Below are 1,082,701 nucleotides of genomic sequence, written 5' to 3'. Positions count from 1 at the left end.
CTATGAATCTCTTTCCTAATCTTTGCTAAAGAGATCTGCTGCCATTTCCAGGGTAAAGATACACTGGGGTAAAGGAGACACCCAGAGATCTGGGAAATCATTGCCTTATAGTTTTGACCCAACACACAGCCACTAAGTCCCAGAGCTGAGATGTGAACTCAAATCTATCTAATTCAAAAATTTCCTGTACTTGCCTGTGAATAATCATCATCTTGGGGCACCTGTAAAATATATGGATCCCCGAGCCCCACCCCTGCCCTTCTGAGTCAGAGTTATCATAGGAAGGACATGGTAATGTACAAGTACCCCACGTGATTCTTATCATACAAGTTTGGGAGACACCTGATTCCCTTTCCTTTTGGGAACTAAAGGTCTTGAAAGGTCAGGGATCATGCTTGAAATGCCTGTAGCCAGTGATGTTGGCTTTTAGTCCTTGCCACTGTTGAGTGACAACACTCCATTAAGTTGTTAACAGCTCCAGTAGCCTCTCTGAGCTTGGGGAAGGCTGGGTGAGTGATCGGGAGGAGAGAATGCTGCTTGCAGCCTCATTGAGGACAAGTCTGAAAGCACATTCCGTTAAGGAATGTGGGTGTATATATCAGTGTTACATATGCCATTCTTTTAGGAAGAGACTGGAAAGGTTTTTTGTTTGTTTGTTTGTTTGTTTTCTTCTTTGCCCAGGTTATGATAGCTCTTTTCCAAAGGACAGGATAAGCTAAGGAATAGATGAGATTGGAGATTAGTAAACCATAAAGAGCTTCGCCCTGACCTCTCTCTCTCTCTTTCTCTCTCATGTGTGTATGTGTGTGTGTGTGTGTGTGTGTGTGTGTGTGTGTGTGTATGTTATACTGACTAACAAAGGAGGTAACTGATAATTGATTGAAGAAATATGGTAGGCTACCAACTCATCTTGGAACACAAATCTCTTCACTTTAAAAATCACAATCACTTTAAAAAAGAGTGTTTGGTCTTTACATAAACCAAAGAAAGCATAACACTTCTTCAAATGCAAGTGATTATTGGTGGTTCATTATTAACATGCCTGGCACCTTCCAAATTTCTTCTCTTTGGGACAAGAAGATTTTTTAGACATGACAGGCTTCCCAACAATTCCAGAACTTTTCAAGTCTTTTAACCCTTTCTTGGGTATGACACTGATTGACTCTCTTCTCAGTAACTTTTGGCTAAATTATTAAGGTTTACAGAGGTGATGGTCTTTTATTTGAATATTCACTTCCTATGGGAAGAGAGCTAGAAAAATGGAAGAACTCTTTGATAAGATAACCAAGTGCCTGACAGCCCTCCAGAAAAAGGGAATTCAAGACTCTGGTAGGCTGATGTTTTCAATGAACAGAATAGCCAGGAGATACTGCCTGCCGAAATAATACCCACCAGTTTACAAAACCCTTGGAAGCTGAGTTTAGTGATTCGAAAGTCACAAGGTGGGAGAGAATGAGCCACCTGGAAAGGGACTTAAGCACGGTTGTTAAACACATAGAAAGTTGGATGACAATAAATTGTAATAGCTGCCCCCTTGCAATCTGTTCTCTCAAACTGGCATCCTCTTTTAACAGTAGGAAAATATAAATCACACTACTTAGGAATTGGGTGAAATGAGCTGAAAGGAAATGACATAGATGAAGTGGTACTCCACGTCCTGTAGTGCCCAGAAGTAGTAGGTACCGGGCAATGTTTGTTCAGTTCCGCTGAGAAATGGATGTGAAGGTCATATGGAAAGCTTGAAGTCCTGCCCATATAAAGACCTAAAAATTGTGATTGAGGAAAGGGGACACTGAAAGAGGGTCAGAGAGAGATAAAGCAAGTAACACAGAGTCATTGTCCCAGTGTTAACTTACGAAAGCTTTAGATATAGTATTGACAGACAATAGAATTCTCCTAAGCAAAGCTGTGCCTTCTGATTTAGAACTTTGTGTGCATTACTGCTCATTGTTAGCTATCTAAGGAAAAGATGCAGCATGCAGATTTAGACCTTACTCCTAATTTTTGTCATCTTTGCTGATATAATAGATTTCAATAAAAGACTTCAAAATGGTGGTCGATGCAATACATGTAATTCTTAAAGTCAAAGGAAGGGCAATTTCTTCCTACATAAAGGGGTTAAAATGCTACATAATGCCACATAAAATGCTACATAATAGGACTTAGTGCATTTAGCTATAGTAATACAGAAAGAGAATAAAAACTGGGAAAGACTTTCACTAAAATAGGACTATTTAGGGCTAAATAGGGCTATTTAGCTAACAATTCATTCTAAGGAAAGATACTGAAGTTATAAGAAGTATAACCTTTCTCTCTCTTTTTTTTTTTTTTTTTTTAAGATTTATTTATTTGACAGACAGAGACAGCAAGAGAGGAACACAAGCAGGGGGAGTGGGAGAGGGAGAAGCAGGCTTCCCACTGAACAGGGAGCCCGATGAGGGGCTCCATCCTGGGACCCTGGGATCATGACCTGAGCTGAAGACAGATGCTTAACAACTGAACCACCCAGGCACTCCAAGAAGTACAATCTTTTGTGACTGGTGATTAGTGAAGTCTTGGCCAAAGGCAAAACCAAACCAAACCAAAACAAAAAAACAAAACAAAACAAAAGCAAAATAAAACAGAAAACAAACAACAACAACAATGTATATAATCCTACAAAGAAAGGGTTAGTCTTGATCTTATATTCTTTGACCTAAAATATGTATAAAAATTCTGAGTTTTGGACAGAGATGCCTCAAGAAGTTGGCAACAATAATTTTATTTCTTTTGGTTGAGTGGGTAAATTTAAATTCAAATTTTATAATATGAAACAACTAAGGAATCTCAATTAATAAAATATGGAAATTGTAAGGGTCTATTCAGCCAGAGCGGCCCCACCAGGGTTGAGCTGCCATTTTGTTGTAAAACTTAAATTCACCTTGCCCCTCCCAGGGGAACTTATTTAAAAGCAAGTCCGGGAAACCAGTCCTATAACAAAGTCCAAATACAAGGGTGGGTCAGACCAGGTGGAGGTATTCGATCAATGGGGGTGCAGACTGTCTCCTAGCTACCAAGGAGTATGAGCCCCGCCTTTTGGGTACCTTTTGGGCGCCAATTCTGAACTAGTTGATAGGCTGGTTCAAATGTCTACTAGGGTAAATTGTAATTCAGTTGGTCACCTAGCATGACTGTGCAGCTTTCTCTCTGTGTTACAATTTCATTGGCCACCTGTGTGTGGCCAGGCCCAACCACATGGCCTTTGCTCTATAAAAGTTAGTCTGGAAAGCAGGAAGGGTTCATCCTCTCTGTAGGGGCGCCCGGACTGGTCTGTTTGTTGGTCGGTCTGATTCTTGATGCTTGGTGCAAAATAAAGATTTGCTTGACCTTCGCTTTGTATCAGTCTTGCTCCTTTAATCACAGACCCATTATTGGGGTACCTGATTTTGGGGGGACTCAACAAAAATGGCATCTGTTTAGGAAAATTTTTTTCCCTATGATTTATGATATGCATGATTTATCAAATGCATGATTTTATTGAAAGACGGTGAACAAATGATAGCAATTTTAAATAATATTACATTTATAAATAATTTTTTGTCAAGTTAAAAAATTTAATAATTCATATATCAATGTATGCCTAATCTATTGGATGTTAACTACAATACAAATAATTGCAAATGTTTTTGTTATTTTGGAAAAATATTCCCCTTCAATTAGTAAGAGCCCATTAATAATATTCTGCCTTCAAACTGAAAAGTAAATTATTAAACTTCTCATTAAACAATTTTGTGTGGCTCTTCCTTAGCCACCCATCCTAAGGGACAGGAACTTGGTAGTGTTCTCTGTATCACTGGGCCATGAAATTCCATCCCTGGAACTGCTCTGCTAAGGTTGTGTTTGTTGGGCTTTGGTGTCTGAGCAGAGGAAACATAAAAGGCCTCAGAATTCCTATCCTGAACTCCTCTAATAAACTCCTACTTATCCATCAAAGCGCAGATCAGAATTAAACCAACATTTCATCTGTGCTACACCTGTACTAAATACTTTATTTACTCATTCACCAACTATTGGATGTGTATCTATTATGTGATGAGCTAAACAAAAGCATTTTGATTATTTTATAAAGTTGCTAAAAAACAGCAGCCATTTCAGCTCAAAGGGCATTATACACGGTTTTGTTTTTGAGATACACACATACCTATCTATATATATATGCATAGATATTTATACATGTATACACCTGTATACCTTATGTATCTATATATCAACGTTTCTAGTTATCTATCTATAATTTATACCTAGTGTTTGAATTCTGTGTTTACTCTTGTACACACACCTAAGTTTAACAAGAAACAGACCTTCATTATGTTTACCAGATGCCTGGATAACACTTGCTTATGGATTTTTTTGCCCTCCTCTTCATCCCTTCATTTTTTCTTAATTGATACTTCAACACCAAACGGAGAGCAATTGCCTTTTCCAGGCTCGTGTAAAAATGTGCCCTCTGGTGGGCGTGGTGAAGATTACACCTTTCTCTCTACAACTCTGGGGTTTTTTGCTGTTGCTATTGTTTCTAAATTTATCTTCAGTTGGTTTTACATTCCAAAGGTTTTACATCCAAAGATACAAATCCAAAGGATTACTTTCAGAGTGCTCATACCTACTGCGATGTGAAGAGAACAGAAGGACCCTTTCATTCAAACATCAGGTCTGTCCATTCTGCCATTATATCAGCCCTTAGTAATAATTCTTTGTGGCGTTGTGATCGTGCTAATATTTATTATCTTACCTCAAAAGTACATATTGTGAGACATAATAATATTGGGAGGCATTAATTACTACAGGAGATGAGTTCATGAGCATCTACCAGGAGCTCAAAAGTACTCAGAAAGGGACAGATCTGTCAGTAGATGGCTTTGATATCTCTTCAACTTCTATCTTTGTAGAGAAATAATATCTTGACATATTAATATATTAATATTAGGCTTTGCTTTTCCACCCTTGTGAATAACTTCTTCCCCAGTTAGTGGCAGACGCTGCCACAAGATGAGGTTTGTAAGAAGAGTCAATTTTTAGATTAAAAAAATCCCAAACATGCTCTTAATTCAAAAATAGGAGGGCTGAGTGAAATAGAAAACAGGAGTTTGCCATATCAGTAGGAAAGAATGCAGAGGAAAAACAGATTCCCTACTTTTCCAACCTCAGGACACTCGAAGAGGTTCAGCTAGGGTTCAAGGAAGGATGAGCTGCAAGGTTAGGCAAGTCCTGAAAAATACCCAAGATTGTGAGAGAGAAACAAGGGGAAGGGACCCAGAGGTGACAACCAGGAAGAGGGCAGGACCTACAGAGAGAACTGCAAAGCTCCACGGGTCACCAGGACCAAAGAGAGGCAAAGAAGCTGAACTAATGCCTAAGAAATGTTTTATTTCCACCCCACAGACCACGGTCACCCCGGATGGAGAGCCGCATTGTTGCCTGATTGGATACCCTACTGGTGCAAGGTGAAAGCCCTCCCTGGAAAGTTGGTGCCTGCCGGTCACAGGCATGTCATCCCGCATTCAGAGACATTGCTGACCACCCCTGAAATGACACTGGGAGGCACCACCCCCTTTGCAGTCACTCTGAATGCTCACAGCTCTTCAAACCACAGAGTAGAAAACCTTAACAAGAAGACAATAATTCACCCCTGCTACACAATAACTGTTGAACTAGGAAATTAACCAGGAAGAGTAAGTCCAGAACCAAAGGAAGACAGGTATGTCCAGTTCTCCGAAGAACTAGAAGCAAAAGGGAAACTGGAAGGATGATGACCCCCTAGAACCCTTCCCCCAGTCTCACTCTGTCCTAAGCCTGGATATTATAATCATGACCAAGAGTAAGAGAAGCCTAACAGATTGTCCGTATCCTGGGCACAGCAGGGAAAGAGGCATAGCAGGGGTCATAAAGACATTGTTTTGCAAGTTGCCAGCAATTTAACTCTACTACTTAGAATTCCACCTCTGTGGATACCAGGCATAGCATCATGTGACATAACTAGATATCTGACTGCCTTAAGCTAGTTTTTTTTTTTAAACCTTTTGAGTCTTAGATTATCATCTATAAACCTACATGATAAAATAGTTGTGAGGATTAAAAAAAATTTTTTTGTGGAATAAATAAGCCACTGAATTTCATGACACATGAGAACCAGAAAGGAGTTGTTCTAGGTGAGTCTACCACTTGGAAATGGATTGAGGTATGAACAGAATAATGGGCTGATCTATCCAGGCAGAAGAATCTGACAGATTCTACACTCAGTGAGACTCACTTCTGGAAGCACACGGGTCCTTTTGCGCCCTTGCTATGTGCAAGGTGCTGCTCTGTTGTGCTAGACCCTATGGAGGAAATTGCCTTCCAGGAGTGTGGTGATGTTATCATGGTATCACATATGCCTGAACTCACCAAAATATATACATTAAATATGTGCAATTGCTTGTAAATTAAGTATATCTCAATAAAGCTGAAAACAAAAGATCTCTTTGACAAACCATAAAAAAATAAGTCAACAATTGTTCTCTGAGCCCTTTCTAGTTAAAATAACAGTTTAGATTTCGTGTAGGTATTGAAGAGATCCAGAAAGAGAAAGGGTGAGGAGGTGCTTACTATGATGGGTAAATTATGATGTACTAAATGTAACTTGTGGTCAGTCTTCTCTTGGGTGAGTGAGGATATATATATAAAGACCCAAAGGGAAGATATAGTACATTTATTTTCATGTTCTCCTTGGGGGGGGGGGTGGGATGTGAAGATTACAGAGAGGAGAAAGGCAAAGAGAATGCCTTGGCTGGAGTTGAGGAGAGGAAGAGGAGGTGGGGGAAATACTTCGGGAGCCGAGAATGAAGGTCATTGTGACATGCTTCTTGTGTTTCAGTTGCCTGTCCCAGCACACTGCTCAGCAAATGAGACTGAGAGAAGCCAGAGGGGAGAGGGGGTAGGTCCATCCCAGTAGAGTCTGCTGCCTCGGTCTCTTCCTCTCTACCACCACCACTTCCCACAACTTCTCATCCAGGTGTTTCAGAATGCGCAGGTGATAGGAACCATTCTGGGCTTCCCCAGGTTCGGACATCAACAAATGTAACAATACCACACCACGGAGAAGCCGTAGACCCAGATCATCAACATGGCAATGAAAGCCACATGCCAGCAGAAGAAGGTGGTGACAAATATAATGTCGTTTTCATCATCGTCCATCCATTTATAGCCAGAAATTGGTTTGTACAGCATAAAACCGATCTGAATCAGCCAAGAGCCTGTCAACATATAAAAAAAGGCCTTCATCACCCAAAGCTGCAGCATATCAGGAGCCCACAGCTCTGCGACCACCACCAGCGCCAGCAGGAGTATGGCCTGGGTGAGCAGTACGTGGGACTGCAGCTCCACACCTTCGGAGTCCTGCATGTGAGACACCATCAGAGGCAGAAAGAGAAACATGCCCAGGGCTTGGGCGCCCTGCTCCAGAGCAGCACACCGCTGGGGCAGCAGGTTCTGGCTCACCACATCCACACACCCACTCAGAAAGAAGGCCATATAGAGAGTAAAGTGTTGCCACTGTTTGCGGTACAAAAAGTTTCTCTGATGATATATCTTGCTGATAAGTACAAACTGTCCCTTTATGTTATGCAGCTCTTGGGCTGCTAAAATGAAGGCACTTAATATCTTCACCAGCCCAACATAGCACACTTGCTTCAGTCTTGCCCATCGTTCTTTGCTCCAGGGATAGCTTGGCAGATACTGGACAGGGTAGTTGCATATTAAGGCCCTGGAGACTAGTCGTGCATGATAAAGTCCATAGAAGAAGAGAGACAGTCCTGGGTACAGATGGCCCTCAAAGCCTCCCATGGAACTGAAGGTAGATCTGACCAAAGGGAGAGAGAAGCAGCTCAGAAATGGTCGCCTTGGGTTCTAGAGCGTGGAGGGAGTTTCCTGAAGCCTACTTATATCTTCTCTCCAGCTCGCTGCATCCACATACATGGGGAAATGGCTTTGGAGGAAACCCAAACTTATGCTGTGGTGGGTGTCATGGCTTCCGTTCTGGTCTTCTGCTCTGGTTCATTGATAGCTAACCAAGCATTGCTAAACAGTAAAATAAGCATATTCTCCATCACAGTGCCCGGACACCTGCAGTTCTCGGAGATTATGCTATAGACTCCCCTTGCCTCTCCTCCTCGTGCTCTTCATGCCATTGCTACCTTCCTTACTTCCCAAACTCATAGGACGTAAGGAAGAGCCGAGAGAAAGCATGGAGAGGATTCAGTGTGGGGCATATCCCTTAAGATTCTTCACGTATAATCCCATACAAGTGCTAGGTACAAATGTATTCTCCTGGGTACAAACAGTCTTAGGTAAACATATACGTACAATATTCAATTTCTCTGATGTTATTTGAGGCTTGCCAGAAAAATATTCCCTCCTGAGGATCTGTCTTCTGCTGATCTCCAGAGAGATCTTTCCTCCTGAGAGTCTTTCCTCTGAGCTGAAGCAATGTTTTTCCAAGTTAAAATGTAGGTGAACAGGTTCTACTCAGCGGTGCTAATTCAGAATTCCTTGAGGATGATGTCTTGAAATAAGCATTCCAAGACACACTCCCAGGTAGCTCTTAGGCGGACTAAAATTTGAATCACTTAGTAGTATGTATGTACTGGTTAGAAAGAAGATCCTATTAAACTAAGCTTAGTGTGAAGTAGCCATCAAATATTTTCTCTCATGAAATAAGCATTTAGTTAGAATGTAATGGTCATATAACCCTTCATGACAGACAGTCAAGTGCAGGAATATCTCAGGTTAAATTTTTCTCATACTGATCCTACATATTTCCATTTTGGTTCATTTCTTGGTAAATTCTCTTTTGGTCTATCAACGGATCTTCCATTTTATTTTATAATTTTTAAAAAGATTTTATTTATTTATTTGACAGACAGAGATCACAAGTAGGCAGAGAGACAGAGAGAAGTAGGCAGAGAGAGAGGAGGAAGCAGGCTCCCCACTGAGCAGAGAGCCCAATGCGGGGCTCGATCCCAGGACCCTGGGATCATGACCAGAGCCAAAGGCAGAGGCTTTAACCCACTGAACCACCCAGGCGTCCCTATAATTTTTACTGATTAAAAAAACCACAATTTTAGATTGATCTTCATATTAACCATCTTGTTGCATTACCTATGCTCTTGCTAATTTTCAAATGATTTTTTATAATCATATGAACTTCAATAATGAAAAAATGCTCTCCTTTTAGATACACCTGTCTTTTCTAATTGTCTCTCCCAATTGCATTAGCATGACAGAATTCTGTTGTTGTTTTAACTGTGAAAGCTCCCCTCTCCTGGGAAGTGTCTCCTCTAGCCACATGGTTAAAGGGGAGCTGTCTCTTGCTGACAAATCCTGCTTTCCTCCTCACACATCAGTCAAGGGACTGAGTGCCTAAACCAGTGGAGCTGATCTAAGCCCTTCACCAACAATTTAACTAAAGAAACCAGCTCTCAGCCCTTTCATAGATTATATCAGTTCTGCTTACAGCAGAACTAATTAGCATATTGGGGTTATATTTCCTTCTCCGTGGATCCATTAATGTATTCATTATCTGTTGCTGTGTAACAGTTTTACACAATTTAATTCTGTGGCTTAAAACAACATGCATTTGGGGGACTGGGTGGCTCAGTTGGTTAAGCGTCCGCCTTTGGCTCAGGTCATGATCTGCAGGGTGCTGGGACCCATTCCTGCGTAGGGTTCCTGCTCAGCAGGGAGCCTGCTTCTCCCTTTCCTCCCTGCTTGTGCTCTCTCCCTATCTCTGTAGCTATCTCTGTGTGTGTCTCTCTCAAATAAATAAATAAAATCTTGAAAAAACACAACAGGCACTTATCTCACTTTCCGTGGGTCAGGATGCAGATAGAGCTTTGTCAGTCCTCTGCTCCCAGTCTCAAGAGATACAGTCATGACGTTGACCAGGCTTGCACTTCATGCTGAATCTGAGTCCTCTTCCAAGCTCACGGGGTTGTAGCAGAATTCAGTTCTTTGTAGCAGTAGGATTGCTGTCCCCCTTTGCTTGCTAACTATCATTTCTCATCCACTAGACTGACAAAAATTAGCTTGACAACTAACTGTCTGACAATGTGAAACAAACAGAATAATGAACATATTGCTAATAAGAATATAAATTGATACAATCACTTTGGAAAAGAATTTGATATTATATGGCATAATAGAGAAAGTTGAAGATCTACATCCTTACTTGTATATGGTAGATGGTAACGCACCCACACAAGGATCATATGCAGGAATGGTCCACAGCAGCCCTGTCTATAGCTGGCGGAGAGAAGGAAGAATAATAAAAATGTCCCTCAATTTTAAAATATGTAGATGAACTTGTGTGATATTCATAAAATAAAATATGGTAGAGAAGTAAGAATGAAAAATACAGCTACATTCAACAACATCATGATAATTTTCTGTGTTGACTGAACCCCAGGATGCCCAGATTAACTATTATTTCCAGGTCTATCTATGAGATTAACATTTGAATCAGTGGATATTGTAAAGTGGATTGTCCATCCCAATGTGGGTGGGTCTCATCTAATCCTTTGGGGACTGAATAGAACAAAAGGCAGAGAAAGATGGAATTCATCCCTTTTTCTTCCAGCCTGTCTGCTGATCTGGGACATAGATCTTCTGGCCTTACACTGGGTCTACATCATCAGCTTCCTTGGTCTCAGGTCTGCAGACTCTGACTGGAATTATACTACAGTGTCTCCAGCTTGGAGACAGCAGATGGTGAATTTCTGTGCCTTTGTAATCAAGCGAACCATTTCCTCGTGATCAATCTCCTTTATATATATCTTCTGTGGGTTCTGCTTCTCTGGGGAACTCTGACTGATACCAACATGGAACCTCAAAAATATATTTAGATGAAAAAAGAATGTAACATATACTGTGAGGTTCCACATATATAAAAAGGTCAAAACCACACAAAATTAAACAATGAGAACACATACATAGAACCATAAACAAAATTCAGGAAAGTGGTTACTCCCAGAGGGGGATGAACAAGATAGATTTGAGAGGGACACAGGCGTGGAAAATAACAATGTTTTTCTGTTCTTATAGTTGGTGGGGACCACAGGAGTGTTGTTTACATCTCAACTCTGTAGAGTTTATATGTATTCTAATAATGTTATTTTGTGTCTACTTAGTGTTACTTTTTTTTTTTTTTTACAAAAATAAGAATTTTAGGTAGAAGCACTTCGTGGAGAAGTGTGACTGGATGTCTATTCAGTCTGCTTCATGGGGAGAAGGTAGGAAGAGAGCTGTTTGCACCGGCCTCTCCAAATTCCAAAATGAGATTTTCTCTAGGACATCAACACTTACATGTATCATTCTACTACTGGCTGTTTTTCACTCAGTCATAATGATGCTTGAGACAGAACTATTTTGCTATATTTATAGAAGTATTTTGTTATATCGATAGTACTGATACATTTAATATTATATTCTTTATCTAGTCCCCTAGTGATGGACGTGTTGGTTTAGCTGATATACTTTTTAACAAACAATGCTGAGTTAATATTTTTCTTTAGAGGAGATAACCATAACTAGCATTTCTGAGTCACAGAACCATTACCTTCTCAAAATTTAATAACTAGTGATGTATCTCCCTTCAAAGTGGTAGCACAAATTTTCACTCACCCCTACAATATATTAATCAACAAGTTCTTTGGACATTGTATCCCCACCTATACTGCCCTTGTCCAAGCATGACCAACTTTGCTTTGTTGCCACATCCCTTAACTGAGGGATTCCTTAATTGGAGGGTTCCAATCCTCATCTATTTTTATCTACCCTGCAGCCAGAGTGAGCTTTTGGAATAGAGAGCTAATGATACCATTGGCTAAGTTAAATTCTCTAGTAGCCTCCGTGGCTTTGTGGATAAAATCCATGACCTTAGATTAACCCTGGAAGGTGTCTCTCACATTGGCCTGGCCTCATTTCCGGTCCCTTCCTACATGAATCATGGTCTTTAGGCATCTCAGAAGCTTCAAGTTCAGCCTGCAATGGACTTCCTATTCCACATTCTTTCTGTTTGGGAAACTCCTCCTTTCTCCTTCAAAGCTCAGCTTGAGTATTGTCTCCTCTCAACAAGGAATGATACACATCTCTATAGTTACACTTATACACATGCACTTATACTCATCTGTACAGTCACACAGTTTTACCACTCCTTATTTACTAGGAAGCATTTGAAGTTGGAGACCATGTCCTGTCTTCTTTTTCTCTTGAGAATCTAGCCCCATGCCTGGAGGTGCTCAGTGAGTGTTTGATGAATGCATATATGAGTGAAGTATCACATGAACACATGATCTCTACCATAAAATGTTTTATAATCTAGTTATAAAGACAGAACAGATACATACAAATGATACAAGGCTACTAATGCGAAAAGCTAAATGCCAAATAAGTGAAACAAAAGACCAGACCTATTTAATTAGAGGAAAGAGCTCACCCCAGCTGTAGAAGTCAGGGCAAATATGATCATTCCCAGTGAACAGCTGGAGAGGCTAACATATGTGAGTTCAAATTTTATCTTCAATTCCTTTGTCCTTGGATCTATGGGTGTGGAGGACTTGGCATAACTGTAACACAAACACTCTCTCTCTGGGGCAATATTCCCTGTACTGAGAGCACACCGTATAAACCAAGGGCAGAGTATAATCCCAGCAAAGAGCTTGGTAATGCAGCACAGAGCTCATATTCAAAGAACGTTTGTCTTTCAGCAATTGAGGTTCGTTAGTGAGGGGTAGACTAGATGGCCTCAAACCAGGCTCTGCATGTGTGGCTTTCAGAACCCAGAGATTTCATGCTGCAAGTCCTGATACAATAATTGGAAAATTCACATTCCATTAGAGGGACATAAACGAAAATTTCTCTCCTCTGACTCCTTACTGTATGAAAGAAGTAGTATCATCTAAAAGGATGAAAGGAATGGGGTTTTGTGACTAAAAATAGGTGGAATGTAAATCAAGAGCTTCTGTTTGGCCCAGTGTGGCAGGAGCAAGGAGTTCCCCATATTGAGCCAGATACACCACTGATGGGGCAGACTCCTGGGATGGGGACGGAGCAAGTGCCCACTTACGAACTGATGTTTTATAATCTACAGACAAGACCTCCACCAGAAGCAGCCCTCCTGTACTGTAGAGGATTCTGGGCTACTCATTGACTCACCCCTAGGGACAGGGTCTGATGAGCACAGGCCAATAGTAAGGTATGAAACTTGGCTGTTCATAATAATTATCTCAGAAGAGGCTTTAAAAATACAGAGCACTAAATTTTCACCCTGACCCTAATGAATAAAGTCCCTCTGGGTAGGGGCCTAGGAATCTGAATTTTGAGTTATACCCAACCAACCCCCCACCCCCCAACTATTGGTGATTCCAATGCAGGCCATCTTTCCTGAGGCTTGGAAACCATTGCTCTAGACTAGAAAGCACCATCCTCATCATTAGGCCATGCATGGGCACCATCTTCCTGCCCTAACTAACCCACAGATTCACCCAGGAGTATGGGGTGACATCTTTATAAAAGCAGAACCCACAATGTTTATCAAGAGACACGGGCATGCAGGAGGAGAAGGAGAGGGGGCAGAGATGGGAGGAGGCTCCATGAGGGATGGACAGGCAGGTAGAGCGAAGGGAAGGTGGAGGAGAAAGAGATGGAGGAAACTGAGAGAGAACATGGGGCTCAACAGAAAGGAAAGAAAGGTTGAAAGCAGCCCAGACCCTGAGAAGACGGAGACAAAGAAAAGAGGACTCAAGGGAGCCAGAGGGTGGGAGAGAAGTAAAAAACCCTCCTTGTCCTGGCTCCGGGAGACCTTATCAGGTAGTGATTAAGAAAATGAGGAGTCTGATTGGTGTTTGACACCTATTTTGGCCATTTGGTAGGTGGATGCTTTAAGACAAGGTATTCATTTTCTCTCAGATTCATTCTTCTCATAGGTAAATGTGAAATTATGGGGCATCCATGAAATATAGTATCTTAAAGCAGGTTATAAATATAAAGTATTTTAAGTTGGCAATCATAGGGCTGGATGAGATCATAGAGCCTATTTCTTCCAAATCTCTGAAGATTCACAAAGGAAGGAAGGAACTGAAGCACAGAAAGTGATTCACAGGATGTCACATGGTTAGTGGGTTAGTGCATAACAAAGTCTACGCTGAGATATTTAGTCACAAGTTGACTGTCACTAAGAAGTACAAGAGAAGTCCAGATCAACATGAGGCAAAGAATACGTGGGTGAAGGCTGTGACCCCCTTTTTTTTTACCTAGTCGCTCCACTGATGGGGCCTGTTGACACCAGAGAGACCCAAATACTTGGAAACAAGAATGTATCTGTCTTTATCCAGTGCCACCCAAGGACAAAGACTATTGGAAGAAAATAAGTAGTACAGAAGTACAGTCTTTTTGGGAAAGGAAAAATTTCATCAAGTTTTCTTTCTTTCTTTCTTTTTTTTTTAAGATTTTATTTATTTATTTGACATAGAGAGAGAGCGTACAGCAGGGGGAGTGGCAGTCAGAGGGAGAGGGAGAAGCAGGCTCTCCACAGAGCAAGAAGTCCGATGAGATGTGGGGCTTGATCCCAGGACTCTGGGATCATGACCTGAGCTGAAGGCAGATGCTTAACTGACTGAGCTTCCCAAACAGCCCTGTCAAGCTTTTCTTTTACCTGCCAGTTCATTTAGTTTATCTACTTTCAGTCAAGGTTCTGAGTTAAATTATCCAGAGCCACTTTGATCCTAGAGTGAGGGGTTGGTGGGCAGGGAGCATGGATGGGTGGTGGGGAACAGGAGAGTATCTCATTGGCAGACACTGGTATTTCCATCGCTGGAAAGACAGATCCTCTCATGTTAATTAATAAATTGGCCTTCTGGTTTACATATTAGTGTCACTCAGTCTTTCAGAACATAAACAGGCTGATAAAATTGAGTTTCTGGATCTGTAATGCTGATTTACTCTGGTTTCCTCTGACCCCCAATTCCTGCCCCACCTCACTTTCTGCCACCCCAGCTACGGCTGTCTAATGCTGCCCAGATCCCACATTTGCATTTAAAGGAGACACCTCAGAACCACCAATGCCTTAATTTGATTCATTTCAATTCCGTGTATTTGTATGAACTACATATAATCAGCCAGACACTGTGCTAAAAGCTGATACTACAAGGACGAATAAGATATGACACCTGCCCTCAGGGAACTCAAAAGCAGTACCTGGACATTCAGAGTGGCCCATAGGCCCCCAGTGTCAGCATCACTTGGGAGCTTGTTAAAAATGCAGACTCCTAGGCTCCAAATCAGACCTACCGAATCTGAATCTCTGGGTGATTTTTATGTGTATAAAGTTTGAGAAGCACTGATTTAGTAGAAAAGACCCAACTGACGCCATTTTGAATTAAATTTTATGTTGAATAAACCAAGTATGGTGGGCACATAGAGGAGTGTGTAGTTAACTCTGATGGAAAGGCAGACATTTGCACTAACAGGCCAATAGCATGGGGATGGGGAGCAGATGGAGAAGGTGGGAGCATTCAGGTGTGGAAAATGGCATGAACAAAGTTATGAATGTGTATGGTGTCTGGGGCAGGGGTGAGGGTGGGGGTAGGCCATTTACAGAGCCAGACTAGGACAGACTGGAACAAAAGTCTTTTAGCAGCTTTTTGATCTCACCCTGGGATGGATGGCACCATCCATGCTTAGATGCTGTACCCTCTTTTGACTTGGATGGGGAGGCCCTCCCTACCCTTGTTACCAGCCCTCCACATTAGGGGCTGATCAGTGTGTCGACAGGCAGAGGCTTCTTTTCAACCTCTAGCCCTCAGTGACCCCTCAGGGATGAGGGGCTGATGTTTGCAGTCAGCAAAGGATGCCGAATCTCAGATCTCATGCCAGGCCACCTGGTCCCTGGCAGTGGCTCTACAGAATGACCTTGGGAGGGAGTGGATGCACAGATTCCCACAGATTCCCATGGACTCCTACGAATTCCTGGCAGCCCAAATGGCCTTTAGGGAGAGGGCTTCCCTCTTACTAAGGTTGTAAGGGAAGCTGACTATGGAGAAAGTCAAGAAAGTAATGACAAAGGGCAAGAAAGGGATGGAAGCAGGGTCTGGAGGCTGGGTTGTTGTCCTGGACTGGCCTCTAGAACATGAAGGGCCTCAGCTATAAAATGAAGAAGATGTACATATGATTTCCAGGGAGCCCCAACAGCCTGTGACTGTAGCACTTTCCAGGCTGCCATTTTCCCCATTTTTCGAACTACTTAGATCCTCTTGGAATTCACTGCCCAGTGACAAAATAAAATATTCTTCTTGGGGACACAGTCTCCACCAAGCACAAGGCACCCAGATTAGATCATCTATCAGGGTTATATTTAGGGAAAAAAATAAAAATATATTAATTAATCATGAAATATACATTAAATATCCCCTATGTGTTTTGTCTGGTAGCCAAATTGAGCACCAAAGGAGCAGAAGCTTAGGTTCTGGCCAAAAATATTCTCATATATTTTTAGAGAACTATGACACACTTTAGTAAGGAAGAAAGCAGTAAACAATTCTTTAATTAGGTGTTTTATTAATGAAAATTGTTAACATTTCACAGTGCTAAACACTTTATAGGAATATCTCATTTATTTACATAAATATATGAGGTAATAAATCACTTAGGATGCTTGGGATGTAACCAGTAGGAAACCCTGATTCCACTGACTTAAACATTAAGAAATGTATTCTCTCACTTAATAAGAACTTCATAGGTAGACTAGTCCTAGAGCTGGTTAGTACAGTGGCCAACTAAAGTCATTAAGGACTCAGATTCTCTCTAGTTTTTCTCTCTGCCATTCTCATTGGTATTGTTCATAGATTAACAACCATATTGTTTCAAGCTGCTGCCACACTTCCCAATGGCACATCTTTATAGAACGTCCAGAGGCAGAGAAGAGAGCTTTTTTTCTTCATTAAGTATATAAAGCCACCAAGCCTGGAGATATATCTCTATAGAGATATCTATACAGATTTAAATATATACATAAAGGATTTCTTTATGACAGGGACATTTCTCCAGCAGGACCTGGATTTCATGCCCACACCTACACCCAGCACCAGCAAGGGAATCACCACTGGGCTCAACCTGCTTCACTCTCTGCTGCTGGGGCTGGTGCCTAGGCCCACCTCCTCTGATACACAGAAGGAGGAGAGTAACTAGTGTGCATGCGCGCACATGCACACACGCGCACACACACATACACACACACACACAAATTTGGGGGAGGATGTTTCTTTAGGATAAAAGAAGAGGCAGGGGGCTATTCAGAAGGCAAACAAATAACTTTCCATTTTACAGTTGAAGGAACAGAAGTTTTGAGAATTAAGTAATTGGGTCAAGGTCATACAACTTTACACAGTAGAACTGGAGTTAAAAATGGAGCCCATAGCTGTAGGAACTTCTTGCTAGACATGACTCCAAAGGCAAGAAGGGAAACAAAAGCAAAAATGAACTATTGGGACTTCATCAAGATATAAAGCTTTTTCACAGCAAAGGAAACAGTCGGCAAAATCCAAAGACAACTGACAGAATGGGGAAGATATTTGCAAATGACATATCAGATAAAGGGCTAGTATCCAGAATATATAAAGAACTTATCACACTCAACACCCAAAAAACAAATAACCCAGCCAAGAAATGGGCAGAAGATATAAACAGACATTTCTGCGAAGAAGACATACAGTTGGCCAACAGACACATGAAAAAATGTTCAACATCACTTGGCATCAGGGAAATACAACTCAAAAGCACAATGAGATACCACTTCATGGTTAGAATGGCTAAAATTAGCAACTCAGGAAACAACAAATGTTGGTGAGGACATGGAGAAAGGGGAAATTTCTTATACTGTTGGTGGGAATGCAAGATGGTGCAGCCAGTCTGGAAAACAGTATGGAGGTTCCTCAAAAAGTTGAAAACAGAGCTACCCTATGATCCAGCAATTGTATTACTAGGTATTTACTGCAAAGATAGAAATGCATTGATTCCACAAAACAAACTGAGGGTTGCTGGGGGGAGGGGGGTTGGCAGAAGGGGGGTGGGGTTATGGACATTGGGGAGGGTATGTGTTGTGGTGAGTGCTGTGAAGTATGTAAACCTGGCGATTCACAGACCTGTACCCCTGGGGATAAAAATATATTATATGTTTATAAAAAATAAAATTAAAAAAATCATAAAAAAAGAAATGTATTGATTCCATGGGGTACCTGCACCCCCCAGTATTTATAGCATCAATGTCCACAGTAGCCAAACTATGTAAGGAGCCCAGATGTTCACCAACAGATGAATGGATAAAGAACATGGGGTATAGATACAGAATGGAATAGTACTCGGCCATCCAAAAACATGAAATCTTGCCCCTTGCCACAATGTAGATGGGTCTAGAGGGTATTATGCTAAGCAAAATAAGTCAACCAAAGAAAGACAATTATCATATGATCTCACTCATATGTGGAATTTAAGAAACAAAACAGAGGAGCATGGAGGAAGGGAAGGAAAAATAAAACAAGATGTAATCAGAGAGGGAGACAAACCATAAGACACTCTTAACCACAGGAAACAAACTAAGAGTCCTGGAGGGGATCGGGGGAGGGCACAAGGTATCTTTAAGGAAGTTTAAGGAAGGCATATGATATAATGAGCACTGGGTGTTATGTACAACCAATGAATCACTGAAAGCTACCTCTGAAACTAATTTTAAAAAGTAAATGTGAAAAAAAAATGAAATGAAGGAAAAAAAAAAAGGAAATGAAGGCAGAGATAGAGCTGATGTTTCTACAAGCCAAGGAGCACTGAAGACTGCCAGTGAAGCACCAGGGAGAAGGCACAGAACACACCCCTCCTCACAGCCTCAGAAGGAACAACCCTGCTGACACCTAGAACTCAGATTCTTCAACTGCAGAACTGTGAGACAATACATTTCTGTCGGAACCACTCAGTTTGTGGTACTTTGTTATGTCACCTCTAGCAAACTGCTACAGCCTCCTTGGGCAGGGGGCTATAAATCTGATGGTGAACAGTCTTCCGCTAGGGTTGCTTTTTCCTTTGAGAGTCTCATGTGATTCACTGGACACTAGGCTGGTGCTAACTCTATTTGACATTAATTTCTTGGCTTGAGATTCTTGGACCCTGCCCCCCACACTTGAATAGTGTGAATTCAGAGAGGGTGCAGATTCTCACGTGGGCCTTGTTTTATTTTCTTCCCTGGGCTCGTACCAGAGAACAGCTTCCTTACTTCCTGAGCTGGTGGGAAGAATTTGTTGAGTCTCTCTTACACTGACAGGACCATTTCCAAATCCAGCCTCTATGTAGAAATCTGTGTTTTCGTTTTGCCAATGTCTGAGCCCAAGCACATACCTCCTGTATCCCTAACTGGCATGAAAATCCCAGCTAGCAGGGGCACGGAATCAACTCACGATCTTGCCCTCTAGCTCTGAGCTACAGTTTATATTTTATCACCTGGGGATTGGGGGACTTTCTTCTTTAGATCTTGGATAAAAAAAAATAATGATCTTGTTCTGCTACATCTTATTTATTTTATCCCCCTGTGTCTTTTCCTGTGGAAGTGGGAGGGGGATTAGATCAGCCTGTTATGTTGCCAAAAACAGAAGTCCTTGGAGAAGGAAAGAGAAGTTATTAAAGAGGAGTTCATCTTTTACATTTTAAAAAAAGATTTTATTTACTTATTTTTATTTATATTATTTATATTATATTTATATATTTATACTACATTAATTTATATTATTTATATTATATTTTTAAAAGGCTTTATTTATTTATTTGTCAGAGAGAGACCACAAGTAGGCAGAGAGGCAGGCAGAGAGAGGGAGGGAAGCAGGCTCCCTACTGAGCAGAGAGCCCGATGTGAGGCTCGATCCCAGGAATCTGGGATCATGACCTGAGCTGAAGGCAGAGGCTTTAACCCACTGAGCCACCTAGGAACCCCAAGAGGTTCGTCTTTTAAAGGGAGCAAAGGTGTTGAGTTGTTGGGGTAGTTCACACATCTAGGTGGGTGCTTTGCTTTCTTTTGGGGGATGGTGTTGCTGGTATAGCCTAGCCACTGTATGCATGGGGCTGGAAGAGGGTGTTCCACAGTCTAGAAATAGCCTCCTCTGGGGGTTGAGCTTGCTCCCACAGGAGGGTCCCTAATGTAACTCTCTTTCATCCCACATCTATTCTTCTCAGGAGCTTTACAATACCCATGAGAAATCAGAGACCATAGCTGGATGGCAACTGAGTCTCAAACCACCTGAAAAGGATTTTGATTTCTCCTTATTGGAAGGCTAGACATAAGGGAGCCAATTACGGAAAATCCCAACTACTTAAGTCAGGGTTACAGCCATCAGAAATATCCCACTAAACCCATAATCTGTGTTAATGACCATAACTAAGGGGACCTGCCCATTCTCATTAACATTATATCCATCATGAGCTTAAGAGACTCAAGCCCACAAGGGAGCCCAATTTCTCATGTGAGGGAAAGAGGAGAGGGTCCTTTACTTTAAAGCCTCCTGAGAACCTGAAGTCCCCTGAAGTGTTCCTAGCAATCCCATCTGCTTCTGCTAGATGTGGCACTGTGGGGCTTCAGCCAGCAAGTCAGCCAGCCGAGGATGCTGGCCAGCTTTCGGAATCTCCCTAAAAACTACGAAGTACTCCATGCAATAGGAAAGCTCTCATCTCTCACGATGGGGAATCCAAGCATGTTTCCTCTCTTGGAGGCACATTCAGGACCCAGACTTGATTTTTTAAGTGTTGCAACACAAGGCTATTCTGATGTATCTTGTGCTGGCTAACCAGCTGGCTGGCGGAAGCATCACCGGGTCAAATCTGGCAGATGCAGATGGGATTGCTAAGAGGAAGAGCATCAGAATTACTCATCTCCTTTCGTAGCCATAGGAGTGGATGGTATGGCTTTATGAACATGAGACATGAGAGGATCTAGTCCTTTTCTCTGGTCTTCTGACTACCGAGATGTAAAAAAAAAAAAATTACACATAAATGGTTTCACGCTCTCTGGACAGAAGTAATGTCAGTCACTTCTCAAATGCAAATAGAACTGGCTCCAGCCCCAGTCTACCAGATTGTCAGGAAATGGATCCTTCGTCATCTACCACTCCTTCTGCAAGAACCCCATGACTAAGGCAGTCGCGTAGTCTGTCAAACAGCCTTTCTCAGATAGAGGAGAGACATGATGGAGTATTCTTGCTGTTGGTGCAGCAACAATGTCTCTGCCCTTCCAGCTCGGGAGGGGCGCTGAAGCTCTATGTTTCTGATGATTTAGCCTCAGTAAGGTAGTGCTGCCACAGGCTAGTCTCCATTCAAGCCAGCAGAGGCCTTGGAAGGAGGGCCCCTCTGAGTAACAGTCACTCGGTATGGTCTCAGATGCCAGTGCTTGTTACCTGGGCCCCAGGACCTTCTCTCTCCCATTCAATCCCTGAGGACTCCTGGTGCCCCCTCTGAGGCCTTACTCAGAAGAAGTGATTGAATTTACTCCCAGTCCCTGGGATTTCCTCCAGGATCAGGCAGCTGTTCACGTTTAACTTCCTGAAGCCCAAAAGCCCATTCTGACTTCTTCTGCTTCAAGAGTTTGAGCACCATGAGGAAAGGCCTGCATTTTCAGGACAAAGAACGAACCATCCACTCTCCCGAGGAGGAGGATCCAAACTTTAGGAACACAAAATTCTATGTGCCATCCTGGCAGTGTAGTTAGGACAATGTCTTTTATTCCTTCTGGATGAGTTCCTACCTCTTTTTCCAGGACGGAAAGGGGAATGCTTACTGCTCCAGGGACATAGACACAGCACACAGTGAAAAGTCCCACCAGGTCTTCCTGAGGCACAGAAACAAAAAATTCAAGTTGAATTTTTAATGGATCACTCTTTCATAGCAGAAAAGGGTATCCCATGACTTTGAGATCTGACCCACGGGTCCTTGGCACTTAATAATGTTTATGCAAATGAATTACTTTTTAGTGACAATCACACCTAATTTTGTCTGCTATCAAATTGCCCAGGAAATCGGAATAAAAATGGGTTTTAGAAACAGTTTTAGGCGTGATTATTGCTAAAATGTATTAAAACGTATCTGCTATCTTTGATAAGATATGATGAATATATTTTACTTTTTTATCTTTTTATCGCTTGGCTAGTTATTTTGTTCAGTCATCATATAGGAAGGCAGGGTAGGATATGGAAGGAGCACTATGAGTATCTACATTTAGACCCAAATTGTCACATGCTTTTAAGTTTTATTCTGCTTGTCAGTTTTTTCCTCTTGTCAGGACATCGTCTTGGCTCTTATCTGCTGTCATATATGTGAATTTTCTTCTTCAGTTGCTATGCTGCTTCTAATCTATGACTTAGGCAATGAATCAGTAAGATAAACTAACATTGCATATATAGAGACAGTAAATTGGTTTTGAATGAGATTTTTTTTATGCATAATTGTCACTGCTCAAACCTTAGAACATCAACTCAAATTAAAATTTCAGGGGTGCTTCCTTCTTTTGTCTTGGACATTCTCTGTATTCTAAATACTTGACTTTCCTATGTATGATCTTTCAAAGGTGAGTTGAGTATAACGACAGGTCTATTCTCAGAGATTGCACTAGTTAACATCTAATTCCATGCATAAAATTGTGGATTTGGGTACCCGCTCATTTTTCCTTCTGTGTGCCCTCCCATTCCGGCCTCATACTGGTCTGTCCCCTTCTTTCCAAGCATTAATGCTGGCAGCACATGGTGATAAAATAAAATTGGGATTGAACTTGGTCCACCCACTGAATCCTAATTTTTCTTACTTGGGAAGTCACATTGCTTCTCTGAACCTCAATCATCTAATTAAAGGGAGTGACAATTCTTCTTACATATTTAGGTGTTGTGAAAATTGAAAGTGATAATGCTTGGGAAAGCATTTTCTAAAAACGTTATTATCCCAATGTAACATTCTTTTTTTTTTTTTTTAAGAATTTTATTTATTATCTACAGAGAGATCACAAGTACACAGAGAAGCAGGCAGGCAGAGAGAAAGGGGAAAGCAGGCTCCCTGCAGAGCAGAGAGCCTGATGTGGGTTTTGATCCCAGGACCCTGAGATCATGACCTGAGCTGAAGGCAGAGGCTTAACCCACTGAGTCACCCAGGGACCCCCAGTGTAACCTTCTTACATGTCCTTGTTGCTAACAATTATTGAGATATTCTGTGACAGACACTGAGTTAGGCTTTATTGCTTTTGTGGGTTTTTTATTTTAAGATTTTATTTTTATTTATTTATTTGAGAGAAAGAGAGTGAGCATGAGATGGGGAGGGGCAGCAAGAGAGACAAAATTTTAAGCAGGTTCCATGCCCAGTGTTGAGCCCATTGAGGGGCTCAATCTCACAACCCTGAGATCATGACCTGAGCTGAAATCTAGAGTCTGACACTTAACCGACGGAGCATCCAGGCACCTCTAGACTTTATAGTTTTTTTTTTTTTAATCATTTAATCTTCACAAAAATATCTGAAATTATGCTAATAATAATGCTAACTATTGTCCTGACTTTGAGAATGAGGAAACTAATGTTGAGAAAGGCTAACTAATTAGGGGTGGCTAAGTGCCTCAGTTGGTTAAGTGTTGGATCTCAGAGACTCGGGTCCTGATCTCAGGGTCATGAATTCAAGTCCTGCTTTGGGCCCCATGCTGGGTGTGGAGTCTACTTAAAAAAAATAAATAAATAGACGGTACTCGGAGTGGCCAGACCTTCCAGCTTAACAACTGTCCTCAGTGCCTGCAGCATCTTCTGCTTCTTTCCCAGGCAGTGCTATCCGGCAGCCAGAAAGTCACCATGTCTGTTCTCAAGATCCATGCCAGAGAGATCTTTGACTCTCGTGGGAATCCCACCGTTGAGGTTGACCTCTACACCTCTAAAGGTCTCTTCAGAGCTTTGTGCCCAGTGGTGCGACCACTGGTATCTACGAGGCCCTCAAGCTCTGGGACAATCCCCACTACATAGGGAAAGTTGTCTCAAAGGTTGTTGAGCACATCAATAAAACTATTGCTCCTGCCCTGATTAGCAAGACACTGAATGTCGTGGAGCAAGAGAAAACTGACAGACTGATGATCGAGATGGATGGAACAGAAAATAAATCTAAATTTGGTGCGAACACCATTCTGGGTGTGATCCTGGCTGTCTGCAAGGCAGGGGCTGTCGAGAAGGGGGTGCCTCTGTACCGCCACACTGCCGACTTGGCAGGCAATTCCGAAGTCATCCTGCGGGTTCTGGCTTTCAACGTCCCCAACGGTGGCTTCCACGCCAGCAACAAGCTGGTCAAGCAGGAGTTCATGATCCTGCCTGTGGGTGCAGCTGGCTTCTGGGAGGCCATGCGCATCAGGGCTGAGGTCTACCACAACCTGAAGAATGTTATCAAGGAGAAATACGGGAAGGAGCCACCAACGCGGGGGATGAAGGCAGGTTTGCACCTAACATCCTGGAGAACAAAGAAGCTCTGGAGCTGCTGAAGAATGCCATCAGGACAGCCGGCTACACTGACAAGGTGGTCATGGCATGGAAGTAGCTGCCTCAGAGTTCTTCTGGTCGGGCAAGTATGACCTGGACTTTAAGTCTCCCAATGACCCCAGCAGGTACTTCATGTCCGACGAGCTGGCCAACTTATACAAGCCCTTTATCAAGGATTACCCAGTGGTGTCCATTGAAGACCCCTTTGACCAGGATGACTGGGAAGCTTGGCAGAAGTTCACTGCCAATGCCATGTGGTGGGGGATGATCTCACTGTGACCAGCCCGAAGTGGATTTCCAAGGCCATGGGCAAGAAATCGTGCAACTGCTTCCTGCTGAAGGTCAGCCAGATCGGCTCCATGACTGAGTCTCTCTAGGCATGCAAGCTGGCCCAGTCCAACAGCTGGGGCATCATGGTGTTGCATTGCTCTGGGGAGACCAAGGATACCTTCATCACTGACCTGGTGGTGGGACTGTGCACTGGGCAGATCAAGACGGGGCACCTTGCTGATTTGGGCACTTGGCCAAGTACAACCAGATCCCCAGAATTAAAGAGGAACTGGGTAGCAGGCTAAGTTTGCCGACAGAAACTTCTGAAACCCCCTCGCCAAGTAAGCTCCAGGTGGTGCACCCCAGGTCCTGTGGTCCTGAGTCGGCTCATTAGACCTCTGCTCCCCCCTTTACCCCCAGCCAAGACTGACCCGGGGCCTCTGCTAGTTAACTGCCCGCTCCCCTCCCTGTGCTGTTCTTGCTGCTTCCTTAGAACTGTTGCAAAGCCTGACTCGACCATCTGGAACCCTGCTGGAAACCCTAGCTCTGTCGTCGTGAGGTTGGCCCAAATCACTGTTTTCTCACCTCACTTCCCACCCAGGGTCTGGAGCCAAGTCTGTCTATATGATAATCTCTAGGTGTCCACAGGGGAGAACCCCAGTGGTTCTGTGAGCAGAATAAAAAGGCCTCAGTGACCCGTTGAGTAAATAAATAAATAAATAAATAAACAAACAAACAAACATATAAATAAAGGCTAACTAATTATCATGAGTCCACACAGCTAATAAATGCGAGTCTGGGTTGGAGCTCCAGACCCCAGGTCTGGGTCTTCATACAATGGCAGAATTCAGTATTTTGGCTCATGGAGATCAGGGAAAGGGAAGAGGCAGCTCAGAAGAGATTCTGGAAGGCCCTTCATCTCACACCCTGGAATGTGGCTGTCTCTCCACCTCTCTCTACAGGCACAGAGGCTGCCCTGCCCTGGCTCCTGGTTCTTAGGGCTAGCCTTCAAAGTTTCACTTGAAGAATAATTCAAACTCCCTTCCAGATGGAGGGGTCAGACTCAACTCCCTGACCCGCCATGCTGAATTCCTGTGGCTGCCTGTATGCAATCGGCATTGCAACTTCTCCACGGTGCAGTAGGGTAAGCCAGGCTCTCACGCTTGTAGAAACGTATCTGGTGTCCCAATCATCCCAGCCAGCAGTTGATGATCTAATAGAAAGCTACAGTTTAAGATGGTTAGAGAGTCCAAAGTCCCCTATTTACATTTTATTTGCCCGCTCATTCCCTATAGCTATGCACCTGCCCAATCTCTCCATGTAAAAAGCCCAGGATCCAAAGGGATATTGACTCAGAATCTAATAATCTTTAAGAAAAAATTCAGAAATGACTGCAATCTCTTGTTTGAGCTTTCCTTATAGCCTGTACCATGTGAACAAAATAGATTGCCGAAAAAAACACTATAATCCGAGAGGTACAGGGGTTTATCTAGGTGGAACCATGATGTTCCAGCCTGAAACTCTGCTTCTCCCCTATTTTTCTCCATTTACTCATTTATTGACTGGACAGAACTTAAAAACTAATGGCAGTAATAAATATTCTTCATATCAGCAAATGCTGGTGACAACTAATCCTTTCAATTAGCATCATCTCTATTTGACAGATTAAAGTAATCAAGGTTCAGGGACTTGCCAAAGGTCCTGAAGGCAGGAGGTGAAAGATTGGAATTCAAACCCAGGTCCAGCTAGATCCAAAGGCTCGTGGTTGTTCCTGGGCCACAGTGCCTCTTAGACCCCTCCTCACCACTCATTCCCATGTGTCCTGGGACTGCACCAACCATATCTGGGGAGAACCTCAAGACCATATGTGACAAGATGAATGGCCCTGACGCTAAAATAACCAGCGAGGTCACTCCTTCCTCACTCTGATTCATGGAAATGGGAAAGATGCCATTAAGGCATACACACCCCTGCCTCAGAAATGCGAGACAGCTGCTAACAGGGCCAGCCTAGACAGCAGTCCCTGGCTTTCTGCAGAAACAGTCTTTGTTTAAGCCAACATCAAATGTGCTTATTCAGAGGACACCGTCTCCCCATCCCTCCTTAAATCCTTAAAGTGCATTTCTATTTTCTATTAATTTATTTATATATTTTTATTAATTATATTTATTTATTTATTTTCTATTTCTTTATCCCCAGAATTTTATTCCCAGGATTTTCCCAGCCTAGGGAAGAAACTAAAGGTTGGAGTGAGCATAAAAACATGTGCTTCTCATTAGATTGTCTGGAACACGCGTTGTAACCTGCCCAACTTCAACACTTGGAATAGAAACACAGCACGCAGTTGAAAACACAATTAATGCTATATTCCCACCAGATCTCTGACTGCTCAAGATCCCTGGCTCCCTACTGACTCATCAGACCCAAAATAAATGCCACCCTCTGGCATTCAAGGTCTCTGTCAGCCTCTGGCATTCAAGGTCTCTGTCAGCCTCTGGCATTCAAGGTCTCTGTCAGCTGTGTCTCCAGGTCCTCCTCTTCAAGCCTCCTGTTTGGAGCCCCCCAGAACTCCCTGGCTTGGCAGACAGGCTGCCCCTTCCCTCAACATCTCCCCATCTTGGTTCCTCAGCTTGTGCCTGAAACGCCCTCTCACCTCTATGCACCTCCTCTAACTCCATCATTTCTTTTAAAGCTCAAAAGGAAAGTCTCCAAGACGCCCTTCCTCACCAGCCCCTATCCCTATATGTCTTTTTATTAGTACCCAGTCAATGGCCCATTTCCTGAGCACTTCCCATGGGTCATCAAGACCTTTTCTGACCAAGATGTACTGAGCCCTTTCTGTGTGCCAGGCATTGTGCCAAATGCTCTGCATGTCACCCAATTGCTCTGCTCCCTGTTACAGAAAACCTTCTCAGAGAAGTTGTTTATACTCATGTCTCAACTCCTGTCCTCTCACGCTCTTTTGAACCAACTTCAAACAGACTCTTGTCCCCAACGCTGCACTGAAATTGCTCTTTTCAAGGTCACTAATGATTTCTATGCTTCTAAATCCAATGGTCAATTTCCAGGGCGCTTCTTCATTGATGTCTCAGCAGTATTTGTACAAGGATCTGACTATATTGTCTCATCTCATAATGAATGAGTTGTAAGAGAAGTTGATAATATTCCAAAAAAACCTTTGTATTTGACCTTATGAAATAAAGGTGGGATAAATACATATACATATACATATACATATACACATACACATAAAATCACTATAATTGTGTCAGCGACAATTGTAGTCTGACAAAAATACAGCTACTCAAATAACAGCTGTTGCTGTTAGCAACGTATTTTTTTCCCCGAATTGTTAACTTGGATAGAATTCTAAACAATCTGAGGAGTCTGAAGGGGCGGGAGGGTGGGAGGTTGGGGTACCAAGTGGTGGGTATTATAGAGGGCACGGATTGCATGGAGCACTGGGTGTGGTGAAAAAAATAATGAATACTGTTATGCTGAAAATAAATAAATTTAATTAAAAAAAAGAATTCTAAACAAAGCAAAGTACAATGTTCTTTTGGTTTAAATGATTAAATAATACATCTTTGGTAAGTTATACTGAAGATATTTTATAAAGTAGAAATAGAGTCTAGATTCAAATAATTTAATTACAATTTTTTTCACTAAAGTGAATGCTTGATAGTAAAAGTTGTATGGGACCTGGGGCACAACTCAAGAGCAGAGATGGTGACCGGCTTTATTCTGAACTATCTTTTCAAGGTTGTTTGTATAGCAAACAGATTTCAAACACAGAACTAGTGTCCGCCTCAGAGCAAAGGGTAAGCACACTTACTGCACATTACAAAAGATTCAAGTTTCCTCAGCCTGGGGTTCCACTCCTGTCATGCAACTGTATCTCCATCATTTCTTGTCATTTTCTGTCTCTCTGGCGCTTCCACACTGCCCTGGGGAACTGAGACTCAGGGAACTAGGGAAGGAAAAGGCAGATACTCTGCCTACCATGATTATCGTAACAAAAGTCTTTATCTATGTATGACCCCAGAGGCTCATGTCTTCTGCCAGCGTCCAGGAGGCTGTGGCAGGCTGACTTCCTGGCTTGTAAATCAGGTAAAATTTAGAGCCTTCAGAGTTCTTGACAGTCGTTCCACTGACACTTACTGGAAGTATATCCTTACACCCAAATCTAGATTTTAGTCTTGATCTCTCGCTGAACTCCAGGCATTTCTAATTAATTGCCCTCACTACCTGAACATCAAACAGGCATCTCGAACTTAAAGTATCCCAGATAAACTCCTTCTCCTTTTTCCCAAGTCCTTTTTCTCCTGAAGCGTTTGCCAACACACACACACAAATGTAAATTCGTCTTTCCAGTTTTTCAGACTGAAAACCTTGGTTTCATTTTGGGGGCCTTTCTTGCTCTTGTATTACTCATCTAATGGCTCGCTCAATCCTTTTGACACTACCTTCAAAGAACATGCGGGAATCTGACCACTTCTCACCAACTTCACCCCTCCTCCCGGTTGTCAGAACTATCAGCCTCCATGTGGATAACTGCCATAGTCTTCACCAGTCTCTCCCCAAATATCCACGTGACTCCCCAGCTTACCACTCAGGTCTCTGCTCGAATGTCACCACTATCACATTGGCCTTCAAAGATGATCCCACTGAAAACAGCCATCTCTCACAGGCCTGGCATGTCCTATTCCTTTAGCCCATTTCATTTTTCTCTCCAGCCTTTACCAGCATCTAATACATAGATGCTCATATTTATTGTCTTTTTCCTTCCACTAATTTCTTTCCCATTTCCCTCTATTCCATTGGAATGCTACTGTCAGTCTTTTCAGGGTGACTTTTATTTATTTATTTTTTAAAAGATTATTTATTTATTTATTTGACAGAGAGACAGAGATCACAAGTAGGCAGAGAGGCAGGCAGAGAGAGAGGCAGGGAAGCAGGCTCCCTGCTGAGCAGAGAGCCTGATGTGGGCTTGATCCCAGGACCCTGGGATCCTGACCTTAGCCAAAGGCAGAGGCCACTCAGGCGCCCCAGGGTGTGTCTTTTATTAAAGGTGTTCCTGTTCTTTAGCAGCTCCCAGACTGGGGGTACTGGGCTGTGTTCACCCTTTGACTCCCATAGCTCCTAACACAGTTGCGGTTACAGTGTGGACTCTAGTTGGTTGAACTAGCCCAACCTATCCAGGTGCAAGCTGGAAGCAATTTATTCTTTCCTACCATGGCCCCCTAAAACTTGCTCTGTGGAACCAATTTTCTTTGCTCCTGGGCCAAAATCTCAGTCACTCAGAAACAAAACAAAACAAAAACCAAAAAAATTACAAGCGTTCAGTCTGGTACAGTCATCAAATAATCTAGCCCAATTCGTGTGCATTATCTCAACTCTGAATTTTTGTCCGGTTCAGAACTCATCTTCTAGCTTGGGCTGCTCTGGGCTGAGAAGCTCACAGAGGCGGTGGGGATGGCTGAGACGGTGTGTGGTCAGCTCCGCTCTCTCCCTCGCTGCACCGCCGTCCACTCTCTAGCTACCCCTCCTGATCTGTCCCAGGCTGGCTCAGAGAAAAGGAGATTGGGGAAAGGCACGTGGTCTTACGAGGCTAATGTATTTGCCCATGCTCTCTTCGTGATCCTCTTTCTAGAGATACCTCTGGTGCTTCCTCAGAGATTGTACACTGAGGCTGCCCCAATGCTGGCTATGCCTTGCCTTCACATGACCACCTGTGACTCCCCCTTTCAACCCCATAGGCCCCTTCACCCCTCCAGGCGGCCTTCTAGGGAAAGATCCCTTGAAAAAGCCCAGTCCTGCTGACTTCCATAGGGTTTATACACAGACTTTGGACACAACCGCCATTGCCCTTCTGTCAGTGGACACACACCCCACTGCCTCTGTGCCAGCTCTCAGCACTCTGTACCAGGTAGGAACAATCCCATGCAAGCTTCCTGCCGCTGGACTCCCAGGTGAGAGTCAGACTTAGCCCTCCATCCTTCCAGGTAACACAGTCCTACTCCTCACAACACCTCCTGGAGTCCTTGTCCCATAGCTTGACATAAGGGGAGAGGACCTTCATCTCTCCCACTGGCCAGTGAGGATGGTTCAGGAAAAGCACAGGACACTGACAATTCTCTGTCAAGGAGTTCCCACTTTCCAATCTTTTGTCAACATCAACTTCTTAGATGAGCTAGAGCTGGGTGGTAAGCAAAAGTCAGCAGCAGCATGACCCCAGGGTTTCCCGCAAAAGTCTGGCATAGCAGCTCCAGAACCTCCACTTGGGTGAGAGGTGGCACAGAGGGATTGGGGTGCATGCCCACTATCGTTCCTCTTGGAAAGACAATAGGATTTCCCACCAACAGTTTTATTATTAGCCTTTGAAACTCAGGACAAAAGGATGAGCTACAGGTAAGACCCTGCTTTAACATTTGTTGAATTGAATACCACAAATGGAACATGACAAGATACATCTCCAAACGAGGTCTACTACTCTTGAGACAAATCCAAAGTCCATCTCTGCTAATCTGATGGATTGGATCATCTGATGGATTCTTAAGTTCCTTTCTGGGAAAGTCTTTAACCAGAAGTCTGGAGAAGCAGTGAAGGAACAGTCTTTGATAGGAGAGTTTTTTTGGTGGTGTGGTTGTGATGGACACGTGGAAAAGATGACCATGTCAGCCAAGAGTCTGTAATGGGACAGAAACAGTGTGGATAGTCCGTCTAGGACGGGTTCTATCCAGGACACTGGGACCCTTTTATGATAGGAGAAAACTGCCTCTGCTGAGGACTGCCTGTGGCAATCCTAAATGTCCTTATTTAAACATTAGTGTATGTGCTGCCGAAGCGAGCACTTATTTAAACATTAGTATTGACCTGAAGCACCCCTCTTCTTTTTTTTTTTGTCCCCCAAACTCCATATCCCAGTAGATATTCCTGGGGATACGCTTCTCACCAGCTTAGGGAATGGAATAAAAGAGAAAAACAGAAATAGGCACAAGGGACATTAACTCTCATTATTCAAGCACGAACAATGATCTCCATGTTTGCCTGTTATAAAGCAAGCCATCTAATCTTTGCAATTATTCTGAGGAGTAAATAGAACTAGCCCCTGGGAAAACTGAGGCTTGAACCGATTAAGAGATTTTCCTCATGAACACAAAGATAGAAGAAACAGAATAGGTACAACTTGCTACAACCAAAACATTCCCTGGGTTTTCCTGCCAGTTCTCACAGTGTGCTCCACCTGAAAGACCGCTGCTCACCGCTACCTTTCCAGATCCTACCATTCTTAAAGGGCAGCTTCTATCTACCTCTCTGCATATAGCAGTCTTGGTTCCCTCCAGTGTGAAGCAATTGCTTCTTCCTCGATCTGATGGAAATTTGTACCTCTTTTGTGATATGTCACAGTCTTCGCACACTCCCAACCCCACATAATGTGGCCATTTGTGTGCCCCTTATTTCCACAACGTAGAATCCTTGAGGGCAGTGACAGTGCCTCATCTACCTTGATATTACCCAAAGCGTATAATAAAAGTCTTAGAGCACATTTCTTGCTCATAGATGGTATTCAACACACGTTTGTTGAATGAGCAACAGAGAGGCATTGCAAAAAATGAGATCTCAGGTATACTGATTTCTCAGAGCACCTTGTTTGCAGCTCAAATGAACAAGATCTGAAGGTCCGCTGTCATCAAAAGCAAACGCTGGCCCGTCTCCAGAGGGCATCTACCCCATCCTGGCTTCTGCTTCAAAGTTTCCCCTAAGTCCCAGTCGCAGCCTCTTGATCTTTCCCTGTTTGCTCATTAAAGTTAATTTGGGACATGAAAAGATCTAGGACTGAATATTTCATTAAGGTCAGGTCTTCTTAATGCACCAACTGCAGACAAAACGTAAACATAGCACAGAGGTCGCCAGTACGAGGCCAGTGCCTGTAGTACCTGTTTAAAGCCCAAACCCTCTGTTCATGGACTCATATCTTCAGTCAGCTTTGGGCATGCTAAGAATACCGAGAGACATGTGTCTCTTCGTGAGTCTTCAAGGAGCTCCAAGGCTCTCCTTCAGGGAAGGGGAAGGGCAATTAGGAAACAGCAATTTGTATGAAAATAGTCTTGTCTAGAGTCCTGGGTATGGACTGGGACTATTGCTAACAATGTCAGCTACCATTTTCTGAGTTCTTACTGTGTATCAAGGATTGTACCTAGTGTTTTTACATGGATTACTTTTTTCTAATCTTCACAGTGACCCCCTGAGGAAATATTATTATTAACCCCATATTATACTTATGGGGAATAAATAAAATTCCAACCATGGAATAAGAGAGTCTAACCATGGCAGAGTTATCCTAGAGTCTGGACTACTAATTGCCTCACTATATTTTTTTTCTTAGGCTATCTTAGAATGTTCTAGTCTTTCTTAGCAGGCAAGAAAGATTCTAGCCAAGAGCTGGTACAGCCGATAGTGTGGCTTTGAATGAGATACTGGTGAGGCAAGGCCTTGATTTGTATTAAATGTCATATATAAAAATTCATTTATGGGGAATGAAAGAATAGAGGTTGTCAGTTCAACTACTGGTGCTACAAGAACCCAAGGACAGTGGCACCTGGGTGGCTCAGTCGGTTAAAGCCTCTGCCTTCTCCTCAGGTCATGATCCCAGGGTCCTGGGATTGAACCCTGCATTGGGCTCTCTGCTTGTCAAGGAGCCTGCTTCCCTTCCCCTCTCTCTGCCTGCCTCTCCGCCTACTTGTGATCTTTGTCTGTCAAATAAATAAATAAAATCTTAAAAAAAAAAAAAAAAAGAAGAACCCAAGGACAATTTTGCCTTATGTGACATGTCTGGTGGCATGTCAATTTTCCAAGATTCCACAGGATTGTTTGTAAAGTTTAACAAAACAGGAGCTGAAGGAGTGAGGGAAGTTGGAGAACACAGTAATGTGTCACCAATCTCAAGTCCCCAAACCTTCAATTTCAACAGACATGTTTATTTCAGTGGAAATTTTAAATCTAGTAAATGTAAGTTACTCATTCTGATGGAAATATTTTTGAAGGAGGAACTGGGGTCAGGACCAAAAAAGGAACATGGAGCCATAAAAGAAGTCCAAATATATCAATGATCACAGTAAGAGTGAGTATCTTAAATTCCCCTGTTGAAGTAACACAGATTTTCCAGAGCAAGTTAAAATACAAAGTTAAGCTAAGTATATGACAATCTTAAGCAATAACCACAGGAGGGTTGAAAATATAGGCATTAAAGTATACTAGAAAAATAAAAGAAAGTAGATGTTAAAATGCTAAAACCAGATAAAAGAAAACTAAAGATGAGAATCATTAATAATTAAAAGGGACATATGTGTTTTCTTCTATTATATTCAATTCACTGAAAAGACATGATGATTACATATTTAATGTATTAATATTGGGCAGCTATATACATAAAATAAAAATGGAAAGAAATAAAAAGAGAGTGAGCAAATTCAGATTCATAGTCAAAAACCATAATAGAGGGGCATCTGAGTGGCTCAGTCAGTTAAAGTTCTGCCTTCAGCTCAGGTCAAGATCCTGAAGTCCTGGGATTGAGCCCCATGTTGGGCTCCCTGCTCAGGGGGGAGTCTGCTCCTCCCTCTCCCAATGCTCCTCCCCCTGCTCTTTCTTGCTCTCTCAAATAAATAAATAAATAAATAAACAAACAAAATGTTTTTTAAAAAATAAATGACCTTTTTAAAAAAAAACTATAATACAGCCATCTCAGAAGTGATATCATATCAAAATGAATAGGAATATAGAATATTCAAAGACTTCTCATGGGACCTTTATGAAGAAAAACAACGTAGTTTTTTTTTTTTTTTTAAGATTTTATTTATTTGTTTGACAGACAGAGATCACAAGTAGGCAGAGGGGCAAGTAGAGAGAGAAAGGGGGAAGCGGCCTCCCAACTGAGCAGAGAGCCCGATGCGGAACCTGATCCCAGGACCCTGAAATCATGACCTGAGCTGAAGGCAGAGGCCTTAACCCACTGAGCCACCCAGGCGCCCAAAACAACGTAGTTTTAAGAAACAGAAATCAGCATAAAAAGGATAATTTTAAAAGGGTGCAATTTATTTAAAAATTAAAAGATGCATTCCTAGATAACATTTGGATTAAGTAGAAAATAAAAATAGAAATGTAAACATTGAACAGTGAACAGTAAAGAGAGCATACCATATTTCAAAACCTGTGGGATGCAGCTGGAATGGACCTAGGTAAAAAAGGAAGTGTCCTTGCCATTCCCCTGAGCCTTCAGGCTTCCTACGCCAGAACTGTACCATTCAGCACAACAGCTACTGTCCACATGAGGCTAGTTAAATTTAAATAATTAAAATGAAAAATTCAGTTTCCTAGTTGCACTGGCCACATTTCAAGTATTCCATACCCACCTGGGGCTAGAAGTTACCATATTGGACAGGATAGATTATAGAAGACCCCCATCTTTACAGAAAGTTCTCTTTGGCAGTGCTTCTCTGGAATTTGCCAGGGAAATTCTAGTATGTCAACTTCACTGGGTGTAAGCCAACATTAAGTCCATCTTTCAACTGGCCAACCTAGCAGACTCTTTACACCAGAATCTCAGGCAAGTAAACTCATATTGATGGCTCTGTTTCTATCGATATCCAATCTCACTTTACATGTTCAAACATCTTTAGAATTTATTGACGTCCATGCTCCCCACACTCTTGCCAATACTGACTTCTAACTCTTTGGGTTTATTGGTTTCCTCTCCCACTTCAGACAAGGTCTTATACATCCTTGTCTGGACTATATTGAAATCTACTCTTGTTATGGACATGGTGGTATTAAGTGTGTTGGAAGTGGGTCCTACAGAAACTGAGATCCCCTTGGTCAGGACTCTCCCTGGTGCAGACACTGAAAGGTGTTCATGTAGAAGAAGACTTCTCTCGGATGGGAGGAGGGGTTTCCTCCATCAGAAAGGCAGGTTCAAAGGAACTGAGGAAGTCAAAGTTCTCAGCCTCACCTGTTTCCTGGTCCTGTCCCAGAATTACTCCTCCTATAAGTGCCCCTGATTTTTTTAAAAAGATTTTTTATTTATTTGTCAGAGAGAGCACAAGCACAAGCAGGAGGAGTGGCAGGCAGAGAGAGAAGCAGGCTCCCTGCTGAGCAAGGAGCCCAATTTGGATCGGGACTCGAACCCAGGACTCTGGCATCATGACCCAAGCTGAAGGCAGGCGCTTAACTGACTGAGCACGCAGGCAGTGCCCTTGATGGAGAGCCTGGTGGGCCAAGCACTTGATTGACCCAACCACTCTAGAACCCATATGTTACCCTGGTTTCTTAGCAGTATCTGTCTTGTAATGGTAAGAGAAATGAAGGATTCCTTGAAAACTGGTATAAAGGCTTTTGAAAGAATCTGACTCTAGAACATTCCCTGAGTTACTGGCAGTTTTCTAGGACACATCTAGGAATGATTCTGATTAAACTTGAACCTCCCCCATGAACAACTCCTGTCCATGAAATCTTCTAAAATGCACTCTATATATAACCCAGTATGACATTCTCTAATTCTAACTAATTTTTAAATTAATATCTACTTGTATATTTTCTGTGTCTGTGTGTACTACACAATTACACTGTAGCCTTATGAACACAAGATGATGTCACAGCATTTAGTTAATTCACTTTCACTAGCTTCCTGAGGACATTCTTGCTCACCGTGGCGCTTCACACCAGACAAGTGTCAATGGTTGTGTCTGAGGATCCTTGAGAATGGGGGTGGGGGCACTGGTCTGAAGGGCGTCTCAGTGTGGAACAGTGTGGACCAGGCAGCACATGAAGGACCTCCAGGGGCTCCTGTGGTCAAGCGGTTTTTCCCTCATGAAACAGCTGTCCAGGCACTCATTGTCCACAGACCCTGGAGCTGTCTGCCGGTTCTGCTAATCATTCACCACCTTTGGCTTCCTTCTCAGCTGCTTGTGGGCAGTGTCTGGTTTGGTGATTCCTATCTTCAAAGCCCAAGATCAGGATGTTCATGTTTTAATGAACAACATGTAGTGCTGGTGCCTGGCCAAAGTGGGGGGCCTGAGCATCCAAGACGGGACCTTAAGTGGAGCTACTTTTCCTCATATGTGCCACTTCCAACCTCGCATTGCTGCTGGGTCAGTGCTTCTCATCTTTCTCCTGCCCTGATCACTGCTTCACAGCTGCCAGGAGCGGCCAGACATGGAGATAAATGCAGCGGCCAAGCAATGAATGCTCTCTGCTTGTTGCTCAACCTCTACTATGTCCATTAAACCCACAGCACTGAAGTGGTGGAGATAATATTACTAGTGGCCCCAAATAGTTTCTTCTGATACCTGCAGTCCATTCAAGGTGGAGCTGGGCTACTCAGGAACATACACTGGCTCTTTGCTGATGGTAAAAACTTAGTAGAGCAATGGGCCAGTTCCTCTCAGAGAAGCTCAACAATTTGGCAGGTCAAGGCAATAACCACAGAGATTTCTCCTCCTAGACTACTCTATGACAATGTCATACCCTCTGCACCTCCTCTCCCTGAGCACTCAGCTTGTTGAAGTTTCCTGGGTGTTTTGACCACTTAAAAAGGAAAACTTGTGGGTGACAAAATCATTCCTTTCTATGCAAAACCCCCAAGTGTTTCCCTCCCTCCTCCTCCCCATCTATTCCCACACTTCACCTCTCCATTTAGAGAACACAGACGACAGTTCTTTCTTTCCTTTAATAGAGAAGCCAGAAGTCAATTAGGGGGAAACTGGGATTGGAATCCTGGTCTCTCAATTTCCAGTAATTTTTCTCCCCAAGCTGGGATTTTACAGCAAAACGTTAACAGTGGTTCTCATCAGGTCTGGAACTGCAGGTGCTTATTTTTCTCCCATTTTGCTTATGTGTTTTTCTAAATTTTTTCTATAAAGGCTATGTGTTCATTTTGGATTTGTTTGGGTCTTCCAGCTACAATAGCAAACAGATGTGAAAATTTCCATTGCTCAAGAAAAACAGTTCATTCTTTGTTTATTTATAGTCCAAAAGGAGTGTTCCTGAACAATATATAGTTCCCCAGGAGGAGTAACCCAGGAACCCTATTCCTTCCCTCCTAGGGATCCTCCATCCTTAACAGCATATGGTAATTTATGATATTCTGTATAAAGCCAGAGGAAGGAAAGTAACACGGAAGAGTATGTGAAGGAGGATTTTATGGGTGAGGCCAGGAAGTCATCGGTATCGTTTCCATTTACACCCCATTGGCTAGAACTCGGTTGCAAGGCTACATCTAACTGCAAGGCAGGGAAGGAAATGTAGTTTATCAACGCCCAAAGGAAGAAAAGGAAATGAATATCGTGAAATGCTGGCCAGTGTACGCCACGCTTGTGTAAGAAAGCAAAGTTGAAATTAAAATGCAACAAGGAAGTCAAGTTCCTCCTGTAACTCTCTCTCTTTACAGCACTTTTACATCCAAATCCTCACTCTCCCACTGCTGAGAAATGGCCTTCATCCCCAAGGGCATGGACAGATTGGATTTTTTCCTGTTATTTATTAAGTAGTGGTAGGAAAGGGAGATAGGTTGTGAGGGTTCATAATCTGTGCTGTGACCTGGGTGTAACCACTTCTCCTTCCCACTGGGGGTGCTATGAGCATACAAATGTTGCCTCTTGGCCCCACAGCATTGCTCTAGCCTGAGGACAAATCATTATGCAGAAAACTGTGAGGTCAGCATCCTTCACTTCCAGTGATGAACTTCCTCCTCTTCCACACACCTATCACTCTCAGAGTAACTCCTATTCCATATACCTCTTGCAATAAACCCAGAACTACTTGTATGCCAAAGGCCTGCCTCACATTCTCTATACCTTGTTCTCTATCATCCCCTCTAAATGAAGACTCTTGCCCTGATGCATTGACTTAAATGCAGCTGGCTATCATCTCATGCTTAGGTCTTTCCTTACCTATATGTATTAGACACATAGTAAATCACAATTTATAAACTTCCATGTCTGGAAAGAATATGGTTGCTTTCAATATATGGCCAAAGTTATGAGTATGGGTTCTTAAAAGATGCACAAATATTTGTGAGTAGCCCAGGCCTTTTCTGGTTAGTCTCCAGTTCATGTACCACTCCTCTAAGTGCTGCTCCTCTAAGAACTAGACAGGAGCAAAAGAAAGCAGACCATGGGAGAGAGAGAGAGACAGTATGACCAAAAGCATCTCAAAAGTTCAAAAGTCCAAACACAGAGCTCATGAGAGCATACATACTCACAGGTGCATACTAGGAAATAGTCACCTTCCTTTTTTTTTTTTTTTTTTTTTTTTTTTTTTTGGCAGACGTCAGTTTGTTCCCAGTGTACTAGAATGGAATGGAACAATGAGACTCATATCACCCAAAGTATAGGCTCCTGTCCCGAACTTTGCATTCTCTCTGGGAGCAGTGGGCAGAAGAAGATGATAAAGTAGGTAGAAGTTAGCTCTGAATATTCAGTCCAAACCTTGAAGGGCCCTCAATGGAGAGGAGAGAAGAGAGATCCTGAGTTTTGGTCTTCAGTCTGCAGTAGAACAGACCTGTAATTTCATGGGAAAGTTCGTATGTCATTTCTACCTAGGGCTATACTTTTCTCTTATGGACTGTATCAGGCCACAGTGGTCTTTAAGACCATGATAGTCAATGACTCACTCCTCTATCTTTCATGCACCACCTCCACCCCCAAGAATAAAGGAATATGGGCCAGACTGTGGAAAATATCTTATGGAGGTTTGCTGAAGATGTTGACTGGTTCCATCTTAGCAGTTTATGTGGTCTTGTCTTGATGATGTGATGGTACTCATGGACAAGAATGCACCGAGATTTCTGTATCAAAGAGTGGCAGCACCTCACCATGTTCATCCTCCTCACCCTCGATGGCTGTGTAGATGTAATGAGCAAGACCTTGCTGCCTCAGCGGTGTGTGCTTCTAGAAAAAGGTTCCCTGGCCCTGACCTTCTATGTGCTCCTGCTATTGCTGACGTCACACGTCTAACCAATTTTAAGAAAAATCAGATTTTTAAAAAGTAGGATTTTTTTTCACTGTCAAGTTGTCAAAAATCATCCAAAGTATTAAGGAAATAATACTACCTATTGCTGGAGAAGATGTAGGGAAGGAGATCTAGGGAATTATCATACACTGTCTACATGTCCTTGAAGTCAGTTTGGCAGAGTGTGCCAAGCAAACAATTCCATTTCTTGCTGTCTACAGCGGTCATCTGTCATATAAGCCTAATGCCATCTTTGAAAGAGCCTCCCAACATTTTGGACAATTTCCACATTATCAGGCCTGCCTTTTTGGTAGATTTTTATATTTAATCTCTGCTCTCCCTTGTGGCTAGCTAGGGTACAGGTATGTGACCAGTTAGACACACCTATTTAAGACTCGAACACACAAGTGAGCAATGTAAGGAAATTGGCTGTGCATGGGGTTTCTGTTTTGTAGAGGAGTAGTGGCGAAGATAGGAACCCATGTTCATCATTATACTGGTTCTGCCCCATAGTACTGGGGTTAGTGCCAAAAAGAGCAACCTAAGCCCATTTTGTGAACTAACTTATCTATTTAAATAGATTCCTCCTCTTAAACTTGCCAGAATAGATTCTTAAATTGTCTGTAGCTAGGAACTCTGATATAGCATCTAGTCTAGAAATACTCATACATCTATATTAAAGAGTATATACAAGAATGGTCACTGAAGCACTTTTTTTTTCTATCAAGAACTTTAATAAACTTTCACCAGTAGTTAAATTATTAAATAATTTATGGAGCACTATACAGGAATTAAAAAGAACAGGGGAGATCTGAATGTCCTGACATCCAGATCTCCAAGATGAAGTGAAAAAGCTAACTCCAAAAAATGTGGGCTGGTTACTATCCAGATTCTGGAGACAGGTATGTTCTTGTTGACCTCAGAAGGTCTTAATTTTTCTCCTTACACCTGCCAAGAATGGTCAGGACCACAAGGCAATCAGGAGAGATGGTATCCTAATGGTGCGGTGAACTTCACTTAACATACCCTACAGAAAACTCAAGATTTGAATACTAATTCAATCGGATTTTAACCTATAAGTAATGTGACCTTATATTAATTTATCATTCAAACCTGGATACTTGAGGGAAGAAAAAGGCAAAATTAATATTTGTACTGGGACAACAGGTAAAAACCAAACTACTACAGACACACTGGGATTTATGGGTACCCTTCCTATAATCTAAAAAGAGATGCACTGTATGTCTTCAGTTTGCCCCTCCAAATCCACCTTTCACCTACATCCTGTTCCGTCTCCCAGGAGACTGCTCTGGTCTGTGGCACATCACTGAGCTCCTTATCCTTTGGTTTCAGGCAACCTTTGGTCAATGACAAGCCCCAGGAGGATGAGGGATAAGAGTGAGATTAAGGTTTTTATTCTTTTAGCTCCTGCTTCTGGAGTCACCTCAGGCTGACAGTACCCTGCTCCCAGGACACCATCAGTATCAATTTCCCTGGCTACCATAAAAAATGACCAAAAACTTATAAGGTGGGTTAAAACAGAAATCTACTTTCTCACAGTTCTGGATGCCAGAAGTCCAAAATCAAGGTGTTGATTCCTTCTAGAAGCTCTCAGGAGAATCTGTCCTGTATTTCTCCCCTAGCTTCTGATGACTGCTGGCAGTCCTTGGCATTCCTTGGCTTGTAGATACATAATCTAATCTCTGCTTCCATCTTCACATTGTCTTCTCTTCTGTGTGCTTCTGTGGCTCAAATCTTCCTCAGACTTTCTCATAAGGTTTCCTGTCACTGGATTTAGAGCCCACCTTAAAACCAAGATGCTTTCATCTCAAGATCCTTAATTGTATCCACAAAGACATTTTTTTTTAAAGATTTTATTTATTTATTTGACAGAGGGAAATCACAAGTAGGCAGAGAGGCAGGCAGAGAGAGAGGAAGGGAAGCAGGCCCCCTGCTGAGCAGAGAGCCCGATGTGGGACTCGATCCCAGGACCCTGGAATCACGATCTGAGCCGAAGGCAGCGGCCTAACCCACTGAGCCACCCAGGCGTCCCCACAAAGACATTTTTGTCAAATAAGGTCATATTCACAGGTCCTAGGGGTTAAGACTTGGAAATATCTTTGTAGGGGCCACCATTCAATCCACTACACTGTCCTTGCTTATACCAGAGCTTCTCCTGTTCTATGTCCCTTGGGGCCTAGAGTTAACAACTCCAACTGTTACCCAGTTCTCTCTTGTGGTCTCCTTCTACCCTGCTGACGTCTGCATATGCGGTATCTTTATGAAACCCTCCTTGAGCTATCTCAATTTGAGTTGCCATCTATTTCCTGTGGGGACCCTCTCTGAGACACCAGTGGAGCAATTTGCTCAGGAGGCCAGAATCCTTAAATACAATTCATGCTCAGATATTCAGAATAGTGACAAGAGAAAAACTACAACTGGATTTCACAAACATGAACATACAACAAAGGAGACTAATTTGTAAACATGTGGGTAATAAGGGGATTTTCCAAATTCAATTAAAGCAACCAAAGGACTAAATTAAGTTATCAAAAAATCCTAAATGGCTACTATTTTACAGGTACTATGCAGAGATTAGCAATACAACAAGGAGAAAGAAACAAAGATGTACACGATTATATTGCAACTTATAATAAGGAATGGAAAGGAGGACTGGGTGGTGTGGTAAGCCGAATTCTAGGATGGCTCCCATGATTCCTGCCCCTGGTGTACACTCTGTACAATCCCCGCCCCTCAAATGGGACCAGTGAATATAACGGATTATCATGACCAAGATTGGTTACTAATTGGTTGAGTCTGAATTACTGAAAAGAGAGATTGTCCTGGATTGTCTGACTTTGTCAGCTGTAGTCTTTAGAAGAAGGTAAATCACTGAGGAGATGTACTCCTGTTGGCCTAAAATAAAGCAAACATCCATGCTGTGATCTTCCTGTGGGGTCCCATGGCAAGGAACCCTGAGCAACCTGTAGATGCTGAGAGCCATCCTGGCTGACAGTCAGCAACAAAACAATAGCTTCAGTCTTAAAACTGCAAGGAACTGAATTTTGTCCATAGTCAATGAGATTGCAAGAGGACCATGAGCCAATGGTTCACTTAAATTCCTATATTTATGTGATTGTGTTATGCAAAAATAGAAACTAATATAGCTGGTATTCGTTCTGGGTGAAGGTGTTTCCAGCACTGGTCAGTGATGAGAAACATTGTATCTCATTAAGATGTGTGGCCCATTGCTGAAAGGTTGTAACCAAAAATGAAGCGGGAATCCTAATGAGAATGAGAAGATTCAGGACCATTAAGTTCTTTTGCTCTCTGTCTATATCACAAGGCACCCTTTGTGAACGTAGTTTCTGGGGTTCCTGAAACAGTGGCTTGGACAGGGCCCATGAGAATAATTCTAGACTTTGAGATACCAAAGGAAGAGGAGAGAACTGGTCGGAAGAAATCAACTTAACCTTTCAGGTGGTTTATCACATCAAAGTTGATGGATGGCCAAGTGTTGAATTTACATGAGCTTCCAGGGGCCTTTTGGAGGCCTGGCAGACAATATCAACTAATGGGTTTAAAACAGATAAATCCTTAAATCTTATTGGCTTAACACAAAAGAAGGTTATTTCTCCCACGCTTATAAGCCTTCCACCTGGTCTTTCAGATATGACTCCTCCCATCTGGTGATTTTGTCCTTCTCTAGTACCTCACAGTCTACATAATCAGCCAGTAAATATGGAAAAGGAAAGGTTGAAAAATAGGCAGAAGTTTTGGGAGGCCCTGTCTTGACGTGGTGTACATCACTTCCACACACAGTCTGCTGGGCAAACGCAGTCACTGAGTGGCTGGGAAGTGTGGTCCCAGAACCACACTACATTGTGGGAGGGGAGCAAGAGTATTCAGTGATGACGATGATATCCTTCCTAAACAGAAACGAGATAAATTAATCCCGCACATGGAATTTAGAAACTTACCGTGGGGTTCCCAAATTACAGAATTAAGAATTCTGAAGAAGAGAGAGCAAAGGTTAACTCCTAACCTGTGCAGGCATATCTGGTGTAGAGAAATGATCTATGGAAAAACAGGCCCAGGGTCTGTCCTTCAAGCTCTATCCTTAGCCATGGGTATGAGTTGGTCACACAGTCATAAAGGAAGGACTACGTATGGGGCACCTGGGTGGCTCAGTGGGTTAAGCTGCTGCTTTCGGCTCAGGTCATGATCTCAGGGTCCTGGGATCGAGTCCTGCATCGGGCTCTCTGCTCAGCAGGGAGACTGCTTCCCTCTCACTCTCTCTGCCTGCCTCTCTGCCTACTTGTGATCTCTCTCTGTCAAATAAATAAATAAAATCTTAAAAAAAAAAAAAAAAAGGAAGGACTAGGTATAACAGAGGTAAGGTGAGTATATACGTCCACCTTGCCAAACATTTTCAGAAGAAAAAGAAATTTGCCCCCATTGAAATGTGATCGTTGAAAAGTACCTGAAATTGCGTATATAAACTACGAAACCTAAGTCATAATTATGCAATGAGGTATAAAGCTCACATTCTAGAAAAATTCAAAGAGGAAAATTATGGGCTGGTGTGCCAAGAGAAATAAAGAACATATATCCTTTCAAACTGAGAAATTAGAATGCTGTTTTCTATCTCCTGTGAGCCTTGTTTTGGTAAATCAATGACAAACCCCAGGGCTTAGTAACCATTACTTGAACTAAGATGAAAGTCTGGCCCATGAACAGATGGGGTATCTCTGACCTTGTGCATATTTCCATGGACCCACGTCCTGTGTAGTTCTTCTTGAGTTCTCAGCCTCTGGCTTTTTCTTCCTGTGGTGTATTTCTGCCTTGCAGCAAGGTGAGTTGCAATCATTTTTTTGTTGATGTTGATGATGATGATGATATCCCTCCTAAAAAGAAAGGAGATAAATTAAAAGATGCTTTTGGAAGACACCACACTAAAATCCCACAGCTATTAAGAAGCTTATAGTGTAGTTCTCTAGATGTCGTTGAAAAAAGAGTTTATTTATTTATTTGAGAGAGAGAGAGGGAATGAGTGGTGCAAAAGGGCAGACGGAGAGAGAGAAGCAGACTCCCTGCTGAGCAGGATGACTTATGCGGGGCTCCTTTCCAGAACCCAGAGACCACGACCTGAGCCGAAGGCAGATGCTTCACCAACCAAGCCACCCAGGGGCCCTGCTAGATGCCATTTTGACCAAACTTCTACCTCCTCCATGATCTGTTCTTTTCACTAAAATTTTAAAATTCACCTAACTTGTCATTCCATACTGTCAAAATCTGCACAATCCAATATGGTAGCTACTGACTCATTGAGTCATTGAGTGCTCGTAATATGGCCTGTCTGAACTGAGGTGAGCTGTAGGTAGAAAATAAACACTGGAATTTGATGACTTAGTATCAAATGAGGAATCTGAAATACTTTATTTATAGTTTTTATATTAATTACATGTTACAATAACATTTTGGTTATATTGGGTAAAAACAATCTCATTAAAATTAATTTCACCATTTTGTGTTTTCAATGTGCTGTTAGAAAACTTAAAATTACATGTAATATTTGATTTCTATGAAACAGAGTTAGTCCAAAGAGTCTCTGATGGCTATTTTGTGTGTGTGTGTGTGTATGTGTGTGTGTGTGTATGCAGAGGTATATGCCTTCAACTAAATTGTAAGCTTTTTGAGGGTAAGAACTATGTCATATACTTTTTTATGTGCTCTGCTGTACTCAGTAGAATCCACAGCAGTAGCAAATTCTTATTTACTGAATTCCTAAAGAACTTTTTGCTCATTCTAGCATTTCATGTCAGACATGTGGGGTGGAGGATGGAGCAGGTCTGAGGGGCATCTCAGTGTGGAACAGTGTGGACCAGGCAGCACATGAAGGACCTCCAGGGGCTCCTGTGGCCAAGTGGTTTTTCCCCTCATGAAAAAGCTGTCCAGGCACTCATTGTCCACAGACCCTGGAGCTGTCTTCTGGTTCTGCTAATCATTCACCACCTTTGGCTTCCTTCTCAGCTACTTGTGGGCAGTATCTGGTTTGGTGATTCCTATCTTCAAAGCCCAAGATCAGGATGTTCATGTTTTAATGAACAACATGTAGTGCTGGTGCCTGGCCAAGGTGGGGGGCCTGAGCATCCCAAACGGGACCTTAAGTGGAGCTACTTGTCCTCATATGTGCCACTTCCAACCTTGCATTGCTGCTGGGTCAGTGCTGGTCCTCTCCCTCCTGCCCTGACCACTGGCAGCCAGCTCACAGCTGCCAGAAGCAACTAGGGGGATGAGTGTAGGAGCTGGAATGAACTCTGCTACCCCCAGCATACAGGGACTGCAGCCTTGAAGTATGAGGAGCAACATTAAAAGTGACTAAATACAGTTCCCTGGGGCCTATAGAGCATGCACTCCCCATCCCAGCCCTACCATTACTTAGGGGAGTGATGAACCCTGTGCTTCTCCCAGAGCAAGTCTAAAACCAAAGAGAATCCCTGGGCTTCTCTCCTCCCTGACTCATTTCAGAAGTGTCAACTCAGACTCTTCCTTTGAATCTCCCTGCTCTGAGCATGGAGCTCTACTGGGATCTCCAAGAATTTTGATACTTCACCAAAAGGAAGAAAGAAAAAGGAGACAAATATGCTCATTTCTGTGCAACAACATCCATGCTCTTTTATTTTCACCTCAATAGAAGGTCAAGTTCAACACGTAATTTTTTCAGCTAAGACATATGACATTCAGCAGATGAGGAGAGAACTGGAATTAAAACCCAGATTTAGGGGGCGCCTGGGTGACTCAATGGGTTAAAGCCTCTGCCTTCAGCTCAGGTTGTGATCTCAGGGTCCTGGGATCAAGCCCCCGCATCGGGCTCTCTGCTCAGCGGGGAGCCTGCTTCCTCCTCTCTCCTCTCTCTCTGCCTGCCTCTCCGCCTACTTGTGATCTCTCTGTGTCAAATAAATAGATAAAATCTTTAGGAAAAAAAAAAAGAACCCAGATTTATGACTTCCGATTGATGCATTTTTCACTGCCATATACTGCCTTCTTAAAACTGCATTTCTATACCTCAATGGTGGCAATGGTCACCTCCAGGTTACAGGATTAAAGGTGATTGTTAATGTTGTTCTTTTGCTTATATATTTGCCTGATTTTTCTACAATGACTCTACCTTAATTGAAAAAACAAACAAACAAACAAACCCACCTGGGTGCCTCAGTGACTCAGCCAGTTAAGCATGACTGAGGGTCCTGAGATCAAGCCCCACACTGGGCTTCACACTGGGTGTGGAGCCTGCTTCAGATTCTCTCCCCTCTCCCTATGCCACTTTCTCACCCCTGCTCACGTGCTCTCTATAAAACAAAAGGAAAAAAAAAAAAAACAGCTAAACCTAAATTTTAAAATAAGCAATTCCTTCATAAGGCAGGATTAAGCCTTTTTCCAAATTGCTTTCATCCTCAAATCTTAGCCCCTGCAAATCTCTCAATAATAAGAAGCAATCTGAACTATTGTCATGCTCAAGGACAGAGAGAGACTTAATTTTTCTGGAATTAAGTGAACTTGAGAAGAAGGAGGTATTTGGATAGGAGGGAGGGATTGGAGACAGTGCTATAACCTGGGTATAAATTCTCCCCCTCTCTTCCGGGGCCATTGCTGGCATACAGGTGCTGCCTCTCTGCCCCTTGACATTGCTTATACTATAAGGACTGATGATTATGCAGAACACTGTGATGTCAGCATGGTTCATGCTGAGTTGATGAACTTCCTTCCCCCTTAGCACAACTGCCATGCCCCCCAAAACTATTTTAGTACCTACTGCAATAAACCCCAATCCACGTGTGGGTCCAGGGCATGCCTCACATTCCCTCTACCTTTTTCCTCCACCATCCTCTCTGCTCTATTTTCATTACCTTTTTTTCCATCCTCTCTGCTTTATACTCAGCTTCCTATTACCCAATACCTAGGACTCTGTCTTCTGAGGTGCATTAGACACAAGTGGAGTAACAGATAAATGAAGCTGATGGTCTAAGTCACATTAAAATAAAATGGCCAACACCAACTCAGAAGTGTCACTCACTCAACAGTGTCTGCATTTTAAGGATTTGACTTTAATCCCTTGTATGAGTTAGGGATGAGTCCTGGGAGCAAAGTGATATGAAATATGAATTTCTTATGGCCACTAGACCTTACAGATTTGTAGTGGAGAAGTCTAGGGAGGGCTGCTATGAAATGAGGCTGGAGGTCATTTCAACATGGCAGCAGTCAGGAGGAAGAATCCTGCAGCAAGTTAGGGAAGAGCAAGGACAGACCGAAACCTATGAGAACAAAGTGGAGCCTATGTCTGCCTCTCGCCACCTCATACTTCACTGGCAAGTGACTCTCCGAAAAAGCTGGTGCCCGGACTCTAAGAGAAGCGAAGGGAGCTATGGGCGTGGTTGCTGCCCATGCCAAGGAGATGAGACAACAGATCAGGAACAGAATGCAGGAGCTGCAGGAGCACCTGGCACCCTACACCTTCAGGGTGTGCTTGGGTTGCTCCTTCAGTTCTGCCTTCACATGCTCATATAAATCTCTCCTGTAGCCAACCCAACCTGGAACCATAGAAGGAAGGGCATTCCAGGAAATACAGCTTAAGCTCGGTGAAGCTGACCCACTACTAACCCACCACCGTCCCTGAAAATCAATGATCAAAAGAGAGCTTTTCAGATCCATTTATTGGCCACTAGAGATGCTGATGCGGGGGTAGGGGCACAGACGGAGATGTGAGGAAGAAAGAAGACGAGGTGAAGGGAGGTTTCTTGGGGATCTTCAGAATGTGTCTGTAAAAGCAAAGCCAGATTGGTGCTAGGTGTGTAATATATGGTCACATATCCCAATGTTTATAAATGTAGGTGTTCAGAAAGAAAACCCTAGAACTGGACCAAAGTTATGTCTGAATGGCCAGGCTACCTTGGGATACCACAGCAACTCTTACCCCTATCCCATGCCCCTTTCTCTTCATTTGAGTGCTGGGCAGCACACGGGCAGGAAGCCATGGGAGAAAGGGACAGGTGTGCACAGGTGTGGACCCTTCTCAAGGGCCACAGAGAGGAGCCTCTAAAAGCACATTCACAAGCTTCCTTCTCTGGCAGAAGTCAGTTGGTTCCCAATGTACCAGAAAGGAATGGAACAGTGAGGTTTTACACCATCAAAGGCGTAGGCTTGTGTCAAGAAACATTTCCTCTGTGGGGGAGCACTGGGTGGGGTGAGATGATAAAAGATGGTGGAAGGCAATTCTTTTCAAAGGCCAGAACTTGAAGTGGCCCCAGGAGGTGTGGACTTGTGCAAATTTTGCTCTTGTCTCCTTTGTTAGGCATATCTGTAGTTCAATGGGAACCTTTATTGGTCATGTGTACCCAGGGCTATTTCTAATCTTATATGGACTGTATCAGGCAATAGTAATCTCCAAAGCTGTGATATTCAAAGACTCTCTGCTGGACCCTTCATGCCATCCTAGGAAGAAGGGAAGATGGGCCAGGCTATGGAAGATATGCCACGGAGGTGTGCTGAAGATGGTGATTGGCTCCATCTTGATAGCTTATGAGATCCGTTGCATTAAAGGAGGGTTGATACTGATGAACAGACTGTTGCCACCAACATTTATGTATCCCAAAGAGTGGCAGCATCTCACCATGTTCATCCTCCTCACCCTCAACGGCTGTGTAGATGTCATGAGCAAGAACTTGCTACCTCAGAGGTGTGTGCTTCTAGAAAAAGGTTCCCTGGCCCTGACCTTCTACGTGTTCCTGCTGCTCTTGACGTCACATGTCCAGGACTCAACAGGGATAGAGCTTCAGATACATTGTCTGCTCATCTTGCTGGTGTTCCTGTTGATGCTGGTGTTGACTGTAGAGCTGTGGACTCCTGACACGTTTCACCTCCTGCTGATTGAGACTTTCCTGTTTCTGATGATGGGTTCCTGGCTGATACAGGCGGGTTTTATTCTCTACAAGCCAGTCACTGGCTACCCATGGCAGGATGATGACATCAGCGACATCATGTTTATCACCACCTTCTTCTGTTGGCATGTGATGATCAATGCTTTGTGTCTGCTGGGAATCTATGGCATCTCTTCCCTTTGGCATCATTGTTACCATCCCAGCTTGAAGCTGATGGGATCCAAAGAAGCTCCGTATCACAAGGGCACTGTAGGACCCCTCTACAAATTACTGCAGGAAGTGGAGCAATCAGAAAGTGATGACCAGGCTCTTCTCCTTTCAGAAAGCTCTTCCTGAGACAGCTTAGGATGCTCGGCACATTGTCCACCCATCTTCCTCCAGGCAGGTTCTCTCAGTCATGTGCACTGGACCCTTTTTGGTACCAAGTGAAGGTAATGGCCATGAAGGAGCACAGCTGGTCTCCATCTGCTGGCACATCTGCTGCCCTTGAATGTCTAATTGCTGAGGAGATGAGGAGAGAGGGGCATGAGAAAGGGACACTGATGGGATTGGTGGGGTGGTAGGGAGAGCACCAGAGGAATAGGTGAGTGTGCAAGAGAAGCCAGGGGTTGGAGGTGGGGAACGCGGATGAGATAGAAGAGAGGCTTTCAAAGGAAGGAGAGCAGAGTCGTGCCTTCACCAGCTACTTCTCCAGGGACAAGTGATTGCCTTTCACCTGAGACTATAATGATTTCTCACAATTCAAAACTGGAATCATTGAAGTCTCATCCTGATATAGAAAAGCGGGTACTTCAATTTGCTCACCAAAGTGGCACCATCACGTGGAAGTAATACAAACAGAATTTAGAATTAATTTATATTGGTTGAAAGTATGCTTCATATCCCCCCTCCCACTTCTAAGGACTGCCTTCATTTCAAATCCGAATTAATGAGACTCTATCAATGTTTTAATTTAGTAACACTTCAAATGTGCAGAATTCAAAGGCTTAGTACTTCTTCAGATTCCTATTTTATTACTCCGGTTCCAGTCAAAGCTTACCTATTTCCCTATCACCACCTTTACACGTGTTATTTCCTCAATTGTACCCTTGGGTCTTTGCAAATTTCACTCCCTTGCATCTCACAGAAAGCCATTGGACAATCACATGTTGTTTGGTACCCAGCATAAAACCAACCTCACCCTCACCCCACTCAGTACCCTCCAGGAAACCCTCTCCAAGAACTCTTACTGACTCCTTTGTTCTGGAACTCTTAGGTGCTTATACGAAATCCACTTTATTAAGCTGTTCATATAGCTGATACATTGTGCTTTGTACTATCTCTGAAATCACCTCTTTTGGGGAGGTTTTTCTCACCACCTAAAGACTCCTAAAGGGTAAGGACTTTGCCAGATCCAAGTGACAAACTTTCCTGTACATGCACCGGATAGGTAGCATAGGTGATGCTTAATAAAGGCTTATTTGCTTCCAGAATCTCCGCCTACCCCTGTTTCTTCTAAATGTTTTTCAAGACAGGTGCAGGGTTCTGCGAAACTTCGGGAAACACCAACAGTCCTAAAGCCTGAGTCATGTCCTTAGTAATGGGCCCACTCTCTTCCTCGTTCCTGGGATAACAAAATCCACCAAGCTATTTCTAAATTGTTTACTCTGTTATTGCTTGTTAATCCTCAAAAGTGTTTCTATAAGGAACTTCCAGAAAACCGAGACTCAGAAGGTTGACTTAGATCCAGTACAAAGCAAGACAGGAATTCGAATACAAGTGTGTCTGACTCACGCCAGTGGCTCAGTGTCCTCTGGGCTACAGTGACTTTGCTAACAGCAACGGTGAAGGAAGTGATCCTCAAACTGAAATTTTTTGGAAAAGGGAGGAAGGAAGGAAGAAAAATGGTCACCCAGAAGGCCCAGCTGGAACCAGTGGCACCCTATAAGTACTCCAGATGTCCCCTAAAGGCATGTCTATGTCAGATTTCTGTCCACCACCCCGTACCCCCACCCTGGCCTCCCCTGGGAGTGAGAGTCTGGCAGACTCTCAGCTTCTGGCTGGGTCTTAAATTTCTGGGCTCAGATCCGAGGGAGGGCTGAGGATAAGACTTGTTTGGAACCACATTTTCTGATCCTTGCCATTCCCCCTTTAACTCTTGGGTTCTAGACTCTTCAGTTACTCTTCATGGCGGACATCCTTTTCTCTTTACCTCTTGCACACACTGGTGGGCGATGAGGAAAAAGCACCAAACATTCTTAAGCGGCTCTTTCCTAGTTATTTGAAAACTAATTTTATAATAAGAAACCACTGGTAATCAGTTCATACTCCCAACACAGTATCTCTTAGATGTCAGTGTAGGTAGTAAACTTGCATGTCATTAATTTACTATGTTGGAGATAATAACACAGAGGCCCTCCCCTTGCAGGCCAGCGGAGGGGGCGGGGATTGCCACTCCTAAGCTTTGGGGATATTCTTCACAAAATTACACCAGAGGGCGCTAGGATCACGCCGCCCCAGCCAAGCCTCCGGCTCTCCAACGTGTAAACAAGTCTCCCAGAACTGGTTTAAAAGAAGTGGGGGGAGGGGATAGGAGGTCCGGGAAAATAAGGAACTAAGTCTAAGTATTGCCCAAGCAAGCATCCAGAAACATATCCCAGGGTTGTTTCCCATTAAAATCTGGCATGTGAACGGGAAGCAAAACAGGGTTTCAAATCAACGAATGGGACAGAGGGTAGAAGGCAGGACTGGGGAACCCATGGAGGCGATCTCTGGGAAAAGAACTGACTAAAGGACACACTCTGCTTCAAGCAAATTTTCTTTCTTTTTACCATGATGCTAAATTTCCCAAGCTTTTGTTTCTATTTATTTATTAATTAACGTATAATGTATTATTAGCCCCAGGGGTACAGGTCTGTGAATCTCCAGGTTTACACTCTTCACAGCACTCGCCATAACAGATACCTTCCCCAATGTCCATAACCCCACCCCCCTCTCCCTACCCCCACCACCCTGTTTGTTTCCCTAAGCTTTTAAAAATAAGCTTCACCAATGTTCCAATCAATCTGGAGAAGAGAGGCCATACATATATTAAGAATAAGGAACAAGATTTACTATGAAAATCCCAGATTCATGAAATAATGAAACAGGGGACAGATGATCAAATAGGCAAAATGGTCTCCAAAGATTCCTTTAAAGAGAACCTGACATAAAGTATCCCCCTCCCTTTGTTATTCGCAAAGAGTATATAGAATGTCCACTATGTGGGAGACACTGGACAAGCCACCCTGTAGGATTCAGGTAGACTGTCTGGCGCCCTCAGCAAGCGCTCTGCTCAGTGGGACCGAAAGGGATTGCAAGGGTGTGGCCGTGGGGGCCCAGGAAAGCACCCACAGCAGACTGGAGGAAGGAAAACAGAAAAGGCTCCCAAGGGAGTTGCACCTGGGAAGTGCACTTGGCTGTGAAGTACCGCCCTAGGGTGACTTCAGCAAGCTACTGCAGGTTATGGGGGCCTTGGCCTTCTCATCTTTCAGAAGGATGTGCAGATTAGTTCCAGAAGTGCACGGCTTTAATTTTCTCAGTAGGACTTATTTCCCCACGGTGTTAGCGAAGATGAACTTAACTCCGCAGGTTCCTATTGGAGTAAGATTAGGAGGAGGGCTCAAGCCCAACGAAACTTCCATCGTAACACACACTTTGGGAAATGGAGTGTCCCCTATATTCGAGTGATTTCAAGGGACCTTCAACAAACCTAAATGAGGCTAAAGAACAGATAGCTGAGACATGAGCTTCTCAGTTTCCTAACCTGAGTTTAAAAGAATATCAAACAATCAGTCTGGGGCCATCCCATCCTGGACACACACCCCATCTCGAGGAATCTGGGAAGCTCGGCCGGGTCAGGCCTGGTTAGTACTTGGATGGGAGACTATCAAATAACCAGGAAGGCTATAAAGAGCAACTCTTCTGTGTTCAGTGTTCGGTACTGAATTGAAGGAAAACCTGGTCTTTCCTTCCTTATTTATGGGGAGTGAAATTGGAAAGCTTGGCCAATGGCAGCTTCTCCCCAGAATTTGGTTTAAGAGTTATGATATCAGGGGCGCCTGGGTGGCTCAGTGGGTTAAGCCGATGCCTTCGGCTCAGGTCATGATCTCAGAGTCCTGGGATCGAGTCCCGCATCGGGAATCTCTGCTCAGCAGGGAGCGTGCTTCCCTCTCTCTCTGCCTGCCTCTCCATCTACTTGTGATTTCTCTCTGTCAAATAAATAAAATCTTTAAAAAAAAAATATTAAAAAAAAAAGAGTTATGATATCAACTTCCAAGGCTGTTTGTTTTGTTCTTTTTGTTTTCTTCTTGTTTTTTTTTAAGATTATACTATGGTCTATTCTTTGGGAAAGAACTGTTTTATTTATTTATTTATTTATTTATTTTTTAAAAGCATAGTTTATAATTCTGGGTTGGGTTTCCAGGGTGTTCCTCAAGTCTGGGTCTCAGCTGTGTTTTTTGAGCCTGAGCTAAGAGTTTTGTTGAATGCTTATTGAAATCATTCAAATATAAGGAAAACTCCACTTCCCAAACTGCCTGTTGAAGGTTTGATTATGTTTGAGCCCTACCCCCAATCCCGTCTATGATGAGTGCAAGACAACCACAGAGACCCTGGGAAGGCACTTCCAGACCACTAGATTAAGAACTTTACAGGGTTCCTGGGTGGATGGGTTGGGTAATCATCTGCCTTTGGCTCAGGTTGTGATCCTAGGGTCCTGGGCTCTCTGCTCAGTGGGGAGCCTGCTTCTCCCTCTCTATTTGCCTGCTGCTGCGCTGGCTTGGGTGCTGTCTCTCACTCTCCAGTAAATAAAAATCTTCAAGAGCTTTACAACTGGCAAGTGGAAATCGATCCTTTAGGAGAGAGAGAGAGAAACTGAGAGAAGAGCTCCCAGACAAAGGCCACCCAAGACAAGGCCTTGATTACAGGTAGCAGGACAACAGAAGGGGAGCTCTTAGTCCCTAGCCCTTCCTGTAGATTCGGAGCAAAAAATGTTTACCTGTAATACTGCTCTCCCACGCCACTCACCTGTTGGACATAGCTACCTTATTCTAAGAGAGAAAAACCTGACTTCAAAGCATATGTAATAGAACCCCCCCATCAGCTCTGATACTCAGTGTACCAAGAGACGGAACAGTTCACCAGTTCAAACATGCTAATGTTCTTTTATGGAGAGGGTGGAAAATGGAGGCGAGTAGCAATTTAGGGAAGGGGGAAGAGGACAAAGGCCAGCAGACACAGCCAAGTCAAACTGAATGGCACAGGCAGTCCTCCTTTTAACTTCTCTAAAAGTACAGTCTGAGTTTCTGGGGGCGAACCAGTTAGCTTCTTCTGCTTTTTCTTCCCCCTCATACTCTTTAAAGCTTCTCTGATCAGTCCCCAGATTCATTTGGGCCCTCACTGGGCTGGTTTTAGTAAGTAGGGGGCCGACCAAGGACAAGGCCTCTTGTTCCTTCCTGAAAGACTCAGTGGTCATGTATTACGTTTTTAACCCTCACCCAGTATGCCTCTGGTCACATGAATGGTTCAAAGCAAATCCATTTGCATTCCCGGAAAAGCGGCTCAAAGCACATGTTTTCTTGATGGTGCCGCCGTCTTCTTTTCTGTGTGATCAACAAACATCACTTATTGAACACTCACTCCGGCCACTACTGGGATGGAGCAGTTCTTCAAGGCAGTGAAGATCCCTAGCCAGTGAAACCACAGAGCAAAATATAATCCCATAAGTTTTAAAAATTGCATTTACTTCTTGCTATCCCGTTTTCTATTATGCTTGCCACCTGCATCTCAGAAGCTGGCAGTGCGGAGTTCAGGAGAAGGCTCTGGTTTTTGCTGAGGCAGTTGGGCAACTGAAAACTACCATCTTTTAAAATAAAAACATTACCTTTTCTCTCTCCCACTTCCCCTCAACTCAGGACTGAGTCAGAATGTTGTACTTCATGGATTGTTATGGGGAAAGAAAGAATCCAATCTCTTTGGATTACCTTGACCTATAATAATTATAATTACTGTTTTCCAAGTTTACCATATGCATCTAGTGTATGTGCTTATCAGAAGGAATCCTTAAAATACAGTTACAACAGTTAACACTTATCTCTATTATGTGGGCAAGAAAACTGTGGTTTCACGTGGATGAGAAAGCTAACACAAAGCTGGTAAGACGTGAAGCCCGGATTTGAACGGGTGTTTGTATGACATGAACCCCAGCCTTTAAACATATTGTAATACTTCAACATACAGCACTCAAACTCAAGATGGAACCTCTTAAGGGTTTGCAAGGAACTCTACCCAGTGCAGAATGTCACCTGTCTGAAATATACCAAAATCTCCTTTGAGGTGAAATTTGCATCTGTCCCTTGAAAGCACTACAGTGTCAGACACTCTAGAAGGATGGTGACCAGAGAAGCCAAGTTATGTGTGTGTGGTAACATTTCTTTTCCATAATTGTGGTACGAAAAATAACCACAAGAACAAACTTCTTCCCTTCGTCTTCCAAAGGCAAAGAAGCTTGACTTCCTGGTCTTCAAACAGAAAATTCTCCAAGTCTCAAACCTGGGGCTCCTGAAAGATGCAATAAAGACTAGACACCATCAGGGGGATTTCAGGCAAGAAAAAAATACTCAAGCAAGGGCACTGGTAGCAATGAAAATATGGCAGGTGTGCGGGCATTGCGTGTGTCTTTCTCTATACTATACAGTTATTATATACCTGTTGACAAGCATGTATTTCAAGATTGTGTTCACAGACACATTTTCTCAACCATCATAGCAAGGCTGACAGGAGGAAGGTGTACCGATTCGAATTTTCCAGATTAAAAAGAAGACGCGATAAGTTCCTTGAAAAGGAAACCAAAGCATTACTTTCAAACATTCTAAAATTTGGACGTACCCTGGGCTTCCAAGGGGGGGGGCACGCGAAGACCTCACTTTTCTTTCAGCTGCCTTTGGGGAACAGTTGGCACCCAGAATTTCAGATCTGGTGGGCGGCTCTAAAGGTCCTCTCTCCAAGGGCTTTATTTGCAGATGAGGAAGCCCGGGCCCAGAGCGTCGCTGAGAGACTAGTCTCGGAGTGTCCGAGGCAGAATCTGACAGGTCCCCTAACCGTTGCTGTGCCCGCCCGGATCCTCTCCAGGGCAGGACCTAAGCACAGCGTGTGGATGACTGAAGGGAGAACACACACTGCTGTTCCCTTCCCCAGCCCCACGGCGAGGGCAGGCGGGCGGGCGGGCGGGCGGGCGCGCTGCAGGCCCGGCTCCCGCGGGCCCTCCTCGGGCCGCCCCCTCGGTGCCCCACCACCGCCCCGGCCGCGGCCCCCGCTCCCGCACCGCGCCTCAAACCAGACGCCAGCGCCGAGGAGGGCTGCAGGTTCTCTAACAACAAAAGGCAAAACGACATCCCCGGGGATCAGAACGTCCTTAGGGAGCCTTGGGGTCTGCGGTGGGACCTCGAAAAAGACAGGCCTCTCCTGCAAAACTATCCAACCTGAAGGCGGCAGGGGCGGAGGCCGGGCGGTGTGCGGGGCGCCTCGCTCGGGCCCGGGGGTGGGGCCTGTGGGGACGGTCCCGGGCCCGCGGTGGGCGCGCCAGGGCTAGCGGCAGTCGGGGCAGGCGGGGTCCTTCCCGGCAGGAACTCGGCTGTCCGCGCGCCGCCCGCCTGCCCTTCCTCCGCTCCCCTCCCCCCCCAAGCCCCCTCCCCCCCAAGGCCCTTTCCCTTTCTTTCTTTCCCGGCCCTCGAGTCCCCACCCCGACGGCGCCCGCTCCACCGCTCGCCCAATGGCAGCGGGGCCCGGGCGCGCATCAGCCGATCCGCCCCGGCTCCCGGCCGCTGGGAGCCAATCAGGGCGCCGGGGGTGGCCCGGGCAGCGGATAAAAAATGCAGGGCCGCTAGCAGCCCCGCAGAGCCGAGAATGGGAGCAGAGTGGAGCTTCTGAGCAGCACGCCGGCCTCCTCTCCTCACCTCACCTCGCTCTCGAGGCCTGCCATTCCCGCCGCCTGCTCGCCGCCCAGGTAAGCACGCCGCCGTCCCGGGGGCTGCAAGTGGTGCGCGCCGCCCCTGCAGCCCCCAAACCCCCTGAGCCCGGCCTGCCGACCCCACGGCTCGGGGCAGCCCCTTGCACCTCCCGCCCCTACGGTGCTCCTCTGCCTCCGCGCCCTCCGCGTGCTCTCGCCGCCCGCGGCTCCCGGAGGCTCTGGGCTGGCGATTGTGGGGTGCGCTGCTCGCCGGGCTCGGAGGAGGGCGGGGAGTTGTTTTGAACTCTTTCGCCGCTCGCGGCCCTAAGCGCCGCCCCTGGAGGTCGCTCTGCGAGGCGAACGGAGGAGCCGCTGCTCGGGCCCAGCGCTCCCACCTCGGCGGTGCTGTGTGCGCCGCGGTGGAGTGGCCGGGTGGCCCCTGGGAGGCTCGCTCCTGCTCCGCGGTGGCGGGCCTTGCAGGATCGTCGTGGTTTGGAGGCTCTCTAGACGCCTACGCTGAGGCGAGTGGCCGTGAGGGTCGCTGGTACGGGCCGCTCCTGCGCGGGGTCCCGGGGGCCTTGCACTGTGACTGAACAATGGGCACCCCGGGCTGCGGTTTGGCCGGCGGGCGCCGCGGGCGGAGGCCTGGCGGGGCAGAGGCAGCGGCGGTGCGCTGTCCCCTCCCCCGCGACATCCCCACTCCCTCCCAGCCTCGGCCCTCGGAGGGATATGGCCCCCTCGGCCAGGCCTTGAGATCCTGACCGGGGCCCGAGGGGCAGGGCGCCGACTTTAGGGACGTTTTAGTGGGAAAGGGCTACCCTCAAAGTGGATTATCCCAACTGCCCCGGGGGCGGGAAGCGGGTAACCCCCCCCAGCCGCAAATCCACGAAGACCACCACCAACGAAGATGAAGACGAAGGGGAGTCGCCGCGGTCCTCGGAGTCCCCCTCCAACTGCTTCGGCTTCGTCGCCTACTCGATGAACTCCGGAGAGAAATCACGAGTCAAGATTAAGACCGTGACCCACCAGCCCTCGTATTCCTCCTCGTCCCGATGCGATCCCGAACGCTCCCTGACCCCTCCTTCTCCGTCTCCGTCTCCCTCGCCCAGAAAGCTCCGGTGCATGGACCAGCGAGAGCCGGAGAACCAGGAGAGGCGCGAACGCAACTCCAAAAGGAGAAGGGCCAGGGAGGGCTACCCCAACGATCCGATTGACCTTCTGTGGCTGGGGTGAGTGAAGAGTCAGGGAGGAAGACCCCGGAGCCGGAGACAGCTGCAGAGACAGCTAGAAAGTGCAGAATCCCATTTTTACCCTACATAAACTCAGGGCACCGCGTTACCAGTCGGTAACAGTAGACTAAAATGTTGGCATCCAACGCGGCTCACGGAAAAGAGCAGGAAGTCTGGAACTGAGACTTAAAGGGAGAGAGTGTGGCTGGATATTGGTGGTGGTCACAGGTTGGGGAGGAAGGCCGGGAGATTGGGTTGTAGGCTTTGTGGTGGGAGCTGAAGGGGTCAGGTATTGTTCCTTCCGGCCTTTAAAGGCAGGGGTGGTGGAGGTTTGGGAGATGTGTGTGACCCACGGAGACCTCTGCACGCCGGGTAATACAGAGGGATATGGAAAAGGACCGGTTCTGCAATCCAGTGCTGGAGACCAGACCAAGAAGGTTCTGCTCTTCCCCAAGGGAAGGGGTGAGGCTCTTGGAGGGAGCAGCAGTTCTGTTTTCAGCTGGGCAAACATGGCCGGTTGCCCATAGAAACGTAGCCACTGTACTTCATAAAGTTGCCCAAGTCGTTGGAGAACAATGTGTTCCTTTTCCAGCCACTCTGGGCCACTGAGCTGGGGAGGGGGGGGCGGTGTCCAACATTTCCTCTTGTGTTGGGTTTTTCTTGTTTCAGAGGTTTTGTGGCAGTGGCTCGCAGTTTTTAGCGTGCCCAGCTTTTAAAAACCCAGATCGTTTTGTTACTGAAGTGGGAATTTCCTCATTAAAGTTCCCTGGTGGGATCTGAGAATGTCCTTTGCAAATGTAGATCTACCTTCCGAATTGAGAAGACCTGCGAACCATGGCAGTGTGCTTGCTGCTCAGAATCAAGCGCAGATCAGCTCTTCGATACTTGGGGGATTTGCAATTGCACTGCTGTTAGGAAAACCCCACCAGGCTTTTGACTACTCTAGCTAACTCCCTTGTTTCTTCTTCCTAATGTCTCAATGTGTGGGGGTGCTTTTGGGAGAGGGGAGAATCTCCAAAAAGGGTTTTTCACAGAGGTGCCTGCTAGAATGCAAGAGGGACCCAGACACCATAGCAGCCCAGCCTTTCTGTGGCTGGATTTCATACTGGGAGAGAGAGACCTTCTGCAAATGCTCTCTTTCCGAACCTTAGTGTTTGACCCAGTGCTTTAGTATAAAATATAAAATGCTTGCCCTACTTTGGCTACACTGACGAAATAGAGCTTAGTCCTCACAAGTGTGGATTCTAGCTCAAGGAAGCCTAGAGGGAGATTTTGTCTAATACAAAAGCTTAAATCCCTCTGAAAGCAGCATGGAAGAAGTACACCCTGGAGAGTGGCTTCCAAAGGGAGGGGACTACATTTCCCACCGGGACTTTTTACTTTAATTGTCCTTACTGAGTCATTCCTGCCAGAGGATCAGTTTAGAGTTGGTAATTATTTTTTGGTTGGTTCTTTTCAGCAGAACAACGTCCACCATGGCCACCTCTGCGAGCTCCCACCTGAACAAAGGCATCAAGCAGTTGTACATGTCCCTGCCTCAGGGCGAGAAAGTGCAAGCTATGTATATTTGGATTGACGGGACGGGAGAAGGATTGCGTTGCAAGACCCGGACCTTGGACAGTGAGCCCAAGTGTATAGAAGGTGAGAGATGGAGCAGAGTGGGAGCCGTGGGGAGGAGCAGCCTGAAAGCAAGCCACTAGATTCGGTCACTTTATTATTGTGTCTAAAGCTTTCCTGAGGCAGGGTTTCTCAGACTTCATTCATTCAGTGCTAAGCTCCTGCGCTGCCTCAAAGCATGGCAACAATGGACCCCTTTATTTCAATAGAATCTTCCTTGGAAGCCAGTATATTGAGGAAAAAAGATTAAAAGTCTAGTTGGGGCAGGAGGGGGTTGGAGACTTTGCTGACTTGGGCGTCCCCACTTAATTCCCTCTGAGGCATCCCCAAGAACCCAGTTTGAAAACCACTGCTCTAACCTGACTATACTTATCTACTATGTGTAAACTCTATAGAGTACTGTTTCGGATTCCTATCAGTGAGGTTCTGGATGTGAAGCAGATTCTATGTGAAGTGGTTTCCAAATAGGACTGGCTGATCGTTTGTTTCTGGTTGATTCCACTTTTGGAAATTCTTAAACCGCCTGATTGCTTATCACACTAGAGGCTCTTAGATAAGAGTCGTGACCTTCATTTTTCAGTCTAGAGCAAACCATAGCCCTCCTCCTGGAAGGGGACTGAAGGGGACTAGAGAAAAAAATAGCACCGTTTACCTGCTTTTAGGATGGCTTACTCTTCTGATAGTAGTCACACTGGAGTGAATGCATAAGCATAAAACAAAGTATATGGCGTGTACTTGCTTTGTGGCAGGTATTAGGTGCTGGGGGAGGGGGTACAAGGTAAGAGAGTCTGATCTCTCTGCTTTCGGAGAACTCCTAGTCAACTTGAGAGATGAAGAAACCCACCTTTAAAACATAGTGGGGAAAGTCGATAAGTGACCATGGGAGCACCCTTGACCACTTACCCTGCTAGTTATCTATTTCCTTGTCTATAGAATAAGGACATGACTTGAGCTAGAACAGTCCCTAGATGCAGTGGGGAGGTGAGTTAAGCAACACAGGTGGCCTAGTAGGGGAATCAGAATCTGTTTCTCCTGTTGCAGTTTTTTTTTTTTTTTTTTAAAGATTTTATTTATTTATTTGTCAGAGAGAGCGAGTGAGAGCGAGCACAGGCAGACAGAGTGGAAGGCAGAGTCAGAGGGAGAAGCAGGCTCCCTGCGGAGCAAGGAGCCCGATGTGGGACTCGATCCCAGGACGCTGGGATCATGACCTGAGCCGAAGGCAGCTGCTTAACCAACTGAGCCACCCAGGCGTCCCTCCTGTTGCAGTTTTTTAAATGATGACTGACTTCCTGGTTGTCAGAATATTTCAGTTTGTCTCCTTGGTGTCTGGTAGACAGACTTAAGGAAGATGTGTCAGGTGTTCCTTGGGTGGTTGGTGCAGTGGTCTGTACAGCTTCCACAGGAAGGACAGTAAAGCCGTGTGCAGTGGTCAGAGTTTGCATATGAGTAGCAGGAATCCCACATTTCTGACTTTCTGGAAAGAAACTGTAGATCTTTAGATGTGGGAAGTTTAAGGAAGGGGCTGTATGGTCTGAAAAGCTCTGCATTTTTAAGTTAATGTTCCCTTCTCTTTTTACCCCAGAGTTGCCTGAGTGGAATTTTGATGGCTCTAGTACCTTTCAGTCCGAAGGCTCCAACAGTGACATGTATCTCGTCCCTGTTGCCATGTTTCGGGACCCTTTCCGCAAGGACCCCAACAAGCTGGTGTTCTGTGAAGTCTTCAAGTACAACCGGAAGCCTGCAGGTGTGTATTGGAGAGGTAGGGATGCTCCCTGCTTAATCCATGAACGTTGTGAAGGGGAAGTACAGGAGATCCTGAAACCAGTACCGGAAACACTGAACCAGATGAGACGACCTCAGGTTTCAGAACTGTTTCAGGGGTCTGGGCGAGTGGACCTGATCTCCACTCCAAACTTCCCTCATTCCCAGGTGGTGTGGTCCGTCTACGCGGGGTCTCCTCCACTGGTTGTGTAAATAAAACAGCAGTGAATTCCTTTAAGTCTGTCCACCAGCAGAGCTGCCCATGACACAGCCCTCCCACCTGCCTCTAGATTTGAGAAGTCTGGATTCTGAAGTTCACTTACCTGGCTGTGAACCTTGACAAACGATTTATCCTCTGTCCTTAGTTTTCCTGATTTTAAAAGGTGGGGTGGGGGATAAAATCCATCTCCTGTCTGGGTTCACCAATAACCTACATGTGCCTCAAATTCACTGTATCTGCATTTTTGGCTTTTGCCTGGTGTGGCTGTTGGTCCTGATTCTCCGCCCATCATCTTGTTAGCATAGCAGAAGCTGTTTAGTCTCCTGGTACGCTCTGCCAGTGCGACTTGTGACGAGTCAGTCCATGCCTGGACCTTAATTGCCTTTGTTTGGGGAGGCAGTACCATTCTGGTAAAGGGCATGAGCTCTGAAGCCAAGGTAGCTGCCGCCTTCCCGGTTCTGCTACTGGCCATGTAAGCTGGGCAGGCCGCCTGGCGTCTCTGAGCTGAGCTGCGTTTTCTCCTGTGTGAAAGTAGAGGCTTTAATATGTCCCTCGGGGTTGCCGGATAGACTCCTGTTGTGGGTTTTCCATAATGCAGAGGTCTTCAAAAGTGGTGTTTTGGGCGGTAGTTAAGCAGCTGATAAGAAGTCTATATTTACTTATTTTAAAGTTCTTTTCCAGCTTAGACGTCTGCAGCTGAGCTCCTCTCATTTTAATATTTTACTTTTGTGGTAGGCAGTTTAGCCCTTCATCTTCTCACCTGGCATGGGAGGCCCCCAATAGACACATGATTTCTCTCAAGGAAAATTACAGGTTTGGCTCTAAATGCTTGAGAAACTAGGGATAAGTCTGACAGCTAAAGCGGCTGTCTTGCTCACATAGAGCTGAAGTGCTCTCTGTGCGCACTTGGGAGGTGGCCAGCAGGCAGATAAGGTGCAGACCTGCTCTGTTCTGGATCCAGAGTCATGGGGTTGGTTTGTGACCCAGGAGTCTCCCTGCAGATGTATGATTACCGCTTCGCCCATTTTCTTTTCTTTTTAAAAGATTTTATTTATTTGACAGATCACAAATAGGCAGAGAGGCAGGCAGAGAGAGAGGAGGAAGCAGGCTCCCTGCTGAGCAGAGAGCGTGATGTGGGGCTCGATCCCAGGACCCTGGGATCATGACCTGAGTGGAAGGCAGAGACTTTAACCCACTGAGCCACCCAGGCGCCCCTGCTTCGCCCATTTTCTACATTTAGGCTGATGGGACACAAAAAAGGTTTATTATTCTGGGTTAGTTCAGCTTTGTGGAATCCAAAGTTCTTTTCCCTAGCAGCACTGCGATTCAGTGGATTTGCCCATATGGCTCTAATGGTGCATTGACTCTTATTTTCTAGAGACCAATTTGAGGCATACCTGTAAACGGATAATGGACATGGTGAGCAATCAGCATCCTTGGTTTGGAATGGAGCAGGAATATACTCTCATGGGCACAGATGGGCACCCTTTTGGTTGGCCTTCCAATGGCTTCCCTGGGCCCCAAGGTAAGTCGTCTCCCGCCCCGTGAGATGGACCTCCTGCTCCCTAGTTACTTCGTTGCCAACGACAGACTTCCTCCCCAGGGATGATAGTGACTCCTCATGGATCACTATGGGCTGCCCACTGTAAAGCTGTGGGCATATCACTGAGGCTGGCTGAAATAATGTGGAGAAGAGCCTTCTTGTTACTCAAATTCGGACATGGACTTTTATTTTTTATTTTTATTTATCTACTTATTTTTAAAAAGATTTTATTTATTTATTTGACAGAGATCACAAGTAGGCAGAGAAGCAGGCACAGAGAGGGGGAGGCAGGCTTCCCACTGAACAGAGAGCCCCATGCAGGGCTTGATCCCAGGACCCCGGGATCATGACCTGAGCTGAAGGCAGAGGCATTTTAAACCCCCTGAGCCACCCAGGCGCCCCCGGACATGGATTTTTAGACATTAATATGGAGGGAAACCCTTTGGGTCCACTGACATGGCCAAGAGGAACCCCCTGCATGCCACACCCCCGCCTCCCTGTGAAGGCAGGGATAGTGACTCCAGAAAGCAAGTGTTGAGAGCTTTCTGATTTCTGATTTTTGTGGAAAGGGATTTCTTGGTTTCTTGTCTCTTAACCTTACATCTTAATGCCTCTGCAGGTCCATACTACTGTGGCGTGGGAGCAGACAAAGCCTATGGGAGAGATATCGTGGAGGCTCACTACCGAGCCTGCTTGTACGCTGGCATCAAGATTGCTGGGACAAATGCTGAGGTCATGCCTGCCCAGGTAAATGATGTGTTCATCTGTAGGACATAGTGGCCAGTGGGGACATGTACTGGCACCCCTCATTTACCCAGAACTTAGGTGGGTTGGAATAGAGGTGAGAAAAGAACAGGGTTTGGAGCTTGTGCATTGGGGTAAGAAATTGGCATTATTTTTAAAGGCCAGCCATGTCGTTCTCTCTAGTGGGAATTCCAGATAGGACCCTGCGAAGGAATCGACATGGGAGATCATCTCTGGGTGGCCCGTTTCATCTTGCACCGTGTATGTGAAGACTTTGGAGTGATAGCAACCTTTGATCCTAAGCCCATTCCTGGGAACTGGAATGGTGCAGGCTGCCACACCAACTTCAGCACCAAGGCCATGCGCGAGGAGAATGGTCTGAAGTGAGTGCCTTCTCGTGATGGGTCATCTTGCTTTCTTCGCTGGCATACTTGCCAAGGGTTTGATGTGTTGGGGCTAATAAGTAAGCCAGACTTCTCCATTCGTACCTTAGCTTTTAGCACTTGGCTTTGAAAGTTATCTCCGTATTCTCTTGTTTTGTTTGAAGAGGACCAAAACATACTCTAGGAATAGAATCCAAGAATAGCTATCGGAAAGGGGGAGCTAATTTAATGCGTTTGAAAATCTTTAGTATGAAATAACTTAGTAATGATAAAAGCATGTGAATGAACTTAATGCTTCTGGGTGGGGCAGGGTCTTTGATTAGGGTCTTTTCATTCAGCAAATACCATCTACTGGGCATCCAGCACCATGCTGAGGCCCTGAGTGGGACACACGGGTAAGAAGGCAGAGTTGCTGCCCTCGTGGATCCTTTGATCTGTGGGGACAGCGTTTTAGTGAACAGTCTGATAAGATGAGTCCCGTCATTCTTAATTCCATCCGTGCACCTGCCACTGAAGGGCAGATTTCCAGGTGCCAGGTTGGACCCCCATCTTTTCTCCTCCTAGGTACATTGAGGAGTCCATCGAGAAACTAAGCAAGCGGCACCACTACCACATCCGAGCCTACGACCCCAAGGGGGGCCTGGATAACGCCCGGCGCCTGACTGGATTCCACGAAACGTCCAACATCAACGACTTCTCCGCTGGCGTGGCCAACCGTGGGGCTAGCATCCGCATTCCCCGGACTGTCGGCCAGGAGAAGAAGGGTTACTTTGAAGACCGTCGCCCCTCTGCCAACTGTGACCCCTTTTCCGTGACAGAAGCCCTCATCCGCACGTGTCTTCTCAATGAAACTGGCGACGAACCCTTCCAGTACAAAAACTAAGTGGACTAGACTTGCAGCCGTCAGACCCCTCCTCATTCTCCACCCTGCCTCCGTGTTCGCCCCTCTCTCGACTGTCCTAATAGCTGTAACTCAAAGGGCGGAATATCAAGGTCTTTTTTTATTCCTCATGCCCAGTTAATATCTCTTTGCTTCCTTTGGCCAGGATAGAGGGGTCAGGTTCTTAATCTTTTTACACCCCCACCCCCCACCTTTTTTTCCCCTGTCACTGAAGCTGTCTAGTACGTTAGTGGGGAGGGGGTGGGGAGGCATAACCACTGTTTCCAGTTAATCAGGTGTGTTTGTCCAGTAGGCGTAGCGATCCGACAGAGCATAGTGTTTGTGAAGGGAGGGGGAGGGCTCTTTCTTCCAGGTAGCTGAGTGTTGGGGGAGGGGGGTTACTTACTTACTCTGGGGTTAGGTTAGGATGTCCCCCTCTTGGTGGGGAGTTCCACTTGGTGTCAGGTTATAACCAACTTTCTATTAAAAGTGAGACTTAGGAGAGAGCCAGGCAGAAAAAAGCACCACCGTCCTCCTGGTACCGGGCTTCCCTCACCTGTGTGGAAATGGCCCTCCCCTGAAGACAAGCTCAGCATAAGGATGGATTGACCTACCTTAGAAGAAGAAGTTCTTAACTGCTTGGTCCTTCATTTATAACACAAAGCAGAGTAGTATTTTTATATTTAAATGTAAAAACAAAAAAAATTATATATATGGGTGTGCAGATACGTGTGTTTTTTTTTTCTAAAGGAGGAAGAACATTCTGGTTACTGGGGAGCCAAACTGGAGACGAATAGTCTGGTTGGAAATAAGGGATCTCCTCTTGAGTGGGGGTTGAGGGAGGCAGTGCTTTCGCAACGCTGGCTCTCTGGGGACCCTTTGCTGTTCCCTTGCTGTCCCTGTAGGGTCCTCCGTCCTCTGCCCACTCTTCCGGAGGTGGGGGTGGACACCCGGTCGGGTTGACAGGTGCAGGCACGTTGTGGAAGGAGCACTCCCTTGAGCCCCGCGGCTTTGGTTTAAAAGACACACACCCACACGGATTTAGAAATAAGAGTTGGCTGGTCAACTTGAGCATGTTACTGACAAGGGGTGATTGGGATTATTTTCTGGTGGGACTAGCATGTCACTAAAGCAGGCCTTTTGATATATTAAAATTTTTTAAAAAGCAAAACCAGAAGTTTAGATTTTAGTCCTGTTGGTAGGGTTTCTGAGTCTCTTTGTTTTGACAGAATGGCTTGTTGGCTTCAGCGGTTCCCTTCCCATCTCCGCTGTCAGGAGACGGGGACAGCCTGGAGTCAGAACACCAGTGGTTTTGTGTCCTGGTGTTGATTCTCTTGAGTGTGAGATTCTCCTTCCCTTTGTTCAGATTTCTGAGGAGTTTCTTTTTCTTCGATAATAAAAAGCAAACCCCACCTTGGTCCCTCCCATCTTCCCTACCGTGTCTGGCTGTTTTCATGTGGTTCCTGTTGGCCGCCCAGGCCAGCCGTGGCTTCCTCTTGGCGTGACGACTTCTAATTGCCATGTACAGTATGTTCAGCGGTAGACAGCTCATTGTAAACAGACTGTTAACTGCCCAGAGCGGCTCTTATAAATCAACCTAACATTTATAAGATCTCTTCTGACTTGATTCTTTGTGTTTCTTTTAAATCCCTTTTTCCTTTACTTTCCTACCCGAAAAGGGGATTTTTTTTTTTTTTAAGAGACAAAGGAAGCTCAAGTTTACTTGTTCAAGGAATTTTTAAAAATCTACCCTGAGACACAGCCAACCAGCTCTTCCCCGTACTTCGGGTGTTGGGAATCTCAGGCTGAAGGCAACTGTACCAGCTGTACAGTTTAGTAGGAGGATACAAACTCCAACCCTCCTCTCTGTGCTCCACACCTTGGCTTTAACTTACAATGCCACAACATTGTCTTAAGCACCCCTCTGGCTTAACTTTAAATCAGCCTGAAACTGTTAATGTGTTACAAAGGCTTCTCATTTCCCTGCTGGTCTTGATTTCACCCTTACCTGCCAGGGGTGAGGTTCTACGTGGCCCATATTGACCCGTGGCTGCCCTGGTTGAAGCCTTCCAAGGTTGACTGCTCTCAGGGCCTGCTAGCCGGGATGTGCCTTGGACATCCCTTCCCTGGCACTAGCCCAGTGAGCCGCTCACAATTCCCCGCAAAGCCCCGTGTGACACCTCTGTGCCCTTGTTCTTCGTACCTTTGCTGGGAAGTTAGTTTTCCTCTCCCCTTTCCTGGTGTATCTTAGTTCATGTCCATGCAGGTCAGGTAGGAGCTCCCTTTGCCATAGTGCTGTGCATGTACCTCTAACCAAAAGCACTATTCTTCCAACCCTTGAAGCTACTGTGCCAGGTGTTGTGTGCGATAAGAATTATCATCTTTAAAAGATGGTGTCCTCTATGATAGTTTGAAAGTAGGTGGATCCTGTTCCAGCAGACTTAGAGATGACCTTTTGGGGGGTGGGGGTAGGTGTATATTTTGCTCTAGTTGTAAGCAATCCTAGATACTCGTGCTTGTTTTTTTTCTAGGAAGGTTGGCTCCCCACATTTTCAAAGTTGGATGATGTTATTGCTTTGCTGGGTATGGTTCCAGTTTATATTGGCTGTTTTCAGCGTGATTATCAAGAGTGCCCCCCTCACTCAGCATTCTCCTGGTTTTGCTCATAAATTGTGGGCTTTTCTTTCTATGGAAGCTCTACTTGCCCCTTCCCAGCTGAAATTGGCTTCCGTTGGCTGGAGCACCCTTGCAGTCCAGGGCGAGTGGAAGGGGCCGTGGGAGGGTATGTTGTCTGCACCACAAGCACGAGATCAAGACAATGGCCCAAGCAGAGTTCCCCAGGAAAGATCACACAAAAATGAACTCCGAATTAATGCGATCAGACTTAGGTGGAAACAAGTTTCTTTCCTTCTCTACCCTCTCACCTAGAATTAGCTTTGACCTACAGGTTGCGGTGTAATCCCCTTGTATTCTAAGGTGGTTTTTTTATAGCTCATTTAACAGACACGGGTTTACTTGATAAGTTATCAGTGATTAAACAGAATGGCAACCAGGCCTTCAGCCTTAAAGAGACAGAGGCTAGTGTTCGCAAAAGGAGCTCTCAACTTTAAACATCAGTTTCCTCAATTTCTTCCTGCTGGTTACTGGGTAGGAGCTCAATGACAGCACAGGCTGCTAGAAGAATGTCAGGGAGCGAATGGAGGATTCCGTGGCATTCCTTGGATGGTAACATTGGGGCCATTTAACAAGGCCGATCTGTGCTCCTGGGGGGAGCTCACCTGGAAACACTCAATATGTGAGCATGGATGTTTCTGAAAACACCTGTGGCTCCAAGACTTCAAATATCTTACCAAAGTCTTCCTTAGATAGTTCCAAAAACTGCTCAGCCCTCACACCAATGAAGTCACGTCTAGAAAGTAACTTGCTATCCTAAAGAAACCCCATCCCTCAGCAGGAATTTCTGATTATAAACTTCAGGAAGGCAGGGGTCCCGTTTTTCTCTCTCAGCACTATCCCAGTCCTGTTGTGGTGCCTGAGCGACTTGCTTAATGAATTATTTTTAATTTTCAGTTTTGTGAGCTCTAAGCCTTTTGGCTCTATTGGTGACATCAAACCCATGAGATCTCGGTGGTCTGGCTGTGTTCTAACCTGGGTCATGATACCAAAGCTAAGTTCTGTTTCACTGAGCTTAATGACTGCCGGCTTGGTTCATTCTGCCTGGATTCAGGCTGCCAAGAGCCTTGTGTTGCTTTATGAGTTATAACTAATACGAAGTGGCAATTCATTATGTAATTCCAAAGGCTTCAGGTCAATTGCAACTGTAAACAAATTTGAGCTGACTAGAGCCCTGCCATTTTATAGCCTTTAGCTCAATCACCAACCACTCTTTAAGAAAATGTCATACTTGATTTTACAATATGCAGATATACACACATTCCCATGGGCATAGGCTAGCCATACACCGTTATGTAGACATGCATATATGTACACATCAGACACACAGTACGGGTCTCCCACATGAACCTTTTCCCCAAGATACAGCATCTTATGAAGGAGACAGGAACTTAGGAGTACCCCTTCTAGAAGCAGCACACCCTCAGTAGAATTCACCAGGCTGATAAGCTGTCCCTAGGACTGGGAAGGCAGGCCATAAAGCTGTTAAGTCTTCAAGCACGGTTCTGCGGCCAGCTCTTTCTCTGCTTTAGGGATTGGAGATTTTCAGGGACTGTCAACTTAGAAGGATTTGTCTACGGTTCACTGCCCAGAGCCCTCTGATGTCAGGGACTGGTGTCGTAGTTCCACATTCCCAAGGGGTGTGGGTGTGGTTCCTACTGCCATTTCATGAGTTGTTTTCTGGGGGCCTTGGACGTCAGCAAATTGTCCTCTTTCTCATGAATTTCAGGTTGAGTTACCTGCATTGTCTTGGGATGGCAGCTTCTCTCGGTTTGCTCAGCTCCTGCCCCCTGTCTGTGGCCTAGTCGGCAGACCTGCGCACTTCACTCCAAGGGCGTGGACTCACAAATCTAAACTCTGCCTGGAAGCCTTTCTGCACTTTCAGTAAAAGTTCAGAGTAATTCCTTCCTTGGACTATCACATGACTATTATATTGACATTAAATGGAAGAGACGTTCAAGATACCTCTAAAATGTAATAAAATGGGCACCAAATAGACACTATTTTGTGTATCTGACACAGGCATATGAATGAAGGGGTCAAATGAATGGAAATTTTTCTCTTTCTCTTCTTATGCCCTCCTCTTCTTACAGCTAAAAGAATGTCATTGGCCTCACCAACCACCATGGGACTTCTGGTCCTATCCTTATATATGCTAGCTTATCCTCAAATGATTTTGCAAGCTGTTTTGATAACTCAAATAATATTATGTATAAAGATGTACAGTATTATATTGGTAGAGGGGAGAGAGGCGGATTGGGTTTTTTGTTTGTTTGTTGGGTTGGTTGGTTAGTTTTGTTCTTGTTTGGGAAAAGTAAACACTTGTCTCTGGGAAAGAATCTGTGATTTGTTAGAAACTAAGTTTAGAGAGACAGAGCCGTAGGAGTATCCACTTCTCCGGGTCTTCCTTTAGAAGAGGTCATCAAATGAAATATTGGAATCTCCTTAAGGAGCCTACCACCAGCCTCATTCCTAGGTGGGCTTGGGATCCAGAACTGCCAACTTAGAAACATTTTTATATACCTATATTATGACCTAGCCCACTTAAGTTACTCAGCCAAGTTAGACTTCAGTAAATGTTTGTTGAACTGGATTGTCAGAGAAAAGTCACTACCAATATTGTTGGCTAGAGGAAGCGGATAAAAACCTACAGTAGGACGGGGGCAGTTTATTCACAAGCATCAGTCTTAGGTGCTAATGGCTTGGGTATGAGCTGCCCCACTCCTGCAGTTAATTCCAAAGTACCTGGTTCAGAAATATCTTCTCCCTGATCCAAAATGCAGAGCCTTTGGGGGGTGATCATCCCAATTGCTGTATCCTGGGAGCCGCTGAGTGCTCTACATTCTTTTCTTCCCCCCAGGAGGGGATGAGATTCCTTCCAGATTTAGAATTCTGTGTTATGAACTATCATCTCCAAAACTGAAATAAAGCATTTCAATCTTAAATGTGCTTTCTGGGAGCACAAGAGTGATCTCCTAGTTTATGAATACGTATTTGCCATCAGCGTTCTCAGCAGAACTCAGAAAGTCAGATATGTTAGAGAAGACTGAAAGAAAGAAATGACCAAGCCATATTTTAATGCAGCATTTCTCTGTGGAGAAAATTAGGAGGTGACATTTCTGCATGGCTAGTAATAGGAATATTTAACCCTAAGTGATTTAAAACTCATTTCTTCCACGTGAGAGAGAATCATTCCTCTGTTCGAAGACTCCAGCTTCATGGATAGTCATTCTAGAGCTGGGTAGCAATTTTCCTTAGGTGGCTTGGCCCAGAGCTCTCTGTCCCCAAGGGATGTCTATTATTGGAAAGCATCCTAAGTGTGTTATCTGTTGCTCCATAACAAATCACCCCAAAATGTAGTTCCATAAAACTGTGAATATCTGTGATTTCATATGGTTTCCTAGGGCCAGGAATCTGGGAATGACTTAGCTGGGTAGTTCTGCCTCAGAGTTTCTTTGGAGGTTATAATTAAACTGTCAGGACTACAACCCATGAAGATGTGATTAGAACTGCAGATCATGTTTTCCATGACTGTCAGCGGGAGGCTTTGGTTCCTTGCCACGTGGACTTCTCCATAGTGCTTCTCAGGACATGTCTTGCCCAGAGTGAGTGAATCAAGAAAGCAAATCCGAGAGGGAGAAAGAAAGTATGTGGAAGCCACAGCTTTTTTATAACCTAATCTTAGAAGTGATAACCCATCACTTTTTGCTGTACTCTAAATGCTAGATGTGAGTCACTAAATTCAGTCCACATTTGGAGGAAGGAAATGCTCCACTTTTCGAGGAGATGTGTATCTAAGAATTTGTGGGTAAATTTTAAAATTCACCACAATGGACTCTTGTCCCCTACCCTCCCTTGTCAACGTTGGCCCTGAGCCAATAGTAAAGATTAAACTACTGTCCTAAAGAGAAAGTCTTTTATGTAGGCTTCTGGTTTCTTTCCTTTGACTCTTGTTCTTATTTGTGCCTGTTTGTTTGTCAGAGAGTGGAATTCAGGGTTTCCAGGACATTATCCGAACTTCGTTGGACATGAGGGATAAGGTTGATTGCGTCTCTCCCTTTCTCCATCCCAAAGAGCAGGAGGGTCCTCCGTGAGCCATTCAGGGAACCTGGAGCGGACAGGAAGAAAGAGACAATGTCTACAGGGACCAAAAAAGCCTGAAGGTGTGTGTTAATGCATATAAAGTAATGGCTACCCTGGATTCCTATCAGCCTTCCCAAACCAGTCGCAACCTCTGTCTTCACATTAGACCCACCACAAGCCCATGCCTGCATGCTTCTCTGTGACATCTCCCCATCAGAGACACACCTGAGAGTCATCCTAACCACATCTCATCTGGATTGAAGTGTTGGGAGAAACCATATATACACAATGTGATTGATTCCTTCCTTACCCTAGACCAAACTTTCTCTAATCCCAGAAGCAAAATAAAACAAAACAAAAACTTCATGAACAAACAACCCTTTTTCTGATCCTTCAGGAAGAAAAGCAGATTCTCAGCAGAAAGAATATAAACTCAGAAACCCTCAAAGATGTCTATATTCTTTTTTTTTAAGATTATTTATTTATTTATCTGACAGACAGAGATCACAAGTAGGCAGAAGAGGCAGGTAGAGAGAGGGGGAAGCAGGCTCCCCTCTGAGCAGAGAGCCTGATGCGGGGCTCGATCCCAGGACCCTGGAATCATGACCTCAGCCGAAGGCAGAGGCTATAACCCACTGAGCCACCCAGGTGCCCCAAGACTCTTATATACTTGCTACAGCATTCCTGGGAGGAAACCTAATGGCCCCAATTTATATTTCTGCTCGAATCATCAGGATATGGGAACCAGGAACATTCCCCAGGGGATAAGCTTATCATAAGCCATTTCAGGACGCTTCAAAATATTGGTATGACCCTGCCCTTTTGTCTACACAACTACTGAGAAAGCAAGAAACACTTCCAGAATCCATGATGTGGATTGTGCAAAGTTTTTAGTAGAGGTGCCGACTAAGAATTCCAGAGGCAGTCACCGAGCGTGGAAAGGATAGAAGACTCTTGTCCTCGTCCTCTTATGATTGAACCATCCGGTCTCCCCTTACCAACACCCACTATGCCCCCACTCTCCCTTGTCTCTGACATGTTCTTTCTCTGCCTTTAGTAGATCAGGAAACCCCAAGACCTGACTGAATGCACCTCAGGAGAGACTTGGGGGCTCTGGTGCCCTCAGGAGAGACTGGGGGCCCGTGACCCCTGGGCCACTGACCCTCCTTGCAAACAGTCCAAGAAAGTCAGAAAGCACCAGGTGTTTCTGTTCACTTCGGATCTCGCCCAGCCTGGCACGGCAGGCAGCAGGGTTATTTTGCTTTCATAAGCCATATTATGTAAGATCTGGAACAGTGACGCTGAGCCAACTTAGAGGTCACAACAGAAGGGGAGGAGAAGAACAAAGAAATGGAGAGAGAATGAGGAAGGAGCAGGAAGGGAGAAAGAGAAGAGAGGGGGGACAAAGGGAGTGGACGGTGGAGACAGAGGGAGACGGTTTAATTTTCACTGCCTCTTCATACGTTCTTGGTCTCCAGTGACAGCGTACGCTACCTGTAAAGTTCTTCCCCCTCGTTTTAGCTGTGCCAGAGGTCTCCTAGGATCACAATCTGTAGAGGACCTCAATGAATGTCAGCTGCCTGCAGGCGTCACCCCAGGGCCCGCTGGTGTCTCTGTTGGAGGTCGCAGCCGCTGGCATGGTGGAGCACTGAGTGTTCTTGTGGGAGCACATGCAAGGGCGACCGTGAAGGTCATTCCTGAGCCTGCCATGCTTGCTGGTGAGTGGGGAAGCTCCAAAGGGAGCTGGAGACCTGAAGCCTCCTTCCTTTGGTGTATTTCAGAAGTGTTGGGAGAACTTGGGTAGACAGGAGGAACAGGTGCCAAAGACAGGGTCGAGGGTTCTGAATTCACACCCACAAAACATCACTTTGAATCAGTTCAGAGCCCTCTACTCTATCTTTGGCATCTGCTCCTGAGCTCTATCTAATATCTGGGAAAATACCCAATCCATGTTTTCAAATGAGTAGACGAGTTCTTATGGATCGGAGCTACTCATCTTTCTTCTTCTTTAAAGCGTCTGCTTTAAAAACTTACAAACTCTTTATCAGGGACACCTGGGTGTCTCAGTCAGTAAAGCATCTACCTTTGGCTCAGCTCATGAACTTAGCTCATGACCAGGATCCTGGGATCACGTCTGGCGTCAGGCTCCGTGCTCAGCGGGGAGCCTGCTTCTCCCTCTGCCTGCCGCTCCCCCTGCTCGTGCTCTCTCTCTGACTCTCTGATAAATCAATAAAATCTTATACAAAAATCTGTATCAGGAAAGACTTTCTCTGTAAAGATAAAGATGAAGATAAAGATAAAGATTTTACCCTGCATCGGAAATTACTGGTGTCAGGTGCTGTTGACTCATTTTACTGCACAACAACCCTCTGTAGCGGCCTTACTATTGTTATTCCCATTTTACAGAGAAGAGGGCTGAGGTACTGAAAAGATGAGGTGCAGCCGCACACTCTGTCACCTGTGTTGCTGTGGCATCAAGACACATTTCTTAGACAAAAGCTACAAGAGTCCCAGGTTCCTTACTCTTTGTTTTCCCTTTTCTTGTGACATGGCCACAGTTTTGTTTGAGAGATGGCGTTCTTGGTGTCTGCTCTTTTGCCTTCGTGTCTCCCAGGAGAGAACATTTCTTTGCGGGACTCGATCCCAGGATCCTGGGATCACGACCTGAGTCGAGGGCAGACGCCTACCTGACAGGACCACCCAGGTGTCCCTGGGAGAGAACATTGCTGATGCAGATAAGTTGTTTGACTTCTTGACGCTCTCTTCTTCTCCCTTACAAAGTGCAATCTCCTGATTTATATCCTTAATTAACACTGACTGGGAAGCCCCCTGGCACTGGGATGGAGAGAGGAGGTGACAGAGGAAGATCCTGAGGAGAATATGTTGTATCCACTTCGCTGTCTTGTATGATCTGAAAAGACCGAAGCATAACAATGAAGACTCTGTTGGGTTCTTGAAACAATGGCAACCAGGGGCTAAAATGATGAATGATGAAGGAAAACCAGCCGTATGCATTGCCCACTGGGATTTTCGCAGTTAACTCGGTTCCTCACATCTAAGTAGGCAGTCATACTGGCAGGCAACCTCTTGCCTTTTTAGGATAGCCCTCAAAGGCAGGTGGAGAGGAAGTTCAGTGAGGAAATGAACACAGAAACTAAGGGTGATTTTCTGAGGTCCCTCAGAGAAATGCTTTCTGGATGCAGAAGTGGCAAATTGCTTTACAGCGAGTATATTCTTTGACCATATAAATGTTGCTTTCCCAAAGGCAAAGGACTTAGTTTATATACTGTTTGGTTTTAATTGGCAGGAGGACATTAGTCTAAGCTATAACTAACTTGTCATTTCCGTGCCACTTTTTCCTCAAATTTCACAACCATACACAAGATGGTCTTCTAAAAGTCCCAACTAACCAAAGAGTTCTGTGCTCCTAGCACTATCGTCTTTCCCACAGTTGTGGCAATGGGCACAAATTGTAAGCTTCCAGAATCAGGGACCTTACCCTACAGCTAACTGCATAATAACTCCAAAGGAGGGAGAGAGGAGTATAGAATTGTAAGAACCATCCCAAATGATTCTTTGCAATTGATCTCAGGAAATACCTACTGGCTTCAGAAGACTGAGCAAAGCCATGATTTGGGGCTCAAAGAGCCTGAGTTCACTTTCCACCTGGCATCAGTTTACTTAAACTTAGTAAGATTAATGGTCCATTCCTGTAAGGTCGAGCTTATAATACCTCAAGCTGCACAAGGGTCTTGTAGCTACAAAGCCTAGCCTCCTCCCTCAGGCATTAGGATGATTCTGGACTATACTTTGAACTGACTATCCTATACTAATTTCATCAAACCTCGATCTCTATTTTTCTCAGACCACCTGGAGCCCACACCTTAGCCTTTATCACAGAGTCTCTTCATGTCCATGCTGCTCCACACAACCCCTAGAGTAGACCCATCCACTCTCCGCTTCTTCACATCTGACCCTTCCACTGTGCTCTCTGGAACTACTCCCAACTTATTCTCTGCATGTGCCCTCCAACTCATCACCTTGACCAACACCTTCAGGACAAGGCTTTCCTTCGGGGGTCAATTGCACATGTGAGTCCAGAGCTCTGGATCTGCAGATGCCGCTCTGAGTTCTGGGCCTCTCCTTATCGCCCACGTCTTAACTCCTTTCCTTTTTCGTCTCCCTCCTGACCGGCTTCAACCTCTGCATTTTAGAGAGTTTCTAGGGCTCTATCCTAGACTTTTAAAATGTACACCTCCCCCCAGATAACCCTTAGGCTCTGTGCTCCAATTTTTCTCTCCTTTGGGCTCTAGACTTGTATATCCAACTTCACACTTGATCACCCTGTTGGCTGGTTACTAGGAACCGAAAACTTAAATATGACCAACATGGAGCTCTTTGTTTCAAAGCACCCTTTCTAAGACTCTTCCTCCCCATCTCTCCAGCACCATCCATTATTGCCAAACCTGCTCATTAATCTTAATCTAGTAATTAATCTTAATCTTTCTTTTCATTCATGACATGCTCTCTTCCAGCCTTGTCCATAAGCAAATCTGTACATTTTATTTACATTTCGAATCCTTCCATTTTTACCCACCTCCATCGCATTCTCAGCCCCAAACACTACACCTCTCACTTGTACTTCTGCATTAGCCTCGCAAATGGCCTCTGTCCTTCAACTCTAAGCTCCAGTGAATGTATTTCCCAACAGCAATCAGAGTAATCTTTCAAAAACCTAAATCAGGGGATGTCCTCTCTCTTGTAAAACTTTTCTTTCTTTTTTTTTTTTAATTAAGATTTTGTTTATTAGTCAGAGAGAGAGAGAGAGAGAGTGAGAGCATAAGCAGGGGGAGTGGAGTGGCAGAGGCAGAGAGAGAAGCAGGCTCCTCCCTGAGCAGGAAGCCTAAGGTGGAACTTGATCCCATGACCCTGGGATCATGACCTGAGCAGAAGGCAGATGCTTAACTGATTGAGCCATCTAGGCATCCCTGTTCTAAAACTTTTCAGTGGTTTTCCATCAACGTTGCAATGAAATGTATGCTCCATTCTGCTGCCCGTTAGGCCCTGCGTTCATCTGCACTCTTTCCACTTTTCTGATTTCATCTCAGACCAGAGTGCCTTTTCTCCCTGTGTTTAGTCCTACTGTTCCACCTTCTGGTCTGTGAACACTCTAAGATGGTGATCGTTAAATATGTTATTTCTTCAGTAAGCAAAACATCTTCCCCATTTCCAAGCAGAGCTGTCTGACTCTCAAGATCTCAGGTCACTGCCACCTTCCCAGAGCAAGCTTTCCCCTGACCTCCTCTAAAGCCTTGATGCTGTCCTCTGTTTATTCCATCATGTCAATCTTAGGTTTTTTTCATCACAAGTATCAGAGTTGGCAGAACATTACCAATCTATTATACCAATCTACCAAGCTCATCTATTTATTTGTGCATTTATTACCTTAATTCCTTATTCAATAATTCAATATGATTTACTAGAAAGATTTGGGGATGTGGAGTTTGATGGAAGATTAATTGGTGGTCCCATTATTTACCTATTCTGTGATATTGTGATTAATTTCCTCTCTCTGGCCTTATTTTCTCATCAGTAGAATGGGATTAACATAGCATTAAAAGTTTTTTGTTAGGATTAATGAGACAACATTCATTAAGTGCTAAGCAGAGTTTTTCCTGCTACTACGCATTGGTCATAGTATTTCTAAAGATGCTCACCTTCTTATAATTGCATCCCAAGTAAAATCATTAAGAATTGTTTAAGATGTCTTCGTAAAGATGTCCCATTTTGGTGGTATGAATCAAGGAAATGTGGTAGGCACCTTCATCACACAAACCAGTAAAATGAACATGAGTAGAATGACCACGATCCTCAGAGACTAGGGAAGGAAGGCAAAGCTTCCTGGGTCCACATGGTCAAACGCTGCCAGCCAGATAAGCCCAGAAGATCCAGCAGAAACAAGGTAACATTTTCAAGTAGTTCTGTGCCTGCTCTGGGCTATGAGGCTCAGAATTAGGGCTGGCCATTGGAACCTGGGTTGTTGAGTGATTTGTTTAAAAGTCTGGATTGCTTTCTTTACTCCTAGGAACGAAGCTAGGTAGAAAAACTATCCCTTCTATTTCATCTAAATTCTGACTTTCTCCCACCTCTCTTAGACCATGTCTCTGTGGAAGGTAACTTCTGCATCAAAGGAAAAATAAACACTACACTTAAAACCAGAAGTCCTGGGTCTGGGCACTGGTTCTGCCAGATACAGCATTGAAGGAAATTCTGGACCTTTCTTGCAGGTTGGAATCACTGGCAGGCTCGCAGACATTGCTAGCAGAAGCGTGAATGAGGACATCCTTATGTGAGGGCGGTTTGGCAATTTACGTCATTATTTCCAATGTACATAACCTTTTGACACCCAGCATTCTCTTTCTAGGCATGTACATGCTTGCCTATGTGTCTAAAGACATGTACAAGAAGGAGCATCGTCCCATTGTTTATATTAGCAAACTACTGGAATTAGTTGGTTAGAAAAATATGGCATCCATACTTGTTAAACAGTTGTTAACAAGAATGAAAGAGGTCTATTTGTCTGGCTAGGGAAATAAGAGCTATATTGTTAGGTGAAAAAGCAAGGTGCCAAATAGCATGCTGTATTCTACTATTGGTGTGTGTGTGCATGTAACACACACTCACAGACACACAGACTTACACACTTATATTCATAGAATTCCTGGAAAAACTTGCAAGTACTGATGGTAGTGACTTAACGGGAGACCGGGGTAGGAAAGAATTGTTTTTGGTTGTTTTTCCCCAGTTTGGGGTTAAAAAAAAAAAAAGCATGCATTTGTGATATTTTGAGAAACGAAATCTATACTTTTAGTACCATGGCACTGAGTCTATAACACTTAGCCAGTGCAGGAGAGGTGTCTAATCCTATTATCTTCGGGCAAGTCACTTAATCTTGGTGAGATTTTTCATCACCTATAACATGATTGTAATGATGTACAGCCCTCAGGATTAAGTCAGGCCACTATGTGGACGTGCCAAAGCACGCTAGTTGGGAACACAGCAAATGTCCAACGAATGCTCGTCAGGCCCGCCCTCCGTCCACCCCGACCATAGGTAGAGCCATGGGCCCATCATCTCGCACAGCTTGGGTTTCCTTTCTTAGGCCAGGGAAGTTGCCGTGGGTGCTATAGCTATTTAAATCAACTGACCTTTCCTGCTAAGGCTTCGGGACATCTCTATTTTAGGCTGGGGATGACTAAGGTTGCTGATGACGGTGGTTGCTGGGGATGTGTTGGGAGGTGGGGCAGGGGTGGGGCAGGGGTGGGGCTGTGCCTTCCTCAGACCCGTATGACCCATTGGCTCTCATTCCCTGCAAATTTCTCTTGATAGAGTTGCCTGCCTGCTGGACTGCTAATCTCTGAGAAGATAGAAACACAGAGCTCATGGCTCCAATTCACATCCTCTCCTTGGCCTGAAGTCTTTGCCAGAGTTTTAAATTCCTTTCTCTATGGCCACCTTGTGGCTGCCTCAAGCCTTCTCCCCGAGGGTATGGAGCTCTGTCAAAGCAGCAGGGTTAGACCTGAGGACTTTCTGGAGGACAAACACCTTGATCTAGAGACACGGACAAGGACATTTCATTATCTTCTTAAGAGACACTGGCGGGATGCCATTGTCCCGCTAGTTCCCTTCAAGCCATGTGACCCCACCAAAGGAAGCCATGTGATTTAACCACTCCCACCTCAATTTCCATCAGATCTCCTTGGTCCCATGCCCATCATACAACCTAAACACAAGTCGTGTGCTTGCTAACTCCAGAGAGTAAACCCATTCCTCTCACACCATCACCCCCTACTAGAAAACTCTTGGAGTTAAGCTGAACATGCCCAGGGTTGCACACCTGACATGGTTTCCACAAAACTTTGCACAGATACCATTATGGTATGAGAAGCAACTTACAGAGTTCATTTGATCCTTTTAGCTTTTAGTTATAAAAAGTTTTTTACAAAGTGTTAGTGTTATGTACCAACTAGGCTGAGCTGTGATGCTCAGATATTTGGTCAAACATTATTCTGGATATTTCTGTGAGGGTATTTTTGGATGAAGTTAACATTTAAATTGGATGAAGTTAACATCATCATCCAATCTGACGATGGCCTTTAATAGAACAAAGACTGGTTTTCTCTGAGCCAGAAGGAAATCTGCTTTGACTTGAATTGCGACTCTTCCTCAATCTCCCACCCGCAAGTTTACCCCATCAGGTTTTGGACTCGCTAAGCCTGCAATGGTGTGAGCCAATGCCTTAAAATAAATCTACCCCCTCTTCTCCGTCTTCCTCCTTCCCTGTCTCTCCCCCCTCTCTCTCCATTTGTATTTGCAGTTTTCTCCTGTGAGCAAATAAAACCCAATTAGATAGTTTTTATCAACATCAACCAAAGTCAAAACAAAGAAAGTCACGCTTTGATAAACCTAAAAAAAATATGTTAGGTATTAAAATTAAATGGTAGAACAAAAGCTGATTTTCCTAGATTTCCTAAGGGTTGAATCAGGAAAATGCATTATTTTATAGTGAAAACATTTAACATTCATTTCTTAATAGGGAAGCTGATATTATGACAAAAACAGAATTTTGAATTAAAATCAACTTCAAAGTACAACAAAAGAAAAAAAAAAAACAAACCAGCCCTGTGCTTGCTCCGCAAATCTAGCTTTAAATCAAATAGCCCAAGGCTCTCTTTCCACCAGATTCTGCCCCTAAGACCCTCTGTCTGGGAGTCCTGCCATTGCTTCGGTGTTCCTGATTTGGTAATCTGCAAAGGCTACTTGCCAAGCTTGAGCTGGGCAAGCACTTGCTTGCAGCTGGTTTCCATCTGATTCTCACAGCTTCGGGAGAGGTAGGTTATTCTTACATAAGAGATCAAGAAGGTGAGATTCCAGGAAGTAATATGATTTGCTTAAGGCTTCACAGCTAGTTCAGAGGGGGAGGCAGAATTTGAACCCTAGTTTCCTAACTCCATCCCCAGTCCTCTGATCTCCTCATCATAGCTAGATCTCCCTGGATCCCAGGAGATGAGGGAAAGGACAACACCCAGAGTCTGGTTCATTCTAGATCAGCTTTTGCATCGATGGGGGTGGGATGTTAAAATATTAAAATATTCACATGATCAGAATTTTGCACACCACTCCTCGTGGTGGGTCACCTTCCCCCCTACCAAGTCTTCACGCTCTACGTGACAACTCCTGCTCCCAAGGAAGGCCAGTTCCCCTCTTACATCCCGGAAGGGCTGTGGGCTCTGCTCCTCTTTGGCTTGTGCCTCAGCCCCTTTCTGGCCTCCATGATGGCCCTTACCATAGTTTCCACACCAGAGAAAACCAACCTCCTTCCCTGCCTCCATCAGAGGCTGAGAGCAAGGAGAGGACGTCTGTGGACACTGAAAGGGGTGAGGTGAGGGCGTGGGAGGGAAGTAGAGAGTGGGGCATGGCTGAGGTAGCTTGGGAGAGTGGAGAAAAGGCTGCTGAGGGAATCAAAAGAAGTGGTCAAGAGCACGGTCTCTGGAGAAAGATTATGTGGGTTCAAATCCCACATCTTCCTTTGACCGTCTCTTTGCGACCTCCGCTGAATAACTTCTCGTGTCAGAATATCTGTAAAGTTCCTGTCATGTGTGCTCTGTATTTGCTTTTATAATCCCCAAATCGGCTGTGTGACTTGGGCAGCTCACTTCCTTTCTCGGACCTTCGTTTCTCCTCGTTGATCAAGGGAATGGGTTCTGGATTGGGCGGTCCACTTCCCTTTCCAACGTTCACATTCTAGGCGTTTGACTTCTTTTTAGTCATTGGAAAATACTCACAAGTTTCCATCCAGAGCTGACTTGATGCGCAGCCCTTTGAATGGCCGTTTAAGTAGAATGTCATTTCAATAAAAAGTCATTTAAAGATCACAGTACCCTCCCCCACTCAGCACCTACCATGATAAGTTTGTGTCTTTGGACATGACACAATGTTTTGAGTTTTAAGATTTTTCTAGTTGAAGTTCAAATTCTCTGGGAGATCCTAAAAGCCAAGAAGATTGAAGGACCCTAACAGCAAAAAGGGAGAGCAGGCACCCTGGGAGCAAGTGGAGGGTTGTGGCTGCCGCCTGGCGTGGGTCTAACATCCCCACTCGGTTTGCCCCCGCAGTCCGACTGGCTACTTCCTTGGCCTAGACAGCCCTGCCTTCCTCCCTCCCATCCTGTTGTTAAGCTCCTACCATATCTGTTCCCTCGCTGACAGATGTTAGGAAAGTCTGGTCAACCCCGGCGGCCCACACGCCCTGGCCAGCTGCCTACATGTCCCCATCCTCCCTGGCCTAAAGAGCTTGACCCACTTGACTCTTCCTCAAAATGCTCCTCCCCTTTACAGTCAGTGCCTGACACTCCTGTCTCTTCTTCAGCTCGTTTTCTGTCCCCCTTTGACTTTCTGACAACCCCTATCTCTGCTGGAGCTGAGCCTGGGGCGAGCCTGGCCCTTGGGGGTGAGCAGGCTCAGGGCACTGTCCTGGGGGATAGAATTCTCGGAGTTAGCCCTCGCTACTCCATTTCCAGGGTGTGTATGTCTCCTCTTTTCCCCATGCTCCTTTTTCCACTCCTCCCCCCCACAAAGAGGAAATGTCCCCCCTCCCTTGCCTGCTTTTGAAACAAATGTTCCAGGAGCTGCCCAGGCAGGTTCAAAACAAGCAGCTGCCAGAGCCCTGCCCTGCCCCCCATGGAGCTTGCTGTAGCTATAAGTAGCCTGGGATCTATAGCCCTAAACCCCCGGAGTCAGGTTGCAGGTGCTCGACTCCAGCGGACCGTCCTTCTGGCTCGTGTTTTTTTGCTGAGGGGGATCTGCGGCCCAGGGCAGCCCCTGGCTCCATTCCACATTTCCCTGTGTCTTTGTGGGCTGATGTTCTGCCTGATGGCTGGCTGTGGCTGGCACCTACCCCCGGCCTGGTGGTCCCTGGGAGAACTAGAGCGAAGCAGCAAGTCTTTTACATTTCCAAAGCCAGAGGAGGATGAGATCTTTCAGGGATCTTGTTCTTTCCCCCGAACAAGCCTCTCTAGGCCCCCGCGTGTTCATTAGACTGCATTCATCAGCATGGAACCTGACTGTGGCCTTAACCCAAAAGAAGGTTATTTTTCTTGCGCAATAAGAAGTTGGAGGTAGGTGCCTGGGCTCTGCAGCAGCTGGAGGATGTAATTCATGTAGCAAACTCCTTTGAGACCACTTTTGCATCTCCAGGATTATTTCTGCATTCTAGGCAAGAAAAAAGAGCAATGGTGAAGGGCAAAAGGTCAAAGTGGCCCTTAATGGTGGCACTGGCCCCTTTAACGAGCTTTCCGGCAAACACGCTCTGCCTGGATCTCACCCGCCAGCCGGTGCACGGGAAGGCATGGGAGAGTTTTAAATGAATTCCCGACACCTAGCACCAAGTCAGGGTTCTCTTAGTGCAAAAGAAAGGGGAAAGGAATATTGTGTATGTAGGTAGCCCTGTCTTCCATGACCGTGCTTCCCCCTGAGGTTCCCCGTTCAAGTTCACAAACATTTCCCGCTGTACTGCCAAAGATCGTCTACGCTCTCACCACACTTGGGCAAGAGGTTGTGCAGGGTAAGTGTTTGGACTCTGGAGTCAGAAGCGTATGTGTTCACATCCCTGTTCTGTACTCACTGGCCTTGTGGGCTTGGCAAAGTAGGGGTAATAATTGTTCCTACTTCTAGGGTTGTGGTCAGGATGAAATGATTTAATAACTAGGTAGCCCAAGGTACGTAATAAGAGTTCAAGAAATGTTAGCTGTTGTTACTAGATCGCTACACAGATCATATTGCCTTCTATTTTAATGCATTGTTTAAAAGATTGTGAGCCGGCTGAGCAACGGTGCCGCCTTCTCCTCTTCTCTACTTTGAAGTATGAAAACAATGGTTTTCACTAAACAACTGACCCATAAATTCACTTGCTTTGTCAAAATTAAAAATACTACAGAGAAGGCTCAAGGCCCCTTTGACTATCCCCTGGCTTCACCCATCCCTTTTCCTAATCCCGGGGAGTGAACACTGATCACTTTGTTTTTCCTTCAGAACTTTTCTTACACATTTCATATAATCATGTTAACGGCATTCTATGATCTTATACATTTCATTTAATCACGTTATATGCAAATATGGAGGTTTTTTTTTTTAACATTTTATTCATACCATATGATATGGATTCTCTTTCAGCAGCCTTTTTCTTTTGTTTTCAACTCAACTGTCTATCTTGGCAATCTCTTCTTTTATTATCGATAGCTTTCCCAAATTATCTTTTATTTTCCTTTGCCAAATTGCTCTGTGGTATTTCCTAGCATGGATATGTAATACCATCATTTATTCGGCCAATCCCTATTAATTGACATATAGGTCATCTCCAACTCGGGTTATTGCAAAACAACAATGCAAAGATCATCCTTATACATGAGACTCTTTTGCACATGTGGACACCATAAAATGAAACTCCTGGGTTTTCGGATGAGGGTATTTTAAATCTATGATACTGCCGGTAACTCTCACTCTCTTGCAGAGATAGCTGAATCTAAGAATGTATTTTTTTTCATCTTCGACTCAGGTCTCCCTTTGGGCCTAGCACAGCCCAAGTTCAATAAACTTTTGTTAAATTGCATGCTTCCCCACGATTTCATGTGGAGATCACCCAGAGAAGTTGACATATCTGAAGGCCTCCTTAGACACGTGATCTTCAATAATTCTTTCTGTTGCGTTCAAAGGCTCTCTCCTCCCTCTCTCTACTGTTACACTTTGGTTTCTTTTCTAGGCCTAAGAGCCAACGAGGACAAGCCTCGTTCCCATTTCACATGATGTGCCCAGCCCATATCAGACTGTAATTTCTACTTCTCACTCCACCGTGCCCATTTTAAATTTTTCAGGGTTTTTGTGAAGATAAATGAGATAATATTTGTGAAAGCAGCAGGAGTTCTTTTCAAGGCTGGAATGTAAGTGTGGCAACGAAATGTCCTACGTTTCTTAGAACAGATTAATTTTTGTCTGATGAACTTGCATTTCATATTATTTAAGCTTTTGAATATATGAATACAGTCACGTGGCTGAAAAGTTCAAAAGTATAAAAAGGTACACATTGAAAAGTCTAGCTCCCGTCCTGATTCCCCATTTTTCCAGTTCCTGATTCCTCTATCTGTGCCCTAGGTAACCACTTTAATTAATTTCTTGGGTCTTATTCTATAATTTCTTCACTATTTACATATGTAAAAATAAAAATATTTCCCCACTGTGTCCTCTCTTTTTGTCTCTCATGTCTTCCCGTTCACATTGTATCTTTGAGATATTTCCAGCTAAGAACGTAGAGTGCTTCCCAATGATTACTTCTGACTTTTTCTATCACAGAATTTAGAACTTAGTGTATAAAAAGAAGAAATTTAAGATTTTATTTATTTTATTTTATTTTAGAGAGAGAGAGAGACAGCAGAGGGAGCGGAGAAAGAGAATCTCAGGCAGATTCTACAGTGAACACGGAGCCAGGCTTGGGGCTGCATCTCACGACCTTGAGATCATGACCCCAGCTGAAACCAAGAGTATGATGCTTATCAGCTGAGCCACCTCCATGGCCCAAAACTAGTGTATAGAAAATTTAACCTCTCATATAACCTCAACCCATCTTTAGCAATTGATCATTTGCCTATTTTAAAATCTATTCTTCCACTTTAAAAATCTTCATTGTAGGATTTTAAGGCAAATCCCTTACAGCATGTCATATTTCCATTTTTGTTTTTCTTTATTATTTTTAACGGATACACAGATACTCTGATATAAAGATATGTACCATAATCTATATCAGCAGCCCTCCACTGATGGATATTGAAGTTATTTTCATAGTATAGTTCTTTTTAATAAAACAGAATTACTATATATGTATGGATACAGATACATCCAAAAATACATGGTATAATTATTTTACTGCTTAAAAATATCAGATAAACAAATTCACTAATCAGAAAAAGAAATCCTTGATGGCTCAGTTTGGAGTTCATAAACTCTCATCACCAAAAGACCTGAGCAGCAGCCATGGAGTCTCTGATCAGGGAAGCCAGGAGCTGCCCTTTTCCTGTTGCTTCTCTCAAAATGCTGTAAGAGCTTTGGTTTTAAGTACCTGCCTGTATGAATACTCCCCTACATTATCATGATGAAGAAAGGTACTAATTTTCTGAATCCCATCTTCCATTTTTTCTTTGCAAAGCCTTTCTCAACTTACGCAGATTTGGTCCAGAGTTTCCTAATCTCAGCACCATTGACATATGGGGCTGGATAATTTTTGCTTTGTGGGGTTGCCCTGGACCAAATCTGGGCTGCAATCTCCCCACCTGACAACTATGGCTTCGGACTTAGGGCAAAAAAAGGGAAAATGGACAAGGAGGTCAGTAGCAGACACAGAAACACCTCATGGTCTACCATCTAATATATAAAGAAGAACAATTGGACTAAATCATGACTTGGTTTCTTTTTTTTTTTTTAAGACTTTATTTATTCATTTGACAGACAGAGATCACAAGTAGGCAGAGAGGCAGGCAGAGAGAAAGGGGGAAGCAGGCTCCCAACTGAGCAGAGAGCCTGAGGCAGGACTCGATCCCAGGACTCTGGGATCATGACCTGAACTGAAGGCAGAGGCTTTAACCCACTGAGCACCTTTAACCCACCCAGGCACCTCACTGGTTTCATTTTCTATCCCAAAGCCAATTGCTTATCTGTTTATTTAACCAAGAAGCTCTAACCTACTACTTTAAACAAGTAGAAGCATAATAGAAGTAGAAGCAGAAGGCTAATGAGTGAATTTGTTAATTCCTCTTTCCAGACTGTGACCTTGATTGATAATATTTCTCAGCAGGGACAGATCTCAAGTACAGTTTCTCTTTTGCCTCTGATAAGTCATGTTTCCTGCTTTGATTTTGTGATTCAATGCCTTGTTTTCCGCTAAATGTCTCATAGTTAACTCGATGAAGTTGAAACTTTTTTTTTTTTTAATATGTGACATGTATTTGTATCCAAGTCTTGATTAATTTCTGCATCAAAAGCTCTTTTTCGGTCTCGGGTCTCTGTGGCTTTCAGATTGTGTATTCAGTTTTAGACTTGGCCACTGACTTCATATGAGAAAGTGGAAGAGGAGTATAAAGGAGACTCCTTCATCCTCATTTTTGGGAAACAACTTGTCTTCTTTGCAGAGTGAAGAATGGAACTGAATTTTCCCAGATTAGAATGTAAACGTGCTGCCAGATGCCTAGAAATCCTGCCCAGCTAGGAAGGGTCAGTTCCCCTGCCTACTCTTCTGCGAGGTCTTCGTACCTGCTAAGCAAAACAGCCTGTCTCATCCTCTCTGCTCTGAAAGTATTTTGAAAATGCTTGAGATCATGGCAAAGTGGAGACACATGTCCCCCTTGAACCCAGACCCTCCATTTGGCCTTGAGCACCTGGAGAGCATGAACTCATTAATAGACATCCCTGTAATCCTCAGTTTCCATTATCTTATTTGGCACATACTAGTCGCCAACTAAATCGCAGTTTAGTTTGAATTGGTTAACTAATTGAACCCTTTCTTCTCAAGAGTGCTGACTGCTTGACAAATATTTATTGGTTACTCTTTTTGGAGTTTATGCCTTTGGAGTATTTCCTCCGTACCCTGAGATTAGCATTCCTATGTCACCCTCAGTGAGAGATGGCTTTCATCATCATCATCAACCTCATCCTCAACATCAACATCATCATCACTGTCAATAAAAGTCTCTTAGGATGCCTGGGAGGCTCAGTCAGTTAAGTGTCTGCCTTCCGCTCCGGTCATGATCCTGAGATCCTGGGACTGAGCCCCACACCAGGGTTCTTGCTCAGCGGGGAGTCTGCTTTTCTCTCTCCCTCTGCTGCTCTCCCTGCTTATGCTTTCTCTTGTGCTTTCACTCTCTCCCTCTCTCTCTCTCTATGGCAAATAAATAAATAAATAATCTTAAAAATGATAAAATAAGTGCCTTTATATGTGGGACATTTTATCCATAATCTCATCTGAAATCCTGCAATTGCATTGCAAAGTAGGCGTTCTCATACCCATTTTTCTGATGAATTAGAAAGCTTAAGCTCAGAGAGGTTGACAAACTGGTCCAAGATCACCCAACTCATTAGCAGGTAAGCTAGCTTCCAATTTGGATCTTTGATGGCTAAACACCTTGCTCAATCCACTGTGTCATTTCACTATAGGATGGAAGAGAGTGTCTGGTGAAACTCTGATGTGGCATGATAACTTTGGTCAAAGACATTCCTATTTTCCTTCCTTGTAGGACATTCAAAACCTTGGTGATCTCTCAGATTTCTCTCCATGGGAGTGTCCTTTATCTGTTAGGGTTGGAAAGACACAGGTCACTTGAACAGAGGCTTAGTTTATTTTCAGCAATGTGGGGATCCACAGGAAGGGTCATCTAGGGGTACTGAGAACCCTCTGGCATGCTGATCTCATTTCCTCTTGTCCTGTAGGTCATAGTTCCAGCATTGTGCAAGGAGAAGTAAAAGCAGTGTGGAAGGGAACACATGAGGCAAAGCCAGCAAGAGACGTTGGGGTAAGGCAAACCCTGAGCACCTCAAAGCCCTATTGAGGCCTTTCTATGCCAGCTGCTCAGGGACCTGTTGAGTAATTCTTCTTCTTCTTTTTTTTTTTCCCCCATTTTCCTACTCCTTTGTTCCTTTGGATAGGGGGACGATGTCACTTATTATCCAAATGAAGATGATTTTGATAAAAGAGGACTGTTAATAATACACAGTGATGGGACGTGTGGGTGGCTCAGTGGGTTAAAGCCTCTGCCTTCAGCTCAGGTCATGATCTCAGGGTCCTGGGATGGAGCTCCATATCCGGCTCTCTGCTCAGCAGGGAGCCTCCTCCACCCCCCACCCATCCCGCCGCCTGCTTCTCTGCCTACTTGTTATCTCGGTGTGTCAAATAAATGAATAAAAAAAAAAATCTAAAAAAAAAAATAATACACAGTGCTATCAGAACTCTCCTGGGGACACCAGGATTCACGGTGGACGTCTGGAATATCTGGAAGTCCTATTTCCATAACATTTCAGAAACACAGAAGTCAGTGTCCCTGTCACCTTTAAACACAGAGAACACAACTGTCCAGGCTTGCTGGAAAACCCCAAAAGGTAGTCAAAACAGATGGGGCCTTTTCTGAATTGAATGACTTTGCATAAGCCACACCACCAAACTGAACTCAGTGTTCTTACGTATACAATGGGCACCATGGTATTTATCTTCAGGGGTTACATGGAATAAGTAAGATGTCTTATGTCCTATGTCTGGTGCCCAGTAGTGTCTTTCTCAGAGGAGTTGGGGGCCCCTGGTGGCTGGTGGGGACAAGGGGACCACTGAACATTTGGTCTGAGTTCAAAGGCAACTTTGGAGAACTTGAGAGATGATCGGAATCTCAGGTTTCTGTGATTTGAGGGTTCTTGGCTCATTCTTAGTTGATGCAAGTGGAGCCCACTCATTTGCACTGGTTAAGAACTATGCATCCACCAGCTGGGAATGAAGACGGGACAAAAGAAGAGAAGGAAGCGCTTCAAGGGCTGTTCCTGCTGCCTCCAGGAAGGCTCAGGGGAGGCGTGGACACAATCCCACCCGTGACAATGCAGAGAGAGTCTGGAAGCTAATCTTGGTTGCTGTGTTGGCAGTTTCCAGCAGAATAAAAAAAGGACTGAAGGAAAGAGTTGAGATCCTAAGTGTGGGGCTGGAAAAGGCCTCAGTGTTGGCCTTCTACCTGTTTTCTTGGGTCTGGCCATAGGCTTGCAATCTGCTGATTGGGCAATGATCCTTCAGGCGCCCGAGCTCAGGGAGCATTTTTCAAGACTGATTAGAGTTTCAGAGAGACTGTCTGGGGCAGGACTTCCCTGTTGAAATGGCTCCCACCTTAGGTTTCTTTGTCCTTAGGGAAGGAGAGGAGGGCGGGGACCCTGCTTGCCTGAGACCTACTAGGTTTGGTTAGAAAGTAAGACCAGTGAGCCCCATACTTGCGTGGGTTGGTCCTGACTTTGTTAGTTAGGCTGGAACAGCGAGAAGAGGGGCCATGTGACGTCTGTCTCCTGAGACTCAGCGGAGAACACCAAGTAAATAAAAGTCAGGAATTCCATGGAAAGGAGCAAGAACACGAGTGACTCAGGTTACGGGATTTCAGAACAGCCCAGCACGCAGCTGGGCCCAGGCTGGCGCCCAGGGGCAGGCTGACTGTCACGCACTGTCCTCTTCTTGCCTACTTTCGAGCCCCTCTGGTGTTGTCTCTCTTCTTCTGCCCTCCAGGCTTCCCTGCTCTTCCAGTGGGATGAGGAGCAGATGTGCCGAAATGCTAGAAGGCACATGGCTGGGGTGCTATTTCTGGCTCAGGCTTAGCTCAGAAGTCCTAGAAAGAATGTTTCTGACACGGCTTGCCTTCTGGTAATCCTTGAGGCTCAAGGACAAACTGTGGGGCTGCACTCGGTACTCATTCAGACAATTGGCTTGCAGACCGGGGCATCCAAAGGGAGGAGGGCAGGAGGGGGCTGGAGGTCGCGACTCGGCCCCTACGTTGCTCCCCAGCGGGGGCTGCTTCATTTATTTATTCATCCATGCATTTACTAACCACCGACATCTGCTGCCAGACCTTGCTCTGCTTGACATTCCTGCTTTCATGGGTTTTATATTCTAGCCAGGGGAAGATAGATAATACATAGTAACATCATAATATAGTGACATGTTTAGTGTTAGAAGGTGTAAAATACTCTGGAAAGAAGAAAGAGTGGAAGAGAAAAGGGGATGGGGAGTGCCCATGAGGAGGCTCCTGTCACAGCAGAAGTCATGGAGAAAGCGAGGTCGAAGTCTTGAAGGAAGAGGTTGAGTTAGTTCCCTCTGAGGGAAGAGTGACTGAGGTAGAGGAAACTGCTAGAGCAAAGGCTCAGATGGGAAGAGGCGTGGCATGTTCGAGGAACAGCAAGGATGCCCGTGGAGCCAGAGCTGAGAGCACAGACTGGAGAAAAGCACAAGAAAGGGTCTGAGGGGTGAGTACCAGAGAGGCCTTGATCCTACAGGGCCTCATAACCCTTTGCAGAGATTTCGGCTTTTACTTTGAGTGAAATGGGAAGTCATTTCTGGACTTTTTTTTTTTTTTTTTTTTTTTTTTTTGAGAGAGAGAGAGAGAATGTACCTGAATGGAGGAGGGGCTTGTGGGGAGAGAGAGGGAAAGAATCTCCAGCAGACTCCATTATAAGTAAGGAGACTTACTCGGGGCTCCATCTCACACCTCATGAGATCATGACCCATGAGTTCATGACCGGAGCCAAAATGAAGAGTCTGATGGCGTAACAAATTAAGCCACCCAGGTGCCGCATTTCCAGACTTTTGAGAAGTGGTTCAATGTGACAGGTTTCAGAAGGAGCACTCTGGAAAGATGGCGGCCGCCATGGCAGGATAGTATTTCTGGACATTTCTGAATCCCCACATCACAACTGAAAGAGAGACTGGAATGAAAACTATGAACACTTGGACAATATTTCCCTCAAAATTAGGTGACTAGGAATTCTCACAAACCCCAAAAGAGAAGTAGAAAGAAACGAATCACCCAAAGCCACAAGACCTGCAGGGTATTGACATATTTGCAGAGGAAAGGGACAAGACCTGAGGACAGAAGAGCCACAAAATAGTCAACAGTTATTCTCCGTTTCTGAGCACAGTCCTACCTCAAGAGAAGTTGCTGGGGGCGGAGTCAAAAGAGGACAAAAGAGATGGGGGAGGGGGAAGCTCCAGAACAAAGCAGTGGAGAAGAGAACCGGAGATCTGCGAGATAAACCAAGCACATATCCTGCCTTTCCTATGTCAACTGGAAGGAAACATCTCCTCATACAATTATTCTAGCTAATAAATGGAAACAAAATCATGCAATTCGGGTATGCCCATTTTGCAAAACCTTAATGAATGAATGGGTTTAGGCAATGAGTGTCATTGGCTGCTAACATCAGAAAGAGTGAAAGCTGAAAAATGAAATTTATTAAAAACCATAAAACAAAAAGAATGAATGCCAGACTTTATGTGTTTCCTCTTGAAAGAATAAACCGCAGCTTGCCAAAGGAATGAGACCAGAGTCTGATCTGACTTTGGATCCAGCTTTTTTTCTCTCTCTTTTTTTTTTTTTTTAAACAGTTTAGGGTTTTTTTGTGTTGGTTGTTTTGTTTTGTTTTTAGATTTTATTTATTTACTTGTCACAGAGAGAGAGAGTGCACAAGCAGGAGGAGCTGCAGGCAGAGGGAGAAGCAGGCTCCCTGCCGAGCAAGAAGCCTGATGTGGGACTCGATCCCAGGACGCTGGGATCATGACCTGAGCCCAGGGCAGAAGCTTAACTGACTGAGCCACGGAGGGGTCCCAGGATCCAGCTTTTAATGTGCAGGACATCAAGAGGACGCAGGAACGTGTTGAAATGCATCCTGGTGTTCAAGCTATAAAAACCCGCTCTAGGGGAGAATATGCAGATTCTTCAACAGGTTCTTCAACAGGAAAAAAAGAAGGAAAAGAAAGTGAGGGAGGGGATCCTGGAGATTAAAAGAGACTCAGAACACATACCAAGTTTTAAAAAGTAGGCCAGTCTGAGCTGTGGTACAGGGGGATGTCCTCGTGGATGCTAAAACCATGAAGAAGCACAAGGGAATGAGGGCTATTAAGGTCAGGGTAATGCTTCGTGTTGGGGGCGCAGAGGACTGTGTGGTTGGGATTGGACACACAGAAGGGGCCTCGGGTGTGGTGGTTACAAGGGTGTTTGATCTGGGTGGTGGTTACAACGGTGTTTACCTCATACGGATGTGTTAAACTAGACATTTGTAGCTTTTTGTATCTTTGTGAGATTTTTTCACATTAAAGTGGTAAATTAAAAAGGTGGGGATCACTTTGGCTATAGTGCTAAGAGTTAATTGTAGGTTTACGAGGGTAGGAGCCGGGAGACCAAGTAGAGGCTCTTACTATTATTTGGCTAAGAGAGAAGAGGCTGGTTCATACCGAAGGAAGTGGCCGTAAGTGGTCAGATTCTGGATGTATTTTGAAGCTAAGCCACGAGTATTTCCTGACGGTCTGGATGTGTGATCTGAGGAGTCGAGGATGATTCTGGGGATTTGGGCCTGGGCAACTGGAAGGATTAAGTTGCCATTAGGTGAAACAGCAGCCACCCTGCATGTCAGGGGTTTCTGTTTGGTTTGGGGAAGAAGGCAAGAGTTCAGCTTAAACATGATATATCTAAGATCGCTTTGGGAGGGGGGCAAGTGTTTGAGTGAGGAGCCCTGGAAAACTTTCTCTTTCTCCTCCTCCTCCCTTCCTTTCTTTTAAAGAAATCAGGAGTCTGACACGAGAGATGCCCAGGCCAGAGCTTCTATGTTGGGGGGTCCCTAGCACAGAGATGGTACTGGCGTGCATGTAAAAGGCTGAGGGAGTCAGATGACTTGAGGCCCATTCTGCTTCCTTCTAGCTTGTGCCGTCCTTAATAGCTTATTCAATGGCTCCATTACTCACTCAATTTCTTCACTGCAGTGGTACCTGCCTCATAAAGTTGCGTGCTGTGAGTCTGAAATGAAGGAAAGTGTACCAGCTGCTGAGCAGAGTTTTTACAGAGCAAAGTGCTCAGGAATTGTTGGGTGTGATGTTCTCCCCTCAGAGCCTGCTTCCACAGGCATCCAGGGAGCTTTGCCCACTGCCTCAAGCCCTTTAGAGCCTCAACCCCATCATCCCTTCTGGAGAGCAGTTCCACAGTCCAGTTTCTAGTTTCTTCCTAGTTTTCTAACTATCCAGTGCTCCAAGTTTTCCTTCCTTCCTTCCTTCCTTCCTTCCTTCCTTCCTTCCTTCCTTCCTTCCTTCCTTCCTTCCCTTGCTTTCTTTCTAGATTTTATTTACTTTTTTATTTGAGCAACAGAGACAGAGAGAGAGTGTGCTCGAGTGGGGCAGGGGGTAGGGCAGCAGAGGGCAAGGGAAAAGCCGACCTCACGCCGAGCACAGAGCCTGACTTGGGGCTCCATCTCAGGACCCTGAGATCATGACGTGAGCTGAAATCAAGAGTTAGATGGTTAATTGACTGACCCCCCCCAGTCACCCCTGTGCTCCATTTTCTTAAGTCTCTGTTTCTTGCTAGTTGATCTGATAAAGTTTGAATCCATCAATGTTGGTATTTAAGTAGCTTTTTAGACACGATCAACACATTTCCACAAATGCTTTTGAAGCCGTGACTTAAAGGAGGAAGACCTGGAGGACCATTTGACACTCCGGGGAAGCAGTGAGACCAAAAGGCCAACACACGAAGCCCTGTACTCTCTGCCAAATAAAAGTCCTCCCTTGAGTCTTGCCCTAACAGTGAGCTCACGATGAATGCCCTGCAGGCAGCAAAAGTACTTGCTCTGACTTGACCCTTACCCAGACCTCTCTTCCTTTCTCTGGGCCTTAGTAGATTGAACTCAGTTATTTTCTTGTTGAGCCATTGAGCAGGAGACGGTAGCACAGAGCAATGGAGAGGGGGCACTGAGTCCAGCTTCTGAGGGATTTTGCAGAATAAAGATGGAGAGTCTTATGCCCTGGGATTTGGAGGATCTGTCTCCTAGGGCTGGTCTAGGCTCAGGGTTCGCAGTCATGCATGTGTGAGGAAAATTCACTGCCTCTTTCATCTCTGCATCACCCCACGGAGAAAGGCAGGGTAGCATTTGGTGATGGAAACACTGCCTGCATTTTCCTCGCTCCCTCCTCAAACATAGCCATGGTTCTCTTAGCCACACAACGCGCAGGGATCTACACTCAGCACCCGTCCTCCTGACACACCGTCCATGCAGTGTGCGAGAAGGTGGGTCCAGCCAGAAGACAGGTAGAGACTCCCGCCCCAGCTCCAGCCTTGCGCTATGCGAAGAATCACAGTTCAGTTCCCAGAAGTCACCTCTGGCCTGAGACAAGGGTAGAAGGTGTGTGTCCCTTCGCGGGGCGTGTTGGTGTGGTTGAAGATTTTCAGTGTTGGTGTCTCCTTGCCTCCTGTAGATTCCCAAGGGGCGGACATGGGACTTGTGAGCACTAATCCTTTTACATTATAGAACTTTTATTCTGAGATTTATATTAGTCCTCAGAATATCTAGAAACCCGAAATTATGTGAAAATTTGGTCAAAGAGTGTATTTTTCTTAGCGAGTTTGGCTATAATTTTTATCAGATTCTTGGTGTGTGTGTGTGTGTGTCTGTGTGAGATGAAGAAATTATTAATAAAAACAATAACAACATGTCCTTTTGATATCCCTTTTTGCTTTCTGTCATTTTCTCTCATTTTCTAACCATTAAAAAAATGAACAAGAAGCACTAACAAATGTTTGTCCGGAAATTTAGAGTATGCAAAGATCTCAATGAGAGCTTCTTTAAAAGCCTTCAGAGAGACCCGTGAGGGTAAGTACTAGGACCAGCATATTTTACAGAGGAGGAAACTGAGGCTCAGACAGGCAGGAAAATGATCAAAGGTGGGTCTAAGCTTCAACTATGGTCTTTCTCATCTGAGAGTGGTTCGTTTCTCACTCTACCCAGAGCCGAAACTGCACAACATCGTACCTCTTTACTCGTAGCCAGATGCCAAGAAATTGGTATATGTTGAAGAGTCCTACTAAAGCAATGGACCCTCAGTTTGTGGTGGGAAAGAATGACTTGCTTCCTCTGCAACTTTCCTTTGACACATCTACATCTTATAGGGTATACGCGGGAGGTGGGCAGGGTTCTGGAAGGCTGCTTTTCCAGAAGCAATCAAAGGGCTGGGGTGGAAAAGTATTCTTACAAAGAAAAGTATTCCCTTTCCATGTGTTCTCAGGAATGTCTCCTACCCCAGCCAGTCTCTTAATCTTCGTCTGTAAAGGGGTCTTGACTGAAAGGAGCTTTGCAACCAAGTTCAAATAGCCACCCACTCACATTTTTCTAGCCCACAGGCTGTTTCCCTCCCCAAACAACGTCATCCTATGTCACTGAAGGGCCCTCTCTTGTGGCTGGAACAACACCCCGAAGACACAGCTTAGACAGTTCAGGAGTTCACATTTTTATGAAGTTCCTTCTTTGCCACCTGTGTTCCTTTTGGACCGGCTTCACATTCCCCAGGCAGTGAGGACAGGCTGCGTGCGACTGGTGCCTTGCTGATTGAAAGCTCAAGTCCCATGTGTGGCGGTTCTCCTTCGTCTGCCTCTGTAACCTGAGGATCTCTGCCGCTTAGTGCGTGCTGAGCCCTCTCACAGTCTCCCCAGGCCAGAGCGACTTCCTGCACCCGCAGACCCCAGGGTCCCCAGGACTTGCACCTCCCATGCTACCTCTGCCGCCCCCAGGCTTGCTTCCTTCTTTTCTGTCCATGCAGCTTGAGCCTGGTGTACAAACACTCGGAATCGGGCTCGTTATGTAAGTTTCCTGGTCCCTGAGCTGGGTGATTCAGCATGAGGTGGTGCCCTGCTCTTTCCCAGCCCGGGGCAGCATGCTAACCAGGGCCAGGTCAGCGGCAAACTGGAATGGAAAACAAGGCCTGCTAATGAGGCCCAGCTGAGCAGCCTTCATTCCCAGAGGTGTCTGGTGAGCCTGGGGAAATGCATGGCAACCTTCGGAGGGCTCTTGCCCATGAACCCATGGGTGGAAATCTCCATCTCCCTGCTCACTTCCTGTTCTCGCCTCTTATCTTTTTGGCTGAAGATTACAGAAGGTTCATGTTTGGTTCCTCTTTGCCCTGAGGCTGCCACTTTCTGGGTCCCTGTTATTAAACTGGATGTTCGTGTTGCCCCAAAATTCATATGGTGAAGCCCTGACCCTCCAGTGTCACAGTGTTAGGAGGTGGGACCTTTGGAGGTAATTAGAGGGAGAGGAGGTCATTAAGGTAGAGCCTCCATGCTGGGATCAGCGCCCTCTGAAGAAAAGGAAGAGACCAATGTCCTCCCCTCTGTACCTCCCCCATGTGAGGATCCAGCAAGAAGGTGCTCACCTGAAAACCAAGAAGGGGTTGTTCCCTCAAACCCCGCTATCCTGACACCCTGGTCTCCAACCTCTAGCCTCTGGAACCATGAGGAAATCAATTTCTGTTGAAGTTACAAAGTCTGTGTTATGTTGTTAAAGCAGCCCAAGCTAAGACAGGCTCTACCAACCCCAGGTGCTTGCGAGCCTCACACAGGAAATATTACTGCGTGTAGCTCAACCTGGACCCAAACTCTCTCTTCCGCCCCAGGTCCCAGGCACAGAGCAGGAAATCAGTTGGAAATACTACTTATAGAGATGACTAACTTCGGCAATGAATTTGGTCTTTTGTCTGGCTCGCCCTCCTTTCTCTCTCCTGCAGGCATGTTGGTGAGAGTTTTCTTTCCTTTGCAGGACAAAGACAGCGACAGGGACAGGTGCTGGCTTCCTGCAGCTATTGGACTAGGAGCCAGAGACCTTAGGTTCTAGAACAGGTTTTGCCACTAACCAGGTGTTCAGGCTTAGGCGGCAAACTTTCTTCTCTCTGTGCCCCAGGGACACCTGCCTTAGAACTCTTGTTCATTCCTTAATAAAAATTGTGTGCCGGCTCAGTCTAGGGTTGGGATACGGCCCTCAGTAAGACAGCTTGCTAAACAAGCAAGGTCCTGCCCTCATGCAGCCTGCCTTCCAGAGTGAGGAGACCTTCAGCGGGCAAACACGGAAATAGGATATTTACTGAATGTGGCAAGTGCTCTGAGGGAGAAAAGGCAGCACGGTCAACCAGGCAGAAACGTCCCAAGCAGAGTTAAAGGCTAACAAATGTAAAAATGCTTTAGAAAATAGACAGACGTCCAGCTACACAGATAATCCAGTTTGATGTGAATTAAACTACCTTAATTCCCTGTGGCTTTGCCCCACGTTCCCGGTCGAGAGTCCCGCACGACCCAACAGTGTCGGGAAAGCCGACCTAGGACAAGTTAAGTCTGCCGGGAGGGTGAGAGTCAGGCTCCTGGTGGGAGGGTGAGGTAGAAAGACAGGCATCTGAGGGATGGGCTCTCTTTGAGGACAGGATGATCCTTCTATCCCGAGGCCCCTGGTCCTCCCACAGCCTCCTGTCCCCAAATGCTTCCGCTCTTTGTCACCCTTCTTCCAGCATGCAGCTGACATTTACAGAGCACCTGCTAAGGGAGAGGGGTCCTCCCCTCCTCTGAGCAGGAACTCAGGAAGTAACACCCCGTCCTCCGTGTCGGAGGCCTGAGGAGGTCACGTCTCCCAGCTGTTCATGTTTGGGTCCGTGGTGGCTCCAGGCCCTTTTGTGTGTTATTTTGCTCTTCAGCGAGATTCCTTTTGGGAGCTAGTGGGGCTCCTGGTATGCTGTGTTTGTAAATCGATGCCATTAACCACCCAGAGGGGCCATCTAGGGGCTGGAATGTTCCAGCATGTGCGTTCTCTCTCTGGACAGATGCCCAGAGGTATGTGGAGCCGTTAGGCAGCCCATGTCCCTCAGGGAATCCCAGAAGCAAAGTTCACTGACTGACCCGCCGAGCCAACCTCAGCCCGGTGGGCGCAGGGCAGCCTGCTGCTTCAGAGTCTGTCTGCGCACAATTCCTTAGGGCCAGGAACCCTGTACAGGGAGCCACCACATAGGGGTTTCCACCTCCTGGACGTAGGGTCTGATCTGCAGTTTCATATCTGTGAGATATGCCCTTCACGCTCCACCATTCTCTAGCAGCGTGACTCTAGAGGGAGAGTGGTTTTGAACTTCAGGCGAATTCTCGACGAGCTGGTGAAAGTGCAGAGCTCTCACACCCGCTGAGTCAACCTCTCATTGAGTAGGGGTGCAGGAATTTGCATTATTAACAGCCATTGAAAAGTGTTTCTGAGGCAAGTCAACTGCACTTTGAAAAACATGGCTGCTTGACGTGGCTAACCACCAAAGCATGATCCAGTCAGTTCCTCCCTTACGGGACCCATGGGTCCTCAGCTAGCCTTGAAGTCAACTGCCCGGTGGCGTTCCTGGAGGCAGCACGTGCAATGAGAATGTCTCCCCAGAGGTAGTCCCGATACTTCATGCAATGCCAGGACCCAAAGTCTGTGCTCAGTAAAGCTGGTTGAATGAATGAAGGACACAGTTACTTGGAGAGATGGGCAGGGGTGTGGGGCTAGACTCCTGGTACGTGCCTCTAGAATGCAAATTCCAGAAGAGTAGGGGCCATGTTCTTAATTATTGTCAGGGCCTGATATATACTCAAAATACTGAATAAATTAATGGCACCACTTACTTCTCTCTCTCCCTTGGGTGAGAGAGAAGGTCCAAAAGCCCACGGAAGTAGACTTACTCTGTCTGAAGGAATTTCCTATTTCCCCAAATTTAAACCGACTAACATAGAGTTGAACTGATTTAGACTGACTAACATAGAATCAGCATTGCATGACTAAAGACCAAATTCAGGTTAGGGCATGAAGGTATTTTTGATACCTAGTGGCTGGCAAACATATCACCTGGGCATAATAAAGTGAGTCATACAATTTCTATTATAAGAAAAGATGGGGTAATTTATTTCCCTTAAACACCAGGGCCAGAACAGCTGGGCCATTTGGAAAATTTGCTAAATAACAGAACTCGTGAAAGACAAAGAAACAGCAAATTAAACTGATCATGCAAAACCATTTACACCCATCAGATGGGCAAAAATTAAAAAAATACGACAGTAGCAAGTTCAACAATAGCGTGTGGTAGAATAAAAATGCTGGTAGACTGCCCATGGTTCAACTACTTGGTAAAAGAGGGGACACCCTGAAGCAAAGTTGTGAACAGGCCTGCATGCTTTATGACTCAGCAGTTCTGCTTGTAAGGAGCTGTTGCATTCTTCACATGTGCAAGGCACACGGAGAAGAATGCTCAGGGCAGCATTGTTTTATAGACAAAAACCTGAAACAAGGGGTCGCCTGGGTGGCTCAGTGGTTTAAGCATCTAACTCTTGATTTCAGATCAGATTATGATCTCAGGGTCCTGGGATCAAGCTCCATGCTGGGCTCCATGGCCATTGTGGAGTCTGCTTGAGATGTTCTCTCTCCACTCTGCCTCTGTCCCTCCTGCTAGTGCTGTCTCTCTCTCTCTCTCTCTCAAATGAATAAATAAAATCTAAAACAAAACAAAACAAAACACCTGAAACAAGGAGCCCCAAATAGTAAATAGTAATTTGAAGTAAAATGATCACTAATTAAGAAATAATGACTTTGGTTTGTAATATGATTAATTCATTTATAAATTTATGTAAGTTTTCAAATGCACATCAACAGTAGAAGAATAAATAGACCAATAAGTGCATACAGTGTCAAACTCTATAAGCAGTAAAAATGAATGAACTCTGCTTATGCATCGACAGATGAAACCTAATCCTTGTTTTTGAAAAAAATAAGATGTAGAAGAATATATATATATATCATGAGTCCCCTGATGTAAAGGCCAATAACAGAGCAAACAAAGCAGGGTATGGAATTTGCACAAAATATTTTATAATCTTTGTGGATTCTTTACCTGGAATTCCCATCCCCATAATATTTAACTTGAAAACTTCCCATTTTTCCATTAGGCTAAAACTGAACTCACTTCCTCTGTCATGCCTTCCCCAGTGGATCCAGGTGAAGCTATTGCTCCCCCCCTACATTATCATAGCACTTGTCACATCATATTGCAAAAACCAGCAAGGTCCAAGCCAGTTGTGTGTTGGTAACTGGCTACTAACTGGCTTCATGGGTTAAAAAAAAAGTGCATATATACATACACACACACACACATAAAAATACATGAATATTTTCTCAGTTTTTTGTGCCATTGGCAATAGAGTAGTTACAGATGGGACACGCTTTGGATCTTTACCTGTATTACTAATACTTTCTTTGTTACTTAAGTCTGATGGTCAACAGAACAATAAATCAAGCATGGGTTTGTAGCACTTGCTGATTCCCATGGTGTAAATTCCTCCCATGTAGAAAATTCAGGGTTTTAAATGAGGTCACAGAATGAAGAGCTGCAGAGATGCACGGCAACCCCTGTGTTGAGGAACCCTCTTTTCGACTTTTGTTGATTCACTCTACAACTATCTGCTGGAGGCTGAGACTATCGTAGTGTTCAGGACAGGCCGTGTCCTCAACCAGAAGGAAATGAATGGAGCAAGCAATACACAAATGGAGCCAGCAAAGACAAGAAGGAGATTGTTGAGAGGGCAGTGAAGGAAATAAATAAGGTGGTTGGGAAATCAATGAGAGGGGATGCCCTAGAGAGGCCCGTGAGGGCTTCCCTGAGTTGGTGACATCTAAGCTGTGACCTAAAGAATGAAAACAAGCCATTCTTTTAAGAAGCTGGAGGAAGACTCTTCAGACAGCAGGAACAGCAATGTCAAAGCCTCTGAGGAGATAAGGAGCCTGGGCTAGGGGAGGATAAGACAGAGGGCTAAGAGGTAGGAACATATTTGGTGGCTGCAGTCATACTGGAGCTGGGTTTTACTCTGACAGCAATGGGAGCTCATGAAGGGAGTCTTGAAGGCTGGTTTCTGTTTCGGGAGCAGTAGTACAAGAACCAACGATGGGTTCAGCCATCAGTTTTGTTCCTGAGTCTGACCCTTAAAATAGACAAAATCATAGCATTTGATTTCAGGCCCATTCCTTCTAGGAACACACACTCGCCCTTAGTTCTTGCCATGATGGGCTGAGAGGCTGTAGTTTGGGAGACACTGCATAAGACCACACTCCACCTGAACCCCAATAAAGGGCATCTTTTGGCCAGTCACAGGGAGGGGCCTAGGAGAAGAGATCAGGTTGATAAAGAGGGGAAATCAAGGCAAGATAACCTCAAAGTTAGCATGGATAACGTAAAGGGCTCCAGGATAATGGTCAGGACAATGGTCGGGTCTCTTTCTACACAGAGATCCCAGCGCCTCTGAGATAAAAGGCTTTTTTTCTGATGAGGGAGCCCTGGTGGACAAACAGATCAGTGTCTCCTCAGGTGCCAAGATAAGCTGAGCTAAATAATGGTTTGTAGGCCCCTGAGTGGATATCCATCATATCCTTGAGTGGCTGTGGTAACTTGCGTTCTAAATCCATTCTGGCTCCAACAGTCCCCAAAGACCCAAACCAGAGGTTAAAAAGTAGGGAAAGGAGAAATTCTTATCTTTATTCAAAGACAGCTTTTCCCAAAGCGCATTCTGAAGAATATTAGTTCCATGGGGTCCTGTCATGATGGAAGAACCCCATGGTCAAATGAGATAACGAGGATGCCGAAAGCCATAGCCCCATCTTGGAGACCCACCGCGCATGTCAGAGAAGTCTTGTAGGCAAGCAATCGGGTTACTATCCTTCAACTCAGTCTCTGGAAGTGAGGCTGAAGAGCATTTTTGCTTATGACGTTCTCTGCCGCCCATATTTAGAATAGCACTGCCTTTGGATACCTTCTCTCTTCAAAGGGAGGAATTTTGTTTTGTTCAGGATGGAAACTTCACGGGTGCATGCGAGAACAATCCCATACACGCACTCACACACCGGCCTCCAGCTTCAGTCACCAGACTGGTGGGAGAGGAAGTTTCTCAAAGACCGATCCTGTTCTCATCCCTTCCAGATGTGAAGCTGCCGGGAGCTCCGGCCTTAGTTGCTGCCTGGGTGGAGCCCAGGGGCTGCTCTTGAATGGGGCAGCGAGGGTGGGTGGAAGTGGAGGAGGAAGCTCTGGAGTTGGTGATAGTCGGCCAGGAAAGCCCTGGCCTAGGGAACACCAAGTGGAATTTTCCTCTGGAAATCCTTTTGAACTAAGTGGATTTGAATGTTGCACCCCTGGTTGCCTAGATCCCATGGCTAAGTGACGTGGTCTTCGTTTCCCAGTAATGATTAACATTGCTGTAGTCACCGCAGTTCGGGGCCGTTTGTCTAACTGCGGTGATGGAAACAAGGAGGAAGCCTCTTCCCGAGCCCTTCAGCCAAGTCGGCCTCCCACCTCTGACTGTTGGTGGCAAGAGGAGGGGCGTTGAAGACTCCTGTGCTTGGCAGGATCGCTCCGCCTTCTCTTAACACTTCTCAGTGTTTTATATTCTTTGAACAAAACACCAATTTGGGGCTAATGGATGACGTTTTCATCAGTCATCCTAATGAAACTCGAATGATGGGAGTTTTAGATGAGGAAGCAGAGGCCAAGAGGCCCACATCTTTCTGGCACAGGAGCCGGGAAGGATGTGGTACCTTATCTCCTGATCCATTGGCGACCTCTGATGCCACCTGGCAAGTTGTCTGGGCCCCACATTTCACTTTGAATAAACAAGTTGGATCTGATAACTAAGTGAGGTCAAAGACTCATGGTCCTGGGATGGGTGCCACTTACAAAGCCCCTGTCTCGCAGAGCGGCCACTCTCTCCCCCATGCCCAACTACCAAGCCACTCTAAAAAGCGTGGTTTTGTTGTGTGGTTTTAATTTTATCTGTTTTCAAAAGACTTTCTTCCTCCTCCCTCCTTCCTTCCTTCCTCTGTCCTTCTTTTCTTTTCTTTCCTTCCCCCCCCCTTTTTTTTAACAAAAAGGAAAAGACAACAAAATGTCGCTCCTTTGAGGAGGTAACAGTGGGGAGCCATCAGAGTCTGCACCCGGCATTAAGGGGAGAGCACTCTTCCCCACGACAGTGTGTATCACAGAATGTCAGAACAAGGAGTGACTTTAGGGATTGTTCTGACCCACCTCCTCAGAGAAGATGGTGGCCCAAAGCGGAGGCTCCAGCTCAGGACTCTTAACCACCAGCCCTTCATGCTGGAAGCTGGAGTGGTATTTATTATGTGGTTTCAGGAGCTCTGCTGGAGCTCTCTCTGAAGCACAGCATGACATGACACTTTTGGGGACCTCTAGCAGGACCCATCCATCAGTATCTTGGTGAGGACTTGGCCACCTTGGTCATACTTCTGGGTTTAGGTAGGGATGAAGTGAGCAGCCCTGCTGAGAAAGGCGGCTGATCCTAAAACTGAAGATACTGAAAATATGCTTGATGCTTTTCTGAGCACCGAATCACAATTAGTTTGCCAAAATTAGACTGTCTGAGACTTGGATGATGGAAAGAGGGAAACTGAGCAGGCTGTGGAATACCACAGGCTCAGGGAGGCATATCAGGATTCAGACACCACTGGAAGCCCTCTGTCACTCCGTGCAACTCGGGGACTGATGGCCAGGTGTAAATTCTGGGCCTCAGTCGTGCTGTGAGAAGTTGTCTCCTACGAAGGACGGCCATCGCGTAATTCAGGGTCTGCCACTGAAACAAAACCTACCCGTCTCGTTCCTCCTATAAGGGCAATCTCCCTCTTCATCGTTTCATGTCATTTGATGGCTATGGAGCTGCTGAAGCAGAGCATGACAATGTTTGTTCCAGATACTTTGTTCCTCATTCTTGTGACACAGGGATATTCCATTCCAGGGACATTTTTATGATTGGCAATATTATCAAGTATCAATTATTTATAAACCACGTTCTCAGAGTTAACATGTAATGACAGAAACTATTACTTATACCTGTGCTATGCTAATAAACATAATCTTAGTGTAGTTTATAGGAATAGACACACACACACAGAAAGAGAAAGTCTGAAGTGTAGACACAGTGAGGACAACAGCAAGGAAAGCGACATGGAGAGACACAGGGAATTCTGTAGGTGATGGTGTGTTGCTGTTGGGGTCTCTGAAATCTCTGAATCTTGGCCACATCTTCACGGAATCACGTGTGTGTTCTTTGGATCCAGGATAAGGACTTGAGCTATGAATGGGAATGAGAAAGCAAGGGAAATTACATTTCCCAGAGTAAGGGTGCAAATATGTGGTTCACAGTCTCAGAGTGCGTCCCCATGACTGGACCAACTCACACTGGTTAGAACCCAACTTGACTTCCCTCACTCACAGTTATAAAGACGGTGGTCATCAGGAACATGAGATTGCTAAGGACATAAAGGCCACCAAGTGCTAGTGCTGGGAGGACTTTCGAGGTCATCTGGTCCCTTCTCCTGTGGTCTAGCTCTCCGACAATGAGTGAATTTGTGGGGTAGGAGGCAAAGGGATGGGATTCTTGCCTCTGATTTTGTCCTAAATATCCCAGAAATGAAGATGGTGTCCTGGCCACCAAGATGCTATCAGTTTATTCTAGCGTTTAGTTTTAAAGGAACCTCAGGGTATGGACAAGTGCGATTCATATTACTGAGGGCACATCATGGTGTGTCTAGCACGGTGCTGAGAACCTGCCATGTAGGTCACCCCATGTAATACTTGTAGAAACCTGAATGAGGAATAACACAAGGAGAAGAGGAATAATTTACTCTAGACCACAGTCAGCAAAGGGCAGAGCTAGGGCTCAGGACTAGGTCTGCCTGATTTTATACTTCAAACTCTTAACAGTACTATTCTAGGCCCATTCTGAAACTCCTACTGTTATGAAATGGTTCTCTTATATGTCGAATAACTGGTTTTGATTGATGGGTCAAAAGACACTTCCCTTACAAATAAGAAGAGGTTCATTATTAGGGTTGCCATATTCAGCCAATAAAAATAAAGAGTATCGGGACGCCTGGGTGGCTCGGTTGGTTAGGCAGCTGCCTTCGGCTCAGGTCATGATCCCAGAGTCCTGGGATCGAGTCCCACATCGGGCTCCTTGCTCTGCGGGAAGCCTGCTTCTCCCTCTGCCTCTGCCTGCCATTCTGTCTGCCTGTGCTCGCTCTCTCCCCCTCTCTCTCTCTGATAAATAAATGAAATCTTTAAAAAAAAATAAATAAAGAGTACCAAGTATTTTTGAATTTCAGATGGATTCATAATTTTTTAGTTTAAATAATTTTAGTATAAGTATGTCCCAAAGATTGCATGGAACCTACTTAACACTAAAAAGCTATTCTTTCTTTGATCTAAAATTCAAATTTTCTGGACATTCTGTATCTTATCTGACCTCCACATTCCTAATGAATGAGACCAAGTTGGTGAGTTCAGTCCCTTTGGAGGTCACCTGTTGTTCTGTTCCTTGGTTGACCTCTCCCTACTGGGAGCCTCTTCATCTAAGGCTGCTGTGAACCCCTTTAGTGCCATGGTTTCTCAATGTCTATGTCTATCTCAATTGTTTATTTTAAGATATTTTTACTATTAAATGGTTGATACACACAGAAGGATATATGCAACAATTGCTGAGTCAAAGGTTATAGGAATGTTCAGCATTGCAAGATAAGGCCCACTGTTTTCCGAAATGATGGTACAAATATTATTCTGTACATGAGTTTGCTGTGTTCAGTAACCTCACTGCCCAGGGGTACTGGCAGACTTTTTTTAATTACTGCTTTTGTAGTGGGTATGAACTCCGCTCTCACTACGATTTCAATTTGCAATTCCCTGATTTCTTTTTTTTTTTAATATTCTAAACTTTATTTTTATATGTAAAAAGAGGTATTTTGACAGTTACATTATAGAATTATTTAAATGTAAATAATGTAAGAACCAGAGATATTAGCTTATTGACAGTATTATTTTACAGGCAAGAAGTTTCGGAACCCCAATGATAACGAACATCACACCTTTATCTGGAACTCCAGGTCTGTTATATGACAGCTGATATAATATCTTTTTTGGTTTGTGGTCATAAATTTAATTTTAAGTATATAAATTAGTATATCTGATAATTTAGAAATAAAATATTTCTGATTGTATAGTAACTCCCAATATTATTTCAAAAAAGGATTTTCAGTGGTTATATCTCAATCTGCTATAAAGTATTTTACTATCCCCCTATTGGACATTTATCTGGCTTCCACTTCATTATAAATATAATTATAGCAGTTTACAATCCCAAAAGGAACATGTGAAAATACCCTTTTCTATACCTTTGACAATTTTAGGGACTAATTTTTTCAGGCATTTATATGAAAAATGTAGTAGCTTATTTCTAATATTTCTAATTCTTAATTTATACAATTAAATTTACTTATTTATATATATTTATTGACCCTTTGTATTTCTTCTTTTATAATTACTTGTTTATCTCCTTGGTTTTAACTTAATGCAAGTCAATTTTTTCCATATTAAGTTATAAGAATTCTTTTTTTAATTAATTAATTAATTTTCAGAAAAACAGTATTCATTATTTTTTCACCACAGCCAGTGCTCCATGCAATCCGTGCCCTCTCTAATACCCACCACCTGGTACCCCAACCTCCCACCCCCCCACCACTTCAAACCCCTCAGATTATTTTTCAGAGTCCATAGTCTCTCATGATTCACCTCCCCTTCCAATTTCCCTCAACTCCAATTCCCTGATTTCTAAGGAAGTTGAGCATCTCTTCACAAGTTCATTGTCTCCTTGTTTTTTCAGATGTCTGTTTGAATTCCAACTATGTACTGGGGTTTAGTTCATTGTTTTAAGGAAGATACTCAGAGATAGTAACTTAGGAAAAGATTAAGCAGAGGAGGCCCCAGACACAGAACGTACATTGCCCCTTAGCAAGCAAAGTAAACTATGCTTTGTCTAGAGCACTCCCGGAAGCCCGGAACCCCCTCAGTGCCCAACCAACACTTAGCTCCTTCCTTCTGGCAGCCAGGTATTGTGGAAAGAATTTCCAAGCCAGACAGACCTAGACTTTAGTTCTGTTTCCCAGCTGTGTGACAGCAAGTTTGTTTCTTTTTCTGAGTTTCTTTTCCTTCCTTCCTTCCTTTCTTCGTTTCTTTCTTTATTTTTTTAAAAAGATTTTATTTATTTATTAGAGGAAGAGAGAGCACAAGTAGGCAGAGCAGTCCGCAGAGGGAGAGGGAGAAGCAGGCTCTCCACTGAGCAGGAAGCCCAATGTGGGGCTTGATCCTAGGACCCTGGGATCATGACCTGAGCCAAAGGCAGACACCTAATTACTGAGCCACCCAGGTGCCCCACACTTTGAATTTCTTTATCTGTAGAATTGGTAGGGAAAACGTGCCTTGCAGTGTTGTTGTAGGATCCAATAAGATAGTAAGTGGAAAGACTGCCAGGTAGAAGCTCAATGAATGTTGCTTTCATTCAGGCTTTTTTTTTTTTTTTAAAGTAGACTCCACACCCAGCATGGAAACTGATGCATGATGCGAACTCATGACTGTGAGATCAAGACCTGAGCTGAGATCAAGAATTGGACACTTAACCGAATGAGCCACCCAGGCTTTTCTCTTTCATGCTTTTTTGTACCAAACTGACAAGAAGAAAAATACCTCAAGGAAACAAATAATCTGTTCCATTAGAATAAATTGTCAGAAGCTTTGCATTAAAGATCTTATTTGTGGCAAAGAGAAGCCCAGGGTTTTTCCTAGAATCAAAAGAGTGGCTGGATTTTGGAGGCAACCTGACTGGAGATCTCCTTTCCTGGCAATTCTGTGAAGCACTCATCAGAGAGCTATCGGCCATCATCCCCGAACACATTCAGAAGGAGATCCCACCACCACCCAGATGGCTGCTCAGTATCTCACAAGACTTAAGACAGTCCAGAGTTATTCCTGGTATTTTGCTTTGAATCTCTTGTTTTAGCATAAACTGTGTTCTTTTCATTTTTTTAAAAAGACTTATCTGAGAGAGAGAGAGCACAAGCACAAGTGGGGGGAGGGGCAGAGGGAGAGCCTCTCCAGACTCCCGGATGAGCACGGAGCCCAGCTGTGGGGCTCAGTCCCACCACCCATGACATCCTGACCAGAGCTGAGACCAAGAGTTGGACCCTCAACCAACTGAGCTGCCCAGGCGACCCTGTTCTTTTCTTCTTAAAATGAGGGAACACCTCTGTGAGACAGATATTTGAACAACACAGCAACATCCTACTGCATTCAAGTCCTGCCAGTTGCATCATTGGCCTGGTTCACAAATTACTATTATTATAGGACTTTGGGCCTAGGCCTGACCTCTGAATTCATGTGAGAAAAAACTAATAGGCGCAGAGAGGTCCAGCACCTGGTTAGGAGAAACTACAGCTAGAAAGGCAAGAGCTGGGTTTCAATTCAAGTTTTCTGAGTCACAAATTTAGGACTTTTTTTTTTTTTTCCTGTTCTCTTTCACTCAGGATCTCGTTATACTGGACATGTGTCCTAAGGTGCCCCAGAATCCTTCAGACATCTCCAAGGGCCAAGTTCAGATGTCTTAGCCTGGGAATCAGAAGACCCTAATCTCAATCTTGGTTCTTTCCAGAAGAACTCCTCTGGAGAATGTGTGACATTAGACCTTTTGTTTATGTGCTGTGGAGGGATACTAAGTGTCACAGGTGAAGCAGGAATATCCTTTGGAAACTGGAGTCTATATGGGAAGATTCAATTTATCTGTATCTATATCTATATACATATGCATGTGTATAGACACATATTATATATGTATAAGAGAAGAGTTATATGTATATATAAATATATAAAATATAAAATACAAATAGTTTACAAATATTTATAAATAAAATATAAATTTATAAATATCAACATAAAATAAAAATATATAAGTATATATTTTGTGGAGGGAGGAGTTATATCTTGTACCCAATTAAAAAAAAAAAGATTTAATTTATTTATTTGAGAGAGAGAGGGAGGCAGGGAGAGCATGAATGAGGGGAGGGGCAGAGGGAGATGGAGACTCCCTCCACACTGAGCAGGGAGTCCAACCTTGGGCTCACCCCCAGGACCCTGAGATCATGACCTGAGCCAGAGGCAGATGCTTAAACCACAGAGCCATCCAGGTGCCTCAACTTTTACCCAATTTTTAAAAGAAGTTCAGGATTAAAAAAAAAAAAAAAAGCTAAGTATTCATGATTTATTCAATCAGCAAATATTTTGTAAGTGCTTACTGTCTGTGAAGTATTCAGTCCAGAGAATATAATAGAAATAAAAGAAATGTGATCCCTACCTCCATGGCATTTACATGATAGAGACGCAAATAATAAATAAGCAAATAGTAACACATGAAATAACACCTTATGACAGACTAAGAGGAAAAAAAAAAAAACAAGAACTACTGATTTAACTTGACTTGACTGAATTTTTCTCTAGACTTTATTTTTGACCTTTCTTGTCCCGGGAAAGTCAAACCCCTCCAGAAACAGACTCCATTTAACTTCTTAGTTGTAGTTTGAAGGCTTGTAGGTAAGTCCCTAAGTCCTCCGACCCTCATTCCCTTGAATAGGGCTGCTTTCTGTAGCCAGACTGATTAGATTAACCCTTCCTTCATTCCTCCCTGGCTCCCAGGCAGGGGGGATAATTCCAGGGCTCTAGAAATGAAAGAAAGTCTGTTTGGCCAGGATCAGCAACGTACTTTCCCCTTGCAGAATCGCCCTCTTGATTACCGCGGCTGCCTGAGCAAGAATAAATGATCCGAAAGCCCCAGAAACACAAACGACCAAGAAGTGCTGGCAAATTTTAGAAATCTGTGGATTCTCATAATGAGGATATTGTTCAGCATTTTATCTCCGATCAGGTTTTTATTAATTGCTGAGTGGATTTTTATATGTGCACCTCTATTGTTAAAAAATGCAAGTGATTTAAAGCACCCCCCTGTCCCATTTTCAATCCTTAATAAAGTCCCAGAACAATGTAACATTGTTAGACTAGAATCGTTGCTATTTTTGACTTGGAGTTGTCCTAAATTCACCTAAGGAGGTGGGCAGTAGGAAGAAGGGGACCTGTTGAAAGACTCACAACTCAATGGCAAAGTTGAAATTTGAATCTAGGACATCTGATTTCTGCATCTCTGCTCTCCAGGCACTAGATTAAGTCCAGCGCCTTGCTCAAATTACACATGCATGTGCACACACTATTATCAGAATGCTGTGGGGTCAGTTGATTAGAATTTTCAGTCCTTACGAATTCTAGGGGAAGTGTCACACCACTGACTCAAAGGCTAGTTCTGATCTGGAGAAAGACAGATTCTGCCAACTAAACACGAGTGCATGGCTGTAACACTTTGAAGCGAAAATAAAACACAAGTTGGGGCGCCTGGGTGGCTCAGTGGGTTAAAGCCTCTGCGTTCAGGATCCCAGAGTGCTGGGATTGAGCCCTGCAACAGTTTCTCTGCTCAGCAGGGAGCCTGCTTCCCCCTCTCTCTCTGCCTGCCTCTCTGCCTACTTGTGATTTCTGCCTGTCAAATAAATAAATAAATAATCTTAAAATAATAAAATAAAAGAAAACATAAGTACATAGGGTGGGGAGAAGCTATTGGGCAGAGTTATGGATATCACTTGGAGGGTGAATTATGAAAGATGAATCATGATGTACAGTTAAGGTTACCAGGTCAGGATCTAAAGTCCTGTTGACTGTCCAAAGGGGCCTGTCGGTTTGGACTCAGCCAATAGCTTCTCTCTTCTATTACCCTTCTTCCCACTTCATTTTTTACTCTATTTCTCCCTCCCATCCATTCATATCTTGGATCTGGTGGGGGAGGTGAGAGTCTCTTGGGGGACAGGCTTCAGGTCATGGTATTCTGTCTTAGCAGTGAATTAGCTTTTGGGGGTCTCTTCTACACAACATTGCCCTCCTCAGGCCCCAATGAAAGCATGGACAAGTGTCAGAAAAGGAATCAGGACTGAGGTGGAGAGAAAGTCAGGCTTCCTTCCCCAGGAACTACTTATAGACTATTTCTGGAAAGCCAGCTCCAAGGTTTATGCCCACGGTGGAGAAGGTATCATGGCACAGAGTGAAACACATTAGGGACAGTGTCCTCCCATCTCGAAAGTCTGTGCAGCATTGGTGCCTGGGGGAGAGGAGGGGAGTGTCTTATGCCGGGAGAGTCTGGAAGCCAGGCCGAACAGGAGATTCTTCCTTCATAATTATTGTGACTCAGTCAATTCCAGGATTTAAGCTCAGGCCCCCTTAGGCCTCACATTCGGTTCTCTTGGGAAATGCCATCCTATTTCGAGGCAGCAAAAATGCTGTTAGTTCTATTTTGTATAGTTGCTGCGTGGATGTCTCCTACTCCCCTGGCCCAGGCAGCAGGGACAAAGGGTAGGGGTCTGGCGTTCACCATGGTCCATTCACCCTTTTTGTATATTCTGCTTGGTACCCCAGCTCCCAGACCCCTCCTCCCTTGCCCCCACACATGCCCAGTTAAACCCTCCCTTTGTTTTCAAGCCACTACAAGGCTTACATGTTTATGTGAATTTCATATACAATCTGGTCTTTGTATCAAGGGTACTAAGCCTCAACATTTGCCTAGAGTAAATAAGGAAGTGCTGTTAGGAAATTCATGCCTTAGGATCTTATTGATGTCTTAAACTAGACCAGTACCTTTTGTTATTGTAGCTGTTTTTTAGCGCTGTGCACAGAAGGCCTGCTTTTCTGACTCCTCCTTTTGAATGCTTCGTTGGTTGACACTCACCCCTAGAATACATTTCTACCCTTTCTCCCGTCAAAGGGACAAATTCACACGCCAGTTCAGGCGTGGTTCCCCTGCCCATTGCTATGGGGGATTTAAATAGGATCGCCTTCACAGCACTTCTTGGGCCCAGGTACATAGGCACAGTCTACTCAGGAATGTGGTCGTGGCACAGGAGCTCTAAATTTCTTTACAGGTTTGAGGAGGACATAAGCGTAAGCAGACGCAGAGGAGGGGCGCATCTGCGGGCTTGAAACCCTGGAGACAGATTCCAGTCCAATGCCTGGGAAAGCTGGTTTTCTGGCTTACGTCTCAGGGACACCAGACATTCCTGGGAGGTGGGTAACAGAAGCTGGGGCTCAGGGCGGAGAAGGGGGGAGCAAGCCATGTGTTCAAGTCAAAATTGTAGGTGACCTTCTGGATGTTTTCTCTCCTGCTCACCCCCCCAACCAGTCTGTGAGCAAGTCCATCAGCTCCACCTCCAACATGTGTCCTCAAGCTCCTCACACCTGCTTGCCTTTACTGTCACACCCCAGCCAAGCCTCTACCTTCCTCACCTGGTCCACCGGATAACCTCCTCTGTGGAGTTTTTGTGCATCTGCTCTTGTTGCTTTCTTAGTCACTCTCCAGGCAGAAGGGGGAGAACTCGTCCACGACTGCACGCTGGCTCACAGCACGTCCCTGCTTGAATCCCTTCATCAGCTAGCTCTCTGTTGTTCCTGGAATTACATCAAGTTCTGTACCAACGCCTGCAAGCCCCACGTGCTTTGGTTCTGCCCACCCCTTAAGTCTTCCCATAGCACCCACTTCTGTGATCATTGTTCCCTGGCCATGCTGGAGAATATTCCCAGCCAAGCATTTGGATGCCTTTGGGCCTCTGTTCCTACTGTTCTCTTTGCCTGGATTGCTCCTGTGCACGTCACCTGGCTGGTCCATTTTTAGGTTACAGGAATGCACTTGAAGGCTCTTTCTGTGAGAGGCCCCAGATGGTTTCTTTCTTTTTTTTTTCTTTTAAAAAATTTATTCAATTTTTTGACAGAGAGATGCACAGCAAGAGAGGGAACACAGATAGGGGGAGTAGGAGAGGGAGAAGCAGGCTTCCTGCCAAGCAGGGAGCAGGAGGTGGGGCTTGATCCCAAGACTCTGGGATCATGACCTGAGCTGAAGGCAGACGCTCAACAACTGAGCCACCCAGGTGCCTGACTTCTTTATCTAAGTAGCAACACCTCCCATCCCTGTTCCTTAGTTGTTAGCTCATCACCATTATTGCTAACATTTATCACAATCTAAAGTCACTGTCTTTATTAGCTCTTTCCTTATTTTCTAACCTTCCCACTCACAGAAGGACAAGAGACATTTCCGTCTAGATCTGCACTGTCCCATGTAGCAGCCACGAGACCCACACATGGCTGTTGACAACTTGATATGTAGCTGAATGGAGATGGGCTTCAAGTATAAGATACACACCAGATTTTGAAGACTCAGTATGAAAATGTCATATTGATGCATTCATACCGATTGCATGTTGCAAGGATAATATTTTGGGTATATTAAGTTAAATAAAATATATTCTAAAATTAATCACATTTTTGGATATTTTTAGTTTTTTAGTGTGGTTACTAACATTTCTAAATTACATGCATGGCTCACATTATATTCCTATTGGCCAGTACTAATCTACATCACCATTACTCTATTCAGTGTACATCAAATATTTCTTTACAGAGTGATTGTTTATTTTCTTCCACTTTCTCTTTGAAATTTATCAAAGACGAGTGGCTTCTGGGATTGTCAAGTGTTCTTCATTTTCTTGTTCTATTTGTTGTTCTACATTAGGAGAAAGACAAAGCAAAACTCAGTACCAGCAACATCAACAGAAGAAGCCCCCCCCAAGCCATCCAGCCCCTAGCAGCAAGCTGAGCACGGATAGCGAGGGAATAAGTAAACCAGGAAGGTGGCAGGATGGAGTCAGCAAGTTTCAGCAGTCAGAGGTCTTCCTCCAGGCTGGGGCAGTGACATAAGCAATTCTCCCCGTCTCCCAGAACCCCCTTGACACAGGTAATAAATCAAGTAAACAAGACAAAAGGTCGCTGGAACCCATCTCCATCAATCTGGGTGTGACTCTCCCATAACATGGGTGTGACCCTCCCATAACCTGTGAGCCCTGCTGGTGAGGAAGTCTTCTCGTTCACCAGCTCCCACCTTTGTGCTTGTGTGGTGGGAGGAATTGCAGACTTTGGAGAGTCAAAGTGGGGTAGGGAAAGGACAGAACCCAGGGGTTTGGAAAAACCTTAATGATTTTTTTTTCCCCCCAGCTCTCCTTTTAGGGACTTCTGGAGACAGGGATTAAAACTTCAAGTTAGGGAAGAGTAAAAACTCCTAGCTAACTCATTAGCTGGGTTTATCTGATTAATCCTGGGGAGCTTGTGTCACAATTTAATCTGACAAAATTTACTAGAGTAGAGAGAGTTAAAATAAGATTGGAAGCCAGAAGCTCTACCCCTATTCCTTGGATAATGGGACGAAATGAAATAGGGCTAGAAGCTGCTTTGTTCTGAGACTATAAATGCCCCCAGGGCAGGTGGAGTTGGCCCAAGACTTGCTCCCTGCACAGACCTGAGTCTTCTATTTTAGCCTGGCTTTCTTCTGGCTCCACTTACTCATTCATTCATTCCACAAATACTGGGGACCTACTCTGTGTTAGGCCTTTGCTAGCACTATGCATTGAGTACAACATTGGGCAAGATACAGAAGATCTCCAACTTCTTGAAACTTACATTCTAGTTGAAGAGCAGACAGTTGAAAAGTAAACAAAGCAGAACTGGAATTACTGGATTAGATGGCATTTACCTGAAGAAAATGAAAACACGATTCAAAAAGATACATGCACCCCTGTGTTTATTGTAGCATTTTTACAAGAGCCAAAATATGGAAGCAGCCCCAGTGTCCCTGGATGGATGTATGGATTAAGAAGATGTGATATATATACACAGTGGAGTATCACTCAGTCATAACAATGAATGAGACCTTGCCATTGATAACACCCTAAATGGATATAGAGGGTATAATGCTAAGTGAAATAATTCAGTCAGAGAAAGACAAACACCATATGATTTCACTCATGTGGACTTTAAGAAACAAAGGAAAAAAGAGAAACAACCCAAAAAAGAGACTCTTAGCTGTAGAGGAGAAACTGATGATTACCATGGGGGGAGGTGGGTGAGGAGATGGGTGAGACAGGTGAGAGGAATTAAGAGGACACTTACCATGACGAGCACTGAGAAATGGATGGGATTGTTCAATCACTATATGGTGGACCTGAAACTAACACAACACTGTATGTTAATTATACTTGAATAATAACAAAAGTAAACAAAGCAAATGTAAACTGAGAAGTTCTGTGAAGCAGTCAGTGAATGCCAGTGACCAAGAAAGTCCTCTTTGAGGAAGTGACCTTTAATCCCAGATTTGGGGAGAAGGACTACTCACTGCCTCTTTCACATCTTGTGTTGAGATTTTATGTGTGCATTTATTTATGTATGAAACATTTATTGAATGCCTTTTTTTTTTTTAAGATTTTATTTATTTGACAGACAGAGATCACAAGTAGACAGAGAGGCAGGCAGAGAAAGAGGAGGAAGCAGGCTCCCTGAGGAGCAGAGAACCCGATGCAGGGCTCGATCCCAGAACCCTGGGATCATGACCTGAGCCGAAGGCAGAGGCTTTAATCCACTGAGCCACCCCGGCGTCCCTATTGAATACCTTTAATGGTCAGGCTTAGTGTTGGGTAGTATCCTCCAACCCACGAAAGAAAAAAAAAAAAAAAAAAAGAGTAAGTCAGGAACTCTGCCCCAGAGGAGTCCATAGTCAAATGAAGGAGACTGATAAGTCAACAAGAAAGCCGTGACACCATAATGTGATAGAGTGGAGCTAGAGATCTCTAAGGGTATTCCTGTATCTAAACATTTTATTGTCTAGTAAGTTCTTACTGTATGTTTAGTACTTTGGGGATGTTCATTCTTTCCGAGAATCTTATAATGTAACCATAGGTGGATGGCATGCGTATTTGGAAAGTCTCCAATCTCAGAAACCAGGCTGTAGCAAATTATTTGTATGTTTTGGGTTCAGCCCCTGTCTACTCGGAGAGACCATTAAGTTGTAGAAATCCATGAGGCCTAACACCTCTCCCTCACCCAGTCGGTGGAAGGTGTGTGTGCACTGCCTTTTTTTTTTTTTTCAGGGTCCCGTGAGAGGGTCTGAAAGTGGGATTTGGGTACCATCCCTCCATGAAGGCTTTGAGAAGATGCTTCCCGAGGCTCAGCTACCGTTCGGCATCTGTACCGACTGAGGTCTACTCTGAGTTGTAGGGAAGCCGAGAGACATCACACTGAAAAATGAATACACTGATCTTCCAGAAGCAAAGACCAGAGTGAGGTTGCTCTCTCTATGGACTTCTAAAGCTGTGACTATCCTCTGAGAGATGACAGATACTGCCTTAAAATCTTTAAGCGGGGAAGAAAGTGCTTCATTTGAATAATGGTGGGCGGATCCCCACTTTTTCCTTTCATGCCTTCTCTGCAACAATCTGCAGTCCCCACACTCCGTCCCTCTGATTTCTTGCGGAAATGGCTTCACTAAATGCCCCAGTGGCCTCCATTTTGCCAAATCCATATCCACATGCATCTGAGGGTCGACATCTCTTGAATTTCTGCCTTCCCTTGGCTTTTTGGATACCTTTCTTCCTTGGTTCTCCTCCTGCATTTTCTAGCTGCTGGTCTTTTAATCTTCACATCTGTTGGCTGGACTTTGAAATGGATGTTCCTTGAGAGCCCTTGGCTTCTTCCATTTCTCACTCTATTCACAAGTCTTAGGCATCCATAACTAAGATCATAGCTTCGGCTACCATATAGACAAGGACTGGGCTCTTAAAACCATATCAGGCTCTTCTCTCTCGTTCGACCTTTAGCTATATGTCTTAAACTGTCTGCTAGAATTCCACTGGATGAACTCAACCCCTAACCCAGTTCTTTTATTATCCCTGTCTTGGGGCCTGGCATTACCAAGAACCTATGGGCTATTTAGATTTAAGCCCTCTGACATAGTATTCATTCAGTGGAGATACAGAGATCCCTTACCAGATCTGAAGCCCTGGGCCATGTGCTAGAGGAACGATATAGACAAGGCACTGGGCACTTAGAGACAGGTAAACAATCAGAAAATATAGTGCAGGACATCATCAGAGGGTGAGTACAAGAGTGGAAGAGCATACAAGATGCAGGATGTAGAGAAAGCACAGTAGAGGGACTGACTGTGATACAGTAGAGGGACTGACTGTGAGCCAGAATCTGAGGAAAGTCTTCCTTGATGTGACTGGACATGGCCTTCCTGGTGGCTTCAGAACTTACCCTTCTATTGAAGTTTTTGGTCCGTTATGGGCACCAACCAGCAAATTCACAAATAAACTTGTTTAAATTTACAACTGAATTTGTTTACCCATCTGTGTGTCAAAATCCAAGAGTGAGTGTACAAAGCTTTAATAGATGCATTATCTATGCTTTTTGAGTCCAAAAGTTTGAGTTTAGCTTAGTTCTGGTTTTACCTGGTAGACAAAGGAACTATTTATTTACTAACATCTATGTTATAGATGTGCTATGAAGATTAAGGATATAAAAAATATACTTCAGGGATGCCTGGGTGGCTCAGTTGGTTAAGCATCTGCCCTTGGCTTGGGTCCTGGTCCCCGGGTCCTGGTATGGGCTCCTTTCTCAGTGGGGGGTCTGCTTCTCCCTTTGCCTGCAGCTCCCCTTGCTTGTGCTCACTCTCTCTCTCACAAATAAATCAATAAAATCTTTAAAAATACATATATATTACAACATATATGTCATATATTAGAATATATTATCGTATATTACATATTATATATCAAAACATACCTATTTACAAAGGTAATTAGAGGAAGCATATACAGCCTTTTGCTCTAATAAGAATGCCACGATGGCTGTATTTGCCAGGTTTAGGTACCATCCCTTTTGAAAGACAAATGGGAATGGAATCCCCATCGCAGGCGAGAGAGGTATGGTATTATATTTGGCATTGAGAATAGCCTGTAAAAGGCGCGAGTACTTGAAGCCAAATCGCCTGAGAAAACAGAAGCAGAGCGATAGCGGTGGGGTGTAGAGTGCAAGGCCAGGGGAGCTGAACCTGGAGTGGCAGGTGGGACCCCATCATAAGGGGTCTGTATGATGACAAGAGCCCTAAGCACTACGCTGAACCAAGTACACACTTGACCTACAAGATCCCTCCTAGTGCTTTCCTGCGCCCTGTGTTATTACTCACGTGCTACGGCAAGTAACTGAGAGGCTCCGTATCTGGTACGGTTGAGCCGAAATTCACCCCCAGGATCCCTGACTCGACAGCCCGCGTCATACACAGGGCCTTTGCCATGCGCCCCGCTGCATGTGCACCGTGCTGAAACATCCTTACCTCGCAGATCTCTTACTGTAGTGCTTGGTGGGGAAGCCTGGATGTGGTGGGTTGGGTGGGGAGGGGAAACGTGGGGCATCTGTTTGCTGGGGCAGGAAGTAGGAGGAAGCCATCTTAGCCACAGCTGGTGGTGGGCTGGGTCTTGCCCGTTAGAGGAAACTACTACCTCTGGGTGGTGCGCCGCTCTGAGGCGAGGTCAGAGGAGTTTTTATCTCCGTGATAACCCTTTCCCCTGGCTCCCCAGAGCCTCCTAACCCATTTCCCTTCTTCTCTCTGCAAATCATCTCTAATACCATCCAAACTAGACCGACCTCCCTTCCCTCCTTAATGAGATTCTCCTGCACTCCTCATTGCCTTTAGGATAAAGCCCAATTGTTCAGGCTCCTTTGCTGGCAAGCAAAATGCTTTCTGGGAGGGTCCTGCCCACCCCCTTTGGCTCTGTCTCCCACCTGTAACTAGGCTCCCAAGCTGCATGGTCTATGGTCCCATGCCTCTTGTCTTTCCAGGTCCTGAAATTCCTGCCTGAAATTCTTGCCCTAATCTGCCTGGGACTGTCTCAGAAAACTGGATTCCCCCCGCCAAGGTACACGAAAACTCCTCTTCCCCCCATATCACCACTACAACCATATTGTTCGAAAATCTACCTGCTCTTCAGAATGGCACATGTACCAACTCCTCCAGGAAGCCTTGCCTGATTCCTTCAGGCGAGGCTAAAGGCCTCTCTTTCATTTTCCCAGCAACCTTTATATACACTTTGCTATCTATGCACATGTTACTACTACCCTTTAATTGGGAGTTAGGGTCAATCCTAGCCTGGCTTCTTCCTACTTGACCTACTTGACTTCAGGACAGAGCCCTTACTACTTGACCTTAGGCAAGTTACTTAACCTCTGATACCTCAGTTTACTCATCTATAAAAGGGAGTGAAAAAAATCTCCACCTCTTAAATGGGCTATGAAGATTAAAGGTATTAAAATGTTAAGAATATATTATAACATAAATATATTACATATTAGAATATATTGTTTTATAATTCTATATCAAAACATATGTTAAAATACAGGTTAAAATGTCATCTACAATGCCTTGCATACTTATTATTCTGCCTATTACTATTGCTCATCCATACTACACTCTTAATGCCTTGAGGGCAGTGATTTATTCAATATTTAGTATACTAATTGGCATTTGGAGGTCATTTAATAGATATTTGGTTCTCTATCTTTCCTCTTCTTTCATTGTTGGCTTTGCCACTTCAGATCCTCTATCTGAATTCTATTCTCCTTTTAAAAATTAAGATGAGAAGAAAGGGGGGTGCCTGGGTGGTTCAGTGGGTTAAGCCTCTGCCTTCGGCTCAGGTCATGATCCCAGGGTCCTGGGATTGAGCCCCACATCCGGGCTCTCTGCTCAGCGGGGAGCCTGCTTCCCCCTCTCTCTGTGCCTGCCTCTCTGCCTACTTGTGATCTCTCTCTGTCAAATAAATAAATAAAAATCTTAAAAAAAAATTAAGATGAAAAGAAAGGGAAAAAAAAATATTTGCATTTACATCTAGAGATTTCTCAGCCCTGGGCCATTATCCAGGCCTCAAGGGACTGCAGGAAGATGTTATTTTTATAGATATGAGAGCATTAGCACCTGCCCTAGTCTTTCCCACTTGTCCATCTCCCTTGCCCCTTGCAGAGGTGGCTTCCTGCTCTTCCTGCCTCTTCTGCCCACTCCTGGGATCTTCAAAGATTTTCAAAGAATATGGTCATAGTAGTGGTAGTCTGGGGAGAAGAGGAGGGTATACATAGCTTGGGGTGGGGAAACTGACTTTTTTTTTTTTTTTTTGAAACTGACTTTTTGAGACAGTCCCAGGAGAGATTAAGAAAGATGAGGTTGCATATTTCCTGTAAGGGCCTGGAGGCTTAGAAAGCTTTATCTGAGTGGAGTCATCCACCTGATCCGGTTAAGGCAGAGGGAGGGTCACTCCTGTTTTTGTTGAGCAGTTGAAGTCGGAGAATAGGTAGTTCATTCATCAGATAAGGGCTCAGGGTGGGTGAGGAGCTGGACTAGATAAACTATTTACTGTGACTCTATCTTCCAAATTAACTGTGGCGGCTAAAGAATTGTTTAAATCCTGATTTGTGATTTTATTTATGTAAAAGAGCATGCAAGATATAAAACAATGAAATCACTTTGAACCGTCTTCATTAAAGCCTATAATCACACACACAAAAAAGTGCAGTTAAAAGCATTTCAATGTTTATAATATTTTACCATAAAAAAGATTTAGTTCAAGACTTTTGCTCACTTTTGCAGTGAGTTACCTGTTTTTTTTTTTCTTGCTGATTTCCAAAATTTCTTTAATAATTCTGGCTATGATTATAATTATATTTTCTCACCCAGAAGCTTGTTTTTTTTTTTCTTTTTATTGTGTCCTTTGATGAGCAGAATATTTAAATTTTCAGGAGGTCTATGTTATCATCTTTCTACTTTATGGATCATCTTTTTTGTGTTCTCTTTAAAAAGTCTTTGCTATTCCAAGGTCATGGCAATATTCTATCGTCTTCTTCTGTAAGCTTCATTATAAAAGAGAATGTCCAGAAGGGCTAATATACCATGAACAAATGCTCAGCATCATTACTCATCAGGAAAAATAAATGGGAACTGTAAGGAGGTACCTCTCTACTGGAAAAGCTACAATAAATAAATCCAACAAAAACGTACAAAACCGAATGTTAGAGAGGATGTGGGGTGTGTGGAACTCTTATACCTTGCTTGTGGATGTGTACATTAACACAGTAAATTCACACAATCACATGGGAAAACTTTTGGGTAATATCTACTAACACTAACAAATGCTTACCCTGTGACTTAACACACAACAGAAAGGTGTAGAATGAGGACCAAAACACAAAAGTACTCACTGCATTTTTAGTCATCATAGCTCAAAATTGGAAATAATCCCCATGTCTTTCAATATTAGAATGGATAAATACATGTAGCATATATATTCTTTTTTTTTTTTTTTTAAGATTTTACTTATTATTTGAGAGAGAGTGAATGAGCACGAGGGTCAGAGGGAGAGGGAGAAGCAGACTCACTTCTGAGTGGGGAGCCTGACCCAGGGCTCAATGATCCCAGGATCCTGAGATCATGACCTGATCCAAAGGCAGACTCTTAACCAACTGAGCTACCCAGTAGCTACCCTGTAGCATATATATTAAATGGAATACTATACACTAATGAAAAAAGACAAGACTATTACTGCATGCAAAAACATATCTGAATCACACCCACATAATGAGCAAAAATAGTCAGAAAGGTGAACAAACTGTATGACTGTATATAAATGAAGTTCAAGAACAAGGTCCGTGATGAAAGAGGTTGGGATACTGGTTATCTGGTGGGGGTGGGGTTGACTATAAAGGGGCAGAAGGAAACTACTGGGGTGCAGATAACATTGATATAGCTTGATCTGGGTAGTAGCTTTATGGTTGGATATATTTGTAAAGATTGATCTAGTGTCACTCAAAGATTTAGAAGTTACTTCAATAAAAAGTTAAGGGGAAAAATGTTAGTTAATAGAATATTTGGGTTGTAATTTTTATCATTCATTGACAGTAGAAGTTGAAAAAGTATTATTTTGCTTACATTTGTGTGCTTGAAGAATGCAGCTTATTCAGTCATCCCAATGTTCACCCACTTGATTTATTTTGACATTGTCTGCAGGAATATCAGGGGACTTCTGGATCCCTTCTTGTTGGAGGTGTGTATGACAATGACAATAGTATTGTTCTTGATTATAAAGCCTATCCTATGTAGAATATTTGAGGTTTTTTTTTTTTTTTCAGGAATGTTGATTTGATTTACATCCATTTTACATTTTTCTGCAGAAAATATTCCAAATATTTGGATCTTATATTATACCTTTCAAAGAGCTTTTCCGTGTATTGTGGATCTGTTCTTGAGGGCTTAATATTCTAGTAGGAGAAGCTGATCTTAAGCAGGTGTGGGTACGGAATGCTAAGAAGGGGCCATAGAGTCTGATCTAAGTGGTCTAACCTAGCTTAGGGAATGTCAAAGAGTTCTCTGGAGCATCTGACATCTGACTTAAGATGAGTTTAAGGTTGCCAGATAAAGTGGGACCATGGTGGCCCTTTGGACAGGGGGTTATACATTCCAAAGCTGCAAGAATAGAGAGCTACATGTTGCTTTGGAAGGAGAAAACAATCCAGTGGGTCAGGCAAGAGTTTTGAGGAGACATCTAGGAGTGTTAGATGCACAAGGCTCTGTTTGCCTTATTAAGGATGCTGGACTTTATCCTAGGGTAAGATGAAGCCATTAATATTTTATTAAGCAAATACATTGATCATTATTTATATTTTAAGGAAACTGAACTGGAATAGGGACAACTGTCTCCTTTTGGTAGGACCCATGGATAAGAAGTGGAGCCGGAGCTAGAATGCAGCTCTCCAGGGGGCTGGTCCCTTACTGTTCCTGGATTTTTTCTCCTTTGGTGCCCATGGTTTTTGGTCATGTCACTTGGAAGAATGAAGAGGTAGACTAGACAGACTGGTGGGCAGCAAAGCAAGTTTTATCGAACAATAGCAAAGTGATAGTACAAGCTCCCCAGGAGGAAGGGGACTCAGGAGGGTGACCACTGGAGTTTCCAAGTCTAGAGGTTTTTAATGGGGTTATGAGTGGGCTGTTTTTATCTGGTTAACACTCTCTGGAACTGTCATCCAATCAGCTTTTTGTCATCTATCTGTCCGTGGGAAAGGGTGGAGGTCTCCTTCCAGGGTAGTATAAAATCTTTTTAAAAAATTTTATTTATTTATTTCACAGAGAAAGAGAGATCACAAGTAGGCAGAGAGGCAGAAGGAAGCAGGTTCCCTGCTGAGCAGAGAGCCCGATGCAGGGCTCCATCCCAGGACCCTGAGATCATGACTGAGCAGAAGGCAGAGGCTTAACCCACTGAGCCACTCAGGCTCCCCAGGGTGGTATAAAATCTTTTCCTATTTAAGGTGGGGGCCCCTTGTCCCTGACTGCTTGCCTTCCAACTAGCTTTCATCATTACTACCCTAAGTTCGCTAGTCTTTCTCAGTCTCAGACTAGAGTGAAAAAGGGAACTTGGTATGGGATGCAAAGCTTAAGAGCATTGCCAGCCACCTTTACCTTACTTCCTGATTCCTGGTTTCTGTATCCTAGATGGAGAGGAGGGCTGGCTTCTTGTGTGGATTCATGGTAGACACCTTAACTGAGGAATCCATGCTGCAAGGCTTGCCTCCACAGCAAGAATTTTTGGTCCTTTTTGTTGATTTTATCAAGAAATACTTTTTTTTTTTTTTAAGAAAAAAAGCAAGGATTCCTCAAATAATGGGTTCCCAAAAGACCCACTTGAAATTCTGTGAAAGGGTAAATGTCACCTTGGAGAGCTGTGAAAACCCAATCAGTCTATTTCTAGAACATAGTGTTCAGGTTAATGAATTGGAAAGCAGAGGTATTTTCCAGGACAGACAATTGGTTTTTGAAAGGGAGAAGACAGACAAGGAGAAGGAGGAGGAGGAGGTGAGCAAGAGGGAGGAGGGGGAGAAGGAGAGGGAGAGAGAGGGGGAGAAGGAGCAGAGGGAGGAGGAGAGGGAGGAGGAGAACCATAGTAAGAAGGAGAGGGAGGGGGATGAGAAGGAGAAGGTGAGGAAGAAGAAGGAAGAGAAGGGGGAGGAAGAGTTACAAAAATGTCACTTCTTGAAAGTGCACTCTATGCTCCTTGCTCCTACTTCTTCAGATGCACTAACTCCTGAAACCAGGGGACTATGCCTGTGTCCCCACTATCCTACTGAAACTCCTCCTGCTCATCTCTTCAAGGACTCCCTTTCTGCAAACCCAGCAGCTTCTTTCTGGTGCTCATGGAAAACCAACTGAGCTCACTAACCTAAGAGCTCAAGGTCATGAAGTCCTATTAACTCTGTAGCCAAGATCTGTCTTCCCGCTACATCACCCTTGACTTGTTTTCAACTAAGGACTTCTCTGTTCCGGTGTATCCTTCTTCACAGTTAGCAATGATCATTTTTAAAGCACACATTTGATAAGCTCTCTCCCTTCTTTGAAGTCTATGGGGTCCCTGAAGGCTCCTCATCACCTCTAGAATAAAGTGTCACCCCCTCAGTGTTGTTCACAGGGCCATCCACAGTCGAGTCCCAGCTTACTTGTCAAGGGTCTGGCCCACATTCCTCCTCCACAAGGACATTCCCATGGTGCCTACCTCTGCTTTGGCCCTTGCTGTTCTCCCGTTCCTCATGGCTTCACCTTCTCTTCACACCTAACAAACTCTCCTCCACTCTTCAAGGCTGTCTGCTCCCAGGGGCGTCTCCTGATGCCTGCTGTCTTCAGTGCCCCAACAGAACAAATCATTCTTTTTGCTCCGTCTGTGCCTTGGACCTACCTCGATTATCGCAGTCACAGCAGGTTTCTAACTCTTTCCCTCCCTCTTTGTGTCCTCTTCTCCCAGGGCCTTTCCTGACGCTTCACTGTAATCTGCAGAGTCCCCGGTGTAGTAAGCACTCAACGTGTGTGTTTTAATGCTTCGTCCTTGTTTTGTTTCTGAGCTGTTTTCAGTAAACTGATTAAAGGTGCACACAAAGCCCAACTCATATTTTTCCCAGCTGAGCAAGTGCAAATGGACACAGCAGGCCCTGAGAAATAGTAACGAGAGTGAAAGATCAAGGGCTGGGAGAACAAAGAACACATTGAGGTTTTTTCAGGGGCGACTGGAATGGCACCACCCCCAAGTGCTAGCTCAGAAAATAACAGTAATGCCTTACAGCCAGTCCCTTCTTACACTTTTCAAAGTGTAGGCCAACATCACGGTGAGTGAGCCAAATGGTGTTATGTGTGCGCTGGTGGGCATGTTTTGGGTGAAGAGGGGGAGGTAGTTTCTCTGTTTGGGAAGTGGGAAGGATGGCTGGAATTGGACAACTGATCCTCTAATGCAGGGTTTACCAACTTTTTCTGCAGATGGTTAAGTATTTCAGGCCTTGTTCATATGCCTAAGCAGCTATAGAAGATCTATGAATGAATGAGCATGACTGTGTTGCAGAAAACCATATGGAGATTGAAATGTGAATTTCATATACTTCTCACACGCTGTAAAATATTACTCTTCTTTGGATATTTTTGCCCAGCCATTCGTTTAAAAATGTAAAAAATATGCTTAGCTCTCTGGCCATACAGAAGTAGGTATCAGGCAGGGTTTGGTCCAGCCGCATAGTTTGCTACCCCTGTCCTAGTGCTGAGTCCATCACTCTACTGCCCTGAGTAGCTTTGCTGGAAGTGAAGCCATGTGGAGAGTGCTGATCCTATGATATCATCATGGCAGCCTGATTTCCTAAGGTCTTGCTGAGTGCCAGGCTCAGTATATGTATTCTCTCATTTATTTCTTACCTCAGCCCTGTATGGAAGGAGCTAAGCGCATTTCTGTTTTTATTGTACGGATGATCAAACTGGTCACCCAACTTGTAATTGTGAGAGCCAGCCTTTTGAAGGCTATTTTGAAGGTTCTGAGGTACATGTACTTACCACTTCCCCATATGGCTTCCTACGGCAAAGTGTCATTGCTGTAGAAATCGTATGTGATGGGATTTGTTTTTCAAGAACACAGACATTTTTATCTGAAAGCTGTAAATTTTTCAAAAGAAAAACTGGAGACCAAGAAGACTGAAGGACAGATGTGATGAAGTTCCAGAACCTAAGTCAGGTTCGGTGGGGTGAGGTCCCCTGCTCCGTTCTCAGCCAGCCTCCTGCTCCCTCATCAGATGTACTCATATTCTGCTGTGGGAAAACTGGCTCAGAATCCTCTAAGACTTAATAACTTTTAAGAGCTTGTCATCCAATTCTCCCCCCCAGGAGTTTTGGAGGAATGCAGAGTTAATCTCACTCTCTAGAAGGACCCTCCCCTCACTGCATTCCACTACCTCAAACTGCTTCCTACCACCAAAATGCGCACACGCGCCCCTTGGGTGGGCATGTGAAACTACTGTCCAGCAATCTATTTGGTATTAGTATCTAAAGAACATTTGTTCTTTGTCAGCCTATTTTCGCTTCCAGAAAAGGCCCTATTGGGTAAATGCAAATGTGAGCCATACCTTACCTCCTGTAGGCATCCCCCACCACGCTTCTGTGGATATTTTTTCTTCCCCTCTGCTTCCATAGTTTATCCTTCTTGGACAATCACCCACTCTGGACCCAACACTGAGGGCTGCTCAAGGTTGTCAGACCACTGTACAGTATAATGGCAGTGGGGTGGGTGGTGGCTTGGAGTCGCATGAGCTCGGATACCTTCTCGACTTTGGAGACATTCACTCCAAACTTTTCTTCCTCCTTGGCCTCCTGAACTAGTTCCTCTACAAGAACTGGTGTGTGACTGTCACCCCTTCCAGTAGGAGCTGTAGGCTCTGGAGCAACAAACCCAGATTGTTAGTCCAGGATAGAATTAAGTTGGGGATGGGTGTGGGAGCTGGAGTTTGGGTGAAGATAAGAGAAACACAAAAGGGAATGTAGAAGATCTGACAATGAGTAGACTAGGTTTGGGCTGGAGGAGGTGGGGTCCTCCTGCCTGAGCTGACTTGAACCTTGCCTCCTCTTCCTGGTTTTCTCCCAGCTCATCTCTTTCCAGCCTTAGAAGTCCTTGGAAAAGTGCCAGGTCTTGAACAGAGCAGTTTCAATTCTTCATTAGAAATCCCCTTCTTGGCTCCTTGGCCTCACTCCCCTCCTATTCCTGACTTCCTCCCTTTCCCATTTTGCTAATGAATCTTTTTGGAGCAAGGTCCGTTCAGGCTAGGGTTTGGGCTCAGCTGTGGAGCTACTGGTGGCCTCTAGGTCTATCACTGATCATGGGTCCTGCAGGATCTACATGCTTGAGCTACCTCTCCTGGATGGCTTTCAGTTCAGTCTCTGCGCTCGGATGAGGGTAATGGACTCTCGTGGACACTGTGCTGAGCCACAGAGGGGGAGGGTAGAGCCATGGAGTCAGAAGACCTGAAGGCCATTGTACTCAGCTTTTGCCTGGGCTTTTGGATGAGAAGGAGTTGGGGCAAGGTGATCTACATTTGAAAATCAAGTTTAAAAAATTATTCCTCTCATCCAACGTTACAAGAGTCATATTTACTCATGGTAAAAAACAACCATAACAACAACAACAACACAAAATTTGGGGCAGCACAGAAACATACGGAGGGTGGGGGTAGCTAAGATCACCCATAACTCCACAACCTGAAAAAATCCTCTAGCATTTTGATGTATTTCTGATGCAGGATAGTTGGAAGGCAGGCAGGCAGGGACAGTGGGTCCCCACCCTAAGAGGAAACCGCCCTTAGAATGACCTTACACCCCCTGGAAGGATCCCTCCATCATTTCCCACGTGCTAGAGAGAGAGAGAGAGAGATGACAAAAACCCGACTGGATGGCAGGCACAGGCAGGTTTAATCAGGTTCAACAGCTCCTGCCAACACACCCCTAAAATCCCCAGACTTGGAAAATCTGGTGGCAGCCTTCTCAGGTCCCCTCTCTCTTCGGGAGCTTTGTACTATCACTTCACTATTGTTCAGGAAAGCTTGCTCGGCTGCCCACCGCTCTGTCTGGCCTACCTCTTCATTCTTTGAAGCGCATGACCAAGAACCGCCGGCGCCTAAGGAAAAGAAATTCTGTAACATTTCCTTCTACTCTTGGTCAATGCTTATTTTTGTCTCTATCTCTGCCTAAAATATATATGATATTTGCCATTTGATGGCCTGACTTCTTCCCCCATTGCCATTTTTTTTTTTTTTAAAGATTTTATTTATTTGTCTGAGAGAGAACACACACAAGCAGGGGACATGGCAGGCAGAGCAGGTGGAGGGAAAAGCAGGCTCCCGGCTGAGCAAGGAGCCCGATGCGGGACTCGATCCCAGGATCCTGGGATTATGGCCTGAGCTGAAGGCAGACGCTTAACCAACTGAGCCACCAGGTGTCCTTCCCCATTGCCATTCTTTTTTGAGTATTTCCCTGATAAAAATTTATCCAAAGCAAGGATTTAATGAATAAACATGTACGTCCCAAGACTAAGACTGGGTTCTTGTCCAGGAATTAGTTTTAAAGTTGTATTGATGACATCAACATCCCTACTCATTACTACACACACTCGCACATGCACACACTTCTCCCCTCTGAAAGTTTATCAGGAAGACAATTGGATTAAACATCCCTCGCTTTGAGGGCCAGGCTCTTCAGATGGGATTTGTGGACTTGGGTGGGGAGGATGGCTGGGGGTACAGGGGCCTGTGAGCACAAGGGGATAGTTTACAGCTGCTCATTCCCCCTGTTGAAGCCTCCACTCCTCCACCAGAGAACTTCCTTTGGGAGAGAGTGTGAACCACTTACCTGGCAGCTGGGACCAGGGCTCAAAACTATGTGGGTGTATGTTTTGCTCTAACAAAACAATTCAACATGAACGCCAAAATGAAACTGGATTAGACAAGAAGGTTTATCTGTTCTCCTGGGAGTGCTGACATTATTCTCCCACACTGTGGCTGACTTTAACTGGGCGCACATTCCAGAAGAAATGCACCCTTTCTATGAAGACCATGGCCAGTATAGCCCAAAAGGCCACTGGCGCAGCCTATGTGCCCCCCAATATGGGCACAGTTGCTGGTAACACTTTGGGTTCTTGGGGGTCAGGGCAGGACAGGAGAATGGGGTGTCGGTGGGAAGGACAGCTAACAGCAGCTGTGAACCCACCTCAAAGACACCTGACATAAGCTTCACAGGAGAGTTTCCAAGGCATGGCTCTGAGAGCCACGTTTCTCAGCATTGACAGTCAGCAGCTAGACTCTGCAGTGACTAACACCACTGGAGTAAGAGAAGAGTGAAAATGAGAGTCAAAAAAGGAAGGGAAGCAGGGCCTGGTTGCCCAAGAGGCCGATTATCAATGCTTGGCCATCCAGAAGACAAGGAAACCACAAATGCAAAAGAAAATAGAACTTAACATTTAATATTTCATAAAGACCATTCATGTAGGGGCACCTGGGTGGCTCAGTGGGTTAAGCCTCTGCCTTGGGCTCAGGTCATGATCTCAGGGTCCTGACTCTCTGCTCAGCGGGGAGCCTGTTCCCCTTCTCTCTCTGCCTGCCTCTCTGCCTACTTGTGATCTTTCTCTCTGTGTCAAATAAATAAAACAAATAAATAAAAATTTTTTTTAAAAAGAGCATTCATGTATTACCTGGGAGATGAGGTGAGGTAGAGAGGGAAAGGTAATTAGGGCCTCAGTGAATTTTAGTTAATAGGGCCTCAATAGGTTCTGAATGGGCAGGAAGAAGACTTGAGAAAGGAGGAGAAAGTGGGGGAAGAAAGGAGAAGACAAGGGTGGCATCCATGTACAAATACGTATTATCTATCAGGTCGTGGGCTCTTTGCTACTGGGGACATAGAACTGACACTTTTGGAGTGCCTGGGTGGCTCAATCGGTTAAGGTATCTGTCACTTGATTTCAGTTCAGGTCATGATCTCAGGGTCATGAGGTCAAGCCCCATGTCGGGCTCTCTGCTCAGCAGGAAGCCTGCTTGGGATTCTCTCTCTCCATTTGATCCTGCCCCGCTCTCTCTCAAATAAATAAATAAATCTTAAAAAAAAATGAAAGAATTGACACATTCAAGCCCTGCCTTCAAGGGACAGTGTGCCACAGATTGGTTTCCTAACCCCCCGCTGTAGTAATTGCTTTTAAAGACATTGGTTGTTTGGATTACCCAGATGGTCCTAAGCTGGAGTCCTGTGGAGTTGGAGGTTGTACACAGATTTCTGTGCTCCAGATACCATACTGGCCACATCCGCCAGGCTGGCTTCCTAACTACTATCTCTTTGTGGCTACTGGCTCTCCAGAAGGAGACCCAGTCTCCATCTTTAGATGGAATGTGTTCGAGAAGTTTGGGGAAGGGCTGCAACTCTACAAGACAAATCAAACGAATGTCCTATATTCATTCAAATAGGGCCTGGAACGTTCGTCCTTTGTTAATTCACTTATTTGTTCACTCATGTTTTAAACCTAGCGGTTAGACCTTATTCCTAAAGGTATGGTTAAAAAAGGATATATGTAGCCATTTTTTTTCCTTAGTACTTGAGACCAGAGGGAAAACTGTTATGACGGCTTCTCCCTGTGACATAACTATCTTGGAAACCATTTTAGACCAGATTAAGTAGGGAAATCAAACCATTCTTGAATCACTTGAAACTGGGGACTTGCATTGTCTTAAGGTAAAAACCCTTGGGTTGAGAGCTGGGGACAAATATGGGAAATCTGCTTGGAGTTTCTTTTTCTTGCTTCAGTTGGTCTCCAACGGCTCATTCCCCAGGCAGAATCACTGAAGGTATTTGTGCCACTACTGAATCAATGTTCTCTGGGTCGTCTTTACCATCAAAGACTCTTGGGAGACCATGCTGTCCTGCAAGACCTAGATTACAGGCATGAAGACCACGCATCTTCTGCCTTCGGGTCGCTTACAGCCTAGGAGAGGAGGCAGAAGGCAAATGGCTGACTGGAATCTGAAGTAGAATAAAGTGAGTCTCAAAGTGTGGAAGAGGCAGTGGGCGGTAGACACTCAGAAGGGAGGGCAATTTTAATACAGGGTAGGATTCCAAAAACTTCATGGAAGGGCTATTCAGTTCAGGTGGGCCCTTTAAGGATAAGTTAAGACTTTTCAGGGAGGAAAGATGGAGGGATATTTTCCAGGGTAAGAGGGAATTATAAGGGAATTACAGGGAAATCTGAAAACACCGATGCATTGCAGGAAAAGCAACTATTCCGGTTGGCTTAAAGGGAGGGGGCATACACAGAATGACGAAGTGAAAGTCACAGGAAGGGTGCCTGAGAGACCCTCAGGAAGACACTCAGCAGCCCTCCCATGGATGTTCAGGTGGGAGGAAGTGTGGCACCATCCAAAGAGCATGTTCTTCCAAGTCAGCATCCCAGAGTCTGCCTCTCAGTGCTGTCTCCTTATTGCTGACTGACCTTGAATAAATTATTTAACATCTTCGATCCTTATTTTCATGATATGTAAATTGGAGATAAATATTCTTAGTTCTCTGACTGTGCGAAGTTTAAATGATGTGATAATGCAGAAAGTCCCCAATGAGTACACATTATAGACCCCCCCATAAACTGTAGCCCCTTCTCTTACCCCCTGAAGTGGAATAAATCAGGGAAGGTCATTGTGCATATGAAGGTTTTCTATTCTGTCATTCATTTGACAAATAGTTATTGGCCACCTACTGTGTGTTAGGTCCTGTGCTAGGAAACACACAATGTCCAAGATGCAAGCTTTAAAAGAGAATAATATACTTGGGGCAGGAGGGGGGAAATGCTATGCAAAGAGGTCAAAGGTTAGGCACAGTCTGAGATAACAAGTCTAGAGCTATCTTGAGGCTGTCTACAACTGATGAATGAATGGGCATCCCGACAATGAGTCGCACATGACTTGCTGGGGGACATAGAGCAGGGTGAGGTCATTGAGGGCTGGTGGGGGATGGGAGGTTGTTGTAAAGGTGTCAAGAACAGGAGAAGTAGGAGCCAGACGTGAAACATGGTTAACATTTGGCATAGCAGAGAGGGAAGGAAAAGTTGTGCGAAGCAGTAAACAAACAAACAAACAAAAAACAGCCATGGAGCAAGCTGAGCTTAGGACACTGTCTAGTTTGATTGTAGAGGAGGGGTCCTGGGAAGTAAGGTTGAGGGGCAGGTTGAGGCCAGATTCTGGAAAGCACTGGGAAGCAAGCTAGGGACTTCAGCTTCCATTATAGGCATTGTCTTTTTCAGTGGGTGCTCTATGCCATACTGCTCTGTCCCCCACCCCCAACACTGATTTGTGCCACTTATTCTCTAGTAAATAAATAAATAAATAGATTTATATATATTTAATATACTTTATTTATTTACTTGAGAGAAACAGAGAGAACACAAACTGGGAAGAGGGGCAGAGGGAGAAGCAGCCTCCCCACTGAACAGGTGGGGAGGTCCCAGGACCTCGGGACCACGATCTTGAGCTGAAGGCAGATGTTTGACTGAGTCACCCAGGTGGCCCTCTAGTATTTATATATGACCTTGTGTTATTTTCTTTGTTGGCTCTATGTGTTACCTTACACCCTAAGCAAGATCATAAATTCCATAGGATAGGTGACATAAAGATTTCCTTAACTTGATATGACTCAGTGTGTAGCATAGTGTCCTGAAACTAAGAGGTAAATAGGCTTGGGGACCCCCATGGAGAAGCTGGGATCGTACTTTTGTGACCGATTATAATAAGTCCAAGCCATGGCAAAGACATCATAATCAGCACATTTGGTCTCTCCAATGTGGATTTTAATGCTTTTGGTATTACCTTGATGGTTTGAAACTCTAGTATGAACAGTATCTCTATAGACCATATTTGATGCCCTTCCCGTCCATTAACATAGACTCCTCAAATGGAAGAGGAGGGGACATTTTTCTGTGAAAGGGTCTTAGAGCTTCCAGATTCTTTCAGGTTTTGCCTTGCCCAGCTCCTTGACTTCCCTGAAAAAGCAACAAAAGTTTCATCACTTAATAAGAGAACTGCTGTGTGCCCCTAATTCCCTTACCCTTTTGAGACTCCATCCTTTGATATCACCGCTGCTCTTTCTCAGCTTAATCCTGAGGAGGAAATCAACCAGGAGCCTTAGGAATCAGGTGACTGAGGGCAGAAAGCAGGTATGATGCAGAGTAAACATGGCCTGTCTGGATGTTTGCTTTGGTTTAAACAGTTACTGGGGGTAATATACTAACCTTTTGTTTTCCAGGCGCTTTACTTACCCGGTAAATAGCCGTTTTTGAGTAGCAATTTCTCATGTGACCAGTCAAAAAGATTCTTAAAATAGACCTTTCTTCTCTGCGGATCAACTAGGATGGAAACGGTGACAGCCAAGACATTTGTCCCACTCATAGGCCAGGACGATGGCCAATCAGGAGAGCGTGGGTTTCTTGTCTAACCAGGGTCCAGCTGTTTGTTCATTTCACTGTCTCTTGAAACCATAACCTTTGGTGGACCAAATGGTAGAGGCCTCACGTGAGTGTTTGCTGCCCCAGATGCTGCTAGAGACCCACACAATGGGGCAAGTGCATGCATGGTCTCCCTCATCTGGAGTCGATTACTTTTGTTCTACAGACACTTTTTTTTTTTTTTTTTAAGATTTTATTTATGTATTTGACAGAGAGATCACAAGCAGGCAGAGAGGCAGGCAGAGAGAGAGGGGGAAGCAGGCTCCCTGCTGAGCAGAGAGCCCGATGCGGGACTTGATCCCAGGACTCTGGCATCACGACCCGAGCTGAAAGCAGAGGCTTTAACCCACTGAGCCACCCAGGCGCCCCTACAGACACTTTTAAACCTGGTTTTCCATGAAGTGAGAACAGATAAATGGGTGGGAGTGGATAGGGGACTGGAAAGAAGCCGCATCTAGTGGTTTCTCTAAGGAACATGGGCAGAAATCTCCTCTGCCCTGCAGGAGCCTGCTCACTCTACTACGGGCTAATGTGAGTCTGTAGCTGGTTGGTTGCTTGGGTCACAGCCTAGCCCTGAGGCTGAGCAGACGCTTTTCTCCTCCCCTCATACCTATTTTCACTGCAGTAAGTCTAACTCTTTACAGACAGCCTTCCTAGCATGTACATGTGGGCAACTGATGCCGGTTCTCTCCTCTGGTCGAGGTTTCCTGTGTTCATGCTTCTCTTTCTCTCCTGGTAAGTCCTTCCCTTTTCTCTGTATCTTTTCAAATCCTTATCATTCTTCAAGGTCCAAGGCAAACTCCTTCTCCCTACAGCCTCCCCAGAATGTTTCCTTGTGTTTCCTCACAGTTTTGTCCTGGTTCTTGCCTGCTTATGTTATGTGAGTCAGTCTAAGTTATGCTCGTGGAGTCTGTGAACTCCAGGAGGGCAGATGCCATGCTGGATTCTTTTCATGCTTTGCCCACATTACCTAAGACAGCTCTCATTCCCAAGATCACTTATCTCCCCTTTGTCATTCACTTCTGAAATGTCCATGGTTCCTTGCACAAAGTTGGCAGGCCACACACGCTTGCTGATTGGTTGATTTATCTATAGTCTATATTAAAGAGAAGACAATAAGCATTAAAATGATAAAAAGCTTAGCATGATCCAAAAGCCTTGTTTTGGATCCTTGAAGAGGGAGCATGTCTAAGCACACAATGGCCTTTCTGTGCATTTCTCTTTCACTTAGTTGCTGACAAAGCAGTCTGACCCTAGCCTCCCTTATGCTTCGTTAGAAAACAATTCAAACTAGTAAGCATTAAGTGAGTTTCTGCTAAGTGCACCTCACTCTGCTGGCTCCTGGTAATGGGATCTGTGGCCCTGCTCCTGGAAAAAGAGGGTTGAGAGGCCTTAATTAGTTAACAGTTACTTTTTTCCTTCTTAGGAAAACATTTTCCTACATTTCCTACATTTTCCTAATGGAAAATGACTGTGAGAGCTAAGAGCAGTAGCCACAGGATGCTCAGGGCAAGGAAAAGTTAGAGAAGGCATTCTAAGGGGTCAGAGGCTGGAATGAAGAATTTCAACTTCCAAGAGCACAAAGTATTGATGCTCAAAGTAAATATTATGATCTGAGGTGACTCAAATGACCAGTCATGAAAGTGTCACAGCAGTCACTAGAGCCAGATGAAACCTCCAATGAAGGAAATCAGTCTGAAACTCTGGGGGGCAACCAAACCTTCATCAGTCAGGGAGCAAAGTCAGCAAAGCTCCCTGAGCAAAGCTAAATATCCTCACATGGCCTGAAGTGCTTGAGGGCATGAACTTGATGGAAAAAAAAAGTGCAAATGAGGAACCATTTATCTGCTAGGGAGAGAGACCAGAAAGAGCAGTTCCCATGGCCAGTGAATCACAGCAGCAAAGAGGGAAAGGTCACCAGTGCGGACCAGCTGCAGCTACTTAGCTAGATCACAGTGTGTTGGGGTGGAAGACGGTGGGGGTGAGGGGGGGAGGGTTGTCTTTAACTGAGGCACTTGTGCCATCCTGGGGATAAGGAGATGACAGAAGACCACGAACCACTTCAAACTTCCACTACCGCTAATGACTTACAGAAATGTAATGTTTTTTCGAAGAACCAGATAAATAGTGGAGAGTTACAAAAGCATGTCAGCTCATACCCAATGATCGGAGCATGCAATGTCCAGGATGTCATAACTTGATGACATAATAGTAGAACCCTACCTACTGATGGTCCAGAGAAAATGTTGAGATCACTGTCAATGTCGATAACGTGTCTAATTTGCAAGGAGTTGAAGGGAGCTAAAATGAAGTGTAACCTTGCTCACTCAATGGTGGCTCTCAGGGTAAGATGAGCAGGAGGAGGTAGGAGATGAGGGAGCATTTACTGAGTACCTATTCATACCTTTTGTGAATACTATCTCTTTCAATCCTTTGCAGTAAGTGTCACTCTGATTTTATAGGTGAAGAAACTAAGACTCAAGAAATTTACATAATTCTGACAAGGTCACAATGATAATAATCACTAAAGTTGGGGTTAAAACTTAGGCCTCCTAGCTTCAAAGCCTGGGTTCTATCTTCTCCACTGCAGTGTTTTCCAGCTCTCTCTACTCCCGTTGGGTATGAACTCCCAGCCAGGAAAAGATTTCAGAGAGGGCTTAGTATAATTAGGACATGGGGGAGAAGATCAGGAGATCCTTGCTCACAAACCCTCCTGGTCTTGGGCCAATCCCAAGTTAACAATCACCCAATACTCCTTCTAGACCAAACTAACACTTTCTTACTTGAAATTTCTGGGTTTTTTTTCCCCCCCAAAATGGCATTTCTCTGAGAAATACATTGAACTAGGTGAAAAGTGAATGCCATTGCCTTTTTCTGTTTGCTTTTCATATATGAGAACCTTTATGGTGACATCCGAGTCTCACTGGTCTTTGCCCTTAGTGCAAAGAAAGTACATGTTTACTCAACCTTTATACCACATGGCTCTGAGCAGCACATGCTCTGATCTGGACTAAGTCCACCTAGCAGAGGGTGGGTGGCCTTCTACTGACCCTTCCAGGAGACACCTGTCTTCCCCAGGTTCCCCTGGGGCCTGCGCTAGTGGCAACGGTACTGGGATGGGGGACAGAGTGGGCAGCAGCCTACGTCTCTGCAGAAGCCCAGAAACAGTCCCACCAGCTTCTCTAGGATGAACCTCAAATGCCTTTGCTCACTCTAAATCCTCCCTCTTCCTTTCTTCTATTACTTCAAGCATTGGCTGCACGTGCTTGTAACGCATTTTTAAAACTTGAGAGGAAAACAAGCAATGAAGACCTCATACCTCACTTCAAGGCGTGTAAGACCGCTATTTGAAGGCAGGTAAAGGTTCCAGGAGCAACTTGTCTTCTCCTTTACTCTTCTTGTCCTAAGATTGGTGTTCCTTAGGATTTTGTATGGAACACCTTCTCTTCTCTGTGTTCTCATTCTCCCTGGGCAATCTCATTCTTCAGTATGACACGTGTACATGATGACTCTGAAATCTCTTCTCAGCCTCCAGCACTTACCTCTCTGCTAGACACCTCTGCTTGGAAGTCCCTCAGCTCACAGTGGCTAATCCCTAAGTCACTGTTGAATGCTTGGGCTATCTTAAACCCTGAAGGTCCGCAGCTCAGACAAAGGTAGGCCTCTGACTTTTTGAATTTTATAGCCTCCCTTTTGTTGTTATTGCTGTGTGAGGCAGTTTGGAGTGGTGGACAGATGACAAGTCTCAGAACCTAACTGTGTTCAGACTCTGACCTTGCTCTAGTGTCTACCCCTATTCATCTCTCTGAAGGGAATGAGTCAGTCTCTGTGGTAGGCAGTACAGGGTTCCATCCGGGACTCCAGATCTGGTTCTGATGAAAGTAAGCTGGAAGGTTGGGGGCATGTCCATCCCTTTGCCTCACTGGGTCTCATGAGATAGTTGACTTGGATGATTTCTAGAGTCCCTTCTAACTTTACCTTTCTGTGTGAAGCATTCTAGCACCTCTGGGTAGAACCTTTTTTTCAGACTAAGCTGATAGCTTTTTGTTAGGAGGTGATACTACAAATCTCAGCAATTGGCAAATTTCATAGTTTTTTTTTCCTATAGCTTTATCCAGATCGCTCCAAATGAGGTTGAGAATAGTTGTTGCTTTCAACACTGTTCAAAATTCAGACTTCTGTTATAGTAGATGCACACATAGCAGCCTTGAGGAGGAGGGTGAAAATAGCTCCATCCCACGCAGACACTTATTTTTGTCTAACTCCTCCACTTTTCCTTCTTCCTGAAACATGGACCCACAGAAGCTGCTGTTATCTGAGTGCACCTGGCAAGTGTGTGTCTGCACGGGTGACTGTGCAGAAGGGAGCTATAACTCCAGGTTGTAAGTGCTTGATAAAATGCCAGAAGCACAAATGTTGTATCTAAGTGAGTTGTTGTCTTTCCAAGTATTCACCTTGGTAAGGGAATAGTTATTCTACAACTGTTTGGGGACTCCTACTTATTTCTGACAGTACGTTAATTTACATTTTAATCAAAGTGATATAAGCTTTGAGTTGAAACAAGTCAACTAGGCTATAAACACTTACCAACACAGTAGTCCAGTAGCCTGCCGGCCACCTCCCCCATATCTTGCTCCCCCAAAAGGTGACCGCATTTCAGGTCTTTTGGTACCTTCTTATCATATGTGAGTCCATATTTTTAAACAATATGCTCATACCTGATTAATAATTTGACATCATTTTTAGAATTTTAGCACACATGAGGTTTTAGATCTCTTATGCTCGCATTTTTTCCTCCAGTGCTTCCACTTCCTCCAACAGGGAATTAGAACTACAATCTGTGTTTAGATTATTATGATCACTGAAAGATGGCTTGTGCTAAGCCAAGTAGTAGATTATAATTTCCAACCTCTTGTTTTATCCTAGTAATTCATGATTGCCTGCTTCTTCTTCCCCACCCCCTTCTTCCTCTTTCTTCTTTTGTTCATTATCTCTGTATCTATGGCTAAATTTCCCTAACACCATTCTACATCCTCTCTATACCAATCTCCACAGGGTCAAAACCAGTGTCTGTGGGGGATGGAGATAATTTCTCATTTATCTTGAAGCCGCCTCCATTTCTTTTTTTCCCCCCTGCAGACCTTTCTCCAGGAGCCTCAGCCTCCAGCTCCTCTTTGGCTTGTTTTCCTGATCCACTGAAAAAGTGTCCACATGGGACCTCATTTCACAGTCACCTTGGGAATTTGATCCTCTTTCTTGTAGGTTGCACCTCCTATCTCCTGGATCCCATGCCTTCTCCCGTGTCAGTGTATACCTTGTTTTGTTGGGGCACAGTCTCAAACAATTCTCTGACAAGGTGTCTCTGTAGGTAGTATTTTGAAATCTTGCTTGTATAAAAATGTCTGTAGTCGGTGCTCACATTCTTTGGGACATTTAGTTGGGAAGACATAAAAATAACTTTCCTTCAAAAAATGGTTTTTGTTTTTGTTTTTTTTTTTTGCCTTTAGCTTCTAGGGCTGATGTTGAGAAGTCTGCTGCTACTCTCATTCCTCATTTCTTTGTAAGATATTTTTCTTCCAGAAGTTTCTGTTTTTCCATTGTATGTTAAAATTCCATGACTATATATGTTAGTGTAGACCTTTTAAAATTTATTATGTTGGGCACTTGCTGGGCCCCTTTAGTTTAGAACTTTGTGTTCTTCAATTTCTTATATTTTTTAATAATGTTTTCTCTATTATTTTTCTCAGTTGCTACCCCCCGCCCCCTTTCTGGAATATCATTGGTCAGAAAATAACTCCCTGGAACAATTCTCTGATTTTTAATCTACTTAGCCATTCCTTTACACATTTTTATATCTTTTGGGAAGTTTCTTCAACTTTTTTTTTTTTTTTTTACACTTTGGGAGTTTTCTTCAACTGCTTTTTACATTTTCCACTGGGTTTATTGTAACTTTACAATAACAAAATTTATCTTTACAATAAACTTCTGCAATAAACCATTTCTTCTTTTTTTTTTTTTAAGAAATACTTTCTTTTTTTTTTTAAAGATTTTTTTTTTAATTTATGTATTTGACAGAAACAGAGGGAGAGATCACAAGTAGGCAGAGAGGCAGGCAGAGGTGGAGGGGGAAACAGGCTCCCCGCTGAGCTGAGAGCCTGGTGCGGGGCTCGATCCCAGGACACTGAGACCATGATCCGAGCGGAAAGCAGTGAGCGGAAAGCAGTGGCTCAACCCACTGAGCCACCCAGGTGCTCCTAAACCATTTATTCTTATTCTCATGGCTCCTTTTGTTGTTTCTGTAACTTATTCTTGTTTTATGGATATAACCTGTATCCTACCTCTCTGAAGATACTAATTACATATTCACAGCAGTTTGCTGCTTTCTGAATTGCCTCTGCTTCCTCTAGGTTGTTTTGTTACTGTTTCTTATTATCTCCATCTTTTGTCTGGAAAGGTTTTCTTCAGTACTGATGTTTTTTACTTGTCAGTTCCTATTTAAGGATGAAATTTGTAGTGGATTACACTTTAGGGTCATCTAGTGGCAACTGGGCCTTTTCACACACAGCTGGCTGTATTTGGAAGACAGGAATTACAGTGCAAAGGCCAGGTCCCTAAAACAGGGAGCAGTGAATTAGTATGGTAAAAAGTTCAGCGCTTTCCCCTCCTTCATTTAGGGAGACTGTGTTTCATTCTTGAACTTTAGAAATCATCAAAGGGATTAATCAGTGGTTACCCCTTTGAGATAATTCCAGATGCTTTCCAAAACATGTGAGGTTGGAACTTTAGCTCACTGAGCCCAAAGGACACCCTCTTTGGAGATGGGCACAAACAATCAGCCGGGAAAGATGAAAAGAAAGATGACACGGGTATGATGACTACCCAGGGAACTGAGATTGATGCACTTGTGCAAGCAACAGTGAGGCTCTTGTATCGATATAAAATCCTCGTGTTATATGATCTTTGTTTTTGACTTTCAAGGGAGCAGCTTCTTGCACTATCACTATAGGATTACTGCTGTTGCCTAGGAAGTTGTCTGCAACAGGACAGTTATGGGCAAATAGAGAAATTACAGATAACACTGTCTGCAAATAAATCGAAATGTCTTTTCCCTGCTCTGAAAATAAGGAATTTTCAGATTTTAAGCAAAAAGTGCTAGATCTGTGTTTCTTCAATTCCAGCCATCACCTGCTGTACAAGTGCCTTAAATCCATTCCAGAATCCAGCGGGAGTGCTTTTCTCTCTTTCTTCTATTTATTCATTTATCCACCCAACCATGTATCGTTATCCTACCTACTCGTCAAGGCCAAGTCTAAGAAGCTATATTCAACTATGGAGTTCCACTGATTTCTCCTTTCCCTGAATACCTAAGCACAGCTGTCAGCATCACACATTCTAGCATGTAGTAATTCATGACTTAGATTGTCCCCAGCTGTGGTCACAAGCATACATGCTTCCCAAGCACGAGGCAGTTAATGTAAATGCAGTCTTCTCTGTGAGTCTGCTCTACAGAGCTCCAAGGACAGGAGTGAAGGGGAGAATGGGTGCTCTCAGGAACTGGCAGCTGGACCTTTGTCCCAGTCAATTGCTGCCTGTCAGGAATGCAGGTCAAGGGGCGTAGATCTTCCAGTTTTTCAACAAGAGCCAGATATCCAGATTTTTATATGATCTTTAAAAAAAAACAATGATGGCTCAACTTTACAAAAACACTGCATAGCACACACACCCTGGGTGTTTCACATTGTAGATCTGCAGCCTCTGATATAAGTATTCTTTTCAAGACATGAAGAGCGTCTTGAGCTCCTTGTTTCTGAATTCCCCACAGCAGCTAGTACGTGAACCAGCATGCAGAGTAGGTGCCTGAGAGGTGCTCGTCCAACTTTCCAGAATACCGCATCCAAGTCAAGCAAAATTATTGCCTCAGCTGACTAAGTGGGTTAAAGCCTTTTTTAAAAGGAATATTCATTGAGGCTTGACACTACCAAGGGGCTGGAGGCACTGTCCACACCACCTCTTTTTTTTTTTTTAAGATTTTATTTATTTATTTGACAGAGAGAGAGCACAAGTAGGCAGAGAGAGAGAGAGAGAGGAGAAAGCAGGCTCCCTGCTGAGCAGAGAGTCTGATGTGGGGCTCGATCCCAGGACCCTGGGACCATTACCTGAGCCGAAGGCAGAGGCTTTAACCCACTGAGTCTATAACTCAGTGGGTTATAGACTCAGTGGGTTAAAGCCTCACTGTAGCCTATAGGTAATACAAGCAGAATTATTCCCCTAAAACTTACTTATGTATTAAAACCCCCTCACCTTCCCCCAAATCTAGTATGTCTTGATATTTTGCCTGGCAGGTATAAGTGAGATATAGTGTGTTCTCTACCATGCTTACATAAAACCATCCCTCAGCCTTCCATTCCTTTATACTACCACTAATAGTGCAAACTCTCTACCTCTTTGTTATCTTCTCATCTGCTTCTCACTCATCCTTCCACATATACGACTCCCCAGAAATTGCTGTCTGTAACAAGGCCCCTAGGGACCTCTCTGATGGAGTGTGCGTTGATGCTCTGCCCATCCTCTTATCTGACTTGGATGGGTCTAGAGCATTTGATGTTGTTGATTATTTTCTCCTTCTTGAAACTCATTTGCTCCTTAGTCTTTGGGGCTCCCCTTTTTCTTGAATTTCCTTGGGTCTTCCTAGATAACTCCTCAGCAGCCTCCTTTTCCCGCATAATCCCTCACGTGCCAACTGTCTGCAGGTTTCATTGCAGGCTGTCTCCCCTCTCCTCCACATTCACCCTGGATGACCTTATCCTCTCCCATGACTCTGGCCCCACCCCCTCCACCCATGAGTGCTGATGATACCCAGTTCTACCATCTCCGCTCCAGACCCATCTAATCAGCTGCCCTCTGGCAGTGTCTGTCTCCATTGATACTTGATACTCACACGTCCAAGGCTGAGCTCATCATTCCCACTCCATCTCCCACTGCTCCTCTTCCTGCGTTCCCCTCTGTGAAAGTCATGTCATCCATCTAGTGGACCACACGTAAATTCTTCTACTCTCTCCCAGTATTGGATTATCCAATAAGCATAAAAACATACACAGTTGAAACACCAAGAAAACAAAACCAGGGTGGCAAAAATTTAATATCAAAGAATTTATTTATTTATTTATATTTAATATTTTATTTATTTATTTGACACAGCAAGAGAGAGAGAGAGACAGCGAGAGAGGGAACACAAGCAGGGGGAGTGGGAGAGGAAGAAGCAGGCTTCCTGCTGAGCAGAGAGCCTGATTCGGGGCTCGATCCCAGGACCCCGGGATCATGACCTGAGCTGAAGACAGATGCTTAACCGACTGAGCAAAGTATAGCAAAGCAACCATCCTAGAAAAAACAGAAGCTTTTTAGAATTCCTTACACCTATTTTATGGCTAGATATTACTTTTTTTTTGAATGATGTGCACAGGAGGCAGGCATAACTTTTTCAGGGCTTAGAACCCTTAAGTTCTTGCAAGAGTTCTGGCCATCATTAGCTATTTCCCCTCCATGCCCAGTTGGTTCCTAAGCTCTGTTGATTTTGTCTCAACAATTGAGCTATCTCTCATGTTATTTTGGGGCTTTTGCTGTCTACTAGTTGGATTGTTATAGCAGCCTTTAACTAGCTTTCCCTTCAATATGAATCAAGACCACAGTGAGATACCACCTCACACCAGTCAGAATGGCTAATATTAACAACTCAGGAAACAACAAATGTTGGAGAGGATGTGGAGAAAGGGGAACCCTCTTACACTGCTGGTGGGAATGCAAGATGGTGCAGCCACTCTGGAAAACAGTATGGAGGTTCCTCAAAAAGTTAAAAATAGAACTACCATGTGACCCAGCAATGGTACTACTGGGTATTTACCCCAAAGGTACAAATGTAGTGATCCTAAAGTTTATAGCAGCAATGTCCACAATAGCCAAACTGTGGAAAGAGCCCAGATGTCCACCAACAGATGAATGGATAAAGATGATGTGAGATATATATACCTATAGATATATATATCTCATTCATTTTTGATGGCTAAGTAGTATGTATACTTATACTAAGTAGTATATATACTACTTAGCCATCAAAAAACAAAATCTTGCCATTTGCAATGACATGGATAGAACTAGAGGGTATTGTGCTAAGTGAAATGAGTCGATCATAGAAAGACAATTATCATATGATTTCATTCATACACAGAATTTAAGAAACAAAACAGAAGGACATAGAGGAAGAGAGGAAAAAATAAAAGAAGATACAATTAGAGAGGGAGACAAACCATAAGAGACTCTTAACCATAGGAAACAAACTGAGGGCTGCTGGAGAGAAAGGGTGGGGGATGGGGTCACTGGGGGATGGGCAATAAGGAGGGCATAGGTGTGACGAGCCCTGGGTGTTCTATACAACTGATGAATCACTGAACTCTACCTCTGAAACTTATAATACACTGTATGTTAATTAATTGAATTTAAATGAAAAAAACATTAACTTAAAAAAAAAAACCAACTCGCTCTTCCTTCCCTTGTAGCCTTCCTTGCTAAAATCTTTCTATTGCCACTGAATAACTTCAAGGGAAGTTGCAAGTACTTAGGCTAGCTGGCAAGACCTTGCACACTCTGCTTCTCACTTGGCCTCCTTATCTCCATGTACGGCTTCACTTCCAACCTTCACACCAGACTTCCAGTGCTCCCTCCACTGCCTCCACCACCCCTCCCCATCTGAGGAAAGGGTCTGCATGAGAAGTGAAAGAAAAGGCAGAAGAATCTAAACCTATGGTCTCCAGAGAAGAAATGACCACCCCACCCCCATCTCTTAGAAGCTTTCAAAGGAGGAATAATCAAACCAAGATAGACCCCAGCCAAGACACCATTTCTTTCTGCCCTTAGGATTGCCCTGATGTCTTTGGGTCATAGCTCTTGCTCATAAAATGCAGGTAGAGTCATTCCTGGGCCACACACAGAAGAGGGCCATTGTCTTCCGTCTCTCAATGCTCCTCTCAGTGAGAGCATCCTCACGTCACCAGCCACGAGCCAGCCCTCTCAGCTGACTGACCCCGTGTCTGCTGTAAACAGGGCTGGGGAGAACGCTCTGTGCACCTCCGGTTAGGGCTCAACCTTGGCTGGGGAGGATGGCATTACTCACTGGAGCCCTATCCTCTCTTCTCCCCCACACTGTTTGCCCGTTTTCACCAGGGGGCTAAAATGGGGATGGAGGGGAGAGGCAGGAGGACACAGAGGAGTGGGGCGGGTTGTTTTCTTCTCTGTGCTAACAATGCAACATCTGTTCCCCAGCCTGGCAGCTGGACCAAAGTGAAATGATGTGAGCATTCACTGCCCTCCGATCAGGGGGTGGGGAGTGGGAGAAGGAAGGAGGGAGGGCGCGGCGAGCGCTACAGCCCTCCTGAACAATAACAACAGCAACAGTGAAGAGAGTATCTCTCACTCTGCTGGGCAGGCAGCCCGCGGAACCCACGGAGCTGAGCAACTGGCTGTTCTTGCTGATCCACATACTGTAACGATGCACTGCACGGAGATCTGGGCGCCTTTTAAAAAGGACCACACAACAAGAAGGGTAGTGTTTACCTGGTAAACACCTATCTTAGGTCATGCACTTTGATGGAAAGCTTCTTTGCTCCCCCAAGCATAAGGCTGGGAGGTGGAATGAGAACAGGAAAGAAAAAGGAGCGTTGGAGGGAGAACAGTCGGGCAAGGAAGGAGCCGCATCCTCCTGGCTTTCCTGCAATCTCACCCCTGGGTCCTCTCACTCCCATGTCCAGGGCTGCTGGCCTCCCCTCAGCCCGTGGGCTGCATCTCTGCTGTCCCTGCTCGCCTTCACGGTTCTCATCTAGTCGAATGCCCGTTTGTGCCCTCTAGATACTGACCATTCCCAGTGTCCGTCTTGAGCACAGACCTACTCCCTGCATCGCGCCTGGCACACCCAACTGCACCCGTGTCATCTCCAACTGGGTATCAAAAGGCATATCCAGAGCCACATCCCCTGAATGAGAAACTGATGTCCTCACCCTCCAGATTTGCGTTGCCGTGGTCTTCCTCACCGCAGTTAATGCCAGCTTCATCCTTCCCTGACTCTTTTCCTGCTCTCACATCCCACAAGAGGGCTGTTGGCGAATCCTGCTGACTGCTCCTTCAGTCAGAAAGTTCCCCAGAACCCAGCGGCTTCTCCCCGCCTCAACGGGGTATCTCCCTGCTGCGAGCCATCATTAGTTCTCGCCTCAATCATTACGACTGTCCCTGACTGCTCTGCTTGTGCCTCTGTGCTCCCCCCAGGCCATCTACTCAGTTCTAAACACAGCTGTCAGAGGGATCCTATAAAACTCATTTAGGTCAGGCTGCCCCTCTGTTCAGAATCCCCAAACGACTCGCCTTCTTTCTCAGAGTAGAAGCCGAAGTTCTTAGGGTGGCCTCTTGAGTGCTCTAAATATGGTCTCCTGTTAGCCCTGTGACTTGTCACCCTGCTAACTCTGCTTCAGCTTTACTGACCTCTGTTTGTTTCTAGAATCTTCCAGTTATACTCCCGGGCCTCTCCCTGAACTGTTTTTCTCTCTGGTTTTTGCTTATCTTACACTCTCATCTTTAGGACTTTATCTCAGCATTTCCTAATCTCCTTTCTTAGCTTATTTTTCTCCATAACACATCTTACCTAACAGGTTTCATCTTACGCTTATTTATTTTGCTTATTGCCTCCTCCCCGCGGTGAAGCAAGCTGCATGAGGGCAGGGTTTTGTCTCTGCTGTACCCCTGGCACCTGCATCAGTGCTTGCACATAGAAGGCACTCAATAAATATTTGATGAATGAATGAATTGGTGAATAAACAAAGAAGCAGATGTACGATTCCGCTCTTGTTTATGGCAGAACGGTTAGAGTGCTGGGTGCTGGGAGCTCATCCCACACCCTCGGAATCAGTGGGAAAAGGTCTGGCACGTATTTATTCTGGGTGTAACATTTCTCCTCCCCTGGCAAATTGGCAGGCCAGCAAGGCAAGGTAGGCTCTCCCCGCCTAGGGACCCATTATAGCTCTTGGGAAAGGGATTCAGGGTGGCCTCCAGTAAAGGACATGAACAAAGGCTTCCATTCAAGTTTATAGAGCTCCCTCCTGCTCCTTTGTACAGACTGGCTGATCTTAAGGACTCGGGGCAAAGGCGGTAGATGACAGATGAAGGTGACATGGACACAGCTGTCTCTCAGACATGGAAGAGGAGAAAGTGAAGGGTTCAAGCCATCAGGTCAGGGCCTACGTCTTATTCCTTGGGAGCGGTTCTCTCTTCTGTCATCTTCCTGGGAGCTACCTGGTCCCCTGGCTTTTGTTTCTGACTCATCAGCTTTCCCCTTTGAGGTTACCAGGGCTTGAAAAAAAGAAATCGTGATATTCCCCTGTATCAGCAAGGGTGCTTTATGTTTGCACAGTCTGCTGAGAGCTTCCATTTCATTCCCTGTGCATGTTTTAACGGCCAAGGATATGCGAGGAACCTGCTGTGTTAGTGATAGTTAAGAGAGCTCTACTGCAGCAGCGTGAGTCTACAATGTGAATGCAGTTAAAGAAACACCAAAAAGCAGGAGGCAGATGTTATTTCTTTTTCACAGCTTAAAAAACAGATTTAGAGATTGAGTTGCACAAGAATACCTGGGCCTCGGAAAAGCCCCGGGGAATGGATTTGACCTCAGGTGCTCTGGTGCCCAATCCAGCGCTCTGACCTTTTATTTAGTTTTTTATTTTTCTTTTTTACAGATTTTATTCATTTATTTGACAGAGAGAGAGATCACAAGCAGTCAGAGAGGCAGGCAGAGGTGGGTGGGGGGAAGCAGGCTCCCCGCTAAGCAGAGAGCCCAATGTGGGGCTCGATCCCAGGACCCTGAGATCATGACCTCAGCCAAAGGCAGAGGCTCAACCCACTGAGCCACCCAGGTGCCCCTCTGACCTTTTATAATGTGTGTTATTCGAAGGTGATTTCCTTAACATTTCATAAGCCCACACAAATTGTCATATTAGCTTGTGGCCTCCATCCACATGGTCCAGAAGCACCGAGCGAAATGGAGGAGTCTTTCTTGAAGTCCATCTGCTAAGGTTGGAGGCAGGACCCTCACGTCTTTCCTAATCCACTGGGGTTCTGTGACTCACAAGTGGATCCCAGCTCTGCTACTTACTAGTGAGTGGCACGGATAAAATTACATAAACTCTCTAAGCCTCGGGTTCTTCATTTGTATTATGGGGATCATAGTTTCTACATCAAAAGGCTGTTGCAGTAATTAGCAAATGCATGTTTGCAAAGCGTTATGTTGGTTTGCTAGGGCTGCCAACAAAGTGCCACAGACCAGGTGTCTCAAACAACAGAAATTTATTTCTCACAGTTCTTGAGACTGGAAGTCCAGGATCAAGGTGTTGGTATGATTCTTTCCTCCGGAAATCTCTCTTCTTGGCTTATGGATGGCTGCCATCTTGCTTTGTCCTCACAAGGTCTTTCCTCTGGACACACATGCCCTTGGTGTTTTTGTGTGTGTCCTAATCTCTCTTTATAAGGACACCAGTTGGGCTGGATTAGGGCTCACCCTAACGGTCTCTTTTGAACTTAATCATCCCTCTAAAGGCCCTATCTCCAAATGCAGTCACATTCTGAGATCATGGGGGTTAGTTAGTGCTTCAATGTGTAAAGTTTGGGGTGGGGGTGGGGGACGCAATTCAGCCCATAAAAGGTACCTAGGAGGCAGGGTGTTAAATAAACTGATTAAACTAAAGCCTAATATTTTCTTTGGATGCCTGTTCTCAGGTTTTATTGCTTGCTAGGGCCAATGAGTTCTACAAGTTCATTGCTGTATATATATGGTAGCACTTCTTTCTCTTGTTTTATATGTTTCTCTCTCAAGCTTCCAGAATGGTTCCTTGTCTTAGTGCTTTTATACGATTGGGTTTTAAAAGATTTTATTTACTCTCTTCATGTCCTTTGTGAGTTTCAAAGTTTGATGATATCTCTGCTCAACTCTTAAGATTCCAGACGGAGTGGTCCCAGGGCACAGCAGGATGATCCTGAATGGAAGTCAGGAGACCTTGGTTCAAGCCTCAGTTCAGCCACAATCCAGCTTTGGGCAAGTCTCCTCAGCTTTCTGAACCCCTGATTCTTTAGAGGAAGATGGGGAGCATGGGCTCAACACTAAAGATTTATGTTCAGTGGTCACTGGATGGATCATTGTGGTTGAATCCCACCCCTGTCACTTTCTAGTTAGGTGTCCTTGAGCAAGTTAATTAATCTCTCCAAGCCCTCATCTTTATCTGTAAAATGAGAATAGTAGTATGACCTCACTTCATAGGGTGTCTGTGAACTTCACAAGAAATAGTGCAAATAATGACCCTTTAGCACAGTCCCCTTCAGTAAAAAGCTGGGCACATCCTAAGTGTGCAAAACCTCTTCCTGGCTTCATTCTTTCCTCCAGTTCTCTTCCCTGGGTGCTAGCAGCCAGAACCCCATACCCTCTCTATTCCAGGCATGCCAGGAGTTTGGTTTTGTTTGAAAAAAAGAATAGTATTTTTTGTTTTGTTTTTGTTTCATAATACCGTTCAGCATTTTGTTCGCCCCTTTTGGCCAAAGCAGTATGTTCATCTCTGCTAGGTTATAAACAGAAAAGTTCCTCAGCAAACTGAGTAGGCACAGCAGTGAGACTGCTCAGGGAAGGACTCCATCATGACCAGGATATGAAAGTCGGTGTCTGCAAGGTTCTTTTCACTGGATTTTATTCTTGACCTTTTTCTAGCCTTTTCTTATAGAAAAGTGCCAAGTAATTTCTTTGTTTTTAAATTTTGGTCTAACCTTCACTGCAGTGTTACAAAGTTAAGAGGCTACAATTAGTATTAATTTAATATTAAGAGTTGTAACATTGACCTTTCGGTATTGCTATCATCTTCCTTTCTATCCATGAACAAGGGGGAAAATAGGAAAGGTATTGTGACCCTTCCTTACTAGTCAAGGCAAATATTTAAAACTTCTTGGTCCTGTCTGAAAGGTTGACAGATTTCTTTCTTTTTTTTTTTAAAATATTTTATTTATTTATTTATTTGACAGGACAGAGAGATCAGAAGTAGTGAGAGAGGCAGGCAGAGAGAGAGAGGAGGAAGCAGGCTCCCCACTGAGCAGAGAGCCCGATGTGGGGCTCGATCCCAGGACCCTGGGATCATGTCCTGAGCCGAAGGCAGAGGCCTTAAACCACTGAGCCACCCAGGCGCCCCAACAGATTTCTGATCTCTAAGTCCAAATCACAAATCTTGTATCTTAATAGCTCTTGAGACAACTGCAGGAGGAGATGGTTGAAAGTGGCAGGCTCCTTAAAATCAGTGACTCACTTTCAAACCAAACAAAATAACACTGAAGGTTCAGTTGGGAGAACATTTTGATGTTCCAGATTTATTTTGCTTCAGTTGTTTTAAAAATCGGAAATTTGTTTACCCAAAGAATATGAAAACTCTAGTTTGAAGGGATATGTGCACCCTTACGCTTATTGTAGCATTATTTACAATAGCCAGGATATGGAGGCAGCCCAAGGTTCTATCGGATAAAGAAGATATGGTATACACACGTGCGTATGCACACTCGAGCACGCGCACGCACACACACATGAACATGCACACATAGGAATATTATTTGGCCATAAAAAAAGAATGGAATCTTGCTATTGTAACAACATGGATGGAGCTAGTGCTAGTGTTAAGTGAAATGAGCCAGTCAGAGAAAGACAAATACCATATGACTTCACTTATATGTGGAATTCCAGAGACAAAACAAACAAAAGGGGAAAAAAGAGACAACCCCCAAACATCAGACTCCTAATGATAGAGAGCAGATGGTTACCAGAGGGGGGGGGGGTGGGAGGATGTGCGGAGTAGGTAAAGGAGATTAAGATTACACTTACCATGCTAAGCACTGAGTAATATACGGACTTGCTGAATCACCGTATTGTACAGCCGAAGCGAAATGACACAATTTATTAAAAATATAAATAAATATCAGAGATTTTAATGTTGGTAAAATGGCTTCTCTTTAAAAAGACTTCTGGCATTTTGTGAAAATCAAGGGTAAGTTTATTGCCTCTGAAGGGATGTCAAAGACTCATCTAAATTTGATTATCAACGACGATCTGTTGCGTATTTGAAGACAGCTGTTATGTCTCATGGAAGCCTGCAGTTTTCTTGGCTAAATATCTTCTCCTCCTTCAGCTATGTTTCATATGACAGGGCTGCCTGGTTCTGGATGTGCTGTCTAGCTGTCATTAAGTGTGCTCATTAATCTAGAAATGGGCGTCCAGAGTTGATTTTGCCACCTCAGCTGTGGGTTGACCTGAGCAAAACGAAGGGGGGGTTTCTATAGCACCTCTTGGCAATGTTACGCTTCCATTAATCCTGGTCACACCAACATTAGTTTGTCAACTGCATCACAGGAATGACTCACAGCAGCTTGTGGTTACCTAAAAACTCTAGAATATGTACCATTATTCCTTCTCCTGAACAAGAGTAATTATTTAAGCTTTTCATTTTGGAATAATGGTAGATTCTCAGGAAGTTAACAAAGGCAGTATGGGGAAGTCCTAAGTACGCTTCTTCCAGTTACCCTCAATGGTTATACTTTTCTTAACTGTAATATAATATCAAAACCAGGAAATTGACATTGGTACCATGTGTGGGTGTAGTAAGATGCCATTCCATCAATTTTTTTTTTTTTTTTAAGAGGGAGAGGAGGGGCAGACAGAAAGGGGGAGAGAGCAACAATCGCAAGTAGTCTCCACTCCCAGCATGGAGCCCAACTCAGGGCTCGATCTCACAACCATGAGACTATGACCTGAACTGAAACCAGGAGTCCCATGCTTAACTGACTGAGCCACCCAGGCACCCCCTTGTCGAAAATTTTTTTAATTTTCAAAAATCCTCTGAGTTCATTAAATAACAAACCCTATAACTACCTAAGTGTCTTCAGATGGTGTTCTCCTTCACCCTTATTGGTATCATTTGTAATTCAATTCAACCAGAGTTGAATTGAATTTTTGAGACCTTCTCATTTCATCAGAACATTCCTCTCAATGTTTCTTTATTTTTTTAAGACTATTTATTTATTTATTTAAGAGACAGAGAGCAGAGTGAGTGAGAGCATGAGTGAGGGCGAGGGGCAAAGGGAGAAGGAGAAGCAGGCTCCCCGCCAAGAAGGGAGCCCAACTCGGGACTTGATCCCAGGAAGCCTGGGATCATGACCTGAGCCAAAGGCAGACACTCAACTGACCAAGCCACCCAGGCACCCCCTCTCAACGTTTCTTAATAATTCTGACAAATAACCACCCAAATGAACACACTTCCCTCAGGGTTCCCCACATCAGTACATGATATGATTACTCACCTGATTACTCAAACTAAAATTCTTGGAGGCATGGTTCCTTCTCCCCTTCACCGACATCTTATTTCCAATGTATTAGTAAATCTTGTCAATTTTACTTTCAAAATTTACCCTGAAGCTATTTCTTATCACTCCCACTATGACCACCTTGATGTAAGCTGCCATCACTCTGCCCTCCAGCCCTGACCTCTCACACCTACTCTTGCTACCCTCAAACCTATTCTCTCCAGAGAGCATAGAGAGATCCCCTAGAGACGTAATACAAGCCATTAGCACCCTTCTGCTTAGTACCTCCAGTGGCTTTCCATATAATAAGAACTAAATTCCTATTTATATAGAACTTACTATAAGCCAAGGAATCTAAGTGCTTCACATACATCAACTCATCTAACTCTTATAACGACTACCTGAGGCAGGTTCTAGTAGGATTTGCATCTTATAGATGAGGAATTTCCATCAGAGTGAGGATAAGTGACTTTCCCGAGGTCATATAGCTGGTGAATGGAAGTACCAGGAGGAAACCTCAAGCAGGCCAGCTCCAGAGTGCACACTACCCTGTTCTGCCTTGTGCCTTTTGAAGGAAATCATTAGGCACAGCCCGCTCTTAACGGTGACCATTATGTTCCACTTCCTCTAGGGAGAATCATTCACAGAAATGACTTAGAATTCTTCTGCATGGGAGATTTATCTTTCTCTTTCAATCATTTACTTACTATGGACTCAAAGATATGTATTTTACAACTTGGGTTATACTTCAGTACTACCTTATGTGGTTCTTAAAATTATTCCTGTTTGGGCCATTGGAAGTACTTTCATTCTACTCCCATGTCTCTTTGGCAAACTCCCATTATTGTGGGGTTTCTTTATTTTTGTTTTTGTTTTTATTTTTGAGCACTTCCTTACTTTCTGGCACTGAAAGATTGTTTCAAGCTTATCTTGTGTATTTCCTGCCCCAGTTGTAAAATCAGTCATTTGTCCAAAGAACTTACTCTAGTTTTTAATAACACTTATCACTACTTGACATTTTATTATATATTTATGTGTATATTTGCTTTTTGTTCCTCCCTCCCCGTCTCTACTGTACGTTTCACACGGACAGGAGCTTGCTTTATTCAATGTGGTATTCTAGCCATGGAACATGCTTAGCATATGACATGTGCTCAATTTTGTTGAATCAGTTTCTGGACCATGGGACCAGTGATCTTTTTGCGACTCTGACCTTTAATTTGCACCCCCCCACACACACCCCAGGAGCTGGGAATATGAAACATTTACTTATTTGGATGTTCATGGTTATTTTTCCTAAAATTTTTCTCATCTTTTTGATCCTGGTGACTCCTTACTTGTTGATCAAAAGTAAGTCTAGATAAACACTTCTTTTATTGCCTTCTCAATTTTGTGTGCAAGAAAAGAATTTAGAGAAGTTCTGTTTTCAGAAAAAAAAAATGAGACTTGTGATTTTTCATCATGTCCATCTTTTCCTTTTCTTTTTTTATCAGACAAACTGGACTTCATTTTTTATGTTCTTTTTAAAATTTAAATTTAATTAACTAAAATATAATGTATTATTGGTTTCAGAGGTAGTAGTCAGTGATTCATCAGCCTTATGTAATGCCCAGTGTTCATTACATCACATCCTTAATGTCCACACCCCGGCTCCCCCCAGCAACCCTCAGTTTGTTTCCTGTGATTAAGAGTCTCTTATGGTTTGTCTCCCTCTCTGATTTCATCTTGTTTTATTTTTTCTCTCCTCCTCTATGATCCTGTTTGTTCCTTGAATTCCTTGTTCATATTTTCTATTTGTGTTAAGGTAGCACCATCCTTACCTAACCTTACCTATTTGTGAACAATAAAAAGATGAGAGATTCTTAGCTGCCTTTAAATATAGTTTCCTCTCACTTGGGGAGAATATTACCATTAAGGAATTTTCATATTCCGAGAAGCTGGGTCTAAAAATTGCATTTGTGGGGTGCCTGGGTGGCTCAGTGGGTTGGGCCTCTGCCTTTGGCTCAGGTCATGATCTCAGGGTCCTGGGATCAAGCCCCGCATTGGGCCCTCTGCTCAGCAGAGAGCCTGATTCCCCCTTGCCCTATGCCTGCCTCTATGTCTACTTGTGATTTCTCTCTCTCTCTGTCAAATAAATATATTTTAAAAATCTTTAAAAAAATAAATAAACATTGCATTTTTACTGTCTGTGAGCAATGGGTAAATTGGTCCTGGGCCTCACTGGGTCCATTTCTCTCAATGTATTGTTCTAATAATCAGCGCCACAGCTCAGAGTAGTTTCTGGAATGCCTCTGCTGGGATGAATATATTTTCATGTTCTTAATTTTTAAAAAAACACACTTGTTTAGGGCTTTATAAATTTCATTCTTAGAGGGAAAGAAACTAAATCAGTTTGCTTTTTATTTGTATTTATTGTTAGACTGACTCATTGATTCTTTTGGTAGACAAGTAGCCTCCCTAGAAAGTTCCACATGCCTGGTCTAAGAAATAAGACCACAAAAGGTATTTTAATGTAGTAGCTTAGAGCTCAGGTTCCAGGTCAGACAATTCTGAGCTTACTCTGACTCTTGGCTATGTATCAGTGTTCTGCATGGGGTAACAAGTCTTGGCTTCATCATCTGTAGAAGGGGATCATAAAAGCATCTATCCTCTTGTATTTTGCAGAGAATAAAAAAGAGTATGTACATAAAAGGGTTAGCACCGTGCCTAAATCATAATCTTTAACAAATAATAGTTCTTGCCATGTTTCACAGATTCTGAGCCACATCCCGAAATTGAGTCTTACAATGATAATTTATGGACTTTTTAAAAATTAAGGACATGTGAGCTTAAAATCAATGCTATATTGGATTTGGTGAAATAGGTGTTAATGCTTGCTAGAGTATACCCTAGTCAGTCACTTTAGCAAACACAAATTTACACATAACAGTTTATGAGTTAATCCCTAATGTTTTGTTTGAATAACCTGAATATGTCCAGAAGATATTTATTTGTATTAGCAACTATGTCAATGTGCCTATGAAGTAATAATGAATGTTTTCTTTAAAAAGTGTTCAATATGTCACCTCTTTATTAATTCCTTCCAAAAATGCAAGTTGATAACATTTTTCACACCTGTAAAAATGATCTCTTTCTTAGGCAGTCAGTGGCAGTCAAATATTATCTGAATCTACTGAAGATGGCATAATGGTCTTCGGCTGCAGCAAGAGAGATTGTGGAGATGAAGCAGAACTGGGTGGAAGTGTAGACAAAGTTATTCGCGGGGGTTCCCCTTGTCCCCTGCTCTGAGCTGACCTGACCCTAATGAAGAGTCCTTGGAGACTGCTTGCAGTGTCTGTTGGAGGAATACTGCTAAGGATTTATCCATCTCACTGCTCAGGGTCCCTCTTCTCGCTTAATTATTTAGCAGGTTTTCACTGAGGCTCCTTCTAAGTTCTGGGTTCTATTGTAGAATGTACAAACCAGGTCCTTGTGCTCACAGACCTTAAATAATGAAAGAAATACACAATAAGCAAATTATCAAACAGATGAAAAATTTTCATGTGGTGAGTAGTGTTTTTTTGTTTGTTTGTTTTTGTTTTTGTTTTTTTCAAAGGGTAAAGCAATACTACCTTGGAGATAGGGGGCAGAGAGACAGCTTTCAACTGGGCAGTCAGAAGCAGCTTCTGTCTGGAATGATACGCTGAGCTGAGGCCTGGATGACAAGAATGAGTTGAACATGCGACAATTTGAGCAAAGGGCATTCTGGGAAACACACATTGCACAAAGGTCTTGAGTCAGGAATGACCCTGGTGTGTTCAAGGAGCAAAGTGGAAACCAGTGTGCTAGTTGCTGAGACTGAAAGTCTGGGAAGGACTTGTGCATCAGGGTTTCTAGGTGGAGAGAGAAGCTGCTAGAGCTTAGAAACACACTTGGGCTGCTCAGACGTATTCATCTTATGGACCCCGTGACCTGGATATCTGCACTCATTTAAATCCCTTTCTTATCCACTGCTCAAAAGCTTAGGGCCAGATCTGTGACCTTTGGTAAGTGTCTAGGAGCCCGTGTTTTGTATTAACGACGTTCCCAGTGCCATCTTGCACCCAACCCCGTGTGTCCTTTTTCTTTCTCTTTAACACTTCTTTATTGTACCTAGTTCTGGTTTATGTTGTCTTTCAGGTAAGTCACTTCAAATCCACTTGTGCATGAAGGTGGGTGCGCAGTACATACATTCATAAACACGAGTCGGGGGACGGAATTAGTGATGTCTCCCTCATGGTGTCTTCAGAGCAGCATAGATTTTTCTTATCCAGCTGAACTCAGAGGCTGCCTCCTGTCTTTGACTTCTGGCATCTTGGGTTTTCACATGTGGGTGTGTGTTTGCAATATTTATGTTCTGTAAAGTCATGAACACTGACCTAAGGAATATGAAACCGTTGCTCTAGGGGAGATACAAGGTGAGGTTATAGGAACCTCTGGTCACAACTTCTTTTTATCAACCAATCAATACATACTTCTGTTTTATATGAGTTTCCATTTAAAAATGCCTCATTTGGTATATATTATTATTATTATTATTATTTTAAAAATTTTATTTACTTATTTGACAGAGAGAGAGAGAGCACAAGTAGGTAGAGAGGCAGGCGGGGGGTGGGGGTGGGAAGCAGGCCCCCTGCTGAGCAGAGAACCTGATGTGTGTCTTGATCCCAGAACCCTGAGATCATGACCTGAGTTGAAGGCAGATGCTTAACCCACTGAGCCACCCAGGTGCCCCTTATTCGGTATATATTATTGATTTGTTAACATGGAGTTCATGGCTAACAGCCCTAGAAGTCTTGCTGAGTAAAGCTTATCTAGCATATGTATTTTCTTTGTGCGGCATAGCATAGCCTTCCTGTGCTGAAGAATACAGACAGCACTTCAGCATTATGCTTGGAGACCCTTTAAACAATGAAATCATTGACAAAAAGCACAAAAATGTGAAAATGTGGCAGTAAGTAGACTGCAGAAAGGACACTTGCTTGCGGTGTAGGAGTTGAAACACGAAGGCAGAGTATTGGCTCGTTCAGCCTCAGCTGGCAACATGTATGTCCAGAGACTCCCGTTTTCCTCCATTCTGCATGAGTTTGTGAATGTGTGGAACAGTGTTGCTGCTGGTATTGATTTTTGGATTACAAATACATTTTAGCAAGTAGGCAATTCTGCAAATATGCAAATACAGAACCCATGAATAATGATTGACTGTATATTTAAAAAAAAAAAAAAACTTGCTACTTTCAATGTAGACCAGGGTAATCCCAGTATTGTGATGCATGTTAGTAAGTCTAAGAGCTCTTTATTCAAATCCTGGTATGGAGATTATTTTCACTGCTTGGAATAAGGAGTCTATGCTACTGGGAACATTTGGCAGTTGACTTAGAAAACCTGTTTCTCAATGGTTTTTCCTAAGGAAGTTAAGGAACCAGAAGGTATGATCCAAGTGGTCAGTTGGGTAAAAAATTCCTTGAAGTATTGTGGTCAAGAGGAGAGTAAAAAATTCCAGCCTCTTACATAAAGAGGCTCTTACTCTCCTGAGATCTGGACCTCCTAGGCAGCTGGCCTCAAGATGGTTGACCAGAGGGAGCAGAGGGCAGGAAGCAAGAACGAGGCTTTTCGCATTGTTTCCACGTCTTGATCTTCCCGCGGCCCACGTTTGTGGTTTCTGCCACCTTCCTAGGTCTTGGTCTCAGTTCTTCAATCATTCTTGCTCCCCTCCCTCAGCCCCACTGACAGCTAAGTTCTACCTGTTATTTCCCTTGAAACTGGGTCCTGTTTTCCATGAACACAAACACCGCCTTACTCCATGCTTCATTACTGTTCTCCAAGCCCGTTGGCATCTGTGCTTAAAGCTGTTCTCCACCTCTAGCCTCAACTCCCTCTAAGCCAAATTCTTCCCAGAAGAACCCCTTACTCAAAAACCTTCTGTGACTCTAAATCAACTGATTTAAACTGATATAAACTTCTTGACTTCCATCTCATTTTTTAAAGATTTATTTATTTATTTGAGAGAGAGAATGAAGGAGAGCACACAAGCATGGGGAGAGGGAGAGGGAGAGAATCTCAAGCAGGCTCTGATTCCCACTGAACACAGAGCCTGATTCGGGGCTCCATCTCATCTGACCCGAAATCAAGAGTTGGCTGCTTGACCAACTGCACCCAGGAGTCCTGAGCTCAAACTCATCTACCCCCATTCATATTTTCCCCAAAATATGAATAATTTTCCCCAAAATTATTCCAGATGCTTTTTCTAGTCTTGCCTGTCACAGCTCCTTTACATGTGTTCATGGACACCAAGCAGACTGTCTTGCTATTTTCAAAACATAACTAAAATTTCCAACCCCCAAAACATTATTTGTCTTGTACTTTTTACCAGATATACTTCCTTTTTATATCTACTATTTAGGGGCGCCTGGGTGGCTCAGTGGATTGGGCCGCTGCCTTCGGCTCAGGTCATGATCTCAGTGTTCTGGGATCGAGCCCCGCATCGGGCTCTTTGCTCGGCGGGAGCCTGCTTCTCTCTCTCTCTCTGCCTGACTCTCCGCCGACTTGTGATCTCTCTCTGTCAAATAAATAAATAAAATATTAAGAAAAAAAAGAAACGATAAAATTATGCACAGGATTAATGACATGTTTTTCTAATTTTCCCCAAATGGATACAGTTTTATGCTCCCAAACTTCTGCAGCATTTTACTTTTGTCCCTAGTAAAATGAATGTTTACATGTTTGTTTCATACCAATTATTTTTCTCTAAATTTTTCTTACTGTTTTATAAGGACATAAAACTACCTGTTCCCTATAATCCTTAAAGGAGACCTTGCACAGAATAGGTTCTCGATAAATACTTATGGAACCTGAAGACTTTTCTTAACTATTTATGGTTATAAGGTAACCGCCTCTCTAAGAAGGAAAGGAGAAAGAGAGGAAGGAATGCCACTCTTGTTTGTACCTGGGCCACCTGGAAAAGTACAAGATGGGTTGAGATAAAATTGGGGAATTACTCCAAATCCCAGATATCTAAGAAGCTGCAAACCAGTCTTTTTTTTTTTTTTAAGATTTTATTTATTTATTTGGCAGACAGAGATCACAAGTAGGCAGAGAGGCAGGCAGAGAGAGGGGGAAGCAGGCTCCCTGCTGAGCAGAGATTTCCCCGTGTGGGGCTCGATCCCAGTATCCTGAGATCATGACCCAAGCCGAAGGCAGAGGCTTAACCCACTGAGCCACACAGGTGCCCCAGCCACAGACCAGTTTTAAGTCTGTCAAGTATCAAAAAAACCCTGGAAGTCTCAGGAATCTCCTTCAAAAGTTACACAGAACAGCTGTGAGTATTTCTGAGTGTTTTGACCAAGATAGGCCCTTAGCTCAGTGCTGAGACTAGGTGTGGCAAAGCTACCTCAGGCTGACCACGGGCTCCGGGCATCTCTAGTCCTTGGCTGAACAAGACTTTGAGGTTTCAGGAGGACACACAGGCCAGGGACCTTGCCATAGGGTGGCAACCAACCTGCTCTTCCCTGTCCAAACCGTCATCTAAAAAAAAAAGAAGAAGAAGTGAGTACTTAGAGTGGCTATGTGATTGGTGTGAGGCACCGGAGATTCACCTGTGGGTTCTTTCAAGGGTAGTGAATGAAGACGAAGGCCAGAGATGGTTCCATAGGCAGTAAAAGAGCATACCCGTTTTATTTCAAAATAACTGTCTTTCTCTAAGTCAACCTAAGCCACAGTTGTCTCCAGTCACTTACTCCATACATATTGACTGAGTGCCTCTTGGGTTCCAGGCACTTTCCCAGGAACTGGGACATACCATTGCACATTACAGTGTTACCCTTCTGTGACAATCAGGCCCATCTGCCTGTGGTGATCACAGGCTGTCATCATTGCCTACTGCCCTGAACTTGGTGATTCCTTTTTGAATATAAGACAGTCCTACTCAATGAATAGCCCAGGACTTCGTGATGGAAAGGCTGGCTGAAAGCAGGGAAAGAACTTGGATATCAGCTCTTGACTGGTACAATACTCTACCTTCTAAATATTTGATCAAGGAGCTGCACACCCAAGTGGCTAACTCCACAATGGTAGCCCACGGCGAGCCTTCTTTGCAGACTTTCTATAAGCCTATGTGTATATATTTTTTTCTTTTGAGAGAGAGGGAGAGAGAATGTGCTTGTGAGCAGGGGCAGCGAGGCAAAGGGAAAGGGAGAGAGAATTTTAAGCAGACTCCACACCCAGCTCAGAGCCCAAGGCAGGGTTTGATCTCGTGACCCTGAAATCAAGCGTTGGATGCTTAACTGACTGAGCCACCCAGGCGCCCCATACACGCACATTTTTCAAGTTATCACCTCTTTCCCCGACACCCTCCCCTCAAAAAAATTTTTTTTTAAAGTAAAGTGTATATTTCTTCCTCACTCTTTTGTTTTTTATGCTTCTCCTCACATCTGGCTTCTCCACAACTGGCAGCAGAAACGCTGACCTGTCATGAGAAAGGCGTTCTGGGGGACACGTGGCCCAGGCAGCAGCAGCAACAGCAGCAGGAAGTACAGGAAATCTCATGAGACAGTCTGTTCTTGAACGCTTGCCAGCCTTCGTCTGCTGTCTCATGAGGGAAAGAGAAGCATCCAAGTTCCAGGAGACGTCACTGGAACAGAGTCCCAATTCTCAGCTGTTTGCGGTTCACCCGTAATGGACAAAAGGACCACAGGACACAACTGTGAGGCTCCAGCGACAGCCGGTGGCCGTGGTGCTGTGTGTTGAGATACTTTTTACTCTAATGGCTCCGCGCACCCAGAGAGCCCAAGAGTTAATACTGGCGGCGAAAGGCATCCGGCCAGGCTTTCTCTGCTCGTGCTGCAATGTGCTGCCTCATGCTAAGATGTTGCTGTAGAAGCCTGGGGAGGTCACATGAGAGGGGAGGCCTAGTGGTCTGTTTTCCTGAGGCAACAAGGGAGCTTCTAGTTCTAAGGGGAAAAGGGAAAAGTCTGGGTCCTAGACCGGAGCTGACTTCTCTGGAAGGTTCAGGGTGGGGCTCCATGGCAGCTCGTGTGCGCTTTGATAGTCGAGTGAACTAACATGCACGATGTGAGCTCTGGGATGAAGACATTGGCTCCAAGTGAGCAGCCTTCCAAAAGTTTCATCACGTAGAGAGAGAGGAAGGGAGGAAGGAAGAAGGAAGGAAGAGATGGAGGAGTGATGGATGGAGGGAGGTGGAGGGAGCGGGGGGGAGGGAAGAAAGAGAGAAAGAAAAAAAGAGAAAGAAACTTTTTCTGTCCCATCTTCGGCAAGTGTTGTTTCCTGATGCAGTGAGCCCCGTTCTTAGAAGTGGCTGGGCTTCGCTGCCAGGGTTTGCTGAAAGCACCATGTCAAAGCCAACACAGAAAGACTGGCCCCAGGCCCAATGTTCTGACCTACCTAAATCGACCCAGGCACATGTCCAATGACAGCACCCTTCCTTGTTTTCCGCCGCCTCTGGTCCTCTGGTCCACACCTTGAGAGCTGAGAATTCTGGGATGCTCTGGTTCTGTCTGACGTAACATCAAAAACACTGGGCCAGGCACATGCCCTCCCTTAGAAAAGGCATCTAATGAACCCCGTGGATGACTTCTTCAAGCTAGACTGGCGGCTCGGTCTAATTTGGAGGAACAATGAGAAACAGACTAAAATAAGGCCAGACACCAGATACGGGCCCCGGACCGCCATCACTCTTTGGAGCCTGGGATTCCAAAAAAGCCTCTGCCACTTCTCTTGCCTGATGGGGACCTCCTCCCTAGCTGAGAACGTGAAGAGTGGTGCTGGGTGGGTGACAGCTTGGAATGGGACGTGCCATCAGAAGACTGGGACTGGGGCTCCAACATCATGGTCCGTTGAGGTTCACCATCTGACTTGCCTCCTGGTGTGCTAATAAGGTCCTCCGGAGGCAGGTAGCAAGGTTGAGAGCATTTCTGGGCCTGCTGACGATTTGCCTGGAAGGTATTGAATAATTGAATCATAAAATGCAATTGCAGATATGTATGCCCCAAACAATTCCGTCTTTCTAAAGGAAGCTCAGGGATTACTTTAAGTGGATGTCCTCCTCCTTCTCCCTACAGCCTACAGCTACCTTGGTGATTTGAACCACCCGCCCCACTCTTTCTCAACCTACAATCCAATTCTAAGGGTGAGAATTTCTGGAAGAGATGCCTAATGCAGATAAGAACTTTAAAGATGTATTTAAAAAACAAACAAACAAACAAACAAAAAACCGTTTCCGAAGCCTGGGAGTGCCTTGGTAAGAGGGCTGCTCAGATTCTGCTGGGCAGGGGTGGGAGATGCAGGGTTTTGTCACTACTGCTCCTGTGCAAATGTGATATCTGTACTCTCTCCACTGCCATCACCACCGAAAACAGCGACAACAACAAAAACACCCCAGAAACCTTGCCACGCAGATCGCTTTCAGGCTGAACAGACAGATGTCTTCTAATTAGCATCTGTTAACCCTAGGGCTATTATTAAAAGTTGCTTTTTTTTGTTTTGTTTTATGGCAAAAGTGTCTTATAAGTAATATCATAATCATAAAGATGTCCAAATAAAGTAAACATTTCAAGTCCCTGCCCATGGCCAATATATTTCTGAATAACAACCAGAGTAGCAGTATTTCCCCCTCAGTAATGTTGGCATTTTACGGTTCTTCCACCTGCCTTGTTTTATCTGATCCTTTGGCATGGGTGAGGTAAACCGGCCTGATTTTACTGTCCTCACTTTACAGCGTGGAGGGGTGGCAGACATCGAGGCGCGTCTCCCTGACCTCCGCTGAGGAAGGGACCGGGTGAGGGATGTGTGGTAGGTCAGTCGGCAGCCTCGTATCAGCTCCTGGAGATTACCTCAGGGCCAAGAGCTGTCTCCCCCGAATCATGCCCTTCTCAAGGGAAACTGAGTCCCGAGGAGGGATAGGAAGGCCCAGCATTTCCGCCCACGGCAGGATCACCGTGATGTGCAACACTCACTCCAGAGCGCCTCCCCAGATGAGCCCAGGCTCCGTCACATCTGCATCACTGTGGAAACAATGCCTGAGCGTGTGACACCAAATCATCATGAGTCCATAACTGTTCACCTTGAGCTGGTCCCTGACACATGCACCAAGTAATAAGCTCAGGTGGGGCCAGTAATGATTCTTTAGAGAATCAAACGGGTCCATCCGGGATTGAGCAAAGTGGGAATAGCGGGCACAGACCGGCTGCAGAGCAGAGAGCTCGGACCCCTGTGGCACCTCCCACCCTTGGGTCAGGGGCCCTCCCTCAGCTCACATTCCTGGTCATGTGGGTGGTTCTCCACAACACGCCGAAGGAGGGCCAAGAAATACAGGCATGCTTTAAAGAGGGACTGGCGTGGCGTTTGTGGGCACGTACGTGTTGGTGACAGCTGCACTACGGTCTCACGCAGGCCCGGCACTGAAGAAGAAGGGCCGAGAGAAAATTCTGCTGATGAGCAGAGCTTGGAGCCGTGCACAAGGCCATCTACAAGGTCTGAGAAGAGAAGGGGTCTGAGGTTAGGATACATATGGGCTCACTTACTGGGGTCTAATTTTCACAGGAGTGATCTCTGATGTTTACCTAGCCTGAGGAGTGAGGGAGATTTTATTCTCCTTCCCTTGGGGGAGGCTCCTTTTTTTTTTTTTTTTTTTTTTAAAGATTTTATTTATTTATTTATTTGAGAGAAGAATGAGCAGCAGAGGGGAAGGGAGAAGCAGTGTCCTCGCTGAGCAGGGAACCTGATGCCGGGCTCTATCCCAGGACGCTGGGATCATGATCTGAGCCAAAGGCAGACGCTTAACCAGCTGAGCCACCCAGGCGTCCTTTTACCTCAGGACTGACCTGGCTTCTCTCTGGGGTCCCTCCCTCAGCTCAGAGGGTTCCTCATTCGTTTAGGAGGCCACTGTATCCTTTGGGGAAGTTGACGGTTCAGGATGCCAGAAAGTACATGGCACGCATAGAGAACATATCAAAACCTAATAGCTTTTGAAACTTTATCCCCAGCTTGGGGTTATGGCCCCTCTTGGCACAGACTTCTGAGAAACCTGAACAAGGCCATGTGATTTTTCTGTACCGGACTTAGCTAATAATAATACAGATCTAAAGTAAATATACATCAGCATATGTGGAAAGTACACTGAAATTCACTCTATAGCAACATAGTCTAGTTTGGGGCAGGGGAGAAAAGGAGAGTCCTGATTCCCGACTTACTTGGTGGCTAAGTTAAGCATTCCAGTTCACAGAATTTACTGATGCTGCAGTTTATCCGCAGTCAGGTAGGGGAGAATGAAAAACTATGCTGATACCTTTCAAGAAACTTAAACAACAAGGGTCATTTCTTTATCATGGAAAGAAAGACTGGCCTAAAGAAACCTTGCCACTTTTGTTCCTGATTCTGTAGTGACCTCAAAATCCTCAAGGCCTCAGGAAAACCGAGTCAAAAATGGCTGAGAGACCCAGAGGGTAATGCTCTTGTTGCCAAAAATCCTTACAAAATTTAACTGGTACATCCGCAGGCAAGAATAATGATGACAATCATAGCAATCCCATTTAAAATAATCAAGTAAAACTGTTTTACATGGTTTTAAACCTTTCCTTTTGATAAGAAATACTTGGGGAGTATTAAAAAATACGTAAACACGTGGGCTCTGTTTTCTGAGACTGAGGTCAGTAGTTCTGGGGAGAGAGCTAGCATCTGCCTTTTTAAAAGAGCTCCCAGGAGGTCTCATGCATAGCCTTGGTAGGGAACCACTGAACTAGACCATGACTTAGTACCCGGTAATTGCTATCCCCACAGAAGAACATGCACTTGGCAGGAGGGAGCCTAAAGAAGCCTAAAGCCATCATCAAAAAGAGCTCTACAGAAATCAGGTAAACCAAAGCCTATTTTTAGTGATAACCCACGAGTCTCTATATTCAACAAAGATCCTGTGAGCCTTTCAAAATACCATATTATATATAAAAAAATCTACATTTCAGGTATTCATACCGAATTAATCATTAGTAATTAGACTATAAAATGCAAGGTTGTTATTTTACAATGTTTCTGATTCGAGTTCCGTAAATGGAAGGGAGAGCATATTCCCTATTGGGTGTGCTAATTATTATTAAAAAAAAAAAATCTCCTGTGCTGTTGCAACTGTCCCAGAGGATTCCTAAGACGGCCCAGGCTGCCTATGGACAGAGTGCAATAGTGGCAGCTCAGTATGGGGAGAAGCATTAGCCCGGAAGCCAGGCGATTTGGACCTTTGCCCTGTTTCTGACACCGAGTTAGTGAGCTAGTTAACGGAGATCCTTTTGCATCTATAAAATGGAGATAATAATGATTATTTAAATAGCTGGAAATGTAGTTGTGAGGCTAACTCAGATAAAAGCACTTTATAAAGAGTTGAGCATTTATATATTGTATCATTGTTACTCACTATGAGTTTTGTTATTCCATTATCATCCATTCACGTGCAACTGGACCCAGTTGAGTCTTAGTCTTGTGCAAAAGACCAATTTGGGAAATTACTCTTTTTTATTATAATCTCCATTCCTAAAGTCTTTATTTTTATTTTGATTATCATCCTACCTCGGTAGCAAACACAAAAACAAAGAACCAAAAGGAATGTCAACTAGGTGACCCCAGGAAAATGGCCCTGAAAGACAAAATTATTGTAAAGGGTCCTTCTCACCTACATGATCCAACAGTACTTTTTTGGACTCCCTTCAAGGCCCAAGGCAAAGCCAGTGACTTTGGGACACACGATCTCAACAGCAGAACTGTCCTCAGAGAGCTGTTGTTAGCAGGTGACGAGATAGTGAATATGACTCTGTGAACTGTGACGCACCAGGCACGTGTGGTGATGATGATGTTAGTGGTCGCCATAGAGACAACAGTGTTAATGACCGTGATACAGACCAACCAATGAGCCTTGAATACGTAGGTAAGAATATGAACCACTGGTCCCCACTCAAGTAGGAGATGCTCTGAAGGAGACAGGGCAGTGTCTGGAAAAGGAGTGTAAGTTATGAAGTGTGAAACCAAGGACTGATTCGTGAGGGAGCCTTAGGGTTCTAGGCCTCTACCCTAACCATTTCAAATCTGGGAAATGCCAAACAACCTGCAGGTAATCTTCATTGGCTTTTCTTCCTCACATGCCCCTTTCTAGATAGTTCGCTTGAAGCTTTGTCATGCATGTCTCTTGTTCATCTCAGTCCCTTTTCCCACACAACCTCAGTGGGTTCCACTCTCTGGACTGTGGGATCGGTGTCAACGCTGGTCAAGAGTTGGAGTGCAGAATGGAAGGAGCATGGCGGTGAGGAAGGCCTACCTACTTGCACCCAGGGATACTCATAAATTACGTGTTCTTACAGTCCCCTGACTGCTTACCTTCTAATGGCTCAGCTCTCTCAAGACGGCTACATAGAGGTCTCTCCTTTGAGAGGCAGGCATAGGAAAGCATTAGCAAACTACCCCAGGTTCTCAGAGCAGGTAGTTATAATTTCATTTTGGTTCGAAGATAAAAAAGACATCATAGAGGAAGAGCAGTGAGGGCACGCCGAAAAAATTCAATAAAAAACCAAACAACTGTGAGAGATGCATGAACCTTCCAAAGATGTTCACTTCCCCCCTGCCCCAGATTGAAGAAGAAAAGTATCATTATCCTGTCACAATATTCATTCCCCATCTTTTGGGTCTTTCATTCTGGCATTTGAGAACTTCTTCCTCTAACAGGACTTTTTTGAACCGAGAGGCATCGGCCCATTCCTAATTGATACATCTTGGATCAAAACAACCATGTAGAGGACAAACTCTCAGTTCTTCTGGATTGGGGTGGGAGGTCAGAGGTCAAAGACCATCGATCCCTCTCACCAGCCATGAGCTGTCTCACTGGGTTAGCACAGAGCAGCGAATGGCCGTGAAGTCCTGTCTGCTGAGACATGTCAGCCTTGTGGCACTTGGCCAGGGACATAACTGTGCCGGGCCTGCTGGTGACGTCCCCTCTCTGTTAAGGACATGAGATGATTATATGGATGCTTACAACTTACAGTGGGGAATAACACCCCATCTACCTTCGTCACAGTCCTTGAAACTCAGTCCTCTAATGACAGGCTTTATCAAAGCATTTTTTGTTTTTTAATCTCCAGAAATTTTCCCCAACTCTATTGAGTTTCGTCTCTCTGGCTCCATCTTGCCCTGTGGGTTCTAGCACTAGTGTCTGGGACTTCTCTTAGAGCAAACTTTCTCATGAGAGTTTTGGGGTGAAGGAGTAGACATTCTTCATATTGACTCTTTTTATAGGAAGATTAGGCAAGAGTCCAAGAATGTAAATAGACAAGCCCAAGAGAATGTTTTGTGTGTGAGCAGATCCCGGAGTGTTTCCGGCTGCACTGGGCGCAGGGATGGAGCTCAACCAGAAACCCGGTGAAGGCTTACTCTCTTCATATCTCCCCAGGCTCACTGCGGAATGAAGCGATGGCTCCAAAGAGTCTCTTCCACAGGGTCCGGAAGGCCTCTTGCGGCAGACTGCTCTGGCTCTGTGGCTCCAGGCCTTCCTAGGAGGCCATGATGGGGAGTGGCACCAGAAATAAGGCAAGGACAAGCTTTCCTTTTCTTACCGGCACTTGTGAAGGCAAACTGAGAAGTGAGGTGAGGGGAAAGGGCTCGTGGGCGGGGTCAGGAAAGTTGAGGGAAAGAGAGAGAATGTAAAAGGTATGTAGAGGTCTTTGGGCCCGTTCACTAGAATGCTGCCAGGTGCAGAGAGGGTGTCTGCATGACCCTGCAAGGGGCTGAGGTGGCCCATGTGTTTATTCTGCATCAGAATTTCTAAATCCACACAGTAAGACTTTTCCTGTGCATATTTTTAAAGGCATTTTATTTATTTATTTGAGTGACAGAGTGAGAAGCACAAGCAGGGAAAGGGGCAAAGGGAGAGGAGAAGCAGACCCCCCGCTGAGCAGGGAGAGCCCGATGCGGGGCTCGATCCCAGGACCCTGGGATCACGACTGGAGCTGAAGGCGAACGCTTAACTGATTGAGCCACCCAGGCACCTCTGTGTGTATATTTTTTAATGTATGTGTGTTTTTAAGTTAAAAGTGTGCGTGTACTTTTTTTAAATTAAGTTTTAAATTAGCCAGCAAAGTAATATGCACCTTTGCCAGTCAGAAGATACCTCCTGAGTGTCCTAGGGGACTACATTTAGCAGGTTTTAGCAATACTGCAATAAAGGTGAATAACTGAAAATGAGTGCTATGACCTATAGAAAGTTGGGTTCTCTTGTGAGTTTCTGGAACATTCCACAATAAAAAACCACCGGGAGCCTAGCTTCCTAAAAGCCAGTAGATAAAGGAGTTGGGCTGTTTCCCTTTGGAGAGACTAAGGGGTGACCAGATTTCATGAAGAAATATAAAACAAAATATAAAAAACGTTGCCTTCCATTTGCTTAGGACAAATTAAAGGTACATAAGCTGAAAACAGCAGCAGAGAGAATTTCATTTAAAAACAACAACAGCAACAACAACAAAAACACAACAACTCACTGATGCAAAAAAAAAAAAAAAAAATTGTGTCCTCTTGCCCTGGTAGCTGGATCTAGCCTCTGTGGGTCAACTAGTGTTGAACAGGAGAAGCATCTGAGCACAAAGGCATGGTAGGTAGTTAGGCAGTTAGGTAAATAGGCTGAATGGTAGTTAGGTAAATAGACTGAATGCCATGAGAACCAGCCAATGTTCTGCTTCCATGAAGCTACCCTTCATAGTGGTCTGAGCACAGTGTTCTGGACACATCAAGCACGGTCCTGTTTTCCGAGCAGGCTGTCCAGAGGCCCACACTCTCCTCTCCCCACCATTGGCCAACAATGCCACCTTGGCCCCTGTGCCTGTGTGACTTACACCAAGTCCTCCCAGCCCTTCCTGCAGGGGGATCACGGCTTTAGCCGGTAGTATGCCCCATCGATGCCACCCGGTTCCTCCAAACGAGGCCCTTCCTGGTGAGCTGGGTGCAACGGCACCAGGCTGGTGGAGCCCAAGTAAAGAAGCTGTGTGAGCTGCAGCCCAGGGAGAAGTGTTGTGTGGTGGGGACCCTCTTCAAGGCCATGCCGCCCCAGGCACCCATCCTCTGGGAGACCAGCAAAGAGCACAGCCTGCTCCTCCAGCTCCCTCGGAGCAAATATAGCCACCCAGAGGATGAGCTGGTCTTGGAAGATGCATTGCAGTGCATCAGACTGGAAGCCACCCTGATGGGTGCAAGCCGGTCCCAGGGACAGTCCTGGCCGTGCTTGGCTTTGTGAGAGACAGGGGGACGTTTCTGGTGGAAGACCTCCCGCTTTGCAGAGCTCGCTCTTCAGAAGACTGCATCCCATCCTAACACAGGTTTGTGCTGCTGGTGTCGGGCTCGGGCCTAAGGGGAATTGGAGGCGAGAGCATGGTGACAGGGCAGCTGGGGGACGAGGGCAACAGTGCAGTGCTGCCCTCATGTCCTGGGTCATCTTTGTTGGCGCCCTCCTGAGCCACAACCCCCCAGAGCAGAGATTCCACTAATAAGGTATATACTTAACCAAGCAAACCCAGGCAGCCAGCGTGGAGGCGGTCAAAATGCTGCAGCTGAGCACCTTGGTACCCACAGACCTGATGCCAGGCAAATCTGACCCAACCAAATACACGCTTCCCCAGCAACCCCTGCACACCCAGCATGTTCCCACTGGCCATTCCCTACTCTGCCCTCCCGCTGGTCCCCAATCCTTACCAAGCCTATGGAGTTAGATTGGAGTCAGACTCCTAATGACATCAGGACAGAACGGGAATGACATTTGCCAGTGCAGCAGCACGTAGGATCACTGGGAGATCCTAGAGTGGACCCTGTCTAGGGGGTCACATCAGTCCCACAGCTGCTGACACGAGGTTGTTACCCCTTCTACAAAACCGACCCTTTCAGCTTTCTGGAGTGCCCTCATGGCTCCTTTTGTGGGAACAAGCCCCCCACCCCAACCCGCCCCACCTGCTTCCCTGGCCCTCTTTGGCTGTAAAAATCTCTGGAGGCCCAGAGGACTAGAGGGTGCTGTTGGTGGCCGACCCAGACTTCAGCCCCAGCCCGGCGCAGACCACCTGCTTCGTAATTCTGCAGAGCCTGACCTGCCAGCCCATCAGCTTCTCAGGCTTCCCGGCAGAGAGGAAGGACCTGGGGGGGCCAGGGTTTGGGCCCCTGACTCACAGAGACCCCAGGCCATCTGTTCCCTGCAATGTTGGCTCTGCAGCAGCATTTGCTTTACAATAAAAAAAGGGGTGGGTGGGTGCGAGGCAGGCGTGGCGCCAGTCCGGGTGGCAGCTGAGGCGGAGGCCGAGGCGGAGGCAGAAGGCCAACAGCCAGGTCAGACAGCCCTGGGACCCATGCCCCAGTGGAATGCAGATGCCGCAGGGCACCCCGCCGCCACCGCACACGCCCCGCAGGAGCTGCTGGCTGGGGACAAGGTGCAGGGGGAGCTCATTCCCGAGAAGAAGGGCCTGGCCTGTTCCTGAAGCAGGTGGAATATGAAGCTTCCAGGCAGCCCTTCAAGGCCTCCGGGTACAGACCATACAAGGACTTCGCGGTTTTCCGAGACGCTGCTGCAGAGGCTCCCCTACTGCGGGGTGCCGGCCCTTCCATCCAGTCTGCGGTGAGCGCGGACTCGTGCGGAACGTCTACAACAGCTTCCACAGGCTTCGTGATCTGGTGGAGCAGGTTGCTCCGAGCGCCCTCGACAGTCGCTGACCTTCTCCTGTTCGGGAAGGAGCTGATCGCTTTGGGGTCCGACAGGACCCCACTCCCCTCCTGGGCCACTCTGAACAACAGTGCACGGGGTCCCTTCAGGCAGCGCTGAGAGGCCTGTCACAGAACCTGTGCTGCTTGCCCCAGGGCTGCCCAGCAGGACAAACAGGAAGAGAGTGAGAGGGTGAAAAATGGAAGCTCTTGGATTTGCTCCTGTCCTCTGAAGACCAGCGCGCCCGACACAGGACAGCCTCCTGCAGACGCCGGTGGTGAGTTGTGAGCTGAGCAGAGCCGGGAGAGTGGTCCAGAGGATGCACGCAGGGCCTTGTCTCCCTGTGCTGCCTGCACCGGGAGACCAGCTGGTCCACGCCTCCCTGCCCCTCACTCCCACAGTCTCCTGCCTTTGTCACCTCTCAGATCCAAGGGCACAAGGAGATGAACAAGATGGGGAAGGACTTGAAGCCCAAGCTTAGCCGCCTCTTCATTGGACCTAACTCCTGCTTCTCCCTCTCCCACTCCCCGGGCTGTGTTCCCTCTCTTGCTGTGTCCCTCTGTCAAATAAATAAATAAAATCTTTTTTAAAAAAAGCACAAAAAACCAAAAGCAGCTTCCCAAAGTGTCCTCCTACACAGAACCCCTGGCTCCATACAAGTTCCATTTGACTCAAGGCATCTGAGATCTTCCTCAAAGTCATGGACACCAAGAAGACACTTCCTGCCCAGAGACAGCAGAAGCCCTTAACACCCTCCACATATGTGAAGAATGTCAGGAGCCCATCATGCCTCGTCGGCTGGGACTTGGGAAAAGTGGGTCTGTCCCCAAATCTGCTGTTCACTGGCTGTGAAACCTGGAAAATAGTGTAACATCTCTGGGCCCCATTTCATCACCTGCGTCATGAGGGACTTCGACGGGGTAATCTCTTAGCTCCTTCCCAACCCTGCTTGTGTCATTTTATCGGAACCTGCGCTTTCTCTGGGGTGAGGTGACTGTGGGCCCCCACGGTGACATCCACAGGAGTCAGTGCCGTTTCACTGGCTCCTCCCCCGCTTCCCATCTGCGAGATCTCTTCTCCCCGACTTATTTCTGAAAGTCCGCAGGGATCTTGCACGTGCTCACGTCTGCCATGTGCTTCCTCTTCTGCCACATATTCTCCCAGATGTTCACTGCCTGAGAAGCCACTTGGGGACCCTTCGACCCCACAGCTGTCAGCATCCTCCCGACAGTGCTGATGTCCATGTCAGAGCTGCACTCTGTTCCCAAAACTGCATAGACCAATGAATTGCTACCGTCTCCAAAGACTTCAGTATTTCAGCCTACAGTGCCATAGAATGAGCACAGAAGCAGACACAATGGTCCCCCTTCCCACTTCCGGTTACCTTTTCTTTCTCCGACATCAGAATTATGCTTTGTACATCTCTTCCAGCTTTGAGGACTGCTGTGCTAGCTTCAGCTTGCAGCTTCTCTTCCCCTGGGGTCAAGGGACAGAGCTGCTGCTGTCCAAGATGCCCACTCCCACTCCTGCCACCTAAATCCCTTCAAATGGGACTCTTGTTCACCTTTCTGTCACACACACCCAGAATCCGAATCCCTGACATGGGGACTCTTGAGGTTGAAATGGGGGACCCTGATATACTATTTAAAGAAAAAAAAAAAAGAAACAGAAATCTTGAAGCTATTCATCTTGAAGACTATTCATGGAAGCAGGGAAATTAAACACAGCATCCTTGAATATACACAGTCCACACCTAAGCTTGGGCTATTGTTTCCTTCATAATGACAACGTGCCTCTGGGAGTTGGAGAGCGGGCCCTCACTACTGCTCGGTACAATCATGTACTGCTGGGTCAGGTACCGGGAGGAAATGAGAACAAAGCTATATTGTCAGGAAGCCTGAAGGCTGACCCAAACAAAGCAGAGCTCCAGAAAACTATTGTGGAAAATATTTCCTCCATAGCTGCCTGTGGTTGTTCAACCCAATCCTTAGACTGGACTGGAAGAGGAAAACTACTTATCCTTCAGCAGAGAAGCCTACACTTTGCTATTCCTTTAAAGAGAAAAACATAAAGAGAAAAAAAGGATGGTGGTACGAGACACAACTCATGTGAAACCGACTCTTCTGCCTCCACTCTCTGCTCCCTCCTCGAGGTCGCTTTCCAGGAGAAAACGTCCATTTGGTTTAAACACACACCTTCCTTTTAAGGAGCTCCTACCTGCTCACCTGCTCATGTGATTACCTGGGGAGCCACTGAGGGTAGGAAATCCCAGAGGCAGAAAGGGGGCCCAAGATCGTGAACTGAGAATCTTTAGTAGTGAATGGTTGGGCTGGAAAAATTGGAAGTCAAAGTGGAATCTAAAATGGGTTCTGACCTTAATGAGATCACTTAGTCATTCTGCTTCTCTTGATCATCGCATGGGTATCTCAAAGTAGATTTTTGCAAATGACACTACAGACAAAGGGCTGATATCCAAGATCTATGAAGAACTTTTCAAACTCAACACCCTAAAAACAAATAATCAAGTCAAAAAATGGACAGAAGACATGAAGACATTTATCCAAAGAAGACATACAAATGGCTAACAGACACATAAAACATGTTCATCATCATTAGCCATCAGGGAAATTCAAGTCACAACCACATTGAGATAACACCTTAGACCAGTTAGAATGGCAAAAATTGACAAGGCAGGAAACCAACAAATGCTGGAGAGGATGTGGAGAAAGGGGAACCCTCTTACACTGTTGGTGGGAATGCAAGCTGGTGCAGCCACTCTGGAAAAGTGTGGAAGTTCCTCAAAAAATTAAAAATAGAGTTGCTCCCTGATCCAGCAATTGCACTACTGGGTATTTACCCCAAAGAGACAAATGTAGTGAAAAGAAGGGGAATATGCACTCCAATGTTCATAGCAGCAATGTCCACAATAGCCAAACTGTGGAAGGAACTGACATGCCCTTCAACAGATGAATGGATAAAGAAGATGTGGTCCATACATAGAATGGAATATTACTCAGCCATCAGAAAGGATGAGTACCCATCTTTTTGTATTAGCATAGATGGGACTGAGTCAAATAAATCAAGCAGAAAAAGCAATTATCATATGGTTTCACTTATTTGTGGAACGAAAGGAATAGCATGGAGGACATTAGAAGTGAGGGGAAAATGAAGGGGGGAAATCGGAGGGGGAGATGAACTACGAGAGACTATGGAGTCTGAGAAACAAACAGGATTTCAGAAGGGAGTGGGGGGAGCCTGGTGTTGAATATTAAGGAGGGCACATATACCACGGAGCTCTGGGTGTTACACACAAACAATGAATCATGGAACACTACATCAAAAACTAACGTACTGTATGGTGACTAACATAAGATAATAAAAAAACAAAATAAAATAATGCCCCACTAGAGGACATGCAGTTGTGTGTTTAAGCCACAGTTTGAATAAGATCAAATTTCTCTAGAATCTACCAGAGACTTCCTGGTTGGATTTTTTTTGTGATATTAGTAAATCAAATCTTTTTCTGAGAGTGGGAGAAGCTGTAGAGAAACCTGCAAAGGTAAAAAGTGAAGGTGAATCTAAACATGGAATGAAATAAAGGGGAGAGTATTTCTACTAATGAGCTGCTTAGTTCATACATTTTTCCATCCATTTATTCAACACATATTCATGGAACCCCCTACTATGTGCCAAACACTGTAGCATTAGGGAGGTATCAGGAAACAATATAGAAAAGGTTGCTGCTGTTTTGGAGCCTGTAGCCTGGTAAGGGAGACAGACTAATAGGACAAAAATAAATTATGTAACTGTAATTGTGGTAAGAGTTAGGAAGGAGAACAGGGTGCTATGAAAGCAAATAGCACGGGTGGTGATGGGTCAGAAAAATTTCCATGAGGAAAGCTGAGCCCTGAAGGATTAGCCAGATGAAGGGGAGGGGGGGTTGGGGAAATGATCTAAGCAGGAAATAATAGCACAAGTGAAGGGAGAGGCAGGTGAAAAATGAGTCTCAAAAAACCCACCAAAAAAACAAAAAACAAAACAAAACAACAACAAAAAAACCCTGAAGCCATCCATAAAGAGCAAACAAGCAAACCTCAACAAAGAAAGGGTAAAACAAAATGGAGCCAAACCACAGTGGGGCAAAAACCTGCTCCCAAAAGGTGCCAACTGTGGCAAGGGAGTTGGGCAGGGCCCCTTCTACCCATCCTGGCCTCTGTCCCCCTTACACTGATAGCAAAAGGCCTTGTGTAGAAGCCCATGGTCAAATCCTTCACTACCACATCCCCAAGACATTATCCTTCGCCAGATGGAGCCATAAATTCTTTATAAAATTAATATGGTTCTCCAATGACAGAACAGGATACAACGAAAATTACTGAGCACCTCTGGTATGGCAGGCAATGTCTAGGGTCTTGGTGTGCATTATCTCATCTAACATTCAAATGACCCCGCGTGGCAGAGGTGTGCACATTTTACACTCCACGGAGGACCTCCATCCCAGAGAAGCTCGGGGACTAGCTCAGAAAGTTGAAGATGGAGACGAACCGGCTCTAGCTGGTCTGACTCTTGTGTTTGAGCATGCTTCCACTCTGCTCTGTGACCTTAGGAGAACCCATGGAGGTCATCTGGTCCCAGACTGTTATTTTGTAGAGGGGACTTGGAACTCACAAAGGTTAAGAGACTCAGTAAGGCTTTGGGATTAGTGGCAAAAGCAGGACTAAACCTCTGGCTCCCGCCGCTAATCTGTATATCTTCCCCGTTTCTTACTGGTTTATAAACAAAGCAAAAACACACTCTAGTGAATAATGAGGATGCCAAAACGATACAGAACTCATCATCATTTTTCTTGACTTACATACCCGTTTCTTCCCTGAAAACTTCAGGGTTGAAATATGTAGTGGGAACTTCCTCCTGGAGGTGGGGGAGGGGAGACTACTGAACGGTACATTTTGCAATGAAGCAATGATACTTTGTTTTTGAATTTGGCTGTGTGGATTTTCAACTCTGTTAAAACAGGCCATGCTTGTATTAAACAGCTGATTTGGGTTTTTTCTATTCTTCTATATTCATCTAATAAAATGGAAATTCTTAAATTAAGTATGTTTAACTGATTAGCTGCTCTAATAAAATCTCATATCCAGAATACTATCTCATTATAATAATCCCATACACAGAGTCAGTGAAAGAGTACTGTGGCAGGGAAGGCGGAAAATGATAGCCACTCCTCCACCAGAGAGTTCCTCACGGGCTATGACTGAGTATCTTCTAATTAGTACTGACTTCACTCTCCGGGCCTTGGATTCTGCATTGGGCACTGAAAGGATTCTACTTGATAGACTGTATGTACGTTTCCTTTTAGATTTGAACTTCAGTGCGACAATGGGTGTTGGAGGTGTATTCACAACTGGCCCATCCTCTCCCTCTCCTCTGCGGTCCCCAACCATCATTTTCACCTGCCTGTCCCTTAACTTTGATTTCCTGCCTTTGACTCCTGAGTTTTAAAAATATCCAGGGGGCAGAAATTCTGATGTTTTCAATTCCTGGGCCTGAGCGCCCCCTAGACACACAGAGGTAAACTGTCAGCTCTGGAAGAAAGCAGGGCTCCGGGAAGTTGGCCTCTTGCTGAGGTCAACACCAAATCCCTGTGCTTCCCTGAAATCCTTCCTGATTTGGGCAGGGAGGGAGGCAGGAAGTCAAGAGGGAGCCGGTGGCCAGCGTGGTCATCAATCAGATGCTGCAGGGCAGGGGCTCTGCGGTCCTGTGGCCCTGGGGGACGCATTCAGAATGGAAGGGGGTCCTCACCGAGGCTACCCCTGTGGAAATAAGTCAGTGGCCACACGGTGAGCGAGTCAGTGCTAAGGAGCAGGCACTGGAAAAAATGGGCTGTTCACCTAAATACCTTCACAGAGAATGACCCAGATGTTTTGTAAATCATCCTCTTTTTGGTGTTGCTTACCTTCTCTTCTGTGTCTATAAATATTGTGCATGTGTTTCAACAGATTTTATCCTTTCGTATACACCGTTTTTGCTGTCTTTCCCATTTCCGACACTGTTTTGTATCCATACCTCCTATGCTTCTGGCCCACGTGTATGTATGTGTATCTGTGGTGTGCCTGTTTCTGTGGGTGTGTCTTTGTGTTTGTGTGCGTGACGCATGTGGTGCGTCTGTTTGTGTCTCCCTGCCTGTGTATGTGGTGTGCCTCTAGGGGTGTGTGTCTGTGTGTGTGTGTGTGTGTGTTCACCCCTGTGTGGTGGCCTCAGCCCGGTCGATCAAGATCCTGGGTCCCTCTCTCAGGCGTTAGCGACTGTGCCAGATGACCGAGTTCCTGGGTGCCCCCAAGGGCTGGGCTGGGTGCATAGGGAGAGTGGGGACAGCGCTTCCCGGGGTGGGTGTTGGCAAGCCTGCACCGTCACTGTGCCTGGCCCTGTGGCCAACAGCGTCTGCGGAGGGTGAGTGTCTGTGGTTATCAGCAGAGACAGGATACTCAGGAAGCCACTATCACAGGCACCAGCGTGCTTGAATCCGAGGGGCCGTGTTTTTTCTCTAAGATCCTATTTTCATTCTCTGTTTAAAAATAAAAAAGGGAAAACGAAAAAGAAAACGTCTCTTGGGTGAATCAGTTCGTCCTTCTCATTAGCTCTGTCCATATCCACATCCCGTGGTCCTCTGCCAGAAGCAGGAAGGGACGAGGTATGCCCTGTCCATCAAACAGCCTTTCCCCGGTATCCTGGCCCCAGGCCCCTGCTGGACTTGTCCGCACAGGTCTGCCTCACCCCACTCAAGTGGGTACACCTCCCCCATGTCCCTCATCGTGGGGCTCCTGCCCTGCTGACCTCCTGCCCAGAAGGTGAGGATGCTCCAGCCACTGCATTCTGGGTTTAATTTTCTGTTTAAACCCACAATGAACGAACTGTGCAGCTGTGCCCAGGCACTGGGTTAGGCACACAAGATGGCATGATGAGTAGTCTAACATGTTGGGTAAGAGCATAAGCTCTGGAATAAAATAGGACCTGCTCACCTCCAACCTTCAGGCCTCACCCTGTGACCCAGGGTCAGCAACTCCCTTAAGGTTCTGCTGCCTCGTTGGTGAAACAGGTGCTTGCCCCTGTTGGTTGACTCACAGGCTGGTCTCGCACAAAGCACACAGCGGAGGACCCAGAACGTGACCGTCCGTGCACATTAGTGGCTGTGCCCCTTGGCTCGCTCACCTTCATCCCAGCCTCCCAGGCGAGGAGGTCCCAAAGCGGACCACCAGGTGTTCCAGGTGTCTTTGCATTTGGATTTCCAGAAGCAGACCATCTTGTGCCCAGTAGATGAACTCAGGATGAGAAGCGAAAGCAGAACCTGCTCCGTCGCAGTCATTTTTGTGGGCAAGCACGGTTGTGGAAACGGGAAGTTTCTGTGCAGTGGTGCTCTACAGTCCATTTTTAGCTTCTTGGGTACAGAGAGGCAGCTTCTGGATTCCGGCAGAGCTCCAGAGGTTTCCAGAGGTGCCCACTCTCCCGGTGGGTCATTTCTATATTGTCTGGGGAGCCGTTTCTGGAGCCTGATTCTAGAACCTGCTCGTTCAGCTCTTCTGCTCACTTTGTAAACATCTTCTTCCTTGATCAAACACCTGCCTGCTTAATGTAAATACAGCAGTTTCTGTTTCCTACACTGAATCGCGATGCAATTCTTAGTGCTTGAAGATAAAATTGAAGTCAGAGGAGCCAATGCATATAGGTTCTATCCTACGTTCAGGTTTTATGGATGTTACGGAATTCCATCCTTCCAGCAAAACTGCACAGTCCGTAAGAGCCTCGTCAAGGTGGGAGCTGAGATGGTTCTGGCACCAGAGGCCAGGTGCCTACTCACCGTACTCACGACACCCTACCGCTCCTTTCCTGGAGGAGCTCACGGTGCAGGGAGGAGGGCTACAACTGCTGAGAAGAGCTGCAGGCCCAGGGCTCTCTGGGAGCCCTGAAGAGAAAGTGTCTAACTCTGCCCTCTGGCCTTGGAACCCCAAGATGGCGTCTGCTTTCCATCTTGGCAAGAGGTCATGACTTCTCATTCTTTGACAGGTTGGGGGACCCTGTCTCAAAGATCCACTGACCTATTTCTCAAGTAACCACAATTTAGGGGCCCCCAATCTGTATGTTTGAAAAGGCAACTGTCTGTCCTTGTGTCCAGCTGAGTCACGGCAGGTCTGAAGCCTTCAGATTCCTTTGTGGGACCCATTTCTGCTGGCAGCCTGAGAAGCTCCCCGAGTGGAAGACTGCGGCAGCCTGGACCAGATGTGTGCCCTCAGCTCCTGCATGGCTCTCTCCCTGTCTCTCCTGAGACTTCCATGCAGCCCCTGCTTGCTAAGAGGGTCTCGAGGTCAGAAAACTTGGCTTCGTCAAGATGGCTAGATGGCAGGGTACAGACCTGCAGAGGCTTGGCGAATGAGTGAGTGAGTGAATGAATGAAGGAAGGAACCTGTGCCAGTCCACAGCCCCTGCTTACCTGAAGCATGAGTGAGGGGCTGGCTCTGTGCTCTCTGCTGGATGCTGGAAAAGGAAGCCCAAGCCACACCTGTGGCTTCAGCCCTAGAAGAAGTGGAAGCAGGGTTGGGGGAGGGGGAGACGATGGGCACAGAAGTAGGGCCTCTGACTTCTTGGCTTTCAGCTTCTCATTTCCAGGGTTTACTACCACTCCTCAGTTTCCAGATTATGGGCCTTGTAAAATTTTTTACATTGGGCAATTAGGACCCTAATTCTGGAGCCCATTTTCTAATTCCTAGACCCTGGGTAATTAGCACCTCTCCTTCCTCGTTTAGTCTAGCAGCCCATGACCACACTTTCAGCAGAGCCCTAGACCAGGGTACAGGGAATCACAGGAGATTCTGGTCCCAGGACAACTTGTAGATGATGTCAGAGAGACCAAGACCACCACAGATGAGTTCCTCAAATCTCCTAGATCACACAGGACCTGAAATACCATGTATTTCATAGGGAGCGCAAAAAGGGGGCTTGGGAATTGTGCAGCTTCTAGAAGATGAGATAAAAGGAAGGAAATTACAGTGAAGGTGAGGAAGTGCTCTTAAAATAACACCACGAATTATATGTATACAGTACTTGATAATTTTAAAAGCTTTCTCGTATGCAGTATGTCATTTCTTACAATTCTCAAGTAGCAGCCTTGTAAAGGAGCCAGAGCAGACATTATTATAGCAGTTTAAGCAAATAAACCTGAAACTTGGGGTTGAGGTCTTCTGATCCCAAATCCAGCTCCCTGGTGAAAATCAGGACCAATATGGTATAAAGATACACCATTACTTTTGAAAATCTGTCATCCAAGTTACTTGATTCTGTGTATGCAGGAGTTCAGTCTCTAGAAAACTCCTTCTCGATTAGTTCTGGGAATCCCTAAGGCTACTCACGTGAGTTCAGGAATAAGGCTGCTCACAGATGTTTCGGTCCTGGTGATTTCCCGGTTCTGCTGAACCTTACAGAGGCCACACTAGCCTGGGCCCTGGCCCTGGACTCACCAACACCGCCACTGCCTTTCTGGATCTGTACTGGCCTGGCAGTTTCTGTTGGTACCCATTTCAATTCCACAGGCTGGCAAGGATATTTGGTGGGGAGTAGGGGACAGTGGCTCCCTCTTTGTGGAATTCCACTTGGTCAGAGACTCCTACGGCAGGGTCACTCCGACTGCAGTGTGATGCAGGAATTAACTGAATTGCTCTGTCAGTTTTCATGCATCTTGGGTGGCCTTGGGAGAGGTGCACTGAACAGCCAAGAAGCTCTCCTCTGTTCGATTTAGTAGCTGCACTACTGGACTTTATTACTAGCCTGGCTCTCGGTTGCTCAGAACTCAAGGACCACGCGGAAGGACGTGCATTTTTGGATAAACTCTTCCTTGTTCAAAACTTGGCGGGGGAGGGGATCAAGAAGATTGGATTGTCCATTGTTTGTCAATATCTAAGTGCTCTTATTTGGACAGAGGGGAACCCTTGTCTTGACCCTCTGATATGTCAGACTCTGTCCTAGCAAGTCCTAGTGATCCAGTGACAAACAAGGCAGACACAGTTCTTGCCCGCTTAGAGCTTGCATTCTGGGAGGTCAGGGTCCTACTGTCAGCATCCTCCTTTATCTAGATGAGTTCTTTCCTGGGAGGCTTATCTGCATTTTTCACTCCCTTCCTATGTTCCCATCTTGCAAATAAAAATTTTTGATTAAATTTTTTCCTGAGATGACTATAGATTCATGTGCAGTTATAAGAAATAATACAGCGAGATCCTGTGTCCTACTTCCCCAGTTCGCTCCATGTTGCAAAACTGTAGCACAATATCACAGCCAGGATACGGACACGGGCATCGCCAAGATGCAGAACATCGCCATGTCCGTCACTACAAGGTGAACCTTCTGTAGTTGCCTCCGTGTCCTTTCACACCTACCCCCATCTCTGATCCTTGGCAACCACGAAGCTCTTCTCCATTTTTATAATTTTGTCATTTCAAGTATGTTATATAAGTTGAGGGGCTCCTGGGTAACTCAGTCAGTTAAGTGTCTGCCTTTGGCTCAGGTTATCCCTGATCCCAGGGTCCCAGGATCAAGTCTTGCATCCACTAGGCAGGGAGTCTTCTTCTCCCTCTCCCTCTGCTGCTCCCCCTACTTGTGCCCTCTCTCTCTCTTTCTCTCAAATAATAAAAAAAAAATTATATAAGTCTAATCATAGTGTGTGACTTTTTGCAATGACTTTTTTTACTCTGTAATTCCCTGATTACCTGCACATTCATGGAGGTTGTTTTGTTTATTAACATTTTTTTCCTTTTCATGGCTGAGTAGTGTTCCATGGTATGGATGTGCCCCAGTTTAACCATGCAACTGCACAGGATATCTGGGTTGTTTCTAGTTTTTGACTGTTATGACTAAAACTACTGTTTTCCGGGGTTTGGTATGAATATAAGTTTTTATTTCTTTGGGACAAATGCTTAGAGCTCCAATTGCTAGGTTGTATTGTAATCGCATGTGTAGTATTATAAGAGATTGCTAAATCATTTTCTGGGGTTCCTATCCCATTGTACATGGCCACCAGCAATGCAGGAGTGATCTAGTTTCTCTATCCTCTTACTGGCCAGTAGACTTTTGACTGACTCCCCCACCAAATTGCCAGACATGTCCTGACAGGTCAAAAGTTTGCCAGGGGGTATCATGTGGGGTTTTCATTTTGTTTTGTTTTTCCAGCAGGATTTTTAGTCTTTGTGTAAATTTGATTTCTACCCAGTCTTTTCCACTATTTCTCTGGACATGTCCAGACATCCCTGAAGCCACAGCAGTCGTCAGCTGAAACCTTTGACTCAAGCTACAAGTTCATCTGCATGGAATGAGATGTTTGGGGGTTTTATCTCCATACTTCTTCGAAAAAATGGCCCCTCTGTATATTGCACACTATCAAGTAGTCCCCAGAGACCATTTTGTACCCATCCACTTGACATGAGAGAGGCTCTCTGTAGGTTGTACGGACACCATCCCATTCTTTCTCTTGGTGTCTACTATGTGTCGGGCACTGTTCTAGTTTATCTGCAGATAAAATACTGAACAATCAGGCAAGGCCCCTTGTCTTGTGAATCTTGTATTAGAAGAAGGGAAAACAGACAATAAAAACACAAGATGATTTCAGATGGCAAAGACTCTACACGGAGTGATGTGACAGAAGGGGCATACATAAGCTGCTCTCCAAGGAGCTGAGCTTTCTCAACATCAGAATTCCTACAGGCTTCTTTTTTTTCAAAGCTGATTATTTCCATTTCTTTCACCATTTTTTTTTTTTTTTTTACAAAATTCTCACCATGTTTTCTTTAAAAAAAAAAAAAAGATTTATTTATTTATTTATCTGACAGTTAAAGCAAGCACATGGGGCAGAGGGGAGGGGCAGGGGCAAAGGGAGAGAGAGGACCCTAAGCAGACTCCCTGCTGAGTGTGGAACCTGACACAGGGCTTGATCCCATGACCCTAAACCCATGACTTTGAGACCATGACCCAAGCTGAAATCAAGAGTGGAACACCCAAACTACTGAGCCATCCAGACACCCCTCTCAATGTTTTCTGATCCCAAAATACCATGGTTGATCTTTGCAATTCCTTTTATTTGTTAAAGTTTCTTTCCTAATTTGGTTCTTTGAATAAAAAAAAATTACTCCAAATATGGAATTATACTATAGAAACAGCGAAAAGACTTTCTTCTTAATTTGAACAATGTATTTCTATGAAAATAGCCAAAGATGGCGGCCCTTTGGAAGGCTCTGTTCTTGTCCATTCCTTGTTGTTCTATGAGTTAATATTCCCAGTAAAAATGAAAACTGTAAAGTCAAACCTCTCATATCTCTTACGAATTCCAATAATTTTTGAAAACAAGGTGTCTACATAGATATGTCTCCACCTTGCTTGCCTCAGCCTGCCAGATATTTCTTCCACTTGAGTCTACCATTTAATATATAGATCAGTCATCCTTCCCGGCTTCAGGTCATTTGTGAGTATGATAATGTGCACTTTCAAACCAAATTCCATATTCAGATATTGAAGAGGACATAACGCTGAGGCATGCCTGATGTTCAGACTAACATAGTTCACTTAGCCTCCTGGGCTTATTTGCTCAGTGAGTTAGGAAGTCACCTTGGGTTTCCCCAGCTTGCCCATGAGAGAATAAGGAGAGTTTTGGTAGACTGTTTTGCTCAGATCAAGCTATTTACATGACCTGTTTGGTAATCTCATAAAAAACAAAAAAGCAAAGAAGAGTTGTATGAGACTTGTTCTTATGATCCCATATTGGCTTCCAGATCTTTAGTTCTGTTTGTAATACTACACCATCTGCCTCAAACAGTCAGCTCAGTCTTTTTTTGTTCTCCCTGCTCTGAACACAACTAAAACAAAAATCTTTGCCATTCTTGGGCTTTTTGCATGTCTCTGCTTTTTCTGACATTGGTTTTTAGGGAACTTTTGCTTCATCTTTTGCACTCATCCTTTTAAAGTCCGAGGGCCCTGAATGGCCAAATTGATAATTTCTGCGTATTATTTTCAGCATGTTTAGGCACTCATGCACAGTGGATGGGATGACTTATGACTATATGAATAAGAATATTTTTTGTAATTAAGCCCCTTTAGGTGTCCTGTCTTTTGGAATCATTGACCACAGGATTATTCTCTCTTTTCTGTTTATTTTATAAAATTCAGTTTCCTGAAGTCATATATATATATATATATGTATATAAATATACATATATATATGATTCTTTCTAGAATTCTCTTTCTTAACTATTTCATCTTTAAAATAGCATAGTTGGGGTACTTGGGGGGCTCAATCTATTAAGCATCCGTCTTCAGCTAAGGTCTTGATCCCAAGGTCCTGGGATTGAGCTCCATATCAGGCTCCTTGTTCAGCAGGGAGCCTCCTTTTCCCTCTCCCTCTACTTGCTGCTCCTCTTGCTTGTACTCTTTCTTTCCATCAAATAAATAAATATAATCTTAAAGAAATAAAACGACATTGTTATCTTTCACCGATCTTAGGAGGCCAGGTGTGATATTGGCAAAGTCAGACTTTCAATATGTGGTTTTTCACAAATGGGGCATGAGTTTGTATTTTATATCCTTCAAAGAATATAAGCTTCTTGGTGCCAAGAACCACTCTTCTATGTCTTTTCTAGGAGAAGCTCAAATACCTCAGTGTGTTAGAGCTGAAAGCAGGCTCAGTATATCTTTAGTCCAATTTTTTTTTTTCTACAGATGAAGAAAGTGAGTTCCAGGAAACTATTGGTTTAACTATTGGCTATTACTCAAGATTAATAGCTAATTGGAGACCACTAGATAGGAGAATCCACAGTACCTGCCTCTTCTTCCTATACTCTTACCAGTGTCTGCTCTGAGGATAAATTTATTAAGAAGGGAGGAACACTGCTGTATTCAGAGTGGTTTCATAGGAAGCAGCTCTCTGAATTATACAGAGATGACCAAACCTTTTATCCTAACCTTCCACTGGTGGTGTGTCCTCATAGCTTACCTTTCAAAGGAGTAAGTACTTTGAGACATAAGAAAAATATATTTCCTTGGATTTATGTATATTCTCCTTTTTTAAAAAGAATCATATCTTTTTCATGAAACAGAAATATTCAGATTACCGAGTTAAGGATATTTAAATGGGGACACAGAACTAAGAAGTAGAAACCCAATTTCTAACTACCATAAGAGGTAAGGCGGTGGCTGAGATAAATATAAAACTTGACCAGAATTTTCTGGACATGCAAATGGTGAAAGAAACAAAAAGAAACAAAAAGGAAGAAGGAAAAAGAAAGAGGGAAAAGAATGAAATAGAATCATCCTTGTCATCTAAGAGAAGGTACTAAGGGATACAAGTTTCTCAATATCAACTTCACGGTGAATAAAGAAGAGAAATTTAATAATTTTTGATAGATGCAAAAGAAAAAAACATGCTGAAGCATTAATATAATAAAAAGAAAGTTCATTGGGATATTAAGAATATTTAGAAATGGACATAGAACTCATGCCTCATAGACTGTCTTAACCAAACCTTTAATAAATTTGATAAGGAGGCTAGGCTTTTGATAGCAGTTGATGTTTGAAGTTAGGCTTTTAGAAAGTTGCTCTATTCTGTTAATTAACATAATACCCATTTTAGAAACCAGAGGAATGGGTGGGAAGGTCACTGTTTGTTATGGCAATAGAGGAAACTACCAATATTCTCACATAGAAGGAGGCCACATTTCTTCCAAATACAGATGACCCACTAGAATTTGTGCTTAACAAAAATCCTAAAATTCCACCAACATATTTCATGTCAGGTCATCATAGCTAGAATGAAACCTACTTAGGTGGGTGGAATATTTAGTTCCAAGTAACATGGCTCCCTCATTGGCCACTGGAATGAGTTAGCCACAGATAAACTCTTAGGAAGCTCTATGATTCATTCACCATAGAACGTTAGTGAATATCAACCAGTTAAGTCTTGGAATCTGTCCCATCCAAGGATTATTACTGATGTTTTGTTGTAGTTAATATTTAGCTCCCCTTCCTGGTTAGTGCAAAAAAACCACGCTGTCTGCGTTTGCACTTGGGCTGTGCTCTTGAAACGGTGGCCTGATATTTCTAGAAACTCTTCCTGCCTTACTTATTTTGGCAGTGGAGTTAGAACACAGAATTTGAAGTCTTATCCAGGGATCTACAACGAATGCTTCTTTGGCTTAGTTCACAACCAGCAAATAGGAGGGATTCGTTCTTCATATTAACTAGACTCAAGAAAGATTTTCAAAAAATGTTTTGACTGATTGCCCGATTGCATTAGTTGGGGGTTCCTCCCAACTAATGGTCCTGGGGGATCTTTTTACAATATAAGTCACATTGGGTCACTCTGCCCTCAAAATCTCCGGTTTTCCCATTACTCTTAGGTGAAATCTAAAGTCCTCAACGTGGCCCCTTCGGCTTGTGTGATGTGCCACTACCTTCTTCTCTGGCCACCCCCTTTGCTCACCATAGTCTTGGTGTACTAGACAATCTGATCTTCTCTCCCTCCAGAAGACTTGACCTCAGCTGCTCCTGCTGACCAGAATGCTCAACTCCCATCTAATTCTTCCTTGTCCTCTAGGTCTCAAGTTAAGTATCGCTCTCTAATCTCCTCCCATTCCAAATTAGACTCCTAGTTATACTCTCTCATAGTGTCTGGACTTTTCGTTTGTAGCATTTACCACCATTTTTAATTATGGCATTTATTTGAGTAATTACAGGTTACCAGCAGATGGCAACTTCCAGGTCAGATGCCCATTTGTTTTGGTCAGTGCTGAATGCCCAGGTGACAGGAATTTAGTTAATGTTTACAGAATGAATGGAGATTTATAATGTCATGCTATTAGTTCCCATGATTATGATTGCTCCACTGAGCACTGTGTTTAATACACACACACACACACACACACACACATGCGTGCGTGTGCGCGTGTGTATATGTTCTGTACTTATATATACATACAGCTTTCATTTTATGGAGTAGGTTCTTAATCATCACCCTAAGATGAAAGTAATAGGAAACTCTCTTTCCTTTCCAGCATCCTCTTTACTATGATGTGCAAGCCAGCTGTAGGCAAATACCTTCTTCCTTGGGTAGTGAATGAAGGGCGAATGGGATCCAAGTATGAGAGTCAAGGCAGCAGGTTCAAGCTTGCTTAGCCTGTCATTTCCCTTCTCTGGGGTCCTCAGTTTCCTCACTGTGAAGTGAAGGGCTCAGATGAGATAATAATTAGCATCCTTTCTATTTTAATGCAATATGATTCTAAAAGAGAAGAGGGGGAGGAAGGAAGGTTAACTTTTAATGTCAGAGGCTGAAGTTAGTTGAATTAGTTTGGCTGCAGGTGACAGAAAACCATAAAAAATGGTGACTTCCATGAATTTCAAGATTATCTTTCTCTCATGTGAAAACCTAGAGATTGGCCATCTAGAGCCAGAATGGGGTACCAGGCTCCTTCTGTCTCTTTGTTCCGCCCAGCAGGGCTTCCATTGTCAAGGTCATTTCATGACCCAAGATGGTGATTGACCATATGCTTATGCTCCATTGGTGGAACTCAGTCTTACAGACACACCCACCTGCCAGGTGTGTCTGTAAGCTATCAAATATAGCTTTTATTCTAGGTAGCTGTGGGGCTCCTACTGCTAAGACGAGATTACATAAGAGATAACATATAACGACCTCTGCTAGAGGAGGCTTCCTGAAAAGGGTTAATTAGGGAAATGTCCAAAAATTGCAGAGCAGAAAATCAGTACTTAAAATGGAATTGAGATCATTAAGAGTCTGCCTGTTTTAGAGCTTGGGCAAAATGCAAGGTAAACAGAGCTATCTTCATTTCAGGGGAAGACAGAGGCTTTGGCCTGGCACAGAGGGGAATGGCACAGTCAGTACAGGAAAAGAAAACAGACTCTACAGGACCTTCTGTAGACTTAGGAGGCGGGACAAGAAAGACTATATGCTAAGATAGCATATAGTCTTTTAGCAGAGAAGACCCAGAATCAAAATATCTCACAGGACACCTAGGTGGCTCAGTCAGTTAAGAGTCTGCCTTTGGCTCGGGTCATGATCCTGGGGTCCTGGGGTCAGGTCCCATATTGGGCTCCTTTTTCAGGGAGCTTGCTGCTCCCTCTGCCTGCTGCTTCCCCTGCTTGTGCTCTCTCTCTCTCTCTCTCTCTCTCTAACAAATAAATAAATAAGTAATCTTTTAAAAAATCTCTCAACAAGGTTGAGGGGAAAATTAAAGTGGCCAAAGCTGCACTCCAACTCTATACCTATACTTTGCTTTCTTTCCTGTAGGTTATACTCAAACTCCTCACATTATCACTCCTGTGTGTGATACTGCTGGTGCCTCACAGAAGAGAAGTGAAATGGAAGAAGCCAGAAGAATGAGGCCTTTAGTTTCATGGCTGTAGCCCAAAGACAGCACCTCTGCCTCCCTTTCCTGCTCTGCTTAAGCTGTGGGGAAGGGCAGGGAAGCTGGTGCCCAGGGAAGGCTAGAAGAAGACCAGTGAAGCTTGCATCAGGGAGAAGAGGGTCTGAAGCTTACACTTTGCTCACCTATAACACTTTGTACCTGGCTACCCTTCTCACATACATACCTCTGTAGTAGGAGTGGGGACATTGAAAGACCAACATCCCAGGCAGAAGAAAGAGACTAAAACCACTTGAGACATATCTATTCATCCAGCCCCCATTCTCTCCTGACCGTGGCCATAACCTCACAGATCTCTCTGAGTCCCTTGTCAAGTGAGAGAATGAAAAGCGGAGAAAGAGAAAAGGAGGGGAAGAGGGAAGAAGGTGAACTTCTGTATTCGATGTGCGCGCTGCTGTAACAGTTAACAGGATAAAGGTTTCTATCTCATCTAACAGTCTAATGAGTGGGAGGGAGGGTTCGGGGAGGACCCAGCAAGCTGCAGGCACTGCGGGCTTCAGCAGTAGCTGCCAGCACTGTCCTGGGTGTCAACACTTAGCTGGCAGATAGGGAAAGAGCATGGGAGACAGCCAAGTGGGAGACATTTATTGGCCCACCTGGAGGTGAGATGTGTACGTCACTCCTACTCATATTCTCCATCGCCACATCTCACTGGAGCGGGACCCGAGGATGAGGACTGTTTTCCCAGGAAGTGGAGAGAATGGGTTTGTGCTCAGCCAGTGGCCTCAGCCATAGCAGACCTGAGAAGGGACCAGTAGAATGCTTTAGGGCAGACTGTGTTCATGCAGGAGTGAGGGTGCAAAGCCCAGGTCACCTCAAGAAGGATTTTGGACCACAGACTAGACAAGAAAATGGAGGGTAAGAATGTCTAGTTTTCCCACTGGGACAGGACTTTGGCTCTATCTTGTTTCCCTTCAGTCAATGTGAGGACCCCTGTGTTCAAATCAGAACCAATTGTCTTAGAGAGTTACTGTGCTATGCTGGGTGCCCAGAATCTCAGGTTTGCTAGAAACCCCAATGATTATCAGTCACATCCAAAAGACACTCAAAACCCTCTACACAGTAGCTGCCGAGGGATTACAACTTGAATACCTGCTATGCTGGAGAACTCATTATCTTATAAGGCAGTCTAAGCCATTAATTTCATTGAGTCCAAGCCCTCTGCCAGGACTGGGAATACGAGATGGCAAAAACATACACCAAGTACTTAAGAATTTCATACTTCAGAACAAATTTCCCTGCTGTTTTTGTTTGTTAAATAAGGCCACATACTGTGCTTCTGCGGATGATGCTTGTTCCCACTTTCCATTTCACAGGTCACCCAGTTGCTGAGTGAGTTGCAAACACCATATCATTGTCCCCGCTTGGACCCCAAACAACCTCATCCTAATACGTCACAGGAAAGTCCATTCTAACTCCCCCGGGGTAGTTAGAAACTGCCAAGTCGGCATTTTCCAGTCCCCTTTCTCCCTAGCGGACTCTTGTGGAGTCAGTCATTTGTCTAATTGCAAAATTACTTTTTCTCAGTCTTTCTGTTTTAGGTTTCTAAATTCTTGAGCCTGGGTCCATTTCAAAACCTGTAATTGGATCATCTGGGGCCTGACCTGCTGTGGAGTGTCTCAGTGTCCTTGTCTATATTCATCTTGGAACAAACCCATCTTGGAACTCACTTTCCATTGCAAAACTGATCTATGCTTCTTATTTCGAAACCGCTGCCTCTGAGAAATGGTCACCCATCTCAAGGCCACCTCCTATTTTGTGTTGCCAATTCAAAACACAATTTGTGTCTAGAAACCAAGGTGCTTTCAAAATTGTTTTGGAACATAACTCCGGAAGTTCCGTGTAAACCCTCAGGATCATCTTCCCTGACTCCTCCCCCTCCCCCCAGCTCCCCTCCCTCGGTCCCTCCCTGTGGAGTTTGAGGTCTGTCCGCAGATTATCTTCCCCATCTGCTCTTAGCCTCACCAGCATTAATGTGTCAAAACCCATTGTAAAATTGACATGTGGGCATCGACATGGAACCCTAAATATTCCTAATTCATCCTTTAGGCAAAGCCACTGTATTTAGAATCTCCATACAGCTCCTTCTACTGGCCTGCCCCGTCCTAACTGGCTCCGGACTGTTCCAATAATGTGCGGGGAAACCAAGCCACGGAGGCTCAGTTGCTACCTGATGTACAGTATCCCGTGAAGTCCTCTCCACCCTCCCGGGAGAAGGGCTCTCGTCTCCCTGTGCTGCTCAGTGGGTACCTGGTGTACAGTATCCCGTGAAGTCCTCTCCACCCTCCCGGGAGAAGGGCTCTCGTCTCCCTGTGCCGCAGGTAAGGAAATGAGGCAGGAGCAGGTGGAGAAGCGAAGGCTTCCTCCGTGCCGGCTGGTAGAATCAAGTTTGCATGTGTCTCATTCCAAAGCCAAAGCTCTTTCTGCTGCTCCAACTAGTTAACTTCCTTATGGGAAAGTTGGAACTAGTCAGGCATGTAACCTTGGACAAGCCAATTCACACCCTGTGCACCTCAGGTCCCTTCCCAAATGAAGAAGTAGGTTAGATGAATGCCAAAGTCCCTCTATCTCTAACATTCTCACTGTTCCCACGCTCTCGGGCTTGCTCATTCTGAAGGAAGAACTTCCACCAATCTGAAGTAACAGCAATCGGGGTAACAGCAATAATAACTATTTACGGGTGACTACCATATATGAAGTGAGAGATAGCTTTCCTTATTTGAATCCTTTTAACAAATCTATGAGTTCTTTTATCCCTCCCTCTTAGATAGGAAGACCGAGGGCTGTAGAAGTTATAAACATACCCAAGGTCACACAGCCAATAAGAAGCAAACCCAAGGGGGTCTGATTTCCAAGTGCATGCTCAAGGGACCACCAGGGCCTGTTTGCGGGGGAGGGGGAGGGACAGAGAGGAAGGAGGAGGAGAGAAAGTGCTGTGAGGAATGGTCTCTTAGGGCAAGAGAAATATGTCCTCCTGCCAGAATGATCCAGAGACAAGTCAGTTGGGATTGAAAGGGTGCTTGGAAGGAACAGGTAATTAAAGCTCCCCCTAGTCTCCCCAACTTTGCTTCCCACTCTTAGCCAACATGCTCCTTACTTCCAGGCATAGAGTGCTGCCCTGGTAGGAACTTAGCTTAGGAGAGCCTGGCTTGGGGCCCAGTCTTGCTCACGGAGGCCAGTTAGACCCTTAAAGACTAAGCTTTTTATCTCATTGGGTTTTTTTTTTTTTTTAATCTCATTTTATTACTGGGTCCTCTCTGAACTTTAGCCAAAATTGCCAGACTCCTAGCCAAGCCCTACCATGCATTCCCAGTACTTTCTGGAACTTCCTGAGTCTAGTGCACAGATGGTATGCCTTGCAGGAGAAGACAATCATCACCAGCCAAAATGGGAAAGGACAATCAGTCGAAAAGAAAGATGGGTTTCTGAAGAGTAAGGAAGGCTCCATTATGGGGTACTCAAAGCTGCTCAGGCGACTGAAAAGGAGTGGCCAGTTCTGAGGGAGGGCCTGGGCACCTATGGAGGCTGACATCTACAGGGTCTCATGGTTCCATAGTCTCAGGGGAAGAAGGGCAAGTCAGGTTTGCCAAAGCAGATGCTTGGGCTGTTGGGGTGCAGATAAGGGCTTTGGGGCCATATAAATCTGGATTCAGATACCCGGCTAATTCCCCTTTGAGGCCTCGACTTAGAGCCCCGGTCAGCAAAATGAAGATGGCTGTAAACTTTAGAAACAATGTGTGTGGAGCTTTAAGCACACCAGAGACAGGAGGCAGGTTCTGTTATCATTATTATTCAGGAAATAGCGTGAGAAAGGCTTTTTTCCGGCCATGAGCATTCAAACAATCCTCATCCGTTTTCACGCTGTTTTGCTTGTCCAAAAATTGGGGCGTGACCATTTGGTGAGTAAAAGCTGACAATACTCAGTGGGGCACTAACGTTCCAAATGAAGTGCGCCTGGAATCGAGACTGTGGGGACACGCCCCTCAGAGTTCCAAGGATGGGATCACCCGGCTTTTTACATGGAGAATTTTCAAGACTTGCCTTTTCACCACTTCAAAATACAGATGCAATTATTGCTTGCAGATGACTGTTATTGAAGAAAATAAAGGAATAATAGCCCCAAACCAGTAAAGGGAAAGGACAAGTCAGTCATAGGAAAAGAAAAAGATCACCAGCGAGGCAGGGCAGACCTGTGAAAGGGTGTCAGTGACTCACAGGAGGAGAGATGGACCTTCCAGTCATTCAGGGGGCCAGGTGTCCTGGTTAATAGCTTTGTCCCCAAATTGTTTTCAACGCACCCCCCCTTCCCTCTCAGCAATGTCCCAGGGTGGATAATAAATTCTTTGGTCCCCTAGTCACCTGGACTGTCACACACACTAATGTGGTGGGAGAGGGAAACTAGATACAGGTTTGGGCTACAGACCCCTAGATTATCCCAGGCAGAGACATTCAGAGAAGGAACTTCCAGAATTTCGCTCTCTGAGCCAGGGGTACTCTCCTTCGTACTTTTACTTAAGCCCCTCTGAGTACCACTTAGACCCACTTGCTGGCTGTGAAACAGAAGTAGAGACTGGAGAAAATACGGATGTGAGCTCCAGGCAGGGAGCGTAGAATAAACTGGAGAAATAGTAAGATTATCAGTCTGTTGTGTTCTGCCATGGCATCAAATGGGGGTGCTGGGAATAACCTGAATGACGGTATTTGTGTGCCACAGTCCCTTTGTCTTTCCGGAAGGCAGAAGTATTGCTTAGAGAGTAAACTCCATTAGTCAGTGGCCTGGCTTGGTGTGAGTCAGTGCCCGTTTACACGCCCTCCAGCTCCAGAGTTCCTGGAAAGTGCCCTGAAGGAGGTCAGCAGTTCTGACCCTCGCAGACTGGACCCTCTGAGGTTTTGGCATTTGTCTGAGCCCCACTAGAAGTGAGGATGTCGGGGCACCTGGGTGGCTCAGTTGTTAAGCCTGTGCCTTCCACTCGGGTCATGATCCCAGGGTTCTGGGATCGAGTCCTGCATCGGGGTGCCTGCCTGTCTGGGAAGCTTGCTTCTTCCTCTCCCACTCCTCCTGCTTGTGTTCCCTCTCTTGTGTGTGTGTGTCTCTCTCTGTTAAATAAATAAATACAATCTTAAAAGAAAAAAAAAAAAAGAAGTGATGATGTGTAAACATGTGCCTGGTGGACGGTGTGGGTGTGCCTCCCTGACGGAGGAAATGCACAGAGGCAACTCCCCAGCTCTGGCCCCACCCAGCGGGGCCCCTGTGTTCTATTTTAAAGCTCCAGGGTAGCCTGATCTGAGGTCTATCTGGTCTGCCATCCCCTCCTTGTTTACTAGAACATTGGGTCATGGCAGCGCAGCTGGAACACAGATTCCGGACGAATCAGCAAGACAGAGGCGGGCCCTACAAGGCATAGTGTCATTGCCCTGTTTTTCCTCCCCTCCCACTGAGTTTTCTTGGAAATTCCGAGGCTCACTGTGTATCTCCAGAGATGCATTCCAAATTCTCAGCTGCTTGCAACTCAGCCAGTCTTCGTGCCTCTCCTTCTGAAATCTTGGTGCCTTGCAAGGTTAGACATGAATAAGCATGCACAAAAGGGTGTCCGAGGCTCCGTGTATTTGCTGCTGACTGCTGTCAGCAGACGTTCAACCATAATTTCCCCTCTTAAACAGCAAAGAGGAGGGGCGCCTGGGTGGCTCGGTGGGTTAAGTGTCTGCTTTTGGGTTGGGTCATGATCTCAGGGTTCTGAGCTCCATTGTTGGGCTCCCTGCTTAGCGGAGGATCCGCGTCTCCCGTTATTGCTCCCCCCACCACTGATGCTTTCTCTCCCTCTCAATAAATAAATAAAATCTTAAAAAAAAAAAAAAAAAAACCAAACCCACAAAGGGGAAAATAACTTGTGTGTGAGATGTCTCTGTGACTTGGTGTATTTGCCTCTAACCTGTGTGTCGGTCGCAGCCGAGGGCTCCGGGGGGTGGCTTTGCTGCCCTTTACCTTCCTGGGAGCAGCTACGCTGAGCACCAGGGGATCAACCGCGGTCCGACTTCCTGTTTCCTTACAGCCTTCCTGCTACATTATTTCTTCCCATCAGCCTTTTCTCCCGTCATCATGATCACGCCATCCCTTCCTGGACAAGAGGAAATAATGGGGAGCAACAGAGAAAGAGCCTAACACACATCAATCATGTAAAAATCATATCTGTTTCACGAAGAGTAAGAAAGGTGCCTGTGCCTTTTCTTAGAATCGTTCTTGATTTTAACTATATTAATTTTTTAGCATTGAGCCTTGGTTCGTAGAGTGTGGTCTCTGACCTCCAGCATCGGCTTTACCTGGGAACTTCTTGGACATGCATATTCTCTGTCCCTAGCCCAGATCTGCTGAATCAGAAACTCTTGGGGTAAGGCACGGCCATCCGTTTCAACAAGCATTCTAAGTGATTCTAAGAGTGCAAAAGTTGGTGCACCTGGAGTTGAGAATTATCCATGGGATGGCGGAAGGTGAGTTTTGAGGTTTCTCTTTGCTCTCCAGATGTCAAGATCAACGTAAGAAGGACAGAGCCTATACCATGCTTCTTAGGCATGGCTTATCCACCTTGCTTTTCAAGCTGGAGTAGGTGTGGGAGTAAATACAAGGAGAAGAAGGACCGGACAGTCATGGTGGCCCTGGCTGATACCCTCAGTGAGCTGGCTTCATGGGCCATGTCTCTGGTCAGGGACCTGGGGTTTCCTGGTCCCCTTCTTGTGTCCGGCACCCCTCTAAGGGCATGAGGACACCTGATATATGTTATGTGATGCTGTAGATTTTCAGCATGCAGCTTCTCGTCTGCTCTTGGGCAACTAAGCCAACCATCAGTTATAGATAGAAATTGGGGAGTTTATTCTCTTCATGTTTTGCTTAGAGTAAATCAAGCAAATAACTGGAAACATGCTCTTCATCTTCACCGTGCTTTCCTTACTACCCAAAGAGCCACCGGGATTATTAAGAAGGTTGGGATCTATGTGTCTAGGGTGGCTGTCCACTTCAGCAGGTCCTAGCCACATGTGGCTCTTGGGCAACTGAAATGGGGGTGGTCTGGACCCAAGATGTGCCATTAGTATAAATATACACCTTGTTGCCAAGGCTTAGCCCAAAAAAAGTGAAAATTATTTCATGAATAATTTTTTTTTAATTTTTTTTTATTTGACAGACAGAGATCACAAGTAGGCAGAGAGAGAGAGGAGGAAGCAGGCTCCCTGCTGAGCAGAGAGCCCGATGTGGGGCTTGATCCCAGGACCCCGGGATCATGACCTGAGCTGAAGGCAGAGGCTTTAACCCACTGAGCCACCCAGGTGCCCCACATGAATAATTTTTATATTGATTTCATGTTGAAATCATAGCATTTTAGCTATGGCTAAATGCTTCCATAAAATATATTCATAACATTAATTTTACCCATTTCTTTTTACTTCTTAAAATGTGGCTACTCGAAAAACTGAAATTACAAATGTGGCTCACATCTGTGGCTTCCGTTATATTTTCATTGAACAGTGTTGGTCTGGTTAGTCTGAGACTCTGGTAAAACCCAGGGTTTTGAGTGACACTAGTGGATATGCAGAAGCAAATACAGAGGAGCAGGTATAAACTGGAGCGTGTCCAGCATGTCCACGTGAAGCAATATAACTGAAGCCTGGCAGCTAATAAGATCCTGAGCCTTGCAACTAGATAGCCTAGAGTTGAATGTAAACTCTGCCGCTTGTTTGGTCAAAGAACTTAACCTCTCCGCACTTCCGTTTTCTTACCTATAGAAAGAATGTTCCTGGTTCCTAACTCAAAGGGCTTTTGTGAGAATTAGTTAAGAACAGTGAATGGTAAAAGGCTTATTATTATTTCTGGCTATTAGTAAGTATTCAGTAAATACTAACTCCCCTTCTGTGAGTTAGTATTACTCTAACAGTAGATGGTGTTACTGATTCTGGAATCTTCATTTCGGTGGGTCCTTAACATTGGGATGGATTCTCCTCTACTGGGAATGGTTTGTAGGTCATCCTACCCCAAAGCATGGAGTATGTTACCTTTTCCGGGCTTCTTCACCTGGAAATCCACAATGAGCTGTAGACCCCTGCCTACATAGCCCATGCTGTTACTCAAGGTCCTCACAGTCAAAAACTGAATTACATAGAAGACAATCTCTGAACAAAGACCCCCAGTTTCTTAGGCTTACAAAACTCATGTGTTTGCACGGCACAGATTGAATGGACTCGGAAAGGTAGTGTCTCTACTGAATGAGGGGGACGGAGTCTCCTGACCAGCAAATGCTCCAGATAAGTGTAGTCAGGGCTGAGCAGGAAACTGGAAGGGAACGCTGAGATCCTGGCCTCAAGATTACGGACCAGCCCCTGAAAGAAGAGTCTTGGCCCTTGTGTTCGAAAGATAGAACAGAACATCTAGTTTAGATTTTTCCAAAGAGTAATCAGTTCTCTTGCAAGGTTATGTGGAGATACGGCTGGAAGAAAAGGCTGATAAGTCAGTAAAAAGAGGGTGGAGCAGACAAACAAGCATACTGGGAACGGTGGTGCCTGGCTTCATTTTGAAAGACCCAAGGAGTGTGCATGAGAGCTGCGTATCTCCAGGTGCAAAGTCTCTGAGATCCTGGAACGCTAACACCACGATAAAACCTGTAACGCTTTATTCGCCGCACATACACAAAAATGCCCTAAGTTTCTGTCCATGGTTTCTGCTCAAAACAAATACAAGAATGAAGAAGGAGAGGTTATGCAAGGCGTTCCCATCCAGGACTGAATATTCTGGATCCCTGTTCTGGGCAGCGTTCTTTGAAAAACGGGGAAGCAGGGTGTAGAGATGACATACTTGACTGGGGAAGGGATTAAAGAGTCTTTGGTCTCTTTCTGAGTCGTACTGCTTAATTTGTCATCATCACGGTCCTTGTCGTCATCATCAGAACAGTGCTTCCTGCATGCCAGAAACTTTGCTAAGTGCTTTTTAAAGTTGATCTCATCTAATTCTCCGGGTAGATCTATGAGGGAAGTATTCTTGTTAGGCCATTTTTAAGGATGAGGAAACTGAAGCTTACAGACATTAAGACATTAAGACATTACAGACACTTGCTCAAAGTTGCACATACCCCTATCTCTGGGCTTACCAGGATGGCCTTGCTGAATAAACAGAGACACCAATCGAGATGACCTTATTAGAGATCCCAAAGGGAATCCCTAGATCAGAAGGTCTCCACTCAAACGGACCCTAAAGTCCCTTTTTATAGGAAATTTTATTTTAATATTTATTTATTTATTTAATTTTATAATGCTGCATTTGCTCTCCTGAAATGAAATTTACAAATCATATAGCCCACCCTAACACACAATATTTGGAAATCAGTGTTTTGGCAGAAAGAGACATGACATGAAGGTTTATTATAATAAAGTACGATATATTGCAATATGTAAAGGAGAATGAGACCCTCAGGTGCTTGCATCTATATAATGAATCACAAGGAAAACCTCTACAACAAATGGTAATTACTCGACTACCACAAGTAGTGCTGACATCAGTGATATGATTGTCAGACAAGGTGAGCAACTCCTCATAAAGTTCTAAACAGAATAAAGTACAATTCTACCTTGACTTATATGTTGATTACATTCTGGGAAAATTCAGTGCATGTTAACTAAAAACATGGAAAGAATACTTTGTGTTTATATGTATGGTAGAGTTAAGTTCCAGATCATAAAATTGTTTCAACTATATCAATATCCAGTAAGACATTCAAAAGATAGTGCAGTTTTTCCTTGGGAGGTGGGAGCGGAATCATCCTAGGCTACATTTTGTAATGTAGGACATTACAAAAACATCCAACCCATATCTCTGCCAAGAAAATACCAGTAACACCTCCACCCCAATTATTGGGCTATTGGAGTAACTTGCAAATTTCCAAAACAACTTAGTACAATAGTTTCTCAACCTTGGCTGAACATTAACATTTCCTGAGGAGCTTTGTTCAAATACTGACACCTGGGCAGCATCTGCACCATCACTAACATAATTGGTCAGGGCCCCTGTCTGGTCATCGGGTTTTTAAAAAACTGCTCAATTGATTGTATTCTGTAGCCAACATGAGAATCATGCCTTAAGGATGGTTCTGCCCCTTTGAGTGTCATTGCCGTTAGCTGAGTCATATCACCAGACCAAGGAATTTACAGGCTTTCTTTCTTTCTGCCCCTTGGAGCTATTGGCTTTTCAGCTAGAGCCCAAGGGCCTCTTAACCTAGGGAACAACATCTGTAATTACAATGAAGGGGGAAATAAAACAAACAAGGAAAACTCCCCCAAAATAAAGTGTGATGGGGGTTATGTGCCTCTAAGATCTGAAAAGTCGAAAATCTACTTTCAGGAAATCCTGGGAATTGAATAAATGATTAAAGTTTATTTCCAAATGTAGAATAAGTGAAGAACATAATTTGACTAAATAAAAAACAAATTAATCAGTGACTGATTGTTTAGGAAATAAATTTGTGCTATAGTGCGACTAAGCTTCTTCTAGAACCCCTGGTCATCCACCTTTCTTTTGGCTTGACTTGGGCCTTTACCTTCATAGGAAAAATAAGCTTATAGTCACTCCTCCTGGTCTGTTGGAGCTGTCTGCTGAACCCTTCAATCAGGAATGGTAGATACATTTTATCTCCAGCACTAACTCTGAATGATTGGATGTGTGTTCCTTGAGAGGCATTTGAAACCCAGTCCACCCTAACTGAAGAGTGCTACAGTGGGTGGATTAGTGATACCCGTCTTGGGCACTTGAAGAGGGGAGGAATGGAAATGCCGCCTTCCTCCCACAGACCCTAAGGCTATCATGGGGGAGGAGGCACATTTCTTAAAAGTAACAAGTGAGCTGCTCAGACCCGGTCAACTTTTGGAAGCTGATTGGATTTTATCATCATCATCATCACCATTAACGTCATCATGTAGTGAGTTTCTGTTGAGACATACACATCACAATTACTACCTCATTAATCCTCATTAAGCAACTCTACAAGGTAGGCACTTGCATCAGTCTGGAATCCTACAGCTGGTAGAAGGAAGTAGTCTTCAAATCTGGGGCTGTCTGAGGGACGCTTAAGTCTCACAGAATAATAAACAATATGGGGTGAAGTATGGCTTTAGATCACCCTGGGAAGTTCTACAATTCTTTGTCTCACATCCAAATATTCAGGATCCCTGACAAGATTCAACAAATTCCAAATGGCAGTAAACATTCTTATTTCTCAGCATTTCCCCATCATTTCCTGGTATTGGATCCTGCCCATGCATTTAAATGGCAAATTTGAAAAATACAGTAGAGATGTTTTGGTTAATGAAATTTTCCCTGTTTTGTGTTTTTCTTTGTTGAAAACTTTTCTAAAATGTTCATTTTCCTGCAATAGTTCAGTATAACAGAGTTCAATGCATTGACATAATTTAGCTAGAAAGAGGGTACTGGCACATAATAGACATGTTTTTTAAAGACTTATTTATTTGTTTATTTGAGAGAGAGCACAGACAGGGGGAGGGGCAGAAGGAGAGGGAGAGAGAGAATCTTAAGCAGACTTCCTGCTGAGCTGCAGAACCCAACAGGGGGCTCGATCTCACCAACCCCTGAGATTGTGACCTGACCCAAAGCCAAGAGTGAGATGCTTAACTGACTGAGCCAGCCAGGTGCCCATCATAATAGACATTTAATAATATTTAGAATGAATTAATCAGTACAATTAACATATTTGTCAAAGAGCAATTTTTAAAATTTTTGTTGAAATCCAATTCATCAATTTTTCCTTTTCTGGTTTATCTTTTTTGTGTTGAATCTGAGAAATCTTGGGCTAACCTAAGGTCACGAAGATTTTCTCCCATGTTTTCCTTTAGAAGTTTTATAATATTAGCCTTTACATTTAGGTCTATGATCCATTTAATTGACAATGGTTTTGACCATTAAGTTTCTTATAGGCCCTAGGGTTGGCTTTCTCAACACTTCTGCTCAGAACTGAAGATGCAGGTAAAGCCATTTAAAAGTATGGATATTACATTTTCTGTCTGCAAACATGGTCTAAAAGGTGTTCTCCTAGACAAAATCTCTCACAGCAATGCCGTATTTATTATTGCACTCTTTGTCAAGAAACTGAAAACTCTGGCCTGGCTAGTGGTGTTAGCTGGTATCTTTCTGTTTCAGAATAACCATGTCCAAACCTGGTAAAGGAGATGTAGCTCAGTACTCTCCATTCTCCATCTACTTGCCCAGATAACAACCCTAAACACCAATCTCTAAAGTAAACCCCTTCATTGTCTGCAGAATAATATTCAACTGGGGCTCAAGGGACACCACCAATAGGAAGCTTAGACCTGTGGGTGGGAAGGGGAGAGAGCTTAAGAGCCCACTTACTCTGGTTAACCTGTAGCTATTTCAACTTCATGCTGTGCATATCCCCTGAGCAAGATCTCTCTGTTTAGGAATTTTGGGGGGGGGAGTTGGAGGGGAGAGATGTAATGGGAAGGACCTCTTCCTCTGAATTTATGCAGCATTCTAAGATTTCATTTCATAGCCAGAATGGCAGCCAAGGATTCTGTCTATGTTAATTAATGTAATGATATATAATATGTAATATATAATTACATAATTATATCATTATAAAACACCATATTATGTAATTATGTAATTACATACTATATTATGTAGTAGATATTATATATTAAGTAATATACACTTATTTAAAATACAATATATCTATACTATATCCTAATTATATTTCTATATTATTTTATATATTTGTATATAATTATATACTATACTTATGTGATATATATAATATATTATAATATATATATAATTATATCTCTGAAGGACTTCTGGGATATCTTTTGGGAAGGACTATATCTTTTGGGAAGGGCTGAAAAAAAGGAAATGGACTTTGTTAAATTTTTTTAGATATATAGAAAAATATTTTGCCTATCACAGTTGGGCTTGCGTCTTTTCCTATTTAACAGATTCATGCATAGAATCACTCTCCTGGCAGGAAGATCGTGACCCGGACCTTTCCAACTCTACTTACCTACTGATCAAGACTCAATCCAAGTCTTCTGCTATGAAACCAACTACTTAGGCCTGCTCAGTAGTTTTTCTTTTCCCTAGTCTTAAAAAGAGAACGGTATATTCAACATGGCCAGGAGCTAGTAGAGATGCTGGGGTACACAGAAAAATGAGACACAACCCACACAATCAGGGAGGTTATTGCCCTCTCCCCTAGGGTCCAGACCCACTCGTAGCTTATTATAACACTGTGCTCTGATAAGACATGTACATCAAGAGCTGTGGGAGCACAAAGGTTGGGCATCTAAAGCAGACCAGGCGAGGCCAGAATACAGTAGAGAGTCCAGGAAGATCTTCTGGAGGAGACGACGTTTTTGTTGAGTTTTCAAATTAAGTTGGTATAGAGTATCAGTGGGATGGTTGCAGCCAAAACTGTCAAAAGCACAGAGATTTGATAACTGGGGAAATCCCTCCAGGTAGTAGCCCAGAGACAGCCCCTCTCAGTTTCAGGTGCCCCTTCCAATAGGTTTCTTTTAAGTTTGTTTTGAAAGAATCCTCCGAAGGCAGGATGTAGCCCCTCTTCTCAATTGTCCCAGGCAAGTCATTTCCTTGTTCCCTGGCCCAGGTCTACAAAATTCCGCCATTAGGTGACATGTTTTCTTTAGGAAGCAATACAGAAATCTTCTACTGTTCCTTAAGCGTGGGCCTGGCAGATCTCACTCCCGACCCTTAGCAGTTTATCGCGGGACCTGACATAATGTCCTCTCCCAGAGGGTTCCTCACAGTTCTGTTCTCCATGCCTTGCTAGCTTTCTAGTGATATGTTAGAAAGTCTTAGTGATTGACTCTCCCAGGGGCCTTCTTAAGCCAGCTCCAAGAACATAGAATATAAGAGAGAAATGTGCGAGGTGGGATATGAGCGGGAAGCCAGATGATGAAGGTCTCTGAAAACCAAAACCAGCGGAGGGAGCCAGAGGAAGAGTAAGCTGTTGACATATAAACTGAGCCACACAGATGAAGACTCGATTATTATTCCTCATCGCTTTTAGGTACAAGCCAGTTTCTCCCCCTGAATTACATATACATTTTTTTTTCTTTTTTTAAAGATTTTATTTATTTATTTGACAGACAGAGATCACAAGTAGGCAGAGAGGCAGGCTGAGAGAAAGGGGGAAGCAGGCTCCCTGCTGGGCAGAGAGCCCGATGCGGGGCTTGATCCCAGGACCCTGAGATCATGACCTGAGCCAAAGGCAGAGGTTTTAACCCACTGAGCCACCCAGGCGCCTCAAATTACATATATATTTTCTAAGGGCAAAAATCCTGCCTATTTCCTTGGTGTCCACTATGATTCTACACCCATGTTAGAGCACATAAAAAGTTGTAAAAAAAAAAATGTTGATTGGTGGGTTCAAATGCACTACCAAGAGAAGCCGTATAGATTTTTAGAAAAAGGTATTTTGTATTGCATAAAGTCAGATTCTTAAACGGCAGGAAGTGTCTGTAGGTCTCTCTGGGTCTGAGACCCCTTCAGTTCCTGCCGCCTGTTCTAAAGCCGCCTGTTCGCCAGCTTCTTTTCATTTTCCACTCTCTCCCTCTAGGAGGCAGCATTATTCCCTTTGCCCTCTGGGACAGCAACCTCAGTCCCATGATACATAACACACACGTAAATACATAACACGTTTGTACGTATATGTTCCACCAATCTGAACAGCATTGACCTTGACTGACTGAGAAAATGTTGCCTTGTGCCTTGGCCAATTGGCACCAAAGCTGAAGACAGAGGGTTCTGGAAAATACAACTCTCTGACCTCCAACTATCCCCAGAGGACCTGCCCCAGTAAAAAAACAACTTTCCACAAAGTATCAACATGGTAGATGGATTCTGCAAGCAACAATTAGCAAGTTCAAAGATTGCAGAATATCTTATATTGGGTAAGGAGGGTTTATGTGGAGTTGGGCTGTTTTTTCCCATTGAGTTTTATGCAACCCTGGGTCCCTAGAGAGCTTCCCCAGAAAATCAGTTCAGGGTGTGCTAGCCTCTAGCGTTAGAGCTTTCTGTTTCTTTCACAGGGGCTGCAATATCGTGACACTTGGGCTTATGCCAGCAGCTTGAAGCTTATAACAAACTAAACATGTAACACCCCGGTGAGCAGCCAAAGTCAGCTCCAAATTTGTTTTTCCCAAAGTCCATGTTTCAAGGATTGCCTCTGCCAGGAATGACAGTAAAGCTTAAGGAAAGCTATTTATTTTAATCGCTATTGTCAATATGCCATTTGCATGTTGTCTGGGCATCTCTGGCTGTCCGGGAAAAGATTTGTCAATTGATTATGTAGAATTCCTCAAAGCTGATTACATCAGAGGAGTTCAGGTTGTTTCTGAGTCACAGATGGGACAGCCAAGATCAAGCACATGGTCATCCTTCTTCCGCCTCTGTTAAAGTCAAGTCTTGGGCTGGCTTCCTACTTAAGCCTCTTTAAGAAAGATTTGCTTTGATAGGTGCCTTGGGCAAAGATCGAGATTATTGGCCACTATGTGTGTGGGGGAGGTAGAGACCACGCAAACTCTTAGGAGGAAATCCAGCTTTTCTTTCCTTTGAGTTCTGTTGAAGTCCCTCCGGGATTTTCAAAGGCAATGTCAGCACTGTTCTTTCAATAAGGATGTGTTGAGCCTGCTCTCCTTTAAGGGCCAAAGACATGAAGGGGTAAGACGTGAACTTCAGTCTTGACCATCACGTCTGCTGCACACGGGCTTCCACTGTGCTAAGGGACATAGGCAAAGAGAAGCCCTTTCCATGTGATGCATTCATGAGAATAAATAATAAAAACCCAGGATATACTACTTTAAAAAAGGAAATAAACACAAAACAGAAACATAGACTCTGATTTGGGCACTGCTATAAGAGTCACGCATGTATGTAATAAAAGGAACACTTATAATAATGTAGAAAACGGCCTCCATATAATATTGGCATTTTAAAAATTACTATGAGATATGTGGAATTTAAAAAACAAAACAAATGAACAAGGGGACAAAGGAGAGAGAAAGAGAGACAGATAAGCCAAGAAATAGACCCTTCATTATTGAGAACAAAGTGGTGGTTGGGGGAGGGAGGAGGGGGATGGGGACAACAGGTGATGGGGTCAAGGAGGGCGGTTGTCCTGGTGACCTGGTGATGTGAGGAAGTGGCGAATCACTATATCATGTACGTGAAATTGATAAAACACCGTATTTTAAATTTTTTAAAATTAAAATTACCATGAACATGCAGAAGAAGGAGTTAGAGAGAACAGTTTTAACTCTCTTCCCACTGAGAATTTGCAATACTAATGACAGAGGAAGCCTGGGGAATCACCAACCAGGAAGACAAGGTCCTTGCTTCAGGCAAATCTTAGTCATTTACTCAACAAATATTTATTGGGTACCTACCCTGTGTTGTTAAGTTCTTGAAATACACCAATTAATAAAAGGGAGGAAGAGGCCTGTCTTTTTATTCTAGCAAAGAAAGCAGGCAATAACCAAGAGAAGCGCTTCTTTTTAAGTAATAGGCAGAAGTCTAATTGCTTTTTGTTGATGGGACTTCTAGAAGTCAAAGGACATTATATTTCTTGACCTTGAAGTCTCACTAAAACAATAGTATCAAACAGTACCTTCGAATAATGATTGCTCCAAATATATCCCGAAGAGAAATTTAAAGTCAGTGTGGGACAACGGTGTGTGTTGGTAAACACTTAACAAGCAGGTCTCAGAGATAAATAATAAAAAAATGAAGCCCTTCCTTGTGGCACTTGCCATTTTTTTGGTGGGGTAAATACTCACTGTGGCCCTTTTACATTACCACCAAATGGAGCTGGGAAGAAAGGTGCACAATGGCTCTCAGGCCAGTGCAAAATGATACCAGCACACCACCGGTGGAAAGCCCATGGAATAATGAAACATTCCACATGGAAAGGACCCAGGCAGTCCCTGGACAAACACTTCTATTCACCATGTATTGCAATCAGTTGGAGACAAGTGTCACAAGTAAGTCGTTACAAATACTATGTTTCCTTAAATCATCTCACTGGGGCACCTGGGTGGCTCAGTGGGTTAAGCTGCTGCCTTTGGCTCAGGTCATGATCTCAGGGTCCTGGGATCGAGTCCCTCATCGGGCTCTCTGCTCAGCGGGGAGCCTGCTTCCCTCTCTCTCTCTCTGCCTACCTCTCTGTCTACTTGTGATCTCTCTCTGTCAAATAAATAAATAAAATCTTTAAAAAAAAAAAAAGTTTAAATCGCCTCACGGATTCAACAAAAAATTTTGGTGAGAAAAGAAACGTTGAACATTCGGAAAAATGATTTAATTTTCTAGCTAAATCAAGATATATCTTCTATATCTTCCTTCACTTCAGTATCTAAATATTCCTCTTATTTTTGGCCACAGGCAGCCATGCGAAGCATTGTACTGACTATCTGCTATTTGGGGAGACTTACTGCTTTTGCAGATTTAATGTTGACCTTGAGCTTGAAGTTTATTAAAGAATACCTGGCTTTTGTCTGCATTTCCTATTTGATTCAACAGATATTTTGCTTTTTTCTTAATTAAATTACATATTGAGGGTTGTTAAGCAGTTTCGCTTTAAAATCAGCAGGGAGATTTTGTAGGGCCCATGTTTGGAGTCTGAGACATAGTGCTTCAGATGTATCTCTCACAACAAATAACTCCTCCTAGGCTTTTGCTGCCTTTTTTTTTTTTTTTTTTTTTAAGGTGTAATACATTTGTATTCTGGGCTGTTTGGTTCAAATATATTAGAGCAAATCTTTAATTTTCTAAGATACACTTATTTAGATCATCACTCAGAGACCACATTCATGCACATTATTCTGGTTACTAAATAGGTATGTGCTTTGTTATAGAGTTTTGCTGCCTCTGATTCCATTGTGTGTGACTCAATAACAAAACAAAATTCCACTCTGGTCTGAAGGGCACTTTGTTGCTTTACCAAAAAAATACAGAGGGGTACTCACTGATGAAGTCCCAGAACCTAAGTCAGGTGCCTGAGGAATGCTACACCTATGGAGGGGAGCGGATGAAGGGGGTGGTGCAAGGCGCCAGCTCTTGCTTTGTCCTCAGCCAGCCTCCTGCTCCCTCATCACTCACCCCTCTCCTGACAAACTTTGGTTCACTTCTGCTAGGTGTGTCTGCCTGACTTTTGTGCATGGGACATGATGCTGAGAAGTGGGGTGATATTCTGGTAAAGTTTTAAACGAATTTAGGGAACCATATTAAGTAGAATTCAACCAAGTGCCACATAGAGTCTATCCATGGAAATGTGGGGGTGGGAGAAGTGAAAATATGAAGACATAATACAATAAAAACATAACCTTTGGCTCTCAGAATCAAAACAATATCCAGTAGGTGAGATGTCCCCCTTTATAAGAGATGCGATGTTGCTTTCTAGATGGAAGGAGGGGCCATAAGCCAAACAATGTGGGCAGCATCTAGGAGCTAAGAAAAGACAAGGAAGCGGGGAAGGGACACAGTCCTGGTGACCTTGATTTTAGCCTAGTGAGACCCAAATTGGGCTTCAAGCCTATGGAACTGTAACATCATAAAATTTATGTTGTTTGAGGCCAGTGGGATTGAGGTAATTGGTGATAGCAGCAGTAGGAAGTGAATGCACCTGCTGTCCCCTACAGCTTCTCATCTCTCTACAGCGATGGTGTAGGTTACCATGAGACCAGCTTGGCTCATGGAGTGTGGATGGATGTGATGTGTACACAATCCAGGCTTAGGTTCTAACCCCTTATGCAATGTGCCATTATCTCTCTCTCTGCTAGTTGGACAGCTGCATGTGCAAGATCAGGGAGGATTCCAATGAGGCCCTAGTAGACAGCAGAGCTGCTGCTTGAAAGAGCCTTGAACCTGGAGTTGCCATCTGGAGAAGTGTTGCCCGAGGGTGTCGCCCCAACCAAATGCCTGGGGATTAATCCCCTGAGTTTCCAGAGTCCATTCTTCCTCCAGCAGAGCTTCTCCTATCCTAATTAGAACTCCAAAGCAGAGCTTCTGGAACAATTTTATTTTAAGAGTTTGTTATTTAGGTTTAAAAGAAAAAGATCAGACTACTTTGAACTGCCCATTCTTAATGGGCAAAGTCAGAACTTTATTGGACTTCTTGGTCTTATTTTGTAATTTAGTGTTTTGAAAATCTCAAGTTGCACATGGAAAGGACTGTAATGAAATTTCTATTCTTAGAATTTATGAAGCTCTTAAACCAGTTTCCCTTTCCTGGCCACTGGGGCACTCCCAGCTTCATAGTGAAACCAGACAGCTCATGGGTTCTTACAGGGTCTACTGGCCCTTGCCTAAATATGTTCTCTATTCCCATCATTGTCTACTTTTGTTCTGAAATTCCTTTTTCTTGGAATATTTACCCAACCATTTCCTTCAAGATCAGCTCAATTCTGTTTCTTGCAAGAGGTCTTTCTAAATTCTTCAAGGAATAGTTCATCTTCTTTCTCTACGATTCCTTGTGTTCTTTGCTCCTGCTTACTTACATTTGTATCTGTCCCCTCCCCACCAGGACCCATACATGCACCCAATAAAATGTAGCTTCTAGAAGGGAGGTACTCTGCCTTACTATTGTCTTCACCTTAACATAGTGCTCTGAATACAATAAAAGTTCAATGCATTTGTAAATTTTAGTAAAACTACGTCTGGCTGGTGGGAGAGTTTGTTTAACCAGACGGGATCACGTGAAACTGCCTTACTCTGCCATGTATGTGGAGCAAGGGTCCCCACCATATACCTTGTTCATACATTCGAGAAAAAATTCAGAATGCCCACTGTAAACCAGGAGCTGTGCAGAATGTTGGAGCATTGCGCATTCTGTTTAACTATCACACGTCACCAACTAGGGCAGATGCAAGCTACGTACAGAGTGTACCTACTATGTGCCAGCCTTTGTGCAAATGACTCATGTCAGTCTAAATCTCTGGTCAAGGCTTCACTTTCCAAGACTTCTTCCTTTTCCAGAAATTGTAGCCTCCCAAGATCTGGGCAGCTAATCACTTTTTTGTTATTGTTTGTTTACATGTCAGAATATTTTATTTTTTTATTTTTTATTTATTTATTTATTTATTTATTTATTTTTTAAAGATTTTATTTATTTATTTAACAGAGAGAGAGAGAGAGAGAGATCACACTTAAGCAGAGAGAGAGGGGAAGCAGGCTCCCTGCTGAGCAGAGAGCCCGATGAGCCCGCTCTCCTGAGATCATGACCTGAGCCAAAGGCAGAGGCCTAACCCACTGAGCCACCCAGGCGCCCCAGAATTTTTTATTTTTACCAACTGGCTCTTATGTCTCTATGGCTCAGATCTTTGTGTTCCTGTACTATTATTTATGATGTAATTTGGAATCTATTTTATAGAATTAAACTCCATTCAATTTTGACATTGTGCAAGAGATCTACCACACCCATTTTCTTTCCATTAAAATGCAAGAGGGGGTGTGTAGAAACAATTTATCAAGGGGCCTCCGGGCAAATCTCATTTCACCGTTTCCTTTGAGCTCACTGAAAAGGATTGTGGTGGGGGTGGGACAGAAAAGGGGAGGCTTGTTCTTTCCTGAGTGATCATTCGACCAATCCATAGGGATCTCTACCATCCTACACCCATTAGGGAAGGGTCTTTGCAGGGAAGGGTCATTGTAGGGAAGGGTCATTGTAGAGGCAGTGCTGGCTGTGTCAGGCTGTGATAAATGGGCCAGACTAGAAGGTGGAAGTTGGACAGCATCGGGGAAAACACGATAAATAGTAATCAACTGGACATGAGGCTTTGAGAACAGGACTTGCATCTGTCTTATGTACCCCAGGACCAGCACAATGACCTGGTTTAGTAACCGCTCTCCAGTGTTCCATGGATGTTGAATGAATGAATGAACAAATGCATGTCCCATTCTTCCTTCCTTCTCCAGGTACTGCTACAAAAGCATTTCATTCATGTCTCCTCTATCAATCAGGAATTTGGTGGGGACCTGCAGTCAATTTCTCCAGAATCATTCTGTTTATTACAAAGGCCCCAAGGGGCTTGCGTTAAAAAAAAAAAAAACAAAAAACCACTCTGGAACCTTTTCAAGTAGGTTAGCTCTCTCTTCTCCCACTGCTCTGCTGGGTTAATTTCCGGCTTCTCCGCCATCCTTCCAACATGTCAACAGCTTGATGACAGCCAGGATCGGCTCTATACAGCTAGTGTTAAATATTCTGTTTTCTGGAGGCAATTTGGCCTCCTCAGAAGGGCAGGTGATAGATCCTTTCCAGAAAAAATAAATAATTAATGAACTCTATTGAGGCATAATTTATATAAAACACCCTTGTTCTTGTAGGTACCCGTTGTGTTTTTTTCTTTAAATGGAGGACTATTCTGTTGTGTGGCTATACCACAGCTTCTTTTATCTGTTCACCTGGTAGGTGGGCATTTGGATAGTCTCCAGTTGATCAAGATAAAGTTGCGTTTGTGTACAAGTCTCTGTGTACACAATTTCTAAAATGACTGTACCCTATTGTATTCCCACCCACCATGTATGACAATTGGAGCTGCTTTATGTTTTCACCAGCAGTTGGTGTTTGTGGTTAAATGTTTACCAAAGATGTTCATGGCTGTGACTACTGGGAAAAAGGGCCTTTGTGGATATGATTAAGGATCTGGAGATGGGAAGATTATCCTGGATTGTCTAAATGGGCCAGGGTAATCACAAGAGTCCTTAAAATCTGTAAGGAAGAGTCACAGAAGGAAATGTGGGGATAGAAACAGAGGTCCATGTGATGGGGTCACAGGCCAAGGAATGAGCGCAGCGTTCCAAGCTGGAAAAGGCGAGGAACTGTTTCTCCTTGAAGCCCACAGAAGGAATGCAGCTCTGCAGACACCTTTGACTTTAACCCTGTGAGCTTCACTTGCATGCCACTGACAGCCACACATTTGAGAAAGGATCTTTCCTAAGGCCTCTTGGGAGCCACAGGACTTGCAGGGACAGGCCTCTGCATGGGGAACACACTCACCAGATTGCATTCTGGCTCTTGCCTGGCTAATGTGATTTTCAGGCTAATTTCTTAACTTCTCACTGCCTCTTTTTTTCTTATTTTTCTGCCTCATTTTAAAATTGCAGTTATAGAAGCAACAGAAGCACGTTGTCTGAGGGCTAACCTGCTAGCGTTCGATTCTGGCTCTCCCATTTACTTATTGAGTGATTCTGGACAAGATGCTTAATTTCTCTGTGTCTAATTACCTCAGCTGTAAAATGGAGTTTCCAGGACACTGACCCCTGAGGACTGGGATAAAGATTTAATGAACTAATCCCGGGAAAGCTCATGAATGCTGCCTGGCATACAGTGAGAATTCAATAAATGTCCTCTTTGGTTATGGGACAATCATAAATATGTCTTATTCCTACTTTAGCTTTAGTAAAAAGGAAAAAGATTACTCCCTTCTTCAAAAATGTATTTCCATTTCTTTGCGCCATAAATAATGTTCTAGTGTGAAAATAAAAGGTTCCACAGATTACCTGATTACTATTTTATTTTCCTGTCCAGATCTGATTGTTTTAGGTCAAATGGGAAAAATAAGTAATGAACTGGCAGGTATAGAAGGAGACCCAATATCGTTGATTGTTTTGTCTGAAACACATGGTTTATCTCACTTATTTGAGGTTGACCTGAGCCTTTAAACCAGGTCTGTCTGGTTCACACGCACACTCATGTGGCCCTCATCCCTTGCAGCACCAGGCACTGTCAGGAACCCTTTCGACAGTGTGACAACTGTGCCGTGTGCTGCTTGATATCAGGAAAGGGAGGAGAGGGTGACCAAAGGAGCTGGGATGGAAGTTTCAAAGCCAAAGATTGCTTTTTTTGCAAATTTGACAACTCTTAGAGGGAAGGCTGTGATTCTGTCCTGTGGACCACAGTGCTCTGCTCCTCTCTTCCAGGACTGTCGTGTCTGGTTTATCCTGCTGTCCCAGTACCCAGCCCAGAGCCTGGCGAATGCTCGGTGCTCCACAAGTGTTGGTTCAACTGCGTTGAATACCAACCATCCTAGCCCTGGAAAGACTTCAGGGAATCTGAGTTGGAACAAAGCTCAGACATAATGGAGCCCCAAATCCTGCTGGATGTGGGAATGGGAATTCCCTTCATTGTAAATCAGAGGGCCTTGGTTTGGAGTGTAGGATCTGGAGACAGTCTTCCTGGTTCCGAATCCTTCCTCCATTATGTCAAATTCTATAAACATGGGCAGATTATTTAACTTCCAAGTTTCTCAGTGCTCTACAGAGATATTTTAAGATTTTAACAAGATAATATGTGTAGATTGCTGAGAACGATGCCCGGTACATAGGAAGTGCCCAGTAAAAGCTGACCATTACTTTCATGATTTTTTTAATGACAGGAATACACTGAGGCAAACTTATCTCCTCATAATTTCCACTCATTGATCTCAGACCTGTTTTTCTGTGAAAACTTTAAGAGAACGGAAGGCAGCAACTACGTGCTTCCAGAGACTTCTCTAAAGTTGCACATCCACACTTCTCTCCAATCATGTTTTCTGATTCTATGGGGGTTTTAGGTCTTTTTCCATTCTCTTGAAGGTTTCTAGTTGCCCAGGGCTGATGCCCCAATTGAACACCATCCTCATTCAGTTTGTTCAGGAGGAGGGCAGTGTGGGCTTATTCGTTTTCCTATCTGAGCAGGTTCTTGGGTCTCTGAAGAGATCGGGGTTAAGAACTGGTTGCCCACCTAGCTGTCATCTCCTGGTCTACCACACACCCATTCACCCTGAGTCTCAGCTCTCCTTACTGAGGCTGGCCATTAGGTCCCGGTGGTGTAACTCTTCCTTCCCCCACCACAGCTCCCATGACACTCCAGGATGGGACAAAACTGGGTTCAGGCCGTCTTGGGTTTCTTCCAGTGCCACAAAAGCTAACTTTAATATCTAGATCTGGGTATGGGCTGTGCACCAGCAGAGCAATCCAGGAAATCCCTCATTCTCTACATGACATTTTTCTGTGCAGCAAACCCAGGGAGACCTGACCTGTGCACTGAGCAAGAGGACTTGGGTAAAATGATCGATGCCCACTCTGAACCACTAGTCTGTGTCTAGACCCTCAGCACTCACAGCTTCTATCCTGAACAGCCTATTCCTTCCATCTTGTCTTTCTGTGGCTGATTCTTATTTGTCTCTTCAACCTCAGATTTCCCTAAATCCTAAAACACCTATACTCAATCATTTGCTTCTTTCCATATATTTTAGTCTCCACTACTTGACTCTCCTTCATACATTCAGCACCGTCAGTGATATTAACATTTACTGCGCGTTTGCTATGTATCAGGCTACGGGCTTTCCACGCAATATGCCATTTAAACCTCACAGTGACCCTATGTGGTAGCTAATGTTATTTCACAAGTGCAGAAAATGGGGCTTGAGAGGTTTAACATCTTGCCCCAAATCAATCAGCAGGTAGTGGTAGAACAGAGGTTGATACAGAGTATCTCCGACTCCAGCGTAGTGGCTTTGCCAATAGGAACCATCTAGTAATTAATAATCTTTTCCCCGCTGGGTATCTCAGGATTCGATCAGGGAAGGAGAGCTACTCTGCATTCTGGAGGAAGGGGTTGATTATGAACAATTCAATCTCACATAATTATAGGAGGAGAAGAGAAAGCAAAGGTGCAGGTGGGGAGCTGAAGGGTCAGGGAGCGTCAGTAATGCAGCCATGCCTGCCCCACTGCTGAAGTGCAACCCCGAAGGGAAGCTCACGGGAGGTCTGTGGACACTGTGCCTCCACCGCTAAGCATCTGGTGACAGGTCTGGGCTTTGGGGCCGCTGTTGCTCAGCAGGGTCAGGAGTTGGAGGAAGAACAGAATACGGAGCTGGTGACAGCAAAAACAAACTGGAATCTGCCAGCGCCTCTCCCTCTGTCATCACAGTGAATCACGGTGACTCAGAGATCATCGGGCTGCTTCTCTTCAGCCTGCTAAATCTCATGCAAAAAATTTTTTTTGGACAACAGTAGCCTAGAACTATACAGGGAAGGGGGTCTGGTTAATACAGTTTGAGGTTAACCAAGTTGACTCGTGCAAATCACCCCATGTCTCAAACCCTGCAAACTTCTTCCCATGTACCAGCCTCTAAACCAGCAGAGTACGTGATCCACGGGGGGGGGGGGGGGGGGGGGGGCGGCACTCAGACATGACTCAGGATTCTGTGAGTACCAATAATGCTTATGCAATCTGATCTTCCATTGTCTCAGTGTAATTCGGACCTGAGTATGTGACCAAAGTTCACATTTTGCTCTCTTTTTCTTATGTCAGAAGGTTAAAAGAGGGCTTACCATTTCATTTTTGGCCATTGATGTAACATGAAAAGATGAACAAACAAGTGAACTAAAAAAAAAAAAAAAAATCCTCATTATAAGCAGGCAAAGTGATAAAGTTTTCAAGCATTTGAGCATAGATGACAACTGGCACAGGGTAGGGGTTCCATTTAAGAAACAAACAAGAGGGGTGCCTGTGTGGCTCAGGGGGTCAAAGCCTCTGACTATGGCTCAGGTCATGATCCCAGGGTCCTGGAATCAAGCCCCGCATCCAGCTCTCTGTTCCGCAGGGAGCCTACTTCTCTCTCTCTCTCTCTCTCTCTCTTGGCCTGCCTCTCTGCCTACTTGTGATCTCTGTCAAATAAATAAATAAATAAATAAATAAATAAATAAATAAATAAGGATTCTCTCTCCCTCTGCCAAGAAACAAGAAAAGTAAAGTTCAAAAATAACAAAAGAAAATAAAGTTTTTAAAAAGTCCCTCAGACATTGTATGCCAAAAATTCCAGGAAAGACAGAACAGCCTGAAAGCACGACATAGATTACCTCATTGTTCACCAAGGCTTATCCCGCTAGGAAGGGCTGTACCTTCTTGCATGGTGAATTCCTGATTACCACTTACTGAGAGGAGTCACCACCCCAGTAAATTCGTATTAGCTGGTCACCATCACAGTCCATTTGTATAGACCAATGAGGGTGCCGCTGGACAAGATCCTTTATCGCTGATCTATAGACAGACAGAACAACCTGGAACCCTTAAGTTCTTGGGTCTTCTGTCTGCCTCACTGTACCCATGGCCTCGCACTGTATCCGTGCCTCAGCTCAACATCTAAAACATCTGTCTGGTTTTACTGTCATCAAGCTCACAAATTCTCTGTAGGAAGAATGCTCCTTTTTTTTTCCAAATTCTGCAAATTCCCACCTATATTTAGAGGAGAAAAACAACTTTCCATGAGCTCACGTGCACAGAGCAGAAGAGAGGTGGGTGCCCGGGGATAAGCAGGTCATCCCTCTACCCTGGCGCACCATTCATTTGCTCAATAGACAAGCATTTATTGAGCACCTACTATGTACCAAGCACCGTGCTAGGTGATGTGGATACCATGGAGAATAAGATTGACAACTCATATCTTTCCTGGACAATGACATTTTCAAATATGCAGCCATATTTTCTATGGACATTTGTGCCTGTTAAACCTTTGTCTGAGGTTGCGAGTGGGGAAAACAGAGTGATGTTCATTCTTCTCTCTTTGCTCATTTCACGTGCCTTCATCCCCATCCCCCTACAGGCCATATTTGGTGTCAGCAGATTAGTCTGTCAGAAGATTGCAAAACAGTGGTGGCTTGTGCGTCATTGTCTGTTTCCCTACATTTCTTCGTCATTGACCTTCTGAAAGACAAGAGTGGGGACACCATCTCTCCAGTGGGAAAAATTGCATAAACTTCAGTCGTAATACTAGGTGATGGCTTTCTCACATCTTTCACAGGCTCAAGTCGTAAGTATCCTTTGCAAACACCATCCATTTATTAAAAATAAATAAGTTGGGGCACCTGGGTGGCTCAGTGGGTTAAAGCCTCTGCCTTTGGTTCAGGTCATGATCCCAGGGTCCTGGAATTGAGCCCTGCATCGGGCTCTCTGCTCAACGGGGAGCCTGCTTCCCCCTCTCTCTCTGCCTACTTGTGATCTCTGTTTGTTAAATAAATACATAAAATCTTAAAATAAATAAATAAATAAGTAACTTTAGAAATCCAAAAACAATAGAGATGGTGATGTGGATTCCGCTCCCACTCAATCTGAGAGATTCCCACCTTATTCCGTTTTCAGTCTCACAAACTCCAGGGACTTTGCAGCCAAAGTTGCTACATTTGGGTCTTCCCCAGGTTCTAGCAGACAGTCCAGATGAATGTCCAATGAAATATGTTTTCCAGCCTCAGCTGGACCCTCCGTGCAGCCAGGCCATCCCACACCGCGTACAAACTAAGTGCCTTCCCCTAGTCCTGAGGTGGTTATTTTGGACCTTCTCCACTCTTCTCTAAGGGCTGAGCCTTCCGTTTCCCCTTTACTGTCTACTCAGCCGAAGATCTGGAAAGCAGTCTGATGAAAGCCCTTCAGCTTTCTGTCTCTGTGTGTTCCCTTTCCCTCCCTTTCTTATTCTAAGGGAAGAAGCTTCCACACCTCCTGTCCAAGCCTGAAGCTGTGTCCCCCATTTCCCCCGTCCACTCTGATCAGAGACCATGCGTTGTTCAGCATCCTCTCTGCTTGCTTTCTGCTGTTTTTTTTAAAGATTTTATTTATATATTTGACAGACAGAGATTACAAGTAGGCAGAGAAGCAGTCAGAGAGAGAGGAGGAAGCAGGCTCCCCGCTGAGCAGAGAGCCCAATGCAGGGCTCGATCCCAGGACCCTGGGATCATGACCTGAGCCGAAGGCAGAGGCTTTAACCCACAGAGCCACCCAGGAGCCCCTTTCCACTTGTTTTTAACCATACTCTAACTTCTCCCATTTATTAAAACAAGTCTCTGTCTATTCTGCATGATCCCCCAGCTCTGCTTTCTCTTTCTCCTGCACTTCTTGAAAATGTGTCTTTGCTGTGTACGCATTCTCAGTTCCTCCTAACTCAGTCCGGTGTACAGCAATCTGGCTTCTTCCATCACTCCACTGAAAGTGTTTGGAGAAGTTCTGTGTTGATCACACAAGGATGTAACTAATCCCCCCTTCTCCCGAGAGCCCACTGCCCCTTCAAACCTGATCTCTGGGGCTAGATTTTTTATACCCTTTAGATGAATCTAGAATCGGTCCATGGTTTTTTCTGACCACTTCTAAATAATAAACTTTCTGGGCACCCTGAGTTTCACAAATAACTTCATTTCCAATAATTAAAATGTTCAGTCCAACTTTTACTTAAAGTTTAATCTTCTCCCCTCTCTGAGCTCCGAGAACATCCAGGTGTGAAGTTCGTTCAGGTAAGGGAGCAGTGGTTGGCTGTTCTTACTCTGCTGACAATTTCTTAGTCCTCCTTCCCCACTCCCAGACTTAAAAGCTGTAGGTTCTGCTCCCTGGCAGATTGAAGTGGACAAAGCAGAGGGAAGGGCCAGGAGAGATCTTGCTTGGCTAACAGTGATGGACTGCCTTTGTTTTTCTCTGGATGCAGCAGGCATCTCAATGTGGCGCTCTCTCGGGGCACCTTGTGGATTCTTTGAAGTCTTCATTGCAGGGTCCTCTCTCTTGTATCTCTTTTGAATGGACAAGTGTGTCCTCTGGCTGGTCATCAGAATTCCCCACCCTTCCTCCTCTCCCCTCTGCGACTACACTGGGTGGGGTTTAAGAAACACAGCAGCCTTCCTCCTATAGCCCACATGTGGTTCAGGGAAGCATTCATCGGTTCTTGACCCTGACAAATCTAGGAGCGCAAACTGTCAAGCACACCCACTTCTCCTGTCTCTGTTTACAGACCACGATGCTCTTAGCAACCACGTCCCACTTCAGAGGTCTCAGGCATACAACCAAGTTCTCTGTACCCTACAAGCTGCAGGGGAAGCACCCCAAGCTCTCAGGTGGTTTTACTGACGCTCCTCTCACTTGCTTTGAGTAAAGGGAAAACACTTCTTTTTCTTCCCTCACTCCACTATGCTTGTAGCATACAGATGACTCTTCAACTCCCCCCTAACACCTGCCTCTTTAAGTCTCTTGTATGGGATTGATGAGCTGATTGTCTTAAAAAGGATAACATTTCCAGATCCCTCTTTGCAAGCACAATATAGGTATTGAGAACTTCCCTGTGAAAAGTGAGTGTCCCATCTCCATACTCCCTTGCAAAGATATCTCAGCCTTTATCTTATTCCACCTAGAACTGGTCCTTACTTCCTGAAGTGTTTTGTTTCCTTTAGCTTGAAGGACAGCACGGTGTCCCGTCTTTCCATTTTTCTGGCTGCTCATTGTATCTCCTTTTTTTGCTTTCCTTTGGTGCTCAGGGGCCAACACTGGTCCCTGCTCTGTTGCCCCAGCCTCTTAAAGGCTCCTACACCACCCCTCTCCCTGATCCTCCCCAGTCCAGGTTATCTTAAGTCGATCTGAGTTCCCAAAGACCCACTTCTCTTCATCCCTACTGCTTCTCATCCAGGCCAGCATCATTTTCCTATGGATATGGTCTCACTTCCCACTGCTCTCTCTTCTCCTGGCTTACCCCCCTCCAAGGGATCTCCATGTTATTGGCATAAAGATGACTTTACCATGCAAAGGTGATGGCTTAGCACCCTTCCATGGTTTCCCACGTCCTCTGGATAAAGCTCGGTGCAGTACTGTGTCTCACCTGGCCTTGAATGGCTTCACCTCTATCTCTCTCTCATCACTTCCTGTCTCGGTGCCCCGTGCTCCGCGTTTCCCTCAGACCTTGCCCCTCACCAGGCTCTAGTCTCTAGGCCTCCACACCACTTTGCTTCCTCTTTAATCTTTGAAAATGCTCACCTCCCTCCCCACCCTGAGAGCCTACACTCTCACCTTCCTTTTCACTCCCTCCAAGTTCTTCATGTGGATCAGTCCTCCTGGCGTGTGCTCCTACCTCGACCGGACGTCTTCCCACAGAGCGCTGGTCACTTTTGATTGTAACTTTGTGTTGAACTGACTTCTCTGCCAGATGGTGCGCTTTGGGAGAGACTGTTCCCCCACAACTAAATACAGAGCTCTACCCACAGCAGGTAATCCTTACCTTATCCACTCAGTGTAGGAACTAATAATGTACCATCACAGAACATTTGGAAAATGGAGGCAAAAATCACTACAATCCCGTCACTCATTTTCATTTTTGCTTATTTATTTCTGTCCCTCACCCCCCCACAAATTACATATACTTTTTAAAAGTTGCAGTTGTTTGGGCAACTGTGTGGCTGAGTTGGTTAAGCATCCCACTCTTGATTTCAGCTCGGGTCATGACCTCAGGGTTGTGAGATCAAGTCCCACGTTGGGCTGCAATCTCATCATGGAGCCTGCTTAAGATTCTCTTTCTCCCTCTGTCTGCCCTCCTCACTCACACTTCTCTCTCTAAAAAAAGTTGCAATTATTAAAAAATACAATTCAACCGAGTAAAATTTAAAGATCTTATTGGTTTTATTCAACGATTCATGAATCAGGCAGCAACCAATATAGTAGAGAGAAAGGAGCTCAGAAGAGTTATGCAAAGTAAAAGAAAGAATTGTAGAGGCAGAAAGGAAGAGGAACAAGGAAATTACACAAGGCCAAAAAAAAAAAAAGCCTGATTGGTTATGGCAAGGTTACTTTCCCTGGAGGGAATAGCAGTGTTTTATCAGGCAGATGGACTAACTAGTGTTGATCAAGAGATTCCCGATTGGCTTGTTTAAGATTCTCATTTCTGAAACAGCTGAAACCATAATTAAGTCTTGGTAACTCGGGGCTTAGGATAAGCAATTCCATTTTGGCCCTGTTGTTGTCTCGTTATCAACACAGTCATGGCACACATATGCTTTAGTATCCTCTTGCTAAAATTAAGCATTTTTTAAAAAGTTTTACATAAAGACACTTAAGCTTTGCAGCTCAACCTTGTTCTACAAGTAGCCCTCACTCCCTGACTTCCAGGACAATGGTAAGCCGGAGAGGAGAAAAAGAATATGTGATGTACATTATTGCATTTATTCTAGGTCATGCTTGCCATTTGTTAAACCCTAGGCGAGCAGGCATGGACGTTGTGTATGGCAGGATTGGATTTATGCACAATCTGTAGCAAGCAATTCATCAACAGATCAACGCAAGAATGAGCTCGGCCTGGCAGTTGCCCTCCTTTGAATCTCTTCTTCAGCTCATCTAGAAGCTCAATTTATCCCAGTTAATTTTGTGCTACTTGGATTTCCCCACAAATTTCTATTGAATTTCCTAAAGCTGACTCTGAGTTTATTGGGCCAAGAGTTCAAATTCTCATGGAAATTTGATTTGGCATATAATTGTAATTTTTTTTCTTGATTGGCCGTTTGCTTTCAAACATTGTTCATGTTTATTTAATTTTTAAAAATATACACATTACCTATTTTTGAGAGCTTGATTCTGAGGTATTTTATATTTTTAAAAAATTTTGACTGTAAATGACACCTTTTTCACTATATTTTTTAAATTTGATACTGCTAGGACAAGGTCTTTATGGCTGCATATTCATTTTCTAACTGACCATTATCTGCTGGTCAAACTGACCATAGTTTTATAATATTTTCTTTTTCAGTAGATCTCCTTGGTTTTCGGTGCAGACAATCGCATCATCTGCAAATACTTTTCACCGTCCTTTCTTCTACCTCCTACCCCCAATTTATCTCATTGGCCACGACCTCCTCACCACTGTTAAAAATGACATCAGGAGAGTCATGTCCTTATGTTCTTTCTAGCCTTTAAATGTAAAAATTCCCATTTTTTTTTTTAGTGTTGCACATGGTATCAGATATGGGGTCTGTGTGAATGCTCTATCACTTACTGAATAATTTTCCATATCTGTTTTACTAGAAATTTTGGGAAGGGATTTTTATGAAATTTTTGAATCAAATTCCTATGGACACCTGTCAAAATGACCAGGTAGCTTCAGCTTTGCTTTGCTTTGTTTCTTACTATCAAATTACATAGTCCTGCCCATAGTTCTAGTCCATAGACCTCCCTTGTGATATTTATTTCTTAAGTTTCTCATGAATTTTTTTACTTCTAAATTTTTTAGCACTGGTATTCACCATAATTTTTCACCCTTGTCCCCACCAAAGATAACATAAAATAAGTAGAAATAAACTTAACTTTCCAGTAGACACCAACGAATCACATGCTCTCCCGCTATAAGAGTGAAGCAGTCTCCCAGAGAATAATTTTAAAAATCAGTAACTTGAGTAGGTTATTTTATTCCGTGTGTGGTCAACTTTCTAGATATATTTTATTTCTTTTTGTTATTTAAAGCCATCTTAAAGGTATAAGCTAGCTCTGCTTTCTCTAGCCTTTATTTCTTTTTAAAGTTTTATAATCCCCATTGTAGTTTTATTAAATTTTTAAATCTCCGTTGTAATTTTGTTCAGTATTTATTCACCAAAAACATTTTGAGCACCTGTTTATCATACTACAATAGACTCTGGGAAAACAGGTGACACTAACACAGTCCTCATATTCCAAAATGTTGTCCAGCATTGGGGGTGGGTGTCCTACAGGGGAAATTCAGGACACAGACAAGAAAATCATAGTGTCAAAAGGGTGTGTGAATTCTTCAATAAAGATATAAAGAAGTGGGGCGCCTGGGTGGCTCAGTGGGTTAAGCCACTGCCTTCGGCTCAGGTCATGATCCCAGGGTCCTGGGATTGAGCCCCGAATCAGGCTCTCTGCTCGGCAGGGAGCCTGCTTCCCTTCCTCTCTCTCTGTCTGTCTCTCTGCCTACTTGTGATCTCTGTCTGTCAAATAAATAAATAAAATCTTTAAAAAAAAAAAGATATAAAGAAGGGAGCATGAAGGGGCACAGATTCTGGCCTGGGTGTCTGGCAGAGGGGTCAGGGGCCCCTTGCCTGGATGTTACCACTCATTTGAGTAGATGTCACTTGAGATCACTGTTTGCCTGCCAATCCACAAATACCATCCTTTTGCCCCTGTATCACTGAAATAATCCTTCCCTACTATTTTTTATAAACCGACTTAGTTACGTCCTGATGAGGCTGGCCAGAAATCCCAGTTTCTCCAAGGCTGTCCTAGTTTGCACCTCTTGTCCCCAGGGAATTGCTAAGTGTTCCCCTCCATTATAAGAGATGCCCCAGCTTGGATAATAAATAACAAATATCCCATTTACCCTCTTCTTCCCAGCTTTAATCATCCAAAATTCATGGAGGAGTTGGGTTTTAAAGGCAGATAATAGTAATTGTTATCATTTCACTATTATTTCTATTTTCTACTACTTCACTATTTTTATAAATTAATATTTCACTATTTTAACTATTATTCTATTATTTTAAATTAAATAAAGTTTCTATTTTATAAATTTAATATGTACAAGTTTTAAAAGGAAAATAGAGTTGCAAGACCAATAATAATAATAATCATAATAATAGTAATGATAAAAATAAATCCCCTGCTTCAGTCTTCTGCCCCTCTGTTTTTTGCCCAAGGGACAATCTCTTCTAACTCTTTGCTATTTCTTATTATATTTACCACCTTTTTTCTAAATAATATGCCATTTCTTGATGTTACCATTTAATATCTTCTATTGAATTCTATTATGGAATGAATCACATCCCGCTAAAATGTATATATTGGAGTTCCATACTCCAGTGTGACTGCATTTGGAGATAGGACCTTTACGTAAGTAACTAAGGTTCAGGGAGGTCATGAGGGTGGAGCCTGATCCGATGGGGTAAGTGCCCTTGTATGAGGAAGAAGAGACACAGGGTGTCCCTGAAAGCTCATAGAGAGGAAAAGCCGTGTGAGGACACCTTGACAAGGTGGCCATCCTCGAGCCAACCAGGGATGAAACTGGACCACACCTTGATCTGGGATTTCCCAGTCTTCAGAACTGTGAGAAATAAATACCTATTGTTTACGCCACCCACTCTGTGATATTCTGTTATGAAACCCTGAGCAGACTAAGACAACTTCCTACTGTGAAAAAGAGACATTAGTTTCTCCCTACAACCTCCTTCCACACAGACAAATCTCACATACACCTCTTACGCACACACCCCTCAAATACATATGCCCCCCACTCACACCTCACATATACCTCACACACCTCATACACATCACGTTTACCCATACATCACCCATATTCACATACACCTCACACGTGCACATACTCCTAACACACACATACACACCACACACCTCACATACCTCACACCACACACACACAGACACACACACACACTTTCGTAGCTTCCCATTTTTTATCTCGTGATGCCTTCTGTCCCATTTCCTTTGTCCTTGGCAATTTATGTGCAACGTAGCTCTTAAATCTTTTTCCCTGACATATTAGTAGTGTTTCAGGATGGTGGTCACATGTTTTTAAACCCATCATGCTTCATCAGAGGCTCTTCTCTCTACCATTATATTTGCCCCTGGTCTACTCGCCATTCACCGTTGTGCTAATTTGCTGAGAAATGGCCCTAAAGAAGCACTTGTGCCACTTCCCTCCTTGCACAAAGGGGTTTCCTATGATCACCAGCTGGCTTCCTCAGTCCTGGTGATTTTCAGGCCTTGAACTTTGTCAGTATGTGTGGCCTCTTTACATCCTCCTTCAGGACTCCTTAAGCTCAACTTCCGCAGGTAAAACTTCTTGGTGATACAGATTCATACCTCTTTTGGCATGGTAATACTTCAGAGAGGCATGTAAAAGTGATTTTTTTAAAATTTACACTATAGGGGGGCACAGTTCAAATATAAACATTATTATTGACAGTAACAACGTTAAAAACCACACTTTCAAATGATGTCATCAAGATACTCCTCTCAGCATCTTTAACCATTGGACTTCACACCGCATTTCCAAGTACAACATTCTTGGTCTTGGTTTCCAGGATACAAGGCAGAGAGGACTTGCTTGGTGTGTTACATGAACGGATCCCTAGATTCACCAAGGGTCCTGATTACTAGGTTTATTCTCAGGTGAAGAAACTAAACATCCTCTAAACTCAGAGTATAATCCTAACCTGAGAGATTGTCAACAGGAGTGGCATTGCAGTGTATCATTTTGAGAACTACATCAGTGTTACATGGATACAAATGCCTAATCTACCAAATTTATTCATTCATTGAGAAAATATTTATTTAATAGCTCTTACACCCCTGAAATTAAAAGTCATGGATAAAAGTAATAGCTAACATTTATAAAGTACTTACCATAGTCTACATTGTTATATAAGTTAACTCATTTAATTCTCATAATGATCATAGGAAAAAATCTAGTGTGATTTCTATTTTAAAGATGAGAAAACTGAGGCACAGAGCCAGTAGGAAACTTGATTAGTCTACACCAGCGGTTCTCAACCAGGGGTGATTTTGACCTCCCCCTACCTCCAGGGAACATTTTATCTAGAGATGTCTAGAGATATTTTTAATTCTCATAATTGGTGGTGATGGAGAGCTATAAAACCCAGGGATGGTGCTAAACAGCCTACAATACACAGAATGGCCCCCCAACAAAGAATAATCCAGTCCAAAACATCAATGGTGTTGCCATTCGGAAACCTTGACCTATCTACATCGATCAGCATATGGTATTCTCCTGGTAACTGTTTTTCGGCCAGTGATGAACACATGACTTACTCTGGCCAATCAGACTAAAGAAGAGGGCTTTGGAAGATGATACTTTTCTTTTCTTTTTCTTTTTTTAAGATTTTATTTATTTATTTGAGAGATTTATTTATTTGTGCGAGAACAAGCAGGGGTGAGGGGCAGAGGGGGAAGCAGACTGCCCTGAGCAGGGAGCCCAGTGTGGGGCTCGATCTGGGGACTCCAGGATCATGACCTGAGCTGAAGGCACATGTTTAACTGACTGTTAACTGTTTAACTGACTGAGCCACCCAGGTACCCTGAGAGGCTACTTTTCATTCACCCTGTCCTGTTGGGTATGAACGAGAAGCACATAGCCTGAGGTCCGGTGGCAGCCATCTTATTCTATTGAGAAGATCCAACCTTCAAATGAAGCCAGTGCCGAGGACAGCAGAATGCAAGGACAGAAATAACCTCTGTCCTCAATGACATTACTGAGTAGTGCTGGACCAAATCTCTCCTGGAACCCAAGATATCTCTGGACTTTAAGCTATGTGATGCACTACATTTAAGCCTGTCTGAGCCTGTCTGCTAGGCATTTTCTGTCTCAGGCAGCTGTAAGTGTCACAGCCAACTCCCTTTGCTAATTATTTTGCAAAGTTCTGCAAAGTTTCTTTCACATGGTCAGATTCCTCATCAGAAATGTACAGTTCTCCTTTCTGGCTCAACTCTGTCTCAGTCGGAGATCAGGAGATACATTCTTAAGCTCAGTTCTACTGACTGAGCAAACATACACAAAGGAGAGACTTGTGGTGATCAGTCAACTAACAGAATGCGATGCCATGGGCCAATGAAGAAGGAAAGGGAAGCCCAAGAGGGAAAGTGCGACCTAGCTGGAAACGTGGAATAAATACTACCTGCATGGAAAAAACAAAGTGAAACAAAACAGAAATGACTTGTTGAAGTCTGTGGCAAAGACTTCAAGGCCTGAAAATGTTTACTGGAATTTAGTAAAGGGAAAGAATGAACTGCGGTGGTTTGGAGGAGATGGGCTTGGGAGTGGAGACCATTCCCAGGAATCCCAGGTTGACTTGGGATGTATGTGTTGACGGGATTGGGAAAAGGTGACCTTTAAATGTTGCACCAGCTTCACATTCAGTCACTGAAAACTAAGGAGGTAGAAACCCTCCCCGTATTGCATCCATACAACATGCTACCGACTCTGATGGTGGCAACTTCCATTTTATATTCTGGAAGCCACAACTCTTGTTGCCCAAGTAGCACAGAGGCACCTACCTCCTATTATATCACTAGGTACATCTGTGAGACAGTGAGGTGAGATGGGATTGTGGCTTGACCTTAGCAGCCTGAGAACACTGTAAACTGAGTAGGTTGGATGGCTTTCTTGAGCATCTATACCACCTTAGCAAGTGTTCTGGAGTTTGTTCAGAGAGACATTATTTTTCTTTTCTTTTCTTTTTTTTGTTTTAAAGGAAATTTTAGTGTAGTCTCTGAGCTCTGGAAAATGTCATCATTTCAAAATAATCTGCCAAAAATAATAAATTTTTTTATGGTCCCCGGTGCTTGTCACAGTGTTTGTCTTTTTCCACGTGATGTCAATGAATGTCAATTCCTTTCATCCTGAATTGGACTTTAAGTGGTCAGTAAGCACACAGTCCTCCAGTGGGGCTCCCTTCCTCCAGATCTTTCTGATTTGCATGGAAAAAAGAAAAAAAAAAACATATAAGAAAGAGAGAAACCAGGCAAGAAATCCCAATATTCTGTTTCCCAGCACCCCCTAGACAACAGAGCAAGAAAGGTGCAGTCAGAAACGGGATGGGTCCCTGGGTTACAGAGGCTCTGAGAAGTCCAGGAAACACTGCATATGCCCTCCAACATTACCTGAGTTTCAGTTTCCCTCTGGAAAACTGTCCCATAGTCTGTGGACTCCCCTCCTTACTGTAATGTTTAGCAAGACCCCAGAGTTTTCTGGTTTTGCCTTTTCCCTGATCCCCCAAATTAGATTCAATTTGATAATTCTTTGTGTTGATATCCAAGAAGAGTAGGCTTTGCTAACATGCATATTCACCATTTCTGCTAAAGGGCAGACACATGATCCAAGCCTCTGCTGAGCCTTGCCTCTGGCCTGTAGCCCATGCATGCTCATTTCGCAATAAATCCCTGTGTTACCACATCAGGCTTTTTCCTTCTGAGAGTGAAGAGACACTGACCCGAAGTCTCCTCTTGCTAGCAGAGAGTTTCACCAGTGGTTGACCCTCAGGAGCGAGGAATTTAGTGTTAACCCAGTGGCTGGAGCAGGAAACACATTGTAGTATTTTTCACACTGTAGATCTGGATCCATTAGAGTGTTGTGAAACAAATTTAATAGAGTACAACCAACATTTAAAAAATGCAACAGGGTAGAACAGAACTGAGGAGAAAGGAAGATAAAATATTACAATGCCCTGCATGTACTAAGGTTAAGTTTTAGTTGGTAAAACTGTTCTTTCAGTTACATAAATTAAACAATATGAATGCACACATTACATCATGATGTAAAATGCATTTCTTACTGTGGGGTTGCAATCAAAATAATTTGAATGCTACTAAAGTGTTAAATTGAACTTTGATTCCACTGTCTCCAAAACTCTTAAGAGTTGGCAGGTGGCAAATCTATTGTTTATTTAGGGAAGCAGAGAGAAATGCTTTTTAGTTCAACCTAGAGACTCCAAGAACCTACACTTCTCTTAGGAAGTCTTCTGCTATATGCTATACAGGAAAATGCTCTGTAGTTCAATCGCCTTGCTCTCCTGTTCTTTCCACCATCTTAGTGGAATGCTCTGGGGGGGGGGAGTAGGCATCAGAACTGGTAAGACAAGTCAGAACCTCAGAACAGATTCTACATCCTTCTCAGGACATCTATTCAAAAACACTGTAATATCTGCCTATAAGATTGGTAAACAGTCATATAATAGGGCTAGAGCAGAGCTGCTTGTGCAGAGGGGAACACAAACTTCTTCCATCCGTTACTTGGACACCATTTTTCTTTGTGCTTTAGGTGGTTTCTTATTGTGGTAAAATATACTCATCACAAAATGACCATTTTAGCCCTTTCTAATTGTATAGATGCATAAAGTACATTCACATTGCTGTGCAACCACCACCACCAACCATCCCCAGAACTTTTTTGTCATCTCAAACAGAAACTCTGTACCCATTAAACAACCTCGTACTTGCCCCTCCCTGCCACCCTTGGCAACCAACATTCTACTTTCTGTCTCTGTGAATTTAACTCCCCTAGGTACATCACATAATTGGAATTATGATATTAGTCCTTTTAGTTTCTGGTTTATTTCATGTAACATGTTTTCAAGGTTTATCCATGCTGTATAATATGTCAGAATTCCCTTCCCTTTTAAAGTTTAATAATACTCTATCATAGGTATGTACACTCAGATGTTATGTTAAAAATACTTATTGATCTCTCCTGGCATTGAGGGCATAATGCTCATTTTGGACCAGCAGCAGAGGGAATAATTTTATGAAGCTGCTACTACTGTCCATAAAAGACCTGGAGACAGTGGGTCAAAAATCTCATAGCCAGAACTATCTGGTGGCTCATTTCTCTGCTCTGGCATGAATGACATGCTTTTTTTTTTTTAAAGAATGCCAAACTTCAAAATCTGTTGACACGTTCCCTTTAATCTTTATCCCCAGAAGCTGGACCCAGCTTCCTTTGAAAACAAACTGAAAAAACAAACAAACAAACAAACAAACAACAACAACCCTCTTTCTCAGGGTTGCATTTTAGTATCATGAGTGGAAACCGAATGTGCCTGTTTTGATCCCCTGTTCCTCTCATTAAAAAGCCCTTATTATTTTTAATGCAACTAACTTCACTGAGATTTCCGGGGCAGACATTTTGCTATGTGCCTCTGCTCTTTTTCCCTCACTTAACCAAGTTCTAAATAACTTAGATGCTTGGGAAGAACATAAACAGGATGATGTTTTTCCAGAATGGAGTTAGAAATGAGACTGGGAATAAAGATGGCTGAGAATTTTCACATTTAGTTACCTAATGTCATTATACTCCATGATTCAGTGACAAATTCAGGTGTAAAAAGTGTTTTGGGTAGGAAACATACAGGAGGTAGAACCCCACTTGAGTGTGTCTGTGGGGGTTGAGCGGTGGCTGTGGTCCTCAGTCTTTGTTCAGGAGCCAATCCCGTGCTAGCCACCACTCAGTGATGCTAACAATAGCTAACATTATGAGCTCTTACTATGGGCTGGTCTATTTTCTAAATGCTTTACACAACTTCTGTCATTTAATCTTTACAGCAACCCTATGACAGATTCCTTTATGACCCCCATCTCATGGATGAGGACAGGCTACGTACTTTGTATGAAGTCATGTAGCTAATAGATGGTAGAACTGGGATTCCAGCTCAAAGGGTAGCAATCAGAGCCTACGCTCTTCAGCACTCCTCTATACTGGCTTCATTTAATTTTTCAGCTCAAAAGCCTAACTTGTAATCAAGCTCACTCTTGCAGATGGCTGCCTCCAAAAGATCTTACTGGGTCAATCTCTCCAGAGAGTTATTACAGGCATAGCAAGCACACACAAGAAATACTCAGAAGAAACATTGCTGGTTTCTTTCTTTGTCATCTCACCCTGGAGGCAATGTCTAGTAAATGTAGCCTGAAAATAGCTTATTGAGGCATTAAAACCATTAGAATGACTTCTTAAAGTCCACCAATTAAGAATGACTTTTTGAATACCTACCAGATGGCCAGCAACCATGCTGAATAGTATGATGGCTACCAAAAAAAAAAAAAAAAAAAAAAAAAAAGACATGATCCCTTTGTTAAAACCAGCCCCTATGAATTTATACAAGGTAGTATAAAAGTTTTCCAACACACGGGTATTGCACAGTGGATGGTCCCATTCAGGGAAATTTCTGTATGTTAACTTTTAATAACTGATGTCAGCACATTTCCTCCATAAGTTAGCCTCAGCTTTGTCTCTAGAGGAGGTCAGTGCCTTCCTACTTCTTCCTCTCCGTGTAGTCCTTGTCAGTTTAAGAATTAAAGTATTCCTTTGAAGATCTCTTAATTTATTTGCCTTAAATGGCAGGGCAACCAAGGGCCAGAGGAGGCCTAAAGCACAGTATAGTCACTACCCACAAAGATAAAAACCACCCCACTTAAAATTAATCAGCACCAAAGAGGAAAGCAAGATCAACAGAAACAGTTCCTCCATTTCCAACATGAGAGAAACACCTTCTAGTTCCCTGGTCATGCTTATTTCTATTCATTTTCTGGTTCCTTTCATGTGACTTCCCCTGTGTCTTATTTGTGTTGTTAGACTCAGAAATGACCACCAGCTAACCCATTTTAACTTTAGTCAAGCCTTGCATGAACCCTGCCTTTCTTGGAGATGCTGGAGTGACTTTGGAAGAAGGGACATAGCACTCATTGCACTAGGAGGAGAACTAGAACCTCCTTCTTTTGCAAAGTTTTAGTGTTGGTTGAAAGATGCTGGAGGAAACTCAGCACCTCCAAATTGTCTGGAAAGCACACATTTTGGAGAGTGGGAAAGATATCTCCTTCCACAAAGGTGTATTTTCTCCAGCATGTCTGTATTTAAGCCTGAATCTCAGCTTACATGCTTGGAAATCTGTTTATTCCATGGTCTTGGGCTACATGCCAATCAGGTGATCCTTGAAAACAGCATTTCTTTAGTATGTATTCAGCATCCATCAAAACCTGTGTAAACTAGAGTGCTTTTGAAAAGTGCAGATTTGGGAATCCCACTAAATCTTAAAGACTCTGAATCTCAGAGGTGGGGCGCAGGCATTGACTTTCTTTAACACCCCAGGGTGCCTTTCCCTGCCCCTCAATCTGCCAGCCCCAGCAGGGCAGCGGGACTTCAGCCAGCCCAGACTTGGGAACCGTATCGGGCAGCAGAGCACCTCTTTCAGCAGGCAAGAGTGATGGCTAGGGAAGGGCCAGGAGGAAGCAGTGACCAGTGGCCTTTGGCTCTGAAAGAGCTCCGGGGAAATGCCAGAACTGAAAGCGAAGTCAGGATTAAAAAAAAAAAAAGAAAAACATAAAAACAAAAACAATTTGATTTTAGCTTTTTCCCAGAGATCCACTGGCTTTTAATTCTCAAACTTACTATGAAAACCAGGCTTCTTCTTGCCACATCTCAACACCCTCTTGTGGATGCTGAACACCTACTCCTCCACCCCGCTCCCAGCCCCTCCCATCCAAACTGTACATTACCCAAAGAGATCAAATGGAAAGTTTAGGCCAGGAAGAGAAGGGATGTGGAGTTGCTGGGGAACCACCGGTTGCCATAGGAACTCTGCCTGCTGCAGCGTCTGAATGGTTTTCTGTTTGCCAATGTCCAGTTCTTTGGGGCAGGCCCTGGCATCGGCAGGGCCCAGGCACCGCATCCTGTGTCTCCCGTTTCCGGCATCCGGCCCGGTGGCATCCACCCCAGCAGGTCTCCTGGTAGCAGGCAGGGTGTCCGGGACTGAATGCTTCCTCCTGACCTCTTGTCCCGCTGCTGCCGCCCTCCCCAGTTGGGAAGTGAAGGGAAGCAGAGTGTGTTTCCCAACTCTTTGAAGAGAGAGTCCTTGTTTTCTCTTGCATTTTATTCTTTCTGCCCTTGTCATCCGAACACGAAGCATTGGCCCCGTGCCTGTCTCCCTGCTGGCCGGCTATCCTTGCCATTCTCAGTTCTGAATTTCTATGTATCTCATGGGGCTGTAGGGCTTGTTTGCGCCCAGTTTGGCATACTAGGGGACCCTCTGTCTCCAGTTGGCTGTCTGGAGTTCTGCTTCCAGCAGCTGAGGAGAGAGGCTGGAATGACCGCCATCCAAATGATCCAGGGAGACGATCAAGGGCTTTAGCCTATTTGAAAGGCTTATTGGGATAGGAATGACCGAAGCCTCTGGATGCTTAACTCATGCTGTCTATGGAATAGAAGCCACCATGCTGTGGGTGTCTGTGCTCACATACCAATTTCTCCAGCTGCCAGCTGTTTTCCCATCTCTAGGCCTTTGCATGGGCCTTTCCTTCTGCTGGGCAAGTCCTTGCTGCCAGTTTTTACTTTAGCTAACAAAGCCCTGAGGCACGGGTCCCTGCTGTCCTCCCGAGCAGCCTATCATGCCTTTTTCCTTTATCCGCCTTGCACCAGACACACAGGCCTTGTTGCAGGCCTTGTTGCAGTTAGTAAAACAGGCTTGGCAGTTTTCTGCCTCAGGGCATTTGCACATCCAGCCTCCCTGTCTGCAATGGCCCCTCTTACCTGACTTGCCCATGGTTAATTCATTCGTATATCTTAGGTTTTATGTACCCTCAGCTCTCCCATGAGACCCTTCTGGATTCTTCTAAATAGAAGAATCCTTGTTCTCTATCTCAGCCTCCTGTGCTTTCTTCCCAGCATGTCACACTTTGTAACACTTATTTACCCTTTAGTGCCTGACTCCTGACTAAAGTGTGAAGGCCAATGAATCAGGGATTTTCAATGTTTCCACCCATTCTGAACTGGGAATGCCTTAACGCACTGTTTGTTGTATAGGGTACTCACTTAATGTTTATTGAATAAATGAAAGAGCGGCTCATTTCTGCCTATCCTTCCCAATTCCATCCAGAAGTCAGTTGCCTCTTTGTGTAAATCTTTCCTGACTACACTCCCCCCACCCGCACAAACACAGGGTCACTTCAGGTCTGAATAAGATGTCTGCTTTGGTGCTTTCCTATTCCCTGGGGCCTACTTCCTTAGGCTGTGTTATAGTGCCTACTGGTATATCGCTTTCAGCAGGCAGATGGTGATATAGAAAATGATCTAGGATCTAGAAAAATATAGGATACACAGAGATTGCCTGACTTGTTGGTTAAACCAATGAATGAATGAATGGTTAGGGGTCATTTCAGAGATGCACACAAAAGTCAGTGCGGAGTGACTACCTAACTCAAAAAGAGACAGGGATAAGATTCCGAAGAAAAATCTTACATAACTTTGTTCTGCTTTGTCCTGGTGTTCACTTTATCTGATGATATTCCAGTAATGTAGTCAAGCAATGATCCAACAAAGCCTTAGAGATAAATTAACCAATGTGTCCCAACTCTTTCACAACTGAAATGATCTTATCATTTCCGGATCCTATGATGCTCATTCCCAAATATTGAAACCCTGGGAAGGGGTTTAAGTTTCAGGCATCTCTCTGGGCCTCAGGGTCCTCATCCATAATGAGAAGGATGGAAAAGATTGTATCTTCCAGCTCTAACATTTTCTGACATTAGGAGACGAAAGGAAAAGTGAATTGGGGAAAATCGGAGAGGGAGATGAAACATGAGAGATTGTGGACTCTGAGAAACAAACTGAGGGTTTTGGGAGGGAGGGGAGTAGGGGGATGGGTGAGCCTGGTGGTGGGTACTAAGGAGGGCACGTATTGCATGGAGCACTGGGTGTGGTGCATAAACAATAAATCTTGGAACACTGAAAAACTAAAATAAATTTGTTTTTGAAAAGTAAGAAAAATCAAGGTAACTATCATGGAAACTTCTTTGAAAAATTCCCAGTGTCTCTGAAGCTCACTGTGAGCAGTCTAAGTCCAAAGAGAATTATGGCTGGGAACCTCAACTTTGGGCATCTCAGGTTCACTGCTATCCCTTAGAGCAGACAAGGGTCACCTTCTTCTCCATATCATTGAGTAGGCTGTGGCTCAAAAGCTTATGGAAAAACACAAGAACATGGAACCAAGTACACAAAGTGAAGAGAGGCTCTCAGGACATGATATGGTCCCTTGGTCCACTGAGGAGGGATGCACTTGGGCCAGCGGTATGTGTGGCTGTCTCAGAGAGCACATGTAAGGAGTATGGCTGGACAGAGTGGGAGGGCTTTGAAGGGTGGAGAAAATGTGGACTAAGATTAAAATGTGTTGAGAAGAAGAAATATTGAGACAAATGAAGGAAGAAGAGAAGAAGAAGAATGGGCAGACAGTGAAATGTAGCACAAAGATCATGAGCCCAGCAGTCAGAAGACTTCATATTTAGCTCAGGTTGACCACTAATTAGATGTAAGAACCTGAACAAATCTCTTGACATCTCTGGGCTTCAATTTTTGAATCTGTAAAAATGGAACTAATAACACCCTTCCCACAACTAAGGACTATCTTTCAAACTAAAATAAACTTATGGACATGAAAGTGTTTGAAAAGGATTCTTTAAAAAAAATGAATGAAAGCAGAAATGATTGGGTCAAAAGGGTTAAGAGCAGTTATGGAATAATACAGCATCAAGTGCTACCACATTAAAGAAATACTACCAGGGATTTATAACTCACAAGGAAATGGATCAAAGGGGCCAGGGAAAGGTCCCTGCCACCCCCGAAGGCTTGGTCATATTTTTCCAATTGTTTAAAAGAGAAAAATTAATACATGTTATCTTTATTTTACCCAAAGGTGACTTACAGGAACTCAAAGGGTTGGGCCAGGACCAGGGGTTGATGGATCAAAACATGCCTTTGATGGAGCTAAGTCCCAGGTAATTACAGCCCTGGAAAGTTTCCCTAAACTAAAGGTCATGGGCTAGACTGTCCCTTAGTCATTCACATACCCCAGCCACAGGAACGGAAAAACCAATCAACCCACCAACAAGACTCGAATCCAGAGCTTGAGAGGATGGGTGGGGAGTGGGGAATGCAACTCAAGTAACGGATTGAATAACAAGATAAGAACAGAACTCACCAGATAAGAGCATAACTTTAAAGACAAATTATGACCAATAAGAACAGACAGTTGCAGTTATGTGAGCTCTTTTTAGTTAAGGCTCAAGTCAGAATCCTTCCAAGGGTGAGCAGGTCAGACTTTTAAAGTTGGCGGAGTCCATCTTCGGAGCCCCTTCTTCTGTGGGGTGCCACCTTTAACCCTGGCCAGGACCCTGCCACTTAGTGTGTCCCACTTTGCTCTCAGCCCCTGTGCTAGGCCAGCCTGACTTTCCTTTCTGCTACAGCATCTCCATCAAGACTCCATATTGTCGGCTAGTCCCCTGAACCTCTACTGTTCAGCCCACCATCTCTGGATGGGGATTTGCTAAGCCATCCAAGCCAGACATTAGCCAAGCCTTGCTTATATGCCAATGGCCCAGGGCCCAAGGCAGCTAGACCTTCAGGGCCAGCTCCTATGCCTCTTTTCTGGGGTCTGATGTACACGACACAGAGAAAATTCCTTTTCGATAGTAAGAAAAGAGACAAGGAATTTAGAATAGGTGGAAAGCCCTTATTTTCTAAGCACTGTGATCTTCTGGAAAGAAAGTAGTCACACAGCTACTGTAATTCGATTGCAGCAGTAACTGTTGGGTCATCATGATTTTTTTTTTTCTTTGCACACACTCAGGTCTCTCTAAGAGGAGTAATTTTTGATCTGTAAGGCTGCTCTTAGCCTTTTAATTCTTTGCAGATTGTCCGTTTTCAATCTTCTGTACAACATTAGCCATATACAGGCTCACAATATATTTTGAATAATGTTTGTCAAAATATTCACAACATAGGGGCACCTGAGTGGCTTAAGCATCCAACTTGATTTCAGTTCAGGTCATGATGTGAGATTAAGCCCCTCTTTGGCTCTGTCAGGCTCCACGGTCAGTCAGGAGTCTGCTTTAGATTCTCTTTCTCCCTCTCCCTCTGTTCCTCCCCCGTGTAGGCACTCTCTCCCCGCTCCTCCTTCTCAAATACGTAAATAAATCTTTAAAAAAATACTCACAGTGTATGTGCAGGGAATGAAGGTTTAGCCAGGGCTCATCAGTGGTGTTGCCATGGTCAGTTCTGCATTCTAGCGTGGGCCAGAAATTCAAGTCAACCTACTGAAGATTTTATTTTATTGTTTTTTTTAAAGGGGAAATTAGCTTTTGTGCTCCCCGTCCCCAAGATATTATTTATTCATTTATTTATTTGGGAAAGAGAGACACACAGGGGGAGCAGCAGAAGGATGGGGAGAAGCAGGTTCCTTACTGAGCAAGGAGCCCCATGTGGGACTCAATCCTAGAACACTGGGAAAATGACCTGAGCCGAAGGTAGACTCTTAACTGACTGAGCTACCCAGGTGTCCCTCCACTGCAGATTTTAAATACTGAGGGAAATGAATTAGGATTCTCAATTTCTTTCACACAAAAGTATCTTTAATTTTGAGATCTTGCTGGTAGTTATGGCATAAGAAACAGATGATAATAACTCTGTAAGATACATCATTTGAAAGAGTGCCTAGTGCAATCTTCATCTTGTATGTAGAGTATTTTCTGATTAAAGTTAAGGAAAGTAATGCACTGATGAGAGAAATATCCACACTCCATCCTGAGATGACAAGCACAGAGCTCCCAGTTCCTACCCAGGAAAGGGCTCATCCTTTCTGAGAAGTCTTCAATTCAATGCACTATGGCGATTTTAAGAGACCAATAAAATGTTGGAGACTGTTGGATACAAACTACAAAATGTTGTCTTAGCTTTGTATAAATGTGCATGAATCTTTCACATGGAATGCTTCACACAGTTAGTTATCTCATTCTGATAAAGAAATAGAAATGTTCCAGAAAAGAAATCAAGCAAGACCATTGATATTATATCTGTTTATGCATTGAATGAACACATGAGCATGCAGTGCAGGATATAAACACAGACTCTGCCCTGAAGTACATATAATCTAGAAATAGAAGTATGGAACACTTAGGGTAACTAAAAATCCAATAAAGACAGTGAAAATTACCATAGGAAGAATCTAAGGGTACAGTCCTATGGTTATAGCACGAAAGAGAGAAATCACTTCCATCTGGGGTTGGGGGGTGGGGATTTAAAAAAAAAAAAAAAAGGTTTCCAGGACGGTGTAATCTTTGAGCCAGTCATAAAGGGTAGATTACTGGCTCTGAGGAGATAAGGAACAGGTGGATGAAAGGGAAGGGTCATGGGAAACTGCCTACAGTTGTTCATTTGCCTGCAGCGTGGGGTCAGGAAGGGGGATAGGAAATGGCAGCCTTACAGAAACACTGAAAACATTGCATTTTGGTGTGGAAAGGTGAGGCCTTAAAGCAGGATATAATAAATCTAAAGAAAATTAAAAGTTTGTAGGAGGGAAAACTAGAATTTGCAGATCTTACAGTGTTAGAATTAAGGACTGCTCTTGAAATACTGAAAACAGTAGCATTCGTTCAAATAAGAGGAAGTACACAGTACATTCTAGTCTCATTAAAACCATTTACTCAATACATTGTGCAAGGAGGTTTAGATTCGAGAGGAATTCAATTAACTTCCAGATAACAAGACCATCGTGGTTGTTGAGAGAACTGAACAGTGTTTGGGGGAGACCTACCCCAATCTTAACGCAGTTAGTGCCCCTCAGAGAGCATGGTTCTCCCCTAAAATGTCTCAGCCCTGGAATGTAATTGGTTAAAAGCTTGGGTTTGGGTTTCAGACAGATCTGGGTTCACGTCCTTTTCTGTAGCATGCAAGATCTTGGGCAGATTGCTTTGTCTCTTTAAGTTCCAGATTCTTAAGATGGTAATAGTGATGCCCACTCCACAGGATTTTTATGAGAATAGACATATTATAAGAAAATGCTTGAGAATAAAATGCTTTGCAGGTTACTGGTGTTGTATAGCAGAAGTTGGCTGTTGTAATTGTTGCCTGAGTTAAATGGGCCATGGGCTGAATTTAGGGTGACATTTCTTATGGTCTGAATTTAGGGTTTCAAAGGAATCAAGAAATATGTCCAAGCTTGCCTTCAGAAGGGGTCTCCCAGGTCTATGCAGTGCATGTAGAATGCCCAGCAACACACCCAAGGGCAGTCCCTACACATGGCGTCTAGGGTCCTGGATCACATGTGCATTTGATTTTAGGTATCTCAGGTCTTCAACTATTGAGCTCAAATACCCACACAAGACTAATCCTGTCTTGTGCCCAGGGCTGGGCTGAGACTTTGAGGTTTCTGAGAGCAAGAGCTGAATAAATTAGCCATGAGAGTATCAGAGCAAGGCTAAAATAACAGGGCTTGAGTAAAGGACATAGGCAGCCAAGTCTGAAATACCAGGGAGCCATGGCTGGCTGGGGCGAAAAGAGAAAGTTGAAATTGTTTGTAGGGGGAAAACACCAAAGCACACAACTCTTGGGAGTCACGGAAAACAGGAGAGTAATGGCTCAGCAGGAGAGACGGCCAAAACTGGAGGCCACCACGATCGTATCTGGAAAGCTGAATTCTGTAACAAAAAATTTACTCAGAGCTGGGCTGTGAGGAACAGTCCCGAGTATCTCTAGAGAAATGTAGTGGGCAGAGAGCAAAAAAGCTCAGTACGGTGACTCAGGAGGTCTGGAGCCAGCTCTTTCCTCCCCTTGTAAGAGCTCTTTTGTCACGGGTTAGATAATGTCTGAGGAAATCTGTGGTAATGGAGCAATGCAGCTCTCCATGACAATGTGACGCTGGGACCCCTCAGGACTCTTTGAGCCACTGTGAGCTCATTTCTCAGAACAGCATCCACCCTTCCTGATAAGTGTCCCTTTCAGGACCTCTGTCACCAGTCCGTGGAGAGCAAGCACTACTGAAGAGGTCTCTGTCCCTTCCCAGGGGCTTCCCTTGAAGAAGCTCCCTTCTCTTATATCACCCAACACCTAACTGGCTCCTTCTCAAGGGCTCCTCCCTAAGCTTCTCCTGAGTTTACATATCTCAACTATTTTTGAAAAGACGCATTAGCACTCAGGAACAGTCAAGACTTGAAAGAAGTCAAATGGCCTCGGAAAGAACCATGACCTTGGAGAGTGACCAAATAATCACAGCTTTTGATCTTCCTGGGACATTATACCTCAGGTCTCTGGAGCCCTCACCCTGGCCATGGCACTGGTGATGGTGGGAAGGGCCGATGACCAGTCTTCATGGACCTCTTGGCAGCCTGGAAGCGCATGAGGAGAAATACAAGCGTTTCCTTGCTCTCATATTTCCTTGCAGCATCCCTTACTTTTCTTCAGTCCTGCCTCTGGTCCCTGCCCATCTCCCGACAACCACCTCTCTGCCTTTAGAACTTTCTTCGACACCCCAAGCACTTCTGGAATAAAACAGGATCAGGAAGGAGGTGAGACATCATAGTAAGATCTTCTCAGAGCTGAGATGTCCTAGAAGTTCAGTGAAATATTTGAGGTTTGGGTTTTCCTTTAAATTCGTCTAAACATTGGCACCAAAAATAAAACAGAGACTCACCTCTTCTTCTTTAGTCTTCCTCCTGTTGCTTCGTGCCCAACATTCAATAACTGACACTCCGAGCACCTCCTGTGTGCTAGGCACTGCTCTAGGTTCTAGTGAGATAGAGCTAAATCAGTCACACTTCTCACCTCTAAGGAACTTACAGTCAAGCTTCCAATTACATTTTTCATTTATTTACACCTGTCTCAGAGACCTACAGCGTACTAATTCAGTTTTCCCCAAACATGGTATATGAGCCAGCAGAGATGATTTTGCTGGGACACAAAAGGAGGTAGGAAAAGGCGGTGGCTGCAGTCAGAGGGCAGGTTTTGCCAGTAACAGCAAGAAAGGACAGAAGGCAAGCGGGAGGGAGCGGAGTAGCCAGCCGTTCCTAGACAAGGAAAGGGTACTATGGTTTCTTTTCAGGCTGTGGTCCCGTGGTTACCCCTGCACTTCCTGGGTAGCCCATGCCCAAGGCTTCATTGTGCACCATCTGGATTTCAGGAGGGACTAGACCAGTAGGAACCCACAGGGCGCAGAACATCCCACCTGGTGCCCTGGTCTGAGGCCCAGGCTCTGTGAATTCACTAAGGCCGACCTATAGTGTCAGATTACATCCCACAGAGGCAAGGGAGCCCAGAGATGCAGAGCAGGCCTCGGCCACTGGAGAGCAGCCTCGAATTCTAGTCTGGAACCCACGTGAGCCAAACAATCTTAAACCCACTTGACCTCTTTGAGCCTTAGCATCTCAGTTGTAAAATAGAGACAGAGTACCTATGCCACTGGGTTATTATGAGAATTCAATAATTTAATTCTACATAGCACGTAGTTGGTGTCAGATAGTGATATACCAAAGATCCAAGAATATGTCTTCTAAGCTGACTCAAGCCTTCAACTAATTTCAAATATCAGAAAATATTTTCATTATCTGAGCCATATAGTTATACACTCATCTGAATAGCTCCTTGTTTTGAATATTATACAGGGATCTTTGGAAGATGAAACAAAATATCTTTATAAGTATTTTTCTAGACCAGAATTCATCAGGGAGTAGATGAAGAACCCATTTTCCATCACTTTCCAAACATTACCAGGGAACTCAATCTGTTCCAAAACTAGATTTTGGAAATTGCTTCAGAAGCCTTATTCAAAGAGAAGTTTGTTGGGCTAAAGTTACTTTCATCATTTTGGTTAGGAATTGACTTGTAGTAACCAATCTTACCAGGTAAAAGTGTTCAATAATTTTTTTTTTCAATCTTCCTGACACGCTACTCTAGTGAGTAGGAATTTTAAATTCATGAATCCTGCTAAGGCTAATACTATGACTATAGTTATTATTATAGCTGACATTCGTGGAGAGCTTACTAAGTGCTGGCGGGCCTGTCATAACTGTTAGCTCATGCAGTGGTCAGTGCATCTGTTAACTCATGCAGTGGTCAGTGCATCTGTTAACTCATGCAGTGGTCAGTGCATCTGTTAACTCATGCAGTGGTCAGAAACAACTCAGACTGGTGCTATTATTAGCCTTTTTTGACAAACAAGGAACTAAGGCACACAGACATGGAGAAACGGACCCCTGGCCTGGGAGCTGGGACTCATCCAGGCAGTCTGACCCCTGCGTTTAGACGTAGCAAACTCAGGCATAGTGAACTCAGGACTCTGAGCCGAGCATATGTACACTGTACACTGTTTCCTTTTTGTCCCTGAGGTACTAATTTTCATAAGTTGTTCAGACTTACTGCTACATGCAAGACATTAAAAATTAATAGCATTGTTTTGTTTTCATGGTTTCATGGCATTTCTCTATTTTTATACTCTTTTTAAAAAAATTTACGGAAGGGATACTGATTTTGCACTTAAAGTGAAACTAGAAAGCTTTCTTCTGGAGCGAAGTGGTTGGAGTAAGAAAATCAGCTTCAGAGAAAGTGACGAAGTCTTTCGTAGAGTCACTGGGTGTAGGTGGCCACGGTTGGAAAGGGACTTGTGGCCCTGGGGCTCATGGAGTGCCACCAAGCCCAGCCCAGCAGCCCTGTCTGGTCAGTCAGCTGGTATTTCCCTGGCTAAGTCCAAGTGGCAGAAGACACCAAGCAGCGGCCGGAGTACAGAGTCAAGCTCTAGGTCCCATCGACGTGGCCAGAGGGGGCTCCAACCCCTTCAAGGGATTAACAAGCTCATGCTTTACGAACTCACTTTAATGCTTGTATTGAAAATATTTATTTCGATACTGCTCTGAAAGGGCCAACATTGTCTGCACACCGCCTGCCCCGCAGCTGATTTCTAATGCTGCCAAGAACAAGAAAGAGGAGAATACAGCCGAAGAAGCAAACAGACTCGATAAACACTGTATTTTACGATTCTTTCCAAACATTTAAACCCAGCCCTGATCACGGACATTGCCGCTTTTCTGAGTTTTTAAAAAAACTGCATTTTGTAAGAAAATGAGAAAAGGGAGCAGCAGGGTGGCCTGGAGAACCAGGGTGTTTACTGCCTTGAGGAACCAGAAGTTCCTGCAGGCCTGGCTGGCCTAAGAAGTAACAGCTCAGCAAAGGGAAGGGGGAAAAAAACTCCCCTCCCACAGCAGCCACAGCCACCCCCTCCGCACAGAGGCAGCAAGGCAAGAGCAAAACATTTTAGGAGATCTGGCCAGAACTGGTCTGTAAGAATTCCCCTGCAGCCTTAGCCATCTGGCCTCCCCTGCAAACCTGCCTGCGAACTCAGACTCCCTGCAGCGGGGGGCCAGCGCCCCAAGTTGGCCGCACCCACTGGAGGCCGACCACGTGGTTGGGAGGCTAAGGCGTGGAGCAAGAGAAAGACAGCTCAGCAGGCCGGCCCTTATCCCTGAAGAAAACAAGCAGGGGCAGGGAGGAAGACAGACTGTTCCCTGCAATCCGATCTCCTCCGTGCGAACGGAGGACCCGGGGCCAAGCTGGTTAGCCCCGGGCTGGAAAACCGAGCGTGGGGACTGTTCGGGGCAGATTAGAAACACATTGTTGGAGAGGGGCGGGGGGGGGGGGGCGGTTGTTCTGCGGGGGCCCAGAGGGAGCATGGCAGCGAGGCTGGACACGGGGCGTGGGGCTGGGCCAGACCCCCGTGGTGGGGGGAATGCCGAGGAAGGGCCATGTATAATGCTCTGTTTGTGAGCTGAGATTCCAGCTCCTGGGGTGGCCCCTGGCAGCTGCCTTGGCCTCCCAGTGAGAAATCTGGAACAACAAAGACGCTGGGACAAAGGGTCTCAGGCCAGAGGGGCTGAAGGGTGTAGAGGGCCAATAGCACTTCAGTTCTGAGGGACACAGATCAGCCCCTCGGAGGCGGGAGACCAGCTGTCCAGCCGGGCTCCCTGGGGATCGAGAACTCATGTTTCCTGGGCATTTACTGGTGGCTGGGCTCTATAGAGGCAAGGCTCTTACTACATACTCCATCACGTATCAGGGGGTCACAGGATGGCATCCCCACTGACTGGAAACCCAGAAGCAAATGGCCTTTCTTCCCCAAATTAGGAACACCCAGAGTTGCCCAATTTCACAACAGTGTGGTTTGTTTGAAATGGTAATGAGAGGTCAGCTGGGAATTTTGTCACTAGGAAACCAGTGGAACATGCCCTCTCTTAGCTTCCAGCCCAGGCGAGACTGTGAGGACCCCAGTGCCTTCACATCTCACCTCTGAACCACCACCTGCGGCACTAATGGCTCTCAGCCCCTTCAAGTCCCCCATTTGGCCTGGGGGCTCCCCCTCCCTGCTGAGTCGCCGCCGCTCGCCCGCGGCCTCTACTCTAGCGCCACCTGGTGGCCGGAGCTGCTAATCCACGGCTGTCTCGGCTGGAATTTCTCAGTCACAGCAGCTAAGTATGTGTCTCACCTAGCCCAGCTTTGGGAGGTCCACCTGTCCTTTGGCTCTACCAGTTATGGGCACGTTATTATCACTCTTCCCCTGTTTCCACGGGTTTGGCCAATTGGCTGCTTCAGCTCACCAACTGGCCTCCAGTGTTATTTTCACATCTCCCCCACCCCACCCCCACAACACCCAAATCAGGGAGGTCTTGCCCCCTTTGTTACAATTTTGCCAAATAGACCAACTTTTTCACTTGAATCTTTTTCGGTTTTCTAGAGGATCCTTCTCTCCCTCTCCTTATAAGGGTTTGGGACGTGGGGCATGGGACATGTTTCTGAGAGTGTGATTTTACTCTGTGAGCATTTACTCTGTGAGCATGGCACAAAATTCTACCTCATTCAAATTTGTCCCTCCCACCTGTGCTCGATCTCGTCCCCATCTGGGGACTAAGACTGGGGACAGCAAGTCTGTCATATGGGAGTTCCCTGTCCTCCTGGAAACGCTCCCTGGGGATGAACATGAGAGACTTCACCCTGGTTTTGACCAGGAGGCTCAGTCCAGTGTCTGACTCTGATCCACAGAGATGACCAAGCGCAAGAGGAAAAATAAGCCTTCTGGGCAACAAATGTGGAGGCCAAGCTCGAGTGAGAAGGGGTTTGTCCATCACAGCAGCCTTAGACGCACTCGGAAGGGTAAATGCCCTTTGCAAAACAGGAGGATGGCCAAGGCTGGGACCAGAGTGCCCATGTCAGGTCAAGGCCATAGAGCAAAGCAAGTGCCAGAGAGAGGAGGGGGTTGGGTCTGAGGAGGCCGTGTGAGGTCCGGGTATTACGAAGAAGCACAAGGCCTGGTTGTCAGGGCTTTTATCAGGGGCCTGCTGCGTGGCACTAGTTTAATCGAGCGAGCCAGCAGTCTGCAGAGCTGGCTCAGATTCGTGGGGCCAAAAGCACTCCCCAGATGTCTAGTTACTGTTTCTCCAAGGAGGCCTATCAAGACCTCAGGTAAATAGAACCGCCTGTAAGGCACCCTCAGGACATGAGGCCCAGAGTGGGTATAAGGCACAGCACAGCTGTCTCTGGGGCCTTTGTCACACCGATGCAGTAGGTTGATCCATAGGGCCTTTGTTTATGTAGGGCATTCGTTAAATGTTTATTTGTTTTTAATCATTTATTCATTTTCATCTGACCCATGTTTTATAGTATCTACTAATGTGCTGGGTACAGTGTTGGGTAGCAGAGCAGCAAGACAAGTAAGATAACCTCTTGATTATGGTAACTTGCAGTTGTGGAGTGAGAACCATATACACGGTACAACTATGACGTCATGGTCTCTCACTAGTTTTACAAAAGATCTGTGCGATACCACAGGTGGACATCTGCGTGATCACGTGGCCGAAGTGGCTGACTCTCTGGGACTCCGTCTTCTCTTCTGTGGAGAGGCGTTTGGGGAATATTAAAGCCAATGCCCTCAGTAGGGTGCTTAACATTGTGTCTGCATACAGTAATTGCCTCATAAATGTTGGCTCTATGATGATGATGATGAAGTTGATAGTTCAGAAAGGTAATAGAATTGGTCCAGGGTTTTCCAGGTAGTAATGGAGAAAATGTGGGCTCAAAAACCTGGATCTGGGCGCCTGGGTGGCTCAGTGGGTTAAGCCGCTGCCTTCGGCTCAGGTCATGGTCTCAGTGTCCTGGGATCGAGTCCCACATCGGGCTCTCTGCTCGGCGGGGAGCCTGCTTCCTCCTCTCTCTCTCTCTCTCTCTCTCTCTGCCTGCCTCTCTGCCTACTTGTGATCTCTCTCTGTCAAATAAATAAAAATAAAAAATAAAATAAAACAAAAAAACCCTGGATCTTCTGATTCAAAATTCAGTCTCCTTCTCCTTACTCATGACTGTCTCTTAAGATACTGTCTTAGAGACACAAGCAACAGCTGTGTAGTTAAGTGCTCTTAATTGCTTTTCTACCATGACGTTGATATGGAGAACCATGATTTAGGAGGTCAAGAGGCAAATTTGGCTCACCAAATACCAGTCACGGTTTTGATTCTTCCTCTGCACCACAATTGCACCCGAATCAGAAGTCACATAAAATGTTTATAGGCATGAAAGGGAGCTGTGACTTCAATAGGCAGAAGGTGGGTTCTTTTTAGTGCAGGCGCTGAGCAGAGTGTCAGTTTGGATAAGAAACACACCAGGTCAGTGGGGGCACAGCCCCCAGAAATTCTTATCCAGTGAGTCCTTGTTGAGGCACAGGAATCTGTTTTGAAGACGCTTATGATAAGCAAGTTTGAGAAGAACTGAACTAGACATGTCCCGAGGGCCTCTGTGGTTCCCTGGCCTGGCTTCTCCTGGGCAGTGGCGTCCGTCAAACTCAAGACACGGTTGGGAATGAAAGGTGACGGGACCACGAAGGGTGGAAGTCAACAAGAAGCTATGAGCATTAGAAAAGCGACTTGGATTCTGGGCCCCCAGAAGGGCCTTGCCCATCTGAGCCCTCCAGGGGTGCTGCCTTCCTTGGCCAGCTCATGACTGCTGGCCGAAGACCAGTTCTTGTAATTTAGAAAAAGCAGAGAGAAGGGTGTGGGTGGAGCTGATCTAGGTAAATCTCATCAATAATTCTGCAAGATCAAGTTCCTGAAGCAGCATGAACTTGCACATGGAGAGATAATGTGTCTCCACAGTCTCATTGGCTAATGTCCAAAGTTCTGCTTCAGGCTGTCTTATTTACCTGCTGTTTTTTCAGCCAGACCTTTTGTCTGAGGGTGAGGTAGCAAAAGGACAACAACATACACATTCCTTGAGCTCAGGCAGGTAAACGGGGAGGTCTGGGCCCAGCCATGTAGTGACCTCACCCAGCCCTCAGTGGCGGGCTCCCAGGAAGCAGCAGCTACGATAGCATCTCCGACTCAGAGAACTTCCCCAGGCTCTATCTCCTGATCTTGGCTCAAAGCCCTTCTCCTTTCAGTGCTGTTTTCCCTGGATCTGTTTCCTGGATTCCCCTTGCCTAGGTCCTCTACTTTGATGATTAGTCTCTGGAATGTTGTCCCTGGATTTAATTCAGTTTCCCCCTGGCCCCCACTCCTCTGTGCACTTGGCCCCTCTGTGAGATTTCTGGAGACCCAGAACCACTGACTTCTAAGACACAGCAACCCAGCATGTGCCCAGCTCCTAGGGCTCCTGTCTGTCTAGAGTGCTGTGCTGAGACAAGCCAGGATTGGGTGCCACAGCCTGAGTAGAAACTGGGTGTTTCTGCCCAAGGCAACATGGGACCTGGCAGCCAAGAGGGATAAGAACAAAGTAGAAGTTAGTTAGAAATAGGCAAGGGGGGACCTGAGCCTTGGATTTTCAGTTTGCCTTCAAGGGACAGCAAGCTTGAGGATGTTTGTCTACCTTAAAGGGTCGGAAGCAAGAAAGGTCAGCGGTTCTCAGCTCTTCTTGTTTCTTGGGATCACGAGGAGAGCTTTTAAAGAAAAACGTCGAAAAGAAAAAGAAAAACACAGAAAAACAATCTCCAGATCCCATCACAGAGCAATTACAGCAGAATCTCGGGATGGTCCCGACGTGTGTGTGAGTGCACATGCGTGTGTGTATGTGTATATGTGTACGTGTGTGTGCACTTGTGTGTGTGTGTGTGTGTGTGTGTGTGTGTATGATTTTGATGGGTAGCCAGTGTTGAAAGCCATTGAGAGGATGACAGAATCAGACCCTTTGGCCTGGCCTCCAGTATTTCTTCTCTGGGTCTTTTCCAGCGGTGTGGGCCAGATCCTGCCAGAAACAGCTTGATGGGACAGAGAGAGTCAAGTGTTTGGAGTCATACGTGAGTTCAGATCTTGGCCATATCGCCTTCTAGCTGTGATTCTGAAGGTCTTAATGTTTCTGAGGTGTTTCCAGAATTAAGTTAAATAGGATATTAAATTAAGGTCCAACACAGGCAGTTATATAACATATGTTAGTTTTCTTCCCTGTCACCAGATCCTTGTAGGCCCTTTCCTGGGTACTGAGATCTAATCCTAGAAGAAATGAAATATGCATCAAACCATTGCCCCACATTCTGTGGGAGGTGAGCTCCCCTGTGGTCCTAAAGGCTGCTGTACTGGACCCTTCCAAGGATCGAATGTCCTACGATCTGAATACCTAGGCTATCCCTAAATTGCTTAAATTTCTCCTTGCTTCTTCCTATTCCCACCCATTGTCCCAGTCCACGTGTTTGGGAGTGTGACCTGAACTCACTGTAGTTGGGTTCTCTCTAGTCATTTTTCCCTTTGTGGAGACATACAATGAGTGTCAAGCCTGCGACCAGGGCAGGACCCTCACATTTCAGTCCCAGTTGGGTTTCTCGCCAATGTTGGCGCATCATCCAGTTTCGCCTGCCTCCCTGGTACCCAGAGGCTTCTGGACTCTGAAGCTCCTCCACCCACCTACCTGTTCCAACACGAGACATGAGTGGCCGGGCTACTCGTGTCACCGCTCCGGGAGCACACAGCCGCCCTTCCAGGAACAGCCTGGAATCCAGGTGGGTCATTCCTGTTGCTCCCTGTCTTTACCAGGGATCAGGCCCCTGCTTGGTCTCGTCGGACCTCTGCCCTCATCCCAGCCCTGGACTTTCCATTACCTGAGTCATCACGTTCTAAATACTGGGTGGCAAAGTGTGGCTGTAGTGGAGTTTGGACATAAAAGGAAAAGCAGTTGCATTAAGGTAGGGCTGTCTACCTGGAAGGACTCTATAAAGTCTCTGTAGGTTCTTGACTTCTTACCACTTAGCACGGGGTGACGAGGTATGTTAAGTACGTTATAGAAGTGCAGGAATCTTTTCCAAAATCCAAGTCAACGGAGTCTTCAACAGTGCTTCTAGATTCTATACTACTTGAAGCAATTCAGATATGTGGAATATATAGCATAAAGCCATAGCCTCTTTCTGGATTCACTTCTGTCATTTCCTCACCACGGACATTCATAAAGAACGGTTAGAATGCCCCGAAAGGGCAGCCAGTTCTTGTTGACAGCTTGTGGATAACCTGAATTCCTCCTGCCCTTTTTCCGTACCAACAGACTGAATATGCATCAGCTTAGGAAAGCACTCGGGGTGGGGTGGGGGCTTCTCATGTAAAGAGATTCCAACAAGCTGTGGTGGCAGGTCTGCTTTTGTGGCAGTGGTTTATGCTTACAGTGCCTAGAATCTGAGGCTGCATCTGAGATGACATCACTAAGGTGTAGGCAAAGGGCAGCAATCAGTCCTATCTCATGAGTCAAGTCCAGTCTATCCACAGTGACTTCTCAGAGCTACACTGTAAGTTGGGAGTAATATAATAAAAAAAGGTTGGGAGTAATGTAATAATTAATTAGTAATATCTGCCTTGGGCAGGACAGCATAGTAGTTAACAGCATAGGTGTTGTTATCAGATAGACAGGAGTTCAAGTTCTGTCTCTGGTGCTTATTAGCAAGGTGACCTTGGGCAAGTTATCTAATCACTTTCAGGCTTTATTTTCATCAGGAAAATGGAGATAGATTATAGCACCTACTTCACAGGGTTATTATGAAGGTTAGTTGAGATAATTCATGCCAACAGCTTAGCAATGTATCTGGCCCAGAGTACTCAATAAATATTAGCTGTTATTGTCATACCTACTGTGGGCCCAGGAGTGGACTTGGCCTATCTGCTATCCTAGTTTCAGGCTTATATAAATCCTTGTAGAGATTGTGTTTAAGATACCTTGTAAAGGCACTTTGTAGAGGTCATTGGAACGTCTTTGTTCCTGTGACATTAGTAAAAGGTTTTCAGTTGGTGTTGGTACTGAGTTTTATTCTATAAATATTTTTTTCCTGCATAAATATTAAGTGATATCTCAGGATCATCACAGACTTCACTGTAGGTAACTACAAGTCTTATCCGACATGCCCTAATTGTTTACAGGATGGAACAAAATTTCTTGTTGTCTTCAGTGTGGCTTAAAAAGATTTACTCCTGGAGTGCCTAGGTGGTTCAGTTGGCTAAGTGTCTGCCTTTGGTCACGCTCAGGTCACGCCCAGGTCACGCCCAAGGTCCTGGGATTGAGCCCCGCCTTGGGCTCCTTGCTTAGTGGGGAGTCTGATTCTCCCTCTCCCTCTGCCCTTCCTTCCACCCCTGCTCAAGCTTTCTTTGCTATCTCTCTCAAATAAATGAGTAAATAAATCTTAAAAAAAAAAAAATTTACGCCTGCCTAACTTCCAGTCTCGTCTTCTGCTTCTCTCCAGTAAGTTCCCTGAGCTCCAACTGTACTGAACCACTTGTTTCCCAGATTCATTGTATTTTTGCCTACTTTTGTGTCTTTGCACAGGCTCCTCTCACCCAGGATCCCCTTCCCCACATTATCTGTCTACACATTTTTCTCTGGAATAGTTTACATAGGATTGGAATCATTTCTTCCTTGACTACTTGGCAGACATTTCTTCCTTCCTTTCTTTTTTTAAGATTTTATTTATTTATTAGACTATTTATTAGAGAGAGAGCACAAGCAGGGGGAGCAGCAGGCGGAGGGAGAGGGAAAAGCAGGCTCCCTGATGAGCAGGGAGCTAGACATGGAGCTCGATCCCAGGACCTTGGGATTACAACCTGAGCCGAAGGCAGACTCTTAACCGACTGAGTCACTCAGGCGCCCACTGACAGAGCTTTCTAAGAAAGGAATCTGGAACTCAGGTTTTCTTTGTAGGAAGTTTTTTTTTTTTTTTTTTTTTTTAGAAATTTAATTTCTTTATTGGCTAACAATTGCTCAGGTTTTAGATACATTCTTTTTTTTTTTTAGATACATTCTTTTTAAAAAGATTTTATTTTTTTTTACTTGAGAGAGAGAGAGCAGGAGGAGGGGCTGAGGGGGAGGGAGTGAGAGAGGATCCTAAGCAGACTCCTCACTGACCACAGAGCCCCACATGGGGCTTGATCCCATGACCCTGAGATCATGACCTGAGCTCAAACCAAGAGTTGATGCCCAACCGACTGAACCACCCAGGTGCCCCAGGTTTTAGACATATTTTTGAACCAATTCTGGCAAATTAAAAGGTTTTTTTGTGTGTTGTTTTTTAAATAAATCAACTTCATTGTTTAGGTCATGACCACAAAATATCTGGGGGAAGATTTTTCAAGAAAAATTTAACAATACAAATTTGTGTTTGACTTAGAAAACACTGGGAGAATGAATATTATTTAGGTTTCTAAGTGTAAAATTTTGAGTTACTAGTGTTGACAAGCTCAGAAAAATTCAGGGTTTAAATAAAAATTTTCAGCCTACTAAGATTCTGTAGTGTGGCAGGTTGTTTATCTGTTTTCCTCATCATTAATAGAAATAGAATTTTAACTGGGCAATTGGCCATCTAGCTAAAGACTACTAGACTTGCCCTTAAAAGAATAAACTAAGTATACTGCTTTTCACTTTCATTGGCTGAGCAATAGTGAGAAGTCGTTTGGTTCCTTTGGATCCGGTGAAGGCTGCCACCACTCATTGCAGACGGCAGAGCCATCTCAGTGACCCTGCACTACCAACGTCCGGACCAACACATGAAAAAGAAATTAACTTGATCCTGTTTAAGCCATAGTACTCCTTTTTGTTTTATTTTTTAAAGATTCTATTTATTTATTTATTTATTTATTTGAGAGATTGAGAGAGAGCCTGAGAGAGACAGCATGAGCAGGGGAAAGGGCAGAAGGAGAGGGAGAAGAGGGAGAGGCAGACTCTCCACTGAGCAGGGACCCTGACTTGGGGCTTCATCCCAGGACCCTGGGATCAAGACAAGAGCTGAGGGCAGATGCTAACTGACTGAGCCACCCAGGCACCCCTGCATTTTTTTGTTTTAGAAAATAGTTAGTTCCTCATTTTCTATTTCTGTTCCATATATTGAGACTCTGGTGGCATAGCCATCCCTAAGGGGGAAGTTCAGATAAAAACTAGAACACTGCTTCTCAAACTTTGTGTGTTAAAGGGTCATTAAAAAAAAAAAAATCTTCCAATCCATCATTTTGTAAAATACAATCAAAACATAAATTCCTAAAACATTAAATTAAGAACAAACATAAATAGAGCAGGCACAACATTTTTGAATTCAACAAACATAAAATTTCTCTGTCAAATCTCTATAAAAGTTTCGAACAGCCTCAATTCTTGTACTTAATTGTCCCAGGCAGGTAAACAAACAGATCAAAGTCAAAGACAAGCATTGAGTAGATGACCTACGACTAGGGAATTACTGCCCTTTTCAAATTAGACTTTTTTGAGTCCATGGAAAAAAAATTCTTTGGGGAATCCAGGATTTGTTAGGGATGAAGGGTTTTTTTTTTTTTTTTTTTTTTTTTTTTTTTGGATTTCCAAAGTTTCCTTTCCCATGTAGAAAGAAGAGCTTGGAGGTCTGACCTTAGGGTTTTACTTTAACCCATGGTGTTAAGAGAAGCAGGATATGACTGAATTCCCATCCCTAGAAAAGAGAAATGTCTTCTAGTCACTGGAGAGTAGGGCACCAAGGGGGTGCAGGGTTTCAGAATGACAGTCCTTGCTCTATCTTTCAGGATGAATCCGCTTGGGTCCACAGCAACTGTCAAATGTATTTGGGGGAAGCCAAGAACTGCTTCCTTGGGTGTAGCTTGGGGACACTGTATGTCTGTCAGAAATGTTCTCATTCAACATACTTTCATGTCCATAGTGGCAAGAAGCAGGAGCCCTCCATGGTGGAGGGGAGATGTCTAGACAGATCGTTCCAGTATCATAATCCTGGGATTTTTTGTGATGTCAGCAGATCTAGGAGTTCTGATTTTCCCCAGTGGAGGGACATGCATGTGTAGAAAGGCATATTGGATGGGGAAGGGGCTTGCTGTCAGAGGGAGCAGAGGGTCCTTGTGGTCATAGTCAGTGATGAGGTCCCTGGTCATTGGCAGTAGGAGCCACTGGAACACTCTAAAAGGTGGTAACACATCATCTAAGATCCTCAAAACCACAGTGCAGGCAGCGTTGCCTTGTCGATTTCATTCTCAGAATATAAATCCTTGACTTTTATGTGTGGTTGCCACTGAGCAAAGGGACTTCAAAATCTGAAAAATTTGGCAAATATTAGAGTTACGTTCAACCAGGATGGTGAAGCCCTTCTAATGGAAGGTTGGGAGACAGTGAAAACAAAGGCTTTGGGGTCAGTCTGAACTGGGTCTACCCCTGACTCTGCCCTTGCTACTCTGCAACATTGGGGATGCCATTTCTCTCAAAAGTGAAGGAGAGATGGAACATCTCCTGTGCATCACTGGTGTGAGGGTCAGGAAGGATGTATGCACATCACCTTGACCCCAGGTACGTGCTCCGTACCCAGAGAATAAACTTGGGAAATAGAAGCTTTTCTTCTCTTGAGTTAGGATTTGCCAACTAAGAACCTGGCACTCTTCTCTTTCAGTTATATTTTCTTCCAAGAAAAAAACAGAAAGACTCTCAATATAGGTATCCAAGGAAGAAGAATGACTGACACCAAACCCTTCATAGGTCCAAGGCTGCGATTTTCAGCAGAGCTCATATCAGCTTCAGAGGGAGGCTGTGTTCAGTCTCACCATTAATCCGCATTGTCTGACAACGGACTCACACTGCATGTGAAAACTGACTTTTATTTATTTCTCTTGGTTAGTTTTCAGTAAAGAGCATCCCTTAATTGATGAAGAAGGTGTCTTATGTCACAGTAATCATGAAGGGTTCATTCAGTCATTGACAATACCTTCCTGAGGCCTCAGTGTTCTAGCTCTTTGTCCAAGCTCGTATTTACTCTCTCGAAGTTGACTCTTGCAAGGAACCACTGGCCCACAGCAGCCCTTCTCAAGAGCAAGCCCTTACACCCCAGACTTGACTAATAACTTTAGATCACTGACTCCATGGCAGCAGTGGGTCTGATATGACTGGAAGTAAGATGCTTCTTCATGCCCAGTGTTCCTTATGGCAACCTTGGGGACGCCATTTCTATTGCAAGGAACCCCTGGTAGAGAACTTCCAAGAGTCTACAGGCTCACATAGTTGGTCTAGTGGTGGGTTTCAAGGAAAACTTCATAAGCTTGAGAGCCAGGCATGTCATTCAAGCTACTGTGATCCAGCACGACTTCAGGGACTGCTAGACAATGTCCCAAACTTCACAAAATCACTGAATTAGGGTTCAGTCATTCAGCCACTCCATTTTCTGATAATCTCCTTGTGGGATTTAAACTTCATAGCAAATGATCTGTGGCTATTGCATGGTCGCTCACAAAGATATTCTGCAATGTTACTAGGAGGAAAGAAGAGGGATGATGGCTCACACTGGCAGGAGTGCCCTGGGGAGGCAGAAGACAGCTCCTAGGGCATGGAAAAATCCATGTTCTGCAAAACAAAAGGCTGGGAGAATCTCAACCTACTCAGCAGTCAGCTAAGAATGAATGCAGCAAAACAAATTTGTGTTCAACTTCAAGGTTAACCAAAGGAAAGGAAACAAGCACACACACACACACACACACACACACACACACACACACACACACTATATATATATATAATAAGCCAATTGGCAAGTTTGACAGACTAGAGGCAGCAGTTTGGAAACAGTATACCAAGACGAAGGGTGGGGCTAAACTCAGGGCTCTTCCTGGGTTCCCTGGGAAGCTACTTTTCTAGCCAGATAGGAGACCAAGAGCTGAGGACAGAAGGTTGGCCGCCTTCTAAATTAGACTGTATAGTCCAAATCACTTTCTAAAACAACCCTGTGTTTCCTTCTAACTTAGTGCGAAATCATGCCCAGGCATGGCAACAAACACCAGGATTTTAGTGCTTGGGCAAACATCAGAGGTCCCTATTCTGACATGCTCTATTTCCAGAATGGGTAAATGATGCTTCATGAAGGGACTTTACCAAAACTGTGCAGCTCCTGAGTGGCAAGTCCAGAGTTGCCCAGACTGCCTGACCCCAGTTTAATGCTTTTTCTAGCACATGGTCTGATCCCTAATGTCTTGTCTCTGGGAAGTTTGGTTTCCTGTGCACTGTGCCTTGTGCACACTTTAGTTACAAATTCTATTTATAGCTAATAGCAGCAGTTTTAGTAGCCCTTCTCATGTTAAGATTTGTCTCAGTAGTTTTTATTTTTCAGGCTGGACACTGACCATAGGAGATTAAAACAAAGTTTCTCTTTCTTTTTTAATAAAATACCATTCCTCATGCAATATTGTTTCCTGAAGCTGCCTCAGTGGGAGGGGTCCCTAAAATTCAGGATATTCATTCAATGTCAACAAGAAAATAGTTTTCTCCTGCTCAAAATCAAGGAGTTCACCATCTAGTCGAGGAGCTAAAACTGGCCCACACAGAAAAGCAGTCATTGTAGGAGGCAGAACAAATCTGTGAGCAAGAAGAGTTAAGTTCTATGATGTTCCTAAAGGGGGAGCCCTGTGAGTGCTGGAGGTGATGAGGGAAGGTTTTGTGAAGAAGATGGGACAGGTGTTAGTCTTTGGATGGAAGGAGATAGGTTTATGAATGGATGCCATGTCAAGGGAAAGAAACGTCAAAAATGAGGGTAGAATTTGCAACAACGTGGATGGAACTAGAGCGTATCATGCTTAGCGAAATAAGTCAAGCAGAGAAAGACAACTATCATATGATCTCCCTGATATGAAGAAGTGGTGATGAAACATGGGGGCTTAAGTGGGTAGGAGAAGAATCAATGAAACAAGATGGGATTGGGAGGGAGACAAACCATAAGTGACTCTTAATCTCACAAAACAAACTGAAGGTTGCTGGGGAGAGGGGGGTTGGGAGAAGGGGGGTGGGGTTATGGACATTGGGGAGGGTATGTGCTTTGGTGAGTGCCCTGAAGTGTGTAAACCTGGCGATTCACAGACCTGTACCCCTGGGGATAAAAATATATGTTTATAAAAAATAAAAATTTTTTTAAAAATGAGGGCAGAAACAAAGGAATGAAAAAACAAAGGATTTTTTTTATGTAGCAAATACTTTATTTTTTAATTTTATATTGTAAATTTTCAAAAATACACAAAAGTTGAGAGCATACTATAATAGACCCCAACATATCCCACTGGCAAGATTCAACAATCATCAAGATTCTCCACAATTCCTTTATCTATTCTTTATTTTCCTTTGATGAAGTATTTTACAGCCAAATTCCAGTCATAGTCTATCCCTATGTCAGTACACATTGTTTTAAAAATAAAGACAGATTCTAATGAGGTACTATATGTTGGCTAATTGAATATAAAAAAAAATAAAATTTTTGAAAAAGATTCTTATAAACTACAATGCCAAAAACCAAACCTAACCAAGTCAATAATTCCTTAGAATCATCTGCTAATTTCAATTTCTCCAGTTTTCTGAAAAAGTCTTTTTATAGTTTGTTCATATTGGGATCCAAAAAGATCCATACAAACACTGTTCCCTCTCTTAAATTCTCCTCCCCTCTTTTTAACCTATCTCTGGTTGTTGCAAAAGCAATTTTTGAGATATAATTCCTATGCCACAAAATTCACATTCTTAGAGAGGTATACCAATTTATTTTATTCACAAGGCTATGCAACTATCACCACTCTTTAACTCCCAGCACTGAGTTATCTGATGTAATTTCCCTCAGGCCAAAACAAAACAAACCAAAACAAAACCAAAACAAAGACCATGCATACTCATTAACAGTCATTCTCCCCCTCCCCCTGCCTACCATTCACAGAAGCCACTAATCTACTTTCTTAATGGATTTCCCTATTTGGGATATTTCATATCATTGGAATTTTAAAAGCAAATACATTTTGAGAAGCTATCAAGTTAGGTTCCATAAGCAGATATAGGTTAGGTACCAAATATACGACATGGTCCATGTAGAGCGTCTTCATCAGTCACTGGCTGGAGGAAGGCGGGAAAGGGTCTGGAAGGGCAAGGAACAAGACTGGATGACGAAGTCCCAAAAAGAGAGGGTATAAATGAGCCACCATGGGAAATAGGGAGCCACAGAGAGATTTTGATCCAAGAAGTGACATGAATGTAGTTCTAAAGAATGATTGGCATGCAGACAAATTGGAGGACACAGGTTAGAATCAGAGGAACAAATCATTGCATCCGTGTGGTAAGACATAGTATGAAATGTCAAGGGCCTGAAACCAGGGTGTACTAGTACAAAAAGAAAGAAATGATTTATACAAATTTATACAAATCAAAGTCACAGGGGGATGATATATACAGAAGGACAATCTCATAGACTGTCTTACAGAAAAATAAAAAGTATCTTATAGAATATTGCAAAGTTCTCCGAGCTGTACATTTGTCCCTGGAAAGAAATTTCCATGTGATCTAGGACATGATCAGGAGGTTTGGTGAACATGAAGCCAAGGAAGGAAACTAGCTGTATGGTCCAAAGGTAATGAAGCCAAGGTGGCCCATCTACACATAGGAGTGTCTCCCCATCATGCCCCCGGGACTGTTCCGGATACACCCTGTCCATGCTCTACTCCCCAGGTTTTCATAATGGCCATGCACCTTTGTCGACATGCTCTTTAACGACATGGATATCACTTTGGCTACCATCAAGTTGCTCCACTCAGTTTGGCCTGAGTAACTTGTCTTTTAATACTGAGTGTTGATTTTATTAGCTAAACCCTCACAGTTTCGGGGGTTCCCCACTTTCAAGCCTACCTAACCAATTTCCTAGCAGCTTACCTGACTTTATTACCTCCAGATTTCTAACAAATTCATTTGCCAAAAAGACCTTTAATAATCTAGAAATACCTCCCACTTGCTGGAGCCCTTCCACGGACTGTGGGTCGCAAAGTCCTCATGATGGGCTTGGGCAATGGGTCAAGCACGTACTGCCTACTCCAGTCCACACAGGAGGGAGCTGAGACTCAGACAGAACTCACTCAAGTCCCTGCAGCTAACCTGTCCTAGTGCCAGGCCCTGGACCATGTTTTCTCTGCCAAACCCCCTCCCCTGTTTTTTTCCATTAAAGACACTGGTCAAATTTCCCAATCAATGCTCAGAGTAGAGTGAAATTCCTAGCAACGGGTTTTCAGGCTGCCACCCCGTGTCTGATTTCCTGCTCCCTACCCCCTTGGATTTTTCATTCCGTTCAGTCATGTGCACCCCGTTCCCATTTCCACTTACCCCCGCACTTCGGCCCCTGCTTTGGCAGTTGCTGGGCAGACAGAAAATGAGTTCAGAGTGTGCTTTCAGGTCCCATTCAAGTGCCCTTCCCCAAGTTACACAGGGTATCAGCTTGGCAGGTCACCTTCTGCTGGCACTGGACTCGGGATCCTGAGATGGCAAGGGACAGGGCAGGGACAACCTGGCTGAGAATTGAATATTTTCAATGCACGTTCGATTCTCATTTCCATTCAGGGCTCCTCATTAGGCCACAGATGCAGCGTGGACCTGTTCTTCATTTTGAGTTGGCAGGGCCCAAGGCCCTATTAGTGGTAATACGCACCAGCAGGACTCCAGGGAGAGGAAAAAGCTGAAAGGACTGGGTTTTCTGGTCCAATTTTTTAAAGAAAAGAAAAGAATGAAAGACCCATAAAACTCAGAAACACTCTCTTCCCTTGGCTCATTCACATGGAAATGCAAGTCTGATGATCCTGGACAGCGAGGTGAAGGCCTTAGGAGCAGGGGTCACGGTGACCTCCAGCTCTTCCGCTCCAGCCCCATGTGCCAGTGGGACTCCCCTCCTGAGCCACCAATGCCAAATGGAGAGATTTTAATGTCACGTCTTCGGACACTTGGCAGGAAGAACCACGAATGTTCCAATTACTACACTGATAAGCGCACAAGACCCCAAACATCCCCTTCTGGTGCACGTACTCCCCGTGTCAGGTGCTGGGAAAACCGTGCATCAAGCTCCAGAAACCGCTGTGCTTGCTGTATATGTGCTCTGGAGCAGAAAAAGGGGAGCATGAATGGCCGTGGCAGCAGCTGTCCAAGATTCCTCTGCAGGCTGCCTGTGCTGAAGACTTTGGGTATGAGGCCCAAGCCTAGCGGGTGTCCAGGTCCATGCAGAGGCAGGAAGCTGTGGGTCCTGTTCCTTGATCCTTAAAGAAACAGGTACTGAAACAAGATCTGTGTTTTGCAACCCAACCCCCTGTTGACAGATGTAGAGAGGAGGGCAGCATGTGTTACAATGGCCCTGTTGTTACTTAAGCTGTCTGCACACCTGCCCTGAGCTCAGCATCGCAGGCAATGCACGTGGACATGCCCACCCTGGTCTCAGCGTTACAACCTTCACCTTCATCCAGCAGATGCTCGGGGCCCCTCACTCGAGGAGGCAGGCAGGTGGCGTTCACCCTCCCATCTTCCGAACGAGGACATGGAGTGTGTCTGTAAATGATTTCCCTATGATTAGCAGATTAAGACTAAAACCAGGACTTCTAGTCAACTCTCATTCATTCCAGGAAATCACTTTCTAGAAAGATTTCAAGCTCACCTGTGTGGTTGGGATCGGGAAGGGCATCCACTCTGGGACTGTGAATAACTCTCAGCTTGAAAGGAGTTGCATGACGTGGGTGCTGTAAAGACCCACCACTGACCAGACGTTCTTTAAGAAACCTGAGTGGAGGCTCTCCTCACAAGGAACTGCACAAGAAAGACTATAACCTAAACAGACACACTGCCCTTTGGTCGACAAAGTTGACTTCTCATACATGGTTTCATGTTCTGCTTTCCGGCGGGTCTCCAGGTTTCCCATTCCCCTCGTGACTCACTGGCCCCTCCTTCCATGATTGCTGATCTCTTTCATTTCTTTCCTTGGGTTTATTGCCCCTCTTTCCAATGCTGTTTGCCGTCAGAGGCCAGAGAAAGTCATCTCCATTGGAGAAGAGAAGATACAGAAAGCCCTGAGGGAAACCGCAAATACACTGGTGTCCTACAAGCTCCAGAAATTCTCATGACACTACACATTATATATCTGAGTGTGCTGAGCTGTCACATCACAGGGGTGCTGTGCAGCTGTCCTGGCCAGCCTGTGGCCTCTGTCCCTTGAAGTTCCACCTAGGGAATAGAGGGTTTGGAAGACAGACATTTGCAAAGGAGATGTGATATCCCCAAAGTTGCATGGCTCATCAATGGCAAAACAAATGAATTTCTACTTTGTTATTCTCTTTTTTCCTATAATTTGTAAGACTGAAGGATTGAGAGGAAGAGCTGGCTCTTTTTAGGTGGGGAAATAAATCATACTATCGCACATTGCCTTCTCATATAGTTTTGCTGAGGGCTAAAAGGGTCTTGCTAAAAAAGTTCTTGATGGGAAGATCTCAGAGGAAAAAAGTTCAATCTATTCTCTCCTTCTGGACTATCTTTCTATTCATTCTTCTGGATCTTTCTAACAGTTCCTTTAAGGTGTGAGTAGGAAGTGGAATTATAGTGGTCCTATAATCTTCAATGTGCAGACACTATAATTATCTCACCTGGACAGAAGAATGAAAAACATTCGTATTTTCCATCTGGGATGCATAAAATTGAAGCTTTTTTTGCAATCTCTAACTTGGATCCTGGGTTACAAAATACAGTGGCTAAATAAAATGTCCATATGCACACTTCTCCGTAACAAAAAAGTCCTATCAAGCATTGTCTTTGCCCATATCTGAGCTGCTTCAGGGACTTGCCAGCCTATGTTTTCCTTGGCAGTGATTTTATTTTCTTACTTCAAGGCTATAATTCCAATTCTGTTCAAGAATTATTTTTTATTGTGACTTACCTTACAAAGAAAGTCATATAGGGGTATAAGAATAAAAATGCATTTAATCATGCACTTCGCTGAATGTAAATATGAAAAAGAACAAAAATGAATAAAATTTAAAAAAATGAATAAAATCAAGACGGTTCCTAGTGATGCTTTTTATGGGAAGAATCATGCATTCATAGTTTATTTTTTAAAGTTTATTGACATTTTTAAAAAGATTTATTTATTTGAGAGAGTGAGGGAGGGAGAGAGAAAGAGTGTGTGCATCCACATGCACATGTGTGAGTTGGGGAAGGGGCAGAAGAAGAGACTTTTCAAGCAGCCTCCCCACTGAGCGCGGAGTCTGACTTGAGGCTCAATCTCATGACCCATGAGATCATGACCTGAGCTAAAACCAAGAGCTGGACGCTCAACCGACTGAGCCATCCAGGTGCTCCTAAAATTTATTGACTTTTTAAGATATATCTGGTTACTTTTTTTTCCAAAATAACTTTTTCTCATCATAAAACTCAGTAAGTCTTCATTATAGAATATTTAGAAAATAAATACAGAGAAGCAAAAATGTTTCAATTCTAAAACTCTGTAATGTCACCCCTTCAAGATAACCAATGTTTGTAATTTGCTTTGTTTTCCTTCTAGACACACACACACACCCCACTGGGTGACACTGTACAAAGAGTCTCACTGTTTTCCATTTAATATTCCAACAAATATTTACCTACAGCCTTATTTCAGTGACTGATTGGTATCCCTTTGTATGTATTCTATTAGTTAACCCATTCCGTATTGTTTGGCTATTTTAGAGCTACGTTGAACATTCTTGAAACTAGTTAACCACTCCAGTGATTGAGTTCTCAAATTCTGAAGCAGTCGTTTCCTAGAATGCTTGCTTCTGACACATCGGTGTTCAGTAGTAGAGAAGGTATAAAGACTGTTAAGGATCTTCAAACCATCATCCCGAAATAACTTAGAGGGTGACCAAAATGAGTCAGGCTGCTAGAAGTTAAACTTTAAATAATAAAGGGCACCATCACCTACAAAAAGGGTATCACTTCAGGTACTCATTACTCAGCAGGACAGAGGGAGGAGCCGATGTGGCGTTAGAAGGGTTGGTATGAGGAAGCCAACAGCTTACACAGCACATAACTGGCACCATCATGCTCCTTTAACTCCCTAAGGTGCCCTTCTTGCATTTATTTTTCCAGTCTATGTTGACCTCCACTAGAGAAAAAGAATTATGAAGAAGTTGGGAATTGTATGTGATTTGTCCTGAGTTCCATGACCCACGTCCTCCATCCTACCCCATTCATCAGGGCTGGCCCCGGTGTGACATGAATAAACAGAGGGAGGAATGCTGGTGAAGACCCAGGAGAGATTTGAACCCAGGCCCTGGAAGACTGGCGTGTCCACAGAGGCACATTCCCTTTATTGCTAGAGACTAGGGTAGCACTTGCTGGTTTCTGCACCAATCATCAAGTTGTCAAAATTATGAGCATAATAACTTCCTTAAGTGACACACCTTCCAGCCCAATGACTGGAAAGCACCATCCTTTAGCATGTTTTGCAATGGTCATTTACTAGGAATGTAAATCATGGATAGGCGCATCTTAAAAATCTCCCCAAATTTCTTATGCTAAGCATCTGCCCCAAACCAAACCAAACTAAACAAACAGAAAACCAACTCATCAGTTCTATCATCTCGATCTAAATGGATTCATTGTGAAAAGTGGCCTCTTCTACATCTGTGTCTTCAGGCTACTTTGGAGCAATTTTGGCTTTCTGCTACAATGTTTTTCTGTCACAAGGCACTTTGCTAAATGACTCAGTTTTCAATGCCTGCTTTTTGGCTGCTGGTGAGAACTACCAAGAGGCAGGCAGCCCTTCCATCTCTTCTACCTGCATGCCTGGACCCTGACCTCCCTTCACTCGGCCTCTTCTGAAATGGAGTCTGCATTACATTCCCAGTACAGAGCCTGCTCTTGGAAGGGGACCTCCTTCCACAGCACTCTTTCCCACAGTCCCTAATGTCTGTGTTCTGAGATAAAACAAGCCTTGTGCTCCATCCCCTTTGCAAACACCTCCTTATCCCCAGGTAAGGCAAACATCATTGGAATGTTTCAAAGTACTGATAACAAAAAGGCAACGAAATCCAAATCACCTGGTTAAGAGTTCTGAGCACTCACCAGCCCTGGCATTGACAAGCCCTTGAAGGAACTCAACAGCTTCAATGATATAAACATCAGCTTGTCTTTTTGTCTTGAACACCTTGGGTCAGCCCAGAAGATCATAAGCACCGCAAGGGTTGGGAATTTTGCTTGCTTTGTTCTCTAATGCATCCCCTACCACACTGGGAATGCTACCAGAACAGAACCCAAAGGACTGTCAGGGACATAGGTATTTTTTTTTAAGATTTTATTTATTTATTTGACAGACAGAGATCACAAGTAGGCAGAGAGGCAGGCAGAGAGAGAGAGAGGAGAAAACAGGCTCCCCGCTGAGCAAAGAACCCGATGTGGGACTCGATCCTAAGACCCTGAAATCATGACCTGAGCCGAAGGCAGAGGCTTTAACCCACTGAGCCACCCAGGTGCCCCGAGGACATAGGTATTATCCAAGAAAAAAAAAAAATATATATATATATATTTATATATAAAGTTAAAGTTTTCTTACAGTGAACAGTCTATTCTTAAACTTCATTATGAATACAATCATTTAGTATCTGGCTTTTGCATCTCACATATTTTTAAACTCAGCATGTTTGGGAGATTAATACAAGTCTTAGCATATATTCAGCATCTGTTCCTTTTCAATGCTGTGTAGTATTCCATAAATATTCTATAGTTTATTTTTCCATTCTCTTATTGATGGGTATTTGTCTGTTTCTGGTTTGGGGTTGTTATGAATAAAGCTTCCAAAAACATTCTTTTACAAGTCTTTTTGGGCATCTGTGTTTTTGTTTCTCTTGGGTAAATAAACACTCAAGAGTAAAATTGCCAGATAAAGGGTAACTTCACATGATTCTGCCAAACCAGCAATAAATATTTATTGAGCCCTTTGGAATATGTCCAGGTAAATTGTTCTTTCAATCTGAAATATCCTTTCCCTTTCTCCATCAATTATAGTAAAACTCACTTTTTTCCCCCAGGATTTTACCAAATAAAGATTTCCCTGATCACTGTAATATGCATTAACAAGCTTAATGCATATTTATTAAGTTTAACTTATTAACTTACAAGCTCAATGCATATTTATTAAGTTTCTTATATTTCATTAAAATCAGCCCTTGTCCCCAGGAAGCTCACAGTGTGGTGGAAAGAGAAATATGTTGGGGGAAAGGGAAGTGTGTGCAGGATGTTCCAGAGTGGCAGAGAGGAAATGTAAGTACTACAGTCCGAGAGACCTTCTGGGGACTGGGAGCTTCAGCTGCATCTAACAGTTGAGGTGGAAAAAGACGAGGACATTTTAGGCAAAGAAAACTGCTGATGCCAAGAGAGGCAAAAGAACATGTTCCCCTGAGGAGGAGAATCCCAGAAGCTAGAGCAGTGAGTGTGTGTGGGGGTCAGGGGAGGGGCCGAGGGGATGGAGGGCATTGGTGGGTAGCCAAGATCTGGATCATAGCAGGCCTTGCCTGCCTTATAAAGGCACCTGGATGTCGCTTTGAGGAACTAGTGAATGGTCTTAAAGCAGCAGGTGACATCAGAATTAACTCCCCCTCCTGCTTTCCCACAGCAATTGGTTTGACCTTTATCCAACTACTCGGTTCCATTGTTTCTCGCCACTGTGGTTTGCACGTTGCCTCCTCTCCAATCTGCCTGCCAGGTCAACCTTGGGAATGTTTTATAACCCCTGTCAACAGGTGTGTATACAGTAGGCACGAGTGCTTTGTGGGTGTTTAATATTTAGGATGGACCCCTGCATTCCTAGGGACTATTGTCACCTGGGGGCTGCCCAACGGAGAGTTAAGGAGCATGTTAGTTCTCAGTGGGGCGTAGATCCCAATGAAGCAGGTGTGGGAGAAAAGGCCTGAAGTTCAAGATGGAAGAACGTGGAGGGGGAGGGGAAATCACACGGAACTAAGAGCTCAGTCACTCCAGTCATAGTCTTATCTGCCTCCCACCCAGGATCCCGCCGAAGTATTTTGGGGCTGCTCTATATCACAAACCTAGCTGCTTTTCTGAAGCTTTCCAGAATTTCCATCTAGTGAACAGATGGCATTGTTTTCATATGAAGAGAAAAAGAATTTCATGTACTCAAACACTGAAAGCTTGAGAAAACACACAGAGCAGGGCAATAATTGTGATGGGGAGAGAACATGACATGTCAACAGATAGCTAGGCTCGGTACGAAGAAAGAATCTCATCAGATCCTAGGCCTGGAATGTAGCCTCTGCAGGGAAATGGCCAAGTTGAGGGTGTGTGTGCGTTGATGGGCTGTTCAAACAAGTACTGAGCCAGACTGCACTCTCCTTTACAAGCATGACTAACTTGTTCTCTCTCTCTCCCGGTATGAAATTCTTATTAGGTACTTGACCCTGAGAATTCAGGATGAAAAGAATCAGCCCCTGTCCTCAGGGAGCTGTCAGCATGGCGATGGAGACGAACTCATAAAAGATCTACACAGAAAATGAGAACAGCCGGGAGAAGCCCCTTCCCCAGCCTGGAGGGCTCAGGGGAGGCTCCAAGGGAAGGTGGTCTCAGAGCGGTCTTAGGAGGTGCCTGGGAGCCGTTCAGGAGAAATGCTAGAAATGCTAAAGGCTGTTGTAAAGGGCATTCCACCGTGAGGGGACAGTGGGAACAAGGGTACGGAGGTCTCAGGAGTGGGAGGAGCAGAGAGAGACAGGATACAATCCATTCAATATGGCTGGCTAGGGCAGGGAGCGGCAAAAATATGAGGCAGAGATCTAAGCTGGGGGTTAGAATACATCTGAGCACAAGGAAATATTTGAGCACAACAACATTACACAAGTTCATGCAAATTACTTGCAAAACAAGGTGCACCCTATCAGTACACCTTCTCGTAAGGTTACGCGCACGGGCACATTTGGTAACAGAACCATGTTGCCAAGATCAACAGGCTACCCCAGGAAAAATTAGTCATGCATTCATTCAGTATAAACACATATATCCAACATGTGTGCTCAGTGCCCGGCACTGGGAGCCCCGTAATAAATACTATACTCCTAACAAAATGACTAGCACTTGGCACTCTGCCCAAAGTAAGCACTCCAAAGGCAGCTGGTGAATGAGTAAATGAATGATCAGTTTGGGTCCCTGCCCAAGGAGCTCATAGTCTAGTGGGGGAGGCAGAGAGGCAAGTGATGATTATAGTATCAAATGATGACAGTTCAGATAGAGCAGGGAATTTACGCTAAAAAAATGTCTGCAAGAAGCTGGAAAGTCAAAGACGTAAGTGAAGAGGCTTCTGCATGAAGGACAATAGGGACTAGTGGGGACTACAGCCGGTGGAGAGGATGTGCTCATTCTAAAGCGGATAGTTGCTAGCCACCTCTGGGCAAATAAGGATCAATAGATGGTGGCAATTTGGGTTTTTATTAAGTGAAATGTCACTGTCTACATTGGTTGCTCCTATATGCCAAGACTCTAGCATGATCAGCCTGGTACCTACACAGAGGTGATGGCATAGAGAGAGAGAGAGGGAGAGAGAGATTGGTTAGCAAGGCACAGGGCCTGAAAAGCTGCCTTTTTGGATGGACATGGTATAGGACAGAGTGACCTGCAGAATCAGAGCAGGACACCGTCGCCCTCACCGTCAAGAAGGAGGGCAAAGGCCATAGGGCACTGCCGGCAACCATGGCCCCTGCCTCCGGGCTGCCCGTCTGGCTCTTGTGTACCTGGCGAGGGCCTGACCTGAGATCAATCTCTGGCCCGCTGAGGCCAGGACCCAGGCTCCCTTTCGGCTCCTCGCCCAGAGAGGACCTGGGTGGCGGTTGCTAATTCCCTGGCCATGGGGATCTGTTTAGGGCTGTTTGTTCTGCAGAAGGAAACAGAAGATTGCAGTGTATCAGAGCCCCGCTCCTCGTCCTGCACGGCCGCCTCCCCCACCACAGAAAAGCTGCTGAACAAACAGAGAAATCAAAGATGATTATACACTGCTGGAAACCCGCGTGCTTCCGCCTGGCTGCGTCCCCTGCCAAACTCTTATGTAAGCCGCAGCTCCACTCGGGCCTGCAACCGAACAGAGCCGCCATTGACAGCCTGTCCCAGACCTGCTCCCTGCCCGCAGCTTTCCTGCGGTCCTGTGTCACCTGCAGCAGCCCCGACCTAGGGAGGGGAGGGCCACCTCGAAGGCCGAGAAGCTGCTTTCACATTTGCTCTGCGATTTCCCCTTTCCCTCCCCAGCCAGTTCAGAAGAATGGGTGGGTCCGCACTAGGCGTTGACTTTGGTCGGACTCCAAGTGACTAAGACGTTTTCTACTGGAAAACTCCATTTGACTATCTGGGGGAGGCGGGTGTTTTTTACCCTCTAAAGTGAATGTTGAGACACCAGAGCTGAATGAGTAACTCCTGGAGCCCGAGGTGTCCCCTGGCCAGAAAGGGCCTGAACAAGCTGCTCTCATGACCCATACTCACTTCTCTTTAGGGATTCCGGGCAAGTCCCTCAGCCCTAACCCACCTAAATAGACTTAGAGGGGCTTTTCCTTTGATGTGTCTGGGACTCGCGTAAATAAGCTGAATTCTCAGGGCTCTTTTTGCACCACAGGGTTGGGAGCACTCAATGGTTCCTATGGCAAGTGCCCTAGAGATTTTGAGTGTAAATTCTGACCTTTCGGCATGGCTGTAATTACATCTGAAACGAGGTCCTGCTGTTCAGTGTCCACTATGTTTAAGAGTTGATCCCTGTCTCTCTATTCAACACCGGGCTTCTCTTCTTTTCCCTTCTGTGGTCCCGACCACGCCTCAGTCACGCTCAGATTCTCAAGTTGGAAGGCGCCTGAACTTTGGAGTCAGATAGAACCGTTGGAGATACAGCTTATCATTCGGAGGCTCTGTGACCTTAAATCACAGCCTAAACCTTGATAAGTCCATGAAATCGACTGGTTTCCCTTAGTTTTCCTGTATCACTTGAGAAACGCACAAGTCTTCCTGGGGTGTTAAGGGGGTGATTCTGGCTTTGGGGAATGGCTGACCATGGCCACCTTTTGCTTGTTCTATCATGGAAAGGGCGAGTGAGTGGATCCAACAGGCAGAGCCCTTCATAGGTTGGTGAGAGTGCACCAGGAGTGAGGGGCTGCACTGGAATCTTGGCCTCAGTCCCCTCTCCCTGCTCTCACTTCTTTCCTGCCCTGTTAATCCTGAAGGGCGCCCTTCACAAGCCAAGAGGTCTAACTTCTCCTCCCCGCTAATGATGTAGGTGCCTGATTTTATTGGTAAATAACTCCTTCCAGGAAGATGGGTAGCAAATTCTTGCTATACATTTCTTGCACAGGCATTCTGATAAAAAGAAGGAATTGCCTTCTCTAGATTCCAATCCATGGAGGTCATCAATAGGTCTTGGAATCTTGGTAAGAGAAGGAATTTATGGGGTTACCCCAAAAGCACCATGGACGTGAGAGAGGAAAAACTCAATATCCTCAGTATTGCCTTGTGACCACACTGGGAAAATAATAAATTGCCCTGGCCTTGAACTAACCTGAGGTCTTAATCCTCTTCTTTGGGGAAACTCCACTTTTAACAGGGGGCTCAGGATGACCTTTGGCCGGGAAATGAACCATGTGTCTGAAATCAGTAAAACATGATTCCTCTCACATGGCCCAACTCTCCCAGTCTGGAGGGATAACATTCCCGGCTCCTGGCCCCCTGTGGCCTCTGTGAGTGAGCTCATCCACCCGTTCCAGTTTTCTGGATAATAATGAAACTCACGTTACTGTGTCTTGTTACGCAGCTCTCTAAAAAACGAGAGAGTAGTGGTGTGGTTGGGATGGGGCCCTGGGAAGAGAGCCTCTTCCAGCATGTTTCTCCCTCTGCCCCGCAGCTGTCTTCCTGCCCAGCAGTACAACCTCAGACAAGAAGCCTCCTTCCTTGGATCCTTCTAATCTCCACCTGGAGAGTGGAGGTAAGAGTATTGTCAAGTTGGATAATCTTGACCAAGGGACCTGGTTTCTTCATAAAACATTCTTAATCTGCTTAGGACAGGGCAGATAACCCAGTGAAACATGGAGGCTACACCAGCCGTACCCCGAAATGGGATGGTTAGCACCAGAAAACCCTTCCATGCAGTTACTAACTAATGGAGTAAAAGGATCTGCTGGCCCACCGGCCCTGATTCATGAGATCAGGACTTTGGAAGCCTCCTCTTCAACCCCAGGCACTATGACTGCAATTCGACAGCTTTTATGGGACAAACGAATGGGGCTGGGTCACGAACATGCAGCTCAATTCCCAATGATATACAGATAGATAAGAAAATTTAAAAAGTATGCGACATCCAATTTTTATCAATCATGCTTTGTCTATAAAATTTTTTTAAAAGAGCATCAGGAATTAGGCCACCTGGGTGTCTCACTGGGTTAAGCCTCTGCCTTCGACTCAGGTCATGATTTCAGGGTTCTGAGTCCCCTGGGATTGAGCCCCAAATTGGTCTCTCTGCTTAGCGGGAGCCTGCTTCCCCATCTCTCTCTGCCTACTTGTGATCTCTTTGTCAAATAAATAAAATCTTTAAAAATAAAAAAGCATCAGGAATCATTGACATGCCTATTATAAGATTTAGAAACATACAAACACTCTAGTGAAAGATTTTGGAGTTTCTGCACTAAACTTCAGTCATTAATAATTACTGCTCGGTCTAATCTGGGCCATAATCTTGTGGGTAGTAGATCACTTACTTCTGAAAGTTTCTGAGAGTAAAAAGTCTTCTGGAATACATATGAGGCTTTTCAGGACAAGTTGTTTTTGCTTTCTTAAAAATGAAATTCATTTTTTACAACAGTTTTAGATTTGCAGAAATATTGCACAGACAGTGCAGAATTCCCATCTATGTCTCATCCAGTTTCCCTTTTCATTACATCTTACGTAAGTATGGTATATTTGTTATAATTAACAAAGAATATTGATACACTATTAGTAACTCACATCACTCTAGAAAATGGGGGTTTGTGGACCATTGGCATTAAGATTTCTCAGAGGTATCTTAACTTGGGCTTTCACATGGTGGAGAGAAGTTTTTTGCCAACCTCAGACCTCCCTAATCATGTCTTGGAACATTCGCTGGATGTTCACTGCTTTGCTGCCTTCTTTCTGTAAAGAAAAATTTGTTTTCTAGCCTAAGAACAAAGCAACTCCCATATATCTTGTTCTAAGTTGTTCTCAAAAGTATCTTAAAATGGCAGTAGAGTGAACTGGTGAGTAGAGATTTTGAATCAAACAGACGGGATCCCAGTTCTGCCTGATAAGCTGTTACTTTATCAAGCCACATTTTCCCCCACCCATAAGATAGAAACAATAACACTGTTTTCCTCATTGATTTGCCACGAGGATTGAATACAAATATTTCAGAAGCCCTTAGCACAGTGCCAGACATTTAATATCAGTCAAACAATGGCAACGATCATTAAGCTTAAAAGGTGACGCTTTTTTGAAAAGCACCTGTACCCAGTAGACTAGTCATTGAATAATCAAGATGAGTTTGATGAAACATAGCTTTTTTAACAAAGATCAGTTTCAAAGGTCAGTAGGGGGAAGATAAATAGTTATAGAAGCATGAACTTGATTGCCCAAAGAATCCTCTTCAAACTGGAAAGAACAAGGTAGCCATGGGGACTGCTGATGTGAAAACATGTAGGGAACCACCCAGGGGCTTTCCCTCTGGAGGATGAAAATATCAGTAAATGTTTGGAGCAGTAAATATATCTCTTGAAGGTATTGTTAAGGGAGAAATGACACCTCAGGGCTAATTAGGAATATTGTGCAGATCTGGCCCCCGTCCGCACCTCAGTTCCTGCTCACCCCTTCCCATCTGAGCCCCTCTTCCAATGTCCCAGCGATGGGGAGCTACAACAGCTGATCAAACATTCAGGCCCTCTTGCCTTCCATGGTTTTCTTGCATGCTCTACGCCCTCTGCCTGGGGTGGACCCCACCCTTTACCTGCCTAACGTATTCTTCAGCATTCAGTTTAGGTACCGTCTGTTCTGGAAAGTCTTCTCCAGCCACCGCTGTTCCAATTAGGCATGCTCTCCTAGACTCCCAGGCTTCATTCTCAGAGAGAGGGCACTAAACCCACCTCATGCCCTCTTGGACCTTGCTCTGTTGTAAGCACGATGGGTAGTGCAAGGCTAGCATGGTACCTGGGACCCGATAAATGGTTCAGGAACATTGGGTAGAACCTATTCTCACATATCTGCAAGCCAATGGACCTTCGATTCTTCTCTCAAACTGAATTAGAAGCACATGGGTTTGGTAAAAGTCACATTTTTGTATTTGAAGCATAAATGAGAAAACTTTAAAGGTTTCTCTTTAAAGAATATAAACAAAGGCAGTGGAATATTAAACCACAAGATATTTCGTGCATTGGTTTTCAGGACCCAGTGCATGAAACAGTGTTGGGTTGGGTAACATTTTCCGAGGTCAGTGAGGATTCTTCTCAAAAAAAATTGTCACCTGTCTTGTGAGGGTGCCCAGAGCTATAAGCAGGGCTTCCTCTGCTAAGAGGGGCAGGGTATCCTATAGCCTGCTTCCTTATACTGTCCCAGGGCATCCCCTAGGTCTGTCTCTGCCCTTTTCCCTACAAATGGTGGCCATTGTGATTAATTCAGTTGAGGAAACAAAAGTTAAGTAATTTTTCTTTGAGGTTACATAGCTACTGAGTTGATCTGATTCCGGAGCATTTAGTCCTTGTTTTCTTCTTCAGCTAACACCTTCACATCATGGGCTTGGTGCCAGAAGGATAGAGCCTTCTTGTATGAGGCTGAACTGACACACCCAGATCTATTTTACCTACGCACTTATCCTAGACTGGATCGCATCAATGCCCTTTTATCATTCAGTAAGTATTTTACATCTCCTGACTCTCTTCTCATCTTTTTCTGTGGGAGTCCTCTACTACTGGGTATGAAAACAGCATTCCATGGTAGATAAAGACGCATCTTTATACCTTACACTATTAAAATTTATCCCACAGCAGGATCCATTCTGCACCTGATGATTATGACAGAATCTCCAATGGTAGGAATTGTGCCATGGGTCAAATCATTTGACAATGGACTCCAAAACCTCTTTATTCTTTTTAAAAAAATATTTATCTATTTTAGAGAAAGAGAAGGAGCACGAGTAGAAGGGGCAGAGGAAGAGAGAATCTCAAGCTGACTTTGTGCTAAGTATGGACCCCAACACGGGGCTCAGTGTCCTAGCTCTGAGATCAGGACCTGAGCTGAAATCAGGAGTCAGATGCTTTACTGACTCCTAGCCACCCAGGCACCTCCAAAACCTCTTTCAGTAGGTAAGTTGGATAAGAGCTTTGTGCCAAGATAAGTAGGACTTTGCTGGGGTTTGGACATTTTAAAATATATAAGGTTAGTTTTTATAATACAGATAGCTTCTTGGCATGATGTAGTCTTATACAAAACAATACAGCGCACTCAACTTTTTGGTTAAATTTTCAGCATTTGTGGTTTATAAGTCAAGGCAGCAATATGTACAGTTGCAGTAGACATTCCCATGTGAAGAGCCCTTGGGCCAGCAGGTAAGTATTTTCCTGCTGGAGCAATGGCTACTCTGTCTTCAGGCTGAAGAGCATCTAGGAACAGGGGAGCTGGCACCTATGTGGAGGAATAAGCTCCCTGATTCTGCTTAGCACCTGCACTTAGAGACGACCTTGCTATTTCTGTCTCAGAGTAATCATCTTGACTGACAGCATTCCTTGCCTTCAAAGCGGTGAGCTAGTACAGAGAGGTACAATATAAGCTGATTCAGAAATGAAAACCCATCAAGTAGTGAGGAAAACAGAGAGAATCAGAAGGCAGATCCATATGTCCCCTTTGGCTTCTGCCAGTTAAGCTCACCCCAAGTTAGCCTCACTGTTCCCTCGCTGGGAGATTATTCTGTGGTTTTGGCACAAGACCACGATCTGGGAGAGAAAGCAAAGTCTATGGATATGGTTGCCTTTTCTCCTCTAAGCCAACTAGTGCCTTGTTTTCCTGTGAGCCTGCCACTGTGGGAAAATTGGACAAGTGTAAAGTTCCCCTCTTTGTCTCCAGCACACTTCATTTACCAGTGAGCCAAGCTGGGAACAGAGCCGCCTCTCACACAGCTCATGAATGACTCCGTTTTCTCAGGGCAGCCTCTGCCTGCCCATTGTCTAACTGTCATGCCCTCTTGTATAGGTGTTCCCTGCAGCCCCGGCTGTTATGTAACGCCTATGCAGGGAACATTGCGTGAGAGCGAGAGATCAGAGAGAGAGACAGAGAGGAAAAACCCAGAGGGTAACCAAGACCAAAATGTCTTCCTGGAGAAGGAAAAACAAAATGCTAGCCATTTGTCAGCTCTTTTCCTCTGGCTTGTTTGCCTGAGTGATAAACTTTGATGCTGGCATACAAAACCCCATGGCTGGCTCAAGTGAACGCTTCTGTTTATAGCCACAAGGCTGGACATACTGTACCCTCCCACCCACGTTGGTACAGCCGCCACATAGGTCCTGCCACAAGACTGACCAGAAATCCTACCCCTTCTCTCTTATGGCCTAGGGGGAAATGATTTCCACTCCTGGGTCACCACATCCTATGCCTCCCTCTCCTGTAACAGCAGTGGCCCAGTGAGCCTCTCAGTCCTGCTTAGAGAACTGCTTACCCCCTTGGAGTTGACTATAGCAATTTCTGGGTGGCCCTGACTTGGTCAGAGTTCAGTGTTGAGAGGCAGCTACCACAGAGAGGCAGATACTGTGGATGCCCAGTATCCACAACTGGGGCCACTCTTCCTCATATGTGCATCACTGGGATGCCATGTTTGGGACTTGAATGTTACCCACCCTTCCTTTGGACACCATACCAGTATTGTGGTGAAATGAATGGAAATGGTGCTTGTCATTCTTTCTCTATCTGCTCCTACATCTTTCCCAAGCTCATCCTGCAGAATAGCAGCCCCACGGCCACAAGAAGAGACCTTATGGCAAATAAAGTAGGATTCCATGGCCAGATGTTTTGGGGGATTCTTGTATACTCAACCCACTCTCAGAAAGTCACAAGCCTGTTAGCATGATAAAGTCCTGAAATGTTCACTCTAAAGAACCCTATACCTCTTTGGCATACTGTTTCCCAAACTTACTTGACCATGAGTCTATAAGCTCTGAGAGACTTGGCCTATATTGCCCATGGTTGAATTTGTAGTTCACACTCCTGCTGTGGGTGTTCAATAAGTGCATTAAGTTGAATTTAATTGACCGTTCTTTCTAAGTCTTATCCAATAACATCCTACAGAGGTTATGTTCCATGGAACATACTTTGGTGAATGCTGTCTATACCATTCACTTATTCTGTTAATTATAATGAAAAGAGAAGAACAAGAGCCACAGTTGGACCCAAGATGAAGACTTTCTGGTCCTCATGTAAGAACAGGCTGTAGGAGGTACCTCTGTCCACAGCCCCTTGAATGCATCCAGCCTCCACCATGAGCCATTGCACAGGGAGATGGCACATGCCTCTGTTCACCCCGACCTTCTGATTTGTCTCTTTACTCACTCTGTTTTGTTTACTCTGTTTTGTTCACTCACTCTTGTTTTGTTCACTTTTGAACTGTTTGCTTTGGTGACTCCTTTACAGTAGGTTTTCTAACTCTCTTATTATGAAAATCCATTAAAACAAAATCAAAATCTTGTCTCTATCTTGCTGGCTAGGGCTTTCGAGTCTGAAAAGCCTAGTTTTGAATCCAAATTCTGCCATTTTCTGGCTGTAAGACTTTTAGAAATTTCTTGTACCTTTCAGAGCCTCAATGTCCTCTCTTTAAAGTGAGAATAATAGCAGCATCTGGCTCACAGACTTGTGAGTATTAAATGAAAATGTAAAATTTCAGCACAGTATCTGGCTCTTAGCCAGTGCTGGGAACATGGTGAGAGCACAACTGCTCACAACTCCCCATAAGCTCTTAACTGTGTGTGCTGCCTAGGTTTGCACACACACACACACCTCCAAGTAAGCCTTTCCTCTCCCTCCACTGGGTCAGCCCCATGAGACCCAGGTGACAGAAACTCTGATCCAGGCATCCTCTGCTTTTGGGGACTTCTCTCTTCCCTCTTGCCTCTTCTCTCTCTTTCTTCTCATCCCATTAGTGCTGAAGTTTTCAGTAGCCCCTTAGATTTACCCCTTCACCACTTTTATGTCTCCTTGGGGCCCCACCAAGAAAAGGTAACCTTTCATTGATAGAGTGTTTATAGTTTGCAAACTTCTTTCTAATACATTATCTCATTTAATCCTCACAACAGTGTTCTGAACGTTATATTTCTGTGGATGAGAAAATAAGTGACTCCGTGACTTGTTTGAGGTTACATAACGATCAAACATTGGAGGCTAGATTTGAACCCAGGTCTGCCATCAGTTGCAATGTTCTGCCTCACCTTCTCACCACAACTGCCACTTGAATAACTGTGGAGTGTAATGGGAGGCAGAAGGCTATCCTCCTGTCCCCTCAGAACCTTGACATGAACATTCTTTTTTTTTTTACCTCCACTTCCATTCCAAGACGTGGCCTTGAACAACAATAAAAGGACATGGAAAGAGAGGATAGGAGAGGGAAAAAAAGATATAAGGGATTAAAGAAGATAGATCAACGGACCCTCCAACTGTATGCTCAAATTCTGGTCCTGTTCCCTACCCAAGTGTTCCCAGCCTTCCCTTTTCAGGATAGTGGCACATGGAATGCCTATGCCTTCATCCAGTGACAATGAATAAAGATACTCAATGGAACCCAGAGAAGAAAATTCTGATAAGCATACTTGAGAATCCAGCATAAGGAATGCTACATTGTGAATGAGTAAAATTCCTCAAAACCCCTCTGGGAGAGCTTTTTTAGTCTTTGCTTTCTGAGAAGAATAAGTACACATACAAACATACACACACACACACACACACACACACACACACCCCTCTCTGGTACTAAAATAAAGAGATGAACAAATGGTGGCTTTCATTTTTTATTGTTCTTTATATCACATCCTACAACAAATATATGAAACCTTGTGATTATCTAAGGATCTAGAATGCCTTTGTCATTGTAAATGGCGGATCTTTAGATGTGAGTTCCTGTGAAGGTACGAAGATTGACAAGAGCAAGAGGCATTCCAAAGATGCAGTAGTCCTGGGCCAGCACCATGGACAGTCACCCGCACTTCTGATTACTGAGGCCTGATGCCCCCAGGTTAGAACTGGGCAACTGAAAAGCGGGTGGGTCTTCTTTCCCTATGGGAAGAATCATGCACTAGGAAAAGTAATGCTCTCTATTCTTCTATATATCAGCTGGAGAATTTGGACTGTGATCATACAACGGACACGAGAAAGAGATCGTAGTGTCTTGCCATCTGGTCTGGAGGAATCAGAACAGCTTGTCACATGCTTCTCCTCCTTCTGGTCCACTTGAATTCTTTTTTCTTTCCCCAGCCTCCAAAGGGCTCTGAAAAAGCATCTCCTGTGTTATTCTCACACAGAAGGCTCAACACAAAGAGTTTAAAGCCTCCTGACTTACCATTCCACTCTGCCATCCAAGGGCACATCTAGAATCTCAAATTTCCACTTTTTGATTAAAAAAAAAAAAAGACATCAAACCAGAGCTCTATGTCTGAACTTTGGTGATGACATTTATTTCCATAGGTCTTATATTTCTATGTACTTCTATACAACAAACCCCTTCAAAACATTGTGGCTTAGAACAATAACATTTATTTTGCTCATTTATCTGAAATTTGGGCAAGATTTGGGGGGAAATCTTGATCCACCCTGTGTCAGTTAGGGCTGCTTGAAGGATGAAAATTGGATCTTCTTAAGGCTTCCCACTCACATATCTGTTACTTGGGTGAGAAAATGCAACATTGAGGGCTGAAAGAGCTGGGGTTCCTTGGGCGTCTCTCTGCCTCCATCTGATTTCTCCATACGACCTTTCCAGCACACGTTTCAGGGTAGTTAAGTTTCTCACAGGTCTACTCAGAGTTCCCAAATTATGGGTTCCCTTCTACAACCTAACCTCAGAAGTTAGTGTCACTTTCACTATGTTATACTCATCGATCTAGTTACATGACTTACCCAGGGTGAGCAGATAGAATTTGATGCTTGAAAGGGGACTGAAATAGCATGTAGGGTGAGAAATATGGCTGGGACCATTGTTTGGAAAGTTCAGTCTTCTACAAGGAGTTAACCGATGGAGTGGACATCAACGTTTCTGAACTGTCAGACACTGAACTAATGATCTTTCTTATTATCTTCTGAGGATTATAAGTTAAAAGAAAATAAAGCCACAAAGCCAAATAGAGACAAAGAAGTGTAAAAATCAACCACTTCCATCTTGTCCTTTTTTTTTTTTTTTTAAGGATTTTACTTATTTGACAGAGAAAGACACAGCGAGAGAGAGACCACAAGCAGGAGGAGTGGGAGAGAGGGAAGCAGGCTTCCTGCTGAGCAGGGAGTCTGATGTGGGGCTCGATCCCAGGACCCTGGGATCATGACCTGAGCTGAAGGCAGACACGTAATGACTGAGCCCTTCCATCTTGTTCTTATTGCCTCTTCAAACCACTGGTGACAGACACTGAAACAGGCACTGCCATTATTGTCAGTCAAAAAGCCAAGAGATGCTGGGATTTTTACACCAAGTCAGAAAGGTGGACAGTGATCCCCAGAACTGGTGACAGGAAGGACAAGACTAAGTATTGTTTCAGTAAGTGAAATAATCAACAAGGGAAATTTTCCTTTCTGCTGAAGGACGGGTTTGGCTCTGAGGAATTAGGGGAATGATACGAATAGAAGGAATTAGTTAAAATGTGGAATAAATGAAGAGATAAATAAATGTAGGTTCCAATCCCACTAACAAGAAATGTAACACATTATAAATGGAGCTCCATGTTATAAGGTACAACAAAGAAACATATTAAGGATGAAAATAAATCGAAGTATGTCTCTCTAAAAACAGAAAGTGAGCGCTCACTCTCAATATGCCCGTGGGGTTCTGTGAAATATAAATTTTTCAAATAATAAAATAAGTAGAGATTAATAAAGTGGAAAATACAGCAGACATTTAAAATATAGTATCAATGCCTATTAACAGTAGGAAAAGTTAAAAGGCAAAATAGAGCTCGAGAAACAGTAGAACAAACCACCTAGTGCAATCCAAGATACTTGGACAATATGCCTTCTGATTTTGATTAATCTTAAAGAATATTACTCAACTGAATTCTTCAAGCTGAAGAACTGAGGACCTATTGGGGTATTTAAGGCCCTGGTAAGTACTGCCACTAACGGGAGTGCCTTGAGGTTTCTCACCCATAAGTGAAGGTGAGATGTAAACCCCCTTCTTTCAGCGTAGTGGATTCTGTTTCATGATCGAACTCTTCCATGGGAGCACGCCGAAGGTCACTTGGAATAATTTCGGGAAGCTCGGGAAGCTAATTCTTAGAGAAGGAGTGCAAATTAAACAGGTGACGAATGAGGCAAGGAAGAGAAGGAATAACAGGAATGCCCAGAGCATACTATAATTGGTAAACCATGAAGTTTAAAAAAAGGAACAGTGGGGGCACCCGGGTGGCTCAGTGGGTTAAAGCCTCTGCTTTCAGCTCAGGTCTGATCTCAGGGTCCTGGGATCGAGCCCCACATTGGACTCTCTGCTCTGCAGAGAGCCTGCTTCCGCCTCTCTCTCCCTGCCTGCCTCTCTTGCCTACTTGTAAACTCTGTCTGTCAAATAAATAAATAAAATCTTAAAAAAAAAAAAGGAACAGTGGAAATGATGCTTAAAAGGTAGGCAGGGGTCAGGTTATAAAGAATTTTACAAATGGTGGCAAGGAACTTAGATTGCCTGTGGATGGCAGGGAAGCACAGAGAGTTTGTTTTTGTTTTTGTTTTTTTAAATAAAGATTATAATTTACTTTTTGACAGAGAGAGACTCAGAAAGAGAGATGGAACAGAAGCAGGGGGAGAGAGAGAGGGAGAAGCAGGCTTCTGGCTGAGCAGGGAGCCAGATGAGGGGTTTGATCCCAGGACCCTGGGATCATGTCCTGAGTCAAAGGCAGACACTTAATGCCTGAGCTGCCCAGGCTCCCTGAAAGTTGTCTTTTGTTTGTTTGTTTGTTTTAAAGATTTTATTTATTTATTTATTTCAGAGAGAGAGAGGGCACACATAAGCAGGGGGAGCAGCAGAGGGAGAAGCACGTTCCCACTGAGCAGGAAGCCTAAGGACAAGGGCTCAATCCCAGGACCCCAGGATCATGACATGACCCTGAGGTAGATGCTTAACCAACTAACTGAGTCACCCAGGCACCCCCACAGAGGGCTTTAAACAATGCAATGCTGATGTTAGATCACTGTATGGAGGATGGTCCAGAGCCAGTGGAAGTGAGATCAATTAAGAGGCCAGTGAAGAACTCCAGGGGAATAGTTATAAGAGTCCACATTAACACAGTCAGAGTGAAGATATGCAGGATAAGAAAAATATGAGACATATTTAGGACTCAAACTCATCAACTGGGTGATTTGGAGGTAGAATGGAATGAAGGATAATCACTAAGATTCTAGGATAGGCAACTGGGAGGAAGCGGCACTAATTGAGGTAGTAAACAAAGAGAAGGAAAAGTAATTAGAAATGGGAGAAGAGATGTGAGTTCAATCCAGGGCATGCTGACGCTGGATTTCCTTGAGGTAATCCACACCAGTGTTTTATCCAATAGTCCTCTACAGCACAGGAAAGGAACTAGACCCGGCTTGAACTCAAGAATGAAGTTATAACTGGGTAGGCAAACAGAAGATATATAACACATGCTATTATTTTTTCAAAGAAATAAAAGAAATGATTGAGGATTTAGAGATCTAGAAACAGACCAATGAACACAAAGAGAAAGCCCATATATGGACCCCGGATTTATTATGAAGATGACCCTGTGGAGTATTGAGGCAAGTTCGGTCTTTTCAACAAATGTGATAAGACATTTTGCATGTCCATATAAACAACAACAACAAAGATTTAACCCCTGCTTAACACCACCATAAAAATTAAATTCTGGCATAAGTTAGATCTATATATGAAAAGTTAGACAATAAATTTCCTAAAGACCATATAGGAGAATACCATTATGATGCTGGGATAAAGGAAAGATTTCTGGATCAGGACACCAACAACATTAACTATCAAGGAAAGCATTGATAAATAAAAAACTGTATTAAATTGAGAACACTGTTTCACCAAAAGACACCATTAGGAGGGTGAAAAGATAAGCCACACAGTATATTTGCAATACATATAAGAGGCTATCCATTTGTATACAAATTATTTGACACTCTATCACAAATCAGTAAGAAAAAACAATCCAATAGAAAAGTGGGATTTGTACAGTCACGTCATAGAAGAGAATATCCTGATGACAAATAAATATTGAGCGATCACTACACATCCACCAGAATGGCTAAAATTGAAAAGACTGAGGATATCAAACATGGAGAAACAGAAGCCCTTACAATGCAAGTGGGGGCACTCTACGTAGGACACTTGTTTGGCATTATCTACAAAAAGTATCTTATGAGCTAGGAGTTCAGCTCCCAAGTTAATTCCCACAGAAGATATGCACCAAAAGACAGAACGAGAATATTTAGCATAGTATTACTTACAACAACTTTAAATTGCAAAGAAACCAGAAGTCCACCAACAATAGAATGGTAAATAACTTGGGTTCCATTTATACAATGAAGTTGCATAAAAATGTGAACATGTATGAACTACAGCCACAACTAATAATATGAATAAACCTAATGAACATAGCATTGAGCAAAAAAAAGTCAGACAAAAAAAAAAACCACATATTGTACGATTCATCCATACAAAGTAAAAAAAAAAAAAACCACTGACCTAATGTTTAGATATTAATGCTTAGGTGGGGAAACTAAGAAAAAAGAAAGCAAGTGATTCCATAAAAGTAATGAGGAGGAGGAGGAATTGAGAGGGTCACGAGGGCCACTTTTGGAGTTGTGGCAACATCTATTTCTTGATTTTACATGGATGTTTGCTTTGTAAGAAATCACGGAGCCGAACACCTTTGTTTTGTGCACTCTTTGGCAGGAGAGTTATATTTCCTAATAAAAAAGGTATTCTACACACACATTTAACACAGTGTATGTGTTACGCATCCAACCTTAAGTCTGGCACATAATGGATGTGCAACACCGTGGGACTACTCTTCTTCCCCCATTCTTTCTTTCCTTCTACAGAGAGAAAGGGGAAGAAGAAGAAAATGTGAATTTTCATAAACATCTCACTTTGCAGGTACAAGCACCACCATTTTCTAGCTTGTTACAGCAATCTCATCGCCATGGCAACTGCAGTCAGGTGGAGCCGGGGAAGAGGAGGGATGTGGTTGTGACAATGGAACTTGATCACCTCTTCGCTCAAGGAAATCCTTGCTGATAACTGAACTGCTGGAACCCGAAGCCTAAAGCTCCCATTAATGGATAATATGTCTGTCTGTTTTATATTTCATTTTCTTCAAAAAAAAAAAAAAAAAAACAAACCAACAAAGCAAACCCTTTTTTTTTTTTTTAAAAAGCTTACCTTCCCGAAGCTTGCAGTTAATCCTATAATCATTGGGTGAATATTTACCGAGCCAGACACTCTTTTGTGCGTCAGAGAAGTAAGAGGCTAGTGGTGGAGGCGTTGTCTTCCGTGCCATCGCAATGCGTGGGGAGGGCAAGGATGGGGCTGGGCGGCAGGCCCAGCGGGGCTGTGGACCGCAGGGAGCTGCGATTCCTGGCTCCTGCTCCGGCAGACGTGCTTCAGCCTGCACCTGCTGGGCTGGGTGCCCGCGCTCACCCACCCTCTTTCATTTCCCAGCTCCTTACCTGCAGCCACTTGACATGTTTAGAACTGGGGAAAGACTAATGACACTAGGCAAAAACACTCCAACTCTACCGGATGAGAAATCAGAGACATCCAAAAATCAAGGTGGTGCCAGAGACCATTTTAAAATTACCTTCTCCCACGCTGCATGCCCACCCCCACCTACCCCTACAACAGATTCGCCTTCAAAATACCAATCTTGGGAAGAGATGAAAGGATGAGATTTTCAGGTCTGAAAATTAGTAAGTACAAAGGAGCAAACACCGAGATCACGATGGACCTCAAATACTTGCCTGTAGCTGATGTTGGAATTCTTTCTTAGGCCCTCAAAGGCAATTCTGCCTGTAGCAGAGATTTGTTCTGCAAAGGGGATCATACTAGAATTCCTTATGGACTGGGAGGAGGTACGGCACAGGGGAAGGGAGTCAGGAGAGGGCATCTAGACCTCACTTTCTCGGACTGCGGAATTAGGCAAGAGGGATTCTGCTGGTTTGGTAGAGGTGAGAATCTTTGAGAAGATTATGTATTAGTTAACTCAGCAAATAGTTATGAGGGCCTAGAGTCTACCTGTGCTGAGCTAGGTGCAGGAGTTAGGATGGCCAACTAAAGAGACTATTTCCCTCACCCCATGGAAAGTAAGACAGAAGGGCTCAAAAACAGGCTCAAAGTAGGTCAAAGATGCTTATTTATGCCTATTGCAGGGTGAACAGCTTCAAAAAGAGGAAAAACAACCAGAGAATTTGTAGGCAGAACAATGATGAATTTCTCCATTTTGAGTCTGCAGAACTCTGGCAAGAGGGGCAAGGTGTGAAGAGGAGGGGAAGGAGGCTATGCTGTATGGCTTGCATCCACCTGTACATGGTCAAGATGGGCCAGGGAAAAGGGGAACCCAGGCATATGACTAGGGAGATTGGTCATCTACATAGATATATAAATTGTTCCCAGAACCAGGGAGATTAACTCAAGGCCAGAACAAAACCATCTTGCAAAACAGCTCAACAAAACAAAACAAAACAAAAAATCAGAGTAACATCACAGGTCTCTGTCTACCTTCTTCCAGGGAATCCAGAACTGGAAGGAAGAGCAAATAAAACGTGACTGACAGACACTAGGTTGACCACCCAGAGGTCAGCCAAGAAGGCCACACACACACTGCCAGCGTGTTCATGGGTCTAGAGTTGAAGGTTTGATGTCCCCATCTGCCTGGGGGCAGGTAAGAGACCCACCAAGAGATGAAGCATGCCTGCTGGTCTAGTCATGCTATAATTTTTGGAACGAACTACTGTGGAGGCAGCAGAGAGAGCTGAAAAGGGAGCACTTTCTAGTGTAGATCCAGCGAAGCATTCCTCTGCATGACCCTTGGCAAGCTTCTTTCCTCAATGATTTCCTCATTTGCAAAACATCAGAAACACTCATTATAGCAATTCCCATTCCATTACCTTCATCATGCTCACTGCCAAAATTAAATAGTGTAACACCAACATAGCCTCTGTAATGTTCCCCTATGACACCATCTCAAATATTTATAAAGTATTTTCCAGCCAAATTAGGGCAGGGAGGATTGGACTCTAACATCCAGGGAGGGAGATGCAGCTGTCTCCTTCCGTGGGATGAAGTCACGGACCCTGCAGAGTTACTGCAGATGGCCCAAGGACACCGTGGGTAGAATCCCAGCCAACTTGGAGAGCTGCACAAAGTGGACCTCTCTAAGCCCTCAGACCCAGGAGGACTGCAATACACAGATGCGTCCTAGTTATAGATTGTCATTTGGTGGGTTGCTCTCCAAATAGGGAAGTCTTCTTTTGACCACCAGACTGCAGGACAATTGAGGACAGGGAACTTTCCATTCTTCTTCTTTCTTTCTCCCTCTGGTGCTCCCCCTGGTGCTCAGTGTTCTTTAAATTCCTGACAGAACAATTTCAACAGACATCTGCCAAATGTTTATTGAATGGATCCTGTGTGACAGGACCATGCTCCAGTAAGCACATGTTGTTTTTAAAGGTCCAAGGAACATCCAGGCAAGTGCTTACACACTGCTGTCAACTGCTTTGCAAAAATAGCCCATCGGATCAATATTTCTCCCTAAAATAGCTACCACCTGGAGGTGAGAGAGGACGTCAGCAGTCCCCGCCTTTACATGGGTCAGCACGGTCCACGGCAGGGTTGGACCAGTCCTTGTCCAGGGGATCCAGGACTTGCTGTTGAGCTGGACAGGCCAGAAGCAAGTTACTGCTACAAATTTTAGGGGCCAGTAGGGTCCTAAATTCCACTCCAAAGAAAAAGAAGGGAATTTAGCTAACGAGCTTTATTAGTTTCTGGTGAGCTGGATTGTTTTCTGAGACTCTTGTAATGGGGTTATGCAGAGACAAGGTGTTAGGGGGATGGGTAGGGAGAGTCCGGCAAGGCCAGCATTTCAGAGTGACCCTGAAACCGCGTCGAATACCTTCTCAGGTGGTTGTAATGGTGAGAACGGCTCTTACAAGTGTCCCTTTGATAAGATAAATGGAACAGAAAGCCTGAGTTCTGTTATCTTATCATGCCTACTCTCAAGACACAAACCTAGAAATGCTGTCTGATGTCTGGTTCTTGCCCCGCACTCAAGAGTCCAGACTGGTAGACATCTGAGTAGACCCAAACAGCTTCAGTGCAGATGGAACCATCTTCTGCAGGCCTTCAGAGACAAGCTGCATGTCCTCTGAACCTTTATCAATGGCCCGAAAGCTGAGGCCAGGGAAGGCTCTTGCTGTGCTGACCCGATTTCCTGGAATTCTGTTCTCTTGCTGGAATGCTGGCAGAGTGGTTCTGTGGATATATCCCCTTGGCCTGCAACAGCTTCCATCTACATCCTGGGGCCAAAGTGGCCATGAAGCTGATGGCAATAGGGACATCCAGTTTTTGCCATGACTTTTCTCCACCCACACTGGTAACCTGCTATAAGAATTCAGACCTGCTCTGAAGCTGACCAAATTGTGGCATTGGCATGGTCCTGAATCTCTACATCCCAGATCCAAGGAGACAGAGCAGTGGAGCAGTGGCCAGAGCTCCCTGGATCAGACTGGCTTTGGAGAGAGCTGAGGCCAAGAGCCCACTGGGGCAGAGTGTGAGGAGTGGCTCAGCCTACCCCCAACCCACTGGGATTTCAGGCACCTTCTTGTTGGCAAAGGGGAGATTAGAACTTGCTCCTCAAAAGTTGCCTCAGAGGCAACTTTTTCTTACTTATTCTTAATCCACAATCCAGTTGTAGCAAAGTGGGGGGGGGGGGCACACGTCTTCCAAGCTCTTCCCCAGGGCTACTTAACATGGAAGCAAGACTATCAGTAATACAGCAACTCTATTGACTACCAGCGTGCAGAGCTGCAAAGTCCCAGAGCTGGAAGAGACCTAGAGGCTCTCCATCCTCACCCCTCATGGATGTGAGTTACCACCACAACACCAAGCTAAAGGGCCGATTTACTCTTTTTCTTCTAATACGAGGCAAATTTTCCTTTACTCTGGGCTACGCATTCTCAGTTACCTTCATCACTCCCTACAGGACGTGATACCAGATTCAGGTATGTGGGCAACCACTGTCCTGGGCATACCAAGATGAATAAGACAGCGTAGGCAGGAAGGCAAATAAGCCTAGTGTCTTGAACACCAAGAGCTGCAGGAAGTGGAGGGAAGGGAAAGGTCTGCGGCAACAGGAAGTGCTCTCAGAATGCCTGATGCCTGAGCTGGGTGCTTCAGAGGAGGCAGGCAACTTACCACTCGGACAAGTAGGAAGGAAGGGCATTCTAGGCAGAGGAACTGGCACGGATTCACTCATCCCTCCGTTCATTCATTCACTTAGCCGGTATTTACTGAGCACCTGGTCTGTGGTGTGATCCGCCCTAAGCAGGAAAATAATGAAACAAGCCACTCCCGTCACCTCGGTCTATAAGTGGTAACACGACATATTAGGGAAAGGCAAGAACAACAGGTGGGAAAAGTAAGTGCTTGAAGAGCGCACAGGAGGGCGCTTAATCCATGAGCAAAAGCACTGAGCAGGAACTGACCTGGGAAGCTCAGGGAGCATCAAGCCCACTGAGAGCAGAGAAGTACACTGGTACAGAGACAGGGTTAGGATGCAGAAAGTCTTTTTATGTCTTAGGCAATGGGAGAAAGAGCACTGAAGGTTTTAAATAAGTGAGTGGTGTGATCCTGTTTATTTTCAAAAGAAAGCACTCTGGGAGCAGTGTGGAGAACCAGCAGGGAAGGCAAGACAGGAATGCTGGAAAACAGCAGATTTCGCTGGTTTTCGCGTGTCCTGTTTTTCTCCTCTCTCTGCACCCTACCCTGTCAATTACCGTCTATAAACATGGTGCCAGAATGGAATAAACCACGGCACATGTGGTTTAAGCAGCACAAAGTGCTACAAGATGGTTAATTCTTGTAGATACCACTCTTCTGTTATTGCTGCCTGGGATGATGGTTGTTTTCGGTGACATATCACTACGCTGCTTCACACAGAGCTTATGGTCAACATCAATTGTGAGGTCATTTTCTTATGCACTGTGGCTAAACAATGGGTCCCCCATCTGATAGTCATATATTCAGGTCTTGCTACCCAAGTGTAGGAATTCCCATTCATTCCTGTTAAGTGTCATTTTGTTTGCTCTGCCCATTTATCTAATCTTCTGTGGGACCCCCTGGATTCTGTCAGTAGATTTTGATCTTGCCTAGCTTTGCAACATCTGCAAATTAGACCACCCCTGCATTAATGCTTTTATTCAAGTCCTTGATAACATTTTGAATAAACTAAAGGGAGAGAGAGTAGAATATACAACTTACCAACTTAAATACTTTTAAATACTTTTAAATGCTTTTAGTATTTAAGTATTTAGTGTTTAGTTTTACCATGTCATAAGCCATTATTTTGCCTTCATGTTCAAAAATATTTTTTCCCTCCAAACACCATTTTGAAATGTAGGCAAACTATGGAACTGTCTAGGGACATTTTATAAATAAAAGAATGTGCTTCATCTGGCAAAACTAATCTTGAACCTTAATCATTACCACTCTTTTCTAAGAATCCACTGATGATCCCTTAACCAGCTGTTCCAATGGTCATCGCTCAGCCCTTATCTTCCTTTACCTTTCAGCTGGACTTGACCCAGCCAATCCCTCCCTCTTCCCTGAAACCTCATCTTCTGGAACCTTGGAACCTGGTTGGAACCTAGAACCTTCTCCTGGTTGTCTTCTGACCTCACTGGCTGCTCCGTTTTAGTCTTCCTGTGCTGCTTCCAAGGATTTTGGCCCAACCAGCTGGAATAATGGGGAGGTAGTAGCTGAAAGGGGACAACCGCAGGAGCACCTGGGCTAGGGGATGGGGGATGAGGAAGAAGTTGGTTGGAGCTATGGTTTACATTTGAGATGCTTAGCTGGCATCTAAGGAGAGACATGTGGCAGCATGAATCTGGAGATCAGGGAAGAGGCCACGGCTGGAGAGGAACCTGCCCAAGAATGATGAAACTGTCAAGGGCCTCAAGTAGCTGGAGAAGAGATGGAGTCCAAGGACGGAGCTGGAGTGGATCCTAACGTTGAGAAGTGGAGGAGGGGAGGAGGAAGCAGCAGCACAGGAAGTCTTCTGCTCTCATGCTCGCTCCATCTATTAGCAAAATCCAGCTGTTTCTCTGCAGAATTTGATGACTTCTTAAGCCATGTCTCAACACCTTCGGTTAAGCCATCATCGCCACAGTTTGTTACACGGATCATTTCGAGCACGCGCACCGGGCCTCCCTGCTTCCAGGCCGGTCTCCTTTCCTTTACACCGTGATGCCAACACAGCAGGTGCACTTCCCTGCTGGCCTCTTTGCACTTGCACTTCTCCCTCTAGAGAGTCACGCGTCTTCAGATTTTCCTAAAACATCTTTTTGTGTCAAAGACCTTACCTGACTCCCCTCTTCAAAATCGAAACCTCCTCCCTCCGCTACTGCGTATGTCCTTGGCCTACTTTGTTTTTCTCCATACCACCGATCAGCACCAACATGTGTTTATTTGTGTAAAATTACATATCTACCCCTGATAGAACGACCCACCCCCCAAAAGGCATGGATTTCTGTTAATTTTGCCCCCTCTTCTTTTTCCAGGGCTTAGCACAGAGCCTGGCACCTGGTAGGTATGTCATAAAATTTGCCGAATTGCCACATAGTTTGAAATTTTGCCTGGCATGGACAACGTTGAGAAAATTCTCTTCTTTTATTTTCAGAATTGGAGTATATTTGTTTGTCTTCTAGACTTTTCTCTGATAGCCGTGATGTCTGATAGACTGCCAGCAGAGCAGCCACATAACAAGAGTGGCGGCGGCAGCGGCTAAGAGTTCTTAAACACTTCATAGGTGCCAGGCTGAGTGCTAAGATAGATTCAGTCTATAGACTAAACCCCGCCACAGTCCTACGAAGTAGCTGTTATTATTTTGCTCAGTTAACAGGTGGGAAAACTAAGACACAGACTGATCAGGTAACTTCCCCAGAGGCACACAGCTAATCTTTTTTTTTAAATTTTTTAATTTTTTATTGACATATAATGTATTATTAGCCCCAGGGGTACAGGTTTACACACTTCACAGCACTCACCATAGCACATCCCTTCCCCAATGTCCCTAACCCCACCACCCTCTCCTACATTCCTCCCCCGGCAACCTTCAGTTTGTTTTGTGAGATTAAGAGTCTCTTATGGTTTGTCTCCCTCCCGATCCCATCTTGTTTCATTAATTCCTTTCCTACTCCCCAAACCCCCCACGTTGCCTCTCCACTTCCTCCTATCAGGGAGATCATGATAGTTGTCTTTCTCCACACAGCTAATCTTAAGCCGAGATTCAAACCCAGATAGTCTAGCTCCAGAGCCTGCGTTGTTAAACATCACTCCACATCTACAGTAGTCCCTTCTGGAAATTCTTCTCAGAGCTCGGGAATTGCATTCACTTGGGCTAGGATGTTGTCAACTGACCTGAAGGGTGAGTTTCCCTCTTGCACGCTCTTCGCTCATTGGGGATTTCAATGTCTTCTCTTTGGGGCCTTAAAATTATTCACTTGACAAAGAAGTTGGATGCAAAGTGGAAATTGAGGGGATTGGGTTTTTTTGTTTTGTTTTCTGTCATTTGGTAACACCTCGCCATCCATTCCTAGGGACAGACCTAAGGTTCCTTTGTCCACTGGAAGCTTGAAAAAGCTTTGCTAACATTTTTCAGATATCCTGTCTCAACATTCCTGACATTACTGACAGCTCCCTACCAGTCTTTTATATTTTTGTTGTTTGAGGTCAATAGCCACTCTTTCCACCATTTGTGCATGCTCTTTATATATATATATATATATATATATATATATATATATATAAGATTTTATTTCTTTATTTGAGAGAGAGAGAGCACAAGCAGGGGGAGCAGCAGAGGGAGAAGGAGAAGCAGGCTCCCCTCCTAGCAGGGAGCCCAACATGGGGCTCAACCCCAGGACCCTGGATCATGACCTGAGCCCAACACTGAGCCACCCAGGGGCACCTGCACATGCTCTTTTTTAAGACCCAGCTCAACTCAGAGTGTCCCGGGGAGCCGCTTTTGCCTGTTTATTCACTCGATCACGTTCATTAAGGCAGCCTGTTTAGACCCCTCCCACTCTTCTGCAGCCTCAGGAGCAGCTGAGATCTCATTAGTAGAATTTTTTCTAGAACGCCTCCAGCTTGCATTCCCATTTGGTTGATTCCACCAGTCACGTTTCCAGGCCACGGGCTGGGGTTGTTGCTGGGACCGGCTTTCCAGAGGAGACTCCATTTCCCAACTCACTTAAGATGAACATTGCGGTGGCGGTGGCGGAGTTCTGGCGAAGGGCATGTGGGCAGAAGAGATGTGACCAGACTGCAGGGCTCCCCCCACCCCAGTCAACCCCACATCCCCACCCCCACCAACCCCACATCCCACCCCCCCCTTCCATCTGCGGGTTGGCTGTCTCCACCGCAGCTGCTTTTAGACGCTGCAACTTAAAGGGGCAGCGCTTCTGCCAGCCTGGGGGCCCGGGTGAGCCCTTATGGGCACAGGAAATAAACTTCCACCGTGGGAAACCACCGAGGTTTGAAAACCCACATTCTACAAGAGCTGGGAGTATCTTAACCAAAACCTGTCCTACGTCTGCTTTTCCAGGAGCCTCCTGAACTCTCCCATCCACAGCCTAGAAATGCCCTGAGCTCTCGCAACAGTCCCACTGCCACCCTTGACCCCCGCCACCGGCAGCTCCGTCACAATCACATCCACATCACGTGCTTTCTGCCTACCGGGAGAGGAAACAGAGTGAAAGGTGGAGGCAGCTCTTCAGACCACTGGTTCGGGTGAGGGCCCAGGCAGAGCCTCCTGAGAGAGCAGAGAGTAAGAAGAAAGTAAAAGATCCAGGAAGGAGGCCAGTATCCTCCCTGTCGTGGAGGCAGGAACAGGCCCCGGGCCGGGCCGTGTCAGGAACTTTCCTTGGGCACAGAGGTGCAGGCCAAGAAGGAGGCCTTGTCCATCTTGCATGCAAGGCAGCGAGGAGCTGCGGGCAGCCTGGGCCTCTGGGTGGCTTCATGTGGCCTTTATGCAGCCTCTAGCCGCAGTGACAGCCGAGGATAGTGGGGGTTTGAGAGCCGAGGCTGGCGGTGGGGAGAAGGCCAGACCGGGCTCAGCTCCCCAGCCAGAGAAACAGGCTCCTAGAAGGCCCAGTCCCAGCTCCTTGGCACCTCCCGGCGGAAGGCGCTCTGTGCAGGCACCGTGGGCCCCAGACCCTGAGGATGCGGCAGGGGTGGGCGGATTGGCTTCAGATTTTTTCCTCCTGCATAAAATAAGAATATGTCAATGATTTTGGCCCTGTTTGGAAGTAATACTAAATATCAAACATACCTGATATTAACAACGGTCATAGACACAGAGCATTTACGAAGTGCAATTATTAACCACTGTTTAAAGCGCGTTGCACAAGTGAACTCAGAGCCCAAACAAACCTAAGCAGGGGGTACTGTTATAATCCCATTTTCTAGATGAGGGAACTGAGGTCTGGAGGAGTAAACTATTTTTGCCTGGTGTTGCACAGGGAGTCCTTGGAAGTGCAGGGGACTGAAACCCAGCAGTCCAGCGTGAGCCCGTATTCCTAACCACTGTGTCAGGCCTCCAGGAAACACTGCCCATGGCTGTACACCACCAAGAAGCCGCGCAGAGGAAACTGTCTGTACTGAGCCTGACAGCCAGGTGGCACGGACGATACCTTATTCTCCATCGTCCCGCCTTGTTTCCATGCTGAAGGCCTCGGAGAGGGTACAGGGCACCAGTCCGGGTTTCAGAGAAGGAGGCGGCTTTTGTGTAGTGGCAGAACACTGAAGGAGGAATCGGGAGACCCGTGCCTGTCGTTTAGCTTTGTGATCTTAGGCCGATCCCTTAAGTAATCTGAGTTTTAATTTCTGCATTTATAAAAGGAATATACACCCCTTGGAGGGCTATGATGAGGCCTGACCGTGAGAAAGACCGTTACTGTTCATAGTAGTTAGTGGTGCCTACATCCGCGAGTAGACTGTGACTCGGAGCCAGGAGTCGACTCTGGGTGGCTGGGATACTGCCCGAAGTCACTGCACTTGGACTCCCATCTGCTCCATCCTCAAGAACAGAATTCTTACCTTCCCTGAGCAGCCTTCCCTTCCCTTTCCTAACCTCCTTGACCGTCCTCTCCCTGGCCCTGGAAGGGTAAGGTCATAGCAGGTAACCAGGAGGATACAGCTTACGTGAGGGCAGGGCTGGCCCTCGCCTGCTCACCTGCAAGGTGCAGAACCAGCCTGGAAGCCCATTGCTTGGAAGGTAGTTGGGAGCACGGGTGGGCTGCCTCCGATTCACAGCCTGGGGTTAGCGAGTCGTGATGGCTGTGGGGCTGAGCTCTGCCTAACAGCTGGTCTTTTCCCCACCCCCTCTGAGCACTCAGCACATCGAAACCCTGGTTTTGTTTGTCATTGTTGCTACGACTGCTGCTTGCTACAGGTGAAGGGACTGGACCATGAGTTTCTGGCCAAGGCAAAGATGGGAATCTGGCTGGTCTTCGGTTCCTCACTGGGGGCTTTCATGTTGGAGGTTCACATGTCATTTGGGGTCAGATCCTATGGGTGATTTTGGTCTCCACTCCTGCCACCATCTCTCCAGCGGCTGTTACGGCTCCCCAGGTCCCTACAATTCACGCTTGTCAGGCCCAGGCCCTCAGCCCTCCCTGAGCCAAGAAGTCCCATTAGAGTTATCTGTACTGCGGGGGGGCTGTGTGTGCAGCCAGAGCTCAGGGCTGAGAGGAGGTGGTGGGTGTGGGACGGACAGATGTCTGAGGTGCGGCCCTGCCAGCCTGTGCTCATTTAAGCAAACATCTAGGAGTAGATGTTCGTCCCAGAAAGCTAGAAGCGTCTGCTCTAGCTGGCTCTGGAGTTTCTCTTCTTCCTTGCACAAGTCTGTTCCCAAGTCAGAGGTGGTTCCTACTGCTTCAGCAGGGCTTGGGGTATCAAGTACTAGATCCAGATTCGGAATCTGGACCCTGAAGAGCCAAGAGGCTTCTCTGTGGGTCTCTGGGCTCTGGGCAGGATGGAGAGGAGATGTGTTTTTCTCACTTGGGCCCCAAGACAGGGCTGGTCCTTCCAGATCCTTCAGTGACCAAAGACATTGATCAACGTGATTGGTTCAGCATTTCATCTTCTGTGGTGCTGGGAAGGAAACCAGGGGACAGGAGGGGAGGATACAGCATTTAAGCAGTTTAGGGTCAAATATGAGGAGCCAGCTCATTTTTTTCTTCTTCTGAAAATTCCTCCAGCCTGTGTCAAGTAGAACATGGACTCCCTGTCTTTCATGCATCGGAGCATCCCACAGACATTGTCTCTGTGTGCGAAGGCCCACAGGAGCCTGGGGAACCACATCTATACCCTGGGGCAGAAGCTGGGGGAGGAAAAGAATCCATCACTGGGGCTCCTGTCCTGGGGTGTGTGGGGAAGGGGTGGGGTGGGCCATTGCACCGCACACATCGCTGCCTTCCAGCAGTGGTGGATGGGAACAGCACAGGCCCAGGTATGAAGGAGACACACATACTTCCTCTAATAGGCATCTCCTGGGTACCTGGAATGAGCCATGCTCTGTGCTAGAAGTCATAACTAAATAAGACCCAGCTTTCTGTTTCTCCAGGGGGGAAAGCAACATGAAGCAGGCAGGCCTGCAACTCTAACTAACTGGTCTGCTGCCCAACAGTCAGGAGTGCCCTGTACATGGACCTGTTGTTCCTATAAGGTTACTCTGAGCAGGTGACCTTCTGGCACAGTCTCTACCCCCACTTTTGGAGAAGTGCCCCAGGGGCTGCATGGCCACCCATATCAGCCCCCCAAATTCAGCAGCTGCTCCATCAGTAGAGCTACCCCGGCACCAGCAGGGGCCTGCACAGGCCTGGGGGTCTCTTCACTAACTCAACAAATGTGCTTAGCAAGTGGCAAGCATTGTTGCAGCTGTCACAGATGGATGCCTGACACACACACCCCCCCCCACTGGAGGACAGACCCCTCCATCTCAAGCTTTAAAATGAAGAACCAGATTGGAGAGGTGGATGCCAAGGAAGGAGAGCATGTTTCGGATGAGCTAGGAGGGAAGTGTGGCTTATTTACACAAAGCCATTGGTCAACATGTGGGGTTCACCACTGTCTTCCATGGAATTCTCCTGGCACCATCCTGATCTCATTACCTCTGCCCTTCCTGGTTCCTATCCTATGAAAGGGCATCGGAAGATGCTGCTGTCAGAAATGGCCCGTCAGGACGCACGCCAGGTTCCAGGACGCGTCTCCTGCTGCCCCTCCCAGGATCTCCGCCACAGCCTCTTCCTGCTGCCCCGGGTTCAGCCCTCACTTTGGGAAACTGCAAGTAATGCCCCAGCAAATATCCTCTTCCCTGGGCTGGGACTTGCTCAGCCGGGGCCACGAGGGTGTTGTTTTTCTCCTGTGGTTGCCCTCCTGATTACCTGGCTGACTCACAGGAGGCAGCAGGCCGGCCCGGGGCAGAGAAGGAGGGGTGGGGCTCGGAGCCAGCCTGGGGCTCAAAGCCAGGGCTGACCTGGGTGGTCAGATCTCATGAGAGGCCACAGGAAGGAACTGTTTCCCACATGGACGTAACTGGTCTGTTTTTCAGAACTCAGCAATGTGGCTTGATAAAGAACACAGTGAGGCCCTCCAGAGGAAGAACAGAAAGGTAGGGAGATACATATTTTTTGCCCAGAGTGCCATCAGGTAGTAGAGAGCTCACTCTCCTAGGAGAACGCGAGGCATACTCTGTCCTCTTGGTGCCACTTTCCCGATCAACATGGTTGAGTATCCCAGAAAAATCACGGGACGGGTGGAGTGAGGCTATGTCGTTCACTAGCAGCTCTCCCTCCTGTCCGTGACCTCCACACCCAATCTCAAGGCCAGGTCGGACTCCCTGATGGGATCTTTCCTTGTCTTAGGCAGACTTAGAAGGAAGCATGGTAAGTGTGGGCAGTTGTCCAGAGGGGAGCCAAGATGCCAGTGAACAAGGTTTTGACGCCCACGGTGGGCAGCTCTGTTCTCCATCTCACCTGTTGTCTCCTCCAAACATCCTAACCCTCATTAAGCCAAGACCCGAAGTTTTCACTTAAGGGGAGAAGCTGGTTATAGCCCAAAGTCTGGCAGCATTTACCTTAGGGGGTAGAGGAGGAGACGGTGGGGAGGTTCACGTGAGGACAGGAGTCCTCAGGCTCCAGGCCAGAAGGCGCCCCTCTGAGGTGCTGGGAAGACATGGATTCCACCTCTCAGGCCGTTCCCTCTCTGATTTAGGATGTGACTTTGCTGGCCTGGTCAGGCAACACTGCTTCAAGCACAGGGACGGGTTTAGGGGTGCTGTGCCCACTCTGACAGCATTTCTGCCTCTTGTGTTGTGCTGGATGCCCCTTTCTTGGTGTGAACTGGGTCTAGGAGAGGAGACAAGGCCTTGCTGTCCATGTACTCCTCCCTTCCTTGTTGTTCCACACACTCTAGAAAGTTCTATCGGGGATAGATTAAACATATCAACAAGCTTGACGGCTGATGGCGATTGGCCTGCCCCACCCATAGGCCCCTTTTATCCTGCTCAGAAAGTTTCAGCACTGACTTGCCTTAAGAAGAAGGCTCTGAGAACATGGTGGTGACCTTTCACTTGATCACCTGTGCCATCCTTCAGGGCCCAGATCGGATTGGGTTCCACGACAAAGTCCTCCCATCAACTACAACTTGCCACCCTTGTCCTCTGTCACCTTGTGGATTCACAATAGTTAATAACCACACCTCTCCTGTGTCTTCCTTCGCTACTTCCTGTGTGCCCCCTCTTGTCACACCCACACAAGCCCTTACCATAGGGGCCAGGGGGCAGGTACCATGGTGGCCCCATCCCTCAGAGTCTCTCCCAATGGGGTCGAGAAGATATACATAGACGTAAACAACCATCTCACATGGCTCCACGACAGAGATTCAGAGAAAATGCTATGGGCCTCACAGACAGCTCTTGAAGAGTGACTTTTTGAAGCGTAGAGGATTTGGATGGCACGGGTCAGGCTAGGAAAAGACTTTGTGGTATAAGACCAGAATGGACAAAGGCATGAAGTTAGGAAGTGGTGACTGGATAAGTGGGGAACCACCAGGATGGGTCCCAACCAGGCCCTTCAAGATGGCCCAGTCAGAGCCCAGGCTCCAGTCCTCCAGGCTTTACCCACTTTGGCAGCTTTCTGCCCAAGGCTATGGGTGGACAGTGACTCCGAGAGGCCGCAGGAAGAAGGCGGCGGCAGTCCCTCATCCAAGGGGCAATGCTGCCACCTGCTGGCCAGTTCTAGAAACATCTTCCCTTTTCTGCCTGCCTGATGCAAGCAGAGGGGAGAGGCCAAGTGGCCCTGCCCTCCCTCTTGTTCTGCCTTTGAATATCCTACTCTGAAAACTACAGTACCCCCAGTCTTGCGCCCCTCCCGCCACTTCTCAGTTAAGCCCATCTTCCCCCAGGCAGCCACTAGTCAAAGGCAGAGCCTCTTAATCTGACACCTTGTCCCAAATTCCATTCAGTTTCGCACACACTGGATAGGAGCCAGGTGTGGGCTACCACACAGGGGAAACTCATGCAGAGCCTCCTGCAGAGCTGGTGACTCATGAATACAGATAAAATTCCTCTCCCAGGCCAGGTCTCAGCTGAGTCCTCAAGGGTAAGCGGGAGTCTGGCGGAAAAATGGAAAAGGGGATTCCGGGCAAAAACACCAGCAAGGTAGGCTAGTCTGGCTCTTTGGCTATAGAAACATAATTATTTTATTTTTAGTACACTTCTTTGATGTCCCCAAATAATGGAGATGCAAACATTTCCCAGGTTTAGAGATGAAGAGAAAGGGAAACAAGTTTTCTCAGTTGCTAAAATTGGATTCTGGGTTGTAGATGTCTCCAGGTCTGTTGCGACAGTACAGGGGGCTGGTCTAGGTTTGAGGGACGCAACCATGCGACCCGGGGAGGCAGGAGGCAGAGCAGCCTTCTCCCCACTAAAGAGTTCCCCTGGCCGGTGCGGGGAGATGGCTCTAAGTCGCCATCCCCCACCTGGTCCTGCAGCACCCCCACAGAAGCACCCAGGCCCGCAGGGAAGGGGCTGCATCCATGCTGTACTGCCTTTCTAGCCTCGCAGAGTTTCCAGGTTCTGAGAATGGCAGAGGAACCTGCCTGAGCCAGCAGACGTCTCCATGGTAACTGCTGTTGCTAACCGCCGACCACAGGAGAAACACAAATTCAAACCACAGTGAGAAAATACAGGAACTCACTGTTCTTGCACACCTGGGGGTCCAGCAGATGAGTACTGGTCCTAGGTACAAAGAAGGTCAGGGTGTGACATCAGCATAAAATGGAGAAGGTGTCCCTATTCTAAAGTGGGTTAATAAACCTTCCGGGTGGTGGGTGGGAGGCCAACGGTCCAGGACATTCTGCAGCTCTGGTGGTTCTAGGATCCCAGCCACATGTTCCCCCTGCCCCCAGATGGCACTAGGCCCTTACTTTGTGTCCCAGAAGGCTGTGGTCCTCTGGCTCCCGAAAGCCACCTGGTAAAGCTCATTCTGGGGCCAAATACAATGGAGGCCAAATTAGATCATGTTCTGCTCCTGCTCATAATCCTTCAGCAAAAGAAGTATGTATCTTCGGAAATATACACCTCTCAGTGGTCCCCCATTCCCCCAGGATGGAGCCCAAACTCATGTGTCCCACAGACCCTGCTTCTCCCTTGGGCCTCCATTTAGCCTTTTTCTGAATCCGCACTTCTCGGTGTGGCCCATCCTGGCCCTGAGCACACTCTCGGACTACCCGCCCACTTCTCTATTGTCTCGCCACACTTTGGACTCCATAAGAACAGAAACTGTATGGATCACAAGCACTTCTCTGAAATCAGCAAAGCACCCTGGCTTTAAAGAGGGTATTCAGCAAAGTTTCTTAGACGAAATGCTCTCAACATGAGACCTAAAGGATTGGAGTGTAATTTCAAGAAGAGAAAGTATGGCAGCGTATGCAAAGGCCCTGGGGTTGGAAAGAATGTGGCAGGTCTAAGAAGCATGCTAAGGACATTGTGACTGAGATGTAGAAAAGGAGTGAGCAGGTGGCATAGAATTGGGTCTGTTAGGTTGTAAGTGTTGTGGGAAGTCACTGAAATGTGTTAGGCTGGACAGAACTATTATCCTATATCCACCACATCCTCTTGCCTTTTTACTCTCACTGAACACACGCTCTCTTCTGAGAATCGTTCCCTCAGCCTTCTTCAGTGGTGCTTATTTTTCTCAGCCACATTCCTCCTACCACTGGGTGGGGCAGGTGTCCTCCTCGTTCCTTCTTGCTGTTTCTAGCCATTCGGCCTTAAAACTTCCCAGCTTTGAAGATCAACTTGTCAGTCTGCAGCGTCCCCCCCTATACTGGTCCAGTCTCCCACAAACCCACAAACCCCAGATGACAACCCTTCCTTCCTCCTATGGCTCTTAGCACCTGGCTCGCTGTCACTCCCACCAACACCATCTGTCATCACTCTTGAGACCACCACTCCATGTAGCTGGCTTCTCAGTTCCCTGGGCACCTCTCCCCCAGCAATTTTGTCCCCATCCTATCTCAAATATTCAAGTGCCTGACGTCGATAGTAACTCTACCCTTTCCAGAATCTGGATTCGGTGTCTTTCCCTCTCTGACCAGCACCACCCAACGTCCCAGCTCAGGGCTCCTGAGATCCCATCACTAGCAATCCTTCTCGAAGTGAATGGCTGCCTCTTCCACTCTTAACTCATACCCCACTCCCCTCGGTTTCTCTCTCCCTACCTCCTTGGCTCCAATTCCATGGCTTATCCTTTAATCACTTCTTTTTTCATATGCTCTCATCTCCAGTATGCATCTCTTGCTTCACTGTGATGTTTGGTAAAGCTTTAACCTGGTAAACTCCCCATCCGAGCCCACTCCATGCCTGGGCCCACACAGCAGACCCTGGCAGCAGGAAAGAACTCGCTCTTCCTGACTGGTCATGACCGATAACCTCGTGTGGGTGCATAATAGCGGCCTGGCAATCATAGACCCATAGGTTCTCCTGCTCTCCTGGATGAATCCTTCTTTCCCTAAAGGCCCCCACACCTCCTGTCCCACCTGCCTTCTTCGCCAAGACCTTGCTTCCTAATGCATCTAGAAAAAGCAGGCTGAGAAAGAGCACTTCCTCAAGCTCCCACCTCTGCATCTCCCCACGCACCTGTCTGTGTCCCTGTCCTCTAACTTTTCCCCCACTCCTAGAGATGAGCTGCCTGGGCAGAGGCCAACCCCCGCTCATGCACTGGATCTCATCCCCTCTCACTCTCTCAAGGACATCACACCAGCAGGTCCCTCCATTCCTGCCTCATCAATGTTTCCTTCTCTACTGGGCCATTTCAAACCCTACTGTTCCCATCCTCAGCTCTTTCTTAGGGTGAAACCCCTTGAATGAACTGTCTATGCTCATTGGCTACCATTCCCCTCCCCCGAAATCTTCTCTAATCAACTGATGAGGCCCCTGTGGCTAAATCAAATGGCAAACTCATAGTCCTCATTTAAGGTGAGCTCTTGGTAGCATTTGACATAAAGGATCACTTCCTTCTCCTTGAACCAATTCTTCTCTTGATCTCCAGAACATCACATCCTTCTGGTTTCTCTTCAAGTCTCTGTGTTCTCTACTTTTCATCTTGTTTGCTGGGTCTGCTCATCTCCTCACTTCTAAGACTCTGTCCTTGGAACTCGACCCTTCACTGTGTAATATATTCTCTGGGAAACTCATATAATCATGTGACATTAAATGCAATCCATACATTAATAATTCTTTAAATTCTATGTTCTACCAAGATCTCTGCCTTGAAACCAGATGCCTATATCCAACCCAGTACTGATATCCATTATCTCTTACCTGTCAATTATCAATTATCTCTGGGCGTTGCCCAACCCTAAACTGTTGGTCTTTTCTCCTGAAATTTATTCCCCAGTGACTTCCCCATCTCAGTTAAGGGCAACATCACTCTTCTAGTTGGTTGGGCCCCAAATCTTAGGGTCCTCCTTGACCCTATTCTTTCTCTTGCTTCCACATCCCATTTATAACCACATCATGTTAGTTCTAATTTCAAAATCGATTGGGAAGTTGACCATTTCTCACCATTCATAGCCATCTCAGCCCCACCCACCAGGTTACTGCAAAGCCTCCTAACTGGTCTTCTTGAGTCTGCTGCTGTTCCTATCAGCTTTCTTAAAGCAGCAGTCAGACTGCTCTGGTTAACACACTGCTCAACAAAAGCCAAACTGCTTAAAATGACATGCAAGACCTTACACAATCTGGCCACGGCCTCATCTTCTTCTCTCCCCCTGGCTCACTCTCTCACCCACCCGAGCCTCACCCCCCTCCACATGCTAAGTATGTCCCCACCTCAGGGGCTTTGCATGGCTCTTCTCTTCCCTGCCTTCTCCCAGACATCTGTACATCTTGCTGTCTTGCCCCCTTCTGGATCTTGCACAAAAGTGATCCCTTAATGAGATCTAGCTCCGCCATGCGATTCAAATTGCAGTCCCTACCCCCTTACTTCCAAGCCCCTTGCCACTGTTCAAAATTCGAACTTACCAACTTACCATAGCACTTACCAACATCTAACAGACCCTATAATTTGCCTATTTATTAAGTTTATTTCGCGGGTTGGGGGCTTAAGATGAAAAAGAAAAGTTTATTTCTCTCCCATGCTACACGTTCTCTGTGGGTATGCACAGAGGCTCTGCTCACCATAGCCACTCCGGGATCCGGGTTACTGGATGGTGGGGCTAACACCATCTTGGATGTTGCTGGTTGCCAAGTGAGAGGGAAGAGGGAGCTTAGAGTCTCAGTGAGAAAAACGCATGTCCTGTCTGAATGACACCCTCATTGGCCGTAAGTAATCACATAGTCCTGACTAACCACAAGGGGCCAAGAATAAAACCCTACCATACTCTGTGAAGGGGGACACTGGAAATACTTGATGGACAACATCACATGATTACAAAATAGGTGATATTTACTAAATGAACAAATGAATCACTTTGAGGGAGTTAGAAACGTTTGCCTTTAATGAAGCCTTATCTCTTGGAAATTGAGGAAGGGGAAGGAATATGAATCAGGCATCAGTGACTAATGAGATGCATAGAGTGTGAGGAAGTCAGGTTTGACTCCCAGATTTTCAGTCTGGGTGAGTGGAGGAAGGGTAACAGTGGTTAAAAAACAAAAGGTAGAGAGGGTGCACATGCAGATGTATTCCCATGTGTTCTAGGTACGGTGTGGATGAGACATCTGCATTCTGACCTCAGTTGTTGCTAGGTAAGATGTGATATTTTGGCATCAGGCCCTTTGCTTGGGACACTGTTTCTCCTTTGTGGTCAGACACTGGGGACCTGCCCAGGATTCCTTCCCTGCTCTGAAGACACTAGCAGCCTGTTATAGGGGCAGAGACCTGCAAAGGGACCGTAAACAAATCTGGAGATTGAGGGCGGATTTTAGTGGGGGAAGGCTATGCATGGGTCATCTCACAATATCCCATCAGTGAATTATTCTTATAGGATTTACCATTAAAGATACTGTCCAGGACCATGCCCCTCCCAGAGCTTCCTGTACCTGGCATCCAAGTGAGGGAGGGGTAGACAGACCTGGCTTCTGGACATGGAACTCTATTCGTGTGCTCATTCTTAACTACAAATTCAGTTTCTTTAGTAGACGCAGGGTTATTTACATTATCTCTTTCTTCTTGACTAAACTTTGGTAGTAAGTTTCCTTCAAGGAATTTTTCTATTCTAACCCACCGAATTTATTGGGATAAAGCTGTTTGTAACATTTCCTCATTATCCTTTTAATATCTATAGAAATGCTATAGCTCCCTTTCCTGATATTAGTATTTTTTTTCTATCCACCTCTTTTTTTCTTTTTTTACCTGATCAGTTGGACTAGAGGATTGATTATTAATTTTATTGATCTTCTCAAAGAGCTAGCTTTTGGCTTCACTAGTTTTTTTCCTATTGTATTTATTTTCTCTCTTTTTATTTCTGCTCTGATGGTTATCATTCCCTTTATTCTACTTACTTTGGATTTCCTTTGATCTTCTCCCAGTTTCTTGAGGGGGAAACTGAGGTCCTCATTTGAGACCTTTCTTCTTCTTTTTTGGTATAGACCTTTCATGTTAGTATGAGTTTTTCACGACTTTGTCTCTAAACTCTAAAGCCAAAAACAGGCATTGGCACATAGTAGGTATGAAATATTTGTCAAATGAATGAATGAATGCCTCCTGTCTACCCAAAACCCTCTGAAGGGTTCCCATTTTATTCCAAAGGAAGCCAGGTGCTTCCACCATCCTCAAGGCCTTACAACCCACCCCTTCCTACTCCTCTGGCCATTCCTTCTGTCCCATCCCCAGCTACGCTGACTTCTTTGCTGCCCCTCAGACAAGCCTGGCGGTATCTGAGACCAGTACCTGGTCTTTGCACGTACTGTTCCTCTGCCTGGACTCCTGCTCACCCCAGCCCTGTTTCTCCGGGTAAAGAGTGATCTATGTCTTTATGCACAGAGCTTCTGCACCCCTCCTCCGCCTTTCCCTTCTGGCTCCTCCTGGATGAAGAACCATGGTTGAAGACCTGAATCAGGACCCTCTGGTTCCAATCCGCACGGTGGCCCTGTCTGACATCATCATGCCTCTGCTGTAAAACCCCCACTCGCCCCAGCAATCTTGGGGTGCCCTGTCAAAAATCAGGTCTGTTTCTGCACAGCCAAGAACTGGGGTCTGGGGAGGTATCTTCACCTCGTGGGGCACAGCCCCAGACAGATTGTTGATACTTGTTATTCTGAATCTGAGACTCTAACTTTATTCATGTTACATAAGGACATCCCTGGCCTCACTGTTTTCAAACGCAATGACATAAAACTGTGCAAAGGGTGTCTTTATGTTTTTATAACCGCTTACAATTTTGTTGGTGTGTCTATCTCCATCTTCTGCCCACACACTCTAGTTCGATTTGCCAGAGGTTTTTACGGTCTTTCCCGGCTGGGGGATGGGGCAGGACCACTCTTCAGTTTACCCTGGCCAGGAGAATCCACGAGGTCAGAGGAATACTGCATTCCAAGGACCCTAAAGGGAATTTCTTTCCAGAATCGCGGCTTCACACCCAGGGCCAGAGCATTAAGAAGAGAGGTTCTGTCCGGCTATGCTCAGTGCAGCAGCTGAAAAGCAGAGGGGAGGCATGTTTTCATGGAAACCTCAAACGCCTCTCCTGTGAATTACCTCTGTGTTCAGGCAGCCGAGCTAGACAGCTGCGAGGAAAAGCATGTGTGTTTTGTGGGGGCCTTGGAAAGAAAAGGCCCCTTGTACCGTGGCCAGCGACTGGAGGTGGTGTGGCCTAGGAGAACAGGGGAGTTGGGAGTTCAGAGCTCCGAGAGGCAGAAGCCCAAATCCCACCGGCATTGTGCAAGCGAGCCAGAGGCGGAGCCAGAGAGCCGGGGGAGGCCCGTCTCTGCGCAGAGGCGTGGAGGAGGGCTGCGCCCCCAGCACCCCCGCACCCCCCCACCCGAAAAGGCCATGAAGAATATGGTGTGAAATTCCTAACGGCAATGAGGCCCCTTCCATCCTCCTCTTTTCTTGGCAAACTCAAACTCATCCTTTAAGGCCCAACTCAAAAGGCATTTTTTCAGGGAAAGACTTCCCCAAGGCCCGGGCAAAGGCACTCTGCCTCCTTGCAAACCTGAAGCAAACCCAAAGCAGCGTCGCAGGCTGGGGAAAGGAGAGGGAGACAGTCGGGGGCTCCGAGCCCTCCAGCACGCAGCCGGGAAACCCTGAAGGCGGGACCTAACCTTGTCCTGGTTCCCCTGCCTTCCCCTCACCCCCCCACCCTCAACACACACACTCCGCCCATTGCCTGGCCCAAGAGCTGTGCTTGTTGGTGTAACTGGGACTCCTGCCTCAGGATCCTGCCCGGGCTTGTTGCAAGGCAGACTCTAGGATCCCCCCAGACCTGAACCATCTCTGAGAAGAGTGTGGCCCTGAAATCATCCTATTTCTCCAGGTCCCCCCATTATCCTTATGCACAGCAAGACTGGCACAAAGTACAGTGTTTTTCAAATATTTTTGATCAAGAACCAAAGCAAACTAGAGTAAGAAGCACAGCCTTTGTTGCAACCCTGCACATACATATGTATATAAAACTAAAATTAAAAAAAAAATACTTGCAACAACTTTTCCTTACTATGTGGGAGATATTCTGATATGTTCTACTCTAGTCCATTCTGTGCTACACCATTCTATTCAAACAAGAAGGTTGGTTGTGACTCACTGTCCTATTCACAGGTTTTTGTCCGGCAGTTTGAAAAACAGACATCGATGCTCCAACAACGTTTGATGAATGAGTAAATGACAGATGGAACAACTGAGTGAATGCTTGTCTCTCAGCAACTGTAAAAACAGAGTGGCTGCGATCGATCATTTCTAAGAGCTTTTCATTCAGAATTCTGAGACCTGATGCCTTCTCGTCCATTTCCAACAGCTTCATCGTGCCCCAGGCCTAGGGATCCTTAGTCAAAATGATTCCCGCTGATATGATGGCAGAGCGTTCTATTTAGGTATGTTAATTAGCTAAAGACAGGCAGTGTCTTCTCTGCTAGCCTTCCCAGACTTGCTGTCTCCAAGCCTGGAAGGACCAGCAAAGGCAGGAGGCAAACCTAAAGCAAAGAGATTCCTAAGTTTTGTCTGCAGTGTTCTTTCTTTGTCTTCCACATGGTCACAAGGTTGAGGGTGGGGGGGGTGGGAGTCTCTGTGACCTGGAAGGGTGTGTTATCCCTAGGGCAAAGACAATGTGTTACTATGTCAAGAGAGAGAGTAAGTGTTTGGATGTTTGGCCTGTGGTACCCAGAGGGCTCCAGAACCCTTGGAGATTCCCATCCTGCTGCTAAAGTTTCGTCCTCTTAGAGCGTGGGTCTTGGGCTTTCCTGCTCATCAGGGAAGGTCACCACAGCACAAGGTGGGCCTCGAGGAGCTAAGAAGGGGCTGATCTTCTTGGAGAGTCACCCAAGAGGTTCCGCTTCTTATAGCTCATCCATAGGGTAAGACCTCGGGAGAGCTGGAAAAGAGAGTTCTGGTGGAGACCAGAGGGGGTTTCTCCACGTCTTTCCACTGTTTGGACTATAGTGGAGGCTAGTTCCCACCTCCCCAGATTATGTTACGATTATCTGATATGGGCTGAGTGCTTGTGTGCCGCAAGGCATGGTCACCTCATTTAATCCCCATAACTCTGTAAGGTCGATACCGGTTACTAACCTTAAGTTACAGATCAAGAGACAGGACGAAGAAAGGGTGAGTAACTTCCCTGTAGTCACGCAGCAAGTGTCAGAAGCAGGATGAACCAACCCACGCAGCCTGACTCTAAAGCCTTCATCCTCGGTCACTACGCTCTGCAGCCTTCCCCAGGGGCAAGTGGTTTTGTCAGCCAAGGGTGATGGTGTCCCTTGATTCTCTTCTGAGGGAGGTGCTGGGCTGGTATTTGGAGTCATCACCATGTCTTGTTATCCTGTCTGGAGCACGAAACTCCCACCCCGTCACTGATTATACGTGTTGTGTGTAACACAGTGAAGAGCCCAGGCTTATGACATCACTATTCTGAGGCTATCATAGTCCTCCAAAACACCTGCTTGACTAGCTTCTCAGTGGGGATGCTTGGGATAAGGAGACTGGTCTCAGCCAGAAAAATGGTGGCTTTCTGGTGGCCGGTAATTAAGGAAAATCAATCCAGAGGAACGGGGATGGGAGAAAGACACCATCAAACTCCCACCAGTTCTAGGATAAAATTAATAATACAATTTGTTGCAAAACTACCATATGGCTGACACTGGACTAAATTCTTTAAAAATATTGTTTCAGGGTGTTTTCACAACAAGCCTGTCAATGACAGGCTTATTCTCATTCCACTGACAGAAAGACTGAGACTCAGAGAAGTTAAGAAATTGACCAAGGTCATCCAACAAATAGAACTGGGATTTAAAATGAGATGCGTCTAACCTAAGGTCATGTACCAAGTTCCTATCCCACCTATAGTTCTGCTTCTCACTTCTATACCCTTACTCAACAAAGTTTGATGGCTAAGAGAAAAACAACAATATTTAAAGTCTCCTTTGTGGGGGTGCCTGGGTGACTCAGTCGTTTGGACATTTGACGGTTGGTTTTGGCTCAGGTTATGATCTCATGGGTCTTGGGATGGGGCTCTGTGCTCAGCACAGAGTCTGCCTGACATTCTCTCCCCCCTTCCTCTGCTCCTGCCCACCCACTTGTGCTCTCGTGCTCTCTCTCAAAGAAGTAAATGAACAAATAAATCTTTAAATAAATAAATCAAGTCTCCATTGGGCTTGGGACACATAAATGGCTCCAACTAGGCTCCATTAAGGAACATCAAGGATGATGCAGGGCTGCTGCAAGAAAGCGGGCTGGTGACAGCTGGCGGCAGAGCATGGGGAGGCCTGGAGGGGAGTGGGGTCCAAGCTCCAGGGTCTCATGTATGGAACTTGGGAAGTATCTCAGGTCCTCTCAGGATCCCTATCTGACCCAATGTCCAGACAAAGCCATCATTCACCAACTCAGCAAGGTGCTAGGCATCCCCCAAGATGGAGGGTCAGACCTGTTTTCTATCCATATCACTCAGTTCCCGCCAGCCAGCCAAGTAGTTCACAGGCACTGCTGAGCCCCTACGTGGTACCTAGTGGAGGCCAAGTGCCTTCTCCTCTCCTCACTGCCTCACACTCCTCTCTCCACCACTGCTTTATTCCCTCCCCAAACAAGCGGGCAGGAGGACACCTATTTTTACTACTGCCGGTCAGGGCAGCTCTAGGAAAATGCCAGATTTTGAAGGCCAACTTGGAAATAATATCAAATAAGGAAAAACAACATCCCTTGTTTCTGCACCTAAGGGATTGAGCAGAATGGTATAAATTCTGAAAGTTCTTTGAAAGGTATGTGTTGGGGGGAAGATGTGGTCCTACAGGAAAGTCCTTTAACTCCAATATCTGGCGGTTCTTCCAGCAACTGCTGGAAAAACCAGATGAGACGATGAATGTGCTCGTACTGTCAGAAGTGGGAGGCATCCCAGAAATGAGAGGGGTCTGAGCAGCAGGTTGGCCAGAATGCAGTTCCAAGATTGGATCAGCCCGCTGGGTGCCACTTATCAGGATGGTGGCATCTCCTACACGGAAAAGGTGCACAACACCTCAAAGTGGGATTTAAGAGATGGTTAAGGGGACTTCTCAGGGTGGGTGACTCAGGGAGGCATTATTTCTCTGTATAGGTAGCACGCAGGCCACTCCTTACCGCATTCAGTGCTAGGTGGCCTAGCCGGTAGCAGGGAGACGGTAACACCCGTGTGCCTTGAAAACCAAGGAAGAGACAAAGTGGGCAAGTTCATGTGGAAGTGCCATGCCGTATGGTAATTCATTAATTGTTACAGATTCTAGAAATGAAGCATGACGAGAAACAGGCTGTCCAGGACACTAAGCAGTAGGCATTCGCTGGCATCATTTTCCAATGGGCAACTTTTCTGTGGGAAGGGGTCTTCTGAGAGAGTGCCTGCCATGGCCATGCATACCCAGGTCACACAGCTTTGTGGGGGGGTGGGGAGGAACTAAGAGTTTTCAAGAGGAAATGAGGGTGCCTCCAGGCCAAGGGCAAACCCGCAGGCTCTGAAGGGACAGCGTGTGGGCCACTTGTGCTGTGTGGTGACGAATGTGACCCTCCCAGCTCAGACCCATATCACAGCTCGTCTATGTAGATAACGTACTAAGCTGTCTGTGCCTCGGTATCCCCCGTCTGGAAGTGGGAACAACATCGGCAGGAGCCGCTCCATCGGAATGTGGTGAGGTTCCTGCAGATGCCACCAGTGGTGTGTGAGCACGGCGTTAGCACAAGGAAACTCTCAGTCTGTGTCCACAGCAGTGACGCCGGGAGCGGGGAGGGACACACACAGGCTGAGCCCAGCCCCAGCTCTCACCTCCCCAGGCCCTCCCTGAGGAATTTAGCTGCTTCCCTGCCAAAGGGCGTCTGAAGCCCAAGCCTGCACAATATGGCCACTTGGGACATTTTGAGCAACAGTGTTGGGATGTGGGTTGGTGGCAACACCATCTGATAAGTTGCTATGGGAGATATTTTATTTTAAGGGCCTGCTGTCCCCTCCTCCACCACCCCCACTGACACTAATGGTTCTCAACCTTTTTTGGATCATGGCCCTTTTGAGAATGTGAAATGGCTAAAGGATCTTCTTGCCCAAAGAGTCCATGTATCTGTGGCATCCACACTTCACTGCAGGGGCTCTATGTGATCCTGTAGGACCCCCATGGTGGGGATGCCACTGTTCGGTGCCATCACATGGGGATTCTCATTTTACAGATGAGGAAGCTAAGGCACAGAGTGGTTAGGTAACTCACTCAAAGTCACACAGCCAGTGAGTGGTAAGATTCAAGGCCACTCCCAGAACCCTGCTGTCAACTAGTGTAATTTCTGGCCACCTAATGACATCACAGGTACCACACTCCCATCTCCGATTTTAATGTCCTGATCTTTCACCTTAATAAAGACACACTAGACTTGAGTGGGCAGAAGTTCCGGACACAGTTAAGTCTCATATCCTGGGCCAATCTTTTTCTTCAAAATGAACCTGCCTGAGAACCAACACTGAGAGATAAAGAGAGGTCCCAGACGGGCCTAGCATCCGTACGAATAAGGAGATAAAACAATATCCGTGCATCCCACCCCCCGGGAAATTGCTATGGGCATCTCTGAGCCAATGAGTACTTCAGAAAATGATAGGAACATCGCTGTTCAAACCCCAGCGCTACAAAAGGTGGGCACCATAAAGGGGAGGTAGTCCTGCCCGCCAGGGAGGGACAAAGCATGCTTGCCCAGGAAGTTCACCCGGGACAGTGGCCTATGGCCATACAGGGGCAGGACTGAAGGAGGGGCTGTTCGCTCTCCTGGCAAGAAGCAATGAGAGTGAGCAGGAGGGAAGGGCCACCTGCAGGAGGACGAAGCAACCTTTCTGAGGGAGGAGGGGGCCGGAGGGAGGCTCTGGCAGGAGGGGAGGCGGGAGCAGAGGGAAGGCAGGATCGTTCAGGCAGTGAGAGAGGGCAGCCCCGCTCTATTTCCCAGGCTGCTCTCTGGGATGCAGGCAGGAAGGTCGAGTGTATTACACTGGCCCCACCTCCTCAAGCTCTCTCTGCAGCTGCTGGACTGGACACAAAAGCGTGAGGGACAGAGACACCATCTCTGCTGATTTGTACCAAACTCAGTTTCCAAGGGACCGAGAGGCCACATGTGACAGAAGCCAGGGTGGGGGACGCACGCCACGGTCTGCATTTCCCAGGTAAGCAGCTATCTGTGTCAGAGCCAAAGGTAGAGAGGGAGGCCTAAAGGCAGAGGAGAAGGCGGGAGGTGCCTGGCCAGGGATGGACCTAGAACAGTCTATGGAAGGGAGGCAGGGAGGGGGGCAGGGGCTGAGCTGGAACAAGCCCTCAGGCCAGGCTTCTGCAAGGTGTCCCCGCATGAGGTGGGTAAGCTGGAGGCTGCGTTTGGGCCACTCCTGGCTGGCAAGGGTGGTGGAGGTTCCAGGAAAGGGCTGTGCTCTGAGAGCCACTGGGGGTCAGCGTGTCTGGAGAGCAGCCGCTCCAGCCACAGTGTGGCACCCGTGCTCTTCCGGACCAGGAATAATTGTGTAGCCTCGGCCAGAAAATCCCACCCTGAGCCCCTGCCTTCCTCTTGGTCTTGTCGGTGGTCCAGAGAGACCCTCTCGCAGGTCCCAGAGAAAGAAAGCAGAATGCATTCCCCAGGGCTTGGCTTCAGACCGGGGAGGGATTTCCCATCTGAAAAGACAACCTTCTGTCAGGCTTCTGAGAAGCTGTGAGCCGGCAGAGCGCTGCGCGCTGCCCGGAGGAGGCTCACCTGTGGCTCAGAGGAAGGGGAATGAGACACGGGTATAAAGTTGGGTCCGAGTGCGGGAGGGGGCGTGGGGGGAGGGGGAAGTGAGTGGTCTGCATGCAGTTCCATCTGAACACGTGCAGCGTGTCGTCCCAGAGAAAGAAAGAAGCCCAAGGAGTCATTTTCAGTCAAGTCCAGCATCCCTTTGCCGTCCGTGTTCGCAGACCACAGTCCCCGATCAGGCATGCTGGCCTGAGGACACCATGCCTAGCTGGCTAGCGCTGTGTCCTTTCTGTTAATCAGACAGACACGCACGCACGCACGCACGCACTCACACAGCCACTCTTCTAAGAACCAGTGTGCCCAAAGTACATCAAGCCCGGTTTCCTGCCCAGGGCTATGCCAGCCACACTCGGACCTGTACTGGGGATGCAGAGGGATGTCAGGGGGAGGGAGTGGTCCCTGGGCTTCCGGCCACAAAGGGACATAAGATGCTGGACCCCAGCCACCATGGCATTATGCCCTCCTTCCAACTTTGGCTTCTGTTCCCAAGTACAAAGTGAAGATTCCTCCGCATTGCTCCCCTCCTATACACACACACACACACACACACACACACACACACTCTCACACACACACACACACTCACAATAACTGGGTTTATGATCGGGCGAGGCAGTTTGATGAGGTGGGGCTAGGATATGGCCTTATTATGTGCCCCTTGGCCATGAAACTGTCTGGACACCTCCCAGAAATCCTGCTTGTGGCGGGGGGTGGGGGGTGGGGAATTGACAGTATATGGGACAACGCACTAGTCCTTGGAAGTCAGCCGTGTACAAGAGCTTCACACAGACCATACAGTACTACCTTCCACCTTTCCAGTGAAAAAGCAAGACTGAGACACTTGCTGAGACACAGGCTTATGATTTTGAGGGTTTGGCACACATCTGTTGAGTGAATGACTACCTCTTGCTGGCAGGTGATACAACGCGTCCTGCCCGAGCGCATCGGGGCCACCAAGGGCAGCGATGGCTCCTCTTATCCTGCCAGAGACAGTGGAAGGTGGGCGGAGGAAGAAAGAAGGAGCTCTTCCTTTTCTGAAAGTAAATGTTCAGTGACTAACACTCCTGACCACCCCAGGCAACAGTCTCCACAGCATGTCTCCTGGCCTCTTTCTCTGCAGAGGGCAGTTTGGGTCAACACGAGCAGGGAGGAGCCCAGTGGTGAGGCCCTACAGCCAAGCCTCCTTGGCCCAGAAAACACAAGGGGCTTTGATGCCTGCAGCAAGCAAGGGCTCTCCCCCCAGGATGCTGTGGCTGCTCTTGGGCATGGCCCAGCCCCAGGGCTGGCCTTAGTCTGGAGGCCACATCTGGGAGGTAGTACCTCCAGCTCTGGGTTTAACATAACGGCCTCGAGCGAAAGAGAAGCCTCAGGGCTGCTGTCCCTGAGCCGTGTGGCCTTGGGCAGATAGGAAACCTCATTAGACCTCCCTGTCCTGGTCTGTAAAATGGAAAGAATATGAAAACAGTAACAGCATCTCTCTTAATGGTTGCTGGGAAGAAGAAATGAAATCCTGGTTGTGCGTGCTCAGCATTTTACCTGGTTCCTAATGTCTGCCCAGAAAGTGAAACTACTAGCATTACCCCCTCTGAGTTTCCCAGAAGGTTCTCTCCAGACAAAAGCAAACTCAGCCCCCTGGTCTGAAATTGCCCCTCACCCCCAGACCTGTAGGAGCCTGCCTCTCGCTCCAGCGACTCCTGTAAAACAAACGGCTCACACAAACAATCCTTATTCACCAACCTTAGCAGGCTTTCTCCATGTCTTCAAGCTAAAATAAAACCACTTAGAAAATAAAACTCAATGGCTTCCTTGTCTCATGCCTTGCTGTCAAACGCTAAGTCAATGCTTCTCGAATCAGGGTACGCACACAGCCGGGGGGCCTGTGGGGTTTGCCAGAAATGCCTTGGGATAAATATGGCACACATGGGGAAAAGTGAAACATTTAAACTGAAGGTAACTGAAAACACTGTCTTTGTTAAAAAAAAAAAAAAAAGAAAGAAAGAAAGAAAGAAAGGAAGGAAGGAAGGAAGGAAGAAAAAGACAGTACTTAGTGGAAAAAAAAAAGAAACATACAATGAATGTGTGTATATGTATATACATACATGTGTGTATGATATACCTAAATTAAAAATACGTACATATAACATTGTATGCCAACTATAATTCAATAATAAAAATGTTTCTCTAAGAATATATAAAAATAAAAGACATATATTAGGCAAACAACAACAAAAAAAAATAAACTTCCTTTGTGCAGGTATCCTGAGCCAAGCAAAGATTCCGTCTAGGAGGAGCAGGACCAGACGTGCCAGGACCAGACGTGCCTGACGTCATGACACAGGTGGACCCCCAGGAAAGGCGGGGCAAGGTGTCTCCTCTCTGCAGCTTGAGTGAGGAAGCTCATGACCCCCGGATCCTGAGCGTGAGCTTAGACAGAGAAGATGAGGATGGCGGGGAGGCGGGAGACAAAGGGAGCCCTGGGGACCCTGATCACCAGGTCTATCCAAGAAACAGCTCGCAAGAGACTCAAGACAGTCCTGACCTGCCCTGGCATCATCCACCCAGTGAAGAAGAGAAATTCTCCAGCCCCGTTAGTGCCGGGGGCGTCGGGAAGGAACCGACAGTGAAGCCTGGAAAGAAGGCCGGCTGGGGAAGCGGTGAGTCCAAGATGACCCGGAACCAGGACTCCCCTGGACCAGGCACGCCTCCGGGGACCCTCCCTAGCGACCTGTCGCACAAGTTGTTAGGTCGGACGCAACCGTTTAGGGACACACTACCTGCGGGAGATGATGGAGACTCCAGGGCAAACCTGGACGCTGCCTTGGGGGTCCCATCCAGCTTCCCTGAGACGGGAAGAGATTTCTGTGCACAGAGAGGCGTAAACACGTCCCCAGACAGCTCCTCTCCGATGTGTTTCCCCAAGCCGGGGGGCAACTGGGACCTCCCCACGCAGGAGACGCGCACCCCGGCCCGGGGTTCTGTCCCCCCAGCCAGTCTGGCAGCAGCGATGCTGGCCAAAGCGCGGACCGGCAGGAAGGGCCAGAAGCTGGAGGGTGCGCATGAGGCGGGGCAAGGAGAGGCACATCCGTATAAGTGCCTGCGGGGAGGAAGGGCCTTCCAGAAGCCCAGCAATCCTCTGGGTCCCTCGCAGCCGCGGGGCACCAAGCCTTATGCCTGTGAGCTGTGCGGGAAGACCTACTCTCACCGGGGCACGCTCCAGCAGCACCGCCGCCTGCACACGGGCGAGCGGCCCTACCAGTGCCCCTTCTGCGACAAGGCCTACACTTGGTCCTCCGACCACCGCAAGCACATCCGCACCCACACCGGGGAGAAACCCTACCCGTGCCCGGACTGCGGGAAGGCCTTCGTGCGTTCCTCCGACCTGCGCAAACACCAGCGCAACATGCATAGCAACAACAAGCCCTTCCCGTGCGCCGAGTGTGGTCTGACTTTCAACAAGCCACTGTCGCTGCTGCGCCACCAGCGCACGCACCTGGGCGAGAAGCCCTTCCGCTGCCCCGCTTGCGACAGGGAGTTCGCCGTGGCCAGTCGAATGATGGAGCACCAGCGTGTGCATTCAGGCGAGCGGCCCTTCCCCTGCCCCACCTGCGGCAAGTGCTTCACCAAATCCTCCAACCTGATCGAGCACCAGACGCTGCACACTGGCCAGAGGCCCTTCAAGTGCGCCGACTGCGGCGTGGCCTTCGCGCAGCCCTCGCGCCTTGTGCGCCACCAGCGCATCCACACGGGGGAGAGGCCCTTTCCTTGCACCCAGTGTGGCCAGGCCTTTGCCCGCTCTTCAACCCTGAAGCGGCACCAGCAGATCCACTCCGGGGAGAAGGGCTTTCTCTGCGCCGAGTGCGGCAGGGCCTTCCGAATCGCCTCGGAGCTTGCCCAGCATATTCGGGTGCACAACGGGGAGAGGCCTTACCAGTGTGAGGATTGCGGCCAGGCCTTCACCAGGTCCAATCACCTCCAGCGGCACCGAGCCAAGCACAGCACCTGCAAAAAGGAGACCATCCCCTCCTCCTCTGATGAGTGAGGGCTCGAGCCACTAAGTCTCAGGGAAGGTGAAGACGCTGTCGGACCTCACTGCCTGGAACCCTCCTTCATGGACAAGCCCATTCACATGGTAATGTCACCTAGCCCCACTGGCCAGCCTTTCCTCCCAGTGAGTCCTGGCCATGGGTGGTCCATTTGATAAAAGTGTTTGATCTCTTGTGTAAAAAGTAACAGGAGGGCTGGCACCTATGTGGGGTTTCCTATCTGTCTTTCTTCCAAATCTCAGAGGCCATACTCCATTGGAAAAAGATAAGAAACTGTAGTGAGAACTGGTCAAGAGTTGAGTTCCGTGGTGGGGGAATCTCAGTGGGTTGGGAATGATATCCTGGGCACTGTGCAAGCCTCGAGGGATACAGTGAAAAAAAAGGTTGTCCTGTCCTGCCCTCAAGGCCATGTGCAAATACTAAGAAGACCTCAGGGGCTGGTCCTCTTGGGGAGAAAGGTACTTCTCAGTTTTTACATGAATAAGGGAATTCCTAGAAGTGGTCTCTGTGAGCACCTCTTTCAAAGCAGCAAAACCTCTCTGAGGTTAGCTCAGACCCAGCCAGACAGCCCATTATTTCACTTTCCTGCCAAAATTACTTTACCCTTGGGAAATGGGTCTCAGCTTTGAGGTGGAGAAGGCCTTTGTCTTAAAGAGAGGGAAGTTTATATCCTATGTTTTGGAATCAAAAACACAAGTTTTTTTTTTTTTTTTTCTGTAAGTCCAGAAAAACCTTAATATCTGAAAAAGAAGTCCCTTCCTCTTTACAGTCAAATACAGTAAGTTGGATCGAACCTAAGTCTCACCCACAAAATTTACATCAGCTTCCTGTCTGGCCACCTTTTCCCTTGTTCCCAACTTGGGAACTTCAACCATATTTAATTTACAGAGAGTAATATGCCCACTTAGAGAGAGATATGTAGCATTTCTCCAAATGGGCATGATCGTAATTCAAGAAACCTCTTAGATTCATTTAAGTTTTCTAGGTCATTAGCTCCGATTTGAAGTAAAGAAAATAGAATAGCCCTTGCCCAAGTGCCAATTGGTTTACCTTTGTTTCAAAGTCTTAAAACCAAGTTTGGAAACCCTCATGATTCACAATTACTCTCCAATGAGGTTATTTGAAATCTGTGTATTACCAACAGTCATTCTTCAAAATGTATTGACTTTCTATCATTTGAAATCAGTAGTTCTTAGCTCTGGACCCAACTGCAAAGAATTCATGACTTCACAGATTTCCTTTGATGCACAGGGGCAAACATGGAATAAGATATCCCAAAAGAACATATAGTACTCTCCTTTGGTGGATAGCTTTAACATATTCCTAAAATTGCCACCAAAGGGTGCTAAATCTGAATTTCTTTTGAATTCTCCCTCGACACATGGGAGACAAAGAGAAGTGATACATGTTGTCATACTTTGTTTGATAAAGGCAAACTTAGTAAAAGAGTTTGACTTCAGGCCTGGAGGTTTTGTGTCTTAACTCCCTTGGACACATCTACATGTCCAACCAACAGAATTAGGTGGTTTAGGGTCTGGCATGAGGGGCAATGCTTGAGGTATTAGTCCATCCCCATCCTTTGCCTTGGCTTCAGCTTCTGTATCTGCATTGGCTAATCAGGAGTGTTAATAAGGCAGCAATAAAAGTTGGAGTTATCCCACCAGGAAAGGAAAGTTGGCTAAAGGCATGGGTATTAAATTGGTAAATACTGTAAAAAATCAACCATAGCATTGTGATTATGAACAGCATAAAGGCTTGTATATTTTTCCTGGTTAACCAATGAAATCTTTGAAGACTGAAGTCATTGTTTCTTTTCTTTGTATTTTTTTTAAAGATGGTTGTTAGTACAATTTTGATAATTAAAATATTTAATTTGTTTCCATAAATTTTTAAGGCTGTTGTTCCCCAAACCAGTTCATAGAATGGCTGTAGAGAAGGTACGTGAGCTGTTTCTTGACCATACAACCTGCTGAATCCTAGCTTCGAATATTGAAACAAGTCTGCAGGTCATTGTGGATTCTAATCTTTTAAGCTTCCCCTATTTTCTGACGCACAGCCAAGTTGGGACCACTGGTCTATTTAATCATTGGTGATAATTTCCTTTTATCATCTAGCCAGCAGATAGCATGAAAATGAGCAGGCAATCAGGATGATATCACAACAGAATGAGACTAAAAATAGGTTCAAGCTTCTGGAACACCTCCTGACAAGGATACGATGGACTCAAGCTATCAAGCAGGTTGTGAAGTGGTTGCATAATCTCATTTCTGCAGATGATGTGCAGTATCTCTGTGTAGCTTCCAGATGGGCACACCTATGGGGAAAAAGTGTGTCCTTTTTGTTACTAGGCAGAAAAAAACAGGTTAGCTTGTGCTGGGTATCTTTGGAGCTACATACTGTGTTTCTGGAATATAAAGGATTGTAATATACTGAACAGGCGAAGAGAAGTTCAATAATCCTTCAGTAGTGTCACTTAATCAGGTCACATTTTAAGGAAAATTCTCCCAACCAGTATTTTCTCATACCAGCTGCAAGGGTCATGTTGAATATGTATTGCAGGGGGATGCAATCCCCTTACTGTAGCCACAGGTCATTGGGCTGGACAGTGAAAGGTCACAATTCATGGAGTGGAGAAGCAGATACAAAGGAGAAGACAACCATCTACTAACTGGTGTGGCATAAATTCTGCCCAGTGAAGTCTGCAGTCCAAAGCAGGGGCATTTGAATCCTCTGTTTATAGAAGAATCAGTATTTGAATAAGGTTATTCTGTCTCAGATTGTTATCCCAAATAATAGTGAACTGCTTTTCTAGTTCTCTATAAACCTTCACATCATAGCAGACGATCTTGTTTCCCCATTCTGTAATTAAAAATCAGAGCAGGGCCTTCTTTGCAATAGAATTTAGAGCTTCTCTCTAGACTAGTGCCATTTCCGCAGGTTAGTTTGCCAAAATTAATTTGGATATACCAAATAAAAATGATCATTTATAAGACTCAACTAAATAAACATTCCCTTGATAGTGTCACCAGAGTTCCCAGTCATCACGATCCATATCCTTTAGATAATAGTGATAATAATTATCACCTTACGTAGTATTCAGTGTGCCTGGGTTTTAAGTGTTTCATACATATATTAACTATTGAAATGTTAAAGTAAACCTATGATGATAATTATCTTTAATTTTAAGAAGAGGAGATCAAGAGACAAAGAAGTTATATAGCCCAAGACATTAGGGCTAAGGGGTAGCATAATGATGTTTCAACATTTAGGCATTCAGTGGAGGCAATTAATGGCTCCAGAGACTGCTGTTAACCACAGGGCCAACTGCCTCTCTTTGGCATGGAAGAAGACTCTGCAATTATTGGTGACATGCATTTTCAAAAGTAGGTGACCATAAATTCAAGAGATGATAAAGGTTGAAACACAGCACAGCAGAAATTTGGCTTGACCCAGGAAGGAAGACCTAGTGGATTTGGGATTGGCAGCTGTTAATCATTAACCCCTTAGAGAAGCTGTCGAGAAGCCAGCCAGGAAAAAGGGGTTGGAGGCGATAGTTCCTTGAAGGCCCACCAAGGGTTCATTTCCCTAATGAAACATTCTGTGTCTACGCCATACACAGAAAATTACACCAGCAAAGAATCTTGACACTCAACACTTACACAAAATTTTATCATCCAAATGCATGCACATTAAACAGCTATATTACCTCTGATAGAAACCCAACAGATCACCCAGGAGTTCCAACTAAGCCTTCAAAATTCTTGCAGGGAAGGAAATGATCAATTTAATACTCATATTAGAATACTCAAACAGATGTCTTTGCTAGACTCAGAACTAGACTGCAGACTACAAACTCAATGACCCATGAAAATATCGCCAAAGATGGAATGACAATGTTTCATTGAGCCAGAAAATGGTGTCTTTTTAAAGTTGAGAGCGAAGCTCATTTTTAACTTCAGTTGCCTTCTCTCTATTCCATTCCAGAACAATTAAAATTTTTCCACAATGGCTAGATAATATTTTTCCATGTTTTCTCCTTAATGACTTCCCACAAACTCAGTCAAATTGGCTGAGTCTCACTGTCTCAGGAGTGTCAGGCACTCAGTAGACCGGAACCATGAACAGTGAACCTGAACCTGAACAGTGGATAAATGGGGCTTCTATAAAGCCTAAGCTAATAATTAGGATTTAAAGTAAAGCTGACCCCTTCTGTAAAGCAAAGAGAATATAGAGGAGGTCCAGGACAAGAAGGGAAGCAAGGATCTTCTGTGGTCGTTCAATGAGGTCAAGGACAAGTGGGATTCGTAAGTAAGATGAAGAGATGTTCAAGACTTCAGAGGTGGAGTCAATAAGGTTTGGTTCCAAGGTAATAACAACTACCAAACAGTGAACACTTTTAGGGTTGTGGCACAACCTCTAGCATCCCAGCTAATCCCTACCACAGTCGGTTTAGGGAGACTCTTAAAAAATATTTCCACGTGGAATATGTAACTCTTTTCTTGGAAAGCAAATAAGATTAATAGTTCTTGGCTGTTGTCTATCAGTATTGTTAAGCAAAGATCACTAAGGCCTTTGTCCTCCTTCTAAGAAAAAGGTTGCATATCTGTCACACGGAGAACATGCAGCAAATCCCCCACCTTTCAGTTTAGAAATTATGCTTGCTTACATTTTTACTTTCTGCAGTTATGGTGGTGTAAAAAATATGCCCACATAAGTGTCCATCAAGGGATGAATGGGTAAAGAAGTTCCGGTGTACACATAAACACACACAATGGAATATAACTTAGCCGTGAGAAGAAGGACATCTCCCCCCACACAAAGACATGTTGGGGACATAAAGTATGTCCCAGACTGAGAAAAACAAATGCTGTGTGATGTCACTTATATGTGGAGCATAAAAAAAATCAAACTTATAGAACCAGATACAAGGGTGGTTGCCAGAGGCTGGGAGTGGGAGAACTGTGGAGATGTTGGTCGAGGGGTGTAGACTTTCAGCCATAAGCTGAATGAGGCCTGAAGATCTAATGTAAAACACAGTGACCACAGTTGGTAACATTGTATTGTGTAACTGAAATATGTGAAGAGAGTAGAACTTCAGTGTTTTCACCCCCACCCCAAAAAAGATAAATATGTGAGGTGACAGATGTGTTAACTAGATGGGGAGAGACCCCTCACAATGTACATGTGTATCAAATCACCACAATGTGTACTTTAAATATCTTACAGTTTTTTTGTGTCAGTCATACCTCAATAAAGCTGAACTTTAAAAAAAAAGAATTTAAAAATTAACTAAAAATTTAAAAATACGTCTACAAATTCTGTGATATGCCTCCCTTCAAGAAGTCAGCCTAATCTCTTTCCTTTTTTGTGTAGGCTACACTCAATGACTTGGTTCTAATAAATACAATAAAGTAGAATTGTCAGTGCACAGCTTCTGAAGCTCGATCACAACCAGCATTGTGGCTTCCACTGTTTGCTTGATATCTCTCTCTCCTTCTCTCTCTCTCACCCCCTTGCCCCTCATTACTTGCTCTGAGGGAAGCCAGCCACCGTGTCGTGAGCAGCCTTATGAAGAGGGCCTTGTGGTGAGGAGATGGTTAACAGCCACATCGGTGAACTTGTAGGGGACCCATTAACCCCAGCCGAGAGTTCAGAATGACTGCACATCTGGCTGACGACTGGATTGAAACCTCACAAGACACCCAAAGCCAGAACTATTTATCTAAGTGGCTCTCAAATCCCTGATCCTTGGAAACTGTGTGAAGTAATAAATGATTATTATTTTAAACTGGGAAGCTTTGCTTGGTAATTTGTAAATGCAGCAATAGCTAACAAGATGTAATGTGGAGAATATGAGTGAGAATGTAGTCATTAGGTGTCATCATGAGCTCTGATTTCTGCCCTAAGAAAATTGACAGAGGGTTGGAACACATCTCCACTTCCTGTCACCACATTCACCTCTACCCCTAACCAATAGTTACTGTGAAGGCTGGCAGAGGTTCAGCTGGTATTCAGGAAGTCCTTGCCTTTGCCAAGTGGAGGTCCTAAATCTAGGACCCAGCAAAAGGGAGGATTCAGATCCACTGTGGATAATATCTAGATACCAGGACCACATTTGATAAGGAATAATAACAACGAAACCCTTTAACCCTTTTGATTATCTTTTTTTTTTTTTTTTTTTTTTTTTTTTTTTGGCAGGGGTGAGTACTGCAGTTCCTAACTCATGGAGATAAGTGAGCTAATGCATGGTCTTCCCTAGAAAGTGGAGAAATCCCTAATTCTTTAGAATCCAGAACACAGCCCCATGAAAGTAGTGTTATCCCCACTTTTCAGATAAGAAAACAAAGCTGTGGAAAGCATTAGCAACATATACAAACAAGATCACATAGCTAGGAAGCATGGAACCAGAGCCCCAGCTCAGATCTGCACAGCTGAACTGCATCCACCTTGCAGTGGGGGCGGGAGTGTGGACCTAAGACCCAGCCCCAGCTCCTCCCTTGGCTCACTGGGCAGTCGGTGTTCCTTCTGCTATGAACACTGTCTCCCTTCCTAAACCCACTACCCTGCCCTCAGCCTCCTGTGAGAACCACAGCCTCCTTTTCCATTTCTCCTTCTCCCCCTCACCTTGGAATTCCTATCTTCAAGGACCAACGGGTTTAATGAGGCAGAGCAGTTGAGTAAGAGGGTAACGTAGACACAAGGGTGAGGAAACTGAGGCCCCTGTTTGGTACTTCTCAATTCATGTTCCTGAAAGGGAAGTGGGGAAACAAATACATAGACACCTAGTTTTTCCATTTTGAGACTGTAAAATGTGTGTGTACAAAAAGAGGGATTTGGGGCATCAGTGTAGGGAACTATCTGGGGAAGGCACCTTCCTGGTTCTTTTGAAGTCACAGGACCCACATCTGGAAACATATATTTAGTAATTCTCTGCCAACCTAGGACTTGTATAACTCTAAACAGACAACACAGAGAGGCAGTTAATGTGCATCTTATCTTCCCCCGTGCAATTAGGTCCACAACCATAATGTCTAGATGTCTGCATGTGAGTGTGCATGAGTCACTTGTATTAGTATCCTTTGGCTGTGGAACAAAGTACCACAACTTAAGTAGCTCCCAACAACCGTAACGTATCTCCTTAGTATTCAGGAAGCTGGAAGTCTGAAATTAGTATCACTGGGCTAAAATCAAGGTGTCAGCAGGGCCAGACTCCCCCAGGAGGCTCTAGGAGAGAATCTTGTTTCCTTGTCTTGGGACTGCATCATCCCAATCTCTGTCTCTATAGTCATTTTTGTCTTCTTTTCTGTCTGTGTCAAATCTCTCTTTGCCTTTCTCCTCTAAGGGCACTATGATAGCATTTAGAGTTAACACACATCTTCCAGGAAATCTCCCCATCTCAAAATCCTTTACCACATTTATAGGTTCCAAGGACTAGCATCTTTAAGTACTACCTTTAGGTGACTGCTGTTCAGCTGACTACATTACTGCAAAACAAATAGTATCAGGTCTTTCTTGTGGCCATGAATGTTAAGTGATAATCATTTATTTCACTTCAGGTAGCTGAAAGGACAGTAGAAATATAATTTGTCCTGTCACTTAAGCAAAGAAAGTTTGGAACTCCAGTGGGCCTGAGAGATCACTATTTTACAAGTGAGGAAGCTACAAATTGCACAGCTCCCAGGGGCAGTCCAGAGCTCTATCTATCCTATCAGATCTTCTCTTTTACTTTTATGTGGTTTGATTTCTACCCTTTAAATTAACTAAAGATCATAACTTTAATGGGATCTGTTAATTTCAGAAATTATGGTAGATTTAAATAATCCTTAGAACAGATATTAAGATGGAAATGTTTACATGTTCTTTTTATACTAATAAAATGGCTTTCAGATTGCATTTTCAACTCTCAATCTGTAGCCATTTCTGTGCCCTAAGAGCCATTCATCATGCCTTTTTCCATCTCAATGAAACTCTCTACTTAAGTTTTGGAATTATTCCATCACCATATTAGTTATTCCAGATTGTTTCCTACCATCACCAACTATTAACTGGGAAAAGTAAAACAAAACAAAAAAAAAAAAAAAAAAAAAAAAAAAAAACCAAAAATCTGGGCAGAAACAAGTTTACAATTTCAGCATGTAATTTTCCAAATTCTTCTCCTTCCACCAAATTCCAAAAAATCTTAAAACACACTTCCATCGTGCAAAAGAGGTTAATGCCAGTATAATCACAAGTGTAAAAGAAGGCATTCATTACAGGTATATTAAAGATGATGTTTTTGTAATGATATATTAGTTCCAGGAGAATCCATAAAGAACTAAAGACAATGATGAAATTGGAGTGAATGAGATCAAAGTCACTCCCTAAATTTTGTAAAGTAATTCTGAACAGGCTCTTTGAGAATCCAATAAAAGCTATAGATCCTATCAAAATAATGCACATTACCGATGTTTTCCTTTGTGGTTTCAGGGAGCCACTGACTTTGTAAAGCCCATCAATTGGTATGAATGTCCATTAGATTGATTTCATTTCCAAATGTGAGTTCAGTACCCTAACCCAGGAACTTAAGTCAGTTACAATAGGAAAGGACTGTAGCAGACTTACAAACTAAGTCCACCGAAGACACTCTTTTGGATGATTTTTAAAAAGGGGGGGGGGGAACCAAACAGAAGATTACTAAGACAACTCACACTCCAAAGCGTTGAGTGGATTTCTTAAAATATGGAAACGAATTCACTACTAACATGATATGGGAAGTTAGCCATATTTTCTTTTATAAAAGTAACAACCACTCCTGGAATATATAAAATTTGTATGTGTAGGTTGAAAAGTTACAAGTTCATCCAAATAAGTACTGTTACAGCTTTTAAAAAAAATAATATTCTTTTAAAAAAAATATTTTGTTTTGAGAAATTGTACAGTTAATGACAAAAATAAACAAAATTACCAAGAGGCTACAGTCGCATGCCAAACCACATGCAAACCAGCACAAGGATTACTATAGTAGAAAACTCCAATAAAGACTAGTCCTGAAAGAACCAAGCAAAATACCAAATTATGATAAGGGCCAGGCTTGATAAGGAGTCTTCTAACTATAAAAACTCAATTAATTCCCAGTCATTAATAACAGCATTATCTGCACCTAAAAATACCTACTTTACTCCTGTTAGAAATGATCATAGCCTTTCTAAGGGGAAAAGAAACGGTATTCTTAGATTTATCTAAAGTCATCCACAACAGCTCAGAATCTGGGGAAAAACCTGGACTAAGTTAGTGACTACATTAGAAAGCTTGATTTAGTTAGGAGATCTTAATGGAGATAAAACCAAAAGGTGATGATAGACTTAACAGTTCCAGCCACCGGGATTCCTCCCCTTTATAAAGTGGTTTTTGCCTCTGCAGAGCACTGACTCAGTAAAAGAATGACCACAGTTAGCACAGAAATATGGTTTCTCTCCATATGGATCCGCTGAGGGGGCTGTAGGGATGCCCACCTGGTGAAGGTCCCTCGACACCCATCACAGTAGACTGAGGGCTCTCCAGAATGTGTTTGTTGTGTTTTTAACCTGAACAGCTGGGCAAAGGCCATTCTTGGCACTGGTATGGCTTGACCTGCTGAGGGATCACCTTATGTTTAAAAAGAAGGTTTGGTTTGCAAACCCCTGTACCAAATAGGACAATGTATGGTTTAGAGTCCTCTTTTCCTGTGTTTCAGTCATCTGAACTGTGGTGGTTCTGATGCACAGTATAGCAGGAATTTCTCATGACACCATTTCACACAGCCATATTAGAACGCTGTATTTTGTCCATGACAGCAGTGTCCCTACACATCTGTTGTGAGATTGAAACATTTATTCCTAGAATGAATCAATTTGTGCATGTGTAGGTTGGCAGCCTGCAAGAATTTCTTGATAGAGATGGGGTAGCAGTAGGAATGTCCCTCTACATGATTCTACATGTGCTTCTGAAGTCCCAAAAAGATGTTCCGTGTTTCTTATATTGATAAGAGCAATCTTTTCCAGAGATTAGCCATCTTTTCCAGAGATTACCTCTAGGTCTTCATCAAATGAGTCAGTAAGGGTAATATTTTTATCATCCTCTACAGGATCTCCTGAAGGTCCTCTGAGTGCCCAGAGGATTATGGTTCTAAGTCTCCATGCTTTAAGTCAGAGATGGAACTAGAAGTGACAGAGATTCCTGCAGTGATTTCACTCTGGAAGTAAGTTTCATTAGTTTCCTCATTTCACACTGAGTCCTGCCAGAAGCTCTTGCTTACCTGAGGGACCCACAGAGAGACAGTCAGCCCTTCAGGGTGGCAAAGACTTTACTTGAAATTCCAGGTGGAGGCTAGATTTCTGATGTATCCTCCCCAGGCTCAGGCTGCATTCACCTGAAGATGACTTCTTTGTATCCTGGGCTTCTCCTCACTGCCATGCTATGTCCATACCCATCCTTAAGCTACTTTTTTTTTTTTTTTTTTTTTTTTTTTTTTTTTTACTTTTTGTTGAGTTTCTGGTCTTACATTCTTTCTAAACAGACTTGATGTAGCTTCATTTTATTTTTCAAATATTCTAAAGGGAAAAATGATAAGTTTTATTAAGAGTTAGTTAAAATTTACTCTGGAACTACAAAATTATTTTTGCTTTTCTAAACCATTAAATAATTTCTAATTCCATGAAGAATTGGAACAATAATTGTCTGACTTTCAGTTAAGGTGGTACTGTGAGTTTATGATTTAACCACAACTCCCAAAATACATGGCAATGCAATGATAGATGAAATATAACAAGAGAAAAAAATTTTAAATACAGCTGTACTCAGAAGCAAGATTAAAATCCTCATGGACTATAACTGAATAGAAACAGAAGGTAGTAATCAGAGCTAAAGATGTACACTTGTGGGGTTCAGGGTTAGAGAACTCGTGGCTGGGAATATAATTCTCAAATTATGTGTAAGTGAAATATATAATAGATCTGGGCCTGAAGAAAATGTGATCCCAGCCTGTGAGACGGCTTATGAAATCTTCATTACCTGGAATGGCAGGTAGAAGCAGATACAGCTTCTCGACCAGGATGTAGTCAAGATTGGAGGAAATAAATACCCTAGAAAACAGGGGAATAAAGGATCACAACTAGAAGCTGGTCCTTTGAATGCACTAATCAAAAGAGAAAGCACTAGTAAGACTGATAAATGGAAAAGGAGGGAGAGCACAAAAATATTATGAATTAAAAAGACAAAATTATATTTACAGTAGAAAGCTTAAAAACTAGAAGAAATATTTAAATAGATTAAATAACTTGATGTCCACAAAAAATTAAATGAAATGGAAAACTTTCCATAAGACTACAGGTCATCAAAGTGGCATCAAAAAGATAAAAACTTAAAATTTTAAAAATAAATAATAATAAACTTTAAAAAATAATCTATTGTTTAAAATATTGTTTTCCCTAAACCTAAACAAACAAACAAAAACAAACAAACAAACGTTGGCTTATGTGGTTTTAAACTAAATTCACCAAAACTTCAAAGAACGCAGTTCTTTTCTCTTTTTTTTTTACTTTTAAAAAATTTTTTTTCTTTCTTTTCAGTGTAACAGTATTCATTGTTTTTGCACCACACTCAGTGCTCCATGCAATCCGTGCCCTCTCTAATACCCACCACCTGGTTCCCCCAACATCCCACCCACCTGCCCCATCAAAACCCTCAGATTGTTTTTCAGAGTCCATAATCTCTCATGTTTCACCTCCCCTTCCAATTTCCCTCAACTCCTTTCTCCTCTCCATCTCCCCTTGTCCTCCATGCTATTTGTTATGCTCCACAAATAAGTGAAGCCATATGATAATTGACTCTCTCTGCTTGACTTATTTCACCTAGCATAATCTCTTCCAGTCCCGTCCATGTTGCTACAAAAGTTGGATATTCATCCTTTCTGATGGAGGCATAATACTCCATAGTGTATATGGACCACTTCTTCCTTATCCATTTGTCCGTTGAAGGGCATCTTGGTTCTTCCCACAGTTTGGCAACCGTGGCCATTGCTGCTATAAACATTGGGGTACGGATGGCCCTTCTTTTCACTACATCTGTATCTTTGGGGTAAATATCAAGTAGTGCAATTACAGAGTTATAGGGAAGCTTTATTTTTAATTTCTTTATTATTATTATTATTATTTATTTTTTATAAACATATAATGTATTTTTATCCCCAGAGGTACAGGTCTGTGAATCGCCAGGTTTACACACTTCACAGCACTTACCACAGCACATACCCTTCCCAATGTCCATAACCCTACCCCGTCTCCCAAACCCCCTGCCCCCACCAACCCTCAGTTTGTTTTGTGAGATTAAGAGTCACTTATGGTTTGTCTCCCTCCCAATCTGATCTTGTTTCATTCATTCTTCTCCTACCCCCTTAAGCCCCCATGTTGCATCTCCACTTCCTCATATCAGGGAGATCATATGATAGTTGTCTTTCTCTGATTGACTTATTTCACTAAGTATGATACCTTCTAGTTCAATCCAGGTCTTCGCAAATGGCAAGATTTCATTTATTTTGATGGCTGCATAGTATTCCATTGTGTATATATGCCACATCTTCTTGATCCATTCATCTGTTGATGGACATCTAGGTTCTTTCCATAGTTTGGCTATTGTGGACATTGCTGCTATAAACATTTGGATGCACGTGCCCCTTCAGATCACTACTTTTGTATCTTTAGGGTAAATACCCAGTAGTGCAATTGCTGGGTCATAGGGTAGTTCTATTTTCAACATTTTGAGGAATCTCCAAGCTGTTTTCTAGAGTGGTTGCACCAGCTTGCATTCCCACCAACAGTGTAGGAGGGTTCCCCTTTCTCCGCATCCTCTCCAGCATCTGTCATTTCCTGACTTGTTAATTTTAGCCATTTTGACTGGTGTGAGGTGATATCTCATTGTGGTTTTGATTTGTATTTCCCTGATGCAGACTGATGTGGAGCACTTTTTCATGTGTCTGTTGGCCATCTGGATGTCTTCTTTGCAGATGTGTCTGTTCATGTCCTCAGCCCATTCCTTGATTGGATTAGTTGTTCTTTGGATGTTGAGTTTGCTAAGTTCTTTATAGATTTTGGACACTAGCCCTTTATCTGATATGTTGTTTGCAAATATCTTCTCCCATTCTGTTAGTTGTCTTTTGGTTTAGTTAACTGTTTCCTTTGCTGTGCAAAAGCTTTTGATCTTGATGAAATCCCAATAGTTCATTTTTGTCCTTGCTTCCCTTGCCTTTGGCGGTGTTCCTAGGAAGAAGTTGCTGCAGCTGAGGTGGAAGAGGTTGCTGCCTGTGTTCTCCTCAATGATTTTGATGGATTCCTTTCTCACATTGAAGTCCTTAATCTATTTTGAGTCTATTTTCATGTGTGGCATAAGGAAATGGTCCAATTTCATTTTTCTGCATGTGGCTGTCCAATTTTCCCAACACCATTCATTTATTGAAGAGCCTGTCTTTTTTCCATTGGACATTCTTTCCTGCTTTGTCAAAGATTAGTTGACCATAGAGTTGAGGGTCTATTTCTAGGCTCTCTATTCTGTTCCATTGATCTATGTGTCTGTTTTTGTGCCAGTACCATGCTGTCTTGATGATGACAGCTTTGTAATAGAGCTTGAAGTCTGGAATTGTGATGCCACCAACTTTGGCTTTCTTTTTCAATATTCCTTTGGCTATTCGAGGTCTTTTCTGGTTCCACATAAATTTTAGGGTTATTTGTTCCATTTCTGGTATTTTGATAGGAAATGCATTAAATATGTAGATTGCTTTAGGTAGCATAGACATTTTCACAATATTTGTTCTTCCAATCCAGGAGCATGGAACATTTTTCCATTTCTTTGTGTCTTCCTCAATTTCTTTAATGAGTATTTTATAGTTTTCTGAGTATACATTCTTAGCCTCTTTGGTTAGGTTTATTCCTAGGTATATTATAGTTTTGGGTGCAATTGTAAATGGGATTGACTCCTTAATTTCTCTTTCTTCTGTCTTGTTGGTGTAGAGAAAGGCAATTGATTTCTGTGCATTGATCTTATATCCTGACACTTTACTGAATTCCTGTATAAGTTCTAGCAGTTTTGGAGTGGAGTCTTTTGGGTTTTCCACATATAGTATCATATCATCTGCGAAGAGTGATAGTTTGACTTCTTCTTTGCCAATTTGGATGCCTTTAATTTCCTTTTGTTGTCTTATTGCTGAGGCTAGGACTTCTAGTACAATGTTGAATAGCAGTGGTGATAATGGACATCCCTTCCGTGTTCCTGACCTTAGTAGAAAAGCTTTCAGTTTTTCTCCACTGAGAATGATATTTGCAGTGGGTTTTTCATAGATGGTTTTGATAATATTGAGATATGTGCCCTCTATCCTTACACTTTGAAGAGTTTTGATCAGGAAGGGATGCTGTACTTTGTCAAATGTTTTTTCAGCATCTATTGAGAGTATCATATGGTTCTTGTTCTTTCTTTTATTAATGTGTTGTATCACATTGATTGATTTGTGGATGTTGAACCAACCTTGCAGCCCTGGAATAAATCCCACTTGGTCGTGGTGAATAATCCTTTTAATGTACTGTTGAATCCTATTAGCTAGTATTTTGGTGAGAATTTTCGCATCTGTGTTCATCAAGGATATTGGTCTGTAGTTCTCTTTTTTGATGGGATCCTTGTCTGGTTTTGGGATCAAGGTGATGCTGGCCTCATAAAATGAGTTTGGAAGTTTTCCTTCCATTTCTATTTTTTGGAACAGTTTCAGGAGAATAGGAATTAGTTCTTCTTTAAATGTTTGGTAGAATTCCCCTGGGAAGCCATCTGGCCCTGGGCTTTTGTTTGTTTGGAGATTTTTGATGACTGTTTCAATCTCCTTACTGGTTATGGGTCTGTTCAGGTTTTCTATTTCTTCCTGGTTCAGTTGTGGTAGTTTATATGTCTCTAGAAATGCATCCATTTCTTCCAGATTGTCAAATTTGTTGGCGTAGAGTTGCTCATAGTATGTTCTTATAATTGTCTGTATTTCTTTGGTGTTAGTTGTGATCTCTCCTCTTTCATTCATGATTTTATTTATTTGGGTTCTTTCTCTTTTCTTTTTGATAAGTCTAGCCAGGGGGTTATCAATCTTATTAATTCTTTCAAAGAACCAGCTCCTAGTTTCATTGATTTGTTCTACTGTTCTTTTGGTTTCTATTTCATTGATTTCTGCTCTGATCTTTACTATTTCTCTTCTCCTGCTGGGTTTAGGGTTTCTTTCTTGTTCTTTCTCCAGCTCCTTTAGGTGTAGGGTTAGGTTGTGTACCTGAGACCTTTCTTGTTTCTTGAGAAAGGCTTGTCCTGCTATATATTTTCCTCTCACGACTGCCTTTGTTGTGTCCCACAGATTTTGAACCGTTGTATTTTCATTATCATTTGTTTCCATGATTTTTTTCAATTCTTCTTTAATTTCCCGGTTGACCCATTCATTCTTTAGAAGGATGCTGTTTAGTCTCCATGTATTTGGGTTCTTTTCAAACTTCCTTTTGTGGTTGAGTTCTAGCTTTAGAGCATTGTGGTCTGAAAATATGCAGGGAATGATCCCAATCTTTTGATACCGGTTGAGTCCTGATTTAGGACCGAGGATGTGATCTATTCTGGAGAATGTTCCATGTGCACTAGAGAAGAATGTGTATTCTGTTGCTTTGGGATGGAATGTTCTGAATATATCTGTGATCTCCATCTGGTCCAGTGTGTCATTTAAGGCGTTTATTTCCTTGTTGATCTTTTGCTTGGATGACCTGTCCATTTCAGTAAGGGAAGTGTTAAATTCCCCTACTATTATTGTATTATTGTTGATGTGTTTCTTTGATTTTGTTATTAATTGGTTTATATAGTTGGCTGCTCCCACGTTAGGGGCATAGATATTTAAAACTGTTAGGTCTTCTTGTTGGACAGATCCTTTGAGTATGATATAGTGTCCTTCCTCATCTCTTATTATAGTCTTTGGCTTAAAATCTAATTGATCTGATATAAGGATTGCCACCCCTGCTTTCTTCTGATGTCCACTAGCATGGTACATTGCTTTCCACCCCCTCACTTTAAATCTGGAGGTGTCTTCAGGTCTGAAATGAGTTTCTTGTAGGCAACATATAAATGTTTTTTTTTTTAAGCCATTCTGATACCCTGTGTCTTTTGATTGGGGCATTTAGCTCATTAACATTCAGTGTAACTATTGAGAGATATGAATTTAGTGCCATTGTATTATCTGTAAGGTGACTGTTACTGTATGTCTCTGTTCCTTTCTGATCTACTACTTTTAGGCTCTCTCTTTGCTTAGAAGACCCCTTTCAATATCTCCTGTAGAGCTGGTTTGGTGTTTGCAAATTCTTTCAGTTTTTCTTTGTCCTGGAAGCTTTTTAATCTCTCCTTCTATTTTCAATGATAGCCTAGCTGGATATAATATTCTTGGCTGCATGTTTTTCTCATTTAGTGCTCTGAATATATCATGCCAGTTCTTTCTGGCCTGCCAGGTCTCTGTGGATAAGTCTGCGGCCAATCTAATATTTTTACCATTGTATGTTACAGACTTCTTGTCCTGGGCTGCTTTCAGGATTTTCTCTTTGTCACTAAGACTTGTAAGTTTTACTATTAGGTGATGGGGTGTGGACCTATTCATGTTGATTTTGAGGGGGGTTCTCTGTGCCTCCTGCATTTTGATGTTTGTTCCCTTTGCCATATTAGGGAAATTCTCTCCAATAATTCTCTCCAATATACCTTCTGCTCCCCTCTCTCTTTCTTCTTCTTCTGGAATCCCAATTATTCTAATGTTGTTTCATCTTATGGTGTCACTTATATCTCAAATTCTCCCCTCGTGGTCCAGTAGCTATTTGTCCCTCTTTTGCTCAGCTTCTTTATTCTCTGTCATTTGGTCTTCTATATCGCTAATTCTTTCTTCTGCCTCATTTATCCTAGCAGTGAGAGCCTCCATTTTTTATTGCACCTCATTAATAGCTTTTTTTAAAATTTCAACTTGGTTATATTTTAGTTCTTTTATTTCTCCAGAAAGGGCTTTTATATCTCCCAAGAGGGTTTCTCTAATATCTTCCATGCCTTTTTCCAGCCTGGCTAGAACCTTGAGAATCGCCATTCTGAACTCTATATCTGACATATTACCAATGTCTGTATTGATTAGATCCCTAGCCTTTGGTACTGCCTCTTGTTCTTTTTTTTTGTGGTGAATTTTCCCGCCTTGTCATTTTGTCCAGATAAGAGATATGAAGGAGCAAGCAAAATACTAAAAGGATGGCAAAGACCCCAGGAAAATACGCTTTAACCAAATCAGAAGAGACCTCAAATTGTGAGGCGGAGAAAGGGGATAAAAAGAGGTTCAGAAAAAAAAGAAACAATTAAAAAAAGAAAACGAATAAAGAAAAAATATAAAAAAGAAATATATGTATATATATTAGATAAACTAGTTTAAAAACGTTAAAAAAGAAAAGGGCAAAAGTTTAAAAAAATTTAGCAGAAGAAGAAAAAAAATTGAAAAAAAAAAAACAGATTAAATTAACGGCAAGACTAATGAATCATGGGGAGAAAGCCATGAGTTCAGTGCTTTGCTTTTTCCTCCTCTGGAATTCTGCTGCTCTCCTTGGTATTGAACCTGTACTCCTTGGTAGGTGAACTTGGTCCTGGCTGGATTTCTTGTTGATCTTCTGGGGGAGGGGCTTGTTGTAGTGATTCTCAAGTGTCTTTGCCCCTGGCAGAATTGCACTGTCCTTACCAGGCGCCAGGCTGAGTGATCAGCTTGGGTTTGCTTTCAGGAGCTTTTGTTCCCTGAACGCTTTCCATAGAGTTCCGGAGGACGGGAATGAAAATGGCGGCCTCCCAGTCTCTGACCCAAAGGAGCCGAGAGCTCAGGGCCCCACTCCTCAGTGTGCCCTCAGAGAATAACACCCAATAACTCCTGTCTCCCTGGCTGTGCTCCGAGCTCACCCAGGCTGCGACCGGTTCAAGGTAATCCCGAGCTGAGAGCTCCCTCTTCGGCTTTCTGTAGCTGGCTTCCCTGTTCTAATACCTGCAAGCTCTGTGACACTCAGACACCCCCGATCTTTCTGTGACTCTGCGGGACCTGGGGCCACGCTGACCCCTCTAGGCTTCACCCCAGTTTAGCCTCTGGAGAGATGTCCCTCAGCGTAACAGACTTTTAAAAGTCCCACTTTTGTGCTCTGTTGCTCCACCGCTTGCCGGGAGCCGGCCCCTCCCCACCACGGTCTATCTTCCCGTCGCTTTGGATTCACTTCTCTGCCAGTCCTGCCTTTCAGAAAGTGGTTGATTTTCTGTTTCTAGAATTGCTGTTCTTCTTCTCTTCGATCTCCTGTTGGATTTGTAGGTGTTTGCAATGTTTAGATAAGCTATCTAGCTGATCTCCTGGTACCTGATGTAGCCTCAGCCTGCTACTTCTCCGCCATCTTGACTCCTCCCCTCCACAGTTCTTTTCTTTTCTTTTTAAAGATTTTATTTATTTATTTGACAGACAGATCATAAGCAGACAGAGAGAGAGGAGGAAGCAGGCTCCCTGCTGAGCAGAGAGCCCGATGTGGGGCTTGATCCTAGGACCCTGGGATCATGACCTGAGCTGAAGGCAGAGGCTTTAACCCACTGAGCCACTCAGGAGCCCCTCCGCAGTTTTTTTCTAATATAAAATATCCTAGAGAAGAATAAAAAGAGAGAAGTCAACCTTTTTAAAAAATATTTTATTTATTTATTTGACAGAGAGAGAGGTCACAAGTAGGCAGAGAAGCAGGCAGAGAGAGAGGAGGAAGCAGGCTCCCTGCTGAGCAGAGAGCCTGATGCAGAACTAGAGATCATGATCTCCAGAACCCTGAGAACATGACCTGAGCCAAAGGCGGTGGCTTAACCCACTGAGCCACCAGGTGCCCTGAGAAGGCAACTTTTATATGAAGACTGGATTAGGACATAAAAAGGAAGAAAATTATGCACAAATCTTACTTACAAATACAAATACAAAAATCCTAAGTAAATGTTAGCATATCAAATCCAGCATGAAAAAAATGAAAATTGAAAGCCAACAAATTAACAATCAAAACAAAACACATCATGACTAGGAACTCGCAAGATTTCATTCTCTTTTATGGTTGAATAATTTCCCATTATATATATATACCACATCTTCTTTACTCATTCATCAGTTGATGGACACTTGGGCTGCTTCTACATCTTTCTTAGCTATTGTAAATAATGCTGCCATAAGCATAAGGGTGCATGCATCCTTTTGAATTAGTGTTTTTGTATTTTTTGGATAAATACTCAGTACTGCAAATGCTGCATCCTAAGATAGTGATATTTTTAACTTTTTGAGGAACCTCCATATTGTTTTCCACAGTGGCTGCACCAGTTTGCATTCCCAACAACAGTACATGAGAGTTCCTTTTTCTCCATCTCCTTGCCAACACCTCTTGTTTCCTGTGTTTTGATTTTAGCCATTCTGCCTGGTGTGAGGGAATATCTCATTGTAGTTTTGATGTACATTTCCCAGATGTTGAGTAATGATAAGGAGTGCAATTTTTGTGATGAGCACAGAGTATTATATAGAATTGTTGAATCCCTGAATTGTATGCTTGAAACCAATATAAAACAGTATGTTAACTAAATGGAATGAAGATAAAAAATTTAAAAAATGAAATAAAATAGAAACAAACAAGTGAAAGTACGTCATGACTAAGAAGGGCTTACCCCCAAATAAAAATAAAGATGCTTCAACACTAAGAAATTTTATTGAAGTAATTTATTATATTAATTGATTAAACTAAAAAAGAGTAGAATCATCTGAACAGATATGATGGAAAACATATTCAAAATAATTCACTAAAAATTTATGATAAAAACTCTTAGAAACCAAAATAAAGATAATTCTTTGGAATCCCTTGAAAATAGCTTAAGACTATTAATAATTAATAATTAATACTATTAATTAATTAAGCTATTAATAGCTTAAGGACTGAGTGGGCTCCTATGGTTTCTGAAAATGCTTGCCATTGCAAAGAAGGCCATTAAGAAAAAAAAAAAAATCACCAGAGACACACAGCATACACTTGAAGTGAAATGCTGTCAGCATGAGTCAACAGTGTTCACTGTAGATGCAGCTGAAATTAAAGGTGTCTGTTACAGCTACCTAACAAAAACCTACAATGAACATCACAATGGCAAAACTCTTTAAAGTCAGGAATAAGACAAGTAGGCCTCTTCTTATGCTATTACTATTTAACACTGTATTTGGGACCTATCTGATCCTAAGAATCAAAGATAAAAGAGAAGTACAAAAAATTGAGCACAAATTTTTTTTAATTAAATTTTTTTATTTTCAGCATAACACTATTCATTATTTTTTTTTACCACACCCAGTGCTCCATGCAATCCATGACCTCTATAATACCCACCACCTGGTACCCCAACCTCCCACCCCCTCACCACTTCAAACCCGTCAGATTGTTTTTCAGAGTCCATAGTGTCTCATGATTCACCTCCCCTTCCAATTTCCCCCAAGTCCCTTCTCCTCTCTAATGCCCCATGTCCTCTATGCTATTTGTTATGCTCCACAAATAAGTGAAACCATATGATAATTGTCTCTCTCTGCTTGACTTATTTCACTCAGCATAATCTCTTCCAGTCCCGTCCATGTTGCTACAAAAGTTGGGTATTCATCCTTCCTGATGGAGGCATAATACTCCATAGTGTATATGGACCACATCTTCCTTATCCATTCATCCGTTGAAGGGCATCTTGGTTCTTTCCACAATTTGGCGACCGTGGCCATTGCTGCTATAAACATTGGGGTACAGATGGTCCTTCTTTTCACTACATCTGTATCTTTGGGGTAAATACCCAGGAATGCAATTGCAGGGTCATAGGGAAGTTCTATTTTTAATTTCTTGAGGAATCTCCACACTGTTCTCTAAAGAGGCTGCACCAACCTGCATTCCCACCAACAGTGTAAGAGAGTTCCCCTTTCTTCACATCCCCTCCAACACATGTTGTTTCCTGTCTTGTTAATTTTGGCCATTCTAGCTGGTGTAAGGTGATATCTCAATGTGGTTTTAATTTTAATCTCCCTGAGGGCTAGTGATGATGAACATTTTTTCATGTGTCTGATAGCCATTCGTAGATGATACATCTGTCTACAAGAAAGTCTTAAAAATTGACAAAACTTTGGAGCTAAACACAATATTAACATACAAAACTCAGTAGATTTTTATACACCAGCAATAATCAATTTAAAATGTAACAAAAATAGATAACAGTCACATTAGCAATAAAGCCTTTATGATGTCTAGGAATAAAATCCATTAAAAGACAAGGAAGACTCATGGAGAAAATTATAAAATGTTATCAAAGAACGTAATGTAGTACCTGATTGAAAAGACAGATAAGATTCACTTTCACAGTTGGCAGAACCCAACATTATAAAGATTGCATTACCTGTAAATTACTCCACAAAGTCAATGGTCTTCCAAACCCCAATATGAATGTTTGTGGATCTTAAAGGTCCACAAACAGTCAAAATAATTTGGGGGGAGGGGATAAAAAGAAACAAGGAGAGTAGTCCAACTAGTAAGGCATATGACACTACAAGTAATTTTGGAGTGATCACATCAGTTTTATATTGCTATAAGGATAGACAAATAGATTAACAAAACTGAAGAGAGAACTCATAAAGAGATCCAAGTATAGTAGACTTCTAGTATATAAGCAAACATTGAGAATCAGTCAAGATAGAACAAGTTATTCAATAATGGTGTTGGGAGAACCAGATATACGTATAGAAAAAAACAAAATCAGAGTTCTTCCACAGCACATAAAGGATTAAATACATAAATGTTAAAAGTAAAATGTTAAAACCATAAGTTAAGTAACCATAAGAGAGCTTTACAGCAAAGGACAGAATTTATTTTAACAAGATACTAAAGAGTCATAAAGAAAAATATGGTAGAATTAGACTATATTAAAATTTTAAAGACCTGCAAAACAAAGAGTAGCGTAAGTAAATATAAAAGACAAGTGAGGTTTGGAAGGACATGTATGACACATTACTGTCTAACTCAGCTGAATCAAAGAAAAATAGATAAAGGATTATGAAAAAACAATTCTTTTCTTTTTAAAGATTTTATTTTATTTATTTGACAGAGAGAGAAATCACAAGTAGGCAGAGAGGCAGGCATAGCAGGAGAAGCAGGCTCCCCGCTGAGCAGAGAGCCCAATGTGGGGCTTGATCCCAGGACCCTGAGATCATGACCTGAGCCGAAGGCAGAGGCTTAATCCACTGAGCCACCCAGCCGCCCCTGAAAAAACAATTCTTAAAGAAGAAACTCAAATTGCCAATAAACATAGGAAAAGATGCTCAATCTCATAACCCATCAAGAAAATCCAAAATAAAATGAAATTCCATGTCCATTAGATTGAAAAATTTAAAAGTTGACAACCTCCTGATGTGATACACTGAGAATACATCTTCACTTATATCATATTCTCACCCAAAATGCATAACTGAATCTAATCATGCACAAACCATTAGGCAAATCCAAATTTAGAAGCAGGACACAAAATAACTGGCCTATACTCTTCAAATATGTCAATGTCATGAAAAAGGAAGAAAACAAGTCTAAGAAACTTCTTCAGATTAAAGGAGACTTAGACAAGAAAACTAAATTCAACATGTGTCCTGGGTCAGAAAAAATTGCTAGAGAGGACTTGATGAGGAAATTGGTGAATTTTAAAACTCTATACCAATGTTAAGTTTCCTAAATTTAATAACTTTACCATGGTTACAAAAGAAAATGCCTTTGTTCTTGCGAGCTACGTAGGGGAATAGTTAGGTCTGACAAGTCATATCTACAGCATTCATATGGCTCAGGAAAAATTTATGTAAATAAAATATAAATAAATATGAAGGAAAGGAGAGGAAGAAAGAAAGAAGAAATGCAGAAAGAGAAAGAAAGTAAATATAACAGAAGTAGTAATAGTTGGTGAATCCATGTGGAACTTACATGGGTAAGTTTGCCCGTGTAAATTGACATTCTAACAATTTTTCTGTTGGCTTCTTGAATTTTTTCCAAAATAAAATGTTAAAACTTATAATATCAAAAATTATAATATCAAAAATCTGGAAATATCTTAATATCCATCAGTAAGAGAAAAGAGAAATTCTGTCTTATTCATATTAAATATCAGATAAAAATAAATGAAATAGAGCTTTAAACATCTACATGGATAAGTTTAGAAAACGTTGGGTGAAAAAAGCCCAGTTTCAGAGCAATAATGAAGACACACTAGTAAACATTATGTAGTGTTGGTAGATATTTAAATCTGTCCTTGAAAAACAAAAACACTGTCCACACAACAAATTCGTGATAATGGTTACCTCTGGGAAAAATAGAGGGCATAAGCTCCAGGGAAGAGATTATATAGAAATTAAACTTGATTTGTAAAGTTTTATTTCTTTACTCACCACTCCCAGAGAGATTAAGAAATCCTAAGACAATATTACTAACTGTTAATATTGGTTATTTCTATGTGACAGATACATGGGTATTTGGTATATTATTCTTCAAAATTTTCTGTACCTTTTCATTTTTTGAAGAAGCAAAACAAGCCTGAAGTTTTTTTTACTCTCTAATGGATTACAATTCCTATACATGAAGTTCCTGACAAATCAGAATCATTCCTTCAACTCTCCATATGGCATAGCTATGGCCATGCTAAAGCAACTTTAAATCAGAGCCCCTTAAAGAAATACTTATTGATGGAAAACTCGTGTTTCTTATTTTCATAACGTGTGTTCTTATTTCTTAATTTTATGGAAATGTCAGTATAGTAAGGAGCATGTTAAACTACAAGTGATCTCTTCTTGAATCCAAATATTCTTCAGTGATAAGTCAGGTTAATATCTTGATTTTTGCAAAAATAAAACTGAAATTCTCTCAAAGTTAAGAAAGTAGTGTAACAATGCAAAATTTGCAAAATGCTGAGTAACATGTTAAAGTCCATCACAACTTCTACATAAAATTACCAACTTCTTGCTAATGGCTCCCTTAGTTCAATATTTCCAGTTCTGTCTAGATAATGAAAGAACTTTAATTAATCAGGAACTTATTAATTTAGATTTCTCTAACATTTGGCTTCCTAATGGCATTTTCATTTTGTACCTTGTATACCACTTCACCTTCACTGGAGAGAGAGATGATAAAGTTTAAATTTGTTCTATTTTACTACTTATTGGGATAATTAGTTATATTTTAATGAGAAAAAAAAAAACTGGGGCACCTGGGATGCTCAGTCAGTTAAGCATCTGCCTTCTGCTTAGGTCATGATCCCAGGGTCCTGGGATTGAGAGCTCCGCATTGCACTCCCTGCTCAGCAGAGAGCCTGCTTCTTCCTCCCCAGCTCCCTCTTGTACTCTCTTTTTCTCTGTCAAGTAAATAAATAAAAATCTTTTTAAAAATAAGAAAAAAACTGACACTATTTATTTAACTTAAGGCTACCCCCAAAATTTAATTGTAGGAGCTTTCTGTGGTCCTCATGTCCATTAATAATTAGGAGATAGCTCCCATATTATTGCTGCCAAAAAATCCGTAGGATAAAAGTGTCCAAGGCCTATCCAATAATCCACTTCTTTTAAGCAGTAGTTTTAGCAGTCTCTCAAAGCTGGAGTGAGGGGAAAAAGGCATTAAGAATTTCTGTCTAAAGGAGTTACTTAGGTTCTCCCTTTACCGTATTTTTAATGCATGCAGGATCTGTAGTGTTGTCTCTTTTTTCATTTCCTTTTTTAAAAAAAAGATTTATTTATTTATTTTAGAGAAAGAGAGGGACAGCATGAGAGGGAAAGAGAATCTCAAGAAGAATTCCCACTGAGCATGGAGCCTCATGCAGGGCTCAATCTTACCACCATGAGATCATAACCTGAGCCAAAACCAAGAGTTGGACACTAAACCAAACACACCACCCAGACCCTCCTCTTTTTTCGTTTCTTAATTGGACAATTGTTTTCTCTCTTCTTTTCCTTAAAAAGTCTCATTAATGGCTTGTCAGTTTTACTAATCCTTACATTTTTTTTCTTGGTTTTGCTGATCCACTATTGTATATGTGTTTTCTCATTGATTTCTATTCTTATTTTTATTATTTCAATTCTTTTAATTTTCTTGTATGTATTTCCTCTTTGTTTTGTTTTAATGAGAGACAGTGAACAAAAGAGAGACCACAAGCAGAGGAGGGGCAGAGGGAGAGGGAGAAGTAGTCTCCTGGCTGAGTAAGAAGCCTGAAGGCACAGCTCAATCCCAGGACCCTTGGATCTTTACCTGAGCCAAAGACAGATGCTTAACTGACTGAGCCACCTAGATGCCCTATTGTATATATTTTCTATTCCTTTTCTAATTTCTCTAGATGAATAGAACGCTTACTCATTAACACTCAGTCTTTCTTCTTCTGCCATATACATTTAAGGCTATAAATTTCCTTTTAAGAATTTCTTTGGCTAAATTATACAGATTTTAATATGTAACATTTTCATATGGTTCAACTCCAAATATGTTTTATTCTGTTAAGATTTCTTTTTTGATCATGGGTTATGAGGATATGTGCTATATTTCCAAACATATGATAGTTTTCTGGTTGTCTTTTATTACTGGTTTCTAGCTTAACTGTATTAGGGTCAATAATATATTCTACCTAGTTTGTATAATTTCATTTATTTGAACTTCGATGAGACTTGCTTTGTTGGTACAGCTTATAGTCAAAATTTTTTAATGTTTTATGTGTGCTTGAAAAGGAAGTATATTCTGAAGTGTTTGGGTATTTATTCCTTTGGCCAAGTTTCTTGATTTTTTTTAAGATATTATTTATTTATTTGAGAGGGTGAGACAACATGAGCGGGAGCAGGGGGCAGACAGAGGAAGAGGCAGACACTCTGCTCAACAGGAAGCCCGATGTGGGGCTCCATCCCTGGACTCCAGGCTCATGATCTGAGCAGAAGGCTGACACTTAACCAACTGAGCCAGCAAGGAGCCCCAATTTTCTTGATTATCCTCCTACTTATTATACCCTTATTAAGCTTTTGTTCGCTTTTTCTTTTAAGATTTGATTTATTTATTTGACAGACAGAGATCACAAGTAGGCAGAGAGGCAGGCAGAGAGAGAGGAAGGGACACAGACTCCCTGCTGAGCAGAGAGCCCGATGCGAGGCTTGATCCCAGGATCCTGAGATCATGATCTGAGCCGAAGGCAGAGGCTTAAACCCGCTGAGCCACCCAGTCGCCCCTTGTTTGCTTTTTCTATAAATTACTAAAAGCAGTGTATATAAAAAGCTCCCACTATGATTATGGACTTGTTTACTTCTCTCTGGTTTTGACTATTTTTACTTTACTTATTTTGAGAGCATGCTATCTTCTCCAGTTAAAATGTATGTGGGGGGAATAAAAGAAGAAAAATTGGTGTCAGTGGTAACTCTGGCTCTTTTTAATAAATCAGAAATATTGCTGGACAAGTAATTCACATTGTAGGACATTTTCTTTCATGACACCTGTTATCAGTTGTATTTTGTCTCTCCAAAAGAGATAATGTTGAACTCCTACGCCCCACACCACAGAATGTAAACTTACTTGGAGATAGAGTCTTAACTTGGGGTTAGACAAGTTAAGATGAAATAATTCGGATAGGTCCTATTCCAATATTATTGTTGTCCTTACAAAAAAAGGAAATTTGGACACAGAGTAAACCATGGTTAGGGGGAAGGTAGCCATCTACAAGTCAATTAGAGAGGTCTGGAACAGATTCCCTTTCACAACCTTTAGAAGGACCAACTCTGTAGGTACCCTGATCATGGACTTATAACTCCCAGAACTATGAGTTAATAAATTTCTGTTGTTTAAGTCACACAATTTGCAGTATTTTCTTATGGCAACCCTGGAAAACTAATGGTATATTATAACTTACAAGGCAATTCTGTTATTTAAAATGAAAAATATGATTTATGGGCACCTGGGTGGCTCAATTAAGTGTCTGACTCTTGATTTCAGCTCAGATCCTGATCTCAGGGTCATGGGATGGAGTAATGGGTCAGGGAATCTGCTTGAGGAATCTCTCCTTCTCCCCTCCCCTGCTCGCTCTCTCTCTCTCTCAAATTAATTATTTAATTAAATCTTTAAAAGAAATAAAAGTATGATTTAAGCAGAGGATAGGAACCTTTCTTTCCTTAAAAAGCTAAAATGAAGAACCAGAAGTCAAGGAGAAAAACTGGTCTTCAATTTAATAGACTATCCTTTTATAGCTTAATAGTAAAGTTACATGTTTTTATCTGTAATCAAGAAAGTTTTGTTTTTTTCTTAATAAACTTGGTAGGTCAGTCTTATTGAGTAAAGGAAAACAATTCCCATGTCCTCAGAATTGCATTTTACCATTTCCTAATTAAGAATGAGAAAGACAATTCCCAAGCTTCCTTCAGGGAAGATCAGTACAACAAATATAATTAACTCTAGCAGTTTTAATAATAAATCACCAAACCTCACAAGCATAATAAATTCAACCAGGGAATTACTGTAATATAAACTCAGTGGAATAATTACAAATGTAACTTCAGAACAGTATGAATTACAAGTACAGTGCAGATATATTAAACTTTTCTGGAAGTCAAATTTGAAAGAAGCTTAATTTTCTTAACAGAGATCTTGGGTCATGCTATGTTTTGAGGCTTTTTATTATTGGAAAGAGAGGAGTGCAATAATACATCATCATGGCTGTCCTAAGATAGTGTCAGCAAGGATAACTATGTCTTCCTGCAAACTCTTCATAGTACCATGCTAGAGAGAAAATATAAAACTGAATAAAGCACAGAATTATTAATATGACTCAAGAGAGAACTCTTTAAAGCCACCTGTAGAATTTTGCCATCGCATGCACAAATTTTCTTATTAGCAATGTTCTGGTCTTTCTAATTCCCCAAATGCTCTGATATTGTGAGCACTTTGATATTCTTGTACCCTATGTTCAGATCGGTGCCTGAGGTACACATCTGAGGGACAGTCAACTGATGAATAAGATGAGACTAACAGTTTGATGTGATTCCATCATTAGCTGAGCTCATAAACCCAGAGCAAGATTACTGACAGTAAGAAACATAACTATCATTTGTAAATTCTTGATGATGATACCCAATCCTATATGGTAGATATATAGATTATTGACTCCATTAATATAGTATGGTTTAAAGTACTTAAGTTTAAGTATTTTCAAGTCAAAATTTTAATAAAGGGCCACTCAACTGGCTTTTTTGTTTATTTGTCTACAGAGTCTTAGAAATGAAAGAAAGGACTCTTGGAAGTCATCTTTGATCATCAGAAAATGCAGGAAACTCATATAGATGGTCACCTAATCTCTTCCTAGACATCTCAAATGGCTTGAGTGCTAGAAATACCACATCTTTGTTAGATATTCTGTGCTACCATCTGATTCTCCTAGTTATTAGAAATGCTTTCTCTAGAGTGAGCCCCAAATTGGTCTATAGTTAATTATACTCTTAAGTATTAATTTTGCCTCAAGGAGATATAAGAAAGAAGTTCATTTTCGAAATGACAGCTCTTCACATATCAAAGAGAACAACCATGTCTCCACTAAGTCTGCTTCTAATTATAAAACAAGCACATTTCTATATTTCAATAGATGCCAGGGATACAGTTAATTTTCAATGATGGGGTTGGAGATAAGTAAGGACTAGAGAGAATGATTTAATTATAGTCATAACCTTGCTACCAATTTGTGTCTAAGCTGTTTCACATACAGGGAATCCAGGGAATACTTCAGCAGCAAGACACATAGAGAATCATTTTGGGGGAAAGAAACTTTCAGAGGACATATAGATGGTTTTTGTTGTTGTTTTGTTTTTGCTTTCCCAGATTTTTTTCCTTTTCTTCTTTTTATTATTATTGTTATTTGTAAGACTTACTGAGAAATAATTGGCATATAACATTGTATAAGTTTAAGGTGTACAATGTGATGATTTGATATAGGCTTATATCACCAAATTATTGCCAAAATAAGGTTAATTAAACCATGCATTGCTTCACAAACTTACCTTTTTTGCTGCATGTGGTATGAACTTTCAAGATCTGTTGTCTTACCAACTTTCAAGTATACAATACAGTATTAATACATTCATCATACTTTATATTAAATCTCCATTAGATGATTTTATAAATTATTCATGTTGTCTGTAGTCTCTTTTCTAATTCTTCTATTTATGGCCTTTAAAATTATATGCAAAGAAGATCATTACTAAAATATTAGAAATAATATGTAGTGAGATACCTTCATTCAGTCATGAATTCCTTCTCCCTGTGATAAGTGGAATTTATACATTGTCTAACAATTCTGTTCCTCCCAAACTTGGTTCCGTTAAGACTCCCTGGAGAAAAGGATGTATATTAGTTCCATTAATTAATAATTTCTATATAATATGATTTCAGTCTTTTGAATTATGGTGCCTAGTCCTGAAAGACAAATAGCTTGAGAAAGATAACTGGAATGATAAGTGCAAATATAATAAATAGAAATCCTCTTTACTATCCTAATTTCCATTAATAACAGCCTCTCTTGGTATGCACACAGTATTAATAATTCCTCAAATCTCCAGCTTTAAGGAATGACCATTTTACATCCATATTGTGTAATAAGGCATAAACAGACTACTATTCTACCATGTTTATTTTTGTGGCACAGGCATATATTATCTTAGGCTGCTAAGGACACATAAAGTATGGGGGCAGGGAAGCAGTAGAAGAAAATTAAGGCCACATTTCATATAACCTTATTGGGGTGCCCGGGTGGGGCAGTTAAGCATCCAACTTGGTTTCGACTCAGGTTATGATCTCAAGGTCATGAGATCAAGCCCTGCATTGAGTCCCAGGCTCAGCATGGGGTCTGTCTGAGATTCTCTCTCCTTCTCCCTCTGCCCCTCATGCTTGTGCTTGCTCTCTCTCTCTCTCTCTCAAATAAATAAATAGATCTTTAAAAATATAAAACTTAGGGGCGCCTGGGTGGCTCAGTGGGTTAAGCCGCTGCCTTCGGCTCAGGTCATGATCTCAGGGTCCTGGAATCGAGTCCCGCATCGGGCTCTCTGCGCAGCAGGGAGCCTGCTTCCCTCTCTCTCTCTCTCTGCCTGCCTCTCCATCTACTTGTGATTTCTCTCTGTCAAATAAATAAATAAAATCTTTAAAAAAATAATAAAAAATATATATATAAAACTTATATTTATTCAGATATTTCCCTTGTCTTTTCTATGCTGGCTCAGCTTATCTGCTGATTCTGTTTCTGTTCATTCTTTCAGCCCGTCATGTGTGTACAACCACGAAACATATAGTAGAAACTACTTTTTTTTCCTGTCTTATTTGTGATTATCCTTCATTAACTAACCAGCTTCAGCTCTAGCCAATCTAAACCCACACAACTGGGTTGTGATTAGCATCATAAAAATACTTCCCAGCATAACCAATGTCTTTTGTAGAACATGAAATTGCCAAAGTTTCAATTAAGTGCAAATGGTGATTATACTGCCTGATGTGGTAGGGACATCCCTTCTAATGGATGGTTGTTGCAAAAACAAAATTATTCAGAAAGCAAAGGTAGAGAAAGAACAATAAGGGCCTAGAAAAAAATTCATAAGTTATCAGATGCTTGAAGTTTTATTTTTCAGAACAAAATTCCTTTTAAAAATATACTTATTTATTATAGAGAGAGAGGGAGAGAGTATGAGTGGGGAGAGGGAGAGAGAGACAAGCAGAATCCCTATTGAGCATGGAGAGGAACCCAGGGCTCCATCCCAGGACCCTGACATCATGACCTGAGCTGAAATCAAGAGTCGGTCACCTTAAGTGACTGAGCCACACAGGCGCCCCAGAACTGAATTCCTTTTAAAGTAAATCATTCGTAAGACCTAAAGAGGTATGTTAATGTGACATATCAGCTTGAATTCTAAGAATATATATATATAAATCTCTCCTGAAATAAAGCCACATACTTCAGAACAAAAATATATGTAACATTTAAAAGCACATACACATACTAAACCAATGGACTAAAAAATAAATGGTGAAACCTTTGTTGGGTGATGGCCATGCTCTATATCTTGATTGAGATTTGGATTGCATACAAGTATGTGTTTGACAAGTCACTGAATGATACACTTCAATTTATACATCACATATAAATTTTACCTCAAAAAAAAGTCCTAAGCCAATATAACTCTAGTACATGCTGCAGTATCTAGTGTACTGATACCAGTAACTTACTTTAAAATACTTCAAAAAATAATATGGATTATCAGATGAATGGATAGATATGTGAATAAAGCAAGTATTTGTAAAATATTAAAATATATAGTACACATCGGTTTAAGTCCAATAGTATTTTATTAAGCATAGAGTATGCAGTAAGTTGTTAATTAGAAGTTTAGATACTTCACTATTTTGCACAGAAGTGACATTTATTTATAGATGCCATTTTGGTTATCACCAAGTTGTAAATTGTCACCCATTATATTAAAGTCAGAAAAGTAATTTTTAAGTGTCATTTAATCTGAGAAACATGGAGAAAATATAATTAGTGATTATTCCATCACCTGGAACTGCATGACAATAATGGTCTCAAAATCTTAGTGACTCACAACAAAAGTTTCTCATGTCTATAGTGGGGTCAGGATTGACTCAAGTCTACATTGTCTTCTTTCTGGAACCCAAGATGAAAAAGCAGCCCTCTTCTGAAACAAAGTTTGTCTCATGTCAGCAGGAAAAATAACTGGTGTTGACTATGGAATGGCTCTTAAAGTCTCTGTTTAGAAGTGAGATTATCATTTCCAGTTTTATTTCAATTATCAAAGCAAGTCACGTGACCATAACTGCTAGAGAGACATGTCATCCTCCCATAGGCAGGGGCCCATGGAAGAGGCAATGAATATTTTGAGCAACAATACAATCTATTACAAAGTAATATAACCTTAAAATTTCACCAGAAATGTATTGAACTACTATGTGCTAGTATTTCTATAATTAAGGAAACAGGGTTCAACAAATGTTTTGTGAGGAATGAATTTTTCCATGTTCCGTCTTTCCAAATTTATAAAACAACCACAACTTATTCTATAGGATCCAGGACAAGAATGTAAATAACTAAAACACCAGTTTTAAGACAACAGAGCCCAGAGTGGACTGTAGGGAGAACATGCCTTATTATTATCATCATTTTTATTGCATTTTGATGTGGTTCATTGATTATAGTTGGTGAGCTAACATTGATACATTCTTATTAACTGAGGTCTTTAGTCACATTAGGGTTCATTTTTTGTGTGTCCTACAGTTTCATGTGTTTTAATGAACGTCTAATGTCATGGTGTATCCATCACTATAGTATCATACAGAATAGTTTCACTGCCCTGAAAATCTCCGGCTCAATAATAGACATCTTTCACTCCTCCCCCTGAATCTCTGGCAATCACTAATTTCTTTACTAACTCTATAGTTTTGCCTTTTCTAGATGTCATAAAGTAGAATCATACAGTATATATGCAGCCTTTTCAAATTGACCTTTTCCACTCAGCAATATGTCTTTAAGGTTCCTCCATGTAATTCTATAACTTGATAGCTCACTTATTTTCATCACAGAATAATATTCTATTGTATAGATTATCAGAGTTTGTTAATCATTTCACCTATTGAAGGACATCTTGGTTGATGCTTGTTTGGGGTAATTATAAATAAAGCTGCTATAAACATTTTTGTAGACATGAATTTTCAATTCATTTAGGTAAATACCCATGAGAATGATTGCCGGGTCATATGGTAAGATTATGCTTATGGTTTTTTTTTCTTTTAATCTATTTGACAGGAATCACAAGCAGGCAGAGAGGCAGGCAGAGAGAGAGAGAGAGAGAGAGGAGGAAGCAGGCTCCCTGCCGAGCAGAGAGCCCTATGCGGGGCTCAATCCCAGGACCCTGGAATCACGACCTGAGTCGAAGGCAGAGGCCCTAACCCACCGAGCCACCCAGGCGCCCCTGTTTTTATTTTCTTTGCTCATAAATCTGTAATTTGGCTGGGGTTTAACTGATCTTGGATGTACATGGCTGGGCTAAGCTGGGCTCATCTACATCCAGGTAGGCTTGTATCCAAGGTAGGTTAGGATTGGCCCCTTCCAAACCTATGTTTCATTCTGGGATGAACAGCGATCCAGAACATGTCATTATGGCAACAGCACATGTCATTATGGAAACAGCAGAAGCATAAGAGGCCAACCTAACCCACACAGACTTAAGATCTGTATTCATGTCATGATCATTAACAATCCCTTTGGCTAACAACTACATGACCAAGACCAAAGTCACTATGACAGAGATGAATACTCCACTGGTTTTGCTGGAAGACACTGCAAAGTCACTTTGCAGCAGATTAGAGGAAGAAAGTAAAGAATTGAGAACATTATTCCCATCTATTACACTGGTCCATGCAATAATAAGACATAATTTCTTTGAGTGCCAGTTTCTTCATCTACAAAATATGAAGCAATTCAAGTAACCATGCAGAATTACTGAGATGAGGCTATAGATACAAAATATTTCTAAGTTTTATAAAGTTTTACACATGTAAGTCATTAGTAGAGAAAAAGTTTTCTTGCTATTATAATGATTGTTTTCAGGGACTAGAAGCACAGAAGTCAATTGGTTTGTTTTGTTAAAAAAAAAAAACTTTAGACATCTTTCAAAAATAATCATATGGATACAGATTTCCATAGTGTATATTATAATTGACTTTTTATAATTACACCAGAGATTTAAAAAAAAATGGAGACTAGGGGCTCCTGGGTGATTCACTTGTTAAGCATCTGCCTTCGGCTCAGGTCATGATCCCAGGGTCCAGGGATCCAGCCCCTGTGTGGGCTTCAGCAGGAAGCCTGCTTCTCCCTCTCCCACTCCCCTGCCTGTATTCCCTCTCCTGCTGTGTTTCTCTCTGTCAAATAAATCAATAAAATATTTTTTTTAAATGGAGATTAACAGAGAAGGGAAATGTTAGCGTTTTGCATTTTAAACACGAGCATATCAAACTAGTATTATCTTCTCCTTACAAAGTGGTATTTATAAACGTTAGCACTTGCTTTATCAATATTTTTCCAATAGAAATAATGATTTCACTGAAAGACCCTCTTAGTCTTTCCCAACCAGGGCATCCATCAAGATTCACTCTATAAATCAGTTTAATTTCTATCCATTCACCTATATACCTTTTAGTCCCAATACAATCTATTACAAAGTAATAGCCAATAATATAGTAATAACAAATTATAATAAGTAATATTATTATTAAAGTAATAACCAATTATATAGTAATAACCAATCTATTCACTTGCCTATCACCTCACTCTCATCTATATGTTCATCCTTCTAGATACCTCCTCACTGGTACATTCATCCATCATCTATCCATACATCCATCCAACATCTACCCAATATCCATTGAGCCACACATAGGAATACTGAGATAAAGATACCGCCCTAACAATCTGGTACAAAAACAAGTTAAAAAAAATTGCATTAAAAAATTACATCATGGGGTGCCTGGGGGGGCTCAGTGGGTTAAAGCCTCTGCCTTTGGCTTGGGTCATGATCCCAAGGTCCTGAGATAGAGCCCCACATCAGATTCTCTGCTCAGCAGGGAGCCTGCTTCCTCCTCTCTCTCTCTCTGCCTGCCTCTCTGCCTACTTGTGAACTGTCAAGTGATTTGTCAAATAAATAAATAAATAAAATCTTTGAAAAAAATTATATCACTATGTGAAAAGTACTATCAGAGATAAGAATCGCAGAGCAGTATTGTGATAGAGGGAAGTCCTGTACTTGGAGAAAAGAGACACAGGAATTTTCTAGTGGAGGTGATATATTTGCTGAATTTTGAGGCAAAAGTAGCAGAGAAGGAGCAGTCTGGAGAAACTGTATAGTTAGACCTGGCTAGAATGTAGAATGAATAAATCAGAGATGACTAAAAAGGTGGACACATTTGAGATGGTAGATGGTCTTTCTTCAATTCTGGTTTCAAATCTTATGAAGAAAGCTGCTGGATTTCTGTCCATCTACAGTTTTATCTTTTATTATCTTGGTTAGGGGTATGCTCTCTATTCCATTTTTTCAAAGGTACGTTCTCTGTTCTATTTTCCCCAGTTTTCAACTGAGTATGTAGAGACCTCGCCTCAGTTAAATTTGGACAATTTAAAAGCAGCACCTAACAAATTCAAGATGAGGCAGGTATGGCAGGTATCACTGGTTGCTTCAAAAAGAGTAAAACACTGGGTAAATTGATATTCATCCAATTCTTCCTCTTCCACAATTTTTTGCATTTAGTAATAATAGTATTTGGCAGTGGGCGGGGACCCTCTAGTTCTGACTATACCTGAGGAACTTACAAGCAACCACACATTTCTAACTGGTCACATTAACATCCAGGCTGTGGTGTATCATTCTGTAGCAACTGCGTACTGCTTCGAAGTTTTTTAGGAGGCTTCCTGAATAAGTCAAGGACAAGATGATGAGGTGGGCAGCTCGAGTGGAATATGGAAAGGAAGAAAGGAAACTTAAGCCCAACAGAGGAGTCTTGGGTCTGCAAAGCTTGTCTCTCTCCGCGCAGGGAGAATTATCTTTCCTCCTGTCCTGGCACTGATTCCACGAATTCAGCTTCCCAAAGAACAACTTATTCTGCATCTTTCATCTGAGCCACCCAAGGAATGAGACTTAGGTGCAGGGCCTGCGAGGCCTCCACCGGCAGCACCTTCCTCACCCACGGTGCAGCTGAAAAGCAGTCTGGGCCTGGACAATCGGGGGGGCTCACAACCCCTGTGCTGTGCAGATGCCCCAGCCATTTCTGCCCCGCCCCTCCCCACGGAGCCAATGAACAGTGTTCCTGGCCCTGCCCTCTCCCCCGCACCCGTATCCCCCTTCCTGTCCCAGCACTGAGACCCTCCCCAAGCAGGCAGCAGAGAAAAGTGAGAGGTGGAGGCTTACATACCCTCTTGTTCTAGGACTATTTATGGAGCTCCCTGTTGGAGCCAAACGTGAGTGGGGAGGAGGGCTAGGCATGAGTAGGGGTGGAAAGATGGGGTGAGGAGTAGGGGAACGTACGGTAAAGAAAGCACACGTGCTCATACTTTTCCCAACTTCAGGACTCAAGCCAAGAGAGGATAAGTAAACAAGGGAGCTGGTATTACGTAAGGAAAGTGCTGGAGGCTCTTGAAGTGAAATATTAAGTACAGCATTCCCTGCCTTACCCTTGGTTTTAGGCACCTGCCATCAACAACAGTCCAGAAGCAGATGATCCACTTTCTGACATACCCTCAGAAGGCCATAGTAGCTTAATGCTAAGTCACAGTGCCTACCTGATTCATCTCACTTCATCTCATCATCCCAAGAAGGGGGAGTACAGTACAATCAGATAATTTGAGAGCGAGAACCCCATTCATGTAACTTTAATTACAGTGTGTTGTTACAGTTGCTCTATGTTGTTGAGTTATCGTTAATTTCTTACTGTGCCTAATTTCTAAAATAAACTTTATCATAAGTATGCATGTGTCAGAAAAAAACAGTACATGCAGGGTCCAGTACTATCTATCCATAGTTTCAGGCATCCACTGGGGTCTTGGAACATATCCCCCAGGGATAAGGAGGTACTACTACAAGCTAACTAAACTAATAGGTTAGGGAAGGTTTCTTGTAGGAACTGTCATTTGATGTGAGACCTGAAGAATGAAGGAATTAGCTAGACAAAGGGAGGTGGGAGCCTGAGCAGAGTGGAGAGGGACAGAGTTCCAGTAAGAAAGACAGCAAATGGAAGGCTTCTCTCAGAGAGATCACAGTAAGTTCCAAACTCTCAACACCAGTTTGGGTAGAACATGAAGTAGTCTAGCAAGAAGACACGAAGCTGGACAAGGCACCAGAAGTCAGATTCTGGAAGACTCTGTAAGATAAGTTGGAGGGCTTACACTTTATCCTAACAAAAAGCTATCAAAGATTGTTAAAGTAGGAAAGCGGCATAATCTAAAATTTAACAAAGATCACTCTGATGACGGTGTGGAGAATGTGTTGGAAGGCAAGACTAAAGGAAGAAAAGTCAATTAATTGATTGGTGTTGATCCAGTAATGTGAAATAGGATGGAAGCTGTGGGGATGAAGAGATAAATGGATTTGAGAGATATTTCAGACATAGAATTAACAAAACTTCAATGGTGTAGCAGGTAAGTGAAGAAGGATGGAGAGTTAAGGATGACTGATTTCTGGCATCAGCAACTAAATGGATAGTTGATCATAAAAGTTCTTTCTTTCTACTTTTTTCATTTATTTTCTTCTTTTCTGTTTTCTCTTCTTTTTTTCTTTTCTTTCTCTTCTTTCTTTCTTTCTCTCTCTCTCCATGTCTTTACCAATTTTATAGCCATTATCTACTGCCTTTAGTGATTTTCATTTATGTAGAGACTTTATTGCCTTCCTGGATTATAAATTCCTTGAATTTCCTTTTTTCAAATTTTCTTTTGCTTAGACTGCACCTCAAAGGGCACATTTGAGTGATCAAATGAATGAGTGACCTCAAGGTTTTTGAGTCTCAAAACTAGAAAAATTAAAGTTGCCAAGGCCCAAGCTGTAGATGAACCTGAAGCTCTGAGCATTGAGAAGCTTGTGGACTAAGAAGAGTATTAAAAAAGCCTAAGCTTCAATAAATGTAATATTTCTATACAGGACCAGATCATGAATATTTTAGGCTTTGTGTGCCTGTCACAACTACTCACCTCTCTAAGGTAACACAAAAATAGGCTTCGATGGTATAGAAATGGATATGGATATCTTTGAATAAAATTTATTTATGGTCAATGGTCCAGATTTGGCTCATGGCTCATAGTTTACTGACCACCTTTAATTTGTAGAATTGAGATGGGATAAGGAGTTGACCTTAGAGTACAAACAATCTCAGAAAATCACAGAAATGGCCTCAGGTCCCCTCTGGGCACCAATATCTTTGTGCCTGGTACAATGCCAAACATATAGTAAGTGCCTAGTAAATATTGAATCAAGGTCACTTGTGAATACAGTATTAAGGAATCACAGTACCTGATTGGAAAATAACAGGGAATTAGTTAGTAACAAAGTATCATTTTGATGTCTGGCTTTTATTCTTTGCTTTTCTCATTTACTACGTGTCTGATAGTGTGTGTTGGTTTGAATTATGTTTCGTCCAAAATAATATGTTGAAGTCTTAACCCTGAGTAACTTAGAATGTGATCTTGTATTTGGAAATAGACTCACTGAAGCTATAATGATTTAAGTTCAGATGAAGTCGTACTGGAGTGAAGTGGGCTTCTAATCCAATATGGTGTCTATATAAGAAGACAACTATGTGAAGACAAAGAGACAAGGAGAATGCTGCATGAAGACAGATGATTGCATTGATACTTCTACAAGCCAAGGAACACCTGAAGCTGCCAGAAGTTAGGAGAAGGCATGGAACAGATTCTTCCTTGGGAGTCTTCAAGAAAGTATGACCCTGCTAAAACATTGGTTTTGAACTTCTAGCCTCCAGAATTATGAGAAAATAAATTTCTGTTGTTTTCAGCCACCTTGGTTTTGGTACCTTGTTATGCTCTAGGAAATTAATACACCGAGATTTAAGGAATTTTTCATTTGTCCAAGACCACCTAGATGATCTGAAACAGATTCAATATTCAAACCCATGGCTGTCTGACTCCCAAATTCATGCTTCTTTGATTATACTGAGATGAATCAATCTTAATCCTAACTTACAATGATAAAATGATGTAAAACCAAATATTGACTAACACCAGAAAAGTGGTTCTCTCTCTTATATTCTAACTCTATAATATTCTCTATGGATAATATCTATAATCTATCATCTATATCTCTATCATCTTCTGATTGATTTCTCTATCAATACAATCTTTAAGAATAATGTAACTTTTATAATGTAACCTTTAGAGCCACAAACTATAATTTCCATTTTTTATTCCCTTCCTGCCCTCACCCTATTCATTTTTTTGTTTTTTTTTTGAGTAAATCATCTTTTTTAATTTTTAATTTTTATTAACATATAATGTTTTGTTAGCCCCAGGGGTACAGGTCTGTGAATCATCAGGTTAACACACTTCACAGCACTCACCATAGCATATACATTCCCCAGTGTCCACAACGCAACCACCCTCTTCCTACCCGCCCCACCTGGCAACCCTCAGTTTCTTTTGTGAGATCAAGAGTCTCTTATGGTTTGTCTCCCTCCCAAGCCCATCCTATTTCATTTTTTTCCTTCCCTACCCCCCAAGCCCCTACATTGCCTCTCAAATTCCTCTTATCAGGGAGATCATATGATAATTGTCTTTCTTGGATTGTCTTATTTCCCTCAGCATAATACCCTCTAGTTCCATCCACATCATTGCAAATGGCAAGATTCCATTTCTTTTGATGGTTGCATAGTATTCCATTATATATATATATATATCACATCTTCTTGATCCATTCATCTGTTGATGGACATCTGGGTTCTTTCCATAGTTTGGCTATTGTGGACATTGCTGCTATAAACATTAGGATGCATGTGCCTCTTCGGATCACGATGTTTCTATCTTTACGGTAAATACCCAGTAGTGTGATTGCTGGTTTTAGGATATCTCTATTTTCAACTTTTTGAGGAACCTCCATGCTGTTTTCCAGAGTGTCTGCACCAGCTTGCATTCCCACCAACAGCGTAGGAGGGTTCCCCTTTCTCCACATCCTCGCCAGCATCTGTTGTTTCCTGACTTAATTTAGCCATTCTGACTGGTGTGAGGTGGTCTCTCATTGTAGTTTTGATTTGTATTTCCCTGATGCCAAGTGTTGTGGAGCACTTTTTCATGTGTCTGTTGGCCATCTGGATGTATTCTTTGCAGAAATGTCTGTTCATGTGCTCTACCCATTTCTTGATTGGATTATTTGTTTATTGGGTTTTGAGTTTGATAAGTTCTTTATATATTTTGGATAATAGCCCTTTATCTGATATGTCATTTGCGAATATCTTCTCCCATTATGTCAGTTATCTTTTGGTTTTGTTGACTGTTTCCTTTGCTATGCAAAAGCTTTTTATCTTGATAAAGTCCCAATAGTTCATTTTTGCCCTTGCTTCCTTTGCCTTTGGTGATGTTTCTAGGAAGAATTTGCTGTGGGTGAGGTCAAAGAGGTTGCTTTTGTTCTCCTCAATGATTTTGATGGATTCCTGTCTCACATTGAGGTCTTTCTTCTACTTTGAGTCTATTTTTGTGTGTGGTGTAAGGAAATGGTCCAGTTTCATTTTTCTGCATGTGTCTGCCCAATTTTCCCAACAATATTTGTTGGAGAAACTGTATTTTCTATTGAACATTCTTTTCTGCTTTGTCAAAGATTAGGTGACCATAGAGTTGTGGGTCATTTCTGGGCTCTCTATTCTGTTCCATTGATCTATGTGTCTGTTTTTGTGCTACTATCATACTGTCTTGATGACAACAGCTTTGTAATGGAGCTTGAAGTCTGGAATTGTGATGCCACCAACTTTGGCTTTCTTTTTTAACATTCCTCTGGCTATTCAGGCTCTTTTATGGTTCCATATAAATTTTAGGATGGTTTGTTCCATCTCTGAAAAAATTGATGATATTTTGATAGGGATTGCATTAAATGTATAGATTGCTTTAGGTAGCATAGACATTTTCACAATATTTGTTCTTCCAATCTATGAGCATGGAATATTTTTCCATTTCTTTGTGTCTTCCTCAATTTCTTTCATGAGAACTTTATAGTATTCAGAGTACAGATTCTTTGTCTCTTTGGTTAGGTTTATTCCTAGGTATCTTGTGGTTTTGGGTGCAATTGTAAATGGGATTAACTCCTTAATTTCTCTTTCTTCTGTCTTGTTGGTGTATAGAAATGCAACTGATTTCTGTGCATTGATTTTATATCCTGACACTTTACTGAATTCCTGTACAAGTACTAGCAGATTTGGAATGGAGTCTTTTGGGTTTTCCACATAAAATAATCATATCATCTTCAAAGAATGATAGTTTGATTTCTTCTTTGCCAATTTGGATGCCTTTAATTTATTTTTGTTTTCTGATTGCTGAGGCTAGGACTTCTAGTACTATGTTGAATAGCAGTGGTGATAATGGACATCCCTGCTGTGTTCCTGACCTTAGTGGAAAAGCTGTTAGTTTTTCTCTATTGAAAATGATATTCACTGTGGGTTTTTCATAGATGGCTTTGATGATATTGAGGTATGTACCCTCTATCCCTATTCTTTGAAAAGTTCTGATCAAGAAAGGATGCTATACTTTGTCAAATGCTTTTTCAGCATCTATTGAGAATATCATATGGTTCTTGTTCTTTCTTTTTTTAATGGATTTTATCACACTGATTGATTTGAGGATGTTGAACCAGACATGCAGCCCTGGAATAAATCCCACTAGGTTATGATGAATAATCCTTTTAATGTACTGTTGGATTCCATTGGATAGTATTTTGGTGAGAATTTTCACATCTGCATTCATCAAGGATATTGGTCTGTAATTCTCTTTTTTGATAGGGTCTTTGTCTGGTTTTGGAATCAAGGTAATGCTGGCCTCATAAAATGAGTTTGGAAGTTTTCTTTCCATTTCTATTTTTTGGAACAGTTTCAGGAGAATAGGAATTAATTCTTCTTTAAATGCTTGGTGGAATTCCCCTGGGAAGCCATCTTGCCCTGGGATCTTGTTTGTTGGGAGATTTTTGCTGACTGCTTCAATCTCCTTACAGGTTATGGGTCTGTTCAGGTTTTCCATTTCTTCCTGGCTCAGTGGTGGTAGTTCATATGTTTCTAGGAATGCATCCATTTCTTCCAGACTGTCAAATTTGCTGGTGTATTGTTGCTCATAATATATTCTTATAGTTGTTCGTATTTCTTTGGTGTTGGTTGTGATCTCTCCTCTTTCATTCATGATTTTATTTGGGTTCTTTTTCTTTTCTTTTTGGTAAGTCTGGCCATGGGTTTATCAATCTCATTAATTCTTTCAAAGATCCAGCTCCTAGTTTCATTGATTTGTTCTACTGTTCTTTTGGTTTCTATTTCATTGATTTCTGCTCTGATCTTTACTATTTCTCTTCTCCTGCTGGGTTTATGCTTTCTTTGCTGTTCTTTCTCCAACTCCTTTAGGTGTAGGGTTAGGGTGTGTATTTGGGACCTTTCTTGTTTCTTGAGAAAGGCTTGTGTGGCTATATACTTTCTTCTCAGGACCACATTTGCTGTGCCCCACAGATTTTGAACAGTTGTGTTTTCATTATCATTTGTTTCCATGAATTTTTTCAATTCTTCCTTAGGTTCCTGGTTGACCCATTCATTCTTTAGTAGGATGGTCTTTAGCCTCCATGTATTTGGGGTTTTCCAAATTTCATCTTGTGATTGAGTTCTAGCTTCAGAGACTTGTGGTCTGAAAATATGCAGGGAATGGTGCCAATCTTTTGTTACTGGTTGAGACCTGATTTGTGACGTAGGATGTGATCTATTCTGGAGAATGTTCCATGTGCACTAGAGAAGAATGTGTATGCTGTTGCTTTGGGATGGAATGTTCTGAATATATCTGTGATCTCCATCTGGTCCAGTGTGACATTTAAGGCCTTTATTTCCTTGTTGATCTTTTGCTTGGATGATCTGTCCATTTCAGTGAGGGGAGTGTTAAAGTCCCCTACTATTATTGTATTATTGTTGATGTGTTTCTTTGATTTTGTTATTAATTGGTTTTGTTATTTGATTTTGTTACTAATTGGTTGGCTGCTCCCATGTTAGGGTCATAGATATTTAAAATTGTTAGGTCTTCTTGTTGGACAGATCCTTTGAGTATGATATAGTGTCCTTCCTCATCTCTTATTATAGTCTTTGGCTTAAAATCTAATTGATCTGATATAAGGATTGCCACCCACCATATTTCTTTTGATGTCCATTAGCATGGTAAATTATTTTCCACCCCCTCACTTTAAATCTTGAGGTGTCTTTGGGTCTAAAATGAGTTTCTTGTAGACAGCATATTGATGGGTTTTGGTTTTTTATCCATTCTGATACCCTGTGTCTTTTGATTGGGGTATTTAGCCCATTTACACTCAGGGTAACTATTGAGAGATATGAATTTAGTTCCATTGTATTATCTGTAAGGTGACTGTTACTGTTTATTGCTTCTGTTCTTTTCTGATCTACTACTTTTAGGCTCTCTCTTATTGAAAGGCTCTCCCCTTTCAATATTTCCTGTAGAGCTGGTTTGGGGTTTACAAATTCTTTTAGTTTTTGTTTGTCCTGGAAGCTTTTTATCTCTCCTTTTATTTTCAATGATAGCCTAGCTGATATAGTATTCTTGGCTGCATATTTTTCTCATTTCGTGCTCCGAATATATCGTGCTAGTTCTTTTTGGGCTGCCAGGTCTCTGTGGATAAGTCTGCTGCCAACCTAATATTTTTACCATTGTATGTTATAGACTTCTTGTCCTGGGCTGCTCTCAAGATTTTCTCTTTGTCACTAAGACTTGTAAGTTTTACTATTAGATGACAGGGTGTGGACCTAATCTTATTGATTTTGAGGGGGTTTCTCTGAGCCTCCTGGATTTTGATGCTTGTCCCCCTTGCCATGTTAGGGCAATTCTCTACAATAATTCGATCCAATATACCTTCTGCCCCCTCTCTTTCTTCTTCTTCTGGAATCCCAATTCTAATGTTGTTTTATCTTATGATATCACTTCTCTCTTGAATTCTCCCCTTGTGGCCCAGTAGTTGTTTGTCTCTCTTTTGCTCAGCTTTTTTATTCCCCATCTTTTGGTCTTCTATATCGCTAATTCTCTCTTCTTCCTCATTTATCCTAGCAGTAAGAGCCTCCATTCTTGGTTGCACCTCATTAATTCTTTTTTTGATTTCAGCTTGGTTATATTTTAGCTCTTTTATTTCTCCAGAAAGGGCTTTTATTTTTCCAGACAGGGTTACTTTAATATCCTCCATGCCTTTTTCAAGCCTAGCTAGCACCTTGAGAATTGTTGAACTCTAGATCTGACATATTACCAATGTCTGTATTGATTAGGTCCCTAGCTGTCGGTACTGCCTCTTGTTCTTTTTTTGTGGTGAGTTTTTCCACCTTGTCATTTTATCCAGATATGAATATATGAATGAGAGAATAAAATACTAAAATGGTTGCAAAGACCCAGAAAAATGTATGCTAACCAAATCAGAGGAGACCCCAGACTGGTGGGAGAAGAAAGGGGGTAAAAAGAATTAAATATATATATATATATATATATATATATTAGACTGGTGAATAGAACAGGGCCACCCTACTTGAATTTGGGTATATTTTTGTCTCTTAGAAGAAACAATCTCCAAAAATTTTTAAGAAAGAAAAACTTATATATATACACAAAATAAGGGTAAACATGATGAAGGGATGGAATATGACTGTAAAGGTGAAAATTTTAAAAAATTCTAAAAAGGAATTGATAAGTTGGTTGGAAAAAGAAAGAAGAAAAAAAAGGGGGGGGATGTGCTTGGGCTGGAGACTAGAACAAAGGCCTGTGCTAGATTTAGGGTATATTTTGATATATTTGAAGAAATCGTATCCCAAAAATTTTTAGAAAAAAAAGAACCCTATATGTATATAAAAAATAAGGTTGGATACAAATGAAGGATAAAATATGATTATAATAATGAAAGTTTAAAAAGTTTTTTTAAGAAAGGTATTGTTAAACTAGTTTTAAAACATTAAAAGAGGAAAGAGGAAAAGTTAAAAAAAACTAGAATAAGAAAAAAAATTTTTAAAGTTTTTTTTAATTTTGCAAGATGAAAGGATCATGGGGAGAAAGCCATGAATTCCATGTATTGCTTTTCCCTATCTCTGGAGTTCTGCTCTTCTCCTTGATCAGTAACCATGGTCTTGGCTGGATGTCCTTGCTGATCTTCTGGGGGAGGGGCCTGTTTTTGTGATTCTCAAATGTCTTTGCCCTAGGTGGAATTGCACTGCCCTTGCCAGGGGCCAGGCTAAGAAATCTGCTGGATTTCACTCTTAGGAGTTTTTGTTCCTGAACGCTTTCTGTAGAGCTCTGGAGGACAGAATTGAAGATGGCGGCCTCCCAGTCTACAGCCTAGAGGAGCCGAGAGCTCAGGCCCCACACCTCAGTGCACCCTCAGAGAAAAGGGGTCAATCCCTCCCATCTTCCTGGTCTCCAGCTGTGCTTCAAGCTCACCCGGTCTGTGACCAAATGTTTTTGTCTCTGACACACAGCCCCTTTTGGGGTCTCCAAACCCAAGGGATTCCTGCCTCCAGAGGAGGAAGGTGAGTCTCCTTGGATCTCCCACTTGTGAGGTCCCTCCTCAAAGAGCAGTGGCCCAACTGTGCTGCAGATCATGGTTTAAGGTAACCCTGAGCTGAGAACTCACCCCTCAGCTCTGTCTCTGTAATCTGCTTCCCTGCTCTGATAACTGGGAGCTCTGCCACATTCAGACACCCCTGGTCCTTCTGCAACCCTGCAGGTCCTGAGACCAAACTGTACCCGAGAGGGCTCCACTCCCACTTAACCTCTGGAGCTCCCTCTGTGGAGGAGACTTCTAAAAGTTCAGATTTTGTGTTCCGTTGCTCTGCCACTTGCCAAGAGCCGGACCCTCCCCCACAGTCTATCTTCCCATTGCCTCAGATTCACTTCTCTGTCCTACCTTTCAGAAAGTGGTTGATTTTCTGTTTGTAGAATTACTGCTCTTCTTCTCTTCGATCTCCTGTTGAGTTTGTAGGTGTTTGGAATGGTTTAATAACTATCTAACTGAAATCCTGCGACCTGATGTCATTTCAGTCTACTACTCCTCTATCTTCTTGCCTCTTCTCCTTAGATCTATGTCTTTCATCACTCCCTCCTCCTCTGCTGCTTTCTCTCTGCTTACTAATAGTCTTTCTGGGGAAAAAAAAAAAAGTCCTTCCTTTATTCTATCTACTCTTCAAGACATCACCAAATGGCTCTCTTTCCATTCTTTATCTCCCAGCCCTTGAAGGGAATGTGTAGTTAACTGCATTTCCTCTTTAACTAACCCACCTCAGTCATATTTTGTTCCCATCTTCAACTGAAAATGCTCTAAGACTACATGAAAACCTCTTAACTATAAAAACCACTACATGCTCTGAGGTCATCAACCTACTCCATTTATCTGCTGCATTTAAAGTTCTTATTATCTCATTCTACCTAAAACTTTTCCCTCTCTTGGTTTCTGGAAGATGGCATCCACCTATGCTCCTCTCAGTTTCCTAGTTTTCTTCTTCCTCTGCCTTCTAACATGGCCCACTGCTTGTCTCTCATTTCATGCTGTCCTGAGAATCCTTCCACTCTGATAGCTTCAACCAACACCTTTATTCAAAGCTATTTATCAGAACTATAGACCTGTCCTCATCTGACCTCCACTCCAATATTTTTAAAGGACTTTTTCTTAAGATGAATTTTGAAAAAGAAAAAGTAGAAATTTGCTATCAGACTCACAGAGTAGAGACAGAGAATTCTGAGCAGGCAGATATAAATCATGTGCAGAAATAAAAGATATGAAAGATTAGTACAGACTGAGAGTGATGTAAGCAGTTTAGTAGAGCTACAGTGTGAAATGAAACTGATGAGCCATAGAGATGGGAGGAGAAATGAAAGTTGAAGCTAGGCAGGGGTTAAATGGTATCAGGTTTTAGCTTGTTTATAGGATGGTGGACCACAGTGGAATTCTAAGCAGAATCCTAGGCCATTACGAGTGTCTCTGAATTTTATAAAGGTCACCATGTCTAGGAAGGTAAAGAAAGGCTGAGACCAGAGGAAGGAGACCAAAGAAGTTGTGTCAATAATCTGGGTGTCAGATGATAATTGAGTAAACTAGGATGATAGAAATGGCTTGGAGAGTAGGGATGATTTGGTGATTAATCAAATAAAAGGGTGAATAAAAACATGAACTCCTGGACGATGAGGTTTCTAGTTTGGGTGACTGGGTAGATGAAAATTTATTAAGCATAATGGATTGTAGGAAATCAAGTATTTATTGGTCAATATTCATCCATCCATTCATTCTTTCATTAATTCACCAAATAGACATTTCCTGAATGATTTTATTTTGGACATAAATTTGAGAAGGCTTAAAATATTCAGGTTTGAGATGTCTAGCAAACTGGCAGAGAAAGACACCTAAAACTCAGAAGACATATCTGTCTTGCGTTGTTATTATTAACAACATTGTGACATATGTTCTCATGGGTAATTTTTGCCCAGATCCTCACTTATCTATATTGTGCCTGAGATATTAGTGAAATGAGAATTAGTTGAAATTTCTAACAGTCCAGGACCATGTTACTCATACTGCTTTCTTAAATAATACCTTTCAATTTGTGTTCTCAGATGATCAACATAATTTTTCCAGAAAAGAACTAATGCACAACTGCATAATTGAGCAGTATATAGCTGATTTCTGAAAAACTAACATAGAATCAAAGGTTAAAAAAATCCTCTTCATAAACATTTTTATTACTCCAGAAAGAAATTGCTACCTTCACCATCTTTGGAAATGTTCTTTGACTTTATAACTACATTTTATATATATGATTATTACTCATTCATTGGTGATAGCTTTATGAATAATTACAATTATTTTTGGGAAATGGGCAAAATTTACAAGGAACTTAAATGTATGTGTACCTTTTGATCCAGTAATTCAACTTTTGGAAAATTGGACTGTTCTAAGTAACCCAAGCAATGGAAAAAGCTATATGCATGGTGATGTTTATCACAAAATTTTTAATGTTTTTTTAAATAAAAGGAAGCAATCTTGGCATCCAAGTTCATTTATAAATATTCATTAAATTATGTTTAGGAAAATTATAGAAAGACATGGAAAAGGCAGAACAATTTTAAGTAGATTATAATTACTATTATATATATATATAATAATGTGAACAAATTTGCCAAAATACCAACAATAGTTATATTTGAATGAGGAAATTAAGGGTTATTATTTTTATTTTTAAAATTATCTATGTATCAGAGATTGGTCATTTTTGTTTCCCCAGGGACTACTGGTCCTTTTTCTGGTAAAAGTGCCTTGACTTTCCCTAGGGAATTGAAGGTTCCTTCTCAGAGTTCATGTGGTTTCAGTGAGGTTGATGCCACCCCTGCCAGGTCCATTAGAGGCAATTAGACCATTTGAGGCAATTAGACCCAATTCTAGGACTGTTATTGGAAATTTCAGAAATGATGAAGTTCTTCCTATGGTGAGTTGCTAAGAGGATAGAATATAAGTGTGGAGCTGCAGGCAGCCCTATTGTCAATTATGGGGGTAGAATCCATCTGTGAAAAGAGCCAAGACAGAGCAAAGCAGAGACAAGATGAAGATAAGAAAACTGAATCCTGAGAACATTGTTTGATCCTTTGGAGGTAGTCATGTCTAATGTAATGTAATGTAATGTCTGGGCTTTTTCAATTACATAAGCCCACAATTTTGTTTTTCTTAAGCAGATTGATGGTTTTTTTCTTTTAATTTACAACAGAAAGAGCCCTCATTTACTGAATAATCAGATTGTATTACCTTAACATATATATTTTTTAAAAAAACATATGTATCAGTAAGCATCCCTGAAGCCTTATATAAGCATTCTAAAATTTGAATTCACTTATTAAGTTGCACTAGAAGCATGGATGAAATATTAATACTAATTTCAAGATTCCAGGAGTTCCAATAATCTTGACCTTGCCCAGTCATATCACCCTAATAAAATTACTGAAGTATTTAAATGGAGGGAAGAAAATAATACAAATGGACTTATTATAAACCACGCTAGTGTTTATTATTCCTATAGATGGACATCTCCCTGTTTCTCTAGCACATATCTCTTCTACTCCTAACAGCATCCCCTACTTCTCTTTGGGAACAACTTCTCTTTCCAAATTGGCCAGGGATGGGGTGGAGGGGGGGTTCAGATGATCTAAATTAAGCCATTGGGGCCTTTTGGGATTTTTTTCAAATAAAAACTGAATAAAGAGTTTCTTTTTTCCTCTGGAGGGGAAGCTGAAAGATGCAGGTGCTCAAATTCTAGTCTTATAGAAGGTCTGAGGAAAAGAAGTTGATTTTCTGAGGAAAGCAGAGGCAAAAGAAAGTCCAGAAGGCAAATTTATCCAGTTTTAGTCACCCCCAGCGAAAAAATAGCCACATTCCTGTCCTTTTCATAGTTTGATTATATGAGACAATAAATTATTTTTATTCCCTAAAGTACTTCCCATTGGATTTGCTCATTTGCATCAAAGAGTCTTGACTAAGTATATCTCTAGTGCAGTGCCCTAATAACCTAGGTAGTGTCCTGTAGCCAAGCCTAAAGGCCACTGTAGATCTATCCTTTCACTAAATCCAAATCTTGGGATTAGCCAGTTAGTCAGTGGCATGTTGTTGGAGTCCAAGCCACCAAACCACTTAGGTGTATGTCTTAGTGAGTTTGGGGTACTTTAACAAAATACCATAGACTTAGTGGCTTATAAAGAATGGAAACTTATTTCCTACAGCTCTGGAGTCTGGGAAGTCCAATATCAAGGCGCCAGCAGATTTGATGTGTGGTAAGGATCTGCTTCCTTGGTTATAGATGGCCTTTTTTCATTGTGTTTTCACATGGCTCAAGGGAGCTGTCTATGGTCTCTTTTATACGAGCACTAATCCCATTCATGAGTGTTCCACCTTCATGATCTCTTCACTGTCCAATGACCTCACTTCCAAATATCCAAACACTGGGAATTAAGTTTCAATATATGTATTTGGAGAGGGGCATGTATATTCAGTCTTATCAGTGTATGAATGACAAAGACATAAAATAATGCAACATGACGGGACATATTTCAAATAGAGAAGCCCTTAGTTAATTTACCTACTTAGTTAAATAGGAATGGGAGGGAGGAAGGGAGAGGAAAGGAGGGGGAGGGAGAGAGGGAGGGAGAGAGATTAAGACCAGTCAGCTGTAAGGAGACAGATTCTTAGCTATAAAGAAGAAGGAAGTAGATTTTTTGTTACTGTTTTTTGTTTTTGTTTTTGTTTTTGTTTCTATTACATTGATTTCTGCTCTGATCTTTATTAATTCTCTTCTCCTGCTGGGATTAGGCTTTATTGCTGTTCTTTCTCCAGTTCCTTTATGTGTTGTGTTAATTTGTGTATTTGAGACCTTTCTTGTTTCTTGATAATGGCTTGTATTGCTATACATTTCCCTCTCAGGACCACCTTTGCTGCATCCCAAAGGTTTTGAACAGTTGTGTTTTCATTTTCATTTGTTTCCATTAATTTTTAGAATTCTTCTTTAACTTCCTTGTTGACCAATTCATTCTACATTAGGATGCCCTTTTAGCCTCCATGGATTTGAGTTCTTTCCAAATTTCCTCTTGTGATTGAGTTCTAGTTTCAAAGCATTATGGTCTAAAAATATGAAAGGAATGATCCCAATCTTTTGGTATTGTTTGAGAACTGATTTGTGACCCGGTTTATGATCTATTCTGGAGAATGTTCCATGTGCACTCAAGAAGAATGTGTATTCTATTGTTTTAGGATGGAATGTTCTGAAAATATCTGTAAGGTACATCAGGTCCAGTGTGTCATTCAGAGACCTTGTTTCCTTGTTGATCTCCATAGAAGATCTCCATAGAAGATCTGTCCATTTCGGTGAGTCAAGTGTTAAAGTTCCTTACTATTATTGAATTATTATCAATGTGCTTCTTTAATTTTGTTATGAATTGGTTTATATAATTAGCATAAATATTTACATAAATATTTACAATTGTTTCATCTTCTTGTTGAATAGACCCTAGACCAATGAAACTAGGAGCTGGTTCTTTGAAAGAATTAATAAGATTGATAACCCTCTAGCCAGTCTTGTCAAAAAGAAAAGAAAAAGGACCCAAATAAATAAAATCATGAATAAAAAAGCAGAGATAGAAGCGCCTGGGTGGCTCAGTGGGTTAAAGCCTCTGCCTTCGGCTCAGGTCATGATCCTGGGATCCTGGGATCGAGCCCTGCATCAGGCTCTCTGCTCAGAGGGGATCCTGCTTCCTCCTCTCTCTAACTGCCTCTCTACCTACTTGTGATCTCTGTCTGTCAAATAAATAAATAAATAATCTTAAAAAAAAAAAAGAGCAGAGGAGCACCTGGGGCTCAGTGGGTTAAGCCTCTGCCTTTGTCTCAGGTCATGATCTCAGGGTCCTGGGATCAAGGCCCGCACTGGGCTCTCTGCTCAGCAGGGAGCCTGCCTCCTCCTCTCCCTCTCTCTGCTTGCTTCTCTGCCTACTGTGATCTCTGTCAAATAAATAAATAAAATCTTGAAAAAAATAAAAAAGAACAAAGATCACAACAACACTGAAGAAGTACAAACAGTTACAAGAACATATTATGGTCAACTATATGCCAACAAATTGGGAAATCGGGAAGAAATGGATGCATTCCTAAAGACATATAAATTACCAAAATTGAGACAGAGAAATAGAAAACATGAACAGACCTTACAAAAAAATTGAAGAAGTAATCAAAAATCTCCCAAAAAACAAGAGTCCTGGGACAGATGGTTTCTCAGGGGAATTCTACCAAACATTTAAAGAAGAAATAATACTTATTTTTCTGAAGCGGTTTCAAAAAAATTGAAATGGAATGAAAACCTCCAAACTCTTTCTATAAGGCCAGCATCACCTCAATGTCAAAACCAGACAAAGATGCCATCAAAAAGAAGAATTACAGACCAATAACCCTGATGAACATGGATGCAAAAATTCTCACCAAAATACTAGCCAATAGGATCCAACATTACATTAAAAGGATTATTCACTATGACCAAGTGGGATTGATTCATGGGCTGCAAGAATGGTTTAACATCTGCAAATCAATCAATGTGGTACACTAAATAAATAAAAGAAAGGACAAGAACCATATACCCTTTTAATAGATGCAGAAAAAACATTTGTCAAAGTACAGCTTCCTTTCTTGATTAAAACTCTTCACAGTGTAAGTATAGAGGGAACAAACCTCAATATCATAAAAGGCATATATGAAAACCCCACCACAAATATCCTCAATGGGGAAAAACTGAGAGCTTTTCCTCTAAGGTCAAGAACATGGCAGTGTCATGTTCAATCACTATCCACTATCACCACTCCTAGCCCCAGCAATCAGATAACAAAAAAGAAATAAAAAGCATCCAAATAAATAAAGAATCCAAACTCTCACTCTTTGCACATGACATGATACTCTATGTGGAAAACCTAAAAGACTCCAATCCAACATTTCTAGAACTCATATAGGAATTCAGCAAAGTGGCAGGATATAAAATCAATGCACAAAAGTCAGTTGTGTTTCTATACACCAACAATGAGACAGAAAAAAAATAGAAATTAAGGGGCAAATCCCATTTATAATCACACCCAAAACCATAGTATACCTGGAAATAAACCTAACCAAGGAGGCAAAGGATCTACACTCAGAAAATTATAGAACACTCATGAAAAAAAAAAATTGAGAAAGACATAAAGGAATGGAAAAACACTCCATGCTCATGGATTGGAAGAAAAGATATTGTTAAAATGTTTGTGCTACCTAGAACAATATATACATTCAATCAATCCTTGTCAAAATGCCATCAACTTTTTTCACAGAGCTGGAACAAATAATCCTGCAATGTGGAACCAGAAAAGACCCTGAATAACCAAAACCAAAGCTGGCAGCATCACAATTCCAGATTCCAACCTCTGTTACAAAGCTATAATCATCGGGCGCCTGGGTGGCCCAGTGGGTTAAGCTGCTTCCTTCAGCTCAGGTCATGATCTCAGGGTCCTGGGATCGAGTCCCGCATCAGGCTCTCTGCTCAGCAGGGAGCCTGCTTCCTCCTCTCTCTCTCTCTCTCTGTCTGCCTCTCTGCCTACTTGTGATCTCTCTCTGTCAAATAAATAAATAAAATCTTAAAAAAAAAAACAATGCTATAATCATCAAGACAGTATGGTACTGGCACAAAAACAGACTCACAGATCAATTGAACAGAATAGAAAACCAAAAAATGGACCTTCAACTCTATGGCCAAATAATCTTCAACAAAGCAGGAAAGAATATCCAATGGGGGAAAAACGGTCTCTTCAACAAATAGTATTGGGAAAATTAGACAGCTATATGCAAAAGAATGAAACTGGACCATTCCTTTACACCATACACAAAAATAGATTCAAAATGAATAAAAGAGCTAAATGTGAGACAGGAATCCATCAAAATCCCAGAGCACAGGCAGCAACTTCTGTGACCTCAACCATAGTAACTTCTTGCTAGTCATCACAAAGGCAAGAGAAACAAAGGCAAAAATGAACTGTTGGGACTTCATCAAGATAAACAGCTTTTCCACAGAAAAGGAAACAGTCAATAAAACCAAAAGACTACTGAAAGAATGGGAGAAGATATTAACAAATGACATATCCGATAAAGTGCTAGTATACAAAATCTATAAAGCACTTATCAAACTCAATAGTCAAAGAAAAATATCCAATCAAGAAATGGGCAGAGACATGAACAGACATCTCTTCAAAGAAGACATACAAATGGCCAAGAGACAATGAAAAAATGTTCAACATTACTCAGCATCAGGGAAATACAAAGCAAAACTACAATGAGATACAACCTCACATCAGTCAGAATGGCTAAAATTAACCACTCAGAAATGACAGATATTGATGAGGGTGCAGAGAAAAGGGAACCCTCTGACACTGTTGATGGGACTGCAAGCTGGTGCAGCCACTCTGGAAAACAGTATGGAGGTTCCTTAAAAAGTTGAAAATAGAGCTATCCTATGACCCAGCAATTGCACTACTGGGTATTTACCCTTCAGATACAAATGTAGTGATCCAAAGGAGCCATGCACCCCAATGTTTATAGCAGCAATGTCCACAATAGCCAAACTATGGAAAGAGTTCAGATGTCCATCGAAAGATGAGTAAATAAAGAAGGTGTGGTATATATATATACAATGTAATACTACTTAGCCATCAAAAAAAAAAAAAGAAAGAAAGAAAGAAAGAAAGAAATCTTGCCATTTACGACAATGTGGCTGGAACTAGGGATTGTTATGCTAAGTGAAATAAGTCAATCATAGAAATACAGTTATCAGAAGAATTCACTCATATGTGGAATTAAGAAACAAAACAGAGGGGCATAGAGGAAGAGAGGGGAAAATAAAGCAAGATATAATCAGAGAGGGAGACAAACTATAAGAGAAATCTTAACCAAAGGAAACAAACTGAGGTTGCTGGAGGGGAAGAGGGGGAGGATGGGGTAACTGGGTGATGGAAATTAAGGAGGGTATGTGATATAATGAGCACAGGGTGTTATACACAACTGATGAAACACTGACCTCTACCTCTGAAGCCAGTAATACATTATATGTTAATTTAACTTAAAGAAAATGAAATAATTTTTTTTTTAAAGAAGAAGGAAATAGATACACCTAAAGCTAGACCCTGGTTTAATTTATCCATCCATCTACATGGCACTGAAAAATGGAAGAAACGACCACTAGGAAATATGGTTCAATCAATGACTTAGAACAGAACTGGATTAACAATTTCTTCTCCTCTGGGAAAGGAAGAAAGGAAAAAAAGTGATAGAAGAGAGGAGAGGAAAGTAGAGAACTGACAGAAGTTGCCCTCCTCCTAGGCAAGTGACTGTTAAGCACTTGAGGTGTGATTAATACAACTGAGGAACTGAATTTTAAAACTCTTAATTTTAAAGTTGCAGTAGTATAAAACATTTTTCCATTAAAAACAGTTTTATTGGGGCACCTGGGTGGCTCAGTGGGTTAAGCCGCTGCCTTCGGCTCAGGTCATGATCTCAGGGTCCTGGGATCGAGCCTCGCATCGGGCTCTCTGCTCAGCAGGGAGCCTGCTTCCCTCTGTCTCTCTGCCTGCCTCTCTGCCTACTTGTGATCTTTCTCTCTGTCAAATAAATAAATAAAATCTTTTTTAAAAAAACCCAAAAAACAAAAAAACAGTTTTATTGTTTTGGTAGAATTGTATTTCACTTTAACCATTGTGTTGTCTCTGACTTTATTATTATAGTACAGCATGTATGTCATTTTTAGTATTATACATAAACACATCACTAATCAAAGTGGTGTCAACCTGTTGATTCTATTTGGATGACTTATTTTTTCTAAGCACCAATGTAATATAATGCACTTATTTGAATATTTCAGACAGGCAGTTTGTGTGACGGTGGTACCTGTGTACTGGGAAGAATTCTGAGGAAAAAGAGGGGAGAGAATGGGGAGACAAGATGGGTCTTAAAAAAGAAATAGGTGAAAATCTACTTCATGAAGCAAGAAATGGGTTGGAGATTCATCATAAATACCCAGTACCATAAGGAGAGAAATCCCACCAGAACAACGCAAATACAAAGTTTCAAGGGTCAGTTACTGCTGAAAATCAGTGAACAAGAAGTTAGGGTTTGGAAGTTAAGATGTAGAATGATCAGTTCAGTCAATGCCTCAGGACAGCAATTTTATATACTTTTGAAGACGTGTGTGCAGGCATCTAGGACAATGTTTTTGTTCATCCTGAATGAGCCTGGCATATGACTGTTTTTATGATCTAGTTGATCTTTTTTTTTTTTTTAAGATTTTTATTTATTTACTTGACAGACAGAGATCACAAGTAGACAGAGAAGCAGGCAGAGAGAGGCGGAGAAGCAGGCTCCCCACTGAGCAGAGAGCCTGATACGGGGCTCGATCCCAGGACCCTGGGATCATGACCTGAGCCGAAGGCAGAGGCCTTAACCCACTGAGCCACCCAGGCATCCCTAGTCGATCTTTTTGATTCTGCTTGATGGAAGGGGTCCAGAGCTAGAACATGTCTTATGTGGTCACCCATCACATTACTCAAGAAAGGACAGGGAACAGGAGAGACTTCCCAGTAATAGGCTCCTTCCGATAACTGCTTCTTCACTGACAGAAAGTAAAGAATTAGGATGGATCTCTGTGGCTCTTTCAAGGTTTGAGGAACCTATTAATTATGCTGAGGTGCAATGTCAGACAGTGAGTGTCAACACTTAGAAGGCTACAGCAGTCAAACAAAAATTTTTTTAAAAGATTTATTTATTTGTTTATTTGAGAGAGAGAGAGCACACAAGGAGGGGCAGAGGGAGAGGGAGAAAGAGAGAAGCAGACTCCCTGCTGAGCACGGAGCCCCACACATGACACAGGGCTCAATCCCAGGACCCTGAGATCAAGACCTGAGCCAAAACCAATAATTGGCTGCTTACCTGATGGAGCCACCCAGATGCCCCAAACAAAAACATTTTGACAGTATGTACTCACAGTGTACAACTATAATCACCTATTTAAAAAAAAAAAAACAAAACACCTTTTGGGGTGCCTGGGTGGCTCAGTGAGTTAAAGCCTCTGCCTTCGGCTCAGGTCGTGATCTTAGGGTCCTGGGATCGAGGCCCACATCAGGCTCTCTGCTTAGCAGGGAGTCTGCTTCCCTTCCTCTCTGTCTCTGCCTGCCTCTCTGCCTACTTGTGATCTCTGTCTGTCAAATAACAAAAAATAAAATCTTAAAAAAAAAACCACACACACACACACATTTTTCCTTTGGACCAAAAAGCTTCTATATATTGGATGAAATACTAGTAAGTTTATAATCTTATAATACTAGGTTGTTCTTTGGTTTATTTAATATTCTGAGGAATTCTGGTGCAAACAGGGCTAGATCTAGGAAAGAGCCTGGGTCAAATGCCCCTGGAGAGAGGCAGAGAGGCTGCCGAAAAGGAAACTCTCCTTGCCGGAGTCAAGCCTCAAGTCATCATCATGCTCTGTGCTCTCTGTTAACATGATGCCAGTCTTCATTCAGAAAGCTAAAGAAAGAGCAAGGAGAGAGGCATGTGTCAGGTGCTTTATGGGGATCTTACCCATGTTAGCTTATTGAATAACAACACCCTGTAAATTAGGAATTGCCATCTTCATTTTACAGGGGATGAAGCTGAGCCTCAGAAAGCAAGAGTTACAGCTGATAAATTGCCCTCAGCTTTCCCCTGGGAAAATAAAGTTATCTCTCTCTTTCTTTTTTTCAAAGATTTTATTGATCTATTTGACAGAGTGAGAGACAGTGAGAAAAGGAATACAAGCAGGGGGATTGGGGGAGGGAGAAGCAGGCTTCCTGCTAAGCAGGGAGCCCCATGTAAGGCTCGATCCCAGGACCCTGGGATCATGACCTGAGCCAATGGCAGACACTTAATGACAGAGCCACCCAGATGCCCCTAAAGTTATCTTTATCATAAGAGTTAATGGGAACACACATAAGTGACTTAGCCTCCCTATGCCATAGATTCTTCATCAGTAAAACGGGGATAATAGCATCTACTTGAGAGTTGTGAGAATTAAATGAGCTAATGCACAGAAGGAGCTTAGAATGTAGCTGGCACGTAATAAACACTCAGCCTAGGGTAGCTATTGCTGCCCTTCTCCTTCGGGGTAAACTGTAAAGGCCCCTTTCCTGTTAACACTTCTCCAGGAAATGATGGTGGACAGTTTCTGCTCCTGCATCCCCGTGTAACATCCTCTAAGGAGAGTTTGGAGCACAGTGTGTTCAGATGTTCAGTTGGTGGCTTTTCTGTGAAGAGGCACGGTGTTTAGCGAAGTGATGTTGAAGTGAACTCAAAGTGGAACGCCCCACCCTACGCTGGAAGGAAAGTAGATATCCGTTCACCGATCAGTGGGAAGCTTGCATGTTTCCAGGGAAGTAAGGTTGGCATGTTACTGTTATACAACCTTCTGAGTGGCTTGGGATGGTATCCTGTGGAGAAGAGGACTCTTCTAGTCAGGTCTGAGACTTTATTCTGCCCCTAAAATACTTTACTTTAGAAAACTCACGGATGTCTCTATGCTTCTTTTTTATCATCTGAAAACTGGGCATTAAAGTAGATAAGCTTCAAAGTCCCTTTTAGGTCTAACATTCTAGAATTATGTAAAATGTGAATCATAATGGTTTAGAAAAAACATACGGAAATGGGTCTCTCCTCCATGTGGGCCACACTCATAATTTCTGAACACCTTTATCAAAAATCAGAGGGGGGAAAAATACTAACAGGACCATCTGGCTATTTTAAGGGCCCATTAACATAACAGCATGAGACATTTTGTAACTGACTCCTGTAATTCTGCAGCTCCAAGCTCTAAAAAGTTCTCAGACCATGCTGGGTTGGCACTGAAGAGAAAGGGTGGCTGAGGGAGAAAAGTGAGAATGTTTCCACATCTCAGTACAATGTATCAAGCTCCGCAGTCACGTTGTGCATTGTCTGGTCCAGAGATGATGAGATGCACCTGACTCTGGTGAATACCTTCTCAGCGCATATCCTGCTTGCCCATGAGAAACCACCCAACTGCCTACCAAGGATAGAATGGATAAACAAATAGTGGGATATTCATGAATGAATTCTGTTAATGACAATGAACAAACTATTGTACATATGACAATGTGAATAAATATTACAAATACGATATTGATCAGAAGTCATATACAAAAGAAAACATACTGTATGATTCCACTCAAAGTTTTTAAAAAAGGAAAATGTTAATTTATGATATTAGATATTAGGATAGTAGTTACTTTTGGAGAAGAGGGTAGAGATTAGGAGGGGGAGTGAGAGAGGCTACTTGGGCATTTATTATACCCCACATCTTGATCTGGGAAGTAGTTACATGGGTATATACACTTTGCGAAAATCCATCAAATTGTGTACTTAAAATAGATAGTTTGATAACATTAAGGAACATTTTTAAATTGAGTTTTACTTACAGCAAATGATAAGATACATTGAAGAAATGGAATCCTCACAATTTCTGTAACTTCTTGAAATTTGTTTTGCATAGAACTTCCACACTCTCTGAGACTAAAGCAATGGATGAGATTTTGGCAAAACTGAGAGGGACCCATAGGAGCAGAGAGAGAAGCATGAGAAAAACATAAAGGTGAGCAAATGAAGATCATGTTCAGGAATGAGTGATAGGTAGAGTATCATGGGAAAGGTGGCTGAGAAAGGACTTTGGGGTCATACCATGGAAGGTTTTGTATAAAGAACAGGATTTGTTCTTTATCTAACAGGCCCTGGAAAGCCAGTGAGAGTTTTGAACAAGGAAAAAAATATGCCTTTCCCCCACTTTTTTTCCCTAATTTTAATAGGATGAGGTGTGGGAAAGGTACCTGAATTTATTCAGAAATGCTTTTGTCCTAGTCTGATAAACACACACACACACACACACACACACACACACATACACACGTGCACAAGTAATGTACTTATATACAAAATGAATATCTCCCCCACAACAATCCAAGGATGTGGGTCACCCTTATTTCACAAATGAGGAAATTGACGCTTACAAAGGCTGAGTAACTCATTCAGGACAACAGAAGTGGCCTTCTGCCAACAGTAGGACAACTTTGCTTTTTTTTTTCAGAGTGATCTCAGGGTACAGAGCATAGAGGGATTCAGCAAGGGATTTATTCATTGGAGGTGGGAGGTGTGAGGAGGGAGAGGAAGCAAAGAAAGCTTCAGCAGCGCTCTGCAGAAGCCACCATCCAGGGCAAGTGGCTGGCATGGTTTCCATGGTTACAGGAATCCACCCTGCCACAAAACCTCACCCTCCTCTGAGCCCGGAGAACCTGATTTGATGATTTCACTCAAGCTGTGGAGTCAGCCACTCAATCCTGTGTCAGCTCAGGGCACTGCCTCTAGAAAAATACTTTTTATTTTAGCAGGTCATTATTAATGATTATCCTTTCTTGTCTCAGAAATGTTCTGCTCAGTGATATGCTGGGTGAATGAGTGCTCTTTGAAATTTTCCGTCTTCTTCATAGCTTTCAGATTTGGCTCATGTGAAAAAGAGTTGAGAAGGTGGAAAGTTCCCTTTACTCATACTGAGGTCTGTATCATTGATTGTCTGGTCTGTGAATCTATCATGTGCTGTTTTCTCATTAACATCCAGTAGTAGTTTTAAAGTCAGAGGTGGTTTTGGTTCACTTCTGGACCTCTCCTTTCCTACTTCTATAATTGGAAGCAAGATAATAAATCTCTCAGAGTCTCAGTTGTCTTATCCATATTATGGGATATGATGCTAGTACTTGCTTCATAGTGAGAAATTGGATATAAAGTGCTTAACATATAGCCAAAAGCTTAACAAATTCTTATCAATCGCCTTTCTAGGCTGTTTCTGGCTTTTCCATTACTTAACAGACAATTTCTTAGTTATTTTTAACATCTGGTATTCAAAGGAGTTGGAAAATGTGGTGTTTCAAGTATTTGAATATTATGAGTAACTGAGTTGTTACACATGCACACAATCAACATAGGAGACCAAGAGTATTTAGGGAATAAGATTCACAATTGCATGCAAGAGACAATATTACTGCAAAGCACTTAAAACATAGAATTTGAATCAAAAAGGCTAATTACAGAGACTGTACTTCAAGCTTCCAAAAATATGAACATAAATGAGTTCTGGGTGTATCCATTTTAGAAACACATAAGCTGAGGTGTTTCTTTTTATCTATGAGTTTATTACACCTGAAAACACACCCTCATTTTGTAACCACTATAAACAGACCCTCATTTTGTACCCACTCGAAAGTCATTTAAACTTTCAAGGTTAATTTTCCTTAACCATAAAATGGAGACACTCTTAATACCTCCTTTCTGGAGTTTTTTGACGTTTAAATGAGACAGGAAATGAGAAAGAACTTAGCATACGGTGTGCACTCGTTAAATGTCAGTGTAACGTATTCTCTTAGTGCCCCACCTGGATCCTCTTTACAGGCAGTGCCCCCACCCCCTGGCTGAGGTTTGTGTCCGCTGATAACAATCCACAGCTGCCCCTACTCCTGAAAATAGTCCTCCTCTGCCAAACAGGAGTCTTTCTGCCCAGGAGGCAACGCCCCCTACTGCCCAGGGCAGATTTGAACCAATGGCAACAGATTTAGCAGCCTAAAAGTCTGGCCCCTTGGCCTCAAGGTGGGATTGCTTTGTGCTGCAGCTCCCGCCTCTCTGCGGAATTAAGCTGAAGCTCATCTTCAGCAGGTACCACTCTCTGGTCTAAGCTTTCTACTTCTGTCCTACTCTGCTTGCACTATAAACAAGCACTTGTTTGTCCTGGGAGCACTCTGCCGGTCACTTATAAGAAACGTCACCACTATCCTGGCTACGCAGGAACCCAACTGAAGATCACTGGCAGCAGAAATGGTCTCAGGAAGCCAACCCCGGGAATGGAATTCTTGGGTTGACTCACTCGTTGGATGGATGACAATGAGGACCCCACAACTGAAGGGAGGTGAAGAATTGGTCATGCTATGCTATTGGTCCCTGCGAGGCTACACAGTGGGATTGCCAAGGTTCTCATCTGTGATGAGCTGGGATGGGGTCCATGTGGAAGGAGATGTGCTAGGATGGGGTCCATGTGGAAGGAGATGTGCTAACTGGTGCAACGTCTCGTCTTTGAGAGGTGTAAGAAGATAATTATAAGGTCTCTGGAACTGAATGGGTAGCTGACGAAATAAAATTACAGATTTGGATTTTGCTACCAAAAATTTAAAGTAATACATGAGAGCCAGGAGGCCTTAACTCCTGCATCTGGGATGTTGTTGGGGCAAAAACAGCTGAAGATCAGGCACGGGACATAATTGCGATCGTGCAAAGGCCTGAGAAGGCTGAGTGTTCAGTTTGGTGAGTCTCTTAAGCCCAAGCTGGGCTTTAATGGGGAAAGAGTATAACCGTGAGACTTGGGAGAGGGATCTCTGCATAGAGGCATTTCGAACGTAGATTCCCCTAAACCCTCTGATTCTGGAGAGGCAGCTATTTCTCATTATCGAAGATAGAGCCTATTCCCCCCCCCCCTTTGCTTGAAGACTACAAAAAGACTTCAAACAAGGCATTATAAAACAGTGCAGGGTCCTTTTTGGAATATGCTCCCAATTCCCCTCTTGACCACCAGACTCATAACTAACATCAGATTTCAGCATAGCTCAATCAGAAAAGTGCTGGGCCTACCAAGGTTGAGATGATATTATATCTTGAAGGAGCCTCAGGACCTAAAAAAAAATTTATTGGCAGAAGCTGGGAGAGTGCATCTAACAGAGGACCCTGAGCATGATTGACCAAAGGGGAAGAGAATATAAAATTGCTTAAGAGAAAGTTTGTGGATCTGGGAGCACTTTGCCACAGGCGTAAATTAATATCCTAGCAAGGGTCTAGAAGATGACTTTAAATTGTTGGTCTAATTATCAGAAGATTAGAAAAAATAATGACCTACACAAAATACAGTAAAAATGCAAGAACTGCATAAAATGCATAAAATGGTAGAGGAAGGAATAGTAAAGCTCAGAGAAGTGTGTATCCTGGATTGGATATACTGTATGAGACCAGAAAATGCACTACTAGCCCAGAAGTCTCATGAGGGGCCAGAGGTCACTCCCATTAGCAAGGCAATAAGGAATGCACAGGTGAGGAGGATATCAGTATCCTTGAGAATCTCAGTAATAGCTTTCTTTTGCAGGCTAGAACTGATGGTTCCATAGTTGAACTCTCACCTATATAGTAATGGAAAAAAGCAGAGGAGGGCAGGTGGCAGCACTTAACTGTAAGAAGCCAAGGGGACTATAGTGAGCACAAGGTCAGAAGGACAGCCAGAGACTACAAGGGACTCCAGTTTTAAGGACACAGGCAGGCTAAAGGTGAAGGGTTGGAAAAATATATTCCATGCAGGTAGAACCAAAAGAAAAGAGTTTATGCTTATTTCAGACAAAATATTCTTTAAACCAAAAACGCAAATAAAAAGCAAAGAATGTCATTCCATAATGCTAAAGGAGTCAGCTCATCAAGAAGATAAAACCACTGTAGATTCCAATTGTACAAGACGGTGTTATTAACTAACTATAGTCACTGTGTTCTGCATTAGATCCGTAGACTGCCTTCATCTTAGAGCTAAAATTTTGTGCCCTTTTGCCAACCTTTCCCTATACCCCCCCCCATTCCCTAGCAACCACTTTTCTACTGTTTTAATGCGTTTGACTCTTTTTTTTTTTAATTCCATACTTGAGTTATACCACTTGGCATTTTTTTTCTGCCGTATTTCATTTAGCATAATACCTTCAAGTTCCATTTATGTTGACAACATAATTATTTTAAAAGGCTGGATGTCCCTCTTTCTCATAGCTGAATAAAATCCTACAGTGTATATAAGTGTGTATGTGTACACACGCCACATCCTCTTGATTGATCTATCTATCAGTGGGCACTTAGGTTGTTTCCATATCTGGGCTTTTGTGAATGATGTTACAATGAACATAGGAATGTGCTTATCTTTCATATCTTGTTTTCATTTCCCTTAAATATATATCCGGAAGTGTGATTGCTGAGTTATGGTAGTGTTTTAGTTTTAATTTCTGAAGAACCTTCATATTGTTTATCATTGTGGCTGCACCAATTTACATTCCTGTCTAGAGTACACAAGGGTGCCCTTTGCTCTACATCCTTCACAACACTTTGTATCTTCTTTCTTTTTGGAAATAGCCATTCTAACAGGTGTGAGGTGATATCTCATTACAGTTTTGATTCACACTTCCTTGATGACTAGTGATGTTGAGCCCCTTTGAATGTACCTACCAACCGTTTGTGTGTGTGTGTGTGTGTGTGTGTGTGTGTAGTTTTTTTTTGTTTTGTTTGTTTTGGGGTTTTTTTGTGGATGTTTTGGGGGAAAGTCTATTGAGATCCTCTGCCCATTTCTTAATTGTATTGTTCAGATTTTGTTTTTCTTTTGTTTTGTTTTTGGCTCTAGCTTTTGTTTTGTGTTTTGCTATGAGTTATATAAGTTATATATGAACTTCAAGATTTTATCTGAGAAAGTGTGAACATGAGCATGATTGGGGGGAGGAGGAGAGGTAGAGGGACAAGCAGACTTTGTGCTGAGCACAAAACCCAACATGGGGTTCGATCACACAGCCTCATCATGACATGAGCTGAAACCAAGGTTCAGACCCTTAACCAACTGAGTCACCCAGGTGCCCCCAAGTTATATATATTTTTTATATAAACCTCTTTTATAGTATTTGGAAATATTTCCCCCAAATTATAGGTTGCCTTTTCCTTTTGTTGATGATTTCTTTGCTGTGCAAAGCTTTTTAATTTGTAGTCCTACTTACCTATGTCTGTTTTTGTTGCCTTTGCTCTGGGTGTCAAATCCAAAACCTCCAAAACAATACCAATGTCAAGGAACTTACTGCCTGCCTATGTTTTCTTCTAGGAGTTTTAAAGTTCCAGATCTTACATTTGAGTCTTTAATCTATTTTGAGTTAATTTTTTGTGTGGTGAAGGTAGTGGTGCATGTGGCTGTATCACCATTCACTGAAGAGTCTTTCATTTCCCCATTGTATATCCTTTGCTCCTTTTGTTGTAAACGAACTGATCATAAGGGTGTGGGTTTATTTCTGGGTTCCCTATTCCACTGATCTGTGTCTGTTTCTATGCTAATATAATACTGTTTTGATTACTATAGCTTTATAATATAGTTTGAAATCAGAAAGTATGATGCCTCCAGCTTTGTTTTACTTTTTTCAAGATTTATCTATCTGGGATATTCTGGGATTTGATACTAATTTTAAGATTGTTCTATTTCTAATGACATTGGAATTTTGCTAAAGTATATTTACATATAAGAATTTGTGACCTATGAGACATCAATGGGAAAAGAAAGCATTGTGCATAGTGGTAGTGCTGGGGTGGGCTAACAATTTGTAGGAAACATCAGTTTTATAAACTGTTGGAGGGCAGGGACCTCTTCTACACATCTTGAACCTCCAGTGCCAGAACATAGACAATTGTTACATAAATATTGTACTTATTTTACTATGGACTTACTAAGAATCATAGTAAAACAAGAAATTAGGTGGTTGTCAACTTTCTGGAGCAAGTGGGTATGTATTATATTAATACATCGATATATTAATATCGATTATATTAATATATAGATAAGGAAAGAGTCAACAGATTTGATTGCAAAAAGATTTTTAAAGTGTTAATATATTAAAAAGTAAACTAAAAGGAAAGTGCCAAAGGGTTATAACTGCAAAGTAATAAAAAAAAAAAAAAACGGACTAAGCGGAGGCACCCTGAGTGTCTCAGTTGGTTGAGTGTCCCTCTCTTGATCTCTTCTTGGGTCTTGATCTCATGGTTTTGAGTTTCGGCCTTGTGTTGGTCTCCACACTGTGTGGAGTCAACTTAAAACACATGGAAAAGCATTATATGGATAAATAAGAAAAGCTTCTGGAGTGATGATCCACTGAAATGAAATCATTGTAAACAAATGTGTAGAAAAATATATACAAAGGCATTTACTCCCCCGAAATTAACAAAATAAAATTCCTATAAGAATATGCAGTGCTAGTGAACTTGTGATTAAACAAGTATGTGCGTGTAAGCCTGGATGCATTATAAATTGGTGTAATTGTGGAAGTTGATTTTCGTAACATCCACCAAGAATCATGAACATACAAATAAGGCTTTTTTCCATTTTTACAGTTTTGGGAACAATCTTAAGGAAATATTCATCCTATGGAAAATAATCCAAATTTTAAATTAAAATTTAGACATTAAGCTATTCATGACCATCTTATAACAAGATTGGAAACAGTCTATAGGAAAGTCTATCTTAAGTAAGATATGGTATCTGTTCAATAGAATATTTGTAATCATTAAATGTAATGACTATGAAGATAACCCAGGGCCATGGAAATACAATTATTGCATAATGAACCGAACAGGCTCTGTGAGGCGCTTGCTGGTCCTACTTCTTATTGTCCGATCAAGTGCCAGTCCTGCCTCTGAAGGTTATTTTACCCACATATTGTTGAATATTGTATCGCCAGACTCCCGACCACAACTTTTTGCACAAAGTTTGGATGCCCATATCCATGGACTCTTTTAATCTGGCGAGTTGCAGTTTTTAGTTTGTGAGTGATATCTGTTAGGACTTCAGAGAAAAATTCCATTTCTTTCCTCTGTTCTCTTCAAGGAGTTCCTAATAATTGGATGGATCATAGAATTTTTAAAACTTCTATCCTTGTCTTTTTAAAAATTATTTCATGATAGATTTCTTCAACTTTATCCTTTATATCCTATTAATTCTCAAGAGCTCTTTCTTGTCTTAGTAGTTCCTATTGCAAGGACATTAGGCTCAACAATATTATAAGTGCTTCTCTTTCCCAGCCTCGGTTAGAGTAAAACTAGTTCTGGCCAGTAGCCTACAAGCAGGGTGACCTATGTCACTCCCAGGCTGAAGCATTTAAAAACAACTGTGCCTCTGCCCCATCCCTCTCTCCTCGTGCTGTGGTGTTCTTATAAGTCACATGTAAAGATGGTGGCATCACAAAATGAAGGGAGCCTGGATTTCTGAGTTGCAGATAAAGAATAACTTTTGAGTGCTTTGTACTTGGTATAAAGAAGTAAACTTGGTTGTCCTGAGTCCCTGAAACCTGAGCATGTGTTGCTTCAGTAGAGCGTGTTATATTTTAATGAATACAGTTCCTCTCCCATAGTACTGTCTTGTTTCATGAATGCCCCGTTGTTTTCTCCTTTCTCAGGAAACTGTAAATAATTTTTCTGTTCCTGTACATTTTTTTTCTCTTCTGACTCACATTTCTCATTTGTTTTTTTCTTTTTTATGGTAGAAGTTCTCCTTAAATGTCCTCTGATCTTTGACCATTCAGTTTAAAACAAGGTACTAAAAATTTGATATGAAGTTTTGTATGCATGCATGGGTCTCCAAGGCTGTTGGATTCCACCATCATTTAACTAAGAACTAGCTTTCATTGAGAGAACCACATGTGTCAATATACGAAAATCTTTGGGGCTATCCAATATCCCAATAGAAGAATCCTCCAGTATTTTGTCTGGGAGGTAGGATGACATATATGTCTATGTTCTGAAAGCAAGATCAGGAAAGGAAATTGAAGTTTCCATTGTTTAAGTGCAAATGTTCACTGAACTTACCATTTTTAGTACCTGCTATTTCCATGTTTGGAATCCCTCTTATTCAATTTTGCTAAAGAATAAACCTCTGACTTTCTCCGGGGTGGGTTACCTGGCTATCTAGTTTTTGGAAAGAGGACCTGGAAAGATCCAGCTGGTCTTCATATGGCTTCCAACCAAGCCCCTTATTTTCCATGCTGTGCCTCCCCTTGATCTTTGGTAATGCCTGGGTCTCCAAGTGCTAAGCCTTTCTAGGAACCTACTAGGCAGGTTACCTTTTGCTCTGCAGGCATGTGGGCTGGCACTTACTCCACTCTGCAGTCTGTCGCTGCAACTCCATCTGGTACTTGGACTCAGGAGAAATGATATCTTCCAAAACTGCCAAATTATATTATCTATAGTTTCCTTCTAAGCTCTCTTGTTCCTTGTGTAATTATATATTTTTATTCCTTCACTGTGACTTTATTGTGTTTTAGGAAAAGAAGAGGTGTTTTTGTTTAGATAAATAGTAACCACCTCCTTTTAACTGGAGATATATTATTTTTATAATAGAAAAATCTGAAATAATGACAGGAAAATGCCAACACTTCTCACCATGAAAAATCAAAATCTATGTAAGTACAACAAGAAGATGGCCAATGCACAGGATTTATTTGATCTTCTACCCACTCTCATCCCTCCAACATCTGCAAAGATTTTAGAGTATGTAAGTGCTTATGCAATTCTTGGAGTATTAAGGTCTAGTAATTCAATTTCATACATATTTATTGATGAAAAATCATGTTAAAGTGTTCTTCCAGAAGTGTTTTCTGGAAACTGGCACAAATGGTGCAAGCAGAAATTAATATTTTGCTTTTTATTGCTTTGTTTTTTGCTTATTTCTCCAAGCAAAACTGTAAACATGAAAAATTGACTTTTTTTGAGAAAGGAATGGATATAAAAGTTATCTTTTGGATTGACTGTATTGTAACCTGTAACCTGAGACATATTTCATAAATCTTACTCATGTTTCTATTGTACGTTTTATTGGTTCTTTTAAATTCCTTGTTTCGTAAGATTAGTTTTTCCTTCTCATATTCAACAATGAGCCATAAGCTGCGTATTTCCCTGATTCATCCGTCTTCCCTCCCCCCACCCACAGTATATCCCTATAAAAATATAATGTCTGTCCTTATCATTATACTTCTTGAGAATCCATTTCAGAAAAAATTCAAAATTTAAAAAAGGCATTAAGATATTCATGACAGTCTTATTTATAATAAGAAAATGAATACAGCCCCATCCTAACCCCACCCCTGCGCACGTGTGTGCGTGCATACACACACACACACACACACACACACACACACACACACCACCCCCACCCCCCCTTCCCCAGCTAGGTATTCTTCAATACAGAAGGAAGGAACTGGCTATAGAGAAGAACAGAGTTCGTCTTTCATAACAGGAAGAAAGCCGCGTGTATGGGTGCAGATGGTTGGAGGTGGGTAGATGAGGTAGTGTGAGTTTGAGGAAATGCTCTTCTAATTTGCTCCAATTTTGTCAGAAAAGTAAGAAGCAAGGTCCTACCCTGAGAGTGAGCATGGGGGCAGAGGTGTTGGACATGTGAGGAGAAAGGAGAAGGTATGAATTGATCCTCTCCTGTAGTGGGAGGAAGGATGTACTAGGGGAATCTATTATAGCTACTGGGCAGCATCAAGGGCCCCCTCAAGGTTAGGGGCACAGATATAATGTAGATAAGTCAACACCATTGTATGTGTGTTTCTAGACACTTCCAGCTGGACTGAGTTCATAGGCCAGTGTGGCAGTTCAGAATAATCAAATTTGAGTTTAGCCAAGTAAGTACAATGAAAAGAGGGATATGGGAAATGATTATATATTACATATAATCATATAATATATATGATTGTATATTATATATAATCAGATAAGCATATAATATATATGATTATATATAATATATAATCATTTCCCATATCCCTCTTTTCATATATATATATATATATATATGAGAGAGAGAGAAGTTACCAAGGATTGACTATGGAATAGAAGCTGGCTGAGGAGGGAAGGGGGTGGGGACATGAAGGAGGTAAGTGCAGTGAAAAGACAGCAGGATTACTGGATTACAGGTCCAGGTCAGGTCAGAGGAGTTTTTGCATCTGGGGTTCTAGAGGGAGATTGCTGACACCTAGGGGAGGTGGTGTCATGGAGTTTGTATTACGGAATCATTGCAGTGATTTGTTATGACAAGCTTATCTGACTGACCTGCATCGTGGGAGTGAGACCTTAAGGAGAGTGGAGGACAAGGCCGTCCGAGTAGAAGTGTTTGGTGAAGTGAGTGGCCAGGATGCTCCGTTTCACTTTCCTGTGTATTAACCTCAGCAAAAATTAAGACGGAAGTAGTGCTGGAGAGAGTGATAGGGAGGCCAATGTCAGTAAGTTATAGCTACGATGACGGGTAACAGGTGATATAGTCTGATAAATGTGTGATTCAAAACCGAGATCTTTTGGGGTGAGAGAGGGAGAATGATCTGAAAGTGGCAATGAAGAGCGAGGAGGACCTCATCCCACATTGAAGCCGAACTTCTGAGGGATATGGAAGAAAACCTAACCCCTACTCTACTTCAGGTATTTGTCCTTGGGGAAGTCAAGTTTTCTTTAGAGAAAACATGTGGCAGGACTGCTCTGGGAAGACTAGAGAGACAGGGGATTTTTGGTAATGATAGCCTATGTGTTCAAGAGAACACAGTAGATGGCCTTGGAAATTTGGAAGGAGGGAGATATTGGGGGGAAAACTGGGGTTACACAGAGTCGTATAGTGATGAGAAGTGACCTGGGAGTCTGAGGCCCTTGTGGTGACTGACACCACTGGGATAGAAGGACTAAGGAGACTGGTTCAGGTAGACCAAAGGCAGATACTTAATTTAATTTAATATCTTTATTGAGAACTTTGACAGATTAACAACTGTATGTTTAAAGTGTACATTTCCCCAGCCTTATTGAGATATAACTGACCCTTAACATTATAGGTTTAAGGGTTATGATATGTTGATTTGATGCATTTATATATTGCAAAATGATTAACACCATCATGTTAGCGAACACCTCCATCACCTCACTTAATTACCATTTATTTTTTATGGTGAGAACATTTAGGATTTACTCTCAACAACATTCAAGTATGTAATACAGTAGCGTTAACTGCAGTTCCCATGCCATACATTAGATCCCAGAACTTATTTGCTTTATTGTACTCTTTGACCAAGGTCTCCTCATTTCCCTCACCCATGATGTTTTGACATGTATAACATTATGAAAAGATCACCACAATCAAGTAACTTATCCATTACCTCTTTGTGTTTACCATTGTGTGGGGGGGGTCAAAAGACTTAATCTAAGATCTCTTAGCAAATTTCAAGTATACAGTTCAGTTTTGTTAACTTTCCCATACTGGGCAAGAGCTCTCCAGAACTCCTTCATTTTGAATAACCGAATGTTTGTACCTTTTTACTGTCTCCTCATTCTCCTCCTGCCCCCGCTCTCTAGCAACTAGTATTCTACTCTCTGCTTCTGTAATTTTAATTATTTTAGATTCCATATATAAGTGAGATGATGTAGTATCTCTTTCTGTGTTTTGGTTATTTCCTTCAGCATAATGCCTGCAAGTCCTACCTACATTGTCACAAATGACAGGATTTCCTTTCTGGTGGCTGAATAATACCCCATTGTACATCTATACTACATCTTTATTCATCTATTGATAGACATTAAGGTTGTTTCTGTATCTAGCTATTATTGTGAATAATGCTACAGTGAACTTGGGGGTGAAGATACCTCTTTGAGATCTGGATTTCAATTCCTTTGGATATATACCAAGAAATGGGATTGCTGGATCATATTTCTGTTTTTAATGTTAAGGAACCTCTGTAGTGTTTTTCCATAATGGGCATATCAATTTATATTCCCACCAATAATACACAAGATCCCTTTTCCTCACATTCTCACCAACACTTTTCTTTTTGGTAATAGACCTCCTAGCATGTAAGGTGATATCTTATTGCAGTTTTGATTTGCATTTCCCTGATAATTAGTGATGCTGAGCACCTTTTCATGTACTGATGACCATTGGTCTTTTTTTGAGAAATGTCTATTCAGATCTTTTGTTCATTTATTTTATTGTATTTTTCCTTTGCTCATTTAGAAAAATCAGGTTATTTGGTTTTCTGCTATGAGTTGTGTGAGTTCCCTATATATTTGGGGTATTAATCCCTCAAGACAGATATGAAGAGAGGTTGTGAATGTCAGTCTGAGTGTTTGCATGTACAGAGGCATGAGTATCTGGGACTCTATCTTAACCCTTGGCTGTGGCCATTAACAAGGGTGGGGTCTTGTTGCTGGTGCAGAGCTCAATCTTCTCCCCTCTTAGGGAGGGATGATCCTGCTTCAAAAGTACAATGTTCCCTCTCTTACCTTATTAATGGAGTTAGGAATATCTGGGGAAGTTGGAAATTAATTCAAGCATGCAGGACCCCCTTGACATCCCAGGGAGGTATGTTCCATCCCATCTTATATCCCTGATAAATATCCTGGCTTAGAGTAAATACGTCAATAAATGCTTGCTGAACTGAAGAGGTAGGTGGTCAGGAAAAATGGTGGTAGTACTTTAGGAAAGTTCTTGCTCGGAGAAATAATTATTTTAAAGTCATCAGCATTTGGGTGTTAGCTGAAGGTTTAGTGGTGAATAAGTTTTTGCAGAATGATAATATAGAATATGAATTTTTAGAAGGTACAGTGGAACTCTGGGTAGGAGAGAGGGACACAACCTTTTTTTTTTTTTTTTTTTAAGGCCATAAAAGAAAGACACTGAAAAGAAATGGAGTAGTAGTCTAGCAGCTGGAGGTGGGAGTGGTACCTGTCTCAAAGAGAAGGGGAAGTGATCTTAGTGGAAAATTTCACTGAGAGGTTGCGTAAAAAGAGGCTAAAATGCGTTCCTTGGATCTGACCATAGTGAAGGTCATTGGTGATCCAAGCAAGGAAACTTTCATGGAGTCATGGAGCAGACCCATAGGAAGGGACTTGGGGACATTTGGGCATTGAGGAAGTAGATGTAATTCAGATGATTGTAGCAAGACTTAGAGAAGAAATATAGGACAGTGGGAAATATGAGTCTTTTTTAGTTTGGGGACTAGAATTTAGTGATTTGTCAGTTGCCTATAACACCCAGTGCTCATTATATCAGATGCCCTCCTTAATGCCCACCACACAATTACCCCCATCCCCCAACTCACTTCCCCTCCAGCGACCTTCAGTTTGTTTCCTACAGTTCAGAGTCCCTTCTGGTGGGTTGGGGGAGGAGCACCTGGATAGCTCAGTCAGTTAAACGTCTACCTTTGGCTCAGGTCATAATCCCAAGGTCCTTGGATAGAGACCCACATCAGGTTCCCTGCTCAGTGGAGATCCTGTTTCTCCTTCTCCCACTCCCCCTGCTTATGCTTGCAGTCTCTCTGTCAAATTAATATAAATTTTTAAAGAAGAGTCTTTTGGTTTGCCTCCCTGTCTGTTTTCATCTTATTTTTCCTTCCCCTCCCTTATGTTCATCTGTTTTTGTTTCTTAAATTCCACATATGAGTAAAATCTTTCTCTGACATTTGCTTAGCATAATACCCTCTAGTTTCATCTACATCATTGCAAATGGCAAGATGTCCTTTTTTATGACTAATATTCCATTGTGTGTGTGTGTGTGTGTATTTGTGTATGTATGTGTTTATCTATAGCTACATATCACATCTTCTTTATCCATTCATCTATAGATGGACATCTGGGCTCTTTGCATAGTTTGGCTGTTGTGGACATTGCTGCTATAGATATTGGCAGCAATCACTTCGAATCACTATTTTTGTATTCTTTCCATAAATACCTAGAAGTTCAGTTGCTGAGTCATAGGGTAGCTCTATTTTTAACTTTTTGAAGAACCTCCATATTGTTTCCCAGAGTGGCGATACCAGTTTGCATTCCCACCAACAGTGTGAGAGTTCCCCTTTCTCTATATACTCACTAACATTTGTCGTTTCCTGAATTGTTAACTTTAGCCATTCTGACAGGTGTGAGGTGGTATTTCATTGTAGTCTTGATTTGTATTTCCCTGATGCCAAGTGACGTTGAACACTTTTCATGTGTCTCTTAGCCATTTGTTCGGCTTGTTTGGAGAAATGCCTGTTCATATCTTCTGCCCATTTTTTGGCTGGATTTTTTATTGAAACACAAGTCTTATAAGTTTTAAGCATATTTATTTAATGATATAGAAAGAATAGGAAGATACAAAAAAAATGATTGATGAAACAGACTCAGAAGATGGGGAAATAAGATTGAGGGGGTAATTAGATAGTGAGAAAATCTAATATTTATTGAGCACCTTCTACGTACCATGGATCATGGGATTTTTATATGCATCAGGTCAGTTAAAAGGAATAACTTCACAAGAGTTGTTTTTCTGTAAATCCTAAGTTTACAGACCTTGGTTTAGAGAGGTTAGGCAACTTGCTCAAAGCCATACTACTAATGAAGTTAAGAGTCAAAATTCAAAACCCAATATGAGACCTAAATTTCTCATTTTTCTACCACATTACATGGTCTCTCATCTTTGAAATGAATGAGACTGAGGTTAGATAGGAAGAGCTGCACATATGATTGTAGAATGGAGGTAAACCTGAAGAAATTTATATTTGAAGCCCCTACCCCTTTTTTTCCTGTTTAATCCTGATATCCATTCACTGGGATCCTCTCCACCCCTCTAAACTGAGATGACATTACCTCAATATCATTACAAACTTTGTTTAGGTCTCAAAATCTTCCACTGGTTTCTACAGATCACCAGGAACTGGCATTTTCACAGGCTCCTCTGAGTCTCTACACTGGCTTTTGACTAAACTAGTTCAGTTGACAGCTTCTCTTGCATCCTGTGGGAACTCTGATGCCTATGCCTCAAGTTCTGCAAAGCATTTGTGTTTGTGGTAGACCTCAGAGAGCTTTTAATGGGAAGGAAAGAGAGGTATTTATCCTCGCAGCACAACTTCCAGGTGAACCTAGATCACTCTTATGCTTAAAAGTCTTTTGGTTTTGCTCACTGGGATTTTTCACTGGCTTCTTCGTCCAAGGGTGCCAGCCTACTTTGCCTAACTAGTTGCTTCCTCCCTTTTTCCTCCTCACTTATCTTTCCTCTTTATCGCACTCTCCTATGTTACCCTTGGGAATGCTAAAATTTTCTCATTCTGTTCTGCAGAGAACTGCCCAAAGCCTCTACTCCCCTGTACTGGTCTAAGCCTTCCATTGCGAATCCAAGTTTCTACAAGGTATGCATTCTGCTGATTAATATGTGGCATGATCCAGCTGCTGGGTTTTGATTTGTACAGTCTCCTCTGTGCAGATGGAAATAAGGCCAACTGCTGAGAGGGGGAGCAGGGAGAGGGCTTAGGAAGGGAGTGGTGATGTCAGTAGCCTTTGTAGGAAAGGAATGTTAGGGACACCCAAGGACTCCGCTGAAGCAGAGATTGTTGGCTTTTTCCTAGCAATCAACCCTCCAAGCAGAGAAAAGGTGAAAGATGGCTGGAGTCCTGTGGGGTAGGAAGCTTGCTGAGCAATCACAGGATAAAGCCAAAGACCTAAAGTTGTGTGAGGTACTAACAGACTGTCCCTGATTAGATGGGCTGTGAGTCTGGGACAGGGGGCAGTGAGGAAGTAGTACCAAGAGGGGAAGGTGACAGAAGAAGAAGAGGAAATAACAGGGCTCAACAAGATAGAAAAACAGGATCTGTGAGTAAAAGAGAGGACTGGGAGACGGTAGTGGCCAGAAAGGGGGTTTTGGAATTATGACCTAGCAGCTGGTTGGCCTTCCTGGCACTCTAGGACCTAGGACCTAAATGCCCAGTGCACTGGTACTGCCTCTGAGCAGTGGCTCTCCCATTCTCTCCCCATGACATACAACAGCCCACCCCCAGCCTCACAAATGGAGGAGAAAGCCTCAGTAGGCAATCAAATCTCGCATTAGGTTTCATAGGTCTCCCTGCAGTATATGACTTCAGGTGGTTGTCTCGTCTTGAATGGAAAAGCTATACAATGGCTCAGTCACAGCTATTTCTTTCTCTCTCTAACCTCCCACTCTTTGCAGAGAACAATGTTCTCTTGCCTGCTGCTATACATATGGGGGCGAAGGGGAGTGGGCATTTTGACTCCCCGCTTGCCTTGAAACCAAACGCATCGATACTCCTAAAAGTCTCTCCAACGTACATTGGCTCCGTTTTATCATCAGGGCCCATTGCTCACCTTCCTCCCCTCCCTACAGTATCCCCATATCTTTGTGTCCTTGTTTGAGTTTCCATTTACTGCTCTTCTAACCAAATGTCATCTGTGTTAACATCGTATTGGAAGAAAAGCAGAGAAGACCTGTCTTTGTGCTCATTAAAGGTGAGTTGTTGTTTAAGAAATGTGCCGTATGCCACAGGTAAGCCATCTGTCATCTGTGTATCCTGAAACAGCATCTTTTCTGCCAGCTTTTTTTTCCCTCCCTTCTAGCTTCTGCCCTAAGTTATATCCCTAATAGCTTGATTTCAAGCACTATTGTGCCTATGGCACAGTTAGGGGCCACTTTAAAGTTATAATAAATGTCCTTAGTCACAGGGCCATATGGAGACTAGGTGGGTGGTACCATTAGCTGTAAAGCTTGAGGCAGATTTGAAGTTGTCTTGCCCAGAAGAGAGAATCACAAATCAGAAAAAAAAAAAAATGTTTTGATAAAATACACTAGAACAGATTTTAAGCTGTTCTACCGTCAAACAAGAGTCTTCCTGTTCTCAATTCAATTTTATTTCTCCCAGATGATTCCCAACGAAAGTTCCTGACAATACCAGCATGGATCCTGACAACCCTTGATCATGGTTCTCCCCAGATCCAGGAGAGTGCTCTGTCAGCTCAGTGTTTATAGGGTTAGTTGGGAAAACAGTGGTAGTTTTCCATTAGTATTTCCCTGTGAATCTACAGATTTCCGAACTCACAAGTTAGAGTTTCCCTAAATCCTTTGTTTATCAGCCAATAAACTATAAGAAATCCTTGACTCGGGGGAGGGGTCATTTGCTTTCCTTCTAAAGTGATGTCATCCGCTAATTAGGCCACCTGCTTTTCTATCACATGGATTAAAATAGACCATGACTATAAGCAGATCGCAGACAGGCCCCCATCTCTTATTGTACCTAGCATATGTTTGGCAAGAAGTAGGCCTTCATGGCAGAAACGAGCTGTTTTTGGAGCTGAAAGGAGCCTATAAGGTCATCCACAGTGTCCTGTAGTTCAGGGTTTCCCAAAATGGGTTCCTTAGGGCTTAGAGAGGTACAGGTTAAAAGGTTGAGGTGGGGGAGAAGGAACATGAGAAGGGGTACTAGGGCTGTTTCAGGGTCAAACTGGTTTGGAAAATAATGTGATCAACAAAGTTGTTCTTTTATTATAGGATATACTAAGTCTTTAAAGTGCTTCTAAACCTTGTAAATGGCAAAAAGAAGGAACAAACGTGTGGTGCACTAGGGTGCAGTGCATCAGTTTGGGAAAGGCTGGTCCAGCCCAACCCTCTCAACTTATAGTTGAGAAAAATGAGACTTAATGAGGGATGACATACTCAGAAATATTTGATTTATTAGTTGTCACCTGAGATTAGGATCTAGACCTGTGTTTATTCTGGGTTTCTCATGGGGGGGAGGGTCACCACCAACCCCCCCCCCAAATCCAGATAGTAGAGAAAAAAAACCAAATAAATGAGACCCTAGCATGAATCTGCTGACAAGGGCTTGTTTTCAGTTTGACATTTCAAAGATTGATGCGTGTGACTCTTAAGAATTACCCCAAACCTTCCCAGGTGCTTAGAGGAAGAACACATTTTCCTTCATGAACCATGCAGTTCCCTAATGTCTGATCTGTGTGAAAAGACGGCATGCCCGGGTTTATATTTTATTCATCTTAGCCCTAGTCATTACTTCACCAAAAGAAAAAAAAAAAAAAAAAGGCAAACTATCCTTATAGAAAGAACCTTTACGGACAAATGCAAGGCCCTTTGCTGAAACTAGAGAAAAAATGAAATGCCAAGAAGAACAGCTAAACGTGCATGGAACACTAGACAGAGAGGTGTACATGTGATGGAGTGGGGGTGTCTTCTGAATCACTTCCCTAAATTTAGCTATGCAGTTTAAAAAAATAAGCCTTTAAGATCTGCTTCCCAGAAATCTTGTTATTTCTTTGCATATGTCTTACGTAAGTCTGTGCCACAGGCCTGCAGAATAATTAGATGGGAAGGGCACAGCCCTATTTCGAAAGAACCACCAAGAGAAATCCATCAGAATTTGTGAGGCTAAGAAACGCTGGAAAATCCAACCTTTGCCTTTTCTATGCACGCAGCTGTGAGTGGCGCCATCTATTGGGAGTGTTGTCTGTTAAGTGCTTCCCACCTAGATGATGTGTGGTGATTGTGAGATTTGTTAGTCTCCCTCCTGAATAGAGCTGTCCCTGTTGTCATTGCTTCCCAAAGCCTGTATCATTGTTCTTTAATTCCTGAGGGAGCATCTCTGTCACTCTCCTTTCCCATTTTTTTCTTTCTCTAGCTTAACCCCATGACTGGCTCCAGAAAGTTAGATTCCAAAGATTTAGGAATCTATTGTTCTAGATTCTTCCAGTTTACATCTAGTAATTGCTTGTATGGTTTCTCTGAATTTCCTCTTAGCCGGTGGCACAGAGAGCATCTTCATGGTTGAGGCAGGGTTGTGTTGTATGCTGCAGAGGTAATGTCACTGAAGGAAGGTCAGTAAAAGTTGGAACAAATGCCTCCAATGTATTCCAGCTCCCCACTAGCTGCCTCTGTGACTGCCATGTTTGGAGTCAGTTTTGAGCACAACAATAAGGAGAGCAAAAGTGGTCATGATGGTAAACACTCCAGAATTCTCTCAGGCATCCTCTACTTGCCTGCACCCTCTCTCAGACCATGCCTTCTACATGAGCCTCTTTTCCTTACCTCCCCTTAACAAAACCTCTTCACAAATATGCAATCCTGACTTTATGTATTTCACATCTTCATAGGAGAGAACTCACTAATTCATAAAGTTGCTGAAATTCCTACCATGTGTCAATCCTTGTTCTAGGGATCAATTCAGTCAAGGTTCCTGCTTACACACTAGTAAGAGACCAATAAGAGACCAAGAAGTAAACCAATAAGACCATTTGTGTTAGTGGTAAATTCTGTGAAGAAAATAAAGCAAGGTAACATGAAAGTTATTTGGTGAGCTGCAGTGAGCATGAAAGTCTTCAGTGAGGAGATGACATTTGAGTCTTCACTTGAAGAGAAGGAGTGAAGTCTGGATAAGGGTGTTCCAGCCATTGTAGCAGTGGTGTGGTGAAAGAGGAGGAGATAAATGGGATACTTCTGGAAGGTTTTAAGAGGGAAATTGACATCTAATAAAAGACCACGCCTTACCCTAACAGAATGACTGTATATGTGGAGGAACTTTCAAGACTGTGAAGTAAGAACAGAGACATGGTGAGTTGAGAAATGGATTCGAGAAATCAGGACTGTGGTTCTGACTCTGCCTGAAACAGCTGACCAACCGACTTTGCTTCATTACCTTCAGCTTTTTCACATAGAAAAATGATGAGGTCAGACCAATGAGTGCACCCAAGTCTTTTCATATCCTAACACACATAGAAAAGTATAGCTCTGCAGCATGCTCAGGAATAAATGGGGGCTCTGCAAGCCTGCCCCAGAAGCTGAGGCACACTCTGAACACAAGGGAGGGAATTTCTTTCTTTCTTTTTTTTTTTTTTTTTTTTTTAAGGGAGGGAATTTCTAAACTAGATGATCTAGAAGGTCCCTCTCAGTTATATTATCTTTAGATTTCCTCATTATGGCCCTCAATCCATACCACACAGACAACGGTCTATTCTAACTAGATGAAAGGGCACTATCAATGTAGGATGTAATGATTACTGTGGTAGATTACTGTGGTCTCTTACTTTGCATTTACCAAGCATCCTAAATAATCAAGCATTGTCATCATGTGCATTCTGCTACCAACCATGCAAATTTGCCAGATGCACTGAGTCTCCTTCTCTGCCACTTGGGTGGTAAATTCCATCCTGAAGTGTTCTGCCCAGCTTAGAACTGGTGGTGTTTCAGAGTGTTTAGGCTTTCTACTTAACAAATCTAGATTTTTTTTTAATTTTTTATTTATTTTCAGCATAACCGTATTCATTGTTTTTGCACCAAACCCAGTGCTCCATGCAATCCATGCCCTCTCTAATACCCACCACCTGGTTCCCCCAACCTCTCACCCCCCGCCCCTTCAAAACCCTCAGATTGTTTTTTCAGAGTCCATAGTCTCTCATGGTTCACCTCCCCTTCCAATTTCCCTCAACTCCCTTCTCCTCTCCATTTCCCCTTGTCCTCCGTGTTATTTGTTATGCTCCACAAATAAGTGAAACCATATAATTGACTCTCTCTACTTGACTTATTTCACTCAGCATAATTTCTTCCAGTCCTGTCCATGTTGCTACAAAAGTTGGGTATTCATCTTTTCTGATGGAGGCATAATACTTCATAGTATATATGGACCATATCCATATCTTCTTCATCCATTCATCTGTTGAAGGGCATCTTGGTTCTTTCCACAGTTGGCGACTGTGGCCATTGCTGCTATGAACATTGGGGTACAGATGGCCCTTCTTTTCACTCCCTCTGTATCTTTGGGGTAAATACCCAGTAGTGTAATTGCAGGGTCATAGGGAAGCTCTGTTTTTAATTTCTTGAGGAATCTCCACACTGTTCTCCAAAGTGGCTGCACCGACTTGCATTCCTAACAGTGTAAGAAGTTCCGCATTCTCCACATCCTCTCCAACACATGTTTCCTGTCTTGCTAATTTTGGTCATTCTAACTGGTGTAAGGTGGTATCTCAATGTGGTTTTTAATTTGAATCTCCCTGATGGCTAGGGATGATGAACATTTTTTCATGTGTCTGATAGCCTTTTGTATGTCTTCATTGGAGACCCTTCTCCAATGAAGACAAATCTAGATTTTTAAGTGATGAGACAATCTACCACAATGATTTATTGAGGTAGATATCATTTCCTTTCCTTTTTTCCATAGTACAAAAGAAATTTCTTCTAGAATTAAAAAAGCAGTAGCCGTAGTCTAACGTAATAAAACATGGAAACTGGAGGTATTAGTATCAGAGGATCAAAAATTATTCTACTGTAGGCACCTGGGTGGTTCAGTTGTTTAAGCATTTGCCTTCAGCTTAGGTCATGATCCCAGGGTCCTGGGATCAAGCCCTGCATTGGGAATCCCTGCTCAGTAGGGTGTCTCCTGCTCCCTCTGCTCCTCCTCCCCACACCCTGCCCCCTGCTTCTGCTATCACTTGTGCTCTCTCTCTCAAATATTTTTTAAAATTACTACAATGAAAGGCAAATGTATGAAGATAGCAAGACTTGCCCTCTACTCACCCAAGATCTGTTGTTTGACTCATACATTCAATAGTGCACATGTATTTGAACATACCATCCTTAGTGTCCTAGGTCCTTTGAGAACTGGCCTAGTATGTACAAACCAATGGAAGTCTACATTACATTTATTTCATTTTTGGTCTTAAAATCCCTTCTCCCCTCTTCATCTTTTAGCCTCTCATAATCACTTTTGTTCTGTGCCCCATCATGACATCAGTGCTCTGACTTCCTTAATTCCATCAGCCCATTCACCCCTCTCCAACCTCATTTATCTTCTCACTGTATATACCATGTGTTCACCAGGATCCCTTGGAGCCTTGGCCATGTACTTCATCCGTTCTCAAACATAGTAACTCCTTGGACTTTCCAGCACTACTAGCATTATAAAACGCAGACAACTGGGCATTGACTATGAAAGGGTCAACACTGTGCTCTTTGTCTTGTTAACATGGGATCCCACTTAGTTGGTCACAGGCTCCTACATAAGTTATCTACATCTTGGCAGAAGGCTTGTTCCTGTGTTGTTTCATGGAAGTGGTCCTCATAGGCCAAAAGGTATTAAGAATTAAGGAACTAAAAAGTGAGAACATCAAACTCTTCTATGCCTTTTGTTCATTTAATAAGCTTCTGTTTTTGCCTATCTTTCCTTTCTTCTCCCATAACATGATTACAGTCATCCTCTCACGTGACTGACTTCAAATAACAGTTAAACATTTCTTCTTCTGTCCTGTCATTGAACACACACTGTAATCCTTTGTTTACATGTCTTTGCCCTTTCTAGATTATAGACTTCTTTCAACACTAAAAATACTTCATTCTTTTTTTACCTGCACAGCTTCTGAAGAGAAGCACAACATAATTCTTAGCTTTTTTGCTCTGTTGGTAGGATGTATTTCCTTCCTCTGGTTTCTGGCTTTCTGGTTTCTGGTTTCTGGCCTCTGGCTTACTCTTTGTCTTTGTTTTTTTGTTTTTGTTTTTGTTTTTAAGTGCAGTTTGAACATAATATAACTAGGTGTAGATTATTGGTATTTATCCTGCTTGGTGTTCTCTGAGGTACTTGGAACTATGTTTTAATAGCTGTCATTAATGTGGAAAAATTATCTGCCTTGATTATTTCAACTGCTTCTTCTGTTCTCTTGTCTCCTTCTGGTTTATTACTATTTTGTATGTGCTAGTGCCTTTAGTTATCCCAAGGTTCTTAGAAATCCTGTTCCTTTTTGTTATTCTGTTTTTTAGTTTGGGATGTTTCTTCAGAACCATTTATGATTCCCTTAGCCATGTCCAGTCTCCTAAGAGAATTCCAGAGGCATTATTTATTTTACAATGCTATTTATTTCTATTATTTTCTTTTGATTATTTTTTAGAGTTTCAATCTCTCTGCTTACATTACCCATCTTGCATGTTTACTTTTTCCATTAGAGTCCTTAACGTATCATAGTTATTTTAAATTCCTACTCTGATAATTTCAAAGTCTTTATAATAACAGAGTCTTATTTTTATGTCTGCTTTATGTCTTCATGCCAGAAACATGGGGAACTTTTTCTTCAGTCTTCACTTCAAAAATCTGGTGGGGCTCCTGGCTATAAAACTCATGAAAGTATAAGGATCCCCTCTCAAGGCTGGACTTCCAGAAGTTTAAGTTTTCAAGATAGTCCATATTCTATCTCCAGCAATTAGTCAATTACTCTTGAATACTCTTAGCTAATTCCTGCAGCAGGTTCTGTTCCAGGCACATTGTGGTTCTCTGTATTTACCCATCTCTCTAGTTTAGGGGGTGGCCGTTTGGCTTCTGATTTCTATTCTGTCTTCAATCTAAGAAGAGCAATTGATTTTTCAGTGCAGTATCTTACTTCCTGTGAGACTGGCAGCTGTGGGTGGGCTTTTTATTTATCTTTGAAGCCACTTTAATGACCTAGTCATTCAACAAATATTTGCTGTATCAAAACCTAAAAGGACAAAGGAAGGAAGCACTAAATTAGGGGACTATTCCTTTAAAAATATTAGGCTTGTTTCCAACTGTATTATAAAAAAAGGAGCTTTACTTTTTGTTACTGATTATGTTTTTCTTCTTGCTTTGTTTTTGGCAAGAGTTAAATACTTGTCCAAACTTTCTCACCTATGATCAGATTCCACCTTCTCAATTTACTCCTTACTTACTCTGTCTTCACATGGCACCAGATTTGGGGTTCTTATTGACACAACCCTATAGATTTCAGAGTTTTTATGCCCCAGTTTGAATAAAAAACCTTGTATCCTACCATCATCCACCATGACTGCCCTGAGTTTCCTTCTTCTCAATCTTAACATTTACTCCTATCTTCCTTTAACTAGGTAAACTTACTGAGCAGGTTATTAATCAACACTAGGAACTCAGCAAAGTGTTTTTCAAGGATTATTTCCTTGGTTCCCCTTAACAAACCATGAGGTAAATGTAATTTCTACTTTTAGAAAATACAGAATTCTGGCTTAAAGATGACAAATATCCTAATTCACATAGATAGTAAATAGCAGAGTTAGATTTTCAATCTCCCCTCTTCTTTGTCCAATCTCAGGGCATCCATCTGTCCATCCTACAAGCAAATACTGAGCACCTATATGTTACAAACACAGAACTAGGTGCCTTTCTGGATATAAAGATAAATCACATGTTTTTGTCAACAGAATAACCATCTTCTTCTTGGAGTAGTAGGTATGAGAAGATGAAAAAAATGGCAGAAAGAGGAATAGAAAGGGTAGAAAGAGAGAAAGCCATTGATCCACACACATCTATACAGTGCTTCCAAAGCAAATAACTTCTATTTCTCCCTTTCAGTATTAAATAAATCTAAGACTTAGCCCTTTGGTTCTTGAGAATTTAAACCCAAGCTGGAAGGTCTTCAAAAGTTGTTAATAAAAATATGCTCCCTCTTGGGGTAGCTGGGTGTCTCGGCTGGTTAAACATCCAACTCTGGATTTTTGGCTCAGGTCATGATCTCAGAGTTGTGGAATCGAGTCCTGCATTTGGTTCTGTGCTAAACAAGGAGGCTTCTTGGGATTCTCTCTCTCCCTCTCCCCTCCCTCACCTTTAAACTAAATAAATAAATCTTTTGGGAAAAAAATGCTCCCTCCCAATATGCTCTCCAACCTAGTCAAAGAGAGAATGCTGAGAGGGGATATCTTAGAGCTATAAGACCAGTGCCGCCACCTCCTACCCATCATATCACCAGGAGGATTCACTAGTCTATGACCAACTCTGGAAAAAAAAAATGCCCCTAGTACCACCTTTGCATCCTGCCTGGGCATATAGCAAACTGGAGATGGGGAAGAGCAAATAAGAGAATGAAAGACCTGACTGTTCGTGTGCTCAATCTAGGGATTAGTATTAAACATTCTATCAGTATCAGTATAATACACATTAGTATCTTATACTCTAGTGTTCTACTGTACCACAGCTTTTTAAAGATTCATGAATGTCCAAATCTGAATTGCAATGATAGAAGTTTGGGTACCATCTACAGAGCAGAGGATGTGTGACAGAGTAGGTGGATGGAAGGGAGAGAGTAAATGAAACATGAGAAGACAGGATATCATGACCCCTTAGGGTAGGAAGAAACCTTGGAGGTTACTTAGAGTTCTACTACTCCAATGCTGAAGAGTTGAGTGGACCTAACCTCTCATGAACTGTCAGAGCACTGGAACCTAGTTCTCCTCTGACAGTGTGTTAGTGAGCAGTGTACTTACTATACCACTCCAAAAGTGGATAATAAGTGTGATGATAAGTAATAGTAACTGGCTTTGTGAGCAGCTAACCCCTTCTACCAGATGAGTGACACCCCAGGAAGAGTTTTTACTTTTCATTTTCTCTTAATACATTTTGCTAGTGCTTAAAAAGCATGAAAAATATAATCCCTGCCAACTAGTTAAAAAAAAAAATTCTTGTATGGAAACATACCTCATGGAGGTTACCGATATGACATTCATTTTATAAGCCCAAATATTTTTTTCTTTCTATCATCCATGCAGAACTTGCTTCCTAGATTCCAACCTACAAAGTTTCTTCTGCTTCTCCTAATGTATCCCCCATTTCCACAGCTTCTAGTTTCCTCTTCTCCAAAGACTTGGGGCAGCCAGACCTCTGATGCGCCGGAGCTATTTGGAATTAAACTTGTTATTTAACTCTCTAAAATTCCGTTTTCTCTTTTGAAAAATGGGGATGATGAGAAGTTGCTTCATAGTTACTTCAAGGTTAAATGAGATCATATAGCTAAGGACTGTAGCTCAGACCATAATAAGAGCATAATGATTGGTAGCTCTTATATTTAGCCACTGATTTTTGTTTTCATTTCTTATTCATTTTTCCTATTCTCCCTGGTTTTTTTTTTCTTGTATCAGAAATCCATTTTTGAGTTTTCTGAGATTTTCTATTTAAGGCAACCCCCTTTATAAAGTCCAGAGGTTTGCTCATACATCAGAATGCTTTCAACCCATAATTGGAAAGATCTGTGATGAAGATAGAAATGTCATAATGTTTATTCTGCCTGGGAGGACCTGAAACTTCCTTTTCAACTTACTCTAGTACAAGATCTATACATAGCAGCTTCAAGTAAGAATTGTTGCCTGAGGGCTGAGAGGTAAATTGTTGCCCTAGACCCCATGGATATTTGACTCCAGCCATCATAAGATTATTAGTTAACAAAAGCAATCAAAAGGGGACTGGGAGGGCAGAGTCCATCTTCCCCACTTAAATATGCATGTTCCATCTTCATACTCAGAGTTACCACCTGGCTTCTGGGGCCACACCCAGAAAGAACAAGAGCAAGAAAGACTTGGAAACATTCCTGCCAAACTATGTTCTCAGATGGCCCCAAGGGTACCTACTGAAATATGTATAACACTAGTCACTTAGAAATATATCTCATTAAATGAGTTTTTTTTAAAAAATGGAAAATAATTTATAAAGATAAAAATAACTCAGCCTTGCCACAAAAGTACAAAAATAAATTCTGTACCTTCTATGCTTGATTCAGGGAGGGAGAAGGGGAATATGAAAGAGAGCAATGGGTGGGGGCATGGGGACAGGATGGGGGTGTGTATGGGGACAAGATAGAAGAGGCAGGGGGGCGAGGGGATAGGGGAGGGAGGCGGGGCATGAGGATTCAAGAGTGAAAGAATACATTATGACTAAAATAAAAACAAGATACTTAACCAACCAGCAATGCTGCTCTGAGGCCAGGGATCTTGGGCAGGATAATGGAGGGGAATAGAATTCCTTAAAAAAAAAAAAAATCTATTGCCTAGTTCAGAGTTCATTAAGTCCTTTCCAACACAGTACTCTGTTTTTAGACAATGTTACACCACAGGGGAAGGAATTCATCCAGCCCTGGTTCCTCTTCCTCCCCCACACCTTTTAGTTACAGGGCTCTGTAAGCAAAAAATAATAAAGAGTTCTCAGAAGGTCCTTTCCTTCATGCTTTAAAAACACATGGTGCATATTCTGGCTCTGACATAACCTTGGATCCTACCAGGCTCCCCCCTCATCACTTGCTCTCATGTCGCTGTACCCTGGAGTTCAAAAACTTCAGCCGTGGTCCTGCCTCAGGGCCTTTGCACTGCCTGTTCCTTCTGCCTGCCCTTAAGTTCTTCTCCATGACCCAAAGCTGCCTAGGGAAGCATCTGTGACTACCTGTAAGGTTTGTTCAGCTCCAATTACACTGAAGAGTAGTAGTCATACTTATACTTTTAAAAACGGAACATGTAATCACAAATGAGGATTAAGCACTCTTAGAGTGGAATGACTTTTCCTCTGCTTGTTTCTATCCTCTGCCTGGAGCACAGCCATCTGCAGAGCTGGGAATATAGGAAGTAGGGGCATCTCTTGCATGCACTGTATAAAAACCCCATCATTTCACAATCCTTGTGTTCTAGGCTCATAATACATCAAGTCAATAATTGTGAGCAGTTATAGTAATGCACAGTTCTAAGCAGTTTTTACATAGTTGTAAATTCTGCTTTAAGCTGTCACCAATTACTGTGAGGCATTCTGTCCAAAGCTTACATGTGCTTGCTCTGATTGCCGGCCTGCTGCCCTTAATCAGCTGAACTGAACTAGAGAAGTCTTCCAGTGCCATTTAGAAAAGGAAGAAAGCATGTCCTGAAAGCTAGGAAGCCCAGAAAGGGAGCTCCAGTTCCCACCGTAAGAGTACCAGTGAGAAAAGGGAGGTGGCATGCATGTCTTAGATCCAGTGTCAGAAGACAGGGCTCCAACCCCAGCTCCTCCGCCTTGTCTATTCTGTAAGCTTAGGAGAGAGCTTAAATATATATGGTCAAGTTTTACCTCTTTTATCTCTTTAATAAGCCACTGTTACTTTTTACTCATAGTAATAAAACAGCTAACATTTATTGAGTACTTACTATATTCCAGGCACTGCTGAAAGGGAGTATATATACTTATGTTCACATACAAATATATATATGTAAATGTGCATATTTATTAATACATCTAGTAAAGTGCACAGATTTTAAGTGCAAAGTTACATATTTTACATATCTGTTTTTACATATCTTACATTTTTAACGTATCTATATATTTGTAAAACCATTACTCAGATCAAAATATAGAGCAATATCAGCGCTCTTCCTCCCAATGAATAACCTCCAAAAGTAACTGCTTATTTGACCTCTACTGCAATAGATTAATTATACCTATTCTTGACCTTTATATAAATGGAATGATACAAAATGCATTTTTTCTGGCTCTTTCCATGAAATTTTTTCCGAGAGTCACCTATGAACCATGTCGCCATAATTTGTCCTCTTATTCTTGTATAGCATTTCATTCTATGAATAAATTTTATCCATTTTGTTATTGGTGAACATTTGGATTGTCTCCAGATTTTGTTGTTCTTGAAGACTCTTGTTCAGGTCTTTTGATGGGCATATTTCCATTTTTTGAGGATATACCCAAGATGAAAAGTGATGGACCTTGGATTTATTCTGTTTACCTTTAGTAGAGCCTGCAAGGTGGTTCTCCAACATAATTATACCACTTGCATTCCCACAGCAATATAGGAGTGTACCAGCTGCTTTTGTATTCTCACCAGCGATTGGCATGTAGTCTTTTTAATTTTATCCATTCTTGTAGGGGTATAATGGTATTTTACTGTAGATTTAATTTATATTTTCCTGATATATAATATAGAAAAACTTTTCATATGTTTATTGGCTAATTGAATAGCCTCTTTTTGAAGATCAGACCTTTTGCTTTTTAAATTTTCTTGCCTTTTGTTTGTTAGTTTATAAGAGTTCTTTATACTAGATCTGGGTCTGTTGTCAGATATATATTTTATAAATATCTTCTCCTTGTGTTTTGACTTTTTATTCTAATAACTCTTCATTTTAAAGAAGTCCAATTAACATATCCTTTCTTTCTTGGCCATCAATTTTTGTGTCCTAAGAGTTTACCTTTCTCAAGATTTATGAAAATGACTTCCTATGCTTTCTTCTAGAAATTTTATTGCTTTACCTTTTAGTTTAACCCTATGATTCATTTTAAATTTTTATCTATGGTTCAAAGTGCGAAGCAAGACCTTTTCTTTTTTTTTTTTCATATTTAAATCCAGTTAGTTCCATGACATTTATTAAAAGGATCAACCTTTCCCCACTAACTTAGAATGGCATCTTTGGCATAAATCAAATGAAGGTACTCGTGTGGGTCTATTCCTGTATTGTATTTCATCGTTCTGTTTGTTTTTTCACCAATACCATGTAATGTTTATGTTAATATAGCTTTAAAATAGGTCCTTGGACTTCACTCTTCAGGATTTTCTTTGTTATTCTAGGTCCTTTATATTTCCATACAAATTATAAAATTACCAGTTGTTACCAAAAAAGCCTAATATTTTTTAATTGGAATTACTTAATACATAGATCACCTAGAGACAGAATGACATCTTAACAATGTTCACTATTCCAATCCATGGTATATGGATGATGGCTATATATAGTTATATATGGATATGTTACATAGATATGTGTGTATGTCTGTATGTAGTAGATCCCTCTATTTAGATATTTAATTTCTATCAACAATGGTCTTGCAGTTTCCAGAATCAATATTTTTTAAAATATATTTATTTATTTATTTATTTGACAGATGGAGATCATAAGTAGGCAGAGAAGCAGACAGAGAGAGAGGAGGAAGCAGGCTTTCTGCTGAGCAGAGCGCCCAATGTGGGGCTCGATCCCAGGACCCTGGGATCATGACCTGAGCTGAAGGCAGAGGCTTTAACCCACTGAGCCACCCAGGTGCCCCAGAATCAATATTTTTTGAAAAGATTTTATCTATTTATTTGTCAAAGAGAGCCGAGTAGGGAGAGTAGCAGAAGGATAAGGAAAAACAGGCTCTCTGCTGAGCAAGAAGCCTGACACGGACCCAATCCCAGGACTCTGGGAGCATGAGTTGAGCTGAAGGCAGATGTTTAACTGACTGAACCACCCATGTGTCCCTCCAGTGTCAATATTTTAAGTGTTCTAGTAAATCTGAATGATTCTGAGGTAGGCACTATTATAATCCATAGTATTACAGACAAAGGAACTAAGCTCATAGAGACTAAACGGCTTGACAAAGGTCATGTAGTGGGGATGAGGCGGGGGGTCACTGTGTGGACAAAATATGATATTGCAAGAACAAGAACTCTATAGGTTTTAAAGGCTCCCCAATGTCCGTATAATTATAGCTACACGCTCTTGAGCACATGGGCCCCAGTGCTGCCTTGTAAATACTTAGATTCTTGTTTCTTTGCAAACCCAGAGTCCTTAACATCTTAGCTTTGTTTGTTGTCTTCTAGAGTTAACTTTGCATTCCCCCTTCTGAATAAAATTTGGTACCTTGAAGAAAAGCTATTGGTGCAAACCATGTTTTTCCTCATTCCTTTAGTCCTATACTGTCTGGCATGATAGTTCATTCAGTACTTGGGTTTGTACAGTAGATGCTTGCTGAAATGACACTGCAGGCATGATACATTTTGTTAACATTCATCACACTTTCTCTGAATAATTTCTGTTAGCCAAGATTTTCATGGCTCAGCAGGAATTTAGGAACCAGTGGTTTTAAACCTAAAAGACAAATGAAATCATCTTCTCTCGACTTTAGAGGGGTTTAAGAGTAGAGGATGTAGTCAAATGAGTAAGCCTCCTTTTCTGGAAGATTCCTCTACTCTGATGTATTTTTTGAGTTACTGTTTTACCCTGTTTCTGCTTTAGCAGTCCTGTTGAATCAACGTATGCAATTTAGTGAACACACGGTCATAGGTCAGGAGGGAAATCATTTCCGAGGTCTCTGAACTAGACTGCTTTCTACGTTAAAATGTCCAAACACACAATTATAGAAAACAATTTGCTTCAGAAAATTGAACCATAAAATTCAGTATTGGTTTTGGTGGCTCACAGGCTCTTTTTGCTCCTGGCGGGGAGAGGTGTGTCCCTTTACAAGCAGATAAAAGGATCAGGATTTGAAATTTAAAATTTCCATTTAATCTCCATTACTATAAAACTGAGAGTGCAGACTGCAAGATATGTAATCCTTCCTATCCTGTCAAACTCATGTCATCTAAACCAGGAAAATACATATAATAGTTGTCACAGTGATCTTCATTGCCATGTACCCATGAGTTGACAATACTGAACCTAATGATGGAAACTCCTAGGATTTTAAGGGAACACCTCGTCTCTCTAATGCTGGTACGTGTGTATACATGTGTATGTGTGTTTCTGACCATGCTTAAGACCAGTGGGCACCCCCGAAACATCTATTTATCTCCTATGTTGTCACAGGCAATCTTAGCCATTAATATTTGCTAAGATGGACAAAATAAGATTTGATGATGGGGATAGAGAATCAACACAGAAAATAAAACAACTGTACAATTAAAAAGACAGCAAGGTAAAAAAAAATGTAAATATAAAGAAATACGTTACAGGGGCACCTATGTGGTATAGTCAGTTGAGCACCCAACTCTTGGTTTGGGTTCAGGGAATGATCTCAGGGTCACAAGATTGAGCCCAGGGTCTGGTTCCACGATCAGTGCAGTGTCTACTTGGGTTTCTCTCTCGACCTCTCCCTTTGCTCTTCCCCACTGTGCTCTCGCTCTCAAATAAATCGGTCTTTAAAAAAAAAAAAAACATTTAGGGGCGCCTGGGTGGCTCAGTGGGTTGAGCCGCTGCCTTCGGCTCGGGTCATGATCTCAGGGTCCTGGGATAGAGTCCCGTATCGGGCTCTCTGCTCAGCGGGGAGCCTGCTTCCTCCTCTCTCTCTCTCTCTGCCTGCCTCTCTGCCTACTTGTGATCTCTCTCTGTCAAATAAATAAAATCTTAAAAAAAAATAAATAACATTTAATTTAGAAATTGTATTCATAGGGAAATGGTTTTAAGTATTAGATGTCAGCTGGGTTTTTGCTTATATTAAGAGCATGCCAAGGAGTATAAGGAAAATATATCTATTTGTGTAGAGGTTATATTCTGAAAATGCATCAATCTTAATAGATTTCTTTCTGAATTTTTCTCACCAGCCCTCTGAAGTTAATAGACTATTGACCTAGAGGAGCATAGAAGAGAATAATAATTATAGTAAAAATAATAGCATGGGTAATCTTCCCTGAATTTATATAAGGACCTTCTCATATCAAATGCCAGATGTTCCTCATATATCTTCACATTAATATTCACATAAAATCTAGGCAACTTAAAAGCTGAAACAATTAGTGTTTTTACAGATGAGATTGGGTTCAAATAAATCAACTGATTTAACATTCTAATAGTTTCTCTGGATGAAATAGGTCAGATAATTCTCAATTCCCTCTTCAAACCTCTTTCAAATAGGTTGTAACTTTCTCCATGAATACCATTTTCTCCATTAATATTTTTTCTTCTTTAGTATTATATGATATTAGGATACAGCCCCTTTCATATTGTGTCTCTTTATTGTTGGAGGAGATCTGTGAATGTCTGGTGAACAAGTAATAGAAATGAAATTGTACTAATACCATTTAGTCTTGAGTATTACAGATATTTAAGCAATGTAACCATTCAATTTTATTTTTGTTACATAAGCTCCAGATTTTCTTTTGGTGACCTAAGAATTATTTTACAATTCGAAGATTCAAAATATTTGCTTCCTATGTATACACACTTAAAATGGTTTCTCGGGTAGAATTGGCAGGTATACAAATTATGGGTCACTATAAAGAAATGATACCTTAGACCACCTGGGAGACTCAAAGGATGAACATACATTTGAGAATGATGTATTGTAGGAGTTTGACTATTTCAAATGATTCAATGGTCTCAAAGTTGGGCAATGTGAATGAACTATATGAATTAAGAGGAAAAAAATTAACAAAGGGAGGGAGACTAAGCTAAGCTAAGAATCCTAAAATGAGATTAAAAATAGGTATAAGCATGTTTGCAAGGAAGTTGCAATGCAGATATTACAAATTAATATTTACCATGACTGACATAAAGAGTGAAGTTGAAATTGTAGAGAATTGAAACAGTGGGGGGGAAATTGAGAGGTTCTTTCAAATTCATATTAAAAGGACTAATGAAGGAAAATGCTGACCAAAAAAAAAAAAAAAATGATGTTTATGGATGGTAGAAAATGGAGAGTATATGGATATAATACATATTCTTGAATGAAAAGATCAGAGTAAATAGAACTAATGCAATTGTCCAAGAAATAGGAGAAAGGCATTTCCATTATCTCAAGTGGGGGGAAGACTTGTTTACATGCAGCTTCTAGGAAAAATTAATCATAACTTTAAGAGAAAACCCATACTTAGTTATAGCCTAATCAAAAATTTATTTTAAGTAGGCTCCATGCCCAGGTTGGAGCCCCATGTCAGGCTTGAACTTGTGATCCTGAGGTCAGGACCTGAGTGGAGGTCAAGAGTAGGATGCTTGACCAACTTAGCCACCCAGGCACCTCACCTAATCAAAATTCCTAAAATTAAAATCCTACAGGCATCAGAAAGCAGACTAACAGCAATTTTTAAAAATCTGTCTGGAGTTACATTTTCAGCCCTGTTAGACTAGGTGGTTTTCTTTTGATTAAAAACAAGTAAATCTAGAAAGTTCATCTCTGTGAAAGCACTGGAGAGCTTCCAAAGCTGTGAGAATTTTTGTGGATAAGATCCTAGGAGAAAGAGGAAGAAAAAAATAAATCCCAGGTGTCACTCAAATCAACAGGGAAGTCTAAAAGCAGCTTCTAAGAGGATGGAAAGCTAAGCAGAACTTTGGACCCATGGGACTAAGGGAACAAACACTGGCATTGGGTGCACAACCAGGAAGGGTCCAGATTTTCAAGTGCAGCTCTGAAGGGCTGACTGTACCCTAGGAAGAAGTATGAATTAGGAGTGGATCTCCCACAGAAACAGAAAGCTAGCTTTGAATCATCTACCTATCTGATGGCATTAGGATTGCTAGACCTCCTAACCTAGAAGCCCATGAGATGAAAACACGAACTATCTCTGAAGGAAGATAATCTCCTCTATGCCTCAACTATGCATTTTTTTTTTCATTAACAATGTCTAGCAATCAAATATAACCAACTATGTAAAAGCACAAGATTTGACTGAAAATGAGAACAAACAAAAATAGACAACCGAAACCAATCTGTGAGAAATTCAGTTAAGGGGTTACAGTGGAAGTTATTATAAGCATTATTTTTTGGAAGTTATTATAAACTTTAAAATAGTTATGATAGAATAGTAGAAGGAATTAAACAAGAGGGAGAATTTTGGCAGGAAACTAGAAACTAGTAAAATCAAATGGAAATTCTAGAAGTTCTAGAATTAATTACAGCAGTAATAAAAATTAGGAGTGAGTTAGATTCAAATGAAATGGAAGATAGATAAAATACCTAAGAAGAAAATAAGGTAAGACTCAATAAAAGGGAAAGTGATGCAATCTCAGAAAAAAATTAAAAGGTCATGGTGAAAAGGTCTAACGTATTTGAAATTTTAACCCCAAGTAGAAAACAGGAAGAATGGGGGCAGAAGCAATATTTGCAGATAATGGCTGGTAGTTTTCTAAAACTGAAGAAAGATCTTGAGCCACACATTGAAAAGTATTGTGAACTTGAAGCAAGATAAGTATAAAGAAAATCACACCTGGGAAATTCAAAATAAATTTGCCAAATATTGATTATTAAAGAGAATCTTACAAGAAACCAGTTTGGGGAGGGGGAAAGCACGCTGGATCATAACAAAGGAAAAGAAAAGGAAGGACTAGGGCGCCTGGGTGGCTCAGTGGGCTGGGCCGCTGCCTTCGGCTCAGGTCATGATCTCAGGGTCCTGGGATCGAGTCCCGCATCGGGCTCTCTGCTCAGCGGGGAGCCTGCTTCCCTCTCTCTCTCTCTCTCTGCCTGCCTCTCCATCTGCTTGTGATTTCTCTCTGTCAAATAAATAAATAAAATCTTTAAAAAAAAAAAAGAGAAAAAAAGAAAAGGAAGGACTACTAGGTTTTCATTACATTAAGATGGAAAACTTCAGTGTGACGAGAACATTATGAGTAAATCAGAATGTAAATGGGACATTGAAATATTTTTAAAACATATATTATGGATAAAGTATTAGTCTTTATTTATGAAATAGTATTTCAAATCAGTAAAAATTAGGGAACTTGTGAAACATGTCCAAACATACCAGGCACCAAAAATGCAAATTAAAACAATAAGATTTCATTTTCACCCATCACATTTGATAAATATATATAAGATAATACCAGTTTTGGCAAGGACAAACAGGAAATATGTACTCTCCTTTCTGGTCAGGACTATAAATTCAGACAAGTTTTCTAGATGGCAGTTTGGCAATGTGTATTGAGAGCTTTAAATATTTAACTCTGCTCAACAATAAAAAATTTATTTGAAGGAAATGTTTAGACAAGTGTAAGAAAGTGTATACTAGATTCTAATTGAAACATTAACGATAGCCAAAACTGTAAACAATATCCATATCCAACTGGTCCTTCATAAGGTATCTCCTCAATGTTAAGACATTCTAATTTTTCCAAATTAAATACATGTTACAGTTGAGATTAAAAGACTTCTTACAGCTCTCAGGTAGGATAACAAGTCATGAGATGGTTGTCATTGCTTTTGTGTGTGCAAACTGAACTATGGACTCTAACTTCATGTTGAATTGTCATTTTACTTATTTGCATTGGTACAACACTAACCATTGCATTGGTTTAATACTGACAGATCCCTTGTACTTCTAATTCGGGATGCCCTTTATTGGGCCAGGGTTCAGAACATGGTACCCCAAAATTTGTCACATTGAGTATTTCAAACTGAAGGAAGTCAGGCCAGTGCAAAAAGGACTTTCTGACCTTCTGAAACAGGTCACAGGACCCTCACGTGAGAGGTGTCCTCCCTATACCTGGACAAAAGGAAGATGCTCATTTCCCAAGACACAGGAATGCAGAGGAATAAACAGTGAGGTCTTACTGTTTCCCCCAGCATACCATACTTAGTTCATACCCTTTTTTGGTCTAATTATGTTTTTTCCATAATTTTCTAATTTTTTATAAAAACTAATTTAATTTTATTATTTTTTTCAGTGTTCCAAAATTCATTGTTTATGCACCACACCTAGTGCTCCATGCAATACGTGCCCTCCATAACACCCACAACCAGGCTCACTCCACCCCCCACCCCCTCCCCTCCCAAACCCTCAGTTTGTTTCCAGGAGTCCACAGCCTCTCAACGTTTGTCTCCCCCTCCGATTTCCCCCAACTCACTTCTTTCCAAACTTAGCATAAAAACACTCAGGTTTAACCACTTCTTTGGATTTTTATTTCCTTATGAAGTCTCCTGTGTCACATAAAACTAATACTAAATAAATTTGTGTGCTTTTTCTCTTGTTAATCTGACTTTTGTTACAGGGACCCTAGCCAAAAACTTAAAAGGGTAGGGAAAAAATATTTTTCCTTCTCTGTAGTTGCATAGAATGTCCTAAAAAGATATCTACATAATTACAGCATTGAAATAAAAAGCTGTCTTGTAAATAGAAGATTGCATATCATATGGCAGGCAAGGCAATAAAAATAGGTACTGCCAAATCTCCCGTACTAAATAGAATTCTTAAAACCAGCAGGGTTAAGTATGACCATTTCATGTGTCTTGGAAGAACTACCACTGATGGTGTGTCAAACAATATATAATTTTCAAAATAATAAAAATTCCCAAGTTGGAAGTATAGACAGAATTCTGGCATTTCTTATACTTTGAAATTATGTATTAATTTTAATGGTGCTACAAAGGTCAATGTTATGACCCATTGGCTTAAAAAACATAAAATTACTATAATTTTATATATGATTGCTAATGGAGAAAATGTTTAATTTTCAAACTTTAGGTGAGGTGGCTTAGATTAAAACCTTGATTTTAATAAAATACAGACAAATATTTTATTGGATGCTAGTAAAGATGGGCAAATAAAAACAAATAGCTTTTATATCCTTTAATGTCTTTCCCCCCCAAATCTGTTAATTAATGGTACGTGTCACAATCAATGTTATATTAGAAATGGAAAACAGTATCCTAGGCATAAAATAATATGAAATTATTCATATCAAAACATTAGGTATGTTTATTGCTGGGCAGCATTTGCATTATTTTATGTTGCTTTGCCTAAATAAACAGATTAGCCATTTTATTTTTCCTTTGTAATAATAAATTTCAGAAACCAGTGGAACACAACTAGAAAACTATGTAACCCAAGAATTCTGCACACAGTTAAGCTTTCCTTCCTTGTATGTTAGCAATACAAAGATATTCTTAGGTATTTAGGGATTTAGAAAAAGTCCAACTCTTGTATATTTCTTTTAATAGATACTTGAAGATTTGCTCCAGTTGAATGAGGGGACAAAATTAACGTTCAAAATTAAAGATGTCAGGGGACACCTGGGTGGCTCAGTGGGTTAAGCTGTTGCCTTTGGCTCAGGTCATGATCTCAGGGTCCGAAGATCAAGTCCTGCATCGGGCTCTCTGCTCAGCGGGGAGCCTGCTTCCCTCTCCCCCTTTGCCCACCTCTCTGCCTACTTGTGATCTCTCTCTCTTTGTGTCAAATCAATAAAATCTTAAAAAAAAAAGGGTGAATGTCTTTCAAAAAAAAAAAAAAGATTAAAGATGTCAGAACATGAATGCAACAGCAATGACGGTTTAATTCAGTTAAAATGGAGCTATCTGAATATTCTGATCCAAAAAATGTATGGAAATTAAAAATGATTACAAAAAACATAAATATATAAAATAACATAATAGCTGCACTATAGGTAAGAATCAAAAATGCCCAGATTATTGTAACAAAGATCCAGAAATTAGTGATAATTGAGGGTGAAGTGAGGGGACAATGGTGTCACATGAGGGGAGTTTAAAATATTGTTGAATTCTTTACTGTAACTCTAATGAAATGTAAGTCAGCAGAATGCTATTGAAAATTTCTTAGGAAACCACCAATATAATTAGGAAGAGCTTGTATGCGTCAAAAATTCTAAATCAGGGGCTCCTGTGTGGCTCAGTGGGTTAAGCCTCTGTCTTTGGCTCAGGTTATGATCTCAAGGTCCTGGGATCAAGCCCCTCATTGGGCTCTCTGTGCAGTGGGGAGCGTGCTTCCCCCCTACTGTCTGCCTGCCTCTCTGCCTACTTGTGATCTCTGTCTGTCAAATAAATAAATAAAATCTTCAAAAATTCTAAATCATAAATGCAGGAAAATATTATACCAAAGAGCTAAAAACCAAGGAAGAAAAAGAAAACATTTTTGAAAGTACAGAATACCTCAAAATTTCTAAAAATGAGTTTTTAATTAATCAAATTTAACTAACCATATTTTCAATTTATAGAAATGTAAATTAGATTAATTCCTCTATTAAAAACAGACATTCAGGTTAAATTAAAAACCCTATATGCTATTTGTCAGACTTATTTAAAGCAAAGTGGCAATAGAATGTGTAAGCACACATAAAAAATGTTTTATGCAAGTATAGAAATAAAATCAATTATGAATATAGGATATTGATGAATAATATCAATATCAGACACATTTTTTTACAAACCTTTTTACAAAGAGAATCATTACAATGTTCAATAAAGCTGAAACTATCATAAACCTTTAACAAGTAAGACTACCTCAAAGTAATTAAGGGAAAGATGTTAGAAATACAAGAAGAAATAGAAACACAATAGCATTAAAGGATTTTAAAATATGTTGAGTTTTTAACAGGCCAAATAAATAATAGAAAGGATATAATTAAATCATGTGCATATAAAAATATATACCTTGTGTATCAGTGAGGGGTCTCTAGAGAAAACTAACCATCATGTCTTACAAAAGAACATAGATATTTTTAATTCATAGAATATTTCATTGATCACCTTCTAAAAGCTGCAAAGCAATCATAAATTCTAAAATTTGCCCCCTATTTTGACTAAAATGCAATGGACTAACATTTGGGAAAGCATTTAATTCCAGGAGAGTCTCCTATGGTTATCCTAGGATGTAGATCACACTTTTTTTTCTTTTAAAGACTCTATTCATTTGACAGAGATCACAAGTAGAGAGGCAGGTGGGGACAGGAAGCAGGCTCCCTGCTGAGCAGAGAGCCCAATGCGGGGCTTGATCCCAGGACCCTGAGACCAATGACATGAGCCAAAAGCAAAGGCCCAACCCACTGAGCCACCCAGGAGCCCAAGATCATACTTTTTATATTATTCATTGGGTAGGCCTTTTTATAAACAGGGCATGGTATAAAAGGTCATGCTTCTTTAACTGTAAAGTAATAAATGGAGACTTATGTGATTTCTCCATAGTTCCAGAGGTTCTGCAGGAAGAGAAATACCGGAAAATTCTTCTTCCTTCTTCTTCTTTCTTCTTCTTCTTCCTTCTTCTTCTTCCTTCCTCCTTCCTCCTCCTTTCTTCTTCCTTCTACCTTCTTGTTCTTCACCGCAGACAGATTAGGCTGAGAGCCCTAAGCCTTCCAGCTCCTAGGCTATGTCCACGTTCAAGTGGTTCCAGCCTCTGTAGGGATGAACCGTGTCACCGACCTCTAAGAACCTAATGAAAGCTAAGTACTCCCTCTCCTGAGTGGGGGGAAATACCCACCTCCCCTTGTGTCCTACATCAGTGCACTCATAGATCTTCCCTGAGTACCGTTCAGTGCAGAGATGAGGACTGCGACAGCTTAGCATTGCAACCGAGTCTGTAAAGCAGTGACTCACAAACTTCTTCGTTTGAGAGCCCCTGTACACTCATAAAATAGAGAAGACTCCAAAGTATTTTTGTTCTGGTAGGTGGGTAATATTCTTTCAATACTTAAAATATTCTAATTTAAAACAATTAGAAAAGGTATTCGTTTAAACTAACAATAACCCCAACACATGTTAACATAAAAAGTTGTTTTTCTTAATCTTTCTTTTAGAAAATTCAATGATTTTTGTAACTTTGCCGGTCTGTTAAGTATATGGCTTAATGACTCATTTCTCCTATCTGCCTTTCCTTCAATCTGTTGCTTTGTCATGGGTCCTGTAAATCCTGAAAATGTCTAGTATACACCTGAAAGAATGAAAACGACAGATACTGTCTTAGTATTACAAAAAACTGACCTTGTAGAACCCCTAAAAGTTTCTTGGAAACCCTTGGGGGTTAGGACCACACGTAGAATACTGCTCAAAACAGCTGTTTCCAAGAAATTCCATTTCTTGGAACAGTAATTCTTCAAAGGCTAGGCAGATATTTAACGGTCCCCACTACCCACCAAAAAAGAAAAAAAGAAAAAGAACATCCAAAATGGCTTTGGGAAAAAGATTTCTATACAGCACAGGACTTCTGAGACGTCATGTTCATCAGATTAGTGGGGAAAAAACGGGCCCAGGAGCGTAGAGGCTTGCTGCATTAAATGAGAAGGCCACGGGATGGCACTGCTGTACCACTCACGGGTGATCAGAGCAGGAAATGGCCCCCAGCTTGTGGAAACCCAGATTCCCTGGAAAGCTGGAGGACTTACACAGCAAGCACATTCTGTGTATTTATTTTTTTAAATAAAGTAGTGATTAACAGTTGTCACAATATAAACTCAGCTCTTCTCAGTCCAAAGGACATTTTTTACTTGACCCCAAGCTGGGGGCTTTCAATTTATCAAAATGAAGGTTGAGATAGGTGTGGGCACAGCTCCCAAGTTCATGTCTGAGCTGGGAATCTGGTGTGTTCAGAACAGGGAGCTGAGAATCCCTGCCCTCAAAGACCTCACTTACTGTGTAAGTAAAGGTGACAGAAACCAAAATATTCTCGGCCAAAATCCCCAGATCTGACTAATGCTGATTCAGTTTTACAATAGTCCAAAGTTAACTGGACCATCTGGGTATTCCTGTATTGAAGAGAGATGGGAACATATTACAAAAGCTGTTATCCTGAGGGACCAATGGCTCCCTGCAGTGAGGGGTCCCTGTCGGGTTCCATGGGCATTCATTCAAATGAAGTGCCTGGTGGCAGTTGAGGGGTGATATGTGTACCCACACATATCAATGTACCCACACAGCGAGCCTGACTCTACCCCTCTGGGCTCTGCCACGCTCCTCCAAGCTGCCTTTCTGTGAGTATGGCTGGGGCCATAATTTCTGTGTTGAGAAGGAACAGAATATCCCAGTGTGAGGGTCTGAAGAAGGTCCATGCTTGAGATATTTTGGCCACCAGAATTTCATTCTCAAGGTGGGAGTGTAGGATCTGAGGGGGTGTTCGGGGGACAGTGAAGATTAGTGAGGTAGGTAGTAGGAAAGTTGAAGAATTTGGATTTTTTTTTCCTCGGGGGACAGTGGAGAACCACTGAGGTATTGTAGTAGGTGTCCTACTACATGTCATGTGCTGTATTAACTGTTGCAATACAGAGATGCAAATGACAAGGTGGTTGGTGACTATTACAGAGATGTATGTATAAAAAGAATATCTAACACTTACTATAGGCTAGTCACTAGTATTCACTCACTCAATCCTCTTAACTACCCTAATTGTACAAACTATAATCACCCTTTCTCTGTAGAGGAGATAAGGAAGGCACATAGAGATTAAGGGATTTACCCAGTATCACATAACCACCGAGTGGCAGAGCCAGTATTTGAACCTGGTTAATGTAGTTCCAACTGGTGTTTGCATCATACTTCCTCACTAATAAAAGGGGGGTGCCCTGAAATACTATAGCTATTCTGATAGACCTCAGTTAGGTCCAGTGAAAGTTCAAAGGAGGGGTGTTATCTTCTGTGATTAGAGTAGAAGGAGAAAGTGTAGTGAGAAATTTATAGAACTTAAATTGAATATGACAGTTGAGTTTGTGTTGAATAAGCATATGAAGGGGAGAGGGGAAGGGGAGGACATTTCGAACAGAAGCAGCAAGGCTGTATCTGCAAAAAATATGCAGGACACCTGTGTCGAAACTACAAGGAGTAGCCTTTGTCCAGAGTCTAAGGAAACTGTGGCCATAAGTAATGCTGGACAGGTAACCAGATAGATAACGATGGGACCTTATACTCTGTGTGGAGGACCTAACACTTGTTCTTATTAAGCTTAGGTTAATTCATTATTCAATTCATGATTCTAAGATACCAAAGTCATTTAGCATCCTTCTCTGCAACCCAGGTTCTGACATGCCAGAACTTAATAAAAATTAAAACTTAATAAAAATGCCACCATTCAGGACGCCTGGGTGACTCAGTGGGTTAAGCATCCAGCTCTTAATTTTGGCTCTGGTCGCGATCTGAGTCCTGGGATGGGGCCCTGTGTTGGGCTTCGTGCTCAGCAGAGTGTGCTTGTCCCTCTCCCTCGGATCTTTCCCCTATTCATGTGTACTGTGTGCGCGCTCCCTCTCTCTCTCACGAGTAAATCCTTTTAAAATGTGTCATCCTTCAATTCATGGTTAAAAGTATTGGAATATAAATCAGTTTGGGCTGAGTCCTTGAGCAAGTAATATACATCACTGCTTATGGTCAGAGCAGTTACCCAGTAACCCCACTATACTGTTCCCTAACCCACATGTCTTCATCTTGTCCACAGGGATAGCACAGAGACAAATATTAATGGAAGAGAACCCTGTGTGCTCAGCTTTTTCTTGGTCTCTCAATCTCCTAACCACGCTGGATAAAATGAGAGATCATTGTGGTCTGACTCCTTCATGAACTCATGTTGATTCTTAATTATAATCTGTTTCTTCGGTTAAACCATCCATTTGAAAGCCCATTCTGGAATTTAACCTAATCTCTAAGCTATTATTCTATAGCAAAAAAAAAACTCTTTCTTCTTTCTGGTAGCCCAACGTTTGTCCATTTGAGGAGCCTTCGCAGCTCTTCCGTTATCCATGGTTCAGCTCTCTGGTCTCAGATTTCTCCCAACACGTGGGGAAGTGATGGGTACAGGCTCAAGGCATACAAGGCCCTTCAAGACTTGCTTTCTGTTTACCTCTCCCCTGCCTTCTATGACACACTTATGCTCCAGAGCAATTCTCAATATCTGCCACATTGTATCACTCATCTGTGTGTTTGTGCATAATGTTTCCTCTACCTTGGAGACTGTTTCATCCTTCTCTCCAACCCAGAACATTTTTTAAAAATTTCATTCTAAAAAGTCAAACAGTTATAAACCTTATTATGAAAAGACAGTTTCCTGACCTTTCCCTTCTCCTTCGTTTATTTTCAGTTCCTAGTTGCCCTTTGTTTTCAGTTGCTCTTTGGATATTTACTTCTATATTGCTAAATAACATATTTCTACTACCAACCTCTTGATTTTCAGTTTCTGGAATTACCTATTGAATTCTCACTATGGAAGATGAGGTTTAGCTCTCTCTAGCACCTCCTTCGCCCACCTCCACAATTTCCCTGTCCTCAGTGTCCCAGTAGACTTCTATCAGCATTTTCAGTTAGATCAGTGTTCAGTGTTTACATAATTATGACTAAATTCACAGCATGCCTGTGTAGGAAAGCATGATTGCATTTTCCTTCTTGTACAACTTTTAATTTTCCCTGGAGTTAATAATTGTCTTGTTTCTTCATTTGCATAGTTCTCTGTTCACCTCACACTAATTCCTACCTAGACATTGTTCCCTATATATGTTTCTTCTCAATACATTCGCACATATCAGGTGTTCTCTCAAGTTCATCTTCTTGAATGTTTCCTCCCCCATGTGTGAGCTGTCTTCCTGGAATCTTTTCCTTGTTGTCCTAGAATTCTTTCCCTCCTGCGCTGGATGTCTTCTTTCCTGGATCCCATGTCTTCTTGTCTTCAGTTATGCCTTCTCTTCACCAGACCATATCCTGAAATAGCTTCCTAAGAAAGTATGTATGAGAAATAAAGTTTTGGAAAAAACATGCATGTACGTTGAATGTGTTTCTTCTTAGATTTGATGGATAGTTTGGCCATCTCTAGAATTCTGGGTTACAAATTATTTTCCTTTAGAATGTGAAGGTATTGCTCCATGTTTTCTAGCTTCTTTGTTGGTGTTAGTGGATTAGTGGTACATTCTGGGAAGAAAGCCAGGCAAGCTTGATGCCATTTTGGTTTTGATCATTTGTGAACTCCTGAAAGCCTTTAGGGTCCTCTGTGTCCCTGGGGAATGTGCTTTGGCATGAGTCTGTATGCTTCCATTGTACTGGCCACTGACAGACCCTTATAATCTAGAAGTTAATGTCCTTTAGGTTTGGGTAATTTTCTCAAATTACTTATTAGTTAACTTCTGTTTTTGTCATTCTCTATTTTTGCAATTCCTTAGTATTTCCAAACTGTTGTTCTAAATTCATTCTTTTTCACTCCTATTTTATATCTCTCTGCATTTTTCCATTCTCTGGCAGATTTTAAAAACTTATCATCCAAATATTTAATTTTCATGTTTATTTCCAAGGAGTCTTTACTTTCTTAGTGCTCTGAATGTGCCCCTTCTTGCCAGAGCATCCTGGTTGTTTTCATCAATAAAAAATTTTCTCTTCTAAGGACATTGAAATATGTGTGTATGTGTATGTTTTATATATTTTTAATTTTTTATTATTTATTTATTATTTTATTTTTAATTTCTTATTTTATATTTATATTTAAATTTTTATGTTTTTATATATTTTATACATTTAATTTATATATAATTATATATGTAATTTTATAGGTTTCTTTTCCCTGAAATATCTTGGTTTTCTTCTAAATGCCTTTTATTTTCCTGTTGGTTGTTTGTTTTTGCCTTTGATACGAGAGGCTTTTCTCAAATGTCCGAAAATTTTGGGGTGTGTCTTCTAGTTTGAGTGGTGGCCTGAAAACCCCATGCTTGTGGGTGGGGGTCGGTTGACTAGAAGCAACTTCACTGTCAGGGGACTTGGCTAAGTTCTCCCACTGTGGAAGGCATTTAAGTCTCGTCTCTTGGACCGGTCAATTTTGTCTTGTTTTGTTTTTTCAGAATAAATGCTTCACTCTTTTCCTAGAGGGGGTGAACTACTTGGTGCTGATGTTCCTGTTGTGGACTGTAAATGTCTCTTTCAGTTCTGTGAGTTTTCACTTAATCCCTCGTTTTCTAGATAGCACTTCTGCCCTCTCTGGCACCTGATGTCTACAATCCAGTGTGCCTCAGTCTGTCCTTTCAGGTCTGCTGTATGGTGCGGTGGGGGAACCACCTGCGTATGGAAGGGATAGGTGGAGGGGAGGGGAAGGCACGTTGGGGTCTGAACACTTCTTCATAGACTTTCAGAACTTCTTTCTGCCTTGGGCTTCAACTTCACCTTCATTGTGCGTGGTATCTGGTACCTTCCTGGGTTTCTGTGGTGCAGCCACTTCCATTGCCAGTTAAGGTTTCAGCCTTCTCAGCCAGTCTGTTGAGTCTGTTATCAAATGCCCATCTGCTTTTCCACTTCAGAATAATGTGGTGTTTTTCCCCTATTCTCTTCATCCTTAAAGATTCAGTCCTCAAAAAAAAAAAAAAAAAAAAAAAAAAAAAAAAACTTTGCCATTTTAGTAGAGTTTCAGGAAATAGTGAAGATAATGTGTGTTCTATCCATCATTTTTTAAAAAAAGATTTTATTTATTTATTTGCCTGAGAGAGAGAGTGCATGTAGGGAGAACCAGAGGCAGAGGGAGAAGCAGCCTCCTTGCTGAGCAGGCAGTCCCGTGTGGGGCTCAATCCCAGGACCCTGGGATCATGATCTGAGCTGAAAGCAGATGCTTAACTGCCTGAGCCACCCAGGTGTCCCTCAGTCCACCAGCTTTGACAGAAACCACAGGAGCATCTGTCAGATCCTTGTGCAGCGTGACTTCCTATTAGGATCTTCCCTGACTGCCTCTACACCTAGAGAACCAACAGCTTCCTGCATTGGTGCATTTGTATCTGAAGCTTGTAGGTACTTCCTCTCTTGCGTATGTAAGGTGATACACCAGAAGTTTGGATCTTCTTACTGGATTAGAAACTGCTTGAGTGAAGGAGTCCTGTTGTCTACTTTTACACCCTCAAGTTCTATCACAGAACCAGGTATCTAGATGCTTGGTGAATGCCATTGAATTGAGCAGAAATTAGATGGTGGTTTTTTAAAGAAGTGAGTGCCACTGCAGAGAGATAAATAGCCCAGTTGTCCCATCAGCAGAAAGTCCCTAAATGAGAGTATTTTCCTAAATCCTACTTTATTATTGGTGAGCAGTAGAATTGCAGACCTAATCTTGCAATAGATGAATGGTGAGCAGTAGTAGATTTGTAGAGCTAATCTTCCCTAAAGAATTTCCTTTGAATCTGGGACATGCAGTGGGCTTGATCACCTCAAGAATGTGGTAGCAACATCTGGAACTAAGGATGGCTTTGGGAAGGGATAAATTTGGATGCTTTTGTTACCAAGTCAGGATAAATACTGTCATGGTTCTTGAAGGTTGAATGTTTATGATATTCATTCTCTCTCTCTCTCTCTCTCTCTCTCTCTCTTTCTCATATATGGGGGACTAAGTATGATCAGAAGTTTAATGTTGCATCTTTCAAACCTCCCTGAATGTTCCTTGGCCCTAGAACATACTTATCTAGCCTATTCTAATGAAGGCAATGCCACCGAAAGCTAGAGTGGGTTGAGGAGCGTCCAGTGGCTTATAGAGCTTTTAGTGACAAACAGAGGTCATGGGTTCAGGTCATTCCCTCCCTGCTGGGAATCTAGCTAATAGTGATAGTGTAGGACACACTTCTTGAACTGAGCTGGTCAATCAGCCTGCCTCCTTCCAACGAGGCAGGAGATCAGGAAGTATGACTCACACTGGCAACTAAGAAGCCACCCAGAAACTACATTAATAAATTGGAGCTGTGATCCTTGAGTTGGAGAATCTAGATTGTGGAAGGTCAGCCTGGGATAGAAGTCTGAACAACTGGAAGGTCCACTAGGTTAAGAAGGTCAAGCAAGTGAAGCTTGGAGTGGCATGCCTTCGGGCAACATGAGCAAAGAGTGCCAGGCTATGCAGCAGAACCAGAGCTAAGAGGTACCACAACCCCTCCTGGGGGGCAACTACATGCATCTAATCTGATAGGCGAGATGAAGATTGAATGAGATGGAGTTTAAAGGAGGTGGTCTGGACCAAATCCCTAAGCTTTGCAGTATTTCTCTCTGCTCAGCCATTCTGGTTATGGAAGCACAGTTCTGAAGATCTTAGGTTCCTGTTAGCAGCCTATGTCCCCTTATGACACTTCCCTCTGCATGACAGCTCACCACGTACTGTGGTGACAGTGTTTAGGCAGAACCTGTCCGGGGCAGGAGAGAGAATGTACAAGAGAACAAGTGAAGGAAAAGGATACCATTTTCTTCGGAGTGGTTGGGAGATTATATGTCTGTCTGGGGAAAATAAACCTGTCGGGAATCTGTCGGCCTATTTGGGTCATTGACATGATGTGAAGTGCTGACACTGAATCGGGCCGCCTTGGGAGCCTGAATGATTGACCGTTTTGACATCATTAGATATACCCATGCTGGAAGGAACTAGACTCTCACAGCCAGAACAGAAACATCAGGAAGAAGAAATTGCAGCTCTGGAACAGACAGGCACAAACCTTTCTCTTCTCTTCCTTTGCTTATTTTTCTTCTTATAATACATTTAAGCAATAAATGAAATTTGGACACGGATCTGAATGTTACCGAATTGCAAATACAGGAGTTGCCCTTAGAAAACCCAGAGAATCTTAGATAAAAGGTCAAATGAGGCTCTGAATTTTCCAAGTAGTCTAGGAGACAGTCTCAGCTTTTATATTCCTTTTCATGAAGAAGACCCCCAAGGTCGTGGATAGGTGCAGAAGTCAGGCATATTAGACTCAACCCCAGTTCCGCCTCTGGACTGATTTGAGCAGTTAAACCTCTTGAGGCTTTAGTTAACACACTTAGAAAACAGGAATTATTATCTCATAGGCTGGCAATGAATGTTACTCAAGAATATATATGTGAATATCAAGTTTCACCCAGAGCCTGGCATACAGTGCCTATCCCATACTACAAAGAGTGTTGGTTTTATTACCACTCATGACTAGAGGCAGCCATGGGCTGTCCATGTGGCATCCTACCTTGTGGTCAGCCATCATGGACCATTCCTTGGTTACTCGGAGGAGATTATCTAAATTTGGGTAAAGAAATAGGTCTCCCGAAGACAGGGGGTGTAGGAACTGCCTCATAAACTTGTAAGCATCTTAGGAGGACATAGCTATGAAAACATTTCACGAATGCTAATATTAGTTATTAGCAATATTTTCTAGGAAGCAGTACAATGGTGTACACCAAACATAGACTTAAGACTCAGACAAACATGAGTACTAATGCTGCTTCTGTTTGACTTTGGACAAGTTCTTTAACTCCCTGAGGTCTCCATCTGTTAAAATAGTACCATTAATAATTACCTTGCAGATTGTTGCTTGAATTACAGGAGGCAATGTATATGAAAATATCTTGCCTAATACCCCGTGCATAGAAGGCATTCCTCGATGAATGTCAGCTTCTTTCCTTCCGTGGTTCCTCTTCTATTGCCTATTCAAGAATCTCTGATGCATAATTCAGAACCCAGATGCCAGGGCAGAAAAAAACACTGAGATGACAGAATCAGGATTAAATAACATTCCAATAGATTGGAACACTGAGGCTGAAACATTAAGCTAAAATTAATAAGGATATCCATGTAAACCAGAAGTTCATTTCAATGTCCACTTAATGCAAAAGTGTATGATAGAATTCTGTGTCTATGCATGTGTGTACATGCACTTGAGTATGTCTGTGTGTAAGCACAGTTCACATCTTGGGCTGTAGTGACAGAAGCACCACATTCCTGAAATTCATTCTTCCATTGTAGCCAGCTCTAGTTAGACCATCCATCAGGTGTTATGTCCATTTGGGAGCCGTTGTTTTTAAGAAGGACCCTCCAATACATGAGAACCTCTCCAGAGACGCTGCCAGCATGGTGAATATCCTGGGGGAAAGGCTCAAGGAGTCAGGTCAGATAACTGTACCAAGAAAAATAGAAGACTTAGGGAAAACATGATAGATATTTCTTTAGTTTAAAAAGTTATTTTATGAAAGAGAATATAGATGGGCATGGTGCCATACCAAAAACAACATAAAGTTGAAAGTTTTAAGGAGACAGTTTTGACTCCTAACACCTTTATTTACTCGTGCATTCACTCATTTCCTCAACAAACATTAATTGAATTGAGTGTACAATGAATGTTAGGCATGTTTCTTTTAGGTAGTAGCATGTCGGCAAATGTTTAACAATTAGCCCTCCAGGAAAAAAACAAATCCTAATTTATATCACTTGCCCATATCTGTGGTATAAATACTTCTAGCGTGGCTGATTGCAAGTCATCAGTATAAATGTGGAATTGGGAAGAGATGTGTCCAGCTGGTCTCTTACACCGGCCTTCAGCTCATGCTTACCATATGTTCTGAGGCTGCAGAGTTCAAAGGCAGTCCTGCACGTAAGAGACCTACAGTTTAGCCGAAGAAACCGCTCCATTCAGCTTTGACCTTGAAGTGCACTTAGCTCTGAGAGAGGTCCCCAACCTGATTTGGAGGACATGACTAATTGGGTTGGCTGGGGAGAGAAGCAGAGGGTAGTGCATGCGGACCAAAGGAGCAGCAGCTACAAACATGCAGACTCTGAGGAGGTTGTGCAAGTTGCCTATTTTTTGCTTCTTTTTGCTTTGTCATTCTTTTTTTTTTTAATAGAAGTATTACTGACATACAATGTTATACTAGTTTCAGGTGTACAACATAGTGATTGGGCAATTCTATTCATTTCTTTATTTGCACCAGGGTAAGTATAGTCACCATACAATGTTATTGACTCTATACCCTGTGCTAACTATACTTTTCATCTCTGTGACTTATTTATTCTTAACTGAAAGTTTATACCTCTTAATCCTCTTCACCTAGTTAGCCCCGCCAACCCTTTCCCCTTAGCAACCACCAGTTTGTATATCTGTCTTTATGAATCTATTTCTGGGTTTTAAAAACTTATTTTTTTTTCTTCCATATGTAAGTGAAATTATGTCATACTTATCTTTCTCTGTCTGACTTATTTCAGTCAGCATAATACCATCTAGTCACATCCATGTTGTTGCAAATGACAAGACCTTATTCTTTTTTATGACTGAATAATAGTCCACTGCCCATATGTACTACATATTCTTATCCATTCATCTATCAATGGATGCTTGGGCTGCTTCCATATCTCACCTATTATGAATGATGTTGAAATAAACATAGAGGTGTATATATCTTTTCCAATTAGTCTTTTTGCTTTCTTTGTGTCAATAGCCAGTAGTGGAATTAATGGATCATATGGTGTTTCTGTTTTTAATTATTGAGAAACCTCTATACTGATTTCCACAGTGTTTGTATCAATATACACTCTTACCAGTGGTGCGTGAGGGCTCCCTCTTTTCTGTATCATTACCAGTATGTATTTCATGTCTTTTTAATACTTGCCATTCTGAGTAGTGTGACATGATTTCTCATTGTGGCTTTGATTTGTATTTCTCTGATAATTAATGATGTTGAGTGTATTGTCATGTGTTTTTTTGGCTTTCTGCATGTCTAGAAAAATATCTATTCCTATCTTATTGTTTAAATGGATTGTCTTTTGGTGTTGATTTGTATATCTTCATATATATATATATATATATATATATAAATTTTAACCTCTTAACAGTTATATCATTTGCAAATGGTATAGATATATGGTGTATATATATCATTTGCAAATGGTATATATATATATGGTATATATATACCATATATATATATATATAAATTTTAACCTCTTAACAGTTATATCATTTGCAAATGTCTTCTCCCATTCAGTAGGTTGCCTTTTGTTTTGTTGATGGTTTCCTTCACTTTGCAGAAGATTTTATTTTGGTGCAGTCCCAATAGTTTATTTTTCTTTTTGTTTCTCTTGTCTGATGAGACATAGTTAGAAAAATGTTGCTAAGGCCAATATCTAAGAGATTAATGCCTATGTTTTCTTGCATGAGGTTTATGGTTTCTGGTCTCATGTTTAGGTCTGTAATACATTTTGAGTTAATCTTTGTGTATGGTGTAAGAAAGTGATCGAGTTTTATTCTTTTACACGTAGCTGTCCAGTTTTCCCAATAGCATTTATTGAAAATAAATATTGTATATTCTTACCTCCTTTGTCCTAGATTAACTCACAGTGTAAACAGGGGTTTATTTCTGGCTCTCCATCCTATGCTATTGATCTACAAATCTATTTTTGTGCCAGTACCATACTTGTTTGATACGTAGTAGTATAACTTGAAATCTGGGACTGTGATCCAGCTTTGTTCTGCTCTCTCAAGATTGCTTGGCTATTTGGGGTCTTTTGCGACTCTGTACAAATTTCAGGATTCTTTGTTCCAGTCCTGTGGAAAATGCTATTGGCATTTTGATGGGATTGCATTGAATCTGTACATTGCTTTGAGTAGTAGGGACATGTTAACAATGTTAATTCTTTCAAACCTTAAGTGTGGTCTATCTTTTCATTTGCTGGTGTAGTGCTGAATTTATTTCATGAACGTTTTATAGTTAGAATACAGGTCTTTTACCTCCTTAGTTAAATTTATTCCTAGTTATTTTGGAGGATAAGTTTGACTCAGGAAAGCTGACACTGGAGATATGTAGCAGCCAGAACATGATAATGGATTTGAGCCTAATTTTGAAGGCAATAAGGAATGGATGGAAGGTTTTTAACAAAGGAGTTATGCAGTGATATTTGCATTTTAGAAAGTTCACTTTGAGGGAAGGATAGGAAAATGGATTGCACTAGGTCAAGACCAGAGGTGGAGATAATGATTAGAAACCTCCCTGGGTCACTGAAAAAAATGGAGTGAAGGTAATGACATTTGCAAATAGGAGGGCCACATCTGAGTAATGTCAAAGACATTCGGATAGATGGGACAAGAATAACAGGGGAGAGGAAAAATGGGTCATGTTTGTGATGGGTCTGTAAAGGGGAAGTGTGAGTTAGATTGTGCAGGATTTTGGGTCAGCGGGAACAACATCCCTCTTGTTAGGAACTAGTTCTTACAAGACGTAACTTGGAGAGCTTTTTAAGATGCAAATTTTAATATCCAAGAACTCCATTCTTGGATATTCTGATTTAGTAGGAGCTGGGCCCATACAACTGTATTTTCAAAGCACTCCAGGGGATTCTATTGAACCATACCTGAATTCATTCCCTCAACTAATACTATACACCAGGCATTGTTCTAGGCACTGGAGAGGCTGAAGTGAATGAGACAAATTTCCTATATTTCTAGAGATTGTAGTAGGAGAGACCAAGAATAAACCAATAACATGTATACAATAAGCAATGTTTAGGTAGCTATACAGTCTATGAAGAAAACACAGGAAAGAGAGATGACATTTCATGGAAGGTGGGGATAGGATTGCTATTTTAGTTAAGGTGGTTGGAGAACCTTCTCTAAAAAGGTAACATTTATGCCAGAACATAAAAATAAGTGAAAAACACAGAGTAACACTGAATTACAAAATACAGGAAAAGATGTAATATAAAACTGGTAGAGATGGAGTGGTGAGTTCTGTTTTGGACATGAGTTGCAGCTCTGTTAGGCTATCCAACGAGCCACCGAATGTATCGGAACTCACGGAGCAGATCTGGGTTCAGGATACAGATCTGGGAGATGTCAGGTTATACGTGGTGGTTGAAGCCATGAGAATATGTGGAATGAGAATGGAACCCAGAGAAAGAACCCTCTTTTGAGGCAGGTAAAGAAAAGATTTGGGGAGGGAAAAATGAGAGGTAACAGTTAGATGGAGAGTGGAGCCAGGGAAGAAGACCATTCCAGGGACGGAGATCCAGAGAGGTTCAGAAGCTGCCATGGGGGAGCTAAGTCATGGAGCAATGGAGGATCATTTTCTATCTTGATAGCAGTTTCAGAGCTATAGTGGAGGGAGGGGGTTGGAATATACCAAATGGAGGAGGTGAAAAGTTGAGATAGTTGAGGAAAAACCATTCACTCAAAAAGTTGATCAAAAAACCTACAAAAATCCTAGAATGATGAATAAGGGCATATTGTTGGGGGTGAGTAGGGGAGGGTTTTTAAGACTGAGAAGCTCTTTTAAGGAGAAAGAGGGGGAAAAAAAGAGGATGGGGAGGGGAGTAATTAAGACACTGATGAAGAAGGGTGACTGAGCTCTCTGACCCTGAGACTAGAGGAAAGAGTGAATGCTTATGCAAGTAAGATGCTTGATAGGTTTGGGAGACAATGGATGTCCAACTTAATGACTTTTGTTTTGCTGTGAAGCGAAAGTTAAAGCTGTTTGCCAAGAATGGGGTAGGCAGGTGGTCTAGACAGAGTTGGGGAAAGTGGCAAAGGGATGTAAAACGTCCTTGGAAATAAGTTAGTTAGGGGACAGGTCTGCTTTGTGATGTTTGGGTCACAGCTCAGCTGAGTTAAAGGCCCTGACTTTGAGGACCACTAGCTGGCCCAAGTATGCATGTTTACCCAGTACTTAGTGTCCAAGGAGGAGAGAAGTGGATAGATCTGGTGTTGGGATTTTGCCCCATGAGTTTAGAAAGAAAGGAGAGAAAATTAGCAACACTATCAAAGGAAGCTACCAGCGCATCTGGAAGGAAAACCTTTAGTCATGGGATGACCATTGATCCAACTCTCTGTCTAGCACTGAGCTGGTACAGGACTGCTTGCTCAGAATCACCTAGAAGCTCGTAATGTCTATACTTAATCTCTGAGGGACTGGGCCAAGGAACTTTCGTTTTCACAAGCTTCCTAGGTGATTTTAATGTACACAAAATTTTAAAAACACTGCTTCCTGACTCCTACGATCCCTTCACAGCATCCTGATACATCTCCACTCCTATCAGAACACCCCCAAATGGAGAAATCGTTTGGCCACAGATCATACTGCAGAGGGCAAGCCTCCTCACTTGTCTGCTGCCCATAGTGTTGATGGGTCTGTCCCCTAGCAATGCTGAGCTGCCAGGAGAGAATCTCTGTCATGTCAGATCAACAGCAAGAGGACAAGTCCAGCCTCCAGCAAACTTCGGCAGGCCCCTCTGAACCTGTCTTGCTGGGCCTCCCCAGAATGGCTGCAGAAACATCCGCTGGCCCCAGCAGGATCCCTGGAGAGCTGTGCCGGCTCCAGCTGCCCACCCCTCTCCAGGAGGAGCCTATCCTCTTGCCAGCTCTGCCAAACATTCACCTGGAGCTCCTGGCGGATCCCACTTCCCTGCAGCTCCCAGCCGCCCCTTCACGGAAGAGAGAGCGGGAATTTAAGAGCCAGAATTAATTAGGCAAATGTCAGGCGGGCATGAGTCACAGCAGCCCAAAGTATTTTAGTCGATTACAAATGGGAGCCCTCCCAGCAAGGAGGAGCCTGCAGCACTGTCAGCCGCCCCCACAAGAGCTGATTTAGGAGCAGCGCTAGGGGGCGTCTTTCATTGACTAGACAGACTCCAGCCAGGACTCTGCAAGGGTCTGCGTTTGGCCAAGGGGTGTGTGTGTGTGTGTGTACGTGTGTGTGAGTGTGAGAGAGAGAGAGACCCTGACCCTCTCAGGGGATCCTTGTCAGAGCCTGTTTGAATAACTGGACACTGAAATAAACAGCCCAGCCAACACTAGAGGTTTGTGTAGGCTATAAATTGGAAACATTCTCAGTGACTAGAAGGGGATTAGCTGAAGAGAACATTCTCAGAGGCTTTAAGGGAACCAACCACCTGCCCATCCTGAATGTTGTCTTCAACTTTTTTTCCACACTCAATGAGCCAGATTATCAGCCTGTTACTCTCTAAGCTAAGGAACATCAGGGGAAATGGTTGCGATTTCTTTCTTTCTTTTTTTTTTTTTAATTTTTTTTCAATTTATTTATTTTCAGAAAAACAGTATTCATTATTTTTTCACTGCACCCAGTGCTCCATGCAATCCGTGCCCTCCACAATACCCACCACCCGGTACCACAACCTCCCACACCCCCGCCACTTCAAACCCCCCAGATTGTTTTACAGAGTCCATAGTCTCTCATGATTCACCCCCCCTTCCAATTTATCCCCCTTCTCCTCTCTAACACCCCTTGTCCTCCATGATATTTGTTATGCTCCACAAATAAGTGAAACCATATGATAATTGACTCTCTCTGCTTGACTTATTTCACTCAGCATAATCTCTTCCAGTCCCATCCATGTTGCTACAAAAGTTGGGTATCCATCCTTCTTGATGGAAGCATAATACTCCATAGTGTATATGGACCACATCTTCCTTATCCATTCATCTGTTGAAGGGCATCTTGGTTCTTTCCATAGTTTGGCGACCGTGGCCATTGCTGCTATAAACATTGGGGTACAGATGGCCCTTCTTTTCACTACATTTGTATCTTTGGGGTAAATACCCAGGAGTGCAATGGCAGGGTCATAGGGAAGTTCTATCTTTAATTTCTTGAGGAATCTCCACACTGTTCTCCAAAGTGGCTGCACCAACTTGCATTCCCACCAACAGTGTAAGAGGGATCCCCTTTCTCCACATCCTCTCCAACACATGTTGTTTCCTGTTTTGTTAATTTTGGCCATTCTAACTGGTGTAACTGTGGTTTTAATTTGAATCTCCCTGAGGGCTAGTGATGATGAACATTTGTCATGTTTCTGATAGCCATTTGTATGTCTTCATTGGAGAAGTGTCTGTTCATATCTTCTTCCCATTTTTTGATATGTTTGCCTGTTTCGTGTGTGTTGAGTTTGAGGAGTTCATTATAGATCCTGGATATCAACCTTTTGTCTGTACTGTCATTTGCAAATATCTTCTCCCATTCCGTAGGTTACCTCTTTGTTTTTTTGACTGTTTCCTTTGCTGTGCAGAAATCAGTGGCTTTCTTATACACTAACAATGAAAATACAGAAAGGGAAATTAGAGAATCGATTCCATTTACTATAGCACCAAGAACCATAAGATACCTGGGAATGAACCTAACCAAAGAGGTAAAGGATCTGTACTCGAGGAACTACAGAACACTCATGAAAGAAATTGAAGAAGACACAAAAAGATGGAAGATCATTCCATGCTCTTGGATCAGAAGAATAAACATTGTTAAAATGTCTATACTGCCTAGAGCAATCTATACTTTTAATGCCATTTCGATCAAAATTCCACCAGTATTCTTCAAAGAGCTGGAGCAAATAATCCTAAAATTTGTATGGAATCAGAAGAGACCCCACATCACTAAGGAAATGTTGAAAAACAAAAGTAAAGCTGGGGGCATCATGTTACCTGATTTCAAGCTTTATTACAAAGCTGTGATCACCAAGACAGCATGCTACTGGCATAAAAACAGACACATAGACCAGTGGAACAGAGTAGAGAGCCCAGATATGGACCCTCAACTCTATGGTCAATTAATCTTCGTCAAAACAGGAAAAAATATACAGTGGAAAAAAGACAGTCTCTTCAATAAATGATGCTGGGAAAGCTGGACAGCTAGATGTAGAAGAATGAAACTCGACCATTGTCTTACATCGTACACAAAGATAAACTCAAAATGGATAAAAGACCTCAATGTGAGACAGGAATCCATCAGAATCCCAGAGGAGAACATAGGCAGTAATCTCTTCGATATCAGCCACAGCAACTTCTTTCAAGATATGTCTCCAAAGGCAAAGGAAACAAAAGCAAAAATAAACTTTTGGGACTTCATCAAAATCAAAAGCTTCTGCACAGCAATGGTTGCAATTTCTTGTGCTATATCCTTGTTTATCAGAAGGGCTGCCTCCTCCCTCCCCTGCCCCCACACCCATCCCCCAGACCAGGCCATGATTATCAAATAAATATAAATCCTAGGAGGAGTCTTTATGGTCCATTTCCTTACCTTTCAATGAGTTTCATTCATTTCTTCAACAAAATTATAAAAAATGGTGTTATGCTCCATACTGTTAGTAAATGAATTTGCTGTGAATCCTGCTCTTGGTAGTTTTAATCTATGAAGAGAAGACATACCCATCCTGAAATATAACAAAATGTGGGGATTGATGAAAGTACCATGAGAGATGCAGGAGGGGGGAAAAGACAATGAATATTGAACGAAGTTGAGATTACCTCAAATTGGGAAGTCTTGGAGGGCTTCCAGAAGGAGGTGGCGTTTTAAGCCTTCGTAAGCAAGGCTATCCAGGTAGAGAGGCCAGGCCTCTTCCCTGAGCTCAAATTTAGGGAATGGCAGAGTAGGAGCAGTGGTAGACCTCAGTTCTGAATTCTCTCAGTGATGTGAGCCATTAGGTGGTAGGTTTTCCTTTGTCAGGGAATTCAGCCTAACAAAATTAGTGAAGTATTTATGACTAACACTACCAAACTCAGTCTGAGTTATCTTTTCTCAAAGAACTAACAATTGCAACAATAAGCCCAGGCTGGCCAAAACTTCTCCATCTCTCCTTTGGCACCACCTTTCCCCTGCCATATAAGCAAGGCTTTGAAGTCATTCTAGACTCCTCTTTTCCTCCTTGCTCCCTGCATCTAATTGAGCACCAATTCTTGTTGGTTCTGCCTCATTAAAAATTCGATCAATATGTATTTATTGGACATCTCTGTTAGGTTCTGGGAAACAAAGATGAATAAGGCACAGTCTCAGGAAATTCATGATTAATGATGGAAGCAGACTTATAAAGCAAAAATGTAGTGTAACATGATACACAAAAAGTATGTTATGCTAGGGACCCTGTGGGAGCACAAAAGAGGGCAGGAACTCAGGGTGGCCACCAACAAACAGTTTTCTAGTTAATGCCCCCCCCAATGCCCACTGTCACTTGTCCCATCAGACTAACCATTTGACCTCTAGACCTTCACAAAAAATGTCTGGAAATGCAAATTCATGTACAGATACACTTCACTCTGCTTAAAGCTCATTAAGGGTTTGCCGTGTTTTAGGATAAAATCTGAACTTCAGATCTAGCATACAAGGCTAGTAACAACGGCTCCTGCTTACCTTTTCAAGGTAAAAGGTATTAAAAGACACTAATTCTTTCTCCCCTAAAAAAGCCCTATTTACTTGTAATTCCATTTGCACACATTATTCCCTATGTATTCTACCCCTATGTATCTCCAGGAAACATTATTTTTCTTTCCAGACTCAATAAAAGCTCATCTTCTTATGGTCCTCAGGCACAATGACTGGCTCCATCCTTCATCTTTCCTTGGTACTTGGAAAATCCTTCATTTCCCTCATGCCTTTGTCTTGGATTGCAATAGTCTGACACCTGTGTTCATCACCAGACAGGAATCATCCTGCAGACAAGGGCTATGTCTTACACGTCTTCATATCTGGTGTGCTTCTAAGAACAGTGTCTGGCACATAATGGACAACTGATAAATGTTTGTCACATAAATGTAAATAAACAACCTGAAAATAGGTGTGTTCTCAGAAATGGTAGCTTTAAAAAGACCACCTAGAAATTGGAAAGGAAATCTTATTGAAAGCCACTAGGCAGCTCAAAATATATAAAGGTAATTTGGTTTTGATATTTATTTAGTCTTAATTTTTAGTCAAAGATGTTTCCTTTATCTCCAATTGATAGCTAGCACATTGCAAGTTGGGATACCTACTTAGAACCAAAAAGTAGTTGGGATTCCTAGTACCAAAGAAGGTCCCTAGAGGTATGATATGCCACATCCTCTCTTCTTCCAATTCTGGAAAATTTCATCAATAGCTTTGCGACTTGAGTAAATTTAACTCTTGGAGGCTCAATGTCCCCATCTATGGGTAGGAATACTATCTGTCTATAGTGACTTAAATAGGGGGCTCCAAAATGCATGTCCACTTGGATATAACAAAGTGCTAGGCTCCCTGATTGGAATATGCCTTTATTTGGATAAGGATCTTTGCAGATATAATTAAGGTAAGGATCTTGAGATCATCCTGGATGAAGATGGACCCTAAATCCAGTGGTGGTTGTCCTATAAGAATATAAATGAGAAATCCAGATAGAAAGGCCATAGGAAGACAGAGGCAGAGGTTGGAGTGATGTATGTATCAACCAGGAGATACCAGGGATTGCCAGCCATCACCAGGAGTGAGGAGAAAAGCAAAGACTAGATTTTCCCTGTCAGTCTCCAGAAGGAGCCTGCCCTGCCAACCCCTTGATTTCAGACTTCTGGAACTATTAGAGAATAAATTTATGTTGCTTTGAGACACCCAATTTGTGGCAACTTGCTATGGCGGCCCTAGGAAAGAATAAGCAGCCTGACCTAACCCACTGGGCTTTGAGAAGGTCAGCTGAGAAAGTGTCTGTGGAGATGCTTGGTGAAGCTCTATAAAAGTTCTGGGCCACAGGTACTACTATTTCTGCTTTGGATAGAGTAAGCTGGAGGAATCAACTAATGAGTTTTGTACAGGATGGATGTGAATAAACTTTATCAAACTCTCATTTAAAAACAAAAACAAAAACAAAAACAAAACTCTGAGCCACAGAACTGGGCATGAAAGAGGGAGAGCTCTGAAACCAGCCTTGTCGGATAGTCTGACTCTTTCCTCCGGTCGGAGGGAGCCTGTCCTCAGCCCCAGGAGACCTGTCCTCTGCAGACTCCACTGGCTTACAGGGACACTCTTGCCCAGCTGGGCCTCTGGTACTGCCTTGAGTAAATCCTACTTGTCAAAAGGTCTTAAGAGCTCCAGACCACAGATGCCATGAAGACATATTTCCGCAGGTTCTATTTCATCAGGTTACTTCTTAAGGAAGTGCCTACGTCGTCACTTGCTGGCTCTGATACCTAGGTTAAATTTATTCAATTGATATCATTTTTTTTTCGTGGCTGCTTAGCTGTTCCCATCTGAACACTTCGATCTGACACGATAAAATATCTGGATGCTTCCATCCCCAGGGCTGACGGACTTCTTGTTACACACGGCATGCCACACTAGGGAGCAGACAGGCCCTCTGTACGTCAGCACAGTGATTCCTTTGCCTCCCAGCATGAAGAGGCCTAATCTCAAGGATCAGACTGGGAAAAGCATTAGGCTCATTTACCCAAGAAGATACTATTCCTCTATCTAAATCCTCCCAGAGCCAAGTACCAGGCAAGTAGGAATGACTCCCATGGTTTAGAGCCTGCCAAAATTATTCAGACTAGCCAACCCTAAACTGTTTACTCTGTCCTGTCTTATCTTTCCTATAGAAGCCCCAGTAGACTGTGGCCTAAGTTTTTCCCTCATTTATGTCTTCTGCCACCTCACCAAAACCTGACTCTTTCCCTGTGACCCAGCCTGGCATGCGGTAACCCTCTCTGTAGGACTTAGGACTACAATAAGCTTTGTTTTCCTGAGCCTCTCCTGTGTCTCCACTTGTGGCTGCCCCTGACTGACCAACACACAAAAACACAGAGCAAACATAAACCAAATTGTCCAAACAGGCCTTCTGGATAGAAGCTGGGACCAGGTAGAGTAGGCCTCAGAAATAAGGTAAAGTGGGCACAGGGACTCCATTGCTGGAAAGGGAACTGCTGACGTTCCAGTGGCCCTGTGATGAGTACTGATTCCATGCCAAGATTGCCAGACAGGTGATTTGGGACACAGTGCAAAAGCTCGTGGTCATGGTCATTTGGGAACAACGTCACAGTGACCGCATTTAAGCCAGGGGGAAGAGGTAGGTAAAAGTGGTGGTGCTTAAGCAGTCAGTCCTCCACAGACTGATAGTTTCTGATCCAAATGATGTTTACCCTCAGCATCCATTGGTCTAGGGACAAAGAAGACATGGAGGACTGTTCAGAGGAATGTGCCTTGATCCAGACCAGAAATGATGGTGGCTTGAACTATGATGATAATAGTTAAGGTTGGATAGAGAAATCTGGAATATTCTTTGGAGTAGACTATGAGATTTGCTAGAGGATTATTTAAGGGGTATGAAAGCAAAAGGGGCAGCAAAGATGGCTCTAAGGATTTTGATGTAAGCACATGGGTGAATGGTGGGGCTCTTTATTGGGACAGGGAACCCTGGGTGGGGGGAAGATTGGCCTCCAGAGAGAAGACTCCCGAGTTTGGTTTTGAACATGTTAAATCTGATACACATATTAGGCATCCAAGGGAAGGGACAATAGGCATTGGATATTTGGTTCTGGATGTTTGGGAGGCACTGGGGGCCAAACTAAACACTTGGGAGTCTTTGATATACAGATGGAACTGGGTGACATCACTTAGGAAGGAAGGGTAGGTAGAAAAGAGACTCAAATACAAGAGCTCTTCTGCATTTAGAAGTCTGGAAGAGCTGAAGGAACCAGCAGAAGAATGTTATTTTACACCTGACCTCTTTCTTTTATATTACCCTATAGGCATTTAGGTGGTACTAGCTCTGGAGTCAGACATATTTACATTAGAGAGCCTGTAGCATCTTTAATCAGTGTGAACTCTGTGGCAAGTTATTAACCTTTCTTCAATTCCTTCCTTCCTTCCTTTCTTTCCTTTCTTTTTCTCTTTTTCTTTCCTTTTTTTTTTTTTTCTTTTTGGGTAAAGTAGGAACAATAGCACTTACTTTGTTACATGTTTTGTGAAGATTAAAGGTGAAAATGCATGTAAGTGGCTGAAAATTTGGTACATAGTAAGCTCATTTAAGCTCTCCTTAAATTTTAGCTCTTGTTAACAATGCTGTGAGCAAAAATGTTTTATAAGTCATAATACGCAAAGGGATTACTACTACCATTATTTCACAGATTCTCAAATATATTTTTTGATTCCATGATAATTGAGATAGCTTACTGATTGATGAGACATCTTATGTGAGAGAATCTGAAGATGCTCTCTTGGTGACTTTGAGAAAGCCCATTTAAATTGTGCCTGGATACTTCTGTTCCCCCCCCCCCACCAAAAGTAATCATTTCAGATGCTTGATCAAGACAAGAGAAACCTGAAGTAGTGAGGAGAGGTTTCCCATGAGCAGTGTCCCAGCATCCAGCCAAAATAAGGTTTCATACTCCTTGATGATGAGATCTCTGAAACAAAAGATTCTGGAGGGAAAGTTTGCCAAGGTACCTTACAACCAGGTATGGAGTTCCTTGAAGACTTTCCTCCATTTCCCAGAATTTTATGGAAACTCTGAAGACTCTTGAGGAATATTGGCTTCTCTCCCTGGGACTTATAGAAACAGGAACTGCGGCAGAGCTGAACTGATTTGGGTAAATAGCTCTGTGGCTGCTTCTCGCAGTAACTGGAGTGTAAAGAGCTTGGCTAAGAATCTGGAAAACTCACAAAGAACAGGCATCCTGGCCCAAAGTTAGATGCCTTGATTCCCTCCTGGCACTGCACTTGAACTCCATCAGAAACTGAGTCCTGTGTCGACTTGAGGGTAGGTCTCTGGTTTCCCACCAAGATGTCAACTAGAAGTGGAAACAGGCCTTTTAGGATCTATCAGAGCCTTCAACAACCTTTCATTTTCATGGGGTGGAGGGAGTTATTGGATGTTCTTTTGGTCCAGGCTGGTCAGTCCATCAAGGCAGACTACGGGGGAAGGCTCGCGGTGTTGGAGTCACTGGAAACAAGAAGCAGCAGACAGGGAGTACAGAGTGCCTCAGACCAAGTTTCTTAGAGGGCAAGAACTTCATGTGGTAAAATCAAGATGGTTCCAAACTAACCCAGAGTTTTAATTTTATATCCTCCATTGAGTATTAACCAGCTATTATAAGGACCATTTGTCAGGTTGTTGAATAATTGGGTTAATTATAGGAGAGCGCTTTTCAATGCTGCCTAAACATTAGAACCACATAGAGAATTTTTGAAATCTGTTGCTACCCAGGCCACACCTTCAAAGATTTTGATTTAATTGGGCTGCTGCTGGGTCTAAATATTGATATATTTTAAAGCTCCCTTGGTAATTCTAATTTGCAGCTGGTGCTGAGTACTACTAGTGTGAGGAATACCTGACCGTCGTCTTGTTGTTGTAGCTACTAAATTGTCTGGCATGGACTGGCTGCTCTTGGATTTGATTGATCTCTCAGCAGTGAGTCCACAACTGGTCAAGCCAACTGGCTATTCATACGTGACCTAGGGATCCATAACCCCATTTTCAACAGTTTAGAGACTTAAAATTCTTTCTTCAAGGAGGAAATTGTTTGATCCAGGGAAATCAACCTGACACACAAAGATGTGTGAGTTCAAAATCCACTGCTGAATTTGGATATTTTAATTTTTAGATGCAAATCAGAGAAAGTGGAGTGTTCCCAGAATGACTCAGAGCATCTCAGTCTGGCAAAAGTCACTTAAGTCAGGACCCTAGAGAGAGGTGGCAGAAAAGAATCCAGCCACTCCTTTCTTCAATAACCATGTTTTCTAGTTTCCGCATTTCATGCTTTGACATCTTGGGGCCTTTCTGACCTTAGAGGGACATCCCTTCCAGGGTTAGCCAGTTCTTAGAGACAGGGAAAGACTGGCTTAGAAGCGTGGCTTTCATATGTAAATAGACTAATCCATAGCCCCTACCTCCAACAACCTCTCTTTCATACTCTGGGCCATTATTTCCAATCCTCCCCCACTTTCCCCCTCTCCACCCCTTCCCTAATCATCCTAGAGCTAGGTACCAGACAACTAAGGATAACCTGTGCTCCAAAGTCTGCTGAAATTATTCAAATTATCCAAAGCTAAGCCTGGTTTCCCTACCTCACCATGGAAATCACAATAAATGCTATTGCTCATGTGTTTTGTCCCTGCTATATCTGCTTTTTGACTGACCTTGGTGCTTCCCCCTGTAGCACGTATAGTTTGGCATGCCCTCTCCTCCTGGGATTCATGACTATTAACAAACTATCTTTTTTTTTTTTTTGGAGATTTTATTTTTAAGTAATCTCTACTCCTAATGTGACACTTGAGCCCACAACCCTAAGATCAAGAAAAAACTATCTTTTTAATGGCAATTGTCTCCTAGTCTGTTGGCCTTGACATGCCCAAATAATAATAAAACTACACTTCTTTGCAGAAAGACAAAGAGAGTCAAATTAAAGGCAACCAGGAAGGAATTGGCACCCTTGTCTCTATATGGGGAAAGGGGCAGGAAATGTTGAAACTTGCCTTGAGTATACATGAGTTTAAAACTCTGAAAAGCATTCCAACAGTCAATTTGATCTGTGAATGTTTAGCAGAATGTTGCCTCAATTGCTTCTCTCTGGGTTGAAGTCAGTAAGTCAGTGGTGCAACCCAGTGGGTGAAGGAGTCAACAATTTATGCTAAAGGCAGTATGCCAGACAAGATGTCCAATAAGTATAAAACACTAGCCATAGCAAAGCCCTCCTGCGGGGAGTTTGTGACACCTGGAGCAGATTTCTCTTTGCTAACTTCAGTGACCATTAAGATAAACTTTGAATGTGTGTTAATTTTAAAAAAGGAGGGGAGGAGGAAAGTTAATCCCGAAGGATTAACATCTACCTGGTGGAGTATATGTGGCAGGGAAATGGGTTTTGGGGTTACAAAAGCAAGAGCAAGTAAGAGAGGCTTAAATGCTGATCCAAAGTAATACCTTGGCACTGGAGTCCTGTGGAAATGTTACCTTGTTCTTTGCTCACTGTGTCTCTGGGTTGCTACCTCTAGTAACTATGTACCTTCTGTTGTGGAAGTTTCACACATACCAGATTTGAAAAATGAGGGGGGTTTGTCCACATTTGGTCATAGTTCTGAATCAGATGATGTGTTGAGAGGTTCCTGATCTTGATTTCTAGATGCTCTCCTAATTAAAAAGTCTAGTTCGTGGTCTCAACCTGTAAGCCAGTACAAGTACCTAACCTCCATACCAGATTCCTACTGAGATCAACCTAACTTCTCTTTGCCTCATTTTCATCATCTATTATTAAATGCGGACTATAACTACCTACATATACTGAATGAGTTTATATACATAAAGAATAACAACAATACTTGGTATTTAGTAAGCACTTTATAAATATTAGCTCCCATTAACCACTAGGAAAATCACAAGTTGCCAGGATGTAACTCATTTGATTTTTGTGGGGAATGTACAATTCTTAGTCCTCATATGAAAGGTGGAAGTGGTCTTATATTTAATTGGAGGGGAGCTAAGTATCTTCCCCAAATGTTTCAGAAGCTAAGAAGTAAATAATGATCTACCATTTTAAGACCATAGTAAAAATGGCATCATTAGAGTTTATCTTGCCTCCTGGAAGCCTGGACCTCTACCGTAACTGGAGGCTATTCCCATTCCTCTCAGAGGGAGCCTGGCTCTGGGAGCTCAGGAAGCCCCAGGGCTGGGACCATAATAGCTGGTAGAGCAGAAAGACAAAGACCTTCTAATCACACAGACCCACGCTCAAAATCCATTCTGAGATGTAATAACTCAGGACCTTGTCTGGAAAGTGCTTTTCCTCCCTTTGTCTGGTTAACTTCTTTGCCCTTCAGAATCTGATTCAAGGTCACTGCCTGTGAGAAGCCTTCCACAACCGGTTCAGACCAAATTCACTGTTCCTTTCTTTAGCCTTCTGTTTTAACATTGCACTGCAAATCTGGATTGCATGAGACAGTTGAATTAAAGATATTACAGAGAACACTGTATTGTAATTGGGCTATTTACATGTCTGTCCCCATGAATTAGACCACTTTGATCATGAGCTCCTCAAAGTCAGGGGACTGTATCTCATTCATCTTTGTATCCCCAGTGGCCATCAGAGTGCTAACACATAGAAGCTGCTCAGTAATTGTTAGGGTAACTGAGGGGATTAAGAAAGCTCCTTTGAGCATCAGTTTAAAAGTTGGTGAGGGGCACTGGGATGGCTCAGTTGGTTAAGGATCCGACTCTTGATTTTTGGCTCAGGTCTTGAGATCAAGTCCTGCATCAGGCTTCACCCAGGCTATGTTTCTTAAACTATAGCCACACATTCCCCAGAATTATCCTCTGGGACTTTGTCTTGTGGTTTCTTGCCAGGGATTCTCTCAGGATCTGCAAAATTATTTCTTCCAAAACACTAAGTGCCCCCCCCAACTCCCCTCCACCCCTGCCAGCTGCCTCCTCAAATTCAGTTCAGTATTTTGGTGGAAACCTCCCTGTAGCTGTTTGTCAGAAATACGGGTCTTATTCCTTCTCCTTCACCACCTACCCTTTTCTGATCAGGTCATTTCTGTGATATATTCAACCTGGTCACCTGTAATCTGATAAGACAGAGGTGATGTAAACCCTGGCTGTGGGTAATTCTTCTCAGTCAGACATCCGTTGACCCCAGGAAGGAAATTAGGTTCATATGATAGATGGTGGTCTGTGGAAAGAATTGAAACAACTGTGCCCTTGAGTGCTTCTGGATGATCAGGCATGTTGCAGAGGACTCTGAAACGGGATGTATGCTCTTTTCATGGACTGCCACACTATGATTTGGGGGAAATCCTGTGCCTCAACTTCCATGCAGGGAGACCACTGTTGGGGAGTGTTCTGACTGCAGTTTTATGCAGGCTGCCAATAGGTCACACATCTGTGTGGTATGGTATGACTGGTTTGCAGCTGTAACCCACACAGGAAGCTGCAGTGTTCTGTGAGGTGCTACAAGACACTGAGAGTGCCCCCAGCTTTTCAGTTTGCCTCTGGGCTCCAGAGAAGGGCAGGTGTTGGATTATAACACAGCCAGGCAGCCCATGCACCTGCCAAGCATCTGGGTGCAGCCAAGTGGGGGCCCACTGCTGGGTGGTCAAGTTGTCAGGAGTTCACTGAAATGCCAGCTAGTGAGCCGATGTGTAGGCACAGCACGTGGCTCCTGTCGGTCTGGTATGTATGCAGTAACACATGTGCTAATACCTCCTAACTTCCTTGATTCTACAAAAACAACAGAGCATCTCTCCTGCTACTCCAGGAAACCAACATATCTTACTCCTAACAGTGCGCAGTGTTCCTGAGATGGACCTCTCAGGATCATTTACCGTCATCAACACAGAATTTAAGTCAATCTTGGCTCAGTGTTTTTGGGAATACTAAAAGGGCCATATATTGAACATAATAAGTGTTGTGAACCTGAACTAGATTCTTGACAATCTGGGTCAAGAAAACTGAGGATCTAACTAAAAATAATAATAATAAATTCAATTGAATGTGACAACACTAGCCAGAAATGTTGTTTAGAAACATTTTTATCTTCTATGAAAAGTGCTTAAATAGCTCTGTGTATGTGTGTATGTGTCACTCACAGAATAAAAGCATTGTAATAATCCCCTTAGAACAGGCTTGCTAGCTACTGTCAAATCATTGGTTAATTTTAGTGAATACTCCCCCTCCTTTATTTTCCTCTTTTCCCCATTATCCTGAGTTTGCTATTTATTTTTTTTTTAATTTTTTATTTTTTATAAACATATATTTTTATCCCCAGGGGTACAGGTCTGTGAATCACCAGGTATACACACTTCACAGCACTCACCAAAGCACATACCCTCCCCAATGTCCATAATCCCACCCCCTTCTCCCAAACCCCCTCCCCCCGGCAACCCTCAGTTTGTTTTGCGAGATTAAGAGTCACTTATGGTTTGTCTCCCTCCCAATCCCATCTTGTTTCATTTATTCTTCTTCTACCCACTTAAGCCTCCATGTTGCATCACCACTTCCTCATATCAGGGAGATCATATGATAGTTGTCTTTCTCTGCTTGACTTATTTCGCTAAGCATGATACGCTCTAGTTCCATCCATGTTGTTGCAAATGGCAAGATTTCATTTCTTTTGATGGCTGCATAGTATTCCATTGTGTATATATACCACATCTTCTTGATCCATTCATCTGTTGATGGACATCTAGGTTCTTTCCATAGTTTGGCTATTGTGGACATTGCTGCTATAAAGATTCGGGTGCATGTGTCCCTTTGGATCACTACATTTGTATCTTTAGGGTAAATACCCAATAGTGCAATTGCTGGGTCATAGGGCAGTTCTATTTTCAACATTTTGAAGAACCTCCATGCTGTTTTCCAGAGTGGCTGCACCAGCTTGCATTCCCACCAACAGTGTAGGAGGGTTCCCCTTTCTCCGCATCCTCGCCAGCATCTGTCATTTCCTGACTTGTTGATTTTAGCCATTCTGACTGGTGTGAGGTGATATCTCATTGTGGTTTTGATTTGTATTTCCCTGATGTCGAGTGATATGGAGCACTTTTTCATGTGTCTGTTCGCCATCTGGATGTCTTCTTTGCAGAAATGTCTGTTCATGTCTTCTGCCCATTTCTTGATTGGATTATTTGTTCTTTGGGTGTTGAGTTTGCTAAGTTCTTTATAGATTCTGGACACTAGTCCTTTATCTGATATGTCGTTTGCAAATATCTTCTCCCATTCTGTCAGTTGTCTTTTGATTTTGTTAACTGTTTCCTTTGCTGTGCAAAAGCTTTTGATCTTGATGAAATCCCAGTAGTTCATTTTTTCCCTTGCTTCCCTTGCCTTTTGTGTTGTTCCTAGGAAGATGTTGCTGCGGCAGAGGTCGAAGAGGTTGCTGCCCGTGTTCTCCTCAAGGATTTTGATGGATTCCTTTCGTACATTGAGGTCCTTCATCCATTTTGAGTCTATTTTTGTGTGTGGTGTAAGGAAATGGTCCAATTTCATTTTTCTGCATGTGGCTGTCCAATTTTCCCAGCACCATTTATTGAAAAGGCTGTCTTTTTTCCATTGGACATTCTTTCCTGCTTTGTATACATGGAGACTAAACAGTATCCTTCTAAAGAATGAATGGGTCAACCGGGAAATTAAAGAAGAATTGAAAAAAATCATGGAAACAAATGATAATGAAAATACAACGGTTCAAAATCTGTGGGACACAACAAAGGCAGTCCTGAGAGGAAAATATATAGCGGTACAAGCCTTTCTCAAGAAACAAGAAAGGTCTCAGGTACACAACCTAACCCTACACCTAAAGGAGCTGGAGAAAGAACAAGAAAGAAACCCTAAGCCCAGCAGGAGAAGAGAAATCATAAAGATCAGAGCAGAAATCAATGAAATAGAAACCAAAAAAACAATAGAACAAATCAACGAAACTAGGAGCTGGTTCTTTGAAAGAATTAATAAAATTGATAAACCCCTGGCCCGACTTATCAAAAAGAAAAGAGAAAGGACCCAAATAAATAAAATCATGAATGAAAGAGGAGAGATCACAACTAACACCAAAGAAATACAAACTATTATAAGAACATACTATGAGCAACTCTACGGCAATAAATTTGACAATCTGGAAGAAATGGATGCATTCCTAGAAACATATAAACTACCACAACTGAACCAGGAAGAAATAGAAAGCCTGAACAGACCCATAACCAGTAAGGAGATTGAAACAGTCATTAAAAATCTCCAAACAAACAAAAGCCCAGGGCCAGACGGCTTCCCGGGGGAATTCTACCAAACATTTAAAGAAGAACTAATTCCTATTCTCCTGAAACTGTTCCAAAAAATAGAAATGGAAGGAAAACTTCCAAACTCATTTTATGAGGCCAGCATCACCTTGATCCCAAAACCAGACAAGGATCCCACCAAAAAAGAGAGCTATAGACCGATATCCTTGATGAACACAGATGCGAAAATACTCAACAAAATACTAGCCAATAGGATTCAACAGTACACTAAAAAGATTATTCACCATGACCAAGTGGGATTTATTCCAGGGCTGCAAGGTTGGTTCAACATCCGCAAATCAATGTGATACAACACATCAATAAAAGAAAGAACAAGAACCATATGATACTCTCAATAGATGCTGAAAAAGCATTTGACAAAGTACAACATCCCTTCCTGATCAAAACTCTTCAAAGTGTAGGGATAGAGGGCCCATACCTCAATATCATCAAAGCCATCTATGAAAAACCCACCGCAAATATCATTCTCAATGGAGAAAAACTGAAAGCTTTTCCGTTAAGGTCAGGAACACGGCAGGGATGTCCATTATCACCACTGCTATTCAACATTGTACTAGAGGTCCTAGCCTCAGCAATCAGACAACAAAAGGAAATTAAAGGCATCCAAATCGGCAAAGAAGAAGTCAAATTATCACTCTTCGCAGATGATATGATACTCTATGTGGAAAACCCAAAAGACTCCACTCCAAAACTGCTAGAACTTATACAGGAATTCAGTAAAGTGTCAGGATATAAAATCAATGCACAGAAATCAGTTGCATTTCTCTACACCAACAGCAAGACAGAAGAAAGAGATATTAAGGAGTCAATCCCATTTACAATTGCATCCAAAACCATAAGATACCTAGGAATAAACCTAACCAAAGAGACACAGAATCTATACTCAGAAAACTATAAAGTACTCATGAAAGAAATTGAGGAAGACACAAAGAAATGGAAAAATGTTCCATGCTCCTGGATTGGAAGAATAAATATTGTGAAAATGTCTATGCTACCTGAGTTTGCTATTTAAATTACGTATTTCTAAAGGTTCAAAATACCTGGCATCCAAAATCATGACCCATGAAATAACAATAAATTTAACTTAACCAAAAATTTTTAAGAAGTGCTCTTTGAAAGTCACTGTTAGGCCATTAAAAAAAATCAAACATTGGGAAAATATATTTGCAAATTACATATCTGATAAAGGACTTGTACTTAAAATACATAAAGAATTCTCAAAACAATTTTAAAAGTACTAAGAAAGAGTAAAATATTTACACAGATACTTTACAAAAAAAAAAATACACAGCTGGCACTTCAGTCCATGAAAAGATGTTCAACATCATTAGTCAATAGGAAAGTGCACATTAAAACAAATGAAATGTCACTATACACATTTTATAATGTCTAAAAGACTCAGAAAAAAGACTGAGCATCCACATATTAGCAAAGATGTAGAGGAAATAGAACTCCTACATACTGCTGGTGGGAACTTAGAATGATACAATCACCTTGTAAAACAAAAGAGCAACTTCTGAAAAAGTTAAACATGTATGTGCCACATGATCCTGCTATTTTGCTCCTAGGTATGTCCACATATGTCCACACTACCACTAGTTCACTGTTCATGTCTGAATAACTTACAATATCCCCAAACTGGAAACAATCCTAATATCCATCAGCAGGTAAAGGGCCATATAGCATGTTTGTACAATGGAATGCCACTTAACAATAAACATATAGTGACAGAAGCAGATTCATATTTTCTTGGGGATAAAGATGGGGAAAAGGACATTAGGGAGGGATTGCAAAGAGGCAAGAGGAATCTTGGGAGTGAAACTTATGTTCTCTATCTTGATAGGGATGGCTTGATGTAGGGATAAGGTTTAAAATGTTGAAACATCAAAATGTGCATTGTAAAGGCATATAATTAATAGTATGTTAATTATACCTCAACTTAAACTGTTACAACTGCCTTGGAATGGTATCCCGTGGTATGCTCTGTGTATACATTTTTGGAAATGTTGATGGGCAGCATATTATCACCATCCATGGGCTTATGGGGTTCTGGATTCAGGAGCTTCATGCAGGGATAGCTCCCGCATTCTGAACCTGCAGCTTGGAGTTATTTTTTTTTTTGAGGTGAAGGAGGTATCTGTGATATTTTCTGTTGACTGCTGAGGTCATCTTTTCACACATTCAATCTAGTTCTGTGCTCAGTGTTCATGGGAACAAGGTTTAAAACCAAGGAAATCTTGTCCTTAGAGGAATTTGAGTCTACTGGTAAAAGCAAGTCAGCTTCAGCATATAATGATGCAACGTAAAAATTATATAGTAGGCTTATATCTGAGTTCAGTTATGGGACCTGATTTGGAATTATTTTATCACTATCAAATGGGATGGTAATACTTATTCTGCCCCTTGTGGAGGTGTTATAAGCAACCAATTGAATAATTGTGAGAACTATATTCTGATGTCAGATTTTATTAGATGCACATGCAAGATGGAGACCTTGTATGATTAATGATTGGTGGACTTATCAAGTAGAGTCTCCCTGAGTAAGTAAGAAACATAGGAAGAGAAAGAGGTTGCAGAAGGCACATTAGCTGAAGAATTGCACAAGCTAACAGCAGCAAATCTGGGCCGAACTTAGCAATGTGGAACACAATAATTTGAGATCAAATAAGTGGTCGATACTTGTCATTTGACTGTCCAGAAGCCATCCCCTCTCCCTGAGGTACTTACATTTTCTTTAGAGTCTCCCCTATAGTAGATAGATATTCTTGGTGAAAAGGAACCCAGTCGCCTGTATCTTAAACTCAATCCCAAGGGCCTGAACTTGTTGACCATTGCGTCTTCCCAACAGCCTTCATTTCTCACAAGACCCACATCTCCCCTTCTCTTTGGAACTTTTCCTTCTTCAGGAACTCATGTGGTTATAGGAAATAATTACCTCCACAGTCTTGGTGATAGCTTTAGACGTGAGTGTTGCCTTATGCCAAGCCTATTGCGGTCTTTTCCTGCCCTTCTTTGAACCGGTACTGAAATAAATGAGGTAGAATTTCTCTAGAGGTAAAAACTATGAGGATTAAGCATGTTCTGTGGTGTCTGTGCTCTCATGTGGAGGAAGCTGAACTGCGCTAAGAGAACAGAGAGAGGAGAGAAGGAGAGAGAGCCTGACCGCATTCCTGGCCCTGCTCTGGTTATTCAACTCTTCCTTTGCTTTTGGATTTGTTTTTATATTCTTAAAAACAAAACAAAACAAAAAACCCCACTATGCTAGCCAGTTTGAACTGGGTTTATGTCACTTGCAAACAAACTTCCTACCTAATTTAAAAAGAGAAAGAGAATATGAATTTTGAAGATATAATTTAGTTAACTATTTATTGAGCACCTTCTATTTGCCTACTGCTTTCACAAATATCTAAGGAAATCTTAGGATGGTGGAATTGTTTCTCTCATCTTGCAGATGATGAAACAAACTGAGAAGGGTTAATAGAGCCAATAACAGGTAATAGAGCTAGCAGCAATGTGGTTCAAGACTCAAGTCTGTCAATTCCAAAGGCGTCCATCCCTTTCCCACTATTATCTTCCTATAAACCAAACTCTTCCAGGACCAAATCTAATTTATCCTGGTATTTTTCAGCACCTTGAAAATTTCTTGTTACCTAATGGCTGGCTATCTATCTATCTACCTAAAGATAGATAAAATAATTTGTATACATATATATAAAATTATATATATACATATATATAGGTATATATTTCACTCTTGAATGAGTGGAATGTTGAGTTTAATTAGAATAGTTCTGAAATCCAAGAACAAGGATAGGACCAAGAAAGACTTGGTAGTCTCTGCAAATAAGATATTTTCCATTATTGATGTATTACTCAAAATGAGTCTAAAATTAAGTCTCCCTGAGCCTTGTAATATTTTAAATACAGAGAAGAACTTGTTCCCTAAAGAAACCTGTGACAGATCCTTTTAAACAATAATCATGTCCCCTTTTTAACATCTGCATAAATCTAGACTTTCCCATAATAGGTTTATTTAAAACAAGAGTTGAGGACCAGTGTCCTCTGGGCTGAATTTGGACTTCAGATTTGTTTTGTTTAGTTGGAACTTTGTTCAAAAATTGAAATAATTGCCAACATTTACAAGCAGGAATTTTTACATAAAAATTAGTTTAGGTTTCTTCTTAATATGGTAGTGTGGTGACAGTGGGCTTATGTTAACATGTGGTGACAATCAGTTTAATGAAGAAATGGCTGTCTTGTTTGTTCAGAACAAGGCCAAGTCCCCAACTGTTCCTTCATGCTGGTTACCTTCCTGTGTGAGTTTGCATTAACCACCTCTGGCTTAAGATGTATTATCTCTCTCTCAGGTCAGATAAAGAATGGGAAAAACATATGAAGAGTGGAAGGATTTAACTTCACTGTCTTTCTAAAGAACCCCAAAATTCAGGGGTTAGCAAAATTAAAAAGACATATGTTTCTTTCCTGACCACTAGGAATCCCTATTCAGCAAAGTCCAGTGAGTTAATTCTCACGTTTCATTTGATAAGTAGTAAACGTGACTTTCTCTCTGGCATATGCATCAGCAGTAGACTCATCCTCTAAACACCTTTCCAGTAATATTTCCTAATGGCATTGAAGTGCAAATCAGAGTGAGTGCAAAACCAAGAGTATGGAACCCTGGCAATTAAGCAGGCTCATTCGTGGACTTGGCAAAGGAAAAAATGCTGATATAGAAGAGAAAAATCCTTTGTCACTTTTTCTGGACTGTCCTTTTGTTTCATTGTCTTGTTTTGGTTTCTTGTTATGTAACCCTGACAGAGTTATCAAGAGGGATGAGAATATTTTCACTGAAATCTCTTTTATCCCACTTATGAATTACCACCTTTAGACTGTGCAACATCTACACATGATATATGGCAAAACATAAATGTTAAGCACATAGGGTTAGAGCCAGAATAATCAAGTTCTTACACTTCTTGAGCAGGATCTCATTAGGGAAGTTATTTAACTCTTCTAATATCTCAGCCTTCTTACAAGAAAATTCTGAAGTTAAATGTATAAACTATAATATCGTACTGCCTAGGTTTGCATCCTGGCTCTATTGCTGTGTGTTCTTGTGTAAGTAAGTAAGTTCTGTCTCATTCTCTTCAACTTTTATACAGGGATAATGACTACAGCAACTACTTCATAGGAACACTGGAAATATTGTTAAAGTAATTTTCAAATTCTCATGCATATATATGGCAAGGATTGGATAAAAGATTTATTTGAATTTTTAATGATGGAACCAGGAGAATCACAAAACTGGTTTAAAGGTAGATAAAAGAAATAGATGTATACTTGCTGGAAAAGAGAAAGTTGCTACATTGATTGCAACATTTGATAGAAAACTGGTTAATGTCCTACAAGCAAAAGAATGATGATTTGGGGGGTCATCTTTCCTATATGGCAAAAAATATTTGTAATGTGAATTTTCTAACAGCTAAAATCCACCTATACAGAGACTGGGACTTGAACAATAGTAAATGATAAGTCAAAGTTAGCTCTCCTTGAGAATCCTATGACTTTTAGACACTTAGATGTTACTATGTAGACTTTAAAAAGTCCTGGTGTGATCTTTTTGCCTTATTTTCAAGTTTTAGATTATTTTGCCTAGAGGTTTAATTGCACTATGGCTCATAAAGCCCTTAGAATGATGCCTACTAAGTATTCAGTAAATGTTAGGTGTTTTCATCATCACTTGTAAAATGGGAAAAAATAATTTTTTAATCCTATTGGTTGTTATTATAATTAAATAAGATTATATAAATTCCTAGCATTATGCCATGCACATAGTAATCTCTCAACAAATATGAGCAGTTACTGATAGCTAGAATGGGAGAAACTATGGCATCATGTTTTATAATATTGAGAATCCATGACAGCAAATTTGCACATGATAATAAATTCTGTGAATTTTGGCATTAACATTAAAAGAATGTACAACATTCAAGTAGTTTCAAGGCCAATGCTAAATATTCTAATCAAGTGGCCTTAATTTGTTCTAAATGGTATGAGGAACACCTGAAACCCTTCAGGAAAAAACTCTTTTCAAAACAATCTGCCTATCAACCATTCAGGGGTCCACAGAATGAGATGACCACTGGCTTTTGTCGTCTTACATCATGGAATATGTAAGGGAGCAAATGTATTATTCACTTTCTTGTAAAGAGTGTTGAGTAAGGGTGATCATCTCCAAGTCTATGGTGCATTAGATGTGATCATTCATCTCAAAATAGCCCTGTGAATGAGATCCATGAGTTACAACACTGGGGCTATTCTTTGTGATCCTGTCTTCTCTAGAGAATAACCAAGACCTATAAAGTATTTGGGGTAAAACAGGAGCACCTGGATTAAAGAATGGGAATAGATACTTTTTTCACTATCTACATTGGTTTCATTAGCAATGCCTATCCTTATAGGAAACTAAACTATATTTAGAGCCATTCCCCAGTAATATAGCCTAGAGGCAAGACAGTTTTGTTTTTTTTTGTTTTTTTTTAAATTCACACTTGACTATTATGCAACATTGAACTCAATGCAATATTCTACTCCCATCTGGTATCTCATTTAATTTACGCTAAGGACCAAGATCATGCGTTGAGTGGGCTCTTTCACACACAGCACAATAGGATTGAACATTCTGTCATGGAGGAAAAATTTTCCTCTTCCATCTTAGGGTTAACTGTAAATTTGGAGGGTTTAATTTGTGACTTAAACTAATAAAAGGTTAACAGAAAAGACACACAGTGTTCATTAATACTTATATGCACAGAAATTCATAGAAAAGAAGTGAAACTCAAAAGAAGTGGTTAGACTCGAGGGTGTGCATACCATTTTAACAAAGGAAAGAGAATTTGGTTTTTAAACAATGATAAATCATGAGGAGGTGACGAGGAAATAAGTGGGAGAACAGATGGAAGAGAAGGTATTTTCGTAAGGTCTGTTTATGCAAATTCATCTGGATGTCAACTCTCTATCTCTGGTAATAAGGGCTCTTATCTTCCTGGGAGGTGGGGGAACAATGTCCTCAGAAGGAAATTTATGTCCTGTGTTCAAGCAGATAAGGGGAGAGTGGAAAGCTCTTCTTGCATCTGTTGATTTTCAGTTGCCTCCAGCTCAAAATACTCCTTATGCCAAAGTGGCATATTTTGGGGTGGCATGTTCTGGATCCCTTCAATACCCATTGTCTATGCAAACATCGAATCTTAGAGGCACTCAGAAAACTTCAAAAAGAAAAAAGAAATAGCCCATAGGAGCCTCTTCAAGCAGCTTTACATAAGCTGGTTTACAGCTATCAAGGATCATAAAACTGAGAGTCTCACGCCCATGTAGAGAGTTTGGAAGGTAATTAAGTACCCTTGTACCTAATCTACTCTCCCAAAGGAAAATAGAGAAGACAAATTGCCCAAAGTGGAAAAATCCTTCTCACTGTTCCACCATAGGATTCTAAGTGAGAAAAATTGAAAAACAATACTAATTATATCCAAACTATGTGACATTAACAGGAATAAGAAAATCACTCAGGCTTTGTTTAAAAAAGAAGCCTCAGTCACTTGCTAAAGTCCTTGATCCATCAGCAAATGTATTTGAGGTCTGCTGCTTTCTGTTACTCTCTTAGGTATTCTGTATTTTAGGTTAAGACACCAAAGTACCCAACTATAGAAACTGAGAATTAGGAACTCTGTTTGAAGGCAGTGTTCGTGTCTATGCTGAGCCTATAATAGGTCCTCAGTTCACATGTGTAGGGGTAGAAAGACATTTCTACCTTCTTATGTACTGTCCCTAGGGCCTATGAATTAAACTAACAAAAGATAGATTAAAAGGAGAGGAGTATACACATTTTATATGTTGTTAATATTTTTATGGCCCAGGGCTTCCTGGAAAGAAATGAAAGCAGTTTGGCCTGAAATAGTTAGACCTGGGGGCTTCTGTATCATTTTTAAAAAGAGTGATACATTATGAAGAACGACAAGACAAAAGAAAAGGGTGTTTGGGCTAGAGGTGGTAAACTGTGAGAATGTGATTAGGAAATAAATGGGAGAAAGTAACAGAAGATAAGGGTTATTTTAATAAGTTTTTTTGTAGACTCATTTGGTGTCGACTTCCCATCTGTGGTGATAAGAATGTTCTTTTCTTCCTGGCACAGAAAGGGTGCCATTCTTAGAGGCAATTATGGCCTGCTTTTGGGAGAAAGGAGGAGGTCAGAGAACAACTTTTGCATCTACTGTCTCCCAACTGCCTTCAGCTCAAAACAATCAGCATACCAGAGTAGCATATTGTAGGGAAGTTATGTTCTGATTCCTTCGTATGGTTTCAGGTGCCTGTCTCCAGCTTATCTCTATTATACTCAAAGCCCAGGATCAAAGTGACCATAATGCAGAAGGTGTGCTACAACCAGAGCAGCTCTGGCTACTTAGCCTCCTGTCATGTGATTCCTAAGCTCCATCCATGTGCTATTCTGAGTTCCTCCTCCTCCACCCCTATGTAGATGTGTTGTTTGTTTGTTTTGTAACTAAGAACTAACTCTGACATTTAGATGGGTGTTCTTAGGTGTAGACTCTTTGTTAACTTGTTCATTCATTCAAATGATTTTTGAGTCGCTGCTCTCCTGCAGTCACTTTTCTGTGAATATAAATTGTGAATATGGTGGATATAGTCCTTGGCCCAACATATTTTATTCCAATAGAATAAAAAAACAGAAATAACGCAATGGATAAAATTGGGTGAGAAAGTATAAGAAGTGTAGTATACTTTGGAAAGTCTGACCTAGGTTTGGGGAATCAAGAAATCCTATGCTAGCTGAATAGTGGCAGATACATAGGTGTTGGTCAAATAAAAAGAGGAAGGACAAGCTCCCTAAGAAAAGAGCTTGAGCAAAGAAGGTAGAACCTATATGGAGATTTTTTTTAATAAGATTTTTTTATTTATGTATTAGACAGAGATCACAAGCAGGCAGAGAGGCAGGCAGAGAGAGAGGAGGAAGTAGGCTCCCTGCTGAGCAGAGAGCCCGATGCAGGACTCGATCCCAGGACCCTGAGATCATGACCCGAGCCGAAGGCAGCGGCTTAACCCACTGAGCCACCCAGGAGCCCCTATATGGAGATTTTGAAGCACTGATCAAGTTAAGAGCGTAGGATTAGGAAGAGCAGTCGAGAACAGTAAGTCAGCAGAGGAAAACTGCGTTGGAGCTCTTAAATGATATAGGGAACTCTTAAATGATTTAAGTGGCATGAGACACTCCAGAAAGATCACCCTGGTTGCAAATTGAGGAATCAGCTGAAGAGAGACGTTTTGTTGGAGGCATGGAGAACAGTTAGGCGGTTGCAGTATTCCGGTGAGGGACGGTAGTGGTCTGAACCAGGGTAGCAGCCGTGTATATAGAGAAGTGGTTAGATTCAGGAGTTATTTAGAGATAGAAATGACAGAGCTATTGAAAGATTAGCCCTAAGGGGTATACAAAGGAGGTGCTTTGGCTTTGGAATGTTGGCTTGATACCTGGGTGAAAACCCGCCATGTTCACGGAGAGAGAATGTAGATAGAAGAGCAGGTGGGTTTTTTGTTTTTATTGTTTGCTTACTTGAGAACATGGTGTATAATTTCTGTTACACATGAAGAGTTTGGGTTGATAAAGGAGGAGAGAAATACACAGTTGGATATGTGAATGCCAGTCGGAATGGCAGATCCAAGCTGGAGTCAGAGATTTGGGAATCATCAGTGTAGTGGTGGGAAGTGACTACAAGGCAGAGGATAGGGCAGTGAGAGGTTCAGGAGTAAGAAAAGAGGATGTAAGAAAACCAGTGATTTATGTTTTCCAAAAGGAAGAAAATTATACAAAGGAAGAAGAAAGGCAATGCCCAGAATTACAGATGGAAAACCAGCAAGAAAGTCCCAAGAAGGAGGGAAATATTGGAACACTCACACACTGTTTTTAGGACAGTTTGGTCCCATACACTGTTCGTGGGACAAATTGGTACAGCCGCTGTGGGAAACAGTATGGAGTTTCCTCAAAAAATTAAAAAGGGAAATGCCATATGATCCAGTGATTCCAGTATTGGGTATTTACTCAAAGAAAATGAAAATGAAACTAATCCAAAATGATCTATGCATTACTATATTTATTGCAGTATTACAGTAGCTGAGGTATGAAAGCAACCCAAGTCCAGGTGTCCATCAATTGAGGAATGGATTAAAAAAATGTAGTACATACGTGTGTACACACACACACACACACACACATATATATATAATGTAATATATATAATATGTAATATATATAAGAAACTGTAGTATATAAATAGAATATATAGAACACATAAAGTAATATGCGTAAAATATATATACAATGTTATATATAATGTAATATTATATTGTTACAATGTATATTATATTGTTATATAATGTAATATCACACAGCTATAAAGGAAAGATAAGACCATGCAATTTGAGACCACATGGATAAACTTAGAGAGTATTATGCTAAGTGAAAGAAATCAAACAGAATGTCAAATATCCTATGATTCCACTTATAAGTGAAATCCAAAAATAATAATAAACAAAAAGCAGAATCAGACCCATTTAAAAAAGGAGAGAATTATCAAATGTATAAAATGTCACTGAAGTCATCCAATGAATTCCTTTCATTATAATTGTTACCCAAACTTCAGCAAGTATGTCACTACATTCATTCATTCATTCAAACAAATATCTATTGAGCCCCCATATATGCAAGATATGCTTATAGGTCCTGAAGCTATAGCAAATAATAAAACAAAGACTGTAGATAAGACAACAAAATGTTCAAGAGGACGGAGATGAAAAAAGTCCTATCTTTCTATAATTTGGAAATAAAATTGAGTGTTCACACTCATAAACATGGTAAATCTCCATTTATTTAGATCTCTAACTTGTGTCAGCAATGTTTTGTATTTTTTAACCTTGCACATCTTTTGTAAAAGTTGCCTCTAAACATATTTTTCCAATATTTATATTTTTTTTCAATTTTCAATAATTGGGGGATCGTATATAGAAATGAGGTTGATTTTTACATACTGATTTCTGTCCTGCAACATTGCTAAATTTACTTATTAATTCCAGTAATATTTTGATAAATTTCATAGGTCTTTTTACATTGATGATCATGTTGTTTCTGAATAAGAAAGAGCTTTACTCTTCTTTTCCAATCTGAATATCCTCTATTTGTTTTTCTTACCTTCCTACACTAGTTGGAACCTCCAGTACAATATTGAATAGTTGATGATAGCAGACATCATTGTCTTGGGGAGTAACATTCCTTCTTTCATCATTAGGTGTAGATTTTTCTATATGCCTTTTATTGATTTGAGAAAGCATTTTCTTCCTTGTTTGCGGCTTGTTTTTATTAAAAAAGACTATGGACTCTGAAAAATATGAGGGTTTTGAAAGGGCGGGGGTGGGAGGTTGGGGGAACCAGGTGGTGGGTATTAGAGAGGGCACGGGTTGCATGGAGCACTGGGTGTGGTGAAAAAACAATGAATACTGTTACGCTGAAAAGAAATAAAAATTTTTTAAAAATGGGTAGTGGATTTTTTTCAGTGCTTTTTTTCTGCATTTATTGAAAAAATCATACAGGTTTTCTTTTAGTCCATTAATATGATGAACAGGAAAGCAACTTTGTATTCCTTGGAAACCCTGATTATGAGGTATTATCCTTTTTGCATTTTGTAGGATTTGATTTGCTAAAATTTCATTCAGAAATTTTGCATTTATTTTTGCAAAGGATATTGATCTTTAGTTTTCTCATATTGTCTTTATCTGGTTCTAGTCAATATATTGATGGTCTTGTAGAATGAATTGGGAAATATTCCCTCTTCATTTTTCTGAAAGAGCTTGTGTATCATTAGTATTATTTCTTCCTTTTATGTTTAATACAACTCATATGTGAAGCCGTTTGTACCTAGAGCTTTCCTCCAATAGCTTTATTGAGGTATAATTGACAAATAAAAATTACAAGTGTATAAATTGATGATCTGATATACATATTGAAATAATCAATTATTTGTGATTGTCCCCAATCAAACTGATTTCATGTCCATCACCTCACATAGTTGTTTTTTCCCTTGTTAAGAACACTTGAGATTTTCTAAGATTGTAAATCTTAAGTGTTCAATACAGTATTGTTAACTATAGTTACATTGTATACATTAGATCTCCAGAATTTACTCAACTTGTATAAGTGAAACTTTGTACCCTTTGATCAACCTCTTCCCATTTCTACCTCCTCTCAGCTCCTGGAAACCACCATTCTACACTCTGCTTCTATGAGTTCAATTATTTTAGATTCCATATATAAGAAAGATAATGCAATATTTATTCTATTTCTGCCTTATTTCACTTAGCATAATGTCCTTTAGGTTTATCATGTTGTCACAAATGGCATGAATTTTTTTGAAAATTTTTAAATGTATATTCACTTAATTAACATATGATTTTGTTATGAAGGTAGAGATTAGTGTTCATTATATCACATGTCCACCTTAATGTCCATCATAAGCTACACTATCCACCCAACCCTCTCTGTCCCTTCCAGCAATTATCAGTTTGTTTCCTATGATTAAGAATCTCTTGTAGTTTGTCTTCCTCTATTATTTTTTTCCTTTCTCCCCCTATGATCCTCTGTCTTGTTTCTTAAATTCCATATATCAGAGAGATCATATGATAGTTGCCCTTCTCTGATTGACTTACTTCCCTTAGCATAATACCCTCTAGTTCCATCCATGTTGTTGCAAAGAGCAACATTTAAATTTTTTGATGGCTGAGTAGTATTCCATTGTATATATACCACATCTTCTTTACCCACTGGCATGTCAATAGACATCTTGGCTCTTTCCATAGTTATGCTGTTGTGGACACTGCTGCTATAAACATTGGGGTGCAATGTTTATATCCCCTTCATATCACCACATTTGTATCGTTGGGGTAAATCCCTAGTAGTACAATTGCTGGATCATAGGATAGCTCCATTTTCAACTTTTTGAGAAAACTCCGTCCTATTTTTCAGAGTGGCTGTACCAGCTTGCATTCCCACCAGCAGTATAGGAGTGTTCCTCTTTCTCACATCTCCAACATCTGTCATTTCCTGACTTTTTAAATTTTCACCATTCTGACTGGTGTGAGGTGGTATTTCATTGTGGTTTTGATTTGTATTGTCCTGATGCTGAGTAAGGTTGAACATTTCTTCATGTGTCTGTTGACCATTTATATGTCTTCTCTGAAGAAATGTCTGTTCATGTCTTCTGCCCATTTCTTACTTTGGTTATTTGTTCTTTGGGTGTTGAGTTTGGTAAGTTCTTTGTAGATTTTAGATACTAGTCTTTTACCTGATAAGGCATTTGCAAATATCTTCTCCCATTCTCTTGGTTGTCTTTTGGTTTTATGACTATTTCCTTTGCTGTGGAAAAGCTTTTTATCTTGATGAAGTCATTTGCCTTTGTTTCCCTTGCCTGTGGAGATACGTGTAGCAAGAAGTTGCTGTGGTTGAGGTCACAGAGGTTCCTGCCTCTGTTCTCTTCTGGGATTTTGATGGATTCCTGTCTCACATTTAGGTCTTTCACCCATTTTGAGTCTATTTTTGTGTATGTATAAGGAAACGGTCCAGTTTCATAATCTTCTGCATGTGGTTGTCCAATTTTCCAGCACCATTTTTTGAAGAGACCGTCTTTTTTCCATTGGATATTCTTTCCTGCTTTGTCAAAGATTAGTTGACTGTAGAGTTGAGGGTCCATTTCTGGGTTCTCTATTCTGTTCCACTGATCTATGGGTCTGTTTTTGTGCCAGTATCATACTGTCTTGATGATTACAGCTTTTCAATGGAGCTTGAAGTCTGAAATTGTGATGCCCCCAGCTTTGGTTTTCTTTGTCAACATTCCTTTTGCTATATATGGGGTCTTTCCTTGTTCCCTACAGATTGTAGGATTATTTGTTTCAGTTCTATGAAAAAAGCTGATGGTATTTTGAACACATAGATTGCTCTAGGTAGCTTGGACATTTTAACAATAATTGTTCTTTTGATCCATGAGCATGGAATGTTTTTCCATTTCTTTGTGTCTTCCTCAGTTTCTTTCATGAGTGTTGTAATTTTCTGAGTATAAATCCTTTGCCTCTTTGGTTAGATTTATTCCTAAGTATCTTATGGTTTTGGGTGGCAGTTGTAAATGGGATTGACTCCTTAAGTTCTCTTTCTTCTGTCTTGTTGTTAGTTTATAGAAATGCAACTGATTTCTGTGCACTGATTTTATACCCTGCCATGTTGCTGAATTCCTTTGTGAGTTCTAGCGATTTGGGGGTGGTGTCTTTTGGGCTCTCCACATAGAGTATCATGTCATCTGGGAAGAATGAGAGTTTGACTTCCTCTTTGCCAGTTTGGAACAAATGGCATGATTTTTTTTTTTTAATGGTTAAATATTGCATGTGGTATGTGTGCATATTAGATGGTAGGTAGTAGGTAGATAGGTAGATGATAGATAGACAGATAGATAGATGACTACTTTCTCTTTATACATTTATCCACTGATTGTAATTTAGGTTGTTTCTGTATCTTGGTTATTATGAATAATGCTGAAGTCAACATGGGATTACAGATAACACTTCAAAATTCTGATCTCTTTTCCTTTGAACACATACTCAGAAGTGGTGAGGTTAATGGATCATAAAATAGTTCTATTTTTAATTTTTTGAGAAATTTCTATCATGTTTTCCATAGTAGCTACACCAATTTATAATCCTACAGATAGTGTGTAAGTATTACCTCTTCTTTATATCTACACCTATAGGTGTTATATAATAGACATTCTACCAGGCGTGAAGTGATACCTCATTGTGGTTCTGGTTTGCATTTCCCTGATGATTGGTGAAATTTAAAACCTTTTTATATTACTGTTGGCCATTTGTATGTCTACTTTTGAGAGATTTACTCATGTTCTTTGCCCATTTTTAATTGGATTATTTGGTTTCAGCTATTCAGTTTTATGAGTTACTTACATACTTTGGATATTAACCCCTTATCAGCTACATAGTTTATGAATATTTTCTACCATTCTATGGGGTCTCTTTTCACTCTGTTATGTTTACTTTGCTGTACAGAAACTTCTTAGTTTAATGAAGTCCCAGTCCCATTTACCTATGCTTGCTTTTGTTGCTTGTTCTTTTGGTATTATATATTTTTTAAAAAACACAATAATTTCTTATCCCAATATATAGAAGTTTTCCCTTTATGTTTTCTTCTAGTAGTTTTATGCTTTAAGGTCTTACATAAATATTTGCATCAGTTTAAGTTATTTTTGCACATGGTGTACAATGAGTGGCCAGTTTCATTCTGTGTGTGGATATCCAGTTTTCTTAGTACCATTAACTGAAGAAACTATCCTTCACCATTATGTGTTTTGACACTCATGTCAAAGATCAGTTGACTATAGATGCATGAATTTATTTCTGGGCTCTTTACTTTGTTCCATTGGTCTACATTTCAATTTTTATGCTAGTACCATGGTACTCTGATTACTGTAACTTCACACTATATTACAAAATCAGAAGTGTTATGCCTCCAGTTTTATTCTTCTTGCTCACTATAGCTTTGTCTATCTGTGAAGAAAGCTGTGGATGTTTTTATAGGGATTGCATTAAATCTATAGATCACTTTGGGTAGTACAGACATCTATACAATATTATTCCTTCATCCATAAACACAGGGTGCTTTTCTATTTATCATTTACCATTGTCATTTTTAATTTCCCTCATTAATGTTTTATAATTTTTAAGTTACATGTCTTTAATTTTTTGGTTAAGTTTATCCCAGTGGATTTTGTTCTTTTTGTTCCTATTGTGAATGGATTTATTTTCTTAATTTCTTTTTGGGAAAATTCATTGTTTGTGTATAGAAATTTGACTGATTTTTGTCTGTGGATTTTTTATCTTGCAACTTTACTGAATTCGTTGTTCAGTTGTAACAGTTCTTACTGTTAATTGTTGTACAGTTTTCTATGAATACGACCATTTTACTTCAACTTTTCAAATTTGGGTAAGTTTCATTTCTTTTTCTTTTATAATTGCTCTGATTAGGACTTTCAGTACTACATTGAAAAGAAGTAGTGATAGTGGGTGTCCTTGTTTTGTACTCAGTCTTCAAAGGAAAGCATTCAGTCATTTTTCCTTTATGATGTTAGATGTGGGCTTATCAGGTATGGCTTTTTTGTGTTGAGATAAATTCCTTCTATACATATTTTATTTGTTGAGAGTTTTAATCATGAATGGATGTTAACTGTGTCACATGGTATAGAGATGGTCATGTGGCATTTTTTTCCTTTCATTTTGTTAAAGTGGTTTATCACATTGATTTGCTTGTGTTCTGACCATTTTGACACCCTAGTGATGAATCCCTCTTGGTCATAGTGTATGATCCTTTCAGTGCATTGTTAAATTCCATTTTCTGCTATTTTATTGAGGACTTTTACATCTGTGTTCCTTGGGGATATTGGTCTGTTTCTTTTTTTGTAGTGTTTTTGGTTTTAATATTAGGGTGTTGCTGGCCTAATAACATGAATTTAGAGGTGCTTTCTCTTTTTCTAGCTTTTGGAAGATTTAAAAAAGAATGGGTATTAGTCCTTCTTTGAATGTTTGGTAGAATTCACCTGTGAAGCCTTGTGGTCCTGGGCTTTTCCTTGTTGTGATGTTTCTGATTACTGATTCAATCTTTTTGTTTTATATTGATTGGTAAGGCTTTCTATTTTTTCTTGATTTAGTTTTGGTAGGTTGTGAGTTTGTAAGAATTTATCCATTTCTTCTAGGTTATCCAACTTGTTTGTGTATAATTGTTCATAATAGTCCTTTATGATTTTTTAAAAATTTATTTGACAGAGATCACAGGTAGGCAGAGAGGCAGGCAGAGAGAGAGGAAGGAAAGCAGGCTCCTTGCTGAGCAGAGAGCCCAATGCAGGGCTCGACCCCAGGACCCTGGGATCACGACCTGAGCCAAAAGCAGAGGCTTTAACCCACTGAGCCACCCAGGCGCCCATGATTCTTTTTACTTTTGAGACATCCATTGTAATGTCTCCTCTCTCATTTCTGATATACTTATTTGAATCTTTTATTTTATTTTTGTCAAAGAGTTTGTCAATTTAATATTTTTCAAAATTTTAACTCTTCTGTTTTTCCTCAATTTAACCAATTTCTACTCTATTCTTTTTTTTTTTTCTTTTTAAAATTTTGGGCTTACTTTTTCTTTTTTCTTATGGAGGCATAATACTCCATACTGTATATAGACCACATCTTCCTTATCCATTCGTCCATTGAAGGGCATCTTGGTTCTTTCCACAGTTTGGCGACCATGGCCATTGCTGCTATAAACATTGGGGTACAGATGGCTCTTCTTTTCACTCCATCTGTATCTTTGGGGTAAATACCCAGTAGTGCAATGGCAGGGTCATAGGGAAGCTCTATTTTTAATTTCTTGAGGAATCTCCACACCCTTCTCCAAAGTGGCTACACCAACTTGCATTCCCACCAACAGTGTAAGAGGGTTCCCCTTTCTCCACATCCCTTCCAACACATGTTGTTTCCTGTCTTGCTAATTTTGGCCATTCTAAGTGGTGTAAGGTGGTATCTCAATGTGGTTTTAATTTGAATCTCCCTGATGGATAGTGATGATGAACATTTTTTCATGTGTCTGATAGCCATTTGTATGTCTTTATTGGAGAAGTGTCTGTCCATATCTTCTGCCCATTTTTTGATATGATTGTCCGTTTTGTGTGTGTTGAGTTTGAGGAATTCATTATAGATCCTGGATATCAACCTTTTGTCTGTACTGTCATTTGCAAATATCTTCTCCCATTCCGTGGGTTGCCTCTTTGTTTTCTTGACTGTTTCCTTTGCTGTGCAGAAGCTTTTGATTTTGGTGAAGTCCCAAACGTTTATTTTAGCTTTTGTTTCCTTTGCCTTTGGAGACATATCTTGAAAGAAGTTGCTGTGGCTGATATCAAAGAGATTACTGCCTATGTTCTCCTCTAGGATTCTGATGGATTCCTGTCTCACGTTGAGGTCTTTTATCCATTTTGAGTTTATCTTTGTGTATGGTATAAGAGAATGATCGAGTTTCATTCTTCTGCATATATCTGCAATTGCACTCCTGCGTATTTACCCCAAAGATACAGATGTCGTGAAAAGAAGGGCCATCTGTACCCCAATGTTTATAGCAGCAATGGCCATGGTCACCAAACTATGGAAAGAACCAAGATGCCCTTCAACGGACGAATGGATAAGGAAAATGTGGTCCATATACACTATGGAGTATTATGCCTCCATCAGAAAGGATGAATACCCAACTGCAATTGTTTATTTTTTTAAAGAACAGCTATTGGGTTTCGTTGACTCTTTTTGTCTTTGTTTCATTTATTTTCATTCTAGTCTTTATTATTTCCTTTCTTCATAATTTGGACTTTTTTTTCTAGCTCCTTTAGAAGTAAGGTTAGGTTGTTTATATGAGATTCTCATTACTTCTTGAGGTAGGACTGTATCATACTAACTTTCCTAATAGAACTGTTTTTGCTGGATCCCAAAGATTTTGACTCATTGTGCTTTCAATTTAATTTGTCTATGTGCATTTTTTATTTCCTCTTTATATGTTGACATAGCTTGTTTGATAGCATGTGTTGTAATCTTCAAGTCTTTGTGAGTTGTTTTGTTGTTGTTGCTTTTACTAGGTTTCTTTTTTATTTGTAATTGATTTCCAGTTTCGAACTGTTGTGGTTGGAAAAGATGCTTAATATAATTTCAATTTTCTTAAATTTATTGAGACTTGCTTTGTGGCCTAACATGTGATCTGTCCTGGAGAATGTTCCGTATGCACTTAAAAAGAAGATGTATTCTGTTTTTGGTTGGGATATTCTGTCTATATGTTTAGTCTGTTGGATCTAATGAGTCATTCAAAGCCACTGCTTCCTTGTTGAAGGATATCTGATATATGTTCTATCCTTGATGTAAACATGGTATTAAAGTCTCCTACTATTATTGTATTACCTTCAATCCCTCTCTTTATGTATGCTAATATTTACTGTATCTTTTAGATACTACTAGTTGGGTGCTTAGATATTTACAGTTGTTATAACCACTTGTTGTATTGATCCTTTGATTATTATGTAGGGCATTTTTTTGTTTCTTGCTACAGTCTTATAGTCTTTAAAGTCTATTTTGTCTGATACAACTATTACTCTCCCAGATTTTTTTTTTTTTGCTTGCATTTGTATGGTATATTTTCCTTTTCCTTCCCTTCACTTTTACGCTGTGTATGTTTTTAGGTCTAAAGTGAATCTGTTGTACACAACATATAGATGGGTCTTTTTTTAAGTCCATTCAGTCACCCTATATCTTTTGATTGGAGCATGTAGACCATTTACATTTAAAGTAAAAATTGATAAGTATTTACTTACTGCCATTTCATTAATTGTTTTCTGGTTGTTTTTATAGTTCTCCTCTGTTCCTTTCTCCTTCACTTGGTCTCTTCCCTTGTGCTTTGATGGCTTTCTTAAGTGTTATGCTTGGATTCCTTTCTCTTTAGTTTTTGGTATTTATCATAGATTTTTGATTCATGGTTCATATATAGTATCTTCTTTGTGTAGCAATCTACATGTTGATTATCATTTAAGTTTGAACATTTTCTGAAAGCACTAAACTTCTACTTCCCTTTTCATGTTATATATATATATATATATATATGATGTTGCATTTTATATCTTTTAATTTTGTATACCTTGACTGATTTTTCTAGATATAATTTTTTGTAGATATAATTTATTACATCTAACTTTTTTTTAACTAAGTATCAAACACTATGAATCCTACCTGTTGAATTTTTGAGCGTTGGATATTTTTGCACTCTTTTAAATACTTTTGAGCTTAGTTCTGGAACAGAGTTCAGTTATTTGGAAACACTAGTTCTTTTCTGTTTCCTTTTAAGATTTTTAAGGTAGGCATGAAGCGGTTATCAGTTTACAGCTACTTATTCCCCACCACTGAAGCAAAAACCCAGTGTAATCTACACATTGCCCCTTGAGTCTTGGAGTTTTCCATTTGAGGTGTTGAGAATAGACGCTGTTCTTGACCCTGTGTGAGTGCTGGACATTGTTATCTTCAGTCCATTTAGATTGCTTTCCCCCCAGTCTTAGTTTTCTTATACTCATACTTTGATCAATACTCAAATGAATACTGAGAATCTGCACGTATCTAAAGTGCACCCACTCTCTCTCTTTCTCTCTGTCTGCAAAATAGAACATATAATATAATCAACCTATTTTTCTCTCTAGTACTCTATCCTGAGAATTCTACCATTTTAATTTTCCCACAATATCACCCTCCTCCTCCCAGCTCAAGTAGTCCACTGGGCTCTGCCCTATACAAACCTAGCAACTTTCACACAGCTGCAAACTGGGGTAATCCCAAGACTTAACTTGTTTCTTTTTTGTGACTCAGAGATCACTTTCCTTTGTTTTCTTATATCCAGTGTCTTACAAGCCATTGTTTTATATATTTTGCCCATTTTTTGGCTGTTTTCAATGGGAGAATAAATACAGTCTCTATTATTCCATATTATCCAGAAGTAGATGTCCCAGTGATTCTCTCAGGAAATATTGGATTGGGCTTGACAAATGACTCTGAGAAGCAATCAAGCTTAAGAGCCACTGCTCTAGGCTAAAGAATAACCTCAGGAAAAGTGACATCTTTACTCTCTGTAGTCAAACAAGGAATACAATGTAGAGAAGTCTTGTTTCCCTTCTCTGTAATCCAAAATTAGGGGATATTTCCTTCCTGATACTATGGTCCTTTATCTAGACTATGGAATAGCCAATCTTATTTTCTCCTTCAAGGTTAGGATTCCAGGAAGTACTTTCTGTAACTGTTTGCTCTGTATCTAACTCTGTATTTCCCCCTTTCCCTCTCACACACAGTTACTGGTGTAAACCTCACCAATAACCTTTGAGGAGGATAGGTTGATAATATTATATGTTCTATTTTGCAGACTGAAAAGTTGGAGCCCAAGGACCAGTGAAAGGCATCGGGCCTCTCCCACCACAAGTAGATCTAAGAAGGAAATCTTTGGGTTTTCTGGGGAAATCCATAGATTTTAACAAAGAAGTAAAGACAACCCTTGGGGGAGGACCCAAAACTGCCAACCTGCAGTCTGAGACATGGAGACTGAAGGAGACTAATTTTGGAGACCTGGAGACTAATTTTTCCCAGGCAAGTGCTACTGCAAATACTATTCTTGTCCTCAGGACTCTAATTTGGGATGAAAGCACAACAGCTTGTCTAACTATCTTGACACTCTAGTTATCACTTTCCCACCTAGAATTCCAGCTAAAGATACTTTTTTTTTTTTTTTTTTAGCTTCACTGAACTTGTGAGGAAAAGGGCTAAATAAAAATAACTTTGAAATCCCCTCATTGCCTCATGGATCCAGATTCAGGAGAATCCACTAGAGAAAACTTCACTCACTCAGGTTCAAAGGCAAGTAGAAAGGGTACATTATCCACTTTATAAACAAGGAAATGAAGACCCTGGTGAATTTCATGAGTGTGGACCTGTGCAGAGATAGCTCCATGTTAAGGAGAACTGAGTGCATGCTCAGGACCTTGGAGACACAAAAGTTCCATCTCTGGTTTCACAATAGATGACAAAACAAGGTAAAACAAATACATCCTTACTGGGCACTTCAGGACTATAGTGTAACTGCTAAAGTGGTTGTCCAACTTTGCCCCCTAAAGAACGGTACTCACTGACTGGACAGAGTACTTGCAGTTCAGTCACAATACTTGGAAGTCAACAGTACTTAGAATAACAGCCAACCACAGAATCACTGGATGACTGTTGTTTTCAAACCATCAGAAGTTTGATAGCTAAAATGAATCTAGTTGTTTTGTATGTAACTATGTACATAAGTAATATATACATAATTATATGAATGTGCGTGTGTGTGGGTGTGTGTGTGTGTGTGTAATAAAAAATGTCTACAAGTAGAAAAAAAGTACCAAGGGCAGAAAATTTGAATCAAGCTATACAAAAACACTCCTCACAGGAATGTTTTTATTTTTTTATTTTTAAAAAGATTTTATTTATTTATTTGACAGACAGAGATCACAAGTAGGCAGAGAGGCAGGCAGAAAGAGAGGAAGGGAAGCAGGCTCCCCACTGAGCAGAAAGCTTGATGCAGGGCTTGATCTCAGGACCCTGGGATCATGACCTGAGCCGAAGGCAGAGGCTCTAACCCACTGAGCCACCCAGGCGCCCCTCACAGGAATGTTTTTAGAAGATGGTTTTGCCTCCTGTATGACTATACAATTACTGCCTGGACCTAACTACCACCTCACGTTGCCTCTAATCATGCAATTTAAAAAATGCAGAACCAGAATTATCAAGGTTCTTAGTACTAAATTGGGTGGCTGACAAATAATACATTAAATGAATAAAAGAAGAAGTGAAACTCCTTCCAACATATTCTTCTCTCCATGATCTGGCCTCCATCTGTCTCCTCGTCTTCTCACCCATCATCCTCCTTGTTGTTCACTATCCTCTAGTTTCCCTGACCCTCCTGTTCTTTCTAAAGCATGATCACACATCCTTGGCTTAAGGTTTATTTTTAAAGGGTATTTTATTTACTTATTTTAGAGGGGTAGGGCAGAGGGAAAGAATCTCAAGCAGACTTCCTGCTGAGCACAAAGCTTCTGACTCTGGGCTCTACCACATGACCTTGAGATCATGACCCGAGCTGAAATCAAGAGTCGGATTGCATGGAGCACTGGGTGTGGTGAAAAAATAATGAATACTGTTATGCTGAAAATAAATAAATTAATTTAAAAAAATTTAAAAAAAGAGTTGGATGCTCAGCCCACTGAGCCATCCAGGCATCCCTCGTGCTTTAGGTCTTCACACAAGCTATTCCCTTTGACTAATCAACCCTTCTCCAGATCTCAGCATGGTGGACTCTCTTATTGACCTTTCCTGACTTTCTGATCTAAAATGACCAGTCATCCTATCATATCATCCTCATTGTCACCTTAGTATTATCATTACCTGGTATTTGTGTATTTCTGTCTATCTTCTCCACTAAAATGCAACTTCTTTTAATTACCAGCATGTACATAGACCATGTACACTCCCACCATTGTAGGCACCCTACATATAATGTGTTTAGTTCTAACAATGACCCTGAAAGTTTGGTTTACTATTATTACCTTCATTTTACAGGTGATGAAACTGAATCAAAGTCTGCAATGAAATTGAGGCAGTGGGAGAGGTAAAATAAGTTGTTAGTAAGTGGAAGGGCAGGGCTTCAAACCCAGGCAATCTGTTTCCAGAGTCCATGCTCTTAACTGCTCCCTGTGGTCCCTCCAACAGGGTGTTGACTATGTTAGCCAGGGTCTTCCAAAGGGCAAGGCACCAAGATGGGATTACACATGCAAGAGGTTTATTGAGGGGAAACACCAGTAAAGGAGTATGGGAAAGGAACCAGATAAAGCTGGAAGGGAAGTTAGACTATGACGCAGTTCTGACTCTTGTGAAGGAGAGATGGAAAGAAGGAAGACCATAGCATGCAGTACAATTTTAAGAAAGTTTCACAAAGTCCAGTAAGAGTCATCCATCAGAGGAGACTCATTTCTTCCAGGACGTGGTTTGCTTTAGTGCCTCTGCCAATTTCAGTCATTAACTGGGAACAGCTCATGAGAAGTATAGCCTCGGCAGGAATATAGTGATGGATTTCAGAGCACAGCAGCTGGTGCTGGAAGTTAATGACATTCTCTCAGTAGGAACTCTGAGATGTGCATTTTCATGGTGGCCACAGGGATATTGTTTTGTTCACTACCATATCTCTGACACCTAGACCAATATCTAGCATATGGCAGCTACTCAATAAATATTTGTTAAATAAATGAATTGTTCCTTAGAACATATAAGTTACTTAATGGTTGTTTGTTGAACATGAACAAATAAAAGAATTAAGTAAACACAAAATAAATAGAAGAAAGTTTCCAAATTGCAAATTGTGCAATTTGCCCACCACCATTATTGCTCTGGGGAAAAGCAAGCATGGGAGAAATTGAAGTGGGATCCCAAGAGACAAAGTTTATCTACTTCACCCTTTCTTCTTGGTAATTCTGTGTTTAAGCAATGATTTACAAAGACAAGTGTATTCCTCCAGGGAAAAGAATGATCTTTGGCTGTTGTTTGGGCAGATGTACTTATAGACATTTCAGACCTGCACTTTTCAGGCACTTAATCCACATGAAATAAAGATAGTTCACTCTCTTGAACCCATTCCAAGTTCACTAGATACATAGCACTGTGTTACGTATCACAGAACTTCAGATGGGTTCTCAGGCTCATTATTCCCCCCCCCCTTTTTTTTTCTTTCCCTATTTCTCTCATGCTTTCCCTCCATTTTTTCTTTCCTTCACTTAAAACAACTAAAATTAATTTTCTCACAGTTCTGAAGTCTAGACATCTGGAAACAAGGTGCATCAGTGAGGTCATGTTCCTTCTGAAGACTGTAGTGGAGAATCCTTCCTTGCTGTTTCCCAGCTTTTAGGGTCTCTGAGAAATCCTTGGTCTTCCTTGGCTTGTGTATTACATCATTCCCACCTCTCTCTCTCTCATCACATTTTGCTCTCTGTGGGTCTTCTCCCTATATATCCAAATTTCCCTCTTCCCTATTTTTATTTTTAATTGTGGTAAGATATACAAAACATAAAATTTATTATTTTAACCATTTTTAATCATAATCATACAATTCAGTGGCATCAATTGCATTCACACTGTTGCCCAGCCATCACCACACTGATCTCTAGAACTCTTTCCATCTTGCATCGCTGAAACTCTGTTCCCATTAAACACTAACTCCCCATCCCCTCCTTCCTCAGTCCCTGGCAGCCTTCATTCTACTTTCTGTCTGTATGAATTTGACCACTATAGGTGTATCTCATATAAGTGGAATCATACAGACCTTTTGTGGCTGGCTTATTTCACTTGTTATAATGTCTCTAAAGCATATCCATATTACAGCACGTGTCGGAATCTCCTTCCTTTTTAAGGCCAAATAATACTCTGTTGTATGTTGTATTAATTTTCTAGGACTGCCATAGTCCAATAGTAGTGACAGGGGGGCTTAAACCCAGAAATTTATTTTTACACCATTCTGGAAGTTAGAAACTCAAGATTGGGGTGTCAGCAAGTTTGGATACTTCTTGAGGCCCATCTCCTTGACTAGAAGATGGTCGCCTTCTCATTGTGTCCTCACATAGTCATCCCTCAGTCTGTGTTGTCATTGTGCTAATCTGTTTTAATAAGAACATCAGTTATATGGGATTGTGTCTACCCATATGACCTCATTTTACCTTAATCACCTCTTTAAAGGGCCTATCTCCATATAGTCACATTCCGAGGTCTGGGGTTTTAGGATTTCAACACATGAATTTTGGTGGGGTGGGGGGCGCAATTTAGCCCATAACACCCATAGTGGTTATCAAAATCAGGAAATTAATATTGATACAATTCTATTAGGTATTCTACAGAATTTGTTCACATTTAGTTGTCTTGTCTCTTCAGTCTCTTTTAGTCTGGAAGAGTTCCTCAATTTTTCTTTCATGATCTTAACATTTTGAAGAGGACTTCAATTATTTTAGACAATGTCCCTTAATTTGTAGGATGTTTCCCTGTGATTAAATTCAGGTTACGAATATTTTTTAAGAATGTCACAGAGGTAATGTTGTGTCCTTCTCAGTGCATCATATCAAGAGGCATGCCGTGTTAATTTGTCCCATTGCTGGTGATGTTATCTTTGACTATTTGGTAAAAGTGCTATCTGCCAGGCTCCTCCACTGTATTTTTTCCTTTGTAGTAAATAAGTATCTTATGGGGAGATATTTTGATATTTGAAAAGATATTTTATATCCTTTTTTTCTCATCATATTTTTGTCTACTAATTTAAGCTTCCATTGATGATACTTGCCTAATAACTATTACCTTGGTGTTTGTTAAATGGCAATTTTCAATTTACAGTATTCTTTCTACATTTAGTGATTATACCCTAATTCAAGGAAGAAATGTCCTTTCCTCACCCTTTGTGTATCTGTTCAATTATTTATTTATATCTGTGGGGACTCATTGATTTTATTTTTTTCTATGAATTATAAGCCATCATTATAATTATTTATTCTTATGCTCAGGTTGTTCTGGATTTTGTCATTAAAAGCTCATTTCATTGGCTCCAGTGTCTTTTTGTTAGGAACACTTTTCTTCTTTCATTCTTTGAGCATTACCTAATTCCTGACCTCACAAGATATTTCAAACACATCTTGTACTTTTCCTACCCATGCTTTGAAATGTTCCCTTTCTCTGAGGAGCCCAGGTTCCTTTTTTTTGAGAATGGTATTTTATTTTATTTTTTAAATTTAATTGTATTTAAATTCAATTAACATATAGGGTATTATTAATTTCAGAGGTAGAGTTTAGTGATTCTTCAGTTGTATGGAACACCCAGTGCTCATTACATCATGTGCTCTCCTTAATGCCCATCACCCAGTGATCATCCCCCATCGCTTATTTTTCCCTGCCTTCTCCTATGATCCTCTGTTTTGTTTCTCAAATTCCACATATAAGTAAAATCATATGATAATTGTTTTTCTCTGATTGGCTTCTTTTGCTTGGCTTAATATCCTCTAGTTCCATCTACATCATTGCAAATGGTAAGATCTTTTTTTAAGATTTCTTTCTTGATGGCTCAGTTATTTTATATACATAGATAGATAGATTGATATATATTGAGATATTGAGATATATATGTCACATCTTTATCCATTCATCTGTTGATGGACAATCTGGGCTCTTCCGCAGCTATTATGGACATTGCTGCTATAAACATTGGGGTGCAGGTACCACTTTGGATCACAACATTTGTATCTTTTGGGTAAAAACCTAGTAGTGCAATTGATGGGTCATAGGGTAGCTATATTTTTTAACTTTTTGAGGAACCTCCATACTGTTTTCCAGAGTGACTTTACCGGTTTGCATTCCCACCAACAGTGTAAGAGGGTTCCTCTTTCTCTGCAACCTCACCAACATCTGTAGTTTCCTGACTTGTTAATTTAGCCATTCTCGCTACTATGAGGTGGTATCTCATTGTGGTTTTGATTTGTATGAGAGTGGTATTTTATTAAAACAGTTACTTTTGCTAGAGGGAATGTGCACTAGGTGTGCCCATTGATGTAGGAATACAATTGTTTTTTCAGCTTTCTTAGCAGACAGAGCTATGAACTTTAAGTATGAATACACACACACACACACACAAATACCTATAGGTATTTGTATATCTATCCATATACATTTTTAAATGCTTGAACTTATACTTATGGCTCTAATTTCAGGCCAAGTCCTCAAGACATATTCCATCCTTCTTCCTTTCCTAATTTGCAACCCTTTTCTCTGACAAAGAGCAACCTATTTCTCATTATCCACAATATATTTGCTGGCTTATAAAATACACATAAAGTTTTTCATAATAACTAATGCATAACCTATGGGAAATAAACCTACTAATTAAGTATAGTATTTTTTATAAGGTTTTTCTTTTTCCTTTTTTTCCCCATTCATTTCCATCTGTTTAAGCTAATAGAGTATGCAGTCAAAATTTTCCAAAGTTAATTTGGTTATTCACCACCACTACCTCTTCACTGTCATTATGTTATTGATGATATAGTTTGATTCATCCTTTTCTGTTTACATCATATTTGGGATTATCTTCCCCACCATTCATTTTAATCATATTTCTGTTCTTTGAGGATGTGAGGTTTTAACCTCATTCTAAGTCAAAACCACATTTAGACAACTAATGAATCCATCAAAAACTAATGATGTACTATATGTTGGCAAATTGAATTTAAGTAAAAGAATAAAAATTAAAAACCACATTATATATACTATGTATTGGTATATATGATATATACACATGTATATATATGTGTGTGTGTGTGTGTGTATATATATATATATATATTTTAAATTCAGGAAGTATCACTCTCTAATGCTTTCTACCACATTTCCATTTTTACCCTGTTTCCACCAATATCTGTGGATAACAAATCTTAGTAGTTTCTGGTTTATCCTTTGTTTTCTTTTTTCAAAGACAAACAAATTTGTGTATATCTTCTTATTTTCCCTCCTTACACTCAAAGTAGCATAATAGACACTCTTATGAAAGTTGCTTCTATTCTTCTAATATTATGCCCTAGAAATTACTCTTTATTTGTTCATAGATAACTTCTTCATTCTTTTTTTTTAATTTTTAATTTTTTCAGCGTAACAGTATTCATTATTTTTGCACCACACCCAGTGCTCCATGCAATCCATGCCCTCTCCAATACCCACCACCTGGATCCCCAACCTCCCACCCCCCACCCCTTCAGACCCCTCAGATTGTTTTTCAGAATCCATAGTCTTTCATGGTTCACCTCCCTTTCCAATTTCCCTAAACTCCCTTCTCCTCTCCATCTCCCCTTGTGGTCCATTGTCCATATTCACTATGGAGTATTATGTATTATGCCTCCATCAGAAAGGATGAATACCCAACTTTTGTAGCAACATGGACAGGACTGGAAGAGATTATGCTGAGTGAAATAAGTCAAGCATAGAAAGTCAATTATCATATGGTTTCTTCATTCTTTTTACAGCTACACAGTATTGCGCCTTCTATGGATGTACCATAGTCTACTCAACCACTTTGCTATATTTAAATTGTTCCCAATATTGTGCAATTATAAACAATTCTGCAATGAATGATCTATATATGTACTTTTACATTACTGAGGGTGCATCTTTGGGACTGACTCCTCAGACAACTTCTGAGAGTTGTTTTGACTCTTCTTCTGGGTCAATAAGTAAGTGCATATATATTTTAATTATGTAATCTGAAATTCTCCTCTAAAAGAATTGTACTAGTTTCTATTCCCACCAGCAATGGATGAGAGTACCTGTTTCTACTTAATATCACTAACAAAAATGTGAGGGTTTTTTTAAAATTAATCAATTTATTTTTATTTCTTTTCAGCATAATAGTGTTCATTGTTTTTGCACCACACCCAGTGCTCCATGCAATACGTGCCCTCTATAATACCCACCACCTGGCTCCCCCAACCTCCCACCCCTGCCCCTTCAAAATGGTCAGATTGTTTTCTTTGTGGTTCACCTCCCCTTCCAATTTCCCTCAACTCCCTTCTCCTCTCCATTTCCCCATGTCCTCCATGTTTATTTGTTATGCTCCACAAATAAGTGAAACCATATAATTGACTCTTTCTGATTGACTTATTTCACTCAGCATAGTTTCCTCCAATCCCATCCATGTTGCTACAAAAGTTGGGTATTCATCCTTTCTGATGGAGGCATAATACTCCATAGTGTATATGGACCACATCTTCCTTATCCATTTGTGCATTGAAGGGCATCTTGGTTCTTTCCACAGTTTGGTGACCGTGGCCATTGCTGCTATAAACATGAAACTTCTTTTCACTCCATCTGTATCTTTGGGGTAAACACCCAGTAGTGCAATAGCAGTGTCATAGGGAAGCTTTATTTTTCATTTCTTGAGGAATCTCCACACTCTTCTCTAAAGTGGCTGCACCAACTTGCATTCCCACCAACAGTGTAAGAGGGTTCCCCTTTCTCCACATCCCCTTCAACACATGTTGTTTCCTGTCTTGTTAATTTTGACCATTCTAACTGGTGTAAGGTGGTATCTCAATGTGGTTTTAACTTAAATCTCCCTGATGGCTAGTGATGATGAACATTTTTTCATGTGTCCGATAGCCATTTGTATGTCTTGATTGGAGAAATGTCTGTTCATATCCTCTGCCCATTTTTTGATATGATTATCTGTTTTGTGTGTGTTGAGTTTGAGGAGTTTTTTATAGATCCTGGATATCAACTTTTTGTCTGTACTGTTATTTGTCAAGATCAAAAGCTTCTGCACAGCAAAGGAAACAGTCAACAAAACAAAGGGGCAACGCACGGAATGGGAGAGGATATTTGCAAATGAGAGTACAGACAAAAGGTGAGGGTGTTTTGATGCTTTTTTGTTTGTTTGTATTTTAGTTTTCACCTTTCTAATAGATAAGAGGTATCTCAGTGTAATTTAATTTGCATTAACTTAATTTTTATAAAATCTAATTGAGTGAGATTGAATGTATTTTCACATGTTTGAGGACGCTCTCAAATGTATTTTTGTGAATTGTCTGATTTTACCTTGTCTATATATTTTTCAGATTTTAGCATCTCTATTCTTAGTTTTTATTGAATTTTATGAACATTAGGGATACTGGCTTTTGTCTGTGATATGTCTTGCAGAAATTTTCTCCTGGTTTACCAGTTTCTATAACTTAGGTTATGGTGGTTCTTGCCATGCAGTTTTTGGGTTTTGTACTCAAAAAGATAGATATCAGATTATCAGAAAGATGGATGATTTCAAAACTATGTCCTATGAGTTGGTTGAGTTTCCAGTAAAGAGCCTGAGGTAGAGTATAATCACTAATTTTCACATATTTGAATAGCTGTAGTGTGTAGACCTATTCTATGTTTCTCTAAGGTGAATAATTAGGTTAAATGACGTGAATTTAAAGGAAACAGCTTTTGCCGCAATTCAACAAAGGGCTTCATAGTGATGCATGGGCCTTGGTTTCACAAGTGGCTTATTCTCTATTACTAGAAAGTCAAACTAAAGGTTCTTGTCATAGTTTGTTATTCCAAAGTCAAATATTAGCATTTGGTACAAAGTTAGATACCACGTTAAGCTGGAATAGTGAATCCAAAATGGATTTTCAAAGCTGAGGGTGCATTAGAGGAAATTTAACAACGGGTGATTGAGCCAAACTAAGATTGGAAAACCAAAGAAGCCAAGATTTACACAAAGCTAATGAGAATGGGTAAACAGGAGAGAAACTGGGCCAGTTTTGAAAATGTGGATTAGTATCCTTGATTATTTTTATAAGATCTTGCTGCATATTCAAGTTAAATTGAGTCAACATAAACCATACCAATAGATACTTTGATTAATTTGTATGTTCTATAAATATTTATTGAGTTTTGGCTCTGACACTGTATATTTGCTCCAAATATAGCAGAACAAAAAAGAAACTTTCCTGATTTTACAAGGCACACAATCTTGGCAATTGTTACTTGCCAGCTGTGATTCTGCTTACTGGAACTTTGTTCTAAGCCAAATTGCTTTACCTAGCACATAAGAATATCAAGAAATGTCATCTCCCTGAAATTCAGGCAACTTATTTGGCCAAGCTGAACTGAACAAATTATATTGCCCATACCTTTCATTCCAGACACTTAGAACATTTTATGCAATGTAATCATCATGACTGTCTTAGGAGAAGTGTTTTTAGTACCCCCATGATAATTTCAGAGGGACAAAGATAAGTGATAAGGTAGACATGGTGAGTCAGCAAAGGTCCAAAGTAGGACTAAGGATCTAACACTCTCAGAATCTCCACTCAATGACTAGACTACATAGCATGAAAATTTGGCATCTTCATGCTTTTTTGCCCTAACATACAGAGACATCCATAAAATTCATGGAAGTGTGAAAAATTTCTTGAGATGTCAGGCTAACGCTTACCATAAATATCTGCCTTTCTCTCAAACCTTGAATTTAAGCTAATAGACTTCTGGAATGTGGAATGATTTAATACCATAGACCTTTTCAACCTCAGAGTGAGAAGTTTCCTCACCATCCATGTAGCCAACCACCCATACTACAATGACCTAGAGAGGTTAGAAGGTCTTCCCAAGACTGCAGCTAGTTAATGTTCTTTTGAGGTCTTCTACACTGTGGTACCTGGGCACCTTATCTTCATCTCAGACTATTTCCACTGGTCTCTATACCCCAGCTAGTCTGAACTTACTTTAATTTCTCAGAGATATAATACTCTTTTGCCTCCTAAGCCTTTGCACCTGCTTTTCCCACTGTTTGGATTAATTCTCCATTATCTTTCACTGAAGAATTCTCACTGAATTTTCTTTCTGAGCTTATCCCTGAGACAGAGTGTTCTCATATCACCCTTTATATCATCCTTGGAAGTGTTTATCACACTTGCAGTTACATGTTTAATGCTTATCTCTCCCATCTTCCCCAATAAATTAGTAAATTATTTTTGTCTTATTTCCCACTATTATCTCCAGATGCTAGCTCAACATTTTTGGATGTAGTGGTTGCTCAATACATATTTATTAGAGTAAATGGAAACCAGGACTCGAATTTAGTTTTTCTGTTTCCAGTGTGACACTATTTCACTCTATAGTTTTACCTCATGACTGAACATTATTTTCCTATGAAGGTGTTAGGGGACATTGACAAAGATCAAGTATTTTCTCTGAGAATCATCTGATTACTTGTGGTATTTTAAAAGTACCTGATGAAAGAAGGATCTCTGAAAGATTAGAGTGACTCGAAGTTAGATGCATGAGCCTTATATGTGATAACAATGTCAGCAGGACAATTTTTCAATTTATAAGATAAAAATACACATTTGGTTTGGTCAAAATCTGTATCATGACAAATGTCATCCTGGATTATCTAGCCAGCAGGATCAGCTCATCAACTTTGGCATTTAATGGTGTGATATGATAGTTTGCCCTTACAGCCAGGGGTTCTAGTGAATTCAAGAATACTTAGGGAAATTCAAACAAAGCTTAATTTATTTATGGACATAACAAGTCAAATATTCTTGCCTATCAATAATAAATAGTTAAGTTAGACAATGAAATTTTAAGTAGCATATTTATTAATATATTTTTCTATTGAGTTCTCAATTATATAGAAGTCATAAATGATGAAAATTAATAAAAATATATCTTAGAGATTATTTTGTTCATGCAGGCATTTTAAAGTACAGTGGAGCAATGTCCTGAATAATTAAGTAACTTTGCATACGGTCACATAGATAATTGTTGAGTCATGCTGTCTTTCACCTCAAAATGCTACCAGTGCGATGTGTTTGTGTGTGTAGGAATGTGAAGAAGGGCAAAATCTTAAAAAGGGAGTGTAACATTTAGATACATATAGACACATACTCATACATGAAAAATAGATAGACAACATCTGTGGCTCCAGAATAACATGGGCCATTTGACCTCGTCAGAATCATCAGAGAAAAAGCTAATGTCATAAATGCTGCTTTGTTACCCATTAGATTCTTTTGGAGAAGTGTTCAAATTTTAAAAATTGGGAAAGATAACATGTTCAGGTTGGAAATTATGGTGGATTCTCTTTTCCTTAGGAAAAAAAAATCCACTTCACTTCCTTCTGAAAGTTTTCACAAAATGCTCTGATCAACTTGATTCTGCTAGGTTGGACGTGTGGAGAATTTTTATGACTCCCACAGGGAATCTTTCAGTCATACTGGCAGTCATTGGCCCTAATCATAATTTAGATAATATTCAATATTTCCAAAAGCATTTTTATAGGCATCCCAGGACTACATTGATTAAGAATTTGTTTCAACAAGCCCTGAGGTTTACTGTTGATTTACAAACTCCCTTCATAGGGAGCATAATTCAAAAGTGCTAATAAGATTTCTGAGGGAGGGGGACGCCTGGTGGCTCAGTCTTTAAGTGTCTACCTTCGGCACAGGTCATGATCCCAGGGTCAAGGAATTGAGCTCTCACAGGGCTCCCTGCTCAGTGGGAAGCCTGTTTCTCCTTCTCCCACTCCCTCTGCTTGTGTAGCCCAATGGGAAACCTGCTTCTCCCTCTAACACTCTCTCTGCTTGTATTTCCTCTCTTGCTGTGTCTCTTTCTGTCAAATAAATAAATAAAATCTTAAAAAAATATATTTCTGAGGGGATATCAGTCTAGAAGTCAGGATAATCTGTTGATTATTTTTATAACACCACAAATAGATAAATGATACAAACATTTTTTCAGTGTTGAGGAAGATGGCGTTGTTACTAAAGCAGCAAAGGTTCCTCTTGTCCCCAAATTTCTGCTATAGACACAAGCAGAACTGTTTGACCCATTGGCCACTTAATTGTTTAACTTCAGGCATTTTTTTCCTAATTGACACTTAAACCTATAAAATTTGCCCTAATCCTTAGAAGCACCATTCACCTGTTTAAGAGCATCTTGGCTCTTTCCACAGTTTGGCTATTGGATAAAGAAGATGTGGTCCATATATACCATGGAATATTACTCAGCCATTATAAGTGATGAATACCCAACTTTTACATCAACATGGGTGGGACTGGAAGAGATCATGCTGAGTGAAATAAGTCAAACAGAGAAAGTAAATTATCATATTGTTTCACTTACTTGTGGAACATAAGGAATAGCCTGGAGAGCATTAGGAAAAGGAAGGGAAAAATGAAGGCTGGGAATCAAAGGGGGAGTTGAACTATGAGACAGGGTGGACTCTGAGAAACAGACCGAGGGTTTTAGAGGGGAGGGGGATGCAGGTGGTTTGGCCCAGTAATGTGTATTAAGAAGGGCACATAATGCATGGAGCACTGGGTGTTACACATAAACAATGAATTTTGGAACACTACATCAAAAACTAATGATGTACTGTATGATGACTAACTTTTTTTTTTTTTTACAAAAACACCATTTGCCCCACTATTTGGGCCTCTTGAGTCTTCAACCCACTTAGGGAATGGACTTCTAAGTTCACTACAAAAGGGCTATACTAACACTGAAGGAAATATTTTTTATCTGTACTATTCACGATGATTACCACTAGATCCATATCTATTGAGCACTTGAAATACAGTGTGACTGAGAAACTGAATTTTTTAAAATTTATTTATTTTTTTTAAAGATTTTATTTATTTATTTGACAGAGAGAGATCACAAGTAGGCAGAGAGGCAGACAGAGAGAGAGAGAGGAGGAAGCAGGCTCCCTGCTGAGCAGAGAGCCCGATGCGGGACTCGATCCCAGGACCCTGAGATCATGACCTGAGCCGAAGGCAGCGGCTTAACCCACTGAGCCACCCAGGTGCCCGAATTTTTTAAAATTTAAATTTGGTGACCATATTATCAGACATCATAGGGACTATGCATGACCTCCTCTATCAATATCTGACTGGCCAGAATCAATTCTTACTGTTCCAACCTAATTGCAAACTATATTGGGAAATATAGTCTTCCGAGGGCTCAAGAAGAGGAAAATAGAATTGGTAAGCATCTAGCAAGCCTGTGCCATAGACCATCCAAAAAGGTCTTTTTCACTCTTGTTTCACATATAACACATACTTATCACTCAAGTCTCCACTCAGTCCCTGTATCTTAAAGTTCAGGAACCCCGATGTTATGCAGTATTTTCCATCAAGTCCAAATATAGCTTTTCTTAGCTTGGCAATGACCAAATAAAAAGAAATTTATGTGCTGCTTCTTGTCTGCCTCTCCTCACCCCACCAATGGTGGAATAGGGCTGGGATAACCATGATGGATACTCCTTCAGAAATGAGAAGAGTGGAGACACTGTTCAGACACCTGTCTGAAGCAATTTTGGAATCCTGTTTAGACAAGTGTTTTAAATGCACCCATCCTTGAAGCAGAGTGGCTCCTTGATTTTACCCTGCTGCTGGAAACTGTTCTCTTGTTCATTGTTCTCTCTAGCTCCTGGTTCCTCTTGGAGATCCCTTCCCCCAGCCATGTGTAATTTTTCTAAACACATATGAAGTGTTGGGGGCAATTGTGAAGCTTTTGAAGACTTCCTTGCTCATGGAAATTTTAAGGATTGTTTTACGTTTTGAACAAAGCCTTTTTTTAGTCCAGATTCATGATTTCTTAGGCAATATAATCCCCCTCAAAAATGTAGTGGGTTTCTAACCTATTTTCAGTCTATTTCATATGCTAGTAACCACACCCACTTTCTTCTAACACTATAGAGTCAGAAGCATTCCGATTTTACAATCCTGCAAAGCCCTGAATTTCTGGATTCTCTATTCATTTCTGCTTACAGCAAGCTGATTCTTTTCTGAATTCGTATCTTTCTTGTAATACCTTATCAAATGCAACCAATACTTAGCAACACATGCTAGTAGCATCCCACTTTCTGCATTCTTCCCCTAAAGCTCTGAAGTCCCTAGACATGTGATCTGACATCCAGGTAACAGCATTGTATTTCCAACTCTAGTGTTTCATCAAATGTATGGAACTGTTTAATATGTATCTTGATCTTTTTTTAGCCTCCAACATTGGTTTGCCTGCCACTCAGTCCTGCTTTTTAGGCACTGGCACAAATTCTAGACTTTTGCTTTTAGCAGCATCCCAATTCAAGATACCAATTTCTGTGCTAGAGGAATTTATGCTAGCTGTTCTAATAACCATTCTCAAGGCTCAGGAATTTAGCACCACATAGATTTATTTCTTGCTAAAAACCTAGCCAATGTAGGATAGAGGCTCTCCTTGAGGGCTCTCTGTTTGGCAGTGACCTCAAGGTTCACTTTTTTGGTAACCTGTGAAACTCATTTAACATGTGGCTTCCAAGAGCACCGTTAAAAGGGAAGAGAGAGAAGGGGTAATTGTGCAGAGAATTTTATGGCCAAGGCTGGAAGTGATGTGTGTCACTACTACCCCACATCCCATTAGCCAGAATGTGGTGACCTCAATAGGATTTCAAAGGAGGCTGGGAAACGTAGCATTTCTCTGTGCACAAGAAATTGGATTGATGAGCATCTAACCTACCTCTGCCACACTAGGGATATTCCAGGTTAGCTCATTCACTCTTATCATTGTTAGCTCATTCACTCTTCACAGCCGTCCTATGTGAAAGGTGTCATTATCCCCTTTTTATAGGTAGAGACTGGAAAGATCTTATATTCTTTGTCACATCACATTGTGTTGCCTCAAATTGAGTCCTCATAATGAAGTATCATCAGGCAAGGTGAGCTGACTGGCTGCAATTTCACCTCAGTCTAGGTTTTGGTCATCAATTTTGAGCACCAGAAAGTGATTTGCGTTTACTGAGAGTGAGTTTGTTACTCAAGGTAACTTTACATTAACTAAACTCACAGGAATCACTGCATCCATTACTTTGATGATTTACTAACTTATGATAAATAAATATAATTGTCACATGTGCTAGAATTTCATGTGAGTGTGATACACTCTTTTTTTTTTTTTAAAGATTTCATTCATTTATTTGACAGAGATCACAAGTAGGCAGAAAGGCAGGCAGAGAGAGAGGAGGAAGCCGGCTCGCCGCCAAGCAGAGAGCTCGATGTGGGGCTTGATCCCAGGACTCTGGGATTATGACCTGAGCAGAAGGCAGAGGCTTTAACCCACTGAGCCACGGAGGCGCCCCTGATACACTCTTTTTTAAAAGTCCAGTGATTCTCAGGGATGGGTGATGGGGTGGGATATCAGAGATCAGCTGAAGAGCATTTCAGCATATAAATGATTATTGCCTTCTCCATCATGGTATTCCCACATGTTGTGGAAAGTACGCGAGGTGATTCTCTGACAATCTCTCTATTCCCCATACTCTTTATCCTCTTGGTCCACATCCACCACAAAGCAGACTCTCTGGAAAGCTAAATGCTCTGGGAACAGGAAAATATATTTATTTAGATGAGGTTCTGCTCCCCAGAAAATAGGGCTTGACATCCTTAAGTGCACTATAGAAAGGACCTTACCAATAAGGGCTCAAAGGTTCTGCCAACATTGGCTTCTTTTTTTTTTTTTTAAAGATTTTATTTATTTGTCAGAGAGAGAGAGAGCAAGAGCGAGCACAGGCAGAGTGGCAGGCAGAGTCCGAGGGAGAAGCAGGCTCTCTGCGGAGCAAGGAGCCCGATGTGGGACTCCATCCCAGGATGCTGGGATCATGACCTGAGCTAAAGGCAGCTGTTTAACCAACTGAGCCACCCAGGCGTCCCCAACATTGGCTTCTTGCTTTGTACTTTCTGCTGTATACTTTTATGGAGTTGAAGTCATCCCTCTGAATTATCTTTTTCTAAGTTTCCTTAGCTGGTCAACCCCATCCTGACTGTTGTTTCTTGAGTTGTACTCATATATCCATTTGGTTTACAGTCAAACTTTGCTGTCTTCTAAGATGATTTTGTATCTCTCCTGAAACATATTTTGTCCTGAGTCAGAATTCTATAAGGCAAATTTACCACCTTCCCAAATTCTGGATGGTGTCTTATTTTTGCCTTTAAGTATCCTTTGTAAATTATAAAAGGTAAAGTATGGCATGAAAGAAGTAAACAACTTCACTCTTCCTTGAGGTTTCCCCTTATTTCTTCTCCCTTAATGCTGTTTTAATCAATTATCAGACCTAGGAAAACCCAAGAGAAGTGGATTCTTTTAAGGGAAGGATGACAGATTTGTGGTGTTAGCACAGTTATTTGCCTCTCCTGTGTCCATGGATCATGGCTGAGCTCGTCATCTGATCTTTACAAGGGGCATGAAACATTCCTATCCCCTTTGAAGTTTGTTGTAGTTGGTAAAGACATAAATTCTCAGTATATTTAGGAATATCAGAGTCATAATTTTCCTTGATTGGAATTACTTGATTAGAGCATAAAGAAATGGAGTTAAAGAGTAAGAAAGGAATCTCTGAATTCCAGGGGATGTTGAGATTGCTCTGTGAGGGAGACCCCTGTCCTAGGTGGAAGGTAAGATTACATGATCCTGAAGCTTTCTTCCAGCCCTGACATTTGTTTGGCTTCATGGCTCTTCTTAGGCTCTTCAGCCACTTTTTCTTGGAATAACTGTCTGTCTGCCGTTATAGCTGCCCCGGGTTTTCTTTTTGCCATGGATTCTCCCCACCTTTCGCTGAAATTCCGTTCCCAATGAGAACTGGCTCTCACTTGAAATCTGTGTATATCATCTTAATAAATGTCCCAGGTGGAGTAGCACCCTGGATTTTAGGACCTTTTTGTTGTTGGGTTTTTATTTTATTTTATTTTATTTTATTTTATTGTTGTTATTCCCTTTGTGCTTCTGTAGGACTTGCTATGTTTCTGAGTTGCATGTCTAAAAGGAATAATGGGCTAGGGGACAAGGAGGGGATCACTCGAGGCCATCTACTGGTCACTAAGGCCACATAGGAATGGCTAGTGGTAAGGCCTCAAGGGAACCTGAATGAGCTTTGTTAAAGAATTCCCTCTCACTGCCCTCAGCTTAGTCAATCCTAGGAACTCAGGGGTGTATGGAAGCTGGTTGGCATTGATTCACGCAAGCTGGCTGTTTGCTTCTTCATTCATTTTTGAATATAGTTGACACACAATGTTATGTTAGTTGCAGGTGTGCAAGGTAGTGAGTCAGCCTCTCTAGGTGTTATGCTGTGTTCACAAGTGTAGCTACCATCTGTCACCATACATATACTACCACTGACTATAATCCCTATGCTGTACCTCTTATTCCCATGACTTACTCCTTTCCATAACTGGAAACCTGTATCTCCCACTGCCCTTCACCCATTTTGCCCCTTCCCCACCCCCTTTCCTTCTAGTAACCATCAGCCTGTTCTCTTTATTTATAGGTCCAATTCTGCATTTTTTTCTTTTCTTTTATTTATTTTCAGCATAACAGTATTCATTATTTTTGCACCACACCCAATGTTCCATGCAATCCGTGCCCTCTCTAATACTCACCACCTGGTTTCCTCAACCTGCCCCCCCCGCCCCTTCAAACCCCTCAGGTTGTTTTTCAGAGTCCATAGTCTCTCATGGTTCACCTCCCCTTCCAATTTCCATCAACTCCCTTCTCCTCTCTAACTCCCCTTGTCCTCCATGCTATTTGTTATGCTCCACAAATAAGTGAAACCATATGATAATTGACTCTCTCTGCTTGACTTATTTCACTCAGCATCATCTCTTCCAATTCTGCCTTTTGTTTATCCATTTGTTTTTTTTTTTCTTTAGATTTCATGTATGAGTAAAATCATATGATATTTTTCTCAGTCTGACTTATTTCATTACCCTCTAGGTCCATCCATGTTGTTACAAATGGAAAACCAATTGTTCATCTCTTCCCAAGCCCCACATTAAGTAACTTCATATTAGTAGTTTGTAATTGGATGTAGTGGGAGTATCTATAACATGGAAATTGGTAAATACTACAAATTAGAAGTTTGGTGTTTTTTTTTCTTGTAGAGCTAGTCACCAGACACTTAGCAGCAAGCCATCGTCATGACATTGTGTTAGCTCAGTCAGGCCAAAGGATACTGAGGATGGAGATCTAGTCACCTGTATATTTCTGTACACAGAAAACTGAAGAGCTTTTCATTAAAGTCTATTGTTGTATGAAACTAATGAATCATTGAATAACTGCATCAAAAACTAATGATACACTATATGTTGGCTACTTTAAAGTCTGTTGCATTATACATGTATAATAATAATTATATTATGGATTAAGCAAAGTCTAGATATATATCATCTTTCTATATTCTTGTGGCATGTTTTTAAAAAAAATTTTAATGATTAAGATTTTATGAACTTTTAACACCAATTATGAAACTTATTTATTTTTCATAGACATTCAAATAAAATGTCATTAAGGTTAATGGATGTGTAGGCTTCTTAAGTTTCTGAAATGATGTTAATTTTTTCTTTAAATAAAATTTAGCATAAGGGACTAGGGACTCTGAAAAACAACCTGAGGGTCTTGAAGGGGCAGGGGGGTGGGAGGTTGGGGGAAAAAGGTGGAGGGTATTAGGGAGGGCACAGATTGCTTGGAGCACTGGGTGTGGTGCAAAAACAATGAATACTGTTACATTGAAAAGAAATTTTAAAAAAAAATTAGCATAAGGGAGAGTCTACACCAAAGTTCATTATAGTTGATTGTTAGCAGAAATTGGCACTCCAATTTTCATTAGAGAATTGGAAGCTATATCTGTAACAATTAAATAAGGGAAAATTGCAAAAATTATTTTTTAAGACCTCAGACAAATGTGGAAACAATAGGACTAGACAAACTAGTAAGAAATTCTGAAAGCAATAGGACTAGACAAACGGGATAAAAGAAGACCTCTTCCTGTGTGAGCTGATAATGCATTATATTTATTTCCAGAGGGTATTTTACAAATCAGGAAAAGGGGTATTTTACAAATTATCTTGGGCCCAGGCAGAGACTGGACACTGGGGAAAACTGAATTAGTCTTTGGTTTTCAGCGGGATAACTCTGTGCTTTGATTGGCTGTGTTTGTATTTATCCTGTTTAGAGTTGGATTCTCAAACCTTATCTCTCTACTTATTATTTTTTCCCCAATCTCTCCCTCCCCTCCTTCTGGGACTTATAAACAAGCTATAACTTTATTTTTATTTTCTTTAAATACTTATTTATTTATTTGAGGGGGGAGGGGCAGAGGGAGAGAGAGAGCATCCCAAGTGCAGAGCTGATGGGGGGCCTTGGTCTCAGGACCCTGAGATCGTGACCTGAGCTGAAACCAAGAGCCGAACACTCAACCAACTGAACCACACAGGCAGCCTGACATACATTTATTTTTAGACTGTATTCCACACATATATTACTCTCTTCTCTGTTTTTTAAATTTTTTTTAATTCAACTTCAATTTTTTTAGTATTTTCTTCTGACACATCTTTACTTCACCAATTCTGTCTTCTCTTCTGTGCAGTCTGTTGTTGATATTGTCCTATGAGTTTTCAATTTCAATGAAGCTGAGGAGAAAAGTAGAAGAAAATCTTTCATGGTTTGGTGGTAAAGTACGTATAAAATTTACTAAAGTACGTATAAAATTTACTATGTTAACCAGTTTTTAAGTGTACAACCAGTTTTTAAGTACATTCCCACTGCTGTACAAACATCAACACCACCAACCCAGAACTCTTTTTACCCCGTAAAACTGAAACTTTATAATAACGCCCAATTACCTCTTCCTCCAGCCTCTGCAACCAGCATATAGTCTACTGTCTCCTATTATGATGACTCTAAGTACCTTATGTAAATGGAATCATGCAGTATTTATTTTTTTGAGACTGGCTTATTTCACTTAAGATAATGTACTCAAGATTCATTCATGTGATAGCATATGTCAAAATTTCTTTCCTTTTTAAGTCTGGATAGCGTTCTGTTGTATATACATATATGCCACATTTTGCTTATCCTTTCATTCATCAGTGGACACTTGGGTTCTTCCACTTTTTAACTATTGTGATTCCTGCTGTGAAGATACTGTGCAAATATCTCCTCCTTTTAATTCCTTTGAGTATATACCCCAAATTAGAATTGCTGGATTATATGATAATTCTATTTTTACTTTTTTGAGGATCCACTGCAATATTTTGCACAGGGACTGCACCACTTTCCATTCCAATGAACAGTGCACTTAGGGTTCTAATTTTTCAGCATCTTTGCCATCATTTACTTATTTTCTTCCCCCACTTTTTAAAATTTCAAGCTTTTCTTTAAATTCCAGTTAGTTAACCTATAGTGTAATGTTAGTTTCAAGAATAGAATTTACTGACTCATCACTTACATATAACACTCAGTGCTCCTCACAATTGCCTTCCTTCATACCCATCACCCATTTAACCAATCCCCTGGCCCCACCCATATCCCCTCCAGCAACTGTTTGTTCTCTATAGTTAAGAGTCTGTTTTAGGGTCTGCCTCTCTTTTTACCCCTGCTATATTCATTTGTTTCATTTCTTAAATCCTACATATGAGTGAAATCATAGGATATTTGCCTTTCTCTGACCTATTTTGCTTAATATAATATACTCTAGCTCCATCCATGTCATTGCAAATAGCAAGATTTCATTCTTTTTTATGACTGATATTCCATTGTGTGTGTGTGTATGTATGTGTGTACACACATACACATATATATATATATATATATATACACACCACAACTTCTTTATCCATTCATCAGTCAGTGGACTCTTGGGCTGTCTCATAATTTGACTACTGTTGATAATGCTGCTATAAACATAGGGGTGTGTATGTCCTTTCAAATGGGTAAATACCTAATAGTACAATTGCTGGATCATAAGGTATTTCTATTTTTAACTTTTTAAGGAACATCCATACTGTTTTTCAGAGTGGTCTCCCCACTTTCCATTGCCACCAACAGTGCAAGAGAGTTCCCCTTCCTGCACATCTTCGCTAACATCTGTTGTTTCCTGCATTGTTAATTTTAGTCATTTTGATGGGTGTGTCATTATAGTTTTGATTTGTATTTCCCTGATAAGGGATGTTGAGCATCTTTTTATTCATCTGTTAGCCATCTGGATGATGTCTTTGGAAAAATGTCTGTTCATGTCTTCTGCCCATTTTTAATTGGATTATTTCATTTTGGAGTGTTGTTTGATAAATTCTTCTAGATTTTGGATACTAACCCTTTACCAGATACATCATTTGCAAATATCTTCTCCCATTCTAAAGGTTGCTGCTTAGTTTTTTTGCTTGTTCTCGTTGCTGTGCAGAAGACTTTAATCTTTTTTTTTAATTAACTGGAATTCTTGAGAATTTATTGCATTCCCATATGCTCTTTATGTTAGCTAAGAAAAAGGAAATTTCTTCCTGGTACATGGCTAATCACTGTATATTCTTTTTTTAAATTTTTTAAAATTTATTATTTATTATTATTTTTTTAATTTCTTTTCAGTGTAACAGAATTCATTGTTTATGCACCACACCCAGTGCTCCATACAATATGTGCCCTCCTTAATACCCACCACCTGGTTCCCCCAACCTCCCACCCCCGCCCCTTCAAAACCCTCAGGATGTTTTTCAGAGTTCATAGTCTCTCATGGTTCACCTCCCCTTCCAATTTCCCTCAACTTCCTTCTCCTTTCCAGCTCCCCATGTCATCCATGCTATTTGCTATACTCCACAAATAAGTGAAACAATATGGTAATTTACTCTTTCTGCTTGACTTATTTCACTCAGCATAATCTCTTCCAGTCCTGTCCATGTTGCTACAACAGTTGGGTATTCATCCTTTCTGATGGAGGCATAATACTCCATAGTATATATGGACCACATCTTCCTTATCCATTCGTCCATTGAAGGGCATCTTGGTTCTTTCCACAGTTTGGCGACCATGGCCATTGCTGCTATAAACATTGGGGTACAGATGGCCCTTCTTTTCACTACATCTGTATCTCTGGGGTAAATACCCAGTAGTGCAATGGCAGGGTCATAGGGAAGCTCCATTTTTAATTTCTTGAGGAATCTCCACACTGTTGTGCAAAGTGGCTGTACCAACTTGCATTTCCACCAACAGTGTAAGAGGGTTCCCCTTTTTCCACATCCTCTCCAACACACATTGTTTCCTGTCTTGCTAATTTTGGCCATTCTAATTGGTGTAAGGTGGTATCTCAATGTAGTTTTGTTTTGTTTTGTTTTGTTTTTTAACTTACTTTTTATTTTCAGCATAACAGATTCATTATTTTTGCTCTACCCAGTGCTCCATGCAATCTGTGCCCTCTATAATACCCACCACCTGGCTCCCCCAACCTCCCACCCCCACCCCTTCAAAACCCTCAGATTGTTTTTCAGAGTCCATAGTCTCTCATGGTTCACCTCCCCTTCCAATTTCCCCCAACTCCCTTCTCCTATCTCCCCATGCCCTCCATATTATTTGTTATGCTCCACAAATAAGTGAAACCATATGATAATTGACTCTCTCTGCTTGACTTATTTCACTCAGCATAGTCTCCTCCAGTCCCGTCCATGTTGCTAAAAAAGCTGGGTATTTGTTCTTTCTGATGGAGGCATAATACTCCATAGTGTATATGGACCACATCTTCCTTATCCATTCATCTGTTGAAAGGCATCTTGGTTCTTTCCAGAGTTTGGCGACCATGGCCATTGCTGCTATAAACACTGGGGTACAGATGGCCCTTCTTTTCACTACATCTGTATCTCTGGGGTAAATACCCAGGAGTGCAATGGCTGGGTCATAGGGAAGTTCTATTTTTAATTTTTTAAGGATCTCCACACTGTTCTCCAAAGTGGCAGCACCAACTTGCATTCCCACCAACTGTGTAAGAGGGTTCCCCTTTCTCCACATCCTCTCCAACACACGTTGTTTCCTGTCTTGCTAATTTTGACCATTCTGACTGGTGTAAGATGGTATCTCAATGTAGTTTTGATTTGAATCTCCCTGATGGCTGGTGATGATGAACATTTTTTCATGTGTCTGTTAGCCATTTTATGTCTTCTTTGGACAAGTGTCTGTTCATGTCTTTTGCCCATTTTTGACATGATTATCTGTTTTGTGTGTGTTGACTTTGAGGAGTTCTTTATAGATCCTAGATATCAGCCCTTTGTCTGTAGTGTCATTTGTGAATATCTTCTCCCATTCCGTGGGTTGCTTCTTTGTCTTGCTGACAGTTTCCTTTGCTGTGCAGAAGATTCCTATTTTGATGATGAACATTTTTTCATGTGTCTGATAGCCATTTGTATGTCTTGATTGGAGAAGTTTCTGTTCATATCTTCTTCCCATTTTTTGATATGTTTGCCTGTTTTGTGTGTGTTGAGTTTGAGGAGTTCATTATAGATCCTGGATATCAACCTTTTTTCTGTATTTTCATTTGCAAATATCTTCTCCCATTCCGTGGGTTGCCTCTTTGTTTTTTTGACTGTTTCCTTTGCTGTGCAGAAGCTTTTGATTTTGATGAAGTCCCAAAAAGTTTATTTTCGCTTTTGTTTCCTTTGCCTTTGGAGACATTTGATGAAGTCCCAAAAGTCCATTTTTGCTTTCGTTTCCATTGCCTTTGGAGACGTGTCTTGAAAGAATTTGTTGTGGCCAATTTTGATTTTTAAAGTAGTTTTATTCATGTTTTTTTGTGATTCATCTAGTTTTTTATATCTATGAGTTTGTAGTTTTTAATCAATTTTGGAAAATTTCAACCATTATTTTTCAAATTCTTTTTCTGTAAGATTTTCAAAGATTCAAAGTACATGATTATTTGACTGCCTGAGGTTGTCCCACAGATCACTGATATTCTACTTACATTTTTAAATTCTCTGTTCTGTGTGTGTTTTCTATTATGTCTTGAAACTTACCTTTTCTTCTCTTTAATCTGCTATTAATCTTTTCAGTTTATTTTTCATCTCACACTATGTGATTTTCTTCTCTAGAAGTGCAATTTTAGTCATTTTTATATCTACCATGTCTCTTCTTAAGGTTTTTATTTGCTGCTGGAATATATGGAACACAGTTATAATAATTGCTTTAATGATCTTGTCTGATAATTTTAATATCTGTGACAGTTCTAAGTCAGTGTCAATTAATTAATTTCCTCACAATGGGTTGTATTTTTCTGACTCTTTGAATGCTGGTAATTTTTGGTTGGATGTCAAACTTGAATTTTACTCTGTGGGGTCCTGGATATTTTTGTATTCAGACATACTTGAGCTTTGTTCTGGTTGGTGGTTCCATTATCTGAGAACAGTTTGATCCTTTCAGTTTTGTTGTTAAGATATATAAGACAGGACGGAAATACTTATCAATCTTTGGCTAATTATTCTCCAATACTGATGTAAAAGCCTGTGTGTACTCTACCCAATGCCTCCCTAAGCTCCTGGGTTTTCAGTCTGTTGGAGCAAACACATAGTATCCCAAGTCCTGTCTAATCACTAGGAATTGTTACCTCTGCAAATTGTTACTTCTGATTATTTCAAATAGTTCTTCCCCAGACTAGGACAGCTTCCTCATATGCATGTGTTGGTCACTATTCAGCTTAATACTCAAGGGTAGTCTTTGCATATCTCCAGAGTCCTCTTTCTGTGTAGCCCTTTGCCTTCTGGTATTCTACTCTACTAATTTGAGCCCTGTAGTCTTCTACAAATTCCCCACACTTTTTCTCATCTCTGAAAGCTCACTGGGCTCCACCTGAACCTTTTCATATCAATCCTGCTCTATGGCCTGGAAACTTTCTCAAAACAGTAAACTGAGGCAGTTATAGTGCTTCATCTCTCATAGGTATTACTGTGTTTCCTACCTCTCCAGGATCACTGTTAGATGGTAGAGGGGGTCAATAATGTATACTCCAGAATGAGAAGCCACTGTAATACAAAACTAAACAAAACACAATCCACTGCATATTATTTATACAGATTTTCATTTAAAGTAACTTATTGAGAGGGTAGATGGGTGGACAGGGACCATCCAGGGCACTATGTAGGCATTCTCTGTCCCTATTTAGACCTTAGTCCCCAGCTCTCATGGGGTGAGGGGCCCCATGGTAGTTTCATAGTGGTAAGGCCACACGGTAGTTATCTAAAATGGTGCCATCTATGTGCCAGAGGATCACTACCAGTTATCTAAAGTGGCGTCATCTGTGCACCAGAAGGGAGAACAAGATGGAGGGCCAAAAGCAGAGTTAGTATTGTCAACACTCCTACAGTCACTCTCTATTGCCTGATATTCACTGTCTTCAAACCATTGATTCATATATTTGGAATTTTTTTTATTGTTTCAGATGAGGTTAAATATGGTCTTTAGTATTCCATTTTTGAGAGTAAAATTGTTTTACATTAGAGGGAGGAGGAGAGAAATGTATTCATCATCAATTCATCCACTAAATAAATATTTACTGAGAATATACTATGTGCCAGACAGTAGTTGGCTCTTTCACTCTCTTGGGTTTGTATAAGTGTATCTCTCTTGAGCATTTTACACCTTGCTACTCTTTGGTGTGTCTTAGAATTAAATATTTAATGTCAATCTTTCATCTGATCTGTGAGCTTATTTCATTTAAAGTCCTTGCCTAATTTAAAATCTGTGTATCCCTCATAGCAGTTAACACAATTTTGAGAGTCTAGAAAAGTCTGAATAAAAGCTGTCCATTTGGAACAAACTTTTAAATGCACACATGCATTTGTGTTTTTGAATATGTAGACATATACCCTGTGTGTTTCTTACCACCTTGTAGCTTTCACAAAGAAAACAATTTTGCAGAGATGATATCGGTCATTTTCTTATTATAGTTATTTTTTATTAACATATAATGTATTATTTGCTTCAGGGGTACAGGTCTGTGAATCATCAGTCTTACACCAATATAGTTCTTTCTAAAATTCGTATTTTCACAGCAGTAACAGTTGCTTCTCTGCAAGTTTGATCAAAGCAAGGGAAGAGCTTCCCAGGAAGCCCTGGTTACTGAATTTAGAAGGAAAAGTGTTTTTGTTTCTTTTGAGTATGAATACTTATAAAGGGAATATGCAGGGAGTGATGATGCTAGTAATTTACATCTACTGGACATAATTCTTCCTGTGGATGCACTTCAGCTTCAGGCTAAGAAACAGAAATATTGGTCCAAAAATATAGCAATAGTATCTGTTTCTTCCACTAGCTTTCAGATTAAATGATGACAAATGAGAGCTTTTAAAGGAGAATTTTTAGCTTTACTTAGGCATTGGTGGTTTATTTATCTTGTTATTTTATAAATTTTACCAGGGCAGGGAATTAATTTTTGGGTTCTGTCTTATAAACTCTTATGTGAACATTCAGGGCTGTATCCATGGATCTTTGTTCTCCTAATCTTTCAGGCTTACAGGGAAGGCTGATTAGTCTTCAGGATGAAAGGACTTTGGATAACACCAAAATAGGTTTATCACTTGTAACTAACCCTAAATCTATGTGGAGTTACAGGCTTGTACCAAAACTTCCCTCAAGGCATGAAACCCCTTTTGCTTACTAGTGAAGCCTAATTACTTTTAGAATCTGCTCTATTTATCTAGAAGCCAATGAAAAGAAAAGCAAATAAAAACCAATGAAAAGTCAACATTTTTACTTTCAAAACATTACTAAAGATGATCAAAGTCAGATTTGAGTTAAAAGAAGAGGGACCTAAACTCACACTGAGCAAACTCACTGTTTCACCTCCTCTTTGCCTATCCTTTCTCTATTTACATTGTATATGAACTTTTCCTTTACATGAATGAGTCAAGATGAAATCCTTAGCTTATATATAATTAACTGATTAAATAAAAGTTCTTTGACTGGACTTCTGCTTAAAGTCATGATGAAATAAGGACTAGGGAAGACCTCCCATCATAAACTAGATAATTAGACAAAATATATATGTCTTAGCACATTTGGGTTGTTGTAAAAAATTGCCATAGACTAGTGGATAATAAGCAATAGGAATTTATTTCTCACTGTTCTGGAAACTAGAATGTCCAAGACCAAGGCATCTGAAGATTTGGTCCCTGTTTGAGAGTTCACTTCCTATTTCATTGATGGTCATGTTCTCACTGTGTTCTAAGTAGGAGAAGGAGCCAAGGAGCTTTTTTATTAGAGCATTAATTCTATTAATGAGGGTCAACTCTTATATCTAATCACCTCCCAAAGGCTCCACCTCCAAATACTATCACACTATGCATTTGATTTCAACATATGAATTGAGGGGTGGGACACACTCAATAGCAATTGAAATAACTATTTTCAGACATTGTACAACAGGCAACACAGGTTTGTGACCCTTAATTGCTAATGGAGAGAAGCAAGGTGAACCCCCTAATCACCTTGTGTTTCTGCTTGGAGGCAATTTCTGGACAATGGTCATAGTGGAGTATGGATTAACACAAGCAGAGCCCAGTGGCCTTAATGGATTCAGGAGATAGAAATTTCTATCTAGAAATAATCTAATATCAGATAGAGATTTCTAACCTAGAAAATTAAAACTCAAGGAAGTTAAGGCTGTTGGGTGCTACAGTTTGGAATTTTAGAAAAATGTGATGTGAGCTGGAATAAACCTCCAGAAACCTGAAAAATGAACCTCATGAGTCTTTGCTTAGTATTAAGCTGCACATTCATAGAGAAAAATTTACAATGCCATGCAGAGAATACCCAGAGAATTGTAATTAGAATAATCTCTAGAAGGTTGCATAGGTGAGTGTGATGTTTAAGTTGTGAGGAGGTATTCAAACTATGACCAGACAGATTGGAGAGCCATTGGTGATCACACCAGGACACTCAGCGGAGATGCCATAGCTCAGCAGTAGAGCTGTATTATTATGAGGTGAAGACTACTCTAGACCTGCTCTAGAAAGTTCAAACACATCTCAAAAGGACCAAACTTCGGCAATTATTTAAGAGCACTCTTTAAAGAAAGATTATGCAAATCAGACACTCAACAACCTAATATTTATGAAGTCCAATAATCAAAAAAATTACTAGGCTTTCCAAGAAACAGAAAAATGTGACTCATGCTTAGTGTAAAAATCAATCAATAAGAACAGATGCAGAAATGACAGAAATGATAGAATTAGAAACCAGGATGTTAAAATAGTTACGGTAACTGTGTTCAAATATTTAAATGATAGACATAATGAGAAAATTATTGGTGATATAAAAATAATCAAATGGAGCTTCAGATATGAAAATTAAAATATTTAAAGTTAAAATGTCACTGGATAGGATTAACAACAGGTTAGACACAGCAGAAGAAAAGATCAATAAACCCGAAGATATAGCAAGATAATCTATTCATCAAATGAAGCACAGAGAAGAAAAAATACTAAAAAGTATAAGAACAGAGCCTCAATGACTTAGAGATATTAATAAGTAGTCTAACATATGTATAAATGGAAGAGGGGTAAGAATGGAAGAAGGGTAGAATAATACCTAAATAGTAAATCTGATGAAAAGTAAGAACTCACAGATTAAAAAATATCAATTAACTCCACATACTCACCCATTCACACAGGTATGTACACAGACCACACCAAGGCATATCATAAGCAAAATTTATGAAAACTGATATCAAGTGAGGCTTAACAAGAGCCAAAGGGGGGAAAAAGGCATATTATGTAGGGAGACAGAGAAGGATTTCTAGTCTTCTTGCTGAAAACTGTGCAATCCAAAATAAAATAAAATAACGGTTTCAAGGTTATAAAAGAAAAATAAAAACAATTAACCTGTACTTCTATACCAGTGAAAGCATCTTTTAAAAATGAAGGTAAAATTCAAAATATTTTTGGATAAACCAAAGCTGGGAGAACTTATCAGTAGCAGGCATGCACTACAGAAATTGCTATAGGAAGCAGAAGAAAATAATGGAAGCACAAATTGATGTAAAAGAACAAAGGGCCCATAAAGAAACATGGGATAAATATGAAATACTTTTTTCTCACTTACAACATTTAAAAACATAGTTTACTTCTTCAAAATTACATTTTGTGGAGCTCATAACATATGTGGAAGGGAAATAGGTGATAAAAAATAGCATGTGAATAGGAGAGGAAAATAGGTTTATACTACTGAATAGATTTTACCCTACCTATGACATATCAGAATAAAATTAGAAGATGGATTGTGAAAGGTTGAAGATGTGTTTTGTCAATGTTAGAGCAACCACTAAAAGCTTTTTAAAAACTGTAGCTAATACACCAAGAAATGGAAATTAAATAAAGTACTTAATCCCAAAAGCCAGAGAATAGGTAAAAAGGGACAAAGAACAGATGAGACAAATAGGAAGATAGATTTCCAACCCTGTAACTAACTACACTGAGTATAAATGGTCCTAATACCTCAACTGAAATGTGGACACTGTCAAATTTGATTTTAAATTTAAGAGGAAAAAAAAAGACTCAACTATAGGCTTTTTATAAGATACTTTATTTAAATATTTTCTTTACTTCCAGTTAATTAACATACAGTGCTCTATTAGTTTCAGGTGTACAATACAGTGATTAACAATTCTATACATCACCTAGTGTTTATCACAAGTGCACTCTTGAATCCCCATCACCTATTTCACCCATCTTCACCCCATTCTTCCACCCACCTACCTTCTGATAAACATCAGTTTGTCTATAATTAAGAGCCTGTTTCTTGATTTGTGTGTGTCTCTCTCTTTTTCCCCCTTTACTTATTTGCTTCATTTCTTAAATTCCATAAAAGTGAAATCATATGGGTTTTGTCTTACTCTGACTTATTTTGCTTAGAATTATGCTATCTAGTACCATCCAGGTCATTGCAAGCAGCATTCTTTCTTTTTTATGGCTAAGTAATATTCGTGTGTGTGTGTGTGTGTGTGTGTGTGTGTGTGTGTACACACACATATACTTCTTTACCATTCATCAAGCAATAGACACTTGAGCCATTTCCATATCTTGACTACTATTATAATGCTGCTATAAATACAGGGGTGCATGTATCCCTTTGAATTAGAGTTTTTGTATTCTTTGGGTAAATACCAATAGTGTGATTGCTAGATCATAGGGTAGTTCTATTTTTAACTTTTTGAGGAAACTCCATACTCTTTCCTACAGTGACTGGATGGGTTTGGATTCCCACCAATAGTGCAAGAGGATTCCTTTTTCTTCACATTCTTGCCAACACCTGTTGTTTTTTGTGCTGTTGATTCTAGCCATTTCCTGACAGGTGTGAAGAGCCACCTTACTGTAGTTTTTAAAAAATTATTATTATTTCTTTTGAGTGTAACAGTATTCATTGTTTTTGCACCACACCCAGTGCTCCATACAATATGTGCCCTCCTTAATACCCACCACCTGGTTCCCCAACCTCCCACCCCCTGCCCCTTCAAGACCCTCAGGTTGTTTTTCAGAGTCCATAGTCTCTCATGGTTCACCTCCCCTTCCAATTTCCCTCAACTCCCTTCTCCTCTCTAGCTCCCCATGTCCTCCATGTTATTTGTTATGCTCCACAAATAAGTGAAACCATATGATAATTGACTCTCTCTGCTTGACTTATTTCACTCAGCATAATCTCTTCCAGTCCCATCCATGTTGCTACAAAAGTTGGGTATTCATCCTTTCTGATGGAGGCACAATACTCCATAGTGTATATGGACCACATCTTCCTTATCCATTCATCTGTTGAAGGGCATCTTGGTTCTTTCCACAGTTTGGCGATCGTGGCCATTGCTGCTATAAACATTGGGGTACAGATGGCCCTTCTTTTCATGACATCTGTATCTTTGGGGTAAATTCCCAGTAGTGCAATTGCAGGGTCAAGATCAAAAGCTTCTGCTCAGCAAAGGAAACAGTCAACAAAACAAAGAGGCAACCCACGGAATGGGAGAAGATATTTGCAAATGACAGTACAGACAAAAGGTTGATATCCAGGATCTATAAAGAACTCCTCAAACTCAACACACACAAAACAGATAATCATATAAAAAATGGGCAAAAGATATGAACAGACACTTCTCCAATGAAGACATAGAAATGGCTATCAGACATATGAAAAAATGCCCATCATCACTAGCCATCAGGGAGACTCAAATTAAAACCACATTGAGATACTACCTTACACCAGGCCAAAATTAGCAAGACAGGAAACAACGTGTGTTGGAGAGGATGTAGAGAAAGGGGAACCCTCTTACATTGTTGGTGGGAATGCAAGTTGGTGCTGCCACTTTGGAGAACAGTGTGGAGATATCTCACTGTAGTTTTGATGTGTATTTCCTTGGTGATGAGATGTTAAGCATCCTCTCATGTGTCTTTTGGTCAACTTTTTGTCTTTTTTTTTTTTTACCTTTTAAAATAATTTTTTATTATGATATGTTAGTCATCATACAGTACATCATTAGTTTTTTTTATTTCTTTTTTTTATAAGTTTTTATTTTTTATAAACATATATTTTTATCCCCAGGGGTACAGGTCTGTGAATCACCAGGTTTACACACTTCACAGCACTCACCAAAGCACATACCCTCCCCAATGTCCATAATCCCACCCCCTTCTCCCAAACCCCCTCCCCCCAGCAACCCTCAGTTTGTTTTGTGAGATTAAGAGTCACTTATGGTTTGTCTCCCTCCCAATCCCATCTTCTTTCATTTATTCTTCTCGTACCCACTTAAGCCCCCATGTTGCATCACCACTTCCTCATATCAGGGAGATCATATGATAGTTGTCTTTCTCCGCTTGACTTATTTCGCTAAGCATGATACGCTCTAGTTCCATCCATGTTGTCGCAAATGGCAAGATTTCATTTCTTTTGATGGCTGCATAGTATTCCATTGTGTATATATACCACATCTTCTTGATCCATTCATCTGTTGATGGACATCTAGGTTCTTTCCATAGTTTGGCTATTGTGGACATTGCTGCTATAAACATTCGGGTACACGTGCCCCTTTGGATCACTACGTTTGTATCTTTAGAGTAAATACCCAATAGTGCAATTGCTGGGTCATAGGGCAGTTCTATTTTCAAGATTTTGAGGAACCTCCATGCTGTTTTCCAGAGAGGTTGCACCAGCTTGCATTCCCACCAACAGTGTAGGAGGGTTCCCCTTTCTCCGCATCCTCGCCAGCATCTGTCATTTCCTGACTTGTTAATTTTAGCCATTCTGACTGGTGTGAGGTGATATCGCATTGTGGTTTTGATTTGTATTTCCCTGATGCCGAGTGATATGGAGCACTTTTTCATGTGTCTGTTGGCCATCTGGATGTCTTCTTTGCAGAAATGTCTGTTCATGTCCTCTGCCCATTTCTTGATTGGATTATTTGTTCTTTGGGTGTTGAGTTTGCTAAGTTCTTTATAGATTCTGGACACTAGTCCTTTATCTGATATGTCGTTTGCAAATATCTTCTCCCATTCTGTCAGTTGTCTTTTGATTTTGTTAACTGTTTCCTTTGCTGTGCAAAAGCTTTTGATCTTGATGAAATCGCAATAGTTCATTTTTGCCCTTGCTTCCCTTGCCTTTGGCGTTGTTCCTAGGAAGATGTTGCTGCGGCTGAGGTCAAAGAGATTGCTGCCTGTGTTCTCCTCAAGGATTTTGATGCATTCCTTTTGCACATTGAGGTCCTTCATCCATTTTGAGTCTATTTTTGTGTGTGGTGTAAGGAAATGGTCCAATTTCATTTTTCTGGATGTGGCTGTCCAATTTTCCCAGCACCATTTATTGAAGAGGCTGTCTTTTTTCCATTGGACATTCTTTCCTGCTTTGTCGAAGATTAGTTGACCATAGAGTTGAGGGTCTATTTCTGGGCTCTCTATTCTGTTCCATTGATCTATGGGTCTGTTTTTGTGCCACTACCATGCTGTCTTGATGATGACAGCTTTGTAATAGAGCTTGAAGTCCGGAATTGTGATGCCACCAACGTTGGCTTTCTTTTTCAATATCCTTTTGGCTATTCGAGGTCTTTTCTGGTTCCATATAAATTTTAGAATTATTTTTTCCATTTCTTTGAAAAAGATGGATGGTACTTTGATAGGAATTGCATTAAATGTGTAGATTGCTTTAGGTAGCATAGACATTTTCACAATATTTATTCTTCCAATCCAGGAGCATGGAACATTTTTCCATTTCTTTGTGTCTTCCTCAATTTCTTTCATGAGTACTTTATAGTTTTCTGAGTATAGATTCTGTGTCTCTTTGGTTAGGTTTATTCCTAGGTATCTTATGGTTTTGGGTGCAATTGTAAATGGGATTGACTCCTTAATTTCCCTTTCTTCTGTCTTGCTGTTGGTGGAGAGAATTGCAACTGATTTCTGTGCATTGATTTTATATCCTGACACTTTACTGAATTCCTGTATAAGTTCTAGCAGTTTTGGAGTGGAGTCTTTTGGGTTTTCCACATATAGTATCATATCATCTGCAAAGAGTGATAATTTGACTTCTTCTTTGCCGATTTGGATGCCTTTAATTTCCTTTTGTTGTCTGATTGATGAGGCTAGGACCTCTAGTACTATGTTGAATAGCAGTGGTGATAATGGACATCCCTGCCGTGTTCCTGACCTTAGCGGAAAAGCTTTCAGTTTTTCTCCATTGAGAATGATATTTGCGGTGGGTTTTTCATAGATGGCTTTGATGATATTGAGGTATGTGCCCTCTATCCTTACACTTTGAAGAGTTTTGATCAGGAAGGGATGTTGTACTTTGTCAAATGCTTTTTCAGCATCTATTGAGAGTATCATATGGTTCTTGTTCTTTCTTTTATTGATGTGTTGTATCACATTGACTGATTTGCGGATGTTGAACCAACCTTGCAGCCCTGGAATAAATCCCACTTGGTCATGGTGAATAATCTTTTTAATGTACTGTTGAATCCTATTGGCTAGTATTTTGTTGAATATTTTCGCATCTGTGTTCATCAAGGATATTGGTCTATAGCTCTCTTTTTTGGTGGGATCCTTGTCTGGTTTGGGGATCAAGGTGATGCTGGCCTCATAAAATGAGTTTGGAAGTTTTCCTTCCATTTCTATTTTTTTGGAACAGTTTTAGGAGAATAGGAATTAGTTCTTCTTTAAATGTTTGGTAGAATTCCCCCGGGAAGCCGTCTGGCCTGGGCTTTTGTTTGTTTGGAGATTTTTAATGACTGTTTCAATCTCCTTACTGGTTATGGGTCTGTTCAGGCTTTCTATTTCTTCTTGGTTCAGTTGTGGTAGTTTATATGTTTCTAGGAATGCATCCATTTCTTCCAGATTGTCAAATTTATTGCCGTAGAGTTGCTCATAGTATGTTCTTATAATAGTTTGTATTTCTTTGGTGTTAGTTGTGATCTCTCCTCTTTCATTCATGATTTTATTTATTTGGGTCCTTTCTCTTTTCTTTTTGATAAGTTGGGCCAGGGGTTTATCAATTTGATTAATTCTTTCAAAGAACCAGCTCCTACTTTCGTTGATTTGTTCTACTGTTTTTTTGGTTTCTATTTCATTGATTTCTGCTCTGATCTTTATGATTTCTCTTCTCCTGCTGGGCTTAGGGTTTCTTTCTTGTTCTTTCTCCAGCTCCTTTAGGTGTAGGGTTAGGTTGTGTACCTGAGACCTTTCTTCTTTCTTGAGAAAGGCTTGTACCGCTATATATTTTCCTCTCAGGACTGCCTTTGTTGTGTCCCACAGATTTTGAACCGTTGTATTTTCATTATCATTTGTTTCCATGATTTTTTTCAATTCTTCTTTAATTTCCCGGTTGACCCATTCATTCTTTAGAAGGATGCTGTTTAGTCTCCATGTATTTGGGTTCTTTTCAAACTTCCTTTTGTGGTTGAGTTCTAGCTTTAGAGCATTGTGGTCTGAAAATATGCAGGGAATGATCCCAATCTTTTGATACCGGTTGAGTCCTGATTTAGGACCGAGGATGTGATCTATTCTGGAGAATGTTCCATGTGCACTAGAGAAGAATGTGTATTCTGTTGCTTTGGGATGGAATGTTCTGAATATATCTGTGATGTCCATCTGGTCCAGTGTGTCGTTTAAGGCCTTTATTTCCTTGCTGATCTTTTGCTTGGATGATCTGTCCATTTCAGTGAGGGGAGTGTTAAAGTCCCCTACTATTATTGTATTATTGTTGATGTGTTTTCTTTGATTTTGTTTATTAATTGGTTTATATAGTTGGCTGCTCCCATGTTGGGGGCATAGATATTTAAAATTGTTAAATCTTCTTGTTGGACACACCCTTTGAGTATGATATAGTGTCCTTCCTCATCTCTTATTATAGTCTTTGGCTTAAAATCTAATTGATCTGATATAAGGATTGCCACTCCTGCTTTCTTCTGATGTCCATTAGCATGGTAAATTCTTTTCCACCCCCTCACTTTAAATCTGGAGGTGTCTTCGGGCTTAAAATGAGTTTCTTGGAGGCAACATATAGATGGGTTTTGTTTTTTTATCCATTCTGATACCCTGTGTCTTTTGACAGGGGCATTTAGCCCATTAACATTCAGGGTAACTATTGAGAGATATGAATTTAGTGCCATTGTATTGCCTGTAAGGTGACTGTTACTGTATATGGTCTCTGTTCCTTTCTGATCTACCACTTATAGGCTCTCTCTTTGCTTAGAGGACCCCTTTCAAGATTTCCTGTAGAGCTGGTTTGGTGTTTGCAAATTCTTTAAGTTGTTGTTTGTCCTGGAAGCTTTTAATCTCTCCTTCTATTTTCAATGATAGCCTAGCTGGATATAGTATTCTGGGCTGCATGTTTTTCTCATTTAGTGCTCTGAAAATATCATGCCAGCTCTTTCTGGCCTGCCAGGTCTCTGTGGATAAGTCAGCTGCCAATCTAATATTTTTACCATTGTATGTTACAGACTTCTTTTCCCGGGCTGCTTTCAGGATTTTCTCTTTGTCACTGAGACTTGTAAATTTTACTATTAGGTGACGGGGTGTGGGCCTATTCTTATTGATTTTGAGGGGCGTTCTCTGAACCTCCTGAATTTTGATGCTCATTCCCTTTGCCATATTGGGGAAATTCTCCCCAATAATTCTTTCTAGTATAGAGAGTGTCACTTATCTCTCGAATTCTCCCCTTGTGGTCCAGTAGCTGTTTGTCCCTCTTTTGCTCAGCTTCTTTATTGTCTGTCATTTGGTCTTCTATATCACTAATTCTTTCTTCTGCCTCATTTATCCTAGCAGTGAGAGCCTCCATTTTTGATTGCACCTCATTAATAGCTTTTTTGATTTCAACTTGGTTAGATTTTAGTTCTTTTATTTCTCCAGAAAGGGCTTTTATATCTCTCGAGAGGGTTTCTCTAATATCTTCCATGCCTTTTTCGAGCCCGGCTAGAACCTTGAGAATTGTCATTCTGAACTCTAGATCTGACATATTACCAATGGCTGTATTGATTAGGTCCCTAGCCTTCGGTACTGCCTCTTGTTCTTTTTTTTTGTGTTGAATTTTTCCGTCTTGTCATTTTGTCCAGATAAGAGTATATGAAGGGGCAAGTAAAATACTAAAAGGGTGGCAAGATCCCCAGGAAAATATGCTTTAACCAAATTAGAAGAGATCCAAAATCGTGAGGGGGGAGAAAGGGGATAAAAAGAGGTTCAAAAAGGAAGAAAGAAAAAAAAAAGAAAAAAGAATAAAAAAAACACCTAAGAAAAATATAAAAAAGAAAAAATATATATATTAGATAAACTAGTAAAAAATCGTTAAAAAAGAAAAAGGTAACAGTTAAAAAAAAAAATTTTACCCGAAGGCGAGAAAAAAAAACAAAAAATGAAAAAGAAAAAAATTAAATTAACTGCAAGACTAAAAAAAGTCACAGGTAAAGAGCCATGAGTTCCGTGCTTTGCTTTCTCCTCCTCTAGAATTCTGCTGCTCTCCTTGGTATTGAAACCGCACTCTTTGGTAGGTGAACTTGGTCTCGGCTGGATTTCTTGTTGATCTTCTGGGGGAGGGGCCTGTTGTAGTGATTCTCAAGTGTCTTTGCCCCAGGCGGAATTGCACCGCCCTTACCCGGGGCCGGGGTGAGTAATCCGCTTGGGTTTGCTTTCAGGAGCTTTTGTTCCCTGAGCGCTTTCCGTAGAGTTCCGGAGGACGGGAATACAAATGGCGGCCTCCTGGTCTCCGGCCTGGAGGAGCCAAGAGCCCAGGGCCGCACTCCTCAGTGCGTGCTCAGAGAACCACGCCCAGTTACTACTGTCTGCCTGACCTCCGGCCTCCCTCCGAGCTCACCGAGCCTGCGACCGGTTCAAGGTCACCCCGAGATGCGAGCTTACTGTCGGCTCTGTCTCTGTAACCGGCTTTCCCGTTCCAATACCCGCAAGCTCTGCGACACTCAGACACCCCCGATCCTTCTGTGACCCTGCGGGACCTGTGGCCACGCTGACCCCGTGTGGGCTTTGCCCCGGGTAGCCTCTGGAGCGATGTCCCTCAGCGGAACAGACTTTTAAAAGTCCTGATTTTGTGCGCCGTTGCTCCGCCGCTTGCTGGGAGCCGGCCCCTCCCCGCAGGGTCTATCTTCCCTTCGCTTTGGATTCACTTCTCCGCCTATCTTTCAGAAAGTGGTTGTTTTTCTGTTTCCAGAATTGCTGTTCTTCTTCTCTTCGATCTGCCAATGGATTTTCAGGTGTTTGCAATCTTTAGATAAGCTATCTAGCTGATCTCCGGCTAGCTGAAGTAGTCTCCTTATTTTTTATTTCTTTTCAGCGTAACAGTATTCATTGTTTTTGCACCACACCCAGTGCTCCATGCAGTCTGTGCCCTCTCTAATACCCACCACCTGGTTCCCCCAACCTCCCACCCCCCACCCCTTCAAAACCCTCAGATTGTTTTTCAGAGTTCATAGTTTCTCATGGTTCACCTCCCCTTCCAATTTCCCTCAACTCCCTTCTCCTCTCCATCTCCCCTTGTCCTCCATGCTATTTGTTATGTTTTTGATGTAGTGCATTACATGATTCATTGTGTTCTGTATGTATTCTTTAGAAAAATATCTGTTCGTGTCTTCTGTCCATTTTTTATTAGATTATTTGGGGATATTTTTTGGTATTGGGTTGTGTAAATTCTTTATATATTTTTGATACACTCTTTATCAGATATGTCATTTGTAAATATCTTCTCCCATTATGTAGGTTGCTTTTTAGTTTTGTTAACTGTTTCCTTCACTGTGCAGAGCTTTGTATTTTGATGTAGTTCCAATAGTTTATTTTTTCTTTTATTTCCCTTGCCTCAGGAAATGTCTAGAAAAACATTGCTATAGTCAATGTCAGAGAAGTTACTGCCTGTGCTCTCTTTTAGGATTTTTATGGTTTCATGTCTTACATATAGATCTTTAATCCATTTGGAATTATTTTTGTGTATGGTTTAAGAAAGTGGCCCAGCTTCATTCTTTTGCATGTTGCTGTCCAGTTTTCCCAGGACCATTTGTTGAAGACATTCTCCCATATTTTTGCCTCCTTTGTTGAAGATTAGTTAGCCATATGATTGTGATTTCATTTCTGGGTTTTCTATTTGTTCCATTGATCTGTGTGTCTGTTTTTGTGCCAGCACCATACTGTTTTGATTACTACAGCTTTGTAATATACCTTGAAGTCTGAAATTGTGATGCTTCCAGCTTTGCTTTTCTTTTTCAAAATTGCTTTAGCTAGGTGGAGTCTTTTGTGTTTCCATATGAAATTGGGGATTTTTCATCCTAGCTCTATGAAAAATTTTGTTGATATTTTGGTAGGGATTGTACTGAATGTGTAGACTGCTTTGAGTCGACAGATATTTTAATAATACTCTTCCAGTCCATGAGCATGGAATGTCTTTCCATTTCTTTGTGTCATCTTCAATTTCTTTCATCAACATTTTATAGTATTCAGAGTACAGGTCTTTCACCTCTTTGATTAGGTTTATTTCTAGGCAGGCTTGCATTGCTATAAATTTCCCTCTTAAAACTTCTTCTACTACATTGCAAAAGTTTTGGACCATTGTGTTTTCATTTGTTTCCATGTACTTTTTGATTTTTTTTTTCCCTTGGTTGACCCATTCCTTGTTTAATCTACATGTATGTGTCTTTCCAGATTTTTTCCTGTGGTTGACTTCTAGCATCATAGCATTGTGGTCAGAAAAAAATGCATGATTAGACTTTAATCTTCTTGGTTTTTTGAGGCTGGTTTTGTGGCCTAATATGTGACCTATTTTGGAGAATGTTTCATGTGTACCTGGAAAGAATGTGCATTCTGATATTTTAAGATGGAATGTTCTGAAGATATCTGTTAAATCCATCAGTGTCAATCAAAGCCACTGTTTTCTTATTTATTTTCTGTTGAGATGAAATATCTAATGATGCAAGTGGGGTATTAAAAGTCCTCTCTATCATTACTATAAATTAGTTCCTTTATATTCATTACTAACTATTTTACATATTTGGGTGTTTCTATGTTAAGTATATAAATATTTACAGTTGTTATATGTTCTTATTGGATTGTGTCCTTTATTATTATATAGTGTACTTTTTTGTCTCTTGTTATGGTCTCTGCTTTAATGTTTGTTTTGTCCAATATATGTATTGTTATTATTTTTTTTCTTTCTTTTTCTTTTTGGACATCTGTTTGTATGATAGATGTTTCTTCATCCCCTTACTTTCAATCTGCCTTAGGTCAAAAATGAGTCTCATAGGCAGCATATAGATGGGTCTTATTTTTTTTTAATATTTTATTTATTTATCCGATATAGAGAGAGAGAGTGAAAGAGAGCGAGCACAGGCAGACAGAATGGCAGGCAGAGGCAGAGGGAGAAGGAGGCTCCCTGCCGAGCAAGGAGCCCGATGTGGGACTCGATCCCAGGATGCTGGGATCATGACCTGAGCCGAAGGCAGCTGCTTAACCAACTGAGCCACCCAGGCATCCCGGGTCTTATTTTTTTAATCCATTTTGTCACCCTATGTCTTTTGAGTGGAGCATTTAGTCCATTTACTTTCAAAGGAATTATTGATAGATGTGTATTTATTGACCTTTTATTCCTTGATTTATGGTTGTTTCCGAAGATTTTTCTCTGACCCTTTCTTGTCTTTCACTCTTCCATGTTTTATTGATTTTCTTTAGTGACATTCAAATTTCTTTCTCTTTACTCTTTGCATATTTATTAGTGGTTTTTGACTTGTGGTTACCATTAGATTTGTATCTAACCTCTTCTACCTATGACAATCTATATTAAATTGATGGTTGTGTAATGTCCTATTTTACATCCTTTTATTTTGTGGGTTCTTTGATTTTTTTTTTACAGAAATATTCATTTTTATTGCATTTGTATTTCCTGTCCACATACTGTCCCCTTTGGCTTTTTCTTTCCATTCATAGAGTCCCCTTTAATATTTCTTACAGGACTGTTTTAGTGGCTAACTCCTTTAGTTTTTGTTTGGCTGAGAGACTCTTTATCTATACTTCTGTTCTGAATGATAGCCTTGCTGGGAAAAGTATTCTTGGCTACAGATTTTTCCCATTCAGCACTTTGAACATATCATTCACCTCCCTTCTGGCTTGGAAAGTTTCTGTTGAAAAATCTCCTGATATCCTTATGGGGTTTCTCTTGTATGTTACTGTCTTCTCTTGTCTTGCTGCTTTTAAGTTTTTTTCTTTATCACTATATTTGGCCAATTTAATTACAATATGTTTTTATGTGGATCTTCTTTTGTTGATTTTGTTGGAGGTCCTCTGTGCCTCCTGGATCTTGACATCTGTTTCCTTTCCCAATTAGGGAAGTTTTCAGCTATTATTTCTTCAAATAAATCTTCTGCCTCTCACCTGCACCCCCTGCCACTGCCTTCTCCTCCTCCTCTTCCTCTTAGGAATTCTAGGATGTGAATATTACTATATTATCACTGAATTCCTTAAGTCTATTCTTATTTTGCATAATTTCTTTGTCTCTCTTTTGTTCAACTCCATTGTTTTCCATTATTCTGTCTTCTAGGTCATTAATTCATTCCTCAAGTGTGTTTCTAATGTCATTTAATGCACTCTTCATCTCTGATTAGCTCTTTTGTATTGCTGTGTTAAAGATCTCTTGGATGTCTTCCACACTTTCCTCAAGTCCAGTAAATATTTTTATGATTGTTACCTTAAATACCCCATCAGGTGTATTACTTATACGTGTTTTGCTTCAATCTCCAGCTGTGGCCGTGTCCTGTTCTTTCATTTGGGACAAATTTCTTTGTCTTCTCATTTTGTCTAAGTCTCTGTGACTGTTTCCTATGTTAGGAAAGTCAGCTCCTTTTTTTAAGTTAATGGCCTTATGGAGAGAAGGTTGTAGCACCCTGTCATGCAGTGTACGCTGTTCCCCAAGGCCTGGCACTTCTGGGCATATCCCCACTGTGTGCTGTATATGCTCTGCTATTTGTTCTGGCCCTTTATCCTTTGGGCCAGTTATCTGCAGATGCTCTCTTTACCCGTTGTGGCCATTGTTTGGTACCTGGCCTGAATGAGATATGTTTTAACCAAATGTATTCTGGTATGCTTGTGAAATGAGACTTGTCACCACTGCTGCTAGAGCCTGCAAAATTCCCAGGTCAGAAGATGTGGTGTGGGTAGGGTGTGGGCTGGTCATCTGAGAAGTGAGAACTGCTGGAGTGGAACTGAGGCAAGTATGACTGAGAAGGGTAGTTCCACTGGAGCATGGGGTGGGGGGGTGGGTCTTTGAGCAAATTAGGTAGCAATTGTTGGTGCTATGTTTATTCCCATGGGTGGTCCTTAGCTTATGCCAAGGGACAAAGGATATAAATGGAAACTGCCAGTTCCTTTGTTCCTGGAGGTATCTCTGCTGCCTCTCTGTATCATGCTCCAAGATGAGCAATAACCTGCCCATTTTGTGCCCCAGAGACCCTTCAGCTTTCTGTTTCCATGCTGTATGCCCATAAGCTGTTTGCCCTGCCTTCTCTCCAGGAGCAGTCTCAATGCTTATGGATTCTTCCTGAGCCAGGCCTGCTGACCTTTAAATCTCCAGACTTTAAGCACTGCTGGTTGCAGTGGTTCACAAAATTCAGGCCCTCTCACTTTCCAAGCCCATTGCTGTGAGGATTCATTTTCCCTGTGTACTTCCCTCTGTTTTAGTGTGTCTCTCACCCTTCCTCATGACCAGTGCTCCCTTCCCCACCACAGTGGTCATGATCCTTTGCTTTCTCTAACCACATCTCTGCACTTCCTACCATCTTGGATGTGTCCTCTTCTCTACCTTGAGTTTTGGAGCTTGTTCTAGTCTTCAGGTCAATTTCTGGGATATTTGGGATGATTTTATAGTTATCTAGTTGTATTTGTGGAATGACATGGGCCTAGGGTTCTCCTATTCCACCACCATCTTCCCCTCTCCACTATAACATACTTTAAAGTATAAAGACATGCATGTTTTAAAGAAGAGATAATATTAATTCTACACAAACTTCAGGAACTAGTGGAGGAGGGAATCCTTCCCAATTCATCTTATTCCACAAATATTACAAAAAAAAAGGAAAACTATGGAATATTCCTTATGAAAATAAATGTAAAATTTCCTGATAAAATATTAGCAAATTGAACTCAGTAGTTTATAAAATCAACCCAGCAATGTATAAAAGGATTCAATACAATCCCAATCATAATCCTAGCAGGCCAATGTTGAGGAAATTGACAGGCTAATTCCAAATATTATATGGAAATACAAAGGACTTAGAATGGCCAAAATGATTTTGAAAAAGTTGGAAAACTAAAACTACCTGATTTCAAGATTTATTATAAAGCTACCATAATCAAGACAAGCTGAAAATTGTGTAAATATAGACATACAAAATAATGGAGTATTATAAAGATTTCAGAAATAGACCCATATGTATATGGTCAATTGATTTTTGTTACAAAGATCCAATATAATTTAATGGGGAAAGAGTAATTTTTCTTTTTAATGGTTGCTGGAAAAACTGGATAACCACATGGAGGAAAAATGAACCTCAAGTATTAACTCAGTACCATAAACAACATCAAAAATACAAAAAGTTTGTCCTACAAAAAAGCATAAGAGATAATCCTGAAAAGCTAGCAAGTTTTTTACCCATAGCCACCTTGTGGTAGACAGATTAATGATCCTCCCAAAATGTCCACATCCTAATCCTTGGAATCTGTTTAAGAAATTATACAGTGTTATATTATGATTTATAGTAAGAAATATGTGTTTAGTCTCCACACCTATTTCTGGCGCAGAGTTTTTAAAACATTTGGAGTTTCTTAAGTGATGAGAATGATCAAGGTGTCTTTTATGTTGATGAGGTGAGAGTTTAGAACTCTCCTGAGCAATCTGAGGATGAGGCCTAGTTGCTAGGGGAACCAACCATGAATATAGTTTTGGAACTTTTAGTCCTACTCCTTGATTTCTGGGGAGAAGTTGGGGAGAGGAGCTAGAGGTTGAGTCAATCACCTATGACCAATGATTTAATCATTTGTGCCTACCTAATGAAGCCTCCATAAAAACCCCAGAACAGGATATTTGGAGAGCTTTTGGACTGGTGAACACATGGAGAGTCAGAGAGAGTGACATGTTAGAGAAGGGCATGGAGGCTCTGCATCCTTCTCCATAATTTGTTCTATGCATCTCTTCTGACTCTTCCTGAATTAAATCATTTTATAATAAACTGGCAATCTAGTACGTAAAATGTTTCTCTGACTTCTATGGGCCACTCTAGCAAATTAATCATATTCAAGGAAGGGATCATTGGAGCCTCCCATCTATAGCCTGTTAGAAATACAGGTAATAACCTGGGACTTGTGGTTGGTGTCTGAGGTGGGTAGGGGGCTGTCTTGGCAGACTGAGCCCTGAAGCTGTAGAATTTGATGCTATCACTGTGTGGGTTATGTCAGATTGAGTTGAATTATAGGACATCTGGCTAGTATCCAAGAATTGCCCACCAGTATATGGGAAAACATCTCCCTTAAACAATGTAATTGGTGACCAGAATTAGATATGGCACAGGGAAATAAAGGGAGAAAGTTGAATTAAGTTTGCTAATCAGTTAACCTTAAGACACATCACCCAGATTATCTGAGTCAAAGTAATCACAAGGTTTCTTAACAGTAGAAGGAGGCAGAAGAGAGAACACATCCTGCTATGGCAGTATGAAAAGGAGTAGGTTGCTGTTGTTGGTTTTAGCATAATACCATCTGGGTCTACCCATGTTGTTTGAAATGGCAAGACTGTATTTTTTTAATGACTGAATAATATTCCATTGTGCTTGTATGCATGTGTGTGTGTGTGTGTGTGTGTGTATACACACCACATTTTCTTTATCCATTTATCTATCAATGGACATTTAGATTGCCTCAATATTTTGGCTATTATAAATCATGTTATAGTAAACATAGGGGAGCTGTATCTTTTCAACTTAGTGCTTTCATTTTCACTTTCTTTGGGTAAATACCCAGACTAGATTTACTGGGTTGTATGGTATTTCCATTTTTAATTTTTCAAGAAACCGCCATACTTTTTTCATAGTGGTGGCACCAATTTATATTTGCACCAACAATACATGAGGGTTCCCTTTTCTTCACATTTTCACCAGTGCTTGTTATTTCTTGTCTTTTTGATGCTAGTCATTCTGACTTGTGTGAGGTGATAGCTCATTGTGGTTTTGATTTTCATTTCTCTGATAATTAATGATGTTGAGCATCTATTCATGTATCTCTTGGCCATCTGAATTTCTTCTTCAAAAAAATGCCTATTCATTTACTCTGCCCATTTTTAAATCAAATTATTTGGATTTTATTTTAATTTGAGTTATGTATATTCCTTATATATATTTGGTTATTTTTTAAATTTTAATTTAAAAATTTTTCAGTGTCCCAAAATTCATTGTTTGTTAACCCCTTACTGAATATATAATTTGCAAATATCTTCTCCCATTTAGTACAGAGTCATTTCATTTTGTTGATGGTTTTCTTCACTGCCCAAAGCTTTGTAGCTTGATATACTTCTAAAAGTTTATTTTTACTTTTGTTTCTCTTGCCTAAAGAGACACATCCAGAAAATATCACTAAGGCTTTTATCAAAGAGATTACTACCTATGTTTTATTTTAGAAGTTTTATGGTTTTAGGTCTTCCATTAAGGTCTTTAATCTATTTTTAGTTCATTTTTGTATATGGTCTAAGGAAGCTGTCCAGGTTCATTTTTTTTTCCAGATTTCCTAACACCATTTGTTGAAAAGACTATCTTTTTCCCATTGTATATTCTTGCCTCTTTTGTTGTAGATTGATCATATAATTATGGGTTTATTTCTGGCCTCTATTCTGTTCCACTTATTTATGTGTCATATTTTGTGCAAGTACCATACTCTTCTGATTACTGTAGTGTGTAGTTTATCTTAAAATCTGGAATTATGATACCTCCAGCTTTGTTCTTCTTTTCTTAAGATTGCTTTGAATATTTGAGGTTCCATACAAATTTTAGGATTATTTATGGTTCCATACAAATTTTAGGATTATTTGTTTTACTTCTGTAAAAAAAAATACTGTTGGTATTTTGATAGGTATTCCACTGAATCTGTGTATTGCTTTGTGTAATGTGGACATTTTAACAATGTTAATTAACAATGTTAATTCTTCCAAACCATGAACATGGTATAATCCTATTGTAAATAGGGTTGTTTTTAAATTTCTCTTTCTGATAGTTTATTATTAGTGTATAGAAATGCAAAAGATCTGTATATTAATTTTTTTGTCCTGCAATTTTTCTTGGATTCATTTATTTTAATGTGGTTTTGTTGTTACTGTTGTTGGAGTATTTAGGTTTGTCTATCTAGAGGATCAGGTCATTTGTGAATAGTGACAGTTTTACTTCTTGTTTGTCATTTTTTAAATTTAATTTTTTCATTGTTCCAAGATTCATTGTTTATGCAACACAGCCAGATATTTTTATCTCTCTCCCCCTTCTCTGATTGCTGTAGCTAGGACTTCCAGTATTATGTTGAATAAAAATGATGAGATTTTAGAGGAATAACTTTCCATTTTTCACCATTGATTATGATCTTAGCCATGGGTTTGTGCCATATATGGCCTTTATTATCTTGAGTTATATCCTGTCTAAATCCACAAAGTTTATCATAAATGAATGTTGAATTTTGTGAAATGCTGTTTCTGCATCTACTGAGATGATCATATCGTTTTTATTCTTCATTTTGTTAATGTGGTACATTCCCTTGATTGATTTGCTGATATTGAACGATCCCTGGAATAAATCTTCTTGCTTGTGGTGAACGATTATTTATAGTATTGTTGAATTTGGTTTGTTAATACTTTGTCGAGAATTTTTGCATTTATCTCCTTCAGAGGTTTTGGTTGTAGTTTCTTCTTGTTTTATTTTTGTAGTGTCTTTTTTGGTTTTGGTATCAGTGCTGTATAGAATGAATTAGAAAGTTTTCCCTTCTCTATTTTTTTTTTTAATAATTTGAGAATAGGTATTAACTTTTCTTTAAATGTTTGGTAGAATTCATCTGTGAAGTCATCTGGTCCTGGACTTTTGTTTGTTGGGAGGTTTTGTTTTTGTTTTTTATTTTTGTTTTGTTTTGCTTTGTTTTTTGGTTTTTACTGATTCAACTTAGTTATTAGTAATTGATCTGATTGAGTTTTCTATTTCCTCCCAATTCAGTTTTAGAAGATTGTATGTTTCTAGGAAATTATCCATTTCTTTTAGGGTATTCAATTTGTTGGCATATAATTTATTGCAATAGTCTTCTATAATTCTTTGTATTTCTGTGGTATTTCTCACTTCATTTCTAACTTCATATATTTGAGTTTCCTCTTTTTTTATGTCATGAGTCTGGCTAAAGGTTTATCAATTTTCTTTATTTTTTCAAAGAACCAGCTTTAGTTTCATTGATCTTTTCTACTTTGCTTAAATCTCTTTTTCATTTATTTCCACTCTCATTTTTATTTCCTTTTACTAATTTGGGGCTTTGTTTTGTCTTCCTTCTCTAGTTAATTTAGATAGAAGTAAAGATTTTTTATTTGAGATTTTTCTTATTTCTTGAGGGAACCTTGTATCATTATAAACTTCCCTTTTTAAACTTTTTTTGCTGTATCCCAAAGATTTTGAACCATTTTTTTCCATTTTCCTTTGTCTTCAGGTATTTTAAATTTTTTCTTTCATAGCATGTAGTTCAGCCTCCATGTGTTTGTGTATTCTTGGGTTTTTTTCCTTATAATTGTCATATATATAATTCCTCCCATCCATATAATTCCTTCCAGTGTCATACAATTGTGGTCAGAAAAGATGCTTGATATGATTTCAATCTTCTTAAATTTGTTGAGACTTGTTTTGTGTCCCAACATGTGATCTTATCCTGGACAGTATTCCATGTGCACTTGAAAAGGATATGTATCTTGGTGTGTATGGATGGAATGTTTTGTATGTGTTTGTTAAGTCCATCTGGCCTAATGAGTAATTCAAAGCCTTTGGTTCCTTATTTATTTTCTGTCTGGTAATATATCCATTGATATAAGTGTGGTGTTAATGTCCCCAATTACTATTGTATTACTATCAATTTGTCCCTTTATGTCCATTAATATTTGCTTTACCTATTTAGGTGCTCCTATAGTGGGTGCATAGATATTTACAGTTTTATATCTTCTGTTGAATTGATTCCTTTATCATACTCTTCTTTGTCTTTGTTACAGTCTTTGTTTTAAAGTCTATTTTGTCTGATAGAACTATTAGTACGCCAGTTTTATTTTGTTTTTTTTTTTTTTCACTTCCATCTGCATGAAAGTTTTTTTCCATTCTTTACTTTCTGTTTATGTCTTTAGGTCTGAAGTGAGTCTCCTGTAGGTGACATTTAAATGGGCTTTGTTTCTATCCATTTGGTCACCCTATCTTTTAATTGGAGCATATATACTATTTACCTATAATTATTTATATGTGTGTGTTTATTGCTATTTTGTTAATTGGCTTTTTTTATAGTTTTTTTTTTTTAGTTCTTCTGTTTCTCCTTCTCTTACTCTCTTATCTTGTAATTAATGACTTTAGCCTTACTCTTTGATTCCTTTCTGTTTATTTTTTTGTGCATCTATTATAGGTTTTCCATTACCATAAGGTTAATTTATAACATCCTAACTATATAGCACTCTATGTTGTTGTTGTTTAAATTCAAACATTCTGAAAGCACTACATTTTTACTCCTTCCTCTCCACATTTTCTATATGTAATGTCATGCTTTACATATTGTATATAGCATGTTTGCTTTTTACCAGGGAAGTTTATTCCTTTCGTAATTTTCTTCTATTTTTTAAGAAATATTTATTAATTAATTTATTTATTTGTCAGAGAGTATGGCCAAGCAAGGGGAGTGGCAGGCAGAGAAGCAGACTCCATGCTGAGCAAGGAGCCCTGGCGTTGTGACTTGGGCCGAAGGCAGATACTTAACTGACTGAGCCATCCAGGGGTCCCTCAAATTTTCTTCTAGTAAATATATTTTCTTTCCTTCAACATTTCTTGTAAGGTCAATTTAGTGGTTAAGAACTTTTTCAGATTCCCCCCACCCCAGGAAAGTTAAATTTCTCCTTCAATTCTACATGAGAAACTTGCTGAGTAGAGTTTTCTTGGCTATAGGTTTTCCCCTTCAGCACTTTGAATATATCATGCTGCTTTCTTCTAGCCTGCAAAGTTTCTTCTGAAAAATCAGCTCATAATCTCATGGGATTTCCCCTGTATATAGCTAGTTGCTTTTCCCTTGCTGCTTTTAAGATTTTATCTTTAATTTTTGATGTTTTAATTATTATGTGTTTTGGTGCAGACTGCCTTTGGTTCACCTGGCTTACAACTCTCTATGCTCCCTGACCTGGATATCTGTTTCCTTTCCCAGGGTAAGGAAGTTTTCAACTATTACTTCTTCACATAAATTTTCTGCTGCTTCCTCTCCTCTCCTCTTCTTCTGGGACCTCTGTAATGTGAGTGTTAGTATGCTTGATGTCCCAGAGGTCTCTTAATCTGTCCTTATATTTTTACTATCCTTTTTTCTTTTTGCTGTTCACCTTGGGTGCTTTCTCATACCAGGTCTTCTAGACCACTGATTCACTGTTCTGCATCCTCTAGTCTATTACTGATTCCCTTTAGTGTATTTTTTTATTTCACTTACTTTATCCTTTAACTCTGATATGAATTAGGCAAAACAATTACCTCTCCCAGTCTTGAAGGAGTGTCCTTGTGTAGGACTGTCTTCTATACAGACTGAATGTTTCTGGTAGCTTTGGCTGGCTTGCTGGAGCTGGAGCAGTGTGGGTTAGGGGCTTCTTGGTGTGTGCCAAGGGGTCGAGGAACCTTTGTGCCCTACTGGTAGGAGAGTCAGTTCAGAAACCACTTTGCCTACTCTGCAGAACATATGCAGGGCTTCCAGTGAAGATGGGGGGTGATGGAAAGGGTTCTTCATTCTCCGGGGAGTTGGCAGGAAGAATTCTATCAGTCTTGGTGGGATGGCTGGAATTGTGGCAAGTGTAAGAAGGTAGATGAACTATTATGCGTAGATAGCTGTAGTGGTATGGTCTAGGAACTTATGGCTCTCTTCGCAGCAGGACTATGAGAGCACCAAGACTCTGCTATCATCTGATCTATCCTTATGTGGGGGGGGGTGGATATTAAACAGTGGTGCTTGCCAGCATTTCCCAACCCCAGTGAGAGTTCTAGCAGTTCTCCCACGATTTGGCAGACACTTTAGGGTTAGTAAATGGATTTACTTTACTTACAGTCTAGTTGCCCTTAAAACCACTGAGTTTTGTGTTTGTTTTTCTTTGATGTACCCAGGATCAGACAAATATGAGCATGGACTCTTTAGTGGTTTCCTCCATACTGCATTTCATAGCATCAGGAGTGGAGTTCCCATTGTTACTGTGTCTCTTTCTCTCTCACCATTGTCTGTATGGTCCCTCAATCTTCTGTTGTGCAGAATCTGTTCAATCAGTGCTCAGTTCATATTCAGGAGGAATTTCTGTATATGTTAGCATCGATTCAGTGTGTCCATGGGAGTAGATCAGGTCAGGGTCTTCCTATGCTACCATCTTTGACCCCTTCTTTTTATCCTATGTGTTCATTAGATAAGACTAGACCATCTAATTCTTCTTCCAAATAAAAAACCCAATAACCAATAATTTCACAGAGAATTTAATTCTAACCATAGAATCTCAATACATACTGAACTGCTAGCAGATTACTTGTTCAAATACAGATTCTCACAATCCATAAACCCATAAAAAGTTTACCCTCATAGAAGGTCAGTATAAATAAGATTGACTTATATATATAATAAGTAGGTTAGCAAGCACTCATCTAGAACTAGTTTCTGTTCTAAACACTGTGTATATTAATCTAGTATAAGAACTATATGAAGTAGGAACAATTATTGTCTTCATTTTACAGATGACACTGACTCTCCCAAAGTCAGTTAATTGTGTATCCAGATTTTGAACTCAACAAGTTTGGCCCCAAAGTCCTTCCTCTCAGCCTCTATGCAGAACTATGAAATATGTGGTATATTAATGTCACACAACAGGGTCATTTATCCTTTAAGAAGTGCATTGTTCTGTTTTTGTCTTGTTTTCATCATTCCTTTATATTGAGCTCATATAATATCCAGTGCTTCACTGGAATGCCAAGTATCACTGTGTATAGTAGATGTCTTATAAATGAGAGACAATAATTAGGAAATAAATTGATTAGAATAATGTTTAAAATTTTATTATGCTTTTGGAGTAATGAAAATGTCCTCAAGCTGATAGTAGTGATAGTTGTACAACTCTGTGAATATAATAAAAACTATTTAATTGTAGCTATTAGTGGATGCACTGTATGAAATGTAGGTTATATTCCACTAAAGCTGTTAAATACAAGGCAAAACATGGAACTCTGCAATTCATGAGTAAATAACAGTGTTTTTTGAAAAAATTATGTTATGCTTTTGCTTGAACTATATGTAATCCAGCCTTGAGGAAATAAGGTTCAGGAAATGGTTTTGAACAGAATATCTCCACATCTTTACATGAATTCAATTTCTAATCACCAATGCTAAAACAATTCCCAGTCCATACTTGGCAGGTGGGAGGCGTGAATGCTTTCTCCCTCTGTTCCTTGATGGGTCTATTGTCACAAACTCTTTTAAATCTTGGAAATCTTCACATCTCCAAGAGAGCTGTGTCCCCTCCCTTCACCTTTTCCACGTAGTTCTAATGATGGACGTTGGCGTGACAGAAAATTGTGGGGCTGGGGAACGGGGTTCTGCATGACATACTTTAAGAAGACAGCAGTGTTCTAGATCAAACCTGGAGGAGAACAAAGAGTTTGGAAAAGGGACACCTTAGTATTAGATATGTTTAGTTTAAATAATTCTTGATTATTATCTTCATATATTTAAAGAACTGCATTTTGGAAGATAAATTAGCTCCAGAGGATGGTTATATTATAATAGATGAAAGTTATGCACAGAGGGAATGAAACTGTGCAAAACAGAGTACATCCAAATTGTCACCTTTTTAGTCAGAACCACCTTAAAATATTACTTTCAAAAGCTTGCACTTTTATATTTAAAGCTTGGTTCGACATGCTATGGGAAAACAGAGATGAGGCACACTCACACAAAATATCCTGGGTTCAATTTCACAAGGTATAAATTTGGGAGCCTGAATTAAGATATTTTTGGGTGTGTGTCTTAATCCCAGGTATCTTTATAATTAACATCCTTCATATTGGCTAAGACAGTGTGAGGTCTCAGAACTTCATGTAGAAGACCAGACTAGTTCAAAGCAGCTAATGCTTCAAAGAAACTCCTCAAGAAGGAAAACAAAACATTACACATTTTTTCTTTGAAGCTGACACCAGCTACTCACAGAGAAGAAATGCTAAACCCTGTAAAAAATAGCTATATCTAGTGAGTCTTGGTTATCCATTTTGTCAAATATTTTCCCAGATGATGTATTCTAGAAGGACAATGTAAACAGACTTTTGCAAGATAAAAAGAACTACGTAGCCCCCAGATGCTGTAAATGAAAGTAACTTTGGACTACAAAGAGAGTATGGTTTTTGAGGTTTTATTTTAGATCAGGCTGTAAATGGCATATTATGTAGCTTCACACAGCACAGATTCATCAATAAAATGAGGCACGGAAATTAAATCCCTATTTCTCAAACATGGCTTCTTGGACCACTTGTAATCTGAATCATCCAGAGTGCATATAAAATTGTAAAACATGGAACTCCACCTCAGACCTTCTGATTTAGTATTTCCGGAGGTAAAACTCAGGCATCTGTATTTTCAATGAATAACCCAGTGGGTTCTGATGCACTTGGATCAGATAGTTACTAATATCCCTTTCATCTTGAGCATTTTCTCATGCAATAATTTTTATTCGCTGTGAAGAATGTAGAATATCTGTCAAGTAAAGATTTGGTCTTGGATCTTGATCTTTATAAAGATGCCTATGGTGACCCATGGTTGGTTTGCCTGGGACTCAGGTGATTCCCAGGATGTAGGCCATTCGGGCACATTGAAACAAGTTGGTCACTCCATGAGGACTCAGATATAGTGTTTATTTATTTCACTTCAGTGACCCATCAGTCCACAAAGATACCAGGAACCCCTCAGTGCCAACCACAACTACACAGCTCGCTGATATTATAATTTCCTGGCACTCTGTTAGCAAGGGGTGGAGAAACCTTTGTGCTCCGCTGGTAGGAGAATCAGTTTGGAAACCACTTTGCCTACTCTGCAGTGCATATGCAGGGCTTCTAGTGAAGATGGGAGTGGGGTGGGGAGGGTTCTTCATTCTCCGAGGAGTTGGCAGGAAGAATTCTATCAGCCATCTGTACAGCTTATAAGATGAGCAAACGTGAGTCATCTCTGCTTCGTCAGTGCAAACCACCCATGGGGAGTTCGACCTCCGCCTATTTCTAGAGAGGCATTTAACGAAGACTGACCTAATTCAAGCAAAAATAGGGCTCGATTAGTGTGTGACTAACCTGCTGATTTTTCTAATTACAAAAGAAACTTTCTGCCATGTTTGGTGATTAAATTGTGATGCTTGGTAATGATAAAGTTACACTTTGGTTGTGTTAATACTTCTTCTTCTCTCTCTTTCTCCCTGTCCTATCCATCTCTCCTTTCTAAGAAATTTCTAGGGCTGGTGACCAGTCATGGTGCCTGAAAGCCCTCTCTTCATCCCTCTATCTGGCATACCCCCTGCCATTTGGAACTCTGATTACTGCCCAAGGCTAAAGCCAACACGCTCAGCTCAGATCTGAGCAGCAGCTGCTTGTGTCTCATGGAGTCCAGCTCAGGATGCAGAGGTTCTATCATATTCTGCCTCAGTGGGGGTGTCAAGTGGCCCACCCAGTACCTGGGACCCTTGTTAGTTCATTCACCTCTCTTTTGTACATATCTGGGAAGGGTTTACTAATCCCACCCAAGAAGCACTTTGGCTCCTACAAGGTGACTTATTTTGAACTGAACCTAAGAAATAAGGAATTATTTAGAACCACACCAAGACTGTTCCCAATACAATCTATTTATGAAGACCCTCTCTTCCATTTTTATTAATAATCTGACAGTTACAACAAAGGAAAAGGGCTACACTTATAAAAGTGAGAAAGAAAAGACAGGTTCTAAATACCTGGAAAATAAGAAAGAAAGGCAAGCTGATTGGTCTAGAGCAGAAATATAACAGGGAAATAGAGTCCCTGACAACAGGACTTAGTACTCTTAAGTGAGGACTTTAAAATGAAAGCAAAGTGGGGACCTCAGCAATGATTTTGCTTCTGCAGAGGCAGACATTTGAGATGTATTTCAGTTTTTGCTTAAGATGTACTCCTGAAAGTTGTTTATGATCTTATAAACGCAGTCATATTTTTAAACACATAAAGGGACCACTGTTGGACTTTAATGAAGCAAAGAATGGTTTGATGACCTAAAATAAGCTTAATTTATCTCAATCGCTGGTTGTGATTCAGACAGAAACTTTTATTAGAAGAGAAGATGCTGGTATGATTTCTCTTGGTCCTTATCTTGCCCTATGAAAAATACTCTAAAAAAGCTGAATACATGGAGTGACACATCTGTATGTGCTACTAAGAGAAACATGGACATTATCCTATTGAGAGTCCACTGTGTCTCTTTGAGCAGCAGACAACTGGACAGGGACGGCCAGAAGGCTCCACAGTGCTGGTAAAGACCTCTGCCTTCCATGAGGAGGTACAGATATGTGGAGCTGCTGTTGCTCAAATGAATGAAGGATAACTCTCTGTGGCTGAAAAATGTCCCCACCCTCAGCAATGTCATTCTAACCCCTGTAACTTGTGAATGTCATCTTACAAGGTGAAAGAGACTTTGGAGATGTGATTAAGTGCTCTTGAGATGGAGAAATTACCCTGGATTATCGGATATAATCACAGTATTTCTTGTGTGAGGAGCCCCTCAGAGAAGAAGGCAATGTGAATCTGGAAGCAGAGGTTGGAGTAATACATTTTGAAAATGGAAGAAGGGGCCATAAGCCAAGGGATACAAATGACCACTAGAAGCTGAAAAAGGCAGAGAAAGGAAATCCCCCTCAGAGACTCCAGAAGAAACCAGCCCTGATAATACCTTGACCTTAGCTCACTGAAAATGACTCTAGACTTCTGACCTCCAGAACTGTGAGAGGACAAATTTGTATTAAGCCACTAGTTGTGTGTGTTTTTTTTATGTTGTTTTGTTTTGTTTTATAATTTGTTGCAGTAACAAAAGGAAACTTGATGTACCATCTCAATTAACTGGTTCCCTCATTCACTGGAAACCATCAATTTATACATCAGGGTGACAAACCAATCATCAAATTCTATCTATTCCTCCCCTAAATGGACTTCTTGGTTGTGTCCACTTCTTTCTATCTCTGCTATCACTGTCCTATCCTGGGCCCCTCTTGCCAGCTCTACTGTGATGGGTTGTTTTTTTGTTTTTTGTTTTGTTTTGTTCTCCTTTAAATCCCATACTCCTCATTTCAGCGGAAGTGCTTTTGTTTTATTTTTAGAAATCAGACCATGTCATTCCCGCACTTCCTGCTCGGAAGTGCCCTCAGGATAAAGCCTGGGGGACAAGCAGAGTCACAGGTCAGAGGGCTCCAACCTTCTGTGCTGCACAGGGACAACTCGGGGTATGGGCCCTCCTGGGTCCTGCAGCACTAAACTCAGGGATTTCCTTAGATAGGGAGGGGCTGAGGTTGAGCATGATAAATGAGACTTGTTCTCCAGCCTGAGGGTTCTGCTCTGCACAAGTCCCATCACCATGGTGTGACTTCAAGATTGATGAGGCAAGCCAGCAGAGATGTACCCTGGCGTTTCTCCAGATTAACCTACACTGAGAACAGCTTTGGTGTCATGTTTGTGAGTGGAACCTGGAGGAGACAGTGAAGGCTCCATAGGGTCTGATGTAACCTTCCCTCCCTCACATTATCATATTCTACTGTGTACGCACATTGCTGTGGGGGTGGGGTGGAGAGGAAGCTTGTATTGCAGGATGTCTCAGAGAATATTATTTCTCTGTGGTGTATTACTGACTATGCTGACTTTCCTCTTTATCCTTTAAGCAAACCCGGTTTGGCTTACAGAGGTGATATCTGTATTTAGTTTTCTCATGATTTGATACTTGTCATTGCCATTTGTAAAGTAGATGCATGAAGGTTAAACTCTGGATCTGGTTTCTGAGCTCCCCCTATTATGCTCCAGGTTTATCCCTCAATATGTCCTCTCAAAGTTCCACCTTAGAAGTGTAGCAAGCTTTTTTTCTCTCCTACATCTACCTGATGCTGTCTTCTTCCTTGTGGCTTAGTTGACCCCAGTCATTCTTCAGGCCTCAGCTCAAATACCAGTTCTCTCAGGAAGCCATTTGTAACTCTCCAAGTCATTCCTAGGGGCTGCCATGGAACTCTGAAATTTCCTCACCCCTAACAAGAATATCACTATGGTGCAATGGTTTCTTTGTTAATGGAATTGCCATTAGGTTGTGGACAACTCAAGGCTACTGCTTCACCTGACTTGTTCATTATTAAAACCCTAGTGCTTGGCACTATAGTATATGATTAATAAATACATTTGCTGAATGAGTGAATGGATATCATAATAATAGCAATAGGTTCACCGAATGTCTGCTACATGATTGGTACCATACCAGGTAGTCAGTGTGTGTGCACGTGAGAGAGAGAGAGAGATCTCTAATCCCAAATACAACTACACACAGTTGGTCTTGTTATCCTAATTCTACATTTGAAAAAAACCAAGGGTTAGAAGCTAAGTTGCACGATCAAGGCTGAGGTCACACTATTCAGTGCACAGCTAGAATTTGGACCCAGGTCTGTCTAATAACTTTATGTCAGCATATTGACCCGGCTGTATATGAGACCATCCCCTCTCCCAGCCATCCACACTATATTCCCATCCAAGTCCAGCCCTCTGAACTGGAGGCGGAGGAAAGCAGTGTTTCTAACATGCCTGTGGACTGGGCATTGATTCCACTCTGTATTTTCAGGTCTGATAGTTTAATCTGTTGAAGATCTTCCTTTTAATTTCTTTGGTGCAGGTAGCTTTGCTTGTGCCTGATCTTTCCCTAGTATCTCCTGAGACTATTTCACAAGGGAGAGGATGCACAGTGTCCATTAATTCTATACATAAGAGCAAAGGACCTCCTTGGGTATTTCTCTTATTTTCTTCTCTTGTTTTTTAGAAGGTGCTGGTTTAAGGGTTGCTGGGGCCACCTCAAGAGCCTTCTGTGGCTGGCAGGACTCACAGGAGACCTCCTTGACCTCTGGAAAGCACACATTAGAGTTTTTCCCAAGTCCTAAATCCCTCACATACGAAATGGACTAGGACAGAATTGATCCTGAGGCCCTTTCCTGCTCTAACATTCTGGGTTCTATGGTTCCTTTCATTTAAGTGTCAGCAGATGGAGACTATAGTTATTATTTTTATGAGCACATGTAGTCTTACATGCTGAAGAACCGGGTTCCTGGCTCAGTAGAGAGTCTGCTTCTCCCTTCCTCTCTGCTGCTCCCCCTGCTTGTGCTCTTTGTGTCAAATAAATTAAAAAAAAAAAAAATTAAGTAACCTCTATGCCTAATGTGAGATTTGAACTCAGACCCTGAGATCAAGAGTTCTGTGCTCCACCAACTGACCCAGCTAGGAGCCTTTACTTTTTCCTCTTTAAAAAAAAAATTTTTTTTAAGATTTTATTTATTTACTTGACAGAGATTACAAGTAGGCAGAAAGACAGGCCGAGAGAGACGGAGGAAGCAGGCTCTCCACCGAACAGAGAGCCCAATGTGGGGCTCGATCCCAGGACCCTGAGATCATGACCTGAGCTGAAGGCAGAGGCTTAACCCACTGAGCCACTTGGGTGCCCCAACTTTTTCCTTTTGATAGAGTCATAATCAGGCCATTGACACTGAATATACGATTCCCTTATGTGTGCTGTTAATTTGTGAGTTGCTTGATAGTTCAAATTATCTTGAATATTGGTGTGTTTATATGTGTACAATATTTTAATGTTGTCATTAACTTTATTGCTACTTTTGCAATTAGTACCTCCCACTAATGTTTCCCCCATTTTGCTTTTAAATGAATATGGAAATTAGAAATGAAGAATAAGCAAATTAGGGCTTATTTCTGAGACAAGAGTGGAGGCATTATTTAAAAATAGGTATATAATAATGATTTGCTTGCTTTTTAAAGTTTAATTTATTCTCTTTCCTTAGAAATCTATCTGAGGATCAAATTGTCTGATGTTCCACAGAACAGAAGGGGAATACACTCACCTGCCACACTCTTCTTGTTGGATTGTATCTCTGTAGGGTTCAGTTCCTCCAGTTTGAGGAATTTACTTTCAAGTGACAATAGTACCCAACTTTTATCAAATACCTCTCATGTGGCAGACACTGGCTGTTCTCTTTATGTGCAAAAACTCATTCACTCTGTCCAGTAACCCCAACGATGTCATTGCTCCAATTCTCCCATTGCAAAGATAAAGAAAGTGACTTTAAGGCCAAGTGGTTTGTCAAGGATATATAGTTCAAGAATGGTGGCTCATGGATTTGAATTTAGTTGGATCTGACTCCAGAACTTGCATTTATAGCCTCAATTCTCTTCCTGTTCCTTGTTGCATCTTACATTTATGGTGTTCTAGAGCTAACTGCCCCTCTGACTAGTCCCAATGTTTTGTGTTCAAGTGTCTAAGGAACTGAAATCTTACTCTCTGGTTTGACGATTTTCTAGCTTATTAGCAAAAGAACGTGGTCTGCTAGGAAAGAAAAGTTTCATAATATCCCAGAGGCCAAATTTAGGTCAAGGGACATGTTGTTTTAGGGTAACCAATAGATCCTCAGAAGTATAACACAGAAACACTGGAGAGAAGTTCAGAATAGTGTCTATTTTTTTTTTTTTTTTGTATGTGTTTCCTAGTACCATTAGCCTGGGAAATACTATGGAACTAAGGTCCCTATTAGAAAGAAACCAAAAAACTCTTCAACCAATGTAATAAACTTTGTAATAAACTTTTCCCAAACCAACTAATCATCCTATAGAAGTGTGCAATTAGGTACAAGTTATTCTTCAAATTCTCTTTCCAACTTCAGTGGTGATGGAAACCATGGAGTTTAAATTATGAGTGGAAAATAAACTCTGAGAGTTGGACAAGATATTAGAGATTTCCAATCCATCCCTGAAGGGCTCTATTGGCCACCCACCATATTTTTGGGTGGTTTTAATCCTAAAGAACCCTTACTTTAAAAATCATGTAGGGCTTGAGAAGCCATTTTTGATAGAACTACAGAAATAGAGGATCCATTCTAGAAGCTGGTTTCCGTTAAACTAACAGAAGACTAATTCAGATGAAAACAATAGACCCAACACTAGGATTAGAAGATGGTGTTTCCCCAGGGAGACTCATGAGGAACCACTGGATCTGAAGGCTGCTGCTTCCCTTTTATTAAGGAAGCTATTATGATTAAATGAGGAGAAATACAGGCAGGGGAAGGAATAGACGGTATCTCCTCAAAGTCTTAGGTTGTCCTCTCTTCCCTGCTCTTTCAGAGAAGCAGCTGGTTATAGTCCTAGTCATGAAGCCCCATGTTCCATATAGATTCCCAGTCTACTTTTCTTCTTACCTAGACATATAATTTCTCTGGTCAGAAAATAACTTGCTCTGGGGTGCCTGAGTGGTTCAGTCACTAAGCATCTACCTTCATCTTAGGTCACGATCTCTGGGTCTGGGGATCGAGCCCCATGCTGGGCTCCCTGCTCAGCGAGGAGTCTGCTTCTCCCTCTCCCTCTGCCCCTCCCTCCACTCATTCTGTCTCTCTCTCTCTCAAATAAATAAAACCTTTAAAAAATAAATTAAAAAGGAAATAACTTGTTCAGGGAAGCTGCTTGTCGAGCCTATTTTTGTTGCTGTTGTTGTCTCTTCCAAGATAATACTTTTTAAGAAAAGAAAATCTTTTAGGGACAGGGTGTCCTTGAAACTTTGAAACTAGGGAACTCCTCCTGACTAGCTGGGCTGAGCAGATGTCATCCCACTGCAGGACCCACTACTCTCCTACCCAGAGAGCTCTGGTGAGGCTTCCCTCCCGAGACCTCCCTTTTTAGGGACCAAAGAAACAGAGTGAGTGAGGGGAGTCAGGCTGATTAATTCTTTACAACAAGGTTTTATTTATTCTTTTCTTTGACCACCCCCCAAAAAAAACATTAAAGTTGTTCATCTTTCTTTTATTTTTAATAATTTTCCTTTTGGATCCAAACGAGCATTTATATTACAGGATATCCACCTGGTCAACATGCAGTGCTGAACTCTGGCTTTAGGAAAGATGCACCGATACTCTGGGCAGGCCAGCACTGGCTGCCATTTAAACACCATTCCTGAAGGGGTGTCAGGTCGGCACCCCACAGTGGATGCTGCCTATGAGGAAGTGTCTCAAGCGTCTTGACTCACATGTGTTTTGTAATGCAGGTGGCATTTTTAACAGCCTAAAGCAGAGCACCCAATTTCTCTCTTGATACCATCTTACACGCTCCTCCTCTAAGAGTAAAATCAAGGTGGGAATGGCCTGACCTTAGGTCCCAAAGGACAGAGGGCATGGCCTGGACACCCGTTGGTTTACACTTTTGCAATGATATCCTTTGAGACTAGTACCGGTGCACCCTTCATAGTTTGAATTCTCTTCCTGATAAAGCTCATCGTCTGTCCCACTCACCACCCCTTTCCCCTCCCGTGGCACTTGTACTACCAGGAAGACCAGTGAAATCTCTCCATTATTGGCACTACTATATTGAAGAGTTGCTAGAGTCACAGAGATTGTCTTCAGGTTGCTTTAAAGGACGAACCTCCTTTCTCTCCATCTCCCAGGTCTGGAAAATTTGTTCAGGGCTCTATTAATCCTCCGAAGCCTTCAAATCCACTGCCTTTGGTGAGCTTAGCAGGAACAACTGTTCTGAATCCAGTATCATGCTAACAAGTATATCCATGATCTAGTGTAAGAGACTATCTCGAGTCATGGAGCTTCGTTTCCTGGGACTAGCTGATGTTTTCCACCTCAACTTTGTCTTTGTCCTATAGCTTGTCTTCCTAGCCTCTGCCTACGTTGTCCCAGCTACAAAAATGCCAAGTCGGCTTGGTGCATCAGATTTTTCTCCTCCATTTGTTTTTTCTGGACAAGTTCCAAATTTTGGACTCAATTTGAGTGGAATTGGACTGTTCTCTGATATCACCAAGAGGGGGGTTCCTCTGTAATTGCAGCACTTAGGGTGGCTTTGTAGAAATTTTGGCTTGTTCACAAAACACCAGGATAGAAAAACACTGATTGAAGTTTGGCCTGCAGGCTAAGTATATATCCCCATTGGTAGCCGTTAAAATTGAATGCCTATGTTTTTACTAAATCTGCTGGGATCTGCTTAATGTGATATAATTCCATATCAAATGTAGCTAAGACCAGAACTACTGTATACTTTAATTGGCAGTTAGATTACATTGTTTAGCCCTCAGTTCATATTACCCTTATTTTTTTTAAATTGGTTTAATGGCACTTTGAAATTTTGGAGTGTGTTTTTCCTGCACATCCCTTATATGGATTTCTAAAAGACTTCCCTTGGGCAGTAGGTTCCTGTGTGGTACAGGCCATCACTATAGGAAATCAGACTACTGTAAAGAAAATTGAGTCACCAGATAAGGTCAAATTTGGATTTGGCAGCTGTGATTTAGTACCCTTTCAATTTGGGGGCCTACCTCTGAGTGAATTGAGAAGGAAGTGGTAGTACCTGGTACAGATTCTACAGATCTGGTTCCAGAATGGAGAGAGCAATCCCTTCTTTCTGACAAACTGGTAGAGCAAAGAGAGACAGAAAAGACTCCTGTTTCAATGCTGGGGTGGGAAAGAGATCTTCGTGAGGATCCCAAGCATTAGAGAATGGTTATTTATCTAAGACTGGCATAAGTGTCCACAAAAAGATACCAGGAGCTTTGATCATGAAAACGCAACTTCTTTCCTGCATTTAAGAAAAAAAAAATCTTGATCTTTTTTTAATTAGAGAGCAAAAAAGAAGCGGAAGGGAAAAATGGGAACAATAGCAGTTGAAATTAAAGCATATCTGGGATTCAGGTTCCATTAGACATGAAGTTTCTCCCCCAAAATGGAATGTATATAGCAATGCCAAGAATTTCATAGGTCCTTAGTGGGATATAAGGAGAGGAGGTCTTTCTAAGACGATTTGTGGAGTCTAAGTACGTTAAATGATGTGATACTAATTGATTTATAAACACCTGACACACCCATGAATTAGCCAAGCATTAGTACGTCAGTTTTCCTAATAAGGGAAATAAAGCACGCAGATGTAATACCTTGCCAAGGCACAAGTACAGAAGGCTGGGATAGAATTATTTTTGACTCCCAATGATTTTCAGTTACCAGATCACCATGCTCTTGAAAATTATACCTTCTTGAGACATAAACTTTGTATTTATTGGTTAAAGATACCCAGAAAAAAATCTATACCCATTCTATTATTTCCTTGGCTTTCACTTAAGTTTTCAGACTGTTTTATGTTAATCTAAGTTATATTTTAAGTCCTTAGAAACAAGAGACAGAGGCTGACTTAGAAGAAGAAAGACAAAACCAAAAAAACAAAACAAAACAAAACAAAACCAAAAACTACCAGAGGGAGAAGATGAAATTGTTACCATATCACGTCAGATTTTTGACTCAAATAGATTAATTTTGATGAAAATTAATTAGAAGGTGATTCAGTAACACTGCAGAGCACACATTTATCCTTCATTGCTATTTTAGAGTGGGTCTGTGACAAAAACATCCAAACAAAAAGATCACAAATAAAAATAAACATAGATTCCCCTTACCATTTTTTAAAAATCAGATCTTCTCAACTCTTTCATACTCCCAGAAATAAGAATTCGAACCTCAATCCTGTATTTACATAGTGGCATGGCTTATTATAAAATATTTTTGCATTCAGGTTGAGTCGCTAGGACCACCCCCACACCCATTTAAAAAAATTTTAGTTATTTAACTATTTATTTCTTTATTTTAGCACGATGGAAGAGATTGGAAGGAAAATGACGACCGAAACAGAAGGGCAGTTTGGAGATAGCCCAGCCGTCCACTTGCTTCTGCTGTGAGTCTCATTCAAATTTCTCAACCAACTGACTTGAGTTTTGTTAAGGGAAGCTTTCCAGGCCCTTTGTGTCGGTAGGGACAATCTATGAATCTGTTATCTTTGGCTTGGAGTGATTTCCCCGGGATGCCTAACCTCAGAGGGTCAAAGCAGAAAGGATTTAAGGTAAGAAAAATACAGCTATCAGAATCCAAAGACAGCGTTTTCTATTCCTAGTCTTTTGTCACATCCCAATCCCACCCCAGCGATACGTCTGTGTTCTTCTGACTGACTGAATGACAGCCCGTGATGACTGACAGATCACCCCAGCATGTCTGCAGCTGAGCCCGGGGCTGCAACCAGCAAAGTCAGCAGCTGGACCTCTGTTAGAGTAAAAGGCTACAGTCCACAGGGCGGTTCACCAAAGAAAGAACAAAAGTCAGAAAGAGCTGTGGGTACAGGCAGTGCTCATTAAGGTGGCCTCTCTTCTGATCACATCATGCCAAGGTTAGGTCCTACGTCCTGAGTTAATTCTGTGTGGCTTTTGTTAAAATAAGAGTCTCTGTGTGGAGAGCTCTTTATCCAAACCTAGACCTGGTTCCTCAGGGGGGTCCCTGTCTGGAGTTAAACCATCATGCTCTGACTGGCCATGTGCAGGGGGCCCACTTCTCTCTTTTTTCTTGCCTCACCTGCACCTCTTGGACAGGGGTCAGTGTCTGGGAATCCAGGAAGGAAGAATGGACAGGAAGGGAGAATCTGGTGAGGAAGAGGCTAGCCGAGGGCATGGAAATGCCTCTCCTCACCGGGACTCTTTGTGCACACTGGTACCAGGCCTTTGCATACCAAAACATAGCAAACATGCAAATGATAAAAATAGGGTGAAAATTCCTTAACCTGCAAGTCTCACAAAATCCCAGCAAAGTAGATGATCATTGGCTTCCTATTACACATATGCCTTTTTGTATTACAACCTCATCATATTTATTATAGCTAGGCTGAGAAATTAAAGAACCTCGGCTTACTCCTGGCTCAACCCACTGTACGAAGACTCTGTCCAAAAATGTGACACTCAGATCAGGCTTCGGAAATAGGATGTAATGGAAAACTGAGAACTTTCTTTTAAAAAACCCACAATTATTAAATTCTGTTCCATTAAGCCAGGAGCGACCTAATTCCCCTGAAGTGGGCTTTCATGGAGTATGCAGACATTTCCTACGCCCCACTCACTGAGATAGTACTTCACCCGATACTGTTTCCGATCACTTTGTGAATATTACTGGTGAGTTCCCAGCTATTTTTAAGAGAATGATGTGTTCCCCACCAGCAGAGGCAGGCAGATCAGCAAATAAGCTTGGACTGGGTGGATTTAAAACATCTCAGGAGGTAAGTCAATGATACCATGCAGCAAAACAAGGGCTGGGATGAAAGAACAGAAGGCAGGAGCCACTGAGGCTCATCACAAAGGCCAGAGGAGAGATAGGTATGTGTATGGAAAGCAGACATTGGCTGAATGGTGGAATATGGGGCTTTTTATGGTCCCAGAGTCAAGAGACCGTCTAATCCAGAACATCTGGATTTCAGCTTCAGAGAAATGTTATCAGTGATCTCAGTACCCCATAGGGATGTCAAGTGGGGGAAGTGAAGCCCAGAGTAGAAATATTCTTCAGCTAGAAGAGTGGACAGACCCATTTTGGGCAGTCGTGTTCATGGCTTATGTCAACCCTGGTGGGGCAGAAGGTGGGGAGATGCTCAAAGGTACCATCTCTTCATAGTGTAGATAATTCTATCCTGACTTTGGCTCACAGAGTCTCTTGCCTAAAGCTCTACCGCTGTGTCTGAAAGCCTGCTGGCACTCTGCCCTCATGGGGATTGAGAGAGAGAGATACCAGAAATCTGGAAGTGAAGAGAGGAGTATCTAAACAGAGACCTAGTTAGAACATCTCTCTACCTTGGTTTCTTTTCCTCCATCCCTCCCTCTTTGGAGGGGATGCCAAAGACTTAACATTAGCAAAGGAAGCTGACTGTAGAGCTAACCATTCTTCCGAGTGGACCTGTGGTATTCAAGTTTGATCATACTGTGTATCTCTAACGGTTTCCATTTTGCCTGGCATTTCTCGAGATACTGCCATACTTTCTAATCCAAAGAGAAGCACAGGTCTCAGGGCCTCTTTTCAAGGGAGAGAGAAGAGGCAGCATCTGACACTTAGGGAAAAGATGTCCTGGTCAGCTATTAGAGGGAAAGGGAAAGGTCAGCTTTATTAAGAGGTGGAAGGAAACAGAAGATTATGATACTGAGTTCCGTGATGTAACAGAAAACTGTCTTTTATTTTTTGGTCTTACTAGAACGGTAAATGCAGGCTAAGGGAAAAGAAACCCAGTTTCTTGGTCAGGGGAAATTCAGTGAGGATTCCTAAGTTCACTGGTTCTAGAAACACCCCAGCAGTTGGCCGGGGGGACTGTCTCTGCAGGGCTGCACATCATGGCATCTGAGACCCCCAGGCTCTTGTGTACAGGAGTTTAAGGAGCTCAGGGGTCCAGGAAGGGTTCCTGGCACAGGGAATTTAGTGTTCATAATGTGGTTTATAGGCAAATCCCATTTCTGGTCCTTGCTCTGCCAGGCTAAATGCCTCCTCCTGTTGAGACAGTGTGAGGAGATCCCTTCCGTTCCTGTTCTCACACCACAGGGCAATAGGCTGTCTGACTCCAAGCGGCTGTCCTGGTGTAGGCCTGTCCTCAGGGAAAGCTGCATTTCTCAGGGGGGAGGAAAACAATTTTGTGCACAGAAAACAGCCCACTGCCGCACTTTGGCATGAAATGACACTGGTTAGAGGAAACCTTTAAAACAATACAAGGCCCAGCGTCTGAGTCTTATGTAAAGGGCACGCTGGTCTGGCCCATAGTTGCGGGCACATGGTGAGCAGGAGAGGGCAGTGAATGGACAGAAGGTCTGAGAGGAGGAGGCTGCTGTTCTGCCTCTGTCATCTCCTGCCCAGAGACCAGTTTGCTGTGGGGCTGCCTGTGGGGCCCGAACCTCCATCCATATCTAGAAGAGAAGGCCGGGCCATGGGCAATGATTCTGCAGCCCCCCGGTTAGATTTGGCTTTTCAGGGTTGATGCAACTATGCCTTAGTTCTATTTTTGACCAAAACAAACCCAAAACTTCAGAAGTAAAAAGAGGCTCCTTCTAAGAAAAATAACAGCCACTCCCCTCTCATTGCCCAGAGGAGAAGTCTGTCGTGGTTGGAAGAGAACGGAGAGAGGGTTTCGTCATGGTGATCTCAGGCCCGGGCTGGGGCCTGCCTGGCATCTTTCTCCAGCGGGTCCTTCCAGCCCCGGGAGGAGACCCAAGAACGAAGGAGAGGTGTTGGTACCTTTCCACCCGATAGGGGGAGTGGTGTGCCTCCCCAAATGGACAATCTATACAAGACGAGGACTGATTAGCCAAGAAAGGCTCTTTCTCCGTGCTTCTGAGTTTGGGGGGTGAAGAATGACACAGTGGCCTCGGGCTGTCTTCTGCCCAGCTCTTACTCTGGGAAGAGGAAAAGCCTAGTCTGGGCCTCTGGAAATATTCAGCGCCACGGGGACCCCGGGCTCAGGACATTGGGTGATGAGGCCCCATCAGAGTCTATGTTGCTGGGAGGAGCAGCCCAGGTCTCAGCTGAGGTATATTTACTCACCACCTTCAAAGTCTCAGGACGAACTGACCTTCACTTAAACTAGCTGCAGAGGGACCCCTCCTGCCAGGAGGTCCTCTGCACACTCAGACTGACTTTCTCATGGAAGTTTCACATTCGATGTGCCTGCCTTTCCTCTCTAGAAGTCTCTACTAGGCGACGTAAGGACCACCTTGGGTGCATGTGTACTGCCTTTTCGGGGTGGGGGGTGGCAGGGAAGGCTGGACCTCTGGCTCGGGACCTTGCTGCCTGGCAGAAAGGCCCGCTGCCTCCCGGACCAGCGTCTAGGTTGACATTCGGCCCTATGTGCTGATACAGCTTGAGGACTGTTCCACATCCTTCTCTGCTGGTTGGAAAACAGCATCTGCCATGCTTAAGTGCCCCCCACTGCACTTCCCCCACCCGCAGGATCCCTTGTGACCAGCACTGGCATGGCTAAGGCCTGGCAGAGCACGGGGCTCCAGCAGAAAGCTTGGACTTCCACTCACACTGGCAGGTGTTCTGGCCACAGGCATTGTTAAATGCTTTTAAAATATCCCCTTCCTGGAGCCTCAGGCACCTCAGCGAAGCCCGAGGGACCTCCCCGGCCTGTCCTAACACCGCACCTACTGAGTAGCCTACAGACCTCAGAGACCGCGCTGTCCCTCCCAGCAGCCCTCCTCTCCATCTCTTTGAGCCTCGATCCCGGGGTCTGGGCTGCTGGACTATGGCTTTGCTCACCCAGACCAGCCCTTGCTGCTGCTGCCACAGCACCCTGACCCCTTCTTCCACGTCAGCTTTTCCCTCCCAGCCTCCGACCCTTGGCGACCACTGCTCCGGAACTTAGCCTGCGCCGCTCGGGCGGAAGCGAGCCCGAGGGGGGAGTGCGTGAGATGCTAGTGTGGTCGCCCCCCATGGCAGTGGTGCTGGCCAAGCGGCAGGAGCTGCTGAGGGAGGGGATCCCACTCCTGGGGTCTCCATGACTCCCCAGCGAAGAGCCAGTTTTCCAGGCTTTTCAGGGCAATGGGAGTAGACACGGGCCGGCTCCATCCCTCCAAGGCTGACAGCAAAGTGGGAAGGGGCAAGGGGAAGCAAAGCCATCCTCTTGTCCCTCCTGCCACGGGAAGACCCCCCAGCACATTCTCGAATTTCCTTTCCCCAGCAGGAGGCAGGACTTTGGGCAGGGCCCATCTTGCACAGGGAAGTAAAGCAGTTTGGTGGGTCCCACGGGTTTTCCTTCCGTCCCTTCCGTTCCTCTTGGCTGATGATGCGCGGTGTCCTTCTGCCTTCCTCCTCCCTCCTCCTCCCCCCCGGGCAGCACTGGCTTCCCGACTCGGTCTTGGTTTTCTCCGGGTGAGAGAAGAGCATGCATCGGAGGGGGGAGCAGCCTCTAGCACTTGTCGTCTTCTTCCGTGTCACTCAGGAGGTCGCTGACAGCCCCACACATGACGCCCGGCCCGGGCCCCCCACGCCGCCGCCGCCGATAGTGCCCGTTGGGCATCTGCCAGCTGTGCCGCAGTGGCGGGGCGGAGCCGATGGTGTTGGAGCGGCCCAGGCTGGTGGCCACGGCGGCTTCGAAGGTGAGCGTCTCCTCCTCGCCGCAGTCCGAGGCGTGGGAGTCTTCGTGCAGGGCCAGGTAGGGCTCGGAGATGTAGCGCTGTGGGGAGGGGTGCTGGCCCTGCGGGGTGTGCCGGCAGCTGGAAGACTCCACCAGGCTGGCCTCCGTGCTCTCCAGCGCCTGCGAGGCCAGCGGGGAGCCGCCCTCGCTCCCGTCCGCTGGCGGAGAGATGCTCCCGGTGTGGCGCAGAAGGGAGCTGTAGGAGAGGAGGGGCCGAGGCTTGGGGGGGACCGGTGGGAGCTGCCGCCGACTTCGTCTTGGGGTGCTGGTGTCAGAGACGGAGGGGATGGAGCTTTCACTCAGGGAACCTGTGCCCTGCGAGGTGGAACAAATATGGCAGGTTAGACGGTGCCCAGCCTGATCCCCACCTGGGGTCCTCTTAAGGGCCCTAAGCCTCCTGCCTGAGCACCCTTGGAGCCTGGGAGAGGGAGGACTGAGCTGGGGGTCCCCTCCACTTGGGAAGGAGGGATGGAAGGAGATGGAGGCGTCTCCACCGTAGAGACCAGGACACGTGAATGTCAACTGCAGCGGCAGACTTGGCAGGTCTGGGCTGAGACCCTACATATCTAACATGCTCCCCGGCGCAGCGGGACCACGGAGAAAACACTTACAGGAGCAAGGATCGGGAAGCTCTATGTACGTAACAAGGGGCACAGTGAAAGAAAGCCTTGCCACTTCGGAGAAAGACAGCTACACAGAAGGTGAATGGATGCTAAGGGGTTGCTGACTGGGAAATCTTTCCTGGGAAGTGGATCTGAGGGAATGACAGCTACCTTCCCTCGTCTCCACTTTGCCTTCATGTCCTAAGTGGCTGGTAGAGGTTAACTCAGCTTCTCCAACCACATGCTCAGTCGCTGCTTCAGGCCATACTTGACCTGCTTACCTGGACCCAAGGGTCCCTGAGCCCAGCGCTGGTAACCGAGCTTTCCGGAAGGTGTTTCTCAAGGTATGTGTGACCTAGGAACCACCCGCTCAGAAGCTCCTGGGGAAGGAGGGATCCTTTCAACCGCAGATTTCTGCTTTTCCCTTTCTAGCTGGTCTCACTACTGAAGAAGAGCCCTCTAGGTCGGGAATATGCAGTTAAAACAAGCTTTTGTGATTCTGTTCACTAAAATTTGCAAGCCACTGCTCTAGAAGAAACTTCTCAACTGCTTCTAAAGTCTACTGTGGTAGACCCTCCTCCCCTCTGCTCACTGCTTGGTGAGGGGGTCTCCCAGCGGGACTCCCAAGCCTTGATGAGAGTTCGGGCTGGGGAGGGAAGAGGAAAGCAAGTCGAGACAATGTTTCCTGTAGCTCTGGTAGTGATTTCTTAGGCAGGGGCTGGAAGGAGAAGGGGGTCTTCTTCTTGGGATGGCTGGAAGCTAGGTAAATGAGGTTGAACTGATCCAAATGATAAATCCTGCACTGAGAGATGAACCACCACTGGAACTGGGGCTAAGGGTCATGCAACTGGTCAAAGAAACTTTTCTGGCTAAAAATGATCCTTTTCTCCTAAATCTGGCTGAGGCATTGGTGAACTGGTGACTCGGTTTCTGAGGACTGAGACGGAATGACCTCTAGATACTATTGTCTTTCTTGGAGGAACTATCTGGTTTCCTGTGAATTCATATCCTCTGTGAGTTTACAAGCAGGAAGCAGCTACTTTCCATGCACAATGGGTATATTTTCCCGTGAAACCAAGGTCTGTGTGGGTGCCGGATGCCCACATTCTGTACTTAATGTTAACAGACCAGCCCTCCCTGTCCTTCTACAGGGCCTCCACTTCCTGTCCATACTCACCGGTCTGTTGGGGGTCTGTGACCTGCCCTCACTGGGAGACCTGGACTGCTGGCGCTCCGGGGACTCCCAGTCGGCCTGGGTCCCTCGTTCCTCTGAGTTGCAGCGGGAGACATCGGGAGAGAGAAGATGCTTTCGCTCTTTCGACCGTCCCCGCTCTCTGCCCCCTGAGCGGTGGGTGTCAGACTTGTGGCCTGGAAGACAGGACAAAAGCACCTGATCACAACTCTACCCATACTGGCCTCTGAACACGAAGGGATGTCACGTGGCCTGGGTCAGACCGGGCCACTGAGGAATCCTAGCTTCTCCGGGCATGTCAACAGGTGATTCCCTTTGGTGAAGAGGAAAGTACGCAAGTTGCCATTGGAAAGGTATATACGCCAAAGGATGCATTGGTTCTCTTCTGCTTCTGCTTATGCTAGACACAATCAAGATAGAATCTTTGCCAACAAGATGGGCCATTCTCTATGTCCTAAACATGTGTGCGTAACTTTTGGGGGAGGGGGAAGGAAGATGGCATCAGTAAAGGGATGGAGGTCAAAGGGTTCAGCCCCATTGAGGATGTCTGGTCCCATTTCTGCCATGTATTGCATATATATGTATCCCTGTGTTATAGGCATGTCACTGCTTTTTGATCGGTTTCCTCAACTAGTAAAATAGAAACCATTAGAAAAGCGTAAGAATGCTTCAGATCCTATCAGGATGACCCTTTTTCTTAAAACAAAATTCAAAAACCTAAAAAAAATCCCAGGTAGCACTATTGGGGTTGAAGCAGAGTTAGCAGTAAGAGCCGAGCCCTTGCCAGGAATGTTTTAGAGACGCCCCTAAGGCAGGGCACCTGGGGGGCTAAGCTGGTTAAGCAGCTGCCTTCGGCTCACATCATGATCCCGGGAGGGCCGCCTTCTCCCTCAGCCCACCACTCTGCCTACTTGTGCTATCTCTCTGTCAAATAAGATCTTTAAAAAAAAAGAAAAAAGAAACTCCCTAAGGAACCGCAGTGCTTTTGCAGGTCATTTGAAAAATCTGTTTTTTAAATCATTGAAGTATAATTAAAATACAAGGTTATATTCGTATCAGATGTACCACAGAATTGATTCAACAGTTCTATACATTTTAATGATTTCTATAGTCCTACTCTGAAAGAAAGAAATTTCAGCCTTTATGATGAATATACAAGACTCTGTTCTAGGATAAGTTAGATAGGGAATGCTTTCCTATGACAAGTTTTTTTTTTTTTTTTTAAAGATTTTATTTATTCGACAGACAGAGATCACAAGTAGGCAGAGAGGCAGGCTCCCTGCTGAGCAGAGAGCCTGATAGGGGGCTCGATCCCAGGACCCTGAGATCATGACGTGAGCCGAAGGCAGAGGCTTTAGCCCACTGAGCCACCCAGGCGCCCCGAGTGTTCTTTCTTCCCCTGCTCTCCTCAACCTGCACTCTTATCTGAATGCTGTTCCAGTGATTTTCAGTTTGTGTTAGAATTGCTCATCAGCGCAAGAACCAGAAAAGAGGTGAACAGGGAAGTCCCCCTCACCTGAGTCAGAATTCAGGCGATGAGCTGACAGCCTCAGCGAGGAGTGGTAACTCCGACGACGCGACTTGTAGGTGTTTTCACTGCTTCTCTCCATGGAGAATTCCTCCAGCCATGAGGAGTTTGAACGCTTATCCCGAATCGTAGAAAATGAGCGTCTCATGGAGCTGGGATCTGTCACCACCTGGAAACAGGAGCCCCCGGAGGAACATAAAATTGGATTAATTATGGAAAATGTCTACAAGTAAGGAAGAAGCGAGATAGAGATTGTTGAAGGTTGCAAACTGTAACCTGCCTTGAACCCCTTTTGCTCAGACCTTAGCTGGTGGCAAGGGTCCTATGCTATGTTAACTGGACTTCTCCAGGGCCTTTTTTTCACGCTCAGGAAAGCAGGCAGCTAAGTGTACAGTGCAAGCTTCCGCTAGAGTCTTCTACCATAGTGACCCAGCCAGGACCTGCAGTGAACCTTGAGCCACTTTGAAATATGGGAGGGAACTGATCACGAAGTCTGCACCATGAAAGAAGCAGAACTTTGCCTTTTATCTGTTGCTCTCAACAGGGAAGACTGTGCCATGTAGCCCAGGAGCTCAGGAGAGCGCGCAGCTGGGAGGCGTCTCAGAATGCACTGCTGTCTATCATCCATCCCTTCCGCTCCCCAGCCCCACCTTAAACGCTGGCATTTTGATTTGCCACAGATGTTAAAACAGATCCACAAAAACTTCCTGTCTCTGTCAAAACTTGATGTAAGACAGACAGACAGAAAAAAGAAGCCAGGAAAACAGACAAAGAAATGAGGCGTGGCCTGCACTGGTTAGGACAGACGGTCCTGACACAGAGCTGTGTGTACGTAATTGCATATGTGCTGGGGAAGCCGAGAAAGGTGGAAAGGGGAGGCGGAAACCACAGGGAAAATCCTGGAAAAGATTTCTTGCATGGCTGGCTGAGTCTTGTTGAGAATGTGCAGCCCGTCCGGAAGGAATCACACCGTTTTGCTGGCTAGACTTTTGTGGTTAGGACTTCACTAAAAACACATCGCAGAGGGACGGGCTCTAAACAGAAGGCCCATGAGCCAGATTTTGCTTATACGGAAAGGATGGGGACTAGCTGAGGGCTCACCTGAAAATATCAGATGATTTTTCATAACCCACCACTTCAATACAGTCCAGGATGCCACTACACATGGTAGGTGGTGATAGCTTTTTACCTGGGGATCCACAGTCAGGCGTGGCATAGAGGATGCCCTCCCAGATCCCGTATGCTCCTGGGTGTCCGAAGGAAGGTAGATGCCATGGTTAGAGGACTGCACGCTTTTTAATTCACTAACCTCTGGCTCCTGGAAATAAACACACAGCCAAGCTTGTGGGACTTGGTTCCATCTCATTGCTTCTCACCTCCAGCGGATGATTCTGCCTCCTCCATAACAAGAATGGCTTTTGGAAGAGAGACGTGCATCTTTCAGGTCTCAGATGGCTGGGTATATATGTGTGCATTTTTGTGTGCACAGGCGGTATACCAGATATCCCAAACAGAGCTCTACTGGGGACTGAAAGGTAAAGATTACCTTTTCTAGACAAGTATCCTCTTATCTTACCACTAAGCAGTGCTTCAGATTTTATAGCTTTGTAAAACATTATCAGCCATAATACTTCTTAGATATGTGACGTTTACTCTCTGAAAGTTGACAGTATTTGTTAGGCTTTATTCTTTTAATTGGAAGAAGCAAAGAAATCACTATTCTAAGGAAAAGTCACCAATTTCTGGTGTCAAATATGTCATCTCAAACCTTAAGACCCATGATTTAATTAGCTGAGAACTTTCTTTCTGATTGAAACCATTCAAAAAATGTGATAGATGCCCATTTGTCAGAAATGCTCTTGACTAGTACAGTCTAATAAAAATAGTATGCAAAGTGCCTCTGTAATTTTAGATTTCCTAGTGTCAACATTTTAAAAAGTTTAAAAAATCATTAAATTTAATATTTTATTTAGCCCAAAATATCCAAATATTCTTATGTCAACATGTAATCAATCTAAAGCTTGGGATATTTCATGTTCTTTTTGACACCACCACGTCTTTGACAGGACCTGTATTTTCCAACTGCTCAATGGTCACATATGGGTAGTGGTTGTTATTCTGGGCTATGCCACTCTAGAAGGCTGGATTGGAACTTTCTAAGGGGTCAGCTCTTTTAGGGGATTTTCCTGGTTAAAGATTGTTAGTTTGGCAAACATATGTGATCCATGCAGAGAGCTACTGTCCCTGCCTAAAGGGTAGAGTTGCCTTAGAAATGTTTACATGGGCCACCAAAGAGACCTAGAAATATCCTGGACATCTGGAGATTTTACCAGAAAAAAAAATCTATTTTATATTTAGAGAATGACACCCTCAAAATCTAGTTGTTTAAATAGGGCCCTGCTGAAGGGAAGGGTATCTGAGACCCTATTCAGCCTCCAAGACCATTTGGCTGGGGGGTTTCTGGTGTGAAGGGGAGGACTGCCCTCATTGGACATGATAAGCACGCTTGAGGAAATTGTAGTGTCTGCTGTACACGCTTTATAAAGCACACAGGTCCGACTTCAAACAGACGTGGCAACAACACTACAGTGTGTGGGGTGTGAGAGGTGGGATAAGACACATGCACGAATCACGGCCACGCCTCGGGATGTGGAGCAGGGGGCCCCAAGGGATGGGCAGGAGTACACAGTGGTGAGCGTGTGGCACGGGCTGACACCTGAATTACAGACACCAGTACTGACAATGAGATGAACACAGATCCAAAAAGTCCTGGCACTACGGCTCAGCCCTGGGGAACCCCCAGAAATAACGATGTAATAAAGCCTCCCTGTGAAAGAAAGGACACATTATTGAGATTTTTCCCAGCCAGACGCATCATCAGGCAGACAAGCTGTAAAATGCTGAGAAGCACTTTTAAGAACCAAATGATCTGTACCAATTAGTCCATGGTGCTAAGTCCCTCCTTAATGAAGGCAGGAAATTAGTCCAAGGATTCCTGCCCACCTTACCAAGAATGCCCAAGGTACTCACACACTGGGAGGGTTTGGTCTAGCCATCTCCCAAACATCTACACAGAATTACGTCTCTGTAGTCACAGGAGACCGAATCACCCATTTGATCTACCCGAGGGTTTTGCTCCCCTCTCCGGGTACCTATACCATCAGACATGCACTGCATAAACAGGCCAGCCCCACACTCCACCCACATCATCCCTCCAGGGTGGATCTGGCGTGCACAGTAGCAGTGGAGGAGGTCAGGAGAGAAGCAGAAAGAAAAAAAAACAACCCAGATGAATTATAATCCAATGACACGGAGCTCAGGATAAGCTGTCTCTATGGACTTTCGCAAATGTTGAGTTTTTTCTTTTTCTTTCCAGGCTTTCAGGGTAAGTTCAGGAGTGACCCTGATCTCAGGACTCCTGAACTAAGGATAATGGTAAAGTCTATTATCGTTGGGAATCAAAACACAAAGCTATTTAAGCTTTGTATTAGCAAAAGCTAAAGGTCAATGTGCCCTGCCCCTCCCCAAGCTTAAACTTGATTCAGCAGGTTTCTCAGGAATCTTACCATTTATGCTAATGAAAAACTCTAGGCTCAGGAGAGGGATTTTAAGAACCTCTTAATATGTACTTGATCTACAGAATTGTGACCAAAAGGGTCACATAGAAAAGAGATAAGAGGTTCTTCGTAACTCTTGGCTGACAGCTCATCACAGACACATACGCTCCCCTGAGTTACCTAGGAGGTGGGCATGGCCAGAGGGCCACCATAGGGCACTCCTGTCTTCCCAGAAACATACGTGGGTACACGAAGCTGCCCAGTGGATACCACTCATTCTGATGGCTCATCCTAAGGCTCCACACCAAAGGCAAGATTTTGTGACTCCTGCTTCTACTTTTGCTGCTTATAGGCATACATTAAGAAGTTTTGGCCTGAAGCGATCTAAGTTCCTGCAGCAGGGGGGGCCTCTGGGACTGTTAAAAGCTGCAGAGAACATGAGAAATTTAGCCACGAAAGGAGAGACAGCAGGTAACTGACTGGCAGGACAATTGGAAAGGGTTTTCCTGATAAACCATAGCTATGAAATAAGATTTGGAAATGAGAGTGGGAGGGATCAGGAAACTAAGGAACTAATTTTGAGGTCATGTAACTCATTCATTCACCAGAGACTGCTGTTCCTGGAACTGTCCGTCATCGGCCGGGTCCATACAAGCCAACTGGAATATTTCCTGAGGGGAGAGCGGACTCATCGAAGGGTATCCACTACGGCCACTCCTGAAAAGCAACGGCAAAGTAAGAAGTAACGTGTACATGAGAGAAAGGAAAAGTCCTGTCATAGCAACCACTACTCATTCCCATCCTAGACAGGACTTCCTTTCCGGCAAGGGCAACACCCGTCCGTATGGGCTGGGTGTGAGGCTGGCGACTGATAGGGGGCTGGACCTTAGAATAAATACGTTAAAAAAAAGGGGGGGTGGGGGCATTGGAAAGGAGAAGCACTGTTTTCAACCTGCATTTGGAACCATTCATCATTCTGCTGGTGACTAGCCTATCTGTGACAAACGACATTATTTGTCACACTCAGCCATATGGAAGACCAAGGCTTGATGACAAACCTGTTTCTGCTCAGTTTCTCGCTTCAGCAGAAAAAAAAATATACTGTAGTTTAAACAGTGAACAGTTTGTTTAAATATTAAGCAGTCATGGTCTTTTAAAAAATTTCCTTGTCTCAGTAGAAATATGGTTTTATTGTGCCAACATCTTTGGCCAAACTAAACAATTCAATGCCGTGAACATCTCTTGAAGGACAACTCGGTGCCAAACACCATGTCTGTTGGTTTAGGAACTGGGTGGAAGGAGCTCAGAGGTGGTGGGGAGGAGCTGGTCACTTCTGGTTTGATTGTTATGGAGGAAGATACTTAAATGGTGATGAGGTAAGAGGCCTCTGAATGAAAGCTACGGTGAGCTATCCCAGTTTAAACCACTGTTGGGTACTTGCGGATGCTCTTAGCCAATGGAATCCATGGGGCTGGTTAGGAGAAAAAGAGGTAGCCACTCTCTCCTGAGATGATGCCTGTTGCTGCCCTTCAGGGCTATTAGCACATTAAGAAGTGCCCTCTGACCTACTCAGGAATGCAGAGTAAGCTTCCTGAGGGTGAGCAGAGGGACAGTGGCTGTGGACAGGGCCAGAGCTCTCAGTGATGGTGGAGCTGGAAGGGAGGGTTGGGGCACCATCTCGTGCTTCAAGGAGGGACAGTTCGTAGCTGAGAGTCCTGAACTCATGAATGCATCCGCTAGAAAATCTGAGGCATGAACAGACTTACTTACAAATAATCCATAGGCACAATCTTACCTTGACTGGGATCACAGGGAGAGATCTGAAGAGCAGAAGAGAGTCACCCCACCTGTCCCCTTGCTGCCAGGAGGATGTTTGCTGAATTTTCACAACTGCTACAGAGCGACCTGATATTTAAATGACCTGCTTTCATGCCAGTTCTCTTCCTCAGTGTGCCTTCTCCTGAGGGCCACTGGGAGCAAGATGGACACTGCTCTCTCAGTAACCAAAGAATCCCCAATAGGGACTGAGGACCCTTGGGATGGCCAAACAACCTCCGAGAGTTGAATAATTTGAAGCGAGAGTGACTTCCTCCTTGGAAAAACCACGTCTGGATTCTGTTAGGATCAAGTCTGGAACTCGGCCTCTCCTGATCTAGTTCCTGCTCTGCCTTCTCGTGCCCTTTACCTCCTGCACCTGAATTTCAGACACACTGGACTCTCTTAGTTCACTGAATGGGCCCGCCTGGCTTCTCTCTGCCTCAAGATGTCAATACGAGCTGTTCCCAGAGGGCAGAATGCTTCTCTCCAACTCCCCTGCCCTCTACAAACTTTTTTCACGTTAGTTTGAATTCATCCTTCAAAATTCACTTTGTTCAGGAAATGCTCTCTGATATCTCCCTCCCCCCTCCCCCCAAGCTCCCCCACCCCCCACCAGAACAGAGGTGGACTCAGATTATGCCACACACTTTTCTTCCTAGGACAAATCACCAAAAATCACTTTTCTTCTTTCCAATAACTCCATTTCGGGACTGGCTTTCCACCAGGTGTAAGCTCAGCGAGGGCAGAAGGTCCTGAGGACCCGGCCGGATATTCCACCACTGCCCCCTCTCGGGAAATGTGCCAACATCCACCAAAAGAAAGTGCTGGGGGGCGCCTGGGTGGCTCAGTAGGTTAAGCCTCTGCCTGCAGCTCAGGTCATGATCCCAGGGTCCTGAGATCGAGCCCCACATCAGGCTCTCTGCTCAGCAGGGAGCCTGCTTCCCCCTCTCTCTCCCTGCCTGCCTCTCTGCCTGCTTGTGATCTCTCTCTTTCTCTCTCTCTCTCAATCTGTTAAATAAATAAATAAAATCTTGAAAAAAAACAAAAGACTTATGCTGGAAACTTGTGGGTCATCATCCCCCGCCCCCGCTCTCCTTCACTCCCTGAGGCAAATCAATTACCACATCCCATCCAGTCTCCCTACTGATAATATTTCAAGTCTGAGCATCTCTCCCCATCTCCATCCTGTTAGTCCAAGCCACAGTCATTAATAATTCACATAATTGCAGTCTCATACTAAAAGCAATTCTGTCTTTCAAACTGCCCCCCTCTCATCCACATCCACACCGGTTTCAAGAATCATTGAAAAGCTCAAGTCTGATCATGTCACACTGATGAGTAAAACTCCATGATCCTCAGATAAACCCTCACTCCTGTATCCTGTTATGCTTCCCGTGCTGGCCTGGATGGAGCTTATCACCCCAGCTCTCTGTGCTCCAGCCCTCCTGATGACTTTCAGTTTCCTAGGGCTTCCCCCCCTTTTGCCCCTCTTGAAGACTACGCCTTTGAGTCTCACTTAAATGTTATTTGCACAGGGAGGCCTCCCTACACCCCAGAACCGCTGTGTTGCTTCCTTTCCGTGGTATCACATGAGGCTACCCTTTCTGCATTGTAATCTTCCTCCTGTGTTTAATTTCTTTCTCAAGATTTGTCTCCATGGGGGCTTTGATCATGTTGACAGCTAACTCCCCAGTGCCCGAGACAGCTCTTCTGTCATAAGGGAATGTAATAAATATTGGTCAAATCAAGAAGTACATGAATCAATTAACACAGGGAGGAGTTGGACTGATGCTTTGATGTGAGATAATATGTCAAATTGTTGGGGTGCGAGAGATCCAGGTGGAGGTGTGTCCTCTCTTTCTAAACCAAGGCCCTTGTAAAACACTGTACTTCCCCTGAGAAGTTTCCACTGCTTCAGCCATGCCCCCTTCCTGCACAGACCCCAGACACACATCTCCTGGTTTTCTACAGACAGGAGAATCCATACCTTGCTACTATATCACATCAGATAATCTGTAAAAATGAACAATAGCCTTGGTCATTATGTTGGTCCTTTGCTTCTCTTGCGAATGTGCTGGATTGTGACCTCTGAAATGAATGCTTTTCAAAAACAGGTGTCCAGCACCACAGGCTGAAAGGAATTCATGGTGTGAGAAACTCCAAATGGCATTCTGACAGAGGTCTCATCCCCCAGCCCTGATTTCATTCCCCTGATAACTGCTGGGGTTGAGTATTTAGTGATTATTGGTTCCATGGGGATGAGGATTGGGTTAATCCCAACCACAAAAACTCACTTGCCTGGGGTAGAGAGATTTCTGCCCTTTGGGTACTTGGACAAGCCTGCTGATGTACAGAAGGTTTAGGTTACAATGAGGTATGGCTGCTATAGGAATCATGTATGACCAATGACCAAAGAGGAGACTAAGGTTTGCAACTCAGAAGAGTTGGCAAATTCCTTAACTGAGGTTTTTTTGTTTTGTTTTTGTTTTTGTTTTGTTTTGCCTGCTCTAAGGTTCCTTTTCTTCATTACAGATAACAGCGCAGTGGGAATATTCTGGAGTTAGGAAGAACAAACCTAACTTCTAGTTCAGCTTCACTAGCCACATGGATGTGGGGAACTTAGTCCCCAGTTTCTTATCTGAGGCGTGAATGCACTAACACAAGCCCTTCTTCTTTTGTCCATTCACAGTGCTCTCCCTCGAGCTGGCCCCAGAACTGAACATGCTATTACCCCTGCTCAATAGCCATTTTAAAATAAAAAATATGGTTTTCTCATGCTCAGAGAAAGGATCACTCGGCTCAGACTGATTTCCTGGGCACTTCTGGGCCTGCACCATGGTGCTGGTGCCAGAAGCAGGAAGGACAGCTGGGGAGCCCTTGGTTATACTCACAGGCCTGAAACAGGGTCTTGCTGGAGATAGGGCAGGGCTTTGGCATTAGCAATGATCTCCTGAGGCAGAGATGAGGGCTCCATGCGCTGGAACATGGGTGCATTTTTCTGTGTTAAAAGCAAGAAGGAGGAAAAAGGACTCAAGTGATGACGGGGTCTACCAGCAGGGGACCGGGGATCCCATTTACTTGGGTAAGACAGGATCATGCCTGATTCTCTGATCTGGGTTTCTAATCCCCAGCACTAGAAAGTTCCTGGACCCCGCACACTAGCCTCTGCTTCCGAGCATTTGTAGGGCACTGTGCCCCAGGGAGGTGCAGGCTTGGCCCTAGAGGGGCCCTCTAGTAACTCCTCCTGGTGCCCCCACCACGGCCACTGTCAGTGACCCTCACCTGCTCTTCCAGCTGCTGCCTCTGCTTTTTCACCTTACTCTGCTTGTAGTAGTCCATGATCATCATTGCGGCATAGATTTTGCCCACAGTCAGGTCCGAGGCTAGAACCACAAAGGTGGCATGGAAGGGAACAGGGAAAAGACAGGTGGCAGAGAGTGAGGACCACTCGCAAGCTTCCCCGCTCTCTGCAGCAGGTTTGCTCCCTCTGCCACCCATCTATAGTTCACATTCATGGAGAGCGCCACGTGTGCCCGACCCTGGAGATACAGAGTGACGAGGTCCCAGATCTGCCCTCGGAGAACTTCCACTGCCGCGGACGATGAGGATATTGATGAGAAAGAGTAAGATAAGAGTAAAGTGTCACCTCCACTGGTCTAGATTCCCATCTCTAAGTCACAGCACCCTCATTCCCAACTACGTGAAGGTTTGCTGAACCCTATCATGTACCGGGAGAGCTCTGTGCCCAAGAAGTTTAACCCACAACTACAGTGACCTGTCTTGAAAAACTGTTTTCAGTGCATGCAGAAGGGATTAAGAAGTGAGGGATCTGGGATTCCTAAGGATAGAAGAGCACCCTTTCCTTATCTCTTTGGTCACTTCCTGTTCCCACAGAGACAATGCAACCCAGGAGGAGACCCCGCACCTTTGGGCATGGGCACAAGCAGATCTAGCATCTTCTGGGACAGGTGGGGCCAGATGGCCAGGGTCTCCTTTTGTAGCTCTGAGTCTAGCTGCTGTCTGTCTGCACCACCTAGAAGATAAATTTTAATAAATAGGAAAGACACGCAAATACCAAGGACTGAGGGAGTAGGTCGGGGCGGGAGCTGAATCAGCAGGGCCCCTCATATGGTCACTGGAAGTTCTGGCACTGAGTGACTGTGGATCTTATAACACCAGGTCTTTCTGCTGAAGAAGCAGAACACAATTTGGCTCTCCTTTTTAGTGACTCAGGGATATCCTGCCACAGAGATCTGAGGCCCCGAGACCAAGAGCAGCTTCCTTATTCATTTGAAACACCTCCCAAGTGCTTAATACATCAGAGGAAAAAATGAAAAGAGCCATAAAGAGACTCCCCTGCCTCATGAGATGTACATCAATTCTCCCAGTGACTCTGAGTCCCTGGTCTGAGTGACCTGAGTTTTGGATCAGGCGAGAGCAGGAAGGCTGGAGGGCCATCTGGAAGTAGTAAGCCTGTTCTCTCTCCTCAGTCACTGCAAAAGACATGGAGAGGAGCAAAGTGCTGCCCTCTACAACTCCAGCTGCGAACCTTCCGGGGCATCAGAGATACCAATAAGGAAGAAAGGACAGAATCAAAAGTCTTATGCTCAATGAGCAAAGACTTCTAAAATGCCTACTGTGTACCAGACCCGGAAGACTGCAGGCTGGTAAAGCTGAAAGGAGCCTTAGAGATGATCAAACCATTCATTTTTCCAGGAAGAGATGACAAACATTATAGTCACCAAGTCAGAGGTGAAACTAGGACCCTATAGAGCTGATTTCCACATCACGGCGTTGTCAGATGGATCCGAGTTCGAACATCTCCATCTTGTGCCCGCCTTGGGGGAGTCGTTCCAGAATCCCGTTTTCCCTCCCCGGCTCACCTTTGGCGATCTTGATGTCCAGAGCTGTCCGGATCAGAGCCATCAGTGTGGACGTGAAGTGGACCGTCATGTCCTCAGCCACTGGCATATTCATCAGGACCAATCTCTGTGCGAAAGAGAGGAAACAAAACAGCAGGAAGAAAAAAAAAATACCAAAAGAAACCTTGGTGAGAAGTGAAGAAAGGTCAGGGGTCAAATGCAGAGACAAAAAAGAAGGGCAAGGATTCCCTGTCCCTGATCCTACCTCTCCCCTGCTGCTCACTTCAGGCGCATGCACGACTGCGTAGTAAGCCAGTTTTTTTCCTCTAGCAATATCACCAAATTCCCAAAAGTCATTCTTCAGGACTCCTCTACGGTCCTAAGAATGTCTTTAGTAGGGACGGAAAGTGATTTCTCAGAGAAGTGGCTCGGAGAAAATGGTCAGCTCTAGGTGACTCCATTCCCAGATTCGAGGCTGCCGTTCCCCTTTGTCCCCCAGACACCCCCAAAACTCACATGGAAAGACAGTGATGGGGGAGATTTCGCTCTGCTTATCTGACTTGAAAGATGCATCCTGATGCCCCCTTTTTGAGTCTTTAAAAGGTGAAATTTGCCAGCACATGACTAAACATGCATAAGTCCAACTTATCCAAAGGATGAGGTGGAACAGGATAGAGAAGGGGAAGAGTGCAAACAGGGTCTAGGGGAAGAGGCTGGGCAGCGCGGAGGAGAGAGGATGAGAGAAGGGTGACCAAGGCAGGAGCAGAGTGGGCAGGCCTTGCTCCCCTCGCCCGAAGGAAGGGATCAAATTGAAATGGCCAAATCCACTTTCCAGAGAGTATCTTGCTTTTGGAATCCTTTGACTTTTCCTCCAGGCCCCACACCCCCTCTCCCACCAAGCTTCATCCCAGAAATTCAAAGAGCTTAATACCACACCCCACCACCTGGTCCTTTTGGATGTGGCCATCATGAGCAAAAAGGATGCCAGCCTGTGAGCTGTGCATGAAGAGCCATGTCCTGGACCCTAAAGGGCCCTGTTCCAAGGAGATGCTCTCTGGAGCCGTACAACTTGGAGGTAGAAGCAGCAGAAGGTCCTCTGGCAGAACCACCAGCCTAGCAGGGAGGGACGTGTCTCTTCCCAAGGCAGGATCTTTAATGCTCCATTGGAACATCTTGCCTAATGTGATTCCACAGACACGGTGTCTTAGAGTGTAAAGTCAGTTTCTTGTTTGTATCTGAGTGCCATCTCTCTCCCACTTCCTTAAGCTTCTAGACAAAGTGGCAACACTGCTGGGGTGCATTCCTAGATGAAGGAGCTCCAGAGTGCTGGGTCAGTCTAAACACCATACAGTAACTATTACTAACAGGTGGAGAAGAAAAGCAGACCCCAAAGCTCTGAGTACCCTGAGAGCAGGTGACTTCCCATATACAATGCTGCTCTGAGCAGGCTATGGGGAATCCTCCCGTGACTCCAGGGCCAGGCCCCATCATCAGTCATGCCAAGAATGTAAGTCTAATGTGGAGGGCAACTTGTGCCCATTGTCACCTTTCCCCTTGTACTGACAAGAGAGCCCAGCAGCTGGGCCAGTAGGGGAAGGGAGCTGGATCCTTCCGTGTGTGTCACGGAGGTATGTTCTCCCCTTTATTTGATACCTAGAAGGAACCATGCCATGGTTCCTTCCTACGTCAAAGGAGAAGAAGTTTGTTAAGAGTTTACCCCTCTCCTAAAAAATTCTTGAACCACGTTTAGACAGATTTCTGTATTTATTTTCTTAGCTTATCTAATTGAAGATTTTGTTTTATGTATAGGCTCTGATAGGAGTTTTGCTATAAGGCTTCCTTCTTGCCCATATATGCTATCTTGCCGGCCACCACTCAGCCTCCTCTGAGGGAACACGCTACTTAACACTTCCTTCCCAGTAATCTGCCCACAAGAAGCCACACGCTTGGAGAAACGCAGACTCACCCATACCACGCCCCAAGGTGCAGAGTCTTGCCAACCGTGTTTTGTAGTGTTCTAGGACTCTGTACTTCCAGGAACCTTCCTTGCCCTTCCATCTCATGGTTTCTTTTCCCCTCGGTTCCCTCCTCCACCACTCCAGCCCGGCGTCCTCCCCATGTTCTGGCCTCCCCACAGCGGGGCCCCAGTTCCTGTTGGTCTCTAGCCCAGAACAAAGGAAGGGGTGGTCTACCTTATATGCCACTTTGGAGGGACATCTCTTGCCGAGGCCTAGCGGTGGTGACATGAGAGTCAGCATTTCATACATCTCAGTGTAATGGATGCGGCCACTGCTCATGGAGGGGTGGGAAGTGGGGGGTGGGGGTCGGCGGGGCAGGAAGGGTGACGGGGAAAGGAACAGGAAGTGGGGAGAAGGATGCAGACGGGGAGGAGAGGAGAACAGGCATTCCCAGAGAGCCAAAACAAAACAAACAAAATAATACAGAAAACAGGAGAAGAGAAACAAAACAAAATGGACAAACAGAAAAAGAACAGGAAACCTGTTAATCAAGGCAAATCATACGTGTGACTCTGTCCTGGTGCGGATTTATATCACGCCCCACACAGACCCGGGAACGTTGGTGGCAACCTTTTGGTCCCTCTGGCTCTGTTTTTCTCCTCCTGGATGACCAGGACCCTACTTGGCTGTTCACGCTACCCATCCCCCATTCAACACAAGCCTGTGTGCAATTCCCAGGGCTGTGTGTGAGCGGTATAAAACGGATAGACGGTGCTCCAGCCACGGGTTAGGACTCCTGCCCCAGTGGCGATGGGGTCCCCGACCCGGAAGGCAGGCCCTTCTCCTCCCCTCGACCCACAGGTGGAACATCGTGTATCCCTCTCTGCGGTGTGTGTGCAGCGGGAGGTGGCAACTTGCACTGGAAGTGGTGGGCTGCCCTTTCGCATCGGCCCCGTTGCTTCCACCTGGCTTTGCGGGGGAGAGCGCTCCCTCCTCCCAGCATGCCCCTGGCCGATGGCATGCTGGGGACAGGAGAAACCAAACCAGGAGGAGAAAGAGCATCTTGCATGCCATGCCGCCCTCCCGGCTCTCCCCACATGCGGCTGCAGGTTTCACTGGGGTGCAGTTTAAAGAGTCTCAGCGGAGGCAGCTGTTTGGCCTGCTGGGGACGGGAGTCAGTGTGTCGCCACCCTCAAGCCAGCTCCTTCCCTTTGCCCTCGCTGGCCTCGTCCTGGCCCTACTACGTCTTCCGCCAGCTGTGGGACCGTGCTATGCCCAGAGAGCACCCCCTTCCTGCCGGCAGCGCCAGGAGAGGCTTCCTTCTCTAAGTGGCCTTGGCCTTGGACGGCGGCCTGGCAGAGCCACTCCTGTTCGAGTTCCCTGGGGCAGGCAGACTTGCAGAGGGGGTCCTGTGTGCTCCTGAGCAATGTCCTTGGTCTCACAAGCAAGCAATGATGTGGCAGTCAGGACAGGCCCCTTGTTCCCCTTAGCAGTCCGTGGAGGACGCTAAGGCAAGGCATCCGCTCAGGAGCCCTCCGTCACCTACAGACCCCTTCCCAGACCCCCTGAGCTGCCGCGTTCTTCCACACGCCACCGAGGCGCCCCCCTCTTACCACTCCCCTTCAGCTCTCAATCCTCTTGGTTTCTCACTCCTCCTTTCTACTCTCGAGCACTTACAACCCTTTCTGGCCAAACTATCCAAGAGCTGGAGGGCACACGGAGGGAGGGATGACTAGGACCACGCCAAGCTACTTTCCACAGGGGAGGAGGACACTACTTTTACCAAAAGAAGGCTCTCTGTTCTCCAGTGAAGGGAAACCAGTGAAGATGTCTGCATTCTCTGGAGGACGGAGAGGTCCCTCTGCTGACATCTCCAGATTAAGGTGGAGTGGGGAGAGAGACAGAGTGTGAGAGTGTGTGTGTGTGTGTGTGTGTGTGTGTGTGCATACACACGTGACTGAGTTGTGCATGTGCTGAACAGTGAGAGAGGTCAAATGAGCCTTCTGTATGAAGTCCTTCTACCTCCCCCCACCCCACCATGTGCCCTTCTTCCTTGTGTAACAGCTGCTGGTTCTGGGAGGGTTTGGACCTCTTTAAACTCAAAGGAAAGCAACATGAAGATTCCCTCATGTGGCGCAGTGGGGTGGAGCAGACGGAGAGAAGGGTTCGAGGTGCACCCCACCGCCGGTCACGGCTGGGGACTGGGAGGCAAACCTTGCAAGCCACCCTGTAGGGGCAGTTCTCTCCCAGGCCCAGAGGCGGCGAGATCACCCGCACTAATTTGTACATATCCTTATACGGGATCCTGCCGCTGCAAAGGAAGCACAGGCGGGTTAATAGAGGACACTCAGCAAAGGGCGGGAAAGACATGACAGTGTAGCCATGACCATGATGGCTGGAAGAGGAAGAACAGCTGTTTTTTTCTTTCCTGGGACCCGGCACGCGCCAGACCAGGACAGACTGAGAGCAGTAAGCATCAGAGAACCATCATCTTGCTGAACTGCACTGCCCCCGATTTTCTAAGGAAATCAGAGCCTATCCAGTGCCCAAAGGGCCTGCCGAATGGCAAGAGCCCCTCCGAGACACCTATCTGGCCCATGCTTAGCCAGATGCAGGAAACGGACGGAAGCTCGAGCCAGGCTTTGAAGAACACAGCTTGATGGTTCACAAAGGCCTCTGACAGCCATCAAGAGCAGATGCCAGGCTGCCGGGAAGTGGACTCCCCAACTGTGTGCTTTTCACAGACATTGATTACAGTCGGTTACTCAGACCCACTTGTCAGGGGCAGTGGGAAGTCGGCATCTCTCTGCAGACGGAGAGAGACCAATTCCCCATTAGGCTAATTAGCAGGGAGCACAGTGAGCACAAGGGAATTTGCAAAGGGCTTTGCTTCGCGTGGTGGCAGATTATTCCCGAGTTCAGCCGGGGCAAGCTCTGCTCTCCTCAGTGGGCGCCTGCCTGGATCTGTGCTTAGAGAGCAGCCTGGGAGGGGGCCGTGGACATCCTCCCTCCCGCTCTGCTGCTGCCAGCCAGCCCACAAGCAGGCAGCCTGGCTGGATCCAGCCAGAATTCTAGGAACAACATGACCTGTCTTACCATCCTTCTATCAAGGGTCTGCTAGGGAGTCCTGGCTTTGTGCAGGAAGGACAGAATCAACAGTGGATTCATTTTAAGTGGCTAAATCATCCGCTCTGACAGAGACAAGACAAGGAAGCTACCTCCTGGGATGGAACATGGTTTCCACCTGAAACTATGAACCCACATGTCTACCTCTGAGCATCCCGTCCTTGCCAGCAGCCATGGGAGGCTCTGTCCCAGCTTTACTCTTTCTAGTCTTTTCTTGATGTTGCTGTTCATTCCTCCTCTTGTTCTTAATAGCAGCTCATTGGTACTTCAAGTCTCTTGATCCTTGAGACGATGTTCAGTTAACCATTTGCTTTGTTTCTTGAGACTGGAATGTGGGTGGGTTTATCCTGCCTATAAGCTGGTTTTCCCCGCATCCCGTCTCAGTTGGCCAAGACATTGGCTCATGTTAGCTCTGTTAGTCCCCCCCCCCCCTTAAACTCAAGGAGATGGCCAGTGAACCAACCAGCCTGCTATGCTGTCAATTTCAAAGCAGAAGGGGTTCTCCTTTCTACTTTTGTCCTCTCATAGCTCTTAGATCTGTCTCATGATTTTATTTTTTTTTTTATTTTTTTTTAGTTCTCTTGGAATGCTTTCTTCCCAGCAGCTGGAATGAGTGGGGAAGAGCATGTTTAATTCACAAGGCTTTGCGTCCCAAGATAACATGAGCTAGGAAACTCTTCGACTAGCAGTTCTCCTCTCTCAGGAAAGAAGACGTGCCTTCTCAGGCTCCCCATCTCATAGCCATCCACATTCAAACCAATGTTCCGTAATTTCTGGTTGCTTTCCCATATGGTTATTATCAGTTGTTACAAACATGATCTAACATAATCCACACGGCCACTCTTCGAGGTAGGCAGGGCGTCATCATCACCATTTTACAGACGAGGAGGCTTAGTGTAGTTACATGACTTGTCCAAGGCCACAGGGCCAGTTCCATGCAGCCCCTGCCTACATTGCCTCTAACATACCACCCATGGCTTTCTGAGCAGCCTATCTACCAGAAAGTAGACCTAGCAAGTAAACGCCATTGCTCAGCCATTGTAATAGGAATGGATTTGGAGAACTCTGTGCCCTAAGTCACTAATAATTACTGAGGGGAAGAGAAATTCTGATTCACTCTTCCAACACTTGACCCAAGTTCAAGAGCCTTGCAGGAGGGTAGATTTTAGGAAGAGTCTCAGAATATGAAGGGGCTCCAGGTGGAAGCAACGTGGGCCGTTCCTGTGAAGGATGGCCTTTCCTGTAGTATTTTTAGAAGTGGACCAGAATGGGTAGATAAGATCCTAAAGCTAAAATGACACAGGACAGAAAAGTTCCTGTGGAGTAAGTGCTACCAGAGCAGTCACCCTGTCCTCAGCTTGAGGGGTCAAAATGCTGCCTTTGTGCAATAAAGTAGGGATCAACATTTTTTTTTTTTCTATAAAGGGTCAGGTAGTATTTTTGATTTTGAGGGTCACACTGTCTTTTTCACAACTACACAACTCAGCCTCATAGTGTGAAAGCTGCCACAGATAATGCATGAATGAATGGGTGTGGCTATGTTCTAATAAAGCTTTATTTACAAAAACAGGCAGTGGACCAAGTTTATCCCCGAGGCTGTAGCTTACCAAACCCTACTCAAAAGCTCAGAAGGCATATCACAGGAGAAATACTAGACAGTGAAAGAAATCTGGGGAGGTTATTCACGCAAATTCCTGCCATGTAATTCAATTCTATGCAACAAAAATCTTCAAGTGTTTAAGGGATCAGTTGGAAGAATGACTTGCTTGGTTCTTAACATAATTTCAGAGTCATCTCAAACAGTATCTTTTTAGAGGGATGAGAGAGACAAAATGCTATTGTCACTGACCGTGATGGCCAGATGTTCAAGTAGCCCAGAAAACCATCAGCAACCCACCACCCTCCCTGCTCCAGGGACTCAAAAATTGAGTCCACTAACCATTGGCAGGGGAAAAGAACAGGTTACAGGAAGCCCCTCTGGTGACTGAAACCAACGATTCTGAGGTACAGATTGTGTGACGAGATTGGCGAAGAAAAGAAAAGCCTGTCACAGAAGGAATGGGAGGGGGAAGGAAGATAAAGAAGCTATGGTCTTGATGACTGGCTTAATATCAGAGCCAATCTGAGGATCTGGCCTGTCCTACAGACCATGACTGAGAGGAGTTTCCTCTCCTTCTGTAACAGGCAGGCATCTGATTCCAACCCCTTCCTTGGGAATTCCAGAGGCCCTGGATACGGGCCCCACCGGGATGGCCAAGAGGCCTACGCACCATGCAGCTCTGTCATATTCTGCCCAGACGCGGACAAACTCGTCCAAGTGGTGAGGCCCTAAGATGGAGGAGTCCCGAGTCAGGTACTCAAAGTTGTCCATGATGACGGCCACGAACAGGTTGAGCATCTGGAAGGCAAGGGGGAGAAGAGGAGTTAGGGGAAACCTATGCAGGAAAACAGGCTTCAAGGCAAATGAAGAATTCAGAAGTCTGTGGGGCCACAGCTCCTAACGAAAGGACTGCTGACCTTGCTGTTTCCATTCTAATTTCCACATACTTCCTTGTGTGAGCCTCAGTACGTCACTCTTCAGGGCCACTTTCTATTGGCAAAGAACTCCATAAAAAGTCACTTTATTATCTGTTCAGTTAATCTAACTGATTTGTAGCAGAGGGGGCCACAACAGTGACAACATTCTCAAAGTCAAGGCCTGACACCAACCTTCCCTTCTAGCCTCCCCTGGCCCTGTCTCTTGCTCCACAAAAGGAGCCATCAAGAGAACCGGTGAGGTGTCCTGGAGCTCACTGCAAGGCTTCCTGTGTGATGGCCTGCAGCTGTTCATGCCCCTTGGTCCCTGTCCTCTCGCTTATTTGTTCAACAACATTTCTTGTGCACCCACTGCGTTGTAGAGATCCAGGCGTTAAGGATGGGAAATAAGAAAGCTGTTGTCCAGAGATACTCGCCTGTGCCTCACACATTGCTTAAAACACAGCAAGCCTTCCCTAGGTATTGATACTTGAGTAGTCTTAAAAGACTTACTTGGTATTTCGCAGAGACTGTGATGTATCAGGAATATACAAATGCTATAAATCTTTTTAGGAGCCATGAAAGAAGCGTATGCAGGATACACTGGGATCAGAAAGGAGTATGGATATGAATTTCATATAATCTCCAGTTCCTGAAATATCATCCATCTTTTGACTTTTTCCATAACAATTTAAGAATGTAAAACCCAGGGTGCCTGGGTGGCTCAGTGGGTTAAAGCTTCTGCCTTTGGCTCAGGTCATGATCTCAGGGTCCTGGGATAGAGCCCCGAGTCAGACTCTCTGCTCTCTCTCTGCCTGCCTGCCTCTCTGCCTATTGTGATCTCTCTCTCTGTGTCACATAAATTAATAAAATATTTAAAAAAAAAAAAAAAAAGAAAGAAAGACTGTAAAACCCAATGGTATAGCTCAGGGGCCAGACAAAAAGTGGTGGCAAACCAGATTTGGCCCTTGGGCTGTAGTTTGCCCATTTCTGGTCTAAATTATGAGAAAGCCACAGAATACACCAAAATCGTTTATAGTAGGGGAGAGACCAAGGTCTGTTTCATCCAGAAAGAACCCTTGGCAGCAGTGCAGAGGGTACCCAGGAGATCTGTGGGGAGAGTTCTGCGGTGCTCTTGGACCAACCCAGTGGGGACAGTTGAAAATCAAAGGACATGGAGGACATGGAGGACATGGAATTGACAGAACTTGAGCACAGTGAGCACACTCTGCCGTTGCTTCTTGGCTGCCTAGTGCTCATTTACTGTAGGTCTGGTCTCTTGAGGACCCCACCCCCTGCCTATTTCCAGTCAACATGCTTCAGTGAGGCACCGCCTGTGACCCGGGCCTCAGCCATTGAATCCCATTCCCCTGGGCCATAGTGACTGGTGATCCAATCACAGCCAACAAAATGGTATTGGACCTTCTGGGCAATAGACTTGTTTTTCCCTGTCAGGTGTACCAGTGAGGACTGGGGTCTAGAACTGCTGCAATTACCATCTTGGAGCCACAGGTTGGGGTGTTTGAGGAAAGAGCTCTCACGGTGGAGCCCGGAGGAAGAGATCCATACGCAGAGAAAGAAACCTACTTACGCCTCTGCTGCCCCAGGGTTTTTCATTTATATGTGCCTGTAAAATCCCTTTCTGCTTAGGCCAGGGGGAGCTGGGCCTTCCTTCACTCACGAGGGAGAGAGTCCTGCCTGAGACAACTGGCTGATGAGGTAAGAGAGGAGGTTCCCAGGTGGATGGAGGTGCCAGAGAAGCAGGCGGCCTATGAGGTAAGGAGAAAGTCGGGTGCCTGGGTGGCTCAGTCGGTTGAGTGTCTGCCTGGCTCAGGTCATGATCCCAGAGGCCCAGGATCAAGTCCTCATCGGGCTCCCTGCCCAGCAGGGAGTCTGCTTCTCCCTCTGCCCCTCACCCCACTCTCTTGCTTTCTCTCATTCTCTCTCAAATAAATAAAAATCTCTTAAAAAAAGAAAGAAAGAAAGAAAGAAAGCGCGAATGAACAAAGTCTGTAGACAGGATATGGCTGGAGTCCTCTCCATGAGTCTTTATGGAGAGACTGGCCACCTGCACCCTAACAATCCCTCTCGTCCCTGCCTGACCGCCTCCAGCCTGCTGCCTGGGATAGACGTGGGTGCCTGGAGGTCTGGGTCCTGGAGGTGGGGTCCTCAACAGTCTGTGGAGCCACCCTAACACACCTGTACTGCCTTCCCGCAGACCTCACCGGTGTGTGAGGGAAATAAACGTCTCCTGGTTAAGCCGCTGATGTCTGGGGAGTTCTGTTCCGTGCGGCTGAGCCTAAGCCCAGCATGGGCCCGGCCTTTCTTTCTGTCACTGACATGGGAGACACAGTGAACATGTTCCATCATTGCCTGGGTTGCAAAGGGGTTTCCACATAGCCACACAGGGGTTTTACACTCCCTTCACAGTACTTATTACTAACACGAACAAAATCATTGTTTTACGTTCATATAGTCTTTCAGAGTGGGGTGTGCACACTCAAACCTATTATTTGTTTAACGCTGCTCTAACCTCGGGAGGCAGACTTGATTACCCACGGCCCTTCGAGGACCCAAGTGCTTCCTTGACACGTCGTATACTCTCAGCTCCAGGCACACGGCCTGGCACATCACGGTCTACCAGTAAATCTTGCTGGAGCGGCTGGTTTGAGTGAAGAAACTGTGTGACTTGCCCAAGGTCACAAAGTCAATCTCCGGTCGGGCTGAGATTCGAAAGCAGATCAGCTCAGGCTGAATATAGCCTCTTTAAAAATAACAAGAATGTGAATTATGCAGCACCCTCCATCTCCAAATTCTCAAAGTACCTTCCTAGTCTCTAATGAATTTTCCAGTTATATCTTCGGTTTCTTTTTAAATATGTATCATTAAACACTTACATCATGGAGGACAAAACCTAAGTCTCCACATGCCCTTCTCGATGGTCCTCTGTGTCACCCGACAACAGCCCCATCAACAAAAGGCTTGTGGGCCTTCCTCCCTTTGCCTCAGATTGACAGAGAGACTGAAACCCACTCACAGCCTCACCCCCATACCTCTAAGATACTGTTCTGTGTTCTTTTCTTCTTTTCATTGAAAAACCTTTCACACCCACAAGAAGGGAGTGTATTAAAAACACATGTACCCGCTCACCATGCACGTAATACCCTTATTTTTTTTTTAAAGATTTTATTTATTTATTTGACAGAGAGAGATCACAAGTAGGCAGAGAGGCAGGCAGAGAGAGAGAGGAGGAAGCAGGCTCCCTGCTGAGCAGAGAGCCCGATGCGGGACTCGATCCCAGGACCCTGAGATCATGACCTGAGCCGAAGGCAGCGGCTTAACCCACTGAGCCACCCAGGTGCCCCACGTAATACCCTTATGATCAAGCCCTTTTCCCTCCCATTTACAGAAGCTACAACAGGGAAAATGACTGACCATGCTAGGACAGCAGCAAAGCCAAGACCACACAGCACAGGCGACCTGAGCCTCCAGCAAGCTCGCTGCCTGCTAGGTGAACCCACCCACTACCCTCAGAAACCACACCAGAGAGCTTCTCCACACCAGCCAGCTGGACACATGGCAAATCCCTCGCAGTCACCTCAGAGAGGCAGAAATGCCTGGACGGGACCTAATTCATCTGCTGACACAAGGCTGTGAGGTTAACCACCTCTCAGGGGCCCTGCTTTAGTTTCAGATTTTTTTTTTTTAGATTTTTATTTATTTATTTGACTCAGAGAGAGAGCACAAGTAGGCAGAGGGGCAGTCAGAGGTAGAAGCAGGCTGCCCGCCAAGCAGGGAGCCCGACTCCCTGAATCCCAGGACCTGGGACCATGACCTGAGCCTAAGGCAGATGTTCAACTAACTGAGCCACCCAGGCGCCCCTAGTTTTGGATTCTGTTCAGCCGGCGACACGACCAGTGAAGCGAAGCCGAGGGATGTCAGGGCGGCTAGAAACACCAGACTGACCCTTTAATGGATCTGGCAGGACCTCATCTAGGGTTACGCAGCATAGAGATTTTGGGAGTCCGGGTGCTGACTCACGGTTTCTCCCAAAGAACAGATTAAGAAGGCACCTAGGGCTTCTCACCATTTTATAAGTGGGCGTGTTCCACATATGTCACTCAATATTTACTAATGCCCAAAGCGATCCTTTCACGTCTGTCAGCCGGCCAACTGTCATCAAACATAATGACGTAAGTCAAGAGACTGTATCTGTGACACTGTATTCAGTCACCACTCTACTCCTATTAATCCTATCACTTCATATTTCCAAGGTACCTTTTCGCGACAGTTTGAAAGGCTACAAAAGAGAGCTAAGATATGCTTAGCTCTACTGGTAAGATAAAATACAGAGGTACAGGGAAGAGAGATGTACTCTGGGTCACAACAGAGCCAACACGAAACTCAGTACTCTATTCCCTAAGCTCCATTCCACTCATCATTCTTTTTCACAGCCATCCTTCCTTAGAGGCAACAAAATCTGCTTGGTGGCAGCCTTGGGAAGTCACTCACTGGGGAGTCCACTAGGCGTCCTGGCCTTCAAGAGTTCCTTCGGGGGGGGGGGGATGAGGTGGGAGAGGGGAGGCCAAGGGACGGCCCGCCGCATCTCGAGCCAAGAGTGCAGGTTTACTCACCAAGAAGGAGCAGAAGAAGATGAAGGAGACAAAGTAAACGTAGGCCAGATCTGTGCCACAGCGCTCATTCTCGTTCTGCCCCGAAGGCGCGGTGGTGTCTGGCTCGCAGCCTTTCTCCCCGAGGCACGACAGCATGATCTCCTGCCAGGCCTCGCCTGTGGCACTCCTGAGCCCCAAAGACATCATGGTTAGTGGTAGCTGGTCCGCGTGTCTCATCTTCTCTTTGGCCCTCCTTCCCGACCCACCCATCCCTTCCTCTCCCGGTATGGTTCCCCCTTCTCGTACTCTCCATGTGGAGATGGAACATGCCAAGGAGGTCTCTCCTGGGCTCTGCCGTCCCGCCCACGACTTCTCTGTTTGTTCAGAAGTGTCTGCTGACAGCGGTTGAGACAGTGGTGGGACGAAGACCCCACACAAACCCGGCCATCCAGGGTTTCAGCCCTTACATGGAATTCGATCTGGAGGAAACTGTCCTCCCCTTCCCCACTCAGTGTTCTGAGCCTGCAGTCTACAGATCATCTACTGAGTCAGAGACGCCGCCGAGACTTCCTGCTGTCATTGGAGCCGGTTTTTAGAGCCAGTGCCCCTCCCCACCTCTGCCTCTACTGTATGTCCTCATAGGAGCAGAGCAAGCAGAATAAAGAGACAAATAGGAGGAAAAGGCAGACTAACTCTGTCTCCCTCGACAAGAGAGCTCCTGCTACAACAGCTACGCATCCAGATACCTGAAGAGTAACATGAGGGACCCGAAGAAACTCCGGAAGTTGTTGTGTCGGTTGATGTGACTCTCCTCATCTAATTTTATGTTTCCAAACACCTTGAAAAGAAAACAGCAACAACAAAAAAAGAGCATTACCGGCTGTGTCATGTGCCCTGCACATGAATATTAGCCGCACCTGCCTCTACTAGGGTTGGCAACGCATACGTGTGGCCCTTCTCAATGGCCTAACCCTGACGCAGACAGGATTAGACCCAGACAGACTGGTGGACCCCATGCTCCTGGCCTGCTGTAAAGAAGTAATTATGTTCTCCACTGCAGCAAAGGGGATCCAGGGCCACAGAAGGCAAGATCTTTTGGAAGTCACTCTGCCTGTAGGTAGTTCCTCCCACACCTAATTTGGTCTCTTAATTTCCATGGTACCTGTCACCAGGGTACTCAAGCAGTCTGTCAAAGACGTACCCCATCACAGAAGTGCATGGAAGGAACTACCCCTCTCTTCCTGTCTCTGGTAGTAATGATGGGAGCATGTGTCTTTACAGAAGATGTGATTCACGTCTTGGACAGATATTGCGCTAATATTTGTAAGTTGTGTGGGTCAGAGACAGGCATCTCAATCTTCCTTGGATATGTTCCTATCCAGAATGTCAAACTGAGAAGGTCAGTACATCTATAATCTAGAGTCCACAAGAATGAAGGCACAGAAAGCCAAGTCCTGACCAAGAGGTTGAAGGAAGTCAGGATAACCGGATACTCAGAAAAGGAGAAATAAGATGCATTTGTGTAGATCTGGCTACGGAATGAGTTTATAAATCTACTGTCTGTTTTTGAGCTCGGAATGCGGTCATTATGCAAATTCACGTGAAAAAAAAAAAGAGGGAAAACTCAGAGATATTTGTCCATAGACAAGTGAATGATGCTGAACTCCTAGAGCCTAACTATCTTCGGATGAGAAGGGCACCCCTCCACCCGCACTACCCAGCCCCAGCCATGTTTCAGGTGCCAGGATCTAGTCTCACAAGTCAATGTTGGCATAACCGAAGGCTTACAGGTCACTTTCCCAGCCTTTTGAGACTGTTTCCAGCCTATACATAACATGCTTCCGTTTATCTAATATATGCTAAATAGAACACATTCCCCCCCACTCCCTGAACAGTTTTGAGAATGTGCAATTGAGGAACAATCTCTGCCCCCAGCTATTTTGCTCAAATAACTCCCACTGACACCTGCTTTGGGAACTTGTTCTCAACACTGTTTTTCAAAACCCAAATACTACTTGTCTCTCAGGGAGAATGGAAGTGGCAAGCGAGGCAGCACCAGGGAAAAAGGGAAAGGAGGAAGATAAGAAGGTGCAGGACCCACAAACAGAAATAGTAGGACTGAAAAAGTCCCCCTTAAATTTAGTTCCAGGCACTCCAGGAGAACACTGTCCTACATCCTTGTCTGTGCTCACATTCTGTCTCTCCTTTTCACCCTCTCGGTCTAACATCCACGATTTACCCTTCATTGATCACATCCACACGACTTACAGTGTGTGTGTGTGTGTGTGTGTGTGTGTACGCATGTGTGTGTTTTCTACCTATGACAATCCTGAAGCCATCATTAATTGTTCTCATTATGATTTTCTCAAACACTTTATCCAGTCAACAACTAGTTGGAGGGCATGCTGGAATTTTGCATGAGGCATGTGTCTAACAGTCAAAGAAACTGAAGCTATTTTAAATCTACTCTAGTTTTCAAGCCAAAAATATATAAATGTATATTTATTGTGAAGGAAGGTTTTATTTTATTTTATTTTTTTAGCTTTCACTTAGTTCTTGTCCCAAACCAAATTTCTTACACCAAAAGGCTTGAAAGAGAAAGAAGGGACACCGAGACCCACCGGAAAACTGAATGGACGTATAAGCTTAAATCTACTTTCACTTGCAATCAGAAAACTTAGGCACATCAAAGGACCTGAGAAGATGTCCATCCAACTCCTGACCAAGTCTACACAGCTGGTCAGTGGAGGAGCTGAGGCTGAAAGCTTCGCCTTCTAATGATCTGTGGCCCCAGGACTCTTTTCCATACCCAGCACATTACTCCTTCCTTCTATCTTCAGATCCTCTGCAAAGCTCTCTCTCCTTCTAAGATGCATGTGAAAGTTCAGAATAATGGTTTTTCTTCTCATAGATTCATCCTGTTCCTATTCATCTTTCCAATATGGGTCTCCTGCCTTTATGTTTCTGTTTGGATGGATCCCTCTGCTTTGTTATGACTATACCAGATACCACTTCTCTAGTCACAAGCTAGGTGTCAGCCGTGTGCTTGGTGTGGGGTCGCTATCATGGACCAGAAGGAAGACGGCCATCTTAAGGCAAATCACAGTGGGATAGCCATTTGTGTCCCTGTGTAATGGAAATAGGGCTCTTATTTTTTGAAAAGAAGTCTAAGGGCAATAAAATATTAGACACTGCAGTTATTGTGAAGACCACAATTTCATGATTGAACAACGCCCACATCCCACTAAAGGGTCAAAGAAATACTTGTATTTGCTTGTTGGTGGGAGGAGAGAACATGTAGTACAGTAAGAATACGGGCTGTGTGGCAGACAGAGCTAAATTTAAATCTCGGCTCTCCCACTTACTGAGGCCTCGAACATGTTATAAGTTACTTAACGATGCTAAGCTTCAATGGAGTCAATGAAACCTGCCCATAAACATTTTCACATCGCTCCTGAATACATTAGTCACGAATTGTGTGTGTGCTTGTGGTCAGGGCGGAAGGATGGGGATAAGAGCACACATTTAGGACGGGGTCTGGCATAGTCGGGCATTCAAATGATGGTAAACAGTCTTCTCATCATTATCAGCAATATCGAGAACGGTTTAGTACTGGAGATGGTGTTATTCTAGTTTATTATGATTGATGATGAAAAGGAGGTACGAGCTATTTTAAGCACGGGCAAAAATTGATTCTATTTGGCTGTTCAAGAACATTAAAATTCTAGAATCAATTGTTTGAGAATTAGAAGGGCCTTAACAGACATCATCAAGCCGATCAGCAATTTCAGTAGGGGATTCCATTGCCCTGATGCTGTCATGACATCTTTACTGAATTATCCTCATTGAAGGAGAACTCACTACTTCTCAACCAAGTCTCACACTTTTTGACATTTGACATTCTGCTCCTTTTGGAGGACAAAAATCTCTCCAGGAATGGGGTTAGAAGATGGATAAAATTAAGAAGTGCCCACAAGAAAGAGGAGCAAAAAGAAGAGACATTTCAGAGATGTTCTAGAAAAAGGCTGCAGACACGGCGAGCCTGGGAGATGTGCGCAGTGGCCCCAGATGGCAGCTGCTGGCGGTCCCAAGGCGGCCAGACTGGCTGACTGCAGGAGACTGCCACTTGGCTGAATTTCCATACCGGGGTTTAGTCTCCGCATCTCCAAGTCAGAAAATTCGCCTCCCCTAGACAGGCAGGAAATCCTGTGTGCCTAACTGGATCGATTCCTGGGATCGAGCTGCTGGCTGTTTACAGGAGTCCATCGGCCACAAATGATAGTCACTTTAGAAAGAAACTACGGCCTCTTCTGCTCAGTGGGGCTCTGGCGACCTGAATAAATGTCTACGGTGGGAACTTGATCCACTTCTCAACTCTGAAACTGGAAAGGATGTGGTAACCCAAGAGAACTGTCCAGGAAGCTGCCTGGCCCTTTGATAGGCATCTGCAGGCACACGGCCTTTGGGCGTCCCTAGGATTAGGCCGGCTACTAGGAGCTCTGGGAGTATTCCCGGTCATAAGTCGTAGGGCATAAATCTCAGCCATTTAAGACTTAACTCAAGACACATTTTGTATTGCTGTATACAAGAGAACAACCACCTGACTTTCTTCTAGGTCTAGCTCAAAAATGGGAGATCCTGAGACAAGGATCATGGTAAGCCTCGCCTTCAATCTATTATGCTCAGGCTGGTAAGCCAGTGACAATCCGGGCAATACCTGTCCCCCGCCAGGCTCCTGATACATAAGCTCACCTGCATCCCAATGATGGCATAGATGAAGAAAAGCATGGCAATCAAAAGGCAGACGTAGGGGAGGGCCTGGAAGGAAAGCAGAGAAAGGACCATAAATTCAGAGGCAGACAGCTCCCAGGCTCCACAATCTATAGTCACCAGCACTACTACAATTCTTGCCCTGAGGCTGATATAAATGAGGTGGTGGGGGCTGTGCTCTCGCAGAATGCCATACTTTTGCAGAAGGTCATGTCCTCTGACAGGTAAGCTATTGTCTAAAGAGAAGCCTGTCATTTACCTTCCACCAAGTATTCTCACTCAACCAGAAGGGCGGCCCAGATCTCCCAGGAGAGCTGGGGAAACCTCCTGGGCTTCCCCACTCTGCATTGCAGAATACTAAAAATGTGAGTAATTGTGATGTAAACTACACAGTAAGTACCTAGCTTCAGCTCCCAAATCCCTGTATTACCCCTTCCCATCCTTCACTCAATGCCAAGCCCATAATGGAGAATCTGGGAGCAAAGTGAACAGGCTGAGAATCTCAGTTGTTCATCGTGTCCTAGAAGGCACCTTCGTCTTCTGAGGAGACCTCTCTTTCCAGTAAACACTGGAAACAGTAACACCTCCTGACACTTCATTACGTGTTATGCAAAACTCCAAAAAGCCTTTCAAAGGTTAGCCACTGCAACCCCTGCTGTGAAGCCCTGTGGCACCAAATCCCATAGGCTCCAAGCTGACTGCCACTCTGGGACGATAACATTTCAGTAAGGTGGACAATGAATGGGGCAAGCGAAGGAGATGGAAGGTAGGGAACTGCCCTCTGGCTGGCGGAGGATGTAAGGCAATTTGGTTTTAGGGCTGGGGTGCGTTCTAGAATTCTGAAGCGAGCTCAGCGCGGACATGGAATCCCGCCTCTTTCGTTTACCACCCACTCAGCTCCCTGGAAGACGGTGCAACTAGGGGCCTCCACTTTATCTGCTGTGCGCAGCACGAATCCCACGAGATCGATTGAAGGCTTTCAGACTGCAAGGGCAGGGCTTATCAACGGAGCCAGCTAAATGAAGAGCCTTGGGAGACTTCTACAATTTGAAAAAAAGGGTAAAATTAAAATGCAACTCAGAGTTGCTAGGAGAATCCCCTCCCCAGTAAAATGCTGACTCCCAAGGTCTCTGAAGAGAAAAGTCTGCGTTTCAAGGGGCCATGTGAAGACTCCGTCTGCTGGTAGAAGAGAGAAGGGAGATAGGTTTCTTACAGCTCGAGGTGCTGCTACCTTCTCCCACCTTCTGCTTACTTCCTGCCCTTATTCCAAGTCCTCACTCCCTACCTCATCTCTCCCGAATCCCAGTTTTTGGAAAAAGATCAAAGGTACATTCTGATCACCTCTCTTATCATGCTAAAAATTCTAACTCAGGAAAGGAAAAATGGGGAAGAATGAAGTAGGGCTCCATGGTGGAGAACTGGGGGCTATGCTCACAGCCGGTGGGAGGGCGGGGGGGGGGGTAGCTTGGGTAGGCCATGGCAGTGCCCTTTATACTCTGTGGCTCCCTGCTGTGTATTTACAGAGGCAGCCTTTGTAAAGCCAACAATTTCTCTACTAAGTCCTGGGACTGTTCCAAAAAGGAAACACCTCTCCATCACAGTGTCACCTGGACGCAGATGCCCCGTCTCCACTGTTGTATATTCACTGCAGTGAGCCAACCACTCTGCTATCAACTTTTGATGTGCTTTTCTTTGCCCTCCACAGTATGCAGTTTTACAGAGAACTGGTGAGCATGATCATGTGACAGGCTGACACATATTTCCTGAGAGACTAACTGTAACTTGTCTGGAAGATCTCAAGCAAAAAGGTTTTAGAAGTACCTTGTGTATCGGACTCTAAATCCAAATTCACCTGAGACTTGGTAAATTCTTACTAAGGTTTTAGATTTCTCCTCTGTCATGTAACTTTGGCAAAGTTCTTTTCATTGAGGTGAGGGCTCTGTAGGAGTTAGGTCACCACACAATGACTCTGGATACAACCTTGACAATAAAAACGTGGTTGGCAGGAGCCTGAACATCCTTACGACACCTAGTCTCACCTATCAAACCCGCAGGACCTCAATGGAGAATAAGTCATTAATGACGGTGTGCGGTAAACGCTTTTCCAAATGATGAGAAACCACCGAAGTTACTGGCTGACCCTCTCAGGTTCAATTAAAATACATAAATAATTAAAATAGAGGTGGCAATGGGTAAATTCATGATTTCTCAGCTTTGAATCAATGTCATCAAATTTATTTTTAAAACACATTCACTGAGAAGCTTTTTTTTTTTAGTAAGAGGAAAAATAGTGGGCATTTGAATAGCACTTAGACCCTGAAACTCCAAAAACAAACCATGATAACTGCTAAAGCCTAAAGACACTGAAATATGTTTAGAAAATTTCTTTTGCAGGAAGTCTCTGCCATTAAAGTCGATCTCAGGTAGCTTTTAAACTTCGATTTCTTACCAATACACCTCTGTATGGCCCCATGAGACCATTCAAAGAAGCTCATCACATTAGCCTGGCCCAAATATCCTATTAGACCATGGGAAACAGAGGTGACCATGAACACGCTGCACATTTGGTGGTTGAGGAAACACACGGACAAAGACAGGGATGGGACTGTATGACTCATCCTGCAATCAAACAGTGCCCAAGGAGTCCTTTGGAAAACTGTTCATGTGAAATCAAGCCACTGGCAAGTACGTGAAAATGCAAAAGCTGGCTCTTGACAAGATGGGACTGCTTGGGGCCTTTTGGACTATCTGGAGAGGTAGCACACCTCCTCGGACAAGCCCCAGCCTCCGTGAAGAGAAGACAAGGGAGTTACAAAGTGGTGGTGTTTTTCTGGAATGAGATTCTATCCCGTTGGGCACCAACTGCCTGGCTGAGCTGCACTGGAAGAGAGAACTGCTGCCTTCATTGAAAGTATCTGACAAACACTCATTCCTGGAGGTCAAGGGACCTGGGTGATGACAGCGTGGGGCCAGGCGCTGCTCTATCCAAAAGACAGAGAGGAAGAGCAGCTGCGCTTACCTTAAAGGACTGCACGAAGGTCCAGAGTAAAATACGGATGGTGTAGCCCTGCCGGAGAAGCTTGATGAGGCGGGCGGCTCGGAAGAGCTTCAGAAAGCTCATGTTGAAGCCACTGGTGTTTACCAGCTGGTGGACCAAAAGGAACCTCATAACTAGTGACATTATGATCATTTAGAAAACACTAAGCACTAGTATTTACATATTTATCCCTCATTCTGATATAAAATTTGACATGGATTCTGTCTTTTGTTTTCAATCCCATTTCCAAATGATGAGCCAGCGAGGGCCCTCTCCCCAGCCTTCCCACGCCTGGCTAAGGTGCGGCTCGTACCCCCAGAAGAGTGTCCTGTGTGTATCAGACGAAAGCAGCCTCTCTAGTCTTCCAAGGGTCTCTAGTGCTCCCGACTGCACTTGGATGCCAGCGAGGCAAAGGAGTAATCCCTCTAGCACATATGACGCCCATGCACACATCTGATGAGAGTGACAATGAGCTCTTCAAGTCGTCTTTAGAATAAACAATTTTAGGGAAACAATTCAGATAAAACAACTTTGAGGGCAATGATACTATGCCTCTTTTGTCACTCCCAAAGAATCTAGCAGAACGTTGTGCACAGTAGCCCTCTTCTGGTACTATTGCACTGACCCCATTAGGTGGCTGCTGTTGAGTCAAGCCAATGAAACAAAACCTCCCACGAGACCCAGTGCCACTCTAGTGTTTGCAGCTCAGGAATGAGGAAATGAACTCCCAGCTCTTAGAGGGCTATGTATTTGGTTTGATGAGTTAAAAATGGACTGTATGCAAGTATGGGCACACACCCACTGTAACTGGGTGCCTTAGTCGGTTGAACGTCTGCCTTTGGCTCAGGTCACAATCTCAGGGTCCTGGGATAAAGCCCTGTGTCAAGCTCCCTGCTCCGAGGGGAGTCTGCTTCTCCCCCTGCCTCTGCCCTTCTCCTTGCTCGTGCTCACTCTTTCAAACAAACAAACAAATAAATCTTTTTAAAACAATGGACAGCATACATAGAGGATTCTTTTATGCTACTTCAGGGCCAAGCTTAAAGACAAGGATGTACGAGCCACTCACCTTGCTGTCTGTCAGAATGATTTCTGTGATACTGCCAATCACAGTGATGAAGTCAAAGATATTCCAGGTGTCTCGGAAATAGTTCTAGCGTGTGAATTCAGTCATGGGAGCACCAGGAAAAAAAAAAAAAGAGGAAAAGAAAAAGGAATGGAGAAAAGACATCTTTCATTACATCAGTTGTCACTTGGAATTAAAACTCACCAATTCACATACAAGGTCATTCTAATTTTGGTTTTAGTTTCCTATTTCTAACTGGAAACGCTATTTCTTTACTGATTTGGGAATTTCTCATTTGGGAAGCAGACTTCTTACTACTTGAAGACCTTGTTTTTGAAGCTGTCACTAAAAAGCTACATAAAAAACTATGTAAGAAAGAGATTTGAGGCCAAGCACATTATAAAGTCCCAAAAAAGGAAAGAAAGATCATCATCACCACTTACAAGGCAATAAAGTTATTTACAATATTACTCTAAGATTTTCTACAATTTTAAATTGTTTATATTATATAATGTGACCCTATAAACATACACTTCTGACTTTCAACTATTAATAAAATTCACAGAGACGTCTTAAGTCATTAAAGGCCAAAAGATGTGCCAAAAATCTTCTCCTGACTCCACAGGGCGACAAAACGAGTAGACTTCATCCTTCCCTTCTTTCTCGGCTCTGTTACACCTTTTGAGTAATAAAATGAGTGGGTTGAAGGAGATGGAGGAGAAATAAAGGACCTGGAAAATCCACCAACCATGTAACACTCTGCTTAACAGAGAGAGTAGGTAGGCTCTGCGCCCATCTCCAGCGCTCAGGTGAACACAGACCTTGGACTATATTCCTTAAAAGAAACAGTATACTTGGGTTTCCAAAGACATTGGCTTGTCCTTGGGCAGTACCTCCCATAAAAGCCCCTCAGAGCACTGCTGAAGCCAATCCCCAGCAACCGTCACAATGAGCATTAGTGACTTTTACAGTCTGTGCCGGACGAGTACTAGGCCCTTGGAGTTCTTTCAGTTTGTTTCTCTCAGGGACCCTATGGTCCCTAGGTCATGATCAATATCCTCAACATGCTACGTCCATAAAATACCCAGTGGCAGGGTTGGCAAGAAGAGTGGGCAGAGAGGTGCAAACAGTGAGAGCAAAAGGGTGTGGTGAGAGCAAAGCTTGCTTGCTTTCTTTCTTTCTTTCTTTCTTTCTTTCTTTCCGAGATCGTGGGTGTGGAGGGCTGGTGGGGTCAGAGGAAGAGGGAGGGAGAGAATTTCAAGCAGACTGCCTGCTGGGCATGGAACCCCACAGAGGGCTCAATCCCAGGACCCCGAGATCATGACCTAAGCCAAAATCAAGAGTCAGACGCATCACCAACTGAGCGGCCCAGACGCCTCACAAAGTTATCTATGAGCACCTACTCAGGACTACAGGTGTAGATGCCTTGGGTACAATAAAGTACCTAAGGCCATAAGACAGCTATTGTGATCCTCATTTTGAATGACAAAACTAAGGCTTAGAGAGGCTTGTATGACTCCAAAACCAGGGACACCTGCTGGGCGTGTAGAGAAACGGGGCACACAGCCTCACAGACTCACTTTTCCATGAAGAATACCTACTTCCTCAGGAGCAGAACCAAGTCGAGTCTCTGAGTTCCTCAGTTCTCAGGGCTCTCCTAGTCCCAACGTGGGCCAAGCTTCTTAATTCTCGGATGGGACCCCATACAGTAGAAAGAACACGAATCTAGGTCTCAGAGGAGAGGAGCTCTGGATTCCAGTGGAAGGGGGATTATGGTAAAATATGGCTTAGAACAGCACCGTGTATGTAGACCAGTAGATCAGTGTGGACAGACGGTGGGTTTCAAGTCAGGGATTAGACCAGGATCTGAATGCTGGCTCTGCCTTTCAGTAAGCTTGGGTCAACTACTGAATCTTCTTGAGTCCTAGCCCATCCAGAAAAGAAACCAATAACGTCTATCTAAGTAGAGCTGTTACGAAGCTAAAATGAGTAATATACAAAGACTTCCGTACTTAATATGGCACCCCATGCTCATTGTCTCCCTCTTCTTCCTTCTTCCTTTTTCATCCCCATCCCACTTTCCATTTCTACTGCCTTTTACTGTGTCGTCTTTAAAAAGCTGCCCAATTTTTCTGAATGTCAAGTTCCTCATTCAAATTAACAATGTCAACAATGTTAATGATGGCATCTGCCATGTGTATTTTGGAGTATTTGACAAGATCTAACAAAATCGTATATGTTGGGATATTCTGAAAACCTAGAGTACTATAGCAACGTAAAGACTAAATTGGGAGTAGTGGTGTCTTTGATCATGTGAAAATGCCTCTAGATCTTGAATGAAAATATGAAGGTGAGAGTGGGAAGGAGGCAGGCTTTGGGACCAAGTCTGGTTAAGCTTGGAAGTATGTATTCAGCGTTCACCATAATTAGCACACAGTTGGGGACTTAAGTCAACAGACAATGTCAACAGCATATGTAAGTAATCACGATGCACAGAAAACCTTTCCCTGTTGTGGCACCAGCCTGTCCCTCACTCTGCTCACCCTGCTCAGGGCTAGGCTGGGTTGTAAAGGCATCTTTGTTGGAGGTAGTTTCTTTTTACTCTTTTATTTCCCCAAGTCTCAAAATACTCAAAGGGGAGTAAAGCGAGCAACAATACAGCCACCTGCAATGGGTTCTCTTCAACTCCCCTCCCCAAACCGTCAAGTTAATGACTTTTCAAAGAACCATTAGGAGACCAAAAGCAACCGCCACAGTCAACACTCAGCAATTATCAAGCCCAGTCCAGAGGCCCCGCTAAAGCTGCTATCAGACAAACCCTTATTGGGATAATAAGCAAAGTTTCTCTTCTTGCAGGGAAAGCCACACACACACACACCCCATATTTGAAATGGTAGCTCACACACTGAATAAGTGTGAAACAGCTGTCAAGTGGGTTTATCCGCATCCCACTGATCTCACTGTAAATGCTTAAACAAGAAGGGGGGTGGCAGAGAGAACTATTGTGTTTACAGGACACCTAAGCAAAGGGCTAGGTTTGCTTAACACTGCTGAGAGGAGATGCATGAATGTGCAAGCGACTGTAATTAATACTTGAAGAGAAGGAAAATACTCATAAAAGAAAAACTCGGTCCAACCCTCCACAAACCTAATTCCACCATACCTACCTACCTGCCAATTTACCTTTCTCTCCCTCTCTCTTTCGCTCTCTCTCTCCTTCTCCCTCTCTCTCTCTACACACACACACACACACACACACACACACACTTTAATGGTCATGAACCTTTGTAAGCTTAAGTAAAAAAACATTTATTTTTGTTCGCAGAAACTGCGCTTCATATAACTAATGGGAGAAGGATGATTAGGTAAAATCTAGTATCTGCTCTGTTTGAGGGTAAGAGGGACAGACATGTTCCCATCTGAATCATAAAATCTTACACCTTTTACCAGTCAATAAACATTCTAGGCTTATTAGTCCAATTTTTGTTTTGCTCTTTATCTACAAATAAATTACAGTTCTCATAAGAATTCTGTCACCCCTCGACCACTGACAGAACCTGCCAAGGCCAGCGCCAATGGCTGCATGAATACGGAGCTGGGGATCTGGTCTCCTTTCCCCTTTCTCCTAATACCCTCGGCATCCTCTTATCTCTCAGGCAGTTTACTGAGCAGTTGAAACAGGCCCGCAATTAGGTCAGGTGTGTGAACCGTTTCTGGAAGAGTGGGAACCACCCCCCTTCCCACAAAGGCCGGGAGTGCCTCCAGAAGGAAGGGAAGACAAGTGCGATGCTGGGGCACAGGCCGCGCCATACCAAGAAGCCGAACGCGATGACTTTTAGGACACACTCCAGGGAGAACACCATGGTGAAGGCAATATTCAGGTACTTCAGGGCCAGCTCGTAGGTACAGGGAGCAGAGTAGTACTGTCAAGAAGAGAAAAAAGGAGAAAAAGAATCAAACCCTTAAGGTGAGGGGGGGTATGTCGTGTCACCGAGGCTGGCCATCTCTCAACCCTGCCCTTGCGGGCCACTCTGGGGTGTGGTGCAGGAGGCGCAGCACACGTGCTGGAGAGGAGGGCCATGTAGCCCATAGAGCAGCACAAGGCAACATGGAGAAAATCATGGACCACACCCTACAATGGCTACTTATTAGCAAACATAGCCAGTCTTCCTAGAGATGAAGGTGGGTAGGACAGAAACATTTTCAGGAACCAATCACCATTGATTATTAAATAAGATCACACCTCTTCCAACACTTGGAACGTTCCTTTAGAACCCCACGATCATGTGGATCTCCAGACATTCCCACTCTGGTCTGAATCTGACGGCCATCAGCACCTGGAGCCCCGGTGCTACTGGGCCACTACTCTAGGGCTCACTCCTTCATGGGGCTGCTGAACGGGACAAGATCAGAAAGAGATTCCAAAGTGGAGAAGAATGGAAGGAAGCAAGCATCTTCCCCATGCCTCAAGCCCTGGGAGGGACTGGGCCCCAAGGCCCTGTCTGCTGAGTACCTCCCGGCCACCACCCACTCACCTTCATCATCAGCACGACGGTGTTCAAGGCGATCATGGCCATGATGGTGTACTCGAAGGATGGGGACACCACGAAGTGCCAGACACGGTACTGGAATGTATGCCTGTTCTGCGGCATGTAGCGGGTGAGAGGTTTGGCGCTGATGGCGAAGTCGATGCACGCCCTCTGAAGGAAAGTCACAGCTATTAGCCCAAGCTCAAGTTCCCTCAACCTCACCCATCAGTGGGCTCTCTGTTAGGTGGCTAGAAGAACGGGACAGTGCAGGGAAACCAGGGTCGGGCTGGACAAGCGAAGGGGGAAAAAGGCAGCAGGGATTAGGGGGACAAAAGTGCAGGTGTCTGGTTTTAAATGAGTACACAGACCTGGGCTCTCATGTGGGATGTGGATTTCATGGTGATCAGTCATGTGCGTCACACAGCCTGCGGCCAACACGAGCAGGCAGGAAGCCTTACCCGATGCCCTCAGTCAGAAGTAAAACTGTCTCCCCATGCATTCCCATAGCACTTTATTTGCTCTTGTCTCATCGTCTCAAACAGTTTCTGTACCATTCCATTACAAAAATAATGAACCCTGCAATGTGCCAGCACTATGTTTGTTCCTAGAAAAGCTGCACTAAGGAAGCCATATCCCTTATCCTTATAGCAAATACAAGCCACAGAGGGACATAGACTCATAAGAAAATGTCTTAATGTTGGAATTTTGGCACACATACTTTACTGCCACTTCTAGACTATTCACTGCCCAAAGGCAGGGACTACACCTTAATCCTACCAGCTCTCTGTGCCTCATGCTTACGTCTTAAAAGAGCAGATGTTCAAAAAATATTTATTTAATGACTAAATAATTAATTTTTCCCACCTTGCCATTTTCAATCAAGTTTTATTAAATGAAGTTTTAATAAAGTTAAGGAACTCTTCCTTCCTACCACTGGGATTCCAAGCATCCTTTCTGGAACCCCAGGAGTGCCATGCTTTAGGCCATATGTTTTTTTTTTTAAAGATTTTATTTATTTATTTGAAATAGAGAGAGAGAGAGAGAGCTCACAAGTAGGCAGAGAGGCAGGCAGAGAGAGGGAGAAACGGACTCCCCGCTGAGCAGAGAGCCGGATGCGGGCCTCGATTCCAGGACCCTGAGATCATGACCTGAGCCGAAGGCAGAGGCTTAACCTACTGAGCCACCCAGGCACCCTAGGCCATATGTTTTTACCTCGTTCTTCTCCAGGCTGCACTCCTCCATCATCTTGTCCCCTTGCTCCTGGAAGGTGATGATGATGAGAGCCACAAAGATGTTGACAAAGAAGAAAGGGAAGACCACGAAGTAGACCACGTAAAAGATGGACATCTCCATGCGGTTGCTGCGGCTTGGTCCTCGGTCTTCCTCTGTCACGTCAACAGAATGCTGTAGGACTCTGTAGGGACAGTGATGAGATATGGATGGTGGATGGCAATCTTGGCAGTGGCTTGTTAGGAGATGTGCCCCCTATTATATTTTCTTATGTAGCTTCCCTAGCTTTGAGGATCTACCATAATTTTTAGGGCCCATAACCAAGCTGGTTAAAGAACCACTGAGCCCCAATCCACAGCCCTTGCTAAGTCCTGTCCCAATAGCATCCATTGTTAAGAAACCAAGTTACATTATTATCTTAGGTCGTCATATTCAATATCAAGAAACTCCTGGATGTCTATTTGGCATTTTACCAACACAGCATGCTGCCACCAGAAACTAAGGTCTTAATAATTGCCAGGTCTAAATCAGCCATCAGCAGCTCTAGGGGCACCTGGGTGGCTCAGTCAGTTAAGCACGAGACTCCTCATTTCAACTCAGGTCATAATCTCAGGATTGTGAGTCACTGGGCTTTGTGCTGGGCATGGAGCCTGGTTGAGAGTCTCTCTCTCCTTCTCCCTTTGCCCTTCCCCTACCCCACTCACACCCTCTTTCTCTAAAAAAAAAAAAAAAAGAAAGAAAGAAAGAAAAGAAAAAAGAAACTGCATTATTATCTTCTTCATAAGAGGTATGATCACAGAAAGTGTCTCTGAGTTCTTCCAGCTCATTCTTTTTCTTTTTTTTTTTTTTTTAAGTAGGCTCTATACCTATCATGGAACCCAATATGGGACTTGAACTCATGACCCTGAAATCAAGAACTGAGTTGAAATTAAGAGTCAGATGCTTAACAAACTGAACCACCCAGGCGCCCCTCTTCCAGCTCATTCTAACCCTCAGTCCTCAGGTGGAGGGCCAGGATGGAGGAGAAATGTGTCTAACAATGTCTCCAGAGACTGAAACAATAAAAATTTCAAATATTTCTTTGTATTCTCCTTCTTGATTTTTGCCTTAAGGCTTTCCATTCCTCTTCTCTTCCGCCTGTCTCACCCACTCATAACCACTTACTTTCTTGTAGAATAACAAAGGCTTAGCCTTGTTCATCTTAAATAAGCTTCTCCAGGCAACCCCGTATCCCATCCCAGCTCACACACGAGTATGGCAACGCAAACCCATCACTCACTGAGGCCATCCTTCTCCTGTGGAGACGGTGAAGAGGGTCAGCAGGGCCCAGATAATGTTGTCATAGTGGAACTCATGGCGTTTCCATTCCCGGCCTTTCACCTCCATCTTGTTTTTTTCATGATCTACATAGTTGCCTCTAAAACCAGAGTACAGATGAAAGAGGGCCTCTTCACTATAGCTCGTGGGAGAGTAAGGAAATTCTACAAACTTCAATAATGCAGCTGAGTAATCATCAGGGTACAAATGCAAGGAAGAAAGCAGAGTCTTATCAAAGGCAGTCTATGATTGTGGAATAAAAGTTGTATTTGGTGCCTAGTAGAAATGGAAGATTAAATCCTAATCCTTTTACTAGGCACAGTGTGTAACCTCGAGTAATTTAAACTTTCTGAGCCTCAACTTCCACAGCTAGAACATGAATATGAAACCTATATCAAAAGGTCATTGTAAAGATTTAAAATGAAAAACTGGGTATAAAATGCCAAGTGCCATGATTGACACAAAAGAGGTGCTCAATAAAAGAATAGCAATTTCCTGTCTTGCCTTTTTCCTAAAAGAAGAAAAGAGAGACAGGTAAGAGAGAAAGAGAAGACCTATTGGGTGCCCAAGTGGGCATTGCCGGAATACGCGTCCGCAGAAGGTGAGCAGAACATTATGGTTGCACTTACATGCACTCCTTCTCTGTGTCTTTGGAACTGTCGGTGCAATAAAAGAATTTTCCCTTGAAGAGCTGAACCGCAATGACAGCAAAGATGAACATGAAGAGCTTGTAGACAATGAGGATGTTGAAGACATTCTTTAAGGAGGTTACCACACAGTCAAAGACAGCCTGCAAAGAGAAGCCCAGAGCCCTGTAAGTCCCCAGAATGGCCTGTGCATTTGCCTAGAGCTGAGTCAGAGCCACATCACCACCAGCCAGCCCCTCTGAGAAAGTGCCCCGGAGACATCCCCTTACTAAGAAGTGACACTCATGGGATTCAGAGCTGTATTCCAAGCTGGTCATGACTGCCAGGACCTACCACCTGGAAGGGCACACGGGCTCCGAATCTGAAAGCAAACCCAAAGTGGCAGAAAACAAATGGCAGCAGGCAAAGAGGGAGTCCTTTGTGGGCTCCCCACAGGTGTACTCCAGTTAGGAGGAGGCACAGAATTGTATTGCAGAAAGGGATCAAATGGCTTGTCCCTAACCTGACATCGATTTGGTGACATTCTTAGAGTCGGTTCATATACTGAATATGTGTTATTTTCTCTTTACCTTTCTAAATGGATCAGAGAATGTAGTAAATTACCACTTATTATTTAATAATATATTGAATAAATTCCTACATTTGCTCCAAATATGTTCAACACTTCACGTAAATGTTCTTAGCTTAAAGCAGGCTGTATTGGGGATGAAGATTCAACAGGTGGTGTGGATGGGGATAGAAAGCTATCTTTTCAAAAGGCAGGGGGGACCGTTACAGGCCATGGGTGTCCCTGTGCAGAATCCCGAAGGGTTACACAGGAATTCAACACATTTCAAGCCATTTTTAGGTTACTTTCTAGGTTTTTAGGTTTAGCTCACTGGAGTCTCGCCCCATAGCGGCACTGTATTTGTGCCCTTGCCACATTCGTGCACTTGCTTCTTCACAGCGCTGGGTGGATGTCGCTGGTTTAATTAGTTCAACACTGCAGGGAATGTGAGCGGCACGCAGCCTTATGGTATCATCAGAGCCACCTACACTTCCCTCAGGTTATGGAGCTGCAGAGAGACTGAGAAGCCAACACTTCCTAATTAAATGGAATTAACCAAGGGTGGGGTTGCACACTCCACCCTGTGAGCTAATCACACCATGCTGTCTGCAGCTTTCTTAGGACCCCAACAAAGCTCAAAAAAGACAGGAGACCCCAAAAGCATGGGCTGCAGCTAACAATAGTGCTTAGGGCCCCAGACCCCAGCAGAAAGGAGTATTTATGGGCATGAACAAGACCTGGCACTATGATGGGTCTATTACCAGGAAGAGAGTTGTAAGGAAGTTGTGTGTGTGTGTGTATGTGTGTGTATATATATATATATATATATATATCCTAGAGACCAGGCTCAGCCCAGTGCTGTGGCTCACTCGGCTGGCCATGTGGCCCTGGCAGCAGTGAGCAGACCTCAGGGCTGTGAACCAGGAGTCCTGGTCCCTCCCTCATGGTGGTGAGCTCTCACTCAGGGATGCAGGAGGAAGAACTTTCCCCCATGAACCCAGCAATCACAATTTGAGTGTGTGTGTTGGGGGCAGGGGAAGAAGTGTTCAGCATGTTAGCAAGCTGGAGTTGAATGGTAAAGCACACCTTGAGGGCAGAAAGGAGCCCCAGGAGGATAGAACAGGGAGGGCATGGGCTGGAAAAGAGGAGAACCAAGGTAATGCAGCTTGGAAACTTCCTGGCAACAGGAAGCCCTCAATTCATGTTAACTCCATTCCCCATTCTCTGCCTCTGCCAAAAATGACTATTCTTGAGCAAGTTAACTGACCAGTCTGTGCCTTAAAAATATAAGGGTCGGGCGCCTGGGTGGCTCAGTGGGTTAAGCCCTGCCTTCGGCTCAGGTCATGATCTCAGGGTCCTGGGATCGAGTCCCGCATTGGGCTCTCTGCTCGGCAGGGAGCCGGCTTCCCTTCCTCTCTCTCTGCCTGCCTCTCTGCCCACTTGTGATCTCTCTCTGTCAAATAAATAAATAAAATCTTTTAAAAAGGAATATGAAGGGTCGGGGAAAGAAAATCCTTTCCTTGTGTAGAATTATGAGGGGAAAAAAGCATCCCAGTTTACTTGGCATGATCTGAAGTGCAGCCCAAAATACACGGGACACCCCCCACACACACTTCTGTTTTGGTGTTCCGAGTGCACCTTAATGACACGGGGTTCTTTCTGGATGACATGCCACAGGCAGAGTATACATAAAATACCACCTGGGGCTGGACTCAAGAGACCCAAACCCCCTTCTGGATTTCTTGGCCTTCTGGATATTTTTCTTTGAAACGAAGACCTTCAACTCAGGCATTTGAAAGAACCCCAGTCTCTGTGGGAGCAAAAGGAATATTCCCAGAAATGATCCTCCAAGAGCAAGCTGACCATGGCTAAAGACAAGACGAGAGAAGGGGCCTCGGGGAACATTACCTTGAGCTTGGGCAAGCGCTTGATGGTCTTCAACGGCCTCAGAACTCGGAGGACCCTCAGAGATTTGATGGTCTTGATGTCTCGCCCCTTGTTTGTTCTGCAGCGGGAGGCCCCCGGGGGTCAGAGGACAGCGGGAGAAATGAAAGTGGCATTTGCATGACTGCATCAACAACAGGGTGAAAGGGGAGACACTTGGGCAAGAGACCGGAAGTGGGGTCAGAATGGACTCCCTTCAGGACGACCCCACAAAACATGCTCCGGGAAAGTTTTTAATTCACTCCCCGGTGTGCACACAGTCCTACGCATGCACACCCATGCGTCCTCACACAGAGGAACGCACCCAGAGTCCATACACCCAGAGGCCTCCACACACGGTTTGTACCGCATACCTCTTCTCCCCAACGGCCGGGGTCATGGCGGCTTATTACCACACTAGCAGAATGCAAATGGCAGTTCAGCCGACAAGGGAATGTGACTGGGCACGTCAGTCCACCCTGGATCCCCAGGTGCCTGCTCTGGTGTTCTTCAGTAACAGGCTGACAACTGATATTTGTTGAAGGGACTAGGAACCCCTGGTCGAAAGCATGTCTCATCAGAGGACTTGACCTAGCCCTTTTCTTGGTGCAGGTTTGTCACCCCTGCTGAGTTCATTAGTTCAGGGGAGAGCAGGGTGAGGAAGGGCACTGGGGACATGACACTCCTGCTGTGTTAGCTGCCGCTTCCAGAGAAAGCATGTCACCTGGGCTTCTGGCCAGGACCTTGGCTCCCGCCCCAATTATCTGTGTGAGCCTTGCTCTTTCTGCAGCCCCTCCCCATTGGAGGTCCTCTATACACAGCACAGGCTGCAGAGAGCCAGAGAGTTGGAGACGGCCCAGACTGCAGGCCCTGCCCACCTTGACCCCTGCCTTTCAGCTCCTGAGCGTCCCTAGTCAGCTGCTTGGAAATGTTTGCTCCTCATAGATAAAATACGTTTCTCTTTTTCTCTTCGGGAATGAGATAAATCAATCAACCTGCATTTCTCTCCCCACCCAGCTTATCCCGAGATTTTTGCATTCAATTCAAACAACTGCAATTTGTAAAAGACACACACAGATGGTAGGAAATGAGACTCAGAAGAGGGACCCCAGGCTCTGGTTCCTTCCCCATCTTGGTTCAGAGTACCATTGCACCAATAGCCTGAGCAAAGGCGATCCAGAATATCAGGTGGGAAGTATGAGGGCCTCTGCCTGCTTTTTACCCCATTCTTCCTGCCTTGGACAGAGAGATAAAAGGTCATCTATGCTTCTACAAAAGGCAAGGTAGGAAGACATTCAATAGCATTCAAGGAATGCTGGCTTTGTCCAGAATGGGAATTTAAAGACCCTCTTAATGGCTGTAGGCCATGGCCTATAAGCCACTATCCTTCAGTTGGAGCTCTGAATATAGATAATCTCAGAGTACTACATTAGAAGGTCTTTTCACCGAAAGATTTTGTATATTCTATAAACTCTTTTACTATATTACATTCACGTATCTACCGATCTAAAAAAAACACAACTTCCAAACCAAATACATACCCAAACCAGTGCCAATGATCCCTTCCCAAGAAGGCTTGGTGACTCCTAATTTTTGTTCTCTAGGATATCAGTGAGAACTTACCACTCACATAAACTCAGTCCTTTCTCAGGGAGCAGCCTCCTTCCCTCCTAACTGGGCTTGCACCCTCTTCCAACCCACTTCCCGTATTCTTGACTTCAAGAAAAGTGAGAATGATATTTACCCCAGAGCGTTCCTATGGAGAATCCAGGCGGAAAGCAGTTTAAAAAAAAAAAAAAAAAGGGTTGGGGGTAGACAGAAGGAAACAGTCAGAAAACTTCAGGGAGGCCAGGAAATCTTACAGCAACAGGGAATTGGACAAGCACAGGCCCAGGAGATCCCGCTTACAGCCTTGGCACTTGGTAGAGTCCACACGCTCTGCGAAAGGAGGGCCCAGCGCATCATTTGCTCCACGCCCACCTCTCCAACCTGCAAAGGCAAAGGCCCTTTGCAGGCACCAGTGAAATTGCCTCTCACCGGATGGCATTCCCCATATTGTGCCTGATTTCATGGAGCCCAGTCTACTGACACTTCCTAAATAGAGCCTTTGACTTCCATTTCCTTAGTAGTTTTCCAACAAACTCTATTTCCAGTGAATTTATAAGAAACCAGGATAGAGGAATTAGATCTGCTCTGGGCCAAAAATTCTGTTGGGAAAGGCATTTCACGTCACAGTGGTGTATCTATGCTTCTGAAGGATTTCGTTTGCAGTGGGGCGCAGGACCACTTTGATAGGGATAATAGGATCTCTCTTAAAAGCACAAATGGAAGAAACACCCTAAAACCACCTCAGGATCTGGGGCAAGTTATTGAGTATCAAGTTCCTGATGTCACACAAAGGGATGCCCTTTGATAAGTTAAATGACCGACTATCTATCGTGAGCTATTTACTGTGCAGCTTGGAGAAAAATCATCCCAGCTCTATTTGGAGCCCTGCCAACAATAAAAAGGATGAGAACACAAATGTGAAATATTTGAAATTAAAAATAATGAGAGCTAACTTTCTGTAGATTTACTCTAGGCTGAGCACTTTTAGTGCAACTCTTTCTGTGGTCTTTCTAATAACCTGAGGACACAGAGCTCTGACTATCCCAATTCACAGACGTGATTCAGAGAAGTTAAGGAGCACCTAGCACTAGCACGGCGAGCTGGGCCTTGAAGCCAAGACTGTAAGGTGGTCGGAGCTCTTGCCCTGAACCACTAAGCCTCTGCACCAGAAGGTTTTGGTTCCAGGCTCCATCAAACCATATTCTAGAGCTGGAAAAGATGCCTGAAACCCCCTTAACTACATCCCCACGAAAATGTGCCCTGTATGAGGTCACTCAGGGAGTGAGCCACAGTCCCACTGGGGACTCTTCCTGCAGCCATGTAGAAATGTCTGGAATTCAGGCTGGGCTTCTCTGCTGCCGGTTGCTGGAAAGGGTACTTTTTCTCCTTAATCTTTGTAATGTATCACAAACCTACGGTACACCACTATATGTCACAAGCAAAAACTTCTCATGATTATTTTACTCAGTATATGATCTCATATTCAAAAATACATTCATTTTCACAGTACTTGCCAAATTAATGGTAATATGGGATTAAATCCAAGGCTTTATAAATCTTAAATCCCTCATGGGACACCCTTTGAGAGTTTAGAAGGCAAAGATAGTATCCTTCCCTGAGTTGCAACAATGTCTTCTCATACATGAGACTGGGCACACAATGAGTCAGCCAAACACGTCTTTATCCACTCGTATCAAAGCACTGATGGAGTCCTTAATGTAGGCCAGGCCCTTTCTAGGTATGGGTATACCTCTGTGAATAAAACAAATGAGGTCCCTCACTTCTTGAAACTTACCAAGTCTAGGAGGGAGGACAGACCTCAGGTAAACAAGCCAACAAACAAAAGCATCATTGCAAGTTATATGCCATAGGAAAATCAATCATCTGACTGAAAATTTCACCAAAACAACTACACAGGTCACCTTCCTTTCCCCAGGCTACATTCATCTTGAGGAAAAACTTAGAATCTTCCCTAAGGGGTAGAGAGAAACTATCCCTAAAATGAGAGAACAGAGTAGGATCAATGGATGGGCAGGTGATTTAGGGTGACACACTCCCGGTTTTTACCTGTTGGTTAGCCCAGGACCTCAACTCTGAGACATTTATGTCCAGTAGCATCTGAACGGGTTCTCAGAGGTTCATACTCACAGATGCCCATTTTATGAAAGAAAGCCCCAAATTTCTTGCTCTTCCCATATACCTGGATAAAGGACAAAATTTGTTCTCTGTAATTAATTTTTGTCCCAGGATCCTACTAAAATATTCTGCTATGGAACAAAGAACATTTCTGACCCATTGTTTGTCTGATTTGTGCGTCCCTTGTTTTGGAAAATGCGGATCCTTAATAGTACACTCTGATCTCAACAGCTGATTGTAGCTGCCAATGTAAGCGGAGGTGGGGGACATTTGTCCCATACTGACTCCCACAAAGTTGAGCCAGGGATAGTAATAAGACTGAGGCCCAAAGCAAAATACCGATTAGTCACTGCTCTGCACATTTTTCAAACAGGCCCTTCGCAGCAGAGAAGCCACTGAAAAGCTACAACTTTGAGTGGTTGCAGAAAAGCACGCTTGCTTCTTGGTTTTTATAACATATGTTCAGCACGGATTTGAAAATTGCCTTTTGAAATGAAAGGAACAATAGATAACAAAATCATAGAGCCCAGAAACATCTTAACGACTTAGTCCCAATATTAATTTTAATATTAATTAAAACACATCCTAATTTACACATATGCTAGGCCAAACTACCTTTCCCAAATTCTGGCACAGGAGAGTTATTTAAGTCATTATCGTAGTCAACAAGACAGCAAGGGAAATGTTTTATCAAACCAAAAGGACAAGCTCGTCAAGCACTTTAATGGAGGCCTATTATTTTTGAAATAATTCATATGCTTTTTATAAATCATTTAAATATAATCATTTGATAACGTTTTGTTAGTCTTTCCTACTCTATGTATAATCAAAATTTTTTTACACTGCCTAGCTAGTTCGTGAAATTTGTCAGGTTTAAAAACGGACTCTAATGTTAAAACTTGAGGATAATTTCACAGGCTAGGACATACTGGTCCCCCTTTAATTGGGACTCAACTGGGCCACCCATTTCCCCATTTATTTCCTACTCATTTCTTATTTGATAAGGTCCTGGCTGCTCTCCAGGAAGGAAAAAAAAAAAAAAAAAAAGCCACACTTCTCTTACGTCTCATCAGTAAAAGATGAGAATTTTCCAGCTCAGTTGTCAAGCTGCCCTCCAGAACTTATATATAATCACTCATCATTCACTGTAATCTCACTTCTCAGTTTCTAGGCCTCCCTTTTCTTAGAAGACGTGCTTGCACATTGATTTCTGCAAGGAACCAGCTCTTTCCATGGTGGGAGAGCAGGGACATCAGATTCTGAAGAGCTCCTCCTCCTCTAAGTGGAATGGCCTTCTGCCCTCCTCCATGAGCCCCGGAGAGAACAGCGCAGGGACCTTAAGGAATCTCTTGCATTAGAAGCATGGACAGGAGGTCACACTGTGGGGAGCCCTGAGCCTTGCTGAAATGTCTGGACTGTTACTTGGGAGGCCATAATAACGTCGACATGCACTTGCTAAGGGGTTGGCACTATACAGGACACTGAATATATTTTACCTTACTTAATTCTCATAAGACCAAAACATAGCTATTTTTAATTTCCACTTATAGACGAGGAAATAGAACTTCAGAGAGTTAAGACAGCTAATAATTCATTATGCTGGGGTGCAGACCTAAGTTAGGCTCTGAAATCCACATCCTTATTTATGTTACAGTGCCTTTTCAGATGAGAATCGCAGGAGGGTTTTTAACCAAAGGAGGAACAGCAAACATCAAAACCAGCAGTTCCTGAACTCAAATAATGAGCTATCTTTCCTCTTAGCCTTAATCAGCCTAGGGCCTGTGAGTGTACATGGAAAGGAAAAGGTACAGATGGAACAGATAGGCAAGGTCAGGGATGCCCTTCCCTACCTGGTCCATAGGTCTTGTCTGTCTCCAAGCAGAGACGGGTGGATCGGAAGGCTGAGGAGAGATCTGTACCAAGCCACCAAGTTGAGTTTTCTGGGGTTAATGGCTTGGAACTGACTATGACAACGGAGGGAGAAGGGAGTTAGATGTAATAGAGAAAGGTTAAGGGGAAAGAAAAGTTTAGGGGAGCCCCTAACCTTGAAGTAAAAAATACCAGTTATTTTAGAACAAAAACTGGTTTTGCTACTAGTCAAATGAGTCAAAATAGTTAAAGTCTCAAGCAATCCACATCTCCACTATAAAACAGGACTGCTGAGAGATGAATGAAATAAAGAGTGCAGAAACACTTTGTAAGTTCTAAAGACCAGTGGAAATGAGAAGCTGCACGGGGAGTGCTTATCCCCAGAGGAAGTCTGGGCCCTGTTGGTAAGGCTAGTTCACCTATTTGTGTATTTTTCTTCCTCGCCCCCTAACTCAGCATCATTTGGGGTCTACCATGAGCCCTAAATCCTTTGCAACTCTACCAACTTCCTTTGCTCCGTGACTATGCCACCAACTCTATAATAAGTGGCTAGTGCATAATCCTTTCCTTCCTGCAAATGCACCTTAGTGAGCTCCCGATACACAGTCATCATTGCCTTCAAAAACTTTCTCCTTTTCAAAACACAGCATCACACTCTAACCAGAAGGTCCACGCTCTGAGAAGCATCAGGGGACAGCAAGTCACCTTACTGTCTCCTAGCAGTTTTGTTATTCAAGCTGCAGAAGAGACCTGATCTGTCTTGCTTCCTACACTTCACCTTCCAAACATACCCAAGACCCCTCATCTGCTGAACCTGCCCAGAGGGCCTTGGCACTGGCTAAAGTCCAGCCAATACGCTCCCCCAGCAGGCGACTAATTCATAATGCTAGGTTGTGGCTCTGTGAATGTGGATTAGGCAGATGGCTTGCAGGTCATGTGATCTGAGCTGATCCTTCCCTAGTCCCACCACGAAATCTGCTCTGAGTTACTCCAAAACTTACTGCTAAATCTGGAGGACACTGTGATGGATTTCTACGAATCCTGCAGCTCTGAGCTGTTCCTGTGTCTGGGAAGACTCTGGTGCGGGGTGCACCTTGCATCTGAGGCTGGTGAGCTAAATTGCTGGCTGCCGTGTGAACGGATCATGTTCCCTGACTGGATCATTTCGTTTGTTAATGTGGCCAGAGGCTGACATCCCATTTATAATCAACCATCTCCCAAATTCGTGCTCGTTAATAAAGAGAAATGCTGGGCCATCCACATCCATTGCCTCCATAGGATAAAGGTCTCCAAATGCACATTCCCTAGCATCAGTGATGTAAATCACAGACAATGTATTTTCTAGCGTTCATCAAAAAACATGTGTGCTGGGGCACCTGGGTTGCTCAGTGGGTTAAAGCCTCTGCCTTCAGCACAGGTCATGATCCCAGAGTCCTGGGATCGAGCCCCGCATCGGGCTCTCTGCTCCGTGGATAAGCCTGCTTCCTCCTCTCTCTCTCTCTGCCTGCCTACTTGTGATACCTCTCTCTGTCAAATAAATAAATAAAATCTTAAAAAAAATGTGTGCTGGGGCTTAATGCCAAGAGCGGGTAGAGTGAGAATTTATCTCTTTCTTTCAGGCACCCCCTCTACATGGCTCCCACTCTGTCCCTCCTAATTCATGCCAAAACCCATTCTCAAGGGACCGTGGGTATAATACAGCAGTAGGCACCCCAAGAGCCTCTTGGCCATTAATCACCTTTAGGGTCCCTGCCTGGGCACAAAGTCAGGGAAAGTCACTCTTGAGGTGACCCTTAAAGCTGGAGTCTGGAGGAACAACATCCTTCTATCTGCTCACTGCTGGAAATTTCCAATTCCAGCTCAGCCAGCATCCTAAATCCACAGTTAATTGGCTACCTGACGGCAAAATTTAATTTTAATCCTTCATTCTCTTCCACAGAACAGTGGCACTGGATGACCTGTCTGGCTCAGTGGCAAATGGGTCTTCTTTGCATGAAGCAGGACTTTGTCTACTTTTTTTGCCCTCCTCCAAGATTAATGGGTCATCACAGTTTCCTTTGGGAGATGCCCCTTTCAGTTCTACAAGAATAGGGGTTGTCAAGAAAGAAATCCCACAGCAAAGCGTGAGATGTGAGGAGGATTGCCTCAGACACAGGCAAGCAGTGAAGAACAGGGAGGAGTCAGGCATAGGGAGAAATGTCTGTTCTATTGTTCTATGCCCTGCTGAGGGGAAGTACCTACTAGCATTTCAGCTTTGGATAGCCACTCCTTTCCCTGAGCACACATTCACACCTTTACAAATACAAAACAAACCAGGGTACCATATTCTGCAGCTCCTTAGGGCCCTTCCAAATCTAAAATTATCTCTGTGTATTTCACTGAATGAATTCAGAACCAGCTTGGCCACTGCAGCTGGTTCTGAATGCATTCAAAGGACCTTATCCATCTTAAAGACCAGGGCAGAGTGTCAAGTGTCAGAAAAGCAACATACTTCAATGAAAAGAATGTAATAAAAGCTAATGTGGGAATTCTGGTTCCTTCTGGCATCAAGAGGCAGATTGACTCATGTTTTTCCTTTCTGGCCAAGCACTGAATAATTAAAGGCCAAGTGCGGCTGTGATCCAGATCCCCCACGTGCCAGGGAGCCCTGACCTTACCTCATGCCCTGCTAAGATGGCAGGCAGTGAGGGAGAGCTTGGGTCTCAGCGGCCAGAGAGCCTGTGTGACTCTGACTGATGCACCAGCCCCAGTGGGGGGAGGAGGTAGGAGCAGAACTGCTCATTATTTTTCTTTGAGATTGTTTGTGTGGACAAGTCATTATAAGCTGTGAGTTTACTAATTAGAACCCAATCCAGGATAGCTGGCTACCTGGTGACTTGACTTGAGCTAGTCAAGTAACACGCTGTGGAACAATGAGAATGAGGAGGATGAGGGGCTTGGTTGGGTTGGAGTGAAGGATCTCACACACACATACGTCCCTGTGCTCTCCCTGCCTTTCCTCCTGAGATGCTGTCCCTGCCCAACTGCCCGTCCAAATCCCTTCACAAGCCACTTCACATGCAAAACCCGAAGGCCAGATAGCATCACCCCCTCACTGCGCATAATCCTGTAAGGTTCAGGAACTCAACCTGACATAGGGGCTGCCTAATTTCCCTATGAGGCAGCTGCCTCCAGGAGGATGTCCCCAAATGAGGGAATGTGCCTGAGGTGCAGATACCCAGAAATGCCAAGGCTGGAACCATCTTTGTTGTCCCGCCCAGGAGGCTGGGAGGCAGACATGATGGTAACAGGGTGTGAGGAAACTGGGACAAGCAGTTGCTGGCCTTTTGGTATAAAATAATGATCAAACAGAAGAATCCCTCTTTTTCAGATAGAAAAAGATAAAAGAGAAAGGTTTCACAGACCCAGTCACTCACCAGACTTTTCTTGAAACCTCAAGGAGGAAAAGGCATGGTCAGGACATTTATAGTTGGCGAACACTCTGTGTCTCCATATGGCCCAGAGAGTGGGGTGTTGTGAGGGCAGCGGAATGAGGGAGAAACAAAGCCAACCTCTGCCAAAACTCTGCCCGTCTCCCTACACAGGTATCTGGCTGAGGCAAGGAGACCCGAGTGTTCTTATAAATGCTTTATAATGTAAAAATGTGCCGGGAGGAATAGGAAAGGTATCAATGGAGTATCTTTCCGTTGATTTTCTCATCTCCCGGTACGCCCACACTTAGAAAAGAAATCCCCGTCCCCTCCTCCTCAAAAGTCAATAATAAAAGTTCCCAAACAGAATTTGTCAGGTTTACATTATAAAGAATCCCTTCCCTTGAGGTACACAGCTATAGAGAAGAGAGAGTTCTCTTCAGCCACTACGTCAACGACATATATGCTTACAGAAAACATACATGACGGTAGGTGCAGCTCTCTGCCAGAAGGGCTCAGGGGACCACACAGTTTTCTTTGAGAATTCAGCTACAGGACCTTGCTTCCCCTTGGTTAGGGCCTTTCCTCTTGGAACTTGGGTTGGGTTCTGGGAAGATCCTGGCTGGTCGCAGTGACAGGGATGCCAAGTCACCTCTGACTTCTGAGGCATCGCATGAAGGTGTTACCACAGCCATCATGGTCAGATCTGCTCAGACTGAGTAAGAGCCTGAGCAGAAGCCTCCACAGTAGCCTCTGCTCAGGAGGAGGACAGTGAGACGAGGCAAGGGTAAGGCTATCTGAATGGTGGACATCCTCAGGGGCAAATACATGGGTTCTGATGATGAAATCTGTAACTGCAAGGAGGGAGGTCCTTAAAAAGCCTACAGGAAATCCCACATTTGGCTTCCTACTGGCTTGAGCCTCCTACCATGGCCCGGCTGTGCAACACAGGCTTCCTTCTGCTGTGTGCCCCGGGCCAGGCCCTCACTCCGCTGACAGGGGGGACCTGGGCCAACCCTACCAAAGTGATGGGAGAGCTGAATTCTCTGGTGCCCTTAATGAGGAAGGAGAGAGTGAAGAGTTAGGAAGCGTGGCACGTGAGCAAGAGAAAGCATTGCCTGGACCTCCGTGACGTGACAAAGGCCAGAGGAGACGGGTGTGAGCCTGTTCCATGAGCAGGAGAAAGGGGAGAGGGGATGTGCATGGCCAGCCGGGAAGGATGGTAGCACAAGAGAGTGGACGGAGAAGGGGGAGCAAGTACCAGGTACACTTCCAGGGACATTAAGAAAAAGTTCAGGAAGTGACATCACTTAAAACAAGTGATGGATCATAACTCTCAATCCATCACGTAAGTGTGGACCCCAGAACCAGGGGATTCTTGGGGTTCCCTGCACTGTACCTGGTCTGAGGACCCACAGAGAGGCTTCGGTTCCGGGGCTGTTAAGGCTTCCCCTGCCACCAGCACCAAAGCCACCATCGCCATGTTTTCAAAGGGCACAAAAAAAAGAACAAGATAGATGACAACCCTCCAGCCCATCATTGTCACTCTGGACCTGAGGAGAAGACAACTGGACTGTGGACGTGGGGCAGGCATGCAGAGGCTTCCCCTGAAACACAGCTCCTCCCCACGGGCACCTACGTACCTGCCTGGTTACCGGGTTGTGTGTCTGGGTGCCTGTGGGTCTGTGCGCGCCCGCATGTCTGCATGTGTGTGTATGCGCATGTGTGTGTGTAAAACAACCCAGACGTGGAAACCAGCCTGTGTTCACCTTCGGCCATTTGCACACATTATACATCGACACACACTTGGCTCCGGCATCTCGACTTCAGGATGCGATGAAAGAATGGAAGGATGAGGAAGGGAATTACGATCCAACAAATCATGGAACATTCCATCGAGATGGATGATGTCCTATATGCTGGCTGATTGAACGGAAGTTTAAAAAAGACATTTGTTGATTGTTCACGTGGTGCCACGCCCTAGGTGCTAAGCACTCCGCAGGCGTTGTTTTGACTCCATTGCAGAGATGAAAAACCGAGATTAGGAAGTTTACTATCCTGCTCTGCGGCTCTAGGACATCACGTAGGTACGTAGAGGGGCTGGGATTCAAAAGCAGGGCCTGCCGGAGTCCAGAGCCCACCCCTCCTCCAATCCTTCCCTGTCACCCCAATGAGCTCTGTTCTTCCTAAAGATGGGGAGGATCCTTTCCCATTCCTTCTCTCTCCTCGTCTTTTGTTTCTTCAAAGACAAACTACTTTACTGAGATCAAAATAAGAAAGGACAATATGGTGAATAATATATGCAAATGAATTGATAAAATGAGAAGGAAACTGACCTTTTGAAAACTCAAGGGTGGTATTTATCCTAACAAAGTAAGTAGGCCTCCTGAGGAAAAAGCCAGACTTGAATGATTTTTTTTCTAAGAAGAAGGAAGAGGAGCTGGGAGTCCCCTGGGTAGAGCAAAGTTGTCTTGGTTTTTATCTTGAGATAAGAATTTATACAAGGTCCAGATGTTGGGGGAAATACCATGCTTTTGTGAAATTTCTTTGGAACTAGCTCAGTCATGTCTAATAAGAGGCTTTCTTTTTGTGAGAGGCACAGGTGATTCCATATAACTCTAAAGGTAGGTGCGGTTAATACACTGGTCTACAAGGGGGACAAGGTACGCGGACATTGTCCTGCAAGTCCACCTCAGCGCCACCAGCCACATTGAACCTGGCTCTCCTTTGGGGGGTCCTCCGTGGCTGGCACAGCAATGCAAATGGCCCACTTCTAGGTTCTGGAAAATCTTAAGTCCTTAGGACAGCTGGGGACATTTCATCTCTCCTACAAAGAGCTCCCCACCCTCAGACACTTAGAAAATGTGCCTTCTTCACTGTCACCCCACCTCCTTCTCTGCCAGGATGGGAAGGAGCTGATATGGTGTTTGTGGGGAAGGGAGGGATGGATGAGCCCTTTCTAACCACCTGGACCTGGGAAGGTCCACCCTCTGCAGGTGCTCTGCCCCTTCCCTTTGGCAGTATACTGGAAAAGGGGGAGGCTCTCTGGCAGTGCAGCAAGGTGCAGACAGGGACCTAAAGCTGTCATTCATCTCCTGGGCACTCTATACACCATCTTAGGGAAAAGGCCCTGATCATGTGTATTTCTTAGCTAAACCCTGAAGGGCCCAGAGAGCCCCTTCCTTGACTGGATGCCACAGGAAATGTCAGCATGTGGTTGAAAACCTGCTACAGCTGATCAGTGTCTGGGGGAAAAAAAATTCCCCACATGTAATTGATGAGACATGTAATGAGCACGGCTTAGTCACCTGAATGTTTTCCTCAGTGCGTTACCAAGAAAGTTGTGAAAGTCTTGGGTTCTGGAGCTAAACACATGATCATGGTTCTTATATCTATAAAATATCTCTGGGGTACCCCTGCTCATGGGCAGTCTGTAATCCCTGACTCTGTTCTACCCTCTGTATTCTTCTTCCAAGCGGATTCTTTGTTTGACATACCCAAGAAAGGAAGGGTACATGAGCTGTCCTGGGTCCCTCCCTGAGCCCATGGAGGAACTGCCCACATGAGTGAGCTCCTCCCCATGCTTACTCATCTCCGAGAAAGGAACTCCAGGGCCTCTGGCTTCTTCCTTGGGACTCCCCCGGCTCCTCCTTCACCAGTGCTGCCGTTTGGGGCAGTGAGCTGAAGCTATGAGGCTCGCTGGGGTACCACAGAGGGCAAGTGGGAAGCAGACTTCCAGGGCCGCTTTCTTTGGCACCACTCTGAGGGAACTGCCTCTCACGCTGGCCTTGGAGAAGGCCTCAAATCAGTCCAAGTCTCAGGAAGAAGGGAGTGCTCGCTTCGGCAGCACATATACTCAGGAAGAAGGGATGAAAGGACATTGAACAAGAAGAAAGAGTTACACTTACGCCAAAGCAAAGGCCACCAATGCGCCAACCACCACCACGAAGTCCAGGATGTTCCACAGGTCGCGGAAGTAGGACCCGTCCTGTAGGATCAAGCCTTGGTCTATCATCTGCGGGAGAAGCATATGAACAGCTGCGGATGAGCCCCCAGGAGCCGGCAATGCATCTGGAGCTCAGGGCTCCCCAGGACAATGCCTCTACGGCCATTGCCTCCACAACCAACCCTATACAAGGACCTGGAGAGCAAAAGGACAGGTCCCACAGGCTCTCTCCACCTAAGTGTGAAGTCCAAGGCCCCGTGTCATAGCCACCAGGGTTCAACTAGACTCCTCAGCCTCACATTTCTCCTTCCTTTAGTGTCTCGGAGCACCAGAGGTCCCCACATATGCACAGATGAGGAATACCCCAGACGGCAGAGACCATGAACAAGACAGTGGGGTGTTAGGCTGATGGGGCACAGACTGGTAAACAGCAAGTGCAGCTAGGACTACATGGAGTCCGGGAGGACTCATCCCTACTTGACCCTCTGCCTTGGCTTGAACCAGGGGGCAATGCTCGGGAGGCAAGGGCAGTCCCCATGCCTGTTGAAATGCCAATAGAGTATTACCCCCACCTTAAAAGACCACCAGAGACGTGAGTCAAAGCCAATCAGCAAGGGTCGTTTATTGCAGGTTCGAACCTGGACCTCTGCGGCGCTCGTTGCCGATAACGCCGAGAGGTCCGGAGCTGGGTCGGTGCAGGGTTTTTATAGACAGATACAAACAAGTTTCGGGTGGGGCTGAGCTGATTGATTGACAGTTTGAACAGGCATACTTGGCGTCAGTGAATTGGGTCAGGGGACCCCCCGCGTAAAAGCAGACAAAGCAATCTTACAGAAGCAGAACTGGCCGGTTAGCCCACGCATGCGAAAAAAGCACTATCAGGATATTGAAGGCCTGGTTACTATCAAGTAAAGACAATTGGGAGTCTCCTGGTGGAATGTTACATTCCTGCTATCAAGCATCCTTGTTAGTGAGATTTAGGTTTAGAAGAAATTTAACTTTATTTACTTTTCCTTCTACCTCCGCCTCCTTCGGTTTTTTATGGAGGGGAGGGTGACATTAGGGCTATTGATAAGGTAACTTCTTTGTTGTAATCTCAAGGACATTTGCAAACCAAGGGAGACTCCTGTCTTGCAGGATTGTGATCTCAGCAAGTTAACTATTGATCATTTTATGGCAGTCAGGGGTGCCTGAGGAATGCTACACACATGGAGGGGAGCGGGTGAAGGGGGGGGTGCAAGGCGCCAGCCTTTGCTTTGTCCTCAGCCAGCCTCCTGCTCCTTCACTGTCTGCATTCCTGACTGTCTGAGAGTGGACAGGCTCCTCCATGGGCCATACCCACAGGTCTGCCCCAGTCTAAACAGACCCCCCCAGTCATGCTGGCCATGATAGACTTCCTCAGACTCCTGAGGCCAGAAGAGGGGTGTCCAAAGGCCCTACTGAGGTCTGTCATTGGTTGGTAGGTGGCAGCACTGGGGAGCAGCACTATACTAAAGGAGCAGACCCATGACCCATCCAAACCCTGGAGCCCAGCTTTTCTCTGGAAGCTTTTACCTTTATGACCATTTCAAAGGTGAACACGCCAGTGAAAACATAGTCAAAATACCTCAGGACCTGTAAGACACAGGAAAGGGAAGAGGCCCAGGTGTGGTCACCAGGCCACACGCACGCCGTCCTGCACCCCCTCCCAGCTCACTCACTTCTCCCTCAGAACAGAAGCTTGGGCTTGTCACTGTTAGCTGACACAGGGAGGAGAAGAGCCATGCATTCTCCTAGAGCCGCAGGATCCGGTGGTCAGTCCTTGGCTCTTCCTTCCCCTTGGCCAGAACTTAACTTCTTGGGTCCCAAACGTCCCACAGATCTCTCCCTCGGGCCCTGGAATCCTTGTCAGTTGCAATCCTCCCCACCCACCTCCTTCATACCTCCTGACATACACACTTGGGACCTCCAGGAGATGTCTCAGCTCCCCAGGGTAGAGTTTCAGCTTCCCAAATTCATGCATATCCCTCACGAGACCCGGCATCAGAGATCCTCCCCCCCACCCACCTCCACCACAAGCCCCTGGGTGGCTGCAAAGACTGGCTGGCTCTGGAGTTAAGGCCTGCCAATGCAGCCTTAGGGCACGCGGGGGTCTGGGAAGAAGGAGCTGATCTAGGAAGAATCCATACTCTGCCCTGAGCAACAGGAATGGGCCATTTCTTAAGCCTTCCGCATTGCCCCAGGAACCTTCCCTAGTTCACTTTCAACACTGGGCTGGGGAGGGGCTGGGACGGGGTGGGTCCCAGGGCTGATGGCTCGGCTCCCATGCACCCACTTTGTTGCGCTCGGAGTTGGTCAGGACGGGGTCCTCGGCTGCCAGGGCGATGCTGCTGGCTGCGATCACCAGGAGAATGCACATCTCAAAGTAGCGCAGACTCACGATGTAGTGGCAGGCCCTGCGGATCCTGGGGGCAGTGGCAGAGCCAAAGGAGCTGCCTCAGCTTCCCACCCCCCCTCCCCTTACTCCCCACCCGCGGGCACATCAGCCTCCGCCAGACAGCCAGGCCCTGGCCAGAGGAAGCCATAGGGAGAGCAATTTAATTTCGCAGGCACCACCCGTGATTTAAAGCTCCAGTGGGAGAAGGTAATCAGATTGGTTAGAGGCTGCAGTAGCGCAAGCCAAGATACATTATCCGTAGGCACGTCTGAACCACCGGAGCAGCCCAAGTCAGACAATATGCACTGCGCATGCCCACATGGTACCCTCCACCACCTCTCAGTGTCTACTCCCCCTGCCCCCATATAAAAACTGGGGCATAGCAGGGAAATTGGAAGAACCAAGAAACGTAATGATACACCTGGAGTCTAAGATCCTAATGAGAGCAGCGACAGGTTTTTATGAGCCCCAGTATGCTGATTAAAGTGATTATGTTCCACAGACTGTATTCTGGACTTGTGACTTGACATACATTAGCCCAAGTTCCTTCCTTCCCAGAGCCTTGCCAGAATACTGCCCATACGGTCACTGAAAACCTTTCTGTCTTCCTAGCCACAGAAGCTGGTCTCTCTGTACATCTTGCTCATTTTGGGGGCAAAAGACAGCTCAGTCGAACCTTCCACAATCTTCTCTGCCACCTCCATCTTATGCCCCTACCTCTGCTTTGAGGAACCATGCCCATTTCAAAATCCACATTTGGGGTTCTGGGACCAATACTCTTAAACCCCAGTGGGCCATCTATTTATTCTAGGCTGCATATTCTCAGCTCTGTCTACCCCTGGAATATTTGGTGAAACATCTGAAGTAGACTGCCTTCCTCCCACCCCACCCCCACACAACTCACCAACCAAATGAAAGGACTAAGAGGCATAGGATCATTTTCTCCTGACATCTCTCATGCTTCCCTATCTAATTTTGTGGACTTGGCACAGAGCTCAGAGGCTTTTCAATCCCATGACCCAGCTCCACCAGTGAGCGTTCTATATGTTCTGGGTGTCCAGCCACAGTCCACTAAGAAGGATCAGGAGAAGGAGTGGACCCTGATCTCTCCTTCTCGTCACCCTGCCCTCGCTCTAACCCTGGCACCAAAGGGGGAGTGACAGGAGAGGGCCTTACGGGTTGGTGGTGCTGAAGATGAACATGGAGCTGTGGGGCACCATGGCTTTGCCGGTCTCGCGCTTCTCCTTCTTCTGCTGCTTCTTTTCCACCTCTTCCTCCTCCTCTTTGATCTCTGCCTCCTTCAAGGGACTGGCTTCTCCATCAGTCTTGTTGCTAACTGCAAAAAGGACGTGGTGAAATCATCAGAAACCTTGCCACCCGTGAGAATGGTATCCCTTGGGGACAGGATAGAAAGGAGGGGAAGGGGTTAGAGGAATGTGTCTAGCCAGGTACGTTGCAAACACTGGAGATGTTCACTATTACACAGAGTTAAGCCCTTACTCTCGTTCTTGCCTGGCCGTCACCCTAATTTTACATGGTATGCCCTTTTTTGGATGTATAAATAATAATCACGTTTTCCAGGGTCAGAGAAGGCTTGTTTCTGTTGTAAAGTTTACAAAGTTGACATATCTAAGATCTAGATTCTTTGCCTATATTCATTTACTCAATTTTCACCTCACTACACCCTGAGCGGCATGTAGTCCTGCCCATTATACAGTCAGGAAAATTGAAGTTCAGGGAATTCAAGTACTTAACCTAGGTTCATACAGCTAGTTCCCGATTCAAAATCCTGTAGCCTTTCAATGATCTCACACTGCAATGGAAGATTTTAAGAAACCGTTACTCTGTTTGCGGCTGACTTTCTGTCTGTGCTTGTTTCATTCATGATTAATGTTGAAATGGCAATGCAATATTCATGCCTCTATGGGACCATGGCTGCACTCCAGGATGGGGAGGAGGAAGGAGCCGGAGGCTGAGGGGAGCTCTTGGGCCACCACCCTCACTTTCCACATGCAAGTCACAATGCAGGGTGAGTGGCAGCGAGGCAGAAGCTCTCCAAGCAGGGCAGGGGATGTCGTCAGCCTCTACCACTGTTCGCTCTCAGAGAATGCCTCTACCCTGGAGCTCTATACAAGCAGCAAACCTTTGAGGTTCCGGCCCCTTCTGAGTCCTTCCAAGATGTAACTCATCCAAAAGGTCTCTGATAATACGCTCTTACCTATGACCAAGGCCATCGACCAGCCCCAGAAAAAAAACTTCTTAACGTTTCTCATCAGAGAGGGTCCAAAGCACTAATACTAGAGCATAAAATGAAACAGACAGCAAAAGTGGTTGTCCGAAATCCCAAGACAGGACCAAGCCAACCCCAGGGAGCACTGCACATGGGAGATTTCATTTTCTTAAGTACTGCTGGCATTCTGAGTGTAGAGAAGGTGACAGAATGGAGATGCAGCACCGGGAGAAAGAAAAACGGGGAGAGCAGAAAACTGTTCTGTGAACAGAAAAAGAAGGAAACGGGAGAAACACAGCCAGGGAGGTTGCAATTCAGTGGCCATGGAGCAAACGTGGGATTAAGGCAGGAGTGGGTGTGTGGGGAGGGTCAGGGAGGGGATGGGGTCGGGAAGGAGGGAAGGGGGTGGGGTTAGTACAGGATAAGGGTGGGCTTAGGGCAGGGATGGGGTTGGGGCAGACATGGGGTAGAGATTAAGTTTAGGGCCGAGAGAAGGATGGGGTTGAGGGAGGAAAAGGGAAACAAGGACAGGAGTGAGGTTGGGGTGGGGTTAGGGAGGGGGTGGGGGTAGTCCAGTGATTTTTGTCTCCCCTTTTGAGGTCTGAAAATTAATGTCCATTTCCTGAGATATCTGGGATAAAAACTGAGTAAAACCTCCTTGGAGAAAAGAGTAGATTAAGAGTAACAGATTCCTAAAATGTTAGTGCTGAGAAAGACCTCAGAGATCACCCAATTCAATGCTTTCACTGGGCTGACAATCTGAGTCTCTGGGAGAAGCAGAGGTTTGTGGAAGCCACATTGAGCAGCTCTGGGCCATCTCCTGCTCCTTCAGAGGTTCCCTACGCTGTCCAAGTGACAGGGCACCTCAGAGGTCCTAGAGACCACCACCAAATATTCACACTACAAGTCAAACAGCTGAACATATATCTGGGTACAAAACCACATGTGATCTCGCTGAAGGCTCTATGGTGGTCACCAGGGCCAAGGCTGAAGGAAATTTTATGGGCAAAGCTTAAGGTGGAGAAAATTCCAACTTGTTTTTCCTGCAAACCAAGCTAAGACCACTGCTATCGTTTACTTGCTGACGAATGACTTCATCCTGCTGGTGGGATTTTCCCCATAGCCTCGCTGAGTGACTCCAGAGCCACAATGGTCCCCAGCCCCGGGGTGGGATGGGCAATGAGGTTCAAAGGGGACAGGGACTGCGTTCTCACTGTGAACCACAGTTGAGTCCACCAAGGGGCCCACGTCTGGGATGGCGACGGTGACGCTGGTGCTGTCGGTGTTGGCCTTGTCTGTGTTGGCTGTGGTGCAGGAGAGGTCAGGCTCACTCTGGCTGATGGCCCGGCCTATATCCAGCTGCACGTCGCCCAGCAGGGCTTGCTCGCTGCTGCCCTCCGCCTCCTGCTCCGTCAGCACCATGTCCTTCCCCATTTCCAGCTCCGGCTCGGGCTGGACCAGAGGCGTGTTGGCCTCATCGAGGGCTCCTGCCAGCCCGCAGCCTCTGGGCACCATGAGACTGTTGGTCCTGGAGGGACAGAGGAGGAGACTGCTGGTGCTCAGATAGGAAGAAGCTGTTCTCAAGTGGTGGGTGAGCCAGACAAGAGGGGAAGGTGAGGGAAGCCCGAAAGCCTTGCTGGAGAGCATGGCATCTGCTGTCTCCCACCCCGACCCACCCAGCCGGGGGGCAGCTAGGACCCCCAGGCAGTGTTCAGGCCTTCTTCTGGTCCACCCACCTGTGACCCGCTCCCAACAGGAGATGCCCTAGAAGAACAGATGCTGGTTTTCAAGGGAACAGAGTCCATCACCTATCATAGCCACGCACACCTGATGAAGGGGGTGTTAGCAGCCTCTCCGTTTTGTAAAAGGGAAAACCGAGGGTCAGATAGGATGGTCCTGGAGAATCCTTCTCACCAGCAGGGCTAGATGCCTCCGGGGCACTCCTGTGACCACCCTACCTCCTCAAGTCTTGGCTTCTCTCCTCTTCCTGGATTGTGGGTTCCTTGCCCGTGTGGCTGCCCCTGGACTCGCGGTCCTTCTCCCCGTCCGTGGCCACCCCTTCATCCAGACTCCGCTCCTGGCTGGCCGACCGGCTCCGAGAGGTGGAGGAGAGCTCTTTGCCTTCTGTCCTGACGCGACGGTGCCGGCTGCGCCTCTGGCTCTGCCTGTGCCTGGCACGGTCCTCGAAGGTCACCACGGTCTCCCCTCCCCCAGCCTCCTGCTGGGTCGGGTCACAGTGGCCATGACAGGGCCGGGCCAGCCACGGTGGCTCCCGTTTGCCCAGGGACAGGGGGCTCCTCTGGTTGTCCAGGGCACTCGACAGGTCCCCTCCATTCCCCTTGAGGGACCCCCCGCGGCTGATGCGCTCCTCCTCACACTTCTCCAGGCCCAGGCCCAGACCCTCGATGGGCCTGGGTCTCCGGTAGAGGCTGGGGTGGGCATTGAGTGGGTTGAGGGGGCTCAGCGGGTTGAGGGGGTTGAGGGGGTTCATTGGTGGGGCCTCCTCTTTATTGAGGGCCTCCTGGCTGGACATCTGCATGTGCCTCCGCAGCTGGCTGGTGCGCTGCTCCCACACCGACATGTGGTGCCGGCGCCTCCGCTCCCTCCTGCCAAAGGGAAAAGGGCGAGGACCCGGGTCAGAGCCGGACAGCCGGAGGCGAGGCAGGGAGCCACTGAGGTGCAGACCCGCCCTCAGCAGCCACGGCAAAGGGGCGGGACACATGGGGGGGCAGCAAACGGGAGAGCCCCGCACCTGCAGACAGGAAGCACAGAGAGAGGCAAGGAGCAGAGTGGGCCACGCCCGAGGAGGCGGCTGGAGCAGCACCTCCTAGCGTGCGGGGCTTCCCACTGTCCTCCTGCTCCGCAGCCGCGGGGGTGGGCGGGCGCGAGCCCTGGCTGGAGCCCCCGCGGCCTGCAGGACAGTGGTACTAAGGCTCACCCGGTCTGCACTCCCCTGCTCTCCTTTGCCCTCAGGACATCCAACTACACCCACCCTGTGCTCCGCACTGGCCCTTAATGCCGGGTCAGAGACCTTTGTTCCCCCTGCTGTCCCTGTCCTCTGCCCCTCAGATGACAGCCGGGAGTGGGGGGGACACAGGCTGAGAAGCACAGCGGCGGGATCCTCTGAGAGGACAGCTGACGGCGGTGACTAGCGGACCCGGGCTGGCATCCCCCTCAGAGAACAGGCGTGCCGTGGCTCTCTTCCACGGCGGCTAATGGAAACCACGGGACCGCGTGTGCCGAGAGCGCCGGCGGCTGCCTCTCAAGCCCCCTGCCGCACGCCTCGGCTCAGGGCCTGGGCGAGCCCGCACGCGGCCGCGGGCCCGCGCACGGTGACGCGCACAGGGCTGAGCTCCTGCGGGCGGGAGGCTCGTCACTACTTCCGCTCACACGTGCCCACGCGCATCCCCGCGGAGGGCCCCGCGCGCCCACAGGGAGGAAGCACGCCGCCGCGTGCCCGCTCGCAGGCCGCACGGAGAAGGGCACGACACACGGGGTCACGTACCGTAGACACACACTGAACTGAGCACAAGTGGAGAGGTGCGGAGGACAGTGTCCACGGAACACACGCACACACCACGGCACACACTGACATGCACACCCGGCGCCACTGTGTCCGCGGTGGGGGCGGAGACATGGCGTCCCCACACACACACAGAACCGCTCACAGACACGCAGACCGGTACACACATACAGGTGGCTGCTGCGTGGCTCCCACATCGACATGTGGTGTCTTCGCCTTCTGTCTCTTCTGGGAAAGAAAAACGAACAGGTTCAGTTCACCCCCACCTCTCAGAACCAGAAGCCCCACAGCCACCAGCCAGTTTCCAGGGAGAGGCACGGGGTCCTCTAGGTGCCCACACTTTCTCCACATGCCTGCTGCCCTCAGGAGGCTCCTAACCTTCAACTTGCCCTGGGAGTGACCTTTGTTGCCTCACTGTGTGCAGACACGCAGATCTGGTGTGGGAAGCGCACATGCAGACACTCGGGTGTCTTATCTCATGGGGGACAGGGCTTCAGGTGCTCCGTCTTCATGCCCCACAGGCCCCCACACTTGCCCCGAACTGCCCTTACGAGATCTATTCTGGAAATCTTACAAACTTGCATGAGTAGTATTTCCCCAGTCACGTCTGGGATTCACACATGGGTGTGACTCCCCAGCTCCTCAGTCCAGGCACTGTAACTCATGCAGGAACACGTGCCTCGCCATGCAGGCCATCAGAGCCACGGAGCAGCCCACAGCCACAGGAAGGGTCCCCGTGCCATGGGCTGCTGGCCGTGTACTTCAGGATACGTGTGACAGCCCTGCAACTGTGCAACACAGTGATCCCAGCCAGAGGTCTTCCAGACTCCGTCTGGTCAGCTAGGGAAAGCATAGTGTCAGCCTTCTCAGCCATGCGCAGGGGAGAAAATCTTTCTCCAGATACACACATGCTGTGTCCTTCCCTTTCCAAGGTCCAGAGAAGGTCAGACCGGCAGGGTGTGGGCATTACCCACAAAGGCAAATGGGACTCCTAGAAATGAAGCTCTTGGCGTCATGTCCATGCTCCAGTGGAGGACAACACATGTGAACACCCGTGGAGCGAGCCCGCCCCCAATGTGGGCTGACAGACCCAGTCTGGCCTCAACCTGGGACATGCTTGGCAACTGCTGCTCCCTCCCTGACCAACGGAGAACATGCTAGACCGAGAAGCACTGCTCAACTGCCATGTCCCACAGCCACATGGAAGCCTGAGACACGGGTGAGCTGAGGGAAGAGAGGCAGCTCGTGGGAGCCTCACTTGGCATCTGGAAGAGGCACAGTGTGTACGAGCATCCACGGGGTGGGTGCAGACATCACTGTGGAGAGGCCTGCAAGCGCCCCAACTGTGTGCAGCCCTCAGCAGAGGCAGCTGCCGTGTGAGGAGGCCCACGTGGGGTGCCGGTGCCAAGCCTGGGTAGCACACAGAACGAGAAGGACCCGCTCTAGCCAGGCAGCATGCACACCCACTAGGGGAAGCAGATGCTACCATCTCTTTGCAAATTTTCCAATACTCAAGTATCAGCTCTCCAGAAGCATAGGAGTCAAGAGTTTAAGTACATGGAAGAATTCTCTTCCTCATGAATGCACACATGTGCACGCACACACACACACACACACACACACAGGCCAGGCAAAAAGAGACCCAACTTTTAATTCCCATACAGACCAGATACACACTTCAAACTCCACTTCTCCACTCACACATACACATATCCCAATTCACAGCCCATCATTAATACACCTTCACTCCTAAAAATCACACAGAGAAGCACTGACATCGCTCCAGCTCATGCATACGTGACCTCACATACACCTGACATTAACCTTGTGGATCAGGAAGGGCAGTGGCATCCTTCCCACTTCAAAGATGGGGCGACAGAGTTTCTAGGATCCTCAGTGGCTCTCTGTCCAAGGACACTGAGCATGGGAGTGACAGAACCAGCCCTCAGACCTCCTGACTTGTGACAATGCTCTTTTCAGGTTTCTCTATGGACACCCACCTCCTCGGTTGTCCAGTAGTCCAGAAATCAGGGGTCCTGCCTGCACTCCGGAGTAGCACCCACCCACCCTGACATCGCTCCCACCAGCAGCACCCACTCTGTGACCAGAGCTAGATCTCCGCTCATCTTGGATGGTTGTAGCACCTTCTTCCACCTCACCGTGCCCAGACACGCACACAGCTCACTGCCTACAGCCCTATGTCTACCAGCATTTCATTCATTCTTTCATTCCACAAATAGTGAGTTTCTACTCTGGGCCAAGCATCTTCCCAACTCACGTCTCCAAACCCACTCTTCCCCTGCTTCTTCATCTCAGTAAATAGAACCACCCACTCCTAAGTGACAGCCAGCCCTCCCCATCAGCATGTTTGCATACCTGTGTGTGTATATTTTTAACCGAAACTCATGAGTGCAGGGAAGGTGGGGAAGGAACGACTCAAGGCCCAGAGATTATTCCAGAGAGGAAGGAGTTGCTCTGCCTTTCTCCATTAATCATTAACAAAGTTTGAGGGCCGATTTTTTTTTCTCGCTCACAGAGAAGTGGCTTGGAGGCCAGGCCTTCAGTTTTAAAAGGTGAGGGCAAGACGATGACCATCCAGGGGAAGGAGAGCCCCACATATAACTCTGGGATGATTCTAAAGGGTGAGGCAGAGGACATTCAGAGCCCTTCCCATGAGCACCTGACGAAGAAAGGCTTCTCCCCAACCAGATTCAAGTAGTAGATGACAGGGTCTAGTATCCAGGTAGAGTTGCACCTCCCGGGGGCCTCAAAGCCTCCCCATCCATTCCCAGGGCCACCCACCCAGACCTCACAGAGGCTCAGAAGCCACAAACGGGATTCTCAGCTCCTCCTCCAACACCTTCCTCCGGCTCTACACCAGGCCCACGCCTTGCTAGTTCTGCCAGCAACTTCAGGTCCAGGCTAAATCCTTTAAGTCTACGCTCGTTGCTCCACTATCATTGGCCAGTCTCTCCCTAATCCACTCCAGCTGGATTCTGTTCCCACTGGGCCACTAAAACTGAAGGTTGCTAACAACATTCATTTTGCCAAACCCAATGGCCCCTTTTCTGTCCTCAGCTTATGTGATCTTTCGATGGTATTTGGCTGTACTGTCCACTTGTGCCTTCCTGAAGAGTTCTCTTCTCTAGGTCCCCACGATAGGACACTTCCCTGTCCTTTCTTTCTACTCCTAATTGCTCCCGGTGTCCTCTGCCGGTTTCTCCTCTGCCAGACCTCGAGGCACAGGAGAGCTCTGGGCCTCTGTCCTGAACAACCCTGTCTCCATGACAACTCTCTGCCAGCTCACCCGTGCTGAGAGCTTAATACTGTCCAAATACAAATGTCTCCGCCCAACTCCTCATTTCCAACGCGGACTTTTCTTTCGAGCTTCGCCCTCATGTAACCAATGGCCTATTCAGCATCTTCACTTAGATGTTCTCTAAGCATCTCAGATTTATTGTGGCCAAAATGAACCTTGGATTTCCACTGTTCTCCAGACTCTCAGGAAGTACCAGCACCATCTACCTAGTTGCATCAAAACTTAAAACATGAGAGAAATATTTCTTTTTTCTTCTTATCCCCACCCCCAGCCCATTTAACCCATCACCTCTTCCTATTGGTCCTCCCTCCAAAGCACAGACTGAATGGGATTCTCATCTCCTCCATTGCTATGGTTTCAACCACCACTACTGTCACCTACTTTACTCTTAGAGCCAACCCTCTGTCTCCCTGCCTCCACCCTGGGCCCTTCTTCATAGAGCAGAGCGACCTTTTAAAGTATATATCATGCTATATGAGGCACCTGGGTGGTTCAGTCGATTAAGTGTCTGCCTTGGGCTCAAGTCACGATCTCAGGGTCCTAGGTCAGGCCCCACATCCAGTTCCCTGCTGAGCAGGAAGTCTGCTTCTCCCTTTCCTTCTGCCCCTCCCCCTTCTCATGCTCTGTCTCAAACAAATAAATAAAACATGTTTTTAAAAAAGCATAGGTCACATAGTATCCATCCTTCTGCCTTAGACCCTCCACGGCTGCAATTAGAAAAAAAGCTAAGACCCTTTAGCTGGGCCTCCAGGATCTTCGTGGCCATGTCTCCTTCTATTTCTCCTTGCTCCGTGCCCACCAGCCACCCCGCACCCTCGCTGGAGAAAGCTCTTCCTTTCTGATGTCACATGACCGCCTTCTCCACGTACAGATCTCTGCTTGAATTTCACCTCTTCAAAGAATCCCTTCCAGGCTGCCTGTAAGTACTCTATCCAATTCTTTTTCCTCTGTGTTATCCTGCTCTATGTGCCTTAGAGCAGTGATCACCACCTAAAATCATTTACACGTCTATTATCTCTCTCACTAAAATAAAACTCCATGAGAGGACGCTGTCTTGTTCACCGTTGTATCCTAAGGACATTTCCCAGCACGGAGGAGGCATCCTCTGAGAATATACCATTTTGAGTGGATGAATTGGCTGTTAGCACAGGAGCCCAGGGGTCAGTTAAGTGGGGACAGCCAACTCACTCGATAGAAGGCATGTTGGGTGCAGACATCGGGCTGACCTCCTTGGCCTTCTGCAATGCATGTTTCTGGTTGAAAGCCTCCTCTTCTTCTTGCTCATCCTAGACACAAAGCAGAGATGGCTTTGCCTGGGATCCCCATGAAGGAGAATAGCTCCCCGGCTTTCCCCACAAGTTCGGGACACCAGGTGAGACGAGGAAGGCAGGGAAGGACCTTAAACAAGGCAGGAGGAGGGTGGGTTGGGCTCAGAGGCGTCAGGTGGCCAGGTGCCGGGCACCTTGGGAGACAGAAGCCTCCACAGCCTGGCATGGCCAGTAGTTCTGGTCTCCAGCCTGCCCCATAGGCTTCCCCACAGTTTCTCAGGAAAGCCATGGGATTCTACCCTAAGCTCTAGCCCCTAGTGGAGCGCATGGCAGTGGAGGTCAGAAAATGGAGCTGACACATCTCAGATGTTCTGCAGTGCCTGCAAGGAATGGAACAGGGCCCTTCCAGTCAGACCCGTCCAGAGTACATTGTTAAGGCTGTGCCTCTACTCGTGCCCTTTCTCCTGCCCAGCTAAGTGGCCTCACCCCAGGTGATCAGGCAAGGACCTCATCCCCTCACCTCCATTCCTGGTGTAGGTGTCCCCTCTTTGTAACGACACTGGGGAAAGCCAGTTCAGGTGAAATGACTAGAGCTACTAAGAACACACATCTTCTCAGCCTGCTCTAGTCTCCCACGTAGAGTATTTTACTAGATCCTAACAATGATCCTGTGAGGTATGCAAAGCAGCTAGGGTGTTTCCATGCTCTAGATGAAATGCTCAATGGCACAAGAAATCCATGAGATCTGCAGAGAATGCTTACCTTGGTCAGCTCCTGGGCATTGGCCAGATTGTCCACAGCAATGGCCAAGAACACGTTCAGCAGTGTGTCTGGGGTGATGGGTTAAGGATGGGCAAGTAAGAAAACCAAAAGGCTTCAGCAAGACTGAGAGGGTTTCCTCAAGGTCTTTGCTGTCTGAGATCCAGCAGGAAGAGAAGCTACCCCATGGCATCAGTTAGGCAGAGGTTATGCAGCTCTGTCTGAAGGAGAGTATCTCTTCTTCCTTCCACAGATCTTCTCTTTGCCTAGGACGCGGAGATAGCTGAATCCAACCACTCAGGGGCCAAGCTGGAGTAAGGGGGCCTTTAGACACGTATGGCCTCCACTCATAGCAATATTGAATCTGGCACAATGTGATGTTAGGGAGCTCAATGCTGGAGTTTACCTCTCCTTTCTGGGAAGCTAGAATTGAAGCCCACCCAGACCAAGATCCTACTCTGATCTTAAAGGTGAAAAGAAGATTCCACAGACCCATCACTGAATGGCTCTCAATAATGGAATGCTAAGTTCTCTCATTCTTTTTATCTTAGAAGACTTCCATATTTTATTCAACAACAATGTCATGGAGCATACAAGATCATTATGGAACACATTTCCATTCCAAGCTCTAGCCACTGAAGTCCCAATTTTCCAACTGTCTTTGAGGTCCCGGCGTTGCAGAATATAGAGCTGGTTTTAGCATCAAAGTCCAGGTCTGACTACCCTCAGAGGAACAGGGAACTCAAGGTGCCATTGTCACAAACTGGACTTCCTTTTCTGTGACCCACTGGATAACTTTCCTCCTATGGGTGTCTTATGTTTGGTTCACAGTCTGCTCTGGGCCCTAGAAATTTTGGGGGCAGAAAAGTTAAAGGAATAGCTTGTCTCCATGAGAATATGGGAAAAGCAGAAGTACAGCTACATCACATGGCTCTCCCTTCTTACTCCACCAATGCCATTTCAAGGGAAGTCCCATCTCCCACAAACATCTAGTGATTGTGTAGAAGTCTGTAGTACATAAGGTGCATCCAAATAAATGATCTCACCTACTACTCACAACTAATAAAGGAATCGATGCTGTTATCCTCCTTACAGAGTTGAAAACTAAAAGCTCAGGCAGATTAGGGGACTTTCCTGAGGCCACAAAGCTGGTAAACAGAATTGCTGAGATTAAAACCTAAATCTTCCTAGTCTAGATCCTACGACCAGGTATGGGTTTGGGAATTAAATGGACTTGATTTCCAATCTCCCCATACAATTTAATAATTGCTTGACTTACTTCTTCTAAGTCATGGGTCAGATGAACTAGTTCCTATAAAACATTTAGTACAGGCTCTCGTGAATATCACAAATACAATAAGTGTTAGCTATGCTAAATAGCAACATCATTAATCATAATACTGATATTTCTGAGATCTTACTATGTGCAGGTCCTGTTCTATATTAACATGTAATTAATTTATTAATATTACAATGTGGCCACTATTTCAGCCTAACAGTTATCTTTGTCACCTCTTATTTTCCCCAGCTGATAGTATTTCCAACTACTCAGTATAAGAGCCTCACATGTTATTATTAGTGTATGCTGAAGATTTGGATAATACTTTATTTCCTTTGTCTACATTTGTCTTCTTTACCCAACTAGTATATAATCTCTTTAAGATCAGAATCCTTGGGGTGGCTGGATGGCTCAGTGGGTTAAGCCTCAGCCTTCAGCTCAGGTCATGATCTCAGGGTTCTGGGATAGAGCTCCCATATTGGACTCTCTGCTCAGTAGGGAACCTACTTCCCCTCTTTCTGCCTGCTGCTCTGCCTACTTGTGATCTTTCTCTGTCAAATAAATAAATAAAATCTAAAAAAAAAAAAAAAAAAAAGATCTGAATCCTTGTTTCTCTTAGTATACCAAGTAATATCCTGAATCCCCCCCCCCCCCAAAAAAAATTCCCACCTAACTCTACCACCACCACCACAACCAACCTCCTCAATGCTGGTCCAGGCAGGCAGGCAGCATGAAGAGGACTATCTTAAAAAGGATACAGTTTCCAAACAAGGTGAGCACAATGAAATAGATAGCTGACCACATGCCTGAGCTGACTCCACCCTGGGAGCGGATCCCATTGTACATCACCTCATTCCAGTCCTCCCCTGTTAGGATCTATGTAAAGCAAACAACAGGCAAGTCAGAGATTTGGGTTGGTTGAGAAAATGGGGCCAATGTAAAAAGGAAAATTCTGGCCTCTTGCTTGGCCATTCTGCCAGGGAGAAAAATAAAGTCACTTCCATGAATAATTACAAACTTTCTTCTGATAAGGAAGATAATTTTAAATGTTGAAAATGGAAAGAGAGCATCACAAGGGAAGATTCTATTCTGAGTCTGACTATAGAGTCCCTCCACTTCCAGCTTTGCCAGACCTATAGGAACTACACAGATCAGGTGGTCTAGTCACTATCAGTTCATCCAAGGAGAGCTAAGATAAAGTTCTTGGGACAGAAGCATTATTAGAAAGAGCCTCATGGACTCCAGTTCCAGAAACCTGGGTTCTGGTTTAGCCTCAAAGTCTAGATAAACAGTGTTTTCTTTAGCTCTCCGCATTGCTGATTTTTTAGTTTTCCTCCATGATTTAAAAACATATTTTTGTGGGGGGGGGGATGAGGTGGGTTGAAAAAATAATTCATTAAATGGACATATGGGTCAGGAGATGCTTCCAATTTCAAAAAACCATAAATGTGATATGACAGTTTTACTTCTTCCTTACCAATCTGGATGATTTTTATTTCTTTTTCTTGTCTGATTGCTGTGGCTAGGACTTCCAGCACTATGCAGAATAAAAGTGGCGCAAGTATACATCCTTGTCTTGTTCCTAGTCTTAGAGAAAAAGCCTTCAGCTTTTTACCAGTGAGTATGATTTGGCTGTGGGTTTGTCACATATGGCTTTTATTATGTTGACGTAGGGTCCTTCCATACCTACTTCACTGAGAATTTTATAATGAATGAATGTTAAATTTTATAAATTTTTTTCTGCATCTATTCAAATAATCTATGATTTTTATCCTTTATTTTGGTAATGTGGTAGATCACATTGATTAATTTGTGCATGCTGAACCATCCTTGCATTCCTGGAATAAAGTTCACTTGATGGTTGTCATAAATATTATAAAAGTTACTGAATGTCTTTGCTTTAATATCTCTTGTAAACTCACAAGTATAGGGAAAAGGCCAATAATTTAATCATGATAGAGCTTTTCTATTATTGGTAAGCATGCAGCTATACAGATTCTAGGAATTATTGTGATGATAATTACTCAACAAGAGTTCCAGTTGCCTGGGACGAGCCTGGGGTATTAAAGTAGGATTCTCCTAACATATCATTTTGCGGTGTGAGCTCCAAAAGATCCTACATAATATTTTTAACTGCCAGTTGGTCTCATACCTGGAATACGGTCATGATGGCTGCTGGGAAGGTGTCAAAGTTTGCCGAAGGAGTCCCGTCATTAAAGTTAAACCTGAAAAAGAAGTTCGGAGAGAAAAATAAAATGAAAATCTCACATAACAAGTTTTCTCTTACCTCTTTGTCACTTCTTTTACCCTTTCTCCATATCCTCTTCTTCCCTAATTTCTCCCCATTCCATGTAATTTATGAAGATGGTATTATAGTGACTATTACTGGTAGGCTGTGCACTTTGAAGGTACAGATTATGAGATGGGGTTTGGACTGATCTTGATTTATAAGGCCCCACACTGTACATTTTATTTTAGGGACAGCTCCAAAGAGAGGGGTCTCCAGATCCAGAACCCTGTACATTGTGAAAAGATTAGAAGCAGAGACATTGGTTTTATACACACACACACACACACACACACACACACAGTGGTTGATGTGGGCCAAAGCAAATAGAATGGTGGCATGGTGACCAAATTAGAAGCCCTCCTGCTCAGAGGCTGAAGACTGGGTTTTGAGGCTCTTTTGAATGGAAAGTTCATTGGTGCTTACCTGCCTCCGAACAGCTGCATTCCTAAGAGAGCAAAGACAACAATGAAGAGGAAGAGGAGGAAGAGCAAACTGATGATAGACTTCATAGAACTCATCAAGGAGACCACCAGATTTCGCAGAGATGCCCAATACCTACAAAATCCAAACATTACAGCAGTGAACACTGTATTTAAAAATTATCCCCAAGTCCAGCTGCCTGGTAGTCTATGAAACAGGCTGCATTTGTAAACTTGTGTGCAGGAGAGATGTCAGCAACAATGAGGCTCCCCTTGGGAGTGTGGCATGGGATCTGGCATTATAGGTATTTTTCTGGTCTGATTTTTGGAGGAAGTGGTGCTGAAGAACAGAGTAGGGGACGTGGTAAGGGGAACACGTGGCGAAGGAGAAAAGGGGATGGAAGGAAATATACTAAGGAAGAGAGTAGCATCCACTCTCACAGGTGGTTGGGAGGAGTCCAGATTCTGATCACTTACTTGGTTATTTTAAATATTCTTAGAAGCCGGAGAGCTCGCAAGACACTGATTCCAAAAGATGTACCAGGTCTGAAGATTGCCCAGACCACTTCAAAGATACTCCCCACTGTGACCTAAAGAGCCAAACCCAGCCACAGTGAGGAGAAGGAGAAGAGAGGAGCCTTCTGGCATTCAGCAGTCAACACCTGTCACTGCGCTGCAGTGAAATTAAAACTCTCCCCTCCCCACCCAGCACAACTCCAACAAAACCACCTATTTGTGAAGGCTGCCGAGGGAAAATGAGACTCTACTGCCTCCCTCCACACTGCTCTCCATTCCCCTTCCTGACGTCACTCCTTCATGCTGGAGACTGGTTCACTGACTGCTGCTCTGTCCTTGGTGGAAACTACCAGAGCCAGTCACTGCTTCTGCACAAACCTGAGAGCCACAACTCTTCTTACATAATAACACCTTGAACAAACACACAAAAGAGTGGTACTCGAAGCAACAAAACAAATTTAAGTTAATACAGGTTGCATTTCAATGTAAAAACCTCAGAGGAGGTCCACATTCTCTCACTGTCCTAGAATTTATTATTCAGTCACCCATATGTGAAGTATCTTTCAGTCACTCAGGTCCCACACATCCCAGTGTGACAGTACTAGTTGATGGCATATAGATTCTGATTGTTGTAGGAAGGAGCAATGTCAAATTAACAATTGGGTCTTTATATATTCACTGAATGTCTACTATGTTCTACACAATGCACTAGGAGAAGTGACAAAAATTAATCCTTGCTGCAATGCTAAAAAGTACGTATATAGGGAATGGTCTTTCACTAGCTGTTGTGCCTGAAAATTGCCCATACCCAGAAGCATATGTTTCAAGTGAAAAATGCAGATTGGCAAGGGCTCAGAATCGTTAGCACCTAACTAAAGAACTGGCAGGAATAGAAATGGGTTTGGCAGAAAGAGAAGTGGTTCAGGAACCCAAAGTTTTGCAACCTTGTTCTGCTGCTAACTGGGTATATGAACTTGCACACGATGTTCTCTCTTCACTCATCTGCAAATGGGATCTGTAACAGAGGCTAGGAGTCCTGAGCGGAGTGGGAGGACTGGTATGTCAGAACATCTTGAAGATGGTTAGATAGGCACACATTTACGTATCAACATCATTTAGGAAGTGAACACTGGATGAAATGGTCTATGTGGGAACCTGCTAAGGGAGGAGTGACTGAGCATGTGTATGTGTGTGTGTGTATGTGTGTGTGTGTGTGTGAATGTGCATGTTTGCATGAGGGTGTATCTAGATAATTTTCCCATTTTTAACTGAACTAAAAAAACAAAACAAGTATATAAGCTTCTCTTTCTTACTGAGCCACCTTCTGGAATCAGTTCCTTTGTTCTCTCTCAGGCTTCCCCCAATCAGCAAGTGGTTAAAACCTTGCTATGGGCAGCTCTGTCGAATTCATTCAGCTCTACACTTAAGTGTACACAATGGTGTGCATGTTACACTTCAACAAAAACATCAGAAATATAAGAGCTTTAAACCAGCAAACAAACAAATCCTGGTAAGGGAAGGATTCCCTTATTCCTGCCCTCCCTCTAGCTAGCTTACTTAGCTCCCTTTTTAAATTCCGATTTCAGTGCTTCATGCTGAGCAGTGGAGTGAGCTGCTTATCTCAAACTGTGGCATATCAACGTGAAGCAGGAGGATAGGTGGGCTCGGGACCACTTACCCCAAAATCAAAGCAGTTGAATGAAGAGTGAAAATAAAGTCGAGGCCCCATGCCATACATCTTCAGGGACATCTCCAAGAGGAACAGTCCCAGAAACAAAAACTCTGCATAGTCTGAAAGCATCAAGAGCAGAAGCATTTGTTTTGTAGATGCCATGGGCTCCCGCGTCCTCCAGCCCAACCTCCTGAACCTTACGGAGGAGCCCTCAACGCCAGCAGGACACAAAGGCAAAGACATTCAGTGACCATATCAGGTGAACCGCAGGAAAAACCTGATGATATCTGGATACACTCTGACCTGGGGGGCCCAGGCACACTCCACACATCAGCTTTGCTCTCTCTCAATGGATGGGCTTGTCACTGGCCGTTAAATGGAATATGGCTCTCAGGAGAGAAAGAAAGGGCTTTACCATGGCACTGATGAAAGAGCAGGATTCGCCCTACACACTCCCACCTGTGACAGCACCCTGGATCCCCACTTACACCAGTGGCAGCCCTGCCCAGAGCCCACCTAGACGTTCCCGTCTTGGTCTATTAGAAGTAACCACTGGCCTAAGAACTTTCTCCCCAGGACTTAGGTGACCAAAATGCTCTATACCATTTAGTCTCCTTATGATATTCAGTGAAAGCCTTAGAGTACCCAAGGCTAACCCCATTTTGTGGTCTTATCAGGAAAAGATTCATCCAATTTGATCATGAACGACAAGGGTACCAGTGCTGTGATATCCCCACCCCTTGAGGCAACCAACGCTGCCCTCCCAACCAAGAGTACTGCCGGGCCCAGCAGGATGCCCGTCTGCTTGTGTTCACACCCGAATCCAGCTGCACCACGCTGACCAGCGCTCACTGGCCACTTACAGAGAAGATGCGTGAGCCACTGGGGCTGGTTGTGATGGACGATGGCCACACAGGCAGTGTTGAGAGCCACGAGGCTCAGCACGATCCAGTAGAACACCTGGGATTTAACCATGTGGCGGATAGAGATGCGCAGAAGCCTTTCTTTGTGCCGGAAATAGGAGGCCCCGTCCACCTTTGTACTTTTGATGCTGGCTCGGGCGAGAGGGGTGCCTAAGGGGAGAGAAGGAAGGAAGAAGAATGAGGCTGCAGGACAGATTACTCTCCATGGCAAGGAGGCAGTCAAAGGGGGAGGTGGATAGCTTCAGTCCTGGGGGGCTAGGCGACCCCCACATCACAGGCCCAGGGCATCCCCATGTGGTGAGCTATGTAGCTTCTGAGGCAGAGACCCTTGCTTTTCCTTACTGGCCACTCTCAATTCTAGGAAACCGAAAGGTTCCCTGGGCACGACACCAGACACGGACCCGGTGTCCTGAATCCTAATAGGGGGCCATTTATGTTTTTAACAGATTGGGCTTCTCTCTGGCCTTTCCTTTTAAATACGCTTCAGGCACTAGAGTCGTTTTGCTGCATTTGTGATGATTTTTCCCCCGGCAGTCAAGAGCAGCAACGGTTCTGCACACCTCGTCTGCTTTTAAGGATGAAGTGAAGGAGGAGGGAGAAATCTGCCATCCCTTTTCCTGGGGACGTTAGAGCTGCCAGTAGCCAGCCTATCTAAGAGAACCTGGGCCTGAAGAGGAACCATTTAAGAGCTGCCAGTAGGAATTTGTTGAACTATCACATGGGAGTGGGTGGTCGCTCCCACTGTGGTCAGGCAAATGATCGCAGGTCCTCAAATGGGGGTCACTAGAAGCAACAGGTCCTCGGGATCCTCTGAACAATAACCCAAAGTTGGCTCTCATGATCACCTCCAGGACGGATAGTTCTAGATGCAAATGGGAGACATCTGCCGCGCTTGAAGGATCTGGGTGAGACTCTAAGCCTTAACCCTCATGGTCCATTTTTCTCTAGAATCGATTTCCAAGTCCTTCCTTAATTACATCCCTGAATTCTGGCTTCTTTTGATTCTATTCCTCTTCGTGGTGCTTCTCAGAAGAGAGGATCGTCTTCTTACGAGAGCTCAGACAAGTCAGAGAAGACCTAAGTGTTTCCACTCACCCACAGAGGAGATATCCACGCAGTGCTCATCGCTGGAGTCCCGAGTCATGGCCTCCGTCCGGCTCCTTTTGATGGTTGCCCTTCGAAGCACTACACCAGGGAAGGGGGAGGCCGGTGAAAGACCAGGAGCACAACCAGGTAATTCAGGTCAAAGCTCAGGACTGTGTGTCAGGGGCTCCTGTGACACAGGCAGCTGCCTCACACCCCCTGGGCCGTGGTTACAGAAGTTGCCAGTGTCTGTAGAAACACGGCTCCCATGCTCAGCAGCACCTCGAAACACACGGGCTCCAGAACCCTCGCTAGACCTTATCTACATGCGGTAGGTAAACAGGCGCTCCCTATCTATTTGTTCTGGCTCTTCAAAAACAACGCTACTTCCCGCTTGTGAAAGTGGTCCCAAGAGGATGCCCAAAAATTTTCACAGGAGATCCCTTTACGTGCCACTGGGTGTGTGATGGTCTTTTTATTGTACGGTATCAATCACATGCCCTAGAACAAAGCAGCTCTAAGAGTTCATTTCCATCATTTTAAAAAGCATTTAAATCCATGACTCAACTCCCTTCATTTTAAAGCATGAGAGATTTTATGACAGGGAGACTTTCATTTCAAATCCCAGGGCACTCCTCTTTTAGTTTTTTTTTTTTCCCCTCCTCTTTTATCAAGAGATGGCCACGGCCTAAGAGGGCACAAATGCGGGCATGTGCCAGAGCATGGCCTTACCTTCTAAGGCTGACGTCCCAGCATTTTTATTTTCTTCGGCAAGCATGACTTCCTCTATATGGAAATAAATGGTTTAGTGAATTATCTGTAAATGTCAAATTATTTTGCAAAATGAAAAATCCCCCGGGGTGGCTGTGGTTCCAGGGTAGCAGAGAGAGAGAGAGAGAGAGAGAGAGAGCGCGCAAAGAGTTCACAGCTCTGTGCAGGCACCAGCATCAGAAAGACAGCCAGGGTCACAGAGGGAGCTCCTGAGTGCACATCAGAACAGAAAGGAAGTTCTGTAATGAGGGGGCGCTTGGAGGCTGATGGTAAAACTCAGCTCTGTGTCTGATAACACTTGTGAGCAAGACCTCATTTTTTTAAAAACTACATTGGTAGGAGTGAAATCTCCTAAATTGGTAGGAATGAAAACTTTCCATTTCTGTTTTTCCTTCTACCCAGTTTCCGTAACCTTCTTCTAGCAACAGGAGCTTCCTTGGTGTTTTGTGTCTGCAGCACGTACAAGGCTTACCAAGGCATAGCATCTACCACCCCGTTCAGGAGGGAGACCATGTTTTGAGCTTGTCTGCTTCTTGGAGGAAGAGCAGAGGAAGATGCCAATGGCCCAGAGAAGCAGGGCTTGTGGGCTTGCTTCCTCTTACCCCAATCTCACAGTCTGCCTTGCTTGAATGGAAGAGGCTTAAGCTCATCATACATTCGTGCCTCTGATAGAACGAACAAATATTCTTTGTCCACCTTCTTGGCACAGAGTTCCAAAGCCCTTGGAATTTACTGTCGTCTGTGTGCAAACAAGATGACTCATTGTGGGGGAGGACTGTGTTACCTGGGGATCTGGACAGGTCACCAGAAAAAAGCAACCACATATTTGGCTATAGCCTGCAGCCCCATTCCCCCTCCTAACTCCAGGAATGGGTGAGGGGCTTGAGAATGTTTAATTGCCAATGGCCAATGAATTAATCAAGCGTGTCTATGTAATGGAAACTTCCAAAAAACAAAAAACCTACATAATGGGTTTCAGGAAGCTTCCAAGTTAGTGAACACGTCGAGGTGCTGGCAGGATGATATGCCTGAAGGGGGTATGGAGGCTCTCTGCCTCCACCTCTAGTTTTCTCTTCCATTGGGTTGTTCCTGAGTCAAATCCTTTGTAACAAACTGGTGATAGTAAGAATAATTTTCCTGAGCTCTGGAAGTCATTCGAGGAATGATCAAATCTGGAGCCCTCTAAATTTGTAGTCAGGCAGGCAAAAATGCAGACCACCTGGGCCGGGCACCCTGTGTACAGGTGCTGTGTGAAGCAAGGGCAGCCTCGTGGGATTAAGTCCCTAACCTGTGGGATCTGTGCTAATTTCTGGTGGTATTTGGTGTCAGAACTGAATTGAATTGTTGGGGACACCCATTTGGAGAACCGAAATGCTGGCCAGTGTTGGAATGAGGAGTCTGGTTGTTGGTATTTGGAAAAGAACCAAACAGTCCCTTGCATTCTCCTCATGATCTCCCCAGGAACAGTCCTGCCTTCCAGGACGTGCCCTCACTAGCAGGATATTCTTTTCCAGGAAAACTTGTTTAGAATAAACCTCACTAGCATCCCTCCAAACTTACAAACTAGCCCTTCTGTCCCATGTCTGGCAGGATTCTGAGTCCCCTTTGGGAGCGATGCCGATGAATTTTGATCCCCGCCCCCCACCTCAGCCACAGGAGGGGTTGTCGGAGGCCTTGAGCAATCACTCCTTGAGATTCCAGATGCTGGGGAGAAGCTTGCAGCAGGCCCTATTAAACAATGGTTTAATTGAAGCAATTGTTAACAAGTAAGAGGACAAGCAGAAGAGGGTAAAGTCATTACCATCATTCCACCTGCATATAAAACAGAGAGGATGTAATGTACTTCCCAGGGAGGGGAATATTTTGGGACTGGGTGGGGGGGGTACCGCACATTATACCAGGTCATAATTGTTCAGCTTTCTTTTTGAAGTACAGCCTCTGGCAAAACTCTAAGTGAACAGGTTAAGTGTTATTGGTGGGATGCTCCTTCATGCAGACATAGAGGGTTTTAAAGTCAAGCACAGCCCACGCTGTTCGTTCAGGAGGGCATCATTTAAAAATCAGACACTCGTTAAAATCACCCTCGTGACAACGTGAATGACCTCATCCAGGGGGTCACGTCTGCTGTGTACAGTGCTTGGGTGCTGGGGTGGGCAGATCTGAGGATCCCCAAGGCAGACGGAGGCTGTGTGGGGCTGCTGAGTATCTGAGAAGCGCTTTGAGGGCTTTGGGTGTGGAGCTGCCCCCCTCCCCCACTGCCTTTTGCCAAGTTCTCTTTCGAACTTGAGAGTGTCTTTCCAGGGAAATGTAACCCATATGTCTCTGATTCACTCACACCCCATTTGCAAAAGGAAGGGCCAGGAAGCACAATTTGACGTCGCAGTGCGTCTTTTTTCTTAGAAGGAGAGAGCTGGCTTTGCCAACTGGAAGAAAGTGGAGCCTTGGAATTCTGCATGTATGGAAAGAGCAGAGCCACAGAGAACAGCATCCTGTGCTGCCTGACCACGAGTCGGGTCACGGAAGGGGCGGGGGAGGGTCTGTGCCAGATTCTGCTACTAACGGCTCACTGGGGCGGTCTGTCAGATGGTTCCTCCACCCAGGAAGCCAAGGACGGTGGGGAACTTCAAGCTGCCTGCCAGACCTGGAGGCAGATCTGCTCTGTAAGGCTGAGCTACCATTCTGGAAGGAAGGCAGAGAGGTTCACCCCCCTTCCCTCCACGAGACCTCAGAGAAGAAAGGGCAAATTTGGAAGCGCCGTCAGTGGGCACGGAGCAGGCCTCCAGAGGCAGCCAAGAAATGCAGATGGTCCTAATTGGGAGGAGGTTTTCAATCTGGCTTTGAAATGGCACTTTTCATCACATACACACACTTTCACCCCAGATAGGTGATCAAAGGTTGACTCCAAAACCGAGAGAGAGCTTTTGAGTGTTGGTGGTTAGAACGGGAGGGCCATGGTGTCATTCCAGAGCTGCTGTATGTAGCAGAGTAAGGCTCAGGCAGCTAAGCCTCAAATCATATTCCAAATTTCTCCTGCGAGACCTCACATTTGTGCTCTGCTTTCTACCGGGAATGAAGGGAAAAAAATGCTGTCAAGTGTATTTTTTTATTAAAATAAATTACTCTTTGCTTAGGATGAAAATAAAGATATATAACAGCCATGTGATGCAATCTTTAAAATAATAAGGAAAGAAAATGCATCCATTTTGCTGACAGATACAGGGTGATCGATTCCTCTCATAAGCAGCGGAGCCACAGTCAAACTTGAATCTGGTGGCTCTGTGGGTTAATAAAATCGTGATCGGTTTGGACCTATCCTCAAGGCTGGGCAAGAACTGTTCCTGATGCTGAGCCTCGCAGTGAGGAACAGGGGATGGCTCGGGGAATAGGAACAAGCAGCTGTTGCCACCCACTATTACTCGCTTACTGCAGTGGCCTCACCGTCCACATTCCTGCTTCTGGCCTTGCCCTCCCACTGTCTACTTTCAGTGCAGCACCTCCAGATCATCAGTCGGACCATGTTCCCCCGCCCCCCGCCCAAAACCCTCCAGTGGTTCTTGCCTCGCTTACAGGAAAACCCCAAACCCTTCCAGTGGCCCATAAAGTCTGCCTCCTCCTCCCATGACTGCCCCCACCCTGTCTTCCTACTCGTCTCCCCGTACTCATTCCTTCTGCTCCTGTAACATTCCTGGCCCACCTCCACACTAGAGCCATGGCACGGAAATACCCCCTCAGACATTCCCACGACTTATGCCTCAACTCCTTCAAGTCCTTCCCCAAAATGGGTCTCCCTGACCTCCCTATTTAAAATCACAACCTACCACACACCCCATAACCCTACCCTGATCTGTGTTCCAGGGTACTTGTCACCTTCTTACAAGTTACTTATGATTTTATCTCTGCCTTCCCCAGCTAGAGGGGAATGAGCTCTGCAAGAAGAGGCTTCCTGCCATATCCCAAGTTCCTAAGACAGGCGCTGACACAAAGTAAGCGCCCACTAAATATTCGTGGAATGAATGGATTGCTGTTGCTGCTGGTGTTATTATTATTGTTGTTGTTGTTGTTAGCAGTCGTGTAAAATGTTAGCCACCCGATCTCAGCTCTAGGACTGGGCTCTGTTCCCTCTCACTCACCTCACCTTGCTAAAATTCGGGCCTCACGAAGGTGTTTGGTAGAACAGGGACAGTTAGACCCCAGAGGAAGCAAGAGGGACCAGCAGGGAACCCAAAAAGCTGGTGAGGCAGCCAGCACCTCTCGGTGCTCTGGCCAGGGTGGCCCACGTGAACGAAAGCAGTGGGCTCAGGGGCAGGGCCTGTCCGCAGGGAGATCTGCGCAGCCCGCCACACCTCACCTGCTTTGTCTATCCAGGCGCGGTACCCATTCAGCTCGCGCTCAATCTGCTGCTGCCGCCGCAGTTTCATGAACGCTCTCCGGTTCTCCACTCTCTCTCTCTCTTTGGCAAATTCCCTGTGGACGAGAGGGGGAGATGCAGAAGTAGTGAAGGTAGGAAGCGCCAGGACGAAGAGGACGGGTGAAGCGCGGAGAAGCACGAGGGAGCCAGAGCAGGTGTCCTCTACCCCTCGCGCGCCCCCCACCCCTTTGTTCCAGACTGCAACTGTGATCTTAAAATGCTGCACCGAAACCTCGCTCCTTTGGCTTCATGCAGCTGACGTCCTCTGCGTGCTCTATCTGGAAAGGTACTTTCTTAGTCATGGGACACACCAGGGTTCAAAATGCTATGTTCTGTTTCCCCAGCTACAACTCAAACCCTCAGCACCCCCGGGGGGATCCACCTTGCCTTTGTGCTTTTCATAACAACCATGATTAATGTATATTGACCAATTATGCGCCAGCCTTGTATGTCGTTTTACAGGCCCGTGGACTCATTTAATCCATTACAGGCACCCTAGGAAGTAATAAGCGCTATTAAAATTCCTATTTAACAGATGCGGAAACACCAAGGATTGAGAAGGGAAGTAACTTTCTGGGATCTGGAGTCAAACCACAGCGCTGTGCTTCCTCTGGCAGCCTGTGGCCCTGAGACCAAGAGCACCCATGCCTCGAAGGGCTGATTGTGTGTGAAGATGGCTGGCGGAGGTTAAACAGGAAAGGGAAAAACACAGAAAGGGCCCCTGGCTAGAAAAGAAAGTGGGAAGGTGGGAGCTGTGGGAAGGGATATAATGGGACAGAGGGCAAGCCAAGGGCAAAAATCAGGGAGAAGACACAGTCCACTGACAGGTGCAGGGGACCAGAGTCTGTGGCACAAGACAGCCATAATCCTAAAGTCCCATGGGGAGAAAGAAGGGAGAAGAGACACGAGGGCTCCGTGGCAGAGAGGAAGACGAACACATTCTATATGGGCATCCATAAAGGCACACGGGCTGAGACACCTGTCCAGCAACCCGCTCTACCGAGGCCCTTCTCATCACCAGACATCCCTCCAGGCCACAGCGCCGCTCACCCGAGGAATGCTCTCCAGCAGGGGCCCAGGAGTGCTCCTGCTGCCCAGGGAGCTGCTGAACTTCCTCGGGGTGTCCCCATAATTAAAGAGGCAAAGCCTGAAGAGGAAGAAGCCCAGCACCCACGGTGGGTCCCGTCAGCTCCTCCCTTGTCGTGTATTTCTTTGATAGGATTTCAAATCCACTTGCTTATGGCTTAAGTGCAGTTGTCTTAATCGACTTGTATATAACAAAGTGGAGAAAAAAGATGTATTTAGAAGGATTTTTAAAAAATATTTTACTTATTTATTTGAGAGAGAAAAAGTGAGCAAGAGAGCGAGAGAGAGCACAAGTGTTGGGGGCAGAGGGAGAAAGACGACTCCCCTGCTGGACTGGGAGGTGGACTCAGGGCTCAACCTCGGGACCCTGGGATCATGACCTGAGCCAAAGGCAGATGCTCAACCAACAGAGCCACCCAGGTGCCCCCAGAAGTAAACTGGTTTTGAGAGAAGAATGAAGTCAGTTGTGTCAGGATGTGACCGTCTCATCTGTTCTGGCCCCTTAGAACTCAGCTGCTGAGGGGCCCCACTGGGGGCTTAACAATGAGCGTATGAAGCGACAGCAATGGCAAGGGAACACTAAACAGTGACCAAAGTCTGTGAGGACAATCCAAGAGCATCTGGTGTGAGCAAGCCTACACTATACCGATCTAAGACAGCTCCTTGAAGAACTTGGGGCAATCGGCTCCAGCCTTAGTAAAGCAGACTTTTTTTTTTCCAGTTTATTTTTTTTAATTCCAGTAAGTTAACATACAGCATTATATTAGTTCCAGGTGTACAATATAGTGATTCAACAATTCCATGCCTCACTCAGTACTCATGAAGATAACTGTGCTCTTAATCCCCGTCACCTATTTCGCCCATCCCCCCACCTCCTTCCCCTCTGATAACCATCTGTTCTCTATAATTAAGAGTCTATTTTGTAGATTTTTGGTTTCTTTTTTCCTTTGTGCATTTGTTTTGTTTCTTAAATTCCGATAGGAGTATCTGTCTTTCTCTATTTCACTTAGCATTATACTCTCTAGATCCATTCATGTTGTTGCAAATGGCAAGATTTTATTCTTTTTATGACTGAATAATATTCCATTGTGTATATATACCACATCTTCTTTATCTGGGCATTTGTACTGCTTCTATAATTTGACTATTGCAAATAATGCTGCAATAAACATAGGATGAACATACATTTTCAAATTAGTGTTTTTGTGTTCTTTGGGTAAATACCCCATAGTGGAATTACTGGTCATTCTATTTTTAATTTTTTGAGGAACCTCCATACTGTTTTCCACAGTGACTATACCAGTTTGCATTTTTACCGATAGTACATGAGGGTTTCTTTTTCTCCACGTCCTCCCCAACACTTGCTTCTTGTGTTTTTGATTTCCGCCATTTTGACAGGTGTGAGGTGGTATCTCTCACTGTGGTTTCCCTGACGATGAGTGACGTTGAATATCCTTTCATGTGTCTAGATGTGTTGGCCATCTGGATGTCTTCTTCAGAAAAATATCTCTTCATGTCTTCTGCCCATTTTAAGTTGGATTATTTATTTTTGGGATGTAGAGTTGTAGGAGTTCTTTATATCAACCTTTATCAGATGCGTTGTTTGCAAATATTTTCTCTGATTCTGTAGGCTTTTAGTTTTAGTATTTCTTTTGCTATGCAGACACTTTTTATTTTGATGTGATCCCAATATTTTTGCTGTTGTTTCCCTTACCTCAGAAAATAGATCTAGAAATATGTTATGGCTGATGTCAGAGAAATTATTGCCTGTGTTTTTTTTAGGATTTTTATGGTTTCAGTTCTGAGCATTTAGGTCTTTCATCCATTTTGAGTTTACGTGTACGGTGTACGGTGTAAGAAAGTGGTCCAGTTTCATTCCTTCACATGTAGCTGTCCAGTTTTCCCAATGTCACTTTTGAAGAGACCGTTCTTCCCATTACATATTCGTGGCCTCCTTTGTGGAAGATGGACTATATAATCGTGGGTTATTTCTGGGCTTTCTATTGTGTTCATTGATCTTCTGTAAAAATACCACACTGTTTTGATTACAGATTTGTAGTATAGCTTGAAATCTAGGATTGTGATACCTTCAGTTTTGTTCTTCCTTTTCAAGACTGCTTTGGCTATTTGGGGTCTCTTGTATTTCCATTCAAATTTTAGAATTGTTTGTCCTAGTTCTGTGAAAAATCTATTGGTATTTTATAAGGATCTCATTAAATCTGTAGATTATTTTATACATTTTAACAGCATTTATTCTCCCAATCCACAAGGATGGAATGGCTTTTCATTCTTTCTGTTATCTTCAATTTCTTTCACCAGTGTTTTATAGTTTTCAGAGGCCAGGTTAATTTGGTTAAGTGTATTCCTTGGTATACTGTTATTTTTGGTGCAATTGTAAATGGAATTGTTTTCTTATTTTCTTTTTCTGCTACTTCATTATTCATGTACAGAAATGCAATGGATTTATGTATATTGATTTTATATCCTATAACTTTACTGAATTAATTTGTCAGTTCCAGTAGTTTTTTGTTGGAGCCTTTAGGGTTTTCTAGATACAGTATCATGTCATCTGCAAATAGTGGATGTTTTACTTCTTCCTTGCTAATTTGGATGACTTTTACTTCTTTTTCTTGTCTGATTGCTGTGGCTAGGACTTCTAGTATATGCTGAATAAAAATGATGATTGTGGATATCCATAAAGTAACACTTACAGGCAGTGGGGAAAGTCAAACAGCAGCCCCATAAAGAACATTTTTCCCATCAACACTAGTTCCCCTGTTCCCTAACAGTATGTTCTAACATATTGCACTACAGGACTTTTACTTTTGCACTAGTAGCTGGACATCAGCTCTCAGTTGGCTAAGCTGTCTCTTCCCAGTACCAACTTGTATCAAGGTATACCTCAACTAAATTTGTCTTTTATTCCTTTCATCTTCCCTTACCTGGAACAATAGTGTGATTAATCTGTCATTGATTTGGAGTATATTATTTCTTTATTGGCTTATTAAGAGAAATTATCCTGTGTACTATTGGCTTGTAAAATTCCTGCAGTAAACCTATGTTAATGTTAAATATGTTAGTTAATATTATTTAATTAATGTTATTTAATGCCATTTAACATTAACTTATGTTAATGTTAAATAAATTGCTGGCAAAGACAAACTTAGCCTCTGAGCATAATTTGCCTCCCAAAATAAGATAGCCCTCATATCCAGGGAAGAAGAAACAAGCCAGGGGTTGAAGGACATGCCACAGCCCCCAGGCAGGGGAAGAGGAAGAACCTCATTCAGCCTCTCCTGCCAAGATATATGGATTCCTTGGCATGGACACCTTATCATGGTCAGGCAAAGGGCTTGAGAATAAAGCACATTAAGGGAGAAATTCCGGGCTCATATTCAGGTTCAGCAGGTTCTACCAACAGTGTTGTGGGGGAATAGAGAGGGAAACAGTCAAAATGAAGAGTACAGGACCAGTGAAAGTCAGAGTAACAGAAGCCATGGGGCACCCCTTTCCTTTCCTTCTTCTCTGGATTATAACAATTAGAAAGCAACAAGGGACTGGCTTGGTTCATGGCATTACCACCTACCAAAGTTTCTACCTTTTGTTCTTTATCTTCTTTCTATCCCTCTTGTCCAATTAGTGCCATGTTCTGTTGGTTCTATCCCCAAAACAGCACTTGCACCTACCCTCCATTCTTTGTCCTCACTGCCTTGTCCACGGCCTCATCCTTTTCTGCCTGGATTATTACACTCCCATTGTCTCTCAACCAGCTGTCTCTCTTCCTTTCATTTTATCCATCTCACACACACTTTCTAAAACACACACTAGATCTGATCACTTCCAAACCTAAAATAATAACCACAGTGAGTAACATTTGTTGAACACCTTCTAGTTTCCAAGCACCTTCACACATTTTGCTCATATTTTTTTATAATCACTCTAAGAAAAAGGTGGAACAGGTATTTTCATCCTCAATTTAGAACTTAAACAACTTGTTTCAATTTCAGTAAAAAACAGAGCCAGGATTGAACCCAGGCCTGTCTGCTCTAAGAGCCCAGGCTCTTCATACCCCTGATGTCTGTCTAGCCCAATGGCATATTCATATGCTACTTACTTTATTATATATATATATGCATATATATATATATATATGTATATATATATATATATATGCATTGACTTTTCAACTACACTCTGGGGATCCAGAAAGTTTTAAAAAGAAGGTAATATTTTAAGGAAGACCTTGAAAAAAGGAGAATTTAAGCAGTTGTGAGCGGAAAAACACAATAATCCTTAGCATCTAGGGTGAGCATCATTACCAACAGCACCATTTTCTATGTCAGAACACTGAACCTAAGGGGAGCTAAGTGGCCCTTTGAGAGAGCTAGTGTCCAAGGACACAGAGCCACTAAGAGCAACCAAGACCTTCATGTCTTCTACATTCCATTTCCTTTCTATTCTCCCTCTGCTCCTCCACAGCCTCCTCCACCTTCTGCTAAATGAAATACAAACACCTAACATGACCTTCACAGTCTTTCACAGCCTGATACTAACCTTTCCTCTAAGCCTCGCCTCCCGTCATTCGCACCCACCCACCTGCCTGCAGCCCGCGTGGCTGACTCCCGCAGCAGCACCCTTCTCCCTGTTCTGGAGAATGCAGCTCCGCTCTCCAGGGTTGGTCCACCGTTTCTCTGCCGAGAATCCCTTCTTAACTGCCGGAGTCTGTCAGAATCCTTCTCCAAGGCCAGGTTGAAATGTCACTTCATCTGTTCAGCTTTCCCTTCCTCTCCTTCCTCCCTGCACAATCTCCAGCCTCCATCCTTTCTTTTCTCTGTGCCTTTACAGCTCATCTCCCAGCCAGGCTTTACCGTGGTGAGCTGTACATGTGACTATGTGAGCCTCTTGTGAAAATATTCCGTGTCTTACTCAACTCCGTATCCTCCCAGACTAGACAGACTAGGCCTGGCACATGGTAATATGCCCAATATAGATTTCTTTTTAATTAAAAATATCCAGGCTGACTTGGAGAGTATTCTGATAGCTCTACCCTGGTTCCCAAAGGCTTAAGTGAAGGAACACTCCAACTCTGTACTGGCCCAAAGAGAGGCAGGTGAACTAGCCGGAGAGCAGCAGTGGTCAGGTAATTCCTGGACACCACCACCACTGTTTCCCTTGTTTTGACTCCACTAAAATCTCTGCAAAATCAGTCCATGACGTATGCTGTGTGTCACTTTCCACCTGGCCCCCAGAATTACCTGACTGCTTGATTTCCAGTGGGAGAGAGAGACCAACAAAGCCCAGTCTAGCCTCCCTGTGTATTTGGAAGTTTTCTGGCTCTGGGTCTCCTCAGCTGGCTTCCCTACTCTCCTCTACTGGCACTACAGGCCCCCGTGAACTCTCATGCTTCCACCGGGCCTCTTAGCAGGCAGAGCTCAAGGACCCAGAGCCTACCAAAACTCCCTGGCCTTTTAAAGAAGCCTCTTAGCTTAAAGAAGTAAAGCAAAGAATATGCACCAGTGGGGATAATTCCTGAGTGGCCCCTGTGTCAGTGGAGGAAGAAGGGCTGGGTAGGGGGAAGGTTCTGTATTATGTCTATCAAGGAGACTTTTCTGTTTTGTTTTTCCATTGGGGGCCTAGGGCACAAGTCTGGTACCAGTGTCTTTCATACCTGTCACCCCTCCCTGGTCGACATAATTGTGCCCATGGCTTATCTCCCTGACTAGTCAGTCTACGGGCTCCATGAGACCAAGCAGAGCCTACATTGTACCACATTTCAACAAGACCCTGTGAAGTTGGATCCAAGGCCTGTTATTACAGTAGATTTCACAGGCTATGGAAATAACATATGAAGAACACCTAATATTCAAATAACATATTTGCGACTTGTTAAATTTTTAAATATTTTTAAAAAATTTATTTGTTTGAGAGAGGCAGAGACAAAACACAAGCAGGAGAGAAGAGGCAGAAGCAGAGGGAGAAGCAGACACCCCATTGAGCAGGGAGCCCAATGAAGGGCTTGATCCCGGGACCTTGGGATCATGACCTGAGCCAAAGGCAGACGCCTAACCTTATCTGAGACACCCAGGCACCCTGGTGATATTTCTAATCATGAATCGCTTTCATATAAATGATTTCATTTATACTTGTAAAAACCCTGGGAGATGCAGAAAGGCTCTTGCCCAAGATCAACTCATCAGCAGAAGACAGAGCCAGAATTCAAGGTAATATATTCCAAAGTGAGGTTAAGTGCCATTTCCACAGCTGTCTTACATGCTATCTAGATGTCAACATTTAAAATCAGAAGGGATTTAGTTTCAGCTCAAGGAAAATAAGGACCTAAAGAAAATAAGGACCTAAAAAGAGAGTTTTGTGCTTTTTCTAAAAGGACAATCTTTTTAATTGAGAGAAGAGCATAAAAATCCGTTGTTCTGTGCTGGGTTAATAAAGACACAATATAAAATTCATGGCATTAGTCAAGCTAGTAATATATTGCTTGATTTTGTATGTGTAGTATAGCCACCAATGATTTATATGCAGCTTACATTCTAGAGAGAACAGGGATGGACAGGATTTAATTCCAATACCTCCCAAAAGTTAAGTGTCTATTCTAAACTTAGATCTAATATGTCCACCATTCTTGGAAGTATAGATATGCCTGGTCCCAAGGAAAGGGAAACATGTGTCCTGCCACCTATCCCCTCTTCCCTGAAGACCTGAGTACTCCTTTTCACAGAGGATCTGGGATTATTCAGATGATGATGCTTGGCAAAAATAAAGCATACAACTGCTACATTCAGATGACCACTGCCAAACTTTCTACTGAAAGGTACCTCAAAGAGAGGCCCTCCAAATATCTCAATTTATCCAATTCCCTTGAATTGAGCAAGGAAGTGTAAAAGAAGGAACTCTGGCTTACAGTGGAAAGTGTTCATAACCCCTCAGCCCTTCCTGCATCAGCCTGTGGCTTAAGGTATGAGAATGGCTAAACAACCCCTTTTCATTTGCTCCATCCAGTGGAAAAATACCCACAGACAGAACAGAACTCAAGTTGGGATGCATCTAGACTCCAGAATCCCAAACAGGGGGAACAAAAATAAATCCCAGGTGAGGTAGCAAAAATACTACCAGGTCTGTTCTCAGAGCTAGGTATCCTGATAACTTCTGTGCTAACAAAGTGGCAGTGATCTCTCTGTCTCAGCTTCCCTGTCAATCATTCCCTCTGCTCATAACCCACCACAGGAATATATCGGGTTATTCTAGGAGTCCAGACTGGGTTCCTGTAAAAGACTGGAGGATGGTAAAAATCCAAATTGTGTTTCACTGCAGATACTTCTTACCCAGTTCTGTGATCCATAGTTTTTAGCTGTACCTCCTCCCACTTTGTTTTGGTCCAGGAGGATAATTTGCAGTTCCCTCCCATGACAGAGCCCTCACATAGATGGAAGGAAAGTGACTTGAAGCTAAGCATGGATGAGCCTCTATTCTAGTTGTCACTTAGGCGTGCAAGGTTTGGGTTTCTGAATTTCAGTTATGGGAACTAAGAAGAAAGCTGATCTCCATGTTCTGCTTGGTTAAGAACCATTTTCTTCTTTCAGCCTAGGTGGTGAATTTACACTTGTGATTGCTTTTGTTTTGCAGCAGTTCACACGAGAGGCATAATTTGTTAAAAAAAAAAAAATCAACTATTCCTACACAGCCAATTATAAATGATCCACAATTAGATGAAGTGGAAGAATTACATAGATAATCTCACACAAGGTATAACACCCAAAACAGTGTCATGTGTGACAGTGGGAGACGGGAAGTGTTCAGGGAGACGGCAAAGTTCTCTTTCAAGTCATATTTAGATAAATATTAAAATGGGTTTATAGTTCATGAATTTATAGACCTATAAATGGGTCACTGCCAGATATCCACAAAGGGCTAATCTGTGTATCACTACATTAAGGTGACCAGTTTTGGTCCATGGGTTGATGTGAGGGTGCTCGGTCACTCACATTGCTGGAACTTACCATGAGGTGACGAAGTCACCAGGACTAACCTGGGAGAGTCAATGAAGCCTTGCTCCCGCCTGAAATTCCTGTCCATGTTATGTCACCTCAGAGTCACCAGGCACCTAGCCAGGTAGCTCTACATTAATCTAGACAGTGAGGATGGCATTCTGGTAGGTCTGCTGTGATAAGAACCACTCTGTGGAGAACTCTGGCTCCTATGTGACTCTCTAGCTCCAGACCTTTCCTCCTGCTTCAGTACACACCCGGAGCTTTGTTTACCCATGCAGAGGCCTCTGCAGCTGTCATGGCAACCAAAGAGAAGACAAAGCCAGCCAGGATGGGGGGGCCTGTGTGATTCAAAGATCTGTTTACCCACACTCTTGTGCACGCTTGTACGCTTCATCACACACACACACTGGCACACATACACACATGCTCACATGGGCACGTAGAAGCATATGCAGACAGACTTTGCCAAGCACACAAATGGCCACATGGTCATGTTCCTGCTCTTCTCTGGAGTCCATGTTTCCAAAATGCTTCTCTGCTCCCAGAGGAACTTGGCCAGTCTTCCGATAGGATATTTGCTCCGGGAAAGGGGAATTTGGGTTAGATATCCTGAAAAAAACCTCTTCAACCCTAAATATTCTAAAATCAAGAGAAATTGGGGGACGTCAGATAGGCAGTTGTGTGTTGGCTGCGATGTCCTCTCGGTCTCATTGGAACATGGGTTGGGGGATGGAGGGTAAAACAGCTTTTTGGTTGTTCTTGTGAGTCCAGGGAAGCTTTTTCCCATTTTTTCAGAGGAGCAAACACAGCCCAGAGAAGGTAAACACCTTCCTGAAGGTCACACAGTTCAGCTGTATTATAGTTATTTATGTCTTATCCCTTGACTTGTTCCAGAAAGGATTTAAGGAGCCTTAGGTTGCTAATAAATAAAGGCCAGAACAGCACCCAGTTCTCTAAATGCCGTCCAGTGTTGACTTTAATAAGCAGGATGGATGGGAGTCCCGGAAGGTGAGGAATGTTTAACTCGGGCACTGTATCTCACCGTCACACTTCCCCCGAGATCAGGGGCTTTGGGAGGGCTCCTCCAATGAGAAGTCATCCTTTCCTAAGGCAGTTAAGGCAAATAAATGACCTTACACAGAGCACAGTATCCTACCCTTTTTCCTCCACTCCATACCCACAGCAATGGAAGGAAGGCCATGGGTCTCACATATCAGAGTATCAGGTAAGGGGCGCTAACAAATCAGCTCTCCCAGCCTCCTCTTCCACATGCAGGGAAACCAAGGCACAAACAGGTCAGATGGCTTGCTGGTCCAAGGCCGGTAGCATGTGATGGCTGCCCAGAGCAGAACCTGGATCTCCGGATTCCAGAGCCAGTGCATTTTAAATCTGCATGACATTTTAGTCATGAGAAGTCAAAGAAGCACATTCTTATAGAATCTTGGGGGAATGCACGGTTCTTTTTATTTTTTTTTCTTGTTCTTCTTGACATTGAGATCTCATTTATTTGAGTAGATGCAGGGGAAGGCCTGGCAATTAACACAAAGGGGATAATGAAGGAGCTGGAATATGTCTCTGTTGAGTTTTTGGCCTTTTAACCTTGAAGTTGGTATAACCCAGACTATTTGAGCATAATAATTAAAAGCTCTGAAACAAAAATTGAAACCAAAACCAAACTGGATTTGAATCCTGTTTACATCCGGGTATGACCTGGGACAAGTGAACATCTGAGTCTCAGTTTCCTCCTTTGTGAAAAAGGAATAAACGCTATACCTGTCTCAAAGCGTTGTGAGGGTTAAAGTAAATATCAGATGGAAAATGCCAAGTATAGTATCTAGGAGAGTAGGTGTTCTAAGTGCCCATTTTAAGTATCACTGACACTCCTGAGAATGTATCATAATACAATTAATCTATTACCAAGGCCTTTATCCATCCACCTATCCATCTCTACATATTTTGCCTCCAAAATATAATTAATTGAGTACCTGCTGTGTGGTTGGCATTATTTTAGAATATGGGAATACAACAGCAACCACAAAAGAGAAATCCTGGTCTTCATGTAACTTACATTCTAGTGGAGGAGACAGACAAGAAAACAAGATGGAAAAGAGCAACATAAATATGTTACATACGTGTAAGGGCTAAGGCAAAATTATGGCATAGAAGAAGAGCAGTAAGTATGGGGAAGAGGTCTGGGATTTGGGGTAGAGTGGCCAGGGAAGGCCTGGCATAAGAAATGACTTGAGAAGTGTTAGGGAGGGAGCCATCCAGGTATCTGAGGGAGAGCATTCCAGGAAAGGCAACAGCTAGGGAAAAGCTCTGGGGCAGGAACTTTCCAGAGGAGCATTCCAAGAATAGAAAGGGGCCAATATTGCTTTGGAATGGACTGAATAAGCAGAAAACAAATGATATGAGGTCACAGTGGGTCACAGGCTGTGTGGAGGTGGACAGCTAGACCATGTAGGACTTCAGAGGCCCTCTAACAATTTGACTTTTACTTGGTGTGATCTCGAAGCCACTGGAGGGATTGGAGCAGAGGAGTCAGTGACCTAAGTTTTCACAGAAGGTCTCTGGTCACCCTGTTGACAACAGGCAGATGAGGGCTAAGGATTGGAGCAGGGAGACCCTACAGTTTATACACAGATCACGGCTGTCTTGGCCAGAGTGGTAGGTGTGCAGATCCTGAGAAATACCAGGGCTCTGGATACAATGTGAAGGTGGGGCTAAGAAGACGGGATAACATTTGTGGCGTATAAGAGAGATCTGGGTTAAAGATGACCCCCCCCCACACCAGAAGTTTTTTAGCTTGAGCAACAAGAAGGATGGAGTTAAATGAACTGCGATAGAAAAGACACTGTGAGGAGTAGTGGTTTGGGGGTGGGGAGGATGGAGTGGGGATCTCAAGTTCAGCTACGTACATAAGTCAGCTAGATATCCAGACACATTCGCATTAAAAATCATTTGGCCCAGCAGCACTAATTCTATTCTCCATGTGGTATACGCCAGCTGCTTCAAGGAGTATCCTAGACAGTCTCTCTGCCACTCCTTCTTCTCCTCTGCTGTCATATGCTAGGAAGATGGTGACTGATTTTTCAGCAAAATACAATCCAGAAATTATTGTTGCTATCGCTGCAAATAAGATTCAAAATAAAACCAAAGCCCACAAATATTCCGGAATGATGCATTATTCCATTCCAACTGCTTCACAGCTCCTCCCATCAGCAGAGATGATCCAGGGACAGCGTGTACTATGGACAGAGAAAAGTGACACATTCTCACGTGCTTGTCCTTAACAAGCTTTTAAGATGGGAACTAGGAAACCATACTTCTCTTCCTCTTCGACAGATCAGAATATCAAAGGCCTAAAGGATCAATGTGACAGATGGACAGACACAGAGTTACAAAGTGGAATTCAGATCTCCCAACTCTGTACATCTAACTGCCTCCCGGTCCACACCAGCCCACTGTTGCACAGACACTACCAAGGCAGGAACTCTAGGGCACACACGAAGCCTTCAGTGTCTTCCTGTCCATCATGGGATGTGTTTCAGTCACAATACTTCAGTGGGCTCAAAGCCCTGTGGTGAGGAAGAATGAGCCACGGGAAGGAAGGGATTTCATATTCCTTCTCGCTCATTTCCCCCTCCGCCCGCCCCCCACAGCACTCTATAGCAAGAAAGAGGCTTCTTGACAGAACAAATGGCTGTGTTCTTTTAAGAGACACTCAGATCCTCTGAGAAGTTGGAGCAATCGATGCTGCCCTCCCCACCCCAAAAGGGTCTGGAGGTTCTGAAGAACGGATGAGGCATGTTCAAGGGAGTGACTGAGAGTATATTACCAAGTTGAGTCATTATACACTTAATACTGTGTGGGCTTTTCTTTTTTCCTTTGTAAAAAGCTTTGAATTTCCCACAGTCCATTGTTCAACAGCCCCAGATAATTTAAACACTAAAGATTCCTCTCAGGGAGGTAAAATCCTCTGGTTCAGCATCAGAAGATTCTTCCCTGTTAAAACAAGACCTTTCTTCTGCTTTGGAATGGACAAGTGGAACCAAAGAGAAGGCCCAGGGTTGACGGAACAGGGGTGGTGGATAGTGAGAAGCGGAGCAGAAATCTGAAGGAAAAAAAAAAAAGGGCTGGCGACGTCAGAAAGGATGAATACCCAACCCGGTGTCAACATGGATGGGACAGGATGGGATGCTGCTGCGTGAAATACGTCAAACAGAGAAAGGCAATTACATGGTTTCACATATTTGTGGATTGTAAGGAATAGCATGGGGGCCATTAGGAGAAGGAAGGGAAAAATGGAGGAGGGGGGAAGCAGAGGGTAGACAAACCGTGAGAGATTATGGACTCCGGGAATCAGACTGAGGGTTTTAGAGGGGAGGAGGTGGGGGATGGGGGAGCCTGGTGATGGGTATTAAGGAGGGCACGGATTGCATGGAGCACTGGGTGTCATATGCAAACAATGAATCAGGGAACACTACATCAAAAACTAACGATGTACTTAATGATGACTAATATAACATAAAAAAAATTTTTTTAAATAAACTGTATTATAAAATGGAGAAAAAAAAAAGGCTAGAGAGAACAAGACGGGGAGTCCTGAGGGAGGTGAACAAAGTTTGCAGACTTGATGTTGGCTAACGCACCAAGTGTGAGCTTACCATGCAGAAAGGCCATGTTTTCTACTCGCTATCCTGGTAAACGTCTCCATGACAGGTTAGGCAAGAGTTTTCTCTCACATGTATTCATTCATATCTTCAGGGTACATTAAAGAGCCCCTCAAACTCAGCTCGATTTTTCAGACAAAAAAACTGAGGCTCAGTGCAGGTAAACTTGCTCAGACTGCTCACACATCTGTATTAGAAACAGCCATACCTCAAACATTTCTGTTCCTTATAAACTGTCCACTTACTTGTTGGTGGCCCGATTACGTGGTCAACTCTGTAAGGGTAGGGGCTGTGTCAGTTCGCTCTCATTCAGTATCACACTCATAGTCCCAGCACCTACTGGCTGCTCAGGAAACGTTTGCTAAGAGAATGAACGGCACCCCACCCCCACAGGCAACCACTGGGCAAAGGGCAGTTTTGGATTTTGGAATAAGAGGAGAGAGCAGGTCCAGTGGCACAGGCCCTGGGCCTCAGTCCATAAGATGCATCATCCCACAACGTGCGGAGTCAATGGTGGGGGGCAGGGGAAGCGGGTGGTGGCACAGGGCGGTGCATGAGGATCCGTGATTCCATGACTCCCACTTATCTTTCCAGGAGACGCTTCTCAATCTCCTTTGCTTCTCCTCCAAACATGAGCATGTCCCAGGACCCAGACCTGGGTCTCCTTGAGTGTTCTCTGTCTACGTGATCTCAGAGCCCCATGGAGTCAACACCGTTCTATGCTGAAGATCGCATTTATCTCTCTAGCCCCAACTCACCAGTGAACTCCAAAGCCATCGGTGCAACCATCTACTTGGTATCAACAATGTGGACGTGAACCTGGCCTCTCAAACTTAAGATGGCCAAAGCAGAACTTTTAATTTCTCCCCCACACTGCTCCTCCTCTAGTCTCTCCCCATCTCAGTAAGCAAATAACACCACTCAGTCATTTTCCGTTCTTCTTATCCATTCTCCTGTCCTCACCACAAGCCCAATCCAATCTATCGGCAATTCCTAGCCATTCTGTCTACAAACTTCTCTCAAACTCATTGCTACCACCTGAGCCCAGGCTATTCCGGTCTCTTGCCTGGATGCTTCCTACCCTCAGCAGCCCACAGTAATCTCACTAAGTGACTTCTTATTTCCACCCTTCTCCTGATCACCCCCATTTCCCTCATGGAAGGAAAACTGGGTGGGGGGTGACTTTCGAAATACAAAAAAGTCCTCTTTACCTCTGCTTATGACTCTCCCCCTGGCATCTCAGGACTAAAATCCAAACTCTTTACTACAGTCTACATAACCCTACATGGGTCGGATCTTTGTCTCTCTCAGGGATCTTTCCAGATCACAGAACCAAAGTTAACAAGCCCACTAGTTGTCATGCTCTACTGAATCAGGCTGTTTTACTTCATTAATAACCTTTGTCAGGAAAAGATGATTTTTTTCCACCTGTTTATTTTTGTCTTTCCAAAAGAATATAATAATCTTCTTCTACAATGTTGAACATTGTGTCCTCAGTGCCCAGATACTTAGAAGGAACTTAACAAATATTTGTTGAATGAAAGAATAAAGGTAACAGAGCATTCAAAATTATGTATTCTTTTCTCCGGAGATAAGTTACCTTCACGACTCACGACCACCACAGATCCCATCTACTTGTGTAGGATCAATCCCTCTACCTCCAAGAATTCGTTCTCAACCAAGCCACTCTGAAAACAAGCTATCCACCCTTATCTTGACGCTTTACAGGTGAATTTTCAAAACCATGCCAAAGCTGCAAAGTCCTCACTTCAAGGAATTCTTTAGTACATTTGGCTTAAATTTTTTCTGCCACTGACAGCTCATCCCTTGCAGACTCCCTTCCGTTGATGGCTATTATCTTTTACTTAGAGGTCTTTTTAAAATTGAAGATACTTAATAAATCACCAACTTCTTTAGCTTATCTTGCAGTTAACCTAAGTTCTTTGATAAAATGCAATTCATTATTACCCCATTGAAAATTTCAAAGCCTATTAGGGACAAAAGCAGGTGATGTACAAGCAAAGATGTTCTCCTTTGGAAAGGCTAGCATGTGGTAGACATTACTGCTTAAGACTACTGGAGGCTATGCACTTTCCAATGAGGACTCTGTAATTATAATTACACAACTAAAGTAACAAGATGTCCTAAAAGAGAATTAAAAACGTAGTATAGTAAAAACAAAAACCAAAATAAAAAACAACAACAAACAAAACCACTGTATTAGACTTGGTATACCTAGTTTTGAATCACAGACCACCGCCAAGTCATTTAACCTCTTGGAGGTGGGATTTCCTCATACATGGCATTGATAAAAATAGAGTGGGCTCACAAGAGTACCTAAGCATGGTCTATCTTAAATATATGTGGGTTGAATCTGAAGCCCAAAGTACTAGTACTCGGAAAATCCAAAACTCTGTCATGGATAACTGTTGTCATTTTATCACCTTGGGAGAGTAACTCAAAACAGACATTTGGGTCAAGGATAATACAAGTAAGTCAGCATCAGAAAGGAAGGAATACCAAGAAGAAAGTGCATCTTTCCCCCCACCCTGTCTTAGGTATGCCCCTGAACTCCGCTAAGGATATTTCTGCCCTACCCTGCTTTGTGCAGTTGAGGGGATGAAATCATACAAAGGCATTAAACTCACATTCTCATCAGGGAAGGAAGTAGGAAATGTATATTGCCCTTTTATTATCACATAAATTAAGAGAAATGGATTCTCATGGAAAGTGCCAGTTTTCAAAAGCATAAATAGCCAGCCATATCCTTTTGAAAGGAAACATGCTCTGCTAATAAACACTGATCATTTTTTAGCTATCCTATATCTAAATATTACAATTCTAAGTGAAATAGGAATTCTAAGTGAAAATATGACTTCTTCCCAAAACTTCAATTCTTACCTGAAAATACATCTTATTTGAAAACATTATCCTTGCATACATATGGCTCCACAGTCATAAAAAATTACATGCATACATGTGGGTACACACGTATACACACATTTATTGCCAGAGCCCACTTACAGGAAGGTTAAGACCTGAAAAGATCTACCATGCCAACGTTTTTTCTGGAGGTTTACCTATTCCTTTGTAGATATGCCCCCTACCTGGGAAGCCAGTAAGTATAGGCTTTACTTCAAAGGGGGCAGGGGGGTGACTCAATAGGATTAGCTCAATAATTCTTACATTGAAATACTGTAATCACTAGGTTCCTATCACTGTATTTCTCCCTAATGCTATTCAGAAAAATGACTGCACTTTATAAAGAATCTGAAAAGTCAAAAAAAAAAAAAAAAAAAAAAAGCTTCTGCTTCTGGCAGAATGATCCACTAGTGTTCTGAAATACCTTTTATACAAAATTCCCAGATGCTGGGTAAATTGCAATAAGTATGGCAATTAACACATTGCTAAGCTTAAGTAACAGAAATCTCCATGGTCAAAAAAACAAAAAAGACACATGCTATATAAATATTTCCCCCCAGGCTGTGGCTTGTCTACGTTCATTTTCTTTTTTTTTTTTCTTTTTTTTTTTTTTTAAGATTTTATTTATTTATTTGACAGACAGAGATCACAAGTAGGTGGAGAGGCAGGCAGAGAGAGAGGAGAAAGCAGGCTCCCCGCTGAGCAGAGAGCCTGATGTGGGGCTCGATCCCAGGACCCTGGGATCATGACCCGAGCAGAAAGCAGAGGCTTTAACCCACTGAGCCACTCAGGCGCCCCTACGTTCATTTTCTTAATGCTGCCTTTTGGATGAACAGTTTTGTTTTGTTTTGCTTTTTTATTTTGACAAAGCCCAACTTAGGAATTTTTTTGTTTTATTGTTTGTGGTTTTTTTGTATTCTGTGCAAGAAATATTTGCCCTAAATTCTCTGAAATTCTCAAATTAATATTTATCTACAGAGAGAAATAGGGGTCTAGATTTTTTCTTCCCCATACCAATATCCAATAGATCCGACATGATTTATTAAAATAAACTGTCTTTTCCTCATTAAATTGACTTTGCACTTTTGTCAAAAATCAACCAGCCACATATATGAGGGGGTCTCTATTCTGTTCCACTGATAAATTTCTCTATCCTTGCACTAATATCATATTATCTTGATAGAGTAGCAGTATAGTATATCTTAAAATAAAATGGTGCAAGTTTTATAACTTTGTTCTCCTTCTACAAAATTCTATGGCTTCTCTAAACTTCTGCATTTACATGTTAGTTTTTTAATCATCTTGCCTATGTCTTCAAGTCAGCCTGTGGGAATTTTGGTAGGGAATATACTGAATCTGTATATTGATTTAGGGGTAATGGATACCTTAATGATATTAAGTCTTTTTTTAAAAGGATTTTATTTATTTTATTTGAGAGAGAAAGAGAGATCATGAGCAAGAGGAGGGATAGAGGGTGAAACAGACTCCCCCTGCCCCTTGAGCAGGGATCCCAACCTGGGGCTTCATCCCAGTACCCCGGGATCATGACTTGATCCAAAGGTAGACACTTAACCAGCTGAGCCACCCAGGCACCCCTAAGTCTTTCAGTCTATAAGGATGGTATTCCCTCGATTCTTAAAGGACTTTTTTTCAGCAATGTTCTGTACTTTTCAGTATAAAGGTTTTACACATCTTTTGTTAGATTTATGCTTAGATATTGGATTTTATGCTACTGTAAAAATTTTTTAAGTTTAAACTCATTTCTCATTCAAGTTGAAATTGATCATTGTAAGTATATATGACCTGATTGTTTGTATATTGACCTTATATCCTGTATCTTGCTAAATTTGCTTATTAGCTCCCGTAGTTTATCAGTTCTATTTTTAGTTTCAAAAATATGATACTGTTTGTGAAAAAATTAGTTTTACTTCTCCCTTTCCAATATTCTTGCCCTTTATTTCTTTTTCTTGCCTTATTAAAATGGCTCAGAGCTACAGAACAGTTTTAAGAAGTGCTGAAACAGGGCTCCTGGGTGGCTCAGTGGGTTAAGCCTTTGCCTTTGACTTAGGTCATGATCTCAAGGTCCTGGGATTGAGCCCCACATCAGGCTTCCCCCTCTCTCTCTGCCTGCCTCTCTGCTTATTTGTGATCTCTCTCTGTCAAATAAATAAATATAATCTTTATAAGAAAGGCTGAAACTACAAATTCTTTGTCTTTTTCCAGATCAGAGGGGAAGGGATGGTGCTAGCTTGTAGATTTTTTTAAACATTCTTTTATCAGATTGAGAAAGTTCTCTCTTATGTTAGTTTACTGTGAGTTTTTATTACAAAAAGGAGTTGGATTTTGTTAAATTCTTTTTGTGCACCTGTCAAGATGTAATATGCTTTTTCCCTCTGTTGCTATGGCATATTACATTGATTGATTTTGAAATGCTAAACTAACCTTGTATTCACAGATTAAATATTACTTGGTGATAGCGTATTACCCTTCTGTTCTGCCAGATTTGACTGATAATATTTTATTCGGGAGTTTTGCATCTATGCTCATCATAGATACTGTTCTGTAATCATCTTATATTTGTCAGATTTACATACTGTGGTTATGCCTGCTACATCAAATGAGGTGGGAAGTGTTCTATACTTCTCTATATTCTAAAGGAGCGCATGAGGATTGTTATTATGTTTCGTAAAAATGATATTTGGCCTGGAGTTTTGTTTTGCTTTTTGGTGGGAAGGTTTTAGATAAATTTAATTTCTTTAATAGATATGGGTTTACTTAACTTTTTAACTTCCTGTGTAAGCTTTGGCAATTCTTGTTTTCAAGGAACTTGCTATTTTATCTAAGTGGTTGAATTTACTGGCAGAAAATTGTTCATATTTTCCAATGTCTGTAGGACCTGTGGTGATAACCCGTTTTTATTCCTCATGTCGATAATTTGTGTTTTCTTTCTTTCTTTGAAATTTAAATTTTAAAGGTAAATTATATAGCAGAGCAAATAGCATTAAATAAAAGGTCAGTGAACTGTTGAGATTTTATTTTTGTTTTGGGGGGCTGTTTTTAGACACAGCACAATAAAATAAAGAGATGAGAAAAATGAAAGGGAGATTAATAGAAATGTTAGATACGATTAACATCTTTCAGTCAAGTCAGAATTCCATAATAAGAAAAAAAACAGAGTGAAGAGAGGAAATATTTGTAAATCAAATAAATAAGTACAATATATATAAAAGTAGGATAAATTTAGAAATCCATAACTAAAACCATTAAAGTAAAACCACACAACACCAAAGCCAAGGTCTTTAAGGGAGCCTAAGAAATAAGAAAAAAAAAATTTATCACTTACTAAGGAATGATAATTCGATCTCATTAGCAATGATGAAGCCAGGATACAGGGATTATTTCTTTAGAATACTGAGACAAAATAACTGTCACCTTTTTTTTTTAATATTTTATTTATTTATTTGACAGAGAGAGAGAGATCACAAGCAGGCAGAGAGGCAGGCAGAGAGAGAGGGGGAAGCAGGCTCGCTGCAGGGCAGAGAGCCTGATGCGGGGCTCGATCCCAGGACCCTGGGATCTTGACCTGAGCCGAAGGCAGAGGCTTTAACCCACTGAGCCACCCAGGTGCCCCAATAACTGTCACCTTTCAATTATGAATCCTGAAAAACACTAAGGATGTGGTCAAAATAAAGATATTTTTAGACCACTAAAAACTGAAGGAATTTGCACTGTCAAAGGTACTGAAGAAGGTACTTCAGAAATAAGGAAAATAGTCTAAAAAGAAAAGGAAGATGGAAGAAAGAACAGTAAAAAATAGGTAGGAAACTGTGAGTAAATCTAACAAAGTATGTTTAAAATATCAAAGATTATGCCTAAATTGTTACATTAAAAATATAAATTATAACTGCATATAGGTCTAATAATCCCAAGATAGGGTAATATGACTTACTGAGGTATTGTATTTTATGGTAGAAGGTATTAAGTCTATAAAAATTTCATTAATTGAAGAATACCTAGAAAAATTAAAATTTAGCCATTGAAAGAACAGATAGAAAATGCTAATAACTTAAAATTTGATAGATAGTATAAGTAGAATACATTAAAAAAATATATAAAAGCCATGATTATCTAATGATAATTTAATGTGTTGAAAACCTCAAAAAATGTACATATAATAGAATTAACAGAGTATAACAATATCAATGAATAAAAATATCAATATCCAGAAATCAGTTGAAACTCTAGACATGAGAACAATTAATAAAACAATAAACTAGTAACAAAGGCCAGAAAATACCCAGGAATAAACATAAGAAAAGATGTGCAACACCTTTCTGGAGTTCTAAAATTATGTTGAAAGACATTAAAGAAGGCACAAATAAATGAAGGCATCTATATATTAATGGACAGATTTATTAGAAATATTACCAAATCATACTATAGGATAAAAAGCATTTTAATGAAAATCCTAACAGAGGTTTCCTTGGAAACTGATAAGGATTTTAAAATTCACATGGAAAAGAAAAACCAAGAACAGCCAGATATCCCTGTCAGTGCTGCTGGGCATTCATACAGATCTCACTATCTACACGGAAAGTAAAGAGAAATGGGTCACTATCCCAAATCATTCACATGAAAAAGTTAAGGACTCACAAAAGGAAAAAGCAAATACAAATGGGCAATAAACCTTTGAAAATGTGCCCAACCTCACTAGCAAATGAGAAAATGCAAGTTAAGACCACAAGATGCTGTTTACACACATCAACCTGACACAGATTTAGAAGTCAGAAAGCTCAAGTGTCAGCAAGAATGAAGAACAAGCTGTCTGACATGCTGATGATGAAAATGTAAACTGGTATAACCACTTTAAAAAGGGATTTTGAAAATGCAATTGGGCATTATCTTGTAGAGTGGAACACGCAGATGCCCTTTAACCCCAAAAAATTCAGTTCCAGAATCTCCTGGCAGCAAATTTGCATTAACAAAAAACCTAGAATTGCCCAAGTGGAGAAAGGACACATAACTTGCAGTGCACAGATAGAGTGCGATTCCATACTGCAGTAAAACTGAGAGAACCAACAGGTACAAAAACATGCACAGTATGCTACAGTCCATATAGCATTCAATGATTTACCTTGTCGGGCAATATATACAGGTAGTAAAGCAAATGAAAAGCAAAGGAATAATAAGCACTACCCTTGAGGAGGAGATGAAGAGATACAGTTGGGAAAAGGCCACTGGGTTTCTCTGCTGCTGGTAATATTCCCTCTCTTAAACTTCATTGTGAAAACCAAGATATTTTATTTATATTTATATCACATATATGGTACAAGCTATATATAAAGTTTTATATACACACACAAACACATACATACACATATTGGGGGCGGGAAGAGGCATATATGAAATATTTCAGACAGAAGGTTGTTTTTTAAGTCAATGAACCATGAGTCATAAAATGTACTGCTTCATGGTTATATGAGGGCATTGAGTTACCCTGAATAATAACTAAAGAAGGACCAGACTGGAAGAAGAACTGTTTTTTGGTCCCAACTTGGACATATTCTAGTTATGAAATTCTGGGTAAGTCACCAAATGGCCTCCGTTTCTTACAACATGGATGATATTTTCTCTTGAAGTTATGGTAAAAGAAAAAAAACATATACAAAGGTGCTCTGGAAATTTTAATAAACCATATGCTATCATAGATGAGTATAGAAACCCTAAAAACAGAAAGAGGAAATAAGTTTTTCTCCCAATTCAAGAAATTGTCCGTCAGCTGTATGTTTATAGTTGCCTCAGTGCCTCTTCTTCCAAAAATATATAAAAGCAGTCAGAACTTCTCTTAATTTTTACCCTCACCAAGTACAGGGGGGAGCCTCTGGTGCTCTCAAAGCCTGATACCTTGTATTCCCCTAAACAGAACCTCAGGCCCACTGATTTCCCGTGCACACCACCACCCTCTCAAAGGGCCGAGCTCCAGCCAGCCGAGGGGTGAGTGTGACAAACCAGAAGTGTGGTAAGGAATCCGCTCACCCCACCCCCGGCCCAGGCCATTTAAATCAGTAAGTAACAAAGCTGACATCCCAGTGTATTTTGCCCTAGTGACATTCCAGACCATAAGGAGTCACAAATTTCAGAGATTATTAAGGGAAAACAAAAGGGCAGGGCAGAAAACAGAAAAATACCAGCAGAAGACTGGGAAGGTTGGTGGCCTCACCCTAACACCTATTGCCTAATAACTCCAGCACCCAGCTCCCCGCTGGCAGCTGGAGTTAGGTGGTGCTCTTCTCCCTCCAGTGGCAGCCTTTCTACCTGCGCCCCCCACCAACGACCTCTCTTGAAATCTGTGAAGTAGGGGGAATCTGCTGAATCTCCTCCTCTATCTCATGTTCCCAAACAAGCCAGTCACGTCACTCTTGCCAGAGAGACAACAAAAGACACACCTATCATACCAGGATGCATAATACTAAAAATTAACATCCCAAGTCATCCAGGACCTCCCCTTGTCTTTGAGGGAGCTAAAGAGAATATGATGTAGAGCCTTTTTAGAATTCTCTTCGCCCCTCACCCACAAGTCTGCTTCCCAAACAACTCCATACACTAGAATTCTTCACATGAAAGTCCTGCCGGCATCCCCACCTCGGCCTGTCCTCTGAATATGACCTCACTGCATTAGAAGGGCCTTACCATGACTACTAGTGGCAATCCAAGCTGCATCATCTAGATAGTAATAAGGATTGAGAAAAGACTCATCATCTTGCTACCAACCACTGCATGTCATCCTCAAAGGCATGAAGCCATCACTCTGCAACCTGGGTTCTTATTGGTCCCTACGGCTCTGTAATCAATCTGAGGGATGGAAGCCATGGTCTTGGCATCAGATCAAGAGGAAAGGATTACAAGGATGAAAGTCAAATATCAAAAGGTTCATCTGATAAGGACAAAGAGCACTGAACAGAGGTAGGTAAAGAATGCTATCTGAATAAGAGCCAAGGGGCCAGGATTCTAGCCCTACTCCACCACTCACTGCCTCTGGGTCTTTGTTAAGACAAATCTGTTGTGGGGGTGGGGTGGGATGGGGGACTTGACTTCAGCCCTGAAATGCTCTCTAAGGGCCTTGTTAGTTTGAGCATTCTATGGTTATAACTCAAATGAAGTCCAATGTAAGTCACATCTGATTGGTCCCAGGGAATAAAATTGAGAGAACAAAGAGGCAGGGCATGAAGGATGCAGGGGATGAAGAATACGAAGGAAAAGGCCACGTTATATGAAGTGCAAATAGTCAGTGTATACAATAAGGAAGACTCGGGAAACCAGGGGGTCCTAAAACAGTGGGATATAGGTGAATTATTCCTAAAAATCTCCTGGACAAATTTTGAGAGGGTATCCCAAAAGTAGTCTACTCATGCTTTTCCTACAGAACCTAGGAGTAAGAACTGAGTAAGAACTACATATGTTTATTGAATGAAAGAGACCAGGACTGAGAACATCTCCTAAAGATGGGTTTGCTGATACGGTTTTCACAACTGGAAACACCTGTCCAAAACATGACAATTTGTAATACTACAAGAAAGAACTAGAACCCTTCCAGAAGTAAAAAAGAGGAACCCTAAAAGAGTGAGTCAGTAGGGGTAAAGAGACTGCCCTCCAAGAAGGAAGGTAGTGCAATGAACCTACTGTTGGTAGAAAATAGACGGCCCTGGGTTAGTCACCTACGGTGTCCAGCTCAATTCCCCTGGAGACCGGTACAAGGCCTTCAGGACACAGCACTGACTGACTCGGGGGCTACAGCCCATGGCTACAAACAACTTCTCATGAGGACTACATGAAATAATCTGTGGTGGGGCGGGGGGAGTCTTCATTTGTTCATCAAATTCTCATTAAGCATCTACTAGCACCAGACATGATGATGGATACTAAGTATAATTTAACATTATAATGTTAAATATAATACCTGTAACTCTAAGCCACCTTACAGTTTGTAAAACAAACAAACAAAACAAAAAACTTTCATACAGAGCATCTCAAGAGTAACTCAGTATTTGCAATACAGGAAGCTCCCAAATCCATATAGAACCATTTTTAAAGTCTGTGAGATTGCAAATTAGAATTAACTTGTTTACATTTCTTACAGCAGGATACTTGAAAGGCAAAACAAAAATAAAAACGAAACACCTTTTATTTATGGAGAATAAGCATCTTGAACGGGAATGTGGTATTACCACCAAACAAGAAACACCCCTCCCCCCAAAAAATGCAAGTTAGAAAATCCAATGAAGAATAGAGGGAAAAAATGTGGTAAGAAATAGTTTCTTAAACCCAAGAAGAAAAGCATAGGACACAATTCTGTAAGAGACTGAAAAATTATAAGCTGTAAAATTCCACAGAAAATTAATGGGAACAAAAGTCAAGAGTGTTAGGGTTTTTTTTTTTTTTTTAATGTTATGTTGGTCACCATAGAGTACATCATTAATTTCTGATGTAGTGTTACAAGATTCATTGTTTGTGTATAACACCCAGTGCTCCATGAAATACATGCCCTCCTTAATACCCATCACCAGGCTAACCAATCCCCAAACCACCTCCCCCCTAAAACCTTCAATTTGTTTTTCAGAGTCCATAGTTTCTCATGGTTTGTCTCTCCCTCTGGTTCCCTGACTTCATTTTTCCCTTTTCCTCCTAATGTCCTCCATGCTATTCCTTATGTTCCACAAATAAGTGAAATCATATAACTGACTTTCTCTGCTTGACATATTTCACTCAGCATAATCTCTTCCAGTCCCATCCATGATAAGAAAGTTGAGTATTCAGCCTTTCTAATGGCTGAGTAATATTCCATTGTGTGTATGGACCACATCTTCTTTTTTCATTCATCTGTTGAAAGGCAGATAATCTTTCCATAATCTGGCTATTGTGGATATTGCTGCTATGTACATTGGGGATACACATGGCCCTTCTTTTCACTACATCTGTATCTTTAGGGTAAATACAACAGTACGGCAATTGCTGGGTCATAGGGTAGCTTTATTTTTAATTTTTTGAGGAACCTCCACACTGTTTTCCAAAATGGCTACCCCAACTTGCATTCCCACCAACAGTGTAAGAGGAACGTTCCCCTCTCTCTACAACTTCTCCAACATTTATTGTTTCCTGCCTTGTCAATTTTTGCCATTCTAACTGGGGTAAGATGGCATCTCAATGTGGTTTTAGGGTGTTAGGTTTTGGTACTAAATCTGCTACGGCTTGTGTGGCTGTGGGAATTTTTTTGACCAATTATTCAGACACAGAGTCTGTATCCAGTGCCACTGGATAAAGTACCACTTGTTAGATTGGAAAATACAGAGATGTATAAATACCATTTCTTATTCAAGTAAATCCAATATTCCCAGGAAACAAAGAAATCAATACAAAATGGCATATGCTATAAATGGGACATGGATGGCATAAGGAGGAAAGGTTCTGATTCTATGGGAGAAACTAAGGAAGGTGTCTAGGAAAGACGACGTTGTGTTCCAAAGGATAAATAGACAATAGAGGATGACCGCAGATGCAGAGAAAATATAGGTTGGATGGTGGGGCTTGCTGGAAGGGATAATGAGGACTCAGAGACAGACATGCAGAGTCTAAAGTATCAGAGAACACTAGGCAGGATGTCTTACTCTTCTTGGTCCTTGAGTTTCTTCATCTGTGATGAGTAGAACTAACTAAAAGATGGTTTCCATCCCCTTTAGTTAGAGCATCTTTGAGGGTCAGTTTTTAATTCTCAAGTCCTTGACATGCTTAAAGTGTCCCATCCTCTTTTGAAGGAGGCTACGAAAAACCTGACAAGTTTGACTAGCTAATGCTCACACAGAGTCTCTGTGTCAGAGCCTGAGCAGGCCAAGAGGCAATCCAAAGGGCAAGGATCTGAGGCAACCTCTTTGGGATTATAGGGGAGTCATTAATGCTGTTGACGTAATATTTTTAGCTCTTTGCCTTCTTATCCCCTAAGGTTGGATATGGATATATGACCAATTCTGGCAACTAAGATTGAGTGCAAATACTTCCTGCTAGAGTAAGAGCCTTCAGAGCTCTCTTATTCCTTACCCCAATGTGAGAAAGTATGGCTGAAGTACAGTGGGCCAGGACAGAGCAGGAGGGGATGAGGTCAGAGAATGGGTATTCCATCAGCCCAGGTTCTAGAGAAAATACAATAACCATTGGCATGAATCCCCCAGTCAAATGGATGAAGGACATGTAACATGAGCAAGAAATAAAACAATGCTGAGAGGCAGGCATTATTGTTTTTTTTTTTTTTTTATAGACTGAAAAACTGAGAGTCAATGAGATTAAATAACTTACTCACAGTTAGTAGGTGGTAGACCAGGATTCAAATACTTGTCTGGCTCTGCTCAAATACAACCCTGTTCCCCCAACGACTTGATGTAATTTAATTTATTCTGTGGGTCGCAAGAAATTCTCAAAGGTTTTTCCACAAGGAGCAACATGATTAAATCTATTTTTAGGATAATTGCTATATTTGTGCCAAAGACTAAAGATGGGGGGGGGGCATTATTTGACAGGCTATGATAGGACCCTGGGCCTTACATGATCAAGGGCACTGAAAATGGAAAAGAGGATGGACAGGTCGACAGACACATCGCAGAATAAAAAAACTAATTTGTAGACCAGATTAGAAGAGCCAGACATTCCAAAGGCCCCCACAATGGCTAAGTGGGTGTGTTAGTAGAAAGAGGAGGTGGGGATTTTGGTATAGAAAGTTAATTTGGTTTGCAGCATGATGAGTTTGAAGTAATTCATTCAGATCTATCATACAGTTGAAAATATGGCTTTGTACACAGGAAAGAGGCAAAAGTTGGGGACATGGATCCAAGGGTCATAAGGACATGGATGGCTTATAGCTATGGGAATAAATGAGACCTCCAAGGAAGAGAAGGATGATGCAGCTGAGATTGGCACCTTGTGGGAAACCAATGTTTTACCAGAACTTAGAGAAAAAGAAATCAGCAAAGAGAGTGAGGTAGACATTACAGACAAGACACTGGTACTTGCTCATACCCAGTTCTCCTCAATTTCCAGGCACATGGAAGACTGCTCTTATCCCAGACCTGATGTTAGCAAGGCCATGTGACTAGTTCTGACCAATGACATGTGAGCAAGACTGCTGGGAGGCACTTCTGTGCCAAAGCACTTAACTTGTCAGCCTGAGTCTCTATGAGGCATCTATGACATGCAATGCTGACCTAGAAGCTTGAGCAAAATATAAACCTCTGTTGTTGTAAGCTACTGAGACTCGGGAGCTATTCATTTCAGCAACAAAGCCTAATCCATACTGACTAATACTGAGCATGAGTGGTCAGAAATGTAGGAAGTGAAAAAGAGAAACTTAGGAGAAAAGTTTTGGTGAAATCCTCAACTTATTCAAATACCTCAAGGCAGTGACAGGGCTTCATGGAAGAAAGAGACATGATTTGGTGAGCCAGGTTCACTGGGGCTAAGTGAGGGCAGGTACAGGAGTGTGGTCAACTTTGCTGTTGAGTAGACCTATGCCTGGAAGTGTAGAAATCATCTTCTTGAGGTTTCCTTTTTTAGCTCTTCATTTCTGAAGGCAGAGAGCCTGAAAAGCAGGGTTGACTGGGCCAGCATTGGTCTGCATGTGAATTAGAGAACACGCGCTGGTGAAACACGCAGTTCCTTGACTCTCCTTGGCCCTATTGGTTGGCAAACCCACACATTTCTCACTGTGGCAGTTTTCACTCACTCAAGCACATTTGCTTGTCACATCCTTGGCTTGTGTTCTCACCCCAAATCACATCCCTCACCCCAAGGGTTGGAGGTTCATACATCACAACACATCAGAACTGGCTCCTTGAAAAATATCCAGTCTACCTTCCCAAGGAGGACATAGGAACCATACTAAAAGCCCACTTCCTGCCCACAGGATACCTCCAGGGCCATCTCCCAATGCCTGTGTTCATTCTCTTCATACTGCCTCCCTTCCTATTCACTGACTCTTCCAGCCTGTATCCTGATTCCTGTTTCCTACCTAGCTCTCTAGGTTGGGGACCCAGATTTAGAACACCAGCCTTTACTATGACTTTGGTCCCCTTATAGACATGGATTTGCCAATTCTACACATTGCTATGGCAGATAGCAAGTAGCCTGCCTATCCTACATTCTCCAGGCCTCTGCCAAGTCAGGCCTGCTTATGCCCTGCACTGATGGAAAGGATGTTGAGCAGCCCCTCTCAGAACCCTGGTCCCTGTATCATTGTCCTGATGGGTAGTGAGCCTTGGGAGTGTGATCAGGGGCTCAGTACCTCTATCTCCCACAGACCAAATGAGCCCTAAGTGGTAGTAGAAGTAGAAATTGTGAAAGTATACCTTTTCTCCACCCTTCCCCCATTTCCCTCTTATCAGGAAATGTCTACCTCTTTCACATGCTTACATGGGGCTCTCAGGCACCATGTCCTTAGCCTGCCCCTGGCTTCCCCAGGATGTGTGGCTTCTTCCAATAGGAAATGTCATTCTGTGCAATCCATGAGGGCCAGGAGAATACAGGACAAAGTACACAGGCTTGGGATGAAGAGAAATCAGAGTTCAAATCCCGGTCCCCCCACTTACTATCTGGGTATCCTTGGGCAAGTTGCTTAATTTCTGATGGTCCATGTTTCTTCATCTGCATGTGAGGAGAACATAGCCTACTTTACTGAGTTGTTGTGAGGATTAAATAGACAATACATGAAATTTTTCCTACCATGTTGTGGTTATTCAATACATTTTGTTAGCTTACCTTTTTTTTCTTTCAGATTTCCTCACCTTTCACAATTCCATCCCCCTAGCTATCAAAATGATTCTGTCTTGCCTGTACCTCTCTCCCAAGGCTCCATCATTTTAAAGTGCTAATAAATGCACATGCACAAAGATATTCAGGAAACATGAGGGAGAAAATGCGTAACATTGATTATGTATCTTATTTTTACTTCTTTGGAGGCTCATCCAAAGCCTCAAGTCAAAGATACAATGGATGGGGATGGCGGAAAAGTTATGATCCATGGGATGCTAGTTAAAGAGGCCCTTAATAATAATAGCTACACGATACTGAAAATCTATTCCCTGCCAGGCATGGTGCTTGTAGGTTTATTACGTTAATTATTATCTCACTTTCAACAATAGTAACAAACAACAACCACCACAATATGAAGTATTATGACCCCCATTTTACAGACAGGGTAACTGAAACTATATTACAGAGGTTGGGAAATCGGCCCATAGCCATACAACTGGTAAAATGAAGAGTTAGGAGTCAAGCTGGAGCCCTCTAATTCCAAAACCACCATGCCAGACTGCCCCCCACTTTTGGTAAGGGGCCTATCCACCACCTTGCTCTCACAGGTTGCCTTTTTTGTCCATATTTATTACCAGCATGTTAAAATCCCAACACCTGTTAGGTATGCCCTTATCAGAGACCTACATGGTAGAGACACAGTAAATACAGTAAGATAAGTAGTAGCATGCAGCAAACACTTTATACACAGTAGCTATACTGTCACATCCTTGGCTTGTGTTCTCACCCCAAATCATTAGTATTATTAATACAATTGTTATTACATACAGCTCTTCACTATGGTTCCTTGGATGGGAAGAAAATCACATTGTGAATGCTATGAAAATCACATTGTGAATGCTATGTGTTTACAGGTGAATGGGGACTATTATTTCTCCTTTTTCATTTATCAAAACAAACAAACAAACAAACACTTTTCTGATAAAAAAAAAATACACATCCTAATATCCAATCTCAACTCTAAAAGCCATGGTCTGGGTGGAATAAATGCTCTCAGTCTTTGGGACGCCTGGGCGGCTCAGTTGGTTAGACGACTGCCTTCGGCTCAGGTCATGATCCTGGAGTCCCGGGATCGAGTCCCGCATCGGACTCCCAGCTCCATGGGGAGTCTGCTTCTCTCTCTGACCTTCTCCTCGTTCATGCTCTCTCTCACTATCTCTCTCTCAAGTAAATAAATAAAATCTTTAAAAAAAAAATGCTCTCAGTCTTTTTAGAAGCAGCCTACCCAACTTCCGTTCTAGGCGCATCTAGCCACAGTTCAGAGCGACTGACAGAGAGACCCAACCACGGTCCTCACACCAGGTGCAGCTCAGAGGAAGATTAAAGAGTTGGGGAGGTAGCAAAGGAATTAGATAAGCAGATGTCCTCGCAGGACAGGTCTGTAAGTTAATCTTACTAAAATACTACATCCCACATGGTCATCCCTTATTCTCCATCTGGTACCCACAATATCTCACCTGCCTGGAGGCTCAAGCCTGATCCCCTCTTTTGTGAGACTCTCCAAAATCTAGTCAGATCCAACTGATCCGACCTTGCCTGCCCAACTTCCAAATGCAATGTCCTCTCTATCCCGTCAACAGATTAGGGCCTGCCTCAAAGCTGGTGCCTATCTCCCTGAACTCCACACCATCCCTGGCTCATGTAAATTTCAGGCACCCCCTCAAAGACCTGCTCAAATTCCACCTCTTTGGCAAAGCTGCTGTTGTATGAAAAGCCACAGAATAATCAACTACAGCCCCATATGAAAAGATGGCGGGTTTAAGCTTCCAGGGGGAGGACTGAGCCCCCAGGAGGACGAACGAATTCTTATACTTCTTTTGCATTCTCCTATTTTTGGTGATCAGAAGGTCATACACTAATCAAACGTGCTATAAAGATAATCTCTGTTTTTTGACTACTCTTTCCCAACTGACTTTCAAAATAAATATCTAAGGTATGTGCACTGGAATTTCTAGATTCCTTGGATGGGAAGAAAATCACATTGGAGACTGTATTCTATCACTGAAAATTGCACATGTGAAGGAATAAAAAGACTTTGTAATCAGATATAACAGTACTAAGGGGATCAATATATTTGTTCTCCTTCAGATTATGAAACCAACTGAGAGAAACAGGATATAGAGCAGTCAGATAAATGAAGACAAAAATATCAGCATTGTTTCTGATAAAGCCCATTGGAGAATGTGGCTTTGGTTCTATCACTAATATTTACCCCAGTATTTTAGCAACCTCATCACAGGCACAACCGCACGATCCCAGGCCTGCCATAGTCCAGGGTGCTGTCCCTGTGAGCTCAGAATAAAGCAGAGGAGAGGGTACATGCTCCTAGAGGGAGGGAAGCTCTAAAAAGAGAGGCAGAGAGAAGCACACCCAGGTCGTCTAAGCTCATCAATTACAAGTCAGGAGGAATGAATGAAGGGTGGAGAAAGAAGCCTAGAGTTTTCTAGAGGAAGTGCCTCCTTGTGAAAACATGATGAAGCCAGGCAAAAGGATTTCCCCTCAGAAATAAACGGCTCTAAAGTAGGAAGTCTTAAGTTTTAGTATTAAGTGTTAATACTTTAACAGGATAATACCTGAAAGGGGCTAGAAAATGAATTAATTTATCTTTGCTGATCTCAATGATTTTCTTCTTTCCATGGAGGGGCTGCCCTCCTCAGGAGTAAGAGTTCACGTACACATACACCTGTAAGTCATCTCTGAACTTGATGTGGCTTATTGCCAAACAGCCGTTAGTTGGAGTCAAGCCAGAGCACATATAATAAAGATGGTTGGTATTTTACGTGGCATAAATTCTATTTTTGCAACAGACATAATATTAGGTAAGGATCGTGTGCCAGCTACTGTGCTCAGTGGGAGAGACAGAGCGAGGCACAGGCCCAGTGCGCAGCTGAGTCAAGCAAGCGCAAGGTGGCAGCAGGGTCCCCACGTTCCCCCAGTCCTAAGAATAAGCGTGTTAACTCCCGGATCCCTTCACAACGCTGGGAAATAAATGCTGATTTTAGGAGAAAAAAATGTATATTGCAAGGTCCATAGTTATCCTATCCAAAAAAAAACCCCTCCCCCTCCTTTTCTAAGAGTAAACATTTCTAAGATGCCTTGGGTGCATTTTCAGTTTGAGGGTAGTTGAGAAACCATTACCTACAACTCCTCAGCCTTCCTATTTTATGCTTCTAAATGCTGCCTGCTGTTTTCTAAACCCTGTACAACTCTGGGGCCCTCGGCTGGGGGAGAAGGGCCTTCCAGTTACAACCAGTGCACGCAGCAATGGGGACCCTGTTCCCAGCTGCTGCAGTAAAAGCGAGACAACACGCATTGTCGCTTGGGCTGCAGTGAAAGCCACTGGAAGGAGAAGCCAGGCTATAAGGGAACGCAGGTGGGAGGACAGAAAGGGAGGAGAACATCGGGTAGGAAGAGAGACTGGCTTTGAGAGGGCTCTCAGCACGCTCTGCTTCACACACAATGCAGAGTTTCTTTTGTCAGAATCTCTTCACTGTGCATCGCCCAGAGCCCAGGAGGTTGTGAAAAGCATTCTAGCCCCCAACAGTAATCCCACTGTCCCTGCTGTGGTCTGCCCAGGAGCAGGCAGCTTCCGCGGTCCCGGTCCCCGTCCCCAGGGAGTGGCAAGAAGTGGCTCTTCCGTGGGGTCTTTTGTTTCATGATCCCTGTTTTATTATTTGTATTATTTTAATTCTCTCCTTCTGGGCTCCCCTGCCTCTCCATGCAAAACTAGTTCAGAGATACCACTTTTGGAGCTCATTACGTTGTCATGGCAACTAGAATTTTCGAAGTTTATTTCTTCTCTTCTCCCCTCCATGAACTCCCTTTCCCTATTCCCATCTCTTGCCACATATATGTTTGGCATGGCAAACAAAACATGGAAGAAACGAAGACCAGATCACCACCAGGTAAATTTCACTCACACTCTCTTTCAGCACAGCACGTCCCTCCCGGGTGTTTGAAATTGCCACTGTTCTCGCCATATCCAATTAATATTCTTAGACTCCCCAATCCCCATGATATTTGGGAACAAGGCCTTGGGTAACAGCCATCAACTTGCCTCTCCTTCTTCTCCTGCAGAGAGAAGCAAATCTATTCCTTCCTGCTTACGTAAACCACGAATGTGCTACATCTTATTTATCATTCAGTAGTCTGAGAAAACAGCATTTTAAAAAAAACAACAACTATAGATAAAGGATAAGTGAAAACACCTCGGACAGACTTCACAGGGGCTTTCTGGAGATAAGAGAAGCTACAGTTGCCAAAAGGAAAGGTAAGGAAATCCCCAAAGAAAATTTGCTGAATTGACTGTTTAATTATAATGTTCACCTTTGCTATCAAAAACCAGATGGAGACAGAGAGGCAAAGGGAACCAAAACAGGGCAGAGGGAGTCCAAATGTCCCCTCTGCACACAAGCCACCTGAGAAAGGCCCGCACCTGCTCCCATCTGTTTCATTCATCCACAGCGAGGGGGCCCTTGTGCCCGGGGAGGCGCAGGGGCATCTACAGCTTAAATGGTTGATTTGGCTGTACACCTGCCAAAGGGTTGGTGCCCTGAGGACCTCTGCTGTGGCTCCTTGGACTGGGGTTCAGGTGACGCAAGACAGCTGGTTCGGACCAGCACCGTCATGGCAACTGCGGCAGAGTCCCTCCCTCCTGACAACCTGCCGTTGCCCTCTCATCCCCAAGGAAAGGGGATGCACTGGGGCTACAGTACACAGGCTGGGGAAGGACCAGGGGAGGTGGGGGATGAAACTGACACATGGGGCCAGACCCAGATTAGGGGACAGTGTCCAGAGGCTCTAAGACAGAATGACCTTCTGGCGACTGGGATGGACTATTTTTAATTTACAGATATAAGTTTGAGATTAGACTTCTGTGACATCAAACATGATGGATGAGTATTTTAATTGAGACTCTGCTTATTTATTATGTCATTCATCACTGGGAACATAAGGAGATCCTCAATTGCTGAAGTCATAAAAGCTCCAGACTCTAGCGTTGCTTAAATTGGTCCTTAACAGGATTAGCTGTGTAGATGGGGAACTAGGCCATGATAATGAGAAGACTGTACTTCATGATGAGGAGGAGGGTGAAAAGGGCAGGGAGGCTGAGCAGGGCAAGTGCACACTGGGATAAAATGGAATGCTGGGTGAGCTGGGGAGAGAAGGCAGAAGAAGGAAGGAGAAGGACTTCGAGCTGGCATGGCACGTGTCAGGGTAGGGATGACCAAATGGGATTGGGAGGGGGAACCAGGCTGTGGGGGAGGGGAAGAGAGTTTTGACATAAACTTCCAGGTATCTGGTTGGCCTTGCAGGATGTGACAGGTGTGTTCTAGCCAGCCCATGGCTTCGAAGCAGCATACCTATTCCCAGAGCACCTATCTCCCCAGCCCTTTGAGGAATGTCGTCCTTCGGAGCAGTGGAACACCTGCTCTCCCAGGCTGCTCCTTACCTTGGATCTATTTCCATGCTGCTTCTTTTATTTATTTTTATTTTTATTTTTTAAGAAGGCTCCATGCCCAGTGTGGAGCCCAACATGGGGCCTGAATTCATAACCCTGAGACTGAGACTTGAGTTAAGATCAAGAGTAGGACTCTTAACCAACTGAGCCACCCAAAGTCCCTTTACCCTGTTTCTTTTAATTTATGTGGATACTCATCTTGGGAAAACTACTCCTGGCACACAGTAGGTGCTCAATAAATGTTGATCAAATGACATGCTCCTTGAATGGACAGCAAGAGTGTTTGCTCTGGATGCCCCACTTCATACACTCTCAGATCACTTCTGAGTTGTCCCAAAGCTGCTGTAAACAGATCCTGTGCACAGGGACAGATATGACAGTTCCCAACTCAAGTGCCCATATTGTTCTGCTTCTCTGCCTAAGGGATTCTTCCAGTGCCCTAGGAGCTTGGTTAGCTCTTAAGCAGGACAACCCCAAAGTGTTATTCCTCCAGGAGGGACAGGAATTAACCGAGATTATATATATCTCCATTTCTCAAGTCTTGGAGAGCAATTCTGAGGTACATGTTTCCTTAGAAGGTTCCCAGCAGACAAAGCCTCAGCAGCCCATACTAGTAACCCTCTCAACTGACATGTATTCTTTGGCTTTTCCTCCTTCTCTGCTTAAATTCTCTCACTTTCTCCCTTTTGAAAGTTAGGGATCATCTCCCAAATAAACCACCTATACCCAATTCTTTTCTCTGGGTCTTCTTTCAGGGATACCCCAACTAAAACACTACTTGTGAACTAGTGAGTCCACCAAATCATTTTCCTTCCTGACAAAAGGATGGGGGAAATGGAGGGGGTGACATTAAACTGGGGGAGAGAAAAGGTGCATGATGTCAAATACACATGCCACCCACTTCTCACATTTAGCCAGGAGCAAATCTTGACCAGGGTTGAAAGACTAGATGGACAAGAAATTCCTAGAGAGAAGAAATAATCTCTGCTTAATTTATCTGTGAAAATGACCAGCACAGCCCAACCTAGAGATCATTATTCGCTACTGCTTCTGAGGATAGGGCGGAGGAAAGGGGCAGAAATGAGTGACTGAATGAACAACACTCCTCCTCTCTGGGGGGTACACAATCTGGGACACAACTTGGCCTTGAGGTGCCCTCAGAACCATTTTAGAATTTTTTTTTTCTTTCTATCCATGAGTGTATGCACAGGGAACGTAGACAGTAGGGATGTGAGTAACAGCACAGTCCTGGATTCCGGCTCCTTATCTCTGGAAAGAATATTAAGTTGCTTTATCTGCTGGGGCATCTTTTAACACAGAGGCGTTCTTTTGAACACCACTGAGCAAAGGACGGGAGGTGCGCTGCACAGGTTAATTAATGCATTCAAGATACTGTTACTTGGGTTATTTTTTTGTAGCCCAGTTGGCTGGGAAAGGACATTTTCAGAATAACTGACACTGTCCCCTTGAGAAAAGCATGCAGCTTTTCTCCTGTGGGGAACAGCGAGGAAGCGGTTGTGTCAGTTGAAAAAAGCATATCCACGTATTCGACATAGAGGTCAGACCCATGCAGATTGTCAGGGAATGGGAGCTCTTCTTTCAGGTTTGATTTTTTTTTTTCCTATTCTAGGAAGGTGTCAGAACTGCTCTTCAAAGCCTGTTCATTTTCTTCATGACATTTACCATTAATATCACGTTATTCGTACGTTTACTTGTTTTCTCTCTTCCCCGTTAGAATATGAAGCTCATGGAGGTGACGGACCTCACCTTGTTCACCATCAAACCCGCAGTGCCCAACACACAGGTGCTTCATAAATGGTTGCTGGAAAAGTATTTTAATAAATGAGCAAGTACGTGTTCTGTCTCCTTATCTACCTCTACTTCAATCATCTTGCATCTTCTTCCCTCAGTGTTTAGTCTCAGAGAGCTGCTGGCTGAGATGCTAGTGTCTGCAAATAAGGACATCCTTTTCTCGGGTTCTACTAGATCACCGGGCACCCTGATCTAAGGGAAGAGTCTAATATGAGAATGTAGTGGGGAGGTGAGAGAGGAAAGGCTGCCCGTGGACAGCACAGAAGGCTGAGGGAGGAGGGGAGGAAGACCACATCCCACTTTACTGCTGTTTCAGTCAACTCTGGTGAGGGCTGGGGGGCTTCCTCTGGTCTGGTGAGCTTTAGCTTATGGATGTGTCCTCTGGTTTTGGGGTCCCTCTTGTTCTTCCAAATGCCCTAAGTTGTTGTTCGTTTCCTGGGTTCTCTAGGGCAACACAGCAACTCAGTGTTTTCCCTGCATATCAGAGTTTGCTTCTTCAACGGGAAAAAAGTGATTTCAATATTTTTGCTAAATGAGGAATATTTTAGGACACAATGATAATTAAGTGTTGAGTATGTACGGATGCACTTGACACCAAGGGGAAAATAAAGAACTTCTAATTCAACTGCGACTCTAACAGAATCCGAACTTAACAGCTAGAAATGCCAAGCACCCAGTATATAACCAAGTTGTAAAGACTGTGATTATCAACCGGGGAAATTGGGAGGTATTATTTCAACCACCTCAGTGTGCACATGTCTGCAAGTGCACAGAAAACATGTCTAATTATAGGGGCTTGACTATGGGCTATAAGCTCCGAATGAAGTGAGGTTCTAACACTATTACAAATTTCCGTGTGGTGAAAGCAATTACTAGGAGATTCCACAGACCAGAAAAAGAGACATAGGTTCAAGCATAAAATTCTTTTCTAATCTTGAAAAGCATAAGATTTTGGCACAAAAGCTACAGTGAAATGAGCATGTGGGATAAATTATGACAGCAAAGAAAGCCATTTAAAAGACTCTCAAATAGCAACGATTTGATTACATGGGGTCATGTCCGCCCTACTGATACTGACAAATGTTCTCTCTTTCTTCCTGTAATGGAGAAGGTCTACATGGTTCTCAGAGTTGTCCCTTGATACCAGCCACATAAAGGAGTTCTATTACACTCATCTGTGCTCAGCCCTTCAACTAATATTAAACCTGGGTTTCAGGGGAATTATTCCCACCGACAATGATGCCCAAGATCTCCGGAAAACTTCTGACTAATACAAGCATCACATAAACAGGAAGACGGCCTTTGACTTGTTTGCTGGAGGGCATCTACTGGGAGCCTACTGTGTGCCTACTCATGATGCTTGCTCAGTGCCGAGGAAAGAAGATGAGCTCACCATGCTACCTGCCTTCATAATTTTAGGAAATGGACAAAGACATCCACAAATAACTGTAAGACAAGTGCTCTCACAGAGGGTCATAGACAGTGCACTGGAAACACTGATGAGCAAAATGTAAGGGAAATGTGACCTTACAAGATGAGTCCCCAGTCAAATAAAGCAGGAGAGCGGAGGAGGACTGTAGGGGTTGGCTATTTCTAGGCAAAGTGAACAAAGAAATGAAGGGAGGTGTACCTGGGAAACCCAGGAGCAGCATGTGTGTGGCAGGGCTAACAGAGAGGAAGGTAGGATCAAGGATGGACAAGCAGGTTGCACTGAGCTTTGAGACGTCATGCATGATAAGGAACATTAACCTGGACTCTAATAAACTGATGATGAGGAAGCTAGCAGTTGAAGCGGTGTTTGCGATTACTCCGTTCGCTTTAAAGCCTTTAAATGTTAAAATTAAAAGTTATTCATCTGTTCTACACACTCCACATTGGCTTTCTGTTTTTGTTTATTCTCTTTTTCTAAGGATTTTTCTGGTCCATAATATTAAAAAAAAAAAAAAGTCACCTCTTTTGGGGCATCTGGGTAGCTCAGTTGGTTAAGTGATTACCTTTGGCTCAGGTCATGATCTTGGGGTCCTGGGATCAAGCCCCACATCAGGCTCTCTGCTCAGCAGGGAGCCTGCCTCTCTTTCTCAGTCTGCCCCTTCCCCTTGCTCATGCTTGTTCTCTTTCTCTCCCTGTCTCAAGTAAATAAAAAATAAAATCTTTTTTTTTTTTTTTAAGTCACCTATTTAGGGACGCCTGGGTAGCTCAGTCAGTTAAGGTTCTGCCTTTGGCTCAGGTCTTGATCCGGGGGTCCTGGGATCAAAGCCCACATCAGGCTCCCTGCTCAGCAGAAAGGCTGCTTCTCCCTCTCTCTGTCCTTCCACCTCTGCCCCTCCCCACTCACACTCGTTCTCTCTCTCTCTCTCTCTCTCGCTCTCGCTCTCTCTCAAATAAATCAGTAAAATAAAAACAAAATAAAAGTCACCTATTTAAAAATCATTGACCAACATTACGTATACTGTGTTAAAATTTTAACACAAAGTTGTGAAACTGATTAAAGTTCACTGTATATTATTTAATTATTTTTAAGCCTGCCAGTGAGGACACAGGAAAAATAGAACTCTCATATATATTGCCAGCAGGAATGTAAAATGGTATACAGCCACTCCAGAAGACAGATTGACAGTTTCTTATAAGACTAACCATGCACTTCCCATGTGACCCAGCAATTGCACTCTGGAGCCTTTATCCCAAGAAAAGAAAACTTGTTCACACAAAAGTCTATGCAGAAATCTTTGTGGTAACTTTATCTGCAATAGCTCAAAACTGAAAACAACCCAAATGTTCTCCAAGGGGTGCATAGTTAGACAAACTGTGGTACATCCGTGACATGGAACACTATTCAGAATTAAAAAGGCATGAACTACTGTTACTTGGAACCATCTGAGTAGATTTCAAGGAAATTATGTTCGGTAAAAAAACTGACCATTTCAAGAAGTTACATACTGTATAATTCTATTTATAGAACATTCTGAAAATGACAAAATTAGACAGATGGAGAACAGATTAGTGGTTCCAGGGGTTGTGAGGACTGGGTAAGGGTCCGTGGTGTGGTTATAAAGGGAGAGTTTTGGGGGTTTTCTCATTCCTTTCTGAAGCCCTATACTTCTTTGTCTTTGACCTGGTCTTTGTCTATAACCTGGTGCTTTTCATGATCTCCCCTTGACCCATCTTGATATTCTAACTCTTTAATGGTTCATGTTTTGATAAATCTCTATCTCTGGCTCTTTTTTTCTTTTCTCGATGCTTTCTATAGATAACCTTACCTATTTTTACCATTTTCTCTATCATGTCCTGATAGCACATCACATCTTTTCTCTCTCTGTTCTTAAAACACAGATACTGGCTAATCCCGTCTACCTGCTTGGCCCTCCTGGACCTCAAATTCTGTTTGATATTGAATGCATCTCCCTCCCAGAACAAAAGCTTTTCTTTCTCTTTCCTCTGGTATTCATCTCAATTCCTGGGATTAAATTTCTCCAAGACATTTACAACTGAATCTGGGGACACCCTCTGCCATCCTCCTCCATGTGTTCCAGCCAATCACTCCCCATCACCTGACAATTCCACCACCTGAAATCTTCACCTGTTTTCTCTTTATTTTTCAGTCAACAGTGCTTGATATCCTCATTTTCTGTTCACAACCAGATCGTTTTTATGGTCTTATTACTAGTCAATCACCTTAAAAAAAAAAAAAAAGAAAAAGAAAAACTTCCCTAATCTTCTACAGACCCCATCTAAAATTCAAAACTAACTCAAGTTTTGTCTTTTATTTTTTATTAATGAATTAAGGCAGTGTATTTTTTATTTTTACAAATTCAAATGTATCCATTGTTTCCTTAATGACTTACAAATTTGCATTACACTTAAAAAAAAAACTTTCTCCCTTGAAGAATTTAAATTGTGCATAATCTCTCTGAATCCTTTTATGATTTAACAGTACACACATTTTTAAATAATAGCTCCACCTTAAATTTTTCTGGTGTGAGATATGGGAACTGGGGATCTAACCTAATATTTCTCTTTCCAGGTACTAGATAGGTGTTAGTGTCACTTTTCAAATAATTCATTTTTACTAATTTGAAATGACACATGTACACTATTGTAAATTCATATATATGTTTGAGTCTCCCTTTGGTCCTTCTATTCCTACATCATACCACACTGTTTCAATTACCATTTCTTCAGAATGTAATTTACTACTTGTGGAGCCTCCAGAGACCCCGATCCTCATTGTTCTAAGAAATGTCCTGGTTATTCTTATATACATAAGTGTTCAAATAAATTTCAATTTAGTAAAGTGAAAATCTCATCTGTGTTTATCAATATTACATTAAAGACTAAAGTAGGGGAAAGCAGGATCTCTGTAATTTGAAATATTCCTTTTCAAGAACAGGGTTGGCCTTTCAATTACCTAAATGAAAACAGACAGCAATTGGGATATGCTCATATTGGAACTCAAGCTTCACAAGTGCCCAACTTCTTGTTTGCTCTGTTCTCTGCTACATAGGCATCTAGAACACCGGCTGGCATATAACAGAAGCTCATTTGTTGAAAAACTGAACAAGTGAAAACATGAATGATTCCATTATTTAGGCAATAGGAAACCATTAAAAATAGCTAAGATATACAAATAACATAATTAGAAGTTAGAAGAACTGCTTTGGTGATGGACAGCGGCTGGAGTAGAGTAAGGAGAGCATTTATAGAGACAGTCGCTAATCATATGAACTCCCTGATATGAGGAAGTGGAGATGCAACATGGGGGGTTTGGCGCATAGGAAAAGAATAAATGAAACAAGATGGGATTGGGAGGGAGACAAACCATAAGAGACTCTTAATCTCACAAAACAAACTGAGGGTTGCTGGGGGGGGGGGTGTCCGGAGAAAGGGGTGGGGTTATGGACACTGGGGAGCGTATGTGCTATGGTGAGTGCTGTGAGGTGTGTAAACCTGGCGATTCACAGACCTGTACCCCTGGGGATAAAAATACATTATATGTTTATAAAAAAAGAAAAAAGAAAAAATTTTTTAAAAAAGAAAAATAATAAAAAGACAGTTGCTATCATCCTGGATATAGTTCATGAAATCTTTCAAGGGTGGAACCAGTAGGTCTTGAGGAGTGATTAGATGCAGAGAATAAGCAAAAAAAAAAAAAGTATTAACTAAGGTTATGGTCTTGGATAAGGAATGTGATAAAAGATAACAGGTGGAGAGTGTGGGGAGATAATGAGTGGAGGGTGGGAGAATGAGAGAATGAATTCAGTTTAGAGCATCCTGAATCTGAGTTGTATAAGGGATACTTCAGCAAAGAGGTCCCCCTTTGGAGCCCAGTGGCAGGCAGGTAAATTAAATCCAGGTCTGTCTGTTAACAAAGATATGTCTTGGACATTATTTCACATTATGTTATTCTATGTTATTCTATATTACTCTCTGAAAAACAGAGAAGTAAAATGAGATTTTTAGATGGAAACACTCTTGAAATAGGTTTAAATATAGTGTACAAGTATGCAATATAGTGTGTGCTGTGCAAGCTGAATTCAGAATGGTACAGTCATCTGCTGGGTCCTGAAGTTCTTCATGGAAGGAAGAAAACTGAACAGTAGTGCAGGCATGCATGGAACATGGATACACAGTATCATGTACATGTGTGAAAATATGTATATGAAAAACTATGTATAGAAATGCATATATAGCGTGTGTCTGTATGACATGTAGAGATGAGCATATGTATGTGCACACACACATAAATGAAGATATCAGAGTATTAGAAGGTGAATCTACACTAAATTAGTTAAGGTGTGGCAGAGGAGGTAACAGGATTGTTCAGAGACCTAGAAACTTGACCAAGCAAAAGTAACCATTAAAACCCTAGAGGGAGAAAAACACAGGCAGAAACCCTTTGACCTCAGCTATAGCAACTTCGTACTAGACACGCTGCCGGAGGCAAGGGAAACAAAAGCAAAAATGAGCTATTGGGACTTCATCAAGTTAAAAGCTTCTGGGGTGCCTGGGTGGCTCAGTCGGTAAAGCATCTGCCCTCCACTCAGATCACCATCCTAGGATCCTGGGATGGAGCCTCATATCAGGCTCCCTGCTCAGGGGAGAACCTGCTTCTCCCTCTCCCTCTGCCTGCTGCTTTTGCTGCTTGTGCAGTCTCTCTCTCTTTCTATCAAATAAATAAAATCTTTTTTTAATAAAAAAGATAAAAAGCTTTTGCACAGTGAAGGAAACAACAAAAATAAAAGGCAGCCTCCAGAGGAAAATATATTTGTAAATGACATATCTGATAAAGGGCTAGTATCTAAAATCTATAAAGAACTTATCAAACCCAACACCCCCCAAAACAAACAATCCAGTTAAGAAAGACAGAAGAGGGGTATCTGGGTGGCTCAGTAGGTTGGGCGTCTGTCTTTGACTTGGGTCATGATCCCAGGGTCCAGGGATTGAGCACCGCATTAGGCTCCCTGCTCAGCATAGAGCCTGCTTCTCCATCTCCCTCTGCCTGCCGCTCTGCTACATGTGCTCTCCCCACCCCATCAAATAAATAAATAAATAAATATTTTTAACAAAAAATGGATAGAAGACATGAACACTTTTCCGAAGACCTCCTAATGGCTTAAAGACACATGAGAAGATGCTCGACATCACTCAGCATCAGGGAAATGCAAATCAAAACCATGATGAGATATCACCTCACATGGTCAGAATGGCTAAAATCAACAACAGGTGTTGGGGGAAAACTCAGAGAAAGGGGAACCTTCTTGTACTGTTGGTAGGAATGCAAACTGGTACAGCCACTCTGGAAGACAGTTTGAAATTTCCTCAAGAAGTTAAAAATAGGGGCGCCTGGGTGGCTCAGTGGGTTGGGCCTCTGCCTTTGGCCCGGGTCGTGGTCTCAGGGTCCCGGGCTCTCTACTCAGCGGGGAGCCTGCTTCCTCCTCTCTCTCTGCCTGCATCTCTGCCTACTTGTGGTCTCTCTCTCTCTCTGTCAAGTAAATAAATAAAATCTTAAAAAAAAAATGAATAAACAAAATCTTTAAAAAATAAAAAAAGTTAAAAGTAGAACTACCCTAGACCCAGCAATTCCACTACTAGGTATTTACCTGAAGGATACAAAAATACAGATTTGAAGGGGTACCTGCACCCCAATGGTTACATATGCATTATCAGTGATAGTCAAACTACAGAGAGAGCCCAAGTGTCCACTGACTGATTAGAACGTATTATGCTAAGTGAAATAAGTCAGTCAAAGACAAATACCAAATGATCTCCCTCAAATGTGGAATTTTAAAAATTTTTATTTTAATTAATTAACTAATATAGTGTATTATTAGTTTCAGAGGTAGAGTTTAGTGATTCCTTGGCTGTGTACAACACTCAGGGCTCATTACATCACATGCCCTCCCTCATGCCCATCCCCCAGAAGCTACCCCATCTCCCTACCCACCTTCCCTCCAGCAACCCTTAGTTTGTTTCCTATAGTTAAGAGTCTCTTACGATTTGTCTCTCTGATTTTATCTTAGCATATGTGGAATTTAAGACAGAAAACAAATGAACGTAAGGGAAGGGGGAAAAGAAAAAAATAAGAGAGGGGAACAAGTCATAAGAGATTCTGAACTTGGGACACCTGGGTGGCTCTGTCAGCTAAGCATCTGCCTTCAGCTCAGGTCAGGATCCCAGGGTCCTGGGATTGAGTCCCGTATCAGGCTCCCTACTCAGCAGGGACCCTGCTTCTCCTTCTGCCTGACATTCCTCCTGCTTATGCTCTCTCTTTCCCTCTTTCTCTGACAAATAAATAAATAAAATATTTGGGGAAAAAAAGACTCTTAACAAAAGCAAACAAACTGAGAGTTGATGGAGGGAGGTGGGTGAGGAATGGGTTAGATGGGTGCACTAGAGGGTACTTCTTTTGATGAGCAATGGATGTACATTAAGTGATAAATCACTGAATTCCACTCCAGAAACCAATATTGCACTGTATGTTAACTAGGTAAAATTTTATTTATTTATTTATTTTTTTTTTTAAAAAGATTTTATTTATTTATTTGACAGAGAGAAATCACAAGTAGATAGAGAGGCAGGCAGAGAGAGAGAGAGGGAAGCAGGCTCCCTGCTGAGCAGAGAGCCAGATGCGGGACTCGATCCCAGGACTCTGAGATCATGACCTGAGCCGAAGGCAGCGGCCTAACCCACTGAGCCACCCAGGCGCCCAACTAGGTAAAATTTTAAATTTAAAAAACTCCACATACAAAAAATTCAAGAGATAATAGGGGCATTTTTATATTTGGCCTTTGCCTCAACATCATCAAAAAGGCACGTAATGAAATCCCAATATATTTGTCCGAATATCTCTATACAAATGGTGAGTCCATGTAGAACAGTACCTTTTTCTGATTATGTATCTTGATAGTCCTACTTACCGATTTCTCTATTTTGTTTTCGTTAACACTTCGACACTGCCCCCCACCCCCAACGTTGTTCTTTCTGGATGTGATTGCTAGCTTTTATCACAGCAGAACCCCACACTTTCAGATTTATGACTTAGGGCATAATACTTACTCGCTTTGAGTTTTACTCTCCTTATTTGTAAAATAATGATAATACACTTCCTAGCACCATTGTGAGAATCAAACAAATGAAAACATATGGAATGCTTTCTAAGTGAAGTGCCCTACATTTAAAAAGAATAACCATTTTAGTCTTTTTCTGCTTCCAACAGACTGAGTTGCCCACAATTCCCAATATGATGACAACTTTATGCTTTAAAAGCAATTATTCTGCAAATAATGCTACATATGATTTTTTAAAAGGTTAATATGGTTAATATATTTGCTATATAAATAGACCTTTTATGTTCACATGAAAAAAGATAAACATACCAATAGAAATGTGGGAAAAGGCCATAATCAGTAACTTTAAAAAATGTGAGTAGCAATAACCATGTGAAAAAAAAAAAACGGTCAGTGTGAGTTGATGACTTTGTGTAGAAGACGCTGGCAAGGGCCATCGCTTTCCAGAGAAAACAGCCTCTCCAGGCCTCTACCTGGATCTCCAGTCCCAGTGATTATGCTCCTTACTTTTAAGATAACAGAGTCTTCCTTAGTCTCTGCAATACTTTTCTCCAAGAGGTCACAGGGAGTATGGCATCCTCTAAGAAGGGCCTAGTGTTAACTGGATTTCCCTTCAACTCAGCAATTACTTACTGAACCCAAGAACAAGGCACTGAGATATTAGGAAAGATATAATTATGTGGAAACCCATCTCTAGCATAGAAAACAAAACCTAACAGGGGACAGGGACATTCATAGCTCCAATACACTCCCCTCACTAACCATGAAGCCTTAGGCAAGACTCTAGGTCTCTCAGCCTCCATTTCCTCATTTATAAACTGGGGTTAACAACAGTACCTTACTCACAAGGCTTTTATAAAAAGTAATTGAAATAATGTATATAAAGTACTTGGCATAGTACCAGGCAGATGATGAGCTTTCAATAAATGTTAGCTCTTGTCTTCAGTATTATTAAGTTCTATAACAAAATTGCATGTTATTATGAGTAATAGGTTCTATAATGGATAGGTACATAGTGTTATGAGAATATATGAGAGAAAGATTTTGATCCTAACTGAAGAAAGGGAGGAGGGGTATGGACCTGGAAAGATCTCATGAAACAGGTCAAAGTAGGAAAAGGTTGTGAGGGCAAGAATTCAACAAGGAAAACGAAGGGGACAGGGGTCTACTCTAGACCACAGGAGCACAGGGTAGAAAGTCCAGGGCGTTTTGAAGAAACTGTAAGAAGAGGAGTCTAAGGAAATGGCCACACATGGGGCACAAGAATATGGTCCACTGGTCTGATGACTCCCAGCAGCGTGCCATAGTCCGTCAGCCCTACCAGTGGTATCCGACACCATCTTAGTTGATGCTAATTGACCCAGTGGGGTTACTAGGTAGGTAAGAAGAATGACTCTTTCCTAGTCCCACCTACTGAGGTGTAGACCAGGTTCTGGAAAGAAGAATCTGCCATTAATAGCTAACATAGATTAAGTTTTTTTTTTTTTTAAAGACTTTATGTGTTTATTTGACAGAGAGAGACAGAGAGAGGGGGAACACAAGCAGGGGGAGTGGGAGAGGGAGAAGCAGGCTTCCCGCTGAGCAGGGAGCCTGATGCAGGGCTCGATCCCTGGACTCTGGGATCATGACCTGAGCCAAAGGCAGAAGCTTAATGACTGAGCCACCCAGGTGCCCCAACACCAATTAAGTATTAACTCTCTCCAGGTACTACACACTTAACATGCAAGACCTGATTTGGTTTTCCCAACAATCCTACATGGCGGAGACTTTTTTAGCATTGGGTAATTAAGGGTATGAAAATGTGAAGTGATTTGCCTAAGGTCATAAAGATAACAAGTGATAGAGATGGGATTCAAACCCATATATCCTGTGTAGGAGTCTACATATTTTACTACCAAGCTACACCTATTGTGCAGAGGGAAAAATGCACTCTGGACAGGGAGCCAGAGAACCTAGGTTCCAGTCAAGATCTGCCACTAACTAGCTATCTATAACTTGAGCAAGTTGCTTCACTTTCTGTTCTCATTTCTTCATCTGTAACACAGGGGCCAGATATAAGTTTCACTTACAGCCCCTTCTACCTCAAATAATTTGTATCACACTCTAAGATACAGCTCTGGCGACTGATACCGAACAGTGTCTTGGGGAAATGCAGATGCTTCCAAGAAGCTCTCATGGCTTTGTATGTGACTTTCATGGTTACACAACTCATCCAGAAGAGAGTGTTATCCTAGTCACGGAGGGACTACAAATACTACTCTGGTTATTACCCGTGTTGAACATGAAACCTCTGTCTGAAGGACAGGAAAGTTCTACGTGTATTGCCAGCCACCAAGCGTCCCTCCATTTCCATCAAGATTTGTCATGCTGAATGCTGGATAATTTCCTTCCAAAAAGGACATTTACTATATGGAGGATGTGTTTAACAGAATTGGTGCTAGGGCCTGGCAGACCTCATCCCAAATTCTGAACCTGCTGCTTAAAAGCTTTGTGAGCATAGGCAAATTACCAAACCTCCCTCTCAGTTGCCCTGTCCATAAAAGAAGACAGTAATACCTCATGGGGTCATTGTGAGGATTAAATGAAACAACCTGTCTCATGACATTGGCACAATCTTCAATGCACAGCACAGTCTCAATAAATTATAGACCCTCCCAGGCAAAAAGAAAAAAAAATCCACCTGAAACGAACACTATGCTACTGCTACAAACTAGCCAACAGGTGTAAGGCTTGTTATGTTTTCTCAAATTCAACAGATCCAGAACATACAACCTTTCCCTCAAAAGCTTTGTCCTGTGTTCTCTACTAGCCACGTGGCAGCTCAATTCAGAAATCCAGAAGCAGTCCAAGAGACTTCCCTCATATTTTTGCCCCTAGCCCACACTCAGACACACCCACACAGTCACCAAGTCCGCACATCCTGCATCACCGACACCTTTCGGCCCATCCTGTCCACTGCCACGCCACTGTACCCCTTTGGGCCTCGTTGCTTCTCTGCTTTACTCCTGAAGTCTCTCCTTGCCTCCAGGCTTGTTTCTCTATGTATTTCCTGCCGGATGATCATCTTCAAGCAGAAAATGGTCATCTTGAGAACCTCTCACAAGCTTCTGGAACCAGGTTTAAACTCATCGGCTTCACTCATCTGATCAGCCCTTCGTGACAAGCCTCTGCCTTTGCCTCTAGTTTCTTCTCCTCTACCATCACTCAAGTCACTCAGAATGTCCTTCTGTATCTTCTGAACTACCCACCTGCTGGGATGTCCTCCCTTTTTCCTCTAGCCAACCATTACTTATTCTTTCAAAATATATATCAGTGGCAACTTCTTCATTTGGCCTTGACTGATCCTTTTCCTTCTAATTTAAATGCTCAACTTTTGCAGTCTCTTCACCTAGATGACACGTTCCTTGAGGGTAATAGCTCTCTGCCTTTGTCTGATATCCTTGTTCCTAGTGGCAGATGACCTACACCAAGAACTCAGTTAACACTGGATGCATGAATAAAGGAATTTCTACAGTTGATTCCAGGGTCAGAATCTGGCAGGAAAATTACTGTGCAGTTCACCTACACACACGTAAGGTCTGGGAAATACTCAGGTGCCAGCTTCTAAATCCAAAAAGAAGTGAGGGCATGTGATTCAGGAGATGAAAAGTTTAATACTGAAGGTACATTTGTTGGTGTCTTCCTTGTGGACAGGACCTAGGTCCTATTCAGTTTTATGTTTTTAACAATGCCCTGTAAGATAGTAGGCACTCAAATATGCAAGATTTTATATATATATATATGTATATATATATATATAATCTTCAAAAAATATATGATATATATTAATATTATATAAATAGATTTTGAAAGTGCTAAAATTCTGGATCTCCTTGAACTGAGATTCCATGACATGTATTTTGAATTATTTCCTTAATATATCTATAATCTCATTTTATTTATCTTTGTAATCTCAGTCTGGCAAAGTGTCTACTGCATTGCAAATATTCAATAAACATTTATGAAATTGCACTAAATCGTCAAATGAGTCTGGTGTCAAGACAGACAGTCAACTGTCACTTTGCTTGTTATGAGAACCATTCCATTCACATAAAAGATGCAACCAGAAGAATTCCTCCTCTAATACAGAAAGCTCACCCCCTCCCGTTAGTCCTTAGGGCAAGAGGACTGAGAGAGCGTGTCCTGGCATTTTCTACCTTGTATGTACCAGGTCATGTTGTTTTCATGAAGACCGGTGTGTGTGAGTGTGTGTGTCCATGCACGTACAGATTAAAACCAGGGTGATATTCTAGGCTAACCCTTGGCCAGCCTTTTTCTAGTTGTGCTACATTGAGTGCTATTGAAAATGGAAGAAAAGGAGCTTTGAAAATGATGCTTTGTATACCTGAGGTTTCCAATTGCTCCCCGTGTGCATCTGTAAGCAGTCTCTGGCCCGGCTGTCCCCGTCCTAGTTTGGAGACAATACAACTACTCCCCCAAGCTCACCTGCTCCTCTCTCCAGAAGCCCTGGGAGCAATAGACAGAGGCAACAGGCTAGCTCAGGGTCATTGTCTGTTTGTGTGAGCCTTCTGCCCTGCAGCCCTGTGCTTATGCAGCCCTGGTTTGTTTCCATGGAGACGGGAAGCTCTGCTTCTCTTCAAGCTTAAGCTAATGGTTTTTATCAAATCCCATTTCCTCTGAGACTAGTAAAAATGCTGCAATGCTTCTATCCATACTTCCTTTTTAAATACACCGAAGCTGACTGCCCTCCTTTCCCCAAATCCCCTGCCCCGGAGATGGGAGCCTCAGCCATTTCCACACTGAGCATCCAGTGGCCCAGGAGGGCTGGCATAGGTTATCTGCCCCCTCTCGCCCAGAACCCTCTTGTCACTTGCCGACACAGCGGCTCCTCCTTCCACTGCCTTCTTTCTCTGCTTTAGGAAAGCCTTGGGTGCATAATATTTGAACTGCCCACAGGGCACAGGGAACACGTCCCCTGGAAATAAAACCTCCCAAGCTTTTCTCTGGCTCTCAAGCACAAATCCCAACCAAACACTTACTCCAAAGAGAAAGCCAACATCCCCTCCAGAGGGATGTGAGAACCAGACCAAGCAGAAGGGAGCATCCTTGGCCTCTTTATACATAGAACTAGCTGCTGCTGAACCCTCCACAGACACCAGTAAATGTGTTGATGTGTTGGGCATCAGAATGTGAAAAAGAAACCAGGACAGAAATATTTCAGTCCTAGCCTGTAAGGCCCCTATTGTTAACACTCCTTGAAATGTCAGAATTTATTCACACCAGCTGTTCCCAGCTGCTTTTGTCACTTCCTAGGCTTCTCCTGAAGTGTTAAGGAGACATACGCCATTCCAGGCCTGTTTCATCTCCCAGCCTGAGGAGGCTGTCTCCCCGTCAGAGAGGAGCTGACGGCCTCACAGCCAATTCAAGCCAAACATCACAGGCTGCTACTCAGATGACGGCCACCTAGATGTAACAGGTAGAGAAAATGAACGTCAATACTATCAAAGGTATAAGAGCTGGTGGCTGCTCTGTGCTGGACTCCAGGCTAGGCTTCTGCCTAGGAGAGAAAATGCTATCCCAATTTACACAGGAGGAAGTGGGCTCAGAGTAACTGGTCCAGATGTACAATGCTGGAAAGTGGCAAGATAAGGGTCTCACTCATGACCATCACGTGCCAAAGACCCTGCTTCCCCCATTGTGCCACTCTTTCTCATGAGAAGAAGGATGCAGGAGAACTAAAAGAGATAACCCCAAACCAGACCTGGTCCATTAGAGTGGATATGGTTAGATGTAAGAATTGTCCCAGAGGGGAGTGCTCTATCCTATGTCCAGCTCTGTTAAAATACATCTTGAGCCCATATCGAAGCCTTATCTGGAACACTAATGATGGTTAGCACAGCATCTGCTTTTCTCCCTCTTCCAATAGTAAGAAGAGGACTTGAATTTTCTAAATTAACACAGAGACACACTTTGGAAACAAGTAAGGATAAAGAAGATCAAGTCAGATTACATAAATAAGAGGTATCCCTTCTGTAGAAATACATAAGAATGAAGTCGGTGGTCAGGCCCCTTGGGTAAGTCATCGTTGAGAGAGAGCATCTGAGTTGCAGGTGCAGGGTACGGAGAGCAAATTACCCACAGCAGTGCCTGCACGTCAAGGATGCCAATAAATGCTCACTGAATGAGTACATGTTTATGAAGTCCCATTATGTCTTAGAACTTTCCACTCATGATACACAGTATTAAGAATGCCTTAACAATGTCGCCAGCTCTTATTTCATAACCATTTCAAAAGTCACCACAGGCTCTCAGTACTACATACTTGGACTAGTATGGTTGTTTCCTCCTTAATCCTATGGATCTGGTCTCTCTCTGTGCCAATCCTTCCCCCACTGATGCTGGATGAATGGGCTTATACATCCCTTTCATCCTACACTTTAATGTAAATGCAGCATTTTTACTTTAAAATTGTATTTCTATTTTTCTTAAAGTGATGCACACTGAGTTTTAAAGTCAAATATTTTAAAGAGACTTATATGAAGAGATAGTCTGTCCACTGCCTCACCCCTCCCCACTCCTAAATCTCGTTCCCCAGAAACCATCACTTTTAACTTCTACCTGTATTTTTTTCTGGTAGTCGCTTCCAATTTTCTGACTATCATACTTACACAATGGCTATTTTTTAATCTTTCAATTTTAGATACTGCTTAAAGACTCTTACTGTAGAACCTAAGATTTCAGTCTTTGATAGTCCCTTCCCTCCCCATATTTACCTCCCTCCTTTCTCTCAAGACAATTATAACACCATAAGGGGTCATTTCACAGTCCAGTGTTAACAATGAAAATCCAGTTGACAGCTGCAGAGAAAACTCCCTATGCTTATATTCCTTTAATGGTAACACTTTTGTATTTTGTGGAATTGCTTAGATGGAGGTATGTACATACAAATACAAACATATATATACCTAGTATATATATATATATACTAGGTATATATATATATATACAATGCAAACATATATTTGTATATATTTTGTAAATATAAATATATATACAATCTTCACAAAACCATTAGACTTTTCTGAATATAATATATATCACGGAATATACTTGTTTCATTCTTAGAATTGTCACCCTATTCAAATCGGAACTTGCTGTTCTCTAGGCATTCTGACAGCTGTCATGGTAGACTTCCTCTCATCATCATCCTAGAATTCCCTTTGTCTCTCTCCTCTACTGAATCCCTTGTTTGCATGAATATCATGTCCTTTTCATTCTTCAATTAATTACTTATTCTTAGGAATTAATTAGTGACTCACATTTTCCAGTAACTTCTTCAGAAAGTGTCCTAAAATACAGCTATTCCAAGCTCATAAATTATTGCTATTTGGGCTGGGTATAGAATTCCACCTTGGAAATTTTTTCCCTTCAAAAACTTTTAGGAACTTCTCTGTTCATTCCTAACTTTCAGTTATCCATGAGAAGCCCAAAGCTGCCCTAATTTCTGATTCTTCATTGGCAAAATATATTGTCTTCCCAATAACCAAAAGCTTTTGGAATATTATCTTTATTCAGATGCTCTGAAATTTTGTGATGTCTTTATCTTGGTGTGGTCTCTTTTCATCATTTGTGTCAAGTGCTCAGTGGGCATTTTCATTATTAATTAAATTCACTTGTTCCCTTCTATCTCTATACCTGCCTCCCATGTCTCTGCTATACAAATTACCATTACAATATGCAGGTTTCATCCAGTATCTGAAATTTCACTTTATACCACTTTGCTTTCATGAAAAACCCACATTAGTACCTATTTTTGAAAACCGAAAAAAATCCAAAGAGCATTTTTGCCTTTATGAAATGGTAACCGCTTCTTTACTTTCTGTCATATTGGTTTATGAAAGATTTCAAAACAATGCTCTACTTTCAATTCAACACCAAAAATAAAAAATAAATTAAAAAATACCCCACTAAGTCATACTAAAAAAGGGACAGGGGACCTGAATAGACATTTGTCCAAAAACAGATGCACAGATGGCCAACAGACCCATGAAAAGATGCTCAACAAAACTAATCAAAGAAATGAAAATCAAAACACAATGAGATATCATATCATACATATCATATCAGAATAGATATGATAGCAAAAGGATAAGAAATGTGTTAGCAAGGACATGCAGAAAAGGGAACCCTCAAACACTGTCTGTAGGAATGTAAGTTGGTGCAACTACTGTGGAAAACAGTATGGAGAGTCCTCAAAAATTTAAAAATAGAAATACCATGTCCTCCATTAACTGCACTACTAGGTATTTATCCAAAGAAAGCAAAAACACTAATTTGAAAAGATTAAAGCACCCCTAAGCTTACTGCAGCACACTCCACAATAGCCAAGATATGGAAGCCACTCAAGTGTGCATCCATAGAAGATAAAGAAGATGTAGTATACATAAGCAATGGAATATTACTAGGTCATAAAAAAAAGAATGAGGTCTTGTCATTTGTGACAACACAGATGGACGTAGAGGGTATTATGTAAAGGGAAATAAGTCAGACAAAGATAGACAAATACCATATGATGTACAAAGGAACAAACTAACAAAAACCTGATGCTTAAATACAGAGAACTGGTGGTTGCCTCAGAGGGGAGGGCAGTGTGGAGATGGGCAAAATAAATAAAAGGATTGAGTCACAAACTTCTAATTATAAAATAATCCATAAAGCCAAATAGTACAATTTAGGGAATATAACCAATAATATTGTAATAATGTTATATGGTGACAGATGGTGACTACACTTACCATGATAAGCACCAGATAATGTATAGAATTGTCAAATCAACAGGCTGTCAAATCAATTTCCTGAAACTAATTTAACATTGTATGTTAATTATATTTCAATAAAAGACAAAAAATGTTTTATATTCAGGTAGCAAGAGAAACTTGTATTCAATGTATACTTTTTATTTGAAAGCATTCTCACAAACTACATATTGCATATGTATGTATTTTTTATTTATGTGGAAGGTATTATACCATGCTATTTCTTCTTGTTTTCACTAAACTCTGTCCTTTTAAAATATTCTATGTTGCATGTGTATACGGTATTTGTTGCTCCTAACTGCTGCCTAGTATGTCATGATATGCATACAACAGCTTACTTATCTACCATCTCAATTATGGATGCCCGGGTTGTCCAACTCTCCCTCAAAGACTATCCTTGCACACGTTTCAACAGACCTTTTTCTCTGGCAACGTGTGCTTACTGATTCTGGAAACATTTTCAATATTTTTCTTTGTAAATTTCTTCCTCCCAACTTCCCTGTTCTCTTTATGGAACTCTTAATAGTTGAATGTTGGACGAACTCTTTGATTTTCTTCTTTTTGTTCTACTTTCTAGGTGATTTCATTAATTTCATATTCCAACCATTCACTACCTCATTATTTTCATCGCATGTTTACATTTTTATATTAATTCATGTTACATTAATGTAAATTTTACATTATTTATTTTACATTAATTCCCAAGGGCTCTTCCTAATGGTTAAATATTCTTTTTTAAATAGCAATGTTAGTTTGTGGATAAAATTATTTCTCTTCTATCTCTGCTGACATCAGTTATGCTTTTTAAGTCTTTTGCATCATTCATATTCCATCTAATTCCTTTATTAATGTATTATATTTTGTCTTTTGTTTTGAACATTTTCTTCAAATGCTGGTAATCTCTAGCTGTGCATTAATATTTAAGAGCAAGTCTCAAAGGCTTATTGGAAATTTGTGTGTATGGCTAGAGCTTCTAAAATGATGAGTGTGGTGGGTTGAATGCGCTTACCAAAAAATACATAAATATATATATATATGTATACATTTATCAACATCCTCATTCCTGGATCCTATGAATGTTACCTTATTTGGGGAAAAAGAGTCCTTGCTGGATGCAATTAAATTAAGGGTCTGGAGATGAAGAGGTCATCCTGGAATATACAAGTAACCCTAAATCCAACGAAGGAGGCAATGTGACCACAGAGTAAGAGACCAGGGTAATGCAGCCACAAACCAAGGAATACTTGGAATCATCAGTGACTGGAAGAGGAAGGAAATAAATTCTCCCCTTGAGCCCTCTCAGGGAGTAATGCCCTGCCAGATTTTGGACCTCTAGGCTCCAGAACTGTGAAAGAGCTAATATTTTTCACAGTCTGAAGCCACCTAGTTGTGTTAATTTCTTGCAGCAGCCATTGTAAACAAATAGGAGCCTCACTGAGGGTGATGGGTGGGAGCCATTTCTTTGGCCATCCTCAGATATCAGTGTACTTAGATTCTTCTCTTAAGATGTACAGTTTCCCCACAGGGGAATCCTACTAACCCTTACCAGTTCGATATACCTCCATGAGTCAATGGTAAATGTGGGCTGGAAGCATGATGTTCAGTTTGCGGAATTCACTACAAACATATCACCCCTACCCTCAGAAACACCTGATGTTGCCATTGCAAATTTCTGATTCAGCCTCCAAAGAGACAGGAAGTCTTCTGACTCTGGCTGGGGTGGGTTGTTGGGCGGGGCAGAAACTGGTTAGAAGTGTTTGGGGGTAGAGATTTAGGGTGTTGGTCAGAAGGCATCAAAGTATTCCTTACAAGGGCTTTTGACCAATCCTCTTATTTTTAGTGCCACCCATTCATCTCTCAGACATACCTGGAGCCTCTCCAGGACTGTGGAAGGTTCTAGAGGACAATCATTTTGGCTTTTTATTGGCGTTCCTCACTAAAGGGCATTAAACCTCAGTTTTCCCATCACTAGATCAGTTACCATTTACTCTCCACCTTCAAAACTTTTGTTGACATCTCTCATTTTTGTCATTTCCTCTCCTGTCTTACCACTATGCCCTTCTTAAAAATTTTTTCCTGTGTTTGTAGAGTTACAATGCATGACAAACTTGGTTCAGTCCACTATGTTGAAACAGAAGTACCACCATCTAACTTCCGCTCGAAGAACTTATGCCTCTCAGAGAAGAAATTAAGTCCAGTTTTGCTTAGAGAAATGTAAACCCTCTAAAATCAACCCCTGATATAGCCCTATTTTATAGTTTTCATTTCCCAAAGTAAAGTTTCAGCCTAGGTAAGTTAGGTTGCATTACAATCTTTTCCCACTGTAAGATAAGTCCCATTTCTTCGTTTTTGCTTGTGGTTTGGTGCTCTCCTTCCTGGAATGTTCACTCAGATATATTTTGTTTTATCCTATTACATCTTGTACTTCCAAGCAAAAGGCCAGTCCTTTATGAAGCCATTCCTGATAACTTCAGAATAAATAGATTTGTTCCTTCCAAATGATTTACAGCTTACATTAGTAAGTAAAAGATTTTGTATTCTCTCACTCTTTCAAGTGTGTTGTCCTGTCTACAAAATACAAATTTCTTTTTTTTTAAAGATTTTATTTATTTATTTATTTATTTGAGAGAGAGGTGGGGGAGGCGGCAGAGGGGGGAGAGAGAGAGAGAATCCCAAGCAACTCCATGCTGAGCCAGAGCCTGATGGAAAGCTAAATCCTGTGACCCTAAGATCATGACCCCAGCTGAAATCAAGAGTCAGACACTTAACTGACTAAGGCACTCTGGTGTCCCACAACGTACAGTTTTTTTAAGGAAGGAATCATGCCCAAGACTTTGTGTGCTCTTGGCAATGCTCACCATGCACTGTACATTGCATACTCGCTGACTGAGGTACGCTAACCCGAGCTACAAATATGGGATTCAACATTCAATAAATGGCAGAACAATACTCTTTGAGGGTAAAGATTGCATCTTACTCCACTTTATAACCCTCACAACCAGCACAGTGACTGACAAAGAAGGTCTATGACAGCTGAGTGAAAGGACGGATGGACACGTGAACCCTCACTAGATATCATGTTCAATATTGTATGTGGTTTAAATATTTTTTTAACGCCTAAGAAAAATAAACACGATGAGAGCAATGTTCACTACCACATCTACCGTGTCCGGTACACGGGCTGGTACACGGGCTGCTCAGTAAATGTCTTCCAAATGAATGTTCAATGAATGACTCGGTCGGAGGTCAGGAGCATTAGTTTACAGTTGGAAAGAAGTGAAGAGGAGAGAGTCTGGCTTACCCGGAGAGCACTCCCAGAACTAGGTTGAGAACAAAGAAGGATCCAATGATGATGAGGGGGATGAAGTACAGCCAGTTCCAGGTGGCTCCTAAGGCATCATTGGTCTGAAAGAAAGAAAAATCGTTCCTTAATATTTTACCAAAACCATCTGCCAGGAGAAGGCCTCCCTTCCTGAAGCCTCACATATATGGCGATATAACAAGCACAGGTCAATACAATGAACACGGCCTGCTTCATTCCCAGCTTGGTGTTACTGTGGGTTAACTCCTATTCCATCATGTACAGAGTCAATAACCCTGCATGAGCCTTGTGCGATATCCTGAGTAGGAATCATCCAATCATCCCTCACTTAACAGCTGAGATGACTAAATCCAGTGAGGTCCAGTACTTTCCAAGGTCATGGAAACAAATTACAGGTTTTATAGTGTTTAGTGATGTCGGTTCCAAGCTTTTGCAGTCTACGTTAGACAAACTGTCAAAAAGTCAGAGGCAAGCTATGGCCATCAGTCTAGTCCCTAGAGACTGGCGAAAGCCCTGACGGGGCTGCTTGGGGGGACATCAGTGTCAGCCATTTCCCGCTCAGCCCTTTACCCTCAGCTCTGGCTTGCTTTCTTCTATCAGAGTCCAATAGTACAGAGCTGGCTCAGGCTTGGCCCCAACAAGGCTCTGGACAGAACAAGGAATAATTCTAAAGAGCAATCCCTCAGTAAAGTCAAAGTGCTTGGAAATTCATATTCTGGACTTTCATACTATAAGTGAGATACAAGACCCTTGGATGGTGGGGGGTTGAGCGAGGACTATACCACATGGCTTAGCCGAGGCAGCAACTCTTGGAACAATGTCTTATTAGGAACTAGAAACAATTTGGGAACATTTTGAAAACTCTTCTCTAACACTTGAGCCTCTCAACTAAACCTCACCTTGACTCTCTTTCCCTACAATATCAACTCCAAGTCTTTCTAAATAGTCTCCTTGAATTGCATTTTACATACACAGGGCTTTGAAATCCCCCCCACCCCCACAGGCCCCTCACATGCAAACCTTAATACCCATTTGAAACAGTTAAAAGCTTTTTATTCTCAGTTCACTGGAGAAACAAAGCCATCGAAGTCAAATGCCATGCCTAAGATTCACAGGCTAAATTAGTAAAATTAAGATCTGAACTCAGAATTTCTAAGGCAAAGTGTTTCTTTGTCCGTGTGATTTACCTTTTTCTCCCTCTCGCTACTCAACTTTGCAAACATATATTGACTCATTGTTCTCACACTTTCTGTGGACTTCTAGGGCATTCTATCTTTTCTATCAAAATTATCTAGTTTTCGGGGCACCTCTGTGGCTCAGTTGGTTGAGCAACTGCCTTTGGCTCAGGTCATGATCCTGGAGTCCCAGAATCGAGTCCCGCATCAGGCTCCTGGCTCCACAGGCAGTCTACTTCTCCCTCTGACCTTTTCCCCTCTCATGCTCTCTCTCTCAAAAAAATAAATGAAATCTTTTTTTAAAAATTGTCTAATTTTCTTTCTGCCTCCCATTCAAATATCCGCAGATTATAGCTTCCCACTGATCCTGGAAGCTGTCACCACATAGTAGATTTTTCCATTAAAAATGACTTTTAAGGGGCACCTCGGTGGCTCATTGGGTTAAAGTCTCTGCCTTCGGTTCAAGCCATGATCTCAAGGTCCTGGGATCGAGCCCTGCATCAGGCTCTCTGCTCAGCAGGGAGCCTGCTTTCTCCTCTCTCTCTGCCTGCCTCTCTGCCTACTTGTGATCTCTGTCTGTCAAATAAACAAATAAAAATCTTAAGAAAAAAAAAAGGCAATAGGATGATATGTTCAAAGTGTTGAAAGAAAATATTTGTCTATCAAGATTCTATTCCAGCAAAATAATCCCTCAAAAATGGCAAAATACATTGTCAGATAAGTAAAAACAGATGTTTAAAAAAAAAATGACTTTTAAAGCAACCTCTTTCACCAAACTTGTGTCTTTCGTCTTGCCCCCACACTGTTCAGAGACAGATGACTGCAAATGAAGCAGAATATAACTTAAAAACAAACACCTGCTGAACGGTGGGGCAAAGGCGGGGTCTGCCGATTTCTGTGTGTGTAAGATCTAACTCTTCAGTTCAACCGGGTCTGGTCAGTTAAATGCAAGCAGGGAAGATGTGGACCCGACCTCAGAGAAAACTGCTCCTGATGATCAGAAAGATGTAGAAGAGCTAGATGCTGAGGGCCAGCCACAAGAGATTTTAATGAACAGAGGAAGCTGTTTTTTCTGAGACAGTTTAGTCACGGTCCTTCCTATAAGCTGAAGGATGGATTACATGACCTTTGTATAAATAGCTCTGTCTTCATTCATGATTACAAATGCAACATTTTGTAAAGACTGGTTAGCTTGGATGGCTCACCAGCAGTGCACCAGACCAACAAGTTTCATCCACTAGATGGCTTAGCCAGTGTCCCCCGTCCCCCAGCATGCTTTGGCAGCAAGGACCACGTCCACTCCCTGTACCCGGATCAGAGCTGAGCTGCCAGTATGTCTGATACCGGCCATGGCAATCATGAAACATGCTGTTAAGGCACCTTTGGTCCCAGGAGTGACTGAGCTACAGTCTGAAGATGGCGAGAAGCAATTTCAGTAGGGGGATGATTTGCCCAAGATGTTATGGAGTGAAGAGCGTTTCCCAAGTCGCATTCTCCTCATTGCTAGTCATCCGTGTGAATGTGTTCTGTGAGAAATGAGCTTCTGTAACCAAAGAAACTTGGGAAACACAACAGATTCTATTTTCCCCTTAGCTTGAAACATTATTAACTTTACTTCTCCGCCATCTTGACTCCTCCTAGTTCCATTATTAACTTTAATATCATTTCATTTACTTCCTGGATTATGAAACCCCCTTTTGTGAAGGAAATCTTTTAAAATATGAGGAAATACAGCCTGTGAAATGCAGGGATAAAAGGACTCTCCTCATGGGCCTAACGTCTGGAAAACACTTCTCAATTCTGACAGAAAAAAACAATGACAGACAGTGTTTCTTTATCCATGTGTTGAGAACGCTCTGGTTTTAGGTTTAACCCACCTTAAGGCAAAAGCCTGAACTGTCCATTTCTATACATGGTTCCTAGTAAAGGGTTCAGCACATGAAGTATTTGTCAACTAACCAATACACGACCACAATTTGAATAAGAACATTCTCCTGCTTAAAATGTACCCCCCAGAATTGTTCATTCTGATATTCCCCTCAAGCTTTGTCTGAATTTTTTTTAAGAAAAACTGTCCCCCACAATGGCACCAGGCTCTGTTTGATGAGGAAAAGGAGAGAAAGGGGAAGAGAAAAAGAAAAAGAAAAGCTAGGAGGACATTAGGGCCAGCGGTGTGGTACCCTGGAGAGTTATTACAGATGACTGATGGTGTAAAGATTCTTCTGGAGAAGCCAGCTTGACAGCTCCCCAAGATTATTCACAAACCTTTTAATAGACTTGCCGCACCCTCTCTACACCTTTCTCCCCACCCTCAGGCTTCCTCCTGGTTACTCCCTCCCACCTTTCCCCACCAGGAGGACTCCCCCTCAGCTCACAGCCTGTCAGTGGATCAAGGACAAATCCAGCTGGACACGGGGACATAACTCAGCAGGAAGGGGGCTAAGGGCTTCAGGTTTCCCTCCTCCAAAATGGCAAGATTCTTTCTGATGCTAATTAGAACTTCAATCTCCTTTCTGATTCATCATTATGAAAACCTTAAAACTGTCCGGTGTAGGAGAGACAAAAGACTCAAGTGTCTTTTGAGATTCAAAAGGAAGAAAGTAACCAAAGACTCTGGAGTGAACAAGTGTCCTGAAGTCCCGTGAGGTGGGAGTCAGGAAGGCCAAGGAGAAAGTGGCCAGTGCGACCTCCGAGTTGGGACTGTTTTCTCTCAAGAGGCCATGTGTCCCTGTCATAGCGGGAGGGGGAAGGGAGGAAGGCCGCTGAGGTGAGAGGGCCTTGTGCTCTGCTCCATTCTCCACACCCATCTGCTTCTGGGACTCTGACAAGCTCCCCACCTGTGGCATCCTCACACTCTACTTTCCCTAGCGACTCTTCCCTCAGGAGAGAAGGCTGCTATGCCTTCTTCTGGAGGCAGCCATGCTGAGTACTCTGAGCAAGACACTGGGGAAAGAGACCTGCAGATTTCTGAACATGTTCCATGGCTTCCGGCCCAAGAGTCTCACAGTGGAAGCTCCCCTGCCTCGCCGGCTGCCGCGAAGCAGCTGAGGCTAAACGAGTCTCCTCCCTTCAGGGAAGGATCTTCATTCCCCACCATTCATGCAACACCTACTCTTTGGCAGCCATTACAGAAGAGTGTTTTTCTTCAGGGCAATGTCCTCTCAGTGAGGGCGCGGATTCTCCACCCAGCCCAGCCCCTCGACCCACCGGCAGGCTGGCTGCCGTCTGTCTTTCTCACCTGCTGACTCCCTGAGTGACACACACACGCGCACACGTGCGCACGGTGGGGTAATGACAGACAGAGAAAGCAGTCGGGGGTGGCCGCCCACCTGCACAAGGAGTGCTCAGCGGGTTCCAGTCCTGACACGGTGAGATGTGTTCCTTTGGGAACCTGCCGGATTGGGGCTGGGGAGCACACCCACTCGCTGCGTAAACAGGCACACTTGGCAATTATCGCATTAATCTCTGGAGGCCTGGGGGAAATGGTAGAAGGCGTGGTGGGAGGAACAGGATTGAAAAGAAACAGGAGCATGGAGGCAGCGAGATGAAGTGGGGGTTCCCGTGGTTCTCCTGGACTGAAGCTGGAGATGCAGAGCTAGGCCCTCCCTCTTGGAAGCAGGTCTCTATCAAGGTTCCACGGGGCTCTGGAAGAAATGCTGAAAGGCCTCTTCTATGTACCCGCCTTTCACAGAGCAAATTGGACGAAGGAGTCTAAATGAGCCGGAACTGGAGATAAGGGGGATGTGGATTCTCGGGCCCTTTCAGGAAAAAAGAGGATCTGTGGGACACGGCTGCTTCCCAGTCTGGAGACAGCATCCGCTGGCAAGCCTGAGCTGCCTACGGTTGGGTTTCTCTGCCTGGACACTGCCAGAATCTTGGGCTGGATGATTCTTGGTCATGGGGTAACTCCGGATAGTTCTGTCCCGCAGGGTTCATTTGCAGGATCCCTGGCTTCTACCCACTAAATGCCAGAAGCACCCCACCAGCGGTAACAAGGAAAGGTGTTTCTGGAATTGCCAAGTGTCCTGAGGAGTAAAAACAAGCTTCTAGTTGAAAACCACAGGCTGAGAGGCTCTGTCCCAAGGAGAGTTCTTTGAAATCACCAACTGATCTCAAGTCAAGACATGGGTGGAACCAGCTCCTGAGGCTGCACAAAGGACTGGACTATTCATCTCAGCAAAAGCATCCCCCCAAGCCCTCCGGTGACCACCCCAGTAAGAGGAAGCTCAGGGAGGGCAAGCATGGTGAAGGAAAAGGGACAGAAGCAAAAGCCGACTCTACCAAGTACCGCCCTCCCTAGGGCAGCGCACCAGACAGCTCCCCCCGGCTGACAGCCTCCCTTTGCCTCTGCTTCATCCCAGCCCCAAGGCTCCTCTACCACCCCAAGGGACTTGGAGTTCACACCACAGAGCCGAAGGGCCACATTGTGTTCCACAAATTTGTGGATCACGTACTTTGTGACAGTCTCCTAAGTGCTAGGAATAAACAATGAGCAAAACAGCCACAGGTCCTGGCCCTGGTGAAGCCCGGGATAACAGGGACCTGCATTAAATAGATCAGTACACACACGTGCCCTTGAGCTGTGGGCATGAAGGCGCCACACCGGGCAGGGATGCACAGGGGCATCTGATCTGGTCCAGGGGGTCAGGAAAGGATGCACTGAATCCTTCGGAGAAAAGAGTCACATGACCATCTATGACACGACCTTGGCTGAGACAGCAGAGGCCAGAAAAGCAGAGAACAGGTTCATTATGAAGGGGAAACAAAAGGGAGAAAAAAGTGAAGATGAAGGAATGCTATACAGCGGGGGACACAGGGGAAGAGAAAGGAGACTGGGGATGCCCTGTCAGAACGAACTCCCACCACCCTGTGTAGGCGTCCCACTGAAACATCTATGAATTGTGAGGGGACCTCTCGATGGCTTTTCTTCCCAGTGTACGTAACTGTGCCAGCAGCCCCCAGGTAAGCCCGGTGCTTCCCTCCAGCTCTGTCCAAGGCACCAGCTCCCTCTCTTCAAATGTACCATTACCCTGACTTCTTCCGCAATCATCAGTTACGTCAGCCTAGTTGGAAAGTCACATCTGAGCTTCTCCCTGCAGATGCCAAGCCATCCACAGTCCCTCTTTGCCCAGGACCGAGAAGTGCTCTAGATTTACATTCAGAATAACCCTCTCCCACCGGGCCTCTTCCCCTGCTCCCTATCTGGCTCTCACCAGCCCTGATGGGGAAAATCCTGTATTGTTCCCCTCACCCCGCCTTCCTCCATCAGGCGGCCTCTACCTGCCGGTGCACCCATGCCCCATTAATCATGTGTGCTGGCTGCTACGGGCCCACATGTGGGCCCTTCTCAGAAGCCTGGCCCTGGCAGAGAGACCTGCCTCACCCAAAAGTTTACGTCTGCCCTTGGAGGGCGGGTGTCCAAGAGGCAATAATTATCTGATGGAAGGGATCTGTGATCCAGCCCATTTTCCCCAGGCGGGCAGGGAGGGGCGGTGGCGGGGGACCACCTCTGAGTTGCAAATCCCATTCTGGAGCTGCCTGTGGGATCAGACTGAGGTTAAAACTTTTAGAACCACATCTCTAATATTTTTCCCCCTAGCCTATCCAGCTTCCCTCATATCCTTACAGTTTTCCCTGGAAAGCAGTCCCTCAATAAATCATGGCCACAGGAATCTGTCACAATGTCTGTTCACAGGGAATCTGACTTAAGGCATTATATCCCTTTCTCATCAGGGTTTTGACCAGCCTTACAAAGTCAGAGTCACAGAGTTGGCGGTTTCTAGGGGCACCCCTGAGTCACAGAGTTGGCGGTTTCTAGGGGCAGAACCATGTATACCCTTCTGACCATGCTCACATTTTAGGAAAAGGACATAAGGTACAGCGTTGTGGACAAGTAAAAGTGTATATGGATTACCCAGCCTGGTTTCCTGCATACCAGGAATTCCATCCCTGGACTTGGAAGAATTTGAGAAGGTTCGATCCAACCCATCTTTTGGTGGAAAAGGAGGCTGAGGCCCAAATCAGCAAAGTGACCCGGAGTCACAGCGTAAAACAATAAATGGTCACGTGCTTTAGGACGTTTGACTCTCCATATCTCCTTTACTTCCAGATCTTTAAAAACAATCCTGTCCATACCATTACCACATTCTGGGGGAGAACAAAGCCAGCACTGGAACCTGGCAGCCAGAAGGTAAGAGTTGTCTTCCCACCCCCACCCCCCAGGCCAGAAAGAAGTGTGGAGGAGCAGGTGGGAAGAGTGAGGCCAGAGAGCTCCCAGTAAAACACCAAACCTGCACCCCACCCCCCACCCCCCGCAAGAAGGCTAAGCCTGTCAGTCCTGAAGGCAAAGTATTTTATTACGTCTCAGCTCCCTGAGCATATTTAACCAACACTGCGAGTCTCCCCACACAAACACGCCCCACAGGCAGCATCTGGCTTTGCCAGGGGCCCGGGGCTGATACCCAAGACTCGGCACACATTCTGGCTGTTCCAAGCCCCCAGACTGGATGGCCAGCGGCCCTTTCTCCCACCACCGAGAGGGTGCAGCAGCACCTGAGTCCGGATGCAAACACCCCCCACGGAGTCACTTCCCACTGGACATTTCACGCCCCATCCCTCCCCTTCTCTTGCCGGTGGGAAGACGGCAGAACCAGCCAGGAAAAAGCAGCACCAGCACCCCCCACCCTGCCTAGCTCCCAGGCAGCAGCAGGATGCCGATGAGACAGGGTCAGGACCCGTGTGCCCAGGAGCCCGGCTCAGCATCACAGGCCAAGTACTGCGCCGTCCTGGCCACGGGGGCCCGTGGCACAGACAGGCCAATAGAAGTCCATCTGCACACGTGGGAAGAGAACTACCGTAAATACCACCGAACAGAGACAGTCAGTGGTGCCACGTCTAAGCAGGAAGGCAGCCATGACTCTGTGTGTCCATATACACAGGGCCTTGAAGCCCATACGGCTCAGGACCCTGCCATCCTTAAAACCTCTTTGGTTACGTCCTAATAATTCCAACATCACTGCTATGTGATGTTTATCCTGTCCACTCCCTCTCTGAGCTCTGGCCCCAGAGCCCACTGCGGAGAGAACCGGTCATTTAAAGAAGGTTTATCTGCCGAAGCTGCGGTTGGATTACATGTTCTCTCCTCTCTAGTCATGCATAGGTTTGAAAATTTCTATAAGAGGTTTTAAATTTTCCCCAAATTGAACCATTTATTTAAATAGGTCAGGGTCATGAACACATTTTAACAGAAAATCCTATTTTAGTCTAAATACTTTTATTTTTTTATTTTATGTATTTTTATTTTAGTCAAAGTGGTGAAAAATGTTAATAGTGATGATAATGGGAGGGGTAGAAATTAAAGATTTTTAAATCTCTAGTTTTTTTATTCTTTCCTATACTTGGAAACTCGTCCTGCAGTAACCTTTTGTTTTTAATAATGAGAGAAAACAAAGACTAATGGGGAAAAAAGAGGGAGGCAGAGGCAGAGACAAGGAGAGAAGTCCTCCTTCCCTGCAACCCAAGATGCTACTAGGCAGGCAGACATTCTCAGAGCCTCTGAAGAGCCAGGACAGAGGCAGCTGACCCTCTGCTAAAGCCATCCAGGCTGCGACGCTGCTTTGCTCTGGGAAGAGGTGAGTGTGTTGTTCTGACAGCTTCGCGTGCAGGCTGGCCAAAGTCCACAACTGAAAGAGGAAATTAAAGAGGATGCATCCCGGGGCGCCTGGGTGGCTCAGTGGGTTAAGCCGCTGCCTTCGGCTCAGGTCATGATCTCAGGGTCCTGGGATCGAGTCCCGCATCGGGCTCTCTGCTCAGCAGGGAGCCTGCTTCCTTCTCTCTCTCTCTGCCTGCCTCTCAGTGTACTTGTAATTTCTCTCTGTCAAATAAATAAATAAAATCTTTAAAAAAAAAAAAAAAGAGGATGCATCCCATGATGGTTAGCTAAAACACATCACCCCTTCACCCCTTCTACAGAGCTTGCTGATGAGAGACTCGATGTACTTTTTCAAGAAATTCAGGAACCATAGAACTAAAGAGGAGAGAGTCCCAGGGCTCCTCGGCGGCTCTGTCGGTTAAGCATCTGCCCTTGGCTCAGGTCAAGATCCCAGGGACCTGGAATCAAGCCACATACTGGGCTCCTTGCTCAGCAGGGAGCCTGTTTCTCCCTCTCCCTCTGCCCTTCTCCCCACTCTTAGTCTCTGTCTCTTGGTCTCCCTCAAATAAATAAAATATATATTAAAAAAAAATAAAGGAGAGAGTCTCAGAAGACTATTCCTTTGAGGCTCAGGGACAACAGGAACATGAGGCTTGACAGACTCTGTACACAGGGGGAGATTTGTGGAGGGTCCATTGTATTCCAGAAAGACTGTGCTGATAAGGAATCCTAGCATCTTGCACAAACCCCTCATTTCGCAGGTGAAGAACTGAGGATCACAAGCCAGGTGACTGCTGGAAGACATCCCACCTGCTGGGTGGAGGAGCAGAACTGGGAGGCGGGACTTAGGGCCCCCAGTTCACTCTGCACAGCACTTCTACACCACTCAGTTCAGTGCTAAAACTCCATCTCCATGGGCCAGTTCCCTCTAATTCTTTTGTATATAATTAGTCCAGCCTCAGGATCTCACGTGGAAGCTACATCAGGTTGAAGACTCTTTTGATGCTGTATCTCACTTCCTCCGAACGTGAAGAGCCCAGGGCTCAGACCTGTGATTACTCTTAACGGATTTCGTGAAGAAAGAAGTGAGCTTAGAAGGGTCATAGAAGGCTTCCTGTACCTTCTACAGGAAGGTACCTGTACCTTCTACCCAAAGTAGGAGGAGGATTCAGACGGGCCAGTCCATGGAGGAAGACAGTCCAAGGAGAAAGAAATGGGCAGCAATGAGGAGGACACAAAGGGCTGTTCTGGGCAGGAGTTAGGAAGGCAAAACCAGGAGGAGAAGGTCCCGCAGGACCCTGAGTGGCGGCCTCAGTGTGTCTGGATTTGCTCACTGCCTCTGAGCTCTTCCTTGCTCCCTCTCCGGTCCCCTCCCCCTGCCAAACTGTGAGTTTCTCACAGTTGAAAACACTGCTCAGCCTCTATAAGGCTTCCCCTGAGCACATCACTGTATTGCACTCCAGAATTCCCCCATCGTAGCAGATTCATTCAACACCTTTGAGTGTGGGATCCGCACAAGATGAATAAGAATGGAAAACAGTCCTCAAGAGCCTTTGGTGTCTTAACGAAGCCTAAGTCATGAGTAGAAATACCTACCATAGAAAAGAGAACATTCAGTGCTGCACTTGAGTTCTGATTTGTACTTATTTACAGGGCTGTTTTATATATATTCTGCCTCTTTCACATTTTGGTCCTACCTTCCCATTAGGGTTAAATGTTTCTCAAAAACAGAATACATCTTTTGTTTCTCCATTCACTCTGCTAACACCTAGATTCTTTCTCTTCTCCTCCTTAAACAACAGATTCTCAATAAAGTCGTTGACTGATGGGCGACTATACCACCATTAGCATTCTTCTGTTTCACAGGCCTCTAGGAGTTTCCTTCTCTGGAAATAAATCCATTGTCCATAAAATGGCACCTTTGTTGACATATAGAATGTCCACCTAGCTAACAAATATTTAGCACACCATGTTAGAAGAGACACTCAAGAAAAAAGGTTTCCAATAAACATTTTTCTTCACTTTCATTCTTCCCGCCGCAATGCCTTCTGAGCAGGTGAATTAATTTATCACTGAATATCCTTATTTTAATTAATGATTCATGTGTCACACACTATGCAAGGCTGGTAAGCCCAGCTGGCTCCCTGAAGAAGCTGCGGGCCAGTTTCATTTATTTTGTGGCTACAGGAAGCACTCTGACTTCCTAGTAAGAACAGCATGAAAACAAACAACTACGGCTTTCAAGTCTTTGCATCTTCAGAATCCAAGACATCTCTCTAGAAAACATGCTCAATAAATTTTCACTGGTGGTGATAATGAAAAACCTAGTCCTGTGTGGCTGTGCATCCCCTGGGGTCCCGTCCTGAGAACACGTGGGTGAAGCCTCCCTCTCTGGTGCTGTCTCGAAGCACACTGGGTTCTAGGAGCACTCAAGGTTGTTGCTCTTCTCACCTGTCAGAAGCCCCAAGCTGGTCACCTCCACCCGTAAGCAGCCTCATCCACTTACCCCAGTGTTATACAAATATTATTTTCTATGTGTGCCATGATGTGAAAAAAAAAATGGGAATAACTGTGCAAGATTACCATCTGTTAGGGACACTGAGGAGGGAATTGCTCACTTGAGTAGGTGCCTACATCAGACGACAGATGTGAGAGCCCTTCCCACTCAGACCATATTCCTCGCTTTGTCTCTCCTCTCGCTAACGGACTCTCCTTTCCGGGCTCCGAGTCTACCACTCCCTTCTCTTTTCTCATCTCTTGATTTTCTACTGTCTGGTTCAGTCCACTCCTAGAAATTCTTCTTCTTCTTCTTGCCCTTTCCCCAAAGACGCACAAAATTCATGGCAATGGACCATTTCTGTTGGTTTAGGGGTATAACAATGTTGGAACAGAACACAGATGATGAACAATAATGTTCATTGTTTTCCCAGTCAAGGAGTCACTGGAAACAATCACTTTTTGCTTTTACCATTCTCTGCAGAACTTTCTTTGTACTATGAACGTGCTAGGATTAATGGTGATAGGTGCCTAATGGAAGAATGTATATAAGCTATTGAATGAAACTCCAGCCTGGACCCAGTGAGACCTATTTCTGGAATTATGAAGAGGACCTGATTAAAACATCTTTACTTGAATATTTTCCTGTGACTTCTATCCTGAGACTCCTCAATGTAACTGAGGAGGACAAAGAATCTACTTGTTAAGCACTTACTCTCTGCTGAATACTGAGCCAGTACATAATGCACATTAACTGTCATCTTCACAACCATGTGCAAGACAGGTCCAATTTTAAGTTCATGGAAGTACAAAAGCAACAAAATCCAAACTTAGAAAGGCTAAGGGGACTTGCTGAAGCTCCCACAGTCAATCACAGAACCAATATACAAACCCTCCTTTGGCCTCTTCTCAAAATATTACATTGTGCTGCTTCTTCTATTGGGGGTGGGGGATAAAAATAACCATATTGTTGTAACCTGGAACATACCTGAGAACGGAGTTATGAAGGAAGGCATTTACAACAGCAGTGCCAGCAGAGGAAATCGTTTCTAACCAAGTGCACATCTTAATCTCATCCAAATGTTACATTGTTTGAACGCCTTTGATGTGATCTCCTTAACTCAGGGGTTTCTTTCCAGCCATGGACATTTGATTAGGTGGAAACACTGTCCCAGCTAGTTCCCTGGCTAGGAGGGTGACCTTGTAAAGTGGGACAAGGGACTCCCAGCCACACAGTTGTCCTCAGTCTTCAGAACAGGGGAAAGCTGTTCTTTCCTACCAATCTATCTCACCATCTCTACTCTGCTTAAAAACCTCTGATGGCTGCCCTGCCAAATCCCCTCCAAGGCCTGATTCCAGCTTCACCTCTCCAGCTCACCTCACAGCTGCTGCCTCTCCCTTGACCAGGTCAATGACCAGACCCCGCTTCTTGCAATTCCCTCAGATTTCATGCTCTTTCCTATCTCTAGGCTTTTGTTCATGCTCTCTCCAGTACCTAGAAATCCCTCTCCACTCTTTCACCTGGAAAGCCTCTGCACATACCCTGGTTAAGTGTTACCCATGCCAGGGAAACCTTCCCAGAGTCATTCGCTCTCATCAGCAATGAGAGGTCTTAATGCGGTCATACAACTGAACTTTGTGCAGTAATCAGTGCTTCCTTACATGTCATTCTCCCCTGCAAGGCTTGACATCCCTTAAGATTTATTTTTAAAAGATTTTATTTATTTATTTGACAGAGATCACAAGTAGGCAGAGAGGCAGGCAGAGAGAGGAAGGGAAGCAGGCTCCCTGCTGAGCAGAGAGACTGTTGCAGGGCTAGATCCCAGGACCCTGGGATCCTGATCTGAGCCGATGGCAGAGGCTTTAACCCACTGAGCCACCCAGGTGCCCCTTGATATCCCTTAAGAACAAGGAACAAGTCTTATATGTTTAGGCATCTGTCCTAGAACCCAAATTAGCTCTCAGCAGGTGCTCAGCAAGTGTTCATTGAATGAATAAATAAAGGAATAAGTTAATAAGCTGAATGCCTGGCTCTGATTAAATCCAAGACAAGCAGAAGGGAGACAAGAAAAGGTGAGGAAAAAAAAATTTCTCAAGGAGTTCACGAAATGCCTAGAAGTCTCTTTCATTACTAAGAGGGCAGGGTTAGTAGATAATCCCTGATAAACCCCATCGAATTATCACTTAATAAGCCCTTCCCAGGTGTCTCTTCCAGGGAAGACTTCATCCTCTAATCGTCTCTGCAAGAAGAGAGGCTGTATCACTCTTATTTCTGATGAACTCAGGAAAGGATTAAAAGAAAATGGCTAAGATTCTGCCTTCCCATCCAGCTACAGTTTCAGCTGCAAACTTGGCTCTGAGAAAGGTAGAGGAAAATTCAGAATGGACACTCAGCATGAATGTAGACCACAGTCCCTCCCTGGAGGACCCCAAAGATTAGGGGGACACCCCTTATCTCAGAATAAGTACAGAGAACCTCATCCCTCAGGGCTGGATAGGGTATCTAAGAGGGGAGAAGCCTGCGCCTTGGGGGAAGCAAGAGAAAACACAGCCTCTTCGGAGGGCATTGCTAGGAAACACCCACTTAACGCTGATAGCACTAGATACAGGACATTTGGGCCTGAGGTGATGGGCGAGGTGATGGGGGAATAAAGCAGCTCTTAAAGGTAACCCAGCCCTCTCACTGGCAAAGCTAAGTCGGAAACTCTAGACCTCGGTCTGAGGGCTCTTCCCTCTTAAACTTTGTGGGGTAGAGATGTTCTCTCTGCTGGGAATGCTTTTCAGGCTCAATCCTGACAATTCATCATCTCAGAAAGGGAGGAAGGAAGGCAGGCACTTTGGTCAAAATCCTGGCCATCTTTCAAGGCCCTTCTTATGCCCCATCCCTGACTACCCTGCTGGGGCTGCTTTCCCTGGCTGGTGCCCCAGGGGCCTTCCAGGCTTGCTGGGAGACCTTGCAATCCCTATGCTCAGACCTACCCACAAATCATTCCCTTGGCTAAATCCTGGTGATTTATTTAATCTGGGGGGTATACATTTCTCTCGGCAGACTGTCTGATGCTCAGCATGAGGTTGAAAAATATGGATAATAAGAGCCAACTTTTTATTGGAGAAATTACTATGCTCATTTTACCCACACTGGCACCTTAAATTTCCTCAAGAATGTTTTGACACAGATACTAGTATGATAGCTTTTTTCTCTGATGAGGAAACTGAGGCACGGAGAGGTTGAATAACCTGAGGCTGCACAGAGAGGAAGTGACCAGGCTACAGCAATCAGTCTGACCCCAGAAGTTTCCACAATACATTCAGCATTTGATACAGTAACTAAAACAGAGTAAATGCTCCACAAACATTAGATGCTATTTAAATGCTATTTAAATAGGTTAATCTCAGCTACCCTTAACCCTTGGAAAAGAGCGAAAGAAAGAATGAATCACTTTATGTGAATGAATCAATTTGTATTCATCTCATCTAAATATTTTACTTCCCTGTGCAAGGAGATTAGTGCCTACTTCTAAACCTTTGTCATTATTTGCAGGTTATTATAATACTTATCACACCATATAATAATTATTTACTTGTCTGTCCCCTGTACAAATCTGTGAACTGGAGGACAAGGTCTTGTGTTTCTTTGTGTAGAGAATAACGGCCATGGTTCCCTGAATAGGTATGTGCTCAATAAACATGGTGTATAAATGGATGAATGAGCTAATTCAATCATCTAGAATCAAAACATGATGGAATACTACAGCCATAACTAGCTCAGCATGGGAAAACATAGTCTAGAACAGTGGTTCTCAAAGGGCTCCACATAGCGCCAGCATTTTGGGGGGCCTTATTGGAAATGTACATTCTCACATCCCAACAAGGACCTTCCGATCAGAACTCTGGCGACGAAGCTTAACATTCAGCAACTGTGTTCTAACAAGCTCGTTAGGGGATGCCTGCTAAAGTTTGAGAAACACTCATTGGGGGGAAAAAAGTGTCTGCTGTGTGTAGCCTCAGTTGCTATGCAGATGTATCCAGGAGCAAAAAGAAGAGAGATCGGAGGAAGAAGAAGCCTGAGGTTGAGTGGGGGAGGAGGAAAGATGACAGAAGAATGTGGGGGGAGACGGGGAGGGAGGAGAAAGGGCGTGGGTGAGGAGAGACTGATTCACCTTGAAATCTCTGGGGAATGATATGGGTTCATGGTCTCAGCCGGGCGCTACCATAGCAACAGGTACAGCATCTCTCCCCCACTCTCCTGCCAACGGCCTGGCATTGGACACACCTAGGCTGAGGCCTGAGTCCTGCAGAAGGTTCCAAGTTTGAGTTGGAAGGACCTAGTGAGGGGAAAGCTTAAGGAAAAGGCACCCCACATTGGCTCTGGCCCCCTGCTAGGCTCCTGCAAAAGCTATTTGGCAAGGGCAGAAGACAGAGCAAGGTAGAGGCACTTGGGTTTGCTGTAGGCTCACAGCCTAACACAGTCTGGCTTGGGTGGATGGCCTGGCTGCCCTTTGGGATGCTGTGAGAAAAGAAGAGGGACTTAAGCGGAGAGGGAGGGAGCCGACCTAGCTTCAGGGTTGGAAGCAGAGGAGGGCAATGAAGCAGGGCTAAGAGAGTAGGGAAGGATTAGTCCAGAGGCCAGGAGAGGAGATCAAATGGGGAAGGGGCATACCAGCAGAACTCACAAGAAGACTGAAGGCCAGAGACTCTGGTGGGAGAACCAAGGAATAACAAGGACCAGAAGGCTCACAAGACTGTTACCAGTCCTTTGCTGGGAATGGCTAGAGCTTCCAGGGAACCCCCAAGGCAAGCACACATCAAACTGTCTTCCCTAATAAGGCAAGATAGGGGCTGCATGAAGCGGACATTGAGATAAGCCAAACGCACAACGCTCCATACATTAGATGGAAATAACTTAGTAAAAGGGAGTTTACAGCCAATTAGACACTAAAAGTAAGAAATAATTGCTGTTGCTAGGTTTGTTTCCAAGAAGAACGTTGTTATGATGAGACTAACAAGCTAGCGTTCGAATTCTGAGCAAACTGCATGTAAGACGTAGTGTCACTTTCTGTGTGAGAAAGAAAGCAGATGCGGAAAAAGAGAAATCAGTAAGCCACTGCTATGTTCACAGAATGTGCCCTCTGAAAGTCCTGGTGCAGCCTTGAACCCTTTCTGGGGGGCAGGGAGGGTGGGGAAGAATGTGCAGAGAGAGTTCTCTGATCGGATTTCCTTTAATCCTCATCATGACCCAACAAAGTGGTCGTTATGACCCCCCTTTTATGGAGGACCAAACTGAACTCAGACAAGTCGTAAAACAGAGCCAGGATTCAAACCCATGTCTGCCTCACTTCAAAAGCCATGCGCACACGTCCACAACCAAGCACATGATTCTTCTACAGGAAGGGAGAAGGGAGAGAACTGGGGGCCCACACGTTGTCCAAGGGCTGCGATGTCTATTCCAGCCAGAACTGGATGTCTTCACTGGGCAGGTTACTTCTGTGAGACACTACAAGACAATGAGAAAACACTGGTCTCACCTCTTTCTGGTTGTGTGACAATAAGCAAATCATTTAAACTCTCAGTGCCTCAATTTCTCAGTCTGTATAATGGAGATGATAATCCCTATCGTGGAACAGTGCAGTCCATCATGATATGTCTGTATATATCTGGCCATATCTGTAAAGACAGGTGTTCCTGACCAGCATCCCTGTAGGGAGAAGACATACTCCTTGGAGGACAGTGGATCCCAGCAGAATTCTCGCTCCACCGAAACTCCTACTGAGGGGACACAGAAAGCCGCCAGCAACGCTTGAAAGAGAAGGGAGCTCCCTTCTTCCCAAATCTGCATTCTTGGGTTACACTATCTCTCTCCTCTATACCTAGCTCCCCTAGAATGTAGGTATAAAAGGGAAGATGCACACACCCTGTTCCTTCGGTGCCAGGAAAGAGGTTAGCTCACCCCTGTTGCCATCCTTCAGTGCCATCCCCCCTTGGCTACGAGCTGGGAGAGGCGGAGGAAAGATGTCCCGTGGAGAATGGGTCGCTGCTGATACTGCATCCGCAGTCCGAGGTGACTCTGGTTCAGTCTCAAGTCTCTGGTGCCACACTAGGGTGAACTCTCCCTCAGGACTCCCAGGCAGAATTGAGGTTACTTGGATGCGTCTCCTGCTTCGTGCACAGACTCTGAGGTCCCCCGAGATACTGAGTTTTAGTGGGGCCTTGAGATCCACTCTACAGTATTCTTATCGACACATGAAACCTGAGCTGAACACATACACACACACACACACACACACACACACACAATATCTCCCTGGGCTTGTGGAGTCAGACAGGGGGACCTGGGAAAGGCTGTATGGGCCAGGTGTCTCCCCTGGGGGTCCAGCCAGGCTACCACGAATCAGAAAAAGTGGGCAAATGGGGGGGGGGGGGGGGGGTTCCTCAACTCTCTCAGCTTTCCATGAGTGGGAGTAAAGTGGGCATTTCAACAGGTGAGTTTTGGATGTGGTCCCTTGAAGCCAAGGGCCCAGCCTCTCCCTCTTCTCACCTGCCCCAGGGTTCCCTTCCCTCTGAGGGGTATCATGCAGCTGACGGCCTGGCAGAAGTTCCTGGGCGGAAAGGCCCATCGTGTCCACCATCCTCACCTAGCCTCTTCCAGCAGGCCCCTGCCTCTGGGAATACAGGCCCGTGCACGCCCCAGAAGCCACAGCACTTCGGGCAGCTGTCCACTTACTGAGCACCAACTATGCCCAAAGCACTGTACTGGAGGGAGCGAATGCTTAGAGAAAATTCTTGACCTCAGGCCGCCTAAATTCCAACCAGGGAAAATGGAAAGTGCAATGATTGAAGGCACAAGAAAGGATATACCCCAAAAAAGACATTCAGAGACGGCTAGATAGGTGCTGAGGGCCTCAGCAGTCCTATAAAGCTTTCCCAAAAGAAAAGTCATCCTGAAACCTGAAATATTCAAACTCCTTGCAGAGAAGTCCCTTCGTGGTCCGAGGCCTCCCGGGTCAGCCCAGATTCATGAGCGCACAGCAGGGCTGCGGGGACCGCCATCATCCCCTAATTAACCGAGGGCTGTGCACCTGGCAGGCACCCGCCCCCATGGGCACCAAGCCTGGGAAAACGCCTCTATTATGCAGAGCCAGGCTCAGTGGGTTTGTTCTTGGAGAGCAGAACTCCAAGGAGCAACGCCCAGCCAAGGGTGACAAAAACCAAGCTCCTTCTAGTCAGGCCTTCCAGCTCCCTGAGGGCAATTCCAGCAGGTGCTGGCCTCTGGCCTGGAAAGAATTAGGTCAGAGTGAGAAACATTCAACACTACCACCGGCGAGGTGTGCAGGGCTCAAAGCCAGTACACGTGGGAAGCCAAGCACATAGGAGACAATCTTCCTGCCCACCTACCTATCGATATATAGAGAGAAACCTAGATACACATGCATATTCATTTGTTTATCTGTCAAACTTGTTTATTAAACACACTTTATTTTTTTACATGTTTATTAAAATTTATAACTAACCTGGCTCTGCACTCGGCGGGGAGTCGGCTTTAAGACTCTCCCTCTGCTCCTCTCCCCAACACTCTCTCTCTAATAAATAAATCTTAAAAAAAATAATAATAATAAAGTAAAAATTAAAAAGAGGGGCATCTGGGTGGTGCAGGGCTTAAGCGTCCACTTCTTGGTTTCGGCTCAGGCTGTGATCTCAGGGTCATGAGATCAAGCCCCGCATAAGGCTCCGAGCTCAGTGGGGGGTCTTAAGACTCTTTCTCCCCCTCCCTCTGCTCCTGCACCCCCTCTCAAATAAATCAATAAATGTTTCACAAATAAAATAAATTATAGCTGAAGTAAGAAACAGATGAATGGATGAATGAATACATATTAGGACCTAAAAGCAAGAGCGGGTAGTGTCGATTACAGGCTTTTGTTCTATGGGATGGTGAGGCAGAGAGCTCACCTTCCTTGGCATTGTGTAATTGTTTTCTCGCTGGCTTGGACAAGAGTAGCAACAACAGTGTCCTAATCAGTTCTCAATTTTCATGTACTTATTTCAGTTCTACCTGTGACGTTTTAAATTGCAAAAGCAATGTGAATGAGGAACAACTGAGAGTCAAACACAACAAAAATGTGTAAAGGAAAGGTTTAGCTTCCCCTCACCTCCATCCTCATCCTGCTGTGTTTACACAAGTGTTTCCAGTCTGATGTGGGTACTTCCCCCACCTACCTGCATCCATGCACATTCAAATGAACATAAAATGTTTCACTATTTTTTTTATGGGACCATATACTATACACATTACTCTGTAGCTTGCTTTTCTTATTTAAAACACAGTAGGAGTTTCCCTCCAGGACAAACACACAGATCAATTTCACTGAAATACACACACACACACAAACACACACACACACACACACACACACACAGAGGCATGCACATTCACAGAATCATAGCAGCATTGATCTCACTACTGGTGTTTGTTTGCTTTTGGTTTGTACTTTTAAAGAAGGCTGAAATACTCTCCCTTACATATCATGTCCTTATCAAGCAGCCTTTTTATTTCGCCAGGTGGATGTCTCAACAATGGGCTTACAGAGTCAAAGGGAATACTTATATTCAGTATTACTTCTCCCAAAGGTTGTAGTAATACTGGAAGCCACCACCAAATCCACCAGACATTCATGAATGCCTTTTCCTCCACATGCTCACAGGTACTGGATGTTATGACCCTTAAATGTTGGCCATTGGACCAAAAAAAAAAAAAAAAAAACCTTTTTAATTTTCATTTTTCTGAAATTAGCATCTTTTCAGGTGTTTATTATCATACACGTTTGCTTTTCTTTGAATTGCTTATTCATATGCTTTGTTTTTTGTCTTTTTCTTATGAATTTGTAGAGGCTCTTTCTATCTCAGTTATATTAGAAGCAGGTTTGGGACACCTGAGTGGCTTAATCAGTTGAGCATCCAACTCTTGGTTTCAGCTGAGGTCATGATCTGATGCGGCATGGGACTGAGCTCCAGGTCAGGCTCTGTGCTCAATGGGGAATCTGCTTGAGGATTCTCTCTCTCTGCCCCTTCCCCCACTCCTGCACTCATACACACAATCTCTCTCTAAAATAAACAGATCTGGGGTGCCTGGGTGGCTCAGTGGGTTAAAGCCTCTGCCTTCAGCTCAGGTCATGGTCTCAGGGTTCTGGGATCAAGCCCTACATCGGACTCTCTGCTTAGTGGGAAGCCTGCTTCCTCCTCTCTCTCTCTCTCTCTGTCAAATAAATAAATAAAATCTTTAAAAATAAATAAACAGATCTTTAAAAAAAAAAGAAGCTTGTTTTATGTGTCATTTTTCTTAGTCCATCAAATATCTTGACATTACTTATGGTGGATGTCCTCTGCCATTGAAAAAATTAGAATTTCACGGGCGCCTGGGTGGCTCAGTGGGTTAAGCCGCTGCCTTCGGCTCAGGTCATGATCTCAGGGTCCTGGGATCGAGTCCCACATCGGGCTCTCTGCTCAGCAGGGAGCCTGCTTCCTCCTCTCTCTCTCTGCCTGCCTCTCCATCTACTTGTGATCTCTCTCTGTCAAATAAATAAATAAAAAACCTTTAAAAAAAAAAAAAAAAAGAAAAAATTAGAATTTCTATATAATCATTTCTTTAAGTTGCAAGTTCAAAATTTGTCTTCCTACTGGAAATTAAGAGATTCCTATCCTTTTCCCTCTCAATTTTATTTGGGGCTGTTCTACTTCACAAATACAAAGATTTTGGTATTATAGGTTGAATTTACAGATTGAAGTAAGACAATGCATACTGCAGAAACTCCACAAGTGCACTGGACAGAAAAGTTAGGAGAAAATAACAGTACACTATCTCCTTCCAACTATTAGAGAAACGAAGATTGGAAACAAATTTTGACTGATATTTACTCCATGTAGAAGGCTAAGCAAAAACCACCCACAGCTGAATGCTTGTCCCAGGACTGAAACTATTCAATACCAAAGTCCTTCCAGCCAGTTGATCCCAACCAGGCCTTTGATCCCAGTCATCTGGGTGTGCAACACCCAAGCAAGCTCTTCCTCCTATCTTCATCTCCTTTAGCATTCAGGTCAAACACCTACGGGTGCCTCACCTCCCTAGATAGAGGGACTCTGTGCTATCATGGGCCTCCCTGCATTCCCCAGCATTGCGTTACCTATCATTTGGTAACTATTTACCTGCCATGCATCTTTATATTCCCAACACCTAGAACTGCACCTGGCACACTATTTGCTCCTTACGTAGCTGTCAAAAGAAAGCAAGCAAAGGAAAAGAGCAAGAAATCAAGAAAGAAGCGCTGAATTCCAAGCCGAATGTTCGCAGTTATGTGTCAACTCAAGATCAATCAGGGAAGAATGTTAAACATTGCTGAAATTACAGGGTAAGTTAATGGGAAAAAAAAAAAAGATTCCATTTACAAAAAGCTGATTGACACAGTAAATGTCAAGAACATGCTTGGTTCATAAGAAAGGCCTCCTACGCTTGAGCGTTGCTGAACGGTCGTTCTCCAGCTACCATGTTTAACTCTGGGATAAATGGTTTTTGGTCAAGGATGAAGTCTAACTATCCGTTTTTCAGACTCTTAATGAGTTTTGCAGTGATCACTATCGTTTAGCCCTCACTTCAGTCAATTTTCTCTGAGTTAATCTTGACATCAACACCCCACCTAAAAGACTTTTCTATGATTTAAAAAAAAAAATGATTCATGTGATAGCATTCACTTCAAGCTCCCAACTTCCAGAAGCGACATATTTTTAAATTGACTAGGAGACTACAAAGACGTCTGGCAATGAACTCCTAGGAGAAAGGGTTTCCAAGTTTTAATAGAAGAAACTTATTTGGCTGCACAGAGTCCTTCAAAAATAGAGGCCCTGCTTCCTCTTTGTAACTACTGTGGATATTTACTTCCTTAGTCTCATGTTTTCCCTGAAAGTGTTCCCATTCCTGAGGGTTGCTAAAGAATCTAAGAAAAGAAAAGCTTCCTGGGGCACCCCCAATGATCAGAGCTTTATAGTGGGACAGCTGAGCTTTTCACCTAGAGTGCAAAGGTCAAGGGTTATTGACATTGGCCAGTTGTCTGAGGGATGCAGACCAGCCCACTTCAGCACTTCTTTACCTCTTCTAGCTTCTTGGTGATTTTTTTTCTTTTTTTAAAAGAATAGGACTTAACTGGTCTTATGATTCTGGCTTCCAGCATTACAGAATATGTCTAAATGATCTAAAAGGTGAATTTCATAATACAGAAATAATTTAGTTCACTTTAGTACTAAAATGAATATGAACTAAATGTCAATAATGGGGTAGAAGAAGGCTAGACAGAGAAAGCAGAGGTGGGCTGACAAGACACGACACTAAAACAATGAAATTATTGTATCACAATTCCAAAAAGTTTAGCAACCTTTAGCCTCGCCTACTGGATAAGCACGTTAGTGAGAGACCTTAAACCTTACTCTCCTTAATTTGTAATCATTAGCAACACTGTGGAGAAACCTGGTGCTCCCAGAAGTATCTACCACCTTGAAACGTCTTTTTCTAGACCCCGGAATGCCTAGACAGTATTCCCATATACTTGATCTACTTTGCCGGACTTATGGGTCCCCTCCAACATACCCTGTGATCACAGTCCATTATGTCAATCCACGGCTCTGTTATGACCTTGCTCTGCTCAGGGGTCTGCAGTGGTTACACTCTGCTCACCAACCGGTGGCTGTGAGGCAACCATCTGGACCCAGTGTGCATGTTCAGCTTTCTCTCTCTCCACTCCCTGATAGGATCCCTGCCATACATCTAAACTTGACCTCTTGCAGTCCTTTGATAACATACCACATTTTCCAGATACAGGTACTATTTCCTCCAACTGAGATGTCCACCTTATATACTCTATCCATTGCTAACTCTTCCCACAAGACCTAGTTTAAGAGCTTGCTCTTATGTAAAAACATCCTGTGAATGGCTATCCATCTTGAGTCGCATTTGTAACCCTCACAGTACTTGTAACACTGTCTATGCTAAATAAATGTTTACTGAAGGAGATGGGTAATGTGTTTGTTGCAAAGAACTGAATTTTGATATTTTTCATTGTTCTTTCACCCTGCTAGAATGTTAATTATTTTTTATAAGATTTTGTTCTTCTGGTCATAAAAGCAATGCGTGAACATTTGAAAAGAAAAGTGTAAACAGAAAAATAAAAATTAACCACAATCATCACCTAGAGATAACCACTCTCATTACCCTCTCAATGGCACATTTTATATCAATGCAATTAAATAAATTTACATATGGAAGTCCTACGCCCTGTGCATGTTTTCCTGAATTTAGATCAAGTCACATACTCTGTACTCACCCAGCATTTGGTTGACCAGAAATCTCTGCCAATGAGCACTCCTACATATCATCAGTACAATGCAAGCAGATGTTCTTGGTGATGACTTTGGGCCTAGCAAGTTTCTGAAGTGCCTTCTCTGAATCATAAATTCATAGAACTTTATTTCTCAGGGTGACCTCAGGGAACATCTCCATTTATGTCACCTTTCCCCTCTCCCGTGCATTTGATAGACATGGCTAATCATGCAAGCTACTCTGCAAAGATGAGTTTGAACATGATCTCAGAATCCTCCTCCAGGCAACTGTGTCCATTGACTAAACACTGCATGCTAGGTGAAGCTTACGTGTCAGCTGAGAGTCCATCCCCTCATTTTTGTTCGGTAAGAGGTCCTAAGAAAAAACTAAACTTCGGATCCCGAGATCCAAAAGCCCATGAGGAGCAGAGCAGGAAGCAGAATGCTCTAGCTTTGCTCCAATGTCATTCACTTTATATCATACACCGAAGATGAGATTAGTTTTATACTATTTGAATTTAAAATGCACTCAACTGCAGCTTGATTTTTGTAAAATTTATACTCTACAAAATCTATACAAGTCTTAAGTACTATATTTGATAAGCAGAAATTTCTGATTTTTAAAACCAAAAAATCCCTGCTTCAGACTAGTCTCCTAATCATTTAATCATTCAGCAAACATCTGAGAACCTACTCTGTGTCCACTCTTTGCTAAATTCTGGCAGAAAAAGTCATCTAAGCTGTAGTCCTTGTACTTAAGGAACTTGTTGTCTAGTTTGTAAGTGACCACTTTCGATCCCACCTTTTATCCTCTGGATCCAGGCCAATTGGACTCCCAGGAAAGGTCCTAGGGAAAGTGGAGGCAAGAGAAGGATGAGGGTGGAAGAGGGAAGAGCTTCTCCATCATTATGGGCTACACTGTGTCCCTCCAAAATTCATTTGTTACAATCCTAACTCCCAGTATGACCGTGCATGTCTGTATTTGAACACAGGGTGTGTTAGAGAGGTGATTACATTAAATTGAGGCGATTAGAGTAGGCCCAAATTCAGTCTTGCTAAAGACACAGGAAGGGATACCAGGACAGAACACACACAGAGGAAAGACCATATGAGGACACAGCAAGAAGACGGGCATCTGCAAGCCAAGGAGAGAAGCCTCAAGAGAAACCAAATCTGCCCACACCTTCATGTTGGACTTCTAGCCTCCAGAGCAGTGAGAAAATAAATTTGTTACTTAAGCCACACAGCCTGTGGTAATTTTTGGCTTCTCTGGCATACCCGTACACCTATCAGCTCCTCTAACACTACCCTCATCATCAAGGACAGTTCAATAAAGAGCCTCGACTCCTTGAAAGAGAAGAGCCCTCTACTGAGCCAAGAGCTGGCTCTCCAAGACACTATGGAAGACTCTTCGGGGGAGGAAATGGAGGATCTTACTTTGGATATGCCAAGCACAACTTGAGAATGGAAACAGGCATGAGGCAGCACTGGCGGACCAGTGCCAAGGAGAGTTGGTGGAGTCCTTGTCAACCGATACATCCAAAGGGGGGGGAGTAGGGACTCTGTGACTCAAGGACACTATAATTAGGCCAGGGGCATTCTGGGCCTGTACTGAATGTCTGAGATCATCAGGGTCTTGTATGCCCCTTGAGGAGGGCACACACTCATGGCAGGCTGAGGCATGACCCTCACCACCGCAGACAAAGGTGGCTCTGGGAGTAGATGTTCCCTTACCTACACACTGTAGAAAGACAGCTTGATACAGGCAAGGACTCTGAAAGGGCCAGGGCTCTCCACACGAAAAAGACCTACAAGTGGGAAACATCCCCTTTCCTTTCTCCTCATTCTACCAATACTTTCTGCAGGGTCTCCCATGGCTTCAAAGAAGGACACAACATGCAGCTCAGGACAACATGGGCGTAGAACAGCATCATTTCTGGAGAAATTGGTGAAGAGCCTGAGCCGTGGCCTGCACTTACAAGCTGGGTGATAACACTGGTGTCTCACCCTCTCAGCATTTTGGTTTCTTACTGTAAGACGGAGCTGACGATGCCAATCTCACAGGGCTATAGTGAGAATCAAGGGTGGTAATTCATGGTCATGTTTGAAGTCACTGGGGAGCTCCATAAATGCTAGTTATCCTGGCCATTATTAAATTTACTTACTATATTTCTTTCTTCTTATCCAAGTACAGTTCTCTCTTATTGGTAGATTGACTTCCAATGTGCACGTGCATTTTATATTCAGCTAGACTTTGGGCAATCGAGGGAGAGAGGCATATACTTAATTATTTCCCATCTCCCCTTTCTAGGTGTTAGAGATCTGTGGGCTCAGGCAGTGCAAACACTTAACAGGCACCTCCTTGGCCCCACAGTACCAGTACCATGTCTTTCCATTAACACTTGCAACTCCTCCCCTAGCCAATGGCCTTCTGTCACTTCCTCACCACCGGTCACCTCATAATCGAAGCCAGATTGCCCCATGCTACCAAGATAGCTTCCAGAACATTATTTTTTTTTAATTTTTAATTTTTAAAATTTTTCAGTGTACCAGAATTCGTTGTTTATGCACCACACCCAATGCACCATGCAATACGTGCCCTCCATAATACCTACCACCAGAACATTATTTTTTAAAACATTGAATCTTTTACTCAAAAACAAACAAACAAAAATTGTCAGCTCCTAACTGCCCATAGGACAAAGTTCTAGCTCCTTAGCTGGACATTCAAGGCCTCACGTCACATAATACAGTGGAGGCCCATTCTCTGCTACCACCTTCCAGCATGAACCTTCCACTATGGTCAATGTGGTCTGCTTATTTTTTTTTTTTTAAAGATTTTCTTTATTTATTTGACAGAGAGAGATCACAAGCAGGCAGAGAGGCAGGCAGAGAGAGAGGAGGAAGCAGGCTCCCTGCTGAGCAGAGAGCCCGATGCGGGGCTCGATCCCAGGACCCTGGGATCATGACCTGAGCGGAAGGCAGCGGCTTAACCCACTGAGCCACCCAGGCGCCCCAATGTGGTCTGCTTATTGATGCCTGACAATAAAACAAGTGGATGGATGTTAGATCAGCATTAAACAAAGGAGTATATCATACCCAATTCTGCCTTTTTGCTTTTGTTCATACTTCTTGCCTCCTGGAGGGTCTCTCTGTGCTGGGGTCACTGACTGTGGACACAACCAGTGTATTATAGGGTGCCGTGTGAAGTTATGTACTGCCTGAACAACCATACAGGGGAGACTTTCTCCTCCTCCTTGCGCTTATTTAAGTGCCTCCACTCCTCAAAGCCCAGCTCAAGCCTCGTCTCCTGTGGGAACAGGCTTTTCTGACTCCATGGCACTCAGGAGTCTCTCTTCTGTGTTCTTCATGACACACATTGCCTTTGCCTTCTAGCACCCTCCATTTTGTGTTTATTATTCGAACTTCCATAGAAATTCCACCAGATGATAAGTCTCTTAAGAGAAGCGTGAGTCTTCTACCTCTGTGCACCCCCAGGACCCACCACATTGCTATGAATGCAACACAACTCACTTGGGACTCCTCCCAAGGAAACACCTTCTGAAAACAAGCTGGGAGAAGATAACCTCCCAGTGTCCTGGGCAGTGCTGACCAGTCCTAGTATGCTTTGATCTGCGTTCACTCTGGCCCATCTGTCAACTCGATCTCCAAGTCTCACCTTGAGATGAATGAACCCTAAGAAAAACAAGAAATGAGTTCAATTGCACATGTCAGCCATGTCTCAACATGTGGATGAGGAGGTGTCAGCGCGCTGAACTGACATTATCCAGGGGAGTTGTATCTGCATATCTGTCACAGCAATCAGGCTATGCTCCCCTCACAGCAAGGACGGTGATGACGGCTGACTCACCGCATGAGGCTGCTTTTCCAGTAGCGACACTGGCTTATGTAGATCTACCCTCCCTGCTCTCACGAGGCTCACCTGTAGGATGAACATGTACTTGTACTATACTCTACAGCTAGCTTGGCTGGAGGCCCTGACACAATTCAGTGTCCCCCTCCACCCCCCTCAAACAGGAAAACCCATCTGGGCCATATCCAAATGGAACTCCTGACAGCTTTGTTCCCACTTAATTTTCATGGCCATCTATCTGCTATAACAATAATATATGTAGAAGTAAAACAAAACAAAAAACAAAACCTTTATATGCTATAATAACCCTAAAATATTGATGCTCACCACAAACCTGTTCTCTGAACTTCAGACACAGAGACACTGCCCATTCAAGGTCATCCGGGGATGGCCAACCGCCATCTCAAACTCAACATGTCCCAATCTGAGTTCATGACACGGCCCTCGCAATGCAATTCTACCCGTTTTTCAGGCCAAAAACCTTCTGTCTCTCACATCCATTTCTGGTTCATCAATAAATAGATCAGCCTCTCCTTCAGAACCTTCAGGATTCCACTCCTCCCCACCTGTACTGCGGCCACCCTGATCCAAGGCACCATCCCTCTTGCTTGGACTACTGCAATAGCTTCCTAGCTGGTCTTCCTGCTTTCGCCTTTGCCCTCTTCCAGTCTACTCACAACACAGCAGCTAGACTAATTCTATCAAAGTGCAAGCTGAATCACATCACTGCCATCTTCACAGCTCTCCCAAAGCTTCCTACCTCACCCCTCAAAGCCACATCATGGTCTACAGGACCCCCCAGGATCTGACTCCCCATATATGAACTCATCTCCTACTACTTCCCTCCTATTGGTAAGCTCCACGCACACTGTCCTCTCTAGATCTACTCTTACCTCAGGGCTTTCCCTTGTGCTGTTCCTTCTCAGAATGCTTGCTCCCTAAGTATGCAGAGGTCTCAATTCCTAGCTTTCTTCAGGTCTTATCCAAAAGTCAACTTCTCTTCGAGGCTTTCCTAACTATCCTATAAAAAAAACCACAGACTCACCTACCAAACCTGCCCATGCCCCAAGGATTATGACCACTTCTATCATACTATGTATATCATTTTTTTACTTTGCTTTTTACATTACTTAGAATGTAATCCATGAATTTGCTCCCTGCCGCCCCCTTCCTTACCTAGATCTTTATTATGCACTTGGTATAGAATAGATTCTTAATAAGAATTTGTTATAATTATAAACCCTAATTTAAGAAACTGAAAGCCACTTATTTTATGTTACTGTTGTTTATCTATTAAATCAAAGAACTTGATAATCTTAAAATAAGAACTTCAGAACCAGATTAAGCCAATACTCTGAACAACATGTTAAAGAATAACCTTGAGGGAACTTTTGCTGGCAGTAGTTATGCATTTGGGGTCCATTAAACAACCACTTATTGAGCACCTACTGTGTGATACTTACTGAGCTAGGTGCTGGGGAAACAATATCAAGCACAGCAAATAGAGCCTTTGACCCCTGAAATTTACAATCTAGCAGAATCCGATTCTCACTTCTTTACCAAGTAATGGAATGTCTCTTGAGACGAGTTGTTCATGAAGTATGAGTGAGAATATTTTACCTACCCAAAGACAGAGGACCCAACCAGATGATCACCTGATGTCCTTTCAGCCACTGGGAAGCTCATCTATCACACCCACTTATTATCCCCTCTCCAACATCTTCCTACTTTTCCCGAGAGCCTTTCTCTCTGGTTCACCAAATCCCCTCCCTCTCACATACCCACATAAACACAGACATGGAGCCAATTCATACTTGGTTGATCTTTAACATTCAAAACACCACTGTAGGCGAATTAAATTTCACGCTGGGACTCACTGTCTGCAACTTTGGGCCTCAGGGGCAAGGCAGGGAGGAAAAGTCATATCAAGTTTAGAGTCTTAAAAAAAGAAAAAAGAAGAAGCTGCCATGCAGATCCAAGAAGCTTTTCTTCCCACACTGAAAATAAATTCCCTCAGCTCTGGGGCTCACCCGGCTAAATGCGGACAAAGCAGCAGTCATCCAGATGACATGAAAAGTCCTAATGGCACTTCCAGCGGAGTCACTGTGCTAATACCACATCACTCTGTCACTGTCACAACGTTGTGCCCCTTAAAATACCCAGAGTCATTTGGGCTCTTTTGTAATGGAGAGAGGTGTGGGTGGAAATCTTTCCTTGGGAGAACACTGACAAGGAGGGGCCAATGAGAGTGTTGGCAAAGAATATGTCATATACTTAAGGCGCAGCACCTCTCACTGTTATCGTTGTGAGGGAGGAGGCTGGGGAAGAGGGAAGCAAGAGTCCTTGATAGAGGGATTGCTATGAAAAAGAGAAGCATGAAAGCCGGCGAAATCACAGTCAGAGAGTCAGAGAGGCAACTAAATACAGAACAAAGGTGCCCAAAGGAATTGCACCTTCCACTTGTGGCTGGACAGATTCAGATCCCTGACTATTTCTGTCCCAATCTCCTGCTTGTCACGAACACCTCGGTGCCCATTCACTCATTCATTCAGTATTTTCTGATGAAAACTTAGAATATGCCACCTATTCCAGGTGCAACTTACCATAATAAATAAAAAAAAAATCGACACTAAAAGTGCCAATTAAAACACAAAAATTTTTTAAGAATAAACACATCTTAGATATAAAGATACATAGGCTAGAACAGAATAGCATATTAAAACCTTCCAAAATGAGAACATAATAACAACAGAAATTAAAATAAAAGTAAGTCTGTAATACAGAAAATCAACAAAATCAAGAATATTTTATTATTATGTTCAGTTAGCCAGAGTATAGCTCATCATTAGCTTTTCATGTAGTATTCAGCAATTCATCAGTTACATATAACATCCAGTGCTTATCACAACACGTGCGCTCCTTAATACCCATTACTCCATTACCCCCTCCCCCAGAAACCCTCAGTTTGTTTCCCAGGGGCCACAGTTTCATGGTTCATCTCCTGCTCTGATTTCTCCCCCTTCAGATTTCCCTCCCTTCCCCTACAGTCCTCCGTGCTATTGCTTATGTTCCACATATGAGTGAAACCATAGGATAGGTTCATAGGATAATTGTCTTTCTCTGCTTGACTTACTTCACTCAGCATAATTCCCTCCAGTTCCGTCCATGTCAATGCAAATGGTTGGTATTCAACCTTTCTGATGGCTGAATAGTATTCCATTGTATATAGGGATAAAGAATTGGTTCTTTGAAAAAACTAATAAATTCAATAATCCGGGAAACCTGAGTGATGCAGTGGTTTAAGGATCAGACTCTTGATTTTGGCTCAGGTCATGATCTCAAGGTCATGAGATTGCGCCCCATATTGGGCTCCACCCTCAGTGGAAATCTGCTTGAGATTCTCTATTCCTCTCTCTCTTTCCCTTCACTTGTACATGCTTTCTCTCTAAAATAAATAATTCTTTAAAAAGTTTGATGAAACTATCAAGACTGATCAAAAAATAAAAGAGAAGACACAGATTACTAATATTGGTAATGAAAAAAAAGAGGACATTACTAGAGATCCTATAAACATAGAATAAGATAAGAATAACAATTTTATGCAATTAAATTTTAAAATTAAGAGGCAATGCATCAGTAATTTTTAAAATACAACTTGTAATAATCTATACAAGAAACAGGAAAGCTGAAAAGTTTAATGTCTAGCAAAGAAATTAAATCTGTACTTTAAAAAAAAATCACAAAAATGAAACTTGAACCTTACTAAATTCTTTCTCTATATTGATGTTTGCATTGATCACAATTTTTCTCCTTCATCCTTTCAATACAGTGAATTACATTAATTTTATACTGTTAAACAATTTGCAAGTTGGATAAAGCCAATATAAAGCTAAAAAACAAAAACAAAAACAAAACACCAACCCAGATTACTTTATGCATGAACACTAGAGGAAGAAGTAACCCTAATCCTTAAATCTTATAAATTATTCCAAAGAATAAAGAGGGAATATATCTTGTTTCATGTGGGAAGCCCAAAATTGATACCAAAACTAACTAGGACATTTCAGGAAAATTACAGGCCAATTTCTATTATAAACATAGAGAATAAAATTCGAAACCTGAATAAATCGAATCCAGTGACATAGAAAAAGCATAGTACAACAAAGTTTGTGTTAGTCCAGCACTGAAAGTTTAAACACTAGAAAAATAAGTGTAGGAGTGCCTCGGTGGTTCAGTCAGTTAAGCATCTGCCTTTGACACAAGTCATGATCTCAGGGTCCTGGGATCGAGCCCCTCGTTGGGCTCCTTACTCAGTGGAGAGCCTGCTTTTCCCTCTGTCCCTCCCTCTGCTCATCTTTAAAAAAAAAAAGTGTAATTCACTATATTAAAATATAGGCAAAAATTATATGATCGATGCAATAAGTAGAGAAAAATGAATTTAAGAGAGTTCAACCTCCGTTCTTGATTTAAAAAAAAAAAAAAACTTTATCAATTTAGGACTAAAAGAAAATTTTCTCAGCCAAAACAAGGATCTATATGAAAAATCTATAACAAACATATTTAATGAGGAAATATTGAAGACTTTTTCATGGAGACTGTAAATAAGAATACCCATTTTTACCACTTAAATTTAATTTGTACTAGGGGTCCTAGCCAGTGCAATAAGACAAGAGAAATAGTGGTGGAAGGATTGGAAAGGAAGAAATGAAACTATCATTAGTTGCAGCTGGCATGATTATGTATGTAGACGGATTTTCAGATACACTATTAAAATGCAGAAATGAATTTAGCAAGATTGCCAGATAGAAATTCAATAAACAAAACTCATTTGTATGTTAATATACTACTAGCAAAATATTAGAAAACAAACTTGAAAAACACTAATTATGATAATATCAAAAACATTGTTTAAGATACATCAGACTTCTACATGGCATACTATAAAACCTTACTGAGAAAAATTAAAGTAGATATAATAAATGGAGGGATATGCTACATGCATATGCACATAGCAATGGTACGGCTTTCTATTGTAAAGATGTTAATTCTCCCCCCAAATCTACAGATTCAGAGCAGTTCTACCAGGAACTTTTGTGATGGAAACTGACAATTCTAAAATAGATATATACATATAAATAAAATTTTTCTGAAATAATTCTAAATTATAATTCTAATATATATACAAACAGACACACACACACACACACACACACACACACACACACACAACGAAAATGCTAGGAGAAAAAAGTAATAGCCAAGATAAGCCTGAAAAGGAAGAACAAATTTGGAGGAATTATATTACCACATATCAAAATTTACTATAAATCTATAATTATTAAGAAATGGTGATACTGGGACCAAGCAAAGAGACAACAGAACAGAGTGCCCTGAAACAGACTCCTACATGTAGGGTCAATGATAAATAACCTTTTCAATAAACAGTGCTAGTCAAAAAGTGCTAGCCCATGTAGACTACATGTCCATATGGAAAAAAATTAGTCTTATCTCCCATGCACAACATACATGAAAATCAATTCTGGGTGTGCTGAAAACCAAATGTGAAGCGTAAACCAGTACAACTTCTAGGAAATAAGGCAGGAGAATATCTTCATGACCTTGAGGTGGGAAAATTTGCTCTGTCAACCTGATAGTTTTGTGTATACTCAAAGAAATGAATGGCGGAGTTATCTTGCCTGGCACTGTAGATCATAGTAGCTCTTCAGGAAAGAGCATTTTAAATGTAACCTGTGTGTATGTGTGTGCATGCGTGTGCACACGCATGTACATTTACTCTCCATGGGACTGTCCCAACTGACTGATACTAAAAAAAGCCTACCAAGGGCTACCAAGGGCTCCTGCTTGGGGCTCAGATGGACTTCTAAGAGGCCCCCAGTGATAAACTTCCCTGAATAAACTCCATACACTCCCAGTCTGGCCCTGAGCATAGGCTGTACACAAACATGATTCAGTCACCCCAAGAATGGATTTCTCACATCAGATTCACCATCAGCAACTTTTCCAATGACAGAACTATATAATATCCATGGCCCACATGCTCAGGTTAACCAATCAGTAACCCATCAGCCACCTGTGAAGCCAATCTGTAATTGAAATATTTCTCAGAGCAAATGGAGTCGCATGATTGGAAAGATCCGTGGTATTAGCCACTCCCCTCCAGGAGAGTAGATGCCTCAGATAGACCTGGAAGTCTACTCCTTAGGCAGAGAAATTTCTGCCTTACAGAAGCTGGGATGGTTAGGTAGGACCTACATTTTCCTCCAAGCTTCTTCTTTCCCTTGCTTCCGCAGATGGTCAGCACCTACTCTGAGGGCCACATTTTGTTCAGGTATTTTAATCTACCAATAGTATTAGTATTATCTACTAACAGTATTAGACTGGTTCTAGTAGACTGGAACATGATTTAGCAATGCCTACTCTTAGCTTTGTACACTGACATTCAGAAGGAGATCTTATTTCTCTTCCTTTTGTGTTTTTAAGGATGCCTTATTTTCCCACCTGTAGGCAATAAGGAAATAGTTTGTCCACAGCTAAAATTTTTACCAAGGGTAAACAGAGACAGTTGGTTGCATTCTAGAATGACCAGATACAAGTGATTCTCACTTAAGACTTGTGACATAAGCCAACTACTCAATGAAAAATCTGCTAACCACACAGTTGCACAACCACAATGTTGTGACTTTTCATAGAATAATTATGGCAGTAAACATGACCCCACGGGTTCCTCACAGATACCGATACTGGGATAGGGCTAGGGGATGAAGGCTGATTGAATCTACAGATTACCAAGTGACATAAGAGCTTCTGGAGGTAGATCCAAATCATGCTTGAACTCACCTCTGTGTACCTCAAATCTATCTTATCCTTGAGGAAAGCAGGCTGCTGTCTGGCTTGACAGCATTGATACACCTCACCAATGTGCTTGTTGGTAACAGACATAGTCTTCCATTCTCTGGTTAGAAGTAAGTGTTTAGTATGAATTATTTTCCAAGAGAAAATATAGGCTTAAAATCAAGCAAAAGTGTAAGCAACTAAAATTAGTACCTTTCCTTGTAGCAGAGCCCATGATGGTACCCAGGACAGTGAGCATAATACTACTTATTAGTATGAACTGATGGAATGGATGGATGGATGAATGAATGAATGAATGAATGGGGAAGAGAATTTGATAGGAGAGGCATGGAGGACCAAACTGTGTTGACTGTGGTGATAGGAGAGGGGAGTTTTATAAAAGGTGTATATGGGAAAGGAAAGGAAGGCTGGCAGCTAGAAGACACACTTGACCATTTTTCCAAGATCTGACTCTGACACAATGATATTGTACTGCAGGTGTTGTAAAATTTGAAAATAATGGATTTAAAGACCTCAGTATAATGCCCATTGTATAGTAAAGACCTCAGTATAATGTCCATTGTATAGTAAAAAGTTCAATGAAGAAGAACCATTTTCCATAGTTTTATTTACACCAGAGCCAAGCTTCATGCTGGTGTGCAAGGAACAGAGCTGGCCTCAGAGGGACCTCATGAATCAAGACGCCCCACTGAGTCTGGGGAGCTCAGCACCAAATTACTTTCTTGAGCCTTAACAACGGTATTGACAGAGCTACCTAAGTATGTGTCTTTGCAAATAAGACTTTAGATGACCAAGTTCACAAGGCCTGCTTTCAGCTCTCTCAGTGATTTCCGTGTGAGAAACAATGTTTGCACCAGAACATTATGCTCTTATCCAAAGATGATTAAGAATAGTTGGCATGTCAAATGAAAAAACAAAATACACAGTATTGTACTCGGACACTGGCTGTCTTTTGTAGACTAGGCAAGGTAGAAAGTACTACAGAGAAAGAAATGTTCTTGGTACCTCCCAACAAATCCTCACATACATTCTGTAGGCCACCCTCCACCCCAATTACTCAAAGACACGTAGACAGAGTCTTCTCAACCTTACTTGTTTAGGTTCCTGGTCTACGACTGTGGATAAGGGGATAAGGGGGAGAAGAATGGCTGGAAAAATGACGCGCAGGGACTGGAAAGGACTGGCCTTCAGGAAGCAGGCCCAAGCTACAGACCCTCTGGTGGGCCTAGAGCACCAGGACCTGGTTGTCCTTATACAACATGGGGAACAAACGGTTAGGGGCTTTTGACTACAAAGACCTATTCCAGGTAAGGAAGATGCTTTCTACACAAAACTTACAGGGCTTTTTCCAGCCTTTCTTGACCATCCGTCTAATTAACACCTGTGCTGGTTTCTCTGGGCCAGCTCCGGGCACGTGGATGTGTGTGCTCTCCTACTAACTCCTCTTTAACCTGGCTGTAGTTCTTTAGAACTTTAGAACTAGCTAGAACTAGTCTTGGTTTTCCACCCAAGATGAGCTAGTTCTAAAGAACTAAAACCTGGTGCAACAATCCCTTAACAATAGCAAGTCTGAGATCCACCTGTGCCCCTGACCAGCTGGGTGACCTAAGGCAAGATACTCCCTTTCGGCCTCAGTTTTGTGATCTACAAACGAAAGCTAATAGTTCTATCTTGCAGAATCGTTAGGAGAATTAAACAAGATAATGCATGAAGGAACGCAACCACACTGCTTAATCACATAATGAACGCGCGTTAGAATTTACTTGGGCTCATTAGCAATTTTCTTACCATCTGCATACACGTTCTCAGGCCAAGCCTTCACCAACTCCTCACCTCATCCCAAAGCCCCTTCTACCCCCACATTCACTGCATCTGGCGTTCGTTTGCCCACTCGGTTCCTCTCCTTGTCTGCCACATTTGGGACTATTACTCCTAAGGCTTCCTCATCATACCTGTCGAACTGTTTTCTGTTTAACAACCCTTCTCAAAATCCGTCCTTTTCAAATATTCGCCTCCATTCAGTTCTCATTGACAAAAACAAAACAAACAAAACACAAACATCTTTCAAATAAGAGGTCTTAAGGAAAGGAGAGCGGAAGAGGGCGGAGAGCCTGAGAGCGAGCCGGCCAGCCAGCCCCGCCGCATTTTCTCCTGGGCCCTCAACTCCTGGGGTTAGGTTTTGCGTTCTTGTTTGTCCTACTTCAGGCCTAAACCCAAGGAGCCCTTTCACGGTTTTGCTTTGTTCCCAGGTAGCCCTGATGTAGCTTTTGTGCTTGGCGGACGTGAACTAGGAACTGGCATTACAATAAAGGAATGGCGCCGGACAGATGGGCAAGAGGTGGCCCTGCTGGGTAGGGCATCCCTTCAGGTGCTCAGGAGAAAGCCGGGGAAGACAAATATTCGCCCTCCATTTGCGCCTCCTGGGCGTCCTGCACCCTGCGGGCCCACGTGTGGGTGCGGCTGTCTCCACAGCGTCTCCTATGGCAGCCCCGGTCCGGGCAGCTGCACAAGGGTTGGAAGAGTCAGGAGACGCCTCCCACCAGCCCCACAGGCACAAAAGCCTCAGTCCATCATTACCGAGTCTCACAGTAATAACGCGTGATCAGGGGTGTGGAAGGAGCCCCCGAAATAAGGAGCTAGGCAGCTGCAGCAGTGATGCCCCAAGGAAAAGAAGAGAAAAGCAACTGGTCACAAAGCCCCCTGGCATGGGACTGGAAGAGAGGGTTAGGAGGGAGAGGGGCAAGCGGAGGGATCCTGCCCACAAATGCCAGGACTGGGGGGCTCTCTGCGCCCCTGGGTGTCCTGTGGAGACACTTCCTAACAGCCTCCACACCCAAGTCTCCCCCATTCCCAGTGGTTCCTCGTGTTTGTCGGGCGCTTTCCATCTTCAGCCAGCCACCACTCGGTCTGGGCCCCTGTCCCCTCACAACAGCTCCTATGACAACAGCCTTCCAGCCACTCCATGCTTCTCTCGGCCCGACCCACATGCCTCTGCCCACACCATTTCTTCAAACACAGTGTTAGTAATGAACGGGTCCTCTCCTTTGAAGCACCTTCTGTAACTTCCGTTGTCAGCAGGATAAAACCCAACCTTCCGAGCCTAACAACAGCCCTCACGGTCTGGTGGAAGCTACCTACTTCTTAAATCCTACTTCCCATTGGTTTCTTTAGCTGCCCCTCAATACCTTCCAGCCTTTCTGCTCTCCTCACTTGGTTGTCTTCATCTGGGCATCCTGGGTTCCTTGCTCCTGCCTTCCCCAACCACACCCATCTGTGCTGCCCCTCCCCCATCTACTCGCTGCCTGTTTCTGTGCTCGGAGAGGGAGCCGGTGGCCCCGCCGTGGCCCCGTTCAAACAAGCTTCCTCTCCTGGCTTCTTAGCCCTTTCGCTTCTCACCACGGGCACCTGCAGCAGGAGAGGGTCGGATGGCTGACCTTCCCCGCTCCCTCTGATTTCAGGGCACCTTCCGGCTGTGAAGACCGGCTGGAGGTCCCTCCTCCTGCTTCCAGCTCTCACTGGGCTCTGGTAACCCCCGTTCCTCCCCTTGCTTCTTTAGACCCAGGGCCGGAAGTGACGTCCCACTATAGCTAGTCCCTGAGATCTAAACCCCCCTCGTAGGCCCCGTCCACATCGCTTAAGTACTCCCTTCGTTAAATACTCCTCTTCACGCACCACCTGAAGCTGTTTTCTCTTCCCCATCAGGATCTGCCGGAGTCACCATCTTTCCAGCCTCCTTCCAAATCCCGCCTCCTCCAAGAAACTTTCTTTTCCGCTGTAGTTAAAAGAGTGATTGCTCATCTCTCGTCACTCCCCAACGTTCTTACTTAATTCCAGCACTCTGATGGAGCGTTAGGGTTTTCAAAGTATTTGACATAAATGAACTCATCCTTTCCTCACAACAGCCCTGAAAGATAGACAAGGTATTATTACCATTAATAATCTCATTCGCATTTTGCAGAGAGCTGAAGCTTCTGGAGAACAAGAGCCACGGCAGAGAACACGCAGCGATGAGGCTGTCATAATGCAGGCGGTCTGGGCTGCGGGAAGAACTGAAATCCCACAGAGACAGGCCAGTGTGGGAGGGAAGGGAGGTGCGTCTGGCTGGATGGGGGCTGGGGGGCATCTATGGACAGTTGAGGTCCAAGAAGATAAAACCCACTGCATGTGTCACCACAGAGTGGAAGACACAGTCCTCGAGAAATACATAAGCTCTATTTGGGGGGGGGAAATGCCTATGCACACAAGCAGATAATATAACACAGACTAGAATAGGGCCAAATAGAAAGGGGCCTTAGGGCCCAGGACTCTTTGTTACACTTTTCTGAATGTCCTGCCCCACCCCCCCACCCCACTGAATCAAAGCACCTTGAGCATAGGGGTTGGAGACATTGCCCTCACTTGTTCAGTCTCTACAGTGGGCTGCCTGCCACGTTCCAGAGCCACCACCGTGACTACCCAGACACAGCCGAGCTCGCATGGAGCCTTGTGATTAGTAGGAGGAATGCTAGTGCCTGAAACATTACACAAGTAACCGGAATAGTACGACGACGGTAAGCGATCCACGGGAAAACAGAAAGAGTCGTGAGTATGATCCCTGGGCACAGCTGACTGTTTAGGGCCGGTGCCCAGAAAACATTTTCCTCAGGGTACGTCCTTTACACGGGACCTAAAAGCCGAGTAGGAGTTTAACCAGAAAGATGGGAGGCTACCGAGGCCGGAAATTCTCATACCTGCAGAACTGTGTACCTGACTTTCCGAGGGAGCTGAAGCTGGGAGGCTTGTGATTCCTGCAGATCACGCGCCATTACGGAGTTCTGTCTGTAGTTCAAGTGCAACAGGAACCCAATAAAGCATTTGGAAAGGGAAGTGACACAGAGACTGTGCCTTGTTTAAAAACCCTTCAGGCTGCAGGGTAGACAGAGGCTCCAGAGAGGAAACTGGGGTGGCACTCAAGGGGTGGCTGTCATAATCTGGGAAAGAAGACGGTCCCCGGACCAGAGTCTCCATAGCAGAGACAGAGACCGAGGGACTGGGACCTGTTCTGCGGGCAGCACCTGTAAGCCTTGCTTTCATGACAGGGAGACGAAGTGAAGGAGCCGGAGGAGACAAGGATGACAAGGGGGCTTTGGCTCACACAACTGAACAGGTGGTGGGGCTCCCGTACTGGGCTGCGAGAGACTGGAAACCAGGATGGCAGGAAGATCAAGACTCCTGTGTAAGGCTGAGGTATTTAGCAACCGTGCCAGCTGTAGGTAATTAGCCGTCTCCTCCTGGAGCTCGGAGGAGAGTTCTGGACTAGAAATATAAGATCGAGTCATCAGCGTATAGTCAAGGGACTTTCAACAGTATCCCAAGGGAAAGGGCATGAAAGAAGCAATGCGGGCTCCAAGGAGAAGAAGCAACCAGAAAAAGGGAAGGAAGCAGGGCAGGGAGATGGCCCTGAAGCCGGGAGCTTCAAGAGGGAGGGACGGAGGTGCAGGCTGAATGTCGCTGGGAGGTCGAGTAGGGTAGACTGACCCATACCCGTGTACCAAAGGGAATACGGCTGAGGTTTAAATGCTCAGATTACAAGTTTACAGACTCTGTGCTAAAATCCTCACCTACATCAGTCCCTACCAGGTAAAGCCTGAAGCCGCCCTGTGCCGGAAGCCTCCCCAGGTCACCCGGGCTTCCCCTCCCCACTGCCTGGCCAGCCCAGTGGATCCCAGATGCTATCTCCGGGAGCCCAGGCAAGGGCCAGGGCAGCTGAGGGCCCCCTCCAGGTGACAGAAATAGCTGCATAGTTAATGAGATCGAGCGTGTTCCCGAACTGCTAGGAACACTGGGTGTTGATTAAATTTTCATACCTCCATGACAGACTTTTTTCCCTGTCTTTTTTTGCCCCCTGTGTTTCTTTTCTGGTTGTTATTCCTATTCTGAAAACATAAAGAAAACAAAACGAAAGGAATTCTTTCCTTGCCTGTGTTTTGTCTGGAGGTTTACGGGGTGGGGGGCTGGAGGGTGGGGGAGGTGGGGAGGGTGCTGGGTCACTGGCTGGGAAATAGTTCATGCTGATCCCGCTCCCCAGGCCCCATTCCTCCCTCCCTTCCAGGCTTGCGTCTCTCTCTCTCTCTCTCTCTCTCTCTCTCTCTCTCCACCCTCATGGAGTTTTCACTGCCTCGTCAGGCAGGCTTTTGTGCACGTTCTGCCTCCCTCACCCCCATTCGGTCACCTTTCCTGCTTGCTCTCACTTCTCTCTTTGTTTCCTCCTCAACAGCATCCTAAGTTAAACCCACGAGTGTACGGGCACGCGCTCACACACTCACAACTGACTCTCTTCTCTCTGCCTTTCCTCCCTCGCTCACTCAGTCTCTGGGCAGCTCTCCTGATTTCCATTCTCAGGGAAAAGCTAGCAACCAGGGATCAGGGCTTCCTGAGAGAAGACAACGGCCCATTCCTTCCTCCACATTCAGAATGACACATGGGGCCTTTCTCATGTCTCCCACACTCAGAGGGTTTTGGGGTCATGTCTCCCTCTCGTCCTACAAATTGGACTCACAAAGGGATAAAAGATTCCCTCTGACCTCCATCAAGCAACTCCATGTTAGGTTAAGAGAGGCATTCCTGGGCCGGTCCCCACCCCGAGGAGATCGGAGTGGCCCAGAGAGGCCTTCTCTGCTCCTCCAGCTGGGATGTGGGATCAGATCCAGCTGGAGGGGAAAGTAGGGCAAGGTGTATAGTAAGCACCGTTCTACCTCAGTCTCACAGGAATCATGACAGGCGACCTAATTCCATCTCAAGTGGCTTGGCAGCAGCCTCACCCTTATCAGCAGAAAGTGGCATGAGGAGTCTAATTACAGGAGCATGAGGCGTGCCACAGTGCAGGGGCGATGTCCTCCCCCACCCCCCGCCCCCATGAAAGCCCTGCCTCCAAGGGCCAAGCTCAACAACTCCATCTCTTCCCACTCCTCAGTTTTACCAGAGGCAAGTATAGCCAACCTGTGCTCCTGTTCCCAAACAATTCCATGGCAGCCGCTCTCCATGAAAAGCGTTACCTCAAGCCTGTCTGGAAGAAAGCTGGGAAAGGTGGGAAGTTCTGTTTGTGAAGATGGCAGTAGGGTCGGACGGTTCTGATCATTCCCCCAAAAAGGAAGGCCAACCAAGGTGAGGCGAGTTCCCCAATGACCACACTCGGGCGATCAACGAGACCTCAGTCTGAGGAGGGTCAGTGTGGAGCCACTCACCCACTACTCGCCTCGAACGGCAATGGCACTGGAAGTTTGGGCACGCGGCACCATTCGTGGGAGTCAACAAGACCCTGCCTCTCAAATCACAGTAAGTCCAGCAAATAGAAGTCTGCCTCTTCTCTAAAAATCAGTGCTTCCAGGGGTGACTGGGTGGCTCGGTGGGTTAAGCCGCTGCCTTCAGCTCAGGTCATGATCTCAGGGTCCTGGGATCGAGTCCCGCGTCGGGCTCTCTGCTCAGCAGGGAACCTGCTTCCCTCTCTCTCTCTCTCTGCCTGCCTCTCTGTCTACTTGTGATTTCTCTCTGTCAAATAAATAAAAATAAAATCTTTAAAAAAAAAAATCAGTGCTTCCAGGATAAGACTAGCTTCCCAGCTCTGTGCCCTCGAGGCAAGGGCAAAGTGGGAAGGGGCATGGGTCAGAGGGCCATCTTCAAGCCTCTGGTCAGGCTAAGTACTGCACATCTTTGACCAGCACTCATTACCTGAGCTACCTTTGGAGCTCTGTGAGGCGGGCCTCGGCACACCTGATTGCCTCCTTGCCCAGACACCTGACGGTGAGCCGGCTCACATCAGTGGACATGGAAAGGCAGGCAGGCAGAGGCAAAAAACAGGAGAGAATAAGAAACAGGCTTCTTATCCTATAGAATTACTATAGAATCCTTCCTGGTAATCAAGAATTCCTTAGTAAAGACAATCAAAGGTGAACAATGCTTACTAGCATCTGACCAGTCTTCAAGGGTCCCAAACCCTCCAGTACTTTCATCAAAAGGACAGCCCTACTCTAATATTCTCTCGTATGAAGATATTTAAAAAAAAAAAAAGGAAAGGAAAGAAGAGAAAAGATGTGTCACAAGCAAGGTCTCCAGCTAGGTGCAGTAGGGGAAAAAACCCGTTCTCTCTTGGAAATACTAATTACAGTATTCACACATGCAGGCCTCATTGAAAAGTAAGTTTTCACACACAGCTACTCCCGATAACAATATAAAAATAAAAATATAACACGTAAGCAAATTAAACAAGTTGTCTACTCCCCTAAATGGCCCTTTGGCAACACTTATTTTGAAACGGTTGTAGCATAATGGCTAAGAGCACAGATTCTGGGCATAGATGATGGCCTTGGTTTTCTCAACTGTAAAATGGGGATAGGTCAGTCCTACTGGAAAAGGTTGTTAAGAAAAATTAAGCGAATTTGTATTTATAGTATGCTTAGAACATTGCCTGGCGTACAATACGTGCTGTCTGGGGTGTGCCATGATTCCTCACCCTGGATGTTTCCCAACACTTAATACCCCCAAGGATGTAAGCAAGAGGTCTCCCAATCCTTAGGGCCAGTAGTTTTCCCTTCCTGGCTTTAAGGTTCAAACATCTCCAATTCATTCACAGTTTCAAACTCTAGCCAGTGGTGCTGGAAGCTCACTGTGACACGAGCTGTGAGTCTGGGTGAAGGCTTCCTGAGGATTCCCTTGGGAATTCCGACCTCTTCCCCACGCCCCAGTCAGAGATCCCACAGTTATCTTCAAGCACAGAAATGGATCTTGGGACCCTCAAATAAATCACTGTTTCTTTAGTAAATATGACCTCAGTAAGCCCCTTTGTGGATGCACCTAAGCTCAAACGTGGGATGGGTTTGTGTGTTAATAAGACTAAGTTTGTTAATAAGATCAAGCACATCTAGGTGAATGGCTCAATGCTGTGGAGGCCAGCCGACCTCTCCAATGGGCATGCTGTTCTCGGCTCCCTTACGGCAGCCAGCCGTCTCACAAAGGCACTCCAGAGGTCACCGGAGAGCCAGGGAGTAGCAGACAGTACACGGACCGGCTCAGCCGCCATGAATTCACATTCTTTCATTCATTCATTCAGCAAAGATCTACTAAGAACTTATCCTACACCAATGTGCTGTGAACAGTGAGTGAGACAAAATTCCTACCCTCCTGAGGTTTATACTCTAGTGTGATGAGGGAACCTATAGACAGAATAAATGGGGAAAATATACACTGTGATAAATTGCCTGAAAAGAAAGAAATCGAGAAAAGGGATGTTGAATTTTAGATAGGATGGTTATGAAAGGGCTCACTGAGGAGGGCAAAGAGTGAGCCCACCACGGTAAGTGCGCGAGAGAGTATACCAGGAAGGTTTCGAGGCAGTAGCATGCCTGACATGGGTGCACAGGAGAACCGCTGTGGCCGGAGCAGAGAGAGCAGGGGGTGGGGAGAGCACGTCGCATAGAGTCCCGCGGAGCCTTGGGAGAGCTCTGGCTATTACCCGGCAAGGGAGGAGGAGCCACTGGAGGGTTCCCTGCCTGAATGACAAGCTCGAACTTAAACTCACCAGGTCACAGGGACAGAGAGATGTGAGGCAATGATGCCATCAGGGCACTGCAGTAACTCAGGTTTGGAGTGGGGGGTAGTGCTAGGGGTTAGAAGGGGCGGTCAGGTCCTGGGTAGTACAGAATGAGGACTCAACAGGAATGATGGACGAATTCAATGTGGGGTGGGAGAAGAAAAGAGAAGTCAAGAGGGGTTTCAAGGTTGGGGAGCTCCAGTGTCCACGGCTGAACGACAGGACAGGTAAGTGAATGACGCCACAAATGTAACATGTCAAGAGGAGCGGGAAGGCAGCAGAGGACACGAGGGGCAATACGGAACGGAGAGAAGAACCGTGTTAGAAGAGGGAGAACTGTGTCCAGCATGCAGCAGGCCCTCACTGGAAGTTTGTTGAACGCAAAGAGATACGGTTACAGACATAAAAACCAAGCTTTGCAAATGACATCATCTTGAAGGAAAATATGATTTTATTTCACAGGAGAAGAGGCAGAGACAAAAGGAAAATGAACCAAATCACAGTAGATTCAGATCGAAGAACTCCGAAATTCTCTCTCCCCTAAACCTGCAGCTAGCTCCTTGGCTGGTAACGGAACTCCTATTTTCATTCCCTAGGGCAAAGCAGTTCCTGTTCTAATCAAGAAACTGGCCCTTAGAGCATGTTATTATTCTGATAATTTCCTAAGAGGACTAATAATGCTAAATGTGGGCTAAATTCCAGAAGAAATAGCTCCAAGAGAAAAACCCCAAGTTCTCAAGGGCTTAGTAACAGGCTGACTGCTGTCCTAATACACAGCAAGTTGTAGTTCCTGAGCTCAGGCCTTGGCCCTCTTCTTTAGGGACACCGTCCCCCTATGGGACATCATCCCCAAGATTCTAAAATGATTCATAAATTGATGCTTCTTAAATGCATATGTCCTGAGACACCTGGGTGGCTGAGTCGTTAAGCATCTGCCTTTGGCTCAGGTCATGATCCCCAGGTCCTGAGATTGAGCCCCACATGGAGCTCCTTGCTCAGCAGCAAGCCTGCTTCTCCCTCTATCTGCCATTTCTCCTGCTTGTGCTCTCTCTCTCTCTCTCTCTCTGACAAATAAAATCTTAAAAGAAATTAAATGTGTGTGTCCTGTCTTGACCTCTCCTCTGAGCTCCAGACTCCTCTATTCCACCACTCTCTCACCACTACATCTCCAGCTTGGATCACCCACAGGAATTAGACAGGCGTCCCCAATGTAACACACTCCTGAATGAACCCTTGACCTTGTCCAACCAACCTCTTTCTTCTCTAGGTGTCCCTGTCTTGGTAAATGGCACCACTGCTGATTGATCACTGTTGCCGAGGACCCATCACTGGCCCCTGCCTTTCCGAACACACCCCAATCAGACCACCGCTCACCGCCACCAGCACAGCCACTCCAGACTTCACTACCAATGCTCTCTTACCACCTCCACTCTTGCCCCACAATGGCCGGTTCTCCACACAGCAGTCAGGGCGATCTTTCAACATACATCAGATCAGACCATTCATCTGCTCAAAATACTTCCACTTCCCATTAAATGAGAAACAGAATCCAACCAGGCCACATTGGATCTGGCCCCAACTATCTCTCGGCTCACCCTGGCGCACTCTGGCTTTCTTGCTGTTCTCTGAACCTACCAAGCAACCACTTTGCCATGCAAGACACTGGGAGGCTTCTCTATGATGCTATTCTTGACCACTTCAGACAGACTATGGCCATTGTCTTCATGACCCTAGAGCACTAAACATGACAAGACACTTCACTATGGCACTGATTGAACACAGTCTGTTTTCCTTTCCCGAAGACAGGAACACAATCTTTTTTTACACTCCCAACACCTAGCACAGGTCCTGGCAATGAGTAGGTCCTCTAAGGTTTGTTGTGTGAATTAAGTGGAACTGAATTCCCCTATCAGCCACCATCTTCTCTCCCATTCTGCTCTAACAAATGGCAGCAAGGAGTAGTGGAAAGAATCTGGGCTTCTCTACTTAGATAAAACTAGGTTCCAACCCTGGCTTTCCACTTCATAGCCGTGTGACCTTGGGCAGGTCACTCACCCTCTCTGTGCCCCAGGTGCTTCATATGTAAAACAAAGAATGACAAGAGTCAATTTCAAGGCCACTGTAAGAATCAGAGGTCGTACGTGTGAAGTGCCTGGCACAGCGCCTGGCACACAGGAGGTGTAGCATAAACGGCGGCTAGTACGATTATCCACGTTTCCTGTCTTTCACCTCTCTTTTCAGATTCACCTCACGCTCAAAGAGATCGCAACAAAGTGTGTTTTGTCCTGAGACAGGCGAGTAACACAAGGAGAAAGACGCAAAGGTGTATGGATGGGAGGAGAGGCTTGACTCCCGGTGATGGGGGGGAAGAGGCGGACTGAAGCCGTGGGAAGCAAGACGACTGACCAGAGCAACGGCCCCCTCTCTCCCCTTACTCAACTGACCATGACCGCCAAAGCCACTGAGGACCAAGTCCCCGTGGAAGTCATAGCTCTTCTGAGCACCAGGGTGGGTTTCATAAAAGAGATCGGTTGCCACAGCAGAGAGAGATCTGCAGGCTCTTCCAAATTAGAGCAGGAAGTTAATTAAACCAGGAGAAAAGCGAGAGATGGGGAGATGATGAAAGCCCCAGGATATTTCCTTCCTTCAAGGGGAGGGGGAGGAGGGAAAGGGGCAGGGCAGAGCAAGAGGTCACCCCCCTCGCAACCTGCCCCTCTCCTCCCTTTGCCCCTCAACCCGCCTCCTCCCACCCCCTACTTCTCACTCCTTCTTGGAATCCTTTGGCCTCCTTTTTCGGACACGTAGGCCCCCCCCCCAAAACCAGCTTTGTGCAAAGCTCTCCCTCAAGACATACGTGCTGCTGACTCATCCTCCTGGCTCGTAACAAAGCTTAAAACTTTCCCTTCCCCAGTTATCATCTTCTCTTGCTCTTTCTACTTCATCTTGCTTCGTGTTATGAATTATGTTCAGTACTTCTGGTACTCCAGAAAGACCCTTTATCAAATCCGTACAAAAGAGAATTCATGAGTGGTTTTGATGGACCAGGAGTCTCTTGAGATGACAAAGAGCTGCCCCAGCCTGCAGGCAGTTGGAGCTTGAATAAACGCACACAGGCACGTGCAGGAGAAGGGCGGGGGGCATGCCCCTCGGTAGAGACCTGACCCCAAATCCCTTGGATCCAGTAACTATAATGCACTGTAAGGACATTCCTTCTCCCTCACTCGTCTGCCCTGCACCAGGCCACACAAAGCCAGGGCACGCAGGGGGCCCAGGTACGATGAGGTCAGGCGGAAACCCACCTTTCCAGGAGGATGTAAAACAAAACCGCCACTCCCCAAGTAATTTTTATAGAAACAGCAGATTTCTAGATGAAGCAAAAAAGAAAGGAAGCATGGAAACATGAGTCCTTCCCCAGGAGGCTCCATCTTTAGCCGAATGATTGCGGCGCACCTCCACCTGGAAAGGTGGGTTTCCACCTGACCTCAAGGAAACAGCTGAAAAGGGTCATGGTATTACGACATATTGTGCACAAAGTAAAGAGAAAGATGCTAAGAAAGAGAAAGATGTCGTCTGCAGCGCTAGGCGGGCGCCTTTGTTTTATTTATAAATCATAAATCTTTAAGCCCACTGGAAGTGGCCTCCCAAGTGCCTGGGACAGAAAGTTCTCCAAGACCCTCCAGCAAAGGGGCTGTGTGCAATTGTCAGGAGCCGCAGCAAAGCTGCCTTAACCTCCCGGGGGGAGGGAAACAGCCCTGTTCTGTTTCTTTGGCCCCTCTCATCTCCTCTGCCCAACCTCCTGTCTCTCTCCCTCCTCACCGCCCACTTCCCCACTTGCTAAAGGCACCAGAGATCCAGTTTAAATAACCTACTTCGCAGTGTATTTAGCTTTAAATGGAAGACAAACGCAATAAATAACTTGGGCACAAAAGAGAGGCGCGCGCCCTCCCCGTCACTCCATCACACGCTCAGGCACAAACTAAACGCGGGCGATTACACTCCGCCTTAACCCTTCCAGGGCGGGCAAGTGAGCCCACAGTGCTTCCAGCAGCTCAGGGCGGCAGGCAAAGCTGGTGTTCCGGGGTGGATGAAGGTCCTAGAGGCTAGACCCAAACCGCCGGCTCAACAAGGCAATGGAGTCTCTAACCCCAGGAGGACCGGAGCCATCGGTGCCCGCCTCTTTACGGAGCAGCATCCCTATGACTCGGCCAGCCCCGGGTGCCTCTGCTACTCAGGCGGCATGCTCCCCGAGGGCCCCGGGAAGGGCTTGTCCGTGCAGCCTGCTAAGGAAGAGGAACCCGTCACAGAGCGAGGAGGGTGGCAGACCTGAGGATGGTGAGGAAGGTGAAGAGAGTCCTGAGTGAAAACCCCAGGAGAAAGGTGTGCCAGCCTCAGTGACTACCCTAGCCCCACCTGTGGTTAGGGGGCCGGTCCTACCAAGACCTGGAAAGTACCCACGACTGGTGGCGAAGGAGGTGTGATCGCCTGGCTGGGCATGTGCCTGCTGCCCTTGGGTCCTGCCTCTCTATCCAAATCATTCAGGGCAGGCTCTCTGGTTCAAGGGGACGGTCATAACTAGCGGCGCCCCTAAAGGCAGGTGGGGGTACGCCGCAATCATTCGGCTAAAGATGGAGCCACCTGGGGAAGGACTGGTGTTTCCACGCTCCCTTTCTTTTTTGCTTCATCTAGAAATCTGCTGTTTCTATACAAATTACTTGGGGAGTGGTGGCTTTGTTTTACATCATCAAGGAAACAGCTGAAAAAGGTCATAGTATTACGACGTATTGTGCAGAAAGGAAAGAGAAAGATGCTAACAATATTTTGAATACATAGTCTACCTTTATTCCAAGGAATCCCAGTGACCGTATCTGTCAAAACACATTTTAAGGAGATAACGTGAAAAATCTGCATTGTGGAGCTCAATAGTAGAAATCCTCCTAACATAACTCTTCGTAGCCGTAAAGTGTTTTAATAATACCTTAAACTTAGAAAGCATATCTCGGTGCACAAAGTACTTTCGTGCACACATTCTTACTTAATTCTTACATCCGTAATAGAACTAAGGACTGAACTGGTATTACGATTTAACAGAAGAGTAAACTGAGTCTCATTGAGGTCATGTGACTTTCCTAAATCATGACTAGGGGGAGCAGGAAGTGGATAAGAAACAAAGCCTGGAATGGGCCTTGGGCTTCCCGAGTACAATCCTATGTCTAATATTACCTCATGTCCTCTGGCATTCGCCATACCAGCCTAACTGTTTTCCTAAGATCTTCATTCTTCAGTGATGTCAGATAAGCAACTACTAAGTTCTGCTAAAATTAAAAAGTAGAAAGTTCAGTGTCACCAGAATAGAAAAGAAAACTTAAGTACCAAGCTGCTATTAGCAATACTGTGCATTCACAGTAAATTATTTATATCAATATAGTTATATTAATAGATTAATCTATGATATAGATAAAATCTATATTACCATTGTTTTTCTACCTTTCACAATTCAGAGAATTTTCACAAAACAAACAAACAAACAAACAAAAGAATATGGGTTTGCAATAGGGCCAATGTTTTATTTTGCCAAGAAAAGCCTTTAACATTTTAAATTTTTAAATTCAAATGCAAGTTGAAGGAGTTTAGTTTCATGAACACCTATACTGCCATTATCGTCCTGTTCTGACTTTCCCAAGGCCTCGGCCCTGGACCATTCAGAAACACTACTGTGGGTCAAGTTCAGGCCTGCCCTATACTTACAAAGTGTCAAAAATCCTGAAGCACGTTAGAATTTTGTGGCCGTGCCATGTCACCATTTCCCTATTATTCAGAGGTAATAAAGTTAGCAAGAACTGAGGTGAACGCTTCAATAATATTCAGAAACCATTTTTTACAAATGCAGGTACGTTTTCAATACACATGTAATTAAACCACATCGTATTTCTAAGCCAAAAGGCAGGGTATGAGAGTACCCAGAGCACAGAGCAGAGACTTAGCCAGCAAACAGATGCAAAGGGAGAGAAAACATGATGAGAATTCACCTTACATGCCCTTGAAACAACCAGACACTCCCTTCAAATAAGCAAAAAAATAAAATAAAATAAAATGATTAAATAATTAAACGAAATCTTTTCACTTAGTAAAACCGAGTTTATAAGGACATAGCTCATACAAGCAAAAAGTCATGAGAATAGCAATCCTATGGCAAAGTATTTTTCAAAGTACTTTCCTATCTCACGTAGGACTCTTGAGGTAGGAACATGAGGTGGTATTATCCCCATCTTACATTTTTTTTTAAGTGTTAGTTACTGTATTCTCTCTTTTTTTTTTTTTTAAGATTTTATTTATTTATTTGACAGACAGAGATCTCAAGTAGGCAGAGAGGCAGGCAGAGAGAGAGGGGGCTTCCCTCTGAGCAGAGAGCCCGATGTGGGGCTGGATCCCAGGACCCTGGGATCATGACCTGAGCCAAAGGCAGAGGCTTTAACGCACTGAGCCACCCAGGCGCCCCCCTCCATCTTACATTTTTTAACTGATTTTATTTATTTATTTGAGCGAGATAGTGAGAGAGAGAAAGAGCATGAATGGGCGAGGGGCAGAGGGAGAAGGAGACTCCCTGCTGAGCAGGAAGCCCAACGTGGGGCTCATTCCTGGGACTCCTGGATCAAGACTAGAGTTAAAGGCAGACATTTAACTGACTAACTGAGCCACCCAGGTGCCCCAACCCCCATATTACTAATGAGAAGACTACTAAGACGTTTATTTATTCACCTACCCAGTACTTAAAAAGAGAGGTAAGTGTTTTGCCTGCAATCACGGGGCCCTGCGCAGCAGGGGATCCAGTGGCGGTGTCCCTACCCATGGTTATGTATCAATCCCAAGCTGATTTCTAGGAAAGTAAAAAATGGAGCTTGTAAAAGGTTCAAGTCAAAGGTGAATTCAGTAATGGAAATGGATTCAAGAAAGAAAAGTGTGTTGAAGTGCCTGGGTGGCTCAGGTCATGATCTCAGGGTCCTGGGATCAAGCCCCCTCGGGCTCTCTGCACAGCAGGAAGCCTACTTCCCCATCTCTCTCTCTTTCTCTGCCTGCCTCTCTGCCTACTTGTGATCTCTCTCTGTCAAATAAATAAATAAAATCTTAAGAAAATAATAAAAAAAAATTTTAAGAAAAGAAAAGAAACAAAAGTGTGTGTCCTTGTGTGTGTGTTTAAGGAGTCTTCAAAGAGGGAACTGTCCTTGGTCTGGTCTTGGTCTTCTTCTTTGTTACGTTCCAAAACCCTAGCATCTCTCAGACTGCCTAGGTGTGGGTCTCTTTAAAAGCTTTTCAGAGCCAGCTTCCAAGCCTGGATGCCAACTGTGTCATGGAAATAAACTGCTAATTACATGCAAACCCTCTGTAAACACTCAAATTAAGGTCCCCCTACTTTTCACTATTTTTTTTCCTCTACCTGCCTCTGGGGGAGGGAGCAGGGAACTGAGCTGGAGTGTACCAGCATACCAGGCTCCCTCGGGACCACGGTGCTCACTCCCCTCACCCAGCATGGAACCCAGCCCACTTGCACGGAGAGCCAGGGCAGTCTGGAAGCCGTGGCACCTTCCGTGGGCGAAGTCAGTCCCTCAGTGGATACTTACTGAATGGTTAACCATGTTTGGGGACCTGTGAGTGATGCCAGAAGACAGAAGGATATTCCTGCAGGGAAAAAGGACAGAGACACCTAAAAGATAAGTCAAAATAGGGGAATCTGGAAAAAGAGCCCAGCAAATGCTACTCACATTTAGGTCTGGGGAAGACAGCTCAGAGGAAAGATCCCCTCTCCCCTGACCTTCTCCGGGATAGTCAGAGAAGGCTCTCTCAAGGAGATGGCACCAAAGTCTCGGAAGAAAAACATGGGTGCAAGATCGGCCAAGAGGCCGGTGGAAGTTGCTAGGCTGAGGGACAGGAAGCAGCAGATCCGCACAGCAGGCAGCAGAAGATGCTCTGTCTGTCCACTCTGGGTGAGTGGTTTTCACAAGATGTTCTGAGCAACAGTGTATCACCGTAGGGCTTCCTGTGTCCAAGGCTGGTGCCAAGGGCTTTCTCCACCTGATCTTACTCAATTCTCCCAACCCCATGAGGTGGGTCCCAAAATTACCTTCACTTCGCAGATAAGGAAACCTAAGGTACAGAGGGTAAGTAAGTTGCCCAAATCCCACAGGCAGCGTAAAGGTTGGACCAGGCTTCCTAACCATGGTTACCCCACCTCCAGCATCAGAAATCATTTTTTTTCCCCAAACAAGATCTTCATCAGAACATCAGGGCAGAAAACTTACCCCAAAAGGACATCTTTTTACAGAAAACCATTTTATCTATTTAATCTATGTATGATACAAAACATGCATTCAATAAGGAATCAATCACTCCAAGAAATGAGATGGTTTTCAGCAAATTACAAATTCAAAGTCAAGACCACAGATGACAGGTGCAGTCTTGAATCAGCATTGGCATCCAGCTTATTTCTGTATTTTGTTTTAGTTTCACAGTATGGAGGAAATCCTGAATCACACAGAAAAGTAACTGTGTGCTCCCTTGTATCACTTCATAGGAGCCAACACGCTCAAGCCTGAATTTTTTAAAAAGGCTAACACAGAATACAAACTGTCTAATCAACAGCACATTTACCCAAAGTTCAAACAAACACGGAAGATGGCACAGAGAGCTTGAATTCAAGGTCTGCCCAACACGGAATTATAGCAGGATGACCATGGGTGGTCTCCAAGTGTGAATATTTGGTCTATAAGGCATTGATGATGTGTGACTTTTTAAATTAGTGTTTTTTTTCCCTTTTCATCATTTCCTACCTCATCAACTCTAATATACCTATCTTCATATCCTCCCCCTCCAGCATGAAATGTTGTTACTAAGTTTTTAGTAGTTCTTATAATCAATGGTATGTATCTTAGATTCAAGGAAATTTAATAGCTAAAAGTGTATTTTAAAACAAAATTTGAGGGGTGCCTGGGTGGCTCAGTGGGTTAAAGCCTCTGCCTTCGGCTCAGGTCATGACCCCAGGGTCCTGGGATCGAGCCCCACATCAGGCTCTCTGCTCACCAGGGAGCCTGCTTCCTCCTCTCTCTCTGCCTGCCTCTCTGCCTACTTGTCATCTCTGTCTGTCAAATAAATAAATAAAATCTTTAGAAAACAAAACAAAATTTGAGGGACACCTGGGTGGCTCAGTTAATTAAGCATCAGCTTTGGCTCAGGGTCCTAGGATGGAGACCTGTGTCAGGCTCCCTACTCAGCAGGAAGGCTGCTTATCCTTCTGCCTCTCCTCTGACTGCTCATGTTCTCTTCTCTCTGTCAAATAAATAAAATCTTTTTTTAAAAATTGGAAATCATTTAAAAAAATTGGAAATCAGCCACCAAAGTCTGTCTACAGATCTCAGCAGACAAGTCCCTGGCCCAGAGGGCAAAGAGCAGGACAGTGAGGCCCGGTGCGTAGGGGAAAGAGGTACCTGGCAGAGCCCCCTCAGGAGGTTGGAAATGCCACAGTCCTCATCTTCTCTGACCATCACTGGCCGCTGTGACCGGCCTGCTCCTAAGGGTGAAGGCCTCAGCCTTAGGCTGCCACTTCTCAAGAGGAAGGAAACTAAGAGAAGCTGGTAGGGATAAAATCAAAAGAACATACCAGGTCCGCGAAGGCTGCTCTCATCACTATGGCTTCTGCCTTTTATTGTGAGTGTTGTAATTTCCCAGAAGATCAGATATATTCACATGCAGATGATAAACCAAAACTAACCAGTCAAATATAAAATGTATTCCCTGTGACCAACGCTACTACTCTTCCTTCTTCGTGAGCACAGGAAAGCCTTTGCTTTCTCTGGTAGACAGATAACGGGAGCCGATGGCAGGGGGAGGAAGGTGGTAGAAAGTGGGGTTCTCAGGAGTCCCTTTAAAAAGTGTTGCCCAGGGGCACCTGGATGGCTCGGCTGGTTAAACCCTGACTCTTGATCTCAGCTCAGCTCTTGGTCTCAAGGTGGTGGGTTCAAAGCCCATGTTGGGTTTCACACTGGGCATGGAGCCTACTTTAAAAAAAAAAAAAAATTCTTAAAAGATCTTTAAAGGGTAAAATGGGGCCTCCTGATGTTTAGCATCTTGGAGGAAAGAGGCTTTTGTTCAGGACTTCCTTCTCTTTGGGAAGGAACCCAGGTGTAACTGAGGGCAGGAGTACAGGTCAACAGGACAAGAAGCGGCTGCAACCCTGAGAAAAAGCTGAGATCTGCAGAATATGACTCGCGGAAGCAAAGGTCTGTGCACCTCGGGGAATCGCTTTTAATAGACATGAAGAGAGGTAGCGCCACGGAGAGGGTCCTAAAGAGAGAGTTAGTTCTCCCCCCATACCCCACAATTTAAAAGTCAATTTCTGAGCGTTATCCCTGAAAGGAAGCAAAAACATAAAAGAGCTTCTAAGTGCACAGGAGACAAGAAATGCCCCGATGTACTTTGAGTAGCTCTGATTTCTCCATCCAGCAGCCTGTCCAATGGCTGCAGTCCGTGGTCCCTGGCTCCCCTTGGGTCCACTGGCCTTCACTGAACACAGGCTCAGTCCACACTGGCTCCCAGAAGCCCCATGTATGTGAGCCATGCTCTCCTCAGTCCTCCCACACACCCTGGCTGGCTTAGGTAGGTCCCAACCATTCACGAATTTCCACGGGTCTCGTTGTTACAAGAACGTGTGTGTTTCCGTGCCCATCACTGATCGATCACCTCTTTTAGACTTAGAGCAATAAACTAATTCTTTCCCTGAGAGCCTGCTGTGTGTCAATCATGTTATGCGGGATAAATCCTGAATAAAGCATGACCTCCTGGAAATCCATCCAGTGAGGGAGACAGGCTGGAAGGCTTTTCGTTCGATATTTCCTACTTTACTCCCCATTCTACCCTCCCAAAATACTTTTCCAGCGAATGATAAGGAAAAAAATAATAGAGGCCTCTTGGCTTATCCAGTGTACCAGAGACTGGCCCTGGGCCATCCTTGTTTGGCTGAGATTTCATAAGGATTTGGGCTCCAGAAGGATCCAGTGGAAAGTCCCTAAAACGGCCACTGAGCCACCAACAAGCCACCATGAGTTAATTTCTGCCCCTTAGTCCTGAGGCTTGGTGTTGCCTTGGAACTGGAGAGATCATAGCCTAAGGCCGCAGGGCACATCAGGAGCCCGAGGCCTCCGGCAATGCATCAGAAATTTAGCTGTATATTAGAGTGGGCTAAAAGAAAGGAGAGAAACCAGGAGCCAGCCTAATGACTCTATGCAAACAGAAGACCTGGAAGCTGGCCTGGTGCACGGTGTGAAATTCAGGCGCCTGATCAGGAGGCAAACTTGGCACATTTGGAATAAACCCCCAATACTGGCATCTCTGGTTTGACAGATTATTAAGAAAGCAAGATAGATAGGAAAGAACAGGGATAATTTCAGAATGGATGAGACTATGTGACCCTGAGGGAGAAAGGAAACCACAGCTTTTTCCCAGGGAGCGAGCCAAAGAGAGGAGCCCTGCAGACCTGAGCCTCCAGCCCAGTAGGCAGGGTGCAGGAGGGAGGCATTGCAGGGCTTAGGAGGAGGATGAGCCAGTAGCATGGAGAACAGGCTGCCGGCGGCATCAGCAGGAGCAGCAAACATCATGTTTTAAAAAAGAGTTAGACACACACTCTGAGGAAGAAAACAAGATTTCAGAATACAATGCTAGGGAGGAAGTTGGGAGTCCCCATGGTTTGGGCCCCTCAAAAGTCCCCCCAAGTCAGTGTTCTGAATCAGGCAGAAGCAGGACCCAGGAGTCAAGTCAGAGGACACAGGAGGTGTGCCGAAACTTCTAGTCACAGCTTCCCCTGCACACGGACACGCACATACCTCACTCACACAGGCACACACACACACACTCATTCTCTCTACTGGGGGCAGAGGACCAAATTAGAAATCAGAACATTTGGTTTCAAAACTCACTTCCTACTTCCTCTATGCAATGAGACAGGTTTCGCAACTGACTGAATATGTCCAGCAGATTGAAGAGTAACATTTCAAATCACGTCTGAATATATATTTTATATATATTCCATTATTCTACATTCCATTATTCCGGCCCCCCTTCCGTCTCTCCCCCATCTCTTTCCTCCCTACGTAGCTCAAATTCCACTGCCACGCTAAGATCACTCTCTTGGCTTTCTCATGTTATTTTACTCACCTGGCAAAACTACCCGGGGAAAAGCCAGCCCTCAGTCTACTTCCTGCCTGAACCTCAGCGACTGAATGTGGCCAGAGGAAAACCCACAGGTTCATTGGTCTCACTAATCTCATCTCCACTAACCCCAAGTGGGTCCTAGATGCTGCCTGTCATCGGATCCCCACTCCTTTCACTCTTCTGGAAGACTATGTCTCACCTTCTCCTCCAACCCTTTCCTCCTCCCACTCTCTGCTGATGACCTTACTGCCTATTTCATTAAGAAAACAGAAATAATAGGAGAATTTCCACAGCTTCTGTCACCTCGTCTACCTGCATGGCAGCCTTGAGTCTCCCCTTCTAGGACTGTGGATGAACCATCAGAGCATGGGCCAAGCAGAACCCTCCCCACCTGGCCCTGAGCCCATTCTCTCCGCTGTGGTAGAACATTCCACCAACGGTCCTCCCTCTCCTGCAACAGCAATGATTTTTATCTCGACCCGATCGTTCTCACCAGTATATAAACTGGATTTCTTGCACCTGTCATGTTGTCTCTGCTTCCCTTTCAAACAAAACTCAACACAATGGTCTGTACTCGCTGTTTCCAATCTTCTCTTCGGCCTTCTCCCACTTCCCACTTCACTCAAACTGCCCCAGCCCTCACGTTGATCTATGAGCCGTATTTGACTCAGTTGGTCTCCTTCCCTTCTTCTCGCCCCACGCATTCTCTCAGTTTGGTCTCTAGGACATCACAACCCCGACCGCCATCTTTCCTCTCTGTTGCTTCTTCTTAGTCTCTCCGCTGTTACCTCCTCAGCTCATCAGTATCTTAACACGGGAACTCAGTTCAGGAACCTCTTCTCTGTAATGTATAGTTAGATTTTTCCAGTCTCGTGATTTGAATGCCGTCTATACACTGAAAACTTCTACCTTTCACCTCCAGCCCTGAACTCATTTACCCAGCTCCCTTCTATACTCCCATGTACTCAAATAAGCATCACAAAGTCTCCGATCATGTGCCAACTCAATTCTGAACGTTCCTCCCAACCTACTGCACCTACAGTCTTCCCCAAGTTAGTGAATGTCAACTCCACTCTTCTGATTGTCTTTCCTCAGACATTCAGTCTACTAGAGAATACCATGGCCTTAATCCGACCGCTTTCACCTCCTCCACTGCTACCTCCCTGGTCCAAGGCTCCATCATCTCTCTTAGATCACTGCAATACCTCTTAACTTGTCTCCCTATTTCTGGCCTTGTTCCTTTATGATCTGTTCTCAGCAAAGCAGCTGGAATGATCCTTTAAAAACATAACTCGGGTCATGTCCCTCTTCTCCCCCAAATCCTCCTATCGCTTCCTTCTCAGAGGACCTACCAGATTATTTGCAATGGCCTACAAGACTCCACACCATCTGCCTGGGTATTGTGTCTCCTCCTGACCTCATGGTCTCCTCCTTTACCCCTCACTCACTACACTCCAACATAGTGGTGTCTTGGCTTTTCAAACATACACAGAACCTGTCCATCTCAGCATCTCTGTAGCTGCTATCCTACCTCCCTGGGACGCTTTTTCCCCAGCTCACTCCCTTTGCTCAAATGCCATCTTCTCCACATGGTCCTCCCTGACATCTCCATTTAAAATTACAACCAACTTCTTCTTTTATTTTTCTCCAGCCCCTGTCACTATCAGAGACACCACGTTTCACTTATTTATTCCACACGTATTTCCCAGTAGAATGTAAGCTCCACGACGACACGGACTTTTTCACCTTTTATTCTCCGCTGTATCCCCAACATCCAGAACAGTTCCTAGCACATAACCGACACTTAATCAATATTTATTGAATAATGAGTCAATGACCAAACTGTGAATGCAAATAGAGAAAATGCAAATGAGATAAGATGGAGGTTTAGAAGACTTTGCTGTGAGTCCAGGAAATAGTCTTCTACTCCCTCTGCTCTCTCTCCTCCTTGAAGAGCCTGGCAAGCAATGGGTCCAGCCAAAGCGCCTGTACAGGATTAGGGGGAATACGGAATTACAGTTTCTTTTAAGCACACACACCCTGTTTCCAGCCTTAGCAGAAAAGCAGACAGACTAACTTCTAGCATCCATTTATCAATTTCTCTGTGGATAAGATAAGTCACAGGTGAACAGACACGAATATCAGATTCCAAGTGTCATCTGTGTTGTAAGGTCACAGACTCCTAAAAGAACACGGGAACAGGACAGTGCAGACAGGGACATGGAGGGGAAAAACACACAACCTATTGCAGAGCATGACTGATCCTGGCTATAGGTATCTGTAACTTCTGTCCACTATACCTGTGATCCCAGGTCAGCTGGTGAACCCTGTCACTCTAGCACTGCCAGACGATGGCAGGCTCCTGCCCACTCATTGTCAAATGAGGTCTGAGTACATTCTGTTCCCAGGGCACACAGGGAAGGTGGTGGGGGAAGACCCAAGCAAAGACGAGTAGATACATTTCCTAGTCTCACGGACCCTCGAACCAAAACATTCTCTGGAGATCCCATAAAAACAGAGAAACTTCAGGAAGCTGGAGAATGGCAGTTTTTCATCAACCCTTGGAAATGGTGATATTCTTTCACTGTGCTTGGTGTTAAAAAAAAAAAAAAAAAAAGAAGGAAAGAAAGAAAGAAGGGAGACACCCTGCGTGGAGTCACTTGTGCTGAGACTCACAGCAGCAAACAAAGCTTAACTCTGTTCTGGTTGTGGTTTCCTGTAACCTTTAACCAGTGCATTTGGAATGACCTGATCAGCATTAGTGAGGCAATCTGCCTGACAGGGCCCTGCCCTTCCCAAAAGGAAGGTGACCTTGCCTGCAACAATCCATTCTTTGTTAGAAACTTCTGTTTTTCTGTTCTCTTCGGCCTGTAAAAGCCTTCTATTTCGTACAGCAACTTGGGGCTTCTGTTTACTAGATAGGATACTGCTTGATTCATGATTCACTGAATAAAGCCAATTTGATCTTCAAATTTACTCAGCTGAATTTTGTTAACAGATTTGGTGGCAGTGATAAGATCCAAAATGAACTTCTGAGGGTTTCAGGGACATGGTGCCTGCAAACCCTTTTGAGTGCTCTTTCTCATCATTTCTGAGGGCTGTGGGGAGGTGCGCCCCTTGGTTCGGAGCGCTGATGGCTTTCATCTAGCTCCAGATCTAATTAGCTTTTGAGTCATTTCCATGTTGGGGACTACTGACAGCTCGGACTACAATTCTCCTTGAACTGGTGGCAACTCCCAGCCCTTGATTTTCTACCACAATCTGCAGGAGAATGGGCAGTGGCAGTTCAGGGCTCTCCATTTATGTGGAGCTCCCAGTCTGCAGTACCCACTTGTTGGGGTCTTCTAGTTCAGTCCCTTCCCCAATCTTCTCATGGTGGGAACTGGTGGTAGTGTGCACAGACCTTCTCTTGGTCATGATGTAGTAACACCTCTTAGTCACTGCCTGATGAGGGAGCAGGAGGCTGGCTGAAGACAGAGCAAGGGCCGGCACCTTGCACCCTCTCTCTATCTGCTCCCCCTCCGTAGTGTGTGTGGCATTCCTCAGGCACCTCTGACTGCCATAGACGTAAACAAATACCTAACTTGCAGAGATCGTGGTCCTGAAGGACAGGAGTCTCCCTTGCTTTACAAATGTCCTGGAGATCTACAAACAGGGAGGTTACCTTATCTACAGCACAAATTTCCAGAGGCAGATAAGTCAGTTCCTCAAGCCCTAATGTCTCCCTCCCCACCATAAACAAAACTGAAGGAGGCTGAGTTAGAAGGGAATGTAAATATAGTTAAATCTCTTCTAAACCTAAATCTCACTAAAAAGACGACTGATAGCAGGATTGTGACATCCCACCAAGAATCTCCCAACTATCTTGATGTTAATGGCTGGCCTAAAGACAACATTGATCAAGGCGCCAGGGCAAGGCCTCCAGTATCCAGGTATCCTGGTACCTTGTAGGCCCTCTTTAGCATATGAAAACTCCGTTGAAACCTCCCTTCCCCTCACCTTCCCCCAACTGCAGGGTACAGAACCTGCCATCCCTCACAACCCAGGGCAGCAGCTCTTCCTGCCCACGGGTCCTGTCCCCGTGCTTTAATAAACCACCATTTTGCACCAAAGATGTCTCAAGAATTCTTTCTTGGTCATCGGCTCCGGACCTCAGCCCACCAAACCTCACCTAGGTTCTAGAACTTCATCATACCCATATATTAGAACACGTGTTTGTTTATCTTATTTTGTGTAGACAAAGTCTACTGCTAATGGGAATCTTAGAAGCAGCTGCAGAACTGGTAGTGATAGGTCAAGCATCTAAGAGCTGTTGGGGTTCTTAGCACATCACCCAACAACTCCTATTAGGACCAGTTCGTCATGGGGCAGGTTAGATAGACACAAGGTAATCTGCCAATCTCTAGAAAACTTATGTGCAACAAGGCAGAACACAATCCCCAAACCAGTAGTACATCCTTTTAGGAGTTAGTTTGGCTCCAAGAGGCCGAAAGGCTTAGCTTAAAAACAAACAAATAAATAATAAAAGTGATACCCTTAAATTCCAAAGACTTGAGCATGCCACTTTCCAACACACTTGTTTATTTTATATCTAAGAAGTATGGTTCCAGGATATAAATAGCTACAAAAATGGCAAGATCTTACTAAAGACCATCTAGAATTACAATGGCCAAGATGGGGAACATTCTAATTAGACAAGATCGTACATTTAATAAGTGCACTTGAAAGTAAGGGTTCCTGAATTAAACGGACTGAAGATCTATTTTAATTGCTATGCAAAAGATTCTAAAAGGCTTTAAGATTCTAAAATTGCTTCATTAAAAAATACGTTGCAAAGGTTAATGAAAAATTAAAGACACGGGAGGTACCTAAAATAAGACCTGCCCCCTTCTTTCCTCCCTTATACCAGAGTATTCACAGTCTAATAATCTTCCATCTGAGTTGCTTTTCCACTCTGGAAAGGCTATAAGACCATAAACACAAGTCTGCCAAGTTAGTGGTCTTATAGATATATCCTCATGTACTCATGAAGGAGGGCCAAGGCTGATGGGACTCTGAAGAGTTTTCTGGTAAACTTCCATGTTATTCTCTTAAATGAATAAGAGAATCTAAATTATAATGATGGAAAAATCTTGCCAAATTCTGCTAGGTATTGGAGCCAACAAAGGGGTTCATAGGAAAACTGGCAAAAGCCAGGTTCAGTGTGAGAATTCTTACCTGAGTCAGCTCTCCTAGACCTCTGTCTGTAGGACCCAGCTGAAAAAGGAAGATACAATTTCACTGTCTCTCCCTTTCCAGTTCCAGACTTATTGGTTATTGATCTCTTCTCTTCCAAGGATGACTGTTTTCTTATTTTATACTACATCCTAAGAACTCGGCTTGGCTTTCTGCCTGCCGGGGACAGGCAGGTTATCAGTTCCTTCCTTTGGCTATCTTTGGGAGTAGCTCTAAATCTTGTGAAGATAATATCTTTTGCACCCTCTTTGAGGGTCCATGAAGTTGTTTAATACTGCCAGATGTATTTACTGTTTGCTAAAACCTGGTAAGATATTTGAAAGGAATTAATAACCCTATGACCAGAAATTTGGCCAAACTGGAAGTTGATACTCAGAGCCCAACAGCAATATTTTTTAGGCCCTCTCTCTTAAACAAATGTATGCAGAGGGAAAGAAAAACATTCCAACATAGATGGGTAGGTGTGTCAGTCCTTTCATAAGCAACCAATCTCATCTATTTATCTCAAAAGTCTGTAAGTATTATAAAAATTCTGGCCTTAAGAAACAAAAGTCCTTTGTGCATTCTTTCCCTATACCTTTGAGGTACAAGTATCCTTCCTACCTGGTCTTCCTCAAGAACTCTTGTCTAAGCCATTTCTTTGATATGCAAACTTCAGGGAGCTAATTCTTAGGAAACAAAAAAAAAAGGACATAAAAGTGAAAAGTTTTTTTTTTAAACTTAGGCAAATAATCAAAAGAAATGAAATTTTGCCATTTGCGATGACGTGGATAGAACTAGAGGGTATTGTGCTTAGTGAAATAAGTTAATCAGAGAAAGACAACTGTAATATGATCTCCCTGATATAATAAAGTGGAGAGGCAACGTGGGGGGGGTTGGGGGTGGGAAAAGAATAAATGAAACAAGATGGGATCAGGAGGGAGACAAACCATAAGAGACTCTTAATCTCACAAAACAAACTGAGGGTGGCTGGGGGGAGGGAAGCAGGGAGAGGATGGTGGGGTTATGGACATTGGGGAGGGTATGTGCTCTGGTGAGTGCTGTGAAGTGTGTAAACCTGGCGATTCACAGACCTGTACCCCTGGGGCTAATAATACATTATATGTTTATTTAAAAAATTTAAAAATTATAAAAAAACAAAGGCAAATAAAAATCTTAAGTGTCTTCTCCACACATATTAATAAAAAACATTAGCCACCTGAGCAAGGAATCTGAAATTATTCCACCTGCCAGAAAGGTATCCAATCTCTTTTATAACTACTTGATTTGTGGCTAAAATTTTTAAGTGGGAGGCATAAGGTTCTTTGTGTGTCTGTCTATTTATGTGTATCTTCATATATTGTTGTACATGCATGATAATTTTCTATCTCTGAATATGGGTATTTGATTTGATTTACCGAAATCAATTTGTAAAAGAGTTATATCTAATTGACCCAAGGATAATTAAGTGCTAATATGAATCACATATTCATAAAATTCTTAGAATTATCACGAAAACTAACCCAAATGCCTTTCAGGTTCCCATGATCTCAGATAATCTTTAGTAATTAAATACTAGTTTAAGTTTATTCATCTAATTAAAATAGACATTATCTTTAAAGTTATCAAAATTAAAAATAATGTCGACATATAACTTTTATTCTACCTGGGTTTGCAAGTCAAACAAACTCATATTATCTGTTACAAAACTTGTCAACAAGAAAAAAATAACCTCGTACAATGAAATTTTCTAAGTATTCTAAATATAATTGTTGAGAACAAGTGAATTGAATGGATGTACGTGGGATAAAAAAGTCTTAAGATGTTTTTAATAGTTTCTCAAATCTTTTGGGTAACCTGAAACCTTAAGGTTTTGCCAAGTTAAATCATGTGATAGGTAATCATTATATATCTGGATTATTTCCAAATAAGATAAAATACTGAAACATTAATTACTGAATATAAGTTATCTACTCTGGCTTCCTTTTACAGGAAAACTAAAGATATTTGAGTCTGTTAGTTTTAGGTTATGCTGAAAAAATTACTATGAGAAAGCATGTGTTTCTAGAAATTATAAAATGTCTGCAAGTCCACAGAATGCTAGTGTAAGAGACAGCTCATAATTGTTTATTCTTACTAAAAGGTAAGATTTTTAAGGGTAAAAAATTCTAACATATATAATTAAAGTCACCAAGGTTTGTAGAATAGGAATCTTTGGAAAGGAATTTTATGCACGATCAGGACTTGCTAAGATTGGAAAGAATTTAATTAAGTGAAATTTAATATCAAAAGTAAGCTGGTGCAAAATTAGGATTTGGTTTTCTCTCCGTTAAAAGAACAAAGTTGTTGTTGTTGTTTTTAATATTTTTATTTATTTATTTGTCAGAGAGAGAGGGAGAGAGAGCGCGCATAGGAGGACAGAATGGCAGGCAGAGGCAGAGGGAGAGGGAGAAGCAGGCTCCCTGCAGAGCAAGGAGCCCGATTTGGGACTCGATCCCAGGACACTGGGATCATGACCTGAGCTGAAGGCAGCTGCTTAACCAACCAACTGAGCCACCCAGGTGTCCCAAGAACAAAGTTTTATTGGACTATTAGTCTGGTTTTGATAAGACACTGTGAAAAGTTTTCTTTATTTTTTAAGTAATGTACCTGAACAGCAAAGATTTTGTGTCTTACCAAAATAATTTGCCATGCTTCACGATATCTGTATAACATATCAGGTCATTGATTACTTGAAGAAAACTGAGTCTTCTCTATTTAAAAACCCAAATTCTTTTTTTTTTTTTCCAGTTACTTAACTTTCTGTATTTGCCTACAAAATCTCTAATTGTCACTATTTGTTAAATATATAACTAAGTATTATTTCACAATGACTTATAATCCAACTTGACTAAGTGTTTTAAAACCTTTGATATTTTTTACAAACTTCACAAAATTAAATCCTAAATAAGGTCTTTTTGCCTTACAACTATCTTTGGGTTTTTTCAGAGGGTCCCTGGAACATCTCAAAAGATTGATTTCTTTCCATATAAAAAGTGAGATATTAAGCTAATTAGCCTTATTTGATATGTTAAATTACATAGGAGCATTGCCAAATAAGAAGTAATACTAAAGGGCACGTGGCTCAATCAGTTAAGCATCTGCCTTCAGCTCAGGTCCTAATCCCAGGTCGAGCACTACATCAGGCTTCCTGCTTGGCAGGGAGCCTGCTTCTCCCTCTTCCACTCCCCCTGCTTGTGCTCCCTCTGTCTGTCAAATAAATAAAATCTTTCAAAAAAAAGTAATACTAAGTCTTTATGTCATATTTGTATAGGAAAATCTTATTAGTGTTCTAGAAACTGTATAAAATTCCTAGAAATCTGATATGTCCTGATATATAATGCTATCAGTCATAATTTTAAAATGCCATGTGTCACAGAAATAACCAAATTTCTTTGTCAATTCCATTATGACAAACTCTTATCAGATCTTTTACAATGAGCACTTCTCAAGTCTTTTGTCATTTACAGGCCAGTTATTCTTTTATTCAGATGCTTTTGTAAAGACGTTCCACAAAGTGTTTCATCTTCAAGGAGATTCTTAGGAAGGAATTTGACAAGCACAGGTTCTGATAACTTTAAGAAAATAAAACTGAACTGGGTAAGATATTCCAGGACCAGTGAAAAAACTAGATTCAAGCAGAACAAGTATTAACTACATGGGACTGACCAAACTTAGGAGGATAATTATAATTCCTTATGACTTTTTGCTTGATTGCTGCCAGTTCTTGATATAGGTTTTATTTTTCTAGATATAAAAAACAAAACAAAACAAAACAAAAAAACACCTTTTCTTAAGCTATCCATGACCTACAGCTGTTTGGTAAAGTACATCTTTGTAAACAAAAATGAAACATTTACTTTTTCTCCCTACCCAATTCCTCCAAAAATCAGAAATTCTTTAGTATTCTTTCCATGGCAATATAATTAGTTATGTGCATAAGTTCAACAAGAATCCATTCTCCCTGTAATAGAACACAATGGAAACATTGGCAGTATTATCAAAGCTTTGACTAGAATATCATATTTGAGAAAGATAATGTATAGACTCAGATATGACCAGACAGCTTAAGTAACTACTTGGAAAGATCATCCTGATACCTTGCTTATAAGTAAGGTTCCTGGTAGCCTTAGAAGGAAGGAAGGAAGGAAGGTCACTGCCTGGTAGACCTAGAAACATCAAGATATTTTGAGGGACCCTAAAGGAAGAATTCAGCCAAACTGTAGGTATTATAGGCAAAATCTATGGGAAGCCCTTATTTTATTTTCCTGGCTTCAAAGAATTTTTCAGAGTTCATTCTGAGATTCCCTAAGAAAAATTCCAGCAAATCAATCTTTAGAAAGAACTTATAGTCAATCACCATTTTTGCTGCATTTATGTAAGTAATCAGGTCATGTTTAATGCAAATAAATGAGTATTACTGTGATTATCTTTGGTTAAAAGAATGGGGTTGATTATAGGAAGAGAAATTATGTTTGTACCTTTGTAGGTATTAGATTCTAGTCCTGTTAATTGCCTTTGAGGTTTTGTTCTATACCTATAAACTGGACTTGATCCTGAATTGTTGTAGTTTCCCCAAATATCTGACTACAATTTTCCAAACTAATGTTTCCAATTAGTTGCTTTCTGATTCAGAATCACTAAGAACAGAAACTTCCCTTGAATGTCCTTGGATGGCATTATACCAGATCCTCCTCACCATCCAGCCAAACTTCAGAGATCTGAACTTTGGATCTATATTTCACAGCTAAAGAAGGTTCCACCCAACATATGGTCCCGTTCACCAGCTGGAGACTTCAAAATCAAGTTGATGAGGAAGAAAAGTATCTGATATTGAAGTAACTGCTTCGACCCAAGATACTGGATCAAGACTTTAAGCATAAAACTCTTCTTTTCTTTCTTTCCTTTGCTCTGGTATTGGTCTGGAAAGATAATGCCATCATCTGTATCTCCTAGGCCCTTGTATGCCCTAAGACCTTTCAGACGGCTAGATTTGTCATCAAAACCTCTGCTCTGTCCATTAACAGTGCCTACTTAGTGGGGGTGGTTTGTGTCCCAACCGAATATATCTTTGTCTGTAGTGGTTCTCATTCTTGGGCCTATGAATCCCTAAGTGGCTGGCCCATAACTGAGGAATGCCTCACAGGCTAACTGTACCCCTACGTTTTCACAAATACAATGTGCTACTTCATTGGTCAGTTCCCCTGAATATAGAACATTGGGTTAGAAAAGACTTACCAGAAGTGTTTCATGATTCAGGATTTGCTTCCTTTGTCATCAGTGAATACCAATGAGGGTCTGGTCAAGAAACTCTCCTTAAGTCTTGAAAGTACTACAGAATCTGCTGGTAAAACAACAGCTGCCCAACAAAGGTCCCGAGACTCTCTAGCCAAACTTCTTCTTGATAAAAGGACAGCCCTCAACTGTCTTAGCTGAGGGAGAAGGTGTCTGTGCTATGGCCAGCACTACGGGCTGTACGTGTATTAACACTTCTAGCAAAGTAGAAACTCAGCGACATAAGGTCACTGAACTAGCTTAAGAAAGTAACTCCTTCGACAGGGTCTTTGACATACTGGATTTTGATTTGTTTGGGTCTTGGGGACCAAGGCTCTTAAACACACTCAGATACTGGGAATTATCCTACTTACAGTAATAATAGTCGTAGTCTCCCTGGTTCCCTGTATTCTCTCACGAGTTTTAAATGCATGCTCACAGCCACTAATCACCAAGCAAATAACCTCCCTAAGTCTGGAATGCTGGAAAAGGAATGAAGAAAATGACTGACTAAAAAATTGTGGGCTTGAAGTTTTGACCTGGGAATACCACGGAGATTCAGAAACAGATAAATGAACAAACAAAAAAAAACCTCTATCACGACCTATATCACGTAGAGGATCAGTGAAAGCTCTAAGAACTTGAGAGCCATACTACAAAAGGCACTAATACCTTAAATTTTGATCACATCCTTCAGTTAAGCTGAGATTCTGATCAAAAAGTGGGAATTGTTAAAAAAAAAAAAAAGAAGAAGAAGAAGAAGAAGAAGACAACGACGAAGAAAAGAAAGAAAGAAACAGGAGGCCTCAGAGTCACTTGCACTGACCCCACAGCAGGAGACAAGACTCAACATCTTCTTGGAGTTTCAGCCTCTCTCAGGACGGTAACCTTGAACCAGTACATCTGGAGGTGCTGATCAGCACTAGTGAGGTAGAAAGAGCCCTGCCTTTCCCCCAGAGGAAGGTGACCTTGCCTGAAAACAATCCACTCTGTTAGAAACTTCCTTTTTCCTCTCCTGTCTGCCTTCCATTTCATACAGCTCCTGGGAGCGCCTCTCTTTTGCTAGATGGGATACTGCCCAATTCATGAATCACTGAAAAAGCCAACTTGATGTTCAAATTTACTCAGCTGAATTTTATTTTTGACCATGGGGCATAACACACTTGAGCAAAATCTTAAAGCAAAAAGTGAGTGACTGTCAACTATTTCGCAAATATTGATGGTATACTTCTGAGAGAAGGCAACTGAAAAACAGAGTCACAACCACTTTTACAGACCAAAGAACTGAGAAGCAAGGAAGACTCAGAAAGCTTCCAGACTACGTGTCACCTCACGCAAAAAGCCGGTGAGGTCTCTGAGCATCTCTTTCTCCACAGCAGCACAGAGCCTCCTTGCCAGTCAGAACAGACCCAGCTGCGTCCCAGGAGAAAGGGCACCCCCAGAGAAATGTGCACACCTGCCTGACTTCATCAATACCGAGCAAGAAGAAGAGACACCTCAAGCCTCAGAAATACAGATGAAAAGTGACAGACTTTAAGGGCAGAGGCTGGAGTGACTAAGGACAGAGCCTGGGAACCTCTGGAATCCGCATGTGAGTCTTTGAAATACAAACAGCAGATCACACCAGACCAGAGTGACAACACAGCAACAAGACCGACCAGAAGCAGGACCGAGCCAGTCCCCAGAGCCAGACGCAGTCCAGGTGACCGGGGCTGGAAGATGACACAAGAGCCACGGTGACCTCTGTGGAGTGAACCGCCTTGACCGCAAGCAAAATGTATTGTACCGAAGAAGGAACACCTAGTCAGGGCAGGAGAAATAACATGAATTAAACGAGCAAGAATAGGGGAGGGTTTGCAAGTTGAGGAGACCTTCAGAGAGACAGTCACAACAGGAAGAAGCCGCCAGCAGAACTGCAGACTGCTTTGCATTCTTTCCACCACAAGAGGGAGGGAAGCCAAGAATACAGTTGGAGTTTGACCAAGCTGAATTGAAATTTGGGTAGAGACTAAATTGAGCAAGCCTGACTGCAGGTCGCCCCCGCGAGGAGAGCCCTCCCTGCCCCTTACAATAACGCATTCCAATGAGAAAAGCCACATGCAGATGAAGTTAAAAGTAACCCAGAGCCTGTTACACACAGCTGATGAATTGTTGAACTCTATACCTAAAACTAATGATGTACTATATGGTGGGCCATTGAATTTAAATTAAAAAAAAAAAAAAAAAAGTAACCCATAGCAGAGCAAACAAAGTCACAGGAGGCATGCATGCAGGGAGAGACCGCGTAGCAGAAAAAAGATGCCAACAGGAGGGAAGCATTTAAATTGTATCGAGAAAGGCTAAAACCAAGTCCACGTGCTTGAGAGAGTCTCTGTGCTCTGTGTAAACGTGAAGGTTCTCCTCCTGCTTCCAGCACAACCAGCACCAGTGTTTTGTACATATTGGTTGCCACCATTGACTAGAAGAGGTGCGGGACTGGGAATGAGAGCCCTCCCTACCCCTGTTTCTTGTGTTGGGGGAGGAAATATAGCCCCTGGGTGGACTGAGCCTCCCAGGGGGAGAAAGGGAAACCAACAGTTACATTTGCATCTCATTGGAATGGTGGTAATAATGGCAGAGTGAGAGATTTTCTCTAGTAGAATTTGTAATACTGAATTTACTAGTTGTTCGTGGTTAATTGCATGGTGTGCGACTAATTCTAATATATATAAATATATATATAATTATGTCATTACCAAGTCCTGAGTTAAAAGAAAAAGATGAAAAATAGTCAGGAATTGTTGACTTGGCTATAAGAAGCATCAACTTTTCAACCATCGCCTTCCTTAGGCATCTCTCATCTCACACTTTCAGTGGGTATAGGAACAGTGAAAGGAATGATAAATGAATGAATGTGTACTATGTAAATTATTTTCCTTTCTCCCTGACTCCATCTTCCTTTCCAAGCCGAATGGCTGAATTTGGGCAAATTGAAAGCATGTATGATGGAAGCCCACCATGTACGGCCAGCCCTATGCCCAACAGTAGGACGACTCCACTTCTCTGAACCTGCCCTTCCAGAAGCAGACAACCCTAACTCCAGGCTGTGCATTCAGCCTCTGGAGCAAAGACCGCCTGGGTCAGGCTTCATGCCCCAGTTCCCTGCTCAAGTGGATGGAGCCCAGACTTTGCTGGTTCTTTCTTCTGAGGGAGACACACGTTGTCCTGCCTCCACTGGCTTTAAAAATGAGTGTCTTTTTCCTCCAACTTCTCCTGAACCAAGGTTAGTTTTCCACCTTGAACTATACCTCTCCCTGTGGATTCCTGGCTCCCCGCTCCTAGATCCAATGTTGCGGAAAGTGAAATCATTTCAGCATGGACAGAGATTCATTCTTCCCCAAGAGCAGCCAGCCACATTTTAGAAACCAGCCCTACAGCCCAACTCACTCCCTCAACCCTGGATTCAACCACGAGGGTAACAGGAGGCCTCCATCAAGTGAGGTTCAACAGCAACAGACCAGAAGTCGGAGAGAACACGAGTCTGTGGCCATGGGAGCACATGCAGTGAAAGGTTTCAGGACATCAGCAGCAGGATCTCTTCTCCTCCCTGCTTCCTCACTGGAGCAAAAGTAGAGAAAAGGGCAAGATCATGGTCTCTGTGTGACCTCTATAACTATGTCAGATAGGTAACTGGAGAGAAATGGGAATTTAAAGAGAGCACCGTGAGAATAAGCACTTTTATGCCTCCATATTTCCCTAGTATCTAGAAAAGTGCTTGGCATACAGTAGAGGCTCACTTAATACCTGTTGAATGAATGAATGAACAAGGAATTCATGCACACGCTGGGTGATTTTTCAGCTGCATTCCTATTTGTCTCGGCATCACCAGAGCCCTGGTTCAGGAGGACCGACAGATCACGCCTGTAGGTTCAAATGCAACACTTCTCCTTTCAGGCTTTCAATGCATTTATCACATCACTTAGGTGAGTCTACACATATAATTGAAATACATCACTCCCGAAGCCCCACGAGTGACACCAGCCAAAGTGGGGCCGGTGCTGTAATTTCCAGAGACGCCGGGCTAATCTGAGTGACATGGCCTCCTGACATTTCAAATAAGGAGCAGCTAAACTCACCCATCTGGCCCCCCTCCCCTCCCTCCTGCTACCCCCACAACTGGTAAGAATCAGAATGTCCTCAAGGTGTTTCTAGGTCACTGGGCTTGCGGCACATGAACTGTCCTTGGGATTTCTTCACTGCCCTGTAGAGATTTAGCGTAATAGCCTGTGGCTCTTTTCCACAAAGCTCAGACCTGACTTGCTCACCCGTATGGAGATCTGTCCAGGTTAGTAATGGACGTGTACAAAACACCTACTTGTGCAGGCCTTGTACAAATGCCGACTCTTTGGGCATTACAGTCTGGTTGGGTCTCTCCTGAGACACAGCATCTCCTTTCCCTCCAGTGTAGATGATGTCCAGAGCTCCCTCTGATGAGTGCTTTGTGTAAGCTATCCTGTGCCCACTCCTGCCCCCATTAAGGCTTCTACAGATAGAACCAGGTTTAAAGGAGATAGAAGGCACCTTAGGGTAAAGGCAGCCCGTGAAAGTAAAGATACAAGGTACAATCATTCCAAAGTGTCTGCTTCAGGGTGGGCTGGCTAGGTACACAGGCGAATACAGACCTTTCCAAGCACCTCTACAAAGGCAACCTACCCAGACTGCTTTGCCCGCTTGGGTTCCCTTTACATCCAAGCACACGTCTCCCCGACCCTTGTCATTTTAGAACTTGGACTCTGCCCATGCCTTCCACAGCTGTTAAAATCGGACTCTGGGAGGCAGAAGATCCTTCAGTGGTCACCTGGTCTGTTGTGTCACTATGCCCAAGTCCCTTAACATCCCGGAAGGGCAGTCAGACAGCGTCGTCTTGTGCACCAGCTCAGAACCTTCCGAACCGGCCCGATCATACAAGCCACCAGAAGCACTTGTAAGAAGTATAGAGCCCACGAACTTGTCAAAGCTACACAAAATCAAAACCTGCCCAGAAGAGGCCTATGAACTTGGATTTTAACCAGCGCCCGTACTGAGTCCTGCAATTAAGCATGTTTCTTGTGCACATGTGATGCAGGGGTTCTTGACAGGAGCTGCATCTCAGCATCAGCTAGGGAGCTTTAAAAAAAAAAAAAAAATCAATGACAGGCCTTTACCCCGAGCTATTCCTACTTAATCTGTCTGGAGCGGAGCCCAGGAGGTGTCACTGTTTAAAGCCACTAGCTGATTCCAGTCTGCAGCCAGGGTTGAGAGCAACTGTAATATCTTCCCCACCTGATGGCAAGCTCTTTGAGGCCCACAACCAAAGAGTCTATACCTCTTGGTACTCCTTGCTGAACCCCGCCACCGTGCTGAAGCTGCTGGAAAATACACTCTGTCACTACTAAGGTGATTTCATTTAACTAGCTCCGTTCACCCATCCAACGGATATGATTTCCTGACTCTGCTAAGAAGCTGTGTGCTTCCACTCAGCGAGAGGCCAGATGATAGAAGGATATAAAGTGCTACAACTTCTCACGGTTGAGTCTGCCGCCCCCGACACACACAGCCCTCCCGTGCCCCAGAACAACCAGATGTTCCAGACAACGTCAGAAGGCTCATCCGAGGGCTCTTCCCTCTTGCTGCAGCCCCCTGGCAGCTCTACTCACATTGTACAGCACGGTGGTCCACCCTTCCATGGTGATGCACTGGAAGACGGTCAGCACAGCAAAAAGGATGTTATCAAACTGGGTGATCCCATCGTTGGGGCCAATCCAGTCCCGGCATTCGTAACCAGCGGGGCAGCCCTGCACACCACACGGGTGAGGGGGGTCGAATCCTTCCAGAATACCTGCAGACACGTTTGGAGGGCAGGGGATACACCACATGGTGGTTAGCACGAGCTGGAAAGGACTCGGGGAGCCACAAACACTCAATGCCATTTCTCACAGAAGGGCGTGTCCTCTTTTCTCTCAGGCTCCCTCCTGCCTCTGGCCTCGCTCCGCCTCACAGCTCCCCTACCATGTGCTCATCCCAGCACTTCCCAACCTCCTCTGGACACGGAGCCTCTCGTCCACGCAGCCCTCCTTTGGTGCAGGCCATATGCTCTGCTCTTGCCTGAGCCCCACAGGACATGACAGACTGGGTCACACAGGACAGTGTGAGGTGGAGGCAGGATCTTACTGTCTAACTTCAGACTGTGGTGTAGACCCTGAGGTCTTCCTGCGTTTCCTGGGGACAATGATAAACTATAGTCCCTCCACAGTAGGGCTCAACACCTTGTTCTTCTGGCCCAAATTCCTGGTCTTGAGTAAGACAATCAATCAATCAATCAGTAAAATGAAACTCCAAGGTAGAAGGTGTTCTTTGAAGTCTTTGATAAAACACAAACATTATACTAAACTGAAATTCTTCAACCTCCCCCTGATCCCCTTTCCTGCTAAGCTATTCTGTTCAACTTGAAAAGAACAAATAAGATACAAAGAGCTAAGAATTTGGGTTGAGGCGCCTGCCTGGGTGGCTCAGTGGGTTAAAGCCTCTGCCTTCAGCTCAGGTCATGATCGAGCCCCGCATCAGGCTCCCTGCTCAGCGGGGAGCCTGCCCCACCCCCCCACTCTGCCTGCTTCTGAACTCTTATCTGTCAAATAAATAAATAAAAATAAAATCTTAAAAAAAAAAAAATTGGGGTCTGTGAACACCACAAATCCCCCAGCCCCCTGGCAAGCCAAGCTCAGGGCTCCCTCAGCTCTTCTACACGTTCTGCGGGACACAGCAGAGGAGGAGGAAAGTCACAACGTGGATCATGAGGGAAAATGTCTCCACAGATCTAGAAAGATCAAAATCTGACTCTGGACTCGTGGATCCCCCTGGTCTATGAGCCAAAGAGGACACTGTACAAAGCACATTCAGACAGATGAGGTCTGACATGCGTTTTGACAACCTTCTACCATGGGACGGGGGAGCTGAGATCTTCTGTTGGAAATCCTCTGACTACAAACTTTAGAGGTCATTGGTTTTGCAATATCTGTGTCCAATGGGGACCTTTAGTCTAGCGCTGCTTGTGCCTCAAAAAGCCACTAACTTGGGAGTTTCTAATTCTGGGACAGGGGCAGAATATTGTCTTCCACCCAGTCTCCCGATGACCTGAAATTACTCCAATGACCAGAGGGGCAAGGAAGGGAAGATGCAGAAGGCAAGAAACAATGACCCTACCTGAATTGTTTGTGAAACACGCGCGGTGCAACTTCCCACTGTAGAACTCCAAGCCAATGATAGCAAACATCAGGATGGCAAAGAAGAGCAGAAGACCAATTTGCAGAAGAGGCACCATGGCCTTCATGATGGACTTCAGCACAATCTGCAGGCCTGGAAGGAAAGGAAGAGAATGACAACGGGAGCCTCCCTGAGCACCACTGGATAGAGCAGGCTCCCTTGACCTCCTCCTACAAGTGTTTGAGGGAAAAGAACCTCTGGCCCTGAGATGATGAAGCCAATTTGCAAAGGGACAACCAGAACAAGTCAAGCCAAAGACAGCCATCACAACTACTCCTGGCATCCATCTCGTGCTTTTCCTACCATTCTCTAATCATTTACGTGCTTATTACTCCTCACTTCTTTGGTTCACCCCTATTGTCTTCTGCTTATCTTTCACAAACCTATTAGAACATGCTTCTTTCCTAAAAGAAATGAAGCCTGGCCCTGCTAGGCTGTAAGTCCTATGAGAACAAGGACAAGCTTTGCCTCCCCTCCCACTCGACTCTATCTGAGAGCTCGCTGCTTCTCCACTGTTGTGGGATCACAGTCAGTACAATCACTATTCATAAAGCACCATACACTCAGACCCAGAAAGTGCACTTCTAGGATTCTACCCTAAAAAAATAATCAGAGATTTGAATAAGATTTAAGTAAAAAGATGCATGTCGCCGCTTTATTTATAGTTGGAAAAAAATGAAAACAATCTACTGTCCAGCCATGTAAAAATGACTAAAGAAGCCAGCCTGTATGAGATGGGCTGTAATATCAAACTTTTTAAGTCATATTTTTGAGGAATATTTAATGTCAGGAAAATCAAATGCTTCTACGACAGGATCCAGAAGTATAGACACAATATGATCAAATTGTGTTAAAATGCACTGGAAAAAATGCATACAAATATAGGATAATGAGCACTTTTCCTTTTCATTTTATAGCATCTTTTTACCTTGCAAATAATTCTACAAAGATCTTTCACTATCTTTAAAATCCAGGGGGGGGAAAAAAAGAGTTGCTAGGTTTTAAAGTAAAATGTTATGCCAGATCCCTGCTTCTGCACTCTTTATTACCACTGGAGAAATCATTTCTTGTTTATCCTGGATTCCTCTGGCCCTAGATCCCTCGGGGACACATCCGTAAAGCTACAGCAGAGGAGAAGAAGAAGAAAGACAGGTGCTCACTAGGTATCCCCGACACGAGCTTCAGGGGCCTCAGGACACGCACAGCCCGGAGGGTCCTCAGGTCCACGTGTGTGTTGAAGTGGGTTCCTGCCGTGGCCAGGATGCTGCAGGTGGAGACACAGAAGGTCAAGGTTACCACAGTCTGGCTTTCTCCCCCTGACCCAAGGGGAAGCCAGGTTGAGGAGGGATCAGCCTGGAAAGCACACGGTGCCGAGGGCAGCTGCACGTGGGCGCACCTGAGCTTGGGTGAATCATCGCTGGTTCTGACTGGAATTAAATTTAGCCACATCTGGGTTTTACTTTGCACAGAAGGAAAACTTATCATCACACCAGAATCCTAGTTCCAGATCATGAATAGAACACTGGCTCCCTAGCATCTGTCCCATTCCTGCCTCCAAACCTTGTCCCCTTCTCTCCTCTCTATTCCTCACCAACCTCCTCGCCCTCTTTCCAACTGGCCAAGGCCCCTGGGTTTTGTATTTCAGCCTTTCCTTAGACTCCCCTGTCTGCTAACTCCTTCCGGGACTTTCTCTGGATCAGCTGCAGTAAAGCAGTATTACTCGTTCCTCTCCACCCTGGCACTCGGGAGTTTTTACCAAGTGAATCGATCACACTGAAGCTTATAAATCACGGAGTAACTTCACTGGTCCTCACACAGCACTTTTATAATGGCTCTACATCGCTGTATAACTTGGATTTGGTTTCTCTGCTTCCATTTTCCACCTCCACAGCCAGACACACACACATGCACGCATACACACACAGACACACACACACACCCAAATCCAGAACAACCCTATTAGACTGTGTATACCAAGGGCCTTGTCTCGAGGAGACAATTTATTTCATATAATCCCATGACACTGCAGGTGCTGTGGATAGTCGAGGACCCCTGAGTATTAAGGAAAGACATAGCAGATGACCAAGAGCCAGCACAGCGGGGCTCCCGTCGTGACTCAAGCACTTGAGAACCGAGTGACGTGAGGCAAGTTACACATTCCAGCAGCCTCACTGCCCTCATCTACAAAATGGGGGGAGTACCAGCACTTCGCTACAAAAATAAAATGAGACGGTATTGAAGAGTAGTATTCTACAAGTTATAATGTGCAGACTAGCTATTACATACAAAATATTAACAGTACTGGTTTTGCGACTGGTTTTGTCTAATTTTAGTCTTCTTTCTGTGGAACAGTCCTTGTCCTCCCTCATGACCTCTCCATGACAATTTCAGTGATCTGGAGCCACTAGCAAATAAGTCCTTCAGAAAACCGAGCTTTCTATATAGTCAAAGGGTGGAGAGAATAGTTTATGTCATTTCATTATTTTGGAGGAAACATTTCCTTCAATACATGAAATTGAACTTGAATGAAAGGTCCGTGCTGTATACCTCTAGAAAGCAGAGATAGGATCAATAGGTACAAATTACACAGATCCGGGGACATAAGAATCATGAACAGTGCTGGCCGAGGACAAGGCCGAATGTTTCATGAGGTAGATCCACTTCCCAACATTAAACATACTCAGCCACAGGCCGTACGACTATCTGTTAGGAAGTTAAAAGTGTTCCAGCAGGAGTTGAAGCTTATCGAAACAACTAGCAGGGATTTTTCTCAATTTTAAGACTATAATTCTATGTTGACCCAACCTCAAAATAAGAACCAGAAAGAAACCCGACTCTCATAATGGGTCTCAGGAACTAGGCAAGCTGGTTCTCAGGTCTCCCTCTACCTCTCCTGACCCAAACTTCCACGCTGTCTCTGAAAATGAGCATCAGGGTCTCTGAGGCTGCTTTTGAGTTTATCTGCCAAAACCAAAGAGAGAAACCAGGGAGGAGAGGGGCATCATTTCCAATACGTAGGGGAAACCTGCAGAGAAAAGAGAGCAAGGAGAAACGTGGAAAATAGGACTGAAAAATAAAAGAGATATAGAAACAAACAAAGCAAAGAGGAGAAAGAGAAAGCTCGAGAGTGTAGTGCTATAAAACCAGAACCTCCAGGAAAATGGGGTCACTGTTCTGCTGAATCTGCTAACAGGGGAAGAATCAGCCAACCGTCTCCTGAGGCGCGGTGCCCACGGGAGACGCCTCGCCCTCGGGCTCGCGCTGCCTCACACGCACACACGGTGAGGAGAATCTGCCCCGTTCAGAAACCCGAGTTCTGTTTCCTAGGATACCCGGATATACATGAGATGCTCTTTCAAGTCCTAAGAAAGAGCTATTGAAAAGGAAAATTTCCTTCCCAACCCTGAGTGGAAGGAGGGATATTTCAGAACATGGAGGTAGGACCAAAACACAAAACTGAAAAGGCAAGAAGGCCTAAGTGTAGACGGAGAGAAAAATGCTTGAGGGAAAAGAGAATGAGAGGGCAGGCAAGCGAATGAGGAGAAGAAACGCGGAGATGAAAACAGGAAAGAAATAAGAAGAAATAAGTGCTGGTGGGGAGAGGCGAATGCAAGAGAAAGAATTCTCGTGTGGGAAAGAGAATAAAAGTAGAGTCCGTTTGAAGGAGAGAAGCAAAAATATGGCACCTGTGGTCGGGACCTTGCAGGGTGGACCACAAGACATGTCCATGTCCTTTTCACCAAACTGTCCCCCAGGCTATCCAAGCCGCCCCAAACTTCAGCCAGGACCACACCACCTGGCGCTCCATTGTCCCCGTGCCCTCAGAAATTTCTTCTCCTTCATCGCTCACAGAAGAGCTCATACATTGGCCACTGGCTGTTCCCTAGTGTTCACATCATGTCTGAGGGCAGGAGGTCCCATCCACTTGGTAGAAGCAGGGGCAGAATTCTTAGGGGGCAAAGGATATTTAAGGGAAAGGGCCCTGCTCTGTGCCCCTCTAACTTTCTGTACCCACTACCATCTCTGCCCTGCCCACATCTTAGAGGAATTCTCTGTTTTCTCCGGTTTCTCCTCTGTCTCTCCCACAAGATCTGGAACCCCTCAAGTAGAAATGCTGTCTTCCTCATGTCTACACCCCACGCCTAGCCCAGGCTCTGGCAAGCAGAAGGTGCTCGATGAGTGCCTGGAGGACCGAACTGCACTGATGAAAGCAGTCAGTGTGTTGAAGCAGAAACCAAACGGGCAGGAATACCACAGACACCTTAGAATTTACCCACGGGAAGGGCAGGTGGCACAGGTGGGCAGCTACCCAAGCACACGCCTGTTGGAGCGTGCGAGAACACACTAGAAATCTGTCCTCAAACATTTTAGAGTCTAATGAGGAGCTTCCAGTAGCATGTAGGACGCCTGCTCTCAAGCAGATCCCACAGGACAGGATCTGCTCTGTCTTCAGCAGGAAAGTTAGAGAGAGGGAGGGTAGGGGGGAGACTCCACATGTTAAAGACCTGCCCTTTTGCACAGCCTCAGTGCTGAAATCTATAGGGCTGCACAAAACTCTGGGCCTCACACGGAGTGGGACTGATGCAGGAGGCTCAAGGCAAGTGCACGTAGAAGGCCCAGGCCCTCGGTCTAGTGGAAGTGGACAGACAAAGGAAATAATTGTAATTCATGATGAAGTGTGTCATAACGGGGATGCTTCCCAAGCGCTCCGAGAATGGGACTTGCTGTGGGGTCACCTACAAGGCTGGCATTTTCATCTCAGTTATTTTGTGAAATCCTCAAACATATCCTGATATTACAACTGTTTCCATCTCATAGGAGAGGAAGTTGAGACTTAGAAACAATCAAACTGCTAGTACATGGCCAGAGCAGGTATCAAATATCAAAGTCCTTCCCCTTCTGGTGTCAAAGCTTGCTGTGCGCGGTCTTTGTCAGCACCACACAGCTCCACTGGTCCTCAGTCCTTTGTGCTTCTAAAACTACCAAGGTCACGATGTTTAGTCTCCCTACGAGCCAGTGAGCTGGGCTCCCCTGATCCTCAAGCCACAGATCACTGAGTTCCTCAGACTCGTCACTGACCGCTGTCCAGACCAGCAGGTCAGAGGCTCCTTGCACCAGAAAGGATGGCTGCCGTAAGATCTACACACGCGCGCACACACATACACGCATGCCACAGGATCAGAGTGAGGCCACTGTGCAAAATTCCAATTCTGAGTTCATAAAAGCCTGAGCTCTGTGTCATCGTGTGCCACACACACGTGTGCTCTTCAGAAACAGAGGCTGTGTTTTCCAGTTCTTTTGTCCCCAGGAGCGCAGGGCCTGGGCAGGGAGGTCTGTACACAAAGGGGTGCTTAATTACCACTTTACCCCCAAAGTGGAGGACAGACGGGAACCTCTGAGCACCACTGGCAGAGACGGAGGGTTTGGTGCCTGTAAATGTTCAAACCCTTTTCCCTCCTGGATGTCACGGCTCAGCCCTATTCTGCTGCCTCTGCTCTGAGCCATCAGCAGGTAGAAGAGCCTAGAGGCTGATGAGATCCTGAGGGTGTGGAGTGACGGGCACTACAGTGGCAGGAGACGGAAGGGACGCTCTGAGCCATCAACGGCCAAATGGTCTCTCCCCAGGTCAATCACCCAAAGAATTCCTTCTGACGTTGGAGTTCTGTCTTAGCCTCCTCGTCAACCGAAGTCTAACAGTCTCTTTTCACACTTCCATGAAGCATGAAGCAAATATTATATTAAAAATTTATCTGTTGCTTATCTGCCATTCAAATTTAACTGGACATTCTGTACTTTGTTTGTTAAATCTGGCAACTCTATTTAAGGGATGACCAGGCAAATAAATAGCTTCCATCCCAGTTGTTTTCCTAGCCCTAAACAAATGTATGAATTCTCTTTTGAAGAAGAGACACAAACCAAGGGTCTCCTGCCTTAAGGCCCAGGAGTCCTTCCTGAGCTCCAAAAAGTATCTCTTTGCAGGTACTTTGTGACTCCTGCGTATTGCAGGAGACCCAGAAGAGACAGGGGGAGGCCTAATTCAAGGTGGATTCCCTACACAGATTTAAGCCAGGATATCATTTCCATGGGTGATCCACCAAAATGAGTTGCTGTGTCCACTTTGAAGTGTTTCAGAGGTGGCTGGTTCCTTCTTCTCTTCTACTATTTTACCTCCAATGAAGCACCAAAGCCTTACATATCCTTCCATCAACACATCTCTTGGATTCACCCCTTATTCTCCAGCTTCCTTCTTGCCTGGAATGCCCACCCCCTTGCCTTCTCTCCCTGCCTAAATAATATGATCCAGACTTCAGAGCCAGATGGCATCCTACTCCTCCGTGGAAAGGATCTATAGTCAAAAGAGACTTGAACCAGGATTATGAGGAAGTGGTAAAGCATGTACTTTCCCATCATACCGGCTGGTTTCAAATGCTAGTTCCCTCACTCACACTATCTGCCTGGCCTTACGCAATCACCTCCCTGAGCTGCAGTGTTCTTATCTGTAAAATGGGGACAATACCTTCCTAAGGGGTCAATGTGAGCATTTAAAAAGATAAGATGCTTATAAACTTCTTCACAGAGTGCTGACCCGAAAAGTTATCAAGAGCTCACAGAATTAAAGGGGGTATGGAAGACCAGGCTGGAAAAAACGGGGAAGTGGAAATCTCAGTGTGGTAGGCGGGGTAACAGATTCAAAGAGATCCAGACCCTAATCCTGGGAACCTGCAAATGTTACCTGATTATGGCAAAATTGACTTTGCAGATGTGGTTAAGGATTTTGAGATGGGGAGATTTTTCTGGATTATCTGCGTGGGCCCTGGATGCAATCACAAGTGCCTTACAAGAGGGAGGCACAGGAAGATTGGGCTAGAAAGAAGGCGATATGAGGACTGAAGCAAGGTGCTGTGCTGCTGGCTTTGAGGATGGAGGAAGGATGCAAGGAACACAGCTCTAGAAGCGGGGAAAGCCAAACACATAGCTTCCCTGTCCTAAAGCCTTTGGTGAGAGCACAGACCTGCTGATAACCAGGACAGCCCAGGGAAACCAATCTTGGAGTTTTGACTCTAGAACCGTAAGAGAAGAAATTTGTCTTAAGTTACCAAGTTTGTACAAGTTTTCTACAGCAGGAATAGGAAACTAATACATTGGCAAAGGTCAGAGACTCCAGGAAATCTGATTCCTAGGCCACTGTGGCTATTGCCAGACATATCATCACCGACTGTACTGATATCGTAGCACTGACAGCTTAAAAGTCATGGCAGAAAAAAGCATGTGGTGGAACTTAAGTCACATGTCCCCTTACACTTCCATCTGGCTGCACTGGGATGGTCCTCTAGTACTTCCAAAGTGGGCAAGACCCCCATCAAGTGCACACACAATAAAAGATTCTCCCAAAAAGGAGACTGGGAGCCACTGGGGAAGTTGAACCTGAAATAGCTAAAAACACAACAATGTCTACTAAGCCTGACTCATAGAAAGTACTTAGGAAATAGGGGTCATGTAGAAAGATGAGAGTTTGTGTCTGTTTTAGTCTCTTAAATAAAGGGATCAGGTAAAGGGACTTCTCAGATCTGTCCTGGCTCTAAGACTCTGAGCCAAGACCTGTCCAAACGGTGCTACATTTCTCCAGCTCATTTCATACTCCCTTTCCCTGGAATCTTGAACGCTGCACAACAGTGAACACCTGATTTCATACCGTTCTAGTGTTTTAGAACTGAAGTCTGACTGTTAATGATAATTAGCTGCATCCTCATAACTCAGTTCAAAGCTGGCTCCTCGATGGCAGAAAGTGCCTTTCGCATTTCCGTCTATGGTCCCTTCCCTAACAACATGCAGCAGTAATGTCCAAGAGATACCCTCGACTCTGGGATAAAGGGGTGTTAATAGATCCCCACTAAGGCAGATCAGATCGACTTGTCCATGGAGCTGTGAATGAGCCCATCGGCACCCATATAATTAGATATCCACACCGAAGGAGATTTAACCACATGTGCAAATAATGATGATCTATCAAAAATCTACTAAATTACACCTAATGTTGGGCTTACCATTTCTTTTTTTTTTTTTTTTTTAAGATTTTATTTATTCATTTGACAGAGAGAAATCACAAGTAGATGGAGAGGCAGGCAGAGAGAGAGAGAGAGAGGGAAGCAGGCTCCCTGCCGAGCAGAGAGCCCGATGCGGGACTCGATCCCAGGACCCTGAGATCATGACCTGAGCCGAAGGCAGCGGCTTAACCCACTGAGCCACCCAGGCGCCCCTACCATTTCTTTTAAATGATAAATTACTGAAAGTATAATTTGATTTCGGAATCAATTGCTAAAGATTTTACTTCATTTTATCAAAAACAAACAAAAATAGTCTCTGTGTATTAAACTGTTTAGTGGAGACAAGCTCCCCTCAAAATTCAATTTGACTAAAATTCATCTGAGGGATAACAATGAGGCTGAGAGAGAGAAAACAGCTGTTAGCTCTGGGCCAGTACCCATCTCTGCAAGCTGCCCCCTCCTCCTCCCCAGACGCTGTTCAGGCTTAGCTCAATCCCAGAACCCAGAGCTCAGAACCCAGAACCCATCTACAACGAGCAGATCATTACTGAATGTATGCAGTGCGGTAGGCACTGGCATTGCAGTGGAGAACAGGATGAGATGGAGGCTGTCCTCAAGAAACTTAATGAAAAAGACGTTACACAGATCACAGTAACAGTTAAGTAAAAGGTCAGGGAAGGAAGGCATTCATATGGAAATGGCATGAGCCCAAAGGTGAAGTATGAGTCGGCCAGAGGAAACAGTGTGGGAAGAGCATCCCAGAGGCAGGAAAAGGCATGCATAGAAGGGACAGAGCAGAAAGGAGATTGGTATACTTGAACAATTCAAACAAGAGCTGGTGTGTCTGGAATTTAATGAAATCCAGGGAAGAATGGAAAGCAGAGAGGCTAGAAAGTGTAGAAAATATCAAATAAAGAAAACTTCGCAGGCTATATTAGAGATTGGACCAAGCCTGGCAGCGCTCAAAATCCAGGCTTGCACTTGGTAACGGAACATCAGCTTACCCATACTGTGACTCTGAGCTCCAAAAACTTCCCTGATTGAACCACTGGTCTCTTATCTTCTCCCCAAGCCCCAGCCCCGGCTGCTAGAAATGTGTGTCTACCTCGGTCACTATAGCTGAATTAGTGCCGACATCTATTCCCCTAGGCCCTTCCTGGGACAGCTGTTGCCACCTGCCTCTGCCACAGTAACCTTTCCTGGTAACACAGATATCCTGGGATCATGCCAACCAGGAAGGCTGGGTCCCTCTCCAGCCCAGAGACTGAATCTAGATTATCCTAAGCAAATCATCCATTGTCCTATTCTTAATAGTGACTGGTTTAGGAATGAACAGCCTACAGAAATCAGGCCTTTAAGGGAAAATATGCTGTGTTGCTTCAACTCACCCATGTTCTTAGAACAAAAGTAAAAGCGTACAAAGCAACAATTTTCAAATCTTTTTTGAACATAGCTTACAGTACAAAACATATTTTATATCACAAGCCAGGATGAATATATGCATGTATGATTTATGTGTATGAGTGCCTGTGTGTATGTATAAAATTCCATAGTGCCCCATCAAATAATACTCTTTTTATGTGTGATATATTTTCTCTCCAATTTTTCCTTGCTATCTTTTGTTTTTGGTTGCTGGTCGTAGCCAATTAAGTTGACGCCATGCCTCTCTAATGGGGTCGACCTACAGTTTGAAAAACCCAGATGCAGAGACTAGCTAACTCATGCTCATTCTAAAGAGGACAAGACGGACCGACATGAACTGCTGCTCTAATAGCACCATGTGGTTTCTCGGTGTTTTCCCCAAATGATGAAATGGTTTGCCTTGAAAAGTTCTGCTGTGCTCTTCCAAGAACAGCAGACACAGTAGTCCAGGAGAGACCCTGTTCCCTTCTCTGTTACCAGAGATAGCAACTCCGTCTTGGTGCCTTTCCGAATGGATTAGTCTCACAGAGAGACCACACCTTCAAATCCATCACAAGGCAAGCTATCTCTGGGCTTTGGTTCGTGGGTTAGTTGGTTGGCTGTTATTTATTTGTTATTTATTTGGTCTACGACCAAAGCGGAGCATGAACTTCTAAGATTCTGCTTAGGAAGAAGTCCTGATATTTCTTGGGAGAATGAGGACAGGAGGGTCAGACTGTCCCTTTCCAAAAGAGAACGTCTGTGCCATTTCCAGAAGGGACAAGTGGTTCTGTATTTAACAAAGGTGAGGCCTACCCTTTCTGGAATTTAAAACGGGGCTCCTAATTAAATTTCCTAAGAATCTCTAGGGCTATGAAGTGGTTCCAAAATGTACTTTTTGATGAGCAGAAAAATCATGGCCTAAAAATCCTCTCTTTTCCTTTTCCACCAAAAGAAAATTCAACAATCAAACCATGTCACACCAAGGAGAGGAGTTTGTATTCAACATTTGAGACCAGATAATTCTTTGTCTGTAGGGAGCTGTTCTGTGCCTGGTAGGATGTTTAACAGCATCCCCCACCTCTGCTCACTAGGGGCCAGTAGCAACCCCTCCTTCAATCCCCACCCTGCCCCCGGTTATAACAACCAAAAATGTCTCTAAACATCATCACATGTCCTCTGAGGGTGGGGAGGACATACTCCTGGTTGGGAACCATTATGGATGGAGAACCTCCTTCAAATGGAGCAGTAGCCTGATTAAAGACAATGCGTATGTTGCACTAATAGTCCTCATCCACTCTGGGAGAAGCACACTCAGCCCTTCTCAGGCAGACGAAGATGTTGCCACAGTGACCCCCAGCCACAAGTCATAATTTTGATGAAAATGCATAGATGCCGGCATTGCTAAAAATGTCTTCTGCCTTCTTCTTTAAACAGCTAGTGGCCACATGAAGCTTAACCTCAGTGTGTCTACAAAGGAATCTTTAATCCAAAAGTTTCCCCAAATCAAGCAAGGTAAAGAACACAGTAACATGCCAAGGAGGGTTTTATTTACTTAACCTCAGTGTAATGGAGACAAAGGTCAGGTTCCGACCAGTGGTCCTGGGCTTCTTCCTTGTTTTACAAGAAAGTCCTGGATGATTCACTCAGACACTGGAAGGAGAAATGCCAAGCGATGGGTACAAAGACTGTGAGTGTCATTCAAGCCCAGGTGGTGGTGACGACAATGATGGTGATGATGATGAAAAAAATGCCTCATTGTTTCACTGTTTACATAACCCTGTCCCATAAAGATACCACTATTCTCCATTTCGTCAGTTCGAGAACTAAGGCTCAGAGAGAGCAACTGGCTAGCCCAAGATCCCAGAGACAGTAAATGATCAAACTGAGACCCAAACCCAGAAATTTGATTCCAAATTTGGAGCGCTTTCAGTAGCTACAAAAGATAATGGCTAATAGCTAGAAATCTATCCCAGAGGCACCTACATTCAACAAATGTCTTCTCTAGGACAACCACAGAGCTGCCTCTCTGCAAAGCCCACAGTGTCCTGTGATTGCAGGATCATATGAATGTTACCAAAACTGTACTTCAGAGAGCTGGCAAAGACAGAGAATTGCAGGAGAGGGAAATCCCACATTATAAGAACTTGCTAACATAAATACATGTTCTTTCAGTTGTTTTTCTAGTAGTGGCGAGGGATTTGTATTGATCTACCACCCACACACTTTCTCTCACCAGGTCTCCCTTAGGTCCAGGGACAAGCACTTGTGAGATGGCTGGCCTGGGATAGAGAAGAAACCAGCTGAGCAGCAGAATGCAGCTGGTTACCCATGTAGGAGCCAAGCCCCTAATGCCAGCCACATGAGAAGGCTGCACTGGAGACCTCCAGTATCACATTACAGAGACCAGCTGTGTAATCCCCCACCACCCACACACAGTGGCCTCTTACTGTTTATATGGCTAGGACCTCCTCTTCCTCCAAAAACACGACTTTACCCCTACAGTTCTTTTCAAAAACTGCAATGCTCTTATATGCCATTGCTGCCCAGTTAAGTTTCTCACCAGGGATGTTTGGATGTAGGACCAGAGTTTGGCTGATCTCTCCTGAAGCAACAAAAGCCCTAAAATGAAAGGCTTCAGGAGCTGTCATTGTTCTCACAGAACAAAGCTGGCTGTAGAAATAGAGAAGAATAAAGTTATGGATGGAGGTAAGAGGAATGAAAAAAAGGAAGGAATTCCTCTGTAGCTAGCACCCTGATCTGGCAGTTCCTGAGGCCCAACTACTTTCTGACATTTCTGCAACTTGGTGGTTCCATGAGACACATCTTCCTTGAAAAGCCTCCCGCTTGCTTAAATGACTCCAAGTTTGGTTTCTGTCACTCGTGATGACCGACTCACCTATTCTGTCCAGATAATACCATCTGGATAAGAAACTAAAGTGGAAGTTGATATAACTGGCTGGCCAGACAAGAGTTAAGTAAGATACATGAAAAACAAAGAAAAACTCAGAACCGTGCCCCTGGCATGGAGCCAATACACCAATTAGAGAATGTGCAAGCTTTTTTTTTTATGTCACCTTAGCAAGTGGCTTAATTCAAAGATACTGAAACACTGTTCCTTCTTCAGCTTTGAAAAGACTGAGAAATTACACATATTAAAGATCCTGGGGAGAGCCAGAGTCCTCTTGTTGAGACATCACATGTGAATGAATGCAGGTTAACACTAGATGGTGGGTTGACTGAAGGGATACTTGAAGTAGGAGGAAAAGAAAAACCTAAGGAATCAAACTCTATCTTCTCATAGTGTATTGGGGTAGGAGACTTTTTCTTCTTTTTTTTTTTTTTTTGGACGTCTGAGGAAGAGCTAGCTAAAAGAATCTGAGTTTATAAAACCTCTCAAATCAATGACTCTTTCAGAAAAATCATGGATCCATAAATTTTAGAGAAAACATATTTGTCCATTGTTCCACTTTCCTAGTTCAGCCTACAATGCCTAAAAGATTGATTAGTGTGACAGGCATATGCCATCTGTCTTCTAGGATGACAAGTATTAAAAAAAAAATACCAAGATAATTTCCCATGCTTGCAGAGCAGACAAACCTACAATTACAGTGCATGATGAAGAGGCAGCCATAAAATTGTTATAAAATATCAACTGTCTGTAGAGCCCCCAAATGAACTAGAGTTATTTGTCAGAGAAAACAAAGTGCTTTTTACTTTTTAGAGTCATTAAACCAAAATTCCTTCTAGTACTTCTGAGTCATAATACATCCCATACCACCTATTTGGAATACAATAAAATACAAGCAATTTTAATAATTAAAATGAATTGTGCCTATGTACAGGAACTCTTTAATTGTTACCCAAATCTTTTTGATAGAGATATATAAGCACAAAGTAAATGGGTTTAATTGTACTTTCATTGTGAATAAATAAAATGCTGAATTACTGGAAGAATCAAGAGGTTACTCTCCCAGAAGAGCTAAGAGACATGGCCATTTTCTCAGAAAGGAATTTTAAAGAGCATCTTTTTTCTATTTATAAGGAACAATGGCATGTGTTTATTAATAATGGAGTCTTGGATAAGGACTGCTACCCCCCATAGAAGTGCTGGCATCCAGGGTCCAAGTTTAACTCAATGGCAATGATCTTTCTTTTTAGCTCTGAAGTTATTTTTACCTTGCCAGCTATGCAAATTAGCCCATGGCCTCGGAGAATGAAAGAAACCAGGCTGAGACCAGGTTAATATTTTATGAAAAACTGAAAATACTTTAAACCACTGATCCTGGCACTGATCTTCACATACTCTATAACTACCCTGTATAGATACTGCCATGCCAAATTTCTGTGTCCATCTAGTGTCAAAAAGGCAAGCTATAAACAATTCACAGAAGAAGAAACAGAGACTATTTAGAGGTTATTTGAAAAAGTTCCATAGCATTATAGCCAAAGAAATTCAAATTAAAACAACACACAAGAGCCTGTTCCTCTGTGAAGTTACTACCACTAGAAAGAAAGCATATTGGTCCTCTGCAAAACTACTGGACATTTTGTATATAAGGTCATTGAAGATGTTCACTCTTTTCGATCCATTAGGTTTAGGAAGTTATTTTAAGTCCATATTCCAAAATTAGGGCAAAGTTTCCACATACAATGTTGTTCAATGAAGGATTTTTTATGATAGTAAAACATTTTTAAATCACCCACAACTGAATAATAAGAAAACAAACAACCCAATTAAAAACATGAGCAAAAGAAGTAAACAGACACTTCATCAGAGAGATGGGGATGACAAATAAGCAGCATTATTTAATCACTAAGAAAATGAAAATTAAAATCACAATAGTTCTCCCTATATACCTACTGGAAAGCTAAAACATAGATGAAACTAAACAATAAAAAGCCTGATAATACCTTATGCTGGCAAGAATGGAGAGCAAGGGCAACGCTCGCATATTGCTAATGGGAATACAAAACAGTTCAACCATTTTGGAGAACAGTTTTGCAGCAGCTGCTTAGAGCTAAACCAACACTGCTATATGACCCCACCATGAACAGTTACTTATCAAAAGTAGGTTCATAATGGCCCCAAACTGGGTACAATCTGAGCTGTGTCCCTCAAACAGTGAATAAACAAATTGTGATACACAGATCCAACCGCCAGGCAGCAACAAAAAGAAATGAACTACTGGTCTGTGCAACGACATAGGTGGCTCTCAAAGGTATCATGTTTCATGTAAGAGGCCAGAATCAAAAGGCTACAATCCTATCTGATTCCCAGTATATGCTATTCTGCAAAAGGCAAAACTATGGACAAAGCAGATCAGCAACTTACAAAATCCTGGGGATTGGGAGAGGAAACTGGAAGGGGCCTGAGGGAACTTTGAGAGTGAAGGAAATATTCTTATCTTGATTATGGTGAGGGTTAGCCAGCTGAATACGTTTGTCAGGATCCTCAGTGTTTTCTTTCCATGGTGGTAAAATACACATAAAATTTATCACCGTAACCATTTTTAAGTGTACAGTTCAGTGGCATTAAGCACATACCCACTGTTCCGGAACCATCACCATCATCTGTCCCTGTAACTCTTCTAGTCTTGTAAAAGAAAAACTCTGTACCCATTAAATACTAACTCCCCATTCCCTCCTTCCCCCGGCCCCTGGTAAGCGCCAATCTACTTTCTGTCTCTGTGAATTTAACTACTCCAGGTAACTCATGTAAGTGAAATCACAGTATTTGCCCTTTTATGACTGTTTCACTCAGTATAATGTCTTCTAGGTTCACCCATGTTGTAGCATGTGTTGGGATTGCCTCTCTCTTTGGAGATGAATATTCTCTTGTACAAATATACCATATTTTGTTATCCATCCATCCATCGATGGACACTTGGAGTGCTTCTACCTTTTGGCTACTGTTAATAATGCTGCTATAAACACTGGTGTACCAATATCTGTCCAAGTTCCTGCTTTCCGTCCTTTTGTGTATATATGCAGAAGCAGAATTTCTGAATAATACGTTTATTGTATGTCTAATTTTTGGAGGAACTGCCATACCATTTGCCACAGAAAGTCTTAGTGTTTTCACAAGAGGGAAATGGGGTTGAGTATAGTGCACTCAATGAAATGTTATGCAGCCTCTAAAATGCTATTCCTATATTCCTTTTAGTAACATGGGAGAAGTTATCATATAGTTTTGTACAATTAAATTCAATACTATGAAATGTGTAAAAGAAGAAAAAAGACTGGAAGGAGAACTATCCAAAAGGTAATAGTGATCATCTTTAAGTGGTGGAATTACAGATTATCTGTATTTTCTTTAGATTCCTTTGTATTTTTCAGATTTTCTTTAATGAGAATGAATTCCTTCTATAAACAGAAAAACACAAGTATAAAAAGAGAGAGATATAAAGGTTGATTGGACCTTCTCCCTAACCTAAAGTTAGCACCACAGAGAACAACTCCCATGCTTTTCAGAGAACCACTCTTCATGGCCCTGTCCAGGAGGGCCACTGAACTGGATGGTGATTTTTACATTCATATTGAGGACCAAAGACATGTTTTGATTGATGAACTTCAAATTAAGACTAAAATTCAAAACATGTAGAAAAAAATTGCAATAATTGTTAAATCCGTACTTAAAACAAGCAAAACCTTCTAATACCAATGTGGACCTGGCAGAGCTAAGGCTCCTCATGCTACAGACCAGCCTTCATCTGATGCCCTCCCTGCATCCCACGCCCTCAGGGGCTCTATGCTGAGCCCCTCTGTCTTGTTTCCTCAACTCCTTCCTCTCTAACTGTTGACATAGCATTTCCTGGATGTGGAGGTGTCCCTCTGCAGCATCTTCATGTCGCTGTCCAGCTGCTGAAGCTGGTATACTTCCAACTAGCCACCTCCTCAACTGCCCTCTGGCTTCTGCCCTCACCACTCTCCAGAAATGACTTCCACTAAAGGTCATCACTGACCTCCAGGTCCCCAAATCCCGTATGTACTTGTTGGTATTCACGTTGTAGTATTTTATAATTCTGTAGTATTTGGTGCCCTTTGTTTTGAAATTCCTCCCTTTCATTCTGAGTTACTATTCTTCCTCTGGCCACTCCTCTTCCTCCAACCTCTTTTAAAAACAAGGTTTCCTACAGTTTCATACTTGCAACCTTCCCCCACCCCCCCCCTTTTCTTTTTTCCAAATCCACACATTCTCCTTAGATGGCCTCCCTGAAACCAAGCTTCCAACTCTCACTTGAATACAAATGACTCCCCAGCCTTTATCTCTAGGGCAGAACTCTCTCCTCGAATATCCAGTGCCCTGATGAACACTTCCACTCTGTGGTCCGTGTGCCTCCCACAGGGCTTCTCACCTGCATGTACCCTCTACTGTGCATTCTTCACACAGCAGAATGAACTCTCAAAAGTATAAATCAGATCAACTTGATTAAAATGTTCCAGCTTCTCATCACACAGCAACCTTCCAAACCTTTCCCACAAGTAAGGTCCTGCACTGTCTGGACCTTGCTGCCCCCTCACGTCAACTCCTCACTATCTTCACCACTCTCTATCATCCAGCCATACCAGTCTCCTCTCTGTTTCTTGAATGTTTTAGATTTATTTCTGTTTCCAGGGCTTTGATGGTCCTTTCTTCTCATCACTCAAGTTTCAACTCAAACACCACCCCTTCTTTCTCCAGCGATTCTTAGAGCAACTCCTGTCACTTCATCTCTGTTAATATCTCTGTCCCTCTATCTCCACTGACAATGTCCTCATCATGCTTCATGAGACTACCTATTGGTTTCTCTCTGACTTCCTGTTCCCTTCTTCCATAATCTTATTTCCAGACCATTACTAGAATGATCTTTCTAAAATTCAGGGCTGGTATATAGGATCCTGGGTCAAATCCTCTAGTACCTCCATGTGAACTTTAGAATCATGCCATGATCTAGCCTAGCCTCTCACCACAACCCCTCCAGGTGGCCCTCCACAGAACACTACCCTTAAAGCTCTCATCAGTGTGAGTTCCTTAGGAAGTCTTTCCAAATCAGCCTTCCCCCAATGTTGTAGCTTATAATTCCTTTATCTTATCTGTCTCCTCTACTAGGCTGAATTCTCTGAGGGCAAGGCCTGTACCATATTCTAGTACAACAGAGAAGAAGGCATGTCCTAGTCCATAACAAAACACCATATACTAGCTGGCTAACACAAAAGAAGATTTATTTTCCACAGTTCTGGAGGCTGGGAAGTCCATGATCAAGGTGCCAACAGATGGGTGTCTGGTGAGAACCTGTCTATGAACCCGGTTCATAGACAGCCATCTTCCCACTGTGTCTACACATGACAAGAGGGTGAGGAAACTCCCCGGTGCCTCTTCTTTAAAGGGCATTAATCCCATAAGGGGGGCCAAGAACAAGTTGTCTATGACAAAGTACTTGGCACACAGTAAGTACCCAATAAATGGATATTGCAGGACAGAGTGACTAGATCAACCTCAAACTGGAAATGATCTTAGAAGACACAGAGCCCAAGGTCTACACCTCTATTACATAGAGCTCCTGGGTCATTCTATCCTCTGTTTTATCCCCTACAGGGATGGGCAGCTCATCCAAGGCATCCCATCCCTGACCTCAGAATTATACAAAGTATCCCCCTCTTTTTATTTTATTTTATTTATTTAACAGAGATCACAAGTAGGCAGAGAGGCAAACAGAGAGAGAATAAGAAACAGGCTCCCCACTGAGCAGAGAGCCTGATGTGGGGCTCGATCCCAGGACCCTGGGATCATGACCTGAGCTGAAGGCAGAGGCTTTAACCCACTGAGCTACTCAGGTGCCCCCAAAGTACCCCCTCTTAACATAGCTGTAAGACTGCCCTTCATACATTCAAAGATGAGCATCTTACAGTCCTGGAATTGTTCTCTTTCCCAGGTTTACAACCTTCTTTCTTCTCCCATTTCTCCGTAATATTTCCTTAAGCCAAACCCTAGTTATTCTGGACAGTTTTATCTGGAACCACTCCTGTTTGCCTCTTCAAAGGTAGCGTCCATTTAAAAAACCAGGACTGAGTTTAAAAGTGGAAAAGTGTGAATCCTGTTTGGGGACCCTAAGCTCTGCTGACAGCAGGTCCAGACAGCATCGTCCTTTTCAGCAGCCATTCTGTCTTCTTAACCTACTGTTAACCCTTTCCTCAAAAATGCTGCTAAGATAGCTCTCCTTCCTCTCTCTTGAGTGTGGGGAGCCATGGATGGTTCTGGAGCAGGAGGACAACGTGAAGAGGACAATACTTTAGAAGGTTGTACAGTGGTGGCCAACAGAGAGGCCGGAGAAAGGAGAGCGGCCAGGGGAGAGAGCTCTGCCACAGCCCTGCTGTGAGACTCTGAACTTGGGGCAGAGACCGGGAAAGAAAAGGAAGTCCATTACCCGGTCCGCTCAGAATCCTCAGCACGCCAAGAGGAAGTGCCTGCTCCCCAGGGTTTTCAGCAGCAAGGCTATTAAAATGTTCTGAAGCTGTCAAAAAAATGGAGGCAGCCACTATATGTCAAAGGGTGATGGCAGTCAGGTTAGAGTTGCTGGTGTCAGTTCCAGGAGGGGAAAATAAAGGCTGGACGGAATATTCAGGCGGCGCTCCGGAGCCTCCCAGGCAGCACCCTCCACGGATCTCACCACATCTGCTATTCGCCCCTCTCGGAGCCTCGTAACTGGGGTGCCCTGGTCGACGCTGCCAGAGCTGTGGGCCCACAGGCTGGCCTTCCACAAGGCAGCAGCCAGGGCCGCAGTGAGGAGAGCTGAGGGAACAGCCACCCCACCCTAAGCAGATTCCCGAACACTCCACCAGCCTTCACCAACGCCTCTTCCCCAGAGCCAAGGAGGGGCGCACCCAGCTCCCAGCTCCAGCCCCGCGGGAGGCTGCGTGCCTGCTCATCTCACTGGTTCTGACATATTTGAAAGAAAGGGGCGGGGGACTAAAAATCCTGTAGGAACCATGAGAAAAGTCGTGAACAAGCAGAGTCTTTGCTTCTCCCTCCAAACTCCGGTTTCCCACCTCACTGTGGCAGTGGCCGTGGGGCCACACACAGTCTGGTCTCTGCGCAGGGAATGAGGAACCTGAGCCCCCCAGAACAGGTAGCATTAGCAATTCATTATTTCTAGAGGACCACAGTGCCTCCTTGTGCCCCCTCAAATTCTTCCCACCTCACTGCAAGATCAGTCGGAAGATGCCTGGGCAGCTCTAGCACAGACCTGGACCTGAAGCAGAAAGCCCCTCCTCCGCCCTTACTTCTGTACCGTCCTTCGCCGCTGACGGCAACTGGACAGTCACGCCTACCTGCATCACTCCAAGTCATGTGCGAGACTAGGCCCATGTTTCCAATAATCTTGGAACATTTCCATTCACTTTGACAGGTCTCAGGACCAGAAATTGGTGGAGACTTTCTGGTGAACTTCTTCTTTTTTTTTTTTAAGATTTTATTTATTCATTCGACAGAGAGAGATCACAAGTAGGCAGAGAGGCAGGCAGAGAGAGAGAGAGGAGGAAGCAGGCCTCCTGCTGAGCAGAGCTCCATGCGGGACTGGATCCCAGGACCCTGAGATCATGACCTGAGCCAAAGGCAGTGGCTTAACCCACTGAGCCACCCAGGCACCCCTCTGGTGAACTTCTTTCTGGGCTTCCGTCCACAAAGCTTAAGGGCTGCTCAGACTGGAAGGAGCCACGGTTCCCACAGAAAAGGACTCTCCCCTCATGGATTCATCCCTTCGTTCCCACAAGCCCCGATGTTGACAGTTCACATGTACATGGTACCAAACCATGTGAGGAGCCAGCACGTAATGGCAAGGGGGTCAAGTCCTGCCCTCTTAGACTTTACAATCCAGAGGACCAAGGCCAAGGACAGAAGAGAGCATCTGCTGGCTCTGCTGGTCTCATGATACCATGGAGGTCTCTGACCATTCTTTTGTGCCTTAGTTTTCCCAAAGAGAAAATGAGGCTTCTGGTGCCACCAGGGTGAAAAGCTGGTTGCTTCTACATGCCACTGTCCCCACCACAGTGACAACATAAGACCTGCAGGGGGCACCAGATTATCCTGTGGACACTGGGGGAGACAACAAACATCAATGCATATGGCGCCCTTCTTCTAGGATCAACGTGGCTTGCTTCTTTGAGGACTTCTGCTGTTTAATGGCAGACAGGGATGCTTTTTTCTGGACAAAATAATTCTCTTTAATTGATTTAAAAAAATTTTTTATAGACATATATTATATTTTTATCACCAGGGGTACAGGTCTGAGAATCACCACTGGACAAAAGAATTCTAAAAAGATACCCTCTTCCTCCTTGGGTCTACAACCCCATTTCTTCCACTTCAAACACAAATCAGTGCAGAAAGGGCTGGTGGGTATCTTTCTGTGCCTGATGATTAATAATGACTTTAAGAAGATAAGACAAAGTTTGTTAAGAGAAAAGTGGAAAACAAATAGGAGATAACATAAGAGGGGCTACTTAACCACTTTTAATAAAAACAACGGTACATCTGAAACTTCAAAACTTGAAAGGACTTTTACATAAACATTCTTCCCCAAGAACATCCCATCATCCCTAGAAATAAGCTTTGCAGAAATTAGTGCCCATTTGAAAAATGAGAAGACCAAAATTCAAGAAGGTTGAGTGATTTGCTATTAGTCCCATAGATAAAAAGGCATAATAGAATTAGACTTGAACCCAGTCTCCAGCCCCTAAGTTCAATGCTCCTTTAGACACAGCACTGAAAATAAAATAAGACACCCAAATTGAGAGAGACCTTGTAAGAAACTAAGGAAAAAGTCAAGGGCCTTAGAAACCCAAAGTAACCTAAACCCAAACAAATAGCTGATTTGAAAAAAATCTGGAATAATAACTAGTGCGTTCACTGTCAATCCCAGAATTCCGCAATACATAGCTAGTTTGTGAGGAATTTCGAGAAAAGCAAGTTGGTCAAACACTGACTGGGAAAGCTTAGCTCAGGGCCTGGCACAGGTAAGGGCTCCATAAATATGAGGACTATTACTATTATCACTGTTTCTTATTATCTGTAATTAGCAAGAGATTGCTTGGAACAAACCCACCCAAGCTAACCTTGTTTCTTTTTTTAATAAGGTTATTGGAAGACCAGATCAGGCCATTGCTGGAGATTTGATGTGGCTGTGTTTCAGCAGTGCTTGAGAAAATCTCTTGTGTTTTCAGAATGGTGGAACGTACCACTGGATCAGAGTTGCTGACATTTGAAAAGTCTTGCTCAAATTATACTTATCACTGAATAAAAGATGAAATTCAAATACCGAGTCTGCTATCTAGAGCCTGTGAGAGCTTGAGCAGTTAACTTACCTAACCTCTCCGTGGTCCCACTTCCTCATCATAAATAATAATAATAACAGTAGTAGAAGTACCAGTAGTACTAGTAGTAGTAATAATAACTATGTCAAAGGCCAGTGATTAGACAGATTAGACAGATACACCAAAATGTCAGCTGTTAATATAATTATGTCCTTTAGGAAGGTTCCCAGAGGTATGCCACTGAGTTTTATCACCATTTCTGTCCATTTCAACATATTTACCAACAGCTTAGATGAAAAAAGCAAAAATGTAGAGAAGTAGAGGGCAGTGGCAATTGTATACAAAAGATGGGAGACTGACAGCCCAAGTTTCCTATCAGCCAGTGGTGTTTGATGAAGGAGATAAAACAGTTAGCTCAGATCTGTGCTATCATCCAAAAGTTCTCTACATAACTCTGACCATCAGAGTACTAGGTTCAGTTCTAAGTGTCATATGTTAAGAATAATAGTGAGAAATTTGGGGCATGGGGTTAGCACAGTGGGTCCTGAGGTGATGTCAGGTGAGAAACAGTTCAGAAAGATACTATTGTTTTGTTTGGCAGCAAGTGGATGTCATTTGGAGGAAGACTTACACTGTTTTTCTTCTTGGCATAACTTAAGCCAGTAGATCAAATTAGAAGGAGCGGATTTTGCAAAGAAAGACAAAAAGACAGGGAGGGAGGGAAGGAAGAAAACCTAGGCGCTATCCAACAACAGACTCGTGTGCCTTGCCCAGTAGTGAGCAATCCAACACAGGAAGAGTCCAAGCTGGGGCATGGGGACCAGCTGTCAGGAATATTGCTGAGGAGACTGACAAACTAGATGATCATAAAGGCCACTTTCAGTTCTCAGAGGCTATGATCCCCACCGTCTGCCCTGCTCAGAACTTTATCCCCTTCCCCCATCAAGGTCAATGTGGAGCTCCCAACCCCATGAACACCTGCCAAAATTTGGTCTGTGTGATGCATATTCAACAGTGAAGGATTCAGCTGGACAAACTGGCTGGCCTGTCTGAAGATTTCAACACTGCAGCAAGTGACCCTCTGGAATCCCAAATGAATTGCCGAGAGAGCATCAGCAGCCTTGGCTCCAAGCAGCCTGCGTTGGGGACCTCAGCCACACAGGCCAAATGCTGCATCACCAGCTCCCCCCAACCGCCCACCATCACCATAGCAACCACTGGGGCTGACTACCTCACAAGGCATTTCAATTCAGGGAGAGAGAGGCCCAGTTTTTCCTGCAATTTCCCAAAGTAGTGAGCCCTCAGGGGATGCAGGTGGGAGGACTGGAGAGGGAGAGTTCCTCCTCTCCTTCCCCATCAGGCTGCCCTGAGGCCACCCCGAGACATAGTCTGTCATCCATAAACCCATAGCTTGACCTTCACATTCTCTTACTCTAACCAGAAAAAAAAAAAAAAAACCAACCAGGAGAGCGAGCCGCTGGGGAATTTCATTATTTTTAGAAGCAAAATCACTTAGCAACCTAAACGTCCCATTCTTCCCCACCCCTCCAGAAGCCCAGAGAAATAAATACAGTATTAAGGACTCCAGTGTTTGGCTCTGATACAGTGTGAGGATATAATAATAATAATGCTTTCTATTTACGTAGAAATAAAGCTTGCCTTCCAAGGAGCTCAGACGGTCTTGCTAAAACTGAGGAGCTCATCCTTCACACCCAGCCCCCCTGCTTCTCGCTGCAAACTGTAAGAGTTCTCTGCTCTTTGACAAAAGCCTAGAACCAGAACAGACTTTATAAATGGAACTGAAGACATCAGGCAATAATGATTCCACCCCCCCCCGCCAGGGGCAGGGCCCCCGTACATCACTGCCCCCCATAGAGAAATAGTACTCATTTCTAGCGAGGGAGGAGAAAAAAGTCAGAGTTTCTCTAATGCCCACAGTGGGTACTTTCTTCACATTTGACTCTGTTAACCACTCCCTTCTTCTGGAAACTCTTCCTTCATTTCCCTGCTAATAGTCTCCCTCCATGAGCCTCCCTGCCCCTTCCTGCTACACCTCAGGCTCCCTCTCAGGTCCCCCATGTTTCCCCTTGGAGTCCACCTTTGGCCTCCCCTGGGACAATCTGGTCCATGTCTTTGGTCTCAACTGCGAAGCACACACTGATGAATGGCAGATGAGCCCACAGACCCCGGTCCTGAGCTCCACACCCAGTGGTCCAGAGAGCAGATCCAACCCAACAAACACGGAAATATCCCCCACCCCTCCAGACTCCACCTCATCCCGTGTGTTATCTCTCAGGGAAGGAATTCCATCCACCCAACCTGGGTTCAACTTTGGTTTTTCCCTCTCCTTCGTAATTCAAATTTATACATTCTCGATATTAGATCTGTCTTCTTCAGTCTGGTCTCACTGACACAATCCAGGTTTGGGCCTTCGTTTTCCCTCCAGACAGTAAAGCATGTAAAGGACAGCCTCCCAATGGGTCTGACCCCTCCCTAATCATCACCACCTCACCCCTGCACCCCGAGAATCCCAGCCTCCAAAGGCTGGAAGGTCCACCCTCCAGGGATTCCACTACTCTCGTGCTTTAAACCCTTAATGACCCTGTACTGCCTTCATAATAAGATCCCAACATGTTATCACGGGACACAAGACCCCACTGCTCCTACCTGGCTGCTTGGCTGCATCTAGAACCACCCTCCCTCATGCTCCCGACACTCCAAGCCTTGCACACCACACACGTGCCATTCTCCAGGGCTGCACATCTGCTCTTGCCTCGGCACCTCTGCTTGGGTTTCCTCCCTGTGGCTTTCTTCCCCAGCCCCGCTGCTGAGAAGCCCCTTCTGAGTAAATCTCCACTCGAGCAACAGCTCCTCTGCATGGTTCCTTCCCCTGACTCCCCCCGGCAGACCCATGCTTCCTCCTCCATGCTCCCTCACCATGCTGGACTTCCCTCTCATACAGCCCTATCACCCTTATTGAAATGGTTGGATTCTACGGCACCTAGGTGGCTCAGTGGGTTAAGCCATGATCTCGGGGCCCTGGGATCAAGTCCCGCATCAGGCTCTCTGCTCAGCAGGGAACCTACTTCCCCCCATCTCTCTTCTCTCTGCCTGCCTCTCTGTCTACTTGTGATCTCTCTGTCAAATAAATAAATAAAATCTTTAAAAAAAAAAAAAGAAAAAAGAAATGGTTGGATTCTAGTCCAATTTCCCAAGATATTCTGAATCCTGTAGGAAGGGTTTGTTGCTTACTGAGTACTTACAATCATCAGAAAGGTGCTCTAGTTCCCAGAACCCATACTGTCCCGCCACCCTCCTCGGAGGGCATCCCAGATGGGCAGCATCCCTCATAGAGCGTGACCCTTGAATGAGCACATCATTTCCACGGGCGTGAAGTCAAGAGAACGTACGTATTACCGCTACCTTTTATCTGGACCCTATATTTCTGCCAATAGAAATTAAGATAAGAGTAGTTAAACCATAAAAGCACAAATTTTATGTGAACTGCTGGAGACTCTGCCACCTGGTTCTTAAGTTATTCACTTATAAAATCCTAACTCAGGAATTTATAATTCCCCCCCGCCCTTAATTTTGTTCCCTATTTATGGGACTATGGATCTACCTAAGTAGGGTGCTTGGTGACATCGAATCATTATTATCCATCCCCTCCCCCACATGTCCAGCCTTAGGGGGCTCCGCTTGAATACAGCTCCTCAGCAAGCATTCGGGACACCAAGGACAACTGTCCTCCTCCATCCTTCTCCTTTGGACAGATTCACTGCCCAGAAGTTTTCAAAATTTCTAAAATTGAGACACGATCATTCTAAGGGAAAGAGATCAATGAATCTGGAAGCAGCCTAGAGGCAAACTGTTCTATCCCACCTTGGGCATGGCCGTGGCCTTCCCTCATTCTCTTACTCATCCTTCCTCCTCGAGAAGGGAATCATGCTGAATGAACGGCAAATATTCCTGCCCCCTCTTCTCAGCCCTTCTCCCTCCCTTCTCTCTCGAGCCCTTCAGCCATCCCCCGCACTCCTACCCGAACCCATTCACTCCTATCCCTTTCTTAACGCCCTCAATGCATGGCCTGACCATCTGGTCATGTGACATTTCTCCTAACTACTTTATGGAGCTACGGGCTTAAGGAAACCAAAACCAGACAACCAGGCCAGTGGCTCGGAAGTCCCCGTTCCTCCTGCTAGTTCTTTTTTTTTTTTTTTTGATTTTTATTTATTTATTTGACAGACAGAGATCACAAGTAGGCAGAGAGGCAGGCAGAGAGAGGGGAGGGGGAGAAGCAGGCTCCCTGCTGAGCAGAGAGCCCGATGTGGGGCTCGATCCCAGGACCCTGGGATCATGACCTGAGCTGAAGGCAGAGGCTTTAACCCACTGAGCCACCCAGGCGCCCCCCTCCTGCTAGTTCTGACCCACACTTTCACCGCCAGTGACTTTCGGCTGGCTTTCCTTCTTTGTACTCCATTTCTTTATTCACAAAATGAGGCCACAGGTTCTCTCTCTCAGAGTTGGAACCAATGAAGAATGACTCCTCTTTCTGTCTAGCTTTTCCTTTCTGTGTCCCCCAGATGCACCTCTCCTTCCCAGACCATATCAGTTGAGGTGCTTGGAAAATGCTGCCTGTGTCGGGTTACCTGGAAACTTGCTTTATTCTCCGTGCCATGGAGTAAACAGTAAAAATGTCATCTCTTCATTATCTGGGCTGATAAAGGGAGGGAGAGACATAGCCAACTAACCATAATAGATAAAACCAAAGTAATTTATCGTATATTTGACTTTGAGAGGCGGTTAGAGACACACTCAGAGACATACAACTATCTCTGCCCATCTGGAAAGCATCCCAAGCCCTCCCAGCCTGGCCTTCGTCCCAGCCTGGGGTTTGGCCACAGTGTGGAAAGAGGCCCTGGGCTGTGCAAACAGACCACATGTGAATACGATGGTGTTGACTATGTCATTACTCATAATATTCAATTTAACAACCGTGTATGGACTGTAACGACGTGCAAGAAACGGTGGCCAAAGAAATCTAGAGGCCACGCAGAGAAAGACTTCTTACTATCCCTGGAAACTCAGAATCTGGAAAGAGGCATGGGTTTGTTCCTAATTATCACATGATCTGAGCAACAAGCAAGGTGCTAATAGTGCTATGAGAACAGAGGGGAGGGGAGGTGTCTAATTCTAGTCAGGAGGTCCTGAGACGTCTCCGAGCCAACACCAGTGCGGGGAGGCAGGTCCTCATCACGACTAGTAGTTTAAATGCGAGCCTTGCCTAGAATTATCCTTGAAACCCAGGGAATCAACAAATAGACGGCACGTTCTATTCCCTGCCTGCAACTGTGGGAGATCCTTGGGGCTACAAAAGATATTTAAGACAGTTTTGTCTTCTGTGCATAAAGTAATTAGTGAACAAGGCAGTGTTATATTCCTATATAAAAGGGCTCAATGCGTGGAGCTGACAATGAGAATGAGATCAGGCTATAATAAGGCGCTAATTGCATGGCAAAGGCAATGAATAAGAAATCCTCCACAAATATTGTTATTTATTTCCACTGCATCCCCGTGGCTGCGGATGGCAATGTCCCAGCTCGTTGTGGGCGAGAACACTTCCTGTACAGCTTCAAGGGGCCCACAGTGAAAGATGCCCTGGCCTGGGGCCGAGGGGCCTGGTCCAGAAATCACCTGGTACGGACTCACAGGCAGGTTACTCTCTCTGTTGGGGCCCCTAGAGAGAAGGAAGACCCAAGGATCTCTGAGATCCCTTCCATTTCAAAGGTGGTTTGGAATGCAGAAGCAGTAGCTGACCTCATGGTGCAAGGCTTTCGAGGGGGACAAAGGATGGACAAGAGGAGGAAGGAGGCCCGACAGAAGGGATTCCAGAAGCGGGCAGATCTTGAGCAGGGATGTAACGTCAGAATGGAGGCATGTTTAAGGGAACAGAGCCGACCTGGTGGCTGGCGCAGCGGGGGCAGGGTGGAGACAGCATCACCAGCTGAGAAGGGCTTCCGAGGCCAGGAAAAAGAGGCCAGACCTCAGGCAACAGGACCTCGAAGGCCATGCTTGGTTCCCACTCAGGGTCATGTCTTGCTGTGGAAGGGGCATTAAGGAGGTATGGCAGTCAATAGAGTGAAACTGGGGAGGAAGCGAAGACCGGAAGCCAACCAACGAGCCGTTAAATCGTCTGTGGTTCTGAGGTGATGAGGACACAGGCCAGTGGCTGGGAGCAGGATGGTGAAGGGGAACACAAAAGGCTTATTCTAAAAGGACAGACACCGACTTGGAAAACACAGGTGTGCAGAACGCACAAAAGTGACGACACCAGCACCTATCTCATCACTTCCGAGACCAGGCCAACACCCGACTCCAACGCCCCATGGTCTGAACGAGCCCAGCGCCAACATCCCACGCTCCGGGTGATGGGCAGCGGACATAAAGAGGGAGAAGAGCCACTGAGGAGTGCAGACTGACCCCACAGACTCTTGTCCGTGGACGGGGTGCAGTTAACCCTGCGATTCCCACAGCACAGCGCTCGGCACACAAGAGCTGGCCAGCAGCCAGAGCCAACGAGAGCTCTCCTACTCTTAAATTACTCCTTGTGTAACTCTGGAAACTTCAGAGACTTCACACATGGAAGAGCTGGGGTCGGAGCAGGGAAAGGGGACGATCTGAGGGCACGGCCACAGCGGGGCTCCTGTGGAGAGACCACGGGCCGTAGGAAGTGGGAGACAAGGGCACACAGCAACTACAGGGTTTTAAACCAGCAGGCTAACCAAGGCCCTACCGTAGCGTCATCACCTCCGCGAGGCAGACGGAGGGCAGAGGTTCAGGGAAAGAAGCAGCTGGCAAGAGCCTGCGCCTTGGTACTCGGGCCAAAGCGCTCTTGGCCAGATCCCCCTCCTCCTCAGGGAAGGCACCCGCTGGCCGGCTTCCCAACTGGCCGGAGACTGCTCCAGAACTTGATGACTCGCTGTACCTCTGCCTTCCCACCGAGCTTTGTGTCTGTTGGCTGTGAACTCCCCAGTCCCCGAACCGTCCAAGCCAGCCCACTGCCTCCCTGCCGTCCACATGGGCTTTCTGGCCGGCCCAGCGCTCCAGAGCCTCTGCCAGCCTCCTCCCGCCCCGGGCCCCAAGGTGGCTATGTGGGGCTTGGAGCCACAGCCCCGACAAGGAGGCCACCCTGGAGCAGCATTTGGGCACCTCACTGCACCTCAGGGCACGGCCAAGTCACAGGGGACCGAGGAAAGAATATACAGAAAATTGTAAGGGAAAAGACTGGACTGGGGGTGGGGGATGGTGCTCCCCCACCAGAGAGAAATAAATACTCCTCTCTCCCAGGGGTAGGGGGAAAGGTGGGGGTCTTGAAACCCATGAGGGAAAGGGAAGGACAGTGAGACGACCGTGATGATCTACACATGGAATCTTCCTGAACTCCAGCAGCAGAGCAGGCAGGCTGTGGTTTCCCGGTTCCTCCTCTCCTTCCGGTTCTGTCAGGAGACGTTCTATTCTCGGGCTTCTAGAGTTCCTGCATCCTGCCCGGAGGGACGCCGTGCGGAGCCAGGAGTCGCCGCAACGGGGCCTCCATGCCAGAGGCAGAGGTGGGAGGACGGGGCCGGGCCAGGCCCAGCAGAGGCTGTCCAGCTGCCACCTACCATCCCCTACAGCCCTGCCAGAAACACAGAGCCCCGAGTGAGAGTCCCTAAAAGGGCCCTAAACCCTAAAATCCCCAAAATGATAAAATGCCATGTTTCTTATGAGATCGTTCAGAAATTCAGAAAATAAAATGTAAGACACAATGTGCACAGTTTTACACAGTCCCCTATTTATCAAGGGTTTAACATTTTCTGATATTGGCTTCAAATCATTTTTTAAAAGCTATGGACGTGCTAGATACAGCTAAGACCACACCCCGACCCGTTTCCTCCCCCACCTTCCCAGAATAATCCCTGTCTTGGAGTTGGCTGTATGCGTTGTACATATATCTATGTACTTTCCCAGTATAGCTGGGTGTTTTCCAGCTCGGCTGTTTTCAAAAGAGTCATGAACCACGTGCCTCAGGGTTTTCTGGGTGCTCGCTTCACAGGCAGATTCCTGACCCTCTTGGAGTAAGGCCAAAATTCTGCTTTTTAGATAAGAATGCCAAATTTTTTCTGTGTGTTTTTTAAGATTTTATTAATTTATTTGACAGAGAGAGAGAGAGAGAGAGAGTGCACAAGTAGGCAGAGCTGCAGGCAGAGGGAGAGGGAGACGCAGACTTGCCGACAAGCAGGGATCCCAGGGTGGGACTCGATCCCAGGACCCTGGGATCATGACCTGAGCCGAAGGCAGATGCTTAACCGACTGAGCCACCCAGGTGCCCCCGAACTCCAAACGGTTTTAATGCACACTAAAATTTCAAGAGCCACTGTTCTAGCTTAGAACTTTAAGCCCCACCTTTTTTTTGAGAGAAAGCAAGAATTCGCAAGCAAGGGGGGGCAGAGGTGAAGGTGGGCAGAGGGACAGGAAGAGAGAATCAAAAGCAGGCTTCATGGTGGGCCCGGGGCTCCATCTCACCATCCTGAGATCAAGACCTGAGCTGAAATCAACAGCCCATGCTTAACTGACTGAGACCCTCCAGGCGTCCCAGGACTTTAAGTTCTCTTAGAAGACAAGACAAACAACCACAAAGACCAAAACACAGCAACTAACCCTGGGCAGGGTTACCCTTTATGCTGCTGTCATTTACTGCTCCATGCAAACTGACAGATCAGAGGCAGGTGTTGTACTCTGTCCAATGACCAAATGGCCCAGGGTCAGCCTGCTACTTTCCCATCACTTCCACAGCTCACTCAGAGCTACCATAAAATAATAGTAAGCCTTTACTATCTTTAGAGAGGGACACGGGGAGAGAACAGAGCTAAAAGGCCCCTCATAGCTACATGTCCAGTTCGCCTCAGCCCACTACTGCTACCTGCACGTCTCTGGCACCTGATGGACTGTAACAGAGGGACGGTGGAGGTTGTAACTGGATATTTGTACTTTTGTTGCTCTCTTAATGTAGAAGCTATACACATTCTTTTTTATAGCAGTTTTAAGTCTGTTTACAATAAAAAAATTCTCTCATTTAAAGTGGTTTTCTCCCATGGGGCGCCTGGGTGGCTCAGTTGGTTGAACATCTGACTTGATTTCAGCTCAGATCATGATCTCAGGGTCACAGAACTGAGCCCCACATCAGGCTCCATGCTGAGTGTGGCACCTGCTTAAGATTCTCTCTGTCCCTCTCCCCCTGCCCCTCCTCACTGCTTGTATTCAATCTCTCTCTCTAAAATAATAATAATAATAATAATAAAAACAACAACAAAGTGGTTTTCTCCCACCCAGTGGGTTTTTACTATATTCAAACACTTATCCGGTCATTATTGCTATATAATTTCAGGATATTTTCACCACTCCAAAAAGAAACCCCATACCCAGAGGTGCCTGGGTGGCTCAGTGGGTTAATCCTCTGCCTTTGGATCAAGGCTCTCTGCTCAGCAGGGAGCCTGCCTCCCTCTCTCTCTCTGTGTCAAATAAATAAATAAAATCTTTAAAAAAAAAAAAAGAAAGAAAGAAAGAAAGAAAGAAACCCATACCCATTATCAGTCACTCTGCACCCAGCCTCCACCCAGCCTTTGATAACCACTGTTCTACTTTCTGTTTCTACGGATATGCCTATCCTGAACTTTTCTTATAAATGGAATCGTGAAGTATGTAGCCTTTTGCAAAGGACCTTCTTCCATTCAGCACAGTTTTCAAGGTTCATTCATTTTGTAGCATGAGTCAGTACTTCCTTCCTTTTCATCATCAAATAGTATTCCATGATAATTTAATAAATCATAGTTTGTTAGTCCATTCATCAGCCAATGCACACCTGGGTGCTTAGCAACTTTTCGCTATTATGAATAATGTTGTGAAGGGCATTCGGGTGCAAGTTTTTGCATGGGTACATGTTTTCATTTCTCTTAAGAATGTATCTAAAAGTGAACTAGCTGGGGCATATGGTAACTCCATGGTTCACAGTTTGAAAAACTGATGAACTGTTCTGCAAAATGGCTACACCATTTTACACTTCCCCCAGCAATGGTGAAGGTGCGAATTTCTCCACATTCCTGCCCAACACTTGCTATTGCCTTTTTTAAAAAAAATTTTTGTTGTAATCATTCTAGTGGGTATGAGGAGGTATCCCCTTGTGGCTTTGATCTACATTTCCTTAATGGCTAATAATGTTCAACCCTTTCTTGTGCTTACTGGTCATTTGCCTACACATTCTTTAAAGCTTTTACCAAAGAACCTGGAACCTTATTAAACCTTATTCTCAGAGTGGGGTCCACTCACCTTACACAGGTGTATGCCCAGCAGCATCACCAGAATCCTTATTAGAAATGCAAATTCCCCGACCCTACCCCAAATCTCCTGAATCAGAAATCCTGGGAGTGGGCCCAGCAATGTGTGTTTAAAAGCTCTCCAAATAAGTCTGATGTCAACTTCAGTCTGAAAATCAGTGCTATAAAATAATGTTTTTTTACAGGGTTCTTCACAGTATTTTACCAGGTGATATTTGATAAAGAAATTTCTTAGTGATATAAGTTTGAGAAACCCTAAACTAACCAAAAAAATCCTTTTCTTGGGACTACTCAGATTCTTTAATATGTTTATGGGCATGTGGATCTCCAAGAAGATATAATGTGCAGCCTTTCCCAGTGTTGTAGAAGCATGAAACCCTTTCACACAGAGCATCTTGAAGGACTAGTGTCGCATACAAGTTGCTTTCAGAAATATTAACAATATTCTGTAAAAAGAAATTAAAAGGGTAGGCTGCTATTTATCAAATCAAGTCTATTGTTAGCAAACACCTTTAAACTGGTTCTTGACAAAGTCTTTTGTTCAGTTGTCTATTGCAACAGAGCAAGATGGAGTGTGCAGCGGCTTAAAAGCAATACGCATTTATGACCTCACATAGTGCGGCTTAGCTACATGGCTTGGGATGTCTCATGGTGTGGCAGTCAAGATCCCACCGGGCGCTGCTGTTATCTGAAGGCATGACCTTGATTCTGGATTTCCAAGATGGCTCACTCACATGGCATTGGCGAGAGTGACTAGTTCCTCACTATGTGAATTTCTGTAGAGCTCACTGGGGGTCCTCATGCCCCGGCAGCTGGCTTCCCCCACAGTAAGCAATCCAAGAGAGCAAGGCAGAAATGGCAAGGTCTTTTATGACTGAGCCTCAAAAGTCACACTCTCACTTCCGCCATGTTCTCTTGGTCACAACCCTGACACGATGTGGTAGAGAACAACGAAGGTCATGAGGACCAGGGGGTAAACATCACTCTGCTAATAAGCCATGGGGCTGTGAGTTGACCCCAGGCAACCTGGCTCAAGTCCAGGCTACTGTGGCCTGTGTCTATTATCCTTACAAACCCCATTTTCTGATATTCCTTTAAGAACGGGTAACGCAAAAAGACCAGCCTTTGTGGGTCGGAACTCAGCATATGTTTCTCTGCTTGGTGTTAGCATGTCCACACATTTTGCAGCTGCTGCTAAGCACTGCAGCTTGCCCAGAAACCAAGCTTTTCAGAACATAGGACTGGAACTGTTCATTAGCTAATTAGGCTGTTCTTAACTAATCTGGGAGATGAGTATCAATTCACTTCTGTTTGTGCTCTCAGCCATCCGGCTACTGCTCAACTATAAATCACACCCTTGTCCTTTTTCTTTCTTTCATTGTCCACCTATCTATAATCACGAAATTCATAACTCCCAGCATTACTAGCTCCTAAAATCCCATTCCCTAGAAGTTACCTCCATCCTTTTTTGGGTGAATATTTAACTTCTATTATTACGGCAGCAGACTGTTGAACATAAAACCCCAGTTTCTTTCCAAATGTAAAGCACATCATTTTCTGCCTAAAACACCATGTCAAATCCTAGGACTGCTAGGACTTTATGATTTTTAAAAATTTATTGACTTGAGAGTGAGAGAAGGGGGAGGGGCAGAAGGATAGAGACTCTCAAAAAGACTTCCCACTGAACGCAGAGCTTGATGCAGGGCTCAATGCGGGGCTGGATCTCAGGACACCAAGATCATGACCTGAGCTGAAATCAAGAGTTGGGTCCTCAACCAGCTGAGCCACACAGGTGCCGAAGGACTCCTAGGACTTGAAAAACACTCTTAAAACACTTGCCTGCCTTTGTAAAATAAATGTGCCATTCATTCATTAGCTTATTCACCATTCATCAAATATTGTGAATGACTACTAAGTGCAAGGCACACAGGAAATAAAAACTACCATATATAAATTCATATAATACCCCATTTACCTTAGAGCATGGAAACTATGGTAGTGAGCCCAAGAGAAATCAGATGAAGATACAAGAAATCTCTGACGATGAGACACCTAACCAGAGACCTCTGATGTTTGTTATTTATAAACGCACATAATTAAGGTTGACTTCACAAAGTATGCTCGAAAACGGTTACTTTAATGTGGGTTTTTTGAAGATCTTCCATCTGCCTCATTATAAGCGGGCTCTACCCATCCATCACTTCACCGGCCCCAAAAGCACGTCATACACAAATGATGGGTGTCTGTTGAGTATCTATTAATGCTGGAAACAAGGAGGACAGAAACCAAAGAAGGACAAATAGGAAACAACTGTTGTAAGAAACATTTGTTATCCACCTGGGGATGTCTGATTTCACCAATGTCCTGTTTTAAGACTCCTGGTCAAATAACACAACTTCATATACAATAACACCATTTCATATACATTGAGAGCAAAACCTAGACTCTCTTCTATGGAGAAAAGGTGAATTTTAACAGGAGTTTTATCCATTAAGTAATGTAAGGGCTTTATAGCTAATATTCAGAGGTTATTGCTCTGAGGTAGGTTTTCTATTAACTAAGAAAAAAGCTTATCAGTTTTTTCAAGTTGCTTTTACTCAGCTCAAGGAAGGCTTTACTGGGACTCAGATAGTGTAGAACATGGGGGATTGAAGGGCTCATATGCAGCATTAATAATGTTAAAAAGGACCGTTAGAGAGGGGGGAAGGAGTAGAAGACGAGGAATGATATGTTCTTCCTCCCAGGACAGTAATCCTTGGACACAGATGGGATCAAACTGGCATTTCTTTGGCCTTAAGAATGCCCTTCTCCCTTTCATATCTGCCACTTCTTAATTTATTCATTAGCTTGTTCATTCATCTATTTTTCAGTAGTATGTGCTGAAATATTACTAAATGCCAAGCCTACAAGGAACTCAAATAAGAGTAAGCTCTAGCCCTGCCCTCCAGCCCCCAGCAAGCTCCCCATCCCATGAAGGAGACACCAGTGTCAACTATGGAAGAAAGTTCAGAGAGAAACTGGCCAGGAAGGAAGGGAAGGTGGAGGGAAATGAGGAATTAGCTAAAGGGATGGCAAGGATGGTGTAACAGCAGGCGAAAGAGCATATACAAAAGGAAAGAGCCACAAAATCACCTAAAATTCAAGGAACTACAAGTAATCCAATGTAGCTGAAGGGCAGGCTGCATGTGGTCAGGTCAGGAAGGGTCTTGAATGGCTCTTGTCCTTGGCCACTGGCAACAGTGAACCACGGAAGGCCTTTAGGCAAAGAGCTGCATAATCAAATTTCATTTCGTTTTAAAAATCTATGGTGATCTCGTGTATGATCTTTTTTTTTTTTCAAAATTCAACAGAAGCCATTTTAGCTTAACATGATATCATTGAACAGATTTCACTGTGCAGATTCTCAGCATTTGGCAATTCACTTTGCTTTTTATTGGGTGACATCCTCCCCTTACCCTGACCGAATGCCTTCACCACTTTCTCCATAGCAACCCCTTCCCCATCGTCAAAACGGAGCTAAAACAAACATCAACTCCTCTGTGATTTTTTTCCTTCCTCATACACAGTCACCCCCTTCTTCCTCCAAGTTCCCAGGACACATTCTACAGAACATTATTATGGTGATGCATTCTAATTACTTTCTACAAGTCTCTCTCTTCTGCTATGCTATGGATCCCATGAAGGCAGAGACTTGCACTCTAATTTACATATACATGCTCATTTACTCAGCAATACTTTATTGAACACCTGCTCTCTTCCAGACATCGTGCTAGACACTGATTTTCAATGATACTACTAAAAGAAAGAAACTATTCTTGTGCAGTATATGTAAATGTGTATATAATATATATGTATATGGAAATTGTAGTGTAAGTTCCCTTAAAGCAAAAGTTAACATTTTTTTCAGTACTCTGAATAAGAGAAATGAAAAGTAACTCACTTTTTAGAGCTAACGTATGATGCAGCAACTGCACGGCTAGGTATCTACCCCAAAGATACAAATGTGGTAATCCGAAGAGGCACGTGCACTCCAATGTCTATAGCACCAATGCCCACAACAGCCAAACTACGGAAAAAGCCCAGATGCCCACAGACAGATGAATGGATAAAGAAGATGTGGGGTGTGAACATACATAGAAACATACATACACACACACACACACGTGGTATACACACACACACCACACACACACACAATGGAATATTACTCAGTCATCAAAATCTTACCATTTGCAATGTTGTGGTGGATCTAGAGGGTATTATGCTAAGCAAAATAAGTCAATCAGAGAAAGACAGTCATCATATGATTTCATTCACTTGTGGAATTTAACAAACAAAACAGGATCATAAGGGAAGGGAGAGAAAAAAAATAAGACGAAAACAAAGAGGGAGACAAACTTAAGAGACTCAACTATAATTGTTGAGTCTCTTAAACCCTCAACAAACTGAGGGTTGCTGGAAGAAGAGGAGTGGGGGGATCGGGTCACCAGGTGATGGGCATTAAGGAGGGCACGTGATGTGATGAGCACTGGGTGTTATACACGACTGATGAATCACTGAACTCTGCCGCTGAAACTAATAATATACTGTATGTTAATTAGTTGAATTTAAATTAAAAAATAGTTTGTTGCTAAAAATAAAAGTAAAATAAAGGCCATTTTATTGGAAGGAACGAAGAAAGAAAGGAATGAAGAAAGAAGGAAGGAAATGAGGAAAGCTCTTGATTTTTTAAAACTTATTAACTAAATGTTCAGTTAGGCCATACCCCATGACAAAAACAGAAAAGGCTAAAATGATTCCAAGAACCAAAACTCAATACCTAAAAATCTAAACTCCTGAGCTGGTAGTGTGGGAACCAAGTGGCCAATGTCCAGAACCCAGTTTACTTGTACGACAAGAAAACACTTGGACAAGGTTTGCTGTCCAACTTCCACATGACCTTCTGCAGACCAAGGAGACTAAGACTTTCTGGTCTTATTGTTGAAAAACAAAAATAAAACTGGGGCCATCACGTTACCTGATTTCAAGCTTTACTACAAAGCTGTGATCACCTAGACAGCATGATACTGGCATAAAAACAGACACATAGACCAGTGGAACAGAGTAGAGAGCCCAGATATGGACCCTCAACTCTATGGTCAAATAATCTTCGACAAAACAGGAAAAAATATACAGTGGGAAAAAGATGGTTTCTTCAATAAATGGTGCTGGGAAAACTGGGCAGCTATATGTAGAAGAATGAAACTCAACCATTCTCTTACACCGTACACAAAGATAAACTCAAAATGGATAAAAGACCTCAATGTGAGACAGGAATCCATCAGAATCCTAGAGGAGAACATAGGCAGTAATCTCTTCGATATCAGCCACAGCAACTTCTTTCAAGATATGTCTCCAAAGGCAAAGGAAACAAAAGCGAAGATGAACTTTTAGGACTTCATCAAAATCAAAAGCTTCTGCACAGCAAAGGAAACAGTCAAGAAAAAAAAGAGGCAACCCACGGAATGGGAGAAGATATTTGCAAATGACAGTACAGACAAAAGGTTGATATCCAGGATCTATCATGAACTCCTCAAACTCAACACACACAAAACGGACAATCATATCAAAAAATGGGCAGAAGATATGGACAGACACTTCTCCAATAAAGACATACAAATGGCTATCAGACACATGAAAAAATGTTCATCTTCACTAGCCATCAGGGAGATTCAAATTAAAACCACATTGAGATACCACCTTACACCACTTAGAATGGCCAAAATTAGCAAGACAGGAAACAACATGTGTTGGAAGGGATGTGGAGAAAGGGGAACCCTCTTCCACTGTTGGTGGGAATGCAAGTTGGTGCAGCCTCTTTGGAGAACAGTGTGGAGATTCCTCAAGAAATTAAAAATAGAACTTCCCTATGACCCGGCCATTGCACTCCTGGGTATTTACCCCAAAGATACAGATGTTGTGAAAAGAAGGGCCATCTGTACCCCAATGTTTATATCAGCAATGGCCACAGTCGCCAAACTGTGGAGAGAAACAAGATGCCCTTCAACGGACGAATGGATAAGGAAGATGTGGTCCATATACACTACGGAGTATTATGCCTCCATCAGAAAGGACGAAAACCCAACTTTTGTAGCAACATGGACGGGACTGGAAGAGATGATGCTGAGTGAAATAAGTCAAGCAGAGAGAGTCAATTATCATATGGTTTCACTTATTTGTGGAGCATAACAAAAAGCATGGAGGACATGGGCAGTTAGAGAGAAGGGGGTTGGGGTAAATTGGAAGGGGAGGTGAATCATGAGAGACTATGGACTCTGAAAAACAATCTGAGGGGTTTGAAGTGGCGGGGGGGGTGGGAGGTCGGGGTACCAGGTGGTGGGTATTATAGAGGGCACGGATTGCATGGAGCACTGGGTGTGGTGAAAAAATAATGATACTGTTATGCTGAAAATAAATAAATGAAAAAAATTTAAAAAAAAAAGACTTTCTGGTATCTTTTCATTCAGTTATCATGTATTTTATCAGTACCGGTTTTCAGCCAAATCTGTCCTCAACCAGCTCAGGTTGGTGCTGAGAAAAATAACAGCCATCTTTGTAGTTTTAATATGTCTTGAGCACCATGGAAGGTGCTTCATATGTATTAATTCAATAATCCTCAAAGGAACCTTATGAAATAGATAGCCATTTCTTTGAGTAAATTACTTAACCTTCCCATGCCTCAGTTTTCTTATCTATAAAGTGGCAATAATATATGTAACTAACACAGGGTTATTGACGAATTAGAGGAGTTCCCACATGTAAAGTGGGAACCTAGAAAAATGCCTGACACATATTATACTTTTCAGTGTTAGCTAAATACCACCACCACCACCACCACCACCAACAGTTCATTTTGAACACGTAAAACTGAGGTTCAGTGAGGCTAGAGGTTGCCCCAACTTCTCTCCCACAGGCAGCATAAGCACACACTGACCTTGTCATCTCCCAAATTCCTAGAAATGATTTTTCAAATACAAACAATAACCACACTGAAAAGCAAGAAGGGAAAGAAAGCCTTGAAAGACTAACAATTGTATGAATGCCCTTAGGACAGAAAGCGGATCCAATCTGATGTCTGGAAGGAAACTACAGTCCCCAGCCCCCCACCGATGAGGATGCAACTGCAATAAATACAGGCTGGCCTCCTGAGCGCTCCTGCCTGCAGGCGGTAAACACTGGGGTCTGGAGGGGTCCAGGGATGCCCAACGTAGTGACAGTGTAGGTACAGTAGCAGGAAGATCAAGCGAGCACTCTACTCTCTCTTCCTTTCCCTCTTTGGGGTATCTGCCCACAAGTCAAGGAAATGGGCATGGAAGTTGGATGAGAAGTAGGGCAGCACCCGTTTATCCCTTCTGCCTAAGAGGTACAGGTGACCAGCTGCCGCAGGGAGGTCCCACCCTGCCCATATTCTCGCTAGACTACTAAGCTCAGAAACTAAATCCCTTTAAGCAGTTTCCACAAAGATATGACAGATGACATTATAATCAAGAATCACCCGATGCTCAAGGAAAATCAATACCGCAAAGAGAGGAAACAAACTGAACCATCAAAGAACTTATAACCATCGAGAATGAATACATACAATTACTAGCTTAGGACAAAGTGTGAGGATATAACAAGCATTTTTTAAATTAGCTATAGATAGTGGCAAATGAAAATTTGGATAACTGAAAAATTTTAAAACAACTAAATATATTGAATGGCCAAAGAGACAGCTGAATTAGAGACCCAGGAAATGAAACTGAGCAATGTTGCCAGAAATCAACACAGAGCAATAAAAAACTGAAAAAGGAAGTTAAAAGACAGAGGAAGTATAGAAGGGACCCAGCATCACATATAATGAATACTTAGAAGTAAAGAATAGATAAATGGGAGAGAAAGCAGTATTTTAAAAAAGAAAGGAGGGAGCCACTTGAGGGAGGGAAAAACAATTCAAAAAGCACTTCTCAGAATTGAACTGAATAAAGATATGAATCTTCAGATTGAAAGGGCCTTCCAAAATGGCATGAAAATTTTAAAATAATAATAACATAAAACATATAAATTTTAAAACTTCAAAAATAAGGGGGGAATGTAAATTTTCTGTTAAAAAAAAAAATCAGGTACATATTGTCACCAACCGTAAAAGATAAAAGTAAGTACAGTAAGTAGTAAAGATAATCATGTGTGTGTGTGTGTGTGTGTGTGTGTGTGTGTGTGTTGAAATGGTATTAAACTTTCTATAAAGAAGAAATTTTGGTTGTATTTTGTTCAAAACCAGTTGGAAGCCTCTTTAATATTTACCCTTCTATATTTAACAGACATTTATGCTGACAATGCACACATAACTTTTATCTTCTTGAATCAGTTTCTGTTCTTAAAGAATTATTTTTTTATCAGAATAAAATGTCATTGTTGTCCCCTTTAAGGCTTTCACATTAATGCTTTTAGCACCTGTCCTATCTACTTTCTTCTGGTTGGCATGGGTCTAGCACATCTTTTACCATCTCTTCTATTTTTAGTTTTCTAGTACCATTATTAGTTAGCCAATATAAAGTTAAAATTAAATAAAATCACAAGGTCTTTTTTTTTTAAAGTTTAATCTATTTACATTTGTTACAACTGCTATTAAATTAAGACTTATTATTACATTCATAATTTCTAGTTGTCTTACCTATTGATTCTCTTCTCTTGTTTTTTATTTTTTGATGGACTTTCTGCGTTTTGTTGCCCTTTTTTCTACACAGGTTCTACTTGTCTACAGCTTCTAACTCAACGTGTAGAATACCAGACCTTGCTAGCTATGAATTGTGTCTCCATCACTACCCCATCAATTTTCATTCCACAGATTAGTGAAAACTTTGTTTATACAATAATACCATATTGCATCAAATTTGTATGCATATTATCACTAAAAATATAGTCATTTATTGTTTTTTAAATGTAAATTAAGTTTATTTTTTAATTTAATTTTTTTGTGTATGTTCCAAAATTCATTGTTAATGCACCACACCCAGTGATCCATGTAATATGTGCCCTCCATAATACCCACCACCAGGTTCACCCAACCCACTCCCCCCATCCCCTCCAAAACACTCAGTTTGTTAATGTTAAACTTCTAACTGAATTTTCTATAGCATTCACAATAATTTCAACATTTCACCTTCTACAGAATGAACTGCCAAAAAATTTGAATTTATAAGTCAAATAAAAGTATTAAGCTACTGGGGCACCTGGGTGGCTCAGTGGGTTAAAGCCTCTGCCTTCGGCTCAGGTCATGATCTCAGGGTCCTAGGATCAAGCCAGTACCAGGCTCTCTGCTCAGTGGGGAGCCTGCTTCCCCGCCTCCCCGCCGCCTGTCTCTCTGCCTACTTGTGATCTCTGTCAAATAAATACATAAAATCTTTTAAAAAGAAAAAAAAATTAAGATACTCATAAAACTAACTTAACTGTCACACTTTAGTTACTTTAGAAAAATATCCACCATATCATTATAACAAACAGCTACCTTAATGCAGAAGATTTAAAAATATTTTCTTTAATATCAAAAGCAAGAGATGAAAGCCTTCTGGGGCGCCTGGGTGGCTCAGTGGGTTAAGCCGCTGCCTTCAGCTCAGGTCATGATCTCAGGGTCCTGGGATCGAGTCCCACATCGGGCTCTCTGCTCAGCAGGGGGCCTGCTTCCCTTCCTCTCTCTGTGATCTCTTCCCTTCCTCTCTCCTACTGTGATCTCTCTCTGTCAAATAAATAAATAAAATCTTAAAGAAAAATAAATTTAAAAAAAAAAAAAAAAAAAAAAAGCCTTCTACTACTACTGACATCACTCAACACTGTCATAAAAATTCTAATTAGTGCAATGAGAAAAGAATACATAGTGGGTGAACTGGAAAGAAAGAAATCCAATACCAGTTATTTTCAGATGATGTCATTTTCTACATAGGCAACATAAATAAAATCTACAAATAAATGATTTTGATTAATGAAAAGTTTTGACATGATTATTGGATACAGAATTAACAAAAATAGTAACATTCTTACAGATTAGCAATGTTTAATTAGAAGTACTGAAAATTACTAATTCCTTTGCAAGAGCAATAAAATAATACAGGTACATAGAAATAACCCTAATGAAAATGTGCAAGTCCTAAATGGGAGAAATCTCCCAAACTCTTCTAACACCTAAAATATATCCAAAATAAATGAAGAGATATTGATAAGACTTAGCATTATGAAAATATCAATTCTCCCCAAATCAGTCAGTAAACACACTACATTTCCACCCAGGGTTTATTTCTGGGTACGGTGGAGGAAGGTGATGTACTTTCATCCTTTTGCATGTTAGCTGTCCAGTTTCCCAACACCATTTCCTGAAGACGTGGTTCTCTTTCCCATTATATATTCTTGCCTCCTTTGTTACTCACTAACGACCATAAAAGAGTGGGTTTATTTCTGGATTCTTTATTCTGTTCCACTGATCTATGTGTCTGTTTTAGAGCCAGTGCCATACTGTTCTGATTACTAGAGCTTGGTAGTGTACCTTGCAATCTGGGGTTGCGATGCCTCCAGCATTATTCTTTCTCAAGACTGCTTTAGCTGTGGAGGTCTTGTATGGCTCCACACAAATTTTGGGATTATCTTCTCTAGTTCTGTGAAAAATGTTTTTGGTATTTGGACATGGGTTGCATTAAATCAGTAGATTGCTTTGGGTAGTATGAGCATTTTAACAATATCGGGTCTTCCCACCCAGAGCATGGGATAGCTTTCTATTTATTTGTGCCATCTTCAATTTATTTCATCGGTGTTTTATAGATTTTGGAGCCCAGGTTTTTTATCTCGTTAATTAAGCTTATTCCTGGGTTTTAATTATTTTTGGTGCAACTGGGGTTGTTTTCTTAATTTCTCTTTCTGTGTCTTCATCATTAGAGTAGTTCCTAAGAAAATCTTTAGATTTTGACAAGTTAATTCTTTTTTAAGATTTTTATTTATTTATTTATTTGACAGAGAGAGAGATCACAAGTAGGCAGAGAGGCAGGCAGAGAGAGAGAGAAAGGAGGAAGCAGGCTCCCTGCTGAGCAGAGAGCCCGATGCGGGACCCGATCCCAGGACCTTAAGATCATGACCTGAGCCAAAGGCAGCGGCTTAACCCACTCAGCCACCCAGGCGCCCTGACAAGTTAATTCTAAAGTCATATGACACTATAATGTGCAAAGTTAGTCAATTTTAAAGAAAAATGGAGAAGGAATGATTAGCACTATCAATTATCAAAAACTATTTTTAAAATATAGTCATTAATAGGACAGATAAATAGGGGTACCTGGGTGGCTCAGTGGGTTAAGCCTCTGCCTTCAGCTCACGTCATGATCTTGGAGTCCTGGGATGGAGCCCTGCATCAGGCTCTCTGCTCAGCAGGGAACCTGCTTCCCCCTCCTCTCTGCCTGCCTCTCTGCCTACTCATGATCTGTCAAATAAGTAATAAAATAAATAAATCTTAAAAAAAAACCCAGGATAGATAAATAATAGTGGTATAGGACATAGACCCTAAAAACAAATCCCTCACCCATGGAAACTTTGTATATGAACAGAAGTAGCATTGTAGGGCGCCTGGGTGGCTCAGTGGGTTAAGCCGCTGCCTTCGGCTCAGGTCATGATCTCAGGGTCCTGGGATCGAGTCCCGCATCGGGCTCTCTGCTCAGCAGGGAGTCTGCTTCCTCCTCTCTCTCTCTGCCTTCCTCTCTGCCTACTTGTGATCTCTCTCGGTCAAATAAATAAATAAAATCTTAAAAAAAAAAAAAAAAGAAGTAGCATTGTAAGTCAGTGGACAAAAGATGTACTATTCATTAAATGGAGTTGGGAACTTGAAATATATAGGAATATTCATTTATACCTCACATAACACACAAAAATAAATGTGAAAAGGATTAGGTCCTACATAGGAAAAGCATAATTTTAAAATTGTACTAAAAAATATAATCTTTATAGTCTTTCTGGAAGAACTGAACTGAATGACCAATAAACACGTTACCACATCTTCATCATATCTCGCACTTTACTCCTATACTGCATCTGTCTCAACTTCCTATAATAAACTGCGCAATCTGACTGCCTAAGAGACCACGAACTCTGTGCAGGTACCAACATTACATTCTCTCAGCTGGCTTCCAAAGACCAGGGCATATTCAGGAGTCCCAATTTTTCCCTAAAAATTGACTAAAACGGAAAAGGTTTCTAGATAGGGAATGTCAGTCTTCTGTAATATAAGCTAGGCATCAGTCCCATTTTTTCCATGCACTCAGTATTTCATAACAGTTTTTAAGGATGAGAAAAGCTATAAAATGAATGATAACCAGATGTTCTCCATCTCTAATGAAGGAGGTATACAAGGAAACCAAATTAATGTAGTAGCAGGGAGTGTCTAGGGTAAGGCCCTAGGTTAAGAAAAAAAAATGTCCCCTAACTAGGAAGGTTTGAAATATGGTAATGTCAAGGAAAAAAAGGCAGGATATCCCCTTTCCTCAATTGCTTTGAAAATCAAATTAGCCATTCATCTTGGGGAGGGTGAAGAGCTAGTTTAAAGGGGATAAACTCTAATTCATTCATTGATTAATCGAACCAAAAACAGAACCACTGATGAAGGAGAACTGAAATGCATACACTCAGGGAGAATCTTGCTTTCCTAGAAGAAGCTCCAATTGTCTTACCTTTGATAGAGTACAGACGAGAAAGACCATGTGTGACCTTCTCCGGCCCTGGGGAATGGTCTGCACCAGCCTTCCACTGAGCAAGGGAGAAGCCTCTGACCTTTTGTATGAGATGCTGGCCACACACACACACACACACACAAATACACACACACACACACACACACACACACCCTGTTGTCCTACCATATGGGCCATGAATCATTCACAAAGCTTCTGAATCAATTATTCATCCAAACCAAAGACCAAACGTTTGGCTAATTGTCCAGGAAGGAGGGGTGAAGGGGGAGAAGAGGCTGACGGAAGGAAAAGGCATCGTGCCAGTTTGACAATTGGCAGGATTAATACTCCATTTATTTTAAACAAACAACAAGAAAGCACAAAGAAAAGAAAATAGCCTCTTGTAAGTTAATTGGATAACTAATACGGGATACGGGCTGCCTCTGAAGCAGGACAGGAGAAACACACTGCCTTGCCCAGAGTCCTAATTAAAGCTTTCCTCCCCATGACGCCCCATTCTCTACCTGTAGTCTTACCACCTACAGCTGGACGGGGAGGTCGATACCCACGTACATGCTGCCACTGGGCCTAAGATTGGGTCACGGCACACATTTTTACTCCAGCTTCATGGGCTCAGAGCTGGGAAACACACCTGGACAGGCTCTAAGTGCAGCTGGGGTTCAAGGCTTAGGCCGGGTCCGTGATCCCCACTCCCACCTCAGCTCCGCAGGCAGATATGCAATGACCCTTGCTGCTCACAGCCTCGTTCATCCCACATTTGTGGGGCATCGATTCCGGGTCTGAGAAGAACCCACGTCACCCTAGAGAAGATGGGAAGGAGAGCACGATGCTCCGTCTTAGTAGAGAGACAAGAGAGTCCCAAGATCGCCCAGAGAACAGGTACAGTGCTTGCTAATAAGGGGCCAGCACAGGTAGGTGTTGAGGGCGTCAGGGAAGGAAGGCTACCTTTCTGAGAGGCTGGGTCTTGAGCTGGTTCCCACAGACAGATTATCACTGCAAGGACTGGTAAAATGGAAACGGGCTATAAACAATTAACGGAGAGTGAGAGAACATGGGGAGAAGCTTCGAGATGAGAAAGGCACGGAGTCTGGCTCTGCTGAGGAGAAGAAACCATCCAACGCAATGACACAAGTCAGGCAACAGACACGAGGACGGGAGCAGGAGATTCGGGGACACGCATTTGGGGTGCCACGCTACAGTTCCTCTTCCACATCAAAGAGGAAAGAAACACTGTCCACAGGTCCTGATCATGAGAGAGATACAAAGAAAGGATTCAGTTGTGGACATGATGACGGACCAGGGCAGAGGCGAATCGGAGGCTGGAAGTCCAGCTGTGATGCTCTTGCAGGAACAGGTCTGCTGAGGACAAGCCTGACGAGGGGAGAGGAGGAAGGAGCCAGAGAGAAAAATCAGGGCTTGGATTGATGAAGACATCAAACGTAACAGAAAAGTCTACAGGACAGGATGGGTAATAAAACCCACATAATGATGAAGACATCAAACGTAACAGAAAAGTCTACAGGACAGGATGGGTAATAAAACCCACATAAATTCGCAAGCTTGTGGATTCCTTAGAGATCATTTAATAGATTAGTCCTGAAATGTGGGCCACAGGCTTCTTTGGTAAAATCTATGGGCTCTTTGCCCTGGGGGGAAATGCTCATATATGCTAACTTTTAATAGCACTTCCAATGACTCAAGACTCCCTAAAGTCCATCCATCAGAAGCTTCCAGGCTGTAGGTGAGAACAGCAGCCCAGGCCTTCCCTCAGAAGAGCCCAGAAGGGCCTGGAACAGATCCCAGTATTTCGGACACACCTACAGGTCTCCTCCTCATAACCACACAGACCACCGATGGGAGCAGTGATGTCAGAAAGCATGTCATTTTGTAGGGAAGGATCTTCTGTTCCAAGAAAAATCAAGGAGTAGAAAAAAATTAAATTAAAAAAAATGTAGTGAGAGATGTTACACTTCCTGGAATATGTGCTTACTTAAAAAAAAGAAAAAAAAAGTCACCCTTTTGTAGTCCCTTGACTTTTTGTTTCTGCTTTTACTTTTTTTTTTTAATATTTTATTTATTTATTTGTCAGAGAGAGAGAGAGAGAGAGCGAGCACAGGCAGACAGAGTAGCAGGCAAAAGGCAGAGGGAGAAGCAGGCTCCCTGCCAAGCAAGGAACCTGATGTGGTACTCGATCCCAGGACCCTGGGATCATGACCTGAGCTAGAGGCAGCTGCTTAACAAACTGAGCCACCGAGGCGTCCCTCTTCTTTTACTTTTAATGTACATTAACTTTGGAAGGGGGTTGCCTTTCAAAAACCGTCAAACAAGTTGTCTGTCCTCCCTCCCTTCACAGAAGTACAGGGAAGACAATCTCAGTGTGTCCTCTTGGGAAATGGGTCTGCCTTCAAACAGCAGACCAGGCTCATCAGTAAAATTAGGGCTGAATGGCTGTCCTTGCTGTGGCAATTTCATTTCCAAACGTCCATCCTGGCCAAGGATTTGCATTCCAGAACTGGCGACCTGGCAGAGTTCATCCCTGGTGAATTCTTAGGGTTGGATCTTGGTAAAGACAAGACCAAACTGTGGTCAGGGTCAGGGGCTGGGGACGCTAAGGAGGGAAGAAGAAAAGAGATTCCCTTGGAGCAGTTCACAGAAAGGCAGGAGACTCCAACGCTAGATCAGTTCATAGAAACAAGCTGTGGTCTCTCTCTCCAAAGGGAAGAAAATGTTTTTAAACCCTTTTAACAAAATCACTGGTAAAGAAAGCAAACCACTAAGGGTACACACTGCCATGCGGTTTGCATCTAAGAATTCTGCTGACCAGGGTGCCTGGGTGGCTCAGTTGGTTGAGCAACTGCCTTCAGCTCAGGTCACGGTCCTGGAGTCCCAGGATCGAGTCCCGCATCGGGCTCCCAGCTCCATGGGGAGTCTGCTTCTCCCTCTGACCTTCTCACCTCTCATGTTCTCTCTCACTGTCTCTCTCTCAAATAAATAAATAAAATCTTTTAAAAAAGAAAAGAAAAGAAAAGAAAAGAATTCTGCTGACCATAACCTATGGGGTTATGGGGTGGGGGATTCAGACGAAAATGTAGATGCTGATTGGCTTCCTGGCAAACTCTGGCAAGAATATATATACGACCCAATAGCAAACATGCATCTGGACAGATCATAAACTACAAGCCTGTGCCTATCTTCTTCAAGAGCCTCAGAATTTCTTATTCTCATCCGTATTTCTTATTCTTTCTCTTCTCTTCTATCTCCCCTCCATCTCGGCAGCTGCCTGGGGCACCATCAAACTTTCATGGTCTCTCTGCTCTGCAGCACCGTAGCCTGAATACAGATATCTGCATCAGATGCCTCTGTGTCTCCTTCTACAGATGTGGGAAAGGCATGAGAGAAGGCAGGCAGAGAAAGGGACAAGAGGAAGGGACAAGAAGCAGAGCAGGCAGCAGACGCTCTCAGATATGCCGTGGAATGTCAACTCTTCCAGAAGACTAGTGTTTCTGCCTCTTCTTGTCGAGCAGGAAACTAAGTCTCAGAAAGGTGAAGCAACTAGCCTACAGTCATATCACCAACAAGGACAGTACGAGAACTCGGTCAGTTCTGACCCTGAAGGGCATTCTAGCATAACACACAACATCTCCCTGGAATTGACAGCCTGATCCCAAACAGTCCATTATGCAAGAAGTATTAAAACTCTACTACAAAGTCAGGAATAAGCTCACTGCTGTAGGTGTATACAGGCTTACTGCATGCAAAGGAGTGGGAAAGAGGATGGGAGCTAAAACAAAAAAGATAAAAAATAGATTCTCCATCATAAGAATATTTTAATAATTTTGATATTTATAAGCAACTGATCTATAACATGCTGAGCAATGCAGGAAAAATAAAAAGAAAAATGGGGAAAATTCTAACGAACAGCCAGCATATAAATGAAAGAAATGAAAATGAATAAATCCTCTATTATAATAAATATTAATGTGCATAATCTCCAAAAAGAGGAAGACACAGATGTATCATTAGAAAGCAACACAAAGAAACAAGTATTATGGGATTCTGATTATTTAAGTATGAAGGGATAGGAAGCAAACAAGATCTAGAGAAGAAATAAAATGGACTGGTTTCTTGGAGTAATAATTGTAAAAGCAGAACTGGAAAAAGAATTTTTTTGACAAGGGTAAGGGGGTGCCTGGGTGGCTCAGTCAATTAAGCATGGAGCTCGGCATCATATAAATATAAATAAATAAATATTTATATAAATAAATAAAATCTTTAAAATATATATATTAAATAAATAAATAAATAAGACCTCATATAAATAAATAAAATCTTTAAAAAAAAAAAAAGAGGGATGCCTGGGTGGTTCATTCAGTTAAGCATCTGCCTTTGGCTCAGGTCATGATCCCAGCGTCCTGGGATCGAGCCCCACATTGGGCTCCCTGCTCAGTGGGGAGCCTGCTTCTCCCTCTCCATCTGCCTGCTGCTCTGCCTACATGTGCTTTCTCCCTTTCTCTCTCTCAAACAAATAAAATCTTTAAGAAAGAAAGAAAGAGAAAAGGGTAAGGAGGAAAAAAGTCACACGCATCAGCGTAGCAAGGCTTTTTTTCATAGCCAACTGATAGTGTGCCTTGTTTGATACAGACCTGCTTTATTTATCATTAGGTAAAAACAGTTTTTCATAACTTGAAACCTCACCCTAGGTAAACTAAGATTTGTAAATACGGATCACATACAAAGTGACTCTAGGACTATAAAGCCCACCCAAGGTTCAGTACACGGTAGAAGCTAGAGTGACCCAGTACCAAGTAACCACAGGTTAGAAATACAGGGCCATCAGCTTCATCCCGGCTCTACCAAGAATTTCTGTGGGGCTTAGAGTAACTCAATGAATATATTAGTTCCATTTGGGCCTCTCTTTCTTCAACATTAAACTAGGGAATAGTAATAGATACTACTTATTAAAAACCTAGTATGTACAAAGCACTGTGCCAAATTTTTCTACACACATCATATCATGATGCTCATAAAACCCTCAGAAATATCCTGAACCCTTAATTTCCCAATGAGGAAACTGAGGCTAACAATAACCCGTTCCATCACAGAGCCAGATTCAGACTGCAAATGCAGGACTGTGTACCTCCACGGCCTTTGTTCTTCTCATCCTGCCAGGCTGTCCTGCCTTGCAACACTAACCTATTTTATTTTATTTTATTTTTAAAGATTTTATTTATTTATTTGACAGACAGAGATCACAAGTAGGCAGAGAGGCAGGCAGAGAGAGAGGAGGAAGCAGGCTCCCCACTGAGCAGAGAGCCCAATGCGGGGCTCGATCCCAGGACGCTGGGATCATGACCTGAGCCAAAGGCAGAGGCTTAATCCACTGAGCCACCCAGGCGCCCCAACACTAACCTATTTTAAAGAACTAAATGGAAACCCTGTCCAAAATGATTTCAAGATCAATGTGATATCTAAAATCCAATAATCTGTGGCTCTTTTAATCCCCTTTTAACAAAAGACATTTTCCCAGTAGCCAAAACCAAGGAGTGAGTTTCATATTCCCCTGGATGGGTTTTGACATTTCGGTAGCTACAACCCTTTACTTTTGTTAGTTACAGAAGAGTAACAAATCCAGAGCAGGCAGCCCCCATAATGTAGACATTAGGAAGACAGTACAGCATCATGGATCAAGATGTGGGCTCTGGAATCAGACTACTTCATTTAAATCCTGATTCTGCCAACCAGGAGCAGCGTGATAAGGGGATAATTATAGAACCCATTGAAGCCCTGGTTTCCTGACTCCAATAGCAATAATAAGAGTATCTACCTCATAGGGTGGTTGAAAGAATTAAATGAGAAAATGCTTTAAAATGGTTAATGCAGTGCTTAGCACAGGCCATCAGCTGTCAGCAAAGTCAGCAGTCTTGGGTAATCCCAGGTTTCTGTCCAGTCTTCTCCCCTGGCCTCCTGACCTGGCATCACTATGGCAGGGGCCAGCTGATGACTGGAAAAACTGTCTTCCAGAGTTAGTAAGATGAAACATCAAGGAGACTGAATCATCTGGGCAATTCCTTTCTGAAGCTCCTTTCCTTAAGGTCATGAACTTGGAACCAAACCAGCCTCTTCTCTTCAAAGGAGACAGCTCTCCTAGATTCAGTTACAGAACCCTCTTGCAGAAGGCATGTTATATGCTACAGTAAGGAGCAACATAATTAACATCCCCAGGGACCGTTCCAATACTCGCACAGTAATAAATCCTTCTCCAAAGACCGGCCACGACCATTTCCTTGTGCCAACTCCCTGGTTTATGTGTTGTAGATGTACATGAACGAAACCTCTGACTTCTCAACCTTGTTTGTGCAAACTAAAGATAGAAAAGATATCAGTGAACTGAAAAGCTGGTTTTCCCTCTGAAACTGGCTTCTGATCCTCTGTCCTACTGGCTACACTGTTTGGAGTTGGACAGATGTTAACGAGCAGCGATACCCCAGCCAACGTGGATATTTTATAAACAGCTCCTCTGGCTGCCTACCTCGGGGCTTTGTCATCTTAAAGAGGAAAGCAACAATACAAAAATTGCATGAAATAAAATAAACTGCTTGCTTCTCAATCTTATCTTCAGAGCCAGATCAAAAGAGGGGGCAAAAGGCGTTCAGGGGCTGCTTCCAGTGCAAGTGTCAAGACAGCAAGATGAAACCCTTAATAAAGGTGGATAGATGGAGAGAAAGCCAAATGGACAGAAAAAATTTATTTTCACAGTCTTCCCTCCTGATCAGGTGCTGTTGAGCTCAGATTTAAGTTATCTATTCACCCAGTGCGTCTCTATATCCGACCAAAAGCTCTTTGAGGGCAGATATCTTATTATTTATTATTTTATATATTATTATATATATTATAATTTTTATAATATATTTTATAATATACAAATATATTTTATATATAAAATATATTTTATAATATATAATAATTTTATGTATTATTACATATGTAATAAGATATCTTATTATTTATTCATTTTTTAGCCCCAATATGTAGTAAAATGTTCTGTACATGCATGATAAATATTCCTTGAATCAATGAGTATTACTAGGAATTCCAAGAAGACATTTACTAAATATCTGCTATACATCAGACAAGTTACATGCATCTTCTCATTTAACCCTCATACAGACAATGAAGAGGTCAGTATTTGTCTCTAAAATTGATGTTCTCCTTTCAACAGTGCGGGGTTATTGCTGGGAAGCAGCCACACAGTTAGAGATGAGATCTCTCAGTCTCCTTTGCATCTGTTGAGTCATGAGGCTAGTCCTTGCCAATGGGATGTTAGTGGAAATTATGTCACTTCTATGCCAAAAAATGTAAAAAATGAATATGCCTTCTTCATACTTCTCATTCTATTCCCATCGAGATGTAAACCCTAGGAACCTAGAAGACAGCAGAGGCACCAGAAGGGGACATAAAGTGAAGGAAACCCAAGAACACACTGGCCTGTTCAAGGGGAAAGACATAAACCTAACCCACTGCAATCAGGGGGGTCGTTTCTGAGAGCACTGAGAATTACTCAATCTAGCACATAAAATGTTACAAATGGGGCACTTAGATTACAAACAAGGTTCAGATAGGTTAAATAACTTACCCAAAGCATCATCTCGGCAGCAAAGCTAAAGTTCAAGCTCAGGTTTGCCTAACACTGAAGTCCTTAGTCTTTCCACGATGCACTGTTGGGGTGACTCGATGTTGGGAATGCACAGATGCACACCTATGAAACCACAACTTCCCCCCACTGCTGAGCACAGTCCAGGCAACTTTGGACTGAGCTTTCTTACTCCTCCCTAAGCCTGAATCGATGGCAAGCTCCATGTGGGCAGGGACTATAACAATTACATTACTGATATATTCAGCATCCGATATAGTGCCTAGAATCCCCATACGCACTTAAATGACACATGATGGTTTTTTAGATGGATGGTGGTTGGATAGATGACTAGATGGACAGGTGGCAGGGTGGGGGTGGGAAAGAGTTGCCACTAGGATAAATATGATGAGAAAGGACCAACTACGTCGTTCCCTATCCCACATCCTCCTGTAGCGAGGGCGAAGGATGCTGAGGGTCTTTGTAGACTCCAACTATAGCTTCCTGCCCTGAATTTCAGGAAAAAGAGATGTATCTTTAAAGATCTAATCTTGAATGACAGATGCTGGCGAGGATACAGAGAAAGGGGAACCCTCCTACACTGTTGGTGGGAATGTAAGCTGGTGCAACCACTCTGGAAAACAGCGTGGAAGTTCCTCAAAAAGTCGAAAATAGAGCTCCCCTATGACCCAGCAATTGCACTACTGGGTATTTACCCTAAAGATACAAAAGTAGTGATCTGAAGGGGCACATGCACCCGAATGTTTATAGCAGCAATGTCCACAATAGCCAAACTATGGAAAGAACCTAGATGTCCATCAACAGATGAATGGATAAAGAAGATGTGTTATATACACATAATGGAATACTATGCAGCCATCAAAAGAAATGAAATCTTGCCATTTGCGACGACATGGTTGGAACTAGAGGGTATTATGCTTAGCGAAATAAGTAAAGCAGAGAAAGACAACTATCATATGATCTCCCTGCTATGAGGAAGTGGAGATGCAACGTGGGGCCTGGGGGGTAGGAGAAGAATCAATGAAACAAGATGGGATCGGGAGGGAGACAAACCATAAGTGACTCTTAATCTCACAAAACAAACTGAGGATTACTGAGGGGAGGGGGGGTTGGGAAAGAGGGGTGGGGTTATGGACATTGGGGAAGGTATGTGCTTTGATGAGTGCTGTGAAGTGTGTAAACCTGGCGATTCACAGACCTGTACCCCTGGGGATAAAAATACGTTATAAAAAAATAAAAAATAAATTTAAAAAGAAAACAAGATCTAATCCTGCTCTCCTCTAACAAGCAGTAATCCAATCAAGATCTATAGTCAAGCTGAAAAATCTTGAGAAAAATAATTTTTTTTTTTCCTTTAGGACAGTAAGACAAGATATAGATACACAGAGGGGGAAGGAAAGATGGACATGCAGCGGCTAAAAGAGAGTTAACGATCCAAGAAGGCATTTGTGGTCAATGGTTTAAAAAAAAAAAATAATAACCACACACACAAAGGATCCAAAGACTGACCCTGGGATACCTACCCCTAGGCAGAGATCTGGGTGTCTCTGACCCAACTTACATCCTTCCTGTCTAGCCACTCACTGCTAGAGACTGGACCACCCAACCCAGAACTAGACTATGTCTTGATCACACTGTACCTAGCTGTCCTATGTCCCCCTCTCTCTATTCCCCACCCTCCTCTCTCTATATATATTCTACTCCAGCCAGACAGATCCCTTCATGAGTGTGAACACTGTGTCTAATTTCTACTCCCCCCACCACACCTACATCAGACGGAACACCCACACTCTCTCTGCTTGACGAAAACCAGCCCTTACCTTCAGGCAAGGAATTTCCGATCAGACACAAGAATACCAGGCACACAATGGCCCCTCAGCTCCTTCTTCTGTAACAAGGGATCACACTGGATCCGTTCTTACCCTTTCAAGCATGAGGCTCCCTTATAATGTCAAAATCTAAAACCCACTTTGCCCCCTGGAGGCACTATTTCATGAGTATAACCCTGTAACAACTGTGTTAAATAGATGTCCGTATCTGCCACTACTAACACCCCTTTCTTACAGAGATCCTCTATAAATGTCCTCTAGGCACTGAGGCTTTGAGAAGCTGGGTCACTTGCCTACAACCACTGAGCTACTAACAAGCAGAGCAGAAATAAGAATTCAGCTTTGCTTGTCCACAGAGTACTATCAGCTAAAAGAAAAAATAAAAAACCACTATTTATTCAACAATGCTTTTAAATACATTTATTTTTTCTAAATCACAATGGCACCCACACGCTTCAGAAGAATGATGCTATGGTACATGTTGTGGGAGACGTCGTTCAGCAAACAGCCAATACTGGATGTGGCCATGGATCTGCCGCCCACGGCAGTAACTCCAGGCCTCTCAGAGTCCCAGGGCCCACAGACTGAAAACCACTGGAACAGATAGGTGACACTTTAGGTATATTTCTGCCTTCACTATCTGTGCTCCTAAAATGTGAACTTCCGGGTGCTTTCTCGGTGTGTAGCTTCGGTCTGGTATCTGGTCAGGCACCCCTCAGGGGAGTTGAAGTCAGGGAAGTCCCTTCTCCCTCATCTGCAGTAGCAGCTGGTCAGACCTTTGAGTTATCCTATTCCCAACAGAGAGGACGCACCCCAAACTTGGATTTGTTTGTTGGAGAAGAGAGGCTGATGTCAAAGTCACTCTAATAAAACTTTAAGGAGTCCGTGAGAATTGTCATCTTCTCTCTATCTCACACACACACACCCACCACCACCACCACCACCCTCCATGGCACCTGCCTCCCCCTTACCCAATCTTTTATTTTGAACGAGTGTGAGAAATGAAAACAGAGGAGGGTGAGGCAGAGGCAGGAGAGGACAAGGCAAGAACAGCGAGGAGGAAGCTGGAACATGAAGGAGTGGGCTGTGCTCCTCAGGAGAGAGCATGTGGGATTGAAGTAGTAATTAGGAAAGACTGGGGACAGCAGTGAGCACCTCCCCATCTCCAGCACCGAAGACTAGCTGTGAAGCATCCATCTGGGCGACCTGTCTCTAGAACAGAGACTACAACACTTACCCAGAAAGGGAACCAGGAGGAGGCCTCTAGTTCCCTCTTCCAAATGAGGAGTGAGTAGATGGTGAACTACAGAGCACTGTGAGCTCTCGCCGGATGGAGCCCCTAAATCACAAAATGTTGTGTTTATGGTGGTTATTAACCAGAGTTCAACTGGGATCCAGATCTAGCATCATGATGTGTCACAGGCTTAGAAGGCAAGAAAAAAAAGAGAAACATCCCATAAACAAGAATGTGGGTTGGCTTGGTCTTTTGACTATTGTTCTATCAGAAAAATAAAAATCATAATAATCATATAGCAATGTTCTCGCAAAAGCATTTTTTAAAATAATGTCTCCACTGAATATCAAAAATAAAAGCCCACACACTCATCAATTCTTACCCATTATTTGAATCAGTAGGAGAGGCTCAGACTGTGAACCCAGAAGGCAGGACTATGTCTCTGCTCTGGGCAAGATGAACAGATCTTTAGCATATAATGGGCTAGATTATAAGGTCTGCTGACGGGGTTTTGGTACAACTCCAAAAGGTTAAACAAAATTATAGCTGAGGGCAGTGCTGGAGGGAGGAGGCAAGACAGAAGAGAGGGACTCTTGGAGGACACTAATTGTTTGTCCCTCATTTTGAACAGACACAGAGTCATTCAGGGAAGTGGTTCTATCTCCTCGGCAAGCATTGTCCCATCCCCACTCATGTGCTGCAACCGGGTCCACTTTCCTACTTCAACCGCGCAATGGCATCCCATGGAACACCCCTGGTAACGCTATGTGGCCCTGAATGACGTGGCCCCGCCCCCTTCTCCAGCCTCCCTCAACGTAGCCTCATCTCCGTCACAGTGTGACAGGCCCGCTGGTCTTCTGTTTCCCAGACCTGCCAGGCTCTGCCACCGTCAGTCCTTCCCTGCCCTCTGCCTCTACCCTCTTGACCCCACCCCCTTCCCTCTTGTCTTCTTTTTCCAGCCAAATGCTGCCCAGTCTCCAACCTTCCACATCAACAGCAACTCCTTGTACGTCCTCCCTCAGGTTAGGTTAGGTTCCCAGTTTAAAGCCCTCCCAGCCTCCTCACAGGTCTCCTTGGCAGCACTTTGAAAACTATTATATTTAAGCATATTTAACATCTGTCTTCTCTGCTGGGTGGCAAGCTCTAAGACAACAGAAAGGACATCTCTCTCCACGGCCGCATCCCTCGGAGTCAGCACAACGTGCGGAACACACGGAAGGTGCTCGACGCATACGGGCTGCCTCCACCCTTCCTTCCTCCCTGTCTTCGACTGGCCCCTCCACGTCTTCCCTGGAACCCGAACCCCCTGGAACCTGAAACCCCTCCAGGTTTCAGATGTGGGTGCAAGGCATGTTCAGCCCTGAGTGGGCCGAGCTGCAACAGACCTCACCCTGCTCATCCCTTTTCACCCAGACTTTTGACTCAGACCCAACAGCAAAGACACAGCAGACCCGTCCGTTTCATTTTGTCTCCCCATGGCCAGTTATGTGGCCCTGGGCTAAGGACCAACGCCATAAGCCCAGCTGGGCTCCACAGGGGTAGGAGGAGGAGGTAAGATGCACGGGACGCCCACAGTGACGTAAATCATGAGACTTCAATGCAAATGTCACCTCAAATTGTGAACCAGCCACACCTGTCACTCAGCCTCCCAGTCACTGTCCCAGAGTTACAATCCAGGGAGAAAAGCCATGGCCTTGAGCTCCTCTCCTAACCACTGTGTCACCACAGCCCAGGCTTCTGACAGAAGAGTGGCAGCCGAGACAGAAGGAAATGAAAGACAGGGTTGGAGGACATTGGAGCTCGGTCTTCCCAGTCAGCGCTCCTCAGAGCGGTAACTAGAGCTCTCCAATGGGGCAACCCGACTGAGGGAAGAGGGACATTCTCTTCAGCCCTCCTTTGTAACAACCACACCCCTCTAACCTGTGTATATCTGTATGAAGGAGGGAGGAGAAATGGCGGGCCAGAAGATGAAGCCAAAATATTAATTAACTAATTAATTAATAAAAGGCAGGGGGCAGGGGAATCTGGGTAATGCAGGGTTTTCATCATCCGTAAAGATGAAAAATGAAGGCCTCTGTTCCAGCTGTTACTCTTGGACTTTCTTTGTTGTTGTTGATAATCACTGTGGAAGGATTTGATCAGTTCTGATGAGATTAGATACGCTACCCAAAGGAAGTGAGAGAGAGATCCCACATTCAAGTTGCAGTAAACATCAGTCATGAAACAAAATGACAAACAATGGAAATCGTTTAATTAGCCACAGTTTTGGAATTTGCAGTAGACTGTAGTGAGACTTGTCTCTGAGGCTGCAAGTTTTATGGAGATAAATGACTGTTCTGAATGAGCGCTCCCAAACCCGAGTATTTTGGATACTTTCATTGTTTATACACTTTTTTTTCGAAGTTGCTTTATGTGTATTTTAGCATTTATCTTCATATTATCACTGTCCTGGGGGAAGGTATCACTGCTCACTGATTTGCTATTTTGTTGCATTGCCTTTCGGGGCACTTTTGCTGAGGCCGCTGGGCCTCAGAGGGTAGAGCGTGGGCTCTGGAATTGTTGGTAACGGAATTAAAATGGCATTCCCTGCCCTTCGTAGCTATTTGGCTACAAAGCACCTGACATAGCCCCTTTCAGCATTGATTTCCTCAACGCGAAAATGGAGACAGTTGTCAGCCTTGTTGCGTTTCTACATTTAAAATGACCTGTACCAGGGCTGAGACGCAGCATGAAGGCTTTCCCATTTAAAATAAGACGTGTTAGCCATGGCTAACAGACACATGAGAAAATGTTCATTATCACAAGCCATCAGGGAGATTCAAATCAAAACCACATTGAGATAACACCTTACACCAGTCAGAATAGCCAAAATCAATAAGACAGTAAACAACGTGTGTTGGAGAGGATGTGGGGAAAGGGGAACCCTCTTACACTGTTGGTGGGAATGCAAGTTGGTGCAGCCTCTTTGGAGAACAGTGTGGAGATTCCTCAAGAAATTAAAAATAGAACTTCTCTATGACCCTGCAACTGTACTACGGGTGTTTACCCTGAAGATACTGATGTAGTGAAAAGAAGGGCCATCTGTACCCCAATGTTCATAGCAGCAATGGCCACGGTCGCCAAACTGTGGAAAGAACCAAGATGCCCTTCAACAGATGAATGGATGAAGAAGATATGGATATGGTCCATATATACTATTGAGCATTATGCCTCCATCAGAAAGGATGAATACCCAACTTTTGTAGCAACATGGACGGGACTGGAAGAGATGATGCTGAGTGAAAGAAGTCAAGCAGAGAGAGTCAAGTATCATATGGTTTCACTTACTTGTGGAGCATAAGAGATAATACGGAGGACATGGGGAGATGGAAAAGAGAAGGGAGTTGGGGGAAATTGGAGGGGGAGACGAACCATGAGAGACTGTGGAGTCTGAGGAACAACCTGAGGGTCTTGATAAGGTGGGGATTGGGAAGTTGGGTGAGCCTGGTGGTGGGTATTAAGGAGGGCATGCATTGCATGGAGCACTGGATGTGATGCATAAACAATTAATTCTGGAACACTGAAAATAAATTTAAAAAATTAAAAAAAAAATTTTTAAATAAACAAATAAAATAAAATAAGACATGTGAGCGCCTGGTGGAATGGGAGCCATCACCATCAACACTGGCATCGTCATTATTTCATTCACTTGTCACAAGACACAGTGAAAAAGTTAGAGCAAGTGCTGTCCTCACTTCACAAAGGAAACTGAGGTAGAGATCATTGAAGTGTCACCCAGCATCACGGAGACAATGCGTTGTAGTGTCAGGACCAGAGCCCACAAGCCCCGAAACATTCAGTCCCCTAGATTAAACTGTTCCCATAGAAGATCCGCATATATACTCCAGCTAATGAAATGTTTCCTCCCACCCCAGCTGGACGGCCTAAGCACAATCAAGTAGCAGCAGCTTCCCACTGTCAGGGACAGTGGGGCACAACCACAAACCAGGCGGTGGGTCCCTGTTCACCGCGATCCGGCTGGGACACCCTCCACAAGTTGCTTGGCCTCTGGGGCCTCTGTGTGCTCTTCTGTGACAGATAATAAATGAGGGAAAGCCAAGGGGCACCTGGGTGGCTCAGCCTGTTACGTGTCTGCCTCTGGCTCAGGTCATGCATGATCTCTGGGTCCTGGCATTGAGCCCCGCGTCTGCCTCCTTGCTCTGCGGGGAGTCTGCTTCTCTCTCTCTCTCTCTCCCTCTGCCCTTCCCCACTGCTCCTTCTCACTCTTAAATTAAAAAAAAAAAAAACAACTTTAAAAAATAAATAAATAAGGGAAAGCCAGGGCAATTTAGCATCCTCCTAAATCTGAAATTCAGTAATCAAGTTTTAGTAACTGTAAACTTCACTTTCCTTTGTGTCTTCTCTTTAAGCTCTGTACACCTTCTTTTTCCTTTCAACACCTGTCCTGCTTCCCTTCAACCCCTCCTGTGGGCAACTACTCTGCACTCATCACCTCTGCTAGCTCCTGACTTCAGGGAGACGTGCATTAAATAGTGCTGCTGAATTGCACATTTCACACGGATGAACTTGAGCTTCACGGTGGACTCCATCTGCAACACAGACTCCAGGGGACACCTCTCTGCCTAGGTGAGGGGACGTGCGTCAGCCACAGAAGGCAAATGTAAACACGCCCCTCAATTCAGAAGCCTACCTGGTAATCCGACAGAATGAATATTTATGCTACATCCATCTCTGCTTTGCAGACATGCCGCGGAACGCCCTTGCTGCCACGCTCTCCCACACGCACTCACACACGTGGAAGAGGGCACGCACCGGAGGGCACGCACCGGAGGGCACGCACTGGAGGGCACGCACCGGAGGGCAGGCACTGGACGGCCCTAGGAGGGACACGGTCTGACTTAGAAAGCAACTTGCCATCATATTTTCTCTAAGCTGTTCTGAATGGACGTAAAGCCAGGAAAATAGCCCCAAACTGACCTCCCCAAGGATTCTGAAGCCTCTCCCACTCCCTCTCCCACTCCCTCCTTATTAACACCACGGCCAATTCAGGCCTTACTCGGTTCTCTCCAGTTCCAGCTTCTGTCAGTCAGTGGGGGAGGCAAGAAGCAGCCATTCAGGAAAGAGAAACGATGCTAAAACCAGAACATAGTAGCTGCTCAATAAATATCTTTTGAGTGACTCAAAGATAGTTCTCAATACTGAAAAAATGTCCTGTATGAAAGGACAATTTCGCAGCACTCAAGGAGTAATCCCCACTCACCCACCTGTCCACTACCACCTGGGACCCTCATTCAGAGTCTCCCTGAAGGAACTGGGTTTCTCACTGGCACAGACCTGAGAGATCTCTAAGCTCCGCGAGAAACAAAATTCCTTATTCTAACTCCAGCCTTCCCATCATTTATCTATCTGGAGGAAAACGCACTTTAAAAAAATAGTAATAATAATGTTCTGATGAAAGGAGCTGCCGCAAGCAGCAGCCGTGTGCCCCCAGTGTGGGGTTAGACATCTCCCAAATGACGAGCCCCAACACCCCCCCCCCTCACCGAGCCCTCCCGTGCCCCCCACCCCCCGCTTCACCCACGGAGAGCAGAGAGGATGAGCACAGGGCGGGTCTGTAAATCCTGCCAGGCTCACGGTATATAAATACAAGTGTTGTGGTACTATTACCACAGAGGTTTAAATCGGGCAGGGGGCCCCGGGACTGCGTTCGCAACACCTCCCCCACATTCTCGGCACTGGAGACGGGGCTCCCACCGGGAAACTGCTTTCCTCGATCTGTAGCTGCTCAGGAAACTCGTGTATTAGGGCGGCCTCCTTACAGAAGCCCTCTAAAAATACCTATCAATGTATATTTAGCTCCAGATACCACCCTCCTACCAACAGGCTTCAGGCTGAAGCACTCGGCGTGTGCTGCTCAGGAAAAGCTGGGGACCTGCGCTGGCAGCCCCCAGCATGTCCTCTGGCTTTCCTCTTTCCTGCTCCTTCTTCCTTTATCTCTCCTCTTCTCGGCTTGGTTATGCACATCCCCCCAAACTGCGGCCAAAGACATGGTCATGGCTCCCTCTCCTCTCCCTGCCAAGACCTCAGAATGGATTGCTTCCAGGATAAAGAAGTCCTGTGCAGACTTAGAACGCATCATTCCAGTCCAGCTCAAAGCCTGCAGGGGTTCCCCACTGCCCCCCACCCCGGCTCCCGGGCCAGGCCGGCTTGAGCTCCTGCAGACCTCCAGGCTGAGCTCTCAGACGCCACCAGCCAACACCCCAGAACGGTCCTGCTTACTCTCCCTCTTGCAGCTGCAAGGGTTTGGACGAAGCATTCCTTCCCCTGAAAACCTCCTCTTCCTTGTCTCAATCCCACCTGCCCATCTTGCATCCGAATTTAAATGTTACTTCTTTCGGAAAGTTTGCCCTAATCCCCCCCAAAGGTAGGTTGCTGCCCTTCCTCTTGGTTTTCACGACATGTGGGTCCCGGCGTGGGACACTCAGCCCCAGCCCACCCACAGCCACGCACACCGAGCACAGTGCCGGGCACACTGTGGGTGTGCGACCACGTCTCGTGAAGGAAGACAGAAGGGTGGAGTGAGGGGCTCAGTAGAAAAAAAAAGAGGAAAAGCCCCAAGCTTAGATACACCTACCCACTCTCCAGGGCTTGCATGCAGACACTCATAGTTAAGGAATAGTCAAAACAGGTCATCTCCCACAGTAAGGATGCCAAACTGTTGGCACAGCATGCTCTGAGCAGTAACATACATACACACATCCATACGTGTGCATGTGGGATTACATACTACACAGTCTTTGGCACGTGGGTTAACAAACAGCAGCTTTCACTGTACCGCAAGTGGCAGGTGACTCACTCCTGTTGCTTTCTCCTTACCACCCCCTACAGCTACGTCTAGAAGGCTGGGTCTTCAATATTTCGCCCTGACCCTACCCCCGACGCCATCACCCAGGAAGCAATCCCCAAAAGGTAACACTGAGAACCCTGAAAACAGGCCTAAGTGACTAGAACCCTGTACCTCTTACTAACCTGAGTGAATTTACTAACTAAATCTTTTCTTTATTTATCTGACAGAGATCACAAGTAGGCAGAGAGGCAGGCAGAGAGAGAGGAGGAAGCAGGCTCCCTGCAGAGCAGAAAGCCCCATGTGGGGCTCGATCCCAGGACCCTGGGATCATGACCTGAGCCGAAGGCAGAGGCTTAACCCACTGAGCCACCCAGGTGTCTGGGAGACTGAATTCCCAGCTCTCCTTTCTCTAACAGAGTGATCAGAATGATGAGAGCCAGCTGGGACGAGTCATAGCTACGTGAGAGAGACATTGTAGATTAAGGTGAAGGACTGGTAACAGATAACACTTCCCTAGGCCCAAGCCCAGGCTTCCCTCCACACTCTCTTTTGCATCCTATAGGTGATGAGAGATTCTGGGATGAAGCAAAGGATTCAATTCAACTGACATTTACCTACTACAATCCAGGCCCTAAGGCTACAGAGAGGAATAGTGTTGAAAGACAGTTTTCCAACACTTGTTGTTTCCGGTCTTGTTGATTTTGGCTATTCTAATTGCTCTAAGGTGGTATCTCAATGTGGTTTTGATTTGAATCTCCCTGATGGCAAATGATGATGGACATTTTTTCATGTGTCTGTTAGCCATTTGTGTGTTGGAGAGGATGCGGAGAAAGGGGAACCCTCTTACACTGCTGGTGGGAATGCAAGCTGGTGCAGCCACTTTGGAGAACAGTGCGGAGATTCCTTAAGAAATTCAAAATAGAGCTACTCTATGACCCTGCAATTGTACGACTGGGTATTTACCCCAAAGATACAGATGTAGTGAAAAGAAGGGCCATCTGTACCCCAATGTTCATAGCAGCAATGGCCACAGTCACCTATGGCCATTGTGGAAAGAGTCAATATGCCCACTGTGTTCCATGGAAAGAGTCAAGATGCCCTTCAGCAGATGAATAAAGAAGATGTGGTCCATATATACAATGGATTATTATGCCTCCATTAGAAAGGATGAATACCCAACTTTTATTATCAACATGGATGGGACTGGAAGAGATTATGCTGAGTGAAATAAGTCAAGCAGAGAGAGTCAACTATCATATGGTTTCACTTACTTATGGAGAATAAGGAATAACACAGAGGACATAGGGCGATGGAGAGGAGAAGGGAGTTGGGGGAAATCGGAGGGGGAGAGGAACCATGAGAGACTGTGGACTCTGAGAAACAAACTGAGGGTTTTGGAGGGGAGGGTGGTGGTGGGTATTAAGGAGGGCATGTATTGCAGGGAGCACTGGGTGTGGTGCATAAACAATGAATTTTGGAACACCAAAAAAAAAAAAAAAATTAATTAATTAAAATTTAAAAAAAGAAAGAAAGAAAGACAGTCCTCACCCTTTCTTCTCTATTCTTAGCCACAGCCGAGGAGCATCTCTGCGCTCCCATCCTCCTCTATCAGTCACCCAGCTCTTCCAGGTACTATGATTTATTATAAAGACTACTAGGGGATAAGGACTTCAAATAATGTAGAATTTTCCAGGTGGCCTAACAAATGTTTAGAAACCACATGTCCTAAATTGTTACCAATACAAGAGATCCCAAGTTATGTAAGGTACTAGTTTGTTAAAGGAATGGCAAATTCCACTGTCTTTTAGGAGAAATGAGAATATATTAACTTTGGTGTGTCACAGTCCTAGCACTTGCTCGAGTGTTCCATGATACAAGTTTGTTCAAAAAATGGGTAAACGTGTGAATGAACGAACAAGCCTATTAATGAACTTGTGATTCAGCTTTTATACATTAACCCCACAAGAACTAAGCTACAGGGCTTCTTAACCACAGAGACAAGTCTTAGGATGGACATATGGGACTCGGGTCCTCCTGAAGTCACATGGGAAGCTGCAGCTCTGGGATGGGGATATTTGCCAAATCATGCACCGCGCACCCCACATTGCATCAAGGGAACTGAAGGAACACGCATTCACAGAGATTGCATACGACACACAGAGCCCGTCAGCTTGGCAGGTGGCTGACAGTGTGAAGAAGGACCCTGGTGCCAGCAGATGTGGGCTCAAGTCCTGCATCGAGTAGTTTCTCGTAAGTCCCTCCCCGAACCTGTCTTCTTCGTCTATGACATGAGGATAATAAGACCTCATTTGGGGGATTATGAGCCTTAGATGAATAAAGCACATACATTAGCTTCCTAAACCATGAACTCTCTCAACTTACAGACCTAAGAATACCAGAGGTTGGAAGGTCAGAGGGACCCAGTCCCCAGCTACTCCTTCCTTAGCAAAGGTCACTGATAGAAGGTCTTTCACCGAACCAGCCGTCTGACACCTCAACACCCCCTCCGTCGGTCCCTCTCCTCGAGTCACACGCTGAGAGCTGAGAAGTTGTGCAGTCTCAGCCGGAGGCGCTGTGTCACGCTCCAGCACCTGTCATTCCCTCTGCACACAGGAGGAAAATGTGCAGGGACACCTGGAACTCCAGTGGGAAGTAGGCGCTGCCAGCAGGGACCACTGCAGTGGCGGATGTCAGGAAGCCCGGAGGGGGGCTGTCCCAGGCAAAGCACCAGCCCTGGGTCAAAGGGCACAGTGCCGAACCACGAGCTGCAGTCAAGAAGCAGTGACCTCGGACAGAGCACTTAACCAACCTGAGGACTCAATGAGTCACATCAAGAGGCTGATCTGCTTGGCTGCCTGGTTGTTATTATAACATATCTCACTGCTTCTAAGACCCCAAGAGTTGTAAGGTATCCTGTGAGCTCCTTCTTAGCAAAGACAGAAAGAAAAATGCTGTCAATTACACAATATCGTGTCCTTATTGTAAGACATGGGCTAACGTCGACGATGCTCCAGCTTGAGAAACGGGCACTGGGGAGCAGTGCGCTGTGCTGTGTGACATGCCATGTGCACCGCAGGCTAAATCCGAGGAGCCATTCCTGGGGAACCCTCAGCAGGAACCTCTAGAGCACCAAACCTTTTCCCTGGGGCACATTCATGTGGGAATTAAGGAGAGAGAAAGGAATCGGGAGGTGTAAGAACAGGGACAAAGTCCTGTTGGTTCCAATGGACAGCAGGGACATTTTGGCAAAGTCTGAAGAGCCACTATTAAGAGGCTGGAGGGCTGAGCAGGCCCTCAGAGAATGAAGAGGATGAGTGACATGGCCTCGGGGTCACCACCTGGGCCCACTCGTGTGCACCCCGACACAGGCAAGCAAGGACATGGAGGACCTTCCTGGCCATGCTAATGGAAAGATCCTGGTGATTCCTACAAACCTGCTCCTCAAGCCACATGGCAACCCTTCTGGGAAGCCTGTGCCTCAGTTTCCAACAGTCTTCTCCCATCCTGTCAAAGGGTCCAGTTCCTCCACCTCCCCTCACACATACTAGCGGCCGGACCCCACACCAGAACGGCAGAGCCACCTTTAGAAGCACTTCAACCTGTCATGATGCCTCTCAAAATGTGATGTCCTAAAGACGTACACTGCAACACTTTTAATCATTAACTAAAATAGCCCAAACCAGAAGGCAACCTCGCTGTCAAATCATGGAAAAAATGGAGAAGTCGGGGCGCCTGGGTGGCTCAGTGGGTTAAAGCCTCCTCTGGCTCAGGTCATGGTCAGGTCCTGGGATCAAGCCCCGCATCGGGCTCTCTGCTCGGCAGGGAGACTGCTTCCTCCTCTCTCTCTGCCTGCTTCTCTGCCTACTTGTGATCTCTGTCTGTCAAATAAATAAATAAAATCTTTAAAAATGGAGAAGTCCTCATCTTCCATGGACATCCATGTAATAAACTGCTGGTCGAGCATTACAGATTTTTACCAAAATATAGAGTAATATGTACTATGTCCATACGGCTTTGACAAAAGGCCGCAAAATTATATGCATTGATAAGAAAACTTCCTTAGCACTGAAAGGTCTGGAAGGAAACACCACCAAACAGTTATGAATTCTTCATCAGTAAACTGTTTTTCTCTTTTGACTTTCCAATATTTTGTTTAATGGACACATAATAATTTAAAATAAAAATAAATGGATGAGGGGCACCAGGGTGGCTCGGTCAGTTAAGCATCTAACTCTTGACTTCAGCTCAGGTCATGATCTCAGGGTTGTGAGATCGAGCCCCACATCAGGCTCTGTGCTGGGTGTGGAACCTCCTTAAGTGTCTCTCTCCCTCCTCCTCTTCTTTGCGCCCCCCAACTCTCTAAATAAGTAAATGGTGAGATGAGAAATTTCAAATGGCCTCTGACACATACAGAACTCAACAGGACCAAGAGCGCACACAATGTGGACATATAAACCACATGCATTGCAGTATGTGGTACTTTGCTCCCAGATAGAATCACAATATTTCTAAAGGACTCAGATTCTCGTTTAGATCTCTCACGATATAGTAGTATTACTTATGTTAGGGACATTTAAAACATCATCAAGCCACTATCAAAAAGTCAAAAGATAAGAAGCCTTGGCGGGGACGTGGAGAAAAGGGAGCCCTCACGCACTATTGGTGCAAATGTTAAATTGGCACAGTCACTATGGAAAATAGTATAGAGGCTCCTCAAAAAATTAAAAATAGAAATACCATAAATCCAGCAATTCCACTTCTGAGTATATAACCAAAGGAAATAAAACCACTAACTTGAAGACATACTTACACCCCCATGTTTGCTGTAGCATTATTCACAATAGCCAAGATAGGAAAACAACCTCAAAGTCCATCGGTGGGTGACAAAGGAATGCTACTTAGCCTTAAAAAAAAGAATGATGCCATTTGCGATGATACGGATGAACTCAGAGGACATTATGCTAACTGAAATAACCCAAGCACTGAAAAGAAAACTACTTCATGATCTCATTTCTATGCAGAACCTTAAAAAAAAAAATCGAACTCACAGTAACAGAGAAATGAATGGTACTTGCTAGGAGCTGGGAGTGGGGGAGAAACCTGTCAAGAGTGCAAACTATCAGCTACAGAGGAGTAAGTCCCGGACACCAGCATGGTGACCACACGGTGACTACAGTTAATAATAATGTACCATACACTTCAAATTTGCAGAGTGGAGCTCAAGTGATCTCACCACACACATGAAACAGGTAACCGTGTGAGATGACGGGTATGTTCATTAGCTTGATTGTGGTAATCATTCTGCAGTGTGTATCTAAACATCACAACACGCACTTTAAATATATACAATTTCTATCTGTCAATCATACCTCCATAAAGCTGAAAAAAATAAACCATGAGAAACATGGCCCAGGTGTGCTGCATTGTCGATGACCACGCACTTCTGAAACACTATGTACAAATTATCTTCATAGACGAAGCCGTGTTTAAGATTCAGTAGAATTTTTTTTTTATAAGAGTAACCTTCAGAAAATCCTCCCATAAGACAAATGTTTTTAAACATCATAGTCTCCATTTACCTGTTCCCTGTACTAGTGGTTTGCCTGCTGATGAGCCGCATTCGAACATTCCAGTCCTACACACCTTCCCCTTCTTCTCTTTCACCTAATCGCGATTGGTGGGAAGGTTAAAGTATGAGTACTGCATGTGTTCCACAAGACATGAGTGGACGCGAACATTCCCAAGCTCTCGTTTTCCTCAGACTTTATCTACCTCCGCTCCTCTGTTCCCTGGAACAAATTTCCTCTTTGTTCCCCCCTCCTTTTGATCAGTCATAATGGTGGCTCCTAGATTCCCCTCCTCACTTTTCTACTGCATTCTCTTCTTTTCCACACAGGTCTGGCAAGCAGCTGGGTATGGGACTTCTCAAGTCACACCCCTTACTGCCGCAGTCATGCCCACACAGGCCAGGGGCTCCCCCATGAGGCCTGGGCCACTACCCTCCCATGCAGGCACCAAAAGCCACCAGACACAAACAACAGCGAGCAACCACAAAAGCCCAGAAAGTCATGCCCATTACCACCAGTCCCAAGGCCATCACATATGCTGCTAATGGCATTGGATGGGCCCCAATAGAGGCCATACTATATTCATTCTCCAAAAAATGATTTATCAAATATTTAAATAATGCAAATATGACACTGCATCAGCAATAATTCAGGATTACTTATCAAATATTTTAATGTGTTTCAATTTTATACTCCTATTAATAAATCCGCAAATCATAAAAAGTTCTGTGGTCGGGACACAAGTCTCAATGATCAGTTAAGAAAATATCATTGCAGGGGGTGGTTCTTCTTCAACATTCAAGGAAACACTGCATCTCATGGCATTTGGGGCCCATTTTGCTGGGGGCCCCTCAGGCTAGCGCAAGCTGTGTGCTTTAGTGCAAAGACTCACTGGGATATGTGTGTCCAGCACTAGTCAAACACCAAATGAAAACCAGAAGCAGAAGCAGCCACACTTTGGTTCTGTAACCTCTACAGAATGCCACAAGCATCCCCACAGAGTACTCGTTCCCCCTGCACATGGGTCACCTATGGTTTAGCCCCGTGAGGAATCTCATCCTTGAACTTTTTTGTTCTGACCCTACTCCCCGCACCGCCTTCCCACCCCTGGGTTCCTTGTACCAGTCACTTCAGGACCACAAGACCACACGGGCACAACCCCTCACACCAGAAAGGACTGACTGGAAAAGGACTCACCCACTGAGGACCACGATGAAGTCCATGACATTCCAGCCATTGCGGAGGTACGAGCCCTTATGGAAGATGAACCCCAGGGCCACAATTTTGATACCAGCTTCAAAGCAAAAGATCCCAATGAAATACGGTTCCGTCTTCTCCTGCGGGATGAGAAGCATGGGTTCTGGTTAAGGGACTGGGGGAATGCAGACAAAGTCACGCCCCGGCCACCCTCTCCACTCTGACTACTCCTCGCTCCTACAGGACATCTGAGTACAAGTGGGAAGTGAGTGCACTCGCTGAAGGACTCGGGGAATGCACAAGCGCACCGGAAGCCTTGGGGAGCCAGCTGCCGGAAGGGATAGGTATGGGGGGTCAGAGTCAAGTCAGACCTCTTCCCAGGAGAGTGGCTGACGTTTCTGGCTTCACCCTGGCAAAGTTGGCTTTTCTTTCCTTTTTTTTTTTTTTAGATTTTATTTATTTGACAGAAAGAGATCACAAGTAGGCAGAGAGGTAGGCAGAGAGAGAGAGGAAGAAGCAGGCTCCCTGCTGAGCAGAGAGCCCAATACGGGGCTCAATCCCAGGACCCGGAGATCATGACCTGAGCCTTCTTTCTTTGTGTGCTTTGAATGAAAGCCGAAGCCAGAGGCTTAACCCACTGAGCCACCTGGGCACCCCCAGAGTTGGCTTTTCCTCTGCTGGCCTTCACTTACCCTGTAAGCTCGAGGGTTCTCTTCTGCAGGTAATTAGGCTGAAGCCGCTTATGCATACATTTAGATTTTAAGCTATTAGGTTGTCCTCTGTTGGGAGAATACACTAGACACGTGACTCCTTGCTTTAAGGAGAGTACGGACACGACACCTACAAAGCTCAGCACTGTGAAGGCACGTAGGCTTGGAGCACCCTTCTTTCTCCCTCTCGCTTCCCAATCCGTTAGGCAGGGGAGTGAAGTTAATGGCCCCTGCTCCTGCCCTTTCCTCTTGTCTGGCTACCACACCGTGTGTCCACAAGTGTTTGTGATGCCCTCAGAACTTCTGGGAGCGGGAGTTAGAAAGGTCAGTCCTCTCGTCCTTCGGCCTCCCAGTGGGGTTTGTCACCAGCATGTCCCTCAGCAAAGAATAAAGTCCTCACTGAACTGTAGCGGGCGGTGGGGGAGGGGGCCAGGTGAGGAAGCAAAGGAGAAGGGAACCACTGGGGGAGAGAAGGGACTGGGGAAAGAGGAGAAGGAAGGAGGCACATACCAGTCTGCGGGACATCGGGGTCTTGTCATCCTCAGGAAGATGCTGTTCCAGGGCCAAGACAATGCAGTTGGCAATGATGGTGGCCAAAATCATGTACTCAAACGGCGTAGGAAAGATGAAGTTAAGGAACAGATTCACCCAGGAGAGAGGGATGCAGCCTCCCTGATGGATGGCTGTGCACAGAAATACACAAACTGCATCAAACCCCGCGGGCCGTTCGCAGGGCCTGTGCCATCTCTAGCAGCCAGCAGGCGGCCGGGCAGCGGAGGGCCCTTCACGTGGGAAACTACAACCGTTTCTGATTGGGCTCGAAACCCCGAGCACCTTCTCCAACAGAAGGAGAAATGCAGCCAATAAATAATATAGTTAGACATCTGGCCGACACTCCAGCTACTCACGGGATTCAAAGGCACAGCAGGGATGAAGCAGGGCTGAAAACGGAAACGGAAAGATTGAAGAGACTGGGATGCGGCGGCTCCCGCTCGTCCCGCTCCCGCCACGGCGCTGGACGACAATGCTTCAGCAAGGAACCAGCCGTGGCTGTCGGGAGCTGTCTCCGGGAATCACCTCTGGGGTTTCCTCCTCTAGAACCTCTGCTCAGTGGAATAGAAGAGCCTTTGGAAAAAAGAACAGTTCTCTCCATGTGAGCTCTCTTCTATTTCAATAGCCAATTCACAAAAAAATTTAATGCAGTCAGAAGCTTGCCTTGACCCACCCTGTTTCTCCCAAGCTTCTACACAGATAGAAAACAGGGACACATCATGAGTCTGGGTCCAGGTAGCAAAGTTAGGGCATCTAAGAACCAAACTACAAGCGAATGGATAATGATTTCAGGCTTTTCTCTGTTGCATTTCTCTGCAGACCAATGAGGAGGCTCCCTAAGCCCTTCTGCACAGCAGGACTATGATTCAAGTGCCTGCCTGCGGGCTCTTGGGGGCACCACAAGCCCAGGAGGAGTTGGAGGGGGCACTGTTCCCAGAGAGAGAGAGAGGGAATCACCAGCTTCCGGAGTCAAGTCACTCTGCATGCTGGATTTCATTCCGTGACTATTGTTGTGACAAACACAAGTGAGCTGTCACCACAGGTCTTGCCAAGCAACCTATGCTCTGGCAGATTCTGGCATCTGGGACGGAGAAAAGAGTAGATCTGGCCAAGTGGAGGGAAGGCAAGTAACCATCCCCCTTGTCCCATCACCACCTTCCAGGCCTGCTGTGTAGCATGTAGGGCCTAGAGCTTTCCCTAGGGAGGGCAGATCATAATCAGGCCCTGATGCTTTCCCGTACCAGTGCCCATCAGTGGTCAGTGAGCATTCAGGACATCTGTGAGGAAGGGCCGGGCACAGAGCTCCTCCCTGCCGAGGTGACATGGGAAGGAGATGCGAGGTGCCCGTGGCTGCTCAGGCCCAGTGCTGGAAGGGAGGTTGCCTCAGGCGAGGCAGGAAGCTGCACCTGAGCTTCGAGACCTCTCCACTGGCTCTCAGCAGTGCCCAGGGCTGTCTCCTCCCCGCCACCAGCACCTGAGTCACCACCCACTCTCCCTCCCACACAGCCCCAGCGCTCACCCAGGACCCACAATCTAGGGACGGCTCTGCTGGCTTCTGTTACTCCAGGGCTTGGCCACCAGATCTGAAGACTGGGTGGGCTCCAAGGCCTTCAGTGCCAGCCCTCTGCCTCCACACCCCACGGTGCCTATTTCCACCCATCCAGTCAGAGGAGAATCTACCCACACACCCAGCCATTCATCTTCCCGCAATTTCTCTCCTACCGAACTCGGTCCCTGAGAGCTAAACATGCCAGCGGACATGCTCCACAGATGTCACCCTTCTTGGGACAACCCCCCCCCCCCGCCGCCCAACAACACACCCAGGGTGACCAAAACCCACTGACCACAGGGGGCCTTCTTTTCCCTCCCGTCATGGGCTCTGACCCAGAGCTCTGACCAAGTGTAGAGGGACCAGCGCACAGCGGGACCTGGTGTCCCATAAGCCATCTGAAAAGTCTAGCTTGTCCTGGGCCAGGTTCAGACACCTGGAAGCCCCCAGACCCAAACGGTAACACGAGGACGGAAGCAAGGCAGAAGCGGTGGCCCAGGCATACCGGCCTTTTCCTGACCATATGCCGACCAGCCGCTGACGAAGGTCAGGAGAAGAGGAGGGCATCTAGGCCAGTGTTCCTACAATGCAGGCCGCGGGATACACGGATGCTAGTGCCGTAGGAATCTGCAATCAGATCAATGAGGGAAAGCCAGAACTCAGGAGAGTGAGCCGGCTTCCCCCCAGCAGGACTTCTTGGAAGCTTAGGGACTATTATCAACAGCGTCCACTGCCTCCCCCAAAGGCAGTGGGAATGGTATAGAGTATTCCTTTTTTTTTTTTTTTTTTTTAAGAATTTTTACTTACTTGAGGGAGAGAGAGTGAGCGATCATGAGAGTGGGGTGAGGGGCAGAGGGAGAAGCAGATTCCCTACTGAGCAAGGAGCCCGAGGTGGGACTCGATCCTATGACCCTGGGATCATGACCTGAGCCGAAGGCAGTCGCTTAACCGACTGAGCCCCCAGGCGCCCCGTATGCAGCATTCCTTAACTTGCTTCACCACACCATCGTTTCATCAGACCACCTCTCCTGGGAATGGCGTCAGAGAAGGTATTTGGGAAGCTCTGGTCCAAAGGGCAGATGTCACCGCCGGTCCCCAGGTGTGAGGAGGAGGGCTGCTGCTCCGGCGGGAGGGAAGCTGGCGTCCCTCCCACCTCCTGCCTCATCCTTAGTCGAAGCGGAACCATTCACAAGGTGTGGGCTCAGCTGCCCTTGGCCCTGGCTAGCAGGGCCCTGGCAAGTTCAGAAAAGCGGCTCAGCGGGTCCAAGGCACCCAGCAGGTGACCCGGGAAGCAGGAATGGGGAGTGGCAGACATGATGGGTGTGCCTGGGTTCTAGAATTGCTTTTTGAGGTTCAGGCTTCTACCCCTGAGAACTGCCAAGTGACAGCCACAGACGTCAGTAAATCTGCTTTTAGGTGCTGACTTGAAGGCATGACAGGTCATGGTGGCCATATGCCGCCCCGGGCTCTCTACCCCACAACACCTCCTGGGACTGTGGCAGCCCCTCGGCAGACCCCACTCCCTGCTCCCACGTCCACACCTGCATTTCCCTAGTCGGATCACCTAAGCATACGGCTCCCTTCGAGGACCTGTCAGCTCACCTACTGGAGAACACCCAGGTGCAGATATTTGAGGCTTCTCTGTGACCACCAGGCTAGCTTTGGGAAGGTGTAGCCATCACCACCGCCGGCTGCTCAGGGCAGGAGCAAGGCTCTTGGCCCTAGGTGCTAATGACCCAAACTTTCTGTGACTAACCAAGTATCTGGATGGCCGAGAATTCATGAGGTCTCAGTCAACGGCAGTGCCTAAAGCCCTGGAGGATTCCATCGAAAAGTGAGGGTTTGGTGATTCTCAGGTTCTGAGAAGACCCCATTACCATGCCCTCCCCCATCCATACCCTCTGCCTACATTCTGACATCTAAGGACCCAGGCAGAGCAACAATCCTCTGGCTTGAAGTGTGGAAAGCGGTTAAATGACATATCCTTGGGACAGTTGTCCCTGTAGACCTTAAGGCTCATCTCAACCTCGGGATGAACTTGGGTTTGGGGCAATGAAGAACCTGAGGTGAGGTTCTGCTGCAGAAGCAGAGGTGAAAGAAAGGGCGGTGACGGGTAATCTCGCCAGAGAGCAACCAGTTCCATCTGGGGCCCCGCCACTCTCCCTTCCAGACCTTTCCTCACCCCCTTCTCTTTCTGAAGAAAGCAAGAAGAACAGGCACGTACATGTCAACACTCTAGCCTCCACCTGCAATGGGCTTTCTCCTCTTTTCCAGTCCTGTGTTCAGAACATGCTAGAATTAACCACCCTGTCCGGGAAGGTTTCTCCCTGTGCCCCACAGCTCTTTCTATTGTACAATTTTTTCACCTCTCTTCCTATTTGTCTCCCCAAGAAATTACACTTGAAAGCAAGGACACGTTCTTGTTCATCTCTCCAATGGCAGTGCTTACAGAGCCCCTAGTACACAGCAGGAGCCGACTCAATGCTCAACGCAGGCATGAATGAATGGGAGGCACCCCTGGGAGCAGCAGCACAACATTCACTGGTGCTGGCTCAGGCCCGGGCTCCTGCTCACCCCCACCCTTGGGAGCTGACTCAGAGGTGCCACTCCCGTTTCTTCTCATCTACCCTCATAACTTCAAGCCAAATAAGCTTGGCTCTAAGGCTTGTGGCTCTGCTCTATCTCCCAAGGCAAGAGCCTGGACTGCAAATAATGGTCAACAGGCCAAGGGAATGCACCTCTGGCTTGACAAAGATGTGACCTGGAAAGGTCAAGGAAGCTCCATGTTGCCAAGACCTCAAAGAACAAGGCCCTTCATGAGACAGTAATGGAAGACTGTCCAGACTCTGAGGCCCTCCGCCCAGGAATTCAGTGGCTCCCATCACACTCTGTGGACCCCAGATGCATCCTGGAGAACCGTATCTCTCCCAGGTATCCAGACTGTAGTCGGAGATCTTAAATAAATGGAGCCAGCAGGGCGGTGAGATGTGGGAGCCTGAGGGCACAAGTGTTGCCTGTCTTACCTCCAGACCCCTTGTGTCCATCGCATGGTAGGCAACCAATGATTGTCTTCTAATTAATTAATGAATCAATCAATTGGTAAATGAATGGCATAGAGAAGCGAGAGTCAGAGGTATCTCCTACCTTCTCCACACTGTGTACCCACTTGAACTTTCCGTACTCTAGTCTGTGTATACACATTAGCTATTCAAAAATAGAAACCAGCATGCAGAGAGGATCCCTTCAATGTAAAAAGGATTTTTTAAAAAGGAGCAAAGGAAAAAAAATCTGTCACACTAGAAGGATAATGAGTTTTCTTGGGGGTAGTGGGGTTATTTTCACTTTCTTCTCTACCCCTTTACACATTGTCTTGAGTGTTATAATGAGTATGCATTAGTTTATAATTATAAAATCAATGTATTCTGAATATAAAATATGTATTTTGAAAAAACACAAGCCAACACAATAAAACCATCCCAACCTGAGGGTCAGGGAAATTAGTACAAGGTTTCTGAGAGGATCTAAGGCAGGATAACAAAGGGACAGGACCCAAGGAGGAAATGGCAGTGAAAGTGCTCTGAAACCCCCCAAGACGCCTCCGCTCCCGTATGTGTCTCACTATCTGTTCACCAGGGGCCTCATTTCATCCACTTTCCTGGCAATCTCCCCAAACACCCCTTCACTCCACTCTCCCCCTGAGCCCATTAATGAGGACCTCTGTCGCTCCATCTCTACCCCTCCCGTCTAGCAGCTTCAAGACAATCATTAGGGAAATGACAAAAATAGGTTCGCTTATTGATTTATCTCCTTTACCCGGTGCTCCTTCCTTCCAACGGTTGACTTGTTTCCTTAGCAACACAGCTAATTTGAGCAGCACTACTTGGCCTGCACACCTGCCATTTGTTCATTTCCTTCCTGAGGTGCAGAAAGCCAGGGTGAGGAAGAGGGCTGCCCCATAGGCCACAGTTGTGGTGCTGGCTCTGCTTGTCACCAGGGCCCTGGGGACCCGTCCCGGGACAAGAGCCCTCCTTTGGCCTGGACCACCAGAGCCTCACCTGCCAACACCTCTCGGGGCAGGTCTGCAGGCACGGGAGAGACTTAGGACTCTAGCAGCACACCTGGGGAGCTCCAGGGAAACCTGCATCTTCACCACCACCAGGATGCTGATCCTAGGACCCCTCAGCTCCTGGCTGTGTCCTCTCAGAGCTGTGACATCAGAGCTCACTAAGGAGACTACCCGTACTCAGAGAGGCCGAGAGGCCACAAGGGACAGAATGCTGTGCTCTCTCCCTGACTCCAGGCCCTAATGGCGAATGCGCTTTCGTGGGGAGCAGACTGTGGCCACTTACGCACTTCCTCAAAACTCCTGGGGGAGCCAAGATAACCCCCGAGTCTCAGGGGAGGCTTATCCCAGTCACCTTTACCCATTTCCACTCCTCACCCCCACAGCCCAGAACACTCACCTGGCAAGATCTGTCTCCGTTCCCTCCTTTCCATACCAGCGGCCTATTTTTGGAGGTCGAATTCTAAGAGATGAAAGAGGCCTCAGAAGATGGCCTGGGCCATTCTAGTGGGATGTTAACTCAAAGACAATCAGAGGGAAGGGGCCCTGACGAATCTGTGATTCCCTGGAGCACTACACCAGAGAGACATTTTACATATGAATGATAATGAAATACAGCTATACAGCTCTCCAAGTCTTTCAGACTACTTTTTTTTTTTTTTTTTTTTTTTATGAGAAGAACCAGAATCTTCCTGGAAACCTACAATGCAATGGAGAAATACAGATTGGTAACGGGAAACCAGAGCCAGGGTTCCCACTGCAAAATCTGCCCCAATGTGGCACTCAAGGCAGGGGAAAGCACCGCCATCCATTCCCGCAGAACCAAACACCAAATACAGAAGAATCAAAGTCTAAAATGATCCATGAATATAAAGTCCTTTGAAAACCAGTAAGGTGCTACACAAATGCACAGTCATTTTTATTACCCTACTAAATCACTCTTAAGTATCTACTGTGACTCTAAGCTTTGGGATAAGCAACAGTTTGAGCTCATAGCCTCCAGGAGTGGGCTGGCGGGCTGCAGCCGGGAGCTGACACTGAAAAGACCCACCACAATAAAGGATATGAAAAAAAAAATTATGGTAATGGGCCTCCGGGAAGAGAGCAAAGACATTTGGCCCCGAACCTCCTGGGAATATGGAAAGCACATCCAAACACCAGTCCCCAGAGGAGGATTTATGAAGCTGATGGCTCTGATGCAATCTCTCCCAGCGATTAGAGGGGGCATTAATCACCACCAAGGCCAGGGCTAAGAACAGGAGGGATTGAACCATCACAGAAGTCCGACTCCAGCTCCCACAGACCCTGATGGAAAAGCAGTGAGATCATGCTGGTGACATCACATCCCCCTCGCCTGGGCTGCTGAGAACCATACACCTGTCCTGGAGGGACCAGGAAACTGACAAGACAGACCTTGTGCCTCAAACCCAGACAGAAGAGCTGCCTCCTGGCCTGTCCACACAAGCCAAGCGTGCAGGCCTTCAACCCTTTAGACTAGAAAGAAAATTAACCCCCACCCTGGTAAAACAGGCCTGGGGCCAGCTCTCCTTCCTGGAAAGGTGCCTCGATTTTTGCCCAGATCATGGTATGAAGTGAGAGCAAGTATGCGGTAAAAGATGGAAATCCAAGGGAGCCCCCTAACGCCTCTTGGCCTGCCTTCTCCGCCTCATCTCAACCAGCCCGAGTGGAAGGCCAGGTTAAGAGCCAAACTGAGGCCCAAGGATCCTGGCTCAGAGGCTAACGGGCTCCTGCATGGGATCCTCCCGCATTTATCCCACTGGCTCCTGTGGCTGACTCAGGAGGACAGTGCAGCCCAAAGACCAATCCAGAAAGGGGAGCAGACGGAAGGACTGTATTCCTTGGGGTTCTGAGGGACTACAGATGAATCTTTCCATTTCCTGAAAAACAATGTTAATCCTCTAAGCTTATCAACACATGAACCGCCCTCCTCTCTGGAGCAAGTCACACCCTCAATTCCATTCCCTTCTCTTGTCTCAGCTCCTCCATGTTAAATCTCCGGCCTCCGGCCTGGGCTGATCGGCGGCCCACACAGGGCCACCGCCGGGGCGGGAGGGCTCCTTGCCTGTGCTTCTCCATGCGGCAGTGCCATGGGGGCAAATCTGGAAATTCGCACAGCATCTCCTCCGCCCTTCCTGCTCCCCGGATGGGAGAAATGCAGTTAACGAGCAGAAGAATGCCGAGAAGGCTCTCCAGACCTCATGATGTCCCACTTCACTAGCATCACTCTCCTTATCGCATTTTTTCTCGCCACCCAACTTCGTTTAAAAAGAAAAAAAAAATCAGATTGAAAAGCCAAACCCCTTTTCTTTTTTAAAACAAAACAAAACAAAAATGGATCACGTGACTTCCAGCCTTAACATCAGTTTTTTAACTTTGGTTTCCATGGTGGTGGGATGCAACCTACCATCACCATGACAACAGCTGCTTCGGTTCAAATTCACCATCTGACAGGCAGTCCTGAACACACACGCACACCTCTCCCGTTCTCTCTTTCTCTCGCTCTCTGTCAAGGAGATGGAAATACCATTACACCTACTCCTAAACACTTAAATCCTAATGAATGAAAGACAAAGAAAGCAATATTGAGAACACAGCAAAGAGGCAGAGACCCCCCCCCCCACACACACACATACACAACCGGTCCCTAAAAGGCTCTCTCTTGCAGCCACAGTCCCCTCCCTGCTCTCCTAGGGAGGTCAATGGACTCAGTTCCTCAACCAAAAAAGGTCCCAAGCATCACCCTTTTAATACCGGCTGTGAAGGAAGCCACATTCAACCCTCCATTGCTTTTTGACCAAAAACTCTTATCTGACTCCCATATCCCTGGCCCTATATAAAAGGACTGACAGGAAGTTCATGGTATTTCTAATTTGGTTAACTCACCCTGAGCTGAGCCCCAGACTCATCTGGGCCCCAGTTCCAAGAGAATGGGGAGTGACAGTTCTGAGGAAATGAAGGCAGCTTTCCTCCTTTTGCCTCAGTTTCAGTCAGGTGGATATGTCTTAACAAATTCACTTGCTATGCGTTTGACTAAATCCTGGACTCAAAAGGCTGTCATTCAACACCCAGTTTTGGTGATCAGGGGACAGATGATTGAACACTACAGAAAAGGGAAGAAAGGAACAGGGAATATTAAAAGGCTCTGGAAGAAAACAAAACAGCAGCGGGAAAATAACCTGTTTCAGAAACCAGGATTGGTGTTTTGATGATACTCTGACAAATTTGAGCCCATCAAGAGTTCTGGCAACAATGTACATCCGAGGGAAAGAAGAATGGGGGCTGGAACCGGCAACCACACCCCAAACTATCCCCTAACTTCACATCCACACTTGATTCGTGGGGTGACAGACAGCAGCTGAATGTACAAAGAAAATGAAAAACCTCTAATGAAAGAGTCCACAGATCATCTGTGAGAGAATTTTGGTTTTCCTCTGAAAACCCAGAACCTATACCCTAGTGTCCAAAAACACCCATTGAGCCTGCAAACCACTAGAGAAAATGTTAAAGGCACTGAGGATACACAGCTTGGGAAGGGAAGGTTGGAGAGAGACATCATTGCTGCTTTCAAATATCGGAAGGACTAGCTTATGATGGGGGCTTAGACATTGTCTACGTTATTCTGGAGGCTAAGACCAAGACCAAAAAGACCAAAGACCACCCACAGGTAGATCAGAGAAAATACAGAGAAGAAGCTTCACTCTTCTCTAAGTGAATGGATAACTTCGTTAAGCAGTAAAATGAAGGTTGTACCAACAAATGCTTAATGACCAGTCACCTGAAAAGATGAAAAGCCCTGGTGTATAGCATTTGCCTATTTCTGGAGTGTAAATACTCTTTCCATAACTAATTTCTAGCTCCCAGTTTGACAGCAATGCACATGAAGTTACAAAGATACACACAAGGAGTACACAAGAGCTGGGACTGGCCAGTTCCCATTCATCATTTACTGGAAGTCAAGAATATCGAGGCAGAGATTCCTGTATTTGATGGCAGTCGAGATGGATCAACCCTTGTTGCTAACAAGGGGTTAAGAGATGGAGAGGAAGCAAGGTCAATGAGTCTTCAGTCACTTGCTCAAGGGCCTCCCGGGTCAGCATGACTCACGGTGGTCCTCGGCCTCAAGTTGCCCACTTAGCCAGACCTGCGTTCATGAAGTCTGGAGCGCCACCCTTATCGCAGAAGGCAGGACCTGTGCAGCCGGATGTGAGCCAGAAGCAGCACGGCTGAATGGGGTGCCACTGCCATGAAGCACAACGATTAATTAATCGCCCCTTATCTCAGGCTGACGTCTGGGGTACCCCCAGGTTCCTGCTATCTCACCATGACCTGCAAAATAACTGAGAGGAACCAGCCAACACACACAATGAAAGCACAATCCCAAAAGACAGAAACACATCCCATAAAAGGCTCATGTATCATTCTAGAAGATCAGGGGATCTCAGCCTTGGCTGCACACAGAATGACCTGGAAACCTTTCCAAAATTAAAGATATGGGTGTCCTATCTCTAGAAATTCTGATTTGTCTCAGGTGCCATCTGGGGATGAGCATTTCTAGAAGCTCCCACACTGATTCTAATGAGCAGTAAAGAACACTGCTGGAAACACAGCACAGCAGTAAAGAACACTGCTGCCGATGCTGGAGGCCATGAAACCTAATGGTATCCTCAACTCAGGGAGATAACAACAGGAGAAACTAGACTCTGAGAAGCGCCAAGGTAAGAACCAGAAGATGTCTTATGGTTCTATTAACTGTTCCATTACATCCCTTTTACAGATGTAGATAGAGAGATCTGAGGTGCAAGGAGACTGTTCCAGAGCCAGGACTAGAAACCTCCATGGATTTATAGCCCCACCCCCGGAGAAGCTTAGGAATCCGTTATCAGAACAACCAAGTAAAACTCCCTGGTTTCCTGACTTGAAATGAACGTTCTCAAAGACAGACATCTTTTTATTTGAGTTTACTTCCTCCATGGGCAGACTACTCAATTGTTCTCAAGAGTCCATTTCTTAAGGTAGAATCTGGAAGGTTTACCTTTCCTAAGGCCACTCACGAGTCCAGGAAGCACTCTGAGATGAGTGCTTGCCAGAGCTACCGTATGCTGAGACATGGTTTTGGTTCTATACTGGGCAGAAGCCCACTGCCTACTGAAAAGAGCACTATCAATGCATTTAGTTCTCATAAAGGATTCTCTTTGGCAACATTTTTGGGAAAGCAGAACATTAACCATTGTTCGGAATCACTATTTCTCATTCTTGTTGGATCAGTGCTAGCTGGCTTCTCTTGAATTAACCTTCTCTTATCCATTCCTACTCCTTAATTAAATCCGTCCTTATTCACCAAAATCCCTATTTCCAGCCTCTTATGCCCCAGCCCAAGACAACACTAAAACACGTACTTACTAATAAAAGGGTAAGAAGTCCTCAGAAAAGGACAAAGGAGCTAGAAGGAAGACAACTGAGCCGAGAGAGGGTACTGAGGAAACGAAGGAGGAAATGTGATCAAAGGATCCCTGGATTTAAGAGTCAGGAACCCTAGTTCTAGCCCCCTTCTTGTCACCTGCTGAGGGTTTCTCTTAGGTCACTGTTAACTCCGATAAACTATGACTCTGTGGTGGTAACGGGCAATATGATGGGAAAAGAGTGAAGGATACAGGAGAAGTGTCCATTACTACAATTGGGGGAAGCCATTTTGATGACGTCACTAATGAGAACATCGAACAATAACATCCAAAATGGAAATCCTGGCATGCCTAGGAATACCTTGAAAGCGTCCAAAGCGGATGGAAACGTTTCTTAATTTTCAAGAACAGGAGCTCCATGACAAGCTGCGTTGGCCTAAGACTTCACTAGAAGATAGCTAATAAAAAGTTAGAATCCTCGTAATGGTGGCCTGGCAGTGAACATCAAGCTGCTTTTCTATAAACCTACACTCTGTATAAGAGTCTGAGAATCTTTCCCACAGTCTCCTGTCCCCCCAACTCCCATTTCCTTTAAAATCTGCAAAGGCAGAAGCATTCAGTAAGATAAAAGTTCAAGAAAGAGTTGTTAAAGTTGACTGCTTCACACAGTAACTTACAACCATGGGCATCCCGGAAAAGAGATTCCTTAGAGGGCTGGGAGAAAGAAAACGGACTTTACATGCTAATATTGAAAGGGGAGGAAGAACTGGGATTTCCCAAAGGTCCTATACAGAGCGATGAAGAAGTATGGCAGCGGAGTTTCTGGTGAAGGGAAAACAAAACAGCACAATGCCCTAATTCCAACAAGAGCTTGCATTCCAATGACACAGCGCAAGATGTCTCAGATCCATGTCATGATGACCATGATGATGGGTAAGAGATCTTTGGTCTTCTCCCATCTACTGATGCTTTACTCTTCCATGGGTTTAGCTTCACCCCCAGTGGGTGCAACAGATACAGGCAAGCAGTTCACACTCATCCTAAAAAGATGCTCCATTAGGGAAGAGCGCCTGCCGGTCTCTGGTCTGAGCTGAAGCAGTGCGCTACAATAGAAAGAGAGCAGTCCATGGAACCAGGGAGATCACATCTACCTGCAACCTTGGGCTAATCATCTGTAACAGGAGAACAACATTCCCTTCACAGGGAACTAAATGACAGATGTCCCTAAAACACGCACAGAGTGTCACACAACAGGCATTGATTAATGGCATAGTGAGGAATGGATGGCACGCTAGGCCTGGGTCACGGTCCCATGGAATGTCAGTAAAATTATTTGACAAAAGTACATGAAGGTAAGAGAAAACGAAAGGGTTAAGTGTATGACTGTGGGGGATTGTTCAGAACCCAGCCTGCTTCACAGCAGAAGTGTGGACAGCTGTTGGGACAGTTCTCATCTTCCGCAATCTATTCCTTTGCTTCGCGCTCTTGAGCCTATCTACTGATATTTGTAACAGAAACGAGCTGGGGCTTTTTGAGCCTTGGCATTCAGGAGTGGGCATCTGTTACTCCCTAATCATCACCATGGAAAGAGGTTACCCAGAAACTATGTAACATCCTCCTCTTAAGTGGGGGGGGAGGTCATTGTGATCCCCCAAATAAATAAATATAGACATACATAACTCTTTCTGAGAAGGGAGTGTTATTTTGCCAAAAGGCTCAGATCCTCTGAATTCACATGGGCCCATATTCCTAGGACCTGCCCCTGCCTTGTGTTACCACCTCCGCCCACCCAGGCCACCTCCAGACAAGCCCACGCCCTTCAACTGCTCCTCATATCAACAGATCAGGAGAACACATGCATCCCCGAACATCCATATGGCTCAGTTATTTCATAAACACAAATTCCCATGCAAATACAACCCAAAGTTAGCAGAAAGAAGAGGCAATTCCTTTAACATTTTTTAAATTTCTTTTAAACCCTCCACCTGGTTTGCGGAAGCCAAGTGGTACATCTGAGTTCTCCATCCACAGCCACACCAGGATCCAGTGCCCTCAGGGAAAATGCCCTCCAGGATCCTGGTCAGGGGACCTTTGTCAAGCTCATTTAGGCAAATGTGCAAGAGAAGCCTTGGAGGTTTCCCCTCCCCCTACATCCCTCTAATCCTTTCAGAAGCTTCTTCAACAGTCAATGGAGTCCAATCCCGACTCCCTTCTCTGACAGAACAGACATGCAGACCCAGAATACTTAGAAACCTAAACAGGTGGCACCAGGGGGGCTCAGTGGGTTAAAGCCTCTGCCTTCGGCTCAGGTCATGATCCCGGGGTCCTGGGATCGAGCCCCGCATCGGGCTCTCTGCTCCGCAGGAAGCCTGCTTCCTCCCCTCTCTCTCTCTCTCTGCCTGCCTCTCTGCCTACTTGTGATTCCTCTCTCTCCGTCAAATAAATAAAATCTTAAAAAAAAAAAAAAGAAACCTAAAGAGGTAAGGAGTAATTCACCAGAGGGCCAACAGCCCCGGAGAAGGAGATCTGCTCACAGGCCATGCTTGGACTCCAGGACTCCTTCCCCGGGTCATCTGAAACCTGTGGCTGCCATTTTTGTACAAACAAAACCAAAATCTACTGTGTTAGTGTAAGCCAGAGGGTTCTGAATATCTAATCTGCTTTTATGAAAAGCTTGCTGGGAAAATTCCGCCTCTTATTGCTCCTGAAGATATCTTTTCTGGGTTATAAATCCAGACATGTCCTTAGGGATAGTATCAGTGTAAAATCGGTATTAGAAACACGCAAAGAAAGATAGGCTTTGATGTAGGTATTTTAAAAACTTATCTTAAAAAAAAGTAAACTTGGTAACTTTGAGATGGGGGAAAAAAGGCTCCTGGGAAGACCAGACAGAGCCCCTGCTCTGAGCCAGGCTTCCAGCTCTCTCTGGCTGTGTAAGTGGGCAAGTTAGTTAACCTCTCCACACCTTAATCCCCCAACTGTGGGGTGTGGAAAACAAGAATGCGTGTCTCTGTAGAACTGCTACAATGAATCAATGCAATGATCTGTGGGATAAATTTAGCACAGTAATCCGGTACCTCATAAATACTTGATTAATATTAGCTCTACCCACATTAATGCTAGTACTCATTTCTATCGTGTTTACAAAGGGCTCTCATACCCATGAGTCTTGCAAGCTAGGCAAGTAGAGAATGTGATTTCCCCCTCACACCTGAAATCCCTGAGGCTCACAGAGGTTGCAAAAGCGACTCGAGGTCACCTGAATGTTAAGTGCAGCCGTGCTCAGCCTAAAACCTGACAAGAATCAGAAGAAAGGAGATGGTATTATTGGAAGGAAACTTAATTGCAGGGGTTCATTATTGATTCACCCAGTGCTAACCAGATACTAGCAGCTAAGCTGCAGTCATGGCTTACTACATGCCAAACACTATCCTAACATTTTACACGCGCTATCCTAACCTGATCTCCTCAAAAATCCTACTCCTGTTTCCATTTGATGTTTGAGGACTCTGAAACACAGCAAAGTTAAGTCGCTTTCCTGAGGCACACAGCTAGAAAGTTGTGGAAATGGTACCCAGGTCTGAATCCAGAGGTCAGTTCTTAACCTTGACTCTAGTGCTTCCAAGCCAGAGACTGGTACATCCTAATAGTAAGGCGAAGCTTTCACCATCATCTGATTCCGGGCACCGGATCAGATGATGTCTAATATCCCTTCAACTTTGAGATTCTAGGCTTCAATACTTCTTTTTCCTAGTAAAGAAATAAAATATATCTAAGTGAATCTCTGAAAATGATATTTAGTGTGGACTTTGGTGAAAGTAGAACACTATATCCTAGCCTAAAAATAGACACGAAATAGTCATGAAAGCATGTATTGATTCAGCAAAGCATGCGACACGAGTATCTTGTATAAAATTCTTGCAGAATAAAGAAATAAAAGCTGGCTAAAGAATAGTACAGAAAATTCAAGAAAAGCTGAACAGTCGAGTACTGACCAATACACTAATGACAAGCAGAAGGGAAGTCCCCAATTCTAACCATATGTGTACCAGTTACTTGAAGGAAAGTATAAAAAGCCCATGCTTATCCTGTCTGCAGAGGACGTAGAGCTCCGAGCAGAGATCTCACTTACTAAAGAGCAGAGGCTGAAGACAATATGTAGTAGAAATCACTTAAATTCTGGAGTCAGAACACTGCAGTTCAAGTCCACTAGTGGTGACCTCGGGCAAGTGATTTAATCTTCTATAGTCTGTTTTTCTGTATTTACAATCGGGATAATAGTTATCTCACTGCATGGTTGTTTTGTTTAAATGTAGAGAGTCTTGGGGCATCTGGGTGGCTCAGTCAGTTGGGCGTCCAACTCTTGATTTTGGTTCAGGTTGTGATCTCGGGGTCGGGAGATTGAGCTCAGCATTGGTCTCTTCCCTGAGCGTGCAGCCTGCTTGATATTCTCTCTCTCCCTCTCCCATGTGTCCCTCCTTGCTCTTGAACATGTTGGACACACTCTCCCTCTCAGATAGCTAGATAAATGCAGAATCTGAAATTTGATGAATGCCCACTGAATGTTAGTTCCCTGTCCCCGCTTGTAAAGGATCTCTATAAGAAGGACTGTTGCACCAAAAGATAAAACGTACTTGAAATAAATATAAAGTCCTGAATTTAGACTCAAAAATTAAATTGAGAACGAAGTGAGAGAAAGCTAATTCTGTCACCAATTCATATAAAAGATCCAGGGTTTATTGCTGACGGCAAGCGACCTCAAGTCAAGTCTGAAGTACAATGCCATTTCTTTAAAAAGGAAAAAACAATTTAAAAAATTGTCTCCAGTTAAACAAATGTGCCAATGTTAATGAGTACTGATCTATGTTCTAGTAATTAAAAAACTAATAGATACTGTCCACTCCCTTCCAGGGATTTATTTATTTTTTTTTAAGATTTTATTTATTTATTTGACACAGAGAGATCACAAGTAGGCAGAGACAGGCAGAGAGAGAGAGATGAGGAAGCAGGCTCCCTGCCGAGCCGAGAGCCCAATGCGGGACTCGATCCCAGGACCCTGAGATCATGACCCGAGACGAAGGCAGAGGCTTAACCCACTGAGCCACCCAGGCACCCCCTTCCAGGGATTTAAACCAATACTAAATCTATATGGTAAGTGTTACATTGAAGTAATAAACCAGGTGCCCTACGGAAGTACAGAGGAGGGAGTTGGTCTTAATCTGCCAAGAGAAATCAAGGAAGTCTTCATGGAGGAAGTGACTACTAACTACAGTCTTAAAGCCGGGGCCAGGGGAGGTTGGGGGTTGGGGAGAAGACATTCCAGGCAATGGGAGCAGTAAGTGCACAGGCAGGGAGGCCTAGGAGAAGCTGATGCCTTCAAACATTAGCAGCCCAGTAGAATAGCTGAAAAGAAGGTGATTACAGTTGCCCCCAGAAGTAGAGTAAAGCACAGGAAGCCCTGAACACCAGGATAGGGAAACCTTGCCCAGTTATAAAGCAAACAAATCACAGAACCCAGACAGGTACTTAGGTTTCCTGAGTCATTATCTATTCTCTCTACCCCTACGGTCCTTTATCTTAGCCACTAGCCATATGTCTCTATTTAATTTAAATTAATTAAAATGAAATGCAACTTAAAATTTAGTACTCAGTCACGACAGCCACCTATCAAGTGCTCAAGAGCCACATGTGACTACAGGCGACTACATTAGTTGGCCCAGATAAAAACATATAACCATCAGCACAGAAAGTTCTGGTCTGCCGCAATAATCAGTGCCATAGGACCTTAAGTGAATGAGAAGTGAATAAATGACTGGGTTTATATTGCTTTATAGAACAGAAACAGGAAAAATAAAAACAATCAGGTGAAAGCTCTACAAAAGAGTATTTCAGTGTCCTACACCTTAGTGACAAGAGCACCCCATCACTGGAAGCTTGATGGCCACCCATCAGGGAGATGGAGAAAGAGCTCCTCTATTGACATAATGCTCATTGGTTAGAATGTCTGTATTTTACCACGGCAGTCTGGCTGATGCACTAGTGCAAATGTATCTCTGTAGCTCTTTCACATGGAGTTTCTGTAGTGCTTGCAGCTAAGGGATATGATGCTGGATCGGGAGTCCCTATGCCCGATGGTTCAACATCCCAACATCCCAGAATGTGGGAACTTTCTAACACAGCATTGCAATCCATGGATCTCCTGAAACTGAATGCAAATTTTATGTGTATTTTTTTTTTTTTTCAGGAAAGAAGGGTGCATAGCACCAATCAAATTTCAGTAAAATTTGTGATCCCAGTATAGAAAGCAAATAAACACTGTACTAGAGGACGAGGCTGTCCCAGTCCTCCAAAAAGAATCATCTAGATGTCATCAAGATGGCCACTAGGGTCATTCCTGCCTGTAAAGTTCCATAATGGGACCATCTAAAGACAATCACCCCGCAATTGAAGAGTTCCAAGTGAAGCATCCCCTGACCTTGATCAAGGAGAAAAGAGATGGGACATGTATAAAAGGACCTGGAAACAACCCAGGGCACTAAAGTTGGATAATTCAGTCAGGCTGGGGAAGGAAGAAGAGAATCTGTCAACCTCTTGCTGAGATGCCCATTAGAGACTCTCTTGTAAATCCTGATGTCCCATTTTCAATGACAACCTCCAGACACACGCAGACTCAGTCAGACGTAATACCAGCTTACAAGCTGGAGAATTTGCCCGGTGAAGCCAAAGTTTGCTGAGCTATCAATCCATTAAAATATATATATATATATGTGTGTGTGTGTGTGTGTGTGTGTGTGTGTGTGTGAGAGACACTTTGTTCTGATCACCACCTGACAGTATGATAATTGTCTAGAATTCATCTTCAGGCCCTAGAGTATTTCTAGAGCTGAAAAGAATTGATTTCTAGAATAATGCAGGGATTCTTCTGTTATCTGGTGTAGCTAGAGAAGAACACTTTGGTTAATTTAACAAAAAAAAGTGATAAAGAGCTACTTTAAATAATCAATATGGATTATAATTTGCAAAAGCTCTGAACACAATAACGCGCCCACACCATTCAAACCATGTCGAACATGATGTAATAAATGCTTCATTGGCGATATTCCGAAAGTGCTATGGCATTTTGTGGTGCCTGGGGGCCGTCAGAACAAATCTCAATTGTTATTACCCTATAGGTCTCTGGGTGCCAATTAATAAAGCGTTCTGTATAATAAAATGCCAGATAACAAATACCGTGTGCTTTTTTCACAGTTCGTGTCAGGTCATACAGAAACTGGAGTGATCCCCAGCTAGATCCTGAAGCTCGTCTTTTCCAACATCCAAATTTGCATGTAGTGACCCCACCAGCTATCCAGTGCCCTCACTGCCTCCTAGCAACCTCCTCTCCCCACGCTCGGGCCACCTCTGGTCCTACAGGTCCAGGTCAGTGCAACACGAAGCACATAAGAGATGCTTCAGTGAGACTTTCTGTTGACTAGTAATAACCACCTAATGAAATCATCTAATGAAATTGTCCCCGCTGCTCGCCGTGAGCCAGGGTTGCACTAGGTACAGAAATTAATTAGGGGCGTGTCCTGTGCCAGTTCTCAGAAGAGCCTGTTTTCAGTTACACGGTGTTAGTGCCATGTAGCAGCTAGCATATCCCAGCTCCCAAGAGCATGTGCATTTGGATGGTAAAGTCTTGAACCCTCACTACCTGAACCCAAAGGTCGCGGCAAGGCTTCAGGCTGAGAGATGAGCACAGTTGGGGATGGGGGTTCTCTCCCCTATGACTGCAAAACTGGCCTTCTCTGAAGGCACTGCTGTGCAGGCAACAAAACCATGGCAAACAGTGGTTCTCGGAAGATGGCTCTGAGGCCAGCAGCATTCGCATCACCTGGGAACTTGTGACAAATGCACATTCCCAGGCCCTACTTCAGACCTACTGAATCGGCCAATCTGGCAGGAAGGTCCAGAGATCTGTATTTTAATAAGCCCTTCAGGAGATTCTGAGCCCCATGAAGCTTCAGAACCCAGTGATGCAGATGAAGTGGGGAGTGCATGGGTATGACTTCAGCACAGAGAGACTAACTGAGGAATTAGCTTTGATGCTAATAGACGTCACCTTCTGGAAGGCACAGTCATTGACAAGATAGTAGCAAAACAGTTGCCAACAGCACACAGCCAGAAATTGCCAGGATGCTGGTGAGTGACTGCTGAAAATCCGTTTCATGCTTTTTGACTCTGACCAGTCCCATGAGATGATGGTGTGGAAACTGAGAAAGAGGCACCGAAAGTTTGAAACACTTCAAACATACAGCCATGTCACAGGTGGAGAAAAGCTTGTGAGGGCTAGTTTTCCTCCCAGTCCTGGTTTGCAGAGCCTCTCTGGGTGGATAAGGCACACACTGTGCCTTGCCTCTCAGCCACAGAAATTGTGCTAGTGTCTGAGCCTCCGTTCTTGACATTAGTCAGAGCTTTTCTTCCTCTCCCCACTGATCTGTGACCCACCCACATCCTCTTCATACCTTCTCTAAAGGGGAGAGGATCATACAGACGCCCCACTCCTGGCTTTAATGACAGAAGCCTTCAGAAAGCGAAGGCATACATCTGACACAGGCTTTCCAAATTCTTTAGGGATGAGAGGAACAGATGCAGTACCAATGCAGCACCACCACATCCAGCAAAAAACACAGCCCCAACAGAATGCAGAGTTGCAAGAGCAATCCAAATCAACCACCCACAGGCAGAAAGACCCCACCTGGCATAGGCGACAAGCAAGGCCTCTCCCGGAAGCCCCTCCCTGGCTGGACCACAGGAGCCCGGAGCTGAAGCCTAGCCTGGAGGCAGTCACATTCCCAGGCTCTGCCCACCCGCCTTAGGGATGAGCTCTACTGCTTTAAAAACGGGTCCTTTTTTTTTTTTTTAAATATTCAAGAGGACTAAGAGTAGAACTGCTTAGCCCTACAAATTTGGAACCCAAAATACAATAAAAAAAGACGCTCCTAAGAAGGACCCACAGCTCTGCCAGTGTCTTGGATAACTGACACTTTTTAGTCATTCAGTGCCGTTCTCCTTAGTCTGGCCCATTTCTCCCTCTTAAGGACACACCTTCTGGCTGCCCCTTGGCTTCCAGAAATGGTGACATGGGGGCGGCTCCTCAGACTTTATATCCAAGGACCAGCCAAGGATACAGGGAATGGAAAGTGAAGTGAACGTACCTGGGCTAGGCAGTGAGCAAAAATACACCACAGACATCTCCCTAAAGTAGGACTGACACGTAAGAGACCAACCACTACAACTGGAGAAGCCAAAAAACTCCGTGCAGTACTTTCTGTCCTTAAATATGAGTGACGGTGGGAACATGCCAGTAAGCCCCTTCCGGGCAGGTCCAGAACCCTTGGGAAGGGAGGTACTAGCACTGGTCACTGGTGGTTTTATCCCTCCTTGAAAGGGGCTTCTTTAAAAGCCACATCGTTTTGATGACAGCCGAAGTGATGGGGAGTGGTACACGTTAATTTCAGTGGCTGCTCACCCCTTCAATTTCCTATGTGAACGCCCACTAAAGTCTGAAAAGAAACATTTACAGAAGCTTCCCTGGCTCTGCGGCTCAGCCCTTATTAGCATGAAGACCTAGGATGACAAGAGTTTTCAGAGCGACAAAGACTTGGGGACACAAATATCTTCTAGTTAAACATGTTCTCTGAATAGAGGGGAGTAGCTGCATATTTATGGGGCACCCAAATGTACCAGGACTGGGTAGGAGGCAGTCATTTTAAAAGCAGCAGGAAAAAGCATGTAACAGGAGAGCTCTCCCCCTCCCCTGCTACCTTTCTCCAGTGTCCTAGTCCCACGGCAACAAACAGACACAGAGGGAAAAGGCGATCTGTGAAGCTGGTCCTCAGCAAGAGACCCTGCTTATATCCAAGAGGAAGACAAGTCACCTTCCTTTTTCTAAAAATCCTAGGGAAAACCCACACATATAATGAATTATTCACAAAGGCTGAACCTAAAAATGAGAGAGGGAGAAATAAAGAGAGATGGAAAAGGGACAGAGAACTGCACAAAGAGAAATCTCTCTCCTTGAATAAAAGGGTATTCATTACGGTCACGTCCAAGTTCCCTCTTTAACGTGTGTGTGGTCATCGATAAGCAAACTAAGATCAGCAGAGGGGCCTCTGCTGGCTGGCTTCCACGGCGGGGCTTCGGAGACCCGCAGCTTCCAAGGCAGATCTGCAAACAACGAAAGGAAGGCGACTGGGCTGCTGGTGGGACCCAAGGAGTCAAGGGTTTGCAGGAGTTCTGATAGCTTAGCAAATCTTGGCTCTGTTCTATTTTAACTAAGAACATGAAGATGGAAGGAAACCAGATGTTCCTATAAAGTAGGGGGAAAGCGGCAGAGTTGGAGGGGGAAGAAACCCTACGTCTTGTACAGCAGCAGCTAAAAAGAGATCAGCAGTTCTGGATGGAACTAATAATTCCAAAGTCTGGATCTCTCAGAAGATCAAAAGACCTGTTCTCATTATTTCCCCTCCTCCTCTAATTCGTAGTGTGCCTCCCACCTACTGCAGGGAACGCAAGCAGAGGGAAGCGGAGAAATGGTGACATGCAAACCAATAGACAACACTAGCACGTCCAAGGGATTTTTGTCTCCATCCTTCAGTTATTTCATTTCTGTCAAACTCCTTCACTCCAGCTTGCTTTCCAGGCTGCATCCCAATTACAACTGGTCCCCACAACAAGTCAAAGCCTGGTTTCCAGAGGAAATGTTACCCACACCTCATTTCAAAGACAAAGCCAATGGACAATTTGGAGACTGTCCTGGGAGCCTCAGAAAATGAAGACCTTTTTCCAGCAGCCGCAAGGCAAGTTACAGCCACTATTGGCTTCGCTGTCTGCATCTGTGCCCAGGTACACAGAAGATGCAGAGTCTTTCTGCATGATGTGATCATAGGATATAATTACAGACTTTGTCCTTGTTAGCTGCCACCCTCTGCCCTAATCAAGGCCCTCTGACTCATGATCCATTAGCTTACATCAAACCTGAAATTCTTGCCAAGATTACAGTCTACTATCCTGCAAGGTGCTGTATACTTACAGGCGACCAGAGCAGGAGAAAAGTTTATGCCAAAATGGGAGATGTGAGAACTAAAGCTTTCAGTAATCCTCACCAAAACCCTCCAAAATAAATAGGCAATTCACAAAGGGAAATTCGCCATAATAAAGCACATAACCTCTGACTCAGAGCCAAAGTCCTTTGAGGCTACAGTGAAATGCTCTGCAGCAAGAAATCATGGATGAATATCTACAAGTTCATCATAATGAGCTTTCAACATCTCAGTGGCTGCAAACACATTTGATCTTCCTACTTCAGACCTTGTACATTTCTGCATGAAACATGCGATCCCCTCCTGAGAAGACCCACATAGTGGCGCGACGGGGGTTGGGGGGACTCTCCTGCTCCCCATCAAGGGCACAAGTTCCCCAATCAGATATCCCATTTCCTCCCCTCATCTGCTGACCTTAAAAAAACGCCAACAAGTGTGGGGCATCTCACAAACCATGAGGGAGGCTTTGCATGTGTCCACAGAGTTAACTCAGCCTGGGCATGGAAGAGTGAGAACTGGGAAGCTTACAGCACAGTGAACCTGTGAGGACCATCAGAGCAGCCAACTCCCTGAGGGAAAAAGAATCCTCTTGTCCTTATATCTATTAGATGAGCAAGAAAGAAATAGTGGCATCATATAAAATGTAATATCACATTTTAAATCCGATTAGCATTTGCAAAAAGGTTACGGTATCCATTGCAGAAAAGAGTGCCATAAGAAAATAAAATTATCTCCCTATGCAGATGTAGCTTCCAAGAAAAATGAAACACATTCAGAGTGGGCTGTAACTTACCACCATGTTTCATGCCAAATCTGGGTTATCTTGGGCATTTCTTTCCATAGGAACTAGACTTTCCCTATTAAATAATTGGAAAAGATTGACCCTCCGGCCCACCCAAGCCAGAGGGTCCTACAAGTATAAATTAAATAATTCCTTTCCCTGAACTGATCTTTTCAGGCCAATTTGTTAAAGACCAGTATTATGCAGTATGAAGAAAAGCTAACATAGCCCACAGAAATGCTCATTTCCCCCTAGCTCCACAGTGACTTTCTACAGCCCATAAAAGATGCATATGCCTCAAAGACAGTGCACAGATAATCAAAGTCCTCAAGCATGTTACATGTTATGTCAGTTCAAAGCTGGCAGTCTTAACCCATGCCCTGAACAATGTTCTTTTTTTTTTTTTTTTTTTCAAATATCCAGCCCTTAACAAACAGTAGAGAAGTACTCCCCAGACTTTAATGTCCATACTAACCACCTGGGAACTTATTAAAATGCAGATTCTGATTCAGTAAAATCTGAAGTGGGGCTCTGAATTTTTAACAGGGTTGTGAATTTTTAACAGGCCCCCAGGTGATGGGGATATTGCTCTTTGCTCTGTTTGAGAGGCAAAAACCTAGAAGACTTAGTTGACCTAGAACTAAGACCCCTCCCTTCAGGCATACTGAAATTTCTGAAGGACCCCGTTAAAATAATAAGCTAGTGTTTACTGGGGAATTAGGCAATGTTTTAGGAACCCAACGTATTTTAGGTCATTTAATTCTCCCACTAACTCATGACTATCACCCTCATTTTACTGGCAAGGAAACTGAGTCGCAAAGTAAGGAAGTAACTTTTCAAGGTCACAGAGCCAGGGAAGAAACTGGGATGTGAACTCAGCCAGGTTCCCAAGTTTCCTGGTAACCACTGCTCGCGGACTCCCAGGAAGAAAAAGGGAGAGCTTTCCGGATGCTGGATGTCTAGGTAGGGCGGAAAGTGAGTCTAGGATCTCAGATGCAGTATTGGGGAGAAAATGCAGAACCCACAGAAGCGCAATGTTTCCACATGGTCACCACCAGAGGCAACATAGATTTGTCAGTCAGTCACGTTGCACAGCGAAGAGGAAAAAAAAAGCAAACATGGTGTATTTTAAATTTTCCAATCGGGCTCCTCTACACACCTTAGCAGATGTTCTCTGAACACTGTTACAACAGCCTACGTGCTGCGGAACCGCTGGGAAACTTCCAGCTACGGGGACAGAAGAGACCCCGGGGGCCCGGTTCTCAGCCCAGGCACCCAGCATGATGCTGAAGTCAACTCCCTACTCTCTCTTGCGGCTCTCTTTGGGCCATGAGGACCAAAGACAAGGAAAGGGCGGGGTGAAAACCACTGTGGCACCTTGCGCTCGCAACGCCTGGTAGAAAGGCGATGTCTTTGCCGCGTAAGAGAAACCGTGAAAAGCGCCCGACCGCGTGGTCTCCCGGTCTCTGAGCCGCGCTTGATTTCCCAGCCCCGGAGCCCCCACCCGGCCGGAAGGGCCCAGAGCGCCGTCGCCGCGGACGCCTGGGGAGTTTCGCTGGCGCTGTCCTAGGTGCCAAGGATGGCTGCTGGCACACTTTGCCACCCGCGGCGTGGCTGGGCGGCTTTGTCTACCGCAATGAAACCAGAGGGCGCCTGAGTAAGCATGTCCCTAAGAGAGGGGCACAGTAAGGCAGCACCTGGAAGGTGGGAATTTTAGAGAATTGTACGAGGCGGCTGGGGGAGGGGGCCCTGCTGGAGAAATCGGCAGAGCTCTGAGCAGAGGACTGTTCGCAGCCCAGCCGCAGCGTGCAACATAATGAGATCTGTCCGCTTTGTGCAGCACTCCGGCCGGCGGGACTGCGGGGACCGGACCCTTCCTCCTCCCCAGTTCCCCCACCCTAGACGCCTTTAACTCCGGCGGGCACGGAGTGACCCCGAATCACTCTGTGGGGGCGGGAGGAGGAGGGGAGTGCAGAGAGGAGGAGAGAGGAAGCCCAGCCAGGGGTGGTTGTGGGAGGATTTGAGCAGCAGCAGGAAGAATATCTGCTTAGAGATGCTCCTTCGTTTCTAATGAGGGGTGCTGCCTAGAAGCACCACGCGCCAGCCAATGGCAGTGCTGCTGAGGCAGGGAACTAGGGAGGAAGGAGGGGAAGGCCAGAGACTGGGGTGGGGGTAGTAGGGAGATGCCCAGGCCCTGGGGGAAGCGAGCCACGTGCCTCGCTGATACTAGAGACCCAATGCAGCTCCAGCTGCCTCGCTGCTGCACACCTGGACGGTGGGGGTGGGGAACGAGGAGGATGGAGAAGAAGAGGAGGGGCCTCCTTTGCAGGTGCATCCTTCCCGAGAAATGTCTTTTCATAAGCATCAAAGTCCCATTTCTCCAAACCTACCCCCATATTTAACACCACCCCCCTGGCTTGCTTCCTACCAAGCACCCTCCCCACACCCACCAACCCACAATTCCTAAAGACCTTGCCAGATGCCCAAATCCTTAGTGAAGAACAAGGCAGCGAGATGCCTAATCAGCAGGCTGCATTTGGTGCACTTGATTGAGCCTGCAAAGGCTCCTTCGATGCCTGTTCACCCTGACACTGCCACCTTCAGAGCCGCCCCCACCAGCTCTTTGTGGAGAGCAGTTCCTTTGGAGGTAGGGAGAGACAGATTGCTTGCACACCCCTGGGCTCGGCTGATGCAGCCCTCAGCTGAAGAATTCAGGCCCAGCCGATCAACCTGAATCTTGGGCGCTCAGCTGGGTCAAGCATTCAGAGGCGGGGGGGGGGGGGGGGGCACCCAACCCCAGACTAAGAAAACGAAGAGCTCTGATGAGCTGTTGTTCTTCTTTGGCTGAGAAGAGAACTCCAACTCTGAGCCGTCTGGGCTGTATCATTAGAGATTGCCTCCGCTGACACATTCATTCACTCCACTCTCCGTGGAACTTAAACTCAGTCCCCAGAGTTAGCTGGATCCCCAGCCAAATGGCTGCTTTATTTATCCATTTGTCTATTTGTCTACAGGGTTTTGGCCCAGACTCTTGAAGCTTCTGAAACGATAAATCCCCCAGGGAGCCTTGACTTCCCCACGGGCAGAGTGAGGATGTCTCCCCAGCTGGTGGGGATGGGGATAGAAGGGGTGGCTTTGAGGGAGGAAAGGGGGGAGTGAGTATGAAAGAAAACCATAAGATTAGGGGCAGCCCATTCTATGTAAAGGGCCTTGGGGGCCTGGGAATCAGACAAAGCCCAGCCCAGAAAGGGGCAGACCCAGCAACACCACGCACTCAGGGACCATACAGAGCTCCACATAGGAAAAATCAAAAACCAAAAGTCTTACCTTGAAAAGCACTAGTGCACACACTGGCCTCTACAGCACCAAGCTTGCCCCTTAGGCACACCGGAGTAAAGAGTGCATTTCAGCAAAGGGGCAAACAGGCACCAAGAAGGGGATGGGGCATAAATCCCACGCTAGATTTCCCCCCTTACCCAAAGAAATGCAAAGGGGGAGAGGGGAGTTATGGTGGGCAAGAAAGGATATGGCCAATCGATGAGCTTCTTGGCGTATTTCCTGACAATGTTATCTTCTCCGAAGATGAACAGGGATCTGTTGACGGTGAAACAGTTCTGCCGGACAGGAATGGGGTTGTACAAAGCCATAGTCCGCGCCCTCTGCGCTTTCGACTGCTTGTAGGCGGCCGCCGGCCCCGAGGCCGGCACCGGGGTTCCTTGCCGGTTCCTGCTCTGGTCCGAGTCTCCATCGCCCGACCCCGGCCTGCCGACCACCGCCTCCCCGAAGCGAGCCATCCTGAAGTTTAAACAGACAGAAGACACACAAAGGTGATCGCGGCCGAACACCCGCACACAGCAACAAGCAGAAAGACACACGGAGACTCAGAGCCGCATCCAGACGAGCGCGGGGACCACCGCCTCCGGGGAGCCTCGCGAGCTCTTGGAAGAGGCAGCAGCAGCAGCCCCGCCGCTCCGAACTGTTGAATCTAAATACAACCTCTGCGAAGCTCCATTCCTCAAGGAGGAGAAAAACGGGGGGAGGGCTTGGGGGTGCTCAGTTTCTGAAGGCAATTTTTTTTTCTCAAAATGCCAGTGTGTGGTGGCATTCGGGGACTGAAGAGGAGAGGGGTGGAGTAGGCTGCTCCTCAAACATAGCTCATCTTCTGGCAGACGCACCACCTAGTTCTGGAAGAGAGGCAGGCACCGGCCCGCTAGGTAACAGTTTGGAGATTTATTGGGAGGGGGGGGAGGAATAAAAACAAAAGAACTTAAAAAAAAAAAAAAAAAGGATGGGGTTACGGTGACATGCTTTGTAACGCCAGCCCCAGCAAGTCCATCTAAGAAATTCCACAGCCGAGACTTGGGTCTTTAAATCTGCCAGCACAGACGCATCCAAAGGTTGACAAGAGAGGGAGGGGGAGAGCGGTATTGAGGTTCCTGCGCAAACCGCAACGCCCAAAATATCAAAATAAGAAGTCAATCCAGCCGGAGAGGGACAAACGACTTCAAAGCTCCTGCGCTTGGGATAGAAGTTGAGCAGGATCCAGAGAGCAGCGAAGCCCGAGTGCCAGCATCCTGCCGGAGCGCTCGCCGCCGCCACCGCCACCGCCTCCCCGGATCAGCATGCAACAGCGATCCGCGGCTGCGCCGGGGCGAGGGCGGGAGCGGGAGCGGGAGCAGGCGGGCGGGCAAGCGCCTGGGCGAGCGCTGGGGCGAGGGAGGAACAGGTTGCAGGCGAGCCCAGCGGTGGCCTGGCACGCGAGTTGACCAAGGACCGAACTTCCTCCGGAACGGCTCGGTTTCTTCTGCCACCCGGACAGCCCCACTCCCGGGGGAAGCAGAGGAGAACGTGGGGAAGGAAAGGGGAAGGCGAGGAGGGGAGAGCGAGCGGAGCGCAGAGGCGCTGCGAGGCGCGCGCCGGAGCGACGGGAGAAGCGGGGGCGGGGCCGGCGGGGACAGGAGGGGCGGGGATGGAGCCGGAAGGACCCTGGCCGACCGCCGCTGCAGGGGCCTGGCGAGCGAGGCTGGTTTGGCTTATAGATTTATTTAGCCAGAGGGCAGGGGGCCGCCGCTGCAGAGTGTCCCCAAGTAACGCCGAGAGAAGAGAGGCGGGCGCAGCTGGCGGCGCGGCACAGTCCCCACAAGAGAGCCGAGCCCAGGCCCGGCGGGGGCGCACACGCGCGCGCGCACGCACTCGCGCCTGCCGTCCCCGCCGAGGCGACCGCCGGCGCTGTGCCCCGCACAGTGCCTGCCCCGGAGGGTAGTCGAAGCCTTTGAGCCCTGCGTGCCGCGCACCGGGGCCGCGTTGCTGCTCCTCCTCACCTCCCAGTCTCCAAGGAACGCTGCCCAGGGATTTCCGCAGAGAAGGCAGCACTTTCTCCCCACTTAGCAACCCGCAGGCCCTTCGAGGCACGCTAGGACCTCTGGGGGCTCCGCACTCTGGTGTGGGTGCCAGCTCCGCGTGGGAGCTTCTGCCCTCCCCCTGCAAATGCGATCTGGGTTGGCCTCTTGGGTTCAGCTCTCGTGGAGCCTTGCGCATCCATTTCTGTAAGAGTGATCCAGATACTGGGGCCGTAGATGGTGAGTTTGGGGCTATAACGACCTTTCCCCCCAAATGTTAGCAATCAGGGGGAATCCTCCCACCCCTATTTTCTACCCACAAATCCGCTCCACTGACTTCCTGAAACCCACTCCATTAAGGAAGAAAGAAAAACCAATTAGTATCTGAGCTGCGTAAATGGGAAAGGTGGACTCCGAGACCCGGAGAAAGAGTCCCTAGGTTTGGTGACCAAGCCCTTCTCCACAGGTGACTAGTGGTTTGAACTGAGCACAGGGCCAGCCATGTCTACACTTTCCTCCTTTTTACAGTCCTAGGCTCAATACACAGCTCTATCCAGCTCCTCCCCACCTGAGCAATGTTAGAGAAGGGGAAGGGGGCGGCCGAGGAAGGAAACAAAGAGTCTGACCAAAACCCGGAGGCTGGAAACCATGGGTGAGTGTGGATTCACGTGTGTGAAAGGCAGTGTCTGTGTGTGTGTGAGATTAACTGATGGGAAGGGTGATGACATCTGAGTGAGAGGCACGTGTGTTCCTATGTATATGTGCCTATGTGTGGGCAAGGCCACGTGAGCACTGACACAGGTCTGTGTGAATGTGCATGTGAAATGTGTACATGGGAAATCCTCTGGGTCCTGGAAATTCCAAATGAATGGTGGTGTCCATGCTGCCCTTGGGGCGGCATGTTGACCTCTAGATTTGGGGCAGCCCATTTCAGGCCAGCTGACTATGCAAGGTATGTCCACTCTAATTAGGATTTTGATTACACATTACTGCCTTACTCTGTCATTCTACCTCCCTTAACTGGAGGGACCTTTTCTGTCTGGATACCTCATCAGAAGTGAAAGGGGAGGCAGTATTGTGCCCCACGGGGCCCCATCAGCCTATGTAGTCATTCGCAAGGGTCGTAAGTGGCTGTCTCACTAAGCCTGTGAACTGCAGATTAGAAAGGGCTTGCAGAAGTGATCAACCCATGCTTTCAGGCAGGATCGTAATCCGGAGCACAAAATTCACTCACATCCATCATCCGATAAATATTTTTGAGCACCAGGCGCTGTTGGCACTGAGGATGCCAAATGAACAAAATAGATGACCAAAAAAATGTGTCTTCTTCTAAATTAGATTCTATAACCTTACGGGCCAGAATGCCTGATAGACCTTATTCTCACAGGACAACTTCACCTCTTTTTCTGGGTCCCGGCCTTAGCAGGCGTCAGAGTGGTATGCCTGTTTGTTCCTGCTCAGAGGAAGCAGGGCTCTCTAAGCTTTAGCTCCTGGAAGAGGTTTTTGGAAGATCTGGAACCTCCAGATCTGGGTCTTCAATGCCACCCACTCAGCAGAGAGGCGGTACTAAGTCCCTTCCCTCTCTCTACAGTGTCCTGTGTTCTGTGTGGCTGTTGTCATTCTTCAAAGACCTAGGTTTTCCCAAGACAGACTGTTATACTTGGAAATGTGAAGACCCAGTGGAGTTGAGGCTTGCCCCCTGAAGAGACAGGAATCACTAATGCACGGGTTGGGAATAACAGAGAGGATGCTGGAGAGCGTAAGTACCTCTGTAGGGAAGTTACAAATGGGGAATTTGTAAGGGGGGGGGGGAAGAAGCCGAAGAGGAAAGAGGCTAATATGATGGCATGAAAGTCTTTGGAAATTGACTTGATCTAAGGACAGTAATGGTGGGATGGAGGCATCCTCTCATATTCTCCCACCACCATCATCTCTAACACCATCCCCCACCCCACACACACAGCTCTTCAGAACTTGGAGACCTAAGAATGTCTCTCATGCTCTCTAATGCTCCCATTCTCCCAGCCCCCAGAGGGCTAGAATTTAAAGACTGAAAAATATTTCCTTTGTGTTCAATAGTTTTCGAGGTTTACCTCACAACAAATCTCTGAGATCAGCCTGGCAACCCAGTTGTGATGATTCTGATTTGATGGGAAAATTGCAGAGCTTCAGAAACCTTAAGTAATTTTCCCTGGCCTTCTAAGAGATCTTCAGACTGCCACTATATGTCTCTTTCTAAAAACCAGTCCAATCTGTGGTGGATGGTAACAGTGTAATTCCAAATTGTTCATTGTCAAGAGAAGAAACTATACAATCATGCAAAACCTGTGAGATTCCTATATTACTGTCCTCAAATTGAATTTGATCAGTAGCCACATGCCCCTGGGGTCATGCTGGGAAGAAGCTAAGCTAGGAACACAATGTACTGCTCTCAAGATCCAGGAGGATCCTTGGAAAAAAACGGAGGTCAGGTCATTGCCATAATGCTCTTCATGAGGGAACTTGGTGGGCATTCTCCTAACAAGTGTCCCTCCTTCCAACGTCTTCTTAAAGACCCACATATGGAAATGCAGAAAATCGGTATTATGGTCACAACTCTGATTGGAAACAGTTTCCTAAAATCCCTTTCAAGCCTATGAGGGACAGTAGCCGTATTTCCCTGTTGTCAGAGCACCATCTACTGGTCACTTGTGAACACGTCACCGTGAGCCCAGTACCTGGCAGCCCAGCACACTTCACAACCTAGACATGCTGAAGAGGTGATTTCTTGTCACCAGCTCTCTACTCCCCTGTGGGACTTTGTTGAGGTCCAGGCCCAAAATTTCACCACATTGCAACTGTCCCATATCACAGTACTTGGAAAGTACATCCGCACACACTGGGCACAAGGTCAACACGCTGCATGCACACACACACACACACACACATTCACGCACGGTTAACATGGTGCAACCAGATGGTTTTCTGCAGGCATGCTTTTCTGCAAGCAGTGGCCTGCAAACTAGAAACCCAAAAGGATCTGAGGAAGCAAGTGAAAAACTTTCCTAGATTAATCCCATCCAGATGGTTTAATTTCAAAGCGTTCACCCTGTAACCCTTCACCTCCAGGGTCCCCTCCAAAATGCAGGCAGGAGGAAGGGTGACTGGTATGCTCCAGTCTCCTCTGGAAAGGGAATGAAACCAGTCGGCTGAACCCCCCCCCCCGCCGGCCCCAGACCAGGGGCCACAGGAGTTTATACTAAGCTGGACAGACAAGAGCAGCATGAGTGGAGAAGTACTTGTCCTATTACCCTCATTCATAAAGCTCTTCCCAGATCAGTCAGGCCTTGGGCCATCTCTGCATGAGATTTCAGCCCGCCACTGCAGTCTGCAAATCTGGCCTCATCCAAAAAGCATGCGCCCCTCCCACCAGCCTGGCTTCCTCATCCTCCCTCCCCCACTGCCAGTTACACTCCTATAGCTTATGGTTAAGCTATCAGAGCCCCTTTTGTTCTATTTTCCCCCTGTTGAGCTTTTCCAAGAAATAGACTCTTATGCAAAGCAACTCTAAGGAACAGAATGCAGAGAGGATTTGGGAGTGGGTTCTTAAGAAAAAAGTTGGCAGGAGACCATGTGCAAATTCACTGCAGAGCAGAGGAGCATTATGGCGATGCAGACATCTTGGGAATCTGGTGGCTTCCACAATACCTTACAGCCCTTACTTGGGTGAAAACATAACTCTACATCCTTATGTAATGTCCATCCCTAGAAGCAGCATTTCTCAAACCTATGCCTGAGAAACCCCACAGCTCTAACACTCGACCGGCTAACTATAGATGTGCAAATTTTGCTTAAAAAATGTTTTTAAAACCATTCATTTATGACAACTCAATATTTCCTGGGTGCCAACTGTGATAATGTTATCTCACTGCATCTCTGCTGCAGGACTGTGAGGCACATTCTATTATCTGAGGTGCAAAGGGTCGGGGACTTGTCCAAGTGCACAAGGGTAGGGAATGGCAGGGCTGGGTCTCCTGGTAATAAGGTCAGGACTCTAGACAATCCGTGGCCACTATTAGCATTGTGCATGTCAAAATAATGTTTTCCTTGCTTAAGAGCCCAGGCAAAGGCATGATCTCGGACTTTAAGAGGTGAGGCGTGACCCTGAGCCAGAAAGCCTCCCAAAGTGTTAAACTTCAAAGAAAGCACACCACCTGTCTCTGGGCTCTTATGAAGATTAAGTTAGTCAATATGTGTAAGGCTCTTAGAACAGTACCTGGCATACAACAGGCTCTACATACGTGTTTGTTAAATACATTTCAGCAGTGGTAGCTATGACCACAGTACCACATAAACAAACCACGTATCAGGCAGCTTTCTATTTTGGAAAGCGGACGGCAGACGTGCAGCCCAGGGATGACTTTGGTGTTTATGGGGTGGACAGAAGAGCAGAGAAAACACAAGTGTCTGAGACTTGATCAGAAAGACAAATGGGGGGAAAGAGAAAAGAAAGGAAAACATTAGAGACCACAGTCCTAAGAGCCCAAAGACCTTGGTACCTGGGAGCAGATCTATGTTTGTTTATTTATTCATTCATTCATAAGCCCATTTCATGTTCATTTAACCCTTTTAATGTGCCAGGCATTTTTCTCAAGATTCTGAGGCTCCAGGATAAATTAGACATGGCCACAGTTAAGCCTCGGAGAGCTTACATCTGAAGAGAGACGAGGAGGAAAACATACCCATGAAGGGCTCTGATACGAGGCAGAACATAATGAGCACCCCAATACACTTGATCTGAGCCAAAAGGCCGAGAAGTGATAATGTGCACCCCAAGAGTGTACACAGTAAAGGGGAGAACAGAGAGATATCCCCTCTGATTGGAGGCAACCAGAAAAAGGAAAGAGTCAAGGAGATCCTTTGAAAGAGAGGGTGCCAGAGGTGGCGAGAAGCAGCGGGGAACAGCAGCATGGAACACGAAAAGCCTGGGCTGTGGAGGAAACGCCAGGTGCAGGGGACTGATTAACCAGACCGCATGTTTATTGCATTTCTGTGTATCTAGGATCTTAAAAGTCCTAGTATTACTCCTTCAATCCTTATTTTTCCCATCAGGTCACTTTTCAACATGGACAAGAGTCAAATATATTCAGCCTAACAAACATTAACCCTTATGGGGAGAGTCCTTTTGGAGCTTCAGTGTTTAGCCCCAGACCCACTGCCCCACTGCGGCACCTCAACACTTATCCTCTGGGTCCAGCCTTGCTTCCTGGTCGAGGCCAAGTGCAGCAGTGGGACGGCTCTGCAGAGCTCCAGATCTGACTGGTGGGGGGTGAGCGGAGGATGATGGGCATCTAAGGGTGAGAACAACCGACGGAAACACGCCCATCCATCCGCCCCCTTGGCCTCTTGACTCAGAAAACAAAATACAGCCCACACAGTGTAAGGCTTGCTCAGCCTGGGTGGGTTCAGTCTGATTCATTCATTCAGCAAACATCAAATGAGCACCTTCCGTGTGTCAGGCATGATGTCAGGTGTTAGAGCAAAGGAGGCATCCCTGCGGGGGGCGGGGGGGGGATGAGCAGGTGCCTGAGCTTTAACCTGCACTTGCTGGTCTTAATCCTTCCCCCACACTTCACTCTTGAAGACAGCGTCCCGATAGCAGGAAGAGCAGCTCACAGCTGAAACAAAGCCTAGAGGAACCCTGATGGCCCAGAGAAGGGAACTCAGTCCCACCACACCCACCAGTCTTGTCTCTTACAGGACTCTTTGGGTTGGAATCATCAGCAGAGTAAGCCACCACCTGTCCATCACCACACCCTTTCTCTCCCACGCTCTCCTACACTGAGCAGCTGGTTACACCCACCTGGTATAAAATAATCAGAGTGAATAAGGCATTCCCATATGATATGGACTTAAGGCCAGTTTTGAAATGTGCACCTGGGCAGGCCATGTGCTGGTTCTGCCCCTTCCCCTCCCCTAAACCTATACTCAGACCTCCACTGACCTCCGATGGTCTTTGTTTCCCCCCTCTTTCTTCTCCTTGACTACTCTGTAGCTTCTGCTACCAATGACCCCCCTGCTTCTCAGAGTTCCCTTCTTCTAGCACCCCACCTCCCACTTTCTCGCGGTCCGTTGCCTTCTCCTGCTCCTCTTCTCCCCCCTCTTTATTGTGGGAGTCCCCCAGGGGGCTGTTCTTAACCCCTCATTTTCTCTGACATCTTTTCTTTTCAGGGTCACTTCCAACCATCCCCCCGGCCTCCGCATCTAGTCTCAGCCTTACTTTTCCACCTCGTTTCCAGATCCAAATGTCCAACTAAGGGCTGTCCACCATCTCAAACATAATATGCCTAAAAGTGAATTCACTGTAATTCCCTTGAAACAATCTCCCCTTCAAAAATTCCAGTTTCTACTGAGGTGACATCATTCTCCCTTGTCAGCCACTTAATTTCAGTGGTTCCTTGACGCCTAAAAATGGCCAAACTCCTTAGCCTGACAATCTGAATTCAACCTACCCTTCTAACACCATCTTCGAATGTACCACAGTATCAACAAAGTTACATGTCCCACTCACTCCTGCTCAGAGCACCTGATTCAGACTGACCCAAGAACATCCTTCCTCTTTTTTTTTTTTAAAGATTTTATTTATTTATTTGACAGAGAGATCACAGGTAGGCAGAGGGGCAGGCAGAGAGAGAGGAGGAAGCAGGCTCCCCACCGAGCAGAGAGCCCGATGAAGGGTCCGATCCCAGGATCCCGGGATCATGACCGGAGCCGAAGGCAGAGGCTTTAACCCACTGAGCCACCCAGGCGCCCCCAGCATCCTTCCTCTTTTCTGCTTCTCTGACTCCTAGGTATCCTTCAAGGTGTGGTTCAGTTCCATTCTACCTCCTCCACAAAGCCTTCCATAACCTCATCAATTCTGTGACCTCTACCTCCTACAAACTCACAGAACTTACTATCATTCATACAGCACCTTGTTTACTTTCTGTCATTGTTGTCATGGGTATAACTTCACCACTGAATTCTTACTTAACTTCTCAATCATGTCTGCCCTATCTTCTTCACTACGGTGTAAGCTTCTCAGGTGTAAAGGACATACCTTCCCCTTCGTTGTATTACCTGGAGTGTCTGCATTATAACAGCCCTTTACTAAAAACATCACCAGTAAATGAAGCATGGAGTCTCCTGCAATTTTTTTTGGTGAAAAAGAGTTTTAGCATCAACTGGTTAGTGGGTTCCTGTCACAGAGGCTGCCCTCCTCCTAATACGTTCTGGCTCTAACTCTGAGTCTCTGCTCTGTGTTCAGCTGTTTCCTGCTGTTCTCTCTGGGTTGAACGTTCATCCTCCCGTGCCTCCCTCTCCTTCAAGGGATCAGATGACTCTCCTTAGGAGCTTTACCAGCACAATAACCTCACCCTCGTTTTATCAATCATCAAATTATAGGGTTCACTCTCTTATGAGGAATATCTTTGCTCTTTAAAAATAAGTGAAATAGGATTTGGGGAAATCACCTATTTAAAAAAAAAAAAAGACATTCAGACCCCCCACATAAAGAATATTTTCAAATCTCTTTTCACAGAATATGAAACAGAAGAATAAACTTCTGCTTCAAAAAAAAATCTTGGGGCGCCTGGGTGGTGTGATGGGTTAAGCCTCTGCCTTCAACTTAGGTCATGGCCTCAGGGTCCTGGGATCAGGCCCCGCATTGGGCTCTCTGCTCAGTGAGAGAGCCTACTTCTCCCTCTCCTGCTGCCTACTTGTGCTCTCTCTGTCAAATGAATAAATAAAATCTTAAAAAAAAAATCAACTATAGTCTTAAACTGGTTCTATCTGTTCTCTCTACAAAAAGGCAAATGTCATCTTTGGACTTTTTTCCCTTACAAAGAATGACATGTGGAAGACACACACGCACACACACACACACACTTTTGTCTTTGTGCAAAGACACACACTTAATACTGATCTGATCTCAAGTTCTGCCTGCCAACTGTATAAACATATAAAGTAATCCACTACGCTGTTGGGAGCTTTCAGACAGGCCTAATACATTATATTTAAATGGGAAGAATTACAAGCTCTCTTGAAGATTTATAAATATTCCTAATGTGCCATTTAAAAATGGGAAAGGTGGAAATGTACTGCTCAGTCAAAAGAAAGGAATTTTGAAATACTCCTAAGACGCTCGACAAGCCAGCTCCTCAGACACACACACACACAGATGCACTCATCATACACTACTTTCCTTACAGACTGGGTCCTGGGTCGTCGTCGTTTTGTTTTGTTTTTTTTTTTTACATAATCCTCCTTCACTCAGTCACATTCTTCAAAAGACTTCTGCTAGATGTGAAGTAGTCAAGTATTATTAATATAATAACCCAAAGCTTCCTATTATGCTATTTTTCCTTCATTAAAATAATGTCTATTCTCCAGTGGGTCATGGTTTGATATTGTAAATTCCAGGACTATTAAAAAAAAAAAAGAAAACGAGAAAAATGGACAGGACTCAAACAAATAAAGAATAATTATCAAAATGAGTCTAGGCAATCTGGCCAAGAATATTAATTGTAACAGGTATTCAATACTTACTATTTAACAAGGCACTGCTCTAAGCCCTTTACTTTCCTCATTTCTGAGACTAATCCCGTGTGGTAAGTACTATTTTAATCAACATTTTACAGGTAAAAAGGCAAAACTGGAAGAAACTAAATAATTTCCCTTAAGGTCAGAAAAGTGGTGAAGGACATAGCAGAAAGTCAACCCTAGGTCTGTTTGACTCCAAACTCCATTATCTTAACCACCCCAGTGTGGAGCTTCTCACTGATATGATTCAGAGAGATTTGGGCTAGTCACCTTATTTTTCCGGACCCCCATGTAGTGCCAAGATGCAAGAAAATATCCAGACACTACAGCAGGTCCCAGGGTTGGGGGGGGGGCTCAGAATAAGCAAGTCACAAGCGTAGGAGACAAGACTTGCCCCTCAGCCCTGGCTGGGTTTATGCCTGTGTGAGCAAAAACTGACAACAGTAATATCTGTCCTCCGAATCCCAGGAGACTACTGATCCACCAGCTGGGACAACAGACTCGCAAGTGCCTTGTGTTCCAATACGTGCTGGTGTTGTTCGTCTGACCTGCTGCTCCAGTCCCCCACTGCAACGTCCCCAAGCAGCACGGGCCACGCCAAGGAGAACGGAGTCTTGCTTCACAAGCTGTTTAAACTCTTCAAAACTTTTTAAAAATTCAGAGGGTATGCTGCTGTGTACAATCTACTCCTGATTGATGAATGTGGTTTTACACACACCGTTTGCTAGTTTCTCAATGAATGGCCAAATCTACCCCAAATGCCCCAGCCGCTGAGCCCCCTGGGGTGGGGAGGCGTCTCAGGCAGCTATCCGGAAAAGCCATCAGCCAAACTCTGGAGGGGTCAGCAAGGGAGGGTAAGAAAAGGAGGGAGAGATGGTATCCAGCAGCAGAGAAGGAGGGTCTGCACTCTTGCCGACCCAAATAGCAGCCAGCGTCCTATGTTCAGGGGATCCGAGGGTGGCACTATGTCTTACCATTCGGGAATATCGATCCTGATTATTAGGTCCGGTTTTCATTTTTTTATGAAAACTTCTGCTGCCAACGCATGCCACGGGAGGATTCAGCAAATTTAAATCCTCCTGCCTCTCAAACTTGTTTTCCTGCCTGCACTCCAGCAGGTAAGACACCCACAGACTCACGGTGCTCCGGGCTGTAGAATTCACAGGAGTCTATAATGTTCAGGTTATTTTTAAACTTTCAGGCCACTTTCCCTCCCCACGAACAGCAGGCCTGCCATTTAGAACAGTGTTTAACCCACACCCCACCTGCTTTGAAACTTCAGCTCTTTGTGTTCAAAGAAAAGCAGCAAGCCTTCCAGCCCGCACGTCTGCATACGCATGCACTCACACACGCGTGCACCTGAAACCTGGAGAGAGAGTCAGCGGCTTGCTGGGCTGTGAGACCCAGCTTCCCAAATGATGCTGAGGTGGTGAAGGCTGCATGCGTGAAAATGCTTTGTGAGCTTAGATTGTCACACCCCAGGGCGGGGGGTGGTGTTGTGGTTATATTTGCAGAGACAGACACCAGGCATTAGAGGGGATGTCAAAAGACAGCTTCTACTTCCAAAAGGGAATGATAGCGGGACAATCAAAGTATTCAAGGCCCTTCACAGGCATCCAGACAGAAGCCAGTGGATGGGCGTTAGGTATCGATTTTGTTCAAGTTCAGTACTTTTCTTAAAAAGTGGGAAACAGAGGGAGAAAGGGAAAGGAATTCTGAAAACAGCTCAACAGAAAAAGAAAAGAAAGTTTCAAAGCAGCGACAGTAACTAACCATTGTGGGAAGCCTAACACAGCCCCGTGTACACGCTACCCCACTCGACCTGTGCAAGAACCTACAAGGCAGGCATTGGAGCTGTGACCACCGTTCAGAAGAAGCACCTGAGATCAGAGACACGGAGTCCCTAAACCAAGTTCAGACAGCGAGTAGGTGCAGAGCTAGCTCTGGGACCTCTGTGCCTCATGCCAGCGGCTACATCTTACCCCAAACCTCACTGGAACAGACAGGCTGAAGGAGCCGGTATGGCCGGGCCCCGAGGCTGGACGGGAATGGCAGCAAGGGCCCATTGTGGAAGGGTACGGAGTCACTCCAGAATCAGGAAGGATGGAGCCCTGGGCACAGAGTTTCCTCCACAGCCAAACGTGAAAGGATGAAAAGACTAGAAGCCACAGGCTTTGCACGAGCTACAAACCCCAAAGCAGCCACTTGCCCCTCCAGGATGGCACAGATCACCTCAATCCCGGACGGTTCCCCAAATGCCTTCCCTTGGGTGGCGTACCTCTCTGGGACAAAGGCTACAGCTTCTACAATCCTACTGCTGCCGCGGTGCTCCCGGAACCTATTACAAAATAAGTCAAGCAGCTTTCTCTTGCAGCAAACCTTTTAACCAAAATTCCCAACGCACGGGAGGGATGAGTCACCGGAGAGCCTCCTCCTCTCCCTCTCCCTCCTCACCCTCTGGCTGAGGCACCGAGAAGTGATAAAATGATCAGGTGGCTCAACACTTTTACAGCTAAATGTATCCAAGGGATTTTTAAAACCAGAGTCTGTTTCCCTGGAGGCTATTAGGATGTGTACACATTCCGCTGCATCCAGGACTCCGCAGGAACCGCTTTTCCTCCCCACTCCCAAGCCCCAGGAGCATTTCCAACCTATTCTTTATTGCTGCCTCCCTCCCGGCCCCTCCCTCTTCTTCCTCACCGTCTCTCCCTCCACCTCCTGAACGAATGCATTCCTCCGAGGCTGTTTCCTACCCTTTCTCTCAGTCTACACACACTCTCTGGCTGATCTCACCCATCTGGATGGCTGCAGCTCAAGCTACTATCCACGACATGCCCAAATCTTTATCTTTGGCTCGATCCTCTTTAAAAAGCCAGATACCACATTCACAACTTCTCAAGGGGCTCCCCCGACCAGGACAATCTGAAGACACCAAGAATCCATCAGCTGGTTTAGAAACACATGCTCTTTTCCTCCACACCAACGCCTTCCCCAGTCTCTCATTCTGTCTGCAGCATCGCGGACTCCCCATAACTCGGGAACAAAACTTTGGATGCATCTTTGATTCTTCCTCCTGCCCACTTCCCACAGCAACCATCCCCCACACCCTGTCACTTTTTTTTTTCTTTATTCCACTTTCATAATCTTCCTCTTTTCTGTTTGCACCGCCACCTCTCAAGTTCAAGACTTCATACCTCCTCCTCCTCAGACAAAGAAGAGCTTCCTAATCCTTATTTCTCTTCCAGGTTCTACCTGGCTCAACAATTCATTGCACAGCCCACCTCTGACCCTGGTCCTACCCGTCAGTGGAATAAAATTCAAGAGTACGTTCACTGTTGTATTGCCTGTGTCTAGTACAGTGCCTGGTAAAGGTCATTAAACAAATGTTCGGACTGAGTAAATAAATGAGTTTCCTAATGCCTTCCAACTATCACCAGGGAATCAGGAGATCTTATAATCTTAGGGTTAAAAGCAAACCTAAATGTCATCCAATCAGTCCTTATTTTAAGGACCAGGACTGAACAAACTGTTCGGCCGCCCAACCCAACTACACTCGCAGCAACATCTCAGCAGCAGTACTCACAGTCTGCTTCAAGGAAGCAGGGGTGTTCACCATCACACAAAGGGACCTTGAAGTAATCCTTCTGCATTTCATTTCTCATTCTTTCTTCCTTCCTTCCCTTACTTTCATAGCCACCTGTCAAAAACCTAGATAGACTTGGGACACCTGGGTAGCTCAGTCAGTTAAGTGTCCAACTCTTGATTTTGACTCAGGTCATGATCTCAGGGTCGTGAGACTGAGCCCCACATCAGACTCCAGACTGGGCCTTGAGCCTGCTTAAGATTCTCTCTCTCCCACTTCCTCTAACTGCCTCCCTGCCCTAGTTCAAGCACATGCTTAGTCTCTCAAAAAAAAAAAAAAGGCAATTAGGTAGAATTAAAAGCCCAGTTCACACATTATCTCCTCTAGGAAGCATTCTGTGATCCTACAACAAACATGGTCTCTCTCTCTCAAAGAACCTGTGGCACTTCATGTCCCCCTGCCTCAGATACTGGGGTGTATGGACCTCATCTGCCCCACTACGGTGTGAGGGGCTAATATGTATGTAGCCTTGTGTTCCCCACAGCAACCAATGTCTGTGCGTGGTGGGTAACGAATACAGGTTTATGGAATGAATGAATGAATGTTAACTCTATGCAAAGCCAAGTGGATACAAACAGAACACAGGTGTCTTGGGACCCATGTTGAGAAGTTTGCACAAGAAAAGCTAGAAGTGCTAAGCCTGTCCTAGAGACAACAATTTCAGCTTGGGGAAAACGGTCCTCACCCTTCCCTCACAAATGCAAGGGCAACGTGCAAACATAACATGATAAGATGAGCAGCCCGGGGCACGGAGACGAGCACAGTGGTCACTGTGAACCTGCAAAGCTCAAAGCATTTTGAGTACAAGATTTTGTTCTTTGGTAGAAAAGGGAGGGATTGTTTTTAACTCATTTCATTTGATTCATGTTTCTATGGATGTGATGTGGGCAGAAGTGTTCTGTGTTAGATAGACGGGTAATTTGAATATAGAACTTCTCTGATCTAGCTATACACATACCAACCTCCTCCTCGAACCCCTCCAACTTCTAGATAGAAAAGACATGTGAGCAGGGCTTCTCAACCTCATCACTATTGATATTTTTGAGTCAGATAATTCTTTGCAAGCATGGGCTGTCCTCTGCATTGTGGGTTGTACAGCAGCCTTCCTGGCCTCTCACTAGAGGCCAGATGCACGCCCTACTTGTGACAATCAAAAATGTTTACAGATGGCCAACTGTCCTGTGGGGGAACAAAAATGTCCCCAGTTGAGCCCACCGGTGCAGAATGATCAAGTTGCTCAACATCATACAACACACCAGCAACCTAACCAAGAAGAGAGTAACCCCCAGTGGAATGTTCTGGTCAAACCATGTACTACCTTCTCTTCAGTGCCTCATGGCTGGTAAGACACAGTCTCTGGGCGCTGGAATGAACTCGGAGTAGCACCTCTGGTTTCCTAATGCCTCATCATCCTACATGGGGTTCCACAGCTCAGTGTAAAAGAGACATATTCCTAGAAGAGGCTGAAGGAAAAACTCAGGCTAAAAATACAGGAGTGATCCCAACCCAACATCACCTGCTTAAGGCTTAACAACTGGATCTCAGACAAGTAGCATTTTCCCCGATACTTTGGATTCTAAGAAATGTGGTCACAAGGCCCCATTGAGAATAGGCTCTATCCCCTCCAATCAGCTTTGTCTTCAGGGGAAACTCCCACACTCATGTTTTTGACTCAATCCTTTACACCCTCACCCCTGCTTCTCCTTCTGTTTGCTTCCCCTTCCGTATCGTAAAGCATCTCCTTGCACCCACATGCTCTGTGGCCCCCACTTTGCTTCTAGAATCCGTCTTCACTAGAACCTGAGAACCATCTCCCTCCTTCCATATTCTGATCTTTCATTTCCTAAAAAGACTCAATCATTTCAGGCAAGCTATTTTCAGGAGCTGTCAGTGAGGACTAAGCAATCATCACTCTTCTGAGTGAACTGCTTAGCTGAGCACTGGTGTACCAGCTGGGGAGGCAGAAAAGGACTGTCCATTAATGCACTGCTCTTTCTCCCCAACTTCCTTCCTCAAACCTGCCTTTACGCTCTCAGTCCAGCACTCTGACTCACCTCTCCGTTAGGAACATCACAGTGTAAGGGCCTACTTAGCCAGAGCAATTCCATCCAGTTAAACAGTGATTTTGTTGTTTATGCAGTAAAACTTACACTGACCCTGCCCCTCACCCAGGGGGAACTTACTTAAAAGCAAGTCCGGGAAACCAGTAGAATATGGTCGACCAGTCCCTGATAACAGAGCCCAAATGCAACGGCAGGTCAGGTGGAGGTAACAGACCCTGGATGCAAAGATGAGTCGGGCCAGGTGGAGACATCCAATCAGTGAAGTGTGCATACTGTCTCCCTAGCTACCAAGGAGTGTAGGCCCTGCCTTTTGGGCGCCTTTTGGGCACCAATTCTGACCAAGGTGATAGGCTAGTTCAAATAGCTACTATGGGGTGAACTGTAATTCAATTGGCCACCCGTGTGTGACCTAGCATGACTGTGCAGCTTTCTCTGTGTGTTACAATCTCATTGGCCACCTATGTGTGGCCAGGCTCAACCACATGGCCTTTGCTCTATAAAAGTTAGTGAGGCAGGAAGAGGTCGCCTTCTCTGTAAGATTTGATTCTCAATGCTTGGTGCAAAATAAAGCTTTGCTTGACCTTCAATTTGTATCAGTCTCGCTCCTTTGATTACAGACTCATTAACAGTTACTAGTCCTGGAGGACCCTGGAAATAGCTTGCATTTTCCTATTTCAGAGTATTCACTTGGTAAAAGACATTCAAGGATCTAGTTCTAGCAAGATGGCAGAACAAGAGGAACCTCTTGCTACAAATTTCTAAAAAACTAGATTAAGTACAAGAGTGCATTTTCAAAAAGATTTTAAAATATATATTGTTAAATTTGCAAAATATGAAAGGAATCTTCCAGGAAGAAATGAAAAACATAAAACGAAGCATGTGAACCAAAACTGCAGCTATCCTTTGGACCATGATTAGTCCTGGCAACCTAGAAGATTTATTTTTTTTTTAAAGATTTTATTTATTTATTTGACAGGCAGAGATCACAAGTAGGCAGAGAGGCAGGCTGAAAGAGAGAGAGGAAGAAGCAGGCTCCCTGCTGAGCAGAGAGCCCGTTGTAGCACTCGATCCCAGGACTCTGGGATCATGACCTGAGCCGAAGGCAGAGGCTTAACCCACTGAGCCACCCAGGCGCCCCAACCTAGAAGATTTAATGGATGGGTTTTAAGGCCCATTCAAGAGCAAGAGATAAGGTCTTAGAAGCGGATGTAAGCAGAAATTGATGCTAAAACTCTGCATTAAGCGGGAACACTTGAAAAACTATCCCCTGAGTTAACAACAAGCTGCAGAAAAATCAGCTCTGCAGCAAAAGGAGATAATGAGGAAGCTCTGAGAAGCAAAACCCTGAGAAATCAAAACCCAAGACTGTGTGTTACATGGTTTGCAAGTTGAATTCACACTACATGTGCAGGAGGGTTTAGAAGACTTAAGCCAAAAAAAAAAAAAAAAAAATCAAGTGAAAACCAGACCCAGTAACTTCCCAGGGTCAAGTGAGAGAACAAACAGAAATGCTCCGTGAGGCTCCACTCTCACAACCCTGACTATATCTCATTTCCACAGGAAAAACAAGCATCACTAGACAGGAGCTTGCAATCAGAACTTTTTAATCATGTAAGGAAGCAACTCACTATAAGGAAAAGTCAGCTGATACAATAAACAAGAGAATTGGAACACTGCAGCTGGAAAATAAGAGAAAATGTGTATGAGGAAGGAAATAGGACACAAGGAAAAAAATATTAAATGGCAAATACAATTTCTTGTAACAAAAAAATGTCATCCTTGAAATTAAAGGCAACAGGTAAATTAACTGTTAGGTTAGACACAACGAAGGGGAGTATTAGTGAACAAACAGACATATATGAGGAAGCTCTCCAGCATACAGCCAGAGAGATAAAGAGATGGAAGATAAAAAGAGACAGGGAGAACAGATTGAAAAATCCAAAATATAACTCATGGGAGTTCTAGAAAGAGAGAAATGAGAGAAAGGAGAGAGATAGTATTTTAAGAGCTAACGGATAAATTTTCCAGAATTAATGAAAACTATAAATCCTTCAATGAGTTCTAAGAAGGATGAACAAAAATAAACCCAAACTATACGCATTCTAGTGAGACACCAAAAGATCTAAAATTATGAAGAGAAATTCCTAAAAGCATCGTGAGAAAAAAGATTATCTACAAGAAACAACAATTTGATTATCAGCTATAATCACAGAGACCAGAAGATCATGGAATAATATCTTAGAGTATTAAAAATACTCAGCTAGGGGCGCCTGGGTCGCTCAGTGGGTTAAGTCTCTGCCTTCGGCTCGGGTCATGATCTCAGGGTCCTGGGATCAAGCCCCGCATTGGGCTCTCTGCTCGGTGGGAAGCCTGCCTCCACTTCCCTCTCTCTGCCTGCCTCTCTGCCTACTTCTGATCTCTCTGTCAAATAAATAAATAAAATCTTAAAAAAAAATACTCAACTACATTACTTCTCAAAATTGAGGTTAAAATAAAGGCTTTCTCCAAAATATCAAGAAAAGTTTACCATTCCGGCTCAAGTGAAATAAACGCTATACAGTATTCCACAAGCAGAAAATTCAGATGGAAGAAAAGAATTGCTTGCAAGAAAATGGCACAATGAGCAAAAGGTAATAGTAAATATGAGGACAAATCTACTATAAAGGCACATGATTAGATAGATGATTACATAGGTAGATAGGCGTGTGGATGGATAGGTAGATTATTTAATTGTGAATACACGCACACACACAAGATGGAACTATAGCATTAGACAACAGGATGATCAGAGGTCCAGGAGGACAGACTTGCAGATAAGCAAGTGAGGAAGGTATTTGACCAGGATACCTGCTGAAACTATTTCTACTCAAGACTGTACGTGAAGTACTAGTCAATGTAATCAACAAAGTAAAAAAGAAAGAAAAGACATATAGACTGAAAAAGGAAAAAACAAAGTTGTCAATATTCACTGTCGATGTTGTCTACACACCAAATAGAAGAGGGCCAACAGAAAAACATGCAAAGTAATAAAAGAGTTCTACAAGGATGCTGGATATGAAATCAATATTCAAACACACAGGTTCTCCTACAACTACAACAAAGAATAAGAAAATACAATGATTACAAGATACCATGTGATAGCATCAAAACTATATGGTGTGTAAAAACAAAATTAAACAAAAGATACACAATAAAATATGTAGGGAAGAAAATTTTAAGCTCTCTTGAGGGATTTTAAGGAAGATCTAATCATAGGAAGAAATAGGTCATGTTGGGGGATAGAAAAATGAACGGGCTTAAAGATAGCAATCCTCTCCCGAAGAAATCCATAAGTTCAGTTACAATCAAAATCCCATTTTTTAAATGAAATGTGACAAGCTGATCCTAAAAGTTATATGAATGAATAAAGGGCCAATATACAAGATAATATGGCAGAGGTGTGGGGAGAATTTTCCTTAATGCATCAAAACTACACGTCTATAGAATCTAAATTATTGAGATATGTCAAAGGGAATATGCAATTAGACCACTGGCCAGAAACAGTGGAAGCCTGTTGACTCTCTATTAAACGATGTTATGGCAAAGGACTAATCATAGGCAGGATGAAAGATGAAATTAGACCTACCTCACACTGTATACAAAAATTAATTATGGATGGATTCAAAGAGCCAAATACAATCAGCAAAACTGAAAAAAAGGTTTAATACAAAGAACTTATTTTTTTTTAATCTCAGTATGTAGAATTTTTAAACAAGACAAAATCGGCTAAAGTCATAAAAAAGCAGATAAATTTTACCACACTAAAATTAATAACTCTGTGTGACAAAGAGCACCGTAAACAAAGTAGAAAAGACAAGCCATTTGAGGGAAAAGATATTTACAACCCATAAATCATATCTAGAATACTTACAAGAACCCTAACAAATGAAACAAAAAAAACCCATAAACTACCTATTAGAAATACAGGAAAAAGATATGAAACTCAATTCACATAAAAAGAAATCCACTGGGTGTGGTGCATAAACCATGAATCTTGGAACACTGGAAAAATAAAATTAAATTTTAAAAAAAGAAATCGAAATGGCCAATAAACATGTTACATGCTCAATTTCATTAGTAATCAGGGAAAACACAATTAATGCAATAATTGGATTTCATTTCACATGCATCAGATTGTCCAGTTTAATTCTGATTGCCTGCTGTGTTGTGGAAGACACAGAAATGGAGACTGCAAACAGCAGACATGCAGATGGGGGTCACTTTGGAAAGCAATGTGGTGACAGCCGATAAAGGTGGAAATGTGCATTCCAAAACTCGACAATTCCACTTTTAGGCATCTACCCTAGAGGAAATCTCACATCCTTGCCCAAGGAGACACAGGCAAGGAAGATCATTTGAACATCACTTATCGTAGACAAAAGCCTGGCTCCCTTCAGAAGGGGAGTAAGTGAACAACCTTCAATTATGCAGAAAGTGAAATAATGAAATAAGTGTGCGTATAATGAGACTGGTTAATCTTAAAAATTAATGTTCACTTTGCTGCAAAAGGACACACTCCATGTATCATTTATATAAAATTCTAAAACTCACAAAAATTCACATACATACTTCATTAATACATACATATGTAGTAAAATTACAAAATGCACATGGTAATGACATTTTAACTCCCGAGGAGGGGTGACTTGTGGAGAGAGGGATAAGGGACGAGGGTGCATAAATGTAATATTGATTCCTTCAAAAATGGGAGCTAGTGAAGCAAGTAAGACAAATATTATGATCAATTTAATCTTCGTGGTGGTGCATGGGTGTTTCTTAATTTTTATACTAAATGTTTGATATATCACAATTCAAATAAATGTTTTAGAGAGACTCGGGAGATGCTCTTACTAATTGAAGCACCCAGAGTTGGCAAAGATGTGGGTAATCTCATCCAGACTGGTAAGGGGTATATTTAGTACAAACTCTCCTGAGGAAGAGCGGGCAATGTTTCTAAAGAGTCATAAATATATGCATAGCCTTGGCCCCAATAATTCCAATTCTAAAAACTCATCCTTATGAGATCACTGAATTGGCACACAAAGATGATTTGTAAAATCATCCACTTAACTATTAATTCCAATATTAAAGACGTCACCAAATAAACAATAATAAGGCACTGGCTAACACAATGTAGTCATATAATGGAGTATTTTACAATTATTTAAAATCATATGGTAAGATAAATCATGTGGCAATAAAATATTTATTTTATGACAGGAAATTGTCCACAGCATACTATTAATTAGTAAAGCAGGTCATAAAGGCAATATGTGCTGACCATAATCCCCATATAATGTAATAAGACTATAGGTAGGTATATAGATGAAATTGTGTAGATGCACGTGGGGGAGAGGGTGGGAAACCCAGAAGAAATAGTTATCCAATGTTAGTGATTAATTTGACATGATGGAATTATAGATTAGATTTCCTTCTGTGTGCTTTTTCATATTTTATAAAATAAATATAAAATGTTTTTGAAATTTCAAAAAAACACACTATATCTTTGATGGGTGCAAGGTTCATAAGGGTTGTTCACATCAGCCACTGTTCACAACTGATCATTTATTCTGCAAGAGCTGACATATTTTTAGTTGAGCAAGTAGAGAAGACAGCGAGAGAAAAATGCCTTAGCATTTGATTGCAAAGACACAACTGCCTAAGGTATTAGAATCTTCCATCCATAAAATGGATTGAACAACACTTGTCTCAAACTATCTCATGGGGCCACCATCATAGTAATTCGTAGATGGATGCTGCTTTGAGCCTCTCAAAAGAAAGGGCTAGGTTCCAGCCTCCTGAATGTCTCCAGAAGAATAGTTGGGAAGGGTCTATTCCCCCCCACCTTTTATGGCACAAACTCCAGAATCTCCAGGGCCAACCACGGAAGGAGGTCTGCCAGATGACGGCCAACGCTGAATCAACCTAATTCAACCCCACTGAATTTCACCTTCCACGTGGTTTATTGATCTTGGGTGGCGGGTGTAGTCAGAGGATAGAGAAAGCATGGAGCAAGCACTTTACACATCTAAGTCATTTAATTCTTGTAACTCTGAGCAGTTGGTGTTATTAATCTTCACATTGTAGATAAGAAACAAAGCCATATAACTAGGAACTGCTCAGTCTGAAATTGAAACCCAGAGCTATCTGAATCCAAGATTCAGTCGGTCTTATTACACTAAATTACCTTTCATTAATGGAAGCTGCGTTTCTTTAAATTTTTAGCCACGGAGCTTTTTCTGCAAAAGAAATACTACTGTAAGTGTAAATTTCTTAAGCAGATAAAGGCAGAAGGCTACTCTGAGTCAGCGGAGGGTGGGGAACCCAAACTCCTCTCCCTTGGAACAGCTTGAATAATGCTGATTTGAGGTTATGCAAAAGGTCTTCAGTTCACCCTGACAGTGTTCAAGGGGAAGCCTGTCTATTTCAACATAGATGAAGGTCCATGGCAGGTTGTAATCTGTCATCTTGCTGAACTATGTATTTGAGTTCCAAGCATAAAGGCAGCTGTGCAGAGGTGACTTCATTACTGAGAGCAACTGGCCCACTACCCAGCACCCGTATTGGGGCGGCCTTGCCTTAGGATCGCCCTTGTCACAGACACACAGGCTCGTGACCTCTACTGCTCCCTCTCATTTGGGCTATCATTCATCTCTCACCTGAACCACGGCAATAGCCTCCCCACCGCTCATCCCACTTCTACTCCTGCCTCCCTTCAAATTATTCTCCCAGAGTCATCTTTTTGAAAAGTAAGTCAGATCAACAGTCCCCTGTTTAATACTCTAATCATCTCCCCTAATTCTTAGAATGAAATGAAAATGCCTTACCATGTCCTACAAAACCTACTTCACCTAATGCCTGCTTATTTGTCTTAGCTTGGCTTTCCGGGAAGCAGAGCCTTGAGGCAGGGTTTTATATGTTTTTATTACTGCATGTAATCACACAAAAGCAGGAGTGGGGGGAAGGAAGTAAGGCAGGGGAAAAGGAAAAGCTAATACAAGGGTGTATTACCAACCTGGCCATGGGAAAAGCTTAAATAACTGCATCTTGGGAAAGTCCATCAGAGGAAACCAAAGAAATTTAACGGTTGAATCTCCTATTGGTCAAAAGTTCATCACTCAGGGAGTCAACTTCCTTCTCCAACTTGCAGCTGCCCAAGAGAGTCCTGAGTATTTCATGGATCAGTGTCAACAGGGAAGGAAGCTCCAGGGTAAAAGGTGGGGGATACAAAGCAGGAGGTGAGGGGCTGTCAGCTTTTACATGCACGGAATTGGTCAGTCACTGAAGTGGAGGCTGGCCTGGAAAAAATGGCCAAAAGTCCCAGAGGTGGGTGAGGCCAAGAGGTTCTGATGTGGCCCATGTATGACCCAATGACTTCTGATCTAACCATATCTTCTACCCACCCTGAACTCACTCATTCCGCTCATACTGACATTCGTATCTCTCAAGCACACAAGCTAGCTTCTGCCTTAGAGCATCTAAGCTAGTTATTGCCTCTGCTAGAAATGTTCTTCCCACATCCCCACCTTGTGGCTAATTCCCAGTGCTCTGATCTCAAGTTAACATGCTACCTTGTTGGAGGCCTTCCGGGACCACCCACCCAGAAACCCTCTATGACATCATCCTTTGCTAATCTTCCACTTTTTGCTATCTGGCATTTTCTCATTTATTCATTGTTGATCTGTCTCAAAAGAATACAAATTACATGACAGCAGAGACTGTCAAGATCGTTCAGTGCCGTACACAGTTGAATTAGTACAAAGTTGTAGTAGATGCTCAATTATTTCTTGAGTATTTGTTGAACAAATGGATGGATGGATGGATGGATGGATGGCTAGAAATGGATAAATGGATGGATGGACAGGTAAATAAATTAATTAAAATGGATCTTGTCTGGTGAAAAAGTGCCATGAAGTTGATAGAAAGTCAGAGTGAAAGCTAAAAAGGCTAACATGTGGTCATGCAAGACACTGAACTCACTGGGGATCCTCAGCAGTGAAGCTTGGACTCTTGAGTCCACATGAAAATGTCTGAACTCATGGGCTGAAGCATCCCAGCTGGGCTGCTTAGCTCACACGTCACAGGCCCAGTACACCTCAGATGATGCATGTTTCTTAGAAGTGGCTTTCCATACACTAAACCCTGGCTCTTGTTCGCTCTCTGCTGTGTCCTTTTCCTAGTCATGGATGGGCCAAGTCAGTTCTCGTTATTTCTGAGGCGGTCAGAACAACAAAAACAAATGCTTCTATGGTTTCTTCCCCTGCTTTTGCTTTTTGGCAAAGTTTTGGGAACTTTAGGGAGCTGGGAGCAAGGGCAGAGGGAAAAGGAGGGGCCTCATGGCACCGGGAGCTCCAGAATCACCAGCCCAGGATCACCTGTGTCTTCTGCCTCCACGCTTTGCCAGCCGGACACCCCCGCCTAGCTGGAGACCCCCAGCCTGTTACCACGGCAACGAGAGGACACATTGGGGCAAGAGAGAATTATGACCCAGCTTAAAAGAGCAGTTTAAAGAACAGAAATAGGCTTTCTGGAAAATGGCTGGAGAGACAGGGAAAGGTCGCTAGAAGAGTGAGCGGAGGAGGGCATCTGGCCCCTGGCAGGGAGCCAGCTCACAGACACAGAAGGACCCACACCACGTCCAGAACCAGCATGGGGTGTCATCCCTACTACCCGCTCCCAACTTTGAGATTCCTTTATTCCTCCCTGCCCCACCTCCCCTGCATGACCTTTCCCCCAGCATCCCTGGGAAACCTCTTTTCCCACTGCAGGAACAACGGATCAGATCTCACCGGTTATTCATCTTCTGTCATTCACAAAGCAGGTTGAGCTGAGGCACCGCGCCTATTCCTGGCCTCAGACGTTCATTTCACTTACCGCATAGGCTTGATTCCTGATAGGTGGGCCACTGAACACTCACCCTGAGTCAGCCCCAGCCTGTGGGCTTGGAGGGAGCTTGCCCTTTGTGCATATTCCCAGGGGTAGGAGAAGTTATAAGCCCAGCCCTGCGAAGCCTGCTAGGCTAGGCCCCCCTGGTCGAGGCTGCCTGTGCTGCTAGTGAGACCAGGCACGGTAGCACCTGTGATTCTGTCCTCTAGGCCTGCCAGACCCCAGTTCTGGAGTCCTTCAGCTGGTAAGGAACAGTGTCCCTTGGCTGGCAGCTAAAGCCCGTCCTGGGCTTCCTACAGCTCTCCCAATCTCCAGAGCATCTCCCAAAAGCCTTTTGCCAACCAAATTCATCTTCCTTTCCTGCCTTTTAGTAGAAAGGCTAACTCAAGCCCCCCCCCCCCACCCCGGCTCTTCCCCACCATCTCTGAATTCTCAACCCGGCAGTCTTGCAGATTACAATTACAATTTTTCCCCTTTTCAAACCTCTGGGGAAAGACAGGTGGAGGAGGAAGGGAGAAAAAGTCTCCACCTCCAGCTGTCACCTCCCACGGCCCCACAGCTAACACTGCAGGTAAATATTAGCTCCCGCTGGAGTTGAAGAATCCCAGAGAACGTGTGAGAGAGAGGGAGAGGGGAGAGGGTGAACATGAATTTCTGCTGCTTAGCACCTTCCTGGCAGCGTGGGAAGCTGGTTGAATAAGCAAAACATGGGCTCTCCACTCCAGGCACATAAATAAACTCAAACCGATCCGCGGCTCTTAGCAGCCCATGAGGGAGGCCTAAGGAAGGATGGCCCCATCGGCTCCTACCCTCTCTGTGGCCTACAGCCACTCAGTTCCTAGAAACAAGGACTCCTCCACCTTGAGAAGGAGTTGGAGGCAGGGAAAGGCAGGCGTGAAGACACCAAGCAAAGGAGGGAGAGGTTTGCGCCAAGGGAATACCTCACATCACACCCAGGCTCATAAAGCAAGCCTGTCTCTCCCTCACCCCCTAGATACTCACCTAGACTGAGACATACCTTCTAGGCCAGAAAGTATGAGTCCTTGCCGAGACCCAAGTTCACGGTCTCTAAGTTAGTGGTTTCCCTCGTCTGGTCTCCCATGGGTTCCCAGCCTCCTGCCCATCTGCCCAGTGCCCCCTGCATTAATTTCTGGCCTTCATGTGAGGCTACACTCCTTTCAGTTTCTTTCTCCCCTGTGGTCACTTGGACCAGCAACAGCACTCCATTCCCTCTCTAAAAGTTCTTGGTCGTGAATACTTCTTGGCTCCAAATGCACCTGGCCTTTCTTCTCCAGCTTCCGTTTATCGCCTTCCTATCCCTCAACTCAACAACTCGGAAACCAAATACCTTCCCTCCCCTGAACAGGCTCTCTTCCCATTGCAGTCAATGGTGACCATTCCAGCCCCAGACCCCAGGTTTAGGCCACCGGTTCCCCCCTTTCCCCCCAGACATGTGTCCTGCCGAGCCCTCTTCCGTTCTCTCCAGTTTCCCCTGCTATGCATGCTGCCTGCCACTGCTCACTGGGCCCTCGTTGGGAGCTGGGACTAACTCATTATGGATGCTTTCTTCAAGGGCATGACCTAGGCTTTACACCTCAGGACAAGACCAGAATGAGCAAGGTTGATCTAACCCAAGAATGAGTCCACGCTGTAGTCTAGGATAGAAGCAAGAGGTTGGAACTGAAAACGAGATATTGTGTACTGCATGTAAATGTTCAAGGTCAAATGTTCAAGGTCAAGAATGGTCATGTGAGCGAGCAGGCCGGAACTGGAACACAAGGTGGACTGGGTCACTGACTCATTGACCGGGGGCAGTGGTTCAAGACATTGACTTGGGTTATTTCAAGGAAATCAGAGATCTGTTTTTATTGTGGTAACAGCAGGGTGATTTTTTTTATATATATATAAGCACAGCAGATAAATGGATAAGGCTTCCAAACTTTTCTCCCCATGGTCCTAAAGAAGCCTTCCAATCTTATCCCCAAAGCTCTTCTCACATTATTCCATGAGAGGAAGGTTCCCCATACCTCTCGACGATCACAAAAGCTTCCAACCTTCCAACTTGTTATCAGTGTTTCTCCCCGTACTGGGAGCTTTTCCTGAACACTCCACTACTCCATGTCTGCTGCTCCTCTCAACTCCAGACGTTTGAGCACACCAGGCTTTTGGTTTTCAAGGATGAGCAAAACTTAAAAGGGAACCAATACAATGTGGCTAACTTTTTATTTTCTAAGTATGGGCTTTCAAAAACAGCCACCACTATTTATGCCCCATTATTTAAAGAAGAAGGAGGAGGAGGAGGAGGAGGAGGAGGATGGGGAGACGGAGTGGGGAGACGGAGGAGGAGGAGAAGTACAAGTATTTTAGCACTGTAACACTGGAAGGATATAATCTCAGAAAATCCTATAAAACAAATAAATTTAGCCCTATGAGATAATCACTACTTGCCCTATTTTCCTCATTTCACAGAAAACTGATGAAAATGGTGTCATCAACAGGCACCAACCCATAAATTAGCATTTGGGAACCATACGTCTAGTTGCCTCATTTGACACTTAATCATAGAGTGCCCTGCATGTTTTGTTCACTTTTTCCCCTCTCATATTGTTTACCCAACTTTTCAACTGCACATGCCTTCCCTACGTGCTCAATAGTAAGACCCTTCAGGTCAAGGTCTGTCGTCTATTTCTTTGTATCCCTCATAGTACACATTGTCCATGGAATAAATACCAAGTAAGTGAATGCCAGGTCAGAGCAGAGAAATACTTCAGGAACCAAAAGTTAAGGAGGGAGATAAAGAGTAAAAAAAGATGGGGAGGACAGCACATTTCCACCAACCCCTTATACTACATTCATGCTTTAAATCCTCAAGTGATGCTGATGAAAGCAGATTGATACATCTGACAAATTCGGGTGGTCCAGCCCAAGGGATCAATAATCCACGAAACGTGAACTAATCTTCCCAAACCCCTGAGCTGTTACCAGTCTAAGGGGCATCTATTTAGAGGAAGAACATTAAGCTGAAAGTCAAGACAGGGTTACATTCTTGCTTTACCTTCAAGGTGTCATTTTATCTCTTCCAGCCCTAGCCGCCTCCCCTATGAAATGCCCTTATTTTACATTTATCCTGGAAGATCCTTTCCAAATCAGAATGCTGTGATTTTTTTTTTTCTCAGTCCCATTTTATCAGTATATGAACAGGAATAACATACAGAGAAGGTTAACAGGCTTATCTAAGGTCCCCCCTGAGGCTCGGGAGAGGAACCCAATCTCTAGACCCTGAATGAGCGTGGCTCTCCTGACCACTTGCAAGGCTAAAGTCTAACATCAGAGCTAGGCCACCGCAGCTTCGTGTGCCCTGTTCCCACTGTGAAGCCACTGGGTTCACAGTAAAGGTAATGAGGCGCTATTTATGGATTGCCTCCTGTACGCCGAGTACTTTCCCTGCACCATCTCCCATCCTCTCAACAACCCAGCAAGGTAGGTATTAGTTCCCTCTGCACAAGAAGAAAACTGAGGCAAGAGAAGTTAAGCGACAGAGTGGAAAAGGTCAGCAGGGATTTAAGTGCTGAATCCGCCAGACAACACGCCAGAGCCTGCGCTCTCCCAGCTTCAGCCTGTTAGGGGCTAAGAAGTCAAGAACTACTAGTGGTCACTTGGATCTTCCGAAACATACAATGAAATGCCTTGAATTTGCCGCGGGGTGAGAATCCCACTGGAGGCCCGATCCCCCACCTACCACCGCCATCAACCCTACCGGCATTCGAAACTGACAGGGTCAGCCCTCCTTTGCAGGACCTTCCTGCTCTCTGTCTCCTGCCGTCCACCCCACACTTCTGGAGTAGGATATAAAAGGGTCACCTGTCGTATCACCCACATTCGAATTGGGAACCTGGAGGGGGTTTCCTCCCATTTTCAGGCCATCCTAGGCCTGACCTACCTACACCTCCCCTGCCTCTCCTTGTTCCATTTAAGGGCAAGCGAGGATCATAACCTCCTTGAGGACAGAAATCATTTCTTACAATTGCTAGATCCTCTACAGAGACCAGAACTCAGTTTTGTACCTACACTGTAGGCACTCCGTAAGTATTTGAGAAAAAGAAAAAGGCTTACGCCTGTATTTCACAAATCTTGAGTTCAAAAGTTGCTACTAAACTCTGGGCAGTTCTCAGAAAGAGAAACCAGAGAAATATGAACTCTTAATTTTGCTGTATAATTAGGAAGCAAAATGATTGTCTTTGCCTCTGGGCCCCTTCTCTTTACCCTCTAACTCATAACTACTGGTGCATCAAGGCAAACCACAGCCTTCTAAAGAACACTTAATGGAAAGAGGCTTGTTTTAATGAAGACACAGTTTCTGAGAACAAAGGAACTGGTACATCGAGATGCTTGAGATGTAATGGTTTCAGAAAAATACTGGCACGATGGGTCCAAAGGCAAGTCCGTCAAGAGTTGAAGATACTGAAACTGGCCGCTGGCAGTCCCAGGGTCAGCAACAATGCACGCCCAGGAACAAATCCAAATGGCAAACCTTTTTTTCACTCTTACAGCGTCTGCAGTGCCAGGAATCCACGGGAGAGGGTGGAAGACAGCCGTCCTGCTCAGAAGAACCAGCACCAGAGAGCATGGTCCAGATAGAAGATGCTGGAGCAGGGGCCAAAGGGTTCGGTTTAAAACAAAAGATGGGGCTTGCTAGGTCTTGTGTGTGATCAGTAAAGGAACCAGCACCAACTCTGGAGGATGGTTTCATCAGGCCTAACCAGAAAAGTCTTGAAGACAGGATAGGCTTCCCCTATCAGGAAATGCTTTCCCGGGAGAAAATGTCCTAAGAAGGCTGATGGGGAAAACAGTAGTATTGTCCGTGGTAGACTAGGAGATGAGCTCTGCTTCCCAACACCTACAACCTAATGCAGTCCCTTAAGTGTGCCAAGGACTAGGGTTTGCAGAACACGGGAGAAGCACTAATGTACCAACATTTGAATCTAAAGACCCAGATTTAAAGGCTGGTTCCATTACCCGAGTTAACTCCAAACTTCTCTGGGTCTCAGCTCCTTAGCTCTGCAACATTCTCTGTCACTTCCGGGCTGAAGGGATAAAATGAGGTAACACACATCACAGGGTCTCGTAAACCCCAAGGTGCCACACAAAAGCATTTCTTTTTATGAAGAGACTTTCCCGCTTATTCAAGTAGCTGGGCTTCGACAGGGAACTCAGAAGTCACCTAGTCCCAAGGACCTGCCTTACGATGAGGATTCCAACAAAGCCAGATTGGTCAACTACTTCCTCAGCTGACCTTAGCCATCATCAGACTGAGGAAGATCTTCCCTGCTGGGGGTTCTGGGCCGCGCTGTGGGACAGAACTACTTAGAGTGGTACAGAGCTGCTCACCTGCTCTTCAGTTCTCCTACGTAGTGAGCAGGGTCACTTCCAAGGGGCAGGAGGATGTCTGTCGCCTACCCCAATGGAAGCAGCCCCTCTCTACAGCACAACCTTGTCAGACGTCTTCAGCACCCTTCTCAATTCTAAGGGGTCTACCAGTTGCTTCATGGTCCTGCTTTAAATACTTTCTTGGCTCCTCACTTCTGGTAGGGTCAAGTCCAAATTCCTTAGTCCTAGGCCCACTCTTCTCATTCTGTACACTCTTCTGGAAGACTCTCGGCCATGCCAAGGCTTCAGCTTTGAGCCAGATGACTTGAAACAGAGTATTCATAGCCATGACCTCTCTTTCTCCTGAGCTCTTGACTTTTTTAAAACTAGCTGCCTGCAGGACACTCGGCTGTCTCCAAGGGGAGATGTTACAAATACTGAACCGGGGCGGTAAAGGCACCAACCAGTCAGAACATGTCCTGCTGCGCCGCCCACTCTCCAGCTCTGCAGACCTCGGGAAGGGCCTGAGTGCCCGGGGACATCAGGGCGAGCTGGACAGTGAAAAGGGCACACGGATGAGGGCTTCTCAGGGCAGTGGTTCTTCATCGCCAGTACCGAGCTGTTCTGAGATTTCAACAACCAGCCCAGCCATACGAATCAAGACCAGCTGAAACTCAATCCTGGCCATCCCACAGCCCCTCACATTGGACATGTCCTGGCTACATTCATCTTTTCAGCCTCCCACACCTGCTCTGCCTTTTATGTCGCTGGAGCAGTAAATGGCTCTACTATCGGTCCAGTTGCCTAAGGAAGAAATCTGGGTATTCTCGCCGCCGCCTCCTCTCCCTGAACCCCACTGAATGCCTCAGCAAGTCCTATTCTTTGCCATTCCTAAATAGTTCTCACATCCGCCCACTTTCTCCAGCCCCATCTTTAAATCTGGCCCCTGCTTTTTTCACTTCAGACGGTTTCCGTGTGTCTCCCTGACTGGAGCTGCCTCCTCCAAGCCGCTCTCCACAGCCCAGCTCAAGTCATCTTCTTTGAAGCCAAATTTGTTCATGTAACTACTCTCCTATAATTATTCTATTTCTCCGAGGTTAAAGCACAAATATCTTCCTGTGGCCTGTGTGTCATTATATAGTGGTTCAGTTCCTACTAATCCAATCTCTCTGCGCCCCCTGACCATTGTCCTGCTGCTCTCTAGAGTCCCATCCCTGACCTGGACCTCTAATACTCTCACTCACCTACCTCTCTCTGGCCTCTGTGATTTTGCTCACGGCATTTTTAAAAATGTTTTAGTTTTTTTTTTTTTTTTTTTTTTTTTGATGAAGAAAGACACAGCGAGAAAGGGAACACAAGCAGGAGGAGTGGGAGACGGAGAAGCAGGCCTCCCATCGAGCAGAGATTCCGATGCAGGACTCGATCCCAGGACCCTGGGATCATGACCTGAGCCAAAGGCAGATGCCCAGTGACTGAGCCACCCAGGCGCCCTTGCTCATGGCACACATTCTGTTTAGAGATCTCCCTCACTTCTTCTGGAACCCCCCCCCACCCCACATACTCTCACTTTCTCTTTCCCCTCCCTCAGTTTGTCTTCAGATCTAGTGTGTATGTCAGTTCCCTAAGAAAGCCTTTCCTGCCCATCCACTGCCAAGACTGGGTTGGGCACCTTCCTAGGTACCCCCGTAATACCCTATACATCCCTGCCTCCCATCACATTTATAACACTCTATCATGTTTGCCTTTTTTTTTTTTTTTTTTTAAGATTTTATTTATTTGACAGAGAGAAATCACAAGTGGGCAGAGAGAGAGAGGAGGAAGCAGGCTCCCAGAGAGAGCCCGATGTGGGACTCGATCCCAGGACCCCGAGACCACGACCTGAGCCGAAGGCAGCGGCTTAACCCACTGAGCCACCCAGGCGCCCCCATGTTTGCCTTTTTAATTGAGGGAGAGGTTTGCCATTTTTAATATTTTTAAAAAGATTTTTATTTATTTATTTGACAGAGAGACAGAGATCATAAGTAGGCAGAGAAGCAGGCACATCAAGGGATCTGCGGGTAGGAACTGGTCATCAACGGAAAGCGGCCCCCAGCGTCTGCTCTCACACAGGCTCCCGGCCTCCTGTGTGCCAACAAAGACGCCGAGACCAGCTCCTGTGACACTCCTGACTCTCTGCGCAGAAACTGAGACGGAGAAGAGATTCGGGAGACATTATAAATTCCTCGGCAGCCGAGGCCCAAAAGCAAGTTAGCAACTTGTAATCCTCATCTGTCAGAGTCACTTGCATCAACATGCAAAGACAGAATCATGGTGCCCTGCCAGCCTGTGAGAGCAGTACCAAAATTGGAAGAGAAAAACAAGAATACTGAGGCAGGACATAAGCCGATCACATTATTTAAAATGTGTACGTGAGTGGACATATGTGTGGACCGCAGACGGAAATAGCTCTGGCCCCCTGAGCTGCTACTGTGGCAGGCATCTCCGGGGTGGGAGCGCCTACCACTGGGGAGCTTTTTAATGGACGAAGAAACCAAATAACTCTGACTTGAACTGTGAGCTTCCAAAATGCCCCAGCGCCAAATGTCTAACTGTATCCAAACCAAGGGCAGCTGCAGGACATCAACGTCACATCATGGTTGTGGGCGGGAGGGGCAGCGGTGGAGGGGGGTTGTTACAAAACTGTAGGCCTCCAGATGTGACCCTACCAATAGCTCACCAGATCTGCCACACCATTCTGTCTCACCCTGTCTCCTTGGTGCCTGTAATTCCTGGAAGAGAACCTTGCCCTGCAGAGCTCCAGCAGCTCTGACGCTGGTGGCAAGGCCACTCCAGGCCTCTTGGTTCCAGCCCACTGAGAAAGCAGGTGCCACTTGCCCAAGGTCAGCCCCCTGCAGGGTCCCAGGTGGGCTGAGATGACCCAAACAAAGGAGGAGCTTCAAGCAGCTTTCCAATACCTAAGGTCGGGGACTACAGGTACTAGATGCCACTCGGGTACTCTGAGCGTGGCCTAGCCAAAGGTCCCGATGCAGGTTCCTTACTTCCTCCACGGCCTTTCTTTTTATTTTTATTTTTTTAAAAGACTTTATTTATTTATGACAGAGAGATAGCAAGACAGGGAACACAAGCACAGGGGAGCTAGAGAGGGAGAAGCAGGCTCCCCGCTGAGCAGGGTGCTCATATGGGGCTCGATCCCAGGCCCCTGGGACCATGACCCAAGCCAAAGGCAGACGCTTAACTGACTGAGCCAGCTCCACGGCCTTTCTTAAAATTGGCCCAGCTGCGTATGAGAGACTGACAGTGGGGGTGGGGCTGGGGGAATTGGTGCTCTGCTCTCCACAGCAGCTCGGGCTTCAAACATACCAAAGTTAACCCAGAGAAAACAGTTATGTTTAAACACGCCATCAATTCTGAGGCTCTTGGTTAAAGTCCAAGAAAGAGAAGGATTCAGACCTTGGCGTCTTACCCTCTTGGGCTCAAATCCTGGCTCTGTCATTTGCTAACTTTTGGATCTTAGGCAAGTTGCTTAATTTCTACAAATCTCAGTTACCTCCTCAGCAAGATGAGAATAGTACTTACCTAAGGCACATAACGCATGTGCAGGTCTAGCATGAAGCTTGGCATACAGTAGGTGCTCAACAAACACCAATTTCCCTCCTCCCTATCGTAACCTCTAGAATTTAAATTAAATGCATTGTGGATTTTGTAAAGAAATGCTATGCAGTAGACAGAATAATCCCCCTCCCAGAGATGTCCACATCCTGATCCCCAGGACCTGAAAATTAAGAGAATTAAAGCTGTAGATGGAATAAACAGTTGTTCCTCAGCTGACCTGAAAATGGAGAGATTATCATGGATGGTCTCATCTACCTATTTACCTAATCTCTAATCTAATCACGTGAGGTTTATTTTTTTTTTAAGATTTTATTTATTTATTTGACAGAAATCACAAGTAGGCAAAGAGGCAGGCAGAAGGGGGTGGGAAGAAGCAGGCTCCCTGCTGAGCAGAGAGCCCGATGCGGGGCTCGATCCCAGGACTCTGGGATCATGACCTGAGCCGAAGGTAGAGACCTAACCCACTGAGCCACCCAGGCGCCCCTAATCACATGAGCTTTTAAAAGTAGAAGAGGAAGGCAAAAAAGCAGGCCAGCGATACACCTTGAGAAATGGTCCCCTCGCTCTTGCCCGGAGAAAGAAGGTCACAAGTCAGAGAATTCAGCAGCCTCTAGAAGGAGAGGCCTCTCTGGTTACAACCAGCCAGAGAAGGGAGACCACAAGCCTCCAGCTGCAAAGACATGAATTCTGCCAACAACCAGAAAGACCAGGAAACAAATTCTCCCCTGGAGCCTCCAGAAGGGAACATTCTGCTGACACCTTGATTCTCATCCAGGGAGACCCATACCAGATTCCTGTACAGAGAACTAGAAGATAAGAAATCCGAGGGTTTTTTAATATACTAAACTCGCAGGAATTTGTTATGGCAGCAATAGAAAAATTGAAACACTCTACGATGTACAGCTAGATTTAACATTTTAACGGAGTTCTATTTTGATTTTTTAAAAATCCCAAAATAACAATCAGTTTGGTTTGGTTTGGTTTTTAACTCAGTTAACCACTCCTAGAGAAGCCAGGATATGCTGGATATTTGAGCTCTGAGCCTCTAATAAAGGCCACTTCCTCCCTGGTGTCCACTAAGGAAATAAAACACATCTGGCATGAACTTGACAGCCTCGGGAGAAGAGTCTTCCCATATCACACTTCAATGCAAGATAACATCACAAATTTAAAATGCAATGGACCAGATTCTTCCGGGATTAAGAAAGGCTCCCACGGGCGCAGTTCCAAGGAACAACACTTTAAGAATGGTGTGACTGGGAGAGAGGAAACAAACTAGATGCTACATGGGTACCTGGACATAAGAATGATCCCGAAGGTGCCGCAGCCCCTCCAGCCACCAGAAGGGATTTCCTGGTAACACGGATGATACACATTATGAAATCTCCCAACCTGTCAGAATGTGCTCTGTGACTGAATGACACAAAGCAAGGTCTTCGTGGGACATGCTGCCAAAGAATAATGGGTGTGAGCAGAGAGAGCACGCGGACCCAAATTTTTCATTTTCAGTCCTGAGCACCTCTAGACTTAGAGAGCCCAAGCCAAGAAGCTGTAAACATGAATTCAGCGTGGCATCTGACCATCTTATTAAATGCCTCTGCATCTCCGTAGAGCGCATTAGCCACCCGAACGCCAGGAACGAGAAGCAGCTAATGGCAGTGACTCCAAGCGACGTGCGCGGATGGGAGCCTGCAGCTCCGGTAATAAAACAGTGGTCTGCTGTATTAATTAGATCATTTATAATAGCTTATCCATTAGGCCCAGTGTACTCTGCGGTGCTCAGAATGCAGTACATGGCATCAAGCAGCCCTGGGTCCTTCGGCTAAGATTCCCTGCTTCCTTACTGCAGGCAGACCCAGGATCTAGGCGGTGCTCCCAAGCCAGAGGCACCTGTGGGGTCACCTCCCAGAGGCCGGAAGACCCCGGACTGGCCTTTGCCACATGTGTCTCCCAGTCCTAAAAGGCCCCCCCGCCCCTGCAAAGAACACCGCAGTTCATCAAGGTAATGAAGACTGTCCCGCGACCCGGACTCTGAGGTCAGCCCTGCCGGTGAGCATAGAAGCAGTCAGTCTAGAAACAGGATATTAATTTATCTTGAAACAAACTTCCAGGGGGGGCTCTAAGATGACTCAGTGACAGTCATTTGCAGGAAGAAGGTACAAGCACCCTTACATTCTTCTCCCTTCATAAATGCCAGGGGGTGCTCACGGGGCTGGGCTGGGACAGTGGTCACCTCACAAACGTGGAGTGGCTGGGGATTCTTCTAGAGCCAGTGGGAAGTCAGGAGCCACAGGCAAAGACACAAAAATGCCTCCCCTACTCTGACGTCTCCCTTTTTGAACCTGACTGATCCTTGCTGCATAAACAAGTCGTTGACCAAGTACAGGGAGGCTGAGACCAGATGTGCCAAATGCCATCATTTTTAACTCTAACGTGGAATGTTTGGGATGTTTTCCAGGGCTACCTGTCTATCAAGCCTCTCTCCCTTTAGCTCCAGGAGGGCAGGGCCCTGTGTGGTGTGTCACCTGTTGTGCCACACAGCTCTGCGGTCTGTCACACACAGGACAGGTGTGCAAAAGACATGTGGGTGGGCTGAAACACTCGCCCACCAGCCAGTCCCACAAAGAACTTCCTCCGGCCAGAGATGTGCTGCCACTCTCCCGCTCACTGTCATCCTTCTTCCTCCGGCCAGAGATCGGCTGCCACTCTCCCGCTCACTGTCAACCTTCTTCCTCCGGCCAGAGATCGGCTGCCACTCTCCCACTCACTGTCAACCTTCTTCCTCACAACCTTCCTTTCTCCTCTCCAGTCCTGACGTCCAGGGCCAGGAGCAGGTGAAACGGCTTCAAGGCTTTAAGTCTTCTGAAGTATTGATATTGTCTGCACGTTGGATAAAGCTCGTGCTAAACACAGAAGAGGCACTCAGAAATAGCGTTGAATTGAAAATACAGGGGAAAAAAACAAATCTTCAGTTGGAGATGACGTGTTTTATTTTTACCTTTTTTTTAGTTTATAAAGGAAGTAAACATACAATCCCCTAAAGATTAAGCATTCCACAGCATGTAAAAAACCAAAAGAATGAGTCCGTGCTTGGGGACAAAAGGATAAATAAGCTGATTTTCCTGCCCTGGAGGAATTCAAAGTCAGGAAGGGACCAAGCCAGAAAAACAAGTGTAGGAGGAGTTGATCAGAAGGATGGTCCAAGTGCCTGTCTCCTTTTGTTTCCTTCCAGTGTGTTTGTCTTATCTTGTTTTGTTTAAGAATTCATCTGCAACTAACCATCAAAAACAAAAATGCCACCAGCAAGAGATTTCTAAAAGACCAAAAGCCAAAGGGTACAAATTGACAGAGAAGAATGAGGAACCATGGGGGTGGGGGTGATGGTAAACCCAGTGATGGGAGCAGCTCCAGGAGCTCCAAACAGAGTTGACGGTCCCCGGTCCCCGGAGCACTCGTGGCGAGGGCTGCGGAATTACTTCCGAGTCCGACCAGCCATTCCCATCTCCCACACTGGGGCTGAGCCCCACAGCAGAGGATCCAAGACCAAAGCAAGGAGCACCGGACAGTGAGACAGTGCCCCAAGCTGATAGCAAGGACGCGCTGGTTTCCAAAACTAGAGCATTTTCCCTGAACGATTTTCCTCCCACCCCATCTCTAATCTGTTTTTCTTCCGGAATTCGCCATCTCATGCTACTCTTTTGCTCTAGACAAAATTCTTCCCTTTCTCTCTCTTTCCAGATAATCACCAAGTCTTAGAATTCCACCAGTAGCCTCCTCCTCTCTTTCCCCACGGGCCTTCCTGGAGCGTCAGCCTCTCTTCGAACCACCTCTCTTCCTTCATGCTCTCCCACATGAAACAACGTGGAGAAAAATCCAGCACTGTTCACAGCAGAGCCACCCCTACCACGGGAGAACGGCAGCCCTGCTGGATGAACTCTGATACGCCACTCGGGGACTTGCAGGAATAAATGCATCCGCTCACCAATGGCCACCAAAGGAAGCCAGCTGGACTAACCGCCCAGATCCGTTCCCCCTGGCGGGCCTGCGCACGCAGACCGGGGCACACGATGAACGGCTTGGAGCGATAGAGGAGGGAACCGAGGCATCAAAGGAGAAGAGGGAGAGAAAACAGACGACGCAACCCTAAAAGTGGAGCTGGGGGGAAAGCATGAGGGAGAAGAGAGATGTTAAATAAGAATTCAAGAAATTCAGGAAAGTGTTTCTAGATGATGTACAACGCAAAATGTCTTCCTCATCTGGCCAAGAAAATCTTCTGTAAAAGCTCCAATCCTCATCAGCGCGCCTGGAAGCCGGAAAGATTGTGCAGACTCATCAGAGTTCTAAGGCCTGCTCTGAGCTATTTCGGAGGAGCAGGAGGAGAGCTGGCGCATCTAGACCAGTCAGCATTATGCTGCAGGCAGAGAGGGTGGATTCTGGGGCTTGGCGGGCTTAGGCTCAAATCCTGTCTCCACCACTTACACCAGGGTGAGCTCTGGCTGCTCACAAAGGCTCGTTTTTTTTCTTATTTATAAAAGAGGGACAGGAACCCCGGCCATACACGGTTGTTTTGGGACACCCCAGCTCAGCACCTCTTGTCCTCATGAATGTGTAGTGACATGAAAAGATGGGGGGGGGGGCTGCCTGCCAAGGCTACCTGCCTCTTTTTCACCTGTGGCAAACAACCCTTGCACTGACTTTGTTTTGAAAGTGTCACGACTCCAAATAGGTTTAAGTCATTTTCTTAATCAACTTCAATATCTAAGAGAAAGAAGAGCACATTTTCTGATCTCACAATGGTCAATGAGGAAAATTCAGGGAAGAGACAGCCGTGAAGTGTGAGGTCAAGATTGGGCAAAGGGAAAGAGGAGAAAGGACTATACCCTGAAAACAATAAAACCCTGATGAGAGGGGCACCTGGGTGGCTCAGTGGGTTGAGCCGCTGCCTTCGGCTCGGGTCATGATCTCAGGGTCCTGGGATCGAGTCCCGCATCGGGCTCTCTGCTCAGCGGGGAGCCTGCTTCCTTCTCTCTCTCTGCCTGCCTCTCAGTGTACTTGTAATTTCTCTCTGTCAAATAAATAAATAAAATCTTTAAAAAAAAAAAAAAAAAAAACCCTGATAAGAGAAACTGAAGATGACACAAAGAAATGGAAAGAGAGTTCATGCTCATGGATTAAGAAAACATATCACTACAGTGTCTATACTAACCAGAGCACTCTATACATTTAAGGCAATCCCCATCAAAATACCAATAGCATTTCCACAGAGCCAAAACAAACAATCCTAAAATTTGTATGGAACCACAAAAGACACCAAACAGCCAAAGCCATCTTGAAAAACGAAAAACAAAGCTGGAAGCATCACAATTCCAGACTTCACGTCATATTACAAAGTTGTAGTAATCAAAACAGTACGGTACTGGCACAAAACACACAAAATACAGACACAGAGATCAACGCACCAGAATGGAAAACCCAGAAGTGAACCCACAATTACACTGTCAGTTAATCTTTGACAAAGTGGGAAAGAATATCCAATGGGAAAAGAAATGTTTCTTCAACAAATGGTGCTGGGAAAACTGGAGAGAAACCTGCAAATGAATGAAACTGGACCACTTTCTTACACCACACACAAAAATAAACTCAATGTGGATGAAAGTCCTACATGTGAGACCTGAAACCATAAAAATCCTGGAAGAGAGCACAGGCAGTAATTGCTCTGATGTTCACTACAGCATCATTTTTCTAGATCTGTCTCCTGCGGCAAGGGACATGAAAGCCTCGGTCGTCATGTGCCCCAGGGAAACAGGAAGAACCACTGCTATTCTCATAGTCAGAGCACATGCCAGAGTTCAAGGTCCAATGTGCAGCAACTGAGCTGATGGCCCACCTGCAGATAAGGAGATCCTGCAACTTGTGTTTCTGGGCTAACAGATGAAATGAATCAAGGCTTCCCTAACTCTTCCCCAATAACTTCCCTCCTCCTCACCCAGGATGCTTCATGTTCCCAAAACAGAGGATCCCCAACCACTAGCCTTCTCCTCTGTCCCCTTTCCTACTGGGCTGTGCAGAACCAGGCTAAGAACACACAGCCCGAACACTTGCGGCTACCCACAAAATCCCACTTCCCCTGAGAACCCAGCAAGGGAGACGGAGAAAAGCAGGGGGCAGCCCTCGATACGTTCCTTTGAGACCCAGTCGTCCGTGAGTTCCTCCCTATCCAGGAGGATGCATTTTAAGTTCTGAGCACCAGCACACACAGTGACCCACGTGACTGCATCAATCACGTGCCACAACAGAGCAAACTCGGCATTTTCTAGCTTGGATAGGGAAGGAAGGGAATGACCAACACCATTGTGTTCTTAAGCCAAGCAGCCATCCAACAACATTTTCTTGGTGTGGACAAGTGTTAAGAGCACCAAATCATTAAATTAGCCAATTCAAAATAATAATGGCAAAACGAGGCCCTGCCCCCCACTGTAGAAGGTGGATTTAACACATTCCCTGGGGCCAGGAAGCCTGCTTTTCCAGACTCTGGAAAGAGCAGGTCATCTTCTGTTGAGACTTCAAAGTCACTGCAGTCATCCAAGTTATGTCAACTTTTTCAGTAACCAACACCACCCCTTTTGCCTCTGCCTACCCAGCAGGGGTGAACACAGACCAATCACTCCCCCAAATTTGGGAGAGTTTCAGCTCCCTATTGTTCTCTGGCTGATTGACAGTTTCTTTGGCACACATACAACTTCAAGTCCACCTCCCTTGGCCCGCCCCTGCCCAGAACCTTTGTGCTGTGCGGTCTATATGTGTATTTTAAAAATTGAAGTGAATTGCAATTAATTTCCTTTGAAAAATTTCAGACACCCCTGGGGAACCAATAAGCAGGGTTGGGAATCACTGATGTAAGGTTTCACTCCTAGGGATGGGAAACTTTTCAGTCTTAGCTCCCTCATCTCCATCGATGGAAACAATGACAATTGACTCTTTCCCCCGCGCACTCACGCAACCCAAAAAAAGTAGGATGCCCAATGCTGGAGACCATTTTCCACAGAAAATATCTACCTGATCGCAGGTACTGCCTGAGACTGTGGTCACCAAACCATGCTGAGATAATTGACATGCAAGTACTTTTGAAAAGTATAAAGCATTCTATAAATGTAAGGCCTTATTATTTCCTATTATTCCTACTATTGCATAAAGGATTGTACTCGATGTACCACAATCTATTTACTGCTCACTCTAGAGCATTCTGGTCATCTCACTGGAACGCCCACCCCCAACCCTGGGTTCTGTTCCCATGCACTTAGTAGGCATTCAACAAATATTTGTGAGGTTGAAGGTACTCGAACAGAATTCCATCAGAGTATTTCTTACATGGAAAAGATGTTGTCTCTTTGTGGGAATAGACCCAGCCATCATTCAGGGAAGCCCATTTCCATGCTTTTAACCTGTGACCAGATGACATGTAATGCCCTTGGTAGACAGTACCATACTGTCTCTTTATGTGATACCTGCCTTGTGGGGTGGAGGGCAGGAAGCATACTTCGATAGGCTACTCACAAGGCAAGCATCTAGACTAGGAAAGTTCCCAAGGGAACTTTGCAATTTGCAAGTGAAGTGATGCAATTAAAAGTGGTAAGCAGTGCTGATGACATATTCACTGCCCAGGGGTAGCCAGCTGCTGGGGACACCGAAGGGAATGGGTGTCCTCTCTCTCCTTAAGAGCTCAATCTCGAGACAACAGGGTGACTCACTACACAGAGTGGTTTTACGCCTTCTGCAACCTGGAGCAGTCTGGGGGTTAGAAAGGAGAGAAAGGCCACCCCTCACTGCCATTAGCAGGGTATGGCCTACTCACACCAGTCGTGACCTGGGGTTTTAAGGATGGTTCTTCGAGAAAAGAGTCCACATTTGGGAATTATGCATCTATCTTTCTGAAATTCATGAGGAAAATATATCTCAAATCTGAACTTCCTATCTCTGAGTTTAGCCAGGTTGTTATTCCCGGTTCCTGAAATGGGGGCCACAGGGCTTTGGGTTCCTCATCCCTAAGAACCCCTTTCAAGCACCTCCCCCAGCACAGGCACCCTCTCTGACACATCTAACACACCATCTTAAATATTCATTTATCTTTATAAAACATCAGATGTGGGGATGTTTTTCACTTCCCTAACTCATATAACGTTATGAATTTCATTTGGTTCTGTGTTTGTTCACTCAACAGTGTCTTTAATGGTGCTGCATGGAGGCTCTCGGTTCTCCACAGCATGTCCCACCACTGCTCCCACCACACTCTACTCCCCTGCTCCCTTTGGAACAGGCGCTTCGGTGGCCATTAGCTCCCTGCCACTAGAAGCGTACAGTAAGGAAATCTCTGTGCATGGCCTTCCTTTCAGACCTTGCAAAGAATTTCTCTAGGATACATACACCTGAGTGGGATTTTGAGCTTGTAGGTCATCCACATTTCATTTCACTACCTTCTGCCAAATTACTTTCCAGAATCACTGTACCAGCTGGGTCCTCACCAGCAGTCTACGAAAGTTCCCGTCTCCCCCCATCAGTGCCAACACGGGTATTATCCAAATTTCTGGATTTTACCATTCTGAGGAGTCCAAAGAAGTTTCTCATAAGTGGCTGTATTTGCATTTCTCTGGGGATTTCTAGCTTAAAATACCATCTGACTGACAATCTTTAATGTAGACTCCCCCACTCCCCACCAAAATACACATGATGATAAGGGGGGTAAGAAAAGACAAAAACAAATAACATTAAAAAAAAAAAAAAAAAGCTGAGTATGGAATTGGAACAGAACAAACATACTGGCTTGAAAGAATTTCCATAAATGCCCCATCCCTCACCCACAATTCCTGCTGCACATCACAGGAAACAAGGGGTTGCACTAGCCAGAAACCCAGGAGACCAACCTTCTCTTGCATGGCTATAACTTTGGAGTCGACCTAATGCCAGCCTTCCTCTGCTTCCAGAGCCATTATGAGTCCAAAACTCCTAAGAAGGGAAAGGCGGTGGGAGCGGTGGGTGGGTAGAGCTGGCGGTACACACTGCGCTCTGAAACAGCTACTAGAGAATGAGAGTCGGATCAGAGAAAGGACACGTCCTGTAACAGCACCCCTGGGGAACGTAGCTGTTACTCCCACCACACGCCTTCCTTAACTCTTTAACACAAGCTGGGATTGGAGCCATACTATAGATACAGATACTATAGATGGTGGTGTCATTAGTGGAACAGGAAAGACACAGAGGAGGAACAGACTGGAAGACAGGATAACTTGAAAGTTCTGGTGTGGACATGTTAAGGAGAGGATGTCTACTAGACACCTGAGTTAAGGTGTCAAGGAGGCAGTAGGTTTTGGAGCTCAGAGGAGAGATGAAATGTGGAGCTATAAATGGGGAAGTCATCTGTGGGTAGATTTGCATAAGCCCACAAGAATGGATGAGCTCCTAGGGCTGAGTATGGGCAGAGAAGAGAAGGCCAGAACACAGCCCTGGGGCACACCCACATTAGGGCTCATAGCAGAGAGGAAGGGCCAGCAGCAGAGACTACTACGCACAGCCACAGAGGAGGGAAACTGCAGAAGAGCATGCTGTCTCACAAGCCCAGAGAAGTAAATGTCTCAAGAACGAGAGAGTAGTCAGCCGCACCAAGTAACAAGGCAAGTAAAATAAAGTTGGAGAAGGAACGCGAAAATGCGGTAGCACGGATGCCACTCGGGACCTGACCAAGAGCAGTTCTGGCAAACCCAAGCCTATCAGAGTAGCTGGAGGAGGGAACCGCAGATGAGAAAAGGGGGACAGCCAGGGACGACTCTTTATAAGTTCTGCCGTAGAGAAGAGCAGAGACACAGGCCAGAGGATAAAGAAGGGCATGAGGTCAAGGGAGGTTTGCTTTGTTTAGTGTGAGATCCTACAGCACGTCCTCACACTAGTGTGAGGGATCTGATGGACAGAGAGACACAGACAGCCCAAAGATGAAGGGCTGAGACTGAGAACAGATGCAGAAATGTAACTGGCAGAAGTGAGACTACACCCAGCAGCCACGCGGGGAGAAGCAAAGGCCGTGGTGAGCCGTGGCCACACGTGGCACATGGGGACAGGGGTCTGCTGGTCAGAGATGCCACTGGTGAGCACACAGGGAAGGCTCACTTGATCTGCAGTGAAGATCACTACAGTGAAGATCACTGTAGATCATTCACTTGATCTACAGTGAAGGCTCACTGATCTTAGCTGTTCGTGTGTTCTGGTAACAGATATTCAGCTGCATTTTACTGCATAATATTTTGTTATCAATCATGGCACCCTTTTAACTGCATATATGTCAATTCCAAAAATATCCTAAACCTGAATAAGCCAATCCTGGACATTCCAAGTTAAAAAAAACTCCTTTGACTCTACGAGAATTCATTGATTTGGAAGTTCAGAAAGGTGGCCAGATATCTTTATTTACTCAAGAACACAGGTTGAGAGCCTACCAGGTGACAGACACTGTCCTGGGCAGTGGGAATAAATAAATAAATAAATAAATGGCCGTGGTTCTTGCAGATAGGTAACGACAAACTGACAGGGTGGTCAGTAAAGTCTTTTGGGAGGTGAGGGCAGGAGAGTCCAGACCTGAAGGATAAAAAGGAATTATCTGCGTAGAGAGGAAACTGAGAAGTCTGAGATAAGAGGAACAGAGCCCACAAAGTGGTAAAAACAAAGAACGTAGGTATTGGAGAAGTCAGAGAAAGCCCAGAGGACAGAGAACAGAGAAGCAGCAGGAGCTGGAGGACAGGTGGTGCCAGATCAGACAGTGGTTCCTAGGTCTGGATTTCACTAGGACACTAATATAAGTGTTCAACATTCATAAACAAACACACAGTATTACAACTTGCCTACATGCCAGCAATAACATGTCATAAAAAAGTATCCTGCTCAGAATAGCAATAAAAGCTTTATCTAGGGGGAAAAAAAAATCCCTTAACCAGATCCATAGAAACAGAATTTGGCTAAAGGGAGGAAAGTGGAAATTGTAACATTTGACTCCAAAAGGTAAGAGAAGTCTTCAATAAATGCCAAGTTCCATGCCAAGATGTCCTTTCTACAAATGTCCTTTCTAACTAAACCAATAAGTTTGTTGCAATTCTCACCCAAAATCTAATTTTTTATGTTGTTGCAAAATGATTCTGAAGTGTCCTAAAGGGGATGTTGAATTATCAAATATTCTAATATAAAGCTAAACATTAAAACAGCATGATAATGAGGAAGTAATAAATAGATCAAGGGAACTAAAAACATAGACAGTGCGCCTGGGTGGCTCAGTCGTTAAATGGCTTCCTTTGGCTCAGGTCATGGTTCCAGGGTCCTGGGATCGAGCCCCACATCAGGCTCCCTGCTCGGCAGGAAGCCTACTTCTCCCTCTCCCACTCCCCCTGCATGTGTTACCTCTCTTGCTGTGCCTCTCTGTCAAATAAATAAAATCTTCTAAAAATAAATAAATAAATAAAAATAAACATAGACAAAAACAGACCTTACTATACACAAAATTGTAAATGATGATACAGGTAACATTAAAAATCAGTGGAGAAAAAAATACATATTTGATAACTAGTGGCTGGAAAAATTTGGTAGGCCATTTAGAATAAAATGAAATTGAATTATAATCCAAATCAATTCCAGATAGATTAAAGCTGTATTTAAAAAAAAACAAAAACAAAAACAAACATGAGTAGGGGCATCTAGGTGGCTCAGTTGTTAAGCATCTGCCTTCGGCTCAAGTCATGATCCCAGGGTCCTTGGATTAAACCCTGTGTTGGGCTTCCTGATCTGTGGGAAGTCTGCTTCTCCCTCTCCTACTCCCCCTGCTTGTGTTCCCTCTCTGCTTCTCTCTCTCTCAAATAAATAAAACCTTTAAAAATTAATTAATTAATTAACATAAGTAAAACATAAATGAATATTCCTCCGACCTCAAGATGGAGAAAAGTTTTTTAAACATGAAAGAACTGGGAGAAACAATATAGATCTATTTCCATACAAATGTAAAACTTCTGGGGCACCTGGGTGTCTCAGTGGGTTAAGCCTCTGCCTTCAGCTCAGGTCATAATCTCGGGGTCCTGGGATCAAGTCCCGCATTGGGCTCTCTGCTCAGCAGAGAGCCTGCTTCCTTCTCTCTCTGCCTGCCTCTCTGCCTACTTGTGATCTCTGTCAAATAAATAAATAAAATCTTTTTTAAAAATGTAAAACTTTTATATACTAAAAAAATTAAAAGAGTAAACTAAGGAAAATATTTGCAACATAATGGCAAAAATTGTTACTTTTAATGCATAAAGAGTGATGGGCTTTAAGCAGGTCACGTGATGTGATGAGCACTGGATGTTATACCCAACTAATCAATCATTCAACATTATATCAAAAACTAATATGCTATATGTTGGTTAATTGAATTTTAATTAATCAATTAATTAGTTAATTGATTAATTAAAAAGAATTATGACAAATCAATAAGAAAAATACAAATACCCAATTTTTTTATAATGATGCTTAGGGTATGGATAAATAATTCCATTAAGAAGACCGGCAAATGATCAATAAACATCTAATCATTAGTAAACAGGACACCATTTTTCTTTTTTTTTTTTAAGATTTTATTTATTTATTTGACAGAGAGAGACACAGAGAGAGAGGGAACACAAGCAGAGGGAGTGGGAGAGGGATAAGCAGGCTCCCCACTGAGCAGGGAGCACGATGCAGGGCTCCATCCCAGGACCCTGAGATCACGACCTGAACCAAAGGCAGCCATTTAAGGACTGAGCCACCCAGGTTCACAGGAAACCACTTTTCATCTAACACATTTAGTTGTGTTTTTTTTCCTTTTTTTTTTCTCTTGCTAGTGATCAGTATCAGTAAGGGTACAGAAAAATTATCTCTCATGGCTGGTAGAAATATAAATTGGTGAAAACTTCCAGTAGGGAGCAATTAGATAATTTTACGCCGTCATTTCACTTCTAATAATTTCTTCTAAGGAAATACACAAAACTGCAGTCAAAACAGTATGTTCCAGAATGTTCACGGCCATGTCACTTCCATGTAATCCATTCTCCATAGAGCAGCTCAAGCGTCTTTAAACCCTAGATCAGCTTGTTCTAGTGGTGGGCTGGTGAGTGTTTAACAATGGCTCTCTGTAGGATCAAAGTCCTGACTTGCAGCATCTGCTACAGATCTCTGTGCTGTAAATACTTTCACCATGGCCATTGTGAATTATCAACGTGTGATGTCATGACACAATTAGTTGGGGAGAGACAGGCACAACTGGTTCTCAGGCACACACCACTCCGTGTGCATCACTCCCCAGTACGAAATGCTCCGGGGGTGTCCTTCACACTGTGCCAAAAGCCCGCCCTGCTTACCCTGTCCTCCAAAGCTCTCCACGACAAGGTGGCCCCTTGTGTCCACCCAAGGAGGTAGCCCCCCCTCCTCCCATCCCCTCCTTGCTCATTTACTGCTCCTGAATGTTGAACTCCCCATGCTGACTCCCACTTCAGAGTCTTTCAACTTGACCTTTCCCAGAATCTCGCCCTGTCATTCAGGTCACCTATTCAGAAAGGTCTGAGGTTGCCACCCCTTAGTTCACTCCATTAACTTATACAGCTGCTGTCACTGTCTGAACTTATCTCCTTTATTGATCATGCTTCTCCACTAAAATTTTAAACTCTACAAGGTCAGGTCCCTGTCATGGTTATCCTATGTCATTCCCAACATTCAGGAAGACACTTGGCACATACTAGGTACTTGATACCTATTTGTTGAGTACTGACACATTTTTTAGTCTATAATAGTGAAGAATGTTTAAACCACATAAATGTTCCATGACAGGGACATGGTAGAACTAACATTTGTTGATCATTTGTTGAACATTGGATTTGTTGATCTACACGATACTGTGCGAAGCACATGATCTGTTCACTTCATGTCATCTATACAAAACTCTATGGCGTGAGCCCTCTTGTCATCCTCATTTTACAGTTGAGGAAATACCCAGAGAGGTTAAGTCATCTGCCCAAAGCCACATGGAGCCACATAAGTCAAATCCAAGTCCGTTTCCCAGGCCCAACTGGATAGATACATCTAAGATTCCAGGGATGGGGACGAAGCTTCCCTTAGACCAATAACCACAGGACCGTGGAAGTGTGGGTTTCAGGTGCCCACTGCACTATTAATAAAGTCGTTCCTTATTTCACAGTTGGTTCCTGCTCTTCATATCCCCTTGGTGGAGAGCTCTTCTGGGAGGACAGATAAGAAAGCAGGGCCGGAACTAAGTTTATCTGAGTCCCGAGCCTAACAGCAACATAATAGCATCCAAATCTCTCCCTGAACTTCAACTGTTAGCCATTACAGATCAGGTTTTCAAATAATATTTCATGATATCATTATAATTCTGCACAGATAATTTAAAAAAGAAGCACAATAGAAAACTATGTGTTCTGTAAGAGCTAGGTTTGGGGGAAAACACAGAAATTAAAAACACATTTGTACATATATATGATGCTTACAAAAAGACCAGAGAGGAAAACACACCAAATGTCAGCAGGGTTTGGACTGAGGTGACTGGATTCTGAGAGAATTTTATATTCTTCTGTATGCCTTTCCCCACTTTCCAATTATTTCCCAATTAGCCTGTCTTTTGTAATGAGAAAGAAAAAAAATCTATATCGTTGCATTTGTTTTTAATGGGTGAAGATTTTTTTTTTAAGATTTTATTTATTTGACAGACAGAGAGCATAAGCAGGCAGAGAGGCAGGCAGAGAGAGAGGAGGAAGCAGACTCCCTGCTGAGCAGAGAGCCCGATGCGGGCTGGATCCCAGGACCCCGGGACCATAACCTGAGCCCAAGGCAGAGCCTTTAACCCACTGAGCCACCCAGGCGCCCCACGGGTGAAGATTTTAAAGGAAATGGAAAACAAAATTCAGAGAATGTTAAACAGACCAGATGAAACAGCATTGGGAGGCTGCAAATAGGATTTCTCCAGGCTGGGCTAAGACCAGAGGTGTGGGTAAAGTCCTCACACGCTTAACCTGAGAAAAAGCAGCAAGGGAAGTAGTTACAAAATGACACAAGCACAGGACAGGGAGGTGAAGGCGAAGAAAGATGACAAGAAGGTTATACTTAGGTGTTGGTTCCCCCTGCCCAAAAAACACAGAAAGGGAAGTGAGTTCCATGTCAGGATAGCCTTCTAGGTTCCGGGACACAATGCCAATGATACTAAGCTGGTACCTTGTTGTCATCTCAATTCTGACATTATGAAGCCAGAGACTATGTCAGATTCCACGGGGTAAGGGCTCAATCCTACAAGACTGCCACCCTGGGACCACACTTCATCTGCCAACTGCAAACCCAGGTTGATACCTGTATTTCTGACTTACTGCTTATAAATCATAGGTTCCCAGGACTTCCTTCTTGGACTCAATTAATTTTCTAGAGCAACTCACAAGACTCAGAGAAATAAATTCCTTACTAGATTACTGGCTGATTATATAAGGATATAATTCAGGAACGGATGGAAAAGATGCATGGGGCAAGGTATGGGGAAAGGGAGGAAGTTTCTGTGCCCTCTCCAGGAACACTAACTCTCCCCAATCTCCAAGTGTTCAGCAAACCAGAAGCTTTCCCAACACTGTCCTTTTGGGTCTGTTACATAGATGACTGATTAACTCATTGGCCACTGATGACTGATTTCATCTCCAACCCCTCTCTTCTAAGAGGAGGTTGGGGTTGGGACTCTAAGTTCCAACCCTGTGATCACACAGTTGGTTCTCCTGGCAAACAGACCCCATCCTTAGGTGCTTTCTCGAAGTCACTTCATTAACATAACAAGGGACACCTTTATCACTCTCATCATTTAGGAAATTCCAAGGGTTTGGGGAGCTGTGAATTGGGAACTAGACAAAGACCAAATGCCTGTAAGAGTGACGGATTTTAATCCTCCGAATGACCAAATGAATCTTTCTTACAAATCACAATATCACAGGTAGAATGGCCACCTGGGAGAAGGAACTGTGACCCTCAGAGACTGAGTCAGAAAGGACAATAAGGATATTCGAGGATAGAAAGATACTCTGAACTTGAGTACCCAAGCGTGGAATCCACAACAGTCAGTCTGAAAGAAATTGGAGCTCATTCAGAGCAGTGCGGAGCCAAAACAGTAGCCAGTAACCACGAATCCTACGAGCATTTGAAATGTGGCTAGTCCACCAACTGGAGGCTATACACCAATTTCAAAGATTTAGCAGGAAAAAAAAAAATGTAAAATACCTCAATTTTGTATTGGCTTCATGTTGAAATGGCAATATTTTTGACATGTTATATTATTAAAATATAATCTCACTTGTTTGTTTTTACTTTTTCAGCATAACTACTAAAAAATCTTAAAATTATACTGATGGCCTGCATTTTGGCTCAGATAATATTTCAACTGAACATGATCTAAACCAGCCCTTTCATTTAAAGATGACCAACCTGAAGCTACACAGGGTGAGTGGCTAGAGCTATTTAATGAACTTTACACAGCTATTTAGTGAAAGAGGTTAGACCACATCTCACAGTTCTTACCACCCAATCCAGTTCTCTTGCCTCTTGACCCAATCTACATATCACATGTTTGATTCCAGAGACCTATCAATGGACTACTTGGTTTCTGTAGACAACTGAGGTTATTGTCATCTGGTATTTGGGAAACTTGGAACAACTAAGGATTTTTTTTCCCCAATGTTCTTTTTGTTACTTAGAAAACTGTCTTTGTTGGGACCCCTGGATGGCTCAGTGGGTTAAGCCTTCGGCTCAAGGTCACAATATCAGGGTCCTGGGATCAAGCCCCGCATTGGGAATGTCTGCACAGCAGGGAGCCTGCTTCTCCCTCTTTCTCTCTGCCTGCCTCTCTGCCTACTTGTGATCTCTCTTTCTGTCCAATAAATCAAATATATTTTTAAAAAAAGAAAACTGTCTTTATGAAACATTCTCAAAATGCTTTCATTCCTGTATTGCTGCAACCCAACCAAATATAGGGTGGTTGGTGCATTCTGTAGACTACTGGGTAGAGTTCAGTCCAAACCGTCACCATGAATGAGGTCTGGAAGAGTTTTCCACTTGATAAAAATTAAACTAGATCTTGCCATTTTATATGCAGACATATTCTTTGTTTACATTGGATCTCGCTTACATTGGAAAATCACAATAAAGCAAGGCTTACATATGTTTTGATTTTACTTTCGGCACCATTTCTTGCTTTGCAAGGTTCTTATAGCTGAGAACGGCCTACCCAGTAGCCTTTTACTTCCTTCTTCCTGAAAGAAACCTGACTCTATAAGGAAGATCGAGGTCTCCCACTAATAGAACTACACTTCCTATCGCCCTTTCCACATAAAGGAAGTCATGTGATACAGCTCTGGCCAAGGAGATAGAATCAGAAGTTACTAGGCAGAAACTGCAGGGAAAGTTCTTCAGGAAGGGGCTGGCTCCCATAGGGTGTTTCCTTTTGCTCTTCCTTTTCTTTCTTCCTATATTGCTCACAGCACTGGACACAGATCTGCTGCGTGGGACCCGGAGTTAAGGAGCCCACACTAGAGACGGCTGGCTGGAAAGACCCTGATGACATCACAGAACTGCCTCCCCAGCCCCAGCCTGCCTCCTGCAGATGTACTGGAATGAGAAAAATAAGACCCCAATTTGTTCTTCAGGTCACTGTACTCAAAAGTCAAACTCAATTTCTGAAACAGCAGGCCACAAATACATCCCACATGTGTCCGTCACATGGTTATGAAACGATTTTATGAGAACGCTCTATTTTAAAAAAGCAGAACATTGCCAAATCTCAGGGGCCCTCAGGCAAAGACCTCATCCTGAAAAATCCTACAGATTGCCAAACAAGGGAGGACAAATGCAGCCACAGAGACCCCCCCTGAAGACACGTGCCCTGGAAACGAATGAGTCGCTTTGTGGCTCAGTGCAGAGGGGAAAAAATGGAAGCGATGCTTCTGTCAAGTGACATCAAACACCCAGGGTCATTGGTATTTCTGTCAGATTCCTGAAGCAAGTCACCAAAGATTACCCCTGCCAGTTTTCTTCAACTTAAAAAAACTATCTGAAACTCCCAGTTCTAACCACTCAGTCAGTCCCTGGGTCTCTCTGGTTTGGAACATGTCAATGCCCTCTTAGAAGAATGGCTATTTGGGGTGCCCCTTCTGGAAACTTGGATAGTCATGATGTCTTCAAAATGATGTGATTACGTACCTCTGAGCTTCAGGGTCATATATGTTTGCCATCAAAACCAAGTCAAAAGCAGCTCGAGAGCATAGATGACATACACCCTGTTCCATCCAAAAATCACTCCACAATTTTGGCTCCTTATTCAAAGCAAACAACAACCATCTTCTGTTGAAAGTTACTTTTGGGCCAAGCTTAAATATACCTTTTGTTTTACTCACACAATTTAATTTTTTAGCAAGTGGGCATGTGTTTCTACATAAAATAATGGAGTGAGAAGCATCATTCTTTGACATATTTTTCTATTTCATGTATGTAAAATATATTAATAAAATGAATTAAGGGCAAAGTTGTTTGTGATGTTGTATATGTACGAGTTATGTTTCCAGGGTGGGGAGAGTTCCACTGGCCTCCTGGGGATCTGGAGAAGCCCATAACCCTGATGAGGTCACCCCAATTCCAGGGCTGGCTGACTAATAACTGTGGAGCCGAAGGAAAGAAGAGTGTTAAGTATACTTTGGAACAGCCTCTTTGTCCCTGAAGGATCTGGATTTTACTTCTTTAGAGTCATATGGAATTGCAAGGCCCTTCCTCGGCATAGCTGTAAGGGAAATGAAAATGTGGCTTCAATCCTAGCTCTAGCTGTGTGATCTTGGCTGAAATATTTAATCTCCCTGAGCCTTTTCTTTTATCCATAACAACTCACCAGGCTATTACGCTCTCGGATTCCATGAGGTAGTGAATGTGCTTTGTCAACTACACATCCAGGGATCTGGAAATGTAATGTTACCACTGTAAGGCACATATTTTCCTACAGATGAGGAAAAAGAGGTTCAAGAAGGTTCAGTAGTTTACCCAAGACCAGACAACTAACTGAGAATGGCTGGGTCCAAACAGGACTCAAATCCAGGTAAGAGTCCTGCACCCCTATGCAGCTCAAGACTCCGTCTAAGGGATATGTCACCATCTAGTGAGCCCTGCCCCCGTAGGGTCCAGGTACAGAGATCCAGAACCTCTCAGAGAAGTCCTAATTACCTTCTAGAAAACCCAGACGGACAGCCTAGTCCCAGAAAAAAAATCTGTGCAAGTCACCAGGAGATCGTCTCCGACAATCTGCTGTATCCCAGGAGAAACATCAGTGGGACTCACTCCTGACAGAACCTGGGCAAAGGTGCCTGCCCTCCCTGTAGCCACAGACGAAGAACAATAGTTCTTAACCCTGACTGCACCTTCAAATCACCTGAGGTGGGGGCACCCGGGTGGCTCAGTCTATAAGCATCTGCCTTCGGCTCAGGTCATGATCCCAGGGTCCTGGGATCGAGCCCCACATCAGGCTCCCTGCTTGGCAAGAAGCCTGCTTCCCCCTTTCTCACTCCCCATGCTTGTGTTCCCTCTCTCACTGTCTCTCTCTGTTAAATTAATAAATAAAATCTTTTTTAAAAAATCACCTGAGGAACTGTAAAAGTCTATTTATCAGTACATGTCTCTATCAATGCCAGGACTCCAACCAGAAGGACTGGAATGTGAGCCTGTCAGAGTTGGAATCTAGAGCCCCGTAATTCTTAAAGCCAAGTGGGAAGGCAGGCAGGTGGGGTCACTGGGTAGATCTCACACCGCATAAATGGTTGTTCTGTTTCCCAGCCACAGCGAGGGGGAAGTAGGATAAGGAGAAGACAGTGGACTGAATGTCTGTGTTTCTCTAAAATTCCTATGTTGAAATCCTAATCCTAATGGGATGGTATTTGGTGAGGCCTCTGGGAGGTAATTAGGTCTTGACAGTAGAGTTTCCATGAATGGCTTTGATGCTCTTATAAGAGGCCAGAGAGCTCCCTCCCTCCCCACCCTCTGAGGGAGGACACAGCAAGAAGTCAGCCGTCCGCAGCCTAAGAGGGTTGCACCAGAACCCGGCCGTGCCGGCACCCTGATCTCAGACTTCCAGCCTCCAGAACTGGGAGGAATACTTGTCTGCTGTTTATAAGCCACCCAGTCTGTGGTACTTTGTCCCAGCAGCCCAAATGAACAAAGACTCATAGTAAACACTAGTGAAAATGATATCAAATACATCACAAGAGCCTAAGAATGCATGAGACTCATCGATGAATGTAAATACACAGACAAAAACAACTTGAGACATTGTTGTCCTCAATCCCAGCAAGACTAAGAGACATGTGAGGCTACTGAGTGACAGACCAGATCTACCTAATTCCAAAGACTTTCAGCTTCTAGGAAGCTCTGCCGCCAGAAACATCTGAGAGGGGCCTGAGATCCAGAAGCAAGCATGGAGCTTACTGGCCAAGGGAGAAAAGACTGAGGCGGTCCACTTCGAGATTCCAACTGCCCCCACAAGGGTGAGGAGAGGCCAGAGCAAAGAGGCATGTGTTCACAACAGATGAGCGCCGTCAGGACGGCAGGGCCTTGCTGGCGTTCCGGAAGGTTCCGGCCAACCCCTGCGTCGCTGCTCATGGTGGACCACGAAGCCATCCCTCTATGTGGTGCAGGAGCTGCCGGGCCAGTAGCCTTAAAACACCTCAGTGGATGCTGTGATGTGTCCCCGTGTCCCTGTAGGACTGCAGGGCTGGTCTCCCATGGTTGTTAGCCCACCTTAGGAACTGCCTTAGTTAAGCTGGCTACCAGGACCAAGGTCAGGATACCTTCCTGGGGCAGTCTGCATCCAATGACTGGTCGGTGAGCAAACAGAAAATGCCGGCCTCTCTGCCCAACTCAGGGCAACTCTGGAAGACCCTCCCGCCCACCCCCTCACCCCATGAGGCCACCTCTGCTGAGACACATCACAGCCTGACTTCTCTTTCCACCTAGGCCTGCATCCTTCCCTGCCTTTCCCAGGTGTGGCTCTCAAGTGCTCCCATAGGCCCCCTGTACACTAATCCATACCTCGGGGCCTGCCTCCTGGAACCCAGGCCACAACAAGCAGCGTCACCCTCTCTGCGGCAGCGCGGGAGCAGAAGCCCCAGAGTGCAGCGGGAGGGCAGGCGTCCTGGAGGGGAAAGCTAGAAAACGGGCCTGACGGAGCCCGGCCCGGCGAGCAGGGCCACACGGAGGAGGTGACCAGGCCTGTGTCCCAGTCAAAGGCGGATGTTCTGTCGTAGGTTCCATGGCCCCAAAGTGGCTCCACAGCCTGATTGGGAAGATGAGGGGGTGGTCGTCAGGAAGGAGAGGGCTGAGTCCCTGCCAGGTGGCCTATAACATTTCATCGGGAGTCCATCTGCCGAAGAGCTTACAAACCAAATCTTATTTTCATCAGATTGGAGCTCACCTCAATACCAAACTGAAATTAGCTACTCATTAAAGGGATAAAAGGACAGAGGCCCTGAGTGGCGAAGTGACCCACCCAAGGCCACCCAGCTTCTAGGTGCTGGAGTCAGGACTGGGAAGGGGCAGTCTGTCCTGTAATTTGTGCCCTGAACCATGGGGCCACACTGCCTCACGCAGCAGATGGGGACTACCCCTGAGCCACAATATAAATAGCCAGAGAGGTGAACGGTCTTGGCCAGGGTCACATAGCTCCTTGGTGGCAGTTTCCTTTTCTGTAAAGGAACCCTATAAGAGCAACCCTATAAGAGCCCAGCATGGTGCCAGGGCCAGATTTAAGGTTAGATCACCTGGGGTTATATGTGTTATGAAAGAAGACAGGGCTGGAAGCTTAGAATTGTATTCACGCTAAAGCCATCTTTCTGGGCCTCCCCTTCCCGTCAAAGGAGCCTACGGTTTGGAGGCAAGGCTCGTCCATAAGACAACCAAACCCAACACTGCTCAGCAAGTGTCCCTCATCGTTAGCAGAACCAGAGTCACAAACCTGCCACAGGGGCCCCGAGAACAGCCCACACCAGCCAGCACCACCCGGACACCACCCCCCCCCCGGCCCAGGCCTGTCTCCTCCCCCACTAGGAGGCACACAGGGTTCCCTGAAGGAACTTCTGAATTCAATAAGCCTCTTGCAAGGTCACCCCACCCCACCCAGGAAGGTTCCGGGGTCCCCCCTCTGTGCCAGATGCCAAGAGCTGAGCCACGAGCCTCCCCGAAGTATTGCTCTGGCTCTGGATAAAACCAAAGCTGTAGGCGTGCTAATTAGCAACGGCAAGAGGTTGGGCAGACTGACTATTAGAGACTCCATCTCTCTGTTTCCTGCTGGCCTATGATTAATTCATGGGCCTCTCCAGCAGGGCCAGAGAGATAACACAGACTGCAAAAGTTCACATTTCAATTTGAGGCTGAGACGGGAGGAGGGCTGTGGGGGAGAAGCATCAGTCCGCAATGGGCACGGGCGTGGCGTGGGAAAGCCTTCTCCGCCGACCGGCTTCTGGCCCTCTCTGCTGCAGAAATGAAGGCAGACATCACGAAGGCACTTCACAAAAAGGGTCCCTGCAGCGCTGCTCCTAAATGCCAACTGACCAGAGACTCTCATGCTAGGGAATGCTGTGCAACATTGCAGAGACAGAATGGACGTCTTTCTAGAAACTGCCGAGGGAGATGCCTATGATACAGTTAATTTTTAAAACACCACAAATGCCACGTGCAGACCCATGTGTTTACGCCAACTCCACATGAAAGAGAGGACAGATTTTACCCAGCTGAAGCACAGGAATGAGGAGAGTAGCCACAATAGATGGCAGCTAGGGAAGGTTTAAGATGCCGGGGGGGAGAGGGGGGATGAAGACCAACTAGAAGCTGGTGTCCCCAAACCAGGGCTGTCAGGCCAGCACCACCCTGCCTGGAAGAGTGTGGTCCCCAAGGAAGCCTTTCTGTATATTACTTTTCCACTCTTAAGGACAGAGGGAGAATTTACCTGACTCCTCCCTGTTTTCTTCATAGATTTGGGAAGGGATGTGGACTTCCCATCTCTGAGATGAGTAGGTAATGCGGCTCCGCTCCCACAGCAGCAGTGCGGTGAGGTAGTGGGATGTGTGCACTGCTCAAGTCTGCACGGAGGTTCCCAGGTAACAGGTGGAGGGACAGAAGAGAGGCACCAAAGGACTCTGACCCTGCGTTTACCATTCCTCCTCCACTCTGGGTTTTGGAGAGCAAAAGAGGAAGCGGAGAGAGGGGCCAAGAGCAGAGTGTAGGAGTTAGAGGGGGTCGCAGGGTAGGAAGAGTTAGAGAGGGTCGAGGGGTAGGAACAGGCTATGCTCTCCTACAGAGAGCAGGTGCCACCACTGAAAATAGCAGCGACTAAAGGTCACACAGATCCACAGCTTGGCCCAGGGCGACACACTTCGTTCTGTGGGCCTCTGCTTTCTCACCTGAACATTAATGTCACCTAATGTGACATTAGGTGAGATGACGTTTCTAAAGGTCTTGTTTATTTCGGGGCCTGGATCACTGCAGGATCGTGTGCGTGCGCGTGCCTGTGCGCGTGCTCGCACTCAGACTCACACTTCGACTCTTCAGCACCGAGTATTTCCTTTGCTACAAGCGTCTTCATCCCACCCCATCACATCCAGGAGAAAAACACCCTTGACTCATCCGCAGCTATGCATTCAGATGAGCTCTGCTTGGAGGGAAAGGCCGCGCAGGCTGGTGAGGGAGACGGTAGCCCTGGACGCAAACCGGAATCCACCCTGCTCTTCGAGGCCCTTTTGCTTTCAGGTTTCAGTGTCCTTCCCTCCGACGGGATGGGTGACCCCTAGGCAGCCCCAGCCCCAGCCCCTGCCAGCTGCACAGCATTCTGGGACTCTTCCAAGTAAGAGACTGTGGCTGCAGTACACAGAAGTGACCACTCGAGGGCATCATAAAACAGGGAAAAGTATCTCAAGAACGAGCGAGTGTGACAAATTGTGCAGCTGGCACTAGAGGGCGTTGTTCTTCCCATTTTCTTCAAAAGGGAGACTCTGGTTGGGGGTAGAAGCATCTGTTCAGATCTAGATAGTGCAGAAGGTTGAAGAGTCTCCTTTTGAAGATATTCAGGCATGGCCCATGCCTGCAGAGTGGCGGTGGCCGAGTTTCGGGTAGGAGGGGGAGACTGATCGCCTGTCCCCCCAGCCCCCCAAACAGGGACAAGACTCTGATGGGGCTGGACAGGGAAGCACAGGCGTCAGATGGACCCCGGGGGGCCCATCGGGACCTGGAACCACAGAGTCACAAACTCTTCTCCCTTGCCGCCTCCTTCCTGGCTTGGCCTAGAAGGGAAGAGCCAGGATAGCAGAGGAACCTTCGCCCCAATAAGCCCGAGCCCCTGGCCCCACACTGTGGAGGAGGTAAAAGGATTCTGCTTTCTCTTAGGGTATCCAGTGGCTTTGGCGAAGGAACAGAGAAGCTGCACCTTTATTCCCTTCGAGATCAGCATCACCAGGTACGGAGTGAGGGGCTGGGCACCCGCCCAGGAACCCCACCTCTCGGGCTCACCACCCTGCATATTCCCACAGCCTGCTCTCTAGAGGAAGCGTTGAGAGAACTGCAGGAGAAAAAATGTAGGAAAAAGAACGTGACTAGAGACCGGACCTAGAAAGAGACACTTATTTCCAAATCTCTGGAGGACAAAAAGAAAAAAAAAAATCAAGGCTGTATGTTGACGTTTCCCAAAGGGCCCATCTTAGATCTCTACAGAGACACCCAAATTGTGTCAATTCCCAGAAGAAGCCCAGCTCTCTGGATTCTTAGGGGCTCCCTGTCCTGCTCAGAATTCCAGACAGGCAAGGCACACACTTAGGTCCCTACTTGGCTTGTGGCTTTCAAACGTGTTGCTGGCTAGGGAGAGCTCAGTGTGTTGAGATCTCGTGATTTCTGTATTCTGTTGGCGTATGTTCTGGTGTCAACGAGTCTGTCATACTACAACCCGACCAGCCTAGAGTGCCTCGTCTCTGAACGCTGGGGTGAGATTCAGCAGGGCTGCAAAGTCAGCCGCCCTCGGGGCCTGGATCACCACAGCTGATAGGTGAACTAGCCCGGTCTCAGGCCATGGGGAATGGTGGGGACAGCAGTGACCTCAAGAATTCCTGCCCCTCCGAAGCTCGTAAAAATCTAAATTGTATTAGATCAGTCAACAGGGCATTTCTGTTTCACTGAGCAAACTCCGCCCGCGCACCTTTCTGGCAATGACATTTCTATAGACACGAGCATTCCAGTAAACCAAATGCTGCTGCTTTTACCAGCAAGTGGCAAAATGGGGGATGATGGCCCCACTCAGTTCCCTGAGATCTGCATGGGGTTAGCTGTCTTTTGGGAGCTCAGCCACTTGCTTTTCAAACCTAAGGGGAAAGCTTCAAGGTTGGGACATTTGTTTCCTGGGGTCACTGATTTGTGCTGTGGGTGTGGCACAGAAGCTGATGAGACTGAGTTACGGCCCTCCTGGCTCCTGGGGGGGGGGGGGGACACAGGGGAGGAGCGGGTGGGGCTTGTAGGGCCAGCTTCTTGGAACCTGTCCCTGCCATCAGAATGGCTCGTGTGCAGCTTGAGCCGTCACTGGGGCCTGGAGGCCCTCGTTCCCTCAGCTGTCAATGAGGCAGCTGGCCTAGACAATGATGATAGTATTGGGAATAATACCAATAATACCAACAGCAACTGCTGTGCCCTGACTCTGGGCCACGTGTCAGGCACCGTGCACGTCCTCATCTCATCGCCCGACGGGTCCGCTGGTGTCCACAGCTGACCACAGCCCTGGCTGCAGCCTCGGTGCCTGCAGGCGTGAGCGACCCTCAGACGCCCGGCCAGAGATAGCAAGCAGTGGGTTCCTATAGGAGAGGAACTGGACACGAAGGAGGAAAACAAGCAAACCCTGGGCTAAGTACCCCACGTCCTCATCACAAGTCTGAAAGGCGACCGTCCTCATCCACGAGCCAGCAGAGGAGGAAAATGAGGTTAAATACTGAGGTTCAGAAAGGTGCAATGTTTTTGCCAAGGCTGGATAACACACGGGTCGGGGGTGATCGGAGGCGTGAAGGAAGACAGTGCCCCCAAAACCCGCAACCTAACCAGCCTGGGTTTTCTCAGCCCAGGAGGCTCCACACCACAGGGACTGACCTGGCTTCAATGCAGAGTTCCTGGTGTCCCCAGCTCCCCAGATGAGACCCGACAGTGCCTGGGTGCTGGCAGAGGCTCAGTGAGCCTGCAGGTCAGAATCATTACCACATCAACTCGGCACACCCTCGGCATGCATCCATCCATCCATCCATTCATTCATTCATTCATTCATTCACTGACAGCCAGTCACTGAGAGCCTAGATGTCAGGCACAGCTCCCAGCACTGAGGCTACAGACTGGACCAGGCAGTGTGTCCCTTCCCCTCTTGTTGTGGGGAGGCAGTCAGCAGCCCAGAGCGATGGGAGCCAGACTTACCAGATGTCTGTTGTAGACTCTGTGGTGATGACGAAGGGACTGATCTTACAGAAAGAACATTTTAGGCAGACAGACAACGCAGAAACATAGCAGGCATCGGCCTGGCCTGAAAGTGGGCAAGATCGCAGGGAGGAAGGGAGCAAGTTGTGGGGATGAGGTCACGAGCTACCAATGACCAGGTGCCACAAGGCTTTACAGACCGAGATAGGGAGTCAGATTTTACCCTGAGTGCGAAGGGAAGCTACATCACAGAAGCATGATTTGGTTGGCATCCTTTTTAATTGCCCCTGCCTGTTCTATGAACAGCCACATTCCTGAATACAGAAAAACAAAGACATAAGGAGAGAGGCCAATTAGGAGGGCATGGAAATGAGAAGGCCAAGTGACAACGGCTTGGAAGAGATTGGTAGCACCAGGAAAGTGTTCAGACTTGGAACATGTTTGGGAGACGTGTTGACAAAGCTTGCCAACTGATCAGAAGCAAAAGAAAAGGGAAAGAGAGTAATAAAGGACCAGAGAAGCCTCTGGCTTGAGGAAAGGGGCCGATGTCGTGCCGCCTACGGAGAGGGGGGGCTGGGTTGGATCAGGAGAGGATCGAGAGTTTTGCTTTGGCCATGTTAAGTTTTAGATGCTGGTTAGACCACGATGTGGAGATGTCAGCCTCCCATTTGGCTACAAGAGTCAAGGGTTCTTAGGAAATCTGTATCTGGGAGTCACCTGCAGCTCTGTGGGCCTGGCCGAGGTCACCCAGGAGGACCGTGTAGGTGAGTAGACTCCAGGAGTAGCCCCGAGGCTCGCCAACATTTTCAGGACCCACACCAGCATGTGTGATCTAGCAAACACGCTCCAAGCTCACAATAGACGTGCGTGGTGAGTATTACTACTTGTCTTCACTCTAAAAGTGCAGAGAAGTTACAGCCTGCCCCACGCCCCATAGTGCACAAGCAGCAAGGCAAGCATCAACCCTCAATAGCATGACTGGGGTCCTGTCTCTTGTCTACCCTTGTACAATGACCGCACGTGATGCTCATATGGGCAGAAGGCCACAATGGAAAAAGGTAGGCACTGAAGCCAGAGAGCCCGGGGTGAATCCTCACCAGCTGTGTGATACTGGGCAAGACTGAGCTTTCTGGGGTATAAAATCATGAGTTACTGTTTTTTGTTTTTGTTTTCCAAATATCTATTAAGTGTCTCTTGTCTTCCGGACACTGTGCCAAGGGATGGAGACCCATGGCGAGCAGACAGACTTCTGTGCTATCCAGTCGAGTGGGGGACATGGACATGTAAACAGGCAATTAGAATATAGTGTGATAAGTGTGATAAGTACTATGATTATGGAAATACTGCTTCCCTCTTTTGAGAGTATGTTGTACCAACCTACGCAGACTTTAAAGTTATACATAATTTCCTTTCTTCCAAATCCATATGCAATAATAGTCCCGTATGAAATGTTTCTACTCTTTATACTGGTACCTGTGATTTTCATTAGAATAAATAATACATGCAAAGCACCTAGCACATAGCCAGTGCTCAATAAAGGGTAACAGCCATTATAAAAACAAGGGGTTTTTGACCTAGCACCACCTCTGACTTTTGGGCTAATTTTCTCTGTAAATTAGGAATAATTATAGCTAGTCCAGGGGTGCCTGGGGGGCTCCGCTGGTGAAGAGTCTGACTCTGGATTTTGGCTCAGGTCATGAGATCAAGCCTTGTGGGACTCCACACTGGGCACGGAGCTTGCTTAAGATTCTCTCTCTCTGCCCCACTCCCAACTCTCTCTTTCTCTCTCAAGAAAAAATAATACTAATAATAGCTAGTCCACTGGGTCCTTATGAGGGTCAGACGAGACAGTATACATGAAAACACTGGGTAAGGAGGCAATTCTGTGAAAGTATGAGTCAAACACAGTGTCATGCCTTTGAACACAGCAAAACTCAGTCCATGAGGAATAGTTCGGGTTCCCCAAGAGGTCCTCATAGCCCTTCCACAATGGCCTGCGGAAACCTTTGAGTAGCTTCTTTGGAAAGTGGAATTCTGCACAAGAATTTCTGTTTCATCCAAATCACCAATACTTTGTCCATAGGAAAACAAAGACCCTTTACTCAAGGCCTCCTCCTACCCTCTCGAAGTCCTTCCCTTACCACACTTGGCTCACCCAGCCAAAGGCAAAAAATTCTGGAAACCTCCCCGGCTGGCTGCCAGCCTGCTTCATGCACCACTAGAATCCTGAGTCAGTGCCAAGAAGGCAGGTTCGTAAAGCTGGTGTGTGTGCTGTAGGCTGTCAGCTGTGTGGGCAGAGGACAGGGTCTTTCGAGGGGCTGCAGCTGAGGGAGGAGCCGGAAGCCAGGGCCGCTGGCAGAGAATCTTCCTGACTTCCTACAGTAGCAAACCCGTTCTTGAGGAAGCACCAGGCTGCCCTTGTCTCAGTGTCAGGAGGATCCTGTCTATAGAAAGTCAGTCAGGAGAAGCCAGAAGGAAGGGGATAGAAAGGAGCAGGTGTCATCTCTTCAAGGTGCACTGAGTAGACACAGGATCCTGAGAAGAAGGAGGATAGAGAACAGACTCCCCACCTCACTGCCGATTGTGTAACTGGAGGACCATGGGCAGTCAGCAACCTGTGGAACCACACAGCTAACCCAGGAACTCAGCTCTTTCCCTGGAAGCTTGCAGACTAGAATGGGTATCGATTCCCCTCAGTGCATTTACTTCCTCAATCATTTAAACAATGCTTGCTGTGAGCCAACTACATCCAAGGCATTGTGGCACACTCTCAAGATAAGATAAATTCCCTCCTTCCAAGAAGCTTACACGTCAGTGGAAGGAGATAGATATCTATATGTCTGTGTATCTATATACATACCTGTACATAGATGGAAACATCTGGTAGATATCTATGTAGATCTATACATCTATACACAGATACAGATAGATATCTGTGTATCTGTATTGTGTGTGTGTGCGTGTGTGTGTGTCTTTATACTGTGTGTGTGTATGTGTCTTTATATGCCTGAGTGTGTGTAAAACAACAGGAAGATCTGAGCACATTCAAGGAATGGCGTGGGACCAGAGCAGGTGGAGAAGAACGAGTGCGGAAGAGACAAGGGACGTTGCCAACGATGCCTGTGCTTATCTGGGGGGCTGGGGAAAGGACCAAGTGGTGGAGGAGGGAGGTGACGTAGGGCCTCAAAGACCATGCTAAGTAAGGACTTTGTTCCGGGGGGACATGAGGAACCACTAGAAGGGTTGGAGCAGAGGACTGATGTGATAAATTTCTGAAGACTCCTTGATGGAAACTCCGTGTCCAATCTCTCCAAGTCCCTTGTAAATCTTGAGAAGAAAAAGGTGAAGAAGAATCCTTAGCTTCGGTGGGGGAAAGACTCTAGCAGGGAGGCCGTTAGTTGAGAGTGGCTGCCGCAACCCTCTCGGACCAGTTACTCAAACTCTGTGTGCCTCAACTGCCAATACGGGGGTAATAATAGTACTGGTCTCACTCAGTTGTTATAAGGATTAAAGGAATTAAAGTATTAAGAATAGAGCTGAGGAGGGGCGCCTGCATGGGCAGTAGGTTGAGCATCTGACTCTTGGTTTTGGCCCAAGGTCGTGAGATGGAGCCCCGCGTCAGGCTCCATGCGCCGTGCAGAGTCAGCTTAAGAGTCCCTCCCTCGCCTTCTGCCTCTGTCCCCTGCCTCTGGCGCATGTGCTCTCTCTTTCTCAGACATAAATAAATAAACAAATCTTTAGGGGAAAAACGAATAGTGCTGGGTATCTAGTACGTACCATATAAGTGTCTATCACTTAAGTGTCTATAAAAAATAAAAATCATAGGTGACTTGGACCAGGGAGATAGTGACAGAAGTGATCCAATGTGATGTGACACATTTTGAGGGAAAACTGAAGGCAAGTGCTGGGTGTCAGTGGGAGAGGAATCAGCTGACTCCAATGCTTCCAGCCCCAGCAACAGAAAGAACGCATGTAGGCTCCACTTATAGAGCAAGAGAAGCCCACAGAAGCAGACTTGGAGGAAAACTGGCATTTTGCTCTTGGACCGATCTTGCCTGGGGCACTTACGGATGTGCATAGGAAGGTGCTGGTGAAGCAGGTGGCATCTAAAACCCAGGGAAGAGGTCTTGGCTAGAGGTGCAAATTTGGGCATCACCAGTCCCTGATGGTCACTCAAGGTCCAGGACTGGGTGAGGTCACCAGGAAGTAAGTGTTGGTACAAGACGGTGGGGGATGGGGCCCTGGGTCCCCCAGGATTGGGGCCCTGGAAAAAGGAAGAGGAAACAAGCAAAAGAGGTGAAGAAAAGTCTGGCAAGATAGGAAGAAAACCTAGAGTCATAAAGGCCATGTGAGAGAAGAGTTCTAAGCAAAACTGAGGGACAGTGGACAAGTGGTAACGGCTGTGACCAGCAGGTCAAGGAGATGGACACAGAGGACCACCCAGTACACTCAGCAGCATGTGGGTGGGAGCTTGACTGGCACACAGACCTGATTTCACTGGTTTCCAGAGGGAACCGGAGACAGAGAATGTAGACAAAAGGGCTCATTATGCTCTCCATCTAGACCTCCACATGGACCATGAATAGTCAGTCACAGAAACCAGAAGAAAGGCCTAGAACAGGAGTCTGGGGCCAGCAGGGGTTAATGGGGTGCTTGGAGCTCCTGCAAGCTTCTGTGACTTCTGCTCTTTTCCCAGTGAAGTAGGAAGGCAGTTGCAGCGATGAGCTAGGAACAGGCTGGCAGGAGATGTCGGGGTTTGAGAACTAAGGGGAAAATATATGAAATAATCTCTAAAAGAGCATGAGGATGAATAGAAAGGTGGAAACTAGTCAGATTCCTGGGCAAGACCAAGGGCCAACTTGAAGGAGGGGGTCACGAATTTACAGCGAGACAAGTATGCATTATAGCTGTATGGTGTTCTGCTGTGCAAGTGCGAGGGGAAAACCGGTGGCAAGTGAGGTTTGAGCAGGGCTGGGATCCTGCCGGACCAGTCTGATGGGGCAACAGAGGGGCAAGGAAGTCGACGGTGAAAACAAGGCTGACGGAGCACGAAGCAGACGGGAGCCGGCCTGGGAGGCATCCAGCATTCTTGCCGCTGGCTGAGGACGGGCTCCGTCTGAGAAGCTGGCAGGAGAAAGGGTTGAGAGGGTAGTAGGAGATCGCAAGAGTGACATCACCATTTTGCTCTGTGAAGTATTTTTGATGCTCACAGTGGAATCTTATTGGATAAAATGAGAAGTACGGACATGAGGGAGCAGAAAAGCAGTAATGCGATCGACGTCTTGTGGAGTCAGTGAGGGGGAGTCAATCTTGGGGACGGAGCGCTAGAGGGAGTGGACTGCACAGAGAAGAGGCGGTGGTCAGAGACTAAGATGCTACGTGAGGTTAGAGCAGTGCAGTTACGAGGTCTGGGAAAGCCACGGAAGTGAGGTCTCGGCAGCCAACATGGAGGCCAGACCATCGGGGAGAAGAGGTGAGGGATCCAAGAGGCCTGGGTCCAGGAAAGTCATTAAGTGGATATGGAAATCACCGAAGACTGACGGCAAGAGGAGAGATGGGAGACAGGCAATAAACCAACTAAAATCTTTCTGGAAAGAAGGGGAGTGGCCTGGGAGTCTGTCGATGGCTACAAGAAGGAATAAGGGTACTACGGCATGAGGACATGAGCTCCAAAGCTGGCATTTCAGGACAGGATGAGGAATCATGGTCTGAAAGCAATCATGAGGGGCAAGGAGACGTGTATCCCCAGCTCCCAGGCTCAAGAGTGTGAGGGGGTGTGGGAAGGACAGCAGCCCCCATGTGAGGCAGCTGCCAATCGAGCCACGTTCCTGGGGGAGAGGCAGGTACCAGTCAGAACAAGCAGGTGATGGGTATATCCAGAGAAGGTGACAGAGGTAGAGAGTTTTTCTCATGATGGAATGTGAGATCCAGACAGTACAATATTAAGGTTAGGGGAGCTGGCAAAGAGTAGGAAGTGGGTCAGATTAAGGCACGTAGAGCCGTATGAGGATGGATATCGGATGGTAAAGGAAAAAGGCAGGATGGTATCAACCAGGGACACCTCCAGACGGGCTGCAGAGATGAGGCTGGGAGTGCCAAGAAGCAGGGAATAGGGCAACATCACTGTCTCTAGCATCTCCCACTTTTCTCTTCAACCCATTCCAACTGGCCCCGGCCCCATCACCCTACTGAAACTGCTCCCATCAAGGTCACCTCCGTATTGCTGAAGCCAGTGACCCCTTCTCCTCCCTCATTTATTTGACCTCTCAGCAACCTCCTACACAATGACTCCTTCTTTCTGAAAAAACATCTCTCTTCTTTGTCCCTTTACTCTCTGGCTTTCCTTATTTTTTTTTTAAACAATTTTATTTATTTATTTGAGAGACAGACAGAGAGTATGGGTAGAGGGAGGGGCAGAGGGAAAAGCAGGCTTCCCGCTGAGCAGGGAGCCAGACGTGGGGCTCGATCCCAGGACACCAGGATCATGACGTGAGCCGAAGGCAGACGCTTAACCGACTGAGCCACCCAGGCGCCCCACTCTCTGGCTTTCCTCCTACCTCCCTGGCCAATCCGTCTCCGTTCCCCCCCACAGGAAGGTTGACACGCCCCCAAGCCACTGGTGTATCTGCTCTGTTTCACCTCCTCATGGCCCTTCCCAGGTGAAAGCACAGTCTCCCATAACTCGAAATAGGTAGCTGCTACAAGACCTTTATATCCCCCAGCTGGCAAAAGTTTAACTTAGAGAAAGATAGAAGAATTACTCATCCTTCACTAGCCATGGTGAAGCTAGTCTTTCAGTGAGTACGACAGGAATCCTTGAGTTAGGCCATAGGACAGGCACTGGGTGACGTGGAAAGTGTGTGAGATAGTCTCTGCCCTTGAGTTGTTCAGAAATTTCTCGGGGAAACAAGACAGAGGTGCAGAGGAATACATTACTCCTGAATATGAAGAAAGACCAACTATGAGAGCTGCATGATACTCAAATGGTCACCTACTTTCTCCTGTTCAAGTTTGGAGGCCATGGGGTGACTTACCTAACATCATACCACTTAAGTCAAGTGGTTAAGTCACCCCGGGAATTAGACCCAAATCTCTCAAGCTCCAATCTCTTGCCACGGTGTCTCAGTTGGTGGTTCAGATAGAAGGTGAGTCCTCTGGGAATTGGAAAGAAAGGCACTGCAAGGTTGTGGTTCAAAGCACGGATTCTAGAACCAGACTGCCAGGGTTGAAATCATCAAATCCCAATAACAACGTAGTGATTATTGGGGGGACTTCTCTGTGTCTCTGTGCCATATTAAACACTGGTTGTCTGAGTGTTAAAGTTATTTAACACTGGTTAAATATGGATAATAACTGTACCTACCATACAGTAATGGTGAGGATTAACATAAGTTAATACGGAGGCTTAGGCTTAGGACGTCACCTGGCTCTTAGAGCCATGGAGGGTTTTAAAGACTAATAGCACTTGAAGGTGAGCAACAGGAGAGGAAGTCAAGTGCTGGACACCTGACTTTGCTCTGAATCCCAGGAGCCCGGCACACATCAGAACCCACTGAATGAATGAATGATGAACCAGCGAACGTTTTGACAACCATAGGAAAAAACCTCCAGAGATCAGCTAACCTACCCCTTTGTAGCACCCAGAATGTCCACTGAAACCAGATAAGTAAATTCTACCATGACCACCACCATCAAAACACATCTATTGCTCGTCTTTTTGTACCTAATAACATTTAACAACTCAACACCCTAAGGAAGACGTAGAGACTACAAGACGTGCAAACATGCAGGACGTTCACTGGCATCCACAAGACAAAACAAAGCCTCTAGGTGGGCAGTAAGCCTGGAGCAGCGAAGGAGAATCTGATGAAACACACTCTGCCTTTAACGTCAGGCTCCTTGGAATAAAGCCCAGGTTCTCGAGAGGCACGAACTGGGTTAAAGGCAATCTAAGACAGATCATAAATGCTTCTACTCTACCCAAAAAAATCAGAGATAAAGTCACGGGGGCAACAATCTCTTCCACTACTTGCCCCAAAATGTAATCATTCACCCAAGGATGATATTAGAAAGAGTAAGTTTAGCTACAATTCCAGAAGAAAAATGAGACTGATGATTCATGTTTTGGTGACTTCTCCATCGTTTATAGAGCTCCTCTTTTCAGGGAAGCTCAGAGTGTGAAACAGACCCCTGTTCTTTCTCCAGATCTTAGCAAACTAGGCACGTTTTGGAGAGCAAGCCTGATGGCCCCCGGTGACAGCTGTCGCCCTCGGTGAGGTTGCACGCAGCCTACAGCTGGTTAGCGAGGTTCCCGCTGAGCACTGGGACCTCATCTGATGGGTCAGATCCCTCTGTAGCACCAGCGGCAGCGACAAAGGCATCTGACTTCCCGGGCAACCCCTTCCCACAGCCACCCCATCCTCCCGGTGGCCGCCCTGGGCGGCTCCCCGCTCCCCCACCGTGTGTCCCCGGCCCCGCCTCCCCGTACTCACTCCCACTCCTTGCGCCGGGCCTGCGGCGTGCTCTGCATCTTGTGGGCCTCGTGGGCCTTGATGATGTCGCGCTGCTCGATGAGGCCCCCGCGCCGCCGTTTCATCACCTCGGGGCTCACCGGGAGGAAGGGGCTGGAGCCGGCCTCCAGGGCCGCCCCGGCCTCCCAGCCCGGGCCCTCGCCCTCCTGCACCGGGAAGAAGTTGTCGAAGCCCGCGTTGGCGGCGCGCGGGGAGGCCGGCAGCATGCCCACCTCGTCCGAGGCGTCGGCCTCCAGCAGGGCGCACTGCTGGGGCCGCCATGCCTCCTCCTCCGGCAGGGCCAGGACGTGGCGGCGGCGGCCCGCGGCCCAGGGCTCAGGGCTCCCGCCTGCAGCGGGGCAGGGGGCGGGCTCGGGCAGCCTGCGGCCTGGGCTCGGTCCACGCATCTCCGGCACCATCCCAGAACATTGCTCTGCGGGGGAAGAAGCGGGCGAGAGAGAAGGGGGAGAGGGGCGGGAGGGTGGGAGGGGTGGGCACGAGGGAAATAGAGAAAAGAAAGAGGTTAATGACGTCAAAGCTTCCGGCTGACCCAGGGCTACGTCCCAGGCCTGGCCCAGAAGCTGGCACACAGTAGGGACTCCGCAAATGGTGGCTAACCTCAGGAGCATCCCCTGTAGACCAGGCTGGGTGTCAAGTGCCAGGATCCAGAGTTAAACAAAGCAGACTTAATTTCTGTCCCATGAACTTCACAGTCTAGTGCAGAGACAGAGGTTAAAGAAATAATTAGCTGCGATGTGATGAACATCTCAGGGTACTGGTGCGTCAGGGGAAGAACTCCAAAGGCTGTCCTTCTGGGCCCTGGCCCCAGGCAGCTAGCAGCCTGTTCTCTCCCATTCAAGAGGAAGAACTGGGACTTCTCTGGGGAAATTACACCCACTACCTGCTGCCCAGACTCTCACACTCTCTCCCCAGCAGTAGCCACAGGCAACCCGTCTTTGAGAACCTGGCCCTGACTAGAGGTCGCTTCCTCCTTTCCAATGTGGGCATCCGCACAGGATCCGGGGAGCACGTGTGGCCTCACGGGCCTCTGTTGGCGTCCTTGAGCCTCACTCTCCTTTTCCATGCCAAAGAGGATGTGGCCAGATTTGCATATGAGGGACACTCATCCAGTCCACCCTGACTGAGGGCTTCCCGTGTGCTGGGCGCTGTGCCAGGCGCTGGGCACACTGAGATGAGCTGGATTTGGTCCACATCCTCCTCATGGGAGACACAGGAAGAACATCCCTTGTGAGCCAGTTGCGGTGTGAGCTCATAGTAGGGGCACTGAAACCCATCACAGGATGACTGGAAGGGCTTTGTGGAGAGGACCATTATGTTGGGTTTAAACAGTGCTTGCCATGTGAGGAGTGAGAGAGGACTACGGACAAAGGGAAGAGCATGTGCAGGAGGATTTAGGGAACAGAAGGAAGGTGTGGCCAGACCTCCCACGGCAAGTCTGAGGTCTAGCGGACGGACCTTCTGACATGAGAGGGCCTGAAGCGACTACCTTTTTGAGGTATTTGCTTACTGTCTCCTTCCAGCCTTGAGCCCAACCCCTGAATTCCTGCCTCCTCCCCACCCATGTTCCAAACCACACACCCCAGTGATGACCACAAATGGCACACACACGGCCCCTCGGCGCGAAGCAGTGCCACATGCTCTACTCGTTCAGACAAGGCGCAGCATCCCGATCACCCAACCAGGGCTCCGTGAGGGCCCGCTCTGCACTGGGGACCGTGGTAGGCCCCCCAGGGAGGCGTCTTCCCAGAATGCTACTCTCCAGACCCCACCACCGCCTGCCCCAGTCTGAACTGAAAGTCACAAGAACAAAGATTCATAAAATGGGCAGGAATGTTCATGGTATAGCCATAGCGTTTTATAGGTGAGGAAGCTGAGCTGCAGAGACCTTAGAGAGTGGCCCAGGGTCACACTACTACTCGAAGACACAGCCCAGGCTTCAAATCCCGGCTCACAGTCTATCCCACGGTATTGACCACCCTGTCTCTACCACATGAAGCAGAACAAGGAGATGTTCTCCCAGCCCCCTCCGCATCACACTAAGATCGCAGGTGGACAAGAAAAAGCCAGGATGATCTTCCTGCATATGCGATAAAGCCTGAAGGGGACAATGAAGAGAGCCTAACTTCCCTAGAGAGTAAGTCATTCAGTCGCCCTCATTCGTCCCCTGCTCCATTTCTAGCATCTGGCCTGGTCTCCCCAGCCCTGTCAGCACCGCACCCCCAAGGCCTCAGTGATGCCAGGCTGGAGGCTCTGGGGACACACTGGTCACTGCTAGACCCTTGGCCACCAAGCCTGAGTCCAAGGAGCAGGGGAAGGAAAAGGTAAGGGGCCCAGCATAAGCTTGGCAGGGAAGAGAAATGAAGGGAAAAATACATTTCAAAATCTGCAAACAGTTGGGTGGGTCCCTGGAAAGAGTGATTCATGTTCTTCACGTTGTCATTCTGTCTCAACTCTGCTTGATGGGTTTTAAATTTATCCTTCATTCCTACAATGTTTAAATGTCTCTCCCTCACCACACACATGCACACGCCCGTCGTCGGGGTGCTCCCACCCCCTCCACAGGCTTCAGCACTACCGGAAGCTCAGGCACTCTCAAGTTCTAGCCCCGGCAGCCTCCTCTCCCTCATGTTCCTCCACGGCCAAGGCTCCTGGGCCACTGTCCCCGCTCTTACTGGGCCACTGGGACCTGGCTCCTGGCATCTGCTTCCTGGCTCAGCCCACTCTCGCTCCCCTTCCTAGATTTCCCCTTCCCAAACACTTTGCCAATCCGAATCACATCTTTGCCAAAATGACAGCACAATAATATGCCCTGCAGAGCTCTGCTTCAACAGAATCAATTTTACGAATATCAAAACATGAAATTATCTCATCTTTCCTTTAAGAATTCCTGTTAAACAACCCTTCTATTATTGATATAAATGTTCATCAGGGGAATCTGTCTGCCAAGCCGGCCAGTTCCCAGGTCTGGCTATCATCAAACTGAGAAAACATCTTCTACCTCAAGTAATATCGATGAGATGAAGTCTACAAATGCCAAGGAGGGGCACTGGGATCTACTCTGTAGTTAGCCTCTCTCCTGCCCAGCCCCCACATTCTGGGATTCCTTGAGTCCCTTGAGATCAGGGATTTTGTGTTATCTTTCTATTATCCAGCACCCAGTGTTGAGGTCAACACATAGTAGGTTGTTGGGGTGGTCATGATACTGTTTGCCAAATATTCCGGTTATCCCCCATCCTGGGCACCTAGTAGGATGCACTTCCTGGTCTCCTGTGGTTGACCGGGGTCACGTGACCGTTCTGGCCAATGAGTTGTGAGTAGAGTGAAGAGTTTCCCTTCGACACCAAGCATTTAAATGCGGTGTGAGATCTCTAGATCTGGAGAGGCTGGCAAATCCTTCTATAAAGGACCAGACAATAAATATTTCAGATGTTGTAGGCCATGTAATTTTTGCTGCAAGTTCTCCAATTCTGTTGTTATAGCATGAAAACCATCAGACAATATGCAAACAAATGTGTGTGACTGTGTTCTGACAAACTTTATAAACTTTTGTGAACTTTGCTCTTTCGAATGCATCTCTTGCACTCCTTCATTGCTACTCAGATTCTACAGCAGCAGGCAGAAAGAGGAAATGGAGAGCCATAAAACAGAATTGAGGGTGGACATGCCAAATGAGAAACTTCCTTAAAAATAATTAAAAATAATGGACATTGGGGAGGGTATGTGCTATGGTGAGTGCTGTGAAGTGTGTAAACCTGGTGATTCACATACCTGTACCCCAGGAGATAAAAATATATTATATGTTTATAAAAAATAAAAAATTATTAAAAAAAATAAATAATTATTTTAAAAAATAATAATAATTAAAAATAGGTAAATAAATAAAAAATAAAATTAAAAAGAAGCTTCCTGAGGGCATAGTTGCTTTCCTGTGGCCCCCACCCACAGTCCCTAATTAAAGGAAAACAGGCCTTGCAGTTCTGAAATCCTGGCCCAAGAACAAGCCAGTGAAATCTCCAAGGGCACCTGTTTTATTCCTCTAACCCTTGCTTTCCACCCAACTTTCTTCTTATTCTTTATTGCTCTGTTTGGCTGATGGGCAAGGGTAAGACTTTTTAATCACAGGGGTCCTGAGGACGAAAAATGACTTCTTAGAAACCCAACAGCCCCATTAAGAGCTCTTCTCTTGCTTCCCGGTCCACATGGAGTAGCAGGGTAAGGAAATCTTCACTCCTCTCACCCTTCCAGAGTTGGAGCTGAGATCTTCCTCCACAGAGGAATATTATGTCATTTGCAACTTTCTTCCCTTTATATTCTATCAGGAGTTTTAATTTTTATTCTTCTATTTTTGAATTGCTTCAGAAATAATGGCCCATGCATCCCATTGGCTTGTCTGTGCCTTCCAGGCCTAGCAGGGGAGTCCACTGTGCCAAAGACATGTATCGTTCCCTCACTGGATCCATATGCCCGTTCCATTCCCACCCCTTCACGGCTCACTTTCTCATTCCTCCAGATTATGCGCATCCTCCAATCACCTTCTGAACAATGGATATACCCAGAAGTCGACAAAGCTTATGTTCTTGGGAATGTACGGTCTTCATATCCTGCAAGTCTTGAGTTCAGCAAGGAAGAGAATGTCTCCATTACATACACCACCAAGTGGCATGGGCTGGGAGCTGGCGGGCAGAAATGAGACTAAAGGGTGAGTGGTGGCCCAGAAACTCTTCTGGCTCTGCTCCCTCTGTCTGTCTTGCACAAGAAGAGAGGCAGAAAGGCCCCAACCCCTACTGCTGGAAATAAAACATCACAAGAGGGAAACAGTTTTTAAAACATGATACCACACAACAGAGATGCCATACTGGGTTCCTCTCTAAAAATGATAGTCCAGAGAAGAGAAGTCATAGAGTTCGTGGATTTTCTGTCCAGCAAAAGGGAAAGCAGAAAATGACCCTACTCAGAGTTCTCACCCTCCTGTTCAGAAAGGAGATGTTCCTGATGCAGAACTATTCATCAAAGGATTTTTCTTTTCTGAGTCAGCTTGCTACCTGACCACAAGGAAGGAAAAAAGCTGGACATTATTTTCATTTCCTGTGACTGCCTAAGGCTGTGGTTCTCAGGCTTTATGAGTATACATCAGAATCATCTACCCTGCTAGTTTTCTAAAATGCAGATTCCTGGAACCTCCCTCCAGAGTCTCAACAATAGATCCTGGGTACTCTCAGGAATCTGTGGTTTTAATAAGCATCTTCTCCCCTAATCATGTCTTAAGAATACGTCCTAAAAGCACCGTAGACTTAGGAGAGGTTGTACTAAGTTGGTAAGAGGTGTTGTCCTGGGTGAGTTAGGAACTTAAAGAGAGACACTATCTTACCCATTTTCAGTCTGTATCTACATACCCAGAGGAGTTCCTCGACCCACCCCCACTCCTTGCAAAACTCTATCCTCCCCTAGACTGGCATCGATTTTTGCCCATCCCACATTCTCCTCCATATGTCTATGTTGTTATGGTGACTGTTCACGGATGGGCTAATGTCCAACTGCAGTTTGACAGGCTGGTGCATTTTGAAAGTAAACCAAGACCCAAAGAAAACACTGCTTCAAACATGGAGTGATCGCTAAGTCCACCAGAGTCCTTGAGGCAGAGTCAAAAGAGCCCATGGTCTGGTGTCAGAATCTCTGGGTTCAGGGTAGAGTTCTTCCACTTGGTAGTCAAGTAAACTTTGGCAATATACCTCTCTTCTCAGTTTCCTCACCTGAGGAATCAGGATAATAATACAATCTGTCCTATAGAAATCAGTGGTGGGAATCAAAATAAGATAGCACTAGAAACTGTTAAATCCCATAAATATGGGAAAAAGAGCAGATTAAAGTCTTCATACTAGAGGCAGGCTGCCTAGTATGAATCCGAGCTTCCCTCTCACCAACTGAATCCATGGGCAAATTATAGAGCCTTCCACTCCTCATCTGTAAAATGGTCTTTAAAAGTAGATATTTTAGGGGCACCTGGGTGGCTCAGTGGGTTAAGCCGCTGCCTTCGGCTTGGGTCATGATCTCAGGGTCCTGGGATCTAGTCCCGTGTTGGGCTTTCTGCTCGGCGGGGAGCCTGCTTCCCTCTCTCTCTCTCTCTGCCTGCCTCTCCATCTACTTGTGATTTCTCTCTGTCAAATAAATACATAAAAATCTTTAAAAAGGGGGGAGGAGTCAAGATGGCGGAGAAGTAGCAAGCTGAGACTGCTTCAGCTAGCCGGAGATCAGCTAGATAGCTTATCTAAAGATTGCAAACACCTGAAAATCCATCGGCAGATCGAAGAGAAGAAGAACAGCAATTCTGGAAACAGAAAATCAACCACTTTCTGAAAGGTAGGACCGGCGGAGAAGTGAATCCAAAGCGACGGGAAGATAGACCCCGGGGGGAGGGGCCGGCTCCCGGCAAGCGGCGGAGCAACCGCGCACAAAATCAGGACTTTTAAAAGTCTGTTCCGCTGAGGGACATCGCTCCAGAGGCTAAACCGGGGCGAAGCCCACGCGGGGTCAGCGTGGCCTCAGGTCCCGCAGGGTCACAGAAGGATCGGGGGTGTCTGAGTGTCGCAGAGCTTGCGGGTATTGGAACGGGAAAGCCGGCTACAGAGACAGAGCTGACAGTAAGCTCGCAGCTCCGTGTTACCTTGAACCGGTCGCAGGCTCGGTGAGTTTGGAGCGCCAACGGAGGTCAGGCAGACGGGAGTAACTGGGCGCGGTTCTCTGAGGGCACACTGAGGAGTGGGGCCCTGGGCTCTCGGCTCCTCCGGGCCGGAGACCAGGAGGCCGCCATTTGTATTCCCGTCCTCCGGAACTCTACGGAAAGCGCTCAGGGAACAAAAGCTCCTGAAAGCAAACCCGAGCGGATTACTCACCCCGGCCCCGGGTAAGGGCGGTGTAATTCCGCCTGGGGCAAAGACACTTGAGAATCACTACAACAGGCCCCTCCCCCAGAAGATCAACAAGAAATCCAGCCGAGACCAAGTTCACCTACCAAGGAGTGCGGTTTCAATACCAAGGAGAGCAGCAGAATTCCAGAGGAGGAGAAAGCCAAGCACGGAACTCATGGCTTTTTTCCTGTGATTTTTTTTAGTCTTGCAGTTAATTTAATTTTTTCGTTTTCATTTTTTTTTTCTTTTTTTTTTTTTCTCGCCTTCGGGTAAAATTTTTTTTTTTTTAACTGTTACCTTTTTTTTTTTTTTTTTTTTTTTTTTTTTTTCTTTTTTAACGATTTTTTACTAGTTTATCTAATATATATATATATATATATATTTTTTTTTTTTTTTACATTTTTCTTAGGTGTTTTCTTTTTTTAAAATTCTTTTCTTTTCTTTTCTTTTTTTTTTTTTTTTTTTTTCTCTCTTCCTTTTTGAACCTCTTTTTATCCCCTTTCTCCCCACTCACGATTTTGGATCTCTTCTAATTTGGTTAAAGCATATTTTCCTGGGGTTGTTGCCACCCTTTTAGTATTTTACTTGCCCCTTCATTTACTCTTATCTGGACAAAATGACAAGACGGAAAAATTCAACACAAAAAAAAGAACAAGAGGCAGTACCGAAGGCTAGGGACCTAATCAATACAGACATCGGTAATATGTCAGATCTAGAGTTCAGAATGACAATTCTCAAGGTTCTAGCCGGGCTCGAAAAAGGCATGGAAGATATTAGAGAAACCCCTCTCGAGAGATCTAAAAGCCCTTTCTGGAGAAATAAAAGAACTAAAATCTAACCAAGTTGAAATCAAAAAAGCTATTAATGAGGTGCAATCAAAAATGGAGGCTCTCACTGCTAGGATAAATGAGGCAGAAGAAAGAATTAGTGATATAGAAGACCAAATGACAGAGAATAAAGAAGCTGATCAAAAGAGGGACAAACAGCTACTGGACCACGAGGGGAGAATTCGAGAGATAAGTGACACCATAAGACGAAACAACATTAGAATAATTGGGATTCCAGAAGAAGAAGAAAGTGAGAGGGGAGCAGAAGGTATACTGGAGAGAATTATTGGGGAGAATTTCCCCAATATGGCAAAGGGAACGAGCATCAAAATTCAGGAGGTTCAGAGAATGCCCCTCAAAATCAATAAGAATAGGCCCACACCCCGTCACCTAATAGTAAAATTTACAAGTCTCAATGACAAAGAGAAAATCCTGAAAGCAGCCCGGGAAAAGAAGTCTGTAACATACAATGGTAAAAATATTAGATTGGCAGCTGACTTATCCACAGAGACCTGGCAGGCCAGAAAGAGCTGGCATGATATTTTCAGAGCACTAAACGAGAAAAACATGCAGCCAAGAATACTATATCCAGCTAGGCTATCATTGAAAATAGAAGGAGAGATTAAAAGCTTCCAGGACAAACAACAACTGAAAGAATTTGCAAATACCAAACCAGCTCTACAGGAAATCTTGAAAGGGGTCCTCTAAGCAAAGAGAGAGCCTACAAGTGGTAGATCAGAAAGGAACAGAGACCATATACAGTAACAGTCACCTTACAGGCAATACAATGGCACTAAATTCATATCTCTCAATAGTTACCCTGAATGTGAATGGGCTAAATGCCCCTGTCAAAAGACACAGGGTATCAGAATGGATAAAAAAACAAAAACCCATCTATATGTTGCCTCCAAGAAACACATTTTAAGCCCGAAGACACCTCCAGATTTAAAGTGAGGGGGTGGAAAAGAATTTACCATGCTAATGGACATCAGAAGAAAGCAGGAGTGGCAATCCTTATATCAGATCAATTAGATTTTAAGCCAAAGACTATAATAAGAGATGAGGAAGGACACTATATCATACTCAAAGGGTCTGTCCAACAAGAAGATTTAACAATTTTAAATATCTATGCCCCCAATGTGGGAGCAGCCAACTATATAAACCAATTAATAACAAAATCAAAGAAACACATCAACAATAATACAATGATAGTAGGGGACTTTAACACTCCCCTCACTGAAATGGACAGGTCATCCAAGCAAAAGATCAGCAAGGATATAAAGGCCTTAAATGACACACTGGACCAGATGGACATCACAGATATATTCAGAATATTTCATCCCAAAGCAACAGAATACACATTCTTCTCTAGTGCACATGGAACATTCTCCAGAATAGATCACATCCTCGGTCCTAAATCAGGACTCAACCGGTATCAAAAGATTGGGATCATTCCCTGCATATTTTCAGACCACAATGCTCTAAAGCTAGAACTCAACCACAAAAGGAAGTTTGGAAAGAACCCAAATACATGGAGACTAAACAGTATCCTTCTAAAGAATGAATGGGTCAACCGGGAAATTAAAGAAGAATTGAAAAAAATCATGGAAACAAATGATAATGAAAACACAACGGTTCAAAATCTGTGGGACACAACAAAGGCAGTCCTGAGAGGAAAATATATAGCGGTACAAGCCTTTCTCAAGAAACAAGAAAGGTCTCAGGTACACAACCTAACCCTACACCTAAAGGAGCTGGAGAAAAGAACAAGAAAGAAACCCTAAGCCCAGCAGGAGAAGAGAAATCATAAAGATCAGAGCAGAAATCAATGAAATAGAAACCAAAAAAAACAATAGAACAAATCAACGAAACTAGGAGCTGGTTCTTTGAAAGAATTAATAAAATTGATAAACCCCTGGCCCGACTTATCAAAAAGAAAAGAGAAAGGACCCAAATAAATAAAATCATGAATGAAAGAGGAGAGATCACAACTAACACCAAAGAAAATACAAACTATTATAAGAACATACTATGAGCAACTCTACGCCAATAAATTTGACAATCTGGAAGAAATGGATGCATTCCTAGAAACATATAAACTACCACAACTGAACCAGGAAGAAATAGAAAGCCTGAACAGACCCATAACCAGTAAGGAGATTGAAACAGTCATTAAAAATCTCCAAACAAACAAAAGCCCAGGGCCAGACGGCTTCCCGGGGGAATTCTACCAAACATTTAAAGAAGAACTAATTCCTATTCTCCTGAAACTGTTCCAAAAAATAGAAATGGAAGGAAAACTTCCAAACTCATTTTATGAGGCCAGCATCACCTTGATCCCAAAACCAGACAAGGATCCCACCAAAAAAGAGAGCTATAGACCGATATCCTTGATGAACACAGATGCGAAAATACTCAACAAAATACTAGCCAATAGGATTCAACAGTACATTAAAAAGATTATTCACCACGACCAAGTGGGATTTATTCCAGGGCTGCAAGGTTGGTTCAACATCCGCAAATCAGTCAATGTGATACAACACATCAATAAAAGTAAGAACAAGAACCATATGATACTCTCAATAGATGCTGAAAAAGCATTTGACAAAGTACAACATCCCTTCCTGATCAAAACTCTTCAAAGTGTAGGGATAGAGGGCACATACCTCAATATCATCAAAGCCATCTATGAAAAACCCACCGCAAATATCATTCTCAATGGAGAAAAACTGAAAGCTTTTCCGCTAAGGTCAGGAACACGGCAGGGATGTCCATTATCACCACTGCTATTCAACATCGTACTAGAGGTCCTAGCCTCAGCAATCAGACAACAAAAGGAAATTAAAGGCATCCAAATCGGCAAAGAAGAAGTCAAATTATCACTCTTCGCAGATGATATGATACTATATGTGGAAAACCCAAAAGACTGCACTCCAAAACTGCTAGAACTTATACAGGAATTCAGTAAAGTGTCAGGATATAAAATCAATGCACAGAAATCAGTTGCATTTCTCTACACCAACAGCAAGACAGAAGAAAGAGATATTAAGGAGTCAATCCCATTTACAATTGCATCCAAAACCATAAGATACCTAGGAATAAACCTAACCAAAGAGACACAGAATCTATACTCAGAAAACTATAAAGTACTCATGAAAGAAATTGAGGAAGACACAAAGAAATGGAAAAATGTTCCATGCTCCTGGATTGGAAGAATAAATATTGTGAAAATGTCTATGCTACCTAAAGCAATCTACACATTTAATGCAATTCCTATCAAAGTACCATCCATCTTTTTCAAAGAAATGGAACAAATAATTCTAAAATTTATATGGAACCAGAAAAGACCTCGAATAGCCAAAGGGATATTGAAAAAGAAAGCCAACGTTGGTGGCATCACAATTCCGGACTTCAGGCTCTATTACAAAGCTGTCATCATCAAGACAGCATGGTACTGGCACAAAAACAGACACATAGATCAATGGAACAGAATAGAGAGCCCAGAAATAGACCCTCAAATCTATGGTCAACTAATCTTCGACAAAGCAGGAAAGAATGTCCAATGGAAAAAAGACAGCCTTTTCAATAAATGGTGCTGGGAAAATTGGACAGCCACATGCAGAAAAATGAAATTGGACCATTTCCTTACACCACACACAAAAATAGACTCAAAATGGATGAAGGACCTCAATGTACGAAAGGAATCCATCAAAATCCTTGAGGAGAACACGGGCAGCAACCTCTTCGACCTCTGCCGCAGCAACATCTTCCTAGGAACAACGCAAAAGGCAAGGGAAGCAAGGGCAAAAATGAACTATTGGGATTTCATCAAGATCAAAAGCTTTTGCACAGCAAAGGAAACAGTTAACAAAATCAAAAGACAACTGACAGAATGGGAGAAGATATTTGCAAACGACATATCAGATAAAGGACTAGTGTCCAGAATCTATAAAGAACTTAGCAAACTCAACACCCAAAGAACAAATAATCCAATCAAGAAATGGGCAGAAGACATGAACAGACATTTCTGCAAAGAAGACATCCAGATGGCCAACAGACACATGAAAAAGTGCTCCATATCACTCGGCATCAGGGAAATACAAATCAAAACCACAATGAGATATCACCTCACACCAGTCAGAATGGCTAAAATCAACAAGTCAGGAAATGACAGATGCTGGCGAGGATGCGGAGAAAGGGGAACCCTCCTACACTGTTGGTGGGAATGCAAGCTGGTGCAGCCACTCTGGAAAAACAGCATGGAGGTTCCTCAAAATGTTGAAAAAATAGAACTGCCCTATGACCCAGCAATTGCACTATTGGGTATTTACCCTAAAGATACAAATGTAGTGATCCAAAGGGACACATGCACCCGAATGTTTATAGCAGCAATGTCCACAATAGCCAAACTATGGAAAGAACCTAGATGTCCATCAACAGATGAATGGATCAAGAAGATGTGGTATATATACACAATGGAATACTATGCAGCCATCAAAAGAAATGAAATCTTGCCATTTGCAACAACATGGATGGAACTAGAGCGTATCGTGCTTAGCGAAATAAGTCAAGCAGAGAAAGACAACTATCATATGATCTCCCTGATATGAGGAAGTGGTGATGCAACATGGAGGCTTAAGTGGGTAGAAGAATAAATGAAACAAGATGGGATTGGGAGGGAGACAAACCATAAGTGACTCTTAATCTCACAACAAACTGAGGGTTGCCGGGGGGAGGGGGTTTGGGAGAAGGGGGTGGGATTATGGACATTGGGGAGGGTATGTGATTTGGTGAGTGCTGTGAAGTGTGTAAACCTGGTGATTCACAGACCTGTACCCCTGGGGATAAAAATATATGTTTATAAAAAATAAAAAATTAAAAAAAAAAAAAAATAAAAAAAAAATAAAAAAAAAAAATCTTTAAAAAAAAAAAAAAGTAGATATTTCATAAGGCTGTCGTGGGAAGTAAATATAGAAGTCTATAAAATAGTATCTGATAAAAATGCCCAATAAATATTAGCTGTCATATTTATTACGTGAAATGTCTTATATTTTTTTGATTAAATGATGTTAGTAAACAACCCCAAAATACCTGTGGCTTAAGATAGTCAAGGTTTATTTCTTTGTCATGTCACCATTTAATAACAGAAACTGGCCTGGAAAATGGCAAGGATGGGCTCTGCTCCACACAGCCACTCAGGGACCAGGTTTGTCTCATTCAGTGACTCTGTCAGCCCCCAAGGAGATGGCACATTTCTTCCCTCAAGGGCCAGATAGTAAATATTTTAGGCTTTGCAGTCCACAAGAGCTCAGTGGCAACTATCCAACCCTGTCTTTGTGGTGTAAAAGCACCATAGATAATATATAAGCAAATGGGTGTGGCTATGTTTCAATAAAACTTTATTTATAAAAACAAGCAGCTAACACCTGAGCTTAGAGCCTCAGAGTCCACCATTAGACTTTTTGTCTCCAATCTGGAGACAAAGAAAAAGAGCTTGGAGGATCTTGCAGAGGTCTAGAGGCCAGACTTAGAAGTGGTATGCACTACTTAGGCGATATTTCCTTAGCCAGATCTCTGAGACCTGGCCCTGCTTAAAATTGAAGGAAAGCAGAAATACAGTCTTCCTGTGTGCCAAGTAAGAGAAGGAGGAAAGCAGTATTAATAAGCACTAGCAATCTCCATGACAGTATTAGTATTTGTATTGTAATATAACCACAAAGGTAAATACAAAGGCAAATATTTACAAATGTATAAATACACTGAATATTGGCCAATCCAATGGGGGAGTTGATGAACTGCTGAAATTGGCCACATCATAATGTGGACAAAGATAGAGGAACAGATTTATGTAAAGGAAAAAGGAGAAGCCCTAAACACGACAATCAATTCACCAAAGGATCTTGATGATTTGGAAGCCAAGTCCTCAAAAACGTTAAATGTGGGGGAGGGGGATCCTAATAGATTACGGAGCAGCCTCACATCACAGACATAACTCCCCCTACAGTCCCCGGATCAATGACACCTCCTCACACACTAGCCTTTTAGCTACATGAAGGCAGAAACCACACTTGCTTTATTGACCACTGGATCCCTAGCACCCAGCCCTGACAGGCGTTCAGTAAATATTTATAAAAGAAAGGAATGCATAGGAGGAGGGCGAGGGCAGGGGCAGGAGGCAAAGAGAGAAGAAAGAAGATGCTGGGAGTTTCCCGTACTCGAATTTTGCTACTGTGGTAAATTCGTCCTCTTTAAGAGTTACCTTCTGCAGAAATCCTTACAACTGCACTGGAGTGGATGGAAGTGGTTGTAAGGGGCCTTAGCTTGCAACTTTCCAATTTGCTTAAATATTCATCTTTACAATTCCACTTTAGAAGCTGTTTCAAATCTCACAGGATCTACCTGACTTAAGGGAAGAAAATCTCTTTAATGAGGGAAGAGGACTTAATACATGACTGTGCAGAAATCATCAGAGTAAAAGACAACAGATTCACTCAACAAACATTTATGGAGCATTTACTATGTGTTGGGAACTGAGAAAGGCACTGGAAACTCTATGATCTCACAACAAGCACCCAGGAAAAAACCCAAGAGGTTGGGCCCAGTACAATCGGTTTTTTGTTCCTGTTGTTTTATAGCACAGTAACTTTTTAATGTAATGCAAGAACTACTTCTGCCAGAGTATCTTGAGTTTTTTTTTTTTGGACCATTTGTGACTTTTCTGGAATTTGTTATTTCTGTTAATCCTCTACTTCCCTAAAACACCCAGACATAAACAGACAGACAGATAGACAGACAAAGATAAAAAGAGAAGTATGTTTTGTTTTGTTTTTTTTCTGAGGACCTGTCGGGGAGTAGAAAACAAAGAACAGAGTACCACTCCTCAGAGAGTTTCTGGAAGGGAAACCTGCCAGGAGTCAGTAACGGTTACATCTGTAGAGAAAACAAATGCCTCTAGCCTTTGGACTTGCAGAAACACAGTCAAGGTGCCACAGCTGCCTGACCAGCCAGGGACAAAGAAGGCCTGGTGGGCAAACATGTAGGAGACCACGGGTACACCCTGAAAGGTCCAAGCCACAGCAGCACCAGTCTCAGACCACAGAATCCACAGCGCTGCAGAAACTTCTCCAGAGCCACTTTTCCATCAAAACGCTGACACTCAAGTGTCATCGCCAGGAGTACCAGAAATCTCCATCTAGAGCCTGATAATATCCTTCCCACCCACACAGACCCAGATTACCTGAATTGATTTCCTTGGAAGCCCTGTTTTAAAGAAAAGTAAGTTACTGCTTCAGTAAAGGTAGGGTGGAAGACAGCAGTGCTGGCACCATTAGATAGAATCTCCTCCTGATCGGGGTCCTAATACGAAGCTCAAGTTTTCAAAGCTCACAGCCTCTCTCTCCGCAGCTCTAAGCAGGGAATGCTGTTCTCACTGGGAGTGCTGGTCTGAAGAGCCACATAGAGAAACAAGTGCAAAGCCTTGAGCCTGGCATCCAAAGCTCCCTGCTGTGGCTCCAGGAAGGACAAGTCTATCATATAACCCTTAAGGGCTTTGCATTTTAACCAGCCATGAGCCTCTGTGGTGGTGGCCATCCATCTGTCCGCCACAGCTGGCTCCTCCTAGGGGTCACGTCCAGATGTCAGATCTGTCTCAGAGCCCAGCCTCTGTCCAGCCACCTTCCCAGCTGTGATCAAAGACTTGGAAGTTACAAAGAAGCCTGCCACCAAGTAGAAAAATGACAGGTTATGAGCTGGACACTCAGGCACCAGTGGAAAAGGAGGAAGGGTACGCTGATGCCTCCAGAGCATATCTGGTCTCCAGAAGCTTGCAGACTCTTTCCTTCAGCCCACCCTCATCTCTGTACTCTCTGTTCATTTTTACGTATTTTCTTTCTGGTCATTTATTGTGTATTTCACCACATAATTACTAATGGTATTATAATTAACCTGTTTATTTAAGCCAAAGAATTCACTGAGAACAAAATTTGCATTTCCAGGGATAATATGACCTGAAGGATACTTTGTTCGACAAATACAGAGGACAATGCTGGCGACCTCTGGTGTGCATCTCAGACTGGCGTCCCCCGGCGCTGTGCAAAATGACACAGAGCACTTACAAGATTAGACCAATAAGGACAACCAAACTGAAAGGCCTGCATACCTTCAACAAGCTAAAAACTCCCAGTAAGCATTACCGCTACCTCTTCAAGACCCTTCCATCTGCCACCTCTGTGCAGTGTCTACGCAGTTTGGGCAATGGGCAATGAGCTCCAGCTCCTGGGTGGGTTCTAGCTGGGTTAAGCTAGTTGGGAGAATCCCATCCTTTTGCCAGTGGTTAATTAAGAAGAGGGCACACGACCCATGTAAGGCCAGTAAAGAATGAGGTGAAGCTTACTAGGGCTTTTAAGAAAATTCTCCCAGCTCTTAAAGGAAGGTCCTAAGGGAATTGTCTCTGGACGCTGTCGTGCACAGATGTAAATGGGGGGACTTCTGCCACCAACTCAACGATGAAGCCATCACCTGGAGGAAAGCAGGGCCAAGAGAATCATGGGCAGGGGAGATAAAGCCACCAGATTTAGCCAACCCGGAAGCCTCCCCACCTCTACACCACTAGCAATATGAGGCAACACAGACCCTGATGGCTGGAGCCCATTGATTTGAGCTCCATTTTCTATTATTTCCACCCCAAAGCACACTAACTGCAGGAGCCCCACAGCCTCAACACAGTACAACTCACAAGCCCGCAAAACCATTTCAGTGTTTTGGCCACAGGAAAGGGAAAGTCCCCTCACGTTCCTTTATATGATTTTTGGCTGTAATTCATCTTTTATACATAGACACTGGGACTTCAGTCTTGCGTAAAATCCTTGAGACGAGGATTCTGAGAATCCTTCATATAAAAGGAAAATGACTGAACCCCAGTGGAATAAAGCTAAATTCAATTGAGCGAGCGGTAAATTTTAGGAAAAGAGAAGGAAACACTGCAGTTGGATTATATGGAAAAGGACTTGTTGCAATTAAATAGAGGATAAAACTTTGTAGTGGTCACAGTAGGCACTACCATCACCGTCACCATCATCGTGAAATATAATGGCTAATATTTATTTAATTTTTTAATGCTACGTATTGCAATGAGGGCCTTGCAAAGAATAAATCTTAAGAATTCATATAATTCTTGAAAAAAATCTAATGAAACTATTATTAACTCAGTTTCATAAATGAGGAAACGGAGACTTAAAAGGATGAAGAAACCTCCCCAACGTCAGAGTCACACTGTTATTAAGTAGCGGAACATCTACTTAATGTCTGCCTGACTTTGACTGCCATGCTGCCACCTGCCACACTGGGCTCCAAGAACGTCAGGACTGTAACAATCAATAATGGCAAGGACAACTTTCACTTATTGAGCTCAGATTCAGGACCTGATATTCATGTTTATTTACCACCCCATAAGATAAATCTTATCACTTGTTAACGATGGAAAGTCACCCAAGGTCACCCAGCTTGTTAACACTGACTCTGGACTTTAGTATCTGATTCCTCATCAATGTCCCTCTGGGAACCTGCATTTTGAAAGTGGACGTGGTCTCAAATGGTCCTGTTCCTTGGGTACAAGATCATCTGCATGTTCCTTCCTTCCTTCCTTCCTTCCTTCCTTCCTTCCTTCCTTCCTTCCTTTAAGATTTATTTATTTGAGATAGAAAAAGCATGATAGAGAGAGCACAGATAGCACAGGTGAGGGTCAGAGAGAGAGTTCGAAGAAGCAGGCTCTCCGTGGAGCAGGAAACCTGATATGGGACTTGATCCCAAGACCCTGGGATCATGACCCGAGCCAAAGACAGATGCTTAATCAACTGAACCACTCAGGTGCCCTGCTTTTTTTTTTCGTTCTTTCTTTCTGGTTTTTTTTTTTTTTTTTTTTTTTAGCATCTGCATATTTTAGCGACTGTATGTATCACGTACATACATCATACATGTGGAGGGTGTAAAGTCCTGCATGTTGGTGACGGATTAGACCCAGCCTCTCCCACCGTCCTGGCTTTGTGTCTTCACACAGATCCGCGTAGAGGATGAAGAGCCGTGGTCAGCGGCGCTCTCTGAAGAAGCACAGCACTGAGTGGGTCCAGGCAGCCACGCGGGTGATCACAGGGGACAGCCCCCATGTGCGCAAAAAAGGGGAGTGGCACTTGAGATCATGTCATTGCCTGGCAAGAATCAAGGAACTCATCTGCTCTGGGATTAAACGAGGAGGAAAGAGACAGCATGAGCCTTGGGATCCCTCCACCTCCTTCCCTGGTCCCCTGGTCCTTTCCTCTCTGTCTCACCACCTTACACCTCCACCCTCCAGCTGCCCCAGTCCTAACCCTGTCTTGTGGCTGTGACCAAATTCCTGCCTGTCTTCACCATGACCCTCTACAAAAAAACTCCCCAAGATTATGGCAAATTTTATCCAAAAATTAAAACTGCTCAGAAAAGGAGATTTTTTTTTTCTGATTTACAAAGTTTGATATTTATGGAATGTCTCAATGACCTATGTTGGAAAAAACAGAATTACATGAAACTGGGAAACACCAGAAAGGCTGGACCACAGAGTCACCGCACACAAGCTCCAAGGGGGTTCATCCTGTCTTTCTTCTACCTCTTCTTCCCCCCACCCAACACCTAAGCTCCCCCAGCAGCAGGCGCTCAGAAATCAAATCAAAATCATTTCAGTACATTCGCACGTTCTAAGGAGCCAGTGCTCCAGGGAGCTGGGGAGGCTGTTTGACAGCAAGGCAGTGACAACAGGAGGTGAGGCAAACAGAGGGACCTCTGCTAATCACGCGTGAGAGAGTCCTGACACCGTGAAAACACAGGACCGTCCCTTCCATCCAACTACCTTTTCCATGCATTTTAGTCTGATTTCTCCTATATAAAATCAGTGCCATTCTCACTGGGACCCGTCGAACTCTAGACAATATGGAAGCTCTGTGGCAGGAAAACCTTATCACAGAAATTATCAATTAGCTCTTTTTGGACTAAGCACCACACTGAAGGCTTTATAAGCCTTTTAGCTAATCCTCTCAGCAGTCTTTGGTATTTTTTTTTAATGAACTGAATCATTCACTCATTCATCCAATCACTTATTTATTCAACACACTTATGCTGAGTACCTATTACATGCCACTAGCATCAGGGCCAAAAGCAGATCAGTAAACAGAGACTGACACGCCACTGTGGTAAGTGCCCAGATGGGAACAAAGAATAAGGGGCTTTGGGAGCCCACAGAAGGCCCTGGGGAGTTGGGGAGGCTGCTTGAAGGAGAGGATATTTAAGCTGAGAATGTACATTATGTAAGAATGGGCCTGGCAGAGAGGGTAGGAGTTGGGGTAGGTTACAATTTAAAAAGCACAATAGGGGAGGCCTCACTGAGAAAATGACATCTGAGCCTGAGGTCCTGCCCCAATATCAGGCCATATAAGCTCCAACAAAAAGGGGTAGGACACAACATATTAATTAACTGTGCCTGGCCGGCTCAGTTAGTAGGGCATGTGACTCTTAATCTTGGGGTTGTGAGTTTGAGCCCCACATTAAATGCACATTTCTTAATTTTCTTTTTAATTTTTTTAAAAAAGAATGATAAATCATGAGCTAACTAGAAAACCTCTGGCTAGAACTAAGGAAAGACATAAATTTATAAAAATCAAGTTGTTTTCCATTAATGTAGCTAGGGACTCAGAAATCAAACAAGCTTCTGGAACGAAGGATAGCTACATTTTTATAACCTGAGTTTTGCGGCTGTGCAAATTCAAATCTTCATAAGGTACCACCCAAAAGAGCACTGAGATACAGCACAGAAATATGCCCAATATGATTCCATATTATTTATCTGATCATCTGAACTCTTCATCCTTGGGGACAATTGGGGCTGAAATTCAGCAATGGAGGTTTTAACTACTCAAAGCCATGTCTGAAGTCTCCACCTGTAATCTGTGCAGTCTCAGTGTGGGTTTCCATGGCATTGATGGTCTCAGCTTCATCCTAGGCAATGATATATATAAAATCATGATCTGATATGCTAATTATATTTTTACTATTTTTTTCAGTTTTTTTTTTAAAGATTTTATTTTTTAAAGCAGTTTTAGGTTCAAAGAAAAATTGAGAGAAAGGCAGAGAGAGAGGGACGCCTGGGTAGCTCAGTCTGTTAAGCGTCTGCCTTGGCTCAGGGCAGGATCTCAGGGTCCTGGGAGGGAGCCCCTTGTTGGGCTCCCTGCTCAGCGGGGAGCCTGCTTCTCCCTCTGTCTGTCGCTCCTCCTGCTTGTGCTCTCTCTCTCACAAATAAATAAAATCTTAAAAAAAAAAAAGGCACGAGAGTTCCCATATACTTTCTGTCCTCACATATACACAGTCTTCCCCCATTGTCATCATCCCCCCCACCTCAGAGTGGCCCACTTGTTACAACTGATGAACCTGCATTGGCATATGCTCATCACCTACAGTCTTGAGTTTACACAAGGGTTCACTCTAGGAGTCCCACATTCTTTAGGTTTGGACAAATGTTTAATGACATCTATCAACCACCCTAGTATTATACAGAGTATTTTCACTGCCTTAAAAATCCTCTGCGCTCTGCCTACACATCCCTTCCTAATCCCCACAATCCCAGGCAACCACTTATCTTTTTACTGTCCCTAGAATTTTGCCTTTTCCAGAATGTCATATAGTTGGAGCTAGACAGTATTTGGCCTTTTCGGATGCACTGCTTTCACTTAGTAATACGCAATTAAGATCCTTCATGTCTCCTCATGGCTTTGTAGCTCATTGCTTTTTGGCACTCAATAATGTTCCACTGTCTGATTACTACAATTTATCCACTCATATGCCGAAAAACACCTTGCTTCCAAGCTTTGGCACTTCTGAATAAAAATACTAGAAACTTCTTGTGTAAGCTTTTGTGTCGACATAAGCTTTCAGCTCCTTTGGGTAAATACCAACAAGCTTGACTGTTGGATCACATGGTAATAGTATATTTAGTTTTGTAAGAAATTGCCAAACTATCTTCCAAAGTGGTTACGTCATTCTGCGTTCCCACCAGCAGTGAAAGAGAGTTCCTGGTGGTCCAATTCTTGCTAGCACTGCGTGTGGTCAATGTCTTGGATTTTTACCACCATAACGTGTGTATCTTATTGTTGTTTTACATTTTTCCTGTTTTTATTTTTATTTTTTAAAATACTATTTATTTATTTATTTATTTATTTGACAGAGAACACATGTAGGCAGAGAGACAGGCAGAGAGAGAGGAAGGGAAGCAGGCTCCCCACTGAGCAGAGAGCCCAATGCAGGGCTCGAACCCAGGACCCTGGGATCATGACCTGAGCCAAAGACAGAGGCTTTAACCCACTGAGTCACCCAGGTGCCCCAACATTTGTCCTTTGTCATTTACTATTTTCATAGTAAATCCTCACCAATGAAAATCATCTACCATATCACCATGGGGGAAACATTGCCCTGGGTGACATACAGGCTCTATCCCTAGCGAATAAGTCATCCAAGGTGTTAATGTTGAGCGTGACATCGAGGACACTGAGTTTACCCAAGCTATCCTCCCAGTCATTGCCTGAGTCAGCTCTAAATAGTCCCTGCCCAGGCATTCAGCTTATGTTCGAACACCTCCATTGACAGGGATCCCACAGCCCCCAAGGCAACTATTCCAACTTTAGATAACTCTAGTAGGATGTGCTTTCTTATTCTGAGCTGAAATCAATGTGTGTCAACACAAAAATCAATGGATTGTGAGGAAAAGTAATTCATTTGCCTCTGCCCACTGCTGATACTTCAGAAAAAGAGGATGTAATCAACAATAAAAACAATGAAGAGGAGACAAAAATCAATGTTGGTCAGCTGCCGAACAGCTCTGTGCTGAAATAATTCAGTGTTTTCTCCATTGCCTCAGAAGAGCACAGATTTTTTTCCAGTGGCTTCTTTTCCTTCCTCCACCTCTTCCTTTAAAAAAAAAAAAAAAATCTCTTTGAGCTTTTTTTCCCCATGAAAAGCTAATTGTAACTTTCCCGCAAGCCATCACTTTTTGACTTAGGTTATTTTGGGAAGAGTCAACTCCCACAACTTCAGAAGAAGGGCAGAGAGGGCACAACATGAAGATGAATGTTTAAGGGATTCGGGAGGCGGCCTGAGGGGCTTCACTGAGAGATCAAGTTGCACCCAGAATCTGCAGAGGAGACGCTCCCTCACACCCATGCCCTCATGGTAGAGGCAGAATTTCTGAGGTGACGTTCCGCAGGGCAAGACCACCTGGAAGGAACAGAGTTCTGTTTCTCGTGGTCTCTCCATTGCTTTTTGTCGATCAAAGCTGAAAGTCTGATCTCTGGGGACAGGGCTACAGATGTCAAAGAGGGGCTTGGTTTTGCCTGACGAAGCAAAAAGTCCTTGGAAAGCAAACGAGAAGAGGTCCGGCCATGCTGCTGCTCAGACATCCTTCCCGAAAATGAGACACAGTGGAAACTTGACACTGTGACAGGTGACCCGGTTGGGTGTGAGGAGGCAGAGAAGGGTTAGTGCTTCCTGGAGCCCCAGACTCCTTCAGGGAGGCCCAACAAAGGACAGCAGGCTCCACACTGCCCGGCTCCAGCTGCCAGGAAGAAAGACTTCCCTCCAGAGTTCGCCTTTCCTTCAGGTGGCCCCCTCTGGCCCCTCTGCGCCGTCCGCCATGCCCAGAGTTGTTGTTTCACAGCCAACATCAGTGATCAAGTCAGGCCCCCTCTCTGGGTCTCTGTTCCCTCATCCACAAAACAGAGAAAACTGTCCTCATAGATGTATCATGAAGATCAAACAAGACAAAGGTGAGAAAGCACATTTTAAGGAGGAAAGTGTTATTATCACCTGAAATAAAGTTTCATCATGTTTTTTTTCTGTTTCTCAGGAATTAGGCAGGAAAGAATAGCCCAGGACTGGGAATTACACTGTCCCTGCCCTCCGCTGAAACCTCCGGGCAGAGCCTGTGGTCTGCACCAGCATCGAGAGGGCAGCATTTTACAACCGACTTCAGAATAAGGAGAGGTGAAGAATCAGGCTTCTGCTGGGACCCTGTGGTCTGTGCCATCCCACATAAGCCCATGGTTGAAGCAACAATGAGAAATTGAGTGCCAGAGCAGGGCTAGGGGCATCTGGGGAAGAGATAGCTCCCCTAAGCCAGGTACCATTTATAAGGCAACATCCTCACACTAGCGTCAAATTGGCTAATTGCTTTGCTCCTGTTACCAGAGCACCTGTCTCTGCAAAAGTGAGGTGGCCACCAGCTCCGTCATGGCTGCTAGGAGAGTATGCAGGATCTCCAGGGTGATTTCGTCTTGGCCAATGGAGTAAGGGCTTCTTGATAACCACGATGGTGCCCATGAGAACTGCGTTGACCCCATGGGAGAAGAGTTGACCCCATGGTCAGGCCTGCACCTGGAGGTCCCCAGGCTGAGAAGCTGGGAAGGATATAGGAAGGACAAGATGACAGAGGAAGGGAAGCCAGGTCCTGAAATGGATTCTCCGCATCACCGATAGGGCCCATTCAAAAGCTTCCCTCACTCTCCTTTTCCAGAGCCTTCCTAGTGGGCTCAAGAGGACACTACGTCACTGGCCTAGGCAGGAGGATGAGCAGCTTAGGGGACCAGGGCTGAGTCCTAACTGCTATTCACTCCAGTGAGATCCAATGAGCAGGAAGGAAACATGGGAGGCGGGAGGCACTGAGACGGGGCTGAGGCTCCTGCCTCTTCCAGAAACTTCTGAGGCCTCCACAGACCCCTGCCCTTTTCCCTGTGCAGTGTGTTTGGTCAGCTCCTCAATTCCCTCACCCAGAGACAGAAAACCTGTCTTCAGAGCTCTGAACTACCTTGAAAGTTCCTGCCCTTCCATTTGCAAGGCTGACTACAGAGGTTTTCAAACCAGGCTGAACAGGTATGTTCTACTCCTGAAAAAAACAGCGCAGTCTTCTCCCAATTCCCAGAAGAAAAATTAGTTAATGCAAAGAATGTTCTCAATATTAATATTTCTTTCCTGTAATTGTTTGTTTTCTTAAATTCTTGAGATGTGGGGCACCTGGGTGGCTCAGTGGGTTAAAGCCTCTGCCTTTGGCTCAGGTCATGATCCCAGCGTCCTGGGATCATGGCTCAGCAGGGAGCCTACTTCCCTTCCTCTCTCTCTGTCTGCCTCTCTGCCTACTTGTGATCTCTGTCTGTCAAATAAATAAAAATCTTAAAAAAAAAATTCTTGAGATGTTACCTCTTGTCTATATAAGAATATGGCAGGTGATTTTATTTGTTTTAGCACAAACTTTTTTTTTTAAAGATTTTATTTATTTATTTGACAGAGCGAGATCACAAGTAGGCAGAGAGACAGGCAGAGAGAGAGAGGAGGAAGCAGGCTCCCTGCCAAGCAGAGAGCCCAATGCGGGACTCGATCCCAGGACCCTGAGATCATGACCTGAGCCGAAGGCAGAGGCTTAACCCACTGAGCCACCCAGGTGCCCTAGCACAAACATTTTAAAAATTGTTTTTTATTGATGAATAGTTGAAATACAATACTATATTAGTTTCAGGCATACAACATATTTGATATTTATATGCATTAGGAAATGGTCAACCCAATAAGTAGGAAAAGGTCAACACAATAAGTCCAGTTATCATATGTCACCATACAAAATTTTTAGAGTATTATTGATTCTATTCCCTTTGCTGCATATCACATCCCCGTGTCTTATTTATTTTATAAGTGGAACATTGCACCTCTTGATCCCCGTTCACCTGTCTCATCCGTTCCCCCACTCCCCTCCCCTCTGGCAATCATCAGTTTGCTCTCTACATCTATTGTAGATGATGTCTATTTCTTTCTGTTTTGTTTATCCATTTTTTTTTTTAGATTTTATATGTAAGTGAAATCATCTGGTATTTGCCTTTCTCTGATTTATTTTACTTAGTATACCACCTTCTGTGTCCATCCACCCATGGTGCCACACATGGCAAGAATTCTTGCTTTTTATGGCTAAGTAATATTCCTGTGTGTGTGTGTGTGTGTGTGTGTGTGTGTGTGTGTGTGTGAGAGAGAGAGAGAGAGAGAGATCATCTTTAACTGTTCATCTACCAATCAACACCTAAATTTCATCCATACCTTGTTTATTGTAAATATAATGCTGCAAAGAACATAGAGGTACATAAGTCTTTTCAAATTAGTGTTTCTGTTTCCTTCATATAAATACCTCAAAGAGGGGCACCTGGGTGGCTCAGTGGGTTAAAGCCTCTACCTTCAGCTCAGGTCGTGGTCCCAGGGTCCTGGGATCGAGGCCCGCATCAGGCTCTCTACTCGGCCTTCTGCCCATTTTTTTATAAAAATTTATTTATTTATTTGAAAGAGAGAGAATGAGCAGACAGAAGGGGAGAAAGAATCCTCAAGCAAATGCCCAGCTGAGCATGAAGCCGGACTCGGGGCTCGATCCCACGACGCTGAGATCACGACCTTAGCCAAAATCAGAAGTCGGCCACTTAACCAACTGAACCACCTGGGGACCTCAGCTCTGTCCATTTTTTTTATCTTATTTTTTTTTAATATTGAGTTGTATGAGTTCTTTATATATTTTGGATGTTAACCTCTTCTCAGATATATCATTTGCAAGTATCTTTTGTCATTCAGTAGGCTGCTTTCTCATTTTGTTGATGGTTTCTATCACTGTAAATGGGTCTTTATTTTTGTGGGGGTTTTTTGTTTGTTGGTTTGATATAGTGGTTCCACTTAATTATTTTTGCTTTTGTCCTTGTTTGAGGTGACAGATCAAAAAAAAAAAAAAAAGCATTAAGACCAATGTTAAAAAGCTCATTATGTTTTTTTCTAGGAATTTTATGGTTTGGGGTCTTACATTAAATCTTTATTTTGAATTTATTTTTGTAAATGGGGAAAGAAACTGGTCCAGTTTCATTCTTTGGCATGTAGCTCTTCAGTTTCCCAGCCATTTATTGAAGAGACTGTCTTTTCTCATTGTATATTTTTGCTTCCTTTGGTGTTGACTAATTGGGCATATAGTATGGGTTTATTTCTGGGATCTCTATTCTATCCCATTCATCTAGTGCTAGTACCATACTGCTTTGGTTACTATAGTTTTATAGTAGAGTTTTAAGTCTGACAGAATGATACCTCTAGCTCTGTTCTTCTTTCTCAAGATTGCTTGGGCTATTCGGGGTCTTTTGTAGTTCCAGACCCATCTTTGTATTCTTTGTTCTAGTTCTATGAAAAATGTCACTGATACTTTCATAGGGATGCATTGAATCTATGGATTTGGGCAGGGGTATTATGAACATTTTAACAATACTGATTCTTGCCATCTCTGAGCAGAGTATATCTTTTCATTTATTTGTTTTGCCTTCATTGTTTTTCATCAGTTTCTTAAGAGCTTGCAGAGTGCAGGTTTTTCACCTTCTTGGTTAAGTTTATTCCTAGATATTTTCTTTTTGATGCAATTGTAAATGGGATTACATTCTCAATTCATCGTTCTGATATTAGGGTATAGAAATGCAACAGATATCTGTATATCCTGCGACGTTACTGAGTTCATTTATTAGTTCTAATAGGTTTTGGGTGCATGCTTTAGGGGTTTTAATGTATAATATCATGCCATCTGCAAATACTGAGTTTTACTTCTACCTTTCCAATTTAAATAACTTTCATTTCTTTTTCTTGCCTAATTGCTATGGCTAGGACCTCTACTAGGACCTCTTGGCATAAAAGTGCCAAGAAAGGATATCCTTGTCTTATTTCCAATCTTAGAAGAAAAGTTTTCAGGGGCGCCTGGGTGGCTCAGCGGGTTAAAGCCTCTGCCTTCAGCTCATGTCATGATCCCAGCGTCCTGGGATGGAGCCCTGCATCGGGCTCTCTGCTCAGCAGGGAGCCTGATTCCCCCTCTCTATCTACCTGCCTCTCTGCCTACTTGTGATCTCTCTCTCTCTCTCTCTCTGTCAAATAAATAAATAAATAAAATCTTTAAAAAAAAAAAAAAAGAAGAAGAAGAAGAAACGTTTTCAGCTTTCACCACTATGTATAATGCTAACTGTGGGTTTGTCATATATGGTCTTCAACATGTTGAGGAATACTCCCTCTAAACCACCTCATTGAGAATTTTTATCATAAATGGTTGGTGAATTTTTGTCAATTTTTTTGTACATCTATTGATATGATTATATAATTTTTTGTCCTTTATTTTGTTAATGTGGTATATCACATTGATTTATGGATATCCTTGCAGCCCTGGAATAAATCTCACTGATCATGGTATACGATCCCTTTAATGTATTGTTGAATCTGGCTTGTTAATATTTTGTTGAAAATTTTTCATCTATGTTCATCAGGGATCTTGACCTGTAGGGTTTTTTGGGGGGGGGGGGGCGGGAACGGGTTTTAGTGTCTTGGAATAAACTGTTTATTTTGGGTTAAATCGATCTTTGTTTCCATGTTATATTACAAAGTTACCATGAACAGCAGATGCCCCACCATCTGGACAAATTATGAGAATAAAAGTTCTACCTTTTGACTTAAAGCAAAAGGAATCTTGGGGGAGGTGCCTTTACTGTAACCATAGTTACTTACCTTCATCGAAGTTACTAAAGGTATCCAAAAAAAAGTTACCAAAGGTATCAAAGAAATGATTTTTAAAAATAAATACCATCTAACAAGCCCAGCTGATGCCACTGATTCCCACTTCACTGAGAAAAATGGAGCAATCAGAAGGTAATTCCGCAGACTTCCATAACCATATCTGCCCACATACCACATAGTTTATGTTCCCAAATAATACTGTAGATGAATCCAGCATGCCTCTATCTAAAGTCAACCCACCCTTCTCAACACAAGTTATCTCTCCTACTCAAGGACAGTGCTTTACTAATTCTCTCTTATACATCATCAATTTTTCACTCTCTATTGGACTATTTCCATCAATATATAAACATAGTGCTATTTCCCTCATATCAGAAAAAACACTTCATTCACCAGGTATTACCCCATTTCTTTGCTCCTCTCTGTAGAAAACTCTTCAAAAGAGTTGTGTGTTTCATGGTCTCAGATCTCTTCATCCCAGTATTTCTTACACCAACTTTCATCAAATACTTCTTTTCACAACATTTCTTAAGGTCAACAATAACCTCCATATTGCTAAATCCAATGATGAATTCTTCTTGTTATACTTGACATGATAATCAACTTCAAAATGACCCGCACCTCCTGGTATTCACGCACTCTTATAGTCTCTTTCTAAGAATATCCAGAGTTGATGGTGTAGCACCTCCAAAATTAGGTTATAGAGGACTGTGACTACCCTTTAAGGTGCTCTCTTGAACTCTCTTTCTCTCAGATCACATGAAAAGAAGCTGCTACAGTGTCATAAGGCTACACAGAAAGCCTGTGAAGAGCCCACATTGTGAGCAACTGAGGTATCTGACCAAAGCCAGTGAGGAATTGAGGACTTCCAAAAACTGCAAGAATTTGGAGTAGGATTCTCCAGTCCAAGTCAAGGCCTGAGATGACTGCAGCCCCAGCTGGCATTTTGACCACAACCCTGCAAGGGATCTTAAGTCAGAGGCACTCACCTTAGCCACTCCCAGATTCCTGGCCCTCAAAATTACAAAACTACTAAGTTTTGTAATGATTTGTTAAACAATAGGTTACTAATATACTTGACCTGTCACATTATTTGACACAGTTGATCACTCCTTCCTCCTTGAAATACTTTCTTAGTTTGGCTTCCATTAAACCACTCTTTCTTGGTTTTCCTTCTACCTCACGGATCATTTCCCATCAACTTGCTTTGTTGATTCTTATACTTCCACCAAACTTTTTTCAGTTGAGGCCCAGAGCTGGCCCTTGCTACTCTTCTCTTCTATATCTACTCACTCCCTTGGTGATTTCCTTCGGCTTCATGATTTTAATCATTACCACTATACGTTGTCAATTCCCAAATTTATATCTCAGCCCAGATCTTCTCTCCCAAGCTCTGACTCACGTAACCAACTGTCTACACAATTTTCCACTTGGATATTTAATATTCAGCTCCAATTCAACATGATCAAAAGTAAACTCCTAATTTTCTCCACCCAAACCTGTTCCATATTCTTCTGAATTGGTGGAATCCTCCTAGTTGCTCAGATTATCCTTGATTCCTATCTTTTTCTTTATACCCCATATTCAATCATCAAGGAATCCTACTGACTCTACCATCAAGAATACGAGATCCAATTGCTTCTCATCTGCCACTGCTACCATTCTACCATTCTGGTTCAAGCCACCATCATCTCTCAGGGACACAGCAAGAGCCTTCTAACTGGTCTCTCTGTTTCTACCCTTGTCTTTCTGCACTCAGTTTTGGACACAGTAGCCAGTGTGCAATGTGATTCCCTTAAATAGGCAGATATCATTATTCTTCTCTACTTGGCATTCTGTGATATACCCTCATTTCATTTAGAGTAAAATCCAAAGCCCTCCCAATGGCCAGCAAAGCCCTACATGGTCTGGCTCCCCCCCTATTCCCCGGACTTCATCTTCTTCTACCCCCTCTTACTCTGCTTTAGCCACACTGACCTCCATGCTCTTCTTGGAACATGCCAGACACACTCCCACAGCATTTGTACTGCTCTTTCTCTGCATGGAATGCTCTTCCCCTAAATATCACTGTGACTCAGTTCCACATCTTCTTGAAGTCTTTGCTCAAATACCCCCTTTCTCAATGAAGCATGTCTTGGCCTTCCTATTTAATACTGCACACTGCTGCTACCCCGAGCACCTCCAAGCCTCCTTATCTGACTTTCATTTTTCTCTTCTTTCCATATACTTAGCATCTTTAAACACACTAGAAGTCTTACTCATTTGTTAGTGTATTGTCTATCTTCCCTTGGTAAAATTCAAACTACAAAAGGAAAGAATCTTTGTCTATTTTATTCAGATAAGCCCTAAGCTCTTAAGACAGTGCCTGACATATAGTTGACATTTAAAAAAAAGGTTGAATAAATGAATTTATAACTATTATCTATAATTATTATGGAAGTTCCACAATTTTTTTTTTTACTATCCACATTCTACAGATGAGGAAACTGAGTGAAAAGGAATTAATATGCCTCAGTCTTACTATGTGCAGACAACTTCATATACATTATCTTATGTATTCCTCCTGTGTTCCAAGGCTCAAAGAGTTAAGTAGCTTCCTAACGTCACATAAGTGATAAGGAGTCAAGCCCTGATGTGAATCCAGGCCTGTCTGGCACTAAAGTCTCTGGGGATACACCTAGCACCCTTCTCACACTTTCATCAAACACCTACCATACCCTGGACTAGTCAGAGATGAAAGTCACTTGAAACAACTATCTTTGGCCCAGAGACACCAACACTTCACACCTTCGTGGCATCCCTTAAGGGTCTCATCTGAAGACCAGCAGCTAATCTCCACCTTTCTTCCCATCCCCAGGTGCAGGCTCCAGTCCCACCTGTGACACATGGAGACTGGGAGTCGCACCAACACCTCCAGTGCCTCAAGCCCACAAACTTGGGAAGAGGTTCTTGGTATTCACTTTCCAAGACTTGCAAACGTCTTTCCAAATATGTGAAATATCAGGGCTTTCAAAGCCTTTGAGACCAGATGAGTATATATTGGCCCCCAATTTCTTACTTCCCCCACCAGAAAAGAGCACTAGCCTTTCATCAGTACCATCCTCAAAGACTTGAAGACAGCATAAAATCAGTGATGACACTGACAGCCGATGGTAATAATAACTAACACCATATTGGCTCTTACAACATGCGAAATGTTCCTGAATGCTTCTGTGCATTACACCTCTTTTAACCTTCACAACAACACTCTAAGGAAGGTACTATTATTAACCCCATTTTACAGATGAGAAAAACTGAGGCATAGAGAGGCTCAGGGACATTCCCAGCATGCCGTGTAACTAGTAAGCAGCAGAGCCAGAATTTGAACCCAAACAGCCTACCTCCACAGCCTGTATTTAACAGATACACCACACTTCAGCAGGAAAGCGAGCGGAACATGTAAACACCACCTGCGGCCGTGGAAGGCTCCAGCACTCCACAGAGCAAATCCATTCATACTCACAAACAACATCTAGATGGGGAGGAGACTGACATATCTTCTAACAGAGCGATCCACATTTATCTCCCTTATCATTTCACAGACCCCATCCTGACCACTCTAAAGAACCAGCCCCGTATTTTCCACATCAGTCATCTACTATTCATTGCTAAACGTGACATTTCACAATTGCCACCATCACACATGGTCTTCGCGCTTTCTCAGTCGGCTCTCCATCTCAGCCTCTGTTAGCACTGGTTTTTTGTTTTTTATTTTTTGTTTTGTATTTTTTGCCAGCTACCCATTAATTAAGGGCAAGCCTCCTTTTGCTCCAAGAGCCACAATTTCATGTTTCTTTCCAGTGACTGCAATGCTCTTATTCCTAAAGCACTCCCTTTGGCAGGGATCACCAATCACTGATGACACACATTTCTACTTGCCTAGCCTCTTCTTCCTTTTAGAACAGACTGCTTGGTTTTTAGGGCTGCATAAATTTCTACTCACTGGATGTTGGTCATTCATCCACTCTGGGTCTGCATATGGTGGTGACATCTCTGAAATACCTCTTTGAAAAAGTTATGATTTAACCAAGAAGTGAAAGCAATTTTAAACCTTTTAAGATTTCTAAAGAGAGACAGATCCGTGTGGGCTGGAGGAACCAGGAGCTTTTCGGGGAGGAGATGAGGACTGAGTTGCTGTTGTGTTGTTGTCGTTGTTATTGTGGTGGTGGTGGTTGTTTTGAGAGAGAGAGAAGAGAGTAGGGAGGGGAGAGGCAGAGGGAGAGGAAGAGAGATCCCAAGCAGGCTCCAGGGCCAACACACACACAAGGCTCAGTCTCACAACCTCAAGACCATGACCTGAGTCAGATGCCCAACTGAGTGAGCTACCAGGCACCTTGGATTGAGCTGTTCTTGAAGAATGGAAAGAATGGGAAAATAGGATTTGGCCAAAAGGAATCTTACACTCAGAGGTAAGGAGGTTGAAGTCAGTAAGGCTTAGTGAAGTAGCAGAAGAAAGATTTCCAGTGGAGAAACATGGGAGATAAGGTCAGAAGAAATTCTAAAAGGCTTTAATGACAAATGAAAAGACACTGAGATTGTACTATGGAAGCAGCAAACTGCTTGGTTTGCCTGTGCCTTAACACTGTCCATGCTGACCTTCATGGAGTTCTTTTAAAAATAATATTCTTGGGGCACCTGGGTGGCTCAGTGGGTTAAAGCCTCTGCCTTCTGCTCAGCCATGATCCCGGGATCCTGGGATCGAGCCCCACATCGGGCTCTCTGCTCAGCAGGGAGCCTGCTTCCTCCTCTCCCTCTGCTTGCCTCTCTGCCTACTTGTGGTCTCTGCCTGTCAAATGAGTAAATAAAATCTTTAAAAATAATATTCTATGCGTATCATCCCAGGGTCAACAAGAGGCCAACAAGGGACTCTGCTTCATTTACCCAGCCCTTTGCCCACACACACACACACACACACACGTGGAATCATTGACCAGATTCCTGGGCTATGGCACTTTTTGACACACAATTCCAGCAGCTTTCTGTTCCACCCCGGAGATAAACCCAGTTTGCATATATTATTCGAGCAGAGCCTGAAGATAGTCTATAAGCCAAGAGTTACCTGCACTCTATTTTCCAGATACAGCTCAGGTCCCTGACCAACTGCTTCGGCCCCTGGCCCCACATGTGTCCCAACCCCTACAAAGTATTTCATAATACCAAGGAGAAATTGGTTCACCTGTGGCTCAACCCCTGAGAAGCAGGGTCTCCAGGTTCAGTTTTCATCAACATAATGATTCCTAAGCTTAGCTGGTTCTCATAAAGGACACGTCAGGACACAACTCACAATCCATAGTATGAGTTTCTGAAACGAGGCCGCTGAGTGTCAGCTCTAGACCTCTGAATCCTCCCAGAGAGCATTCCTGAAGCTGTGTGGTTATGAGTGCTGTGAAAGGCTGTATTTGCCACCTTCCAGTTCACAAGATGAAGCCCTATTCCCCCAATGTGACTACATTTGGAGACAGGGCCATTAGGAGGTAATTAAGGTGGCCTTAGAGGGTGAGGTCATAAAGTGCAGTGCTGATCTGATAGGACTAGTGCCCTCTTTAAAAAAAGACACCAGAGAGCTCTTTCCTCCTCTCTCTCTCTCTGCCAGATGAGGCCCTGGCAACAAGATGGCTGTTTGCAAGCCAGGAAGAGTACTTTCACCAGACACCAAGTCTGCCAGCACCTTCACCTTGGACATCAGTCTCCAGAACTGTGAGAAATACATGGATGTTGTTTAAGCCACCCAGTCTAAGGCATTTGATCATGGCAGCCAAAGCAGACTAAGACAACTCCTATTTCCAGAGTCACACCCATATTATAGACTTGGGGCTGCAAACACCCGGAGTCCTAATGTAATAATGCTGGAAATAAGTGGCCCTGTACCAGAGGAAGAGCTAGCAAATTCCCTTTCGCTTACTTTCACTGAGGACTCCACATGTCCTGGACTTTTCTGGATTTCCATCTTCATCCTCCATCTCTATCTCTAGAAATACAACCACCCTCCCCATCCTAATTCCCTGGTGCCCCCCTGCGACTGTCCATGCTAGTGCAATAGCTAATAGGCTCCCCTTCTCAAGTTAACACATCTGCTCGGGGGTCTACCACAGGCAACACTATGTCCCAAAGTAAAAACATCTTACATCTTACTTGGTAATTTCAAGCTAATGGGTCCTTAGGAACCCCCAAAGCACAGCCCACAGAACCTTGCCCTGAAAATCAAAGGGTGGTCACCCCAGTAAGGGGATGGATAATCAGATCGCTGGGAAAGTCTTTTTCCAGCCTCTCTCAAGGGGTTTTCTGAGCCAATCCCTACTGGACTCCTTCCCCAGGCTGGGGGAAAGTCAGAGTTTACAACCAGCAACACAAGTCCCCCCAGAGTTTCCCAGATGCCCCTGGAAGCAAGGGCTCAGCAAGAAGAGTGTCAGTAGCTACCCTAGTGCATACTGGTGGTCTGCAGATGAGTTGTCATCACAGCTCGCCAAGCCTCCCCGTGGCCACCCCCTATCCCACCCCCACACGCATCCTAAATCTTAGGTTGGTTGGGAGTAAATTAACCCTGCTCTGTAATCCTATCCCTGCCTTCCTCCACTTCTCCCCACAAACAGACTGCCCTTCCAAGCAGGTCAGTACCAGGCCCCAGCCACAAGCATCCAACCTCTCCCATCCCTAGTGCCTAGCCCCCAGCCTCCATCCCTGCCCCAAGCAAAGGGAGCCAGTGGAAGTGAGGAAGCTGCCACAAAGAGAAGAGAATGAGAAGGTCTGTGGAAACTGTCATCCCTAATGATATATTTTTGGTATTTTTTTTTCATTGTGGTAAAATAGACACACATAAAATTCACCATTTTAAAGTACACAGTTCAAAAGCATTAAGCATATTCACAGTGCTGGGTAACCATCACCACTCTCCAGTTCCAGAACCTTTTCCTCACTTCAAAAGAAACCCTACTCATTAAACAGTCTCTTGCCAATCCCCCTCACCAAGCTCCTGGCAACCACTAATCTGCTTTCTGTCTCTATGGATTTGCCTATTTTGGATATTTCATAAAAAAAGAATCATATAATGAGTCTTTTTACCTTTGGTTTGCATGATGATGTTTCAATATTTGTTGCTGATCTTGAAGGTCTAGGCTCTAATGACAAGAACAGGGTCCTGTCTGATACTTCCAAACATCAGCCGCAGAGAACCTTGGGAAACACAGCCCACCTACCTATAGTCGTAGAAGACGAGCACCTCTCACTCTAGACACCCCAGTCAAGGCCCTGTGAAGCCTCAAGAGATCTAAATCACAGGCAAAGCCACAGCTTTCCCAAACAAAAGTCTTCAGTTTAAAAGAAATAACAGGAAGGCAAAGGAAAGGCCTGGGACAGTCTAGGAAAGCTTCATGGAAGGAGCAGCACTGATTCTGGTCCTGGAAGGATGGTCAGGACCACAGAGACCGCATTTAACTGCATTTAACTGCCCCCCATATGTGGACACTCCCAAATGTCTACCTCCACCTTTGACTTTGTCCCTGAACTCCTGACTTGTGCATCTAATGGCTCACACGGCATCTCCACTTGGGTGTCCAGTAGGCTTTTCCAAATTAAAACTTTTGACTTCACTGCCTTCTACATTCTTACAAATCTGTTTTTCCATCAGTGTCTCTTATCTCAGTAAATGGCACCACTGTTCATTTGTCCAGGTACTCAAGTCAAAAACCCTGGGAATCATCCTTGATTTCTATCTTTCCCCAACACCCCACATTCAATCCATCAGCAAACTTACTGGCTCCATCCTCAAAATATATTTAGAATCTAACCATTTTTTGCCAACAGCATCACCACTTGCTGCACCAAGTCACCACCATCTCTCACTTATACTACTATAACAGCCTCCCAACTCATCCCTTGGCTTCCACCCCTGCCCCACTAGAGGCCATTTTTCACAAACGATTAGCATGATTCTTTTACAACGAATTGCTCAAAGCCTTCTAATGAATTCTCATCACATTTAGAATAAAATCTATAACCTTGCGTGTCACCTGCAAGCCCACCATGATTTGTCCCTACTTGCTTCCCCCACTTCTATCCCTCTTCCTTTATTAACTTCACTCCACCTGCTCTGTCCTCCTTGCTCTTCCTGGAACAGCTCTCACCTCAGGGCCTTTGCATTTGCTGTTTTCTTTCCCTGAATCACGCTTCCCCATGATAGTCACATGGCTTGCTCCTCACTTCAGATCTTTTTCTCCCATATCATTTCCACAAAACAGAAAGACCTGCCACAATCTAAACATTCCCTCTCATCGTGTTTTATGTCCTTAGACAAGTTGTATTTTTCCTAGAACTAATCAGCAATTTGGCAAAAAAAAAAAAAAGTATATATAAATATCCAAATGTTTTCATAAAATTAATCATGACTTGGCAAGAAATAAATGCACACAGTATACACACACACACACACACACACACACACACACACGTATGCATCCTCCTCATTAGCCTTTAAACTATGAAAGGGCAGCTTGTTTACCTTATTCAGCACCATATCTTCAATGCATAGAACAGTGGGGGACACATAGTAGAAACTTACTAAATATTTTTAGAAAAAAATGAACATGAATGGTGTAAACTGAGTATGTCAGGGCCACAAAGAGAGCATTTCTGTTGCAAGCAGAAGTGAAGGAGTAGTAGGAAACAGACCTTGTCTTCAAACTCCTTGTCCTACCGTGGTGAAATAAGGTCTTCATTACCAGCCCCTCCTAGCTTTCTGAACCCCCACATTTCATCATCTCCAATCCACAGTGCTCTGCCCACCCTCCCAATGCCAGTTCGCTCTACCCAGAGAGCTACTGCTCCCTGTTCCCCAGACAGCCATGCTCTTGAACCCCTCTGCATTTTACACGGCCCCTCTGTTTTGTTTCATGAATGAAGATTTTAATCTCAGCATTGTTCATAATTAAAAAATTGGAATCCCAGCTGTGGAACACAGTTTAAATGGTAAATTCATATGATTGAAGATTTTGAGTTCATCAAAAATTTGTTTCCAGAAACATTCAGTCATGTGGGAAAATTCAAAACTTTGGTGTAATGTAATGCAGAATTTGTTTTTCCCGGGAAAACCCTGGACTTTTCCTTTTCTCCCTTGACTGAATGAATGTCCCTCCACCAGGCCATGAGAGAGTAAAAAGAAGCCAAGAGATCTCTTACTGTCCCTCTGCTTTCATTCCCTTCACCCCTGTGTTCACGGGCCCTTGCCTGCTCGCCTTCCAGGCGTGGGAGCAGCCTTCCGGACTGTCCCAGGAAGAGCCGGCTGCTCCGCCTGCTCCGCCCCAGCCCCTGGGACACAGAGCTCATCTCACACTGCCTTGTAATGACCTGTTTACAGGTTTACTTTCCTTATCAGAGGGTGAGCCCAAGGGAGGGATCCTGTTTTTACATTTACATTAATACTGTTTTATATTTAAATGTCTGTTTCCTTGCACAGCAGAACCTGGCTATTACCGGGTATTCTGATCCTTGATGAATAAATGATCCAACCAATTAACCAGACCAGAGTGCCTCTTAGGTTCACTAGTCTTTGCTCATGGCATCCCTCTGAACCAACTGTGACTCTCCAATAGCCACAAAATTATCACCGGTGTTAAAGTAAAGTAAAGCTTTAGACACTTCCAATGCATCTTTCAAGCACAGTCTGTGTATTTCACAACCCTGCTCCAAAACCTTCCAGGGTTCCGTATTTCCTAACTTAATGAACTCATTAACATAGCCTTTAAGGTCTTCCATGATTTGGTCTCCTGACTTAACTCCTACTTAACACCCATCACGGTCTTCACATTTCAACAAACCAAAGTTCTCATCTTCCCCAGAGCATACACTTTCCAATATCTCTGCTTTTATTAATAAAACACACAACGATGTGTTTCCATCATTGGAGAATCTTCTCTCTTCTCTTCCAACACAGCTTTTTGAGATTCTACTCAACTTCAACACTATTTATGCATTCATGCCACAGGTGTTCACTGAGTGTGCAAGGTATGTGGCATCGTTCTAAGTGCGGGGGATGTTCACAACATTCAATCAGCTGAATGGGACACATAAAGCCCCTGCCTTCATGGAGCTTTCTTTTCAAATGAGCAAGGTCAACAAGCTTTCTGAGAATTTAGAATCTAGTGGGGAAAAACTATGTGTGTGTGTGGTTGGGGGGTGGGTAGTATGTTTGCCAAGTAATGACTACCTATATAATAATAATAATAACAACAACAACAACAACAAAGTTGTGTGATGAAATAGAACATGATGGGAAAGGGGCACTCCTTAGCGTGGGTGGCCTTAAGGGCCTTCCTGGGGAGATGATATTTGAGCAGAGACCTGAATGAAGTGAGAAAGACAAATAATAAACAACTAACAAGTCAGTCAGTCTTGATTATGGTGAGTGCCACAATGAAATGCCAAGGAGACATCACAGAACAGTCATCAGTAAGGCAAGGGGAGGTACTATAGTTGGGGCGGGGCACGGAAGTCCCCCTGGGAAGGTGCCATTTGAGCTAAGACTAAAGGATGCAAAGAAGGAGCCAGCCATGAAAGTAGCCAAGGGATGCCTATTCGGGAAAGAGAGCCCACTGTCCAAAGAAGTGGGGAAGGAAGAGCCTGGGATACTCCAGGTAAAGGAGGGAAACCACAGAGCAGGCTGCTAGGAGGAAGGAAGGTCGGTACAAGGCAAGAGTGGCCAGGTGGCCAGGAGCTGATCACGTGAGGCCCTGTAGGCAATGGCAGAGAGCTGGGAGTATGCCAGTCTTCACCAACTGGTTGTCAATCTGTTTCTACCCTTCAGCATTTCCCAGGATCCCTTGACAATGGAAGACTAGGAGACAGGAAGGAGAGGCCAGAGTATTTCTCCCTTCTTGACTCTAGTTGCCACTTTATGCAATGGTGGCATCTCTTTTGCCCTTGCAGCTTCCTGCCAAACAGCCCCTTCCTCGGAGAGCACAGCTCCCACCAGGTGAACCCGTCATGATCAAGCAGCTTCTGAGTTCGGGGGATTGGGAGTCTCTAACCTTGAGGTGGTGGTGTTTTCATGCTCCGGTTGCCTCCCATCCTCTGTATGTATGCAACACAATCTTGTATTAATATTCCTTGTTTGAAATACCTAAAGATCTTCCTCTTTGTCAAGAAGCAGGTGGCAGCAGCTTTTGCAGGCATGGCCAAGATTAAAGCTCAAGACCTTCACAGCAAGAAGCGTGTGGCCGTGGAGGGGGCACTGCTTAAACAGCTGGGAGACCTGAAGACGGAGCTGTCCCAACTGTGACAAGCCAGGTAGCTTCCAAGCTCTCCAAGTTGTTTGCAAATCCATTGCTCGTAATCTCACCGCCATTAACCAGACTCAGAAAGGGAACCTCAAGAAATTATACAAGGGTAAGAAGTAACAAGCCCTTGGATCTGCAGCCCAAGACGACACATGCCAGGTGTTGCCAGCTGAACGAGCACAAAGAGAAACTGACCAAGAAGCAGCAGTGGAAGAAGAGGCTGTCCCTCCCCACTGCAGGAGTAGACAATAAAAGCTGAGCATTGATGTCAATAAAGCAAAAACAGGGTGAGGTTGGGGGAAATGCCTAAGGTTGTTTCACTGACTAATATGAGAAGCCACAGAGGTTTTTTGAGCAGAGGAGTGGCAGGATTTTAAATTACCTTTTGGATGCTGCAAAAACTGTTCACAGGATAGGAAGATGTGTAGAAAATGCTTTCAACAGTCCCAGCAACAGGCGGTTGTGTCCATGGCAGCAATGGTGGCAGCGAAGAAGGAGTGAAACCGATGGAATCAAGCTCTTTGCTGGAGACAGATGCTCCAGAACCGAGTGACAGACTGGACATCAGGGAGAGGAAAAAGAGAAGTATCAGTAATGACGCCTCTAGATTTTTGGCTTGACCAGCAGGGTGGCAAATATAGAAACAGGAAAGTAAGGGCAAGGGCAGTTTGAGGGTCAAAGAGCTTGTCAAATTGTCTCCTCTTCATAGAGCCTCCAGCTTCTCTTCCAGTAGGAAGCAATATATCCTTCCTTTGTAATCACAGCATAGTAAAATATATATTTATATTCTATATATTTATATATTTATATTCTACATATTTATGTATGTATATATAAATATATAGAGGATATATATTTATATTCTACATATTATATAATTATATGTCCGTCTGATTTACTTTCCCTGCTAGATTGTAACTGCATGTGGCCGACCATTTCTTGTCCATCTCTGTGACCTCCACAAGCACCTGGGCTCTCGGGCCCAGGCCTGAGTTGGCAGCCAAACAGACTCACCTGTAGGTCACAGGCACTACAGTTCAAGTCTCTTACTATACATACGGGTATGGCTTTCTATACCCACTTTGACCCTTGTTAACAATCCTTGGTGTCCCTCCCCGCCGCATAAATTCAACCCACTTTCCTGTCGATGGGCAGCTGTCCTGACCCACATGCTCATATTCCTTTTCTGCCCAGCCCATGACTCTATTCTTCCCAGCAGGAAGGACATGTAGAGACTCAATGATTATCTACTGAACCGAACCAAAGTGACATCAACAAACACCATGAACAGCACATCTTCTTTAAAAAGCTCTCTCAAATTCCACCAGTTTCCTAACCTCTCATTTCTCGCCATCACTGAATTCACTGCGGCCATTCCCCATGGTGAGGTCAGTGATAGCAGGTGCCCTGGGCCCAACACAGATCCTGTTCCCTTGGGAAGTGGAGGTAAATCCCCTGGGCCCTTTGCTCATCTGAACAATGAACATTAACAATGAACATAACAGCCATGCCCTGTCTCCAGGAGCCATTGTGAGGAGCGGCTGTCATTTATGTGGAGGGAGAGGCCTCAAGAAAGAAAGTCTCCTGGGGAAACGGAAAACAACAAGCCTTCTGCTTCGCACCATTCCCATCCCAACACAGAGTCTGCCTCGTCTAACATCGTCTTTCTTGTGGCTGCGACCACTTCAGTCTCTTCCTTCAGGTCCTTCTGCTGCCTCTTCATTTATTGTTTGAATTAATCATAAGCTCTGTGTCCTCACTTAAGTGCCTCTTGGGTCCTACATGCATCCCATCTCATTCCATTCTCTCCCTGGGCGCCCTCTGCTCTGAAGCAGCACTCACATCAGCCCCCATAGCCCGACAGCAAATACTCGCCAAGGGCCCACTCTGGATGAGACACTGCGCCAGACGGCACTGATGCAAACGAGGGCCATGTCCTCTCACAGCTGAGTCTATCCGAGGACACGGGACAAAGAGTAAGACCCCCTCACTATATAGGCAGGACCACTACTGTGGACCTCTCTGGGATACACACTTGGTCAAGACTTCATGCCCTTTCTGCCCAGGTCACGCATTCTCCACATCTCTGCATAAAGCTGACTTCCTTTATTCTGGGTGCTCCCATCTGAGGAGAAAGTAAAGACTGTCCTTCGAGATGACCATGGGGCTTGACACCTCATCCTCCAAGAAATCAATAAAAGAACTCTGGGAATCTACTGGACAAGGGAAGACTGGCCTATCATCAAATACCCAGGGATGTTCAGGTGAAGGAGGGATGTAAGACTGGGCTTATCAGGCCCCCTGGGAAAAGCCAAAATCCAGGAGTGAAAGCCACCATGAGCGGATTTTACTTCAGCCCAGTGAAGTATGTTCCGATAGTCAGAAAGGCCTTGAGGACAGGAGGAAAGCCTCATGTGGTAATGAGGTCCCATCTCCACAGGTGACAACAAAGGCTCACTGAGAAAACAGAAACACTCCCTAAATGATATTTGAAACCATCATTATTTTATGAAAATAAATTTCCCCTGTGAGAACCAAGACTCTGCCAGGACAAAAATCCCCATTCCGTCACTAAAATTACCATGTCCCATCTTCTGTGTACTCTGAAAATGGGGCAATGCTATCTGTACTTCCAGAGAGAGGAGACGCAGCCCTAGGCTAGTCACGTGAGAGAACTCAAACGAGAGCTTCGCACATTTTGGTTCTGATGACTGAGGGAATTGAGAAAAGTCCCCAAATTGATTGAGAACATAAGAATATTTCCTTTCATGCTTCAAGCTGAGCTCAAAACATAAGCATGGAAATAAGACCCTTTGAAGGGGCGGGGGGTGGGAGGTTGGGGGAGCCTGGTGGTGGGTATTATGGAGGGCACGTATTGCATGGAGCACTAGGTGTGGTGCATAAACAATGAATTCTGCTTCACTGAAAAGCAATTAAATTAAAAAAAGAGAACCTGAAAACACCACCATTTTTTAAAAAAGTGGCAAAAATATGAATAAATATCCACTATATAAAAAATTGTCATAGGATTTTAAATATATATAAAGACAAAATGCTTAACAAAAACACAAAAGTCAAAGGGGAATAAATGAAGTTTAAGTTTTTAAATACTTTCATTATCTGAGAAGTGTTAAAAGTCCTAATTCATGATAAACTCTAATAAACCAAGCTTATGTGTTGAAATGTTTAGAGCAACCACTAAAAGATTAATATATAAATGTACACCAAACAAGCTCATATGTAAAGATGGAACAAGTCTAAAATACTTGAGTGAGTGAGTGCTCGCTTCAGCAGCACATATACTAAAACCGGAACGATACGGAGATTTACGTGTCATCCTTGCATCCTCTGCACAAGGATGACGTGTAAAATACTTGGCTGATCTAAATGAAGGTAAGGTAGGTATATATTTCCCCCCCTTTTTTTTTAATTTTCAGCATAACAGTATTCATTATTTTTTCACCACACCCAGGGCTCCATGCAATCCGTGCCCTCTCTAATACCCACCACCTGGTACCCCAACCTCCCACCCACCCCCACCACTTCAAACCCCTCAGATTGTTTTTCAGAGTCCATAGTCTCTCATGGTTCACCTCCCCTTCCAATTTCCCCCAACTCCCTTCTCCTCTCCAACTCCCATTGTCTTCCATGTTATTTGTTATGCTCCACAAATAAGTGAAACCATATGATCATTGACTCTCTCTGCTTGACTTATTTCACTCAGCATCATCTCTTCCAGTCCCGTCCATGTTGCTACAACAGTTGGGTATTCGTCCTTTCTGATGGAGGCCTGATACTCCATAGTGTATATGGACCACATCTTCCTTATCCATTCGTCCGTTGAAGGGCATCTTGGTTCTTTCCACAGTATATTTCCCCTTTTAAATAGAAGTAGAACTGCAGCATCTGCTAGATATAGGTCTTCAGTTTATTTTAATTAAAAAAAAAAAAACAAAGAGGAAAAACATTTTTAACTAAGTCATGAGTACTGACCAAAAAAACTGTCAATTTACGATGTGGATGGAACTAGAGGGTATTATGCTGAGCAAAAGAAGTCAATCGGAGAAAGACAACTATCATATGGTCTCCCTGATATGAGGAAGTGGAGAGGCAACGTGGGGGGTTTGGGGGTAGGAAAAGAATAAATGAAACAAGATGGGATTGGGAGGGAGCCAAACCATAAGAGACTCTTAATCTCACAAAACAAACTGAGAGTTGCTGGGGGGTTTGGGGGGAGGGAGAAGGTGGTGGGGTTATGGACATTGGGGAGGGTATGTGTAATGGTGAGTGCTGTGAAGTGTGTATTCACAGACCTGTACCCCTGAGGCTAATCATACATTATATGTTAATAAAAAAATTTTTCTTAAATTAAAAAAAAAGACCCTTCCCAATCAGTTTTAAACTGTAAACCTCAGTGGGAAAATGACTTGACTGTCGAGAGGAAATACAAGGATGGAAAGCAAGCTTCTGTCCCCACAAGACTTTCAGAAGTGCAACCCAACCGTTCCTCCATGTGACAAGAAGGAGAACCCGAGAAGCCCTCTGCCTCACTTGGTTCACAGCACGGAAGGGCCCCAGGGGTGGACAGGTGAGAGATTCGGGCAGGGCTCCTAGAGGCCAGGCAGGCTGGCTTCTTGGGCAGATGCCCCCCATGCGCCCTCTAGAGGCTGACCACGCAGACCCAGTGGGGTAGCACGCAGGCCAAGCTGGCGTCTGCATCCTCGCGCTTTCCACCCATCCTGAGCCCACAGAGGAAAACAGGAGTCAACCCCGAAATAAAAATTACTCCATGAACAGAGGCTGCGTGGCCTGCCAGAGGATAAAAACAAAGACAGTCCTCACTCTGAGAGTGTGAAGAGTCAGTGAGGAGGAAGGGGGACTCACATAAAAACTTGTAGAAAGTTGCTGCCCAGGCAGCTGGGAGATTGGATTGGTACCGCAGGCCTCCGTGGTTGGGAAAAGCTTCAAAGGAGCAGAAGTCCACACTGGGGTGCGATGCAGAAAACATGTGATTATAATCCTGGATATGATATGAACAAACAGTTCTGATACGCACTATCCAGTAAGGTAGCTTCTAGCCACATGCAGTCCTTTAAACTTACATAAACTAAAATAATAAAATTTAAAACTCAGTTCCTCAGTCACATAGTCCACAAATTTAAGCATGCTTAGTTACTGTGACTAGTTGCTACCATACCGGCCAGAGCAGAATTTCCGCCATCCCAGAAAGTTCTATTGGACAGTAACTCTGATCCAAACTGTCCTTACTCCCCTTTAAATGTGATCTTTAAATGCCGTGAATGAACTCTGAAATCACTGCTGTAGCTTAGATGTCCCCTAGGGATTGGTTCCTGCCTGGCTCTCAGGACTCATTTTTGCCGTTCTGGACCCACACACCATATGCACCAGCTTCAGTGAGTAAACTTCGTTCCTTCCTCCTCACCAGCTGCTCCCTCCAGCAGCCAGCTGACCACTTTCCCTGACCCTTTTTGGCTGACCTAATTTCTTCTCATCCTACCGGGCCAAACAAAGCATCCCTGGTCACCCCTCTGGACCCTTTAGGTAAATCACAGTCACCTGCTTTACAATCTCAGAGAAGTCTGGGCTTTGTTGTTCACTGATGTATCCCAAGTCTGTAGAACAGTGCCTGGCTCATAGTAGGCTCTCTTTCATTACTTGTTGAATGAACAAACAAACAGCTCTTTGTTAAAAGTCCTTGTATTGGGGAGCCTGGGTGGCTCAGTCGGTTAAAGCCTCTGCCTTCGGCTCAGGTCATGATCCCAGGGTCCTGGGATCGAGCCCCGCATTGGGCTCTCTGCTCAGAGGGGAGCCTGCTTCCTCCTCTCTCTGCCTGCCTCTCTGCCTACTTGCAATCTCTGTCTGTCGAATAAATAAATAAAATCTCTAAAAAAAATAAAATAAAATTCCTTGTATCATTGTTTGTCAACCATAATAGTCTGCAATTATACAAGGGCAGGGAACATATTGATCTCATTCACCACCTTATGCTCAGTCTCTTCAATAAAACAGACAACTACAATTACTAAGGAATGATGGCACAAGAAAGGAAGGGAAGAAAAGAAGGGAGGGGATGAGCAAAGGAGAGAAGGATGGAGAGAAAGGGAGGGAGGGAGACGGAGCGAGAAGGAGAACAAAAGGAAGAAGTAGGTGAGTAAATGATCGATGCGAAATGTATGCCTTAGGAGACAGGAAAAGCGATGGTGTTACTGAGAAACAGAATAGCTGGGAAACTAGTGGCACCAAGCAGTCAAGCTTTGACTGTACAATGCTGGAACAATCGCTTTCCATCACCAACTCAAGGACAAGCTTATAAAGACTCCCTGAATAGCCCCATCCTTGCCCCCCCCCTCTCCTCAACCCACTGGAATGAGAAACAGACGTGCAAATTAAGCTTTTTATTACAATTAGCAGCCCAACACAGGCATCACCTGTCGTACTGAAATGTGATATTTCATCTGAGACACTCATAATCATAGCCCAATGGGGGAGCCTGTGAATCAATTCACTGCCTATTTTTCAACAGCTTTCCATAAAATGACTTTTATTCTTTACACTTGCTCATTATCCCCAAGGAATTCAAGGCAACTTACAAACTTTTAATTCCCCTGACATTCTAGGAGTGAAGGAGATAAAAGTCTAGAATATATAAATGGGGAGAGAAATGCCATGTGACAGGATTAAGCACCCAGACGGGGAGATTCATCTGTCCCCAGAGCCCACTCTTCTGAAACTGAACAGAAGGGTTTTATAGGGATATTCCTAAAAGCCCTCTCACCAGAGAGGTCTGGATGGGAATGAGCCTGAAGAGGCTGTAGGTGAATGAGGTATGGGGCAGCAGTATTAACGGGTGTGGGCATAATTAGTGATACAGAGGAAAGACATGAAGGCATGAAGTCAGAGGCACAGAACTTGGAAGGGCCTGGAGGGACTTAGACCAGAGCAATGGTAGTGGCAGTCACCCCTTCAAAAAAAAAAAAAAAACAGAGGGTGCATAAGAGATCATGGAGCATGTATATGAAAGAACCATTAAAAAAAACAAATCCAGAAGTCACAATTTTATAGGTGATAAAGGCAATAACAAGAGAAATGATGTGACTTCCCCAAGCCTACACAGTGATCTAGGATGGAGAAGAAACCAGAGTGCTGAGCAGTTTCTTCTACCCCAGTAGGAAAAGGGGGTGGCACCTGTGTCATGGCCTCCTGTTCACTACTGCTCTCCAAGAAAATAGGGTGGGGGGCAAAACTGGGGGCAAAAATTAACCGCTTAAGGGCGGTAAATTAGATTGCCTATTTAGGAATTACACTAGATGATTGGGTTTGATATGAGATATTGTGTTTATCCAGCCATATTGTTGCCCAGCTGAAAATGCATGCCACATGAATTTTTAGTGTAGGTGAATCAGCAGGTGTCCCTCCTTTTCTGGAACAGGTATTACATTATAATGTTTTAACACAGTAAGTATATATTTCTCATGCATTTCACCATGCAGTGTAGGCAGGCCAAGAACTCTGCTCCATCCAGCCACTCAGGGACCAGACTCCTTCTATCGAAGGCTCTGCGATCCAGTATGGTAGCTGCTAACCATTTGTGGTTATTTATATTAATTAAAATTAAACGAAATTAAAAATTCAGTTCCCCAGTTCTGCTAGCTGTATATGAAGGGCTCAGTGAGTACATGGCTGTTATACTGGACAGAAGAGGTTTAGAATATTTCATCATCATGAAAGTTCTATTGGATAGTGCCGCTCTAGACTAGATCTCGGGCATCCAGCAACAGGCAAAGAAGAGAAAAAGCTTGGATGATGATGTAGGAAGTTTGACGGACCAGCCCTAGAAGTGCCAGACATCACTTTTGCCAATACTCCACTGGCCAGGGCTCTATTGTACAGCCAAACCTAACTGCAAAGGAGAAGGGAGACAGAGAAAGGTAGTCAAGCTATACGCCCAGGAAGAAAAGGAAATGAGCTTGTTGAGTACTTACAGTTTCTGCCACAGATATGTTCTAGCAAGTTCCTAAAATGAAAAATTAATTTCCCAACAGAGCTCTGTAATAAAATCAGAATGATAATCCTAAGAAAGAGAATATCTCCCCATAGACTGTTTTAAATCTTAAACAAGGAAGTGTTAAGATGGTGGTCAGGCTCACACCCAGGGTTGTAGTTCTCTAAGGGCACTTTGCCACAGACATACTTTCCTAATTCTAAGCACTCCCAGGTGCTCCATTTATTCCCTTTATTTCCTTTCTCTCCCCACCTCCACCCCTACTCTATCATTTATACCTGGTATAGAGATACTAGAATCAACATTCACAGGGGAGGCAGCAAGGCAGAAATAAACAAGTGAGACCACATCGCATTAAAAAGCTTCTGCAAAACAAAGAAAACCACCCACAAAATGAAAGGCAACCTACTGAATAGGAGAAAATACTTTTAAATCATGTATCTGGTGAAGGGTTAATATCAGAAATAACACACACACAAAAAAATCCTACAACTCAAAAGGAAAATAAAAACTAACTAAAAAATGAGCAGAGGATCCAAATAGTTATTTTTCCAAAGAACATACACAAAATGGCCAAAAGGTACATGAAAAGGTGTTCAACCTCACTAACCATTAGGGAAATGCAAATCAAAATCACGATAAGCTATCATCTCACACCGTTAGAATGGCTATCCTAGAAAGATGACAAGAAATGGCAAGCACATGGAGAAAGCGGAACCCTGGTACAATGTCGGTGGGAGTATAAATTGCTGCAGCCACTGTGGAAAACAGTATGGAGCATCCTCAAAATATTAAAAATAGAACTACCATATGATCCAGCAATACCACTACGGGGTATTTATCTCAAAGAAATGAAATCATTGCTTGAAAAGGTATCCACACCTCCATGTTCACTGAAGCATTATTTACAATAGCCAAGACATGGAAATAACCTAAGTGTCCATCAACAGATGAATGAAAAAAGAAAATAGGGACTTCTGAGCCAAGATGGTGACACAGGTAAAAGCTGAACTCACCTTTTCCATAGACACACCAAATCTACACCGATTTATAGAATAGTTTCTCTTGAAAAAGAATGGAGGGATGACTGAATAGCTTCTTCACAACGAAAGACAGACTACAGAGAGAATGGCAAAAGAGACAGAAAACCCATATTGGAGGAAATCTTCACCCTAGACACTGCAAACTGCAACGCTAAGAGACTCTGAGAAGATTCACTTGCCCCAGGGCACAGGAAAAAATGGTGTGGTTTGAATTTAAGAAACAAAACAGATGAATATAGAGGGGAGAAAAGAGAGAGTCAAATCCATAAACAGACTCTTAACTATAGAAAACAAACAGGATTACTGAAGGAGGGGTGGGTGGGGATATGGGTTAAATAGGTGATGGGTATTAAGGAGGGTACTTGTCATGAGTCCTGGGTTTTGTATGTAAGTGAAGAATCACTAAATCTACACCTAAAACTGATACTACACTGTATATTAACTACCTTAAATTTAAATAAAAATTTGGGGAAAATAAAAGTAAAATGAAAGGGCAACTGGAATATAAAGGAATGAGCCCTAGAACTCTGACAAATGTTGGGGTACCTACTGGAACTCTCTCCAGGTTGGAGGAGATGGTAAGAGTCATGGTTTACTTTCCCCCTCTACAATAACAGCATGGATGGGAATAGGATCCAGGTGCCCTAGCTAGCCTACCACCTCAGTGAGCCCCAGACCCCTAGCCCATACCCAACCACGCTACCTTACCACAGCAGCCCCTGGTCAGTGCTCCCTATTGCTCCAGCCAGCTTAACAAAGTGACAGAGGCACAAAGCATTCCAGGATACGCCAGGCCCACACCACTTAAACTCCAGACAACTACTAGGATAGCCCCAGTGCAGAGTGAAAGGATCCCTCAAACCACACCCCATCTCAGCTCTAGCTGCCCTTATTAGGGTACCCCCTGTGTGGAGTGAAACAAAATACCTATCTTGTACCCACTTCAGCTTCAACTGTCCTGCCAGGACATCCTCTGCATGTAGAGCCCCAACACACCACTATCTTGTACCTACTTCAGCTTCAGCTACCCTGCTAGGGCACCCTCTAGTAGGAGAGTCTCAGGACCACCCTAGCCCATGCACACTTCAGCTCCAGCTAGCCTACCAGAACAAACCACAGCATGGAGTGCCCCAGGACCCACCACCCATGCCAGTCACAACTCCAGCCAGTCAGACAATGTCACCAGGCACACACAGTCTACACAGAGGGTGAGCATACATAAGACCATTTCTTTAAGTTTGGGAGAAGTAGCAGTCCTGCCTAATAAAAAGAAACAAACACAGAAAATCAAGAAAAACAAAACAGAAGAATATTTTCCAAATGAAAGAAGGCAAAACCTCAGAAAATAAGCTAAATGAAATGGAGATAACCAACCTACATGATAAAGAGTACAAAGTATGATCATAAAAATGCTCAAAGGATTGGAGAGAAGATGAAGGTAGTGAAAACTTCAAAAATGAGATTAAAAAATATATGAAAAATAACCATAGTTGAAGGATACAAAAACTGAAGTGAAAAATAAACTAAAGAGAATCAAAGTCAATGCAGAAACAGATCAGTGATCTGGAAGACAGGGTAATAAGAAGCATCCAAGCTGAACATCAAAAAGAAGTAAGAATAAAACAAAATGAGGATAGATCTCTTGAACAACACCAAATTATAGGTTCCCCAGAGGAAAAAGAGAAAATAACAAAGGAAGGAAGGAAGGAAGGAAGGAAGAGAGAGAGAGAGAGAGAGAGAGAAAGAAAGAAAGAAAATTAACTGAAAAAAAAAAAAAAAAAACAGCTGAAGACCTCCCTAACCAAGGGGAAGAAAAACAATAATCCAGGTTCAGGAAGTACAGAGAGTTCCAAACAATATGAACCCAAGAAGGTCCACACTACAACACATAATAATTAAAATGTCAATGATTAAATAAAGATAAAGAGAATTTTTAAAGCATCAAGAGAAAATCAAGTAGGAAACTATAATTAAAAAAAATAAGACTATCAGCTGATTTTTTTAGCAGAAACTTTGCAGGCCAGAAGAAAGTAGCATGATATATTCAATGTGCTAAAAAGAAAACCTACAACCAAGAATACACTACCTGATAAGGCTGTCATTGTCAATTGAAGAAGAGATGAAGATTTTCCCAAACAAAAGTTAAACGAATTCATCATCACTAAACTGACCTTACAGGAAATATAAAGGAGACTTCTTTTGGTAGTGGTAAAGAAAAGTGGTAAAGAAAAAGTTATAATTAGAAGAAAATAATGACAGGTAAAAATTTCATGAGTAAAGACAAATATACACTTTAGGTAATAGAGAAATTTCTTATAAAGCTAGTATGAAAATCAATTATTTCAAAAAATCAGTTAAGGGGACCCACAAAATAAAGAGATTTAAAATACAATGACCTATATATATGTATATATACACATATATGTATGTGTGTGTGTGTGTGTGTGTGTGTGTGTATAGTGGGGGTATAAAACAGAAGTTCTTTTTTTATTTAAATTCAATTAGCCAACTTATAGTACATCTTTAGTTTCAGATGTAGTGTTCAATAATTTATCAGCTACATATAACACCCAGTGCTCATCACATCCTGTGCCCTTCTTAATGCCACCAACTAATTACCCCATCCCACCACCCACCTCCCCTTCAGCAACACTGTTTATTTCCTTGAGTTAAGAGTTTCTCATGGTTTTTCTCCCTCTCTGATGATTTCCCATTCTGTCTTCCCTCCCCTTCCCTACAGCGCTCTGTCCTGATTCTTATATTCCACATATATCTGAAACCATCTGATAACTGTCTTTCTCTAACTGGCTTATTTTGCTCAGCATAATACCCTCCCGTTCATCCAGATAAAGAGCTTCTGCACAGCAAGAAAATAGTCAACAAAACTAAAAGGCAACCTATGGAATAGGAGAAGATATTTGCAAATGACATGTCAGATAAAAGCCTAGTAGCCAAGATCTGTAAAGAACTTATCAAACTCAATACCCAAAAAACAAATAATTCAGTCCAGAAATGGGCAGAAGATATTAATATAAGTTCTTTTATAATGTGTTCAAACTTTAAATCATCAACTTAATAAAGACTGCTACATATTTAGGATGTTATATACAAACCTTATGGTAACCACAAATAAAACACCTATAGTAGAGACACAAAAAAATAAAGAGAAATAAATCAAGCATAACATTAATGAAAATCATCAATTATGAGGAAAGAGAGCAAGAGAAAAAGAAAGGAAAAGAACTATAAAAAACAACCAGGAAACAACAAAATGGCAATCACTGCATATCTACCAGTAATTACTCTAAATATAAATGGTCTCAATGCTCCAATCAAAAGACATAGGATGGCTGAACGGACAAAAAACAAACAAACAAAAAACCACAACAACAACAAAAAACCAGGACCCATCTATTTTCTGCCTACAAGAGACTCAGTTCACACCCGAGGACACATACAGACTGAAAGTGACGGGACAGAATAAGATAGCTCACGCAAACAGAAATGGGAGAAATGCTGGTATGGCAATACTTACACAAAACAAACTTTAAAGCAAAGACTATTACATGAGATGAAGGGCACTACATAATGATAAAGGGGTCAACACAACAAGAGGATATAACAATTATAAATATCTATACACCCAACACTGGAGCATGTGAACACATAAAGCAAATATTAACAGATATAAAGTGAAAAATTGACAGTATTAAAGTAATAGTAGGAAACTTTAACTCAATTATATCAAAGCACATATTATTCAGCCAGAAAATTCATAAGTGTCAAACAGTCTCTGTGAACATCACGTTAGACAAGGTGGACTTCACAGACATGTATAGAATAATCCATCCCAAAACAACATAATACACATTCTTTTCAAGTACACATGAAACAATACCAGGATAGATCATATGTTAGACCACAGAGTAAGTCTCAACAAATTAAAGAAGACTGAAGACATATCGTACATTTTTCCAACTACAATGATATGAAACTAGAAATTAATTACAAGTGGGGCACCTGGATTACTCATTCAGTTCTGTCTGCCTTAGGCTTGGGTCATGATCCCAGGGTCCTGGGATCAAGCCCTGCATCAAGCTCCCTACTCAGCAGAGAGCCTGCTTCTCCCTCTCCTACTCCACCTGCTTGTGTTCTCTCTCACTCTCTCTGTCAAATAAATAAATAAAATCTTCTTAAAAAGAAATTAATTACAAGGAAATAAAACTAGAAAAACACAAACACATGAAAGCTAAACCAATGCTATTAGCAGCCAATGGGTCAATGAAATCAAATAATACATGGAGATAAGTGAAAGATAAGTAAAAGATGGACATCAGTGAAAGATAAGAAAACAACATAGTCCCAAATCTTTGAGACACAGTGAAAGTAGTTCTAAGACAGAAATGTGCGATGATATAGGACTGTCTCAAAAAACAAGAAAAATCTCAAACTATCTAACCTGACCCCTAAAGGAACTAGATAAAGAACATACAAAGTCCAAAATTAATTGAAGGAAGGAAATAATAAATATCAGAGCAGAAATAAATAAAATGGAGATTTTAAAAAATAGAAAAGATTAATGAAACAAAGAGCTGATTCCTTGAAAAAATAAAATTAGTAAATCCTCAGCCAGACTTATCAAGGAAAAAAAAAGACAGGACACAAATAAAATAAATCATAAATAAAAGAGGAGAAATAACCAACACTACAGAAATAAAAAGGATTATAGGAGACTATTATGAAAAATTATATGCCAACAAATTGAACAAGCTAGAAGAAATGGATAAAACCCTACAAATGTACAACCTTCCAAAACTGAATCAAAAGAAACAGGGTTTTGAAGGGGCGCGGGGTGGGAGGTTGGGGGAACCAGGTGGTGGGTATTGGGGAGGGCACGTATTGCATGGAGCACTGGGTGCGGTGCAAAAACAACAAATACTGTTACGGTGAAAAGAAATAAAATAATAATAATAATAATAATTAAATTAAATTAAAATTTAAAGAGAAAGAAACAGAAAATATGAGCAGACCAATTACTAGTAATAAAAATTGAACTGGTAATCAAAAAACTCCCAACAAACAACAGCAGCCTAGGACCAGAGGGATTCACATTTGAAGAGTTAATATCTTCAAACTACTCCAAGAAATAGGAACGGACGGAAATCTTCCAAAACATTCTACAAGATCAGCATTACCCTGATACCAAAATCAGACAAAAACACTATAGGAAAAGAAAAGAAGAAGAAAATTATAGGCCAATATCCCTGACGACCACAGATTCAAAAATCTTCAACAAAATATTAGCAAACCACATTTAACAATACATTAAAAGGACCATTAACCACAATCAAGTGGGATTTATTTCAGGGATGCAAGAATGATTCAATATTTGCAAATCAATCAATGTGATACACATTAACAAAATGAAACATAAAATCTTATGATCATATAAATAGATGCAAAAATAGCATCTGACAAAATTCAACATCTGTTCATGGTAAGAACTCTCAACAACGTGGATTTAGAGGGAACATACTTCAACATAATAAAAGCCATATATTTCAAACTCACACCTAACATCACACTCAGTGGTGAGAAACTGAGAACTTCCCCTCTAAGAGCAGGAACAAAATAAGAAATGTCCATTCTCACCACTTTTGTTCAACATAGTACTGGTTATTCAACATAATACTATATAGTAGTGGAAGTCCTATATATATAGTACTGGAAGCCATTTGACAAGAAAAAGAAATAAAAGGAATCCAAATTGGAAAAGAGGAAGTTAAAATGTCACTATCTGTCACTATTTTATAGATAGCATGATTCTACACATAGGAAACCCTATAGACTCTACCAAAGGCAAAGACTATTAGAAGTAATAAATTAAATTAGCCACGTTGTGGATACAGAGTCTTCCAGATATGAATAACAAAGCAGCAGAAAGACAAATTAAAGAAAGCAATTCCACTTAAAATTTCACCAAGTCAATGATCATATGGTTTCACTTATTTGTGGAGCATAACAAATAGCATGGAGGACATGGGGAGTTAGAGAGGAGAAGGGACTTGGGGGAAACTGGAAGGGGAGGTGAACCATGAGAGACTATGGACTCTGAAAAACAATCTGAGGGGTTTGAAGTGGCAGGGGGGTGGGAGGTTGGGGTACTAGGTGGTGGGTATTATAGAGGGCACGGATTGCATGGAGCACTGGGTGTGGTGAAAAAGCAATGAATACTGTTATGCTGAAAATAAATAAATTTAATTAAAAAAATTTCACCATAAAGAATAAAATACCCAGGGATAAGATTAATGAAGGAGGTGAAAGACCTGTAATCTCAAAATTATAAAATAATGATGAAAGGCATTAAAGATTACACAAACAAATGGAAATACATATAGTATCCATGGATCAGAATAATTAATATTGTTAAAATGTCCATATTATCCAAAGTAATCTACAGATTCAATGCATTCCCTATTAAAACACGAACAGTTTTCACAGAAGAAATAATCTTAAAATTTCTATAGAACCACAAAATACTCAAAACTATCTTGAGAAAGAAAAACAAAACTTAAGGCAAGGCTACATAATCCCAGATTTCAGTATATGCTGCAAAGCTTTGGTAATCAAAAAGTATGGTACTAGCAAAAATAGACACACAGATGAGTGGGGCAGACTAGAGACCCTAGAAATAAACCCATGCTTATATGATCAATTAATCATGACAAAAGAGGCAAGAATATACAATGGGAGAAAGAAGTCTCTTCGATAAATGGTGCTGGGAAAACCGAAGAGCTACATGCAAAAGAATGAGACTGGACCACTTTTATACACCAGACACAAAAATAAACTCAAAATGAATTAAAGCCCTAACTGTGAAGCATGAAACAATAAAACCCTAGAAGAAAACACAGGCAGTAATCTCTTGGACATTAGCCTTTGCAACATTCTTCTAGATATATCTTCTCAGGCAAGGGTAATAAAAGCAAAAATAAACTATTTGGACTACACCAAAAGAAAAAGCTGTTGCACAGGGAGGGAAGCCTTCAACAAATTGAAAGAGCAACCTACTGAATAGAAGATATTTGCTAATGATGTATCTGATATAGGATTAATATCCAAAACAAAGAAAGAACTTACACAACTCAACACCAAATATATGTATTTATATACACACACACACACACATATATGTATTTGGTGTTGAGTTGTGTAAGTTCTTTCATCATATATACATAGATATACAAACACAAACACACACATATTTTTTTAATATTTTATTTATTTATTTGATAGACAGAGACCACAAGCAGGCAGAGAGGCAGGCAGAGAGAGGAAGGAAAGAAGGCTCCCTGCTGAGCAGAGAGCCCGACTCGGGGCTTGATCCCAGGACCCTGGGATCATGACCTGAGCCAAAGGCAGAGGCTTTAACCCACTGAGCCACCCAGGCACCCCTATATTTTATATATATATATATATAGAATATATAATATATATATATACAGATATATGTTATAATTACCAATAGTGTATTGTTTATTTGTTTTATAATAATAGTGTATTGTTTATCTGGAAGTTGTTAAAAGAAAAGAGCCAAGATGCCCTTCAACAGACGAATGGATAAAGAAGATATGGTCCATATATACTATGGAGTATGATGCCTCCATCAGAAAGGATGAATACCCAACTTTTGTATCAACATGGATGGGGCTGGAAGAGATATATATGTACATATATATATATTTTACATAGATACATATGCAAAATTAAAAGTGGACAGAGGATCTGAATAGACATTTTTCCAAAAAAACATACAGATGCCAACAGACACATGAAAAGATGATGAATATCACTAATCAGGGAAATGAAAATCAAAACCACACCAGTTAGGATGGCTATCATCAAACGAGAAGAAACAAAAAGTGTTGGTATAAATGTGGAGAAAAAGGAATCCTCCATGTATAATTGGTGGGAATGTAAATTGGTGCAGCCATTGTGAAAAACAGTATGGAGTTTCCTCAAAAATTAAAAATAGAACTACCATATGATCCAGGAATTCCACTACTGTGTATTTACCCAAAGAAAACGAAAACACTAATTTGAAAAGATATATGTGTCCCTATGTTTACTGCAGCATTATTTATAATAGCTAAGATATGGAAGCAACCCCAATGTCCATCAGTAGATGAACAGATCAAGAAGATGTGATGTGTATACACAAATACACACACACACACACACACACACACACACACACACACCATATACATTGGACTATTTAGTCAGCCAAAAAGAAAAAAGAGATCTTGTCATTTGTGACAATGAATGGACCTAGAGAGTTATGGTAAGTGAAATACATCAAAGAAAGAAAAACATCATATGATTTCATCTATATATAGAATCTAAAAAAGGAAACAAAGCAGAAATAGGCCCATAAATATAGAGAACAAACTGATGGCAACCAGAGGGGAGGGGAAAATGAATGAAGGGGAGTGGGGGGTACCGGCTTCCATTTAAGGAGTGAGTCCATGGGGATAAAAGGTGCAGAAGAGAATATAGTCAGCAATATTACAATAGCATTGTACACTTGTGGTAAGCACAGCATAATTTGTCAAATCACTATGTTGTACACCTGAAATTATTTAACATTTTCTGTCAACTACCATAAAAAAGAGAAGAAAACGCAGATACATATATAATGGGATAGTATTCATTAAAAAAGATATCCTGCCATTTGCAACAATACAGACGGAACTTGAAGGCATTAAGCTAAATGAAGTAAGTCAGAGAAAGACAAATACTATATTATCTCACTTATATGTGAACTCCAAAACAAAACAAAAAACAAACCCATAGATACAGAGAACAGATCAGTGGTTGTGGGTGGTGGCGGGGGCAGGGGGAGACTGTGACATGGATGAAGATGGTGTAAAAGTACAAACTTCCAGTTATAAGTCTTGGGAAGATAATGTATAGCATGGTGACTACAGTTATCAATAGTGTATTGTTTATTTGGAAGTTGTTCAAAGAAAATGCCCTTCAACAGAATAGATAAGATACAGTCCATATATACAATGGAGTATTATGCCTCCATCACAAAGGATGAATACCCAACTTTTGTATCAACATGGATGGGACTGGAAGAGATTATGCTGAGTGAAATAAGTCATTCAGAGTCAATTATCATATAGTTTCACTTACTTGTGGAGCATAAGGAATAACACAGAGGACATTGGGAGGAGAGGAAGAGTGAGTTGGGGGAAATCGGAGGGGGAGACAACCCATGAGAGACTGTGGACTCTGAGAAACAAACTGAGGGTTTTGGAGGGGAGGGTGGTGGAGGGTTGGGAGGGCATGTATTGCATGGAGCACTGGGTGTGGTGCATAAACAATGAGTCTTGGAACACTGAAAAAATAAAATAAATTTTAAAAAATAATAACCATACTAATAAAAATTAAAAAAAAAAAAGAACAGATCTTAAAAAGTCTCTTCTCCAGAAAAAAAAAAATGTTACTGTGTATGTTGATAGATGATAACTAAACTTACTGTGGTAATCATTTTGCAATATATAGATATATCAAATCACTATGTTGTATGTTTAAAACTAATACAATATTCTATGTCAATTATATTGCAATTAGAAAAACTTTGATTAAAAAAAATAAGCATTCACATGAGAATCTTAGCTCCCTTCTAACTTTTCTGTGTACCTATCATGTCTGATGCATGTCTTTGAATTCGAATGGGTTCAGATCAACAACCTTCACTAGGCCCGGGCTATATGCACGAGCTATATGCAGTAGGGGGCATTGGGTATAAAATAGTAAAAGATACACAATAACTCAGGGGAAGTTTGAAATAATTATAACATGTTGAGCTGACATAAATGCCCCAAAAGAGATACAAAAGTGAGGGTTCAAAAAAATGTGAGATGACATCAGGAAAAGGAAGCAAAGAAAAACTCCCTGGAAGAGAAGACAATATAGTATGAATTGTAAATGCTGAGCCTGATTTCAGTAGGTTGGGATATGAGCAGGAGCTTCCAAGAAGAGAGGGAGGCTGTGCTGACCTTGCTCTGAGGACAAGATGGCTGGCCATGTACTTGGAGTTGGTCTCTGGAAAGGAGTTGCTTGCCCAGGAGAGGTCAGGGTGGCGGCAGGAGAGTGGAGGAGCTGTCTGGAGGGACAGCATGGGGTAAGGGAAGAGTTGAAGTCTGGGGACACTCCCAGCAAATTTCATCATCTGCATCCCTACCCTGCCCCAAGTCCCCCTTTGTAACACAAGACTCACCATTTCCTGCATCTGAGTACAAAGACATGACCAAACTGGCAGGCACAGAACTCTAGAGCAATAAGCTGAGATAAAGCAAGAGTGGGACCACGTCTTTGAAGGAAATGCTGTATATGAGCACACACTGGAAGCTTCGAAGGATGACACAAATGCAAAAGACAACCATTGCCTTATGCTATATTGCTATACGCTACAGAGCAGAGCAGGAAATAGGATTGTTGGTTAAGGAGTTCTCCTGGGCAATCAATCCTTAATACTACTTCCAACTCTAAAATTTCAAGGCCTAATGGTTTTGTCATTGGCAAGATTCCTGAGCACCCTGGTTTTTGACCAAGCCCTTATCTTTCTACCTTAAATCCATCCACTCCACAGTGATCTGGTCCAAGTCACCACCATACCCCACCTCAACTACTGAAGGAAGCTCCTTCACTGATCTCTCTGCTTCTGCTCTTGCCTCCTCCACAACTACTCATCCACCTACAGCCGAATGGCCTTTCTAAAAATCCATTGTGCCTCCCAATTATGCTGAAGATAAAACCAATCTAAACTCATTGCAGCCTATGAGCCTAACTAAGTCTTAAACTACCTTCTTTCTCTCTTACCAACTCTAGCCACACTGGCCTCCTGAACAGTTCCTAAAACACATCAAGTTCTTTCCCATCTCAAGGTCTCTCCAGTTTGCTGTTCCTAGATCAGGAACATCTTCCTTTTGATCTCCACATGATCTCCAATGTCACCATTTCAGATGACCTCTAACTTCCCTATCCCAAACTGGCTCCCCCTCCCCAGTTACTGTTACGAAATTTGCTGGGAGTGTCCCCAGACTTCAACTCTTCCCTTACCCCATGCTGTCCCTCTAGAGATCTCCTCCACTCTCCTGCCGCCATCCTGACCTCTGCCCATTTGCACATGCTTGTGCCAGCACTCAGCTCTCTGCTGCTGTGTTCCACATTCCCAACTAGCTCCTGGGTGTTCCACCTATATATCACAGTTGGGAAAACAGAATCACTATCTTTTGCAAATTAGTTCCTACCCCTTGTTTCTGTTACTCCTACCACCATCCTTACAATTCCCTAATCTTACAATCACACTGTCATCTTTAATTCCTTATATAATTAACAACGAACTTTTCTGTAACACTGTAGCATATAAAGAGCTTTATAGTAGTATATAAAGAGCTTTCACATGGCAACTTCTTAATCATTGAGGTAGTCATTATTATTTTTTAAAAGCGCTATTGAAATTGAATTGAAGAAAATACCAGATCATTACCAAAATCAAGATAATAAACATATTCGCTACTCCAAAGAGTTTCCTTGTGTCCCTTGGTAATCTCTTCCTCACCAACCCCCCAAATTTCCCATTCTCCCCTGGAAAGCAAGCACTCATCTGTTTTCTGCCACTACACATTAGTGTGTATTTCCTAGAATTTTACATAAATGGAGTCACACATTTTATACTCTTTTTTGATCTGGTTTTCTACTCAGCATAATTATTTTAAGACCCATTGCATGTGTTCCTTTTCATCACTGAGTAGTATTCCCTTGTATTGCCACAGAAATTTGTCCATTCCTTAGCTGATGGGTATTTGAGTTGTTCCCAGTTTTTGTCTATTACAAATACAGCTTCTATGAACACCACGTACAAGTCATTATACAAACATGTTTTTTTTGCTCTTGTGTGGGTAACTAAGGATGAAATGCCTCTATCATATTGGAGATAAATGTTTAGCTTTTAAAAAAAACTGTTAACTGGAAAACAGCATGGAGGTTCCTTAAAAAGTTGAAAATAGAGCTACCCTACGACCCAACAATTGCACTACTGGGTATTTACCCTAAAGATACAAACGTACTGATCCAAAGGGGCATGTGCACCCAAATGTTTATAGTAGCAATGTCCACAATAGCCAAACTATGGAAAGAACCTTGATGTCCATTGACAGATGAATGGATAAAGAAAATGTGGTATATATATACAATGGAATACTATGCAGCCATCAAAAGAAATGAAATCTTGCCACTGGCGATGACGTGGATAGAACTAGAGGGTATTATGCTTAGTGAAATAAGTCAATTGGAGAAAGACAACTATCATATGATCTCCCTGATATAAGGAAGTGGAGATGCCATGTGGGGGGTTTGGGGGGGTAGGAAAAGAATAAATGAAACAAGATGGGATCGGGAGGGAGACAAACCATAAGGGACTCTTAATCTCACAAAACAAACAGAAGGTGGCCGGGGGGAGGGGGGTAGGGAGAGGGTGGTGGGGTTATGGACATTGGGGAGGGTATGTGTAATGGTGAGTGCTGTGAAGTACGTAAACCTGGCAATTCACAGAACTGTACCCCTGGGGCTAATCATACATTATATGTTTATTAAAATTTTTTTAATTTTTTAAATTAAAAAAAAAAACTGTTTTTGCATTCCCACAACCAGCACTGAAGAGTCCTGGTTCTTCTGCAGAACTCCCAATACTTCATATCATCAGCCTTTGTAGTTTTAGCCATTCTAGTAGACGATTGTGATGTCCCTACTGAAGTTTTAATTTGCTTTTTTCAAATTATTGATGAAATTGAGCATAGTTTCAGGGACTTATCTCTGACCTGTTTGAATTCAGTTTGCTAAAATTTTGCTCAGGATTTTTGCAACTGTGTCCATGAGGGATAATGGTCTGTAGTGTTCTTATCTTGCAATGCTTTTGTCTGGTTTGGGTGATCAGTGCAATGCTGGCCTTACAGAATGAGTTGGGAAATATTCCTTCCTCTTAAACTTTCTGGAAGAATTTAGGTAGATTTCCTATTTATATGTTTGGTAGAATTCACTGGTGACATTATCTGGCCCTGGAGTTGTCTTTGTAGAAATGTTTTCCACCAAAAATTACATATTTTAATATATATGCAGATATTCTGATTATCGTTTTCCGTTTAAGTTAGCTTTGGTAGCTTGTATCTTTTGAAGCATTCGTCAATTTGAATTTATTGGCAGAAAGTTGCTAATCATATTGTCCTTATTATCTTTTTAATGTCTGTAAAATATATAGTAATGTCACCTCTCTCATTCCTGATACTGGTGATTTGTATCTTCTCTCATTTTTTTTCCTGATCACTCTGACTACAGGTTTATCAGTTTTATTGCCCTTCTCTATGAACTAGGTTTTGGTTTCGTTAATTTTTCTGTTTTTCCATTTGCTGATTGATTTCTGCTCTGAATTTTTTATATTTCTCAGATGAATTTTCTCATCATTTTTATTTTAGTTTGGTTTTAGTTTTATTTATTTAATTTCTTTTCAGTATTCCAGAATTCATGGTTTATGCACCACACCCAATTCTCCATGCAATACGTGCCCTCCATACTACCCACCACCAGGCTCACCCAACCTCCCACCCTCCACCCCTCCCAAACCCTAGGTTGTTTTTTAGAATCCAGTCTCTCATGGTTCGTCTCCCCCTCCAATTTTTTTTTCTATTTATGTTAGATTTATTTTGCTCTTTCTAGTTTATTAGGATGGGATCTGAGTCACTGATTTGAGACTTTTCTTTTTTTCTAAAATAGGTGTTCGGTGCTATAAAGTTTGCGTCCTTATATTCAGTATGTTCTTATAGGCGGCATGTATAATCTTACCCAATCTGACGATCTCCATCGTTTAATTGGGGTACTTATTGATACGGTTGTACTGAATCTGTTATCTTTTTATTTATTCTATTTCTCCATTCTAGTAGTTCTTTCCCTCTTCTTCATCTTCTGCCTTATTTTGTAAAGTTAACTTGTATGATTCTATTTCTAATTTATATATAGCTTATCCTATAACTGTTTTATTTTAGCAGTTGCTTGAGGATTTACAGTATACATAGTTACCTGATACAGTAAAGTGATAACATACCACTTCACAGAGTATTAAAAACCTTGTAATAGTGCATTTCCATTTTTTCCCTCCTGACCTCTGTTCTGTGCCTGTGGTGCCTATGATCTTTACTTACACTACAAACCCCACACTATACTATTACTGCTTTTATTGAAACAGTTTATTTTCTCTTAAAGAGATTTAAATAATATCTTTTCTATGTCTGAAAAATCTTTATTTTTCCTTCATTTCTAAAAGATATGTTCTTTGGGCCTATAATTCTAGGTTGACAGGCGTATTTGTCTTTCAGTACTTTTTCCTTTCCTTTGCATTGTATCCAAAAGAAATCTGCTGTCGTCTTCATCTTTGTCCCAACTCTGTACATACATGTCTTCTTCCTCTAGCTGCTTTTCAGACGTTGTCTTTACTGATGCTTTTGAGCAGTTGGCCTATGATGTGAGTTGGTACAGTTTTCTTCAGGTTCCTTGTGCTTGGAGTTTGTGAGCTTCTTAGAGTTATGAATTTATAGTTTCCATCAAATTTGGAAATCTCACCCATTATTTCTTCAAATATTTTTTTCTGTCCCTTCTGTCTCCTCCCCTACGTAAACTCCAATTACCTGAAGTTGCCTCACAGCTTACTGAGGCTCAGTTTTTGTTGTTTCTTCTTTATTTTCCCTTGTTCCTGTGTATCTTTTATTTTTTTTCTGTTGCTATGACTTTAAGTTCGCCAAACTCTCCTGCAAAGTCTTACCTATCATTAGTTTCATCCAGTGAATTCTCCCTGTCACAAATTGTAATTCTCATTTTTAAAAGTTGGATATGAGGACATGGGGAGATGGAGAGGAGAACTGAGTTGGGGGAATTGGAAGGGGAGACGAACCATGAGAGACTGAGACTCTGAGAAACAAACTGAGGGTTTTGGAGGGGAGGGAAGGGGAGTGGGAGGTTGGGTGAGCCTGGTGGTGGGTATTGAGGAGGGCACGTATTGCATGGAGCACTAGGTGTGGTGCATAAACAATGAATTCTGGAACACTGAAAATAAATTAAAAACAAATAAATAAAAATTTATTTTTAAAAAGTTGGATCTGGCCTTTTATATCTTTCATGTCTCTCCTTAACTTTTGAACATCTGGGATATAGTTGTAATTATTTTTAATGGCCTTTTAATGGCCTTGTCTGCTAATTCTAACATCTGGGTCAATTCCACATCAGTTTCAGTTGATTGGCTTATGTCATTATAGGTTGTACTTCGTTTCTTTGCATGGCTGATCATTTTTTGATGGGATAGATGACACTGTAAATTTTACCTTATTGGATGCTAAAATATTTTTCCCCACAAGTATTTGTGATCTTTGTTCTGGATGCAGTTATTTGGAAATAGTTTAATCCTTTTGTGTCCTGTTTTTAAGATTTGTTATGCAGAACCAGAGCAGTATTTAGTCTACAGCTCAGTACTGAAGAAAACACTGCTGTGTACGCCACTTAATGCCCCTGAAACTTGAGATTTCTGGTGTCGTTATTGAGAGCAGGGACCACTTCTGATCTGTGTAAGGGCTGTTACCTCTAATCCTTTCAGGTGGTTCTTTACCCAGATGTGCATAATTCTCTCTCTCTCTCTCTCTCTCTCTCTCACACACACACACACACACACACACACTCTAAGTACTCAGCTGAGTACTCAAAAAGGATCTTCTACAAATCTCTAGAGTTCTCTCTAGATACAACTCTCTCCTGTTACTTTGTCCTGAGAACTTTAACAGACTTGGTTTCAAAGACTCTTAGCTTTGTCTCTTCAATTCAGGGAGTCTTCTGGGATCTATTTGATTTTCCTTTCCCTGCAGTGTGGCCTGGAAACTCTCAAGACAGTAATCTGGGACAACATTCTCTTATGGTTTGCTTCCCTCTTTTTTCCTTCCCATATGTTCATCCGTTTTGTTTCCTAAATTCCACACATGCGTGAAGTCATATGGTATTTCTCTTTCTCTGACTGACTTATTTCACTTAGCACAATACCCTCTAGCTCCATTCATGTCATTACAGATGGCAAGATCTCATTCTTCTTGGCAGCTGAGTAATATTCCATCGTATATATAGATACCACACCTTCCTTATCCATTCATCAGTCGATGGATACTTGAGCTGTTTCCATAATTTGGCTATGGTTGATAATGCTGCTATAAACATCAGGGTGCATGTACCCCTTTGAATCTGTATACAGATTTTATCCTTTGGATAAATACCTACCAGTGCAATTGCTGAATTATAGTATAGTTCTATTTTTAACTTTTTGAGGAACCATTACTTGAACTTAAGTGGTCCCCTTGCTTTGAATTTCTCCTCCCTTTAAGTTATCCTCCAGAAAATAGTTCTTTTGGAAGATGTTTCCTAAAATCCAAATTTTATCTATTGCATCCCTGCTATAAAGCCTTCTGTGACTCCCCATGTAACCCCAAAGTGTTCCCACTGTTTAGCCCCAGACTTCATTTCTAAAGTCGTCTTGCTACCACTGCTACCCACACATGAAACCTTTGCCTCAATAATATTGATTCATTTGCCAGATCCCAAATACATCTTTCTTCCCACCTATGCTCACACAATCACCTACACCTGGAATTCCATATCAGAGACCCCCTCCACCCAAGCCCACCCCAAATCAAAATCCTACCCACCCTTAAGAGTCCAACTCAAACTCTACCTTCTTATAAAGCCCATACTGATCATTTTCAAAATATTCAATCTCCGTATCCTCTCAACACCCCTAATAACTGTCCATGATGTTCACGGTACCCCCATTACCTCATTTATTAGTACTTGTTATCATAGACCTATGCGCCTCATAGGTACTCAACAAATATTTGCTCAGTAAACAAACTGACTTGACTCAGAGGACTGATGGCGATATTCAGGGCAAAGAACCATTAGTAAATTCTTTCCTCAGCCAGCTCTTCCTGGGAGATGAACTCCTCGTCATGCAAATGGCAGGAAGAACTGAGCCCAAAACAGCCACATTATCCCTGGCAGCCTCAGGGGTACAGAAGTAGCAAAGGCTACAGAACGCCAGTTGCCAGTTTCCAGGCTCTTGAACTTGTCTAATTAACACAGCCTCACTGAGTCAAATGTGCCAAAGAGAAGCAGAACATCCCACCAAATATAGACGCAGCCGCCATGCTCCCCTGGAAATAGAAACTGGGAGGCAGCAGAAGCTCAGGATGCAAAGGAAGATTGACATGATGTCACAGGACGGGAGGCAGCCTATTCCTGCCAGCCCTGCAGCCAGCAAGAGAGAAACCAGGGTTGAGAGCCACTCCCCACCTTTGCCCACCCCAAGCTCTGAGGGGCCTTCCCAAAAGGTTGGGAAAGGAGGAAAAAATAGGGCACATCACAAGCCACCTCCCACTGTGAGGTCCTCTCTACCTCTGTCTCCCAGAGACTGAGGGAAGAAAAGAGAATTAGGATATAATACCCCATTCTTGCAGGTTCTGTGCCCCTAACCTGGCTCAGGAAGCATCTGGTAGGTCAATGTTGCCAAAAAATGTAAATTAGCCTTGTCCACCCTCCTTGCCTATTTCATGTCTCTGCCTCGGAGCAGTAAACAGCTTCCCTGCCTGCATGGGCAGTCCTAGCAGAGGATTATTTTAAAGCAAAAAGCAACAACAACAACAACAAAGACATCCACAAAGATGACCTGCTTTGTAGAAAGTTTGTCCCAAACATCTCCAAACCCCACTCCCACCTCTCTGCCACTTAGGTCTCTACCACACATTCTTCATGTAGTTCAAGCTCTTTCCCACCTGCACTCGGAATATTTGCTGAGCGCCCTCTGCGTGCCAATTCTTGCACTGGCGATTGAATGGTAAGAAAATGTGCCGTTTCTGCCTCAGTGGAGACTGCAGTCTAGGGGAGGAAGTAGACATTAAACAGATAATTGCACAGATACGCGTGTAATTACACAACATGGTAAGTTCTAAGAAAGAAAACCCACAGTGCTGCTGGAGCACGCAAGCAGGAAAACCAGCCTCATCCGGGTCTCAGGAGAGGTCACTCAGAGGACGCGAGAAGGATGAGGGGCTCCACTGCTCGACGTCACTTACCAGCAAGGTGATCCGGGACGTGGTACTTAATTCCTTTTTGCCTCAGTTTCCTCATTAATTAAAATGGGGATCATAATAACACCTACTTCACAGAGCTGTTGTGAGGATTAAAATGAGCTCATTCAACACATATTATGTACAGAAAGTGTTTACAACAGTTCCTGAGAAACGAAGCGTCAAGTGTTTGCTATTGTTCTTGTGGTTGTTCTCGGTCCTTCAGGAAGGAGCTCGTGTTTCTACTCTCAGTAGACCCTCCTTGACTCTGGAAGATTCCGACATCTCTGGAAATCTCAGTTCACACATCTGTACTAACACCCACCATGTTCCACTCTGATTTACTTGCTTGTGCGAGCTACCCTCCCTGCAAGCAGAGATTCTAGAAAGCCTTGACAACATGATACTCAGCTTTGTACTCTCAGTGCCTCTCCTAGGAGCTGGCACAAATAAGGGCTAATAAATATTTAAGAAACAAGTGAATGAATTCCTTTTCAGTTTTATAAAGCCACCAGCTAAGATTTAAACACCAGCCTAGACTATTAATGAGCTACAAAGCCAACTGACACAAATATGATCCGTCATGAGAAACTCTTCTGCCAGAATGGCCTTTCAGGTCTATGCCCCCAGTCTGCATGGACAGTTTCAGGAAACCCTACCTGAAACTTCCACCACAGGGCAAGTTCTGTGAGGGCAGGGCCTGCGTCCTATTCATTGTTTCATGCCCCGTACCTGGCACGGCGAGCCTATTGTGCATTCTACAGACACTGGAGGAATGAAGTAACAAATACCCATTGTACTGTTTTCCATCGCCTGTATCACTCAGCACCTCTGGTTTCTCCATCTTTGGTGTCTGGAAACCTTCTCCGGAGCAACGATTTTTCTTTCACCTTATGAAAATGCGACACCTGGGACTAACTGTGCCTCTTATTCTGGCTGCAAAGCACCTCAGAGCCAGCTCTGAAGTCCACTTTCTACCTGCGAAGGCATTTACAGTACACACCATTTTTGGTTCGGCGTTTTGTTCGGCGTTAACTATGGTGTATTACTTTCCCTTCACTCTAGTCATCTTTTCATGCCTTTTATCTTTATTATCTGATACACCTAGAGGTGCAAAAATTATATTTACAACTCAGGTATGTAAAACCATGCCTTTCTTTTTTAATACCACGTTCCTTTTTATTTTTCAATCCCAATTCCTGGGGTAGTAAGGGGAAATTAAAACTTGCTGTTTAAAGTTATTTTAGACTCTACTGACCAGAAAGACTTTCTTTTAGGTTACCTCTGGTTTTTAGGGGCAAGAATGGAATCAATTCAGGGAAGCCTGGGTGGCTCAGTCAGTTAGGCGTCTGTCTGCAGCTCAGGTCATGATCCCAGGATCCTGGGATCGAGCCCTGCGTCAGGCTCTCTGCTCAGGCGAGAGTCTGCTTCTCCCTCTCCCTCTGCCTTCCTCCCCGCTGTACTCTCACTCTCTTGCTCTCTCTGTCTCAAATAAATAAAATTTTTTCAAAAAAATGGAATCAATTCAGAGTTGAATTTCCTACCAAGGCTGTCTCTACTAATCAAGTGATGTTAGAGTTTCAGGAGACAGTTAGGCCTCTTGATGGTACTGGAGAAGGGACATGATCTTCACAGGGCTCCAGGGCACTGTGACTGGTCTAGCCTGGTCCAGGGGACCTGAAACTCCTTGGCTCTTTTGGGAGTCAAGTTTCATGCCAGCACCAATTACTGAGAAAATGCCTCCAGGCGTGAGGTCCGCATCTTTGAGGCCTGTGTATTGGAAATATAGGATGCCTGTCAGAAATCCACTTGAGCGGACGTTCTGTGACTGTGGCGTGTCCCAGAACACTTCAGTCAAGGTGTGGAGGATCAGTCCCACCCCAAAGGGGGGCCTGTGACTGATAGTCAGAGCAGGGTTTATGACACAACAGGCACTCGCTTTCTCCCTTGGCCCAGACAAACTGGGAAACAGAGACTCAAGAAGTCTGCCATTAAATAGACTTGGTAGCAAGCCAGGTAATTTCTCTAGTTTTCAACCTCCACACTGCATTTTGTGCAAGGTTTGAATTAGTGGAAATTTCCAAGCCAGAAATACCTTAGAGTCAACTAGCTTTGAAATGTTGACATGCAACTATTCACACTGGAGCACTTGTCGTCCTGCATAATTAAGTGAGGAAATGTCCCAGGCTGAACCAGCCAGCGGAGTCGCTTAGACAAAGGAACCCACTCCCTTCTGCAGTGTGGGCTTCGGCCCTCCTTGATTCTGCTTCTGCCAGCACAGAGTCCCCATCTTGATAAATCAGCATCAGTACAAACCCTGGTGGCAATCTAATACGAACCTACCGTACACCGAGCACTTACACCCAGATCTTGGCTCCTTGAAGAATCCACAAGCAAGGCATCGTGAGATCCCTTTTCCTCCAAAACCTGGGCCCAATCACACTGACTGCCTCTACCATATTTCATTTCTCCCCTCGGAAAGTTGGAAACAAATTCAGTGTAAATAGAAATTTTCTAAAAATCCTTTTTTTTTTTTCCGCTTTCTTTCTACAAAAAAATTGTTCTAAATTAGTTCCACGGCCATTTGTATTAACGCTGAGTTTGGGCAAAACGCTGTCCTCCTCCTCTACCGGTCCTCTCCCAACCCATCTGCTGTTCTCTGTCCTCACCAGACAAAAGAGAGAAAATGTCAGATGTAAATTTTGAAAAGCATCTTTACGAAAGCTCCATAAGGACGTGTGAGTTGTCTGTGCTACACAACAGACCACCTTTTCCTCATTCACACGGATCGTCTTATTTCAGACTAATTTTGATTTTCAGCTGCTTTTATTATTTCTAATTTAGATGTCTTTAGCAACTTTTTAGAGCTCCTTTCAATAATAAAATTTGTACCGCAGGTTCTCTGTGGTGATAGTTTTCATTTGTCACCTAGTTATAAATATCTTCATTTCGGTTATTCTGGTAGATCTGTGATGCATTTTTCTCTTTGCCAAGTACTTCACATGGCTATCTATCACAAGGACTGGGAGGGTTATTCTGAACACTATATGAGAAATAAAGCATCCTTTTCAAGGAAAGCAGAGTAAATTACAAATAAGTTGACATATTTCTCATGGTTCTGGAACAAAATTTTGTATCTTACATTGGAAAAATAATGGAAATAAAAAAAGCTAAGCTATCATATCTTACTCATCCCTTATGAAATAATCTTTTAAGTAGTCTACTAGTTACTCTGTTATTTTCACTTGTAACTAAAATACAAACGTAATTATTAAGCCAAATCAAGTTCCTCTGGAAAGCTTTAAGCTTTTTTTTTTTTTTTTAATTAATTTTTTTCCACAGCTGTGAATTCAGTACCCCTTGCAGGGGCAAGCTTCCTAAATGTTTCCTCCCCCCAACCCCCGCCCCAAGGCAGCGATGCACAACAAAAATGAATGTCCAGGGGTGCCTGAGTGGCTCAGTGGGTTAAAGCCTCTGCCTTCGGCTCGGGTCATGATCTCAGGGTCCTGGGATCCGGCCCTGCGTCGGGCTCTCTGCTCAGCGGGGAGCCTGCTTCCCCGTCTCTCTCTCTCTGCCTGCCTCTCTGCCTACTTGTGATCTCTGTCAAATAAATGAGTAAAATCTTTAAAAAAAAAAAAAAAAAAAAAGAATGTCCAGGCAACCTTGGGACAAACTAAGAAAGTAACTTCTGAGGCCCGAGATAGGAAAAAGAAGATTGAAAAAGGAGAGATGAGAGGTGCCAATTCAACTCAAAAAAGAGCTTCTGAAGCAGCACTTTGGATCAGGCACGAGGCCAAAGATCTTTGACAAATCCCAAATTGTGCTAAAAAAACTGCTTTGATCCTGAGGAGCAGTAGGGTCCCCAAATGTAAAAGGTGCTATGACAACAGTCTTTAGAATGGCAAGTCTCCCAGAATGGAGGAGCAGGAGATGCAGAGCTGTCCCAAAAAGCCGGGGTACCCAAGGCCCAATTGGGGCCCGTCCCTGTGGTGCCCCCAAAAGGCGCTAATGGGAAATGTTAGGCAAGGGGATACCTCCTTGAGTACAGACCCAGGATCACATAATGGAAAGAGGAGCAGGTTTTAAAGGATGGAAGCCTCCAAGACATGATCCTTTCATTTATAAAACTGAGCTAAAAGTATCAACACAGATGACCACTGTAAGGATTCTAGGTCACACAGGTAATGGACGAGGCCCCCATCCCAGGCTCCTTTTGACAGCGTGTCTGCAGCTCTCACCAGCTGATGGATATGAAGGCGGAGGGACAAGCTAGTAACCTCAAGTTCGCAGGCTCTCGCAGGCCTCCCCCAGTCACCAGGAAGGTCTTCAAGGGGCAAATCCCTGCGCTCCGCTGTCAGTTTCCACAGGGCATCCGCCCAACCCTCCCCTCCCACTCCGGCCCCCTCATCTACTTCCAGCAAGATGTCAGTGGCCACTCACAAACAGGGTGACCTGTGCTTGGCGTGGCACTTCCTGCTAAATGTCAGGGCACCAGAGCAGGCTCAGGGACCTCCCTGTCCCCCGCGCTGACACAGAGGGAAAGCCCTTTCCTGCCCACCAAGGCAAATACAATGGCTCGAGCTCCTGCCTGAGATGCCCTTCCCCGATGCTGCCCAGATCTCATGTCCCTGCATCTGGGGCAGGAAGGGAGCCGTGCCTGTCCCCACCCTGCTGCCCCTTGCCATCTCTTCCGCACAACGGATGGAGCCAGCAGGCGGCCACTGCCCCACACCAGCTGCTCAGATTCCCCTGGGTGCTTCCGAACTCCAGGTTGCTCTCTGGGCTGGGATCCCCATCACAGCAGGGCTGTCCCCACTGTCCTCCACACTCACACAAGCCATTAGATGGCTTTCCCTTGCCCAAGTGCGAGCTCCGTGCTGCTACCCTACCAGGCCAGGAGTAAATGAGACCCAGCTGGGGCCACTCAGTGGGAATGGCAAGCCTTGGCTGATGCACAAATGCCAAGGCCTTTGTGCAGAGCGAAGGCCTGGGGAACCACTCATTATCCTAGCAGCCCTGTCAGCAGGCAGGAGGCCCCAGGCAGGAGAGCAGGAAAAGCCTCCCGTCTGCTCCCACTGTGGCACCTGGCCTTCCCTGCTCCAGGCATCAGACTCAGGTCCAAACGGATCTGAGAATGGATCCTCCCCACACACACACACCCCACTGCCCCTCACGGGAAGCTCTGCTCCCTGCAGCCGCACTGTGTTGTACTCCTCCAACATGCCGCTCCAGCCAGAATTCAGTCCTGCGGCACCACTCCTCAGCAGTGACACAGCATCCTCCTGCTTCCCTTTGTCCGAATCCTCGTCATCATCCTTCCACTCAACCCCTGTGTCCAGCCCACTCGTCCCGGTTGCTGCATCCCCGGAAGATCCGTGAGGTCCACGTCTTCCTATCCAGCGGCTTCTCTGGCAGCCTCCAATCTACAAAACGTGGCTCGAAGCATCCAATCTACAAAACATGGGCTGCGTGCCGGCCACGAGCCAGCGCTGTTCACCCACTGGAGATGAATGGGGGAGCAAAACAGACAGCCCTGCCCACCCGGAGCTTGCATTTTTCTAAGGAGCCACAATTCACAAAAGTTGTAATAAATAGGGAGGTTATAAAGTATGTGAGAAACCAGTGTGTGCTTGGGCAAAAGGAAAATGCAAAGCAGGATACAGGGGATGAAGAGTGTGTGGTGAGGGATTCAGGGAACTTCTTGTTACAGACAACTGGGACTATAAAAGTCTTGCCTAGAGGTTGGATAAAGTCAGCAGTGTCATCTACGCCCTAGAATTGCCGGGGAGGCAGGCTGAGGCTGGACCATCACCTGGAATGCCAACCTTGCTTGGTGTCTTCCCTGTCCTGCCTGTCCTGCTCCCGCTGATACTGTTTCTCCTGGAAGCACACCCTTAACAAATCACTTGCATACCAGTCTTTCTTTCAGGGTCTGCTTCCAGGAAAGTGACCTAAGGCACTGTCCCAATTTAGTTCCCACCACTGCCAAACACAGATTCTCTCCTTCCTCCTTAGCCATTCTGCCAGCCCTCTCTGAATTACCATCGGAATAGACAGCTCACTGGCATTTTGGCAAGGATTCACAAAGGGGTTGGCTGGGGGTTTGGTTTTGGTTTGTCAATGGTTTTCATGTAACTATTTCTTCTTATTTTCCCAATGAGATCCTGAGTACCTTGAGAGCAGCGACAGAATTTTTGGCTTCTTTATAACCTTCCACACCAGGTAAGGCACAAAATACGCCTTCAAGACCTACATATGAAACCTGAAGTGAATGTGCTTTTGTCTCCTGTATGCAGCCCAGCGACCTGGAATGAGGGCCCTTAAAGAAAACATCAACAGGCGACCACCTGCACCACATGCCTGGTCTGGGAAATGCAGCTGCATCCCCCAGGAGACTGTGCCCATGGAGTGTGCGGGGACCTGTACAAGCCACCCTGTAAGAGCTAGAATGGGAAGTTTATACCCTTTGAGTATGCCCTCCAGCCTCTCCAGTGAACTCATACTGGGATTCCTGAAGATGTCCCAGGGGGAGGGGTCCAGCAAAGGGCCTCAGTCAACCATAGACAAAGTGTAAGGTCACAACCTGTCTCCTCTTTCACATTCATCCCCAACACTGCCTCCCCCCAAGTTTCCCCTCCTTGAGGTGCATGTCTAAATCTATTCCCATGCTTTGCTCTCATTCCTACTGATACAGTAGGAATGATACAGGCGGCCTCTGGGTGAGCCACCTCTTGGAGATATTTGTGTTTCAAGAGGGCTGGCAAAACTTTAGGCAGTCAGGGAATCTGGAATCCTAATCCCTTACAACTGTGCAGCACTCTACAAACTACGTTCCACATTCATCATTCCATTAGGTGCCAATAACAACAATCCTAGAAGATGAGGGAGGCAAATAGGATCATTATTCCCATTCTACAGATGAGGAAACTGACATCTGGAGAGGTGGTATGCCTCGTCCAAGCCCACACACATGCTAAGCAACAAAGCCAAGGCTAGATAAGAAGTGTAGCCATGTCCTCGGGGTGTCTGGGTGGCTCGATGGGTTAAGTTTCTGCCTTCGTCTCGGGTCATGATCTCAGGGTTCCTGGGATCGAGCTCCGCATCAGGCTCTCTGCTCAGCCGGCAGCCTGTTTCCCCCTCTGCCTCTGCCTGCCTCTCTGCCTACTTGTGGTCTCTCTCTCTCTCTGTGTCAAATAAATGGATAAAATCTTAAAAAAAAAAAAAAAGAAGAAGAAGAAGAAGAAGTATAGCCATGTCCAGAACAGCAACAAAGGCCAAGGCTCATTCCCATAATAAGGAAGTCTTGCTGTGAGCCACAACAGACAGGACCACAGATGAACCCATTCTTCTGTCTCTGTCCCCAAAGGGAAAATCCATGGGGCTCTGGGCCTCTGGAAAAAGGAAAGTCAGAGTAAAACAGGACCAGAGTTGTGAGGTCATGGTGGGGACAAAGCACTGCCCCTTGTGGTCTCTAATGAGGAAGGACCAGAGCTGCTGGAGAAAATATGGAAAGGGGGCAGATTAAGGTTTATCTAACACCCATGTACTGAACGCCAAAGGCTGGCACATAACTAGACTTCAAAACAACCCTATGAAGGAGGTTGCAGTGGTCCCACCTGACAGAGAAGACAAGCTCAGAGAGGGTGAGACTGTCCAGATCACATATCTAGTAATAACAGCCAGCATGGTCCCAGCCACATACTGAGCTCTTGCCTAGTGCCAGGCATGTGCTGAGGAACACGTGCACGTACTAATTCTAGTAATCCTTCATTCACAAACTGAGGCTGAATGCATTAAGTAATCCTATCCCTGTTCACAGATGTGGAAACCGAGTCTCATCAATTTTCTCAAGGCCCCTCGGTTTGTGGGCAGCAGAGCCATCCTGAGGGTTTGAAGATCAAGTCGAGTCCCCTTCCCCATGACATCCTCAAGCACGAGACAGAGGCTGAACTACAGGCACTACAGCCTGCCCCTGCGGAGGGGAAGACAGGTGTGCAGATGAGAGAGGGTGCTCTCCAGGGTACTGAAAGGCCCTTTTCCAGGGGCCTTCTGTCTGGGCCCAGCCCATCATATCTAAAGAGAGACCTCCCATGTTCCCAGGGGGTCCTGGGAAAAGAACTCAGACAGGCAAACCTCCCTACCCGGCCTGTGAAACCGCTGTCCCAGGCATGGGCAGAAGTTGACTCTAGAATCATCCCAAATTCCTACTGGTCTCACAACTGCTTTCCTGAGTTTCTGGCAAAACGATAAAAGCAGGAATGTTACAAGTGGGGAACATTGCTGGCATATGCATTAGACTGGTATTTGAGGAAGAGACATATGGGGGAAAATGTTACAAGGACATTATGTAGCGTGCTGGGTGTACTTCTGAGGGAGGACAGTTTCTAGAAGTCTGCTTTACATTGATGTGAAATGACAGTCCATGATGAATAAATCAGCTGTAGCACAAAGCTCAGCAATGGCCAGATTCCCCACTCACCAACATTCCCCCCGCAAAACAGAATATTCACATTCAACCCATTGCAACAGAGCAGCTGTCCGGGTTTTTCTGAGACATCTCAGCAGAGGGACGAGCCTTTGTGTTCCTTAGTTCATTGGATCACCAGCCTACAATAACAAAGCTCTTTTTACTATCCAAAATAAATCCCCCTTCAACCCTGTAAACTCTCACGAGATTACACAGAGAATAGGATTTCACCAAAAACTCTTAAAATGTCCATTTACACACGGGAAGGGAAATCATTACAAACCCCATTGTTGCATCTTGTGGCAAAACAAACCGGAGATGTTTCTGCACGCTTCCAAGGTCTTAGCTAAGGCTCCAGAAATAGCTCCTGACCACAGAACAGGAGTGGTTGGTAAAACTCCCCCATTCCACCTGGTCCCCTGAAAACCTGAGGAGTGTAAGACTGTTCTGGACAAGGCACTGGAGGTACGGCGCCCTCCACACAGACGGCAAGCTGCACGTAACTAGTCCCCCGACAGTCCAGTCTGTGTCTGCAGCCAGCACATGCCTGTTCTCGCCAAAGGCATGTCAGCCCTCTCTATCCTGCACCCCTACACTCATCAGAGGACCAGACTTCCTGCTTTGTGACAGAAAGAACACTTCACCAGCAAATCTCTTGGCCCCTTCCATGGCCAGCATCAGTAGTGCACTGAGCAGCAGAAAATACCCCTCAGGAGTAGAAGTGAGCTTCCGGCTGCCCTCATTCACAACGCCAAGGGGCCAAGATTCCAGGGACAGTGTGCAACAGTGGTGGGTTCCCCAGGCTCCTTCAGGGTCTGGATATCCACAGCATCGAGATGAGGGCTCATCCGTATAGCTCTGAAATCTGGGGGAAAAGCAGACACACTTCTATTTGCCTCACACTGGTTAGGCAGGGTTAGGCAGGGCTGAATTTCCCTGTCGAGCACGGGGAGGTTTCCCTGGGGCCAGGCCCAGGCAATCCTACCCACAAATTATCATCATTGGCCTACTCTAACGAGCTCACACAGAGTGCCTGGCAGCATCCTTCATTTCACAATGAGAAAGATAAAAATAGGGAAAGGAGAACAGGAGTCTGTTCCTACCACAGAGGCTAGTAGTAGCCCAGGACAGGGGCCGAGGAACAAGGTCTGTTCCCCAGGGAGCCCCACAAGGGTCAGAATTAGGCATCCACTTCAGTCTTCTCATAGGGAAGTAGGAACAAATAGTGGTTTTGTTGTTTAAAAGTCCCCAGAGTGCCTGAGTGAGGACTTCTGAGTGTGGCAACATCCACGTTCCTGGGGGCTAGGAGCCATGAAGGAGTGGGCTCCAGCTCCAGCAGCCAGGGCCTGCAGAGACTTGCCCCAGCCCATCTTTCTGCTCAGTGAGCTGTTGGGGTTCATCCAAGAACAAGAACAAGAGTCAAGACTCCTTTCAAACAGTGGGTAGGCGAGGAGGCAGCAGGTGGAAGGGGAGGAGGGGAACAGCTTCAATAGAAACAATTACATTTGCTGCTAAAACAGAGGCGAAGGGGACGCCTGGGAGAGGGCAGGTCCAATTACTGGTAAAATAATCAGAAATAAATAGTCGTTTGCCGAAGTACAACTTCTCCATACCCTCTAGCTGAGCTTTTTGCTGTGCTGGTTAAATTTAGAACCTATTTGGGCAACCAGTTATTTTGTCCCTGGAGCCAAAGAATAAGGGCTCCTACCAGGGCTTGGGGGTGGGGAGGAAGAAGGGACAAGGGTGTAGAGAAGCTAGCCTCCCCCCACTGCAAACCCCAGGAGGGGGAACCCCTCAGGGCTCAGCAGAAACCCACCATGGCAGGAAGAGAGCACAGCAGTGGAGCCAAGAACAGCCTGGAAGGTGGCTCTGACCATGACGCTGGTGGCAGAGGTGTCTACACAAGGCTGAGGCCTGCAGGCCCCACGCCTCCTCCAAGCAAGACCTGGTGGCGACCGTGCAGACACCAGGCCACGCATGTCTTCTAGGGAGAGCAGGGTGCTGGGGTGGGTCCAGCTGCTAAACCACCAAGTCAGACCAAGGTTCTATTCATGCATGTGTCCCACGCACTAGGCAAAACCTGCTGAGTTAAACTAGGGGAAGAGGAGGTGGTATGGGTTAGACAGAAAGCAAACGGGCGACATAGGAGCCACCTTCTATGATGCCGCAATCAACCTGGACACCCGTATGTATGTGTACACACACACACACACACACACACACACAACTGGAAAGAAACAGCCAGCGGGTAGGGTGGATAGTCTGCTACCCTTCTCCATCCTATGCCCTCACGCTCCACTTCCCTACAATTTAAGGAGAGTAACCCTGCCAGAGTGCCTCCAAGTCATCTAGGACATTCCCAATTTATCCAACCGCAGGAGCACCCCACCATGAGTCAAGGAGGTCACATGCTGGCCATGAACCAAGACAAACCAAGCATTTTTAACATGCCTGCTCCCACGGGAACCAGGCAGCATGCTGGCCCGGGGATGCAGAGATGACAAGACCCACTGCCTTGGCATTTACAGGAAGGCAGCCCCGCTCACAGCCAGAGTTCACGCATTTACATAAAGACCCAAGCTTAGGATTCCTGCCACAAGTTCCCACTTTGCTTTTCCCAGGGCACCCTTTGAAATGACCACTTAGAGCTGAGAAGAGTTAGTGACATCCACCCCAACCTCTTCATAAGTGACAGGAGCTTGCTACCCTGTCCTCCATCTCACCCATGACCCAAGAGGGAGGGCTGGCCCAGCTCACTGCGGCCCCCCACCTCCTGGTTTCTGGTATCTGTGCATAACAAACCTTGGGAAGTGACTTCCTATGTGCAGGTGTCCTGAAACTGCATCTTCAAGCAAAACAACCCTGGGGAGTTGTCACTGGCCCCAACAAGTGGGACCTCGGATGCTGAGAGATTTACCTACCTACCCTGGGTGGGTGGCTTGTGCCATCTCATGGGACAGGTCATAATCCGCATATTCTTCATTCAATACCGGCTCTGGCTTCTCAACAAACCCACCCGTACATGTTTTTGTGGGCTTCACAGGCTGGCAGGCTGTCCTAAAAGCGTTATCTTAACCACAACACAGTAGGGTCACCTCGGTCCCAGTCCACATCTCACCAGAAACCCCTGTGCACTCTTATCACAGTAGAGATCACGGAATAGGACCCCACCCCGGACAGCTGAAGGCCACCTGCCAGCCCAGGAGCCCCAGCTCATCAATAAATGTGGGAGGGATTAATAAACCAGAAGAGTAGTCTGCAGACAAGTGCATCTATAGAGAGCTCATGTTTATCAGACGGTGACAATAACCATTCTGTACGTCACTACATTTTTAAGTGACAGCATGGCAGAGAGAAAAGCACAAAATGGTGTCCAGCCAGTTGTGAATGCGAGGAGGAGGTGCCCCGCCAGTACAAACGCCAGGTAAAGGAGGGGTGCTGCAGAAACAGGAAAGGGGGCGATAAGCCACTTGAAACAACTCGGCACACATTACTTGCAATTTGGGATCACAAAGTAGCGCACGAATGTCATCAAGTGGGTGTCCACGCCCCTAGAGTCTCGCCCTAGAGTCTCAGAGCTGCTTCACCCCCCTCTCTGGTGTCTCCGTACTTGGCAAAGCCTTCTGTCAATGTAGCTTTCACCTCCTCTGTCCTCCAGCAGCTACTGATCAGTAAACAAGCATCGTGGTCAAGGGCTCTCTTTTAAAGGTGGCCTTTAATTGCATTTTATCTCTAATCATCAGTAAAATGAGCCCTTCGCGCACGGGATGCCGGGGGCTAATCACGCTCTACGCTACACCCCGTGAAACCCCCTCCTCCCCGCTGTGAGGTCGGTCTCGCTATTTGCCCACATTTTTCAGGCGAGGAAACTGCCATGGAAAGGGAAACAGTCCTGCCTAAGGCAGCAGCTGGTGTGTGGCAGGGTCGGGACTCGAACCCAGGCAGTCAGGGCCTCGTTCAGCTTAACCACCTGATTGGATTCTTTCTCCTAAGGACCGTCCGACTTTGTAAAGTGCATCCTTTCCCCTGTGGTTCTTCCCTAAGTGGGGCTCGTCCCTCCTCCTGGAGCAGGGAACAGTCAGACCCTGGTCTTCTTTGATTTCTTCACACAACTGAACACACTTCCTGGGAGTCTCGCACAGGAGGGCATACGATCCAGAACCTTGTCTGTTAATCCCGTTCTCCAGGCTTGAGGTCGCCATTTTAATTTTTTCTGTCTTGGGTTCTTCATGGGGCAATCCTCCTTTTCCCCCTCTTTTCTCTTCTCTCTTCCTCTTCCCACAGAGGAACGTGAGCTCCCCTGCCCTCCCACACCCTATCTAGTAGGCCTTCTCCTCCCTAGAACCCTGTCAGGCAGCCAACGCTTTCCAGCTCTTACTTTCTCCCTCTATGAAAACGTGCTCTTAGGGTGGCTTCAGCCACATCTTCCACAGTGAGTTCCAACAATACTTGCTGCTCGGTGGCCCTCTGAAAGAACAAGCTAGAGATGTCGGGGTGGCACAGTCAGTGAAGCCTCTACCTTCAGCTCAGATCATGATCTCGGGCCCCTGGGACTGAGTCCCGCCTCGGGCTCCCTGCTCAGAAGGGAACCTGCTTCTCCCGCTCCCTCTCCCTCTGCCTATCACTCTGCTACTTGTGCGTTCTCTCTCTCTCTCTCTCTGTCAAATAAATAAATAAAATCCTTAAAAATAAAAATAAAAGAACAGGCTGAGGTACAGACAACCCAAACCTCAGGGAAAGAGCTCTACTTGTAGCCTTGCCGGCGCAGGAAGCTGGAGAGAAAGGTCTGGATTTTGCTGAGGTGCATTCCCAATGCCCCTAACCTGCTGTGTAAGCTTGTTCGCTCATTCCTTCAGATCTTCTTTCAAAACTTACCTGCACATTGAGAGCCCGATTTATTTATTTTTTATTTTTTTTTAAAGATGTTATTTATTTATTTGACAGACAGAGACCACAAACAGGCAGAGAGGCAGGCAGAGAGAGAGGAGGAAGCAGGCTCCCTACTGAGCAGAGAGCCTGATGTAGGGCTCGATCCCAGGACCCTGAGATGATGACCTGAGCCAAAGGCAGAGACTTTTTAACCCACTGAGCCACCCAGGCACTCCCTGAGAGCCTGATTTATTTATTTATTTATTTATTTATTTTTAAAGATTTTATTTATTTATTTGACAGAGAGAAATCACAAGTAGACAGAGAGGCAGGCAGAGAGGGAGAGAGAGGGAAGCAGGCTCCCCGCTGAGCAGAGAGCCCGATGCGGGACTCGATCCCAGGACCCTGAGATTATGACCTGAGCCGAAGGCAGCGGCTTAACCCACTGAGCCACCCAGGCGCCCCTGAGAGCCTGATTTAAACAGCCTCTCCTCCCTAGGCCTCCTTAAACTCCTGCCTGTGTTTTCTCCACACTCACAAACATCTGAGGTACTGTAGATGTCTCCTGTTCATTCTGTTTATGATCGGTTTCACTCTATGCCCAGTATGTGCCTGGTACATAGTAGATACTCAGTACAGACTTGGTCCACTCAGTTATTCATTGAGCAAGCACTGACTGAGTGCCTACTGTGTGCCAAGCACTATTATAATAGACATTGGTTTAAAAAAGAAAAAGTCCTAAAAAATGGGGGCGGGGGCACCTGGGTGGCTCAGTGGGTTAAAGCCTTTGCCTTCGGCTCAGGTCATGATCCCAGGGTCCTGGGATCGAGCCCCGCATCGGGCTCTCTGCTCAGTAGGAAGCCTGCTTCGTCCTCTCTTTCTGCCTGCCTCTCTGCCTACTTGTGATCTCTGTCTGTCAAATAAATAAATTTTAAAAATCTAAAAAAAAAACCAAAAAACAGAAAAAGGAAAAAGCCCTCTGTCCTTATTCATCTTACAGTCTGATATGGAGATAAATGCTAAATGTAAATAATAAACAAAAGTAAAATTCCAATTTGTGTGTGCAGGGGAGGGACCAAGTCAGCCAGGTCAGTTAGAAAGCACTCAGGAGCTCAGGGAAGTGGCTACTTATCAAATATGTATAGTAATATTTCATTTTTGACAACCCAATATAGCAGCATTGGTGCATACCAAATGACTACCAACTAATAATAGTCAAGGAATCTCTTCTAATTTCTTGCCTATAAATAAGGATAGCCTTGCCTCCTAGGGCCTTCTAGTGCCTTCCTTCCTCAGCATGATGCCACAAATTTGACAAATATGACACTGTGCCTATCAAGACATAGTCTCCACCCCCAGCCCTTAAGTCTCAGTGGATGATTCTGTGACTGCTTTTGATCAACAGAATGCCCTGGAAATAACACAGTGCTAGTCTCTGAGCCTATGCCTTGAGAAACTGACAGTTTCTAATTCCCCTCTCGTGGAATAGTCCATCTGGAAATCCTGAACTCCCACAGAGGACGTTCTGCCACCGTGACACAGCCTTGGTGGAGCGTCTCAGCTGGGTCTGGACCTCCAGCCATCTCCACCAAGGTGGCAGGTGCGTGAGTGACGGCTTCTCGGGTTCCCCAGAGCAGCCCATCTGCCAGCCAAATACAACGAGTCATCTGAGTCAACCCCACACAGGACAGAAGAAGTGCCCAGCTGAGCTCTGGCCAAATTCATGACCCAAAAAACAGAGAAATATAGTATAATATTTGTTGTTCTAAGCTACTAAGTTTGAAGGCCATTTGTTATGCCACAATTGATGACTGGAGAATGATAGTCCTCACCTCTCCTCACTCAGTGCTCTTTCTGGAAGCTCTTGCCTCTCCCTTGGCTTCAGTTGCCATCTGTGTGCTGAGGATCCAGTTTTGGATCTTCTACCCGCTCTGTCTCACGTGTTGAGACCAGCATCATCTCCTCCGGGATATCCCACAAGCATCTCAGTGTCTTTCCCGAAATTCTGCTGCACCTCTTGTGTTCTTTATCTGAGTAAATGAAACCATTTTGTTGCCCCAAACTGAAGCCTGGGTGTCACCTTCTATTCCTCCTTTTCTCTCACTCTCCACAACCTCCAGGTCCTATCACTTCTACTCTTCTAATATTTCAAATATCTTCTCTTGTCTCCATCCCCACTGCTGAGACCCTGGTCTATCCCACTGATCTCTGTTGTCTGGTTGACTACAATAGCCCCTGAACTGGAGTCCCTATTAAGGAACCCTAATCCCACCCCAAATCATCCCCCACATTACACCCGGTGTGACTTTTCTAAAATAATAGTAAGTGAGGGGCGCCTCAGTAGGTTAAAGCTTCTGCCTTTGGCTCAGCTCATGATCCCGGGGTCCTGGGATCAAGCCCTGAGCAGAGAGCCTGCTTCCCCCTCCCCTGCCTGCCTCTCTCCCTGCTTGTGATCTCTGTCTGTCAAATAAATAAATAAAATCTTTTAAAAAAATAATAGTAAGTGAAAATCGGATATGTCACTCCCACATTTAAACCCATTCATGAGCCACTGCCCTGATGTCCCATCCAAAGAAGCAGGCTTGTTTTACCTCCACCTCTTCCCACGCCCATCCTTCACCCACAATCACATTCATGCCAAACTTCTCCCCGTTCCCCAAACACAGCCTTGCCTTCTCTTTCTCCAGAGCTTATTCGTATGTTATTCTGTCTACCTGGAATGTTCTCTCCTCCCTTTTACTTGGCTAATGCCAAATTCACTTTCAGACTTCAGAGTAGGCATGACTTCTTCCAGAAAGCCAGTGATTCTCAAAACCTGGTTTTGTGCTCTTAGACTACCCTGCAATCAGGCCTGTAGCAGCCTGCATTCCACTCTACTGTGATTGCCTGCTCTTGTCTGTTTCTCCCACTAGACAAAAGCTACTTAGGGCTCAGCTGGTACCATGCCTTGTGGTATCCCCAAAGCCTGACCCACAGTGGACTCCCATTAAATGTCTGTGGGATACATAAATGAGGGCCTTATGCAGGATCCCAGAGAGATGCTAGCGGAAGAAGTCATCAGTTCATCAGAAGCCAGACAGTGGCCATCTCATTAATTCCCAGTATGTACAGCTGACAATCACCTGCATTAGACAAAGCAGGCAGTGGCACAACTAATAACCAGCAGTTGTCCAGAAGCCAAGACAGCATGATAGAAGTCCCTGGAGAACACTCTGAAAGGGGCATGGAGGGCCAATCCCAAGACCCTGCCCCACCCTCCCTCAGATCAGAGCGGTGCCTACCAGTCCCACATGGCACCAACCCATCGGTTCATCTCCCAGGGCCCATACTTAGCCCCGTTTCCCATCCCAATCAGTAAGTCTTATTTTAAAGTTCTCACCAACCTGAGTCCTGCATTGAGACAGATCAGTGAGAGCAGACTTCAGCATGGTCCCCCAAGAGCTTACAGCCAAGGACCCCTCATCCTCCAATCATAACGACCACATCCACCCACAGCCAAGCAAGTGATTTAGCTGATGCCTACAAATTGCACTGCCACATCTTTGATCTATTTCTTTCCTCTCAGCACCTTAAGATGATATAGATGCTAAGAAGTGGCAGAGGAGGCGGTGAAGAGAGAGACCCATGCATTAATTATTCAAATTTATTCTTGTTTAACTTCAGAAATAATAAAAAGAAATTCAATATTTCTGGAAAGACTGTCTAGGTAGGAGACCTTCATGTTTCTTTGACAGATCTAGGAAATATAGTATTCTTTTATTTATTTAATCTTGTTTCATGTAGTTATTTAAGTCCATAAATTCTTAAAATCTAACCATAAGTAACTCAGAACTGAAGTCAGCAAAGGACCCTGTCACGCCAACAGAAGTCCCTACACCCTCCACCACCCTCCTCCAACCCCACCTCCTGTGACACCATCATTTCCCACTGCTCTGTGCCCTTTTACTCTGTGTCAGGAGGCTTTTTATTAAAAACACAAAGAGCTGATGCAGCTGATCCAGGGCTTCTGCCACCCCAAACTTCTCACCCCTCCTTCCTGCTGGTCAAATCCTCTCCTGGGAATAACAGATTACGGTTTAATGAAAAATCAAAATATCATAGATAGGGATATACTCAAGTGTTTTACCAGTGTTTACTGGGGCTCCAACCATGCCCTAAGCATCATCCACTCCAGAACTGGTGCTTGGATCCTGCCTCACTCCTCTCCCCTCTTCCCTTACAAGCATATCCATGGTAGGCTGAATAGCAACCACCAAACATGTCCAAACTCTAATATTCCCAGAACCTGTGGACATTACCTTATATGACGAAGGGGACTTTGCAGATGTGATTATGGATCTTGAGATGGGGAGATTATCTTTATTATCTGGATAGGCCCCAGTGAAATGACAACTGTCCTTATAAGAAAGAGGCAAGGGGATATGGGACGCAGAATAAGAATGCAATGTGACCACCAAAGTTGAAACGGGGCTGCTGCAAGCATCAGTCAAGGAATTTAGTAGCCACCAACGCTGGAAGAGGCAAGGAAGAGATTCTTCTTTAGAACTTCCAGAGGAAGCCCAGCCCTGACAACACCTTGATTTCAGCTCAGTGATACTGACTTCTGACTTCTTCTAAAACCATAAGAGATTAAATTTGTTGCCTTAAGCCACCAAGTGTGTGGTAATTGACGACAGCTGCCAGAGAAAACAGATACAACATCCAAATCACTTTTACTCCATAGGAGAACCCCAAAGTTCTGCAAATCCCAGGAACTTGCATCCATACTCCTTAGTCTTAAAGAGTCCAGGGTACCCACCATGTTCCATGACACATCCATGAACCCTGAGCCTTTCTTGAGGGCCTTGGGACTTCAGCACTAGGAGCTGTCCAAGTTGAAACACCAACCCACCTCACAACCCTGCCTTAATTTTCATCACTGCTCACAAGTGAAGAATCCAGACATATCAGACCTCCTTCGGTTATTCCTACACTCCTTGCCGTTCTCTCTAGCTGGGATTCTGCTCCCCCTGCTCTTCAAGGGGCTGGTTCCTTCCTCACATCTAAACTTAAATGTCATCTCTTAGAGGATCCGTCCCTAACATAGCATCAAAAAGAGTTCTCCCGTTTTTTCTCTGCCAGCTTCCTGTTTGCTTTCTTCACAGGATTTACCATCAATTACCATTATTTATTTGACTGATTACTTGTTGTTGTTGCTTTTTTAATTTGGGGTTTGCCTTCCTCCCACAGTTCAGGGATTGCCTTTGTCTTGTTCCTTCCTGTATCCTCAGCACTAACACAGTACCTAATAAATGGCAGGCAATTAATAAATTCTTATCAAATTAATTAGTTAATCTCTCAACTGTAGAGGTTATAGATGGAAAAAAATGGGGATATATGAGACAAAGGAGGATATACCCAACCATTTCCAAATTTGAATCATGGGACAGAATCCTGTTGAGACAGAAGCCCAGACTGAATGGCTCAAGGTGTATGTACTTAACTTGTCTGCAGGTTTGTTCTGACTGTGCCTTTCTCTACTTCCCCTCCTCAATCTCCACCATCCTTCAAGGCCCTCAGATTCCAACTCCTCCTCCAGCCCCTTCAACTTGTCTCTTATAACTTCAGTCATGCCTGGACTGTGATGGAACAGCAAAGACCCCGGAAGCTTTATCCCCCAAAGAACGGGGCCATCATGAGGCCAAGGATCTATATGCCCAAGGTTGGCCTTATACGATCTCTGTACTGGCAGCCTATCCTCATCCCTTGCCGGATTTGCATAATTCTGCCCCCACTTCCTGATTTGCAAGTTAGCTCTGTCCTGCTCCAATCCGGACAACCCTCCAACCACAGAAGCCAGGTTACACACTCACCCCTACTTGATAAGCATGGCTACCACCTAGAAACTCTTGCCGCAATGCCCCCCACTCATCAGATGGTCTTGGACCCAGGTCAGAATAAGGTCATCCTACCCCTTTGGACACTGATATGAAATGTTGATCCCTTCCACCCAGGAACCAGAAAGTATTTTCAGCCTGATTGATGAAAGATCAAGAGAAGAAGCATATCACATACACGAGTCTTCCAAAATTAAAATGGAGAATAAGGCCTTTGGGGAGGCTGCCTGGATAATTAAAGCATTAATTCAGGCTCTGGTTTATCTGAGAGAAATGAGCTCCTGAGAGCTCCATTAAATATCTCCCAATAAGTACTGGTGCCTCTGAGGCAGTCTCCTGACCAGGATGCACAGTCATAGAAGACACCCTTCCTCCCAGTCCCCTACCTGTCACCTCAGGGAAATATCCAGAGATGATAAAGCCAGGGAGTTGAGGGTCTACACTCAAAATGTTTCTCTCACAAGCTAGAGCTGGATAAGGTCTGAAAAGAACTATACACCAGGAAACTGAGTACAAAAAGGAAAGCGACTTGACTGAGGTCACACAGTTGCTGATAAGAGTGGAGCCAAGAATTCGAATGTCCCTCTATCAGGATAATACCTTCTCCAACTCTATTCTGCATATGCGTCTTGGAGCCTCGTCCATAACACCCCATACACATGCACATACACAAACATGCAAGCAAAAGCATGTACATGCACACACGTGAATCCTTTCTACACAAGCCTGTCTACTCACTGTCCCTCAGTAACTACATGCTTTTGTTTGAGATGCCTAGCAAGCCTCACACCTTCAATGTCTCTCTGATTTCATACAACCTTGAGCCCTTAGTTCAAGACCACTCTTCTCCATCATCTTCCCTTTTAATACTCTCCTTTCCCTTCTTTGAACAACTCCAACAGTTGGAGTTTAGCACTGAATTTACCCTGTCTTGTGGTGCAGGATCCTTTCCCCTCATCTTCTGAATAAGGCTGCAAATTTCATGCACCTTCCTCTCAGTAGCTCCCCACCTCACCTCCCCAACCCCAGGCCAGGACACAGTGAGAAGACCACCACTGCCCGCCCCTTGGAAATCAGGGATTCAAGGCCAGCCCAGGGTTGGGTGACTTCTACTGCCTTGGACAAGCCCCACAGTAGACCTGTGCCCTCCACCCCCATCCAAAAAAGGGACAGGTGCCCCACCAAGGACCAAATTTATTCCACATTGTGATGTCTCTGTCTACCTTCTAACAATACCCAGCCCAGACCTGCCACAGCCCTGCTCCCCCTGCATGTCCCCCAAAGCACCCCAAGTCTGAGGAACAGCACGTGCAATAACTGACCCACTTCCCTGCCCATATTCTGAGTTCTCTAGACTTGCCCTGGAGATGAAGAGAAACAGTGTGACTATGGGAAGAGCACTGGATCGGGAGCTCTGGACTGAGTCCTGGCTGTACAGCTGCTCCCTACACCTGCCTGCCTAGCTCTGGGGCCAGAGCCACTCACTGCAGGCTCTCGTCTGGTAAATGAGGGTGTTATAGTTCACTGTGGCTCCCTAAGAGCCCACTTCCCTGTCCTTCGTAGAGTCTTAAGTAGACATCAGTGTCTGCACAAATGACAAGCAAAGCAGCTTAAAGAACCACGTAGTCTTGAAAGCCTAGAGCATCTAAGAGGAGAAAGAGGAAAATCAGCCCTCTTCCTGGAAATCTGACTTGCATTTCCCAGAAGAGAATTGTGGTAAACACTAGAAGGCACAGAAACGTCTGAGGCAACCCTACGCCCACCTGACACATACACACATTCCCTCCCCACCACACACAGCTTCCCAGGAGCGTGGCAATGGTTCATTAGATCTGCAGCCCCATGACTTGTATCAAGACTCATCTGGAAGACAGTAACAAGAAGAACTGCCATTAAGCAAACCATACTGGCCTCTAAGTCTGTTCCCAGGATCACAGATGTTTCCTTTGACTGTGAGAGGAGAGGTAAGTAGATGTGGGGAACCACATACAATAGGCAGACATCAGGCTTGGAAGCCCCATGCTATGTATGACCCTTTCTCTCCTCTGGTGACCAGCTGTGCCCCAGTAAGATCCTTTGTCTCCACTGAAAAGCCATCTGGTCTTCCTAGACCCCAGAGGATACCTCAGAGGAAAGTTTACTGCTGGGGTACAACTGGCATGAACACCTCCCCCCAAGACAAAGGACTTCAAGGCACAGGACTCAGTCCATTGCTACAACTGTCAGGGACAACTGGTCACCTTAAAACTACAAGTCACCGGGTAGAAGGCATCTGGAAAAGACGACCCTGCCCATCGCCTTCCCATACTCCAACCCCACGGGCCTCCACATCAATGACCAGATGGTGGCAATCCAAAGAAGTGAGCCAGCAGACAGTCGGTCCATCTTGATAGTGCCCAAGTGTCCCCTGCCAGTCACTTGAGCAGGTGATGGCACAGAGCCTAGGGGGCATCCTGACCCAGGCTGTCCCTGAATGGGCTCTCCCAAGGATTGCCTTTGTGTTCCTGGCTGTTAAGGGGAGCAGCCACCTCTGGACTGGCACCCTGAGGTAAGCTGTTGTGCACTGTCAATAATTAACACTATGAAAAGTGCCTTTTATGTGTCCAGCTGGGATATTAAGAAGCAAAAATATTTACCATCTCAAAGCACTTCTGACTAGGATCCCCACAGAGCACAGGAAGGAGGAAAGCCCTTTGTGGTGAAGGGGCCACTCCCAGCCCCAGCCCATATGCTGTCACCAAATCTGTCACCAGGGAGAGCAGACATAGTCACTGAGCTCAGACTGCCACTGGCCCCACAAATGACTAAAACAAGCAAAATGAATGAAGGCCCGGGGCTGGGAGACCCAGAATCATGGATGGAGGAGAAACAGGTACAGAAGTACGTTCAGATCCTCTTACCCACTGTCCCTGAACCTATGAGTCTTTCATTTGGGGTCAGAGTTGGAAGGAGGGCTTGGAAGCTTTTTGGATGGGAGCCTTCTTGAAGAGGAAGCCTGTCTGCCTGACCATCCAAAAACAAGCCACACATGGATTCATGAGCAAAAACACCAAACCACCATCCAAGGAGAGGACAAATGAAAAAAAGACAAGGAAGGGAAGCAGTTCAAATATATTCTTTTCTTTTAATTATTTGTTCTTTTTACATTTTATTAGCATCACTTCAGCTCAGACCATGATCCTAGTGTCCTGGGATCGAGTCCCACATCAGGCTTCGTGCTCAGCACGGAACCTGCTTCTCCCTCCCCCTGCTTATGGGCTCTCTCTCTCTCTCTCTCTCTCTCTCTCTCTCAGAAATATAATTTAATAAAATCTTCAAAAAAAATAAAGATACATTTTATTTGCATCATGTTCATCACTTGGTCCATACCCTAGAATGTAGATCTTTGGAAAAAGGGGCAGTGCTCCTTCAAGCAAGGTACAATGCAGGGGCAGATCCCAGGGAGGGGACAGAACTGCCAAGGTTCCCTACCAAAGAAACAGGTGAATGAATAGTGGGAAATACTGGGAGTTGGTGGGGAAAAGCAGAAAGAGGTTTGCTAACCTAAGTTTACCACAACTTTGAAAGGAGTGCCTTCTAGAACAAAGGTAAAATTGCTAGGACAGATCTATTAGGATTTTCCTTTTCCTCATAAGAGTCAAATACATTCTTATTCTTTTTTTTTTCTTATTTATTTATTTATTTATTTCAGCGTAACAGTATTCGTTGTTTTTGCACCACACCCAGTGCTCCATGCAATCCGTGCCCTCTCCAATACCCAGCACCCCCATTTTCTGTCTCTTCAGCTTGGGAAGATTCTTGGGACTTTCTGGCTCTGTGAACAATTATGTTTTATAGATAATTAGAGAAATCAGGTTAGAGCTGTAATAAATAAGCATTTGAGAAAAGCCTGTGGGACTTCGTTTCTGTGGTCCTGCTGAATGAGCAGGAAGGCAGTGGCCATTCCTCAAAGAGAAGGGATCTGAATAAAGGAATCTGGAAGAGGTACGATTTCCTTATTCCTAATTAAGCAATGGGATTTTCCCATTAAGAGCTGTGATCCTCCTTGATTAGCCCAGGACACTCAGTCAACCAGTATTTCTTGGGTGCCTGGCTCTGTTCTCAGCAAGTCTATAAGGAACTCTGTATGCCAAGTGCAGGGCAGGCTGCCCTCCCAGGGCGCTGCCTGGGGTTTGTTCCATAAAATGTCTTCCACGAGGGTCCAAGCAATGGTCCTGTGGCAGGTGAGGACAACAAGCCCTGCCTCCCAGTCTGAGAGGCAGCCCCTGGAGGCCTGGGGTCAAGTGGGCTGTCCCTGGCCATGATGCTCAGATTCCCTTGGCATAAAGAGAATGTGGTCCCTATTAAAAGCTAATAGAAGTTAAAGGCACCAACTCATACCTCAGACTGGCTGACAACTCCCCGTGGGGAAGCATCTTAAGGAAAATGGAACCCTGCCCCGAGAGCCATAAGGGGGATTTAGGAAACATTAGAGTAACTTCCCCTGTTTAGAGAGAACAGGGTCCTATAATAGCACCCTATAGCAGCCACAGTTGGTGACCCCATGGTGGCCTTCTCCCTCTCACTAGGGGCTGCCTGGCATCTTGGCTGATAGTAAGCAACAAATCAGACCAAGATCCCCATCTTCTGACCACCTGCTTCTAATGGGGGCTTCTAATGGGAGATACAGACAATATCCAACATTTTTTTTAAATACAACAAACGGCATTTTAGATGGTGATAGGGGTTAAGGAAGAAAAATAAAGTAAGGAGATGTGCTGGCATACGTTTTTAGAAAAGATGACCAAGGAAGATCTTCTCCAAAGAGTTACTTCTGAGTAAAGATATGAAAGGCATGGAGAATGGAACTACAGAGATATCTGAGTACATGCATTTCAGACAAAGGGAAGCGCTGCACAGGTGCTCTGACACAGCAGATCTGGAAGACAGGCAAGGACAGGAGGCGGCTGTCTGGAGCAGAGGGAGGCCAGGGAGAGCTAAGGGACAGGGACAGGGAGGGCGAGCCCATGGCCTCACTGCCCTTCAGAGCCCCTGCTCTCCTGCTGTCCCACTGCCCACTTTAGTCACGCAGGGGTCTCCCTTACACACCCGACCAGAGCTTGCCTAGTTTGGGCAAAGCCCCAGACGTATGCTTCCACATCCAGCTGCCCGTGTGAAATGTCGGGAACACCTGGTCCGTTGTGGGCGAGAGGTGCGATGAGGAGTCTAGCCTCGCACAGCTGTGGGGTAGGTGACGCCCTCCGAGCCTGCAGACCCTCCGCCTGTAGCACTCCGTGGCCCAGGAACCCACTCTCCCTCTATCAGAGGTATCGAGAGGGCCCTTGGCTAGGAGAAAGATCTAAGCCTGCAAGTCATCAGGCCTTCCTGTCATTTGTTGTAAAAGGTGGACATCACAGAGCTCATCTCTAATACCTTTCCTAGCCCTTGGTGAGCCCTGCCCTCTGCCATTAAACCCCTCCTGGCCAGTGTTCTCTGTGTCTCCTCCCAGGCCCAGAGCCGACATGCTTACAGTGGCCCTGAGTCATGTGGCTACTTGCCCAAGGGAGGCTCTGAAGCCAGCAGGTTGTGGGACTTTTATTTTAGGCCCATGACCTTCTCAGTGGCCTCTCACAGCACTGGTGCTGCCACCCGACCCAGTGTGTGGCCATGCTTAACAATGAGGGGAAATGAAGCGATTTCACGTACGTCGGCCCTTCATCAGCCTGCATTTTCACTGCCTAAGCTCACACTGACTGCGAGACTCCAGTCCCAGGGTCTGCGGAGCTCTCATGAAAAGGCTTCACAAGAAAATGAGCCACCAGCACTCCAAGGCAATCATCGTCAATCAGCGCAGCAGGCGATCGCTCGCACGCCAAGGCAGCCTGGAGGCAGCCCGGCCCAGAGCACTGAGCGGAGGAGTCTGCAGTCCGGCTGCTGTGTGAGCGTCCAGGCTGAGGCAGGGGGCCCCCTGCCCAAGCACCTCTGTTGAGTGGGTAACAGGGAGCTGGCTGACACTATGACAGCCCCACTCTTGGGTCTGAGGTCGCTTACCTTTTTCTCAGAGGGACAAAATGCAACTTATCGGACCTGCACCACCTACAGACGGCGGGTAGCAGAGGAGGAACGTAGCACAACTGCCAGAACGGCACCCACGGCGAGATCCTAAGCTGACTCGGCCGTGTAAACCTCAGAGGCAACCAGGGCTCTACATGCGGGCTCTTTAAAAAAAAAAAGACTTCGGGTTCCCAAACAAAAAGCCCAGAAACCTGAGCTCTATCAGGTCAGGCCCACAAAGGGCCAACCTCTACTACACACTCCAGCGTGACTCCTGGAGAATCCCAGCTAAATGGAAGTCAGGGTGTTGAGCAGGGAAGATACACATCATGAAATCTGACTGGACTGGCCAGATGTTTTCCACGGACAAACAGCATTGTCAACCACTTAGACCCAGGTTTCCCCCTCCAAGTCAATTTTTCAGTCATTCTGTCTGGGAGGGCACCAGAAAATGAGAATTCTGTTCTCCCCTCTCTATTCCGCAGCTGCTCTGATAACACTTTTGCCTCCTCCTTGGGGACCTTCCAAACCCTTAGGCAGAAAAGCATCTGCACTCACAGAAGACTTTGTGGGCTGGGACCAAGCTCCCAGTGTTCTCTCTCTAAAGGTCTCCCTTGGAGGCCCAATCCCTAGCCTCAGACGGGATGCTTGTGAGAGAAGCGATATAGAGCGTGCCTTGGTGTGGAAAGAGCCCCAAAGGAAGTTTTGCTGGTGGAAAAGAAAGACCACGTGCCTGGAATGCATGCAGGGCGAGGTATACATTAAATACTAATTTATCGAGAGGTGTTTGTTGGGTTTGCTTTAACAGGCATGGTGCAGAGGCTCGGAACACAATTGTGAACAGGACCTAGTCATTGTCCTCAAACAGCTTGTAGTGGAACAAAAAAGAAAAAGGAGGGGTACTTGCAGAGTATCAGGACTGCTAGCAGAAGAGCTAGGTGAAGTCAGGGTTGGGAACACACAGGAGGGCTCCTCACTCAGTCCTGGGGGCTAACAGGCACTGAAAGTCTTCCTGGGGAACAGTTATTCCAGGTGAGTCTTAAAGAATGAGTCCCAGGGGCACTTAGGTGGCTCAGTCATTTAAGCATCTGCCTTCAGCTCAGGTCATGATCTCAAGGTTCTGGGATTGAGCCCCGCATCAGGCTTCTTGCTCAGCAGGGAACCTGCTTCTCCCTCTCCCTCTGCTTCCTGCTCCCCCTGCTTGCTCTCTCTCTCTCTCTCTCTCTCTCTTCAAAAGAAGAAAGAAAGCAAGAAAGCAAGAAAGAAAGAGTCGCAGCCCCTTCATCACTCACTGAAAGTCCGCAGTCACCTAGGTGACAGATGAAGGGTGTGGCAAGAAGCTGGAGATAAAGAGGGCAGCACATGGGACAGCATGCCGTCCTTCTATTCGGCCCAAGTGGTGTGACAGAGGAGCCCCTGGGGGAGACACGGCCGGAGAGGCAGGACCCAGCCAGCACAGGCTTGGGGCAACAATGAGGAATTCAGCCTCCACCCATTCAGCAACAGTCACGGCGGGGATTTTGAAATGAGAAGCATCATCCCAGATTTACTTTTTGGATATACCACTGGAACCATGGGGTCAAGAACACAATGAGGCCAGACATCTGGAGGCTGATTAGCCAGTTAAGAAGCTGGCACCTACTGCATTTCTCCACTTAAATGCTTATAAGCATCTCAGGCTTGATGGAACCAAAGCAGAATTCTACATCTCCCGTTCCAGCCTGCCCATCCCAAGCCTTCTCTTTCTCAGTAAGTCCGAGGGGGCATCCTGACTGCTGTTTCCCTCATCACCACCACTAACCACACCCAATCCACTGGCAGGCCCCATGGACCTCACCTCTAAAACATATCCCAAACCCAATGGATGAAAACCAGCACCGTGCCAGCCCCTGGCCACCCACCTCGAGGTCTGCAGTCACCTGGCAGCCTTCCCTCCATTCTCCATTCCCCTCAATCACTTGCCACGTGGCACCCAAAGAAGGTTTTTACACATTGTGATTGTGAAACACACACGTGCACAATGGTATAAAAAACAAATGTATGACTCAACGGTTTATCACCAAGTAAACATACAAGTAATCATCCCCAAGGTCAGGGAATAAAACATCACGGGTTCCACCCCTGAAGCCCTCCTCGTCCTCTCTCCGCCGCACTGCTCCCCTTCCCTGCCAAAGACAACCACCATCCTGGCTTCTCAGGTGATCACTTCTTTGACTTTCCTCACAGTTTACTACCTGAGCATGAAGGCCGAAAAGCTATATAGTTTGGATTCTGGTTATTGTTTGAACTGTATGTAAATGGAATCATAACATATGTGTTATTTTGTATTGGGACCCCTTCCCTCAGCATTACATTCATGAGATTTACCATGTTATACAGGTAGCTCTAATCTGCTTATTCTTATCATTTTATGGAAGTCCATTATTTATTCATCCTACTGTTGATGGAAACTTGGATTTCTTCTGGGGTTATTTTTTTTGGGGGGGGGTTCAGACTTATTTTTAAGATTTATTTAATTTTGAAAGAGAGAGAAAGCAGGGGAGGGAGAGAAACTGAAGCAGACTCCCCACTGAACGCGGAGCCTGCCGTGGGACTCGATTTCATGACTCTGACATCATGACCTGAGCCAAAACCGAGTCAGATGCTCCACTGCCTGAGCCACCCCAGTTCCCCGCCTCTGTTTCTTTTCTAATAGAAGTATAGTGGACACACACCGCTACATTCATTTCAAGCGTACAACATAGTGATCCAACAGCTCTGTGTTATGCTGTGCTCCCCACAAGTGTAGGTACCAGCTGTCAGCATACAATGCTATGACAACACCACTGACTAGATTCCCAGTGCTGTACCTTTTATTCCCGTCACTTATCCATTCCATAACTGGAAGCCTGCACCTGCAACTCCCCTTCACCCATCAGACTGCTTCTAGTTTTTCAGCTAATATGAATAAGGTTGCCATGAGCAGTTTGATATCTGTCTCTTGGTGCCAGGATAGTCTTAAAACATGGATCAGACCGCATTACTTCTGTGTTTAAAACTCTCCCAAATCTTCCTCCCATATTTAAAAATCCAAATTCCTTATCATGGCTTATAAGACCTTCTCTCTGTGACGTCCTCTCCTCTCTCTCTCCTCCTTGCTCACCATGTTCCCACCTCCTCAGTCTCTATTGCTGGAACATACTACACTTGCATCTACCTCAGGGCCTTTACACTTGCTCTGCCCTTTGCCTGAATGCAGATCCTGGAAGAGCCAGCTTCTTGTCATTCAAGTTTTGAGTCAAATATCAACTCTTCAGACAACTCCTTTGACCATCTCATTTGGAAGAGACCTCCAAAGCTCTCTCCCTCTCTGTTCCATCTCCTTATTTTATTTTCCTAATGGTACTCCTTGCTAGGGAAAGCGATCTTATCTGAAAGTCTAGTTAGTTGCTTATTGTTTATCTCTTCCAGTCTCATAGACCTCAGGGACACTGTCTCATAGGCTGCTGTATCTTCTGCATCCAGAACTGTGTCTGACATAGGGTAAGTGTTCAATAAAAGCTTGTTGGATGAATGAATGAACAATGAATGAATGAATGCTCCAGGAAAGATGTCAGCATAACCAAATCTAGTGGTAGTTGGAGGAAGGAAGCAGAGTGGAGAGCAATGAGTACTTTTGAGAACAATGAAGGAAGAATAAAGAAAGGAAGGGAGGGAGGAGGTTAACAATGACTGAAACTCCATTCCGTGCCTTTAGGTTGAGGATTATCCCCTTACCCTGCAGCTCTGATCGCTGGTGTACTGTAGAGTCCCTTGCAGTCTAGCTGATCCTACAGCCTGGGAGAAGGTTCTCTGTGAGGAAGGGAATGCTGAACCTCCTTCAGAGCCTAAGCCAAACCCTTATAAAGTAGGAGGAGAAGTGAGGCTGCTTTAATCCTCATCTAGACAAGAAGAGAGGAAGGTGGGAGTGTTTCATTATTCTGAGAAGTTGAGGCAGCAGAACGAGACAATTCAAGCTGCCAGCCTGCCAGTGAAACCTTTGGAAATGGCAAACCTTCCCAACTACTGCCTCAGTAAACATCGAGAGAGCAGCAAAAGCCATCAGCAGACCCCCATATGTCTCAGCTACGCTGTGGGCTATGCTCCAAGCAGCCTTCGGCCCATCCCTGCACACATGCAAAGCAGCAAGTTGTGGACTGCTGGGAGAAAGGACTGGAATGGAGAGTAATCCTGGAAGAAGAGACGGAAAGGCTCCCCTAGAGACGGGATAAGAGTGTGGGGATCTGGGGAAAGGAGAGTAATGATAAGAACCTGGACTGGAGGGGCGCCCGAGGTCATTTAACATCACAAAGATGTAATTCTCCCTAAAGTTGATTTATAAACTGAATGTATTCGCAACAAAATTACCAATAAATTTTGGGTAAATAAGAGCTAGATAAATTTAATCTAAAATTCATATGGGACAACAAATAAGTAATAACTTCCAGAAAAATTCTGAAAAAGAAATGTTATGAGAGAAAACAAGTCTTACTACATATTAAGGCATATTATTAAAATGCATTAATTAAAACATGCATCCCAGCATATAACTGGACAAAAAAAACATAAAACATAAATAGAATAGAAACATAAAAACATAAATAGAAAAGAATAAGGTGGTGCCTGGTGGCTTAGTGGGTTAAGCCTCTGCCTTCGGCTTGGGTCCTGGTCTTGGGGTCCTGGGATCGAGCCCCTCATCGGGCTCTCTGCTCAGAGCCTCTATATCTGCCTGCTGCTCTGCCTACTGTGACCTCTCTCTCTGTGTCAATTAAAAAAAAAAAAAAAAGAATAAGGGGTGCCTGAGTGGCTCAGTCATTAAGCGTCTGCCTGCAGCTCAAGGCATGAACTCAGGGTCCTAGGATTGAGCCCCATATCGGGCTCTCTGCTCAGCAGGAGGCCTGCTTCTCCCTGTCCCACTCTCCCTGCTTGTGTTCCCTCTCTCATTGTGCTTCTCTCTATCAAATATATAAAATCTTTTAAAAAAATAGAAAAGAGGGGCGCCTGGGTGGCTCAGTGGTTGAGCCGCTGCCTTCAGCTCGGGTCATGATCTCAGGGTCCTGGGATCGAGCCCCGCGTCGGGCTCTCTGCTCAGCGGGGAGCATGCTTCCTCCTCTCTCTCTGCCTGCCTCTCTGCCTACTTGTGATTTCTCTCTGTCAAATAAATAAATAAAATCTTAAAAAAAATATATAGAAAAGAATAAGAAATGCAGAAAGAGACCCAAAAATCCTATGAGAAATACTGCATTTTATATCGTTGGGAAGAGTTGAATATTGAATAAATGGCATTGGGACAATTACATAAACATGGGAAAAAATTACATAGAATCCCTCCCTCAATTCTTATACTAAAATAAACTATTGATAAATCAAAGATCTAAATAAAACCATAAAAATTCTAAAACTAAAAAAGATAGAACTTTTGTAGTTATGAAGGCCTTTGTTAGCATAACACAAAACCAAAAATGCAGTAATAAAAAGACTGATGCATTCAGTTACATAAAAATGTAAAAACTGTCATAAAAACATAACTTCAAAAGGCAAATTACAAATCAGGAAAATATTTTCTGCATCTAAAGCAGGGATAAAGGACTAATTTTCTTAATATATAAAGAAATTCTACAAATCAAGGAGAAAATGTAAAGGACATGAACAATCAACTCACAGAAAAGGAAATATCAATGACTCCAATTTATTTAAGAAGATGTTTAATCTCACAATAATACACATTGAAACTAGGATATACCACTTTAATCTCTTAGATAATCAGTGACCAAAAAGCTTACTGCATGCTATGTTGGCAAAAATGAAAGGAAAACAGGCGTTGTACCACTAGATTGATAAGTTGGTACAACTTTCATGGAAGGTGATTGGAAATGTATTGCAAATTTTAAACTTACTCTTTGGCTCCACAACTCTACTTTTAGGAAGTTTTCTATTGCATATATTTTCATGTATGCAAATGGCATCTTTATATGTCTATTCATTGAAGAATAATATAATAGTGAAATAGTACCCCCAAAAAAGAAATATTATAGGTCTACTAAGCAGGGATCAACTAAATAAACTACAGAATGTATATCTCCTTTAAAAAGATTGAATCAAATCTCAGTGCCCTGATTTGGAAGGATATCCGAGATCAATTATTAAGTGGAAAAATACTGAAGTGTATACGTATGTTACTATTTGATTTTGAAAACTCTATACATTACAGTTTTATTTATATATGTAGAAATGGAAGTATACACAAGAAACGGTAACAGTGCTTATCTTTTACAAGGGGAGCAAGGTAACTAGGGGAATTTTTTTTTTTAAGATTTTATTTATTCATCTGAGAGAGAGAGGGCACAATCAGGCAGGAGTGGCAGCAGCAGGCTCCCCACTGAGCAGAGAGCACAACAAGGGACTCTGGGTTACTAGAACCCTGAGATCATGACCTGAGCTGAAGGCAGAAGCTTAAAGAACTGAGCCACCCAAGCACCCCAACTGGGGAAATTTTTAAAATTTAAAATTTCAAAAATAAAGACACTGAAAACTACAAAACAATGCTTACAGAACCAAGATGCCCTTCAACGGACAAATGGATAAGGAAAATGTGGTCCATATACACTATGGAGTATTATGCCTCCATCAGAAAGGATGAATACCCAACTTTTGTAGCAACATGGATGGGACTGGAAGAGATTATGCTGAGTGAAATAAGTCAAGCAGAGAGAGTCAATTATCATATGGTTTCACTTATTTGTGGAGCATAACAAATAGCATGGAGGACAAGGGGTGTTGGAGAGGAGAAGGGAGTTGGGGGAGATTGGAAGGGGAGGTGAACCATGAGAGACTATGGACTCTGAAAAACAATCTGAAGGGAATGAAGTGGCGCAGGGGTGAGAGGTTGGGGTACCAGGTGGTGGGTATTATAGAGGGCACGGATTGCATGGAGCACTGGGTGTGGTGAAAAAATAATGAATACTGTTATGCTGAAAATAAATAAATTTAATTAAAAAAAAATAAAGAAGATAGTACTGCATGGAAAGACAGCCTGTATTCATGAACTGGAAGACTTAATATTATTAAGAGGTCATTACTACCCAAAATAAGCTATACATTCAATGCAATCCCTATCAAAATCCCAACTACAGTTTTTGCAGAAATAGAAAAATCGGACCTAAAATTAATACAGAAACTCCAGAGACCTGAAAAAATGATCTTTAAAAGAACTAAGTTAAAGGTCTCATACTTCCTAACTTCAAAACTTATTGCTTATGTGGTACTTGAATAAAAACAGACATATATATCAATGGAATAGATTAAACATCCTGGAAATGAACCCTTGCATGTAAGTCAAATGATTTTCACAAGGGTCCCAAGACCATTCAATGGAGAAAGGACAGTCTCATTCACATGCAAAAGAATAAATTTGGACCCTTATTTTATACTATAAAAAATTAGCTAATCAAAGACCTAAACTTAAGAGCTGAAATCATAAAACTCTCAAAAGAAAACATAAGAGAAAAACTTCATGACACAGGATTTTATAATGATTTCTTGGATGTGACGCAAAAAGCACAGGCAACAAATGAAAAACAGAAAAGTGAACATCAAAATTTAAAACTGTTCTGTATCAAGGGACAGTATCAACAGAGTGAAAAGGCAATCTATGGAATGGGAGAAAATATTTTTAAATCATCCATCTACCTGATAAGGGATTAATATCCAAAATATAAAAAGAACCCCTATAACCCAACAACAACAAAAAATCCAATCTCCCAAGAAGATATGCAAATGACAATAAGCACCAAAGATCCTCTACATCACTAATCATGAGGTAATCATGAGGTAATCTACATCGTAATCATGAGGGAAATGCAAATTAAAACCACAGTGAGATACCATTTCATACAAACAAATAAATAAGTAAATAAATAGGTGAGGATGTGCAGAACTTGGAGCCCTGGAACATTGCCAGTGGGAATGGAAAATGGTGCAGTCACTGTGGAAAACAGTATGAGAGTTCCTCAAAACAATTAAACATAGAATTGCCATATAATTCAGCAATTCTCCTTCCGGGTATATACCCAAAAGAATTGAAGCTGGGACTCAAACAGATATTTATACACACATATTCTTTGCAGTATCATTCATGATAGCCAAAAACAGGAAGCAATCCAAATTGTCGACCAATAGATAAGTACGTCAACAAATATTGACTATACATACAATATTATTCAGTCTTAAAAAGGAAGGAAATCCTGACTCATGCTACAATATGCGTAAACCTGGAAGACATTATGCTAAGTAAAGTAAGCCAGTCACAAAAGAACAAGTCTCACATGAATTCACTTGTATGAAGTACCTCATGGGGTCAGATTGACCCGGACAGAAATTAGAATGGCAGTTGCCAGGGCTGGGGGAGGCAGAAGAATGGGGAGCTATTTAATGGGAATGGAGTTCAAGAACGGGAAAGATGAAAAGGCTCTAGAGGACTTTATGATTGCACAATAGTGTCAATGTTCTGAACGCCCCTAAACTGTACATTTCAATGTGGGAAACACAGTAAATCTTAGGGTATATGTATTTTACCACAATAAAAAAATAAAGAGAAAGAAATAAACCTTAAATAATAAACAAAAAAGAGAGCATGGATTCTAGTATCAGCTCTCCTGGGTTTGAACTCTCTCATTCACAGGTCTGTCATCTCAGCTGACCATACAGGGTTAAGGTACATAGCCTTCCTATACCTCAGTTTCCTCAACCATTAAATGATAATAGTAGCACTACCTACTATGCTGGCTTGGTCCTGAGGAACATAAAGAGCTTAGCATAGTACCTGCCACAATGTAAGTACTTCCTAAGTAGTGGTTCCTCACTATTATCTTTAACCAAAATTGACTGAGCACCGAGGAACATAAAGAGCTTAGCATAGTACCTGCCACAATGTAAGTACTTCCTAAGTAGTGGTTCCTCACTATTATCTTTAACCAAAATTGACTGAGCACCTATTACATTCAAGCACTATGCCAAGTACTGGGAATACAGAGATCAATTGGATGGGTTCCTGTGTTTAAGAGCTTCACCACTGAGGAAAAGAGTTTTTTGTTTGTTTGGTTGGTTGGTTTGGTTTGGTTTGGTTTTTTTCTTAGGAAATGGGATCTTAACTGACTCTACCTTCACTCAAGTCCTTGCTTTAGGAGTAAGTGTTGAAAGAGTCATTATGAAAAAGAAAAAAAGAGTCATTAATGATAGTATCCTTCGAGAAGGTAAACAGGAGACTCAATGAGGTTGAAGGTCTAAATTGTTTTCTAATGATTAGACCTACCTGAAAATAGAATGGGCTATTTTTAAAAGTAGTGAGTGGAACCATAAGAGACCCTTAATCTCACAAAACAAACTGAGGGCTGCTGGGGGGAATGGGGGTATGGAGAGGGTGGTGGGGTTATGGACACTGGGGAGGATATGTGCTATGGTGAGTGCTGTGAAGTGTGTAAACCTGATGATTCACAGACCTGTACCCCTAATAATACATTATATGTTAATAAAAGTAATTTAAATAAACAAATAAATAGTGAGTAGACTGGGTAGCTACTTATCAGACACGTTGCAGAAGAGATTCGGGGGGTTAAACTAGGTGACCACTATGGCCCATCTGGTTCAGAGTCGGTGATGCTATAAGGTGAGGGCCAAGGACTGGACTATGAGCAGCTTGGCTGGGGAAAGTCTCCACGGTATCAGCCTTGCAGACATATCTGCTTCATGACATCATCCAAATTCCCCCCAGCAGGGACCAGAAGCCTCCATATGTCCAGTGTGGACTCCAGTGCAAAATGACAGACACGATTTTCACATAGATGAACATAGAGGAACCAAGGCACAATCATCCCCAGAAGACAGAAAGAAAGGCAGAAAGTCCCTAAGAGGGGGCTGCCACAGCCTTTTTCTGGGCTAGCATAAGCTCCAGGATCCAGACCTTGGAAAAAAACATTGAAACAGATTTCATGAGTGAAGATGTGAATCCAAAGAGAGTACATCTACACAGGCCCCAGGCTCTGGGATCCATAGCTAGTCCAGCAACCCAAAGGATTCTAAGACCTTAGTTTTTAAGGAAAGAGGAAAAGGTCACCTTAATATCTGCAGAAAAGCACCCCAAGCAAAAGAAACAGCAAATGCAAAAGCCTGAGACAAAGGGTGTGCCTAGCCTATCAGGAGCTCGTGTGATTGGAGCACAGAGATATAGGAAGAGTTAAAAACAGGAGGTTAAAGAGTTACAAAACAGGAGGTAGTGGGGTGCCTGGGTGGCTCAGTGGGTCAAGTCTCTGCCTTTGGCTCAGGTCATGATCTCAGGGTCCTGGGATCGAGCCCTGCATTGGGCTCTCTGCTCAGCAGGGGACCCTGTTTCCCCCTAACTCTCTGTCTGCCCTTCTACTTGTGATCTCTCTCTCTCTATCTCTCTCTCTATCTCTCTGTGTCAAATAAATAAATATAATCTTTTAAAAAAACAACAACAACAAAAACAGGAGGTTTGGAGAGGTAAGAAGTAGTGGAGGCTTTTAGACCCTATCAGGTTCTGTGGACCATATTAAGGATTCAGGCTTCTACTTTTAATGAGATGGGAAGCCACTGGAGGGTTTTGAACCGAAGAATGAGATATACTGACATAGTTTTCAAAGGGTCCCTAGAACTGCCAGGTTGAGTATATACTCCAAGTAGGGAAACATGAACACCTGACCACCATCAGTTAGTAGTAGCCTGTAGCCACAGTCCTGGAGAAGGGTGACAATAGCTTGAACCTGGTTGATAGCTTGGTGAGAAGCAGACACACTTGACAATTGAGGCAAGTGGATTTGCCTCATGTGAGGAGTAAACTTCTTTATTCCTCTCTCCCTGAAGTTACTCCTCTCTCCCTGCCTGCCTGACTACTTGTGGTCTCTATCAAATAAATAAATAAAATCTTAAAAAAAAAAAAAAAAGAAGTTACTCCAACTAATAAATGAAGAAGGAAGGATAGGATGGGAATTATCAACATTTTGCAGACCCCTAGTGAAACAAACTGTCCAGACAGGGGTTAGCAACCCATGGACCTTGGGCAGGATCTGGCCTGCCTGCTTCTGTGTATAAAGTTTTATTGGAACTCATCCATGCCCATTCATGCACACATTGGCCACGACTGCTGCTGCAAATTTTTTTGGCTGAAGCTACTACATGAAGTAGAGTCATTAACTCTACTCCACGGAGTAGATGGAGTCATTACTGGATTATACCCATCTATCCAGGGATGGATGGAGTCATTAACTGAAGCAGAGAAGACTGAAGAAGGAGAGGGTTTTATGCTGAAGGTCAAGAACTCATAGTTGAGCAAGTAAGGTCTGGAATACTTCCTTAGACATCCATGTGGAACTGTTTCATGGACAACTGAATGTAGCATTCAGAGAGAAGGCCAGGCTAGAGCTATATATTTAATATCCTAGTAAATATGATATTTAATATACATTATGTATGTAGTTATATGTTTATATATTTTGAAGCCATCTGCAGATGGGGTCTGGATAAGAGATTATAGATAAAGAAGAGGTCTGAGGACTGAGCCAAGGGTACCCAACACTCCGAGTTGGCTAGTGAGGAAAAATTAACAAAACCCCCGAGAAGGAATGACCAATAACATGAAAAGAATATTGGGAAAGGACGTACACCCTGAATGCCAAGTGAAGCATTTCAATATTATGATATATAGCTGACATAATCAGCTATGTTAGACACCGTTGTTAGGTCAAGAATCTCCAGATAAGAACTGAAAATTAACCACTGAATATAGCAAGAGGATGGTCACTGATGATGCTAGAGCAATTTTGGTGGAGGAGGGACAAAAGGGAGCCTCACTCTAAAGAAGGGTCCGAAAGAACAGAGAAAGACAAATAGTGCAGAGAAAATCTCTCTTTAGAAGTTACTCCAACTGGGGCGCCTGGGTGGCTCAGTGGGTTAAAGCCTCTGCCCATTTGGCTCAGGTCATGGTCTCAGGGTCCTGGGATTGAGCCCCGCATCGGACTCTCTGCTCAGTGGGGAGCCTGCTTCCTCCTCTCTCCCTGCCTGCCTCTCTGACTACTTGTGGTCTCTGTCTATCAAATAAATAAATAAAATCTTAAAAAAAAAAAAAAGAAGTTACTCCAACTAATAAATGAAGAAGGAAGGATAGGATGGGAATTATCAACATTTTGCAGACCCCTAGTGAAACAAACTATCCAGACAGGGGTTAGCAACCCATGGACCTTGGGCTGGATCTGGCCTGCCTGCTTCTGTGTATAAAGTTTTATTGGAACTCATCCATGCCCATTCATGCACACATTGGCCACGACTGCTGCTGCACTATGGTGGCAGTTTTGAGAAGCTGTCATCAAGATTGAATGTCTGGCCTTCACAGAGAAAATCTACCAACCCTAATCTTGGTAATGATCCTCAGTGGCTGCTAATGTCATAAGAAGAGAAAGAACCAGACAATATGTGCCTCTGATGAAAGTCCACAACACTCCCTAGGATGTCTACTTACGAAACAACAGAAAATCAAATCTGTATCAGATGGAACTAAGTGCTAGTTTATAGGAAATCCAGGGAACAAAAACACAATGGAGATGCAACCAGCCAAATCTAGAGTATGGGAAAATCGACAGAAAAAATAGCCTAGTTTCATCAACCAACAAATTCTCAGGCCAAAAACAAAGCAGGGGAAGAAACCTACAGATTCTGACTCAAGAAACCCCTGAAGCAAATATAATGTGTGGCCTTTATTTCAATTCTGATTCAAACAAACTGTTAAAAAAAATAAAACATAATAAGATACAAAGGGGGAAATTCGAATACCAACTAGACACCTGGAGATATGAAGAAATTATTATTATTTTGAAGGAGTGTAATAATGCTATTACAGTTATTTTTCTAGTCCATTATCTTTTGGAGACTGGTACCTAAATATTTGCTGCAAAATAACCCAGTGGTAGGTAAAATAGGGAGATTTAGGTGAAAAAAATTGGTCAGGAGTCAATAATTATTGAACTTGGGTGGTGAGTATTTGAGGGTTCATTATACTATTCTCTCTACTTTAGTATATGCTTGAAAATTTCCACAATAAAAAGCTAATTTCAAAAGAAGAGCATACACTTATAGTAATGAACACTGATTATAGAATTGTTGAATTACTATATCATACACCTGAAACTAATGTAACACTGTATGCTAATTATACTTCAATTTAAAAAAAAAAAAAGAAAGAAAGAAAAAAAAGAGGAAGAGAAGGAGGAAAAAGAGGAAAAGGAGAAAATAAAGTGAGAATTTGGACCCAACAAGTACAAGCAACTCTTTGGAGAAATCGTACTGGACTGAGAAGAGAAATAGAGCCATTTCTGGGGAGGAAAGAGGAGTTTTAAAAATGCAGTCATCCGGGGCACCTGGGTGGCTCAGTGGGTTAAGCCTCTGCCTTCAGCTCAGGTCATGATCCCAGGATCGTGGGAACGAGTCCCGAGTCGGGCTCCCTGCTCAGCGGGGGAGCCTGCTTCCCTATCCCCGCGTCTGCCTACTTGTGATCTGTCTCTGTCAAATAAATAAATAAAATCTTTAAAAAATAATAAAATAAAATTAAAACGCAGTCATCAGGCGCCTGGGTGGCTCAGTTGTTAAGCATCTACCTTTGGCTCAGGTCATGATCCCACGGTCCTGGGTTCGAGGCCCATGTCAGGCACCATGCTCAGAGGGAAACCTGCTTCTCCCTCTCCCACTCCCCCTGCTTGTGTTCCCTCTCTCTGTGCCTCTCTCTGTCAAATAAATAAATAAAATCTTAAAAAAAAAAAAAAAAAACAACGCAATCATCTCCAGCAGACTTGCCTTTCACAGCCCCTGCGGCTGTCACAGGAGCCCTCTTGCTTCTCCCAGCTGCTGTCCTAAATCACATATTTGGTGTCTTAAGCTTCCCACTCTCGGCCTCCAGGTAGCCAGCCGGAAGGTGCAGTCTCTGACCTTGAGAATCTGCCCTCTCGCTGCATGGCCACGTCCTACAGCTAAAAGGTTCACCAAAAAAGAGGAGCACAGAGGAGGGGAGGGCCATAATAATACCGGGGTTCACAGCAATGATGGAAGGTGAGGCACGTGGGAGAGATGCCAAATATTTCCCAGAGGAGGTGAGACTCTGGAAGGTGGCCAGAGAGGGGAGACCAGGACATTTTAGGAAGAGAAGTAATGGGAGTAAAGGCTGGAGCGCAAGGGAAAGCCCTGTCCACAGACTTTTCACCAAGTTCATGTTGGAGAGAAGGGGGCTGAGGAGTGACGTCAACCTCCCTCCAGGCCTCCCTCTGCTAGGTGGCTATGGGTCGCTTCCTGTGGGCCAAGCTGACCACAGCCAGCCTTCTGGATGGCGCCGGGCCCCCAGCTGCAGAAGGGACCCGGGCCTGCGAGGTGCAGGAAGCATCCACAGGGAGGGTACATTTGCATGCTGGAGAAGGAAACATCTCTGCAGGGTCCTGCACACCAGAAGTCCCAGATCTGCCTCTCCCCCTGGCATCTCTGTCCAGACTCTGAGCTCTGTCCAGACTCCCTGGGGCTGATTCACCATGCTAAAAATATTCTCAACCTGGGGCGATCCACCCAGGCTCCAAGTAGGAAGTGCTTCGTGACGTCCTGGGGTCCCCCTGATATTACATGAATATTTGGGATGTACATTTCACCAGGTTGAGTCCATAGCTTTCATCAAATTTTCAAAAAAATCTAGGACCCCCAAACGTAAGAATCACTGTACTAGGAATACCTGGGTGGCTCAGTGGGTTAATTCTCTGTCTTCGGCTCAGGTCATGATCTCAGGGTCCTGGGATCAAGCCCCACATCACATCGGGGCTCTCTGCTCAGCAGGGAGCCTGTTTCCCCCCCCCCTCTACCTGCCTCTCTGCCTACTTGTGATCTCTGTCTGTCAAATAAATAAATAAAATCTTTTTTTTAAAAAAAAAAGAATCACTGTACTAGAGGTATAATCATTTTTTGATGTACAGGATTTGGGGTGAGGTCTAGAATATAATTACATCTCCTAGAGCTCCCTCAAAGGCCCTCTGACCACCCCCGCCCAAAATAGAAGATTGTTTCGGGATCAATGAAAACAAAAATTAAAAATCTTCCATTTTTCAATTGCATTTCTTCAGGGGCAGGCAAACAGCAATGCAAACCTTAAGCATCCTGTGCCTTTAAAGGCTGAACACAATAGCAAAATTATCAGGAGCTATTTCCCACATAACTGCTGACACTATACATATTTTTCAAGCCCTACAGTTTACAAGGCAAATTATTTCATTGGCACTTCATATTTGGGCCTTGAAAATTTGGCGATGAAACTTTAAAAAGCAGAGGGAAGGAATAAAGTGGGGGTGCGATCTGTATTTTTTTTTTAATTGAACGGTGCTCGTCTTTACAAATGAGTGTCCCCCAAACCCTCCCAACTTTATGTGCCTACAAAAGCCACGCCTAACAGGATGAGATCCAAGGCAACCCACACTGCCTGCCTCCCTCAAATATTTTATATGCTCATTTAGTTAGCCTTTACTGGATACCTATCAAGCTCGAGGCTCTGAAATGTTGTAGGATGGAAGATTAAGAAGGTGGCCTGCTGAAGGGCACTGTGGCAGTGTCCAGCCAGACCTCCTGTCATTGTGCCTTCTATGCCCTCCTCTGAGAGCTCAGCACCATCCCCTGACCCAAAACAAGTCCCGATAATCTCTAGCTAATATCTGTTCATTGCTTATACTGATTCAAACTTCACACAAATCCTACGGGGTAGGTATGACTCCTACACACATCCATGGAAGCGGAGATTCAAAGAAAATAAGTCACTTGTGCAGAGCCACTTAAGAATGAATGAGAGCCCCAGAGTTGGGGCTCTAAGTCCTCTAGCACAGAACCGAGGCCCCACCTGCTTGGTTGTTACTTGTCTGACATCTCTCTGGACTCACCAGAGTCTTGGGAAGCTTTATGTTCCAGCAACAGAGTTTCAGCCACAATTCTAGGATGCCAGCAAGCCTGGCCCCCACCGCATAGGGAAGAGAGCACGACAGCAGCTGGGGACAGTTTCTGCAGCCACATACCACACCCAGGCTGTGTTTGCCTGGATCTCCAGGCACCTGCCTACCTGCCTGTCAGTTCACCTGACCTCCAAGTTCACCTGCTCTGCTCACTCCCTAGGTGGCCAGCCTCTCACCAGGATGACTAATGCCTGCTTTGACATTTTGGAGATGTTTCAGCCATTAGTTTCAGCCATAATGAACTGGACACAGGCAGAGAAGAGGGGAAGATGGAGGGCTGGGAGGAGGTGGCCGTGGTAGGTAAACGCCGGAGGAAGTTGGAGGCGCAACAAAGACCTAAGCCTAGGAGACCCTCACAGGTCAGAGGGCAGGCTAAGAAATGGGCCCCAGCCTCACTGGGCCATCCCAGACAGCTGATCAGGACTATGGCTTTGGGAGCCAGTTGTTCAGCACAGAGGCACCCTCAGTCTGATCGTGAAAAGGGGGGTAGGGAGAGTAGTAGCCCCACAGCAGCCTCAAGAATGTGCCTGGCAGGGACGCCTGGGTGGTTAAGCAGCTGCCTTCAGCTCAGGTCATGATCCCAGCATCCTGAGATCGAGTCACACATCGGGCTCCTTGCTCGTCAGGGAGCCTGCTTCTCCCTCTGCCTCTGCCTGCCATTCTGTCTGCCTGTGCTCGCTCTCTCTCTCTCTGATAAATAAATAAAATCTTTAAAAAAAAAAAAAAAAGGGGGGGCGCCTGGGTGGCTCAGTGGGTTAAGCCGCTGCCTTCAGCTCAGGTCATGATCTCGGAGTCCTGGGATCGAGTCCCACATCGGGCTCTCTGCTCAGCAGGGAGCCTGCTTCCTCCTCTCTGCCTGCCTCTCTGCCTACTTGTGATCTCTCTGTCAAATAAATAAATAAAATCTTTAAAAAAAAAAAAAAAAAAAAAGAATGTGCCTGGCAGACATGCCAACTACAGGGCATTAATATACCAAGAGCCCCAGCTCTGGGCTCTGAAATCTGCCACCGTGTTTGCGCAGAGGGAGCAGGGCAGGCACACTAAGGCAGGCCCACTCCTGGGAAACATGAAGCACATCTGAGGGCTGACTTTGGTCCAAGGGCTTCCCAGCAGCCTTGCTGAGCACCCTGACACAGAACAGCAGGCTGGGCCCTCGCACCCAACCCCTCCCTCTGTCCGTCATTCAGGGTCAGATTTGTAGCCTGTCCTGATAGCTCTTCTAGCCTTTCCTGGCTCCCTCCTACTATCTTCCATAGGTATGTCCCCTAATAAAGTCCTTGCACATTTAATCCATCTCAATGTCTGCTTCCTGGAGGGCTGCACACTCCGTCTGAACTTGACCCTGTGACTTGCTTTAGCCGATGAAACAATAATAAATGTGACATAAGCAGAAGATAATATCTGGTGAATGACGATGGGTTCCGTTTGGGACAACGTTGAGTCTGAGATACTATGAAGTGATGAAGTAGAAATGTCCGAGGTGCCTGGATGGCTCAGTGGGTTAAGCCTCTGCCTTCGGCTGGGGTCATGATCCCAGGGTCCTGGGATCGAGCCCCGAACTGCATCGGGCTGTCAGCTCAGCAGGGAGCCTGCTTCCCCCCCCACCCCCACCTGACTCTCTCCCTACTTGTGATCTCTATATGTCAAATAAATAAATAAAATCTTAAAAAAGAAAGAAAGAAAGAAATGTCCAGTAGTCAGTCAGAAGGAAACGCTGAAAGTCAGGAGACAATCCTGGGCTAGAAAACAAATCTGAAGGGTGTCAGTATACGGATGATGGCTAAAGAGAGCGAGGGGAGGAAATCTCTCTGAGAGTGTGTACCATAACAGGTGTCAAGGACCAGGATTGGGTCAAGGAGGCACCTACACTTAAAAAGCAGTCGCTGAGTTCCCAGCTGGAAGAGGAACCAGCCAGAGCGAATCAGAGGCCACCTGGCCAAGCAGTGAGGGCACCTGGGAAATACCACTGACGCCTGGCTTGTTCCAGATCTCTTCTCAGAAGCCTACTGTAAAGGGACAATAAAGCAATGAACACTAAGGTGTTAATGGTTAGTAACAGAAGTCTCCAGAAATATTTGCAGTTTAAATAAGCATCTCAACCTCATAGTAATTCTGCCTTTGGAGCCTATCTGGGCTCCACCGCCTCCTGTGATCTTGGATTCTGGAGACTTTTGTTTGTTCCTATAAAACAAGAGAAACAATTCCTAGGGCCTCTGGGCGGCTCAGCTAGTTAAGTCTCCAACTCTTAATTTCGGCTCAGGTCATGATCTCAGAGTCCTGAGACAGAGCCTCGTGCCGGGCTCCCCACTCAGCACAGAGTCTTCTTGTCCCTCTCCCTCTGCTCCTTCCCCCTCTGCCCTATCCCGCTCACTCTCTCACTCATTCTCTCTCTCCAATAAATAAAGAAAATCTTTAAAAAAATAAAACAAGAATAATAATTCCTATATCCCCAACAGGTGTAAGCTATACCATGTTTCTGGTACATCCCTTCATCAATGCCTCTAACAGTGGTTCTCGAGCTCCAACATGCACCAGACTCACCTGGAAGGTTTGCCCCAACCCGAGTTTCTGCTTCAGGATGTCCAGGACGATACTGATGCTGCTGGTCCAGGAACCACACTTTGGGACCGCGAGTTCTCCCCCAAGGACCCTACCATGTGAGTGAATACTCCCAAGTACTCTTAACGACTGGTCTCATGGCCCTAGAGATGGGCTGTGGGATGAGAGCTCTAGGCTCCAAGTACAGGGAAGTGTGATAAAGCAACAGTCAGGTAAGGGACAGGGACAGGCACAAAGTCTTCTCCCTCAGCTGTCACCCAAGACATCTCAAGGGCTACAAGTTAAGTGATTCATACCTGGATGTTTGAAAAGCCATGACTCAGTGGGCACAGTAGGTGGGCCACACTGACTCAGCCCGCAGGGTGGCAGGGAGAGGAGCCGGTAGAAAGGGACACAGCCGAGAGCAGAATGGACTGAGGTCTTCTGGGCACCTGATGAGCCTGGCTCCAGGGCTGGTGGAAGGCAAAGGCTGCAGAAGGAAGCCTTCCCCCTAGATATGGGGGGCAGGAGCAAGCCTATGGCACCTCTTCCCAATTTCAGAGAAGTCAGCCTCCGCGTTGGGCCAACAAGACCCGGAACAGCAAGAAAAGCAACATGGAACCTCCTCGGGAAGTCTACCTGTTCGGTATTCCCCGTCCTACTCCGTCCCTCTGCCCTGGTGATGCTCTTCTCTGAGCGCTTCTCCACTCTCCCCAGAGCAATGAGTGTGGAAATCTGCCAAGACCAGCAAGAAGGAAAGGAATATTTTTTTAACAAAAGCCTGCCACAGACACCATCTCATTTTATTTGTTAAAAATCCCCTGTGAACTCCCAATTTTACAGACCTAATTTTTTTTTTCAACCCACATCTACTACTGGGCTAGGTACTGAGACTGTGATTAATTAATCACAATGCCTGCCCTCAAGGAATTTTGCCTAATGGGATATAAAATGTGCTGCATTTATTTTATCGTCTATAAAACACGTTCTTGTGCAATTGTACTTGCTCCTCGTAATGGCCACAGAGAATTGGTGTCATAGATCTTATTTCTTTCTTTCTTTTTTTTTTTTTTTTTTTGCCATTCTGATCTTCCACTTAACTATTACGTCCTCAGAAGCCTTCGCTGACATCCCAGTCTCAAGAGCTACCCAGTCACCACCACATCACCCTATACTAATTTCCTGAGTGACATTTATCAGTCATTTTTTTCCACATTTACTTGTCTATTTATCATCTCTCTCTCTCTCTCTTTCTCTCTCTCTCTCTCCCCGCCTGCAATAGAATATAAATTTCAGGGCTCCTGGGTGGCTCAGTCGGTTAGGCATCTGCCTTCAGCTTGGGTCATGATCCCAGGGTCCTGGGATCAAGCCCCACATCGGGCTCCCGACTCGTCGGGAAGCCTGCTTCTCCCTCTCCCACTCCCCCTGCTTGTGTTCCCTCTCTCGCTGTGTCTCTCTGTCAAATAAATAAATAAAATCTTTAAAAAAAAATTTCACCAAAGTAGGAGCTTGTGTGCTACTATATTCCCAGCACCCAGATCACTGCCTGACCCAGAATGGGCACAAGGAATACATCATTTGCACAAGGGGGTGGTGGGAAAGGAGAAGGGAAGTGGAGAGCAAGAAGGGAGAGGCTGTGATTTTCCCACTAAGTACCAGAGCTGAGGTTCACATCTGGGGCTTTACCCCGCAGCCCAGACTCCTTCTACACACACCTTGGGGACGGCTCTGGGCCAGTGCCCAGGTTCTGAGGTTGGCAGGTTGACTTTGCTTGCCTGGGTACAGAGGCAGATGTACCCAGGGCTCAGACTTCAGCGCTGAACAGCTCATTAACCCAGAGTCTGAGACGCAACAAAGAGAGAAGGAGGCTGCTGGATATGTGTTCCCCTGCCATTGCAAATCCCTTCCCTAAAGAAGCCATGGAGCTCTGGTGAGGATCATTATACTCAAGAAAACATCAATCAAGGACCAAATAAGTCAACAGAGATTCAATTTACTCTCTTTTAAGCAGAAATATATAAAATGTTCTTCACCACCTTTTTAAATTAAGGAAAAAGAAGAAAACTCTTGTTCAGTAAATAGAGAAAACAAAAAATTTCTATTGTATGACACAGTAAGAGGGAGAGACAAAGAACAAAGTGAGGGGGAGAAAAGGGGTGAGACAAAATCATGGAACAGTCATTATTCTTAAAATGGGAAGGAATCTCAAGCCACCAGAGGCTCCGGGCCCGTGTGTTGATAACACAGCTAAGGTCCAGGGGCTTAAGTGCTTTGTCTATGGTCTGCAGCCAGTAAGGACCAGAGCAAGGCCAGATCAGGGACAACACGGTCAGATAACATATAATTTGGTAAAAGAAATCCAGGCTTCTTCAAAGTACTGTACTGAGAGCTAGAAACCAATGATCTGAGAGTGAGAACCACGTTATTTTCATCTTTATTTTCCCACTCCTCCTATAAAAAGGCCATGTACACACGCAGTTCATGAGAATGGGGGGAACCCCAAAAGATATATGAGAGAATCATAAACACATACCACCTCTGCAATACACAAGGGACAAAGAACTAGGTTGCGTTTTGCAACAACAGTGATGCTTCCACCATTAAAAGGTGTCCCCATCCGTGTAGCCCTGGATTCTGTTATCCGGGTTAGAAATTGCATGAAAACCCCTAGGGATGGATTCGCGGCCCTACCACAGGCTGCAGTGCCTGACCCACACCCAAGACAGCATCAGACCTTCCTCCTGCTGCTCCCCATTCTCTGCCCTTCCCCAATGCCCACGCGGCAGCCGCTGCCAACACTAACCCCGCACTGATAATCTAGGGCACTCTCTCTTTACCCCAATCCCAATCTAGCATTTTTCAGAAGGCAATTTTTTGTTCAAGTATGATCAATATAGTTATGGAGCCTCTGTGATGCCACATGATGAATCTTTCCAAACAACACCGCAGGAACCATAAAAATGGGAGGGCCTTTTCCTTGGGAAAGCCCAGTTCTCTTCTAGAATCTCATTTGCTGCAATTCCTCCACACCCATGTGTGTAAGCATACAGCAGAACCCTTCAGAATCCTCATGTCAGAGACGAAAATTAAACCCCTAGGAGTTTTCCAGGTGACAGCGAGAAAGGCATCACACACCTTTGCTTCCACCAGGCAGGTAGCTGATGTGCATGTAACCAACTCTAACAGATGGTTTTATAATAAGCCTTTTGGTCCCAGATGGCTTTATGGTTCGTCACATGAATGTTTCGTCCAATGGCCTAGGTCCAGGCTCCCCAGCATATGTAAGTGCCATGAGAACAAAGACTGTGCAGCCCCCTTTCTTGTAGACCACCTTCTCCCACTGTCCTATCGCCCATCCCCAGCCCTTCTCATCATTCAGGGCACATTACAGACGTTGGTTAGCAAGAGTATTGTATTTGCTTCTCTTCTCGATTCTCTGTCACTTATAGGGGATGCGAGGAAACACAAGGCAGGAGCAAAGGCTCTCCCCTGGCCAGATAAACCACCTCATTCTTCCAGACACAAACTGGGCAGAGATCTGCCCACAGGAGGCCAAGAGCAGTCACTCTGCTCCCCAGGATGCCTGTTTCATGGCCCCTCCAACAAACACCTACCCATCAGCCCCAGGGGCCCCTGTACCTTCACCAAAAGAGGGGAAGAGAGGAGGGCTCTGCCTACGATTTGCAGAACACAGCTCACAAGGCCACCCTGAACTGTGGGACCTTAGACTGCCAAGCAACAGGGACATACCTGGGAAGCATGTGCCCGAACTCCATTTTCAGGCAAGGCAAAAGAGGCCCAGGGAAGTGAATGACTGACCGAGGGCCACATGGCTTCTTAATGGGGCTAAGCCAGGGCTAGAAGTCAAGTCTTCCAGGGCAAGGCTCTTTTATCTACCCCACCCCACCTGATAATGCCCGCTTTTCCTCTAGGCATGCCTCGAGGCTGCTGTTCTTGGTGTGTTCTATGGTGCTGCAGGGTAAACAGTAAATCCAATGTCTAGAATTTTCTACTTAACGGTCTATTTTCACTTACATGATAGACAAAGAATCTGAGGGACCTAGTCAACATAGGTTGGTATGGTCAGCTTCCCTGCTAATCTACAGAATTATTTCTGAGTATATATTCCCTTGCTAATCTGTAGGATTACTTCTTGGGGAGGTATGGTCTCTCCAAGTCTAGGTCACGGTCAGTCTCTGAAAAACTGGACTCACTCAACAGTGATTCTGAGAGAGACAGGCTTCAATAACTAAAGTGTAGACAGATACTGAAAACCTAATAATGACCTCTGCTCTGCCTTTCCAAGAAAGGATTCTACCACCCCAGGTACTCATGAGTTCACTGGCATAGGATCCAGGAAAGAGACCCTACAGTGACAGTCTCAGCAGCAGGGCAGGGAATGAAGACACAGACTTCTTGGAGCCCAAGAAAGGGTCATGCTGACAGAAAGGACAGGGGCAACATGAGTCAAGAACTAGGCAGGATCGACAAGTGGAGTGCCCAACCCACCACACTCTAGAATTGTCCATCATCCCCAGGACCCCAAACACTGTGGGCCAAACGCTGACCATATAAACTTCAGCACAACAAAGCGCCACTGCACAGAGGAAGTCAGATAGCCTTGAATTTGAATCCCAACTCTGCCCTCTACTATCTGGGTGAACTTGAGCAAGTTACTAACTTCTTTGAGGTTTAGTTTCCTTATCTATTCAATGGGGAAACCTACCTCACAAGGTTGGATGAGAATTATTTACAATACAGTCTAAAAATTGCTTGGTATTATATCTGGAACATAATAAACCCTCAATCAATGGTAGCTAAATTTTGGAAGCCCTGAGGGACTTGGCTCCCTGACAGATCCAGGGGCTCCCAGGGGAGTGAAGGTGTGACTAATAGACACATGCCCTAAGAATCCTCATAGCTCCTGCACACATGCGAGGGAGTAAAAGCCAGGTATTTCCCTGCAATCGGACAATTCTTGAACATGAGTCTCCGGTTTAGTTTTAAACTAAGACACACACACTTCATCCCAAGAGAGTCAAGAGCCACAAGAGAGTCAAAGAGGTATGAGAGCAGTAATCCAATAACTCAACTGTGTGACTGAGAGGGTCACTGTATATCACGCTGCCATCAACACACTTGAATTCCTGGCAGACGGACCGCCTCCTGGGAGCCCCAGGCTCATAAATATGGCCAAGAAGCAGACAGAGGGATAGAGGCAGCTCCGTGTGTATCACCCTCCGCTTGTAATCCCTGTAGTCAGAGCACGAAGTCCCCATCCTGGGAATGGGATTTTTGGAGGGTCTGGTGGAGCTGGAGAAAGAAGAGTTCATCAAGAGAAAGAGATTTGTATTCAGGGCTAGATTCTCAGAGAGAACCAAAATAAAGTCCATTTGAGATCTGTGTCAGGGAAAATCCTGACAGAAAGGAAGATGCGAGATCCAGATGATATGAAACTAACACACGTTGCCTTGTGAACTGTCCCAACCTCTGAACATATATATGATCACTCTTAGGGCAATCATTTATCCTTGTCTGGACAGCCTCTACTGTCCCTATGTAACTATGACTCTCTCTGTCCACTCTCAGAACTGTCCTGGCTTGCACAATAAATTACATGAAGACCCATTACTACAAAGTGGTAAAAAAAAAAAAACAAAGAAACAGCAGCAGCAATAAAACCTGCTAGCTGGCCAGAGACATAGCACGTGAAGAAAAAAACCAAACCAAACCAAAACAAACAAACAAAAACAGGAGAATGGAAGCAAACAGGAAAAAAAAAAAAAAAAATGCCTTCTTCCAGGATCTGGAGATGGCTGCCCAATCATATAAGACTTACACATTTGCAGAAGAGGAATTTCTGTTTTCCATTAGTAATTCCTCTTGAAACTGTCAACAGGAAGTTTTCCCCTGGCATCTACCCTAATTTCCAGCTGAGTAAAGAGAGCCCCTTTTCTCTAACTCTCATATCCCTAAAGATAAAGCCATGCTTTTTTCTTTTTTTCTTTCTATTTTTTTTTTAAACCATGCTCTTACTTAAGCATCACAAACATCCTATCCTTTCAGGAAAATGCTTCTCTGGATTGAGCCATCTGTCCCCAGCGTTGAGGTGGATGCCTCAGTCTTAGGGGTTCAGAGGGCGTAGTGTTTCCCATCATTCTGTCCCAGGCAAGGGCAGAAAGCAAAGAGGCAGAAAGAACTGGGAGTTCCATCCCAGGAAAAGGATGCACAACCACTCTCACACTGGGAGACCCAAATTCTACCCAACAGCAAGCAAGTCACTCCAAGTGGCCTGACTTCTCCGCACTCCTCTCCCTGCTCCGGGCCCAACTGTCAGCCCCCTCCCAGGACTGGGTCCACTCCCCACCCGCCCGACCCCCGCCTCCGGACACCCAGCCTACCATTCCTGGGACGCCCCCGAGGGCGCACGCAGCTTCACGTCACAAAACTTCGCTGGAAGCTCAGTCCCTGCTCAGCGAGTCCTCCCCTCGAGGGGTCCCCCGTGCAAAACTGCCCGGTGTCCGTGGCTGGCGCAAGGGCTGCGGGGGGCCGCGAGGCTCGCTAAGACCCGGCGGCGGGCACCTGCTCCCAGCCTGGCGGCGCTCCCAGGTCGCACGAGCCTCCCTCGCCGCGGGCTGGGCCAGCGCGCAACAACCAGCCACAAGGCGCCCGGGCGCCTGGCAAGGGCACGCCACTCACACCCCCGAAATGCCGGACGGCACGGGGCTTCCTCACGCCCGGGAGATCGCCACGGAAGTTGCCGGGAAAGGGCAGAGCTGGAAGAGGCAAAGCTGGCGGAGCGCCGGATTCCGAGGTGTGGGCACACGAGGACTCCCCGCCGTCCAGCAGCCCCCCAACAGGTAGCAGCGCCGGGACCGAGGCGCGGCGCCCGCCGCCTGGGAGGACAGCGCAGGGCCGCGGGCAGCAGCGGACACCCGCGCGGACCACCGTTCCCGTGGCTGCCAGACCCCGGGCTTACCTGGAATTCACGCAGGGTCCCGCGCTCGGCTGAATGGAGAGGGCGTGCTAGGATTCCCGAGACATGCCTGAATTATTGCAAAAGAGCAAGAGGGTGGGGGGAGGGGAACGGAGCAAGAGGGGAGGAAAGATGGGGAGACTGAAGGGGGACGAAGGAGCAACCCAAAGAAGGAAGGGGAAAGGAAGGCAGGAGGAGGTCGGGGGGGAAGCGGAAAATAAATAAAACAGAAGGAAGACAGTTAAAAGGGAAAAAAATCTGCCTCCTGCCCACACAGTGGAAAAGAAATTTCTGACCGTCAGCAAGACAACTCGCACACATGCCCCCCACCCCCCAGGGAGGGCACACGGGGAATAACAAAGGAGCTGGACGGCCCGGAGCCCGGGGAAGCGGCCGCGGTCCCCACACGGGCAGCGCGCGCGGGTCGGCGAAGGAGCGGGCGGGGAGGCGCGGGGACGGCCGCCGGCGGGCGCGCGCACTCCCGGGGCTGCGGGCGGGGCGGGGCCGGCGGGGAGGGGCGGGGCGGGGCGGGGGCCGCGGGGCCCGGGGGGAGTGGCGCGGGGCTCCGGGTAGTAAACAGCCTGCGGGCGAGAAACTCGGGTCAGGGTTCCTCCGGAAAAGTTCAGCGACCTCGAACTTCCCCAGGCGATTCCACTCCAGAACTGTCCCGGTTTGCGGGGGGAGCAACGCCTGGACATCAGATGCTCCAGGCTGTGAGCCGCCGGCCCCGCCGTCGGGCAAGGGGAAGCAGTGATGCTAGAGCATGATTGCATCTGAAGAGAAACAGGCGCACTGGGGGCTTTAAGGAGTCAGGGAGAAAGGGAAGTGGGGAGGGGGAACCAGTGCCTGAGTCAGATGCTGCCCAAGGACAGGGGCCCCAGCTACGGCGGCGGGGAGTCTGCTGCCTCTGGAAGGGGCAGGCAACACGCAAAATAAACAGTCCTAACGACCGAGTCAGACTGTCATTTTGAAGGCTTCTCTCAGAGGGCTCCCTCTTCCCCCAAGTCTCTGGCTCTTTGCATATCTTGCCTCAAGAATCACAGAAATGCTCCCAGAGCCATTGCTGGTGAAGACCTTGGGCTCTGGCTCATCTCTTCAGTCCAGACAGGTCCCCAGAGGGGCTTTTCCAGCTGGCTCTAAGCAGATGCCCACCCTCCACCAAAAGTTCAGAATCAGAGCACAGGAAGGGCCCCAGGAGAGAGAGAGGAGGAGGCGGGAGGATTGAGGTAGAACCAGGGTGGGGAGGAGGGGAAAGGGGAGGGTTCTCTCTCTCACTGCTCTTGTTCCTTAGGCCTGACAAGGAGGGGGCAAATCCTCTGAAGCCAGGTTCTGGGGGTTGCCAAAGCTCAGTGAGGACCGACAGCCATTCCCACTTAACTATGGAGCTGAGAGCTGATATGGCTGAGGCTGATGGCCATGGCTGAGAGCAGGGATTCTGCTTAGCCAGCTTTGCCACCATCCACCCACCCCCTCATGGGCCTGGCACATCTCAGAACACTTCACTGAAGGGAACTCAATAGCCACAAGGCACAGGACTCTGGTCCCCTCTCCTCTCCTTTTAGGGTAGGGTATGGAAGTGAAGACCAGGGGCCGGGCCACCTCCCTTGGCCTGTTCTCACTCACTTCCCCTCCCCCTCTGAAGGTCTGTTTGGGAGGGTCACTCTGTGAGGACCCAGGACTTTGACCCCAGGTTCAGGTAAGTTCTGAACATCATCACCTACACTGAAAAGGAAGTGAGTCTGGTGTCTAGGAACTAGACTTTTAGAAAACCAGGAATTTAGCTCTGACGTTAAAAACTGGGCATTAGGATAAAAGAAAAAAAAAATCAGGGCAACACATCAGATGTTCCCAGACTGACAGATTTTGAGAAAGTCTTACACATCTAATTTCCCCTGTTAAAAATTTGGTTTTGGAAGCACCTGCATGGCTCACTCGGTTAAGCCTCTGACTCGTGATTTCAGCTCAGTTCTGAAAACTGTTGTGAGATCAAGCCCCACCTTGGGCTCTGCTGTCATTGGGGAGTCTGCTAGAGATTCTCTCCCTCTACTTCTGCCCTTCCACTTGTGTGCTCTCTCTTTCTCACTCTCTCTCCCTCAAATAAATAAATTAATATTTTAAAAAAAGAATTTTATTTTCTTTTTCAGTTCAAGCATGAGTGTGCAACGGGAGCCCCTCTTGTGGAGGAGATCTTGGGCCCTGCACAAAGGAAGGTCAGAATCCTAACCTTTCTTTAGGTTAGCTGCCTGGGGGAGTCAGCAGCCCTCCTCTCAAGGGAGAAAAAACACAAAGTGGAGAGGAAGAGAGAGAGATTTTCCCACTCTAGGAAATTAACCTCAGAATCTATCGAACCTGTTAGAGGGAAGGAGAATGACTCCATTAGCTCCAAAACGTACTCTTCTGCCCCCTACTCTACTCCAGCATATGCATACAGAGAGGGCAACTACCAGCACTGAAGCCCTTCTTCCATCAATCCCTAAGCAGGAGCATTGACACTACAATGTTTGGGTTTCTTTCTGTAATGAAAGTTTAAAGAGCTAGGATACCAGAAGGCTGATGGTTTTCCTGGCTTAGAATCTCCTTCAGAGAAGAGCACCCATACTCACCCACCCCCCCCCATCATCAAAACAAACAACAACTGTGCTCACAAATAAGATTCTCCTTGATGGCCCCTTCATACTACTGGGGTAAGGCCATGCCCACCAACTGGATGGTTCCATGACAGATTTACTTAACCTCTCCAAGGAGGCATCACAAACCCACATGCCCAAGGACGACCCCCTTGGACATACCTGCCATTTTATTTCTTGCCTCTCTGGCTACAAGTAACAACTAATTAGAACAATATGGTGTCATTTCAGACATAACAAAAATATTGGCTTTGGTTCTTATCCCATTTGAATGAGTGGTGGCTGTTGCCCAGTGCCTTTCTCGCTCTAGGCGGAGCAGGTGGGGGAAGTAGTCTGAGATGCGGGGACTGGGTTCAGCACACAGGGCGTGTCTCCTTCCGACTCCTCACCCCAGCAGATGTACCTCCTCCTCTCTGCACCTCCTCCCGCTCCCAAGCCTCTGTGATAGCCAGCCGGGCGGGGGGGGGGGGGTGTTCAAGGCTCAAGACTCACCGTCCTCTCTCAGAGCCAGAGCAGCAAGAGAGAACCTAGGACAGCCCCGGGCACAAACCTATACCCCATACTGCGCCCCCTAATGGTACTTCACACTGGGGCCTTGGCTTCAAAGAAAAGACCCTGGTTTAATAATTCAGCCTGCTCGAATGCCATTTAGTAGCCATGGCAACCAGTTCCCTGCCATCTAGTTGTAGGCAGGATGTGGTTGGAAGGAAAAAGAGAGGGAGAGAAGAAGGGAAAGGGAAAAGGAAAAGAAAGAAACCTAGCTCAGATTTCATCGAAACTTTCCCTGCATTCCCTCCAGTAAGCCTGATAGTGTGAAACCAGTGAAGATGGTCTCTCGGGCCTCTCCCTGTCTGCTTCCATCTCTGACTTCCCTTTCCCCCCATCTTGTCCCTCTCTAGCCCTTCCTCTCTCAAACCTACTGGAGCTGAGATCTAGGTTCCTGACTCGGCATTCAGACTAAATACCTTCATGACTCTGGCAAATGACTTTCTTTGCCTCCTTATCTGTAAAATTCCTTATCTGTAAAATTTCCTTATCTGTAAAATTCACTAGGGTTCCTTCCAGCTCTAACAATCCATGGGGCCCTGGCCTGCCTCTGTCTCTGTCATCTGTCCACCTCTCAGCCTTTCCTCTCTGTCCACCTGTCTCTGTTTCTCTGTCTCTTTGCCTCTTTGTTTCCTGTGCCTCTTTCTCTCTCTCCCTCTCTCCCCCGCCCCATTTTTCTCTCTCAGGAATACCATTTGCCATGAGGGTTCACCTGTGAAGCAGGGTTTTTTTTTTTTTTAACTAAATATTTCATTCTCAGGGTGCCTGGGTGCTTCAGTGGGTTAAAGCCTCTGCCTTCGACTCAGATCATGATCCCAGGGCCCTGGGATCAAGCCCCACATCAGACTCTCTGCTCAGCGGGGAGCCTGTTTCCCCCTCTCTCTCTGCCTGCCTCTCTGCCTACCTGTGATCTCTGTCAAAATAAATAAATAAAATCTCTAAAAAATATATTTCATTCCCTCTTGCTTGAAAGAGTACCATCACCCGCTTTTACCTAGCTAACTTTCCCCCCATACTTCGGGTGGCAGATGAGATATTAGTTTCTCTAAGAAAACTCCCTGCCACCTTTATCCACGCTCTGGGTTAGCCCCTGTTGTACCCCAGCTCCCTGCTGAGCAGGAAGCTGCAACTTCTACACAGGTGAGCTCACTAAGGGTCACAATAGTGCCTCCTTCATTGCTGTATCCCCAGTGGCCACTACTTGGATGGCATTTAACAAGTGGTGGTTGGAAGACTGAATAACAAAACAAAACAACAACAACAAAAACCTTCAAACGGCAGGTTTCTGAATCACTGGCTGTGAAAGACTCAACATACACCCCAAAAAGGGCACAGGGTGAGGAAGCCAGAGGGAGAGCCCATTCAAGTGTCAGCCTCCCCTGCACGACCGTGGATGGGGTGAAGGAGACCTCCTTCTCAAACTGTTTTGATGAGGTGGTGAGCCAACGCAATGGGCTCTTTCAGTCACTTTGGTGGGGGGTGCTCCATTAGGGAAACAGCTCCTGGAGGGACTGAAATGGGCTCCAGCAGGCGTGGGGAAAGTGAAAACGCCAAGGAGGTGGTCCCTTCGGCCCATCTCTGAGGGTGCCCTGTGCCACCATTTGGGCAAACTCAACAAGTTACTCAACCCATGCAGGAACAGAAGTTCCCTCCAAGGTGTCAGAGCTTTGGGCGGCTGCCTGACGTCAGATATCTTATAGTCTTTTAGCCTGACTCCTTTATAGGGAGCAGGGCCACGAGGACAGCAGACGGAAGTTGAGAGGGTGCCATCAGAGGTGCGTTGGCCATGGGCTGAGGAGTCCGGGAGGAGATGGGCAGTGTTTCAGGCCCCTGCCGGGAGATGCCAGTGTGGATTTCTGTCATCCAGGAAGTGGCTGTTTTCAAAGGAGAAAAGAAAAGATTCTTTTGATAGTCATTTCTTGATGGACAAACAAGACCTCTCCATTTGGGAACCCTTAAAGTGTTCCCAATGAATGAGGGGCAAGAATTCAGAAGAAAAGAGTTCCTTCTCAATGCTCCCTAGTGAATTCTCTTTCAGTCATTCATTACGTAAAGAAGAAGGGACAGAGCTGACAAACACACAAACATGGAAGCGCTCACACTCGTGTGCCCAGAGCTCCATTAGGCAGACAGCCTCAGGAACGGGGGTGAGGCTTTGCACAGCGTGCCATCCTCATTCACAGCTCAGAACCCCAGGTATGTCTCCTGAAGGCCGGCCTTCGTATGCTCTTCTCCCCAGGAATCCCTAATCCAGATGGACCTGCCTTACCCTCACAAGTCTGCCAAGTAACACACAATCTTCTTGATATCATGCACATACTGAATGACACATTTCATCAGCAGACTTCCATGAGTTCACCTCCCCACCTCCTCCCCAAGTGCCACATTCTCATACTCCTCCTGCCATAAGGAGGCTAGCCTCAGCTTCCAACACAGGGGAAGGTTTAAAGTAGAAAGAGCAGAAAGCTAGAAGAGAATAAAGAAAAAGCCAGCACGTACCCTGGGTGGGGGGAGGGGGAGACACTGTTTCCCAAACCTGAATTTGCATCCACACTAGATTACTGGAGCAGCCCAGCATGCATCCGTGCTGTTTCCCCATCCTGGGGGAATAACACCTCCCAGCTGGTGAAAAGTCCACCTCCTGTACACTTGCATGCAATAGAGATTTGATATGGGAAAAATAAGTTAAAAACCTTCCTGTATGCCCAAAGCACGCCACTACAGCACCCTCGACTAAATTGAAAAGGCACGTCCTCTCACCAGCTCCAAGTGCACCACCCAAACATTAGGACAAACCTACGCTCTTTCACCACCCGAGAGCAGAACCGGAAAGCATGTGGCAGCAAACGCCCATGCTAATTCCATTTGATACACACACAGAAACTGTCAAGGCATCACACAAACACACCCCACGTACAGAATAAGTCAAACATGAGCACAGGCATACATAGTCATATGTATACACTGCCCTCCAGGGCCATGCATGTAAGTGTGTGTGTGTGTGTGTGTGTGAGTGTTCTGCTTGGAGACTGGTGATGCTTTGGCTTATGAGGTTTCCATGGTTACCCTCTGTGGAGGGAACTGGGGTAATTGAACTCTTGGGGTTCACCATTCAACAGATGCAGCTTGTTCACTCCTGCCCGTTCCCTTGCTCACTGGCTTGCTGTATCTGCATTCCAGCACCATCCCTGTTTAGTTAGTTTCAAGTCAAATACATTGTAACAGAGTCTAACCTTTTTGGGGGGCTCTGGCTTTATCTCTGAGGGAGGGTATTGAAAACTCTGACTTTCAACATACAGGTTGCCCTGGAAAAGTCTCAGACTAAGCAATGTCTAGAGGCCGCCAAGGTCATATACACCCACCCTTTCTCCTCTGTGTAAGAAAGACAGCCACTCCAGAGTGGGTGAGAAAAGCCATATTTACTAATTCATTAAAAAAAAAAAAAAAAGAACTGTAAGAGAATAACATCTAAGGACCCAGACCAGCATTAACCACAGGAATGGGGGCAGGGTTCCAACACAGGTGCTTTCTTTCCAGAGCCCTTGACAAGAGGCCTCTCTAAAATGGTTATCTTATATAAATTTGGGACAAAATAATTTCTCAAGATAGTATTAGCCTCAGATATGGTTCTATCTATCTCTCTATCTATCAGAAACTGCCTAAATTGGATTGTCAAATAAAATACTTCAACACACTTCCATGCTAAGATCTCAGAACCAGGAGCCTATTGGGACTAATTCCCAGACTCTTCTTTAGACGTTGATGACCTAAAAGAGTAAAGAAGAAACACAATTTCATTTAATCAATGGAGTAACACAATAAGGTTCAATCGTGGAAAAGAAGAGGGAAACTCATTTGGTGGTAAATGGAAGCCAAATTCCTGTCTCAGCTCAGCCATTAACCAGCCTGGAGGCCCCAAGCAATGCTCTCAGCTATCCTCAGCCTGAGCATCTTAGGTTCCGATTCCTGGTTTCCAGAGGTCCCAAACGGCTTGCCACATATGGGAGAAACCCTTTGGCCTGATAATTCAACATGTGATATAGGGCAGAAAGGACCCAGCTCAACTGCTAAGGCAGCCCTGAATGGTACGTAAAGAGAGAAAAGAGTGCTTTTCCAAATGTCTCTACTCTATTATACTCTCTTATCTCCTCCATCTCTACCCTAAGTTTTCTCCTCCAACCCAGAATGGGCATTTTCTATGAATCAGTAAGAGGGAAGAGGAAAACTAAATGTATATGGACATAGTATGCTTTCAATTTGAATCTTATGACTTACAGAGCAAGACATGAAACTGTACACATTCATGGAGAAAAGAACAGTGAAACAATTAACTAGCGGGAAAGAAAAGACCCGGGAGGCAAGCAGCAGAGGTGGGACTATTCCTCCACACAGAAGAGAAAAGCAAGAAACAATGTAACCATTACCAGCTTCAATGGAATCCACATTGTCCATCCCCCTGCATTATGGGCTGATTTGTGTCCCCTCCCCAAATTCACATATTGAAGTCGTAACCCATAAAACCTCAGAATATGACTGTATTTGGAGAGGGCTGTGTTTTGACCTTTAAAGAGGTCATTAAGAGGAGGTCATTGAGGTCATTCGGCGGACCCTAATCGAATGCATCCAGTGTCCTTATAAAAAGAGACTCGGGGGGGCACCTGCGAGGCTCAGTGGGTTAAGCCTCTGCCTTCGGTTCGGGTCATGATCTCAGGGTCCTGGGATCGAGCCCCACATCAGGCTCTCTGCTCAGCAGGGAGTCTGCTTCCCCCTCCCTCTCTCTGCCTGCCTCTCTGCCTACTTGTGATCTTTGACTGTCAAATAATTAAAAAAAAAAAAAAAAAGAGAGAGACTCGGACTCAGACACACACAGAGGGAAGACCGTGTGAACACAAGGGGAGAAGATGGCCTTCTACAAGGCACGGAGACAGGCCTCAGAAAAAACCAACACTGCCAATACCTTGATCTCAGACTTCCAGCCTCCAGAACTGTGAGAAAATACATTTCTGTTGTTTAAGCCACCCAGTCTGTGGTCCTTTGTTACAGCAGCCCGAGCAGACTCCTAACAAGCTGAGACCAAACAGCAGCAGGTGTGCTGAAGTGAGAGAGAACGGAGTGGCTCCCGGACGGCTCTCCAGACAGTAGGTTCTGGAGTCGGGCCACCTGGGGTTCCCTGCCCACTCACGGCCCACCAGCCAAATAACACGTGAGCTCTCTCGGCCTCAGTTTCCTCTACATAACTGGATAACAACAACAACACCTTTCTTATAGAGCAATTGTAAGGATTCTGGGAGATATTGCCTGTCATGTATCAAAAACAGTGCCTGGAACATAGAAAATACTCAGCAAATATTACTAGAAAGACAGCCAAGTCATTTGTTTTTTTAAATTGAAGATTTGGGGGGTTTATTTTAGTTCTGTTTATTTGTTTTTCAGAAAGCTGGAATTGAGTCCAGTATCTGGGTTGGTCCAACCTGAAGACAAGAAAATGGATAAGATAACTTATCAGGCACCTCCTAGCTCTGAAATCACACAGAAATCTGAGAACCAACTTGCTACCTTTCAGGGAAGGCTTCAAAATTAATCCTTAAATCCCACTCATATAGATTACTTTAGAAAGGATCAGTAAGCCAGAAGTAGCCATCATCTTTCCCAACCTCACAGTGTGTGAACTGGAGCCATGAACGCTCTCAGTCTTCCTCCATAGCCCACTCAAGGCTTCTCGGGTTTTCATTTTCCATCCCTGTGAACTCATCGTCCCGGACAGATCCCTCTAGATCTCTCCACTCCAAGGATGATTTATTCTCCACTGTATGTTTAGATGTTTAGAATGGGGAGATGGGCAGGACTGAGGATTTAACTTAATGACACCAGAATAGCACAAGCAGGTTCATTTCCATGGGTCAGGTATGAATGGTGTTTATAGGATCCCGGGAACAGCAGGTGGTGCTCCCAGCAGCCTCCACCTGAGCCTCATGGACACTGACAATGAGTCACCAAAGGTCCCCCTCTTTCCATCGCCTGGACCACAGGCCACCTGGTTAATTGTCCACTTTGGGGACTTCGATTTAGTTGCTGCTGGTTCTGTCTACAATCTCTTTAGTCTCTTTTGCCATTAGGAAAAGTGGTAGGAAAGCCAGACCCACAGTCCCTGGGACGCTGGTAATACCAGATTTCCATGGACATTATCTGTCTAAGGAAGAGCCCAAGGCCAAAGTGGCAACATTCAGTTTCACATCTCCAGGGAATGTGCAAAACGATGTCCATTCAGAGAACCCAGCAGTACCCAAGTTTTCGAGGCCCAGGATCCTTGAGCAAAGAGCAAATGAGTCATCAGAGAGTTTAAAAAGTTCTTTCCCCAGGCCTGGAGGGGACACTTCCCTGGAGTCTGACAACAGGTCCATCTAACCAGATGATGCTTCCCTGCTTCCCTGGCAAGCGCCAGCCCTGTCTTTGCAGACAGGCACTCTTTTTTTTTTTTTTTTTTTTAAGATTTTATTTATTTATTTGACAGACAGAGATCACAAGCAGGCAGAGAGGCAGGCAGGGGCGGGGGGAGAGCAGGCTCCCCACTAAGCAGAGAGCCCGATGCGGGGCTCGATCCCAGGGCTCCAGGATCATGACCTGAGTCAAAGGCAGAGGCCCCAACCCACTGAGCCACCCAGGCGTCCCCAGGCAGGCACTCTTAAAATATTGTTACATGCAAAGGCAGCAATTAGAATCTATGGCTTTCCAGGTTCATGGAAGTGAGGGGCAGGAGAGAGAGGAAGAAAAGAGAAGACAATAAAGGCATAAAATCTTTGTACAAGGGAAGACCTCCTTACTTGTTAATGTACAACACAAATAGCACCTTGCTTTCCTCACCACGCTGGTATCAATGGCACTGACATATTTTCAAAGAGCTTTTATGGGAAGGAAAAAAGGAAAGCACAAATATTTGACAAGTGACTCCTGCTCCGCGTCCACTGGAAACTGGTAGTTCCTGAGACACCCATTCGTTTTTTCTTCCAGGAATATATTTGATTAGGCCAATCATCATAATAGGAAGGTTTGGACAACTTCCCATCAAATCTTCAACCTGATGAACTTAACTACTCTTAATGCTTCGTGTAACTGGAGTCCCACAAGATTTGCCTTTATATCTGGCTTACTTTACTTAGTGTAATGTCCTCGAGGTTTATTCATTTGTAGTATGTGTTAGAATTGTCTTCTTTTTTAAGACTAACATTCCAATGTACATTATACCACATTTTGTTTGTATAATTACATTCATCTGGTAAAGGCCTTTTGGGTTGTCCTCCGCCCCTTTGGCTATTGTGAACGATGCTGCCAAGAACACTGATTTGAGTCTCTGCTTTTAATTCTTTTGGATGTACACCTAGGAGTGAAATTCTGGATCCAGTGGCAATTCTATGTTTAACTTTTTGAGAACCCACCAAACTGTTACCGCATCCTCTTTTAAAAGTTTCTCATCTGCAGAAAAACCCTTCCCAGGGACATAAATAACATCATGATTCCAAGATTACCAAACCGGGTCTGCCTCAACGTCCTCAGTCCTTTGCCCCTCCCCTGTTCACACCCTCTGCTGGGTAGCTTGGTGGCTCCTCCCACAAGAAGGCAGGGTACTCGTCCCCCCTTGACATTGGCTCAGCCATGTAACTTGCTTTGGCCAATGAGATTCCAGCAGACCTGCTTCAGGCCAGCGCTTAAGATGTGCTCACACCGGAGGGTTGCCTCTCTGCTACCACTGGGAGGAGAACAGGCCTAGTTTGTCCCACTGGTCGCAGGAGGAACAGAAGAGACACGTGATGTAGAGCTCGCCCAGCTTCTGCAACCGAAAGCAAAGCTGGCTTAACTGATCTGCTGTTCTTTGAGAAGAAACAGTTCTGAGTTGGGGAGGGTGGCTGATGACAATGTTATTATGGAAGTAGCTGCCAGTACAGGCACAGGCCCATTTATTCCTTATCCTAAATGTAGGTGAGACAGAAAATTCTGGAGAATTGGTAATCAGAATAAGAATCTTATTGGCCAATAAATAAATAAATAAATAAATAAATAAATAAAAATAAAAAAGGAATCTCATTGGCTCCAAGACTTTTTTTTTTTTTTTAAATATTCCCTAATCTGAATTAAAAGCCAGGCATGTCCTTGTCTTCCAGCTCTCTAGGACTGCTGGCCAGGTCCTCTCAGTCTCTATCTCGTTTTGCCATCAGGCCTTGTTAGTACCAAACCCAGCCTGTGAAAGAATCTTAACAAAGCATGAAATAGAATGTTCTGAATGGAAAACATCAAGTCCCTTGATGTTCTGAAGGGAAAAACATCAAGTCGCTCTTTGGAGGGCTGTGGTTCTTTGCTGCTACTGTTCAACAGATCTTCACAGATGGCGGGGGTAGCGGGTTCCTGCTCAAGATGGACCCCACAAGGACCCTACAAGGACCCCCAAGGCAGTCACGGCTCAGCAGAGTCCATTTAGAATCTGAGCTCAGCTGGACAGTTTCAGAAACTCAGTTTCAGGGTGTGGTGTGTCACATAAACCAAAGTCCCAGAGACTAAAACTCTGGAATGCCAGTTTATTAATTCATACAGGAGGTTGTACTTTCTGGGGCCTGGAGAAATGTATACAAATTCTGTAGCCACATACCTCCTTCTTGCTATCAGGGTATCTGCAAGGCCAAATTAGTCATCAGAGGCTGCTTGGTGAGCACAGAATCATAACAAAGGAAGGAGGACAGTGTTGGTACATTTTATCCAGGGCATGGAATAGCCGAGTAAGTGCCCCTGTCCAAAATTGGAGCTTCATTCTAGGGAGTAAATATTGGCATAGTGTTGTCTATCTTAGGAGCTAACCATCTAGCCAAATCAGTATTATCTTCACTAAAAAAATTTTTTTTTCATTTACTTAAGAAATAAAGCATAAGATTTAAGCATAAAGACACCTCTGCAGTTTTAAAACTAGGACAAATATCTTGTCACCTTTATCAAATCCCACTGATTCTACCTTTTAAATGTCTCTGGAATTCAAGTCCTCTGTCATGTCTGAGGCCAGGCCACCTTCATCTTGCCTAGACAACTCCACCAGCCTCTCCCTGGTGTCCCTGGTGTCCTTCTGTCCCCTCTACTTCATATTGGACCACACTGCGCGTTGCATCCCCAGACTGGTTGTTCTAAATCACAGTCTGGGTTACACACTTGTTTAAAATCCTCCAAGTTATGAATGGATGAACAAAATGTGGTATACATATACAATGGATTATTATTCAACCTTAAAAAATAGAAAGAAAGCATAATGCTTTATACAGACATATCACATTATTATTTTCCTTATTGTTATTATTATATGTTTATAATAAGAAGTGTGGGAATGTGGGTAGTGCCACGCATGTAGAAGCCTACTGAATAGTCTGTAGAAACTCAAGATTCTCATCCCAGTTTTGCCATCCAATGACGGTGGGACACTGGGAAACTGACTATAGCCCTCTGGGCCTTGGTTTTCTCATGTGTAAGGTGACATATGAGAGCTGAACCAGTTGAGCATCAACAACATGATGACTTGAGTCTATGCAGAATGGACAATAAGTGTTGGGATTTCCAAGGAAGGAGAAATCAGTGAGATTTTTTTTACAAGACCGATCAGGAGGAAAAGTACAGGGAATAAAACAAAGCCACAGCACTCCTGGTAAAACAATTTGAAGAGTAGATCCTGTTGGGTCAGAAAGCAAATTGATGGATGCAGAATGTCCAAAAACTACTGCAACAATGTAACTATACAATGTAATAGTAGTTGCTGATCTGAAGGCAGCCTGCTCAGAAAATCCCCTGGAGTGGCCAAGGAAGCCTTTCGGATTAGAAAAGTCAAATTGACAGTGAACAGGATGAGAACAAAACGCGGCTCTTTTTCTGTGCTATGTACTTACTTACTTTATTGATGTTAAATTTTAACTTCAATTAAAGTGTCAGGATCATGACCCAAGATTGAATTTCGTTCAGTCCCTAAGCTGTCGAGAAATAGCCATGCTTACCTCCTTGATGATTCTCATCTTGGCTTTAAGCCCCTTGCCTTAAGTTGAAACCTTCAGATACACAGGTCCATTATTTACTTACTTATTTTAAAGCTTCACTTCTAATATCCTGCACTGCATACTCAGTCTCCTGAACGGGGAAAATTGCCCTGTCCTTCCTGCTGAGTTCTCAGCATGGTTTTAAGGCCACCTACTGTGAAATTTACTGACATTCTGCCGCAAGCCCAGAACTCTGAGCTGTCAAAATTGGTTGCTGACTTCAGGCTCAATTCAACTGTACATTGACAATATATCCTACATTAGGCACTGTTAGGGGGATCAGTTGTTCAGACCCAGCCTTCAAAATTATTACAGACTGGAAGAAAAGTCAGGATTTATACTTATGAAATTATGAGAAGACAACACAAAGCAATCCAATCTACAGATACTCTTTTCTTTAAAAGCCTTGAGAAAGAATGAGATTTGTGACAATTAGAGAAGGCTTTAGGGGAAAAAAAAAAAAAGTGGGACATGAAAGAAACCATAACACAGCACCAATGTCATACAAAAAGCAGAAAATAGGTGCCGATCCAGTGACTGCATTTCTCAAGAGTCAAGAAACGGAGCCCCATCCCTGATCCCCTTTCCCTGTGCTGTTGTAGACACAATATTCCCAGATGGAGGCAAGACGGGTCTCTTACTGCCAGACCGAGGGGGAGCCTCACACGCGGGAGTTTAAAGAGATTTTGTTCGTACTGATTCTACATCTGCTCTGCAAATTGGGATGCTTGCTGCGCACAGGCCCATGGACTTGGAGGCAAGAGGATACTGTCCCAGTTCCATCTAGCTCCGTGGCTATCAAAGGCCACGATGAGGCTCAGAACGTAAGGGGCAGGAAATACTCTTACAGAGACTTGTTAAATAGTGAACAGTCTCAGTGCGGAGAAGCAGGCTTTGCCGTAGAGGGAGTGCAGAAATCACTATTGAGAGACTCTTAGGACCCAAACTTATCCCCACTGGGCCTGCCCCAGGTTATATTCCCTTTGAGAGACTTTTCAAGGACTAAAAGAAGTGCTACTTCCAGTGTGGAGTTAAACACTTACTATGCCAAAGAACAGCTATAAACCCCGGGAAGAAGTACAACAGAAACTCAGGGAATTCTCAAGACTGAGAGAAGGTCAGACTGCTTAGAGATGAGTTAAAACTGGAGCAAGTGACCAGTATGGAATGAGCTCCCTGCTTATTGTGGCTTTGCCCTGCAGGAAACCACAGTTGCAGCAATACTGGTGTGGGCTGGCTTAAATTCTGGAAGCAGGTCCAGTATCTTTCTGATTGTCGAAACCATGCCAAGGTGCCAGGACAACCAGAGCTGCCAGAAAGTAAGGGGGAACCTCAAAAAAAAAGAGCGGGGGTAAGGAGACTCTGAAATTCTATGTACAAACCCAGCCCAAGTCTCTGGCCAACCCTTGAGCCATGCAAACGTGGAACAAATGGAAAGTAGATTGTAATTATGGCTTATAGAGCTGAGGTAAGATCTGAACCACCACGTAGCATAGGCATGAGAGCTGGCAATCTGAGTCTTAACCGAGTTAATCGTCTGATAAACAAAACATCAGCGCTTCTTGGAGAAATATAACAATGCAGAGTTTCTGCAGTATAACATTCACGATGTCCAGGGTACAACCCCAGAGTATTCAACAAAGAAAGACTCAGGACAATATGACCTATTCTTGAAGAAAATGGTAATCAACCTATGCCAACCCTGAGATGATCCAGATGTTAGAATTCTCAAAGACTTTAAAGCATCAAGTATAAATATTCTCAGGCAGGTAAAGGAAATACACTTGTATCTCTATGATGAAATAGACATGATTCTCTTTGTAGAAAAGCTCTCAGGAAACTACAAAACACTTCCTAGAACTAATAAATAAAATATAACAAGGTTGCAGGTTACAAGGGCAATTTACAAAAATTAATTCTTTTATACACTAGGAACAAACAACTAGAAATAAAAATTTTTAAACATTAAGTGTATATTAATTGGTAAATTTAAGACTAAATTACAGTTATAAAGGAGAATATGTAAGATACATAAGGTAATAAAGTTAGAGTTGTATGTTTTGACAATTCCTGTGCAACACAACCATTAAAAAACCAGAGGAAGACTGGAAAGAATATGTGTAAGTAAAATAAGCTCACTGGGAATTAATTGGGACTAAAAGAAGGCTACTTCAAAATAGATTCAGCGGATGGAAAGGGAAGGGAAAGAAGAGATTATTAGCTAATTTCAATGTTGACCCAATAGACATAAAAAGAAACCAAGAGACAAAAATCCCAAATCTTTCATCTTACAAAGAAGGAAACACCGACGGCTTTTCTGCTAAATTTAGGAATGAGACAAACACTATCTCTTCCTATATTTCACACTGTCTTGGAACTAATGTAATTAGACAAGAGAAAGCATCTAGAGGAATAAGAATTGGAACAAAAGAATAAAACTCTCCATTTACATGTGATATAATCTCAAATTGAAAAGAATACCTGAGAAAACTATTATACAAATAATAAGAAAACTTAGTAAAGTAGCAGGCAGTAAAATTATCACAAACCAAAAGACCTAGTCAGAAGGCTAATGGAAAAGAAAAACCCCTTTCACTGCAGCAAAAGTAAAATAAAATACCTACGCATACACCTACAAGAAATGCTCAAAATCCATATGAGGAAAACCATAAAACATTAAGAAAGAAACAAAAGGTAGGCTTGAACAAATGAAATTAGATACCACATGTGAGGATAGGAAGACTCAGCATCCCAAAGATGTCAGCTTTTTAATAAGATATTCTGTAAGTATAATGCAACCTCAATTTAAAAAAATGTCATCAGATAATTCTCTTTTGAGTTAGACAAGTTGATTATAAAGTTCATTTAGAAAAACAAACTAGCAAGAAGCACCAGGGAAGAAACCTTAATATTAAGAACATTTTAAGGTGGTAAAGGGGCTGATCAGGGGTAAGGGGACTAGTTAAGTCAGAATTCAACCCTAATATAAACCTCTATAATAAAATACTTTGAGCACTGAACAATGTATAGAATTGTTAAATCATTATACTGCACATCTGAAAGTGATGTAACACGGCATGTTAACTAGAAAAAAATAAATTTTATGTATCACAAATTTAAATATATATATTTCATGTTGTTATATGAACAGAAAATAAAATCTAGAAAATGACCCAGATATCAACTTTCATATATGACATGGGCATTTAGTATATGGTAATCACAGCATCTCAAGTCAGTGGAGAAAACATAGTATAAGGTAATTGTATAAAAATAGGAAAAGATAAGATCAGATTTATTGCTCATACTTCATTCCAGAATAAATTTTGATAAATTTCAGAGATCTGAACATCTAAAATTAAATCATACAAGTATTTGGGGAAAAAATAGGTGAATTCCTCTACACTCTTAGAGTAGGGAAAATCTCTTTAACTATGACTTAAAACCCCAAAGCAATAAAAATATTGATCAATTTTATTACATAAAAAAAGTTTTTTAAAGCTGTCACATGACAAATAACAAACCTAAGAACAAAGACAAATGACAGGAAAAACTATTAGCAACTTATTCATTAAAAAAGGGTTAATATCCTTAGTATAGTGAGAGACCTTCTAAAAACAGAAAAGAGGCCAGCAACACTTTAAAAAATGTAATATGTGGGGCACCTGGGTGGTTCAGTGGGTTAAGCCTCTGCCTTTGGCTCAGGTCATGGTCTCAGGGTCCTGGGATTGAGCACCGAACCGGCTCTCTACTCAGCGGGGAGCCTGCTTCCCCCTCTCTCTCTGCTTCCCTCTCTACCTGGTTGTGACCTCTCTCTCTGTCAAATAAATAAATAAAATCTTTATTAAAAAATGTAATGTGTGATAAAGATATAAAGTAAGAGTTTGTAGGGAAAAATGCAAATGGCTCCTAACCACATGAAAATATGTTCACCCTTACTCATAATAAGAGCCAAACAAAACTACACTGAGATACCACCTCTCACCCATCAGACTGGTAAAAACCTCAGTTTGATGTCATCTTCTGTTGAAAAAGTGGTGGGAACGTAAAATGATATAACTCCTATGGGGAAGAATTTAACAATATCTGGGGCATCTGGGTGGTACTGTCAGTTGAGTGACTGACTCTTGATTTTGGCTCAAGTCATGATCTTGGGGTCGTGGGATCGAGCCTCCAGTTGGGGGCTCAGCAGAGAGTCTGCTTAAGATTCTCTCTCTCTCTTCCTCTCTGCCCTTCTCCCATGTGCTCGCTCTCTTTCTTTCCAAAATAAACAAACTTTTAAAAAAAGGAAAAGGAATTTGACAGTATCTAAATTCCAAGAAAGCCAGGATGCTATCAAAGACAGCTGGAGTTATGTCAAATGGACCCAGAACCCACCTTGAATAGGCTCCTCCTAGTCACAGATGGACAGTTTGACCTTATAGACCATTACAGTCAATTGAAACACAACAAGTAACTCTAAGTCCACAAATTCATTACTATACTTTAGAAAAACACTGTATTGATCATCCTTGGAAATCAACTCATTTCTTTTTTTTTTTTTTAAAGTTTTATTTATTTAAGTGATCTCTATACCCAACATGAGGCTCAAACTCACAACCCTGAGATCAAGAGTCAGATGCTTACCAACTGAGCCAGCCAGGCACTCCTCAACTCATTCTTTTGAAAACTGATAATAAAAAAAAGAATTAAGCATTTATTCTGCTTTCCCAATACAAACTGATGGTTATAAGGGAAAGTCTATCTATATTAAGGGCATTAACTTGTTGTTTATGAATAAGTTGCAAATAGTTTCTCCTACTTTGTCATTTATTTTTTTTCCATATGATAACTTTTGCTATACAAAAGGCTTTTTAAAATTTTTATGTAATAAATGTATCAGTTTTTTTATTGCTTTTGGGTTTTAAGTCAGAGTTAGGATTTCCTTACTCTAAATTAGAGAGGAATTCACCATATTTTTTGGAATATTTGTATGCTTTAACTCTCTTCTGATGCATTTGGAATTTATTCTGGAGGACAGTGTGAACATGGATCTGATTTTATTCAGTAGTATTCCTCCTTAAAAAGAACTGCTAGAATTAGGATATCTCAAATTTGCAGGTTCTAATGAATTAAATATGAGTACCAATTATTAAGGGCTACCAATATTACAAAAAGACAACAAAACATTATATCCCTTCTGATGGAAGTACAAAGTACCACTTATGAAGTAGTCAGGACCTTTCCAAAATCAAACCCGAATCTGATCAAACCTCTAGATCTAACTTCTAATTTGTAACAATATCGGAGACAGGGCTACATGTTAAATAAACATGGTCTTAGGAGGCAACCAAGGAAACAATGGTGGGAAACTGGACCAGGCAAACCGCTGCCTTTCATCAACAACAAAAAGTGCCAAGGACAAAAAGAAATGGAATGGAAACCATAGCTTGGAAGAAATTTGAAAGACATGGTTGTCAATTGTAATACACAGAACTTGTTTGGATCCTGATTCAAACACTGTGAAAACAAATAAAAATAAACAAAAGAAAAGAACATTTATAGTATCAGGAAAATATGGGAAATGACTGGAAGATATTTGATAGTATTACTGGTTATTGATGATTTTTTATGTCCAACAGTGGCGTTATGGTCATGTTTAAAAAGGGGAGTCTTTGTCTTTTAGAAAGAGATACTGAAATATTTGTACATTAAATTGTATATCTGGGATTTCCTTCAAAAAATATGAGGAGAATAAAAGGAACAATACAGGAAGGGGAACTATGAGCCGTGTGTTCATAATTGTTGAGGCTGAGTGATAGGTGGGTACATGGCGGAGGAGTCATTAGGTCATCCTTCTTTTTTTATAAATGTTTTAAATTCTCCATTATATTTTTTTCATAAGAAACATATACAAGACATCACTCTTCCTCATAGATACGTGCATTCTTAAGGTCATAGATTGAGCACTTCGGAACGAATGTTAACAACGGAAGGGAAAATGGGAATAGGGTCCTAGTGTAATAAAGAAAAAATAAAATGCTAATCCAAGAAAATGAATACCACAAGGGATGATAATTATAGTCTACAAACAGAGAAGAAGGACTAAGGCAACTCTCTAAACCTGAAGCCCCCTCATCCCAAATTACAGAACTAAAATACATGGAGAAAAGTAAAAGAGCACAACTATAGATTCAGAAAGTAATTTGGGGGTACCTGGGTGGTTCAGTTTGATAAGCATCAGACTCTTGATTTCGGTTCAGGTTATGATCTCAGGGTGGTGAGATCAAGCCCCACCTCCAGCTCGGTGTTGGGAGTGGAATCAGCTTAAGATTCTCTATCTTCCTCTCGCTCTGCCGCTCCCCAGCTCTCCTGCATGCTCTCTCACACTCTTACAAAAAAAAAGGAATTCAGGAAGCTGTAAGCCACATGCTCGTTAGCCCTGTAACTGTAATTAGTTTATCTGAGACAAGAGCCTTGTGGGTCCCATTATCAGCTATCGGAGTGAAGATTAGGTAAGAGTCCCATTGTCCCATCAAAACATCACCATTCCTTGCACCATTCCCTTAGAACCCTGACTCCATGGTGCCAGTACATGGATTAATCAGTCCTACCAATATGCTAAATCCTTCTGCATCTCTCTCTTCTCTATCAGCAGCTCACACTCTTCTAACAAACCTGTCCCACGAGCAAAACTGCTGCGAGAAAGTGAAACCCGGAATTTATAACCAGTCTAGGATCGGAGGATGTTCTCTGAGCCACACGAAGATAGAGCTCCTCTTTGGGAGGAGAATCCCATTTTTCTCCCTCCAGGATGCAAAACTGAAACTCAGGGGATCCGAAGTGAAGGTCAAGCATCAGGGGAGGAAAGACAAACAGAAAGAAAAGTGAAGAAGCAAAAGCTAAAAGTATTGTTGACTGAGGAAAGGGGGAAGGGGGAAACCCTCAGAAGAAAGAGAGTCACAGTGGGGCGCCTGGGTGGCTCAGTGGGTTAAAGTGTCTGCCTTTGGCTTGGGTCATGATCCGAGGGTTCTGGGATCAAGCCCTGCATCGGAATCTCTGCTGAGCGGGGAACCTGCTTCCCCCTCTCTCTCTGCCTGCCTCTCTGCCTACTTGTGATCTCTGTCAAATAAATAGATAGATAGATAGATAGATAGATAGATAGATAGAAAAAGAGTCACAGAGCCAGGGGATGGTGTCCTAACTCCATTCTCCTCATGCAAATCTGTCTTGATCCAGAGAACTAGCTTCCAAATAATTCTCCTGTTACATGTCTCAGGTGGCTGCTCAGCGATCAGAAGTGGGAGTGGGTTCGGTGGTTTCATTTTAGCTGTATTTATCTCGCCGTCAGTATACTCTGAGAACAGAGTACATCTCACCTTTCACTGCCCCATCCTCATCCGCACACCCAGCAGTAGCAGGCGTGGGATGTGCCGGTCTGGCCCCATCTGGTCGTGGGCAATGCCTGCAGAAGCACTTCCCACACACGGAGTCTAGGTCACAAGCATTGGATCCATTCTCACAACACTAACCAATAGACTGCATGTGCTCATTGCTGGGAGGAGTGGGGAAAGGTCAAAGCCATTTAATGGGTTCATAATGATTCCCTGGGAAGAGCTCTTTTAGGGCATCATGAGAGACACCAAAGGAACATATCAACATGCCGGGAAACCAACTGGGATCCCCTTGCAGCCAGCCCTCTCTGCGAAACAGTAACATGCCTGGGAAGCCTGGGTGGCTCAGTGGGTTAAACCTCTGCCTGCAGCTCAAGTCATGACCTCAGGGTCCTGGGATCAAGCCCCATATCGGGCTCTCCTCTCAGCAGGGAGCCTGCTTCCTCCTCTCTCTCTGCCTGCCTCTCTGCCTACTTGTGATCTCTCTGTCAAATAAATAAATAAAAATATTTATTAAAAAAAAAAAAAAACCAGTAGCGTGCCTTCCCCCATCCCTAGCCTCCTCTTGGACACGAGGCAAGTTCTCATCATAATTACCTCCTTTAGGCCTTGAGCTTCCCCTCTAGAGGTTTCTGCATTGGTCTCCTACTCTACTTCATTTCGGTGTCATCACTCCATCTAGGCAAACCTGCATGGAAAGTCAAATACCCAATCATGGACTATAAAAAAATGCAATATTTGTATTGTCTATAACAGAACTTAGCTCATTTCTTATTTCTTTCTCTGTCACAGAAATCTTAATTTTTCCGATTCAAGCTTACTCAGCCTCTTTAAGACTTAACTAGGGTTACTTTGAGACGCACACGCTCCCACCCCCCGCCCCCTTCTCTTTTCTTTGTTGCAGGGTTTGTTCTAAATTTCTATTTTGGTGGAGGGCAGCCATTGTCCTGGCTTCCGGGGAAAGAAGCTGTCTTCAAGCTGTCCTCCACACTGGCTGACTCATTGTCCCCGGTCCTCACAGTTCGCCATCCTGCTACAGCATCTTACCGGGAAGTGCATGCATGCGTACCTTCCTCGCAGAACCCAGTACCAGCCTCCTTTAGAATCACACAGTTTATTCTTGGTCACTTTTGCTGCCATTGTGGGTGTCGTGGGAACTCTTTGGGGGCCCTCTGCTACCACCTGCGAGAGCGTAGGATCGTGTGGAATTCCACGAGGCTTCCTCAGATCCGCTAACTAGCCTCTCCCAGCTGTCACTACGCTACAGCCCAGGGTCATGTCGGAGGCAGGTGTCCTTGGTCTTTGGGCCACAGCTCAGGGAGAGAGAGGCACAAGGGTCTACTGCCCTTTGAGCTCCTTTCAATCCAGTCATAATTTCAGTTGCCCAATCCTACCCCCTCTCATAATTCAGCCCCAGAGATAAGAGCGCTGACCCTCCTCATAGAAACGCCTAAGTTCTAGTGATATCTAGCTACTTGGCTTTGGTTCTCTTTGTTTCCCCAGCTGGTCACATTTTTATCTCCTTTTGGGAAGGAAATAAATTGTGTCATCCTGCCTTCTAAAATTTCAGCTCTCTAGACTTTGGCTCTTGATATTTAAAGCCAGGCATTTTAGATTTAAAAAAAAAATATATGTAAAGCCTCAGCTTTTAAGATTATTGTTTATGCCAGGCAAGTTCAGAAGACTCCATCAGAAATCCAGCGGACTTCTTTGTCCTACCTCCATCCATCTGCCACCTAAGAGCAGTGTGATAAAAAACTGCCGTATTCTGAATGTGAGGGAGAAGGAAAGAGAAATGAAGTGTGGGGACGGGAGCAGGGACTCAAATTCTAAAGATCTGAATTATTATAATCGTCACTAGAACACCTTTGGCCTCCTCCCTTCTCATGCTCAAGTCTGACTCCATCCTGCTCCCTCCAAGGTTCTGTGCTTAGCCCCCCTGCCCCCCCGGGCCAGACACTCACCACCTTAAGAATGTGGCTGAAGGCTTGTGTCTGCCAGGGTGCCCTGCCTCACTACAGTCTGGCAGTCCCCGCTTCCCCATCACCAGTCCTCATCACGGGCAGCAGACCTGCCACTGTTGGCATCCAGATCAGGCGTCCGAACAGAGCTCCTCGGCCAAACCATCTCATGTTTCCATGCTGTTTAGTGGGGCTGCGAGGTGCCCTGCTGGCCTACGGGGCCCCTAGGCCCGCTGAGAGAAACGGAAAAGGTTTTGGACTGACAGGCTCTCAGAACATAACCGCTGTGTGAAGGTGTGAGAAGCGAGGAAGGAGAAAGCTAGAACACTCCAGCTTGCGGCAGGGACGAAGAGTTGAAAAGGAAGGAAAAAAACCCAAGAGATGGAAGGCAATCCTTGGCCTGTTGCTCAAACCACACTCCTGTCCAACCTCCCACATGCTCTCGACTTAAAAAATATATACGGTTTTTAAAAATATATATATATTGCTGGGTAGCCAATGAACCACATTAGTGTGTTCCAGCTCTAATAGATCTTTCCATGCCCTTTTGACACCTCCACCATAATGCCGACTACGATAACTGTTCTTCTGGGAAACTGAGTCAGGGAGCATGTGCACGTGTTCTTCTGCTTCTCCCTACCCGCTCTCCAGAGAGCAAGTGCTCAGTAAGCCTCATCAACTCGCTAAATGTCAGCAAGAGATATTTGGGTTTGGCAAAATGAAAAACTCCAGGAATTGGCTAGGAACTGGGACAAAAAGAGGGAATTATTCCCTGGAGATCAAAAAAACAAAACAAAACAAAACGGGATTTTTTTTTTTTTTAATTCTTACTAAAATGAGTTCAGTATCATCCTCCACTGACCATTCATTTGCTCTCTCCTGAGGCCAAAGGTCACCAAGGGCATGGACTATTGCTGTTACATTTTCCCTAGAGCCTGAGAAAAGAGGCCCCACTACTTGATGCCCAGTTGCCATTTCTCATAATCCTATAATAGCAGCACTACGAAAAACCAGCTGTGCTCCTTGGGATGCACTCAGCTGCTCGGTGGGGCCCCACAGATTAGACCTGAATTAGCCACTTAGTGCCCCAGGTTCCCCATCCCCCCCACTGATCCTTCCCAAATGACCCCAGCCAGAGTTCAAAAAAATACCATTCCAGGTCCATGAGAATGACAGAGAGACCTTGGAGTTGGCAATCAGAAGTTAATACACCAGAAGAGAAAGTCAGGAAGGGCTTAAAGAGGAGCATGGGGTGATCTGACTGACTGTTATTTGGAAGCAGGTATCTTGTTTTCTCACTTATTTTGTAGTTTGAGGAGTGTATATATTTGTAAATTTAACGAAAAGCTTAGGCTATAGAGTTAGACTTATCCACTTAAGAATTTCAGAACTTTAAGTCATTTAGTATAACCTCCATTTTCATATCTGACTTAAAATAATGGTGTTGATGGTAATAACAATAATAACCTGAGCTCTACCTACCCATAGTGCTGTGAAATTAGGAATCCGCCCCCCACAAAAGGAATTAGGAATCCCAATAATAGTGACAATAATAACTCTACTTGCCCCACAGGGCTATTAAATTAGATAGGAAAAGCACAAATGTACAACACTATAAAGATGTCAAGTAGTATTATTCAATTTCTGACACACCATTAAGATATTTTTATTGACATTGAACCAATATCTGTCTAATTTTCATCAATAATGTACTATGAAAACCCAAAAACAAGCCTCATTCCCCTTCTACATGACGGTCCTTTAAGGACTAAAATATGTTCCAACACCATGTCCAAGGCTTCCTCTTTCCAGGTTAAGATGCTTAGTGTTCTTTGTTTTCCCACTCATAGGTCCCACATCATATAGTCCCGTGTGTTTAGTCGTGGCCTTCCTGGGCTTCTGGAAGTTTCCTGTGGCTTCCCAGACCTCTGGATTGTTAAGATGGAGGATAAAGAATACTGCACCCCTCAGACAACTCTGGTACCTCAATGAGGGAAGCAGGCCCCAGCTTCTGTGTTCAATGCCAGGCTACTGTCCTGTCCGTGGCCCCACACCCCAGATCTCTAGACCAGCTCTGGCCCTCACTTGCTCCTTCTTGTTGCAACCCAAACAAAATGGGCCTTGAAAAGCACAAAAAACAAAAGAGCAGGAAAAAAAATCTACACCCCAAGTTTAAACACCATTGTAACTGGTAGAAAGCATAGGAGTTAGAATGACAGAATCGCTCACATATTAGATTTATATTGCTACTTCCCTTTAAAATACTTAAGACACTGTACTGGGAAATTTTCATGAACTAACATATCATTTCTTCAGTGCAGTAGAGCTCACCTTCTCGGGACTCTGCCGACGCCATTTCAGTCCCTGGGGCTGGGCTCTCCCTTCCTTGAAACCACTTCTTGTCTGTTGCTCACATGGTGACCTGTGGTATGGAGCGCCGGTAGTGAATGCTAAGCTAGAGCAGAATCACAGAGGGTAGATCCCAAGGAACCTTTAGAAGTAATCCAATCCATCCCTTCATTTTGAAGATGAGAATTCATGATGCTGGGAAATGGTTTCCTAGAGGTCACAGCTAGTTAAGCACGACATTAACCTTTTTTTTTTTTTTTAAACTTCCTCTCAGCTGAAAAACAGAAGAAAAATGGGGCAAGGCTGCTCAGCACTCCTATGGAGACGGAACTGAGGGCCACAGGACACTTCTTCGTGGCCATCTTCGCTTTTGCTACAAAGTTTGCAAGTTTCCCAGAGAACAGCCACCGATCTGATTGGGTGAATACAAGGTCTGGCTGAAGACAGAAGCAAACACCTGGCCAGGTAAGTTAGCTCTGTTAGTAATGGTTTCAAATCATTGGACAGTCAGTGGTTGGTGTTTCACAGTTGTTAAATATCAAGGAGGAAAAGGAATTTGAGCGGCAGAAGGGAAGGTGACTGGACCACAGGGATGAAGGTGCCGAAGGAGGAAAGGAAAAGCTAAGGCTGAATGTAAGAGGATACTGCCCAGCGTAGACCTACAGGGACATTGGGTACCTTATTACAGACACGATCTTTGTTTTGGCAGTAAAATCAGTCTGCCATGCTTCTTCATCTTCTCCCGTTTTTGTGATGATTTATAGAATAGATACACACAAAGACAGTGTTCAAACACTCCTACGGTCATGAAAGCCCCTCCCTGAAAGCCTGTTCTACCTTTCTTAATTAATACCCAAAGCAATTAAAACATGGTGTTCTCCCATTACCTGCCAAGTCTTGTTATTTTTGAAGTACAACAACATGGTTTCAGATTCTCTTATTTGGTCCACATGCAGCCTTTCAAAGGTGGTTTCCTTGGTTTCTCCACAAATGAACTTGCAGCCAGGCAGTAAAACAAGACTGCTTTGACATAGCTTGTTTTTGCCTGAGAAGACTCTCCTTTAAAGGGTGCCAAAGCTGCTTGCCCATTCCCCCAAAGCTTTCCGCAGAGGGAAAAATAAGAGCCAAGGAGATGTGGTGTGTGAGGTCACCATCACACTGCAACCCACACATACCCTGCACTTGGCAATGACTCTAGCGTCTCTCCTCCTGGCTTCTCTTGCTTTTGGACACTTAGGGACTTAAAGGGCACACGTGACTTCTTGGAAAACTTTTCTATTTTTTTCTTCTAGGAAAAGTAACAGCCCAAATCATGGGGAGTGGCCAGTTTATTATTGGTTTTGAGTAAATTCGTGTTATCAGCAGCACAGTCCCTGAAATTCACAGTAACAGATTCAAACAGACCTCAGAGATGATCTCCAAATGCTGGGCCAGGAGAGAACTCCAAGTGTTCAACACCTACCCCAGCTGCAAGAATTTTCAAATGATATAAGCCAGTCTGAACACGTAAAGGGTCTTAAAAAAAGAGCTGGTGTTCAATGATTAATGTTTATCATGAAGAATCGATAACTTCCCTACATAAAATCTAACCAACATCCTCACCTTTACGAAAAGATCTGCTTTGACAAACTGGCATAAATCCTTGGTACTTGAATAAGCACATTCATTATGCAAAGGGACTGGGATAGGTGCTATGGAAAACACATGAAAGTATAAGCCAATCCCTAACATCAAAAAGAAGAAACAGAGTTGGTGAGGATGTGGAGAAAGAGGAACCCTCTTACACTGTTGGTTTGAATGCGGACTGGTGCAGCGACTGTGGGAAACGCTATGGCGGTCCCTCAAAAAGTTAAAAATAGAACTGATGATCCAGTAATTTCAATAGTGGCTATTTATTCCCAAAATGGAAAAATACTAATTCAAAGGGATGCATGTACTCCTGTGTTTATTGCGGTATTATTTGCCATAGCCAAATTATGGAAGCAGCCCAAGTGTCCATCAATAGATGAATGGATAAAGAAAATGTGGTGTATATACACAATGGAATATTAATCAGCCATAAAAAGAATTAAAGCTTATCATTTACAACAAGATAGATGGAGCTAGAGAATAGAATGTCAGTCAGAGAAAGACAAATATCATATGATTTCACTCATGTTTGGAATTTAAGAAACAAAACAAATGAGCGAAGGCAAAAAAAGAGAGAGAAAAAACAAGAAACAGACTCTTAACTATAGAGAACAAACTGATGGTCACCAGAGGGGAGAGGGGATGTGGGAAAACAGGCGATGGGGACTTTTGATGATGAGCACAGATACACAGAATTGTTGAATCGCTCTATGGTACCTCTAAAACTCACATAATATTGTATGTTAACTATACTGGAATTAAAACAAAAGCTTTTTTTTAAAAAAGGAAGAAATATTTTTAAAAACTTAACTAAAAAGAGTATAAGCCAATCCTTACCTCAGGATTTTTACCATTGATTGGAGATAGAAGACAAGTACATGTGAGAAGAGAACCACCAAAGGCGGTAAAGGAGGCATGCATGATAGGGAAGGCATCGGCAGCAGACTCTGGAACACGCACACGTGCTGGTGATGAGGCTCAAACATTCTAGAGATCAGGAAAGCCCCCACAAGCCAAAGGAAGAAAGAACAACTGAGACTATCCCCTTGCCAGGGAGTACCAGACACGGCTGCAGAGCTGGTGTAAGCTCTGTCTCCTGTCACTGACAACAGACCTACACTTACTTCGCCCACCACCCTGGGGCCTAATCACCTCCCGGCTATAGAGGAGAGGGGGTCCAAGAAGAGCCTCCTGCCTTGGGAAGTGCAGACAGATAGAGGGGCCAACGCATCAACGGCCAACCTCCTCCCCGTAGGGCTGCATAAGGCTGGTGGTGCTGTTCAAATGTTTGCCAAGAGCAACAGAAGGTGTTTTTCCTCTTGGAATTTTTTCTTTTCCTCTCTCTACCCTGCCTCTAAGGGTAGCTCAAATATGACTCAGAACTGGGGCCTCTGGCAGTTGTCCTCTTCATCTGCTCATCCAAGTTCCTCCAGCTTCCTATGAGCTCTACTTGTGATCACTCAGAGGGCACTGAAGTGTGACAGGATTCATCATATGGTACAAAATCATTGAATCAAACGATATTGGAGCCTTCCTCAACGTTTTCCCCTGATGTTCATAGAATCCATCCAGTGATGGGGTATTTGTTACTCCAATGGACAAACTAGTCCATTTGGAACAGTTTTGATCGTGGAGAAGTTCCGCCTTCCTTGGGTTTCCCCAATACTTCCTTGAGTTGTTCCTAAATGAATCTGTTGTATCTACACAGATCCGGCTTAACTCCTACTTCAAACTCCTGTTGGCTGTTTCAAAGTTCTCGAATGCCTGTCAGTCTTTTCTTCTGCAAGAGCAATATAGACTTCCCTCAGCCTTTCCAGATGTCATTTGGTTTCAAACCCTTTCATTTTCACATTTGATTCCTTAACATTTCAATAAATCAGTTTGCTGTATTTCTCTTAAAACCTGACCCCCAAAAATGAACAAGACACTCCAGACATAAACTAGCCAATGCAAAGTAAAATGGAAACTGTTTGTTTTAAGTATCTTCCATATTACACTTTTATGAATATGATCTAAAACTGCATTTAATTCCAAGTTGTGGTCACACGGCATGGCATGTGTTTTCTGTAAACTAAAATCCTGTAGCTACAAGTACTTCCCACCTGCTGATGAAATAACTGTTTTTCATTAAATATGCCTCCCTCACACAGCCAGACATTACCCCCCAACCATGTAAGTGACATCTCTGATGTTCTTTCCATCCTTTCTACTTGAGCCTCAGTTTTAGATTCAGATGACTATTTCAAAGATTCAGGAACAGAAACACCATGCATGACCAAGAAATCTCCATGGGACTATGTCAACATGGAGTTCTGTGATAGGAGGAAAAAGGCCCCAGCAGCCCCGGAAGACCCCAGCACAGCTCCTGATTTCCATTGTGATTCCCTTCCCATGTCCATAAACAAATCAGAAAGCCCTGGAGAGGGACACCTGTGTGGCTTACTTGGTTAGGCATCCAACTCTTGCTCTCCACTCAGATCTTGATCTCAGAGTTGTGAGTTCAAGCCCTGCATTGGGTTCCATATTGGGCACGGAGCATACTAAAATATAATATAATATAATATAATATAATATAAATAAAATAAATAAAAGTCCCGGAGAGAGGTCCTGAGTAATGAGTGAGTGGACCCCTCGGACAGCTGAAGGAGACAAAAAGTGACCTGATCCAACCAGTCATTGACATCAGTCCCTCCTGATCATGAGACTGTGAGACACTGAAGACATAGACAATGCTTCCTGAGCACTGTAAGAGACTGATTGACTGAATGAGTGAATAATAAACGTTGACGCTTTCTATCCCTCTCAGTGTCTTGCACTATGCCTGCAAGAGAAAAGGTGGTCAGTTACTAGTTTAACGTATCAATTCAATGGGTATGGTCCTAAAATTTTATTACAGACTTTTGTGGTAAAGAGCTCTTTTTGGCTTGTTTAAAAAATAAGACGCAAGCATAAAGCTTATTTTAAAAGCTTATTAGTGTCATAAGGGAATTTAAAAATAAGCTCGCATGAAAGTGGAGGAAAAAGAAGGGAACAGAAAACATAGAGCAAAAACTTCTATTGCTTTTTTACAGAAGAACTTCCCACAGTTCTCTCTTTGATGCTTATATCAAGTCCACATGCCTCAGCCTGCTCTTAAGGTTTCTACTACCTGGGGTCCTCCTCTTATCCAACTGTAGCTCCCCAAGACCCTGCCTGGGTCAGCCTAAACTCCTATGATATCTGCCTGGAGATTTCTGCAACCAAAGGATCTTCCACTTCTTTAGCATATCTTTTAAGAAAACACCCGAACCCTCTTCTGAAAAGTCTTCTCTGGCTAATACCATCCCACACTGACTATCATTTTTCTTTCCCTACAACATATGGACAATCTGTGAGACAGCATGTTGTTATCTTTTTGACCATAGAAGGTATGAGAATTCATCTTAAAAGCAGTATGATATTGCCAAAATAATGAATTTATGCTATATTTTAACTTATGCATTGGTCTTGCCTTCCCAAAGTGTCCATAAACCCCTTGTGGGCAAGGGCAATACCTTTTTTTGAAAAGAAAAAAAAAGAGTTATTTATTTATTTGACACAGAGAGAGAGATATTGAGAGCAGGGACACAAGCAGAGAGCAGGAAGCCTGACACAGGGCTCCATCCCAGGACCCTGGGATCACAACCTGAGCTGAATGCAGATGCGCAATAACTAAGCCACCCAGGCACCCCAAGGGCAATAGTCTTTATTTTAGATTACTTAAAAATGCCAGATACAACCACTAAATAAAAGATATACTGGATGAATAAATGAATGGATAATGCACTCCAGCACCTGAGTCTTTGAAGATTTCCTCAGTGCTGGAGCTGTTAGAAGCTTTGGTTGCTGAAGATAATGATAAGCTTGGGTACAACTAGCTAAGCAAATGACTAATGACAAATTTTACTGACCCTGAACCCTGAGAGAACTCAAAGATGGTTACCATACTGATCATTAAACCTGCTGTCCTGTCATTCTCCTACATTTAGTCTCACTGACCTCACACACCTCAATCACCATTTTGTCAGGTCAAATCCCTGCTCAAAAATCCGTATGTAAGAGCTCCCTATTGCCTGCATTCGTTTCCAGACTGGGTAGCACTAATGGAGTAGAAGCTGGGAGTTTTATTATTTTTAATTCTAAAATACATCTTAGAAGAGTGGCTATCGGGCGCCTGGGTGGCTCAGTGGGTTAAGCCGCTGCCTTCGGCTCAGGTCATGATCTCAGGGTCCTGGGATGGAGCCCCACATCGGGCTCTCTGCTCAGCAGGGAGTCTGCTTCCTCCTCTCTCTCTCTCTGCCTGCCTCTCTGCCTACTTGTGATCTCTCTCTGTCAAATAAATAAATAAAATCTTAAAAAAAAAAAGAAGAGTGGCTATCACGTATGTGGTAAAACAATTTACTGTAATGAGAGATATTTCTGAAGAATGCATGCCAAGATCTAAGTTAAATCCATCCCCACCCCCAAATTCATATGTTGAAACTCTAATCCCCAGTGTCATGGTATTTGGAAATGGGACCTTTGAGAGATAATTGGATGAGATCATGAGGGTATGTCCCTCTTTTTTTTTTTTTTTAAGATTTTATTTATTTGACAGAGAGAGAAGTCACAAGTAGGCAGAGAGGCAGACAGAAGGGGAGGGGAAGCAGGCTCCACACTGAGCAGAGAGCCTGATGTGGGGCTCGATCCCAGGAACCTGAGATCATGACCCAAGCCAAAGGCAGAGGCTCAACCCACTGGATTACCCAGGTGCCCAGGTATGTCCCTCTTGATGGGATTAATGTCCTTATGAGAAAAGGCACAAGACAAGAACCCTCAACAGAACCCAACCAAGGTAGCACCCTGATATTGAGTTTTCAGCCTTCAGATCTGTGAGAAAATAAATCTTTATTGTTTAAGCACCAGTCTATGGTATTTTGTTATGGCAGCCCAAGTCAAGTAAGGCAATGTGGATAACTCATATTAACCATATGAAGGCATACACAATACATACATGTATCTGATCACTCAAACTCAAACACAATGCTAAATACCACTGTAGACTTCACTTATATCCATGAATAAGTAACTGCTATGGAAATTGCTCTCCTGACTTAAAGGAAAACATAAACAAATAAATTAAATCAGTATTTTCAGACATGGACTATAAGTAACGCAAGATTATGTTCCCCTAGAAAAGGGAAATAAATGAAGTATTTATATGTTTGCACTCACTCCACCTCAATATAACATCCAAACTACAGCACAGGAAGGAGTGGTCTAAAAAGAGCCTTGCAAAAAAAGAAACAAAAACAAAACAAAACAAAAAGAATAAAATAAATAAAAAGAGCCTTGCAAAGTTTGAGGTTCAAGAAGCCCAAGGTAGGTAGAACTTGCAGGGCAGAATATTGGAAATAAGGGAGCTATATGAAGATAGAGCTCCAGAAATGTGCACAGGGGTCCTCTCAATTCTTTGCCTGAACATATATCTGTACATGCATAGGGTGGAGCTCCATGAGGCTAAGAAAGATTAGTAGAATGTAGTAAGCCAAGAAATTCCCAGAGCTCAAACAGATCTGAAAAAAATTATTTGAATTTTCATCAACCAGAATAAGTAGGCCTCACTGAAGTCACAGAGCACTCAGAGGAGTCATCGGAAGAATCATAGCCTAGTAGCATCACAAAGAAGCCCTAGCATACTGGAGCCTGAAGTATCCTCAGACTTGCCCTGAAAAAAAAACTTTAAAATAAACCTCCGGGCACCTGGGTGGCTCAGTGGGTTGGGCCTCTGCCTTCAGCTCAGGTCACAGTCTCAGGATCCTGGGATCAAGCCCCCACAGGCTCTCTGCTCCGTGGGGAGCCTGCTTCCTCCCATCCCCCGCCTGCCTCTCTGCCTACTTGTGATCTCTCTCTCTGGTCAAATAAGTGAATAAAATCTTTTTTTAAAAAGATTTTATTATTTATTTATTTATTTGACACAGATTGAGAAAGAGATCACAAATAGGCTGAACGACGAAGCAGGCTCCCCGCCGAGCAGTGAGCCCAACTCGGGGCACGATCCCAGATCCCCAGGATCATGACCCAAGCCGAAGGCAGAGGCTTTAACCCACTGAGCCACCCAGGCACCCCAAGTGAATAAAATCTTAAAAAGAAAGAAAGAAAGAAAGAAAGAAAGAAAGAAAGAAAATAAACCTAAGAGGATCAAGCTAATCTTTAACTTATCTGATTGCCAAAATAAAACCAATCATGTTTTAAAGAAATATGACAAAATCAAGCACTCAACAGAGAAAACTCAGAATGTTCACTTTCCAATAAAAATAATTATTAGATATGTAAAATGTGACTCAAAACCACAAGGAAAGTCAGTGAATAGACACAGATATAGAAATGATAGATTTGATAGGGAGTTTTCAAAGACATAAAATAACAATTATAAACGTCATAACTATGTATATATATTTAAAAGAAAACATTAACATGTGAAGAGAGATATGGAAAATATAAATAAAAACAACATAGATCATCTAGAGATTAAAACTCATTATTTGAAATGAAAAGTTCATTGACTGGTACTAAGAGCAGATTAAACACTATTGAAGAAAAGATCAATAAACTTGAAGCCATAACAGAAGAAACTATCTTAATTAAGTACACAGGGTAAGAGGAAGAGAAAAGACAAAAACAAAACACCAGCATCTCAAAGACTAATATTGAGCTCTTTAGCATATGTGTATCTGGAGTCCCAGAAAGGAGGAGAAGAGAACAAAAACAAATTTGAAGACTTTATGGCTGAAATTTTCCCAAATTTTGTAAAAATTATAAATTTACAGATCAAAGTACCCATTTCTTCAAGATGGCCTAATTGTTTGGCATATAATTGCTCATAATATTTCCTTCTAATTGTATTTCTGTGGTGTTGGTTATGCTATCTCTTCTTTCATTCACAACTTTATTTGGTCCTTTCTCTTTTCTTTTTGGTAAGTCTGGCGAGGAGTTTATCAATCTTATTAATACTTTTCAAGAACCATCTCCTGGGTTCATTGATCTGTTCTATGGGGGTGTTTATTATTATTATTATTTCTATATCATTGGTTTCTGCTTTGATCTTTTTTTTAAGTGTTTGCGTTTTTTTTTTAAATTTCTTTTCAGTGTTCCAGAATGCATTGTTTATGTACCACACCCAGTGCTCCATGCAATATGTGCCCTCCATAATACCACCAGACTCTAATCTTTATTATTTCCCTTCTGTTGCTGGATTTAGGCTTTATTTACTGTTCTTTTTCCAGCTCCTCTAGGTGTAAGGTTAGGTTGAGTCTTTTTCTTGTTTCTTGAGGTGGAAAGCCCGAAAGACTCCGCCAAAAAATTGCTAGAACTGATTCAGAAATTCAGCAAAGTCACATGATGGAAAACATCTATGCACAGAAGTCAGTTGCATTTCTATACACTAATAATGAAGCAGAAGAAAAAGAAATCAAGGAAGTGATCCCATTTACAAATACACAGAAAACTGTAAGATACCTAGGAATAAACCTAACCGAAGAGGTAAAAGAACTTTACTCTGAAAACTATAGAACACTTATGAAAGAAACTGAAGATGACACAAAGAAATGGAAAAACATTCCATGATCATGTATTGGAAGAACAAATATTGTTGAAATGTTTATACTACCCAAAGTGTTCTACATTCAATGTAATCCCTGTTAAAATACCATCAACATTCTCCACAGAGTTGGAACAAACAATCCTAAAGTTTGTATGGAAACACAAAAGACACCCAAAAACTCAAGTAATCTTGAAAAAGAAAACCAAGATGGGATTGGGAGGGAGATAAACCATAACAGACTCTCTTAATCTTACAAAACAAACTGAGGGTTGCTGGGGGAAGAGGGGTAGGGAGGGGATGGTTGGGTTATGGACATTGAGGAGGGTATGTGCTATGGTGAGTGCTGTGAAATGTGTAAACCTAGAGATTCACAGGCCTGTACCCCTGGGGCTAATATATTATATGTTAATAAAAAATTAATAATTAAAAAAAAAGAAAAAGAAAACCAAAGCTGAATTCATCCCAATTCTGGAGTTCAAGCTATATTACAACACTGTAACCATCAAGACAATATGGTACTGGCATAAAAACAGACACATAGATCAATGGAACAGAATAAAGAACCCAGAAATGGACCCTCAACTACGGTCAACTAATCTTGACAAAGTAGAAAAGAATATCCAATAGAAAAAAGAGAGTCTCTTCAGCAGGTGGTGTTGGGAAAATTAGACAGCCACATGCAGAAGAATGAAACTGGATCATTTCCTTACACCACGCACAAAAATGACTCAAAATGGACTGAAGATGTGAGACAGGAATCCATCAAAATCCTAGAGGAGAACACAGAAAGCAGCCTCTTTGATGTCAGCCACAGCAACTTCTTGCTAGACATGTCTCCAAAGGCAAGGCAAACAAAAGCAAAAATTAACTATCAGGACTTCATCAAGACAAAAAGCTTTTGCATAACAAAAGAAACAGTCAATAAAACTAAAAGGCAACTTGCAGGATGGGAGAAGATATTTGCCAGTGTCTTATCAGATAAAGGGTTAGTATCCAAAATCTATAAAGGACTTATTAAACTCAACACCAAAACCAAAAATCCAGTCAAGAAATGGGCAGAAGTTATGAATAGATATTTCTTCAAAGATATACAAATGGCTAAGAGACAAATGAAAAAATGTCCAACATCAGCATTGGGGAAACACGAATCAAAACCACAATGAGATACCACCTCATGCTGGTCAGAATGGGTAAAATGAAAAACAAACATTGGTGAGGATGCAGAGAAAGGGGAACCCTCTTATATTGTTGGTGGGAATGCAAGCTGGTGCAGCCACTCTGGAAAACAATATTGAGGTTCCTCAAAAAGTTAAAAACAGGACTACCCTACAACCCAGCAATTGCACTACTAGGTGTTTACCCAAAGGATGCAAATATAGTGATTCAAAGGGGCACGTGCACCCCAATGTTTATAGCAGCAATGTCCACAATAGCCAAACTATGGGAAGAACCCAGACGTCCATCAACAAATGAATGAATAAATGTATGATATTTATCTATCTATCTATATATAGAGAGATACATATATGTATCTACATATAGATACATATATATATCACATACATACACACACAGTGTCATATTACTCACCAAATAGAATGAAATTTTGCCGTTTGCAATGACATGAATGGAACTAGAGGGTATAATGCTAAGGGAAATAAGTTAGTCAGAGAAAGACAAATACCATATGATTTCAATCATATGTGGAATTTTGAAATAAAACAAATGAACATAGGGGAAGAGAATGAAAAATAAAATAAGGTGAAAAGAGAGAGGGAGGCAAACCATAAGAAACTCTTAACCATGGGAAACAAACCGAGGGTTGCTGGAGGAGAGGTGGGGGGGTGGGGTAATTAGGTGATCAGTATTAAGGAAGGCACCTGAAGTAAAGAGCACTGAGTGTTATATACAACTGATGAATCACCAAATTCTACCTCCGAAACTAATAATACAGTATATATTAATTAAATTGAATTTAAATAAATTTTTTAAATGTAAATCTTTTATCATTTAGGAAGAAGGAAAATAATACTAGGTGGAAACTTGGAGTTATCCAAAGACATGAAGAAAGTAAAATAATAGATATAAGAATAAATGTAAAAATCCTTTTTTTTTTCATATTTTAACTTTTTAAAAGATAACTGACTGTTTAGAAGAACCAAAGAATGTATTGTGGAGTTTATAACACTTGTGGAAGTAAAATGTATGACTATAGTAACGTAGAGGACTGGAAAGGGAAACAGAAATATATTATTTTAAAGTTCTTATATTATATACGAAGTGGCATAATATTATTTAAAGGCAGACTATGTTAAAGATGTATATTATAAATCTAGAGCAACCACTCTCCCCAAAACACACACACATACATAAAACAAGAGATAGAGCTAGCAAGTTAATAGTGGCGAGAAGGGGTGCCTGGGTGGCTCAGTGGGTTAAGCCTCTGCCTTTGGCTCAGGTCATGATCTCAGGGTCCGGGGATCAAGCCCCACGTCGGGCTCTCTGCTCGGCAGGGAGCCTGTTTCCCCCTCTTTCTCTGCCTGCCTCTCTGCCTACTTGTGATCTCTCTCTCTCTCTCTGTAAAATAAATAAATAAATAAAAATCTTTAAAAATAAAAAAATAGTGGAGAGAAAATAGAATACTACAAAATACTCAATCCAAAAACAAGGTAGAGAAAGAGGAAAATATGAATAAAGAATGGATTAAAGGAGGTTGGGTGAGCCTGGTGGTGGGTAGTATGGAGGGCATGTATTGCATGGAGCCCTGGGTGTGGTGCATAAAAAATGAATTCTGGAACACTGAAAAGAAATTTTAAAAATGAATAAAAATTTTTTAAAAATCTAATGAGAGAAAAAAATCTAATGAGAAAACAAATAGATTTAGATTTAAATCCAGCTATATTAATAATTACATTAAACACAAATGATCTAAATAGTCGAGTTAAAAATCAGAGAGATTGTCAGACTGAATAAAAAAGCATTCCTCAACAAAAGAAACCAGCATTAAATACAGAGTTGAAGATAAGCTAAAACTAAAAAAATGTTTAAAAGGTATATGATGAAAACACTAATCAAAAGAAAACTGGAATGCCTATGTTAATACCACAACAAGAAATATAACCAAGGATAGAGACACATTTCATAATGACAAAAGTGTCAACAATAACCCTAAATGACAGGCTCCTAAAAACAGAATTCTATAACAGAGAAAGCAAAATAGAGTGAAGTAAAAGGAAAAATAAACACATAATTATAGTTAGAGATTTCAACAGGCCTCTTTCAGTAATTGATAGAACAAGTAGACTAAAAATTCAATAAAAATACAGAACACTCAAACAACACTTGAATCAACTTGAATTAATTGACATTTATAGAATGCTCCACTCAGCAGCATGTACTCAGAGAACTTACAATTTTCTCTGACCACAACAGAATGAAGAAATCAACAACAGAAAATTATCTGGTAAATCTCAAAGTGTATTAAAATTAAACAAAATTATTCCAAATAATCCAAGTGTCAAATAAAAAAATCATAAGAATTTCTATAGAAGCCAATTTTTGCTATTTTTTTTGCCTAGTATTATGAGTGGTAAGGGTATTGTTTGTGAGGCAATATGAGAAAACATTTTGGGGTAATAGAAATGTTTTATATCTTGAATGTGGTGGTGTTTACTTGTGGGTGTTTACTTGTCAAAGCTCATCAAAATGTACACTTGAAATGAGTGCAATTATTTTTATGCAAATTATGACATTGATTAAAGAAAAAAAAAAACTGGTCTGAGGGAACAAACCCAGGCTCTCTCAGACTTAAATTCAGGACCTCCATAAGTCCTTCCTACACGATTTTTTTCAGCCTTATTTTTCATATGCTCCACATTCAAAATAATCCTCCAATACAAATTGGCTTATAGCCTGTCTTCCCTGAATAAGACTATTCAATCACTCCTACTCTTTGCTACCGGAGCTTACATAAAGCCTCTTCAGTCTGCAGAGCCTAGATTGATGACCAGTCCTTTCACAAAGACTTCCTCCAGATCATCCTGATTTGTTTACCCTTTGTTATTTGTACCACTGTTACTGTTCAGGTTGTTCATTATTTATGTGTGTTCCTTGCACTTCCCAAGTAAACTGTCACCCTCTGATATACTGTCCATTCTAGTTCTCCTGGCAGTTACGTTGTGTATAGTTGCTGGGAACACTGAATTAGCGAGTACTGAGGCACTGCTTCTAGGGAAAATACAAGGTTAGATTCCTGTGAGACTCTGGGTACAACATTTTCATCAACCAATTAATGTACAACCTTGTTTGATGTGTGTTTTTGTTTAAAGACACTTTACTTAATATGTATTGTTGATTTATTGAAGTCATGATCAACATAACTTATGTCTTAATTAAGCTTACCTGACACATATTTTCTCCCTTCTTGAACATCACAGTTTAGGAACGGTAAACAGCACTTCAGCACTACCCTCGGGGGCTATTTTAAATAAAGAAATAACCAAGAAAAAATGCAAAAATATGGCACCAAATACATCACAAAAGGACTCTTATTCATAGTATGAGAGAGAAAACAAAAAGGCAGAGTGATGCCTTCTTTTACCTCAACCAGGCATGTGCATGTGGAGTGACTCAAATTTTCCTGGTACTACCCATGTCCATAAATGACCATGAAAGAGCCATGAGCACTGATTTGGGGTTACAATAAATTTCACCAAAATGCAAAATTATAAATATGGAATCCACGAACAATTAATATCTCCTGCACTTTGCAATGTATTGTACAATGTAAAACAGTTAGCCAGCATTCAATAATTTGGGATGCCTGGGTGGCTCAAGTGGTTAAGCTTCTGCCTTTGGCTTAGGTCATGATCCCAGAGTCCTGGGATTGAGTCCCACATTGGGCTCCCTGCTCAGTGGAGTGCCTGCTTCTCCCTCTGCCTGCTTCTCCCCCTGCTTGTGAGCTCTCTCTCTCTCACTCTCACACACACACATAAATAAAAATAAAAATTTTTAAAAAGCACTCAATAATTTATCACCAATTATAAGAACAACAAAAAAAGGAATTAACTCATGATTTCACTTAAATCTCCATCAGAGAACCCTTATTTAAAATTCTTTTTAGGAGGCATGTTTGGCCTGGAAGACAAGCTCTACAAGTTTCTGAGACACTTGCGTAGGCAAATTGGAGTCCACTGCTAAGGAAAGGCTAAGAAGAAAATCTCAAAAGACCATCTGCTCTTTGAAATATCCATGAAAGAGAGGAGGTTTCTTGTTCTTTATCAGCAACCTGAATATTATCTGCTTCTGATCTGGGAGAACTGATAAAAGAAAAAACTTGATTGCTATGTTTCTAAAGCAAATGGATATTTGTATACTTTTTGAAGAGAAAATAGACTAGAGAGACAATACACATAATTTAATTTACTCCATTAAAATTTTTTTTTTCAGAATCAGTTGTGCTTCTATATACTATATACTAGCAACAAAATATCTGGAAAAAATAGAACAATCCTATTCACAATAGCCTCAAAAACAATAAAATACTTAGGGATAAATTTAGCCAAGGAGGTGAAATGTCTATACATAGAAAACTATAAGACTTTAATGAAAGAAATTGAAGAAGATACAAATAAATGAAAATATAACCTCATGCTCATGGATTGGAAGAACTGATATCATTAAAATGTTCATAGTACCCAAAACCATATATAGATTCAATGCAATCTCTATCAAAATTCCAATGGCATTTTTCACAGAAATATGAAAAAATACTCCTAAAATTTGTATTGAACCACAAAGAACTTGACTAACCAAAGCAGACCTGAGAAAGAACAAAGCTGGAAGCATCACACTTCCTGATTTCAAATTACACTACAAAGTTAGAGCAATGATGAAGAGTTATAATATTGGTATAGAAATGGACACAAATGGATAGGAATCAAGAGCCCAGAAATCAACCCTCACATATACAACCAACTAATATTTGACAAGAGAGCCAAAATACTCAGTGGGGAAGGGGCAGTCTCTTCAACAAATGGTTCTGGGAAAATTGGATAGTCACATGTAGAAGAATGAAATTAGAACTCTACCTTACACCATTAACAAAAATTAACTCAAAATTGATTAAAGGCTTAAACACAAGACCTGAAACTATAAAACTTCTGGAAGAAAATACAGAGGAAAAACACCTTGACATTAGTCTTGGCAATAATTTTTGGATATGACATCAAAATGTGTAAGTGAAATTTCCTCAAAATGAAAAGCTTCTCCACAGCAAAATAACCATTAACAAAATGAAAAGGCAACCTACAGAATGGGAGGAAATATTTGCAAATTATATATCTGACAAGGGGTTAATATCCAAAATGTACAAGGAAATCATACAAGTCAGTAGCAAAAAATAAACAATCCTATTTTTAAAAATGGACAGAGGGACTGTATAAATATTTTTCCAAAGAACACAGAAAGATGGCCAACAGACACATGAAAAGATGCTCGACATCATTAATCACCAGAGAAATACAAATCAAAACCACAATGAGCTATCACCTCATACCTGTTAGAATGGCTAACAGGTCATCATGTCATCAAAAAGACAGGAGATAACAAGTATTGGCAAGGATATGGAGAAAAGGGAAATCCCGTGCACTGCGGGTAGGAATGTAAATTGGTGCAGCCACGATGGAAAGTGGTATGGAGGTTCCTCAAAATATTACAAATAAAACTACCCTATGATCCAGTAATCCCATTTCTGGGTATATATTCAAAGGAAATGAAATCAGGATCTCAAAGAGATATCTGTAGCCCCTTGTTCACAGCAGCATTATTCACAACAGCCCAGATATGGAAACCACCTACAGATGAATGGATAAAATCATATAGGCACGCATACACACACACACACACACACACACACACAGGAATATTACTCAGCTGTGAGAAGAAAAGAAATCCTGCCATTTGCAACTATATGGATGAACCCTGAGGACATTACACCGAGTGAAATAAGCAAGACAGAGAAAGATAGATACTGTATGAGCTCACTTAAATATGGAATCTAAAAAAGGTGAAACAAAACAGAAGGGTGGTTGCCAATAGCTGGGGGAATGAGAGAAATGGGGGAAAAAAAATTCCAGTTAGGGCACCTCGGGGACTCAGTGGGTTAAAGCCTCTGCCTTTGGCTCAGGTCATAATCTCAGAGTTCTGTGATCGAGCCCTACATCGGGCTGTCTCTGCTCAGCAGGGAGCCTGCTTCCTCCTCTCTCTCTCTGCCTGTCTCTCTGCCTACTTGTGATCACTGTCTGTCAAATAAATAAATAAAATCTTTTTTAAAAAAATCTTCCAGTTATACATGTGATGAGTAAGTTCTAGAGATCTAATGTACAGCATGGTGATTATAGTTAACAATGCTGTGTTATATACTTGGAAGTTGCTAAAAGACCAGATCTTAAAGTGTCCTCATCACAAGAAATAAGTGGTAATTATGTGAGGTGGTGGACGTGTTAGTTAATGCTACTGAGGTAAACATTTCACAATACCTATATATCTAATCAATTCATTGTTTACCTTAAAACTACACAATGTTATATGCCAATTATATCTCAAAACTGGGGAAAAATTTTCTTTTTGAGAATAATCCAGAAAGGAAACCATCAAAACAAAAATAACAAGAACACCAAGAAATATTTTTAAGTTAAAATGCCCAGTGTTGGCAGACGTGGGGAAATGAGCATTCTTGTACACTGCTAATGAGAGTTTAATTTGATACAAATTTTCTAAGCGGGCTGGGTAGTAATATATACCAACAGCCCTAAAAATATCTCTTGTTTTTTGATCTGGTAATTCCATTTTGGGGAATTTAACCTAAGGAAATAGAGCAAGATGCAGGCTAGGATTTATGTGTCATAATGTGCATGCAGTGTAATGTAATAAGAAGACCTTGAAACAAACCATATGGTTTAAAAAGGAGAAAAAGTTAAATAAATACATGATAGTACATCCATTTGTAGCTCAAACGTAGATCTACCTCCGCCCGGCCCCTTTTCTACTTTTTATTTTCAAGGTCATCTTTCCCTTATTAGATGGAGGAAGGAAGAGTGTTTTCCACCAAGGGCACTCAAGGTGCTTGTCTCGACATTTCCAGCCCCCGCCCCATGGACTGCGTTTACTCCACAGATAGTCTCCATTTAGAACTGCTGCATGTAGCCACCTCCGAGGATACTGTGCAAGCTGGGCTTGGAACTGGCAAACTTCCCTCTATTGACCTTTTCCTTTATTCTTCAAACATCATGCCACAAGACTCTGAGTATAGCAGATTTTTCCAAATTATTGGGTTAAAGAAAATTACACAATAGGAATGAAGAACATAAAGCTGTAGGCAATATGAATTTTCTCCAGCCTACAGGGTAAGTAAGCTCTCTAATGCTTGAGTCTTTCATGGAAGGGAGGAAGGTTCTTTTCACTGGTAATATTGCATGTCCTTTCCTCCTCTATCCCTATCCCTTTTCTAATATCTTCCCACTGAACCTCCATGCAAGTTTTAGAAACCCCTCTTCCAATCTGTAAGAGCTCATCTTCCCATCCCCAGGGGTATATGTCCTCCAGTTCGAATTATCCATTCTAGAATAAAGTCCTGTTTGGGGCTGGGGGTGAGAGGAGGCAAAACTTTAGCAGAAGAGTCAGTAGTGGTTTGGACAATGCAATCTGGAGGGGATAGGCAAACACAGGGGTGGGGAGTGTGGGGGGAGTAGCAATCCACGACTCATGGAACAGAGCAGGGTGAGTGCAGATACTCAGGATCTTGTCTGTCTCTTTTGTGATTCCCCTTCATTAAGAATTGCAAATATGTGGACATTGCTGCTATAAACAAAAGAACCTAGATGTCCATCAACAGATGAATGGATAAAGAAGATGTGGTGTATGTATACAATGGAATACTATGCAGCCATCAAAAGAAATGAAATCTTGTCATTTGCAATGACATGGATGGAACTAGAGGGTATTATGCTTAACGAAATAAGTCAGTTGGAGAAAGAAAACTATCATATGATCTCCCTGATATGAGGAAGTGGAGATGCAACGTGGGGGGTTTGGGGAGTAGGAAAAGAATAAATGAAACAAGATGGGATCAGGAGGGAGACAAACCATAAGAGACTCTTAATGTCACAAAACAAACTCAGGTTGTAGGAAGAGTGGGGTTGGGAGAGGGTGGTGGGGTTATGGACATTGGGGAGGGTATGTGCTATGGTGAGTGCTGTGAAGTGTGTAAACCTGGCGATTCACAGACCTGTACCCTTGGGGCTAAAAATACATTATATGTTTATTTAAAATTTTTTTTAATTTAATTTTAAAAGATTTTTACTTATTTATTTATTTGATAGACAGAGAGAGATCACAAGTAGGCAGAAGGCAGGCAGAGAGAGAGGGGGAAGCAGGCTCCCCGCTGAGCAGAAAGCCCGATGTGGGGCTCGATCCCAGGACCCTGAGATTATGACCTGAGCTGAAGGCAGAGGCTTAAACCACTGAGCCACCCAGGTGCCCCTTAAATTTAATTTTAAAAAAGAATTGCAAATATGCCTCTTTGTTCTCCCAATTTTCCAGCAAGTAACTGTTGAACAAAGTGTATAACTTCCCAAGAATAAATAGTATTTTTCTGAAATAATAGTTTAAGTCAATGGCTCTCAACCTGACTGCACATTAGAATTCCCCAAGAGGCTTTTCAAAAATTTCAGGGCCCAAGACCCCACCACCAAAGACTCTGCTTCAATTGCTCTGGTACAAATACTCAAGCACTGGAAATTATGATAGAGTTATTGAAAAAATTATTGAATAATACTTTAAGATTTGTTCTGCAACTTGCTTCCTCTGGAATTTAGAGTCTATAACTGGTTTTCTCTCTTTTAATTTATGCAAATTTTGGGTTGGTTACGTCTCATGAGACCCAACTCTTTGGATATAAGGTTTTTTATCATAATATCTTTAATTGAACATAATATACTTTTAATTCAAGCATAATTAACATATAATGTTATACTAGTTTCAGGTGTACAATATAATGATTCAACAATTCTATACATTACTCAGTGCTCCTTGTGATAAATTATGTAAATCTCCTTCAACTATTTCACCCATCCCCCATGACAACCAATAAGAGGTTAGTATCCAAAATATATAAAGAACTTATACAACTCAACACCAAACACCAAATAATACAATTTTTAAAATGGGCAGAAGACGTGGACAGACATTTCTCCAAAGAAGGCATACAGATGGCCAACAAAACATGTGAAAATGTGCTCAACATTGCTAACCATTAGGAAGATGCAAATCAAAACCATACAAGAATATTACCTCACACCTGTCAGAATGGCTGAACTCCAAAACAGAAGAAATAACAAGGGCTTGAATGGATGTAGAGAATAAGGAATGCTCGTGCACTGTTGGTGGGAATGCAAGCTGGTGCAGACACTGTGGAAAACACTATGGAGGTTCCTCAAAGAATTAAAAATAGGAATACCAAATGATCCTGTAATTCCATCACAGGATATTTATCCAAAGAAAACAAAAGCATAACTTAAGGGGCACCTGGGTGGCTCAGTTGGTTGAATGTCTGATTCATCATTTTGGCTCAGGTCATGATCCCAGGGTCATGGGATCAAGTTACACATTGGTCTCCCTGATTAACATGGAGTCTGCTTGAGATTCCCTTTCCCTCTCCCTCTGCACCCTCCTCCCCACCTGCTGCATGTGTGCACACACTTCTGTCTCTAAAATAAATAAATAAATAAATACATCTTTTTTTTTAAAAAAACACTAATTCAAAGGGACACTTACATCCTTATGTTTTCTTTTCAAAGATTTTGTTTATTTATTTGACAGAGAGAGATCACAAGTAGGCATAGAGATAGGCGGGGGCGGGGGGGAGCAGGCTCCCCGCTGAGCAGAGAGCCCTATTTGGGACTTGATCCCAGGACTCTGAGATCATGACCTAAGCTGAAGGCAGAGGCTTTAACCCACTGAGACACCCAGGCACCCCCTCAAATCCCTACGTTTACTGAAGCATTATTTACAACAACCAAGACAGAAGCAACCCAATGTCCATCCATAGATGAAAGGATAAAGAGGATGTGATATACACACACGTACACACACTATGGATTATTACTTAGCTTTTCTTTTTTTTTTTAAGAGATTTTTTTTTAATTTTTTAAAATTCTATTTATTTGACAGAGAGAGAGAGATCACAAGTAGGCAGAGAGAGAGAGGGAAGCAGGCTCCCCACTGAGCAGAGAGCGAGATGCAGGGCTCGATCCCAAGACCCTGAGATCATGACCTGAGCTGAAGGCAGAGGCTTAATCCACTGAGCCACCCACGTGCCCCTACTTAGCTTTTCTTAAAGAGACCTCAAGGAATATTAGTTTGGTGAGATTTCAACAGATATTGGAACGTAAAAAAAATTTTTTTAAAGATTCTGTGCTCAAACAGGTTTGGAAAAATCCAAACTCTAAAAGAAAATAAATCTTCCTTTGCTGCAGACTTCTCCAGGACTTTGATGTGTCAGTATACATAGTGACTCTCCAAGAGGCTATGTATAGTGCAAAGTATTTTTTTTAATTTTTTTATTTCTTTTCAGTGTAATAGTATTCATTGTTTTTTATACCACACCCAGTGCTCCATGCAATCCTTGCCCTCTCTAATACCCACCACCTGGTTCCCCCAACCTCCCACCCCCTGGCTCCTTAGAAATAAGAATTTTTGTTTTTTTTGTTTGTTTTGTAGGATGGCTCTGGGAATCTCTGTCCAGGACATATAGGTTGGAAAATACTAACCATCATTTATGACATTCTTTTTGTTGACTAAAGAAATTATTTTTAAGTTATTTAAGAAGGAAATTATTGGGGAGGAGTCAAGATGGCGGAGAAGTAGCAGGCTGAGACTACTTCAGCTAGCAGGAGATCAGCTAGATAGCTTATCTAAAGATTACAAACACCTGCAAATCCATTGGCAGATCAAAGAGAAGAACAGCAATTCTGGAAACAGAAAAACAACCACTGTCTGAAAGGTAGGACTGGCGGAGACGTGAATCCAAAGCGACGGGAAGATAGACCCCGGGGGAGGGGCCGGCTCTCGGCAAGCGGCGGAGCAACAGAGCACAAAATCAGGACTTTTAAAAGTCTGTTCCGCTGAGGGACATCGCTCCAGAGGCTAAACAGGGGCGAAGCCCACACGGGGTCAGCGTGGCCTCAGGTCCCGCAGGGTCACAGAAGGATCGGGGGTGTCTTGAGTGTCACAGAGCTTGCGGGTATTGGAACGGGGAAGCCGGCCACAGAGACAGAGCCGACAGTAAGCTCCCAGCTCGGGCTTACCTTGAACCGGTCGCAGGCTCGGTGAGTTTGGAGCGCCAACGGAGGTCAGGCATACGGGAGTCACTGGGCTTTGTTCTCTGAGGGTGCACTGAGGAGTGGGGCCCTGGGCTCTCGGCTCCTCTGGGCCGGAGACCAGGAGGCCGCCATTTGTATTCCCGTCCTCCGGAACTCTACGGAAAGCGCTCAGGGAACAAAAGCTCCTGAAAGCAAAGCCGAGCGGATTACTCAGCCCGGGCCCTGGTAAGGGCGGTGCAATTCCGCCTGGGGTAAAGACACTTGAGAATCACTACACCAGGCCCCTCCCCCAGAAGATCAACAAGAAATCCAGCCAAGACCAAGTTCACCTACCAAGGAGTGCGGTTTCAATACCAAGGAAAGCAGCAGAATTCCAGAGCAGGAGAAAGCAAAGCACGGAACTCATGGCTTTCTCCCTGTGATTTTTTTTTTAGTCTTGCAGTTAATTTAATTTTTTTCTTTTTCATTATTTTTCTCTTCTTCTACTAATTTTTTTAATTTTTACCCTTTTTTAACGTTTATTAACTAGTTTATCTAATATATATATTTTTTCTTTTTTATATTTTTCTTTATTCGTTTTCTTTTTTTAAATTCTTTTCTTTTCTTTTTTTTTCTTTCTTTCCTTTCTTTCTTTTTGAACCTCTTTTTATCCCCTTTCCCCCAACTCACGATTTGGGATCTCTTCTGATTTGGTTAAAGCATATTTTCCTGGGGTTGTTACCACCCTTTTAGTATTTTACTTGCTCCTTCATATACTCTTATCTGGACAAAATGACAAGGCGGAAAAATTCACCACAAAACAAAGAACAAGCAGCAGTACCGAATGCTAGGGACCTAATCAATACAGACATTGGTAATATGTCAGATCTAGAGTTCAGAATGACAATTCTCAAGGTTCTAGCCGGGCTTGAAAAAGGCATGGAAGAAATTAGAGAAACCCTCTCAGGAGATATAAAGCCCTTTCTGGAGAAATAAAAGAACTAAAATATAACCAAGTTGAAATCAAAAAAGCTACTAATGAGGTGCAATCAAAAATGGAGGCTCTCACTGCTAGGATAAATGAGGCAGAAGAAAGAATTAGTGATATAGAAGATCAAATGACAGAGAATAAAGAAGCTGAGCAAAAGAGGGACAAACAGCTACTGGACCACGAGGGTAGAATTCGAGAGATAAGTGACACCATAAGACGAAACAACATTAGAATAATTGGGATTCCAGAAGAAGAAGAAAGAGAGAGGGGAGCAGAAGGTATACTGGAGAGAAATTGGGGAGAATTTCCCCAATATGGCAAAGGGAACGAGCATCAAAATTCAGGAGGTTCAGAGAACGCCCCTCAAAATCAATAAGAATAGGCCCACACCCCGTCACCTAATAGTAAAATTTACAAGCCTCAGTGACAAAGAGAAAACCCTGAAAGCAGCCTGGGAAAAGAAGTCTGTAACATACAATGGTAAAAATATTAGATTGGCAGCTGACTTATCCACAGAGACCTGGCAGGCCAGAAAGAGCTGACATGATATTTTCAGAGCACTAAACAAGAAAAACATGCAGCCAAGAATACTATATCCAACTAGGCTATCATTGAAAATAGAAGGAGAGATTAAAAGCTTCCAGGACAAACAAAAACTGAAAGAATTGGCAAACACCAAACCACCTCTACAGGAAATATTGAAAGGGGTCCTCTAAGCAAAGAGAGAGCCTACAAGTGGTAGATCAGAAAGGAACAGAGACAATATATAGTAACTGTCACCTTACAGGCAATACAATGGCACTAAATTCATATCTCTCAATAGTTACCCTGAATGTTAATGGGCTAAATGCCCCAATCAAAAGACACAGGGTATCAGAATGGATAAAAAAACAAAACCCATCTATATGTTGCCTGCAAGAAACTCATTTTAAGCCCGAAGACACCTCCAGATTTAAAGTGAGGGGGTGGAAAAGAATTTACCATGCTAATGGACATCAGAATAAAGCAGGAGTGGCAATCCTTATATCAGATCAATTAGATTTTAAGCCAAAGACTATAATAAGAGATGAGGAAGGACACTATATCATACTCAAAGGGTCTGTCCAACAAGAAGATCTAACAATTTTAAATATCTATGCCCCCAACGTGGGAGCAGCCAACTATATAAACCAATTAATAACAAAATCAAAGAAACACATCAACAATAATACAATAATAGTAGGGGACTTTAACACTCCCCTTACTGAAATGGACAGATCATCCAAGCAAAAGATCAGCAAGGAAATAAAGGCCTTAAACAACACAATGGACCAGATGGACATCACAGATATATTCAGAACATTTCATCCCAAAGCAACAGAATACACATTCTTCTCTAGTGCACATGGAACATTCTCCAGAATAGATCACATCCTCTGTCCTAAATCAGGACTCAACCGGTATCAAAAGATTGGGATCATTCCCTGCATATTTTCAGGCCACAATGCTCTGAAGCTAGAACTCAACCACAAGAGGAAGTTTGGAAAGAACCCAAATACATGGAGACTAAACAGCATCCTTCTAAGGAATGAATGGGTCAACCGGGAAATTAAAGAAGAATTGAAAAGAATCATGGAAACAAATGATAATGAAAATACAACGGTTCAAAATCTGTGGGACACAACAAAGGCAGTCCTGAGAGGAAAATATATAGCAGTACAAGCCTTTCTCAAGAAACAAGAAAGGTCTCAGGTACACAACCAAACCCTACAACTAAAGGAGCTGGAGAAAGAACAAGAAAGAAACCCTAAGCCCAGCAGGAGAAGAGAAATCATAAAGATCAGAGCAGAAATCAATGAAATAGAAACCAAAAAAACAATAGAGCAAATCAACAAAACTAGGAGCTGGTTCTTTGAAAGAATTAATAAAATTGATAAGCCCCTGGCCAGACTTATCAAAAAGAAAAGAGAAAGGACCCAAATAAATAAAATCATGAATGAAAGAAGAGAGATCACAACTAACACCAAAGAAATACAAACTATTATAAGAACATACTATGAGCAACTCTACGCCAACAAATTTGACAATAAGAAATGGATGCATTCCTAGAGACATATAAACTACCACAACTGAACCAGGAAGAAATAAAAAGCCTGAACAGACCCATAACCAGTAAGGAGATTGAAACAGTCATTAAAAATCTCCAAACAAACAAAAGCCCAGGGCCAGATGGCTTCCTGGGGGAATTCTACCAAACATTTAAAGAAGAACTAATTGCTATTCTCCTGAAACTGTTCCAAAAAATAGAAATGGAAGGAAAACTTCCAAACTCATTTTATGAGGCCAGCATCACCTTGATCCCAAAACCAGACAAGGATCCCATCAAAAAAGAGAGCTATAGACCAATATCCTTGATGAACACAGATGCAAAAATTCTCACCAAAATACTAGCCAATAGGATTCAACTGTACATTATTAAAAGGATTATTCACCACGACCAAGTGGGATTTATTCCAGGGCTGCAAGGTTGGTTCAACATCCACAAATCAGTCAATGTGATACAACACATCAATAAAAGAAAGAACAAGAACCATATGATACTCTCAATAGATGCTGAAAAAGCATTTGACAAAGTACAGCATCCCTTCCTGATCAAAACTCTTCAAAGTGTAGGGATAGAGGGCACATACCTCAATATCATCAAAGCCATCTATGAAAAACCCACTGCAAATATCATTCTCAATGGAGAAAAACTAAAAGCTTTTCCGCTAAGGTCAGGAACACGGCAGGGATGTCCATTATCACCACTGCTATTCAACATAGTACTAGAGGTCCTAGCCTCAGCAATCAGACAACAAAAGGAAATTAAAGGCACCCACATCGGCAAAGAAGAAGTCAAATTATTACTCTTAGCAGATGATATGATACTATATGTGGAAAATCCAAAAGACTCCACTCCAAAACTGCTAGAACTTGTACAGGAATTCAGTAAAGTGTCAGGATATAAAAATCAATGCACAGAAATCAGTTGCATTTCTCTACACCAACAACAAGACAGAAGAAAGAGAAATTAAGGAGTCAATCCCATTTACAATTGCACCCCAAACCATAAGATATCTAGGAATAAACCTAACCAAAGAGGCACAGAATATATACTCAGAAAACTATAAAGTACTAGTGAAAGAAATTGAGGAAGACACAAAGAAATGGAAAAATGTTCCATGCTCCTGGATTGGAAGAATAAATATTGTGAAAATGTCTATGCTACCTAAAGCAATCTACACATTTAATGCAATTCCTATCAAAGTACCATCCATCTTTTTCAAAGAAATGAAACAAATAATTCTAAAATTTATATGGAACCAGAAAAGGCCTCAAATAGCCAAAGGGATATTGAAAAAGAAAGCCAAAGTTGGTGGCATCACAATTCCGGACTTCAAGCTCTATTACAAAGCTATCATCATAAAGACAGCATGGTACTGGCACAAAAACAGACACATAGATCAATGGAACAGAATAGAGAGCCCAGAAATAGACCCTCAACTCTATGATCAACTAATCTTCAACAAAGCAGGAAAGAATGTCCAATGGAAAAAAGACAGCCTCTTCAATAAATGGTGTCGGGAAAATTGGACAGCCACATGCAGAAAAATGAAATTGGACCATTTCCATACACCACACACGAAAATGGACTCAAAATGGATGAAGGACCTCAATGTGAGAAAGGAATCCATCAAAATCCTTGAGGAGAACACAGGCAGCAACCTCTTCGACCTCAGCCACAGCAACATCTTCCTAGGACATCGCCAAAGGCAAGGGAAGCAAGGGCAAAAATGAACTATTGGGATTTCATCAAGATCAAAAGCTTTTGCACAGCAAAGGAAACAGTTAACAAAATCAAAAGACAACTGACAGAATGGGAGAAGAGATTTGCAAACGACATATCAGATAAAGGACTAGTGTCCAAAATCTATAAAGAACTTAGCAAACTCAACACCCAAAGAACAAATAATCCAATCAAGAAATGGGCAGAGGACATGAACAGACATTTCTGCAAAGAAGACATCCAGATGGCCAACAGACACATGAAAAAGTGCTCCATATCACTCGGCATCAGGGAAATACAAATCAAAACCACAATGAGATATCACCTCACACCAGTCAGAATGGCTAAAATCAACAAGTCAGGAAATGACAGATGCTGGCGAGGATGCGGAGAAAGGGGAACCCTCCTACACTGTTTGTGGGAATGCAAGCTGGTGCAACCACTCTGGAAAACAGCATGGAGGTTCCTCAAAATGTTGAAAATAGAACTGCCCTATGACCCAGCAATTGCACTACTGGGTATTTACCCTAAAGATACAAACGTAGTGATCCCAAGGGGCACGTGCACCCGAATGTTTATAGTAGCAATGTCTACTATAGCCAAACTATGGAAAGAACTTAGATGTCCATCAACAGATGAATGGATCAAGATGTGGTATATATACACAATGGAATACTATGCAGCCATCAAAAGAAATGAAATCTTGCCATTTGCAACAACATGGATGGAACTAGAGCATATCATGCTTAGCGAAATAAGTCAAGCAGAGAAAGACACCTATCATATGATCTCCCTGATATGAGGAAGTGGTGATGCAACATGGGGGCTTAAGTGGGTAGGAGAAGAATCAATGAAACAAGATGGGATTGGGAGGGAGACAAACCATAAGTGACTCTTAATTTCACAAAACAAACTGAGGGTTGCTGGGGGGAGGGGGGTTGGGAGAAGGGGGAGTGGGGTTATGGACATTGGGGAGGGTATCTGCTCTGGTGAGTGCTGTGAAGTGTGTAAACCTGGCGATTCACAGACCTGTACCCCTGGGGATAAAAATATATGTTTATAAAAAATTAAAAATTTAAAAAAAGAAGGAAATTATTCACTTATTAACCATATCTTTGGCTTGATCTTTAAGATTTCACTTCTCTATATAGTAAACAGACCTATTGAATGTTGGATAATCAGACACATCCACTAATATCCTTTCCATTGAGAAGTGGAGTCCATATCCCCTCTCCTTAAGCCCAAGTGAGTTTGTGATTCTGTCAGCCCAGAGGAATAGGGAGGCTAATCATAAAGACCCATGAAGCTTTGGCCTTGTTTGCTGGAACATTTACCTTTGGAGCTCTAAGCAACACGTTATAAACTGAATATTGTCCCCCCACCAAATTCTTATGTTGAAATCCTAACCCCTAATGTGATGCTATTAGGATGTGGGGCCCTTAGGAGGTGAATAGGTCATGAGAATGGACCTCTTATGAATGGGGTTAATGCCCTTCTGAGAAGAGACAGGACAGCTTGCTCCTTCTGTTTTGCTCTTTAAAGTCATTCCCAGTTGTTCAAATATTCCCAGCGGCAGCCCCAGACATCCTGAAACAGACAAGCTAACCCCACGGTGCTCTGTCAGAATTCCTGATCCACAGAATTTGTAAGCACAGTAAGTTTTGGGGTGGCTTATTATGCAGCATCAGATAACCAAAACAGACTCAAAGAAGCTTTAAAGACATATGGAGGCTCAATCACAATTTTAACAAAG

At 43.8% G+C, this 1,082,701-nt stretch overlaps 5 protein-coding genes and 2 pseudogenes across 15 annotated transcripts; 5 read left to right on the top strand and 2 right to left on the bottom strand.

Annotated features, from left to right (window-relative positions):
* Window positions 1–7,086: 7,086 nt before the first annotated feature.
* Window positions 7,087–7,860, bottom strand: LOC101679825 (transmembrane epididymal protein 1A-like). The gene has a single exon (XM_004767907.1). It carries the CDS (start codon window positions 7,858–7,860, stop codon window positions 7,087–7,089), a length of 774 nt encoding a protein of 257 aa, XP_004767964.1.
* A 15,902-nt stretch (window positions 7,861–23,762) lies between these two features.
* On the top strand, window positions 23,763–25,203 carry LOC101679525 (annotated as a pseudogene).
* A 24,029-nt stretch (window positions 25,204–49,232) lies between these two features.
* On the top strand, window positions 49,233–50,138 carry TEDDM1 (transmembrane epididymal protein 1). Its single transcript, XM_004767906.3, has one exon. It carries the CDS (start codon window positions 49,233–49,235, stop codon window positions 50,136–50,138), a length of 906 nt encoding a protein of 301 aa, XP_004767963.1.
* Window positions 50,139–57,686: 7,548 nt separating this feature from the next.
* Window positions 57,687–67,757, top strand: GLUL (glutamate-ammonia ligase). 4 transcript variants are annotated; one of them, XM_013064230.2, is made up of 8 exons: window positions 57,687–57,825; window positions 58,878–58,997; window positions 60,460–60,638; window positions 62,197–62,358; window positions 63,974–64,120; window positions 64,758–64,885; window positions 65,066–65,265; window positions 65,830–67,757. In XM_013064230.2, exons 2-8 carry the CDS (start codon window positions 58,891–58,893, stop codon window positions 66,146–66,148), a joined length of 1,242 nt encoding a protein of 413 aa, XP_012919684.1. In that variant the 5' UTR covers window positions 57,687–57,825; window positions 58,878–58,890; the 3' UTR covers window positions 66,149–67,757. The 4 variants fall into 4 exon arrangements, with proteins under 4 accessions (XP_012919684.1, XP_004767960.1, XP_004767961.1 ...); XM_004767903.3 differs by having other exon boundaries at window positions 60,457–60,638; XM_004767904.3 differs by lacking the exon at window positions 58,878–58,997 and having other exon boundaries at window positions 57,709–57,825; window positions 60,457–60,638.
* Window positions 67,758–167,444: 99,687 nt separating this feature from the next.
* LOC101671786 lies at window positions 167,445–172,350 on the top strand (annotated as a pseudogene).
* A 138,114-nt stretch (window positions 172,351–310,464) lies between these two features.
* ZNF648 (zinc finger protein 648) lies at window positions 310,465–318,035 on the top strand. The gene has a single exon (XM_004767901.2). It carries the CDS (start codon window positions 310,527–310,529, stop codon window positions 312,234–312,236), a length of 1,710 nt encoding a protein of 569 aa, XP_004767958.1. The 5' UTR covers window positions 310,465–310,526; the 3' UTR covers window positions 312,237–318,035.
* Window positions 318,036–522,595: 204,560 nt separating this feature from the next.
* Window positions 522,596–1,030,111, bottom strand: CACNA1E (calcium voltage-gated channel subunit alpha1 E). 8 transcript variants are annotated; one of them, XM_045074304.1, is made up of 51 exons: window positions 1,029,657–1,030,111; window positions 951,944–952,118; window positions 912,868–913,318; window positions 843,864–844,130; window positions 817,397–817,502; window positions 816,177–816,316; window positions 748,168–748,271; window positions 746,948–747,100; window positions 745,405–745,586; window positions 672,999–673,102; window positions 615,452–615,567; window positions 611,065–611,118; window positions 610,345–610,434; window positions 609,190–609,399; window positions 608,333–608,445; window positions 606,616–606,728; window positions 606,143–606,274; window positions 605,582–605,654; window positions 604,188–604,305; window positions 602,154–602,221; window positions 601,312–601,409; window positions 596,976–597,032; window positions 595,240–595,887; window positions 594,496–594,809; window positions 592,228–592,387; window positions 590,950–591,079; window positions 590,190–590,249; window positions 588,598–588,704; window positions 577,411–577,422; window positions 575,652–575,748; window positions 573,179–573,339; window positions 572,512–572,649; window positions 571,215–571,416; window positions 570,009–570,173; window positions 569,286–569,396; window positions 565,477–565,560; window positions 564,393–564,518; window positions 561,356–561,421; window positions 557,350–557,441; window positions 556,625–556,790; window positions 551,747–551,874; window positions 546,585–546,681; window positions 544,414–544,519; window positions 543,456–543,563; window positions 542,813–542,913; window positions 542,422–542,528; window positions 538,318–538,429; window positions 535,345–535,473; window positions 534,144–534,324; window positions 532,613–532,803; window positions 522,596–531,148 (listed from the first exon to the last, which is right to left on the bottom strand). In XM_045074304.1, exons 3-51 carry the CDS (start codon window positions 913,302–913,304, stop codon window positions 530,606–530,608), a joined length of 7,377 nt encoding a protein of 2,458 aa, XP_044930239.1. In that variant the 5' UTR covers window positions 913,305–913,318; window positions 951,944–952,118; window positions 1,029,657–1,030,111; the 3' UTR covers window positions 522,596–530,605. The 8 variants fall into 8 exon arrangements, with proteins under 8 accessions (XP_044930239.1, XP_044930233.1, XP_044930237.1 ...); XM_045074298.1 differs by lacking the exons at window positions 546,585–546,681; window positions 843,864–844,130; window positions 912,868–913,318; window positions 951,944–952,118; window positions 1,029,657–1,030,111 and adding an exon at window positions 548,565–548,661 and having other exon boundaries at window positions 817,397–817,509; XM_045074302.1 differs by lacking the exons at window positions 535,345–535,473; window positions 843,864–844,130; window positions 912,868–913,318; window positions 951,944–952,118; window positions 1,029,657–1,030,111 and having other exon boundaries at window positions 817,397–817,509.
* Between the last annotated feature and the right edge of the window lie 52,590 nt (window positions 1,030,112–1,082,701).

The sequence above is a fragment of the Mustela putorius genome, unplaced genomic scaffold, assembly GCF_011764305.1.
Source record: "Mustela putorius furo isolate JIRA1106 unplaced genomic scaffold, ASM1176430v1.1 tig00537335_pilon_pilon_pilon, whole genome shotgun sequence".
In the NCBI taxonomy this organism is placed as follows: Eukaryota; Metazoa; Chordata; class Mammalia; order Carnivora; family Mustelidae; genus Mustela; species Mustela putorius.
The sequence above is the reverse complement of the archived record's forward strand: the minus strand, read 5'-3'. Positions and strand labels throughout refer to the sequence as shown.

What these genes read in the sequence shown, in the direction of transcription:
- TEDDM1 (XM_004767906.3), top strand. Translation starts at nt 49,233, where the DNA reads ATGGGAACCTTTATTGGTCATGTGTACCCAGGGCTATTTCTAATCTTA.
- CACNA1E (XM_045074304.1), bottom strand. Translation starts at nt 913,304, where the DNA reads ATGGTGCCGGAGATGCGTGGACCGAGCCCAGGCCGCAGGCTGCCCGAG. An exon ending in GGACCACCGTGCTGTACAAT is followed by an intron (nt 673,103 to 745,404) that starts GTGAGTAGAGCT and finishes TCTTTCTTTCAG; the next exon opens with ACCAATGATGCCTTAGGAGC. An exon ending in CCTTTGAAATGGTCATAAAG is followed by an intron (nt 588,705 to 590,189) that starts GTAAAAGCTTCC and finishes CTTCTCCCGCAG; the next exon opens with ATGATAGACCAAGGCTTGAT.
- LOC101679825 (XM_004767907.1), bottom strand. Translation starts at nt 7,860, where the DNA reads ATGGGAGGCTTTGAGGGCCATCTGTACCCAGGACTGTCTCTCTTCTTC.
- ZNF648 (XM_004767901.2), top strand. Translation starts at nt 310,527, where the DNA reads ATGACACAGGTGGACCCCCAGGAAAGGCGGGGCAAGGTGTCTCCTCTC.
- GLUL (XM_004767903.3), top strand. Translation starts at nt 58,891, where the DNA reads ATGGACCAGCGAGAGCCGGAGAACCAGGAGAGGCGCGAACGCAACTCC. An exon ending in GTACAACCGGAAGCCTGCAG is followed by an intron (nt 62,359 to 63,973) that starts GTGTGTATTGGA and finishes CTTATTTTCTAG; the next exon opens with AGACCAATTTGAGGCATACC. An exon ending in TGGCTTCCCTGGGCCCCAAG is followed by an intron (nt 64,121 to 64,757) that starts GTAAGTCGTCTC and finishes ATGCCTCTGCAG; the next exon opens with GTCCATACTACTGTGGCGTG.